The 849,770-nt window shown below is 43.9% G+C and overlaps 2 protein-coding genes across 3 annotated transcripts; both read right to left on the reverse strand.

Annotated features, from left to right (window-relative positions):
* Positions 1–1,720: 1,720 nt before the first annotated feature.
* Positions 1,721–560,453, reverse strand: CLMN (calmin). Of its 2 annotated transcripts, none has more exons than XM_078660111.1 (13): positions 560,234–560,453; positions 238,518–238,579; positions 205,897–205,992; positions 188,313–188,396; positions 126,694–126,786; positions 89,037–89,227; positions 57,941–58,134; positions 46,727–46,809; positions 43,306–44,685; positions 29,109–29,284; positions 12,815–12,875; positions 10,670–10,734; positions 1,721–2,053 (listed from the first exon to the last, which is right to left on the reverse strand). In XM_078660111.1, exons 1-13 carry the CDS (start codon positions 560,313–560,315, stop codon positions 1,873–1,875), a joined length of 2,748 nt encoding a protein of 915 aa, XP_078516237.1. In that variant the 5' UTR covers positions 560,316–560,453; the 3' UTR covers positions 1,721–1,872. The 2 variants fall into 2 exon arrangements, with proteins under 2 accessions (XP_078516237.1, XP_078516238.1); XM_078660112.1 differs by lacking the exon at positions 560,234–560,453 and adding an exon at positions 456,263–456,333.
* LOC144782757 (uncharacterized) lies at positions 337,041–342,378 on the reverse strand. Its single transcript, XM_078662064.1, has 2 exons — positions 341,911–342,378; positions 337,041–338,349 (listed from the first exon to the last, which is right to left on the reverse strand). Exons 1-2 carry the CDS (start codon positions 342,179–342,181, stop codon positions 337,700–337,702), a joined length of 921 nt encoding a protein of 306 aa, XP_078518190.1. The 5' UTR covers positions 342,182–342,378; the 3' UTR covers positions 337,041–337,699.
* Positions 560,454–849,770: the final 289,317 nt, after the last annotated feature.

Genomic DNA, 849,770 nt, shown 5'->3' on the forward strand with positions numbered 1-849,770 from the left:
TAGTAGAATCATACTTAAAATGTTGGCATTTCCATTCAAACAGTCTGCATGCATCAATTTCAGTGTCATCGATGCAGTCGACTACCAGTGGATCTATGCTACCTTAGAAGCAAACACATTATACCAAGACAATACTTAATCTGTTGTTCAATCTTTGTAATCAAAATTGTATAAGTTTACTTTTCAAAGTAGTTGCAGCAGCAGTCATGCTAACAATATTTTGTGTACATGCAGTACAGCTTGAGCTATGCCAAATTTCATTAATTGCTACCTAATTTCTTTTGCAGATGGATCGTTTTTGTCAGTTTGTAAAGTGTGTCCTCTGTGGTTGTAGTAACAATAGCATGCCCTCATAAAATAATGGTGCCAAAATCTAGACTAAATTACACAATTACATTTTCAGATTCTACATTACTGTCTACACTGTTCTTAAGATGAAATTCAAAATCAAACTCCAAAAGTAGATGTCAATGCCATATAAGAACTGGTCAGTACCAATAACTATCCAAAGTATACAAAAAGGATGCCATTAATGATAATAATGGGAATACCAAATACTACAGGCATTTAAATTATGGAACATGACCATTTTATTCTCCTCTCTCACATGAACGCACATTCATTTTCAAATGAAAATGGTGCCATTCTTTTAGTATACATCCATCTTTTTATTCATAAAACACAGCATCTAAATATGAGCTACCACTCATTGCCATTGCTTTGTCATGAATTATCTTCCTATCACTCTGAAAACAATATGCCTTTCAAACGTTGGAGGGGCACTGTTAGCCTGCTTTGATTAGAATAAATAAACCTGTGATTTCCCCCACTTGCTTCCCCTTTGTATAATTAAATGCTCAGCCACACTGCAGGTTTTCATGGAGACCGGCTGACCAAGGTACAGACTGCAACATCTATTTTAGTATATGCCATTACCATATACATGTGAGATTCAGCCATTTACCTCTGTAAAGGCTTCTGAAGGAATGTAGCATGCTGTTTCACCAATGTAGGAGTAAAATGGATAAATACAGGTTTTCTCAAACGTGTTATGCAGACTCATATAGTTTTGTTTGTAGCTAAACGACTTATTTCTTATCAAGTTAACCAAAGAAGCAAATAGATGCAGGAGTAGCAACATGATCTAATATGCAACAACAGTTCAAGAAGAATGCCTAATATTTTAGATACAAAACCTGCCAGTATAAAAATATGCTGTGTAATACCGATCGACCACTACAGCTTAACAGAGTGTGAATGAAAATGGACACTGACCACTAAAAGGTGGATATAGGTACTGCCCACCTCCCTCCCACCAATATTCATTGTTGACATGCCTGAGTTAGAAATTCTAAAAGGAGTGTGGCTTTCTGAAAAGAAATCCTAATTTGAAAATGTTTTACTCATCTGCTTTTGAAGTTTCATGCTTAATCATGAGTCTGAATCATTTTAAGCCTGTCTAGACATTTGCTTGACTATGGTACTCATAAAATTACCTTAATCCCAAATATCTCTTACAAGACATAGATACTGGACGAGCCACTAAAATATATCCTTTAGGAGCAAACAAGGTCAACAATAAGGAATGCCATCAATGTTATATTGGTGGAAATATGTAAATGTAGCAAGGCAAGTGGAGCACACATTAGAATCGTGTAGGTATTTAAAAATACATGTTTTTGCAATATTTTAAAAAACTTCAAGGCACAAATGTACATAATCCTGTTATGCCTCTCCTGTTGCCATTTCTTCCAGTTTGAAAAGCTGAAACTGCTTTGCAACTCCAAACGCTGGGTAAGGGAAACGTATCATGCATTAGCTTGAAGTACATTTTCTTGTGCTTATTTGGACACAGTGGTCACATCAAAGTCTTTATTGATCAGGTGAAAAAAAAGTAACTTTTTCAATATCCAGTTCCGGAAGAATCATTATGCTGTAGACCACCATCCAGAGGAAGATAAAAAAGTACAGAAAATCTATGGTCTGGTGCCTTCTGAGGGGGTAGTTGTACCTTGAAGTGGCACTTACTGTTATCAAACCCTCTTGTAACAACCTGCAAAACAGAAGGAAATATAGACATGAACATCAGCTTCACTTGCTACACACAGCATGAAACATTCAAGTCGACAGATGTTGTGGACCATCACACTTTCAATGCCTTGAAACAGGATATTATTGAAATGATCTGCAATAGCTGAGAGAGCAATTCTTTATTAGAAAATGTATATTTTGTAATAGACTGCAATTAAATGTAATCATGAGGTTGTTACATGCATGTCTAGGGAAAAGAAGGAAACACTTTGCGCACTAAAAGGTATTTAAGAAACGCTGCAGCATGTGCTTAGAAATCCATGGGGCTGTATTACAATAAGTGACCTGGGGGCGCAACGGGCATTTGCAACCGCTTTGCACACCCCCAGGGCACTTTGGTATTATAGAAGGAGGTGTAGACGCTTGTGCATCCCCTTCACTAATACCGATAGCGCTGGCGCACTTAAGGCGCAAGCGTTACCTTCAGAGGGTGTTCCCTCATTTGCATAGGGGTATGCCGAATGTAAATGAGGAAATTCCTTTGACACTGCGCCCATGCCATATCACAGACGCAGGTGCAGAGGCGAAGAAGCCCTCAGGAGGCGCACTGAGAGTGCGTCATTTAAAAGGTAGCGCACTGTCAGTGCGCCTCCTGAGAGCAGCCCTTTGCAGGGGGTAAAGGGGTCCCATGGACCCCCCAGACATCCTCTTGCAGGCGGGCGCAGTCACTGACTGGACCTGCCTACAAGGGGATCTGTATTCCCCTGTAAAAGTGCAGGCGGGTGCTGCCTGTACTGTGAAAACACAGAGCAGTTGCTCCATGTTTTCACATGAATGCGCTGCCTTGGGGGCAGCGTGAGTTTGCGGCTGCCCTGGGGCAGCACCTCCATCCTAGTAGGGCACATTTCATTTTTGCACCTGGCGCACCTAATAAAAGGTGCGCCTGGCACAAATAATGACAATGCATAATACGGCCCCAGGATGGCACTGAGCCCTCACTAGATTTCTGCTCGGCCTCCAGCTAAAACGCCAGGTCAGGAAAGAGAGATTAAAGTCTTATTTTGACAGAGAGCTACCAAGATTACCAAACTATGTAGATGTACCAGGTGGAAATGATTCTCTCTGCTAAAACTCCTTGCTCCCCCTGGACAGCCTAGTCTAGCAGTGAAAACTAAGTTGGTTGCTGCCACCCAGCTGCCATGGGATGCACCCTGCCAATCACAAATGCATGACAAGAGAAGGGTTACCATGGAGGAAATCTGCCACGCCAAATTTGGCAGGCTGAGAGATCATCTACTTCCACTTAATTGGGTAGCAATTCTAACACATAGTTTAGAAGTCGTGAGAGAATGAGGATGGAGGTGGTGATACCAGTTCCATAAGTTAAGCAGGGTAACTCCCACAGAACCTCTAAATTGCTTTGTAGCAGCAAACCCGATGAAGCTGTCTTGATAGAGGCCTACAATATTTACAACCAGTAAAGATGCATACCAATTAAGTCAATAAATGTAATAAATCAACAATTAAAATGTATGCACACATCTTTTGTTACTCCCATTTAGTCCTCTTTAGAGCCTATTCCTCCCTCCTTTCCATAATGAGACCCACAAACCGAAGCGTGAGTGGTATTGTGCAAATTAACCCATGTGAAAAAATTTCAGTCGTTTGTGGACTGTTGCAGCAGGGATGGAAACTGTGAAAAGGATGGGTCTCATTGGTCCCTAATTATCATATTCTGTTCACCGCATATTTTAAATAAAAAATGCAGACCTCGTTCACATGATCATCTTCACCTGACGTGCAAAAGAGAATTTTTTGCCACTTTTTTTTTTTACAGCACTCAATATTACTTGATAGACATTTCAAGGAATCCTTGGACCTTCATCCAGGGACTTTCCTAATACACACAGCATTAACAGATGTACTAACGTATATTGTACAAGATGTGATATTTTAACAAATTCCAAAAAACATGTAGGCTCACAATGTCCAGTGTATAGCGATCTTACATCTTCTCTGATATTCCATGCTCAAAAGTAACCTAATATATTAAAAATAAATATTCACAATAATAGTGCTTAATTTGAGCAGGCGCTTTGCGGTGATCAGCACCGGCACTTAATTGGTTTCCGGTGCTCGGCACCCCTAATTATCAACACGGTACTTACGACAGTCTACCACGTGGTGGCGCTGCTCATCTAATTTAGAGATGAGCTGAACAGCGGTTGTTTAGGAATACAATATACATTCAAATTGCTCATACCTGCCTCCCCAGCCATTCCTTTAGCTTTGGGAACCTGGAATAATCTGAGCTGTCACATTTACATGCAGAGAGATGGTTAGTAGTTGTTTTGGCAGCGATGATAAGGGGGATGGGTGGTGCAAGATGCAGTGGCTTCCTGGTCAGAGCCCTGGCACTTAATATTTTACAAATTAAGCACTGTAAACGTTGAGCGAAAATAGTACCAACTATTGTCTGGCAGTTCACTCTGAAAATAGTTCCAATAAAAACGTACAGGTAGCAGCAATGAGGCAAATGGCTGTACGCATGTAAATCGCCATTTGAACCAAACAATCAACTTTTAAATAGACTGATTAGATTATATCACACTACCAAACGAGCTGTTTTCAAACAATTCAAATCATATTTCTTTTTTCCAGTGATACCAATCATTATACCGTAACACACGTATAAGTTATTTGGAAGTATATATATGAGCCATACACATGCAAGTTGATTTTCTAATTGGGCCAGCCGTGTTTCTTTGACAGTTTACAGAGCCCATGGTTAACTATGTATTTGCAGAGAGATGGGAACGTTTTACGGATTCTGTTATAGTCTTTAATTGAAGCCTACAATCAACAAGTTGACGTTCAGCTAAAATAGGTTCAGCCGATGGGAGACAGTGTTTTTGTGAAAGAAAGCAATTTAAAACTATCAGGTGACATACATTTTGCCTAGTTCTAGGACCACTGTCAGGTGACATACATTTTGCCTAGTTCTAGGACCATGTCAATTCTGAGCGATAAAAGCAGCAATATATTTGTTCTAAACAAACTGCTTGCCTCTAAAATGCTCTGTAAATAGGAACATCACTACTCAACAAACCTCTAGTACCTACCAAAGGAGTTACCCCTGGACTGGGTTGTAACAAGATGACTCGGGGGGGGGGGGGTGCAGGGTTTAAAGGACTGGGATAATACTACTCAGTGTATTTGATACCACTGCTAAGTTTTCAATCCATTCCAATCTCTTCCTTTTCCTAATGAGAAAGTATTATCAGTGAATTACAATAAAGACAGAATTAAGGTACTGACTAAAGCCACTGTCCTGAGCACATTATGTTAGGTTATGTGTTTTTGTGTAACAAAGTGTTCACAATTTCCTTGTTTTTTTAAGTAGACTTCTTTTTGCGACTGACAACTTCCTGTAAGAAGTGGTACAAATGGTGCTTCCCTGACACATTGATGCAGCATATTTGGCCTCCTCTCTTATCATTTATCTTCCTCCGTTGGACCATCCGAATGACGGGTGAGGAGAGTTAGAATTTCATCAATCAATATCAGTTAACAGTGTCACCCATTTGGCTACACAGTAAAGACCAGGAATTGGTAACTATAGTTGAGAAGGTTTATTACAAATTAACAATCAAGTTCATGAATCTTAGTACTATGCTATAGAGATACAGAATAACAACAGAAAATCCCAATCTCTGGAATAAATTGAGGTGGACCAATATAAGGAAACTCAGAAGTTCAGTGAGAGCAATACAAAAGAGAAATACAAGGATATGATGTAAGAAGAGTCTCAGGGTTTCCCGTCCATACATTAGTAAATTTAATTCTTCTCAGTCAGAATCCAAGCTAAGAGCAAGGTTCTTACAATCCTAAAGAATCTACAAAATCAGGGAAATTCAATAAAGGAAATATGAACAAGGCAAGGAAAAATGAAGTAGGAATGTGTCAGCATTTCAGGTGATAAGTGTTAGCCTAAGCCACACTCAGGAAATAATCAAAAGGAAGCATAGAGATCTAAACTTCTCAGAGTCCAAAGGAAAGTATGATAAAGGGTCAGGACAAGTTCTGAAAGTGGTCTGAGGTGATTTTGAAAAGGGATCTGATCTTAGACAGTGTGAAAACTAAGTTATAATGCACAAGAGTCTCTTGGGCAACACCTCTCTGTACGCATCATCAGGAATTCATTATCCTCTTCTGTTCTCACGTTGCAGACTGAAACATTTGCAAAGTATCCCACACTGGATATGGGTACAACATTGTCTTCACACACACAGACTAGGTTGCAACATTGCTGAATAGGCCTTCCAGTTAAAGCTATGGCTCTCCATATTCCTTTTGTCAAAGTTCTTCTTCTCAGGCTCTCTCCTTCTACCACTAGTACAGTAATGTGTGTAAAGGGTGTGGCCTAACGGCTATAGTGGTCGACCTCGGAGCTGGGAAATTGGGTTTAGGTTTTGGCAGGGAGGCTCAACATCCTATTATTCTAGGCAAATCACTTAATCTCCCTGTGCCAAACAAAATGAATGTGTCCGCCTGGAACGCAACCAGTGGTTCTATAAAGTGCTCTGATACCTTCGGGTATCCCGAAAAAACATACAAAGAAAAGAAAGGTATCTATTCTCAAACTAACACTGCATGTGAATACCTGCAAGAAATGTCATGTTAGCAGAAATTGGAAAACAATATTTTATGCAGCTCAGCAAGCAGGCCTACTAAGGACAACTTAAAGTATTAACTCAATGATGCACATTTAATTTGTGTGTGCACATTTAAACACCAACAAATATAAGTCTAGTTACTTTAGATTCATATTATAAGTGGCATACAGGAAAATCTTAAATGTATACATGTAAGTATGTCTAGGAACTACATTTTAATGCAATATGTGATACATTTATGAGCACATTACATGAACCTAATTAGTTTTTAACAAATGATATTTCATAATATGAGGATAGTTTTGTTTCTCTTGAAGCGTCGGCATAGTAAATATCATGTAAGGTTAATTCACTTTATAGTGAGTACATGTCAACGAAGTAAGGATGGTTTATTTAGCAAGGCTTCAAGTAATATCTCTGTTGGTACGGTTAAAGCACACAATAAGAGTACATTCACTAATCCTACAGTAAATGCACTTTAGAAATAATGTCAAGTGCAACACTTATTTTAATATTGTTAGACCACACATGGGCTAAGTGCACATTCAAATATGTATGTTATGAAATTGAAACACAAGGAGATGATGGATGGAGCGCTGAAACTTTTCAGACACTCACTCCCAGTCACAGATCTGCGTTGAATCCATCATCGTTCTTTAGCTCACTTCGCCACCTCATTTCAGACCCAGCTATATGTAAATCAGTCGTCTTGACCCTGTGCCTCATGGGAACAGTCCAGCTCAAACTACCAAGCCAGGTCTTCCCTGAACCGGAAACAAGCATCATGGGACCAGTTTCAGGGTAACACCCCTCATCCGCCAGGCTAGCTTGAATCCAGTGGCAAAGTGAGCAAGGAACCCATGTCTGGAGATACCCTGCCAACTTAAGGCCAAAAAAGCAAACACAAGGAGATGATGGACGGTGCTCTGAAACTTTTCAGACACTCACCCCCAGTCACAGATCTGCATTGAATCCATCATTGTTCTTTAGTTCACTTCGCCACCTCAGTTCAAACCCAGCTATATGCAAATCAAGCTTGACCCTGTGCCTCATGGGAACAGCGCAGCCTAAACTGCCAAGCCAGGTATTCCCTGAACCGGAAATAAGCATCCTGGGACCGGTTTTGGGGTAATACCCCATATCAGCCTGGCCAGCTTGAATCCAGTGGCAAAGTGAGCAAGGGACCAACATCTGGGTATACCCTACCATCTTAGGGCCAACAAACAAACACAAGGAGATGATGGACGGAGCGTTGAAACTTTTCAGACACTCACCCCCAGTCACAGATCTGGGTTGAATCCGTCATCGTTCTTTAGCTCACTTCGCCACCTCAGTTCAGACCCAGCTATATGCAAATCAGTCTTGTCCCTGTGCCTCATGAAATTGTGACATATTTGTGATGTGTAAAGCATGGGTACATTTTCACTGTCCCAGGCATGTGGGTTACATAGGTTTTATGGTGAAAGTTTTCTCTGTGGCGGCGATTGATGCAGTGTTCCAGATCTTGCAACCTTCCAATCCAACAGTGAGTGGTAACTGTTCTATGGCTACTCCCGCTAGGTTGCTCTGCATGGCAGTTTGGGTCTGTTGCCATATGGTGAGCTATGCTTCCAAAACCAAGGGGTCTTTTGATTCCCGTTTGTCGAGTCTGGGGTCAGATATGGAGAAAAAAGTTGGAATTGTTGCATCCTCTTGTCACAAAAGGATTCTTGGTTGAAGCGAATGTGATTCTTGTCCACATGAAGCACACAGCATCAGAGGGAAGTTAGCTGCATGAATTTGAACGAAAGTGGAGCGCCAGTACCTGGATATCAATGGTCAATGCCCTGGAACCATGAGTGGAAGACTGGAATGCTGTCTGCAAAGAGACTACTGCTTCCAGCAGGCAGCAGGGAAAGAAAAAAAACAACCTGACCAGCGCTATATAAAACTCTTAAAATAAATAAATAAACGTTTCTGGGAAATAGGAATTCAGAAATGAAAACGGAGAAGCAAGAACAAATGGTGACGGTGTTGTCCATGGGCACAGAAATCTGGTAAATAACTTAATCAGTAAATACATATCTTTCATGAAAAAATAGTCATCAATTCCAGGACTCCCGCCTGAGTACTTGTACACTCAACACTTCAAAAAAATGTATTGATTGGAAATTGTTGACTTCAGTGTGAGATATATACAAAGTGAGGTATGTAAGGCATAGCACATTACAATTGTTATCCATATTTGATTTTTTTTCTATTTATATAGCGAATATTATAATGCTGCCCAGAATATAAAATATATTGCGCGTTTACAAACTGAAAATTGTAAATAGAATTTTCTCGGCATACTCACAAAAACGTTGTCAGTTTATGCTTACTTAAATGTTCTAATATTATAGAAACAATGTATTTGTGTGCGACACATGATAATTGTTTTGATGACTCGGTCGTCTACCATCTCTTAAGGCAAAATTACACCAATAGCTCAGCATTGGCTCAGCTCTGTATGTGAATTTTCTAACTTGCCCACATCTATGGAAATATGCCTTTTGCAGGAGAGAAAATAAGGACTGCAGGAACATAATAAGGCGTAGCACTTGAAACTGATGATAAAAGATGAGGATCTTTCATTCCATACCAGGGAAGAAGTATACGCAGACCTCTGACCAGCCTCTGTTTATTCCAAAATTGGCACAAATTCTCACTAGTTTAGTGTTCTACCCCATACCACGGGCGTAACGAAAAGTGAGGGGGCCTCCCTGCACGGTACTTAGGGGGGCCCCTCCGGGCTCAATCAGGAGCTCTCCCGGCCAGAGTTCAGTGCCGAGGGGACCCCTTGGAGCTAGGGCCCCCCCCCCGCACCGCGTGGGCTGCGGGGGCCTGTGTTACGCCCCTGCCCCATACACTGCCATTCATTAATTTCTTATAACCATGGAAAACTCAAGTCAATAGTCTTTAAAACACTTTTAAAGATATAATAGGAACAATAAAGCCTGCAGGTGCTTTTGTGCATTGTATTTAAATATTTTATAACGTACATGCGCCCTTACTCATACAGAAGTTCTGTGCATGTAGGGTAAGTCTGCTACGATGCATGGAGGTTTGGAACCAGCCCTTTTATAAGGGAAAAGGTGGTTGCCAGGTTAGCGCTTGCATTTTCACTGGCACTCTATGACCATTTGGAATCGGGGGAGAGGTCTACTAGGAACAGCTAGCTGCCCATCAGGTTCCTCAGTCATGTAGGCAATCATCATTAGTATGGGCCGCGCACCTGATCTTTACTTACTTTTAAAACTTTGAAAGGTGTGAAATAATATTTTTACAAACGCATTATTGCTGAAGATGAGGTGCCCTTGGCGGAGGCATGTACATAGGGGCCCTGTGTGTTCACACAATTGACTAGCACCATAGGGAAGTTAATAACAGCTCATTTCGGGTATAGGTATGCATGTAGTCATTACGATGCCCTTTTTGAATCACAGATGTTCTGACTTGGTCGGACTTCATCTGCATTCAGCTCCTATTTGCACTGGTGCACAAAGCTAGGTGTTTCACATTTGCAGAAGTAAATACTCAAAGATGCCCAACCCCAAATGCAGGTTGTGCATTCCTACAAGTTGAGTTTGCACAAACTGCATACTTGTACTTCCTCAAATGCTTTTTGAACGGCCCTTTAAATTTACTATGACATCAGAAGTAAGTGGTGTTGATAACTTTGTGAACATAAGAAGCACAGATTAACTGTTAGGTTTAATAATTCAGGGCTGGAGCATAATCAATGGACCGTGTCTTCTTCTTTTGCATGATACAGCCAGTAACCTTTGCGTTCACTTTGGTAGGATTCTCAACTCGAAAAAAAGCTAAAAATGGGATGCAACATAGGCCTATGTCTGCAATGACCTGGTGCACATCTAAAATATATTTTCCTCCTAAACCGGTTACCTCTGAAAGCAGTTAACAGTGCAGGTATGGCCACTCACCTCACTTGAGTGTTGACTCCTTCTACTAATTCACTCTTCTCATGTTTCAACCAATGAACTGTATCCTGCAATTCAAAAGAATTAGCTTGTATATGTATAAATCAGCAATTGTAGGCTTAAGTAATAACGCAACTAGACCCAAGTGATGAACCCATACTGCAGAGGGAGGGAAAAACACAAGCAAAGGAAGGAAACCCAGAGACGCGAACAAATGAATGGCAAAAAAATGGGGAGACAATGAAGTTAACTAATGGTAAGCAATGGAAAGGCTTTAGGGATACTGTAAGTTAACAATATGTCTTGCAACAGGCTAGGCAAGACCTAAAAATCAGGCAAGACGCTGTCTTGACTCTTCTTTTTTCCTTTATATCTAGAGGATCGTTTAGAGGCATATTCTACAAGTTGTGAACTATTTCAAATCAAATGTACAACTCAGAAAGCAAGCCAACATTAAATATTCATTGTTTCTTTATATTTCCCATAGGATATCTGAGTTGCTCTGCATTATATCGCAATGTAATAGAGTTAGAAAACTGGGCGCCCATAATATTCCAGTTGAGGGCTAGGAGTGTTATGCAAAGCTTTCTCTCCATAAAATGTAGGAAGGGGAAAGACCCAGATTCCATACTGCTGCCAGAGTATGCCATCCGTATGGTTCCAATATGGCCTGCAAACCACTGGAGAATTTATCAATTTTTGACATGCAGAAAAACAAAGATGAGACCGAACAAGAAAATGTCTCATTATTAAACCATGAAGTTAATGTAATATCTGTGGGCATGTTATATGTTAGCTTGGTGGTCAAGGAATATGTTATTCAAGTTAAAGACACTACCTATGATTGACTGTGTGGGAGGAAGAGAAGAGATGACAGGGGAAAAGTCTGTCTTTTCCATAAAATAGTAATAGGTGACTATCGGAGACTATCAACCCTCAATGTATAGCATACTCTAATTCTTCCCATTTTACCAAATATCAAATAGGCACAGTTTGGCTGTTTCGAAAATACTTTATGAATTTTTTATGATGATATGAATTCTCAAGTATACAAAAAAAGTGATGTAGTGAGTGCTTGAATTAATCACAGCAACTGGCAATTACTCAGGCCGAATCCCAATCCATCATTTGTTTGTACACCATGTCACCTCAGTTTGGACCCAGCTGTATGCAAACCAGTCTTGACCCTGCTCCAATTGGAACAGTCCAGCATGGCCAAGCCAGGTCCTCCTTAAACCAGAATACAAGCATCCCAGGACGGTTTGACCCTCGTTATGGGCTCCTCATCTGGGTACAGCTTGGTTCCAGTGAAACAGTGTGCATGGGATCCACATCTGGCATACCAGTTCCACTAAGGGTGACACACTAAAGCATACAAAAATGTTATGGATAGAATGCTTCAATTAATCTCAGCCATTGTTAATTACTCAGGCTGCATCCAAATCCAGCTCACCCTACCACTTAAATCAAGCTATACCTGGCTATTAAGCCCATAATAAGGGTGAAACCGGTTCTGGGTTGTTTGTATTCCCGTTCAGGGAAAACCTGGCCTGGCAGTTTGGGCTTGTCTGTTCCTATTGGAGTAGGGTCAAGGGTGATTTCCACATGGCTGGGTCCAAACTGTGGTGGCATGGTGGGTGAACAATGATGGAGTGGAATGCGGCCCTGGGCAATTGCCAGTGGCTTGGATTAATTCAAGCATTCCTTCCATCACCTTGTTGAATTTTCTGCCCTAAGTGCCACGGGTATGGCCAGACATGGGTTCTGTGCTCACTGTGCCACTAGAGTCAAGCTATACCTGGATGATAAGGCCATAATAGGGGCAAACATGTCACAAGTTGCTTGTTTATCGGTTCAGAGAGGACCTGGCCTGGCAGTTGGGGCTGCACTGTTCCAACTGGAGCAGGATCAAGGTTGATTTGCCTATGGCTGGGTCCAAACTGAGATGGCATAGTGGGCAAAACAAAATGAATTTGGATGCAGCCCAAGCAATTGCCAGTAGCTTAGATTAATTCAAGCATTCCATCTATCGCCTTAATGTTGTTGCTGATGTGAATTCTCAAGCGCCGAGATGCCTACGGGTAGTCGCGTGCTATATAGGTGCGTAATTATCATTTATCAAGCATCTATAAACATCCCAGTGCTTACCTTTCCATCTGCTATATGGTCATGGCGTCGGTAATGAATGCTGGTGTCACTCTGACTTGTCCTGAAAAGTAGACCAAAATATCTTCAGTTCACATATCCAAATATAACAGTGTAAGCATAAATTTTTTTAAATCGGCAAATAATTGGAACCATTACTTCTCCCCCCAGAGACAAAAAGGTAAACCAACATGGAACCTCCTATGAGAGTATGCCAAAAGAGGAGAACTGTAGGTGGAGCTCTCCATGCATAGTTTTGTGAATTGCATTTAATAGCAAGGATGTAGAACTACTTTACATACTCCAAAATGCAGTTTGTGAAATCAGGCCTATGAACCAGTCTCTGACCTTTTTTTTACGTAAGCTATTGCATGCTGGTACTTCGTTCTTGGGCTCGAATCTCCAGCTAGTATATTCAGTGGAACTGAACCACCATCACAAAACACTGGATGCATGTGTTAATTAAAATCTAAAGACAGACTGACAACAGTGCTTTTAAGATGGGCTGTTCCTTATTTACCTACATATGCACCAGAAAAGCGTTGAGTATTTAACCTCAACACAGTTGAAAATGTTAACTTAGGCATAATCTGTTTTTGGTAATATGAGTGATAGATTGATTAAGTTTTGTGTAATATGCACACTCCTTAGCCATGGATAATATTGCACAAGTATTTAGGAAATTGACAACCAAGAAAAAAGATGACCCTAGATCTAACGAAGGACATAGTGCATGACTAATGCAAGGTAATTTTAGACAGTACCTTAAAATCTTGTAGTTCTGCTTGCTTTTATTTATTCATTCCCCACTAAGTAACCATTGGAAAGTTTGTTATCAGACTTTGACAGTCCAGGTGCCCTCTACTCTTGTGGACAACAAATTGAGTTTCTCAAATGGAGAAGGATAGCTAAATTTTCTGAAGAAAGATGTATCATTTTCAGTGATGTCTAGCAGAAATTATACAGCCACTATCATTAAATTTGGAGTGCTGTCTGACTAAAACCATCTTGATTTGGAAAAATGTAAATATTGTTTCTATGCAAATTCAGAAACAACACAGTTACGTTTGATCACCCAGTGGACATATTTGATGTTTTTCAAGTATGACAATTAAGATTAATTTGTATTCAGAAGCATATCTGTCCTGCGCACAACATACAGGACACAGAGTGTGGAATTAACAACAAAATATTAATATAAGGATTATGTAATGACCATCATCCGTTTATGTAGTTCGCCACTCTTCCTCATGACTGACCTTACATTTTGAGAGCACCAAGTAGTGTGACAAAGAAAAGTAGAACTGATGTAATGAATATTACATTTATTTAATCAAAGCTTTAGCACTCAATCTCTCTTTTTTCTTGTGCCAGTCGTTGGTTCGCTCTTTATGCAGGGACTGTGATGAGGAAGAGTAGTACTCAATATAAGGAAGATTACTGGTAAAAATCAGAGCGTTCATGGTCAGCACAAAGAGAGGCACATCCTAATAGAGCAAGGGGCGACCAGGACCAAAGTTACAAATCCTTCTTCCATTATTGACGTTGCAATTTTTACATTAGTCAATCTCCCATCAACATCCCCATTGCCTTGATCAATCTCAAGCACAGCCCTGAGGTTTAACAATAAGAAGTTAGAAGAGAATTTGATGGAGCCGGAAATCAGAAGAAAACCTGTTCATATTTCCTCATCTCCCTTTCAGTATCACTATCACTATAGCTACACTGAACATCTATAAATGTACTGTAGGATACTCAGGAGGTTTAGGCCACATACAACCCTGAGAAACTAGAAGGTTTCAAGAAAGGGGCAAGTGCAATGGAAAATGTTATTTCTTTTTTTACAGGCAAAAGCTGTACCTGACCCAAAAACGAATATTTATTGCCTTACAGGAGTTTGATAGAAGTCTCCTTTGATGGGCCCACTTTGTGAATCAGAGCCAATGGTGACACAGATTTGTTTCTAGCGCTGGTGTAGGATGGGCCTTTATTTCACTTCACTGGCGTTAGTGCACTGATATAATTGGATTTAGGAAAAGCATTTGAAAACTTTGTTTATGCCATCTAAGTTATTTAATCAGGTTGTATTTCTTTCTGTATTTCTTTCCATGTATACTTTGAGCTGTGCAGGTGTTTATGAGGAGCTTTGATTGAAAGCTCGGAAGTGCCTGTCAGTGGGTTGGCCTCTCTGTAGAGCACAGAAAACAATGGTCATGTATTCCAGTTGTAATTGCAATTTTGTGAAAATGTGTGTGAACAGGGTTGCACAGATGGCAAAATATTTACAGGACAAAAGCAAAAGTAAATAAATTGCTTAAATATGAGCGAGTGCAGGATATGTTTGGAAGTGGTGAAGAGAGGCAGATGCAAGGAAGTGCATTTGGGGAAGATTGAAAAGAGGGTGCTGAAGAGGAAAGAGAGGTGTCTGAAGATGTGCAGATAGACAAGCTGTGCAGAGAAAAAGGACATGTATATCTAACATAAAGCACACACAACTGAAAGCCAAAACTCCTTTCACAGGACTCAATAATATTGAAATTACAGAACTGACATTTTTTTTAAGGTTAATTATTTATAACAAATCCTTGTTGTTACTCATTTATGTTAAACAGCTAACAACCATTGACATAGCCAATCTGTTTTAGGTGTAGGTCAGTTGTTGTGTTGTATATCTGGATACAATTACATTTCAGAGAGAATCCAAAATACCAATCGGGTAAGCCTACTATGGAAATCACTGATTTTTTTTTTATGTGCTCCCTTTTAGAGCGTCAACACACTTTTCATCCTGCTTAAAGACCTGCCTTCACATATTTCTATATGACTGATTGCAATCAGCAGCTGTGGGTCCTTGCCGAAGCCTGGTTAGAGCATTTTCTTCCAAAGTTGATGCTGCATGCAGTGCAAGACACTGGGCAAGCACACACTTTAAAAGCCTGAAGTTGTTGGTTTGTACAATTTGCAATTTACAGTAACTGTTGAACATATGAATGAAGTAGGATATAGGGAAGTTTTTATGTGTTTAATATTTTAAAACAATATGTTCCCACTGGTTTATAAGCCTTTCTAAATTAATTTGCTTTAAAATGCACTATTTCCCAATCTTTTTAAAAAACAATTTCTCTGGAGGAGGATCCAGACTGGGCCCCACGTTTGTCCATTAAGCTTGCCCTTGTCGCTCACTACATAAAAGTCATACCAAACATTTATGCTACACACTTTCAGATGTTACCAGCCGCCACTGCAAACCACATCTTTTTGTAAAGATGTGGTTTTCTTGAATTTTAGGCTGCTGCACCTCAGTGTCCCCAATACGAGGACTGCCTCCCCGAATGGCCCTAAAACCTGGAAGAATGCCAACCTTCGGGCTCCTGTTGTTTTGTTGGGCATGTAGAAGCAGGAAGTTGAGTTTCGCTTCCTTACTTCCTGTACCGAAGTATCACATATTGAAAAGGTAAGTGCTTTCAGAATGCTGCTTTACCTTTTCACTGAAATGTCTTGGAAAACTTCCCAGAAGTGGAAAAGTAAATTTTGCCATGTTCTGTGTCCCTACGTGTCGTCCATCATATGTTATGTGTGCATGATTAAATATGCATATGCATTCCCCATGTTCGATTAATGACGCAATTATAGTTGTGTCCACCTCTAGTATGCCAGTTCCCAGTTCTCGTGAATACTACGAATATCAGGCCTATGTAAAGTTACGTTGCCACGTTTCTCAGTGTGCACGTTATTTCATTGAAAGTCCCCGTTTCTAGGCCTCAAAAGGGCCCGGACACCAGATTCAGCTCCCGTCTCCTAAAGCCTCGCTGAGGAGCGATACAGCCCCCACCTGTATCCTCGACCCTTCACTTACTTCCTGCCTCGCAGTGCCCGGTGCAGCCTGGCTCTGCCTCTGAGTCTGCCAAGAGTATGTTATGTTATGAGTCCAGTTATCAGTTCAGCCCTCCTTCCCTGCATTCCTAAAGCTACTGAATCGCATCAATAGTTTCCGTCATTGTCTAGCCTTTCCGGCTCCACGTTAGAGAAATACTGCATTTAATGGTCATTTAATATTCTTCATCACGCACTACATGTAGAATAATGCATGGTCCAGTCTTAGAATCAAGTTAGCCTTTCCCCTCCTGACTTCTAGTTTATATCAACATGTTCCCTAAACATCAGATACTAGATACTGCTTAGGTACATGTCGCTCCGACCCTCCAGACTTCAGTCTCTGCTCCTAGCACAGAGTTCGAAGCCCCCAGCTTCTCCTAGTAACACGTCATTGCCAGTTTGCGCGCACCATCAGGTTAGAGGTCCCGGCTCCTTAGGTAGCCCCCTCCATGGTTTCCGCCCTATTCATGACATATTCTGTTACGTTTGCATCACATGTCTATGTATACGCCCAGTTACACCTACTTTCGCCCTTATCTTTCGCGACTGCTACGCGTCACCCCTTCTGCTCCACCCACTGCTACGCCTATTGCAATGTAATGCTATGTGTTTGCGCTATGTATATATGCTCATGTACTGTTATTAAAAAGTTATCCTTTTCCTTGTCCCGATCCCGTCCCCAGCAGCGCTGCTGGGCCCTGCCATCCTATTCCTATGCAGGTTGTCCTGTTCCTGTCCTTTATGCTGTAATAAACCTGCGAAACTCCTACTACCTCGAATTTTGACTCTTATTTATTGAGCTATCTGTTATTCATTTATACATTCAAAAATAGGGTATTATTTATTTATTTACCACATAATGGCGCCAGAACAGGGACTTGCCCTTTCCCCACGCGTCGGTGAAGCCACGCCGACCCCCTGACCCTCTGCAGCCGTGACGGAACCATACCGTGCACATGCAGATATTTCTGCTTCAAGTATCCCTCAGGCCCACGGAGGAGACGGAGGAGGCGGTCCAGCATCCAAACGAGACGGTGGAGGAACGCGGCGAGTCCCGACCAGAGCCCAAGCCGAGAGTCCAAGGTCCGAGGTATCCGGAGGTCCACCCGTAACTGAAGTCCGAAGTTCGTCGTCCGTCGTCGTAGCAGTCCAGTCCGATCCGAGGCCTTCCGTTCTTGCTGCCCGGTGAGTACCATTACTGGGGTAGTATCTAGACAGGGTCAATCTAAATTGACTCTGGTCCGTGGGTTGGTGGTACACAGACTCACAAACGAAGTGTTCACCTAGGTGGATACGGGTCTTGATGCGTCCCTTTATGGGACCGGTATGTTCCGTACTGTTTCAGCAGTGCATCCAGTAACTCTAGTCTGTTCCGTTCTCGAGAAATTCTTGTGTTTCTGTTTTCAGTATTCCAGGTAATATTTTGTCCGAACTGTTATGTTATGATGTTGTTCAATGTATTTCCAATGTCGTGGTATGCCTGAATTGTTCTCCCAATTGTTATTGTTCCTCGTGTATTGTATTGTGTTCCGATTCAAGTTTACAATGTCTCTCTTTTCGAGATTACGTCAGCTAAAAACTAGAAAGGGTTTGTTAGAAGAAGCAGTTCCTGTTCCGCCGAGGGACAGTCCAGGTCACTTTATGTATCAGAAGCATGGCATAAGCGCCATATTGTATCTAGATTTATGGGTAGAGTATACCAAACAGTTAGAAGAAAAGTATAGATGGCCCGTATCGGGTACATGGGATGCCGAGTGCATCATGCGAGTAGAAGAAGCATTATGGAAAAAGAAAGCCAGACAATCACAGAAAGATGCCATCGAGTTATGGCGCAAAGAAGCTCATAAAAGAACTGAAAAGGAAATCAGAAAGTCAGAATTAAGTAGAGAATCCTTAGAACGAGCACAAGAAAAAGAACTAATCGAGATAGGTGAACAAGTTAAAACTGAACAATCGGACAGACAGAGGAATGCCCTCATTAAGGGTATGTATCCTCTCCTTGCCGAGGGCTTGCCAAAAGCGACCCCAGAGGCATCCAGTAATTTCCCGCCACCATTAGTTCCGACCAAGCTACGTCACAAACAGACCGCAGCTGATATTTTTATTTCGTCCTATTTGGACGACACAGTCCCAGAATATGCAAATCCTGTTCGCGCTCCGCCAGTCCCTGTAAATCAGGCACTTCCCGCTCCTCCAGACACCGGAGTACCTGTTACGGTACCCCCGGTCCAGCCCGCCATACAAGTCCAGCCTACATTTCCATTTCCCACTCTGCCAGGACGAAGAGCCTCAGTAGACGACTCTAGTTTAGGGGCCGCAGGGGGAGGTACTCCTCAAACCCCGCCGCCACACAAGCGTCTAACGACAGCCGAATTACATGCACAAGCGTCACAGCGTACGCCCAGACATCAGACTGTAGCAGAAATAAGAAAATCCCTTGCCGAATGCGGCTATGATCCAGTCCCAGGCGAGGATAATATGGTTTTATATTCATTCCGCGTAAGAAAGGTGGCCGAGTATCTAGTCACCTTACCGAATATGAAAGAAGATCTAGACAGAATATATTGTTTCATCCGTACAGGGGATGATCCAGAAAGCATTAGCGAGGCCATGTCTCAAAGGAAAGCCGAGATCCAGCTCATGATATTAAAGTTTCTGATCAATTGTCTAATAAGAGAACAAGATTACCCGTCTAAAGATCCGGCCGAAATGAAAACCCTGACAAGGTGGAGTGATAATATAGCCGAGGGTAAGCACAAGACCGTCGGTGCTGTGGAGAGTATGTACAAGAAAATCCGTAGAGAAATAATAAAGATACACGAACAACGTAAAGCAGCACAAGTAAGCGAGAAAGAAAGTAATTCTGATACTGAAGAGGTAGAGGACGAGAATTCCGCCAGAATAGCGTATGTAGGAAAATCTAGATCTCCAGATCGCCATTTACGCCTAGAACACAAGTCTATTTTTCATTCTCCAGCACCAGAACAAGGTTCACTAGAACAAGTGTTTCAAGCTACCGATCACATTCTGAAATCACGAATCGGTTACAGTGAGTTAAGTACCATGCATGAACAAGAACTAGCCCGATCAGCAGTCCGATGGATTACTGATTCTACCACTTTTCCAGACGAAATAGTGGCACAAATGTTTCTGAAACTGCCCCCAGCCGAACAACGACTGGTGGGTATGTATATGATTCAGCACCTCATTACTTTGTATGAGGGTCAACACTCTGATCCAGGTCCGTTACATGATGTCCTGAACGAGTTACTCCAGTATAGATGGAAAGGTTTAGGTACCGACTTAATTAGTGTCATTCTAGAACAGCGTCACAAATATAGAACGTTTCTGAACCCGCATTTTGTTCATGTCTCACCCCCAGAAAGTAAACCATTTTACATGGAAAGACAGAATCCGTTACGAGAAGTCCACCCAGTTAGAGGAACGGGTGGCGAACTAGAACGAGTGTTTGTTTACACTCCAATTACAAAGATGGAACTCCTCGAGATGAAGAAATTAATTCCCTGTCATGATAAAGATCCAGCAGGGTTCCATAGAGAACTAAAAGACATGCTCCGTATGGGAGAATACACGTATCCAGATATAATCAAAATGTTAAAGGTTCTGCTGCCCGCAGGGGTGTATGAAAAGCTCAAGGAAAAAGATTGGGAGGTGGGAGAGAAAAAGATCGATTGGGCAGTTCTAGAAGCTGAAGACAAGATACGAGTACCAGGTACCGGTCTTGGAGATAAATGTAAAGAATTACCAGAATTATTGATTCAAGTTTTACCCAGATTATTGACAACTAGAAAAGAGGACTGGGATGCAATCTCAGCCTGTAAACAGAAACAAGACGAAGATATTAGTGATTTTTATTCTAGATTTGAAAAATGTTTTAGCATCAACAGTGGCCTCAAGACAAGTAGTGAGTCATACCCTCACCTTTTTGTTACTAAATTAGTCGAGAATTCAAGCCCACAAATTAAAAATCGAGTTTTGAAAGTCGAAAGTACCTGGCAAGCTAATACCCCGTCCCAGATGTTGCAGATGCTTCAATACCACCAGAATAGAATCAGGGAAGAACAAGAACACGAGAGAAAACGTATGAAAGACACGAAAATGAAAGTACTAGTTGCACAATCTGTTCCTCAAGACAGTCAGAAGAGGGGTCCGAATCAAGCCAGTCATCCTGCAGCTCCCGTTAAAGGGAATTGCAATTATTGTAAACAGCCAGGTCATTTTATAAATGAGTGTGCAGTTCTGAAACACAACATAGCTACTGGTAAGACTAAAGAAAGACCACGTCCGCCTAGACAAGAACAAGTTTCACAGACTCCTCAGCCACAGAATGCACCACAGACAGTTACCGCACCGCAGCCTATTGCTGCAACACAGCACGTTACACAGCAGATGTACCAGTATGCACAGTCTGAGTATCCAGAGTACCAGCAATATTCATGAAACAGCCTAGAGAGGGAGGTAGGCTTGCCTCTCATCGAGATACCTGTAGATCAAGAAGGTCCCTATGTTCACAGTCAAGTATTAGGGAAAGACAGAAAGTTTTTGATTGATACAGGGGCAAGTAGGACCACAATTAGTCACGCCGAAGTTCCAGGGGCTCCGCTCTCAGGCTCAAGAAATGTTTCCCTTGGATTTTCAGGAAAACCCATCGTAAATGAAATATCAAAGCCAGTTACTCTAGAAGTAGGTCCATTGTCCCGCACTACTGATCTGTTACTTACTAAGTCATGTCCAGAAAATCTATTAGGCATTAAAACACTGAAAGAGTTAGGTGCAGTTATATGCTGTTCCCCAGAGGGAATACGATTGTTCCTACGTGACTTTAAGGGTCACTATGTATTACGAGATTTTGATTCAAGACTGTCTAATGTTCCGCAGCATCTGTGGGCACAAGGTCCAACTGATGTAGGTTACATGCAAATCACACCCTATCGTGTGACTCTCAAGCCAGGTGTAGTGTTACCACGAATCAGACAGTACAGATTGCCACCTGAGGCTGTAGCAGCCTTATCCAAAATTATTGACGAGCTTATTGCTCAAGGAGTGGTTGTAGAAACTGACTCCAATGTATGTAATTCTCCAATCATTCCAGTCATGAAACGTACTGATCCAAATGCACCCCCAGTATATCGATTAGTGATTGACCTACGAGAGCTTAATAAATGTATTATTCCGCAGTACCCAGTTGTCCCAGACATCTCTTCCCTATTAACGGCCATTGATTCCGAAGCCACGTTCTTCACTGTCATAGACCTCAAGAACGCATTTTTCAGTGTTCCTATTCATCCAGACAGCCAGTTCCTTTTCGGATTTTGTTTAAATGGAAGGAGCTATATGTTTACACGAGCTCCTCAAGGTTTCACAGAAAGTCCTAGTATTTACAGTCAAGCACTCAAGAGACAACTAGACAACATTCACATGCCAACTGACACTGCCCTGCTCCAGTATGTCGATGATCTACTGATCACAGCCCGTTCTGAACGTGCTTGCGAGCATGCATCCCTTACAGTCTTGTATTTCCTAGCCGAGATGGGGCACAAGGTGTCCCCTTCTAAGCTTCAATTCTGTGTCCAGCAAGTGGTCTACTTAGGACACTTGCTGTCCAAGAGGGGTAGGCAGTTGACACCAGACCGTATCCAGTTAATAGCGAGTCTTCCTCAGCCCAAGACCCAGAAGGAGGTACGTGCTTTTATTGGCCTTACTTCTTACTGCAGACAATGGATTCCTCAGTATGCATTTCTAGCCAAACCACTGATACAGTTAACGACACAGGAGGCAGCCGTATCGACTGTCCTCCCTTGGACATCTGAACATACACTTAGTTTCAATGAGTTAAAGAAAGCCCTATGCCAAGCTCCAGTTCTAGCGACACCGAACTACAGTAAGCCTTTTACACTTTTCGTCACTGAACGTGAAGGTACAGCATTATCTGTTCTTACACAAGATCAAGCAGGACAATACAAGCCATGTGCTTATTTTTCGAGCACATTAGATCCTGTAGCCCAGGCTCTGCCTGCGTGCCTCAAGTCAGTTGCAGCCACAGCACTAGCTATCAGACAAAGTGATTCCATAGTCTTAGGACATACCTTGACAGTACAAGTTCCACACTCTGTGGAAGTTCTTTTAAACCGAACGCAAACTCAGCACTTGACAATTGCACGTTTAACAGGTTATGAATTGACACTGTTCCAGCCACACATAGAAATCAGACGCTGCAACATCCTTAATCCTGCTACACTGTTACCATCAGTTACTTCGAATCCTGACCCACATGACTGTGTGGAAGTAGTTAACATTACGACAAAGCCAAGACAAGATCTGACAGATACTCCGTTACCAGACCCCGACCTGACACTTTATGTGGATGGTTCATGTATGAGAACTAGTACAGGAGAACTAGTCGCCGCGTATGCAGTGACTACTGACACCGAAGTTATTGAAACACACCGTATTGATACCCTGTCCGCTCAAGCAGCAGAGCTAGTTGCTCTGACACAAGCCTGCATACACGCCAAGAACTTGAAAGTTAATGTTTACACAGATTCACGTTACGCATTTGGAGTTGTACACGACTTCGGAGTGCTCTGGCAGGAGAGAGGTTTCATGACTTCTCATGGAACCAAGATTCAGCATGGTCTCCTTATTCAAGCTCTGTTAGATGCCATACACTTACCGACATCTATTGCTATCATGAAGTGCAAAGCACATACGAAAGTTACTGACATTATTTCCCAAGGTAATGATCTAGCAGATCGCACAGCCAAGCTTACAGCACAGACTCCAGACATTCAAGTTAATCCGACACAGACACATACTCCAGATCCGACTACATGTATGACAGTTAAGGACCCTACACAAGATGTCATAGATATCCAGTTACATGCTACTCCCGAAGAAATCAAGAAATGGTCCGAACAAGGAGGGGTCCAGACAGATCAAGGATGGTTAACGAAGGGTAGAGCCACATGGTTTCTCCCCGACTCTATGGTTCAAGTCATTATTAATACCGCACATAGTCCAGCACATTTAGGAGAAAAAGCTATGTTAGACAGTATCCAGAACATTTGGTTCAACAAGCATTTACGAGCTGCAGCCAAGCAGAAAGTCCGTACCTGTATGATATGTTGTCAGTTTAATCCAGGTAAAAGTGTCCCGGTGGAACAAGGTGGATTCCAGCCCCCTGACCACCCTTTTGAAGTCCTCCAGATGGATTATATTCAGATGGAGCGATGTCGAGGTTTCAAGTATGTCCTTGTAGTTGTATGCGCTCTGTCCAGGTGGACAGAAGCATATCCAGTCCCAGATTACAAAGCCGCGACCACTGCTAAGCAGTTGGTTCGTGAGTTCTTCCCCCGTTATGGACTCCCTAGAGTCGTATATTCTGACAACGGCCAGCCATTCTCATCTGAACTCATGAAGCATGTTTCCCTTTTGCTAGGGTACCAGTGGAAGTTTCATTGTGTACGCCACCCTGAAGCAGCCGGTCTCGTAGAGAGACATAATCAGACTCTAAAAATTCGTATCGCAAAGGTATGCAAAGAAAAAGGTGTGGACTGGCTGATAGCTCTGCCAGTTGCTTTGTTTTATATGCGCATGGTCGCACATTCCAGATCAGGTCTGTCCCCGTATGAGGTCGTTTTCGGCCGCCCCCCTAATATGTGGGGTACTCCTAGACCCCGAAGTATTACCGATGTTTCAAGTAATATGCTGACAGATTACCTAGCTTCCTTGATGTCTGCCCTCAACTCATGTCGTTCACAGGTTGCTGCCGCATTTCCAGACAATACCGAGGTGGCACCGCATGAAATCGTTCCAGGATCCATGGTGATGGTCCGCAACTTTGACAGATCAAGTCCGCTGGAGCCTCGTTGGAAAGAGCCCCGACAGGTCCTCCTCACCACCCGTACAGCCGTGAAGTTGGAAGGACGCAAAGGCTGGGTGCACCTTTCTCATATTAAACTTTTTAATGGACTGAAACCCGTCTTAAAGAACATTTCCCAGGATTTGAAGGATTGCCAAAATATTGTTCTCAAGGACTGTCCCGCAAAAGACATTGCTACAACCCCTCCCCTGTTAGAGAAAACTCCGCAACAGGAGTATAAGTTAAAACTCCGGTCTAGTAAAATAAGTCAGTCAGTTTGATTGTCTAAGTCCTCCCCTAGGTGAAACGGTTAGACTGTTTCTGACATGTATAAAATAGACCCCCATAGTGAGAGAGTTAGTCAAAACTCAATCCGATGTATCGTTTTTCTATGTTTCATATTATTTCTCAGCATTATGATTTCCTGCACCAGTTATGCATTTTTCTTGTATTTCCCAGTTCTTCATGTAAATAAGTCTGCTAATGCTACAGTAGAGCACACGTTTAGTGATCTGCCTCCTCATGAACTCTCCTACCGCCTCGCTATGCGAAATAACTCATTCATCCGCATGTTACATTACTCACACCAGTCCAGCAATGCCACTAATTGTTGGGTGTGTGGTCGACTCCCCCCTTTTCAGACACCGAAGGGAGTTCTGCCACTTTTTCCTTATCCATTCTCACATAATGGTTCGTGTGGAGCATGGTCCACGTTAACGTCATCCTCAACAGATATGTCTTTTCTTAACAGTACATGTTTCCCAGACAAGCAAGGTCTTCCCCACAGAACCGGGTTAGATCTAGAAAATGAAGTGTATAATTTAGGTAATTATTCTTCGAATTTCATGGTCCTGAATGTTCAGTCTGATACTACTCCAGACTCACCTGCTATTTCAGTATTACCAGTCCAAGGCGAATTATGTGTCCGAAATTATGGTTCTGTACATGTAGGACATAGTGATTGTACTACTATTGTCAAGTATAGTGACAGTGGGAAATCTATCTTCAAAGCTTCACGTCATTCTTATTTTATTTGTGGTCAAACCGCATATGTTCGTCTGCCCCTCGATTGGGAGGGAACCTGTTACATTGCCTTCCTGCTGCCACCTGTTTTCCTAGCCCCACCTGATTATCATAGAAATACACATCTAGTACACATTAGACATAAAAGGGAGTCCCCAATTGTCGATTATACTGAAACTGCTCTAGAACAGTATACAGATTTCAATAGAGGTTTCTTCTTCTTTATAGGACCTATCCAGAATAGTAAACTGATCCGTAGGTTAACCAGAACCCTTGAAGCTGTAGTAAATGAGACTGCCTCTGCTCTAGGTAACTTAACCGAAGAGCAATCTGCTATGAGATTTGTCGTTTTACAGAATCGTCTCGTCCTTGACGTCATACTGGCCGATAGGGGCGGGGCCTGTAGAGTCATCGGATCTAGTTGCTGCATTTTCATTCCAAATAACGCGCCGTCTGTTTATTCAGCTATAACCAGACTCCATAAAATTGCCCATCTGATACACCAAGATCCAGGCACCTGGACATGGTCCGGTTGGTTCTGGAATATAATTTCCGCATGGGGATGGAAAATATTGTCCTTTCTAGGTATTGCAGTAGCGATCATATTCAGCTGCTGCCTCTGTATACAATGTGGCCCTGCGATTTGCGGCATTTGTGCTACCTCTTGTATTCCTAGTCCCAAGCCCCGTTCTAAATCCCGTTCCAGGATAATTCGAGACGAGCAAATGATACTGTATGAAATGATAGATGGTATCATGAAAATTGATGTTTCCTGATGGAAACGTAGTGACAAGGAGGGAATGTGGAAAAGTAAATTTTGCCATGTTCTGTGTCCCTACGTGTCGTCCATCATATGTTATGTGTGTATGATTAAATATGCATATGCATTCCCCATGTTCGATTAATGACGCAATTATAGTTGTGTCCACCTCTAGTATGCCAGTTCCCAGTTCTCGTGAATACTACGAATATCAGGCCTATGTAAAGTTACGTTGCCACGTTTCTCAGTGTGCACGTTATTTCATTGAAAGTCCCCGTTTCTAGGCCTCAAAAGGGCCCGGACACCAGATTCAGCTCCCGTCTCCTAAAGCCTCGCTGAGGAGCGATACAGCCCCCACCTGTATCCTCGACCCTTCACTTACTTCCTGCCTCGCAGTGCCCGGTGCAGCCTGGCTCTGCCTCTGAGTCTGCCAAGAGTATGTTATGTTATGAGTCCAGTTATCAGTTCAGCCCTCCTTCCCTGCATTCCTAAAGCTACTGAATCGCATCAATAGTTTCCGTCATTGTCTAGCCTTTCCGGCTCCACGTTAGAGAAATACTGCATTTAATGGTCATTTAATATTCTTCATCACGCACTACATGTAGAATAATGCATGGTCCAGTCTTAGAATCAAGTTAGCCTTTCCCCTCCTGACTTCTAGTTTATATCAACATGTTCCCTAAACATCAGATACTAGATACTGCTTAGGTACATGTCGCTCCGACCCTCCAGACTTCAGTCTCTGCTCCTAGCACAGAGTTCGAAGCCCCCAGCTTCTCCTAGTAACACGTCATTGCCAGTTTGCGCGCACCATCAGGTTAGAGGTCCCGGCTCCTTAGGTAGCCCCCTCCATGGTTTCCGCCCTATTCATGACATATTCTGTTACGTTTGCATCACATGTCTATGTATACGCCCAGTTACACCTACTTTCGCCCTTATCTTTCGCGACTGCTACGCGTCACCCCTTCTGCTCCACCCACTGCTACGCCTATTGCAATGTAATGCTATGTGTTTGCGCTATGTATATATGCTCATGTACTGTTATTAAAAAGTTATCCTTTTCCTTGTCCCGATCCCGTCCCCAGCAGCGCTGCTGGGCCCTGCCATCCTATTCCTATGCAGGTTGTCCTGTTCCTGTCCTTTATGCTGTAATAAACCTGCGAAACTCCTACTACCTCGAATTTTGACTCTTATTTATTGAGCTATCTGTTATTCATTTATACATTCAAAAATAGGGTATTATTTATTTATTTACCACAGTTAGTCTTGCTTCCCCCTTATACCCAAGAAATGGCACAAGGAGTTGAACAGGTGTCACTGGATGTAAGTCAGGATTCGTTTTGTTTATTTCACCTTATGGATGGATAGCTGGCTTCATTACACAAGCCAAGTAATCTACATATTTTATATAAATTAATATTGCAACAAACGTCAAGAGAGGCATCAAATGTGTGTTTCGCTTTCAACATGCAGACGTGTTATTGGGAATGAGAGTTTCTAAACAGGTTTTTATTAAACATGAAAATGTAAATATTCATATTGCCCATCGCCTGTACCACAATGCCACTAGTGAACCAGAGGGTAAATAATTTTCCATAGGCACCATGTTTGTTGAGGGGCTTACATTATAGTCTATACCTTAAACAATCCAGGTTTTTATAAGGCCCACAACCTGAACTGATTTATTTTACTGTGCTCTCAAATGTCATGATGATGAAATAAAAGCTAAAATTTTCCCTGGGAGCACAACTATACGTACACATATAGAAGGGAATCCAACTCATAGAAGAATGGCAGCTTAAAACATGTTTAGAGACAATTTTTTCCATCTGCTACCAATTCATTAAAACGTTTGTTCTGCTAATTCACAGTATAGAGTTGAAGCTGGGTGCATTGTTTGATTTATAAAAAAATAAATAAGTGCCAGCGCTCATGTCAGGAGGACATTGCAGCTTGCCCACACATTGCCCCTGCCATACTGACAATGATATAACAACACAAGTACTAACCTTCACACTCCTACATGTGTGACAGTTCGGTCTATTTCAGGCCTCCGAAGCTATAAGAATCGTTTGGGCAGCAAGTAATTGTCATTTTTAATGTATATTCAATTATTAATTAACTGTTGCTGTGGTCATCTCTAGATTAGCCAGACACCGCCACCTTGTGGCAGACTGTCACCAGCGCCGGTTTTGCCAATTAAGTGCCGGCTCCAAGCACCGAAAACAACCTGCTCAAACTAAGCACTGACTTGGCGTCACTAAAAGACAGTATCTAAGTGTAACATGCAGGTCTGGATCTTTCGACATGGAGGAACTGGAGGAATGCAGTGGTTCTTCCCAGTGACACGTTCCTTTGTGAAGGAGCAAGAGCAGTAATTTGATGTTTTTGGAAATGCCTGTGTGGCAAAAACTTTTTTCTGAGGCCTCTGGCCAGCCAACCATTGTCTGCAGAATCAGAAAATATGTACACTCAAAATATACGCATTATTTGTGTGCATAAATCAGAGTCCAAATATAATTTTCTCTGAAATTATGCTTACAAAAATGAGCTTCAGGAGATTTGATTTTTGGAAGGTGAAGAGCAGAGGCAATTGTGATTCAGTAATATATTAGGTAAAATAACTGCAATGCACCTTTGGCAAAAGCTTTCATTTGTTCTAATTTGTACTTAAATTTCTGTAAATCTTAAAGGATGGTGACAAATTAAACCCATTCAAACATTCATCAGTCCCATAAGCTCATTTTATCCAATACCTTGAAGACGACAGATCACCATTGTTTTCTTTCTCTAGACGAAGGACTGGAATACGACCATTAATCGTAACACCTTCCTTGCCCAAGGATATGGGTTTTCCTGGATTCTTCTGTGTATCAATCAGTTCATGACCCATTGTTCTTTCCGTTGCATCGTCTAAGTGATTTTCATCAACCTGTGGGTTTAAAAATAATGTTTTATTATTGACCTGCTTACATTATTTGTTTATTTGAAAAGTTTTATATAGTGCTGGTTAGACCCGAAGCTATCAGAGCGCTTTACAGGAGATAGGACATTGCATCAGAACATTGTTACATAGTTACATCAGTTACTTATTAACCCGTACACATGTCTTATGTGGAGTGGAAAGGTAGAGGGGAGAAGGCGAACAGGGGTAAGGAATGCAAATAGAAAACACAACGGGGAGGCGAGGAGAACAATGTCGATGTCTGGCTGGGTAGGTGCCAGCCAAGGGGTGAACCAGAGCCAAACTTCTCTTTAGCTGCAAGAGACAGCTCCACCGGGCATGCTGTAGTAGTTTTTCAAGTTTTCTTCAGGAATGATGGCTTATTCACCATATATGGGATATCTTAGAGATTGACTATACCTTTTGTGTTTTAGTGGTGATCATAATTTGGGCCACGGTCTTGTGAAGTTAATGTTTCTTTACAGGCCAAGGGCAGACCAGGTAACCTGTTCTGATCAAGTGAGGTGAGCACAATGTCACAAATGATTAAACTGTGAACACTGCAGTGCCATTCTACTCTGCCAGGAACTTTCAACCCTGAAATTGCTGTATGACAATGTCAGGGCTTTCGACATTATAGCCCTAATTACTGCCATCGTAGCGGAAACCGGACCACCTGACAAGGAGTCAGCGGTCCTGCTTCCACTATTATTAGACGACCACCTTCACGGTGGTTGGAAAGTGTAAATTTTCTATTGAGGGTTGTCCTGCCAGTTGCAGCACCAGTCTCAATAGAAAATATACACATTTAAAACATCCATGCACTGCGTTGCAGGTACCGTGCAGTGCCTGCCACACGTTGCATAGAGGTTTAGGGGGGCACCCATACATATACCCCATAGTGAAGGCCGCTGAGGGACAGGGGCCCCCATAGAAAGGCAGGCCAAAAGGGCCATCCTAATACTTACGGCAGTGCCTAGGAAGGCACTGTCTTCATTGGAGGGATTACATTCCAACCGCTGGGCTGACGGGCTGCTTGAGCCTGTCAGAACAGCAGCAGGTGGTCCCTCCGTATGCTGTCTCCAACCGCCGCATCATAAGGCGGCGGGCAGAAAGCAGGTGCCAATGTCGGATGGCTGACCAGCATCATAATGAGGCTCTTTGTGTTTATATTCTGTCATGGGGAACTACCACTGATGACCAAATGAAAATTCAGGTAAAACAAAGAGTGAGCTTTGAAGTTCACATTTACTATGTGTCTAGCAGCAGATGCCTAAAATACAGAATCCTCCTTAGGTACAGGTATAGAACCAAGTCAAGGGCAGAAAAGGACATGGTGTGAGTGATGCTAATGAAAGAGATGGACTTTAGTGGAATTCTTGAAGCTCAGGTTAGTGTGAAGTAAGCGGCTTAGTTAACTAGCTGGTTTGAGAAGGTAGAGGTTGATGCATAGAAGCCACTTCCAACAAATGATAAGTAGCAAAAGAGAGTTAAGAGCTGCATGGCAGGGAGGAACAGCCTATTGGATTCGAAGGGTTTCAATTCAGTCTCCCGGTAACAGAGATGCAGTTCCAGCCCACAAGTTTAAAAATATTTTTTTTGCTCTTATGACAAAGCAGTGATGCCATTTTAAAAAGCTGGCCAAAGACACACATAATGGATGGACGGATTGCAGACGTGCTACTGGAATCAAGCTATCCTGGCTGAAGAAACCCGAAACCGGTCCTAGGATGGTTGTTTCCGGTCCAGGGAGGATCTGGCTTGGCAGTTCGGGCCGCACTGTTCCCATGAGGCACAGAGTCAAGACTGATTTGCATATGGCCAGGTCTAAACTGGGGTGGCACGGGGAGCAGCAGAATGATGGATTTAACCCAGATCTCTTGACTGGGGCTGAATGTTTTGTCCATCAAATGTGTGTCTTTTATTTTAAAAAGCTGGGGCACAGTCTCTATCTTAAGCCAAATGAACAGGAGATCTGTTGTTGTATGGGCTTTCTGGTGTTAGTTCATTTAGTATTAAGCCAGTCCTGAATACGAGGTATTAACATAGCCATTTCTGGGGTACCTTTGGCAGGGCTGTGAGATGTATATGGCTGTATTGTTTCTGCAGGAAATTAGGTGAAAGCAGTGGACCACTAATCTTGTGGACAAGATAATTTTTTTAAATTCATTTTTAGAATAATAATTGTTCTGCCTTTTATGTGCCTTATTTTTTTGAAAAAGTAGTCTTTACTTTTTATGATAACTTGCCTTGATTTTCTAATAGGTGAACCACACCCAATATGTCAAACTTCTCTAGAATGGTTTAGGGCCTCCTTTTACGTGCATGTTATGTTAGCATGGCTTATTAGAAGTTTAAACGCCATTTTGCCTTTTGCTGCTTTTGCACACAACACTGCATAGTTGTTTTTGCAAGTTAGCCTTCACGAAGGTCTTCACATGAGAAAAGGTTTGTTTTTCGACACCTCTAGACATACATCGTGCCCCTAGTCTGCACACGGAGTGCTGAGCCATCAAGGTTATCATAACATGTGAGCCTGTTTTTTGGCATGTCCGTGTAACACATTCTAGACACAACATTTTGGCAGCTGTGAGCCAAGCCAGATTCTGGCGCCTTTATCATAGCACACTTGCCATGAATTCAGACACTTGGACGATTCCAGGGATGCAGAGAGCCTTGCTGCTCCAGATGTAATTTACTCTTACTGAGCGGAAAGGTAATGGGGTCCCCCAAACCAAACCCAAGAGACCTTCTTTAGTTTATAATACATAGTTCCTATAAAGGGAGGGTGTTTAAACTAGGCGCTATATCACCTGTTTGCACTATCATTGTAATATGATTCTTCTTTTTGTATTTTAGGGAATTGTAACCATGCTGACCATATTATTCTTAATCATATGTCTGCTTATCTTGACTAAAATACTGCGCGTGAGATCATGTCGTTAAAATAAATATTTTAACCTTAATGTGTCTCTTTTATACTCCTGTTATGGACTGGTATGAGAGTATAACAAAAGAGTGTTCTCACTTCCCACCATTCCTGAGATGGTCCTAAGTTGCATGTTCTAGGTTGTCTAATCATTGCTTACTTTGCTATAGGACGTAGAGCTAATGTGACACTGATGCTAGCTGGTTAGGGTTTTCTAGGCACTGAGGTGAGTTTCTGGTACACCACAATTCACTAATGTCCTAGGTCTCTGTGCACAGTTCTGGTTGTGAGCAGAAATCCTTGCAACATGGCGCCCAACGTGCGTGGTCTTATTGTGAAACACTTGAGTAGTGCTTGTATCAGTCCACGACCCCCTCACTATTGTTTCCGGTTGACAGTGGTGACGGTTTAAACCTGCCTATTGTTGTATAGGTCTTTTCAAGCTTGATAATATAAAACGGTTTTCTATTGAATTACTACCCAGTTGTGCTTTACTATTGCCTTGTGCTTCACTATTACTGTTTCGATATGGCTTCAGTTGATATCCCAGCACACACTTGTGTGGTTGTATGGAATCATTTGCAGGAATACCTTGTTTTTTTAGAGGGACAGGCAGTGGTTTTTGTGGTCTCAGCTGACGAGGTGTACCCGTTTGAGTTGTTTTACTCATGGGTTACGTTTCCCACGGTAGATGCTGGTACTGGTGTGTTTTACTCTTACACTCCTGCTGATGCTCCTGCAGCATATGCTCCATATCAAATGGTAGAAATTCCAATTTCTGCTTGGCAGCATGCCGTTTGGTTTAATGGTGCCCTCCCTCACGTTGTAACAGCGGTCAGACAAGAGCCGTTGTTGATTCCAGGCGCTACTTGGCCCGTTTTAGCTGCTTACACCACGCATCCTCTGGCGGGTACGTTGACAGCTCCACAACTCAGACCCCTGTATGCCTCTGCAGTGTCACTTATTAGGGGTCTGGTTCATTACATTACCCACAACCTCCCGGGTGGGGCCCCGGGTGGTGTGGCTCATACAGTTGGCGGGGGCGGGCTGAAGCTTAGTCCCGTCATGGTTAATGCGGTCATGGGCAAGCATCCCCAGGATAAGGATGAGATTCCTTTTTGGCTTGCTGAGAAATTCGACCAACCGGAAGCAGTATTCCCGAATACTACTCCTGTGGAGAAACACAGGATCCTTACCATTAGTTTGCAGAAAGACTTGGTGCCAGACGTAAATGACTGTACAACTTAGGGTGTGATTTTTGCGGCAGTCTATACTAGGTGCTTTGGCACCCCGTAAATGACTGTTGTGCCGTCTGTGATCAAGCGCGTTCAGGATAAACACGGACCAGAGGCAGCAGTGGAGTTGGAAATGCGACTCATGGGAGCGTTTGACATGGTACGTGATCTCGTCTTGCTAATGTCAAGGGGGATGCAGTAAGTTTCCAGGTCTTTAATGCTTTGTGCGATGTCCCCGACAAACCCCGTCAGTTACCGAAAATTATTACGGAGGCTTAAAGGACCGCTGGATGTAATAGTTTGGGTGTTAAGCCTTTTGCTAAGAAAGAAAAACAGCAGCAAACTCCACAAGCATCATCTGATAAGGATGACCACCCAAAAGTTCAGAAACAAAATTGGAGTAAGAACAAGAAACAGGGGAAACTGCAACAGAAACAGGGGTCCTGTCCTGCTTCACCTACACCTGCCTCTACTGAGCGTACATATGAGTTGTTCGACCACGCAACAATTAAGTCACCTGATAGATTTCAGGTCCCTGAACAACGTTCTCCTCGCTCTTTGCAGGAATCATCGGTCTCACCCACCGGTGGGGGAGGCGGTGGCAGAGGTCAAGGTGCCCAACAGAGCCGTGAGCACCATTGTAAGGCTGACGGAAAAAGCAAGCAGGACCAGTCACCACGTTAGAGGCCCCAGTTTCAGAAGAAAAAGGTTACTGGAGTAACAGCGAGATATGCCACGGATAGTGAGAACGCAGCCTTGAAATCTTACATTGGCCCTGACATTACTGGACAGCGCGGCGAAGATTACCATATTTCGAGAGGCGTTGCATCCACTACTAAAGGTGACACCAACTGACACCTTCGTTGTGGTTGAGACGGCTGAAACTAGAGTGGCTCCCCCGGAAAGACTTTATGAAATTGTCCTTATCATTGAAGGTGACATAGCACGTACCATAAAAGGGGTATTTTGGGATAATCTAACTACTACAGGAAAATGGACAGAGTGCACTCCCAAACTGTTAATGTTCCATCAGTAGTTCATTTGTTTGTTTGTTGGCGTGCCTGCCAGGTATCGTGGACGGCCATACCAGATTAAGTATAAATCACTGAAAAAAGATGGGGCGTCATGACACCCCGTTCCAGACGCACAGCCTTCATTGGCGCATAACGAACATGCCACAAATTATTCCAGTTTGTCCAAAAATGTATTCCTTTATCATCAACCTTTATTCAATATTTCTCTGGTTTGTCCAGACACATAAAAGACACTCCATGTTGTCATAAACCCTTTAAGCTGTAGATGTGCCGATACGGGCCTCGTTCTAAAGCATGGAAGATTACATGGATATTCCTCAGTCGTTATATTCATCACCCAAAACAATTCGGGCCCCTTATGGCCCTTCGTCAGGGGTATTCTGCAAATTTTAAAACATATTAATTAAACTATGACTTGAATAAACTCATGTTTCTTCAGTTTACAATATAGTATACAGCGTGTGAAATATGCATGATCATAACTAGCATTCATCCCATTCACAACGTTCTGCCCGCTGAATTCAAAGTGCTATACTTAATCAAACAAATGTTCAGTCCTTCGTCCCATAATTATCTATATCTCCGCCCTTTCAATGTCCATAACTCAGTTCCCTCCCCCATAAGCCAACAACCTTTACTCATCCAAATGTCCCTCTGGTTAAACACAATGAAACGCGCCCGTACCTTGAACGTTCTGGTAACGACTTGCTAAGATGTTGAAAAACCGTGTCTTCTCTCCCGTTCACGACCAAGCTGATTCCTATATAGATAATTATGGGACGGAGGACTAAACATTTGTTTATTCAAGTCATATATATATGGAATGGAATAATTTGTGGCATCTTCGTTATGTGCCAATGAAGGCTGTGCATCTGGAACGGGGTGTCAAGACGCCCCATCTTTTTTCAATAATCTAACTACTACCTGCTTACTTCTCCCCTGAGGCGGAAAGCCGGGGGTTCTTGCTGTCACTTGCAACCTGGAAATTATACTCGTTATTGAGCCACAAATAACGCGTCTTTTAAAAATTGTTAATATTTTAGCCTGTACATTTTTAATTACTTTGCTCACCTCGGCGCGAGATTACTTCGCTCCGAGGCTACTTTGGAGCAACATTCAGACAGCGCTGCTGCTGCTAGGCGCTGGGAACTCTCTGCTCGATCCAGCTTGGCCGCCATCTTTGCTTGGGGAAGGCTGCTGGTCGAGTTGCTCCTCCCTCCCGCCCTCCCAGGTTACTTAAGAGGGTGTTTCCTTGCTTTCTCCAGCTGCTTACTTCTCCCCTGAGGCGGAAAGCCGGGGGTTCTTGCTGTCACTTGCAACCTGGAAATTATACTCGTTATTGAGCCACAAATAACGCGTCTTTTAAAAATTGTTAATATTTTAGCCTGTACATTTTTAATTACTTTGCTCACCTCGGCGCGAGATTACTTCGCTCCGAGGCTACTTTGGAGCAACATTCAGACAGCGCTGCTGCTGCTAGGCGCTGGGAACTCTCTGCTCGATCCAGCTTGGCCGCCATCTTTGCTTGGGGAAGGCTGCTGGTCGAGTTGCTCCTCCCTCCCACCCTCCTCACCTCCCCGGACAATGGTTAAAAGCACTGGGCCATCCCGTCCGCGCAGCGGGCGGGCGCAGCGGGCGCGCCGACGGCGCGCCGGCGCGCCAAAGGCAAGCCCGTCTGCGCCCGTCCGCGCCCTGAGGTGCCCAGGGGCCAGGACCCCTGCTCCATCCTTGAATGTCCTACCCACTCAAATAAGGTATGCCCCTGAACAGCTAAAAGCCCTCATGCCCAATCCTAAGGCATTATGCCTCCATTCTTTGGATCCGGACGTGTTTGGGGCACAATGCTCCCATTGTCATTTTGCACCTTGTCCCACTCTTAAGCGACCTGAAACCGGGAGCCTCTTTAAATTTTTTCTCTTAAACTGTCGTTCCTTGATTAAACATTCTACTGAGATGTCAATTCTTCTCGAGGAAACTAACCCTGACGCTATTTTCCTTACGGAAACTTGGCTTAAAGATGAGGTTAACCCCGACATTTCCGCCATATTACTCAAGGGATATGGACTACAAAGGGTTGACAGGAAAGAGGGCAGAGGAGGAGGACTAGGCATACTTTTCAAAAACTGCTATCAATGCAGAACTAGTCCTGCGACTATTCCATCCTGTGAAAGTATGTCCTTTGCACTCGACCTTTCCCCCACACTTACCTTCTCCGGCCTACTTATCTACCGCCCTCCAGGCCTAATGGGCAATTTTGTGAATCAGCTTCCTTCCATGATCGCTGATCTAGCTGTCTCTGTGCCTCATTTCACTGTTCTGGGTGATATGAATATCCACCTGGACAATCCCACGGACCCCCTAGCCAGCACCTTTCTGAGCGGTCTTGCTGCTCTCCAAATCATTCAGAAGGGCTTTGAACCTACCCACATCAAAGGCCATCTACTGGACGCGGTTCTTAGCAATGACCAGAGACTTATTACTGGCCACCCTATCCCCCTGCCTTGGACTGACCATTTTCTGGTCCCTCTCCTCTGGCTGATACCCAGCCTTGGCTTGGCGCCCGCCCGAGCGACACTTAAAGGTAGGGACTGGTCGAAGTTGCCCACTGACCTATGGATGAGTTTATTATCCTCTACCCCCCGTTTGACTGAGGGTGATGTAGATACTCTCTATACTCACTATATTAATTGGTTACAGGCCACTTTAGATACAGCTGCCCCCCAAAAAACCATTAAGGAGAAAATCAAATCCAAAAAGTCTCCATGGTATACTCTTGAGCTAAAAGAGTTAAAGCGCATTTGCAGGAAACTCGAAAGAACGTGGAGATATACTCTCAAGGAAGAAGACAAAACCAGCTACCGAGAGGCCATTAAGAAATATAAAACCAAGACCACACTGGTTCAAGCTCTGTTCTATGAGGAAAAAATTACTAATTCCGCTAACTCCTCAAAAGAACTATTCCAGATAGTAAAATCCCTAATCAGTACTCCCTCTTCCCTGCAAAATCCTCTTGAAGCCCAAACCCGTTGTGATGCCCAAGCTGAGTATTTCAATCAAAAAATCCAAAATATCTCTTCTTCCTTTGCTCAGGTCAGCCAACAGTCAGTGGTCACTGACACAGCTTCTTCCCCTATTGACAGCCCACTCGCTGAATTTCCATTACTTAATGAAGAATTGCTTGACTCCCTCATGCTGAAAGTCACAACAGGCTCTCCACTAGACCCTGCCCCCCCACAACAGCTCATGAAAATTGCTGACACCATTAGACCAGTAATTCTCAACATTGTAAACAAGTCAATCAGCTCAGGAACAGTCCCAGGTACTTGGAAATGCGCGCAAGTCAAAGCCTTGCTAAAAAAACCTAATCTTGACCCTAGCAATATGACTAACTACCGCCCTATTTCACTTCTTCCTTGGGTGGCTAAGCTGCTTGAGAGACATATTAATACCAGTCTTATGTCATACTTGGAAACAAACCATCTGCTTCACGACTCTCAAGCAGGGTTCCGTCCTAAACTGGGGACAGAGGCGGCACTTCTGACTGTGACTGAATTAGCACGCAGGCACATGGATCAAGGCGGCACTACAGCAATAATGCTGCTAGACTTAAGTGCCGCCTTTGATACCGTGAATAGTAACATCCTCCTCTCCCGCCTAAAACACCTCGGAGTAACGGGCAACGCCATTTTATGGATTCAATCCTTCCTGGAAAATCGCACATTCCAGGTGGTAGAGGGTGACATCCACTCAAAAACCTGGCCTCTCAACCAAGGCGTGCCTCAGGGCTCCTCCCTGAGCCCAACGCTTTTTAATGTTTATATGCAACCTTTGGCAGAGATTGTTCATCCATTTGGCTTTGACATTGTGACTTACGCTGATGACACTCAGCTGGTGCTAGCTTTGAATCAGCCAGGTCACACTCTTTCGAATCTGAGTAGCTGTCTGGTAGCGGTCACAAACTGGATGGCCTCCTCCCATTTAAAACTTAATGGGGATAAAACAGAACTTATGTTTTTGGGAAACTCAGCCCACCCCACCCCTATCCCACCTTGGCCTCCTTGCATGGGTTCCCCCCCTGAACCAAAAAAACAAATTAAAAGCTTGGGTATGTGGCTAGATAACACCCTCACTTTTACTCAGCAAGCCACCATACTATCCGCTACCTGCTTCGGACTGATGCGCATGCTGCGAAAAGTCCTACCTCTTCTCCCTTTCCAGGCTCGCAGGATACTGGTCCAGGCCATTATCCTGTCTCGCCTGGACTACGGGAATGCCCTCTATCTTGGAGCACCGAGTAGCACACTTAAAATACTACAGGTCACCCAGAACGCAGCAGCGCGTCTGCTGCTGGGCCTGTCCCGTAGTCACTCAGGCACCATGGCCTTGAGAAACTTACACTGGCTGCCCATTCAAGCCAGAGTTAAGTTTAAAGCAATGTGCATCATGCACAAGGCCATGAGGAAAAATGCCCCCGCCATGATCTGCTCCTTAGCCACCCCCTACCACCCCCAAAGATCTTTGCGGTCAAGCACTGCTTCTCTGGCAACAGTACGGAAAATTAAACGAGCCAGGTGGGGCGGACGCTCCTTCTCCCTCAATGCTGCCACTACCTGGAACTCCTTACCTCCTGCGCTCCGGAATGAGCCCAATCTTTTAATATTCCGTAAATCCCTTAAAACTTTTCTTTTTTCCACATAATCCAGTAATTTCCCCAGAAGTAAGCAACCTTAGCGCTACGAGGCCTTCGGGTAGATTTGCGCTTTATAAAACCCTTTTTCATTTCACCTATGATATTTTGTTGGCGGAGTTCAACTGCCCCCCACCTTTTGTCTTGTCTGCTCTGCAAGGGGAGAAGGTGATCCTCCCTGCTTTCGCCCACACAGTGCCGAAGGAGCAGGCTCTGCAGTTTGCAGAAGATTGGGCTAAGGCACTTGCACCGGCGTTGTACCGTACTCGTTGTGGATGGGACAAGCTTTCCCCTCGACATGAGATTCCCTTACGGTCGATGCCACAGCCTCAACCCCAGTACCCAATGCGGCAAGAAGCGAAAGCTTCTGTTGCAGAAATCCTTGAACAATTGGAATATCAAGGTGTGATTGAAACATCTGTGTCTCCGATGATATACCCACTTTTTACTGTGACCAAGCCGGATGGCTCGTACCGTTTGGTGTTGGATTACCGCCACTTAAACTCACATTGTCGTACATGTGCAGTGCAGAATACTCACAGTTCTGCTCTTGTGGATAGTCTCGTGCGTAAAAGGTTCAAGACCACACTTGACATATCCAATGGTTTTTTTGCCCACAATCTGTCCTCTCTTAGTAGTCAATGGACGGCTTTTACAAGTGGAGGCAAACAGCGCCAATTCTTCCGTTTGGCTATGGGCTACAAAAATAGTCCTGGCCTTTTTGCCACCCGCATAGTTTCTCTCCTGGAGAGACTCGACGCAAATGCATGTTCGTATGTGGATGACATTTATCTCACAGACGACAAGTTATGGTCGCATCTGTGCCGTGTTGACCGCATAATTTGCCGTTTTGCGGACTTTGGCTATAAATGTAACTTTGCAAAATCGCACATTGCAGAGTACACAGTGTTGTTCCTGGGCTACGAGCTCAACAATGAAGGTCGAGGTCCAGCTCCTCACTTCTTGGAGAAATGCACACTTTTGCGAGCTCCCACAACGCTGTAAAAACTACAATCTTTACTAGGTGTTTTGAATTTCGGCCATACCTACATTCCGGAATATGCCCAGCGTATCAAGCCGCTTTATGCGTTGATACAACCTTCTTTTTCCAAATCATGCTGGCTGCCTGAACATTCAGCCATTTTGCAATCTTTACAGGCTGATCTTCTAGAATCTAAATTCTTGTCTACTTGTGATAACCACACCAACCTGGTGATAAGAATCGTTATAGGGGCAGTGGGTTTCATGTACCTTACTTTTAATGAGGGTGACACGGTCCCTATCACTTACCAGTCACACTTGTACACTTCGGCTGAGTTGCGGTTTTCCACTGTGGAAAAAGTTTTGACAACAGTTCAGATGGCGGTTCTTAAGGAACGTGCACTGTCACAGGGAAAGCGCATTTTGGTTGTAACTCCGTATCCTGCCATACAGCCAGTGACAAAGGCCATAAAGGATTAATCTATCCCTACTCTACAACTAATGTGACATCCCTACTTAAGCGTCTCCAAAGGAGAAAAATAAAAAGGTGTCAGCATCTGGAGTCTTCCTAAGAAGTCTCTCTAAAATCAATGGGTCAGAAGCATAACGCTACCAAGACCGAGCTTGTTCCAGAGTGCTCTCTCTCTCTCTGAAGGCAGAGGGAGAATTGGGCACTTTCCGTACTCCCTACAACACAAAATTGCAGGTAGCTTTTCCAAGATCCTTTTCAGGAATCGCCATCCACTCTGGGTTCTGTCCTAAAGGTAGTTTTACATGGGACAACAGTAATCTTCTTCTCACAGCAGTTTGTCCTTGGTTCCCAAGCCTTCTCCTGTGTGAAGGACAACAACCTTCCTTTATCTGTTCTACCCATACGATGTAACTTTTTCCCTCCATGCCTAACTAATAAAACAAAGTTCCACAGCACACATGAAATTCAAATTTTAATTCTTAAGTGAGAGCTCCCAGGGAAAATGCATTTCAAGCCTACAAAATTCATCTAACATAAGAAAATGGCATGTGTGCTTTACGGATTTGCATGGAAAATAAGGCACATCAATCAATACTGTTACCTACACGTAAACGACATTATTAATAAACACATTTAATAAGTGAATGATTGTCAGTTGCACAACACAAGCTCTTCACGTTAATGTTTTGCGCTAGTTACATCCACTTTCTATGTTTCTTCTCCATGTGAATATTCAATGACCTAAATACATCACGTTGCATGTTATTACATTTCGAAATTCTAACACTTCATATTAATACATAAGAATATTATATGCAGGTGAGCTCTACACGTGATTATAATGCACCCCTACAATTAAAATGGAATTTCCGCTACATCAGTAGCAAACACACACAAAAATGAAAGAACATGCACACTGAACCCACATACATGTACAGATCAACAAACCTACAGATGCCATTCACATAAACCAACAACCATAAAGGCATTCATGTACGCACACCAACAGATATACAATCATTCATGCCCGCCGTACGAGCGAGCGAAAGGCACACACGTACACAGGCAAAGAGATATAAAGGCATGCAAACACGCAGATCCAAGCTCATATATAACTGTGCAGCAGTGGAAACAGGATGGTGTGCATCAGGGAGCACACATGATTATGGTAAGTAGGGGCCATACGGCGATGTGCAGCAAGAGGCATGTGGTGATATACAGTAGAGGCTTATACTTTCTGTACAACTACAAAGTAAATCTGCATTTCATGCTCTTGCGCACATGATTGGAATTCGAATCTTCAAATATGAACTTTATACCAGGTTACATTTTCTTGACAAACATATATTTGATATTTATGATGTTGCTAATTACACTTTTTTCATTTTCATTCCCATTTTTCTGGTTCCAGTTGGGATTTAACAGCACTGTAGCTCAAAAAAACAAGATTGGGACACACAAACCGTGTGTTGCATGTAGTTCGTAAACTTTGTCATTAACCTGTGTAATTATATATCATGAAGACATGCTCTCATTCAAAACGTTGTTCTAGTGGGTGAATTAGCAATACTAGAAAGATCTACTGAATGACTGAAATTGAAGACTTTTCAAAGCCTTGAAGTACAGTGCTACTTCTAGAAGCTGATCAGACAAATCGGAGGCACGAATAATGTTTATCTGAACAAAGGACTTATTTTTAAAACATCTATTTTAAATAGTAGCTGAACCCATGCTTATTTAATTGCAAAGCCAAGAATGCCACGCAGCATGCTGCTAGTCCTTTATATCTAATAAAGATGTGTCAAGAAAAAAATATCACAATCACACTAAATAAGCGAAAATTAAAGGAGAGTATCAAAGTTTTATTTAAATAGAGGCAGAAAGAAGAAACCTTGCTGTTGGAAGGTCTACACAAATGTTGAACTTCAACCAAAATAGTAATATGTGGATAAGAATGAAAGAGAGCTGTGAGCAACCATGTTTTTTATAGTGCATTTTTTCCAAAGATATATTATATTAGCAGTCCAGCTGCTGGCCCAATATCCCTTCCTAACACTCCATGAACACTCTGAAGCAACCGTTCACCTCCACAAGTGCTGCACAAAAAAAGAAATACAAACAAAAGCGAAAAGGACACTAAGCAGAGGAGAGTTAAAGAAACATACTCGTCGTAATACAAACAAAATTCTAAATTGCCACCAGATGTCTAAACTACACATTGACTAGGGCATACAAGGAAGAACTGCACAATCTTAACCCACTGTTTTGTGAAAAAGAGGAGCAGCAAGAGTGGTAACAACTATAGTCCCTGTGCTGAGTGTAGGGCTCTGATCGGAGAAGTCTCTGAGACACCAAAGCAAGTTTTAAGGAAGGGGAATGAAATATAAGAGTCGATGAATTGAAGAATGCAGATATACCTAGCTGTACAAAGGTACCTGTGCTACTCATCAGTTAAAACAAATATGTTCACAGTAGTCTTCTGTTTGACCGCTAGCGATCAAGACAATAATCACATTTATAGCAAACAGAATAGAGAACATATTTCGACAGAACATTGCTTTGCAGGCGTATGCATGGTTGTGTCAAAACCTCTCACACAACAGATAATTAATAGCACTATGAAGTAGATTTAGCATGTGGGAAACTAAATAAACATAAAATATACAAGTACCTGCAGATAGGGAGGAATTCTTGCTTCTCCGTTGCACAAAGAGACTTCTTTTTTATGGCTATCAATGTCACTATTTGCATTTGTCGGCCCCATCTGGTTGATGTTAGCAACACTGGAAGAGATGATAGCGATCCCTGGATTGATTATGGAAGGATCCTCATTCAAGAGGGTTTCAGAGAGTGCTTCACTTGCTTTTGAATGTGATACATCAATGCTAGTCTTTCGCACTGAATGCTCCGGTGAAACATGTAATGGAGGCTCACTCTGTAACTTCTTTTTTTCAGACTCTGCGCTAAACTCCACAAATGCATCCAAGACATCTGCTATGGGTACACTGTAGTGTGGGTAGTAGAAAAGGTCATGTGGAATTACAGACACTTTAGCTGGTCCCGGTGACGTTTTAGGTTCAGTACCATCACCTGTACGAATGTTTAGAGACTCTTGGATTGGTGTGTGTGATGGGACTGCACCCTCTGACCTAGTTGACCTAAACAGGTCTGGATGACCTCTATGTGTATCATCCACTAAAACAGTGCTTATGTTTGCTTCTTTGAAAGCACTCATCTGACCTGGATATTCATATCCCAATGGTAAGGGTGATTTCTTTTGTACATCATCCTGAAGATGTAAAATGTATCTATAAGCATCTTCCTCATCTGTGGGTGTTACTGGGGATGCACTTCGCAGTGGAACATTTGAAGCGTCTGATCCTGTCTGTTCAATAGAATAAAATGGTTTTGCAAAAAACAATTTATCGGCTGCTTTGTAGGGACTGTCTTTTGCGGTCCTCAATAATGGATTCAAGGTAGAAAACGGGGATGAAGTTGTATCAACGTGGTCCTCTGCACAAATTTGAGATTCTGTTAACTTTTTGGAAGGGGACATTTTTGAATACTTTGAACTATCAACAGTGTCAGCAACATTGTTCTCAAATGATAAATCTAGTTGTGAATCTTCGGTCCTGTTTTTCTGTGTATTATGGAGCTTTGATGGAGTCAGGTGTAATGAGGTTAAACTATCAGTGATTAAGTCCAGTGCTGGATCAACATCACCAAGCAAAAGTTGTGTCTTCTGCACAGCCTTATGGGACTCTGCAGTTTGTAATTCTTCTTGTTGTGGCTGTGTTTTATTATTTTGAGCTGAAGATAGCTTATTATTTAAGGCTTCATGGGAAATTTCTGGTGTGCTAGCCAATGTAGTGTCCGGCACAGAGCAAACAAAGACCTTCGGAGGAGGTGGCTGAAAGCTTTCATGGTTCACAGTGTATGCATATTCTTGATTCTGATTAAAAATGACAACCTTGCCTTCCTCTTCTACTGGCCCATCTTTATAATGAACGTATGTGCTTTCAACTGGTGAGTCGGCCTCTGAAAGATCGTCCTGCAAAATATAAAGTAGAAAATTTGAAAAATTGGAGTAGCAATTAATGGCATTTGAAAATTAATAAAAACAATTATATATATATATATATATATATATATATATATATATATATATATATAAATATTTATTTTTTCTCACAGAGTCCTGTTTGAAAGGGAGCACTTCACAGTCGGTGCGCGCGTCGAGACCAGGACAGTGTCTCACAGGATATCTTGCACAAAAGATTGAAAATCGCGGCACTCCTCTTTTAGATGTTTTTATTGCAGATCATAAATCTGCAATAACCACATCTAACAACCAAGAGGAGTGCCGCGATTTTCAATCTTTTGTGCAAGATATATATTTATATATATATATTTGAATATGCTTAAAGAATATTAGCATTAAGAATGTAATAGCTGATACTGAGCCCTTCTTCCACGTCCCTCTAATTAATACCCATCTCTGGGAGCAAGATTGTGCATTGTAAGGTCACAATGACAGGGCGATTGCATGCACTGCTGTAGAACATGTTTCTCTTACTACACTTTTATGTTGTGTTTCGACTTTTTATGCATGCATTTGCTGGTCCATTCTATGTGTGGCTTAATGTACAGTGCTCTGTCAGAGTCGGCTATTGAGTATTTTACATGAATCCCACCAAATCTCGTCACTCTTCTAAATCACTTCGTAGAGTCTGCAGACTCATTGCATATGTAGGTACATGACTTCTAAAATACACCTGACAAGAGAGAGAAATAAAAAAAGCACACAAGGGGTGGATTTATACTTGTTTTAAGAGCAAAACTCAAATTTGTGAGCTGCAGATAAAAAAAAATCAGACAATATCCTTTCATCAAAATCCTTAATGTTTAAGGAGATATATTCACATGATTTATCATGAGCGACGGGGCATCAATTCACAAAATGGCCTTCTTGCCTCATTCGCAAGTCAGTGTGGATAGGTTACCAATCTTTTTGTTTGTACTTTAAAGAGTAACTCATGCATGTCCTCTGTGTGTGCCCAGTGTTCACCTGGGAAAAAAGAGACTCCTTGGGCCACTTTTCCAAGAAATTAACATAAAAAACTGCACATCTGCTATATATGTTTCAAACTCAAAGATGGCAAGCTAACCTCCGGGACTGAGTCATCTTAAGGATTTGTTGTGCCCCTGACAATGCCCCTGTCCGAGCCACCTTTGTATTTTATTATCCAATTTTCTGGGAAATCAAGCCACATGATGCCAATCAATAATGAAATATATAGATTAGGTTGAGATAGAGAATCAGACACAGAGACAGAAAGTTCACTATCCATGGGGCTACTATGAAGACGGGGGCCATTTGAACATGCCTTAAATCGTCTTTGCCACCAGATGTGTTAAATGTATGGCCAAAGTCCTTCACACCACAGACAAACTGGACAATATTAACTCTGCTGCCAATACTGTCTGCTTATAAAGATATGTGAGTTTTTCAATAGTTTGTTCCAAAATGTCTTTTATGACTGTGACATATATGCATAAGAAAAGTTTTAAAACACATCTCTTTCCTAGGGTTGCTTCCTCTTAGTTTCAATCAGCAGGGTGCGATGTAGGATCCTTTTAGTCAAAGCGCCAGGATACCCGTGGGGTGACGGATACGCGCTATAAAAGATTACCAATACATAACCAGTTTTGAATGATATAACAAGTCTTTTCATTGCATGTACTGATAATCTGTCCTTTATTGCTGCGCTATATATCTAAACATATTTATTATAATGATGTTCACATTACCTATATATATATATATATATTTTGGAATGATTTTGAATACCTGCCAAATAAAATGTTATTTGCACACTAACAAAAAAAAAATTAGATCTTCAGAAGGGGGATAACAGAACCTAAAATGAGCATTGGTCTAGGATGTATAAGGAAATAGTAGACAAGATAGAATTTAATCAACTAATTTTCAGTTTAACTGGTAAAAGTCACAACTCTGTAATGTTTTATCTTTCAGAAACAATTAGAACATTTGAAAAACATATAAAAGTACACTTTAAAATAGAACTTACACCTTCCAGCTCAGGGAAATGTTCAAGGAATTGTGCTACATAAGTCATGATCGATTGCTCATCGGGAGAATCCACCATAATGTCTATAAATAAAAACACAATTCATGGTTAGGCCATTTTAAAGGAGGAACATTATACAGGTCTCAAGTAGGGGTTGGGAGATTTTGATTGATCCGTCACTTATCCTGCCACTCAATACTTAAAGAAAGCTAAAAATGTGTTGTTCCGCAGTATTGCCCATGGCCGAAAAGTCAAAGCGAAGCTCAAATAAGAGGTGTCCTACACGTTATCGTAATGTGTACCAAACATAATTGTTATGGGCATCCCAAAATTAGGAACTTTAAATCGTCACCAATATATGTGGCTTGTGTAAGTTAAATACAGCATCACAACTGATCTGTGTGCAGTAAAACACACCAGAAATGTACAGATTGGGCTCAGGATTGATTTTCGGCATGGTCACCCAACAAGGGGGCTCACGCACAAAATAGTGTGTGACATGCTGCAGCCTGACTTGTCTTAGCGACCCAGGCTGGTAGCAGCGCAGGGGTAGGATAAGGAAGGTCCTTTTCACCGCAAACTGACACTACAATTTAGTGTCTGCCTCTACCAGCACAGGATGCCGTAAACTCTTGACTCGACTAGGGTTGGGGTTAGATCTACCAGTGCCACTTTTTAGGGTGCTGTACAGGTGGTCATACTTATACTTCAATTAGCTCCTGACCACCACCAAAAAGTGTAGGTAGATCCCTTTATTTGGTCCTGAAGTATTGCCATCAATAGGTAACAGGCAAGAAACATGTTGACCTATTACACCAGCACACATTCTCACATACCTTAGAGTGGGAGGGTGCGTTTTTCAGTTTCAACCAGGCTAGTGACCACATCTCATTCAAATTGTTCTGATTGGACCACTATTCCCTGTTTTAATTCACCCATACACCATATCACCACCTACACTCATATTACATATCAGGGCCCTCACACGCACTGCACCCAACGGCTTGAGTAATAAAGATCTCCGCCAAGTAAGGCCCATAATGGGCGCCTGATCGGGTATTGCAGCGAGTAGGAGACCCAATGATGAAGCAAGACACCTGCTTGTTGGGTGTGTGAGGGTCTTTTCCCAATGAGGAGGAATCCCTTCTCCTGGCCTTGCGAATACCCACACACTAGGGTACACTTGCAAAATCACTGACCTCTACCTGCATTTCTCATTAGGAACTACATACCTTGTTGGCTACACTGGTCTTAGGAACCCACCAACCAACCGACCTAACTATCTCCACTAGTTTCAATTGGAAGCATGGTGTATTTTGAAGGGACCTAATTTCAAAGGTCATCTGTCTAATTTCTCATCTCAGTTAAGAAGCAAGTGGGTTCTCTGCATCATTGAGAAGCTCCAGCTTGAAATTCCGAATATAAGAAAACAAGCCATTTAACTTTCCCATTCACCTCATAAACAGCTCATACCCCTTCTATTTGAGGACCCCCCCCAAAACAATGTTAATTGATCCATTCTAAAATATATAGATAATGCAATAACTAACGTTCTCGAGATATGCAAATAATGTTGCCTTTGGAATACCACCTCACCATGAGAAGCATACTAGATCAGTTGTATAGCATTTTTACTTTCAATACAGTGAAGGGACCTTGGTGCCCATGACTATCTCATTTAATTAGGTGCAGGGAAGATAGAAGGTATACCAGCAGCAAGGGGCAGGGAAGATAGAAGGTATACCAGCAGCAAGGGTAAATTTTCTGAAGTCAGGGTATGTATGTATGTTGTATTTCTATATCGTGAACCTAGCCAAAAGGTAGCAGAGTGATGTACAGGGTCAAAGACCAGCATAATATCATAGAGTGATAGGGGGCATGGCCGTTTTGTGAAATGTTCATGTATTATGATGTAGTGTTCTTGTAAGAGGTGAGTCTTCAACTCTTTTCTAAGTTGAAGCAACACTGGGGTGGTCCTGATGGATATGGGGATATTGTTCCATATCCTGGGTGTGTAGATGGAAAATGCCTGCTACCTTGTTTTTTCTCTTTTGCACTTTTTTACATTTCTCGGTCTGTAGCCTGATGGTGACTTGGGTGGGGTGTGCCGAGAGCCATCCCAGAAGTTAAACATGTCTACAAAGTAAGCAGAGGTGCTGGTTGTTATGACTTTGTAAATGATGGAGCTGATTTTGAGGCTGATGTTGGCCTGCATCATGGCATAAAATTGTAGAGTAGTTATACAACTTTGTTTCAATCAAAAATTCAAACATCATGAGGCTGCAACTCAGTCCTACTCCAGAGTGGCGCCATCCATTTCCTTGAGGGATTGCTTTGTTTGAAATCCTTATTCCAATTCTGTAAAGTGCTAAAAATCCATGTATCAGTTTTAACTTTCTGGACAAGTAGTTCATCTTTATTTCATGCACTCTTCGCTTTTTTTCTCCCTTTTCCTCCATTCCTCCTCAGGTCCCTCCACAGTAGATTTGAACATTCCAATTCTTTCTGCTCATCCTCTCCCCTGCCCCACTTATCTTGTATTATCCCAGCTTTAACCTACGCCTCAGTCACATTGCACCACCTTTCGCTGTCTGGGACTAAACTATCCTTCTCTCTCTTATACCCACACCACTCACTGTCCCTTAGCTGCTGACCATTGACATTTTCCTGCTGAGCCTTATCATACTTTCTTGTTTTATATGGTTTATTGGCTGTTCCCTTTTTGATCCTTTGTAAAGAGGTCTCCATGTCTATAGCTGTTCTTCGTAGAGCGCCTAACACTGTACAATGTGGACCTTTAAAAGACTGCAAAATAAGCAAATAAATAATTCTTATCCAAGTTGCTAGTGAATTGGAGCAGATGTTTTTAGGCTGCCAAAATACATTATTGGCCAAGGACAAATAACCAAAATAATTTTGTTGATCTAGTGATTATGAATAATCATCCAAGAATGTTACTTTTTTTTTAACAATCAAGGCATTTGTATTGTTTGGTTAATAAAACCATTTCAATACTAAATACAAAAATATATAAAATCAGCATTGAAATTACAGTTATGACAGTGGTACATGCATTCTTAATACAAAAGAGAATGTGCATCATATAAAAACTCGAAGCAACTGCCGTTAAGTTATGTTAATAATGTGAAGCGCTCGTTCACCGGTTGGTTTCTTGGCGCTGAATGAGTCATGTGCACGACACATGACTCTACATGCGTTGGTTCCATGAAGCTGGGCCACTAATGAAAAACTAAAATTCAGGTTGGTTTCAGCCATACAGCAAGCCACAGAAAAATAACCAATTAAACTAAGGGTCTGGTTTAGAGTTTGGTGGAGAGGGTATTCGAATGCAATAGTGATAGAGTACTGTCTCCGCCAAAGTGAAGGTGCTCCTACTTAAGGTCCGCTCCTCCTTAACAGATGGGCCATACCCTAGACCTGATCTTTTCAAACCTGCCAGGCCTTTCTACTCTAACTCCGAGCCCTCTGGCATGGTCTGACCACTCACTCATCCCTTTTACCCTATCTATTCTCCCCCCAGTAATTACGAATAGTGTAAAACCTAACCTGGGCAGGAAATGGCACAAAGTCACCTATGACGCCCTTGAGCCTGTACTGGCTGACATGGAGTGGCCCCCGTCTAAGGACTTAGACGCAGATGTGGAAAAACTCAATACCACCCTCATTACAGTGATCAATAAGATCGCCCCCCTACTCCCCCTTTCCTCGGCTAGATCAAAGCCCTCCGCCCCATGGTTTTCCCCGGAGCTCCGTACGGAAAAAAGTAAATGTAAAAAACTGGAGCGCCAATGGCGACGCACTTATGACTCGACCGGAAAAAGCATTTATAGAGCTGCGCTAAAAAGGTTTCACAAATTAAAACAAGCCACTATGAAAGAATACTTCTCCAACAAGATCAACTCCTCTGACAATTCGGCCAAAACCCTCTTTCAAATTGTGAAAGACTTCACTAAGCTCCTACCCGTCTCGCCTCTCCTAGCCAGGAACTTTGTGACAACCTATCTCGTTTCTTTCATCATAAGATTGTGGATATTTTTTCCTCTTTTACTCCGTCCATAGGGCTTGATGAGGTGTCATCAGTCCTACCCTCTCTGCCGGCCTGTACCACCACATTAGAAGCATTCAAACCTATCGTAAGAGATTCGGTCCAACACAGAATGCAAAAATGTAAACCTGGCTCTCCCCTGGACCCCGTCCCAGCTCAAATATTCACGCAGCTGGGCCCACTCATCACCACCCCTTTAACTTCCAATTGGAACGCTTCCCTCTCCGCTGGCCAGTTCCCGTCGGAGTGGAAACAGGCAATGCTAATCCCCATATTGAAGAAAGTGGATGCTGACCCGAGGATACTTAGCAACATGACTCGCAATCCGGATTCCGTTCCGGATATAGCACAGAGACGGCCCTTCTGGAAGTATCAGAGACCATCAGAGAGAGCGTGGACAGAGATGAGGTGGGCATGTTGGTGCTCCTCGATCTGTCCGCGGCGTTTGACACCGTGACCCACTCCATTTTACTGAAAAGGTTGCATGACCTAGGAATACAAGGCACTCCTCTGGCTTGGATAAAGTCATTCCTGTCAGGTAGAACGCAACAGGTATGGTGTCGCCCCTACCTGTCGAAAGATAAGATGCACTTGAACTGTGGAGCCCCCCAGGGGTCGGCCCTCAGCCCCCTCTTTTTTAATGTTTACATGTCTCCATTGGCAAGAGTGGTTGAGGACTGTGGTGTCAGAGTGGTCTCTTATGCTGATGATACTCAGCTAATCTTTTCCTTCAGAGACCACTCTGACAAAGGACTCGACAACTTTAAATCTTGCCTCACCAACATTGTACAATGGATGACATCTAATACACTAAAACTGAACACTGAGAAAACTGAGGAGCTATTTTTTAATCTTAAAACCCCTCTGTTGTCTTCCGCATGGTGGCCGACTGAGCTGAACCCACCTCCCATTCCCACCAACTCAGCCCGGAACCTAGGGTTTCATTTTGACAATGAACTCTCATGCAAAACACAAATCCAGAAGGTTACTTCCACCTGTTTTGGCAAATTAAAAATGATTAAAAAAATCTCCCCCTATCTGTCTAGGGACTCGATGAGGACTGTCGTGCACGCCCTCATAACCTCACACCTGGACTACTCCAATAGTCTTTATGTAGGGGCTCCTGCATATTTACGTCACCGTCTACAAATTGTCCAGAACGCGGCGGCTAGACTGATCTGCCACGTTCCCTATCGTCACTCCATTTCCCCGTACCTGAAAAACTTGCATTGGCTTCAAATCTCTCACCGCATCCAGTTCAAAGCCCTGGTCCTGGCCTTCAGAGCACTTAATGGGTATGGACCAGGCTATCTAAGAGACAGATTGAAGCAGGTCCAATCAGTCCCTTAGATCCAACCATCTCCGTCTCCTACTACTGCCTCGCTTCCAGCGTTCGAGAAGAGGAGGCAGAGCTTTTGCGGTGGTCACTGCTAAGCTGTGGAACTCCCTACCGCTGGACCTTAGACTTATTGAACTGGAACCCCTTTTTAGATCTAAATTGAAAACATACCTGTTCTCCTACTACTAGTCGCCTTGATCACTACCGCTGCTGTCCACAGCGCCGGGACACCCCCGGCGGGGGTAGCCGTGCGCTTAATCAAATTCCATAATAATAATAATAATGGGTTGACCTTAAGAATATCAGCGAAAGAGACCACTCTGTCTCTCCGCTGACGTACTCTTCCAACAGCCTGACAGAGAAAGGGCTGTTGGAGGTTTGATAATTCAAATTCCTGTCTAATTTAAAGTGGGATGTTGAATGGCCAGTTTTTACTCTTATTTACCACGGTGAAAGGTGGTAAGGAACAGCAAAAATGTTCAAATGACCACCACACCATAGGAGAAATCTCCGATGGTGTGGGGATCAAAATTTTAGTTTTTTCAAAGCTTTGCCCATTTGGCCCCTGCCCTTCCACATTAGTAGTATACAATGGCATTACCGCCATTTCCAGGCTGATGGACAGTGTGTTTTCTCTACAATTGCTAGTCGAAAAACGATCTGAAATCCTTGATGTAGGTGAATGCATTGTTGATTTATTGGAGCGCAAATTCTTCTGTAGTGACTGTCCAAAACAAGTGGGTACTTTTTTCTTGTCACCTGGTTTGAGGTCAGAGTCCTCGGTTCTCCCGTTTAACTGTTGTTGAGTATGCATAAATGCCAACTCGCCTACAAGCTCCACCCTTTTGGCCACGCACCTTCTATGTTAGTGGTATACAACAGTGTTCCCGCCATTTTCCAGGCTGATGGACAGTGTGCTTTCTCTACAACTGCATGTTGGAAAACAATCTGAAATCCTTCATGGAGGAGAATGCATTGTTGATTTATTGGAGTACAATCTCTTCTGTAGTGACTGTCCAAGATGAGTGGGCTCTTTCTTTTCTACTTCTGCTTTGACAGCAGATTTCACAGTTCTCCCTTTTAATTGCTCTAGAATAACAAAAGCTGCCAAATCACCTACCATCTCTGCCCATTTGTCCCTGCCCCTTCCATGCTAGCAGTATGCAATGGTTTTGGCAAATTTTCCAGGCTGATAGACAGCTCAACTTAACAAAGGGACCGGGGCACGTTTCCTACCAAGTTTGATGCCGTATTCTTGATACGCAGGAATATGAGGATATCTCCACCAAGCAAAGAAGCATTTACTTCATATCATTAGGAGGAAGTAGTTCGGTAGAGATTCAACTCACTGTCTGTAGCCTCTGACTAGTCTCTACACGAGGATTCATTTTGTCACTGATTTCTGGATGAAGACGCTTGAGGACCAATCATATTGCCAAAATTACACATACACAAGGTTACTGGAGACATGACCTCATGGTCCTTTATGCAGCTGTAGTGTACAGTATGCAGTAGACAAAACCAAAGTTTAAAGTAAAGTTATAATTAGGTTTGATAAAAGGTCTGTTTTTGTTTTTTTTAAAAACCTTAGAAATGTACTGGGAAAAAATAAAGGTTATAGTGACGTTATATTTAGGTGAATATGTCAGTCACAACGTTAATGCTTTGAACTAAAAAAAACACAGAAATGCCCCATTTATCCAACTTGCGCCCCTCCGAAATACTGCTTAGGACCTCACATACTGCATCACCCATGACATATTCTATGACATCATTTATGACATTGCTGATGACATCTCAATGGCATCATTGATGACATCACTGATGACCTCATCCAATGAGTGTGCTACTTTGTTTTATAGTTTACATAGTGACTGGCACATAATTTTGTACACCCTGTTTTCAGCTAATGGATGTAAGTGTTTACAAAATGCTTGTGTTCCTAATGCATAACAGGTGCATAGAAGTACTGAACACTTCATAAATCTTCGTATTGAAGAGTAACTCTTTGCCCAAGTGACAGTAGACGGCTTGTGTTCAGCATGTTCTATACAAGTTTTTGGCTCTGCTAAAAAAGCTTCCAACACAGCAAATGTTATAGATAGCATAACTAAGTATTTAAGCAGCCATTAGTTATTATTAGTTATTAGACAGAATCATCTCAGCACGAAATTTCTACATAACATAGAAGACTTTATGCACCAGGTACTAACCTATGCACAAGTGCTTCTTTTGCTTGAGAAGATAGACAATCCCTAAGGTTTTCACCACAGTATTGAGGCTGCAAGTAGTACATTCTTTAGCACCATCAGACCTTGGTTATTTTAAGCAAATAGTGTCTTTTTTCACAAGTGTTGCATAGAGTGAACACTACTCTTAGTAGATACTTTTTAATACTCTATGGTATATTTGTCTAGAAATACATACATCTTTTTACTTGAATAACTCAAAAACTACTGAACAGATTTACACCAAATGACAAAAAACACTCTTTCTGGACAAAGGGTTAGCTTTCTGCCAAATTTGGTGTAAATTCGTTCAGCGGTTCGGACTGTAGTTGTGTCTAAAATCCCCATGGGAAATTGCTTGGGGAAAGTGCCTGTTGGGCCCACCCCTTTTTCTCACCCCCTACTTGACGGAACACCCCGAATCATTCCAGACAACATCTGAAGTGACTGGCAAACTAATAAATATTAGGGCAGTTTCCCATGCCATTGAGGTATACAGATCTGTGGTACATGGAAGAGCACTGTATGGGGCAGAAATCTGGGGCTACGGGGACCGTATGCAATTGAATATTATGGAAAATAAACAAGTGAGATCTCTCGAGAATGTCCTAGTTAGCACACCATTAATAACTTTAAGGTGGGATTTGAAATTAAAAAGAATTGACCATATTGCGTACCTTAAAAATTTGATTTATAGGGTCAGAATTTGGACAACATTTGAATTGGCCCCGTACAGAGCTGCGCTGGAGGAGTTAATTACTTTAGATAAGCGCTGTATTACTCTTTGGCAGAAAGCTGCGAAAGCCTTCTGTAGCCAGCTAAAGCTAGAGGGATTTTGGGTAGATCCTAGTAAGATGGGGAATATCACAGCTAATTGGATCAGAGGAATTTACTGGGATTATACTCTCCAGAAGGTATGGCATGAGGTGAGGACTGTCGGCCTGACTGACATGTTCCTAAACCATAAATGTAGTCCAAAATTTGAGCTTTTGCAGCCAAGTGGAAAAGGTCAGGCGAAGGTGCAGTGGAATGCTTCTTGTGCCACAATATTCCAGAAACTGAGTAACAATTTGTATTATTTTGTCACAAGTATAACATTTTCAAAGGAACATGGATTCTCCCGTTATGTCGCAACTTAGGTGCGAACCAGTGCAGGGTGGCTTTGCATCTAATAAAACCAGACACATCAGAACCAATCATATTTACACTCTCAAGATTTCTAAAGTGGACCTGGTCCGTAAGATCCGGCCTGTTGTAGGCAAGGGTCAGAGTCACTGTAGACTGTTGTACTATCCATAAAGTACAATTGTGTATGCTTATATACAGGTCATTGCAACCCGACATTACGTTGTACGTTAAGGGTTCCAAGAATGGACATTTCTTATAGAGAGCGATACACAATACACATATGTGCTTGCGCCGCAGTATGCATTGTGGGATCATCCCTATTTAGATTTTTTGCTAATTTCTTTGCGACGCGTTAATTAATTCACATGATGTTAGCACATACTTTTATATGAATTGTAGTCATATGTATATTTTTTATGCTGATTGTAGATCCATTCAGCAATATCGTAACAGCAATTGCCACTAAGAGCTGATCGTGAACTGCGCAATGTTGTGAATATTTCTTCTATTTCCATTAACCTTGAAGTCTATCTCTATGGGAAATTGAAGTATGGGAAGTAACTTGATGAAGGCAAATGCAGAAACAGGTTGTCCTTAAGTTTAGTGCACAATAAATTATTGTGCCGTTTCCTGGTGTGCCGTCTCCTAATTTCTCACCATTGCTGTGAAATAAGAAATTTACAAAGTATCGAGTGGTTGCTGCTACCACGGACTGGCACCAACGTCATAGGAGGGAAAACTGCTTTAGCAGCGACTCGGTGAATGATATATATATATACATATATATATTCAAAATAATTTAGTTCATTTAATATTATTAGTTCCCATGGGGTATTATTTTATTTCTTTGTGAGTGGCCTTGTGTGGTGATGGACTTATTTTAAGGCTGGACTGGAGTACATTTATATTTATTTTGACACCTTTAGGTAAGTTGTAATTTTAGAAATGTAGCTTGTAACTAGCAATTCTCTTACATTTTGTGTTGGATGTTTGTATTACCATGTCCCTCACTAAACCTTCCTTACATTTCCCTAAACACCTCCCATTTTGGAGGTAAATCTTCCCCATTTACCAGCTGGACCCCTTTATCTCACTCAGATTTACTACTTAAACATATTCTTACATGTGTGGAGATCTCCGTCTTCACCCAGAAAAGACAAGAGAGGCAGAGGTTCCTACCTGGATGTTTGTGAATAGCATTGTGGTGTATGTGAGTGGTACCAATGCACTACTACTTTATATACTACCAAATGCAGTTTGTGACTAGGCACAATAACATATGAATTTGCCTCCGGTTGCTTAGGTACACCTTACAAACAAATTAGCTTTGGAAATAATCTACTTAACCACTAGCTCTGGATAAGTAAAACTGTTGAAAATGTTAACTATTAGCTTTAGAAGTGATGCTCTAGTTGACTTTTCAATCATCTTCTAGAACGTATGCACTATTGTTCAAATTTGGGAGAAATAATGATGCCTATATGTCTGTCCACCTCTGATTTTGGAACATACACTAACACCCTTGGGGAACGAGAGGAAAGTGTTTGATGAATAATGAAAGACTGGTAATTAATCATCTTGCGACAAATCATCAGTAAACTTAGGTGATTTCATAGCTTCACTTGTAACTATTGCAGTCTCATTATAATTAGTGTACATACCAATTAAAGGTATAAGGTAGGACGCACATTTTGACTCTTTCCGATTGGTGGCATTCACAGGGAAGGGGGCCTGACAGGGTCAGCAGAGCAGCATGTCTGTGATTGCTTTAATAAACATTTTCTTTTAAAGCAGCTAGATTTCCTAAAGGGAGACAGGGCTGCTTTCCAAAACTAAATAAAAATGTTTCTGCAAGTGTTGAAACCAACCCTACTTATCCTGAAACCTTTTCTACAATTCACAAAGGGATTTGGGCTGAGAAGGGGCCCCTTCTCCTTTTGCGATAAAGTTACCACCCTAAATTGGGACACACTGATAAATGTGGTACCAGTTTGGTATTTGAAAGAGGGACCCGCAATCAGTGTGTAGTCGCCATCCTATTACCACTTCTTAAAATTGGATTAGCAAATGACCAAACAATGTTTGCACTCGCAACCTCCGAATCAGAGTATTTGCAATCAGAAAAAAGTTTTCAACATCTGGCCCCAGCTTCTGTAAAGCCACTGTACTACTTGTCAGAGTGTAAACTTGATAATATGTCAAACCCCGTAATTCACCCCCTTCATAATCAATCTTCTACATATACATTAAAAATATTCCCTTAATAAAAATGCCCATTCTAGTCTTAAACATACTTGAGGTTTGTGCTACATGTCAAAGGTATGCTGTTTTCATGAAGCCCAAAACCATTAATATTGAACCTCTTAACAACAGTTTTCTTCATTAATTTCACCCTTGAACCTCTATGATATTCCAGTTTCAACCTAGATCAGTATCACAGATGCCACAATCACCTTCTGGCTCCAGAAGTCTTGGAATGTTAAGACTTTGAAAGGCTATCCTGAAGGCATTTTCCAAATTTTCCCGCGGTGATCTATCCAAGGCGTCCTTCATATCTACCAAACTGGAATCGACTGCTTTGATGATGGCCAAGAAAGCAAGACCACTCCGCCAACTGGTGGCAAAGTCTTGCACTGCAACACCATACCTGGAAACAAAACAGGTGTTATACTGTGTATCAGAAAACAATTCAGAGTAGTCATATGTTCGTCTTCTAGCTCCACTATCAAATGTACATGAGTCAAATAAGAAAAGCCTTCATCTTATAGGCAATGTACAATTCATGCTATTATTATATGAATTTTAGCCATCATTACTAACAATGGGCTTGAGGATAGCTACTTGGAGTAAACAAAACAGTAATGTAACAAGTGTTATTTCCTCTGTATAAAAAAGGAAAATATTTTACATCTAACAATACAAAAATATAAATAATCTTATATGAATGAATTACTGCTCTTGAGAAATGTCACATCAAGGTGTTTTTCTCCGTAGGACGGCAAAATGAATGCTCAGAACATTTAGAAGCAGCTTAAGGATTGGCTGAAAATGTTCTCAATCACAATCATTAGCATGGACGTCCGATTGGGGTCGCTGTTGTAACCCCTAGCTTGCCCCTTTCTACCCCTGGCACTGCCTTTGTGACCCCTGGTCTCAAAGGTGGCAAAAATCAGTGCCAAGAACACAGGGGTGCCTCACATTATCAGAGTCCGACTCTAACCTTGTTTTCTGCCCATTTGTATTGCATTAATAACATAACATAACGTGCATTTGTAAAGCGCACATTCACCCGGAGGCACATCTTGGCACTGAATAACAGATGTTTATTGGTAGTCATGGTACTCATTTTATCAACCTCTAATGGGGAAATGCTGAGTGGAGCCGCCTGGATTTGAACCTCTGACCATGAGGTCGAACACAGGCCCCTGCACAAGACTAATAGTTTATTATTCGCTGTCAGTGTAATAAAAAGTGGAGCAGAATATATAACAGAAAAGGGTACACTGAACCTAAAAAAAGGATACGGGGAACAACCCTCCAGGGAGTTCAATAGTAATCAGAACATGAGCGGGAAGTTCCCATTACTTTGCAAGACCAATTAGTTCAAAAAATACAATTGCCCACAGAGACGCTATCTGGTATCAAATCATTTTATTTTCATACATTTTCTTAATAGCAAAGGCTTCATTTCTTCAACAAATTCATAGACATATAAAAAATGCATGCGATATTAGCCCAGAACAACAGAAAACAGTAAAACATTATATGCAAAAACCATTAATACTCTCAGGCATTCATGCATCCAGCCATCACCACATACAAAAAATGGAAAAACTGCAAACACATTTAAGACCAACAAACAGAGAAAAGCGCCGACGCGCGTTTCGGAAAAAGTGCCACCATAGGGGATTCCTTCATCAGGGCGCAAAGAAGGTTTTTACAGTTCCATTTCAACTTTTCTGGGCAACAAACTGCAAATCGTAGCGTTTCTGTAACAGACACACAGACACTTATTGGGTGGAAAAGCCGAAGTATCAATGTCCCAATCCACGAGGATAATACACATGTAAACAAGCATTAGAAATGCAATCGGGCTCGGATTTATTTGAGTTTGAGCTAATGGCATTGTAAATGCCAATGTCTTTTTGCCATGTGTTATGGAGTGTGTGCATGTGGTGTGTAGTGGAAGTATGTTGGTTGAATTGTAATTTTACCAATGGTGGCATGCTGTGCTTTATATGAATATGTTTAAAAGTAAAGTGTACCATACTGCGATTGCTTGGTGGAAAAGTGCACTGCCGGCTGGAGGTGTGTGTGCCTGGTGGAAGGGTGCACTGACGGCTGGTGGGTGTGTGCTTGGTAAAAGCGTGCACAGATGGATGATGGTTGTTGGTGTTTGTGCATGGTGAAAGCATTCATTGACGGCTGGGGGTGTGTTGTTGTGTGTGTTGTTTTCTGTGTGCTGGTGAGTGTGTGGTGGTGAGTCTGTGGGGGTGAGCCTGGGGAGTGAGTGTGGTGGTGAGTGTGTTGTGTTGAGTGGTGACAAGTGTGTGGTGTTGAGAGACTGAGGTGTGTGGTTTGTGTGTGCGTTATGTGTGTGTGGTGTATGTGTGTGGTGTTTTCTGCACACTCACACACTGCCCCTACACATTCACACACTGCTCACCCGCACACTCCCAATGTCACCCTGCATAGTCACACACTGTTTACCCTGCACACTCATTCTGCACACTCACACAATGTGCACCCTGACACACTGTCTCTGCAGTCACTCTGCACGCACTGCCACTCTGCACGCACTGCCACTCTGCACGCACTGCCACTCTGCACTCACTGCCACTCTGCACTCACTGCCACCCTGCACTCACTCTGCACTCACTCTGCACTCACTCTGCACTCACTCTGCACTCACTGTCACTCTGCACTCACTGTCACTCTGCACTCACTGTCACTCTGCACTCACTGTCACTCTGCACTCACTGTCACTCATTGTCACTCTGCAATCACTGTCACTCATTGTCACTCTGCAATCACTGTCACTCTGCACTCACTGTCACTCTGCACTCACTGTCACTCTGCACTCACTGTCACTCTGCTGTCACTCTGCAATCACTGTCACTCTGCACTCATTGTCACTCTGCACTCACTGTCACTCTGCAATCACTGTCACTCTGCACTCACTGTCACTCTGCACTCACTGTCACTCTGCACTCACTCTACAGTCACTCTGCCCTCACTGTCACTCTGCACTCACTGTCACTCTGCTGTCACTCTGCACTCATTGTCACTCTGCACTCACTGTCACTCTGCACTCATTGTCACTCTGCACTCATTGTCACTCTGCACTCACTGTCACTCTGCACTCACTGTCACTCTGCACTCACTCTGCACTCACTGTCACTCTGCACTCACTGTCACTCTGCACTCACTCTGCACTCACTGTCACTCTGCACTCACTGTCACTCTGCACTCACTGTCACTCTGCACTCACTGTCACTCTGCACTCACTGTCACTCTGCACTCACTCTGCACTCACTGTCACTCTGCACTCACTCTGCACTCACTCTACAGTCACTCTGCCCTCTACAGTCACTCTGCACTCTACAGTCACTCTGCACTCTACAGTCACTCTGCACTCTACAGTCACTCTGCACTCACTGTCACTCTGCACTCACTGTCACTCTGCACTCACTGTCACTCTGCACTCACTGTCACTCTGCTGTCACTCTGCACTCACTGTCACTCTGCACTCACTGTCACTCTGATGTCCCTCTGCACTCACTGTCACTCTGCACTCACTGTCACTCTGCACTCACTGTCACTCTGCACTCACTGTCACTCTGCACTCACTCTGCACTCACTGTCACTCTGCACTCACTGTCACTCTGCACTCACTGTCACTCTGCACTCACTGTCACTCTGCACTCACTGTCACTCACTGTCACTCTGCACTCACTCTGCACTCACTCTACAGTCACTCTGCACTCACTGTCACTCTGCACTCACTGTCACTCTGCACTCACTGTCACTCTGCACTCACTGTCACTCTGCTGTCACTCTGCACTCACTGTCACTCTGCACTCACTGTCACTCTGCACTCGCTGTCACTCTGCACTCGCTGTCACTCTGCACTCGCTGTCACTCTGCACTCACTGTCACTCTGCACTCACTGTCACTCTGCACTCACTCTGCACTCACTCTGCACTCACTCTGCACTCACTCTGCACTCACTCTGCACTCACTCTGCACTCACTGTCACTCTGCACTCACTGTCACTCTGCACTCAGTCTGCACTCACTGTCACTCTGCACTCAGTCTGCACTCACTGTCACTCTGCACTCAGTCTGCACTCACTGCCACTCTGCACTCTCAAACTGCACTCTCAAACTGCACTCTCAATCTGCACTCTCAAACTGCACTCTCCACTCTCAATCTGCACTCTGCACTCTCAAACTGCACTCTCAAACTGCAATCTGCACTCTGCACTCTCATTCTGCACTCTCAATCTGCACTATCAATCTGCACTCTCAATCTGCACTCTCAAGTCTCATACTGCACTCTCAAACTGCACTCTCAAAATGCACTCTCAACTCTCATAATGCACTCTCAAACTACACTCTCAAACTGCACTCTCAAACTGCACTCTCAAACTGCACTCTCAAACTGCACTCTCAAACTGCACTCTCCACTCTCAAACTGCACTCTGCACTCTCAAACAGCACTCTCAAACTGCACTCTCAAACTGCAATCTGCACTCTGCACTCTCATTCTGCACTCTCAATCTGCACTATCAATCTGCACTCTCAATCAGCACTCTCAAGTCTCATACTGCACTCTCAAACTGCACTCTCAAACTGCACTCTCAAAATGCACTCTCAAACTGCACTCTCAAACTGCACTCTCAAACTGCACTCTCAAACTGCACTCTCAAACTGCACTCTCAAACTGCACTCTCAATATGCACTCTCCACTCTCAAATTGCACTCTGCTCTCTCAAACTGCACTCTCAAACTGCACTCTCAAACTGCACTCTCAAACTGCACTCTCAATCTGCACTCTCAAACTGCACTCTCAAACTGCACTCTCAACTCTCATACTGCACTCTCAAACTACACTCTCAAACTGCACTCTCACACTGCACTCTCAATCTGCACTCTCAAACTGCACTCTCCACTCTCAATCTGCACTCTGCACTCTCAAACTGCACTCTGATTCTGCACTCTGCACTGCCCGTAGTCCCATCACACGCAGGCGGCTATGCCCGAAAACAAATGGAAGCGCACTAGCTGGTAAAACAGTCCTGAGGGTTAATGCTCCTGCTGCTGAGGTATGGGTGTAGCCTGCAGGTCTCAGGGAAGAATCCAATGGACAAACCTAGGTGAGAGATTAAATACAGTCTGAGATGTAAATGTAAACCTGGAGACCAGGCAGGCTGCGTGCAGCAGACCTGTGGCAGGCTGTGTGCAGCAGACCTGTGTGAGGCTGTGTGCAGCAGACCTGAAGTCAAGTAAAGCGGATAGTGCAAGAGTAAGACTGGAGTCAAACAGGGTTAAGGCAAAGCTGGAGACCCGAAAGGCCAAAGTACATTAAAAAATAATCAGGGGAATAGAGAAACATGCAAACCTGAGGTGTTTTCAGCCACCATCATAATGGAGGACAAAGCAGAAAAGACAAAACTAATACAGAAATAGGGGGATGCCCATGTGAAAATAGACTGCGAAAATAAACTTCTGATTCGGAGATTTAACCAAACATCTGATAGTTCCCAGGTAATAAGCTGACATGTCACTAGCAAATATTAGACCGAGTTATACATTTACAGAGTAGACTGCTACTTACTTTTCTTGGACTATTAACATTCAGGCCTACATTAAAGAGAATGTATGTGCCTGGGGGCTCTGACAATAAAAAAGAGTTTAATTTTTAAAGAATTGGGAAGCACGGAAATTCTCCCCATAGCTTCAAAATTATCCAATCCAAAGTCTCGTGTGACAGCTCCGCCCACTTCCGGCTTTTTAGCCAACACCGTGGCGCAGTGTGGTTCCTGGGAGCCCATGCATGGGTGTCACGTGGCCCCGTGTGTTGGCAGTGACTGTACCCACGTCCAGGTTTTGCAGACCACAGCACCAAGTAATGAGAAACTTTTAGGCCCATATTTATAATGAAAAAGTAGAACTGCAACACCTGCACGCTTAGTGCTGTCCAATAAGGAATGGCTGAACGCCACCTTCTCTATAGAGAGTCAGCTGAGGGGGCTCTGCAACATTTACCAGGATGGCTCAGTGAACTGAACGCTCGCTGCTGACAAATGCAGTGCTCTGCCTCTGAAGGACATGAATGTAAACCCCGGCAAGTCAAAATGAGGCTCCCATGCTTGCGAGATCAGTAAAGTGAGTATCCTCAATTGGGTCAGCGGAAGCTAGGTCCCAGAATCCACTGCTGCTGCCTCAAAATCGAGCGCCTCGAGCCAACCCTGGCATGGAAACATTTGGCAGCGCTGATCACTCTGCGGGAGAAAAATGCACGCATTTTACTAAGAACTGTGGCTTCTCCTCGCCAAATGTCAACACATCTTAAAGTGCCGTGTGTGTGTGTCGACAACCCTGGGCCCTATTACCTTTTCCTGATTAAACAGAAGTGGCACAGAACGAGGTAATTACACAGCAGCCGGACTTTAAAGCGAACTGGAAGTCTCGGTTAACCGGGGAGGTGCTTTTAAGTGCCCACAAAATGATGCTTATACATCTGGTGGTGATTAGTGCTTCCTTCAAAAGTCAGCATTTCAGCGGGCGCAGCGGCCCCCACCTCTTCCCCTCCACCCCTCCTTTTTAATGTGCAAGATGGCGGCCGGCCGGCGGGATGTGTCTAACAAGGCGCTCATTGTCTCAGACAGGTGTGAGATTGGAGCTGAGCCCAGTTAAAGCCCTGACCTTAACCATAATACATTTATGTTTATTAATGTGACTCCTTATATCAGCATTCATTCTATTTCTAAGCATTAGCGCTTTCAGCAGATACAGGAAATAGATCTGTTTGGGGTAATGTGCAGAGGATCATATAGTAGTGAGCTGGAGAAGTTCAGGGTACGTCCCGTAGGTGGATGCTATATAGGCAATAAAACGTACCCACAAGACTACAACACCCTTATTTGCCAACTTCATTGTGAGAACCTCCGGATGATGAAAGGCTGAGCCCGCTCAGCTAGTATGCTGTAACTTGAGGATTCGCACAGTTCTTTTCGTTGAGTGTGCGCCCGCTGAGATTTCTCACTAGTGTCCCATTACCAAAGGTATTCGGTGTGTTCAAGCTTCTCGGAGAAAACAAGAAAAGCCTGGGAGTGAACTGACACCAGTATGAATGGAAAGCGGATTTGAATCACGGCTTCCTCTCTTAGTCAGTGTGATCGTCTGCAAAGAGGGTTATCTCCATCACAGGACAAAATCGGAAGTGCTAAGAAAGAGACTGAAATCAGATAATAAGCCACGCTGTAGAGTCGTGTTTTTTCTTTATAGTCTGTGAGCGCCAAGAAGCAATGCAGTTTGCATTAAGGCGCTATATACATAAATCATCATCATGAATTGAACAAAAGTTAAAGACTTACATTTGGGAGTGAGGAGATGGACCCTCGTCTCAGCGGCTGTCAGCATGTTCTCTTCTCGGCTGGCGTTGCCTTTCAGCTCCAGCAGCTTCTCCTGGTAAATGGCGTACATCCTCTGTAGCGCCTCATGGTCCAGCCTCTGGGGGGTGGGCGGAGGTCTGTGCAGCCCCAGCCGCTCCAGGATGCCCCTCTTCACCGCCTCCAGCTGTATCCTCTTCTCCTGCTCCCCCAGGGGCCGCAGCTCCACCGCAGTCAGGAGGACGAGGAGGGCCAGGCAGGCCTCGGAGCACTGCCTGGCGCCCTGGGCTGAGCGCCGCATGGTGCGCTGCGATGCGGGACTGCCCGAGCGAGGCGCTATGCACGCCAGTCTCAGCGCCCCGGGAATGAATGGAAGCCTCCATTCTTGGCCTTATATTAAGCTGAACTTTGCTTCGCCACCCGCCCACGCACACACACGTGAAGACGTCACTCACGGTGTGAAGAGGAGGAAAAACAATAAGCAGCAGCGGTAACAGCGGTCCTCCCTCCCAGCCTGGCTGCTCCCGAGCTCGGGGCTGTGTGAGGCGCTTGTTTGACTTAAGATCTCCCCAGGCGGGAAAAGCCAACCGGGCTGCCCTGGCCAGTGATGCAGAAGCAGCAAAGACCAAGCCTAGCATTCATACCCAAGAAAGGAAGAGAGAGCAGAGAAGATACAATTGAAAGATCAGAAGGGGCTGAGCCCAAAAGTGCCCCTCGACCTGTGTGAGACTGTGAGGCGTCCACCCCATGCTCAGACAGTCTGTGCGCATCACACCCGGCCTGTTGGGGTTACTGGGAGCTTTTTATGTAAGATGAGAGGGGCTGGGCGGCGCAGCCTGCTCAGACAGATGGTGAACGCGCCCGGCCATCTGGATTCACTTACGGAGGCACCCTGACAGCTCCTAATTATGACATTACACCCATCCGTGGATGGGTGGTAACAGGGGAAACAAACGCTTCTCTCATCCTCGCTCACACATCCACGTCGCCTTCACTTCCTCGAACAGCAACTTCGAGCTTGTTCGCCACAGCGCCATCTAGTGACCGCATAGCCGAACAGTAAGGCTGAATGGTGAACGCGCCCGGCCATCTGGATTCACTTACGGAGGCACCCTGACAGCTCCTAATTATAATTAATGTACTTCTTTGCGCGAGCACGAACGAAATATGCCCAAGATGGCGGAACAAAACTACATTTACCCTATCACTTCAAGCCTATTAAAACGACAACACAACGAAGACGAATCACTGGCCAGATGACAGAACACGCTAAGGAATGTGTGGAATTTGTCTCGGCCAAAGCCCTAGGAGATACTTCTTTTTTTTCTTCTTTAACATTAGTTCTCGAAACTCCTCCCACTTTCAGTGGGGAGGAGTCCGAGCCCTAAAAAAGAGAGAGGTATCGTCATGAATAGTGTAGATCTCATAAACTGCTTAGAGCAACCCAGGTTCAGTGTAGGAAATCAAAGTCGGAGCTGGCTCAGCGCAATACGTGGGCGTGTACACGGGGATAATCTTTGAAAAATATAGCGGAGGCACTCCAACACGTGTGTGGCCCTCTTCGTCCGGATGGAAGGCTGGAGCAGCAACATCTGGACCTTCAATGGCATCTTACATAAGAAAAATAAAATGGTTTTAATGTATGTTGTGTGCATGCATGTGGGTTAGAGTGAGTTTGGGTGACAGTGTGTGTACATGCGTGAGCATGTATTTTTGTATATGTGATTGTGGATGTGTGTGTGTGTCGAAATGAGTGAGTAAGTATACGTGAGTAAGAGTGAGTGAGAAAGTGCGAATAACTGATTCAGGGTGAGAGTAGGTGAAAATGAATGAGTGCAATTCACTGCTAATGATAGAATGAGTGTGAATAAGTGAATGCAAGTGAGCATGTGTGGTTATACTTGCAGATCCGCTGTTGGACCTGGCATGCTTCTTGAATAGACTCACCCTTGACAAAATGTTGGTACTGGAATACTGGAGGTAGTGCATGCACATGGGATACCCTCTGCAAAATGCTACTGCTGGCACTCTGTAGGTACATTTTGGCATCGAGCACCCATGAAAAAATGCCTCCTGGAGGAAATTCTTGGGATAGTTGGCACCTGTGACAAATTGCTGGTGACAGCACATTGGAGGAAACTCTTGGCATATGGGAAGACAACTGTGACAAGGTCATGGGGACATCCATGACAAAATGCGGTCCTTGACATATTAGACATAAACTTTGACATAAGGGACCTCCATAGTGCAAGAGAAGCAGTATTCGGAAAAGTCTGGCACTTGTATATTGTATGTAATGTTTGGGCAAAAGGGGCCAACATGGCAAAATGCTGGTCCTCGCAATGGATGTCATTTTTGACATAAGGCGGCACCCATAGGACATTTTAAAACCATAATTGTGTGAATTCATGGAGACTGTCAGATTTCAGTAATTTGGCACGCCATGAAAGGACTTGAATATTTTGTGAGTGTTTTTTATAGAGCCTATGGCTTTTATAACCAATGTATGTGAAAATTGTGAAATTAAAGCCCCTTTTTTCCAAACATATCTCATGGATGAGAAACCCCCACCCATTGTTTTCTTCTAGAAGAATATATAGCATTTATTATGCAATTATGTAACTTCAGTAATGTTAATTATTGTGATGTCATCAGGATTAAGGTTATGTGACATCACTTCTTGGGACAATGCAGGGTCAAAAGTCATATGATGTCACTTCCTGTGACATCATTAAGATCAAAGGGTATACAATGTCACTTTCACTACCCCCGACATTTTGGTGAAGGGACGTCCATGATCATTAGCACCTGGAGTAGCACCTTGGAAGATGGTCATCCATTCAAAATGCTCCCTTTGCTGGCTAGGCCGAATGCTACACGCCTGAAAATTGAGTAGTATTTGGCTGCCAGCTCCCAACGTGGCACTCTCTGTTCAAAATAGGGAGTGCTACAGGAGCAGGAGCTGTCTGTCACCTGAGTGATTGGGTGATAAAAACATCTCTCTTCTCTCACGATGCTTATTTAGTCTTTTCTGAAGCAGCCGGTTCACACGTCTGCAAGGGCTCCTCCTATTTATTCTGCTTAGAGAGGATCCCAATCAGACCGGATCGACTACTGAGCGGGAGAAGCTGTGCCTGCCTGGACTGCTCCACCACCGCCGCACCGCTAAAGCAAACCACAATCTGCATCCTCCCCCATGACACCATATGCGCACATAAGTGTGACACCTACCTTCAGCAGTTGTAGCCACTTTGCCCACTACTGAGGGGGAAGAAGCTGTGCCTGCCTGTACTGCTCCACTGCTGCCCCGCTGATGGAAACCAAAAACCCCATCATCCCCCACAATGCCATACGCGCACATAAGCGTAATAGCCCCTTAATTATTAGCAGAGGGGAAATCAGCTTTCCTACAGAACCACCAATAAAGCAGAAAAGAGGGGGAGTATGAGCCGGTAAGCCTACCATTATGAAGGCAAGGGATAACACATTAACAAGGGCTGGATCAACATGGGGTACTATGCCAAGTGATGAGGACCTATGGTTAAGAATGGGGCAGGTCGGGGCGTGGCTAGCAGCCAGCATGGCGACTGCTTAGTTTGAGAGCTCCTGAAGGCACTGTGGCCTAATCATTTATCCGGCACTTTCATCCGAGACACCACCCGCCCGAAGCGGCGGCAATCGAGTCCGGGGACGGGGCGGCTGCACCAGGAGTAATTTTGGATGCCGCCGAGGTCCGGATCCCGCCGAGCCAAGCACTGACGCGTGAGGGCCTGTTGCTGATAGGGGTGCACCGGCCTCGCGTGCCCCTTGAGCCCCGGCGGAAGTGAGCCCAGGCCGGCCTGCGGTGCGCGACCTTGTCCGGAGCCCAGCTGAAAACTCGCACTCGGCCAAATCCGGTCACCGGAGCAGCGGAGGTGCCCCCGGACCAGCGGCGAACTACTGTGAACGCCGGTGTCGGCGTGGGACAGCGACGGAGACGGGAGGAGCGCGGGGCCGAGGACGAGACGGAGCGGCCTGTGAGACGGTGAGGACCCCCCCCCCCCCTCCGGCCACATCCTACAAGACTCACGTCTGCGAGATCCGACGGGGGAGCCTCGCCTGTTCTGACCCCCCCCTCCCCCGCCCGGGGTAGGTGCACAGAAGTGCGTGAGCGGTGAGCCGGCAGCAAGAAAGACTGGTGCCCCCGGGGGACAGCACACAACACCATTGTACCGCGGGTGACCGCGGAGAGTACCATTGGCACCCGGCTGACCGGGCGGGCTGGAGGCTGAGCTGGCGGTCCTGACCTGCTGCAAATACCACGACCACACAGTGAGGGGCGCCCTGCTGAGTCCCCGGCCTCCTCTCTGGCCACGACACCGGGGTCTCACGCTAAGGGGGCTGAATACATCGGATGTGCTGCTTCGTCTGGCTACAGGCAGCCTGAACCCTGGCCGCGAATACCTCCGTGCCTCCCTCCTGTCTGCGGCATATCCTCTGCCTGCCAGCGACGCAATTCTTTACCCACCGGACTTCCTGGACTGGGCTAACAGGGCTGCTACAGCCGTTTCGGTGACCTTCTAGGCGGCTGCAACACTAGGACGCACTGGGGCTAGCCGGTGGTATCCTGCACTGGAGTCGGTGTGCCTGCGCTGGGGGGGTGTAGAAGGACTCCGGCCCAGCTAAAATATATTGTTGAACTTCACCACTGCCTGCAATCCCCTGGCGTACGTACTGAGTGGAGGAGCAATAGCCTTCAGCGATCCGCGACGACCCGGAGGGGGGACCCGTTCTCCACGAGTATCAACAGCATGGCGGGCAAAGGCACCAGGAGTGGATCTACCCAGGTCAGGCTGGAAAAATTTGCCTACAACCAACACGGACAGTCACAGCACAATGGACGCAACTCCACGGGTGCCACCCCGGCGGCGGAAGGGTCCGCAAAAATAACGTTGGAGGACATCATGAACACCCTTACGGAAGTCAAGTCGACTGTGGGCTCAATTTCCTCTGAAGTCACGCTCCTGCGTGCGGACTTTCACAAAATGGCTGAAAGAGTGTCCCAAGTGGAGGTAGTCACGAAATCATTGATAGAAGACACGTCCGAATTACAGATTGCCATGGAACGCATGGATAAAGTCACCAAACTCCTGCAAGACAAGTTGGACGACCAAGAAGGGCGTTCACGACGGAACAACGTGCGTATCCTTGGTCTTCCGGAGTCGGAAGGGAAAGGGGCCATGGACCTCTACGTCGAGGACCTCATCAAGAACGAATTGAAACCCAAAGGACTATCCCATTTCTTTTCGGTGGAGAGGGCACACAGGGTTCCGGGCGGGCCCCCTAAACAGGGAGCGGCGCCGAGGCCTGTGCTGGCGAGACTCTTCAACTTTAGAGACAGGGATGCAATCCTGCAGGCGGCAAGGGTCTCCCCACCTGTCAAGATTCAAAATGCGACCTTATCCTTCTTCCCGGACTACACGGCAGAGGTGGCCAGACGCCGCAAATCATTCATGGAGGTAAAGAGGGCACTGCGAGAAAGGGAATTGCCGTACTCCATGCTGTTTCCCGCCAAGCTACGGGTGGTGGCTGATGGAAAAACATGGTTCTTCGATAAACCTGAGACTGCTCACGACTGGCTGGAGGGCTGGCGACAGGTGGGTCAACGTCATCGTCCACGCAAAGATCGGACTAATCACCGCAGCAACTCGCCATTGGACGGCCATTCTGACCCTCCGCCTCGCCGCGAAGACACGGCGGCAACGGAGTCCGACTCGACACAAGATCCGCTAACCCAGGGCGACCAACACTGATCTGAGAAATGATGGTCAATGAGATGGCCTGGGGATGCCGCGCCGGGCCTTGGACTTGATGCCGCTGAGTAGGGTGGGCACACTTAGTGCCTGAAGGGGCCTCACCAACCCCACGAGCAAGTAAGATAGTTGGGGAAGGACTAAAGCACTCTGCGACGTTGGGGAGACGGGCGGGTTTCAGTCCGTGGAGCAGGGGAGCAGGGAGGGGGGATGGGGTTCAAGTTGTATTGTTTGTGTTTTTGGTTCAGGTCATCACTCACTTCACACGTCCTACAGCCACCCTAGATCGTGGCGTACTCCTCGTCCTCATCGCGACAGTCACTGACACATTGCTACTGACGATCTCACAACGGTCTCATGGCTAACCCGCTTCAAACTCAACCCGCTGGGAATGCCACAGTAACGGTGGGGGTGCCCCCTCTGCGCATGCTAACTTGGAATGTCAGGGGATTGGGGGACAAAATAAAGAGGGGCCTGGTACTGCAGGCTATCAAACGACAGAGCCCAGATGTGGTTCTGCTTCAAGAAACACACCTTACGGGACCGACTTGCAAAGCGCTTGATCGGCGCGGATATAAGATGGCGACACATGCAGGTTTCACTTCGGGTTCCAGGGGGACGGGGATACTGCTGAAGAAGTCATCACCCTTTATACTCACAAAACATGTAGCAGACGACCAGGGACGCTTCGCGGCGATACATGGCCAGTGGGAGGGTAGACCGCTTAATGTGGTTTCGGTGTACATCCCCCCGGCACTACACTCCGTGACATTACCTGCACTGGGAAAATTCCTGCTGGATCTCCCTGAGGGTGACACATTCATTGGGGGGGACCAGAATGCCATCGTAAACTCAGCGTTAGACGCCTTTCCCACTAGGACCCGCTCAAGAGGACCTGCTCCCCTTCCTGAATTTTTAGAGGCATTAGGCATTGTGGATATATGGCGACATTTACACCCCGCAGCGACCCAATACACCTTCTACTCCGCAGTCCACAATAGCCTCTCTCGCATTGACTACTTTCTGTTCCTGGGGGAGGGTCTGGGCACAGTGGACACGATCGACATTCTACCCAGGGGCATATCTGACCACTCACCAATCGTTCTCACCCTTACTACTAGAGAACGGAAATGCGCCAGGATCTACCCCATTTACCCGAATTATCTAAAGGTCCCTAAAATAAGACGGAAATTGAAACTGGCGACGGCACACTACTTTGCGGAGAACAGTGGGTCAGAGACCTCCCCATCGACCCTATGGGAAGCCTACAAGACCGTCCTGAGAGGGGCTGCGATAGCAGCCATTACGGGACACAAGCGTGATTCCCAGAAGGAACTCACGGAGCTCGAATTGGCACTCCACGATGCCAACTCGGCGCACATGGCAGACCCTTCCCCGGCCACAACACACGCTTTACAGTTGCGACAGCAGCAGTATCAAACACACCTTAGAACGACTGAGAAGGGTTACATTGCAAACACTAAACATAGAGTTTATGAAGTTGGCGACAAGGCGGGGAAAATGCTGGCGTGGCTGGATAGGAGGGAGGGAGGCGCGAGAGGGATTCAGAGGCTCGTTAACAGCGACGGCCAAGTACTCACACACCCAGAAGACATAGTGCACGCTTTAGCACGTCATTTTCACACCATATATACACCTGATCGGGACATCACTGCACAAATGGCGGCGGTGTCGCTGGCAGACATTGTTCTCCCCGGCATACCACCGGAGGCTGCACGAGACTTAGAGGCAGATCCTTCGGAGGAGGAAATCCAGTTAGCGATTCATTCACTACAATCGGGCAAGGCACTGGGACCTAATGGGCTTCCGGTGGAATGGTACAAGTCGATGGCCTCAGAACTTAGTGGTCCCTTACTGGATATGTATCTGGACAGTAGGGAACGGGCTGAACTGCCGCTAGACCAACGCACGGCCACAATCGTAGCCATACCGAAACCGGGTAAACCCCCAGACGACTGTACCTCATATCGCCCAATATCATTATTGACTACGGAAGCCAAGGTACTGGCTAAACTTCTGGCCAACCGCCTGATGCCACACCTGAGTACCCTGATCCACCCCGACCAATCAGGCTTCATGCCCCACAGGAGCACGGCGCTGAACCTTAGGAGAGTACATGGGGTGCTGGCACGGTCACACCTACTCACTGAGAAGGCGGTGATCCTTTCCCTCGATGCCAGAATGGCTTTTGACCTAGTAGAGTGGGAATACCTCTTCGAGGTGCTCACGCGTATGGGCTTTGGGTCGAAATATATAGCCTGGATACGGTTACTTTATACTAAACCAGTGGCACAGGTGGTGTCTAATGGCCACATCTCGCCGGCGTTCCCGTTGGGCAGGGGTACCAGACAGGGGTGCCCCCTGTCACCCCTGCTCTTCGCACTGGTACTCGAGCCCTTAGCAATTCTGATCAGAAACACGCCCTTAATTAGAGGCATTCAGTGGCAGGAGGGATGGGAAGACAAGGTCTCCCTCTATGCCGACGATATGCTCATTTACATGGTAGACCCTGATAACGGCATCCCAGCTCTGCTGGACATTTGTGACATGCATGGGAAGACGTCGGGCTATACCCTGAACTGGTCAAAATCGATGATCTACACGTTGAGGGGTCCGGCACCGAACCTGCCGAATACTTGCCCTCTGGCGGCGCCGGTGACCTCATTCAAGTACCTGGGCATTATCATTGTACAATCTGAGACAGATTTCTTCACTAGCAACCTGAGACCACCTCTGGACCGCCTACGCGCTGACATTAAGCACTGGGCGACCTTGCCCCTCACCCTCCTGGGGCGCGCAGCCTTATTTAAGATGATGGCACTCCCCAGATTTCTTTACATCTTGGAAAACACCCCGCATCTTGTCCCTCCACGTTACTTCAAACAGATTGCGGCATTGGTCTCCAATCTTCTTTGGAGCAATGGTGTAGCGCGAATAGCCTACGACAAATTGGTAAAAAGTTGGTATGAGGGGGGGATCGCACTTCCCAACGTCCAAATATACTACTGGGCAGCTCAGCTTAAAATAATTAACCAATGGGTCCACGCACCGAGAAACGACCCTGCATACAGGGCCGATTGGGCACAATTAGGGACGGACTCCATGCTATCGGTGCTGTATAATAAACCACAGCTTAAACATCTACACGGCCCGACATGACACACAGCGGCCCTTTGGCACATGGCGCAGGCACGGCTGGGCTGGACGGGGAAAATTACCAAGATGACGCCACTGTGGGACACGAAATCACTGGGAAACCTTAGAACGTGCAAGGGGTTCGCACAATGGGACCTGATAGGTATCTCCACGGTAGGGGACCTCTGGGACAATGACACAGTGCTCCCATTCCCACACCTGCAACAACAGTATGACCTCAGACCCACTGAGACATTTCGCTATGTCCAAATTAGACATGCACTGCTCCAAGCGATCCCGCAGGGCACTGATCTGCCGGACTCCTCGCCACTTGAGGACAGGCTGCTAACGGAATACATGCACCAGAGCGCCACGTCCCTCACCTACAAAAAACTAATAAACAACTTACAGGACCCCACGACAAAACTTAAGGAACGATGGGAGGGGGAGATAGGGATGATGGATGAAACGGAATGGAATGAGGCCTTGGCTTCTCCAAGAGAAGTAGGCATTTCGGCCAAATTTAGACTAGTACAACTGAAAATTTTACATCGCATCTACTACACCAGGACTCTACTCCACAAAATACACAGAGCACCCACTCCCTTTTGCTTGAGAGGTTGCGGGGAAGAAGGGACACTATTTCATACACTCTGGGACTGCCCCAAAATTCAAGGGTACTGGACACGGATAATGCGCACCGTATCCCAGACACTTAAGGTCTCCACTCTGCCAGACCCGCGTAAATGCCTTTTAAACATATGGGACCCCAATGACCTGAATAGATATGGTATCATCTGGGCCACACTTGCTATGACAGTGGCGAAACGTGATATAGCACAGAAATGGGGAGCTCCAGACGTGCCCACTGCCGACAGATGGGCTGAGCACATGGACATCCTGATGGTCACGGAAAGAACTGTGTATGTCCTTCGAGCTGCACCCCGCAAATGGAACAAGGTGTGGACAGGGTGGAATGTTTACAGGGGGGAAATCTGTGAACCCTTACCGGAGGGGGATGACCTAGACTCCGAGGAAGAGGAGGAGTGACGGTTGAGGCTATAGGGTTCTGATTCTCTGTGCTAATTGTGGCGATGTGTTGGGATGACTGCACCGAGCTAAGACAATGGGGCGGTGAGGCCTGCTAGGAGGAGGAGACGTGTGCAACATCAATAAAAGTGAAGACATTGAATTGGGGTGGGGGGGGGGAATGTTTCTTGAAAGTTATAAGACAGTTTCACGGGTTGGGCATCGTGGCACGATTACTTAGCATGTTAAGCAATACTGGTAACATGTGTCTGACGAATAGAAATACGTATGCAAGGTTTAGACAGACAGAATGTGATTATGATATAACAGGTATGCCACCACAAATGATGCCGGTTTGGTATTGTATAAACGTAATTGTGCAGATTATCTGTATAGATATCACTGACTACGATGCCTTTATATTAATAAAAGAATTTAAAAAAAAAAAGAATGGGGCAGGTCCTTACCTCACAATTAAAACCTGTCCTTGACAAACTGATAAAAATTGAAGAAGATTTAGCCACACTTATGAAGCGAGGGTTTAGAAACCAATGTGGAGGGAACACAGCAATGGGGTGTATACAGGAATGGGCCAGGGATAATGAACTGCCCTCATCTCAGCCCTCGTGTGTGACCGAGCACCCCAAATTACATCATTAAAAAGTGGTCACCCACGGGGATCCTGAGGGGAGGGATGGCTCCTTTAAACCCAACTCCCAACTTACGATAAGGAATACCGCAAGAGTAATATCAATACCTGGGCAACGACCCCACCCTACCCAACTCACTCCTCCTCCATTTAGATGTGGTAGTGCACTAGAGGATACACCAGCGACACGAGGATTGAGGGCAACTAAATTATCTAGACCGGGAGACAAGACTGGAGCAGGAGAATAGAGGAAAGACAGGTGGGTGGCAATAGGCAGAAACCTATATGAGGCTAGATTTGCACCCAGCAGTTTGCTGTATATGCTGTCATCTTAACAAATACCCCAGAGTAAGGCAAAACCCAGACAGAGTCCACAGAGCAATTGATGTTTAAATCTTTACATTGGATGACCAAGCATGCTAAAGGAGGTCATGACCTTTCTAGATATATCATCATGGCAAGGAGAGTTGCATGGGTGGGTCATACCACTAAAGTAGGAAGAGGGGACTGCATAGTGGTTAACTTCAATGACCATCATCTGGTGAGGAACTTGCTGAGCACACTTCCTAACCAACCGTCACCCGAGACACAGATCTATGCACTCCCATTAGGCTTTTTTTACAGACCCTTAAGCCAAAATATAACAGAACAGGGACATGGACGTTCTACCAACCTCCCCTTTTCATCACAGTCTCACAAGAAATTAGATAGCTTTCCAATATGTATAAGCAATCAATGTGCCCTATTGGAAGGTCTTGACTCATGTGATTCACAGGATAGGTAATGATTCCTTAAAAATAATCAATTGGAACATAGTCGGCCTAAAGCCAACATTGGGAGATTTAGAATGGGTCAGGCTTATGACATGCTATGACCTAATATGCTTACAGGAAACTTGGGAAATAGGCACAATCCAAATAGATGGATTTCATTCTTTTTATACAGCAGCGATCTCTTCCAGGGCAGGCAGAGCAAGAGGGGGTATCCTAACCTTTATTAAAAATACATTAAGACTTAAGGTTTTTCGTTTTTATAATGAGTCCCCATAGTACCACCTGTTGGTGTGTGAAGGATTTGGGGGAAGCGATCTGCTTCTAATTAATTATGACAACAATAACTTTGATGGTGAGATGTCATAGGTGGCAGATTCACTTCAGAAGGTGATTGCATCAATCCTCCCAGCTTATCATAATAACCTCAACATCCTATTGATGGGAAATTTTAATGCGCACAGCTGTGGTAAGATGGCTAAACCGATGTGTGGCCTAACAGACAAAGAAGTGGAAGTAACACCATATGCCTATAGTAATTTCCGTGACAGACTCCTTACAATAAGGACTTTAGAAATTATCAACCCAGTTGACACTTACACAGGTCTTTTAGAGAAAACATTTGGTACCAGTTCCCAGGGTTCTACCATTGATTTTATAGTTGTACCTTCTCCCCAAAAAGCCTTTTTTTAGCAATAGTGAAACAAACCTCTCAGTTTTTAGTGACCTTGCACCCATATCCTGCCTATTGAAATGGGAAGGAAGACATAAACCTTTGCTGAAGAAAGTACCAAAACCCCATATTGCGAGGAAGAATAGAATAGTCCTGAAAGGGGGCAAGATTAAAAAGGAGGCATTTGTCCCTTTGATTGTGGCCAACAGACAGAAGGAGGTAATGGCTTGCCGTGACCCGTGCATTGACCCCTTTGAGATTATATTGGGTGAAGTAAGATGCAACCTAATATGGACAGTGTCCACAGTACCTTAGAAGCTCACTGGTTAGATGCAGCCTGCACAAAGACACTAACTAACTTACACACAGCCCTTAGATCAAACCCTAGAGATAAGGACCAAGTTATGCTCTTGCAACACTTCTATAAAGAAGCATGGAAGGTTAGACTTAAAACTATAAAGGAGGAGGCCTGGGAAAATCTCCATCAGTCCGTGATCTCAAACAATTGAAGGAACTTTTGGGCTGTAATCAATAAACCATTTTTTAAAGATGGCACAGACCCTAATCTAGACGTCCATGTGGACAAAGATACTGGTGTGGCATATTTTTCCAAAATATTTGGGCTTTCACAAGAGGGTAGTGAACCTTTCCTGAATGATGTAATGACACCTTAAACCTGTTATGATTTTTAACATTGCAGAAGTCAGACATGAGCTGCTGCAGTGCAACGCTGCTAAGGCCCCTGGCCCCGATGGAGCCCCGATAGACTTCTTCTTTGAAAACTCTGACCTCTGGGTACCGTTATTAACAAATTTATTTAATCCGACTGCCAAGGTGGGTCCGCTATAATCCTGGAAAAGACCATTATAATCCACATTAATAAAAAAGGGGACAAATAACTGCCAAATAACTATAGACCCATATCTTTATTGGACAGTACTGCCAAAGTATTGGACGACTACTTCTGAATAGATTAGAGGAGTGGGCTAAAGAAAAAAATATCCTAATACCAGTACAGTATGGTTTAAAGAAGGGGAAAGGGACACTGGATCAATGCTTAAATCAGAGCGTGATTATAGCAAAATATACCGCAGTCAAAAAAGGAAAGGTCTATATGGCATTCATGGACTTATCAGCAGCCTTTGATTGCGTCTCCTATTCCCAGCTTTTGAGAGGTATGGAGGAGAAGGGCATAGATGCAAGAATATTATTATTCATGCCACAGCTGTGCTCCTAAACCTCAGTGTGTTTTTGGTATGGAAACCAGGGGGAATGCATGAGGCAGCTTCCCACTAACAAGGGAGTCAGGCAGGGATGCGTTCTCACACCCACCCTGTTCTCAATTTATACAAATGGTGTGTGGAAGCAGCCTTATTAAACTCTACCTCAGATGTTCCCATGGTAAACTTGCTCCGTGTCTCTATCCTCCTCTATGCAGATGACACAGTGCTCATAGCCCGGACTGGCATGGCATTGCAGAAACTCATAGAGGAGTATGTGAAATTTATGAAAAATCTGGATCTTCAAGTCAATGAAACAAAATCTATAATTTTAGTGACAGGGCAATGGCCAAAGAAACTTCCACTTTTTCACATAGCGGGGCGCAAAGTTGAAGTGACAGAAACCTTTTCTTATTTAGGGGTTCTGTTCGATAGAATGAACACTTGGTCAAATACGGTAACTAACAGAAGCCTCTTATTGGTAAAAAGTACAATGGCCATATTTTCCTTTATCAAAAAAATGGGGTCTAAGCAATTGGAGGTAATTAAAAAGATCTATATGGGGGGCGTGGCTTGGCGCCCAAGGGTAATGGCGGCGCCTGAGTGAGACGCTGTCGCGGCTCCGGGAGACTTACTGCTTAGAGTTCCTGGTTTCCAAGTTGGAGGCGATGTTTGGACGTCGGAACCCTTCTGGAATGCTTCGCGACCCTTGAGGTGTTCCCGCATTCACCAGAGGCGACATAATTTACCGAACTGTGTCGGAGGACTCTCTCCATGGTCGCGGCCACCATCTTAGGTGAGCTGACGTGCTGTGCTCCTTTTGTAGAAATGTGCGCGTCTTCCACGACATATCCTTTTTGACGGCGGTTGCCGAAATCAGAACATTCCTGCTGCTAGAGTGCCGTTGGAGCCCCTTTGCAACTCTCCAGACGAAGCACTTTTCAAGTGAATGTGAGCGCCTTTACTTTAAGCGTGGCCACCATTTTATGGAACCTGGCGCACCACGCTCTCCATGCCGAACTGTGACTGTGCCTCTTCAACTTCTCTAGCTTTGGCGTGGTTTCCATACTGCCTCATAATATGTTTAATCTTACTGGCATAGCATGTTCTTGGCATCATTCTGACACTGTGTAAGTGCGGCAGATTGCTTGTCGCCTATGCATCGGCACAGTGGTTATCTCAAGTACTTCAAGAGACTTCTTTCATGGCTTATATGTCTACTTAGGAAATTCTCAACTGGATGGAAATTACATTCACCCACAGTTACTGTTGGCCCTGTAGTCTATGGCCTGTTGGTGCTCCTGTATGCTCTGCCTACTCTCTACACACGCCTTTACTTGGTCGTTCTCTATGCGGTGCCCTCAGACCTCTTCATATTCGCATTCCCGGCCTGGAGGTTTCCATTTTCCAACAGTCGGGGCTCCTCAGACCCCTCTCACCATGTCTGTGTCTACGCTCCTGCCTTCTATTGACTCTTACTCGACCAGCCGCTGATTTTAATCTCCATTGGCTTAAATGCTTTACTTCTTGATTGCAGTCGTGCCTGATGCCCCCACTGTTTCCTGCTCACATTAATATAGCCTCTGATTAGTATCTTGGACTTGGCATCAAGTGACTTTTCTCATCGTCAACAGGGCCTTTTTCTGTCTTCTGGGGCGTTCTCACGTTCCTTGGTGGCATTTTCTATTTTACTGCGCTGACTGAGTACAATGCGCGGTTGTTCTTCTCCAGTTTCTTCTTTATGGGACGACTCAAATCTATGTCGCGTCTACCCTCCAAAACGCCAACGAAGGTGGCCTTTTTGAAAAATTCTAAATTATTTTCTGCTCTTTCTAAATTGGAGGACTCTCTCGCCTCATCTGGCTCGGAAGCGGCCATGGAATCTTCTCAGCCAGCACCGGGGAAAACCACCGTTAAACGACCGAAAAAGGACCCCCCTTCGCCACTTAAGCAATCCACACCTGTCTCTATGGAACTTTTGCTGGAAGAGATAAGATCTTTTCGCCCTTTTCTAGGGGAAATCGGGACACTGCACCCTTTTATGTAAGAAACCAATGCCAAGCTTCAGATTCTTACGGACAATTGGTCACAAATCGAAACGAGAGTCTCCTCAGTTGAACAGTCCGTCGCATCAGTTCAGGAAACTCACACCACAGTTTCTCACTTAACCTCGCAGGTGGGCACCTTACAGAGGCAGGTGGAGAAATTGGAAAACAGAAGCAGGCGGAATAACCTTTGCATTTACGGCTTGGTGGAAGGTCTTGAGGGCCCGGACCCGCTTCCTTTCTTCAAATCTTTCCTCCCCAAATTGCTTCATTTGCCAGAAGGCTCGGCTCTTAACATCCAGGGTGCTCATCGTCTTGGCCGTCTACCTACTTCTGCGTCCATGTCACAGTGACCAAGAGGCGTCATTCTCTACTTTCTGGAGTATACTGACCTTTTGAAAGTTCTAGCAGCTGCTAAGGCTATTCCCAAATTAGCAGGGTCCAGCTCTTCTCTGTTCTTCGCTCAGGACTATGCCAAGACAACTGCGAATCGTAGGAAGGCTTTCCTGGGCATGAGAGATGTTCTTCGCTCCATGGGTGCTTGTTATGGCCTGTATCATCCTTGCCTGTTTAAAGTCACCTACAACAACAGAACGACCACTTATGAAGATCCGGTGCGACTGCAGAGCTTCATTAACGCACATAAGACCACCGCCATGGACGCCTCTGGACCTTCCTCCTCGTGTCCTGGCTGAGCTGGAATCTCGCTTGTCTTTATAATGTTCTCGTTTTTGGTCACAGTTTTTCTCCTATAGCGTCTCACTTGTTTGACTGTTACCTCCCTTACGTTACATTGTTATTGTTTGCTTCATGGTCTTTGTTTCACCGACGTTTGTAACCTGTTCTCGCTTCCCCCTCTTGGTCTCCACCTGAACCCTTCCTTGTCTGGTGATGTCTTCCTGGATCCTCGCCCAGCTGCGCTTGCTTGCGTTGCCTTACCTACGTGGTCCATCCCCCCCTCGTTTCCTTCTCGTCTTCTCTTTTTGTAGGTATGTTTCCTCTTTGTTTTTTTCCCCTTTCTTGTTTTTTTTTTACCCTTCCCCCCCTTGTTCCCGTTTCCTTGCTTCCACTGTAATGATAACTTCTTTTTTTCAGGTTGTAGTCATTTTTATGCCTTCTCGCTTCTCCATCTGATCCCTCTACAATTACTTTTAATTTTCACTTTCTTCTCTCTACCTGCATATTCTCTTATTCTCATTGCTCTCCTCTTCCTTTTTCCTTTCCTCACCTCCATTTTATATCTATCTTCTCTTTTATATCTATCTTCTTCCTCTTCATCCTTATTCATGGGTCTTTATTCTGACTATGCTTATGATGTATTTTATGGATTATTGTTTATAGTATGTCATTGAACATTGTATCGTGGAATGTTAAGGGTATTAACTCTCCAATTAAGCGTCAACGCATTCTGTCACACCTTGCCAAATTGAATGTTGATGTTGCGTTCCTCCAGGAAACCCATCTCTCCGAATCTGCAAAGCTTAAGAGAGGTTGGGTTGGTGAGGTTTTTTATTCACAAGGTGATGGTAAACGTAATGGTGTAGCAATTTTATGTCACAGATCCCTCCCTCTCACAATTCTTTCCCAAGAATCGGATACTAATGGCAGATGGACGCATGTCAGACTATCGCTTAGAGGTGTTCCAATCTCCCTCCTTAATGTCTATGCTCGCACCAATGGTGATCCTCTTTTTTGGGCTGCGTTTTCTCAACGTATCACCCAATTTATGGATGACCATTTTATCCTAGCTGGAGATTGCAATCATCCCCTAGATCCTTTAATTGATAGGAATTCTGATACCACTTATGTTCCCATTAAATCAGACAAACTCTTCACCCACGCCATCCCCCAACATAGGCTCGTCGATTCCTGGCGGCTATGTAATCCAACCCTACGGGAATTTACTTTTTATTCACCGTCCCACCGATCCCAGTCGCGGATTGACTATATTTTTGTTTCTCATACCCTCTCATACTCTTGCTCAAACACTCACCGCTGCTGAAATTGGTCCGATTTTGCTTTCGGATCACGCCCCTGTTGTAATTAGCGTTGACGTGCTCCCTAAGACTGATGGGCCCATGAGGTGGCGCTTTAATAATACTCTCCTTCTGGACCCCAAATTCACTGCTTCCTTCAATGCCTTTTTTGATGAATTCTTCCTGTTCAACGATACCCCTTCCCTCCCGAAACACACAGTTTGGGATGCTTTCAAGGCAGCAGCACGCAACTTTATTATTAGCTATGTAGCAAAGAAGCGTAGGACTGCTCGTCTATACACTAAAAATCTCCTCTGTGACATTAAGAGATTGGAACATGTCTACTTCACCTCACATTCAAAAGATAGTCTGACGGCTCTTGTCGCTGCCAAGATGAAATTTAATGAGAAGTCTACAGAAGATGCTTCCCTATATTTACTGAAGTCCAGTGCTAAGTTTTATGGTGGAAGAAACAAGGCTGGGAAAATTCTTGCCAATTATTTAAAGGTCAAGCACAACAGACTGAACTTTGAATCTATTTACGACACAAACTCTATTTTACAGCACAAGGACGCCGACATCCTTAATGAGTTCTCCCGCTTCTACAACAACCTATACACTTCTGAAACCCAACCCTCACTTGACTCCCTCACGCATTTCTTCTCTACTATCCAGAAGCCTGCACACTTTCCTCTTGATCTTTCCTTCTTAGAGCATGACATTTCGCAGAAGGAATTGATTACCGCACTCCAACGTCTCAAACTTAATAAAGCTCCTGGCCCAGATGGTTTAACCGTTGAATCTATCCCCACTTTCCCACCTTGTTAATCCCGAAATTGCATTCTCTTCTCAACACCTTTGTTGCTTTAGGTAACTCCTCAGGAACCTTCTCTGATGCACATATTTGTTTAATACCCAAAGAGGGAAAGGATGTGAAGTATTGCAAAAATTACAGACCTATTTCCCTTGTCAATATTGACTACAAACTCTTCACTAAGGCATTGGCGATAAGGTTGGACCATGTACTTCCTGACCTCTTAGGCGAAGAGCAGTCTGATTCTGTTAAGGGTCGCTACATCACTGATAATACCAGACTTTTATTCAACATATTGTCGAAGTCCTCTCACCTCCAGCATTCCCTTGCAGTGATTGCCCTAGATGCCGAGAAGGCGTTTGATAGGGTCGAATGGCCATATCTTTTCCACACTCTCGGATGGTTTGGCTTTGGCCCTAAATTTATCTCCCTGATCTCACTGTTGTACTCTCACCCACGGGCTGCGGTTTTTGCTAATGGTCAGATCTCCTCTTACTTTCACCTTGGTAGAGGTGTTCGCCAAGGATGTCCCCTTTCCCCTTTCCTTTTCAATCTCGCTTTAGAGCCCTTTTTGTCCAAGCTTCGTCAGAATCCCCACATACATGGCTTTCAGACTGCGGAATCTTCCATCAAACTTGCTGCCTACGCAGATGATGTTTTACTCTTCATTTCTAATCCCACAGACTCCATTCCCGCTTTCCTAGAGGACCTTAAACCTGACTTCAGTGCTTCCAATTTTGCCTGGAGTCCCTCTCATATTAAATATTTAGGTATGCACATCACCCCCCCCATCTCAGACACAATTTCCTTGTGTTTGACCAAATGTTCTCAGAAAATATCTGACCTTACAACTAGATGGCACCCTCTATATTTGTCTTGGTGGGGTCGTCTTGACACCATTAAGATGATGTTGTCCCCTATAATCCTGTACACTATCTCCAATATTCCTGTTTCTATCCCAGCCAAATTCTTTAAGAAAGTTAATTCGCTCCTATCCTCCTTCTTGTGGCATAACAAGAAACCCAGAATGTCCCTCGCTAGACTAATTTGCCCTGCCCTTGAAGGTGGAGTCAATTTTCCGGACTTTCCGGCCTATCACAAGGCCTTCTTATTACGCCAAGCTTCCTTTTGGTTCCAAGATCCCGACTCCCCCTGTCCATTGTGGTCTAAAGTTGAGCGCCTTTTCCTTTCCCCATTTTCCTTTGCTGAGTACATCTCTTTCTCACGTAAGCCCTCCTCGAACACCACTCCTATTCATAAATTTACTGTCAAGCTCCTTCTCTCCTCTAAATCTCCTCCCCCTACGACTATTGCTGACTTTCTCTCGTCTACCATTTGGCATAACAAGTATCTTTTAATTCACAATAGACCCTTTTACTGGAAATCCTGGAGGACCAGAGGATTGCTCTGGATTTCACAGTTGGTCTCACAATCTGCCTTTTCACCTTTTCACACTCTTTGTTCCTCCTTTGATCTACCCTCTTCCTTTGCTCCTAAATACCTTCTACTTAAATCAGCGGTCATGGAGATCTACACTCGGCTCCTGCAGACATCACCTCCTTCCACTTCTCCTGATCCTGCCCTCCGCCTTCACTCTCTCCTGCACACTACTCCTAATGCTTCCATTATCTACAAGCATCTTCATGCTCATACCTCTACTAGACCCAAGTCTAGGGTGGAGGTGCAGTGGGAACAGGACATTGCTATATCTTGGCCTATATCCCTGTGGGACAGGATATGGACAAAGATTCGGAAAACATCTAGAGCGGCGTCCTTGACACAATCCTTATTTTTCATCTACAACAGGTTGCTCCATACTCCCTTTACCCTTAACAAGCGGTTCTCCACTGTCTAAGACACTTGCTGGTCATGTTCCATACCTCACGCTACCCTGTTTCACATACTATTTCTTTGCAAACATGTTCATGATTTTTGGTTGCAGGTTTGGGCTCAAATTAATGTCATTTTCCATACATGTATTCCCTTGTCCCATACTCATCTTTTTCTAGGGAGCCTTTCTCCCTATTGGGAGGAGACCGATCTACATGTTCGCATCGTTGATTTGCTTTTGGCTGTTTCTTTCCAACAGATTACTATTAATTGGAAGACTTCTTCTGACATTTCTTTTAAAGCATGGTGGTACAATGTTTGCCATAATCATAGGCTTGATACTGCTTTTGTTTTTCCTGCCCAATTGGCAACCAAACGTGCAGACTTGTGGCTTCCTGTTACAATGTATTTGGATAATTGTGTAACTCGTTCTTTTTGCCCACCACCTGCTCAGCAGGAAGTCCCCAAACCCCCCTGATACCCTTTCCATTTCCTTTATTTTTATGCATGATTATCTGCTTTGTCCTCATTCGCACTTGCTTCTGATGTATACATATTGTACCCTTTATTTTTATTCTTCTTACCCATGATAAGTTTTTGTGCTACTTAATCTCTTGTAAGTATATCATGATTATTCTTTTTGTGTTTTCCCATTCCCCCTTCTTTTCCCTCATTTCTCTTGTTTTATTATGTATTGATACCGTATTTTATGATTAATAAAATTCTTCTTGAACTTAAAAAAAAAAAAAGATCTATATGGCAAAAGCTATTTCTGTAGCCATATATGGGGCAGGCGAGCAGGGTATGGCAAACATAGATGCCCTCCAAGACATTGAGGATAGCTTTCTGAAGAAAATCTGAACCCTTCCCAAAAGCTGTTCAAACATTAACTGTCGTACCATATATATCAGACTTTGTTTGTATAGCCCTGATCCTACTATGGCGCTCACTGGAAGGAAGGGAAACTGTTAACTTGACACAAAGTATTATGAGGGTCTGCTATGCGCATAAGGTCACCTGGGTATAAGATGTTAAAAACACTTTGAGTTCTATGGGCTTGCAGTCATTGTTTGTGAATACGGGTAATTGACTGATAATTTCTAAAATGCAAATAAAAGAATTTTCTTAACTAAGATCACTCGAGGGAGATTGGAAAACAATTGCAACAAATTTATGGTGTCACTATATCAGAAGGTTCCTATTATTACCTTTGATGTGAATTCCTACCTAAAGTTTGTAACACATCTTCGACACTGATTTATTTTAGTAAGGTTTCGATTAAACCTTATCCCATGCATGCTGGGTCACTCTACGGTAAATTTCTCTCCCCAAGCCTTGCCGGCCTGTCCGTGCGATGGAATATCTCCTCAATCAAACCTGCATATTATTTTTTTCTGTAAATTTTATGTGGTACCTTGTAAAAGATTTATTCTACCCCTCATGAGGAAATACAAATCTAGGCAATGTTGTCCAGCACTATATTTTTTACAAATGATGACCATTTTGTATACTATTTTTAGTGTATTACCTATGTCTTTCATTAATGAGTAGGAGAACTTAACCATAGGAATGAAATAATGGAATTTATGATTGTTATGGTGATGAACATTTGATATATGCATTTTCCCTCCCTTATGTCTATTTAATATACTTTTATGGTTTTAGTTTTTTAATTATATAATACATTACCAAGTGACTATTTTTTTAAATGTTCTATTGATGGTGCTTAGGTACATCCTTTATGAAACCCACTGAATGAATGAAATAATCAAAGAAAGAATGTTAGCTTTACCGAAGTCATAACTAGGGTAATAGGAGCACTTAGCGGACCCTTTATTGAGTTTTTTTCAATTCTTTTTTTCAGATTTTACAGTATTATTGACATAATGGAGTGGGGAGTGGCAAGACATGATACCGTCCTGTTATTAACTTTGTACTATGCACTGACACTTTTGGAAACAGACGATTTATATTGAACTGTACTTTTATGATCTATGTCCTTTTAGATCACATAAAGTGATTGATTGATTGATTGACTACTTCAGAAGAAGCTGAGGGAGAATGAAGCTGTTTTTTCACCCCATCATTCAGGTGCGAGGCAGCTTCTGCAGTGCGTCCTCTTTTGGTTGAAGGTGGCAGGGTAGTACCCATAGCCCTGTAACCTTCACAGGCAAGGCAATAACTGTTATTAATTACCTGTCAATTCTCATGCGCCCTCAGATAGGGCTTGGGCCTTTAGATGTGTAAAGGGTAATAAATGACCGGTCTGCCACCCTTTCCTATAGGCCTGCTACAAACATAGGGGAAAACTTCACAGGAAAGGTCTTCTTGAATGAGCTTTCCCTGGATAAGTCCCAACTGCTGGTTAGCCAAAAGGCCCTGAGATTCTAGCCGGGGCCAAGCCAGTGATTCTACTCCTGGAGCCATCAGAATAGCAGCGTAAATTCATGAAGCTTCACTAAACAGAAATGTAATTCCATTAAGAAGCAGAAGCCATAAGTTTGAATACCTAAGCAAGTCACGAATCTGTTGTTCTGTTGCAGTAGAAGGATGCTGTCTGCAGGAGAGTGAGTTTCCACACTTCACACAATCGTACTGTGGTGAATATTCGATTAGGCCATCGCATAATGAACTCCCAACTCTAATGTACCTCTGGGTACTTTATAAGGGCTTTAGTTCAAAACTTAACTGAGGTACAGGTGAAGGACTGATTTGACCAGGTGTTTGTCAGCATGTCTATGATTGGAGATTTTTGTCTCTACAGATGCCCTTGGTGGTCTTCCTTACATAACTTAGTGCACTTAAATGCTCGAGGTAGTGGGAGAATATTTTATTTAACTTTATTATTTTATTTTACAATTTCCAGTTTTTGTTTTTGTTTTGCGAGGGCCCAGCATAGGTTTTCGCGGGACTGTTGCTTGTTCAAAAACCAATAATTTAGATATTTATAGAGGCTTTTGGTCAGTGGTCTTCATCCGTTGCTATGTTAAATAGACAGTCACACTTTGCTCTCACAAGCACCGCATATGGCACTGGGCAAATGTTTCAGCTCACTTCAGCCCTTATCTCTTGTCTCTAGAGATTAAATTAGCGGTTCTCCTCACATAAATTAGTGCACTTCAGTGCTAGAGGTAGTAGGAGAATATTTTAATTCACTTTATTTTATTTTTTTACAATTTCTAGTTCTTTTTGTTTTTGCAAGGGCCTAACAGTTAATGCACAACAGTGCCGTGAAGCTGGCTTGTCCTGAGGTACGCACATACTTCGGTATTATTTTACCTTTCTAAATTGGCTGACTGCCATTTTGGCATGATAAAATGATAACATAGTACATGAAAAAGCCATTTTAAACCATTCACAGATGTCCGCCCCTGCATGCATGTCCGAGATGTGAGGGCAGCCATGTTCGAAAAGTTTTTCCTGTAAGTATAACAATAAAAACCGAATATGCCCACTAATATGGGTGCATGTATTGTATTGCATTGTAATTACATTTATTTCGCCTTTACTACCCCTGACAAGGCGTTATTTAGATTGAGAAGGATAGTGGAGGGATAGAAAAAGGAAAAGGTTTGCATTTATATGTACACAGTCTGGCAGACATCTTGGAATGGAGTCTCAAAAGTTTAACAATAATCATCAATAATCATTTAAAAAATGGACGTCCGTGTGTGCATTTGTGTGCACGCACATTTAGCCCCCTTGAATATTTTTCCATTTCTTTATCATTCTTTATAATTCTAAGGTGGGTGACATCCTTTCAATGAGTAGGTCACCTTCAAATGGTAAATAACGATAAAAGTATTTCGAACAAATTCCAATTTGGCCACCCACTCGTATGTGTATGCATGGACAAGCATTTTCAGTACTATTGAAATAATTTATTGTTGACTATTGGTTGCTCTTGTAATGTTGGTGAGTTGCTGATCTTAGTCCATTAACCAAGGTTTTGTCTGTAAATAAAATCTTTAATGCTTACTTTCTTGTTCTTTGTTGAACCCAATGCAAAAGGGCTCTAATTGCTTTTCTCTGGTCTTTTATAGTAAGAGACATGTTTCTTTCTGTGCTCGGAGTGCTTGGGTGAGATGTGTCAGAGTCCGTTCCACTGGGAAAAGATGACAAACTGGAAGACGAGGACATATGATTGAGGTTTCCAGTAAGTTCTTTGATCTGTAAGAGAGGGAAATATAAGGACACATTTAACTACAACTATGATACATAAGTGTCATTCACAATTAGCCACAAAGAAAAGTAAAGTAGGATCAGGGAAGCAAATGGGTAAATTTTGAAACACCCTTTACTACTGCTTCCTAGTATACTTACTACCAGCTGATAGGACGTGATGCTTTTCACTGATGTGTCTGCAAATTCCCATCATCCAGACATGTTTCTGCATAGTGGGGAGGAAGGGATTATGGAGAGTGTTGGGTGGGCCATGAAGAACACTAGGGATGTTGGCAGTGACCATGCCCTCACCTAGGTGTTGCCCTGAGCAAAGATCTAGCCAGTTTCCTTAGGAGTAGTCCTGTAAAATAATGTTGCCTATTCCATTTCGTGTTGCTATTATACGTAGGTGGTTTCAAAAGAGTTTCTGAGTGAAGTATGTATTCGCCAAATAACACCTTCAGATTTAGATCAGGTAAGACTTAAATTCACCTAAAGGCTATAATTCAGTTTGGTAAGCGAGGTCTGGTTCCACATTCTTTTTTTCTAACCAACATTATTGGCATTACCAACAATAAAGTGGCGTTTTCAGTAGAAAATGCAACATTTTAGATCATTCAAGTTTCTGGAGTACACAATTGTGTGCAGAAATGTTTACCAATGCGTAGTCATAGTATTAATACTCTGTCTAACCAATTTTCATCTAGTCAATGAACACCTCTACATTAATTGATTCGTTTGTTAACTGTACCTGCAACTGTGCCACCCTCAATATCTGTCCCTTTATTTAAGTTACTGTGTTACCCTCATATATTTCTCTTCATTTAAGGAACTGTGTCACCCTCAATATCTGTCCCTTTATTTAAGGAGCTGTGTCACTCTCAGTATCTGTCCCTTTATTTAAGGATCTTACCGATAAATGTTCCCTAGGGAGAGGGTGCAGCAGTACTATCTGGCGTGCTCTCTACAATGAAGCAACTGGAAAGCTTATTTGTTGATACAAAAGATCGAACTGATTTCTCATTAGATTAGAAACACTCTAAGATTGTTGCTCTGGACCCCCTCCCCCACCGCATCGGCGATTTATTCTAATCTTGGAGATACCTGCAAGCTGCACCACTGTAGTCTAAAGCTTCTGAATATTGCTTTTTGAAATCAGAAAAATTCATTCCTCTCCCACAATGACACAGCCCTCAGCTTTACTCAAACCTTAGCAATGTAGTGATGCTTCAGTACCTACTTGTTCTATTTTCCCTTAAGAGAAGCTCAGGTGTTTTTTATGGTCTTGAGGATCATCTCTGTAGAGGCCTGGTTCCAAAGAATCCAGCATTCCCCACAGTAGCACAGTATCAGGTGGGAGGGGGAACCTTAGTGAATGTATTTAGCTTGATCTGGTGGGTCATCTGGTCCTCTTTGTCATTCACAACTAAAAGAGTGATGTTCCCTCAATGGCCACAATATTTCAATACTGGTATAATTCCCATTCTTAGTATAATATAGGTGACAGATACACAACAATCATTTTTATTTTCTTCAAAAATATATAAAGCTTTTTATTTTCAATTTATCAGTGCTTTGATATTTTTTATATTTTTTCGTTATACTTTAATTCATAAGAGACATTTTACCACATATACATTTCATAAACATTTTCATGGTTCATACAATAGAAAAAACATAATATAACAATAACTATATACATAGAACAACAATTTACCCAAAATAAATATACCCCTGGTGGCATACAATCAATCACAGCATACCAACACAATCATACCCTCACTTCATTCAAAACCACAGCATCTGAAAAAAGGAAACTGAATCTTAATTGGCAGAACCATCACGCCAATTAGGAGGTCTCAAGGCTCAGTATGAGACCCCGCACTTGGTCGACGCGCGTTTCGGCGGCACAAGGCCACCTTCCTCAGGACCTCTTCCAGACAATCAAACCCAGATATCCAGGGGACCTAAAATATACAGGGTTTCCAGGTTTTGGAGATTCCCATACGTGGATATCTTAGTGTTCAAAACTTCACATCTGATCGCTCACCTTCTCAAGGGATGCACTATATTAGGACATCATTTTTAAATTGCTTTGCGTGGCATTACGTCTATATCGGCATCTTCGTAACTGCAACTGTGTATATTGCAGTCCGTCTTTTATTTTTAGTTCTCCTCCGCCGCTTGAGATTGATCTCCGGCATTTCATCAAATATCGCGAGAGTTGCGCGGTTCTTTAAGGACTTTAAAACATGGCCACTAGCTTTGTTTGCTGTTTGGAACTATAGCACTTAGTCGGAGAGCGTACTGGCCTGCATTTCGTGCAACATTGGAGTAAGTAGAACTTATCATAAGCGACGTGCCACCAGATAGATACGCACGTAATTGCTTTACCGCATTAATGCACTTTGCTGAGTTATTAGTGGTGTCCCCTGACTGTTGACACGTGCATATATTTTCTGTTTAAATGAATACAACGCGACCCGGGATTTCTCACTCTGTAATTAATGCACATGGACTAGTATGAGCGTTACGATCCCAGACGGAGTTTAGTACACTTTCCCCTTGGGTGAACACATAGATTACGGCATCATCGTTAGCCAGTTTGATTTATATGGGCTAGGTATCAGATTTTCGGGTATTCGAGTGATCTTATTTTATTTTAAATACATAGATATTGAGATATTGATTTTTTCACATCGTAGGTAATCCACGGATATAGGAAGTTATTATTTCCTGTATTAATTAAATACGCAACAGAACAACAGTAAGAAGCAACGTATGGAAGAGCAGGATACATTGATTTAATTAAAAGGTGGGTTTTCTGCTGTATAATGTTATGATATAAACGAGAGAGACCATAATCTATAAGGATAGTTTCCATCACTCCAAACAATGTTATATCTCGTTTCAGTTGAATACTTTACCGCATACTGTACCGTTGAATACTCGGCACACTCTTCCAAAAACCGATTTGGCGCCAAAGAATTTCTTCTTTGTTTTTCTATATTGTGGTAAGAAAGGCTCATGAATTAGGAGCGTATTTTTATTGCAACAAATTATGTGACTATTTGACTACCTATAGCTGGGCCCTCTTTGTCCCTTAGGCATCCGCAGTGTAATTGTCATGCCTCGGGACTCCCCTACGCTGTCCCTTTAAGACGCATGATATTTAAGGAACCAGGAGACAGGGAACGACGCTTCACGTTCTAGCGTCAAGCTTCCCTTGTTTCCGGTTCCGTCTATTCCTGTTGCCTGACCTAGTAGTTCCTGTTTGGACTTTCCTGTTTTGTTGCTGGTTTAGCGTATGCGTCCCCTGCACCATCCTATCGTGGGACTCGCTTACGCATTTGTTCGGCAGCGTTTCGCTGCCTCAGGCGTACCTTGTAAACGCCTATCCTCCTCTCCCCCTTTCCTTGTGCCTCGCCCGGCGGCCGGGCTTAGCTCCGCCATCCGGCCGGGCACAGCTTTATTCTGTGCAGTTTGGAGAGCTTGTTCACGGCGCCAGAGTGAACTTCCTTAGTTTCCGCTGGTTGTATGTTCCACCCGGTGGCCGGGCTTTGCTCCGCCATCCGGTGGGACTAGTCTCAGAGTGTACTTCCCCAAGTGTCCGCAGGTTGCAGGTTCCACCCGGCGGCCGGGCTTAGCTCCGCCACCCGGTGGGATTAGTCTTACCTGTTGCTGCTCGAGTACTTGTTTACTACACCTGACGGCCGGGTTTGTGCTCCGCTGTCCGGTGTCGGTGCATTCCCCATTTATTATTTTCTTAGTTAGTCAGTTAGGTTGCTCCCTTACTATTTCCTGTCCCTATCCTGTTTCCACGTTGTCCTTCATGTTCCCTGTTTCCAGAACATCCGCCATTAAAGCTGAACTTATACTGGAAACCCCCTTTCCTTGGTATTTGGTGGCACTCTTGCGTGGATCAGGGTGGGTGCATATTCCACACTACAGGGAATCACGGTAAGAGCGCACATGCGCTACCAATCTTTCTTCAGTACTATTGATACATGTGGATGGATTATATATGTTCCGCTTTGGTTCTCATAGATGGTGATACACTTCGTAAAACATCTGCAGAAGAGTTGGGCGGAAGGTTCATTATATGCCAGACAGTAGTGAAAGTGTCTTCGAAGGCTGGTCCATTATAGTTGAAGTAAGAAGGGGTTATATAGGCCATTATTGTACCATACACCATCTCACCTGCAAGTGCTCAACAGCCTATTGTGTCATCCCTATCATAGCTCCAGACGCTGTGCCTTTGTTTCCACCTTCACCTGTTATATCAGCGACATATTAAGAACCTGGGGTACGTGATATGTTTGTGTATTTGTACATTGGTATATTCTAGTTATTGGATTAGAGCTAGAGTGTTTTACTTCCTCTTGTCATTGCAGCCTACCTGTTTGCCGGTTCCTTTCATTGAAGCACCATCGCATTCACTACTGGAGAGTACCATCAATCATCATTGTCTTCCCCCATCTTTCCTTGTTTTGTTTCCCTGTTTTCCCTGGCGTGTCTCTCGTACTCTAGTGCTTGATAGAGTCGGAAGACCGTAGGGGAAGGCTGCGGATTACTCTTCAGATTCCTGACGCTCCTGTGGAACCAGCCTGCAATCCTTACAGTAATTTCCTTAATCTACCATTATACATGGTTCATTCTTGCGACATCGTTCTCCATGGACTAAGAGTAACAAACTGTTTTTAATCGTAAGTAGATGTGCGCCTATCATGAATCTGAAACTTGTTTCCTGTAAGAATCTCGTGGAAATCTAGATTTCTTTTAGATATGTGGAATGTACTGTTACCCTTATAAAGGTTCATAGATAATTATTGACGTTTAGCAGATTAATGTAGCACTGGTTATCTTTTCAGTATTCTATTAACTTTTCTCAGTCTTTCTTACAATTGTGGTTCATGTACACTTTCTGAGGACTCAGCTTGTGTTTGGTCATATGATGAGCTACAGTGTTACTCTGAGCAATGTTTCTTAATGTTGTATATTGTGGTGCTCTCTCTCACTTTTTTTGAGAGTTTATATGGTGACAGTATTTCTTATGTATATTTTAGGTCCCCTGGATATCTGGGTTTGATTGTCTGGAAGAGGTCCTGAGGAAGGTGGCCTTGTGCCGCCGAAACGCGCGTCGACCAAGTGCGGGGTCTCATACTGAGCCTTGAGACCTACTAATTGACGTGATGGTTCTGCCAATTAAGATTCAGTTTCCTTTTTTCAGATGCTGTGGTTTTGAATGAAGTGAGGGTATGATTGTGTTGGTATGCTGTGATTGATTGTATGCCACCAGGGGTATATTTATTTTGGGTAAATTGTTCTTCTATGTATATAGTTATTGTTATATTATGTTTTTTCTATTGTATGAACCATGAAAATATTTATGAAATGTATATGTGGTAAAATGTCTCTTATGAATTAAAGTATAATGAAAAAATATAAAAATATCAAAGCACTGATAAATTGAAAATAAAAAGCTTTATATATTTTTGAAGAAAATAAAAATGATTGTTGTGTATCTGTCACCTATATTATACTAAGAATGGGATTTATACCAGTATTGAAATATTGTGGCCATTGAGGGAACATCGCTCTTTTAGTTGTGTCTTTCTTCTTCCCCTCTGTTCCCTGGCCGTATTTAACTTTTGAGGGGGTCCCATCATTCCTCTTTGTCATTCACCCTTCCCTTTCTCCTGGTCTAATCTTCAGACTTGTCTTTGCAGGGAGACCCTACAGGCAAATACCAAATACACTCCAGCAGTTTGTCCAGGTGCCATACATATATCTAGATACTTTTGCATTCACCAGTTCCAGTACTGAATCAAGTTGTGAAAAGATATGCATCATGGGCTGCCAAGTGCCTCACTTTTTGCATATCTTCCCTTCTCAGATAGGTGTCCCAGAGCAATGCCCTTGCCAACTGTTCTTCTCAGCAGCCACTTTATGTGCTTCACACTATATAGAGCTCCGGTTAAGGACCCCTCTACCTGCAGACCAGAAACCTGCTTCGAACACACCCCAAAGCGTGTAGGTCTCAGCCACCCCAGGCCTCCAGGGGCAAAACAATTCTCAGTTTATCTGGATTTTCACGGCATCCAGCTGAAAAGTCCAGATGAGCCAACAGGAAGCACCTCCATGATCTCATTCGTTGTTCAGCACTGACAATCCCTTTGGCCAAACATCTAGGGTTTGCTGCAGAGGTGCAATTTAAAAAGCTGTTTGATAGTGTAGTTCAGATAGTGACTTCCTGTCTGTGCTAGGGATCATGGAGGAGGCTGCACCTCCGAGTGATTTTTACCCATGCTTCTTCCAGTTACAGAGTTCACAGGCCCCTGAGATAGTAGTGTTCTCATTCAGCGCATCCAATGAAGTAATGGATCCCAGTGTAGTTACAGAGGACATTGCTTCCTATTGAAAGATAAACTGATGCCAAAGAGGAAAGACAAGGGAATTTGCCCAAAAATTATGAAGCAGGGGTCTGAGTTTACAGTGTACTAGCAACAACTACTAACTGCATTAACGCTGCAAAGGCTAGAGAAGAGGAAGAGAATTGAGAGCGAGAGGCTTTGACTCCAATCTTAACTTCTTTCCAGACTATCAATTCTCTCATAGAAACAGTGTCCCACATATTGTAAAATATAAAGCCAAGAACATCAGACAATAGAAAAGAAGGAGCAACAAGAAAATGTCATTATTTCACTCCTTCTTTTAGTCTTTGGACATACAAGATTGACACATCCCAAAGGCCCACAACCTGAGTCTTTCTACCAGAGCTAGTCCTGAATGGTAAAGTCACTCCTTCAATTTCAACAATTGAAGACTATTTGTTGAAAAGAGTAATTTCCTAGATTTCCATGTTATAGTTTATTACCTTTGTTGGGCTTCCTCACTGAAACATAATTAACTTAGCCTTATCTTTGTTTATCATGAATCAAAGCAGCTAGCTTCTGGTGTAATAGGGTTATGAGAGAGAAGGACATAGATTTTTATTTGCTGAAGTTCATATTGGTCACTTTAATACTCCGCATCATAGTTTTTTCTTTACTTTGTTGATCACCGTCATACCCATAATAAGAAAGTGTCTTGCATTCAACCATACATTGCTAAAGAAGATAGCACATAGAAAATAAAGTGGACAGCCTATGCAGCTTCACTTTCTTAATGTATCTAGCAATCTTCAAGTTCACCTAATTCAATATTTAGAAACATTGTGCTCTGTATATGTTCTTTTAAAAACAGAAAACAGGAGCAATTGTAATTATCTAAGGGTGAAAATCCTGCTGGAGGGAGCAGAGGGTGATAATGCATTTGAATACTTTACATTTCAAGAGAACTCTTTAAACTTTTGAAACTTCCACAGGACACTACTCTGGACATGCAAAGACCACACAGACTGGAACTGAAAGTAACATTCTTTCCACTAAGTAGTTTTCCCAAAACATTAATATCTACACATTTGTTTTCATACAAGTTATGGACGTTTTCTCTGCCAGTACCTACATCAGAAATGTGAATGTAGCAGGTAATAAGATAAATAATTCACTACATATAGTTTTAGAGGAACCAGAAGACCGCTCAAAGTAGCTTTAATCTCACAATCACAACGGCAGACACTATTCAATCAATAGAAGTTCCTAATCAAAGGTTAGCACTTATTAAATGTAATAATGGAATCCAATGTTATCCAGTGGGAGAGATAGGCTTTACAGTAGTGAAATATGAAGTTGGGAGGTTTTCACTACCAGAACATGTAAAACTTAAAGACACATGTCCTACATTGTAAATACAATGCATCCTATCCTATAGGTTGCTTAGGGCCTGCTTATGGATGACTTACATGTATTAAAAATGGAGGATTATGCTTTGCAAAAGCTATATTTTACTCGGTCAAATTGGCAGTTTACAACTGCACACAGGCTGCATTGACAGACCTGAGACATTTTTACAAAGGCTACCTTAGTGGGTGGCACAATAAGTTCTGTATGCCCAGCAGCAGCATTTAATTTACAGGTCCCGGGGAAATTTAGTATCACTTTCCTAGGAACTTATAATTTAATTAAATGTACCAATCAGGTGTAGGCCAATTTTACCTTGTTGTAGGGATACAGCACAAGCAATTTAGCACTGGTTAGCAGTAGTAAAGTGCACAGAGTACTAATACCCAAAGTTTAATTTTGGAAAACAGGAGGGGAGATGGCAAAAAGATGGGGTAAGACCACACCAAAGATATCAGGTTTTTTATAGCCTATTTGGAATTCAACGGTTTTCTAGAAGCTCTTGAGTTGTCAGTTATTCTGGCTGGGTTTATAGCTATGAAGTGATAAGATTTTATAATGTTTACTGGCCTGTTGCCATACAGTTGTATATGCCTAAATGACTTTGTATTTAAAATGTTTTGTATGATGTAATACATTGCATAATTGAAAAAAATAACAGAAAGGGGGAGCAGAGAAGTAAACAATGTGTGGCAGATATAAATGCCTCAGCGGATTGGTAGTGAGCAGAAATTTGTGTAAATAAATAATTTTGATTGGATGTTGTTCCCATTCATTTAGTAATTGTATACTTTCTTTAACCAAAGGTGTGTAGTTTGCAGCTTTAATTATCTATTGGTGTGGATGTGAGCCAGACTACAAGATACTTCATCCTCTCAACTCTATATGAATGGTGTAAGGAGTGTGAACTAAGCAGAGTTATCTGAACTTTTAATTATTTCAATGTATTGCCATATACTTTTCCAAATTTCACTGCTACAGACTTAATGCTTGAGAGTGCTAGTAGAAGGTCAGATGGGATAACTGAAACATCGTTGGTGTATAACCTTAATATTCTCTGAAGGTAAGTTGACTGGTTTGGTTAGCTGAGATTTCATCAACTGACAAAGAAGTGGCTCCATGTCGATGATGCATAAAGAGCAGAAGACATGGGACACCCTTGCCCTGTGCCACAGCTGATGTTGATTGAGCCAGATATTTTCCCAATAATGGATAACATTGCCTGAAGTTTACTATATGCCTTTTGAATCAAGGCAATGAAATGGGGCTGAAACTGGTAAAAATACTTTAGCAGATCCCATAGAAATGGCCATTTGACACAGTTTAACACCTTTTCTGCAGCAGCAAAATCTATTAATACAACTGCAGTATCAATATGTCCTAGAGTATCAGTTTCAGGGATAAAGGCATGTTGCGATAGTATCACTAAAACAATAGCATAGCTTAGCAGAAACAAAGAAAAAAATTACCAAATTCAAAAGTACTTGATTTATCCTAATGGCAGCTAGGCAAGTATATATTTTATAATCAGCGCATAATAATGGGACGGGATGGTAAGAATTCAATAATACTAAAGATTCATCCTATTTAAGAAAAAAACTATAGATAATTAATGGAGAAAAAGGGGAGACACTTCCTCTATAAATATTTCATATATCTCACCTGGAAGCGCATCGGGCCCTACTGCCGTACCAGTGGAATAGATTTAATAACCTCTCTTAGCTCTATTATTGTAACTGAGGGGCATAGCATCCTGACTGGGAAGGCGATTGAAAGAGCAATGCTGTTGTATCAAGATATTGTTTGATTTCTTCAGATTGTATTGTATCAACTAACTGTGAACTGTAGAGATGCTGATAGGATAAGTGAAAAGCATTCAGAATACTGGCTATGTATGGTTAAGAACAGATTTCAATCCAAGTCCTGCACTTCCCTTTTACTTTGAGAGGTGACATATTCTCACTCTAGGACTGCTAGGAAAGCCGCTGCTTTTTCACCCATTTTGTACTTAGAAAAAAATCTATTGCGCCTGGCTTGCTGACTGGCCCTCCCACTATATAGCGATTTTAACTGGCATGTAATATGCATTACGTTTGCCCATATATTCACGTCCTGAATATGATGACTATTTGAAATGGATGCTGGTTTTCTAGCAGTTGCAGCTCATTCCTAGGAGATCAAAGATACCCGCTGTGAGGCTGCTAAAGGGCAGCTTGCCGCCTAGCTCCTGGTGTTGTGTGTTGCTGGTCATTAACCACTTATGTCTCCTCCTCCTAGATTTTCTACTTAGAATAATATAAGGATCTGGAGCTTCTCCTTCATGCAGTTACCAGCAAAGGCAAAAGGAGAGGGAGACAATACATTAAGTAAGAGAAGGAAAGAAGGGTGCAGTGGGGGAAGGAAAAAGAGAATGAAATACAGGAGAGGAAGAGAGTAGGAGGCTGGGAAGGAGGGACGCCAAAGGACAAAATGGGCATGACGGGACACTGACCAAGAGAGGGTGTGAAGCAAGATGAAGGGGGCGAAGAAGTGAGATACGGGTAAAAAGGTAGAATGGGGGCTGGAAGAGGAAATAGAAGGGATAGAAAGCAAAGAAGGAAAGTGAGGAAAGAAAGACATGGGAAGGTAAGAAGAGGGTGAGATGAGCAGGTGAGGAAGTGTGGAGGAAGTGGAAGAAAAAGGGGGAATAAAGGGAAGAAGGAGGAAGAAAAATATATGAAAAAACAGGCGAGTAGAGTAGCTTATGGAGAGAGTAGTTAGAACAAGAAACAATGAAAAAAGAGGGAGGAGAGCAGACTGCTTAAGAAGAAAGAGGAAATGAAAGGAAGGGGAGATACTACTAATAAGAGGCAGTAATCTAGAGCAAATGAGAGGGGGTAATTTAAGATGTGTAAGCACAAGACAGGCAGGACAGGTAGGAACAACTAGAAAATATAATTTCAAGGTTCACCCCAAAGTTGAAATGATACGCACCAAGGGAGGTGGCAGAGGGCAGGGGCAAGCGGGGCAAAGAAGAAGCAAATGAAAATCTCACTCAGGCTAGTTGAGCCACTTTCTGAAACCCTTGAGCACAAGGAAATGCCCCAGAGAACCTCAGACATTTCTGCCTCATCTATGTATGCTGGATTATGATAAACCTATGGCCAGGGACCAACCAGCATGTTTGCCTCTTGGATATACTAAATGTAGAGTCCTACAAGCCACGTTATTTGCTAATAACCGAGCCACAGAGAGAGTGGGCTCTGCTGCGGATTAGTCAGAACTCAACATTCTAAGCCTGTCTCCAACTAATCTGCCCAACGCTTACGTCACAGGAATACAGCGTACGATGCGAACCAAAGGAGTTTCATTGTTTCTTTATCTACAAGACACTACATCTCCTGCTTTGTTAAATAAAAAGTTATAACTTTCCAAAATAGGCAAACAACTAAATAGATTAATTAATATACAAACAAATACATGAAAAATACACAGATGATTATAGATATACAGGCAATTAAAATTATTCAATTAGTCATCGTAGCACATGAATCACAGGTTCTGATTTGAACACTGGAAACCAGGAACTTACAGTCAAAGTGTCAGTGATCTGCACAGGTGAGGTGGAATCATCAGCTGCCACATAGTTATTAACTGTCTGTCTAGACCAAGTCTCTACATTGACATTGATGTTTGGGGAGTGATGGGCCACATGTTGAAATTGAAAGGAGTCTCTTGTAAGGGAATTCCCAGGACACTGGGCTGTCACCATGTGTCCTTTGGTATTAGTGATGATAAATGGTTCAGCCTCAAAAGGAGCATCAGACTTTCTTTTTCTGTGTTGTTTGACAAGCACTCGATCTCCTCTTGCAAAGATGACGTCTTTCACGTGACATCGCCTGTCAACATATATTTTCATCTTCTGTTTGTGACCAAAGTCCAGAGTATGAATGTCTCCCTCATTCTTGGTGAGAGTTGCATGGCTTCCCCTTGTCCTTGAGTGAGCGGTCAAATGGTAAGCTCAAGAGTAGACTTCAAAACACCTTTGCGGTCAAGCTTTTCCTATGCAGCTTTCTTAACAGTACTCATGAAACATTCCACCAGACCATTGGCCTGGACCACAGAGGAGTACTTTTTTGATGCTTTATATTGAGGTGATTTCGAAAGTCTTTGAATTCTCGACAATTAAAAGGTGGGCTGTTGTCAAACTTTAAGATTGCTGGTGCAACCCATGTTGCAAAGATGCCATCTAACTTTTGAGTAACCTTTTCATGTGTAGAAGATGAAAAACCTCCTACCATTGTAAAAAGGGAGTATTTGTCAACAATGACAAGAAGACAATGTCCATTCTTAAGAGGACCAAAGAAATCATTAGCATTTCTCTCCCACGAATGATGTGGTACGGACATATTCAAAGATTGCAGAATGACTTGAGATGAAAGACAGTTGTATATATGACAAGTCCTTAGTTCTTTTTCAACCATTTCAATGAGATATAGAAATCAAACTGGGTTGCAGAGAGAGCTCTTTTGGTGTCAACTACTATTCGATGGCCCTCATGGGCAATGTCGATCTCTTCTTGTTGTAGACTCTTGGGAATCACAATTTGTGTACCTCACAGAAAGAAGCCTTCTTGAGTCACTGAAAGTTCATCTCTTACATTTTGAACTTCAAGTACTCACTGGCATTAGTGAGAGGCCTAGAGTACAAGTCCCAAGAGTGATGAGCAATAATGTCTTTTGATTTTAACATGCCACTATTTTCCAGTATCTCGTGCGGACCGCAGATCTCGGTGATCTGACTTAAAAGCTCCAGCATTAATTGCCTTGGAATTAAAAGCCAGTACTTTACCCTTCACTAATGGATGAAGACAAATTTTGCCTATATTAGACGGGAGGATTCCCCACACTCAGTGAGATCTAGCTGGTGGGTGACACAGACACCACATCTGCACTCAGGTTGCCCCACACCGTCCTGAGGAAGACTGGCAAGTCGAGATCACCAATTACCCCTTGAGCCCCAAGACGGGTCGAAACGTCGATGCCCATACATATCTAACCTGGATCACGAGTCCCCAACTGTAACGTGCCACACAAGAATTGATTTGTGTATTTCAAAATCGAATGTAATTGGATTTGGAATGATAAGAATGTGGCCAAGTTATAAAAAGACTGAGATTTCATTATCAGTCTAACCAATGAATAATTGTAACCACTTCCTTTTATCACATTATCTGAATTTCTATTCACCCTCCTAACACTAGAACACTCTCTCATTCTGCAGGTTCCCTTACAGCAACCTCTCCTTTCACACTCTGTCATTTTGTCCCTTGTAGTAAGGAATCTACTGTTGCGTTAATTATGATTAGGGCTCCCGGTTTTATGGTATTTTTTTGTTGTTGCCATTTCCGTCTTTATTTATCCATATTTATTTTTCGGGCATTTTTTCTGTATTTATCCACATTTATTTTTGCCACAAGCAAAAGATGACGCCACAGCTAGTATTTTTCCACATTTATTTAAATTGACAATGCAACGCGAGGAGCTTGTAAATAAGCCCCAATCTGTAATCTCTGTCTAAGGCCTGGAGGCAGGCAGGACACAGGGCATGTTGGGTCATTAGATTCCTGCTTGGGGAGAAAGGAAAATTGCTGTTGGGTAGAACTTAACCCCCACTCTTTGTTCCTGTTTAAAAGATTTAAGCCTATTGGCTTGAATTCCCATGATACAAACCTGCAGAGCTGTGTTCAGTGTGATAATTAGGTTTTTGTTTAATACACTCCTGGCACTGCAGGTTGAGGCACACAGTGCACGTCAAGCATGACACGCTTTAGAATAATTTGTAATTATTTAATGCACATGCACTCTGTGTTGTTTAATGAAACATTTAATTTCGCTTCATGCAGCCTGCCTCTTGGAATGCAACAAACATTTTAAGATATTATGAAAGTGTTTAAAAAATAAAATGGCATGGTGTGCTGTCACATTAGTGACTCGTCACTTCACTGCCCAATACCTACCCAGGGAGGGGGGATGTGTGACCTCATGTCCTGGAACAGGAAGGAAGTGAGGTCGGTCAGAAGTGGCGGGAGCTTTGACTGGAGTTGTTCTGTCCACCGTGTCCCTCTTAGCATCTGCGGCTAAACTCTAAGTGCGCTCCTGCCTGCGCATATTACCCGGCGTTGGATCCTGGACGGCAGCTCTCTGCCAATCATGGCCGTCAGTGCAGCACTGAGCAGATGCAGACCCAGCGCGCGTTCATTAGCCCTGGGTCTGTGTGTCACTGGACGGCCGTGCTGCGCCTGGGACTACTCACTGGACTGGCGCAAGCCTAGAGGGATCCTATCACTGATACGCCTTGACAAACCCCCGAATTATGGTAGCCTGCGGTTGCCCGCGGCTGAATTCATGAGCCTGCAGACACTGCCTTGCAGAGAGATGCTGCTTTAGTAATTAATGGAGCCGTCCTCGCCACGCTCCAAGTTGGGACTCTGCTTCCGGCCCCGGCCCAAGTAAGTACCAGCTTCTGTAAGCTTAAGTTAACCTATTGAATGACCAGGAAGCTGCAAACAAATCTTACATTGTGATCCCGTGATGATTGGGGCCTGTACTCCCAGGACCGCAGCGCCGTGATGGAGCCCAGAGCAGGCTAGTACACCACTCAGTGCACACCTTTATAGTTAGTTCAGCACGGACAGCTTTCTCACGTCCTGTGCCTGCCTGCTATCTAGTTGCACTCAACTGGTATAAAATGGCTTCATTCTGAGCTGCCGTTCTTGCTCCTATACTCGCCCCTATACTCAAGCAATTGTGCAGTCAAGCCGTCTGTCTCTGCTTGAGGAATGACTCACAAGCGGATATTACTGTAGTTTAACTGAGAGGGAGGTGTAATGAGGAGCCTTGCTCGTTGGGGAACGCTGCTTGCATTTATAGTGCCCTGTGCTGGTCAATACAGCGGTATTTCTAGAGGAACCGGACCGTCCCGCCGACCTTAACAGTACTGTAAGGTTACAAGGGAAGTGCCCTTCAATTTCTGGTGCTCTGCTGCAGTTTTAAAATCTTCTTTTTCTAGTTGCTTAAATGGATGTAAATTCTGATACTTATATCCTGTCTCCCTATTATGCGTGGCTTTTTTTTGCTTGTGAAAGTATCACTCATGGTAGTTGAAATGTCACTCTTATTTACATAGCAATCTGAAACCTTGGCAGCTATGAGTCCGTCCTAATCCGACTCTGGCAGGGGCTCTAAAAGGGGTGAAATAACAAAGCAGCCTCATTAACAAATAAATGGTCTTTGGAAGACCTGTGAAGTACTTGGGTGTGGCTGGCAGCTCTGTGTGCACACGGGAAGCTGGGGAAGCTGTCACCTCTTAACCCTCTAAGGAAGGTGAGACACCAGACGGCAGCACAGCAAAATATACTAGTATTTTCCTGTTTTTATATATAAATACAGATAAAGGAAAACTTGTTTTCCGTCTGTATTTATATGTAAAAATCCGTAAAAACGGAAATCCGGGAGCCCTAATTATGATGGAATAAAACCCTTGTTTTGCAAAAATTTGGTTGTTGCACTTCAGTAGATTGATTGTATCAATTACTGTGAGCCAACAGTGTATAGGCTCAGGAAATGATTTGTTAAGTAATTATTGTAGGTTGTGATTTGTATCATCTACAAAATAAGGTCTAGGACTATTGTATTTCGTACCACTATCTTGACTTGTGGCAGTGACAATTTGTTCTAAAGACATGGCATCTGGTTTAGTTGATTTCCCAATAAAATTGATGCAAGCCTATGTTGTCTTAGATGAGGTACCAGGACACTGCAATGGAACTCTGAAGAAATAATCAACAAAGTTCAGATTTTTCACCGGACGATGGATAATTTTCTAGTTGTATTCTTGCAACCTCAAATGCCAATATTAAATTCCAGGAGGCATTTTGGCTTTAGGATTGCCAAATATCATCAACAGTGCTTGATGTATAGTCACTACTGTGAAAGGCTTTCCATATAGAAACACATGGAAATATTCACACACCCAGACCAATGCCAAACTTCCTTTCTCAGGTTGCGAGTAAGTACATTCTGTTTGTGACAGGCCACAATATGTCTCTGAGCATTCAGCTTTCCACAGTGCTATGGCAGGACTGCACCAAACTCAACGGGGCTAGTGTCAACTACAACCTATGTATGAAGTTTGGGATCAAAGTACGCCATTTCAGTGGCATTCTCACAAGCTTGATTGATTTTTTGGAAGCTCTTCTCACATTCAAGTGATCAATGAAAGACACATTAATTTTTCATCAATTCTCCTAACGGAGCATTGACCGTAGCAAAGTCTTGTATATATCTAGAACAGTAACTGGTCATTCCAGGAAATGATCGTACCATAGAAATGTCCTGTGGGGGACTGGCAGTAAAGAGCACATGCACTTTAGCTGGATCAGGTTTCATACCCCGTCAGAAAACACATGGCCAAAAAATGTTAAGCTTTTCTTGGGGAATTGACATTTGCTAGAATTTAGAGTTAAACCTCTATCGTTCAGCAAACTACATACTGTATAAGAGCTCTGTTATGCTTTTTCTGTGTAGCTTCGGAAACTAAGATGTCATTGCTGTAGTTAAATGCATTTACTACAGGCTGTATGATACTTTGAATGAAGTCTTGGAAAAGTTCTGCAGCAGAGGATACGCCAAAACTCAATCGCTTGTAGAGACACAGACCAATATGCATAGAAAAGGTTGCAATGTACCTGGATTTATTTTCAAGCTCCAATTGATGATATCCTTGATTTAAGTTGCATCAAGTGAAGAACTTTGCACCATTCAGTCGAGTTATCATATCAGTAATGTGCGGACCTGGATGTCTCCATTGCTCAAGTCACTTGTTGGCCTGATGCATGTCAACACACATGCGTAAAGATACTTCACTATTTTAGGCAGTACTACAATGGAAGAAACCGATGGCATTGGACCAGTGGAGTGTTCAATTGTCATATTTAAGCAATGAATTAAGTTTGTTTTCACAGCCTCTTGCACGTGTAATGCAATTTGTCTGTGTGCAACAGGATGAACATCCTAATATATATGCAACTTTACTTTACCTGTGAAATAATGAAGGAACTTGACGCACAATTTCATGATCGGCGTTCATTTTATAGTTCACTGATATCAGTCCCATATCAGCCGCAGTGTTAAAACTCTGCAAGCAGGCACTAAAGGCTGTTCCTTGAAGTTTATGAATAGGTGCTTGTACCACAGTTCTCTTATGTTTCATCGTAGCTTCAAACAAGCCTGGACTCTTAAGGGCCTTGAGGCAGCCCATGTGTATACCTTAGTCTTTGATTTCGTAAGTTGAGGTAACAGAGATAACTCTTGAGACTTCTCCTCAGGCATGATATTTATCAATGCACCACTGTCAATTATAAATGCTATCAAACACACATTTATCTTTAAAACGATCTTCGGACAATATTTGAATGTTTGTGGTGCCTTTTCGTGCCGATTGACATTGTCCCTCTCACTAGAACCTGATAATGAGGAACTCTTTGTTGATGATTTAGATGATGATCAACTTCATTTGGTGGCAATTTGCCTCAGTTGGTGTGACCATTTGGCCATGTGGGAGTTCATCGAACGTCACTGAAGTAGCATTCCGTCGTGCATTTTGTTTTCACGCTGTGACGCACTTACTGTTCTCTTCGCCTTGCAATTCATCATGAAATGGTTTGCTTTACCACTGTCGATGCATATTTGTCCGATTGCAGGATATTTGCCTTCGTGTGGAGATGAAGTTCCACATCTGTAACATGTTTTATTCTTCTGTGGAGACATCACCTTATTCGTTGGCTTACTCTTCATGTTAATGACTGATGCCCTTTGGGTACCTACGGCTCCATGTCAGTCGCTTGATGATCAGGATGGTCTTCAGCATGAGCAGCCTTGAGGACTTAATCTAGAATTACAGAAGAACACCCTGCCAGAATAAATACCATATGGTCCTTTAAGGGATCCAATGTGATAAAGGAGCTAAATTACCAAGTATCAGAGCCAAAGATTCAGATCATTCTGTTTATGAAAAATATATCTTTTTATTGATTTTTATGTACATATTTATAAAAAAACAATAGGGGATTCGCTGTTCAGACATTTAAAAGATATGCAATCAAATTTACATTTCAAGTCAGAATAATGAGGAAAACATCAAACATTACAGTGTTCCATTCACTCCGGGGCAAATTTAAGGGGACTCAACATGCACTCATATCTTCAGGGGATCAATCATACTCAAACACATTCAAACCGTTTACACAGGTGACCTGCAACACATGAATGGACTTATAGTTGCATGGGCAGGTGTGCAGAAATGAAGGGGCAATTTAGATGGTATAAAGTTGCCGTCCTTGATGGTAGCGCTGACGCGCGTTTCGGTGTGAGGCACCTTCGTCAGGGCAAACAGATGGAGCCAGGGAGGGGAACACACAAGCTGCAGAATACGGAACTTCAAAATATTACAAGGCTAAAACAGGTCCATGTTTTCAACATGGGATAGGTGGGACCTTTTTTTAGTTCCTTTCAATGACAGTAGAAGATACACGAGGGTAAGGCTTTCTCTTTGGGGTTTCTGGTTTGGAGTAGCAACAGTTTAAATACTGTGTTCAAAAACGGGTGGGATTCGGTATGTGTAGACCACGTCTCGTCGTCAGGGGAGAGCAGGAAACAGCGTTTAGCGTCTAACTCTGCCTCACAGGCGATGGCATAAATGTCAGTTCCGGGTGGCTGCGGGGATGGGATATCGCATCCTGTTAGTCGACCGGTAACTGCAAGCCAAGCTGTAATCAGTACCTCTTCTTATTAGAAATGCCGGTTTGCGAGAAGGGTGAATCCCTGGTCGATGAAAGATCACGACACTTCCAGACGGCCGGAGCTTTGGTCCATTCCACTCTCGTCCCTTGGCGACGTGGAACCAAGGGCGACTAACAGATGCGAATCCCACCCGTTTTTGAACACAGTATTTAAACCGTTGCTACTCCAAACCAGAAACCCCAAAGAGAAAGCCTTACCCTCGTGTATATTCTACTGTCATTGAAAGGAACTAAAAAAAGGACCCACCTATCCCATGTTGAAAACCTGGACCTGTTTTAGCCTTGTAATATTTTGAAGTTCCGTATTCTGCAGCTTGTGTGTTCCCCTCCCTGGCTCCATCTGTTTGCCCTGACGAAGGTGCCTCACACTGAAACGCGCGTCGGCGCTACCATCAAGGACGGCAACTTTATACCATCTAAATTGCCCCTTCATTTCTGCACCCCTGCCCATGCAACTATAAGTCCATTCCTGTGTTGCAGGTCACCTGTGTAAACGGTTTGAATGTGTTTGAGTATGATTGATCCCCTGAAGATATGAGTGCATGTTGAGTCCCCTTAAATTTGCCCCTAAGTGAATGGAACACTGTAATGTTTGATGTTTTCCTCATTATTCTGACTTGAAATGTAAATTTGATTGCATATCTTTTAAATGTCTGAACAGCGAATCCCCTATTGTTTTTTTATAAATATGTACATAAAAATCAATAAAAAGATATATTTTTCATAAACAGAATGATCTGAATCTTTGGCTCTGATACTTGGTAATTTAGCTCCTTTATCAAATTGGATCCCTTAAAGGACCATATGGTATTTATTCTGGCAGGGTGTTCTTCTGTAATTCTGTTTTGATCCCCTCCCTTCCTGCCTACATCCTGTACTGTCCTGGGGAACCCCCTTCTATTGTGTATTGAGGACTTAATCTAACCTCAGAGTTTCCTTCAGCATTCATTGTCAAAAGGAATTTGACAGACATCCATCGAATACTCTGAGGCGGGTCACTTTCTCATCATTAAACTGATTGAACTTGCAGTGCCTAACCAGAGCATCCAGTCTCTCAACAATCTCATCGATGGTTTCCCCCTGGTCTCTGGCATTTTTTTTTTTTTTACTCTTTTTATTGGGTACATGACTTGTCTCTGGCATTCTTGACTGAATATGTATCTTTCATAATCCATATTTGGCACTTAATTAAATTTGACATTCAAGATTGTTTTAATGTGATCATATGTCACTTCAACTTCAAGTGGTATCTTTTTCCTGGCTTCTTTCGCTCCTTCACCTGCTATGTTCTTCAGATACTTTATGATCTTTTTCATCTATTGCATCTATGAAATCTTCAAAAATGTCTATCATTGCAGTCCATCTATTACTAATATTGTGTTTCATGGCAGTATCAAATGCAGATGGCAGTTTCAAGATTACAGCAGCAGTATACATATTGGTGGACTGTAGTGGGTTCTCACGTGCTTCTTGTGGATCTCAATAAGGCAGAGCTTCTTTAGCACCTTGTGATGTGCTGGCTTCAGGGTCAACTTTATTGACTTTTGGGGCTTGGATCTCACCCTGGCTCTCCATCGGAGCTCCTTGCTTGAGGGCAACCTAGGGAGCTGTTCTGGGCCCCCAAGGGCCAACTTTGGTGGTGGGTTGCACAGCTGTCAAACACAACCTCTGTGACCCTCCTTCTGGGGTTGCTCCACAGCACATCATAGAACAATGATTTGTTAATGGTTTCGGTAAGTAGATAAACCTTGTATACCAATAGTCCATGAAAGCAAATAACATTGTGATATTTGGTTGACTTCATGCTTAAATGTTTCTTCACAAACATCTTGCTAATCTCTGCTCTCTGCTTCATAGCACATGCATTTCAGTTTAATCTTTACTGAACTATTGTTGTGCGCTGCTTTCGTAACTTGGTTAATTCGCCATTAGCATTTTTATTTCAATTATCGTATGGCATTAATTTGCGTAATGGCGCAGCAATGTGTATTGTTGCCATTTCATTCAGATCCTTGCCACCGACATGCAGCCTTTCAATGTTGCTTTCTTTATCTTCAAGCATTTACATAGGTTGGCTTTGCACTGAGACTCCACCAATGCCAGCATCGATTCTGCACTGTGACTGCGGCACATGTGGCAAACACGAACAGTTTGCTGGACCATGACAAACTCTTTGCGCTTTCGGTCTATGAGCTTCATATCCCCTATCTTGTCGCTAGTTGTAGGGCCCTAACAACCCCGGTACTCATCAAGAACCAAACCACTGATAGAGAGTAGTTGTATGTATCTTTTTTCTGCTGTAAGTCAGAACTCAACATTCTAAGCCTGTCTTCAACTCATCCCTTCACCGCTTACATCACAGGACAACAGTGTACAGTGGGATACCAAAAGAGTTTCAGCATTTCTTTATTTAGAAGACAATACATTAAAGATCGGACTCCTGCTAAAAAAACGGATGTGTGGGCATCAGAGGGTATTTCAGCCACACGTTTTCATGTTCATGCCCTTGTCCATACCAAAACATACAGTTCAACTGAGTCAACAGGTCCTCGGCAAGAACCAGGTCTGAGCTTGTCCACTCTGCCAACCTTCCCACAAAGTTGCATCATGCACTTGGAAATTATAATTCCTTTTTGCCAGATTAACATCAATGACAATGGAGATGATCAACACACTTCCTGAATCACCATCTGCTCTCATACGCACCCCACAATAATAAAGACTATTTAACTGTGTGGCTAGCCTGATTAATGAAGTAGTAGTAGTAGTAGTAGTAGATCAAACACCCTCACTACGTCAGATTGATCATGTAGATAAATCAGTGACCAGATCCACAGATGTGCCATGTTACTTATCCAATAATTTGTGTAAGCCCATTCAACAAAAAACAATTCATTATGCAACGCTTGTGCGACAAGCAAGCTCAAGGTACAGCCCACTGTTTCAATTGAGTGACTTGGAGGAAGAATCGGCTCTGAGCAAGCAGTCTAGTAAAACCTGTAACTATCTGAAAGCTAATAAGCAGCAGAGCAAATCAATCCAGCCAAACCCAAAACTCTGGGGTACCCAAATTAGGTGAACGTGATCCAGATATCACAAAAGCAAACGGCATGTCCAAACATCAAACTCATGCTCAAGTAGGTAACTGAGATTAAAACAACTCAGAGGGAGCATATTGAGAATTTTGGGCAACTAAATGAAAAGGTGGTTTGTTGAAACGAAAAAAATGAGCTTTAATAGAGACCTTGTTATCCAGATAGAGTCCCAGGTTGGTGCAAGAAGCTCAATTTCTAAAGGTGAACACTAGACATATTTGGTTCCGTAATCTAGAACACAAATGCTAAGAGATCAAAAATCTCTCTAGATGAAACAATATTTGGATAGTTGACATCTACGAATGAACTGAGCCCTCATCTGATTATTTCCTGCGATATGTAGATTGCACACCTCTAAACAGATGAGATCTTGGAAGAATATTAAGACAATCAATCATTAAGAGCAGCTAACCAGAGCACATAGAATTCCTAATATGCCTCACAAGCGGGGAGTCCTGCCAAGAATGATTGTCGTATTTTTTCGAGACTTTCTGATCAAAGACAGGGTATTAACACAAGGGAAGAATCAGGCAGAGAATCTCAACAGCAACAGGATACTAATTTTTTATTTATCTCAACTACTCTATCACCTTGTGCAAAAGACTTAGAGCAATGAGATATTGCCAAACTGATCTAAAAGTATTGGGAATCATTTCTTCTATGGTGGCCCTGACTAGTTTAAAAGTGGTATGGCAAGAAGACCTCAAAATCTTTGAGAAGCCAGAGAAAGTGATACATTTCACCAAGTCACTAACTAAGAGCAACCAAACCTAGTTGATTGTAAGCCTGAAGAACTCCCCACGCTTCCTTTTAAAATTGATACTTACTATTTGTAAAGTACACATCAAAACCTAAAATCATAAGAATAAAAAGCTGTCATTCTGCTACAATTTGAGTTAGCTCCCTGACGATTACAGATCAGTCTTGAGGGTGAATGTTCAACCTACTGAGCTACCTTGCAGTCGTATCTTATTCTTTCTGCTGATTATGCTTATCCACTTGAAAATATGACTTAATCAACTGCCGCCCTAACACTTTCTAGCCAGTGACCTGAATGAGCACTCTATGCTCCAGGAGTTAATAGTCTTTTCACACATCTTACCTATATGCCTCTGCTTACCTCATCAATGGAAGAATGCTTCTGTTTCAGCCTTGCCTGACCTGTATTGCTCAAATCCAAAGACCTTACTTCTGTCCTAAGCTGGGATGAAGTGCTCCCTAACTCACTGTTTGGACTCTGGAAAAAAGAGAATTATTAACTTTGGTAAGTTACGAAAATGGTTGCTGATGTCAAAGTGGACCCTTAGAGCAAATATTTTTGGCAAACATTAATGTACAAACCCAAAAACATTTTGCGGGTAAGCTAGGTATTAGAGTCAATGCAAGTCAAACTAGGACCACGTTCAGATCAGAGTGACTTAATTTATGACTAATAATATCTAAATATATGATGCACCTATAACATAGACTGATTTAAGTGGGTGATCTTACTGAGAAACATGGCGATGCTCCATAATTTATCTTGGCACTTTTGCTCTGGGTCCAAGGGTTGTGTGCCTAGTTCATGGAGTACAGCATGCTACGCCATTAAGTTGCAGCACATAACTTCTTTCTCCGCATTCCCCTGTTATGTAATAGGAATCTACTCCTCTAGAAGAACTACAAATCTTACAAAAAGGTTCTCCTGTTCATCTAATCAAACTACTAATAATCCCAAATATTCATTGGTGCAACAATCCGTGAAATGCATCCTTCTATCTCTCTATTGTTGTCTCATTTTCTCATTTACATTTACAACTGTACTTTTGGGATTTCATGGGAAGATGCTGTTGTCTTCTGGCAGGCTGATCAAAACCTTCAGGAATTAAATCCAGGTCAGACACAGCAAGATTCACCAAAACATTTAATTTCGAGTCTGATTCCAAGAACTCAGCCTGGGCGTTGAGGTACTGGGTGTCAATACCCTTCCTGCCTGCTGTATTATATGATATGCAAGATAAAAGACGGGGTGCGAGTTATTAAAAAAAAAACACAAATAAAACGAGTTGACAAATGTGTTATAATAAGATAAAGAGAACGAATTGAAGTCTTTACCTCATTCAAAAATATGATTTGACTCACAAATGGCTAGTACAGGAGTCTGATGGACATCTTCCTTGACTGGAAAAGCCAAACTTGGAATTGAATTGTCAGTAATTGATTGAAACTCAAGTAAGAAGATTCATTTAATGTTTTGTGTCCCTGGTTAACTCTTCTTTACCGATGTTTCTTATTCTTACAGGAAAGGTCTTGTCGGAAACAGGTTCTTGTACCGGTTATGGTAAGAGGTGTGTTTTAAAACTTTCCTCAATGCTTCTGTGGGATAGACCTTTTGTGAACCTCTGTAGAAATAGCCACGTTTGGCCAACTGCTTCTGAGCCCGGAAGCGCAGATACCAGATACTCATTATTTGATCATGAGACCATGGAGAGTTTGGTGTCTGAGCTGCTGCCATACGTGTTCTGCCTTGTTCCACATATGACCCGCTTTTCTGTGACCTACGTAAATTAAAATATGTCACACTCTCACACACCTACTAAGACAGGATTGAACATATTAATCATACCAGGCGACACTTACTAGTCAAGATTATACAAGTCAATTCACAAATACATCGGGCAGGATCACGGATAAATAACAATGACCAAATTTGGTATGATAAGTCACAATGATGAAATCATGCAAAACACACAATAACTGGAAAAATAAGTAATAAAGACAAGAACTGGAAAGCGTAGCAATAATAACCACAAGACAGGGCTAGAAATAAGGACAAGCAAGCTAAACCGAAATAAAGCTATAATGGCAAGAACCACAAAGAAAACCATTAGGCAAGTATAGCAATAGTGACCATCAGCAATAATGCCAGCATCAACCACTTGCAGGGACATACAAACAGAGGCAGGCACAAACATGCACACACGCAGGCAGACAGAACGACATCCCTGCATTTACTTCATGTGAAAACTATACTGAACACTACATATTAGTTCCTGCAGATCCTATTTGTTCATTACTTGGTTCCTGCCGCAAAGATTTTTCATGAGTTACATTTGGAAATCGGTAATTTTCTGAAAGCATGTTTTTCAACTCTATACTTGTTGAACATGTCTGTTCAAGTTTATCAATTTGACACATTCCCAAACGAGATACATATTGGCTACCAATCCACATCCAAAACATTTAGATCGCAACAGGTTTCCTACCACCAAAATACTCTGTTAACAGGATAAAGAGTTGAGTTAATTCTGGATTTACATTGATGAATAACAAATAACCTATTATGTTGTATCTGTAAACGAAATTGTTTTGGTCTCTTCAGGGGTGTATAAGATCAATGAATGAATCACTCCATGAGTAGTGGACGTCCAACCGCGTTCCGTACAAGGTGAGGGTGCCACACACTGAATGACATCTTTAGGTTTGTGGTAAATTTAAACTAAGTAGAGTTTTTTATTCCTTGACACTGCATTATGAGGCGTTTTATTGGATTGCACAATATACCTTAAACTGGATGTTAAACCAGTTGGACTTTAGTTAGCAGATTTTCCGTATTTAAATACTTGTAACCTTGTTTGTGTATTACAGCATAATGGCACTTTTTCTGATAATAGCTTTGTGTAATTCCTTCTTCTCTAATGCTTGAAAAATAGCATTTCCAAAACCAATGCAAATCAATAATTGGCAATTGCAAAATATTTTATAGGTGCAGGGAGGGGTTGGCGTTTTGAACTAGAGGTATATCCAGTTACACAGTGGCATGAGCCTGGTGAATGGGATGGCTATTTTGCTAAGTAGCACATAAAGGTGAATTATTATAGATGTGGACATAGGAGTTTTTTGTCGAAATAACCAGCTGACAATTTATTTCTAGAACAACAAAAATGGTAACGTTGTATGTCAGGAACAGCAATTCTGTCCCAATTTAGGGTTCAGATGGTTCGGGTTAATTGGTCTTATTCTTTGTAGGGTACAGGGGATTGTTGACTGTTTGTCCTATGTGGGTATTATGTTGTTTTTGTACTGTCGCTGAAGCAACTCCCACATCGTTTGCAAGCGATTCACATATTAGATGTACGGGTTATCTGCATACTTGTAACCAATTCAATTGCTAAGTTACAGCGCTTTCAAGAGCCATCTTTGTCAAAGTATTTTCATTTAAGCAGTCGTGCCCAAGAACACTTGGTAGTCAACAAGGAATTTCCCAAAGACTACCCTTCAAATGTGGTGACAATTAAGCTTTTTAACTCTACTGTATAGCTGCAAACCACAACTCAAGCTGCAGATCACACATCCCTACATATTTGAGCTCATCTTCAGATCATAAGGTGCACCAAGGCAATACCCGTACGACATGCTGCACTTGCCGTAGGTAAAAGGAGTGTTGTTGTCTAATCGGTACATAATGCAATTGCAGTCTGCTTCTCATGTACAACCTGTTACTGATTATAAGTTCTTCCACCTGTTAAAGTATCTTAAGGATGGTTAAGGTTGGGATTGTCATTTAATTATTTTGAAATCTAATGGGCCATTCATTTTGTTCATGGAATAATGCAAATCACTTCCCCCTGTGGCAGTGTTTGCAGACCTAGGCCTTAAACACTTTCTCAGATGAAGCGGTTTAAAAGATTGACTGTATACGCAGGAAAGCATTTGCAAAGTGTGGACAGTTCAATATAGATTTAAGAGTATTTCTGTAGTGTTCTATACTTGTGTTCTGTTTAACACTGGTGTAATTATTTTAGTGTGTCATGTATTTCTTCTATGTTCTTATTTCCCTATTATGTAGTAAGTTCCATTCTGGAACTCATCTCTAGTTGCTAGGAGAAAGGTCAGATCTTCTGGGCTTTCTCTTGAGCAACCAGCGATAGCTGTGGGTCCTATTCTTTGAGGCGTTTCTCAGCCACCCCAATACTTCAATTACACATGATTTTCAAGGGTTAACTCCGTAGCAACCATGCCATAACCACTTGCCATGCTCTCTCTTAGAGTTGCTTATTCCACCCCTAGTGGCTGATCAGGGAAAGCAGAGTTAGTGGTTGTATGGTACTTCCACATAAGTATTCTGTATTTTTCAGTCTTGGCAAAAGAGATGGACTTTGTAAACACATTTGATGTTGTGCCATAAAGAGGTTAGCTTTTTTGGAAACAGTGAGAAGTGATGACGAATCTAAAGGTTTAACCCCTTCGACGCTCATGACGAGCCCAGCTCGTCATGGAGTTTCCATTGACTTCAATGGAAATTACATTCAAAGCCATAAAACACCTTAGCATCCAAGTGGTTAAAAACAAAATGAAACATGAGCCTCAGATGACAATATTTAATGGTATAGTCTCTGAATGGGGTGGAGTCTAGTGTGAGTGTGCATGGATTCCTTATCACTGGGTGAATGGTGACTGAGTAGCCAGGCCGCATTTGAATGTTTGCTTTAGGAGGTTGAAAGCAACCAGAATGCATGTTTTTTGTTGGCTCCTTAGAGAGGATGGGATAATGGGTGGTGGTATCCGATGGAGCATAGGTGATTATCGGTTATTGAAACTATCAATCACAGACGACAAAACAAATTTGCTTTTTAAGTCCAATGGCTCAGCTGGCCGAACTTATTCAAGAAATATTTGCAGCACTGATCCAAAACAAAGACAAACCAATGCATGAGGCTTAGCTGACTTTTTCGAATCTGATACATAGCATCCATCAGAGTCACGTATAATCAATTGGAGGGGGGAGAGAGAGATTGGATCCTTTCAGTCTCCATTTAGTTACTTATAATCAATTGGGGGAAAGGATCACTTGTCCTGCATAAACCAAGGTCTGCAGGTAGGTAAGTGGGTGTCTCCCAATAAAAGACCCTCATACACGCGTTTTTTGGTTTCTCGTAGCGGTATATGATGTGTCCCCGCTCATTTAAACACGTGAGTGCGTAATCCTTGGGTCAGTTTTTTGTGTGCACCCTCCGCCAGGAGGCTTTACCTTTGGTTAAGGAAGCAGTGATCGTGGAAAAGTGAGTGGAAAGTGGTGATATTTTTAAAAAAGGCCCGAAACAGCCAGAGAATTGATTTTAATGAGTCTGGAGTCGTACAAATATAAAATTTAATTTGTGCAGCTATGGAATCGACTATGAATTCTAGCGCACTCTGTTAGTGTGAAAAAAGGTCGACATGTTTCAGCCTTGGTTGCCAAAAGGTCAGTAGGCTTTCTTCAGGACCAATAAAAAAGGTGCAGTGATAAAGTGAAAGAATAGGTAAATTTATAACCTGATTCTTCGGGTAGTAGAAGGTCGCATTGTACCTCTACGCTTTGTAGAATTTGCTTCTCAGGGAGGAGGGCGTACAGAGGGAGGTTGTACTCGAACCTTCGCCTCCGTTCTCGCAGCATGTGCTGTCTCTGCCACTCTTCACCCGGAAGAAAGCCTACTGACCTTTTGGCAACCAAGGATGAAACATGTCGACCTTTTTTCACACTAACAGAGTGCGCTAGAATTCATAGTCGATTCCATAGCTGCACAAATTAAATTTTATATTTGTCCGACTCCAGACTCATTAAAATCAATTCTCTGGCTGTTTCGGGCCTTTTTTTAAAATATCACCACTTTCCACTCACTTTTCCACGATCACTACTGCCTTAACCAAAGGTAAAGCCTCCTGGCGGAGGGTGCACACAAAAAACTGATCCAAGGATAACGCACTCACGTGTTTAAATGAGCGGGGACACATCATATACCTCAACGAGAGACCAAAAAACGCGTGTATGAGGGTCTTTTATTGGGAGACACCCACTTACCTACCTGCAGACCTTGGTTTATGCAGGACAAGTGATCCATCAGAGTCAACCATGCCTTTTTCAGAAACAGCTCAGGACAGAAATAAACTAGGCAACAGTGAGACACACAGGATTGCTGTGCCACCCTTCATAACCAGTGACAGAGCTATGCATTTTTTGTCAAAAATCTAGAATAAATCCTCAAAAAGTCCCAGAACTATTATCCAGATGTCAACGATATAGCCAAACAAGCACTGGCGTTGCCAATGGGTCTCGCAGTAGGAAAGTTGGAGCTATTGGTTTTGTAAATGACATTTTATATTTATGTTTTGTGATTTACAATGCCAATACTTTTAACTTTAGCAAATGTGACACTTATAGCATTTGTAATGCCACATGTTTTGTATTTACGTGACTTAGATGTATATATCTTACTAATATAAAAGTCTTTTTTTTGTTAATTAATTAATATTGAAATAGTTATTTATAATGTATAATGGCAATATTGTAAACTTTCCTAAATACCTTTTGTGAATATTATGTTCAGTGTTTTTTTGGGTGAAGAATATCTAAGATTAGAAGTGAAATCTTAATTTTTTTTTGTGGCATTTGTAATAAAGTTTGAAACATTGAGCGAAGATTTTATAAATAGTTGTTGTTGAATTTTTGCATGGATTGATGCTGTGGTGGTGCGGATAGAGCATGGACATCTAGGAGAGTGCCAGCTGTCCTGTGTCTCTCTATGGTGCTGGGCTTCTGGGTAATAGGGACACGGGGGCTTTCGATGCGTGGCACTGATAGGCTGGATGAACGCCGGTAGCCATCTTGCTCGTAACGTAAGCTACATGTGAGTCCCAAAAGATCGAATTTGGTGCGCAGCGGCTGGACTCTGTATAGTTTTCATTACTACCACGTGTGCTGGTCTTATGCTCCCTGTGGGCTGTTTGTGTTTGGTGTGCGTGTTGCCGTGCGTGAATGGGAGAGAGTCTGTAGGCTGTTTGTGTTTGGTGTGCGTGTTTCCGCGAGTGAAAAGCAGGGGGGGTATGCTTGGAAAGAGTGCACGTCTGAATGTTGTCGACGTGTGCGTGTTGCCGTGCGTGAATGGGAGAGAGTCTGTGGGCTGTTTGTGTTTAGTGTGCGTGTTTCCGCGAGTTAAAGGCAGGGGGGGGGTATGCTTGGAAAGAGTGCACGTCTGAATGTTGTCGACGTGTGCGTGTTGCCGTGCGTGAATAATTTTTGCAGTTGTGCCGGTCACAGTCTATTACCTGTCTTGGTGCTAGTTATCCTCAGACCTCTGTCCTTGAATAACTGCATGGATTGGTGTTCCTTGTTATTTCTGTCCCAAAATGATGATTTATTTGCAGACACAAAAGGGTGTTTTAACTCCTCTGACCAAAAATACATTTATCGTTAGTGTCCCGATTTGTAGAGCATGGACATCTAGGAGAGTGCCAGCTGTCCTGTGTCTCTCTATGGTGCTGGGCTTCTTGGTAATAGGGACACGGGGGCTTTCGATGCGTGGCACTGATAGGCTGGATGAAAGCCGGTAGCCATCTTGCTCGTAACGTAAGCTACATGTGAGTCCCAAAAGATCGAATTTGGTGTGCAGCGGCTGAACTCTGTATAGTTTTCATTACTACCACGTGTGCTGGTCTTATGCTCCCTGTAGGCTGTTTGGGTTTGGTGTGCGTGTTGCCGTGCGTGAATGGGAGAGAGTCTGTAGGCTGTTTGTGTTTGGTGTGCGTGTTTCCGCGAGTGAAAAGCAGGGGACCTCTGTCCTTGAATAACTGCATGGATTGGTGTTCCTTGTTATTTCTGTCCCAAAATGATGATTTATTTGCAGACACAAAAGGGTGTTTTAACTCCTCTGACCAAAAATACATTTATCGTTAGTGTCCCGATTTGTAGAGCATGGACATCTAGGAGAGTGCCAGCTGTCCTGTGTCTCTCTATGGTGCTGGGCTTCTGGGTAATAGGGACACGGGGGCTTTCGATGCGTGGCACTGATAAGCTGGATGAACGCCGGTAGCCATCTTGCTCGTAACGTAAGCTACATGTGAGTCCCAAAAGATCGAATTTGGTGCGCAGCGGCTGGACTCTGATAGTTTTCATTACTACCACGTGTGCTGGTCTTATGCTCCCTGTGGGCTGTTTGTGTTTCATGTGCGTGTTGCCGTGCGTGAATGGGAGAGAGTCTGTAGGCTGTTTGTGTTTGGTGTGCGTGTTTCCGCAAGTGAAAAGCAGGGGGGGTATGCTTGGAAAGAGTGCACGTCTGAATGTTGTCGATGTGTACGTGTTGCCGTGCGTGAATGGGAGAGAGTCTGTGGGCTGTTTGTGTTTGGTGTGCGTGTTTCCGCGAGTTAAAGGCGGGGGGGTATGCTTGGAAAGAGTGCACGTCTGAATGTTGTCGACGTGTGCGTGTTCCCGTGCGTGAATGGGAGAGAGTCTGTGGGCTGTTTGTGTTTGGTGTGCGTGTTTCCGCGAGTTAAAGGCGGGGGGGTATGCTTGGAAAGAGTGCACATCTGAATGTTGTCGACGTGTGCGTGTTGCCGTGCGTGAATAATTTTTGCAGTTGTGCCGGTCACAGTCTATTACCTGTCTTGGTGCTAGTTATCCTCAGACCTCTGTCCTTGAATAACTGCATGGATTGGTGTTCCTTGTTATTTCTGTCCCAAAATGATGATTTATTTGCAGACACAAAAGGGTGTTTTAACTCCTCTGACCAAAAATACATTTATCGTTAGTGTCCCGATTTGTAGAGCATGGACATTTAGGAGAGTTCCAGCTGTCCTGTGTCTCTCTATGGTGCTGGGCTTCTGGGTAATAGGGACACGGGGGCTTTCGATGCGTGGCACTGATAGGCTGGATGAACTCCGGTAGCCATCTTGCTCGTAACGTAAGCTACATGTGAGTCCCAAAAGATCGAATTTGGTGCGCAGCGGCTGGACTCTGTATAGTTTTCATTACTACCACGTGTGCTGGTCTTATGCTCCCTGTGGGCTGTTTGTGTTTGGTGTGCGTGTTGCCGTGCGTGAATGGGAGAGAGTCTGTAGGCTGTTTGTGTTTGGTGTACGTGTTTCCGCGAGTGAAAAGCAGGGGGGTATGCTTGGAAAGAGTGCACGTCTGAATGTTGTCGACGTGTGCGTGTTGCCGTGCGTGAATGGGAGAGAGTCTGTGGGCTGTTTGTGTTTAGTGTGCGTGTTTCCGCAAGTTAAAGGCAGGGGGGTATGCTTGGAAAGAGTGCACGTCTGAATGTTGTCGATGTGTGCGTGTTGCCGTGCGTGAATGGGAGAGAGTCTGTGGGCTGTTTGTGTTTAGTGTGCGTGTTTCCGCAAGTTAAAGGCAGGGGGGGTATGCTTGGAAAGAATGCACGTCTGAATGTTGTCGACGTGTGCGTGTTGCCGTGCGTGAATGGGAGAGAGTCTGTGGGCTGTTTGTGTTTACTGTGTGTGTTTCCGCGAGTTAAAGGCAGGGGGGGTAGGCTTGGAAAGAGTGCACGTCTGAATGTTGTCGACGTGTGCGTGTTGCCGTGCGTGAATAATTTTTGCAGTTGTGCCGGTCACAGTCTATTACCTGTCTTGGTGCTAGTTATCCTCAGACCTCTGTCCTTGAATAACTGCATGGATTGGTGTTCCGTGTTATTTCTGTCCCAAAATGATGATTTATTTGCAGACACAAAAGGGTGTTTTGACTCCTCTGACCAAAAATACATTTATCGTTAGTGTCCCGATTTGTAGAGCATGGACATCTAGGAGAGTGCCAGCTGTCCTGTGTCTCTCTATGGTGCTGGGCTTCTGGGTAATAGGGACACGGGGGCTTTCGATGCGTGGCACTGATAGGCTGGATGAACGCCGGTAGCCATCTTGCTCGTAACGTAAGCTACATGTGAGTCCCAAAAGATCGAATTTGGTGCGCAGCGGCTGGACTCTGATAGTTTTCATTACTACCACGTGTGCTGGTCTTATGCTCCCTGTGGGCTGTTTGTGTTTCATGTGCGTGTTGCCGTGCGTGAATGGGAGAGAGTCTGTAGGCTGTTTGTGTTTGGTGTGCGTGTTTCCGCAAGTGAAAAGCAGGGGGGGTATGCTTGGAAAGAGTGCACGTCTGAATGTTGTCGACGTGTACGTGTTGCCGTGCGTGAATGGGAGAGAGTCTGTGGGCTGTTTGTGTTTGGTGTGCGTGTTTCCGCGAGTTAAAGGCGGGGGGGTATGCTTGGAAAGAGTGCACGTCTGAATGTTGTCGACGTGTGCGTGTTCCCGTGCGTGAATGGGAGAGAGTCTGTGGGCTGTTTGTGTTTGGTGTGCGTGTTTCCGCGAGTTAAAGGCGGGGGGGTATGCTTGGAAAGAGTGCACATCTGAATGTTGTCGACGTGTGCGTGTTGCCGTGCGTGAATAATTTTTGCAGTTGTGCCGGTCACAGTCTATTACCTGTCTTGGTGCTAGTTATCCTCAGACCTCTGTCCTTGAATAACTGCATGGATTGGTGTTCCTTGTTATTTCTGTCCCAAAATGATGATTTATTTGCAGACACAAAAGGGTGTTTTAACTCCTCTGACCAAAAATACATTTATCGTTAGTGTCCCGATTTGTAGAGCATGGACATTTAGGAGAGTTCCAGCTGTCCTGTGTCTCTCTATGGTGCTGGGCTTCTGGGTAATAGGGACACGGGGGCTTTCGATGCGTGGCACTGATAGGCTGGATGAACTCCGGTAGCCATCTTGCTCGTAACGTAAGCTACATGTGAGTCCCAAAAGATCGAATTTGGTGCGCAGCGGCTGGACTCTGTATAGTTTTCATTACTACCACGTGTGCTGGTCTTATGCTCCCTGTGGGCTGTTTGTGTTTGGTGTGCGTGTTGCCGTGCGTGAATGGGAGAGAGTCTGTAGGCTGTTTGTGTTTGGTGTACGTGTTTCCGCGAGTGAAAAGCAGGGGGGTATGCTTGGAAAGAGTGCACGTCTGAATGTTGTCGACGTGTGCGTGTTGCCGTGCGTGAATGGGAGAGAGTCTGTGGGCTGTTTGTGTTTAGTGTGCGTGTTTCCGCGAGTTAAAGGCAGGGGGGTATGCTTGGAAAGAGTGCACGTCTGAATGTTGTCGATGTGTGCGTGTTGCCGTGCGTGAATGGGAGAGAGTCTTTGGGCTGTTTGTGTTTAGTGTGCGTGTTTCCGCGAGTTAAAGGCGGGGGGGTATGCTTGGAAAGAGTGCACGTCTGAATGTTGTCGACGTGTGCGTGTTGCCGTGCGTGAATGGGAGAGAGTCTGTGGGCTGTTTGTGTTTAGTGTGCGTGTTTCCGCGAGTTAAAGGCAGGGGGGGTATGCTTGGAAAGAATGCACGTCTGAATGTTGTCGACGTGTGCGTGTTGCCGTGCGTGAATGGGAGAGAGTCTGTGGGCTGTTTGTGTTTACTGTGTGTGTTTCCGCGAGTTAAAGGCAGGGGGGGTAGGCTTGGAAAGAGTGCACGTCTGAATGTTGTCGACGTGTGCGTGTTGCCGTGCGTGAATAATTTTTGCAGTTGTGCCGGTCACAGTCTATTACCTGTCTTGGTGCTAGTTATCCTCAGACCTCTGTCCTTGAATAACTGCATGGATTGGTGTTCCGTGTTATTTCTGTCCCAAAATGATGATTTATTTGCAGACACAAAAGGGTGTTTTGACTCCTCTGACCAAAAATACATTTATCGTTAGTGTCCCGATTTGTAGAGCATGGACATCTAGGAGAGTGCCAGCTGTCCTGTGTCTCTCTATGGTGCTGGGCTTCTGGGTAATAGGGACACGGGGGCTTTCGATGCGTGGCACTGATAGGCTGGATGAACGCCGGTAGCCATCTTGCTCGTAACGTAAGCTACATGTGAGTCCCAAAAGATCGAATTTGGTGCGCAGCGGCTGGACTCTGTATAGTTTTCATTACTACCACGTGTGCTGGTCTTATGCTCCCTATGGGCTGTTTGTGTTTGGTGTGCGTGTTGCCGTGCGTGAATGGGAGAGAGTCTGTAGGCTGTTTGTGTTTGGTGTGCGTGTTTCCGCGAGTGAAAAGCAGGGGGGTATGCTTGGAAAGAGCGCACGTCTGAATGTTGTGGACGTGTGCGTGTTGCCGTGCGTGAATGGGAGAGAGTCTGTGGGCTGTTTGTCTTTAGTGTGCGTGTTTCCGTGAGTTAAAGGCAGGGGGGGATATGATTGGAAAGAGTGCACGTCTGAATGTTGTCGACGTGTGTGTGTTGCCGTGCATGAATGGGAGAGAGTCTGTGGGCTGTTTGTGTTTAGTGTGCGTGTTTCCGCGAGTTAAAGGCAGGGGGGGTATGCTTGGAAAGAGTGCACGTCTGAATGTTGTCGACGTGTGCGTGTTGCCGTGCGTGAATGGGAGAGAGTCTGTGGGCTGTTTGTGTTTAGTGTGCGTGTTTCCGCGAGTTAAAGGCTGGGGGGGTATGCTTGGAAAGAGTGCACGTCTGAATGTTGTCAACATGTGCGTGTTGCCGTGTGTGAATGGGAGAGAGTCTGTGGGCTGTTTGTGTTTAGTGTGCGTGTTTCTGCGAGTTAAAGGCAGGGGGGGTATGCTTGGAAAGAGTGCACGTCTGAATGTTGTCAACGTGTGCGTGTTGCCGTGCGTGAATGGGAGAGAGTCTATGGGCTGTTTGTGTTTAGTGTGCGTGTTTCCGCGAGTTAAATGCAGGGGGGGTATGCTTGGAAAGAGTGCACGTCTGAATGTTGTCGTGCTACGGTGAGATGAAGCAAGAGGCACGCGCAGGACAGAGAGAAGGAGGGCGGAGGGAGCAGCTTCAATGAGGCGGGAGAAAGTGAAGAGCCAATGAAAAACAACAAAAGCTCGTGAAAAAAAGTTTATGGCCCAAAAGCCCGTGCCTGTGGCCACGTGAACTCGAAGAAAACCGCACCGAAAAAGCCATAGTTCGACGAGTATTTTGACCACTAAAATTCTCTCCAATCCATTCCTGCGGAATGGAAAAGGCGAGACCTAAAAACAAATCATATTTAGCCAAAAATGGCAACTGTCATTCTCAGCTTCTTTAATAGTATAACCAATGACCTTGCAGTACTTGTTGAAAGCACAGGAGCGTTTACCAAATTCTGCTGGCACAGTAGTATTCTTGGAGGAATGTATGACGTTTTAACGCAAACTATTACAACGCATACATTTACAACGTGGTTTTTTACTACGCAAATTCCATTACAACGTAAGCCATTACAACGCATGCACCATTACGACTAAAATTACTACTCTAACATCGCTGGATGTTTACCTCAGGCAAGGTGCTGGTGAGTGAGGGATATGCGTTGTAAAGGCATTGCATTGTAATGGATGTTTCCCTTCTTGGAGGAACAACACATACAGTACTATTAATAATGGGAACCAGAGGCAATAGCTTAGGACTTCTCAAAGGCTAATGAACGCCCAGCACATAAGAGAAGCAGACAGACCAGGTGGAAAAAGAATGAGGTATACGTTTCAATAGAAAGTAAAGATCTGTGTTTGATTAAAATACATTCATGAAGCTTGTTATAATAACAAGACATTGGGCTCCAGAAAGGATGGAATATCTGGGGAGTTATTCATTTGAATAATCACCAACTTTCTCAGCTTTGTAGAGTTTTGGAGGCAACACTGGCCTGGGTGTGCTCTCCAATAAGAGGCATTCCGCAAGAAGGCTGGTTGGGAGGAGGATGACGAAACGTAGACAAAAGGTTATTGGAAAAAAGCCTTAAATTGAGACTTAATAACCCCCAAGATCCAGTGAAGCGAGAGAGAGAGAGAGGGGAGGGGCAAGGAGAGAGAATGGGGGGGGGGAGGTAGAGAGCGAGAGATCGATTTAGGAATTCCTGTGCAGTCACAGAAAACATCTTTGGTAGGCCTTTTCAAGTGTGACACATTGATGTGTTTGAAATGTTAGAATTGTTAGAATTCATTCATTCACCATTCCTGTTGAAAACACAGACTATAACAGACCATGTGAAATCTAGCACAGTGCTTAGTACTAAACCATGGCAGATTTAAGTGTGGCACTCCCCTCATCATTTTCCAAATATTTGCATGCTAAGTAATAATAATTGATGGGCGCAATGGTTGTTTGACTGATAGTGACTGAGAATATTGAAAATAATAGTGACCAGAAGTACTTGGAGTACCAGCAGTAGTGTTTATTAGGAGCTGCGGTAATAATGGCATTAAGGAGAAATTGACTACCTGGTACCTTTGACAAACATTTCACCGTAACTGGAGGCACTAGCTTTGGAAGTTCTAGTACGAATGGCGACTGAAGACAATTGTTGTTGTACTGAATCTGTCTGGAAGCCCTATGACGATGCAGTCTCAAGGTGCGGGCATTAGCATGGATAAGGACTTTGGAGCATCTGTGTGCGGCATTCACAGGGGGATTTCACACTAACAGTCAAATCACCCTTTCTTGCACTAACAGTGACTTAGGGTGACATCAATGTAAACAATAGAACTGAAAGCTACTGGGAGTACTGGAGCTGACTAGGAGCATTGAGAGCGAGTGATTACTAGTAAGTGGGCATAGAGAAATCAAGGGGGTGCTGATGATGACTACGGATAATGACGGTGGATGGAGGCACCAACTTTGATGGTAACTGGATGTTGATTGGAGGTACTGGCAGCTTCACCAGTAATGATGGTGACACTGTAAATGTGGCACTGGAATCTAAAGTTACTGGGATTTGCTATGATCTCTGGGGATGCTGGCGCAGAGCCCAAGTCCTGCCTGTAACCGGTAGCCCCAACAATCTGGGACAATCTACACTTCAAAAGATCGCACACTAAAAATCTATATGGTGAGTGTGTCACTCCTTTTTTGCTTTTCATCAAGTTGAGAAGGTCTGAGATAAATACTTCACAGGAAGCAAACACCACGACATTATTGTGAGCACTTTTGAAAATTAACTTCAAGTACACAACGGGGCAGCCAGACAGTTAACGAGATCGGACATCTGCTCACCTGTAAAAACAAGATTATGTTCCATATCAAGCCAAGGACCATGGATGGGTTTCCATCAGCTATCTCTGCAGCGTCAATGCTAACCAGTTTCACCTAAAAAAGAGGACATTGTTAGAGCAGTGCAGCATTTTCTTCCCTGATGAGACTCTCAGAGCATCACAGATGGCTGGTGATGTCATAATACATCTGCAAATGTTAATAAGACATATGTGGCGTGTAATCAACTCAAGTCTCAAATGGGATGCTACCAAACCTACTCAGTGTGTTTTGCTTACCTGTCTCATTACATGCTTAGGCAAAACCATTGCACAATAACCGAATGGTACCATGTGTGACGATTCTCCATTCAAAATCTCAAAGTCAGAGGGATTCGCCGATTATGGTGACCTGGCAAAACGTGCCTGCTATATAGAATTAAAAAAGCAATTTTCAAGTGCAAGTTGAGCTTAAAATCGCAAATCGAGTTTTTTTTTAAAGAGGGTAAATACTGAGCGGGGCTACACAATTCACACTCATAAAATAGTTTACTCACAAATACATTTTGGTGCAAGTAAATAGTCTCCCAGGAAGTGGGAACAGGTGTTCATGGGAGGGAATGCTAATAAAGGTTAGGGAGCGCCTAAAACCATGCATGGTTTGGGCATTTACAAACTATTAAATGGCCCATACATACTCTGGAAACAGTCAGAAATGTACTCCTCACAGGGAAGGAGTATATACTTTCCAGGGTGAAATTGGGAAAGGAAACAAACATCAAAAGTGGTGGGGATGCAGGGTAAGGGGTATCCACAGGGGTAAAAATACAGGTTTCCATGTGAAAAGAAAAATACTTAAAGTGTATTTGCACCTCAGCACTTCATTTATGCATAAGTAAATGTGCAAAATCAACATTTATGCATGTGAAAGGGCGAGATTTTGATCGATACCTCATCACTATTGATCCAAACCTCGATCTGGTCGACTGAACCTTTGTTGCCTGTCTTGGAGGATGAAAGTGCCCCTGTACCAAACCAGTTCACCCAATAAAGGACTCTGCTCCCAAAGATCACAAACAACTTCTAGCTTTCAAAAGTTTATTGTAAAGATATGATAAGCTGCAAATACAGGCATCTCAGAATGAGATTCACGAGATACACAGGTCCAATTACATACATGTGCTCTCGGAAAGCCCTCAGACGAGCAACGGAAATCACTAACACAAGTTCTAAGAATAATAAAGCTATCAGCATTGACGCATATCTCTCCTTCATTTAAGTTGGAGGAAAACGCACAGGTTAGGCTGTCCCTACCCTGCTCTAGATGGTATCCCTACTTAACCAAGTCCCAACCTAACAAAGGTGTCAGCAGTGAATGACCCCCAAGGGAAGTCACTCACTCTAAGTCTCTTGGTGAAAACCTATAGTTCTCCAGTCATGACCCCTCTCTGCCTACCCATCCGCTCTCTAAAGGGTCCTCAGGCATCTGCTCTAACTCCACCCAGGGGTGCTGTTCCTAATACAAAACAGTCAACAACATTTGAGACGCCCCTCGCAAGACGCCTCTCACGTGGTGTAGCTTCTGGCTTTTTCCATGCTGCTTTGTGTTGGGCCTCATACGTTAGAGTTGACCTTGCTTCTCAGACTCTTCTCCGGCCCGCTGATACCCCTTAAACATTCCGGAACCCTCCTCCATGTCTGGGCCGTCTACTGAACAGACCTCTATTCATTCATTTATAATTGGATCCCCCCTTTCCTTGCAGACAGACATCTGCAGCCAAGAACCCAACTCTCATAGACTTCCAAAAAGGCTTGCAACATTTCTTGGCCCAGACATGTACGTGTAAATCAATGTTAAAACATTTCAGGCCTACAATATTTCTCATCATGATTATAGCATTCAACTTCTTATTCTATTATTCAATAAACATCTCTATAAATCATGGCCCATTTAATGCAATGACCAAAAACATTAATACAATCTATGTCGTGAAAAGAAACACCTTCCCTTTTAGCTCTGGCCCTGAGGCCTACCACATTCTGCGTTTAACCACATACCATCTTACATTTTAACAGCTACACGACATGGATTCAAAAATAATCACATCTACTAAAATCATATAGTGTCACACATTTCTGTATTAGTTCCACTTCTACTTAAATCTCTACATTAGCTATACATTCAGAATATAATTACAGATACTATTAGCACTCATGGCATTTCTCCTCATGATTTGTGCTTACTACAGGTAAGTGTGATGTACTCATACATTTAGGTCAGTTTGCGCTCTCTCAGTTCCCCCCTTTGATGACCTCTCGGGGTCATCACTAACATTTAAACTGCAGTTATTGGTAGCATAACTTGTCTCTGCGCTTCCAGAGCCCTCAGACTCCTGTACTGATTATCTTGTATGACAGCCAATCTCTGCAGCTGTTCTCTTTGGGCCCTTTCTGACCTTCTTGCTCTGTACCATTTGAATACCCTCACCAATCCCCACAATATGATCCCACAGATCAATATTATGATGACAGGTTTTAGTATATACCACACAAAGCTTTTGCCTAAGGTGGAAATCCACCCTCCAACTGCACTCATTCCGTGGCCCACCTTTTCCCAGACATTTTCTCTACTCAAATCTTCGATCTCTTTGTGAATATCCGTTATGTTCCTAATAACTTTTTCAAGGGGTTTTGAATTGTCTGGAATGTAAGTGCAGCATTCCTGGACCTTCAAAGCCTTACAGACTCCGCCCTCTTTTGCTAGTAGGACATCTAACGCAAGACGGTTCTGAAGAACCATAGCCCTTATCGATTGCATCTCTCCTTCTACCAGCATTAAGGACTGAGCAGTGCTGGCAGACAACCTGTCGACGACTGTTGCCAGCCGTCTAATTTTAACATCATTAAGGATTACTCCCAAAAGAGGGAACATAGCTCCAAAGACATCTCCAACCATTTCTGCATCTCCTACATCTCTCTCTCTACAGTCCCACTCCGGGCTGCTCTCCCCAGCCCCGCAGTGAGTCCGAGCTCGGCTGTCCTGACTTTCCCTTTCAGCTTCCGCAGCTATGATGCTCTTTTGAGCCTTCACTGCCTCATCCCACTGCTTCATGTACTCATTTAGCTCTTGAAAGGATTTTCGTCCAGATCCCCTCAGATCCACTGGCCATCTAGGGCCCCCAGGATCTCCTCCTGGGTCCCCTGCTGTGTGCATCGGGGTGCTCCACTCTCTCGGTATCGGCATCTGACTTGGGGAATTGATCGTATCGTTCCTTCTTGCCTTCTCTGCTCTTTCTCTGTCCTTCCGTACCCGTTCTTCCCCTCTTGCTCTCTCTTGGTCATATATCGATATTATAGGACCTATGGTAACAGGTACCTGTAGTGCATCTGGTAATGCGTAGGATGTGGCGCTTTCCGTTTCCGGCGCTCTTTGTACCACAAACCTCCCGACTACCTGTTGCACCTGACTAGGCTGGGACAGCTCTTTCTTTGCCTCAGGATCCCACTCTGAACTGGGAAGCGGTCTATGCTCTCCTGCATTGCCCCCCTTTTCTCCTTCTGTATGCTCGACCTCTCCCCCTGCTCTATTATACGGGGGTGGCCTGTCTGTCAATAATCTGTTTATCAGGCTGTCCTCTGTTTCGCTCTCATCATCTTCTTCTAGGGGGCTTTTATTTACGGGCACCTCTAACACTGGGTACAGTTTATTTACTTCCATGTTATGCACTCTCCATCTTTTAGCATCCGCATCCCACCTGGCATCCTGCACTGCCCTTACCGATCGTTTCACCCTTTCTTGTCGTCTGTTCATATTCTTTTCATGCGCTGCCCTAATCCATGCTTCAAGAGCTTCAAACTGGGTCGGTCTAGGCAAGGGTCTCATTGAGGTCATGACTGATTTTAATCGATGTAACACCTCTAATCTGAACGTCCCGTACTTCGGGAACGTCAGTTCCTCATTTCCTTCAGTAATCTTACTCCACTCTGATATCCAAAGGATCGTATGCAGCCCAACATTCACTGCCATGTAACGAGCTGGCGTACCCTCCGGCGGGGCTTCTTCCCCTTCATACGATCCCCGCTTCTCTTTTTTAAACACCGCTCTCAGCCATTTAAAACACTTCATAATTATGCGCACAATATCCAGCCTCGCTACTCTGTTTACTTCCTGATGACAATCCACCAATCCTGTCGCGGCTTTGCTAACTTGGCCTATCGCAGCGCGGTCTTTCTCCGGTCGGCCAATCACGTCGCGACCCTGTCTGACGTCTTTGCTAGCTGGCCTATCACAGCGCGGTCTTTCTCCGGTCGGCCAATCACGTCGCGACACTTTCTGACGTCACTTTTCTCCGCTTCGCAGCAGCACCCCTCCTTTCTCAACTCGTCTCCCGGTTATGCATGCGTCCCATTCATACACCGAAAAATGACTACTTCCGACCAAGCGGTCACTTCTCTCGACTGTACGTCCACAGTCTATATGTAATTGTCAACACAACTGACGAAATGTCTATCGTCTCTCTGATAGGTTGCTTACACACACAGTAACTTCCGACCAGCGTCCGTTACTCACGCACTCACTCTTACGGTCCCCCTATCTCGGTCTTTCGGGTGATCAATGGTACCTCATGACCCCCTTCACACTAGTTGACAATTACTCTGGGTGTCCGATACACCCGAACCACTTAAGCTCTCCTTGAACTTAAGATTTCCACCGGTTGCGCGCGCTCACAACCTGTTCCACAGTCACTCTACAGACATTCAACTCCGCCAGACATTACAACATAGATACAATACAAAACACCGCAATCTAACACGCATAACCCTTTATACTCACTCTCGACCGATACTGCTGCTTTTTCTGTCTCACGTCATCCGGATCTTCTTCGGCGGGCGGTTCTTCCGATCATCGATCTCTAGGGGCCTTGGGGTAAGCTAACCTGGCCTAGGTCACCGTCCTCAAGAAGGCAACCATCCTCTATAGCTACCAACTGAAAGGGCGAGATTTTGATCGATACCTCATCACTATTGATCCAAACCTCGATCTGGTCGACTGAACCTTTGTTGCCTGTCTTGGAGGATGAAAGTGCCCCTGTACCAAACCAGTTCACCCAATAAAGGACTCTGCTCCCAAAGATCACAAACAACTTCTAGCTTTCAAAAGTTTATTGTAAAGATATGATAAGCTGCAAATACAGGCATCTCAGAATGAGATTCACGAGATACACAGGTCCAATTACATACATGTGCTCTCGGAAAGCCCTCAGACGAGCAACGGAAATCACTAACACAAGTTCTAAGAATAATAAAGCTATCAGCATTGACGCATATCTCTCCTTCATTTAAGTTGGAGGAAAACGCACAGGTTAGGCTGTCCCTACCCTGCTCTAGATGGTATCCCTACTTAACCAAGTCCCAACCTAACAAAGGTGTCAGCAGTGAATGACCCCCAAGGGAAGTCACTCACTCTAAGTCTCTTGGTGAAAACCTATAGTTCTCCAGTCATGACCCCTCTCTGCCTACCCATCCGCTCTCTAAAGGGTCCTCAGGCATCTGCTCTAACTCCACCCAGGGGTGCTGTTCCTAATACAAAACAGTCAACAACATTTGAGACGCCCCTCGCAAGACGCCTCTCACGTGGTGTAGCTTCTGGCTTTTTCCATGCTGCTTTGTGTTGGGCCTCATACGTTAGAGTTGACCTTGCTTCTCAGACTCTTCTCCGGCCCGCTGATACCCCTTAAACATTCCGGAACCCTCCTCCATGTCTGGGCCGTCTACTGAACAGACCTCTATTCATTCATTTATAATTGGATCCCCCCTTTCCTTGCAGACAGACATCTGCAGCCAAGAACCCAACTCTCATAGACTTCCAAAAAGGCTTGCAACATTTCTTGGCCCAGACATGTACGTGTAAATCAATGTTAAAACATTTCAGGCCTACAATATTTCTCATCATGATTATAGCATTCAACTTCTTATTCTATTATTCAATAAACATCTCTATAAATCATGGCCCATTTAATGCAATGACCAAAAACATTAATACAATCTATGTCGTGAAAAGAAACACCTTCCCTTTTAGCTCTGGCCCTGAGGCCTACCACATTCTGCGTTTAACCACATACCATCTTACATTTTAACAGCTACACGACATGGATTCAAAAATAATCACATCTACTAAAATCATATAGTGTCACACATTTCTGTATTAGTTCCACTTCTACTTAAATCTCTACATTAGCTATACATTCAGAATATAATTACAGATACTATTAGCACTCATGGCATTTCTCCTCATGATTTGTGCTTACTACAGGTAAGTGTGATGTACTCATACATTTAGGTCAGTTTGCGCTCTCTCACATGTCAAGCTGCTTTTGCGTGGGAATTCTCGGAGCACCTCCACGAACATGTGACTGTTGCAGCTTCAACATCCTACTCATGGACTCCTCTTCTTCCCATGCTCTATCTGATGGGGCATTTACTGCAACTTCCAGGAAAGCTGCCTACCGACCTCAGTGGTGAGTGGAAAGGAGTTTGACCGATGTGCAGAGACGTTTTAAGGAAGGGCAAAGTGGTCTCTGGCCCAGGGCACCAGCCATTCAGGGGGCCTCGGATAGAGTCAACTTTATTCTTCAGATCCTAGCCTTGTTGATCTTGACTAATTCTTAAATAGGTTGTTTCAAATACCTTTTCCTTTTATTTTTAATGTCGGCGATGTGTGAGAATCTATTATAGGTATTTTGCAGAGACATCTTTTGTTTGTTTCATACAGCATGCATTAGAAAAGTTTAATTCTGATCAAAACGGGACCTGACGTATGACAAATTGGAGGAGGTAATATTCAAAGAAGGGAGGGTGATCAATTGATCAAGAAGGCACTCTTTACCACTTAGAATAGTGGAAGGTCCGATATCAGCTAGTGCCCTCGACAAGTATAGGTCAACAAAACTGGGTTGCTGAAACGTTCCTTAGTGAAGGAATTGTGTGTATCTGGCACGCACGGCGGCGCACCTACCTTGCGCCGCCGAGCTCGGCGGCGCAGGGTAGGTGCACCAGCAAGGACACGGGAAGCATGAGCCATACCTGAAGGTTCTACCCCGTTGTGCCTAACCCGCCGAACGCCCATGTGGCATATCTTCCCTGACCTTTAGGCATAGGAAAATACCACAAAGGTAACCAACTCCCACACAATTGGTTGTATACACATGACAGTAGCATGTTATTTAATAAATGTATTTCTTTATTTTCTACACCTGATAGGTCCTGATGAATCGCGGGTAATAGCTCTACGCGAGAAACATGTTGACCAATTCCTCTCCTAATCTCATCTAGGGCCAATAGACCTAATTGGTTGGCACCTAGCGAGTTAGATTCACGCTTTTAATTGTAGCGGGAGACCCCCAGAATAAAGTTGTTTCCGGTACCCCCCTCTACATTTTAATCACCCCCTAGGCTACTTGCTTCATTACCCACACACCCGCACTTCACCATAAGGCAGTTGGATTTAAAAGATCTCCGCTAAAGAGCCCCTCATAGAGGTGAGCCCGTCGGGGGTTGCACCGCCTCCCCGACAAGGAGCAAACGCCGATGATGAAGCATGACACCCATATGGGTGTGTGAGGCAAATACATCCAACAAAATGGATGCCAAATTGGAGGAGGTCACAGAGGTTATTTTCAGTAATATTAGTGAATTGCTGCTGTGTTACAATGTTGAAAACACAGATCACTATTTCTGATTAGATGTAAACACATTTAGAATTTAGACGAGTGTGCAGATGCGCTGTCAGTGACCTGGACAAAGAGGGCATGAAAGAGCTGAGATTGGATCATGAATTCAAAGCTGTTCCGAAAAATGACCCCAATATATGTCCGGCCCGGGTCCTCAAAATCTTTAAGATGTCTCCGCCGATGTGTACCACCAAGAGAGTTTGTACCGGGATACCCACCCAGGTGTTTCATGTGTGTGTACCTGACCTTGTGGCACATATCTTCTGTGGAGCCATAAGGTAGAATTTGGGCCTCGCAGAGACCTGAGAGAGAAAGATCTGGGAATAATGTTTGTTCTGTAGAGAAATAACAATCAACATACTATGAGCAAACATGTTATTGCCAATACCCGGTGGTAAAGAGCACATGGTGTTCATGAGGGTAAACAACAACATTGTGCACAGTGACTGTGGTACCTAATAAAGCCAGTTCTATTCCAGAGCATTTCTTAACCCCCATTGGAGCTGACTTAGGGTAGAAGGTCATAACCAGGAAAGTGTTGGTCTTGACCACAAAACATGGTCATTGTTTACATGGTTGGAAGAGGGATGTTAAATTAAACATTTTGAGGCTCAAGAAAGATAGGATCTTTCTTGGATGAATCAAAATAAGGGTATACTTGAAACAATCCATTAGAACTCTCTCACAGGCCAGTTTCAAAAAAGTTGCTATGTGTACGTGTGACACGCTCTTTGACATTAGGCTTACTCCACAAATCCAGAAATAAGTCATCAGTACTGCGTGTTGATGAGGTTGGGAGACACAGGGATGAAGTAAGGAGCTTTAATCCAAGTGACGACCCAGATGTCATGCACGCCAGTCAGCTATCCAAGTATATCGCAGAACATCACCAAGGATACAGATGACAAAGAACAGAACCTCAGAGTTCTGAAGGTCCATAAAAGAATCAGACTCACTGTCTTGGCACAAAGGTTCAATTTCACACAGACCTTCACCACTCTTTTTGCTCTTAAGCAGTTTATTTCTATTTTATTGATTTATTGTTGTCATTCATTATCCAAGGTTCTACGTGCACAAAATGATTTTTTTTTTTAATCAACAGCATAGCCTACTCTGCTACAGTTAACAGGAGTTCCTTTAAGAGTTTCTTGAAATCAGAAAGGGCAGGAGCCCAGGGAATAGAGATGAGGAGGTTATTACAACTATAAGGTGGAAGATAGAAGGCAATTATCACAAGGAGAAAATCTGGTCTTTCTTATGTATGATAGACTGATTCGTTTTTTTTCTTTTAACCGATAGCTGAGTGCCATTTTCATCAAACCATTTTAGAAAGTGCTTTTCTAGCTACTCCCAGCATTAAATCAAGTACAAGTACAAATGTCGCTTTTCACTGCCTGAAAAATATTAAAGGGTACATCACAGAAATGATTCACCATGTTCTTTCTTCGTATCAACAATTCTTAGCCAAAAAACGACAAAAATAAGAGAGCTGGGGGGTCCTTTAATTAACAGATCGATCCACAAACGCAGTGGCGCATGAAGAGAAGGACATTTGGCACAAACCTCAATTGGCGTTGACGGATATTTACTGTTATCAAGAAAACTTACACTCCTCTAAACATTTGTGTAACATTGACCCCATATTATTTCATGTTTCCCCATTTTGTCGGTCGCTGTTCATTTTTCTACCGAGTTTATATTTCACAATATCAGCCACAAAACAATTAAGAAACTTCGAAGTATGGGCTATGACTACTCCTTCTGCTAGGAACATATGGAAAAGTAAGGGGGCCTTTTTTACCTGGATATTTTGGCAAGGAATTTATAATTGAATAAGAATCCAAAGACATTTTGATGGATGGAGACTCTGGAGATAATATCATTGCACCTTGATCTGAAACAGACTCTTCCCATTTCTTTGAGAAGATTTGAAAGACATGCTACTTCTGGCAAAAAAACAGATCAGAGCCAAGTCTAGTCTGTAATGGCTGTTGAAAGGCCCGAGATGACAATCGATGGGGCCTGCTCAGGACTGACCCAACAACCTCACCTCTCCTGCACCTTATGTTTAAGGAGCAGGTTGCTACAATGAGAGTGAACATTGGATGGTATGGCCAAGCTGACCTTAGATGGCGTCTGAATGAAAATGTGTTCTGCTTTTAAAGACTGCATTATGAGATCACCCAGTGATGTCACTGAGCATGTCATGAGTGATGTAATATGTGACATCATCAGCAGTGCAATGCGGGGGTGCGAGTTATAGTTAGTTGAACTAAGTATAACGGGGGAATTTCTATGGTTTTGTACGTGTGAAATGTCCAGCTAACTATAACGCCCCTGAAACCTATGATTTTTTCAGTGAATTTCTACGGCTTTTTAAATGCTAATTTCTTACTATAACATGCCTGAAACCTATGGTTTTTTCAGTGAATTTCAAAGGTTTTTTAAATGCTAATTCCTAACTATACCGTGCATGAAACCTATGGTTTTTTAAGTGAGTTTCAAAGGTTTTTTGACCCACTTGTGGGACACCCCCGCGCCGCACGGCCACCAGCTGCTGCGTGTGCCCCTCTGCCCCGTTGTGCCTGACTGCCGCACCGCCGGCCGCCTTGCGTCTCCCTTCGCGCTCTGCTCCAGCTGTTTTGCCGTAATTTGTGCTTGTTCTTTTTCCCCCGTACGTTTTGCCTGTTTTGCCGTAATTTGTGCTTGTTTTTCTTTTCCCCCGTAAGTTTTGCCTGTTTTGCCGTTATTTGTGCTTGTTTTTGGCCGTAAGTTGTGCTTGTTTTCTGTGACATTGTATTTTCTGTGCTAACGTCTACCCTTTTCCCGCCGCCCTCGCCGATCTCCCTCCCCGCTTCCCGCCACCGCCAGTTACCCCGCCCCTTTCTCTTTTGTTCCCTCCCCGCTCCCGCCTCCCAGCTGCTCCGCCCACCCGCGCACTTGGCCTTATATGGCGACCGTGCGACGCAGGTGAGTGTGACCCACTTGTGGGACACCCCCGCGCCGCACGGCCACCAGCTGCTGCGTGTGCCCCTCTGCCCCGTTGTGCCTGACTGCCGCACCGCCGGCCGCCTTGCGTCTCCCTTCGCGCTCTGCTCCAGCTGTTTTGCCGTAATTTGTGCTTGTTCTTTTTCCCCCGTAAGTTTTGCCTGTTTTGCCGTAATTTGTGCTTGTTTTTCTTTTCCCCCGTAAGTTTTGCCTGTTTTGCCGTTATTTGTGCTTGTTTTTGGCCGTAAGTTGTGCTTGTTTTCTGTGACATTGTATTTTCTGTGCTAACGTCTACCCTTTTCCCGCCGCCCTCGCCGATCTCCCTCCCCGCTTCCCGCCACCGCCAGTTACCCCGCCCCTTTCTCTTTTGTTCCCTCCCCGCTCCCGCCTCCCAGCTGCTCCGCCCACCCGCGCACTTCGCCTTATATGGCGACCGTGCGAACGCGCAGCGTTGACGCGCAGCGGGCGCGCCGATTGTGCGCCGAAGGCGCGCCAAAGGTAAGCCCGTCTGCGCCCGTCCGCGACCGGATCGCGACCAGCGCCAGGACCCCTGGTCCCCACCGACGGAAGCCGACCCGACGAACCTACAACGCCGCGGACCTCCTCGCACTCAACGCCGGCCGCACCCCAGGATGTCACCAAGCCGCCCCGAAGCACACTCACGGACCCTTCAGCTGCCACGCCTGCGAGTTCTCCTGCATCCGGACTCACCCTGCACCAGCACTCGCCAAGCCGAACATCAGCAGCAACCACCTCAAGTGCTTCCTGCTCAACACCCGCTCCGTCCACAGACACGCCGTAGAACTCTGGAACCTCCTCGACACCACCGCCCCTGACGTTGCCTTCCTCACCGAGACCTGGATGAACGCCTCCTCAGCCCCAGACATCGCCATCGCCATCCCGGAGGGCTACAAGATCATCCGGAGGGACCGCACCGCCAACCTGACGGGAGGAGGCATTGCCATCATCCACAGAGACACCATCCGCATCACGACCAACACCGACGACACCCTAACCACCGCTGAACACCTGCATTTCCAGATCCACACCGACCCGAAGACCACCCTCAGAGGCACCCTGATCTACCGACCCCCGGGACCACGCACACGATTCAGCGAGGACATCACCGACTTCGTCAGCCCGCATGCCCTCCCCTCCGCCGACTACATCCTCCTGGGGGACCTCAACTTCCACCTGGAGAACAACAGCGACCGCAACACCATCAGCCTGCTCGACAACCTCGCCAACCTCGGACTCAAGCAACTGGTGACCTCCCCCACCCACCTCGCCGGACACACACTCGACGCCGTCTTCTCATCCAGCAAAGACGTCACCTTCAGCCACGCAACAGGACTCCACTGGACGGACCACAGCTGCGTCCACTTCACCTTCAAAAGAACGACGATCCACCATCACCAGCAACAGGCTGCCCGAAGAAGCTGGAACAAGATCACAGCCGACCAGCTCACCGCTTCCCTGAGCCAGCACCCTCCCACCAGCTCAGCGAACCCCAGCCAGGCCGCCGACAACCTCACGATGTGGATCAACAACTGCGCAGACGAACTCGCCCCTCTGAGAACCCCACCCAGCGGACCCTGCAGCAGAAGAACACCATGGTTCACCGACGAACTCAAGAGCTCCAAGAAGAACTGTCGAGCCCTCGAGAAAGTCTGGAGAAGGGAACCAACCACGGACAACATGACCACCCTCAAGCACGCCACCCGGAAACACCACCAACTGATCCGCGCCACCAAGAAAAATACATACAAGGACCGGCTGGACAACAACGCACACAACTGCAAGGAACTCTTCAACATCGTGAAAGAGCTCTCCAACCCCAACGCCGCAAACAACGACATCACCCCGTCGCAAGACCTCTGCAACTCCCTCGCGTCCTACTTCCACAACAAGATCGCGGACATACACAACAGCTTCAGCAACCAACCAACGGAAGCCACAACCGCAACAACGCCACCCACCACCACCCTCCGCACCTGGACTCCGATCAGCACCGAAGACACCATCCGCACAATGAACTCCATCCACTCCGGATCTCCGACCGACCCCTGCCCTCACCACGTCTTCAACAAGGCCGACGCTGTCATCGCACCCCACCTGCGAGACATCATCAACACCTCCTTCAACACCGCCACCTTCCCTGAGAGCTGGAAGCACGCCGAACTCAGCGCCCTTCTCAAGAAACCCACAGCAGACCCCACCGACCTCAAGAACTACCGTCCCATCTCGCTCCTCCCGTTCCCGGCCAAAGTCATCGAGAAGACCGTCAACAAACAACTGGCCGCCTTCCTCGAGACGAATGGATCCCTCGACCCCTCACAGTCTGGCTTCCGAGCGAACCACAGCACCGAGACCGCCCTCATCGCTGCCACCGATGACATACGATCTCTGATGGACAACGGAGAAACAGCGGCCCTCATCCTCCTGGACCTCTCTGCGGCTTTCGACACTGTCTGCCACCGCACCCTAGTACAGCGCCTCGGCAACATCGGAATCCAGGACAAGGCACTGGAATGGATCACCTCCTTCCTCGACGGAAGAACACAGAGAGTCCGTCTACCACCGTACAAGTCAGAGGCCACCAAAGTCATCTGCGGCGTACCCCAAGGATCCTCGCTGAGCCCAACCCTCTTCAACGTCTACATGAGCCCCCTCGCGACCATCGCACGCCAACACAACCTGAACATCATCTCCTACGCCGATGACACCCAGCTGATCCTCTCCCTGACCAACGACCCCGACGCCGCCAGAGCCAACCTGCACGAAGGGATGAGAGAGGTAGCCGAATGGATGACGACCAGCCGCCTAAAACTGAACTCAGACAAGACGGAGGTCCTCATCCTGGGCTCCTCGCCCTCCGCCTGGGACGACTCCTGGTGGCCCCCCGCCCTGGGCACCGCACCCAAACCGACGGACCACGCACGCAACCTGGGCTTCATCCTGGACTCCTCCCTCTCCATGACCAGACAAGTCAACGCCGTCTCCTCGTCATGCTTCAACATCCTGCGCATGCTACGGAAGATCTTCCGGTGGATCCCCACCGAGACGAGGAAGACGGTCACCCAGGCCCTCGTCACCAGCCGACTGGACTACGGCAACGCCCTCTACGCCGGAACCACCGCCAAGCTCCAGAAAAGACTCCAGCGGATCCAGAACGCCGCGGCCAGACTCATCCTCGACATCCCCCGACGCAGCCACATCACCGGACACCTGAGAGACCTGCACTGGCTCCCGGTCAACAAGAGAATCACCTTCCGCCTCCTCACCCACGCGCACAAAGCCCTACACGACCAAGGCCCGAGCTACCTCAACAACAGGATCAACTTCTACACTCCCACGCGCCTCCTCAGATCAACCAGCCACGCCCTCGCCGCCGTCCCCCGCATCCGAAGAGCGACAACAGGAGGAAGGTCCTTCTCCCACCTGGCTGCCAAGACCTGGAACTCACTCCCGTCCGACCTGCGCCTGACCCAAGACCACCTCTCCTTCAGGAAGAAGCTCAAGACCTGGCTGTTCGAGCAGTAACGGCACCCCCCCCCCCTCCCAGCGCCTTGAGACCCTACGGGTGAGTAGTGCGCTATATAAATGACTTGATTGATTGATTGATAAATGCTAATTTCTAACTATGCCTACAGAGGTAGGACATGTGATGAAAGAAGAAAAAAAAACAGAAAGAAGGAAAAGAAATGCAGAAAGAAGCAACAGAAGTCCACAAGGACGAAGAAAAGTGCAGGAAGAAGCAAGACATGTGCAGAAAGAACCAACAGAGGAGCAGAAAGAGGCATAGTTGCAAAATCATCCTGTGCCCACAACTTTTTCCAGACGGGTACTGGTGGTAGCTGACTCTGACTAACCAGGCCTAGAACCAGTGCTATGCTAAAAGACACTTAAAATACAGTGAAAACACCTACATACACTAGGGAACACTATGCGTTGGGGTACCCCTGTGATTAGCATGACCTCCTCTGTAAGACCCTAGTACCTAATAGGGCAGGGGGATTAAAACTACCTCTTAAAACGTGCCACAGGGCAAGTTTGCACACTGGTGAAGGGAGGGGGGGCCTGAGGTAACATGGCCATTTTAAGTTAGGGGATATAGTCCCCTTGAATCCTGAGGGTCCCTGGGGGCTAACTAACCCACCAGGTATGTCCTGTAAGTGCCACAGAGTTGCATTGCGGAGATGTGTAAAACGGGGCATGGCCTCGGACCACCTCTCTGCAATGCAGCTCTGTGGTGCTTACAGGAGGTACATGGTGGACTAGTTGGACCCAGGGACTCTCAGGATTCAAGGGGACTTCCCCAACTTAAATGCACCACAGGGTATGTTTGCACACGTCACCTCTGGCCCCGTCCCCTCCCTTTACCACTTACTGATTGTGTCACGTTTTAAGTTGGGGGATTAAGTCCCCTTGAATCCTGAGAGTCCCTGGGTCCACCTAGCCCACCATGTACCTCCAGTAAGCACCACAGAGCTATGTTGTAGAGAGATGGTCCGAGGCCATGCCTCAATTTACACCTCTCTGCATTGAAACTCTGTGATACTTACTGGATATACCTGAGGGTTAGGTGGCCCCCAGTGCTTCGTTTTTTTTTCTTCGAGGCAGGGTCCGAGGGCCCACCGCGTATTTCGCCATTTTTAAAAAGATATATATTTTTTTGTCCCTGGGGGTCCTTGTGGGCCCCCCTGAGCAGGCCTAGGGGTGTTTCTACCCTGCCCCCTTTTCGTGTTTTGCACGTTTTTCTCTTTTCTTGTGCCTCGGTTCTACCGAGGCACAAGATGGCTGCCAACACTTCCTGGTTTGAAATGTTGACAGCCAATCAGCATGCAGCTCGTGATCGGCAGGGTGCGTGGATCCGGGACGCCTCTATATATCGATATTTTTAGGGCTCGGGCCTACGCCACCACGAAGTGGGGGGCGGAGCTTCTGAGCTCTTAGGCGTTCAAAAAAAAAAAAAGAATTCAGAAAGCGGTCCGGCTGGCACATTCCTTAGTTTTTTATGGCATCTGCCTAGTGATTCGTCTTCGCTGTGCTGTCTATTTAGTAGCGTTGACGTGATAGGCTATATGTAATTTACGCGTGCCCGATTTGGCATATTTTAGGCGGTTTCGCGCACAGCATACTTATTAATCTTAATTAGGAGCTGTCAGAGTGCCCGTGTAATGCAATCCAGATGGTGCGAGCGCGTTCACCATTGCATTGCATGTATCATGCGCGCGTTTAACATTTACATTTCGCGCACGGCAGTCCATTCATTTTAATTAGGAGCTGTCAGAGTGCCACGTTCACGGCGGAGATAATGGAAAGAAGTTTCCTGTAGCTTCAAGGGCAGTCACAGTATAGAGTGCAGAGTGCAGAGTGGTAGTGCGTAGTGCAGAGTGGTAGTGCGTAGTGCAGAGTGGTAGTGCGTAGTGCAGAGTGCAGAGTGGTAGTGCGTAGTGCAGAGTGGTAGTGCGTAGTGCAGAGTGGTAGTGCGTATTGCAGAGTGCAGAGTGGTAGTGCGTAGTGCAGAGTGGTAGTGCGTAGTGCAGAGTGCAGAGTGGTAGTGCGTAGTGCAGAGTGGTAGTGCGTAGTGCAGAGTGCAGAGTGGTAGTACGTAGTGCAGAGTGGTAGTGCGTAGTGCAGAGTGGTAGTGCATAGTGCAGAGTGCAGAGTGGTAGTGCGTAGTGCAGAGTGCAGAGTGGTAGTGCATAGTGCAGAGTGGTAGTGCGTAGTGCAGAGTGCAGAGTGGTAGTGCAGAGTGCAGAGTGCAGAGTGGTAGTGCGTAGTGCAGAGTGGTAGTGCGTAGTGCAGAGTGGTAGTGTGTAGTGCAGAGTGCAGAGTGGTAGTGCGTAGTGCAGAGTGGTAGTGCGTAGTGCAGAGTGGTAGTGCGTAGTGCAGAGTGGTAGTGCGTAGTGCAGAGTGCAGAGTGGTAGAGCGTAGTGCAGAGTGGTAGTGCGTAGTGCAGAGTGGTAGTGCGTAGTGCAGAGTGCAGAGTGGTAGTGCGTAGAGCAGAGTGCAGAGTGGTAGTGCGTAGTGCAGAGTGGTAGTGCAGAGTGGTAGTGCGTAGTGCAGAGTGGTAGTGCGTAGTGCAGAGTGGTAGTGCGTAGTGCAGAGTGGTAGTGCGTAGTGCAGAGTGGTAGTGCAGAGTGCAGAGTGGTAGTGCAGAGTGGTAGTGCAGAGTGCAGAGTGGTAGTGCAGAGTACAGAGTGCAGAGTGGTAGTGCGTAGTGCAGAGTGGTAGTGCGTAGTGCAGAGTGGTAGTGCGTAGTGCAGAGTGGTAGTGCAGAGTGCAGAGTGGTAGTGCAGAGTGCAGAGTGGTAGTGCAGAGTGCAGAGTGGTAGTGCAGAGTGCAGAGTGGTAGTGCAGAGTGGTAGTGCAGAGTGCAGAGTGGTAGTGCGTAGTGCAGAGTGCAGAGTGGTAGTGCGTAGTGCAGAGTGGTAGTGCGTAGTGCAGAGTGGTAGTGCGTAGTGCAGAGTGCAGAGTGGTAGTGCGTAGTGCAGAGTGGTAGTGCGTAGTGCAGAGTGGTAGTGCGTAGTGCAGAGTGGTAGTGCGTAGTGCGTAGTGCAGAGTGGTAGTGCGTAGTGCAGAGTGGTAGTGCGTAGTGCAGAGTGGTAGTGCGTAGTGCAGAGTGGTAGTGCGTAGTGCAGAGTGGTAGTGCGTAGTGCAGAGTGCAGAGTGGTAGTGCGTAGTGCAGAGTGCAGAGTGGTAGTGCGTAGTGCAGAGTGGTAATGTGTAGTGCAGTGCAGAGTGGTAGTGCGTAGTGCGTAGTGCAGAGTGGTAGTGCGTAGTGCAGAGTGGTAGTGCGTAGTGCGGAGTGCAGAGTGGTAGTGCGTAGTGCAGAGTGGTAGTGCGTAGTGCAGAGTGCAGAGTGGTAGTGCGTAGTGCAGAGTGGTAGTGCGTAGTGCAGAGTGCAGAGTGGTAGTGTGTAGTGCAGAGTGGTAGTGCGTAGTGCAGAGTGGTAGTGCGTAGTGCAGAGTGCAGAGTGGTAGTGCGTAGTGCAGAGTGCAGAGTGGTAGTGCGTAGTGCAGAGTGGTAGTGCGTAGTGCAGAGTGGTAGTGCGTAGTGCAGAGTGGTAGTGCGTACTGCAGAGTGGTAGTGCGTAGTGCAGAGTGGTAGTGCGTACTGCAGAGTGGTAGTGCGTACTGCAGAGTGGTAGTGCGTAGTGCAGAGTGGTAGTGCGTAGTGCAGAGTGGTAGTGCGTAGTGCAGAGTGGTAGTGCAGAGTGCAGAGTGGCAGTGCGTAGTGCAGAGTGGTAGTGCAGAGTGGTAGTGCAGAGTGCAGAGTGGTAGTGCGTAGTGCAGAGTGGTAGTGCGAAGTGCAGAGTGGTAGTGCGTAGTGCAGAGTGGTAGTGCGTAGTGCAGAGTGGTAGTGCAGAGTGCAGAGAGGTAGTGCGTAGTGCAGAGTGGTAGTGCAGAGTGCAGAGTGGTAGTGCAGAGTGCAGAGTGGTAGTGCAGAGTGCAGAGTGGTAGTGCAGAGTGGTAGTGCAGAGTGCAGAGTGGTAGTGCGTAGTGCAGAGTGCAGAGTGGTAGTGCGTAGTGCAGAGTGGTAGTGCGTAGTGCAGAGTGCAGAGTGGTAGTGCGTAGTGCAGAGTGCAGAGTGGTAGTGCGTAGTGCAGAGTGGTAGTGCGTAGTGCAGAGTGGTAGTGCGTAGTGCGTAGTGCAGAGTGGTAGTGCGTAGTGCAGAGTAGTAGTGCGTAGTGCAGAGTGGTAGTGCGTAGTGCAGAGTGGTAGTGCGTAGTGCAGAGTGGTAGTGCAGAGTGGTAGTGCGTAGTGCAGAGTGCAGAGTGGTAGTGCGTAGTGCAGAGTGGTAGTGCGTAGTGCAGAGTGGTAGTGCAGAGTGGTAGTGCGTAGTGCAGAGTGGTAGTGCGTAGTGCAGAGTGGTGGTGCGTAGTGCAGAGTGGTAGTGCGTAGTGCAGAGTGGTAGTGCGTAGTGCAGAGTGGTAGTGCGTAGTGCGGAGTGGTAGTGCGTAGTGCAGAGTGCAGAGTGGTAGTGCGTAGTGCAGAGTGGTAGTGCGTAGTGCAGAGTGCAAAGTGGTAGTGCGTAGTGCAGAGTGGTAGTGCGTAGTGCAGAGTGGTAGTGCGTAGTGCAGAGTGCAGAGTGGTAGTGCGTAGTGCAGAGTGCAGAGTGGTAGTGCGTAGTGCAGAGTGGTAGTGCAGAGTGGTAGTGCAGAGTGCAGACTGGTAGTGCAGAGTGCAGAGTGGTAGTGCGTAGTGCAGAGTGGTAGTGCGTAGTGCAGAGTGGTAGTGCGTAGTGCAGAGTGCAGAGTGGTAGTGCGTAGTGCAGAGTGCAGAGTGGTAGTGCGTAGTGCAGAGTGGTAGTGCAGAGTGGTAGTGCAGAGTGCAGAGTGGTAGTGCAGAGTGCAGAGTGGTAGTGCAGAGTGGTAGTGCAGAGTGCAGAGTGGTAGTGCGTAGTGCAGAGTGCAGAGTGGTAGTGCGTAGTGCAGAGTGGTAGTGCGTAGTGCAGAGTGCAGAGTGGTAGTGCGTAGTGCAGAGTGCAGAGTGGTAGTGCGTAGTGCAGAGTGGTAGTACGTAGTGCAGAGTGGTAGTGCGTAGTGCAGAGTGGTAGTGCGTAGTGCAGAGTGGTAGTGCGTAGTGCAGAGTGCAGAGTGGTAGTGCGTAGTGCAGAGTGGTAGTGCGTAGTGCAGAGTGGTAGTGCATAGTGCAGAGTGCAGAGTGGTAGTGCGTAGTGCAGAGTGCAGAGTGGTAGTGCGTAGTGCAGAGTGGTAGTGCAGAGTGGTAGTGCAGAGTGCAGAGTGGTAGTGCAGAGTGCAGAGTGGTAGTGCAGAGTGGTAGTGCAGAGTGCAGAGTGGTAGTGCGTAGTGCAGAGTGCAGAGTGGTAGTGCGTAGTGCAGAGTGGTAGTGCGTAGTGCAGAGTGCAGAGTGGTAGTGCGTAGTGCAGAGTGCAGAGTGGTAGTGCGTAGTGCAGAGTGGTAGTGCGTAGTGCAGAGTGGTAGTGCGTAGTGCAGAGTGGTAGTGCGTAGTGCAGAATGGTAGTGCGTAGTGCAGAGTGGTAGTGCGTAGTGCAGAGTGCAGAGTGGCAGTGCGTAGTGCTGAGTGCAGAGTGGTAGTGCGTAGTGCAGAGTGCAGAGTGGTAGTGCGTAGTGCAGAGTGCAGAGTGGTAGTGCAGAGTGCAGAGTGCAGAGTGGTAGTGCATAGTGCAGAGTGGTAGTGCGTAGTGCAGAGTGGTAGTGCGTAGTGCAGAGTGGTAGTGCGTAGTGCAGAGTGGTAGTGCGTAGTGCAGAGTGCAGAGTGGTAGTGCGTAGTGCAGAGTGGTAGTGCAGAGTGCAGAGTGGTAGTGCGTAGTGCAGAGTGGTAGTGCGTAGTGCAGAGTGGTAGTGCGTAGTGCAGAGTGCAGAGTCGTAGTGCGTAGTGCAGAGTGCAGAGTGGTAGTGCGTAGTGCAGAGTGGTAGTGCAGAGTGGTAGTGCAGAGTGGTAGTGCGTAGTGCAGAGTGGTAGTGCTTAGTGCAGAGTGGTAGTGCGTAGTGCAGAGTGGTAGTGCGTAGTGCAGAGTGGTAGTGCGTAGTGCAGAGTGGTAGTGCAGAGTGCAGAGTGGTAGTGCGTAGTGCAGAGTGGTAGTGCAGAGTGGTAGTGCAGAGTGCAGAGTGCAGAGTGGTAGTGCGTAGTGCAGAGTGGTAGTGCAGAGTGCAGAGTGGTAGTGCGTAGTGCAGAGTGGTAGTGCGTAGTGCAGAGTGGTAGTGCATAGTGCAGAGTGGTAGTGCGTAGTGCAGAGTGGTAGTGCAGAGTGCAGAGTGGTAGTGCAGAGTGCAGAGTGGTAGTGCAGAGTGGTAGTGCATTGTGCAGAGTGGTAGTGCGTAGTGCAGAGTGCAGAGTGGTAGTGCGTAGTGCAGAGTGGTAGTGCAGAGTGGTAGTGCGTAGTGCAGAGTGGTAGTGCGTAGTGCAGAGTGGTAGTGCGTAGTGCGTAGTCCAGAGTGGTAGTGCGTAGTGCAGAGTGGTAGTGCGTAGTGCAGAGTGGTAGTGCGTAGTGCAGAGTGGTAGTGCGTAGTGCAGAGTGGCAGTGCGTAGTGCAGAGTGGCAGTGCGTAGTGCAGAGTGGTAGTGCGTAGTGCAGAGTGGTAGTGCGTAGTGCAGTGCAGAGTGGTAGTGCGTAGTGCAGAGTTTTAGTGCAGAGTGCAGAGTGGTAGTGCGTAGTGCAGAGTGGTAGTGCAGAGTGGTAGTGCAGAGTGCAGAGTGGTAGTGCGTAGTGCAGAGTGGTAGTGCAGAGTGGTAGTGCGTAGTGCAGAGTGGTAATGCGTAGTGCAGAGTGGTAGTGCGTAGTGCAGAATGGTAGTGCGTAGTGCAGAGTGGTAGTGCAGAGTGCAGAGTGGGAGTGCAGAGTGGTAGTGCGTAGTGCAGAGTGGTAGTGCATAGTGCAGAGTGGTAGTGCGTAGTGCAGAGTGGTAGTGCGTAGTGCAGAGTGGTAGTGCGTAGTGCAGAGTGCAGAGTGGTAGTGCAGAGTGCAGAGTGGTAGTGCGTAGTGCAGAGTGCAGAGTGGTAGTGCGTAGTGCAGAGTGGTAGTGCGTAGTGCAGAGTGGTAGTGCGTACTGCAGAGTGGTAGTGCAGAGTGGTAGTGCGTACTGCAGAGTGGTAGTGCGTAGTGCAGAGTGGTAGTGCGTAGTGCAGAGTGGTAGTGCGTAGTGCAGAGTGGTAGTGCAGAGTGCAGAGTGGCAGTGCGTAGTGCAGAGTGGTAGTGCAGAGTCGTAGTGCAGAGTGCAGAGTGGTAGTGCGTAGTGCAGAGTGGTAGTGCAGAGTGCAGAGTGGTAGTGCGTAGTGCAGAGTGGTAGTGCGTAGTGCAGAGTGGTAGTGCAGAGTGGTAGTGCGTAGTGCAGAGTGGTAGTGCGTAGTGCAGAGTGGTAATGCGTAGTGCAGAGTGTAGTGCGTAGTGCAGAGTGGTAGTGCGTAGTGCAGAGTGGTAGTGCGTAGTGCAGAGTGGTAGTGCGTAGTGGTAGTGCGTAGTGCAGAGTGGTAGTGCAGAGTGCAGAGTGGTAGTGCAGAGTGGTAGTGCGTAGTGCAGAGTGGTAGTGCGTAGTGCAGAGTGGTAGTGCGTAGTGCAGAGTGGTAGTGCAGAGTGCAGAGTGGTAGTGCGTAGTGCAGAGTGGTAGTGCGTAGTGCAGAGTGGTAGTGTGTAGTGCAGAATGGTAGTGCGTAGTGCAGAGTGGTAGTGCGTAGTGCAGAGTGGTAGTGCAGAGTGGTAGTGCGTAGTGCAGAGTGGTAGTGCAGAGTGGTAGTGCATAGTGCAGAGTGGTAGTGCAGAGTGGTAGTGCGTAGTGCAGAGTGGTAGTGCAGAGTGGTAGTGCAGAGTGCAGAGTGGTAGTGCGTAATGCAGAGTGGTAGTGCGTAGTGCAGAGTGGTAGTGCGTAGTGCAGAGTGGTAGTGCGTAGTGCAGAGTGGTAGTGCGTAGTGCAGAGTGGTAGTGCGTAGTGCAGAGTGGTAGTGCGTAGTGCAGAGTGCTAGTGCAGAGTGCAGAGTGGTAGTGCGTAGTGCAGAGTGGTAGTGCGTAGTGCAGAGTGGTAGTGCGTAGTGCAGAGTGGTAGTGCGTAGTGCAGAGTGGTAGTGCAGAGTGGTAGTGCGTAGTGCAGAGTGGTAGTGCAGAGTGCAGAGTGGTAGTGCGTAGTGCAGAGTGGTAGTGCGTAGTGCAGAGTGGTAGTGCATAGTGCAGAGTGGTAGTGCGTAGTGCATAGTGGTAGTGTGTAGTGCAGAGTGGTAGTGCAGAGTGGTAGTGCGTAGTGCAGAGTGGTAGTGCGTAGTGCAGAGTGGTAGTGCGTAGTGCAGAGTGGTAGTGCAGAGTGGTAGTGCGTAGTGCAGAGTGGTAGTGCGTAGTGCAGAGTGGTAGTGCAGAGTGGTAGTGCAGAGTGCAGAGTGGTAGTGCAGAGTGGTAGTGCGTAGTGCAGAGTGGTAGTGCGTAGTGCAGAGTGGTAGTGCAGAGTGGTAGTGCAGAGTGCAGAGTGCGTAGTGCAGAGTGCGTAGTGCAGAGTGCAGAGTGCAGAGTGCAGAGTGGTAGTGCGTAGTGCAGAGTGCATAGTGCAGAGTGGTAGTGCAGAGTGGTAGTGCGTAGTGCAGAGTGGTAGTGCGTAGTGCAGAGTGGTAGTGCGTAGTGCAGAGTGGTAGTGCAGAGTGGTAGTGCGTAGTGCAGAGTGGTAGTGCGTAGTGCAGAGTGGTAGTGCGTAGTGCAGAGTGGTAGTGCAGAGTGGTAGTGCAGAGTGCAGAGTGGTAGTGCAGAGTGCAGATTGGTAGTGCAGAGTGCAGAGTGGTAGTGCAGAGTGGTAGTGCAGAGTGCAGAGTGGTAGTGCAGAGTGGTAGTGCAGAGTGCAGAGTGGTAGTGCAGAGTGCAGAGTGGTAGTGCAGAGTGCAGATTGGTAGTGCAGAGTGCAGATTGGTAGTGCAGAGTGCAGATTGGTAGTGCAGAGTGCAGATTGGTAGTGCAGAGTGCAGAGTGCAGATTGAGAGTGCAGAGTGCAGATTGGTAGTGCAGAGTGCAGAGTGGTAGTGCAGAGTGCCTAAAACACATTGCCATTTACAATACCATTATCTCTAACTTAAAACAAACCCGAGCCCTAATGCATTCCTAATGCTTGTTTTTATTTTGATTTTCTCAGCAACTACTGAACGGGTTTACACCATTTAACAAAAAGAGTTCTTTCTGAACCAAGGGCTACCTTTTTGCCAAATTTGGTGTAATTCCATTCAGCAGTTCGGGCTATAGCCGTGTCTAAAATTTCCTATGGAAATTAACATGGAGAAAACACGTTTTGGGGATTTTTAATTTTTTTAACATTACTACAGCCTGAACCGCTGGTGTAAAATCCATTCAGTAGTTTCAAAGATATTTAAGTTTAAAAAATAAAGATATCTGGGATCCAAAAATCCTACTGAAACTTGATTGGCTGCCAACACTTCAACCAGGATGCGTTGGCATCTATAATGGGACTAGGCTTGAAGCCCAGTCCCACAAAAAAAGTAAAAAATAAAGAAAAGAGGGCAGAGTAGGAATACCGTGATACCCCAGATATGGTGGGGTGGGGGGTCCCACCGTGACCCTGCCGGGGGTTAAAAGCATTTTTAAAAACAATTTTGGTGGGAGCCGTGCAGGATCTGCAAATCTCGCCGAACACAAAAAAAACGAAGCACGAGCCCCAGCGCATCATTATTATTTGGCTCCCGGAAGGGCCAGGGGCATTGTGTAAATAAAGGAGTGAATGCATGAGCCCCGCTCCTGGGGTTTATTATGCCACAGGGACCACCACCTCCCTGGGGGTTCATTATTGATTAATGTGGGGGAGGCCCATACGTACTACCCCGCTGCCCCGGAACCACCACCTCCCAGGCCCGTCTTAAAGTTTAGTGAGGACCCCCCTCGCCAGGGATTTTCTTGAAAGAATGAGAGGGCCCACGTGGACCCCCTCTCATCAGGCTTTAATTTTGAAAAGTAGCAGGGGGGCCACGAGGACCCCCCTGCAGCCCTGGGGACGGCCACCTTCCTGAGGCTCTTGCAAATTTGAATGTGGGTGGCTACGTGGACATCGCAGCCCTAGGGAAAACCTCCTCCCGGGGCAAATGACAAAAAAAGGAGGGGGCCACGCAGCTAATAAAGACCCTGGGGACCGCCACCCCCAGGGCCTGTTCCTGCAATGTCCCGGGGTGCCCACCACCAGGACATTGCAGTTGGAGCTTCACCGTTCCCACCAAGCCACAGCAAATGCTGCTAGGCTTTCTGCAAACAAGAGTATTAAAAATACTCTCACTTGCTGAAAACAAAGCCGAATTGGTTTTGGACAGTGGAAGCTGCATGTTCAGCAGCTCACTGGGCAGGGACCGGGGGTCCTTGAGGTTCCCAGCAGTCACAGTGGTGAATGGGCGCCCTAGAGGCACCCATTTTAAATTGCCTAGCCCTGGGGGATGAGGTCCACAGGGCTCATTTCAGGCTGGGGAGGTGGGCAGCACAGCCCCCCTCCCCATCTGTAAATGACCGAGCCTCAGGGAAATGGGTCTCCAGGGCCTATAAGAGTCCGGAGAGGGGGGCCACATGGCTCCCCTCCCCTAGTATTAATGTAAAACATTTTTTAAAAGGCCGGGTCCGGAATGATGAGGTCCCTGGGGCCAAAATGGGCACGGGGATGCAGGTCACCTGGCCCCCTCCCCCATTCACTACAGCCTGGTCCCTGGAGATTGAGTCCCCAGGGCCAAAATTGGCTCCCGTTATACACAAATAAATAAATAAAGAAAGACAGGCAGGTTGACGGAGGCTCTGCCCATTTTCTGCACCACTCTGCAAGCACACTCCAAAAGTTCCTTGGGGGTCAAAAAGCCCTCCTGTTACCTCCAGAAAGTCCCACACAGCAGGATTGCTGAGAGGTCTTTGGAGGCCACGCCCCTTTTCTCTACCACTCTGCAAACGTGCCTACTGGTGTGCTGTTGGTTGGGGATAAAGTCCCCTTGGACACAGAGGGACCTTGGGGCCAACATGCCCTCCTGGTACCTCCAGGATGTCCCACACAGCGGGTTTGATAAGAGGTCTTCAAAGACTATGCCCCCTTTCTTCATCACTATGCAAACGTGCCTCCTGGTGCACTGCTGGTTGGGCGATGAAGTCCCCTTGGCTGCTGAGGGTCCTTGGTGGCCAACTACCACTCCTGTTATCTCCAGTAACTCTCACACAGCAGGATTGCTGAGAGGTTGTCGGAGGCCATGCCCCCTTTTTCCACCACTATGCAAACATGCCTCCTGGTGCACTGCTGTTTGGGGGATGAAGTCGACTTGAATGCTGAGGGTCCTTGGGGGCCAGGAACCTCTTCTGTTACCTTCAGAAAGTACAAGACAGCAGGATTGCTGAGAACTGGTTGGAGGTCCTGCCCCCTCCTCCACCGCTCTGCAAATGTGACTATTAGTAAAAAAAACAACATAAAAATTCACTTAAAAAAAAAAAGGTTACAGAGATGTTATAGTTAGGAATTAGCATTAAAAACCTTAGAAATTCACTGAAAAAAACCAAAGGTCACAGGGATATTATAGTTAGGATCAGGTTTCACACATACAAAACCAGTTAAATTTAGCAGTTATAGTTAGCTACGCTAACAATAACTGGTGCCCCCTGCAATGCACTGCTTATGATCTTGCATATTACATCAGTCATGGCATGGTCGCTGATGACATCACTCATGACATCATCCACAGAATTACTGATGCACAAACTCACAACCCCATAGTACCTTTCATACACCTACTCCCACGTAACCATTCACACACCCATTCACAGACCCATGCCAGCAATTACATACCCACTTACTGATTCATATATCTACACGCTCATCTACTTACTCACCCATAAAGCCACTGATATACCCACTCACTTACTATTACAGCCACTGACCTATCCACTCATACACTCATACATCTACTCACACACTGAGACGATCACCCTTAGAGCTACTCACACACCTATTCACTCACCCATACAGTCAATCACACAGCCACTTACTCACCCATATAGATAAACACACACACACCCACTTACTCATACAGATACTAACACATACTCACTCACCTATACAGTCACTGACACAAGCGCACACTCACCCATACAGCCACTCTCACATTCACTCACTACCCTATACAGTCACTGACTCACCCACTCACTCATCCATACAGGCAGTCACATATCCCCCTCACTCACCCACTCAGACAACCAAACAGGTACTAAGACAACCAATCACTCACCCATACAATCACTCAAGTACCCACTTACATACCCATACAGCCACTTAGATACCAACTGACAGACTAATACAGTTATTCACATAACCAGTCACTCACCTATACATTCACTGAGACACCTAATCACTCACTTATGCAGTCAGTCATGCACCCACTGAATCATCCTTGCAGGCATCGTTCACCCACTGATTCACCAATACACCTTGGTACATATATATAACACATAAACTTTTTTAAAACACTCAGTCATTGGATGATGTCATGAGTGTTATCATTTGAGATGTTATAATTAGCTCAGCCTTAATTGCTGAATTTCACTGGTTTTGTACGAGGGAAACCTGACCTTAACTATAACGCCCCTGTAACCTTTGGTTGTTTCCAATGAATTTCTAAGGTTTCATTAATCCTATTTCCGTACTAGAACGTCCCTGTAACCTTTGGTTTTTTCAGTTAATTCCATTTGCAAACTATAAAGTCCTTGTAAGCTTTGGTATTTTTCAGTGTGTGTGTATATATATATATATATATATATATATATATATATATATATATATATATATGTATATATATATATATATATATATTACCTACTGGCGGTCGCCAGTAGGTATATATAGTTAGGATTTTTTTCCTATGGGATTTTTGAAAATTCTATGTCAAATAACTTTGGCGTTTGTGGACGGAATTGGCTGAAATTTTCAGGAAAATGGCACATTTTGTTTCTGAGCAGCCCCTGAAAATTGGGGGGGGGGTTCGTCCAGGGGGGGTTGAGAAAAAAGGGGGGTCCCAAAACGTGTTTTTAACATTGAGTTTTCCAAAGGGCGGTTGGCCTCACTTTTAGCCCGAACGGCTGAATGGATTTGCACGAAACTTGGCAAAATTCTAGGGACTGGTAGCCCGATGTGCCTTTTGTAGGTCTCAATATATGTGCTACAGTGGATTTTGAGAAATTAACGTTTAAAAAAAGATATATATCTGTAACAGCGGACCGGGCAGCGCTCCAGTACGCGTACTTTTCGCGCAACGGAGCTTTGTGAAGCGAAGCTGATTGGTTCTCCGGCGTCTGTAAACATTCCAAACAGTCCGTAGCGGCCGCCATCTTGTCTCTCGGTAGGATCGAGAGACAAGAGGAGGCCAAAGCGAAGGGGCAAATGACCATAAGGGGGCATAGTAGATCCTCGCTGACCCCCTAGGTTTGATGTGGAGGTTTTAAAAGGGCCCCGCGGGGCAAAAAAAAATAATAATAATAATAATCGAACGGCTGAATGGATTTGCACGAAACTTGGTAAAATATTAGGGACTGGTAGCCCGATGTGCCTTTGCTAGGTCTCAATATATGTGCTCCAGTGGATTTTGAGAAATTAACGTTCAAAAAAAGATATATATCTGTAACAGCGCTCCGCTTCGCGTAACGGAGGTTTGCGAAGCTGATTGGTCATTCTGTCACTGGGCTATAGTTGGGCTACATCTGGCTGATATTTGGGCTACATTTGTTTTTTTTGTCTCTGGCGGCCATCTTTGGGCTACATTGGGCTACATTGGGCTTCATTGGGCTTCATTGGGCTTCATTGGGCTACATTGGGCTACATTTGGGCTCCAACATATATATAGGCCAATGTAGCCCAATATATATTTTTCAAAGTTAATTTTCGTAAAAACCACTGGAGCATATATCTTGAGACATAGCAAAGGCACATCGGGCTACCAGTCCCTACAATTTTGCCAAGTTTCGTGGAAATCCATTCAGCCGTTCGAGCTAAAAGTGAGTCCAACCGCCCTATGGAAATGAAGGAAATGAATGGGTAATTTGTAATTAGCAAATAGCTCATCGCAAACTAGGAATGGTAAAGAATCGCTATTTATTCCTTAAAGTTCGCTATTTAGGAAATGCAAAAAACTTTGATGATACATATGGCGGTTCATCTCTAACAAGATAAGAAGCATAGGGATAGATTTATGATGACTGGCGCATCACCAGGGATGTGTTAGTCATTCTGTGCCGCTGTTCCGTCACCTATGGTGTGCTGCATTTACAATGCGGCGCATCATGGGGCAAAAACAGCACAGATGCGTGATGTATCTGTGCCGTAAAGGTGGCGCATTGCTGGAGTTGTATCGCAAGTGTGATGAAGCTCCAGCAAGGGTCGGGGGTGCCCCTGTCGCAGGGTTTCTGTTCTCACACAGAACTGTGGACAGAGGATTGGAACCTCGGCGAATTAGGGTGCCCCAAAACTCACCTTAGTAATCAAAAACCCCTTAGCAAGCTAGGTACAGTGTCACATTGGATATAACAAACTCTCAATGTTTAGACAATCCAGAATATGAACTTATAGTACCTCAGGATACGTGGAACTCATGAACAGTCGGTCGTTATATATTTCTTAGAAACCAGAACATGGAGTTAAGAAGAACACATGTGTATTTGAAATGTTTATTTACTAATGCCGTCTTCTCAGGCGTAGTATCTTAGATAATACAAGTACACATATTATCAGTAGCAAAATTACCAGCATAGTTACTAGTACATAAAAAGCGAATGGTGACAGTATGTTAACATGCTGTAAATGAATAAGAGTTAGCAACACTTATAAGCAGCCACGGGCCGTGGAGGGAGTTACGGTGGGGCAGGGAGGCGGGGAGGGGGAGGGGCAGGGTGGAGAGGGCTCCACCCTGCCCCTCCCCCTCCCCGCCTCCCTGCCCCACCGTAACTCCCTCCACGGCCCGCGGCTGCTTATATCTCACCCTCCCTAATACACATATTATATTATTTGCTAAGAAGGTCTGTTTGTGTTGGTTTAGGGCGTGCCCATACTTTAGTGTCTTAGATTTGAAGGAATCACATCAGCATACACCAGCTCTCTCTTCATGTGAACCGCATCAACTGTTGTGTATGTGTGTTCGGCAAAGCAATATAAAACCCGCCTCATGCCCAGAATTGGCAGAAGCTGCACTTATGTTATGAGTATGAAGTCGTGGAGATCAGACCTCATAACAATTCTGTATCGTGTTGTTCTTGAAACTTCAGCACTCGCTGTACAGATATAGTTTAACAAGCAAAGCAGATAGTAGAGCAATAACATATTATTCTCATGTAAACCACGATGAACTACTAGGTTGAAAGCTAAAGCAACAACTAAGTGTCGTGTGCAGAAGTTGCAAAAAAGGAAAAATGGCGTTTAAACCGGTAATGAGCCCATGCTAACTTAACACGGTGTAAAGATATCCAGGACCTAGATGACACCTCCCCATGATCCGGAAACAAACTGAATAAGATAATAGAAGTGCCATCTCATGAGAGCAGATTGCAACTTTATATGTGGACGGTCCGCAAGGTAAAACATTAAAAACTAGGAAAATTTAATGCTAAAGAAAAATAAAACAGCCAAGTACTTTATCGAGTCTTAAGCCAATAGGCAAGCTAAATAATAAAAACTTGACAAATAAGTCAATGAATTGTCAATGAAATGCTAGTACTCAGCATATCAAACATGAAAAAGGTCTATGACATAACTGTGTATGCAAAATAAGCTGCAACAGCCTCCAATAGGAAGTCACCGTCTTCATCCGAAAAGAGTTCAGCCATCCAATTTAAAAGCGGAAAAGAACATACGTGCTCTCCCAGCACCGGATCCTCTATCACCATCAGAGGACAGCTCGGTGGGTTTTCAAGAAAGCTCTGTTCCAAGAAAGACTGTGTTGCCGCCAGTAAATTCCAGGGACCAATTAGTCCATGCATCAATGCCACAGCCATAATCCTTTCGCCAGGACAAACCAACTCGTGAGTAATGATAGGAGTCATCAGCTGATTAAAGTCGACGTCAGGAGAAACCGGTCCACAGAGACACAAATCAATGGCCCAATCGAAATCACAGGTCAGGCAGTGAAATACAGGCTGGACACAGGTGAAGTAGGAGAATCGAAAAGATAATCCATATGCCGTGCTTAATATCGCCAACGGCATTGTGCCATAATATTCTAGCATGCGATTGCGGAACAGTGTCAGCAGCTGCAGGGCGGGAGCTTGCACAGGAGGGACATCCATATTTAAAAATGTAGAAAAGCACAAGAGCGTCCGCTGGTAATGCAAGTAAAAATGGGAATCCACGAAGCACAGTGGAAAAAATAGAATGAAAGAAAGCAGGGATGACTCCAAAGATTTTCTCAAATGAAGTCACGAGACCACTGGTAACAACTTTAAAAAAGTGCGCCAGGGCCTTTGTGGAGGACGCGTTAAAGATAGTCCGAACCATCTTGCTGAAATGGAAAGGCGAATCAGTATTGAAAAGGGTCTGCACCTCTGTACGGGTGTTCGCTATGTGAAGCACGAAAGTTTCACGGGCAGAACTCAAGGCCACCTCTCTCTGAGACAAAAGAGCTCTTATTCTTGCCATGCCGTTGAAATCTGCTCCCAAGGTTGGTATTTGTGGCCAGATTGAAAACTCCCTATGTTCATGTGTGGGAGGAAATAGAAAATTTCTGCAGCAAATAACCCGTTCACTTACTGTTACGATAAAAGGAATACTTTTAATTAACCCAGAACAATCTTCATTATTGAGCATCAAATAACTACCATTTTCCAACAACTTGAACGTGGGGATGATAGCAGGAACTGGCGTGCCTTGCAACACGCAAGCCATATTTGGTCGGTGTTTGTTGCATGAACCGTGTAACTGTATGTGCCTACACATTAGTGAATGATCTGGCGTCTCAGTGCATTCCTCTCCATTCAGATAAACTTCTTGATCATCTTTGAAACATCTGTATGTGTATGGAAGCGACCAGACCTCATGAAGAAAAGCACTACCTAAAGGTTCATAACGACCTATTGGTATATATTTCATACAATTTGAAAACTTATATAAAGCAAAAGGCAGCGTTATTAAACCGTGCATAAGGCACGTTGCCAAAAAACCCGCAATCCTCTGCTGATGATGTCACTGAGCATGTCATGAATGATGTAATATGTGACATCATCAGCAGTGGATTACGGGTAATAGTATCTCTAGTTTACTCCCCTATAGCTGTCTTTCTTTTAACATAAGTGTCTGTTTCCTTCCCTTATACTTACTGTTCTTTTTTTTTAAAAAAAATTTTGGTTCACTTCCGGTTCGCGTACCGGCGAGCGAACTGGGAAGCGAACTACGAGAAATAGAGGTTGGCACAGTTCCAAATATTGTACCAATTTTTTAATAACGGGGAGGTAGTTCTGAAAAGAACTTTTTTTTAAATTGTTTTTGTTGTTTTATATTTTTTTTATTATTTTTCTGAACATTTTTTTACTTTTTTTGAATTTTTCTGAACAGTTTTATATTTTTTGGGGTTTTTCTTGGAGGGGGCAATGAAAACGATTCATTGTAAAGGGCTCAACAGGAGCAACAAAACAAAAAAAAAGTATTTATTATTTGGGGCGTTTCGTACAAACTTGCATATGATAGTCAGAGCTCTGTTGATCAGAGTGATGCTTCTTTCTCCGTAGCAAATGAATCCACTGCAATATACGCAGACTTGTTTTACTTCATGAAATCTCGTTTGTATATTTGGCACCATCTCCCTGCCCTCTGGTCCCGTTACTTCCGGTACAACAGATCTTCTGGCCATAATAGGGAGATTATCTAGGTCGTTACGAAACTGTGCAGCACTGTAGTTGTTAGGATGCCACCTAGTCATATGGCGATGCATTGTGTAGTTTCCGAAACTGTATTTTTTGTCGGTCCCTCTGGACAGTCTATCTTGACATATAAGGCAAGTTACGTATCTTGCATTTACTTTTTTCTGACCTTTGGGAATTTTACAAAATTGCCAAATGAAGTTTTCTTTCCGGTGAGACGTCCTGGGCTCCTCAGGCAAAAAGTGCCTCTCTTCGTGCTCGTCGTCCTGTTCCTCTTCTTCCTCTTCTTGCTGAATTATAACTTGAGCAGGTGGTCCACTCTTCCTTGGATGTGGTGGAGGTGGTGGGGAAGCACCAGCTGAAGCTACTAAAGAAGCCATTGCTCACTGGTAACAAAGGGTCTTTCTCTAACAATGATGAAAGTCAGAGTGAGGAAAGAAGGAGGGATTTTCATCATTTGGGAAAAACAATAGTTCTCAACCAATGAAAAGTGTTCATTTTAGATTATATGACCTAGTCTTACATCATTAGGAAACCAAAAGTGAAATGAACCAATGAAAAGTGTTATTACCAAGTCACATGACCTGCTGTGTTTACGTTAAGCGCTTTGCAGGGCCTCCCGGTTTGCTTCCAGAAACCTGTGCTTTGCGACTCGGTAAGCGTACCAGTTCGCTAACGTAGCACGTCATATGACGTATCACGCGACAACGCGAAACGTCATGCGGACGGGAGGCGTCACGATGTTGTTTTCTAACGCGGCAGTTGCGGTAAAGAAACGTTTACCGGCTCGCGGTCTATTTCGCGGCATCAAGGTCAGCTAACGGGAAGCTTCCCGATTCGCGAAGCGGGAACGAAGAAAAAAAAATATTTTAAAAAAAAATTATTAATAAACATAAAATATATTTTTGGATTTAAAGAAGAATACATTTTACAGCTACAGATATTAGCTGTTAAAAAACCAATGAAATTCACTGAAAAAAACATAGGTTATAGACCATATATAGTTAGGAATTAGCATTTACAAAACCTTGAAAATTCACTGAAAAAACCATAGGTTATAGACCATATATAGTTAGGAATTAGCATTTAGAAAACCTTATTTTACTCACACAAAACCATTGAAATTCCATATATAGTTAGTTGCACTAACTATATATCGCGCACCCGCAATCCACTGCTGATGATGTCACATATTACATCATTCATGACATGGTCAGTGACATCACTGATGACATCACTGATGACATCTCAAATGACATCACTGATGACATCACTGATGACATCTCAAATGACATCACTGATGACATCATGACACACCAATACCAGTTACTACATACGCACTCACTGATTCCTACGTCTACACACACATTCACTCATTCACCCATACAATCACTCATACATACAGTCACTCATTATTACAACACTATCATATGCACTCATACACCTATGCAGACAGTCACACACTGCCACTCATCCATGGAGTTACTCACACACCAAGTCAGTCCTGTAAAGAATCAATCACACTTCCATTTCTTCATCTATACAGTTAAACACAGAACACCATACTTCAGTGACATCACTGATGACATCACTAATGACATCTGAAATGACATCACTGATGACATCTCAAATGACATCACTGATGACATCATGACACACCAATACCAGTTACTACATACGCACTCACTGATTCGTACGTCTACACACACATTCACTTATTCACCCATACAATTACTCATACATACAGTCAGTTATTATTAGAACACTATCATATGCACTCATACACCTAGTCAGTCCTGTGAAGAATCAATCACACTTCGATTTCCTCATCTATAGTTAAACACAGAACACCATACTTTTCACACATATACTAACACATACTTACTCTCTTATACAATCACTGATACAAGTACACATTGATATGCACAGCGTCACACACCTCCCAGCCAGCCACACACACACTCAGTCTTCCATCCATCCAGTCATTCTTCAATATGTAAAACGTATTTAAACTTTACAAAAACACACAGACACTAGATGATGTCATCAGTGATGTCATCAGTGATGTCACTGACCATGTCATGAATGATGTAATATGTGACATCATCAGCAGTGGATTGCGGGTGCGCGATATATAGTTAGTGCAACTAACTATATATGGAATTTCAATGGTTTTGTGTGAGTAAAATAAGGTTTTCTAAATGCTAATTCCTAACTATATATGGTCTATAACCTATGGTTTTTTCAGTGAATATATATATATATATATAGATATATGTATGTATATTACCTACTGGCGATAGCCAGTAGGTATATATAGTTAGGACCTAGCTACCATAGGAAATCCGCAACATTCTATTGGGAATAACTTTGGCGCCGGTTGAAGAATTTGCGTGTAATTTTCCAAAATTTAGGCCAGCTCCGCTCCGCTTCTTCCCTGGAAGTTTCGGGGGGATTCGTCATGCGGGGGCCGAGAAAAAAGAGGGGTCCCAAAACGTGTTTTCCCCATGTTAATTTTCATAGGACGAATAGACAAGGCTACAGCCCGAACCGCTGAATGGAATTACACCAAACTGTGCAAAATTGTAGGGACTGGTACGCAGAAGTGCCTTCTCTATATTTGGTGAAAATTGCTCCAGTGGTTTTTATGAAAATTAACTTAAAAAACACATATATATCTGGGCAGAGCCTAACACACATCTCATCGCGAGATCTGATTGGCTGTCAGCACTTCATCCAAGAAGTGTTGGCAGCCATCTTGGGACCAATATACATGATAGCACCTCTTTAAAAAGCATTGCAGTTAATAGAAGGTTTTAAGACTTTAGTTACATTATAAATCATTTGTTGATGGTACCATACTAATTTTAGGAATTGTGGTGTGTTCTAAGGTGATTTTACCATGTGAAAAAGCCTTCTGCTGGGATATCATGAATCATGTTTGAAACAAAACTATTATCTCATGCTTTTCCCACAGTGGTTTGGAAGGGGATCTATAAGCTAAACTGAAAGCATATTTTCTGTAAATTCACATTATCTTTCTCAGTCATGTGAGAATGAAGTCTGACATTCTCAGTAAAACATGTACATCCAACAAGGACAGAGACTGTCAGTTGATTCCTTTCTGTTCTACTGCAGTTTCCCAGAGTGTTCTAAAGAACAACTAGAGCGCTAACAGTCCTACTTATTACAAAGGTATGGCACACCTGAAGCCATCTTGATTGCAATAACGTAGTAACTCTTAAAACATTTAATTTAAAAAGGAACAAAATGAGGGGGTTAATTTTGCCATAGAAAGTAGGATTAGTGCTTCAGAAAAAAAATTAGGGCACATTTTGAGTGACTTCTCAAATCCTCTTCTATTTCATTAAAAAATTCTGACATGCAGTCTCCCATGATGGCCACCAGAGACAAAAGAGCCCAAATGTAGCCCAAATAGCACCCAGATGTAGCCCAAGTATAGCCCAATGACAGAATGTCCCAGAGTGTTCTAAAGAACAACTAGTGCGCTAACAGTCTTACTTATGACAAAAGTATGGCACACCAGAAGCCATCTTGATTGGAATGAAGTGGTAAGTCTGAAAACATTTAATTTAAAAGGAACAAAATGAGGGGGTTCATTTTGCCATAGAAAGTATGATTAGTGCTTCAGAAAGAAAAATTAGGGCACATTTTGAGTGACTGCTCAAATCCTCTTCTATTTCATTAAAAAAATTCTGACATGCAGACTGAAACATGCACTTTGAATACCAGCAGCAGACTTCCCTGGTGAGCAGTAGCTTTACTACAGTGATATAATGAGCAACTAGAGTGCTAACATTCAGAATTAATGGCAAATGTGTGACACATCTGAATGCCTTCTTGATGGAACCAAAGTAAACAAGCATTGAAAATGCAATAGATCTCGCCCTCGTTTAAGTTAAAGCCATTCTGTTTGTAATGAGGTGGCTTTTTAGCTTTGCTTTTAATAGTGTTTTTCAAACTTTCATGTAAATAACATGCATATGTTTGCATATATGTATATATATGCATGCATTTATATTTGTATTTATATAGATATGCAGATTATATATGTTTATATATGTATGTGTATATATGTATATATATACACATACATATATATAAATGCATATATATGCATATATATATATGTGTATATGTGTGCGTGTAGATAGACCGAGGCACAAGAAAGCAGAAAAACAAACGTGAAGAACACAAAAAGGGGTCAGGGTAGATACACCCTGACCCCCTAGGCCTGCCCAGGTGGTCCCACAAGGACAAAAAAAGCCCACATTCAAAAAAAAACCAAAACCTGGTCTGTTTTTTTAACAATTACCCCCCGGGGGGACCAAATCGCGGCGGCATAGTGATGACGAAGTGTGGGGGGTCCACAATCCCCCCCCACACTGCCCCGGGGACCGCCACCCCTGGGGCAAAGCAACGCAGCCCCTTGGCGCATACTGGAGGCTCCTGGTGGGCTACTTGGCCCCCAGGGACCCCCAGTATGCAAGGGGAATTAGTTCCTATTCTGCAAACACGCCTGGGGTTGCGCTGCAGAGAGGTGTAAAAAAGGGTGTGGCCTCATTACACCTCTCTGCAATGCAGCCTCCTGGCGCATACTGCAGGTTCCAGGTGGGCTAGTTGGCCCCCAGGGACCCGCAGTATGCAAGGGGAATTAGTTCCCCCTCTGCAAACACGCCCGGGGGCTGCGTTGCAGAGAGGTGTAAAAAAGGGTGTGGCCTCATTACACCTCTCTGTAATGCAGCTCCCTGGCTTATATTGGAGGCTCCTGGTGGGCTAGTTGCCCCCCAGGGACCGCCAGTATGCAAAGGGAATTAGTTCCTACTCTGCAAACGCGCCAGGGGTTGCGCTGCAGAATATTGTAAAAAAGGGGGCGTGCCCTCTGAACACCTGCCTGCAAAAATGTAGTAAATCAGTATAAAAAAAATAACAATTAATACATTTAAAAATTGTCCTTTAAAAAAACCTTCGCAATTCAATGAAAAAAACCATAGGTTTCAGGCCTTATATAGTTAGGAATTAGCATTTAAAAAACCTTGCAAATTCACTTAAAAAACCATAGGTTTCAGGCCTTACATAGTTAGGAATTAGCATTTAAAAAACCTTGCAAATTCACTGAAAAAACCATAGGTTTCAGGCCTTATATAGTTAGGAATTAGCATTTAAAAAACCTTTGCAATTCACTGAAAAAACCATAGGTTTCAGGCCTTATATAGTTAGGAATTAGCTTTTAAAAAATCTTTGAAATTCACTCAAAAAACTATAAGTTTTAGGGGTGTTATAGTTAGCTGGACATTTCACTCATACAAAACCATTGAAATTGCTCCGATATAGTTAGTTGTACTAACTATATTTCGCGCACCCGCAATCCACTGCTGATGATGTCACATATTAGATCATTCATGACATGGTCAGTGACATCACTGATGACATCTCAAATGACATCACTGATGACATCACTGATGACATCATCCACGTGACAATCACATACACCTTTTCATATACTATTAACATTTTTCATCACTCTTTGTAAAATACAGAGTATCATATTTGAATCCATTGTCACAGCAATACAAGTATCTAAAAATCCACTCAGTGATTCATAGATGTATACACACATTTAATCACTTACCTGTAGATTCACTCATACATGCTGTAAATGAACAATAGAACACTATCAAAAATACTTATACACCTATATCGACATTAAACAACAGCACACATCCTATTCACATATGAAGTCATCCTACTCACTTATGCAAACAATGGATCATACTTACATATTTACTTAGCAAAACACTTATACAAACACCACTTCATCTATTCATTTAGATAGTAATTCATACTTAGTGAATTATAAAATCATTATTACAAGTATACATGTATCCATACAGTCACTCACACAATCATTGAGTCTTATGTATACTTATTTATATACAACAACTGACACATACACTGCCTTTTATTTTTCTAGTTTGTTGGACATGTACCATTGAGAAATATATTTGCTCATCACCACACCCATAAAGAGATTCACTCACCCAAACTGTTAGAACATGTAGTTTTAACTACATATATCTACTGAATCAACTATTCACACATCTTTGGACAGTCACACCCCCCCCACCGAACCACACACACTTTCACACTCCCATACAAATACTCAGTTAACTAATCAATAACTAATATAGACTTTCACATAGCTAGTAACCAACTGTAGAATCAGTTTACACAACAACTGACAAAGTGATACAGATATTCACACAGTTTAGTCACTATCGACTATATTTAGTGAGACATTATAAATTGGTCAAGTAAACAGTCAATTACACTGCTACTAAATCCTCCATCCAAATATTTATTTATATATATCCACTCATTCTTCAATGCAAATTGCTATATATATATATATATAATGCATATTTAAATAACGAAGCAAACCACATTCAATGGATGATGTCATCAGTGATGTCATCAGTGATGTCATTTGAGATGTCATCAGTGATATCACTGACCATGTCATGAATGATCTAATATGTGACATCATCAGCAGTGGATTGCGGGTGCGCGAAATATAGTTAGTACAACTAACTATATAGGAGCAATTTCAATGGTTTTGTATGAGTGAAATGTCCAGCTAACTATAACACCCCTAAAACTTATAGTTTTTGAGTGAATTTCAAAGATTTTTTAAAAGCTAATTACTAACTATATAAGGCCTGAAACATATGGTTTTTTCAGTGAATATATATATATATATATATATATATACACCTTTTTAGGGAATGGAAACGTGTGTGTGTGTATATATAGATACACACACACACACACACACACACACACACACACATATATATATACATAAAAAATCAAAGGTTACAGAGACATTATAGTTAGGAAATAGAAATAAAAAAACACTAGAAATTCACTAAAAACAATAGAAATTCAGCTGTTATAGTTGTGTCAGTTAACTATAAATCTTATGCCCCCACAATGCACTGCTTATGACCTCCCATAGTACATCACTCATAACATGGTCAGTGACATCAATGATGACATCTCAAATAACATGTGGGTAATGGGCTAGGTGCACAGCTGATTTGATCAATGGTTTTCTCGCAATTCTGTTTGATGCTAATAAGGTCGGGTGCTCCTGCAGGTAACGTGTCCGTCCGTCACGTTGATGAATTGCTGCTGAATGTGTGCAAACATAATTATGAGTGCATCCCTGCCATTTGGGCACTCCCTGGGTTCTCAATCGAAGAAGCCAGGGAGTGCCCAAATGGCAGGGATGCACTCATCTCAAATAACATCACAGATTACATCATCCAGTGAGTGTTTTGTAAAATGTTTTCACACTGAATAATATAGACTGAGGTACTGTATAATTAAATTCATATTTTTTGTGTGCTATTAATGAGTTGTAGTATTTTTCACATCTAGTATATTAAGTATAATTCTCGCTTTAAGGGTGTGTAGGATTTATAAGTTGACTAGACTGCACACCGACATGTGTCCCCTGGTGATCTATGCCTATGCATCTACATTGTGGCAGTCTAATCTGTTTAGGCAAGGCTTAGTGTAGTTTTTTTTATGACATATTGCACAGTTTCCTTAGGCCTGTTTCCTTTGTGATGAATGACTGTACTAGTAGTTTATTCAGAATTCATTTAGGGCCAGATGTAGGTAATTCCCATTTACCGATTCTAAAATACCGAATTTTACTGTTTCGGTATTTCAGAATCGGTAAATGGGATGTAGATAAAGATTCGGTACATTTTACCGAATCGGTAATATTCGGTATTACCGATTCGGTAAATACCAAATCAGTATTTACCGATTCGGTGGCCTGGAGGCCCATAGGAATGAATGGGAATTACCGATTCTGTAAATACCGATTTGGTATTTACCGAATCGGTAATAAGGGGACCATTTACAAGGGTGGCAGGGTGTCACATTGACACCCTGTTGCACCCCTGAATAGATCATGGGTGGACATGTGGCACACATACATGCCCTAAGTGCATGTATGTCTGCCACATGGCACTTTAAAAAAAGCAAATAATTGCTTTTTTAAAGGATTTCGGTATTTACCACCAACTTGTAGTTGGTGGTAAATAACAAATCCTTAAATGACAAATGCACTCACTTAAGTGCTCACCACATTAAGGATTCGGTAATTTACCGAATTGGTATTTTAAGAATTCGGTAATTTACCGATTCCTTAAATTACCGATTTTGTAAATTACCGAATCCTTAAATATGGCCCCTACATCTCAGATGCCTAATACCGGTCGGTAACGGGTGAAATTTGGTAATTTTGTCAGTTACCGACCGGAATTGGGCTACCTACATCTGGCCCCTAATTACTAAGACCTTTCTGTAGAGTGACATCTTAATGTAGTAGACTTTTTAAATAGACTTACCTCTTTGCTCACACCTTTCTCTAGGATCAAGAATGATTTTACTAGTGCTTTGTGACTATGGGCCTGATTACGACTTTGGCGGTGCAGTGCCAGGTCTGCCCCGCCACTGCACAGCAAAAGCCAATGTCAGACCGCCCTCCAGATTAGGAGTTTCCTCCTGTCTGGCGGGCTTTTTTTATGACGTTGGCACAGCGGTGCCCTGAAAATGGGCACCACAATAGGAACACTAGAAATAGTTCCTGCACTGCATGGACTGTAAAGTCAATACACTGCAGGAACTGGTGTGCATGCACACAGGGGGGCCCCCTTTTTTCCTCTCTGCCACGTTTGAGTTCAGTAGTTGTTAAGCTGAGGGCAGTAGTTGTTAAGCATACAGGCTTGTGCTGTATGTCTGTCATCCTTCTTTTATTATAATTTTTTTAATGTAATGGTATTTAATAAAATATATTAAAGCATATGTTGGAGGATGATGTCATCAGTGTTGTCACTGACCATGTCATGAGTGATGAAAAATGTGAAGTTATAAGCAGTGCATTGCATAAATTATAGTTGGTATGGGTCTGTGACTTGGTAGGACATACAGATGACAGTAACACCTCTTCAGAACCGATGTCTCAGCGTGGGGACACACTGACGGTGTAACCATGCGCTCTACAAATGAATAAAATAATAAATAAATAAATAGTTAGCTGAGGTGACTGTAACTGCCGAATTTCCATGGTTTTGGGTGTAAAATCTGAACCTAACTATAACGTCCCTGAAACCTTTTTGCTTTTAGTGAATTTCTAAGGTTTTTTAAATTCTATGTCCTAACTATAACATCCCTGTAAACTTTGTTTTTTTCAGTGAATTTCTATTTTTTTTGTATATAATGTACTACAATTTCATCAACAAGTTTAATTTAGTAATACTATTTTTACCACTATAGATATTAATGTAATTCTACAATTCTTTTAATACATTTTAAAAGTAAAAACTCACAATTACAGGTAATGTAATTTATTTACTGTTTTTGTATATGCAATAAAACAAGTTTTCTTTATTTTTTATAAATTATTTTATTGATCTGCCGTGGATCCTCAACCACATAAGGGGCTGCCTGCTATACAGCATGTGGATCCGTGATGGATCCGTTCTCAACCAAGAACACAATTTCAATAAAAGACAAAAACCCATTTAAGACAATGAGTGCGACCGTATGGGTCTGTGGGTGGGTGTGTAAGTGACTGTATGGGCATGTGAGTGGGTGTGTGAGTGGAATTATGGGTATGTGAGTGGGTGTGTGAGTGGCTGTATAGTTGTGTGAGTGGGTGTGTGAGTCGTGGTATGGGTGTGTGAGTGGTGGTATGGCTCTGTGACTGGGTGTGTGTATTTTTTTTTCATTAGGACTGTATGCGCGGATCTGTTGCAAATTCACACGGAGGGCCATGGAGAGCGCACAAAGGGTCGCAGATCCGTGCACGTGAAGAAAAACATTTTAGGGACATTTCTTGCACTTCAGGGGTCCTTCTGTGACCAGCACCGTCTCCCGATACATAAAATGGAGTTTCCAACTTTCTAGTCAGGTTGCGTCCAGCCAATAATGGCATTGCTGTTGACGTGTGGATTCGCCGCAGTGGATCCATGAAGGATCCACGTACCTAGTTATACAAATTTTATTTTTCTTTAACAACTGCAAAACTACTGAATGCAGTTAAACTACTTTACAAAAATGGCTCTTTCTCGACCAAGAGCTAGCTTTCTGCCAAATTTGGCATAAAGACTGTAGTTGTGTCTAAAATCCCTATGGGAAATTGCATGGGGAAAACGTGTTTTGGAGCATCCCTTTTTCTCAGCTCAACTTTAAAATATGCTTATGAACCTGGTGTATAGTACTTCCCACATAAAACAGGGAGCATGGGCATGTTCACATTTTCAACAGCAGAATCTGTTCAGCAATTTTAGACAACTAATATCTTCATCAGCTTGCTTCAAAATGGAGAGGAAAACTCAGTCTTATTCAAACCATACTGACAAGCTGTGCATTTATTACATATGGGAAATCCTCTGCGTTTGTCTAACCAGTGAGTATTACTACTCATCTCAGGACTAGATTTCACTAACTCATCTTTCAGATATGTTACTCTTTTGTGTGTTATGGCTGTTTTTTAAGTACTAGTTCCCAATTATTGGATCATTTCTGATAAGACGCCAATGTTTACTAAGTATTCTTATTTCTTTCCATTCTGTGCAGTATTTGGTAATAAACCTACTCCCTGAAATGTTGACTCTCTTCTAATTTTGTCTAATGAATAGCATATCTTCCCTTTTTTTTTATTGGCCCTTTGTCTAGAAGCCTCAAATACTTTTTGTGGGTGTCCTCTTTGTAAAAATCTGTTTGCGAGTTCTGTTTTTGCTAGAGTTTTTTCCTCAAGTTCACTACAGTTTCTTCTCAACTGTAAGTTTTCTCCGTAAAGTATGTTCCTTTTCAAATTTTCTAGATGAAAGCTACTTTCATGTAGAACTGTATTTCCTACTGTTGGCTGCCTCAAGTCCTCAGAATGTAATTTATTACACACACTTGTAATGCTCTGGCTAACCTGCATGGATGCCATTTTGTCATTTTGTCATCTGAAAACAGTCTGTGAAGAGTGCCCAGAGCTTTGCGAAGAGTCTAAATGACAATGATTGGAATATAGATTTACAAGCACAATACGGGATACAGAAGTCAACGTTTGGGATTTGACAAGGGGAATAAGTTATCATATGTTTTAAAGTATCTGAGTTGGAGCTGTATGCTCTACAGCTGGAGTTCAGGGACTCCTTGTGGTTGGTTCTATGGCCTGAAAAATGTTGTTCTTTTTAAATAAAACTCAGACATTTTTAATGTTCTATTTTAAATAGTGCCTTAGTTATGTTTTTGTTACTATCACTATTATTAAACATTGTAATGAGTGATTTAGGAAATATAAATGTGTTTAAAGTTATTAGTGGCTTTTTGACAGAGTCAATAGGTCTGTTTTTTATATATGTTGATGTGCTGACCCCTGATAAAGCAAACAGGCGGGACGCTTTTTTTTTGTATTTTGATCCTGTGACAAATTCAGTTGGTCTGCCTTACTTAAAATGATGTATTGTATACAGTTAAATGACTTAGACAGCAGTGCGCTGCCTGGTGGTGGTTGCCTGTGGTGGGTTGGGTGTAGGGCCTGACCTCAAGCTAGACCCTGCGCCCAACCCCATGCTGCACACGACAATGGACATCTTACTTTACTTCACCAGTTAAAATTATCTCTGCCCACAATCAGTAAGTTGCATTCCTTTCTACATGGTTTGCACTCATAGCACTTTAAATTGTTTTACTAGTGCCCTCATGTACTCTCCCGCTTAGCCAATGTATGGTATTGCACCAACAGCATTTTAAATCATCACAATTTAGGATTTTAAGGGGGTACCCGTTTTTAGCTTGGAATCTGTTTTATTTCATCTTCTATTGCAGCGTTTCTTGCCTTTTTTTCGTCCGTCAGCCGTTCCCTTCTATACAGAGTGTTATTTGTGAGGGCAGAAGTCCGCCATTTGAGTACTGGGGGACAGTGATACCCATACAATTTGATCTTTTAACATAGTTTATATTTAGAAGAAGACTTAAGTTTAACCTCAGGTGCATCTGTATGCTCAATGTTATGTATTTGTAATGTGTAATTGTAATGATCATTAATAATTGTACAATTAACAAATACATTCTAAATCTTGAAGTAACTATAACTTTTGCCCTAAAGTAACTATAATCCGGGCCCTTGTCATGCAAATTACCTCATATAGTACATCACTCATGGCATGTTCTATGACATCCTGTATAACATCCCTGCAACATCTTAAGTGATATTATTTCACTTTTAATGAGAATCAGAAATGTGGTGCCATTTTCCTCAAATGGATGTAGAGTGGCTCTCTGCAGGTTAAATTTGTGCTCCTCAAGCCTATACAAGACTCATTATTGCTTGGATCACTGATATTCATTACTCACTTAGGTTGTTAACGTGTATTACTGTGTGGGCACATTGATGTTAATTACTGAGGTTAAATAGTGTCATTAATGCCTAGGGCTATTGATGCCTAAGTTGTCTGGGGCCATTGGTGTTCATTTCTACCTGGACCATGGATAATTGGTATTCGATGGACATCCTTGGATGATCATTACTATATGAGGCAATTGATTCTAATTAGTGTCTGGGCTAGTAAGGTTCATTACTGCTTGCGCCATTGATGAGCATAATTGCCCTGCACCACTGATGCACAATAATGCTTGCAGCCAATGAGGCTCATTACTACATGGCCTTTATGTGCATATTTGATGTAAGCTGGTTCATGTGCTTCGAGGATGTTGGTCTGTTTACATGGAACATTGGTTATATTGCTCTGCCCCCTTTGCACATGATGCTTGATTTAGGTCATGGTAAGTATGGATATTAAGGGCATTCTTAGGAGTGTGGTGGATGGGATATGCTGTCAAAATGTGACACATACCTCGTCCGCCGTCTACAATGACCTTGTAATATGGTGGATGATACATGATACACTGGCCAAATTTGTGAGGGAGTATTCCATCTGCCAAACTCTAAATAGGGCCCTAAGGGTCTGTATACATGTACAATACAAAAGTCAGAACCATGGCTTTACCAACATGTTGTATCTCGTAATTTGACAAAATTAAAAACGTATTGTTCCATTTCAGCCTAAGGAAACCCCCTTTCTTCCTGCAGCCAAGCTGGTCAAGGCTAGATGGTGATAACATATGCCACAGCAGGACTCGTACCACTTGTTCTGCCAGCAATTTGAGATGAAAAACAAAAAGTCAATAGCTGTCCACTGGCTGAAAGAACCAAAGAGCATCCTAACAGTGATGTAGGAAGACAGAAAAAAACAGGATGGATTTGCTAGACTGATCATGAGGCCCCGTATTTGGAAAACAACACCACTGTGGGGTATTAATAACCTAGGATAGGAACCTATTGCAGTTGAATATGATTTCACAAGCTCAGCTAAACAATGAATGAACCAGGGCTAAGGGGCAATGGCAATTTTCCACTTTTTAAAGAAAAGAATAGACGTTTCAGAAAAATAGCCAGCTTACAACATGTAATTCATTTCTGCGAAAATACTGGAAATGGCACAGGGGAGACCGTGATCTCTTTAAACTAACCTCCAGCTATTTTTATTGGAAACGCTAATTCCCAGAAGAAATTGATATTTTAAGCCTAAATGGGACATAAAAGCATAGCTTCATTCTTCTACTCAGACTTTCTCTATTCCCAAACGTTTTAAACGGATTCTAATCTTGATCCTCTCTAATTAAATGGAAACTTGCCTCTTTAAAACTGTGCGCAGATATTTAAAGAGACATCAAGAGATGAAATGTAGGAACCGGATTTAAAGAAACATTGTTTTCAGAGTTAAATGTCGCCGTGATAATGCACTGTCACGAGAGGAATACACTATGTTGACTTCTGCCACTCAATATCCGGCTTATGGCCATGTTTAACCACTGACGTTGCGTTGTTTTACACAGAAACCAATGACGCACTGCACCCGATAACTGTCTGACACAAATGAATTACAGTGCAAGGGCTGTTTCCTATCACATAACAATCACAATCGTGGTATGCATTAAATGTGTAGGCCCTTCCAGGCAAACTAAATCCAATTGAGGCCCCGAAGGTAGGCCCATGGCTTGTGCCTGGTGATCAAGATAACCCTCGATGTCAAATCAAGAGGAGCACAGACCAGTCTTTCTCATGCCCCGAAATACGGTTTTAACATTTTCATGTTCCCTCAAATGAAACTTTTTAAATCAAGAACTCTGGGCTTCATTACAATGTCGGGGGGACACCCACCAACAGTCCATCGGTGTGGTCCACCCGGCAACCAGGCCATGGGTCCAACTGCTGGACTACACTACTGGCAGTCAGAGTACAGAGGTTGGGGGGGGGGGAGGGGGGGGAGATCCCGTCGGAGAAGCGGTCGGAATCCTATCCCTACAATGAATGCGGTGTCTGTGCAGGCCCTGCTTTAAGGATTAGGCTGTCCCTTACCAACAGCCTTTTCATGGCTGTCCGCTCTCTCTTCCTGCCCAGGAAGAGCTATCATAATGGAGAAGAATGCAGATATGTTTTCCATCACACCCACCCTTACTTTGTTTGTGGCTGTCTAGAAGGAACGCACAAAGTGTAACTGTGTCCCATCCCAGACGTGTATTAAAGACAGACTGCAAGACACACAGAGCAGTAAGTGCAGAGAAATGTCCACTTTCTAAAAGTTTAATCAAAGGGAGGGTAGGCACTGTGACAGTAGCCAGGTCGGGCCTGTTTATGCAATATTACCTATAAAAGAATCCCTGACTACTCTTTTATGCACCTGTATTTCTATTTAAGCAGGTACAATAAACACAATCCAGCTATATGTCTTGCATGGATCTAGTTATTCAATTAACTTGTTATTAATATAAGTTTTAACTTGTTTTCAGATCTTTCAAAGAGATTGCAAGATCAGGAGATTTAATCATAGCTCTAAACATTTGTGATTTAAATGTCAAACCTTCGCAGGTAGAGAGACCTGCTCTATAGTTTAATCAAAGGGAGGGTAGGCCCTGTGACAGTAGCCAGGTCTGGCCTGTTTATGCAATATTACCTATAAAAGAATACCTGACTACTCTTTTATGCACCTGTATTTTATTTAAGCAGGTACAATAAACAGAATCCAGCTATATGTCTTGCATAGATCTAGTTATTCAATTAACTTGTTATTTATATTTTATCAAGTTTTAACTTGTTTTCAGATCTTTCAAAGAGATTGCAAGATCAGGAGATTAAATCATAGCTCTAAACATTTGTGATTTAAATGTCAAACCTTTGCAGGTAGAGACCTGCTCTATAGTTTAATAAAAGTGGCATTTCTAAAACAGTAGTTAAATCCAACTTTACAAGTAAAAAGGATTTATCATTACCATTCCAAAGATATGAAACTTGATGAAGCTACTCTTTTTTTAATCAGGAATTACAGCTTAAAAGTGTTTTAAGGAATTTTCAATGCTAGCCAAAGAGAGGAGCAGGCCTCAGAGTAGTGAAAAACACATTGAGCTTTGTGTCACTACCAGGACATGTAAAAATTAAAAGTACATGTCCTACCTTTTAGTTGCATTGCACCCTGCCCATACGACTGCCTAGGGTCAACCTTAGGTGTGACGTATGTGTACTAAAAGGGGAGTTTAAGGCTTGGCAAGTCGTTTTAAATACCAAGTCACAGTGGAAGTAAACTACACACAACCTCCTTGCAATGGAAGACCTGAGACAGGTTTCAAAGGTTACTTGTATGGGTGGCACAACCAGTGCTGCGGGCCCACTAGTAAAATTTAGGTTACAAGCCCGGGGTATAAGGTATAGCCCTTTACAAGTGACTTATACGTATACTAAATATGCCTATCATGTATTCACCAATGTCACCATGTGTATGGGAGAAGCTTATGCATTTTACCACTGGATAGCAGTGGTAAAATGCTCAGAGCCCAAGGTCAACAAAAAGATACAGCAAAACCCCCCCTAAGGATGACATGACTAACAGTGTTATAGATCATATTGTGTTATCATTTGAACTTAGGTTGCATGTTCATCTTAGAAGGTGTTATCTAATTGTATTAGCAACTATAATCTATTAACTGCTGTTTTTGAGTTGGGAGAAAGACATACACCTGCCAATAAACTGGAGAAGACCTTGAATTCTTTAAGTGGAAAGGTGTGATAAGGAAATTGGCAAACTTTGGTCAGGCTAGTGTCTTAGTGGTGTTTAATAACCTTTTAGGTGGTCCGGGAATTGAATGCTTGTAGAAGTGGCCAAACCCAAGAAACTGTAAAGCTCATTTGAAACTGTTGGTGGTCTGGTCAGGGCTGCCCCATTATCTCCCAGCAGGGTCAGGAAATTGACATAAGTAGTTTGACCACTCTTGCTTACATGCACAACATAGCCTCCTAGTGGCCTTAAAAAGAGATGCAATTCTCAGTTAGCAGGAAATTGTATAAATTTACTTAGGTAGGTACTTAGGTAGCAAGATGTCAGAATATTAGAATTGAAGCTTGAGAGGCTCTTGTAAGGGTGAGTGAGACTAGGGGCCAGGGTAGAGAGTTGGAAGGTCCTAACACTGTATTTTGCAGAAGAAACTTAACCAAGGGTGGAAAATTAAATACCATCGGAAAATTAGATTGACCAAGGGAAATATTCTGCTGTGGGTGCCCCTATTGACAAATATTTTTATGTGACAATTATACATAGATTGCTTAGCTCATAGTCTAAGGCGATTATGGTACCCATTTACAAAATGGGATCCAAACCACAACCAGCTTGATACAGACCAATTTCCCTGCAGGATTCCATGGTTAAAATCTTGGAAAAAGTTGTGCTGCATTGACTAGAGACTAGGGCAGAAATCGTGGAGTTCTACTCTGCAGAATTCCGCTGAGTTATTTAAAAACTCTGTGAAATTCCGCAAGTTCCACGTGCAACGGAATGACTTACGGTCCTATGATATATGTTTGTTAATATATTGTAATTTTCCTCAAAGAAGATAAATCCTGATATGAGTGATGAGGCTGGTTAGGGAAGGTTTTCGTTAAAGAGCCCCTACCTCTCTGTGTCTCATGTACCACCTGTCCCAGGTGTGGAGGGGCTCTGGCTGGGCCCAGGGACCTGTTACATATGCAGACTAACAGACAAAAAGAGATCTCCCGCCCGTTGCAATGGCGCTCAGCTTTGCTTATTTATCACCGTGCTTGAATAGGGGCAGAGACTTGCTTAGTGATGAGGGTGAGATATTAACTGCAGCCGCCGCTCCGCGCAGTGACTGCTGTTAAACACTATCTATTCTGAAATCACTTTCCGGGAGAGGCGAACTCCGGCACTTCCACTACATTCATTTCACTTTGTACTTTATGTTCGGACTGCCATGCAGATGTCAAGTGAAATATTGGATTTGACGGTTCTCACAGGCACCAAAAATGTGCTTATTGGAGGCAGAATGTTATGGGTCGGTGCAATTACACTGTGTGCTCTTGGGCATGTCTGAATGCACCACCGTATATGCGAGATGCATAACCTGAGTGGACAATATGGCGGGTCAAAGTCTGAAAGGGAAAGGACTAAGTGGCCAGCCGCTCACCTCAGCGGAAGAGAGAGTAATTAGGGGCAACACAGGTATGAGATGGTACTGCGGCAATGCTCTTTGCTACCGCTGGTACTGCTATTGTCAGCCCCAGTCAGGAGTGTCTTAATTCCAAATAGAAGACTGTTAACAAGGGGTCAACTTAGTGACATCACTGGGGTTATGGTATGTGTAATGTCCCTTCCTGTATCCCTTACATGGTGAATTAATGTTCATGCTCATTAGGTGGTTATAGTACGACAACACGTGTTTTCATGTTCCACCGGTAACTTGGTCTGACTAGTCTAGAACTGTGCAGGACTTGCCAACACGGATAAAACAATTCATGCACTTTTTCACTTGAACATGTGAGTAGCAGATACAAGTAAGATTAATAAACCTTTCCGCCAGTGATGCTCAGAAACGATACTTTGTCTCCAAAAAAAAGATTTCTCATTTAAAGAATACAGGTCTCACTCTGCAACACACTAGTACACATGATGCTCAACAGAGAGACACATTGAGACCAATATTTGTTGAAGCTGCCTTGTTCAAGGGTGAATGAAGGTAGCACCTTGGGCAAGCAGTGAAATGCACAGCAGGCCATACCGCGAATGTAACCTCAGAACATCCCGCAGAGATGGTCTCTTCCGGTATAAGGGACAGAAAGGCAATACTTTAAACGCCTATTGTTATGGGTGTGAGTATTTCTACCTGGGTGAAAACATAGGCTGGTCTAACTAGAACCATTTTGAAGGATTTCTTGTCAAAAGATAGAGGTGGGTAGATTCCATGGCTATGTTTTTTTTTAAAACTCTTTTCATAATATAGTGGCTAAGGAATTATTTGAAAGACCAGACTTGTGAACAAGTCCTGAACAGACAACATAAAGAGTCTGTTTGAGGAGTAAATGCAACCCTTCAACGGTGGAGTGAGTCCGATAAGCCAACAGTGATATCACATGCCATTATCTCAAACCTTATCAACAGTATGTGAGGAGCACCCTAGAAAGGCTCCATCTGACTCATTTTAGGCTCAGTCTGGCTCATCATTTGGTATCTTGTTCATTGGGTGGTCATAGGTACATGGACTGTATGAAATGCCCCTGAGATAATAGCAGAAATCAAAGCACTCTCCTCTTTCTATTGTTTTGTACACTCTATTCAAATCCAAGGAAAAAAGATCTACTGCCTATACTCTGTGTAGCAAGTCTCCGACAGTGCTGCCCTGCCTTAAGTTTTTTACAGTCGCTTCCTTCACCACTCATTGCTCTGTCGATTGTATCTTTTATTCAGGCTGCAATTAAAATATGAAATAGTTCTTAAAGCTAGCATACCATAATCTCATGAATGAATTATAGATGCCTTGCAAGTACATTTATTATGTGTTTTAAACATTTTTATATAAATGCTATAATATAAGAAGATACATTGCATAAAGTTTTCACATGTATTCTTCTATGGTAGTAATATACCGAATAAAGAATGTTTGACTGGCTGACTAGCTTTGGTGGTTCCGAGTCTTTCACAAGGCAGTGCCCTACCCGACCCATACACACGCACAGTGTACAACGCCATACGCAGCCATGACAGTACAGTCAACGGCGAAAACGCTTGTAGAATCAGCTGTTTTATGGATATTTGATGATGTGGCAGAGTCCTAAACCTCTATTAAGGTATCAAACCTGCATCTTTGGTTAAAGCGGAAATTAATTTGGCTTCTTAACTCCCCCTTGGGTAATCCATACCTCTGCATTTTGCTTATAGGTCCAAAAGTGAGTTTTCGAGGGCCGCTGGGAGGTTCACAACTATTTTCTTTTGCACCAGATTGTCTTTCAATAGACCAATAAACAATTTAGGTAATGCCCTAATAATGCCTAATCAGCAGAATTGTCCAGTCTTCATTGAATTAAACTGTACAGGAATTTCTCAAACTAAAGAGACTTTGGATCCATGACTAATAATTAAATTGGGTGAGTTTCAAAACTGTGTAAATTTCAGAGTCAGATCACTTGACTCTAACATCTCGAGACAACACACTAGACCGAACATACCACATACATCACAGTCAAGCTTAGCCAGAAGTTGGCCATCACATGACCCACAAAAGAACATCTTTCATAAGCAAGTACATCCGGGGAAAGTTATTTTCCAGGCTATCAACAACAGTGCGATATGCCAAACACTAACATCAATGGAATATGTTGCACACGACTTTTACCAAATATCCAACATGAACATAATATGCCATACATTAGGACACACACACAGAGATCCAAACACAGACACACACACACACACATACACCTTTCTTCCATCAATCAGGAAATAGCCATATATTTTAAACTAAAACTGGAAATTGACAACGTTGCCAAACAATAACACTTTAGGCCAAAACCATTGAACCACTGCTCAATGTATATGACAGCCACCTAAAGAAAAATATGGCCATATCACAATACTCATGACACATAGCAGAATGTGTTCTAAAGATATGGCCATAAAATAGGATAGTATTTGCTGGCAAACGATAAGTGTTTCTTCACATAAAAAAACAAAGTAAATTGATTTAAAAAATGCAGTGGCTCGGAATGTGTAGAAACATGCAGAAATGTCATTATGGTAATGGCCTACAGCATGGAAAGAAATTAACATGTTGCAGTAAATATCTCCTTTCTACTGATCAGATGTTCTTCCTTTTTTACTACTTTACATTGCTGATACTCCATGACCTGCCTTTAATACTGGCAGCTGGCTCTGGCAGCGTGACGTCAGATCTATGTGTAATAACTTATTACAGTTGAGAAGCTATGTTATTTCTTTATTACAGGTGATTAGAGATGATTCAAGTCAACTGTAACTCGACTTTTAGAGATGGGCTATTATACAAGAATTACAGGCTCCCGTGTATTGTACAGTGGTATGGCATCAGATATTTTTTGAGGTTGGTGAAAATGACACAGGGGTTCTAAGCAAGTTCAGTATACTTAACAAGGCCTAATGCTCTGGCAGCCACAATTCTAAATTGGTGTCTCTATCCTTTCATACACATACAGGTGGTACTTTGCAAAGCACATTTCAGGTCTGCTGTTGTATGCTGGAAAGCGTGTTTATTAGAACATCTAGACATAGGATGTACAGTCTTCCGGATTAAAGAGGATGTTGCTATGCAGTTCAGGGTAAAGCAGCCTTCAAATGTCTGCAGACTGCCCCTTTTCCCACTTTTCTTTCAACAGTAAATGCCATTTATCTGGATATGTTTATCTTAGTCAAAGAACAACAAATGGTGTAATTCCAAGCGGTTCTTTGGCAGTGCACTGTTATATTAGAACTTTTGGAACGTTTTGTGTGTTATGGCTGTGAAGAAAATGAGCAATGCTAAGCAAAGATATCAAACATTGATATTGAAATAATATGGGATTCAGCAGTGGTGTCAGAAAACAACATGGACCCAGAATGCCAACTACCTTGATGTAAAAAAGTGAGCCATGTTACCATTTAACAATGTATAACACCTTCCCCAGAGAATTTTATGGAAAATGTCTGTTTGAGGATGATCTTGAATTGTAATTTCTTGTACTCTACATGCAAAATAGGGTAGAACGATAACCAAAAAGGTTATTTGCAACTAGGTGTCCAGTCGCAAGTAATGTTTGAATAAAATAATGTGCGTTCAGGGTTAAAAAATAATTAAGATGTGCTTAGAAACCCTTCTAACATTTATTGTGCTTACATTTATGTAATTAAGGGTAATTTAAACCAACGCTCACTCCAGGATGAGGCCTTGGTGGTAGACAGCATGATCAGTCTCTGCTCCCCTGGTATTGGGGCTGCCACCACGCCATAATTAGGTGTCTTGCCAGGAACAATCATTTCACTTTTCTTACCCTTTGTATTCCTGTCTAAGATTTTTGCAATCAATTCACTGTCGTTTAGTCACAAGTAGAATATATATATGTTTTAATATATTTTTACACAAGGCCTTCAAATGTCAACCTTCATTAAATCCTAGTAGTCAAGCTTTGACATTTAGAGGCAGTGGCAAAGCATGCTCTCTGCTTGTCTTTTTAAAAATCATACAGCTTCCACTAGTCGTCTTACTGGATACATTCCCTTTGTGTAACTTCTAGAGTTGCAAAAGGCTCCATGATGGCTGCTGATCGATGACTATGTCTTACAGGTGAGACTGACTGAGGCATCCCAGTTGGAATGCTTGGAAAGAAGCAACCGCAGTGCACATCGGTCTGCCAACAGTTAGCATTATAACGATGATTATGCACTTGTGAGGCCTCTATAATAGTGTTACTGTTTGAATGCCTCATTTGAGAAATAATTTGTTCCACAATCAGTCGCAAATAGTTCTCAAATTTTGAAAGATTTCTAGGTCTTAAGACCTTTCAAGTTTATTATAAAAAACTCTTTCTCTCTCGCTCTCTCTCTCTCTCTCGATATATATATATATATATATATATATATATATATATATATATATATATATATATATAAATTCACTGAAAGAAACAAAGGTTACAGCGGCGTTATAATTAGGTTCAAATTTACCCACACAAAACCATAGAAATTCGTCAGTTATAGTTATAATTTGTACCTACACTTATGTTAAGCAACTAGAACACGTGGCCTAAAGTTACTTAACGGCCAGAGTTGTAATTTCTTCAGATAAGTAGCACTATAAGTAGAACTATAACAGGCACATTTCTATGGTTTTGTGTGGGTAAAACATGAATTTCTCTCTTTTTTTTAACATAAAGTGATATATAATTACCACATGTTAATACAAGGACATGAGTGGCAGGGGTTGTCCGCAGCCACCCAACCCCATGCTGAGCACGGCTTTGGTCCATGAGTGGCAAGGGTATGGTGTGTAAGTGGGTGTCTTTTTAACCCCGAAACTTTCCATGCAGAACTATGCAAAGTAGGGCACTTTTTTGGGAATGTTTTGTGAAGATGTATGTAAGTGGGTTTTTCGGATACAACAGTCTGGCTCAATAAAAACTTATTTTGCTTCTTTATTTAATTCCACGTATATTTCTTTTTCTTCTAGGTAAATCATCACAATTCTTCTTGTTTCTTCTTCTTTAGGTTCTTCCGGCATCCTTCAGTAAGTGAGGACCAATTCCTGTGCGGAGCGTGGCAAGAGGATTCGTGGGGTCATTGGCCTCCTGGCATCCTGGTGGTCAGTCCCGGTCCCTAGGCGTCATTGTGAGTGCTGATATCTCTTCCCTCTTCTTCAGCCGGTTCGGGTTGGGGGTTCCTCTCCTGTCAGTGTTTTCTCGCCGGCTTACGTGTCTCCTTTCACTTCGGCGTGTCCCGTTTCATCAATTTCTGCGTTCTCCTCCATCATGCCGTCCACATCTCCTATTAGCTGAAGCTCCTTGCTGATGTCTTCATTGGAGGTTGTGCAATCCCGGGGGTTTCTCCAGTTAAAGGAGCCATGTCATCTAAATGTCAGATGTCAATGGGCTCAAGCATTGTTCTCCACTCTCTACTGAATATGCTGCAAATAAAGAAGAGGGTTGACTCAGTGAGGCACACACAGTATCTGTTAACTCACGGTCCAAGGTGTGTTCTTCCTGACACAGTGTCAAACAGCACCAAAGTTATTGGCAAAACAAAAAACGCTTTGTCTATGGGAAAAGTTGCTCCTAACTATAACTACCTGCTTGCTATTGCCCATAGGATATATATATATATATATATTTACAACATGAGGCCATGGACCCACTCAATTCGGCCATTGCCTAACTTCACTGTGAGTGTCAGTATTCTGAAATATCACACAGATCACATCCACACAAAGTAGATTTCCTCACTACTAGAGACAGTTATGATAAAGTATGTTTTGTAAGACTATAAAAGTATTTTTGCCTTTAGCCAATGCTTTTTTTTTTTTTTACATTGGCTAAAAGTTCCTTAGTTTTACACAAACATGACTAAACAAGCATTAAAAGTTGAAAAACTGGTGGTCAAAGCCAGACCTACTAACTTTGCCACAGCTACTTTAATAATTGCTATTGCAAAAAGAATGAGTCAACTAAGTCAATAGGTCTTTGCCTACACAGGCATATTGCTTCATTTCTTTTGCAAAATGCAAAAGATATTAAAAATGCACACTTAGTAAAAAGTAAAAACGCTGCCATCCAAAAGTGACATTGACATGTTTGCAAAAAAAGGAGTAAGTAAAGAAAGGTCTCATTTCCAAAAATAAATAAAAAACCCTGAAAGCAGAAATTAAAGCAAAGGTTGGTCTACCAGCCCTGGCACATACGAGAGACAATGGCTTAAGTGTGTTGACTCATTGCTGCACGCTGTAGGCTATAGTGGGTGGAAGCAGAATGTGAATGACTCTTGAACAGACAAATAGATTAAGAGAGCTCAACAAAAGTCCCTCTATGGAAAAACATGAGGCTGGCAAGACAACTAAACCTGTCACAAAGCCAAACGCAAGAAGAAATGAGCAATGTCCAGAGAGAATGAAAAACACTAGTTCCACAAACACTTGGTTGTAGTTCCTCTTCAAGGTACAAATGCCCACAGACACGAGCAGCATTGATAAGAAGGTGAAAAGCAATGTATCACACCAAATATCACATCAAAGAAGAAAGATAAATGACTCTTGAGAGTCGCGTCCTATTCTGAAGAAAACTGTAGCCAGGTGGTAAGATTTCCTCCAATAAAAGAGTAACTGATTGGTACTTGCGTAGTTCTTGCATGGGTATTTAATTTTATTCTGACCCAATATATCTTAAACTGAACTCAAATTGAGGATGAATACATCAAGACACAATATCATGTCATTTTTTAAATCAATAAGCCAAATGTGCATGTATACACCCATTCTGTGCCAAACGTGTCACACAATAAATACCATGTTCAGCTTGAAGACATAGTAGGAGATCCTTTTCGACCACTTGCAAAAATAGGATGTGGTTTTGGGTATGGCTATGGCATTAGATGTGATGTTTCAACACCAACTGCAGCCTGCAGATGAAAACCGAATCCTTTGTAACATCTTCAAATCTCATCACTTGTGGTAACTTCCATATAACTGCTTCTTTAACCTATTCATTGAGCTTGTGGCTTAAATAATATAATAACTTATTTTCCAATTTTACGTGTGCACCAGCAACATCACAGTTATCCCTTCAATAGGAAATTAGGGCTCAGGAGAGAATCATAACAAAAGCACAGAGTGTTTGTCTCATGTCTACTTCCGAGTGATTCCCATCCATAGCACGACAATCTGCTGAGACAAACTGAGTCAGAACCAACACAGAGGGATTGTCGATAGCATCTAGTTCCCGGGAATCACCTGAGAGCCATGCCAAACCTTTGCATCTTTGAGAAGAACCACAAGACTGTTCTTTTAAAGCTGGTCTACAGACCATTGATTACCTTACTGAACTTTAAATTAAAGAACTGTGGTTATGCAAAGGTGATTGAGGATATGCAGTTTTGTATTCCTGAGATCTGCAGGAGTGGTAGATTTGTGAATCATCACCTTGTCTGCAGATGGTGAGATTTAGTAGGTGGGTACCATAAACAGAAGAGAGGAAAACCCTGGGACTTACCTGACTCTGTCAGATAGGAACATATGGTGCTGTAATTGACTGAGGTAAAACTTCGGCCTACAACACTCAGAATATACACATAGATGTCGAGGGAGATCCATGGAAGTGGCGTGCATGCCAGGTTGTTAGCAAGGGAAGGGTTGGAAAGCTGATTGGATTACATGGTAACTTCCCTACTAAACCTGTTTAACAATGGCCTAGTACTTGCAAGCAGATGAAGAAAATTGGATTGGGGAGGGTTAATGGGTGCTACTGTGGCGACTACCCCCCTTATTGGCTACGGGGCAACAACTTCCTTGTTTTCTGGCCAATTTTATTATATGAAGAGTTAATTATAATCCATTATTGACTGCTGGTATAACTACACAAATGTTGACCTACTTGGAGTCCAGCAATAGTTTGAGGCAGCTAGTGACACTGTTTGATGGCTGATGCAGCCAGATGAAAGCACCTGCACCAGCCATCAGAGAGACTGTCCACGGCTGGTAAAATAGAAGCCATGCCATGCGTCACTACCTCCCCCATCTGTGACGTGCTAAAGAGACTCTGCTGAAAGTAACCATGGGTTTTACTGCAGGCTTAAGCCAATAACACTGAGTGGGTAAAATGAGTAAATCCAGCCCTTTGTCAAATAATTTTGTTCACCCGTATATCCATCCACCTACCTATCCATTCCTTCTCCTACACTTCCTTCCATCTATCCATTAATCCACATTTCCACCAGTAAGTACAGGTGAAATGACTGGTAGGATAGATAAAACAGATCTTCAAGGGGCCATGACGACCAATGGGGTGCATCAATTAATGTTTCTGTTTGATATGGAATCAAACACTAAGGCACGTCTCTAAATGTTGTTTTGATAACAAATGTAAATATTGTGCCGTCAAACAGTATACAAACTGCATATAGATTTGTTGGCTGGTATGTCCTTCATGCGGTCCTTTTCAAATAAACAATGTGCCCTGGTTAGGTAAGGTGAATGTTGTTTCTATTTTAGTGAAGGGAGTAGCAGGGCAGTGCTTTATTCTTTCAATTGACACATGTAAGACTGAAGACTATATCTGATACATCTCTCAGACACACCCATCCTTTTAAAATTGTCAATTAGAAACAGACCACGCCTGGTGGGTAATGAGTGCCCATCCTTGTAGACATAAAAGTTAAGGCACTCGGCCAACTTTCAACACTCCTCAGTACTAAAAGAGAATGATAGATGTTAGCAACAGGATATAAATAAATTGTGTACCTGTACAATACAAATATTTTTCTAAAAGTAAAATCTCTCATTTGCGATTGCTTTTGGCTTTAGGAACCTATGGTTCTGCATTACAAGAACGAACGTTCTCAGTCACACTGGGGCCCTGATGTTATCTTCTTTCTTTTCAAATACACAGTCATTTTACAAGATGCCATAACAGCCAACCACAGATACACCACAAGGTTCAACTGTGTCAACGACTGGATTTAAAGGGGCCATCCAGTGAGTATATCCATTCTGAGGGTGTTGGGGCTCACAAACCATCACACTAATCCAAGACACAAGTAAATAGGCCTAATCACCTCATAGAACACTGAAATTCGCATCACTGTAATTAAATCGGACTTCATAATCTACAATACTTTCATTTTGACTTACAAATGAAGTACTAGAAATAACTTGTATATGATAGAATTCACTGAGTCAAACCAATCACAGTGTCTATGTTTTCACTTTATTATCATATTTTTGCAATATATGTATCTAATGGCCCAAATATATTTCAGACAACGACAACATGAAATGTAAAACACTGCTCAAATCTGAGAATAATGAAGGAAATAAGTGTAGCGATTTAAGGAAAGGTTCAGAAATCAGGAAAATAATATATTCTAAGATGCATGCAAGACAATTAAACAAAACTAAGGATATGGTAGCATCATCTTCATAAAAAATGCAATTATATGCAGGGTACAGTCAGCCACCAGTTAAACATGACTTTCCAAAGAATCTCTTTTGGCTAAGATCAATTTTCTGGAAAGTTTGGTGAAACACAGTAAATTGAGAAGTACCTTGTGTTTAAACCGTAATAAAGAATTGTTGTTACCGGCTAGGGCACAGTGAGATATGTCGGAATGACCGTTCACAATAAGCAACTATGTTCTGTCATTCTCCTAGAGTAGGTGACCTTCTTTATGCCCCTTGTAAGAAAAAGAAGGAAGAATGGCCCTAAAAGAAATCAAGAGTTCGTGCTGATTTTGCATCGCAGAACAGGCTCCCAGCGCTAAAAATCAGCGTGACGTGCTGTTTCCGCTTGCTCACGAAACTCAGTGGAATCTCCCTGAGTTTTTATGGAATTCCGCAGAATGAAACTCTGAGTTCTAACCCCCCGCCCCTCTCCAGTCACCGGGAGTCGCAACTGTGACCCAGGGCCCGCTTCTTGCAACCCCAGCCACTCCATTTGCAACCCCTTGCCTCAGAGGTGTCAAATCAGTGTCTGGAATACAGCAGCATCTCGTCTATTTAGATGTCAGTTTGGGCTTCACTCCCTACTTTTCAGTCATTTTTCATTACACTAAAAGTGAATAATCTTAGATTACTCACTATTAGCGTAAAACATGAAGTACCATTAGCTGGAATATGACCTTACCCGGCAGCTGAGGTAAGTGACAAAAAATATTTTAAATGTATGTTCTGTGCATTCTTGCGAGTGAGAGCGGGTTTATGTGAATAAGAGTGTGTGTATATGTCTGAATGTGGCTGTATGTGTAAGCATATGAATCAAAGTGCAGGTCAAAGGGCATGTGATATCACTTCCCCCATCCCTGGAATTTTGGTGGATTGAGTCCATGCCTTAGAGAAGCAGAAAGGAGAAAATTAGGAATAGTGGAGCTTCCTCTACAATAGGTCTTACAAAAAACAATTTAATCTTGGGTTCTAAACATTCTTGATAATACTCAAGTTGTATAGTTTAATTGGAGCACTAGATAACGCATGGTGTCTTTTAAATTCACATTATGCAGTGCACTTGCATGTTGTGGCCTTGAAAACAGGAAATATAGCATTTATACTCTTTGCACACCTGGGTGTACTCATGTGTATATATCCGTGAATAAATCCTCAGTATGGATGGATCTTAGTACTAAACAAACTTCACACGTGTAATATATTTAGTTACTCGCACAGACTGGTAGCTAGCTGGAAGTCTCAAATGTTTCTTTATAGTATTGTCAAGACAAGGTAACTTTCATTTCGTAGTTTTCGTCACTGTTGCATGTATTTGTAAGTTAAAAACCTTCCCTTCAAAACTTTGGACCTCATTGTGAGTTTGGTGGGCAGGTACTCCGTCACAAGTCTGATGAATTGTCAGTGTACCTTATTACAAGTGCCATAGGATATAACACACTTGTCATATGTTGGGCTGGGATATCCATCACGTATGTGACGGAATAAACCAAACACAAAACTCCAAACCAGGCCTTAAAACTCTTTCGTGGCTATAATCTCCCTTTCCCATCTGCAATGAGTGGTTCACATGTTAAAAAGCTTTGGCAATTATTTAAAATTAGTACAATAACGCCATTCAGAACCCAGGATTATAAAAATACAATATTATAAAGAAAAATAAATATAAGACAAACTTATAATGAGACAGAGGCTATGGAGACAGAAGTGAGGGTCCCATTAATGCTATTTTGGAGCTAAGCATTTTATTTTTCAAAGAATCATAACATCATCTCGACGAGATATTTCAAAGATAACATGCACTAGACAAAACCAGCTGAAATCGAGCAGGATTCTTATCTGATGAGTGCTTCTAATGCTGTTAAAGATTATTTTGGCGAATCCTATGGGTGACTTGCAATAAATGTGAACACATGTGTAGTACGATGTAGAGTAAATGAATAAATTGGTACACAGATATCTAGATATATGAAAGTAACATAAATATAAAGTGAAACCAGAGTTCAAATGGAATCATCATATGTCTCCTTCCAACAACCAGCGTGCTCATGCACTAGACATTTGTGAAGAGCAAGGATTAATTTGGAATTATTGTTCTAATGTGACAAAACCATGAACGTATTAGGTCATATTCGACTTGATACTGATATACAGAATGATGTAGGTATTAATTGAGAGGTATGTGTACAAATTCACCGGTTGTGCTACTTCAGGCCCGGTATTGTGAACTTGTAATCACAAACCATACTAAAGTCACAACAGTGCTCTGCAAATCCCATATCTCTTTAGGGAGTACTCACACACCATACTAAAATCACAACAGTGCTCTGCAAATCCCATATCTCTACAGGGATTACTCTTAAGAACACTTACATTGCTCTTTAGGGAGTACTCACACGCCGTACTAAAATCACAACAGTGCATTGCAAATCTCATATCTCTTTAGGGAGTACTCTTAGGAACACTTACATTGCTCTCCTCCAGAAACTTCAGTGATTTCGCAATGTTGTTCAACCGAAATATGCGATGCGATGAAGATTTATATTCATGGAGCTGCAAAATAAAAGATATTTGTTTGAAATGTGAGAACATGGTTCCATAAAAGTGGCACTCAAGCCTGTGTGAGGGTACACTGATAGTGAAGGGATAGATGAAGTGGGAGTGCGTGTGAGAGTACACTGGTGGAACAGCGATACGTACCACATGAGTCCTTGTTTGGGTAAATTAGCAGTGCAGTGATAAGCGCCGTTTGAAAACTTGAGTGGGTACACAGCAATAACTGCCGCATGAATCCCTGTGTGGGTACTATAGCGGTGTAGGGATAAGTAGCGCACAAGTCCATTCCAAAGTCCTCATGCGCAAACTCATAAAGGCTCAACAGGAGTGAATTACGAGATATGCAGAAAAGCCTACACGTTTCACTTTTGGGATTATTCTAGGCACGTTTCAATTGGTAAACACAGGTGTAATATATACACAAGTATAAATGTACAAATCCACATTTAAGTGGCAATTATTACTACCTTCGATGAACTGCTATAATGGTGCAGTAGTATAGCAACCTGTAATTGTTACTCAGTGAAACTGGTCATTCTGGTTCTCCTATCATTGGATTGGATTCCCACTAACCTCATAATGAGGGCCTTATTAGGAAGACTAAACCCACAGAACTGTGGAAAAGCACCAATATACCTTTTCATGAGGCTGGCCCGCTCAAAGAATACTGAGAATAGAACAGAGCAGTATAAAAGAAGGTGTGCAGAATTTAGTGGGCATGTTCTAAGACAGAATACACATTTGAAAATGAAAACAGTATGGCCCGGTTACAAATTTAACACTTGTGCTATCCCTTGTACATCTATATATTGTAATTCTAAATAAGAGATGCAGCACAATGCTGATTTATCACTCTTGTGTTGCAAGAAATGTTCTTGGTTGACCCAGAGTTGTACAGTCATCATGTGTGTTCAGCAAGAATATTGGACTTACTTCCAGATTTCGTCTTGCTTGAGGCAGAACATACCTCTTTATCTCATCACATGCATCTCCTCTTCTTCCCCAATGGTGGATTCAAAATGCCGTGAGATACAATAATGATTCTGGAAGTCACTTCTTTAAATTAATATCAGTTATTTAAAAAGGGCTCCAAGTTCTTAGCTAAAAGACGTTTGTGTCTTGCCATAACCCTCAACATCTTGTTAGCGGGCAAGCTAGTGACTCAGCAGGAGACTGGGTTAATTTATAAGGTCTGCAGAGAACAGTGCCTCTTCGAACTATGACTGACGTCTTCACTCCTACTATATATCCGCCAGCTTTTTATAGGGCTTATTGCATTTTAACCGCATGCGTGCGGGCGGAATTCCGCTCGTACGCTGAGATTTTTCAAAGCGCACTTTACGTGACGAGCTGGGCTCGTCATCAGTGTAGCAGGAGGCTACCTCATGACGAGCCCAGCTCGTCATCAGCGTCGAAGGGGTTAACTAACCTCCAGAACCTTCCCATCTTTTTATGATCCAGCCTTTCACCTCCCTGGCAACCCTTATGCCAAACTTCATCCTTGTTCCTCGGCTGCTTACTTTGCTTTACTCTTACCTTCATCCGTGATTCTTTCTGTTTCTTCATCTTTTTTTCTGAGGTGATCTGGTACACACACAGTAATACTGAACATAGGCTATATATTTTAATCTCCAAGCTATCCCCACATGGAGAAATTCACTTGCATTCTAAACTGCCCATTAGGTTGAACCAAGGAGTAGGAGGGGTTGGAAGAGAGGGCGCATACCACTGGTAACAGGGAAAATACCACAAGGAAATTAAGGATAAATAAATCGTTTAATAATGTTACAGAAACAAACGAAATAATGTTTGATTACAACACCTTCATTCTTTCTTTTTGCCTTCTTTCACTATTATTGTGTATTTGTTCTTTAACTGTGTTTCTTTCTTTTCCCTTTTGCATGTCCCCTATTTTTGCAGCACATGCGCTGCTCGGCAAGGAATGCTGTCTTCTGGTATGTACTTGAAGCTCCACCAACTCTCTGCCTATATTTTCCATTGGCTTATGTCATTGTGCTTCATAAATATTGCCTTCTGATTTGTTGATAGGCTTATTAGTCCTTCCTTAGTACCTCCCTGTCTTCTGTTGTTACCTCCCATGAGGACTGGCCCCTTTACATGTGTCCTAACTCAGGAGCGTCCATTAGCAATTCCGAAAACTATTCACTTAAATAATGTACATAGCACTCACGAGACGTCAGCTTCAGTAATGGCGTCTGCTTCCTGGCAGACTTTTCATTTGCATTTCTTGTTTTATCTGCAGCTCACTGCACTTCTTTTATTTGTTTCTATTTATTTACTTTTCATTTATTTACAGTGGCGGCCGTGTGGGTATGTGCAGCTTGACAAACTCTTTGCCGCTACTTTGTGCTTTAGTAACTCAGTGCGGCGCCCGCCTAATGGGCGTTGCACAATTACTTTTAAATGTCTCCATTCCCACCTACCTCCCCCGCTGCACAGACGCCTAGGAAGGGGCACTGTTTTAATGAAAGGAATCTGCTTGTTTTGTTTACAAGCAGCCCATACCTCACTTTCATGTTAACGGCGGCCACGCCCCTTTCTTGAGACGCGGCTCATCTAAAGAAAGGGGCGTGGCCACTATTAAAGTCAAACTGCGGTATGGGGCGCTCTTACGAAAAAAAGCATTTATTTGTTACAAACAGATGCTTTTTTTAGTAAAAGCGCCTTGTAAAGCGCTTTCACTTTAATGGTGGTTGACCCCTCTTCTTTAGACGAGCCGGATCTAACGAAATGACGTGCCCGCCATTAAAGTAAAAGTGCGGCATGGGGTACTTTTTTAATAATAGCATTTGCAATGCCAATAGCTCAAACTCTCATAAATGCAAGACCTATTGCATTGCAAATGCTTGTTTTTTATTTTGTCCATTGTTTCCTCTTTTCATCTCCACGGTTCTTTAAATCCTCCCATTTCACCTACCTGTTATCATTTTCCTTGTTCATTTTTCTGACCTTTTTATAACAACCCAACTTCTTCTTTCTACTTTCTTTTCTTTTTTCCTACTTTATTTGTTCTTGATACCACTTTTGTTGTATGTTTTTAATTTCATTCTTAGCTCTTCTTTTCACCTCAATCTTTCTTTCTATGTTGCACTTTCTAACTTGTTTTTTCTTTCTTGTTTTCACCTTTGCATTTCTTACCCTTTTTCCCCGTTTCTTTCCTACAATTCTTTTCTCTTTTCTTTTTTTTCATGTCCTTCTTTTCGATATCAGTTTCTTTAATTATCTTTAATTCTTTCCCTCTTTCCCTTTGCTTTTTCGTATACTATCTTTGATTTTTTTTTCTACCGTTCTCTTTCTTTTTTCATCTTTCTCTGCAGTCCTTTCATTTTGACCTTTTCTTCTGTCCAGGTTTCTTTCCTTCTTTTAGAATGTCTTACTTTAGGCATTTCCATCCTTCCTTCCATCTGTTTCCACCATGCTTTCCTTCTTGCAACTTTGTTAAATATTTCCTCTGCTTATTTCATCCTTTCTTAAGATGTTGCATGTTGACCCTTTTCATTCTTTCGTCCTTTAACTTTTTCTTTTATCTTTAACCCTTCATCTTTTTGCTCACCCCGCTTCCGTCTTCCTTATGTTTCAGTTTCAATCCTTTAATTCTTTCTTCTATCTATTGTTTCTTCCTTCCTATCATCCTTTCATATTGTCTTTCTTTCATCCTGTTTCACTTTTCTGTTCATCTTTCGTTCTTTTTTACTTTCAGAATTTCTTTAATCTTTCTTGCCTTTCATTCTACCATCCTTTCTTTCATCCCTTCTGGTATTCACTCATCCTATCTTTCTCTTACACTTACTTCATTTGTCTGTCTCGTTTCTGTGTCTTTTTCATGTTCATCATTGTTTGTTTATCTGGCTTTGCATTTAGCTTCTGTGGTATCGCAGGCCCCCTTTCCTCGTCTCTCATCTCCCTTCTACTATTCTCTTACAGTGTTATTTGTAGTCTACTACTTTATATGATCATCATCACTTTCATTCTGAAGGAATGGGGTTCAATGAGAGAAATCCAAGGAAATCTTCAATGCATCGTCTACACCAGAGAACATTAGCTACAAAAAGAAGTAACAGTTTGCCACTATTTTTTTAGGAGGCAGGGGCATTTGTCAATTTGTTAGGACATACATGATTCATGTTTAAGGGCGTACAAGTCTAACTGATGATGATAGAGCAAGATTTCGCATCGCGACTTGCTCGAGTCAAGAACCTCGAAAATCTATTATAATCTCGTAACTTCAATTGTTTGTTTTACTAAATTTATGTATTTTGAATGTGCATGGGTATCTTAGAGATGCTTGCTTATGTGTTTTACTAATACGATTAATTCTTGTCCCTAAAATGGCCGCTGCTTGACTATCCTCTTCTGCGCATGCGTCAGTCACACTCACGTGACTTTGCGTAGACATAGTTTTGGAGGGAAAGGGTGCGCATGCGTAATAAGCAATAAGATGGCTGTGCTTTGATAACGTGGTGAAGCTTTGTGCTGCTGCTCTTGTGACATTGTTCGTTGCACTTACAATTAACACATAGTATATTTTTATAATGATGAAGCTAAAGTACGACATCATGACATGAAGTACATTCATTTATTTCCATGTATTAATTTGTTTTCGCTTACTTTTCATGTATCCTCGGCACTGAGGGGTGATGGGGCTGGGGAGTCCATCTTGGAGGGCCCGTCTGCGCAGAATCAATCGATGGTGCGGTGGCATTGAAACCAAGCCAAAGAAGGTTGATGCCAGAGCCTGCATGGGAAAATGCACCTTCACCCAGCGAGAAAGCCTAACTTGTACCCTATTTTGAATACATTGTATATCTTCCCATTGTATTCCCTGCGACTTCTCGTGGGAACCCAAAATCTTGCTAGGCGGCACCTTAACATGCAAAAATAGGCCTTAGAATAGTCTGTTCTGATTGGTGTGTTAACCAAATCCTACCTTAGGACCAATCCAAATTGGGGATTCTGACACTTTGCAACATTTGGGGGGTGGTACCCTGTCCCAAAACAGTATATCTAGCCTAGGTTCACCTAGGGAAATTGTCCGACTTGTCTGAATAGCTGACCTGTCACTGACCCAACGCACTCAATAGGTGACTTGATACAGAGCGCTGCGGAGCACTCTGTCCGAATTTGACCATAGACTAAGGTTTTACTAAACCTTAAGTGCTGGCGGAGCACTTTGCTGAGGAGTTCGCTGACCCAATCGGGGTTCCGATCGATAGCTGCAGAGAGGGTGGAGCGCAGGCGTTGCTTCCGAACTGCGGGTGCTGGTCGTATCCTGGTGGTCCTGTCCTGATCCTAATCTGGGTTTCCTGTCCTGTCCTGGGGTGTCCATTCTGCACCTGCTGTCCCACTGAGGGTTATCCTTCCTTGAGGGTTTTCCTGTCCTTAACTGACCCGTGGCCAGGGTTGGTTTTCACACCAGTCTAGGTAAATATCGCTCTGAGTTCTTAAACTGCACCTTTCTATTTTTCTGTCTTTGCTTCAATAAAGACATACCCTTTGCATATGTTAATTTTCCATGTTTTTCTCTGCAAATCATTGCATCTCATTAAAGTTATTTACAGTTTGCATTTTCATAGCATGTTCCTATGTTCCCCTGCCTTTTTTTAGTATAAATCTTTCCATACTGTTTATGAATTAAATAATGTTTTACAAAATTTCTCTTAAATACTGAATTGAAGTATTAACGTTAAGAATTATAGCGTGTTGCATCTTTACCTTTCATAGATGTATAGGTTTCCCTTAGTGTCTTTTCTCTCGAAATATGACCTAATGATAAAATCCTAAAACGTGCATAAAATTCCTAGCATTTAGTACCTTCCCTCGAACTTTATTTTTCGTTAATTCTGAATTCCCTCATTATAGGGTTAAATGGTTACCTGTATACTCTTCCTATATTGTTATGTGCTCTTCGTTATTCTGATTATAGATTGCCTCATTACTATAAACTGTATGATTGCTGAATCTGAAATCTAAGATAAATCTTTTAAAACTTCTAGTTGTCCGTGGTCATTTCATGAAATAAAATACAATAAAGTTGGGTTTGTATTTTGCTGCCTTTCCTTTTACAGCTAGCTCCCTGACCCATCGTGGTCATAGGTACCCATAACGGTGGATGGTAAGTTGGGTACACTGGAAATAAATCGAAAGGGAACTCACAATTATTGATAGTAGATTGTGTGGTCATCTGATCAATGTATATGATAAAGTAAAGTATATGGGCCCGAAGCCAGAAGTGGCGAAATTATTGGTCGGGTGACCCGCGATCTCTAGCAGTAATTTTCTGGTAGCGAAGAGGATGGTTAGGGAATAGTTAACGGTTAGGTAGGACTAGTTAGTCTAGCTAAGGTCGGATGCTGCTAGGTAGAAGGCCTTATCTGCTGCTATAAGAGAATAGGTACTTCAGGTGATCTGATCACTCATTTGGAATGCTTGTTTTGAAAAATTATGAAATGTTTTAAAATTATTGTTCTTGTTATTATACTGTTATATGTATTAATCCATTCGTACGTGAAACGTTTTTTATGTTGTTAGGAATCCCCGGGGAATTGAATAAGCGAGTGGTGAATAGAATCCACTTGCTTTGAGGTCACTGGCCCAAGGAAAGTTGGTGCAGGTTAGGCAGAACTGGAAGCACTGACTAGGGTTTTTCTGAATGTATGATTGAATAAATGTTAGTAACGAGGTTCATTGGCAAAATTCCTACTGTGGCATAACCTAGTGAGGGTCGCACCGGAAAAGTAGCAGGTTCATCGGAGCTCGAGTGAAAGCAAAGGGGTCGCTAGGGAAACTTTAGGCTCGGATATATCCCGGAAAGGTGGATGAGTCTAGGGGAGTAACAGGTTCTCCAATGCTAGTGTGAAGGGTAGGCAGAAGAGATCTACTCGTAGTGATTGAAAAGTAAATGGAAGTAGTTTACTTGCAGTAAAACAAATCTTTCCTGTCTAGACACTTGAGCACAGTGGCGAATGTGTATTCGTTGTTAAATAACCAAGCACTGAACGCTTTAGAAAGAAAGAAAGTTTCCGTTACCTTGTGAAGGAGGGAGTCAGTCGCAAAGCGGCTCTGACGTCACTCCGTGCCGCGCTGGGATTGGTAGGCGTAGCGAGCTGGTAGCAGAGCTGAAATTGTGAAGGAGGGGTGAGTGCCAAAGCGTGAGAACTGTCTCGCGAAAGGCCGCGCACCCATTGGTCGAGATTTTTTTGAACTCGTGCATTTCATTGGTCGCACGAAAATAATAGACGCACTCGGATTGGAAGTGATTTTGTAAACAAAGTCACTCGTAAAAATCGTATGTGGCATTCGTATAGACCGCATACCAGACCTGATCCACGGCATATGGGATTTGAGAATGATCAGTGGAAAGGCGTTAAAAACGACATTATGTACGGAACGAAGAGAAAAGTGTCTCTTGTAAACAAGGTGAAGAATTATTTCAAAAAGGACAAGCAGATTAAAACTAGAGAAGGTGTTGTCATACCGCAACCCAACACTCCCGCATCTTTCATGATGTTCGATAAAGGGTACAACACATGTGTATGGTTTGAGAATTGGGTGGAATACACGAAAGATGACGGAGTATTGGCTTTTCCGTTAGATGGAACATTTAACAGCAGAATTCTATTCAATTTGAGAACACGGATGAATGATTTACATCCCAGACCTAGATTAACGCAGTACGAAGCACTAGAGGAATGGGAAATTGAGGCTTTTGAAAGAGATAAGCCCCGAATGGATAAAGGGTTAACTAAATTTTATCCAAAATTGAAGCAGGAAGCCAGAGCCAAAAAGATGAAACAGTGGAGGCAGAATATGATAGTGGAGGGCTTGTTTCCCATGATGCCAGCAGATGATCCTTCTGGGGGAAAGAAACGGTTGGAAAAATCTAAACATTGGGTACCCATCGGAGAGTCGGATGATGAATTATTAGATGACCTATGTACGAGAAGTCCGCCTCCTTATAATGAAGGACATCGACCTTCCAGTGCAGGAGATATTTCCCGAAGACTTCCTCCCCAGGAAGAAGTTAGGTCCGCAAGTGTAGGAGGGGGTTACCAAATACCTCCCTATACCGAGAGTCTAGGACCAGTGGATACCAGGAACATTTACCCCAGAATGTCAGCTAGTGGGGAGACAGGATATTCCAGTGAAGGAGATTTTTGTTCTCGACCTCCCTACGGAGGCGAGATGAGACCCTCAAGTTCAGGAATGCCGTTATTACAGCCACAGTATGAGGAAGAACGAAGATCCCTAGGTACAGGAAGTTTGTTCCCAAGACCAAATTATGGTGAAGGACCTAGTGAGACTCATCCCACTGCCCCAAGTTATGCTCCCACACTGACCCCGCAGGTGTTACATGACAAATCCATAGAGAGATTACTGGAAGAAAAGGAGCGGGAGGTTCTAGCAAAACAGAGAGCTGAGATCATTCAGAAAATGTCCCAGTTAAATACCAGTCCTGAAGCATTGACAATGCCAGTAACAATCGGACCCGTGGTTTCATTGTACGGGGATCGGCATGAAAGTCCAAAACCTCCAGTCATTACTCCCGTCATAGCACAGCCCAGAGCAGAACCCTTAATTGTAGATGAACAGACGAGTGAGTGTGAATCTGAGCTCTCACTGATGGATCTGCCCATTAGAAATACAGGCAAAAGGATGCAGAAAAGACATAATCCTTTCAATGCGAGGGAGATTCAGATGGAATCGACTTCGGGTACTAGAAGTGTCACTTTGGTCACACCTGAGGAAATCGAAAGATGGAGTCAAGAATTAGAGAAACAAACTTCGCAAACGAAACCTTTAGACCTCTACAAACTAAGAGTAGAAATCGAAGAATTAATGGCAGGAAACGTAGGATTAGACAGATTAAATACCTACTCTGAAGAAGAGCTGTTGTTTATGTGCAAAAGTCTTACCCGCAATGTCCGAGTACTTCATGAAAAATTGACAGATACTGCTGCTAGTATGGGAATAGACATTTCAAAATCGAAACCCTTGCAGAAACCATACCGAGCAGAATTTTCAGACAAAGATTTGGAAAACCTGAATATATCAGGAAAAAAGGCACAGGTCAAAGAACTATTGACAGTGTTGCAGAAATGGGGAGACGTAGAAAAATGGAAAGCCAGATGGGCTAGGAAAAAAGATGAGGCCAGGTCTAGGCAGGTAACTCTTGAATTTGTCCTAAAGGAGGTAGACAAACCAGAACAGTTATGCCCTATGCGCGAAGTGCCAGGAGGAAAATATGTACATGTTCCATGGTCCCGACAGGATATTGTGTCCTTTACCAATGACTTCCCGAAATTGCGAGAAAAGCCAGTCGATTGGTACCGGCAGGTAGAAAGATTTGTAAAAGTGCAGAAATGCTTGTGGAAGGACCTGGATGGGTTCTTCGACATAGTGGTTCCTGTAGATCTGTGGACTGAGTGTAAGTTAGCCATAGCCTGGCCTAGTGAGGAATACCCGAGAGACGACAAAACAGGGGAACCATCGAAGGAAGTGATGAGGAAGTATGAACAGGTAATTCAACATTTGAAAATAAAAGTGCCTGCAAAGGAAACTGATTGGACCAAGATAGATAGAACTACGCAGGAAAGGGACGAGACAGTGCATTCTTTTTATGAAAGGCTGTTGCAGGTATTTAAAACATACAGTGGTATAGATAACATCGAGATGAAGGACATGACCCATTTCATTTACAGGTTTGTAAACGGTTTAAGACCCGAAATTTGTCAGTGGATAAAGGATAATAAAATCTGTTGGCATACCAAAAAGATAGATGAGGTCCTACGGTACGCAAAGTATTGTGAGGACGAAATGGCAGAAAAGAAAAAGGCCCTGAAGGAGAAGGTGATGTGGGCTCAAGTAAAGCTCGCAGAACAGCAGGAAAAGCAATTGAGTAAGTTAAACAAAACTACTCAGAACCAAGGCCCTGGGGCTGGGGGTGGAGGAAAACCTAGGCCTAAAATGAGTAGAGAAGAAGCGAAAAAGAAATTTCCCTGCCACCAGTGCGGAGAAATTGGACATTGGCGAGACGAGTGTCCGTATTTACAAAGTGATAATGCCCAAACACCTGATTTAATTCCACAGACGCAGAATGAAAAGCAAAGAAAGACCCAGCAGCAGGTAAAAACGATTCAAGTGCCTCGAGCGCCAAAGCCTATTTTTAAAGGGAAGTCACCACAGGGTGATGATGTAGAAATCTGGGGAGGCAATGAAGATAGAAATACAGCAACTTCGCAGTATTTGTTGAATGACACTTTTTTCTGTGATGACCAGTACTGACGGGGCCTGAGAGGGGAGGACGAGGAGTGCGTACTTGGTGCCTCTTTGCCGGTAGACCAGTCAGGGCCATACATTGAAGGAAAGGTTGATGGAAATGATGTCACCTTTCTATTGGACACTGGTGCTACCCGTTCTACTGTGAGAACAGTGGACGTTCCAAACCTACCCCTCTCGGGAGAAGCAATCCAAGTAGTAGGAGTATCTAATCAATTGATTAGTACACCTGTTACCGAACCCATGGAGATCTCAATTGGAAATTTTAAACAAATGCACAGATTTGTTGTCTGCGATACCAGTCCGGTAAATTTACTGGGACGTGATTTGCTGTGCAAAATGAATTGTACCATCTTTTGCACACCAAAGGGCGTCGAAATTCAGACCCCAGATGAAGACGGTATCTACAAGCTAATGTTAATTAGACCTGACTCAGAAATAAAACGACTGACTATACAGGACTTACCTGAAGAACTCCAGCAAACAGTGAAGCCCGAAGTATGGGACTTTACAGGAAAGGATGTGGGATTAATGAAAAACATAGACCCCATACAAATAGCCATGAAGGAAAATGCAGTATACCCCAATACCAAGCCTTACCGAATGAGTGCAGAAGTAAGAGCAGGTGTTGCCATTGAAATACAGAAATTGTTAGAAGCAAACATCATACAGGAAGTAATGAGCAGCCCGTGCAACTCACCCATTATGGGCATCAAAAAGCCTAATGGCAAGTACCGAGTAGTGCAGGACCTGAGAAAGGTAAACAAAATTGTGGTTCCTTGCTGTCCCATTGTCCCAAACCCAGCAGTCATCCTGTATCAGATTCCCTGGGATGCTGAATGGTTCACTGTGATCGACCTATGTCATGCTTTCTTTTCGATCCCATTGCATCCAGACAGCAAATTTCTTTTCTCATTTGCTTTCAACAGTAACGTGTATGTCTGGAACAGGGTCCCCCAGGGGTACACAGAAAGCCCCTCTATCTTTAATCAGATCTTGAAAAAATGCCTTGAAACTTTAGTCTTACCTGGAAAATCTGTTTTGGTACAGTACATTGACGACCTATTGGTGGCGTCTAAAAGCCATAGGGATTGCGTGGTTGACACCATTGCCCTACTGAATCACCTGAGTGAAAAGGGACATAAAGTGGCCCCTGAGAAATTACAGTTTTGTTCGAAATCAGTGAAATATCTGGGACACCAGATAGAAAAAGGTATCAGAAAAGTCACCTCAGAGAGAGTTAGAATAATTCAAAATATGCAGTTACCCCGTACTCAGAAAGAAATCAGAATGTTCCTCGGAGTTGTAGGTTACTGCAGGCAATGGATTGTGGGATTCGCAGTCCTCGCAAAGCCCTTGATACAAATGACAAAGAAAGGAGCAAAAGACCCAGTTGAATGGAATGATGAGAGCTTAACAGCTTTCACACAGTTGCGAAATTGCCTGTGTACAGCCCCTGCTCTGGTAATGCCTGACTACTCTAAGGAGTTTGGCCTTTTCTGTGACACTCGTGACAATTGTGCATTGTCGGTCCTGACTCAGGAGCATGGTTTAATCAGAAGGCCTGTGGCATATTTTTCTGCCACTTTGGATCCAGTGGCTGCTGGACTACCTGAATGTCTAAAAGCAGTAGCTGCAACTTGCACCAGTTTAGAACAAAGTGAGTCAATTATTATGGGACATCCTGTAACTGTGTATGTTCCACATGCAGTTGTGATCCTATTGACTCGTACGAAAACTCAGTATCTCACCCCTAGTCGGCTGACTAAATATGAGAGGATTCTCATGGGTGCTGCAAATATAGTCATTACCCGATGTAACATTTTAAACCCTGCCACTATACTCCCTGACTCAATGGTAATGGAAGATAAGGGAGATCATGAGCATGACTGTATTGACCTGACAGAGTTTAGTACTAAACCTCGCCCAGACATAAAAGAAACTCCTTTGCCTGTACATGATGAGGAATGGTTCGTGGATGGTTCATGCCTGAGGCACGAACTAGGAGGCCTAAGTGCTGCTTATGCTGTAGTCACGTTAAACAAAATTGAAGAAGCATCCTATTTATTTGGAGTAAAGTCTGCACAAGTAGCCGAATTGATCGCCCTGATAAGAGCTTGCAAATTGGGAAAAGACAAAAAAGTGACAGTGTATACTGATAGTCAGTACTGTTACGGGGTTGTGCATGACTTTGACCAATTATGGCTACAAAGAGAATTCCTGACTTCTTCAGGTACCCCCATTCGAAATGGAAAAGTTGTTCAAGACCTTTTAGAGGCAATCCAATTACCAAAGGAATTGGCAGTGGTCAAATGTGTTGCTCATAAGAATGGCCTTGACCCTGTATCTATGGGAAATGACTTTGCTGATCGGGTGGCGAAACAATGTTCTATGGAACAAATGAGAATAAATCCCAATCGGGGTGGGGTTGGAAACAGCTGCCAACTTAGAATGTTTGAAGAAGTGCCTACATGGGATGAAGTGAGAGAATGGCAGCATGTGACGCCCTGGGAAGAGAAAGAGAAATGGAAAGAACAAGGTTGTAAACCGAGACGTGAGGATGGTGTCATTGTGGGCCCAAATGGTATGCCTGTGTTACCCAGACACCTGCTTGCCCCCATGGCTCGATTGATACATGAAGGATCACACATTGGGAGGGACGCCATGGTTCTGGTATTTCAACAGACTTGGTACAACAAGAAATTCAGGAAGGTAGCAGAATCTCTCTGCCAGAGGTGCTTGACCTGTCAGCAGTTCAACGCTGGCAAAAGAACAGTGGTTGAATTGATGAAAATTGGGAGATCAGGGGGTCCCTTTGTGAGAATACAAATTGATTTCATTACCATGCCTCGTGAGGGAAAAAGGTATGTCCTAGTCATTGTCTGCCTATTTTCAAAGTGGGTGGAAGCTTACCCTGCCACTCAGAATGACGCCATAACAGTAGCTAAACTCCTACTAAAAGAGTTGATACCTAGGTTCGGGGTTCCAGTCTTTAGTGACTCAGATAGAGGCACCCATTTTCAGAATGAAATTTTAGCCCAGCTTTGCAAAGCATTCGGGATCACACAAAAGCTACACTGTGCATATCATCCAGAGGCTTCTGGAGTGGTAGAACAAATAAATGGCACTATAAAAAATAGATTGGCAAAAATGTGTGACTCTACTGGCTTGAACTGGATAAATGCCTTGCCTCTTGTTCTGATGGGACTCAGAAGCATTCCAGATCGAAGAACAGGCATGAGTCCCCATGAGATATTGATGGGAAGAGTGATGAGACAAGCTTGGGTACCAGGATACAAACTGTTAAACATTTCTGATGATTTGGTACTTGAATACTGCAAGCAACTGGGTGACCAAGTGCGTTCTATCTCTCGCCAGATTGGGGCAGACGCCGTCGCCAACCCGACAACACCAGTTCACAAATTGGTTCCTGGTGACTGGGTTAAGATAAAGAAGCATACTCGTTCGAGTTGCCTTGAACCAAGGTGGGGACAAAAGCGCCAAGTAATCCTGGTCACCACGACAGCGGTGAAGTGTGCAGGAGTTCCCAAGTGGATCCATGCCAGCCATACCCAGAAGGTGATACCCGACGAGGAACCTGGGGCCGAAGGCTGTCCAGCTGAGGGGTCTACAGACGTTGGTCCGGAATGAGCTGAGATCAGACAGCCGAGCACCAGTCCCGTTGAGGGTCCTGTAAGCGTTGGTCCAGAGGTAGCCGATGACGTATGGCCAAGCACTAGTACTGCTGAGAATCCCACAGCTGTTGGTACGAAAGTAGCTGATGACGAGCTGCAGAGGATTTGGCCAGAAGATTGGATACCCATAATCGACCTTCCTGGAGACCCACTCAGAACAAGAGAGCGAATAAGAGAAGACAGGGAGTGGAATAGAGAGGTCGAGCAAGGCACAGGCGAAGACCCTCGGATCATTGAGATTCACATCAAATCTGAGGACGAAGAAGAAGGTCAGACAGGGACAGAACAAGTGATCGATACTCCTCCACTGACTCCTGATGTCGAAAAGGGACAGACTAGACATAGTGTAATAGTTCGAGCAGAAGAAAATCAAGGGATCGAAGTGCTCGAGCAGGATCAGGCAGAACTAGAAGAACGTGTTCAGGACACAAAAACAGAGACATTTGAAAGCCAAAATCAAAACTCACCTGAACAAGGCCAGCTTAGTAACCAGGCAGAAGAAATAGATACAAGACCTGGGACTAGTCAGACAGAAAGGGAGAAGGCAGAAATTCAAGTGCCCCAAACAAGTGAAAATAAAAGGACATTAGAAGAAAGCCAAATAGCAGTGCCAACCAAAAGACTCAAGAAAAAGAAGCACATTGAGCCAAGGTATATTAAAAGACTAAGATTAAGAATAAAAACTGTCCAAGAGAAACTTGCAGACATAAGAAAAAGTCCCCGAATTGCAGAAATACCTGAAGATAGCTCCAAGAGAAGGAGTGAGCGAATAAAAAGACAAAACGAAAAATACAAGGATCCGGAGTGGACCTACTTAATCTTGGAAAACTTTGAAGATCTTGATATTACTGACGAAAGCGACAGAGAACAGATTTCTGATTACTCTGCAGAGGAAGAGGAAGAACCGCCGTGAAATTGCTCAGCATAAAAATACCTGGGCAAAGCCACAAAGAGGGGTTAAAATTTTCTTCTGAGCCAAAATGTCTGATTCAAATGTGAGTAGTAGACCTAGCCGCAGTTGTTGCAAAACATGCTGCAAGGTGTGCATATGTAGTATAGTTATAGTAATCTGGATAGGATTAACAGTTTTCATTCCTTTTATGGTTAGCAAAAATACTAATATTGACCCTACCCAGACTCCTGACATTGAAAAACTGACAACACGAAGTGTAGAAAGACGTGAAAAAGCACTCAGACAGACAAAACGAGACTTAGAAGCATCAGATGAGGAAGGACTACATTACCACGGAGTTAGAAACAAGACTCATTTAAATGTTTTCGCAAACCTGTTAGTGCATTATGTAGAAACTATGGAAATAGAAGATTGCTATGTCTGCATGAAGCTACCTACTTCTGTGGCTGAAGGCGTGACATATCATCACCTACCTCTGACCTATGGAATCTCCTGTAGTATTTTAGCAAGCTTATTTTACAAAAGAGGACCGTTACAGTACTATTACTCTAACAATGACGTGATCTTTTCTGTACTTCCTATACGTGGAAATCTGAATCCTGTACATACTAGAAGTGATGTTACACGTTATATGGGAGAATATTTTCTGACTATAGGTACTATAGACTTAAATGAAGCACACAGAGACAACTTGACCTGTTTATTACATGAACAAGAAAAGGTATTCTTAAACATGGCAGAGAAAAGAAGGGAGAGTTTCCAAAGAAAGGCAAATGACAAAAGGCAGAGAACACCTAAATGGGCTGAAAACATGGAAAGCACCTCAAATGGCGGGGCAGGGCCTGCTTTGTTGCTGGATTTCGAGAAGAAAGGGAAACTCTGTCTTCATCGCGAGAAGACTAGTTATTATAATAACATTTTCATTGGTTCCAGTCAATGTGAGCACAATTACAAGGTAATTGGAGGTTGGGGATTCAAAAATGGGTCAGAACCTGTGTTTCCTGGAATTTATTATATATGCGGAGACAAGGCTTATTTCAAATTGCCGGATCACTGGTATGGAAGCTGCTATTTTGGCATTGTTTTCCCGAGAATATACCATGTGAATGAAATTGCTGGAAGCAGTGAAAATACTAATGGCTTAGTGCGTAGTAAAAGAGAAAGCGTAGGTGAAATAATGGGTAGTATTTTTAGTGCACTGATACCTGGAGTGGGAGTGGTTCTGAATACTCACAGAATTTGCAAATTGTCCACGATAGTGGATGTGTTGTCTACGGACACGGCTCATGGATTTCTGCTGGTCAATACTGAAATGGTTGCGATCAGATCAATGGTTTTGCAGAACAGACTTGCGCTTGACACCTTATTAGCAAAAGAGGGCGGAGTCTGCCGGATGCTGAAGGCGCAACATCCGGACAAAAGTGTACAGCTTAAAAGATATGTGAAAAACATTACTAATTTGGAAAAGGAACTCAAACCACTCGAGGTTGACAGTGCCTGGAAGAGACTGGTTGATGGTCTCTCCAATGTAGGACATTGGTTTGCTAGTTTAGGTAAAAGCTTATTACTTAAGGTACTGATGCCAATTGGAGTGATAGGTCTTATCCTATTTCTCATATTCGTCTGTTGCAAATGTCGAAAGCATACTAAGAAATATCAGGTGAATGCAAGAGGAGTGAAACGGAGTGCGGATGAACTTGAATTAGAAGAAATGAATAATAAGATTTATAAAAAGGTGAAAAATTCTCACCCTACCAAAACTGAGAAAGAGAAGCTGAATCGGTTGTTGGAAGAGATAGAGATGTACAAGGTGTGAAAGAAAGTTGGCATCTGGTTCCATTTTTTGTGATGATAGTAAATATCATCAAAGAGGGGATTGATACAAGTCTAATTGATGATATTCAGCTTAAAATGGTCAGCCCTACAGAGGAGTTCTTGGAGATCTCTGATTGGCTATATTGGGTCGTAAATGCAGTAGGAATATGGCTAGGTGAACTACTGGTCCTAAAAAGTTCAGAAATGACCTTCTCACATCAAGAAACTATAAGCACACCACCAACCCTGCTCTCATTTTCTTTATATTTTAAATTGAATAATAATAATACACAATGCCAATTTATCTCACTCCCTTCTCTTAAATGCATTAGAAATAATAATATTAATGAGCAGGGAAAACAATAAAACAATGCCATATAAATTGACAAATTTAAAGGAGTTCTTTGACAAAAAGTAAGGGAAAAACACCACCAAGTTGATCACTATTCTTGTAAAAAAATAATTAAAATTAACCTTTATGTATGGAATAGCCAATGTGTTGACAGAAGGCTGATATTCAACAATATTCTTTCAAGGAGGATGACTTAAATTAATGTTGCTGGCATCTGCTCTGACCTACAGGTCACAAGCTTGAGTCCGAGCAAGGTCAACTTAATCTTCCATAAGCCTAAGGATAGCAACTTGAGTAGCATTAAATTTGACAATAGTACGGCCTAAAGGTGCATAGGGATGGAAAATGTGCTGTACGAATCACACTATGAAAAAACAAGTTATTTACACAAACAAAATAACATAATTCACGCATCTGCCAACTTACCAGCCTTTGACCTGACATGACCTCTAATAAAGCCATCAGAACCTTTCCATCTTGTATGTCCAGAAACAGATCGTGCACTTCCAGAGGAGGCTCGCACTAAGAAGAGAGAAAACACAAGAAGGATCATTCATTTTACTAGAAATAAGTAGTTGTGTAATTGGAACATATTTATTCATTCCAGTTACCAAAGCAGTATTACTCTATTAAAAAATATAATACTCCCAGGTCAAGAAGAATTCAAGAATTAGGATTAAGTGTGATCATGTCTATGCTTTTGGGGTCTCATAGGAAGTAACCTCAATAGCAATTTAGAGCTAAAGCAGGACTTAATATTATTGCTGGATCCACATGGCCTGCACTTCTTCACTCCTGAGCTTTTAGCAGAAATGCAGCGCGTGTTTCAATGGTGTCACCCTTCAGCATTATACTTACCTTGTTCTGCCAGGAGGGCTGTGCTGGGTTGCATGGAGACAGATGGGACCTCCAGAGACAGACGTCACTTAAGGCCATCTCCTACCAGAGGAGAGTCGACATTGCAGCATGGTTTGCTCCATGTCTTTCCCACTGTAGGTGGGAGGAAGGATTAGGATCTAAGGGACTCTTCTCTGGATATCCTATCAGAGTGGGCATGTTGGAGGTAAAGGTGATAGGTGTCCACTGCCACAGCCTGAGAATAAGACTCGAGATTTGGCTAGCGCCATCTTGGAGATAGGGCATACTTGTTCTGTCCAATCTAATCTGATACGTGTGTACCTCTGCCCTGAGTGCCCAACTGTACTGTTGTCTGGATCCCTGATGCCGATTTTTGCTGTCAAAGGCAAACACAGATCATGCGTGTGCAGCATGACATAGGCCTGTCTCAGGAATTGTAGTTTTGATGGACCAGGAGGTGAGCCCAAAGCCCTTCCCTCATAGTGGTGGAAGTCTACCACCTTCATGAAGAGTTAAACAGCACGAGTGCAATAGTAGCAGCATACAGTGTAGCGATCAGTACAGGTCCTTTTTACCCTATATCAATGGAGTGAGGCCTACATACTCACTCACCTTTTTTAAAAGTTCAGCTGCTCTTGGGTTAACTGACAGTTTACCTACACTAGGTCGATGTAGAGTGCTGTGCAGCGCAGGAGTACTGACTCTGAGCTGGATGTATGTGTGCCTTGGAAGGGTACAGTATAGGGATAGAATACCGTGCAGTACTTGTATGGTGAGTGCTTGTACTGGGTGTATGTATCCCTGTGAGGAATACATTACAGGACAGATGCAGTATTGTGCAGTGCGTGCGCAATGAAAGCACATGCTGGGTGGTGTGTGCTTGCATGAAGTACAATATACGAAGACTGAAATATTGTGCAGTGCACGCATGGTGACTGTGTGCTAGCAGTGTGTTTTTGAAAATAGCACTCCACGGCACAATATCGAAAGAGTAGAGCACCGTGTAGTGCGCATCCAGTGAATGTGTGCACTGGATGTGTGTGCACCTTAATTGGCACAGTACATGAAAGTGACAGTGTGTGTGCTGTGTATGTACACTGAGTGCAAGTGTGCCTGCAATGATACATGACATGGAGGACCATGTGTTCCATTTTGGGAAGTCCAAGCCTGCCACATGAAGACATGAGGAATAAAGGAATCTCCCCAGACAGATTGTGTACTGGAGATTTCCTGTGAGTTGGGTGGGACACACTGGAGGAAGGGAGAGACCCCACAATTTGTCATCTGCCAAGCAGCCAGACGGCTGTGTAAGGGGAGACTCTGCAAGTGAGGGGAAGCTCTGCAAGACGTCGGCCTGTGACCAGGACTGGGGGCCAAGGCCTGTAAGGGTCCCTGCTGTGTCTGGGGACATCACCCAGAGGAACCAACACTGCCTGCCCTGGAGCACTAGCGCTGCCTGCTTGCCAAGATCAGCGTGCCCATTAAGGAAGAGGAAAGCATTGGAGGGAGCAAGGTCCAGTGAGGTCCTACTAAGAGAACTCCCTATGCGAGTTGTCAGGATGCAGCTGTGCACTGATCAGGGCACTGCCCTGTACAGAAATGATTTGGTGGCCCCTGTATTCCGTTAGAGGGCTGCCATGAACTGAGCCGTGCATCGAGGGCTGTGCATCAAGCACCAAGCCTGGCAGCCTCTTTGCGGTCACCCTGTATACTAGAGAGGGCCACCGTTGGCATGATTCTACTGACAAGGATGCCAAGACTAGTGTCTGCCTTAGTGGTGGCCCCATGTGCCAAGAGGGGCTGCCATTGTGAGGGTGATTGCAGCGGAGGAGTCTGCACTCTGCCCTCAAGTTTGCCAGGAGAAGCTGCCGATACTGTGCTTGCCAAAAGTTTAGGCCATTATCCGGGAAGAATAGAAGCTGCGCACAGTGGGTCAAGCCTGCTCATCGAGATCTGACCCTAACTGAACACAAAGACTTTTGGAGGACCCTGAGGCAGTCGTGGCCGGCATGATTCATGGGTGGGGGGAATAGGGGTGGTCACGCAGGGGGGAAGGTTTAATTTAAAATAAATATCTTACCTTCACCAGCCCGGTCCAGCGTTGTCGGTCCCATGTCTTCCTCTGCAACAGGAAGCAGGCAGCTTCCCTCCCCTAAGCCAATCACAACACTGCAATGGCAGCATTGTGATTGGCTGGGACGCTGACCACACAGGCGTCTATGGGGAAGCTTCTCCATGTAGGCTGCATGCAGCCTATATGGAGTAAAATGGAGAGTACACAACTGGTTTGGTCGGTCCCAGAGGGCTGACCAAACAGTCAAGGCCCACAGCATTGGGCTAGCCACTCCTCGCCTGCCCTCGAGCACACCCGTCCACCCGCCCGCCCCTACCAAACCCTTCTGCTTTCTTGCAGTGCGAGGAAGCAGAAAAATAAAATGGTATTAATAATACCATTTTATGTTTCTGCTTCTTGCACTGCGAGGAAGCAGTGGGGCGATGCTCCTCCGCCCTCATGGAGTAGCCGCCCCTTCCCTGAGGAGAACCTCCTACCATCACTGGGCTTCGGTCTGGAGCTGAAGAATAACCCACCCACACCATGTGGGGAAGACAGACTTAGCGTGTCCATGGAGGCTGTGAGCATCTCTGATTACTGGAAAAAGTCAGCAACAGACAAGCCGGAGAGCCTGCTCCTACTGGGTGCTGCCATGTATACCGTGAGCAGCACAACATCTCTGAATAAAGCCAGAACTTGCAGGTGTCGGGGATTGTGCCACTCACTGTGACGCTAAATGCTTCCGTGCTGCAGGAGCATGTAAGACTTGAATCGGGCCTGTTGGACCCTGGAGGACTCACTAAATCCTAAGAGTCAAAGGGAAACTCTTGAGAAAGACCTACTGGTGAGCAATCCTGCAGCCACCAGTAAATGGGGAATAACCCCAAACCACATTGCAGGGACGAAGGAGGGACAGGGATTTGCCAGTGAAACACTAGAGCCCTGACATCAAGGGGATTGTGTGTTGCTTACAAATGCCATTACTTCTTTGAATGTGTAGAGTTAGAATTTATTTTTTATTTTTCATATGATAATAGGTATTTGACTGGACACAGAGAGTCAAGTGCAGAATGGATACTTGGCCCAGTTGCTCAGGATCCATATTATGTGGGGCCCCAGGACGTCAGGAGTAAAAGGCCTCTACCACAACAGTTGGGCACAGTAGCCCCGGCGCGCCTTGTGGCCTTTTGAAGGGGTTCTGACTGTGGACTTCATATGAATGTGAGCTAAGTTTCCTACAAAAACCTATTTTTCATTAAAATTGTCCAGCAAGAAAATAATTTTGCTGAAATATTATACATGTAATATTAGAGTTTTGCCTGGATTTTTAGGCCACTTCTTTTAGGTTTCTTCATCCACATTTAGAATCAAAATTTGAAAAGAGCATGACATTTATCAAGTTCTGAAACAATAATCTCACAAAGGAGGATAAGAATATATCTGACAACTTCGTCAAATGCTGGTTTCAGTAATGCAACTTTCCATTCCTACATTAAGAGGAAACTGGGAAAATCTCTGTGAAGAAAATATATGTATTTACTAGACATGGGCAGATAGTATAATTTAAAAATAAAATCTGTAGGACCCTATCCTATATTATAGGCAGAAAGTTCATTAGTTTATGGTTTACAACACAATACCTTTTTGGCTTATTGATTCCCTGAATGTGTGACAGTGACAAACTGGCTCCTATTGTCCCATGGAAGCAGCATGTCTTGAAAGTCCAATTGCACAGCTAGACAAGATAAAAGAATGGTTCTCCCTAATATCTGGTGTCCTCTCAGCTTCCACGTTGTTCACTAACAGTGAAGAGTGAAGGCTGCTTGTGAGCCAAGTGTTTATTTGCTGTGGGTGGCACAGGAAAGATCCTGCAATGTTATAATGACAAAAGAGTCTTAAAGCTTATGAGAGGGCTCTAATGTAAAAAGAAGTCTGTGGTGAAGGACCCTTACAGACCTAGCCTCGGCCCTGTAAGCAGGTCTGAAGGACTGCAGGAGCATTTTTCCATGCAGTTTATCGCTGAGGAAAAATATTGATCACGCATGGGGGGGGGGGTTCAATCAATCATGAACATTTGTAGAGCGCGCTACTCACCCGCTAGGGTCTCAAGGCGCTGGGGGTGGGGGGCTGCTACTGCTCGAACAGCCAGGTCTTGAGTTGCTTCCTGAAGGAAAGGTGGTCTTTGGTGAGCCGTAGGTGAGTGGGGAGGGTGTTCCAGGTCTTGGCGGCCAAGTAGGTGAAGGATCTTCCTCCGGTGGTGGTTCTGCGGATCCGTGGGACGGTGGCGAGGGCAAGGCTAGCGGAGCGGAGCTGGCGGGTTGGCGTGTAGAACGTGAGGCGGTTGTTGAGGTATTCGGGGCCCAAGTCGTGGAGAGCCTTGTGTGCATGGGTGAGGAGTCTGAACGTGATCCTCTTGCTGACGGGGAGCCAGTGCAGGTCCCTCAGGTGGGCGGAGATGTGGCTGTGTCGGGGGATGTCCAGGATGAGTCGTGCTGAGGCGTTCTGGATGCGCTGGAGTCTTTTCTGTAGTTTGGCTGTGGTCCCAGCGTAGAGGGCGTTCCCGTAGTCCAGGCGGCTGGTGACGAGGGCCTGGGTGACCGTTTTCCTGGTATCCATGGGGATCCAGCGGAAGATCTTACGGAGCATGCGGAGGGTGTTGAAGCAGGAGGAAGTAAAGGCGTTAACTTGCCTGGCCATCGTGAGGAAGGAGTCGAGGATGAAGCCCAGGTTGCATGCGTAGTCCGTGGGCTTGGGTGGGGGGCCCAGAGCAGGGGGCCACCAGGAGTCGTCCCAGGTGGAGGTGGATGGGCCGAGGATGAGGCCTTCCGTCTTGTCTGAGTTCAGTTTCAGGCGGATGAGCTTCATCCAGTCTGCGATGTCTTTCATTCCGTCCTGGAAACTGGCTCTGGCGGAGGTGGGGTCGTTGGTGAGGGAGAGGATCAGTTGGGTATCGTCGGCGTAGGAGATGATGTTGAGATTGCGTTTGCGTGCGATGGCTGCGAGGGGGCTCATGTAGACATTGAAGAGGGTGGGGCTGAGCGAGGAGCCTTGGGGTACGCCGCAGATGATCTTGGTGGCTTCTGCGAGGAAGGGCAGGAGACGGACTCTTGGGTTCTGTCGGAGAGGAAGGAGGTGATCCATTCCAGGGCCTTTCCTTGAATCCCGGCGTGGTGGAGGCGGGTTGTCAGGGTGCGGTGGCAGACCGTGTCGAATGCGGCCGAAAGGTCGAGCGGGATGAGGGCGGCGGTTTCTCCGTTGTCAAGCAGGGTCCGGATGTCGTCGGTGGCTGCGATGAGGGCGGTCTCGGTGCTGTGGTTTGCTCGGAATCCGGACTGCGATGGGTCGAGGGAGCCGTTCGTCTCGAGGAAGGCTGTCAGCTGGTTGTTGACGGTTTTCCCGATGACTTTTGAGGGAAAGGGGAGGCGCAAGATGGGGCGGAAGTTCTTGAGGTCTGAGGGGTCTGCAGTGGGTTTCTTCAGGAGGGCACTGATCTCTGCGTGCTACCAACTCTCCGGGAAGGTGGCGGATGCGAAGGAGTTGTTGATGATGTCCCGAAGTTTGGGTGCGAAGATGGAGTCGGCTTTGTTAAATATGTGGTGTGGGCAGGGATCGGTTGGGGAGCCCGAGTGGATGGTGTTCATCGTGTGGGTGGTGTCTTCTGTGCTGACTGGGATCCAGCCGCACAGGGTGGTGGTGGGGGGCGACGGTTCGGTGGCAGGGTCCGAGTTCTGAGCGCCGAAGCTGTCGTGTATGTCGGCGATCTTGCGGTGAAAGAAAGTGGCGAGAGAGTTGCAGAGATCTTGAGAGGGCGTGATGTCATTGTTGCTAGCATTGGGGTCGGAGAGCTCTTTCACGATGTTGAAGAGTTCCTTGCTGTTATGGGTGTTGTTGTCCAGTCGTTCTCTGAAGGATGACCTTTTGGTGGTGCGGATCAGCTGGTGGTGTTTACGAATGGCGTTCTGGAGGGCTGTCCTGTTCTCCGTTGACTGGTTGTGGCGCCAGGCTTTCTCGAGGTCACGGCAGGATTTCTTGGAGTCTTTGAGATCGTTGGTGAACCATGCGGCTTTCTTGCTGTTGGGGTCGCTGGGAGGGTTTTTCAGTGGAGCAAGGGCATCGGCGCAGTCGGTGATCTATTGTGTGAAGTTGCGGGCTCCTTCGCTGGGGTCCGTGGTGTTGGTGGGAGGGTTTTGGCTCAGGGAGGTGGTGAGTCGGTCGGTGGTGATCTTGCTCCAGCATCTTCGGGGGTTAGGCGCGGGCGGTGGTGGGTCGTTGTTTTCCTGAAGTTGAAGTGTACGCAGCTGTGGTCTGTCCAGTGGAGCTCGGTGGTGTGGCTGAAGGAGATGTGGTTGCTGGAGGAGAAGACGGGGTCGAGCGTGTGGCCGGCGTAGTGGGTGAGGGTGTTGACCAGTTGCTTGAAACCGAGGTTGGCGAGGTTGTCTAGTAGGGTGGTGGTGTTGTTGTCCTTGTTGTTCTCCAGGTGTAAGTTGAGGTCTCTAAGGAGGATGTAGTCGGGGGAGGCGAGGGCGAGCGGGCTGATGAAGTCTGCGATGGCTTCGCTGAATTGTGTGCGTGGTTCCGGGGGTCTGTAGATGAGGGTCCCTCTGAGGGTGGTCTTGGGGTCGGTGTGGATCTGGAAGTGAAGGTGCTCTGCGGCGGCGAGGGTGTTTCTATGGGCGATGGCGATGCCTCCTCCGGTCTGGTTGACGCGGTCCCTCCGGATGATCTTGTAGCCGTCCGGGATGGCTATGGCGATGTCTGGGGCTGAGGTGGCGTTCATCCAGGTTTCCGTGAGGAAGGCGACGTCTGGTGCGGTTTTGTCCAGGAGGTCCCAGAGTTCGATGGCGTGCCTGTGGACGGAGCGAATGTTGAGCAGGATGCATTTGAGGAGGTTGTTGTTGGCGGCTGTTTTGGCTGGCGCGGTGCAGGAGCGAGTGCAGGTGAAGTTGCAGGCATGGCAGGCGAAGGCTCCGTGGGTGCGTTTCAGGGTGGCTTGGTAGCAGGCTGGCTGTCAGACGGTGTTGAGTGCGTGGAGGGCGGCGGTGTCGTAGCTCAGACGGGTTGGCTGGCTCCGGTGAGAACCAGGGGTTCTGGCGCTGGGCGCGGTCCAGGCGTGGATGGGCGCAGACGGGCTTACCTTTGGCGCGCCTTTGGCGCGCAATCGTCATGCCCTCTGCGCGTGCCCGCTGCGCTTATGCGCGGTCCCCGCCATTTATGGCGAAGTGGGAGGGAGGAGCAGCTGGGAGGCGGGAGCGGGGGGGCGAATGGCGAGCGGGAGATAAGGAGAAGGGGGCGGGGCCACAGGGGAGCAGCGGCAGGGAGCAGAGGGGGGGTGGAAAAAGAATGGGAAAGAGCAAGGAGAATTTTTTAATTGCTCCATCTTAGGAACATATTTGCCTGCTGGGCTAGGTTGGTTATCGAACTATTTGCGCCCTGCCACCACCATGTCCATGGAGTATATAGGCATAATCATCGGACCCGAAAAAAAAAAAAAAAAAAACCCGGGCTGTTCAAATGATCATTGTTGTCTCCATTGCACTAACAAATTCCAAAATGTAAGATTACGTTTACTGCAGGTTCTGGCCATGTCCGCTTTCGATGTATCATATAGTGACGTTAACCAGCCGGCATGGGACGGAACCTTGGAGTCAACCCAGTATTTACAGATCTGCCTTCTTGCAAGCAGAATTGCATAGAATAAAAACCTTTTTGCTGGTCCAGAAACCGTATCTTCCAGCCCAAAGATTACTAATGGCAGGGTGATGACGATTGGTGTTTTAAGGATTGAATCCAAGGTGACCTTAACTTCGTCCCAGAAATCCGTTAGATGCGGACAATCCATGAACATGTGTCTATCGGAGGCTGCGGGGAGAAGGCATTTGTTACAACACTTTCCTGGCAGGAATTTGGAAAGCCTTAGTGGTGAGAAATAGGCACGATGTGCTGTGTACAGATGGTTTCGCCTCAGCCACGCTGGTTTTACCGTTTTATAAAGAAGGGAGAAGGATCTGGTCCAAAGATCACCCTGTACACTCATGTCCTGGCCCCACAACTCCTCTGGAAGAGAGAAATCCCCATCAACCTCCTCTAATATTGTCCAATACCATAATGCTACCTCCTTTCCTCCCCCTTGTTTCTCTACCAGTTCTTTTTCTAAGAGGCAGTTCTTCCCTATTGGAGCTTTTTTCCTGGATATCTCCCGGACCCAGCTAACGAGTTGCACATATTTAAATCTTGTTAATCCGGGGCCAACCTTTTCATATAAGTTTTCCCACTCCACCAACTTTCCTCCTGCTAAAAGGTCACCCCATCTACAAATCTCGGCTTCCTTGATCGGGGCTGCTAGGCTATCATTCAGGCATGGGGGAAGCCCCGGGGAGTCCCAGATCGGGGCAAAGTTTGAGAAATAGGCCAGTCCTAGAGTTGTTTTTATTTGCACCCAGTCCTTTACCAGAGATAGTAAAGTCTTTAGTCTTACTTTTTTTAAAGAATGTCTGGTCACCAAACTTAAACAAAAACACATCTAGTGGCAAGTTGGTCCCAACCAGCATGGCTTTGAACATTTTCCCGTTTGAGGAGTCTGATGGAACTTTTAATAGCATCCTTGAATGGGTCAGTTGAAAAGGCCAGGCATAGTACTGGAGGTCTGGCAGTGCCAACCCTCCCTTTTCCCTCCTCCTCCTTAGTTTCTTCCATGCCAGTCTGGTTGTTTTATATCTCCAGATAAATGAGTTGATTTCATGTTGGCATTTTTTAAGCTGTTTTTTGTCAAAGGTTAAGGGGATAGAGTTAAATATAAACGTATATTTGGGGAGGATGGACATTTTTATCAGACTTATCCTCCCAAGAAGCGTCAAAGGGAGAAAAGACCAAGATTTTATTAGTGCCCTACATTCTTGAGAAACCCGATCTAAATTAGTCTGGGCTAGTTTGCTAATATCCTGCGTGATCTTTATACCCAAGTATCGCATGGAAGAAGTCACTGTAAGGTTTACATTATCTAAATTCCAAGTCATGATCTCCGTCTTTCCCTCATTAATTTCATATCCGGAGATCCGCCCGAATTCCTATTTACAACAATGGGGAATGCTTCTACTGGGTTAGTTGTAGAGACAAGAATGTCATCAGCATAGAGTCCTACCCGCTAACCCCACCCTCCGAATTCAAATGGTAGAATGTTAGACTCTTCTCTAAGAACTTGCAAAAAGGGTTCTATGTACATATTGAAAAGGAGCGGGGAGAGCGGGCAGCCCTGCCTAGTGCCCCTCTTAATTTCGAAGGGCTCAGTACAGGCGCCGTTGATCATGAGCCTGGCTTTTGGGTCCCTATATAGGAGGCTGATAACTCGAGAGAACCTTTCCCCAAACCTAAACTTTCTCATGACAGCAGTCAAATAGGACCAGTTGACTCGGTCGAAAGCTTTGGTGGCGTCTAAGGTCAGGACACCCAGAGGAAGAGAGAAGGTTGAGGCGATGTCGATTGTGCCGATCAGATCATAGGTAAGATCTGCCAGCTGACGCCCCTGTATGAATCCCTTCTGATCATCATGTATTATTGAACCGATCTCGCCCCCCAGCCGCGTTGACAAAATGGCAGCGAAGATTTTATAGTCATCGTTGAGGAGCGAGATCGGCTGATAAGACCCACAATCAGTCGGATCCTTTCCTGGTTTGGGTATCAAGACGATGGTCGCCTCCTTCCATGACTCAGGTGGAACAGCGCCTTCCATAAAAATGTCGTTAAAGAGGTTCCTTAAGGTTGGAATAATAGCGGGACCCAGAACACGATATAACTCCCCTGGTAGGCCGTCTGGTCCCACCGCCTTCCCTTGTTTTAGTCGATTGATGGCGTTACGAACTTCTAGCCCAGAGATTTCTTGGTCCAGGCTGTCCCTTTGTTCTAGTGAAAGAGAGGGCAATTCAATCTTATCTAACCAAGCCTCCCGGGCCATTACATCCTCTGTGATCTCCTCCTTGTAGATATCCCTAAAAAATTCATGGAAGGCACTTCCAATTCCTAAGTTTGAAGTTCTAGCAGTCACTTCCCCCCCCCCACCTTTATTTCCCTAATATATTTTTTGGCTTGCTCTGATTTGATTTTCCAGGCCAAAACCTTGCCTGCAGCCTCTCCATATTCAAAATGCTGAAGCTTGCTAGCCTCCCACCTCTTAGCCACTCTACTTTGAAGTATGTTTTCTAGATCTCTCTTTAACTCCTCCCACCTCTTTCGATCCGTGGGGGATGGAACGGTGGATCCACTCTTGTAGTCTATAGTTGCTAATTCTTGCTCAATGTTTGTGATTGCTTCTCTATATTTCTTCGCTCTATAAGAGGCTCTGTTGGTTATATACCCCCTTAAATAGGCTTTGAGTGTATCCCATACCGTAGCAATCTTGGCAGAATTTAGATTAAGTTCAAAGAACGAGGTGGCCTCCACAATGAGAAAACTAGACTCTTCCTCCTCTAGCAGAATTGACCGATCGAACGACCAGGTAGTGTGTCTTGGCTGCTGAGAAAGGGTTAAAGTGAAGAGAAGAGCGGAGTGGTCTGATAGGTGCGATGGCAAATAAACCAGGTCCTTGACAGCGTCTTTGAGGATGAAACTGAAAAGAGCGTAGTCTATTCTAGATTTATGATTATATTTGAGGTTCCGAAAGGAAACCCCCAAGGTGTTACTCGCTCTCTCCCTCCATACATCCGCAAGTCCCAAAGTTGTCATAATTGCTAACAAGGTTTGCCTGGAATTGGAGTGTGTCGCTGCTCTGGAGTTAGGGGACTTGTCCAAGATTGGGTTTAGAACAAGATTGAAATCGCCTACCCATATCACCGGATCTTGGGAGGAGATCAGGTGGCTATGGATTTTATTCAGGTGTAGAGGATCGTCTAGATTTGGACCATAATACCCTACCAAACTAAATGGTCTACCATCTAACCGTATTTTGGCTATAAGCCATCTCCCACTAAGGTCCTCCTGAGATTCTATAATCTGAGCTTTTGCCTGTTTTTTAAAAAATGATGAGGATCCCACGCGTGTTGGTTTTGTGGTCTGTGCATAGAAACATATCTACCCACTTAAGCCTTTTCAACAGTTCATTCACCTCATGTTTGAGTAAATGGGTCTCCTCGATGACGATGACCTGTGCGGGGGAGTCTCTCAGATATTGTATAATTCTATGCCTCCTACCCCTCACACGCAGGCCATTGACATTCCAGGTCTCTGTTGTTCTTCATGCCCAACATCATGGCAGTTATAGTTACCTGAGTTAACTATAACGTATGCCCCTGCAATGCACTGCTAATGACCTTACATATGACATCATTCATGACATGGTCAGTGTCATCACTGATGACACCACTGATGACATCATCCTAAGAACCACTCACACACCTACTCACACCCCATACAGCCTCTAGTACACCCACTCACACACCCACAACTGACATACTCATTCACAGACCTATACAAGTATTCACAGACCCACTCACTCCTCCATAGAGACAATCACACACCCACTCACTCACTCATACAACAACTCACACAACCATTCACTCACCCATACAGCCACTCGTAAAACCAGTTACTCACCCATACAGCCAGCCACATAGCCATACACTCATCTATAGACCTTGCATCTTCAGTACTACTCCTGAGGCGGAAGCCGGGAGGGGCGAGTTGCATGTATTGAGATTTTAAAGCTGACACTTTGTTATAACTTTTGCTACTCTGTCTTTTAACTGGCACTGAATTTTTGCTCCTCTTTTTCATTCTCTCCTGAGGCGGAAGGCAGGAGACGATACTTTGCTCAAAATTTTAGAATTTGTATTTTACTTTGCATTTTAACACCTACCTGCCATCTCTGATTTCTGCGCCGCATTTCGTTACCTGTTGCCGCATTTCACCACCCTTGCCCCCACTCAGCCGACTAGGCGCTGAGGTGCATTGTGGGACAAGGAGGCTGACCGCAGCTTTAGCGGCCATCTTAGGAGAGGCAGGCTCGCTGGTTGGCGGACTAGGCTTGCTGCCTCACGGTCGGACACTATAAATCAATACGGTGATGGCTCTGCGAACCGGACGCGAGCAGCGGACGCGCCTCCCCCGTGCTGAAGGAGCGCCTAAGGAAAGCCCGTCTGGGCCCGTCAGTGTCCCGGAGGCGGCTGGGGGCGGACGGGCAGATGTCTCCTTGATTCATTCCACGGGTAAGACACTGGGGTACACTACAGCACAACTCAGGGCTCTAAGGGGTAACATCAATGGCTGCTGTTCAGCTCTGCCCCACCGCTTTAAGGGCACCTTTTGTTGCCCCAGCTGTGGTTGGACACTGAATAAGGGCTCCAACGAGAAGGCCCCTTCTGAGCGGGAGTACCACCGCGATCAGATGGCGAGCGCTGGGACCTCGGAAAAGATTGTCACCTGTGCACTCCTTAACACCCGGTCCTTAAGTAAACATGCTTTGGATCTTTTCAATTAATTGTCAGAGCACAAGCCCGCTTGTCTTTTCTTTACCAAAACCTGGCTGGGTGAGTTCTCTGGCCGGATATTGCCAATGCCCTTCCTCCTAACAATTTTATATTAAGAAAGGATCGGGAAACTGGCAAGGGAGGCGGGGTTGCACTGGTGATTGACAAACGTTTTGCCTGCTCCATTGTCCCGACAGATGACATATATGGGGCAGAGACACTGGGTTTTTGCTTGTCTCTCTCACCCTATCAATCCTGCGCTGGCTTGTTGGTTTATAGACCCCCCCGGTCCAATGGGATCTTTTCATGAGGAGCTTCACACGGTTATTTCATCTCTTAGTGTGATCATTATCTGATGAATTTTGATATTCTGCATTCAACCAGGTCAACAAAGAGGGGTCCAAACTGTCATTCCCTGGCCTCACGTGCTTTTCACCGTGTGTCAGTGGATATGCTAGCACAGTCCCTGACGGCACAACCCTGCTCGCTTACGGGTGATCTAGAGGAAGATCTAGATCACTTTCAAACGTGGCTTGCACAGCGCCTGGATGAGTTAGCACCCCCCCTGGTTGCTCGCAAAAAATCCACCCTTGCCTCGGCACCTTGGTTTACGCCGGCACTCAATATTAGTTGCAGGCGTTGTAAGAAGGCCGAAAGAACCTGGCGATTAAACAATGATGGACTACTGAAGGAAGTTTATAGGGAGTGCGTTAAGACCTATCATAAAGAAATTAATCAGGAAAAGAAAGCTTACTTGTCCAGGAGAATTGATGCGGCCACGAATACCAGCAAGGACATTTTCGCGATAGTGAAGGAATTCACTTCGCCTGCGTCCATCACACCAAAGTGCTCTCACCAGGAATCTTGGGTCATTCAATTGGCAGATTTTTTTGCGAAAAAAATCCAAAATATTCAGGCGTCTTTTTTGCCCTCAGCCTCGATTGTGGCCCTCAACTTGATGCCCCTCTCTTCTTTGTCCGCCTCTGAGCGGCCGACATAGTCTAACTTTCCGTTTCTCTCGCCAAAAGCTTCGTTGGTTTTTCTATCTAAATTAAAATCGGGTTCTCCGTTGGACCCCTGTCCCGCCAAGTTTTTTGCCAAAATAGCACATGTTATCAACCCCTTAATCAACCCGATTTTAAATCAATCCCTTGATACGGGAGTGGTTCCGCGGGTCTGGAAACAGGCTCTTATTCTTCCTCTCATAAAGAAGCCTACCCTTGACGCTAACATCTATGCTAACTATCGTCCTATTTCCCTTCTCCCGGCCTTTGCTAAGGTCGTGGAAAAGCATGTGCAGTCCGCTCTCTCTGATTTTTTGGAGACACATTGTATACTCCACCATACCCAGTCTGGGTTTCGTGCTAATATGAGCACAGAAACAACACTGCTGGAGGTCTCGGAAGCCATCAAAGAGGTCTTGGATGTTGTAGGCAAAGCAATGCTGGTGATGCTAGATCTCTCGGCGGCTTTTGACACCGTCCCCCACAATCGTCTCCTTTTAAGACTCTCGGAGATTGGCTTGGGGGGGGGACGGTGCTCAGATGATTTGAGTCTTTTCTTGCTGACCGCCAACAGACAGTCTGGGCCCCTCCGTACTCAGCCTTAGTGCCGCCATTGGAAGTGGGAGTTCCTAAGGGGTCTATCCTGAGTCCAACTCCCTTTAACATCTACATGTCCCCTTTGGCGGCGCTGGCTGAGTCCTATGGCGCCCAGATTGTTTCTTACGCTGATGACACCCAGCTTCTTTTCACTTGTGAAAAGCACAGTGACTTCGATGGTGAGAGCATCAAGAGCTGTTTGGGGGCCGTCTTTTCATGGTTCCAACTCAACCATCTAAAGTGTAACTCAGACAAATCAGAGGTTCTCTTTTTCGGCTGCTCTCCGGCCCCCTGCTGGAAGTCTTGGTGGCCGGTGGCCATGTTTCCGCCCTCTGCTGCCACCTCGGCAGCCAAAAATCTAGGAGTGAAGGTAGACAACTCTCTTACCTTCAAACCACAGATCCTGAGCCTGGTTGGACAGTGTTTTGGTCTCTTAAAAATGTTGAGAAAATGTCTTCAATTTTTATACCTGGCTCATAGGAGGACGGCCGTTCAGGCCCTGATTGGCTCGAGGCTTAATTACGCATATGTGTTATATCTGGGCCTTCCCGAATATCTTCATTTGCGCCTTGAATTGGTACAAAATTCTGCCGCCCGCGCGATTTTTGGCCTCAGCCAGAGATCTAACGCTGCAGTGCACCTGAAATCTCTCCATTGGCTGCCTGTCCGCAAGCGCATTTCCTTCAAAACCCTCACCATGGCTTTTAAGGCTCTTCATGGTACCGGCGCCCGCTATATTAGGAATAGAATTGGTTTCCATCATCTGCCTAGAGCATTACGTTCGGCATCACTGTCGCTGGCGACGGTTCCGGCAATTAGGCGCGCTCGCATCGGGGGTCGCTCCTTTAGACATCTGGCGCCCAAATCCTGGAACGCACTGCCTTTGTCTTTGAGGAAGACAGATAATCTGCTGTCATTCAGAAAGGATCTCAAAACATGGCTGTTTGGCCAATGATTCCTTTGAATTCCTTGTCCTGTGCTTTTTGCTTGGTCTGATAGCGCCGGGACACTCTGCTTGAGTAGCTGAGCGCTTTACAAAACACCCAGTAACATAAATGCATTCCTTTGTCAAGCCAGTAGCTTGTGAAAGTCCAGAGCTGACGTCACAGCAATTATGTGACGAAGTATCACAGTTCTTTACCAGTAAGATCGACAGGATCTATGATAACATTACTAATGCTAATTTATCCGCCACAGGAGGCGTGGTAATGCCACAGGTTCCAACTAATCCCCGCTCATGTTCCCTTAGCACATTCCCTCCTATCTCTTTAGATGAGGTAGACTGTTATATTAACCAAATTAAGAGTGGGAGCCCACTGGACATCATTCCAGCAAGAATAATGCCAACTGTTGGGAACATATTGGGCCCAGGGATCCAGAGAATAGTGAACCCCTCATTGGCAAATGGTCAGGTGCCCAGAGAATGGAAAAGAGCATCGGTTAGACCGATCAAGAAAAACCCTACTATTCCATGGACAGATCTGTCTAATCTAAAACCGATATCTCTACTCCCTTTTATGGGAAAATTAGCGGAAAAGTACGTGAATAGGCACTTATCTAACTTTCTTGAGCAGACCAATTGCTTGGATCATTCTCAGTTTGGCTTTAGGCCCAAACATGGTACGAAGACCGCGTTACTATCAGTAACAGATGACCTTCATAGATACCAAGATAGAGGCTTTTCCGTTGTTCTGGTGCTGCTAGATCTGTCAGCAGCGTTCGATACGGTTTCTCACAGTATCTTACTCGAACGATCTGCTGACATTGGGCTAAAGAACACGGCTCTAGCTTGGCTAAAAAGCTTTCTATCTAACCGGACCCAAATGGTTAGCATGGGTACATTTCGTTCCGCTGAAATGGAGATTGCCAAGGGGGTGCCACAGGGCTCTTGTTTGAGCCCGACTCTTTTTAACATCTATGTGGCCCCCCTGGCAAATATCCTGAGAGAGTTTGGTTTCATCCCCATATCTTACGCGGATGATACCCAGCTACTGTATCCTTTTAGACAGCTTACGGACGAAGTGAAGGTCTCCTTTTCCAATGGCATGAAGGCAGTAGCCAAATGGATGTCATCAAACTGCCTTCAATGCAACGTAGGGAAGACAGAGGTCCTGCTCCTTGGAGAAGCTAAGATCCTGTGGACCCCGGATTGGTGGCCGCAAGATCTTGGGCCAGTGCTTGAACCCAAACTGGTCGTGAAAAACCTGGGGGTACGCCTGGATCGAGATCTTTCTCTGAAGCAGCATGGCAACTCAGTGGTGGGCACTTGTTTTCATGTGATCGGCCTCCTTCGAAAATTTTTCCCCTTGCTACCAGATGCCACCAGGAAAACCTTGGTTCAGGCTCTGGTTCTCAGTCGATTAGACTATTGCAATGGGCTCTTGCTGTCAGCCAACGAAGGAGTTAAAGCCAAACTCCAAGTTGTGCAGAATACAGCAGCAAGGCTGGTACTAAATGCCCCCCCAAGAACGCCATCCAAACCACTCTTGGATAAGCTACACTGGCTCCCTGTTCGGAAAAGGGTGATATTCAAGACCTGTTGCCTTATCCATAAGAGTCTAAATGGATTAGGGCCAACATACTGGATAGACAAATTTGTACCTTATACTCCGGTGCGATCTCTCAGGTCCAGTAACCAGCTGCTCCTAACAGTGCTAGCCGCCAAGAAAGTAAGGCAGGGTGGTAGGGCTTTGTCCATAGTCGGTCCCACCCTGTGGAATGGATTACCCCTGCCACTTAGGAAATGCACAGAACACTTGAGTTTTAGGAAACAACTTAAGACCTTTTTGCTTCAGTCATAATCTTTTCCCCTTAGGACTTGCTGACAGCGCTCTCTAGGTCACAGGCGCAGAGATACTCCTCCGGGAGTCGATTCGAGCGCGTTACAAACCTACAAATAAAATAAATAAATAAATAAATAAATAACATAACTCACAATCCCACTTATTTACCTACAGAGTCACACACCCACTCACTCACCTAATCCTCCTCTCAACACAGCCACTCACCCATTTAAACGCTCATAGACTCACTTACACAACCATTCAAATATAACTCATAAACAGAGGGGTGCAGTTGCGAGAGAAGGCATTATGTCCCACATTAACAGCTAGGTTTAATTAAGGAATGACATGTGGATTATAATTTGACTTTGTGTTTATGAATTATTTTATATACATGTCTACTCATATATTTCTACTGGAATAATTCCTATTCACAACAGTGCTTAATTTGAACTTGTGGTTTCCGGCACTCGGCACCGGCACTTAATTGCCAACACAGGCACCTATGACAGTCTGCCACATGGTGGCGTTATTTGTCTAATTCGGAGACCCACAAACTAACAGTTGTTTATTAATTCAATATACATTAAAAATGACTAATACCGGACTAAGGGCCATATGTATCATACTTCAGTTTTGCGAATTCCAAATAGCGAATTTTAAGGAATCGCTATTTGGAATTCGCAAAACGGTATGTATGTACAAAATCGCTATTTAATAGCGATTCCTTACCATTCCTAATTTGCGATTAGCAAATTGCTAATCGCAAATTACCCATTCATTTATATGGGCCAGGAGGCCCATAGGAATGAAGGGGCAATTTGCGATTAGCAATTAGCTAATCGCAAATTAGGAATTTTTTCAAGGGTGCAGGGGTGTCTCATGAACACCCTGCTGCACCCCTAAAAAAGACATTTGGGGGAATATGGCGCACATACATGCCCTAAGGGCATGTATGGGCGTCATATGGCACCTTTTGTTTTTTGGAAAAAAGATTTTTGAAAAGAATTCGCAAATTACCACCAACTAGAAGTTGGTGGTAATTTGCGATTCCTTAATGGCATTTTTTGAATATTTTTTGTTTGATACTTTGCATTCAAGGAATCTCAAAATTTGCGATTCCTTAAGTGCAATCGCAAAATAAGGAATTGCAAATTTTGCTATTCCTTATTTTGCATCAAACATGTTTGATACACACCATTTGTCTAATTAGCATTCAATTTCGGCCTTTGCGAATGCTAATTAGCTTGATACATATGGCCCTAATAGTCAGAATTGTCACATGTGATGGTTAGTAGTTGGTTGTTACTATAATTGGCAGAACTAGCAGGGGGAGCAGGCATAAGAGGCCTTCTGACGAGGGAACTGGCACTTATTTTTACACAAATTAAGCACTGATTCACATTAACTAAAACCTATTCACGTTAACTAAGAAAACCTACGTACACGTACATGACCGATAGCCCCTCAAGAAGTCAGCTTTTCGAACTGATTTTATGTGGCGTTTTCCATAGTTTCTCAAATAAAATTTCATAAATTACTACAAAGTCAGTCCGAAATGTGAGTAATTGCCCTTCACTTAATGTCTAGGAGTAAGAAGCAGGCAGAGAAACGTGCAACACTAGCATTATTGCCTTTCTCGAAGATCAATAGTAATTTATACAAAACATACAAAAATTGTTTGTAAAGCAAAAGTCCAAGACTGGAAATATGACGTTCCCATGAACAATTATTAAATGTCCACACTCCCCATGTGCAACTAACTATACCACGATAACTCACGGAGACATTGTCACAAACATGTGTTACCTGCCCTCGCTGGGAACATATCCGCTGTAAGACGGTAGCTCCAGTGTGAGCAAACGAATACCTTACTAAAATATTTTATTTGCAATTCACACAGGACATCATTGCAACTAAGCACGACTTCGGTCAAAGAGCACAGCGCCGTGTGCCTGTAAAATACACACGGTAACGCATCTGAGACAAAACACCCCTTGTGCCTTCGGAGTGTTGCCAAGACTTTGTGTGCCTGGTACGAGAGCTGCAGACGGTTCTATGATCTCATTGGATTTGAAAATTAAATAACTTTTTTCAGAAGCCTTAATGACCCCCTTTGACAGATGTCGGCCTCAGTTAATTTCCAGTCCTCGTATTCAAGTCGCCGAGGGATTACAGGTCACACAGGACTCATGGACTTCACATGCACAGCCACAAACAGGGAGATATTTTTGGCGCGGAGTAAACAGCTCCATAACCTTTGAAGCAAAGTGAAACCCGGCCAAAGTTAAGCTAACACATCCACTTTACACAGGACGCACTCTTTAGGCCCCATTAAAGCAGCAGCACCACCAAAGCACACATGACATTTATTGGCCTGTGTCTTTCCTTCTGTGATCCGGATTTCATGTTTAGATAAACTTTATCCAGGTGTATGTTCACAGAAACCTGTGGAAAAAACACTGTGTAAGTTGTAAAAATCAAGGGCCAAAGTATTACACAAGAGTCCACAGCAGTTGGCAACAGCACAGCTCCTGCCTCTGCTGCTGAATGCCAGTGCCAGCACTAGCTTTCTAAACACCAAACTCCTACAAGTGTAGCAATTTGGACTATTCCAGGTCAGCTCAATCAGCAAGAAAGGACTGGGTGTGCTAGTTATATAATTAATTTAAAAGTGTATTAATATATTTAATGTGCTATTAAAGTGTTCTGCTAAAAAATAGGGTAGGCATTGTCACCATGTGGTGGACTCTAATTAATAATAAGTGCAGGTGTTTATGAAATAGGTGCAGGTGCCAAGTACCAGCAAACACTGGCACAAATTAAGCACTAAATTGACCATGTCATATGGAACCCAAAGTAAGAAGGTTCATAGAAAAGTAAAGTATCAGTTGCTACAAAGCAGTAGGGAGACGATTAGGTTCATATTTAGGGATTTTCTAACTAGTGCATGTCAGAGACCTAGCTGCCATGCCATGGCAACATGACCCAGCACTGGCATTGCTTAGCCAACAGTACTTGGCGTGAAGGGGCTCACCCCTTCGTTTTCCCATATTGATGTATGGATTTACAGCTCGAGAAGTGGTACTGGCCAAAAACACATGACTACTAGTCATGACAACAGGAAGGTATCTCACATGGAGCTGCTGCCAGCTATGCCAAGTTGTGCCCAAGATTTTGGACTCGAATCACCTCAACGGATGTCCTGCTAGGTGGACCAGCAGGTTAAGCGGTCCATTTGTGTATTAAGTGCAGTCATGTGTTTAAATCTTGGGACGGAAAACCGAGCCTTTCATCGTTCTGAGGTCAATATTATGATTAACATTAAGTTGGGTGATAACTTATGTTGTTCATACCAATTAAAAACTAAACAAACTTGCCGTTATGTTAAAAATCAACACCATCAAACTTGGAACTTGAAAACCAAATATAAGCCCTCACTGCACAGTGTGCACAGTACCACTGTGAACTGACATCTGCACCCATAAACCTATCTTACATCTGGTGGTGTAGAGGATGTTTGAAATGGGTTATTAAAGTTCAGAACAGATGGCTGCCTTGTCCTTCAAATAAAAGGATTCAATTTCCCAGATATTTGAAGAATGAGTACTTTGATATTAATTCAAACACTATACCAACAGTTGATACAATAACTTCAATACTGACATCATACTGGCCTTAGGTATGTATGCATGTATGTATGTATGTATTTTAATCCCTTAAGTGGTTAGACTTTTCTCCTGAATGCTGATCCCTTTTTTCAACATTAGGGGCAATTTGTGCAGATTCCAATACTGTGTCTTACCCAGAAAGCCCTACAAACATCAAACTTTGGCTAAAATGACATTATTTTCACACATTTCTGGGAGGAAACGTTCTGGAATCAGCGAGGAAAGACAAAAGTCCTTCCACCTAGAATTCCCATGCTACCACTGATAAAAACTGAACCCCACTTGTGTGGGTGGGCCTACCACTTATGGTAGGAAAGGCCCCAAAATGCAATGTAGAGACATCATGATTGTTAAATGAAATGTAATCTTTCTGAGGATGTGGGTAGGTGAAGTATTTGGGACCAGTGACAACCAGATTCCAAAAAAGCCCACATATTCTTGTTTGAAAACTAAATACCCAGGTGGATTCGAGTGTGGTTTATCCAGATCACACCATGTTTTCTTACCCAGTTTGCCAGGGTTGCTTGAATTGGACTACCTTAGTGCCGGCTGACGGTGTAGCAAAATGTTGTAGTCATGCCTGTGGAAAGATAATTGGAATTGTGTGCTTTGAAGTAGGGGTAGCTTCAAAGTTTCATTCTGTCTGCAGAATTGGCAGAATATGGCGACTCAGTGCTACTCTTGTAACGTGTAGCTCTGGCTAAATTCCGTAAATCACTGCATTGTGGAATATTTTTCCACGAGGCTACAAAAATACAAGCGTGAATGAGATTTGGCGCCCCCTTGCTTGATTTTCAAACATGGGCATTTGTGGTCAGACGGCTGCTCCTTGAGTAGATTTGCTGCCACTCAAGTAGATTTCTACTCCAGCAACAGCAAGATCAACTCGAATATCTGCACGTTCTTGCACACCACATGGTGCCATTTTTGCTGATTTGTCAGTGCTGCTAGTGCTACTGGTGTTAAATTGCAGTGCAACATGCATATTTTCCGCCAGTTGGCAGAATCTCGCAGAGGTTTTATGGAACTCTGTGGAATTACTCAGAGGGAAACTCCTCAAGTTCTGCCCACCCGTAGGGATATTTTTGACATTTAATGGACACACTAAGTATGGGAAAATATGCTGGAATCTATGAAAGTCACACCACCCTGGATTCCCTTATGTCTCTAAGTTTAAGAAGTGGCCAGAGTTGATAGAGATCTCTCGGTGCTGGCTGACCCAGACCCGAATACTGCAGCCATAGTGCATGGCTAGTCAGATAAATTGTGATGTATTTAAGTGTCGTTTTAACAGATGGACTAGCAGCAGAGATTGAAGTGGACAGGATCTATGGGGAATGATGTACCCAACATTTAAAAAAAGTATTTTACAAATACAGTTCCCATACTTTTTGTCAAAGAGCAAATGTCCCTGGACAGTTAATGTCAAACTTCAAGTGCTTCCCGCTGAAAGCAAGCACGAGTGGGGTATTCTGTGCTGAGCAGTCAAGGGAGGGACACAGAGCTAAAGAAGAAAATACAAGCCTTATCACCAGGGTGCTTGCCTAGTCATCTAATAGAGAGGCTGTTTGGGAGCCAGAAAATATTTATTTGATTGAGCCACTTGAAGCATTATTTTTAAGAGGCAATAGAAGGGTGTAATCATTATCATCTGAGTTCTGGAAAGGGCCATTTTAACGGATACTTGAACTAGTAACGGTCCGATTGCTTATTACTAAATATATATTTTATTTTAAACACTAAATCATTTTACACATTTTGTGCCAGACTATCCTGCACTGTTTGTAATACAATTTTAGAATATGGTCATATATTGACAAAGATTTCTGTCACAGGCTGGGAGATCTCAAAGATGTAGAAATACCCAATACATTATTCATCACTGCGTCAACCAGGATTCAGTTCTGTGACTGTCTGTTTATACACACAGACATCTGCACTGATTGTATTAGCCAACTGAGCTTTCATTACTTAAAAGAGTGCCTCTCCCAATGAGGAGGTTAACTTTCAGTTAAGATTGGTGTGCTATTTTATATGTAGTTACCTGAAGGTGAAAGATCAACAAAATAGTTACAGAATATTTTCTACTTTTTAGCGGTGCCTTTCACTCTGCCCCCACACTCACTGAGATGCCCCATGGCATTAAGAATCACAGTACCCATACCTTTTATGTACTTCAACTGCTGGGTAGCAAAGAACAGGTAATCCCTCCGCTCTGCATCCCCTGGAAGCAGAGTACAGTCTGGCGGATGGGAGTGAGGTCTGATGCCAAGGTCTAGGATCTCACCCCATTTCTTTTCTCAGCTTTTTCTTGGTATTCTGTAGTGCGTTCTGCCCCCTGGGAGACATGTACCCCGAATCTGCCCATCCCACTGGGTGGGAGGTGGGGCGGTGGTCAAAACTTCCACTAGACCATCCTAGAAAAAGGAAACGGAATGGGGTGTGGGGTATGCCATCTTGACGCTGGACAAAGTCCCACCATCAGACAATCTTTTCACCCCCTAAAGGGGAGGATTTGAGGGTTCACCTTCTATCATCCTTCCCCAGGGGGAAGAAAGCAACTAGATACCTGGATTGGTGCGCAAAAACACTAATAGTGTGGTCCCTCCAACTGTTGGAGGCGGAATGGGGGGTGGGGGATTTACCCGCTCTCCCAGCACCTATGACAGGATTATGCCAAAAGAATCCAAATTTCGTCTCACTTGGCAATGACAGCGGTATATCAGGCTTTGGCCCCTGAGGGAGCAGAAAATCCTTTCAGGCGTCCAGCAATGGTTGTCGTTGCCTGATACCAGGATGGACCTGCTCCTGTCCCATTTTTAAACAAGCATTTACAATGCAATGGTTTCGCCTTTGTTAAAGTGTGGATGATTTAGTAACGGGACCAAAACAGCTGCAAAACACGTGCAGATATTGTGTCCAGATGTAAAAATCATTGACAAAAACATGCTCAGTACCTAGTTTCTGTGTAATTGACTTCCAGATTTGTTTATACATAGAAACAGCTCGTGAGTTTAAATGTCCCTACAAATGTAGAAATGTAGGGAAAGGATAGGAGCTCATCACACGACTATCTATTATATGAAGCAAAGTACCCCCCATTGTGCGTAGAGTGAACATTAGGAGTCATGCGAGTGTCTGCCCTATGACCCTACTCCGTTATGGAGCTCCACAGTGTCTTGCAGTGTTTTCATTACGTGCAGTAGGGTGTAAGTCACCCCATACAGAGCGCTTACTGAAGGCCTACAGCCTCATAGCGCTGTATGTGGAATGTGATATTATAATCACCACCCAGCAGCGCTCTTGTTATCCAATGAGGAGGCAGGGCTTAATTTAAGACAGGATTCCCTTCACAGCTGATCCCAAATACTGTACTGCTGAACTATTAATAGTGAAACCTAAGCAGAAATGGCTGACTGCGCGGGAAAGATAACATTTCGGCGCACAGAGGCGCGTATAGGCACGTTAATATAGGCGCAGCCGGCAAGTACAGGCTGAGGAGAGCAGCTGGGACACCGCACAGCGGTTTTCAGATTCGCGCGGCCTGCAACAGCTGGCGAGAGCCCGCCCTGTGGTGCCACCCTGAGCCCTGCAGGCTCACTGTATGTGTAGGGGGCAGCCTCGTGTAGAAAATGTCCCGGGGGTGGCATCACCCCAGCAATCCAGTGAGTGGTGTAGCAAGCGTGTCCTGAATCCCAATGCCAGCAGGGATAGCATCCCCTGCCCGCGCCCCCTTAGAGAGGCATACTTGAAATGCACTGGGTCCCTCGCACGCCTGGGCCCGGGTGTCACTGCACCTGCTGCACGCATTACAGCTACGCCCCTGAACCCATTTATAATCCACACCCCGCTTTCCCTCGCGCCCAGTCTCTGCAGGAGGCGGACATCCCATTATAAGTGGCGGGGGTGTTCCTCGCACAGCTGCTGCTGAGGGGACGTTGAGTGGATGATAAACTGGTGGGCGGGGGAGGGGTGGGAGCTGAGAGGGGGGGGGGATAGATCCAGATTATAGCCGCGCGCCGGCCTGATCAGCCGAGCAGAAATATGTCAATTTGTATGAATGCAGAATGACTGCTGGAGTGGCACATGGCTGCCCGCCCCTGCCACTCCACGGCGCGGCCTGCCAGGGCACGCGGAGCGGACGGAGATCCGTCTGCGCGAGCGGCGCCTGTAGATCTATGCAGAGATCCGTCCAACCTGAGATCCCTCTGCCCGACCTGCGCCTGTAGATCCATGCAGAGATCCGACCACACTGAGATCCATCTGCACGAGCGGCACCTGTAGACCTATGCAGAGATCCGTCACTGCGGCCGGCAAGCACCTACGAGGACACAGGGGGCGGGAGGGGGCGGGAGTGGACACGGACGGCGGGAGGGGGCGGGAGTGGACACGGGGGGCGGGAGGGGGCGGGAGTGGACACAGAAGTATAAAGATACAAGTAATTGGACGGAGCTCTGAGGGAGGAAACAAAAGACAACAAGCACGGACGGCGGGAGGGGGCGGGAGTGGACACGGACGGCGGGAGGGGGCGGGAGAGGACACGGACGGCGGGAGGGGGCGGGAGAGGACACGGACGGCGGGAGGGGGCGGGAGAGGACATGGACGGCGGTAGGGGGCGGGAGAGGACACGGACGGCGGGAAACGTGCACAGGACAGCGAGGGGGGGGGCGGAAAGGCACACGGAGGGGGCGGGAATGGACAGCGCATCTGAATTCACTTTCAGTGAAAGGGGAGGGAACGGCAAAAAACGTAACTCCGCCCTGGGAAAAAATCTCCGGAACGCCCCCGAATCTGGTCCAGCCTTGATGGACAGATCCGGCACCCAATGGCTAGCCTCCATTTATGGAGCTAACCAATGAGAGCCGGGGGACGTTCCAGGAGTCCTTATTGACGACATAGGATTTCACCTGCGCTGAAGAGCTGCGCAGAGCGCAGCCTTCGGCAGGCGAAACCCAAAAAGTACCTTGGGTCCAAAGTACACACTGAGGCACTGTGGTGAACCCTTAATTATGTGCACCTTGTGCGGACCAGGATAGTGTGTCTTATTACTAAATAAAAAAGCTGTCCTCAGTGCAGTTTTTGTCTGCCCTGAAGAGAGGGTATTGGTGGGGAAGCAGGGCAGTGTGTTGAAGTCAAAGCTTCACTTTTCTCTAGTGGCAGATCAGCCTCTCCTTAAAGTGAGAAATCCCTGGGACCTCAGTACCCCCTCCCAGGGCGTGCATTCAGGAGATGCACTGACTGTGAGCAACCTCTAAGGTGCTGTACAGTCAGTAGGCCTCCCAACAGGCTTTTGCCTCGGCAACTGCATCTGTGAGAAGGCACAGATAAAAAGGCAGAGCATTTCCTCCTTCACATAGTCCAACACCCCCATGCAAATGAGGAAATGCAACCCTGTGAATATGCTGCATAAGATGTACACTGCATGATCCATTTTGTAGAAGGCCCAACCAAGCATCTGCAGCCACCTCTACAATGCCAAAATGCCTCATGGGTTCAAGAAGCAGGCACAAATGCCCATTGTGCAGAATGACACTGTCTGTAATAAAGGCCATTGTGTCTGGTGAGCTTTCAACCCCTTTGGGGAAGTCATATTGGAGGTAAAGCCTTCAATCTAAAACCCAAGGGGGCGGAAAGACTGCTGCAATCTAGGGGTAGGAGTGACGGTGATACCAGGAAAAACAGGACGATCACTCATTCGGACTGTGGGTAATCCTCCAATCTTCCTCATTAGGAGGGCAACGGGTGGGGGTATAGCCTGATAAGCATTCTAAAATACTGACCCCTGAGGACCAGTGGGCTTTCTACTTCCATGGGAAGGGCAGATTTGGGTATATCCCCAAATCTTCCCTCCCCCTGGGGTTACAGATTGGGGTAAACCCCCATCACTCACCTGAAGGGCAAAGAATCCCTGGTTGGATTTTAAGGGTGGTGGTGTATCCCGATGCCAGGATAGGCTGGCCCTATTCCACTCTTTATGATATTGGCTTTCAGTGATGTCTATTGGGCTGTCTGCCCCATAGGTGTGGACAGGTTGGCCGTAGACCTCCTCTCACAGTTCACAGGGGGGCAGAAAGACTGCATAGCTCTGGGGTGGGCAGAGGAGCAATTGGCTGTGCCTGGGAGTCCACTGCCCACCTTGAGGCCTTACCTGGCGACTAAAGGGTGTATCCCTGAAAGGAGATGACCCTCCTTGGGCAATCCCGAGGCTTGATCTACAAGGGAGGGATGCCGCTGCAACCAGAGCCTTTAGACATCACCAAAAAGATTGTTGGGCTGAAAAGGAAGGTCCTCCATTCCAACCCAAACTAAGGGTAAATAATGGGAATTCTTCAGCTGTGAGCAGTAGCGAAATTTTCTAACCTTACGGAAAGGACATGATTGATGTTCCTCTGCACTAGGGAGGTAGCGTGGATGAAGTGAACATCATGTTCTGTGCGCCAAAAGAGGTAAAAAGAGCAAACAAGGCTTGAAGGCATTAGAGCACTTTACAATTAATAGGACAAAATGAGCACATAGTATAGCAAAGAAAAACAACAATATTTGTGAATAGAGACCAACACAATAAGTAATAGTGGTCATGTACAAAATGTAAACAGTACAGTTAATAAAGAACATACGCCAGACACATTTTGAAGGAAAGGGATAGCTGTGGTAGGGAGACCAATGAGAAAGCAACAATGAGACAGGAAAGATGACAGGGGCGGTTCCTCCGCTATGGTGGAGGAACGTCGCTTCACTGCTTTCTTGCAGTGTGAAAAGCAAAAATATAAAATTGTAATAACTTTTAGGTATTACCATTTTCTGGGTTTTTTTTGCCGGAGGGCGGGTGGGTGGATCTGCGCTGCTTACGAAGCAGTAGGGCAGGGGAAGAGTGGTTTACCCACTCCTGAGTGCGCAATGATTGATTGGTCAGACCGCCAAAATCAGCCATGCACACTCTCCTGTTCTCCATGCAGCAGGACATGCTCACCCCTACAGCCCCTGGCTGAGGGGCATGTCACAGCGCTCAGACCAATCACAATGCTCCATTGGAACGTTGTGGTTGGCTTAGGGGTGGGAACCTGGCTGCCTGCTTCCTGTTCCGACCTGGAGTTTGACACAGATGAGCAGGAAAGGAGATGCGGGACCTGGCGGCAAGGTAAGTTTAATTTATTCTTATTTATTTATTTTTTGTATGCAGTCCGTGGCAACACCATCCATCCCCCCCGTGCCCGCCCCCACAACCGCGAGCCGTGCCGGCCACCCCTGAAAGATGATCGTAGATAAAGGCTGAGTCTGTAAGCAAAATTAGCTATTGAATAGAAGTGTGGTCAAAGAGGAGAAAGACGGGAGCTGAGAGCGCAAAGCCATACAAGAATGGGGAGTAGAGTTGAAGAAAAACGAAGAACAAGCAGCAGACATCATTAACTGGGCCCTGTAAGGAAGTGCCTCTGTAAAAGAAGAAAGAAAGAAGTTTCTTGAAGGTTATCAGAAAGGAGGTGATATGCAATGCTAAATTAAATGAATGTGAAATTCTAGGATCTTAAAAAAGAAGGGTTTGTCCTTCGCGCATTCCTCTTTAAAAGCTTGAGGTTCAAGTAGAAAGGATTATGTACTAGTAGTGATCTTAGCTGTACATTTTCAACTAATGCGTGAGGACGAGATGTGTTTAGAGCCTGTACAGGACCTTGTTAGTGAAACAAGTCATCTTGTAGATTGAGATAGCATCTAAGAAAAGCAATTAAAGGTATCTCAAGGTCGGGTTATTTGGTCTTATTTTTTTAGTTTTAGTGACTAAGCGCACTGCTCCATCGAACGCTGCCTTCAGAGGGGAACATGTAATTTAGGAAGCCCTGTCAAAATAGAGTTACTGTAGTCACACAAAACACAACAAAAAACACAAACGTTTGGGCAAAGCTCTTGTTCTAGGATGAGATCTCTCTTGACCAATATATGATTGAGTTTTGAGTCTTATCGAAAATGAATTCCATTATGTGTTGTCAATAACAGCAGTTTTACAAACTGAGAAAACCATATACGTCAATCCAGGATTTGAAGAGTAAAGTCAAATGTAGAGATAAAATAAAGATAAAGTTGTCTTTTGATAGACTTTGTTTCAAGTGGTGTGAGGTCATCCAGCCTTGCGGCATTTGTAAGCTTTGGGCATGAAATACAACATTGTTAGGGGAAATATCTTAACATACATATGAATATTGTTAGCATATGGATGATAGAAGATTCTTAAACCAGACTGCATGTTGTTTGGAACCTTGGGCAACGTTCTGGCACAAGGTGACACAAGTGGAAGAGCAATTACCAAGTTTGATCTTCAACTGATTTGTCAGCTAGGAGACAAACTACTTGAGAACAAGTGTGCAATGCCCATGTGATAATTAATTATCTGCAATAAAGGCAGCAGCTGGGTCAAGAAGGACCACAAGACAGGAATTATCAGAATAAAAAATGCAAAGGGCATCATTGACCACCGAAAGCAGGCTTGTGTTTTTTGCTGCTGCCCTGTCTGAAGCTTATTCAAACTCATTATAAAAAAGGTCATTATCAGAGAAAAGCTGAGTGAGTTGCACTAGGTGGTAAAACTTTCAATAACTTTTGCACAGACGAAAAAACTTGAAACAGGATGTAAATTACTGAGATCACCGAGATCTGCCAATGGATACTTGAGTAAAGGAATCCTGTGCCAATGTTCAGGCAGTCCAGACTACAACTTGCGGGAGGGAGAGACTGACTAAGTTAGTCCAGTGTGGTAGAAGCCAGTAAGACAGATCTTTGCCAATATTTGTCGGAACCTGCTCTATGAACTGATTTACAATATTTGAATTGGGAAGTTGTGGTAATGATAATTCAATAAAGTTAAAGTTATGATCAAAGAACTCATCACATTTTTAAGTTTTTGCAAAAGGATCATAATTCTGAAGGCAAACACACTACCGACTGCCTCGTTCTGAGTCCCTTGTTACTCCACAGAAAAACTAGGGTGATTCAGCTCGTATCTCTCCTCGAGTTTACAGGAATTACGAGTTATTGCCACTAGAATGGAGAATAACATGTGAGCCCGGTAATACCAGGTCCAAGTTTGTATTTTTTCTCCCATCCTCATCAATAACAGGAACGAACTTGCAAACATTTAGCATCTGCTTAGAGAAGGTGGCAAATGTTTCAGGGGCTTTATTCCCAGTGTGGATGTTAGGGGGTTAGGAGGCAGTGGGAGGAAATAATTATTTCCTCTTCAGCTGGAGGCGGGGAGGGGATCTTAAGCTCCCCCTTGCTGAAATATGTAGGTGGGTGGGCTTGGCATAGCAGCTTTCTGCAGCCCCCACAGCTCTGCAGATGGCTTCGAGCTTGGAGTCATCCAGACCTAAAAATTTAGGGTCTAGAATTAGACCCAATAATTAAGCGGCCAGAAAAACCCAGAAAACTTGTAGTTGTCCAGAACAGTATCTCCTCCCCTGCCCATAAACCACCCCTCCCCCCCCCATCCCTGCCTGGGGTACCACTACTCCAGCCAACTCATATTGAGGCCCTATGGCAAACAAATTGAAGGCATCAATTATTGTTGGTGTCATCAATAAGGCAGTGGAAGAGCACTGCCCAAAAAACTGAAGCTCTGTATATACCATTCTTCACATGGATGAGCGGGTGGTCCTTCTCACTACACAATAGACTACCACGACCAATGAATAAATCGTATGCAGCCTATGGAGTTGATAATACATAACGAACTACTGTCCCTTATTTGGATTTCCTACAAGGAAATAGAGGCGAGTTAAAGCTAGAAGCTTCATTGAGGATGTCTTGAGGTTCAGTCTTTATATGAATAACAACACTACGGAAGTCCTTGTTATATTGGCATGATTGACTATTCCATGATATACTCGTAGCCTTGAGAAAGTCCAGAGGGCAAAACACATATTGGCTGATAATATATACATGGAGACAAGGAACATCACCAATGCCACAAGTATTCTCAAGAGAAAGTGAATTCAAAAGGTGAAGCAATATATTTACAGAAATTATGTTATATAGTGTATTTTTTATGAAAATGTAAGACCAGCCTTTGAATTCCATATCCACACACAATGGAGCGATGTGCAACCTTGGTCAGATATATAGTTATAATAGTTTGAAGCACAAAACTTGCTATAGCTGATTTGCTCAAAACTGTCTTAATGTTTTTAAATAGCTTTCAAATCCAAATAATACAATTATGTTGGCAAAAAAAAACGATTTTTGTTTTCCAAACTCCCAAAATTGTTGCTTGAATAGAATTATAAAAAACGAATTAAGTTAGAAAGCATTCGTACAACAACAGTAGAACTATGCTTGACAACATGCACTCTACCGATCATAAGACCTTTTGGAAACCGGCTGTTCTAAAACAAAAACAGCCCTGCCCAGCAATATTTATATAGCAACGTCTTAACCAAGTCAGACTGGGATGAAGGGTAATATCCCAAAACCAGTCCCAGAATACTTGTTTCTGGTTCAGGGAGGACCTGGCCTGGCAGTTCAGGCTGGATTGTTCCCATGAGGATCAGGGTCAAGACTGATTTTCATATGGCTGGTTCCAAACTGGGGAGGCATGGTGAGCAAAACAAATGATGGGTTAAACCCAATCAGTGACTGGGGTTGAATGTATGCTTTGTTCAGCATTCCATCCAATATTTGTTCTTTTTGCTTTTGCCACTCTAAGTGGCAAGGGTATGCCCAGACACGGCTCCAGTGCTCACTGTGCCATAGGATTCAAGCTAACCTGGCTGATGAGGAGTGATACCCAGAAAGCAGTTCCAGGATGCTCATTCTCGGTCCAGGGAGGACCTGAACTGGCAGTTCATGCTGGAATGGACCCATGAGGAGCAGGGTCAAGAATGATTTGCATATGGCTGGGTCCGAATTGGGGGGCGTGGTGAGCGGAGAAACAGTGGATTAAACCCAGATCTGTGACTGTGAATAGGGGTGAATATTTGACCTGTTCAGCATTCCTTCCATCATTTGTTCTTTGTCACCTGTGTATAAACCTCAATCTACACCAACATTTACATCTCTGTGGTTTATTCCTACATTATTTTTTGTGTACTGACCTTCTAATGATAGAATACGAAATAATGGACTCAACTCATCAGCAAGCTCAGCCCGTGAAAAGTGTAATACTTAGGACACATCCGAAGGCCTGGGTTTTGCACAGTAATCTCTAGTACATTTAAAAGTCAATTACATTACAGATCGCAAGCACGAGGGCTGTTTTCTTGCAATACAATAGGGGCTTGTGTGATTGAACAATGAGAAGTGTTATTCGGTCCTTCGATTTTCTTTCTTTATTTCCAACTTGTTCTGGGCTTTTTTTTACTTTTCAAAGATTGCCCTGGGCTTTAAATTCACTTGTTAGCGCAGGGATCTTGTATGTTGTAGCCGCTTAAGAAAGATGTTTTTGAAGATGCCACAATCAAACGCAAAAGTGCAGCACACAGCATAATCACTGGCTAACCCGCTGCACTAATTTTTCTATTGACTGACTCCTTTTCAGCATTACAAGCAACAAGGTGGTTTTATGTAAATTACTAAAATAAGGTGTAATTTAATAAAATTATGTGAATTAATAAAACAGGGTGAGAATAACTGAAGTTACTTACTTTCTCCAGATGTAAATTGATCCACCTGGTGAACGTCCTCTTCTGGATATTTTCTCTTTCAACTAGAACGAAAGAGACAAAACATATGTCAAATATAAGGCCAAGTAAAGTTTGAGGGATATATCTAATTAATACGAATACAACTTCAATTAGTACATATCTAAGGGCATCATTAACAGGGGAGTGATGCAACAACTGGTAACAATCGGTGGCAGTCCCACCACGCCTGCATTTCTCTTCTCATTTAGAGAATGGAAAAGCACGATAGGAGGTCGAAGCGCTGACGTCGGAAGTGTCACCCTGATTCTGTCCAAATAAGGGAGGGCCTTCTGACGCCATGCACAACAGGCAGACTTTCTGGCAGAGACCACCATTGAAACCATTAATACCATCGCGATGCCAAGCAAAAAACTATACGCCAACAGCCGCGGCCCGTGGACGGAGTTGCGGTGGGGCAGGCAGGCGGGGCGGGGAAGGGGCAGGGTGGGGGGGTGATAAACACCGGAACATGGATGATTACAGGTAAGTAAACAATTAAATTAATAAAACAAATTTCGTAGCGCGCCCTGCATTGCATTTTGCTATGCAGGGCACGGAACAAAATTTGTTTTATTAATTTCATTGTTTACTTACCTGTAATCATCCATATTCCAGTGTTTATCACCCCCCACCCTGCCGCTCCCCCACCCCGCCTGCCTGCCCCACCGCAACTCCCTCCACGGGCCGCGGCTGTCCGCCAACATTTTGGGAAAAAACTCCAAGTATGTGGTGGGCATGAGACAGGGTTGGATTGGGACCAAGAATCGAGCCGGGCACACCAAAACAAATGGCCCACATTTGTGAATTTCCTTTCAGCAAAACACTGCTTCAGCAAAGTTTTATAAACAGAAAGGGAGTGGGGAGCATGTTTTATTAACTTCACACTGCTGAGCCACACATGAATGCAAGTGAGACCACTTCTGCTCAGGCCCCCTGCCCCGCTCAATCAGCATACATTAATGGGCCAGCCCAGCAGGAGAAAGGGAGTGACACCTCCACACAGCTGCCTCTAACAAGCATTGGCATTGCCAATAGGTCTCGCTTGTGGGACCTTATAAGTATTTAGTTATGCAGCACAATATCCTTAGTGCAACAACATCAACTGTTGCATGCCTAAACACTTATAAGGTACAAGGTTTAGCCGTGCAACAGCTGATGTTGTTGCACCAAGGATATTGTGCTGCAAAACTAAATACTTATAAGGTCCCACAAGCGAGACCTATTGGCTATGCCAATGCTTGTTGGGAAGGTGCTGCGCTCTGAGTCATGTCTTTTCAACAAAACAAGGGGACCCAATAGATACCTAGGGACCTTGGGCAAACGACTATTGAGGAAAACAATGGTCCTTAGGGTTAGAAATTTTGACAATTCAATGAAATATAGACTCCAATCAGTACTATATCGGAACGTTTTTCAGTACCCAGCCGGGCCTGAATTTTTATTCAAGTATAGACATAGATAAAAAGACCACCAGAGAGGTCTGATTCATAGACTGATAGGGTACAAGCCTGTACCTATCCAGAACATACTCGAACAGGGTTCGGGGGTGAGAAAGGTAAGAAAGGAAAGAAGGTAAAGAATATCAGGCAAAAAGAACATGGGAGCCAACTGTCCCTTGCATCATTAATACATTTGCAAAGCAAGTTCAGACAGACAATTACTGTAACAATATTAACACAATAGAGAGGTTACAGAATTGTAAAAGTTGTCGACGGCGTTTCGATCCCTGGCTCCTAGTGAACTGGGATCATCATCAGGACTTTATAATATATTGCCTGTTTATACTTTCGAGAAAAGCCTTTCAGAGCAATATTTAATCTGCTCAAATGGGTCGAGAGAAGGTTTAATTCGGTGGAAGGAGGACCGGTGCCTCGAGTTTCTACTGAGTAGACATAATACTGTCAACTGCTTGTATTGATTCTTCCAAATCGAAGAAGTACATAAAATTATCCACACGTCGGTGGGCACTCGAATTATTTCAAGTCTCTCGTCTACAGGCGTTGCTGCCTTGCTCATGAATCCAGCAGGAACCAGGCGGCGTGCTCAATGGCAGTGTGCCGACTCATCGGGGATCCGGAAATGAGTCATGTGCATTAATGGGGCAGAGAAAGCATTCCATTGACTAGCATGGCACAAACTCTGCCCACAAACAAACCGTAGGCGCATGTTTTCCAGCCTTACTTGTCTGACTGTGCCAGATGTATCTGCATGCAATTATTTTTTGTGTGTTTGTTGAACGGGGGCCTAAGCGGGTGGGCAAATGAGATTTCTCGGTGCTGCGCACCATGCGGACTTTGTTCCCGAGTAGCGGCCCAAGGCCCTCCGGCACAGAAGCCAAAGATGGGCAGCAACGTACTGCTTTCGGACGAACAAAATGTACAACTTCAGCTGAGCAGAAGCAAGAGTGCCTGCGTCTCCGAACACAAATGGCCCTTGTTGTTTGTGGCCGGTTGCGTTTTCAAGTGAGCGCACGCTGCTCCTAGGGTACAAGCTATGTTCCATGAATGTGCGGGTTTTTGCCTTTTTTCATAGTTGCAGTCAATTGTACATTTTGCAAATGTGTACGTTATTGTTGCTTGAGATTTGTGTAGGCACAATTGGGCATAAGTATGGCTTTGGAGCGCATGTACTCCGAGCTCAGAGGCTGCCTTCGAAGACTAGAATATGAATAGTTTTGCGGTGGTGTCCTGTTCGTGGGGATAAGGGCATGGCCTGTATTAGGCATAGGGGTCGTAGCGTTGTAACAAGGTCATTGTGTATTTGCCCATTAAATGTGCCATGTGCTGTTCCGCTCCCTCCTGCCTGCTTAACTGGGCGGGGCGTAGTGGTGGGGAGACGACGGGATAGGCATAATTAAAAAAAAAAAGAAAATAACAAGAAAGCAAAGCAAATGCCGGATGGGTGCGGGAGAGCCTGGTGGGGGGTGGGAATGCGAGGGAGGAGAAGTGTGGCAGGCAGAATGCCTGAGGGAAGCCGGCGACGGTGAAAGCGAAACCTAACGTGCTGACACGATAAAAAAAAAACCAAGAAAGCAAAGCAAATGCCGGATGGGGGTGGGAGAGCCTGGTGGGGGGGTGGGAATGCGAGGGAGGAGAAGTGTGGCAGGCGGAATGCCTGAGGGAAGCCGGATGGGGGCGGGAGAGCCTGGTGGGGGGGTGGGAATGCGAGGGAGGAGAAGTGGTGCGAAAGTGCGATGCGCTTGGAGAGAGGCCGGATGGGGGCGGGAGAAACTGAAAGTACGAGTAGGAGGGAGGCTGATGCGCGTGCTTGTTTGCTCACGTGATTCACGTGAACTTAATGAAAACTGCAGCGCAAGAAGCCCTTGGTTTCACTAGGATTTCAAGCACTTGAATTCTTGCTCCGCTCGATGCGCTTGCGCGCATCGATAGGTCGCAAGACCTAAAAAGGCCACTCAGGCACCCACTAGGCCATTGGCGGCATCCTAACAGCACAGACAGCCCCCAGGCTGCCCAAAAGAGCAGCCCACAGCTAGAACTTGGCTACCAACTCTTCGGCCCTTTACCCGAGTGCCCGCGTAACCAATCTGACCCTGGCATTAGACATGTGATACTTGGAGATGAACCCCGGCTTTGGAGGGCTATCTTAAGGAATCATATTGATGTCAGGTACACCATGGCGTTTCTGCTGCCACAGATTGTTTATCTACATCGTGGCTTCCACCACGGATATGGGAGACATTTCCATGGGGAACATTTTTCACAATTATGATGAACCAGTTTAAATGTTGTGACTAGGCCTCTGCCAGTACATTGGAAGTGCTCCTTCTGGCATAATGGTGTTATGTCAGGTGGACCAGCACAGCTCAAATAATTGACACCCCTAATGGATATTATATAGCTCGGTGAATGGGTCAACTGTCAAACTAGCACATGTCAATCACCACCTTTCTAGGCTACATTGCTACACTTGAATGTCCATCCGTGCATGCTGGCAAAAAGCACTGCAGACAAATGCATTTAATAGTCACATGCATCTCTTAGTAGGCACTGAGTAAAATACATAGGGGCACAGGACACAATGGATTGCATAAGACTGAAGTTGCATGCAGGAGGAAAAGCAAGCAGATATAGTTTGCTTGGGGTCCGCCCCGATAGTTCTTTTTAGGGCTCGGCCTACATCCCACGAAGTGGGTGTGGCTTAAGAGTCCTTTTCTGAGGACTTCGAAAATCTAACCTACGAATTCCAGAAAAGCGCGTGATTTTTGCTAGTTATTTATGGCAGCTGCATGGCAATTGGGCCTCGCATGCGTGTGTTTTTAAAAGGCAGCACGCAATAGGCCATAGGCTGTAGAGTTGCTCCGCTTCCTGCATATTCCGTGCGGACACGCACAGCAGAAGGCCGTATTTCTTCAATTACCAGCTGTCATGGCTCTCAGTAATTGAAGACAGATGCTGGGCGCGCGTGCACCATTGTTTGCTGTCTGCTCTACGAAGCCTTGCTTTCTCTGCTGTGTGTGTTGTGCGCATGCCGCCTCCCAGTCAAAGCTTGACTTTAGTCTGACATTGTGACCCTCACAGAATGAACCTCCCCACTGTCTTTGCTACTTCTTGTACACTCACAATTGTCACTATTGCCTCCGGTATTGTAACTTTTGCTTCTGTAATTTGTTCACTTGTAATGTTCTCTTATATCAGCTCTGTTGCTTTTGTCGAGCGCTCTGTCACCTTCGGGTAAAGTCCGCGCTATATAAAATAGCATAAATAAATCCACCGACTTCGCATCACCCCTCCCTGTTGTCTCATCACCTATGCTGCCACCAATGCTAGCTGCTTGCTAACTGACTAGCTAACTACAAAAAGTGCATGCCACTGCCAAGCATAAATGACCACGCACATGCCACTCTCAAGCTCGCGTGACCACATGCACGCTACAACACCGAAATACCCACAGCAGTCACTAGCGACAACTCAGAAACTTGACATTTATTGCTGACTCTTTATTCAGAAAGTCGCTGTGTGCAATAGAATCATAATACTCGGATTTGTATAGTGCTCGTGCGGGTCTCCAGGCGCTGTGAGATGAAATGATTTGCCAGAATCACAGGAGTTCAGCCGATGCCAAAACTCGAACCTGGACCCCCCAGCCCCAAAGTCGGCTGCTCTGGCAGTTACGCCACACCCCTTAAAGACAGTTGGGCATGACACGTCATCATGCGCTTGGAGTGCACTGCAGACCCGCCCCTTCCAGGCACCTCGGGCTGCTGTTGTTTCCTGCCCCTTGTGTGGTTCTCGCTATTTTATGTGTTTGTCTCTTCGGATGATGCTGACAGACAGACCGCGCTGCCTCCTGACACACTTCGGTTTTGCTTCTTCCTCAAGACGCCGCAGCCCCTCCCCTCCGGTGTTCCTGCTCCTGATGTTGAGTTGAGAGGGATAGAAGGTGCTCCGATGTCTGGAGCAAGTGTTCAGTATCTGTCCTGAGGTGAATACGCTGCAATGCTGCTCTGTGATACTCTGGGCAACGTTCAGGTTTATACGACAACTGTCTTGTTTCTGATTTCACAAATGGTTCATGTTTAAAAACAGTCCGATAAATAAGTACTTCCCAGTGCATTGATATACTGTGACATTTTAATGTCCCAGCTTCTACATGTTAAAGAAATGCACTTTTTAGTGCAGAGTGTGAGTGAGTGCAGAGTGAGTGAGTGCAGAGTGTGAGTGAGTGCAGAGTGTGAGTGAGTGTAGGGTGAGAGTGAGTGCAGAATGAGTGCAGAGTGTAAGTGCAGAGTGAGTGCAGAATGAGTGCAGAGTGTGAGTGAGTGCAGAGTGTGAGTGAGTGCAGAATGAGTGCAGAGTGTGAGTGAGTGCAGAATGAGTGCAGAGTGTGAGTGAGTGCAGAGTGAGAGAGTGCAGAGTGAGTGCAGAATGAGTGCAAGTGAGTGCAGAGTGAGTGTGAGTGCAGAGTGAGTGTGAGTGCAGAGTGAGTGTGAGTGCAGAGTGAGTGCAGAGTGTGAGTGCAGAGTGTGAGTGCGAGTGCAGAGTGTGAGTGAGTGCAGAGTGAGAGTGAGTGCAGAATGAGTGCAGAGTGTAAGTGCAGAGTGAGTGCAGAATGAGTGCAGAGTGTGAGTGAGTGCAGAGTGTGAGTGAGTGCAGAGTGTGAGTAAGTGCAGAATGAGTGCAGAGTGTGAGTGAGTGCAGAATGAGTGCAGAGTGTGAGTGAGTGCAGAGTGAGAGAGTGCAGAGTGAGTGCAGAATGAGTGCAAGTGAGTGCAGAGTGAGTGCGGGTGCAGAGTGAGTGTGAGTGCAGAGTGAGTGTGAGTGCAGAGTGAGTGCAGAGTGTGAGTGCAGAGTGTGAGTGCAGAGTGTGAGTGCAGAGTGTGAGTGCAGAGTGTGAGTGCAGAGTGTGAGTGCGAGTGCAGAGTGTGAGTGCAGAGTGTGAGTGCAGAGTGCAGAGTGCGAGTGCAGAGTGTGAGTGCGAGTGCAGAGTGTGAGTGCAGAGTGTGAGTGTGAGTGCAGAGTGTGAGTGCGAGTGCAGAGTGTAGAGTGTGACTGCGAGTGCAGAGTCTGAGTGCGAGTGCAGAGTGTGTGTGAGTGCAGAGTGTGTGTGAGTGCAGTGTGTGCACCGTCAGTGCACACCAACAGCCATCACTACACACATCAATTGTTAACGAATCCACAATTAACTATTGTACCAACAGCAGTATTGCAAACTTTACTTTTAAACATAATCATCTAAGCTCAGCATGCTACCATTGCTCCAATTCCAATCCAAACCACATAATTCCATTACACACTACATACATACACTCCATAGCACATGGCGAAAAGACATTGCCATTTACAATGCCATTTCCTCTAACTCAAATAGATCCGAGACCTATTGCATTTCTAATGCTTGTTTTTTATTATTATTTTTTTTTTGCAGCACATGCCTTTGACTCGTGAGGCAGCTCTGCTGATTCACTGGTCAAACAAACTGCTTTTTGTTCTTCCATATCAGACAAAATGTCAAAAGCAGACTCTAGAATCAGTCTGTCACATAGCTATGATTTGTTTGTTTATCAATATTTCAAAAACAGTTGGGAAATGTGTGCCAAATTACAAAAGCGTGACCTTTGTCTGCTTGCCAAGTGGTGTCTGGTGCCTTTGTGTCCAGCAGTTTTTCCAGCTGTCTCGCCACAATAACAGTCCAAAGAGAACCTTAATCTATGTGAATACATTTATTGTATAGTTTTATTCACATTCATCAAAAGTTATTGGCGAAAAATAATACCTTTAATTTTTGCCTCGGCACTGTAGTGTTGCACTCTATTATTTTACTTGTATATATTAGGTTGAAATCACTTTAATTCCCTCAATATAAATAAATAGAAAATGTTATGATTAACCGGTGCCTTTACCAAAACCAAGAACAAAGCACAAAGTATTGAATAGCAACTAAGTTTATGGATTATGATATGCTTTATTCATTTCCTTCAAAAGTAGTCCCGCAATTAAAACCGTTTCCTGTTCTAAGTAAATCGGATACATTTTACAAGCTTTGACCTAATTTCGATAGCCTTGATCCCTTCTAGGCAGCTGTTGAACAGCTGGCGCTAAACTCAGCAAGTATGACAACTGGACAGACCTTGGGAAGAACGGAAACCATTTCACAAAGGACTGTCGGCTGGATTATTGAATCTGTGTAATTTATTGTAATAAAAACAATTTAATAAAACCATAGGGTAGGTGGGATTAAGCAGATGGCAGCAGATAGGGAATTAGTGACATGAGATAATAATACAGAAATCATTTTAAGGCTGCATAATACAGTGCACAATAGTCCTTGACACTGAATCAATAACAAACAACCATTTTTGTTGTGTGTCAATCTAGGGTTCTCTCCTACCTGGTGGTTACAATTTCTGTATACAAATTTTAAATAGTTATACCGTTATACCGTGTATTTTTGAGCTTTCATTACTTAATGCCTCACTTTCCCTCAAACTGACAAGGGAGATTTAACCTTTGTTCTAAGATCGGTATAACTGATTTAGTGAATGTTATTTTCACACATCTGATCAATGGCACAGGGCCGGCTAACACCCAGTTTGCTGTCACCTTGAACCAGGACGAAAAGCTGCAAAGAAAGCTGTTGGAATAAAAACAACCACCGAAGCTGCCCTTATTTCTACTACAGTATAGAGAACAAGCTGGTAAGTACACACACATAAAAGAAACAAATGGTGGACAAACCTATAGAGAAACAAAAAACTGAAAAGAAAAAGAAAAAAAAACTATGAAAAAAATCAGAGCGCTCTCTCACGTAATAATAAATTCTCTGATACCTAATCACTATTTCTGTAATCATTTAAAAAATATATTATTGTATATTTTTCTTTTCTCATTCTTTATTCACTCCATTACCTTCCAACCGACCATGGAGATTTCACATTTGTTATAAATTCCGTAGGATTCATTTGGTAATGTTACACTCAACTAATGCCCCAATGGTACTGGGTCAGCACCGCTCCTTATGTGATGTCACAATGAGTTAGGAAAAATAAAACTGCAAAGAAAGCTGTCATCATAAAGACAAACATCAAAGCTGCACTAACAGCACAGAAAACAAGTTCAGCACATACCGAAATGAAACAAATGGCATAGAAAACTATAGAGAAAAAACACACTGAAAATCATAACAAAAAAACTATCAAATCACACAGGTTTGCACAAAACTATTGAAACTCCATACTTGTACTCCGGAACCCATAAAGGATTAGTGGTTAATTAGTATTGTGAAAATATTAAAGCAATTGGGGGTGGTGGATATGTTAGTCAGTTATTTGGATTGAGCAGGAAAGTGGAGGATAGAAGAGGGAAAAAGGTTTGCATTTATATAGCGCTTGCTACCCTTGATTGGGTGTTGAAGCTCTTTTTCGGCGAGTAGCGAGCTACTTCGGAACCCAGAAAGGATTCGTTGTGAGAAGTTAGTGAGATATATAGGTTAAAAATGTAATATGGGGCCCTCTTATTGGTTTGTCTTCTGTTTGGCCAGGTGCGATACAAGGTACTTGATTCAAATATTTAAACAAGCATTGAAAATGCAATAGGTCTCGCCTTTGATTGACTTAAAGCCATTTGCTTTGCTAATAGTATTATATAGCAAAGCACATGGCTTTAACTTAATGAAAGGCGATACCTATTGCATTGTTAATGCTTGTTATTCATCAGTTCAAGGATTGCCCTTTTTAAAGATTTTTGTCAGTAGACCTAAAAATATTGTCAAATCCCTCAAAACATGTTTGCCGTAATGTTATCAGCTGCATTCGGTGTGTTTAAAATGCTGAATTATCACTATTTTCTGGTATTAGCTCTAGGGATAGCTCCGCCCCATAGTTTGAGTTCATAGCACCACCTCCATTAGTTGGACTGAGCCCCCCTTCTTAAAAAAGTTCTGGCCTACTTGCCGACTTGCAATAACACCCCCCTCTCCCCGCCACACACACAGTACCCACCAGGAATAATTCACAGACTCAGGGAAATGGTCTGATAGAGAAGCTGAGATGGAGAGAGGCGCACAGAGTGAAAGGGGGAGCCATGAAAGGAGGTGACAATCAACTAGGAGATGGAAATAGGCTGAGATGTGAGTGGGCTGAGAAGAAAGGAGGTTGAATTTTAATGCAGATACATTTAAATGCGTGATATTAGGGGGCTAGAGGAAAGAGGGATATATAAGCGAAGGGATGGAAAGAGAAATAACACGGATTAGAGAGATGAGTCAGGAGATACAGTAAAGGAGGGAGGCGTGTATGGCAGAGATACAGTGGTGAGAAGAAAGAAGAGAGGGGTCGAAAGAGAAAGCAGCAAAACAGAGATGATGGGAGCCCAGTGGAGGGAGAGAATGTGGTGAAGAGAAGACGTGAGAGGAAAGAAAGGGCAAAGGAGATACAGCCCCCCACGCAATGTGGTGAGGTGCCCCTGTGCCTGCCCTAGATCACATAGACCCATTGGACTAGGGCTGAAGGTGGGGCCTCCATTGCTCTGGGGAGTGTCAGTGAATGACTGCAGAGAGACGGGGTATGGGGACATTTGGACATAGTAGACAAGCGCTACATGGAGAGAAGGGAGGCGGGGTGGTAGTCTAGGAGGGCTCGAGTCCGCGCATCACTATGGCGCCCACTTGATTAATTAAGTGCTGGGTGGTTTTCAACCCATAACCAAACTGTCAGATAGTCACACACACAAGTATAAATACTTGCAGAACATACCTACATACACATACAGAGCACAAAGGCAGACGCGGGGCCGTGTGCAGCGGTGCAGCTAAGAGCAGCAACAGGTGCCACACCAAGGAGAGGGGCGCTACTCCAAGGACCGACTCCGCTCGCAATACTGGACATAGATTGACAGCAGAAAAAAAACACTCAGGCAAAGGAGAGCGTTCGAGCTCACAGTCGGTGCACCCCGAACCTGCAGGCTTATCCGGAGTGACCTCACGCTTGGACTGGAGACCCTCGCGCATCGTCGGTGTGCACAAGGAGAGGCACCTAGAGGCTCTTATTGTTTTAGGACTCGTTGCCATACATACAGATAAAGCGACTGCACAAGAGAAGACGTGAGGTCTGCAGTGGGAAGAAACTCAGTCGAAGGAACAGCCAGTGCGTTCGCAGACCTGAAATTCTTCGTCCTGGACTGTAGGCACAAGCAGGCAGAAAACAGAAAGCTACCCCAAGACACCGGGCCAGCGTGTGGAAGCTGGCCGGTCGCTGTGGTGGTGCTTCAGGTGCTTCTACACGATCTGCCACGGGTGGCGCCTAGATGCCGCTGCCCAGCCTAGTGGTATCTCGACACCGCCAGAACCTGTGGTGCCCACCGCCTTACCACCCTCTGCTGGCTGTGTCTCAATGCCACCCACCTACAACAGAGACATGGAGGTGAAATTGGCTAATAGGTATGGAGGGGGCGGGCTGCTGCGTGTTGGGGTGGCGGTCTTTACGTGCTCTGTAATTAAAATGGGTCTATCCCAGAATTATGCTTGAAGGAATGCAGAAACGTTGTGAATTGATTAATGTATTGCTCTAAAAACAAGCGCAGTCCCAAAAGTGAAAGAGGACCGTGCTGCAGCCGATCTCTTGTCTTTATGGGGCCATGTGTTAGAAACACATTGTCCCATAAAGATAAGAAAGTGCTTTGCGACAGATGCAAAGCAGGCAAGCCAGTCCAGGTGGGCCGGCACAGAAAGCCAAAGGGAGGCAACCCAAACACCTAATTTCCAATGGCAAGGCACCGTTCAACATAAACGGTGATACCAGCCAAAGGAAATGACTGATGGGGCTTAAAGCCCTCTTCTGAAAATCCTCTCCTATGAAATCTCTCGTGGAGGTGGAGCAGGGCTCTGCCCTGCAACGCACGCGAGACCGAAAAACTGTACTTCAGGGAAAACAAAACAGCACCATCTAGTGAGGTGTCCACGCAAGTTGCTTTGTTAACAGCAATGACGGCAGGCTGGCTTCCAATTTAAAAAAAAAAAAAAACTATAAATAAATATTGCTGTAGGAGAGTGGGTCCTGTAATGTGAAGTGTGTTGCATAGAACCTCCTCTCCAGTCTCAACCCCTTTAGATGGCCGATAACCAGACTGTATAAACATTCAATTTCTATTCAGTGTGAAACCATTACCTAATAGAATAACTCCGATGGCCACTGGCAGATACCAGTTAGGGCACACACGAGTTTGAAAGGATTACAGCTAATGAAATCAATGTAATCACCAACTTTTATACTGTGTAACATAAATAGATCTTGTTTCTTACAGAAGGTCAGAACAAGAGAGATTTGTATTTTAAAATGTATCCAAAAAGAAGGGGTTAATAAATAACTACTGTCAGCCATCACGCAAACGTATGGGCATTATAACAGTGACTTTGCTTCTGTGGTGTAGAATGTTGGGGGTAGCCAGCCAATCAGAATGCTTCTCTTTTGGGCAATACATATTGTTCCGTGCCTACAAATGGAGCATTCTCTGGCTGCAGATTCCTTGCTTCTACAACATGTCTTGTCCTAGTGGCTAGCACCCCACTACCCACCCTCATCCGCTACCAATCTAAAGTGTGGATGCTCTAAAAATAGCACCTCTTTACCCTGTCCCAGCAGCTCTCTGATCAGAAGCAATTTGTTGCTACTAGCTGTTAGTCCCGCCCCTTCTTTGTCAAAAGTAATTTCCAATACCAGAGAAAAGTAGAAAAAAATTAAAGTGACATATCTGTTGATTTTTGTCCCCTGTTCTGTAGCATTTGGGCATACATTCCCTCGTTGAGAAAGGAATGGAGGTGCTGCCATTGCATGCTGACAAGCTAAAGGCTCCATGTTTTCAGTTTTTACTGATTTTTGCCCATAACTACAGGCAGAAAACCATTAATCTTCCTGTCTGTATTTGTTTTCAAATGTGGCTTAAAACGGAAATTCCGTTGTTTTAAGTGATTCTAAATGCTGTCAGTTATGGCGAATAGCTGTGCGGATTGACATGCAAGGGGATAAAAAAAATAGTAAAGGGCCTTAAACAGCAGTAGATTTGCACAACCTTGATACTAAAATGTGCATGTTTTCTTATAATTGCATATTTTATCATATGAATATATATATATATCATTGAAACCTGTCAGGTGTTCAGGCACAGGTGGACATTAACTGGTTAAATAAATGTAGACAGACACACATTCCAGCTTCATATTTTCACAAAACCTAAAATAAATATAGATAAATGCAGGCAAAATTAGCAAACAATAAACACTGATAAATACAGACGGAAATTACAAAAATATAAATACCATAAAACCGGGAGCCCTAATCATTACCCACCCAGACTGTGCTAACAGACCTGAGCAAAAAGCTCACACATAGGATGCAAAGATCTCAAAATTACGTTGAGGGAATATTTTGGAACAGAAACAGAAATAAGTTAAATCAACCCTAAATCTACTTCATTGGTGGAGTTCCAGGATCTCATTAAATTCTCAATTACACACATGGCCTCCTGAAGGAAATTCATTGTGAGTCTGCAATAGCTGGCACCAGGCATCTCAGAACTTTCACCTCGCACCCGATCCTCCAAAGATCCTTCAGATATCATAATTAAGGCAGAGGATCAGTAAGGGAACATGGCCTCAAAATTTGGAATGCTCTCGACCCACACAATCACAGAGTCAAACTACCTGTTATTCAGTAAACATCTCAAAACAGAATTGTTTAGATGCACAAGAATACGAACTGGGTGGTCTCCCTCATATCCAAAAGGACTTCCTGTGGTCAGTGACTTAGTCTTGTTTTATCTTTATACTTAAGCACTAGGAATTGAACATAACTTGAAATATAAACAATAACTAAATAGGTGCAGAGGGGTTCAGAAGAAACAAGAGTCATGAACTTTCAATGGCACTTCAGTCTAACAGGCCCATAGTAGACATTCTGGGTGGCTTCTCTTACTTAACTTGCTCTGAAATTTCAGGTGTTGTATGTTCATATGTGTCTACAGAAGTACAACAATAAGGCTCATAAAGCTGTCAAGCTTTAAAACAAAATGGTGTCAGGTTGTTAAACTTCTTTGTCGAGTCAGTGACCCAAGATCTAATAGTTATACTTTAGAAACAGGTCTGTGTGAGCCAGTGACAAGTGGCGTTTTACCCCAAGTACATTGGAGCAATACAAAAACATTATGGGCAACTGTTTGATTACATACGGATGCACCATTGATTTACAATAATAGGTTACATCATGTACTGAGGCATGAAGTGATACATTGTTTGCTCACCTTTCCAAACACCTAACCATTCATAAACAATAGAGGGGAACCCCTACTGTGCTTAGCCTATCTCTCTAGATAACTCTATGGTGTTTAAAGGACTCTCACCCACTAGGATTCCAAGTGGAATGCTTCAACATAGAATCCTCGTCCAGATACCTAGTGTATCTGGATGAACTCAAGCTTGGTATCCAAGGACGCTCTTTCGTTATTCAGTGGTATCCTACATTTAAAATAGTCTAGGGTGTCCAGAGGGTTAATTGTATTTTCAAATCGCACCCTAAAGGAATTAAAAACAGGTGGGGGTGCGCTAAGGAATTTAGCATGCTCTGAATCCCTGGGTCAACATGTTTCAGCAATCACACCAATACCTCCCTGGGATAGTTTTCTTTCATCAGGATCCTTTGAAAATAAAATGGAATCCCAGTGGATGGCAGGCCTTTTAACACCATAGATTGATCCCCTTGGGCGAGTACAGAGTGATAGGCTAAGCACTGTAGGAGTTCCATAAATGGACCAGGTCATAAATGCTCAGGAACTTGCTAAAATTCAAACTCCATTTGTTCTACCAATCCGAGTAAGGCACACTTACATTCTAGTCCTTATTGCCAGGCACAACATCTCTGAAAGATTGACAGACCCATTTAATCTAGGTGCCTGTGCTGAAACGGGACCATACTGAGAGACAGCCTTTCAGGATGGGGGTGAAGATCTCAACCAAAGCCACAGACGATCCTCTAAATTATTTCAGATCTGCCATGGATAATACTTAATGTCGTCTTCAGAGTTATTCACATGAGGTGTTGTACTTTTAAGAAGTCCTTAAAAGCGTGTGGAGTTCTTGTTGCAATGAAGGGAGTAAGAGAGAGATTTACGACAAAATCTAAGTTGGTTCTATAGGCAAACCTGTTAGGGCTCCAGTGAGGAATGCTCTCAGCTATGGAAAAAATTAAAGTGATCTCCAACTTTGAAGTAGGAAAATGCTTTGTCCAAGGCGACACCCACAACCCCAAATTCTAAAGAACTGGGAACAGTCAAGGGACGAGATGACATCTGGCAGGAATGGGACTTCTGGCTGTAAAGAAAAGCTTCAATCTTTCCAAATTGTCATGCTTTTGCTGGTACCCACTCGCTTCAGCTCCTAATATACAAATATAAAGCCCACTCTTGGCTGGAGGACAACCTATGCTCCCAGTGCCACAAACAAAGCTGCTCATATCACAATTATTGCAGGATAAATAAAGGCATGAGAACATTGAAAATAAAAAAAGTTGACTCCCGAGTAGCACACAAAAAGAAATATTTAATCTGACACTACATTGCACTTGCCTCTAGTCCAAAAATGGACTGATGATGCTCATAGACATTGGGTAGGGAATCTTCCTGGGTGATTTGAGCTGAATTATGAGTTCTCACAAGCCATTCATGCCATCCCAATCAGCCATTCATTTCTCCTAAAGCTGTTGGTGCCATTTACAGCCACTTAAATTTAGACACATTGACGTCAAACTTATAAAAGCTTGATGACAATTGTGTGCATGTATTTTTTTTGTAAACAAATGAGTAATGCAAAGCATGTAGGATTTTATTCTTTCATTTCGAAATTCTCTAGGAATGGATGACGTCTTCTGGGCATTGCAGTGTGTTTTAGAAACTTTTAAAGCTTTATTATACATATTTTTTAAACAACCAGGGGAAGACAACTTCCCACATCCCAACAATGAAATTGGAAAGGGTGGCTGTTATGCACAGTGTCAGTTGTCATTCCTTGCTACTGGAAATGGTGCTGCATGATTCATTTGTAGCATACAAGAGACTGGGAGTGCTGAAACACTGGAAGGGAGTGGAGAGGCACCCGAACTTACTGTCCAAAGTGGTGTACAGCAGTTTCAAGTATGATAATGTATCCTTGGGAACGCAATTTCCAATGACCGGGAAATTACCCCTTTAATAAAAGTAGAAGAATAAAAGCTTAAAGAAATGCCTGTGCCTCTTATCCAGACAATGTAATACCCAAAGGTAACACCAAAGTCCAGTTTTTCCAAAATCAAAGCATACTTTCCAGAATTACTGTACTGTAAAAAATACATTTCTCAAGCGGTTTGTTTCCTGAAAAAATAACATACTGTAAAGCAGATGTGATGTGTGTCCATTTAGGCTCTGATAAGAAAGCAGAGGCAACTTGATCCTGCTGCTTTTTCTGTGTAAACATGAATATGATACACTTGCTAGTCAATCTACCATAAAGTGCATTGCTTGCAGATTTTAATCACTGTTGATCGACTGTTAATCCATTTCAGATAAAAACAAAGATCTTTTTTTTTACTAAAAAACGTTTGTTTCTAGTTCAAATGGATCAACAGTGGTTAAAAGTCTATGCACGAGGCACAACGCGGCGGCTGAGCAGTTGCAAAATGTAATTTGTCACCTCCCAGCTGTTAATTGCTGTGTTCAGATGTTTAACAGAGGTGACAAATTAGCAAAGATAGCTAGACATTTCCAACTGATGGATCCATTGGAATTTCTATGGAGGGACATATGGGGCCTGGTCCTATTTGTACAGCCACTTTTGGATTGCACCACCACAGCTGTTGAATGCCCCACAAAGCAACACAGAAAAAACAGTCATTGGAAAAGCTAACAGGTCTCAATTTAAGAAATTTGTGGCATCGCCAATGTTTTTTTTAGCAATTATGTACAGCCTCCCTGATGCTGAGCAGTATGCCTAAAGATTTTTTTTTCACTACTGTATTTTGTAGGACTGTGCAACACACGTGCATACTTACAAAATTACCCAGGTACTTTAAAAAATGTTTTTATTTACCAGCTCGAGTTGTATTGGAGAGAGGAATGTGAGGCTGTTGGGGGGAGGCCCACGGGTGAGAAACCAACATGGAGGAGAAAGCACAAAATAGCAACTGCAACATGGAGGTCGGTGGGGTAGAAGCACACAGGTGAGAGAGCAACATAGTAAGGAAGGATCGCAATACAAAAATAGGTGGAGGGATAGCGATTATTTTTAAGAATATATTCAAATGCGACTTTGAACATCTGTCCATTCCAATATGTGAAGCTGCTTTATTCAAGCTGACTCTTTCTCCTAATTTTACGTTTTTAGGCATACTTGTTTATCGTCCCCCAGATTCCCCTTCAACCTGATCTTCAGCTCTCGCTGAACTTATTGCTCCTTATGCCATAAAAACAGCCAACTTCACCCTTCAAGGAGATATGAACTTACATCTAGAAGATACAGCTTGTAAAAATAGCGCCAATTTTATTTCTGATATGGCTTCCCTAAATCTAAATTTACTAAACTCAGGTCCGACACATGCCGCTGGGCATTTCTTGGAACCTATTTTTTCTAATCTAACAGCGATTTCTTGCTCACCGGCCCTTTCAACTAGTTGGTCAGACTATTATCTGATCGAATTTGTCCTTACTCTACCAATAGACAAAGGCACCACTGTCAGCTCACAGGGGGCACTGAAACTGAAAAGAAATTGGAAACAAGCATTTACAATGCAATAGGTCTCGCAGCATTAAAGTTTGAGTTATTGGCATTGTGTATGACAATGTCAATAGTTATAACTTTTGCAAATGTGCACTCTAATTCTAGTGGCTATGACAGCTGGTAACTATACCAGAACAAGCATTAGCAATGCAATTAGTCTAGTCTTTGGGACCGTATATGTATTAAGCTATGCAGCACATTATCCTGGGTGCTGAAATATCTACTGCTCTTTAAAATGGAGGGAAAGTACGCACCAAACTGCAGAACACGCCAGGTATGGGAACACTGAGAGAAATACTGCTTAATAGCAGGAAATTGTAATGTCCAAAGCTCTATTTTTAATATAAAAAGCAGCCCCTTCATTGGTCACATCACTGAAAATACAAGATTTGGGGAAAAAATTTATTGTCTATGGGTGCCCATTGAATACAAGTTGATATGGCCTGGAATCTAGGGAATGCTAAAGTGTTCCTGGTATTGTACCGACCTTTACTGGTCGTTGTCTATCAAGAAAGTTAAATAGAAGCAGTTGAACAGAAAAAAAAATCCCTAAGCTAAAGTGGAAGCAGACCAGTCCTAGGGATAATCTCCATATGACACTTTATGTACTTTACAACAGATCTTCCAAACAGTGCAAGTGCTGTCTACGCTCGACCTAAAAAGGGGGGTACCCTATGTGAAAAATAGATGGGTCGTCAAGAACATGGTAACAATTCAAGAAAAAAATCCTCCGGACCTATACTTCTTTCTAGTGAGTCAATATATGTACTCCAATGCCTACTGAGAAATCTGACGCTAAAAGTCAACCAGGTAAAGCATGCGCTCAACTTCATTTAATGACGCAACGTTACGAAAATACTTTTTCTGCTAGCTCGTTCAATTTTATTGGCTGGTTCGCCTGAATGCACTACTCATATTTTTAGTGTTAGTGTTACGGCTCTCCAGTGCATTCATTTTAATGTTTCTTTTAAAACAATTACAACCAGAGATAAAAGTAAATCTAAAATACTCTAAAATGCATCCAGTCTTCCAAAATGTTCTAAGAAAAAACAAACCACCTCGTCTGTGTCCCATAGCAGCACTTTAGTTTAAATATTCCACTTTCAATAGATCAAAAACATTTCGCTTCGATGAAAATCAAGTGGAATCACAATTAAAATGATGTAAAGTGATAATGGATATTAACAACTATATAAAAAAAGTATTTCGTTTGCTCCATAGATATTTACTGCAAGTCTTTATGAAGCACAGAAAAGTAGTCGTGTGAATTCCTTTGTCGTGTCATTCGCTATGTTAAAAGGGGCTCCTGAAGTGCACAAATTGAGTCTAACATCTTCATGAACTGCTTTCTCGTAACCGTGTCGAATCATTCTATAGTTAGTGGGTCATTACAGAGAAGAATAGATTACTGGAACTATATCCGGGACTGCCCTCCTACCTGGTCAATCATCTACAGATGGCCCAGAGTGATGTCACCTGCATGATCTTATGCCTCTAATCTGAAAGATTAGCACCGGCTCCCAGTCAGACAATGGTTCCCTTTTAAACTCTTCTTTTAGGTCGAGTCTACTACACGGGCTTGAGCAGGACATATTGTGGCGTACCAAAACCATAGAGTGCATTGGAGCCCACCGACTACTCCCCTTTAGTTGGCTTTCTTTGTCACTTATTTCCCAGTTTCTTTAGTGCCCTAGGTCGTCAATTTTGGGCTGACCCTCCTGTGGAACATTGCCTCTTTACCATCAATTTGACTGGCATTTCTGCTTTCCCTGATTGCTTTTCAAGCTGAACTTTGTGCAAGGCACTCCATGCGGACGTTTTTTGCCGTTTCCAGTAAGCAGGCCTCTCCTCCCACAGCCCACCCTTCTGTGCTCGCCTGTGCACTACTCCACTGTATTTCTCCCCGTTATCTCCAGCGCTGTCTGCAGTGTTTTCCCCTTCCCTCCTGCTGTTACTTGGTGGTCCAACCCCTGTTGCTCTCGCCCCCACCCGTCTTAGCATGTTACCCAATGTGACACCCAGTCCCCCATTTCATCCGTTTCTCTCTCGCAAAATTCTTCTTTTAGTGTCCGAACAAACTCGGATCGGTAACAAAAAAAAGCTAGCGTGCAGAGTAGCCAACGTAAAAAAATAAAAAGTAGTTGTGTTCGTTTATAGGAGCGATGCGAGCGCCTACGAAATATCTTGGGGGATGTATTTAACTTTAAGTAAGGGGCATCGCCAAAGCGGATCTGAACGGCTACACACCATAGCCTACCTGTTAGAATGGCGAGGACCATTGAGTTTGTCAGTGCTTGTCCCGTTTTTGGGCAGTTTGGCTGGGTCCATGTATATTCAGCACATTGCTGCTGTGTAAACGCTCTATAATACACATGTTCAGCTCCATGGTAGTTGAAAAGACTACTTTCTCCCCATTTGTAAGTTTGGAGAACTAACTAAGCCATTCGAGAATCGCAGGTGTCTCGTTTGAAACTTCTGTTAAATATTCCCATATGATCTCGCATTGTTTACATGTATAGTCGATGCGTGTCGCTCCCCTGAAAGTATTGCAGTCACCTGGATACCTACAAGTGTTGGAGACAAGTATAAGGCATGGATCTGTTGGTGCTAGCTTGTGGCTATCCAAGCACAAGTTAACGAGCGTCCGTGCGGGATTGGACCAGGAATACGAATATTCTGCCGTTTTACTCTACATCTAGTGCAGAGCAATCATGCACTGAATTGTGGCACGTAGGCCAGTTGTTCATGCAAAGGCTCGGATACTCCATATTTTCATGACCTCTTTACAAGATACATCGAAAAAAATGCGGTAGGCCATTCCTTAGGAGAGCCCGGCCCTCTCACGCCCGCACTGGACCCCCCTGGCTTATACTGCCACCCTCGTTACCTTGTAGACCCTGGCCGCCTCGCCCACAAGGCGCACGCAATGGGACCGGTGCTCCCGGCACTGCACGCACCCGGCGCAGACCAGCGCTTGGTTCTCCTCGCAGAAGAGCTGCAGCGGCTGCCCGTGCTTCTCTCAGCGGGCCTCCTTGGACACGCAGGGCCGCTTCACCAGGTTCACGATGTTCCCAAGCTCCCAGTTGGGCCGCAGGTCCCTCTTGTAGGAGGCCCGGCGGCAGCGGGGGCAGGGCAGGAAGCCACCGGGGCCCTGCCGCAGACCTCCACGCAGGAGCGGCAGAAGTTGTGCCCGCAGTCCTTGGACACGGGGTTGCGGAAAAAGTCCAGGCAGATGCAGCAGGTGACTTCGGCCTTCAGGTCCGGGAAGCCGTTGGACGCCATTGTGGATGGACCAGGCCTCCGGCCTTAGAGACAGAGACCCCTTGGTGCCTGATCTGAAGCACTCAATACTCGCGGGTCACGAGCGCGCTTTGTTTATAAAGTGGAGCTGCGAAGTCCTGCTCGAGACCGTGCCTTTACACCCCCACCCAATCGTGTTCCATTTCACGTGCAGGTCTTTCCCACTGTATAAATGTATTTGCTGTAAGAAACAGCATAAATAAACTCGTCTGTGTCTGAGCCGTCGTTTACCCATAGCATATGTTAATTAGTAACGTGCTCCAGTTTCTGGGCAGTGGAATTGATGTTTTTATTTTTTTATTTTGTAGGCTTTTATTCCCTGCTAAGGAAAATATTTTAATACGTGTTCAAGAATATTTAAATGTTCATAACAGAAATGTTACCCAACCGACGAGGCAGCGTTCTTCCCAGTGAGGGTGATAAACAAGACGTGCGCGCGTAAAACGAAACCTATCGTGGGGCGGGACTTCCGTTTTGTGAAGCCCGCGCCCACGGAGTGCCTGGAGGAGCAGTGGTGATGCGGGGCTCCCATGCCCGAGGGAGAGCCACGTGGAGGCTGCACAAGTCCGGAGTGCCGGTGAGCGGGGAAGGGGGGGAGGTCTGTATGTGTGCGTGTGTGTGTGTCTCTGTGTGCGTTGGCGGGGGTGTGGGGGGGAAGTCTCTCCGTGCGTGTATGTGCATGTATGTGTGCTTGTGTATGTGTGTCTCTGTGTGTGCGCATGCGTGCAGGGGGAGGTGTGCCTGTGTATGTTTGCGCTTCCGAGGAGACAGCCACGGCGAGCGTGTTCGCGCACGCGTGGCCTGCGCCGATCGCCTTTTGCGAGATGTGCGCGGCCAGGTGCTGTCTTCTGGGAAGCAGACCCAGCGACAATAGATCTCTGGCGAGACAGCGCTTACGCGCTGTTCAACGCCACGAGACCTAAAAACTAGATATAAACAGTCTCAATGATCTCTTAGACGCCCAAAAGCCATCCTTTGAGCAAAGTGTAGATCAGTTCTCGACCTCAGTGCAAAGCTGGCTCACTGATGCCATAGATACCTGTCTCCCTCTGACTAATCAAAAAATTAACAACCATCGTCCACCTGCGCCATGGTATGATGAGTCACTTAAAACTGTAAAAACTAATTGTAAGATCTTAGAAAGAAATGGAGAAAGGATTACGCCTCTGCCTCCAAACGGGTCTACAAAAGTGCTTTGAACAAATATCATAAACTCTGTAAACAGGCACGAGCAAGCTTTGTCACTGCAACCATTTCCAATGCGGCAAATTGCTCTAAAACCCTTTTTAACACGGTAAAAGAATTAGCCAGATCTAAAACCTTAATGCAGCCTCCTGCACTGACTCAGTCTAAATGTGAGGAGTAAGCTTCCTTTTTTATCCATAAAGTTGATAAAATTTATCAAGATATTGTATCGGAACAGAAAGCACATCCTACCCTAACCCATCCTTCACCACCCCTTCTCGATATGTCACATTCTCCCTCTAATCAAGCGGACAATTTCAATGACCCAGATCACTCTCTAAGGGCATGGCCCCTACTCACAACAGATAGTGTAACTTTACTCCTAAAGAACATAAAATCTGTATCTCTGAAAGATCCATTACCCGTTTCTATACTAAAACAGTTAAATACCCGAGCACTATCTGTGATAACCCATCTCTTAAATGCTTCAATAGAGGGATCCGTTATCCCATCAACATGGAAACATGCGATGATACATCCCCTGCTTAAAAAGGCGAACGCAGACCCAGAGTTGTCCAGTAACTACCATCCTATATCATTGCTCCCTGTATTGTCTAAAATTTTAGAAAAACACATTCATGCTCACTTAACTTAGTGTGCCAAAACACACCACCTTCTCCATTCCTCAAAATCAGGATTCAGAGCGGGCTTTTCTACTGAAACCACCCTACTGGGGGTTATGGAAGGCATTTGTCACCATTTAGACAACGGAGAAACAGTGGCGCTCATTCTTTGGATTTGAGCGCCGCTTTTGATACGATATACCACACGGTGCTTATAAACACACTCAAATCACAGGGTATTGGAGGGGTTGCCCTAAACTGGCTCACTGCCTTCCTCTCCAACCGCACTTTCCAAGTCTTCTCTCAAACTGCCTGCTCTGAAGTCCACTCTTTTGCCCATGGGGTACCACAGGGATCTATTCTCAGCCCTTTATGGTTCAATCTTTATGTAAGACCACTGGCTGAGATGGCTGAGAAATCCAGATTATCCATGTTTTCTTACGCCAATGGTTCTCAAATTCTTTTTTCCCTATCTGCTCATAACACAGCCACCCCCTCTACTCCAAAGACTGGCCTAAATAACATAGCATCATGGATGCAATAGAATTTTCTGAAATTAAATGGAGAGAAAACAGAGGTACTGGCGTTAGGAAAATAGAAAGACCTCTGGAAACAGCACCATTGGCCGTGCAAAATGGGTGATCTTCCATCTTCCGCATCACAAGTGCGTAACTTAGGTATCATAATACATTAGGCCCTTAGTATGCATCCCCTATCAGTCCAAGTTGCAGCCACCTACTTCACCATCGTTAAATGGCTGCAAAAAATGTGTTGGATGCTCCCAGAAGCGACCAGAAAAACCGTAGTCAATACCTTAATTACATCAAGGCTTGACTACGGAAATGTGCTCTATGTGGGATCAAACAAATCAGTAATTCACAGACTGCAGATGGCTCAGAATGCCGCAGTTAGGCTCCTATATGGAGTCCCCAAGACCATGCCTATCTCAACTCACCAACGCAAATTACACTGGCTGAAAATCGAGAGTCGAATAAAATTCAAGGCGCTTACCTATATGCACAAAATTAAATCTAGAAGTGCTCCCAGCTACCTGCTTGCCCTGGCTAAGCTATACATTCCTTCTCAAAATCTTCGATCAGCCATTCAAGGAACGTTTGTCATCCCGAAATTTAAATTAGCCCGTATGGGCGGCAAATCCTTCTCACACTTAGGGCCCTCACTTTGGAATTCCTTTCCCATCGCTCTCCGCAATGAGACAAACTATATCAATTTACGCAAGTCGCTAAAAACTTTGTTGTTTGATGAATAGAACATGCTCTGTCTATCACGCCTTGACCTGCCTTCTGCGCCGGGAAACCCTTTTTGGGTAGCTGTTGCGCATTATAAATGTAAAAACTAAACTAAACTAAACAGGCTGCACGGTGGAGGAGAAAAGAACAATACACAAGGGAGACATCTGGAAAACGCATGCACTTTCATAGAGTGCTAAAACAAAAGGAAACAAGCATTTACAATGCAATAAGTCTCGCAATGACATTGTTTTGAGCTATTGGAATTGAAAATATTGTGAGTTTTTTTCCCCTTCGTGAAGCATTAATAAAGTAATGGCGAAAATAAGAGGCGTTCAAATTGTAAACTTAGTTCATTCCCTTTCACAACAGTAATAACATCTGACTAGACGTGAAGATGGTGTTCTTTTTATAAATCCGCGAGTTACATTCCTGCAGCGTTAACTTCAAGAAATGATGAATACTTTTGCAAAGTTGTTATTAATACAAATGTTACAATGCCACACACAGAAGCAACCACAAATGACATCACCACATTTATATATATATATATATATATATATATATATATATATATATATATATATATATATATATATATATATATATATATATATATATATATCCACACAGCACAGGTTTACCCAAAGCGAAGAGGCCACAGGAGGTTAAGTGAAGCTCATTTTCTTTAATGGCAGCTTGCAAGCAGACACGGCAACAGAGAAATCACACCAAAGATAAGTTTGCCAGACGCGTTTCATGACATTGGTAATCCCTTCCTCAGTGGCGTGTGATTTGTGGAAGACAGGAAGCACTTTTGATCACGCACAAGTCAATTATAAACAGCTGCCTGTAAGGGCGTGGCCATATGCACAGCCTTCTGGATGTTGCAGTGCGCGATAGTTTTCACCAAGTGGGCGCGCTGCACGAGTCCTCCTTATTGCACAAAAATAATTCCCAAGTGGGTAGGTGTGGACGCTGTGCATTGTCTGCCCTGCTTTGTAGCCGCTAATATCGAGCAATCTGGCACCGTCCTGTAAGGCACCAGATCTCCTCCTTCCTTGGTGCAGGCACCGGTGGTGCCAGCTCAGGACCCGCACTTCAGCGATGGGCCATCTTCCCGACCGGGACCGGCCGGAAAACATCCACACAGCACAGGTTTACCCAAAGCGAAGAGGCCACAGGAGGTTAAGTGAAGCTCATTTTCTCTAATGGCAGCTTGCAAGCAGACACGGCAACAGAGAAATCACACCAAAGATAAGTTTGCCAGACGCATTTCAGGACATTGGTAATCCCTTCCTCAGTGGTGTGTGATTTGTGGAAGACAGGAAGCACTTTTGATCACGCACAAGTCAATTATAAATACCTGCCTGTAAGGGCGTGGCCGTATGCACAGCCTTCTGGATGTTGCAGTGCGCGATAGTTTTCACCAAGTGGGCGTGCTGCACGAATCCTCCTTATTGCACAAAAATAATTCCCAAGTGGGTAGATGTGGACGCTGTGCATTGTCTGCCCTGCTTTGTAGCAGCTAATATCGAGCAATCTGGCACCGTCCTGTAAGGGGCCAGATCTCCTCCTTCCTTGGTGCTGGCACCGGTGGTGCCAGCTCAGGACCCGCACTTCAGCGATGGGCCATCTTCCCGACCGGGACCGGACGGAAAACATCCACACAGCACAGGTTTACCCAAAGCGAAGAGGCCACAGGAGGTTAAGTGAAGCTCATTTTCTTTCATGGCAGCTTTCAAGCAGACACGGCAACAGAGAAATCACACCAAAGATAAGTTTGCCAGACGCGTTTCAGGACATTGGTAATCCCTTCCTCAGTGGCGTGTGATTTGTGGAAGACAGGAAGCACTTTTGATCACACACAAGTCAATTATAAACACCTGCCTGTAAGGGCGTGGCCGTATGCACAGCCTTCTGGATGTTGCAGTGCGCGATAGTTTTCACCAAGTGGGCGTGCTGCACGAATCCTCCTTATAGCACAAAAATAATTCCCAAGTGGGTAGGTGTGGACGCTGTGCATTGTCTGCCCTGCTTTGTAGCCGCTAATATTGAGCAATCTGGCACCGTCCTGTAAGGCGCCAGATCTCCTCCTTCCTTGGTGCTGGCACCGGTGGTGCCAGCTCAGGACCCGCACTTCAGCGATGGGCCAACTTCCCGACCGGGACCGGCCGGAAAACACACATATATATATATATGTTTCCAGCGCGATCAGGTCAGAGGTGATTGTGGCAGGAGAACGGAGGTTTTTACATATGTGCAGCCGTTACGATATCACACGGCTCAACACGGACCCCTTCCTAAAGTCGGCTTGAGAGGGAAAAGCTGACTGGTCGACGCGAAGTGGTATCCGGTCTGAGGTCTGCCTCGGACTTTGTTTGCGACTTCCGAAAAGGGAGATTAGCGTTGGACCCCCCTGGAGTACGAAGATTGGAGACGCAAGTCCAGTCCTCCCGGAAGCGGCACAAGGAGAAAAGTGCACGAGTTCAGGAATAAGGACGGAGGACTACGCGATAAAAACAGTCAAGGTACCGGCGGGAGGAAGGTACGGGTGCGCGGGGTTACCTGTGGTGAGAAATTTAAAACATCCACAGAGTAACGTGACGCCCGCATACATTATCATCAGCGCAAAAAAATGTCTGCCGACAGCGTAAGAGAGCGGGAAGCAAGGGCAAGTACAATGTTCTCGGACAAACAATTGGCAAAACCGATTACCGAGATACAAGAACAGGCTGCCAGTAGCTCCAAAAATGTAACCCTGACTGCAAAAATAAAAATACTAGAGAAGAAATCCCGTCAGGAACAGAGCAAATGGTGGGAGTCAAAATCCCTACAAAGCTACATTGATGTTAGGAGAATACCGCGTGGTTTACGCATCTTATCAGCCCCCAGTTACGAGAACCCGAACCCGGACCTAATGAAGGAGTGGGCCGAGATAAACCTAGAAGCGTCCAGACAGCAGGTCCTAGTACTGATAAAGTATGCGGATATCGACAGAGCTCGATTATTAGAGGAGATATCCAGCATCTACGAGGAATTGGAGGGAATGGGACCGGAAGATGAAAAAGAGAAATTACTAAAGGAAATGAAATCCAGGTTGAAAAAAGAGGAGGAGAAAATCATAGACCGCAAAACATATAAGTTCCAAAGAGACCGCACGGACTATGAATTAGGACAAATCTTCACATTTTCGAAACGATATGATTCCTTACGGAATGCGTCAGCAGGCAAAAATCAGGCAAACAAACAAACCAAGGTACCTCAAGCAAAAACACGAAAAGATCAGACTGACTCAACAATGTCAGACTTCAGCTCTGAGGGTGGGAGCGGGTCGGAATCAGAACAAAGAAAGGCAAATGGGGAAACACAACAAAGAAGACCCTCCCCTGGTGAAGAAATTGTTTTTTTATGCCAAAACAGACTGCAATCATTAAGACCTGGGACGCGAAAAAATTACAGCGATGGAGGAAGAACTACATCTCGAGGAAGAGGAGGAGGGCAAGGCAGCGGAGGCAATTCAAATCAAACCACGTGGAGAGGCCGGGGAAAATGGAACAAGAAACAGTAATCCCACAAAATAACACAGTAATCAATCTAACCAAAATGGATTTAACAGAAAAAGAGGAAAAAATCCTACAACTTGGACTGTCGTTTGCCCCCAGATCTAACCTTGACTATGCCAAAACACGAATAGATATATATAAGGCGGTGAGAAAACTAAAACTCAAAAAATACCATAAGCAAAGAAAAAGGAAAGGAGAAAACATCCAGGATGAGGAACAAGGCACCCTAACACAGGAGATGGAGGAATTATGGAACAATGAGGGTGAAGAAGTGCAACCGCCTATGCCTGATATTTTTGGTGGAACAAGAGGCAAGCAGAGAGAGGGGGGAATTGGGTTAACGGAGCTGAAACCCCCATCCACATTTTGCCCGATACTACCAAGAGATGGAATAGACATCTTCCATGAAAATGTGACTAATGATTTGAAGGAAATGCAGAAGCGCATAAGCAAGGAACGCTACAAAAACAACGAACAAACCAAGGACTATGAAAACTTGATAACAAAACTGAGCAAGGATAAAAACATAGTAGTTCGGCCCAGTGATAAGGGAGGCAACGTGGTCCTGCTCACTAAGGAAATGTATGACAAAGAAGCACTTATGCAACTCAATAATCGAGAGCATTATGAGAGAGTGAACATGGCAACAATCAAAGGATGGCAGAGTGAGTACCATGACTGTTTGGCAAAATGGAAAAGGAGGAAACTCATATCCGAAGCAGAATACAGGTACTTAAAGGTGGACCATCCGGTGATGCCATGCATCTATTTCATTCCAAAAGTGCACAAGGACCGAGAAAACCCCCCGGGGAGACCGATTATTAATGCAATGGGGGGTTTGCTGGAAAATACATCGGTATACATTGATCAGTTTCTACAAACCTTTGTGAAAAGCTTGGACTCATATATTCGGGACTCGAGTGATTTCCTTGGCAAAATGTGCAACATTGTCTGGCAACCGGGAGACTGGCTGTTGGCATTAGACGTAAGTTCCTTATACACAAGCATAAAACATCTAGATTGTATAAATGCGGTCAAATACTATCTATCTAGAAGATCTGAAGACTGTAAAGAACACACTGAAATGTTGCTATTTATGTTGACTTATTGCCTAGAACACAATGTTTTCATATTTAACAACCTTCTTTACCGACAATGTCAGGGGGTGGCAATGGGGGCCAGTTTTTCACCAAGCGTGGCATGTTTACACATGGGGGCTTGGGAGGAACTGGTCCTCAGAACCAACTTTGAAAAAGAAATGAAGGAAAACATTATAACATGGTATCGTTTCATAGACGATCTGTTTGTAGTGTGGAGAGGCCCGCAAGTGGATGCGGAAAGATTCATTGAAAATCTAAATGGGAATGACTTGAATATTAACTTTACCTACACAATGAGCCAGATAAAGATCCCTTTCTTGGACATAGAAATTTATACCCATGAGAACAAACTAGCTAGCAGGCTATTTCGCAAAACAACAGCAGGGAACACGATCCTACACGCCAGCAGCACTCACCCGGCCCATCTAATACGGAGTATTCCGTATGGTGAGATGCTAAGGATTCGTAGGCTGTGTAGTGAACCTGATGAACTAGGAAGAGCACAAGATGAATGTGCCAAGCGGTTCATGGAGCGAGGGTATAGCAAAGGGGTCATACAACAGGCAATTAAAAAATCCATGGTCAAGGACCGCAAGGATGTATTAGGTATTGGAGAGGCCTCGGCTGAGGCATCTAACAATGAGCCCGTAACGAACCCTGACCACAACAAACAGGCAGAACCGTTTCGCATAATAGTAGGGTACTGTAACCAACACTATGAAGTACGAAAAATTATCAACAAAAATTGGCCAATAATCAGTAGTGATCCTTTAATAGGTCAGGATCTCCCAAAGAAAGCCTCCATAACCTTCAGTAAAGCTCCCAACATGAGACAAAGATTAGTGGCAACCTGCCCAGAAATTATTGACAATAGTTCCTGGTATCTGAACAATCAAGGCTTTTACAGGTGTAAAACCTGCAAAGCATGTGTACATGGTGTGAACAAAAAAATGTACAAGGACGGATTTAGTGACCAAGAGCATCGCATCACAAAAGTCCTGACTTGTAAAACGGACTATGCCGTTTACGTCCTTGAATGCCCCTGCAAACGGCAATATGTGGGAAGCACGAAACTTCCCGTGCATAAAAGGATATTGCAGCATTTAAGGGCGATAACCACGCAGGATAACACCTATCCCGTGGCGAGGCATTTTAAAAGTCAACACCAAAGCAACAACAAGGAACTGAAATACTGGGTGGTGGATGCTGTAAGTGCGAGCAGGAGGGGAGGCAACCGGGAAAACAAATTACGTAAAATGGAAACCAACTACATACTCAAGTTTAATAGCAAACAGCCTGTAGGTCTGAATTTGACTGAAGATTTACACACATGTTTGCATAACTAATGATTATGAATGACAGAAATGCCCAAGTATGAGAGATTAAGAAATGTGAACTACATAGATGTGTAAATAGGATGTACATATATTAATTAGAAGTGAATGATATAGAGATGTATATTTTTGGATAAAGGTGTATATTAGTTTATGTGTATATATAGTTGTATATAGATGAAGATGATATAAAGTGAGAACAATTAATTTTATACAGAACTAGTTGGGCAATGATCATAGTCGCTGTAATAATCAAGAACATGTGATAATTGAGTAACAAGTAGAAGGACCATATTCACTGAAACTTGGTATGTAAGTTAGCAACCTGGATGATAAGACAACCAATAGTGAAGTAACTGAGAACCAAAATGATAACAGGATAAACTCGAACATAAGTGTAGTGGGAATGTAAAATAGAAGGAGAAAAGGTTGGCTCTACAAATAATAATAATGAAATAATTATCTAAATTCAAAAATGTATAGCCCTCGTTTACATGGTTTTAAACACTTTTTTGCACTGGAGCACTTTTATATGGATATGGGTAAGGACGCAAACAATGCAAGGTGAATTAAAATATCAAATGAAATGTTGAAGCTAATGCTTAACAAAGTAATGGATAAATGACCAACGTGGGGATTTAACCCAAAACTGCAAAAGTATGGCAACAATGTATAAATATGGTGGATATGCTTTATAGTACATAAAGGGATTTAACCCAGAATTGTTTAGGAATATTTAGGGATTTATCCCAAACATCGAAAGAGAGTGGACAGCTAATAATTGTAAATATGCATTGTAAATACGTGTACATATCGTAATAATGTGATGTGTAAGTCCATCAACTGTGTTTACCCAAAGGTGGTGACAATTCAAACGAACCAATCACTAATGAGCACTGTGCACTTTAAATACGCTAAAAAAACAAGGTTACGCTGTCATGTGATCAAGGCTTTTCAGCCGAAACGTTATGGCGACAGCTGAATAAACGAAATTAACCAGCATCCAAGTGTGGTCCGTGTCTGTTTCCAGCGCGATCAGGTCAGAGGTGATTGTGGCAGGAGAACGGAGGTTTTTACATATATATATATATATATATATATATATCCAATTTCCACTCTCTACGTGATTTGTATTCACGCCAAAAAAGACGAGAGAGATGGACTCTTGAATTCAACAGCAGCCACTGGTAACTTTATTGATTTTTTCTTTTCAAGTGCATTGCTGTGTCCTCCACCAAACGCGTTTCTGTGATCCCGCTCGCCTTGTTCGCTGGTCAACTAGTGCTCACACCCCCTCTAGGTTTTAAACTCAGTACTACCAATCCCTGGTCGCCATCAATTTCATGAAAACAAACGACAGACTAGAGCATGCATAAACTTTTTAGAGTCCATAGCATGAAAGACAGACTCCATTGTTCGCGACTTATCTTAAAAACATCACATGCCATTATATCAAGAATGTCATTATAAAACACATCTTATACAAAATGTATATACGTAATAAATTATACATACAAATAAATTAGTGTTTACAAACCGATACCAATTGTCGTATAGTATAGATACTGACAATAGTTTTCTCTCTCTTATTTAATCGGACCATAATGACATTAGCAGTGATTCTATGTCCTCTTTACAGTATATCGCTCGCTTGTTGCTTTAATATTGTAGATGGCTGCCATCGCAATGTGAAAAAAACAATCTTATTGTGCTTAAATAAAGTGCATAAGTGCAGAACAGTAAATAAACTCCCAGCCGGGAGTTTAGTACCTCCTAAATATTCAATAAAACCATGAATTCATAAACAGGGGATCAGGGTTAAATAGGCAGAATAAATATAATTAGCAATCATTTTCTTTTGACTGTACAAATACATATAATATTCCTTAGAAAAACTCCAGCAATCTAAACATTCAATATTACACACACCTTGAAATTACAGATGAGCGAGACTACTTTCAATGCTTCCACTGCTTAGATCCTTTCCACTGAACCTTCTAAATGTATCACCGTGCTGGTCATAAACCCATCCATTTCCAACCCAGCTCAAAGCCACTCCGGCCAAGCTGTATTGTGAAATAAATACATTTAAAACCATACCGTAATTAAGAGAGAAAAAATATATATATATTCCCATTATGCCTATGCCGCAGATCTGCACCACACACTGTTAAAGTGTCTCAAACTGGAAGAAGTAAGCTCTAAATGTAAGTGGGCTCTACAGTCTAAAATAGCACTGCTGTAGTTTGTACACAACGCACATAATAATAAATATACACTTGCTAATTCGAAACATTGGATATTCGTTTTGAGGCTATATTTGGTGAGTGATTTTTGTTAAACCATTAGATTAGATCTAAAAGACTAACTATCTGGGAGAGGTAATTTAAATATCTGTCCGACCTATTTTGGTTTGATTTTTCCCGAGGCATTATCTTGTTTTGGTAGATTCGGTGCCTGCTAACCAAGCGTTTGGGGAAAGGTGTGGTGTGTGATTGTGGTGACGGCTGAGTAAGGAGCAAGGCTTCAAAGCCTGGCTTTTTTAGGTCGAAGCCTAGCGTAAGACTGCACACATGCGCACTCTCGCTGGCGAGATTTTGCGTTATTGGGGAGATTTCACTAGCGGGCTTTAAGCCCTGCCCCTCTTTCCCATTGGCCGGCGTCACAGTTCATGCTAAACGGTGGCCAGCCATTGGGAAAGAGCTTGTGGTGACGATCAGTTTTCTCTTTTTTGTCCGTCCCACTTGGACAGACTGCCCTGTCTTCCTTCTGCTGCAAAAGGTTTGTTATTTTTATGGGGGGCCAAACAGATGGCCCCATAAAGATAATAACAAACCTTTTGCAGCAGAAGGAAGTCAGGGCAATCTGTCCAAGTGAGACAGACAAAAAAAAGAAAACTGGGCGTCGTGGGCGAGCGCTTGTTTAAGCTATTGCTTCTGGGAGTTCCACAGTTATGTTTTACTTGCGCTGTTGGTATTATTGTTCACGTGTATTTTACCTTTGTAAAAAAACTGAATCACGAGGTCTACTCCATTTGAATTGGGAGTCTCGTTATCTGTCCCTCTGTTTACTTTTTCAACATCACCTGATGGGTGCTTTGACCATGAGCAGCTGATATTTGTCTCTCGCAGTTTCAATAAAGCTTCCCTATCCCCTTCCCGTCCTAACTGGCCAATCAGCGCCCGTCTCTCTGCCTGACAGGTGTGGCGCAGGCACCTTTGTCGCCGTGGTGACTGCGGGGTCCTGAGATTTGAACCTCTGCTAGCCAATGGGAGCAGAGGACGGGTAGTGGTGCGGGAGGCTTGAAGCTGCTTTGAGTCTGACGAGAAGGAACTAGGAGGGATCAGGGGAACAAGAGGTTGGAGAGGGAAGGGGGTGCAGAGACAGGGATTCTGGTAGAGTTAGGGTCTCACCGGAGGTTGCTGATGGGGTGACGGGGGCTTCACCGCTGCGGGGGTGGGGGCAACATTTGAAAGTGGATTGGGGGAAGGGTGAGGATTTTTGGTGTGGATAGCTCGTGGACTTGTAGTGTAACTGGGAGCAGCAGACAGACTATCTGGGCAGACCAGGAAGCAGAATGGGAGGAGAGTGACGAGTTACCCAGGAGGGATGTTGGTGCCTGGATGTTGAACAGAAGCAACACGAGTGGGCGGACAGGCCAAGTAAATCAAGGGCTGGCAGGAAGTGGACGGGAATGATACAAGTGGGACAAAGTACCACAGGGGGAGCTGAGCTTAGTAGGTGATGGGTTGGTAGGAAGTCAATGTGGGATTCAGTCAGTGAGTAGATAGTTCAAGTAGTGCACAGTGAGAAGGTGTTTATGTAGCGGGTGGAGAGACATAGAATCGAGATGGAATGTGACTGGAAAACGTGGGCAAAAACTGTGAACTTTAACGACCATATGCGTGTCATGTGGCTAGCTTTTGGCATTGCAAGTTTGCTGCTACTGAGGGTTTTTCTGCTCACTGGCAGAAAAAAATAGATTGTGAGACAGCTTGCTGATGTCGGTCAGGAGGGTGCGCGCGAGCTGTGCTCGAGCTGCCTTGCAGAGGAGGGTGTGCGTGAGTGGTGCTGCCTTGGAGGTGAGTGTCGAAGATGCTTCCTCGATTCTCAGCATGCTGCTGTGTTGCGGCGGAGACCTCTGCACATGTGTTGCAGCCCACAGGCTCTGGGTCTTGGTGCAGAAGTAATCCCTTGCTACCCCCCTCCCACCGCAGTGTTTGTATGTAGAGCACGTCAGCAGTTGTAAAGGGTAACAACCAATGGAAAGAAACATTGTGCATTGAGCGGCTGCTGGGCTTCTCTGGTTGGTATTGGGCTGTTGCTGTCCTGTTACCCATCCGCTTCCGGGGTCTGAATGAAACCACATGTTAATCTGCTGTTCAGTTCCCCCGCCCCTACAGCTGCTACAACTGTTATTGCAAGATGAAGATACCTCCTTGCGTGCACGTGTTTACCCAGCCGTGTGCACTTGCCTCGTGTTCCCGTTAGCACCATCTGTAGTTGTCTTCATGTGGTTTGTTACTTTACGCAATGCGCCTATTCAGGGAGGGCCAAACCCTTTATTCTTCTTCTGATACAAAACCATTGGCAAAGCCAAGGGATCTACTCTTGGTAAAATACAAAAATAAAGGAGTGGCCAAGGGGCACAGGAACACAATCTGGAATTGAAGTGCACCCGTTTCAGGAAGCAGTACACGTGATCGGTCAAAATATCAGTTCAGTACAGCCAGTGGATAAAGTGGGCTGGCCTATTATCCTATGCTGTATAATGCGGTCGATGAAAGCAAAATGCCAGTGATATTTGAATAAATCAGTCGATAAAGATGGCTAATCAAAACTCTGAGGCTGTGACGTACGCTTTTCTCTTTCACAGACGGCCCACTCGCTACTACTCACTCTCTACTACTCTACTACTCTCTACTACTCACTCTACTACTCTCTACTACTCACTCTACTACTCTCTATACTACTCTCTACTGCTCACTCTCTACTGCTCACTCTCTACTGCTCACTCTCTACTGCTCACTCTCTACTGCTCACTCTCTACCACTCACTCTCTACTCTCTACTACTCACCCTCTACTACTCACTCTCTACTCACTTTCTACTACTCACTCTCTACTACTTTCTACTACTCTGTACTACTCTCTCTCTACTCACCTTCTACTACTCACTCTCTACTACTCTACTACTCACTCTCGACTACTCTCTACTACTCACTCTCTACTACTCACTCTCTACTACTCACTCTCTACTACTCTCTACTACTCACTCTCTACTACTCACTCTCTACCACTCACACTCTACTCTCTACTACTCACTCTCTACTACTCACTCTCTACTACTCTCTGCTACTCACTCTCTGCTACTCACTCTCTGCTACTCACTCTCTGCTACTCACTCTCTGCTACTCACTATCTGCTACTCTCTACTACTCACTCTATACTATCACCCTCTACTATCACTCTCTACTACTTTCTACTACTCACTCTCTACTACCCTCTACTACTCACCCTCTACTACGCTCTACTACTCACTCTCTACTACTCTCTACTACTCACTCTCTACTACTCTCTACTACTCTCCTACTCACCCTCTACTACTCTCTACTACTCACTCTCTGCTATACTCTACTACTCACTCTCTACTACTCACCCTCTACTACTCACCCTCTACTACTCTACTACTCTCTACTACTCACTCTACTACTCTCTACTACTCACCCTCTACTACTCACCCTCTACTACTCTCTACTACTCATTCTCTACTACTCACTATCTACTAATCACTCTCGACTACTCTACTAGTCACTGTACTACTCACTCTCTACTACTTACTCTCTACTACTCACTACTAATCTCTCTCAACTCCTCTCTACTACTCACTCTACTCCTCTCTACTACTCGCTCTACTACTCACTGTGTACTACTCTCTCTCTACTCTCTCTCTACTACTCTCTACTACTCTCTATTACTCTCTATTACTCACTCCCTACTACTCTCTACTACTCACTTTCTGCTACTATCTACTACTCACTCTCTGCTACTCACTCTCTACTACTCACTCTCTACTACTCACTCTCTACTACTCACTCTCCACTTTCTCTCTACCTCTCTCTCTACTCTCCACCTCTACCTCTCTCTACCCGCACACATATGCACATATATATATATGTATCTGTATATATATATATGCATATGCATTTATATATATGTGTATATATATATATTTACATACACACATATATAAACAAATATATATATATACATCTGCATTTCTATATAAATACAAATATGAATGCATGCATACATATACATATATGCATACTTATGCATGTTATGTACATGAAAGTTTGAAAAACACTAATAAAATCAAAGCTAAAAAGCCACCTATTTACAAACAGAATTGCTTTAACTTAAACGAGGGCAAGACCTATTGCATTTTCAATGCTTGTTTTCCTTTTTGCACACAGGTGAACAACAAACTGACAGCCCCGCCCTTCCCTTCACCAGATTACCAATGTGCAGCGGACTACCGGTGTCTGTCTGTGATTGTGCTCTGCGCAGGAGTGGATGGGGTGCTCCCATCCCCATCCCCATCTCCATCCACCCCTCGTACAACAACGGGAGCCACCCCCCCCTCCTTAATTCGATTGTCTCTGACCCCCCCTATCACCAGAGCCCTTCGCTTATAGTTCATGGACTTGTTGTTGATAAACATGTAATATGCACTGCCCACCGACACAGGCAGCGTGTGACAATAATGAAACATGCACATACCAGCTCTGTTACAAATACACACGTTTATTATACGCACACAGCCACATGCTTCACGTTCATACCCAAGCAACCAGGAACGGACTGGGAACCACAATCGGCCCTGGCAAAGTGCTCCGCCGGCCCCCCCTTCCCACTCGGGGGCTGGGTTGGAGGTGCCGCCGAGCTCTTTGCCAGGGCCGGTTTTCGGCCGATTTTGGTAAAGGGGCGATTAGAAATGGCCCTGTAACAAAAACGGCCCCCAGGTGCCCAAAACCGGCCCCCATCCGTGCAGCGCACCGGGGGTTTGCCCGGTGCACGCTATGTCCAGTCCTGCACTGCACGCGACCTCTCGCCCTGCACACGACCTCTCCCCACACTCCCGTCAACACAGAGCAGGCACACAGGACAAAACGACCCAAGCCAGAGAGGCATTGAACGGAAAAAACAGTGTATATGAAAATACGGATACAATGTGTTCGTGCAGCCTCATAAAGATACACAAATCGATTTTATGGACAAACTAGCTGCATACATAAATACTTATATATGAAAATGGACGAACCGATCAAGAAACAGAAAGGCACATCCAACGGACCAATCTTCCAGAGGCGGCCACGCAGCCAGGCAAACAGGAGCGACAGACAGACAGGCATGCTGACAGACAGACAACAGAGAGATAGATAGATAGATAGACAGATAGATAGACAGACAGATAGATAGATAGATAGATAGATAGATAGATAGATAGATAGATAGATAGATAGATAAAGATAGAAAAAGATAGAAGTAGATAGAGATAGAGATAGATAGATAGATACAGATAGATAGATAGAGATAGATAGAGAGTGATAGATAGAGATAGATCGATAGATAGATAGATATAGAGATAGAGATAGAGATAGAGATAGTTAGAGATAGATAGATAGAGATAGATAGAGATAGATAGAGATAGACAGAGATAGATAGATATAGATGGAGATAGATAGATAGATAGATAGAGATGGTTAGAGACAGATAGATAGAGATAGATAGAGATGGATATGGATAGATATGGATAGAGATAGATAGAGATAGACAGAGATAGATAGATAGATCGATAGATAGATAGAGATAAATAGATAGAGATAGAGAGAGAGAGAGAAAGATAGAGATAGATAGAGATAGACAGATATATATAGAAATAGATAGAAATAGATAGAGATAGATAGATAGATAGATAGATAGATAGATAGATAGATAGATAGATAGATAGATAGATAGATAGATAGATAGATAGATAGATAGATAGATAGATAGATAGATAGATAGATAGATAGATGTGAACCTGTCCTTAACTGGTGTTCATGAAAAGCGCCAGTGTTGATGATTGGATACCGGTACTTGACACTGGAAAACACATGCCAAATTATGCACTGCATGTTATGATTTTCCACATGTGGTTGCGCAGTGTACAAGCCAATCAACTAATTAGCTAATCAAATGAGCAATTAGAAGACTTTGCCAATAGAAAGTTATGCTGTTTTTTTATAACCCATCTGTGCAACTACTTTATGAATCTCCTAATTTAATCTCATATCTATTTGAGATAGGAACTTTACTGCACATTTTTTTTGTGCTAATACAGGGCAGGGATTTCTCCTTCAAGCAGGCGGGCTACTTGAATTATTAAGGGCTTTGCTGTTGGTATGGATCTTAGGGGGCATATATGCGCAGAATGCCTGGTTTGAACAGTGTCTCCCTGGCTGCATATAAGCTGCGTATTACAAGGCATGATATTTGTTTTGAGGTTGGTGGGAGTGAGGGGGGCAGAGATGATCAACGAGGCGGAAGCATGAAGGCTCTCGCTCTATAGTTACTGCTGGGGACATACAAAAGCCTGTTTACTCTTGGTGTGGTCTTACATGTATGTTGCCATAAACTACCAAAGAGGACGTTGTTTGAGTAGCTTGCCTCCCCCTACCCTCACAGGGAATTGTCATTTTGACTAAAATTACGCCAGTGACTTCACTGCTGATGTTTCGGGAATGTTTTGAGTAACTTCCTTCCAAGGGACAGAACTTTGTTTGTAGCAGCTAAAAGTGTGGGGGCGGGTGGGGGGGGAGATCTGGGCCGTGTTGGTGTGAGAGAGAGTGTAGAACATAGCTAATAAGTGGAAGGGGTGAAGGGAGTGCACGCGCGGGCACGCTAAGCAGCAGCTGTTTGCTCTTTTTCAAAGCACACGCTTGTGCTTGTGTTGTGCCGCTGTGCACTCCCACAAGCTGTATGCCACCACAAGCTCGAGTATGTGCTTGTAAAAGAGCTGTATGACGGCTAAAGGTCTCCTATGTAGCGCATGTGCGCTGCGTAGGCAAAACCTAAAAAGTAGTACTTCGAAAGAGAGCAGTGGGAGGACACAAGTAATGCTTCGATGGGAGGGACAACCACAAAGAGAAGAAGTAAAACCCACACAAACTGATGGATAACAAGGAAGCAAATGAGAGTGACAATAAAGTTAACCAATGGCAAACAATGGGTGGTCTCTACGTTTACTGCAGACAACAGGTATTTTTGCCAGCAGGCAGCTTGCACAGTCTGGCAGGTGAGACCTGAAAACAGATGCTGCACCTTGTTGCACACATTAATTTGTCCAACCAGCACACATTAATTTGTCCAACCACCTTACAGCTGCAGAGTTTTTTGCATATGTTCAAATCTAACTCTGTTTTATGTCACAATCAGCAAAGGCTCATCCGCTTTGGCGGAGGAGCATTGCCCCACCCCTGTCAGTTACCTCAAAACAGCAGGAAAGGGAAAATAAAACGATAATACACACGTTTTATTATTGTTTTATTTTACCTTTCCTGATGAGCCTTTGGGTGCAGGGCTAGGGGGATGACAGGCTGCAGGAGGAGTGGTGGGCAAGACTGTTGTCAGTGAGCATGACAGTTTGGCCGGCTGTCCCACCCGGCCATTCTTGATCAACATAAGCTCCTACTGGCCACAATATGTCTCAAAACTCATGTGGAATATTGTTAGCGATGTTGGACTGGGTAAATCAGCTGTGGTTTTCTCTTCGCTGGAGTCCCCTATAAATAGAAGTTTGTTTTTCTAAGAAACATCTGTATTTATATAGCACTACAGATTATTTTTTTAATTAGCCTGTGAACAACAAAATATTTAGAGAATAATGCCTCAGAAATTGTTGTATCATTCGTTTTTACTCGTCTAACACATTACATACGTTGCCTTTCCTGGCTGTATAGTATGCCTTTCATTGGCACATAATTTAGTCAATGCTGCATAATGTAGCACTCCTCTGGCACATAAGTCCAGTGGCCATGTATAAAGAAAAGGCCAGCATTTGTGATATATAGAAATAAGCTTATCTTGCTTTGTTCTATTACCGACAGTTTGGTTACATTCAAACAGGCATGTACTGTATGCATTAGACTAGATATGTCTTTATGCACACAATTGTTTCAACTTCTTGTTAAAGCCAACATGCCCGCATGTGGTTGGGTTAATTAGCTGTTAATTTCCTTTGCTTAATTATGCGCTTCCAGGACCAGCTTAAATTGGGCGAGGAGGGGAATTAATAGCAGTTATCTTCTTGAGAGGGCATTAAGCACAGTTAATGTTCAAGATGTCGCAGTTTACTCGCTTGGGAAAGGAGAGATGTGGAAAACCACAATTAAAATAGCTTTGAATAAATCGTGGTCTAATTGCGCTCTAGCCTGTACTTGATCCTATACTCGGCACACAATGGCTTAATTCAAGTCCTTTTATGTACTCGTGCGATTAAACCGAATATCAAGTGATATGTTGAGATCTTAAAAGCACCCTCCACAGAAACACGAACAACAGTCTCCAGCTACACTAAAAAAGCCATGTGGGTAATATGAAAAGGAATATTCCAATAGGCACACTAACCTTGAAACTGACCCACCATGTCAGTTGATTTAATAATTCAGAGATTGACATGCATTCCTGTAATGCCCAATTTAATTAAGTTTGGCTAAAAGCCGTTTTTTTCTTTTCCTGCTTGCCTGTTGTGACTAAAAATACAAATGCCTTGCAGTTCAAAAAGCCATCGCACAGCACAGTGGGTGATCTGCAAACCCAAATAAACAGATATAAATATGTCACGCAGGCACTGACTCTGGCATTGAACCAAAAAAAGGCGAGCTACAAGATTAAATAGACATCACAAGGGCCTGGCAAGCAAGATTTCACCAAAGTTAATTGAGGCTAAGAATGTACTTTCCAAAACATGTGCTCATCAGGATGATCACAAGGGCTGGAAGAACATTGGGTCCGATTACAACAAATTAATGTATGCACCGGCAACAGTTCGGAAACAGTATTCCCAGAATAGGGAATAACAATTGGATGGAGGCCCATAAATGGGGTTAAAAAATAAATAACTAAATATATATATATATATATATATATATATATATATATATATATATATATATATATACATACATATATACACACACACACAGACATGCACACACACACACACACACACACACACCCTGCAAAAGTTGGTAACACCCACAAATATTTTGCATGTATTTTCCTACATTGAAGACGGTCATAGGATTATTTATTTTAAGTGTATGGGTACATTTCTTTTTTTTAAGTCCTAAAAGATAGGGTCTACACCAACAATTGATGGGATTAAATGGTAAGAGACCTCTTCGCTGAAAAAACGTATGTCCCTGTAGAGAAAACAAGCAAACAGACGTCCTGCTGTACGTTTACAACTGTATAAGTGAATGTTCAGGCAAATGCTCCTAGCAATCCGCAAAAGTGCAATAGGGAGCCCATTCTTATGGCAAATTTTAAGTTTTCTTAAGAAAGAACACTATACTAGTAGTAGTATAAGCTTTATTCGAGAAATCTTCTCATAAAAGCACAACACATAATCAAATACATTACAGATAAAAACAATTAATTCATACATCATTATATATACATATTCTAAAAAACAGTTGTGCAAGCTCATACAATACTAAACAATAAAAATTGCACATAAAAATAAGTCCAAATTGCAATAGGACTACATTTAAAAATTACATAAGATTAAGTAAGCCTGCCTATCAACCTCCGCCTGATTGACCAAGCCCACCCCAGATATTTGGCCACTCCAAGGACAATCGACTCCTGAGTGGATGCGCATAGGATTCTCATAGCCACCACACTGTGTCGTGTCCCAAGATTTTTACAAACTGGAGTTAGCCATACCCTCCTTGGTAACAAATAAGCATCGCAGACAAATAGAAAATGGCCTAAACTTTCTGTAGGAGCGTACACGCTGGGCAACATGTAGAGGTCGAACTCTGCCAGCCTGCAGTTAGTGTTTTTAGCGGAAGGGATCCAGACCTTAACTGGAAGACTAACTTCCTGTCCAATGGGGCAGTAATACTGTCCCAATAGTTTTCTAAAATAGGACAGATTTTGACTTCCAAAAAGCGACCAGCCATAGAATCAAATCTCGTGCCACTCAGAAGGCTGTTATCTACCCAGTCCCAATAATGAGACTTGAGGGCTTCTTTACTTGGAAAAACTTCCCCCTGGGGATTGGTCCAGAGGTTAGAAAGGCCCAGTTTGATTAACATGGCTCGTAAATTCTTTAGCCAGTCGATCCTATGAAAGTTATCTTCCTTAATTATTGCCAGGAATCCATCTGCATAATGTTTAATCTCTGGAGTTGTCCAGAGACGTCTCCAGTAGAGAATGGGGCGCAATCGCGCTCTATCACTAATTGATCGTCTACCTAGAGCAAGAAACAGTGGAATTAGGAGAGTGCTCTGGGGGACGCCTGTAATTCCTCTAAGGAACTTATTCTCTGATGTCTGTAGGGACGATAACTTTTCCCAGGCCCACAACTCTGCACCATATAGGGCCGCACCTAGGACCTTTGCATCATACACAGTGAGGACAGGCTTGATGGGTTTGGTTTTGGATTTTTTATGTTCCCCCCGCAAAGCCCCCGAAATTTGCTGATGTTTTAAAACTGTTTTGTCCAGGTGATGTGACCAACCCAGGCCATCTGCTATTAGGACCCCTAAGTATGTAAACTCCCTAACCACCTCTAGCTTAGTATTATTCAAGGATACCCTAGCGTCGGCTTTGTGGCGCGGGGAAAAGATCATTAACTTCGTCTTACCCACATTTACTTCAAGACCGTGCTCTTTACAAAAATCATCAAATATGTTTAGGGCACGCTGTAAGCCCGCAGGAGTCTTTGACATAATTAGGGTATCGTCAGCGAACATCAGGATCGGGGCCCTGACGCCCGCTAGCGAAGGGGCATCTACACCGACATCCAACAACCTCCCCACGATCCCATTAATAAATAGTGAAAAAAGTAGGGGTGCCATTGCACAGCCTTGGCGGACCCCCCTTTCTACCGGGAAATATGGTGTTGACTCACCATTCCCCCCCCACTGGACTCTAGCAAAATTACATTCATGCAATCGCATGATTAGAGTAAGGAGTTCAGCTGGAATGCCTAGTTTGTGTAAAACCATCCATAGCTTGTACCTTGGTACCAAATCAAAGGCTGCCCGCAAGTCGACAAATGCAACATACAGGCAGCCTTTGCCAAGCAATACCGTCCTCCCCCGCAAAATGGTGAAGCGAAAAACCTGATCGATTGTGCTGGTGGCCCGCCTAAATCCCGCTTGCTAGGGGGAAAGAGCATTGTTGTTGTCCACCCAGTCCATAAGCTGATTTACAACCATTTTCCCCACAACTTTTTGTATGGTAGCAATCAAGCTTATTGGCCTATAATTAGCCGGGAGAGACCGGTCTCCTTTTTTGTAGATGGGTATGATAACGGCACCTTGCCACAGCTCAGGGACCACCCCTCCCTTGGCAATGGCGTTACCCAATAGAAAAACATACCTCGCCCATCTCTTCATGTCTTGTTTAAAGACATCTGAGGGTATCCCGTCTAACCCTGGTGCCCTCCCACCTTGGACTGAGCAAATTGCTATTTCAACTTCCTTAAGGGAGAACAGGTTATCAATAGCAAAGACTGGCGATATCACCTCCCCTGTCCCGACCTTCTTTGCTTCTGCATATTGTGGTCTAAAGTACTCAACCCAGGCTTCTTCAGCTACATTATTATCAGGCCTATCAGGGGTACCGCCTCTACCCCACTTTATAATCTTCCAAAAAAGCCTGGAATCCTTACTACTGGAAGCCTCCTTCAACTCTACCCAGTGCTCTTCGTCCCATTTTCTCTTTGCTTGGGAAATGCTTGTTTTATACAACTTCCTGGCTGCACTAATTGCATCCCTATCTCTTTCTCTGATAGCACGGCCCAATGCCAATCTTGCTGACCTACACTGACAATTAAACCACCTGGCCACTTTAGGAGGTTTTTTCCCTTTGGTGCTTTGTGGTTGCATAAAGTGCGGTTTTAGGAGACAAAAAAAATTGTTGTGAATATCTGTAATATCCCTGGAACCAGGGATTGTAGGTTTTGCCACTTCCATAGAAGTGAGAGCCTTTTCCACCTCAACATTAATAAAGGTAATTGTTTCTTCATTTGCTAGTACCCTTGGCCATTTCAGCCTTCGCGTATCGTTGGCCATTACTGGGATTTAGTCATTTCTTATGAACATGTTTTGGGGCCCAACATTCCACCATTTATGGGTCACACAAAGGGGATTGTGATCACTTTCCAATATACCCTTGATAACCATATCATGGACCCCCCGCCAGAGTGAAAGACTACATATTACATAATCTATACTACTCCTACTATGACCATTATCAAAAGTACAAGCACCCTCTTTGTCCCCTGATGTCCTCCCATTTAGGGCTCTTTGCCCATGCTCCATACACATGGCGTTTAGTAGCAGTATATCCTTCGTCCACCGCTTGACAGGACTTAAACACAAAGATGGTACTCCCCAGAGCATGTCCTCATCATGACCTAAAATGGAAGAACTCCCTGAGTTGGTACCTCTTGCATAGATGTTATACAGATCAATCACATCCCTACTTTCAGAGGACAGTCTTAACATTTGTATGTCACTAAGGCCTAAATCCAACACTTTAATAGAAATACCCAGGTCCTGCTTTATCCATACCGTGAGCCCTCCCATTGGCCGGCCCCTAACCCCTCTAGAGGCAGGAATTGAAAAATGTAAATACCCTCGGAGGAAGAGAGGGTCGCAGGCCCATGTTTCTTGAAAGCAACACACATCGAACCCATTGATAAAATCTAACCAGATTTGTGATTCTAACTTGCTGCCCAGCCCAGCAATATTCCAAGATAAAAACTTCCCAGAGCTAAGCCCATCCCCACGTGCTGCATTTGTGTTAGAGCATGATTGGTGGTTCGTTGGGCTTTCATCATTCCCATCCAGTCTCACGATTTTCCTCGTACTGCCACCATCCATATCATTATCAACATTTGCAGTTGGCGTGGGTAACTCCCCCGCTCCATCATTGACACCTACTTCCCCACAGCTCTCCACCATATTCGAGATCTCATTGCCAATATTCACAACATTTAGCATTAAACCAACATTTGAATCAAGTTCATCACAATCCCCTTGTTGATTCCTGCTATTTCCTCCCCTAATAGTATTCATGTGATCAAGGGTCTGTCAACATCCCCACCCTAGATCTTGCCATCCACCCGGGGGATTGTGAGTCGGGCCAGTGATATAATCATAGCACTGTAGCAGTGGAGCTGGTGTAATAATCCCTGGCCATGGAAGACTAGAGGGGCAGTTTTGCTCATTAAGCAGACTAGTCGAAATACTGGAAGGGCGTGGATAGAAAAAAGTAAGGTCAACAATGCCAATTCCTCCATTATTTGTGCCCCATCCCTGTCTTGTTATCCATCCTGCCACCCTTGGATCTTGAAAGTTGACCACAATACAGTCCCCCCCCAGGCTTTTGGTGGTAGAGCCTATCCAATCTATTCTCCTTACCCCCAATATTAGTCCATCAACTTCCCCTGGTAGAGGCCGATTCACCCTTAGCCAGTGCATAACCTTATTTTTAAGCATCTGGAAGGTTTCTCTCTGACCCGTTGAAAGTGGTGGAACATTTATAAGGACTATTACAAAGGGGAAGGAATCTGGGGTAAGGTTCATGGGGGGTTTCTTATGAGGTGGCTTTATCGGGGGTGGTAAGGACGGTCTGGGAACTATAGGAGCAGGGCGGGGTATAGGTTTATTTGCTGTGGGCTGGTTACTAGTTAGGGGGGCAGGTGGTAAAGCAGTGCCCGCTTTAGTACACGCATTACCCCCTGCTCCCATGGTAACCACAGAGTTCAAACTAAGCGGCGGTTGTTGCGCCGCAGTCAGAGCTAGAGTTACAATATTAGGGGAGTTTTTAGCGGGTCCCGGTGGTGCTAAGTCAAGAGGCTTAGGTGGTCTCTTCACAACCACACTACCTGTCTTAGGTGGTAATGGAGAGTTAGTTTGTTGCCTTCGTCCCTTATCTTGTGATACACATTGAGTAGTATTCTGGGACTTACTACTTCCATCCAGCCTTGCCTGGGCTTTTATTAATGCCTTTGTTGAGAAAAAGTTATCTAGTGTTACCTGCTCAAAATGGTCTAGCCGGTCGGAAAGCTTACTAATTCGTTCCTCTAATGGGAGCAGATTTGACCGTAGCAACCTTTCTAAGTCAGGAAACAGGTTGCAGGGGAGTGGCGGTTTATCTGCCATTGCCAAACCAGTGTCTGGGGAATTAGTAGTACTAGGATCTGGGCCGTCTAATAGTACAACATCCCCCTCTTGTATAATTTCCCTACTACGGCTTACTTCAGTGACAGCCTTACTGGGGCACGTACTTTTGTTTACTTTTCTAAGTTTGTGTGGGGGTTTTGCTGGATAACATTTTCTCGGTACAGTAGTCCTTTTCCTTTTTGATCCGGATTTAGATTGGGCCAAGGAAACCTGAGCACATACATCTGCAGTACATGTTATAGAGTCTGTATGGCTCACACAAGATGAAATCGGGTCAGCTACAATATCCTGGTTCTCCTTGTTAGTAATAGCATCATGACATATTTCGACTACAACAGGCAAGTTTAGTGATGACAAAGGTGTTACCAATGCAGGATAGGTTTGTACAGAGCGCTTATCTATAGGATTTTTTAGAAGTTCAATAGATAATCGACGCTCAGCACGCCTCTCTGCAAGCGTTATTTCTTTATCAATGATCTGGGCCGGGCGGTTAAAAAATGTATCTATAGGTCCAATAACTGCTGGCCCAGCCTCGACTGGTGGAGTCATCGGAACGATACTACTTGGGGATTCAGGCATACCTTGTGGTGACCAGCCCTTTTGCAAAACTTACGAGTAAGCACTTATCTGACACAGCAAAAAACTTGAAAATATAAGGTCCGTTAGAGTCAATGTCAGAGGGCTGGCCCAGCCCGGCCTCCTCCGGCCCCGGACGGCCACAGACGGTCCCGCCCTTGTCCCGGGCTTCTCCTGGGCGCGCTCCCGGGCGCTCCCGCGCAGCGGCACGTATAGCTCCTTTTAAGATGAAGAAGGAGAGATGGGCGGGTGGGCGGGGCCAGCAGGGAGAGCAGCCCAGGTGTTGCAAATAGGGCTCGCAGGGACTCCTGGTAAGTTGAGTCCCTGCTTCCAAGCTCGCAGCCCTGCCGGCAGCTCCACGCGCCCTGAGGTAACAGCTCCTCTCCCAGGTAGGCACACACTTGAAATGCGGCGCTGCGGGACCCGCGAAGCGGGTCCAGCGAGGTCTCTCACACCCACAAGGGAAATCACGGAGGCAAGAAGTCAGTACAAGATGGCAACAGGAATGGCCAGCAAACAACAGGCAAAAGGGTCCCGTGAAAACAAGCTCCTCACCCGCTTTTCACTCCGTGGGCGGGGGGCGGGGCCAGCAGGGAGAGCAGCCCAGGTGTTGCAAATAGGGCTCGCAGGGACTCCTGGTAAGTTGAGTCCCTGCTTCCAAGCTCGCAGCCCTGCCGGCAGCTCCACGCGCCCCGAGGTAACAGCTCCTCTCCCAGGTAGGCACACACTTGAAATGCGGCGCTGCGGGACCCGCGAAGCGGGTACGGCGAGGTCTCTCACACCCACAAGGGAAATCACGGAGGCAAGAAGTCAGTACAAGATGGCAACAGGAATGGCCAGCAAACAACAGGCAAAAGGGTCCCTATACACAATCTGTAGGCCTTAATTAAAATAGTATTTAGGACCGATGAGTGAATACATTGCCTACAACCAAGCACAAAACACAATTTTTGTAGCACTCTACTTTATACTGCCTCCAGTAAAATAGCTTGTGCAAAACACAAAATATTGCACTCACAGGAGAAGTCTAGGCTAAGCATACACACTTTCTATAGTAAAAGGTGCAATTATCTTATTATGTTCATTGCGGTCACCCTTAAGACTTGACCACAAGTTCAGCTTTTATACTACCAGCCTCTTGCAAGCACCTTAGGCCGTTAACAAACGGCCCAATCCAATAGTTATGTACATAGTTATTTATTATTTATGTGTCTCATTAATGGGAAACTGAAGATTGAAGGTGTCATACTTGAAAAAGAAATGCAACATGTATGGGGTTCTTCCAAAAGAGATGAGGCATGTTTGGGGCTTTTTTAACCCTTGTGTGTCCTCTTGAAATAACTACTTCTTCCAGTACATTAATGCCAGATGTACACATGAACTGGCTTGAAAATGATTTTTTTAATGATAAATAATACATCGTTCATCCCTGTTTCAATAACATTTAAGTATGTATCGATGTTTGTATTCTCCTGCAAACAAGGGACCTTTTCACTCAAGTCCGTCAATCAGAGGTATTAAAATCAGAGTAAAACTGAACTTCCTAAAGGCCTACTTTCAGAAATCAGCAGCTACAAGTTTACCTAGGTTTTACAACGTTACTGATGGGGCGTTGCATTGCATGGGCAGCATTTTAATAACTTTTGAACACCTTCAATGAAAAACATATATATATTTAGTTGAAATCTACACATCGTGGGATCGATCATAGTTTATGTGGGCAATGTTGCAAACCCATATGTTCGCACAAAATGCAGCCTGAATGGTATGCTTCATTTCCAAAGGCCTTGGTCAGCTGTTGTTACCCGGCTTCCTGTAAGTACTTCAAAGGCACAAGGGCGGAGACCAGGCTTTCATCCTGCACAGCACGACCACCCGCAAGAGATAATCACATAAGGCGTAGGTAAACAGCTGCTCTCTTTGGATACTGGAAACTAAAACACCGGGTAAGGACGCATGGCAACTTAAAAAAGAAGTTTGCTTCAATGAAATGCACAAATATAGCAACTTCCATATTAAAATGTTTTTGAAACATCCTAAATACAACCGCTTCTTATTTGAAACTATAAAACACTTATTTATCCTGACATTTGAAAATGCTGTTGTATTTGTGATGTGCTACCCCATCTTTCTGCCAAATTGCCTCAACCCCTCCGCCTGGAAACTGACCACAAGAAATTCCGTAGGCTCCTTAAAACCTGGCTATTCTAGCACAGTCCATCCCGTCTGGCTGTCTTGTCGATCTGTCAGTCCTGAGTATTAGCTAGCGCTATGAGACCTACAGGTGATATATGCGCTCAATAAATTCCGTTCCATCGTTGGGTATTGACAAAGTTTAGATTTAATCAGATGCATATACTATTAATTGATTGCAAAACATGGTGTAAGCCAGAGGATGCTCCCCCCTGTAGGTGTGATGGCTATTCACTTCAAGATACTGGTCATTTCATGTTTTTCTGTTCTTTGTACAGACTAGCCAGAAGAAAGTTTATTGTTCCATTGTTAAAGGAAAAGGGATTCCTGCAAGTTAAACCAGCGCTACTTTATTTGCAGTTAATGGAATCCCCTGTAATCATGTATGGAGTGGCAAATTTTTTAGTGGCTTCCATTCGTTGTAAGAATCGGAATGCTCTAGATTAACTGATATTGTTCCTGTACATTTATTACGTCAAATGACATATGTTTTTTAAAAACAAAAAATGCACATGTATATATATATATCTTTTAACTGTTTTATGCGTATTAACGTAATCCCTCCTTTTCTGTATTGTTACTTTCATGATTTTGTATTAATCAAATAAAGTGATATTGAATTGAATTGAAAAAAAATACCAAATACAAATACAAATACAAACCCCTGGACCCATGTAAGGTGTTTCCCTACACAAGTGACTATCTCCTCGGTGACTATAAATCCCTGCCAGCCCCTCACCAGTTGCTTCAGATCTCATAAACACCTACCATATTTGAGTCATATTTAACTAGGTAGATCAAAAGGCCTCAGTATTATAATATACAATCCATCGGTCACATGTGCAAACAAAAATGCCAGAAATTATTTAAAAATGTCACACAAATAAAGGATACAGGAATATCCTCCTGCTGAATGTAAATATGCAACTAACACTACAAAAAAGCACATCCCCTCTGACATGATTAAACTGGAGCAGAATAGTAATGTAACTCAGCCTCACAAAGTGAATGTGGCTGCATCTGGTAGTTTTAAACATGTCGAAATGTTTGCATCTACGTATTATTACAAGGCTTTAATTTTGAAGTCTGCATCTCCCCCATCACCTCCCCACCCACGCCAAGAACCTTGTGATCATCATTGACAGCAAACTTGACATGACTACATAGGCCAACGCCCCAACAGCCTCCTGCTTTCATACTCTGAAAATGCCGAGGAAAATCTATAAATGGCTCCCGAACAACACTCGTAAAACCATCATTCATGCCCTCATCGCAAGCAAGCTGGACTTTGTGAACACCATATATGCCAGAATCAGCAAACAACTCTCCAGAAGACTACAAACCTTTTAGAACTCTGAAGCCAAGTTCACCCTGAACCTCCCCCGCTGCTCACGCATCACACTGCACCCGACAGAACTCCACTGGCTCTCTATACACAAAGCAACACAGTTCAAACTCCTCACTCACGCCTACAAAGCTCGACATAACGCTGGTGATGCATACCTCAATAGCTCCATCTCCTTTCAGAAACCCACCAGATACCTCTGATCATCTGGTCTCCTAACAGCACACGGAACCAGGTCAGGCAGGCCTTCTCTTCCATTGCTCCTAAAGCATGGAATGACCTGCAGTTGCACATCACTGCCTCCTCCTCAATTTTTGAGTTCTGCAAGAAGCTGAAGACCTGGCTTTTATTAGTCCCTCCAGCCGCCCTAGGTGAGGCTACACCACCTGCTCAACATCAGGATACCCTCTCGGGTTGTAGCATGCTCTGCAAATCCTCATGACATAACTTTCTGGGTCATCATTTTTCTTAGCTGTATTTATAAATATTTGTTATTAAATCGTGCATGCACCACAGTTTTCTTTCTAGGCCTGTACTGTGTGCTTAAATATATTAATTGCATGCTCTTACCTATTGTATCTTAGTCCAACTGATATCAATAACAGTACTTTGTATGTACCGCTATACTTCATTAGGGATAAATGTTTCTACCTGAAATCCAGAACAAGTTTTATAAGGACCCTCCACAATGCAACGTGTTCTAAAAATATTCCTATATGCTCCCTTTCCCATTGTGCTCACTGTATCTTGTATCCCGAAATGCTGATGCCAGATTCACAGGAAGCATCCTTTGGACAAATCTACCCACTTTACCCACTCCAAGAGTCTGTCTATGGTTCCTTTTGCATGATGATTCTACCAAGTTTGCGTCGTCGAGACTCCCCTGTAAAAAAGTGATATGAAAGATTCTCTCCACTCTCTTAATTTGAATGTTAATTTTTTTGTAGTGTGAACGTTGTAATGACACTGCCTCATATCTGTATGTAAACTACATTCATTGTACCTGTGGCCTGTTTTCTTTGTTTTCATAGTAATCGCTTGCAGATGCTACTATTGATTCTAAAAGTATTTGCACAAACAGCCTCAACTGTTGAAGATGACCATTTATTTTTTTATCTAATTAAAATTTGACTTTAAAGTCATGTGGAACCCCGTTTTAAGCAGAAAGAAATATAGACTACACTGTGTGATACCACCACTTCTCCGTACAAACAAATGGGACTGTAAAATGATTTTCACAAACATTTATGATAATAAGCATCATAATATGACTACAATTTAGTAAATAATCCCAGGAAGAGTTGTATTTTAATGACACAGACCATGTCATTATACCGGGTCAAGAAAGGGCAAATACTAGTTCCTTGAATCACTTGATAACAGCCTTAATTTTTGTTTCTGAGAAAAAGAAGAAGAGGGCAGTGGCAGCTCCTCCGCTAGGGCGGAGGAGCGTTACCCCACTGCTTTTCAGCAGTGTAAAAAAAGGAAAATAAAATGATAATAACTTGATGCTATTAGCATTTTATTTTTCACTGCTGAGGCAGTTTGGTGGGGCGGGGCTGCTCTGCTGACAGAGGAGCCGGGGGAGGAGTGGGGGGCATGACAGTTTGGCTGGCCGTCACCCGAACCACGACGCTCAGACCAAACACAACACTGCATTGCAGCACTGTGATTGGCTTAGGTGAGCCTAGATGCTTCCAACCCGGAACGACCACGGCGAGACGATGAGGAGATCCTCAATCCGTGCAAGCTACCACTGGCTGAAGGACATAGCTCACCGACGAGCACATTAAGCAAAGCACTTACCTGGCCCTCGCCTGGTGTATAGCTCGGATCTTGGGCTGACAAACATCACAGAGCCGAGCCCAGACTCTGCCCTTCCCTCCTTAAAGCAGTTTCTCAAAGAAAAGAGTGAAGCTCCTCGTAAATGAGAAAGTGTCAAGTGGGGAGGAGAACTGCTTAGATAAAGTAAAACGCATGCTTTTCTGCATTAAACATGCACTGCAACGACAAGTGTGCAAAGGTGTGTCTATAGTCTGCAGCTGGGTGGCTCTTCTCAGATGTGTCCCATTGAGGGTCAGTGACCGACCTGTTTAGTGAGCTCACGCCTCCCGTGGGGTACTCAGATTTGTTTCAAATGCTTGTGTATTTTAATCCAGGACTGTGCAGTGAGATTAATGTATACAAAGCCATCTCTTCCTTCCTTGCACTTAAACATTTTGTTATGAAAATGCCTGGCACATTTTTTAACACATGTAATTGACTTTATTCTCTTTTATGCCTTTGCTCCTTCCCAAATATAGGGGCATATTATCAAGCAGGGCGTTAAAAATTATCGCCGTTTTATTGACAGAAAACTGCTGCTAAAGCGGCGATAATGGGCTTGATAATATGGCCTTGTGAATTCCAATAGAAACTCATGTTCAGGTGTGAACATGGGATTCTATTGGAATTCTCCAGGGCATATTATCAAGCCCATTATTGCCACTTTAGCGGCAGTTTTCTGCCGTTAAAAGGTCGATAATTTTAACGCCCTGCTTGCTTGATAATATGCCTCTTAGTCACATAGCGTTGTTCTTTTGGAAGCCAGGAAGTAAAAGTGCTAGTGGAGAAGCTGGTGATGTGGTAGGGTCAGCTGAACGACGGGTAGACTGTTATTTGACAAAGACGTGTCCTTGACCCACTGCATAAGTGTATTGAATCCTGGGGCAGTTAAAGAGTGCACTGACCACAAGTGCCAATTACAGACTGTCGGCATTTATGCACGTACTGTCTGGGCCATGTAAAGAGGCCTCAAAAGGTGCCTTGAAGAGTATTTGGATGACTTTTAGAAGGAGCAGGGGATAGAGAGGGGCTTGTGCTACAAGAAACTTAACAGAAATGTTTTAACCTGAATTCTTGGCTGGCAGCTATGAGATAATATTGTGGAGGAAAGGCCTTCCCTGGATTGTTGAATGCTGGAGAATGGAAGGAGCTGTATACCTCCATAACCAAACAAAGATGGGTTGTGCGTTTAAAATTACAGTTCAGGAATGACTGAGAAAAACACAGAGCCCTATGCTGGGGAAAGAGAAATCTTGAGCACTGGATGGATGTGAAGAAGAGGTGCGGCATGTCCTTAAAGTGGTGCAAGCAGAGCACATCTGAGACATGCAGAGACGAAAAAAGGCGAGCGGGTGAATTAATACAGGACACTTGCAGTCTCACCCAAGATTAGTCTGTTTTAGAAAGTCCTAGAACACACAGTTAAACTTCTACAAGAGTGAGGGGGGATTAGGAGAGGGTATGTACAAGAGGCCTAAACGTAACCCCAAAATGTGATAAGGGCATTGGGATGGGTCTGGTGATTTGCTTTCTTCACCAGTCAGGAGGAGTGAGCTGAAAGTCATTGGAGGATGTGGAGAACAGTGGGAAATAGTTCTTCTACATCAAGGTTTTGTGGCAGGATCCCTTCTACAGGGAAGTCATAATCTTTTATAGCAAACAATGTGAAACTAGCTTCCAAAATGGAAAACATGCTATGGCCAACATGAGAAAGAGAGATCACCGAGTAGGGGAGTGTGCACGTTATAAGTTATGCAATTTAGGTAATTCACAGTATTACCCTGAGAGTGCCACTCAAAAGGTTTGTGGGGTTTCTGGAAGATTCACTTCTTGTCAACCCAGAGGTGAATACTTCAAATAATGATTTGGGGTAGGAGTTTCAGACAGCGTCATATCCATGGTTTCATGAGGCAGTGGTATTGTTAGCTATGCTCGAGTGTTTCCGCACAGGATTAGAATGGCGGCGAGTTAAGAATAATGTATTGCAAAGCGAGGTGCATTACTTTGACTTTTTTGATCATTGGGAAGAAGGAGTAAAAGGAGCATGAAATTCTGAGGAGCATGTTTTAGGTTATTGTAGAAAGTCTAAGGGTCCCTTGAGTGCCAGGAAAGGTCATGGCCAACTCTTTGTCCTTCACAGACTTAAAAGTCAACATTGAAAAGCAGAATTCTAGTTTTTATGCTCCCAAAATTAAGACTTTCAAGGAAAATGCAATTTACTATAGGTCAGCCAAGAACGTTAGCCTGAAGCCTTTTCTGTGTCACTCTATGTCCCAGTAAACTTGGCAACCAAAGTAATTCCACGTGGCAGGACCTTCTCAAAGCGCATTACTCAAGCCACAGTATGTTTACGGTCATGAGGCTTATAGGAGACAGCAAACTGATGGGATAGGTATGGAACAGGTTTCGGAGCAGTTATATTTGGTTGTTGCTGTAGAGTGTGGACACGAAAAGAAGGTTTGATCGGTATTTGAATGTAGATGCACCCAGCAACAGAGGGGTGTGCAATGCAGGGCACGCTCAGCCGAAAGGACAGCTGACTAATCACCATCAACTTTTTGGTGTTATCCCCGTCAATCTGTACTACTATTATAAAGAGAGAACTGGGAACCTTTGAGGTGGGTAAACTCGGGAACCACAGCGCCAATCAACACACCCAATACATCATTCGAAACGTCAGGGTAAGCAGATGGACATAGGCTATATACCATAAAAAAATATACCTTTGAAGGGCAAAGTACGTTCTTTCACAAAGTAGTCCCTTGGAAGTAGCGCCATGTCTGAGGTGGGCTTGTGCGTTTTATGCATGCTGACATCACAATCACGGGTCCGCCATTTTAGTAAAGTAGTAAAGTGGTCGGCGAGGAGCCAAGAGCGAACAGGAGCGTGGCCAGAAGCGGGCAGGACAGGAGCGCCGAACCGACAGCCTCCGGAGTCAGACATGCCAAGAGCGGACAGGAGCGTGGGCAGAAGCGGCGGACAGGAGCGTGGCCAGAAGCGGGCAGGACAGGAGCGTGGGCAGAAGCGGCGGACAGGAGCGTGGGCAGAAGCGGCGGACAGGAGCGTGGGCAGAAGCGGGCAGGACAGGAGCGCCAAACCGACAGCCTCCGGAGTCCGACATGCCAAGAGCGGACAGGAGCGTGGGCAGAAGCGGCCAGGAGCAAGGAAACGGGAGCAAGGAAACAACACCCTGCGTACGTGATGCTGGTGAGTACGCTCTGCTGCTCCCGCTGCTGGCCGCTCTGCTGCGCGTCTCCTGCAGCAGTGCTGACCCCAGCCCCCTTCTGCCCCGGACAACGTCGGGCCGGGCTGCTAGTAATATAATAAAGGTATAGGGCGACAGATTGGTGAATTGTAGTAATATTGTCTTTTGTGATGGCTGCTTTGTAGTACAGGTGATGAATAAACATATAGGAAGATTGTCAGCCCAACCTATTAAGGGCGTTGATTATGAATTGCTAAAAATGGATCATAAATCTCAATGCAAGCGGTGAGCCAGATGACAAAATTGGATAACTGGTGCTCTGTCTCATTTAAGATGAATGGTTACAATAAATAGGCAATGGGCATGGAAATTTTACACAATGTTCGCACACCCTTTGGAAGTTTGGCCACCTAGACCAAACCACCTGGTCTAGTAATACCCCACAGGATAGAGATTTAGCACGTATGAGCTGGTTCTGGAGAAAGGAAATTATTTCTGGGTGTGTGGAGATGCTACTGCATCATTTTTTTTAGAGGGATCTTTCAGATGGTTAAGGCAAATACGTCAGCAGAGGCAAGACTAGTGGTCATGACATTCTGTGTTAAGGCTAGGAAGGACGCGTTGCTTGGGAGGGGTTCCAGGTGCAAAGAAGGATGACTGGCTGGAGCAGGCTGTTCCCAAGTCAGTGCTGGACAGCAATTTGGGCTATTATAGATAAGTGCCCTAACGAAGCGTCAGGAAGAGCATTGAAATTTCGCATCCTTTCAGAAAGCCACGCCCCTTGCAACAATATGTTTTAGATACTTTTAAACTACTGAAGCCAACCATTTCAAACAATTTAGAAGCAGGCAGTTATTTTTAGTAATTAATGCATGCGTTTACACAAAACATACTCTATTTATTAGTGTGCACTCAAAAATTACTATGGAGCACAGAGTGCTGTGAAAGGCATTCATGAACAAGTGTTGCTTAGGGCAAAGCCATTATTCCAGGTAGGACTGCCATATGCTGTAATCAATATACATTCATCATACATAGGAGTCAGACAAAAGTCCTGCCATGCCTACCAGATGTAGATGTTGACATTTCTGAACAAACTGAAGTTATAGAATGCTAGGGTGCAAAGTTATTCGATACCCCACAAGAGTCCTAGGATTGGATAGAGTGGAGTGGATGATGGATGGTAAAGGAAAGGAGTAAGCCCTCGTATAAAAGATTAGCTAGCATGAGGGACAGTTGGCAACCCAGGCTGAAGAAAAACAGGCAGAGGGGTTCAGATGCAGTGTAGGGTCACCTGGATTCAGGCGTGGATACAAGACAAGAAGCAAACGTTTAGCTTACAGAAGAGGCTATCCTGGTATTCAGAGACTTGTGACAGACTGCTTGCAAGAATTGTTTCAGATGGGAAACAGGTAAGTCTGTGTGTGAAGGACGAGAAGCCATTAGGATGGGGACTTGCAATTTGGCTCACTCGACAACTTTAATATTTCCCCAGAAAAATATGCTGGTAGTTAAATGTGGTGGGATAGATTCATTGTTTTCAAAACATATATTTATGTAGCTAGCACTATAAGGGCCTCAACGTAGCCTTGGATGTAGAGCATTAAAGCTCACATTAGGGGTTGCCACATCCATTTATTCAGGCCTTAGCACTATTCTTGCTCCCAGAGGTAGCACAAGAAGCACACACAAGTCTGATTTTAGATTCAAAGGTTATCAGAGCTGGAATGTTGGGTTGTCAATCAGTTTGCTGTCAAAGGGAGAGGAGAACCAGCTAGGCACTGCAACTCATAGCGGGCTGTTAGTTAACTTCCACCAGGGTAAATTGAAGTTGTAAGAAGCTGGAGAATAAATCAGTACAATAGCTTTGGAGATGGCCTACGGGAAAGAAAGTTAATGGTGTGTATCAGTGGGTCCTTTCATCAGAAACTGGAGAAGTTTATGGTGCATACACAAAGATTACTTAGAATATTAGATCCATGAATAACTCTTCAAAAAGACAAAAGGCAAGTGAATTCCTCAAAAGGCGAAGGATGCCTGTAGCATTGCTTCAGGGAATGAATGCAAACAAAGAGCAGCAGGCGAAATTTGGAAACAGATGGAAGGGGCACGTTTTACTGGCTTCATGCTCATATGGTTTTAGGGCCACAGTATGGGTATGCAGTGGAAATTTTCAGTGGAAATACACTGGAAAAGGGAGGGTATTCACAGATGAAGGTATGCGATTTATCATTCTAAATCTGAAATAGAAAAAGAACGGTGATGCGCCTAGTCAACGTAAATACTGCAAACAGTTTGCCAAACCTTTGGGTGAAGAATGCTCAATTTTGGAAGAGGGATGGTTTGTGGGGGATAAGTTAATTTAATAATTGACTCGGGACCAGGCAGACGATGCCTGGGCATGAGTAGGGCATCAAATGCCTCCAGCTCCCTGAGTGACATTATGAGCACAAGAGAGCTACTTGATTTATGGAGAGATCCACGTTGTGCCTAACAGAATACTCTCTGTACTTAAAGCTACAGGATGTATATGCTAGATTAGATTATTTGCTGATGGATAGGAGACTACTTCTTAGAATCAGCACAGCTAGATACCAGGGAGCACACGGTCCAATGATTCTCCCTTGATATGCAAACTGATAATGGTATGCAAGCGAGTGCTGTCACCCGGTGGAGGAGGAGGTTTCAGACCATTCTGGATGTGGTTTGTAAGAAGCAGCCAGAAAAATGATAAAGAGCCTTATGAATCTTAATTTTCATAACTGGAATGAGAGCATTTATATTTGTGGTGAGGGCATTCGTATAGGACTCTCTTTAGATTTCAGAAGGGCATGATTTGCAGGATCAATGTATATGTGTGCCAGTATGTGCTTAAGATCAGGAAAACGTGTGAATGGTGAAATTATGGGTTCGGCTTTTAGCTTCCTATTCGTTGGTGATGCTGGAGAAAGAAGTATTTTGGCCATCAAGGGTGAGGATAGCCACATATTGAATTGTTCCCAGAGTATTCTAAGCAGATCTGTAGACACCCACTTTCATCTGACATTGAGCACAACATAGACACCATTCAGGGATCTGACTTGAAACAATTTTGCATGTTGATATGCAGGCTCCAGAGACTGACAGTGCCATTATGTAACTCAAGGAAGGATATAGTCTAAGCAGTTATAATGTTACCACAGAATTATATTGAGATTCTGCTTAGATGTTGGCACCTAAATTCCTAGCGGGGTACATGTTTGAGTATGAGGCAGGGGAGCATCCTACAATGATAGAGTCGCTCATAAATATGTTGTTGCTCAATGCAATCAAAACTCTTTATAGTGCATCTGTTACAGGGTGTTTTCTATAATCAACACGGATACAGAGCGTTTGAGTGTCATTTTAGCTATAAACCTTTATAATGTGGACTCTGACTGATAACTATGGATCAAGCTGAACTTGTAACCCTAAGGGAGTCTTTGTTCTGTATACTGCTGGTAATTTATTTCCGGCTTTTACTCAATACTCAATTTCAACTTTTTTACTGTAGACCCATTTCTCAGATTCAGACAGATGAATGCATCCCAGTTTCATTGATGGCTTTAAGAGGGGCACAAGGCGGAGTCTGCCAGGGTCCCTCATTCTTTGAGCTTTGGCAGTGAAACGTAAACTTAAGAGTGAGCTGGCCAGATTTAGTATCCGAGTGGCAGGAGCAGATTTCTCAGTTCCCCTCATTCACAAATGATCTCATGTAAATGAAACCCGTTCAAGGCTGTCCTCTGTATGTTAGAACATATCTAAAGTTTTGGGGTGGCACCCCTTAAAGAGCCCCCATCCGGTCATGGACGAAAGGGGTAGGAGGTGGGAGTGCAGCACGGGGTGCAGTCCCGCGACCCAAGTTCTTAAAGGTGGTACCTCAGGACTAAACACGCTGGTAGCACATGTTCTCCATGTTGCAACAAAATATGGCCTCTCCATGTAGTAAGTATATTTGTGTGGGAATGCAAGTGAACTGATCAAGTATGTTTTACAACTGAATTCTGATGGTTATAGACTGTGTTGTAATGTAAACGTCTTCTTAAAATAGTAAGTAAGTAAGTAATTTTATTGTTTAGTTAATTAAAACCATAACAATTTTCCCACACTCAACAAATAAACATAAAAACAGACAAGAGGAAAAGGGATTAATTGCAGTATAAAGCAATATAAAATATTTGGGGGTTCTTCATCACATTACATCACTGCAGAGAATTGGGTAACTAAAGCATACATCAGAAGAGTGCACCATAACTGTACTTTAAACAAGGCACTTGCAGACTAGCAAATATTCTGGAAAAGGAACAAGCCGTCATGGAACCCAAAAAACAGGTTTTCATAGTTTTTTACCAGTGTTAAAGATATTATAGGAGTCCTATCCGTATTTCCCCCACCAGGTTGAGATGGCGACCAATCGACGTTTCTCGTGTTTCCCAGCTGCACTGTCTCGTGCTCTAGCTAACAGCTATCCCTTATAAGCCATTGTCAGCTTTCATTTTCGTACAGAATGAATGAGGGAGGACACGAGGCTGCACTGCAGCTGTGTTTTCAGCTGGTGCTGGTGTAGCATACTGTCAGCACACTATGTGAACTGGCCAAGGTCCACAAGAGGGTGTTATCATACTGAGGGAGAAGAAAGGCCCATGTGTGCGAAGGAGTTACGACTGCTGGGCCTGTCTAAAAATGTGTGGTTCATAGGAGAACTTAAAAGGTATTTACCGCCTCACTAGTCAAAGCATTGTTGATGTTAAAAGACACCATCTTTGCATTAAAGTCCAAAAATAATAAAGTGCCACAGCTAAAGTCTGTCTTGGGCAACAGTTCATCCGCAGGCCTTTTTAGTACTACAGCACACCCTGTTTTTAAGTTACACCAGACAAAGACAAAAGAAAGAATTGGCATGCATGCGGGAAGGAGTTCACCTAGGTGGTTTTTCTAGACTTTCAATTAAACCAGGAATGAAAGGAATGCAGTAATAGTAGTTCTCCAGTTTTTATCAAGTGCCTTTTTGTTCAGGCTGGCTTAATAGCAAAGGAGCTGTACACCAACAACAGAGCACTGTCGCGACGAGTGATGTCGCGTTCACGGGCCCACTATAAGGAAAAACCTCATTTGTTAAGATGCAGGCCTTGACACCTAGTGTTTCTGTAGGAAAACTTTGCGTAAAAGTTGAACATGTAGAAGACCAGAGTTAGGTTATCCAGAAGTAAGGCGAGACACCACCTGACACCCAATTTCAGAAGCACCAGATCATAAAGTAGGAACTGATGAAAGCTCCACCTTCTCAGTGGAAGGAATAGGAGCAGTCATAGAGGGGTAGACTGAAGGATGCAGGGGAAAGAAGATTATAATCAAAGTAACAGGTCAGGCAACAAGAACCTAAGCTCCCTGTACTGTTGCAACAGAGACAGTAGAATCAATGGTTAAGCTTATAAATAAAACAATCTACCTTCCTATTAAATGTCATGACCAGATGTTTTATTTGGTATCCTGCATTGTGCAAGGCTTGGCTGTCATGCAATTTTAAGAGACTGTTCATATACACCCGTGATTGCATAAAATAAAATAAAATACAAAAATAAATCAATCGTCAGTCCCAAACACCTACACCTCAGGCACACACTACTGTACCCATCACCCGAGTGAAAAGAAGATAGCCAAACACAAGGAGTGGGCCTTAAAGTCCAGCGAGCCTTGAAACCAGCCAGGCCTTCAGATTTTTCATGATACGTTCAAGAGACCTCTATGTTGTTTTTGCAATCACAACTCTTCTGGTAACCACAGAACACAAGAGTTGAAATATGGTTGTTTTCTTTAGACCTTTGATGTTCCGATTGGCTCCATTTTGCATTGGTAGTAATTTATTGATGGCTTTTTTGAGAAGATTAAGTGTATTGTTATATATATTGCAGTCTAGATAGGACGATTGCCTGGATCAGAAGTCTTCAATGTTAAATACTAAGTTTGGTGAAGTACCTTTTGAATGTGTGGATGGGAAAGAAGAAACTATTCATCTCCTACTATGGTTTTCCCACTCCACCACATCCAAAAATAAAGAAAACAGGCCAAACATATTTTCGGAACATTTTGTGTGAATCAGTCAGCCGTGTGCACTTTAAAGACCATCTAAAGTTGTCTTTTTTGAAAACTAGATGATATCCTCAAATGAAGTGCTATTCTACTCTAAAACAGCACCAATCTAAAATCATGCAAAGAGCTTAGACGATGCAGCAGTTTGCCAGTTGTATATCTCCAGAAGTCAACCAGAGTTTAGCAAGTTTGTTACAATCAATGTTGAGTCATTTTGTGGGATTGATGTGGTAAAAAATGGAGTGATCTAGTTGCTTCTCTTAATAGAAACAGGTAGATTTTCACTTGTCTATTTGTATGTTGAAAGTGGGCATCCACTAGTGAAAGGACGTCAACCTTTAACAATCTTCAGCATGTCAATGTATCAGAAGGATAGGGTTTTTGTCCCAGAAATATCACCCTACCTCCGCCATTGTCACATTAATTCATATTTTATGGTACAAATCTCTTTATTTGCATTGCCATATAAAATGTAGCGACAGATTGCGGCTCGAGCGTGGATCAAACCACACTAGCTGCACCAACGTAACACAATACATTACACAGATAGAGTGCTGCATCGCTCTGCTTATGTATTATATTGCATTGATAATAAAAACAAAAAATGAAAAATAAAACCTTCCAAAAAAAAAACTCCCCACCACCACCCACTCTTTGGTGCTCAATGTGATGGAATAAAATACGTGTGACGCTACACACCTCTCCAGGATTCTGTTTAACTCGAGATTACCTGAGGTGCAGGGGGGTGGGGGCAATGTCAGTCAGATGGAATAGGCAAAGGAATTTGGGACAAGTAAGCTCCCGGAGTTCCACTGAAGGAGCGCCATGAATGGGCACCAGAGCTCACCATATGAGGCACTCTGGGCAGTATGAGAGAGTAATAATGTTTTCCATCCCTAGTATATGCCAGAGGCAGTGGAGCTACCCCTGGTGTGTTGGAGTATATCCTGTGCCCCAATGCGTTAGTATGTTCTGGAGTGCAGCTCCCAATGCTAACCCTATCTGTCTTCCCCTAAGAGATTTTAATGGGAAAGTAAGTGGGTTAGGTAGCCCTAGAAATGTGTAAGCATGGAATCTGGAAAGTTGTGTGTCTAGATGTGAATCGTGGTCCAGTACTCTGCTATTTTAGGGCAATCCCATAGTAAGTGTAGCATCATTCTGGGGGTACCGCAGCCGCTCCATCAATCTGGACTCCATTTTGGGTTCCCTTTGCGTGGGCTTATCGGCATGAGGTATCAATATATGGCTGTCTTGGTGGCAGCTTCAATGTTGGCTGCATTGTATGCCATGTGTCACGCTCTATAATACACCTCTCCCTTTAGTTTCAGTGTGAATTGCCTCCCAATTCTGTCTCCCACCTCCTCTGGCTCACATTTGAAAAGTTGGCGCAAAATACTTTATTAATTCTTTGATAAGCCATTTATCCGAGGTTTTGGTTACTAGTCACTTCTCAAAAGGTGTAAGGTGTCTCTGGGACCCAAGACGCTTAGGCGGATACATCAGCCAATGATGCACCTGCACTAGTGCATCCGATTCTGGCAGTGCATACTCAGAGTGCAGTTGGGCAAACAATAACATCTCCTTCTCATTGAAGAAATGACCCACTGAGTAGCATCTCCCACGCTGCCATGGTAAGAACGCTAACTGATCCATGCATGGGGTAAAGTCGGCATTACCCGGGATTGGTGGCAGTGGGGAGCAGAATGAGGAGAGGCCCTTACTTAGTCCCACCTGTTCCGAGGCCTCTAAAATAGCCCTGGTAATGGGAGATGAGTAGAGGCTCCTCGAGTTGTAGTGTAGTTCCTATTTTCCCAATAGGCTCTGCGCATTGGAATAGTACCTACAGTAGTAAAGGCCTAGGCCAGACGTTAACTAGGTCTACTACTGTCGATACTAGACTTAATTTTTGGGTTTGCCAGCTAAGCTCAGAGTTCGCTAGAAACGTTCTCGAATGTTCAAGGAAGGATTAACTTCCCTGATTAGACAAGAAGGGATTTAGTTTCTGACAACCATAGAACATGACAACTTTGCTCTCCCCTAATCAAGAGTCAATCTCAAGAGTCGTGTGAGCACAAGGCAATTATTTTACTCAGTCAGTACGTGCATTCTTAGTCTCATCAGAATGTAGAGAAAAGGAAGAGACGGGCGTGTTCAATAAAAAGGTGTTATTTATTGATCAGTCTCTTTTCTCGTACAAGAGAAATGGATCGATATTATTGCAATACTTATAGTTAAGTAAAGTGCATACATTAAAAGCAATAGTATAAAATAATACTGTAAAAACATTGATATGGTTTCTGAGCCATATGATGTTTAAAATGATTAAAATATATTTACATACACATATACATTTGACTAAACGTACTCAACTGGTGTTTCTAAATACGCCTACCCCGTGTACCTGACCTAAGTCTAATGCGTGGGCGGGAATAGAAAGTTACAGTTTAAGTTAAGTTTGTTTTTGCCAAGTGAATAACTAAAGAATTCTCTGTGAGGGGTTATTCAGTTCTGTACCTGGAAGTTAGGATGAATGAGGAATGGTATCTCTTTCTCTGCTCTCGATATTCCAGGCTGCCTGCGAGGGCTGCCCAGAAACGCCGGTGCTGGGTCTCTCGGCTTGAGATAGCAGCGCGTCTCTCAGCGCGTCAGGAAGGCGGGGCTGCTGCCAGCGGGGTCTGCTTCTGCTCTCGGCTTCGGCAAGTATGGCTGCTCCGTCTTGTCACCACGCGTGTGTTTGCATAGGGCAAGGTCGGCAATATTTATACCTTAAAGGTGCCGAGATTGACGTAAGGATGGACATAGGTACGTCAATAAAGATGTCATACGACTTGCTCGTTAGCACATTCTTTTGCAAAAGTTCTCTGTGAAATCAAAACAATGGCCGCACGGATTATCCAGGTTGTCATAGGTTTGATTTGTTATGAGAACGTCGTATGCCTTATCAGGGGCTGGAGGAATGTCGCTTGTCTAATTAGATCTCAAGCGTTATGACCTAATCAGATAACACGTTCCTGTGCCGTAGTGTGACTGCGTCAGATAACGGTATCTGCATCATGGGGGTTTTCTTGCCTCATGGGCTGACTGTTAGTTAACTTGATAGTTAGTTTAACCAGAATAGGGTCAGGAATAGGGGGACTGATTCAGAACCTATAGAAATACACGACACCCACTCCACGCTAACTATGGTCATATCTACTAATCTATGCATAGTATAACATAGTACAACATACTATAGAGTATAGTGTATACCTTACCACCCCAAAATACATAAATGCATTTCGAAATTTTCAAATATACTGAAAAATTGCAGTCATATATATTGTATGCACTTAAGCTATGAATTAAATGCAAAAGTAAACACGCATTGTTATGCATTATTGCTTTTTGGTATATGAGAAATACACATGAAATGGCTCTTAATATAGCTATACAGAAAGGAAGTCCGAGACCATTTCATCACATAATAAAATATTTGTGAACCTACCAGCGGGCAGCTAAAGTCTATATAAAGTATCTAAAAATAGAAATCTTAGTTCTCTAGGAATAGTTTCTTACTCTAAGCAGAAGATCAGTGTCCCGGGAAAAAATATGTAGAAAAATATTTTAGGGGCTTGCTGAAAAAATCGCTGTCCGTGAACTGGATTGTAATTGTTCATGTGACTTTATTTTTAAAGTTGAAGGCCAAATTCAGGGAACGCCGTGTGCGAGTTTACTCAAAAGCCTCTATTTCTGTTCTGGAGAGAACATCATATCATTCAGGCTTTCGAAAAAACTGTCGACAGCTTCATGGGAAAGTTCCACTAAGTCGGAAATAGGGGTAACCATGCATTCGTGCGCATGATTGTCTCCATTGACATTCTGATTTGCATTGCTGACAGAAGGTCGTACCTGTTCGATGTTGCTTTCATCTTGAACTTCACTACTCTTCAATCGTAGTGGTGAAGATTCCAGGAATGCCGTCATCAGGATTGGCAGCCTTTGAGGGCAGCACAAAGCGTGAACCTTGGTAGGAACCAACAGTGTATCTGCATCCACTGGCGCATCCGATTGTAGCGTCAGACAGGTGTCTAACACGCATTCTTCTCCGCATAGCAGACACCTTAGTACAGGTAAAACACACCTTTGCCACATTGGTCGAAATGATAGAAACCAAGTCATGTTCAGGTCTCTAAGCCGGGAGAGTCCCAGGATTTTTGATATCCGGTCCCGGTATCCAATGGCTAGGATCGTATCTTCCATTGTCGCGAGAGTTTGATCTGTGACATGGGTTGCCATAACGAAAAATAAGGACTAGGAATAGGATTCCTGCAATTAGTCCCAGGATCAGGGGAAGTCCGCCAAAAATCGAATGGACAAAATCTGGAAAAATACCCAGTATGGCTTTGAATGGTGTTAATGCCATCGAAAATACTGTCTTAAATACCTTTGAGACCCCAGTGGTATCAGAAATATTTAAGATTTCGCTCAGGATTTCCGCGAAATGTACGGGGGAATTAGTTGATAATAATGTATGTATCTCTGCAGTCGTCCTTGCGACTTGTAGATCATACGTTTCTTTTGATGACGTGAGCCTTGTAGGCGTCTGAAGAAGCACTGTTTTCATTCTGCTTAAAGTGTCTATTCGAATAGAAGTAATTTTCAAACTGGGCCATGCCCTTGCCTCCCTGTCTGGAAAGGAGCTGGGGAACAAAGAACGTCCACAGCACTTGACCTTCGCTGTTGTAGTTACTAGATAAGGAGTCCCGGGCATAAGACTGCAACATCTGCGGTCTACAATAAGAATGTAACTCCCATTATAGAGTCTTTGAAAGAATGGTTCTATTTCAGTTGCAGGTGCGCCTTGCTGGTGACATGAAAGGTTGTATGAATTCCCTTCACAGGCTCCGTGCAAACTAATTCCGTTACACAGAAGCGTGCCGCTTAGTGACATATCACAATTGTTGCCACTAAGAAACACTTTCTGTCCTTTATTACTGACACATGCATGTGAATAGGGCAGGTTCCAAGTTGTTTTAAGGTACCCCTTTCCCAATTTCTCGTACATGCCAGCCTGTATATATTTTTGGCAGTATTGAAACCTGAAGGTTGAGATTGGAATATTTATGATTCCGTGGATTATCCATTCACTGACAGGTCGTTCTGACATTGTCATTGGTAATCTTTCTAGTTTTTCAATGCTCAAGATTGTATAATCAGCACCCTTTTGCGCCATACCGATTTGTCTATCAGTAAGGTTAAAGATTTGGAATAGTGACGTTGTGTTGATTAAACGCCAAGGCACATAGCCTCTACGCAGATTTTGTAACGTCCAGCCAAGCTGTACAATGGAACGCAATTGTGACTGATCATGTTGTAATAACAGTAAGTCTTGCGATAATATATCGATTGCTGAAGACACAATGCTGTCCAATGAAAAAATTCTGGAGGACAGAGTCATTAACCCATTGTCCACTACAGAATGTGATTTTTCCAAATTGATACGGTCAATTTCCTGTATTCTTTCTGCTGTCTCAATTTGAGTAACCTTCCAGGCCTCATTGTATGCTGCATATACAGAGGCTGCTATGAAACGCTTTTGACGCTGTTTGCGTGGTCCCATTATGAAATCACGCAAGTCAGCACCATCAGTAAGTAAAGTTAGGTGTTGCTTAATTTCAGGCAGTGTGGAAGTCTGTAGCCATTGAAGGCATAATTTGCCCACACTGTAGGTTGGTATTATCCCTGGGTGATGTCTTTGGGGATATCTAGGGTCTGGCCTGGTCATTTTGAAACCCTGTGTTTTATTCAGGAATCTATCTTGACAGTTATTTGTATCTGTGGGCCAGATCAACCATTGTTTCCAATCAGGATGTGTTCTGTTTTGGTTAAGTATATGGTTTACGTCTATCTCTTCATCTGTATCAGAGCTATTGCTAAACATTGTTGGCTTTGGAATAGACGGGTTATTTAAATCTTTGATTTTGGCTAAGCCAAGACAGGTGGTTTGTTGAACAGTGTCATTTAAAAATATCATTTGTTCTGGGATCATGCAGGCTCTAAACAAAGCTTCTAAACCCTGTACTTGCCATTCTTTTGTACCCCAAACACTTTTCAAATCAACATTTTTGTCCCAATAATCAAATCCAAAAGTATTCATTTTTTCAAAGAATGAATCTGAATATATCAATTTTGTGTTGGTTATCATGGTTTTCATCCCTGTCTTGTTTGACAATTTAAAATAAAATGTTTCAGCATTACTTGTGTTAAAACCTGAAAAATATGAATATTTGTCGTAAACGGTTCTAGAGCTTCCTTTTGGAGGCGTAGCACAATGTTCCCATTGATTATAATTTAAAAAATTTCTAGGTTGTGCAGATTTATGTAAAAAATGGTTACCATAATGGTTATAGCAATACATACTATCATAATTTGTAGAACCTTGCAAATAATCATGTTTTGTAAATTTAGCAGACATTACTAAATCAGACATCATATTGTTAATACTTTCGAAGTCCCAATCATCAGCAAATGAGTTTGGTTTTGCAAAGTCACTCAAAGAGATCTTGATTTGGTGTGGATATTTCAGGATCTCGACCGGACCATAAATTTCATAGTCAGTGTTGTCCCAGGCTACCCCACCAGGTATCGGATTGGCTGTGAAGTTGGCTGAAGAAAGTTCTGGAGAAAGTTCTCTTTTCTCGACGTGTGAAGATGTGTGTGGTTTGAGGATCAAGTTGATGTTCTGACTTGCTGTGTCCATTTTAGCATATTTTCCCTCAATGAAGCGTCCCAAAGTAAATACCATGATGAGCCAAAGTATGAGGATAAATGCACCAAAACCCACCCAAAATTCAATCCATGGAGAAACCAGATATGTTTCTTTCAGATGTTTCAAAAGTTCCTTAGCTTTGTCTTTAAAGGATTTTGATGATGGCTGTGTCTTTGATTCACTGAAGCCGTCAGAGGAATCATCGAAGTTGATGAAGTAACCGGATGCAGTTCTGTCAATTGTTCCAATTGCTTCAGGATTTTTGTTCCTTGCATTTTCACTTGGTACTTCAGTATAGATTGGTGTGTCTCTGCTAAATGTCTTTATTTGGGTTTTCAGAGGTCTGAGTTCTATTGCATTGTTGCATAGTCCTTCTTGTTCTTCATTAGGCGTTTCGAATGTGATGAGCCTCTTTGTTAGGACCTCTGTACTGGTAGCAAACCTTGGTGTTCTGCTACTTATTGGGAGTCCACTTGGCCTACTGTTTGTTATTGGCCACATGTTGTGGTTTTACCAGGTCGATGGATACAACTCGGTTCTCCTTTTTTCCAGCAAGTGGCGGTAGTACAACTGATCTTGTCCCGTTGACAGACAAGACAGGAACTGCTTTTCTGTAAGAAGGCCCAAATTCCTTCTTTACCGCGATCTTCTCCCTGACTAGATCCCCGACTTTTGGAATCCAGACAGGTCTTGCTGGGACAGGTGGTGATTCTTCAGTGGTCGTTGGCTGTTGTTTCAACTGTATGTTGCTCAGGTCTTTTCTTGTTTTGTTTAAGTCCTGCAAAATAGCCAAACGGTCTTTGACATCAAAGGTTTTTTCTATTACCACTGAAGTCTGACTATCAAGGTCAGAGATCAACATCCTAGTTCCGAATAATAATTCGTACGGACTGAATCCCTTCAGAGAATTTCTTGGCAAGTTATTTAGACTACGTTGGACACTTATTAGATGTTTGACCCACCCAGCTCCCGAACCTAATACCTTTGCTGTTATAGATTGCTTTATGTCACGGTTTTTTCTTTCAACAATTCCGTTCCCCTAAGGGTGAAATGGACAAGAGTACCACAATTGCACGCCCATGCTGACCATGGCCTCCTTATAAGCCCGAGAGCTAAAAGCAGGACCATTGTCCGAATGCAGAATGCCAATTGCGTATGTGCCGATGAAGACCCGCAAATCTTTTATAACAGTTCTGGCGTCAGCCGTTCGCTGGGGCCACATCCATATGAATCTCGTGCATGAGTCCACTGCGACCAAGATATATTTATAGTTACCATCCCTTTGTAAGGGACCGCAGTGGTCTAGATAAACACAGGCTAATGGTTTATCCGAGATTAGAAGGGGCGTCTGCGCTGGACGTCTCACCGTTGATACTTTCAGTTTTTGACATATTTCACATGCTAGAACATAGTTCCTTGTTTGTCTTCTCATCTGTGGCCACCAGTATCTCTGTTTTAATAATGATACTGTGGCTGAGACGCCAGCATGAATAGAAGCAAGCCCTTCGTGTGCCGCTATTATTAGTCCTAACCTATGTTCCATGTTTGGAATTGCCCTATCCCCCACTCCAGGGATTCGAGCAAAAGGAACATTGTTTGCATCAGTTATGTATGAGTATTTTACTGGAAAGCCTTTAGGGAGTGGTTCTATCGAATCCTTTTCTGAAGCGCTGACAGCTTGTAATATTTCGCTGTCTATTTTTGTTTTTGACCGGGTGACGGCAGCTACGGAAGCCGTTTGCACAGCTGCTTTCGCGGCCTCATCAGCCAATGAATTCCCTGCAACGTGAACGCCATCACGTTGATGACTCAGTGCGTGTGTCACGTGAGTCTTTGGTAGTTCTTTTTTCAAAAGAGCTACTTGTTCCCAGAGCAGTCTCTGCTTTATTGGTGCATCTGTGTCATCTTTGTAACCGTTCTGAATCCATGTCTGCAAATCCTTGTTATATGCTTTGACGCAGTAATATGAATCTGACACTATAAGTGTCGGGAATTCGCGATCCGCATTATCTAGCGCCATTTTCAAAGCTATTATTTCAGTTTGTAGTTCTGAATTAGTTTCTACTGAGTGTGATTTTGTTAATAGAGGTCTTAACACACTTCTTTTGTAATCTCACATGTGGGATTGTATGCATGTTCTCCCCAAACGGAGGGTTGAGCATGTCCGTCTGTATAGATTACACAGGCGTAATGTCGTAGAGGCAGAATGTCGATTGGCAGAGGATACGTCTTTTCATATTTTAGATTTTTTAATTCTTCTAGTTCTGGATCAAAGTAGTAGTATACTTTGTCCGTTGTGATTGAATTCACCCATTGTATCCATTCCGGATTCAATGTTGTTGTTGGTAAATTACACGGTGTTGTTAGTGCCTCAAAGGCTGATTCTGCTGTTCTGACTGTGATATGTCTACCGTCAGCTATGTCTTTTTCTCTAGCTATTGCGGTTTGAACTGCACGAATGATTTTTTCTGTATTACTGAATTTCTGTTCAGCTTCTGTGTACAAGTGTGATTTAAATGCAATTGGTACCTTATCTCCCTCATTAGAGGTCAGGTATGTGAATCCGCATCTCCCTGGGATGACTCGGATCACAAGATTGCGTGTGTTATCACGTGTTTCTAATTTTGTTTTAATTAGCATGTCTGTTTGTAAGGATCTCAAAATTTCTGTGTGTGTTTGAGTCCAACTGGATCTTTTAAAGTCTGGTTTAATTAGATCATAAAGGGGTTTGACCCTTTCTGCGTAATTTGCAATGTATGTTCTTCCGAAATTTAGGAAGCCTAGAATTGACTGTAGGTTTTTTAGTGTTTTAGGAGCTTGGATTACGGCACATTTCTCTAGGAAATTGTCTGCCAGGCTTTTACCTTCACTTGATAACTCATATCCCAAGAATAGGACCGTCAGATGGGCAATTCTGGATTTTTTGAAGTTGAATTTGTAACCCTCTGCAGCGAACCCAAGTATTATGGTGTTCACTCTTTTCAAGTGAGTCTCCAAGTCATCATCTGTTAAGTAAATGTCATCAACATAAGATAATGCTTCATCATCATATAGTTGTAGTAATTCTGTTACTCTCGCTGAGAATACCCCCGGGCTGTTCTTGTACCCCTGGGCTAACCGACAGAATTGCTTTTGAGTGCCATTTACTGGGAATGCAGTTAAATATCTGCTCTCTGGTGCTATGTTTTGACAAAAGAATCCATTGGAAATGTCCAAGGTTGTTTTGTATTTTTTGCGCACTATGTTATTCATTAGTGCAGCACTGTGTGAGTTTTGCACTGCAAAGGTTTTGCAACATGTGTTAAGGTGTCGGTAATCCAAAACTAGACGGTACGAATTGTCTGGTTTGGAGACCGGAAACAAAGGATTGTTCATTTGTGAGGTGCAAGTTTCAATCACCCCCTGGTATTCTAGCTGATCTAGTATTTCATTTACCTGTTTTTTAGCTTCTTGCTTAATTGGGTACTGCCTTTGTGCAGTTGGTTGTGATTTTAACTGGATTTTGTGAGGAGGAGAATCCTCATCCCATCCTACATGATTTTTATATAAAGCAGGTGCTAAGGCCACTGCCCACTTTCTAGCAAGTGTGTATTTTTTATGAATCGGTATTTGATTCGAGAAGGCAGGCATAATTACTTCTTCGCCATGAGGGCACTCCCTGACAAACTCTGGTGGCCAGTCTTTTTCAGCTAGAAGGATGTCATAACCCTTTGAGAGGTTGTCCCAAAATAGTCCCCTAATTTTCCTAGTCTTATCTCCCTCTATACGTAATGTTATCTCGTATATCTTGTGTGGCTTGCTAACTCTGGTGTCTGCAGTTTCCACTTGAAGGTATTCATTCGTGTCCACTGTCTCCAGATGATTCATAAGGACTTTGCGAGCTATGCTCACCTCTGCTGCGCTGTCTAGCATTGTCTGAGCCCACTCTCCGTTTTTCAGTTGTGTCCTCAGTATTCTCGGCATTTTTAACTACCTTCTTTTTTGGAAATTGTAATTTCTTTTTTAGCTGAGCAGGTTCCTTGTCTTTGGACTTGGCGTGCTCTTCTGATCGTCCTCTTCTTTCCGATTTCTGTGAGGAATTCTGAAAAGATTGAGAGGGACGTGTATCAATGTCTTGATATCTATCAGGTTTTTTAATATTATCCCTATTTCTAAGGTTATATCTATTCCCAGAGGGGTCACTCTGCGGTGACCTCTGTCTTTGGTTTGGAGATTTCTCTCTTCGCCTAGGAGACCTTCCTCTGGACTGGAATTTCTTTTCTTTAGGATTGGATTGTTTGTTTCCATCCCAGTTCTTTTTTGGTGAATTATTATTATTAAAAAATATTTTTTCTGGACTTGTAGTCAGTTGCGGTTTTACTGGTATTCCACCTAGACTATCTCTGCCTAGTTCTTCATAGGATTTTTCTATGATTCTGGCAATTTCAGCTGGTTGGTCTGCTATATCTGTCTCTTTTAACCTCTGGCGGATCGCCACGTTTGCTGCTTCACCTTTTATGTTGGCTAGTAATATAGCCGAAACCTGTTTGAAGTCTTTTAGTAATTTCATACCAAGAGTTAAAGCAGGTTCTGGACCGTATTCATCTTGAATTTGTTTTAGCACATCTGGTATTACCGAAATGGATGGAACACCGTGCGTTTTTGTGTAGATGGAAGCAAAGACTGTACCCCAAGTGTCACAGTCCTCAATGTGTGGTGCGATTCCCATTGGGAGACATATAGTCAGAATCCTGTGTTTTTCTAATGGGGTGGTGTCAGGAAACACCGCCTCTATTTGGGTAATTTTCTGTGCCAACCAGAATGATATCTGTTCCCGTTTAGCTGGAACTTTACCTAGGCAGGATTGGATGTTCTGTGGTGTAATTTTATTTGTGTTCCCCTGGTGAGGGGTCAGCTGTGGAAGTTTAATCGCTGGCTGAATTGTTGAAGTCCGCATTACATACTGAACTAATTGTCTATGAATTTTTAGTAGTTGTTTTAGCTGTATTAACAGTTCTGCTGCAGGCATTCTTTCGATGTCTGGATGTGGTGTGTATCCGGCTAAGACCGGCCACGTTGCTCCTGGTCTTCCTAAAGGACCGAGCCTTGTAATGTGATTGTTATGTTTTAGGGCGCCATCAAATAAGAGCAAATGCTCTTGGAATTTGAGTGGTACTTCCACCTCCTCGAAAGGAGTGTACGTTTCAGGAGGTTCCTCTACTTTGTAATAGTGGAAGTACTTTGTTACAGCATTTGCTGCTGGAAAATGTATCCATGTATAGTATACCTCTGTCTGCCGATATTCGTGTGCCTCAATTACGAATATGACTGTGCCACCTCTAGGTGTCAGTCCATTTTCTATAAGTTTTAAGGTTATAGATCTCCTTTTAATGACCGGAATGAGTGTTATATTCGGGTCTGCCGCTTGCATGGTAGCATCAGCATCTGCGAGTTCAGTTGCTAATCTAACTGCCTCTCTTTCATCATCACTCTCTGCCATTTTACAGACAGGATGGTATTATGTTTGTTTGCAGATCAGGTTTCTTTATGGAAACAGAGATTACATGCACAATATTTTGGAACTGTTTTATCCTTCAACGTTGACTTGACCAAGAACCATACATAGGAGTTCCCTCCTGCGAGGTTTTGGAGGATATAACCTTTCACCCACTCCAGACGTCTTTGGAGTATTTCGGGAAAAGGGGTCTGAGTGAGAAAGCACGACTGAGTTACTCTAAATGTCTTACGTTAGTTTTATCGCCCTTTCCAAACGCGTTGGGCGCCATGTAGTGTAGTTCCTATTTTCCCAATAGGCTCTGCGCATTGGAATAGTACCTACAGTAGTAAAGGCCTAGGCCAGACGTTAACTAGGTCTACTACTGTCGATACTAGACTTAATTTTTGGGTTTGCCAGCTAAGCTCAGAGTTCGCTAGAAACTTTCTCGAATGTTCAAGGAAGGATTAACTTCCCTGATTAGACAAGAAGGGATTTAGTTTCTGACAACCATAGAACATGACAACTTTGCTCTCCCCTAATCAAGAGTCAATCTCAAGAGTCGTGTGAGCACAAGGCAATTATTTTACTCAGTCAGTACGTGCATTCTTAGTCTCATCAGAATGTAGAGAAAAGGAAGAGACGGGCGTGTTCAATAAAAAGGTGTTATTTATTGATCAGTCTCTTTTCTCGTACAAGAGAAATGGATCGATATTATTGCAATACTTATAGTTAAGTAAAGTGCATACATTAAAAGCAATAGTATAAAATAATACTGTAAAAACATTGATATGGTTTCTGAGCCATATGATGTTTAAAATGATTAAAATATATTTACATACACATATACATTTGACTAAACGTACTCAACTGGTGTTTCTAAATACGCCTACCCCGTGTACCTGACCTAAGTCTAATGCGTGGGCGGGAATAGAAAGTTACAGTTTAAGTTAAGTTTGTTTTTGCCAAGTGAATAACTAAAGAATTCTCTGTGAGGGGTTATTCAGTTCTGTACCTGGAAGTTAGGATGAATGAGGAATGGTATCTCTTTCTCTGCTCTCGATATTCCAGGCTGCCTGCGAGGGCTGCCCAGAAACGCCGGTGCTGGGTCTCTCGGCTTGAGATAGCAGCGCGTCTCTCAGCGCGTCAGGAAGGCGGGGCTGCTGCCAGCGGGGTCTGCTTCTGCTCTCGGCTTCGGCAAGTATGGCTGCTCCGTCTTGTCACCACGCGTGTGTTTGCATAGGGCAAGGTCGGCAATATTTATACCTTAAAGGTGCCGAGATTGACGTAAGGATGGACATAGGTACATCAATAAAGATGTCATACGACTTGCTCGTTAGCACATTCTTTTGCAAAAGTTCTCTGTGAAATCAAAACAATGGCCGCACGGATTATCCAGGTTGTCATAGGTTTGATTTGTTATGAGAACGTCGTATGCCTTATCAGGGGCTGGAGGAATGTCGCTTGTCTAATTAGATCTCAAGCGTTATGACCTAATCAGATAACACGTTCCTGTGCCGTAGTGTGACTGCGTCAGATAACGGTATCTGCATCATGGGGGTTTTCTTGCCTCATGGGCTGACTGTTAGTTAACTTGATAGTTAGTTTAACCAGAATAGGGTCAGGAATAGGGGGACTGATTCAGAACCTATAGAAATACACGACAGAGTGGGGTGGCCTCTTCAAGAAAGGAACCTTCCATCGGTGCTGCCCTGCTATTGCTCTATCTTGAAATAACCAGTACTTCTCTGATTCTTCCCTACTCCTTTCCAGCAGGTACCGTGGTTGTGCTGCTTGGTAGTATTGTAGGAGGTTAGGAAGATCTAGGGCCCTCTTCATTAGTGGGTCGGTAATTGCTACTTTCGCATTCAGGGTCAGCTGCCCACTCCAAAAAAGTGGTTCATTCCTCCCTGTAAGGCCCTGTGTGGCTCTCTTTATAGAAATTCCAAAAGGTGGACACAATGTGGTTGCCTTCCACTATCTTGGTCCCGTACGGAGCCCGAAGAGAGTGTACCCCTGCTGCCTGTCTTTGTGCTAGCAGTTTGTTGTCTAAGCACCGTCCGAATTTGTCTCCATTAGAAGGAGTGTTGGAGGTGAAGTGCTGCGTATTCGGCCTTGTCTAGGTTGATACCCACCAATTGGGAAAAGGCTGCCTCTAATTGATGTCATACTCTCGGGGCACCTGTGCATTGGTAAAGGAGCTTGAGTTTTCTCACTTGTTGGGATAAGTGATCTCTCTTTTCCTTACGGAGCTTGTTGTCTGTGACAGAAACGGCTATCAATTCCCGCCTTATTACAGCTTTTAAAACCTGCCAAAGTGTGGTGATAGAGGTTTCTGGTGTGTCATCGATATCTAAGAAGATAAGTATTGCTTGGTTTTTCCAAGTCACTACCTCGGGTCTATGTAGGAGGGTTTCCTGCATCCTTCACGTCTGGGTGGGATGGCCTACTGGGGGTAGCGCAATGGTAAGGGACACTGCTGCGTGATCTGATAAGGCATGTGGTTCTATCTCTGACATTGTTGTTAAAGTTTGTAGGTCCTTTGTTCCTAGGAAATAGTCAAGACGGGTGTACATTTTGTGAGAGTAAAAGGTATAATCCTGTGTGCGGGTGGTGTTCTCACTAAAAATCCTGCAGCCCCATCGCTTGGAGCCACTGTGTTCCCCCCAGTGATAAGGACCCAGTGTGACTTTAACACTGATCTCTCTAAATCATTCTTGAATACTAGGATGAGGTCTCCCTGCCCCCCAAGAGTATCAGCTCAGGGTTCAGAGGAGAGCCTCAAGGTAGTGCTCCGACCCCAGTTTTTGGCAGTGTCGCTCTCTGTAGTGGGTAGGTTCCATCAGGGTGTCGCGGTAATGATCTGGGGAATCACTGATATGTACCAGCAGATAGCCGGGAATGTAAACTCATAGTGTGGTAGGAAATATGTCTTGCTCCCCCGCTGCCACAGGGGTTTCCGCTAATTTGGCTTACCCGGTAGCTTAGAGTGGGCTCGTGTGAACTCTGGGTTGGTCCTGGCATGTCTCTCTGAGTGCTTCGAGAGGGCTGCTTCAATGGCCGATAATCATATGGCAAGCTTATTAATCTTGAGGTACTGGGTAGTGGGACCATCTGGCGGTGTGAGTAGGTGCTGGAGGGTCTTGGTTTTCAATCTCCATGGGGGTGGATGATATGGGTGACTACGGCTATGACAGCAGGCCACTAGGGTGGCAGGTGCAAAAGCGACTGTTGCAGAATCTCCTTACCACCCCATCTGCTAATCTGGTGTGCACCAGTAGAGTTGAATGAGTCCAGCATGTCATGGAGCCCCTCCGAGGACCAGTATGGTTATGGCTTCACAGCTACGGATGCTTTGTGGTGCCCCAGCAGCGTTGGGCCCAGCGGTAGAGGGCGAAGTCTTTATAATGGACTGTCTGTGTTGGTGGTGCTGCCCCCCTCAGGGACTTTCCCTCATTGATCGCTGCCCAGGCCGTGGGCCCCGTGGGGAGGTTGCTGGTATGACGTGGCCTGGTCCACCCTTATTATGGTCCTGTCGGAGATATCGGGTGGTCGCGCAGACCAGCCCTCGCCCGTGTCTCTGGCAGTTTGACTTCAAAGCAGGTGAGTGAGCAGCAAATGTTCAGGTCGTGGCAGTGGGGAATCCAGAAAAAGGCTGTCATGAGCAGGCGCCATGAGGTAGGTGCAAATATGGCAGGGTGGGCGCACTCGGGTTCACCGTTGTTGCAGTGTTTTAGTGGGCTTCGAGTGCCGTGCAGACCAAACCCAGCCCTCTGCTGATGGATCTAGACAGCAGAGCTGACAAGCAGATCTGCAGCAGAGGCCCAGGTCATAGGAGCGGGAAGATCAGGACCGGATGGTGCGCTGCGATCTTCAGAGGGCAGCCGGGGAAATTGCACATGTGGCGGGGCCAGGCTCACCTCCAATGGGACTTTGGTGGGGTGACGGATGTCGCATAGACCAGCTCGGGCCTAGTCCAGTACGACCAATTGATGAGGCAGGCTAACAGAATGTAGGCAAGTAAGTAGCTTGCGGCGATGGGGGAGTCAAATCCAGGCCGATCGCGTCAGGTTCAAGGCGGCGGCCATCATGTTGCAGCTCTCAGCTCCCCTCTGGTCTCGGTCACCCGCTAAGGCCACCACTCGAATGTGTGGTTGCTAAGCACTGCTCAGTGGAGCCCTGTCATCTATGATCCAACAGGGGCCACCCGGGTCTCCTGTGCTGGGCATTTAGTGCTTACAAGTGGAGGCTTGCTGACCGGACAGTGCTTGGCAAACTTCAAAGGATACCGGGGAGATTGCACATGTAGCGCGGCTGAGCTCACCTCGAATGCGACTTTGATGTGCGTGGTGGAGGCTGGGTAGGCCAGCTTCGGGTCTTGTCCACCACGACCAGGTGATGTGGCAGGCGAGCGGCTTGTAAGCATGTGCACAGCATGTAGCAGTGGGGGAATCAGAGCTGAGACAATCTCGTCAAGGTCATGGTGGCAGCTGCCATTTTGCAGAACTCCGCTCCTCTCTGGTCTTAGTTGCTTGTGAAATTCACCATCTATATGTGTGGCTGTTCTGCACTTCCTGGTGGGGCCCCATCATATGTGTTTCTATAGGGGCCATCCTGGGTCTCCTCTGCTGAGCAAGTGGCTTTGGCTGGGAGCAGGGACGGAGAGCCAAAAAGGCACGCCCTACCTGTCCGCCATCTTGGCCACGCCCCCTAATTCATACTGTATGTAAATAGTTCAAATGGGATGAAAAAGACAGACTGAGGTGTATTAAAGTTCCATTGTTTTCTCATGATCTGTTGCTAATTAGCATTTGTACAGCGCCCAAACAACTTTTTTAGTGCTTTATACTGTACTTTTTTCATCTCTTCAGTGGTGTAAATAACAGGTGTATATATTCACCAATGTAATGTTTTTTTATCGCTCGGCTTTAATACGAACCATGGATATTTCGAGTTACCTGCTGTTCACATTGTTTAGGAAATGGGAGACTTGTTGGTTAAAAAGAACATTGACATTTATAACAGTAATAAAGTGGTAGAACAAAGTTCACAAAGGCCCTCATATGATAGGATCTTGTCACAGCTGGAGCATTCCCGATCACAGATGCAGATTTTCGAAAGCATTCCAGACACAGCGGTGCACAGCTACTTTAATTCTTCCACAGGTGGGCGCCAGGATCATAAGTCCTGTGGTGTGCTTTCACCTGTTTCTCTACCTATAAGCTTGACTCACCTTTCAAGGTCGGCCCTTTGAGAAAGCTTTAGCTCTCACACCAGGCTAGTGTTTATCTCAACAAAATCATACATAATATGCATCATAAACGAGCTGTTTATGAGCAGGCTGCATCCATTGGTAAGGTAAATGTCCCCTCACATTGTGTTCTACCACAACAGCACACAGCTTGGGAAAACAGGATAGACCACTTTACCCATTGGCTCCCTTCACTTTGAGTGACTGCACAAATCTTGGGCCCACTGACCACATCCACTCTAAAATAATTCCTTTCTCTATAGTGACAAAGCCTACTTTTGATTTTTGTTTTTTTAATACAATCTTGAAATACCCACTATTTGTTTTGCCTGCTATTTAGGACTGTAGTTAGATGGCTATTTATTTCCGAACTCTTTTTAAAGCTGCTCTTATAAAGATTTCAACTTGGTTAGTAACATTGTAGCTGCCTGTGACTTGAATGCTTGTTCTTGTCACCGGCACATAAAAAATGCATAGCAAAACTAAGCAGTTTCTCATTTACAAAAAACAAAATGCCAGTAAAGCATGTCACATCAGTGAATGATTTGTTATATTTACATTTTTTATTGCAAATATATGAAGGCCACATTTATGTTATATCATGTTTGTCCTTATTTTTATGCAGACTTGGAACTAAAAAATGTTCAATAAATTAATAATTTCACCAACATGCCAAAGCCAGACAAAGTGAATTTGGAAAAGAGAAGCATACGTTTGGCGTGGTTATGGTAGCACAGCACATCTACTACTCGAATTGTACCACTAGCTTTACTTACAAATTGCAGGGGAAATCTGGCCTGTGTTTTCCACTGGACATTGTCCATTTGCAGAGCAATATGGTACATAAACACGTATTTTATGTGTAAAAAATGTAAATGCATTGGTCTAACGTGGTCCAAATACCAGGCTTAGTGAACATCAAGACTGCCTACTCTGGATTCCACCTCCTCCTGCCTCTCCCTTCTACCACCCTACAGTTCTACAATTATTATTATTTTTACCTCACTCTTACAGGTTGTTTTTCATCCCTGCTGTTCATTTCCCTTTACTTTTACTTTTTTTCCATTTTCTGCCTTTGTCGCTCTTTCTCTGGTTCAGAGTTTGACGATGAAAAAGAAGCCTTGGTACCTACAAATGACTGCCCGCGCCCACCACTTGAAACCACCAGCATAGATTAGGCACCAGCAATATTAAATCTATGTACAGACTGCCTTAAATTACAATGGCAAGGGCAATGGAATTTAGAACAAATTAACATATGCACCAAAACAGGGATGTGAAAGCAAAGACCTTAGCATTCGGAGTTGATTTAATAAGGGTAAAATGTACATATCCTCCATTTGTGTCCATACCCACTGCACCCTGAGCTCAACTCTGGGAGGTGAAAAGCTCTCTACTCAGACTATGGAGGAAAGCTTTTTTAGAGGTAAAACTCTACTGGCTTCCAACTATATCTTACTACAAGGAAGTGATATACGGTAGCAGAAAACAAACATTTAGTGTTATGTTTTTTAATGGCCATAAAGTGATTGTCAAATGATCAGAGCTATCCCTTTGCCGACCGAGAAAGCCTGAAGACAAAATGAAACTGATTGCCCACAAATCTTCTAATTCGAAGGGGCAAAGAGTCCAAAGTCATTGTGTGAAAATATGGCACCTTGGGAGATTTTCTAGGAGTTTCAATTGCATAATTAGCAATGAGTGTGTATTATTGTCCTACCATGAATTATAAATTCCACAAAAAGACAACAGGCAAAATAGAAGATTCAAAATCTATGGCCACATTTTTAGAACCCTCAAAAAGTTGTGAGTACGCGTGGGAATCTGCAATAGATGCAGCTTTATTAGAGTGTTCATGTATGCAAATCTTTACAAGAGCACAGCTGTACAAGGTGTACTTTTAAGCATGTGTACATGTATATAAAAAGTGGATTTGAAAATGCCTTTTTTTTCTTATATATTCCCCATTAAGAAACCTCTTCCTTTAAACTACCAACAATTATAAGGGTGTTCGCTCTTCATTCCATACACGTATCCACCATAGCAGTAAATCTCCTTCCCTATCCAGACTGGGGAATAGGCTCATGATTCGTTTGAGATTACAAGACCACCCAACTCCAATGGCATTCATGATTGCAAAACCCATTTTCTGCCCCTAGGAGCTGATTTACTATCATGTGATATTATACCTTGTGCGTAATATTGTATGTGAGGCAACAAATGTACACATGTAAATTAAAGTTGTAGTGAATTGTACATGTGGCTTTGCACTCAAAAATCAAGCCATTTGTGCCCCTTGCTGAAAATAAGTGTACAGCTAGCTTAGTGAATCAGCCCCGCATTGTTGAGAGCGTTAATGAAAGAACAGTGGATATCAAAGCTCATTTTTCGCTGTCCATGTCAGAGTGAGGTAGCTTCCCTCAGTATCCCCTCACATCGCTTTGGTCTTCAAACACCCAAAGGAAAGCATGTGAAATATGGGCTCCGGTCCCGCAGCTCACCAGACCTCTAGAACCCCGAAATATGTGGTCAACGTTATGTCAGGTTTCCACAGACACGAGGCAGGGAGGGGAATGGCCGCTGACATTGTACTGTCATCACCCAACCTCTCCACGGCGTGTTGCAGGACTGGACAGACCTGTAGGAACCAGAAGCTCTTTGTTGTACTTGGCAGAAGATCTGAGAGAGGTACTACAAGCATGCCTCAGAGAGCAGAGATAAGAACTAAGGCGGAGGATTTTCACCCTACTGCTTTGCAGCTGTGAAAGAAAGGAAAAATTAAATGATAATAACTCCGGGTTATTTTTTTTACCTGCTGCCGTCAGCTTTGCGGGTAGGGCGGGGCTGCTCCAAAGCCAGGGAAGCAGGGAAGGAGGGGTTTCCCCTCTCCAAGAGTGCATGACTGCTTGACCGGCCCTCTCGGGCCAAACCGTCATGCGCACTTTGCATGTTCTTCACTCAGTCTGCATTAGATTCTGAGTGGAGAACATGTCCAGGCCCACTGCCCACTAAGCCTGTTATTGGCTTAGTGGAACCAATCACAACGCTGCATGACAATGTTGTGATTGGCTCAGGGGAGCCTCAGCTTCCTGTTTGGAACACCGGCCACAAGAGAAGACGGTAGGATGACAGTGGAGAGGCGCAGCGAAGCAGTACGTTTTTTTCTTTTTTTACACCAACTTACCTCCCTCCCCCTCCCTGGCCCGCCATCCCCAATCAGTGCCGGCCGCTCCCAGAATGCAATAAAGGGCACATTTGTATGTGATTCCTCCCCAGTAATTTCTTTCTCAAATTTCCTGCCATTTTTGGATTCTGAATCTGGTATGCTGCTGAATACCTTCCATTGTATGTGTCCTACCCAAACGTGGAAATTAATTGGCTACCTCCATTTGACTTATTGATTATAAAGTAAGGCTATGGTAGAATTGTGCACAAACTAAGCAAATTACATAACTGTCAGATGTTGCATGTGGTTGCATTGAGGTCTTGAACCTCCCACATAGGAGAATTTAAAAATATGTCATCAGGCCTGACAAAAAGCCTAGAATGGCTTCATACAAACTTTGAACTTCACATGTCAGACTAAACTAGTTTGACATGCTTAAAGCCTGCTTCTGAGATGTAAAGAGCTCCCAGTAAATGTGCATTGAGCCCGTAAAAGATGAGTGCATGCTGTTTAGACGTGAGAAAATATGTTAACATAAATGTTTCTGCAGTAACAGACTCTGAAATGTGCTATTTTATAGTAGATGCTTACAGATTTACCACAGATAAAGACTGCGTTATGTTTAAAACGCTGCCTAAAATAGGCAACTTGGGTTATGACCCCTAAGGCCCTCCATCATTATACCATTTTATTAAATAGAGGAAATCTAATTAATTGCTCAAGTTAGATTTATAGCAGAAAGACCAAAACGATGACATTCAGAAAAGTTGTTGATCTGTGACTAAGCCCTAGCAACCTCGAGTTCTCCCTGGCTCCCACGTCCTGAACGGTCTGTAATTAGATTTCCTGCAGCAGAGTTTTGATCAGAAAACATGCAAAGTAGGTATGTTACTTGTGCCTTGAGGACACTAGTCCATCTGGTGCAGCAACCCTGCTGCCAGCTCTCCTTCAGCAGGATAAAAGAAATATAATTACAATGTGTCACACTCCCAGTGAACCCTACCCTGCATGAATTAGAGAAATGTGAGAAGAGTAGAAGTTCAGACAACAGTGCACAGCAAATGGCATAAAAAATAATTAAAAATGTCATATGCCTAGGGGTCGCCCTCGAAAGTGGAACAGTATTTGGGGGCCTTGGAACCAATATAGGGGAAATATTTGTACACCACCTGCAATTGTTGAACTTGATGCTCCTCTTTCCCCATGATCCTTGCCTATGAATCTACCTGTCATTTGTACCCCTTGCTCCCTTCCCCCCATCGCCAATATTTTTGCACTATATATTGCATTTGTGAGCGACTCTCTTCTATCGTATGCACTGCTGTATTTTGTTGATGTCTTGTTTTAATAAAAAGAAAAATGTAATAAAAAAAAAAAATGTCATATGCATAGCAGTGTGTGATGGTCTTTCTGCGCAGGCCTTCACCTAGACCCACTGGCTCCCTTCACTCAGGGTACCATAAGCAAGGGACCGGTCTGAATAGGTTTTCCAATGATGGGGTGTGGAAAGTGCATCATTTCAACATTGAAACCCTTGGGCATATTTGGGGAACTAAGAGCTGATTTAGCCTCCATTTTGGAAAATACTGAGCATAGTGCTATCTTGGATAGCTTTAGGCAGAGGTGAAAGGAAGTAATCAAATGCTGGGAGGACAAGCATGATGACTTTTTGAGAATAGATCCAAGGCCCTGAACAACTACTGCTACTGTTACGGCGTAAAAGCGGATTATTCCTTACATAGCACAAAAACTGATTATGACAGCGAAACTCTAATGTGCACTTTGCACACGTCTAGAAAAAGAACACAAACTGAGAAACGTTGATGTTCCAGCACTGTAAAAGAGTGCTTGGATATGTAGAAATAACAGGATTAATAAAATACAGAATTTAATATGTTTATTAATAGATTACCTTATATTTCTACAAAGTCATTATAAAAAATTAATTATGAAATGTAGCATTTTATTGCCTTCATTCTAATGCACCATAAAATGAAAAGCGGTGCAAAAGATTTATGCAATGTGCTATATTACTGATATTTTCAGTATAAGTGCTTACGATATTGGGATCTTTTAGTTCTTGAAACTATTTTATTTTAATGATTTTAGGAATAGTTTGCTTGTGGGTAATTCTAAAAGTTGGTAGTAGGCCGTAAATTATAGATGAACATTTTTTGTGTAATAATCACTGAAAAAGTTACAAATATTTTCACATAGAATATATTTGATTAATTTCATTATGCTTGATCTTAATTACGAGTTCATTTTACTAAATAAGAAATGCTAACTTTAAAACTGCATTGAATTGCCTTTTTCCTAAGGCTGCATTATTTTATAGCCTGCTGTAATGGACCTTTGTTAGATATCTGTTCTGTTAATGCAACATTTTTTAATCAACAATACACTTTTCCAGTACTTCTTTGTGCGTGAATTGATGGGAACACAACCTCTTGACTTAATCCATAAAGAGAAACAAAGTAAATAAGCTCTATGTCAACTGACCTGCGAGGAAGGAATGCACAGTCGTTTCTCATGAGCAACATGGGAAAATATGTTGGAGAATCAATTTTGTACCTGGTAAACAGAAGAATGGTCAAATGACTGTCAGACTATTGTATGGTGACAACTGATGTCACAAATGGATGATTTGGAGTATTAAAAGTGACCTTCCTAGGAGGAAGAAAAAGCCCCTTCATTTCCTTTTTCCTTCATTGGCAACTGCTTGCCGGACTATCTTTACATGTCCCTTGCCTTGTTTTTTCCATTGCTGATGAATTTTCCTGCTGAATTATTTGGGGCTGTCTGGTGAGAAGCCAGACCTGAACTTTCCTGATTATTGCTCCACTCCCCTTCCCATGCTCATGGACTTTTCCCTAGTGGACTCTAGCTTGATCCCTTTGCCCATGCCAAGAGAATTCTTCTGAACTATTCTCCTACCCTTTGTCGGTGGAAGGAATCTCTAACCTTAACCATCCTCCTTATGGATTCATTTATTTAGCAATAGCTTTACTTTGACTAAATGAGTAGATTTATATTGCAAACTGGAAGACTCATGACAGAGTTACTTAAAATATTACTTATATGCATTGATGTCGAATCGTTAATACAATAACCCAATTGTCTGAGTATTTTTCATTGTGTCTTAATGTTTTTTCTGCAGAAACTGTGCTTACAGCTTTCTAACTTTTCAATTCAAGATAGAGAGAATCATAGATTATTTTAAGAACATCAGGGCCTTGTGCTCTTTTTCTGTGTGGCCACAGCAGAGCTTCTGGATTGTATATTTATGTTAGATTGAACATCTTTAGAAGTGTGGGTCTTCCTATTGCAATACTCTACTTCTATAACATGGCTCTGAGAGTAGTGTACTTGAACCTGATCTCTAGTTTGTGAGTTGGCGACCAATTATTGGTTCTCATTGGGTGGCCAACAATTCAAAATCCTGATTTCTCACCCCTCACTATGATGAAGAAAGTTCTATTTGAGGACCAATGCCTCTGTGGGTGAAGTATAGAATCTGAGTGAAATTACTAAGTTTAGTATAACAACTGTATGGACTCAGTGATAGAAAATCAAAAAGAAGCTTCTGCTGCAACACTAAATAAATTAGGCAATCTCTAACTGGAAATCAGAACACTACTGGATCTTGAGAAGATAAGAAGTAGTTGCTCTGTCTGAGGAAGGACTGAGAACTTCTATATATATTTTTCTTGAAGCCAAGCTTTAGAGATTATTCTGAAGGGTAAGGTATGCTGGCCCAGTGAAGTACCTAGGGCGATAAACAACAAGAGTACATCTCTGGAGACAAACCAGCAGAGTGGATTCTGGATGGCCCTAGGTTGACGAAAGTGGTTGTGTTGGTGCCTCACTATTAAATGAGTTAATTATTCTGACATTTGTACCCTGAGATTTGCTAACTTTAGGAGTGGACATGTGGAAGATAATTTCCTGTAAATTTAGGACTTAAATGTTGTCGCCTCGAAGCAGATCAAGGTGATGAGGTTACCCAACAACAGTGCACAGTCTGCAAGAAATATTTCCTGGCTTATCATGCTCAGAATTTATTGTGACATGGTTAAGGGCTTTTGCAGGACTGTGGAAACCAGTCATGTAACATGATAAAGCCCTGCCCAGGTCCAAACTTGCCTTAAACTTTAACTAAACCTAAACTTGCGTGAAAATTGCAGTTTGTTTTCCAAAATATGCATAATTCTTCTTGAAATTAAACATGTTCCACAAAATACATTTCACATACCTCAAATAACTTGCCTTAGTGAATTCATGCAAAAGACCAGCAAGAGACTAGTTTGAGGAGCAAATGTCTTGCTAAATGAGAAAATGCCACTTAGTAAGGCATTTTTGGCTTCAACCAGTATCCTTCGGGCAAAAATCACACATATTTTGGGCAACATGAAAGAGGAGTTGGGCGAGACTACTCTGGTGGATCAAACAGTTTGATGCAGGCCTATATTCAATCTCCAAAATATACCTACTACCCAACATAAAATGCAAGAGCAGGAAAGGTGAACAAAGCTGCCCCAGCAGCAACACATTTTAAGGTTGTGATTTACCAGAAGAGACTTAAGCAACTACAACCGAACTTATCATTTCTAGTGGATTATCCATACAAAGAAAGTGGTGCACGGATCTGGAAGACCAGTCACTTGATCTTCCATACAGGAGTAAAACTAAATAGATTAGTTATAAGAAAATTATTCAGCACCCACCATTCCACATAAAAGGTATAAGAACAATTTGAATGACATAGTGCACAGACTCCATCACAGCTTTTCTTTAAAAGGGTTTTCTTTCTGCACAATCTTCTTATTCTTTTTTTATAAAACTTTTCTTCTCTTAATTTTGATGTAGCCAATGCATTTCGTCCCTAAGTATAGGCTTCTTCAGGGCTTGTCAAGTTAATTGCGCTCATGTAGACTGGAAATTTCAAGAGACTAATAGTGTTGCAACGTGATGCCCAGTAAATGTAGAGAAATCTTATAGCTCTACCAGAGTGCCTGGTCTATCATTTAATTTGTGAGGGGTGCTGATAGTATTGCAACACCTTTTCTTGGTGTATGACAATGTCAAGATCGGATCGATTGTAATATTACTAACATGTTAAGTTTGAACCTGTGTTGCTCTTGAGGTGCGTGAGTGTCATAGCTCAAATATGGCATAATGTGCTAGGAACCCAAATTCAAAAAGAAATGTCAAGGTTGTGTTGCTTGGACATTTGTTTTAACTCCAGGCACCTCAAGTCAACAAACACCGAACTGGCTGGAGTAGCAGAAGCGGCATCTCATGCCCTTTATATCCTATGACATCACAGGAAGTGATATCCTGCAACCTTTGGCCTTCAACGTGCTGTAGGAAGTGACATAAGAGAAATAGATGTAAAATTATTCATATAATTGTGTTAAGAATATAGTTTCGCATTAGCAAACACAAACACCACCAAGACAAATACACAAGGCTACATTAACCAGAAAGTAGGGAAAAGAGAACAGTCAACTACCACCCACAAACTACAATGAAAGAAACTCTCCACTTGCTGAAAGAGAAGAACAGTCTAGAACAGTGTTTAAATGCAACACGATTCTGTGTGCGAGTAAGCACTTCACAAATGCTATTTCCTCAATAGCCATTGTTCACTTTGAGAGGGACTATCAGGGCCATTGTTCCCTCCTCTCCATGAAATTGAAGACTTGCACAAAGATGGAAAAGGAGGAGTGCCAGCAGCGCACAGAGCATAGACACCACCTTCACCTTATTCTTGCCTAGCTATCTTCTTTTGTCTCTAAACGGCTTTCTTCTGCCCTCTTTATCTGTCCTATGTTTGTTTTACCCATGTCCTTATTCTCTCACCCTCCTTTCCCATTTCACTTTTTTTTGGCCCATTTCCGCTCATTGTCTCTCCCAATTTCTCTAACGCCATCTCTCTCGCTTTGTAAGGTTCTCTGGTTACCACTTTGGCTTTTGCGTTTCTGTACAACTCTCTATACCCTAACTATCTCTCTGTCTCTTTCCCTCATTCTTTCCCCATTTCCTTCTCTTTGCATGTCTTTTTCAATCCCTTTCTATTCATATCCTTTTATCCATTTCTTTCTTCCTCTCTTACCCCTCCCCCTCCCTTGTCACTTCGCTCAGTTCTTTCCCTAAGAGTTTAATCACAGTACAACCTAAGCCCTGGTAGGCATCTCTGGACACTGTCGTCAGAGGTAGGAGGGCTACACAAAAAGGCTCCCAGCGGCCGGTCCGTGTTTGAGGGCATCCAAAAATGACAGGGAGCAAATAAAACCTGCACATTGCTGCAGGGTAGTAGCCTAATGGCTTGTGTGACATCCTGGCACACTCCCAGCTCTTTGGTCAAAAGCACTGTCAAAGTTAAAACTGTAACCATATATTTATGAGGGTATGAGAGAAACAGAAGTCCCACAATGCAATTGTTTTAACCCCTTGGGTGCTCATGACGGATCCACGCCGGCATGAGTCACGGTAGGCATGTGCACATGATGGCGTGGAGCCGTCATGCCGCTCCGCCCACACGGCACTAATTCCCCACCTGTGCAGGCAAATTAATGAGTGGGCGGGGTCATGACGGCTCCACGCCGTCATGAGCACCAAAGCGCCACCACCAACCCCTAGCCCCACCCGTGCTGCGGCGGAATTCGCAGCGCAGGGAAGGGGTTAAAAGGTAGACTGTGTGAAGGAGTCACACATGGAATGAGCCACTAGACAGCTACGTCTTTATGGTGCTTGGTGAGGTGCATATTGTGTAGTAGAAATACTATACAAAAGCTTTGCATTTGCACAGTCTTAAAGGCTCTCAAGTGCTCATCTCGTTTACTACCTTCTCCAACCACCCCCAAAAAAATATATATATATCAACGACAGAGCACCCCAGCACGCCCCATACATATGAGGCAGCTCTGTTGAACCTGTGTACTCACTGACATGGAAATGGTAAGCCACATGTCTCTGCCTATCTCTCTCGCTGGCTCTCTGATTACTCCAATGGTCATTGAAATATTTTTAATAGAACAGTGTGTTCTATTCCTGTAAGAAAGATGTGAGTAGAGCAGGAAAGGAAACCTTTTTAGTTTTAATGCATCACTGGAAAATAGGATTCTTTTTGGGGTCAAGGAAAGGGACCATTTGCTTTGAATTACTGTAATTGGAAGGCATAGTTGAAAAACACAAAGGTGACTCAAAAATAAAAAAAACGCAAAGAATAGAAAAAAGCACATGCAAAGTAAAGTTTATTTCTACCAGCTGTGCACTGAGGTTCACTTCTTTTTAGTTGAATATGCACGCGTGATCAGAAAAAGTCACGACTCGCCATGCAAGCAAGCTAATGGATGAACAGGGCTGACCAATACCCCCATGCCATATGCTGTGATGAGTGGAACCAAAATGTGAATGACAGCTGAACAAACCAATGGAAGAAGAGGGCTGAGCAAAGCCCATCTATTTATCTACATATGTATTTATTATCTATTTATATATTTGTATTGATTAGATGAGGCTAGCAATGCAGATAATGCTGTCCTTAGGACAGATCAACACATTTGGATTAGCTCAATTTTATATTAGTAGTACTTGTGAAAGGGAAAATGGTATTTTGGTTCAAATGCCACAAACCCAAGTACGAACCGTTTAATTAACCTACTTAACATCAAGCAACCCATTATCTTCACAGGGAATGGAGCTATTTTTGACTTAACTTTCCAGTTTTCTTGAGTTCCAAAAACGAATTGCATGAGAATAAAAGCCATCTGCACCAGTAATCAGAGAAGGGAGGAATTCGCTTAATTTAACTGCCTCTTCTGAGAAACTTTTCCCATAGGAAAAACAAACGATGGCAGTCAACAGTTTTCTTTTTTAATGTACTGCACAAAAAGTATTTCCAACGCTTACTTTTTATTTAGCACGAAAACGTTGATCCTGGAACAAATCATAGGTCACATTGTCCACGCATCTGCACCACTGCCCCGAGTGGTTCCGGTGATTGACAGGCTACCTCCAAAGTGAATTTGCCTCATCCATTTCCATCAGAGACTAGCTTGAGGTGAGAGCACTGACCCTTTATCCACAGCACTAGAATCACTGCTCTCGCTGATGTAAGCTGCCAGCTATGGTTCCAATTAATTCTGGAGACGGTAAACAGTCGCAGATGAAAGTGTAACTTGTCGAATCAAATAATCATTATCTTTGGCCCTACCGGCTCTGTTGCATTTCCAGAGAGTAAGATCCGCCGAGGGAAAATGTATCTTGTCCTCACTGCTTTCTCTCCCACTGACGTACGTCACAAACCATCCGACTGATGAACAAATGTCACTTTTGAGGAGTGACAGCTGACAGGTGTCTAATCCAAGGCATGACTGCCAACACCCCATTGCTTTTTAGGACTTAATTACATTGCACAAGGAAAAGCTTAGTGTCTCGAATAAAGAACTCAAGACTGCTGCAGCAATGCCTTTGTTCTGCATCACCTGGGTAACGAATGCAAAGTGTTTTTGTATTTCCCCTAAATTAGCGTTCTTATTTTAGCGGATGGAATGGTTGTGCCACAAAACATTCCAAAATAATATGGGTTTGAGCAAGGATTTTCTACTGATGGTAGCAAAACACATCTGCACTTCTTTATGCGTTGTTCCAAATTTGCAAATTGGCACTTTCCCACTGCGATCAATGTGAGTCTTCGGGAAGTTGCACAAATTAAGAACCTTAACTCTCGAACACTGGTTTTGCAAGGCAGAAGGCTATCGAATTGTCTATCTTCGGTGTGGATAAAAGGATGGAGCAGTGGTGAGGCTCTTCTCATCCTGGAGGGTGTCCTGTTGATTTATCGTAGCTTTTGTGGCTCACTTTCCTCTCATTTGTTGGTTTCCTGAGGTTGTCTGTGCACTGGGAACCGTTCATTGTTTATTGATGGAATGTGTCATTTGGCTTCCCTTGCGGATGCATTTGCGATTTATTGGTGTTGTTAATTTCCATTCATCAATGACCTTCAACTGGTATCCTTCCGCCAATATATTGCCATTAGTCATTCCTACAGCCTAAGGATGTATTATCTTTCCCTGTTAACTAGTACTGTTGATTACTTCTTCTTTCCCATTTATCATTTATGGGGATGATGGGTTGTTACTTGCCCTTCAGCTTGGTTCCCTTAATAGTTTTGCTAAGTAGTAGTGCCATTAGTTGTATCTTTTGTTGGCCTTAATTGAGTTCAGTTTGTTTGTTTATTGATAGTGCTAATGTCTTCTTTTTTGTCATTTGGGCTGGCTCCTTTGCCCCTGGAACTGAACCTTTGTGTTTTCTGTTTTCACGAGTTTGTCTTTTTAGAATAACATAAATTTGTTTTCCACCTTCATTGTGTGTTATCATTGCTTGTTTAACCGTAGTCATGATCTTTTTTGAGTTTTAAAAAGGAACTTGTTTTGAAAATGCATAGCTATTCAGACATCAATCAAATAGAACAGGAAATAGCTCTCCCATAGCTATGGTAGAATGGAGTAGAGTAGGTTTGGGTACTTTGGAGTGGGGTAGTTTGAAGGGACATGGGGTAGATTGGGAGGGGTTGGGAGGGGTATGCTGTGGTAGAGTGAGGTAGGTTGAAATGGAGACGATTGTGGAAGGGTAGGTTGGAGTGGAGTGGGGGGGTGATGTAGATTGAATTGGGGTAGATTGGGGTGGAGTGGGGTAGATTGGGGAGATTGGAGTGCAGTGGAGTAGATAGGATTGGAGAGGAGTAGATAAGGGAGGAGTGGGGTAGAGTGGAATGGGGTGGATTGGAGCGGGATAAACTGGGTGGATTATGGTAGGATGGATTGAAGTGAAGTGGGGTAGATAGGAGTGGAGTGTGGTAGGTTGGAGTGGAGTTGGATAGAGTGGTGTGGGGGAGATTGGGATGGGGTGGGGTAGATTAGAGTGGCATAGATTGGTTTAGGGTGGGGCAGAAACAAATAGAGTAGAATGGGGTGCAGAATTGGAGTGTTTGGAGTGGGGCAGAATGGATGGGGTAGATTAGAGTAGCGTAGTTTGGAGTGGAATGGGGTATGGTAGATTGGAGTGGGATGGAGTAGGGTGGATTGGGGTAGAGTAGGTTAGATTGGACTGAGTGGAGTAGATTTGGGTGGCACATGGTAGATTGGAGTGACGTGGAGTGGGGTAGATTTCGTAGAGTGGAATGGAGTGTGGAAGATTGGCGTAGAGTGGAGTGGGGAAGATTGGGTGAACTGAAGAGAGTGAAGTGGGGTATATTGGGATAGGGTGGAGTACGGTAGATTGGAGTGGGGTGTAGTGCAGATGGATAGATTGGAGTGGACTTGAGAATGGAATGGAGTGAGAGAGTGTGGAACAGTGAAATGGAGTGGAGTAGATTGGAGTGAAGTGAGGTCTACTGGATTGGAGTGGAGTATATTGAGTGGATTTGAGATGGGTAGATTGGAATTGAGGGGGTAGATTGGAGTGGGTAGAGTGGAGTAGATGGGGTATAATGGAGTTGGGTAGATTGGAGTGGGGTTTACTGGGGAGGAGTTGCGTAGATTGGGGTGGGGTAGATTGGAGTGGGGGGCAGTGGGTTAGATTAGAGTGGGGGTAGATTTGAATAGAGTGTGGCAGATTGGAGTGGGGTAGAGTGGACGAGGTGGTGTGGGGTACATCTGGGTAGAGTGGAGTGTGATAGATTGGGGTGGGGTAGATTGTGTTAGATTTGAGTGGGGTTGATGGTGATAGATTGTTGTGTGGTAGACTGTGGTAGGTTGGAGTGGGGTAGATGGGGGTGTGGTGGGGTATATTAGAGTGGAGTGGGGTAGATTTGAGTGAGGTCGATTGTGATTAATTGTTGTGGGGTAGACTGTGGTAGGTTGGAGTGGGGTAGATGGGGGTGTGGTGGGGTATATTAGAGTGGAGTGGGGTAGATTAGAGTGGAGTGGATATGGATAGATAACAATGGAGGTTGGAGTGGGGTAAATTGGACTGGGGTAGATTGGAGCAGAGTGGGGTAGATTTGAGTGGAGTGTGGTAGACTGGAGTGGGGTGGAGTAGATTTGGGAGTGGAGTGGGGTAGATTGTAGTGGAGTGGGGTAGATTGGATCCTAGTGGAGTGAAATATGGTAGATTGGAGTGGAGTAGATTGGGTTAGAGTGGAGTAGATTGAAGTAGGATTGAAGTGGAGTACATTTGACTGACGTGTTGGTGATTGTAGTGGGGTGGAATGGGGTAAATAAATTGGGATGAGGTGGAGTGGAGTGGGGTAGCTTGGATGGAGTAGGATACATTGGAATGGAGTGGATAGAGATAGAATGTAGTGGGGTGGGGGTAGGTTGGTATACATTGGAGTCGAGTGGGGTACATTAGAGTGGGGTAAGTGGTGAGGAGGGGAGTAGAGTGAAGTGCAGTGTGTTACTGTGGAGTCAGTGGGATAGACTGGAGTGTCGTGGAGTCGAGCTGCGAGTTGTAGAGTGTGTTAAAGTGGAGGGGCGTAGAGTGGATTGGAATGTCATAGAGTGGAGTGGAGTGTTGTAGAATGCAGTGGCGTAGTATGGAGTGGAGTGGAAGGGTATAGAGTGGAGTGAAGTGGTGTATTGTGGAGTATGCATGTTTTGGTAGCACACTGCCATTACAGACAACATATTTTCTATTAAAATGACCATTGCTTTTGCACCAAATATGGTTTTACTGCGCACAAACGATAATGTCATTAACTAGTGTATTGATGTGTTTTGATTGCATTCAATCGTTATTTCCACCACAATTCAGATTTAGAAAAAAAGGTGTTTCGTTTGTACTAATTCTGATATATTCTGAAATATCAGCACGGTTATTTTCTTGTTGTTGTTGTGTGCTAGAAAACAAAACCCTACACCTTTTCCTCTGACATGGATACTCAGCAGGATTGTCACATAAATGTTCTCAGTTTGAAGTCAGAGAATAGAAAGTAAACACTAAGCTCCATGGAAGACAAAGCTTGCCATTTGACCTCTGTCCTTGAATGGACAGAAAATGTGACATAATAAGAACATGATTTAAAGGCCTGTTTACAGAAAGTGAAATCAATGAAGAATACAGTAAACAAAGTTTTGGACGACCTCAAGCCAGAAATATGAGTTACAAACCACAAAGCCAATGGTAAGCAATGAGCAGAATGTATTCCTAGGTCAGCTTTCTGAATGTCCCCAAGATGTCTTTAGCAAACCAGAGAGCTGCGCTGTCTGGTAGGTTTCAAGCTAAAAAGGGAGAGAAGATGATGTAGAAAAATAATACTAATAAAGGACTGAAGGTGGCGGGGGACATGGAGGGAAGAGATGGGTGGGGTATGCAGGAGGAGAAAGTGGACAAAGCATTAAAAAAAGTAATAAATCAGCACTAGACCCTAAAAAACCTTACACCCATCCAACAATTCTACGTCAAACAAATGTCCCTACTTCATGCACGAAAGAAGAGACTGATGCAAGTGCTCATACAGAAACAAACATGCAACAAACAAACCTATTGAGTTCTGAGATGGAACAAGACCGCCATTTATTCCATGCTTGTTAATCTACACTGAAGCAGCATTTTAAAAATGTGTGCTGTTTTGTACTGTTAATGTATTAATCAAACAGGAAATGGCCGCCTGGTTCTGGGTTGTGTCCCCATCAGTCAGCACAGTGGGGAAGGTCTACGGAAAATGAGCTTTTTCCAAGTTAAAATGTTTATTCCAACTAAAATAAATGTCCATCAGCGTCCACGACAACATTCTGCCTCAACCTTAACTTGGACTGTTTTTGAGTGAACTATTTTAATACGTCTGTGCTTTGACTTAAACCCACCATATTAATTAGGCCTGGCACCGTGAACATATGTATTTTTGACAGCATCCCAATTTAAACGCTCCAAAAGGTGCTTAACATATGTTGACTATGTGGTATCTCTCACACTCAATCACGGCATTCGTCATGCAGTAGTACTGCGGTGTTACATGCCTGCAAGAACTCGACTGGAGCACGCTCTCAATCCTCGAAGGTGACATAAAGACGTCTTTCACAGGCGACACCACAACAACACCCATGCATTCATCCATAGCACAGTACAGACTTGCCACTGTGCATCATTTGTGCCCTAGGATGCATGTGGTCACCCACGCACTTTAGGTAACCAGTACTTTTTTTTAACAATCAGATTTGACGCAAGGGAAAACCAAAACTATGGAGGAGAACGAGAGAAAGGAAAACTGATAAAATGAAGAAAGGAGGGATGAAAAACAAGCCGAAAGAGTGAGGAAAAGAGAAGGAAGCGGGACACGCATTGGCAACGCCAATCGTTCTCTGCAATGCAAGAGCTATTGGCTTTGTCAATGTGCTTCAGATGATAAGTGTTTCCCAGTCAGATGCAGCACCCAAGTGCCTGCAGCTGATGTGCCGTTACTTCTTTGTGTAACCATGAGCATGCATGAACAAGGCATCCCAAATTAAAGCTGGCGTTTATATACCAAACCATACCAAGGATGAGCTGGGAGTTTCTCTGGCAATGAATCTCACCAGGACGAGAGAAGCAGCATCATGTTTTATATAGGTTTGGGAAGGGGGGGGGGCTAGGATGGTATTGTAAAATGTTAAAGAATCCATGGCACGTCTTATTTCACTGCAAGAGATAGTTTTAGAAACACATTTCTTGTTTCAAATATGTTTTTCTACTAATTGTTTTAATGACAGAGTCTGCATGAACAGTATATTTTTATACTGCATGTACAATGTTTTCTTACTTTTCAAGTTGAAACTAAAGATATAATGAAAAAATATTAGAAAAGGAGGACTGGAGCTACAGGTACCTTAAATAATTGGGCTTCAACTCATTTGAGAAAAAAAGTGATTTGCTCACCGATGTTGCACAATGTCAATAAATTAGGATTTGGCGAAGGTCCTGCTCCAACACAAAATAAGAAAGGAAACTCATGAAAGGCTAGGAAGGCAGCGTTTAAACCACGAATCAAGTATTGTATTTTTAACACTATGGGCAATGATAACTCTGTGGAACAGCCTTCCTGCAGATGCATTCATTGCTGCTTTAGAAAATATCTTAAATTCCACTTGAGATTCATAGGTTGACGATGCTACAAGGAAGAAGCACACGATGCTGCAAGGAAGAAGCAAGTTGAAAACAAAATCAACTTCCTCCTCCACCCATGCTCCTCTCTTCTCTTCTGTGCCAACATAACCAGACCTGATTCTCTTATGATCCCAAAAACTTGGAGATAGTGAAAGATATGGAAGCTGAGAAAGAGCAAGCGATTGAGAGGACACAAAGAGAGATAAACGACAGGTGAAATAGGGGGAAAAAAGGGAGAACGAAACGGGGGGAGGTACTAGGGGGCAGTGGCGAGTCAAAGAAGTGAGAGAGTGAAAGGTAGAGGCAAGTGAGCGAGACGGAAAGAGAGAAAAAAGAGGTAGTAAGAGAATCAGGGAGAGGGAAAGAGGGTTGGATGTTATAAGAATTAACGTTTTATAACTAAAGAGCTACCATAATGTGTATGGTATGTGGGGACATTGGTTTGCCAGTTTCAGTTCCAAACTTCCATGACTATAAAAGTCCCACAAACGTTATGGAGCAAAGACCACTTTGGGATTCACACAACCTAGTACCCACTCTCGGACCCCACACTTCCCATCCCCACATCGACCAAATCATCCGGGAATCCTTTGGAAACATCAGTGGAATGGTTATGCATATTCATAATGAGGCAGAGACAAATATTACACACACTGATGTAAATATATGTATAGATATACTTGTGTGAGGACATACTGCATTCGCACATGTCATTAACACACATATGCATACGACATTTAAATATATGTGGGCGTGCACATACTTCATGCCCATGCGAGTGTGTGAGTATTTCGTACCTGCTGCCTGTGGACTCCACTGGCCCCGGACACAGACAGTTCACTGGTAGCTGCACCCACCTCTTAGTATATGGCTGGCCTTCATGCTTCTAGACAACTTTTCGCTGCTGGCAATCGGTGGATTTGTGGAAAAATGGAATTTAATGTAATAACTTGGGCCTTAAATTTAAATAACCTGGTTTAGTTGTATTCAGTTTAAAATGATCAGCGCTTATTGGCTTCCACTGCAATGTTGAAATGTTTGGGTGGGGTCTAGATATTTGGTTTGCAGTGCCTCTTATATTTCATGCAAAACACACCATTTCTCAAGGTTTGCTGCGAGTGTTCAGCATCCGGTGCTTGGACGACGCACAGAGTTTGTTTGGAGCTACCTTAAAACTCTGAGGTAAAATTGTCCAAAGATACCACTCGCTCTCTATAAGCATAAACGAATGAGCTTAAAAGGGAAAGGACAGATTCCCTGATGCCGATGGACTCCAGCCAGTCGATTATCAGTGAGTGGTTGATGGTATCAAACATGGCCGATAATTCCAGAAGAATCAGAGCCTCCTTACAGCCCTCGTCAACTGTGGACCCGATTTCTTCCAAAGCAGCCACTAGGGCTTATTCAGTACAGTGATGGGGCCTAAAACTGTACTGAGAGAGGTCCCGGAGATGGTGTTCGTCAAGGAAGGCAATGAGATCCACATTCATGACTTTCTCAAGAATCTTGGCTGGCAAAGAAAGGTACGAGATGGGCTGATAGTTTTTCATGGCTCTGGCATCAAGGGAGGTTTTTTGAGTAGTGGAAGAACCAATGTCATCTTCCAGGCTGAAGGAATGTGCCCTGAAATGATAATCTTGTTTAGCAGTTCTGATAGAAGAACTTCTACGTTCCCTAAGACACTATGAAGAACATTAGGGAGGCATCATGGATCAGTAGGGGCCCTGATTTAGTGACTTTGATGAGTTTGGTAACCTTTTCACCAGTGAGAGGGGTAAAAGCTGAAAAAAACATTAAATGTTACATTGGGTATAACATTCCTGGACTCAGTGGACTTGCCATTCAGATTGGAGGTGAATTGATTAAAGATTGCATTAACCTTTGACTGGAAGAAATTAGCTAATGTATTGCTCAGGGTTTGGTCAGGTACTATTGTGTTGTTAGCGCTGGTTGGCCAGAGTTTTCACTGTTTTAAATAACTCTTTAAAAGAGTTTTTTGCAGTGTTAATTTTATCAGTAAAGTATCTGGATTTTTCTGCTATAATAAAGGACTATTGCAGATAAGTTGGGCAATCGTTTTTCTCCATTTTTCTTCCTGAAGGCTGCATTTTTGTTTTAATAAATTTATATCTTGTGAATAACAAGGAGCAGAAGGCTTACTTCTGTGGTTTTTGATCGTCTTTCAGGGGCCAGCTGAGAGACTGCAGAGTCAATCAAGTACGTAAAATTAGTGGTAGCTGTCCCAATGTTATTTTCAAATGTGGGTCGCGCAAGAAAACATTGTCCACACCTTCTTTTAGGAGCAAGAAAGGCCACTTTTATTTTAGGACAGGTGCATCATCAATATCATAAACATATTCATTATTTATTTATTATTTACATAATTCAACTCTACAGTGAGCCTACGAAACCTAAATCCCAAAACCCCGAACAAACTCCTGCCTACTAACCCTAGCCTACCCAACGCTACCCTTCAGGATGGCCAACCCGCTCCAGGCTGCCCACCCCCACTAACAAAAACCCGCCTACAAAAGAACAAAGGCACCCATCCTAACAGTGGCAAACCTACCTAAACTAAACAGTGCCTAGAGCACCGCAAAATAACAAGCCCAGAAATAAATAAAGAAAAAGAAAAAAGAGGGAGGGTGGGTGGGGCAAAACAACCTCCCTTCACGCCTCCCGCCACGCAGTTAATAATCCCCGCCTGACTTCCCCTTTTCCCTCTGCGCTAATCAGCCACCTGTTATGTTCCTCGCGCGAACCTGCCCAGGGAGAGACCGGCTCGCGCCTGGCTCTCCCTGGGTCCCCCCTCGCGCAAGAAAACATTGTCCACACCTTCTTTTAGGAGCAAGAAAGGCCACTTTTATTTTAGGACAGGTGCATCATCAATATCATAAACATATTCATTATTTATTTATTATTTACATAATTCAACTCTACAGTGAGCCTACGAAACCTAAATCCCAAAACCCCGAACAAACTCCTGCCTACTAACCCTAGCCTACCCAACGCTACCCTTCAGGATGGCCAACCCGCTCCAGGCTGCCCACCCCCACTAACAAAAACCCGCCACCCAGGAAAACCTTTAGCGTTTTCCTGCCCCACCTAAAGGAAAGGAAGGAGCACACCACAACTGTACTTGAAGAACCTTGCTAATCAAGTCCCTGAGTTCAAGGAGGTAAAAAGAGAGGCCCAAAGCTGAGAGATGCACACCGTCCTCACAAAATAAATGATGTTCAGATACTTGTAAATGATAATGGTTCAAACTGTATATCCCCCAATGTTGACAAAAAAGGCGCATTGTCCTGTTCACTTTCCGTCTAGCCTTTTCCAGGGCAGAATGGGTCCGTGCCCCACGCCAGTGCAAACGGGGCACAAACTCAGTCCATATGAGCATGGTGCTCTCCCATGTGGTTCGGATGATTTCCAGGTCCTGCTTCATTAATTTTAACAAGGTCAGCCCAGAGAGAGAAACCAAGTCATTCTCTCCCAAATGTAGCACCAGGAGATCCGGAGGGCCCCCCAAACACTGCGAAACCAAAGCAGCCAAGGCGGGAAAAAGCCCACCCCAGCGCATTCCCCCTGTTCCATGCCATGAGACTTCATGTGTCATACTGTTCAGACCAAGCGATCTCCCACAAAGCTGGCTGGCAGCGGCTAAAGCTGCTCTTTTAATGAAAGAGTGCCCCAGTATCCACACCCTCCTTTTGCATCCGGCGACTGATAGCCAGGGACCTAGGAGAGAAAGAAATGTTAGACCAGCCAAAAATGCACTATTTCCTCACATACTTTTCACAACACTTGGAACGCCAACGACCAATGCGTCTGATCTGGGACCAGTCCCACCCCAGGCGGGCGGCCTCCGTCGCCGCACCAATTCTGAAGGAATGGGTACCAAACTGAACAGGGTCCTTCCCCAAACGCAGCAAGACCTTGCGTAATACAGCCAACAATTGAGATGCAACTATGGGACTACCATCCGCATGACAAAATATGGACCCCTGGAGAAAATGCGGAGAGGACACAAACACTTCCCATTCCCCAACCGGGCAACATGCAGAGACCCCACTCCTACCAAGGAACACCCACTTACCCCTCCCCATCTGGTCGGTTTTGGATGCCCGCAGCCAAAGTCGCACTCTGTCACTTTCCAACACCACCTCACCGCTGGTCATACCTACCCTGCCCCGCAACCCCAGCAACTCTGATGCCCGAAATGCCCCAAAGAACAACCACACAAAACACAAACGAAATTTGGCACACTCAAAAGCATCATGACAACACACCTCCAGTTCCAGCAACATCAACTGGAGCAATTCAAACGTCACAGGCTGCCGGAGCTGCTGACCCCCAGCCCGGAGCCTGGCCAAACCTTTCAACAATTTACGAACCAACACCCCCCCAACCGGATCCCTCCCCCACCAAAGCTGTCCATAAAAAGAAACCCCAGCCAATTTACCCGAAATGGTATTGGGCGACAGGCCTTTGTCCGCCAGCTGTAAAACAAACTGCAAGATGCATTGTTCATCAGACCAACCAGCCCTGAACGGCCCCATCGAAACCTTACAAAACTGCAGAAACTCAGACCAGGCTTTCACATAACCCCGCCTGGTGGATTCAGCCACAGAATTTTCCACCAAGTGGTGAACCCTCAATCCCCCAGGTCCCATACGTACTGTGGGATCGCTGTTGGTGCCAGGTCCGCCCCAGGAGCTAACTTGCGGAACTCGGACCACTGAAAGCGAGACAAAGAGTCAGCGATGCAATTAGAAGTACCAGGAACATGCCGCGCTTTAAAGACAATATTCAGTTGCAGACACCGCAGCATGAATGCGCGCAGGAGCCGCAAAACCCGCAAATCGCGAGCCTTTTGGTGATTGACAAGGTGTACTACAGCCAAATTGTCCACGTGAAACAAGACGGAACGATTCTGAAACTCATCCCCCCATAGGTGCAAAGCAACCAGCAGCGGGAAGAGCTCCAGAAACGCAATGCTGCGACCCTGATCCTTCCAGTGCGCCGGCCAGCCGGCCGCGCACCATCGACCTTCCCAAAATATTCCGAATCCGTGAGCCCCTGACGCATCAGTGAACAACTGTACTTGCCACACCATGTCCTCATCCGCAAAAAACAAGGACACGCCATTAAAGTCTTGCAGAAAACGAAGCCAGACAGTCAAATCGGCACGCACAGCGGTGGTAATGCGCACCCTATGATGGGGAAGGCTTGCTCCGGACATGGACAGACCCAGACGTCTGCAGAACGTCCTGCCCGCCCGAACAACCCGGCAAGCAAAATTGAGATAACCCAACAACTTCTGAACAGTTTTCAAAACCACTTTCCGCTCCCCCAGCACCAGATGTATGAAAGCAGACATTTCCTTCACTTTAGCCACAGGCAGTCTCGCCATCATAGACAGAGTATCAATTTCGATCCCCAAAAAAGTCAGGGACGTACAGGGACCCTCTGTCTTGTCCGGCGCCAAGGGGACACCCAATTCCTCCGCTAGAGCCTGAAAGATGTTCAAAGCCGACTGACACTGCCCAGAGCAACCCTCCCCAATGAAAAGAAAATCATCAAGGTAATGACAGACCAACGCGTGGCCACTAACAAAAGTGAATCGCCACTGTAGGAAGGTACTGAAAGTTTCAAACAGGGAGCATGACACTGAACAGCCCATGGGCAACACCCGATCCACGTAGAAACTACCATCAAAATGCATTCCTAACAGACTGAAATCCCAAGGGTGAATGGGCAATAGCCGGAAAGCCGACTGAATGTCGCTCTTCGCCAGCAAAGCCCCAACACCAGCCGTGCGCACGAGCCGCAAGGCATCGTCCACTGAAGCATAATTGACAGTTGAGTCAGCTGGATCAATAAAGTCATTGATTGATGAACCCTCGGGCCAGGACAGGTGATGGATAAGACAAAACTCCCCTTCCGCCTTCTTGGGCACCACACCCAGGGGTGATACAATCAAGTCAGGCAGGGGACAATCCACAAAAGGACCAGCATCCTACCAGCCGCAAGCTCTGCATCCAGTTTCTTCCGCACCACATGTGGACTCTCCTTCGCAGACTTCAAATTGTCCGACCACCTGCCCACCCTGGGTCCCTGATACCCAATCCGAAACCCAATTTTGAAACCCCAAGACAAAATCTTAGCGGCCTCAAAATCCGGATAATCCACCAGCCAGAGATCGAGAACCTCCTGCCTAATAGGAGTAGGGGCCCTTGTAAACAGACTGATGTTGCTGCCCCCTGCCCCCAGAACCCCGTCCCTGATCACCCCATCTCTGGCCGGGAAAACACTGGGTGAGGGCATGCTTCCCTCCACACTGCGAACACTCATGTTTATACCTGCAAGCGGGTCTGTTACAGGAACCCCTGTTAAAATGCCAGCAAGTGCCGGAAGCGGCTGATTGACCTCTGCCCCAAACCCCCGCCCCAGATTGAGCGGGGCGAGCTGAAAAGGGCCGATAAAACACAGGCTGCCCGCTAGCTGTGTGGGTCGTAGCAGGAGGGTTTGCCGATGCCATCCATTGCAACCATAACTCAGAGTCAACTGTACCCCACGAACGCTCAGGGAAAGCGGCCATGCGCGCCCTAAATTCGTCATCGTAGGACAACCAAGCAAAGCCGCCAAAATAACTGTGAGCCTTGCGGATGACATCTGCATATTTAAACATGTCTATTGCTTTCTCAGGATGACGTTGACAATAAACGCTGGCATAAATGAGAAAGGCCGAAGTCCAGTTCTCTATAGACCTCGGAACACGAGGCCTCCGAGCCAATTCTAATTCCTCCTCTTTCGACCCTTCTTTTGCCTGGACATCCCTGTGGAGAAGTCGAAAAACATCCACAAAAGCCCCAGACCAGATCAGAGTCTTCGTTTTTTCGGACAAATGGGACCCCAAGGGCATCCCCACCCCAGAATAAGGCAACTTTTTCGGTAGGATACTATCCTCCGCTACCCGAGTGGCAGCCACCCCGCCATCCCCCGATAGAGAAACTTCTTTTGCCACTTGTACAGTAGAAACATTCGAAATTACGGGCCGCTCAAGCCTCGGTGCCAGAGCGACTCGCTCAACCACAACCCCATCACCCGTACCACAAGATCTCGTACTCTTAACAGGGAGACTCTCCCTAGGTTGCACATTTGAAATTACGGGCCGCTCAAGCCTCGGTGCCAGAGCGACTCGCTCAACCACAACCCCATCACCCGTACCAACAGATCTTGTACTCTTAACCGGGAGACTCTCCCTAGGTTGCCACACTGACCACCACCCATTCTTACCTCTTGGTAACTGCTCCGACTGCTGGGCGACGGCCCCACGATCCCGCTGAGAAGGTCCAGACCACACTGCCCCTCGTACACCCGCAAGGTCCGCTCGAGACTCCTGCAAAACACGAGAAACAGCGGGTTGCCCTAACCCACCCCCCTGGGCCCGTGCTGCCAAAAACCCAACATCTGTCTCTCTCAATTCCCCTTCTTCCAAATCATCATCACGAAAACTCCCACAGAAAGCTTCATCAGAAAATGCAACCTGTTCACTCCCACTGGGCATAGCCCCATCACCAATACCCCCATCATAAAATTGCCAGTCGATGTTTTGAAAGCTATGTGCACTGAAAGCTGTAGAAGAGCCGTCCGCTCCAGACAGCCCCCCTGTAAGCCCACCACTGGAAACAGCCGTGTGGACAGTTCCCGGGCCCGTAGAAACAGCCAACAGCCGCCCAGCCGAAGGCGCAGAGTGAAAACTGCGGCCGCTCGAGCCAGACGAGGAAACAGCCCCTAAAACATCACCCCCAACATGAGAACCGCACTCACCCCCCGACGCCAGCCCTAATCCACCCACCGAGCCAGCCTCAGGACCACCCAGAAGCCCACCCGGGCGGCCCCTGGGGACCGGGAACAGAGACTGACCAATGGCGGGGGGCGCCCCTTTGCGCAGCATGCCCTTGCCCCCCAAGGTCACGGACTTAGGGGTGGGGGGGGGCCGGGGGCAAGGAGCACCAGTTACAACAGCCTCAGGGGCCGTGGGATGCGGCGTGGCATGTGTAGCACCCACCTGGACCACAGCAGGAGCCGGGGGCGGGGCCTCAGGGGGGGGGCGCAAAGGCATCGCAACCCGGGAGTGCCCAGCATCAATGAGAACCGAGTGAGGGGGGCCAACAACGTGAGGGGGGGCAGAGACAGGCCCCGACACGGCCGGTGAGAGCAGGTAACACTGCCCATTGATCCATAAACATGGAGGGCCCCCAGCCGGCAAAGGCGGCACAGAGGACAGAGGGGCAAGAGACACCACAGCAGTGGGGGGGCGTGCGCGCGCCCCTGCGGCTCTGCGCTGCGCCCTCGCTTGGGCCTGGGCCCCGCCTGCTGCTTCCCCGACGACCCAGCAGCGAGACCGCCTGGACGCGGTGTCAAGCGGCCCGCAGAACGCCCCCGCCTCCCCCCGGGCGCCCCTCGTGAACAAGCAGGTAAAAAAGGGGCTTCACATACCTGCTGGAGGGCGCCCGGGTCACACGGCGGGGGTCCTGCCTCCTCGGCCTGCAGAACAAGCCCAGGCCCATCGGCCGGCATGGCCGCCTCGCCGTCGTCGTCGTCCTCAGGGCCCGGCGACAGACACGCCTCCACCGCCCTGGCGACGCCCTCCGCAGCTTTGCGAGGGGGGCGGGACAAGCCGACCCACGCCTCCTCCAGGACGCCGGGCATCAACAAATCCTCCCGCCCTGCTGCACAGAGGAGTTGAACCGCCCGCCTAACCTCCGCCGCTTCTTCCATGACCCAGGTACCGCGCAAAACAACCTCCCTTCACGCCTCCCGCCACGCAGTTAATAATCCCCGCCTGACTTCCCCTTTTCCCTCTGCGCTAATCAGCCACCTGTTATGTTCCTCGCGCGAACCTGCCCAGGGAGAGACCGGCTCGCGCCTGGCTCTCCCTGGGTCCCCCCTTGAGACTTCAAAAGAGTATTATTTAGTTTAGTCTTGTCAATTTTTTGCCAGGGGCGGAATTTAATCAAAGAAGGCATATGGTGGCTAATGCTGTTATTAGTAAGGACTTTAAGCAAGAGAAACAATGACTAGCCAGCACTATATAAAACCTTGCAAATAAATAAATAAATGCTTTGTGGTCAGTCCACGTCAGGGGCAGGACTTTCTCAAAACTAAACTCATGATTACTGGTAAAAACCCAATCAAGGGTGTGGTTTGCCAGATGTGTACCTGAGGTATTATTATTTGAGTAAAGTCAAAACTAAACAGGCTCTCAATGAGGTGTTCTGTGTTTTTATTGTCTAGAATTTCCAAATTAAAATCCCCAAGGATTTCAGTATTAGGGAGATCCATACATGATGCAGTGAACTTAATTTAGGCTTGAATACGTTTTGCTGTGGGCCCAGGGGGGACGATAGATTAAAATGCCATTGGGGGGACAGTATTGGTCCATTTAAAATTAAACATAAGGGCTTTGCAGTCTATGTGTGGGATAAGCTGAAACAAGGCTTTAAGATGGTTGCGAAAATTTATTTCGAGCCCACCGCCACGTTGCTGGCTAGTCCAGTCTGTAAATATTTTAACCAACTGGAATAGCAATTCGTAAATCAGAGTCTGATGTAGGATCGGCCCAGGTTTCTTTAACAAAATAATATCTGGAGAATAATAGTCCACAAACTCAGGGAATTCATATTTATTTTTAATAAGAGAAAGCGTATAAAGGAGAATTCAAGTAAGTGAATCAGACAGTAGAATGGAATTAGGGGTTAATGGAAGGGATTGCAACATAGTCCACGCCTCCACTCATGAAGCATTGTTTGGCATCAATGTAATGTTGTAGTTTTTTAAATCTACAACAGTCAATATTAAAATTGGGTTTAGAGGGTCACAGAGATTGTTCCTACCTTGGTGGCCGAGCTCCAGGAGCATTCTTTGAATAAATATACTTGGGTGAGAAAACAGCCAGGGGTCCTGGCGCAGGGTGTGGTCCGGCCAAGGACAGACGCAGATGGGTATGGCTTTGGCACGCTCGCTGCGCATGTCCGCTGTTCGTCGACACTGGCCTTCTCCTAATAGATGCATTGCCGTCCTGAGACTAGACCACCAACCTCCAAAAATGGCGGTGAGGGTTGTGGCAAGATTTAACCGGGGAGTGTGGCCGCACGATGTAGCCCTTTCCGCACAAACAAATGATAATAAAGGATCTCTAAGAACAATAAGGAAAAGGATCTTTAAGAATAAAAGGAAATAAAGGATCTTTAAGAATAATGTAGTCTTTTAAAAAGGCAACACTTTCAGAAATCATTGTTTTTTAGGCTTTTAGGAGAGTTCATCTATGTGTTTTGTAGTCTGTCTGCTTAACTTCCACACTATCTAGGGGTCATACATACGAACAGCTGCCCTCATGGGAATATTCCAAAGCAGTGTAAGGGAACGAAACCTCATTGGAGCGTTTCAAAAACACGACCTTTAGTACAAGAAAACAAAAAAATGCAGCGTGATTACGAAATATCCCCCGGCAAGAAAATATACTCAGGAAATGGTTTTAAAAAATCTGATAAGGCATTTGCTTTCCATGCAGGACATCTTTTCAGTTGCACGAAACGTTTAAGCTTTATGACACAATGCACAAGAAATGCAGAACCTCCAGACAGTGCAGGGTTTGTGCAAAGAGGTGAATGATTCCTTATTTTTACATGGATGGGCACGTAACACCACCTTGAGATCAGCACCAGCCGATCCACATTATAAAGGGGTGGCGTGTCTGAGGCTATTTCTGTAACACCAAAGTGTCCCAGAGGAGTGAAAAAGCCAGTGCGCATGCCTGTCATGGACTTTGCAAGATACAGCTCCAGGTTCTTGTAGCAGAGATAGCACTGCCTCTACTTCTAGATTTACTACATTTGTAGACTACTGAGAATAATTTAGGGCTTTGTGGATGAGCATCTTGTCGAATTTTATCAAATATTAATTTCAGTACTTAATAGAGAGATTTCGGCAGGAACGATATAGCAATTTACAGAGAATGACGCCCATCGCAAAAAGTTGATTGGACACATCCGTCAACTGTCACATCTCCACACTGCTCCATGATGGAACTCCTACCTCTGTTATGGTTCCCTCCATATCAAAAATCCAAACATTGTGAGAAGTTAGAATTGGTTAGAAGTTCTTATACTTTAATGGACTTCAAAGGAATGCAATTTCCACAGCAGTAGAATGACAGACATTTTATATTTGTACCCCAGTAGACATTTCATGGCAGTAATGCATGTGTGCCTGTAAAAAACAGAAAGGCATGAGATGCAAAGAAGTGGGTAGACTTTTGGAGACCACATCTCTGAGTGGGCACAGAACACATAGAATCCACAGAGGGACTTAAAAATGTCACAGCCCTTCATAATACTCATAATTTAAACATATTACTAAATATCTTACCCAGTAATTCACAATTTATGTGAGGACTCTCGGGGTCCAATTTATAATCACCCAAATTTAACCATACCCTGAATCAATTCCCTGGAATTGGTAACACTGTGAGTGAGGAAAATCCGTGCCATTTTCTGAGCCACTCATAATGAGGGCATCAGTGGCAGCCAGGGGTAAAAGCCTCTATTGATGGCATGCCCTTTAGTATCCCTGGCACTGCCATTTAAAATTTTAAGCCTCAGGGTCCATGGTGTAGTGCAGGAACAGAAGGAAAAGAGGCCTCTAATAGCAACATTAAATTCACATTTAGTAATATAGTTAATGGCTCTTCTCCCCTGCCTTTTGGTCAGCAAATATTAGGCATGTTGAGTGGTGCTAACAGTGCACAGTAGAATAACAAGGATGCCATGGGCCCTGGTGCAAGAAGGAAAAATCGCCAGTTTGACTGTTGCTGGAGTAGTAAAGTACAGCAATTATCAAGGTTTAATGGCCCCTCAAAGCTCTGGGCTCTGGTGCACTGCACCTGCTGCACCAATGGTAGCTACACCCAAGGGGTGCATGATTTCCCCTCTGCTACCTCTGACATTTGTTACAATGTACTTCTATGAATGCAATATCATTTATTATATTTGCAAATTCAATCTTACAATACCACTCTCCACGGCACATATTTTGTGCCGATATCTCCCTGTTTATAACTTGAGTACATAACTACAAACCCTTTCAAAGTCAAATTTCAGTAATACAACTTTGTAACTAATGTATCATTGTTAAATATAACTTCTAACAAAACTGTTTCAGGAACTAACCGTAACATCTTAATACATTATGCTGACAGCTCTTGAAACGTATGTTTCACAGTATTTGGTAGTCCACATGAGACTTTGTTAAGAAGCACAATTCTTGGTAAATTGTAGAGGTGGGCGAGCCACTGAAAGCTCAAGCCAGGCTTGAGCCTGAAGCCTGGCTGTGACTCAGCTCGAGGTCCTGTTGGAAACTCAAGCCCATAACAAGTCGAGCTTTCATGTGGCTTCTGCCGGCCTTCCTCTATGCAGGATGTTATGGTCAGAGCTGCTGACTGAGGATCTGGGCAGCCCATTTGAGTCTCAGCATTGTTCAACATACTGTGATTCTGGGCACATCACTTATAGTACGCGCACAATGAAACACTCAGTCTCCCACACTTCTTACACTCCCCAATGCCCGCTGAGCCCAAGAATATCCAGAATCGATTATGTTGTCAAAGGCGTAGACTTTTATTCACATCAACCATATAAATCTACACAACCACTATGGGAGAAACGAGTAAAGCATTAAGTGGATAAATATCAAATTGCAGCAACAGACTTTGCAACCTCCATATGTCAAAAGCAGTAAGGAAATTAGGCATAACATTTTAATTGATTTCATCTTAGCCATACACATGTACTTGAATTTGTTGGCCGACTCGGCGATCCACTCAGCTGCTCACCATGTGCAGGCAGGCCCCAACGCGCTACAGCAAACATTGCATTACTTGAAATACAGGGCACCGCATAGCCCACCGAGGTACCTGACCACAGGCATCCTTCCACATAGTCCACATAGTCCATATGTTGCGGGATAGGGCAGTAGAGGCAGGACCACTGGCAGGTCAGTCCAAAGCGGCAAACCTAGCCGTGATGCCACGACCAAAGCGCATTCGAAAATCTCACAGCCGCATATGAGATACACATGGGCGACGATGATGCACTCGCTCCAGCCGCGCCGCCATCCCGCCCCCATCCCACGGAACACCATTCAGCTAACTCATCATCCCTTTCCGACACACCCGCGGGCCATATAATTCACCAGCAATATGTAGCAAAATGTATATTAAGGTAATGAGATATATATATATTTATTGTTTTTTTTATTTCTTTTTTTTAAACGAGTATCGAACCTAACCAAATCTAATTCGATTACATTAACAATCAACGCTCGCTCCATTGAGCTAAAGGCTTTTTGCAAAACTACGCCAGGCCTTCCTAGACCCACCGTGCCACATGCCTCACTGCTTTCAAGTTCTTGCGGCTTCCCCGCGGTCCCAGGAGACAAAGAGGAGGAGACCCTAGTGGCGCCACCTTATGTAACCGACTAATGCTAATGTTAAGTTTCAGTTTCGGAATGTGGCTCCTACGTCATCGGGGGAAAAGGTTGATCCCAACTAGCCCCTCAACTAAGCTTGGTTTCATGGCACGACTAAGGGCGCACCTCCTCTAAGTGAGGGGGCGCCTAGTCAATCTCCTTATGCCTATAAACAATGCATGTTACCTTGTGTAAGGTAACGGGTGCCATTGAAAAGCGCTTAAATAACCCTTCGGCTCGTGTTTGCGCAGTATTTTAAAAACTACCGAAAAATACACGAGAGGTAAAAACAGTGTTAACATATTGAAAGACAAATAGATGCTGTTTAGTGGATGATTTCTGCAAAGTGAACCAGAAAACCTGGGCAATTCGCCGCTTTCTTCATTGTCACGTATGAAAGCACTTTCAAATATGCGAGTCAGGCTTTCTGTTGTACAAAAGTATCACTTTTAATACGTACTTCTCAGGGCAATACTATATAATGTGCCCTACTAGCCTCAAAGCTTCCACATGTTAAAGAAATACACTTTTTTGAATTCTGAAGAGACCTTATCATATTTTATGCCATGTTTGTTGTATAATTCACTAAGCAAATATTTTCATGCCTCAGCTCCAGCACGGGCTCTATGATCCTAGCCAGACCCTTGGCTCGGCTCTGGCTCGGCTCTCCCTGTTAATCTGCAGGCTTGCCCACTTATAGTAAGAAGTGGCCAGCCTGGTTAAAAAAACCTTCAGTTTGAGAACTTGTGGATCACCCGCGACTTGAGATGTGCTGCTGAATTTTCAGAAAGACACGTTCAAACCTCCGGAAAAAAGAAATGTTGAAAATTAGGTTCAGAAATGGCAAACAACGTCCCCTGTTCGCACTCACCCGTAGAGGCGTAATCCTTCCCCCATAGCTACTGATGAAATCTCTATTGTGGTGTCGGGGCCCTAGGCCCACATGCTATAACAACGAGTGACACAGACACCAGTTAGGGAATCGTGATTCTGGCCTCGAGCACGTGTGCTCGGCCACTTTTATTCTCAGCGTCACCTGACACAGTGACGTCTGTGGTGGGTGGGTGCTCAGTGTAAGGCTACACCAAAACAACTAGACTGTGTCCTAGCAGGACACTACATCTATGACCTAATGAATTGAAACCTGCCCTGTTCCAGAGAGGTGCAGACCGCTCCCTAAAGGTCCTGTATTTTAAGGTAATCCAAGATTTAGAAGAGCTCCTGAACTTTTGCAACAAACCCTTAAATGAACGCCGTGTTCTTTCTATAAAAAGAAAGCACAGCTTCTAAATTAATTTGTTCCTCAGAGTCCACGGCCTCTGCAGCCGGCTTTGGAAGGAAACCTTGTTTTGGTCAAAGGTCCTATTCCAAATCAAGAATTGTCTAAATTAAGTTGCTATTTTCCTCCCCTCAATTGAGCATTTATTGAAAACTGAAGGCGGAGGTTAGGTTGAGTGGCTGTGGCTGTTTTGTATTATCAAATAGTCCGGCTATAATTAGAATGCGAAAACCAACGCTGTGTCAAGGAGGCCCCTGAGGCGAAACACCACAGGGAGAGGCGCAGGCAAATGCACGGCTGTTGCTGTAGTGACTGAAAACAATGTGGCATCCTGGAGCTGTGTAATAACTGCAAAATCTAGCGTCACTCGATCACTGCAGAACAACTGTGCCCTTCCCAACCAGGAAACAAAGGCCACTCTTGGCAAGTTCTCCCCCTCATATTGAGTGTTAAACGAGCTCTGAAAGTGCTCACTAGACATGATTATGATCACGGATTCATTGGCATGAGCAGGGTTTGGTGAGCCCAGCAAGGGGCAGATTTTGATATTGACAGATTGGAAAAAACACTTGCAAATTTCTTGAAAACAACTTCGATTGAAGGGACGTTAAGGTACTGATCTGATACCTACAAAATGTATGAAAATCTCTAGTTAAGGTTAGCTACCAAATCATACCAGTCACCCCTCCAGTACCCCCAACCCCCTCCCCCCGCCAACCAAAGACCACTTAATTATATATATATATTTTGGGAGTTTTGTAGAGCGCTATGTGCTGCCTTTTCTGGCTACCTCAGGGGTCCATTGGATGTAAAAGTCTGAACAAGGGGCAGTAGGGATTGAGTTAGTGTCCAATCAACGATGGACGGCATAGTTTTGATGTTCACAAATTACACTTAGAACACCATTTCTGGTATCAAATTAGCTATTACCTGTCCTTCACACATGGTACACAGTGGACAGGCCATTCCCATTGTGCCGCTCACATAGTAGATTGTCTTCTGCTATACCCTATGCCAGCCACATACATAGGCAAAGGGCACATCCTGCGTACAGAGCATGCCCTTCAGCCATGCACTGGGCGGCTTGAAATGCTTCTGCGAAGTGCTGATCCTCTTCCTCTCCAGTTAAAAGCATTGTATCACTGCTGAGAAGTGCAGGTACTCTCCCTCTCAAAGAGGTGCAAGTACTCAGTACCTGAAAATATCCGCCCATATAAAGCACTGTGCATTACTCTCTGGACAAAGGGAATGAAATGCAGTTGTATGTTGCATACAGAACACATTACCCCATATCATCTCCTTGGTTCACTCTATGCAAGGGCACATGCCTCTTTTGTAGTGCAGATAAGGGCACAGAGCACAGCGGCAATGGCCCGCATATTTTATGAAGTCACCATTGGTGTAATCAAAGATGGCAATTGTAATGACGCAAGATGTCCTGTCTAAGGTCACGAACAGTACATGGAAGTATGGGAATCTATGGTTATCAACCCTAATCATTGTCTCAAATGCTTACATCCCTTATCTTAGTCATTGCATCCAGTCCATTAATATTCCAGTTTAGGATCCTAAAACAATCTCTCTTGACTTGCTGCTTGACCTAGCTAGCGCCAGTCTTTCCTTTTTTTTCTCCATGCCAACCCTCCTTTTCCCCTTACACCATCCTCCCAGTCCCAGTTGTTGGTTGGGGTTCCCTCTGCCACCCCAGGAAAAATGACCCACAATCCTCGTTGTCAACAACAGCGATAGGAGGAAGACTCTCCTTAAAGTGCTCATTCAAGAAGGGTCTAATGATTTTTAATACAGGTATACCCATTATTAATTTTAAAAAATGAGGGTGAAAAGTAAAAAATGATAGGCCCAACGTCACTGCATTACTTAAAGACTCCCCCTTAACTTGAATAATTTAACCATTTGTACGAACAGAATTAATGTCCTAAATCTCATATTTTGTTCCTGCTTTTCACAACCTTATCCCAGATCACCCAGCTATTGTGCAACTATTCACTAGGAATACTCTAATCTTCCAGATATTAATCATTACCTGTGCTTGGACTTTTTACAGGTACACAATATGGAATAACCACAATCAATTATTTTCAAGTTTGGAGGTTCTTGTTCTTATCCATATGTATATATTAACCATGGGATTTTATTATAGTGTTCCAAGGCTAGACAATCCTCAGTTATATCCCAGGTAAACTTTGGTTCTCTCCTTACACCAAATGTTATACCAGGAACATAAAGCTCTCACTTGTATTGAATCTTTTCTATTATGTTTGCAATGTGCTGTGATCAGCTCAAAATAGCAATGAGTGTAGGTCAGCTACAAAGTTCATTGATTAGCACTGTCTGCTTCTTAACCTTAGTATTGAAGGCACAAGCTAAGGTAGAACCGTCGATGTCTCCAGCTTGCTTGGTGGTAGTTAAATATTGAATTAAAGTTAATTCATTGGTTATATTGTCCCATCAACATCTCTTTCTTTTGCTTACTCTCTGACCGAAAATTCACTGCACCCATTTTGCAGTCTTTCATTACCTCTCCCCGTGGCTTTATAGCTAGTGCGTTCTTATGGATAGCCATTTCTTCACCAAGACTAGAATCAGATAGGTCATCAGCAGTGTCTGTAAATGAAAGAGATGCGTCTTTGAAGTCTTCAGAATTGCCTCCTTTTCATGGGAGAATCCCTGGAGGGGGAGCGTCCTTAATTTTCTGCAATGCCAACTATACACCCAATCTTGTTTCCATTTGCGATCAGAATGTGTATTTTTTTAATCCCGAATAGCTATAGTACTAGAACTGGGAACAGTTGCTGTATTATAGAATGTGCCCAGGGGAGTGCAACAAGCAAGTGTGCCCTGTTTGTGCTCCCCGGGGGGCACCTTGTATTATAGAAGGCACAGTAGATACTTGAAGGGGCCTCAGATGCTTTTTCAGGTCATTCTGTAATAACGCAAGGGCACATGTAGCACCAGTGCTATGTTAAGAGAGAACTCACTCATTTGCATGGGGCATAGCCCCATGCTAACAAGGTAATCTCTTTGCCTCTGCACCCGCATGTTAATATGGACACAGGCACAAAAAAAAGAAGCCGTCAGGAGGCACACTGTTATTGCGCCCCGAGTGCAGACCTCTGGAGGGAGGAAAGGGTGTCATATGGACCCCACCCGAGACATCCTCCTGCAGCCGGGTGCGGTCATCCACTACACCTGTCTGCAAAAGGATCTCTAATCTCACCGTGAAGTGCAGGTGGGTTGCTGCCTGCACTGTGAAATATGGAGCAGCTTTGAAGCAGCCACTCAATATTTCACTTAAATGCGCTGCCCCCAGGGCAGCACCAGTTTGCAGCATTCGCTGTAATAGGGTGAACTTTCCCTGTTTGCACATGGCGCACCTATTTAAAGGTGCATCGTGGCGCTGACAGAAAAAGTGCGCCCTATGAGTAATTAGCTCTCAGGTTTATTTAATGTATCAGGGATTGTTCCAGATTTGTTATTCTTGGGGCATTCCCCAATTTATTTTCTTTTGTATTCAATGCCCCTACTACTGTCAGTGTGTAAGCTGAATCCATAGTATTTGTGGAAAGGGGGGGGCTGTTCAATCAGTGGAAATGCACTACTTGCTTTATCCAATGTGATTGCAGAGGTGATAGTTTGCAGTGCTTGCACATGGACCTAGACATTTTACATCTCTATTTTCTCCACATCTTTCCTTTCTCCTTACTCCTCATCTATCAATGGCTCTGCTTGAGATTTTGTTCTCTCTGGGTAATTTGTATCTTCTTCGTCTGGGTCAGGGCCAGCAGTCTTGAATCCACTAGAGCCCACTGCATAGTTGTTATTCTCAGCGGACTTGCACTCCTAAGTTCCCAGGATTTCTGACCACAGAGATATATACTTGCATTTCGCCTGCAGCTATTTTGGTGCAGGGTGTTCCATTTTGAAAAAGCAAATCTAAAACTGGATCCAGGATTTGACTTCATGAGATATATTTTCCCCCTACTCTCTTCGGCCCAGCCTGGATAGGAAGGACAGTAGGGGAACTTCATCAAAGTATCTTTTTATCCCTGTCCTGGTACAAATGTTGGACGTATTTGCTTTTGTTGTGAATGTATTCTTTGAATTTGCAATGGCCATTATCACAGTGCGGCAGTGATATCTCTCCCCCAGGTCAACCTGACCAGTGGTCCCACAGCACCTTTCCTGCCCAAACCCTGCAGCCTTGCAACCCACTATTTGAGACTGCATGACTTCAGAGCTGGAAGGGGCCGTGTACTCAGGGGTGCGTGTTAAGGAGCTGTCCCCATACTATTCAAAAGTTGCAGAGTGCTTCTGTATCCCTCCCACGCTCTCTAGCTTTGGTGAGAATCCAAGTGAGGATCTTCATCAAAAAGGAGCCAGTAAGTCACAGTGCAACATTTCCCCAGTTCTGCATACTGATAGCCTCTCTTAGGCAGTGGATTAGCTAGGTTGTCATTGGCTTCAGTGCAAGCAAAGTAACTGTGCCCCCCTGACTGGGGTTTGCAGAAAATAAGGAGTTAGGTCCCGGGACACAGGGTCAGCTGGACCATAGAATAATTTATAAAAAGAGAAATGCTGGCCCTGCGATTTTTGATAGCTATATTTTGAGCAACAAACCAAATCCTTGTTATGATTTGTATGGTCGAATTTATTTAAACCATTTACTTTTTCATATAAATCTCATTAAGTTAAAGCATTGATTGCATGAGAAAAACACTACGTACATACAATTTATACAAAAACATTTGACAAAGAATTTTAACAAAAATACATAAATACATATAACAAAATGACATCCAATCATTTAGTGTACATAAATATACAAATACGGTCATACGAGAAGCATCAGTCGTTATGTAGTATTAAGCAATGAAGCTATTTGCAGTAAGGAAAAGAAAACAAAATGAATTGTAACAAATACAAATTTTCAATTGTCTGATAAATAAACTTGAATTCTTTCTGCTATTGCCAATTCCTTTCTGCTATTGCCCAATAGCAGAAAGGAATTGGCAATAGCAGAAAGAATTCAAGTTTATTTATCAGACAATTGAAAATTTGTATTTGTTACAATTCATTTTGTTTTCTTTTCCTTACTGCAAATAGCTTCATTGCTTAATACTACATAACGACTGATGCTTCTCGTATGACCGTATTTGTATATTTATGTACACTAAATGATTGGATGTCATTTTGTTATATGTATTTATGTATTTTTGTTAAAATTCTTTGTCAAATGTTTTTGTATAAATTGTATGTACGTAGTGTTTTTCTCATGCAATCAATGCTTTAACTTAATGAGATTTATATGAAAAAGTAAATGGTTTAAATAAATTCGACCATACAAATCATAACAAGGATTTGGTTTGTTGCTCAAAATATAGCTATCAAAAATCGCAGGGCCAGCAGTCGTTATGTAGTATTAAGCAATGAAGCTATTTGCAGTAAGGAAAAGAAAACAAAATGAATTGTAACAAATACAAATTTTCAATTGTCTGATAAATAAACTTGAATTCTTTCTGCTATTGCCAATTCCTTTCTGCTATTGCCCAATAGCAGAAAGGAATTGGCAATAGCAGAAAGAATTCAAGTTTATTTATCAGACAATTGAAAATTTGTATTTGTTACAATTCATTTTGTTTTCTTTTCCTTACTGCAAATAGCTTCATTGCTTAATACTACATAACGACTGATGCTTCTCGTATGACCGTATTTGTATATTTATGTACACTAAATGATTGGATGTCATTTTGTTATATGTATTTATGTATTTTTGTTAAAATTCTTTGTCAAATGTTTTTGTATAAATTGTATGTACGTAGTGTTTTTCTCATGCAATCAATGCTTTAACTTAATGAGATTTATATGAAAAAGTAAATGGTTTAAATAAATTCGACCATACAAATCATAACAAGGATTTGGTTTGTTGCTCAAAATATAGCTATCAAAAATCGCAGGGCCAGCATTTCTCTTTTTATAAACCCCTGACTGGGGTAACATCTCAATCTGTCAGTTGCCCCTGACACTCCTCAATCTCCTTTGGCAAAGTCTGCATCGGCCATATCTGAACTCATTACCATTGTCAATCACACTATTGTATTTCCACTTCCTGCACTGCATTTCTGAAATTCAAAACCATAGCCCTAAAAAGAATTGCCAAAGCCAATAGGTTTGCAGACACACAAAGACATACCATTCAGATACCCCTTACTCACACTGCTGCCCTCACATAGGCACATCCCTCATGCTGCACACACACAGGCATATGACTCGCTCTGTAATCACATTTCACTCAAACTTCAACCTGTTGGCCACTTACTCCGCACTCACAAAAGACAATGTTTATCCTTTAGTCACACAGGCACATCCCTCAAAATGCACTCACAAAACATAGTGGCAATCCTGCACTTACACAAACACACTGCTCACACAGAGCTATGCCGCTCACTAGGAAGGAGCAGAGTTTGGTCAGATGGTGGCAGAGGAGACACAGGCTTAATTATAGTATGTTGCAGCAGTCCACTAGTGTAATTCAAAGCTCTTGAAGTAAGCAACACCTAAGGCTGAAAGCCCACTGAGGTTATCTAATGTACCATGAACCAGACTTGGACCAGTGCTACAGACAACCTGAGCTTGATATGTGTAGACTTTCACAAGGAGGAATGTAGGCTTCAAAGAAAAGTCCAACTTGCCTTTTAAAAACTACTAGGTGTTTTATTTGTAGTGAAAGACTATGCTAAAATAAAGAAAAGAAATAAAAAGTATGCCAACTGAATGTGGAGGGCATGTTTTTCAATGAAAAAATGTAAAAACGAATGCTTCACACTGGTCTGCCATCTTGAAACAGTAAAACATGAAAGAATATGTAGAATACGGTTTCAAAATGGTGATGCCTGCCATAAGCAGGTTGTGTCCAGAAGCAGTGGCAATGGAGCTACTGGTACTCGTGTTACTCAATTAGCATTAGTATACATTTTGAGGTGAGCTGCTGGGGGATGAACTAAAGGAAATATCTCCTGAGATAGGAATACTCTCTGGGTCCACTGTCCAGTTGTATGTATGCTCTTCTTTTGACCTGAACTAATATGTGAATGCCTTTGTCTGATGAATAGCTGAAGTGGAGTTACGTTTTTTTCTAAAAAAAGATTATGTATTATTCTTGAGACTACAGGAGGATGGGGAGACAACTAAAATTGTAATTTGGTCTGACCTAAAACACACAGAAATAGAGAGAGCACATGGAGCAGGAGAGCAGGGAGTCTTTACCTCCCATGGATACGACTTTCAGCACTGGCCAAGAGCATCACAATCTTCACTGCAAGATATCGAATAAGTGTGGTACTGCAGTCCCACCTTATGCAAGCTTCTTTCCATCAAAGTCATGGAACAAAGGTGGTACTGCAGGGCCAGAGTAAGCTTCATTCAAAGATATGGAACAAGTGGGCCACAGAAGGGTCAATGCAAGCTTCATTCAAAACATGGAACAAGTATGGTATTGCAGGGCCCATGCAAGCTTCCGTCAAAGACAAAATAAATGTGGCACTGGCACCATTTAACGCCTCATGTAGATACAACAAACAATCAGTATTTCAGACTTGGTACAAGTTTAAGGAACAGCACTGGGGTGTATGAAATCAAGTTTGACTCACATGCATTGCAAGAGTTTTGCACAGAAAACAGATATAGCATCAGGTAGGAGTGCACACTTATCACATACCGATCTTGTCAGAAACAATGCAAATTTCTCTCGCATGCACAGAACATGTACAGCATCTGCACCAGCAGTCCAAACCTATGTGTAAACACACACATACAATGTGCAGCATTTGTCAGCCATGTACATTCCCCTCACGTGCAGCACAGGTACACAATGTTCAACAACAGTGCAAGCTAAGATATCCTCACATACAAAACACATATCTTACTGGCAGTAGCATCAAAGCTTATTTCAGGCACCGAATACCTAGAGCAAAATATAGAGGTGGGAGACCTAATGAATGCTTGAACCAGATGCTAGGCTTGAGGTCCTCTTTAGCGTTTGATGCCAAAATGAACTAAGCTTCTTTGTGGCTTCTGCCTGCTACTGACGCTGTAACCTCATGCCTCAAGAATGAAAGACAAAGCATTACACATTAATGTCCAAAGGGAATGAGAAAGGGATACCGATCTAGTGGCTGAATTACACAATGTTTGATGCTTGATTGTGTGATCCCAGGCAATTATATTATTTTATTGTGTCTCCAATTTTTCATTATGGCATATGAGAAAACATTGAAATATGTGAGGATGTATGCTGTACATAACTCTCTCTTTTATTTGACTTAATGACCTATTACCTTGCTCTGTGTAAAATAAGAATATAGCCCACATATAGGGTGCACGTGAAAACTCACTTGCCTCTTAGTTCAATAATAGTACTGTCATCAGGGTGGGGGCATGAATGTTTGTAAATTCATGTTTAAAAAAAGATTCATTTTAATAAACGGCTATCTATGTAGTGATTCAATCTGATGTACTAAGGTGAAACCCCTGTCAAAGAAATGTTCCTTTATGAATTTTAAAGACACTTTTTTATCATATTTCTACATAATATTCTTTGCACAATTTCTATATAAAATGTTCCCATGGCTCAACTTGAGTCTGGGCTCTTACAACCAAGACAGACCCATAACTCAGCTCTTCCTTTTAATTTGTAGGCTCGTCCACCTCTATTACAATACTGTGTATAACAGTTACTCGAGTTCCCCCTCGCTCTGTATCTTGCTGTGGGGAGCTACATATTGTGTCCGAGATCTGACTGGTTTACATGGGTAGCAGAAGGATAACTATTCCTACTTCTTGTTTTAAAAAGGAGGAATTGTGCATTAACCACCCCAAGAAGTTGTTTAAAGTTACCAATGCATTTTATTTAGCATAAAATGAACCAACAAATGATCAAATAATTAACTTTCCTAATTCGAGCACTCTGTTGTAAGTAAGTCTATGTTCTTTTATTACTGCCATCCTATGCCCTCCACCTATCATGCTGAACACAGTGATTACTTTGACTGTTTTGTCTTCAGAAGCCACTTAGTAGCATGCTGGCATGAGGCAGCCAGAGCCGGATGGTCGACAATGCATTTACAAAAGTGAGCATGCGCTCTGCTTCTCCATTCAGTGGTTTCTGATAAAGGGCGTCGGGGCTCCGCCCCCTTTATTTTCATCCCCCCAGCGTCGGCATTGCTAAAGTAAAAAAAAACCTCTGTAAATCTATTATTATAAAAATAATTTACACACGTTTGTTGGGAGCAGGACTGTCGATGTGCTGACACTGGCAGCTGTAGTGTCCTGCTAGGACACAGTCTAGTTGTTCTGTGTGTAACCCTACACTAAACACCCACCCACCACAGACGTCACTGGGTCAGGTGACGCTGGTAATAAAAGAGCCAGAGCGCACGTGCTCGTGGCCAGATCTGCTATCCCCTAACTGGTGTCCGTGTGTCTCATTGCTTACACCATGTGGGCCTAGGGCCCAACACTACATTGGCGACGAGGCCGGTAGTGAAGCCACGCGTGCCACTGCCGTTCATCCCGGAAAAAGGGGGAGAGGGCTGCCCGCCTGCAGGGCACCCCCTGTAGCAGGGCGCAGCAGCGCCGAGAAGCCGGTGGGCACGTCGGAGCCCCGCAGCCTGCAGCGACCGTGAGGCCCACCCACCAGCCTTCAAAGCCGAGCCGACCGGAGCCTACCCGCGTCGGCCGCCACCATCCAGCGCCACTAGGAGGAGCGGACCGCCCAGTGCCCACCTGAGACGGCCGCGAGGCAGAGACCCCCACCGGAGAGGTGCACCGGCCGGACGGAGCCCACCCGCCACGACCGCAGCCCAGGACCTGGCCCGTCGGCCGAAGGTGAGCCGGGAGCGGGAGGTGACTCCCCCGGAAGACTGTGCACCAAAGCGGAGCCCACCCGCTATAGACATTAACTTATAATGCCCAGCCATAAGCAGGACCAGCGGAGCTCACCCGCGGCCTGCCCGAGTCGACCCCTGCCCCCGCCGCGTGTGTGACGGGAAGCGGTGGGGCCCAGAGACGAGCGACAGCGTGGGGGAAGTGCGGCCGGTCCCGCCAATAACATTATCAACGAGGGGGAGGGAGCGGAGTAGCTAACCGCCTCCCGACCCCCCACTGAAGAAAGACTCTGCAGCGCCAGCGGAGCCCACCCGCGGCCTGCCGACGGCACCCCCGCGAGGAAAGACACTGCAGAGCCAGCGGAGCCCACCCGCGGCCTGCGACAAGCAAGGCAGGTCTCCGCCGCGCAGCGTGTGCAGAGTGAAGCTGCTGCGGCGGGAGACCGGGGAAAGTGAAAGCATCAAGCGGAGCCCACCCGCAGTTGCCGGGAGAGACTACCGTGCTCTCACCCGCCCCTGGGAGGAACAGCAAGTGTGTCCCGAACGAAGGCAGGCAGCCTCGGGAGTAGCGCGACCCTCCCCCGCCCTCGGGGAAGGAAGTAAACTGCCCACAAGAGACTGTCCCGGCTGTGGAAGGTACATTGCACACGGAGACGGGCATGAGTGACTGCCGGTAGCTCCCAGCATAAGTGAAAGGAGCTGGAGCAGCGCAAGCCCTGTTCCCCCCCTTCTCTCTCACTAAAATGAGGCAGACTCACCACAAGGATCGGAGCCCTCCAGTCCTGCTCAGCTGACAAGCCCTCCAACGATCCTGACCCCCACGGAGAGCGAGTGCAAAGAGTCTGCAGGGACTGAAAGCTGTCCGACGTGTCCCAGCAGGAAAGTGAGGCCAGTGTGTAGGTAGGGAAGCAGCACCCATCACGAGTGTCCCTGCATGTTTCCTCTGCCCCAAGGGTTTCCTCCCTGGACAAAGCAACCGGCAGCACCACAAAACCGAGTGAGGGTCCAGGAGCATAGAAAAACGACCGTAATCTGCATTCGGACACCCTACACTGCCATCTAGTGGCACTTTTGAGCAACTGCACCCCACAATAAAGAAATTTACCACAGAACGAGGACGGACTAAAGCATTCAGGGACAATCAGGCAGAGACAGTCCCAGGTTACTGTGACCCACAACAAAAAAAACAAGCATTGCACAAACCCGCGATGGGTCAACAGCAGCAAGGGGCAACAGACTGAGTAACGCCCCAAGGAAAGCATCCAATACCAAGCAGCAAGTAAATGCGCAACGCAACCACGCAGGAAACACCACACCCGCATGCACCAGCAAGGAGTCGGCAGTCGCCACTTCCAACGCAACGTGGGAAGAGGCACGAACGCCTCAGCGAAAACTCAAGCACTGACAGGACGTCTAGAGGGAAACGACTGGCACACACTGGAAGAACGTCCAGGGGAAAGACTGTCGCGATCAAACGACGGAGAGAGCAGCGACGCCTTGTGGCCACAAGTGTTCACCGCAGCCTCACCTACTACCGCCAACGGTCCAAAGCAGCAAGTCCCTGACAACAGCCAAAGCAGCAAGTACCCAACGACTCGCAACAGGCGTCCAAGAACTCCACACCCGCACGCCAGGGCCGCGCAGCACTGCGCCGGAACGTGCCAGTAATCAGGAGCGCCAGAGTGACGCTACACAGCGACACGCCAACGCCACGGGACAGCACACAAAGGTCCCCAACAGAGACCGCGATGTCTCGCAGCAACCGGAGCGCCATCGTCAGCACGCATGGCAGCATGCACCAGAGTTGCACTAGGAGCGGTGACGCAACCCTCCTCCGCGCAGACAAAGCGCGCCAACGCCAAAACACCGTGACGGTGAATAGCGACCACAAAGAAAATAGCACAGCATGACAACTCATGCCCAAGATGAAAACCGACCACCCAGTCTGGTCACCAAGGAAAGAAAAGCAACAACAGAGAAGATACGACGACAGGTCTAGTCACCAAGCCAAGTGAAGACAGTGTCCTACCACATGGACAAGACCACGGAGACGACATGTAGAGGGCCCGCTATATGGAGAATCCTGGTTAGCATGAGAAAGCAAGAAAGAAGACCGGACCGCGTCGAGGAAGTGAACGAAGAGGAAGAATGGAGAATCACATCACTCCACAGAGGAGGAGAGAGAACTACAGCACACAGGAACATCGGTGCTGTCCAAGGAGCATCGTAACAATCAGCACACAGGAACATCGGTGCTGTCCAAGGAACGTCGCAACATCCGTGTGGATCCCAGTAATCCCTACAACCTGCATTCGAAGAGACCAACCACTGAAGAACTGCATGGGTGCCCCGTGAACCTGAAGCTTACCGAAGCAGAGCATACCCGAGCACTAGACAATCCACCCTTGTGGACTACACAAGACTCTACTGTGGCCATGTCCGAAGTTCGGCAGCGACCCGTACAGACCACGCGATCAAATGGCGGTCCAGGGGACAAGGGCCTCGGCCGCATATCCTGTGAGAGAGGAATCCGGATGGGAGAGGTGCAGCAGCGGCAGCTCCACGACAGGCAACAGGAAGCATGAAGGCCCCAGGTAATCACCTGGCACCGAGAAACGGTCTGTTGAAGACACTGAACCCATGTCCTAACGGCAAGACCATCCTGGCGGATGACATCAACACCCCCAAGGACATCATGAGAGACTTGGCGGTGAGTCCGTTGGCAGTTCGGCAGCGACGCCTTTGCGCGGCTCATGCGAAGCCCGCACGGTCCACCCGGTCCCATCGTGTCCGGCAAGAGGGTCCTCCCAGCGTCTCTAGTGAGAGAAGAGTCCAAGCAGGAGAGGCCAGTCTTCGAGGCTCCAGTGAGAGAGGAGTCTGGCAAGGAAGGCAAGTCGGAAGTTACTTGGCCGGACGGAGATGTGAAGGCATCAAGATCAGCAAATCCAAAGAAAGACCCCTCGTGACATAGTCGTCTCCTACAACCAACAAGCGTTGTAATCCACTGGACTAGGAACACCTGCGAGGCCCCTCAAGGGTCACACCCTTTCTGCTCCCAAAGTAAGGACACTGTATATAAGCGTCAACACAGCAAGACAAGGATGATCTGAAGTACACCGCCGAGGTAAAGCTCATCTGACTGACTTTGTAGTCCTGGAACTTCCAACATTCTCCCAGCTGATCGCCTGAAGAAGATCTGTTGGGGCTATCAACTGTTATTGTTCTGTTTTCTTACAGGTTGGACATTCGCTTTTCCTTTCATTAAAGTTGGGGAGGAATGTAGTGTCCTGCTAGGACACAGTCTAGTTGTTCTGTGTGTAACCCTACACTAAACACCCACCCACCACAGACGTCACTGGGTCAGGTGACGCTGGTAATAAAAGAGCCAGAGCGCACGTGCTCATGGCCAGATCTGCTATCCCCTAACTGGTGTCCGTGTGTCTCATTGCTTACACCATGTGGGCCTAGGGCCCAACACTACAGCAGCGAGTCCGATACATTCCTTAACTTTCTGCCTGAGGGCGGGCCCGGAGCTTGAGTCTAATGTATTTGCCGGCGGAAGAGCTCACATCCCTGAGGCCTGTGAGGTCATCAGCTCGGCAAATACATAGACTCGAGCTCCAGTCTCCACCCCCTGATGACGTGTGGATAGAGTTTGCCCCGGGCGCTTCAGGTTGAAGCCCTGTAGCACCGGGGATCCACGTCAGTCAAGGAAGCTTCCCGCCTGCCTGCAGCCTCTACCCCACCCTTTCCCAATTCGTCACAGGGGGTGGTACCTGCCTTATGACGAGTTGAGAAGGGGTGGGGTAGAGGCTGCAGGCAGGCAGGAAGCTTCGAACTTCCGAAGACACACTTTGCAGACTCGAGGAGATTGCTGGTCTCTGATGAAGCAGCAAAGTCAGGAATGTACTTTAGAACAGAGCCCGAGTCTGTGACTAATTACAGGCTGTTCCACCAAGAAGTCCGACTCCGACCACTAACATAGCATCATAGAATCAAAGGTAGGGGGGGCAGGTATCCATGGGGAACGATCGATGCATCTAAGATTTTTTTTTTTTTGGGCCAATATAGTTCCCATAGATTTTGCGGAAGAATAGTCATTCCACTACGGTTAATTGCGACCTTTCGTTCGTTTCCTCAGGTTGTAATGAGGGGGTTTGCTGCACTGAAAATATTAGTTTAATTTACCTTTGTGTGCACTTGTTTTTAATTTCAGGTGTGTGCGTCATAATGCAGTACTCTCTAAATGAAAGTCCAACAGCCTAGATACATATTATTTCGTTCTTTTTAGTTATGTGTCTGACCCTGTCCCTCACGCATTAACCCCACTATCATTGCGCACAGGATCATACTTCCACTACTTTTTTTATACACTTTGATCGCTGCATAGGACAGGTCCAGGCCAAATGTATTAGTCAGCACAGGAAGGCGCCATCTCGTGCTACCAGTATTGACACTATTAGAGCGAGTGACTAACAAACCTGTAATTGATGGATATGAAGTATAGAAAAAAATAAAATTTAATGGAACTGGGCAATTTCTAACCAAAAAGTAATATGAACGTTGCTGAGTAAATGCAAAATTAATGTTTTAATTGATTGGGCTTAGCATGCCAATTGGTGTACAAAGTCCAACTCCATCGGTCCAAGGTTTGTGTAATGTTGTCCCAATCAGGTATTCAAATCTACTCTGACGCACAGTCGAAAAAGCGCGATGGGTGGCTTCATATGGAAAATGTGTTACTATCGCAGATTACTGTGCACCCATTGTCAGTTACTTTATGCAGATGCCAACCCAAAGCAGTCTAGACAGACTTCAGTTACAAACCTTGATGCAATGGATGAGAGAAGCAGCTCCTATTTAGTATGAGAACTGCTCTCACTAGAGCCATCAATGCACATTAAAAACAAGTAAATACTGGCTGTTCTGATGGGATGACAGCTTGTATCACAATATGCTTGAAAATGCCACGATTTGTTGTAATTAGTAGCTTCTAAGCAGACTTTCCAAGCAGGCTTTCATGACCCTTGCAAGTTGCAAGTTTAAAACGTATGTCTATGGCCGTGGTTCCCAAACTGTGCGGCGTGACACCCCGGTGCGCCGTAATGAGGAGCCAGGGGCGCCGCGACCACAGTGGGGAAATGGTCGGACTAAGAAGGTAAATAGACTTAGCGTTTAAAATGCAGGAAGTCAATTGTCCATAGGTCGGACCTCCGGTTACGGCAGCCGCAGAGCAGGCGTTAGATGGCCGCTCTATTTCCCCTCACAGGCTCCTGTTGGCTTTTCGCTTTCTTAGTTGAAACTGATATATCTTGCGACCACTTTAAGGGAGTCTGGTTACTGGAAGAAAACCGAGTGTTTCCGAGGATGAGAGGATGGGAACTGTAAGGCATCAGAGCATCAGAGTGAAATGTAGGCAGGGAGATATACTAACAGAGAGGACGAGAACACGAGCATGGGAGGGAAAAACAGAAAAACAAAAGAGCACAGTGGAGTGAGAAAGAGATTAGATCGATAGATTGGCCGCCATCAGATAGATGCCTGGTGCTGAACAAATGCAAGGAAGGGATGATGAATGGAAATATGGAAGGGTGAATGGATGGGTGCACAGTCGGAGTGAGAGAGTCATAAGAGAACACAAATTAGGCGGAGGGAGGTGATGGTAGGGTAAGAACAGAAATGGATAAGGAGAACACAAAATCTACAAGTGGTAGTGAGTCAAAATGAAAAAGGAATAAGGAAAACAGAGAGGCTTCATAGCTGAAAGAACAAGGTGACATTTGGCAAAAGAAAGAAGTAGAGAAGTACGAGGGTGTGAGCAAGAGCCAGAGGATGAAACGGAGCAGTTGAAAATGAAGGCAGGGAAAGAGAGATAAAGATAAGAGCGAGCAAGAGACATAAAAAGCAGAAGAATAAACAGATGAAACGGAGAAAAGACAGAAGAGCAAGGAAGGAGCAGCAAAAGAAAGAGCAATGCAAAATGGAGAAAGGAGACCGAAGAAAAGAGAGGAAAGAGACATTGAGAGCCAAGAACTGGCAATTCCAATAGGCATAGCTTATGACTGAAATGCCTCTTCAGTCACTGATGAATTTAGACACTCAGTAAGTCAACCTACACACACTGTCACTCATCTCTGCACTCGTATTCATCCACCCACTGACCCACTCATGTATTCATCCATGTACCCACCTGCAATAAACAGACACACAAACATAATCACTTGGAACATAAACTAAAATAATTAAAGTGTAAAAAAAACATGCCATCATATAAATCTGTAAGGTATTCAATTACTGTTCAAAAATTACATTAAACATAGCAGCATGGCTGTCTTCAGGATCGGACTGAGAGAAAATAGGCACAGGAACCAAAATATATACGACCCCCTTTAGCGAATCTGATTGCTAAAAAGCGTGCCCATATGCTCATCAACACCAGTTATTTGGTCAGATCATTTTATTGTAAATTTCTCAATTAAAACAGTGATGGTTAAACCCTCGAACCCCGCTCTTCCTCACAAAGCCAGCAGGAACTGGAAGCATCTAGATATTGATAACCTTAATTCTCTTCTTGTCAAGGATAAACCTGCGCTTTCCAATATATCCACTAAGGAGCTGCCTACCATCAGACGATGGTTGACTACAGCTTTGGATATTTGTCTTCCATCTCAAAAAAATAAACCTCAAATCCATCACCCACCAGCACCATGGTTTACTGAGGCGCTCCGTCAAGAAAAATCTAATTGTAAAAAACTGGAACGCATTTGGCGTTCCAACTACAATTTTGACCAGAAAATAAAATACAAGGTAGCCCTTAAAGCTTATCATTTGTCTTGTGATACCGCCAGAGCCAACTTTGCCAGTACTTCTATTCTTACGGCACAAAATAGACCTAAGGCACTGTTTAAAATCGTTAAAGAGCTTTCAGGTGCATCTGCGGGACCTAAAGACCCTTGTTTAAATACTGCGCAATGTGAGGTTTTGGCTAATTTTTTCGTTGAGAAAATTGATAAAATCTATGATACTTTTAACTCTATTTCGGCCGGGTCAACTAATTCCGATCCAATTCTATGCACTCCTGTCCCTGATACTAGCCTTGGTCCCACTTCTGCACTTCCTCCTTTGTATGCCTGGGATTCTATCTCTCCCACACTTCTGCAAAAATATCTTCACGATATTAAATCGGGCTCCCCCCTTGATCCAATGCCTCCACAAGTCTTGAGCTCCCTGGATCCAGCCCTGCTTCAGATTATCTTGAAAGTTCTGAACGCGTCGTTAACTGAAGCTATCGTTCCCAATGAATGGAAGCATGCTATGGTGGTTCCATTATTAAAAAAGGCCAATGCAGATCCCAACATCCCATCGAACTTCCGCCCTATCTCCTTGCTCTCATGTTTTTCCAAAATTTTGGAGAAACACGTCAACTCTTTACTTACCTCTTACGTTGAAACTTCTAATCTTCTTCATGGTTCTCAATCCGGGTTCAGGGCTGGCTTTTCCACTGAAACCACGCTTCTCGGAGTGTCGGAATCCATTAGACTAAAGGTGGACAATGGGGAGTCAGTGGCACTCATATTACTTGATTTGAGTGCCGCATTTGACACCGTCTCCCACTCCATCTTGTTGTCCACCTTGAAATCTGTGGGTGTCGGTGGCCCCGCCCTGGCCTGGATTGCTAATTTTCTTTCTGATCGCACATTTCAAGTGTTTTCTCCCACTTCTGTTTCCTCTATCCTCCCTTCTAAACACGGTGTTCCTCAAGGGTCTATCCTCAGCCCCCTCTTTTTTAATTTGTATGTGAGACCCCTGGCTTTTCTGGCAGAACAGGCAGGTCTCACGATTTACTCCTACGCCGATGACACGCAAGTCATCTATTCACTCTCCACCAATAAAAATTCTTCTTCTTCTTCCCTGCAAAATGGACTCCGACAAATATCTGCATGGATGCATGATCACAAATTAAAATTAAATGGGGATAAAACTGAACTGCTTCTGTTTGGCCAAGACATCTCGCTATGGGGCCCACAACATTGGCCTACGGAGATGGGTCCTCTCCCTACCCCAACTACGCATGCTCGTAATCTTGGGGTCCTCCTCGACAATCAATTGTCCTTTAAGCAGCACGTCGTGAAAGTCTCCGCCACCTGTACCGCCATCATCAGGTGGCTGAGGAAAATCACGTGGATGCTGCCTGCTGACACCCTGAGGACGGTAGTCCAGGCTCTTGTCATCTCACGCCTGGACTACGGGAACATCTTTCTCCTGGGTGCCAGTAAGGAGGTAACTAGGAAATACCAGGTGGTACAAAATATGGCTGTTCGCCTTATTTGTAACCTCCCGGCTTGAACTTCGACCTCGTCTCACATGCGCGAGCTGCATTGGCTGCGTATCGAGAATCGGATTAAATTCAAGGCTCTGTGTCTCATGCACAAAATCCTGACTGGAATAGCTCCACATTATTTATCTGTTCTAGTGCAGCGCTATGTTCCCTCTCGCGCACTCAGGTCCTCCATCCAAAATAAAGTGAAAGTACCGCGTATCAAGAGAGCGAAAATGGGAGGTCGGTCATTCTCCCTGCTAGCCCCCTCTCTTTGGAATTCCTTACCTCTTTCTTTACGTTCGGAAAAGTGTTTTCTGACCTTCCGTAAGGGTATCAAGACCTGGCTATTTAATATGTAAGATGTTTGATCTAATGCTCCCTTCACCTCGTATACTTTCGGTCTTCTTTAGCGCCGGGAAACCTTCGGGTAGCTGTGCGCTTAATCAAGTGTAATTATAAATAAATAAATAAATAAATTAGCAAATTATGGGAGTTTTGAAGGTGTAAAGACACACTATGTAGGTGTTTTGCACTATACACAAGTCTTCCAACCTAGATTGCCATTGGTGGAAAACTGGCACCTAAACTATTGCATGTAAGTAAGAAGTGACACCAAAAACCATGGGGTACTAATCTGCGATAATGCTTTCACTGACAGTTTGACATAGCAATCAAGCTTTTGTTAGTCAATTGGCCTACGTGATAATTATCTTATATTATCTGATACCTCCGGGTCTAGCCAGCGCTATATAAAACTTTTCAAATAAATAAATAAAATAAATCAAAGTTGGAAAAACAAGCGCACCCATCTCACTAGGATTTTTAAGGTAAATTTCGGTTTTACCTGTTCATTGAAAAGATTTTATTATACAGAAGTTTTTGAAGTATTGTGTGGTTGAAAAAAGTTGCATGGAAACATATTTGCGTATTAATCTTGTACGTTTCACACTTAACGAGTTTTTATTAAACAACTGTTATCTTATTTTGTTACAAATATGATTAATATACCTTCATTGCATCCCAATTAAATTAAGGAAGACAACAGGAAGTACTCCCGAGGTCGGGCTTACATCCTCCCCCACCCGCCCACCGGTAAAAAAAAATGGTGGGGAGCCACGGCCAACTGCCAAGTAGGTCAAGGGAGCCACGGGTCAAAAAAGTTTGGGAACCACTGGTCTATGGTATACTGCAGATGGCCATTTAAGTCACAGCAAAGCGAATTTCCTACTGTATACTCATCAATGCCGCTAACCTGTGGGGCAGCACAGTATGAACTTCAATATGCCAGTAATTCTATGCACGCAATTAAAAACATGAGTTAGTCCACTAATTTGATCACAGAACTGGTAGATTTTTGGCTATTTGTCGAGCGAGAGGAGTATTCACGGACCTCCTTCCTTCCTCTCTTCTCTTTTGTCGTATTTTCCCTTTTCTTGCACTCTTCTACCTTTTTTATTATTTTTGTATTTCATATTTTAGCTGTTTTTCCTTTTGAGATTCCTTTCCTACTTGCCTACCTACCGTCATTCTCTTCTTTGTTCCTCCTTCCACTTCAGTCTCCTTCCTGAGCACTGTAATAGGGACATTTTCCACATTTAATCATGACGAACCCTTGCAATACTAATACTAATTAACAATTTGTGTATAGATTCGTGTTTTCCAGTTCTATGGGCCCTCCATGCTGTTGTGTATCTGCGATGGCTGACTTGCATTTGCACTCTGCATTCTATCCTTGAGGTCTTTTGACCTTCCACAGACCTGACCCAAATGATTGTGGTCAGTGCCATGTACAGGTTGTTTGTCTTCTTGCTCGTAGTACTTCTATCAGGTAGAGGCATTTCGGATCGCGACAGACATTTGCAGTGTGTTGTTCGAGTGAGATGGGTCATTTAATCCTCCACTTACCCTGTGTCTCTATAACTCACATTCTTCAATGTGCAGGTTCTGTGCCAACCTGCATCAGTGGCTTCTTTTGCATGCACCCCATGCCTCAATAATGCACTTCTCACATCAGTGATCATCTCCATTGACATGCCTCCTCATTCAAATGAATTCTTACCTCCGTACCTCCCATCCACACGTTTGCCCATCCACACTCTCCTAACATTACAAAATCTCACATCTCCTTTGCCCCTGTATGCCTTCGTGAATCATTATCCAAGCAATCTCATTCACAAATCCCCCATCTGTGCATCTCCCCATATGCCAAGATCCCTGCATCTCCCTGTGACTTTCCGTCTCCGAGTCTCACTGTCCTGGGATGAAAAACAACCCCAGGTTTTAAAATCTGAACAGTGCAGGCTTGCTGACAAAGAATAAAATAACAACAGTCATTTTTTATTAAAAAAAATGCAAAGTTATGTGCAGATTTGAAGAGGGTACAGTGTAAAAGTTATCTGTGATCCACTGCTAATAAACTACTAACGGTGGCCTACAGTGTCAGTGTCTTCACAGAGCCTGTGTCTACCTACCCACAGCGTCTGTAACAGGAATGACCCATGCCTGCCAGGATTAATGCATGGCCGGCTACGCCTGAAATTCTATTCCACCCTATGTCCATTCCTCCAGTACCTACAACTCTCAGTGCCCGTGCCTCTGTTTCACAGTGTCTCCACGTCCCTGTGCCTCCCTCATGTGTGCCTCTACGTCCGTGTGCCTCCATCATGTCTGTGTCTTACTCTCCTTGCATACCCCTGTACCTATATTTCTCTGCTCCTATGCTAAGAGTGATCTAGAGTGGAAGTCGATGCCAAGTTATCAAAGGAGAGATTTTTGGATGCATCATTCAACTGCGGACTCAGAGGGCTATTCCTTACGTGCTGCAGGTGCAGCGGCGCCAGGGGTGAGGGAACGGGAATGTTCACCACGGTTATTGGTTGTGTTTTTTACTATGGGACAGTGGTCAGTGGGGTGAGGATCCGATTTCCTTCCTGCATTGTGGTTCACTGAACCCTTGGTACGCTACAGGATACAGGGATGAGGGGAAGCAGCACAGGTAGAGTGGGACATCTATGTTTAGGAGAGCAAAAGAGTGTGGAAATAGAGAGAGAGGAAGGCAGTTTTCCTACAGCCACACATCCACATGTAGTGCAGGTTGGAGGGAAGGAAGCATCTGGTTCCTTTAGGCAGCCTCTTGCGTATGGACAGCTATGGGCAGGTGTCCTGAGTGTGGAATCCTTGCACCAAAATTCAGTGAATGCTCTTAGCATGAACATTATTGCAAAGTAACATTCTGGCCGATTGTCCACTTCTAGATACACTGCAAGCACAGAGGAGCATGTTTTTGTGTCATTTTGATATGTTTGTGGCTCGTGAGGGGTGGGTTAGTGAAGCATGGTTGTGAGATGGAAGATGACGATGTAGAAATTATGTCTTGGGGTATTTTTTAATTTTATGGGCACTGTTCGCACTCTGGGGTGACTCAAAGCAGGGGGAGTTATTAGTTAGGGTATGTTGTTGTAATAGTGAGGCTTGGCTGCCATACTGTATGTTCTTGAACTAAAGCTGCAGATTTGTTGTCCAAATAAATTTGATTTATGCTGTCAGTTTGGGTCTGTGGTTTATGTGCAGTCCCGCCCACGTGCTCATTTATTTCTGACAGCTTTGCAGCTTCTGCTCTCAAGTAAAATGTTTACTTAATTTATATTAATATACCACAGTCAAGAGCCACTCCTCCATGTGCATCCACCGTGCTCTTCTTGCCACGCCCCAGTTTATGGTGTTACTGTGGGCACCGTGCTGCGTGCCCAGAAGCAGATTAGGTTCACACTGTGTGTGATTCTGTTGAGGGGTCTTCCATTCTGGATCTCTTATTTATTTGGTCTGTATTTTTCTTTTTTATAGAGTTTTATATAGGGTATCAATGCGCTTTACATAGCAGCAGTTGCATTAAATGAGGAACTCCAATCCTTCAGTGTTAGGCCTAAGAGAAACCAGTGCAGCCCTCACGCTCTTGCTTTTACCACTGATGAATGCCACATTTAAGTTGCACAAGCGAGAGAGAGAGATCAGAGTTTTTTGTCTAATTGAAGTTTTGATTCATGGAAAGGTAGCACAGAAGGCTGTTAGAAAGCTCTGTGGCTGTGGTTATACTGAATAAGCAGCTACCTATGTTATATGACAGCTCTTTAATAATGTAATACCTGCACTTTCACAATTGCTTTATTAACCTTCCTGCGTTCTCAAATTTGCTTGAAAATGCACCATTTTTCCACTATTTTTTCAAAATTTTCTCGGGGGGGAAATCCCCCCGAATCCTTCTTAGGGGGTTCGGGCTCGCTCGCTACGGTGCAGTATGATTATCAGTTTCCGCCCCGCCACATTCAAATGTCACCAGCCGCCACTGGTGAGCGCAATGAGGCCTTTGCAGTGCCCCCTGATGTGACACTCAGATTTTTACTCCTGCCGCTGAAGGAATCAGACTGAGCTAACTGCAAGCTCACAGTGCTTTAAGAGCTCCTGTGGCCCTAGTAGGCAGTGATGTTGGAAACACTTTCAGCATGGCAGTGCTGCCATCCCTGAACCCATAGGAATTCTGAAAAATCTAGCATAACACAAAGAACAAGTGTCGTAAATGAGCCACGCCATTTCAGTAGGAGAGTCGTAAGCATGTAGTATGTTACTGATGGCGCATTTAGAAGCACACTGTCACAAATATATTACCAAAGCATGGTGTGGTAGTCACAGTCATTTACAGAAAGCACGTTTACCATTGAAATGGCCACTACATTTCCAAGACAATCAATTTTACTGATACAACTTTATAGCGCACAAACTATGATGTATGGAAATTGGATTTCAGCGAATATTTGTTATTTGCTCATTCCCAAGTAAAGTGCCTTGATTTGTTTTGACCCTATTGAAATCTTTGTTTCTATCAAACTTCAGAACTAGAAAAAAATTGCTTCATTTGGAATTTTACAATTTATTTATTTTGAAATAGTTCATGTATAGCATTTAAATTGTGTGGTGTTTTAGAAGAAAACAGCATCCTACAGCCTTTTCTTTCACACCAGCAACATTTTCACATAGTTCACTTAACAAAACCGCCACACTTTTCAGTAAGCGAAAGGAACGTGAACACTAGTCTCCATGTTAAAAGAATAATCAGCAAGCTGTCAGTAGACTGGACTAGACTGACATTTGACCTCTGTCTTTGAACTCACAGCAAATGTGAAAAGACAAAAACTAAATGTAATAACCTTTAATGCTCTTCGCCTTCAGAACTCCAGCATGGTTATTTTGGGGCCCTCTCGGGGCTCATGGGGCTGCTGTAATTGGGCCCCTTCCCACCTCTGCGCCCCGGTGCATTGCATCGGCTGCACAACCGGGAGGTATAGCCCTGCTCTAAGGAGCAGCAACAAAGCATTGAATCTTGAATGAGGAACATGAGATGGAAGGATCACAGTTACCTCTGAGGCAGCCACTAGCTGGCTGCCATCTTTTTCCTCTTTATAATAAGCTTTCACAATTACTTTAACTGGTCTCACTGACAAAAGCAGGTACGGTGTGTTCTCATTTTATTTCTTTTTTCTTTTAATTTTGAATGGATTCGTATTGCAGTTTATACACGTATAAATGTATATGCAAGCGATATATAAAATAAAAGATTGTTAAAGATTGTCTTCGTTTGTTTTCTGTGCAGGCAGCTGAACAAGCTATAATACATATTTATAAATCTAAAAGCTCTTGCTTTGAAAAACAGGATTCCCAACTCCTATTCTAGTTTTACGGACCGTCTTGCAAAAACAAGATTCCCTACGTAATATGATATGAATTCGCTGGCTGTTACTTAAAAGGAAATATTATCAATAATTAAAGCAACATTTGAGGTAACCAAAAACGCATACGATATTATGATAGCAAGGCCTTGCTGTTTACTTTGAAAATAGCAGGCATATGAGGGGCAATCCTCATCTGATAATTAATCCCAATCCAGAAGAGACATTCAGTTACTCAATACCACGAAAAAAGCCCTGTTATTCCAGCTGTTTATGCCTTGTGAGTGAACTCCATGGTGTATGTGTCTGTTCAGTAAATTCGTGATATTTAGTTAGATTCAGACATATTCCCCAGAGGTCCACAACAAAGTTAGCCACAAAAATATAATTAAAACCAGCCCCCAGACAAGAGCTAGGCATCCCCAACTTAAATCATAACAAGCACTGGCAATGCCAATAGGTCTGGCTTCCATGTGGGAAAACATGCACAAATAGGCACTCAGAAATGCTGTGCTGGTGGTAATGGTGAATAAAATGGTCATGGTGAAATTGGTAATGGTGTTAACAGTGGCATGGGATGACAGCGTATTTTTCAGAGATGAATGTCCCTCAAGCTTGCAAAGCAGGCTCTTCGGAGGAGTTGGAAGGTGAGAGCGCAATACTCCTCTGGGTGAAGCCAAACCACAATTCATGTATAACATGACGAATTGATGAAAATTCGTCATACTGATAACTAAGCTGTCAAGCCAGTCCTAACAATGCAATTAACTCATGCTGAGGCACAGGGGTTCTTTTCACACCTGTTCGCTTATTTCCCAAAATCGTAGGACGATAGTGAAAGTGCATTTAAGCAAAACAAATCAAAACTATTTTTTTAGAGTAGAAAAATATAACAAACTGACCATAAAATGGCACACAAACAGGAACTTTGAACCTTTCACCAGAACTGAGAACGTGATGCTTTGTTGTGATTAGGGCTCTCGGGGTGCACATAATATACATGGAACAGCTGCATTTTGAGTTCTTTTGAGGAAAGTCTGCAATACTTTTTTCTGCCCCAAGTAAATACTAAGAACCAATAATCTGACTTGTCGTCCAGTTGCCTGCTCTTGTTTACCAGAAAGAGTGGCAGGTTAGAATTGGTATGGTGGACGACAGAGTGCTATTCCAGTTTTACATATGGTGAGTGACAAATTTGCCATGCCTTGGCACTCCCATTGCTTTCTTCCCATGCTCTTTGAACAAACCCTTCCCATCACAAAAGAACCACCATCACTTCATTGGGTCCCCTCTCACGGGACAATATTTAATTACATCAGCCCAATTCACCACCTAACAGGTCAAATTGTCTTTCCACTAGTGAGTCTGTCTTTTTTGTTTCTGTTTCATACAGTGCAATCATGGCCCAAGGGCATTGGAGCGCTTTACATGAGGACACGTTGCAATATACAAGGTTAGGAATGGGGAGATTATGTGATTTGATCAGAATCACAGGATGTTGAGCCGATGGTTCTTCAACTGAAACTGGTTTCTCAGTTCCAAACAGTGCCGGCTTTAGCGCTGGTGGCGCCCGGTGCGAGAATCATTTTTGGTGACCCACACCCCATGACCGCCTTATTGGATTCTCTCACTACCACCAGGCATAAGTGCCCCATATCTTTCCAATCATAGGTTATTGCTAAACACAGCACCCCCCATTAGGTTGGTGCCCCTCCATAGGTCAGCGCCCAGTGCGTCTGCACCAGTCGCACTGCCCTAAAGCCGGCCCTGGAAAGTTTGAAGCTCTGGCTGTAAAGTGACATCCTCTCCCTTCTTCTCTCAGTTTTTGTTTTGTAGTTTTATATAGAGTGAAATTAACCAGGAGATACTGGAGGAGGAGCCTAGCCTGCAAACATGATGGCCGCCTAAACCCTCGGCTCCGCTGCCCCGCTTGTCTTCCCTCCGTACCGTTGCTCATCCTGTACTTTATCCGGTCTTCTCGATACGGTATCGGATTCGGGAAGTGATGCTGATTCCAGCGGTGTGCCCCCCGATGTGCTCCCTGCGACAGGACTGATTGAACGTCCCTGTTTCCTTTCCGGTGTTAATGGCGGCGACCGGGTCTTTGTTCTCGGAGCCGGCTGGCCGCGACCGCCACAACAGCGGCCACTGACGGCAGAGCGGAGTCGACCTGCGGATAGCGGCTGCCGCTTAGAGTTTTCCGCAGCAGCGCGCTTTCATTCCTTTTCACCTCCACACTTGCTCGAACTCGCAGCTGCCAGTGCTACATTTGTATCCTTACCCCTGGCCGACTTTGGGTGCCTTTCAGTCTCCGGAGCTGTGAAGGTGGCCATTTTGAACCGAGCGCTCGGCGACTATACCTGGTGGCCTGACCAACTACTGAGGGTGCTTACGACTGCCGACATCGCACAATGTCCGTGTGCCGAGTCGGTATGGACTGTGCTGCCCATGTCCCCGTGACCTGGCTGTGCTTGTCGGGGCGCCCATGGGACGACGGACTGCTGGAAGGGGATGCCGGCGTACGGACTCGAGGACTGCCCCTAGTCGTCGAGCCCTGTGTGCAAGGAGCTTCGTCATCCTCATCTCCGGAGGTGCCCCTTAAGATCGCCGAGATTCTGGGCGCCCTGGTTGCCTTACGAGCTGCTTGGTGTGGTCATGCCCGGGACCTGGGGGGCCGATTAGATGCCATTTTGTCCACGCTATCCTTAACTGGCCGAGCTGGAGATCGCGTGCAGAGCGCTTCGCCACACCCTGGGCCCGATTACGGTGAGCTGTCTATCCAGAGGTGCATGGAGACGCTGGGGGTGCGAGAGCTGGATACCGCTGCGACTCTATCTGCTACAGCGGTGGAGAGATGCGAGACTCCTGGACTGGCGCAGCTGCTGGGGAGTCGCCTTTGGGCGCCGTGTCCTGCAACTTCTTCGGGATCTGCTGGCGATTCTTGTTATTGTGTCCTGGGCGCACTGCTTCTACTTCAACTGTTTAACTTTGGAGGACTGCTATTGCGCACCGCCCTTCTTTGTACACCGGTGGCCCGCATGGCTTTGTGTTGGACAGTTCTTTGTGGACGGCGCCCTGTCCTGCCGTGGTCCTTGCAGCTGTTTACCTCATTCTGGGGGGCTGTTTTATTGTTGCTTCTCGTTGGCACGCCGGATCGTCAGGGACAAGGTTGAAAATGATTTTCATTTTTGCTTACCGTTGTTTGCTTTGCTGGGACTGTGATGGGTAAACGGGGGAGCTGGATGTTGGTTATGCTTCAAATTTGGGGTCGGGGGTAGGGCGGCCGAGAATATCCTGACGGGCTGTTTAGGACACATAAATTTGGCCCTCCTCCGGTTTTATATGTATACTTTTTCTTCCTTTCTCTTCTTTCTTTATTTCGGGTACTCTTTATTGGGCGACAGGCACGCTGCTAGGGGGGGGTAGGCCGTAGCCTCTGCATGTGTGCTGGGTGGGGGGTAGGGGGGGGCTTTGTTTTGTCCGTTTTAGTTCCTATGGGCCTTATTTTTTCTTTCTTTATTCTCCAATTCCTTTCCTTTTTCCTTTTTCCTTGGGTCAATGGTGTGGGTCGGGGAGGGGTGGGTAGCGATCGGCACACGACATGCTAGGCGATTATCAATCCTTTTCAGATATCACTGTGCCGCCATTTTGCTTCTGTTTTAATGCTCGCTGGATTTCTTTGATGGACGTCGCCCACCTTTGTTTTGAATGTATAGTGAGAACTTTGATCCTTTCTAACGTTTACTATTTACATATGTTTTATGAACATTATAAAATTAAACCTTAATTTCTCCTGCTTCTCGGTAGTGTAAATGTTTCCATGTAACCTAGGTTGCCTGTATTTGGATTTAAGTTGCTACTGAGTTGCCATATTGCTCGCTACGGTGCTCCGAATGATGTCGAGGCCGGCCGGATGGTTGTAGGCCCGTAATTGTTTATGATTCTGTGCAATAAAGGTTTTAATAAAAAAAACAAAAAACAAAAAAACAGGAGATACTGGAGCGCTTTACATGAGCACCAGTTACGTTACATTACACAAAGTCACATTAATTTCTATGGATGGGGAGATAGAGTGATTTGCCCAGAATCATACGATCTTGAGCAGATGGTGAGAATCGAACATGGTTCCCCAGTCGCAAAGTCAGTCAGTATCTCTGGCCATAACACAACATACTCTCCACATGCTCTATGTCACTCATGTACAAAGGAAATAAATACAATGCTGGATAACCTCAACTAAGTTTGATGTAGATGTATTCAAACATTTGTCATACACTATTGATCACTGTTAGTTTAAAGACCTGCTAGGAAGCATGATGCTAGTTTATTGGCAAATAAAGTAAGCCACATGTTTTCAACTAGTCTTAAAAAGCGTGCCTTGGATTTGAAGTGTTTTTTACACTCACTTCAGCTGTCACCAAGACATTATCAGCAATAAGATGAGGCTAAGGCATTCTAAATGCTACAAAGTAGGCATTTCTCAGGTAGAAAAGGTATGTTAGGCGTACATGTAGTGCTGCACGGCTTGTGAAACCCTGTAGTAGGCTGAATGTCATATCATACATGAAATGCATGGAATTCCTTTGATTTGAAAAGCAAAATATTTTAGAAAACATGAGAAAGATGTTACTCTCCTAAAACCAATTACATTGGAAAAGTATCTGAAACAAAACTTGTCAGCCCAGCTCTTAAAATTATCCACTTATACAATAAATACAGATAACGATTGGGTAAATTGCTTGTGATGCTTACAATTGCGTTTTTTTACAGCTGTCATGAAGAAAAGATGAAAGTCTCTTCCATTACCAGTGGTAAAGAGGCATCTAAACAGGCTTTCACTCACACTCCAAACCTTCTGCACAGAAAGGTTAACTCGCACAGGACCCTACCTATCAACCTGAATATGTGCCATACCAGAGAACCTACATACTCATGCTGACCAGTGACTTTCTTTCTTCACCTGAAGTAGCTGAATGAGTGCCTCTTATGATAGGCTACCAGATGAGATGTAATTCCTCAAAATTCACTTACTGCAAAAGGAAATAAAGTTTATTTCACTGAACTCCGTTATATGAATCATCACCTCGCACCCTAGACCGATTGAAAATATTTTTCAGCTGAGAACAAAAACATTGTCCATGACCAAATGTGACATGTCGGTGAAATATCTCTGTATCGGTCATTCTCCGTCCTAGCACCAAGACTGTGGAACCTACTACCAGATGATCCAAGTCTCAACTCGAAATTGATATGCTCAATATAAATCTTAGAAAAAGATTTGTGCAGAATGTACCTCAATGCCTACTTGTGTTGTTCTCCGTCAACCCCTTCGTCTGCTTAAGGTTAATTATTTTGATATACTGATCAAGATGTATGTTAGGCCTCTGTCATCTTTGTGTTCATACCATATATGAAGATATACATTTAAATTGTGACTGACATGTAGAAAAATAGCTCAGTTCACTGTTCTTCAGACTTAGAGCAACTTTAGAAATCTTAGGTTTGTGAAGTAACATTTCATTTAATCAAGTTTCCATCTTTCTAAAGAAACTATGGGAGAAAGGGACTATAAATTCCCTTTCACCATTGAGAGCTTTCCTCTTAAATACAATGTCTTCCCCTAGCCCCCCCCCCCCCCCAAGATTTCATTTCTCTTCCAGCCCTTCCACCGTTGCTTTCACATCCCTCTTGTGTTGCTTTGGCACCACGTCCCTTGTGTTCTGCCATTCCCCATGCCACCCCTCATGATACTTTGATTCTAAGCCCCACCCATCCCTGTGTTGCCTCTGCGCCTCCGCCCGCCCACTTTGAAAAGCAAGAATAACACTTTTGTGCCTTTTCTTTTCTTTTTAGTTGGCGATCCAACTCTGATTGAAAACTAAAAAGAAAACAAGTACCCGTGTCATTGTAGTAGTGTGCATGCATGATAAATGATGTGGGCGGCTGTGGGGTTCAGAGGTGTAAAAAACCCTGATCTCATTCGAATATGTTTTTAATGTACCACTCCACCTTCCAATGGGTGGGTCTATTGCAATGCATTAGGGACTATTTTGCATCTCAGAACTACGATTCATCTCTCTTTTGTCACATTAAAGACACACATTCTAAATATAATCCTTTTTTTGGTCTGATTTGACAACGCATCTGTCACTAGACAGGTATGTGCTCATCACTAGAGAGGGCTTGGCTCCTCCCACGGTTAGAACCAGGAGTACATGTTTCAATTGGGAAGATGTTGTGTGCTTCCACAAAAATAGTGCCTGCCCTCCATTAAGGTGCAATCATTTTGTTTATTTATCCTGCTGCCTAAGCTTGAATTTTGTGGGGCACATACTACACTAGAATGGAATTGGGTGTCTTAGATAACCAAAAAATTAATGTTGGTTTTCTCTTGCAGCACCACAGATGGGAGGAGTGCAGGCATTAACCAACATGGATTTTTAGGTCTGGTTTGACAGTGCAACCTTCATCTGCCTTTTAACCTACACCAATATCATTCTATGGTTCTTTGCTTCCACACAAATACATATCTATTCCCATACTATTTACTTGTGACGCTAAACATTACCATAAACATTCCTTTATAGCCAGACCTATTGGCATTCCCAATGCTTGTTATTGAATGAATACATGACAGCTTCTGATGGGCACTGGTTGTATGGAAGTTGTAAAAACACTCATGTTATTGCTAATAGGTTATATTTCACATAGGAGCTAACCATTTTCACAGCACTAAGTCACTGCTAAAATACTTCTAAAACCTCTCAACTAAGGTTTGGTTTATTATGTTGAATTCTTTAGTAGATCAAAGGAAATAAAGAATTTATTTCTAACCACCTGAATTTTTTTTTAACAAACTAAGCAGTAATTACCATTTTTTTTAACAGCAGTATGTTTCAAAGCACTATAATTAGATTACAATTTTCTCTGTCTTATAACAGATGTTATAGAATACTATTTTGTGGGGACATCAATGAGAAAAAGTATGTTGATCAAGAAGTATGCTCTATTTGGAAGAGTTGCTTAAACAGGTAATGCCTGCTTTTAGATGATCCTTGACCGAATGTTTAAAGAGTCGTGTCAGAAACATTCCAAAACTGATTCTAGAAATGGAGGCTGAGATAAACAGTTTACAAATTGGAGGAATGTTTGAAATACAATAATCTGATTAAATAAGTTAAACAAAACCTGCGCATTTTGAATGACTGCGAGCCACTTAGGAAAGACTAATGAAGTTATGCTGGCGTAATCAGAACATCGCAAGATGAAGCTAATTTTGTACATGCACAGACTTCCACCTGCGTGCACAAAAGTAATCAAAACTTAAGCAGCAATCTGGAGACTATAAAGATCAAAGGGTGTGGAAGAATGTTAGCAAAACCTTTCACATCCAGGTCACGGGTTCAATCCAGAGCCAGTTCTACATTGGCCAACAATCATTACGTTCTGGTGACCGCTCAGTGGATAATTAAATCCTTAGCAGGGTTCAGTGCAGAGGGGAGTGGGCAGGTGCTCGTACAATCATCCATCTGATTAGTTTCCCAAATCTCAAGAATTTAGTGGTTCCTTTCATTTGGAGTAGAGCATGAGTCAAGATGGCGGCTATTGTAAATGCTTTTAGTTCATAACTACACATAGATGTTTTATATTATCCTTTGGAAAGGATTCAGGGCCAGATGTATCAAAGGGTTTTACCCATTCTGTGTCTATGGGAAAATGTGTTAGTACATATGGCCCTCAGAGTCTTGTGGTTACAGAATACAAAGCGCTGAGACTGAATGTTCATCTTGAATCTTTGTGCCACATGTGAAACAGATGATCATCAGTAAAAAGATATGATTTTAGGGCATTTTTGAAACTCCGATATTCACAGACTGACAGACAGTGAAATCTGTTGCAAATGTGGGTTGATCGGGCTGGGCAGGGAAAGCATAGCTGTGTAAGGTCACATTTATATCCGAGAGATAACTAACTGCTTGGTGCCCTAGATTTGCAGCGCTTGCAGTGATAATACAGGAAATACTGAACAGACTTGGGGACAGTGCAGTGAGTGCATGGCTGAAGTGGTGTGGGCACCATTCAGCGATGAATTAGCAGGCATGTCTTTCAGTGGTTTGCAAGTGTGGCATTCTATTGATAGCTTAGACATGGAGGTCAAAATGAGGACAGTTGGTATGACCAAATATGGACAAAAACAAGAAGAGAGCATCTGTGTAAGCCTCTTGAAGCAGAACCTGCAGGATTTCGAGGATATATGGAATAGAATGGTCAATATGGAGTCGCAAATGATGCCGGCATACTTTTTTAATACAGCATGGTTGAACAAGGTTATGGTGGCCAGAGGTTTCCGGACAAGTTGTGGCAGTGGTTTTGAAGGTGATTAGTCTTATTTTCCTGGGATGAAGTTGTAAAATATTCAGTAGTTTATAGAAGTGAGTCAGGCCAGGAATTTAGTATCTAACCTTCATCAAAGTTTTAGGACATTTTAAATCCTGATGCCTTTTGTCATTGATTGATATGAACATAGTTCTTTTCTCTGTCGGAATGTAGAAATAAAACATCTCCTATTTTCAAGTAGGAGACGTACTTTAAGACTACACCCTCGCTATTGTATTTCTATTGTAATTGCATTTATTTAGCGCTTACTACCTTTGATGAGGCGTCAAAGTGCTTTCTCGGCAAGTAACATGCTACTCCGGAAGCCATAAAGGATTAGTGGTGAAATTAGTATAGTGAAATATGAAATTAATTTGAGCTGTGGATATGTTAGTCTATTATTTGGATTGAGAAAGATAGTGGAGGGATAGAGAGGGGAAAGGTTTGCATTTATATAGTGTTTGTCAGCCCCGATGAGACGTCGGAGCACTTCTAGGCAAGCAGAATGCTACTCTGGAACTAAAAAGCATTAGTGGTGAATTAGTCTGGGGGGAGTATGAAATTTGGGTGGTGGACATGTTAGTCTGTTATATGGACTGAAAAGGATAGTGGAAGGATGGCAGAGGGAAGGGTTTGCATTTATATAGCGCTTGCTATCCCTGATTAGGTGTTGAAGCACTTTTTGGTAGGTAGCACGTTACTCCAGAACCCAACAGGATTAGTGGGGAATTAGTATAGGGATTGTTTTTATTTTGGGGAGCTCTTAGCAGTAGGAGGGGGTTTAGGGTGAGTAAAGGAGAGGTGGCGGGGTAAGAGTCAGGGGGAAAGGTTTAGAAAGGCTTGTTTGGGAGATATGAATATTAAAAAGGGTATGAGATGATGCAAGGAGGGGTAGAGAAGGGAAGCGTCTCGAAAGGGTTATTTTTGAGATCATAGTAGTGGTATGGGGTTTTGGATGAATGAGAGAGTGGAGGTAGGGGATATACCGAGAGTAGTATAGGTTGAGAAATAGGGTAGTGCATTGGAGAAAGTAGTAGAATGAGGTTTGAGATGAGTCATAGTGGAGGTAGAGAATATATTGGGTGAGATACAGGGTAGTGCACAGGATATGCTGAATTTGAAGCAAAGTAATACATATAAAGATACTTACTATGCTTCAGTTCTGTTTTAAATGCATACAAATACAAGGTGTAACTCCTTTATGGATCTCTGTCCTAGTGAAAGATCCCTTGTAATGGAGTTACCAAATCACTGAGTTTCCAGAGAGAACTCCTGCTTTTCTTTTTGGGTTAAACAAACTTTGAAAATACACTGCAAACAAATATGTGAAACCTTTTGTGAATAAGGCCCTTATTTAGATGTCACATTCTAATACTAGGTCAAGATTTTGTTGGTTGACTAAAGTAAAAGGTCTAATGTTTGGCACTTAAGCAGTATATGGCACGCCTATTGGGATGGTTCAAAAGTTGTGAAAAAAAGGACATAACCTCCTTGCTCGTCTTCCTCCTCGAGGTCCTTACACACGTGATGTGGGCTCTCATCCCATGTATGTAAAGCCTGTGACAAAGACTAATCTGGCTCAGAGTACTTAGGATTACTAAAAAGTAATCGATCCATGATCCTAAAAGTGTCTGCCAAATTTCCTAAATTCTCACCAAGGAACAGAAAGCTATTAAAAACAGAGATTAAAAAAGGATTTTCCCAAACGATTACCTTATTTGAGCTCTTGTTCGCATATCAGCTTTTAAGTGACCTAAAGTAGTAGATAAGAAAATTCCTTTTGCTTCCCTTTCACATTTCATTAGATGACCCAAATATCCACTCTCCCATGAAAAGCAGGAAGCAAATATAACTTTGAAACATCACGATCAATTCATTGTGACAGTATGTAATGCGCCTTATCACCAATCAAAATGCACGGTAGGCATCGTCACTGCTCAATGGAAAATGAATACGAACATTAAAGGGCCAGATTTACTAATGTTTGTTTTTCCAATAGGCTCTGCGTAGATTGGGCATAAAGGAAATATTATACATGGCAGCATTCAGAAAATGCAAAAGCAACTGGGCAGAATTATTTTTCTGGGTCAATTAATCAGGGCAAATGCAGATAGGGCCAGCGAAAATTTTGTGGATGGGGTTGAACAAGCGTAGATGCCAGCAGAGTGTGCAGTCATCATTCACTGACTGAAAAGCTAGTGTCTACTCTCTTGCTGCTCTCTCTTCCTCTAGGCAAATCTGAACATGCAGGCCATTACACTTGGTCTAAAACATTCACTTCCCACCCCCAATTAGGGTAACCCTTCACATTTCTCTCTATGGGCCCTTTTAAGGTCTGTGCATGAAAAGCAGTCACTGACTCACTTGAGTAGAAGGCCAAAGGGTGCACTAAAATTGTACCCTACCCCCATGAGCACTGACACAAAGAGTAACACAATCATCAAATGTATTCCATTGCAGAAGAAACTCAGCTAGAGACCCACTAATAGAGTTAGTTAAAAAAAAAAGTGGATAAAGATGTAAAATCTTTTTCTAAGGGAAAGGGTTCACACAGAAAGCGTGAACAAAAGAGGAATAGATAGACATCGGAAGCAGAACAAAATGAAAGCTAGTGTCCGTTCCTAAGAAAAGACGCTTGACAGAAGAACAGCAGGTGAGGAGAAACAGGAGGCTGAGAGAAAACAAGCATTTGCAATGCAATAGGTCTCGCATTAGGAAAGTTTGAGCTATTGGTATTGTAAATGACAAATTTTGTATTTATGTGTTGGGTTTGAAAACAGCTACATTAATAGCTTTGTCATTGAGTGGAGAGTCATTGGTAGAGTGAGGGCGGTAGAGGGAGGGCAGTAGAGGGAGGGTGGTAGAGTGGTTGAGTGAGTGTGGTAGAGTGGTAAAATTAGGGCGGTAGAGTGGTAGAGTGAGGGCGGTAGAGTTGTAGAATGAGGGCGGTAGAGTAGTAGAGTGAGGGCGGTAGAGTGGTAGAGTGAGGGCGTGAGGGTGGTAGAGTGGTAGAATGAGAGAGGTAGAGTGAGGACGTGAGGGCGGTAGAGTGGTAGAGTGAGGGTGGTAGAGTGAGGGCCTGATGCCAGTAGAGTGGTAGGGTGAGGGCGGTAGAGTGAGGGCGGTAGAGTGAGGGCAGTAGAGTGAGGGCGGTAGAGTGAGGGCGGTAGAATGAGAGTGGTAGAGTGAGGGCCTGAGGCCAGTAGAGTGGTAGAGTGAGGGCGGTAGAGTGGTAGAGTGAGGGCGGTAGAGTGAGGGCAGTAGCGTGAGGGCAGTAGAGTGGTAGAGTGAGGGCGGTAGAGTGGTAGAGTGAGGGCGGTAGAGTGAGGGCGTGAGGGCAGTAGAATGGTAGAGTGAGGGCGTGAGGGCAGTAGAGTGGTAGAGTGAGGGCGGTAGAGTGAGGGCGTGAGGGCAGTGGAGTGGTAGAGTGAGGGCAGTAGAGTGGTAGAGTGAGGGCAGTAGAGTTAGGGCGTGAGGGCGGTAGAGTGAGAGTGGTAGAGTGAGGGCAGTAGAGTGATGACGTGAGGGCGGTAGAGTGGTAGAGATCGGGTGGTTGAATGAGGGCGTGAGAGTGGTAGAGTGAGGGCGGTAGAGTGAGGGCGTGAGGGTGGTAGAGTGAGGGCAGTAGAGTGAGGGCGTGAGGGCGGTAGAGTGAGGGCGGTAGAGTGGTAGAGTTAGGGTGGTAGAGTAGTAGAGTGAGGGCGGTAGAGTGAGGGTGGTAGAGTGAGGATGGTAGAGTGAGGGTGGTAGAGTGGTAGAGTGAGGGCACAACTAAGAAACAGAACTAAACCTACATGCTACATCTCAAACATACAGACACGCATGATAGCCCTGATAGACCAACACAGGGAGAGCCAAACTCACACACAGCTGCACAAAAACACTCACCAATAAACACACGTTTATGAGTTTACGACAATCCAAACATAGAGATGAGGTAAACTGACACACACATCAAGTAAAACAATATAACCAACAAAATAGAGACATGGGGATACACCCACAAAGACAGTCATGTGGACGTATACACAGACTTGCGAGTCCTAGCTCAGACCGAAAAAAGGGGATGCGCATACTGACATATTTGCAGCAACACGCTACCGACTGTTACTGGAATACAACTCTAACATGCCACCAATACCTCAGACAGATGGACAGTACAATAGCCACATTAAAGTATACTTGCATACTCACACAATAACGTACAAAGGCTAAGACCAGGGCCACTGGAACTATGCGGCAGGGCTAAGTAAATGATGTGGCAAGAGAAGGCAAATTCACATCAACTCACCACAACTCAAACAGACTAAGTATGAAGATAGATTGATAAGCACAAGACCTCAAACATCCATACAGTCACATATCACAGCCTAAATAATAAATAAAAACCCAAACACCACACACACATCTACTCATGTAAACCGGCTAAAACACAGATACCTCAAAATAAACACTCTTGAAAGATACACAATTATACATAAATGCACACACAAAAAGTTAGGCAGGGAAACATACTTATGGGCACATAGTTGAACACAGACGTATGTATACACATGGAGATGCACCCACATGGGTGCCACAACAAAGACAGTTGGGTACACAGCTATCCTATTAAAATAGCTTTAATTCCACCGTTCAAAACATGTGCCAGTACAGATTTAGAAAGGCTAGTCACATTGCCAACAGCTGTACAGAGATGTAAACATACTGTTACACGACACACACATGCACGCCGTCTAACAACGCTCTCTGTAACCTGTTGTGTAGCAGGCGACCCGCACCACTCACACACGCACGCCCCCTGCCCGTGAACCACCAGATTGATAAGACAATTTGCTTTTCCAAACTGCTGAGGGTTGGGCCCGGGAGGGGCCAGCTGATGCAACACGGTGCATTACAGCACCTCTCTGAGGGCAGATTATATCAAAGGTGATTACTGACTCAGGATAGTTTAACCCTCGGATTACCAGCCCGAGACAGGTGGGGGGTAGGGAGGGGCAGCAAATTACTTAAACCATAGGGGAAAAAAGAAAAAAAGGGAAGAAAAAGAACTAACATTGTAATTACATTACTAGGCATGTGCTGATATTTTCAACAATCAGTGACTCAGAGGAATGGTCGTTCTACTGTTAAAATGAAGCATAGCCTCTCAATACAGCAACAGGTGAGCATGGTGGTGAGAATTGTTAAACCATGCAAAATGGTACATGCACGATATAAACAACGGCAGGGTCATGCCTCTTAGAGAAGTCCTCTATTTGAGTTGGTTTAAAAAGGTACATTGATAGCGCGGTGTTAACATACATCAAATATGGCGCAGTGAGAGGCTGTCTTACACGTGGTGAGCATGTGGAAACAATTGGTACATCAATTACGGCGCAGTGAATTGCAAGAAGGATGATAGTTAATGTTGGAGAAACGAGTTAAAAACAGTTGTGCAAGAAAGACGATAGTAAATGTTTGATAAGCAAAATAAAAACAGTCCTGCTGGTTTCCAATAGTACGTGCAGACGCAGTGACATGGTTTTAGCGAGTAGACAGATTAGAACCTGGCGTAGTGCTGGTAAGGATAATGAACGGCGGCGCGGTGTCAAGAACATTTGAGTTTAGACATACAAAACAGTATGAAGGGTGCACACGTTGTTACCACAAAGTATTATACAATGCAAGGAGGGGAAGAAAGTTTACCGAAGCAATGTCAGGAAGAATTATGCGGGTGGACCGGGTATACAGTCAACCCGGGCGGGATGTGACCTGAAAGAATTGCGAATTTATAAGCAACTAAGCAGGTGCAGGAAATTGTGCGACAGGCTACAAGTAGCAAGAATTATATTTACCCAGTAATTAGTGGGTTTGCACGTCTCACGCTTGTTAATTTCTTTCCGTTGACGATGGCGAATACAGCAATTTCTAGAGACAAGACCTGCGCACGCACTGACAAAACCGAAACCTATCGTAGGGCGGGACTTCCGTTATGTGAAGCCCGCGTCCACGGAGTGCCTGGCCAGAGGAAGAGCCCCGCGGAGTCTGCAGATGTCCGGAGTGCCGGTAAGAGTGCCTTAGTTGTAGGGGGGGGGGGGGTCTTGGTGCGCTTGTGTGTGTGTGCGCGCTTGTGTGCGACGGCGGGTGCGGGGTGGGGGCGGCAGCGGTATGTGTGTCTGTGTGCGCGTGTGTGTATGCTGTGTGCGTGCGTGGGTATGCCTGCTTGTGTGTGTGTGTGTGTGCCTGCGTGTGTGTGTGTGCGGGACAGGGGATGTGCACGGCAGCCTTGGAAACAAGAAGAGCTCGGTGAGTGGGGGGGTGGGGCGCGTGTGTGGCTGTAACTGTGTGTGTGCGCATGTGTAGCTGTGCGTGTGTATGTATATGTGTGGCTGTGTGTCTGTTAGCTGTGCGTGTGTATATGTGTGTCCCGATGCATTGTGCCTGCGTGGGTGTATGTGTGTGTGCGCGCATGCATGAGTGTGGCTGTGTGTGATTGAGAGAGGCTGTGAATGGGAGCCAGGGGATGCGCACGGCGCCGTGCGCGCCCTCGAGGACAAATCTGAGACAGCAGAGGCGCGTGGCCGAACGCTGTCTCAGATTCCCCCGAAAGTGAAAACAATAGGTCTTTCGCTGATGCTCGACCTAAAAAGGGGAAGATGCAGACACAGATAGACTCAGAGTAGAGATGAGTAAGCACAAAAGGGACAGCTGAGAGAAGGTGGCAATGTTATCTACATTATGCAGCACAAAGGGGAAATAATGCAGCGTCTTCTCTGGCAGTGTCATTTTCATCTGATTGAGCTAGGAAAAGAATTTTGTAAAATCTGCAAATTATGTGGCAAATTGTTTGGCAAACTTTGCAAATCCATAATTATGTGGTAAAGGCTGCAGTAATGGGGCCACATGAACTCAGATTCATAAACATGCACTACGCATATGTTTACCCTGGTTAAGTATTGAGGTCAACCTGACACCATTTTAGGAAAATGTTAATCCATAACATTTGTGGGATATTCACAAGGTATAGGACAATTCACCTCTCTCTTTTAGACTGGTATGTCCTACATGCTACACGACTATCTAGGAACAGAGAGTATTGTGCTTGCAACTGAGAAGCAAAAGGTCATTTAATCATACGGCAAAGATACTGGACTTGCAAACAGGATACACGAAAACCCTATGGTTGACTGAGAGTTAAGTGGCTTCTTTCAGGGCTGCATAGCCTGAGGAATCATCCGCCCACTTAAACCTGAGCACAGTCGAGGGTAGGGGATGGGGGAGGAGGTAGTGGCACCCAATTTCTTATGAACATAGACAGGATTTGCTGTTAATAAATAATGCTTCTGGGTTCTACATGTGAAGCCTATGACTTGGTTGCCAACAGGCCTGGAAACTCTCAAATAAAAAGAATCCTTACGTTTATTTAAAAAACATATTTTTCGGGACTGCTCTTAGAGCCTTCTGCTTAATGTGTTGACGCCCATAATTCCTTTGATATATATTTTTTTAAAACTGTTTGTTTTCCAATCTGTGAATTGTATAATGGCAAACAGGATAACTCAGTGAGTTGAACATCAGTTTGAATCCTAGCAGGCTGATAGATGACCAATAGCACATCTTTACATCCCTTAGAGAAGGTGCAAGTGTGATACGAGCCCTATAAATAACTGGAAATACATTTAGTATATGAAAATGTAAAAGCATTGTGCTTTCCACAACTAAGTCAATACAATTTCTAGCTCTCAAATTAGATGAAGTTATTTGGTCGAAAATAGGTGATACAATGAAAGAGACATTTCAGCAGTAGTAACTGTGGTGTGAATTGGTAAGAAAGTTATGTTTGAAGGTGATGTGCGTTTGCAAAATAATGCATTTTTCACTCAGAAGATGGTGTTAGGCATTATATGTTGATAAAGTGGAAACTTTATATTAGAGTAGAAGCTAAATCATGCACTAACATGTTGTATATAAATGGACTCGCCGTGCTTTGCTAAGTATAACATCCATTAGTCCGTTCTCTATAGAGCCTACAATAGTAACATAATGAATTTTCAATTATTTGGTTGAAAGCCAAAATAAATTAATCATGGATTTGTGTGGATCACACTGCAGTTCTGGCAATCTGTTGCTAACTGTCAGGCTGCAATTCACATGGGCTCTCCTGTGACCTACTTTATGCCGCAGGAGTGCTCAAAATAATCACAGCCTAGGCAGTTCGAATCACAAAAGCAGATTTATAGATGAAGGACGCCAGCATGGGCATGCTAATTAAATAAATGCCCTTTCAGGTAGCGGAATTTAAAGCGGCAAACACCTGCCATTGCCGATGGGCAGAAAAGAGATAAGATACACAAAGGTAGAATCAGAAACCCCAAAATTGGATTTATTGGAAAGATGATACTGCAGCCTGGTAGGCAAAAGGACAGTATGAATGAACCGGTAATGAAAATATTATGTGCTGATAAATCAACCTTTCTCCTTAGAAATCAAGGACATAAGGCAAAGGGGGTGCTACAAGTATCTCCTTTGTTTTCAATCCGTCCATCAAACCCCTGATATTCTCGTCTGAGTGGGGAGGTGCACTTTATTGGAATCCACTCTGGGTTAATTGCCATATACCTCTTCACGATGCATCTTCTTTAAACAATATATATATATGACCTCTCGCAACAATAAACACAAATGGCCCCGGGCAGTGGAAGAAAGCATCAATGTCCACAGGCAGCAACGATCATTAAAGGCCTCTGGCATTAATGGGATCAGTGGCCAAAAGTGTTTTCACAAACAAAAGGCAATAATAATGATTTGCTCTGTTAGGTTTCTGGTCTCCACAGCGCAATAGAGGTTTTAAGAAACTGAATGTTTACAAGATTGGCTGTTTTCTGTGCTCTGTCAGTGTGCAGGAATACCAAGAGAGATTAAAAAACATAAAATACAAAATGCTGAACTACACCACTCTGGGCACTAGGGAATCTGTCACAGTTCTCTTTTACCGTCACAAATATGCTCATTAGGAAAAGCTAGGTCAGGTAAGACCTATGTGAAGAATTCACTCGGGGACACTTTCCCCGAGGAAAATGGAGGGTCTTTCTGTGGAGTGATTTATTGCTTGTGGGACACAAAAAGACCTGATAGGGCCCAATGACATTCATGCCAACACTTGGACAAAATTACAGGGGTATGTTGGAGGAGAGGTGGTGCCGACAAGCCTTCCTGCCCTTGAGCAAGGCAGTGGGTAACGAAGGAAGCAGATCCCACCTCATCCCTTGGACAAGGCTTGGGGTATTCTATGTGTAAGAATGGGGCGTCTATCCATGAACCTGCGGTATTTATTAATGTGGGGTCATATTGCAGTAGCATAATAAGCCTCCTCAGCCATGGGCAAAGTATAGAGAAGTCTATGGGAGTGGAGACAGAGCAAGCCCCCTTTGCCAAACTGGCAAGGTCTGGGCACATTATTTGATATTCCCCAGCCATGGACAAAGCTGGTGTGTGTTTATATCCCTGCTTGTCCCCCCCCCCCCCCCCAAGGCTTCCCCATTTACGCATAACACATCAGCTCTCACGTTATGGGGGAAAACACCAAACACATCGGTGTCAAAACACCGCGACTTTGACATCGGATGAACGTTTACATCGCATGCCTTTAGTGCGCATGCAACGAGGACGCGAGGTCATTAACATCGCATGTCATTGCAACGCATGCGATGTTAAGGTGCGTTCTCATCACATTACGGATTTTACTGACATGTGTTGACATGCGTTCTCATTGCAACGATTACTATAATCGAAATACAAACATTACTGATTTTACTGACATGTGGAATTCAAACATTTCGGATGAGTTATACTGATATGTGGCAAACATTTAGGATGGATGTCACTGATATGTGGGATTAAAAATGCAAAGTAACAACAATTTCGCATTTTATTTCGCACTTTACTGATATATGGGATTACAAATGCAAATTAAGAACTTGCATTGTGGCATGACTATAACTCTCCCGACTTTGGTGCTGTCAAGCAGGGTTCGAGTGTCCTATCAACGGAACTTTTTTATGGGGAAAATTATACTGATATGTGGGATTAAAAATGCAAATTAACAAACATAAAAACAGTTGTGGGATTCAAACATTTAGGATGGATTTACCTGATATGTTGGATTAAAAATGAAAATTAACAACAATTTCGCATTTTACTGATATATGGGATTCAAAATGCAAATTAAGAACTTGCATTGTGGCATGACGTATAACACTGCCTACTTTGGCGCTGTCAAGCAGGGATGTATGCATGGGTGAGTGCTGGTGGATGGGTGGATGGGTGTATGTATGGATGCAGGGATGGATGGATGGGTGTATGGATGCAGGGATGGATGGATGGATGGGTGGATGGGTGTATGGATGCAGGGATGGATGGGTGTATGGATGAAGGGATGTATGGGTGGGTGTATGGGTGGATGGATGGATGCAGGGATGGATGGATGGGTGATGGCGGATAGATGGATGGGTGTATGGATGCAGGGACGGATGGATGGGTGGATGGATTGATGGGTGTATGGATGCAGGGATGTATGGATGGGTGGGTGGATGGATGGATGGATGGATGGATGGGTGTATGTATGGATGCAGGGATGGATGTATGGGTGATGGCGGATGGATGTATGGATGCAGGGATGGATGGATGGGTGTATGGATGCAGGGATGGATGGGTGGGTGTATGGGTGGATGGATGCAGGGATGGATGGATGGGTGGTGGCGGATGGATGGATGGGTGATGGCGGATGGATGGATGGGTGTATGGATGCAGGGATGGATGGGTGTATGGATGCAGGGGTGTATGGGTGGGTGTATGGGTGGATGGATGGATGCAGGGATGGATGGATGGGTGATGGCGGATGGATGGGTGTATGGATGCAGCGATGGATGGGTGTATGGATGCAGGGATGTATGGGTGGGTGTATGGGTGGATGGATGGATGCAGGGATGGATGGATGGGTGATGGCGGATGGATGGATGGATGGGTGATGGGTGATGGCGGATGGATGGATGGGTGTATGGATGCAGGGATGGATGGATGGATGGATGGGTGTATGGATGCAGAGATGTATGGATGGATAAATGGGGTGTATGGGTGGATGGATTATGAAAATTACCCTTGAACCATGCAAAAATTAAAACACATACACAAGAACAAGTTTGAACCTTTTTATTTTTCTTTACATACCAAATACTTCAAAAATAAGCATGTCGCAACAACAGTTGAAACAGCTGCCAGAGGACTTCAAACAGGCACTGGAGCAAGTGAAGTAATGAGCTGAACACGTGTAACACATGGACACATGGCACTGGAGCAAGTGAAGCAATGACCAACACGGATGGATGAATGGATGGATGATGGCGGACCGTAAGGTGGGTGGATGCATGGACACCTGACACATGCCATTAAAAAATACAGACTGCAAATAATTAATGGCGCAGTATTCAAAGCCTTGGATGGATGGGTGTATGGGTGGATGGATGCATGAATGAAGGATGGGTGGATGGATGGGTGATGGATGAATGGCTGTATGGATGCATGAATGAATAATAGATGGATGCATGATGGGTGGATGGGTGTATGGTGGCTGGATGGATGGGTGCTGGGGGATGGATGGATGGGGGGATGGATGGAGGGGTGTATGGGTGGATGGATGCATGGGTGCATGTATGGGTGCTGGGTGGATGGAGTGGGTGGGTGGATGGATGAATGTGCGGAAGTAATTTCTGTTGGCAGCAAGAGCCCGGCACCTGCAGGAGTTCATGCTGCTTTCAGGCAAGATACACGGGGCCCAAGGTCACCCACACTGGAGTTCATAGCAAGGGGCAAGGATTGCTTGGTGCAGGCCTAGATTTGCCAGCGGTGCTGCCGGGTTTGCAGATGAACTTCCTAAAAATTGGAAAAATGCTACATATTCCCTCTTCATGTTCTTGTCTAATACGACTTGTGCCCGAAAACCCTTTTTAGATACTTCTAAAGATATTTCTTAAACACTATTACGTGGGTCAACTTCTTCAATGACGGAGCAATTGTACGAAGCAGCATTTACTTTATGCATTTGTGGTGAAATAACCCTTTTAAGGATGTTTTAATTCGGCAGTGCAATTTTGGGTAGTTCAACTGGTGACTTGCAGATTTTTCGTAACAAAAGAGCATTTATTTAATTCAAGAACTTATAAAATTACATATTCACGCTTCCAAACTTTAAAGAAGTCCCTATGTTACCTTTCCGTTCTTTTTAATGGTAAAACAAAATGACATGGTGAGAAGTTGGCTGAAGGAAAGCCTGCTGTGCACAAAGGACACTGACGGTGTGCGAAGGAAGCCTTTGCAATCATATTGTCATCCTACGGTTCTGCTTGCAAGGACTTTTCATGGGACCAAGTTGAGTTCTCCCACTTACTGGTGCAAGCAGATAATTTGTTTAGGCAGCGCTAACCTAGCCCCGTCTTTCAACAGTCATTGGAAACTGAGAAAAAAAAAGGTTTTTTACAGTTCTCAATACTTTCATCACAAGCGTGCCAGCAGCTAAAACTGAATTGTTTTACTTGAAGGGTGGGAAACAGAAAAAAACAGAGAGTTCAGGTGGTAATCTTTTGGAAAGCTTTTGCTGTAGGGCACAAACATCGCGTTGTCATGTCGCACGATGTAATGTCGGCGATGTGACACGCGATCCAATTAAAAAGCCGCATTAGCGGCGCAACAACGTGCGATGTTAAAAATGACGGTGTGATGTCCGTTGCGATGTAACCGAAGTCACCTGCGGCGTCCCTCAAGGATCCTTGTTGAGTCCCACCCTCTTCAACGTCTACATGAGCCCCCTCGCGGCCATCGCACGCCAACACAACCTCAACATAATCTCCTACGCCGACGACACCCAACTGATCCTCTCCCTGACCAACGACCCCGCCGCCGCCAGAGCCAACCTGCACGAAGGGATGAGAGATGTAGCCGAGTGGATGACGACCAGCCGCCTGAAACTGAACTCAGACAAGACGGAGGTCCTCATCCTGGGCTCCTCGCCCTCCGCCTGGGATGACTCCTGGTGGCCCCCCGCCCTGGGCACCGCACCCAAACCAACGGACCACGCACGCAACCTGGGCTTCATCCTGGACTCCTCCCTCTCCATGACCAGACAAGTCAACGCCGTCTCCTTGTCGTGCTTCAACATCCTGCGCATGCTACGGAAGATCTTCTGGTGGATCCCCACCGAGACCAGGAAGACTGTCACCCAGGCCCTCGTCACCAGCCGACTGGACTACGGCAACGCCCTCTACGCCGGAACCACCGCCAAGCTCCAGAAGAGACTCCAGCGGATCCAGAACGCCTCAGCCAGACTCATCCTCGACATCCCACGAAACAGCCACATCTCCGGACACCTGAGAGACCTGCACTGGCTCCCCGTCAACAAAAGAATCACCTTCCGCCTCCTCACCCACGCACACAAAGCCCTACACGACCAAGGCCCGAGCTACCTCAACAACCGAATCCACTTCTACGCTCCCAAGCGCAACCTCAGATCAACCAGCCACGCCCTCGCCGCCGTCCCCCGCATCCGAAGAGCGACAACAGGAGGAAGGTCCTTCTCCTACCTGGCCGCCAAGACCTGGAACTCCCTCCCGATCGACCTGCGCCTGACCCAAGACCACCTCTCCTTCAGGAAGAAGCTCAAGACCTGGCTGTTCGAGCAGTAAAGGCACCCCCCCCCCCCCTCCTAGCGCCTTGAGACCCTACGGGTGAGTAGTGCGCTCTATAAATGTATTGATTGATTGATTGATTGATTGAACAGCCGCGAGGTACATGCGCGCGAAAACTATGTCCGCGATAGACCGTCATACAACCACGTTATGGTGTCTTGCTTCCATTATTTGTTCAGAAACATCATTTATTTTTATTTTTTACAAATGTTTGTTATACACTCGTGTAAAGGATGAGCTAAAGCAATGGTGCAGAATGCATGTTTTTTTTTAGATTTAAGCAAACCATCTGTGATTTCCCCTCCGATGATTTGTGAATATCTTGATGGTGTTGATAAAAAGCAAAAGAAATATGATGGACAGTTACTTCCTTTCATGACTGAGAACACTGGGAAAATGTAACATCGCAGAGCGCTGTTAGCCTTTGTCAAATGTTTACAATGTTTGTGAACATTAGTGGATGTAAATCATAACATTCTCATGTGTAATGACCACTTGGCTTTTCACTGGAAACGCTCAACATAAATACACCAAAGCGGAAAAAGATATTGGAATAACTGAGTTTATTTTAATTCAGACGTGTTCAACTTGAAAACATGTTTTGGGGCCCCCTCTCTTTATATTCGTCCCATCTTAATCAGTCAAGTAAATGTGGCAGAACAGGAGACTCCAACTCTATTTAATCAAATTGTACATATTGCTGAAAGGGGTGTGAGGGGAAGTTGTTAGCAGTGCATAAAAAGGTTTTCATATGGATGGTCGTGTCACCCTCAAATACAGAGGCATGATTCCAGCCTCCCTAACTGCCTAACTCACTCCCTCACTAACACATACGCGCTCTATCTCCCTCTCTTCCTCAGAAAACCCCACACAAAGCATACGCATGTATGTAGCTGATAATGTAAGGCAGAAATATAAAGTGACTGACGTTTGATTAGCTGCAACTGAAATAGAAATTCATTATCTGATAGAATTTATGTAATGCATACTTCTAGCATTTTGTCCAGTTTCTCTCAGTATCGGCCTTAAGTGAAGGCTGAAAGGGCTAGGGTGTATTTCCCGATTGTACCAGATCTGATTACAACCCTAAGAAGGCCTTCATTGTTCCCCTGGAGCCTGCAGACATCTTTTTACCATTCAAAACATGCCAACAGTTTTACTGGCTTAAAGTACTTACGAGTGGCAGTGTCATATGGCAAATCTATGGGAGCTGCTGACAAATAATGGTTGTTCGATTGTTTTACTTTCCTTAGGTTTTAATTAAATCATAATATATAGATTAAGTAACCAGAAGCAGAATATGGAGAAAAGTCAGTCACTGGCTTTTTTGGACTAAACAGAATGGAAGCTAACAGCATTTGAAACATCAATTTTAAAGCAATCTTTTTCAATTATACTCCAAGTTCAGATCTTACGTGCCAATAGAAAAATAAGCATTGGCAAAGTCAATCGGTCTCGTCAATAGGTTTGGCTAATGATTGTAAATGACTTTTGTGTAATCGATAGGCTTAAGCACTTAATAAGTCATCATATATTCACTCTGTCACTCATCTTTGCACTCATTCTTCCATCAGCTGACTCATTCCTGCATTCACCCTCTCACATGATTATAATAAAACACACAGCTAGAAAACAACAGAAGGAGGCTAAATTAAGAGACTACAAGTAGAAAGAAGAAAATACGCTACTATCTGAACAAAACGGGAACTTGCTTGTAGTAATGAAACAAAACATAGCAGCAGTTGTCTGTTTACAGTGGTATTGGGCGTAGTCTATAATTCTTTTAAAGTTCCCGCATGGCCATCACATTTACAACTGATGCATTGGCCATCAAAGAATAGTGCAACAATGATACACTGTAGGCAACAGCACGCCATAAAGGTCACTCGGTTTGGAAAAAGTGGTCGGCGCTCTGCAGGTAAAATGAGTAGCAATCAACAGCCCCATTAGCACTGCCTGGGGAACTGTAGGATCCTCTGAATACAAATTTAATTTAAAAAAGAGAAGCAAAGAAATGAAAGAAGAACATTAAAATGAGGAAATTTAAAACAAACTAGAGGCCTGGCCAACCAGCCCTGACACTGAGGCATTATCATTTTCAGATAATGTGCACATGTGATCAGAAAATGACACCATTTACAGGACAGGAGAGACATTGACTGACCTGGACTAAACCATGACCTCATATGATACCCCAAGTCTGGAAGGTTTTGGGAAGAGGAAAAGGTGTCATCAGACTGAAAGGAAAGATATCTCATCAAGATCCCTAAGAAAGGTGACCTGAGTAACTGTGCAAACTACAGAGACAAAGTGTTCAACAGAGTCACCATGAAAAGAATGAAGGAACAAGTCAACACTCCGTTGTGACACCAGCTAGCTGGCTTCCGCCAAGATAGGTCCTGCACAGACCAGATAGGCGGCACAGTGCATCATTATTGAGCCATTGACGGAATGTAACTCCCTTTTCTATGTCAACTTCATCAACTATAAGAAGGCATACAAAAGCATGGATAAAAAAAACCTTTGGAAACTCCTCTGCCACTAGGGTGTGCCAGATAAACTCATCAGAATCATCGGGTACTCTTAGGAGGGAATGACCTGCCAGATAGTCCCAGGAGTAAAACTCAAGGAAGCCTTTAAAAGGGAAGACCAGAGTCTGCCAGGGTTGTTGGCTCTCACCTTTTCTCTTCCTGCTGGCCATAGACTGAATCATGAAAATAATCACAGCAAGGAGAAGAAATGGGATCCAGTGGAACCCTTGGATGGAGCTTGAAGATCTAGACTTTACAGACAAACTGGCCCTACTCTCCCATACCCATCTGCAGAAGCAAGAAACAAGTGACAAAGTGGCACGCCAAATCGGCACAACTAGGACTCAACATCCACAGGGGAAAAATCAAGATCCTGAAAGCTAACGTGGCCAGCACAACTGCTGTCACTCTTGAAGATGATGCACTGGAAGATGTTGAGGCCTTCACTTACCTCAACAGTGTCATAGACAAGCAGGGCAGCACAGACACCGATGTCAAGACAAGAATCAGCACAGCAAGGGTTGCCTTCATTCAGCTAAAGAAGAGGTGGAGCTCCAAGGACCTAATGTTGCAAATCAGGATAAGGTGTTTTAACACCAAAGTAAAATTAGTCCTTCTGTATGGAGCAGAAACTTGAAGGACAACAGTGGCCCCCACCAGCAAAGTCCAGACCTTCATCGACACCTCCAATCCGGAGAATAAACACCATCAGCAACATCAAACTATGGTAGCAGACTTTCTAACTCCCTATTTATGGATAAATCATTAAAAGAAACTGGGGCTGAATAGGTCACACCCTCTGCAAGCCTGTATCAAACATCACCAGTTAAGCCCTGACCTCGAACCCTCAAGGGAAAAGTGGGAGGCCAAGAAACATCTAGCGCAGAGGCCTCGAGGCTGACTGCAAGGAGATGGGTTACACCTAGAGTCAGACTGAATAGATACTGCAGGGCAGTAATGGTTGGATAGTCCTGGTTGATAGCCTATACCCCCAGAAGGGTTAGTAAGCATAGGTAAGTAAATAAGTCATAAAAAAACACTGTCCCGGATGGAAGTGGCGTGTAAATGACATTAAGAGAAACCAATGGCAGAAAAGGGCTGAACTAAAAGCCTTCTATGTTTCTATATGGATACACTCACACGGCCCGGCTGAAGACGGCTGTAATGCCAGAAACCGGTCCTGGGAAGCTTGATTCTGGTCCAGGGAAGAGATGGCTTGTCAGTTCGGGCTGGACTGTTCCCATGAGGCACAGGGTCAGACTGATTTGCATATGGCCATGTCTGAACTGGGGTGGCAGAGTGAGCTAAAGAACGGTGATGGATTAAACCCAGATCAGTTGACTGGGGGTGAGTGTTTGTATTGTCAACGCTCCGTCCATCATCACCTTTGGTTTTTCTTTGTTCGCCCTAAGTTGGCAGGGTATGCTCAGATGTGAGTCCCTTGCTCACTTTGCCACTGGAGTCAAGCAAGCCCAGCTGAAGACGGCTGTAATGCCAGAAACCGGTCCTGGGAAGCTTGATTCCGGTCCAGGGAAGACATGGCTTGGCAGTTCGGGCTGGACTGTTCCCATGAGGCACAGGGTCAGACTGATTTGCATATGGCCATGTCTGAACTGGGGTGGCAGAGTGAGCTAAAGAACGGTGATGGATTAAACCCAGATCAGTTGACTGGGGGGTGAGTGTTTGTATTGTCAACGCTCCGTCCATCATCACCTTTGGTTTTTCTACACTCACACACACACACACACACACACATATATATATATACGGACGGACATTTACAAAGGAATAAGAAAACTCAAGTTGAAAAAAAATTTCGCAATAAAAAACAATTGAATGGAAGGCGCCACTCAGGGGGACCTACAAGTGGAGTCCACACCTCCAGGATCAAACACTGAAGCTGAACTATTTGAGATGTGAAACCAGGAACAAACTGTGACTAACACACAGACTAGAGAAAGTGGCACTAAAGGAGCAGGACTAACAAAATTTAAACAGAAATAAACTTTTTGCCCTATCACAACTGATAGTGGAGATGTGTGGCTCAGGGATTAGAGGCGGCAGACCCGGAAGCTGAGATCGGTCCTGGACCAGGGTTCAATTCCCCGCCTCGGCGGGTCTTGGGCTAAAAATTCCACGGACTCGATAATTCTCGCCCCGGTGCCTCCTCGACTCACGGGTTCACACTCTGCGACTCTGGGCAATAGCTTGCTTAATCTCCACAACGGCCCCTCGCGGCGGGATGCCTGACTTTCACCTTGTGGACACCCTGCCGGGGTTTCTCACAGGGGAATACCAGGACGGGTTCCCTAAGCAAGCGCCAGGATGCCCTTTGGGTGACAGGTTTGCGCTATATAAGTACACCTACATTTACATTTTACATTTACATTTACAACTCATGATGCCATCGACACATATCACGAAATTATCACTAGTAAAATCAAAAAACTAAACAAAAAAATTGGAATGACTACACAGAAATATCGAAACCAAGATCACAAATATTTCCAACTAATGAACAAGTTAAAAAGTCACAGAGATGTCATCATAAGGAATAGCGACAAGGGAGGAAATATTGTACTTTGGGGACAGGAGGACTACAGAAAGGAAGCCATGAGTCAATTGAATGACAGGAAATGTTGCATGCGCTCTGATATAAAATCACTAAAGGAAATGTATCAATTGTACTTCACAAAACTCTCAGGATGGCGAAACAAGAAATTAATCAGTGAGGATGAACAGGAATATTTAACAAATAAAAATCCAGTTGTCCCCACGATGTATTTCATCCCGAAAATCCACAAGGATGAAAAAAAGCCTCCGGGACGTCCAATTATAAGCGCAATGAACAGCATCTTAGAAAATACATCAGTGTACGTTGATTATTTTTTGCAGATTTATGTCAAGTCCCTACCTTCGTACATCAGGGATACAAGTGACTTTATAAATAAAATCAAGGACTTTGCATGGAAAGAAGAGTATTTATTATTGGCGTTAGACGTGTCCTCGTTGTATACCAGCATCTCTCATGAAGATGGAATCAAGGCGATAAAGTATTATTTGTCAACCAGAGACCCTATTTTCAGACAACACAGTGAAATGATAACATCCATGACAGAATTTTGCTTACATAACAATTTTTTCATGTTTAACCATTTGTTGTATCGCCAAGTGCAGGGGGTAGCAATGGGGGCTAGCTTCTCCCCGAGCTATGCTTGCCTTCATATGGGCATGTGGGAGAAGCTAGTCCTCATGACTGAATTTACAGAGATCATGACTACTAAAATCAAGGTGTGGTATAGGTTTATTGATGACCTGTTTATCGTATGGCGTGGTACCAAAACAGAGGCACTAGAGTTTGTAGCACAAATCAATGTCAACAAACTCAATCTTAAATTTACAGCAGAAATGAGTGCAAATAATGTTAATTTCCTAGACACTACAGTATACATACAGGATAACAAACTTGAGACCACCTTGTTTAGGAAAACAACATCAGGAAACTCGGTTCTCCACGCCACTAGCACGCATCCACGCCATTTAATCAATAGCATTCCCTACGGCGAGATGTTGAGAATTAAGAGGGTTTGCAGCACTGCGGGCGAATTACACAAGGCACAACAGGAAAGCAAGAAAAGATTTTTAGCGAGAGGTTATTCGGAACAGGTGGTAAACCAAGCAATGGCTAGAACAGGGACATTAGTCAGAGAGGAGCTACTGGGCAACAACAATAATAAAAAAACTTTGAGTGCCATTATTGAAGAAATTCCATCCAAAGATGATGCGAATACTTTTCGCTTAATCATAGGCTACAGCAGACAACACAAAGAATTGAATAATATCATTCAAGGAAGCTGGCCTATTCTTTTAAGTGACCAGGTATTAGGACCCCTGCTTCCGCAGAGGGTGTCCATTACTTACAGTAGAGCTCCCTCTATGCGAGACAATTTGGTAATATCAAATCCTGAAATTCTAGCCAACCCTATATGGTACCAAAATCTGAAAGGATTCAAAAGATGTACAACATACAAGGCATGTACACATGGTGTCAATACATCCACATATGTAAGCCCATTCAGAACTAAACCCTATAGAATAACCAAAATGCTGTCATGTAAATCAGAATTTGTGGTTTATATTCTAACGTGCCCATGTGGTAAAATATATGTTGGGAGTACCAAATTACAAGCTAACATAAGAATACTCCAACATTTGCGCGCGATAACCAATATGGATAATACCTATCCAGTGGCCAGACACTTTAAGGAAGCCCACGGATCCAATAACAAAGGTTTATCCTATTATTTGATTGATTTGGTACCCCTAAACAGACGGGGGGGAGACAGGGAAAACCGACTGCGCAAATTAGAAACAAGATATATCTTACTGTTAGATGCCAAACAACCGCAGGGTCTTAACAATACAGAAGAATTATACACATGTTTAGGATAGATAATCTCTGGAGACAATAAATGATACAGATGAATAAGATGAATATGAGATTACCTAAACAACAGTACCCTAAAAAAAGTTTTTTATTCAAAAGTATTTATTATGTATATAATGAGATTTATTTATGTCATTTTAAACTGTATATAATATTTATTTATTATATCAAAGGTATTGACAGGTTAATTCTCATTATAGATTCCGTGTACATAATTAAGTGTGGCATGAATAAGGAACTAGGTGACAGGTAGTAGAATTATGTGTATGAAATGCATGAAATATGAAATTAGGAATATAAATACAATTGCAATTGCAGACCGAATGATTATACAGTAATTGAGTAAATTATGAGGTAATAATGTACTGTATATATATCAATTTTAAACTCTCTTATATCACAAAATGAATCGTAAGATTCGCACACTAGCACTTTATGGGTATATATTTTATTATTTTATGTATTTTTTGAAATTTATTTTAATATTTCATTTGAATCACCTCAGGATATATATAGACATTTATAGGTATTTTACACATACTGTTGTAGTCCAGCCAGACAATAATAAGGTATTTTACCTGCATTACTATATTGTCTTATCCCTTATGCGTTTTATTTGCACAGTCAAGATATGAACTGCATGGTACAAAATATTTTAGGGATACAACATGGTAATTTTCCCAGTGATAATGGAAAACTTACTTCCCCTTTTGTTTTGCACTGGAAGATGCTAAATCTTTTGTACTGGGATGAAATACTTTTTATGTATTTTAAATGTCACAGAGGTATTTAACCAAGATATATTTTTGTGACATTTTATGTGACTTCGACATGCATTTGCACTTTATCGTTTTTGAAACAAACATACAACAATGTATAAATGGTATAAAATGCAAACGATGGCAACACGACAAACTATAGTATGTTGTCCATTTCCATTGAGGTGTATGTCACGTGAGGGATTTTGAATTGTGCACTTATCACTTTAAATATGCCTTCCATTGGTCATTCATTGTCGAGTGAACAAGCGGCGTGAGCCGCGAAACGCGTCTTTGACTTTGAGCGATTAAAACATCTTAAAGAAGGAATTTGGGTCCGTGTCCTGTTTTGCTGGCGAATGCGCGAGTAAGGCGTACATGCTAGACTTTTTCAGGATTTCCAAATATATATATATATATATATATATATATATATATATATATATAATATATACATATATATACACACACATATATATATATATATACACACATATATATATATATACACACACATATATATAGATGCATGTATTATTTAATGTTTTTAAGATCCTGGGAGACAGCTAAGCCTGTCGGCTCTTCTGGCAAGAAATAATACAGTGAAAGTACACCAATCCTTGGGTTTGTAATAGAAGCTAAACAACACCGAAATCCTTCCTTACAAGGCAATTTGTGAGATTTCATGTACCAAAATACCCGACTGCAGGCTTTACCGCAGTGCAAAAACAATACATTACCCGTGAGGGCCTATTGGCTTTAACATGCTGTATTGTATTGTATGCAATATTTATGAAGTGCAGCTATCACCCAACGGGTATCTTGGCACTATAGTACGTGACATCAACATTCACAGATGGTAGAGGGTGTGGTTTGACAGTGAAAGTCCTCAGACATTAAGAGAGATCAAGTTCTAGAGAACAGCCATGTTTTCACCCTTTTCCTGAACTGCAAAAGGTCATGGGACTGTCTGATTTCAAGTGGAAGTTTATTTCGAAGCGTTTGTGGCGACTGTGTTGAACCCCCTGCCGCCTGATTTAGCACTTCAAATTCTAGGAACTCTCACCAAGTAGGCTGAGGTAGAGCGAAGACACCTTGTCGGAATATACCAGGCACATTTCTCCTGTAAAGGTTTGGGTCCAATACCATGAAGGGCTTTAAACACTATGCAAAGAGATTTAAACTGAGTTATTTGCAATATTGGGCGCCAATTTAGCTCTGCAAGGGCCAAAGAGCCCGAAGGGCGTCGCAGCTTCATTAATGCCAGTTTAGCCGCTGAGGTTTGGACTCTTTGTAGATGTTCAATCAGGAATTTTGGAAACTCCAGTAGTAGGGCATTACAATGATCCAACCTGCTGAGGATGATACTTTCAACTACCAAGGCTCTAGCCGTGTTGGTCAGCAGCGGGAGGATCTTGCTCAGTGCTCTGATAAGGGAGAAACAACTCCCCACCAATTTATTTACTTGTACTTCCAAATTCAGATTGGCATCGAGCATAACTCCCAGATTGCGTACTGATTTAGCAGGAACCAGAGTGGAGGTTGTTGAGGAAGCCCAAAAATTGTCAGGAAATAGGGAGGGAACTTTCCCAACAGCACATTATAAGACTTATGTCTTATCCGAGTTAAATTGTAGGGAGTTTGCTCTTAACCAGAGAGCAGTAACCTGCATGCAGGCATGGAATGTCTCAAGAGATATAGTCTGACTTCCCTCCAAGGAGGAAAAAAGCTGAGTGTCATCTGTGTAATTCACCAGTTTCACACCATGCGCCTTTATAATATCAATAAGTGGTCTCTTATGGATGTTAAACAGAATGGGGCTGATTGCAGACCCTTAAGGAACACCATGATGAATGTTGGAAAACTCGGAACCAATCTAGAGCCGTGCCCGATACCCGACCTCTTCAAGTCTGGTCACCAAAATGTCATGGTTGACCGTGTCGAAGGCAGCAGACAGGTCAAGTAAAATGAGAATGACAGATTCCCCTGTGCGCATGCAATCAAGGATCGTCCAACACGGTCCCCAGTGCAGTCTCAGTTCTCATATGTGTTGTATGGTGAATAAATCAGGCCTACTGCCTTATTTTGTACCTTTTCATAATAAACATATCAGACCTATAGAATTTAAAATTCCTTTTCCTAGTGAACCAATCATGCCTAAAATTATCATTGGATTACAGGCCTACTGTATTTAGCTTCAGCTTTCCTACAAAGCACCCATCATCCATACCTTTATAACTTTATAAAAGGATACAAAATTATATTTGGAAAAGCAAAATACTATCAATCTTAGAAGAAAGATTCTCAAATTGTAAGTCATCTATGCCCATGGTTTGTTAGAGGGTGCAACTGTGACTAAAAGCTGTGCCTACTACAGTAATCTGTGAGATTTCATGTAAGAAAGTGCCTATCTGTAGGTTTTAACGCAGAGTAATAATCTTCCCTTAAATGCAGACATATTTTAACATATGCATTTCACAATTAATATGTGAGGCATACCGCCTTCATTTGAACTGTTCATAATAAACCATCGGGCTTATAACCTTTATCGATGATTTGTCACCTTTACCAACACATGCAGAGAAAGGTTTACAACTTTCTGGCAGCAGGCACATTACATCACCGTACATTCTCAGGCTTATTACAGTTGTAGCAATAGTAGAACATAGGCCCTTAAATATATAGGAAATGAAATGGCCCCAAGCAAATCACGAAACAACAGCCATAGGTTTAAGTACTCTCTGGAACAAATGAACCATAATTAGCAATTCAGCACCAAAACAGATAGAACAATATCTCAAATATACTTTATAATTATATTTCAGAAATGGAATAATTCTGTAGACATTTTACCATGAAAAATAAAATGTTTATTTTGCATAAATACGTTTATTGGACCCAAATTTTAACATTCATTCTTACGAAAATAAACAGCCTTTTTGGTCCCCAAATATCAGCGTGTCATTTTTACCAAGCACGCACATGAACTACTGTCATACAGATAGGATGCCTTGTTATGAACACCCTCACATACCAGTCATTCTCATCATATGACAGGAATTTTCAGCGTCATTGTGCCAGGGATAGTCAGACCTAAGTAACACATTGAGACAGGAAGTCAACAATAGGCTTCCATAGTGCTATGACTTCTGTAATGCAAGCCACAATGTTGTCACTAAGACCCAGAAGAGACCCATGGCTTTATGCCATGGATGGGAGTTTTATACTTCTCAGAGCCAGAATGTAGCATGAGGGCCTACACTATATCAAGGATATGCCTGTCTGATACCTCTGATAGCCAGAATGTCTCAAGAAGGCCCACAATATATCTTCAATGGGCTCCTTTATGTCTCTCATAGCCAGAATGTTGCAAGAAGGCACACAGTATATGGACTTATAAAACCTCAGTACAGCAAGTGTTTTACTACTCCGAGCCACTCACAAACCAATCACACACAAACGCACAAGCAGGTAGGCACACCCACAGAAGACATTCTCATTCACAAATGTTCTCTCACACATGCACACACACTCACACATAAATATCGCTGTCTATCTCTCTGTTCCAGGCCCCCTGTCGATTAGCACTCTCGAATTCTGAGTCTATATTTGTATCTTGTCTGCATCTCTTCTCCTGCAAGACTCAGTAGTGGGAGAGCTGTATTTTCCCCTCCTCAAACTCGAGCACAACCCCTGCAGGGTTGGGCTGAACCTACTGACCAGTCTAGCACAGAGATCAAGAAATAACTATAAGATGTTGAACTACTACATGGACCCTAATTATAAATTAGGAAAATGAAAGTTCTGTTCCATGAGCATATGATATTTGAAGACATTGTCTATAATGTGGAGTAACTTGCCACATCCACCCGTTTGGCCCTTACTATGAGTGGCCTGTTAATTCTTTGGGGGCTAGGAACAGGAGTTACTAACTCCATACGAATGTGGACATCTGATGCAGGTTCTGAGTGTAAGTGGCAAAAACCAAACTTGCTAAATCTAGTACTAATGACCTCCTTTTTCTCAAAAAAAGTTTCCTCTACTACTTTACTCCAATAATGTTAGTCATCTAATTGACGAAATCAACCAGGTAAATTTCCTTAGCAAAAAATTGTGAAATGCAATTTGTTTTTCAATTTTTTTTTCTGACCATCCCTCCTGAACTTTCCTATATTTTTTCAGAGATTAGTCTCCTTCTCACCTTACACAACTCCTCTCCCTCCTCCTGTGTACTTGTGGATAGGGATGAGTTGTGTTTACAGTAAATACTTGTCTGTTATGAGAAGAACAGCAGTAATTCTGTTCTTTGGCTTCTTATGTGCATTGTTGATGCTGAAACTGCTCTGCCTGGGTGCGAACACACCTCTTTTTCCCGTTGAGTTTGTAGCTTTTCTGTGATTGAACATTACCAGCTGGATGGTTCAAAGGCCTCTATCTGAAAAGAGCTAATCGAGGTCAGATATGGTGTTCAGGTCATCACAGGGAAAAGATAAGCCAATGTTGAGTAAAATGCAGGTTTGAAGGCAGTGGTGGCTGGCAGGCAATGGGGATGGCGAGGCGGGGCAAAAAATAAATAAAAACTGACACTTATCCTTTTCCGGCCTCCATCTCTTCTCAGCTTCGTTCCCTTCCCATGCCGCCTTCTCCTCAGCTTCAGCAATAGCAGGAAGCACACAGGCTCCTTCACCTTAGCCAATTGCAATGCTGCAATGCAGCGTTGTGATTGGTCTGAGTGCCATGGTTGGCGCTCAGACTGGAACAAGGAGCCTGGGCATGTTCCCCACCAGGCAGTGTAATTCAGCCTGGTGGTGAACATTCAAAGTGAGCATGAATGTTTGGCCGGCCCAAGAAAGACGGTCAAACAGTCATGCTCACTTACAGTGTGCTACAACTCCTCCCCCTGTGACCCCAGCCCAGACCCACCTTAACCTAGCCCACAGTGAAAAATAAAATGATAACGGGTTATTATCATTTTATTTTTCCTTTCTCCTGCTCTGAGAGCAGTGGGGCAACACTCCTCTGCCTTAGCGGAGGAGCCGCCCCTGTGTGAAGGTGACCACATCACTTTATGTGGATGCAGATGCATGTGTGCAGCACATAAAGTAACAAGTGCCTCTCTTCCACTTGAAACGAGTACTAGAATGGCAATGAGGGAGAAACATGGAGGCTGACAAGTGTTAATCAACATTTTTAAAGTAGTTAAAAAGTAACAGAATTTGTACTGGAAATAACAAAGTGATTATATGTTTCGTTGATTTTCTATTTTGGCTTAGTCAAAGTCCAAAATAAAGATTTGTGTGGAAATTTCCCTTCAATGTGCCAATCAGGCTGTTCCCTGGAGGAACAACTCTTGTTTACTTTCTGCTTTCCTATGATGTTTTTAAAAGTATTTTTTGTGATGGGTCATTTTCTTGTTTTTGTTTTTTTTGCTGGCATCTTTACCTTGCATTACTTCTAAACGTGTAATTTCCATTTCATATGTTTGCATACAATAGTTTGTTAGAATTATTGGCTTTGCCAGTGCTTGTTGAGCATGCAATTAAGAACTAGTCTGCTTAGAAGCAGTCACTTCACATGTGAGACTCCGTTTCACTTGCTCTGTCAGCTCTCCAAATCAGATGTGACTGTCCCTTTAAAACCCAAGTCAGCAAATATACCCCATAAATAAATATTTCTACATTTCACGTATACTAAATTAACTTTGACAAATAGAAGTCTTAAGAACAACAGGAAAACCAACATGTACATCTACAGTGGCGTCACTAGGGGGGTGCGGGGGGTGCGGACCGCACCGGGTGTCACCCCATCATGGGGTGACACCAATCTGGTTAGTTAAGACGTTACGCTGGCTGCTGGCTCGCTCTCGCTCTGCACTGCAGTGCACAGTGGAGTCAGTCAAGTGCAGCCTGACCTCTGCTCTGCTGCCAGTGTGCTTTTTATTTAAAGTGCAACACTGCAAGCCAAGCGCACGCTACGGTGCAACTGCTAACAAAATTCAAATTCTCATGCACGCACCGGTCGTGATGTCGTGATCAGTGATGCTGGTGGCGTACCCCAGTTTGTGGGTCCCAGGGCCGTCAATCTTCAGCGCCGCTACCAATGACGGCCCTGGGACAGCCCCGCGCGCTGTGCTCCTCTGACGCGTCGCGGTCATGCGCCAGGGAGGAGACGAGACAGCAGCGCAGGGGAGTGCATGCGGTGCACTAGAATAAAGAATTAATGTGAAGTTAGTCTAGTCACCACCATCTTCTGTGATATCGCGAGCGGAGTGCCGTCGTCTCCCTCCCCTTCAAATTTGGGTCAGTGGAACAGACTTCTTGGGTCACGGTGAGAGCAGTATATCATTTTTACGAATAAACTCAAATTATGGTGCTTTTAACCCCTAGCAACATACACGGCGGTTTGTGAAGCCTGAGTGTTAGCAGGCGAGGGGAGGGGGGGAGGAGGGGTGTGTAAAGATTTGCAGGTAATGTCAGGAGGCTTTGGTTTTACGACGGAGGTGAAGGACTGGTGACCTGGGGTGGAAAGTGGGGATGGATTGAATGGGAGGCAGCGCCAACGAGTGCAGGGTGGGGCCACGCTCTGTAGGATTTGAAGGATTGTATGGGGTGGGGGGAGTGTTTGTAGTGTTGAGCAAGGGGGAGCCATGGATTGAAACGAAGGCTGAATGTAGGGTGTGACTAGAAACACCTAAACTGTGCTATTAGAAGCGTGGTCTCCAGAGCACAGGATGTCCAACCTGGGTGTAAGAGGGCCGCAGTGCGCCCGACGCCTGCTTCTATGTGTCAGACTCTGAACATGTATTCACCCACAGCGCTCGAGTTCCCTCCCGGCTCACAGCCAGGTCTGTGCCCGCATCCCCTTCTCGAGTTGCCCTGCAGTGCACAGCCAGCAGCACTGCAGGCCAGTGCTCAATACCACATGGAACAGAGACATCTCAAATAACACCCAGTCTCTGCCCCCACATACAACCTGCACCAGCCACATTACACGCACACCAGAGACTGCTGCTGTGAGGGACATTACGTCACAGACAGGGCAGCTGATGCAAATTCCGTCGTTTTTTTTTTTTTTACAGGTTGTATGTAAAGCGCTCTGATACCTACGGGTCAAGCTAGCTCTATATAAAACTTTAAAAATAAATAAATAATAAATGTACCCCCACGAGTGGGAAAGCGATCCGCTGTGGAGGGACCACGAGACGGGAAGAAGTTATTGCTTGCCGTCTAGAAAAGGGGAGGGGGGAGGGGGACGCACTTTTTACTCCCAGGTGTCAAGCTCAGGCCCTGCATCCCCAGAGGCTGCTGCTGCCTCCCAGACATGCTAATCCCATCAGGGAACGGAGTCCCACCCTGCTGCGATCGGGCTCACAACATGGTGCAAGAGCCGTCACTCACACATCAAAAGAGATGCCCCGCCCCTACCCCTCCCGGGCAAAAGGAAACCATGAGAGCACCAAACACACTCTCCTGGCGGGAGGGGCTTCGTCTCGCAGCAATAGAAGGCACCCCCCATAACCAGGCACACGTCCCTTTTCAGGGGGTTCACCGTAGAATTCATACACGGAGATTATATTGTACAGTTCTGTCAATATGCTGAGGAAAAACAGAGTAACCAGACCTGACTCCCATACGAATTGCCCACTTTTGGACCATTCCTCGTCCAGACGTTTCACTAGCTTCACTAGGAGTGTGTTATCACATGACTTTACTTTCTCTGAAAGTTTGTAGTTGGAAAGCTACTTTCTGATGAAAGGTTTTGCAGAGGAAAGATGGACACCAGCTTTTTATGCTAAAAATAACTTCTGCATAACCATTTACGTATCATTAGCAGATATTAGGCAATAAATTATTGCAAAATACACGATTTCCAGGCAGATATTCCAAAGGCAAAAACTTTGCAAACTTCGGAAAGTTTTGCACTTTTCATATAATGCATGATTGCCGGATAGCTGCTGTCCAAGGCCTACTGACCACATCATCTAACCTTGATTTGTAGCCCAGAGAGGGTGTGGACGCGTCTTCTTACCGCTTCCTGTGCAGAGAACGTCTTCCCTGTTCAGCCCCTCTGGATACATGGGTTTTCAGGCTTGGCTGGCTTCGCTGTCAGGGGAGCTGGTACCTTGTGTGCAGATTCAGAAGCCGAGAGTTTCCCCCTGGTGTATGAAGTCTTCTTTTGAAAGGGGTCTGGGTGCCCCTAAATGGGGTGGGTTGGTGCTGTGCCTGGCCAAAGGCCACACCCTGCAGCCAACCCCTGCAGCACATGGACAATGATCATGCACAGCTGGGGTTTGCTGAATGTGAAGGTTTCAGACTTGGTCCACTTTAGAATATGATCAAAGAACCCCCGAAAATTCAGTAAAAAAAAGCAAAGGTTAAAGTGACATTTTAAGTTTCTAATACCTTAATTTACATTAAAAAAAATAAAAATAAAAATTCACGGAAAGATTAAAGTTAAACTGATGTTGTAGTTAGTTGCTGGAATGAGGCATTAGCTAATGTTTAAAAAAATCGAAAACTTTGGAAATTTACCAGTTATAGTTTAGTCAAAAAGCGATATAACGTCTGCCCAAACATGATCACATATGACCATAAATAGTACAACACTCATGACATGTGAATTTTCATTTTTAAGAGGGCAAGAATATGGATTGGGTGTTTTCCTGTGGGTGGATGCACTGCCTGGCTGAAGGCCAGTGCATAATGGGGTGGAAGTTATAGTTTTTTTACTAAACTATAACTGGTGTATTTCTGTGGTTTTCGGGTTAACGTTATCTTATGGTCCCGTTATTTGCCATCTGTGTCCACTGGCGGACTCGGAGCGGAGGAGGTCCATGCGGTAAGTCGTGAGGGGGTGACACCATGAGTAACCTGCACCGGGTGACACCAACCCTAGTGACGCCTCTTTTGTCATTGTGCTTTAAGAAAAAAAGCAAAACAGGTGAAAGAGCAAATCGAGAAAGCAGTGCATACACAAAGAAAGTGAGCGCACACATTGGTAACATACATTGCTGACTAAATAACACGGAGAATCATGAATACCGGCAGCCACAAGCAAATATGTAAAAGGCAAATAAAGAACCCAGGCTTCCTAACAAGGCTTCATTTGTATATTGTGACCTTCAATTCAAAGGACAACAATGTGTTCATGTTTGTTTGCATATTGCGTCACCTGCTGCCCGCTGTCGTGCCCGAGATTTGCACACTGCACCGAAGCAGACAGCATTATGTTTGAAAGTGAAGCGTTGTCCTTTTCGGAATTCGAATTGTGTTAGCAAGGAAATCGTGACTTCTTAATGTTTGTAATAATACAATACTTATAATCCAAGCTGGTATTCCGCGCTAGCTATTTTCCTACAATTATCCACTTTAGGTTTCAGAGTATCATGCTACTTGCCGAAAAGCGCTACAAGGCCTCTTTAGGGGTCGTATGCGCTATATAAGCATTCCAATGAAGGATTCCAATATGCCACACAAATGAGTCATTTTACAAACCGGACTCTAGGTTTCATCCAAAAATATTTTGCCCTGTTGTTTAGAGGGTGTTTACTTGTTTGCAGCAAAGTGGCCATAAAGATAATTTCTCACTGCTTTCAAAATATTTGGGTTTCAAAGTAAATGCGCGATTCCTAGCTAAGGGTCAAGACTCAAGACAAATAAATGAATGGATCCCATATAGATTAAATAGAAAATTCTCTTTTTTCCTCTTGCTCTGAATTAGGTGCCGAGCGAGTAGGATCATTGGTCACAAACTAGAAATGCCGAAAATACTGCAAAAAATAAAATAAAATAATCACCTGTTCATCCTTGATAATTATACTACAGTCCTGATCATGACTAGGCCACAAAAGTCAGGTGCAAATTGCACACATGCCCTGTTACTGGACCTATTTTGTCCCCGGGTACCCCATCCCCCGGGACATAGAGATTTCCCTGCCCGCAATGGTGCATGCAGGGAAACCCGTGTTTCCCCTCCCTTGGGGGGTGCAAATTCTAAGCTCTCGCGAAGCGAGAGCTAACACGAAGTTCACTCCCAGCTGTCGGGAGCTTTAAAACTGTTCCCTTCAGCTGGGAGCAGACTTCAGATCTGATTCCTTGCCCACAGTGACATTTCTCTTGCCCGCAGGGAGCAGCATTTTTTAATGCTCCTGCGGGCTGAAGCAGCGCCTGCTCAAACTGCATGTGGGGAGCTGGCTGAGGCCACGGGGGCCTTAGGGCTTCCCCAGCGACCCTCAGCTAGGATGTGGAGGCTGCCTTTTGTTGGCCGGGCCCCTGGGGATGAGATCCCCAAGGCCGAAATTGGCCTGGGACAGGGGCTGCATGGCACTCCTCCCCCTTAACTAATTGGCCGGGCTCGAGCGATAGGGTCCCAGGGACTGAAATTGGCCTGGGGAGTAGGGCTGTGTGCCCCCCTCTCCATTTACAAAAGGTGCTGGGCCCCGGGGATAGGGTCCTTGCGGCTGAAATAAGCCCAAGGAAGGGGACTATGTGCCCCCTTCCGCATAATTACAGTGGTGGGCCCCGGGTGATGGCCACAAATGGCTTGGGGAGGGGACCACATACCCGTTCCCCTAGCGCCTGTCCATGGGGGATGGGGTACCTGGGGCCAAAATCAGCCCAGGAAGGGGTACACGGGCCCCCTCCCGGGTTGGCTGAAGGCCGGGCTTTGTGGCCAAAACCCTACTGCACAAAGCCAAAGGCCAGCCGCGGAGTGAGGTTGGCTGCAGGCCAGGTCTTGTGGCCAACCCCTGCCGCGTATGGCCAAAGGCCGTGCACGGCATGGGGTTGGCTGGTTGTGAACGGTTGACTGCACGCCAGGCCCTGCTACCATCCCCCCGCAGTACATGGCAGAAGGCTGTGCATGCAGTGGCATTGGCGGCATACTGCCCACCGTGCACAGTCAAAGACCGTGCTCGGCAGCAGTTGGATTAACGTATGGTAATTAAATAATACTTTACGTTAAAAAAAAAAACTAGAAATTCACCCCAAAAAAAATCAAAGGTTACAGGGACGCTATAGTTAGGTTCAGATTTTACACACGTAAAACCATAGAAATTCAGCAGTTATAGTTATCTCAAGTAAGCATGACTCGTGACCTAAGGTAGCTATAACTCGTGCTCTTGCCATGCACTGCTAATTACCCTACATATTACATCACTCATGCCATCTTCTATGGCATCATTATTAATATCACTGCTACGTTTGCTGAAACATTATTCATGAGAAAACAGTAAACTGCAACTGTAAACTATAATGTATATATATATATTACCAAGTGGCGGCCGCCACTGGGTGGTAATAGTTAGGTCAGCATTTTCAATGGAAATTAGTTATTTGCTTTGCTAATATCTTTAGCCCTGTTTGACAAATGTCCACAAAACTTTCCAAAAAGGTGATACTTTTTTACTAGTTCCTCTGCCCCCAAGGGATTGGGTTACCAGCGTCAAAAGAGGCTCAGGCAAGAGCTGTGTGAGCCCACCCCCCTTTTTATAAAGCATGCAGCCCTGGGGGATGGGGTCCCCGGGGCCTCAGACGGCTCAGGGAAAGGTGTCGCGCAGCCCCCTGCCCTTAAAAAAAAATGAACGGTCCCAGGGGATGGGATTCTTAGGGCCTAATAGGGTTTGGGGAGACGGGCTGTACACCCCGTCCCCTTAGATTTTGGCCCAAAGGATAGGGTCCGCAGGGCATATTAAGGCTCAGTGAGGTGGGCTGCATGCCCTCCCCTCCAGATTAATTGTATTTGCCCCTAGGGCATTTTAAGCCTTGGCGAGGGAGGCCACACAGCTCCCGCTCCCTTTTTATTGGCACTGGCCCTGAGGAGGGCTCTGCATACCCCTTCCCCAAAATAATTATGTTTTGCCCCAGGTGATGTGGTCCGTGGGGCCTGAAGGCCAGCCCTATGCGGTGCATGCCAAAGGCTGTGCATGGTGTGGGGTTAAAAGCCTGCAGAGGGTTTGGCCCCAGGGCCTAGCTGCAGGCCAAGCCTTGTGGCCCACACCCTGGTGAGCACATATGTAGCACAGAGTTTGCTCCATGCGGGGAGTTGGAAACAGGGCCTGGCAGTAAGACAGGCCGAACATTAACCCCACACCAAACATGATCAAAGGCTGTGCGAGGCATGGGGTTGGCTGCCTCCGGGTGGCTGCCTGTGGTGATTTAGACGCAAGGCCTGGCTCAGACCAGGCCCTGCAGCCAACCCCATGCTACACGTGACAACGAAAGGCCATGTCTAGCATGGAGTTGGTTACCTATGGGTGGGTTGGCAAATCCCCTGCTGTGCAAGGACGAAGGCCGTGCGCAGTGCAGGTCAGACTGTCTGTGGGGAAACCCCCCATTGGAGACGGCCAATGGCCATGCACGATGCAGGTTGGGTTTACATATGGTAATAAAATATTACTTTATGTTAAAAAAAAACTAAAAATTCACTGACAAATCATTTAAGTTGTCATCAGTGATGTAATAAATGTCATAGAACATGTCATGAGAGATGCAATGTGTAAATCCACACACATACACCCACACAAACAGTGCCACATAATTAAAGCGGAGTATAACAAACAATGGGTTAACACTTGCGGCAAAGATTTAACATTGGCTGTCCCATCCTTTGTGCTTTCTCAGAGATAATGTGAAAGAAACCAGGTTGATAAACAACACCCTGTGATGAGAAAATAAATGAGATCCTATGCAACAGCGTGGTATGATTCTATGTACTAACAACCTCTCATCCTAAAGGGGACAAGATACAGCTGGAGCACAGGACGCGTCCTCTCGCTGTCTCCTACTGGGCGATGGCACTTGCGATATGGACACAATTGCTACAACAAGAAGAGGGGACAATCACCATTTTATCTTGTAATGGGGATACAAGTATCCTCCCTAAAACTTCAATAGCTTTGGGGCTGGTGGGATGCCACACCAGATTGTGAAATGTGGGTAACATGTCCAGTTACACCAACTATGTTATTTTACCAGCTAGGATGGTCTATCATCACTGCGGTTTGCATGGGAAGCAAGTGTGGCCCTATATGTTCAGAACATCTCTGACACGAATAGAGGACAAACAAAAATCCCCAACTAAACCAGATGGATTTCCAAAGTGGATTAAAATAGTCCAAGTTATGGATTAAACATAAACCATGGAAGAGAAGGAAGGTCTTCTCACTCGTTGCAACATTGTATTTTTAAGGGCAAACAGCATGTAACAATCTCTCAAGTACCTGCAGTTTAATATACATAAAGCATCATACAATGCAGCACACGTCAGGACTAAAGTATGCTTGAATGACTACAAATGTACACCAACATAGCATATGATGCTGCAAAGCTTTTTTGACATGGTGCAGTCAATGTCTAGTAGGCAACATACAAGGTGGGTATTGTCATCTAGTGCTGAGATGTTCTGTAGTATTACACTCCAATTGGATGACCAAGTTACTCCCTATTATGTACCCTTGAATACCCAAAAGTAGCCCAGTCAGACAGTTAATGTTTATTTCAGGAGATAGAAGTAGGTTTCGGACTTGAATACAGTAAACACAATAACAACACACAAACATAACACAACAAACAAACCAAAAGCTACTAGTACATTCTGGAGCTGAGTTGTGACCCTCTAAAAGTTTTATAGTAAGGTGTTGCAATTCAGAACCAATTGGAATGACGTTATCCTGTGGGCTGGATATCAGTAATCCACAGCACTCGCTAGATAAATTCAGGTCACATTTTTGTCAACACTGCAATTTTTCCCAATAACCAATGTTACCAGATAAGATACAAATACAACAAGCCTGTTAAGCCCCGTCTGCTTCATGTCCTACTCGGGGGCGGCTCAAGGAGGAGGAGACCGCGTTGCTCCGCAGCTCTTAGAGCAGTGAAAAAGGGAAAAATATAATTATAATTACAAAGTTACTATCATTTGATTTTTCACTGCTGCAGGCTGGGTTAGGGCGGGGCCGGCTGGTGGCTCAGGGAGGAGGAATGGTTTGTGCACACTATGTGCACATGACTGCTTGGCCGCCCATCTTGGGCCGGCCAAACAACTAGGCGTACTGTGCATCTACCCCACCAGGCTGTATTTTACAGCCTGGTGGGGAACATGCACAGGCTTTCAGTCTCCTTCTGAGTGCCGATCCATGGCACTCAGACTAATAAAAACGATGCATTGCTGCATTGTGATTGGCTTAGGGGAGCTGGTTTGCTTCCTGCTTCTTGGTAGTTGAATGCTGGTTGCTCTACAGCACCCAACTGTAAAGCCAATGTTTTTTGAATAGCTGTAGGTGGCTGAAATCTTTGAGTGGTAAGACACCCACAGGGTAAGGGACTCTTTGAGAACACTTATTCTCACTAGCAAATGGGGGGCTGAGTTATACATCAGAGTCCTACCACATCCTTAAACCAAGATATGTAAAGATCCATCGGAGTTAGAGATATGTTTCAATCACTTCTTCAAATTAAAAAAATAAAATAAATCTGTGAAACTATCTTGAGCCAAAGCCACACTACACAACGCTCTAAACTGAATGGGAAACAGTCCCATGCCAATTACAAGTTGAAACGGTGCAAGTCTGTGGATGGGTCAAAGAACATGGCAGACTAACAACCAAGCACATTCCTTTGTTGTTCCCAACTCATCCTTTACTCCTCAATTAAGCAAGTGTTTTAAGCGAGTCATAGCCAGCAGTATGCAGACTCCTATGGTTCCATGCCTTGTCTGTTCCTCAGGTCTGCAGGAGAGACACCATAAGGAAGCTTTAATGGTTTTTTATTTAGTCCTTTATCACCTCTATTAGTGGCATGCTTCATCATCAGATCTCAGTGATGTTAGGTGAAAATGTCAGTTTAAAAGTAGCGTTTCAAACTAAAAACTAAAGACGACATTGAAATTCAACACTTCTGGTTATTTCAAGTCATTATAACTCGCACCCCTGCCATGCACAATGTTATCACCAATTACGTTCAGATTTTACATACATCAAATCATAGAAATTAAGCAGTTCTAGTTCTCTCAAGTAACTATACCTCTTGCCCTAAGGTAACTATAACTTGGGCCCCCACCATACATAGTTTTCTCATCAATAATTTTACTGCAATTGTTGCAGTGAATCTATCAATGATGTCATAACTGATGTAATAAGTGGGGTAATTAGAAGTGCATGGCGAGGGTGCAAGCTTTAGTTACAGTAACCTTGGGACAGGAGTTAAAGTTACTTGAGATAACAATAACTGCTGAATTTCGTTGGTATTGTACGTGTAAAATCTGAACCTGACTATAATATACATGTAACCTTTGATTGTTTGGTGAATTTCTAGGCTTTTTTTTAATGTAAAGTAATATTTAATTACCATCCGGCCAGGTCCTGCAGCCAACCGAATGCCGCATGTTGAGGTGGCCATACGCTGTGAATATGTACGGAGGTTGCCCCAGTGCCTGGCCTGTGGCCAAGCCCAGAGACCACCCACTGGCATGGGACCCCCACCTCCCGTGGGCCCAGTGCAATTTTTTAAGGGGGTAACGTGTCCCCCCTCCCTGGGCCAATATTGCACCAGGGAAGCCAACCCATTGTGTCAAGGAAACTGCTATGTGATGGAGGTGGGGTGCCCGGGACATAGCATGAGATAGCCCTGGGAGATTGGGTCCCCCGGGCCATTAATGGCTCAGGGAGGGGGGGCCAGTGGCACTCACCCCTTTGCATGCATGGCTAGGCCCTGGCAAATGGGACCCATGGGCCAAAATCAGCCCGGGGAGGGAGTCCACGTGGCCCCCTCCCCCTATGGACATTCAGCTGGGCCTTGGGGAATGGGGTCCCCAGGGCAAAATTGACTCAGAGAGGGGGGCTGCATGCCCCTCTCCCCCATTTTAAATATGGCTTGACCGAAGGGGATGGGGTCCCCATGGCCAATATTGGCCTGGGAGGGGGGTCATGTACCCCCTCTTCCTTTTTTAATAAGGCCAGGCCCTAGGGAATTGGGTCCCTGGGTCCACAATCAGCCTGCAGAGGGGTGCCACATGAATCCCCCTACACCAAAACGTATATGTTTCCCCCGGTACCTGGCCCATCTGGGTGGGCTTAAAAGAAAAACAAGCGCAGAACACCATGTTTTTTTTTTAACCACAAACCCTCCGCAAATCTGCGACAACATTATTTTGTAAACAAAAGATTTTGACCACTGGTGGGGTTTCCTCACCACCAGGGAAAGGGGATCAGGGTATCCCTACCCTGCCCACTTACCTTTATTTTGCTTGTTTATTTAAGACTCTGAACCCAGTCCCATGTCCTAAGATGGCTGTCACCACTTCCTGGTGGTGGTAGCCAGTCAGATCTCATTTCGAGATCTGTCAGAACCATAGAGGATTTGTGTCTCTAGATATATATAAATCTTATTTTGTTAATAAGTGCAAAACTACTCAACAGATTTACACCAAAATACAAAAAACCCTCTTTCTGGACCAATATCTAGCTTTCTGCCAAATTTGGTGCATTTCCATTTAGGGGTTTGATCTGTAGTCTTGTCTAAAATCCCTATGGTAAATTGCATGGGAAAAACGTGTTTTGGGACCTCCGCCCCCCCCCCCCCTTTTTTAGCCCCCACTTCATATATCACCCAGAAACTTTCCAGACTGCAGCTGAAGTGACGATTCGTCACAGGGCCCCAAAGTTATTAAAAAAACAAAAATTATTTTTCCTATGGAAAATAGGTCCTAATTTTAACTATCTACTGGTGACTGCAGATATATGTATATATACTGAATTTGCAGTCTACACTTTAGAATGTTCCTGTTGCCTTAAATATGTGGGCAGCACCAGGCTTCAGGTTTTTAATTGCATTTTACAACATCTGAGGGCAGTTGTTAACTCTATCCCTAAATATACTGTGGCCCGTCACTTTAAGTTAGTTCATGACAACAATCTCAATGAGCTTAAATATCGTCATCTGTGCTGTCCCTGTAGCACGTCGGGGAGGTAATCATAAAAAAACACCTCAGGCAGTTAGAGTCCCATTTTATTCTTGCACTCGATACCAAAATACCAAATGGGTTAAACACTAGTGAGGATTTGCATAACTTTTTATAAATCTGCTCCTCCTATGTCTGTTTTAACAACACTGTGTTTGTCGTCTCTATGTGTCCATCATTGTGTATTTTTTTTAATTCCCCCATTGTGGCTTTTAAGATCCATCAGGGATAGGTTTTGAAGTGTTTACATCAGTTATTAGGTAATTTACGACTGGGTCTGGTTTTATGGCTTTGTTTGCCAGCTATTAACACATTGGAGTACTAATAAGTAAGCTTCGGGACAACTTCAAGTTGCTATTAGATTTTTCATTTTTTTGAACAACACCTTAGCACTTTAACTCCTTGCACTTTATGCTTCTTGCACTAGTACTTTATTTCTAAGCTTGTTGACTCTTTGAAGGCAGGGGTCATTTATTGCTGCTTACTATACTATATAAGAATGTCCTTTTTTTGCTACAATTACTGTGATTATAATTTTACCAGAGTGTCTATGTATTTTAATAACAGCGTGTTTTTCCTTATTGGTTTGGTTTATCTTACCAAATATAAGTGGATTTTCTTTGCACTTGCACTTTGAGAAATCGGCAGTTGCACTTTAATAACTTATCAATGTACTGTGGTATTGACCATTTATGTGTGTTGTCACGCTGCTTTTATTTATGTATTTATCATCGCATTATGACGATCTATGATTTAAAATAATCATGTTGCATAATTTTAGGACATTGTTTATACATTTATTGGCATAATTTGTCATGTTTCTGTGAATTTGTTGTTTCCTTTCATGTGTATTAAACCCCATAGTCTTTCCATCATGTCCATGAGTTTCAATTGGTGTTTTGCACTGTGGTTGGTTGTTTGTTTTCACTATATACATGTTGGCATTTTGGCAGTGTGTCATGTGATCAAGACCGCGCTCTGACGCTCGAAACGCCTCATGGCAGGCACTAGCCTGAACTACATTATGTGCCGTGATTGGATTAAAGCACTTTTTTGAATTTAAAATCTCAACGTTTGGTGGTCCGAACCTTGTGTGTCTCACCTGATCCATGGTGGGCTTGGAATAAATATAATATATATATATATATATATATATATATATATATATATATATATATATATATATATATATATATACACAGCGCTCAACTCCAGAATCGTTATTTTCCAAAGAACCGCACTCGTGGAGTCAAAGTTTCTCGTGCTCACACCATCAAAGTTTAATCACACAGATTAACAGACGCGTTTCAGCGTAAAGCCTTCGTCAGTGTCAATTACATTGCGAGGGTTAGCATGGGTATTGTAGCAAAACATTCATAGACATGGGTGACGGACTATGTGTTTTCTAGGTCGCGCCATCTTGAAGTGTGTTTAATACATTAATGCATTACAATACGCTGCGCGGTCTATATCACCTCAAGTATTACTTGAATAACTCTAATATTGCCGTGTATCGGCCTGGCTCCCCATGATAATCGTGGGGAGATAAAAAAGTGGGGGGGGATTGTGAAGTCTCGCAATCCCCAATATCAAGGTTCATACTTGTCCATCATGCCATGTATTGGCAATAATATAGTTGTGCACAGCAGCTCATTACCACCCGGTGCAAGATCACCCTCCACCCGTGCAAAGTTTATAAATTCAAAGTTCTTGATCAGCCAAAGTACATCAAATGAATATATCACGTAGTTATCCAGAGAAGAGAGATTCCCTAGTTAGACTGTCTCAACTCATTAATTCCTCCCAGTCATTCCTGAAAATTACAGTATTTATCTATCTCTATCCAGATTTGGTGGCGAAGAATGTGATAGAGAAAACAGTCACTGGCTGGTTGATGAAGTTATTTTCCCAGATGAACTGCCAGTTCTTCTCCGCTATTCAATCCTCGTGGGGCCTTTGTCATGAGGTCGATGATATACCTGGATTCCAGGCGTCTCAGTTTTTTTAATCTATCACCTCCTCTGGTCCCCTCTGCCACAAAATCAATTCCAAAGTATTGTAGTTTACTTCTGTCTCTCTGGTGCACTTGATCAAAATGTCTTGCAACAGGGTATGCCGGGTCTGCTTTCTCAATGGCCCTTTGGTGTTCAAGTACCCTTATCCTTAATTGATGGATTGTGCTCCCAATGTACTTTAGGCCGCACGGGCAGACTAGACAGTAAACTGCATAACTGGTACTACATGTCATGAACTTCTTGATGGTTCTGGAGATGTTGGTCCCAGGGATTCCATATTTTCTTATCCTTTTGCTTCCCATGCAGGCCTTGCACTTACCGCAAGGAAAAAATCCTCCCATTTCGGCGATTTTCCCTGTTCTCATGGGGACCCGTTCATAATGGCTGCTTACCAGTGCATCTTTCAGGGATCTTGCCTTTCGGTAGGTTACTAATGGTCTCCCTGGAATGTCATCCTTCAAGATTGCATCAGTCTTTAGAATGTGCCAGTTTTTTTGCAATATTCTTTTGAAATTCATAGATTCGCTGGTATAGGGAGTGATCAGTCGGAATTTCCCTTCGGTCTCAGATTGTGCCTTTGTTGGTCTGGGTTTGAGGAGATCTTCTCTTTTGATTTTTCTCACCTTTTTCAGAGTTTTAGATAGAGAGACCGGATTATATCCTCTTCTGCCAAATCTTTCTATGCAGCCTTTTGCTGCCAACTCAAAGTCTTGTTCCCTGCTGCTATTCCTTTTTATCCTGAGTAGTTCTCCGTATGGGATGCTCTGTATCAGTTTTGTGGGGTGGTTGCTATCTGCTCTTAGGATGGAGTTGCCAGCTGTAGGCTTCCTGTATAGTGCTGTATGCACTCCCTCCTCATCTACATTCACCCTTAGATCGAGATAGTCAACTGTGGTTCGGCTGACCGTTCCCGTGAAGTGTAGGTTGCAGTTGTTGTCATTCAGGATTTCTATATATTGACGGGCCCCCTCCATCGTCCCCTGCCACACGATGAAGAGGTCGTCAATATATCTAAACCACCTAACCACTTTCCCAATTTCCTGCCCCTCAATCTGTAGGGCCATGGGCACCCGCTCCTCCCACCAGCCTACGAACAGGTTCGCATAGCTGGGAGCAAAGCAGGTGCCCATCGCAGTCCCAGATATCTGTGTATACAGCTGTTCATCGAACAGGAAAATATTGCTCCTCAAACAAAATTCCACAAACTCTAGAAGCATTTGATTGTGCAACGCGAACCTTGCAGGTCTTTTGTTCAGGAAGTGTTCCACTGCAATTAAGCCCAGCTCGTGCTTGATGTTAGTGTAAAGGCTTGTTATATCTAGGACTACTAGGAGATAGGACGGATCCCAGACTAGATCAGCAATTTTTACCAGAAAGTCTTTAGTGTCTTTTATGTGAGATTTCAATTGCGTCACCATTGGAAACAGGAAACTGTCTATAAATTTTGACATATTTTCTGTTAGTCCGTTGATAGATGAAACTATAGGGCGACCTGGTGGTTCTATTGCATTCTTGTGTAATTTTGGTAGATGGTAGAATGTTGGGATTGTGGGATTATTGCTTCGTAAGTACATGTTTTCATCACTTCCCAGCATTTGTTTGTTGTACCACTTGTTGACCAGTTCATCGTATCTCCTTATGGCCTCTTTATACTTGACTTCATCTGTTCGCTGATAGTATTGCTTGTCTGAAAGTTGTCTCAGTGCTTCTTTGTGGTAATACTCTCGTGTGAGCAACACCACGTTACCGCCTTTATCTGAAGGCTTAATGATGATATTTGTATCTTTTTGTAGATCTGTTAGAGCGTCTCTTTCTTGGGGGTCGATGTTATCAAGTTCCCTTGTTACTACTCGTTTGTTCCTTAGGGTTACAAGATCTCTTAGAACAGTCTCAGAAAAGGCATCTATCGCATCCCATGGCATGATAGGGTTGAATGTAGACATAGGTTTTAGTCCACTTTCTTCTCTTTCTTGAGTGATGTCATTCATCATAGCTCTATCGATCATGGTATTGCCTTGTGTGCTTTGCGTATTTCTTTCCATCCTGAGACTCTCTAGATTTTCTATCCCTCTCAGATCTTCACAGGATAAGACATCAGTTGCAGTCAATCTTTTTGTGGCCAGTTTCGGCCCTTTGGAAGCTTTCCTCAATTGATGGTATTTGTGTAGCTTGAGCTTTCTTACGAATGTGTATAGGTCGATCCTTGTCTGTGTATATTCACTTTTGTTGTTGGGGCAGAAACTGAGTCCTCGGCTTAGTAGTTTCTCTTCTACTTTAGTCAGAGTCCTCTCAGACAGGTTGACCACTGTAAGATCAGTCCTATGTTCACTGGTCATTATTTGTTCGTTTTCCTTCTGTTCCTCCACGTCTGCGCTCTTCCTCTTCCTGCCCCCACCTGCCCTCCTTGTTCTCCTCCTGCTGTGTTTTCCGGAGGTTTTGTCTTCCCTCCTCTCAGCCAAGCCTGGCGGATTACTGTGCATTCGTTGTGAAAAGGAGGAGGAATCGGAGCTTGTCCTCCTTTCTGCCTTCCTGCTGTCGTCTTTTTTCGTTGTTCCTCCACAGCTTCACTGTCAGTGACCTCGGACTCTGATGTGTTCACTGGTGACACCGTGCCCTGGGCTCTTCTTCGATCCACCTCTCTCCTTGGTGCGTCGTATTTTTTGGCGAATGTAAGTATCCTGCCGCAGAGGTAATCGTTCTCGTCCCGGGTATATTTCTCTTGCTTCCGTGTTTTGATCTTTTCTTCGTATCTTGCTAGGCGGGTCTTCAGTTGTTCTTTTAGTGCTGCCAATTTCTCTGGCTTCTCCTCCCTCGAGAGTTCTTCCTCCACCGCCTGGATTTCTGCTAGAGTCTTATCCCGGTCACTCCATGCAAATTTAACAAGTATCACCAGCGTGCCTTCACAATACTGTGCAGTGTGCTCCGCCCACTCAGTTAAGAGTTGGGGATCCGGATTCTCATACGAGGGGATGGTATACACACGTAGACCTCTTGGTACTCTTTTATCATCTATATAGCTCTGGAGGCTAGTGGCCTCCCACCATTTGCGTACTTCACGCTCGTGTAGTCTCTCAAGCTTCACTAGTAATTCATTCAATTTTGTCTTCGGTTGCACCGGGGCTGTACTTGCACTTGCATTTGCCGTTGCTGTGTCTTGCCTCTTAAACATTCCTTTTGCTGCATCCCTGCGTGTAGTCTCGCAGTACATATCCTATCATGGATATTCACTCGTTTCCGTGTGATACCTGGTGTGAGCATCCGTTTGATCCCCCACTGTCACCCTGCTGCTAATGCGCCGCTGCTCGTTTAAATCCGGGCTCGCGCTCTCACCGTGAAGGTTGCGTCGGCTTCGCTGATCATCCGATCCACAGCACCTCGTCCGCTTCACTTCACGTATTTCCCTTTGTTGCACGATTGCGGTACAGCAGTGGTGCCCGTCTATCAATTCTCGCTCTCTGTCCCACTTAGTAATCAGGGCACTCGCGGGTGGGTGCGGTATGCGGTAATGGGCCACCGCAATAACAGCGCTCAACTCCAGAATCGTTATTTTCCAAAGAACCGCACTCGTGGAGTCAAAGTTTCTCGTGCTCACACCATCAAAGTTTAATCACACAGATTAACAGACGCGTTTCAGCGTAAAGCCTTCGTCAGTGTCAATTACATTGCGAGGGTTAGCATGGGTATTGTAGCAAAACATTCATAGACATGGGTGACGGACTATGTGTTTTCTAGGTCGCGCCATCTTGAAGTGTGTTTAATACATTAATGCATTATAATACGCTGCGCGGTCTATATCACCTCAAGTATTACTTGAATAACTCTAATATTGCCGTGTATCGGCCTGGCTCCCCATGATAATCGTGGGGAGATAAAAAAGTGGGGGGGGATTGTGAAGTCTCGCAATCCCCAATATCAAGGTTCATACTTGTCCATCATGGCCGATACACGGCAATATTAGAGTTATTCAAGTAATACTTGAGGTGATATAGACCGCGCAGCGTATTATAATGCATTAATGTATTAAACACACTTCAAGATGGCGCGACCTAGAAAACACATAGTCCGTCACCCATGTCTATGAATGTTTTGCTACAATACCCATGCTAACCCTCGCAATGTAATTGACACTGACGAAGGCTTTACGCTGAAACGCGTCTGTTAATCTGTGTGATTAAACTTTGATGGTGTGAGCACGAGAAACTTTGACTCCACGAGTGCGGTTCTTTGGAAAATAACGATTCTGGAGTTGAGCGCTGTGTTATTGCGGTGGCCCATTACCGCATACCGCACCCACCCGCGAGTGCCCTGATTACTAAGTGGGACAGAGAGCGAGAATATATATATATATATATATATATATATATATATATATATATATGTGTAGAGCAAAGGGCGCAAGCGCTTTGGCAAGGGCTCACCGCAGCCTCAAAACCATCCGGTTTCTTAGTGGCTCCCAAAGCGATGATTGAGGATTCCCTCTTTCTTTAACAGAATGTCCGACGCGTTTCGGGGCCAAAAACCCACCCCCTATTCATGGACCTCAGAAAGGATATCACCAGGCTCAGCTCACGCTTCACAAATGCTTTTTATTTTTGAAGAGGGCGTCGTCCGCCCTAAGTGGGTGGAATCACGATGCTGGGACTTCTGGATATTGCAGTCCTGTGAGTTGAGTAGTTCGTTAAAACCCTTGAGTAGGGTGGTTAATCCTTGCATTATTAATGTTGAATAGCGTGAAGAGAACATGGTGACAAACTGCACTCAGTCCATGAGGAAGGGGCGTTTGCGGTCCCAAAACGCGTCGGACCTTTTTTCAAATTAAAGGGAACCTGTGAACATTGCTGAGGAGCCGAATACAGACCGGAGGGTTGGATGAAGCGGTGAGCCCTCCCGAAGCGCCTGCGCAATTTGCTCGAACATATATATACATATATATATATATATGCACACAGAACTCCTTCTCCAAGAAAAAGAGGGGCAGAGACCCAGGAGGAACAGGTAGGAAACGCTTCTTTATTGGCAACTTGGCGAATGCATTTCGGCAGCACAACTGCCTTCCTCAGCGCTCAAAGCGTCCCGTGGGTTGAGTGTCACGCTGCCTGTGAGTCCCTCATTGATGTTCTTGCTGGTGCAAGCTAGCTCCGCCCTTCTGGTGAAGTCCTCGCACCTGTGGCAGTCCCGAGTGTGGCGCAGGACTACAGGCCCCAGAATGCAACTTAATAGGTGTCAGACGAAGTCTTCCTCAGGGTCTGTTGTGAAGCAATAAGGACCCACCTCTCGATACCTTCAATTCCGAATGTAATAATTACACAGAATGTTGGAGTGATCAAGCGGGGGGGAAAAGGGAATTAGGAAGGGAACAGCGGGGAAGGAGATCTGAAAAGGAAAGGTTAAATAACAAGTACCTTCAAGCCTAATACTTGGCTATGAACTATTAGAACCAAACTGAGAGTTTTCCTAACTAAAGCCTCACCAAACATAGGATTCAATGATCCTTGCAAATAACAGAGGCTAACTGTATTTCTAGAGCATTGCCCAAGTTCTAAATCACTTGTTGTTGTCTTTTCCTAGATTATTGTAAATAGCGACAGGAATTCTTCTTCAAAGAAATAATACACCTTCTAGTAAATAGACTTCTTTACCATAGGTAGAACTGACTAATCGTTGAGTTTCCAGCTCAAAACACAACTAAGCAAAGTATTCATACACTCACATCAGAAATCACTTGTTGAAGGCTTAATAAAGAATTGCGCCAAAATGTTCCATGAATCAGCATTATAATTGCGCGTTGAAATAAACAAAGAATTAACAGTGCTAAATCTTTACACAGTATTGCGCAAAGATAGTAAAACAAACAGAATTAGAACCTTGTGCCTTCAAATATTCAAATAGGGGCTAGATTAATTACTTCCTTTTATTAATAACCTTAATTAAAGTTATTTTCTCTAATGAGTCTCAAGTTCTCTCCCCTACCTGTAGAGTTCGACCTACTCTACTTTTACTGGAGATCTGGCAAGCTTCTGTAGACCCTCGGTGATCTCTTCTGCTCAGGATACCGATCACGGATGAAACTGCAAGCTGCCACGCCCCCTGGGAACCTTCTCCGAAAGCCTCCGGTAGAATCCTCTCCTAGAAGTCAAAAGATCAGCAAAAGAAGCGGAGCAACAAGAACCCCCTGCTTCCTCTTCGAATCGCTGGGAATAGTGAGCACGGAAGCTTGGGCGCGGTCGCGTAAGATAATGTGACAACGCCCAAGCGAAAGCTCACGCATGCGACCAGTCTGTGAAAGCTCACGCATTTCGCGGACGCTTTCAGGGTGCAAAACCTCACGCATTAGGCGGATTGACAGAAAATATAGGTTTGAAACACAGGAACACTTAAGAACAGTTCTACAATGGGGCTAACAGTGTTTTGCAGCAGTTCTAGCACACATCAGCCACCAACGTCCTCCCAATGTCGTCTGATGCATTTTGCCACACAAGGGCACCAAACATGATGCTGAGTGCATGCTACTGGAGAGTGGGGCGGGCCCTAGACCGCAAGCCACCCTAGCCCGGCAGTATTCCCCCCTCCCTGGAGCGGTCTAGGGCCCGGCTTCGAAGGGTGAAGGAGGTGGAAACGTCGCAACAAGCGAGAAGCATGTACATTCTCAGCTGGCTCCCAAGAATCGTTCTCAGACCTGTACCCTTTCCATGAAACAAGATACCATAACTTAGAGCCTCTACGCTTGGAATCCAGTATGTCCTGCACTTCAAACTCCCAAGTACCATGAACCAAAACCGGAGCCGGCCGGGGAGCCAAGTTCTGACCAGCAGGTTTCAGAAGGGAAGTATGAAACACAGGATGGATCCGCAAAGTTCTGGGTAGCAACAATTTAAATGTCACAGGATTAACCTGACGAAGCACTGGGTATGGACCAATGAATTTGGGTTGAAACATACTTTTGTGCTTAAAGTTCAAGTTTTTTGTGGATAGCCAAACCTTATCTCCAGGGGCGTACGTCGGACCTGAACGATGTCTTTTATCATACTGTTCTTTGAACTTTTCTTTGCTGTGCAATAAGCGCTTGTGAATTCGTTGATGTATTGTCTGCATAAGTTGTATAGTGTCTCTCACTGCTGGTGCATCACTCATATCCTTGGGCAGAGTCAAAGGAATGGTATTAGGTACATAACCGTAAAGAGCCTCAAAAGGAGAAGATCCCGTGGAAGAATGAGGTGAAGTATTATATGCAATCTCAGCAATCCAAAGTAAATCCAACCAAGATCTTTTGGAATCCGCAACATAACATCTCAAGTATTGTTTCAATGTTTGGTTCAATCTTTCAGTTTGCCCATCAGTTTGTGGGTGGTAACTGGTGGACATATTAGAGGAAATCTGCAAACTTCGACACCATTGTTGCCAAAACTTTGAGGAGAACTGAGAACCACGGTCTGAAAGTAAAACTGAAGGCAAGCCATGTAGTCGTACCACATTTTGCAGAAACAGTTGTGCTAATTGACCAGCAGTTGGCAATCGTTTACAAGCAATAAAATGTGCATACTTCGTTAAACTATCAACGACTACTAGAATCACTGAATGTTGGTTGACTGAGGGTAGATCAGTAATGAAGTCCAAGGAAATGTGTTTCCATGGTTCAGTTGGCGTTGGCAGTACTTGTAACAAACCTTTTGGTTTAGTGTGATCAGTTTTGAATCTAGCACAGGTTTCACAATCTTGAGCCATTTTAAGCACATCCTTTTGCAGAGTTGGCCACCAAAATATGTTTTGTATCTTCTCCACCGTCTTTTTGGAACCTGGATGCCCAGCCATGGGGTGCGAATGTAACCAGTTGAACACAGTTTCTTGCAATTCTTTGGAAGGCAGATAAACTTGTTTTCCATGAAAAGGTATCCCTTCTTTGATAGTCTGATTACTTCTTGGGTTCAACCATTGTTTCCATTGAGAAGGAGGAAAACTTTCGTGAATGTTCTCCAAAAATTGGTCTGCAGATAGTACACAGATTACTTTGTCAGGGTCAATTATTGATTGCGGTGTTCCTTCAAATCTATGCAAAGAAGAGTCTTTTCTGGATAAAGCGTCAGCTTTCTTATTGTCTTGACCAGGACGATAAGTCACGATAAAATCATATTCAGCAAAAAACATCATCCATCTCAGTTGTCGAGGAGTTAACATCCTGGCAGAACTCATGAACTGCAAATTTCTATGATCCGTATACACTGTCACGGTAAATTTTGCACTCATTACATAATGTCTCCATTCTTTAAAGGCTTCAAGTATAGCTAGCAGTTCTTTTTCGGCTATAATGTAATTTTGCTCTGCTGGATTTAATTTTCGGGACATATAGGCGACAGGGTGCATTTGTCCGGAAGTGCGATGTCTTTGAGATAAAATGGCTGCAATTGCTACATCAGAGGCATCAGCTTCTACAATGAAAGGTTCCTCTACATTAGGATGCATTAGAATTGGTGCTTCAGTAAAAGCTTTCTTCAGATTCTGGAAGGCTTTTTCAGCTTCAGGAGTCCATTCAAATTTCACCTTTTTCCTCAACAATCGTGTGATGGGAGCTACCACAGAGGAGAAGTGATCAATAAAGCGACGATAAAAGTTCGCAAATCCCAGGAAACATTGTATGTCTCGGACTGATCTTGGAGTAGGCCATTCAGCAACTGCCTTAATTTTTCTATCAGTCATTTTCATGCCAGTTGGTGTAAGGAGAACCCCAAGAAATTCTACTTCTCTAACATGGAAATCGCATTTAGATAGTTTACAATACAAGTTGTGCAACTGGAGAGTGCTCAATACCTTTTTGACGTGTTCTTCATGTTCTGCTACAGAATTGGAGTAAATCAAGATATCGTCTATATAGACGATAACGAAAAGGTCCAAAAATTCTTTTAAGGCATCATTTAAGAAAAACTGAAATGCTGCTGGTGCATTGCACAGACCAAATGGCATTACTAAATACTCGAATAGACCATAACGAGTCTTAAATGCAGTCTTCCACTCATCACCATTTCTAATGCGCACCAAATGGTAGGCTCCCCTTAGGTCCAGTTTAGTGTAGATCACTGCCCTTTTGACTTGGTCCAAAAGAACGGGAATGAGTGGTAACGGATATTTATTCTTGACTGTGATTTTATTTAACGCTCTATAGTCAATGCAAGTTCTTAATTCCCCGTTTGCTTTTGGAATGAAGAACAACGGAGATGCTGCTGGAGACTTGGAAGGGCGGATAAAGCCATTTTCTAAATACTGATCTAGATACTGTCTCAAATGCTGATTTTCTTTTTCTGACAAAGCATATATTCGACAATTTGGTACACTAGAGCCAGGCACAAGGTCAATTTGACAATCGTAACTACGATGAGCTGGAAGAAGGGCTGCCTTTACTTCACTAAAGACTTCTGCGTAATCTTCGTAGATTTTAGGCAAAACTGTTTCCTTCTCTTCTGCAGTAGCTAATTGGCTTACCGTTGGTTTTAAAGTTTGTAGACAAGTGGCATGGCAATAGTTAGATAGAAAAACTAACTCTCTCTTCTGCCAATCGATCGATGGATTGTGAATACTAAGCCAAGGCATTCCCAAGATAAAACCATATTGAGGTGCTTGAATAACGTCAAACTGAATTTCTTCCTTATGTAATTGTTGTTTAGCATCTTCGCAATACATAGTCACTTTAGTAGTTTGCATGGTTACTGGGCCTCCAGCTAAAACCTTTCCATCTACTGCTTGAACAATTTCTGGAGTTTCCTTTTGTTCACAGATTATATTTAATCGTTGAGCAGTTTCTAAATCCACGAAATTACCAGTTGCTCCAGAATCAACTAAAACTTCCATTTGGCAGGTTTCACGAGTTAGCCGAATTTGAACGACTAATCTGAAATGAGCTTTGTAATTGGACACACAATAATTCACTGAAGGGAAAGCAATGGTTCCCAAGAGATCTCCCTTAAAACATCTTGGGCAAACTAGTTTTCCGACGTTTGATCTTTTTTTTCTATTGCTGCTGTTTTACTAACACTTGGAAACTTCCCTTTTGGTTTCATCAAACAATCTTTCACGAAATGACCTTTGCGACCACAATACCTTCTCCGAAAGCCTCCGGTAGAATCCTCTCCTAGAAGTCAAAAGATCAGCAAAAGAAGCGGAGCAACAAGAACCCCCTGCTTCCTCTTCGAATCGCTGGGAATAGTGAGCACGGAAGCTTGGGCGCGGTCGCGTAAGATAACGTGACAACGCCCAAGCGAAAGCTCACGCATGCGACCAGTCTGTGAAAGCTCACGCATTTCGCGGACGCTTTCAGGGTGCAAAACCTCACGCATTAGGCGGATTGACAGAAAATATAGGTTTGAAACACAGGAACACTTAAGAACAGTTCTACAATGGGGCTAACAGTGTTTTGCAGCAGTTCTAGCACACATCAGCCACCAACGTCCTCCCAATGTCGTCTGATGCATTTTGCCACACAAGGGCACCAAACATGATGCTGAGTGCATGCTACTGGAGAGTGGGGCGGGCCCTAGACCGCAAGCCACCCTAGCCCTGACAATAGGTGATTGGGACCAAGGTGCAGGGGAACGACTGGAATGGAACAAAGTCATTGCGGGCTGGTCGGGGAACAGCGTGGACCCGGTGGGAGACTGCGGTGTCCGTCCCGCTTTGATGTGCCAACTGGAAAGCGCCTCCTCCGGTCCCCCAATACCATCGCAGCCACGTCGACCTTAGAGTCCAAAAAGCAGGGGATGGGCTACAATGAGTCCTACCCAGCATGGGATGGAATATCCCAAAACTGCCAGCCTTCCTCCTTAGTTTCAATGGCGGGCTCCCAGCCTTTCCAACTAACGCTGGCAAAGTACATGGACTGCAAGAGTCCACAGTGTTCCCAGTGAGGCTGGTACTCCCAAAGCGCGATGGGGGTCTCTGCAGAAGCGCCCCTGGGTGGCGCGATAATGATGCACACAGAACTCCTTCTCCAAGAAAAAGAGGGGCAGAGACCCAGGAGGAACAGGTAGGAAACGCTTCTTTATTGGCAACTTGGCGAATGCATTTCGGCAGCACAACTGCCTTCCTCAGCGCTCAAAGCGTCCCGTGGGTTGAGTGTCACGCTGCCTGTGAGTCCCTCATTGATGTTCTTGCTGGTGCAAGCTAGCTCCGCCCTTCTGGTGAAGTCCTCGCACCTGTGGCAGTCCCGAGTGTGGCGCAGGACTACAGGCCCCAGAATGCAACTTAATAGGTGATTGGGACCAAGGTGCAGGGGAACGACTGGAATGGAACAAAGTCATTGCGGGCTGGTCGGGGAACAGCGTGGACCCGGTGGGAGACTGCGGTGTCCGTCCCGCTTTGATGTGCCAACTGGAAAGCGCCTCCTCCGGTCCCCCAATTTTGATTTGAGTACTGCTTTAATTTAATAACCCTTTGGGAGAGTATTGCACAGTGTCTTCTCCATTTCAATATCTTAGGCTACATTTAGCTTTGCATTTCTCTGATCACAAAGTGTTCAGAGCTTGATTTCTATCTAGACTTTGCTTTGGAATGTTATGGATGCAGGGGACTAGCATCCATCTGCAGCATTTAAATACTCAAGACAAAGCCTTGCAAATGCCTAAGTCATTAAAAATGATATTGTATAAATATGACCTCCCATTCTTGTTGTTTTCTAGTGCTCCATCTATTCCTAGCTATCTTAGTCAAATTATGTTGTTTCGTATTTCCTCTAGAACTGGGTTTACAATAGGGTTTCCATTAACATAAATCAGTTGATAGTCACACTTACAGCAAAGGTTGGCTTGAAGTGTTCTGGAACAGTGTTTTTGAACAATGAGCAAAAGGCGTCATGCTGAGTAATCTGTCAGGAAAGGTGTGTTTATTTCAAGAAAAGAACCTAAAACATGCAGAAGCACAAATACATAGAAGCAGCAATGCATGAACTCTAGTCTAGGCAGTCTTGGTATATGTCACGAGCTCGAAAGAAAAACATGTGCCCCCTTTACTTATGTTTTTCTATTTATAAATTAAAGAATGTGTAAACGCAGTTGAATTGTGTTACATAAAGGTTATGCCATGAGTGCATTACTAAAGTCTCACAGGTGTTCCTTTGTAGAATACCCCCTATTAAATGGCACATCTAGGGCCAGATGTAGGTAATTTTTATTTACCGACCTCTTAAATACCGAGTCATACCGACTCGGTATTTAAGAGGTCGGAAAATAAAAATACCGAGATGTAGGTAATTGCAGATGTGCAATTACCGAATCGGAAACAGTCGGTAATTTCCGATGTGGTAAATACCGACCAGTCAATGCCCATGCATTCCTATGGGCTTTGAAGCCCATAGGATTGATTGGGCATATACCGGTCGGTATTTACCACATCGGAAAATACCGACTGTCACAAGGGTGCAGGGGGTGTCACTTTGACACCCTCTGGCACCCCCAAAAGAGGCTCGGGTGCCATGTGGCAGGCATACCTGCCCTAAGGGCAGGTCTGCCTGTCATATGGCATAGGTGTGCATGCACACATGTGCATGCACACCAGAAACGGTATTTTACCATCAAGTAGTATTTGATGGTAAAATACCGATGTTGTACTGCTTGTGGGACTCAGAAGAGTCCCACCTACATACCAATTGTCCGGAATCAGTAATGATACCGACTCGGTATTTTACATACTCGGTAAATTTACCTACCGGTAAATTTACCGAGTCTGTAAATTACAGGGACCTACATGTCAAATTGCTTTTACCGGGTGGTAACGGCCGAATTCGGCCGTTACCACCCGGTAAAAGCCTACCTACATCTGGCCCTAAGTCATCTAATTGAGACATTCTCTGCGACACCCAATAAACCAGTCTCCCATCAATCACAGCCGGGCAGGGTAGGCAAACTGGTTTTAAAATAAATCTCCTAGATGGTCGCCTTCTTACATTGGGCTCCATACAAAATACACAGATGTTTATTGTGCCAAAGGCAGGCACCAACAACAACCTAAATCTCATTCACCATTGCAATCATTAGTGAAGATAATTGAGTGACAGTGTATGGTACAGGTGGACAACAGGGAGGATGCATGACCAGTTTACATCCACTTACTAGCTTCAAACGACCAGCTTCAGACTGCTCATCAAGCCTGATCAACAAACACCACAAACAGTCTGCAAACGCACACACTACCCACACAGTGTTAGCCTCAGAAGCTGAGAAATGTCAGGATCCTCGCACCCATCTACCTGGCCTTACAATTACTCCTGCTCTCCGCCTCCTAGTAATAAATCACCTTCGTGTACTCCTGTTGTGCAGCATACAGCACTAAATGCTAAAGGTAGGTGAGCGAGCAGCACTCTTACGTGGCATACAGCACAACACATCTGTAATTGAAGGCTTGCGAAATGCTTAAATGGCACGGTTTTCTATAGCCACTAAAATAAGGAAGGCTGGCAATTATTGTACGCGCTGTGTCTTGTCTTTAACTATCACTTTCTGGTACAAAATAATGGCCATTTAAACGATGTATTTAACAGCACAAGGTACTGTATCTGTTGAACAGGACATGCTCTTCCAAAATGCGTCACTGGGAGTTTTGTATAATGAGACTGTCCTGTTTCAACTGCCCTCCCAAGGAGTCTTTTAAACAAGCATGAACAGAGCAACATGGATAGGTGGCGTATAAACCACACACAGGCACCGAGACTATGCAAAGAGGCACACAGGGATATACAATGGCAGGTTGCATTCTGTCCTGCCTGTTTTTTTATGAGCAATCTTATTTTTGCGTATTCTTTAAGCAGGTTACATTTTACAAAGCAAGTAACAGCCCCTCCTAGCAGGCATCTCACCCTGTAGAGCAGTGATTACGAGGCAGGGTGCACACAACACAGAGCCTTTACTGAAAGTTCTAATGCAGCTAATATCACCATAGTACACTTAACTTTAGGGTTTCAAGAATGTGCCGGCCCAGTATTGATGGTGAGAAAGCTACAGCAGCTCTCTGCTCTCACCTCTAGGCGCTTTTTCGGCAAATGTTGCTATTCCAATATTTAAGTCTATTGTCTTTGGTTGCTACAGCACTCGTACCCATTCTGGTATGATGCCCATCCTGAATGGGTGCTCTCTGCCTCCAGGCTTTATAAGCTCTGAGAAGTCCACTCAGGTGCTGCAGGGAGAAACCCAAAGGACTGGGCTTGAATCGACCAGTTATTATATATAATTTAAGGCGTTCACCCTGATGTGGCCTGAAGCGACCCCTAGGAATTAAATATTATACAACCAGGTGTAATATATGCTCTAAGAAGTCCACCTAAAAGCAACAGAGGAGCAACCATTATATCAGCCATTGATTGTGCTTTAAGGAGCCAATCCAGGAGCAGCCAGGATTGAATTCAGGATGACTGGGGAGCGTCCCTTAAGAGAGTGCAGCTTTGAGACTGTGTAATATCAGAGCAGTTCTGCAAGGGTGACGTGGTGACACCCATAATGAACATCTAGAGCTCACTGGAGTTTAAGTGATGATTCGGAATAAAATGACCGGCATGATACAATTATTTGCTGGGTTGGACTAAGAGAAGGGAATTATGGAGGGAAAGGAGAGGAGGATATAAATGGGGCTTATGGTTCCAAACAGACTAGGGTGGTCTTAGGCCAGTAGAGCGGTGATGGGAGATGTGACTAATACTGTTGGAAGATGTGCTCAGGGAGCATGAGAGGGAGTGATAGGATCAATGGGAAGAAAAACAGGTAAACAGGAGAGGGGTTTTGGACCTGTGTCCTATCCATGTAGGAATTTAAAGCACTCTAACACATTTTAGTCTTGGTACACTCTTGAAATGTTAGCTATTATTATTACTAATACAATAGTACTAATAGCAATTAATTCAACAGTAATTGGTGTATATGGCTTTCTAACAAATCAATTTTAACTTATTGATTCTGATTAATTCAATTCAGACAGCACTGAGAAGGCTGACGAAGGTGTATTTTAGTCCATTTCATTGCATTCAATTTGCTTTGAAGTTTTATCTTCAAAATTGCAGAATACAGGGTCCTAATAAAATGCAGTTATACCAGGGATAGGTCTCGTCTACCATGGTGAGGGGCCTCTCTTTAGTCACCAGTCCAAAAGGCACTGGGTGGCATGAGGAGAGAGAGGTGGATCAGGGTCAGGTAGAGAGAGAGGGAAGAGTCAGAAACGGGCCTCTGTGAAAATGCCATGAGCAGGGAATGAGCAGTCACAGTGTCGTATGGTTCTGAGCAGACAACACAAACACTTGGAAATATTCAAAGCAATGGATCAATTTGGTCCTATTATTTCAAATGTAGTCTAGATAAATGGCTTTTAAACAAATCAGTGCTAAAATAATAAGTTAAAATAGGGAGGTACTCCTTGTGTCCTCAGTCCCATAACAAGGTACTTCATATCTGAGTCAGTAGAGTTAATTTCCTCTGATGGTGTTCACTTTAAGAGGGAGAGGTAGTTGCCCGCTCTCCGTTGCTTACACAAACCCACACTAGTGAGCTCATGCTTCTTACTGGATTGCAGAGCAATGCTGGAAACAAATGTAGTGTTTATTCCAGTCCCTGATGTTCCTACAAATCAATAACCTCTCCTCTCTTGTATCATTCCACAACAAGGCCTGTGCTGCAGTTAAAGACAATCTCACATGAGGATTATGCTTACCTCTCCTGCCACTGCCCTTCTCCTCAAACTCTTCAAAGTGCACAGTCTCCTGTCAATATCCTCCCTTTACCATTAGCCACTTAATTAGTTACTTTTTCCTTCACCTATCCCAATCCCCTTCATAGGTTGACTACATCATATTTCGAGGGGAACACAAGCAATGGCAGACATTTTTTCAGCTTGTTGGATCCCATTAATGAGGTGCAACAGGAGTCTCTTTGACAGGTTTGTATGAACATTAGAACACAGTATGGCCTTTTGAGCTGTGAGCCGGAGTGTATTCACCTAATTTCTCACTGACAGATACCAACTGGTGAGGATTGGGAGCTATCCATTAGATAAATCTGGGTTGCCTTGCAGTGTACAACAATTTGTTGATGTCACTCAATTAAATTTGACAATAAGAACAAATGAGGACATCGTGATACTTCACACCTGGCCAAAATATTTCTGAATTAGTGGTTAGAGAGTTTACCAATGATAAGTGAAGCCCCTCCTGTTCATGTCTTCTCACAGGACCTAGTCAGATCTCTCTCTTCTGGAATTGTTTAAATTTGTTGAGTTCTTTTTCTTACTCTTGCCCATAGTAAGATCCCTTGGATTCACTCATGATTTTATACAGGGCATTACTCAGCACATTAACAAGGTGGCAAAGTCCACAAATTTCAATCTTGAGACCTTCAAACAATTTGGCCCCAATTGCCTACAAACGAAATGAAAATTGAATACATGCCTTCATTATCTCTAGACTGGATTATGTGAATGCTATACTTGCAGGCCTACCCTAGACATACATTCCTCCATTTAAAGCACTACTCCATTCATCAGCCATGTTTGTAGATTTCTGATATCCTAACTTGTGAGATAGGCGGACATCGCTTATAAACTAGGAAAAAATCGGTCTTATTCGGACCGTGTCTGGAAAATTACCTTGGAGTAATAAGAATTTTATAGTCACAGAAAATAATACTTTTTGAAAGCCTTGAGGAAGTCACTTGATGTGACGAAACATGTGCTACAAATACCCTTTAAAAATAGTCTCCTCAATGTCATGCTTGTCTAGGGACAATATGTCTTTATGGTCTTTCTTGAAAACTGTGATGTTTTAGACAATGTCTTTTTTAAATTAAAAAGATTTTTTTTTTGTATGAATCCATCTTTGTTTGTCGCCAGTGATATATTGACACAATTAAATGTAGTTTGCTTATAATGGTTGTTAGATTTGGGGGTCTCTGGTTGGCACAGGTAGGTACTTGTGACAAGCAGGGACCCTCTCCTCTAGTCAGGACAAGGGGATTACACTCCTAAAATAACCCCTGCTCACCCTCTAGGTAGCGTGGCAAGAGCAGCCAAGGCTTTACTTCAGAGGCGTTGTAAGTTAAGCAGTTGTGACCACATACAGTAACCCAGTGACAACACTACAAATGAACACCACACAGGTTTTATGTCAAAAATAAGTAGACTTTATATAGAGTTAACACAAGACCATAAATGACAAAAATACACACTATGATTACTTTAAGATGGTAGATTTAAGCTTAGTTCAGTTCAGTTCTTAGATGCAACACTCTGCGTCAATGTACCTTAGGTTGCGTTGCGCTTCCACGACAAGCAATGTTGCAGCGATGGGAAATGCAGCAAAGTTCAGATACAAAGAAATAAAGACGTGAAGATCTTCCAGATGCGGCATGCTTCTCGGGGATGCGAGAAGTTCTCGGTCCGATGCATGGACTACAGCGGCGACATCCAAGATGCGACGGCAGCAGCTCCAGCGGCGACGCTCTTCTCCCACGATGCGTGAGGCTTCCGTTCGATGCGACAACTACAGCGGCGACATCCAAGATGCGACGGCAGCAGCTCCGACTGCGGCACGCTTCTCGGGGATGCGAGGTGCTCGTGATCGATGCGGTGCAGTGCGACAGTTCCAGCGGCGACACCCTCCTTCTCCAGAGTTGCGACGGCAGGCACAGCGACGGCGACACGCTCCGACCTCGTTGCGAGATTCTTCTCCTGATGTGGTGCAGTGCGACAGCTCCAGCGGCGACACCCTCCTTCTTCGGAGTTGCGACGGCAGCAGCAGCGACGGCGACACGCTTCCTCTTCGTTGCAGCACGCTTCTCTCCGATGCGGCACAGTGCGACAGTTCCAGCGGCGACACTCTCCTTTCTCCGGAGTTGCGATGGCAGGCACAGCGACGGTGACACGCTTCTTCTCGTTGAGTCGCGCTTCCAGCTCCTTGCGAAACACAGTTCCTCAGAAGGCCCAAAACAGCAGCAGGCTCTTCCAAAAGAACTCTGGGGAGCTGGGGGGGGGGTGACGTCTGTTGTCCCTGAGACTTCAGCAGGAGGCAAGCTCTTTTCCAAGCCCTTGGAGATCCTTCACAAGTTGAAAGCAAAGTACACAAAGTTCCTTTCTCCTTCCTTTGGTAGTAAGGCAACCACTGCAGGCCAATACCCCAAGCAGCACTTCAGCTTGGGAATAGTCTCTCCTCAGTTTCTTCAGGTTCCTCTCCTCAGTAAAGGTTTCTTCTTGTAATCCAAAAGTGATCTAATTTCTTGGGAGCAGGGTCCCAATATTTATACCCCAAAATCCTTTGTTCTCTGAGGGGAGAGGGGCCTTTACCCAGTCCAAACCAGTTCTGAAGCACTCTGTTTACCAGACTTCTCCTTTCCTTTCACAGTGCAGGGCATGCACATCAGACCCCCCACAGGAGGTGGAGCCAGCATTGTGGAAGGCAAGTACAGTCCTGGAGCACTTTGTTTACAGGACTCCTTCTCTTCTTTCAGTGTGCAGGGCAGAGACATCAGCCGCTCCCCGGGGGGTGGAGCCAGCATTGTGGAAGGCAGGCACAGCCCTATTCAGAGTTCAGGTGCACTCCTCCCTCCCATCTAGATGCAGATCTCTCTATTCACCACTGAGTGACTCAGCCTGTCTCCTTGAATTCCCCAGCCCTGTCACTCACAGAAACCAGACATTGGAATACACATCCTAGCAGAGGCAGGTTTGAATGGTTAGACACGCAAATACCTACTTTCTAAAAGTGGTATTTGCAAACACAGAATATTAAAATAAACTTTACTAAAAGATGTATTTTATTATTCTGAGTTCAGGCATTCTAAACTTGAATTTCTACCATGTTCTCTGAGCCTGTTAGGATTATAAAGTGTAACAATTCTAACAGCCCATTCTGGCCTATGGAGAACAGGTAGCCTTGCAATAGTGAAAAACGAAAATGGCTGTAATTCACTATAAGGACATGCCACACACATCAGAGCTTGTCCTACCTTATACTTACAATGCACCCTGCTCTTGGTCCTACCATAGGGGTGACTGATATGAAGAAAAGGGAAGGTTTAGGGACTGGCAAGTGGGTGCACTTGCCCAGTCAGCATGACAGTACCAGACTGCACACAGGCTCTGCAATGGCAGACCCTAGACACATTTTACAAGGCTGCTTCTGTGGGTGGCACAACCAGTGCTGCAGGCCCACCAGCAGCATTTGGATTGCACGCCCTGGCACACTCAGTGCACTAGACTAGGGTCTGACAAGTAAACCAAAATAGCCAAACATGCAATCACTAATCCATACATTAATTCACAATAGGGAGCACTTGCACTGTGGCACTGAATAGCAATGGCACAGTGCCCAAAGCATCTAACACCAGCAAAAATACATGAGGCAACAGCAAAAATGACAGGGAGACCCACGGCAATGGTGCCAGGTCTAACAATGGTTATATTTACGGAAAAATAGGGTATCACTTCTGAATGCCGGGATACTTGTGTATTACGTTTGCAAAGGACATAACCTTGATATTATTGATAGAGCATTGATATCTCATTGACAGCAGAATAGTATCCCACAGAACATTACAAATAATCAATGTGCGATCAGTAAGCTTGTTCTACTGTTTTATTTTCCAAAAGGTTGATAACCATGTAGTCAACGCAATAAACATGGCTTGATTAAGGATCAAGAAATGCACAGTTAGTAAACTTATGATGTTCTTTTTGTGCTTATTCTACCCTAATACAGGTTCAAAGTGCTTAGAGAGAACAGGAAAGGATGGGACATATGTGGGACATAAATGGAGAAAGCTTAGAATGGAACAGATATTATGTGGTCCTCTTATCTAGCACTCCTGCCCCTAGTTGAATACTTAATAGCTCTAATGGGTAGCCACAGGGACACAAACGGAAGGAGTGAGCAAGGAGGAGGATATATGTTACGTTATATGTATTTGTAAAGCGTGCTATCACCCGCGAGAATATCCTTGTCCGAGCATGATGATGGAGACTAGATATACTAGTTGTTTTGCATCTTAATCTGACTTGGGAAACTGATGGAGGAAGGACGGTACCCTAGGGCATGGCTTATAGCCAGGGTGCACTGAGATGTTTTTTCACTACACTGATAGGATGCCATACGCTCTGGTCTTGCTAGCAGATCCTGATGTGGTAGCCCTTCAAGTGCTATCAAAAAGCACAAATATTTTCTTTATTTGGGCCAGCCCTCAGGGCACATGGTAAGGATGAAATAGAGATTAGAGGCAATGGTGGAAAAAAGATAAGGTGCAAGGGATATTCTGGGTGGAGTGAAGTGAGAGAAGCAACTTATGAACTCTTGGAAATGCCCACTTAACCCCACTATCTTCTGTTTTCCTCTTCTCCTTCTGCTCTGGATTATGCATCTACTGGTGACAGCTAAGATGCTAAAGTTTCATTTAAATCCCTTTTGGAAATATACCCTATAAAAAGCTAACACATTGGTACCTACGACACTGGTGAAAAACGTTATTGTGATGCAAGGAAACAAGTGCAGTAATCATTGACCATATAGACCTCCCCATTGTCCCCACAGTTACACCGTTTCCAAAATCAAACTTCTTAATTAAGAAGAACTTAAACATTATTGGCCCAAAGCCCATCGAAATCACATACAATAGGTCTGCTTGACAGCTGTGTTGCCAAAACACCGACCTTAAAATAATTACAGAGGCCATCCTGTAAATGTTGTCACAATGCAGCTGCCGCTGACATCAAAGGAACAAACAGTCTAGAATGCGTATTGATTTGTGTTTTAGAGATATAGGACTGGGAAAAGAGAACAATTTTTCCTCTGTACTGAAAGGCCCGTCCAGTTCAACTAGAAACTGAGAAGAACTGTCCCTGGACCATGAGACATGATAAAAAGAACAATGAAAAAAGCTTGTTTAGCCTAGAAACAGTAGGGCATCAGGAATTAAACACAAATTGAGACAAAAAAACACAGCACAAATGCATTCACACATTGATTCAAATAGAAGCAATACATGACTTTTTAAAATTACTTTTAAATTTCCCCCAAAAAACTATCCAGGGCCACTAATTCCACTTCTTGTCCCACCAGGACCAGTTTTGCCTTTTTATATGCTTCAGTGCATCACCCTAACTGCAACAGGTCTACCTACACTTGGGTCCCGTGCTCACCTTGCCACTGGAATCAAGCTGCACCCGACTGAAGAACCCAAAATAGGGCAAAACCAGCCCTGCGTTGCTTTTATTCCTGTTCACAGAAGACCTGGCTTGGCAGTTTGAGATGTACTATTTCTATTGGCGCTGGATCGAGTCTGATTTGCATATAACCGGGTGTAATCTGAGGTGGGATTGTGGGCAAAAAAAAAAACAAGGGATTGAGATGCGCCTCGAGGCATTACCAGTGGTTGTGATTAATCCATGCATCTCTACCATCACTTTTTTCTTTACTTCAGTGCGATGCCCTAAATGTGACAGGTATGCCCAGACGTGGGTCCTGTGCTCGCTTTGCAACTGGAACCAAGCTGCAACCAACTGAAGAGCTGAAACTAGGGTGAAATCAGTCTTGGGTTGCTTGTGTGCTGGTTCAGAGAGGGACTGGCTTCTCAGTTCGGTTTGAACTGTTCCTGTTGGAGCTGGGTCAAGCCTGATTTGCATATGTTTGGGTCTAATCTGAGGTGGTACACTGGGCAAAAAATATAATGGACTAGGATGTGTGTGGTCTGAGTAATTAACAGTGACTGAGATAAATCCAAGCATCCCTCCCATCACTTTTGTGTTTACTTAACCACTGCTTGTGGAGGCATTTCCCACCTAATTTCCATTTCAGTGTAGCTCACCTAATTTACTGACAGTCCCTGTGAAGTACACTCATTCCTACTAGATATCATAAGAGATAGACTAAAAATTAATTTCATATGGCCCACAAACCGGCTTCAAAAATTAAACAACATAGTTTGGGACATTTTAGGGCATCATTTCGACTGCCCTGGTATTTTGGGTGGTAATACCCCTTCTGGTAAATACATGTAAAGTATTTACCTTCTGTGGTAATTCCCGCCAATTCCGAGTTCTGCAGGTCGGGGTAAGGCATAGCATGCGGTATTCTGAAAGCACAATTACCACTTTCCAACTGTTTTTCTTCTGATAGCTCTTACCAGGTTTTTCTTCCCAAAATGTATGCAAGGAAAATGGTGGATTTGTGGTATTTACCTCAAACTCAGAATGCTGATTCGAGTACTCCAATCGGGATACAAACGCTTCTTAAATAAAGGCCTTAATTTAAAAGAAAATCCATTGAGTCATGGCACGGCCCACTCACCCACAAACGCATGAAGGCGTGCAGTAAAGTTTCTGTCAGTATGTTCCTACTCAAATGCTGGCTCAACGCACAGGTTTTTGGCATAGCCCTTAGAGCTCATTAATAATACCCTGAAACAGAAAAACAGGCTGTACCTGCCGCCACATCCGGATGTTGACTAATTTTAACCACGTCTTACAACAGTCCACAGGAAGAAAAAAATCTACCTTGAACTCACACGCCTGGTTTCTATTTCTTCACCTGAGTTATAAACATCCTTTCCCCGCGCGTGCAATGAATGTCTCTGCTGCGACATTTTTTGACGCCCTGTCAGGAAACACAGACCTTGGCAGATTTTACGGAGGGTTGGAAGGTGTGATTGAACTCTGTTCGTTTAGTAGAGTGTACTTGAATTTCGGAAGTCTCAAATTGGAGTCTGATTCTCAGACAGAACTGAGATGTTTTCACTCACCTTGAGGGGGGCTTCATCCAGGACTGAGCAATGGCAGCTTGTAGTCTGGATGTGTAAAAGGAAGCTCTCACTGCATACAGAGTCAGCTTTAGTTCCACGGAGAGCCCCCTCTGCCACAAACAGTGTTTATGCGTGAACCACTCCGGTGGCAGATTCAAAACGCTCCCTCATTACACATGGTAGGTCCAAAAACGACAGTGCAGCGACTTTTTCATCATATTTGTAGTAAATAATAGATTGACAGCATTTCCAGACAGATGACAGCATGTATTTTCATTTGCTTATGTTTTTTTAGCTTTACGTGGAGCGAACTCGACTGTGAGGTATTGGGAGCTCTTTACATGAGCATCAGTTACAAAACACAGGTCACGTTCATCTTTTAGGCACGGGACATTAAATGATTTACCCACAATCATAGCCTGTTGAGCCGATGCCGAGACTCGAACCTGGTTGCCCACTTTCTTTTTTTTTTGTGTTGAAATTTTTTATTAAGAAAATTATAAATAAATTGCAAAGATAGATACAAATGCAGAGGAAAAAATGAAACATAATATAAATGAGGAAACCATACATTAATTAAGTATAATAAAGAAGGCATAAAACAATACATCCTCTGGAAGTCATAAGGCAGAAAATGGAAGTGAAAAAAGAGAAGAAAAGAGAGAAAGGGAAGAAGGAGAAAAAAAAAAAAAAAAAAAAGAAGGGGGTGTGCCCCAGAGTGACAAACTGGTTATGAAGAGAAAAATGGGAGTAAGCAGAATGGTAAGAAACGGAAAAAAGATTTGTGGAAGAGAAATTAAGAAGGAGGAGGAGCCGTAGAAGAAGAAGTAGGGACAGGGTCATTATCCACTGTGGTCTCTAGGAATGGGGACCAAACTTGAAGAAAGATGGAAGCTTGGTCCTGTAGATTATAAATTATACGTTCATAAGAAGCTGTTTGTATCATTGCCACCAACCACTCCTCCTGGGAAGGAGGCAATGAAGACTTCCAATGACGCAGTATACAAATTTTCGCCGTGGCTAAAGCAGTATGGAGGAGACGGGTCTGTGGTTTAGTAAACTTTGAAAGGCCACGAAAGTCATGTAAAATTATATTCGCAGAGGTAAAGGGTAGGGATAGTGGCATAGAATGAGCCAAGGTATTTCGTACAAAGATCCAAAATGATCTGGTACAAGGGCACTCACATATGATGTGCGTTATATCACAACCGGAAGCAGAGCATCTCCAACACAAGGAATGGGAAAGTAGCTTGGCATGATGTAATTTGACCGGGGACCAATGCCATTCATGTAGAATTTTAAAAATACAAAATTTAAGACGAGCTTCTCGAACACCCTTATGCAAACCTTCCAAAATGAGATCCCATTGAGTATCTGAGCATGTTACAGAGAGGCGTGTTTGCCATTTTAATTGAAGGGTTTTTGAAAGGGGTTGTGAGAATAAAGGGTGTAGGAAAGTCTTATAAAGACCAGAGGTGACTCCCTTAAAAGTGCCCCATAAATTCAGATAAGATAAAATAGGAGAAGAGGATAATAGATCAGGTGGGGAACCTAGATGTTTTATGATAGCTTGTTGAAGATGAGAATATTTACAGGATTGCGTGGGTGGGAGGTGAAATTCCTCACTCAATTGGGGAAAAGATTTAAAATTATCACCATGAAACAGTTGTTCCAGGGAATGAATACCAGCTTCCTGCCACAAAGGCCAGGAGACAACGCGACCACGAATCCGAATAGCCGAGTTAGACCATATAGGAGCAGTAAAATGAAGCCGCGAGTTAGATTTGAGGAGACGGTGACTTCTTTGCCAAGACTTAAACATGGCAGATAAAATAGGATTTTTAGGGTCAAGAGAACTGGATCCCTTGCCATATAGAAGGGACAAACCAGTGCCAGAAGCCAATAAATGACGTTCAAGTGGAACCCATTGGGGGATGTCCTTAGATTTAGGTAAAAAGAAAGAGAGATGAGAAAGATGAAGAGCAAGGGAATAGTGCTCAATAGAGGGAAGACCTAAACCTCCATGCAATTGATGGGACTTTAATTTGGCAAAGGCGAGACGCGGTTTAGCTGCACCCCATATAAAAAATTTAATTTTTGAATCAATAGACCGAAGAGTAGCCAGAGGAATAGTCAAAGGGAGCATACCCAGAACATAAAGAAAACGCGGTAAGGTGACCATCTTAATCGCCTGAACCCGCCCCCAAAGGGATAAACCAAGGGCCTTCCATTTATCGAAGTCTCTTTGCATTTGCGCAATCAAGGGAGTGAGATTGTCAATGACAACGTTATCTAATCCTCTATTGAGAAGTATCCCCAAGTATTTAAGCCGAGAAGGTTGCCAGTGAAATGGAAAACCAGAGATAGCATCCTTTGTAGTGCCAAGGGACATAGGTAAGGCTTCGCTCTTGTCCCAGTTTATTTTATAACCGGAAAAAGAAGAAAATTCGTCAATGATATGGAGGAGAGCAGGGAGAGAGCGGGGAAGATTAGTAAGTGTAAGAAGAATATCGTCCGCATATAAATAAATCTTTGAGTGACCAATTGGAAGAGGAACGCCCACCACAGCAGCCGATTGACGAATTGTAGCAGCTAGAGGTTCCATAGCCAAAAGGAAAAGAAGAGGAGAAAGTGGACAACCTTGACGAGTACCCCGCCGAATGGGAAATGGAGTAGATAGAAAACCGTTGCCCACTTTCAAAATCGAAAACTTTGCCCCCAACGCCACTTACTGTCATCAGGCGCGAAAAGTGTCGTTGTTACCTGCAGAAACAGCTTCGTACTCATGCAGGCAAATAGGTACATGTAAATAAAACAGAGTAGTTCGCTGTCAGGAATAAGTAAAGTTGTTGCAAACTTTGGAATACGTGTCAGAGTCATTGGCAACTGTGCACTGCCATTTTCAGTATTCCAGTCAAATTTCACAGGCTTGTGTCAAGAGCTGCATTACTACAACATAATAATTTTGTAAAATGCACACCATCATTTTTATTTAAAAAAAAAAGTAATGGCAAACATTTTTGCTGTGCAATGACCAATCACAAGGGCCTAGCAAGCAAAGGAAACCAACCGATCAATGTGAGCAAAGCAGCGAACGGTTATTACGTAATGCTCATCTGACTGACTGCAGTGGTAGAATAGTTCAATTGTTCAATTATTAATTTTTCTACTAGAGCAATACGTGTGAAATCATTAGGCCAGAGGCTTCACTCCCAGAGGGGCAAGATCATACCATAGTACTTGTTAATTATTAATTTGGTGTTGAGTGCGCAATTATCCAAGGGGTATCCTGGCGCTTAGCTAAAAAGTACCTTCTGCATACCAAAGAAAGTAAAGTAAGACCGAAATTAAATAAATAGGAAGGATTTTAATACTCTGACATTTTTGCAAATCCGGCCCAGGTCGAAAGGCAAAAGGCAATTTGTTCCACGACTGAACATAACTACAGAGAAAGCCTTACCCCCTAGGCGTGCTCTGCAAAACTTAGGAATTGTAACCAGGCCAACAAATGATGAGAGAAAAGTTCTAGCCCGAGAGTATTGTTTGAGCATATCAAAAATGTATGAACCCAGAGTTGCAGGGTACAGTTTTATGAGCCATACAACTGGCGTCTCTTCTTGATAGGGAATCAGTGACACTGTCTAAGAAGGGGGGAAACACTGTCGAATTTCCTATTACCAAAAATCTACCTCGCTATTGCATTCTGTATGAGTTGTGTCCTTTTAGTCAGATATTCAGGAAGCCCAAAGTATAAGGCTTTGCAGTAGTCCAGTCTACTTAGCACCAATGTTTGCATGGAATCTTAAGGCGTAACCTAAATGGTCTTTCTACGTTGTCTCAAAAGAAGATAGCAAGTAGACATCAGCTTATTGATCTGTGGCTCAAAAGAGAGCCTACTATCAATTACAATTCCTAAATTTCTATCCGTGGTAGCCAGTACTGAACAGGTGCTCAAAGAAGGATGCCATCACGTAGGAGACCAAACAGAAGGACTGCCAAAAATAAAAACTTCCATCTTGTCTGAGTTAAGGCAGAGAGGGAGACATCATTCATCCATTTGACCACCTTAACCATGCAGTCCCTAAATTACTCCTAGAGTTGCAAGCCGTTACCTTCCATACAGATTATTTATTTATTATTGTCAGCGCACCCATAGAATTAAAATCCAAAGGAAGCAATCAGGTCTGTCAACGGGGCCACATAAAATGTGTAAGACTAAGGGCCGGCCCTTGTGGAACACCACAAATAATGTCCTCAAAGACTGAATGAAAATATGCCATCTGCACTGCCTGCATTCTATTTTCCCAAAAAGATTCAAACCAAGCAAGTGGCTTATCTCTCCGACTAATTCATTAATGTATTTATTTTACAGAGTTTTATATAGCACTAAGTTGACCAGAATCAGGTATCATAGAGTCAAGTCTACTTTTGAGTTTCAGGTGGGTACCAATATGGGCGAGTGCTTGTTTAACAATAAAAGGAGGACTAAATCAAAAATGAAAATACATGTTTTAGGCAGCATCACTAAAACACCACATCAAGTGCAGTCACGTCAGGATCGGAATTTTAATTGCTTATGAAGTGTAATGCAATGACATCAGCCAATGTTCTGCTTCCAAGCTGAGCATACATTCAACAGGAATGACTCAGTTCTGCCTTCTCAAATCCCAGTGCAATATTCTTAGCCCCAAGTCAAGCTGAAAACTTCTGACAACTCATTTATGAGGCCCGGCCTACCATAGGATTTTGACCAAAACTAACAACACGTTTTGCTAGATAACTATTTCAATTACCTAGTTGTCCTTCGAAGTATGTACGTAGTGAATGCATTTGACAGAATATACATTATTCAATTAAAATTAAAGACTAAGCCATAGAACCTCTATGGTCATACACATCAATACAGAATTCATTCACTTATTTTCCATATTTCCCTCCTCCCAGATCAATCTTGTGTCTCTCCTTTACTGATACTAACCAATATGTCTGATGTTATTTTACAATTAGGACATGATCTGCTTTCTCAAGAAATCGCAATGTGTTTGAAGGTTTGCATCTTTCTTTTTGACCGATTCTGTGTTTTGTTTGATCCATAAATTATTAAAAATGCTTTGAAATATGCATTCCAATAATTGGTGGAGTCAGGCCAAGATCTGATAGAGGATACCTTTAGTTACCTTCGACAATGAAGCAGTGTATGTAACATGCCCAGGACGAGTCACTAGCAATTAGTGAGACATTGCTAAACACAAAACCAAGGAAACAGTGGGTACCTAAATTTCATTAATCAATTAGTAACACTCACCCTGAAAATAATTTCTCACTTTTAAAAACAGAACATTTACATACTAAGCAGATGGCAATGGCTGCTTCTTTCATCCCACCCCACCCTGGGCAACACATTTATATTAGCATTTGAAGACAAATGGATAGTCAACTTGACCAACATCCTACCAAACGATGATCTGGCACCAATACATCAATGGTGGATTTTTCATGAGGCATTGAGCGTTCAATTCCTTATGACTGCCACAATCACAAAACTCTGATCTCAATTTCACACCAAACTTTAAAAACATGACACTGTTCTTTGACCCAATGATAAAACTTGATGGAAAAACTTTGTATGTAATAAACAATATCTAGAAACCTACTAGCAGCCTGAAAGTGTTCACCCTAGGAGCCACGAGGCAATCTGCTATATGATCAGTTTGAAGCCATCGTAGCAGCTCTAACAAACAAGAGAACTTTTTTTTGCACTCCACAGATCCCAGGTCTAAGTTGATGGTATTTGGAAGAGGGCACTGAAAAATCTATAAAAATAAGCATGGTTCACTAATTGATATCACCTATTTGAACTCACCGCTCATCAAGGCAACATGCCATTAGTTTAGGCTACCATTTTTGGCCCACGTTCATGAAATTGAAAAACCTTATTCATAATGGACTGCATTTATTGGATGCAAACCACCTCCAACATTAACTAGTAAATCCACAGATTAGATCCGGTTAGTGCTGTTTCTATTCAGGAAATGTTTCATTTGAATCAAATGTTTCATAAAAACAGTTTCAATCTCACAAAATAAAAGGTTTAGTCCACCATCATATGATTTATGAGTAGAATCCTAAATTTCTCCCACAACTATATTATTAAATGTAATATATTTCTTTGTAAATTTTAAGTGACATTATATTTAGGTGAACATTTCAGTGGCAATGTAAGGTTTTAAACTTAAAAAACACTGAAATTCACCAGATATATTTATCTCTGCTAACTAAAACTCATATCTTAAGTTACTATAACTGGCACCACCGCCACGGAAAGTCTGGTCATCAAAGATGTCATTTCAGATGTTGCAGTTATCAATGATGTCATTGAACATGCCATGGGTGATGTAATATATGGGCAAGCCAGATCCCCAACGTGCACTGCCGAAGGCAAGGCTCAGAGTCCAATCCCCGGTCGAGGAACTAACCCAAACTCACTATATTAGTGAACTAACCCTGCCCCATTATGTTATTCCTCTTCAGGACAGGGAGGTAAGTCCCCGAATCCTCTAATGGCTGCCTGCAAAATTTTTCCTCATGTTGCCGCCAGCCAATCAAAGTCTTTTCTCCCTCTGGAACAAAGGGAGCAACATGTCCCAAGTAAAAAAAAAAAAACCATGGCCAATCAAAAGGCTCTATTTTTTAAAACTGGGTTTGAGGGACTCTCGCAAGAGTACCTCAAACCCAACCGCCCAGATATACAAATGTTTTTGTCCCTTATTATCTCAAAAACTACTGAACAGATTTATACCAAATCACAAAATGCATGTTTTCTGGACAAAGATATAGCGTTCTGCCAAATGTGGTGTAATTGTGTTCAGCAGTTTTTGCGGTAGCGCTGTTCAAAAAAGTCTATGGAAAATGCATTGGGATTTTGTGTTTTGGGACCCCCTTTTTTTCTTGGCCCCCGCTTGACGAATCATCACAAAACTTTTGAAGCACAAACGTGACAAAAAGAAGCACTTCTCTGGACAGTTTCGTGAAAATTCATCACACAGCACCAACATTATTAGGAAAACAAAAATGGCATTTCCTATGGAAACAGTGACCTAATTATAACTACCATGTGGCGACCATTGCTGGGTATGTGTATATATCTATATCTATCTATATCTATATCTATATCTATATCTATGTCTATATCTATGTCTATATATATATATATATATATATATATATATATATATATATATCCAATGCGTTGTTTTAAATGGAAAGAAGTGACAAGCAAACAGTTCCAGAAGTATAGACTAGCAACTTTAGCACATGTGGAGATTAAACTATGTGTCAATTTACTACTCAAAACCAGGTTGTCACTATTTAAATATCTATGCTAAAGAACCTTATGTTTTGAACTGCAACACTACTATTGGCATTTATTTGATTTATAAGTAATTCACAACCCTCATAAATTGATTGATTTGAGCAAAGTGAGCAAAAAGATGAAAAAACATATTGGGCAGCACGAACCATACAATAGATGAAAACAACTCCTTGGTTCTATACAGTAAGATGATAGGTCACACAATGTTTTCGACAATATTGGAAGTATTTAAGAGTAACGTAAAAGTAAGTGCTATTGATGCCTTACGAGCCTAAATTAAATAAAATGGAGTGAAACACTGTTCATATACTGTGGTTTAAATGTAAGGGCAGAAATGTACAAGATCATGAAAGCAGGAGGCCCATTTCCCCCTTTTCACTAGTAATGATTGACTATACGTTTCCTTGTCCTTGTACCTGTTGTCCCCTGAATATTTGCTACACCATGTATTGCAACATATAAACTTAGCCTCTGATAGCCCTCGACACTCAGTGCAATATGAACTTAGACGGCCTTGATTTACTTCCCTATTGTTCGGCCTGACAAATACGTTGGTCTGCACTGCACGTTTGATATTAATATTGCTAACTGTAAAGAAAATTATGCATTCATGATTTTTCTTTATGGCAGCAGTTACATTTCTGTAGCTTTTCTCTTGTCACTGAGATGAAGTAATGACATTGCATGTGTACTTTTGCAGGTTTTTTAAAACTCTACAACTATTGTCGTGTAAAGGAGATTTTTTTCAGTGGACTGATGACACCATGCCCCATGCATGTTTTATTTTTTAGAATTATGAGCAAATTTTAACTTGTTCTATGACGCTACACATTCCAAAACATTTCCTAGAGTACCATACAATGTTATACTGCTTGCTCCAGAAGAGTGAATTATTTTAATCCTTATGAGAATGCTACAGTAGTAAATACATTCAAATAAACTTTTTCCAGTGATGTTAAATTTCCATTGATCAAAAATCTTTTGTCTATCACTCAATAATGTTTTCATGCAATCTTAAAGTCTGACAACGTCCACCTTTCAACAGTCGAGAATTCAGAGACTTTTTAAATCATCTTAATGTGAAGCATCAGAAGTGCACCTCTCTCAGGCCACAGGCCAATGGGCTTGCTGAATGGTTCATGAGTACTCTGAAGAGAACCGTCCAACGTGTTGTACTAGAAAACCTTGACCTCAAAGCGGTCTTAAATTCCACTCTTCTAACTTGCCGATAGACCCCTCATTCGACTGCAGGGGGGAAGCCCTGCAACCTTGATGTTTGGGAGATTCATGGCAACCAAGTTACCTCAATGGAGCAACAGAAGAGCATATACTGAGGAAAAGACACTCCGAAAGTCTTGGATTGTAAAAGGAAAATGAAGGCCTATGCAGACAATGCGTTGACAAGCAAAAGATGTCACGTTCACTAGCGGAGATCGAGTGCTTGTTCGTCAGCATAGAAAATGAAAGTTTGATGCAGCATTCCATGCTGATCCATTTCATATTGTGATCAGCAAAGGACACATGGTGACTGCCCAACGTTCTGGGATGTCCATTACGCGAGACTCCTCACACTTCTGACATGTGGCTTGTCAGGCACTGATGTCATTGTAGAGATTGGGTCTGAAAAGACAAGTGAGGAATCCCTGACTGTTGCTGTTTCTCCATCACCAATGTCAATCATGGACATTTATACTTTCTGTCCCCAGTTTCCGAAGACACGGTCGGGACGTGTGATCCAAGTGCCACGAAGACTCATTGAAGAGCTCCAATTGTATATATTTGTAAAAAATTGAATTTTTTATTTAACAGAGGTGGACATGCAGTGTTGTGTGAGTTTGTAATGACGGAACCATTGTGGCTCCTGATGAACTCCGTAGAACTGGGACTGAAGCATTAGAGCATAGTAAGTGAATGCAGATTTAGAATGTTGAGTTTGCAGTTACACGCAGAAGAATAAAGATGTGTTGTACTAAGATCCATTTGCAGCATAGTCATTGGCGAGTACCCAGGCTGGGAAGTATGTTACACTAACTATAACTACACAATGGCAAACGCCAGTGAGTAGTTTATATGTATATATATATTTAAATCTATAGATATAGATAGATACACACACACTTCATGCTGGTGGTCCACTTGTTTCTAATCCCATTTATTTGTACAGGCTAATCTGTATGTTGCATATATCCAGAGCTTTAAGTGGGCCAGGTCCCTCCTGGTCTCAGACCTTCTAATAGTTCCTATGAGTGGGTCATAGAGGTGTTCAGAACACATGCTCCTCCAATCCTTGGCCTCTTTGTGAAGCACATAGGGCAGTAGCCTCTTGCACCAATTGCAATTGTGATTCTGTGTGAAAGAGTGCAAATCCGGTAAAAATCTGTTGATAGAGCAAAAGTTAAAGGAAATGCAGTGTTTACTGGTGAGTGGGTGTTGTGTGCACTGTCAATGGTGAAGTGAAGGCGACTTAGAAAGGAATTACATGCTGGAGAGGATGAAAAGAGGGTGCTGAAGAGGAAAGCGTGGAGGTGTTAGATTTAAAAATGTAGAATTTCAAAAAGAAATGGGGAGAAAAATGGTGTTCCAGGGAACTAGTGTAGAGAAAAATGGTATGAAGGAAAACATGTGAGTGACTGAGGCACTCTGAAGAGCACCACTCCATCCGCAGATGATTATTTAAGTCTCATATTTTCAGAATTTAAATATTTTCAATTCTAATAATTCAAAACAAAATCATTGTTATCACTCCTTTATCTGATACTGCTAATAAGCATTGGCAAAGCCGGTAGGTCTGGCTTGTTTTACCTGCCTGTTTGCAATTGTACAATATGTATGGTTAAAATGAGAGAAAGACCACAGAGAAGCATCAAAATACTGGTAAGGTGGCATGCTATGGGAAGTAAAAGATTTTAGTTTACCTTTCTAAATCACGCCCCTATAAACATAGACCACGCCTCCTTTAGAGACCACCAACTGTTGTAATACCACTTAAAGCTCTGCATATATCTGTGTGCAAACTGGGAATCTCAGATTAGAATTCTGAAAGGTCAACTCGGTTTTTCATCCTTCCATGGTTGGTACTATTACTGAGTTAGGGGGCTCTACGAAAATGTTTTGCTGTACGTAAATAAAGTGTGTGACAACACTGAAGTAGCCTATGCGCTGGCAGTAAAGTAGTGTGGCTCACTGGTTAGAGGCGGCAGACCCGAGAGCAGAGGACGGCCCGGGACCAGGGTTCGATTCCCGGCGCGGCAGGTTTCTGGACCAGGGTCAGCGGACTCGATAATTCTCTCGCCTCGGTGCCCACTCTGATCAGCGTTCACACTCGGCAACTCTGGGCATTAGCTTGCCTCATCTTCACTAACGGCCCCACCAGACCGCCGGGGATGCCTGGTCTCACCCTGGAGATACCCATTAAGGGACCATCTCTCAGGGAAGCCAGGAAGGGTTTCGCAGCGGTCGAAGCGCCTTGGGACCCTACGGGTAAGTAGTGCGCTATATAAATGCCTATACATTTACATACATACATACATACAGTACTACATGTAAACAAGTAACGCAGCTCAGGGTTGAACGAACAAGGTTTAAGCGCAATAAAGCCTGCATCTGAAATATGCACCAAAATAATATCATAAACCACATTTTACCCTGCTCTGCACATTTTTCTCGTCGCTTAAACACGATATATTTTGTTGTAGAAATAAAAGAGACAAGGAGTTAAATATTAAGTGAAAACAGCAGTTGTCAATACTAGGGTAACACTAACCCATGGCACAGTATTTACAAGATGGCGTAAGCTTACACACCGACAAAACAGCATGCTGCCGTCGTCGTTAAAAGCTCAGCTACAAAGAAACAGCTGCTGCCTGCCATAACAATTCACTATTTGTCTTCTGCAAACGTCCTCGTAAAGTTCTGCTGCACACTCGACAGCATTTCAATTCGATTGTTTGGTTTAGTAAATTGAAAAAAAAGAAGGAAAACGTCCTACCCAGTAGTTCTTTCCTGTGCTCCATGGCGCTGCTGTGGGAATGTCGCTGAGGCTGGCAATAAACTCCGGAATTAAAGACGGACCTGCCCGAAGTCAAGTTGTCATCGGCCTGAATGTAAATAAAAGGTGTGTTCGATATTGACGTCCACCTGTAAACGCAGGGCTGGTGGAACCCTGCCCATATGCCAGTGTGTGTATACCTGCTGTGTGCAGAGTGGAACGGCCCACACCCAGAGACCGGCACAGCAGACCTGTAGGAGAGGCGCATGCATTATTCAGTCACTGGCAATTGAAGCCTTGGTTTCACATGATACTGCAGACACATCACCAAGACTGGGTTGTGTTCGAAGACTGCACTGCTACTGTGCAATCTGATAGTTACCATGAAACAGAAATGTTCATATTTTCTTTTAACCAGAAAAAAACAACAAAGTTCATACTATTTCTTTTATTACTGATTACGTGTATATAAAATATTCAGAGGCATGGATGTGCTCTCCAGCAGCGCTCTCCACTTCATTCACAGGTCATACAAATTCTTACTGAAATCAAAAATCTTTGTCCGACTTGATTCACCCTTTTGCCAAACTTGATCTCTTATTAGTGCCACGCCTAAATTGTGCATTACTAACCCACCTGAGTCTCTCATCATTGCCCTGCATAAATCACACATCATTGCCATGCATAATCATACCTGCCAACTTTAAGAACAATCTCAGGTGTGAGGAGGGGTGGGGACTCTTGCCGAGATGTGCCTATGAGGCACTTTTGACCCCACCCTGCCTCCAAGTCCCCTCCTCCCAAAAAAAGCTTGCTGAGGCTAGTGCAATGTCTTGGAGTGTTTTCACAACCCTTAGTGGACGTTGGCAATTCAAAGCCTTGGAAAAAGGTGTTTTATCAACTCGTTTTCCCTGCCACCGTGTGAGATCGGCTCCTCACCGGGAGACCATGTGATGGGAGCCGTTATCGTGTGTCACAGGGTGACACTGTGTGGAGTTGCATGTATGCTTACTTCACACACCATTAAGCTATCTATCTGGGCCACATGTCATTGCCACATTGATCCACACATCACTGCCCTACCCGAATCACACATCATTGATCCACCCGATTCACACATCATTGCCCCTAACTCATAGGTACTTGCAAACATTTCTCTGAGGGCCGCAAAGTACTGTCTGTGGAAAGCCAGAGGGCCGTCCCAATGCCAACAATGTGAGAGTCGGGGTGATGAAGAGTGAGCGTAGGGGGCCGCAAAACAGATGCATATTTTGGACAGTAAACCAAGCCTTCACATGACTTCTGTCTGCCACCAATGCTCTATTCTCATGCACCAAGAATTCAAATCAGAGCATTAACTTCTAATGTTAAACGTGAGAGGGAGAGTGATACTCATCTGGTGACTGAATTACAAAATGTGAAACCAGAAAACCTGCTATCAGTCCTGCCTTTCCCACTTGATGAAATTGTGTGATCCTAGGCAATTGGTTAATTTTACTTTGCCTCCTATTTCTTCATTACCACATGTGTGGGTCCTTTAAAAGATACAAGCTCAGAATGTGTGCTGTACAAAACATTCTCTTATGTTTTATCTAATAAACTATAATGTTGGTCCAATCATTTAACAACCAAGGCTACACACAAGGTGCACCTGACAAATGTCTTGCCTTTTGGTTCTCTAATGGCATAGTTTTCATAATGGGGGTGGCATGAATGTTTCCAAGATTGTGTTTGAAAATTATCACTGCCAATAAATGCCTCTCAATGCAGTGATATAATTTGATCTACTAAGGTAAAACACTCATGCATGTTAATAAAATATACGTTTTTGAAGTTAATCATTTTTTTTACATGTTTAGTGCAAGATATCTTTTAAAATAAAGGTGTTCCTAAAAATAAGTTGTCTAGGACACCTTATTTTCTTCTTTACCGTTACTTTAGTTAACATGTAAATAAAGAATTTAAGTTTGTTTAGCAGCTTTCTGAATGTTCCTGCTCTGTCAAGGGAACAACAGCCCAGTGCTGCTGATCACCAGGGGGATGCAATTAAAGGTCAGGAGGGCAACATGCGGCCCCAAGGCTGTACTTTGAGTACCCCTGCCCTAATTGGTTCAATTGTCATCACTTGACCTATTGAACTGTAATTGTGCTACTGATTCACCAGTTGTTTTCTCTGACTCACCAGTCATGTTGAGCTTGCTCAAGCATTGCTGTAACACAAATTCAACTCTTAATCCTCCCAGCAACCCAACTGCAATCGTGCAACCAGTTCACATGTTGTACCACTGATTTACCTCTTATCCATCCTCCCACTGATTCTCACATCATTACCCAAGAATCTTACACATCGTCGTCTAACTGATCCAACTATCATCCATGATCTCATCCTTCCCTAAGGAACTAAAACCATCCTATTGTTGGCAGCGACTTTGATAAGAATTTTGGCCTTTACTTTTCTTGTATTACAGGAGGTGCCTGGCTCCATCGCTACCATCCCATGGTGTTACAATGATACCATCTTGATATAGTTAAGGATTCTTTTTTTTAACTTTATTCTTTTTTTTTAACTTTGTGATTTAATTTTTTGAAGATTTATTTTTACATGATTTCTTTACCCAGTATAAATTAAAGAGCAGTGGGCTCAGAGACGAGCCCTGCGGCACCCCCTGATCAATAGCGTGAGTCTGAGAGGAGTAAGGGGGTACTGATACTCGAAAAGATTTATTTGTCAGGAATGAGCGAAGCCAGTCTAACGCTGAACCCTCAATCCCTGCCTCCTCAAGCCTCTGGAATAGAATCTCGTGGAACACCATGTCAAAGGCGGCGCTGAGATCAAGCAAGATCAGCACCGCACTTTGACCTTTGTCCATGAGAGATTGCATTTTCTTTCAGGATACTGCAAAGAGATCTTCTTTCAGGATACTGCAAATTTCCCTGATGGCATCTGCCATGCGCCTGAAGTTCAAAGAAAGGGTCCCTGTGAAACAATATACCATTGTTTGGTTTTATTTGGAAAAAATGTAAAAATTGTAAAAATTATCAGCACACTGTAAATTAATCACAATGAGTAAACCAATATACTTGGTAAATAACAGTGCCCCAAAGAAAAGAAGTGAGGTAGCGTGATGCTGTGAAGAAGAAGGAAAGTAAGGGTAGAATTCGTGACAATTATTAGGTATCAGATTTCATTAGAAATACAGTTATAATTCAGAGGCTTCAGATCCCTGAGCCAAAATAAGGGATCATCACATTTCCCATTATACTCAAAATAGTCTATATTGACACAGGTATATCCAAATTAATGAGGGCGGTGTCAACTGAAGAAAGTGAAAAGTAGCCGTCGACGTTTCGACCCCACGCTACAGTTGTAGGCGTGTTTGTTGCCTTACATCGGGGTCTTCATCAGGACAGGGTATATACAGGGTGCACTACAATTTCTGCTACAAAAAGCACCGAAAAGTATGGTGATTCTTTACATTTCGGTCATATAATTCTAATGCAATCTCCCGCAGAAAAACAGGGCTCGTATCAAACAATCACGCGCTCCCAAACGCCGTATCTACAGACGGCGTGAAGCCCGACCCAATCTGAACTTCACTGTAGACGCCAAAGTAAACGAGTGTGTCGTCAGAGTAAATCAAAGCTGTGCGTCGAGTACGATCGCACCGAGTCACCGCTTCCAATGCTAGAAGCAATTGTCCCAACGTATGAGTGCCGCCGCTTCAAATCTGCCGTCTCATTAATTTGGATATACCTGTGTCAATATAGACTATTTTGAGTATAATGGGAAATGTGATGATCCCTTATTTTGGCTCAGGGATCTGAAGCCTCTGAATTATAACTGTATTTCTAATGAAATCTGATACCTAATAATTGTCACGAATTCTACCCTTACTTTCCTTCTTCTTCACAGCATCACACTACCTCACTTCTTTTCTTTGGGGCACTGTTATTTACCAAGTATATTGGTTTACTCATTGTGATTAATTTACAGTGTGCTGATAATTTTTACAATTTTTACATTTTTTCCAAATAAAACCAAACAATGGTATATTGTTTCACAGGGACCCTTTCTTTGTACACCAGATAGCACCCAGGTCCCATGTGGAATTCTTTGGGTACAACCCCCCTCCTTGATACTAATGCGCCTGAAGTTGCCCGAACTTTCCATCTTCCCTTCCACCACTGCTGTACAGAGCTGGGTAATGCTGTCCTTCATCTCTGAAAAGTCATGTTTGATGCAAATAAGATATGCCTGCTTTCAATCAATCAATCACGGGATTATGAAGTGCAACTGCTCACCTGATAGGGTCTCAAGGCGCTGGGTGGGGAGGGTGGCGCCGCTCTTGGATCTACACAGTGATTTTTCGAAAAGCCAGACATTGAGGTCCTTTAAGAACTTAGAGAGTGTTGGTGTCTGCAGGAGGTGGAGAGGGAGGGTTTTCCATGCCTTGGCCGCGAGGAAGGAGAAGGAGCAGCCTCTAGTTCTGGTCTTCTTGATGCGGGCTACCGTCGCAAGAGAGAGCTGAGCTGAGCAGAGTGGAGGGATCTTTGGGTGCATGGAACAAGAGGCGGTGGTTCCTGTAGGGTGGTACGGTGTTGTGGAGGGCTTTGTGGGCGTGGGTGAGGAGCTTGAAGGTGATTCTCTTCTTGACTGGGAGCCAGTGTAGTGTCCGGAGGTTCTGGCTGATGAGGCAGTGGCGCGGTGGGTTGAGGACTAGTCTGGCGGCAGCATTCTGGATGTTCTGGAGTTTGCGAGTGAGGTTCTTGTTGATCCTGGCATAGAGTGCATTGCCGTAGTCCAGTCTGCTGCTGATGAGGGCGTGGGTGATGGGTTTCCTGTGTTCAAGGGGAATCCAGTGAGGGTCTTTCGGAGGAGGCAGAGGGTGTGGTAGCAGGAAGAAGTGACAGCATTGATCTGGTGGACCATTTTGAGTTCAGAGTCTAGGATGATTCCAAGGTTGAGTGAGTGGTCCGTGGGGGGAGGGTGGCTCCCGAGGACAGGGGGCCAAAAGGTTCCTTTCCAGGCATCGGGGTGTGAGACCATGATGAGTTCTTCGGTTTTGTACATGTTGAGTTGTAGGCAGCAGTTCTTCATCCACCTGGCGACTGCTTCCATTCCTTTATGCTTTGAAAGCATGTGCTTGCAATGCAGACAAGGCACCTTCAACATAGCTGTCTCCAGGCCACCGAAGACTGACGAGCTGTTACCTTCTTCCTCTTCCAACTGTGCCATTGCCCTGCGCCACCTGCTTAGGATGTTGTGTCGCCGCAGGTGGACCTGGACTCTTGGGGTAAGGGGGGTATAGCTCTGCCTGTGTTGTGGGCAGGTCAGGTTAGCTCTCCTCTCCTTCCATTTCAAAGTTAGGTAGTGGTGTCACTGGCTTCCTGCGTTCTTGTAGGTGCAGGTGTAAGGGGTGAGGGGGCCACTGTGTTCTCATCTCCTAACTGTTCCTGAGGCTCCACATGGCCATTGAATTCCCTTTCTTCTGGCTCTTGCACTAGGGTATCTCTGACATTAAACAGTACTCGTTTAGTTTAATATTTTTTATATGTATATCACATTTCACAATGTTTTGTAAAATAAAGGTATTTAGCATCACACAGTGTGTGTAAATGTCACTTGCTTGTATTACTTAAATGCCTCTATGCTGCTTGTTTATACCTCCTTGCCTTCCCTCTTGTGTTTTATAACTACTACTCTGATAATGCATTGTTGTGTTGCAGCTAATATGTGGACTGGAGTGGTATTAGCAGCTTTCTGACTGCTCATCGAAATAGGAAATTAGTTACACATACCATGCTCATGTAAATGTACATGCATCTTACCTTGGGTGGTACTGGGCCCGGCAGAGGTGTCTATCTGGGCCACTCCTATGACAGCTTCAGCCTGAAGGGTGGATTCCACCAAGTCCTCAAAGGGTGTGAACCCAGATTGTGTGGGTGGGCCTTCTCCAGTCCTCTTTGCCTCTGTAAGCTTTGCAGCATCCTTTTCCCTGCTGTACCAGCCCTTACAAAGTTCCTCCATGGAGCGCTGCGTGACCCCCACTGCATTTATTTTTATTTGGATGTCCTGCCAAATTTTTCTCTTCTCACACTCCGAGACATGAAGTAAATATTTTCCCAATTTTTCTTTCGTGATTCTTAACCACATCCTCAGTCAGGACTTCTAGCTCTTTCTCAATGAACTTGATTTTACATTTGCGCAGGGCTGCTTCCTTCCCACTGTCTTCAGCTGCCATGCTTGTTGTAATCCACTGGTTCAGCTCTCCAAACAGGCTCCCAGGTGCAGTGCTCCTGCAGTCTGACCCAGAACACAGGTAACAGCATGGCATGCCCCACTTCCTCCTTGCGAGGTCATTATGCTGCACAGAAAGAGCAGATTTGCAATTTTGCAATTGACAAATGGTGAATTGCAAATTGGTAATCGATATTTGCGATTGCGAATTTTTTTCGCTGCTGTATTTTTTTGCAAATTTGATCACACGTAGCATTTTGCTATTCCCAATAGTGATTCGGTAAAAATTGCTATTTAAGAATCGCAAAATACTTTTTTGATATATCAGGCCCTAACTGTGGTTTTAGGGTCACACCAGACCAGGACAAAATCACAAGTTTAGGCTGACTACTATGGAGCATGGGCCAGGTATAGGGACCCGTGCTCCATAGTAAGCTGAACAAAGTGCCTTAATTCCAGGATGTGAAGCGTTGTGAGATCCTACATAGAGGATGTGTCACCCAGCAGCAATTCTGAGGGGCTGCGGACCTGCAATGTGAGGTTCTGCATCGAGATGCATTGTGCAGAGGCAATTTCAATGAGCTCCAAATCTGCAATGCGAGGTCCAGCGCTGAGATGTGTCACGCAGCTGCGGTTCTGAGGAGCTGCAGGGCCATACGTTGCACTGTGTCAGTTCTGGTAGGAACACAGCTGGACAGACAGAGCACCTTCAGGCCCAATAATAAGGATCCAGGACTGGGGTGGCACCACTTGGGAGGGCAAGACTCACAGCAGGCAGAGTCTAGGTGCTTAATTCAAGGTGATTGGAGCCTTTTCTGTCCCAGAGGTCCTGATCATAAGTCCTGCCAACTAGACCTTGGACTCACTCGGGTAGTCCCGGGTTCAAGAGTCAGGTCCAGTCCTTCTCACTTAGGCAGCAGAGTAGCAGTCATTCCTGCAGAGCAGCACAGCAGCCCTTCTGAGTCTTCCACAGATCCAACGGTGAACAGTTGGGTCTGGGGTTTCAATATTTATACCTGGTGCCCACTTTTGAAGTACAAGTTTCTAGAGACTTCCACCAGCAGAAGTGCTTGGAATGTTCTGCCTCCCAGCCCTGGACCCGGCTTATCGGAGGGCACAACCAACTAGCTTCATTCTCTTTGTCAGTGTGCTGAGGCAGAGACTAGAGATGTGCTAGTGTGGTAGGTGACAACTCCTCCCTCCTATAAAGTCAAGAAGGCCCATTCTCACTACACCTATTCCCCTTTGTCTCACTGCCTGGGAGCAAATACACAAAGACCAACTGCCAGCTACACCAATTCATGTCACCCAGGATAGAGGCTGCAGGTACCAAATGGTTACAAGAAAATGGCAACTTCCTAATAGTGACATTTTTAGAATTGTACAAACTCCAACTTTACCTTTAAGGAGGGCTTTAAATTACAATTCTTTAGACACCAAACTTGCAGGGGCAGCTCCTCCATTTGAGCGGAGGAGCATCGCCCACCTGCTGTGAGAGCAGCAGGCACACACAAGTAAGTAAAATGGCATGTCAATGTCATTTTACTTAAACGCTGCAGTGCGAAGGCAGGGGGCGTTGCTGAATCCTGCAATTGCAGGATTACATCTGCCCCTGCAGTGCACATATAGGGTTGGCCGGCTCTATTGCTAGGGCCAGCCTGACAGACACTGTAAAGCCAACAATCCCTGGCTGCGAATTAGAGCATTAGAAATGCAATAGGTCTTGCATTTTTTTAAGTTAGAGCTATCGGCATTGCTCAACAGCTAATAACAGACAGGAGCACCAAGGGGTAAGTAGTCAGGTCGCCCCCCACTCAACAATATATTTCAATAAGACCTGACCTACTCAGAACAGTATTTTATAATTCCTGGTCCTTGGAATTATAAAATACTGTTCTGAGTAGGTCAGGGCTTATTGCTCAACAGCTACCAGATAGAAATTGCCACTTTGCGGTGCCGAACAGGGCATTGCTCCATGAAACGGCCTGAAAGCCTAAAATGATGGTGTTAGCCTACAAAATAAATAGGCATATCAGGATTACCAGGAAGAACCGCAGACGTATCGGGATGGCCAATGCAAGCAAACAATGAGTGATATTGCCTGGGCGTGACCCAAGCACAAAAAGGCAGGAGAATCGGACCCAATGCACCAATAAAAACCCCATATTTCTAAATGCACAACAACAAACAAATGGCACTTATTGGTCATACCAAAAGCCGGTGGAGGAGATAACAGCAGGTCTTGCAGACAGCGCATGCGCACTGCCTAGGCTCAACCTAAAAAGACAACAACATGATTCGTGTAGAGGGAAACATATGTCTGGAATCTCGTGGCTCCCTTGTTATGAAATGCTTCAGCCCGGCACACCCCTCATGTTGTCTAAGGTGGGTGCTAACCAATACGAAACACTCAAATAGGGTAAATAGGAGAGACTGCCGTATCATTTTATAGGTAGTTTGTTCCACTGGCAAATCATAACTCTGCGACTAAGGTGTTTTCTGCATAAATATTATTTCACACACTAGCCCTATCAACCATCATCTGCTGCATCGCTTGGAGAGTTTTTTTGGGTCACCACAAAGATATGGCTTTAAATATCTCATCTGTGCTGTTCAAAGTTAATTTCACTCCCCCTGCTCTTGGCTGTGTGATCTGTAGTTTGGAGAGTCCACCATAATCCTTCAGTGAATGGTATTTCAAGAGGAAACGAGGCTCTATTGAGCTTCCGGTCAAAGGCTGGGATCTTTTTAACAAAGTTATCACTCCTTTCATTTCCCCAATTTTGACTTTGATTGAGACGCCTCGGACTATGTCTGTATGGATGCGTTTCAGCTAATGGCTGACATGGCCTGCAGTTTAGTTGCAAAGTTCCTTGCTAGGGAGGCTGGCAGCCTTCTCACACACCTGCTTACTGGGGTGGAAGTCACTGCGCAGTCGAAGGCAGTACTTTTCAATCATTCCCGACATTTATCATTGTCCTTGACCTCAGGCGCCCCCTGGTGGGCGAGGCTGACAGAAGAGCAAAGTCTAGTGAAATAAAAACAATCTTCTAGCTCCTTTGGGTTAAATGTTATTACAGTTGTCGCACAAGGAGAGCAATGCAGACGCACATATTTCACTAACATGAAATGGTGACTGTTGCTTACTGTAATCAGGTACTTGAAGCGGTGACAATGTTGCTCAGATAATGTAAACATCCCAATAGGATGGCCTGCGGCAAATGCTTTTGTCGGCAGCAGAAAACACTAAATATTTAAACACATCAAGCAGGGCAGTTAGGATTCCTTCTTTTTCATGATGTTTTTCGTTTTGCTAATTTGAAAAACTATTGTTCACCCCCGAGATACTGTTCCCAAAGCTACTGGTATTTCAACAGGTCACTCAGACTTTAGAAGCATCACACGCATATGGCATCTCTTCCTAGAGTCCCATGTCTTGAATCCATCCTAGTGATACACGTACATAGCACACATGAAATGTACTATAATGTTGTACAGAGTTTGTTATATGTAATTTAGTAAACCCTGCCACATAATTTAATCAATTTTTGCCACATAATTCTAGGGACTCTGATTTCTGGATACCTTCTTGGGTATCATGAAACAGAAGAGGAAAATCCGCTTGGAAAAAGACTGGCTTTAGTCCATAATACGGATTTAAGAAACAAACAGTACCATTATGCAAAGTTAAATTTGCAACACGCTTAGATTTACACTACTGCTGCCCATGTCAGACATCACATGATAGGGCATAGTGGCCTGGCATCAGTATCTTATCAAGAAAGAGAGGCAACAACGTTTCAGGCGAAAGAAAGAGCGGATTTGCCGAAGTAACAGCAGCTGAATTCCAGGAAAACCTTGCTTTCCCCCCCAAAGACAAATTCGTACAACCACAAAACAGTACTTAGTTGCTGCTGATGTCAAGTGCAGCCAGGAAAGATACAACAGTGGAGATGAGGTAGTACATATTTATCAGATTCCTGCCCCTTTGACTACTCATCTGCCTCCCAGAAAACATCACAATGAAGTTTAGACCCCCAGGCATAGAAGATTAGGCCCAGGCAAACAACCACTAGAATCACCTCCACAAGGGCCTTAATCCATCCACTCAGAAGTTGCTAACCTGGGTCCACAAATTATACCAATGATATATAGCTGTACCTTCGAGTTTTGTCTCCCTTGGTTACTCAACGTCTTAAATTCTGCCTCCGGAGAATCAAGAAATGGATAGATTAGTAATTTTCTGAAATTAAATACAGTCAAAACTGAGTTCAAGGTGCTTGATAATAAGAATTGTAACCCACACCTTGGACTGTGCATGAAAGAAATAGTAGCTAATGTTTTATTTTCTCCATACTAGTGTAATCAGTTATGCTTTTAAGCCTAAAATGTCCATGCTGTTACTCATTAAGGACTTTGTTGAAGTACCCAATGTTCATCACTCAATGTTCAACTTCTTTTCGATGAGGGCTATAAATCATGCATACACCACATGACTTAAGTCTGTTGTCTGAATTTCCCCTCACATGTCTAAAGTATTTGCTGCCTAGTTCATATAGGATAGTGCTAAGAGGTTCAACCAAATCAGCGCTAGACATACACCTGGTGTTACCTGGTAGATCCAGGAAGTTTCACATTCAGAGTCTTTTGTGGTTGAGAGGTGCTTTTTTAATCCAATCGAGAACAACCTCATGTTAATTGTCTGCTTACTTCACCTACATCAAGACCAAGATTTGGTAGAGAATAGGGTTACAGTGAACTTATTTAGGCTTTTCGGCATCGCTCAAAACGTGATTTTTTCATCAGCTCCTGGGCATGGATTGTAGAGAGGCAGACGTACCCATGGAACACCAAGTTTGTCATGCGTGGACCTCTGGTTTTTGGATCTCTGTTGTGAATAAGTCTCCCTAATGGAGTCACACCCACTGTGAGAAAGTGCCATCTTTCTTGCATGGTATGCCCCTACTTTTTGCTGAATTGCTGATGTGCTTTGACTGAGTATGCCCTGGGCTCCTGTCAATTAGGTGCCCAGGGCCCGTTTTCCTTCCCTAAAAACTGTATTGAAGCTGAAACCCAATTGGCATCTCTGGCCACGTGTCAGCCCCTGGTAAATGGTACCCAGGGCATTGTGACCAGAGAAGACCCCTAAGGGCTGCAGCACTTATTGTGCCACCCTTAGGGGCCCTGCACCCTGACACACACACACTGCCTTGGCAGGCTGAATGTCCTGGTGCAGAACTAAACAAAGAGTCGACATGGTACACATCCCTGTGTGCCATGCCCACAAACCCACTGCCCTAGCATACATCAGTCACCCCTCTAGCTGGGTGCCCTATGCCAGTGGTGTGGGCACAGGTGCATGAACCCTATGCCCCTACAGTACCCAGGGCCATCCATGGGCACTGTAAGTGCAGTGATGCCATTAAGAGTATTTGGTGCTGGGAGGGTGTAATTACGAACTCCACAGCACCATAATGGCTACACTGAAGACTGACAAGTTTGATATCAAACTACTCAGCACATTAAACCCACACTGATGCCAGTGTGGGATTTAACCTCTTGCATGCTCATGACAAGCTCAGTGTAAACTTTTAAAATACAATAATATTCCTTAAAAATCACTACTGTAACCAAAACGCTTTTACTTAACTGTTTATAGCTCATGTCCCGGGACTGAATCTAGGATCCAGTCCTGTGGTTAGAAAAGTAATCTACAAAGTAACTGATTGCATTTAACTAGAAATTCCCATTGAGCTCAATGTTGCATTGTGTTTGAAATTGTGTTGCCTATTGCAACAAACTGTAACTATTGCATTCAAACAGTCTATTGCCTATTTGAAAAGTATTTAACTATAGTAACTCATCCTGAGAAAGTATATTTTGATACCTTGTTGGTTCTAAAATAAAACAACTATATCTTTTGATACAAAACAATTGGCCTAGAGTTCAGTTCTTGAATGTGTGAGACTATTTGCTGACTGAGTGTGCACAACAAATGCTTTACACTGTCCTCTGATACTGCCTTACTGCTCGACCAAGCTACCACTTTAGAGAGTAAGGTTATATCTAACTTTAGCCTCTGCAAAACTCTGGGGACTGGGGACTATATAAACACTGTACCTTCCTTTGGTCCAGTATATATAGAGCCACTTTCCTACACCCACTCACTATAAGTGACTGTGAAACATGGATTTGAGCAGCAGCTGTCATTGCCTACCTTTTAAGATCAGTTGCTGTGACAACTGTGGTAAAGAGCTCTCAGCAGGTTGTTTGCAAGATGGTATGGATGTATGGACGCTAGGAGAGGGACTGCTTGTCTGACCGATGGTGGTTTCTGCCCACCGACTACCAAGAGGTAGATGGGACCCAGAACATATTGGCCTGCCGTGTCCTTAAAATACAATTGGGAATCCAAGAAGACATATCCACTTTCTTCCTAGCTTAAACATAAAATCTGAGGTGTTCATACAGTTATATACTTTTGGTAAGAGGCTCCCAAAATATAACGTTTAATGAGCACAGTGTAGGGAAACCATTCACAGGACTTTCCTTGTGAATTTCAGTGTTTCAAACACATACCAAGAGTCAGTTTCACTCTGTATGCATTTGTTTATGCATTTATAAAATTGAGCATAATTCCCTGTGCCCTCAAATCCACCACCTTACTCCGATAGCTACAGCCAAGGGATCCAGTGCGGATTCAAAGAGGAGCTTTAAATGAGGTGATCCTGTTTCCTACCTTTAGGTAAACTTACAAAAGCAAATATACAGGGCCAGACTGGGGAGCCAATAGCAGCTCAGGCGAAAATGCTCTAACAAGCCAGCTCCCCGCCATATCACGCTATTGCTCACTTTCAACCCATCCCTTCTCTCGTCTCCTTTTCTGATAGATTTCTCTCTACCTTCCTCTTCTCTCCCTCCCTTTTTCTCTCTCTTGAAACCTCCCCATGCCTGCTGCAATTAACCTCGGGGAGCTGGGGAAAGTGGCAGAGGGCACATGAGCGACCCTAGGCTTTCAACCCAGGCTTAAGGGCTTACAGCCCGGCGGGGAAATGCCCACTGGAATAAAAGGCATGCTGGCCCTGCCAAAAGCACACCGTTGATGTAATGTTGTGTGCCTTGAAGCAAGTTTGATGAAATGTTGTAAACCAGCAAAAAACTGAAATGAAACCAGCTAAGCCACAATTCCTCAACAGCAGCAGGAGGGATCCATCGGTGCAGAGCTATTATTCTATTTTATTCTATTGTAGGATAATAGCATAGTAAGCCAAGCCACCCACAACTCATACAAAGAACAAAGAAAACGTTTTAAGTCCTTTAATGTCAATGTAAATCAGGAAACATGCACAGTATTTCAACAGAAAGCAATTGTCTGCATATTTTCGTAGTTTTTAATAGCATTCTAAACATATATATCACTTATTTTTAATTCTACTTATTTAAATTTATTCTGGTGATGTGTGTCTTTAAAGGGGATGAAATATTACCATAGAACAAAAGACACTTGCTCTTAATGCTCCTTTCTTCTCTCCCTCGCTCTCCTACAGGTGTATTTCCATACTACTTAAGTTTAACTTACGCACATCTTTTGATGCTCTCGTGTTCCCAAAATAATTGATCATAAAAATACATACATATATCAGTGGCAGCTACTCTGCTAAGGCGGAGGAGCATCGCCCCGCTGAGCAATTCAAAACGGAAAAATGAAATGATAATAACACTATGTTATTATCATTTTATTTAACCATACTGGCTCAGTTGGCTTGGGACGAGGCTGGCCTGTTTAGAGCTGGGGGAGGCGTGGTAGGCACTTCCTAAGTGCGCATGACATTTTGGCAGGCCCTCTCGGGCTGGCCAAACAGTCATGCACACTTTGCATGCTCTCCGCCCAGGCTGACTTATAGCCTGGGTGGAGAACATGCCCAGCCTCCTAGCAAAATGCCTTAGCGCTGAACCACGGTGCTCGGACCAATCAAAATGCTGCAGTAAGGCACGTTTTGATTGGTCGGGGAGTCTAGTCTGGGAGGCTGTGTGCTTCCTGGTTCCTGCTGCCCGGGAGAAGAGAAGAGGACGGAGGAGAGGCAGCGGCCGGCGGCAGTATCCAGGTAAGTGGTTTTCTTTATTCCCTCGGCACCCCACTGCGCTGCCTGCCCCCACCCCATTTGGCAGCAACTGCTACTGATATATATACATAAGCGTTAAGTCAGTTCTCTTCATCCATTGGTATGCTCTAGATTAATTCATATTTTGGTTCCACTCACCAAAGCACTTGACATGGCACTATGGATCCGCCTACTTAATCCGTTAGCTTTCTTGTAGTGTGAGTAATGGGATTTTTCCTGCTCACAAGTATGCAGCCCCTGAAAAGGAGTACAATTCAGTGCCCGGGCTGGTGTACTTGATCTAACTATATTACTCTCCTTTACATTTTCTCTACTACATATAGGCATCTAATGGCTTCCCCTCCCATCTGCCTCACCACTTTTTTTTTATTTATTTTTTATTTATTTTTTATATATATTTTTATTGATTATAACACAAGAGTAAACATATACATATCGGGTGTCATTTGGTGAAACATATTACAGCGGCGAATGGGCAAATGAATTGAGGAAATACACTATAATCATAGGCATATGAAAAATATCAATACCAGCTTAGAGCTGAGGCAAAACAATACGATACAGATAACCATAAGCAAACCTTATCAGAACCCGCCCACCAGGGATACAGGATATGAAGATTGGACATTCGACACCCGGATATGAGGAACAAAAGGATCAGGAGAATATGCCACATCTCTTGTGAAGAAGGGAAAAGGGAAATAGAAAGATCATAGAACAAAATAAAGGAAAAAAAAAAAAAACTCAACCCCCCACCCTGCACCCCTGCAGATGGCTACGACCTAACCCCACTAGCAGCGTGCCTGTCGCCCCCTAAACTACACCCCAAGGAAGGGAAAAGATGGAGGAAGAAATGTGTTACAAAACGATACGGGCTCCCGGACTCCCCTCCCCCCCGCCAAAAGCAGACATCCCCTACCGCGGTATTAAGCGAGTTACAACAGACTAATAAGCAAACCAATAGGGGAGCCACCGACAGAGAAAAGTCCGTCCCGCCCAGCCCCCGGCACCACAGAGGCAGCAAATCCCTTTTCGATCATAGCAGTCACACCAAACCCAGACAATCAGAATTCCATCTGGCCCTCACTCCCACAGATACAACCCAGCAGAGCCAAAAGAAAGTAATTGTACCAAATTCCAACAGTCAAATTCAGCCCTGGCCCTTACGATCCATTGCACAAACCCCATCCAGTAGGACCAGTATAGTAGCAAAAGAGTCAAAGCGTTGTTGAAAAAGGAGATCAATATAGCCTGAAAGAGTCAAAAAGGTTAAGTCTCGAAGTCTATCAGATACACGAAAGTCAATCCAAAAAATATTAGTGGAGGTCTCCAGAAGAGAAGGAAGAAATGAGTCAGGTGCGGGCGATGACTTTGCCGATCTTGCTAGTTGTTCAGGGGCTCCAGTAACGTACCGCTGTAATTGTGCGGGTACAATTGGCACCAGTTTCTGATCATATTCGGGGTTCTCCTCTCGAGGTAGATCAAGCTCCGCGGGGGTCACCGTATGTTGCAGGTCTGACACAAGGCTGGAGTCCGGTCTCAAACAAACAGTCTCGAGGCTTGCAGTCAAATTGTGGAGAGCAGCCTCCATTTGCAGGCGAAGAGCCCCGATGGCGGCCATTACGGTCCCCAGGGTCGGTCCACACATCGTCCGATCCATCTCCGCGTGAACGATAACAAAGCAGATCTTCAACCCCGGAGGCCGGCTACTCCGGGGAAACCAACAGGCGCGGAGTGGACGGAAGCGACTGGCGACTCACAGGCTTGGCAATCTTTACACCGCTGCCGAGAGCGGGGGCCCACCCGCGGACCCCGAGGGCTGCAGCAGGGTCCTGGGACCTGGCCCCCCACCCACCGCGGCAACCACGTCTCGTAGCCGTTCGTCCAGTATTCGCAGGGACCAAAGACCACCACCAGGATAGAGAATATGTTCCACTCCGATGAGACCGGACTCTGCCGGGTGCCCGCGGCCGATGTTGTTCAACTGAAACCCGGCTGGGTCAGTACTCGAGGCCCCGGCTTACACACTGGAGTAGGCCCAAAAATGAAAGACGGTGTAACTTCGTCAAGAAAGGCGATAAAAACTCCGGGATTGCCCCCCTGGGCTCAGCAACGATTCAGACACACGAGAGTCTGGCGGGAGGTCAGGATGAAGTTCAGGATAAGTCCGCCAGCGACGGAGGTCGACGGAGCCGGGAGCTTATGCGGCCATCTTGGTTGCTTGCGTAGCTCCTCTCTGCCTCACCACTTTTGATCTTTTACATGAACTTATCCGTCAATTGGTCTTCTGTCCCCACACAAAGGAAGGCTCACTCCTTCTATATTCACGGACCACTTTTCTTGGACGTGATCTTCTCCTACTAGAAAGATGCTCTTTTGCTTCCTTTCCCTTTACACATGTCCTTTACCTCTACTGTGTTCCAATGTACACAGCTTTTCTTGCCATCACTCTATCCAAATGTATAGACTACCGACCCTCTCCACAAGCATGAGTACTTTATATCCCTTCTCTATACCATGAAAGTGGATTCTCTCTTCATCTTCCTTACTATGCATTAAAGAGATTTGTCTCGTTTATTTGAAAATCTTCCTCCAAAATCTCTCTTTCATCTCCTACCTCTTGTGATTTAAGAGTCTTGTCTCCCCTTCATTTTGCGTTTCCTATCTCCACTTGCCTGGGTAAACTATTCCCAGTCCACGTGCAAGTCTCCTTTGCTCTCCCTCATCACGAATACTGGTCTCCTCTCGATGTAATCATGCATGGGCCTTTCCTCACACACACACACAAATGCTTCTAATTTCTTTTCCAACTCTCCCCTTTTGTGAAACTGATCTTCTCTCCCAGTGTTATCCTCAGATCTCTAGAGCGCACTGTTTCCACTCTCAGGGAATGTCTTCAATTTTCCCTACTCATGTTTTATGCATGCATCTCCCCCCAACAGTCATTTTCCCATGCAGTATTATCTCTCCTCCTCACACATGCATCCCCTTCATCCTTCTACATGCCAATTTAGACTTAGCATCACTTCCCACTCAGAAGGAGACTTAGCTGGTCATTTAAACCTTGGCATATGGCCAAATTAGACTGGTATGGTGGCAGACTACTGTCTACCTTATTAAGAGATCCCCACCTGCCTGGCTCTGTATGCTGTGAATGGAATTACTGCTGTGGTGGCTCCTTTCCCTTCCCAACACTGAAAGTTTGCTGAGCAGGTACCATGTTCAAAGTGCCCACGCTTCAAACTTTCTATTGAGAAAATAAACAAAAAAGTGGTTCTTTTCTCCCTTTGACGAGGGGATATTCCACATTGCCCTGCCCTTATTAAAGTAGGATATCCGTCATAGTGACATGGGAGTCCTTTGGTGGATGAGCTGCCTGTTCAGAGGTTTGTACTCGCAGTTTATACTTGTGGAATCAGCACAGGGTCTGTCAGTGTAAACACAGCGATTACCCAGAGTTTTGACAAAGGAGGTGATTGCAGGTTTGGTGGGACAAGAGCAACAGAGGTGGATGGCCGTGCTCCCACTTCGTCTGTCAGGAATCGTTGATGGTCTGTCCACAGATTAGGGGTCTTCGTAAATAGGGTTTGTGCAAGTCCTTCTTGGTCAGTACTCTGGCACTTATCTGGGACAAATGTATAAGAATCATCTGGCAGTAATTAGTAATTAATTGTATTTCCTTACTATATTTCATCCTGCAGACCCACTGGGAGAAAGAGTCTTCTACATTTTATGAAAAAGGGCCCTTGTGTGCTTAGCGGCTGGTGATGCATCAAACAGTGTTTTACAGCCCTTGGCGGCTGTAACACCATTGTTCTTCTTTTTACAGGTTCTTAATGACCAGGGTATTCTTGGTAGTCTTACAAGAGCCCCTGAAATCTAGACGGCCATCTTGAATGGCTGATGCCATTTAAACCACGCCCCTTGAAGTCTTGCATCACATTGAAACTTCCTGGAGTGTGATAACTTCCTGACAAAGCTCCTGAACCCTAGACAGAGCCAAGGCGATTGAGGAAAAGCATAAACGTCATGCATATACATGCCCATTGGCCAAGCCATTTCTCAGTCAATTTCAAATGTTTGCACACAGAAATTGGCTAGTACGCTGTGTTCAGAAAGCCCTGAGCCCTAAGGGTAAGGTTGCAACTTGAGACGGTCTGAATTATGCTAAAAGCAATGAGAAAATGAAAAGTTTAAAATCCAATCTTGACTACAAGGTAAACCAAGTGATCTTTACTCAACCCAGCCAAGTTTCCCAGGCCTATGTGTGATGTGCTCCTACGAATTTTCACACACTCAAGCACTTTTTTATTTTTACCTTATCATTTTTATATGTCCAACGCAATATACTGGTAGCTATTTTGGCTCTAATTTACAATTCCAACATGCCCAAAAGCCATTTCAGAAGCTTAAAGTAAACATTTAGAAAAAATAATAATTTGAAAAGCTATACCTATTGGCTTTCAAATGCCTGTTGCTTAGTCATGCAAAAGTGCCTGCACGCATCTGACAGTCTCTGACCCACCTTGCTCCCCCACAGCCTCTTCTTGAGATTCTCTCCATCCAAATCCAGTCCTCTTTGACTAAACATGCCATAGAGTAATACCTTCTCAACCAACCACCTCCTGCATAAACCATAGAATCTGCCTACTTCTTGTCCAAAGATGGGTTTGCCTTTGTTTCAAGCTTCCTAACCTATGGTGTTTTTTATTTATTTTAGTGCATTAAAAAAACAGTATTTTCAATCTGCTACTTTCTCTCTAATATTAATTTATGTGTTATTTTCCAGCTTGTTGATTCAAATGAATTACCTTAGTCAGTTTTATCTCAACATTTTCACCTATTCCTCCAATGTGCATATTCCTTTTCACCCCATTCAGCTCCTAATTTAATAAGAACGGTATTTTCACTGCTCACTAAGGCAGCATTCACTTCTCGTAGAAAATAATTAAAAAGTGAAGTGGAAGCAAAAATGCTTATATTCCGGCAGTGAAATGTATAGTTACTGAACAAGAGTGCCTAGGTATTTTAATGCATGCCCTACTTACAGATTCTGCACCCATGTCCTATTGAAAATACTATCTACAGGGATCTAATCCTATACCCAGACAGTTTTAACCATCACCTCTTAAACGGCCTTCAGTTAACTTCTACCCTCTACCTTCCAGCCTCTACAGTTTCAAAGCAGCTTGAAGTGGACACGCAGCGGATGCGCGCAGCGGGTGTGCCGATGGCGCGGCAAAGGCAAGCCCATCTGCACCCATCAGCGTCCCGAAAGTGGCCAGTGCCAGCCATGCTGTCCGTTTCCCGCTGGAGTTGCCAGACGGTTGCTTGACCTTAAGCTGTGCTGAACTGCTGACTATTGGCTCACACTGGGGTAAGTGTGGGCGACATTGGATGGTTTTAGATAACCTTCCCAGTAGGTGCAAAGAGTGTGACTTCAGCATCTGCACCGAATTGGTAGCTAGCGCCCCCCTCAATCTTGCTCCTACAGCTACCCAGAAGGGCCATTGTATACAGGCTGCCTTAATTAATGCCCACTCTATGGTAAAACATGTACCGGACATTTTTGAGCTTCTCTCGGAAGATCAGCTGGACTTACTCTTTATAACCGAGACATAGCTCAATGAGTTCTCTAGCCCAGTTATGGAATTGGCCATCCCAGTGGGGTATAAAATAGCAAGGGCTGACCGTAAAGAAGGTAGAGGAGGAGGTGTAGCAGGAGTGTTTAGGGATACATGGGTTTTCACGCGAGGAGATACTCAGGGCTTTGGGAAGGGTGAGGCACTAGACTTCTCCTTCATCATATCCCCTCACTTCACGTGGAGGGCTCTTTGGTATATCGGCCCCCAGGCCCCTCTGGCGCCTTTTTGAAGGCATTAGATTAAGTTATTGTGCCGAGGGCTTGGCACTTCTCGAACTTGTTACTGCTAGGGGATTTTAACATTCATTTGGACTGTGTAGAGGCTAGCGACACGAGGGAAGTTGGCGATTCTTTGAATCTGGTCTAACTGTCCCAATGGATTAGTTCATCGTCTGATAGTAGGGGGCACACCTTGGACCTAGTCTGCTCTAATTTCCCTCTATGTGTTCAGGACCCTCTCCCAGTTTCTTGGTCTGATCACTTTTTAATCCACTTTTCATGGTCTATTCAGGTGCCTTACTCCTCTATGAGATCTCTCCAATGCAGACCATATCAAAGAATTGAGACCTCTGCATTATGTAAAGTCCTGTTTGATACTCGCCCTACTGCTTCCAAGGATTTGGTTGGCGCTTTAGGGAACTTAAACAACTGGAGGAGTGGTGTGGCTCACTGGTTAGAGGCGGCAGACCCGGAAGCAGAGGACGGCCTGGGACCAGGGTTCTATCCCCGACGCAGCAGGGTCGTGGACCAGGGTCAGCGGACTCGATAATTCTCGCCTCGGTGCCTACTCTAACCAGGGATCACACTCGGCAACTCTGGGCATTAGCTTGCCTCATCTCCACAACGGCCCCCCACATACGCCGGGGATGCCTGGTTTCACCTTGGAGATACCCAGTAGGGACCATCTCACAAGGAAAGCCAGGACGGGTTCCCCAGCGGTCTACAGCGCAGAGATACTCCTTCGGCAGTCGATTCTAGCGCTTTAGAAACCCACAATTAATTAATTAATTAATCTCACAGACTGTGGAATATCTTTCACCACCCCTCGCTAAAAAGTGAGTGAGAAACGCCCCTTCCAAACCTTGGTACTCTAGTGAGCTCAAGGAGTTAAAGCAATCCTGTAAAAACCTGGAGCGTGGTTGGAGACAGGCCTATCGTCCATTGGCTAAAATAGTGTTTAGGAAGTCCCAGAAAGAGTATTATGCTGCTATCAAGAAGGCTAAAAGCAACTTCTACATGGAGCGCATTGTTCTGTCCAAAAACAACTCAAAATAATTTTTCTCTATTATCCAGGGTTTTCTGACCCCTTGTGCAGAGCGGGTTTCCTTCCCTGCTACCAACTCTTGGTGTGAGAAGCTAATCAAAGCGTCTCCTGAGATACGGAGGCCCAGATTCATATAGGGTACCGTGGTCAAGAGTGAGAGCCTTGAACTGGACACGTTGCTCCACGGGGAGCCAATGCAGTTCCCAAAGATGTTGCTTTGTGCTTGATCTGCCAGGGATATCAAGCAGCACTCTTGCTGCAACGTTTGTGGTGTGGCTCACTGGTTAGAGGCGGCAGACCCGGGAGCAGAAGTCGGCCCGGGACCAGGGTTCAATTCCCGACGCGGCAGGGTCGTGGACTTGGGTCAGCGGACTCGATAATTCTCGCTTCGGTGCTAACTCTAATTAGGGGTTCCACTCGGCAACTCTGGGCATTAGCTTGCCTAATCTCCACAACAGCCCCATCAATTCCGGGGATGCCTGGCTCCACCTTGGGGACTCCCAGCAGGGACCATCCCACAGGGAAAGCCAGGACGGGTTCCCCAGAGTTATACAGCGCCAGGAAAACTACGGACGGGTAGCAGTGCGCTTTACAAGCTCAAATACATTTACATTTACATTTACATTTCTACGTTCACCGAAGACAACTGTGATCAGCCGCATTATGTCTTGCAATTATTCCCCAATTTAGCCTAACACGAACGGGGGCAGCTCTCTTTCTTTTAAGGCAGCTAAAGCCTGGAACACCCTTCCCTATGGATTGTGAAACATTCAGGCTCTCAGGCTGTTTAAAAAGCAGTTAAATACCTTGCTTTTTAACTAACTTACAGCACCTCCTAGCTCCGTGCTCTTTGTTTTCTTCAGTTGGCTTTCGCGACGGGACACTCTTGAGTATCCGTGCGCGCTAAAAGTGCTTTATAACATATAACATAACATGGCAGATGTGAAGCCCATATTTGACCCACGCATTATTATGCAAGGAAAGACATAGGAAATGAGTCACAGACTGGGATCATTGGAAGTGCATTTATTATGCTCCCATGCCTGCAAATCCCCCTTCCTCATTGTCTTTAAATGTCAGTGGTGCAGATGTAGGAAATGTGTGAGACAATCAGTGCACCTTCACCACTAAAAGGAATCCAGTTTCCAAATGCACCAGTAAACACACGTTGCTCAGTTTCCCCAACTTCCAACACTGCTTTTTCAAACCCTGATCTACATGTACTCTCTCGGTCTTCTCTCCTCCTTGTACTCTTCCTGTTACTGCCCGACCCTCAAGTCTCCTAGGAACCTCTTACCGATCATTTCTTTCCTCCCACCTTATAGAGTCTTCTCCTCAGTTCTTCCTCTGCTCGCATTCCAATATTCCAGTATCTCCTTCTTTTGCTCTCTTCTTATTACTTTGATTTGCCTCACATTGGTTCTTCCCCATCCCAGTCTTTCACTCTTTCTAACAACTCCAATGGTTACTTTTCCCACTTTCACTCATTCACCCTCCCATCCATTCTTTTCTCTTCCTATTTCCCCTCATCTACTGCTATTCCCTCACTCTACTTCTCAAACCCTCTCCTTCTCATCTCTCCTTTACCACATTCCACATACATCAACGTCCCTCTCTTTTGTCCACTTTCTCCTTACTTCTGCTCAAACCCATTGATTCCCAACCAGCCACATCTTCCATCTATCTCCAGCCCTAATGCCTTCTTTTCCTCCTCATATTTTTCCACATTATCACCTTTTCTACCCTGTCTCATTATTTTCCTTGGTCCCCTTTCCAATTCTTCCTTATTTACACCGGTAATCTTTGTTTCCAATTGTTTTCCCTACTTCCTCCGCTTCTTCCTCAATTGTCCCCTTTTCCTCTGCTCCATCATTGTTTTCTACTCCATCTCCAGGGTTAGAGTCCCTCATACGAGGTAAGGATGCCTTATGTTGTCAGCCTACATCTGCCTCCATACTTGAACAACCCAAGAATAACCAGTTATCCCTCATTTACAATGAACACCACCCCCAGGATCCTCCCTTCTTTCCTTCTCTCTTTTCAGGATAGGATAGGAATCCCATCTCATTTACAACAGTCCAATATCCAACAGAGGACTTCTGATGGCGGTCAGTGTCCCTAGCCTAACTGTGGTAAATACCGCCCAATCCGCTCTGTCAGTGTTTCCCTGCTTCTCAACATCCCTGGAGATTCTCTCCTGGTACTTTGTCTGTGGTAAAGTACAACTGGAATATACAACTGCAACTATCTGCCATGCAGCTATGTTAAGAGTAAGCAACCTTATGGTCCATTAGGAGTCCGCATGGACACTGATCCCAGTCATCAAGAAATTTGCAAGGATTATGATTTTCGACGCACAGCCCACCTCAACAGAGATAAGAAGGATCTGAGGCAATGCTGGTTTGGCAGACTCCATAGGGTTACCAATGGCGGTATAGTTTTGTCCCATCTGAGGGGGCTCCATCTGAAGCCAAGGACGTGCACCTGATGTCAGAAAACCTCCGAAGAAGGCAAGACAACTTGGCAAAAACTGGAGGCACTCACATGATGCTGGGGACGCTCACCTAACTATTATAGCGGTCCAATCATGCTTTGAGTGTTTAGATGGGAGTACCCAGATGGCCCTAAGCGTGCTCCGACTCTTGGTGGTAGGGCTCTGCTAGTGCTGAAATGATTAATGCTAAGATAATCAAATGTTGATTAAGGCTATTCAGTCAACAATCCGTATCCAACAAATGGGTTGAAAATAATGCTGGGAGATATTTAGATCTGGAACTTGGACACATACACCCACTCTCCAAAAGGACTATTCCATCAAACAGGTCACCTAGTTCTCCACTTTGATCCAATACATATAGCACTTAGAAGCCGGTAATCAATGTTGCAAAATTGTGCTGGTATGAGCCAGTATGTACATGACAAAAAAGAATGCATACGGGCAGCTTGCACAATATGTTGTACAGTAAAATATATCTTAGTTGTAAACCAGTAATGCTGGGAAATTAAGACATGCAAAATAACCTGTCGGATGGAATCGGAGGGCAGAATAGATAACCATACTTCACTTAAACATCAGACTTTCTTATGTTCCCTAAGACAAGCCCTTTGGGATCATGTGGCACTAACAAACATATGGTAGCATTAAAAAATATATTGCACAATCCTTCCCTTGTCACCCACTCCCCATCTGTGTTCTCCCATATAGCACTGCCTGAATCAGACTGGATTTAGGCAGATTTAACGTTCAACCTGTGCTATGGATATGAAACCGATGCTACAGGGTATTTAACTGATGCTGCTTGTAAGTGTGCTTGCTGTCTGCAACAATGATGTTGCAATACACAAAATGCCGAAATTTTTAGCAGCCTTCCAGACTTCTTCACACAGCTATGATTTCATAAACAGGATTATAGGTGGCTTTGTAAGGAGCTTCCAACTGTTGCCCATGGCAACATTAGCCGCTTGAGTGCTATTGAACCCCCCCCTGCAGCCCTCCTACCACTTTGTTAAGCCATGTTTCAGATGTTTGGGCTAGCTTATGTTTAAACCTTAACTTTTGTTCCACAAATGGTAACCATGACAAATCTGCATTCCTTTTTTCCAGCTTTTATGGGGATTGTAAAGGTACCCAGGGTTTCAATATTCTCTTGGATTGAACAGTAAAAATTGTCAAAATAAATCTAAATTTTGATTTTGTTAAGAAAAATGGGGATCATGTTTTTGGAATGCGGGCAGCTGTGGATTTTGGGCCTGTGCTTGGCCGACACTAAGGGAAACCTACCAAATTCAGAAATTTCAGAAAATTGGGCATACAGTTTCCTCATATTTCTGTGAGGGAAAGTTCCAGAATCTGTGGTGATGCACACATTTTTTATTACCCAGCATTCCCACAGGTCTCCCGATAAACATGGGGCCCAGCACCAGCAACAGGAAAGGACCTAAAATGCAACATGAACAGATCAAATTTTTTCACTCAAAACGGACACTTTTCAGCAATTTGGGTAGCTGTGAAACTTATACCTGACGTAGTCCAGCGTGGTGTGTTTTGGGTGGATCTCACAACGTTTTCTACCCACAATGCCCTGCAAACCTCAAACTCTGCCTACATGCACACATTTCCATACATTTCTGTGATAGAAACTTTCAGACACTGCAGGGATAAACAAAAATCAGAAACTGCAGGGATAAACAAAGTTCCTACCCCCCAGGGTTCCCCCACTTTTATCAATAAAAACACAGGCCCACTTGTGTGGGTGGGCCTAATTCCCATGACCGGTTTGGATCCAACCAGGGACAATGGGAGACACAATGAGAGGGAGAGGGAAGATGGGAAAGAGGAGCAAGTAAAGGTGAGAGGGAATTCCTGTTGTAGTGCCTTGACCTGCAGTCCTTACCACAAAGGCACAACCGCTACTTCCTAGACAGTGTAAGGGACCCAGAAGCAGAGCCACTCACAAGGGGTAGGAATGAGACTGGGGCTGGGGCTGGGGTTAGGTGTCACAGACTCCTGATTCCAAAAAGAATGGCAGAGAAGGAGGTAGGGAAGTGGTTTTACAAACTTATGTCCATGTAGAAAAAAAAAGAAATCACCATGTAAAATTTGGCCTTCAGTAAACTCACAAACCTAATATTTTATGTAATGACTCAAACCTCTAAAATAACTTAATCTTTGGACTCTCAATAAATGCAAGCATCTCTATATATCTATATCTCTATAAACCTCCATCTTTCTCTATCTCATAGATTTCTCGCTCTCTCTATATATATATGTAAACTAAGAATTCAGCTCCTCGTGGGAAATCCGCCCTTGGTCTGGTGGCGCGCAGGGGCCTGTAGAGCCACAACCGGCAATAATTATCAGCAGCGATAAACAAATAACAGCGCACTCTCAGTTTAAAGTTTTATTATATATATATATATATATATATATATATATATATATATATATATATATATATATATATATATATATATATTTTCACTGAAAAAACCATAGGTTATAGACCATATATAGTTAGGAATTAGCATTTAAAAAACCTTTTTTTACTCACACAAAACCATTGAAATTCCATATATAGTTAGTAGTACTAACTATATATCGCGCACCCGCAATCCACTGCTGATCATGTCACATATTACATCATTCATGACATGGTCAGTGACATCACTGATGACATCACTGATGACATCTCAAATGACATCACTGATGGCATCACTGATGACATCTCAAATGACATCACTGATGACATCACTGATGACATCTCAAATGACATCACTGATGACATCACTGATGACATCTCATTTGACATTACTGATCACATCACTGATGACACCATTCATGTGATAATATGATGAACCTCTTCAGACTCTTATATAACCTTAGATACACTCAGTGTAAACATACACTCACAGACTGTCACTCATCCATGGAGTTACTCACACACCTAGTCAGTCATGCAAAGAATCAATCACACCTCCATTTCCTCAACTATACAGTTATACACACCTTACTTATTCAAACATATACTAACACATATTTACTCTCTTATACAATCCCTGATACAAGTTCACAATGATCCATACAGCCACTCACACATTCACTGGCTCTTATGCACAGTTATTTATATATGTCAACTGTCACATGTACTGTGTTTTACATATGTACTTACTTTGACATGTAGCACTGAGATATCCATTCACTCACCAATACACTTATGCACACAGTCAACCGCCCATACAGTTGTTTCTATATGCACTTTTGAACCCATACATCTAGTGAATCAACTGCTCACACATGTATGCACAGAGTCATACACCTCTCAACCACCAACACACACACTCAGTCTCCCATACAAATACTTGGGCAACCAATCAATAACCCATATAGTTAATCATATAGCTAATGATCAACACATGCAGCAGTTTACTGAACAACAGACATAATGATGCACAAATTAAGACAGTTTAGTCACTAACCCATGCACTCTGTGAGACACATTTAATCACTCACTCATACAGTCAGTCATGCACCTACTAAATCCTTCATCCAGACACTTATAAATCCACTCATTATTCAATTTGTAAGACATATTTTAACTTTACAGAATTATACAGTCACTGGATGTAGTCATCAGTGATGTCATCAGTGATGTCATTTGAGATGTCATCAGTGATGTCATCAGTGATGTCACTGACCATGTCATGAATGATGTAATATGTGACATGATCAGCAGTGGATTGCGGGTGCGCGATATATAGTTAGTACTACTAACTATATATGGAATTTCAATGGTTTTGTGTGAGTAAAAAAAGGTTTTTTAAATGCTAATTCCTAACTATATATGGTCTATAACCTATGGTTTTTTCAGTGAATTTTCAAGGTTTTGTAAATGCTAATTCCTAACTATATATGGTCTATAACCTATGGTTTTTTCAGTGAATATATATATATATTACCTACTGGCGGTCGCCAGTAGGTATATATAGTTAGGATTTTTTCTCTATGGGATTTTTGAAAATTCTATGTCTAATAACTTTGGCGTTTGTGGACGGAATTGGCTGAAATTTTCAGGAAAATGGCACATTTTGTTTCTGAGCAGCCCTTGAAAATTTGGGGGGGGTTCGTCAAGGGGGGGCCGAGAAAAAAGGGGGGTCCCAAAACGTGTTTTTAACATTGAGTTTTCCATAGGGCGGTTGGCCTCACTTTTAGCCCGAACGGCTGAATGGATTTGCACGAAACTTGGCAAAATTGTAGGGACTGGTAGCCCGATGTGCCTTTGCTAGGTCTCAATATATGTGCTCCAGTGGATTTTGAGAAATTAACGTTCAAAAAAAGATATATATCTGTAACAGCGGACCGGGCAGCGCTCCTGTTCGCGGACTTTACGCGTAACGGAACTTCGCGTAGCGAAGCTGATTGGCTCTCCGGCGTCTGTGAACATTCCAAACAGTCCGTAGCGGCCGCCATCTTGTCTCTCGGTAGGATCGAGAGACAAGAGGAGGCCAAAGCGAAGGGGCAAATGACCATAAGGGGGCATAGTAGATCCTCGCTGACCCCCTAGGTTTGATGTGGAGGTTTTAAAAGGGTCCCGAGGGGCAAAAAAAAATAATAATAATAATAATCGAACGGCTGAATGGATTTGCACGAAACTTGGTAAAATATTAGGGACTGGTAGCCCGATGTGCCTTTGCTAGGTCTCAATATATGTGCTCCAGTGGATTTTGAGAAATTAACGTTCAAAAAAAGATATATATCTGTAACAGCGCTCCGCTTCGCGTAACGGAGGTTTGCGAAGCTGATTGGTTCTCCGGCGTCTGTAAACATTGCAAACAGTCCGTAGCGGCCGCCATCTTGTCTCTCGGTAGGATCGAGAGACAAGAGGAGGCCAAAGCGAAGGGGCAAATGACCATAAGGGGGCATAGTAGATCCTCCTTGACCTCTTAGGTTTGATGTGGAGGTTTTAAAAGGGCCCTGCGGGGCAAAAAAAAAATAATAATAATAATCGAACGGCTGAATGGATTTGCACGAAACTTGGCAAAATGGTAGGGACTGGTAGCTCGATGTGCCTTTGCTAGGTCTCAATATATGTGCTTCAGTGGATTTTGAGAAATTAACGTTCAAAAACAAGATATATATCTGTAACAGCGCTCCGCTTCGCGGAGATAAAATTATATCTGTATTACCTAGCTGTTGCTAACACCAGTTAGCGACGGCTAGTAGGAGATAGCGACCATCTTGGGCCCCACTTTGCATGTGAGTGATATTTATCACTAATGACATGCAAAGTGGGCATGCCAAGATGTTAGCGACTGGAAACAGTCGCTAACATCGCTATCTCCTATTATCAACTTTTGGAAATATTCGAGATAAGCGCGAATATCTCCAAAAGCTAGCACCTGCCCAGAGCAGTTCTTAGCCATGTTATCCAATGGGAGGTGGATAACATGGCTAAGAGCATTAGCTCGGTAATGCATGAATATCGCTGAGTTTTCAGCGATATTAATGCATTGCGGTCGTTTATTATCGTATTTGCGATAAACCTTGATAATAGCAAGGTTTATCTGCGATAATTTCTGATGATGCTTAGCGGTAAAAAAATCGTTGCTAAGCATCGTTAGGGATAAATATCGCTTAACTTTGGTAATATGCCCCAACGTCTGTTAACGTTCGATTCGAAGGAAATCAGGAAGTGTTGAAAAACATTGTCTGCGCCATCTTGTCTTTTTTCAAATGCCACACTTTTGTCGTGCACTGCAGCCATTTTAGATGCCTTGACCAGACCCACTCTGTGCACGCTGTCGATCCTTAGCATGGCTCCCCACCCTCGCAAGCATCTCCCCCAGGCAGTGGTCACCCCCGCTCTCTGTCTTATGCATGGGTAATAAACCTCCCCCCATCTGCGCTGCTCTTCCCTGAGAATCACACCCTGTGCCCGCCCGACACCTCCCTTTCGCCCTATTCACTACCGCACCCTCTGACACTCCTTTTCCTCTGTGTCCGATTGTCCAGGCTGGTCCTAGGGTATCAGCTAGCCCTGCAGATGTAGTTTATGGCCCCAGCTGTAAAGAATCACCCCTCTTCAAAGGAGTTATAGTAGATCAAGGCCCACACTCGATGAGATCCGTCACAGCAGACGCGTTCCTATTATCTGAAAACCATCCTGTATTGTGATTGGGGAGGGGACCGAGCCTGAAGCGGAAGATTCCAGGGATGACTCTTTGTACATCAAAGTTTTTACAATTATGTGTCACATTAAAAATATATAGCACTCCGACAAAGTAGTAAGATTATAAAACTTTAATAACTTATAAATATATACAAGAAAACAAAAATAGTAATAACATATAAACATTTTTAGGGAAAAACAACGAAGTAGCGGTCGGCTGTGCGAATAGTCCCAACGCAGCACAACGTCCAGATTTCCGGCGTGGGGCATCGCGGGGGGTGGGTCATCAGTAGCAAACTGTTGTGCGAATAGTTCCAAGGCAGCAGAACGATGGCACCAAGGTGATGTCCAGTAAGTTGCTGCACTGGTTTTGGTATCCTACAATGCTGCTCCGAATAACGGCGTGGGGCGCCCCGGGGGAGGCGGCGTGAACGGGCCTCTCCAGGTGGAGTGTCATCTGTTGTAGTGGGGCGCCCCTTTACCGTTTCAGTTGCCATTCCGTCCGTTTTTGGTCCACTGTGTCAAAAGCCGCAATTCAGCTGAGTTGCGCCCACTCTTGCGGTGCAGCGATAGGCGGCTGTCACAGGACTCTCAAAATGGCGGCAGGCTCTTTCCTTTTTGGGCCTGGTCCACTGAAATGGCCCTGGGACACCTTGGAAATCGGACGCTTGTCTGCTAGGTCTTGGACCCCATTCTCGAAAGCGTCCCCTCCGCCTTGAGGATTCATCAAAAGTTTTGGGGGCCCCCGACTCCTGTAGGCTTCTGGTGGGGAGCGGTTGCCATGATTGCTCGCGGAATGACCACGACGGAGCTACGAAATGGTGGTGCTCTCATGCTGACGCCAGCTTCAGTCTGAAACATCCAGAAACAAGGTGGGGCTTTCATCGTTTGGGAAAAAAAAAAAGTTTTCATCCAATGAAAAGTGTTGTTTTTAGGTCATATGATCAAGCCTTCCATCATTAGGAAACCAAAAGTAAAATGAACCAATGAAAAGTTTTATAAACAAGTCACATGACCTGTTATGCGGCATAGGGTATAAAATGCGGAGAAAATACGTTGGCACGTGAGGCGGCGTCAGTAGCGGACCGATGTGCGAATACAACGCGCCAAGATCCGGATGGCACCGAGGTGGTGTCCAGCAAGTTGCAGCACTGGTGTGGCCATCCTACAATGCTGAAAGTCGGCGTGGGGCGCCCCGTTGGCCTGTGAGTTTGCGTCAGTAGCGGACCGATGTGCGAATAGGCCGAAGGCAGCACAACGCGCCAAGATCCGGATGGCACCGAGGTGGTGTCTAGTAAGTTGCCGCACTGGTGTGGCCATCCTACAATGTTGAAAGTCGGCGTGGGGCGCCCCGTTGGCCTGTGAGATGGCGGCAGTAGCGGACCGATGTGCGAATGGGGCCAAAGGCAGCGCAACAATATTTTCGGAATAGAAGACACCACAAGGCGCTGAGATTCCAAGATCCGGATGGCACCGAGGTGGTGTCTAGCAAGTTGTGGCACTGGTGTGGCCATCCTACAATGGTAAAAGTCGGCGTGGGGCGCCCTGTTGGCCTGTGAGATGGTGTCAGTAGCGGACTGATGTGCGAATGGGGCCAAAGGCAGCGCAACAATATTTTCTGACTGACACCACAAGGCGCTGAGATGCCAAGATCCGGATGGCACCGAGGTGATGTCTAAGTTGCGGACCGATGTGCGAATGGGGCCAAAGGCAGCGCAACAATATTTTCTGTATGGAAGATACCACTAGGCGTTGAGATGCCAAGATCCGGATGGCACCGAGGTGATGTCTAGCAAGTTGCTGTACTGGTGTGGTCATCCTACAATGCTGAAACTCGGCGTGGGGCGCCCTATTAGCCTGTGAGATGGCGTCAGTAGCGGACCGATGTGTGAATGGGGCAAAGGTAGCGCAAGAATATTTTCTGAATAGAAGACACCACAAGGCGCTGAGATGCCAAGATCCGGATGGCACCGAGGTGGTGTCTAGTAAGGTGCACTGGTGTGGTCATCCTACAATGCTGAAACTCGGCGTGGGGCGCCCCATTAGTCTGTGAGATGGCGTCAGTAGCGGACCAATGTGCGAATAGGCCGAAGGCAGCACAACGCGCCAAGATCCGGATGTCACCGTGGTGGTTTCATAGTTGAGAGGCACTTCATCTGCAGTGGGGCGCCGAGATCCGGATGGCACCGAGGTGATGTCTAGCAAGTTGCTGTACTGGTGTGGTCATCCTACAATGCTGAAAGTCGGCGTGGGGCGCCCCATTAGCCTGTGAGATGGCGTCAGTAGCGGACCGATGTGCGAATGGGGCCAAAGGCAGCGCAACAATATTTTCTGAAGAGAAGACACCAAAAGGCGCTGAGATTCCAAGATCCGGATGGCATCGAGGTGGTGTCTAGCAAGCTATGCAGTTGAGTTGTGTGCGCACTTGCGGCGAATAGGTCGAAGGCAGCATAACAATGTTTTCTGAATAGAAGACACCACAAGGCGTTGAGATTCGGTTACCACCGAGGTGATGTCTAGCAAGTTGACGCACTGGTGTGGCCATCCTACAATACTGCTCCGAATAACGGCGTGGGGTGCCCGAAGGGGGGGGGGGAGGCGGCGTGAACGGGCCTTCCTAGGTGGAGGCTCGTCTGCTGTAGTGGGGCGCCCCTTTACCGTTTCAGTTGCCATTCAGCTGAGTTTCGGCTGCTCTTGATGCTACAGCGACAGGCGGCTGCAACAGGACTCTCAAAATGGCGGCCTGTTCTTTGGATTTGGGCCTGGTCCACTAAAATGGCCCTGGGACACCTTAGAACTCGGACGCTCGATTTTTTTTTCCTTTCCTGTACATGCAAAAAAAGGTAAATGCCCGGTACGTTACACGCTTCATCTGCCACGATGAACTCTCCAGAGGAACCGAAAAAAAATATAGTTATGGTAACTATACCATGCATCGTCATATGGAGAGGTGGCACCAATTAATTATAGTGCTGCATAAAAGAGAGATTTGGAGGAGAACCCCTGACCTGCTAGTACATTCATCAAAGAAGTGGCACTGACAGCATCAGAGGCAAGGGAAACGGTCCCAAATATTTAGAAGAACTTTGGAAAGATTAAAATGACATGTTTAGATTGTGGCAAATTAATTTCATGTGGACAGATGAGTGTTACTCTAATAAATACAGCATATGAACATCATCATAGTCGATGGTTGGTAGAGACATTTTGACTATATCCTGGACCTGCCCGTCCGCGCCCAAAATGGCGCCGGAATAAATGGGACTCGTAACTCCTTGTTGTGTACTGGTTGCAGAACCTTGAAATCACGAGATACGTATGCAGTTTTGAAGCACATGGCGGGCGGGGACGAGAATTGATTGAATATTTCGACATCCCTATTGATATTAAGTTCTGATGTGTTATTGATTACTGTACTATTGAAAGTTCGAATTAACGTCACCCATGGTACTTGCCCGCAAATGTATATCTAGATAATTTTATTGTAACTGGCCCTGTCGTATTTTAATTATAAAATGTACGTCCACCGATTCCGTAACTGTTAGACACCTTAGTTCTTGCAACCTAATGGCCCGCCCGTTACGTTCCTCTACAGTGTAAATGTCTACTCATCATATACGATTACAGTTTGCTCCGTGGCAGGCCCACGTGGTTATAGGCTCGTATTTGTATAATGAAATTTTCACAATAAAGGTTTTTAAAAGAAAACATGGTAGTAGTATATACATTGGTAAAGTTTTTAATAATAGTCACTGTTTTAGAATCATTAAAAGGCAAGTGAAATAAAGCAGACCAATTACATGAAGGGTAAAAGGTATAATACGAAGGAACGCAGTAAAGATAAATGGTCAAGGGCTGTTGTGTTTTCTATTCCTGCAACATAAAGTGATCGATAAGAATCTCATATTCAGGCGTATCGGCGACTAAGACAGCAGGTCGACCCTCTTTTGCTCAACGGCTCCGTCATGGGACGAAGAAACGCTCTTTTTTTCGAAAAAAGAATATATTTTACTTGCAGGACAGTTGTAAATTTTCCGGGAAAGTACATTAGCCTGGAACATTATAACATATATTTAAGAAAAAATAATGTTCGGAAGTAATAAAAAGCGTAATTTTTAGGTCATATGACCAAGCCTTTCATCATTAGAATAAGAAAAGTAAAATGAACCAATGAAAAGTTTTATTAACAAGTCACATGACTTGTTATGCTTACGTTACGCGCTGCGCGCCCCGGATGACTTCCGGATGCGCTAACGCGGCGCGTCATATGACGCATTACGCGACAACGCAGGTCCAGAATATAGTCAAAATGTCTCCACCAACCAGCGGTCGGAACACAACCCCTTTCAGCAGGCTAAATAGTTCTGTTAAATGACAACAGAAGGGACAGGCAACAAGAACCATCAGTCAAAGAGGGGAGGGCTAGTTCTTCTCTACCGGGTTACATTGGGGCGCTACCGGAACTGATCGAATTGGTAGTCTACAGTGTTTCTGGATGTTTCAGACTGAAGCTGGGGTTAGCATGAGAGCAGTACCATTTCGTAGCTCCGTCGTGGCCATTCCGCAACCAATCATGGCAGCCGCTCTTTATCGTTATTTTGGGCGGGGTGGGTGGCGGAGCCGAGCTGTTTTGCAGCCATCATTGTGTGGAGTTCAGTTCATTTCACTAGTTTTGTATTTGTCATGAGGGGTTGTTCCTAATGTTTCTATTTTAGCGAGGTCAAAAAGAGATCCCGTTAGTGGCCTACTGATTTTGCTCGATTCCTTTTCTTTTTTTTTTTACACGATTTTTCGTTATCTGCAAAGACTAAACAGAGTATTGCGACTCTGTGTTTGTTTGTAAATAGAGAATGAACCAAAGAGAACCAATTCTAAAACAGTAAATACTTGGATAACAATCAATCAAATGGAGAGAGAAGCAGGCACGACGTATTACAACGGGGGCAAAGGCCTGCGTTAACTACCCTTCACTATGTGCAAAGAGAGAGTACTCCTAATAGAAATGAGGGGGGGGGGGCACCATTCAAAGCAGATCAGTGTGCATAAACACGAAAATGTTTTCACTTACCACGTACTTGACATTCGACAGCTTATGATATTTGCTATTAAAAAACCATTGAAATTCACTGAAAAAACCATAGGTTATAGATCATATATAGTTAGGAATTAGCATTTACAAAACCTTGAAAATTCACTGAAAAAACCATAGGTTATAGACCATATATAGTTAGGAATTAGCATTTAAAAAACCTTATTTTACTCACACAAAACCATTGAAATTCCATATATAGTTAGTTGCACTAACTATATATCGCGCACCCGCAATCCACTGCTGATGATGTCACATATTACATCATTCATGACATGGTCAGTGACATCACTGATGACATCACTGATGACATCTCAAATGACATCACTGATGACATAACTGATAACAACATCCAGTGATTTTTTGTTTCTGTAAAGTTTAAATATGTCTTACATATTGAAGAATGAGTGGATGTGTAAGTGTCTGGACGAAGGATTTAGTAGGTGCATGACTGACTGTATGACTGAGTGATTAAATGTGTCTCACTGAGTGCATGGGTTAGTGACTAAACTGTCTTAATTTGTGCATCATTATGTCTGTTGTTCTGTAAACTGCTGCATGTGTTGATCAGTAGCTATATGAGTAACTATATGGGTTATTGATTGATTGTCCAAGTATTTGTATGGGAGACTGGGTGTGTGTGTGGCTGGCTGGGAGGTGTGTGACTCTGTGCAGATCAATGTGTACTTATATCAATGATTGTATAACAAGGTAAGTATGTGTTAGTATATGTTTGAAAATATAAGGTGCTCTATGTTTAACTGTATAGACAAGAAAATGGAAGTGTGATTGATTCTTTACAGGACTGACTAGGTGTGTGAGTAACTCCATGGATGAGTGGCAGAGTGTGAGTGTCTGTATAGGTGTATGAGTGCATATGATAGTGTTGTAAAGATGAGTGATTGTATGTATGAATGATTGTATGGGTGAATGAGTGAATGTGTGTGTAGACGTAGGAATCAGTGAGTACATATGTAGTAACTAGTATTGGTGTGTCAATGGTTTCAAAAATTATAATCTGTATTTAACACTGGGTGAAACAGAGGTTATATTAAAATATGAGGAGATGCATTGTATTGTCACATGAAGGATATCATCAGTGATGTGGTCATTGATGTCAAATGAGATGTCATCAGTGATGTCATTTGAGATGTCATCAGTGATGTCATCAGTGATGTCACTGACCATGTCATGAATGATGTAATATGTGACATCATCAGCAGTGGATTGCGGGTGCGCGATATATAGTTAGTGCAACTAACTATATATGGAATTTCAATGGTTTTGTGTGAGTAAAATAAGGTTTTTTAAATGCTAATTCCTAACTATATATGGTCTATAACCTATGGTTTTTTCAGTGAATTTTCAAGGTTTTGTAAATGCTAATTCCTAACTATATATGATCTATAACCTATGTTTTTTTCAGTGAATATATATATATATATATATATATAACATTTCTATGGCAAAATGAAACCCCTCATTTTGTTCCTTTTCAAATTAAATGTATTAAGTGTTACCACTTTATTCCAATCAAGATGACTTCAGGTGTGCCATACTTTTGTCATAAGTAAGACTGTTAGCGCTCTAGTTGTTCTTTAGAACACTCTGGGACATTCTGTCACTGGGCTATAGTTGGGCTACATCTGGCTGATATTTGGGCTACATTTGTTTTTTTTTGTCTCTGGTGGCCATCTTTGGGCTACATTGGGCTACATTGGGCTACATTGGGCTACATTTGGGCTCTAACATATATATAGCCCAATGTAGCCCAATATATATTTTTCAAAGTTAATTTTCGTAAAAACCACTGGAGCATATATCTTGAGACATAGCAAAGGCACATCGGGCTACCAGTCCCTACAATTTTGCCAAGTTTTGTGGAAATCCATTCAGCCGTTCGAGCTAAAAGTGAGTCCAACCGCCCTATGGAAAACTCAATGTTAAAAACACGTTTTGGGACCCCCCTTTTTTTCCCGGCCCCCGCTTGACAAAACCCCCCCCCCAAACTTTCAGGGGACGCTCAGAAACAGAATGTGCCATTTTCCTGAAAATTTCAGCCAATTCCGTCCATCAACGCCAAAGTTATTCAACATAGAATTTTCAGAAATCCCTATTCAAAAAAATCCTAACTATATATACCTACTGGCGACTGCCAGTAGGTAATATAACATTTCTATGGCCAAATGAAACCCCTCATTTTGTTCCTTTTCAAATTAAATGTATTAAGTGTTACCACTTTATTCCAATCAAGATGACTTCAGGTGTGCCATACTTTTGTCATAAGTAAGACTGTTAGCGCTCTAGTTGTTCTTTAGAACACTCTGGGACATTCTGTCACTGGGCTATAGTTGGGCTACATCTGGCTGATATTTGGGCTACATTTGGTTTTTTTTGTCTCTGGTGGCCATCTTTGGGCTACATTGGGCTACATTGGGCTACATTGGGCTACATTTGGGCTCTAACATATATATAGCCCAATGTAGCCCAATATATATTTTTCAAAGTTAATTTTCGTAAAAACCACTGGAGCATATATCTTGAGACATAGCAAAGGCACATCGGGCTACCAGTCCCTACAATTTTGCCAAGTTTTGTGGAAATCCATTCAGCCGTTCGAGCTAAAAGTGAGTCCAACCGCCCTATGGAAAACTCAATGTTAAAAACACGTTTTGGGACCCCCCTTTTTTCTCGGCCCCCGCTTGACGAAACCCCCCCAAACTTTCAGGGGACGCTCAGAAACAGAATGTGCCATTTTCCTGAAAATGTCAGCCAATTCCGTCCATCAACGCCAAAGTTATTCAACATAGAATTTTCAGAAATCCCTATTAAAAAAAATCCTAACTATATATACCTACTGGCGACTGCCAGTAGGTAATATAACATTTCTATGGCCAAATGAAACCCCTCATTTTGTTCCTTTTCAAATTAAATGTATTAAGTGTTACCACTTTATTCCAATCAAGATGACTTCAGGTATGCCATACTTTTGTCATAAGTAAACTGTTAGCGCTCTAGTTGTTCTTTACAACACTCTGGGACATTCTGTCACTGGGCTATAGTTGGGCTACATCTGGCTGATATTTGGGCTACATTTGGTTTTTTTTGTCTCTGGTGGCCATCTTTGGGCTACATTGGGCTACATTGGGCTACATTGGGCTACATTTGGGCTCTAACATATATATAGCCCAATGTAGCCCAATATATATTTTTCAAAGTTAATTTTCGTAAAAACCACTGGAGCATATATCTTGAGACATAGCAAAGGCACATTGGGCTACCAGTCCCTACAATTTTGCCAAGTTTTGTGGAAATCCATTCAGCCGTTCGAGCTAAAAGTGAGTCCAACCGCCCTATGGAAAACTCAATGTTAAAAACATGTTTTGGGACACCCCTTTTTTCTCAGCCCCCGCTTGACGAAACCCCACCAAACTTTCAGGGGCTGCTCAAAAACAAAATGTTCCATTTTCCTGAAAATTTCAGCCAATTCCGTCCTCAAACGCAAAAGTTATTCGACATAGAATTTTCAAAAATCCCATAGGAAAAAAATCCTAACTATATATACCTACTGGCGACCGCCAGTAGGTAATATATATATATAAATTTATATTTATTTATTTATTATCATCACCCCAATCCTACCATTATCATCCAACGACACCCTCGTGGATCCTAATAGCTCTCCTATGGTACTTCCCATGGCCCAAAGGATGAGGCTCTTGAAATACGAGCTCTCAAACCTGATGAGCACCACGACTCATACATCCCCAGGGCCCCTATCTATTTCACTCTTGAGTCTTCCACCTTCACCCCTCAAGCTCAACTCCATCTCCAGCCCAACCTCCCTCACACATGTTTTCTCAGACCAACAACACTTGATCAACATAGTCCTGAGCACCCCCCTCCCTTTAACCCCTTGACCCAATCACATTGTCTTATTACCGTACGTCAATGAATTTCCAGACTGGGCGAAATTACTCAAGACTTGGAACAAATTAAGCCAAACATACAAAATCTATCATGCATCACTGCAGAGTTGGCGAACAGTTGGTGGCCTAACAGGACTCCTAGGAAAAATAGACACATTACCTCCAAACCTAACAAATACTACACAAGGCTGCCATCTCACCACTCAACTAATGGGATCCCACTAATCCTGACATCACCTCACTTGAGATGCAGAATTATACCCTATCCCAACTCCTCTACTCAGCCCAATAGGCTCAAAGATCCACTATCCAACAGTGACATTAGATCCCTCATCTCATATAATCCTACAAACCTCAGTAATCCTGACAATTTGGGTTATAGCCAAACAATTCCTGTAAACCCACACAGAGAACCTAGACTCAACACTAGAGCCATTAACAAGTCTAACCTTTTGCAAGTTCCCATCACCCAGGCTTCCTCTGGGGACACTAAAACACACCTGAAACGTACGTTACTCAACTGCAAATCGGGGGTGAGACAAGCAGTGGGCATCACTGACCTCATCTTTGTCAAAGAACTCAACCTTCTGATCTCAACTGAAACATGGCTAAATGATTCTTCTGCACCAATCCTTGACATACTAGTCCCACCCAACTACAACATCATAAGATTAGATAGATCTAGCAGACCAGGTGGCGGTATCGCCTGCATACACCATAACAGTCTCTTAGGGAAACAATCACAAAATGTTGATCTATCCTCATGTGAATAGCCATGCATCGATATTATGAGTAACAATGAGCCAATATGCAAACTACACAAGATCTATCAGTTCCCGGGAAATAACCTCACATTCATAGAACAAATTAAGGAAATCATCTCAACCAACATAGGACCACTCTACACACAGATCTTCCTTGGAGATTTTAACCTCCACTGGAAAGACCCAAATGACCAAGCTGTAAAATGCCTAAAACCCTTCCTAACAGACCCCAACCTATCCCAAATCTGTGACAGTCGTACCCACAAATTGGGTGCGACTTTGGATCTAATCGTTGCTAAAGCCAACTCCGTTCACCTCAAATCTAATTGTCCCATGTGACTGAACTGACCACCACCACATCCCCATCCTCCTTATGGAATCAATGAGAACTAAAAGGCTCAACTAAAGAAACTCAGTCACTGGAAAGGAAGCCAGCAAAACAAACCTGAATGAACTGACATCCTTTATTAATAACAACTTACCTCCTGCAGAGGGCTGGTCTGATGGCAAAGGCCTTACAGATCACTGCAATAATTCCATTAACAACATTCAAGACTCATTTATGTCCTTACAGCTTAAAAGACTGTCCTCCAAAGACACCAAACCATGGTACAATGGTAGTCTAAATGCAGAATGACGCAATCTAAGACAAGCTAGATGATTATGGAGATTCTCACCGTCCCTCAAACACCTCAAGCGCTTGAAATCACTGAGAAGCCTGTACCACAAGCACATCAGAAGCTCGAAAGCAAATTTAATCAGAAATCAACTAGACATCCTGACTCTGGCAAAGCTTATGGAGATATGTGTCCATGTCCACTTATGCAATCACTTAGACCAATTTCGACTCCTACACCAGTTCCAATCCGGCTTCCTTCAAGGCCACAGCACTGAATCTACTCTAACACACATAGTTGAAAACGCACTAAGAATGCTGGATCAGAACCAATCCTCCCTTCCACTCCTCCTAGACCTCTAGTCGGCTTTCAATACGGTCAAACATAACAGCCTCCTAGACCTACTGGAACATAGGATGGGGCTACCAGGGCCCGTCCTAAAATGGTTTGCCTTGTTTCTTCACAGCCGAACTCAAAGGATCAAGGTTAATCAGTCAGTGTTCAATCCCACACGGGTCACATTAGGAGTCCCCCAAAGGTCTTCTCTCTCACCCACTCTCTTCAACCTAGTCAGGGAACCTCTAACTGCAAATCAAAAATTGTCTAACATCCACCATCACATGTATGCCAATGACACTCAGATATACTTGAAAATCTCCTCCTCGAGGATATCATATCTCTCAAAACAATTCCACATAAAATTTAAAAAATGACCGACCTGCAACCACCTCAAACTTAATGCCCTTAAAATGGAATTCCCTTTAATCTCCCCTCTCAAACAGTCACGCGACGTTGAAGATTGGATGAAGCAATTAACAGCACTTAACTGCCTCCCACAAGTTATACATTCACATGTTATAAACCCCACAAGATCACTGGAAATAACTCTTGAGAAGAACCTAAATATGCAAAAACACATCAGTACAGTTATCAAAGGTGCAAATTTCAAAATGAACATCCTTAAGAAAATAAATCGATTCCTCTTCCTCTCCAGCACCCCCACCCCATGACTCCAAGTCAACTGTTCAAGCTCTAGTGCTTTCCAGGCTGGATTATGGAAGAGCAACCCTTTGCGACTTTCCTAGTTCTAAGCTGGCTTTACTAAAAGGTTCTCTTAACTCTGCCGCAAGACTCATCAGGATCTAAAAGAAACAACCACATCTCTTCCGTCCTGAAATTTTTAAAATGGCTCCCATATGAGGCAAGGATACAACAAAAAATTGTGTGCATGACCCATAAAGACCTACATTTCAACACCCCAAGATATCTTGCACAAAACCTGGAGCTTTAGGGTTCATTTAAGAAGTTCAATGTCTGCTGACACTGGAGTAATGAACTGGTACCTTCTTACATATACTAGTGTGCTGCCTCACTTTTCACTAATCATTGGAATAACTTTCTAAGTAAACAAGAAAAATTAGAGGCCTTTAAAGAACTTAAAAAGACATTTTGTGTTACATTACTGATGCCATCCCTGTTGCTTTGACATTTTCATGTTTTCTTCTTTTTACAAGGTATCCAGCTGATTTGCATGTACTCCAATCACACCTCTGACTCTTAATCAATGAGACTGTTCAAGACTCGAACCCATTAGGTTTTTTAAATATAATTAACACACGAACATTAAATTAGATGTATGCTGGAGTCGTGTTATTTGTTACACGACATCAACTTTGGTTTGATAAAATATAGTCTTTTAGTTACTTCTAAAGCATCAAAAAATGTAACCTGCTAAAACATATTACAAAAGGAATGACTTTATTACTGAGTCTTCCGCTGTTTCTATTATCTCTCTATTCACATGTTACATGTGCACAGGGATTTGCCTCCAAAGACACAACAAGCATTGGCAAAGCCACTGGCCTTGGCAAACCTGCACTTAATATGTATTAAAAAATTAAAAGTAAAAATGTTCCAGTCTAAAAGCAGAGCGCATATTTAATAAAATCAAAAAAAGTAAATAATGACTTATTGCAAAAAAAAAATTACATTAAAGCAGAGGTTGTCCCATCAACTCAAGCCGACTCCTACAGGCAGATGTGTATAGGTGCCCAAGAAAATTATGTCTCTCACACTGAAGACATAAAATGAATAATTTGGGCTAACTCATTGTCCCATGCTGTATGTGATGGCGCGAGAAAGCAAAATGCAAAAGGCACCTGAACAGACCAATGAATGAAGAGGCCTGGCCAAAGGGCCCTTTATGCATGTATGAATTAATTTTTAGTATAATTTCATTGGAAAACGTGAGTTTGGTGAGAAATTAAAGCAGTCTCTCGGCTATACCTAAAATAGCATGGCACAGCCCTCGACACAACTCATTGCTGCAAACACATGGTCTTACCGCCTCCCTTTCAGAAAGCTGCAGACGTGACATGCAGTACTGGCAAAAACCAGTAATTACAGTCAGCTCTGGTTGTCTGTCTACTGTATAATCATGCTGCAACAACAAAGCGAAAATGCTAAGCCTCACATTACATTACTATGTCTGGTTTGTCCTAGTTAGCATTACGATATTGTGTAAAATGCATATTTTGACGTGACAAAAAAACTGGTGCCACTTTTGACTAAGAGCTAGTCATTATAGAAACTTTGACATCATACTAATGTATCGTTTTCTGGTAACTGTTTTTTTCTCAATGTCGATTTGTTTTGTAAATTGTAAACATTGCTTCTGAAAACTGAACACAGCTATCAAAAATAGCACATGACCAACAGGCAAGCAACAAAAATTTGAAAAAAAGATGATATTGGGAAAAAGAAATAGAGAAGCCCATTTAGAAACAGCCTGTGGAAGACTTTGCCAAGCAGCAAGGCGCGTGGTTTGGCTCCCGTAACTGATCAGCAGTAAAGCAGCAATGCCAATAGCTCTGGATTGTGAATGAAAGTCTCTTTTGTGTCACTAATTGGTGTAGGCAGTCAATAAGTCCTCATACATGCACACGGTCACTCTGACTCATTCTTGCATTCACCTTCTGACACAACGGCAATAAAACACACACAAACTCAACAACATATGCTAAACAAATTAAAAGAGTCCAAGTAGAAAAAAGTCATGTCAAAGCCAAAAGGTCTCGCCTATGTGAGATCTGTTGGCTTTCCAATGGTTTCTACCATCTTGCAACATGACTGAAGGTAAAGAAACAAATCTGTATGACACAGCCAGCATTAACTGCGTCATAGCACTTTTTTTTACTTTCAGCCATGGTGCACTGAAGCTAGAGTTGCTGTACAATATGGCTAACAAAACATTGACAAAGCCAATAGATCTCGCATAGCATCTCACAGCCATAGATCTAGATAGCATCTCGCAGTTTGGCTTTGCCAATGCTTTTTTGTTAGGCACAAGGAGATTAAGTGATTTGTCCATAATCAGAGGATGTTGAACTGATGCCGAGACTCGAACCTGGATCCCCAGTTACAAAGTCTGCATCTCTGTTACACTACATCTTCTTCCCAAGACCTCTCTCTCTAGCAATGAATGAGCTAAGGGGTGCAGCAGGTGCTGCAGTCTAAGGGCCAGATGTAGGTAAATTTTATTTACCGACCTCTTAAATACCGAGTCATACCGACTCGGTATTTAAGAGGTCGGAAAATAAAAATACCGAGATGTAGGTAATTGCAGATGTGCAATTACCGAATCGGAAACAGTCGGTAATTTCCGATGTGGTAAATACCGACCAGTTAATGCCCATGCATTCCTACGGGCTTTGAAGCCCATAGGATTGATTGGGCATTTACCGGTCGGTATTTACCACATCGGAAAATACCGACTGTCACAAGGGTGCAGGGGGTGTCACTTTGACACCCTCTGGCACCCCCAAAAGAGGCTCGGGTGCCATGTGGCAGGCATACCTGCCCTAAGGGCAGGTCTGCCTGTCATATGGCATAGGTGTGCATGCACACATGTGCATGCACACCAGAAACGGTATTTTACCATCAAGTAGTATTTGATGGTAAAATACCGATGTTGTACTGCTTGTGGGACTCAGAAGAGTCCCACCTACATACCAATTTTCCGGAATCAGTAATGATACCGACTCGGTATTTTACATACTCGGTAAATTTACCTATCGGTAAATTTACCGAGTCTGTAAATTACAGGGACCTACATGTCAAATTGCTTTTACCGGGTGGTAACGGCCGAATTCGGCCGTTACCACCCGGTAAAAGCCTACCTACATCTGGCCCTTAGTGTTTTGCTGACACGTTACCAAGGAGGAGCTGCTCTCTTTCACTAAAAGCACATCGATCTCTGCAGCAGGGTCCTGGACCCTGGAGCTCTCTCACTAGCAATGAATTAGGTACAGGGTCTTACAGTTTTGCTGGTAATCTCCGGGGAGGAGGTGTCCTCAGTCACTGCACTGCATATCCATGGATCTCTGTAGTGTGATCACAGGCCCCATGAGCTCTCTCACTATTAACAAATGAGGTAACAGATGCAACAGTGCATGCAGTGTTAGAGTTTCGCTGACAGGGTCTGGTGAGGAGCTGCCACTGCACTGGATACCCAGGGATGTTTTTGTTTGCATTTTTATCTAGGGTGAACTCGACCTTAAGGTATTGGAGTGCTTTACATGGACCCCAGTTAAATTAATATTGATGTAAACACAAGATGAATGTATTGTGTTGTGGAGGATTTTCAGCTACAGAGCCTGTTATTCAGCCTGTGAGATGGAAACTGCTTGAGATGTTAGCAATAATAATACACTCAGCCACATGGTGCAGCCGTGGCAGTTCCCCTTATGACCACTGGCGTGAGTTTCCAGTCATGGTAGAGACCACTGCAAAAAGAGAATGCAGGACGTCGCTGTAAGCAGCAATTAACTGGGTTCATGCAACAAAAATGTTTGAGGAGCAAGCAATGATCACTAAAAAATAGGGGGGTGGGCAAGCAACAAACCACATGGGGCAAAGTGTCAAGGAGAACGATCGAAGCAACAACAGAGCAAGCGGACAATGGAGGAAGCACCCGCACGGGAGAAGAAGCAAACAGAACAAGCTAATCATTTGCATTACTTCGTACTGCTACCTATGCAGTGACTTCATGTCCCATGAAAGAAAATGTTTTGTGCAGCTGGAGTATGAAAAGCCGTGTCTGAAATAAGAACAAGCAGGCTCCATTGGGAAATTAATCTGCATTCCTCTTTCCTGTTAATGCTCTCACTTTGAAGTAAGCGGAAAGAAAAGTACACACCAAGCTCCCTTGAAGACACAGCTCGACATTTGACCTTGGTCTTTGAATGCACAGCAAATGTGACAAGATACAAACAAGATTTAAAGGATAGTTCACAGAAAGCGACTTGGTGGAAGAATAGAGGGAATATGGCTTTTGCAATGGGAGTGAACCTGGAGAGCCTAAAGAAAATAATGGCAGAAAATAGACAGCCAGGAAATATAAGTCGTAAACGGATGGAATGCATTCACAGGTCAACCTTCTGAAACTCCCAAGACGTCTTTAGCAAACCAGCTGTCTGGTAGGCTGCAACCTAAAAAGAACATTTGCTGCAGTTTAAACACTGCAGTTACGCAACAACAAAGTTAAAATAAGGACAGGTGTCTTTCTATCATGGTTATGGTATATGGTTTACTGCTGTTTTAAAGTTCCAGGGTGGCCTCCAAAATATTGCCCATCTTGGAGGAGTAAAACAATGATACATTATAAACAACAGCATTTCACAATAGTCTCCTGGTTCAGACAAAGTCGGAACATGAGATGTGGCGCACAACAGATTAAATGAGTGGGAAGCAAGAGGCCAATTATCACTGCCTGTGGAGTTATAGTAGCCTCACAGGAAAAATAAGGCAGAAAAGTTAAAAGAAGAAAATTGAAAACTAAAGGACTAGCCAACCAGCCCTGACACTAAAGCACACTCATTTTCTGGTAGAAGTACACATGTGATCAGAAAATTCCATAAATCACAGTTCAAATGAGCCAATGACTGCTGTGGACCTATGATCTAGTAAACATGATGGAAGCAGCGTGTCAATGCCATTCACACGGACCAATGGCAGAAGAGAGCTGACCCAAGGCCCTCTAGTTAAACATATATATATATATATCAAAGCTCCAAGGTTCCCACCAGTTGGAGACGCACCCTGACATCCACTCAGGAGGTAAAAGCCTGATCGGCGAGCGGATCCAGTTTACAGCATGCCTGTCGATTCACGCCGGACGCGTTTCGTGCTCATTGCAATCTTCAGCGGCGCGACAGTCATTTTGGCATAGAGGCCACACCTCCCACTTAAAAATATGAGCCCTCCAATGGGCAACTCAAATGAGTCCGCGTTGGTTTGTGGGTCTTGTAGTGAGTGCCTCAGTTATGTGCCGCTGTCTGATTCAAGCCCACCAATGGGCCTCCACGCGCACATCCGGCTTGTCAATCCTCCATGGATGCCTCCACATTGAAACTCCGAGAATCGGAGCTCCGTGGCCCCAAATTTCCGGGTGGTGCATCTCCCGCGGCTGGGAGGCCGTGAACCTTGGAGCTTTGATATTTACGCGGCCTCCCAGCCGCGGGAGATGCACCACCCGGAAATTTGGGGCCACGGAGCTCCGATTCTCGGAGTTTCAATGTGGAGGCATCCATGGAGGATTGACAAGCCGGATGTGCACGTGGAGGCCCATTGGTGGGCTTGAATCAGACAGCGGCACATAACTGAGGCACGCACTACAAGACCCACAAACCAACGCGGACTCATTTGAGTTCGCGTCCGGCGTGAATCGACAGGCATGCTGTAAACTGGATCCGCTCGCTGATCTGGCTTTTACCTCCTGAAGGTTGCTGCAGTGGATGTCAGTGTGCGTCTCCAACTGGTGGGAACCTTGGAGCTTTGATATTTACGCGGCCTCCCAGCCCCGGGAGATGCACCACCCGGAAATTTGGGGCCACGGAGCTCCGATTCTCGGAGTTTCAATGTGGAGGCATCCATGGAGGATTGACAAGCCGGATGTGCGCGTGGAGGCCCATTGGTGGGCTTGAATCAGACAGCGGCACATAACTGAGGCACTCACTACAAGACCCACAAACCAACGCGGACTCATTTGAGTTTGCGTCCGGCGTGAATCGACAGGCCTGCTGTAAACTGGATCCGCTCGCCGATCCGGCTTTTACCTCCTGAAGGTTGCTGCAGTGGATGTCAGTGTGCGTCTCCAACTGGTGGGAACCTTGGAGCTTTGATATTTACGCAGCCTCCCAGCCGCGGGAGATGCACCACCCGGAAATTTGGGGCCACGGAGCTCCGATTCTCGGAGTTTCAATGTGGAGGCATCCATGGAGGATTGACAAGCCGGATGTGCGCGTGGAGGCCCATTGGTGGGCTTGAATCAGACAGCGGCACATAACTGAGGCACTCACTACAAGACCCACAAAGCAACGCGGACTCATTTGAGTTCGCGTCCGGCGTGAATCGACAGGCATGCTGTAAACTGGATCCGCTCGCCGATCCGGCTTTTACCTCCTGAAGGTTGCTGCAGTGGATGTCAGTGTGCGTCTCCAACTGGTGGGAACCTTGGAGCTTTGATATATATATATATATATATATATATATATATATATATATACACACACACACACACACACATATATACACACATATATATGTACATACACATATATATATATATATATATATATATATATATATATGTTTTTAAATTAATATTTATTAGAAGAGCCTGGCAGGCAGCTAAGCCTATCACGACTTCCAAGAATTATTACAGGGAAAATGTTCTACCCCTAAGGTTTGTTGAAGAATGCAACACCAACATCCTTGCTTACAAATGTAATCTGTAATATTTCAGGTCACACAATTCCAATCTGTAGGTTTTAATACAAAGAAACAATCCACCTGTGAATCTACAATGACTATAACATAGACATTTCACAATCAATGTCAAGACTATATAGCCTTTATTGTCACATTTCAGAATACACAGATCAACCTGTGGCATCTGAAATATCATTTTGTGTGGAACAGCTATTGGCATGATTGGTTATCATTGGTTTGTCACCATAACTAATTCAGTCCTACTGTATTTTGCTTAAGCTTTCTCACAAGGCATCCATCAGGCACACAGTCAAGAAAATAAAAAAGTATTACATTTACATTTTGCAAAGCAAAATACTATCTTGATTGAGGGCCTAACAAGGAAGGTAAGAGGAATACATGGTTGTCAGTCACTATTGAAGATATCCAGGATTACCCAGGTGAACAGGAAATTAGGTATTGTTAGGTACGGATCCCCATGGAAGTTATTGGTGAAAATAAAGGATGCAGTGTGAAAAAACTACAAAAGACAGTAAAGTCCTAAGTCTTCACTTCGCGCTATATAATACTACGACCTTTACCGTACAGCTTATTATACAATGGTGGGCACAGATGTGTTGAGGTCTATCACTGGAGAAACCCTCCTGACAGAACATACCAACAAGATTTGGTCTCCTCGGGTGATGTTCAAATGCATGCCAATGTACCAATGTAAACAGGACACTCCCTCCGATGCAACTTGCCAGATTGTAATGTTAGCATTATGATGGAGAAAAGCATCAACCTTTGCCTAGAATTTAACTAGTCTAATATAGAGTGGGTTTTGTGGGTGACAGAAGCAACTTTCCCTGAGATCCGGAAGGAAGTGGAGAGAATTGATGGATGGGGTGGGGGGTGTTGCCCAGAGCTGCCCTCCACCATAAGTGCAAGAGGGTTCCACAGTGCTAATACTCAAGTGATGTAGCAGAAAAATTTCACACCTCGGATTGCCAAATTGGAAAAATTACCAATATTTTAACTGAGGAGTGCAGCAAGCAGTTCTCTCTCGTAATCCTTCTAGGGTCATGATTATAGCCCAGGCAGAAAACTGAAGCCAGTACCGATCCAAGAAGTAACTGTAAAATAATAGACATTTTTATATCCAGTGTCATTAAAAACGTGGGAACACATTTGTGCTGTGATTCTGAAACAGATCTGGATAACGAAAGGCTTTGGACACTATGCCAAGTAGGAAAGCTCACTTAAAAATGTTAAAATCGCAATCTATAAGCACCTAATTGTTCTAAATATAAATATCAATTTTTACATAGCACTAGGATATAACCAATTAGCAACACTCACTTGTTTGGTGGCTGGGGAAAGTGAAACACAAGGAAATAATTTATTTGCCGAAGCATCACACAATGTGATCAAGTGGAGAAGCTAGGATTGAAAATGCGGTCTTATTTCCATAGCCAGCAGCTTAGACATTCAATTGCTCTTCTTACCTGTCATGTTGCTTGAGAACACAGCTCTCTAAAGACTATTAATATGCAGAATGGGACATTGTAGAAAGCACTTTGACCAAACATTGTCTGTATAAAATAAAGATAGAATAACCACTAGGCCTTATTTATGCCAACCCTTAAGCTTCTGAATCTGATGCCACGATAGAGCACCCCATCCCATACTCTTGTGTTTAGGGAGTTAAAATTATGCGTTCTTGGTGATAAGAAGCTACATTTTATTGCTATTGATTCTACACAGCAGCAGGTCTTGCACAACCAACTGAGTTAGTCACTTAAAACCTACCATATGTGATGGATAAAAGGATTCTTACAAATGAAACCTTTCTTCACCACCAAAACAAGGAGCGGCAGATTTGGTGGTTGCCGCTCTCAGGTAGAGATTTGTCCACCTCATCAAAATGTTGAGCAATCCATGGTAACTTTATGAATCTCTGTCACAAATGTGTGACAGAATCAAAACATGGCAAGAAGCTGGACATTTTAGTTAGAGGTGTGTTCAGTATTTAAGATTACTAACTAAAGAACAAAACAATGATAGATGTCATTAAGAAAGGGATGTTTTCAGTAAGTAAAATAAAAGGAGTTAAAAAAGAGAATGTACTTAATGTTATCATAGAAAAAATAAAACAAAAGAAGGTTTGTGGAACTGAATATGTTTCCCTCCGTTGAAGTCACTGAAACAAGCATTAGACCCAAGATAGGTAAACATGCTTTCACATTCACCAAAAAACTCTAGCGTGCCTAGGAAAGGTATTCTTACCTGTGACGCCACAACCTACTTAAATATTAGGGGCGTTCGATCAGCTACATGCAGTAGCTGGTGCATATATATTTGGTGTCCCAGGAAAAGTGAAATGTTTACCCCCCACCCCTAAACGTCTCACCCATATCAATCTCCTGTCAATTGAGGTCTTATTTCATGTTTTTAAGGAGGCCCCCGAGCTGGTGATGCCTTAGATAGCTGCCTAAAATGCAACTACTGTTACACCGGCCATTCGGCAGACCGAGTACACTTTGGCATCTCGTTTTCAGAGTACAAGCACTGGCAAAGCAAATTGGCATAAAGTGGAGTAGAGTGGTGTGGTGGAGATTGGAGGGTCACAGAATAGAGGGACAGAGTGGAGGGACCGAGTGGAGGGACAGAGTGGATCAGAGTGCTGAAGAGTGAAGGGGCGTAGAGTGGAGGGGTGTAGAGCGGAGAGGCGTAGAGAGGAGGGGGCATAGAGTGTGGGGACATAAAGCCGAGGGGGCAGAGTGGAGAGGTAGAGTGGAGTAGAGTGTTGTAGAATGGAGTAGTGTGTTGTAGAGTGACATGGAGTGGTGTGGCGTAGAGTGGAGTAGAGTGGTGTGGAGTAGAGTGGTGTGGTGTAGAGTGGAGCGTCACAGAGTGGAGGGTCATAGAGTGGGGCAGAGTGTTGTAGAGTGGTGTTGTAGAGTGGTGGTGTAGAGTGGTGTGGGCATAGAGTGGAGGGGGCATAGAGTGGAGGAGGCATAGAATGGAGGGGGCATAGAGTGGGGGGCATAGAGTGGGGGGCATAGAGTGGGGGTCATAGAGTGGGGGGCATAGAGTGGGGGTCATAGAGTGGGGGCGTAGAGTGTGGGGCGTAGAGTGGAGGGGCATAGCAATTGTTATGCTCCTCCCTCCTAGAAACCCTTGCCCCATATATCCTTCAATCTGACTGCTTTGTGTTAGCAGGGGATTTTAATCATCGTTTGGAAGATCCCTTAAACTCAGAATCCAGGGCCCTTCTATCAGCTATGGAATCCTTGGGGCTTTTTACCAGAGTGTCTGAGCCTACGCATTGCGCGAGACACACCCTGGATTCGATTTTCACTAATGTCACCTTCTTGTCCGTAAAAGCTCCATTGGAATTAACCACCATAGGTGGTTTGGGCTCGCTCGCTGCGCTTCCTCGTGTCACTGTGTCCCTAAAATTATTTTCACAAAAGGGTGTGTCACCAACATGAAAAGTTTGGAAAGCTGTGGGCTACTGGAATGTTTGCGTGGCTGTTCGTCTTTGGGGCAATTCAAGAAAAGCCTAACAACTTGGCTGTTCTAGGGGCTTAAACAGAGTGGGTGGTTGGTTCTCCTGCTGCTAGGTGCCGAGATGATTCGTCGCGCCATACAAATGTTAGATAAGATAAGATTGGAGGGGTATAGAGTGGTGGAGGGGCATAGTGTGGAGGAGCATAGTGTGGAGGGACATAGAGTGGAGGGGATAGAGTGGAGGGGGATAGATAGTGGGGCATAGAGTCAAGGAGCACAGAGTGGAGTAGAGTGAAGTGGCATAGAGTGGAGTACAGTGTTGTAGCATGGAGGAGAGTGTTGTAGAATGGAGTGGCATAGAGTATAATATAGTGGAGTAATGTAGAGCCAAAAGTAAACAAGTTGAGCAGAAAAGGAAGTAGGCAAAATTTCCCTCTGATAAAGTCATGTAGCTCAGTACGTTGAGTAACTGTTGGTGTGCTCTCTTTAGTAGAGAAGGAAGCAGGCAGATAAACAATAGAGATCAGAGGGATCTTCATTCTGACCAATTTGAATGTGAATATTCTATTGTGAATAAAAATTGATTTCATCACTATGACAACATTTCTAACTTACAGATTGCAGTTTCCAAAATAGCTTCACCTCTCACTTATCATGAGGAGGACCAAGTAAATAAACCACCAGTCTGGTCTTTACAATACCAGACATTTACTGATCCCTGACTTTTACAATCACAGCCAAAACCTTTCTAGCTATTATCGGTTTCATACCCCAGAGTGCATTGAGAGCGGGAGGGGCCTCAGGACACGCATATCTGCCACCATCTTCCTGCAGAGCGGGTGCTATCATTGGCGGTTTCCTGCCCACATTTTTGGCACATTGCTCTCTCTTGAACGTGCTGGGGTGGGACTTTATCTCACAGCATGCACTGAGGCTGGGAGGGGCCTCAGAACACACATATCTGCCTCCAGCTTCTCGCAGCGCAGGGCATGCGCCTGGGTGAAGACTGGGCCAAGAGCGATCTGAGGAGTCTGGGACCGTGCCACTTTCTTTGAGGCCTTATCGTGGTGGTTACTGTGCTAGTGTTCCCATGGACAGCAGGTGAGAGCTTCTGTACTTATCTAAGCTAAGGGCAAGCACAAAACTGCTGGCACTTCTGCTGTGCTCCGGCCAGCAGTGACCATTGACAGTATGCTGGAGAGAGCAGTAGGGGTAATCACTAACGAAATTGCACTAGTGTAGCGCAGACACTCCCTGGAAATTGGCTGTAGTGGGTCGGTGGCAATGATAACAGTCAATCCAGTTGAACTGTAGTGCTTTTATTATGAATCTGTGCAACAGCACCAGGAGCACAACAACCCCCCAGCTTGTCTAACACTTCTCATTCAAATCTCCATTCCAATTGGAATAACCACGTTAGAATTCTCATCACACTCCATGTGCCACTGCACAAGCTAACCCTCATGCAGAGAACACATGTAGTGGGTTACCACAGTGGCTCACTTGCAAGGAATGCAGGAAACTGCACCAACACAGCGTTTTGGGGCTTTATGTACCTAGAGTTGGCCCAACATAACCTCATGCCCGACACGTGATTCTGAAGTTGCTATCGTGGAAAATGATCACGAGCTGCGTTGTTAACCCATTATTTTGTCCATTACTTTGTCTTGTCAAGGCTCAGCTGCAAAGAGCAATAGACTTATATGGAAGGATCTGACCGCTAAGCGTAGGCAATCAACCCAACAATCGATTCAGCGACAAAGTCACCAATGCCAGCTTTTGTTGTGGATTCAACCTCAAACTCAGTCTCGGTTAACCCTGATGTATGATCATTCAATCTTGGACCCCATAGGCTGTGCTGATTTAAGTGTTAAACTCAGTTCTATTTTGGAGGAGAAATTGCAACCAATATTGGACCAACTCAATCATATTGAGAGTCTCGTAACAGGTCTGTCCAATAAGCAAAGTGCTAGTAGTGACAGAAGCAGTCCCCTGTCACTGGTTCAAACTACTTACCAGTCTGTGGCTAGTAATTCATTAGAAAAAGTTAAGAGTCCTGTAATGACCCGTGCTGAGACACGCAATCTTGCATCAAATACAAATATCAGGTCAGGGGGTGCCCCTCAGTCAATGGATATGAACATCACAGATCAAGCTACGACTGTTGGCACTCGGATAAAAGAGCAAAATACAACCACTAGAGGATCCCGTGGGCAAAAACACAGCCCGAATGAGGACTTATTGAGTTTACTACCACCATATGTCCTAATCTTAGTGGGAGTTCCCCTCTTAGGTACAAGAAACATGAAACATAGTTCCAGCTCTGCAACAGAACTGTTCATTGGCTGAGCAAGCATAAACAATTTAATGCAATGGCCTTTCATTAGATTATTATGTTGAGTAGTGTCTAAAAACTATTTTGAGGGCAAATGCATTGTGATAAACTTCAGGAATCCTCCTTGTGTCCGAAATTTACTGAAAAAGAATGAATTTAGCTGCCATACTGAATCCAGAATTATTGCACTCCCCTAGGATATTTCTATAGTGCAATACCATCCCATCTGCGCCAAAGAGCCGCCCTATTTCAGACACCCATGTTTGTCTGTGTAAATAGTTTTTACTTCTGTGTGATTTAGAGGATGTAGAATGACTGCAAGAGGAGATGTCTATTCATAAGGATTTAGCATTTAACAATGTAATGTCTCCCTCCTAACTCAGTGCTACCCGTTTAATTGATGTCTCAACCACCTCATGAAATACTGCTTTGAAATTACTAAATTGGAACATTGCAGGGATTAGGTCAAAAGTTAGCTTGCCTGAATGGTTAATCTTTATAAAGGTATGATGTTGTTATGTTCCAAGAGACCTGGGACATTGTGCCCTGAGTGGTGATGGCTTTCAGTATTATAATATCCCTGCTACACCTTGTCATGGTCGAGCATCGGGGGTTTAGACATCTGAGCAAGTGTTGGAAATTGTCCTTTCTAGGGTGCTTTCAGTCATCATGGTAAGCGTTTGCGTTGATCTAAGTGCTAGCCTTAGAACTTTGAGTGTTTTACACTCCCATTCAGTGCTAAAACGCTATGCTTGTCATATACATACTGGTGATTGGTGAATACATGATTGGCTGATTCGAGTTAGCTGCAAGTCAGTTGTCTGGGGAAGGCATATACCCAGGGCATGTACCTCGAATGCTCATCCATGTGTCTGCAGCACTGGTTGTGCCATCCACTGAGGTAGCTCCTTAATCGTGCCACAGGTTTGCCCTGGTGGGGCATGTGTCCACAGGTTACAGTTACTCGGCTTGGCATTTAAAAAGCTATGTGCCAAGGGTTTGCATGTCTCTTGCTATATCGGAGCTCTCCCTGGGACAGGGTGTGGTGTCTGGAAGAGGTAGGGCATGTGCGTCTATGCATTAAATGCAAGGGTCATGAATGGCACCGGATAGTGTGTTCGGTATGATGGGGCCTGCTTCTTGCATTGGATTAGCATGGGGAATGTAGGGAAAGGCTATTGAGCAGTATTACTTATGTGCAGAATAGTAGCAGGATCGAGTTTGATATCGATGAGTTTGTAATGGCAAATCCTCTCTCCGGGAATGCGAGTGGATCCAACATTAAATGTGTGGAAATATCACTTTGGCAAAGTAAGCATTCCAATGCTCCTTGGGTCTGTGTGCCTGTCGGCCTGTCTCCTAGTTCACATTTGGGTGCTGGGGAGACAGCTACATTCTTTCCCCCCAGCACAGTGCATTCCTGATAGAAGGCCATAAGCTAGGGGCTCAAGGGAAACTGCAGACCTCTGACTCTGAGGGGGCTTTCTGGGTCAGCTACATGGGGGTGGAATTGACACCAGCATTCCAAGGAGCAGGGTCTTGGGCCCCAATAAAGATAGTGATAAAACCTCCCGGTTTAGGATGGCAGACAGGACAACATTTAGAGTGGGCCTGTGCATTTCAAAGGTGGACTTTTGACTAGGCATATCTTCTAAGGCCAATGTGGGTTTAATTACTGGGGCTCGGCCTCCGAAGTTAGAGACGCTTTTGGATTTGGAACCATGCTACGCTGGGACATTAACATGAGGAATCATTAATGCAGGAGTAACTTCAAAGGAACTATCCTCAGACTTGTGGTGGGCTGGAGCTCTAGTGCTCCAGGAAGGGGACAATTACTTGGTGGATTTTGCCTGGATGTTGCTGACCTGCAGCTAAGTGCCAACTGTCATGACCAGGGTCTCTAAGTACTCTCCAAGGGTTAGTTGGCTGGCCTCCTGTCCATGAGATACCCGGGACACAAAGGATCTCCCCATTACCACAGGATTGAAAAGAGCACACTGGGTGCGGCACAAGCATGTAGAAATGATCGGTTGGGACAAGGACCGTAGTGATGTACCCCGTCATCACACTGTGCAGAGGAGTGTGCTTGTAAATATCAGCAGCCCACCTGAGGTGCTGGGATGTGGGTAGTTTGAGGAGTGTGTGGGAAGCTTGTAGAGTCAGAGGGACCCATGCCTGCAACAAGGGGGCCTGTGCTAGATTGCTCTCCTGAGAGTGTGGTGTTGGAGTGATGTTGGAAGACCTGAGCTTGAGGTTCTGTGATTTTGCGTGCTTTTAAAGTGCACGACTTTCTTTTCTAAACATGGGTTTTTGCCATGCGTCGTGACAGCCATCTGGTGTTGCCTTTTACGTAGGCCTCAGAAGTTAGTCTGCGAGCAAAGCAGTCTGACCTTTTGGGGGTCATGTGTACATTAACTAAGGTTTCCTTCGTGCGTTGGAGTTAATTTCAGAAGCTGGCCTTTCACCTGGAATTGACCCTGCCAAGCAAATTTCCCTGCAAGATCGTTATCCACTTTCCCAATCACCATTCAAGACATTTGTTAACTTTTAAGTTTCTTTACGTTTCTGTTATCTTGCACATTATCTGAAACTACTTTTCTTTACTGTTTCTTCATTTCATGGGTTACGCTTTCAATTAAAGGTTTGTCCGGGCCTTCCAGATTATTATTTAGATATGTCTAAATATTAACTTGTGGGTTGGGACACTGTAAAATGAGCTTTACTATATGATGCTGTGTGATGTCATGTATTTTCTATTGGTTGAATTTTGGTGCAGGGGCGTGCATTTTAAATGTACCTTTTTGTGTATAAATAGGGATGTCTCGCCTTAGTAAAATTGAGCAGTTTCTTTAGTTGTCCACCGTGTTGTATTGCTGGGATTTCTGCTACTAGCTGCAGCTAATAAACTTGATCTCTGACGCCACCTAGAAGTTTTCCGTGTCGCTGTATACCAAGGCAAGGGAACCCAGAGGACTTTGGGCATGTCCCTGGCGCCGCTGGGTACTTGAAATCCCAGTTCTTCAGTTTGCGCGGCCAACGTGGGACGACTTCAGTGGTACCGGTCCAAGCCCGAAGATTGCGAGGAGCCACGTGAGGAAACTCTGGAGGAGGGCCCCCACTTCATCGACCCCTGCATGTCGACGTGGACCGAAGGTCTTTTCTGCGAGGCTTCCCGCTTTCCAACGGCTACGAAGGACTGCTGCCCTGACTGTCGCCTTGTCTTGGACCCTCTGATTGATGTTTTTAAAGCGAGACGATAGACGGTCTTCTGGTGGCGTGACAGATATTTGGTTAAGTATAAGTTGGTCGCTCCCACGACTTTGTCTGGTTCCTTGGTTTTGATTTGGTTGCTGCAGTACCCAAAGCCGAAGGGCTTGTATATTTACGAGTGTATCATTTTTTGATTCCCTTTGAAGTTTGAAACCAGACTAGTGAGCAAGATGCCTGGTCTTGGTAAATTTGGTAATTGGTTTGTTTGTGGTAGTAACAGGGATTCCCGATTGGAGGATTCATGACCGATACCTCCGGTTGGAACTCCGACTTATGAGCTCTATTCTAAACACGGAGTGGGCCCCATTACTTATAATGAAGTATGGGTCCACTACACTAAAAAGGATGGTGTTTTGCAATGGCCCCCACATGGTAGTTTTGAAACAGAGATTTTAGACAATCTAGAAGTTAAGCTATTTAAGAAGAAAGCCCGGCCGGCAATGTTTGACTCTTTCCGCCTTTGGCGTAAGGAAGCCAAACAGAGAGAAATTAAACAAGCAAAGAGGGATAGGAAAGATAAGAATATGTCAGTACTACAAGCTGCTAGACAGTTTAAGGAAGATGGAGAAGAGCGTGCAAGTGAAGTTTTAGATAGACAGCGTTGTATGGCCATAGATAAATGTTATCCGGCCTTGCCGTCTTCTCCTCCAAAAGTGATTGAAGACCTTGAAAAAGATCCTTTGATCTCTCATTTACTGAGATTGCCACCTCCCTATGTGCAGGGTGCTACTGCGCCTCTATTACCCCCGGTTGTTCCACCCTTTGTTGTTCAACCTCCTGCTGTTGATCAGCCACCCGGTGCTCCACAGATGGTTTTGCTTCCTCCTGCGCAACCCATTCTAGGGTCGCAAGCTTTGCTACCAGCTTTGCCTCAAACTCCTTTGCCTTCTGCTTCTGCATCTTCGATTTCTACTGTTCTTGTCCCTACACCTTCTTTGCCTCAAAATACTTATTCTCCTGTTCTTATGTCTGCTTCTTCTCCTTCTGTTCGAAAACGAATGATAGAAACGGTTTCTAATTTGTTGTCACCATTGTTTGGGTCACTGAATATGACCCCTGTTTCGGAGCATAAGCAGAGTCGTAATCAGCTTCCTGGTTCCGAGGAACGGACTGTGTTGGATTTGTTGGCTCGTAAATGGATTATAAATGCCTCGAGGTATAGTTTGCCAGCGGTTATGGATGTTTTCTTTCAGTGGGAGCCGCCTAAGCAAAGGTATGTTTTTAATGTGATGTGTATGTTTTTGCGTCAGGAATGGGAAGATAATGATTTGGGTTTGGTCCCGCAGGAACTACTTGATGTTCAGTCGGATTTTGCTAAAGGGATGATAGTGGAATCTGATATTACAGATGCCGTAGACACGATACTGGCTTTTAGATCTAGCCTTCCGCCTCAGACATTGTACGAACCTGATTCCTCTGTTAGGAGGAAAAGCGAGACAGTACCCTATGAGAGAAGTTCCTCCTGTATGGAAAGAAGCAGTTCAGGCTAATGTAAATCAGGGTATTCAGGCCGCTCCGGCTCATTTTCAACGAATATGGGTACATGTCCCTTGGAAGAGAGCAGAGGTCTTGGCTCTTAAGCAGACCTTACCTGACCCTTGTAAGAATCCTGCTGGTTATTACAAGGAGTTGTCCCAGACAGTTGAAGCGTGTATTATGAATTTAGCTGACATCGATATGTTGATGGGTAATGTAGTCCCCCAACCCTTGTGAGCGAAGATTCGTCATGAGAATCATGCTGCTGAATTAGGTGATACCTGGGCGAATATTGTTGCCGCAGATGGTAGACAGGAGGGAGGTGCTAAACCTGAACCTCTAGTTTCAGAATTACCAGGTAGAATTATTAATCTGATGAAAACGATGATGCCCGCTTTACGAGTGAATTGGGATAAGTTAGCAGCATGTAAGCAGAAGAAAGACGAGAGTGTATCTGATTTCTTCACTAGGTTTGAAGAGACGTTTATTGATCATAGTGGTCAGGATATGAGTACGGAGGGTGGTCAAAGGTTGTTTGTGGATAAATTTGTCTTTTATTTGCAGAGTTTTATATAGCGCGAACTAGACCCGAACCGAATCAGGTATCAGAGCGCTTTACATATTTTTCCAGTTACGTTACATTTTACGTTTCCAGTTACTTTCATTTTAGGCACGGGGAGATTAAGTGATTTGCCCAGAATCACAGGAGGTTTTGGCGTCGTTACCGAGACTCGAACCCACATCCCCAGGTCCAAAGTCGAGCGCCCTAGCCGTTAGGCCAACTCCTCTCCCCTTTAATTTGCTTCCCGAACTTTCTAATAAGTTAAAGGACTCAGAGTTCATGGGCTGTCTCTTCATCGGCCCAGATATTGGCTACTGCACAATATTACGAGAATAGGGATAAAGATGAGAAGGATAAAATAGAGAAGAAAACAAAAGAGTTAAAGACGAAAGTTCTTTTGCAACAAGCTTATCCGCCTCGTCAGAATCAGCCTCAGTTTCAGCAACCTCCACAATTTCAGAGATTGTTACAGAAGCCTGAGCCTTATGTTCAGCGATTCTTTCCTGGTCCTAATCTGTGTGCTTATTGCAGAGAAGAAGGTCATTACAAGAATAGTTGCCCGGCTTTGTTACAGCGTGCGAATGGTGTATCTGGTCAGAGAGGTCGTGGTAGTTTTCAGCAAGCTCCTAGGGGTAGGGGACGTCGTGTGATCTCTCAGAATGAGCGTTCCTCTTCCCTTCAGAATTCTGCGAATTATTTTGACAGACAGAATGTTCCGAGTGGTCAGTCTGCCCAGTATTATGTTGAGGATTACTATGTCGAAGGTGAGTGTTCTGGTTATAATGATAACTAGGACAGCCAAGGACAAAGAGAGGGAGTAGTGTCAGTTCCAGTAGACCAGAGTGGATCTTATGTTGAAGTGATTACATCAGGTGTGGTAGAACCTTTTCTTTTGGATACTGGTGCGATGAAGAGTTCTATTATGTACTCTAAACTTCCTGGCGCACCTTTGTCTGGCTTGACCAATGTTTCAGTAGGATTTTCAGGCGCCCCAGTTCGTAATCCGGTTTCTAGTCCTTTGTCCCTTACTATTGGCCCTTGTGAATTGGAAGCTCCACTTATTTTAACGACTGGTTGTGGTGAGAATCTGTTGGGTTTGGACTTGCTGAAAAGATTGTATGCAACATTGCATTGCTCTCCTTCGGGAGTACAACTTACCCGTGGTAAGAAAGTGATTTCTCCAATGTATTTGTCTAAGGATTGTTTGCCACTGGAATTGCGTTCGCTTCCTGATACACTTTGGGCTACAGGTCCAAATGATGTTGGTCTTTTGCAGATTCCACCTTATGTTGTCACCCTTAAGTCAAATCCTAGGCTACCTCGTATTCCCCAATACAAGATCTCGAGTGATGGTGAGAGAGCTCTTTTAGCGATTGTCTATGATCTGGTTGAGAAGGGTGTAGTTGAGGAAACGAGAGGTAATGTGTGTAACAGTCCTGTTTTGCCTGTCCTTAAACGTACTGATGCTTCTCAGCCACCTGTGTACAGGTTTGTGATCGACCTTCGAGAGGTCAATAAGATAGTAGTGCCACAGTTTCCTGTGGTACCTGATGTCACTGCTTTGTTGACTTTGATTCCTGCTTCGACAGCTTGGTTTTCTGTCATCGATTTGAAGAATGCTTTCTTCAGTATTCCTATTGCTGAGGAGAGTAGGGATATTTTTGGCTTCTCATTAGGAGGCCGAAGCTTCCGGTTTAAGAGAGCTCCCCAAGGTTATTGTGAAAGTCCCTCCATCTATAGTCAAGCGTTGAAAACTCAGCTTGACGGTTTTGTGTTACCTGTTGGTGCTACTCTTATTCAGTACGTCGATGATTTGTTGATTACTGCTGATGATGAAAAGATTTGTAAAGAGGCTACTCTTTCTTTGTTGCGGTATTTGTCTGACCTTCATCATAAAGTGTCACCTTCAAAGTTGCAATATTGTCGCCAAGAAGTGACCTACTTAGGGCATCTCTTGTCGAAGGAGGGAAGGAGATTGACCCCAGAACGAATTCAAGCGATTGCGCAAATGAATGTACCATCCACACAGAGAGAAGTGCGTGCCTTTTTAGGTATTACATCGTATTGTAGACAGTGGATCCCCAATTTTTCCTTGCTAGCGAACCCACTGTTGGCATTGACTCTGAAAGATACTCCGCATCCTCTTCCTTGGTCTGACGAATGTCAGAAAAGTTTTTCTGAACTACGCAATGCATTGTGTTCGGCTCCTGTGTTGGGTACTCCAGACTATAGTAAGCCTTTCACGTTGTACGTGCACGAGAGAGAAAGTTGTGCGTTGTCAGTGTTGACACAACCATTTGGGGACAAGCAACGTCCATGCGTGTATTTTTCAGCAACGTTAGACCCAGTTGCTAAGGCGTTGCCGAGTTGTCTGAGAGCTACAGCTGCAGCAGCTGTTTCTATTCGACAGTCTGCTGGTTTGGTATTGGACAATACATTGATTGTGATGGTCCCACATGCAGTGGAGACCTTATTGAACAGGACTAAGACACAGCACCTTACTAGTGCACGTCTGTCAGGTTACGAGTTGACATTGTTGGCTAGTCATGTTCACATTAAACGATGTAATGTGCTGAATCCAGCTACGTTGTTACCGATCTCTACAGAGACGGATCCTCAGGAACAGCATGATTGTTTTCTTCGTACAGAGGAAGAAACAAAAGCTAGAGTTGACCTGAGGGATACTCCCCTTACGGATGTTGATGGTACCCTATGGGTAGATGGTTCGTGTTTTAAGCTTCCGAATGGTGAAACGACTGCAGCGTATGCTATTACAACTTTACATACAGTTCTTGAGACAGCACGCATACCACAGAATTCTGCGTAAGCAGCAGAGTTGATTGCACTGACTAGAGCGTGTGTGTTGGCAGAAGGAAAGCGAGTGAATGTTTACACCGATAGTCAGTATGCGTTTGGTGTTGCCCATAGTTTTGGGCGTTTGTGGAGAGAGCGTGGGTTCCTTACTTCGCATGGGACAAAAATACAGCATGGGCAGTTGGTGAATGAACTTTTGGAATCTCTCACTCTCCCAAAGCAGATTGCAATTGTGAAGTGTAGTGCGCATAAGAAAGTTGTGGACGATGTTGGTCGAGGGAATGCGTTTGCAGATGAAGTTGCGAAGGAAACGGCGAAAGACATGATGAGCCGTATGTATGTTGCAGGCCCAGCTAATTGGGTTATGGCTGGTGGAATGTGTGAAGACACAATAGAAAGTGTGAAAATAATTCAGGCTGAAGCGACTGAGAAAGAAGTGAGTGTTTGGAGAGAGACTACGGGTATGTTGGATTCGACAGGTTGTTGGGTTGAGTTGTCAGAACACCAGCGATGGTTGTTGCCTGATGCGTGTGTGCTCCCAGTGGTTACAATGGCTCATAGAATGGCTCACATAAGTTCGAAGGGAATATGCAAGTTGTTGGCTCCAGTTTGGCAGAATGCTGGAATTCCGAAATGTGCAGAGAACGTGGTGAAACATTGTATGATTTGTCTGAAGTATAATCCTGGTAAGGGAACTCCAACTCCAGCTGGTCATTTTGCTCCTCCAACGTATCCGTTTGAAGTGATACAGTTAGACTACATTCACATGGAGAGATGCAATAATTTGAAGTATGTCCTTGTGGTTGTTTGTGCCTTTTCCAGGTGGATAGAGGCCTACCCCCTAAAAGATAATACTGCCTTGTCTACAGCCAAGGTTTTGCTGAGAGAGTACTTCCCTAGGTATGGTTTGCCGAGAATTGTATGGTCGGACAATGGGAGTGAATTTGTGGGTCAATTCATGAAGAAAGTGTGTGCTGGATTGGGAATAAATCAAAAGTTCCATGCAGCGAATCACCCCCAGTCTGCTGGACTTGTTGAATGTTATAATGGTACCTTGAAGCTGAAATTAGCTAAGGTACAAGCGAGCACTGGTCTTACATGGCCGGATGCCTTGCCGTTGGCTCTTTTGTCAACAAGGACGACTGTGCATTCTCGAGTGGGACTTAGTCCGTATGAACTCGTGTTTGGTCGTCCTGCGAATGTTTGGGGGTGTGCCTCATTCTAAAGAATACAGCAGTATTGAGTACACTATGTTGGTGGATTACTTACATGACTTGACTGCTAAATTACGTGTTCTCCACCAACAGGTCTATGACAGTCTACCGACAGCAACTGCGGATCCAGGACACACAATTCAACCCGGCGATTATATTCTCACGAAGAATTTTCAACGAACAAAGAATTTGGAGCCGAGGTGGACTGGACCCCATTTAGTTTTGTTAGTGACTCGAACTGCTGTTAGAGTAGCTGGCAAAAAAAACTGGGTGCATGCCACCCATACGAAAAAAGTTCCATTGCCCCTACCATATGACAAGTGGGTGAGGGGAGGTATAGCCGATTCTGAATGTGAAAAAACTCCTAGATTTGTTCCATTTAGTGATGCTCATTTGACATGGACACGGTCAGAACGCGAGGATGATGATGTTCTGCAAGCTGCTGTGCCTCCTCATCTAAAGATTGACACCACCAATCCAGAACTTTTATTTAAGGATCCAACTGTACCTAATAAAGAAAGCTACGATTTGAGGCCAAGAAAGCCTGTTGCTATGGACAAATAAAAAAGATTTTTTTATATAGTGAATTACACCTTGTCAGATCAAGAGACTTTTTTTATTTTTTATTTTTCGAGTCACCATCCGGACTCAGCTGCAGGGTCACGGTAGGAAGTTCTTAAGGGGTGAGCCGCGTATTGACACAAGGTCTGTGGTTTAGGGTCGTTAGTACGATCTTGACGCACACTTAAGTGAAGAAGGAAAATTGCCGTGAGCAGCATGTTAGAGGATGGTTTTTCTTGAATCTGATAAATGTGTTAGGAAAGTGGATTCCAAAGTCCGAATATGTATATTGGTTCGTAGCAAATGTTTTTTAATAATGTGTTTCCTTATGCTTGTGAATATTACGTTAGCTTGTGTGGGTTGGATTTTCTCTGTCACACAATTGCCGCTTACATCTACCTCCCAACCTACTCTTTCTTTTTCTACTGCATCTCCACATGAGTTTCATACGTTACCTGAACATGAACATACCCGAAGCTCAGAATTTGTGAATAATTCGTTTATACAGATGTTGCATCAGCATCAGCTAGTCATAAATACCACGAATTGTTGGGTGTGTGGTCTTATGCCACATACTACAGACAAGGGAATGCCATATTTGTTTTTGCCTTTTTCACCTAATGGGTCAGTTTGGGCACTCCAATCGATGTTTATCTATGCGAACGAAGCCTCTCCAGTGCGTTCTGTTAACAATAACGTGAGGAAGAATGCTTTGATACGGGGAATAGTCGATATGATTAGAGATATTGACGCGTATAATGCTATCCCTTAAGATGAGGTACGAGCATATGTCGGTTGGAATAAGACGACATATAGTGTTAGGTTGACGGAGAAAGAAAGGCAGTGAAGGTCTCCTCCTATTTGGATTGTACCCCACCGAGGTCATCTTTGTTTGCAAGGTAATGGTCAGAATCCGAGAGCTCAGCTTGGTAAGAGTGTGTGTGTTCACACATACGTTTATACGTCCCAGAAATCTCCTCCGTTAGTGCCAGCTAAAGGCACGTATTTTGTTTGTTACGACAGAGCATACACATGGTTGCCATCTGATTTTTCCGGCACATGTTACGTGGCATTTTTGCTTCCCCCTACATACACTGCTGTTTCCGATTACCATAAGACAAGATATGGTAGAGGTGTAATCGATGCGAAAGATACTGTCGCACAAGAAGCTGGAGACTTCTTTAAGGGTTTCCTACCCTTTTGGGGTCCTATGGCTAATAGTAGGAATATTCGTCAGCTTACGAGAGTGGTTGAGGCCACTATAAATGAGACTGCAGGTGCCCTTAGCAATATTACAGCTGAGCTTCAAGCGGATCGCCTTATGACATTACAAAACCGCTTTGTTTTAGATATTATACTTGCAGATAGAGGTGGGGTATGCAAATTGATTAGATCTAGTTGCTGCGTTTTCATACCAGATAATGCCCCGACAGTGTACCAAGCCATCTCTAGACTACATAAGATCTCTGAGTCTATTCATGTGGACGAAGGAGACTGGTCGTTGATGGGATGGTTATGGGAATTGTTGTCCAAATGGGGATGGAAGATTCTGATATCCTTGGTATGGCGTTAGCTATCCTTTTCTCGTGTTGTTTATGCATCCAGTGTGGTCCCGCCATTTGTAGTCTTTGTGCTACGATCTGTGTGAGAAGACCAGTCCAGAGAGAAGTGAAGGATAATAAGATGATGTTACAGCAACACCTTGATGACCTGATGAGAATAGATATAGACCTAGATTCAGATTGACATGAGTTTAGGCTATTGCCTACGTAATGGCAAAAGGAGGGTCTGAGGTTCTGTGATTTTGCGTGCTTTTAAAGTGCACGACTTTCTTTTGTAAACATGGGTTTTTGCCATGCGTCGTGACTGCCATCTGGTGTCGCCTTTTACGTAGGCCTCAGAAGTTAGTCTGCGAGCAAAGCAGTCTGACCTTTTGTGGGTCATGTGTACATTAACTAAGGTTTCCTTCGTGCGTTGGAGTTAATTTCAGAAGCTGGCCTTTCACCTGGAATTGACCCTGCCAAGCCAATTTCCCTGCAAGATCGTTATCCACTTTCCCAATCACCATTCAAGACATTTGTTAACTTTTAAGTTTCTTTACGTTTCTGTTATCTTGCACATTATCTGAAACTACTTTTCTTTACTGTTTCTTCATTTCATGGGTTACGCTTTCAATTAAAGGTTTGTCCGGGCCTTCCAGATTATTATTTAAATATGCCTAAATATTAACTTGTGGGTTGGGACACTGTAAAATGAGCTTTACTATATGACGCTGTGTGATGTCATGTATTTTCTATTGGTTGAATATTGGTGCAGGGGCGTGCATTTTAAATGTACCTTTTTGTGTATAAATAGGGATGTCTCGCCTTAGTAAAATTGAGCAGTTTCTTGAGTTGTACACCGTGTTGTATTGCTGGGATTTCTGCTACTAGCTGCAGCAAATAAATTTGATCTCTGACGCCACCTACAAGTATTCCGTGTCTCTGTATACCAAGGCAAGGGAACACAGAGGACTTTGGGCGTGTCCCTGGCGTCGCTGGGTACTTGAAATCCCAGTTCTTCAAGCTGAGACTGACCGCGGCCTCCAGATAGGGAGGACAAAAGTGCCTGATTTTGCGGCTTCTGTCTGTGACGTTACTGTCTCACTCTCCCTGCACCCACGCCACAAGGTACTTTGTTGTAGAGAAGAACGTGACGGGCCCAGAGTATTTTGTGTGCCTTGTGGGCACCACTGGTGTGCTACCAGGAGCTACGGCAGCTTGCACATCTACTTGAGGGGACTTGGAAGCACAACAGCTTCCTGGGTCACAACCTTTTGTGTCCGGGGGGATAGTGATCCCACCCTTGTGCAAGTGCCTCTGGGTGCCTGGACGTCTAATCCGATGGATGAAACTATTTAACTGATTCTATCTGCTTTTGCTAGTTCTGACAGTCTAAACAATGTGGCACCAGCAGGGGCAGCATGTATCATTAGCTGTTGTAGTTGAATAACTCTGGGGCTGGGTCATGAGGCTTAGCTAAAGACTTGCGATTTATTGACCATTGCAACTGTTGGATTATGCAATATTGGAGAATGCCATGGTTGATGAATACCTCTGACTTAGGGCATATTTGTTCATGCCATTCTGCTGCTAATGGGAAAGTTGCCAATTGCCTATAACAGTAAAGTGTATGTTCAATGCAAATATAATTTTTCCTCTCAATGTGTGTGTAATACAAAGACCAGTGTTTTATACATAGGTTGTGGAGTCTTTTTGTAGTTGTGTTGTGAGGGTGCTACTGTGTCAATACTTTACACCTTACCCCGAGGATAAGCCTGACTGCTCCGTGCCAAGCAAACCAAGGGTGACCACAGGTTATAGGGCATGTGAATCATGCTCATCCTATCTAGAACAGTGTATTCTGACTAGCTTTGATGCGTCCCAGCCAGCCGGAAACTGCTTGGTATAACAGTAAGCATAGCTATTGGGGGTTGTGTTAGAACTTTTGAGACGCTAAACAGTAGTTTTCAAGTTGCCTTGCTGAAGAGTCATATGAGGTTGTATTTAGTTAATTTCTACAGCAATGACTAAACCAACACCTCAAACATGACATTCTCCGTGCTGTTAGACTAAACAATATGCTGTCAGACAAAACCATTTCCACAGGGCAGCCAATGTATCTCTGTCTAGAAGGTGATTTTAATGTGAAATTGCCCAATAAACACAGCACATTCTGCACTGATATGCTCCGTCATGCAAATACTGACCCTATGAACCAGGAGTTGGTGTCTTATCTTCATCCCTGTGATTTAGTAAATGTAATGGAAGTGGTGGATACAAATGATTCTGCACTACCCGCGTATAGGGGCAGAGGTAGCCCCTTCACAATAGATCACTTTTTTATTACATGCAGTTTAGAAGACATACGTTTATATGGTACAATAATTGCATCAAACTACGGCGGCAACAACCCCACAGAGGTAGTCTTCTCAACAGCAACTAAGGAAACATTTTGAGTGGAAATAGGAACTAGTCATCTGCAGCCATCACACCTTAGATTGGTGTCGAGATTGCGTGAACGGACCAATTCTTTCATTTAATAATAAAGAAAAATGTAGGGCTGGTGCAAACGTGCTTAGTGGTAGAGGATGGTGACCACCACGTTGTTGAAGCACTTAATAGTTTATGCCTAAAGATCAGGAAAGCTCTTTTAAAGCCTCTTTGCCCCACAGCTAACTTCCCCAGATGGTTTGACCAGAACTGCTCGGTGGCTAATCGAATGTCATATCTGGCTCTGGAAACAGGGTCGGCTCTAGGCTCATGGTGGCCCTGTGCAGGGAGCGTAGGTGGGGGCCCCGGAAGAGGGGGTCCAGACCGTAGTAGGGCTAAGATTGACGGCCCTGGGATCCAAACTGCTGGCTGGCTGGGCAAGCAAGTGAAACTGAAAACAACAACGCTGCCATTATTTGAAAAGAAGTGAGTCTCCGGCTCCGTCGTCACTGTTATTTCTCACTCAGCGTTATCCCCAGCACAGCATGCTCTCACTCGAGCAGGGAAACCAGCACCAAGCATCTGCTTCAGCTGCCTGCGTCACACCCTGCACTAGTACCATCTTCTCTCTGAAGTTATTTTTTGCATGTCGGACTCGGAGTCAGAGGAAGGGCAACCATTTATTTTGGCTTTTATTTCGGCTCCCACTAGACTACATAGGATGCAGTGATTTAAGTTAGCAAAAGATGGGTTGCGACTCAAGAAATCTGTGTCTCCAAGTGCCATTGCTAGCCGGGGTCGGGGCCGGAGGCTTCCAAATCCTGCCGGGGGGCCGCCAGTGCCATGAACGATCCTTCCGATCCGATCCTCGTCGTGGCGGCCCCTGGGGTTTGGCGGCCATGTGCAGGTGCACACTTTGCACATGCCTAGGGCCGGCCCTGCTTGAAACTAAACCCAGGGACCAAGCAGCGGTTCCCATCCCACCGAAAAAATACAAAACGGTAATTTCTAAACGCTGGAGGGAAGTTTTAACACAGCAGTGGGATTCGCTAATCCAGACAGACTCTTTGAAAGATAGTAAGTCCGTTTGGTCCGCTGTTGCAGGCATGAGGCTTAAAATACAGCCTGTATCTTCGATAACCTGCCATATTGCCAGTAACACTTGAGAGTCCTTCCTCAGATGTTGAATTCACAATAGACTAACAGTCAGAGAGGTTTTCAGCTAAGCATATGTGCAGTGAAGGGTGAGATAAACCAGAGCGTCAGAGGTAAGGCGCCGAGCTCCTGTGGTGTAGCTATTGATTTGATAAAATGTAATGCTGATTTTTTTGCACCATTACTGACTAAGGTTTTTAACAATCTTATCCATTTCCTTGTGCCTGCTTCATGGTCCACATCTATTATAGTAACCATATTTTAAAAAGGTGATCTGACCCTACCTGGATGCTACAGGCGTACTTCATTGATTGATACCACGGTCAAAATCCTAGGGAGGGTTATGGGGTGCATTCAATCTGAGTCAGTCCTATACCATGCCAGTATGGGTTTAGAAATAAAGTGGGGGCGATCGAACAATGTTTAAATTTGAATCTAGTACTTGGTAAATATACTGCTGCTAAACAAACTTCACTGTATTTGGCATTCATGGACTTGGTCTCAGTATTTGACACTGTCAATCGCTCCAAGCTGTGGCAAAAGCTTATTTTGCATGGCCTGGATGAAGCACTAGTGCACTTTTGAGCTTTTTTGCACAAATATTTGAAGGCAAAAATTAGCACTCAGGGAGAGGTATCTGGTGATACAGATATTTTTCATGGTGTGAGACGGGTGTGTACTGGCCCCTCCTTTTATTTATTTTATATATTAATGTGCTTTATCCTTTTTTTAATTTCCATCGCCCCTGATGTAGCCAAAACTAAAGGTTTGTTGTTACCCACAATCTTATATGCGGATGACCCAGGGCTTATGGCAAGAACACCAAAGGGCCTGCGTCTCTTGGTGCATGCTTTTGTGGATTTTATGGCTGCCTTAGATTTACGAACAAACTTCACAAAATCACACATTATGCTGTGCAGCCTGGAGTGCAAACAGCTTTCAAATCCGTCTGTTGGCACTAACAACCTGACCGGCACAAGCACTTCCTCATATTTGGGGATCACCTTTTCTGCCGCAGGATCATGGGTACCCAATATTGCACAGCATAGAGCAAAATTTGCAAGTGCAATTGGTTATTTATGCAGTCTCCCGCAACCAACAGGCAGGGGCTCACTCGTACCGTTACTGCAAATCTATAAGTCCCAACGTATTTCTATTGCAATGTACGGGGCAGAGGAGTGGGGCATTTCAAAATATGAGGCGATCCAGCATGAAGAAAATCCCTTTTGTATGACAATCCTCTCAGCTCCTATATCAGTTTCTAATTTAATCTGTAACAAAGAGTTGGGCTTGTATTATCTTGAAGAATGTATCCAGCGTCGGATTGGTAACGCAGGCACTCAGGGAATGCCCGAGGAGCTGGTATCCGAATTCCAGCTTTGGGCTGCTTTTTTGAACAGCCTGAGGGCCCGATTTGGGCGGTTTCTGCGTTGTTGGATGCCGTCAGCGGCCCACTAAGTGCCAGAAAGGCCTTTCTTCAGGTAGATGGGCGTCCCTTACCTCTCTTTTATCACTGGTACAGGTGTCACTCCCTTTCTCTCGCTGGGCCGGCCCATTAATATATGTATATTGAGCGAGGGCAGGGGGCCTGAGCAAAAGTGGCCTCACTTATTTCTAGGTGTGTTTCACCAGTGTAAACTAATCCGTGCATTTTTTAACCCCTTCCGCCCACCACTTTTATAAAATTTCACCGAAGCATTGTTTTGTGGAAAGGCAATATGAAAATGTGGGCCACTTTTTTTTAGCGTGCCTGGGCCAAATATTAATCCCAATCCAACCCTGAATGTATCTGAGCCCGGTCAACATTATGGTGGCAAGCAATTTGGAGAAATGAAATGGCCAACTTAACAAGAGACATTGGTTTGAAATGTCTGCGTATTCCCTGGCTAGCTTATGAGAAATCAGAATATTCCAAAAGTAGACTACAAGGCGCTTTTGCGGAGCAGGAAATCTGTAAACAAAAAGCACGTCCAACAAACTCTGTATTATTATGAGCGCTCCCATAGATTCAACAGGGAAAGGAGGAAGCCCAATATTATAGCTTAGCAGAGTTTGACCTAAACTGCCCCACTAATTTTCTTTGGAGGGCACGGGGGTGTTGGGATCACTCTTTATTATTTCGTTTTTAGAGCAGACATAGTAAGATTGTTGTTGTTTGACGTTAGGTTACATGAAGAACTTTGATAAAACTCCCTGTCCTGGGATTGCAAGTTCTTTATATCCATGCTGCACTTTTTGTAAATTTTATGTAACAGATAGAAAAAAAATTTTAATCCTACTTTTAAAAAAGAAATGTCGTGATATTAGGCATTTTAGACCAGCTGTTATCTTTTTATTACAATTATCTGAGGATAAAACTATCATGCATGTTGGCCCTTTCCTGAGATCTGCTGTGAATGCCCATAGTTCTATGCTTTCTTAAATATGCTGCTAACATTGTGTTATGAAAGGATGTTGATTGTTGCTATGTAGATCATTTCTATTTCATGAATCGTTTATGTGTTTTCTTTAGCTCTTATGGATTGTTATATAACTTTCATGGACGTTTATTTCATTCGAAAAAAGATTATCTGATCTGGGCTTTCTTATTTATTCCTCATCCAGAGGCACCTATCACGGAGTCCAGGAAAAATAATGGAAGGTAAACATTAGCCTCGAATTGCACCGAGAGATCCAAGCAAATTTCTCCCCCAAGGAACACGTTGAAAGAACACAGCCAAGTCATGCATCTTACAGCATATTTGTCAAATAAATTGGCTTAAAATCCATGGGTTCTGAAAGGACGCTAATGAAAGATTCTAATATTTTCATGGTGTGCCAAGTAAACTAGATCCTCCCTCGGTTTGTTGGATTTTCACCCTCTTTAAGAAAAACTAAGGAGGTAAATGTGTGCCTTTTACCCACAAAATCAATACAAATTGGCCACAATGCTGTGTTAGTTAGAGTTAGCTGCATTAATGTGAGTGTGCAATTTCAGAAAGAATGTCAATTTCTCTCTTTACATCCACATTGTACTCCCTTTAATGTTTCCATCCTACCCATTCAAATAAAGTATCAGTCAATCTACTTGGAAGTTGCAGATTGAAAAATCCTAACTCTACGCCACTGTGGCTGAATCGCTCTGGGTCTTTGCTGAATTTTGCCAGCACAAGGCTGAGTTCTGCTGAACATTACTTACACTTCTGAAGTCTTAGTGTGAATGCTGTGTATTCACATATTCCTTAATTTATTTTCTATCCTGCAGGCTTCCAGCCGAGTCTTAGGGCACAGGGGCCATTACCTCCTCGTCCATGTTCCTCTCACAATCTGTATGAGTTTATCTCCATTCCTGCAAAACCTAATTACCAAACTTGAATTTTCCTCCCTAATCCATGATGGTCCCCATCTAAAGTTATTACAAATACCTCACTTCCTGGAGTGGACCTCCTGTTTCATTTTTTTTGCAACCGGTTACCATCTTGGCTACCAGTATGCCTGTCTTTTTCTTTTCTGTTTTTTGGTTAAACCTGCTTTGTTGTTTTTTCCGATTGTATTTGTGTGATCATGCTTGTATGCAGGGCAAACAGGATCATGGGGGAAGTCTGTGGCTTGCTGGGCAGCCTGTTACAGCTTCGGGGATATTGATTTAAATTTGTTAATTTTTACTTTGAAATATATTTTTGTACCCCCGTCATTTTATGTCACCACCCCTGATGTGGAAAGGTGCGCCTTTGCTGCCTCAGTACGGGGCAGTTTTAGTAGAATCTGCAGTAACATGGCATCTGCCTGATTCCAAAATGGCACCTCTGTTCCGGCTAGGGGACATGTCTGGGCTAGGGTGACCAACCGTCCGTAAATTTCACGGACAGTCCGTAATTTCGGCCGTCTGTCCGTTGTCCGTGAAGGATTCTTAAACGGACGCCATTTGTCCGTAATTTTAACCCTAAACCTTTAACGCTTTAACCCTAAAGCCCGCACAGCTTCCACCCACCTCCCTTCTTGACTCCGATGCTGCTGAGGTCGGGTGTAACAGTCTCGATGCTGTACCAAAGCTCAGACACCCAGCAGCATTGGAGAGGCACAGCGGGATGGCAACCCTCACACCTTCAGCCCTTGATGAGCTGTTAAAAGGTGCTTGAAGGTGACTGGGAGGGAGGGGCTGCAGCTTCAGGAGCAGCGGCATCTATTCAGATGCAAACAGCCCTGAATGCCTCATGTCTCTGCAATTTGTGTGAGACAAAAATGGCCAGACCTGGCAATGCTTGTTTCTTTTTGTTCACTGATCTGAGCTGTACAGATTACACAAAAAACAGGAATCACAGAGAGAAACATCAAAGTCAAACTTTTCACTCTGCAGCTCAGCCTGGTCTCAGTTTCTAGCTCTCCGATCTCATCTGTGCAGGAGCACAGCGCCTCTTCTCAGGTTACTATTGGGGGTCAGTGCCTCTTCTCAGGGCACCAGCGGGGGGGTCAGCGCCTCTTCTCAGGGCACCAGCGGGAGGGGGTCAGCGCCTCTTCTCAGGGTACCAGAGGGGGGTTCAGTGCCTCTTCTCAGGGCACCAGAGGGGGGTTCACCGCCTCTTCTCAGGGCACCAGAGGGGGGTTCACCGCCTCTTCTCAGGGCACCAGCGGGGGGTCAGCGCCTCTTCTCAGGGCACCAGCGGGGGGTCAGTGCCTCTTCTCAGGGTACCAGCGGGGGGTCAGCGCCTCTTCTCAGGGCACCAGCGGGGGGGGGTCAGCGCCTCTTCTCAGGGCACCAGCGGGGGGGTCAGCGCCTCTTCTCTGGACACCAGCGGAGGGTCAGCGCCTCTTCTCAGGATACTAGCGGGGGGGTCAGCGCCTCTTCTCAGGGTGCGGGAGGGGGTCAGCGCCTCTTCTCAGGGCACCAGAGGGGGGTTCAGTGCCTCTTCTCAGGGAACCAGAGGGGGGTTCAGTGCCTCTTCTCAGGGAACCAGAGGGGGGTTCAGTGCCTCTTCTCAGGGCACCAGCGGGAGGGGGTCAGCGCCTCTTCTCAGGGCACCAGAGGGGGGTTCAGTGCTTCGTCTCAGGGCACCAGCGGGAGGTCAGCGACTCTTCTCAGGGCACCAACGGGGGGTCAGCGCCTCTTCTCAGGGCACCAGCGGAAGGTCAGCGCCTCTTCTCAGGGCACCAGCGGGAGGGGGTCAGCGCCTCTTCTCAGGGCACCAGCGGGGGTCAGCGCCTCTTCTCAGGATACCAGCGGAGGTTCAGTGCCTCTTCTCAGGGCACCAGAGGGGGTTCAGTGCCTCTTCTCAGGGCACCAGCGGGGGGTCAGCGCCTCTTCTCAGGGCACCAGCGGGGGGTCAGCACCTCTTCTCAGGGCACCAGAGGGGGGTTCAGTGCCTCTTCTCAGGGCACCAGCGGGAGGTCAGCACCTCTTCTCAGGGCACCAGAGGGGGGTTCACCGCCTCTTCTCAGGGCACCAGCGGGGGGTTCAGCGCCTCTTCTCAGGGCGCCAGAGGGGGGTTCAGCGCCTCTTCTCAGGGCACCAGCGGGGGGTCAGCGCCTCTTCTCAGGGCACCAGCGGGGGGTCAGCGCCTCTTCTCAGGGTACCAGCGGGGGGTCAGCGCCTCTTCTCAGGGCACCAGCGGGGGGTCAGCGCCTCTTCTCAGGGCACCAGCGGGGGGGTCAGAGCCTCTTCTCAGGGCTCCAGCGGGGGGTCATCGCCTCTTCTCTGGACACCAGCGGGGGGGGTCAGCGCCTCTTCTCTGGGCACCAGCGGGGGGGGGTCAGCACCTCTTCTCTGGGTACTAGCGGGGGGTCAGCGCCTCTTCTCAGGGTACTAGCGGGGGGTCAGCACCTCTTCTCAGGGTGCGGGAGGGGGTCAGCGCCTCTTCTCAGGGCACCAGAGGGGGGTTCAGTGCCTCTTCTCAGGGAACCAGAGGGGGTTTCAGTGCCTCTTCTCAGGGAACCAGAGGGGGGTTCAGTGCCTCTTCTCAGGGCACCAGCGGGAGGGAGTCAGCGCCTCTTCTCAGGGCACCAGAGGGGGGTTCAGTGCTTCTTCTCAGGGCACCAGCGGGAGGTCAGCGACTCTTCTCAGGGCACCAACGGGGTCAGCGCCTCTTCTCAGGGCACCAGCGGAGGGTCAGCGCCTCTTCTCAGGGCACCAGCGGGGGTCAGCGCCTCTTCTCAGGGTACCAGCGGAGGTTCAGCACCTCTTCTCAGGGCACCAGAGGGGGTTCAGTGCCTCTTCTCAGGGCACCAGCGGGGGGGTCAGAGCCTCTTCTCAGGGCTCCAGCGGGGGGTCATCGCCTCTTCTCTGGACACCAGAGGGGGGGGTCAGCGCCTCTTCTCTGGGCACCAGCGGGGGGGGTCAGCACCTCTTCTCTGGGTACTAGCGGGGGGTCAGCGCCTCTTCTCAGGGTACTAGCGGGGGGTCAGCACCTCTTCTCAGGGTGCGGGAGGGGGTCAGCGCCTCTTCTCAGGGCACCAGAGGGGGGTTCAGTGCCTCTTCTCAGGGAACCAGAGGGGGTTTCAGTGCCTCTTCTCAGGGAACCAGAGGGGGGTTCAGTGCCTCTTCTCAGGGCACCAGCGGGAGGGAGTCAGCGCCTCTTCTCAGGGCACCAGAGGGGGGTTCAGTGCTTCTTCTCAGGGCACCAGCGGGAGGTCAGCGACTCTTCTCAGGGCACCAACGGGGTCAGCGCCTCTTCTCAGGGCACCAGCGGAGGGTCAGCGCCTCTTCTCAGGGCACCAGCGGGGGTCAGCGCCTCTTCTCAGGGTACCAGCGGAGGTTCAGCACCTCTTCTCAGGGCACCAGAGGGGGTTCAGTGCCTCTTCTCAGGGCACCAGAGGGGGTTCAGTGCCTCTTCTCAGGGCACCAGCGGGAGGGGGTCAGCGCCTCTTCTCAGGGCACCAGAGGGGGGTTCAGTGCTTCTTCTCAGGGCACCAGCGGGAGGTCAGCGACTCTTCTCAGGGCACCAACGGGGTCAGCGCCTCTTCTCAGGGCACCAGCGGGAGGGGGTCAGCGCCTCTTCTCAGGGCACCAGCGGGGGTCAGCGCCTCTTCTCAGGGTACCAGCGGAGGTTCAGCACCACTTCTCAGGGCACCAGAGGGGGTTCAGTGCCTCTTCTCAGGGCACCAGAGGGGGTTCAGTGCCTCTTCTCAGGGCACCAGCGGGGAGTCAGCGCCTCTTCTCAGGGCACCAGCGGGGGTCAGCACCTCTTCTCAGGGCACCAGAGGGGGGTTCAGTGCCTCTTCTCAGGGCACCAGCGGGAGGTCAGCACCTCTTCTCAGGGCACCAGCAGGGGGTCAGCACCTTCTCAGGGCCCCAAACATCCTCAAACTGGTCTGATTACACCGAGGCAGCACATGGTTCTTTTCACAGAGCTTAATTACTGTCACTAAATTGTAAATAAACCTCGATTCTTCAAACATGCAGTTTATAATGTAATAAAATAAAGAAATGGCACAATCGCACCCACACTGATTAACAAAGTATGGAGGACAATCAGTTAAATCAGTTCTCTTGGAGTATCTCCTGTAAGTACTGTACATCACAGTGGGGTATGGCACAACTAACATTTGAGAGCGAGACTGTCTTCTCGTTGTCTTGTCCAGGAGGGGGTGAGGAGCCCTACCCCACCCTGGAAGAGACCAAGATGATACTAGAATACTGCATGCCCACCCCTGTGCCCACCCTGGTGGATCCAGTTCCCCCTCCTGTGATGGCTCCTGCCCCTCCACCCCCCCCCAGTGATGGCTCCTGTCCCCCGTGTTGGATCCTGTCTTTGCCCTGGGTGGCTACTGTCCCTGTCCTGGAATGGCTCCTGCAGCGAGGAATATTCCAGGAACTGATTTTTTTTCTTGACGGGCCTCTTCTCAAAAAGGCTCAGCTCAAAATTAATATGAAAAGGTGGGCGGGAGAGTAAGTGAAGGGATGGTGGATGGCTGGATGAATTAGTGAAAGGGTGAATGGATGAATTAAAGATTGAATAGATGGATAAGGCGAGAGGATGGATGGATGGATTGATGAGTGAGTGGAAGGATGGAAGAGAGAAAAGGTAAATAGCTGGATATTTGGGTGGAAGAGTAGCTGGGTGGATGGATGAGTGAAAGGATGTATGAGTGAAAAGGTGGATGACGAGTGAGTGAGTGGGTGGATGAGTGAAATAATGGATGGATTGAAGAATTGATAAGTGCAAGGGTGACTGCATAAACGGATGAGTGAAAGGGTGGATGTAAGGATGGATGAGTGAGTGAAAGGGAGGGTAGATGGACAAAAGGATGAATAGATGAGTGAAGGAGTGAAAGGATAAATGGATGAGAGAAAGGATGGATGAGTGAATGGATGGATGGGTAGAAGAATGGTTGGATGAGTGTACAGATGGATAGGGTGAAAGGGTGGATGTATAATGGATGGATGAGTGAAAGGATGAATGAGTAAAATGATAGATGGAAGGATACATGATGGATAGGTTTGCAAATGGTTGAATATGTTTGAATATGGCTGGGCTTACTTATATACTATTGCGTGACCTCTGATGTGTCTGTAAAACGTATCCAATTGTCCTGAAGTTTTGTCCTGAATTTTCACCTCCTGTCCTGAATTTGTGTCCTGAATTTTGACCCTTTGTCCTGAATTTTTACACTCACCGTCCTGAATTTACACCAATGCCAGTTGGTCACCCTAGTCTGGGCACTTCCGACTGGCCATTTGCAGCAGGTGGGGAGTGTGCTGCAGCAAGAGCAGCCTTACTTTAGAAACCACCCGGCTTTATAAAAAGGCTTATCCTGTGCTGATCTGGTTTCTGTTCTTGTGGTTGCCTCGCTTCAACCTGGGATCAGTTGCTGCTTTGGCACTTTGCTGGTAACTAGGTTCTACTGGGGCGTTTGGTTTTTCAGCGCTATGAGTGATGCAGGGAAACCTCATGTGGTGTCTGGCCGTCTGCTGGGGTTGCTGTAACCCCTGATCTCCAGGCCATTATCGCTGCAGCTGTTCAAACTGCATTTCGTGCCAGGGAAGGGGTGCCTTGTGCTAAGGTTCCAGGGATGGATCCTTCTATGGAGGGGGGGTGATGAGGACCTTAATGGCCATTTTGTGCAGAGCACAGATTTGGCCAAACTCATGCAGCATGTTTGGGACCGTTTGGGCTTAGCTGATTCAGGGCAGACACTGGCGCGCAGAGAAGCCAGCCGTGCCCAACACACCTCCCCTCCCTCCCCGGGTGTTCCCGCTAGGGCAGGGAACATAGCCGGAAGAGGGGAGGCCACAGCAGGAAGTCACCACCCCACTGCAGGCAGTCCAGACCCCCCCAACCCCATGGTCCCGCTAAAGCAGGGACTCAAATATACATGAAAAAACAGGTACCCGAGGGGATCAAAAACGGCCGCCAAGCAGACCGTCACACTCTTACCCGAAAGGAGGCCAGGACCGGCCCCCCTACGACAAAGTTGCCAGGAAGTAATCCGCAAAAAAAAAAAACAGGATGTGGATGGGCGGGTCACATGGTTATATGCCTTAGGGTGTGGGTGTGGCCTGGAGGGAAGGGATGGGTTTTTAGTTGCTTGGGAGTTTCTGGTGGGAGGAGCTATGCTCATGTAGTTAGGACTGGGACGGGGAGGGCTGACGAGGAGGTAATGAATGGAAGGATGTTGAGAAGCAGTCTTTTCCTTGTTTCTTGCTGAAGCGTTATGCCCTGGATACGTTTGGGGAGGAATATCCGCCCTCAGTCAAAATTGCTAAAATTATAGCTGGATTGTCCACCCAAGGGGCAGTGATGTATGAGAATGCTCTGCCATCTGACACTCTGTATAAGAAGGTGGAGGGAGCGGTGAAACAGGTCTATGTGGCTTCGAACTTTGCGGTCCGTGCTAATGCCTACTCTACTTATGCCATTTACTCCCTCCTTAAGGACTTCCATTCTTTGGCGTGAAAAGGTGCAGGACGGTGCAGATTTTTGACCTCGTCGCATTAATGGAATAGCAGGTGTGATTTCTCTCGGACCTCAGATTTGACAATCTGTGTGCATCTGCGGCAGGTTCAAGCGCTGACATTGTTGCCAGGCGCAATGTCTGACTGCGCTCTTGGAAGGTGGATGCTGCTCAGAAGGCAGTTCTTTTTAAACTTGCTTTTACAGGTTCCAAGGTTTTTGGCAGTAATCTAGAGGAGCTCATTAAGAAGTCAGCTGAAAATAGGATGCAGCTTACTCCTGTTCGCCCACTCACCAAGAGCAGACATTTGTGCTACAAATGGCTTTTCCCTCTATGGGTTAGGCTCTGCAACATCAACCTTTGTAAAGCAGGGGTAGTGGCCATTCACCCCTAATGCTGACAAATCCTAGTACTCTTCAGCTGCCCCATCCTCTCCCACCCCTCCCAAGGCATGACTGGGCCTAGTTTCTACCGATGGGAGAGGGGGATCCTCTGCAGTAATTTCAAGACATTTGGACTTGCACAATTGCAGAGGTATGGACTGTCCAAGTGGTCTCAGACGGATAGAGGGTACATTTCAGCTCCTCTCCTTACCATTTTTTCAAAATTCCTGCTCCTTGCTCCCTGGAGAAGTTGGCTGCTCCACTACAGGGTATTAAGTTGCTGCTCCAGAAGGCGGCTATCATTCCAGTTTCAATGGGGGAGATTTTACATAGTTATTATTCCCTGCATTTCGTGGTGCAGAAGGAGTCAGGGGAGTTCAGCACAGTGCTGGACCTCAAGGGGGTCAATCAGAATATCCCTCATGTATCTTTCAAGATGGTGCCTCTCCAGCTGATTCTGCCTATCTTACGGAAGGGCGAGCTCCTGACATCCATCGATTTCATGGATGCATACCTCCATGTCCTAGTGCATCCATCTCAGCAGAAGTTTCTCTGGTTCGCTGTCCAGGGCAACTCCTACCAGTTCCGGGTCCTATCCTTCAGGCTGGCATCTGCACCAAGGGTGTTCACAAAGCTTTTAGCACTGCTGGTGGGTATTTTACATTTTGAAGGTATTCAGCTTTTTCCATATCTGGATGACTGGATGATGGCCTCTTGTTCTTTTTCCATGGCCCAGACAGAGGTTCTCCATGGGACCATGCTGTTGTAGGACTACGGCTTCTTGATCAACTGGAAGAAGCCCCAGGTATAGTCTTCCGAAGATCTCCACTTCATTGGGGCCTGCTTCAGTATGGACGTGGGGGAGGTCTTGGTGTCGGAGAAGTACGGTGTTTGTCTCCGCTAACATTTTTCTCTCTCCTCCGTCCATCGCATCTGCAAGGACATGGCTTTGCAGTCAGGGGGAGATGTCCTCTATGTTGGCCCTGGTTCCTTGGGGGAGGTTGCACCTGCATCCTCATCTCCTGAGGCATTGGAATCCGGTTGTCCAGTGGTGGCTGAACCTCGCTCATCTGAGAAGGGTTTTTCTTTGGTTCATCTTCCTGTGCTATTTCTCATGACAGTTGTCATTGGGAGTGGGTGGAGTGCTACTCTGGGGGATTCCCTGACTCAGTGGAAATGGAATCAGATTGAGGCTCTTTAGTCTTCGAATTGGAAGGAGCTAGTGGCAGTCTTGAAGACCTTTTTGTTTTTCCGTCTCCTGTTGTTGCACACTTTGGTGTGTGTGCAGACGGACAATCAAATTGTCCTCTCATATCTGAACGGCCTGTGTCCCTCCCTGTTTCTCCTTTCCCAGAGGATTTGTCTTTGGACTGAATCTCATCTCCGGTCTTTTTCGACAGGCTATCTTCCACAGAGGGAGAATGGGCCTGCTGATGCTCTGAGTTGGAGGTTTCCATCCTCTGTGGTGATGTGTCTGGATATGTGGATCTTTCAGTCCAATCTTTGTCAGTTTGGTCATCCTTGGCTGAATTTGTTCGCCAACAAGGAGAACACCCTTCTTCCCCACTTTGGTTGTAACTTTCCATCCTTGAGAGCTTGGGCAGTGGATGCTCTGGCTGTTCCCTTGCCCATGGGTCTCCTTTATTGTTTTCCGCCCATCCCTTTTCTTCCTCAGGTGATTCAGAAGGTGGTAGAGGACCAGGCAGATATTTTGTTGATTGCCCTGGCTTGGAAAAGACACATTTGGTTGCCTTGCCTTCTCCAAAGGTCTGTCAGGCCGATCGATCTGTACCTGCTGCATCAGCTGCTTCTTCCTCTGGACACTCTTTACAGGTTAAGATCTCCGGTCTGACACTTGAGAGGCTGTCCCTCTTAGAATAGGTGTGCGATAGGATGCTGCTGCACTGATCCAGTACTACTGGCAGCCTTCTAACCTTAAGGTTTATGGCCGGCACTGGCAGAATTTCTCAGTCAGGTGTCAGGATAAGAGGTTGTCATCTTCCTCTTGTGATACTACGCCTGTGTTGGAGTTCCTTTGGGATGGTTTTCACCTGTGTTTGGCTGTCTCTGTCCTCTGTAGTCGGTGGACTGCTGTTCTAGGTTTTCGTGGGGCTGGTGTTTCCTCTGTTGCCTCTCTGGTGGCTTGTTTGCTGCAGAGTTGTTTTCTTTCAGCGTCCTGTTGTGCATTCTCCAGTTCCACTTTTGGGACGTGCCTCTGGTACTGCAGGGTTTGCAGGGTGCTCTATTTGAACCTTTGGAGTTTGCTGATGTTAAGTTTCTTTTGGCCAAGGTTGTCTTTCTGGTGGCCATTTCCTCTGGGAGATGGCTTGGGAATAATGGGGCACTGTTGTCCTCCCCTCCATTCATTTGTTTTTTTTAGACAAGGTGGTGCCTCGTCCTAGTCCAGCCTTTCTCCCTAAAATGGTGTCCTCTTTTCATTTGAATTCTGATATTGTTTAACCTACCTTTTATCTGTCTCCTAGTCTGACGATGAGGAGCATTTACATTCCCTAGATGTACATTGTGCTCTTTCTGTGTATTTGCAATGCATCGCTGTGTTCCACAAGTTGGATGCTTTGTTTGTCTCCCATGGTCCGGATAAGACAGGTTTCAAGCCTTCGCTCTCTACCTTGTCCCATTGGATTAAATTGGGCATTTCTCATTCGTATTTCTTGGCTGGCCAACCTGTCCCTGAGTCTTTCCCTGGGAGGTCTACTTGGGGTACTGGGCAGCATTCAAGGGGGCTTTAATTTGAGACATTTGCTTTGCTGCCACTTGTACTCTGCTTCACACGTTTACGACCCATTAACGTTTGCGATTGGGTGGAGATGTATGCTCTATTTTGTTGGTGCTGCTGATATGAGTTCTGTGGATTCCTGCAGTGTAATGTTTGTTGGGTCATTGCCTCAAATGCTCATTATCTATACTGGTGGTGTGTTCTATTTCAAAATAGGTTTCTTGGCTTGGGTACATACTCATACGTAAGGACTGTGAGAGGAAGACTAACGAGGAGGTAATGTCCAGTTACTTACCTGTAATTTTCATTACTCTGAGTCCATGTCTTCCTTATCCCAGTCTTAAGTTCCCACCCTTCTCTCTCTGTTGTTCAACTGATTTCTTTATTGCCTTTATTATTTCAGGAAGTCCCCCCAGGAAGTGAGGTATTTGGAATACTTTAGATGGTGGCCATTTTGTATTGAGGAGGAAAAGTCAAGTTTTGTAATTAGGTTCTGCAGGAATGGAAATAAACTAAGGACTGTGAGAGGAAGACATGGACTCAGAGTAATGAAAATTACTGAAGAGTAACCGGGCATTGCTTCCTGGGAAGCAGCTGCAGGAGTGAGGAGAAGTAGTAGAGGGCATTGCAAGTGCACATTGGTTTGGCTGACTGTCTTACGATGGCCAGCATGACATGCGCACTTAGATCTCTCCAACCAAAGCTACGCTGCACAGTTGGGTGGAGAACAGGCACAGGCTCCCGGACCCTGAGTGAGCGACAAACAAGCCCACTCCAACCAATCCTGGTGCTTCTCTCGTGCTGGTAATAGTATTACCAGCATGAGAGCAGAGTCTGGATTGGCATAGGGGAGTTCACTAAGCCGGTGCACCAGCCCATGGACTGTCAGGAGCAGTGCACGGAGGTGGCGGCCGGCAGGTAATCACACTTTAAAAATGTTTTGTTATTCTCCCCTGCGCTGCCCACCACTTTCATTTGACAGCAGCCGCCTATGTGTCAGTAGCTCTATGTGCATGAATGCCTATTCGTCTATGGGCGCAGACACCTGTGAGTCTGCTTTTGCTCGTCTGTGTGCATATCAGACTATAAATAAGTTTGTCTCAGCTTGAACAGATATCTGTAGGCATGTTGCATTATCTGTATGTACTACAGATAAGCAAAACTATCTGCACTGTCAACGTTTTGTTTTTAATTTTTGAGGTTTAAATTTCTTTTAGAAAATTACTACACTTCTAACTCACACACAAATGCATTTGCATTTTCCCCAACTAAGCCAATGAAACGGGATCATTGTTCAACTAACTACATTCAAAACTATCTTCACAACTATAAACATTACAACTTGCTAGTAACATCCACACCCTTCATTTCGTGAAATCATTGACCCCATCATCAGCTATTTAACTCTTGAATGATTCTATCAGCAGACAGTGGACCATCCATTGGTAACACTATCCCGTCTTGTGGAAGGGCTCCCATCATGAGGTCATTTTGGTTTTCAAAGTTAGCCCAAACTCGTACCCCATAAAGTTGGAAGGTTGGACCCAACACATTTGTATCGCAGTGGATGTTTCTACCTTAACACATGGTGGTGCCTGCATTTCACACAAAAAAACACCTTGGATATCTAAAAACAAAAAACTGCTACATGGGAAGACATGTTGGTAGCAGTCGGAGTCAGAAGAAGAAGATCTTTTATTGTGTTTAGATATTTAAAATCATTGCAACAGTACATATTAATTATCACCGATTAAAATTAAAAAAAAATAATAATAAAGCTGAAACATTTACAAGTGCTAATTTTCGGAAAAACATAATTGAACTAAAAACAACACATTCTGAATACCAATAATAATTCATTACTCTTAGGCCATGTTGTTATGAAAACGAATATAGCCAGCATTCTTAGTCCTGTATACTTGAAATGTCCTTCCCAATCGGAGTCAGGATATCCCGTGCTCAAAGGTGCGTTGAGACACAGTTGAGTAATGAGACCTTAGCACCAGAAGAGGCCTCTAGCAAAGGTCCACCATGATAGAAAACTATTGAACTGGCTCTGGCAAGCCAGGTATTCCTGTGAGTTTGTGACTGGAATGTTCTCCAAACTTCAAATCTTCCCGAGCAGCTGAGCACCTCGACACAGTATCAGCACCTCTATGGGCAGCATAGCTCTTGTTAGGATGTTGATTGGGAACAATGAAAGGTAGATCGTCTCACATCACATAACAGCCACAAGAATAAATGTGTGGCTAATGTAATTTAGCAAATCTTAGCAGCTTTTAGTGATCATAAAGCCGTTGGCTGGATAGCTTCTCCACCGGCCAAGACAGTGTTTTGTGATTTGACGTTTTGCTCGGAGCCGCGCACAGGAGTTATTCCGGCCTAGTCCTTATCTGCCTTGGGTGCAGTCACCCGTACGCTTTAAGTATCAATCTGTAAATCATTTGTTTGGAAAGCAAATATCCTTTCCTTGCAAGTAGTTAATGTTTCGCTTTGGGTATGTTACGCATTGCTGTGGAATTTACCAACATTGCTTCTCTCTTTGTTAACTTTTGAACCAGTTCTACATCCAGCATTTAGCCCAGCACAGAACAAGGATCATTTGCTCTGGTTTGGAAGAGCACAGAGCTGAACCAGTGCACCTAACGTAGAGTGATAATGTGGTGGGGCGGTCTGCGTCACAGGGGCCGGTTCCTGTGATGCCCGACTATACAAACATATTGCTTGCCCATCATTATGTCAACACATGTCTCTTACTGTTCTGTCCCACAGCACAACTGTACTCCCCAGTAAGGTAAGATAAGATAAGGTAAGTTTATTGTTTAGTTAAAGCCATACATTTTTTTGCATGAAATAAACAGAAAACAACAGGTTTCTTAATTAAAAGAAACGTGATTAATATATACTCTCCAGTATGATTTTGCCACTCTGAAATGCGCACAGTACCTTTAAAAATACCTCTAAGAAAGTCACCTTTATTTCCCATCCTCTGGAATGAAAATCCATCTATCACCCTGCTATGAAGAGCAATTGAATGACCTGCCTCTCACCTGCAGAAGTGAGCATAAAATGCCATATAGTAGGCAGAAATATTGAAAACAGTGGCAAGAGCCTACTTTCCTCAACAGTAAGAGGCTAACAAAGGTAGACCAGCATCACGCTTCCTCGCAACAACATGTGGAGGGATTCACCTCTGATCCCAACAGCTTCTACATCCGGACCCTACAAGTCTCCCATCGTCCAATGAGAAGTCAATATCCCAGAATTCACAGCCCAGTGTTGTCATGGATGTGGTCACCGGTGCTTCAAATGGACAGCTACTGCCTGGTACCGAGTACCTGCACTTCTTTGAATTTAAATGAAGAGCACCTCCATTTCTCAGCACTGATGCAATACATTTAATGGGAGAGGACAGACACTTCTTAGGAGCAAGCGGGTATTCAGAATAGAGAGAACTGACAATTCTATATTTCCACTTAAAGTAATGGCCGTCACACAACAAGATCTCCAATGCACAAGTTGGCCTCCTAAGAGCTAGCATAGGATAGAGCTGGCAGAATTGTTCTACCATGTTGTGTGATCTCAAAACTGGCAGTGAGAGATATTTGATGTATTATTTGTCATGCTTCCAGATCCGGAAACTTAGGTCTGTCTGGCTGTCTGCACCACAGCTAAAGATAATATAACATGTGTATTTGTAATGCACACATTCACCCATAGGTCTCTTCGTGCTGAATAACAGATGTTAATTGTTACCCCAACTCAATGGTACTCATTTTATCGACCTCAGAAGGATGAAACGCTGAGTGGACCGGCAGGGGTTTTGAACCTGTAACCATGAGGTCGAACACAGTTCGCTACAGTGGACGCATTAGTCCACTAAGCCACCAGACTCGGCTAAAGATAGACCTAAACAGTATTCTCTTAGTAATAGAGTGAGATGGTCTACCCAACAACACGTTCGGAGTTCTAAAAGTTCTGTACAGGGCAATAGTGATGCTCATAACATTCTTTGGAGTTTGCATGTGACACTCTCAGGCCTGTTCTGCCAGCCCTACAGCAGTCAGTGGTTACTGCTCAGTATCTGTGGTGGGCAACTTCATTTATTTCCGAAGTACCATGCCATCGGGTACTATTGCACACCCAATGGATAACCACGTTACACAACTAGAATAATTAAACTCTTCAAAATGTAACTAGGCAAATAAGTCAATAAATGACTCCACAAAGTTTTACTAGGTTTTGAACTCAGATTTAGTATGACATTACTCACCCACAATAAACCCTACGTCCAGTCAGAGTTGTAGAGTGGCTCCATCCAGAGGCGAGATACTGGACATAAATTAGCAAATTTCCCGTTCTGCCCACCTTGTGGTTCCCCGCCGCAATTAATGGTCAGATACTACCGAATTGCCTGCAGAAGCTCACAGTTCTTATTACCAGTGGCCCATATTGTTGCATATGGGCCATGGGTGTGTCAGTGTCGAATACCTGTACTAATTAGGATGAGCCTTTTGAAGCCAACTGCTCGCCCATGGCTAATGCAAACAGGAAAACATAGAAATGTCCACATTGTGTGGTAAGAAAACTCTGAATGTCAGGTGCATTGCTTTTTCCTCTCCAAAACAAGCACAACATTGACGTTTTTTTTCTTCCTGAATACAAAGAATGAGGACTGTGCCGCCATGATATGGTTGCGTGGCTGGCACTCATATTAAGACCAAATATTCTATTCTGTTCTATGAGGCACTTATTTAGCTCAGAGCTACCCTTAGGCATCCCAGTCCTGCTATGCTCTCACTGAGGAGCCGTAAATTTGATGAGCAGTCTGCTACACAGATGAAAGTCGCCCTACTGTCCACCAAACTATAAATGGCCTCCTACTTCTTTAATTACATGTAGGAAATAAAGGTCTGTTAAAATAAATGAGCGGCACAAAAAAAGAATCAAAAGGTCATAGTGTCCTACACAGTTGAGATGCCACCCTAAATGTAGGACAAGGCGCTATGCCCATAATAATATTGTTATTCGACGGGGTAGGATTGTGAGATCACGGCTGTCTTCAGAAACAGTCGGGCCTCTGTTCTCTTATTGTGGCCTTATTTACCAATTCCAATCAATGGAACAATAGTGCCATAGAGAATGCTTCAATGGCTAAAGTACACTTCAACACATCTGGCATTTGTCTTTATTTTTTAGAAGCCTGTGAGCAAGGATGGAAGCTAAAACCATGGTTGCTGAGAATCTGACAAAAAGCAATCCCAAAACACACAAAGACTTTAGTCACCTGAAAATCATACAGTCATGGACATCATTTAGGGGTCCCAGCTGCGACCTCTGGCTTGCCCTTTGCGACCCCAAGCATTGCCTAAGCAACCCCTGACCTCAGAGGTGGCAAAGTAGGTACCAGGAACACCAGGGCAGCTGGTCCTGATGGATGTTGGTTGAAGTACTTACCACTTTCTTTGTTTTCAGTCAGTTTTTATGTTACACTAATAGTGAATAATATTGTATTAGTCACTATTTGTGTAGTACAGAAATGGAGTACAGTTTCCTGGAATATGACCCTATCTGACATCTGAGGTGAGCAAAAAATGCTTTTAAATGCATGCTTTGTGCGTGCTTGCAGGTCAGAGTGTGCATATGTAAGAGTGTGTGTGTGTGTATATGAGTGAACGTGTGTGTATGCATGTGTGTTTGAGTGAAAGTACATTTTAAATGGCGTAGGATGTTACTTCAGCTCCTTGTGACATTTTGGTGAATTGACGTCCATGCATACAGTAGTATCTTAGATTCTGACCCACATAAAAGGATTATGGTTTTAGCAGGGAAAAATAAGAAAAAATAGACTATGACAGAATGAGTTAAGTATATGAGTCAGTTCCTAATGGGCTCAAGTAGACAATTTAGTATATGAAAAGACTCAGTAAATATACTAGAAAGTGAGCATGGGTTACAGAATTTGTTACCCAAAGTGAAATGACAACCATTTTTTAATTGTACGTTGGTGTGGCTGTATGTGACATCTTTACTCATAATAAAACTGTTGCAACCTTACATTTTCTGATTTATATTCATTATCATAGGTGCTGCAATTAGAGGTGCGGGGGCACTCCAAAAAAAGTGCACAGGACTTCAGACGGTGAGGGAACATTAAAGATGACTTTAAGAGGTAACAAAGATTTAAACAGGCATAGGCAAAGCCGTTAGGTTTGAAGTACATATTGCATGGAATTGGCTTTGACAATGCTTTTTGTGTACTGTGAAGAAAGAACAAACCACAGCATCTGAAAAACAAGCATTGGCATAGCCAATAGGTCTTGCCTTTGGGACCTTATAAGTTTAGCCATGCAGCAGATTATCCCCTATTAGCATGCCCACACACTCAACACTTTCGACTAATCGTACACTTTTTATTTAAAGTCGATATAAAAGAGCCAAGATGCGTTGGAGATGAATGGGCGTTTCTAAGCACTAGTAAACAGTAATCATCAGCTTAGCGCCTTGAACTCTGGAAGGAGGGCTGTCTTCGAGGCACTATTGAGAAAGACACTACAGGTGTTCAATGCAGCTCTTTCACTGCCGTGAGACACGACAGATTGGGAAGGAACAGCAGTGAACACACGCTGACGGGCGAGGAGGTTTATCAAGACACTAACAGCATGAGGGCAGCCAAGGGTTGTAACCTGAGGTGCTACAATCTGCCAGGCACCGCCCTTACGGAAGCCACGAGCAGTGCATTCCAGACACAGGTGAGTTCACTACAACTCGGCTTGTGCAGCCCTGCATGACTATAGCATGCCGCGGCCCGGGACTCGGAAACCCGTCGATTGTGCCTTTACACTGGCAACCGTGCATTTACACTTCTATGTTGTGGGTGAAATATGTACACATAAAAGCAAACACCGTCTTCCACAGCAGAACCCAGCCGTGTTGCACAGGTGCAACTGCAGGGCCAAATCAATCCTTTACCCTCTGAAGTCAACAAAGAGTACCAGCGGGTGGAATGGCTGCAGTATATTATTTTAGCAACTACACACAGCTCGCTCTGCGGTGTGCGTTATATGAGGGGTGACTGTAACCGTGGGCAGCATGTCCAATACACCTCGGCCTGGAAGGTCTGTGTGTGGCTAGCGCCAATTAGTACATGAGCCTCGCAAGGCACTATTGGGTGGTACACACCTGGACACGGACTGATGAGCAGACATATACCGCTTTGATGTGGTGATGCCGACCCTGTCCACACACATCTGCAGCGAGGGTCTGAGAAAACACCAGGCACACCTCAATTCGGTCTTGCTGTGACGTGCCAAGAGTGTAGCGCAAAAGAGAAAGCATGCGAGAAGACTCAAAAACGAAGATACCATACGCCAGTAACAACAAGTGTTATCACATTCATTACACGGGGTCCCAGGGGCGGAGGAGGCGGGGGAGGCATGCAGATTAAAACTTGAAATAAATACGGGTATTTGTAACAGCTGAGCGATAATGAAAGCAACCACAAAGCCCTGCAAGAGACTTCATTTCAGGAAAGGGTCATCTGCTAGCCCGCGAGTGGTGCACGTGCGCTGTAAGGAATGCAGCTGCCACCCTGCGCGCCGCTGCTCGCTCCCGCAAGCAAAACGCTGTGGGAGTGAACCTTTGCTAAAGAGGTGGGACATGCGCCCGCCTTTAGCTATTTTCAGCCTACGAAAACTAAATGACAAAGGCAACAACCAACCTAATGCGTGGGGGAGTCAGACCCACACGGAGAAGTTTGGAGTGCTCACAAGAAGCCTCCCATAGAGCAGCGAATGCGCGCTGCGCTAGGTTCAACCTAATGAATGTTACAGAAAACAAGCATTACCAAATCCAGTACGCTGGCGTGGCAGCCAACTTTTGTTTTTGACAATTTATTTTATAAAACTCTTCAAGGGAACTATTGTAAGTGGCCATTGTGGCAGAATGTGGTCACTCACAGAAAGGGAAGCCAATGGCTGAAGGCGGACAGCTCCGTACCCCATGATGTATGCTACAGTGGGGGTGTATAATATATATATATATATATATTCACTGAAAAAACCATAGGTTTCACACCAGTTATAGTTAGCTGGAAGTTTTACTCGCATAAAACCATTGAAATTCCCACGTTATAGTTAGTTGGACTCACTATAACTTGCGCGTGCAATGCACTGCTGATGACGTCACATATTACATCACTCATGACATGGTCAGTGACATCACTCATGACATCACTGATGACACCATCCAGTGAATGTGTGTCTTTCTGAAAAATAAATATGTGTTATAGATGTATATGTAAAAGTTGATGGAAGAATAAATGTTTAAATAAGTGTTTACATGGATTTTTGTTTTTTTAAATTGATTGGTTAACTGGCCTATTAAGTGTATCTTAGTGAATACATATATTAGTGAGTAATGTTTAAATATTTAAATATATGTATTAGTGTTTCACTTTGTGTATAAGTGGCTGCATGGGTTGGGGAGTAGCTACATGTGTATGTATATGGGTTATTAGATGTTTTTCTTAGTATCAGTATGAGTGTTTGTATGGTTTGGTGGGGGTATTACCTAGCACATAGATGCATGAATGACTGACTCTCTCTTTGTATGTGTTTTAAAGACAGCATATGTGCAGGACTGTATGGGTGGATGAGTGTGTATATGTGTGTGTTAGTGAGTGAATGACTGTCTCACTAGTGTCTTTATCAGTAACTACATATGTTTTAATCTAGTATATGTGAATATTGATGTATATAAGTGAGTATATGTGAGAGTAAGAGATTGTAAGAGTTCCTGTTTAAATTAGTATGTGTTTCTATAAGTGATTGTTTAAGAGAGTAAGTATGTGTAAGTTTCTTTAGAAGTAAAGTGGTAGTGTGTGTATAGCTGTATATGCAAATAAATGGATGTTTAATAGTTTATTTGCATGTGTGAGTATGTGTCAGAGTATCTTTTAGATGACTGTCGGTGTGTAACAGGATGTATAGGTGTATCACTACATATGATGAGTGAGTATATGTATGAGTGACTATATAGAACTGTTGGTGAATGAGTGGATGTGTATATAGATGGTGGAATTATTGAATTGGTTGTTGTAACTGGTATGGGTATCTCCATTTTTTTGAAAATTTTAGTTTCTATTATTGAATATGTGTTTCAAGGGTTACATTACAGTGAAAGGAGGTCTGTCACTCTGTCACAAGGATGGTGTCATCAGTGATGTCATGAATGATGTCACTGACCATGTCATGAGTGATGTAATATGTGACGTCATCAGCAGTGCATTGCACGCGCAAGTTATAGTGAGTCCAACTAACTATAACGTGGGAATTTCAATGGTTTTATGCGAGTAAAACTTCCAGCTAACTATAACTGGTGTGAAACCTATGGTTTTTTCAGTGAATTTAATAGGTTTTTTAAATGCTAATTCCTAACTATAACTGGTATGAAACCTATGGTTTTTTCAGTGAATTTCATAGTTTTTTTTAATAGCAAATCTCTATAGGTATAAAAAGTAAAAAATTGATAACGAATTTTATATTGTATAATTATGTAATTATTATTATTTTTTATTTTTTTATTTTTTGCCCTGGGGCGCTCCCGGGGCGCGTACCGGTGAACGCACGGGTAAGCGCAATGTTACGCCGAGCCCCGGGGTGCTATTCTCGTGAACAAAAACAACATCGTGACGTTTAGCGTAACCGCGTGATGCGTCATATGACGCACTGCGTAAGCGCACCCGGAAGCACGTGAGCGCATACGATCGGGCAACGTCCTGACGCGCTTATGCTGCGCACCCCCGGGGGCGCCCCGGAGCGCGACTACGGGCGCGCACCGGGGCGCGTAGCGTAAGCGCGTCGGGTCATGTGATCTGAAAATAACACTTTTCATTGGTGCAGAACAGTTTTGGTTTCCAAATGATGAAAGCCCGGGTCATGTGACCTGAAAATAACACTTTTCATTGGTTCAGGACAGTTTTGTTTTTCCAAATGATGAAAGACCCCACCTTTTTTCCTTATTCTGACTTTGTCCTTTGACTGAGGAAGACCTGTTTCAACAATAAAGAGAATTATTTTGTACTTTCAAATGGCTACTGTAGCAGCAACAGCTGGAGCATCTGCACCACCACCACCACCACCACCACCACCAAGAGGACCACCACAACAGTATATTGGTGGTCAAGAAGAGGAGGAGGAGGAAGAGGAAGAGGAGGAGGGGAGAAGATGGCTGTCTGAAGACAATACCCCATACAAGCCAAGGCCACACATTGTATGGGAGTTTTTTTCAATCCCAGAGGGCAAGAAAAAAGTTAATGCGGCCAAGGTAACTTGCCTAATTGTGGCATGGAACTCTCAAGGGGCAACACAAACAAAAAATATTCTTTTGGTAATAATACCATGATTAGACATATGACCTGCAAGCATCCAAACAACTATTCTCGTGCAGAGATCAGGGAACTGGCCAGTAACCTCCCCCAGTCTTCAAGGACCACCTCCAAAAGAAAGCAACCCACTCCATCGGGACCAGAAACAACGGAGACGATGCCTTGCATTCAACTACGATTTGAGGATTTCCGAATTACATGTATTCATTGTGGCAAGCTCATCTCCTATGGTGAAAAGAGCGTAAAGCTCGTCGTCCTTGCTGGTGACAATCACAAATGCCCCAAAAAACCCTAATTTTTTCCGTTTTTTGTTTTTGCTCCAGTTGAGCCATTTTCAATTCCCTTTTTTTTGTTTCTCCCCATAAGAAATACAAAAAAAATATAAAACTGTTTTGAAAAGCCAAAAAAAGTACAAAATGTTCAAAAAACCAATAAAAAAATATAAAACAACAAAAAGAAGAAAAAAAACCAGTTCTTTTTAGAACTACCTTTAATTTATCAAAATAAACCTATATTTTTAAAGAATCTCTGTCAAATTTTTTTCCTTAGGGTACGCGTACCGGGGCGCGCACCCAAAAAAAGAAGAAAAAAAATTAATGAAGGAGTTAGCATGAGGGAAGAACACAAAGAGAGTAATGTTAAGAGAAAGAGAGCTACAGGGAGAAACACAGAGGGATTGTTTATTACATAGTAAAAAACAGAGAAGGTGTAATAGGGTGAAAGTGAGAAAAGTAAAATGACTAAAGGAGCGAAATAAAGGAAGAGAGAGGAAGAAGACTAAAGTAGAGATAGTGGGAGAATGTGAGTGGGTGTTGAAAGAAAAAGAAAGGACAGTAAAAAATGGAGAATGAAGGGTAGTGGCGGAACCGGGATAAATGAAGAACGGTGAAGGAGGGTGAGAAAAGACCAGTTAGTGTAAGTAAAGAGGGGTGAAAGAGAGTGAAAAATTGAATTAGGATAAGACATGGGGAGTGACAAAGAGAAAGGACAAAGAGAGTAAAGGAAACAGTGCCTGAATGGGTTTGAGTGAAACAGCAAAGAAAGGTAAGTAATGCAGTGTGTGTGACTTATAGGGAGTCAGTGGGTGTAGGTCGGGGTATGGGTGTGTATGGTGTGTCTGTGGGTGTGAGTGTGTGGGGTGTTTCGTGTGGGTGGAGGTGAGGGTGTGTGAGATAACTGTGAGGGGTGTGTGGGTGTGGGGGTATGTGTGTGGGATGTATGTGTGTGTATGGAATGTGTGTGTGTGTGTGTGTGAAGAGTGTGTGTGGGGGTGTGTGTGTATGAGGTGTGTGTGTGGTGTGTGTGTGGGGTGTATGTCAGAGGTGTGTGTATGTGTTGGGAGGGGGATGAGGTGTGTGTTTAGGAGTGAAGTAAATAATTAAGAAAAAGAGAATGAGTGAAGAAGTAAAGGAAGGGAACAGAGGGTAAGTGAAGTAAAGAATGGGAACTGAAAGAAGTTGAATATGAGAGGGGAAATAGGGAAAGGGGAGTAAGCATGGAGAATAAGTGAGGGAAGCAGAGTAAAGAAACAGGAGTGAGGTTCGTTGAGAAAATATTAGTGAGGTTAAAGCAAAGGGTGATGACAAACTACATTTTTTTAGTCACACTTACCATATAGATATAGAAACATGCATTTTTGAGGAGATTCCAGATGATCTAATGCTGGAAGTTTTATTGAACTATGAAAATTCTAACCAATAAATTTTTATTTAATAATTGAAAATTGTTTGAGACATTATTCATTTTTATATCTAATTCATGAAGTACTACCAAAATGATTATGCTTATATTATAGTATAAAGTGAAACTTACAGTATACTGTGCAATTTTAAAACATCATAAGGGAGCAGGGTAGACTACCCATGATCCCCTAGGTCTTCTCAGGGAGTACTTAAAGGATTTATGTTTATATTATAGTATAAAGTGAAACTTACAGTATACTGTGCAATTTTAAAACATCATAAGGAGCAGGGTAGACTACCCATGATCCCCTAGGTCTTCTCAGGGAGTACTTAAAGGATTTATGTTTATATTATAGTATAAAGTGAAACTTACAGTATACTGTGCAATTTTAAAACATCATAAGGGAGCTGGGTAGACTACCCATGATCCCCTAGGTCTTCTCAGGGAGTACTTAAAGGATCTGTTTCTGCTTTCCTGACAGACTATGGTATGGATTCCATATACCACAATAACTTCTGTAACAACATGCAAGATATCTACAGAAAAAAAGGTGTACATTGAATTTAAGACTCTGCATTGGTACCTACATGTTGGTACTTAAATCACCCACACAACACAACCACTCTATTCAGAGCTACCCTACCTCTAAGCACTTTAAATTATTATTTTACTGTTTCACTGAGTTTTCCCCATGTGTGGGGGGGAGGTGTGTGTGGGGGATGGTGGGGTGTGTCTGTGAGGTGTGTGTGTGTGTGTGTGTGTGTCTGGGGGGGGTGAGGTGTATAGGTGTGTGTAGGTGTGTGTGGTATGTGGGTGTGGGTGGGGGTCTGGGGGTGTAAGGTGTGTGTGTGGGTGTGGGTGTGTGGGGTGTTTGAGTGTAGGTGGAGGTGTGGGTGTGTGAGGTGTGTGTGGGAGGTGTGTGGGTGTGGGGGGTATGTGTGTAGGATGTGTGTGTATGTGTGGGATGTGTGGGTGTGTCTGTGAGGTGTGTGTGTGGGGGGGGAGGGAGGTGTGTGTGTGGGATGTGTGGGGTGTGTCTGTGAGGTATCTGTGTGTGCGTGTGTGTGTGTTGGGGGGTGAGGTGTTTGTGTGGGTGTGTGGGGTGTGTGGGTGTGGATGTGTAAGGTGTCAGTGTGGGGGTGTGGGGTATTTGGGTGTAGGTGGAGGTGTGCGTGTGTGAGGTATGTGTGGGGAGTGTGTGGCTGTGGGGGTGTGGGGTTGTGTGCGTGTGGGTGTGTATGGGACGTACTTGTAGGTACCTAAAACAGCCACAGAACCCAAAAGCTCTTTTCATAGCTACCCTACCTCTAATCACTCAAAATGATTTTTTTACACTACTATTTTTCACCAAAGTACGCTCCCCAGTACGCTCCCCGGTGCGCGTACCGGGCGCTCCCCCCACGAAAATCGAAAAAAATTTTTTTTAAATGTTTCACCCGCGGGACCCTTTTATGGCCCCCACATCAAACCTAGGGGGTCAGGGGGGCTCTACCCTGCCCCCTTTTGGTTATTTCCCCCTTTGTTTTTGCCACCTCTTGTGTCTCGATCCTACCGAGACACAAGATGTCGACCGCTCCGGACTGTTTGGAATGTTTACAGACACCCGAGAGCCAATCAGCTTTCCGTGCGCAAGTCTCTTGGCGCACACGGAGCGCTCTCCGGTGCGCGTACCGGGGCGCGGCTATAGATATATATATTTTTTTTAACCTAAATTACTCAAAATCCACTGGAGCACATATCTTGAGACATAGCAAAGGCACATCGGGCTACCAGTCCCTACAATTTTGCCAAGTTTGGTGGGAATCCATTCAGCCGTTCGGGCTAAAAGTGAGTCCAACCGCCCTATGGAAATTAACATGGGGAAAACACGTTTTGGGACCCCCTTTTATCTCAGCCCCCGCTTAACGAATCCCCCCCCAAACTTTCAGGGAAGGAGCGGAGCGCCGCGAGGCAAATTTGAGGAAAAATTCAGGCAGATTCCTCAACCGGCGCCAAAGTTATTCCCAATAGAATGTTGCGATTTCCCTATGGAAAACAATCCTAACTATAACTACCTACTGGCGACCGCCTGTAGGTAATATATATATATTATCCAATAATATTAAATTCAAATGATCTTGGTTAGCGCCAGAACTTTTCTCTGTAGCATCCCTTTTTAGGCACGTTTGCCAATTTCCACATCTCCATGCTGCAGCGCCACTCTCCAACTAATTATTAACATGATGGCCATCATGGAATAGTAAAACAATAAACGTATGTAGAATACCATTGCTAGATGATCACGTTATTTAGAGTCAATCAAAGAGCAGTACAGCAGACCTGGGGAGCATACTCTGAAAGAAGAGTTTGACAAACAGATGCTGCAGAAAATAGCAAACATTTTTCCTGAAACGTCCATTTTCAGATGCTTGTTTGTCAGCACTCCTTCCACATTGAAGACTGACTGTTCAATGGTTGTGAAAAAGTGCCCCGTGGCTTCCAATAGATGCAAAGGACACATTCAATAAAAAGGGCGAGAATGAAATTATTTTGTGGGCGGATTAAAGAGGTGAATGACAATGTCCAAAGCCAATGGCAGAAGGTCAGGGGCAAAATAAGCAAATGGCTAAAAGTGGCTAGCCTAAAGTCCTTTAAAGTAAGTATAGTACACAATATTTGCCAGGAATTATGTAAAAGCCATATATGTTAAACCTCAGTCCTCCAGCCGCCATCAGCGATCGGCCATCGTACCCATACTTTGATTTGAATATCATTTTTTGGAAGAAATATACAAACTGGACTTACAGTGTCCTCGAAACTTGAAGAAGCATTACCATCTAATTATAACACTGCATTACCTTTGAAACCATTTCATCCTAGTAATTTATGAACATGCATTTGCAATATAATGATGGCCCTGATGAAGCGACTTGCAGTCGTGAAACACGTGGGCCTCAACAAAGAGTATTGTAAAAACTGAAAATAAAAAATTATACTAATCTAATACTCATCTATTGAATCTACATTTATTACCTTTCAAAGACCTCATAAACTGTCAGTGTTATTTGCATTGAACACAGTAGAGGAGGGTTTAGCCACGTAATTTCTTTTGAGGTCTAGTGTCAAGCCCAATAGAGGGTCTATCGCTTTGCATTAAACCTCAGCATTTTTGCATAAAGTGACTTAGAAAGTCACAATAGAATAATGAGACACCGTTTTTGGGGAGTGCCCTCCTAAATGTTATCGTGACTTTCTAAGGGGATCTGAATTGAATCTCCGGACTTGGAATTTATTTCGACAGCCCATCGCAGTTAACTAGGGCTCTGGGTGCTATGAGAAGAGCCATACTGTTCGGGCCCTGGACGTTTTTGGACAATACATTTCTACTGATCATATTGTCACTTTTTCTATAGCTTGCCATTACGATTTTGCCCTAAAGCAGTCTGTGGCTGATTCCACGCTAAGACGAAACACGTGTTGGCTAGGACCTGTATTGAAGTGTGCTTTAAAGGAACAAAGAAGACAAAAGAAGAACTCTTGAGACTACTTTTGTTGTGGACTGTGCCTAATATTATGAAACGTTTTTGCTCTGGATATTACATCCTTATTTGCAGTTTCTATGTAGTTAGAGTAAAAAAATTCATGGGGGAGAGTAGAGAGCAAAAATCAGGATAACAAGAGACCTGCGAAAGAGTGAGAGAAGTAGGAGTGAGAAGGAGGTACAGTTAGGAGGCAGGGGGGGGATCACGATATGGTACCTTCATGAAGGAATGAGCTTAGAATTATGTATGTAGAAATTAGGAAATGTTACAGTGGAGGCTGTAAGAGAAGATAAAAAACATTAGCTAAGTAAAAGAAGAAGGCTAGATAACCAATAGAGTACAAGAATTCACTGTTTAGGGAAGGCGGCAACTAAATTCCACACAGTGATAGATTTGTTTCCTAATTCAGGAGTATTTCCAAGCATATCAAACTCTTACAGGAACAAGCATTTACAATGCAACGGTTTCGCCTTTGTAAAAGTGCTAAATAGTGAAATGGTTCGGATACAGGACATAAAGAGAGTGTGCAGCCATCAACAGAAACAAGTCACATGTTAGAAGATAACACCTACAAAAAATTCACCTTGCGTAATGATTGATAGATGCCAGCACAGTGTGTTAAATAAAGCATCCTATTGTGTAACTAAACCCAACGCATTTGGTAAAAAGAAATATCCTTGAACCATACAATGGAAGGCAACCAAAACGTAAAACTAGCTGTGCTACTTAAAACATGAGGGTATGGGGATTCCCACCAATCAAATAAGTCTCACTCAGTTTAATCAATACATGGAAGCATATGTGAAATGGGAGTATAGGGCCTCCAAGCCTGTGGCAACATAAGCATGCCACATCCCACAACATCCGCCAATATCTGAATGTGAGGTCTAGGCCTGGAACAATAAATGTATGGGGGGCATTCAGACCAACAAATAGGTACAGGGGTGCTTCATTGCCTTTCTGATGAAGCCCATGGACCTGTACCAATGGCAGACCCAAATCAATTGAGAGTTGAGGGGACCTATGACAATACAAACTTTGCAGCACTTTAGTCCTGTACCAACTGCTGTGCGAGAGCATCCAGGTCCTGTCACTACATGCACTGCAACCCTTCCCTTCAAAGTTGTGCGAAAAGCACGGGCCCTGTCTAGACTGGGATAAGGGGTTTCAAATGGCCACAGACAATAGTATTAGGTACCACCTAAGGCCAGTGGTAAGGACTGCATGGGTGCTCCAGCTCACGAACCAATGATGGGTACCATTGGCCTGTTCCAACAGTGCACATAAGTACAATCTGTTCTGTGCCTGTTGAACAGTACACCCAGACCCAGGTCATTTAGGGATACTGAAGCCCCAGGACATGAGCCAAGTGACTCATGGGAAACGACCACCAGCCTACATATACGCTACCTATAAAACAAGCTGGTCTGCACACTGTGGAATTGAGAATACCCAGAACCTCAGCCAATGGGCTATCCCAAAACAAGCACTTCAAAGCACGTTCTAGTGAATATAAAGGAAGAACTGTATCTTTCTTAGCTAGCAGTATACTTACAGTAAGCGAGGTAGATTATAGTTTGGACCGTGCGCCTGTTTACGTAATATAGCACTTAGTTTCCAACCATAAGATTTCGTGCAATAACGCAGCGCATTCGGAGAGTCAGAGTCCTGATTCACTTCAATCTCATCAGTTTGATTAATGCATGTGAAAACACTAATCTTTGAAAACAAATTCTATGTAACGGCACCAGTAATGCTACTGCCAAAACTTCCAGTGTCTCCGTTTTTGTGCAGCAATTAGAACATATTGGGTGCACGAATGGCAACACTGCTCGGTTCTAAGAGCCAGCCGCTCAGCTACAAGAGGACCTGCCTGCAAAGGTCTGTCATACCACGTAACCCACCCACTTCAAGAGGACTCGCACATCCCACCAGTCTGTCACCCCCTCCTAACATAAATCCCGTAATCCATTCCCAAAGACCAGCCGCTCGCTCACCCAAGACTGGGCCCCGGCCCGCTTCATCTATTCCCAGGCAACACGGCTCGCTGACACACAAAGGAGGCACAGCAGAGCTGAGCCTGCTGCTGCAGCTGTTGTCTTTCTCAAACTCGCTCAAATCCATAATGCAGACACACAGTCAAACTCCCGCGCTCAGGACGGAGAAGGATGCAAGCACTGCGCACGCTCGAGGAAGTAGAACGCTCCTCCCCTCAGCTCGAATCTCTTTTTTTTTCTGTCATTGTGCACGGCGGACATTTTGGAACTGGAATGTTAGCGTACAACTTAATTGAAAAGGCGGGCATTGGCCAGCCCTCATATGTAGAATGTTCCCGTACGACGTCTGAAAAAAGAGCTAGAGTGCTAACGTATCTCGTAGAATATGCACGCGGTGATCGCCATTCTGCTGTACAGTCCAACTCTAAACGTCGACTTGCAATATAGTATGAATCCCACTCCTAAGTTTTAAGTTACCTAATCTTACATATAAAAGTAAGTTTCACCGTTCTCTTTAATATGTACTTTTTTAATATAACATTTTTATTGGAATTTAAACCTTTGTGACGTGAATAAAGCACTGTCCAGAAAAATAAACACAGTACAGTTTCATGTCCATGCTTTCTCTAAATACTTTCTTGGTTACAAGGCAAAAAACAAGAAACAACGGCACAAAAGGGGGGCAGAGGCTTACCTCATGGCCTCGGTAGACGCTGCTCGGAAAGCACAGCGTCCTGTAGGGATTCGGGGGCGTGCTCTCCCCTTCCCATTGGCTGGAAGGTAAAATTCCAGCCAATGGGAAGAGGGGAGGGCGGGACTTAAAAAAAGACCCAGAAACGCCCCCGAATCGCGTCAAGGCGGGCCCTGAACTGAGTGACGCTCCTCTCCTCCAATGGCTGGCCAGCATTTACGAGGCCAGCCAATGCAGGACAGGGGCGTCTTCAGGCGCCCATACTACAGACAAAAGATTTCGGCTCCGCCCACTGCTTACGCAGTGCGACGGTAGCCGAAACCTAAAAAGGGAAGTATCAAGATAGGAAAAGAATCAGGGTTGGGGGGTGGATTTACCTGATGGATTGAAATATTTAAGAGTACCATATCAATCAAGCATCAATGTCATGCCCCTGGTGTCCTGTCCAGGAGAGGCTTAGTGAATGTTGTGTTGAATTGATACAAGGTTGAACTCATGCAGAACAGATTTACTGAGAGCAGAAGGGATATGGAAAGGAATTTGAATTAGTTTAAGCTGTTAGGCAGAGATAATCGATGATGACAATTTGAAAAAAATATATAGATATTGTTCATACAAAAAAAGGGATCTTTCTTACTCTATGCCATGGCAACCATAAGAAAATAATGGCACAATCAGAAGCCTTACTGCATCTTTGGCTACTGTTGTTTCATTACGCTACCCACAATTCAAAGCAATTTCATCTAACCCAAACAGCCCATACGGTTTAGGGCCTTGCATCAACTTATACCAAGCACTCACTGCAAGGCGCAATAAAATACCAACATATGAAAACAAGTGCAACACCCCTTTGTGACTATGTGTTTACACCCTGAGCCTTAATGTCAGATTGTTTTCATGTACACTGCCCATGTTCCTTTTCCACTGTTTCCTTTTAGACCTCCCTCATGTTCAGAGTTTACATAGTTAGGCCACTAGAATCATACGAGTATCTCTGGCTGACGCGTCCTTCACATAAAGATAGATTTACAAGACTTACCACATTAACATCTGATATCTGATACATCATTTTCTGATTTTAGCAAAATAATGTTTGCTGCTCGAATGGATAAAAAAATCACGAAAACAATATCACACATATTGCAGCATAGTGACACCAAACCCTGTACATATGTAACTGGTCACCTTTCAATTGCTTGTTGCTTAATCTAGTTTTAACTTTTAAACTGGTACTACCGAGGTAAAAATGTTGCCCAAATCTTATTATTATTAGTAGTAACACCAGAAAATAGTGCAACAACATGGCCACAGAATGTGCCACATAACTTGCCTCGCCTTGCAGCACAATTTAGTCAACACTGCCGCATTTTATGTGCTTTATTGCTGCAGTGGCCGTGAACATAATATGCCCTTTATTGATACTTTGTAATATAGGAACTTCTGCTGGCCTTGGCTCTCGACACAAAGTTTTTCCAGGCATTTCAGATTTCTTTTGTGGCTGACAACATCTCCAGAGCATACACAGCAAACAAAGTTGTCTTTTGCAGTTATTTTGAGTTAATTTGTTACCACATAGAAGCCAGCGCCTCATGTAAGGAAAATAAGCAAATACGGATCATTTCTTCAAAATGCTCGCTTCTGAGCAGTGACATATTACACTGAGGCTCTTCCTTGCCTGGGGTGCAGGAAAAAGAAAGAGGCTTTTATGGAAACAGAATCCTAAAGTTACACTTGTCTCGGTCTCTTTAGCACCCACGGAAAATACTTCCGCCTCTCACCAGGCCTGGCACTGTTTGTCGGCCCGTGACCTCTGGTCTTTGCTGAATAGCAGCATACATGGTTTGTAAAACCAGTTTTGTGTGTGCTGAGCTATTTTTGTAGCGATGTTTACTTAATTACAGCACACGTGGCAAAGACAAGTTGTGAGACAAGCACTACAGCCGCCGCACTTCTCCCCAGGTATATTTTGCTAAGTCAAAACTGCCACAATTTACCTGGAGACAAATGCCTCGTACATAACAGGATATGGCAACGCCAAAATCTGTGTTATGCCCCATTTGTAACAGGGTCTCATTTACTGCAAACGGTATATTCTATTGCCACACATAGCGCAATTACAATTTGTGTGATAAGCATCACACCTCGCGCATTTTCTTCTACTGAATGTCAGCAGCTAAAAAATGTCGAAATTTACAAGGGCACACACAAGCTAGTAAATAATATGACGTGTCGGTGCGTTAAGCACCAAAATCCACACATTAGCCCAATTTTTGGGGCAGTTATAGTGATTGAGGCTTTGTTGTTTTTTCACCCCTTCTTAGAGCCCCTGCAGCTCCACTCTGCCTATTGCTGGAAGAATTAGCCCCACCACCCGAAAGTTTTTCTTAGCCCCCCCAAACTTGGCTCTAGTTGCGCTTCTTCCCAATACATTTACATTGGTCAACTGTCGGAATACAGGGTGTAATAAATAGGGCACCCTTTTATGGGCCAATACTAATTGTAAAAGTAAACAACACTCTGCATGCTGGGGGGCCTGAACGCATATGTACAGTTTAAAGAAAAACTAAAGTGCCAGAATACAGTGAGCTATTAGCTTCAAAATTAATTGGTAACAGCTTCAATTCATGACCGGATACATTTGTCACATGGCATATATTAGAGTGTGGAAAGAGATCCTTTCTGCCCAAATTTGTAGGATCTCCATGTGGCTCCACGTCACCGAAACACTACTTTACACCACTTCTGAAATTTGCTTTTACATATCATTGTTGCCACATGTATTGGCTGGTCCAAAGGACTCAATCACAATTAACTAAGACTACAACTCCCAGAATGCTCTGATATGTGAAATCAAAGTACAAGAATGGAAAGGCGGCGTTCCTGTAACGTGGAGGCATCCGGCCACCCTACATCTAACAACAGTTAAATGATGTGTACATTTGAAACTAAGTGAAGCAGCATGCAAGTTGGTAGCATTTGAAGTTCTCTGTCACATCATGCCAGCGATGTTCTGAAATGAGTGATTTTGGCTTGAGAGACAGTTCAAGCAGCAACACTTCTCTTCCGAATCAATTATACTAATAAGAAGGGAGGACCACCCAGCTGAGGCTGCTTGTGCTAAAACTCGTGCTGAACTTCAGAGAGCCCTCCTGATTGGCTCCAGTCTCCCTCGCGCACCAGGACTGCCAGAGTGGCCAAAGGGGTGTTAAGACCAACACACGCTGTTTTGTTGATTCTGATGGAGGCGTTCGCTGCACACTGCCCCGCAGCCTCAGAATGGCAAAGACGAACATCAATCACACACTGTCTGAATCAGCCCACACGAAATGTGCAAAGTAGTAACAGCAGCAAACACTCAGAAAAGATGAGCAGAAAACATCTGAGGCTCGTGCCGCATCCAAGACTAAGCCCCCCCCTCCCCAACACGTCCCCATTGCTACACAATCCTGTAGCGTGTAGCCTGATGGATGCGGGAACGTCATAAAAGCAACGCATACACAAACAAATCAACTATAAATAATGCAATACAACAACACGCGCCGCTGCAACTGACGTGCTTTGAGGGAGATCGGCGTTATCATGGCAAAGCGAAAAACATGAGAGATAACATTTTCAGCGATCTGGCTGTGATCTGTACTCGGTGAAAGCAGCCACAGCTAGCTGTTGCTGGGGTAGCGCAATCCACATAACAGCACAGAAGATGAGGAATGAGAAACAGGCTCTGGAGAAAACATGTTTTTCCCTTTACCTTGCAGATTCTGGACTCGGATGTCGCTTATCTGTCCAATCAGCTCCTCCCGCTGGAACCAGTCCCATTCGTGCCCGGCCATGGGGGCTATCCAGGGTGAAATGATAAATGCTGGAAGCTCACACCAAACGGTTCAAAGAGAGCGTGGCGCCGGAGGGGTCCTGTTCCTGTGCCTGGGGGGAGGAGGGCGGAGGGCGGCCGCTTCCCAGCTCAGGGAGCAGAGCGGGAGGGGGACGGCCAGCGCGCGCAGGAGCTGCCCTCGGCCATCTCCCGGGACCGGAGAGGAGGGAGCAAGGAGTGCAACAGTGGAGCAGAGATGGGAGGGCGAGAGGACGGGAAGGACACTATATCCAGGAGCGGGGAGAGGGCAGGAGCGTGGAGGGGGGTGGAGTGACCTGTCGGCAAAAGCAGCAGAAAGTACCTGCTCTGGAGAGAGAGGCTGGCAGCTCCCTGGCAGGGCAGCGTGGGGTTTGCCTATAGAGAGCTAAAAAGCTGCAGGAGCCTCAACGGGAGAGCGGTCATGGAGGAGGAAGGAAGTAAAAACTGCAAGGAGAGGGCAAGCTTAAGATAGGGGTTGCAAGAACGTGATGTTTTGATTCTGTGGGAGGGGAAAACCAGGGCAGGGCAGAGGGGCCGTTCGAGGCGCGCAGGGACGCACATGGCTAGGCAAGGACAGTGAGAGGCAAGGTCTCAACAAGCATCGCGGGCACCGAGGGCTATTTAGATTCTGTAAAGGAGGTGGCTGATGTGCTGCCAATGTGGTACTAGGCAGGGAGAGAGAATCTGCGTGTTCCCGCACGCTGGCACCCGACGGGGCAAGCTCGAGAAAGTGACAGCTACAGGGGAGAAAAACAGCTGGGTGTAGCTCAAAGTTAGGAGAGGAATAGAATAGGGCACTGGTAGTGGGCCATTATCAAGCAATAAAGGAGAGTTATTCCACTCCAGACCGGAGGGTGCGAGGAGAAGTGAGTGAGCGTAAAGAGAGAAAAGTCTTCTCCATGGTCGAGGTCAGGCGGAGCGAGCTCCCTCCCGCAGGGCGCGGGAAGAGAAAGGGGTACCCTTTTCAGAGGAAGTGGGCGCCGCGGGCGTCGTTAGTGGGACTGGGGGAAGTACACTGCCTCTGTCGCAGTCAGGGCGAGGCAAATGCTAATTAGCCAATGTTGTATACACAGGTCAGGGGCCGAAGATGCAGTCAGCGGGCGAGCACCGATTCCTGTGTGGGACTTGAGGCTCCCACGCACATTGTGATGCCACTTGTGACCTGCGCACCTGCTGCTGACGCAGCTCTCTGTTTACAAGGATTCCAGTCGGGGCCGAAGATCGCAGACACCCGGTGAACGTGTGTGATGAAAACAAAGCAAATCCAGCAGTCACACCCCGCAGACATAGGCACTCCCTTTGCAGGCACCATGAGCATGATTCTGTCGTCTTTGACAGGGGACTTTCTCATACAGTAAACATACCATTCACAGTCTGCAGGGCTTCTCGTTATAGCCAGCAAACACTCCCACAGGCAACAGAAACTCCATTTACTAATAGCAGACACTCCCACAGGCAACAGAAACTCCATTTACTAATAGCAGACACTCGCACAGGTAACAGAAACTGCCTTCGCAGACATCAGACGCTTCCTAGCACAGCAGCAGATAACCCCTTCACTCACAACAGAGCCAAGACATTAAGTACAACTTACTTTATAGGAATGACAGGTTTTAACATAGGAAGTAGATGAGCGTAGAAACGCTACGCACACACATTATACACCCAGACATATTCAATGAAAAACAAAAGTTTAAGATTAGTTATAGTTAGTAAAACTTAATTTAAAATGTGTATACATAACTAACTTAACCTCCCATAGAAATTCAAAATATATAGTTATAACTTTATTATAATTTGCACCTCACCCAAAACTTGCTATAACTTGCACACCTTCGTACAGAGTGTGGTGAACTTGCTAACCACACTAATTGAACTATAACTCGTGCCTTCCCCATGCACTGTTTATACCCTTTCATATTACACCACTTCTAACCAGAGCCACTAGGATTATGCTGCAGGAGAGGGCCAATTATGCAGCAAGAAAAGACACATTTTCAGCATGTTTTGTAATAATACTGCTTCATTATTTCGTCATATTTTTAGGGTCAAGCCTGCAAGAGCATGCACTAGTGCATGCATCTCGCCTGTGAGACACTGCTCTTACCAAAAGGGCTTGGAGCCCTCCTGTTGCTTACCATTTATTGGAGTTCATAGCACTCTTCTTTAAAGCCTCGTAAATCTTTCAGTCAGGCCTAATATCATTTCCGTTCCTCTTTTCGGAGCAGGAACCAAGCACTGATTATTCAACTTAATCAGTGCCCTTCGTATGCTCCCGATGTGATTCAGGTACTATTTTGTACTGTTTAACTTTTAGTGCCCTGCAAATAGGAGGCGTGTCAGGCAAAAAACATGCCCATCAGGACAAACAAAAGGGCAAAGATTTATTTTCTGTAGTTAATATTCTTTTTTTGTCAAGTCTTCTTTTCTCACTTTGCACTTGTGTTTTCTTTTGTTTTTGCTCATGGGCGATGTTCTAAAAAAATGAGGAGTATTTTATTGCAAAGCAACATTGCTTCTTTCTTATGTGTACTTTCTGATTTTCTGCTTTAACACATAATTCTGCAGTCCACCCCAATCCATCCCACTCCAATCCAGGACCCTCCGATCCATACCACACCCCCCTACACCAATCCGTCCCACTCAATCCAGTCCACCCAGACCAATCCAAACCACCCCACTCTAATCTAAGCCACTCACCCCAATCCACTTCACTTCAAACCATCACACTCCAATCCTCCTAACCCACCCACTCCAATCTGCCCCAGTCCAATTTGCTCCAATCTAAAACAATCTGCCCCATTCCAATCTTCTGCACTCCAATCTGCCCCACTCAAATACAAAACATTCTGCCCAACTCCTAAACAACCTGCCCCAATCAAACAAAAACTGCCTCACTCAATCCAAAACAATCTGCCCCACTCAATCCAAAACAATATGCCCCACTCTAATCTGCCCCACTCCAGTCTAAAACAGTTGGCCCACTCAAATCCATCCCACTACAACAATCTGCCCCACTCCAATCCAAAATAATCTGCCCGACTGCAATCTGCCCCAATCCAATCTTCCGCACTTCAATCCAAAACAATCTGCCCCACTCCAATTTTTCCCAATTCAATCCAAAACAATCTTCCCTACCCCAATCTGCCCCACTCAATCCAAAACAACCTGCCCCACTTAATCCAAAACAATCTGCCCCACTCCCGTACAATACAATCTACCCCAGTACATTCTGCCCAACTTGAATTCACCCCACTCCAATCTGCCCCGCTCCAATCCAAAACAATCTGCCCCACTCCAGTCTGCCCTACTCCAATCCAGTCTATCTCCTCTCCAGTCTGCCCCACTCCAATCCACCCCACTCCAATTCAAAACAATCAGCCCCACTCCAATCTGCCCCACTCAGTCCCAAACAATTAGCCCACTGCAATCTGCTCCAATCCGCCACACTCCAATCCACCTCACTCATCCCAATTTACCCCACTCAAATCCACCACAATGCACCCTAATCCAATCCACCCACACCAATCCAATCTACCCCAGTCAGCCCAATCCAATTTACCACACACCAATCCACCTCACCTCATCCCAATGCAATCCACCCTAACCCCTCCACAATCCACCCCACTCCCTCCGCAATCAACCCTACTCCAATCCAAAACAATCTGCCCCACTCCAATGCCCCAAAAATCTAATATTTTGTTATGATTTGGCACTTGAAGAGGTCATACAGTATACAATATACGGAATTCTACATGAGAAAAGGAAGCAATGAAGTAGAAGACGAAAACTCCCCACAGTCAGAAAAGGTGCAAATGAACAATTGAATCAATTACACATTGTAATACAGTACTGGGAGAATGCAGGAAACTATAAAAGCTTAATAAATGCAGCAAATACGTGGTGCAAAATGCTTATAGTGCAACACTAATACAGTACTTCTATTTGTGCCATACATTCAGCTGTACAAAGCAATACTAATACTGTAATTCTATTGATACTGTGCAAAATATTTAAGGCCTACAATGCCCTATTCTACATATGCAATGCCAAATATAGTTAATGTAGAATTACAATGTACAAACATATCTAAAAAATATTAAAACATTGTTTGAAAAATGTAACATGTTTTGCACAAACTATTTCTGATGGCAGTGCAAAGAGACATTTATGTTGTAAATATCACATGATTTAAATCTTGAACATAATTCCCACAAAGATCACAAAGCCTCTCCTCCCTAGATAATCCTTCCCAGGATCCAGTGATAATTCGTAAGAGAAGCACATTCAACCTTAATAACCAAATAATCTGTGCACACGATGAGGAAGATTCCACATAATATACAGTTGTGTTTTTTTGCAAATGAAAGTCTCCACTACAATTTCATTCCTAACATGCTGAGCAAACAGTACAATGTCCATTTTTCCGACTCACTTCATAGGTTGATTTTTTTTAAATCACAATATTCAAAATAAGCTTTGGGAGGGCTGCCATTTCAAACTGACCAATTTCAAACATATCAAAGGTTTCATATAATTTGAAAAGACTGCACTTCTTCCCTTCAAGCAATACAAAAAATCATATTTTAAAGGAACCTGGATGGATCCCAAGTCACTATTCAGTATTTTATTTCCCCACCTTAGAGCAGCAGCCATGGGAAACGCATTCATAGAGAGGAGCCAAATTCAAGCGAGAAGGCCGGAGGTACAGCTGAAAAATTCAATTTACAGATTTGGTGCCAAATTTGTCCTTCAACCTTCCTGAAAAAGGACCAATGCCACTCTTCCATTACTTCACAGGCATAGCTCAATGAATCAGAAAAGGGGGTGGTGATGAACAGAGTGTCTGAATTAAGCAGACCACTCTTACCCAGTCCAAAGATCAGGGCTTGATCCATCACCGTTATTTAGCTCACTGCCCCATCCCAGCTCAGAACCTGGCTATATGCAAATTAGTCTGTCCCTGGCCCAGTGCATCATGGGAACAGGGCAGACCAAACTACCAAGCCAATTCTTCACCAGAAAGGAGACAAGCTTCCGGGGGCCGGTTTCTGCCATTTCAGGCGTTGTCGGCCCGGCTTGCTTGAATCCTGATGGAGCAGTGAGCAAGGGACTCATGTCTGAGTATACCCTTCCACGCTTATGGTGGACAAAATGATTCAGAAAAGGGGGTGGTGATGAACAGAGTGTCTGAATTAAGCAGACCACTCTTACCCAGTCCAAAGATCAGGGCTTGATCCATCACCGTTATTTAGCTCACTGCCCCATCCCAGCTCAGAACCTAGCTATATGCAAATTAGTCTGTCCCTGGCCCAGTGCATCATGGGAACAGGGCAGACCAAACTACCAAGCCAATTCTTCACCAGAAAGGAGACAAGCTTCCGGGGACCGGTTTCTGCCATTTCAGGCGTCGTCGGCCCGGCTTGCTTGAATCCTGATGGAGCAGTGAGCAAGGGACTCATGTCTGAGTATACCCTTCCACGCTTATGGTGGACAAAATGATTCAGAAAAGGAGGTGGTGTTGAACAGAGTGTCTGAATTAAGCAGACCACTCTTACCCAGTCCAAAGATCAGGGCTTGATCCATCACCGTTATTTAGCTCACTGCCCCATCCCAGCTCAGAACCTGGCTATATGCAAATTAGTCTGTCCCTGGCCCAGTGCATCATGGGAACAGGGCAGACCAAACAACCAAGCCAATTCTTCACCAGAAAGGAGACAAGCTTCCGGGGACCGGTTTCTGCCATTTCAGGCGTCGTCGGCCCGGCTTGCTTGAATCCTGATGGAGCAGTGAGCAAGGGACTCATGTCTAAGTATACCCTTCCACGCTTATGGTGGACAAAATGATTCAGAAAAGGGGGTGGTGATGAACAGAGTGTCTGAATTAAGCAGACCACTCTTACCCAGTCCAAAGATCAGGGCTTGATCCATCACCGTTATTTAGCTCACTGCCCCATCCCAGCTCAGAACCTGGCTATATGCAAATTAGTCTGTCCCTGGCCCAGTGCATCATGGGAACAGGGCAGACCAAACTACCAAGCCAATTCTTCACCAGAAAGGAGATAAGCTTCCGGGGACCGGTTTCTGCCATTTCAGGCGTCCTCGGCCCGGCTTGCTTGAATCCTGATGGAGCAGTGAGCAAGGGACTCATGTCTGAGTATACCCTTCCACGCTTATGGTGGACAAAATGATTCAGAAAAGGGGGTGGTGATGAACAGAGTGTCTGAATTAAGCAGACCACTCTTACCCAGTCCAAAGATCAGGGCTTGATCCATCACCGTTATTTAGCTCACTGCCCCATCCCAGCTCAGAACCTGGCTATATGCAAATTAGTCTGTCCCTGGCCCAGTGCATCATGGGAACAGGGCTGACCAAACTACCAAGCCAATTCTTCACCAGAAAGGAGACCCTTGCGTCCCTTGCTCATTGCACCATCAGGATTCAAGCAAGCCGGGCCGACGACAGCTGAAATGCCAGAAACCGGTCCCCGGAAGCTTGTTTCCTTCCCAGTGTAAGAATTGGCTTGGTAGTTTGGTTTGCCCTGTTCCCATCATGCACTGGGACAGGAACAGACTAATTTGCATATAGCCAGGTTCTGAACTGGGATGGTGCAGTGAGCTAAAAAACGGTGTTGGATCTAGCCCTGATCTCTTGACTGGGTGAGAGTATTCTGCTTAATTCAGAAACTCTGTCCATCACCACCCCTTGTTGTTAAATATAGCTCAATGAAGGCAGACTTTTAATATTATAAACAGGCAATACATGGGCAAAATGTCTTTGCCCTCAACACTTGTATAATCTGCAAATGGCTGAAGCTTTAGATAATGCCTTACTTCTATATTTGTTATATTCCCACTTTAGTCCCATGTAGCAAGGCACCTTATTCCTTACATTGTCCTAGAAAATAACATTTCAGCAGTAAACCTTTGCACACTTTTGCATGCACAACAATGTTGGATTAGTTTCTCTAAAACTACTATGTTTAAACATCCAGCTTCGTACAACATTATCACGATGCCTTGAACATCATGTACAAGGCCTCTCTACTCACTAGGTACAAAAGTTGTCCTATCTTCATCCACAGGGCTACAGTGCCATAACATCACTAATCTAGTGTGCACATCGCAAAGGTTGCTTTTTAATATAAATAACAGGCATCCAGATAGATTGGTAGAGGAGACACTTCTGCTGACACTGAGGGTTCGTGCATGCTGAGAATCCATCACACACTGGTCTGACATTCCGTGAGGGGTGTCCAACTCTAGACCAATATAGGGTCCTTCGCTCTATCTGATCAGGTAATAGGGTTGGATCGTCCCTTTGGGGGGATTCTTGGCTCTACACCCATACATACACTAGGTACACTCAGAGTACAGTCCGCATCATAGCAGTACGTTGGATTACCATATTTTGCATATATGCTTGCATATATTAATTGCTTCAGCACCATGTTAGAAATGTATCTACTGTTCACTCTTGGTGCTTGTAATCTCTTTTATTTGCTTCTGTCTCCTAATCATTGCAGCACATGTATTGTATACAAGAATAACGTTGGTTCAATAAATATCTTGAGAACGTCCGATGGTGTATTCTGTCTACTTCGCTGAGAATAAATGAGTACGAGTGACTGAGCTAAAGGCTCTGTACTGTTTCCATGATTCCTGAGGAATCAGGGTTCTCATGTTCAGTGGTTGCCAGAGTCCATTAGCTCCCTGGTAAGGTTAGAGGGGGCTTATGGGAGTGCTGTGAGCTAGTTGGTCTATTGGTCAATATATCCTGCGGGGGTGTCCGGAATCAGTCTTGACACCAAGCCCTTAGTTTATGTTGTCCAAACAATGCGCAGATCCTACGGAGTAGTAAGAACTACATGACATGGCGCCGCCAACGTTGGTTAGGCACTTATTTAACAGTCCAATCTGAGTAGTTCAGTCAAGCTTTCTCAGAAACTCCTACTCACATTAAACCAGAGATGTCTGTAGTGGGAAAAGAGAATACGCCTTGGCTGAATAGGTACGCCCTATGTATTGGCTCTAGGTTTTATCAAGCTTGAAGGATTAAAAAATACTCCCATATTGTGCAAACAGAATATTAATAAATTCTTTTTTTCATTACAGTCAGTCAGTCAAAGCTTTTATTTCGGTTTAAAAACATAAAAAGACAGTTTACAATTTCATAGTCTGGTTTAAAAAAGCAAGATAAAAACTGTTAACATAATCAGAATAAAAACTGTATATATTTCATTACATACTTTTCATTTTTTACAATGACCGAACATGGATAGGATGTTAAAGTACAAGAAGTTACTCTAAATATTTCAGAAAATTGCAGACAGGTAGTTACTATGAAATTATTACAACATGGCCTCTCGCCAATGGGTGGAGATGTTACCTCCGTGGTTGAGGCACATGAAGCATTCAGGACCGAGGTATTTTATTCTTGGGTTACATTCTCAGCTGCTGATGCACGCAACTGTTTCACACTTACATTGAAGGTGAGACACCAGGTGAATACTTTCCATATGTGGGACTCCAAGGTCCCCTGCACACACTAGTGGTACATAGATTCAAGTTAGTATAGTAATGATTGTAGGAAAGAAATAAACACTGTTCATCCACTACTCTGTGTGGTCCCAGGATTTATTGTCCTTGTTGTGCGTTCCTTGATACAGAGTCTTAGCCTAGACAACACGGGTTTTGTCGCAACCATGAAGTACAGAGCCACCTTTTCAAGGCTAAATTCCTATGATTACAGTCCTTATTGTCGGTTGCATTTCTGTTCTGAAGGTAAATAGTAGTATTACCAGCCCTGGCACACATAGTGCACTTTACTAGGGATTTTACTAGTAAGGCAAACATCCCAACCATGGACAACCAATTACCATTACACTTTACACAGGGAGCACTTGCACTTTGACACTGATCAACAGTGGCAAAGTGCCCAAAGCATCTAAGCCAGTCAAACACAGTCCATCATAGCATCAAAAATAGAGGAGGTAGAGACAAAAAGTCAGGGGTAATCACGCCAAGAAATGCCAGGTCTAACACCTGGGAAGAGATAATCTGGGAGCCAGACCTGGGAAAACGGTGGGTAAGGGTAATTCTGAAAAGGATAACTCTAAGCAAGCACCTGTTTCTTCTAAAAAGAAATGGGGTAAAAAACAAAAAAAAATAAACAACAATCATGGAGAGGGTCTCCTCAACAGGAGCACACTAAAAAGAGATACAATCTCAGAAACCGTGATAACATTAGAGAACCTGGCAAGTATCAGGATAATGATACACGTTCCTCTTGTTCCTTTCAGGTCATTCTGAGAAAAGCTGGGAGAGAGGAGGATGGTCAGAGCAAAGATCAGAAAGCGAGTCAAGCGGTAAGGGAGACACATCGCACTTCAGTCTACATCATCAAACAAAAAGATAAACAGAAATCAATGAAACCTCCATTAAAAATAATAAAAAGCAGCAGGGATTAAGATCAGAAATGCCCAGGCTGCTGAGGACTCTGCTTCTGAACGGGGAATGGGCAGTGACGATGCTGGACAGTGCAGAGGAAGTCACAATAGCTCGCCAGAACATGATGGATTTTCTGGAAGTAGTAGTGCTGAGTGAGTATATCATGGTGGAAACACCTGATACGTGAGTAAGTGTCCCACATTGTTTACACAATATAACGCTTCAAATAGAGGGGGACATACAGACAGGTGAAGGGTTCTTTTGGGAAAACCTGAAGCATGGTTACGATATTCTTTTGGCTGAAAAGGATTGACCACCTGAGTTTGTAATAGATTGCCTTATGGGGGAAGAAGTGATTTTACTGGCTTTTCCCAACCTAGTAGCAGAATCAGTTAAAAATGTGTACGCACAGGAGAAGGCATCAGATTTAGTTCCTGCTCTATAGCACAATCCTGTTGGATGGGAGGATGAGTCCTATTAAAAATGATCCCTCAACCACAGAGACAGTACCCAATCAAACAAGAGGCAAAGAAACAAGTCATAGAAATCTTAAATTAACTTGAGTACCAGGGTGTCATAGAGAATTGCACCTCATCTACGAATAATCCTTTGTTTCCCATAATGAAACCCAACAATTCATATTGTTTAGTCTTAGATTACGGACATTTAAATGCATTGACACTCGCACATTTGCAGTACAGAATGGACACAGTGCCGCACTGATGAACAACTTCATGCAGAAGAAATACAAAACAACACTAGATATCTCAAATGTTTTTTTCTGCCAGAATATAGCACCTGGAAGTAGACATTTTACCACATTCTCAGCGCTAGGGTCTCAGCTGCAATTTTGTTGTTTACCACAAGTGAATAGGAATAGCCCTGGGCTGTTCTCAGCCAGAGTAACGGAATTACTTCAGAGTATTGATGAGGAGGTGGTGTCCTATGTAGATGATATTTATCTGATGGACAATGAATTAATGGAACATTTGGCTAGAGTAAACAACATGATAGTGGGGTTTGCTTACCTGGGCTTCAAATTCAATTTGCAAAAAATCCAAAATAGCCCACCTCAGTGTCCCGTTTTTGGGATACAAGTTATCAAGTGAAGGCAAAAGCCGGGTGACAATTTTTTTTTAGAAAAATGTGCATTGCTCCAACCTCTAACAACTCTGAAGAGACTACAACCAATTTTAGGATTTTGGCAGAACGTACGTTTTGGATTACGCAGAAAGACTAAAACCATTCTACGACTTAATTCAGTGCAACACTGGACATAGGAACATGCTGATATTTTACGTCTGTACTAGCTGACCTTCTAACTTCCAGGCATTTACGCACACGTGTCAACACAACTACTATGGTGATCCGCGTAGTCACTAGACCTTCCGGGTACACCTATCTCACTTTTATTGAAGGTGATACGGTACCTATAGCTTACAAATCCCATCTGTATATAAACGTTGAAATGCATTTTGCACCAACTGAGAAAATTCTCACAGCTGTACAGCCTGCTGTAATGAGAGAGAGAGCCCTGGCTCAGGGAAAGCATAATTGCTTCACCCCAGTACCAAACCTAGAGGTGGTTACTAAAGCAAGCATTCCGAATGCTAAAGCTCTACATCCAAGATGGATTCAATGGGCTAACTCTCTTATTGCAACAGATGTAGATTATAAAATTGATGCTATATTTCAAGCACAAGCATTCCTGTAGTATGAACAAGAATATCCTCTGCCGAATTAAGTTATGCTTCTAGATCGATATGAATGTATCATTTATACCAATGGATCTGCTCAACTTGCCGTAGGATCGAAATAGCAATATTCCATGGCATACGCAATAGTAAAAGAATGCGTGCGAGACGGAAAGTTTCTTCCCAGAATAACACACACGTAGTCCGTAGGGGACTGCACAGTGCAGCTGGCAGAAGTAAAAGCCTTGATACTGGCACTACAAAATATGGATCACTTAGTGTGCGTGATTAATTTTACTGTGTCCAGTCTTACAATGAATACCTTCACTGTTGGGGCCAAAGCGGGTTTCAAGATTCTAAGTGTTGTACAATCAAGCAGAAGTTACTTTGGGAACAAGTGGCAAAGCTGAAAGAAGGCTGCAACAGGCTCATGCTATTCATACATTGAGTCATCAGTGTGTTGGGGCTCACGTTGAAGGGAATTCAATGGCCGATGAAGCCGCCAAGGCAACAGTGGGAACTGCTGCATTGCTGCAATCACTCGTTCTAGTACGAGGATAGATGGAACAACTAGGATAGCTGTTAATGCCAAACACAACAGCTCTGCACCACTAAAAGGTTTTCCACTCAAGTACTCCTACAAGTTAAATGCACAAAATATTACGCATGCTCAAATTCCAGGAGTGGGGTATAGAGTAATACGAAACACTGATCACAGTTTGGGACTGATACTAGCTTCACATGAGGGTTTGGGTTCAGCACATGCAGGGATTGCTGCTACAGTTTAATTACTGAAGCAGCGCTACTGGTGGCCAGGTCTCACCAAACAGACTAAGGACTTTGTCCTCAAATGTGACATCTGCCAGCAGATGAAAGACTCAACCATAGCACCTCCACCGCAAACACTTTTATTGAACTCAGACAAACCTCTTGCATGTGTCTATATGGATCACTGTGGCCCCTTACACTCTGATGGGACTTACAAGTACAGTTTGGTGGCAGTAGATTCATGCTCTAGATTCATATGGGTTTGGACCCAGTGCTCAGCTGATGCCCAAACTCTTTTAAAGAATTTGTGAGTCTTTATCAGGACATACGCAATTGGCACACTACATTCCAACCAGGGTCTGGCGTTTAGCTCTTGGGCTTACAAAGAAGCCATGGGAAGTTTGGGTGTGGCCTTGAGGTACTCCTCCCCCTACCATCCTGAGGGAAACTAAGTCATTGAGAGGAAGAACCGGGACTTAAAGCAATCCTAGAGTACTAGGCTTGTCTTGGGTGGCAGTTAGTTCAATCACCTATTCGGGGTCCAGAGGGCACTTAATAACATGCCAAGAAATTTCCTGGATACACCATATAAGATCCTGTTTGGGGTGAGAATGTGGGTACCAGACCTAGATAGTGTCAGCGCAGTGGTGGATCAAACTCGATTTGAGATCAATGATTATTTGGAAGTTTTACAGCACTTAAAAGAATATAGAGCTTTACAGAACAATGTCCAAGTGAAACGCACCACCACTGGAGAAGTGAAAGCAGCATCGGCAAGACCTGCCTGGGTCCTGAAGATTGGGATTCTGGTCAGAGAAAAAATAGTAGTCAAGAAAGAATATGGGCCTGTACCTGTCCTAGCTGTTGAAGGTACCAGAACTGTACTTCTTCTGCCTCTTGCCAGTTGCAGAGACTAAAGGTTTGTTTCCATCGTTCTGACCAAACAACACTATGTGGCCGATTCTCAACAGTATGCCGCATGGACTCCTGGGTAGCCACTGATCTCCTCTCGCTACCGTACAGGAAGTTTTGATGAACCTTTAATATCAAATGAAGACTCCACTTTCCAAAGAGAAGCAGTAAACAACAATGAAATGATACTTCCCCCTGTTGAAACAACTATGACTGTACAGTCAACAAGTATAGAAATAGAAATCTCAATTCAAAAAATGTACGATGTCTATGTCAACATGTCAGAGATCGGGTCATCTCCCTGTAGTGTAGTTCCTATATTCCCAATAGGCTCTGCGCATTGGAATAATATATTCAGCAGTGTAGACGTAGGACTGAGGTTATCTAGGTCTCTACTGACTATATTAGACTTAAGGTTTGCCAGCTAGCTCAGAGGTCACTAGAAACTTACTCGAATAAACGAGGAGGAGTTTAACCTCCCTGGATAGACAAGAAGGGATTAGCTTCTGAAAATCATAAAACATGACAACTTTGCACTCCCTGAATAAGAGTGTATCTCTAGAGTCGTGTGAAAACAATAGACAGCTATTTCACTCAGTCAAATGTGCGTACTTAGTTTCACCAGAATGCAGAGAAAAGAGAGACGGGCGTTTTCAATAAAAGGTGTTATTTATTGAGCAGTCTTCTTCCTCATACAAGAGAAATGAATTGCCACGATTGTAATACTCATGGTAAAGTAAAGTGCGTACAGTAAAAGGAGGATTATAAAATAATACTGTAAAAGCATTGATATGGTTTCTTAGCCATATGATACTTTAAAATAGATAAAATATATACATACATATATACATTGACTAATCGTACTCAACTGGTGCTTCTAAATACACCTACCCCGGTGTACCTGACCTAAGCCCAATACGTGGGAAGGAGTAAGTAAGTAGCAGTTTAAGTTAAGTTTGTTTTGCCAAGAATCTGACTCAAGAATTCTCTGTAAGGGTTTAGTCAGTTCCGTACCTGGGTAATAGAAAGCAGGAGGTCTTGTATCTCTTTCTCAGGACTCGATATCCCAGTAACCCGCGAAGGTATCTGGAAACACCGGAGCTGGATTTCTCGGCAGGAGAAAAGACAGCGTCTCTCTCAGTGCGTCAAAGAGGAGGGGCAGCGTCCGTGGGCTCTCGCATCAGCTGGGCTCTCGGGCAAGTAGATAGCTGCTCTGCTCCAGAATCACCACCGTGTGTTTGCTTAAGGCAACGTTGGTATATTTATACCTGAAAGGTGCCTGGGTTTGACGTAAGGTTGGACATAAGACGTCAATAAAGATGTCACTAAGAACTGGCCGTTCTTACAGTGCTTTACAGGAGTTCTAGGACGAAATCAAAACAAAAGCAAGAGGGATTTCCCAGGTTGCTGGAGGCTTGGTTTTGTTTAGAGAACTCGGTGTGCTTACTAGGGGGCCGGAGAAGTAGCCTTGCTTAATGTGACAGCATGTGCTACGACTGAATTATGGATATGATTATTATGCCGTTGTATGGACCTTATTGATTATAACCGGGCAAGGGCATAAAATAGGAATATCAATTCAGGTTCCTAGATAAAACACTACACCCACTCCACGAATTAATGTCCATCATTACTAAAACTTAAGCAATAGTAAACATAAAAGGTGCATGTGTATACCAACCCACCCCAAAATAAATTTTTGCATTTGAAATGGTGTATGCGAAATACATGAAAATGATTATAGGTACTGTACGCTTTTCAAGCAGTGTAATCATTCATTAAAAAGGATGCATATATATATATCGGCATGAATGATTTGCGAAATTTACACATGAAATGGCTCTTAATACAGAAAAAAGGGTCAAGACCATTCCATCACATATAAATACAGTTGCTGTAAATGTGCTAGAGGCTGACGTGATATATTGTCTTTAGAGTTCCTAAAATAGAAGCTCTGTTCTCTAAGAATAGTTCTACTTCAAGCAGAGTACATGTGCCAGAAAAAAGGTAAATATTTTGGAATCTGGGAAAAAAATAATTTCGCTTTCAGGGGAGAGAGAAAAAATATAGTTCCAAATATGATCAGTAGCTTTTGTTTATCAAAGCCGAAGGCCGAATTCAGAGTTCAGGGAACGCTGTGTACTAGTTTGCTTAAAAGTTATTCTTTTTGTTCGAGGGAAAACATCATTTCAGACAGACTTTCAAAAAAGTGGCTTACCGCTTTAGGTGAAAGTTCGACCAAGTTGGAAAATGCCGCAACTGTGCAGTCGTGAGAATGATTGCTATCATCGATGTCAGGATCAGCAATGCTCACAGCAGGTCGTACCTGGGTGATGTTGCTCTCATCTCGTACTTCACTACCCTTTAATCGCAGTGGTGAAGTCTCAACGAATGCCGTCATCAGGATTGGTAACCGCTGGGGACAACACGATGCATGAGCCGTTACAGGACTTAGCAAAGTATCTGTATCCAATGGTACTGCTGATTGTAGTGTAAGACAGACGTCCAACACGCATTCTTCTCTGCATAGCACACATCGAAGCACAGGTAAGATACAATTCTGCCAGATGGGTATGAATGAAAGAAACCAGGTCATATTCAGATCTCTTAGCCGGGCTAATCCAAGGACTTTAGTTATGCGGTCCCGATAGCGTATAGCTAGGATCGTTTCTTCCACCGTGGCTGGAGTCTTGCCTGCGTTTTGGCTTGCCATAACGTAGCAGAAGTATCAAAAATAAAATGCCTGCTACGAGTCCCAACAGGAGTGGTAGGCCGCCAAAGACCGAATGGACAAAATTAGGAAAAATGCCCAGAACTGTTGTGAAGGGTGTTAACAGTCCCGAAAAAAATTGTCTTAAATACATGTGGGATACCGCTGGTATCAGACATATTTAGGATTTGGCTTAATATTTCTGCGAAATGTAGGGGGCAATTTGTTGATAAAAGGCTATGTATCTCTGCCGTTGTCCTTGCGACTTGCAGATCATACGTTTCTTTTGATGACGTCAAGGGCACAGTTGTCTGTAAAAGAACAGACTTCATTCTGCTTAAAGTATCAATTCGAATGGAAGAGATATTAAAAAATGGCCACATTTTTGCCTCCCTGTCTGGAGTGCTGTTTGGAAACAATACTTGCATACAGCAAGTGACCATGGAACTAACGCTCACAAGATAAGCTTTTCCTGGCACCATGCCACAACATCTGTGGTCCACTATTAGAATATAGCTCCCGTTAGAAAGCCATCTACAGAATGGCTCTATCCGAGTTGCAGGTGCGCCATGCTGGTGACATGAAAGGTTATTTGAAGTCCCCTCACAGGCCCCATGCAGGTTAATACCTTGACACAGAAGTATACCACTTAGTGACCTTTTACAATTATTACCACTAAGAAATACATTCTGTTCCTTTTCACTATAACATGTGTGTGTGTAAGGTAATTTCCCTGATGACTTAATGTACCCTTTACCCAACCTTTCATACTGGCCTGCTGGTATATACTCTTGACAGAATTTAAATTGGAAAGTTGTTATCGGAATAGTTATTATTTCGTGTATTATCCATTCAATGACAGGTCGTTCTGACATTGTCAATGGTAATCTCTCAAGTTTTTCAATGCTCAGAATTGTATATTCTGCTCCTTTCTGTGCCAAGCTGATTTGTGTATCAGTAAGGTTAAAGATAGAGAATAATGACGTTGTGTTGATTAAACGCCAAGGCACGTAGCCTGAACGCAGATTTTGTAACGTCCAGCCAAGCTGTACAATAGAACGTAATTGGGACTGACCGTGTTGTAACATAAGCAAGTCCTGCTCTATTATATCTATACCAGATGATACAATACTGTCCAGTGAATATATTCTGGAAGACAGAGTTATTAACCCATTGTCCACAACAGAAAGTGATTTTTCCAAATTAATACGGTCAATTTCCCGTATTTTTTCTGCTGTTTCAATTTGCGTTTCTTTCCAAGCTTCGTTGTAAGCTGCATATATACCGGCCGCTATGAAACGTTTTGGACGCTGTTTGCGTGGTCCCATTATGAAATCACGCAAGTCAGCACCATCTTTAAGTAAAGTCAAGTGTTGCTTAATTTCTGCCAGTGTGGATTTCTGTAGCCATTCGAGGCAGAGTTTTCCTACACTGTATGTTGTAACTATCCCTGGATGTTGTCTCTGGGGGTATCTAGGGTCTGGCCTGGTCAATTTGAACCCCTGTATTTTGTTCAGGAATCTATCTTGACAATTATTTGTGTCTGTGGGCCAGATCAACCATTTTTTCCAATCAGGATGTGTTCTGTTTTGGTTAAAAATATGGGATACGTCTATCTCAACATCTGTAGTGCTATTATTGCCAGGTGTTGGCTTTGGAATAAACGGTTTGTTTAAGTCTTTAATTTTAGCTAGGCCAAGACAGGTTGTCTGTTGAATGGTATCATTCAAGAATATAATTTGTTCTGGGATCATGCAGGCTCCAAATAATGATTCTATACCTTGGACCTGCCAATCTTTGGTACCCCAGATGGTTTTTGTTTCAATATTGTTTTTCCAAAAATCAAAACCAAATGTAGTCATTTGTTCATAAAATGCTTCTGAATAGATTAATTTAGTGTTTGTCAGCATTGTTTTCATTCCTGTCTTATTTAACATTTTGAAATAAAAGGCTTCTGCTTCACTTGTGTTAAACCCTGAGAAGTATGGGAATTTCTCATAAAATGTTTTTGAACTGCCTTTTGGTGGAGTTGCACAATGTTCCCATTGATTATAATTTAAAACATTTCTAGGTTGAGCAGATTTATGCAAATAGTGATGTGCAAAGTGGTTGTAGCAGTACAATTCTTCATAATTAGATGAACCCTGCAAGTAATCATGTTCTGTAAATTTTGCTGACATTACTAAATCTGACATCATATCATTAATACTTTCAAAGTCCCAATCATCAGAGAATGTGCTTGGTTTTACAAAGTCACTCAATGAAATTTTAAACTGGTGTGGATACTTTAAGAGCTCGACCGGGCCATAGATTTCGTAATCTGTTTTGTCCCAAGCTACCCCACCGGGTATTGGATTGGCTGTGACATTCACGGATGATAGTTCTCTTTTCTCTATGTAAGATGACTTGTGTGGCTTTAGGACCAAGTTGATGTTCTGACTTGCTGTGTCCATTGTACTATATTTTCCCTCTATGAATTTTCCCAAACAAAGAACCATGATGAGCCAAAGCAGGAGGAAAAGTACACCTAACACAATCCAAAATTCAATACATGGAGAAATCAGATAGGTTTCTTTGAGTTGATGAAAGAGTTCTGTTACTTTGTTTTTAAAAGATTTAGTTGTTGGCTGTTCCTCAGGCTCGCTTGGATCCTCAGAAAAGTCATCGAAATTGATGAAGTAGCCAGATGCAGTTCTGTCAATTGTTGGAATCGCTTCCGGATTTTTATTTGCTTTTGGAATTTTCTTTGTTTCATTAGCATAGTCTGAGGCTACATCGTTGTAGATAGGTGTTTCTTGATGAACGCTTGCAATTTGGGTTTCAAGAGGCACAAGTTCCATGGCATTATTGCATAGTCCTTTTTTAATCACTGCAGGTTTATCAAATGTGATTAGTCTCTCAGTTTGAACCTCTTGTATTGTAGCAAACTTTAGTGTTCTGCTATTTTTTGGGAGTCCACTGGGCCTACTACTTATTATCGGCCACATGATTGTGGTTTTACCAGGTCGATGGATACAACTCGGTTCTCCTTTTTACCAGCAAGGGGCGGTAGTACAACTGATCTTGTTCTGTTGACAGCTAAAACAGGTACTGCTTTTCTGTAAGAAGGCCCAAATTCCTTCTTCACCGCGATCTTCTCTCTGACCAGATCCCCAATCTTTGGAATCCAGACAGGCCTTGCTGGGACAGGTGGTTTCTCTTCAGTGGCTGTTGGCTGCTGTTTTAGCTTTACGTTGCTCAGGTCTTTTCTTGTTTCATTTAAGTGCTGTAAAATAGCCAAACGATCTTTGATATCAAAGCATTTTTCTTCTACCACTGAAGTCTGACTATCGAGGTCCTGAATGTGCATTCTAGTCCCGAACAATAGTTCATACGGACTGAAACCTTTTAGAGAATTTCTTGGCAGATTGTTAAGACTACGTTGGACACTTGTTAAATGTTGGACCCACCTATCACCCGTACCTAATACCCTCGCCGTTATAGATTGCTTTATGTCTCGTTTTTTTCTTTCCACAATCCCGTTTCCCTAAGGATGGAAGGGACAAGAGTACCGCAATGCAATGCCCATGCTGGTCATGGCCTCCTTATAAGCTCGAGAGCTAAAAGCAGGACCCTGGTCAGAATGTAGCATGCCAGTTGTGTATGTGCCAATATAGACTCGCAAATCTTTTATAACAGTTCTGGCGTCAGCCGAGCGCTGGTGTCTACATTTTAAGTGAATCTAGTCTTAAATAATATACATTGGGACGCATGTTTCCTGTTTAATCAAGCGTATAGATCGCCTTATGCTTTCTATTAGGTGTTCTGGCACTACATCGGCCGGTTCGCCACTGCGATCTCTGTTGCAGTTTTCAAAATTTTTTGCAAATTTATGATTATCCAAGCTCATTCCCGGCCACCAGTATTGTGATTGTAATTCTGTCAGAGATTCTTTGATAATCTGATGCCTTAGACCTAATCCCATATGTGCTTCTTGTATTAAGAAGATTCTCCTGTTCATGTTTGGAATTACTCTATCCCCCACTCCAGGGATTCGAGCAAAAGGAACGGAGTTTGCATCGATTATGTATGTATAATTGAGTGGATAGTTCACGGGTAATGCTGCACAGTCGCCTTTTGAACACGTTCTTACCGCCAGCATGGTTTCCCCGTCTATGTATGTTTCTGAACGCTTTTTTGTGGCTACGGAAGCCGGATTAGTTGCTTCCACTGTGGCTGTCTTAGCCAATGAATTCCCTGCAGCGTGAACGCCATCACGCTGATGACTCAGTGTATGTATAACGTGAGTCTTTTGTAGTTCTTTCTGCAAAAGAACTATCTGTTCCCAAAGCTTTTTATGCTTTATTATGGCACCTGTGTCATCTTTGTAACCGTTTTAAACCCATTTCTGCAAGTCATTATTGTATGATTTAACTCAGGAATGCTAATCGCACAATATTAGTGTCGGGAATTCGCGATCAGCAATGTCGAGCGCCATTTTTAAAGCTATTAATTCAGTTTTGTGAGATGAATTGTCTTTTACAGATTGTGATATTGTTACCAGTGGTCTCAATTTACCTCCGTTCCACAGACATTTGACAACCTCACACGTAGCGTTATAAGCTTGTTTTCCCCAAACTGAGGGTTGTGCATATCCGTCTGTATATATTACACAGGCGTAAAGTTGTATGGGCAGAATTTCGATTGGCAGAGGATATTCTCTTTCATATGTTAGATATTTCAATTTTTTCATTTCCGGGTCAAAATAGTATTTCACTTTTTCTGTAGCAAGAGAATTCTCCCATTGTATCCATTTTGGATCTAATGCCACGGTAGTTAAATTGCGTGGGCTTGTTAATGCCTCGAAGGCTGATTCTGCTGTTAAAACAGTAATCTGTCTGCCTAGGGCCTGGGCTCTTTCTTTTGCTACAGCTGTTTGAACCGCATTTACAACATTTTTCGCAAGACTGAATGTTTTTTCAGCTTGTGAGTACAAGTGTGATTTGTATGCTATTGGTACCTTTTCTCCCTCATTAGAGGTCAGGTACGTGAATCCGCATCTTCCTGGGATGACTCGGATTACAAGGTTGCGTGTATTATCGCGAGTTTGCAATTTTGTTTTCGCTAACATGTCTGTTTGCAATGATCTCAAAATTTCTGTGTGTTTTTGAGTCCAATTGATTGGTTTAAAATCAGGTTTTATTAATTCATAGAGAGGTTTAACCCTCTCTGCATAATCTAGAATGTATGTTCTTCCGAAATTCAGGAAACCTAGTATTGATTGTAAGTTCCCCAGCGTTTTTGGTGCTTGGAGTACAGCACACTTCTCTAAGAAATTGTCTGCTAGGCTTTTGCCTTCGCTTGATAATTCATATCCTAAAAACAGGACAGTCCGATGGGCAATTCGTGATTTTTTAAAGTTGAATTTGTAACCCTCTGCTGCGAACCCAAGTATTATGGTGTTCACTCTTTTCAAGTGAGTATCCAAGTCATCATCTGTCAGATAGATGTCATCTACATAAGATAATGCCTCATCATCATACATTTGTAGTAACTCTGTTACTCTTGCTGAGAATAATCCTGGGCTATTCTTGAACCCCTGTGGGAGTCGACAGAAATTTTTCTGCGAGCCCATTATTGAGAAAGCGGTCAAATACCTGCTTTCAGGTGCAATGTTTTGACAAAAAAATCCATTAGAGATGTCTAATGTTGTTTTGTATTTTTTGCGCACGATGTTATTCATTAGTGCTGCACTGTGTGAGTTTTGTACTGCAAATGTCTTGCAACATGAGTTAAGGTGTCTGTAGTCCAAAACTAGGCGATATGAATCGTCTGGCTTGGAGACAGGAAACAAAGGGTTGTTCATTTGTTAGGTGCATGTTTCAATCACCTCCTGGTATTCAAGTTGATCTAAGATCTCCCTGACCTGTTTTTTAGCTTCTTGCTTAATTGGGTACTGCCTTTGTGCAGTTGGTTGACATTTTCATTGAATTTTGTAAGGAGGAGAGTCCTCATCCCATCCTACATGATTTTTATATAATGCAGGAACTTGGGCTACTGCCCACTTTCTTGCAAGTGTATATTTTTTGTGAATTGGAATGTGATTTGAGAAGGCAGGCATAATCATTTCTTCGCCACGAGGGCACTCCCTGACAAATTCTGGTGGCCAGTCCTTTTCAGCTAAAAGGAGGTCATAACCCTTACTTTCCTAGTCTTATCTCCCTCTATACGTAATGTTATCTCGTATTTTTTATGAGGTTTGCTAACTCTGCTGTTTGCAGTTTCCACTTGAATGTATTCATTCGTGTCCACTGTCTCCAGATGATTCATCAGGATCTTGCGAGCTATGGTCACTTCTGCTGCACTGTCTGGGCCCACTCTCCGTTTTTCAGTTGTGTCCTCAGTATCCTCGGCATGTTTGATTATTTTAATGCTGGCTACCTTATTTCTTGGAAATTGTAATTTTTTACTTTGATGAGCAGGTTCTTTGTCTTTGGACTTGACATGCTCTTCCCTTTGTTCTGACCGTTCTCTTCTTTCCGATTTCTGCGAGGAAGTCTGAAAAGATCGAGAGGGACGTGTATCAATATCTTGATATCTATCAGGTTTCTTTAGATTATCCCTATTTCTAAGGTTGTATCTTTTCTCAGAGGGCTCCCTCTGGGGAGACTTGTGTCCTTGGTCTGGAGATCTTTCTCTCCGTCGAGGAGACCTTCCTCTGGACTGGAATCTTTTTTCTTTGGGAGTGGATTGTTTATTTCCATCCCAGCTCTCTTTTGGAGTGTTTAGATTATTTTTAATGAATATTTTTTCAGGATTTTCAGTTAGTTGGGGTTTTACTGGTTTCCCACCCAAACTATCTCTTCCTAGTTCTTCATAGGATTTTTCTATGATTCTGGCAAGTTCAAATGGTTGTTCTGTTATATCTGTCTCTTTCAATTTCTGGCGGATCGCCACAGATGCTGCTTCTCCTTTTATGTTAGCTAATAATATATCCGAGACCAGCTTGAAGTCTTTCAGTAATTTCATACCCAGAGTTAAAGCAGGTTCTGGACCGTATTCGTTGTGAATCTGTCTTAGCGCATCTGGTATTACCGCCATGGACGGAACACCATGTGTTTTTGTGTAAATGGAAGCAAAAACTGTGCCCCAAGTGTCACAGTCCTCTACATGTGGTGCGATCCCCATTGGAAGACAGATAGTCAGAATTCTGTGTTTCTCAGTAGGGGTAGTATCCGGAAATACTGCCTCTATTTGAGTGATTTTTTGTGCTAACCAGAATGGAATTTGTTTCCCGTTTTGCGGGTACTTTACCCAGACATGATTGTATGTTCTGTGGTGTAATTTTGTTTGTGTTCCCCTGATGAGGGGTCAGCTGTGGAATGTTATTAGCTGGTTGGACTGTTGAAGTCCGCATTACATATTGGACTAATTGTCTATGTATTTTAATCAGTTGTTTTAGCTGTGCTAAAAGTTCTGGTACTGACATTTTTTCGATGTCGGGATGTGGTGTGTAGCTGGCTAGAACCGGCCATGTTGCTCCTGGTCTACCTAGTGGACCGAGCCTGGTGATGTGATTATTATGTTTTAGGGCGCCTTTAAACCAGAGCAGGTGCTCTTGGTATTTTAATGGGATTTCCACCTCCTCGAAAGGAGTGTATTCATCCGGTGGTTCCTCTATTTTGTAATAGTGGAATTCGTGTGTGACAGCGTTTGCTGCTGGAAAGTTTATCCATGAATAGAATACCTCTGTCTGCCGATATTCATGTGCCTCAATTACGAATATGACTGTACCACCTCTCGATGTTAGTCCATTTTCTATAAGTTTAAGAGTTATTGTTTTTCTTATGTTGACCGGAATGAGTATTGCATTTGGGTCATTCTGTAGGAGACTTGTGTCATCCTCTAGGAGTTGGGCTGCTATTCTAGCTGTCTCCCTTTCTTCTTCATGTTCTGACATTTTTACTGACAGAAAGGTTTTTGTTGCAGATCAAGTTTCAAGGGAACAAAGATTAGGTGCACAATATTTTTGGAACACTGTATCCTTCAACGTTGACTAAACCAAAAACTATACATAGAAATCTCTTCCTACTAAGTTCCGGCGGATTTTAACCTTTTACCCACTCCAGACGTCTTTTGGAGTATTTACGGGAAAAAGGGTCTGTGTGAAAAAGCACGACTGAGTTACTCTAACGTCTTGCGTTAGATTTATCGCCTTACCAAACGTTGGGCGCCATGTAGTGTAGTTCCTATATTCCCAATAGGCTGTGCACATTGGAATAATATATTCAGCAGTGTAGACGTAGGACTGAGGTTATCTAGGTCTCTACTGACTATATTAGACTTAAGGTTTGCCAGCTAGCTCAGAGGTCACTAGAAACTTTCTCGAATAAACGAGGAGGAGTTTAACCTCCCTGGATAGACAAGAAGGGATTAGCTTCTGACAACCATAAAACATGACAACTTTGCTCTCCCTGAATAAGAGTGTATCTCTAGAGTCGTATGAAAACAATAGACAGCTATTTCACTCAGTCAAATGTGCGTACTTAGTTTCACCAGAATGCAGAGAAAAGAGAGACGGGCGTTTTCAATAAAAGGTGTTATTTATTGAGCAGTCTTCTTCCTCATACAAGAGAAATGAATTGCCACGATTGTAATACTCATGGTAAAGTAAAGTGCGTACTGTAAAAGGAGGATTATAAAATAATACTGTAAAAGCATTGAAATGGTTTCTTAGCCATATGATACTTTAAAATAGATAAAATATATACATACATATATACATTGACTAATCGTACTCAACTGGTGCTTCTAAATACGCCTACCCTGGTGTACCTGACCTAAGCCTAATACGTGGGAAGGAGTAAGTAAGTAGCAGTTAAGTTAAGTTTGTTTTGCCAAGAATCTGACTCAAGAATTCTCTGTAAGGGTTTAGTCAGTTCCGTACCTGGGTAATAGAAAGCAGGAGGTCTTATATCTCTTTCTCAGGACTCGATATCCCAGTAACCCGCGAAGGTATCTGGAAACAGCGGAGCTGGATTTCTCGGCAGGAGAAAAGACAGCGTCTCTCTCTGGGCGTCAAAGAGGAGGGGCAGCGTCCGTGGGCTCTCGCATCAGCTGGGCTCTCGGGCAAGTAGATAGCTGCTCTGCTCCAGAATCACCACCGTGTGTTTGCTTAAGGCAACGTTGGTATATTTATACCTGAAAGGTGCCTGGGTTTGACGTAAGGTTGGACATAAGACGTCAATAACGATGTCACTAAGAACTGGCCGTTATTACAGTGCTTTACAGGAGTTCTAGGACGAAATCAAAACAAAAGCAAGGGGGATTTCCCAGGTTGCTGGAGGCTTGGTTTTGTTTAGAGAACTCGGTGTGCTTACTAGGGGGTCGGAGAAGTAGCCTTGCTTAATGTGACAGCATGTGCTACGACTGAATTATGGATATGATTATTATGCCGTTGTATGGACCTTATTGATTATAACCGGACAAGGGCATAAAATATGAATATCGATTCAGGTTCCTAGATAAAACACTACATCCAAGTTCTACAAAACCCGCTGAGCTGGCAAAAATAGACCGGGTGGCTTCTGGCTACTTCGTGCATTATATGGACTTTTCATCTTACCCAAGTGAACCTGAACTGCCAACCCCGCCACTCCCTTTCAAGCTACGAGTTTATTCTCTCTAATTTTTGCTGAAATAGACATACCTTGTTGCTCCCTCGATACTTCTCTGGGTTACAATTAGATTACTTTTCCTGGTATTCTGGATTGGTTTGGTGACTGTGTTTCTTCTACTTCTGAATGGACATTATCTCCAAGAACGCTCTGCTGGCCAACATTTGAACTTGGTACTGAAACCACGTGCATCATTGCACTGTGAACTGCGGGACTTATCCCTGGTGAACATTACAGCAGTTCCAGTTCCTGATGGAATAGTCTGGGACAGGGTATCATATGATGTGTATGGTCCTACTGAACTTTTGGAAATTCTATTTTTGTTAAAAATTTCTTTAAATGATATTATCAACTCTAGTACATTCGCTGATGATTGGGACATTGAAACTGTGTATTATTCTAATGATGAATTGTATGACGGTACAAGTAATTTTGGTGATATGTTCTGTTATCAACAATACAGTCACCATTTTTTACACAAAGCTAGTATCCCACTTGCTGTTTACAATTACACCCAATGGGAACACTGCGCAACATCACCAAAAGGTAGTTCAAAACGTTTGCACAAAGTTTGCATATTTTTATGATTTTGACACATTAGACCCAGCCTCTTATTACTATAGACTTGCACCAACACCTTCAAAGAAGTATATGCTCACACACACACCAAGCTGATTTACTCTGCTTCCTTTATTTCCCAACTGTCTATACAGGGTTTTGACTTTTCAAAGGACACAATAGACACAAAATCTGTCTGGGGAACAAAAGATTGGCAGGTTCAGGGAAAAGAGGCATTATTTAGAGCATGCCTCATACCACATCAAATGATTTTCCTGAATTAAACAGTGCAACAGACTTCCTGTCTTGGGTTAGCTAAGGCAAAAGATCTTAACATACCTTGCATTCCCTAATTTGCATGCTTTGAACATTGGCAACAATACACAAATGATAGTAATGATACATTAGATGCCATGCTCCGTAATGGATCATACAATATATCTGAACCAGATCAGTAAGGTTGGTTGGTTTGGCCACTAGACACAGATAAATGTCAGTCTAGATTCCTGGGTAACAAGGGAGGGTTTAAGATCAACAGGCCTGACGTACGCTATCTACAAACAGAACACGCAGGGGTGGCGACATCGTATAGTGTTGGGAAGTTATGCCTAGATTGGTTAAAGTCCTCAACTCTTTCCCAGGTGAAACAACACTTGTCCCTTCTTTCTGATGACCTAGATCTCAGGGAGTTTTTGATAGGTCCCAGAAATCCACATCAAAAGAGCTTCTTGTATGCATTATACAACTATCTATGGAAGATTTCTCAGCAGGAAGCTGCAGAGAGATTACCCTAGCTCAACAGTGTAAATTTGAAAAAGGCTTTGGCTGTTGTTGACAATCGTATGACCACTTTATCATCCAGAATTCATTTACTGGGCAACATTGTGTCTTCTGCAATCAACATAATTCAGCAGGACATGTCTGTTTCACAACATGGACACTCACAGTTACGTTCCATCATAATACTGAGCTGGAGGCTGCAAACACTACATTCTGGCCACGTTCCGTGGCATTACATCAATACTACCAGCCTGTTTTCTGAATATGATCTGAACGAAAGACAGATAACTATGGCATGCAGAGATGCAAAATACACCATGTTGCACATTGAAAAATTAGACCAAATACCTTTCACCGTGCCAGAGACACCATCCACAGACTATCCATGGTTATATCACCCTAATGATCACAACTTTCCAGTTCCAATATTGTCTCTAATACCAACCAGTGGTAAGATAAGAATTGCTAGGGAAAGGTTATGTGCATGAGTATTGGAATTTATCGTTCAGGTTTAAGTGCAGGAAAGAGAACATGGAAGATTTTCTTAGTGGTTCCGACTGTGAGGAAGCTTTAAGCGGGTCCTTAGTTTGCAAAGACATCTCTCTTCACTGGGCATGCAATGCATCTGTTGGGAACTCGTCCTGTTATCTGAAGGGTTCCCCAGCTACAGTGATATGTCCGGTTTTCAAACTACCCTCAAATCAGAGCTACTTTATGCTGAATGATCAAGGTTTTTGTGGAATGGAACCAGGAATTGCTTATCTGGTGACAGTTAATTCCTTAGTCACTTGTACAGAAGTATTATTTCCACCTGCCTGCAAAGTTTGGGAGGCAGCGCTGTGACCTTCGATAAATGTTTCCAACATACACACACCTGCTGGTAACGAGGTGCAGTTCAGTGACATGCATAAGGAGATCCTTAACAGGCAGATTGGATAAACGCGTGCATCGCTGTGGTCACATCCTACGGTGATATGAACACATTCCTGCTACTAGGTACTGGGAAGATGTGAAGCAGCAAGGAAAGTGACAATAATTATGAAGTGAGGTTCATGCACATTCTTTGTTTACTGTGTTTACATCGCCTTACTAGTATTTACTTGCTCTTTATTAGTGATCATCCTCCTTACCTTTCAGTGGCAGTCATCAACTGTGAAACATTCCTCAAAGTCTAGGTAGTACATAATTAGCACAGAAAAGAACTCTTGAGTCATGCAGAAAGTTACTGCTCCACCGTTTTTTCTGGTAACACCTGCTGATCCACCCATACCATTGATTGAATGGAATAAGGTATGCATGCATTATACGAGCGTGTGTGGCACCTCACTTAGGCCTAGTTGTAGGTAATTTCATTTTACCACTTCTTAAATACCGAATTTTACAGATTCAGTATTTAAGAAGTGGTAAAATAGAGGGGGGTGATGTAGGTATTACAGAATCGGTAAATACCGAATCGTTAAGATTCGGTATTTACCGATTCTGTAAATTCCGATTCGGTAATGCCCATTGATTCCTATGGGCATTGAAGCCCATAGGAATCAATGGGCATTACCGAATCGGTATTTACTGATTCAGTAAATACCGATTCCAGCAAGGGTGCAGGGGGTGTCACTTTGACACCCTCTAGCACCCCAAATACAGGCATGTGTGCCATGTGGCACACAGACATGCCCTAAGGGCATGTCTGTCTGTCACATGGCATAGGTGTGCATGCACACATGTGCATGCACACCTGGATTCGGTATTTTACCACCCAATTGGATTGGGTGGTAAAATACCGAATCTGAAAGGCCTTTGGGACTCAGAAGAGTCCCACCTACATCTAGAAGTTACCGAATCGGTACAAATACCGATTCGATATTTTACCGAATCGGTAAATTTACCGATTCGGTAAATTTACAGATTCAGTAAAATTGGCCCCCTACATCCCAATAACCCATTTACCGGTCGGTAACGGCCGAAATCGGCCGTTACCGGCCGGTAAATGGCCACCTACATCTGGCCCTTAGTGCTAAAAGAAAGATGTTGCTATTGCTACACTGTCTTGGCCCTGGTAGGCAAGATGTACTCAAGTATCTGCCTGACTTGTTAGATGGTGATGCAGCAAATCTGAATGAATACAAAATATGTCTTGAGAAGCTTGACTTTATTATTTTCCTAAGGTGAGTACAATTCTTGAACGCTATCATTTTGAGAAGAGGATGCAATGTCAGGGGGAAACGGTTGAGCAATACATAACACAGGTTAGCTTCCACCATTTGCTGGATCCACTGAAGAGCAACTAATGTATCAGTTTATGTTAGGTTGTATGCCGGAAAAAGATAAAGAGTCTATGTGGCGAAAGGATAATCCTTCTTTGCAGGAAGTTTTAACCATGGCAAAGACTAATGAACATTTAAAGGTGTGTGTAGAGATAATTCAAAGACTGGCAAGACAATGCAAGATAAGAAATTGGCTGGTAAAGTAACTCAAGATGGAGTGGGTACACACAGCAGTGCTGTTTAGTCATTTTCGGGCAGGTGTTTTTGATGTGGCAATGTGGGCCACATGGCAAATTACAATGAGTGCCCAGGCTGGAAAACAATATGCAAGAATTGTGGCAAGAAAGGTCATTTCTCAAAGTGCTGCAAATTATCCTGCAGCATGAAGAAATTCAGAGAGATAGACTGAAGAAGGTGATGACGACGTAGTAGATGAAGTAGTTTTACAAACTAAAGAATGCACATCTGAAGGGTCCCTTGAGAGTATGCAGATTAATGGTGGATCGGTAAAACATTTATTTGACTCTGGTGCCAAAATAACTTTGATAACCCTGAAAACATGGCTCTTTTAGATCTAGGACTATCTTTCTAACCTACCTTCCTAATTTTCTGCAAGCGCTATGAGACCTTTTGGTGATTTACGCGCTATATAAATTAAAAAAATACAAAAATACAAATACCTAATGTTTTCTATGAACAAAAAACTAAAAAGAAAGGTAAAGCTGATGAAGCCGGACATCAGACCTAGAGGATATGTGGTTATCCTACCAAGTTTTTAGGATACTTTTGGGGGATAATTGAGTTCAAGAACCGTATCATACCAGAAAAAAGTTATGTTTGAGTTAAAGGTAATTCCCTTATAAGCTGGTTCCACCAACAAGATCTTTATGTCTATCTTGATCCCAATGAAAATCCTGTGGTCAGGGTGAGAAATATACCAATAATTAGAGGTATCTCAGATGGCGGTGATAGATTAATGAATGAGTTTCATATAGTATTTAAAGGGGACTTGGGAGGTATTTAAAGGGGCCATGGGTAGTCTAAAACATGATGCACATGTAATCAAACTTAAGGCAGATGCCCAATCAAAGATTGCCAAAGTTATGAATGCACCTTTGTCTGTCAAGGAAAGTATGAGGGAGAAAGTAAATAAGTTAATTGATAAGCAATGGCGTTATAGAAGAGGTGTAAGCCTCTGAATGGCTTGCGTCTGTTGTGATTGCACACAAAGTCAATGGTCAGGCTAGTTTGTGAGTTGACTTGAGGGAACGCAACAAGTATGTGGTGGTAGACACATGCCCACTGCCAAATATCAATGAAAAGGTTTAGTTCTCATAATGGTGTCAAACATTTTTTGTCTTTGGATTTGAGTTCAACCTGCCATCAGATTGAGCTTTAGCCAGCATCACAAGGTTTAACAACTTTTGTTACTCCCTTTGGCACATATACATTTTTAAGAATGGCATTTGGACTAATATCTGCGGCCTCTGTTTTTCAGAAAACTATGGAAAGATTGTTAACCCGTTGGCTGCGCCGCCGATTTTGCGGAAGTGCGGCCCTTCTGCAAAACGGGCGGGCCGCGTCGGCCATTGGCCGACGGCAGCACCAGCAAGGTAGTGCTGCCGCCGGCCAATGGCCGACGGCAGCATGGAAGGTGTTAAAGGGAGTAGAAGGGGATGGAGTGTATCAGGACGATGTGCTGGTAATTGGATCTAACAAAGGTAAACACAATAGAAGGTTGCACAGCGTTTTGGAGAGATTGCAGAAAAGTGATTTGACTTTGAATCAGAAAAAATGTAAGTTTGAAGTTCCAGAAACAGAGTACTTGGGGCCTTTGATAACAGGCACTTGATTTATTCCCAAAGCTAGGTGAAGGCAATTAAGAACTTACTGTCTCTAGAGTGTTAACAGGAGTTAGTAAAATTTATGTGGATGGCAGAGTTTTACCATAAGTTAATTCCCATATTTGCATAAAGGACTGAATGTATGAGCTTGGTTCCAGAGAGGAATCTAGTGTAGTGGTAAATAGGGAAAGATTATCCTCTGTGTAGGTCCTGCATCTGTGCTCTCCCTTGTAACCTGCATCTTGAATAAACCCATCTTACCTTATATCAAAGCGCCATCTTCTCTACAGCAATGAGTTTTTATGGTATGGGACATGCCAGAAGGAATTTGATGATGTGAAATTTAGTTTGGAAAATACTGTGGATCTGGGAAGTTTTGACATGAAAGGTGAGACTATTGTCATGACTGATGCCAGCACCAAAGGTTTCGGACCCCTCTTAATGCAAAGGTAAGGGGGAGTGTATAGAGCCTTTTTGTTTGTGTCACGTGGTTTGAGAGTAGCTCAAACCAATTGTTCAGCTATTGAGAAGACGTATCTAGGTTTTTCCTGAGCAGTAAGGAAAGTAAGGGAGTTTCTTTGGGGTGTAAGTTTCAAATCAAGACAGACCACTAGCTGCTCAAAGAGGTTTTTTCAAAGAAAGTTATAAACCAGATTTCCAATCGTATTCGTAAGTGGGTGGTTGCTCTCCGGGAGTTTGATTTTGAATTGTCCTTTGTGCCTGGGGCAAGCAACTGGCAATCTGATTGCCTTTCAAGGATGTGTCAGCAGGAAGGAGATCATTATCTCTCGGATTAAGTTTTGGAGGTGAAGAGTTTGATGAAGAAGTGAATGGGTTTGATTACAGAAGAGTAATACAAAAAGATGAGTGGAAGAAGAAACTTCAGGAGGATGAGTGCATACAGAAGGTCATTAAGATGATGACTTGGGGTTGGGTGGGTCAACAGAAACAAGGGTGGTGATGATGTTTCTGGATTTTGGCAGGTGAGAAATGAATTGACTGTGATGGATGGGTTATTGCTAAGAGGTAACAAATTAGTACTACCTCAAAGGTTAAGCAAAAAAACACTGATTGATTGTGCCCATGCAAGTGATATGGGCTTATCTAAGACAAAGGAAAGAATTAGGGAAGGATATTGGTGGGCAGCAGCAGACTTGGCAGTGGAAAGAGAGGTAAGAAATTGCGTTGAGTGTATGCAAAGTGACAAAGTATTAAAATACAGGTCACATCTCAAGGTGTTAAGAGTTTAAGCTGCAGGCCCGTGGATGGATATTGAATTCAACAGTCTTCGGCCAGTGAGAGTGAAAATGTTTGGAAGGTATGTTCTTGTGATTATAGATATGCTTGCCAGAAATTAAAGTAGTGAACTCTGTAGAATCTAAGGATATCATTTGCTTTTTAGAAGAATTGTTAGAACGAGAACGTTTTTCTTCCACCATTCTCATGGATAATGGGGTTCAACTTACCTCAGAAATTGTAGAGGAATTATTGAGAATGAGAGGGATCAAGCACAAGAAAGTGGCACTCAATCACCCAGAAACAAATAGTGTTCTGGAATGCTTTATTAAGATTTTAAAGGAAAATGTACAACAATCCTTGGGGTGTGGAATGAGATGGGAAGATGGTATGAGAAGAAAAATAAGAGAATATTGCCTTACCCGACAATCCACCACAGGTGTATCACTGTTTCAATTGTTAACAGGAAGAATCCCTAATAGTGAGATGGTTCCAGGATGGGTGAATGAAAAACTCAAGGAGCTGGATGATCAAGTTGGCAGATTGTAAGGGTGGAAAGAACGGGAACAAAAAAGTTGGAGGCGAAGGAACTGTGTGACATGCATAAAGCGGTCAAAGAGACTGTGGTGCATGTGGGGGAATGGACTACAATCAAATTTCCGGAAAAGAAATGGTGGAAAGACTTTGAAATTTAGTCAACCATTCTAAGTATTACATTGTTTAGGAATGTAGTGAAAACTAATGACAATAGAATCTGGAATCCTAACAGAGTGACAAAATATTCCCCAGTGGGAGATGGGAGTGCTTTCTCCTTGGGTGGAAACCTACCAGAGGTTCTATATGTCAGATCACAATGCAAAAGGAGAAAGCCGGTGCGATTGCAAGGTTATGTCCAAAGTAATTTGTGTTATTCGATTTCATGCACGATTATGTATTTTTTATTTGTTGATTTCATTTCTATATACGTTGTTAACTTATTTGTTTATTAGACCTAGTAAGGGAGGTGATGTGGTGTTCTTCGACTGAAGTCACAGTTACTAAGTATAACTCAAGTGTTCTGTAACCATGTGCTGATGTGTCATCACTGGAAGGTGGGGAATGGAGTTGTATGAAGGGCAGTTGGAGAGTGGACACAGACCTGAGATTCTCCTGTGGAAGGGGTCTTTGTATTCCCTGTACTTAATAAAAGAAGAAGTTGCTACTGCCATCGAATGCTGCCTGTGATTACTTCTTGCATCCTAACAGACCACTCAATCTTTATTTGCAGAAAACGTGGCAGGCGATGAATTTAACAATGAAGCCTACACCCACACTCAGCTCAGGTCTGTTCTGAGTAAGTAATCCTGTTGTTAGAATTACTGTCCATCTGCAAGAAACACACAACACAGGATGTGCTGGGGGTCCTATTATATGCCTACTTAAGTTAGGGTGGGAGTAGCAAATACACCTCAGATTTATCAGTATTACTCGGGATCCTACTTTTTATGGATTTAGGACTCTGGGCACTTTATCACTGCTAAACAGTGGTAAACTGCCTGTGCATCCCCTCTAAATCAGGTGCTATACATTGGAACTCCCTATTTGGTCAATTTAACTTCGGTATAAGTCTATTTTAAATGGTGCCTTAAGTGCACCCATCGTTTGGAAAGTTAAATGTCATATGTGGGTTGCAGTGTGTTTTTACACCACCCACATAAATTACAAAAATATATTTCAACCAGAAGCCACTGTGCTCTGGGTAGGCTGCAGTTTAACTGCATTACAATGATGCATGGCAGGAAAAAAACTCAGTACTGCCGTACAGGGTGTAACAACTTGTAAATACCCTTTGCACTGATATGGGCTGGGCCATTTTGACTACAGGAAGAACAGATGCATCTGGCAACATCCATCTTTGCTTCCCTGACTTGTCAATCAACCTCCATCATCGTTCATCGTTGGGCTGTACTTTCTTGCCACACTGCTAATTCCTCCACTGTGGCCTCACTCTGAATCTCCTTCACATTCTGAAGCGTATCTTCAAACATGGTGACCTCGGGCACCCACCTAGCGGGACCTGCTATGAACATTCTTTTCATCCTAGTCTGGGCTGTTTCCTTAGCTGTCTGATCTGCAAAAGCGTTTCCTTTACCCACATCGTCAGCAACTTTCCTATGGGCACTGCACTTCACTATTGCCAATTTTTAAGGGAGTGTCAAAGCGGACAAAAGCCTATAGATAAGATTACCGTGCTGAATCTTTATCCCATGGGAAGTAAGGAACCCTCTCTCTGCTCAGAGTCGCCCGAAATTATGGGCGACTCTGAAGGCGTACTGGCTGTCAGTATAAATATTAACAACCAGTCCCTCACTCAATTCACAGGCTCGTATTAGGGCAACAAGCTCTGCAGGTGGGGCCGACTGATAGGGAACTCATGATGTCTCAACTACTGTGTGCAGCGTAGTAATTGTGTATGCAGCAGTTGTAGGGCCATCTGGTAATTTAAAGCAAGAGCAATCAACATATAGTCCCCCATTGGGGGTCAGATAAGGGAACATCAGTAAGGTCTACCCATCCTTTCATCTCTTCTTCCGTCTGGAAGATACAATCATGTATGTCAATCTCCTCATTCTCAGAAGGGAGGGGGAGTAATGCGGGTGGGTTCAGAGTGGCACATTGTTTGATTGTAATGTGTTTAGCAAACAGTGTTGGCTCATAACCTTTCAGACGTGCACTGGTGAGGTGCTGTTTCTTTGTCTTGTTCAAAAGTTTATCTACACCATGGGGTACCATGACTGTGAGGTCAGTAGCAAGTACGAGTCCATCCAATTGCCTTATCGAGACAGCCACGGCCGTGACCACTCTTAGAAAGCTTGGGAGGGCTCTTGCGACAGAGTCAAGCACAATAGAAAAATAAGCACACAGCCATTGCTTATGGACATATAATACAAATGGCTTGCTATAGTTAGGCGTGCCAAGCACTAGAGCTGAACAAAGCGCAGTTTGCAATTGCTCAAAAGACTGCTGACTTTCAGGCCTCCCAGGCAGGGGGTCATGCACATCTTTAGTAGTCAAAGCGAGCAGGAGTTTGATTAGTAGGGAATAATTTTGAATCCACTGGTGACAATAGGAATTAATGCCAATAAAAGTGCGCACATCTTTTTGAGTTTGAGGAATAGGCATCTTAACAATGGTACTGATGCGCTGAGGGTTCAATCTCCTATCCTCCTTTGACAGTAGGTGACCGAAGTAGGTGACCTCCTTTCAACAATACTGAAATTTGGAAAGGGATACTTTATGACCATGTTGAGCTAAATGTAACAATAATTTAAATATACTGTCTTTGCAACCTTGTTCTGTATCCGGGGCGATGAGCAAGTCATCGACATACTGAAGCAATGCATTACCTGTAGGGAGCGACAAGGAATCCAGCTGACCTGTCAGTGCATGACGATAGATACTCGGACTCTCTGTATAGCCTTGAGGAGCGCAACAGAATCCAAAGCTTCTACCAGCTAGGGTGAACCCAAACAGATACCTGCTGTTAGAATGAATGGGAATACTGAAGAACACATTTTTCAAGTCAATGACAGAGAAGTATGTAGCAGAAGAAGGAATCATTGTCAAAAGCATTGTAATGTCAGGGACTACTGGAAACTGGGGAATCACTATTTTATTAACTTCCTGCGAGGCAATCACAAAGCGATAAACATCTACATGATCATCAGAGGAACCCGAAGGTGTCCGATTGAGGATGGGAAGAATAGGGCTATTACAAACATTAGCAGTCGTCTCCTCAACTACTCCTTTCTCAATCAAATCCTGTACAATTTGCAATAGAGCTCGCTCACCTGCCTGCTGTATTTTATACTGTGGGGTGCGAGGTAAAATAGCATTGTCTTTAACCTGGATCAAAACCGGTGGGATCTGTAACAATCCCACATCTGTGTCACCTGTCGCCCAAAGCGACAGGTGACACAGGAAATCTGCAGGAAGAGGCGCATCTTTGGACAGGCACTGCGTAGCACGCACTACGTCCGGACCCATTGCCATGTAAACACCCGCCGGGGAGCAGTAAATCGTAGCATGCAATTTTTTCAAAAAGTCCAAATCCATCAAATTTTCTCCATAATTAGACGTCAACAAGAACGGCGAATCCACAGTGAAAAGACCAACAGTCAATACAAGGAGTTTTGAAATGGGGCTCACAACCGGTACACCAGAAAAACCTACTGAAACATTATTATGGTCAGAACTAGCCACCCCAGGGACAAAGGAACGAGAAATAGAACTGTTTATTGCACCTGTATCCATCAAGAACTCCTTAGTCGAACAATGCACATCCTCACTAATGTACGGACTGCGTTGATCTACAGGTATCAGAACTGTCCCACACTCTGCCCCTGGCTGTCCTAGCTGTAAGACATCCCTGTCACCTCATCCGTGTCATAATCAGCATGTTAATACTGTCTTCCACGAGACTCCTCGAAATTATTTTGATCAGTATGACCCTGCGAGGCCACAGCATGTTGAACCCTGTCCTGGCCACCAGCTCCACGACCCCATTCACGGGAACCTCATCCCCTCGGGACCGCCATCTTCTGCAAAAGCACTGGACACTAGCTATGCCAGTGTCCTTCCTCTTTGCAATACGCACACTGATTCGGCCCTACAGGCGCAGTATTCCTTCTAGTACGTGGAAGCTGCTGGGCCAGACCACCACATCGTATACCATTCCCTCTGGAAGCCTGCTGCAACACCTTCATCTTCAAATCCTTGTGCCTCTTCTCCATGCTCTCCTTATCTTTTTCCCTGTGCTCATAATACTGTGCCATATTCAAAATAACAGAAGGAGAAGAGGTGGATCAGGTGCTCTCGGAAGCCTGCAATCGAGTCGCAATCCCAGCTAGTAAATTTGAAACAAATCTATTAACAAACAGTCAGACACCACCTTCGATTGACAAATCCTGTCCACTATAGTCTAAGAACACACCTTCAAACCGAGTGAAAAAGTCAGACACACTCTCATCTTTCTTTTGTGGACGAGCCGATAACTTGTCCCAATCAACTTTTCTCGGACGGATAATAGAATGCATATACGTGATAAAGCAACCTGGCAAAGCAAGTGTCTCTGCTTTAGGCTTCTCACCAGGCTTCCTCTCCTGACCCCATACATTAATTTGATCCCAGGTACCACCCAATTTTGCAGCATGATCCTGTGTGTGTACTTGTCTCCAAATATCAACCGGAACTAGTAAACCAAAAAACATTTCGATATCTGCAAGCATCATTACTGTTGCAGAGGCAACCTCAGTCAATTATTTATAATAAGCAGTCAAATTTTTCCTATGGTCAGGTAACTGAGTCTTAAGGGACAAAACATCACTACTTTTCCATGGAGTATAAACCCATTGTTCTTGAAAACGGGATGCTACCCCTGGTCTAGTAATAACATTATGCTGATCCCTTAGCTCTCGTATTTCGGGATGATAGATAGGATGAACCTCCTGCATCGGAAACTGAGATACCGTGGTGGGGCTGTTTTCGAACAGTCTACCCCGATAAGCAGCCAACGTCGCAACATTACCAAAGACATGAGCAGGTGCCATATCAGTAGCGTATACATGATCCTTAATATCATATATAATCTGAGTGCTGCATTGTTCACACTGCTCCCAAAGACCGATCAAAGTAGCTGGCATATGCTTAATGGCATGCTGTTGTACAAAAGGCTCAAAATCTTTCATCACACTCCACACAACTGCCACACTATAAATGGGGTTTCGGGCCCACTACTCTGCTTGATTAGCCACTACCTTTTTCTCTGCATCTCCCATATCAGATCGCACTAATGTTTGCCCCATGTGTTCCTTAAATTTCGTCCAGTCTCTAACCTCAGGGTCGCGTACTGGAGTCCCCCTACTCTGTGATGCTGGGGAATGGGGGAACACAGTGGAGTGGCAAGAGAGAGAGCAGGCACTAAGGTCGCTGTCGGCTACATCTCAGGTGGGGCTGGCGAAATACACGCTGAAGCAATGGGCGTTACAGGAGTACTAACAGTCATAGTTGCCACAGAAAGCAAGGGCAAAGAAAGGACAGGAGGTGCTGTGGCCAAGGCAGTCTGATCAACAGCAACAGAATAAGAAACAGCAGTGACAGAGGAACCTGGTAGCTGGGCCTGTGAGGAAAGAGCGGGATATATCCTCTGCGGGGCATATGGGTGTGGGGTCGAATATCTAACAATTCTTTCCAGTTTCCCCTTTCGAGCCTCTTTCTCTGCTTTCATTCGCCTCTGTTTAGCCTCCTTTTGCCACGTTCAAATCGAATCAGACATAGACTGTCTACTTCTTTTCACAAACAACTTCTCCTGTAAAAACCCAATTTTTTGTTCATCATAAGTGCCCATCAATGACTACTGCAACTTGGCATTGTCCTTCGTATATTTGTGCCATAGCGTACTAAACATAATAGGTCCAAGGCCATGCTTCACATACATATAAAAATTCAGAGTGCCTTCTGGAGGCGCCAGCTGACTTTCTTCCAATTGAGCATCTGCAGAACAACAACGACAAAAAGAAACCAAGAACCAGCTAAACCCAGGCATTTTCAAAAGTGAGCCAAATGTGTTATGTTGCCTGGTGAAGTGTTCACAAACACCTCATACCAAAATTGCTCCTCAGACCGTGCCAAATACAAACCAAAATGGTAGCATATCCACAAAGAACCAAAACAAACTCACCTGGTGCACACAAGTCAAACAAATTTATTCTCCACTGCCAACTCTTCAGGCCAAATGGTCAGATCCAAGGGTTTTGTCGTTCAGGACTCCAGTTGGGATGACCGCTGGGCGAGGCACCACCCGGCAGGACAGAAGATGCAGCTGCGAGTTCAGTAACTCTCTCGTGCAGGAATCCCTGCTCCGTCCATCCAACCCGACGGCGGCCTTGAACTCCCCACCCGGGAAGGGCCACTAACCCGATTGGGTCCCTGTTCAGGTGCCAACTGAATGATGAGACCCGATTAGGGCCACCCGGGTCACTCGCGACCACCTCTCAGCCTTCCATACAAATGAAGAGTCGGTCAGACAGTAGAGAAAACAAACCAAGTATATGTTCATTCAGATACACTCGAGCAGAGCCCCGTCTGCCCAGTCGCTTAGGGTTGCTGCAGAGAGGACAGCAAACATAGAGATGTATTATGTACATTTCAGAACCAAGGAAGACCTGCCCATAATGGAATTTTACAAGCAAATTCAGCTGGAAAAAAGAAGTACAATAGGAGGAGCTTCGACTCTGAGGCTGAGCACACACTATATCTATGCCAAGGTAATTCTGTACGTGCCTACCGCCAGACTAGAGGGAGAAGGCCTCTATCTAGTGGGAAAGGTATGCGCTAATAAGAACAGTGTATTTATTAGCAGAGCAAGGCCCAACCTTGGAGAATTGAAACTTTCCACAGCCTGCTTCTTGAGGAGGGAATACGCAGTTAATGGCATGATTCAAAATGGCGGCTAAACATAAAATGGTGCAGCAAATGCTAACTTACACTGAGCAATATTTAGACAGCACAGCAAATACATTTTTATTCAAACACAGAGCCTGTAAGTTCAATGTTATCAGTGGGCTACATCCCTGATTGTGCCACCCACAGAAGTAACCTTTCAAACATTTCTCTGGTCTGCCACAGCAGTGCCTGTGTGTGAAGTTTACTGTGACTTCGACCTGGCATTTAAAACTACTTGCCAAGTCTTAAACTCTCCTTTTATTACATATAAGTCAACCCTAAGGATGGACCTAGTTAGCCCTAAGGGCAGGGTGCTATTTAAGTAAAAGGTAGGACATGTATTCTTATATTGAGCATGTTATTGTAGAGACAAACAGCCTATTTTGTTTTTCACTACTGTGAGGCCTTCTCCTCTAATAGGTCAGCATTGGTGATTCCTTAGTACTCTTTCAAGCAGGAGGAGTAGCGCTTTGAAGTCACCCCCTACATCAAAGGCCCTTTTTGGTATAATCACTGGGTGTTGCAGCCCACTGGAGGTGCACTCAGAGAACACTGTTTTGGTGCGCTAAATGGACCTAGCCGCCCGAGAAACTACACTTTCCATGAACCGCGGTGTCCTGACGGTGGTGACGTCATGACGCACGCATGGCTTCTTCCGAGAAAAACACTTCCAGGGCAGTAGGACACTGCCGCTTACTTTTCCTCGAGGAGCTTCGCTGCGGACGAGGGTACTGGTAAGGGTGCTTTTCACACCGACTGTTTGTTCCTTCCTTGTGCAGTTATTACTCAGTCTCTCTGTGGTGGCATTGTATTCCAGCTTGCTCCGTTGGCGGAACCCCGTGTTTGTTCCTTGCGGAGCAAGCTTTCCTTGCCGAGTGTGGTGGTATTGTTATTCCGGCTTGCTCCGTTGGCGGAACCCATGTCGGTTCCTTGTGGAGCAAGCATTCTTTGTTGAGCCTCAGTGAAGGCTCTCCTCCTTAGTATAGACCCCTGCAGTCTGGCCTTGGTGTTCCTTAGAAGCTTGCTCCCGATATTTTTTACAGCGGAGAGGAAGCTACAACACCCACTCATGTTATCCCTGTTGATAGCAACTTTTGGCTTCAAACTTTTAACTTTATTTCTGAGAATTGCAAAGGGGCAGGACTGCCCAAATCCACTTTCCCTGTTGGTGAAACTACATTGGTTCATGCAGGGAAAGCCATTATTGTTTCAGTTCAGAAGACTACAAAACATTTATTCTTAGTTTTCGCCAGGAACTATAGGCGGCTGATTATTCTCTCCTTTGTTTGGATATAGAGACTAGTATAATACAGCATTGCTCCAAAATGCATTGGGGGAGGCAGAATACAGAATTGTGTTCTTTCTTTTACTTAGCTGTTTTACTTATCCTATAGTTTTGGAGTCATTTGTGGTTTTTCTCTATTTTTTGTCTAGTAGCAGGGGTAGAGAGAGAGAGCAAATGGACGGCTCTTCCGCACCCCTGTTTCAGCGTATGAAATAGTATGAATGATTTAACCACATACTCCAACCCCTAGAAATCTCACAGGAACTAGAAGAGGCGTTTTCTTTCTTTACAGGTACTAGTTGGGATATGTCTATATAAACGGGCTTTTTATACTTCTAGAGGGGTCAGGGTAGAAGAGGAAATCACTGAGGCAGGCATTATTGTTGATATCTGTCTTGTTGTCATTTCAGGTCTCCCTCCCTGCTGTCCCTTTCCTTCCCTTCTCCCGCTTGACCACTCCATGGAGTCTGTGTGTACTATTCAGACCATGGTGGTGTTGAGAGGTGGACCATTATAGCAACATACGATCCTGAGGATTCCTGGCCATGACACTTGGTCTATGACCCGCTAAAATGAGACACTTCTGGATCTTGAGCTGAACCTCTGGAAGAAGGGCTGCTGTGCTGCTTAAAGGACTCATCTTTGGACTGCAGACTTGGAAGGCCTGCTTTTCTCTTGAGTTGCCCTGCTGCCTGCTGCTCTCTGACTCTGCTGAAGGAGAGCTGGACTCTGCCTTCTCTCTAAGTGAGCTCCAAGGGGTGTTGGCTTGCCTCTTGTTGCTGGAGACTCAGGAAAAGTCTCTACCTATGCTCCTGTGCGTGACACATTGGAAGTGGCCCAGATACTTGCAACATGGATTTTGACGTCTACTGTCTGTGTGTACTTGAACATGTGCATCGACCCGGTTGCAAGAGTAAAATTGGCCGCTGCTGCAGCTTGGTTAGATCGACGCATTAACTGCCCATAACTGTGTGGCAGAATCTGATGCATCGGTCAACGTCTCTCTACTTTAGAGCACGTCTTCAGAATCGACGCATCGCCTTCACTGCGTGGAGAAGATTGCCGCATCTCATTACTTGCAACCAGGAAAGGTACTTTGTTCACTGGAGCCTGCATGGGTCCTGTTGCAGGCCTGCCTGTCCATGAGGTCGGCCAGAACTTTGACTTTGCCCCGGTCCAGATCGGCCTAAAGTAAACTTTTACTGCATTTATTCTTTTAAAATGCAATTATTATTTTTCGTTTTGGTCTTGTTTTGTTCAGAATATAATAATCTGTTTTTCTAAACCTGGGTGGAGTATTTTGTGGTGTATTAATTGTGTTACTGTTTGTGTGTGTTGCACAAATACTTTACACATTGCCTCTTTAGATAAGCCTGATTGCTTTGAACCAAGCAAGAAGAGGGTGAGCACAGGTCATCTTTTAATGTGTATCTAGTTTACCGTGACTAGGATTGTGGTTTCTTCTTGAACAGGGCACATATCTTTGCCAACCAGAAACCCAGTTTCTAACAGTGTTACAGGAATTTCAATAGAGACCCTCGTGGCTTGGAAAAACAAGCTTAGAATGGAGATTTGGGAGAAGTTAGAAATGGAAGTTATGCTGAAAGATAGTGCACCTTTTTAGAAGGTCCTTAATCCCCCTTTTTTCACAGGTATGAAAAGCCTTTATTGGAGTCCAATATACCTGCTCAATCTTGGGTGGATCATTTCACTGGTATTTTTGACATAGGCAACAAGGATGCCAGTTTAGGTAACAGAGAAGTAACACCATGCAATTATGAAGCCATCACCCAATTTAGTAAAACTGTCACTGTTAGGATGTAATTGTTGCTATTAATCTGAGTCTCCCTGGTAAGGCCCCTGTGCTCAATGGAATACCATTAGACCTACTTAAAGACAGTCTTGCCTTTTGGGCTCCAATACTAACTTATGTTGTTTAGGCCTCAATTGATAGGCAATTTTCTACATCCTGGAAGGAAGTGTGGTTGCCGCCATTTTAAAAAAGGGGAACAGGCACTCCCCGGGCTGTTATCGACCAATTTCCCTCCTAACAAGCTAGTTTGCAATCCTAGGAAGAGTCTAGCTGCCAAATTAGAGGCTTGGAACGTGGGAAAATAGGCCCAGCCCAAAGTGCAAACTCGCTTTCGGCCAGGTGTACGCACTGTTGAACAGTGTATGTAAGGAAGAGGGGGTATCCCCGACTAGAGTTCCTAATACGGGATAAATACAATGTTTGAAAAAAGCAATTAGGAACTAGTGTTGAAAACAATGGACAGAGACGGACTAGTGACAGCACAAACTATAGTTAGACAAGAAACATGATACAAAATTATTTTATTAAGTTTTCATTATGGTAAAAAGCACAATTGTCATTTAGATGTACATGGTTATTATGTGCATGCCTTCATTATATATGTGACTTATTATCTACATATACAGACTTATATTGTCAGATCCTATACATATTTCATGATAGTATAGCTTGGATTGGGATCTATGCGAAGGCTTATTATAAAGATATTTATACATTAAAACATGGCTGAATATATCATCTACGCGCGTTTCGGCTGGAGGCCTTCATCAGGGAGCCATGTAGATATCCAAGTGGACCTGAACATATGGTTGATGTTGGTTCTCACATAGGTGAAGTTGAATTAGTGATGCGAGATGGAGGATGGTCTGTCTTGAAGATTTTAACTTTGCAGTATATCGTTAGTCTGTTTCTAGATTTCAGTTTTCACATATCTTGTTATTTGGGGGGTTAGCCTCTGATGTTTAAGCTGTGAAGTTGCTCTTAATTGGCAAGAGGCTACGTGCTGTTGGTATCTAGTAGCTGATGTATAGATAACCTGGTGAATCGATCTAGTAGTTCTATAGATTGGGGTCTGTTGACGGTTCTGGTCACATTGGCAATCTTGGAGGTGCGTCAACGTAGTGTCGCAAGTGGGGTCTGGAAGCTTCAGAGCGTACGCCGACGGTTGCCGTCCCGTTGTTGGCAGTGCGGAGTCGCACTTGCACTCTTAATTATGCGTAAATGCGGTATCCTACGCGGGGTCTGTAGGCTTCACGGCGTTAGCCGATGGTCGCCGTCCTGTTGTCAGCAGTACGTGGACGCATGGAGTAACTAATATTCTTATTTTAATCGTCTTCCAATCGTGGGGTCTGGTCGGCGTCCGTCTGCATGCGGTCAAGGTTGAACAGTGCCTAAATCTTCATCTGATAATTGGCAAATATTTCAAAGCCAGGAGGAGAAATATTCACCTTGGTTTTATGGACCTCTCTTGTGCCTTTGACATGGTGAACTGGGTGAAACTTTTGACCATTACAAGAATGATGGGGATTGATCAGGTACTGGTTGATATGCTACAAAGGATGCATTGGGACACTGTGGCAAGGATTCAGTATGGCACATAGGGTTCACTTCCCCCATAATTAAATCTTCTTTAGGGGTTGTCAAGGATGTGTGATAGGCCCACTGCTATTCCTCATTTACATTAATGGCCTAGAGCAACATCTGTGCAATATAGGGAAAGATCTACCCCAAATAATCTAATGTGCAATTCCAGTTCTTCTTTAGGCAAATGATGCGGGTTTAATCTTTAGACAGCCAATGGTTTACAATTTCTTATTGATGCTTTTTACTCTTTTATCGGGAGGTGGGGGGGGGGAAGGGGTGTGCATCTTTAAACCAATCTTTGGAAATCGTTTGCCATGAGCAAAGGCCCAACAAATCTGAAAAGAAGAACATTTCAACTGGACGGGTCAGTGATCTCCAAAGTAACAACTTTTAACTATTTATGATTTCCCCTGAATTCACAGCTAAATTGGAGTAGCATGTTTAATACAAGGGTAATGCAATCCCAGAGAGCTATAGAGTCACTTTATAGCTTTGCACGTCGACTCAGATATAACACTGTAAGTGAGCTAATTAACATCTATAAAAGCAAATGCGTCTCTGTGGCAATGTTTGTAGCTGGAGTTTGGGGGTACAAGTGTGCAAACCAACTACAAAGGGTTGAAAATAATTGTCTTTGCAGACTGCTGGCTGTCTCTCAATCCACACCATCTTTCATGTTTCACCTCGAGGTAGGACTGGATTTTATGGTGGACAGGATAGAATTACGTCCCCTACTTTTGTGGACAAGAGTATGGGGCACCCTGAGGCCCATTTTACAAAGGAAATGCTGATGGTTTGCCTGGTTTTAGACAACGCTATTGCAATTCCCTGGTTTAGAGACATTTAAAGTATTTTCTAGATCTGGGGTTAGGGAAGTTGTTTCACAAAACTGGAGGTTATTGATGCACAAACTGAGATGCAGGTGAAGGAAATGTTCCTGGAAAGGCAAGCTAGACTTCACTATGAGAAATTTGACAAACTGCTTTCCATCATTAACTACAGTCTAATTAAATAGTCTCTGGGCTGTGAGTTGTGAGTTGTATCTGGCCAGTGTCCCAATTGTTAAGCATAGGTTTTATCTTACAAGACTTTGTTTTAACCTTATCCATTTTTAGTAGCATTTCCCAGATCGGGTAATTGGAATGGCTCATTGCCAAAGTATCCTTGTGATAATGCGTCCCTTCAAAGCACTACACACTTTATCCTTTTCTGTCAGTTGTATTCCTGTTCATGCAAGTGCTATATGGTAACAATTTTGCGAATCACTAGTATCAGAATTAAGCCTTCCTGTATTTGTAAAATCTGACAAATCTAAAAACATGTGCTGCGGTGGCAAATTGTATTCACTGTGCCTCGTGATTACGTTTTGCGTATGTATCCGAGGAATAGTGTATGAGAATTGTTTTTATAAGTGATTTATTGCATATTTTGTGCATTTGTATCTGAATTGTTCTTTTTATTGATGTGCACATTTATGGCTTCAAAGCCGAAAAAAGCCAAATAAAGTTGATTGATGATGATGACTCTAGCTCAAAGACAATGAATTGCCCCTTGCTGGTAATTGCTGACCGTGAAACAGGGATTAGCTTAGTGTGAGGAGATAGGAACAGTTGGCAGAACAAAGGGAAGCTTTCGAACTATCTCTTTAGGCTAGGAGATGACATGGAGAGATTCTCCAGTTCATCCACAGGACCCTACTATATTGTCAGGCTACAGCCATATTAGGAGTGGATATCAGTTCTGACACTGTCCTGTAGGGGAGTGGCCAAGAAGCACAAGAATAGCCCTGTCTGGTTGCAGCGGCTGGTTCGCGTTTCACTTCACGCCGGAGTGAGTGGGGGTAGGTCAATGGCGCAGACACTCCGTCGCTAAGGGTATTATTTCTAGCGCACGCCCCACCTGAAACAGCCGCGCAGATCGAGACACGACAGACAATGGTCTGACGGTGTGACAGTACTTTTGGCTAGCTCCAGTCATAGACCATCCAGGTTGTATAAACTATACTCCTGAGCTCATTTTAGGGCACCTAACAAGTTTATGAGCACTTTCTGGTCCTGAAGAATTGCCTTTAGGGCATGAAACATGTTGACCATGTCTGAGGGTTGAAATGAGGCCATACTAATGGTTATTTTGGGCCTCTATACCCCTTTTTGCACGTTTTAACAAAGTGGCTAGCCACACGAATAAAGTTCTCTTAGTGGACTATCCAACTTTTTTTAAACTCACATTTTGCTCACTACTTCACCTGTTTTTGTACCTCACACACCAAAAATCACGGCAAAGGAACAAAAGATCTCCGTCAGAGAGTAACACACGTTGTTACCCGTCAAGCATTGCAGCGCCGGCTTGACGCAGGAGCAGGAAGCCGATGATGCAAACAACATCACAAAGGGCTGAATGAGACATGTCATCCAGTCCAGTAGTTGTATGAGGTTTCTTAGTTCCGACAAGGGACCTGTTGGCTTCCCATACCTCTTTTCCTTCCACCACCTTCACCGAGAGAGAGACTCTATTACAGACTTCATTTTAGGGGAACTTTGTACAACCTCTCTTGCTACATGGTTGCAGCGGGATCCCACCATCCTCAAACAGTGCTCCTGTGTAATTTTTACAGTAAGGCAAAGTCAAAGTGCTTTTAAGAATTATGGTGGGGGCTGTGAGAAAAGTGTTAGGATTAAGTGGTATAATTTCTCCAATCACTGGTTAGTATGCAGTATAAATCTGGTTCCTCTCCCGCCACCTCCTCAAAACATTCCTGGACCAGGGAACACTTCATCTAAAGAAGAAGTCCCTGCAGGAAGAATTATCCTCACTTGTCACTCTTGCCACAAGAAGAGTACTCAACAAAGCGCTCAAAGACTGAAGGAGTCCTTAATCCTGCTGGCACCCAGGGATTGGAACTGATATCAAGAGTTAAGAGGTTGGCCTTCTCTTTACCTGTTTCAGGGATACAAAAAGCAGAAGGATTCCTGAAGAGGACCCATCTGACTAACGAGGACTAGAACAGACAGGAGATCTGGCTTGACAGTGGCTTGGTGCCTGCGATCCTGCCCAGGGAAGTGAGGGGCTGCAGGACTGACCAGAAGAATATTTCCCAGCAGTCGGGAATTAAGTCTAAAGGTAAAACCTTTGGCTGGGAAAACCTGCTTGGTGTATCCGAAATCTACTCCAGTACGATCGGCCTGATATTGTGCCTAGGTCCTAGTCCACAATGAACTGTTGCTTTTTCATAGTGTTTAACTTTTTCTAGGCAATGTTTGCCTCAAGACTTTAAAAGAAATCCAATCTCTGGTGCCCCTTATACTATTTGATGATTTTGGTGTCTTTTTGCTAATTATATTTGCCTCTAGGTTTCTAAATTGGATTGGGAATTTTACTGTGTTGTGTTTTTTTGTTTTGTTGAAGTTGTTGGCACGACTTGAATTTAGCACACAAATATTTGTGGAGTGTCTGCTGCATATGCCATAGCTACCAGGAGCTGCGCAGTTTCTCACTAGATTAGGTTTATTGAGTTCTCTCCTCTCCCAAATTACTGCACTTCTGACAATGGGCCTATGCTTTTCACTCTGGATTGTTGTGCAGGAGTGCTTGTCTGTACCAGACAGACCTGCCTCATCAGTTATGACAAAAGGAGTTGAAGAGGCAATGCAAGATATTCCAAGTACATGTACATCATGTATTTCATAAAGTTCCATCCGTACACTGGCAACATCATCTACTATACATTTGGACATGCACATTCCATTGCATTTAAATGCTGGCAGCATTACAAGCACGCTGACTTTTCCAAGTATGTTTTGTAATGAAAACATAAGTCTTGCTTAGCAAACTTTTTACTCTGACTAATTGTGTCTTCGGGACTCATTTGGGGTGGAACGCTCTAAAGTCGCAGTCCTCCCGTTTCGCCAAACCCATGCTTCCCACTTTCTGTTTGGAGTCAGGGGCAGCACTACGATATCTACAGTGGCGCCTCCAGGGTCAGACTGGCCATAGTGAGCACCAGGCATTTCCCTGGTGGGCCACTAGGGTGTGGGCAGGTTTTTGGGGCCGTTTTTGCAGCATGGCTGCAAAATCAGCCCCTGTAACAAAACCGTCTGAAACCGGCCCTGGCAAACAGCTCAGCAGCTCCCAGGGGGGCAAGCCGAGCTCTTTACCAGGGCCAGTTTTGGTTCCCAGTCCGGTCCTGGGCGCCTCTGCTGATTCCATCGATGGTAACCGCTGACCTAGCCACCAGTCTGCCACAGAACCCTCTAGTTCACTGTGACAGGTGTCACATTTATCTGACGGTGGGACTGGGGCGGACTGGGAACTCAAAGCAGCCCCGGCAATTTTGTTGGACCAGCCTCCCCCTTTGAGGGGGCAAGTGTGAAGCACTACTGCTTTTGTTTCTAGAGGGCAATATTGCAGTAATGCTGTAAAACCGGCCACACAGTAAGAGAACCGGTCCCCGCCTCTGCAAAACCGCCCCCCATCCTTTCAGCCTCCCGGAAAAAAGCTGAATGCCCGGTAGGGCCAGTCCGGCCCTGGGTGAGACTAAGACACTAAATTCTAAAAAGCTCCCTGTGCGTCTGGACGGGAAACAACCATTACGACGTGGTCATAACACCGCAGTACCATTACAACACGGATTTTAAAACGCAAGTCGTTACCACGACTTGCGCTGGAGGGCGCTCTAGACTAAGGAATAGTGTGATTTACTATTCCAACACCTTCCCTACTGTACGTAGGCTGGAGTTGGAATAGGAAATCATACTATTCCTAAGTCCAGCACCCTACAGCACAAGTCGTGGTAACAACTTGCGTTGTAAAAGCTGCGTTGTGATGGTACTGCGGTGTTATGTACCGCAGTGTACCATCATACATCCTTTGTAAAGCACGCAGCTAACTCAAAGGCTGGGGGCCCTGGGAAAGATTGAGCGAGCTATTACCCAGAATCACACGGTGCTAGGCTGACCTGCTGCCGGCACTTGGGATCAAACCGTTAGTTCCCGTGTTCCAGAGTCAGCCGCCCTGGCCGCTGCACCACACCTCTTCCCTTAAACATGGCTCTCACTTCAATGCTATCAAGGGACCTGCCATGGAGGCAGCTCCATGCTCAGCAAGAGATCACCCTCAGACTGGCGTGTTATGTTATGGTATGGTTATTTCTATAGCGCACAACTCACCAAGGGGCATCTTGGCGCTGCCTAGAAATTGTACCTGAGAGCTAAAATTAAGATCAGCAGCAACTTTAAAACAAAAAGGCTTTTAGTTGTTTCCTAAAGCTGCTGTATATCGGGATTTCACGTAAGGCTATGGGCAATTTATTCCAGTAACTTGGAGCAAGATATGAAAAAGCTTTACCCCTTCTGCGGCTCAAGCGTATACGTGGCACCTGTAGAAGGCCTAATATGTAGATCTCAGATTTCTACATGATACATGTTTTACAAGTTTCTTTTGTAGATAGTAAGGGTCCCTGCCTTTTAGAGTATTATAGGTAAGGCAGCAGATTTTGAAGAAGGATCTTTTCCTTACTGGCAGCCAATGTAATTCTCTCAGCAAGGGTTCGGAGGGGAAACCAGCTGGCCGATTTAAAATCATTCTTGCCGCAGTGTTCTGAATCGCCTGCAGTTTATTTAGCAGGGTCCCTTCCACTTCAGCTAGCAAGGCATTGCCATAGTCCAAACGACTAATCACCATAGCTTGAACTAAGGTTCTACGGTGATTAGTAGGCATGTAGGGGAGAATGTTATGGAGTAGTCATAGACTATAATAGCAAGAGCTAGTAGCCAAAGCTATATGATCTTTCATTGTTAGTGACTGGTCCAGTTTTAGGCCTAGATCTTTGACACATTATTTAGGAACAGGAGCTGCACCCAATTGTGAGGGCCACCATTCGTCTGTCCAGATAGCCGAGGCTTTCCCCATTAGCATGACCGCAGTTTTTCAAGGATTCAACTGAAGACAGCTGTCCGTCATCCAGTTGGAGATTGCCAGTCTACCCATGGAGAAACACATTTTCTCAGCTTCTGGATTAGGGCTGATGGTAAACATAAACTGCGTATCATCAGCATAAGAAATTATTTCAAAACCCAGCTGTTCTACTGTGGATTTAAATAGGGCAACTGGCAAACAGTGACCTCTGCCCCTCACCCTCCCTTGGCCTTTGGTACTGACCTACGAGATTTACTCCAGACTTTCATGAAGTAAGACTTACTCATGGAAGAATTATTTGCACACGGACGATGTGCCCAAAACTACTATTTATGTTAGCATGCTCTCTACACGAGATGTACCTGATCTTTTTAGCACTGTATGATGTGTCTCTTGCACACGCCAAAAAGGAGTATTTGCATCAAGTGTACTAACCTGGATTGAAATTGAGGGGCATATTATCAAGGGGGTTTATCTCCGCTTTTTTGGCTTTAAAAGCCAAGAAAGCGGAGATAAAATTATCTCCCTATTACCTAGCTGTCGCTAACACCAGTTAGCGACAGCTAGTAGGAGATAGCGACCATCTTGGGCCCCACTTTGCATGTCAGTGATATTTATCACTAATGACATGCAAAGTGGGCGTGCCAAGATGTTAGCGACTGGAAACAGTCGCTAACATCGCTATCTCCTATTACCAACTTTTGGAGATATTCGCGCTAAGCGCGAATATCTCCAAAAGCTAACACCTGCCCTGAGCAGTTCTTAGCCATGTTATCCAATGGGAGGTGGATAACATGGCTAAGAGCATTAGCTCAGTAATGCATGAATATCGCTGACTTTTCAGCGATATTCATGCATTGCGGCCGTTTTTTATCGGATTTGCGATAAACCTTGGTAATACCAAGGTTTATCTGCGATAAAAATCGCCGCAGCTCAGCGGTAAATTTTTGTCTCTAACCAAGCAATAGCGATAATTATCGCTATTGCTTGGTAATATGCCCCTGAGTCTCTCTGATCTTTCCTGTCCATTGCGCATATAATCCGACACCGATCGCCAGAATTCATTTGCCAAGGAAATGAGAACAGCCCTAGACCGGCCTCTGCTTTGAATGCTGAGGGAAGACATTGAGGCTACTTTATAAGGACAGAAAGCTTTAGAATATCAAGAATCACAGGCAACAGTTTCCGTATATCTGGGGGATTTGGGAGCCTATTTGTTAAATAGGAAAAAAAAGCAGGTGTGTTATATGTGGAAATAGTGCATGTATATACCTTTTCCCCATTGTATCGTATTCAAACATTTTATTTAATGCTACTGTTTTTTAGACTCTGCTCATAATGTACTAAAGAAAGATGTGTGAACATGGTTGTGCCATCTCACATAGATTGCATTGACACCGGTGTAATTTTCCACAAATATTTGCAGCAACATGATGACTAAAACTGGTGATACTGTACAAATATTTTTGCACTTGTCAGGCCTTGCAAAAGGAAATTTAAGATTGCACTCAAAGCAGTGCAAGCTATATAAATAAAAAATGCTGGTGCAAAGGTGAACTCATAGGAACAGCGGCTACGTAATTGAAAAATACTGGTACAAAATGTTACTAATCGTAGAACAAGCTATGTATATTAGATCCTGGCTCTGGTGCATTCTACCTAATCCAGCCCGATTTGCCTCATATAAAGACATCAGAGATGTTGTCTTTTGTGAGGAGAGGCCACACTAGTGAATTAGGGGAATCAAAGACCATATGCGTGGTTAGGGCAGTGCGGGGTCTAGATGCGAAGATGGGTTGGCACAGGAAGAGGAAGGATCTGGAGAGGGAGTTCTGGGATGTGGTCTTGTAATTGGGGCTGGGGCGAGGTTTTAGGGAGGTGGGGAGGAGGTAGATTTAGGGCTCAGGGAAGGCATCAGGGTTGTTTTCAAGGCTAAATTGGGGCGGGCGATCAGAGTTGTTTTTAGGACTCAGGGGTTCAGGGTTGTTTTTAGGCCTTAGAGGGGTCAAAGTTGTTTAAGGGCTCGGGGTTGCTTTTAGGATTCAGGGTGAATTGGGGTTGTTTTTAGGTTTCGGGGTGAGTCAGGGTTGTTTTTAGGGCTCGGTGGTAGGCGTTGCTTTTTTAGCGCAGGGGATTGGAGTTGTTTTTAAGTCTTGTTGGGGGTCGGGATTGTTTTTAGCACACAGGGCAGAGGGGCTGGGGTGTGATCTTTACCACACATATCCCTTTAGCAGTCATGCCTGTACCACGAATTTGCATGGTAAAGGCATCAATGGTAAACACATCCATGGTAAAGGAATGCAGTGTTAAGACAAATTCAGTTTTAGGAGAGCATTGTAGAGGCAACCATGGTTCAGCCATGCATGCCTCTGTCATTCCACAGGCCCCTGCAAATCCTGCACCACAGAGGTGCCCCAATAATCCAGCGGCCCCCAACCTTTCATAAAGCTTTGTACTGAAGTTGTACCCTCTTGAGAGAGTCAGTATCAGGTTCTCATATATGTCTTTGGCATGGTGGTAGCTTTCGTCCAGCATGTCATGACATTTGCAGGGCTTTCTGTTTAAGACTACGGTTTACAATGCATCCTACAGACAGATGAAGAAAGTTTTTGTGAATCGTTATGATAAAATGGGGGAGGTGGTTTTGCACCATTTTTGTGGCTTCACTATATCATGCACTGGGAAAGGTGTTCCTGCTGATGGCAGGACAACCAAATGCAGTGTCACTGGGAAGATCACTGTTCCAATGGCTTAATTTAAAAATATATGTGCTGGATCCCTTCAAACCTGGGAGCTTATTTACAAGCCCTCTACGTGGCAGAACGTCACTTTTTGTGACATTCCGGTGGCGCAGAGGGCTTAGCCATATCTACAAGCCCATGTAAGCCACCCTGCCTGGTTTTTTTGTGGCTTTGTAGATATGGAGTGAGGCAATGCAGCGCAAGTCACTGCGTTGCCTCACACTGCATTGGAGAGGAGTGCCATGAGCATTGCTGTGGGTGTTCCCACGCAACAGTCATAAGTTATGGCACATTCCCAGATCTGCAACATGGTATAAATCTGGGAATGTGTTAAAACCGTGCCCCTCCCCAGGGGTGGTGTAGCAAGGAGAAATAACAATATTTCTCCTCGTTGTTGCCACTTTCCATGTTCTGCAGCACACGTAGAGAGAGGAAAAATCCTCCAGTGATTATTTATATGCTGGAAGGTGCCCCTTCCTGCACAAAAACAATGATGCCAACAACACAGACACTATTGAAGCATGGTGCAAGGATGCCTGCATTGGCACAGGGCTGCTTATTGTGCTCTGGCTGAAAGGACAGGAATGCATTACATCTTGTAAATATGGTGCATTCCTGCCCTTTCAAATTGGCGAAGGGCAGCGCAGCAAAATGACTTGTGGCGCTGCCCTATGCCAATTCTTTGTAAATATGCCCCTTAGTGATGTATAAATTGCGCATAAAAAAGATTCATAAGGGCTTATTTACAAGCCCTTTGCGCCACCGGTGCTTCACTTTTTATGTGACCAAAAGTAACACACCGGCAGCGCAAGGGGCTTGTAAAATAAGCCCCATAATTTCTATAAATCAAGTCTTTTGCATTACTTTAAGCAACTCAGAAGCCTCTGGCACTGACGAGAAGGACCCAAAGTAGCCTTCATGTAATACTTTAGGTTTTGACTGTAAAAAAAGAGTTGCCTGAATCCCAGGCATCTTAAAAGAGTCATGTCAGAAAATATCTGAAACCTAAACTTGTCTGATGCACCAAATGACCATTGTTGAATAGCTTTTAAAAAGATCAGTTCCTTAATACAGGTAATACGATAAATTCGCTAAGGCAAAGTGTGGATATTTTGCATTTAAACTTCATGGAGTTTGAACACGATGAGCACTCATGCTATTGATAGATCAGCAGGACAATCAAATTTTCGATAAATTGAATTGGACCATCTGGTTTTTCTCTTTCTTCTGGCATTCCCAAGCATCTTAAATTAGTACGGCAAGAATGATTTTTATAATTCTTCAAGCTTGTTTTAAGGGACAAACTTTTTTGCTTTGCTTTAGCTGAAGCATTTTGTTGCACAGTCAAGCCATCCTTAAGATCAGAACTAACCTATTTGCATTGTACTCTGTTTTTCTAAATCAGTTTTGGATTTTTCTTGTGTTGTGTTCCCAATTTATTCATGTCTGCGTGTTGCATAAATACTTTACACATTCCCTCTAGGTCAAGCCTGACTGCTTTTGTGCCAACATACCAGAGGGCTAAGCACAGGTTAATTTAGTGACTTTTGTGCGTCACTCTTGAAGTGGATGGCCTTGTGAGCCATGCATGCAATTTTTAACTGTATCCGACTTTCATATGGAAGCCAATTCAGGACTCGCAAGTCCGGAGATATGTGGTGGTATATTTTTGTGCCAGTTAAGAGTCTAGCAGGGGAGGCCCTAAGTAGAGCCGTCCTGACTCTAGGCAGGCCGTAAAGAGTTGCGCTACCATAGTCCAGCTTTGAGATCACTAATGCTTGTACTGCCACCTTCAGGTCATGAGCAGGGAGAAAGGCTTTGAGTGTCCTGAGTAGGGTGAGTTGGAAGTTCGCTCTTTTGGTGAGGGAACTTATGTGCTTCTGCATGTTCAGGTTTTTGTCTAGAATGGTACCCAGAGAAGATGCTGAGTCCACAAGGTGTGGTCTACAGTTAAGAGCAGTCAGCTAGTTCAGCCATTGCTCCATGACAGGAGATTGGTTGTGGGGTGAGATCAATAAAAATTCAGTTTTAAGAGCATTTAACTTCAGGTGATTACTTGTCAACCAGCTTTGTGTTTTCAGCAAGACTGAGTTGAGGGACTGAATGTCTTCGGGAGAGGCGATCTTCAGGTATAGTTGGGTGTTATCCCCATACATAGGATAATGAATGCTGGATGATTTTAGAATTTCAGTCAGAGGCTCCATGAACAGGTTAAAGAGGGTGGCGGACGGTGCTGAACCTTGGGGAACCCCCAAGGTGACCGGTGCAGGATGAGACAAGGAGTGGTTCACCTTGAAACTTTGGGTTCTGTTGTGAAGGAACGAAGAGAACCAGTTTAGAACGGGCCCAGACAGCCCAATCCTATGTTCCAATAGGTCAATTAAGTGATCGTGTTTGACAGTATCGAATGCTGATGAGAGGTCAAGAAGGATCAATAGACACGCTTCATTGTGAACCAGCATTCTAAGCGCATCATCCACGATGTGTGTTAGCACCGACTTTGTACTATGGCCTGGGTGCAAACCAGATTGGCATTGATCCAGGAGCTGGAAGTGGTCGATATGATGACATAGTTGGGCAAGCACACATTTCTCGAGGAGTTTTGCTAAGGTAGGGATGTTAGTGATTGGGCGAAAGTTAAGGAGGTCCGAGGGATCAGCATTTGGTTTCTTTATGATTGTGGTAACTCGACCTAATTTAAAGCAATCCGGAATAGCACCTTGCATAAGAGAAGCATTGACTATCGTCGTCCAGAGTGTTAGTAAGGAGGATCTCACTTCCGGGAACAAGTTTGATGGCAAAGGGTCGTTTTAGTGATTAGAAGATTTCAACGTGAATAGCATTTTGCGTATAGTTCTTTCATCCAAGGTTTGGAACAGACTCTAAGATGCATTGTTTTTGGGGAGGAAGGGCTGTGAAGGGTCAGTGCTAGTCGACTCTGAAGGGCATCGGGTGTTCAGAGGACCACTCGGCAGGAGATCACGGGCCAAGCTTAATTCCATCTCAATCTTGGTAGACTTATCAGTGAAGAAGACAGTGAATTCTTCACAGTTCGGGAGTGCCCCTTGACCCAGCGAGGAAAGGTTAGGATGATTATTAGCTTGGGACTTGATAAGTTCGAATAGCTTTTAGGGCGGTTTTTTGCTTGATCCAGTTGAGTTCTAAATAAGGTGGCCTTCGAGCATCTGATGCGTTTATTGTATGTGCTTCGCAAGGATCTCAGGTGACAGAGATGTTCAAAGGAGTGATGCGATCGCCATTTCCTTTCTGCAAGTCTTAAATTTATTTTCTCAGGCATTAAGAGTATCATTGAACCATGATTTGGAGCATTTAGAGGACACTTGTTTAAGCTGAAGTAGTGCTACTGAGTCAAGAACCTTAAGCATTGCATGGTTATAGTGGACAGTCAGGTCATGAACATCAGACATGTTCAAAGGGGGTGGCAAGACGCTATCACAGAGCGCCGTCAGATCTTGCAAGTTGATGTTCCGTAGGCATCATTGAACTGTTTAGGGTTCTTAGTTTGGGATCGGCTTGCTCTTAACGATTCACGGACAAAGAAGGCGATGCAGTAGTGGTCCGTCCAGTCACAAGGAAGGATCGCCTCCAGGAGGAGAGAATTGGACTTACCAATGACCAAATCTAACGTGACTCCTTTGTTATGCGTAGGGCTGTTGCATAGTTGGGTAAGGTTACGGTCACGTAAGAAGGATTTGAGGCTGTTGACAATCATATCATTCATATCATTCCAATGGAGGTTGAAGTCTCCCAGGAAGATCTGAGTGCCCTGGAAATCTGCGTTAGATGAAATAATATTCATGATCTGTTCTGTGAAGGGAAGGTTGTCATGAGGGGGGTGGTATAATGTATGTAGTTTGCATCTGTGCTTGTTGCTCCCCATCACTTGTGCTAGCATCAGTTATGAAAAATGTAGGTCTCCCTATACCTAGGGTCACTACACTTGAAAACCTATAAGTACCCCTAAGGCAGGCCTTACAATTCTGAAGACAGAGTGCTTGGTTCTCATTAAGAGGGTGCCTCTGCATGAGCAGGACACAACTACAGGCCATGGAGTCCATTCTCCGGGGTTGTAAGTGAGACAGCAATGTGACATATAGAGGGGCACTGCGTGATTACGCGATAACCATCTCAAAACTGGCTGTAACAAATCCTGTCATGTTTGGTATCAAACATTTTGGAATCATACCCACACACTATCCCTACACTGTAAACGTTGTGGGAGGTATGATTCCATGCACCGAAAAAGCTCCCCTGGGAGATCCTCGGTGCTCCCGGTATCAGTCTTCCAGCCCAGCCCAGGCCAGCAAGCTAGGGCTTCTGCCAGCCAGAGACATGTTTCTGCCCTCCTGCTGCTGAGCCAAGCTGAGGCAGGGAAAGGCAGAAAAATAGGTATCCTGTCACAGGGATGTGTGACCACCTCCCAGACAGGGTTTAGTGTTTTGGGGCAGGATGGGCGCACTTGCCAGCGCCAAATAGTCTGCATGCAGGGCACAATTGGCGCCCTCCATGCATAGTCCAGTTCAAACCAGTTCAGGGAGCCATTGGCTCCTGCTCTGGCATTAACATGGACAAAGGACAAGGGAGTATCCTCCTCCTTGTCCAGCCCCTCCTTATGGAGAGATCCCTTTATCATCCCAACCCTTTCCTTAGGGGATTTAAGGGCTTACCTGTGGGTGGGCCCTCAGATTCGCCATGGGACAAGATACATTTCTGACACCACTTCTTCTTCAACTGTCTGGGCACTCTGGACTTCACTGGACTTCGCTCTAGGCACCAAGGCTGCAACCGGGAAGCCTCATGCTGCTCCTGATTTTGTCGCCCTGCTCGTCGGCTGTAATGTCCATGCCTGTACACCATTCAGGAACCTTCTAAGGCCTATGGGCATCCAAGACGCCTGAAGGAATCTCCCTTGAAGTGAAGGAGTCACTTCCCTGCATCTGCAGGCACTGCAACTAGGCTGACCAGTCTGCTGATCCTGGGCTCCCACGGACTCCGAAAGGCTCAGCATCACAGGTGGTGGTTCTCCTCATCCCTCAAGGACTTCCCTGTCCTCTCACCAAGTTTGAGGCCAGTATCCCTCGTCGGAGCCTCAGGAACAGAACCCCTGTGTACCAAATTGACTTGCAGTTACAAAGGCTTGTTGTATTCCTTCCACCAAGATCTTTAGGCCCCATGTAGCCCGAATCTCAAGCATCTTCAGTGAGCAAGATCTTCATCCTCACCACATCACTTGCATCGTGAGCCTGCATCTTTGGTGAGCTGCTCGAGTTCCTCTCGCGACTCCAGTGCCTTCAGCCAGTGAGTGCTCTTGAGGGTCATCTTTGAATTTTTTGGGCTCCCCTGATTGCTCAGGGCCTGCCTGTGGTGAGTCTCCAGGACTTTGCTGGTCCTCACATTGCACCTTCTTCAACTCCCACGTTGGTTGCAGTTGCCAAGGCTTGTTGGTGCTCCCGCCAGATACCGATCCCTCAACTCTTGACAGCCAATGTGGGACAGGTCATATCCAGCACCTTTGTTGTCCTCAGCATTGCCTGGTCCACACAGCTGCAGTTTCAAGGATATTGTCAGCTTCCCTGCAACACCCTACATCGGTGGGCATTCTTCTTCCGAGCCTCCCGGTCACTCCTGAGTGGCATAGATCTATCCCGTCTGCTTGCATGTTATCAACATCTTGAATCCACCTTTGGGTTCCACCGGACACTTTCACCTTTTCCAGCACCGGCATCTTCCTGAATTCCTCCACTGGGTTTGACAACGGTTTCCGACGCCAATTCACACCTATGTACCCAAATTTCCTGGTGTAGGTATCCTGGTTCCTAAGGTATCCATGGGTGGGGTGGCTCTCCAACCTTCTGTCTTCCATGGGGGTACTTCATGATCCACTGGGAAAGGTCTTTCTTCTTTAAAATTGCAACCCTGACTTACCTATTGACTTGCATTGATCCTGCGGTCGTGTTCCCACTCTGCACACGGCCTCCTTGGGGTTCCTGGTTACTTACCTTGGGTGGTTCCTTGGGTCCCCGACACTTCTACTTCTTCTGGGTATATTCTTGACTCGAGTCGTGGTCCGCATACCACTATTTTAGTATATGGTTTGGTCTCCTCTTGTGACCACTGTGTATTACTTACCTGTTTCTATTACACAGTCTTGTGTGCATTGTGTATATCTCTGGCTAGGAGATATTTGTGTATGTCTTATAATAAATACATATTTCAATAAAAACAATGTGTGGTTCTTTTTCACTTAATCTATACCTATAAGATTATGTTCTGGTAAACCAAGCTGCTATACACTCCTTCAGGACTAAGCCTTAAGGCTGCTCTCCACAGCTACCACTTAGAGAGCTTTCTAAGGTTGTCTAAGACCACTAAAATCACCTTAAGGGTTGTCTGGATTGGTGCGAATTGGTCACTTACAAAAGTGTACACCATATAACAAGACCGCTTCTCACATTGCCTGAGTGGGATTTCCACCCTCCTCAACCAATAACCCAATTTCTTGCAAATAATATTAACTAAAATAATTGCAGAAAGATTGAAAAAGTAAACAAACTATTTGAATGTAAAAGGAATCCTTGCAGGGGATCACTTTAACTAGGGGGGAGGTATCTCCAGACCCAACAAAATTCAGCAATTATGCACCTCTCAGTGTAAGAGAATTGAGTATTTTGTGTGTAAGTATAAGCTGATGTTCATCAGCTAGGCCTTTTACTTTCATTCTTCAAATTGCACTCAAGTGCTGGCTTACATGTATTGTGATAGGCTAATTTATTTTCGTTGACACAGTGTTTTCTCACCAGAATATGCCCTCACGGAGCAATGTAAAATGTCATGTTACGTCCTAGCAGACTTCTTTTTTGTACTAATAGGTCAGGACAAACATTGACTTGCAATGGTCAGTCAGTGCAAATTCTAGTGAAAGATTGCTAAAACACTAGTGCAAAGTTCATAATGTAGCCCAATTGAATGCACTAGTTTCAGTTGAATGCTCCCTGTGGAAGTAATGCAAATAATAAGATGAATAACTTTCACTGGGAGCAACTACCACCCCCATGGGCTGCTAAGGAATACAGTTTAAGTAAGCTTGAAATAAAATAAAAAAATTGAAAATGTATTTATGTTGAACTTTTCAGTGAAAACATGGCCAAAAGGGATCTAACTCAAGGGTACATGGAGTCCTATCAGAAGAAAGAATTAGGTATATGGGCAAGTTAGTGTGGCTCTTGTCCTTATGTGTTTGTGTGAGTTGTTTTATTCTCCTGACTTCCTGCACAAGTATCACATGGGGATGCTGGTATTGCCAGAATGCAACATTTTTGTAAGTGAAGCAGAACCAGAGTAGAGGCAGAAGGGGTACTGGGGGTAAATTGCTGAACATTGTGTGGTGGTTAATCCTATCTAATGAAGAGCTCTTTTGTACAACAAAAGGCCTCTGTGCTTCTTGGCATGCGAATCAGCACTTCTATTTGCACTCTGTTGACATGTAAGTCTAATCTTGATGTAAAAAAATGGACTTCTCTCCAGCTGCATCGCCCAACAGACCGCCTCCTGATTGACTAGTGCCTCTTGTATGCCCTCAGGAAACTGCAGCAATTGTCAGTCAGATGAACCGATAGGTAATCATCTGGTGTAAGGAAAAACATTCCTGGAGCTTTTGGCATGTTGAGAGAGAGTTTTAGGCAGAATCAGGAGCAAGGTGGAGTACAAAGGCAATTGGAGAACTTGTAAGAGAAGGCTCCAGTGTATTAAGGTGCATGGGGTGGCCAGCATTGGTGTTTTTATAGTGGAGGCATCCATGCAGACCAGAAGCTGGTGAAGATGTTCTGGGTACAGTGAGGTCTTCTCCTCACGAGGTTCTCTGGGTGACCCGGTGTGCTGTGACTGTTCAAATGGGTGCTGAATGCGGTCGCATGCAGCGTATTGTGCGCACATTTCACACAATGTTGTTTTTCAACCTCAAATTATCGCAGATGTGGATATGCTGCTTAGGAGGATTCTGTCACAGTTTTGCATGCATTGCTGCTCAGATAAAATCCATTCTACACATTGTTAATGTGGGCATAGTGTGGGAACATCTTATTGCCTGTAGCGTGGGTATGTCCAGAATTGGTAATGTTAGTATGGTTCAGATCATTACTATGAGCTTGTTGAGTTCTGGTATCAGTTCTGCATAGGCTAAGAACAAGAATATATGCTTAGCACATCACCAGCCAAGATTGCCTAATTTAAATTACACACAGCCATAATTAAAATGTTGCACAGCCCTAACAGAGATATAGTCACTGGTTACCATGAGTGCCATTCTCCAGGTTCCAGCATCCCCTTACTGAGGATTCTATTACCTTGATTCTCTGTGTGATTTGGAAACAATAGTGTTGCTACTTCGTTTTGTGACTTAAAGCCTGAATTATGCTCTGATGGGCTGCCTGCCTTCCATCAGAGTGGTGTAGGTCTTTCCTCAGTCATAGGGGAAGGACTACTGCCCACCATATTAAGAGATCTCTGCTGGCTCTGTGGAGAACTATGTACCTTAATAGGAACTCCCGTTACGCCACATCCACTGAAGGCACGGAAAGTTTGGTGAACACTAATCATGAATGTAGAATGGTCCAATAAACATACATCAAAACTGAGAAATAATCAATCACAACAACTAAAAATGTGGTGTTACTCCCTAATAAATTGAAGGGACCTGAAAAATCCAAACCCAATTTCTGCCAAGGACCTTTTGGCCAATCAACCGGACATAAAGGAGAAGTAGAAGAATGCCAATGTTTATCTGAACATAAACATTTTGGACATTTGTCAATATACGATTTGACCTGATTGTCAATACTAGGCCACCAGTAATTTTCTTTGATCTTGCGAACAGTACAAGAAACACCTAAGTGACTTTGGTGAGCAAGTGCAATAATTTTGTTCGTAATACCTTCTGGTGGAACAAACTTGTCTTGTCTAACAAGTATATTGTTAACAATAGATAGTTCATGGGCTACTCGACAAAATGATCTATCTTGCATAGACATACTACGGTCACAAGTCCACCCATAGACCAAGAATTTTTTGACTCTTTTAAACATAAATCTTGATCATAGCATTCAATCCACTCTTCTTCCGAAAGTTTTGCATCTTGTACCACATCAGTCATAGAGAAAACACAATCAAAATCATTATTGTTAATATGATCATTAGCATGAATGTCATTTTCAAGAGGCATACGCGAAAGACAGTAGTCCGCTCTTATATTCTTACCTCCGGGAATATATTTAATGTCAAAATTGAACTGCTGTAACCTCGCAAGAAGTCTAATTAGCCTGGAGGAAGCTTTATTTGATGAACTGTCACCTAGCATGTACAGGAGCGGTTTGTGACAGGTATATAGCTGAAATATACACCCTAAATGTTTCCACTGCCCATGAACATGCTAGGGCTTCTCGCTCAATAGTACTATAATTTAGCTCAGCACCGCTTAAAGTCCTCGATGCAAACGCCACTGTAAATTCTTGGTTCTCTATCATTTGATTGAGAACAGCTCCTAAACCCTTTGAACCGGCATCAACTGTAATAATGCTCATGCGTCCATGTGTAAAGGGTCTGATTGGAGGGGCCTCGAGAATCAATTTCTTAACTGAGTCAAATGAGCGTTGAGTGTCTTAGAACCAAATATACTTTGCATTCTTCCTTAGTAAATTCCCCAAAGGTTGTACAATACTGGCATAGCCTTGCAACAAACATGCGTAATACCCACTTAAACCTAAAAACGCTCTCAAGGAATCTTTGTCTAGAGGTTTAGATGCATCCTTAATTGCATTGAGAGGAGACAATTTAGGTTTATACCCTCCTCAGAAATGTTGTGACCTAAGTAATCTTCCTGCTGAGTTATAAATGTACATTTGTTTTTATTCACAGTCATACCTTGCTTTTCCAGTTTCTGTAGTACCTCTTCTAGAAGAACGTAATGGTCTTCTATTGTTTTGGTGTGAATCAATATGTCGTTTTGGAATGCCTGGATACCATTGCACTGAGAAAACATTTGATCCATTAGTCGCTGGAACACGCTTGCCGCGGATGCTAATCCAAAAGGCAAGCGTTTGTACATGTACACGCCAAATGGGGTCACCAAAGTAGTAAGATGCTGTGACTCTTCAGACAGGGGAATCTGATGATAAGCTGTACGCAAATCAATCGTAGTGAAAAATTTGCTGCCACCCAACTTGGCAAGCATCTCTTGCATTCTCGGTACGGGATGGCAATCTACCACAATGTTGCGGTTCAGGACTCTTAGATCAGCACACAGACGAACATCGCCTGAGCTCTTGCATGCGACCACCGCCGCAGGAACCCATTCAGAAGATGCTATAGGTGAAATATTATCCTGTGAACACATTTCTTGAAGAAGTTTCTGTAAATGATCTCTAGCAGAAAGGGGAATAGGTCAACATTTTGGAATCACAGGAATAACATTTTATTTTAGTTTAATAGTGTGTTCGAAACCCTTGACCAATCCTACTTTATCTGAAAATGCACTGGAGTATTTGGAACAAAGATTTGTCAAAGTGGAGTCCCCATACGAAAATGATTGTAAGGAATTAAAAGGTTCTTGTACGGTAGCTACAACAGGTAGGTCTCCCAAAACAACAGGTTCGGAATGACCAGGTTTAAGAATCATACCAAATTTTGCTTGATCTTGCCAACCAAGAATATCACGTCCATTGAGAGCTACATACATTTTTGTGTAAATAAGTTGGTCTTTAAATTTGATAGAATCACAGAAATAACCAAACATTACGATGTCATACTCACCAAATGCTTTGGTATTCACATCAGTAGGTTTAAGAATTGATTTACACCAAAATTTAGCAAAAGTATTTTCATCTAAAATAGTTATTGAAGATCCAGATCTGCCATATTATTAATTTCTATAGAATCAATCGAAACATTGCAAATAGGTCCTTTACACCTGTTAGTATTGCTATACAAAACATTAACTTCAATCAAAGATATGAGATTACTCATGTCCTGACAAAGTGTATCGTCTTCTACATTGAGAAAATTAACCTTATTTTTTAGCTTGAAAGATTTGCATACCATATAAAAATGTCCTATTTTCTTGCAGGTATTGCATCTTTTACATTGTGCAGGACAATTTACATAATTTCCCACATGAAATGTTATCAAAAGGTCAGTTATCCTTGGGTTTGGTGGTAATGGCATTTACATCAGTATTGTCTGTTGTCACTTCAGATTGTTTGCAAATATCTTGAGTGATAATTTTAGAAGGAACAACAGATCTCTCAATACTACGTGCTATATCCATTACTTCATCTAGAGGTGGATTTTTACAGGTTAACATTATTTCCCGAATCTTTTTATTAAAACAAATAAATACAAGTTGGTCATGTAAAGCAGTGTCTAGATGAGTACCAAACGGGCATTTAGAAGCAAGAACATGAAAGACAGCCACATAGTCCTCAATTGACTCATCTTGGGCCTGCCTACGTTTGAAGAACATATGTCGCTCAACCATGACAGAAGGTTCATCGACATCCTAGCCAGAGCCTCACTAAATACATTCCAGTTTTCATCACCAAAGGTAAATTATCAAATACCTCCTGACAGGCATTACCAAGGTGAATAAGAGGGCTCTTTTCCTGGAAGCAGAATATTTGGATGCATCAATAGCTTCCATGTAATTGTCAAAGTTTCTGTACCATTTGTGCCAAGGAGAGATGGGTTTACCAGGTTTTTCAAGAAAAGGAGGTGGTTGCATAACATTGTTGGATGAAGAAGACATTTCTAAATAGAACAGAAATACTAGCAATAAAAGAGATATTTTAAAAAGCAATGAATGAGTATTAGTGACATAATATAATGTAATGAAAAAATTCAAGTACTTTTACTAGGTTGAATTGGGTTACTCGTACAAGAGACAATCGATAAACAATGGGCGCGTGTATCGCCGTGTAGTACCTCGTTTTCTGTGTTGTGCTTTTGTTGTCTGCAAAAAACAAAACAAAACAATCGATACACAGCTGCCGTGCGTATTGCCTTATAATGTTTCTGTTTATCAGCTGCGCTTTTCGGAACGTTAATGTTGAAAGTTAATATGTTCAGTTTGGAGAAACAACAGGTTATTGTTAATGGATTGCCATATGACGAGGAATCCAAGATAGCTGCTAAAAACATGAGTAACGCAGTGATGAAAGAACGTATGATACGTGTTCTTTCTAAAGTCAGTGGAGCACATCAAGGAGTGCTGTTAAGGTTCCATAAACGAAGGCTGAAAGATGTTGTGCACCACAGAACACATGTTGGAAGATGCAATATCGTGAGCACAGGAATATGAACGTCAATTCAACAGGATACAAAAAGGCAATGGCACGAGCGACAAACTGAAATGAAGGAAACTTTCAGTTTGAAGGGAGAATGCCGATAAATTACGCCGAGTTAAAGTTGCAGATTATACAATCTGATCGAAGATTTCAAAGTTCATTTGACCGATTCCAAAATTGAAATTAAGGTTTAGAAAAGATGGCACAGTACCTTGAGTGCAGTGCTTAGAGATTTCAAACGATGGCACAGTAACTTGAGTGCAGTGCTTAAAGGTTGCAATGCAGTGTAGCCAATCCGTATCCAATCTGTAGTAAATCCGTAGCAAATAAGTTGAAGAAGAAGCATAAAACAATGCGAAAATATAAACCTTATATTGTCTTTTAAAAGAATCCAACATACTAAGAAGGTAGAAAAATGTAAAATAATAGGTCGGTGGGTTTAATAAGACCAAAAATCAGTTGTCGCCAATAAATGTAGAATGGTCCAATAAACATATATCAAAACTTCAAATAGAATTGATGAATAAATGGATTTATTCAGGCAATAAAAAACCCACGACAGCTCCAGTGGAAGAACAAGTACGATATAACTTAATCAAGTACAAGAATCTAGATCTCTGGAAGCAGAGAACCTAGAGATTCTAATTACATCATAATACAAAGTGAGACAAATTTATTAATAAAAAGAAAGCAAACAATCACAACTTACCACAATGTTTCAGACAGCCACTAACCAAACTTTGTTTTCCAGAAACAAACTCCCAAACTAGGAGTTGGTTTTTTTAAAAACCCTGACACCAGAGGAGTTTTCTTGCATAGTGCTGTGGTAATTTTTCTATTTCTTGTCGGAAGCACCATGTTTTTCCTGGTGGTCTCAAATCAAAAATGTATATCAGAATGTCCACTCAAAATAGGGTGGATGGTCTGATGTACCTACAGTGATGGTCCCAACTCTGTTGGGACCTCTGTGTAGAGTTTCCAGCGGCAGAGCCAGTGGAAATCCAGCAACAGAAACATCATGTCCTGCCCAACTCTACATAGGGAGTTTGTAGGGAGGGTCCTGTCTGCCAACCTCTAAATCAAGCCTTCAGTTAAGCTTTGTTTCTCTGCTTTTTCATTTGCATTATTCCTTGCTGTCCCACTGTATGTCTGTTCTTCCATTTTGTCACCCTGGTGCCATCCTTGGTGTTTGTTGCATTCTTTGTGGGGTGGGGTGGGTATGCATGTATGAGTGATGTTTATCTGCATAAGTCTTTTAACATTTGAAAGCACAGTGGGTTTTTATGTGTATGGATGTATTTGTATGTCCATGTTCTCCAGACTCCCTGCTCAGGTTAGAGAGCTAGTGATGTTTGGAGGGTCCCAATGTCACATCAAGCTGTACTAGACGTTAACAAGAACCCCTTGAAAGACTATACAGATGAAATGCGCTACTTATAGCAGGTCATTATATGATATTATCATTTTTACTTTCTATATTTATCACTTCTCAATTCAACACTTCAAAAGTTATTACAAAAAAATCTAATTATCTAAATTTCAACAACAAATTTAAACAAATTGAAAATTAGGGAATCAGGGATTAGGAAATCGTAACAAAAAGAGAAAAAAGAGAGAGCAGGGAAGGGATAGGAAGACAAAATGAGCGGGTCTGTGGGTTGTCCTGTAAGAAAAAAAGAAAGAAATAACAAAAAGCTGACTGGGACAGTGGGAATAAAGGTGAACTAGCAAATAACGGGGAACGAAGAAAACAGGAGCATGAATGATCACCTCTTCTAAAAAATTGGGAATTAGAAAAGACAAAACAAAAAATACATAAAAAGGGTGAATGAAAAAGAAGTAATGGGATGAACGCTTGAAGTGATAAAAAAGAAGTTAACTAAGTAAAAAAATCAGTACATTTAGAAATAATAAATTCATAGAAATAACATTAATTTCTTTTTGTACTCGGTGCTCTACCTGTAACATTTATCAAACCAAGAAAACTTTCTGTTTTGAAAACAAGAGTTCAGCTTTATACTTCATTTGCAGCTTAGGACTTTATACTTTTGTCCTGGTGTCATCTCTTTTCCAGTGCAAAAACGACACCACTGAGATGGGTTCCACGGCTCATGTGGCGAGGGCTATACAAGGCCCGACACACTGTCTGCTATAGGCACTGAGTCAGCACCTGTGTTAAGGCTCTGCAGTGGACATTGGATTCTTCTGGCAGGAGATCTTGTACTTAAAGGTCTACCTGTACCTTCTACCTCACATGAAATAGCTCCTATTGTTTACATTGAGGCTTCACTTACAAGTCAGACAGTGATATCATCAGGTGACATGCCGCCCTGTCCTATGAGGCTTGTTACCTGGTGTTCACTCATCTAGTTTTACTAGCCTGTAAATCCAGCCAGTAAAATTGATTTTAATCTTTGGTTGTAAGTGGATGTAATGTTCCCCCTAGTCAGGCCATATCCTCCCTTTCCTTCTGCCAGTCTCCTAAAACCTCACACCTGGGGTTATCTTTTACCCCACTCTGATCCCATACACAGGCCTTGTACTCATGTATAAGACCTTTTCAGAGCTGGTGGTAAATGTGAGCATTAATCCTTATGAAACTGGGGAATCCATGTGGATTTTTGCCCAGAAAGCCAGGTCTACACAGCTGTTCCCCATGTCATGGGTATTAACGTCTAATTGTCATATTAAGGTATGGCTATACAGGGAAGAATCATTAATTCAGGCTACCCAGAATCTCTGCAGCGAAACATGTCTAACTCGGAAATGAGACCTATGAGTCCTGGTTGATACTTCATAAACAAACCTGGGCCTTTATTACACTTATATTTTGACGTAGCCACATTCCAGAGCAAAGATTTTGTCAGACCTATTTGTTCCATGGTTTCATTAGGTGAAGATTCCGCAACTTATCACACAATGGCCAGGTCACTGTAGAGAAAACAAAGAAGTTCGAAGAAGGTGGTGCCAGGGGAAGGGGTCCTTCAATGGCCATTCCTTGATGAGGGATGCCAGATACAGTGGGTGGCTTCACTTACCAGTTCTCTTTTGGGAGGAGGTATAGAGCTTTTTGCCACAGTAGGCTGTGATGGCTCCTCAAGGAAGAGGAGGGCTCCACCAACATGAAAAGGGCATGCAGGAAGTCATACTACAGGGGATTGCAGAGATTGAAAATGACTTCCCATACAGGTTACATAACTTGATTTGCGCTGGTCCTATTTCTAAGCCTAAATTCACCAGTGTCAAGTTCTCCTAGAAATATCCTGCATCTTTTATTACTACAAAGTGACGTTACAGTAAAAAAACTGAGCTGTGGCATATTTACAAAGAGTCCTAAACCAATGAAGTCAACAGCATAACTGCGCAAAAAACAGATGTTTAGAGCAATAGTAAGGGGCATATTTATCAAAGTTCTGAGTCGCCCTTGCGCCACGCAAGGTAGTGCAAGGGTGTCGCAAAACCTAGAATGATATTTACCAAGCCACTCAAGGCCACTGTTATGTAGTCAGCAGTCTAGCAGTTGGGTGGGCGGAGTTAGATGGAGACCAGGGGAAGAGGAGGAGTCTAGGGAGGAAAGGGGCAGTTAGGGTAGGGACCTGGAAGAGGCAAGACGTGCAGAATAAAGGTGAGGATAGACTATCATTCCTGTGTCCTCGTATTATTGTCTAGGACATGACAACTGGCGACGAGGATGGGATGTAGCAGTCCGCTATCCCAAGACCCCAGAAGCAAGCACTGTCCGGTCCCTGGGTGTCGCTCTGATCAAGTCGCCGTCGCGACACGCGAGCCCGCCAAGATCGCCGACGGAACGACAAGCGATCAAGACCTGCACTCCGCGATTGGTAAATCGTGTGGAGCTCCCCTGGCGCAGCTTAGTGAAGTGCTGCCCGAGTGGCAGAGAAGGATTTTCAAATTGAGCGCTGTTCGTGCCAAAAGACTGCCAGCGCCCAAGTGAGTACGTGCGGAAGTGAGGCCGAAGGAAAGCGAGCGAGGAATCGGGAGCCCAACCCCGACCCTGCTATGCTGCATGAATGAATGCGGGGACTGACTGAGCGCTGTGAAAGGAAGCGCTATCCCGCCGAAAGAAACTGTGCCGCCCCGTCAGAAAACCTCACCTCGATGCGTGAGCTATCGCGTCTGTGTCCGGAGATCGAGACGGACTGAAACCTCGAGCCAAACTGGTGGTGGAGAGAAGAAAACCCCAGAAGAAAGGTGCAGGACTAGAACGAAGGCCTGGGTGAGTCCATGTGGAGAGTTGCATGTGGAGACGAGCTGAAGATAGTCAAGCCTCGTGGTAATTGGGCGGCCATTTTGGAGTCAGGCAGACTAATGGGACATCCCTGTGCAAGCCAGGAGCGGCAATGTTATAGTCAGGCGCATCATTGGACCAACAAGCGGTGACACATAGAGACTGCTGAAAGTCACAAAACAAGCACGAGTTAATGCAAGACACTGACATTAAACAAGCACGGGTCGCTGAAAAGACCAAAACAAGCACGAGCTAATGCAAGACACCGATATTAAACAAGCACGAGCAAATGTAACAGAATAGACGAACGCAAGCCAAGACAAATAAGACGCAATCCATTAACCTGAACACTTACAAAGAAGAAACAATAAGCCAATCAGAGTCCACGAAAGGCAAAGTGAACGAGCTATCACAATGGTGACCCCCAAATACCTCACCACAAAGAAATGAAGTCAAACCAATCGTCACTGGGGTGTCGCACCTCCGGCCCCCGGAACCCTTAACACTGACTACAGGAGGGAGCATGGGCCCCAGATGGCAAGAGTGGCTTGAGGATTTCGAAGACTACATTAAGGGGTCCAAGGTAACCGTCGATGAAGAAAAATTGATTGCCCTCCGCAATCTGGCGGGCCGAGAAATCAGTAAGATAATCAAGGACTTTCCTCCTGCAGATGTAGGAACTTATGACAAGGTGCGTGAGGCCCTAAACAAAAAGTTCCTTCACAAACGGAATGTGGACTATGAAAGGCATGCGTTCCATCAGGCGCGTCAAGGAAAAGATGAAGCCATGGGTACTTTCATCACCAGGCTGCGGCGATTGTCGAGATACTGTGAATTCGACACTTTCTCAACAGATGCTGCCATCAAATCTCAAATCATAGATGGATGCCACTCGGACACCCTTCGGAGACGGCTGTTGAGGAAATCTCATGAATTAGACGACATTAAGGAAATGACTCGCGTCTACGACCAGGCGGAGGAACATGCTACTACCATCGAATCTGGACGCACGGTGAGCCGTGAACAAGCGTGTCAAGTGCAAGCCAGTAGCAGCAGCCGTCGACACTCAGAGGAAAAACAATGGAGGATGACTATCCACACGTTGATACCTGCCCCGCCCTGGGCCAGCGGTGCAGAAAGTGTGGGCGGTCAAACCATTTTGAGGCAATGTGTGGAGACTATCACAAGGAGAGACGGAGCGGACTGTCGAGGTCATCTCGCTCTGACACCAGAAAACATCACATAATAGCATTCCAAGACAGATCGACGGTGTCGTCCGGCTCGTCACACTCCAGCCGAGAGTCACGTAGGTTGCGATGGGAGAGGAGGTCACCATCCCGAGGCTCTAGGTCATCATCCAGAGACTCTGAATACACGGTGGAATATGTGAATATGATTGCGGACCCCGACCAGCTCAAGAAATACCTGCGTTTGGACATAAGTGTGGGGAATCACAATACCAAATTTGTGCTAGACAGTGGAGCGTCGCTAAACTACATTCCAGTCACGGAATATGAGTGAATGAACCCTCAGCCACCACTGTCTCCTGCACACATCCGAGTTTTCACTTGGATGTCCAAGAAGCCACTCCCTTGCTTAGGAAAATTTCCAACAACACTCAGGCATAAAACTGTGACCATTCCAGCGTTCATACATGTCATCAAAGGCCCGGAGGCTGACTGCCTGCTCAGTCTACCGACTGCGGAGCGCCTCCGGCTTGTCGAGCTTCTTTTCAAAGTTAGTGATGACCCGGACATCGTCAGCAAGTTTCCCAGGCTGTTTCAAGGACTAGGGAAAATGAAGGGTTGCCAGATCCGTCTTCACATTAATGAACAAATCAGGCCGGTTGCGCAACATCCTCGGCGCGTACCGTTCCATCTCCAACAAGCTGTGGAGGATGAGCTTCAAGAACTCCTATCAGCTAGAACAGCATTTATCCTGAGCTGACACAGAAAAGTTATTTTACAAAGAATAAACAAATCACAAGTCACTGTTGTTTTCTTCTTTTTCTTTCTTTTATTTCACGTGTTGAGTGTTCTTAAAATTTCCTAGCCGACACGTGTTTCGTCTGAATTGGTGTTTATCCACAGACTTCTTCAAGGCTAGAACAATGTAATTTTATAATTTAAAATCATTAAACAGATGTATTTGATTATGAGGTTAACTGTGTCGAGAACTCTAGTTACAAAAAGTCACATTTAAATTATGTGACAGTTGTCAAACTATTAAGTTAATGCAATATCACCCAAATCCAAAGTGCTTGGAATAAAGAGTGAATTCTAACCACTAATGAAACAAGGTGTAGATTTATAGTGAGGAAAGAAGGATCCCACCACCAAATTCCTGTCCTGTCAACTAAATGTACTGACATTATTTAAAGGTTCAAAATATAGATGAGGAAAATAGATAAATCTAGGTAAAGTGCTCTGAATAGTAAAAGTTAGGTGTCTCACGTCAAGATCACGATTTGGAGTGAAAGTTATATGAGTCATATGTACCTTAATTTATTCAGTTCGACCTTTTAATTTCTTGCTTGCCACCCCTACTGCAATGTCTTTTTGGGGTTGAGGTATCCTATAGGCTATCGAGAAAAACAACTATTTAGAACCTGGATCCAGAATATTCATACACACGTATGAGGGCATCAGTAATTCAATTTCAGAGAATACTCACTCTATTCTCCACGTTTATCTTGCCCATAAGTAATAGGGTAGTATCAGTCTCTCTCCATTCTGTATTGCTTGGGTATTTTCCTCCTATAGTCAAAATTGAAAAACAGATGGAACCCTATCGGTTAGAAAAAATTTATTCCCATCGTCACTAGAGACATAGTCTTTTACTTTTTAGGCATTTAAGGTTTCCCTGTTCGTAATACCCATATTCAAATCAGAGTACACATGGCCACTACTAAAGTTAACCCGCTACATTTAAATCAGTTTCGGACCGCGATACTCGCGAACTTCACGACCCATATCTATTCATATTACGTGGCATCCTGTGTTAAAACGGATTATCACTGCCACAAATTGGATCTATACATAGGTGTAATCTCACCTGTGACGATATCTCGTCTTCCGACAAAAGAATTCCTGGCGTTCAGCATCCGCGCCATGTTGCACTGTCTTGAAATACCTCCATCCGGTATCAGACACAAAAAGCGGACTAACCACATAGAGTGTCTTTCCCCTACCTCGTTATTCACGCCATCTTTTAGTGTGCAAATCCCGTCATTTTACCACACCTTAGAACGTATCCAGTACGGTTGGTAATACCTTTCAAATCTAGTATCTTTTATATATTGGATATATTTTTGGAAACGTATAAAGGAATTTAGTTGAAAAGCACCCACCGAAAAGATCCATCACCAAGTGTTACTCCCATTACTCTCATTAGTTGCATCATATCGGCACATTTCTTATCTGGCATTAACGCATATTTCACGGAATCTGTCATATGATCAAATTACATACACATCTCAAAAACATTTTCTCAAACCAATCGGATTAAAGCAATAGTATGCCATACAATCATAGTGTACAAGAATCAATAACATATCATAGTTCATATTGTAACTCAGCAATAAATCTTATTTCAAGATATATGTCATTTTGTCATATCATGTCGGTGTTACAAAAACATTCTCTAAGACAAGAATCTTTTTTACAAAATATCAGGCAACATAATAAATGAAATTCCTTGTCATATCTCATGGGTATACTTATAAACAATATTACATAATTGTGGCACCATAGTATAGATAGACACAAAATGTGGTTTAGGATATGCTTATCAGGAGATTTTTTTTATATAATTAGAAATTCGGCACGTTGATACAGTAACTGTCCCTATATTCATCATACTCAGGGAGAGTCATTTCCAAATGAAGTCCTGATTTATGCATTTGGTAGATTCAATCTGGAGTACATTCTAAGTTAATTTCCCAGAAAAAATTGGAGCTCATCATCAAAATTAAGACCCCTCTCTACCGCATGAACCTGCATTATCCATCTTGCCTCGAGTTGTCTAAGTCTGAGCTCCCTGTCACCTCCCCTCACATCTTGGGGCATTGTTTCAATTCCATGAAAGGACATAGATAAGTGTTCGGTTTGTAGTTTGCACTCCATGGCATGTGCTGTCAGGGGGTGTCTCGTGTCCTTGTTTTTAAGTGCTCTAAAATGTTCTGCCATGCGGTCCTTAAGTCTGCGTATGGTACTGCCAATATATACTTGATCACATTTGCAAGTTATTGCATATACCACATAGGTGGTGTTGCAGTCAATATGTGATCTTATATAGTAGGTCTTAGATCCATTGTATGTAAAATGTAATGTTCCATGTCGTGACATCCTACACATACTACAGTCACCGCATCGAAACGAACCCTTAGCAAGTAAATGTAGCCAGTTTGGAGTCTTTTCGGGTAATTTAGGATAACTGGGGCTGATCATGTTTTTAATCGTCATGCCTCGTCGATATGTAATAGAAGGTCGTGAGTTGATATGATCCTTTAGAGTCTGATCAGAACTCAGTAGGAACCAGTATTTCTTTAATATTTGGTAGACTTTAGACGACCAGGGATTATAGTTGGTTATCAGTCTCACCTTATCCTTGTTCTTGTTACTGTCATGGGATTTGGCACTCAGGGTTTCTTGCCTTTTCAATCTGAGTACTCTGTTTTTAGCTCTTTGCAAGACCTCTGATCCATAACCTCTCCTAAGGAATCTCCTTTCAATGTCCGTTACACACTCAAGAAATTCACAATCCTCGCTGCAGTTACGTCGGGCCCTATATAGTTCACCATAGGGGATTGAGTTCACAGTGGATCTGGGATGTGCACTGTTATTGTGTAAGACCGCATTACAAGATGTAGATTTTCTGAATAGTTTACTACACAATTTGTTGTTTTTTACATATAAAGTTAGATCCAGAAAAGTGATTTGCTCTTTAGAATATTCAATGGTGAAGGTCATATTATACACATTATCATTCATGTAGGCAAAGAAATCTAAAAGTTCCGCCTCACTTCCAGTCCATATGAATATGAGATCATCTATGTATCTTCCATAGTAGTTAATATTGGAGTGCCATCGTGCTCCGCCAGGGCCCCAGATGTGCACCGTCTCCACCCATCCCATGAAGAGACAGGCAAACGACGGCGCAAATTTCGAACCCATAGCGGTCCCACAGATTTGTTTATACCACTGGTCTCCAAAGAGGAATACATTTTCTTCCAAAATCAATCTCGACATCATTAGAATCATGTTAGTGTGTTCCAAGAATTCAACTGGTCTCCTATGTAAGAAGAACTCAAGTGCTTCGAGACCCAAATCATGTTTAATATTGGTGTATAAGGAGCATACATCCATCGTAACCAATATCATCTCTGGTTCCCAATCAAAGTCATTCAATACATTTAATATATGTTTGGTGTCCCTGATGTTAGAGGGTAAGTTTAAAACATACGGTTGGAGGAATAAGTCTACAAATTCAGCAAGTTTTTCAGTCGGCCCGCCTATTCCTGAAATAATAGGTCTCCCTGGTGGAGAAAGGAGACTCTTATGGACCTTTGGCAAGGTATAAATACATGGAAAGCGGGGTCGATGGACAGTAAGGTATTTAAATTCTGTGTCGTTTAATAAAGTGGCTTGATGCCAAGACTTAAGAAAGGTGTTAATCTTAGCTACAACCGTAAAGATAGGGTTGTGTGGTAATTTAGCATACCAGACTTCATTATTCAGTTGTCCCATAATTTCCTCATTGTATTTTATCCTGTCCATTAAAACAACATTCCCCCCTTTGTCTGCTTCTTTCACTACAAGGGATGTGTTTTCTGATATTAATTTGAGGGCACTTCTTTCTCTAGAGGACAAATTATCATGAGGATGAGGTGGCTTGAAATTACGTATTTTATTCTCAAGAATATCCAGTTCATTATTTACGCTCTTATAAAAGGCATCAATATTACTACCACTTCCCAACTGTGGGGTCCATTTGGATTTCTTTTTGAGTCCACTATCCTCACTCAGATTGGTACAACATTCTAGATCTTGCAGAACTTGATGCAAAGTTATTGGGTCATTTTCTTGTTCCGTTATTGATAACAAAATTCTAGTAGCGTGCACATCTTGGATAGTGATGTCTCCTACAACTGGAGGTGGTTGACAGTTTGGGACAGAGACATTAGCAGAGAAGAATTTTTTTATTTTCAATTGGCGAACAAACTTGTAAATATCAATCTTTACATTATTAATATCACATCTACTAGTAGGACAGAAATTAAGGCCTTTACATAAGACAGATGATATATCTTCAGTTAAATCAGTATCTGACAAGTTAATCACTCGAATCTCATTATCACCCGTCACTTCCCCTGGTTGGCCTTCCAATAACGTGTTTGGTAATGTGCCCTTTCGTCTGGTTTTCTTACCTCCCCTTTTTCCTCTCTTGGTTTTGCCACCATGTCCACCCTTTGGTCTCGTTGTCTCGAATTCCCTATTCTGATCATTTGGACCTCTTTTAAAAAAGATGAGGGATTATTGCCTGATTGATCTACGCTAGCATTGGTTGCCCCCTCCTCTCCACTCACAGATACATTGCTTGAGGATGCCGTATCTATACTACTCATGGATGGTGTCTTTTTACCTTTGGTAAGGGTGTCATTATTAACCAGTACATCGAATCTTTTGGCAAAAGTGAAGACCCTCCCAGAGGTATAATCTTGTTCGTCGCGCTTCAGTTTGCGCGCTTTTCTCTGTTTAATGTCCTCCTCAAATTTGCAGTAGGGGTGGCAAGCAAGAAATTAAAAGGTCGAACTGAATAAATTAAGGTACATATGACTCATATAACTTTCACTCCAAATCGTGATCTTGACGTGAGACACCTAACTTTTACTATTCAGAGCACTTTACCTAGATTTATCTATTTTCCTCATCTATATTTTGAACCTTTAAATAATGTCAGTACATTTAGTTGACAGGACAGGAATTTGGTGGTGGGATCCTTCTTTCCTCACTATAAATCTACACCTTGTTTCATTAGTGGTTAGAATTCACTCTTTATTCCAAGCACTTTGGATTTGGGTGATATTGCATTAGCTTAATAGTTTGACAACTGTCACATAATTTAAATGTGACTTTTTGTAACTAGAGTTCTCGACACAGTTAACCTCATAATCAAATACATATGTTTAATGATTTTAAATTATAAAATTACATTGTTCTAGCCTTGAAGAAGTCTGTGGATAAACACCAATTCAGACGAAACACGTGTCGGCTAGGAAATTTTAAGAACACTCAACACGTGAAATAAAAGAAAGAAAAAGAAGAAAACAACAGTGACTTGTGATTTGTTTATTCTTTGTAAAATAACTTTTCTGTGTCAGCTCAGGATAAATGCTGTTCTGTATAATAGGGCATCGACTTGATCATGCCTGTTGTGTTTAGATAGATGGCCTAAACCGTATCCTTGGAGCTTTCCAATTTGTTCTAATCCTGACAGTTATCACTGTGACCCAGCGCAATTGTAACCCAGCCATCAATTCCTATATTTGCAACTCCTATCAGCTGACATCATCGAAAGGACGGATGGTCCGACTCCATGGGTGTCCCCGGTAGTCATCGTACCAAAGAAGGGTACACCTGGCAAGGTGAGACTGTGTGTTGACATGCGATTACCCAACACAGCTATAGAAAGGGAACGCGACCCTGGCCACATCTCAGCGACATGCTTACTGCACTAAATGGAGCGAGAGTGTTTTCGAAGTTGGATTTTAACAAAGGTTACCACCAGTTGGAGTTAGATATCAAATCTCGCTACATCACGACATTTGCAACCCACCTTGGACTTTTCAGGTACAAGCGTTTGAGCTTTGGTGTCTCCTCAGCGGCAGAAATCTTTCAGGAGGCAATTAGGCAAGTCATTCAGCATGTCCCCAACACTTTGAATTATAGTGATGATATCCCCGTGTACGGATCGGACGTTCGTGAGCATGACAAGGTTCTTGACCGTGTTTGCCATGCCCTGTTGGAAGCCAATTTGACACTGAACAAAGACAAGTGTGAGTTTCACCAGTCCACTTTGAAATTTTTCGGTCATATTTTCTCTGATGCTGGGATGAAGCCCGATCCGGAGAAGGTAGTCACGTTGAATGAAACCAAGAGCCCTCAGGATGTTGGCGAACTGAGGTCATTTCTGGGCATGGCCAGCTACTGTGCTCGATACATCAAGGACTATGCTACCATCAGCCAACCACTCTGAGTTCTCACGAAACAAGGTCAACCGTTTACCTGGTCCTCCCAGTGTGCACAGGCGTTTCGGGAGATCAAGCTGGCGGTGGAGTCGGCCGACAACCTCTCCTATTTCAGTCCTCGCCGGAAAACAGAAATTACGGTGGATGCCAGCCCTGTGGGGTTGGGGGCAATTCTGGCGCAATATGACAATGACTCTGATCAGAGACGCATCGTTGCCTATGCCAGTCGCAGTCTCTCTGATCCCGAAAGAGCATATTCACAACCTGGGAAGGAGAGTCTTGCTGTGGTGTGGGCGTGTGAACATTTTCATGTCTTTATTTATGGCAAGCACTTTACCCTGATCACTGATCACCAGGCACTGGTCACCATTTACGGCAACCCAAGATCCAAGATGCCACCAAGAATTGAGAGATGGGGTCTGAGACTCCAGGAAGATACTTTCACGATTGTCCACAAACCCGGGAAGTCTGAGAACCCGGCAGACTACATGTCACGACACCCGCTCACATCGTCGGAATCCAAGCCCTCCATAGCAGAGGAGTACATCCACTTCGTGGCTGATCAAGCGCTGCCACCTGCTATTCCCATGGAGGCCATCCGAGATGCCACCGCGCAAGATGTCATCCTACAGAAGGTGCTATGTCGGATTCGGACTAACCGATGGAGACACGAATGTGAGGACGACGCCAGGGATCCGATGGTAAAGCAGGAGATGCAGGCATTCCGCCACGTCTGTGACGAACTGTCTGTCACCACGGATGGGTTGATACTGCGAGGTCAGCGGATTGTTATCCCCAGACTTTTACGACAAGGAATCATCAACCTTGCCCATGAAGGCCACAGAGGAGTAGTGTCAACGAAACAAGCTCTCCGGGAAAGGGTGTGGTTTCCTCTTCTTGATCAAATGGTGGAGTCGACTCTAAAGGACTGCCATCAGTGTCAGCTGGTCAACCGAGGAGATCCTCCTGCCCCATTGCAAATGACTACTCTACCCGGTGGAGTGTGGCAAGAGCTCGCCATGGATTTCTATGGACCATTACAATCTGGAAAATATGTTGTGGCTATCATTGACGAGTACTCACGATTCCCTCTTGCGCAGTTTGTACAATCCACAAGTGCCTCCAGCACTCTCAAAGTGTTGGATGAAGTGTTTGCAGCATGGGGTGTTCCCAATGAGTTAAAAACAGACAATGGACCGCCTTTCAACGGCCACGAGTTCAGTGCTTTTGCAAAGCATTTGGACTTCAAACATAGGGGAGTTACACCCCTGTGGCCACAGGCGAATGGCACCATTGAAAGATTTATGGCCACACTCAAAAAGACGTTTCAGCAAGCTACTACTGAGAAAAGGGATCTACAGGTTGCTCTAAATGAAGACCTTAGAGCATACAGAACAACCCCTCATGCGACCACTGGAAAGTGTCCTGCAACATTGATGCTAGGACGTTCAATGAAGAATCGCATTCCGACTTGGGAAGGAGCAGTGCGAGCGGTGTCGCAACTCCGCAGTCATCACGAGGTAATGGTGACCGACAGCCACAACAAGGACAAAATGAAATCATACGCGGACGCCAAAAGGAGAGCAAAATCACCATACCTGCGTGAGGGAGATTGTGTCATCGTCAAACAAGAACAACAAAGAAAGACTGACTGCCGTTTTCGAGCTGAACCTCTGCTGATCACCCAGCAGAAGGGCACCATGATAACAGCGGAGTCTGACCAGCGGCGGATCACGAGAAACGCATCACACTTTAAGAAATGCCCTCCAGATATGAGAGAAGCCTTGACAAAAATGACTGGAGCGTCCGCCCCTGAAGGACATGATCAATCTGGTCAAGTGAGCGAGAACCAAATAAGAGACTCCTCAGTGGACGCGATGGCTGAAAGTGGAACAATGTCCATGCGGCCTCGCCGAGATATTCAACGACCAAAGAGACTCATTGAAGAGATCTGAACCAGTTTATTGCCTTGTTATTTTGTTAAGAAAGGGGGAGATGTTATGTAGTCAGCAGTCTAGCAGTTGGGTGGGCGGAGTTAGATGGAGACCAGGGGAAGAGGAGGAGTCTAGGGAGGAAAGGGGCAGTTAGGGTAGGGACCTGGAAGAGGCAAGACGTGCAGAATAAAGGTGATGATAGACTATCATTCCTGTGTCCTCGTATTATTGTCTAGGACATGACAACCACCTTGTGCGGCCCTGTGCGACATGGTGAATCTGGAGTAACGCAAGGCAGCGCAAGGATTGTGCAAGGATGCCTATGTTAGTGCTAGGCAGCAGCAGGCAGAGAGCAGGAATGTGCCACATCTTGATAGATATGGCACATTCCTGTCCTCTCACTTTAGCGCAGAGCTGCACCGCAAGGTGTCTTTCCACGCTGTGTGAAAAAATTATAAACATGGCCCTAAGTGATGCACAATGGTGCAAAGGAGAGAGAGCGGCGCCATGCGTGACATTTGTACTCGAGGTACAACTGTCCAAGTATAAGCCAAGTAAAATGTGTAATTGTGCAGAAATAGCTTTACACATATCAGATATTATTCCACTTGCCCACTGATGGCATCTGGTCCCATTCAGTACTAGAATTCCGCTCTGGGCCAGGCCATGCTCTTTTATTGAACAGGCTTGCGTGAAATCATCCAGGTGTTTTTATAGGTCAACCCCTGATAATTAGAGGTCTGGCACTATGTGATTCAAAGTCATTTGGCAACTTTTCCGCCGAAGATATATTTTGTATGGGAATGCTGATCGACACTGCTGTTTGTCCCGCTGTGCACAGCACAAGCTCCCATACTAAGGCATAATAAACTTGGGCCCCGGCTTTGAAACCTGCTGGGCACATATGCCTCCACTCGAAGTGATTTGGTTGTTGTGTGTACCATTGGCAGCAGTTTATCAAAGATGCCCTGGGCCCTGGTGCAAGTTAGGGAAATGGTATCTTTGATTTCTACTTTGGTAGCAATATACAGCCCTTATCAGGGTTCAACAGGGCCCTGGCAGTGAGGGATACATTTCTGCTCTCAAAAGAACATGATTGCAAATGGAAGTCCTTCAGAGGACAATATTTGCATATTTGGACTGGGAGTAATTTATGCTTGTCTCAGCACTCTGAGAAATATACAAAGGCATGACAGTCTGTTAGGCAATCTGACCTTTCTTAAAGACTTTTCAATTATGCAGTATTTTCAAGGCGTGCAAGCAATCTGCCAAGTAGGCTGTCAACGAGCCTGCCTGTGCAAGTACATCACGCACAGTTGAGATGCGCATGGCACCGAATCCCTTGTTTTCATCTGCTTCTCGGCAAAGTTGCTTGCACTTATTCTAATTCAGAGAAGTTTTTTTATGAAAACAATAAACAACAACTTTATTTTAACTTTTTCGAATATTCAGTCTCAGCCAAGTGACACTTTAATTTAGTTTTATTCACTAAGGGGCAGATGTATCATCACCATCATTTGCGATTCACAAATAGCGATTTTTTAGAAATCGCTATTTGAGAATTGCAATTTGGGATGTATGTAGAAATTCGCTATTTTTTAGCGATTTCTTAAAATTCCTTAATTGCGATTAGCAAATTGCTAATCGCAATTAAGGAATAATTTCCCACTCATTTCTATGGAGGCCCATAGGAAGGAATGGGAAGTTATTCTCAATTTGCGAATCTTGAAACAAAGGTATTGGGATTATATTAGAGATTCAGTGTTATCTAACCCCAGAACAGGGACTCTAACCTCGAATTTTTTCGAATTTAAGGTGACAATGCAATTAGAGCCCCTCATGGATGAAATTTACCCTCCATTGGCCAAAAGCTTATACCTAAAGTTCCGGTATGGTATTTTACAACTAAAAGAAAGGACATCTAGCTGGAACTGCAATAAGGGGCTGGTCGGGGCCGCTGGTTCCGATATATGTGAGCTTTGTGAGATGGGGCTGAAAGAGGATGTGTCCCATGTCTTGTTTATATGCCCAGCATATCTTAAAGCCAGGAAAAAATGGCTAAAGCCAATCTGTAAAAAGTTAGGCTTTCGTCAAATCGAGGTTGGATTAAGAATTTTCAAGGGAGACACTGCTCAACCAATTGTGTTTAGTCTGAGCCGTTTCCTCTTATGCGTGGCCTTGATTAGGAAAATGAAAGACCAAAAAACGTAAGGAAATAGGCTAGCCTTTTTTTTTTTTGTTTCATGTTACTGAGTCACTGTTAATTTGCTATAGTGCTACCTGCTCTACTGTTCTGGTGTACTTTTTTTTAACAAAAACAGATCTTTAATTTATTGTTTTATCATTTTGTATATCTATTCAGTGTTCTTGTACATAGAGGGGCCAACTAAGATCAAGTCACCTCTAAGTGGAAAAAACTGGGAAATGAACTGAATTCTATGTATATATGCAAAGGAAGTGTGTGTATATTTTTAGCCACCCGTAACTTTTTCGTATTATTTAAATTGTGATATGATGTATTATGATTGAATATATTGTATCTTATAAGGTTTTTTAAACCGAATAAAGATTGAAATGAAATGAATGTAATCGCAAATTGAGAATAATTTCAAGGGTGCAAGGGTGTCTTAAGGACACCCTGCTGCACCCCTGAAATTTACATGTGTGCGCATATGGCGCACATACATGCCCTAAGGGCATGTATGAGCGCCACATGGCACCTTTACAAATGCCAAAAAGTGCATTTGTAAAAGAAATCGCAAATTACCACCAACTACAAATTGGTGGTAATTTGCGATTTCTTAATGTGGATTCGCAAAAAAAAAATGCTTGATGCATAGCATTTAAGGAATCACAAAATTGTGATTCCTTAAATGCTTGAGCAAAATAAGGAATCGCAATTTTTGCGGTTCCTTATTTTGGGATTTTGCTCATAAATACCAAAACACAGTTTCCGATTCGCAAACAGCTTCATACATCTGGCCCTAGATCATTACATCTGCCAAATAAGGGTCAGTAGGGACATTTCAGTGCCTGAACGTAAAACAAGGGCACGAACATTATCCTGTCATTTAAACATTGGAGCGTGGTACGTGCCATTGAAGACATTTAAGTGGCAAAGGGATAATAATAACACTTACATTGCAAAGCTTATCTTATTGCTTCTCCCTGTTTCATTTTGATTATTCAATCCTAAATGGGTATAAGTATCTATTAGCATTGTAGCCCTTCTGCCTCAAACTACATCTGTTGTTACACGCAAGCCCGGACTGACTGTTGCGGGCACCGGGCAATCCCCCGGTGCGCAGCAAGGGTGGCGGCCGGTTTTGAGCCCCTGGGTCGCACCCCCAACCTCCCCAAGGGGGGCCGCCCGAGCACTTTGCCGGGGTCGGTTTTGGTTCCCAGTCCGGCCCTGGTTACACGTCCTCTTTAAAGGCCCTTACCTGTGACTCAGGCCTATAAACAGGGCTAATGGAATTGTGCTGCAGGAGCGGGTCAAGTTATGTGGCAGGATTGATTGAATTATGCAGCAAGAAAAGGAAAATTATGTGGTGTAATGCAGCACATTTTGTGACAGTCTTACTCAATTATTGCATCATTTTTACACTTGTTAACATTGTGTAGGCATTGTCTGCACCTCATTAGTACCAGTTTAACAGCTAAATATAGCACTAAGCAGCAGAAAGGTGACTCGTCAACCTTTGCAGAGGGCCTTCCATTGCGCTGAAACATGTGTGATGTGTTTTTAGGAACTTTTGAACCGTTTGAGCTAGAAACAATTCAGCAGATGATGGATTATTTGGTAAATGTGGCAAATCTATAACTATGCGAAAAATGCTTCAGCCTGACAATCACATAATTCTAGTGGCCTCGCCTATACCCAGAGTAAAGGGCCTTTAACAACTGTCATAGCCCTCTAAAGTGGGCTATAATACTATATTACAAGACAAATAGGGGGCAAAGAACCTACAGAAGCAGATGTTGCCAGGAAATCTGTGACAAGCATAAAAGGTTAAACAAATGTCTAAGGAGAAGCCCAGCAGTAGCCAAAGATGCTTTGAGGCACCACTTACTCGAGCATAGGGGATGTGCACATGCAGAGGCAAACAGTTGATAAAGAAGGTAGTTAGAAAGTTGGGTGGGAAACTTATTACAAGATGTGCCCAAAGGCAGAAATCCATGAGGATGATGATGAAGACTTGATCTATGGAATCAATGATAATTGTGCCTACATAGTAACAATATACACACACATAGCTTAGATAATGGAGAGAAAGGGTTATAGTCAACACCTATTTGAAAGAATTAAATGCCACAGTTATTGCATACGCTTGACTTATATTATGGGTGACCCCCTTGTATGGATAGATACTATTGAGCTGTTTGAGAGATTTAAGTTTTCTTAGATCTTCTGAGCAATGTCTTTTTCTACTAGAAGGCCGATGAAAATTCCATTCTGGCCCAGAAAATCGATTGAATCCGTCAGCAAGCTCTTGTCAGCTGTCTTTTCTGCTGAGCACTGCTCCTTAGCTCAGCAGAACCATCAGTATCAGTGACCTTCCAACAATACTTAGCCTTCTATGCTAATTCCAACACACACAGGTCCTGAAGGAAGGTGGGCAGGAAGGAGCCCAAGATCAAACTACCCCAAAAGACACAAAGGCAACTTGTGGACAGTCATCATCTTAAGCAGGTGACTCATTTGTCTCTAGGAGTCAATCAGGAGACTGTCCAGTACAATGCTAAAAGCCAATTCTTGGAATGAGAGCTTCTTCTTTCCTGTTCTAAGTTTCAATGTGGGTATTGGGAAAAGTGGCATTGGCAAGGATATTTGAATTGTTGAGACCTTTTACACAGAGAAAAACCAAGAAGGCAGGGAAAGGACCTCTTAGAGCAGAGCTCAGCTCCTTCCAGGCCCCAAATCATTGTCCTTATTTGTGAGTACTAGCCCCATGTAGAAAAAAAAGAATTCCACCACCTCTGTCAACACTATGCAAGGCAGATGAAAGCTTAAAATCTGCCTTTGGTCTCCAAGATGAATAGAATAAGTAGGACAAGTAAACTTTTTGTTTGCTGCACAAAAAACATGCACCCTTTCTTCTTCTAAGTGTTGTTAAATGTAATGAATATTTCCGGAAGAAGTCAAACAGTGCACCTCAGGATTCTGTTGCCTCATTTAGAAAGCTTTGCAAATTCACCCTGGTCCCTTTTAGGTTACAGAACATCAGCCAGGCACTGAAGGACACAAAGGAAGTGTGGTCCATTGTAGCACCATTTAAGTTTCCACAAGTTCTCCTGAAAATGATTGGTGTGCAGTATACCACTCTTCTTTGTGGTATCGAAACCAAAACTGATTATGAAGGACCATGGCAGCTTGCTCAGAAAAGGAAAATGCCAGTCCCCTCTGATAATCTACCCAGTCACATCCGTCTCTGTACCAACTTCCTATCATTCAGAAAAAATGTTAAAAACGTCACTGTTCTGATATTCCTATTCTGGCTGTCTAAAGGCTGTTACTGGGCGGAGATACCCTGATTGGGGTGATTCATGCGCTCTATAAATGTTATAAATAAAATAAATAAATAAATCAGTAAAAGACTACGAAACGTGTTAGAAGTTTACTCCCATATATTGTGCACAATTCCTGTGATTACAAATAAAAATGCAAACTACAACACCACATTCACCTGAATGCAGTGTTTAATTTGACCCGGTAGTTACCAGCACTTATTTTCCCTCATCACACATTTCCAGAGAGCAGGAGAGGGAAAAACACACAGATCGGAAAGATGAAGGAAGAGAAAGATGGAAAATGATTAAGAAGGGAGAAAGCAGGGAGATAAAGGGGTAGCGAATTTCTGTAAGTGTATTACAGAGGTCTGAGGGGGAATCAGAACTACACAGTCTTGGTATTCAACACACTGATCTTTATTTACTAGCATCAACCAAGGACTTCCGATCAGCGCTTTGGTGACCAGCACTTATTATTTTACAATTCAAGCACTGCTTGAATGCACTAGGTAGGTCAGATAAAGAGACAAAAATGGTCAAAATATTTGAGTGTCGAGTGCAAATGGTCAGTTCAAAAAGTCAGTGTATTAAAATGCCAAACAGCATGTGAGCCGGCGTCAAGACAATTACCATTACATCTGATATTGTGTTCTAAACATCATTCACAAAAGTATTATACCAGTGGAGTGAATAATAAAACTAAATGACACAATAATTTAGTAAATTATATTTAGGACACAATATTTCTGTCGGATGATATTGTTGCTAAGAATATTCTGGCATGCAACTCAAAATAATTACTAACTCTACAAAAAAAAGTTATATTAAGTAGAATTGGTTGTCGATTTTACTTAAGTGATATCCTGAAGCTCTGGCATGGGTTGATCTGCTCTGGAAACGACACATTCCTGATATTTGTTTATTTATTTGCTTGTTATGTAAAGTGCTGGCATGTGACACAAGTGCCTTCGTAATACCACTGCAGCTCATGAGGCCAATCAAGACTCAACGAATCTCCTACTCCTGCAAGGCAGAACACAAGTGTGGGGTGGAACAGGGATCTTCTGGTGGTTTTTCAGGACCACACCTCATTGGAGATCATTCTATACTCAGTCTGCCTATTTTGTAGAAAAGTGGTTTTAGTCCCCACCATTTTGAGCTAGGATGCCTCCTTAAAGGGATAAGGTTTCTATTTTTGCTTAAATGCTGCCATACTTGAAAGGTTCCTTAGGTCTGGTTGTGACAGGCTCCATATCTGTGCACCCACCAGCTGAGTAAATCTCTCACCATGCTCATTCAGTTGCATTAGGGTAGTGTGACCAAATTTGCATTGCCAGATGTCTGCCTTAAACACGCTTACTTCAAAGCAGCTAGCCCACCAGTGCTCTCTTGGGTGGTGGTCCTCTCTTTGGGGACATGTTGGGAGACAGCCTTGGCGATCCATGATTCTTCTCCTTCTTCCCAGAATCCTCTGGAGAGGATTTCCGGGATAGGAAATACTGCCTGTACCAAGATGGTACCTTGTCCATTCTTTCCAATGGGATGTTCAAAATACAACATGGTGCTCTAACTTCCTGTGATGTAACTTCTGTCCTGGATCTATATAAGGAAGGGTTTTCCATTCTCTCCTGCATTACAAGACTCCAGGTCTCCTGTGGTGTGTTCCAGCAATCCAGTCTTTCTGTGGCTCCTCCAGGAAACCTTAGTCTTTGCCTGTTAATTTCCAGTATGCCTCCAGCCACTCCAATGCTCCAGACTTTCCTTGGCTCCTTCTGGAATCTCCAGGCATCTCCTGTTGGCTGGGTCTTCCGCCTTGTTTCTTGCCTCGAAGTTCCAACTGAGCTCAGAAGTCATTTTGGATGTTTTTGGCCCTTTGCCTTTTTCATTCTTTCTGGGGCCAATTCCCGAAGGCACTTTCTGCCTAGGCGCTTTCTGTGTTGGCAGCAACGTGGATGCTGGAAGGGGTTACCCATACCTCTGGCAGTCAAGAACTGTGAAAACCTGGGTTTCCGGTCATACTTGCAGACTCTCCACCAAACGTCGGTTTGTGACATTTTGCGATGGCAAAATTCCAGTCTTAGCCCCTAAAACATGGAACCAGATCAAGTGCAGTTCTAAGCAGTTCGTGGACCAAGCATAAGCCCTTACGACAAGCTTTAACATCCCAAGCCTCAGATGTTACAATGGTCTTATCAACCATTCAACAGTTTTCTGGAGACCCAAATAAATTAAAGTATTTCTTGATTCTTTGACAGTATTCTTCCCCTCTCACGCTGCTCCGTTTTCACAAGATCGGGCTAAGGCGGGATATTTGATCAGTGCCTTGTCCAGACCAGCACTAGCTTAGGTGACATCTTTGGTGGCTTCAGAAGATTCCAGTCTCTCCAACTATGCCACCTTCTTGACTGCCTTTAAGCGCATGTTTGAAAGAAGAGATGTGAAATATTCAGAGGAAGACGCCCTCTGTGAAGCCCAACAGCGAAATCAGAATGTTTTATTATACATAACTGGCTTTTTGGCCCAACGAACACTGATAACCCTCTACATAGAGGCCTCAAGGAGGAAATAAAGGATGAACTTGTCCACTTAGCTTGATCAGACTCCTTATCTGCCTTGATTAATCATGCTCTTCAGATCAAACACTGCCTACACGAGCATAAGACAGAATAGTAAATGGTACGCCCTTCTTCCAGCCTTGGTCAATCTCAAATTTCATATCAGAGGGTAGATGTTCTTTCTGAAGAATTCTAATCTTCAAATCCCAATGAAGAACCTATGCAAATAAGCCTTGCCCAGGGCCTTCGTTCTGAGGCTGAAAGAGAAAGTCGCCGGAAGAAAAGCCTGTGTATGTATTGTGGATCACCTGAACATCTGATCCCCAATTGTCTAGCTTGTCCTTTGAGGCATTAGGGAAGCACCAGGTCCCAGTCTTTATGAAAGGGAGAAGGACAACAATATCTTGATCCCCTTTTGTTGGAGTGTCAGGTGGTACTCTAGTTCCACTTTTTCTGTTACCAGGGGTTTGGATCTACCTGATGGCAAGAGTGGTGTAAGTGGCCTGTACCTAGATGAGGGCTGGTCCAGGAACAAGATTTTACCTAAGATTGCTAAGGAGTCCCCAAAACAGCTCCAGACCAACATTAAGCTTTGGGCTAATCAAGGAGATGACTGTACCAGTAAGAATGACCTTTTGAAAACATCAGGAAACTGTAATTCTGGACATTCCTCAGTTGACTCGCCATAACCATAGATCAATTGGGAAACCAGAACTATATCCTTATCTTTACAACTGTGTCATCACAATTGCTATTTATCAGATGATTACTGAACTCCTATGGAAATGGTTTCAGCATAAGACTCTGGAATTATAAACCTTTTCCAAGTTCCAGCTCAGTACTGCTCTTTTTCCGACCTCTTTAAGAAACCAAAATAAATACCCCTGCCTCCTCATCGAGAGTTTGATTGTGCTACTCCTATTGAGCCTGCAGCAACTGTTCCATTTGTATCTCTGATAGAATATTGGAAACAAAAATATTGTGCGGACAAAATATTGTTGAAAAAATATAAAGGACCAAAATGTTCAGAAGGCAAGTGCAAATAGGTAAGTATAGATTTACTATTCTTAACTCCACATCTATTGACCTTGAAGATATGTATGTCATCAAGGTACATATATGTGGCGATATATATAGTAATGACAAAAGAGTTAAAGTCCGTGGACAGCTGATATCCACAACAATTCACAATATTTTAACGGCGTCTGGACGTTCATTCATGTGTAAGGTGCTCCCGGGGTATCGCTCTCTGAAACAGAACTTGGGGTGTGTCCCCCTAGGCACCAGATCTGCCTCCTCTGTAATTGGGACTTGGTTGATTTTTGTCAAGAAAGCTGTGGTATCTCCTATGAACGTATTCATTTTCATTGCGGTAGGTTGTAAATAGCGGTCCAGATATTTTCCGAAAGGCTTATGTATGCTACCTTTAGTAGACACTATAGGACGAAATGGAGGATTCAGAGGGCCCTTATGTATTTTTCATAATTACGAAAAGCACCTTTCAACTTTTTCAGTTCAAAACATGGTTACCGCGGCTGAAATCTTTTTACTGATGGGACTCCTTGTATCCATTTTGGATTATACAGCCTTCGCCACACACTTGATTGTTGTTCTTTCTGTTCAGCGGTTTAATTGACTATTACGATTTTGTTTCACGAGGGACCTATATTTTCACCCACTGTGCACACTTTCTTTTAATCACATGTTTTCCACGCTCACTTACGTGATCACTAGTAGACTTTGGAAGAATTGTTTATTCATTACTTGTAGGTTTCCCCTTTGTATGTTACATCGTATCTTAATTTACTTTGTACTACAGATTTATCCCCTGAAAAAGGGCACATGCCCGAAATGCATTGGGACGTATAAAAGGGATGTGCAAAACCCTGGATAATGTAATCCACATTTGAACTTCAAACTATTGGAACAATGCATTATGGAGACTGTAGTCTTCTGGAGAAAGGCTGTGAACATGATGTATAAAAAACGCATGCAATATTGTGAAGACAACAATATATTCAGTTGATCAAAGAAATATCTGATTACTGTGGTCACTTTTGAGCTCATTGAACTTCATTAAAACTCTATCTAGAGCAGATCTAGTGCCTAGGGAATGCAGTTTTATATAGTAAAACATTACTTATCTTTAGAAACTTACCTTCACAATAATTTTGTCCTTGATATTCTTGACACCATATTTTGTCCACACTATATTTTTTCTCCAATATTTTGTCTAAACACTATTCCTTTTGGAAGCGTGTATTTTTTATCTGAATCTAAAAAAGAAACCTGAAGGCAATATCCAGGGCACAAGTCCTAAAAAAAGAAGTGGGGGGAACGCTGTCGCCGGAAGTGACGTCACAACAGGAAGTGACGTCATGAAAGGTGGCTTGCACCATCGGGCTCATTGCCTCCCCTCGCTCACCCCTTAGATGCGTCCTGTGAGCTCCGATCTCGTCCCACAGAGGGCAAAGAGTGAAGTCCAGCTGTTTGACAGGGGGGACGGCGTCCACCAGGAAAAATAAGTGGGGGGACGCCTTCCACCCGCGTGGTACCCCGACTCGAGCCCTGGCAATATCTGAAAGAAAACCACCTTATAACCCGGTTAATTTTTCTGGCTAGGGCATCACTCTTCATTGATCTTGAAAAAAATCCAACTTGCTGAGACCAAGCATAGACTTTAGAGGCTTGAACAAGGTCACCATAATGTACAGATTTCCTTTCCATTAATCAAGGACATATTACAGTCAATATGGAGTGCTAAAACATTCACCAGACTAGATCTTGAAGGAGCTTACTACCTTCTCCGAATAAAGGAAGGAGACAAATGTAAGACTGCCTTTGCGACTCCATTAGATCACTTTCAATATCGGGTTATGCCCTTTGGTCTAAGCAACACATCATCCATATAATAGTATTTTATGGATCACTTTTTCTCAGACATGCTCAATCAAGTTGTCATAGTGTACCTTGAGGATGTCAAAAGATCCTCAGTTGCATCACAAGCATGTCAGAAAAGTGCTAACTAGGCTGTGCCAAAATTAACTCTATTGTAAGCTTGAAAATTGTGAATTCGACTAGTCTGAAGTTGGTTGCTTAGGTTTACATATAAATAGAACTGGAATTTCCATGGATCCATGAAAGGTTTCAGCTTTCTGGATTGGCCATCTCCTACAAATGTCAATGGAATCCAATGCTTTCTTGGTCTAGCCAATTTCTACCATCAGTTCATCAACAATTTTGCCCAACTAACCAGCAACATTGCTTGTGTTCTTAAAAAAGACATGCTCAGCCATGGCTTTCAATGAGGAAGTCCTCATTGTAGCAGTTCTTCTTAAGCTCCAAGAAGACAATGGATTAAAACTTCCTATATTCTATCTCTCCCATAGTCTGTCACATTCTAATAAAAAATACTCAGTTCTAGAAAGAGAACTTTTAGCTATGAGGAAGGCTTTCTCTGAATGGAGGCATTTCTTAATGAGAGCGCAAGAATATGCAGTGCCAGAATTGTCACCAAGCTTGATGGGCTTATGTCTTTAATCAGTACGACTTCATCATCATGCATATTCCTGGTTCCTGAAATATTCTGGCTGATGCCCTTTCCCAAAGAAACCAAATTGAATAATACTGTGAACATTACTATATACAAAAACAGATTAGAGGAAATTAACAAAGAAATGAGTAATACTCACGAATACCTAACACAAACCAAACTACAGAAGTTAGCAAAGGAACTCAAGAAGTTCTCTTTAGAGAAGATACACCCCTACAGCAGCAAGGATTACAAGGCGGATGACAATGCCTCCAATTATGGATCAAACAGTGGTGCGTCGAGCACGAGTTCGGACCAAGGAACAGATCAATACAATCCCTCCAACAAAACAAACTATCAAAATAGGAGAGGAAACCGTCGAGGCCGCAACTCATGGCGCCCGCCTTTCTTCCAAACAAATCAACAAGGGATACCTTTCCAACCTTTCAATCCCCACTTCCAGGGATGGATGAACCCCTACTTTCAAGGTCCACAAATGATGAACCACCAGATGCAAAACCAGGGAGGTCAGAATTTCCAACAAAACATTCCTTTTTTAGGGAATGGCCCAGCACCACAAAGAACATGGAGGAGAGGAGTAACCTGGTCCGACCAATCGCGACAGGTACAAACGAGGAGCATAACCAAAGCCAAAACCGGAGTAACCACGAATCCCTCATCGTGAATCTCACAAAGAAGATCCTCACAAGGGATGAGGAACTCGTACTCAACAAAGGCCTTGGATATGTCCCCACCCCCAAACTGGATCTGTTTAAAACCAAATGTGAAGTAGCAGAATTTTGTCGCAAACTGAAGCTAAAAGCCTTCTTCACAGGAGATCAAACCCCCAACAAGGAGGGAGATACTACTCTTAGGAACAAGTCATCTTTTTGTCCTTTGAACTCTCAAATCCCGATAGAAATACAGACTTTTGAACAGGCCATCCTCAAAGCCATAGACGAACTATCAAATGAACCTCCGAAACCTTTTCAAAATCTTTCCAGAGCGGAACAAAAAGCACTAAACGCCCTAAAAGAGGATCACAGTATAGTCATAAAACCGGCCGACAAAGGCGGAGGAGTGGTTCTCCTTACTGTCGAAGGATATGACAAACAATGCATGGACCTACTTGCGGATGAAAAATTCTACAGAGTCCTGACAACAGACCCCACACCACGATTGCAGAGAACAATCGCGATGATGATAGAGGAAGGAGAGACTAACAACTGGATCTCGAAAAAAGAAGGGGAGTATCTAGGGATAACGACACCTCGTATACCCTATTTCTACTCGTTACCAAAAACACACAAAGGACGAATACCACCCCCTGGGCGACCTATTGTGTCCGGCATCGGTTCCCTTCTAGAACCTTTGTCACAGTTCGTAGACCAATACCTCAGACCTTTGGTCCAAAAGACCCCCAAGTACTTAAAAGACACACGAGATCTACTCAACAAGTTACAAGATATTACATACTGTCCCGAGACCATGCTCCTGGTTGGTTTCGACGTAGAGAGCCTGTACACTAGTCTTCCGCAAGAAAAAAACATGGATACTCTTGAGAATATACTCTTCAACTCAACCTGGAATTACAAGACCCCCAGACATTTTGTATTGGAATGTTGTCGATTGGCACTCATGGAAAACTTCTTCCAATACAAAGATACCCTGTACCTACAGTGTCATGGGACATCAATGGGCAGTACCTTTGCCCCAAGTGTGGCAGGCCTCTATGTCAGTACTTTTGAGGACCTACACATCTTGAAGGAAGACAACAACCCGTATTATCGTCATATACTCTTCTGGAAACGGTATATAGACAACGTTTTCGTCGTATGGCAAGGTGACGAAGGAAGCTTAATCAAGTTCCATAACTGGCTCAACCAGAGAGACGAATGCCTAAAATGTACATACTGTATGGACCGGAAAAGCATAGATTTCCTAGATGTCACAATTTACGCAGCGGCCGGTACCCTCCAGCCCTGCACGTTCTTCAAAACTACAGCAAAAAACAGTCTACTCTCTTTCAAGAGCTTCCATCCACGTCCTCTGAAAGAGAACTTGCCGTACAGCCAATTCCTAAGGCTTAAACGAAACTGCAGTAACATTACTGAGTACAAGTCACAAGCTGATGACCTGTGCGAAAAACTGCAGGCCCGGGAATATCCAAAGAAGGTGATAAACAAATGTAAAAAACGCGCCAGAAACCAGAACAGGGAGGCGCTCCTTGAAACTATACCAAAACCACTGTCTGAGGAAGTCACCACCTGTGTAACCACGTACAGCCCAGTGACTAACAACGTCAAGAAAATCATAAACAAGAACTGGGGTATCCTAACATCAGGGAACCTGTCATGGCCTAAGCCTCGGTTCGCAAACAAAAGAAGCCGGAATCTAAAAGATATCTTAGTCCATACCAGGCCACCACCGAAGTTAACAAGAGGACCTACTGAACCGTGGGGGAACCCCCAAGTAACAGGACACTATCCGTGCGGTTCATGCTCCGTTTGCAACCTCACAAAACCTACAAAAGAACTCCAACTATTACCAGATTTCAAATGGACCATACGCAATCACACCAATTGCAACACCAGTCACGTGGTCTACATGATCACTTGCCCGTGTAACCTTAGATATATTGGTATGACGTGCAGGAAAGCTAAACAAAGACTTTGTGAACATCGAAGCAACGTGAAATGCAAAAAGAGTACCACAAAAATGGCCAATCACTACCTAGAAAAAGGTCACACGACTCAAGACCTTAACTGGGTCATTTTAGAAACTCTACCCAACAAAGACAGGAATGCTGAAAAAATCCTTTTTGAGAAGGAGCAGAGATGGGTACACAGGTTGGGCACTGACCGTGAAGGGTTGAATGATAATATTCCCTGGCTTAGTCTGAATAGGAGATAAACGAACTTTAAAAAAAAGGAGTGAACCCAATCCGAAACCATGAACCTGAGAGACTGTTCCATAATCATCATCTGAATACAAGACCCAATGATCATATAAGACCCAATGACCATATAAGGATTCCACAACATATGCAATCATGATCACTCAACAAATTGAGTGCTCAATGGATCAGGAATATCACCTGGTTTAGGCGGTGTCCTCCATCGAAACACCCCTAATTATTACCAATCTAAAACCAGGAACCCGAAAGATTGTTCCAAGAAACAACATCTGAATACAAGACCCAATGATCATATACGCATGTAAGACCAAATGATCAGACATGGACTCTGTGACTCGCATAATATATGCAATCGTGATCACCTAACAAATAGAGATGCCCAATAATATCACCAGACTGAGTTGTTGTCCTCCATTGAAACATCATGGATTATCGTAAAACCGCTGCACAGAGGCTACTAAACACACAATCTACATTCCCCAGGGATTGACAACCACCTTTCAGTAAAAAACTACACACGCTCGGCATTCACGCACCAGCTATGAAAAAAAAACATACCGAACACAGTATGGCCGTAAGATTAACAATAACAAATCCATGCTGAACATAGCGTGCTGTACCTGACTAAGGTTGCCATGGCAACACACGCAAGAACCAATCAGAGCCATTCCCAAATAGTTTTACCGACCCGGAAACAGTAGGTTCTGTTTCCGGTGCAACGAAGGCAGCGCGTTCACAGCGGACGCCAGGACAGGACGCAGCAGGTATCACAACTGGGTATCGCGAACTCCAAGAACCGCAAGTATTGTACTGAATTCCCTTCTAACTCCCGTTTGTTATACCTTTCCCTTGTCCAGTCTACCTGAAGGCCTCCTTTACCCGATTGGAGCGCGTCAAATACACACGCGAGGTAATCATTTGATTTTACACAGAACAGACCGCTATCCATGAGGCGCACCTTTTTCTGATATTACCACTCTTTTTTGATATCAGCACGATATTGCACACACAATCTCAACGTGTCAATCGGTAAAGATAAAGTGAGCCATGTTGATTACAGTAAGAAGTGTACTTTTCTGAAGTTGCACGAGTCGTAAACCACAAAATATTTTTCACTTTTATAAAAACGCTGTGATTACATGCATGCAGCACGTACCTCTGAGCATGCCAATACCCTCTGTCTGAGTATGGAGAGTTGGAAGGGAGAGTTGACATTGCCATTGATAGTAGCCGCTCTATGAAGTATTGCCATTTTGTAGTTGTTATAAAGTTCTATCAATTGATAGATATGATAAGCAGATTTCTGCTTGGTGTGTATCCCTATGTACCCCCCTCCCTTGTTAGTTGAAGGACAATTGTGTTTATTTCTCCTTACAGGCACACTGTGACCTCTTTAGAAACAAGATACAGGTTAATATACCGATTCTTTATCACTTTATTTAGAGCACCTAGATCGCACCCCTTCCCTCACGTTATTCACATAACGGTCCTGATGAAAGCCAATAAGTCCTACCAAGGCACAGAAGGCAGACACATGTCGACCAATTTTTAACCCCCCTCCCTTCCACAATATCCCCACCACACTCTGAGTGCATCCATTGCTCTTAACAAGTATCTGAGGATGCACTAACAACCAGAGCTTCTTAGACCCGAACCCAGACCTATTAAAGTTGCTTTCTGGTTTTCCGGGTCTATTTTAATAATTCCCCATCACTGGCTCACTACTGCTTCAACCTTGGGTCAATACCTCCTGGTGGAGGTTGCATAACCTGATCGACCCGATGATTATGCACACACGTGATCTAAAAGCGGAGAACCAAGATACACCGCTATAACACCAAGATACCCATCACGTGCATGAGGGTCTTTTAACTTTGGGACACACCCCTCCGCTCCTGCAAGATGCCTAAGGTTGTGCAAGACAAGTGATCCTTTCCCGTTTTGATTACTGAAGCCCCTTCAGTTTTTGGTCAATATGTTCTACCTCCTCAAAAGATCATTGGAGTGGCACAGTCATTGCTTGACAGAGCTCAACGCAGTCACTCTTCAGTTCCCAAGAAAGAATGGGAACATTTTCTGGCTCCATAAGAAGGGAACTCTTGTCTTTTGGGGTAAGTCCCTTTTTATTCCATCTAAGGGTCTGAGAGTTGAGTCTTCAAGATGTGTCACAGCTCCCTTGTTGCAGGCCAGATAGGAATTACATCTACATTAGAGCTCATTCTTCACTCTTTTTGGTGGCTAACTGTCTGACATGAACCAAACTCTCTTTTGGTTCCTGTCCAACCTGCGCTCACAAAAATCCTCTATTTCCTATCCTTCAGGGCTTCTGCAACCCCTACCTGTTACACCAGGACGGCGGCATACTATTTCTACAGATTTCATAGTGGCTCTACCTCCTTCTGAAGGGAATCAGGTCATCATTGTCATTATTGACTATTTCTCCAAAATGGTTATTTTCCTTGCCCTCAAAAAGTTGCCCTCTGCCAAATCTCTGGGTCAAATATTTTCGCAAGAAATGTTTCTTTGCATGGTCTGCTTCAGGTTATTGTTCTGATCGTGGTCCTCAGTACATGTCCTACTTCTGGAAATCTTTTTGTAAATCTCTTCAAATTGAATTGGCCTTATTCTCTTTGGTTTTCACCCCAAGACAAATGGTCAAACGAAACGACTCAACCAAGGGCTAGAACAGTACCTCTGCTGCTTCTGTAATTCCACTCAAAGTGACTGATCATCTTTTTGATGCCTTGGCCAAGTTTTCTTACAATCATTCTGGCTACGGAGCAACTCAATCTTCAATATTGTTTGTATCCACGGCCTTCATCCTTGGGATATCCCTTCTGGAATCATGCTGCAAGCTGTTCAACTGAAGATCTCACTTTATCTTCATGCATTTAAACAACGAATGAAAGTCTATGCGGATTTTCACTGCATCTCTTTACCTTTGTACAGGACTGGAGGCAAAGTCTGGATTTCCTTCAAGTTCTTTCTGTCTCACCACTCCCATTTTACATTACCACCAAGATTCTATGGGCCTTTTAAGATTGTCATCAATCCAGTAGCCTACCTGATTCAACTGTTATTGGAAAATCCATCCTTGTGTTCATGTCTCCCAATTGAAACCTTACCACATCTCTACCTTTCAATAATTGTTTACTCTGCCTCCTCCTGTTTTGGTTGGAGATGTGCCTGAGTTTAAGGTACAGGAGATTTGTGAGTCATCTTTTGTGGGAAACTACATTTTTTGATCCATTGGAAAGGATGACCTCCTAGTGAAAAGTCTTTGGAAAATGCCTCTTCTGTTTATGCTCTGGTTTTGGTTTGGAGCTTCTTCCGTATATATTCAGATTAACCTGGAACTTCTGGAAGGGGGCATACTTCTGCACCCTGGCTGGCTCTCCACAGCGGGCATGATGTGAGCTCCCACAGGAGCTGGAGGGATGGTGGAGGTATTGGCGGGCTACCGTAGGCCCTAAACACACTTACCTCAAGGCGGCCAGCTCACCAGTGCTCTCTTGGGAGGCGATTCTCTCCTTGTAGACATGCTAGGAGACAGCTTTGGGGTCTGCATGTTTCTTCTCCTTCTTCTTCACACAATCTTCAGAAGAGGATTTCTGGGATAGGAAATACTGCTTGTTCAAAGATGGCACCTTGTCCGTTCTTTCCAATAGGATGTTTTAATCCACCATGATGTCTAATCTTCTGTGATGTAATGCATGTCCTAGAGCTATATAAGCAAAAGTTTTTCATTCTGTCCTTGCGTCTCAATGCTCCAGGTCTCTTGTGGTGTGTTCCAACACTCCAGTCCTTCCTTGGCTTCTCAAGGAATCTTCAGTTTTCTCCTGTTAATTTGCTGTTTGTCTCCAGTCATTCCAGTACTCCAAACTTTCCTTGGCTCCTTCCAGAATCTCCAGTTATCTCCTTTTGGTTGTGTCCTCAACCTTAAAAGTTCCAACTGTGCCCAGAAGTCATCTTGGAGGCTTTTTGCCCTTAGGCTTATACTCCTTCCTGGGTCCAATTCCGGAAGGCACTTTCTGCCTAGGCGCTTTCTGTGTCAGCAGCAACATCGCTACTGGAAGGGGTTGCCATACCTTTGGCAGTCAAGAACTGTGAAAACATGAGCCTCCGGTCGACTCGCAGCTAAAAACTCTCCACCAGGTGTTCAGCTTCATGACAAAAGAACTTTTCAGGACAAAAGCAGAAACTTTAACACATGTGCCTTTTTTAATGTTATATATGTTTAAGGTTTTTATTAAATTATTTAGTATAAATGCTTGTTTGAAAGGCAGCCATGTGTTTACATTGTCCTCCAAAAGCAGTTAATAAAATCTTTGCATTCTCACCATAATATTGAGGAAGCTAGGTATTAGCTGCCCTCCAGCTTCATCTAAAAAAGCATGTGGACTCATCCTGAAAAGTGACAACACAGAATCAAGGTCATCGCTTGGCGTTGCACATCTTCGAAAGGACAAGAGTAAGCTTAAAGAGACCTTTTCCTAGATATTTATGTTGTACTGAAGTTTAGTAGAAGCAAAGTGTTGTTTCTCTTTGTAAGGCTTTATGCTTGCATTTTCTGCTAGTTCATTTACTTTGATTTGGAAGGTGCCAGCGGTGGCCGACACAGGTAAACGCGGTAGGGAGATGGGGTGGGGCAGGGCCCAGCAGTGAACGGCAGGGGGGAAGCCGACATACAATGGAATAGGTATTATTATTTTTTTTAATTATACCTATTCTGTCAACTACTCCGAGGTCCACCCTCCCCTTCCCCGCCTCATAGCGCTTACCTGTGCCGGCTGCCGCTGGAAGGTGCTAATGAAGGGCTGAATTACGTCTGTGCAATGTGAGAAAGATGATGCTTTTTTCCTGCACATATCGAAAATATAGCTTCACTTTTTTTGCTTGGCATACTTCTGAAGGTGTTTACAGGGAGGTGCATGGTCAAGAAAGGCTGACCATAACTCTCAACAGTCATATCTTGATTGTCTCATGTACTTTACTCCTCCAATATGCTTCTGAATTTTCCTTACAGTTCAAACATCATTGCAGCCTTCAAATTCACAGTGGGGTTGACGTCTCAGAAACATTTGGTTGTTGTATGTTAAATTAACTGGAATATATAATATGCAGATTTTGGAATGCTGCCACGACGCTTTTTGTTTGCCAGGCCTTTCAGCAATTGTTTTCTTTGTTTCTTCAAATTACTACCCTCCATCACCTTCCTTTCAAAGAGGATATTAATCTAAACCTTTATGTTTTCTCTCTTTAGACTTCAGTTTTAGTTCAGTGATGTGGAAAAAGACTAACAATAGATTCCCTTTTAGACGTGAGGCTATGAGCACATGGCTGACTTTATGGAGAATACAGGGCCATATTTATCAACATTTCAAGCAGCGCAGTGCAGCAAGCCACCTTGCTGTGCTGGGCTGCATGAAAGGGAAAAGGGAGGAATGCGCAGTATTTTACATTATAAGGCACATTCCTGTTGTTTCCTTGTGCTGACACACAATGTGCTGCCTTGCACCAACACAGGCACCTTGGCACTATGGTGCAAGGGTGCCTGCGTTGTAAGCAGGTTTGTTTTTGTGCAAGAAGGGACACCTCCTTGCACATAAAAAATCCTCTGAGGCATTTCTTTCTTTCTATGTGTGCTGCAAAATACAACACTCAATGAAAGAGGAGAAATAAAGATATTTACACCTGGAGAGGCATAGCATTTTGACGCATTCCCAGGTCTACCAATAGATGACACTCCAAGACTGAAAGGTGAATCCTGACCAGGATTTAGTCATGCTTCAAGAGAAAAACTGGAAGTAACTTTGAAGATGTAAAGGTTGAGTGGAACAGCCTATGTTTTTGGGCTAGCTCATCCATTCAGTGTACCATGGATGACACTACAGGTGCATCCTTAGTCTAGGTTCCCTAGAAACATCCACACATACTCGCTACTGTTGGCAATGTTTACGACAGAAACACATGACTTTGAGGGACAAATCCCTCTTGGTCTTATGTCCATGTGATAGTTGAGCACTCTCAGTACTTTCCTGCACTACTTGGCAGCAAACAGCTCTGTGACAGGTGTTAGGATATCAGACCAGCAGACTTGATAGAGCTCCATGCTGGGCAACAGGCAGCAGTAGTAGAACCTATTTCCAATTGTTTCCTGCTCTAATGCTCCACAAGATCTAGCTATCACTAAACCGGGCAGGGTCACAGGCAGAATCTGTCTTACATTGTTTGTTTGGAGTGATTTTTGTATATGTAACTTTGTGGATTGTCAAGTGTACAGTTGCTGTGTTTGGCATCGAGTAGAACCTATGCATTCTTTGTGTGGTTGGTACCAAATATAACCATGATTGATGTACGGTATTCTAAATAAATGTGCTGTAATTATGTTAAAGCACCAGTGATTAATTAGGGTAATCTCCCTGGAAATTATTACCCTTGTATCTATTCCCGTATCACAAAATGTTTCTGTGCATACTGCCTTTAGCATTTCTCAGCACATAGGTGGTAATCCCACCCAGTGATCCCCTGTAGGGGGTGTTGCCATACAGATTGGAGGTGTGGTTTAAGTATCAATGAATATCGGTCAGGTTGATTACTGATCAACCTTATGCTCCACTTGGGTTTTCATTTTGTTCAAACCTTTGGGTCTCTCTCTGTTCGCTCATTAGTTTCACCACAGCTCGGGGTCTTAAACATATTTGATGTAAAGGGGTGTAGCTACAGGGGGTGTTTGAGGTGTGACACCCCCTAATAAATGTATTTTCTGATAAATAGTTGGGTACAGGTGCTTTCAGTCGGGTATTGTGAGAGGTCTGTCAGATTCCGACAGGGATGTTAACATACAGACAAAAACTCGCACACACTCTCTCCTCCTCTGATTTGAAAGTCCTCAAAATATTGGTTATTTTACAAAATATTGTGTTTTCTCTCTAAATAATCCTACCAATCCGCATTCCTCATACTTTCCAATGCCCCTTAGGTCCCTCTAATGCACCCTGCTTCTTGTATAATGTATTGAAACATTATATCCCAGCCTGATTGTCCAGAAATCTGAAGCTCACGACCCCCAAATCTTTCTGACCAAGCTACACCCCTGTCAATGTCATTTGACATCAAGTTTTCTAGTCCCAGGAGCTTTGAGGCTAATCTAATTATCTTCTGTCCATTTAAAATGTCATATCTCCCACAGGATTTATACTCCAGGCATAGTGTTACATTATTTGCTCCTCTTACAGGTCCCCAATTACTGCTCTCAGATTGTACATTTATGAGCCTTATTACCCGGTCTTCATTCGCTTTACATGTTGCTGTGCCCCCTAGAGGCATCTAATGATTGTTAATTGGGTCTCCTCTGTCAGAGTTCTTGCCTGTTCCCCCTGAATTGGAAAGCAGTGGTGGCTCTCTCTGAACGGGGGTGGTGAGGCAGGGGGAGGGATGAAAAGATGAAAAAAAAATAAACGTACCTGCTTTGCCGCCGCTGCAGCACACCTCTCCTCCGTCTTCTTCTCAGCTGCTGCCTGCACCGGAAGCACCCAGGCTTCTGGACTCTGCCAGCCGATCACGACACTGCACAAGCAGCATCGTGATTGGTCTGAGTGCCTGGTGAGGCTGGGTATGTTCTCCATGGGGCTGTGCATCACAGCCCAAAGGAGAACATGCCAATTACGCATGACTGTTTGGCCGGCCATAGAGAGCCAGTCAAAGCGCCATGCGCATGTAGGGAGGTAGTGCAAATCACTCCTGCGCCCTCTGGGGCGACCCAGCCCAACCCGCCTTGAGTTGCAAAGGAAAATAAAATGATAATAACTTCTTGTTATTATCTTGATTTTCCACTGCTCAAAGAACGGTGAGGCGATGCTCCTCTGCCTTAGCGGAGGAGCCGCCACTGTTGGAAAGGTCTTCCCTACCAGTTGCAGACACTCTTTCCTTTCCCTAGATCATTTCCGGATTCAATGTTAGTAGCCGGCTGTGATTTATCTGCTCCACCCATACTGCGAAGTGTTTCAGTGGCTTGAGTTGCTTCACGGAAATTGTCAGTCCCACTGTTTGAGTGCCTATTTCCATTTTAGTTATTGCTTCGGGCTTTTGATCATTAGTGCAGCCAGGATCTTCCGCTCCCGGGCAATACTGGCTCTGTTAATTTTTTTCTGCTTCCCGCTTTGGCAGGTAGTTTACAGATATTTTCTTGCCTTTCCTTTGTGTGAACACTGGATAAGGGCCATGTGTACAAAGCATTTTACCAGTCGCACATGGCCTGATGTTTATGACTGATAAAATGCATTTTGCCATGTACACAAGGCAAAATGCGACTCGGTAACTTGTTACTGAATCAAATTTTGCTTTTGTGATTCGGTATTAAGAAGGGGAGTGTTTAGGGGTCCTTTCCTAATACCAAATAGCACTGGTAGGTATGAATGTTTTGAGACCAGAAATGGGGTCGCAAAACATTGGCAGTTACTACCAACTTCAAGTTGGTGGTAACCCATTCGCAATTGGGAAGGGGCCCGCAAGGGACCCCTTCTCCTTTGTGTATGTGGGCACCAACATTTTTTAAGAGAAGGCAGTGGTCCCACAGACCTCTGCCTACTCTTAAAAAATGAAAAGGTAGCTTTTCATTGTTATTTTTGAAATGCATCCTGTTTTCCTTTAAGGAAAACAGGCCGCATTACAAAACAAAATATTGCTTTATTTAAAAAGCACTCACAGACATAGTGGTCTGCTGATCACAGCAGGCCACCATCCCTGTGATTGTAGCCATTCACAATTGGTCGCATATTGAGACCTGGCTCATGAAGATTGGTGAGGCAGGTCTATTTGCGACTACCTGCAAATCGCTAACAGTGTCAAACACAATGTTGTACATCGCAGTTTGCGATTTCCTAATAGCAAAGTGCTACAATTTGCTATTAGGAAATCGCAAACACGATTTCGTACATCCAGCCCAAAGAGTGCAGTCTTCTATTGCATGAACTCGGGCGTAGGGTACATTTGTGTGCCTTTCCTATTTAATGTTTGTAAGCACTTTTCATTTTTCCTTGATAGACCGTCCCAATGGTCATCAATGTTCATTTTGCAGTTTACCTTTGGTGGCACTTGCCAATGATCTTTTACATTAGCGTACTCCAAAGTTTCTCTTTCCTCCACTTCTATACTAATATACCTGCCATGGTCTTTTTCTCTTTCCTTGGTTGTCCTATCCTGCGTCTTGTTGGCTGGGGCTTTTCTTGGATGCCATTTCTCCAGGTATGCATGTGTGTGAATCAAACACTAACTGAGTTTTCGGGACCACTGGGTGCCCCTTCTGCTTCGCATTCAGTTCTTCCTCTTTTACTTGAGATGTTGTGAGAAACTTCCGCCTTTAGGTCCTGAATTAGTGTTATCAGGACTTCCGTCAGGCTAGCTATCTTTTCCACAGTATGGTTACACTGACAATACACGTGCTTGTCTTTGGCAACGTCTCGAGCCTGCCTTGTTAACTGGTTTAATCGCCCCAGTTTGCCATCAATTGCCATATTGAATGTGGCTAGAGAGTGTAAAGCACTAATTTATAAGTTTATTTAATCTGCATGAAGCCTACTGGCATTTGTGATGACTGATATTGTTTTTATTAGGGATTCACCTCCTGTGATTACAAGGAGCCAGATGTAGGTAAATAGCATTTACCGATTGGAAAATACAGAATTTTACCAATTCGGTATTTTCGAATCGGTAAATGCTATGTAGCAAATCTTTCGGTAAAAATTACCGAATCGTTAAGATTCGGTAATCACAAGAAAAAGGGTTTTTATCTCTCAGAGTAGCAACTGGGCGCTCTGCCATAAAGTGGACGCAATACGTAATCAGGCTACTGTAGTTACTGTGGTGCAACAAGGCGACCGGAAAAGACCCTCTAACTGTCCAACAGTATGTCAGAGCAAACCAACATACGAAACATGTATTCACAATAATGCCTTATGCACACACTAATGAGACTTCATACAGTCGTGTCTATGTAAAAACACAAGTACAATAAGCCAAAGCCAACAAAAACAAATGAGATTTCTCTGCACAGTATCGCTGCAGTTAAAATTATTTAATTGTTCCAGAACCAGCCAGCCGACACGTGTTTCGGTGCGTTAGGAACAGTGTTTCCATGACTCCTCAGGGCTGCAATTCAAATTGCGGAAGGAAAAAAGTCGCTCCACCGGTGATAATTCCGACCGGCGGGGCCCGTGACCAACTGTAAAAATTCCTTGGCTAGAATGAGCCTTAAAGGAATTGTGCTCCTGGGTGTGTATCTCCAAAGTAAATAAAACGTTGCCGGTATTGTGGTCAAAAGAGACTCGGTTGAGAGGTCGCGCTAAAGGCGTTTTCTCAGGGCGGTGAGCCCGGGAAGTGGTTCAAACGTATCGCTGGAGCGGATAACTCACAGTCAGTGTGGGTTTTTTGGTAGAAGTGTTAAGCTGACGATTATTTCTCTCCCGGGTAGCCGAGGTACACACCTTGGAACACGGCGACCCGGGGGAGGAATAATCGGCAGCTTAACACTTCTACCAAAATACACACTCACTGTGAGTTATCTACTCCAGCGATACGTTTGAACCACTTACCGGGCTTACCAACTGAGAAAACGCCTTTAGCTCGACCTCTCAACCGAGTCTCTTTTTGCATAAATTTGCTTTTTGGGCTGTTTTTGTTATTTACCACCAACTTGTAGTTGGTGGTAAATAACGAATCCTAACATGGGATAAGCACTCATTTAAGTGCTCCCTACATTAGGAATTTGGTAATTTACCGAATCGGTATTTAAGAAATTGGTAATTTACTGATTCCTTAAATTACCGATTCGGTAAATTAACAAATCGTTAATTTCGGCCCCTACATCAGAAAAGCCTATTACCGGTCGGTAACGGCCGAAATTCGTTAATTTCGGCCGTTACCGACCGGTAATACCCTTCCTACATCTGGCCCTAAGTCTTTTGCTGGCAATGTGACTTGGCGGTTCATGAATGGAGCTTGAATAATCTCCCCCTGGGCTGTACTGGCATAAGTCTCTTTCCTCACAGATCTCTTCTTTTCTCCACTAGACCCTTTAATGTCGTGACAGGCTTTGCCTGGCCTTACCTCCTTCTTTTCTTGATTGAACAAAAAAATTCCCTTATAGTGGGATTTCCTGGTCTATTTATCTTGAGCCCCGGAGATTCCGCGTCCCAGTTGACAGTGCTTGAAATGGGAAAATAGAAGTGCAGGTACTCTGTCCCAGAGTACCTGCTTGTTTCTGAGAAGTGCCAGTACTCTCCAATTAAAAGTAAAGCATTTCTCTTGAAAAGTGCCGGTACTCTCCCTCTCAAAACAAACAAGCATTAGAAATGCAATCGGGCTCGGTTTTATTTGAGTTTGAGCTAATGACATTGTAAATGCCAATGTATTGTTGCTATGTGTTATGGAGTGTGTTCATGTGGTGTGTACTGCCAGTGATCTCCTTGTGAGTGTGAGAATATTGCACCGTTACTGCCTGTGATGTCCTTCTTGTGAGTGTGAGAAGCTTGCACCTCTGCTGCCTGTGGTCTCCTTGTGAGTGTAAGAAGCTTGCACTGCTGCTGCCTGTGATGTCGTTCTTGTGAGTGGGAGAAGATTGCACCTCAGCTGCCTGTGGTCTCCTTGTGAGTGTATGCACTGTCATCGCTAGCCTGTAGATATGCACTGTCATCGCTAGCCTGTAGATATGCATTGGCTTCACTAGCCTGTAGATATGCACCGTCATCGCTAGCCTGAAGATATGCACTGTCATCGCTAGCTTGTAGATATGCGCTGTCATTGCTATCCTGTAGATACGCACTGTCGTCGCTAGCCTGTAGATAGGCATTATCATCGCTAGCCTGTAGATATGCACTGTCATCGCTAGCCTGTATATATGCTCTGTCATCGCTAGCCTGTAGATATGCTCTGTCATCGCTAGCCTGTAGATATGCACTGTTATCGCTAGCCTGTAGATATGCACTGTCATCGGTAGCCTGTAGATATGAAGTGTCATCACTGGCCTGTAATTATGCACTGTCATTGCTAGCCTATATGCACTGTCATCGCTAGCCTGTAGATATGCATTGTCATCGCTGGCCCATAAATATGCATTGTCATCACTAGCCTGTAGATGTGTACTGTCATCGCTAGCCTGATGATATGCACTGTCATCGCTAGCCTGTAGATATGCACTGTCGTCGCTAGCCTGTAGATATGCATTGGCTTCACTAGCCTGTAGATATGCACCGTCATCGCTAGCCTGTAGATATGCACTGTCATCGCTAGCCTGTAGATATGCATTGGCTTCACTAGCCTGTAGTTATGCACTGTCATCGCTAGCCTGTAGATATGCTCTGTCATCGCTAGCCTGTAGATATGCACTGTCATCGCTAGCCTGTAGATATGCATTGGCTTCAAAAGCCTGTAGATATGCACTGTCATCGCTAGCCTGTAGATATGCTCTGTCATCGCTAGCCTGTCGATATGCATTGTCATCGCTAGCCTGTAGATATGCACTGTCATCGCTAGCCTGTAGATATGCACTGTCATCGCTAGCCTGTAGATATGCTCTGTCATCGCTAGCCTGTAGATATGCACTGTCATCGCTAGCCTGTAGATATGCATTGGCTTCACTAGCCTGTAGATATGCACTGTCATCGCTAGCCTGTAGATATGCACTGTCATCGCTAGCCTGTAGATATGCATTGGCTTCGCTAGCCTGTAGATATGCACTGTCATCGCTAGCCTGTAGATATGCTCGGTCATCGCTAGCCTGTAGATATGCACTGTCATCGCTAGCCTGTAGATATGCATTGGCTTCACAAGCCTGTAGATATGCACTGTCATCGCTAGCGTGTAGATATGCTCTGTCATCGCTAGCCTGTAGATATGCATTGTCATCGCTAGCCTGTAGATATGCATTGGCTTCACTAGCCTGTAGATATGCACTGTCATCGCTGTCATCGCTAGCCTGTAGATATGCACTGTCATTGCTATCCTGTAGATATGCGCTGTCATCGCTAGCCTGTAGATATGCATTATCATCGCTAGCCTGTAGATATGCACTGTCATCGCTAGCCTGTAGATATGCACTGTCATTGCTATCCTGTAGATATGCATTGGCTTCACTAGCCTGTAGATATGCACTGTCATCGCTAGCCTGTAGATATGCTCTGTCATCGCTAGCCTGTAGATATGCACAGTCATCGCTAGCCTGTAGATATGCATTGGCTTCACAAGCCTGTAGATATGCACTGTCATCGCTAGCCTGTAGATATGCTCTGTCATCGCTAGCCTGTAGATATGCTCTGTCATCGCTAGCCTGTAGATATGCACTGTCATCGCTAGCCTGTATATATGCATTGGCTTCACAAGCCTGTAGATATGCACTGTCATCGCTAGCCTGTAGATATGCTCTGTCATTGCTAGCCTGTAGATATGCATTGTCATCGCTAGCCTGTAGATATGCACTGTCATCGCTAGCCTGTAGATATGCACTGTCATCGCTAGCCTGTAGATATGCTCTGTCATGGCTAGCCTGTAGATATGCACTGTGATCGCTAGCCTGTAGATATGCATTGGCTTCACTAGCCTGTAGATATGCACTGTCATCGCTAGCCTGTAGATATGCACTGTCATCGCTAGCCTGTAGATATGCTCTGTCATCGCTAGCCTGTAGATATGCACTGTCATCGCTAGCCTGTAGATATGCATTGGCTTCACTAGCCTGTAGATATGCACTGTCATCGCTGTCATCGCTAGCCTGTAGATATGCATTGGCTTCACTAGCCTGTAGATATGCACCGTCATCGCTAGCCCGTAGATATGCACTGTCATCGCTAGCCTGTAGATATGCACTGTCATTGCTATCCTGTAGATATGCGCTGTCATCGCTAGCCTGTAGATATGCATTATCATCGCTAGCCTGTAGATATGCACTGTCATCGCTAGCCTGTAGATATGCGCTGTCATCGCTAGCCTGTAGATATGCACTGTCATCGCTAGCCTGTAGATATGCATTGGCTTCACTAGCCTGTAGATATGCACTGTCATCGCTAGCCTGTAGATATGCACTGTCATCGCTAGCCTGTAGATATGCTCTGTCATCGCTAGCCTGTAGATATGCACTATCATCGCTAGCCTGTAGATATGCATTGGCTTCACTAGCCTGTAGATATGCACTTTCATCGCTGTCATCGCTAGCTTGTAGATATGCATTGGCTTCACTAGCCTGTAGATATGCACCGTCATCGCTAGCCTCTAGATATGAACTGTCATCGCTAGCCTGTAGATATGCACTGTCATTGCTATCCTGTAGATATGCGCTGTCATCGCTAGCCTGTAGATATGCATTATCATCGCTAGCCTGTAGATATGCACTGTCATCGCTAGCCTGTAGATATGCGCTGTCATCGCTAGCCTGTAGATATGCATTGGCTTCACTAGCCTGTAGATATGCACTGTCATCGCTAGCCTGTAGATATGCATTGGCTTCACTAGCCTGTAGATATGCGCTGTCATTGCTATCCTGTAGATATGCGCTGTCATCGCTAGCCTGTAGATATGCATTATCATCGCTAGCCTGTAGATATGCACCGTCATCGCTAGCCTGTAGATATGCACTGTCATCGCTAGCCTGTAGATATGCGCTGTCATTGCTATCCTGTAGATATGCTCTGTCATCGCTAGCCTGTAGATATGCACTGTCATCGCTAGCCTGTAGATATGCATTGGCTTCACAAGCCTGTAGATATGCACTGTCATCGCTAGCCTGTAGATATGCACTGTCATCGCTAGCCTGTAGATATGCTCTGTCATCGCTAGCCTGTAGATATGCACTGTCATCGCTAGCCTGTAGATATGCATTGGCTTCACAAGCCTGTAGATATGCTCTGTCATCGCTAGCCTGTAGATATGCACTGTCATCGCTAGCCTGTAGATATGCATTGGCTTCACTAGCCTGTAGATATGCACTGTCATCGCTAGCCTGTAGATATGCACTGTCATCGCTAGCCTGTAGATATGCACTGTCATCGCTAGCCTGTAGATATGCATTGGCTTCACAAGTCTGTAGATGGCTTCACTAGCCTGTAGATATGCACTGTCATCGCTAGCCTGTAGATATGCTCTGTCATCGCTAGCCTGTAGATATGCACTGTCATCGCTAGCCTGTAGATATGCATTGGCTTCACAAGCCTGTAGATATGCACTGTCATTGCTAGCCTGTAGATATGCATTGGCTTCACTAGCCTGTAGATATGCGCTGTCATTGCTATCCTGTAGATATGCGCTGTCTGTGTATTTATGTTTTTCTTGGATAGGTGTTATTCCGAGCTGCAGCGCAAGCGTTATGTTGTCAACCACCACCTACCCTGGCCTCAACCCTCAGAGGTAGCAGCATCTAAAAATGCTGCACTGTCAGGCTCCATTATTATCCCAGCTGACAAATGATTTACTAGGATGCAGTGAACACGATTTGAAAGATCACTTCGGGGAGCTCAGAATTGCATTACGGATTCCTTTAACGCAATGTTGTAATAACAAGCAAGAAATAAGTTTTAAAGTTTTCAATAACCGGCTGTTTCAGTGCTAAAAAAATGTTGGAAAGAAGGCAGCTTCATAGGCATACACTTTCATATTGGAATAAATGTTTGCTGTCATGTAGTTTTTAGTCACGAGACGTGTAGCGCTTTATTGTTCTACTGATGTTATTTGGTGTGATTTTTACTGGGGGGACAGATTAAATAAAAGGAGGCATGCATAATCCTTGTCTCCGTGTCCTTCATAGAACGAAAAGTGAACGCGCTCGCACCATCTGGATTGCATTACACGGGCACTCTGACAGATCCTAATTAAGTTTAATCACTCTGCCGTGCTCGTTCGCGCACACAATATGCCATAGAACTGCAATAAATGACGGACGAACAGTAAATATACCCTATCACGTCAAGGCTACTAAATAGACAGCACAGCCAAGACGAATCACTAGGCAGATGCCAGAAAAAACGACGACGCGCACTAAAGAATCTAAAGAATGTGCCAGCCGGACCCCTTTCAGACCTTTTTTTTCTTCTAAATGCATAAGAGCTCGAAAGCTCCGCCCCCCACTTTGTGGAGGCTTAGGCCCGAGCCCTAAAAAGTGCTGGTACTCCGTACTGGACAGTACCGGCCCATTTAAAGCACTGCCCGTTGATCATTTCAGGATGATTTTCGGCCCCCAGAGCATCCTGATTGCTTTTGATAGGCAACTCTTAAGACTGAAGGAATCATCCTTTTCCGTTTCAGGGTCCTTGGTGCTTGCATTGTAGTGTCAACGCCCACCTGAAAGAGATGAGAATGGATTTATCTTCTCCGAAGTTTTTATGCTCCTTTTCCTTGGCCTGTAAAGGCATGCTTATTTTAATTATATAACCTGGGCATTTCGGAGCTCTCATTAGGGTCCACTTTACCACAGGAGAATCTCTCCATTTTGTCTAGCTCAGCCCTTAATTATCAACCCAATTCCTTCAAATTGGTGCCTATCCGGTAACCCAATGGGGAATTACACTTCACAATTGTCGTCTTGTTTACCAAAACTTTGCACTAGACATCGCCATGGAAATAGGACTTGTCCGTGGCCTTGGCCATAAAACTAAACAAAGGACTAATAGTACAACTGGATCAAGGTTTGACTGATTGGCGGCTATCTTGGAATGTGTTTCCCCCCTCCCGTCTTGGAATCATTCTAGTGTTCTTCCACCTGACAAAGTGGGGTGAACAGATCCCTTCCTAACTACCCGAAGTGACTGGCTCCTCGATTGGTTTACACTTTGGAGGCCAACATAACCAGCCAGACCTAAGGTTCACTCTCTCACGTGGGCCACAGTGCCTATAAGATCACCTTTCCCCAATACCTCTCTAAAAATGCATCAAAAAAATTCAAACATAACTTAATCAAAAGAAATCCGGAAACACTTATATCTGACACTTATTTCAGCATTTCTTATGTCGACATCATGTCAGACCTAATTTTCTTCACAAACAAAATGGCCCAATGGAGGAAATCTCTCCTATCTTTCTTCCAGTGCAAACAAATAAAGAAAACTCCCCATGGTTTTAGTCTTTCCACTACTTCCTCTCCTATATACAAAATAGATCTCACCATTACTATCTACAACAATGGGATCGTCCTCATTCAATCTTCCAATCGAAACCTAGAGCAATTTGACAAGCTCTTTCCAGAGATCAAAGACTATATGTTGAACAACTTGTATTCTTTACGACAAGATTTAGATCTATCCACCTCAAGCACCTTACAAAGCGATGCCCCCACTTTCTCCTCAGATTTACCTCCCTCCTCACCCAATTCCCTTCACTGCCCTTACCGACCGATGATCTGCCTGAATCACATAATACAAGACCATTAACTCTATCACCACTTTCAATCCCCGGGCCTTCACCTTACAGAACACCGCTAAGAACCAATGAACATCCTATTACACGGGACACCCCTACTAACGATTCTGACCTCTATATCACTTATAGACATCCTTCCCTCTCTCCAGATCCTCACACCCAATCTACATTCCGATCAAGGCTTTCTGGAACTCCGCCCACACTAAATGACCAAACTTCTCCACTAGAATTCCCCTTTACCGCCACAGATCTGTCTAACACACCTAGACTCCCTCCCCGTCTCCGGATCTACACACTCAACTTCTGCCCCTCTCCCACCACCCAGACGTGATAGCACGATTGGACGATATCTCCAACCAACTGCACCTTCTCTCCAAAGAATTAGACGTTTTAAAAGCCCTCTCACTTGAATATCTCCACTTGTTAAGTCCCCTCCGCTCTCATCCAAACTGGCCCAGTACCACCGCCAGTGTCACAGATAAAGCTACCCATGACCATCCCTCTTCCCCTTCTACCATCCCTCTTCATAACACATCTTCTCCCCTCAGATGCTCGTTGACAGGGCCTGCGTCCATTGAAACTGATAGCCTCCTCAAGCCCTACTCCTCAAACACGGACTCCAACTCGAGTATAAAGGGAATAATTCAAACAATTCACTCTAGCCCGAACAGAGAACCCCACCACAACCGCAGAGTCATAAATAATGACAACCTCAAGAGAGTGAACATCATTCAACCTCCTTCCCCCAATATTCCGGCTACACTCAAATGCATACTACTCCACTGCAGATCGGCCAACAAACATGCCTCTGAGATCTTCGACCTCATACATCATAATGAGAAATACTTCATTATCCTCACAGAAACTTGGCTCACCCCCTCCGATTCTAGACCTCTTGGTGCTCCCCTCCCATGACATAATTTGTCTGGACAGAGTTACGAAAATAGGAGGTGGCCTAGCCTGTATACATAGAAGAACACTTGCGATCTCCCTCTCAGAATTCTCTTCCCCATAAACCTGCGAATAACTTTGCCTCAACATTTCCAGTAGCAAGCAGCTGGTTTGCAAACTGCATACATTCTATCACCCTCCGGGCGACAATCTACCATTCATTGAACAATAAATGGAAATCATAGCTGACAATGTGGATTCAATGCAGCCCCAAATCTACTTGGGAGACTTTAAACTTCATTGGTCAAATCCTAACGACCAAGCTGTAGCTGTAGGGGGAAACTCTTGACCTCATCATCTCCAATTTTCAGTCTATCACTTTGAACTCCATCATACCCTGCGATTGGTCTGACCATCACGTCATTTCCTTCCATATCAACTTGGAGGTATCTCAGATTAAACCTCAAACTACTAAACCAAAGATCTGGAGAAGAGACCTCAGAGACATCAACACAGCTGACCTAGAAGCCCGCTGTAAGGGTGCCCTCTCTCTCCAAAGAGACTTAGGTGAAGTACATGCACTTAGAGTTTTCTATAACTCTTCTATTTCTAACATCATGGACGATATTGCGCCACTCCAGCAAAAAAATGCACCCTCAAAAATATCTAAACCTTGGTTCAATAGCAACCTAAATTCTAAGCGTCGCAATCTTAGAGCCTTAGAGTGCTCCTGGAGATCCATTCCTTCAGCATTCCATCTAAAAAACCTTAGATCAGCCAGAAGCGCCTATAACAAACAAATCAAGACAGCCAAGGCGGAATATTTCAGATCCCAACTTAACCAAGCTGCAAATCGACCTAAGAAACTCTTCGAACTGGTTAAACAACAATCTGTCATAGCCCCCAACCGATCAGATCCGTAAGTCAGTCCTCCCTCATGTGTTGACTTGGCTGACTTTTTTACTGAGAAAACTAGACTTATTAACATTGATCTAGAAACCAGGAGGTCTCTATTAACATCCAACAGACCTGCACCCTCCCTGGCCACACCAGATAAGGCTGCTCTACTTAGCAGAGGTATCAAGCACAACACTTCCTAGGACACCTTCACCATCCTAAGCGAAAATGAAATCAATAAGGTCCTCTTTGGAGTATCAACCCATCTAATCACTTCAATGACCATTTACCACCCACCATCTTCAAAGCAATTAAAGATTCTATCTCCCCCATCTGGACAATGATCGTCAACGCCTCTCTCTCAGAGGGTTCGATCCCAGACTGTCTAAAAGAGGCCCAGGTAAAAAACCTACAGCAGACAGTACAGATCTTAACAACTTCCACCCCATCTCCAGCATCCCCACACTAGCCAAGCTCTTGGAAAAATGTATCCAATCTCAATTATGTGCACACATCGAACACTTCCATCTCCTGGACCAACACCAATCGGGCTTTCGTAGTGGGCCCATAACTGAATCGGCTCTCACTCATGTCATGGATGACATCCTAATAATGCTTGACAGAAATTAATCTTGCCTCCTTATCCTACTCGACCTTTCCTCTGCCTTTGACACTGTCAATCACAAAAACTTCCTAGATGAGCTAGAGCAAAGGATGGGCCTCTCTGGGCAGGTGCTGCAATGGTTTTAGTCCTTCCTCCAGCACAGATCCCAAAGAGTTAAGGCGAACCACTCTCTCTCCCACCCATCCCCAGTCACCATGGGGGTTCCACAAGGATCCTCCTTATCTCCTATCCTCTTCAATTTGTTTCGGGAACCTTTAGCTGATGTACTAAAATCCTTGGACATTCGATTCCATATGTATGCAGACAACACCCAACTCTACCTGAAAATCTCCTCGCCAGACAACATCACTTCACTCAACTCCACCCTATTGACTACTCAAGCTTGGCTAACTGAGAACCACCTCCTGCTAAACACCACCAAAACAGAATTCCTCCTCATCTCTCCCCTGAAACACACTCCTAATATGGAACTCTGGATGAACCAACTCACAACCTTCAACTGCCCCCCCGCATTATTGACTCAGCTAAATCGCTAGGAATCACATTGGACAAACACTTGAATATGAAGACCCATATCAGCAACATAAGCAAGGGAGCTACCCACCTTCTGAGAATTCTCAGGAACCTCAAACCTTTCTTACCTCAAGCCGACTTCAAGAAGGTGGTCCAAGCGCTTGTACTACCGAGGCTTGACTATGGCAGTGCTACGCTATGCGGCCTCCCCAAATACACTTTGGCTCCGCTAAAGGCTTCATTGAACGCTGCGGCCAGACTGATTACGGGCACCAAGCGAAATGCCCACATCTCCCCGGTCCTAAAATCTCTAAACTGACTGCCCTAAGAAGCTAGAATTCAACTAAAGATTGCATGCTTATCGCACAAAGCCCTCCACTTCAAAACCCCCAATTACCTGGTGCAAAAGTTAAAACTATCCGGAGGGGGAGACCGTCAAGGAGTGCTAATTCCTTCCTCCTGGAACCCCAGATCTTCCGCAAGAAAAGAACTTGTCAACGAGCGTTCTCGGTATCTGTCCAAAAATTTGGAACTCTCTTCCACCGGAAATCCGGAGAATCTCCTCCAAGGATGTTTTCAAACTGGAAGCAAAAAGATTCCTCATGAACAAATTCCTACCTTCATAAGAAGAGCGATTGTCAGCTCTTAGCGCATCGGACACACTTCAAGAATGGCTGTCACTCTGGTATTGTTCTATTGTATTTGCTCCCCTTGCTGTTATGTTTTCAAGGCCTAGCAAATTATACGCCTAGCCAAGGCCTATATTGGTCTTTTCTTGTGCAATATTTTTGCATTGTCTATGTATATTCCCTATTTGACTCTCGTACTGATGTTACCTCATTCCCTCAATTTGTAAAGCGCTCTGATATCCTTCGGGATCAAGTTCGCGCTATATAAAACTTTATAAATAAATAAAAAATAAATAAAACGTGTACTCATTCCTAAAATCCAAAAGGTTATCAGGGATACCTTCATTTTTTTAAATATTTTAGAACTTTTCTTGAGTGAACTGGGGTACCACATTGTTCGAATGGAATGTTAAAAAGTTGTAAGATGTTTAAAAAATATGCAGAAACCCACTGATTTTAGTGATGATTTGATCTCTAATTAATTAGATGCATGATGTTTGAGAGCTTTCCTAAACCCATAGCCACTTGTTTCCACACACTGTTGTATTAAAACACTTTCGCATAAAGTTAATTTAATTTCTTTAATCATTCTATGATTTGGATTCCTTTGACTCCTTTAGTTCCTTAATCAGTACATATTTCAGACAAACACACATACAGCCTTCTACCTCACCAGCCCTTGTGAATTAGTTAGTCCACTTCGTGGGAAGGCTGGAGCTCACTGTGGCTGGAGCTTAAGTTTTAGTTTATTAAAGAGTAACAAAGAAAAAGAGATACAGCAAAATAACCATAAAAGGAAGCCTTAGTTAACATAGAGATAAAAAGGTAAGAATAAGGGTACATAATAATATTTGTATCACATTGTATACAAAGCTAAAATGCATCATATAAAACAATAAGAAAGGGGGGAAGGGAGAGTAAGTAAAAAAGGAATGCAATAAATAAGAAACAATTGAAGTTAAGAAACATACTATGCAAAAATATTTAGCCATGTAAGCATATCAATAAATGAGATTAAAAAGCAAACAGAACAATGGAACAGTCAATAATGAAAGATTAATTAATCATCTAGGTAAAGAGGCAAAGGGGAAAATTAAGGTGGTTTTCATACATCATCTGAGCTATATTTAGAAACATTGTTAAAAGAGGCAGCTAGGGATAAATAAGTTGCCAAAGGGAGCTATAAAAGATCCATTTTGATTGCAAGGAATATGGGGAGAAGTAGTTCGTATCCTGCCGGTGATGAAAACAGACTGCATTCCACCAGGATTTGAAATAGACTTTACCAGGTTGCTTCCAATTAGAGGTGATTAAATGAAAAGCAATAGCTAACAACAAATCTAATAGGTTAAAACTCAGTGGATATCGAGGCCATTGGGGCGATAGAGAACCTAAAAAGATGTGTGTATAGGAAAAAAGTGAGCGGAACTCTAAAAACAAAAAATTGGGACCAAACAAGTTCCCAAAATCGATGAATTGGGGGACACTCGAGTTTTCCTGCAGCCAGGCTTCAACTTTCCCTGATAAACCTTGGTGGAGGAAGGAACGAGAGGGTAGCAAGGGGGAGGTTGACCTTGGCTGGAGAAGTATAATTCACCATGGTCCTCAGTAGGGGGTGGTGGCGAGGGGAGGAGCTTAGGAAGCACACCAGGCAAGCACAACGCACACCAAGACCTAGCTCAGCTGCCTGCTCATCCCATGCGTTCAACCATAAAGGTGGCCCCTCCCGCCACCACTGCTTTGCTCTGTCCTGCACACCTCATGCTTGGTGCTCTGTAGCTGGGCAAGACAGCGTTCTGGATGTAGAGCTTAGGGGTAGAGTCAAGGGAGAGCATGTTACCCAGTGTGGCCTTTGGCCATAGGCCTCCTGCTGCTGCAGTGCACCGCTCTCCACATAGCACCCCTGACAAATCTGTAACCGCCGACTGACCAATGGCTGCTCCTCCGTTATGGCGGAGGAGCTTCACCCCTCTGCCAATGGATGCAAACTTTAAAAATAGAATGATAAAATAGTTTTATTATCATTTTATTTTTCTTCTTGGAGCTGAATCTTGGGGGGCGGGGCATCCTTACACCAGCACTGCAGCAAGCACAGAGGGGGAGTGGTGAGCACTGCTGCAAGTGTGCAAGTTGGTTTGACTGTTTTTGGTTGGCCAAACTGACATCCTCACTGATATGTCTCCAACCCGAGCTGCGTTGCTGGGTGGAGAACTGCAGGCACAGGCTCCCAACCCCTCTAGAAGTTCAAAACCAACCTGTTCAGGCCATTCCCATCGCTTCTTTCATGCTGGGTAATAGTATTTTCAGCATGAGAGCAGCATCTGGATTGGCCATAGGGGAGTCTGTGATCCTCAGCCTGTGCACTAGCAGAGGAGCAGGAGAGCGGAGAGGTGGCTTTCAGCAGGTAAGTTAAATTGTTTATGCTTTTGTCCCTAACACTTCCCCACCACTTTTCCCTGATATTAGCCTCTCCTGCGGCTGGCCTGTGCCTAGGTGGATTTTTCTGAAGTTTGCTGCCAGTTGCCTGAGCTCGCTCTCGGGCTCCGCCTTTGTACCCCACTTTCACCTCTGCCTCCGCCACGGCCTTGGCCCCTAGCTTAGCTCCCAGACTTCAGGGCTTAACATTTCAAAGCTCCACTGGTACTTCAGTACGGTGGTATGGCGGTGCGGCAGGAATCAGTAGCTCAACAACACTTCGGCGATGTGGCACCACCTTTCTGGTGACTTCTCCTCCCAGAAACAGGCATGCTGTGGTATGGATCCTAGGTTTGGCTAAGGATCATATCTGCTCACCGCCAGGATACACTCCTGGGTCTTAGAGCACTCTACAAATCTCATAGGACTCCTTCAGGGACAGAGCTCCTGGGACACCTACAGGTATTTCTGCCACTAGTGAAGGTCATGGTTTCCACAATAACCAGCCTTTCTGTTAATCTTAAAGGCACTTCATATCCTACCCCTACTAAAAGAGAATAACCACAACCCAAAATATTGATCACACTTGGCTGTGTAAGTTCTACCAGTTAATGCTTCACTGATGCTGTGCAGAAACAGCTGCCAGACAGTAGATCACTTCCTGTGGATCCCAGCCAAGAGTAATCTCTACCTTCCAGTGTTCATAGACCTAATGGTATCTTTGATAGTGTTGCTCAAAAGACTTGCTGGCAAACTTGTGGCCCATTAGGACATCTCTGACACCATCCTTGCCTGGTTCACCTTTTCCTCTCTGAACAGCAAGAGAATATCCAAATAAGCCCCATACTCCAGACCTCATGCACCATTCCTTAAGAATTCATTCCCACCCCATGATGTTCATTCTGAATAGGGAAAACAGGAGACTCTACTTCCTAACACAGTCCTGCCCTACACCAATACCTTAAAGTCAACCATTTCTATCTGAAAATGTTTTCGACTGATGGAATCTCTAGCCTGCTATCATATCTAGACATGATCAAATCATGGATGTCCGCCATTTATCTTAAACTTCGTTTCAACTTGTAAATGGTAGCTCCCATTCAGAGTATGATAATCGAGCATCAAAGGAATAGCAATCTTACAAACAAGGAGCAGGTGAATAAAAAAGGTCGATTTTTAACAAAGGAAGGAGAGAGAGAGTATGGATTCGTTCTCCCTAAGCAACGTTTATAAAACAAGAAGAATCCATAAAGTTATGGGTTGACGATGTCCCTACTGTGGTTGGGAGCACGTCTGATGTTTTTAGGTACCCCTCACACACCAACAGGCCCCTTGGTGTCATGCTTCATCATCGGGGTCATCGTATCCCTCTACGGGATACGGCGTGCTGCGACCTGCGAATGCGCGGGAGCACTCTTATGGCTATGTGTGGTGTATAGTGAGGGTTGTTTTTATCATATAGTGAGTGAGTGTAGTGGTGGGGTTGGGATAGTGAGTGGAAATTAAAAAGGACCTGACTCGTGGGTAGACTCAAAAACTTTAATGGTTCCCCGAGTTGGTACTAATAAAAAGATATAAGAGGAAAAAGCGTAGTATTATGTGCGCCGCCTCTTTGTGTGTGTCAACATGTTTCGATGTAAGAACATCTTCTTCAGGACAGGGTTACACAAAATCCCCACCTTACTCACGTTTTTCTAATTTGTGTATATACAAAAAAGTGATATTTACAAGTGAAGGTCTATCATTGTACCTAAACTTTTAGCCGCTATTTTGCAGACCTGTAGAGAGAAAGGATAAAAAAAAATTTCAGGTGATCCTTGCTTTCAAAAAGACCATGGGTTAAATACATCCGTGGTATTGGTCATGCAGAAAAAGTGCGGTTTTTCAAAATGTCGAAAAATAAATAATCATGGCACGAAAGTGTTACTCTACACAAAATTTACGTGCCTATTGTGAAAAATACTATTTCAGAAAAATTCGAAAAATATTCGAAAAAAGAGGACACATACAAGACAAACACACATACAACATAAAGCACACACTCTAAATTCGGGCCATGTTTGGTGCCACGTGAATTTTCCAATGGTGGTGAGGTCACTGTGATGTAAACAGTAAAACGGCAGAAACATACTGTAAAAATAGGAGTTCATTGCTCCATGAGACCGTGTCTAACGTAGGGGTTACCCGGGCTTCCTTGCTGCCTGTGAAAAGGAAAGGTGGACAAGATATATACATCCCGCTTTTTCTATTTCTTGGTACTTACATTATGGTCTGGAAATGTCCGTTTCATTTAGTTACTCACGGGTCTATGAGGAGAATCCCTCTTCGCTGCCCCTTACGCCGGCTCTGCTGTGTCTAAGAGTGTGTCTTTGACGAGCCCTTTTATGCGCTGGGTGCCCGCCCAGGTTTTTGTTAATTAGCCGCCGGTGGGCACATATTTCGTCAATTAGCCGCCGGGGAGCCCATATTTGGTCTGTCGGTGATTACCTGTTAATTGGTGAGAGGCCGCGCAGGCGTCTTGTGCGCACGCGCGTGGGAGTAGCCTTCCTCGTGTGTACTGAGAGAGTGCGTCCCCATTGGGCGCATGCGCACCGCATCAAAACAGGATGGAATGCTTGATGTTCCTGTTGCTCGGTGCATGTTAGTCATGATGCGCTCACATTGATTCGCTTCTCTCATTTCACTATGTATTGATGGGGCACAGCCCCTCAGGAGGTATGAGAGCGGGCAGGGGGGTCTGGTCACTTATTACATCACGGCCCCATGTTGTTCCTGTTGCTCTGCGCATGCTCGTCGCAGCGAGCTCATATTCTTTCGTTTCTCTCATTTCCCTATGTATTGATGGGACACAGTCCCTCAGGGGGTACGAGAGCGAGCAGGGGGGTCGGTAACTTATTACAGCACGGTCCCATGGTGGATATTACACTGGATGTGTATATCCTAAATGTCAATGTCCTGCTAGAGGTATCTCAATGTAATATCAGATTCACATCCTTAATTGCCCCCATGGAATGTCATCATTAAGGCCTGATATATGGGTCCCCAAACGGAACACCCAACGTTGTTCCTTCTCGAAGAGGCCATGTTCTGAGGGCAACTGTTCAATTATGGTCCAGTGGATGTCATTGACACAGTGTCCCATTTCAAGGAAGTGATTGGCCATTTTAGTGGTGCTTTTCTTGCACCGTATATTGCTCTTATGTTCGTTGAGTCTTGTTTTGATCGCTCTCGTTGTCATGCCAATGTATTCCAGACGGCAGGGGGACGTAATCATGTAGACAACGTTTTTGCTGTTGCAATTTGTCATCCTTCTCTGGTCCCATTTTGTACCATTGGTGAAGGTTAGTTGTTTACTCCTTTTTGTTAGGTGACAGCTGGCACAATTGCCACATGGGAAATGACCCTGTGTCCCATGTACAGAAGGCTGTTGTTGTGGAGAATTTCTGGGGCGTGTATGTACAAGGATGTCCTTAAGGTTCCTCCCGCGTCTGTGGGAGAACATTGGTTTTTCTATCTCCAACTCCCCACAATTCAAGATGCGCCAATGCTTGTTCACTATTTTTGACACCTCGTTTGAATGGGTGTTATATGTAGTGATACATATTGGCCTGGTTTGTTTCTCAACGGTTACCACCTTATTTTCAAGGAGAGCCTCTCTGTTGTTGTTCTTCGCTCTCTTCATTGCTGTGTTGATTACTCTGTCCGGGTACTTCCTAGCTTGCAATTTCCCTTTTAGGTCCTGGGCTTGAGATTTGTAGTTGTCCATTTGTGTGCAGTTCCTCCTCAGCCTCAGGAACTGGCCATAGGGGAGGTTCATCCTGAGGTGTCGCGGATGAAAGCTGTCATACCGAAGTAGACAATTCCTGGCCGTGGGTTTAAAATGTGTTGTAGTTTCCAAACCTCCATTCCTATGGTAGATATTGAGGTCAAGAAAAACCAGTTCTTCATTAGAAACTGAATGAGTGAATTTCAGGAAGCGGTCTTGGGTGTTTAGCCATTCCATGAAACTGGTCACTGTCTCTATGTCGCCTTCCCAGATAACGAAAATGTCATCGATGTATCGCTTCCAGGTGAGTATATTGCCTCTGTAGGGGTTTCGTGGAGTCAGGATTTTATTCGTTTCCATATGATGTACATACAGCCCCGCCAGACTCGGCGCAAATGTGCTTCCCATGCTCGTGCCATGGCTTTGGAGATAGATAGTGCCATTGAATTCGAAAAAGTTCTTAGTCAGAGCTAGTGCAATGCACTCCATTACCACTCCTCTTGGAGTGTGGTACCACCAGCTTGCACTGTACAGAACTTCCTCAATTATGGCCAGGGTTTCGTCATGGGGGAGGCTAGTGTACAAACTTTCCACATCCAGGCTGAGTAGTAGTTGGTGATTCGGGTCAAATGGTAGGTCTTGGAGTAGTTGTAAAACAGCTTTCGTATCTTTCAGATAGGTGTCTGTGGCCTGAATTAGAGGTCGTAAGAATGTGTCTGAGAATTTCGAGAGTGGTTCGAGAATCGAACCGATACCCGAGACAATGGGTCTACACAGCCTATTTTGGAAATTACCATCTTGAGCCGATTAAAACCTTTGCCTCAGCTTCACCTGCACTCTCCAGTCCTTCATCTTCCCTCACAGAGATCAGGAGACTCCTCTGCTCACCGGCGTGCATGAAGTCATTTTAGCACAGCTGAAATCTACAGGCTGCCACCAAGCTCATCATAAACCAGACAAATTCGACCCCAACAACCCATCCTTCAATATCTCCTCTGGCTGCATCTCCTAGCTGCTTCTTCTAGCATGCATGGGATGAGTGCTCTATGAGGAAGCACCCAACACAACCTGCAATCTTCGTCTGCTAGTCCTCTGCCCTATGAACCTTGTGAAGTTGTAGACTCAGAAAGCACTATTGGAAGATAAGCAAACAAATGCTTTTCCAATCTGTGACCGAGGTCTATGGAATGAGCCATCCCTGGCCTTCATACTGTCTTGCACACTGCAAGTCTTCATAAAAGAGGTACCAACCCACTTGCTCTCCACCTTCCTGGACACCACAGCAGTTATTTCCTTCTCTCTTCTTACCACACTCCCACCCCCAGTCTCTATGTTCTTTTACACTCGGCACTAAGGGCCATATGTATCAAGGTACCAATTAGCGATTCTGTAATAGCGATTTTTAAGAAATCGCTATTTCAGAATCGCTAATTGGTATGTATCAAGTAAATTGCAATTTTTTTGTGATTTCTTGATATTCCTTAATTGCGAATTCGCAAATTGCGAATTCGCAATTAAGGAATACTTCCCCATTCATTTTTATGGGCCGGGAGGCCCATAGGAAGGAATGGGAATTTATTCTCAATTTGCGATTCGCAATTTGCTAATCGCAAATTGAGAATAATTTCAAGGGTGCAGGGGTGTCCAAAGGACACCCTGTTGCACCCCTGAAATAAACATGGGTGCACATGTGGTGTACATACATGCCCTAAGGGCATGTATGTGCGTCACATGGCACTTTGAAAAATGCAAAAATGGGTATTTTTCAAAAAATTCGCAAATTACCACCAACTTGAAGTTGGTGGTAATTTGTGATTCCTTAGGGACAATTAGCAATTTTTTTGCTTCATACATTGCATTTAAGGAATCGCAAAATTTGCGATTCCTTAAATGCAATTGCAAAATAAGGAATCACAAATTTTGCGATTCCTTATTTTGCACCGGATTTTCATTCATACATCCCATTTAGCAAATTCGCATTCGCAAAGGCTGAAATTCTGCGAATTTCGGCCTTTGCGAATGCGAATTTGTATGATACATATGGCCCTATGTAACATACTACATATACAACTTAAACTCATGTATGCAGCCCTGGTAAAATGTAAAGTGTTCTGCTGAACCTCAGGGCTAGCTTTTTACCAAGTTTAACACCAACACACTACTGTAGTACACTGCATACTAAGGTGCTGAATGGCACAACGAGTGCAAACTACGATGATTATTATACTTGAATGCACAACTGATCATTTGAAACTTTCCAAACAGATCCAAGACTGAACTCATTCTAATCACTGTAGGCCATTCATATGCTAATAAGTGCCGAGTGCTCCTGTTCTAGAACCAAAGAGTTATAGGTATCCGCACGGTGATAGATCCTTGAACAGTAGAGTAAATATTTAAACAATCCAGTCTTCATTAATAATGCATATTTCTATTATAGGAATATCAGCTTGTATTACCATTTACATCTTTCTTGATACTACGAATCTATTAAAATAGAACACCTTTAGTTTATTTGATGCGTTTGATATGAAAATACAGAACTATATTTATGAGTGATTTGTTTCAGAAGATCATTAATAACGTATGCCATGTTGATAGAGACCAGAAAATATGATTGCGAATGCGAGGCATAAAACCCTGCTCATGAATGCCGCAGTTTAGTGAACAAGCCAAGTCGAAGTTTTTTTTGTTGTTTGTTGCACGGTATAACGTTTTAGATTCTTTTGCTGGCTTGAGTGCTTTTTAACAATACACAATATATTATTTCTTGTACTGTGTGCTTTTCTATACAAACAACACTGAGCCCTAGCAGGCAAGCGATAGGAAAAGCCATTAAAAAGACATAGACATTTTATGAGAACTCACTGTGATAGTGAAAGATGTGTGTAATTTGCTGCCAAGTTCCCACCCACGCAAAGAACGCTTGCCTGATTTAAGCTGATGGAGGATTTGTTTTCTCGATTATCCAACACAACAAAGTCGTTTCCTGCTTTTACTTGATGCGATAAGGCAGAGGGAGAAAAACGTATTTCCATCCAGCCTACGAGGGTATTGTGGCAGGCAGTGGGGCAGATAATTATATGGGCGAGACTGTGGTTTGCAAGATGTTGATTAAATGTAAATGTAAACCAACCAGGTAAGGGTCTTTCTGTTATCTTGCATCCAGCATGAGTGTGCTACTATTCTGGGTGACATGTTGATGTTTTGTTTTATATGAATAACATGGAAAATGTAGAAGATAATTTGCAGATTCATCCTGAGTGGTCCAGCACCAGCTTTGGGCACCTCCTATGGTGCAAATATCAAGAGCATAGGGAGTGGGGACCCGGTGAAGGCCATGTGCACTCTAGGTTAGAAGAGCCCTCATGCTCCTCCAGGAGGCTGTGATGTGTCTGAACTAGGCGATCCTTCAGATTGACCACAATTGCACTCCACCAAAGGCGTCCAGGGTGGGCAGGGTGAGGTCTTCCAGGGTAGGGTTCTGTCTCTGGGTCTCACATCACACTGGTCTTTCTGCTGTATGCAAAGTACTTTTACAGTAGTTTGGAGAGGTGAAGATGCTTGGTGCCTTCATTAGTCTTCTCATTTTACTCACAGATTTCCTAATGGGAGAGACCATGTGTCCTCTAACAATGGGGGCAAGAGGGGAGGTATGCTGTGTCCTTCTGCTCCACTACATCTTTTCTTTTAACCAGGAAGAATTCCCAAGGTGCTCAACTAGATTTTATTTGCTCCAAAGCGCAACGCCTTGAGACAAAGCATCAAGTAGCAGTACCAAATTAATATTTGCAACCGCATACACAGCTACATGTAAACCACCAGGAGTAGAGAAGAAATAAAAAGTGTGGCAATTAGAACAAGTACAAGTAAAAAGATCATAAAACACAGATGAGAATGTCATCTTTTGAAGTGCAGTTGCATCTCCAAGCAAGAAAGAAAGAGTTTCTGCAGGCACTTCTAGGCTTTTCACAAGCTCATCACATCTTCAGGTACTTTCCTACCACCCAGTCATGCTTGACTGGAACTTGCCCGTAGTCAATTGTTGACCAGGGGGCATGCTCTGGTCAATATGGTTTTAGGAAGCTCTTACAATAAGAACACAATATTTGGCATCCGTCTACATCAGACACAAAGCTTTCTCTTTAAAAGAACAGTCACCCAGAACTGCACTGCACTCCCTGGCATAAAATTAGATTATAGAAGATTTAAGGCGTCTTTAAGCCTTTTTATGGAGGCTCATAATCATTCTGGTAGCTCTGTACTGATCTCCTTTTTATGTACCGAATAGCTAAGGGCAAATACATTTCATATCCAACAAGAAAGTCATCCAGTCAGAGGCAAGGAGCTGACCCAGAGCCCACTCTTTGCATATTATTGTTACAATATTTCTTCAACAACAGGTACAGCTGAAGCAAAGAGCCAAAACGAGAGCACAAGGTTTATGTTAATTTATAGAACCTATGATCTGTGGTGCAGTTTATTTATTTATGAATTTTGTAAAACATCACATTCAGATACATTATTACCGGCAAACAACCTCCAGCTTGGCTCCACTTTCTTTAACTGTTGAAGAATGGGAAATAATACGACACTAGACTGAGTTACACATGGTAATCTATAAGTGAGAGTTTACTTTTTCCAAGAAGTCTAAGTTGGTAAATTTTCCAGTCTTACCCTTTGGCATCATAAACATTCTTAACAAAGTGATTTCTCAAATTGTCCTTGTCTTCCTTTGTTCCAGGATGACCCTAACCATTAGAAGGGCACAACATGACCCGCACCAGAATAATCCTCAAAAAGAACGCAGGTAAGTAAGACTATCTCAGAAAAATAAAATAAATAAACAAACAACTAAACCTTCGTTTTGTCTTGTGAGTCAGAATTTGTTCTACTTCATTATTCTATTGGTTTAATCATTTTCTCTCTCTCTCTCTTTCACTCTTTTCAGCCTATTGAAAGCTTTACATTCTTATTTATTTAGGTTCTGGAAAACAATTACTGCTCTTTTTCTCCATTTTAGTGGTATCCTTTTCTAGCACTACGTATGTTCTATTGCCATATCCTGGTCTTGCACAATCTTCGTAAAGCACTTCTCAAATGTTAAGCTTCTAACTATGATATGCAAAAAAGGCAATTCTTCTGTAAAGTTTAGGCTCTAATGCCTCCCAATTCCGTCTCCATTAGCCCATTCACTCACCTGTGCCATGTCATATCCTTGAGCAATGTTGGGTTGCAGAGTTTAACTGAAAGGAGGTCCAGAGGACCATCAGTCCTCTGTCCAGGCATCCTCTGGATCTTCATCCTCTCCAGTGACACCTTAAGGAATTTGAGGGCCTAGGTTTGGACGTAATTTGGAGGGCCCTGTTTGGAGAAGCTTTGAATTTATGATTCAATTTCAGCTCTTTCATGCATCTTTAGTCAGGTCACTTCCAAATTCTAAAGTTATTACATCTAATATTCAGAGACAATGATGTGTTTTCAATATTGTAACACCGTAGCAACTCACTAATATTACTGCAAATAATGTATGTAACACTGTCCCATTTCTCATATGTGAGGTCCTCTTTTGATGTAAAAGAAACTTTTTTATGGATGTTTCATGAAACGTGAACACAGCATTTCTCTGCAAATTGGCTGTAATAAGATTCGCACATATCACTCACATTAAAAACAAAATTAAAGTAAAACGTATTTAAAACAATATGCTTTAGAATTATTCAATGTAATCAGGGCAAGACTCTCTGCAGAACAGAGCTGGCTCTATCAGGATGCGCCCTGAAAGGCTGGGGGCCTGGGACATAGCCCACTTTGCCCATGCCATAAAACACCTCTTATCCTCTTTGCCCTGATTTTCAGTGCTTCCCACTTTGGTCCTGGTTCCTTCCTCTGTCTGGAGTGGCTAGTTTTCTTCCTGTAATGTGATGGGGAGTTCATCCTTTCTCTCACTGTCGGTATCTAGCCACTCGTGTGCCTCCCTCACTGTTCAGATGGTGTCCTCCTCTGTCAGCAATCCTCCCTGAAGAAACATGAAGTCCGTTCTCACTGTCTCTTTCTATACTCTCTGTTTTCTTTTGTCTTTTTCCCATCATCTGTCTGTTGTTTATATCCCCGTTTGATTTAATAGTTTTTTTGTCCGTGTTCCTATTTGTCTGTCAAAGTCTTTCCTTACTTCTAAGTAACTATTGCTGCCATAGATGAGTTGTGCCACGTCATGTCACAATATCATTTAAGTGTACTCTATGACAGTTCTCAAAGAGGGGACAAAGAGCTTTTAGACAGGTCCAGCATAAAGGCCCAAAGGGAAGTCTTCGACAAAAGAATTATGCTGCGCTTGCCCGGCCACGCGGTAAACCCCAGCATGCAACCCACATGTGATCCAGGCTGTGGGTGCTGATTGATGAATTGGTCTTTTGTATTGCAGGTCAATCGACCTTACATTGTATGGAATTAGGAGGCTCATACCTTTTGACTGCTCCTGTCTCTACCGAATTTGTGTTTATTAACTCCAAATGCGTTTAATGCTATTTTTCCATTGTTTTTCCCTCCCTATTCATCTCAGTACACGAGGAACTCCTCGTGTTTATAACCTACCGGGTTCTGTGATGCCTGGGCAGTCCATAGTTCTGGGTGAGTCATTGTTGTGTGGCACAAGGGCTGAAGTTCACACTAGTTCACCCTGTTCACTCACCGTGTGGCGCCCTGTTTTTAACTGTTTTTAACTGTTTCATGCTCACCACGAAATTCTGAGAGTCAGTTTCTCACAGGGAATATGAGAGAATTCACTCCCTACAACTGTACTATACTTACCTATGTGATTTGTTCTCTCTCTGCAGGTAGTTCCAGTGCTACCAGGTATCTGACAAGTTAGTCGTATGGTTGATGTGAGTGAGCAGCCACAGCACCATTTGAGTTTTCGTGGTAGATAGTATACCCCCTTGTTTGGCCCTGACGATTCGCCCGCAGACTATTCATTTTTTCGAGAAACATGTTGACCTACTACCTATAAGAGCACCATAACCTGAGACATAACAGCCTAGCGCCTTATATCTTTTGTTTTTACTTAGGGTGGAGACCCTTTGATTAAAGTTGTTGTTGCAGGTACTCCCAACCTTATTTTACATTAACTTCAAATACACATTCATCTACATACACCAGGCCCTTCACCCCCACTTCACAACACAGCTGTTGGAAAAAGATCTCTGCTAAATTACCCCTACTGTAGGGAGCCCGTCGGGTATTGCACCCCCGACCCGACGAGGAGCAGCCTGATGATGAAGCATGACACCCGACAGTGTTGGTGATGGCATTATAATTAGGGCTCCCAGTTTTCCGTTTAAATGGATTTTTACATATAAATACAGACGAAAACACGTTTTCTGTGTTGGAGTGCCCGGTTTACACCTCACTTTCAAATGTGTGTAGGATTCTGTATTGATTTATAATTAGGAATTGTGAGGATTGTGGTGTATAACGAAGGAGAAACAGTAAGACAGTGCCTTACAATCACCTATTCCACAACGACTGTATAGTGCCCTGGCTGGAACAGCATGACACGTGTCCTGTGTGTCGAAATAGTTTAACTGGACAGAACACAGCTATAAACACATTTGCAGTAAAAGTGTTTCTTCTTTTTTGGATCCATTTCATTGTGGTGCTTCAACCTCTTATATAATTTCTCAGCCCACGCACAATAAAGCTCTCTGTTTGTTTCTCATTTAAAAAAAAAAATCTTATGTTGAAAACTTCTCTTAATCCCCTGCATTCCTAGTTGGAGGGGGTCCGACCCTTACAGTACCCGTCTGTATATAGCATTTGCCAGACTAGATGAAGATTTGCTTAGTGCTCTGGCTGTAACTGAAGCAGTTCGAAACATGGGCGTGGACTGTAAACTGGCTGGTTTAATATATCGCACCAGTCCTTTTTTTTCAAAATTGCATTTATTGTTAAAAGAGTAGCAGGTTTTTACAGCAAGTCGCCTGGTCATTACAGCAGATCGCATCCAGTTGTGGTCCCAGTGCTGGCTCTCACGAGACGTGCAACTGGATTGCACTGGTGTCAGGAGTCAAGTGGGTGCATTGCATGGGGTGCAGCGGCAGGGGTTACGGGAGACCCAGCTTTAGGCCAGACATTCTGTAAAGCACCCAAAACTGAACAGGTCCTCCCATGCACACATCGATATGGGGACTACCAGTGCCAATCACTGACTCATTGCTCTCAACATTACTCCAATTCTTCTGTGCTGCTCTCAATGGGCTGCAATGTCCGTCTTCAGAGCAACAATAATAATTTAGGTCACAACTCCACCTCTAGCCCTGAATAGAGGCGCAGAAGGTAAGTGGGCAAAGGAGAAGGGAGAGGTATGCTACAAAACACCTCGGGATTGTATGTTCAGCAGTCAGTGCAAAGTGTCTTGTCACCAGACACCATTTGGGTGCATCTCAACCTTTACACTTTAATTTAAAGGTTAAAAACTTCAAGGCATAAAAAAAGAAAGGGAGGTAGGATCTCGAATTTACCACCACATTAACAGATTCCTGCGCACAGGAATGGAGGAGAGGACAAAAGGGAAAGAGGAAGGGAAGAGGTGGAAGAGGGGAGGAGGCAAAGTTTTTTCAGCTTCATGAGTTGCTGGTAGAGTTCTGTTACTGGGAGAATTGGAAGACGACGACGATGAGGAGAAATTCATCCTAGTCAGTCCAGGGGGGTTTATCTGATATTTTTCTACTCCAAAATGCAGCCTCAGGAGGAGAGAAAAAAAGTTTTTAAAATACAAACAATAAATACATAACTAAATAAAGCAAGACAGAGTAGTCGCAAAGTGGCCAGATTGGTTTTATTTACACTGAAACACATTAGCGCCACCTTACAGATTTTGCCAGTGAAACGCTACTTTTCTTTTCATGTTGTTAGCTTTTCAAGCAAAAACACTCATTGATTTCGGAGTGTTTGCTTTTTTCAAGTATGTTGTTACTTTTTTTCAGGCAGCATATTACTGGGGTCTAGTGCATAATTTGAATTGAATTGCTTCCAGGTGTTTATAGCGGGGCACAATTGGGTTGCAGCTGAAGGCAGTGTGAGTTTCTCTCAGTGGGGCAGTAAGGTGTTCAGTGGGGGAGAGGATGTGGCACTCTGCCGATGGCAGAAACTGCAAGGCTCTGAGACTAATAGCTTGTGATAGCACTTTTAAGCATATTTGGGACATTCTGCAAATGGCAACGTTTTCAGATGAATGTATAGTGTTGACCAATAACAACCGAGCGCATGTGTGCATTCACAATTTAAATAAATGTGGAAAAATACTAGCCGTAGCGTCATCTTTTGCTTGTGACAAAAATAAATGTGGATAAATACAGAAAAAATGCCCCAAAAATAAATATGGATAAATACAGAAGGAACTGGCAAAAAAAAATACCATAAAACTGGGAGCCCTAATTATAATCCAATGAAATGGATTCCCAACTTTGAACCACTCTGGTTAGGTTGGTTTATATTCCCTGCATCTGACTCTCAAGTCAGAGGAACAGCATAATTATTTTGTCGAAGACTACCCTATGACAGTGTCATCATAAGGATTGTTTTGGCCCTGAACATACTTTGGGGCTGCCTGTCCGAATTTTTTTTAAATTTATTATCCATTTTCAGATAATTCAAGTCCCTGTGATTTAAAACAATATTAAATATTATGCTAAATTTTCTAGGAAAAACAAGCAGGAAAAACATTCAAAAGATCAATCTGCCTGGTATCCTCCAGCCAAAAGAAAATTTGAACAATCCTTAATAAAACTCACTCTTTTTGTACATGGATAAAACATTTTTACTTTAGTATCTAACTAACTTTTCCTCCAATTGTAATAAAGACACAGTAAGAGTGATTTGGTTGCAGCGGATGTTTATTGGTTGCTTGCTAAATTAAGAATAAAACACATGCACATAGCCCTGGAAATTCTAACCTTAGTTGATGGATATACAACTGACATTTTCGTTGCATCAGTGATAATTAAAACACAGCTCCTAAGATATTCACCATTCTATCTGGTGAAATTTGATAATTTTCTCCTTAATTATCTTTGCCTGCCTTGTCCCTCCGCTCCTCTTTGTATGTATATCTGTCTCTAGCAAGAGCTTCACCTGTGTTGAAGAAGAGAAATGGAAATGGACAGAAAAGGAAGGACAGGGGTCAAAAGAATGTAGCAGTAACAAGAGAAGGAAGAAATAGAGAAAGATGAAGTGGGAGTGACATAAGCTAAAGAAAGAAATGTGAAGTAGCCAGAAAGAAAGATCCAAAATAGTAGAAATAGAAGAAAGAGGAAGAAGGGAAGCAAGAGACACAGATACATAAGGTTTTAGGATGAGATAGTCCAAACTAGAGTAAAGGAGTATGAAATGTATAGGAGATGAGGAAGAGAAAAAGATGCAATGTAGTAAGAGAGGTGAGTTAGAGGCAGAAGAGAAGTAGAGGAAGACAGATGGAGAGGTGATATGGTGAGAGAAGAATACAGAGATGCAAGGTAGAATGAGTGGTGGGTTAGAGAGAGGGACAAACGTTTTAGTGCAGAAAGACATGTAAAGCAAAGGAAGAATTAATCAAAGAGTAGGCAGAAGGAGGTAAAGGGTAGAAAGAGAGATGAGGTGAAATAAAGAGACAGTGTGTGGGAGAGAAATAAAGGCATGCCTGGCTTAGAAAATTAGAGAGCGAGCGGTGGTGTAGAGGTGGCTGAGTAGAAATAGAGCAGGAGATGCACAGAGATGAGAAAGATAGAAGGTAATGATAGAGACATAGTAAGAAAGGAGGAAAGGAATGAGAGAGGTGAGGTAGATGGAACACATGAAAATGCAAAATAGGAGAGAGGAGAGACGCAGTAGCACATGAGTGGTGATATAAACTGAGAGGTCAGATAGTGAGTGGTGTATGAATTACAGAGGGACTGAGGTACAGAGAAGTGAGATAAATTGGTGAGACAAAGAAAGGGATGAGAGAGAAGTAGATATTTTTTGAGAGATAAGTGTAGCAGATGGAGGGGAGATACATAGAGTTGAAATGGTAACAGTTGTGAGGAAGAAAGATAGGCGCGAGGGAGAGTTAAGGTACAGCTGTAGAGGTAGGAACAGAAGGTGGTAAAGTGAGAGGTGTGGTTCTGTGAGAGACGTGGGTTGGAGAGAGGTGTATTGAGAGAGAGATGAGGTAGAGAGACATGAGATCAAGAAAGAGGGAGGTTGGCACATAGATATACAGAGTTGAGCAAATAAAGACTGTTGGAAAGTGACAAAGTGAGGTAGATCAGTTATGATCAAGCAAGGAGAAAGACAGAAACATAATTGACTATTGTAATTGCCACCAACAGCCCGAGAACGTGAGGGTTAAATTTGGGCAGGCATGGCATGCCCAGTTGTCAAACGCAAACAGGCATTGGCAATGCCAATAGGTCTGGCTTTAAAAGAATGTTCTATGGTAATGTGAAGTAGTACAAGTAGATAGCTTTGGAGTAAAAATGTATTTGTGAGGAAGCAAAAAACGGTAAAATAATATTGGTGCAGGTTAAAAGATCGGTGACAGTTGCATTTTTAAGCTAGATCCAGGCAGGTTAATGGCCTCTTGAAGATGGGAACACTGGGAAATTTCTCACTTTGCTCATGACGTGAAACTGCTCTTCCCTCGATACTCCCTTCATCTCTTACGATTAAAAAGATGTATTCTGTAGCACGCTGATCGCAATATTAACTGACAACAGCTTGGACTGACACTTCTTGTCCAGGTGTTCTCGGACCCTTTTGTTGATGTCCATGAATTATACGTTTTGCACAGTGTCAAATTATGAAGCGGAAACTTCAAGAAGCTGTAGAAAGGCATGTGTGCTAAAACTGCCCTGCTAAGTAAAGGTGTTCACTTCCTGTAAGCAGCATATATTCTAAAAAAGAGCATGTCTGTACCGTTTCACCAGTCACGCATACCACTGAGGGGCCACATATAGGGGCAGATTTATGAAGGCCTTGCGCCGCCGGTGCGTCACTTTTACCCATGTTAAAATTGACGCACCGGCGGCGCAAGGCCTTCATAAATCTGCCCCATAATTTTCTGTGCATTTGCAGCGCAGAAGCGGTCTGTGTGCTTCTTTTTAGTGTCTTAAGTGCATACATTAACTCCAAATAACTCCGAGTTAATGTATGTTTTGCTGATCGCAGGGCTCGGCAACACGAGGTAATAATCCCCTTTTTGTGCTTCTGAGCTCTACTGTTAATAAAAAACGTGCACTAACTGGGAGATATTTCGTGTTAATGCATGCACTCATGGCGCCAACGAGAAGCGAACTAACCCTTTCCGTGCTGGCGTTGCACAAACAAGGGCCTCATCCTTGGGTACCAGGACGAAATTCACGTGCTCCTGGCACAGGCTTTTCTACACTATTCACTTTTCGAGATATTGCAACTTTAACAGTTGAGCAAACAATGTTTTTCTTTTCTCCCTGAATGTGAGAGAATTTTTTGTCACAAAGGAAACTCTTTACGGAATAGTCGGTTTCCCACGTGCACTGGGAACTTTGAGCAGCACTCGAGTACATGTTGTGCCACCTAAGAATCGAGCCAGATTTTTTTTGGGATTAACGTGAGAACACAGCTAATGTTCAAGGACCCATCCTTAGGCAGGTATTTAATTACATATTTGCGTGTAGTAGAAGTGCCCATTTTCTTTACTTGCAATCATGCCCAGCCTCCCTAGCAGGCACATGAGGCGATGTTACTCTCGAAAAGGTCAGTGGGATCAGGAGAATGCTGCTCTGACTGTCTTCATTTTTCCCTTTTTTATGTCTATTATTCGTTGGAGCGAGGGTTGTGTGTCCATGTGCAGTGGTGCTGGAACTATGGGGCATATTATCAAGGGGGGGCGATAATTCTATCGCCCTCTTAGCAAGCTGTCGCTAACAGCAGTTAGCGACAGCTTGTAGGCGATAGCGAGCGGTTTGGGGCCCGCTTTGCATGTCAGCGATATTTATCGCTAATGACATGCAAAGTGGGCATACCCAGCCTGTTAGCGACTGAAAGCAGTCGCTAACATTGCTATCGTCTATTACCAACACAGGCGTAGCAATGGAAATATTTGCGCTAAGCGCGAATATCTCCAAAAATTAACGCCTTCTCAGACCAGTTCTTACCCATTATATCCAGTGGGAGGTGGATATAATGGCTAAGATCCTGTTAGCGATAATGCGCGAATATCGCTGTATTCTCAGCGATATTCACGGATTTTGCCGCTATCGCCGGGAATTTTATCACTATTGAGATAAACGTTGCTAATAGCATGTTATGTCAGCGATAAAATCCGGTGATGCGCGGCGATAAAAAAATTGCCGCTAAGCCTACTTAGCGATAAATATCGCTATTTGTTGATAATATGCCCCTATATTCGGAGTGAGGGTGATGGGAGTGCTGAGATCAATGTTACATCGCTCAAGTCAGAGGGATTGTGAAAAATACATACATCACACAAAGAACAAGTATAGCAAATGAGCCACTCCAATCAGCAGGAGAGTGGTAATAGTGTGGGATGTAGATGGTGGTGCACGCCTCAGATATATTAATAAAGCATAGTGTGATAGTGTACTGTCATTTACAGCCAGCACATTTTCTGTTGTAGTGGCCACACCATTTGCACTGACATAGTTTACTGATAACATTAATTCACACAAACGATATTGTGTGGAAATCGGCTCTCAGCAAATATTTATGATTTACACATCACCAAATAAGGGGGCATATGTAGAAGCCCCTAGCGCCAACTAGAGCGTAATTGTTTTTTTGATGCTCCAGTAGTGATATGCCCTGCACCACATTACAAAGCCACTTTTTGTAGTGTAACACCGCTTTGTAAATATTCTACCTTTTCAAGCAGGTACTCATTGCTCTTTGACTCTGCCCAAGATTTATAAGGAGGTGTAAGTCTGTGGCAGTGCCGAAAACGAACTCCATGCAAGAGCAGGCACTAGAATGGCACACAAGGAGAAATGCTTTTATTTCTCCTCGTTTTTGCTTCAACACACATAGAAAGTAAGAGGTCATTAATGATTATTTATGTCAGGAGAGTGTCACTTCCAGCACTTAACAATTATTAAATAATAATGATTTGCTACCTCAAAGTGGGCTACAAAATGCAGCACACATAAAAGTTACAAATAGTCATTATGGATTGTTTATGTGTAGGAAGGGGCACCTTCCTGCACAAAAATAATAATTCCCTGCAACTCAGGCACCCTTGCACTATGGTGCCAGGGTGCCTTCGTTGGCGCTATGCAACTAATTTTAGCGCCAGTGCTAGCGAAAACACAGGGGTGCAGCGTATTGTTTAAATATGGCGCATCCCTGCATTTTGAAAATGTCGGAGTGTGGCGCTGCCAAATTCGGCACAGCTCCATGCTCCGACACTTTCTAGTAAATATGCCCCAAAGTGTCTTGGTTTGTTTTGGTCCTATTAAAATCTATATTTCTATCACTCATCAGAATTATAAAAAAATATAAATATACTTCATTAGTGCTTTCCCAACTTCTATGCTCTGAAATATTTGTACAGGTATTTAAATGTTGTTGTGTGTTAAAAAAAATGACACCCTACAGCCTTTCCTTTCACACTGTCTGTACCCCAGAAAGATTGTCAGATAGTTCACTTTACAAAGTCCTCTAACTTAGTAGTAAGAATAAGAAAAGTAAACACTGATCCTCAAAGTAAAAGAATAAACCTGACATTAGTCCTCTATCTTTGAAAACAAAATTTAAAGGCATCTTTCTTGCGCATTCATCTTCCGAACTCCAACATGTTTATTTTTAGGGTGCTGCAACACCCCCTGCACCCCTACTTCCAGCGCCTATGTCAGTGTGTGTTTGTGTTGTTTGTGAACTCCTGCATATGGGTCTCTTAGTCCCAATGTTTCCATGTTCTGGTGTACCTGGCAAGCTCTGTATTCTTAATTGGGGAGATATTAAAAAATGTGATTCTTTAATTTACTTATAACTACTTTATTTTCATTAGTGTTGTGGAAAACTCAAACAAGTACATTTTCCCCCTACAATTACAATTTTATTCTAGCAATGATAAAACGAGGTATCAGCAGAAAGTGAACTGCATTTCATATTTATTCTCAGAGTGCTATCTGGTTTTTGCTTGTAGATATACTCATTTATTTCGAATCTAACATTTGTTAGCACAAGGTACACTCAGTGGTGCCTGCCTCTGAACGGGGGTGGTGCAGGGGGGTGGGTGCTGTATGAAAAAAAACAAAAATCAACTTACCTTCTCTGCCGCCGCACGCCTCTCCTCTGTCTGCTGGCAGCACCGGAAGCACGCAGGCTTCTGGACTCTCCCAGGCAATCACGACACTGCCTAAGCTTCATGATTGTCGGATCAGCCTGTTTGGCTGCTCAGGCAGTTTCTGGGTAGGCTGGGTATGTTCTCCATGGGGCTGTGCAATACCACCCAATGGAGAACATGCCAAGTGCGCATTACGGTTTGACCGGAACTAGAGGGCCGGTCAAGCCGTCATGCGCACATGGTGAGGGAATGCAAACCACTCCTGCTCCCTCTGTGGCAAGCCAGCCCCACTCAACCTGGCTGGAACAAAGAAAACTAAAATGATAATAACTTATTGTTATTATCATTTTATTTTTCTTCTGCCCTGCTCAAGGAACAGTGGGGCAACGCTACTCTTCCTTGGGAGAGGAGCAACCACTGGGTACACCCTGAAGTGTTACTACGGCTCTTATTACAAGGAGCCTGGCTGGTGATGTAATGATCATCACACCTTTTAAAATGTGACAGAGTGAGATCGGAATTTAAAAGGTGTAATAAATATCACCTGTTACAGATTATGTCCTTTAAAATGGGACATAATGTATACAACCAGTATCCACTGGTATTTCAAATGTCGCTATCTCTTGGATAATTTGTGCTCGAGTGGATTATGCCGGACTTTTGCCGGACTGGTGCTGTTTAGAAAAAAATGGAACATACCATAGAATTTGGGCCTTGAGCACCAAAACCCTCAGGTACTGGTGTTTACTCTGCATTTTCCTTTGATATATTTGGCTAAAATGTACCTGAGAAAATTGTGGAAGATATGATAATTCCCACAAAACTTGTAATTCTGATCTGCACAAGGATTGGAAAAGAATGGGTGACTTATAATAAGGGCAATAGTCTCCAAAGATCATCACGTAGAAAGATTAGGGTTAAAAAGACATGTCTTCAACTGTTTCCTAGATTGGAGTTGTTTGAATGGAGCCCAAAGAGAAATGAGAAGCATGTGCGAGTGATCTGGGGTGAGTATTGAGACCTACAAAATGGGTAACCTGAAGATGAGTCTGGTTAACTGAGTGACTGAGTATTTGAAAAAAATACTGGTCACATTTGGTTGTCCCACAAGTACCACCAAATACATCATGAGTACAGACAATCCTGTTCCAGTAACAAACCAAATGCCCAATTTCGGTAACTTCTATGTTAGCCCAGTCTGAAAAATTATAAAATCCCTGATTCAATTAGGCAAAGACTTCTCTACCTTAAGTTTATGCCACAAATGTGAGCATCCATTACTATTTTTCTCATCCAACGGAGTCTCCACAATTAGATCTAATATCTCAACCAGGGATAGATTTTTTCCCTCAAATCTGTCGAGAAGTAACCACAGTTGGTCCCTGGGATAAATGATGGAACTAGGTAGCTGACCCACCACTGCACCTAGATCCCCTGTTTTGCACCGCCCCTTTCATCAGCTTTTTCTGTTGAAGGAGAGAGGAAGAACCTGAATGCTTGCAACAATGCTAACCATGATTGCTATAATAATTGAAACTAATGAATTCCTCCTCACACATCCCTCGGTTGAATCCATAACATCTTCTAATTGACATCACCTGACAAACCAATTGATCATTTCTAAATGTCTTCATCTTAATCTATGTAATTTTGATGAAGTTGCTTAGCAATGTTATGCAGAGTAGCACACATTACAATAATTTTGCAGACCATTTGTGGACTGTATAGGCAACTCTCTCCAGATCGATCCAGGCATTAAAAAAAGGTTAAAGTGAAGCTATGATAGATATTTTATAATTAGATATAGTAATTAAATCTTAGCTTACGTTGAAAAAAACCTACAAATTTCAGTAAAAAACTAAAGGTTGAAGTGACTTTATAGTTAGATGTCAAAGTAGCAGAAATGTACTCCTGCCATTCACTGCTTATCAATTCACACATCATATAACATAACTCATGACATGCTAAATAACATGATTGATCACAACTTTATTACGTCTCACATGACATCATTGATGACATCACTGATGAGAACATTTAGTCATTGTAGTAGCTTCCTATTGGTTTTGTGGTCTTGACGTAATTCCACATGTAACAGCTAATGGCAATTTTCTATTCACCTTCATGGGATTACCTTCTTAAAGGCTTTACTTAACCTGCAATTTAAGATACAGAAGTTGACAAGTATGCATTTGCAACTGAAAAGTCACCTTTTGCCAGGCCCTATGGACAACACTCCATAGTTTGGTAAATCACACTACAAACATTCCTGAGATGGTTACAATGACATATAACCTTAGAGCTGTGCTTTCTACGCCAATGTAATATAAACCACCTCTAAGAGGGACAGGGCTACATCTACATTATTTAACAATCTACATTGTATCCACACCTTATATATGCCTTAGCTACATAGACTTTGTCTATAATCAGTGCCACTAGAATTATTCGGCAGGGGAGCACCAAATTATGCAGCAGAGTTCACTAAATTATGGAGGAAGAAAATAATAATTACACAGTATAATGTGGCAGTCTTATTTAATTATTTGATCAGTTTTTACACATGGTAATACTGTCTGGGTAAAGATTTCACCTCGTTAGTGCCCGTTTAACAACCAAATACAGAAATAAGCATGAAATAGGATCCGTTTAATTTGCAACGTGCCTTTCCACTGCGTGCTAACATGTCACACGTTTTTAGTCACTTTTGATCCGTTTGAGCTAGAAACAAATTGTTTTTGGTTAATATTTGCAGATTATGCAGCAGTTGATGGATTATGTGGCCTATATGGATACTCCATACTTATGCTAAAAAAGCTGCTGCTGCAGAATCCCATAATTCCAGTGTCCCTGTCTATAGCACTATTTTGCAATTATTTAAAAAGGACGTATGGCCAGATATCCACTGGTGAATAATGGTCAAGAAAAGCTTTGACCTTTTGTACACTTTTGTTGGTACAGTTTTTAGCTTTAAGCCACAAACTACATCGAAACATACCTCTGCAATGTACATCAGGTCCACTCAGCATTTACCTGGTTTAAAATGAAGTAATACTTGCATCTTAAACTTTAGTGACTTGTAAATAGTACACTACTTGGCCTTTAACATGCACAATCATGCTTGCCTCCAGCGCTTATGCTGTTTCCAAGTTATGGATCCACACATGTTCACTCAGTAACTCAGTGCTGTATATGACTATAGTACTAGCAGTGATGTCATCAATGCTATCATTTGAGATGTCATCAGTGATCTTATCAATGATGTCATATAACGTTATGAGTGATGTAATATGTGAGGTCATCTGTAGTGTATGACAGGTGCAAGTTATAGTTGGCTCAGTAAACTGTAACTCGTGACTTTAATTTTTTTGGTTTAAAAACAAAGTTTTTGTATTATTACAAGGCCTAATTATAGTGTCACTGCTACCTTTTTTCAGTGATTATATGTGTGTGTGCGTTTGTGTGTGTTTGTGTGTGTTTTGGTGTGTGTCTGCAATAAATGCTACTTTCCATGCCCTGTAAAGTACAGTGTGATAATACATCACGAAGTACGGGCAATCGCAATGTATTACAGCGATGTAATCTACTATGTTGCAACTACAAAAAAATGGAATCCGCACTTGATTTGCGAATATATGCTGTCACTATTGCTGCTGGCCACATTGCCACTCACCGATGATGCTTACTTAGTTATCATCGTTTTGAGACTAATAGTGTGTCATTTGATTTTCACTTAATTCCATATTTCCATTATTTCGAATAAAATCGAGTTCCCATAAGAAGACATTTTAGAGCCCTGAAGAAGTCTCTTTTGAGACGAAACGCGTTGGCTAGATGGGTAATGGAAGTTGTCAATACTGGATTTTAACTGACTTTTGGCTAATAAAGAAAACATCTTTTTGAACATTAGGACAATGCCTGGACTGTGCGATTTTCTTCAAATCTTCAATGACACTTAATGTTATTGTTGAACAATTTTCAATGATTCAATTTGATGGGTGTGGATTCCATTTCTTTGTTCTTGTTATTTGGGTTTTTTGCCCAATAGGAAGTGTAGAGGGGTGCCCGTCCTGGTTTCCCAGCACCATCACTGATATTAGTTAGCCACGTATAGTGACAGGTGCTGTTTCTTGCCTCAACCCTCCTTGCTCCCTTTTTTCTTAATAAGTTGCAACTACCTATGGTGTAACAACTGATTTTTGTGCAATAGGCAGCAAGATAATATCTGCCGTGTCACAAAGAAATCAAATGATAGTAAGCTCGTATTACTAATAATTTATTTTGCTTATGGTTATTTTCAATATACTGTATACAAAGTTGTTTCAACACAAACTTTTCTTTTTGGATGTTGTTACCTAATTTGGTAATTGGTGTGTATTGCTGGGAAACAACCATTACAACGCAGTAATTACAACACACTACCTTTACAACGCAGTCATTACAATGCAACTACATTTACATCGCATACCATTACAGCACATGTCACTACAACGCATGCCAATGCAACGCATACCTTTAAAACGCATGCCATTACAACACATTATAAGGTAAGTACTGGAGTTTTGTTTTAGGTGGGTATGGGTTTGGGGTGCATGGGAATAATACTTTTTACCCCTACACTATCCAACACTTACCCTACTGTTGCACCACTCACTGGAGTGGGAATAGTAATTTTACCCCTACGCTATCCAAAACTTACCTCACTGTTACCCTAAAAGTATTATGCGTTGTAATGGTATGCATTGTAATGGCATGTGTTGTAAAATCATGCGTTGTAAAGGTAGCTGCGATGTAAAAACTGCGTTGTAAAGGCATGCGTTGTAATTGCTTGCATTGTAACATCATATATTCGTATTGCTTCATGAGAAAAAAAAAAAAAAAAAAGGAAATAACAAGCTTCTGAAAGATGATCCTGAAATAATGTGTTTTTTTTTAGATATTTATGGGCTAAACTAACCCTGCCATACATTATGAGGATACTGAAAGTCACCAAGGAGTTCCATGCCAATATAGAGAAACAAGGCTGAATGACAAGTTCCATTATATTGTCATGGAAAGCTGAGGTGACTTGCAATAACCTTATGTTGTTTTTTTTGTTTGAATCTGTTTATTCAAGTTTTTCATTTACACAAGAGAATGCAAGTGACTGGTAGCATAGTATACATTGTAAGACATAATTACATATAATTCAAGAAAGATGTATGTATGTATAGGCGTTCTTATAAAGCGCTATCACTGTCACCCACCGGGCATCCTGGCGCTTAAGACTATTACTGACACAGAGCGAGATTTTACCAGCTTCTGATCTTACTACATTGTGCTGGGGAACAGATAGGTCTTTAACTCCTTTTTAAAGATGGAGAGTACTTCCAGGCTCCTAAGACTCAGCGGTAAGGAGTTCCACAGTCGTGCCGCGGCAGTTCTGAAGGAGCGTCCGCCCATCCGAGTCCTCTGAAACCTGGGTATCACCACCAAGTGTGCCGATGCTGATCGGAGTGTTCTTACGGGAGTGTACCAGGAGAAAAGATCCTGTAAAGGGACCGGGCCTTGACTGTGCAGAGCCTTAAAAACCATACACAAAGCCTTAAAATTCACCCGTTGATGAATTGGGAGCCAGTGAAGATCCCTGAGCGCCTTAGTGGAAGAGTCCGAGCGGCGTCGCGAAAGTGCCAATTTAGCGGCACAATTCTGAATCCGCTGGAGTTTCCCAAGCACGGTAGATGGAGCCCCCAGAAGCAGTGCGTTGCAATAGTCAAGACGACTAAGGATTATGCTCCGCACTACTTCTGGTCTTACCGATGCCGGGAGCAGAGGTAGAATCTTTCTCAGGGATCCGAGTAGAGCCATGCATGTAGCCACTGTCTTATTTACTGAGATGTCCAGTTGCAAATCGGAACTAAACATGACCCCAAGATTCCGAACTGAGTCAGCAGGCAGATTAGAGCCCAGGAAGTCAGGAGGCCAAAAACCCTGTGGAAGGGGTCTGGGGATCCGGTCCAAGGAGCAGTGTAATACTTCTGTTTTCGAGCATTTTGACATAACATGTGCTAAACATGTTATGTCAATAATACAGTTGGGTTGTTGTGGTGACAAAGCTCCAGCAAACCCATAGGATAGGATTAACACTGGATCTTGACTCTCAATAAGGACACGTGTCCAAGAGGTAAATCTCTGTGCATATAATGAGATGTCTGGCAACCTCTATGATACAAAGCAGAAGAGGCGGAATGCCAGTCGAATAACAGGTGACGGAAACATATTCATACACTTTTGATAGAATTTTAGCAATAATAACTCTAAGGAAACAACTTAGAAAACCACACAGCTTGACGACCCGCCACCTTTGTTCCCATCCTCCATCTTTGACAGATTATTTGCTAAATTCTCACTGCTAATGGAAAGTGTGTGCATGAGGGGTGTCATAATGAACAAGACGACTAGCATGTGCCGGCAGCCTTAGTCTACATGTCCTGGGCCCCTGCCACGTTGTCCGTGCTATCGTCTGACTTATGTGAGTGATTAGACTACAAGTTAGATAGAATAGTATCCCAGTAAGTGACAATGGGATTCTTTCTCAGCCCAAGCATGTCATCGATATGCAGGGCTACATTTTCAGCTTCTGCCCAGTTAAGCATCGACTGCTCCCAAACTGCGACCGGTGGGAGTTCGGTGGATTTCCATCTGCGAGTAATAAGACACTTAGCCACTATGAAACCCATGTCTAGAAAGTGGGAGATTACCCTGTGATGCTTGTGCCTACGATACAATCCGAGGAGACATATATTTCCCACTTGAGCAGGTCTTGGCACTCAGTGCATGCAGATAAACGCAATGTTACATTGGTCCAGTAGTTACGTAAGCAGAGGCATGCCCAAAGCATATGTCAATGTCTATGTGGGCACAGCGCGGGCAAGCTGCGTCCTCACAGTGATAATACTGATTTGCATTGCAGGTGTGAGAGAAGCCCTGTGCACTATATAAAGCTGAATAAGCTCAAACTGGACATTGTGCGCTACGTGTCTTGGGCCCTCCAACAAGGTGGCCAATTCCTTATCAGTGCAAGGGCTTGTTAAGTCTGCTTCCCAGAGTCATAGAGTGAGGAACTTTGGAATAGGGTGGGAGCGGAGTGAATCAGCGAACCAACACATGAGGTGTCTGCCCCTATCTATCACATGACTTGCAATAACCTTATAATGTACAGCAGGGGCACTGTAAAATAATACATGAGCATACCATCACCCTCTTTCATGTTCATTGCAGACAAAAAGAATAAAAGCAGAATCTGTACTGTGAAATTAAACTCATCAAAAAGCAGTTAGTAACTTTTGCAAAAAAAATATTAGAATTTGTTTAACGTAAGTCAGGTAAAAAAATGATGTGGCTCAGATTGTATGAAACATGCAGAGATTCAATCTTTCCTGCAATGACGAATGTCACGGGAAACACTAAACAAGTTGTCATAAATAGCTCCTTTCTGCGGATCAATTTTTCTTTCTAGAAACGGATCTCAAAAGAAGGAAAATGTAGTCACATTTTACTTGTTTAAACTGTGGCGGCAATTATGCTCCTTGACCTACCTTTACAGTGGCTGCTGACTCGGACAGGAGGCATTATGATGTCTGAACTCAAGTGTAATAAGTTATTACAGTTCAGCAGCTATATAATTTCTTTATCACAAGTGAGTAGAAATACAAAAAGTCATCAGTAATAAGGAAATTAAAGACCAGCTATTATAACAAGATTGCAGGCTCCCCAACAGCACATCCAGCACCTCATCATTGGCTTCATCAGAAAGGATGCAGCATTGCATCACCTCAAAGCTCCTGACTAGTGGCTTACCCTGAGAACGCTAGGGTAAAATTGGATTTGGGAGGCACGGGTGAGGTATAGGAGTAGAATTTAGCAGCATCCGAATGATGTTTTACTGGGGTTTGGGACATGGAAGTGGTTATGCGTTTTTATGTTGGGTCATTGAATATTCTATATTGTTTACAATGAAACATGAGGCTAAGCTGCTTATTGTATGTGTTTCAGCACTCCCTGACGAAGAGCCAAGAGGGCTCGAAATGCATTGGATATTTACATAGTGTCAACTTCAAACCTGTGATTGATCTGTACGTTCCATTGTATAAAGCCTGGAGTGGCGAGCAGCTGGTATTGGAAGAATTTAATAAAGATTGCAGATTTAATTACACTGTCTCCGTTTTGATGAAGATAAACAGTGAATGGAAGTAACATTGGATAACAAAAAAGTCACGGATATAAGAGTTAACATTTGAATACTTGGATTAATGGAATATATCGACGGGAATGATCCCCACTTTACGCAGTGCGACAGTGTAGAGCGCGAGAGGAGTGCTCTCTTAGAATACATAGAATTGACTGTGGTTTTGGGCGATCCACGGACACTGATCGCATGCACCCACATAGAAGTTTTTCATCATGGAGTCAAACGAAAAGGAAAGGAGTGCATGCTCCATTACACATTTCTTGCAGCACATTTAGAATGTAGTCATTTTCCAGCCATAGCTATCTAGGGCCTGTAGCATGTCTCTGGGTCACATGACTGGGTGTGGCTGGCCGTTGGACTTTGTGTATTTCTCCTAGACAGACACACACAATAGAGTGCTTAGGTGTGTCTGGATGGCCAATCACTGCCAGGATGGAAGGGCGGAGCTGGGCCAAGCTCTACACAAGCCTGCATATGCTATGTCCTACCTCCACACAAAGGGCTGCATACCCCCTGTAAATAGTCTGGCACCAGGACATGGAAAGAAGGATGCCTGTGAACTTCAAGGGGAAACCTTTAGAAGCTTCTTCCCTTTCCAGAAAGGGGGGTTAGGGGGTACAAGGTATAACTATTTGACCTCAGACACCACCTCTCCAGTACACTTTCTGAACTGTGGATACTCTGCCAGTAAGAAGGACTGCTGTGCTGCTGAACGTACTGCCACTCTGCTAGAATGCTGCTCTGAAGGACTGCTGTGCTGACCTGCTGCTGACTGCTCTCTTGACTGAGTGAGAAGGACTGGACCTGCACCTGTTGAACCCAGAACCCCAAAGTGACTCATAGGGCTAGTTGCTCAGCCTCCTGACTAGACCCTCAGAGACAGAAGGCTTCAACAACCTTGAGCCAGCACATTGCTTTTGCCATCTGTGAGTCTACTCTGCCAAGTGGTGCCTCCCCAGTCCTGGACCCTTGGAAGTGGGCCTAAGGTGCTCTGCCAGCCTCTGTGGACCCAGCGGAACGGAACCATCTCCTCTGCTGCACAGTGCAATGCAGAGTAGAACAACGCAGCACTGCTACTTCGCGGATCGGACCCAACTCAAAGACCTGCATCGCATAGCAGCACATCGCCTCAATAGAACCACTGTTGCGGGACGCATCCTTAGCACAAGCCCTTGCATACCTTCTTGATGTCTGCGTTGATGATGATGCCAGACTCTGCATCACAGCCGCGCAGCTCCTCATGACCAACCCATCCCCTCGGCTGTGTGATGCATCTTTAACGCAGATCCTCGCAATGCTCCACAAACCAGAATTTAAGGCACTCTGTTCAGCGAGACTAACTGGGTCCCTGTAGACTGTCCATGCTCAATTGCGGTCAACCTGAACTTATGACGTTGTCCTGTACGGCATGACCAAATATCCATAGTAGCCACCTCGTGCTTTTCTGCACTATTTAATTAAATCTTTAAATTTGAATATCTTTGGTCCTACAGATTGGATTTTTGTCATGTTGGTCTTGTTTTACCTTTTAAAAATGACTCTATTTTTCTAAACTGATGTGGGATTCTTTTGTGGTGTGTTTTCACTCTGGTGATGTTTGAATGTTCCACAATTACTTTACACATTGCCTCTTAGTTATAGTGGGGATATCCGTGCCATTCGTCCACCACACGCCCCCACCACAAAGACACTTTACACGAACTTGGTGTTCACTGCGTAGCTTTTATTACTTGTCAATAACACCATCTTTATTTGTTATTAAACCTCCAAATTTTGACCAATTTTATTAACCATTGAAATACCATTACTGAACATAAGGAGGCGCAGTATCCATCTGCGCCACAGGTTACCATGTATTTACAATTCGTCAGCTCTAGATCCACTCGAGGCGTGTTGTACCAGCAGGACACAACCCAACCCCTTACCACTTCGTCCATATGAGATACCATGTTGCTTCATCCAAGCACCGGCTACTAGGGTAGGGCCGGAGAGTCCAGGACCACCAGCAGGACGGCCCCCTCTCCCGCCAGCCCAGAGCCCCAATGACTGCCTCCCTGTTGCAAGGTCAGGCAGTTTCCGCATAAAGAAGTCCCCGGGCCTTTTCCTCTTGTCCGGGACCCCGCCAAATCTACCTAAAACTTAGGGATGGGTGGGTGGGCAACTGTTCCCGCTGCGCCTTTCCGGCTACTCCACAAGGCGAGACGACAAAGAGGGCTACTCCCTTGCTTCCAGCTATTTTATCAACTAAGGGGAGGGATCGCCCATGCACCTCCTTCTTTACTCGCATTTCAGGCGTCCCTCCCCTTGCCCACTTTCAGGGAAACGAAACCGATCCCTCGGCACTAAAATCCCACTAAAGGCACCCCTCCCCTAGACGCGGGGGGTGCCTCTCATAGTGGGGATATCCGTACCATTCGTCCACCACACCCCCACCACAAAGACACTTTACCCGAACTTGGTGTTCACTGCGTAGCTTTTATTACTTGTCAATAACACCATCTTTATTTGTTATTAAACCTCCAACTTTTGACCAATTTTATTAACCATTGAAATACCATTACTGAACATAAGGAGGCGCAGTATCCATCTGCGCCACAGGTTACCATGTATTTACAATTCGTCAGCTCTAGATCCACTCGAGGCGTGTTGTACCAGCAGGACCCAACCCAACCCCTTACCACTTAATACCATTACTGAAAATAAGGAGGCGCAGTATCCATCTGCGCCACAGGTTACCATGTATTTACAATTTGTCAGCTCTAGATCCACTAGAGGCGTGTTGTACCAGCAGGACACAACCCAACCCCTTACCACTTCGTCCATATGAGATACCATATTGCTTCATCCAAGCACCGGCTACTAGGGTAGGGCCGGAGAGTCCAGGACCACCAGCAGGACGGCCCCCTCTCCCGCCAGCCCAGAGCCCCAATGACTGCCTCCCTGTTGCAAGGTCAGGCAGTTTCCGCATAAAGAAGTCCCCGGGCCTTTTCCTCTTGTCCGGGACCCCGCCACAGGGCAAGTAGCCCACTGGCGCTCTTGCCCCCCCCCCCCCAAGCTGCTCCACCTTCCATTTGTGATGCTCTGGGCTATACTTTTGAATGCAACTCCATAGCCCCCCAGTATCGTTTCGACAAACAGCTCCAATCTTGCCCTGGACAGCAGCAATCCCTCTGCCCAATACAAATTTGAGTTTAATGCCTGCAGCATACTATGCCGACTGGGATGAATTTGTGAACCCCGCTATAGTTTCACTACCTCTCGATTCCATTCTCACAGATGTGTTAGCCACGACTAAAGACACTCCATCACCCCAGACTCTACTAGCAAACACCTCTGACCATAAGATAATGGTGTCCGGCAATACTCTCTTGACCCATGAGAAGGTAGGGAACAGGGCCTTCTTCATCCCCTCCTGCCACCCGGAACCATATTTCACCCCCCGAGTGAATAACCAACACATCTGGAATGGGCATACCATCGTCCAGCGCACTCTGCAAATGGCCTGCAACGTCCTTCACACAATGCCCATCAATACCTAATCAATTATGGTTGACTCCCATGCAAACACCTCTGACCATAAGATAATGGTTTCCGCCAATACTCTCTTGACCCATGAGAAGGTAGAGAACAGGGCCTTCTTCATCCCCTCCTGCCACCCGGAACCATATTTCACCCACTGAGTGAATAACCAACACATCTAGAATGGGCATACCATCGTCCAGAGCACTCTGAAATTGGCCTGCAACGTCCTCCACACGATGCCCATCAATACCTAACCAATTATGGTTGACTCCCATGGCCCTTCGCATTCCAAATTCTCTGGGATCTGTGTATAACCGAATCTCCACACCAGCATACCTGCGTCTTCTTACTTGACACCACTGCATATAAGCCCCCAGACAAAAGACAGAAGAGGGCATAATTATCAAACCGCCGAAACCCCTGGTTTTTACCTACACCAGCTGTAGTCTGACATAGCGCTTGATCGTAGCTGGACCCAAGCAGCTTTCCCTAGTGGGTCCGTTTTTGACCTCTTTACTCTGACCTGCATTACGTCGTCCCTAGCAAACCCCACATTACCCATGCCAATCCCTCCTTTTCTGTCCGCCTTATAGCTCGATACGAGCTCCGATATCCAGAATACGCAAAGCTCAGCAGATGTACTACGTATGATGACCAACACACCTGAGGTAACACACTCCGGATATTTACCAACCTACTGGCATCTATGGGTCTCCTGTTATCCTTCACGCTTGGAGCCAGTCTTTCCCAACCTTTTAGAGCCTGCCTAACTCTAACATACTTGATAGGATCCGCTACCTCTTTTAACCAGCAAAGAAGGCAATTGCCGACAACTGCCTCCTAACAATGGTCAACGACCGCCCCTTCTCTTTCTGATGAACTATGAACCATAGGACCCCCTGTGTTGTGAATCCCACTGTGCTCCCATCTTTCCACACCACTTCTAAGTATACCTGCCATGCCTTCTCATACATCCACTTAGTCTTGCGCGCCATCTACGCCGCTGTGAGTTCGAGAGCAATGGGGCCCCAAACCTCCTTAGGCTTTCCGGGAAGACCGTCCTCTGAACGCCCACCTGCGGCCATCGCGCTCTGAATTATGTCAATTTAAAAAGAGACAGAGCCTCAGCCACTGCATTATCCACACCCGGTACATGTTTGGCAGTAAAATACACATTACGCCTGAGGCAACCCTGCACCATCCCCTGAAGCAAGCAAAGTACCCACGTGCCCTTTGACTGTTCACTGCCAGGAGTACCGACATGCTGCCTGACCAAAACACAATGCGCTGGTTCTCTAGTCACCTTGACCTAGCACTGCACCGAACCCCACTCTGCCTGCCGCATCTGTGTAACGCTCTAACACACCGTTCACCTGTGCCAGGTGTTGCCCAATCCTCGAACCACTGAAACACTCCAAAATTCTCTCCACGTGACCAAGTCATCCTATACCCCCACCGATAGCCTAGTGTGGTGGTGTTTTTCCTTAAACCTGACATTGCCCTGTCAATATTCCTGGAGAAGACCCTGCCCATGGGCATAGTTCATAAAGCAAAATTGAGTTGCCCCACCAAGCCCTGCAACTGGCGCAATGTAACCTCGCGTGCCCTTAATCCATACTCCAAAGGAATTTGAAAAGCCTATGTTAGGTCCTAACAAGCACCACATGAGATGATCTGCTCATGTTACGCAGGCCCAAATCCCCCTACTGCTGTCCCCACTGAGCTACGATCCAACAGTTCCTTGCAGTTACCAGATTAAAGGGTGTCAGAAACGTGATGAAATGGTGCAGGAATAAATTAGGACTGCTAGTGTTATTAAAGTCAAGTGAAACCATCTCCAGTGTGTCAGAAACCTGCTAAAATCGTGCAAGAAATAAATTAGGCATTATTAAATTAAGTGAAATTAACCCCAGTGAGCTCAAAGTAATTGATGAGAGACTTGTCAATAATGAGAGACAAGTACTTATGGATAAACCGTTTCTATTGCAATGTCTGTTCTACGTAATGTGCTGCCATATTATGACATATCTGACAATCCGCCCGGCACCATGCCCACTTGTTTCTTACTGTGCGTAAAAGATACCTCAACGCCTTTTAGCAACCAAGCTCAAAGGAAGCCACTACAATGGTGAGGCCCCCCCACCGGGCTAGCTGGGCAAGCTTTATCCACCTGGCCCCCGAGGATAATCCCCCCTTAATGTGTAGCCACCCCCAAAATTTTAACGTGTTAGCACCAAGGGAGAAACTTGTATCTGAAGAAGTATCCCCATACCAATGAGCCCACTGAGACGCGAACTCGCTTCCCTCCTTGCCGTTCAGGTTCCCATTCCACCACCATGGCATATCCTATGGCAAGATCCATACTGTTACCACAGAGAACCTGGACTCCTTCCCATGTGTGCTGGCACCGATATGACGGCCATCCTTAAGTTCCTGCCAGTCGCTGTCCGGCGACCATGTTACCGCCTTTCTCAGCATAGTGCGCCCCCGTCAGCATATAAAGGAAAAGAAAACAAGCAGTTAATATTAGATGGTCTTCCACTTCAAAGGCGCTCATATGTGTGGAGCAGAAAGTTCATCTTTATAAACCCCAAGCAAATATCATCTTCCACCCCAATATGACTGCCACCGAACAGTCAACCTTTCGAGACAACTGAGAAATGCCGCAGATCCCCTAGAGCATCAGCAACCTGAAGCCAAACACATGCCGATGTGTGTAACTCGGCATCCCCAAAACCTTAGCCCAATACACACTCTTTCAGAATCTTACTTGTGCATAAACGTGCCACCAGTAACCCCTTTTTAAAGAAATACCGCAAATGTGAACTCAAAAGGACCTTATTTGAACGCATAATCTTTGGAATGAGAGTCAGAGACCTAACCACGAGACTGCGGTGCCCCATTCACACCATGTTCTTTAAATGTGATATCGTCTGACACCAATTGTTTGGACTGGCAACAACCCGGCCAGCTTTAAGGTCATTTACCACCTGTGACACCTGTTGCAACATTTGCAGCTCTAGTCCAAACTCCTACACCACCGTGTACTATGGTGGTTCAGGAAAATGTATTTGGGCATTCTCCATCGATATTTTAAAATTGGCTTTATGCGTTATCCTGCATTACTTGAAATGTATATGACTACACACCAAGTTAAGGCGTTAATAATGTTATTACCTTCCTAATTCTTGACCCTGTTGAACAGTGACTAAATTACACATGCAAAATTCCAAAAGGGGGCTTTTTGTCCCTCAAAACTTAAATACTGGTCCGCAAACAAATTGTAAATCGGGCCTTCGGATATTGGGAACGGTTCATTTATTTATTTATTTATTTTATTATTTATTTTCTGTAGCGCGAACTCCACCAGAAAGCATCAGAGTGCTTTACATGAGCACCAGTTGCATTACAGTAGACATACCCGTTCTGTTTTGTTAGGCCCAGGGTAGATTAAGTGAATTGCCCAGAATCACCGGATGTTGAGCGTACCTGCCGAGACACGAACCTGGTTCTCTAGTTTCAAATTCAACTATCCTAGTCCTTAGGTCTCACACTGTAATTGTTACAAGATAATTTCCTTTAATTTGAAGTATCTCTCTGTGCACGTTTTCCTCAACAACGTGGTTTGTGCATACCTGCCTTGCTTGCTTTGCAGGACCGTGGCTGCCTGCCACTGCTCTTATGTATATCTGTCATTCTGTGCATTAGTTCGTGAACACTGAAGGTAGTGCAGATCACTGTACATTTCTGTTACATTTTTGTCGGATTGCTTATGTTTGCTGTGTGAGGGCGCCTTGCTTGCTCTGCAGGACCAGGGCTGCCTGCCCCTGCCCTGTTTGTGTTTTTGCTAGGCCTCGCTGCCCAGCCACATTTCTATAATTTTAAGGATAGGCCTCGCACTTGTTTCTTCTAAGCATGCCTTGCTGTGAGCTCAGCGTGGCTGTGTGCGTGAAAGTCGGGAAGTTCTTGGGGTTAAACATCAGCACAAATTAAGCACTGGGTCAGCTTTAAAACGTCTATTGGAGCACAACCGGTGAACAGTACTTTTTATAGATAATCTATTCCAATCCTTAACAACACACCACAGAGAATCTATCTGTCAGAGGCACCATCCTGGCGAGCGCCTGACGTGCCAAATATGCCCTATTACCGGACTTGTTGTGACCGGCACTGCACCATTACCGACCGAGTCTGACATGAAAATATCCCCAGGCCAGTCGCTCCTTAGTATGAAACCATTCCTTTTTCTTTGCTTTTTATTTATTATTATTATTATTATTTTTTTTAAAGGAATTACAAGGGAAGAAACGAAATGGAACATATACTTCACCGCATATGCTTTGACTCCTTACTTCGTTATGCAGCAATGTGAGCGACTGAGCGCTGTCCCCTAAAAGCGGTTTCTGGCATGCAGCCCGACTACGGGAGTTAATCAGTGCTCAGCAGAGCCAATTCTAATTTACGTATTTAATTCATTTTATAAAGCGCAGACTTTTCCCGAAGGTGTCAGCGCACTGTGAAATAGTACAAGATACGTTACACCCAATCTCAAGCACAGCATGAAACGACTGTACCAGCCGTGATTAACTATCTCGCTTCCAGGAGTGCACCCCCAGCGCCATAACAAGGTAGTCGGTGACGAGAACCACTTGTGGGAACGTAATTGTACAATATGCATCATCATTCAAATGCATGGCGACCTCAGCGCTGCACCCGTTATGCAAGCACACAACATCTGAAATAAAATCATCCTTTACACTTCCGCTAGACCTGAACTTACTTTTAAAAGCAGACAGGCTTTCAAAAGGCACACAATTATTTCTCCTCTTAAACGCACGACATTTAAGCGCGCCTTGCTCCTAACTGTCCCACTGCTCTCAGCGCTATCGCGCCAGCGCCACGCGGATGCTCCGTCCACATCCCCCTCCCTGTGTTACTGATACCTACTTCACACCCGCTCCAGCTGCTTGCTACGCCGTGAGGCCCCCTCGCCTAGGGAATCGCCACCAGCGCTGCCCAGGCATGTCAATCACTTCAACTGTTCCCGCTGCGCCTTTGGGGCCCATTGGGGAAAGGGGGGGGGGGAGAAAGCACCGCCCGAGACTCAATGTAAGTGTGATAAAGGCCGCTTTATTGGAAGCAGGTGCATCCTAAACAATAACATCCTCGGCCTGCGCCGCACAATCTAAACCTCATAAATATTTAATTTCCTGCCTCACCCCCACCCCTAACTGATTCCCACCATCCACAAACAGTAACAATTAGCATAACGTCAATTTGCCTCTCCACCTGGCTAAATACTTTATTGTGCTTGACCTACCCCCCGATACTCCAAAACAGTTCTCCTACTCTTCCCCCATATATTAGGAAGAACCGCCCCTACATACAGAAAGCACCCCACACCTGCTCCAGCGACATGCGAAAACCCCCCACCCAGTCCAAAAAACCCCCTTATTGCACAGAATACAAAACACTGTAAATAGCCTCGAAAAAACCCTGGCGCAATTCGCCACAGAGGCGAAACACATGACGGCTGTCTACTTTCCATCTACACACATAAAGAGCAATTATCCACAAAGCACGAACTCCTCTGCTTCTATTCATATACCACCCCGTTCAAACCCCTTCTGCACCAGCCTCCAACAAACCTGACCAAAATCCCATCGCCCCCCAAACTCCCCCGCAAAGGAAAAAACCCCCCTAAAGAGTAGAGCCTGCCCGTGGCACCCCCCCCGAATCATGGCCCAGGGAGGGAGGGAGGGAAAAAAAATTTTGTCCAGCCGGCACCCCCCCGCCCGGCGGCCGAGACACCTCACCTAAAATGGTGTCTCTGCCGCGTGGCCGGGCGGATCTACAGCCCCGCCCAAAGGAAGCCCAACCCAGCCCCGCCCCCCAGCCCAAAAGCTACCAAAACCTTGAAGCCCCGTGCGGAGCCATCTCTACCCCCCCCCCCTCTCCCCGGCCCCAAATTCCCCCGGGCGGGGCAGGCCTCCCTACGGTCGGCCCCCCCCCCCAGGACCCCATTGGGGCCCATTGGGGAAAGGGGGGGGGGGAGAAAGCACCGCCCGAGACTCAATGTAAGTGTGATAAAGGCCGCTTTATTGGAAGCAGGTGCATCCTAAACAATAACATCCTCGGCCTGCGCCGCACAATCTAAACCTCATAAATATTTAATTTCCTGCCTCACCCCCACCCCTAACTGATTCCCACCATCCACAAACAGTAACAATTAGCATAACGTCAATTTGCCTCTCCACCTGGCTAAATACTTTATTGTGCTTGACCTACCCCCCGATACTCCAAAACAGTTCTCCTACTCTTCCCCCATATATTAGGAAGAACCGCCACTCGAGGGACGTGTTAACGGTCCTCGACCCCCCCCTAGGACTCCCCCTCCCTAAACCCAGGCCTCGCCACCTGCCCCATTCGGCAGGACCACCCCCTAACAATACGGCTGCCGCGAAACCCCCTCAAACCCTGTGCTCCGGTCCACCGTTCAACCGCCGGCAAGTCCTCCCCCCCTCACCACAGGGCCTTGCCCTCCGTCCCAATGCATAGGGCCATGCCCCCCGTCACCACGTATAGGGCCATGCCCTCCGTCACCACGTACAGGGCCATGCCCTCCGTCACCACGTATAGGGCCATGCCCTCCGTCACCACGTATAGGGCCATGCCCTCCGTCACCACTGTATAGGGCCATGCCCTCCGTCACCACTGTATAGGGCCATGCCCTCCGTCACCACTGTATAGGGCCATGCCCTCCGTCACCACTGTATAGGGCCATGCCCTCCGTCGCCAATGTATAGGGCCATGCCCTCCGTCACCAATGTATAGGGCCATGCCCTCCGTCACCAATGTGTAGGGCCCTGCCCTCCGTCACCAACGTAGCGGGCCATGCCCTCCGTCACCATGTACAGGGCCATGCCCTTCGTCTCCAATGCATAGGGCCATGCCCTCGTCACCAACGTAGCGGGCCATGCCCTCCGTCACCATGTACAGGGCCATGCCCTTCGTCTCCAATGCATAGGGCCATGCCCTCCGTCACTAACCGAATAGGGCCATGCCCTCAGTCGACGTCACCCCCGGGGCGTGCTTCCTGGCCGCGGAATCGAGCTCCCTAACAGGTATGCCGCACTAACAGGGGGCCGTGCCCCCTCTCTGGCGCCCAGGGCCTACCCCTGTCAACACCAGGCCCTGAAGCCGCTCAGCGCCTGCAGGCAGCCCGCCGAGCCGGCCGTCCCACCAGAGAGAAGCCCTCCAGATGCGTGTCCCACACCTGCGCCCGTCCGCCAGGAAGAAACCCCTGCCGCAGCGCCCCCACCTCCCGTCACCTACCCTACCCCGCAGCCCCCGACATGGCAGCAGCACCGGTTGGCGTCAGACCCCCCCCTGCGCGTTGTGGCCCCCCTGTCCTCCGGCGGGCGTGCTCCCTGGCCACGGAGTCGAGCTCACACGTAGAATGACCACACCGATATGGGACCGTGTTTCCTCTCTGGCCCCCAGAAAGAAGTCCTCCACACAGTGCGTCACCCCCTGAGCCTGTCCGCCATGAAAAAGCCCACTACAAAGAACGTACCCCTCATCCCGCGCAACTCGAAACGCCCGCGGCCCATTGTCCTCCGGCGGGCGTGCTCCCTGGCCACGGAGTCGAGCTCACCACGTAGAATGACCACACTGACATGGGACCGTGCTTCCTCTCTGGCCCCCAGAAAGAAGTCCTCCACACAGTGCGTCACCCCCAGAGCCTGTCCGCCAGGGAAAAGCCCACTACAAAGAACGTACCCCTCATCCCGCGCCCATTGAAATGGGAATTTTGCGTGCCGTATTCGCAAGCGCACCTGCAGATATCGTGTGAGGTTGTTCACTCCATGCCTTCCACAGTGAAAAATGTCACTATCCCAAACTATGCGCTCGCCTCCTTGTCCCACCCAAATACAATGGCCCGACAGCCGATATCCGCGCGGTACTCCGTAATGCCCTAGCCTAGAAAAATTCCGGAATAAGTAAACTGTAAAGAAAAGCATGTATACCTTTCATCGCTTAAGAGTCTAACACAAAATGCAAGAACAGTTACCTGGGCCCCGAATTCAACATAGTTCACCGAAACGGAGGCGCAAAGTGGAACTCCGCAGCGCTCTACCGACCAGCCGTGTAGCACCAAAGCACCAAAAGTCGCCGCCCAATAAGGCGCCATCTCAACTTAAGTACAATACTATACCTGGATCGGCAAGCACATGATCCCGCTCTGCCCTCCACTCACCCCATCCTTCGCAACTTCAGAAACAAGTGGACCCCACCACTCCGGTAAAGTAGCCTATATTAGTCCTGTCAGTGCACATGCATCGCTCATGGCAGTTGCAAGGAAGCAAAGCCCTATGCCCCATATTCCGCTTCAGAGGGAATGAGCGCACTAGCCTACACCATGCAGTTGCCCAACCGAGCCCCACTCCTCGTACCAAGAAGCCGGTAAACAACATTCTGAGTCCATGACCACAAGGTATCCCTACTATTCGAAGCAAGATGTACTCAAACTTTCCCCCCGCCTATGCCAGACATCCCCTCCCTACCTCCTCATAGGAGATGGCAGACTCGGCCAGGCAACTCCCGCATAGACATAACCCGTCAATAAAGGAGCAGAAGGTCATTAGACAAGAAAATATGACGCCTGTCGTAAATGAGACAATAGCACGAATGAATACATATGGAAGCATAACGTAGCGAAGGCACGTAAACCCCGATTACAATGGTGATGTGGAATGTAATTGATACTCATACGGTCAACATGAGGTCCTCGGGTTACGACCGTCTCCACAAGCATAAACTGTTCAGTGAAGCAAGCCTCATGAACCGATGTGAGTTCCATTACGCTAAAAAACACGAAATACCACGTAAAGCGGAACGTACCGTGAACCAAAATAAATCAAAGCTGTCAGAACAATAGCTAATACTCCGATTGTCTTTAGTCTACTAACGGGAGGAAAGCAATCACGTTGATCGATACGTTGACCCAAATATCATGAACGATGTTCACCAATGCTAACGAGCGTAAAACCGGCGAAGAGCATACAACTCCAAAACAAAGATACTAAACTGCGCCACTATTCCCCCACCCCCCAACAATCGAGACACCATCCCTACACTCCAGCACACCACGGGCGCCGCGACCGCCGACCCTGCGACGAAACAGGTGCCCCCCCAGACAGGTGAAATTCTTCTTTGAACTGCTGATGTCATTGAATCTGCTTCACACTAGTAAAATCGTTATTGTTGGGATTAAAATCGAATCTATGTTCACAAGAAACTCGAGTGCGGGAGTACAAAAACTGAAACCATGTGCATCACAGCTCAGATCCTCACACTATAATAAAATACACACACCCACACTAATGTGAAAAATTAATTCGAGATAGGACAGGCAAGATACAATATACACCACATACGTGTCCACACTGAGGCAGCTCCACCCAGCTGTTCCAGCATTAGCTAGCTCGCTGCCTCTATTCCTGAGTTGTTACTGAACCCTCTGAAGCACAGTGTGTTCTGCTGCTTAATTTACATTTTAATTATTCGAGTTTTTCTATGTTTCTGCTGCAGACAAACGCCGTTCATCGCCCCTCAGTTTTAATCCTAACACCATTTTGGTAAAAACCCTTTACTGTCAAAAGGCAGACAACAACAGCTAAATGGTGAATAATTAACTTTTGCAAACCGGAGCAGTCACGAAGTAAAATAGCGCCACTAAGTCCTGAAAGCACCCACAGGCTGCTGCAGCGCTACGCCGTTCCCGAAGCACAAGAAGACTATAGTACAGTCACCAAGCTGTGGAACACCCGCGTGCTGCTACTGCAGTGCCTCGATACCGCCTCCCCAGGGGTCACAATAGCGCTTTGAGGACCTGGTGACACGCACGAGCAGCAGCGCCTGGAAATCCTACTTCACTAGCTTACAGCTTCGATCTGCACCCAGATAGAGGGGAAAGTGCGCCAAAACATTATCAGCATACATGACAGATGTCCGTGCTGTAACCACCATGTAAAACATCGCCACAAACCTTGTACCTGAAGCATCTCAATTAGAACAGTGGTAACAAACAGTTTAAAATGAAATGTGGATTGCCAAACACATCATTCTCATCAGTACACAGCACTGCCGTACATTTCCAAATCGCCAAGCAGCACCGCCGTCTCCATTCCCCCCTGCCCCAAAGTAAACCCCGGCGGCCGTATGGACCCATCGGGTAGGGGCAGCGGGACTCACCTAGTCCCACGTGGGAGCCTGACCGCCCGCATCAGGCAGAACAGACCCATCCGCCCGGCCGGTGGAGCCGCAAGCTGCTCACCCGAGCTCCTCTGGCCTCCAGCGACGTTTCCGGCCCGTCCCCACACCCGCGAAGTGTCCGGCCTGCCGGGAAATCGGTGCCTCCATTGTCGCCGCGTTCTCTACGGTGCCATCGAGCCTCGCCAAACACCAGCGATCTCCGGGAACAGCCCGGGCACCGTCACAACAACTTCATAATTAAGCGCGGCATTTCCAAAAAATTTTGTCCAGCCGGCACCCCCCCGCCCGGCGGCCGAGACACCTCACCTAAAATGGTGTCTCTGCCGCGTGGCCGGGCGGATCTACAGCCCCGCCCAAAGGAAGCCCAACCCAGCCCCGCCCCCCAGCCCAAAAGCTACCAAAACCTTGAAGCCCCGTGCGGAGCCATCTCTACCCCCCCCCCCTCTCCCCGGCCCCAAATTCCCCCGGGCGGGGCAGGCCTCCCTACGGTCGGCCCCCCCCCCCAGGACCCCATTCCGGCTACTCCACAAGGCGAGAGGACAAAGAGGGCTACTCCCTTGCTTCCAGCTATTTTATCAACTAAGGGGAGGGATCGCCCATGCACCTCCTTCTTTACTCGCATTTCAGGCGTCCCTCCCCTTGCCCACTTTCAGGGAAACGAAACCGTTCCCTCGGCACTAAAATCCCACTAAAGGCACCCCTCCCCTAGACGCGGGGGGTGCCTCTCAAGACTGACTGTTCTGTGCCAAGCTGAGGGTTGAGCATGGGTGAATTTAGGGTTTGCTTGTGGCTTCACCCTGAAAAGGATTGTGGTTGCTGCTTGAGAAGGGGTTCACCCCCCTCAACCAGTAACTCAATTTCCTACAGTCCCAGTCCGGAGCAACCAGATACCTGCAGTTAGGGCTTCACACCCTTGTTTGGTGCTATTTTTCCCAATACATTAAAACTCATAACTCTGATTTGGTGTAATTTATTTATTAAATTAACTATTCTCCTAAATTGGTTTGAGTTTTTTTTCTTGTGGTGAGTTTTTACTTTATGACTGTCTGGGTGCTGCATAAATACTTTACGTATAGCCTCTAAGTTAAGCCTGAGTGCTTCCTGCCAAGCTACCAGAAAGTTAAGCACAGGTTTATTTGGTGACCTTTGTGGTTCACCCTGACAGGTTTTATGTGTATTACTTGAGTAGAACTCTCACCCATTTAAACAAATAAACCAATTTCTTACCTTAATGCTTGTTTAGTAATTAGTATTTAGTTGTTATTGGTAGCAAGAGAATTGTATGGATTGTTTATTAACAGCCTGACAATATGTTATGTTATGTTATGTTATATTTATTTTTGTATAGCGCACGGCTACTCAAAAAGAGTGTCCAGCGCTTTAATAATGAGACCTACAGCCGAATAACACAACACAATGATAAAAACAGAGTGTAAGGCGTAACAGAAAAAAAGGCAAAAAAAACAGCCTATAGGGCAAACAGCCAAGTTTTTAGACCTTTCCATTAGCCATGGAACTCCGTATTTTTGTCTCATTTTAAGGAAGCCTATTTACTGTATGCATTTACATGGTAAACAAATAAACGTAACTACAAAATATGTCATTGTGACAGCAAAGTAAAACAAAATGAACATGTACGTCTAATTTATGAATAGCACTGTATCTTTAGGTCAGGATAACAACCACAAATCAGTCATGAAAATGTCATCATGCTTGCAGAGCGTAACTTCAAAGCACACACACTACCTTTGAATTACAAGCTACATATTATGTCACGCCTGCGGCCTAAAAAAGGCTACTTGATGCCCCTTCACCAAAACGTAATGGGAATAAAAGTGGGACAATGTAGCCAACCACAAAATACCAAAGCCATGGGGGACTGCCCATCCAAGCAATGACAACCCATGAAAACCACATGAAGGGGATTGTCAAGGGGGTTGACCCAAAGTCCATGCTCTGGCTGTAATCATTCTTATTGTATTTTTTTTGAAGAATTGCTGGCTTTAGGTCTTCCACGCAGCTAAAACTTTCTGTAGCTAGACCTTAATAAACACATAGAACACGATTTTAGTAGGTGCACGGCCTATAAAACTGCAGGAAGAGTTCCTGACTGTCATACCCACTACAGGAAACACACATAGACTAAAGCCACTAGAAGACTGAAAACAAGGCATTCGCCCTCCATGTATTTCTAAAAATGACCAGGATGCCTTTATTTATATTTCTATGTAATGTTACTTAAAGTATGGTGTCTTTATGTCTGCGTGAGATGAATGTAGGAGGATAGAAATAGTGAGATATGCGATGGATAAGATTGGTGTTATCTATCTGCCGTGATAAAGTATTTGCACATGTATATGGATATTGGATATATTTTATATGTCTTTTATATTTTTTAACTTTGTTCATTACCAATTAAAAAAATCTGTTTTGCAATCACCCTATACATACATTGTTGTGAGCCCTTTTTACTCAAATAGGATGCTAACCTTAGAATTTTGAGTTGCCAGAGGGTTTTGTACATTTATACGCATTACAGGAACCGGGCTAAGAGCCTGATCGAGAGTTTGGGGCGAATGAGCGCCAACATAAATTGGAGGAGCCCCTATCCTACCAAATTTTCAAATCCCCCACTTCATTTAGGACCTGTGAAAGAAATTGTCTTCCGCCGACGCTCAACTGGCACTAGGTAGGAAACACTTGTGCGAGCGGATGTTGCCAGGTGAGGGGATGGTACCCTGCCCTCTTTATGGGGCTGCTATTGCCACTGGTGCTTGGTGCCTGGGTCTGCCAAGCAAAGGTTTGTGCAATGAGAAAAGAGTCCCTTAGAACATTTATCAAGAAATAAATCAACAGTCAAACTATTGTACTATTGTATTTGAGGGTATTTTATTAGGTTTTTGGGTCTTCCCACCAAAGCATGTGGGGACATTTTCCCAAATTTTTATCTTTAGCAATCAAACTTTGGGAAGATGACGTTCTGACGATTTAAACTCGCGGACACTCGGTAAGAAAGGACGGATTTTTTATGTTTTTCTCCACTCTTTTTAAACTTGGAGAGGGTGGCCGTATTTAATTTTAGGTTTTTAATGCCCCTACAAAAAGTATATGGATTAAATAACTGAAACAGTAAAATTTTATCAATCAATCAATTGTACTATCGTAGATGGGCTTGAATAGCATTTGGCAGACTAGAACGGAATTGGAAATTAATAGAAATTCAATTAACCTACATTACAGAACAGCACGCAAGTGAAAGGTACTTTTGTCCGGCAGGTTTTACAAAGTATCTTAATGTCTCAAAATCTAATTGATATTAAATGCAAGTTACCGAGCTGCAATTAGAAATTAACCTGAGTCCAATCACTGCACCACCAGGGTCCGTCATGGACTTTCGGGAATATTGTTGCTTTATAAGATTTCATGTTACCTGCTCCAGTTTCATAGAGCGGAATCTGTGACCTAGTAAAGATGAACTTGAAAGCCTGGGAAGCATAGACAGGGCTGGCATGACCTGGATTTCAAGGATTGGGTTATTGCAGGTCAGTGCCTGTTGTATTCTCCCACAGACTGCGCAAGACATAAAACATAACCATTAGACTGATGAAGCATTGCACTTTTGACCCTGTGTTGATATTTTCAAGGATTTTAAATATATTAGAGAAAAGGATTGCATACACGAAATACCTGCTAACAGCTTTTTATCCGCTTATGTTTAAAACCTGAAGTAAGGACGTGGCTATAGTTAGATCAGCGGGTGTGGAGGTACAAGGCTCAAGGATGCAAGGGGTCCTCTGTATATCAGTTTTGTCTGTCTGTAACAACAGGTTTTGTCTGTCTATTACAACCTGTTGGCAGCAGGGCCATTTTCTTATATTTATTGCCCCAGCAGCCTTGTTACCCAAATTCCCCTACTCTAACCTCATGACTGTGCTGTGGCACGTTGTTATTATTTGGGTTAAAATACAATAATATTTCCTGATGCTGCGCAAATTTCCAATTGACATTTGAACCAAATAAGCAGGTAAAAGCCACATTTGTGTTGACCTGCTAGAGCTAAAATGGCCTTAACAGCAGGCAACAGTTGATATGTTTCATACTTGCAACATTTGTTCACACTCGCTTGCACTGGGGTGCAAGATCTGGAAGAAGACCTCCCTTTGGGAACCAGATCCCTGCGGCTGGAGGTATACTTCCTTCATTTCTGGCCAGCACAGCAGCAAAGCAATACAGAAAGACATTCTTTAAGTAGGAACCCCGACTCCAGCAAGGTCGCAACCGTCTCTATTTCTGAAAACATAAAATTTACAAAAAATGTTGGCTCTTTGTGGATGCATCACTGTATTCCCAAGGGGGTGCTTGCCGGGGTCACCTGTGATAGCAGAGCTCGAGGCCTAGCTTTTAAGAAACTTGACCAGAAGCTGTCAGTGCTTTTCATCTCGCATCCCTGTTTTTAAGATACATTTTCGAATGTGTTTCATCTCCTGTTAGAACACCATAGATTATCTCACTCTCTTCTGGAATATCTGACACCATCTCTTTAAATTCTTACAGCAAATATCCCCTGTAGCTGTGCCAGAATATTCTGAGAGTAATGTCAAAGAACATCATAACATGTTGGACTTTTATTAATAAAAGTGATCTGGTACCTCCTGGCAACGGAGGCAGATTTTTTTCTGCAAATTAGCATTTAGAAGGCAGTTTGGATGTGGACAAGTTCTTTCCTGGACATGATTTGGACACAGGGTGATAAATTCAGGCTTGTTTCTCGTTAATGATTTAGGAAGGTCTAACAGCACTGCAGAAGGGTAATTCCATCATTCAAACAGAATATTTACAGTTGTGAAGACTACAACCACACTAACGCACCAATAACTACAGAAGGCCCGCCAGACGCACTTACCTCTTCGACAGCTTTTGTTTAATAGAACCAGTTTATTCTCATTAGAAATAAGCACATTTAGATGCTTAAATTCTCTTTGTTGATAAAAGGCATACCATTCCTGTCATGTTGTCTGGTCAAATCCCTCTTAAGCTCTTCATAAACGAGTTTGTCGGACAGTGATAAGGCTGTGGTCACCAAAGACATTACGTTGTTTTCTAACTGTCACGTCCACCATGTGCTCTTTGTGATTGTAAAACAGGTTAAATCATAACCAGATGCAGATATCTCAGACTTTCAGTTGTATTTACCTGGAATGCTCCAAAAGTTTGGAGTGGAAAGTGGTCCAGTGGAACTTTAAAAAACAAAACTTTAAATGCAGCACTGTTTCTTTCAAGACAAAAGTGCTACATTTAAAATTAAAAATATTGAAAATGGGATTGAGAGAGCACGAGTTTGAAAAAAATGTATAAGTACACCATATTTACAAGCACGTAGTTAGTTTAAACATGTTTTGCACACGAGTATTTTATATCCAGGAGTGAAATATACAGAGTGGTTTATATTCAGTAGTGAAACGTATAGAATGTTAAGTAGAGTAACTATAATTATAACGGTGTGAGATTAATGTAGAAATGTTGGAGTATATGTGAAAACCTCATGTTCTCATGTTAAAAAGAGTCATGTCCAAATTAAATGTAACTTTGAAAATCCAGTATTATGTGTAGGCCTTAGGGCAATTCACAGCAAACCTGAACGTGCTGCTAAACTAATGTGAGATAAAGTTGACATGGTTCTTTCAAAATGTACTATTGAACTTAGGGTTAAAAGTATATGCTTTATAGATGTGTTATTTTAGAAACGTATGCTAGTTAAGAATGTTTGCTGTTTAAATCAAGTTAACGTTTTAAGAGTGCAGGAACCTGCTGCATGTAAATCAAGTAGGCAAGAACAGATAATGTTATGTAGTTTAAATTGCCATGTGCTCGTTAGAGGAGAGGTCGTGAGGTGTCCAGTATGGAGCTCTGAGAGTGTTTTATGACCTAAGATATGGTGAAGTCTGGAATTTGAGGCCCACTGCAGGACGAGCTGTATGCAGGTGCGAGGGTCCTAATCAGCTCGAATGAAAGGGACTTTGTTCAGTGGCGCCTTGCGCAGGCCTGTAGGAGTTTCCAGGAATTTCAGGGGGTATCAGCGCACGGAAGAAGGAGCCTGGGAACCAAGGTCAACTATAACGAGGGTCTTCAAGAGTACCATCATGGAGTTTACCGCGCAAAGATGTACCACGTGAGGGGCGTCCCAAGGGGCGTTTCTATTGGAAATGTGATTTGGTATTAGGGAAAGAGACCCGGGAGGAGAGCAGAGCAGATGATTTTGGGAGCCTAAGGAAGCGGATGGGTAGGCAGATAGGCTGATCAGGAGAGACCCATTATCAGAGAAGAGACAAAGAGAAGTGTGTGATCTTCTTAGGAAGTCACCACGGCTGACACCTAGAGGGTTAAGATCTTGCTAAGTAGGGATGTCACTTAGTATAGTGTAGGGACAGACTAACCTTAATTTTCTTTTCTGTAATGACTTTGAAGTTGCAACTTGTATTCATTTTGGCAACGCTCATGTTATTGGAAGTTGTACTTATTATTTTGTTCTTCAGACTCAGACTATTCAAAAAGTTCATGTTCATAGTGATACCGATTTATCTTCTTAATCTCATTTTGAGAAGTTTGTATCTTCAGTTATCTTTGACTTTATATTAAATCTTTAAAACTTAATTTTGGTCAGTGGTCATTTAGAGTGGTGTAAGTTCTTAAATTGATTGCTTTATTGCGAGATTACCTTTTACTCAAGACAGGTACCAACGATTCAGTCGACAGGAAATGGGATTTGGTAAGATAATTAGTAACCAGTAATCCCGCGTTAGCAGGATCACAGACAAGGTTATTTCCTGACAGCAGGTCACCATTCCTTTAATGGCCATCAATTGAAGTAAGTCCCAATATGCTACCTAATTCATGAAGAGTAATTGGGTAGGTTGGATTGAGCCTCACTCCAAATCCTTATTCTGCGAACCAACTTATTAATACATAGATCAGTTCACCAAATAATTTATCTGCCACTAAAATACATGTTTTGAATCATGTACATCTGGCCCTCAGTTTCTGTTATGAATTACTAATAATAATTGCATAGTAATGTCCTATGCAGAGGGTCATACACATAACAGATTTCTATTATTTGCACTCTTCTTTTTGGTATTGGTTCACAGAGATAAGGAAACTGTTCCATCCCCCCATAGATCTTAATGCAACATGAGAAAGAGCAAGGCCAGGGTATTTTACAATGCTCACTTAGGGTTCTCTCTTCTTGTGAGTACATTTAGTATGTTTTCAGCAGCAGAAAACAAATAGGCCTCATGCAGTGCCCTAGTGTCTGCAGCTCAGTGAGGAGGTGGTCAGGATTCCCAAGTGGCCCCAAAATGTGGGCTGACTTCATTTAGTTGTCTTTTTACCTAACACCTTTTTGGTATTCTAGAATTTGCAGACTCACTTTTCCAAATAATGTATGACTTGCATTTTGTAAAGTGTTGTTGGCTTTAAGGTGGTCTGGCAGAAAATTTCAACGGTGACAGATGACAGGTATTTGTGAGTAAGTGTGAAAAAGATAGGCTATCTTATTCCAATTAGACAACTTTTATCCATGTGATGAACTAAACTCATAGAGGCCTCAGGTTTTACTTTTGACTTGTCCACTCTTGGTGTACGAGAAAGAAAGAAAGTTTAAAGGCATCTATTTGTTGTGCATCTACAGTACTTTAAGTTCAAAATGTTTCCTCTTCTACTTTGTGTTGTTTTTCCTCCCATGTGGCTAGCATTGTGTTCAAATTATTGGGCTATATTCATACCCTGCAGCCCCTTTCCTCCTCCCTACCTTAAGCTGATGACCTCCACCTCAAGGGCTGGTCTCTTAATGTCTCTATTGACCTGCAGGTGCAGTAGTTGAGGCTGCTGCAGACAAGCCCCTCCTTCCTCCCCCTTGTAAATGTAGCTCAGCTCACTTATTTTATCTCTCACATTAACATGTCCATCTTGGGCTTCCAACTAAAACTGATTGAGCGGTTGGTGTGACGTTAGCTAGAGCCGCGCTCTGGTTGGGCGGCTAGAGTGACGTCGGAGGAAAGTCGCGTACGGATAGGCCAGTTAGTGAGAACGGCGCCGAGATTGGTGGAATATCATCAGGAAGTAAACGAACGCGGAGAAAAGAGAAATCATGAAGTGTTTTAAGTGTTTGAAAGGGATTTTTAAACGTAAACGAAGTGAACATTATTACGGTGAAGAGGCTCCCCCAGAGGGTACGCCAGCTCATTATATGGCAACGAATGTTGGGCTGCATACGATATTGTGGATTGGGGCTTGGAATAAGCTTACGGAAGGGAATGAGGAAATGCAGTTCCCGAAGTACGGGACGTTTAAATTAGAAGTGTTACATCGGCTAAAAGCAACCATGTCCTCATTGAAACCCTCACCTAGACCAACACAGTTTGAGGCACTTAATGCATGGATTAAGGCTGCACACGACCGAAATTTGAACAGGCGTCAACAAAGGCTGACGCGATCGGTAAGGGCAGTGCGAGATTCCAAATGGGATGAGGAGGAAAAGCGTTGGAGGGTCCAGACTATTGAGGTGGAGGAAATGTATCCGATGAGGGAGGTGTCAGGAGGAGGAAACCTCATGGAAGAAGACGAGGAAAGCGAGTCGGAGGACAATCTGATAAACAGATTGTTAATGGATAGACCACCTCCGAGAGTGGGATTGATAGAAGATAGAGGGCTCGCAAGGGAAGATGGGAATGAGATAGAGGGATATACACCACTCCCTATATCGGAATGGACACCTAGCAAAGGCGGAGAAACACCTCCAAACAACACTGTACAGAGTGTAGTGGGAAGGTTTGTGGTGCAGAAAACGCCAACCACAGAAAGGGTTGAGTCTGTGGGATTGCCAGACGCTCTTCAAGTGCCTGTTACCATAGGACCCATAGTTTCGATCTATAATTCTGAGAGAGATAGAGGGGAACAACAAAGGCAATTGGATAGGGAAAGGATTGAGATGGAAAGGAGGAATAATGTGACGAATGCATGGAAACAATTACCAGGTTCGGTAACGTGGAACACCCCATTAGACACAACTGTCGGTCCCAATTCAGAACAGGGAGGTCCGAGAGGACCAATGGATCTAAGGGGACCGCGGCCAAGATCTTTTTCAGAGTTAAGAGCTGATTTGAGGGAATGGGACGGGTCCATAGTATCTCCGAGTAACAGGACAAGAACGGAACCAGAGTGGGAAAGCAGGGGTAACGGGACAGTATCTCATTGTGGGGCCAGCGAGAGTAGTCAGGGCCGGGAAGGCCAAAGTCAAGAGAATAGAGGGGATGCATGTCCTACAAATCAGAGAGAACAGCCGGAACAAAATACTAGGATTGTAGAATGTGAGGAAATGTCCCGTCTCTGGGGGAACGGAGGAGATGAGGCGGTACGGGCTTTTCAGAATAGGTTTAGGTGCCTTCATCATACACTTGGGGAAGACGTTCAACATTGGAGAAAGGAGAACAGCGATAGGTCCCGCCACGCCTCGAATAATCAGGAATCACAGGGAAGTAGGGAAGAAAGAGGGAGTAAGGGAACATCTTACCCTGCATCCCGTGAAACTAGCCCGGAGGGGGAGAGAGGGGCTATGAGGCATGAAGGAGTGTTTCACCACCCACCCCGAGAAGACGGAAAGGCATGGGATCTAGAGAGATGGGAACAGGGGAGGACTCCTTATAATTCACCCATACCTAAACGTAGATCTCGGAGCTGGGATGGGAGAGATGCGGATGGAGGAGCTAAATTGAGTGTCTTGAAAGCTGAAATTAAGGCAAAAAGGCTTGATGTTACCAGTTTAAAATCAGATGTTGATGAGATAATAGATGGAACATTGCCTTTGGAAAGGATAGAATTGTACGAACAGGATGAGTTATTGTTCATGGCAAAGGATATTACTAGGAAAGCTAGAGCGTTTCATGAAAAACTGACTGATTTGGCAGACAAGTATGCCGTGGATTTGTCTAGGACAAGGGCATTGCAGAGCAACCACAGATTACAGTACGCAGACCAAGATCTAGATGAGAAGAGAACTACTGGATTAAAAACACACATAAGAGAGCTGGTAACAGGGATAAGAGTGTGGAGAGAACTGGATAAATGGGAAGAAAGGTGGTCGAAAAAGGGCACAGTTAGGCGAAGTACAAATGTGATGACCCCTGAGGGAAGGGTAATGCAGATGGAGGCATTCCCTTTGCGAGAAATATCAAATGGAAATTATGTACATGTGCCCTGGAGTAGAGGAGACTTAGCCGCATTTACCAACTCATTTCCGAAGTTGCGGGACAATCCAGTCGAATGGTATAAGCAGGTAGAGAGGTTCGTTAAAATCTCGAAAGTACTGTGGATAGATTTGAACACGTTGTTTGACATCGTGGTCCCATCTGATCTGTGGACCCCTTGTAAGACTAGTGTCGAATGGCCAAATGCTGAACCATTGAGGGATGCTCGAACAAATGGACCATCTGAGATTGTCATGCGAAAGTATGAAAGGGTAATAGCATGGCTGAAAGATAAGGTACCACCACAGGATATAGATTGGGTAAAAATAGACCGAACAAGGCAGGAACCCAAGGAGACAGTTCACGAGTTTTATGAAGGATTGTTGAAAACATTCAAGCAATACAGTGGACTAGATGTAATGGATCCCAAAGACATAGGGCAGTTCGTGTCAAAGTTTGTCTTGGGGTTGAGACCTGATATTTGTTTGATGATACAGCAACATTTAATCTGTTGGCAGAACAAACCACTAGATGAGATTTTACGATATGCGAGGTACTGCAGTGACGAGATAGATTCTAAAGCCAAGAATCTAAAGGAGAAATTGATGGTGGTGCAAATGCAGTCCGCTGGGAAGGGTGGCCAGCAGAAGCAGGGGATGGGACGAAAACCAAATGGTCAGAATAAAGATAATGAAGAAGGGCAGAGACCTAGGATAGACTTTGCCACTTTAAAGAAAACGACAAAGTGTCATCTGTGTCATCAGGTGGGGCATTGGCGACGCGAGTGTCCCTTTAACCCTGAAAATGGGGAGCTAGAAGTAGAAGAACAGGTCCAAGAAGACCCAGTGCAAAAGGTGACAGTCCCAAGTAATAAGGTGGCCAAAGGGGGGACTTCGGCTCCACGGGCCCAATTCCCACAGCCACCGAAGATAACAGCTGGAGGAAAGGTCTTTAAACAAATGCCTCTGTTTATTGAGGAAGAAAAATGTTATTACATTGATCCATTGACAGGACAACGGGTGAGCAGTGAAGAGGACTGTACCCTCGGGGCAGTTCTAGAAGTGGATCAGAGAGGGCCATTTGTTGAGGCAGAAGTGGCAGGGTGTCCCACTACGTTCTTAGTGGATACTGGGGCTACTCGTTCGACTCTGAGATCAGCGGTGGTTCCAGACTTGCCGATGTCAGGGGAAACAATTCAGGTGGTAGGAGTCGCAAATAAGAGAATGACTAGTCCGTTGACAGAACCAGTATCTGTGAAAATAGGCAATCATATGAACGAACATCAGTTTGTGGTTTGTGACTCGAGTCCGGTATGTCTGTTAGGAAGGGATTTGTTGTGCAAATTGAACTGCACCATATACTGCACCCCGCAAGGAGTGGAGGTACAGACTACCGACGATGATGCTACCTTTAAGGTGGCCAATTCAAAATTCTGTGTAGAACTATATCCTACTCTGACTGTAGAAGATCTTCCACAAGACTTAAGAGATGCAGTGGCGTCAGAGGTGTGGGATTTCACAGGAGAAGATATAGGATTGATTAAAGGGGTAGAACCGGTAAAAATTCTGGTAAAACCAAATGTTGAGTTTCCAAGAACGCCTCAATACAAATTGTCCCAGGAAACGATTGCGGGAATAAAGCCTGTGATCGAGTCAATGATTCAACAGGGAATACTGAAAGAAATCGTGGGCAGTCCTTGTAACTCCCCGATTATGGGTTTGCAGAAACCTAGTGGGAAGTTTAGGATAGTTCAGGATTTACGAAAGATTAACAACATAGTCGTTTCATGTTGTCCCGTGGTACCGAATCCATCAGTGATATTGTTTCAAATACCATGTCAAGCAGAATGGTTCACAGTGATAGATCTTTGTCAGGCTTTCTTTTCAATCCCATTGGATGAAGAGAGCAGGTACCTTTTCGCGTTTAAAATGGAAGATCGCGTTTTAACATGGTGTCGAATCCCACAAGGATTCACAGACAGTCCATCCATCTTTAATCAGTTGTTGAAGAAGAATCTTGAGAATCTAGTACTGCCACAGAACTCGGTTCTGGTACAGTACATAGATGACCTACTTGTTGCGTCAGAAACAGAGGAAGCTTGTAAAGCAGATTCAATTGCCTTACTGAATCATTTAGCTGAAAATGGACATAAGGTATCTCCGAGCAAGTTACAGTATTGTTTGACAGAAGTACAGTATCTAGGGCACAGGTTAGAAAAAGGGAAACGTAAGGTGTCCCCAGAGAGGATAGAGGCGATAATGAAAATGAATGCGCCTACAACACAGAGAGAAGTTAGAATGTTCTTAGGAATGGTGGGTTACTGCCGACAGTGGATAGTTAACTTTTCACTGAAAGCAAAGCCCTTACAGAAACTGACGCACAAGGAGGTGAGTGATCCGGTACCATGGGATGAAGAATGTCTGGTGGCGTTTTTACAGCTGAGAGACGATTTATGTCGTGCTCCGGCTCTGGGAATGCCAGATTACGAAAAGTCATTTTCACTCTATTGCTGTGAGAGAGAGGGATGTGCTTTGTCAGTCTTGGCACAGACCCACGGTAATGCCCGTAGACCAGTTGCATATTTTTCGGCTACATTAGATCCAGTAGCCGCAGCGTTGCCCGGATGTCTCAAATCCGTTGCTGCAACGGGTGTCAGCATTGAAAGGAGCGAGAGTATTGTGATGGGACATCCAGTAGTGGTGTATGTACCACATTCAGTTGAATTGTTAATGACCAGGACGAAGACGCAGCATCTGACCAATAGCAGGCTCACGCGTTACGAGCAAGTTATACTTGCCGCAGAAAACGTGACTCTCAGGAGATGCTCTGTCTTGAATCCTGCTACTTTGATGCCATTACCTACCGTAATAGAAGGCGAAGGATGTGAAGACCACGATTGCCTTGATGTGACTGAACTATGCACGAAACCCAGACCAGATATTGTGGATGAGCCATTGTCAGACCCCGATGAAATTTACTTTGTTGATGGCTCATGTTTAAGAGACGATACTGGTCGGTTGAGAGCAGCTTATGCTGTTTGTACTATTACTGGAGTTGTAGAAGCCGCTTGCCTGGAAGGAGTACATTCCGCACAGGTAGCAGAGATTATTGCCCTAACTCGTGCCTGCATAGCAGGAAATGGAAAGAGAGTCACCATCTACACGGACAGCCAATATGGTTTCGGTGTGGTTCATGATTTCGGGCAGTTGTGGTCTCAGAGGGGTTACATGACCTCCTCTGGTTCGCCCATTCGAAATGGAGAATTTGTGCGATTGCTGATAGAAGCATTACAAGGTCCTGTTGACATCGCAGTGGTGAAGTGTGTAGCTCATACTAAGAATACAGATTTTGTGTCACAAGGTAATAGATATGCTGATGAAGTCGCACGCTATTGTGCGGAACAAAGTTATTCTTTCTCAAAGGTGGAAATAGAAGGTGCAGAAGAAAAGACTGAATTAAGTATGATGTTAGAAACTGTAGACACTTGGGAGGATTTAAGAATAATGCAGGAGAACGCACCTGAAACAGAGAAAAAGCCATGGGAAATAGCAGGTTGTGTGCGAAGTGAAATGGATTTTTGGGTTTCAGCAGATGGGAGAGCTGTGTTACCTGAAGAATTAGCTAATCCCATGGCGAGAGAAATACATGGTCCAGTACATCTAGGAAGGGATGCTATGATGAGAGTGTTTAGGCAAACTTGGTATTGCCCTAAATTTAGAATAGCAGCAGAATCAGTCTGTAAACGATGTGTTACTTGCCAACAGCTGAACGTAGGCAAACGAACCCCAGTCACACTGAGTCACATTGGGAGGTCGGGGGGGCCTTTCAATAGAATGCAACTAGATTTCATCGAGATGCCAAGAGTCAATCGCCTTCGGTATGTGTTGGTGATTGTATGCGTATTTTCCAGATGGGTTGAAGCGTACCCTACACGTAGGTGCGATACACTCACAGTGGCTAAATTGTTGCTCAGGGAGTTGATACCGCGCTTCGGGGTGCCTGCCTCTTTGGAATCGGACAGAGGAAAAAATTTTAACAGCGAAATAGTGAAGATGTTGTGCTCCACACTGAATATCGATCAAAAGCTGCATTGTAGTTATCGACCAGAAGCTTCAGGAATTGTGGAACAAGTGAATGGCACTTTGAAGAATAGATTGGCTAAAGTAGTGGCATCCACATCTTTGAGTTGGCCAGATGCTCTTCCTTTAGTGCTCATGAGCATGCGCAGCACGCCTGATAGGAGGACAGGTCTCTCTCCCCACGAGATCCTGATGGGGAGGGCCATGAGACTTCCTACAGTTCCAACTACTGCTCTATTGAATATTACAGATGATCTGATCTTGGATTATTGTAAAGGACTGTCTGACGCCATCCATTCTGTGTCCCTTCAGGTGCATGCGGCTGAAGTTCCAGCAGCGAGGAACCTGTGTCATGACCTGAACCCAGGGGACTGGGTCCTGGTTAAAAAGCACGTCCGGAAGAACTGCCTAGATGTTCGCTGGCGTGGGCCCTTTCAGGTAATCCTGATAACGAACACCGCGGTGAAGTGCGGGGGGCTGCCAAATTGGATCCATGCATCCCATACTAGAAGAGTTCCAGCACCTCTAGAAGGAACAGCTCCCATCCCAGACGAAAGCCCGGAAGTGGAAGAAGAGTCGCAAGAAGGGATTGAGGCAGCTGAGGAGGTGTCGGAAGAAGTTGGGAACGCATCGGATTCAGAAGAAGAGCGAAGGCAGGACGGCAGTGAGACAGAAGACGCAACTGAAGGAGAGAGCAGAAGTGAATACGACTCAGACTCAGATCCGTATCGGAGCGATCAAGAACCAAGTGGGAGGACAAGGAATAGGAGAATAAGGCTTGGAGCTGCCACTTGGCCAACAAGGAGAAGAAGGCTAAGTTTGAGGTCGGCCCAGGAAGAAACGCTTACTCCTATATCCGAAGACTCAGATCCAGAAGAAGATATCCAGGATCAAGCCGAGGAGGGTCTTAGAAGATCAAGTAGGGTGCGAGTGCCTAGCAGAAGATACTCTACTCCCGATTGGACCTACCTCGTTGCAGATGTCTGGGAGACACAGAACAGGGAGGATCAGGGAAGTGGAACTGATCAGAACTGACCCGATCATCACAGTGCAAATAAAGTTTCTACTGCCAGGAGCGGAGACCGAAAGGTTGCTGACACTCAACATCGTTCATCCTGCTCTCCTGAGTGGAATAAGAAAGTTGATTTTAGAAACAGTTGAGTTTCCAGTTTGCTGTTCACGATATCCAATATTGGAGGGAACTCTTCTTCGTTTGGAAATGCTTGAGCGAGTAGTAGAAATGCTAGGAGCACTTATTGTTGTGGACTAATATCATATTGCGAATGGCTTCAAGGGGGTGCAGATCTGGAAAAGTGAAGAAAGTGATCTTGATTAGAACGGACCCCTTTGTAATTGTGGATATAGAACTGATAGTACCAGGATTGGAAATTGAAAAAACGCTAACTCTCAATTTTGTCCGTCCACTTGTCTTGAGCGAAATAAGGAGAATAATCCTAGAAAAAGTTGACTTTCCATGGTGTGGTACGAACTGTCCAGAACCTGAGGGAATGATACTTCGGATGGACATTTATGAAGAAGTAGTGTCACTCCTTGAGTCATACATAACTTCAGACGAAAATAAGACTTTTGAAAAGAAATTGTAAATTTGTTGCAAGATAACCTAGCGCCGAGTGGAAGAAGAAAAAATGGTAGGGGTTTCATTTTAGTGGATGGAGAAGGGCTAGGGTTGTCTATTTCTACTGGACTTTGAACTGTTTTGCGGAAACAAATTGTCAAGCTTCCAAGTGTTCAAAGAAAGACATTGCAAGAGAGAAAGACTTTGTTTGAAAAGGAGAGGAAGTGAATGCTGGAAGAAAGTCGAAAACTACACTGTTTGAGAACATGGAGGCTGGCAACCCGAACCGCAGGGCAAAATGTATAGCTGTTATATTTTTAGGAGTAGTGGTTTCTCTTGTAATTTTAGTGGTAACTGTTTCATTCCTAGCGGGACACGAAGGGGATGAAACCGCAGTTAAGGAGGATAAGGGAGTGTCAACACCGAGAACTACCGTTATTAAAGAGAAGGGAAACATCAATGAAAAAGACAAAGCATTGTTAGATGCAGAAGTAAAAAGGTTACACATGGATGAGTCACAGGGGAATTACAAGTCAAATGCTTATGCTAAATTGCTTTATGAATATGTTGATGCCATGGAAGTAAAGGATTGTTATGTCTGTATGCAATTACCAGCTTCAGTGGAGGAGGGTATCAGATACCATCATCTTCCGTTAACATATGGAATAACGTGCAGTTTATTGTTAAGTATGTTTTATGGACGAGACGGATTTGAGTATTACTTCTCGAATTTCGACTCGACATTGCCAGAGGTTCCGAATTTCAAGCATTTGAACAAATGGGACTACTACAAAAGCGAAGACAGATTACACAAATGGTTTATTCCATGGAGAACGTTAGATACTTCACATGCTCGAATCAACAATCTGACTTGTCAAATATCAGAAGTTGAGAAAAAGTTTATAGCTCAGGTAGATACTAGATACAGGAGGCAGAAGATATTGAAGGCATCAGGACAAGGGGAAACAGATTGGACCAAGGAGGAAAGGGCACAACAACGAAAAGGTAGTATTGGTCCAATTGCTTTGGATAAGGAGAAACGGGGGAAACTGTGCATTCACAGGAGTTACTCCTATTATGAAAACGTTTATGTAGGACAAGTCAATTGCGAACATGCCTTTCAATTGGAGTATTACTCTAAGAACTTCATGAAAGGGATGCAAGCAATACCAAATGTATATTTTGTATGTGGAAAATATGCCTATGTGAAGTTACCAGATAATTGGTACGGATCATGCTATCTGGCTGTTGTCTTTCCTAAAATATATCATGTTGAGAATTTAGATACGCCTAAGAAAGAAATATCAACTAGATGGAAGCGAGGGCTGGGTGCAGCAGAAGTAGTTGGAGATGTAATAGGTGCTGCATTCCCGTTCCTAGGATTGATAATGAATGACATTAAGATCAGGAGGTTAGCTACAGTCGTAGATAGGCTATCTGCCAGTACTGCAAGATCCTTGATGCTGATAGAAGGGGAGATGCAATCGATTAGGGCAATGGTTCTTCAGAACCGACTTGCTTTAGATGTTCTGTTAGCAAAAGAGGGAGGAGTCTGTAGGGCCTTGAAGGTCCAGGAATGCTGTACTTACATTCCAGACAATTCAAAGCCTCTAGAGAAGTATATACAAAACATCACTGCCATACACTACGAAATTGAGGACCTGGCAAAGGTAAATGTGTGGGAAAAAGTAGGCCATGGAATGGGTAAAGTTGGAAGTTGGTTTGCCAACTTAGGAAAGGGTATCGTTTGGTACATATTGAAACCCATCATCATAGTAGTGATTTGTGTAATCACTTTGTGGGGATTGGTGCGTTTGTATCAATGTTATAGAGCAAATAGGTTGCAGAGAACTATGAAGAAACAGGAAGAAGAGTTGACAGCGATGCAGGACACTCAATATAAAAGTCTGAAAGCATTAGAGAGTATGAAAAGAAGTGGTACTGTCCTGACTTCACTTTAAAAGGTTCTACATTTTTAGTGTCATGGTGATGATGACCCCTGAAGGTCATCAAAGGGGGGACTGAGAGAGCACGAGTTTGAAAAAAATGTATAAGTACACCATATTTACAAGCACGTAGTTAGTTTAAACATGTTTTGCACACGAGTATTTTATATCCAGGAGTGAAATATACAGAGTGGTTTATATTCAGTAGTGAAACGTATAGAATGTTAAGTAGAGTAACTATAATTATAACGGTGTGAGATTAATGTAGAAATGTTGGAGTATATGTGAAAACCTCATGTTCTCATGTTAAAAAGAGTCATGTCCAAATTAAATGTAACTTTGAAAATCCAGTATTATGTGTAGGCCTTAGGGCAATTCACAGCAAACCTGAACGTGCTGCTAAACTAATGTGAGATAAAGTTGACATGGTTCTTTCAAAATGTACTATTGAACTTAGGGTTAAAAGTATATGCTTTATAGATGTGTTATTTTAGAAACGTATGCTAGTTAAGAATGTTTGCTGTTTAAATCAAGTTAACGTTTTAAGAGTGCAGGAACCTGCTGCATGTAAATCAAGTAGGCAAGAACAGATAATGTCATGTAGTTTAAATTGCCATGTGCTCGTTAGAGGAGAGGTCGTGAGGTGTCCAGTATGGAGCTCTGAGAGTGTTTTATGACCTAAGATATGGTGAAGTCTGGAATTTGAGGCCCACTGCAGGACGAGCTGTATGCAGGTGCGAGGGTCCTAATCAGCTCGAATGAAAGGGACTTTGTTCAGTGGCGCCTTGCGCAGGCCTGTAGGAGTTTCCAGGAATTTCAGGGGGTATCAGCGCACGGAAGAAGGAGCCTGGGAACCAAGGTCAACTATAACGAGGGTCTTCAAGAGTACCATCATGGAGTTTACCGCGCAAAGATGTACCACGTGAGGGGCGTCCCAAGGGGCGTTTCTATTGGAAATGTGATTTGGTATTAGGGAAAGAGACCCGGGAGGAGAGCAGAGCAGATGATTTTGGGAGCCTAAGGAAGCGGATGGGTAGGCAGATAGGCTGATCAGGAGAGACCCATTATCAGAGAAGAGACAAAGAGAAGTGTGTGATCTTCTTAGGAAGTCACCACGGCTGACACCTAGAGGGTTAAGATCTTGCTAAGTAGGGATGTCACTTAGTATAGTGTAGGGACAGACTAACCTTAATTTTCTTTTCTGTAATGACTTTGAAGTTGCAACTTGTATTCATTTTGGCAACGCTCATGTTATTGGAAGTTGTACTTATTATTTTGTTCTTCAGACTCAGACTATTCAAAAAGTTCATGTTCATAGTGATACCGATTTATCTTCTTAATCTCATTTTGAGCAGTTTGTATCTTCAGTTATCTTTGACTTTATATTAAATCTTTAAAACTTAATTTTGGTCAGTGGTCATTTAGAGTGGTGTAAGTTCTTAAATTGATTGCTTTATTGCGAGATTACCTTTTACTCAAGACAGGTACCAACGATTCAGTCGACAGGAAATGGGATTTGGTAAGATAATTAGTAACCAGTAATCCCGCGTTAGCAGGATCACAGACAAGGTTATTTCCTGACAGCAGGTCACCATTCCTTTAATGGCCATCAATTGAAGTAAGTCCCAATATGCTACCTAATTCATGAAGAGTAATTGGGTAGGTTGGATTGAGCCTCACTCCAAATCCTTATTCTGCGAACCAACTTATTAATACATAGATCAGTTCACCAAATAATTTATCTGCCACTAAAATACATGTTTTGAATCATGTACATCTGGCCCTCAGTTTCTGTTATGAATTACTAATAATAATTGCATAGTAATGTCCTATGCAGAGGGTCATACACATAACAGATTTCTATTATTTGCACTCTTCTTTTTGGTATTGGTTCACAGAGATAAGGAAACTGTTCCATCCCCCCATAGATCTTAATGCAACATGAGAAAGAGCAAGGCCAGGGTATTTTACAATGCTCACTTAGGGTTCTCTCTTCTTGTGAGTACATTTAGTATGTTTTCAGCAGCAGAAAACAAATAGGCCTCATGCAGTGCCCTAGTGTCTGCAGCTCAGTGAGGAGGTGGTCAGGATTCCCAAGTGGCCCCAAAATGTGGGCTGACTTCATTTAGTTGTCTTTTTACCTAACACCTTTTTGGTATTCTAGAATTTGCAGACTCACTTTTCCAAATAATGTATGACTTGCATTTTGTAAAGTGTTGTTGGCTTTAAGGTGGTCTGGCAGAAAATTTCAACGGTGACAGATGACAGGTATTTGTGAGTAAGTGTGAAAAAGATAGGCTATCTTATTCCAATTAGACAACTTTTATCCATGTGATGAACTAAACTCATAGAGGCCTCAGGTTTTACTTTTGACTTGTCCACTCTTGGTGTACGAGAAAGAAAGAAAGTTTAAAGGCATCTATTTGTTGTGCATCTACAGTACTTTAAGTTCAAAATGTTTCCTCTTCTACTTTGTGTTGTTTTTCCTCCCATGTGGCTAGCATTGTGTTCAAATTATTGGGCTATATTCATACCCTGCAGCCCCTTTCCTCCTCCCTACCTTAAGCTGATGACCTCCACCTCAAGGGCTGGTCTCTTAATGTCTCTATTGACCTGCAGGTGCAGTAGTTGAGGCTGCTGCAGACAAGCCCCTCCTTCCTCCCCCTTGTAAATGTAGCTCAGCTCACTTATTTTATCTCTCACATTAACATGTCCATCTTGGGCTTCCAACTAAAAGAAAGAAGGATAACAGTGTCTGTCTGTGGTGTGTTCCCTGTTCTTGCCTGATAGACTTGAGGGCTTGAACCAGAGTTTGGTTCCCTTACATCTCTGTTTTCTTATTCTCCAATCCCCTACCAACTCTACCTTGGGTGAACTCCATTCACTACTGTTTTAGTGGTTGATTTTATGTCACACACGGATAAACTCCTTCGTAGTTAAACAATCCCTCCAATGGATTACTCCTTTGTTTCTCCTGAGTGAACATTATACATCAATCTTTTGATGTTTCAACAGCACCTCCAATTAGATGTTCTTCTGTCTCTCCCTGATGTTGTAGACGGACATCACATAATACATGGAAACATCTGTGGTCTTTCCCCTCAAATGAAAGGCAGAAACACGATGACAACGTTAACACAGGTGGGTTTAATGAACTTCATCCACCAACAGTCAGCAGCAACTGACTAACGTGGAATCTCACAAAAGAATCCCAATGACAGCATTCTTAAAAGAATACAAAGTACAGTTCTATGTTCTTATTATATATGTGTAAGTATGAGCAAGACATAAGTTAATATCACACATCTTCCTCCGTAACAAAACAAATGATATAAAGGCAATAACTAAAAACAATAGGAAATAAAACTAGATATAACCAAAAATCACTTTGCAATAAATAAACAGAAAAAAATACATGATACATAGTCTTTCATATACATAGTCTTTCATATACACTGGAAGTCTGCGCAACCTTTGTTTCCAAAAGTACATTATACATAGTCTTTCATATACACAGGAAGTCTGAGCAACCTTTGACTCCTTTCTCTAACAACACTTGGAACACAAGAGGAACCAGTGGAAGAAGACAGAGCACTAGACAATTTGGAATAAGAGGTAACATCATCACCATGTGTCACATCTAGAGAGACATCAGAATTAACCAAACAATGCAACTCTTATTCCAAATCCTCCCGTCACTAGTCTTGACAGCATTCTTAAAAATCATAACTGCAGGTCTAACATTAGTATATTTAGACCAAGGTCGACAACCAACAGGAGCTTTAATCTTTACACGATCACCTACTTTCACTTCCTGAAATTGAGCACTTTTCTTTTCATCAAAGTATAGCTTCCTATTAAACTGTTTTTCCAGTTCTCTTTTCCTCCAATCACCTATCTGGTAGTCAACAAAGCCCTTATTTAACCTCATCCATCCAGGACACAATATATCATTGGGAATTCTACCTATAAAGAGTTCAAAGGAAGATCTCCCAGTAGTCGAATGAGGAGATAAACGGTAAGTTGTATTTCTGTCCTGAACTGCATCTTTCCAACTCAAACCATTAGCCCTGGCACGTTGTATGCTTTCCTTGAGAGTTTTATTAACTCTTTCAATAGCTCCATTTGTCTCTGGGTAATAGATGGCACACCTCTTTTGCAGGCACGGCCCGTGCAGGGCGTTATACCGGGCGGTGACATCAGGCGGGGGAGGGTCAGGGTGGGGGGTTGTAAAATGTGGCATATGGACCATTACAGGTAAGTACCGAAAAAAAAAAAAAGAATTTTGTTGCCTGCGCTGCATCACATTTGGAGATGCAGGGCAGGTAACGAAATTCTATTTGTAAATTCTTCCATACACTCTCTTGACCATTGAAATACTATATTTTACAGCGAGTTTCTTCAAATTATGAGTTCTCCCAGCATAGTCTGGAATGAATTTACTGTTAAATTCAATTATGCCAAGGAAAGGGAGAAGCTCTTCCTTGTTGACTGGTTCAGAAATCTTAACGATAGAATCAACCAATTCTTTCTTAGGAAAAACCCCTTGACCAGTAATCTGATGACCAAGATAATTCACCTCTTCCACATCAAATTTACATTGACCCTATCTGAGAGATAAACCAGTCTCCCTGAGTCGTTCCAACACTGCACAGACTCCAACATTATGTTCTTGCATAGAGCTACCAAAGATCAATAGATCATCTTGGTAGCATTTGACACCAATGAGTCCTCTAAGAATCCTTGACGTGATCCGCTGAAACGCCGAAGTGGTAGAAATAAGCCCAAAATGCATCCTGCGAATCTTATACGTCCCCATGGGAGTCACAAAAGCTGTTAGCTCTTGCGAGGACGCCAAATCAAGAGTCGTGAAGTATTTAGCACCTACCAAAGTACCAACCATCTCATCAATATTCGGTAAAGGAAATTTATCTACAATTACTTCTTTGTTCAAGGAGCGTAAATCGATGCCTAGGCGTAATTCTCCGCTGGCTTTCTTGGCTACCACTATGGGAGCCAACCATTCTGTTGCTTCCACAGGTTCAATGACCCCCATATCTACTAGTCTCTCGATTTCTTTTTGAACACCAGCTTGTTAATTTAAAGGAATTCTCCTGAATTTAGCTACTACAGGAACAGCACCTTCTCTAAGCTTAATACGATGTTTGTACCCATTGAGACAACAATACTGTTTCTAAATACATCAGTGAATTGTTCTCCAAACATAAAAGGGGAATCATCAACTTCTTGAACCTGAACTTGTGGAGAAGCATTGGGATGAAGACGCACACCAAGTAAACGTTGGTGAGGCCAACACAAGAGAGAATCCCCTCGTTTAGCCACATATACTTTTCCAGCAATCATTCGACCACACAGCTCAATTGTGGCTAAAAAATATCCTGACATCTTAATAGGAATACCCCCATATCCTAAAGGAGAAAGATCACTTTTGGAAAGCTTGACTTTGTTATAAAAATGTTGTCGAAAAACGTCTTCAGCTATCATTGTCAAATGGGAACATGAGTCAAACTTAAAGTTGAGTCATACACCTTCAATGCCAACCATATGAGAAGGATGTTCTGCTCTTTTCTTATCAATTTAAAAAGTAACCACTTTCACTTCTGGTTGACTCTTTGTAGTTAAATAATCACTTCTATTAACTTTGCTTTTACAACATTTAGCAAAGTGACCTTTCCGACCACAGGTGTTGCATACAACACGTAAAGCAGGACAGAAAGAAGAATTAGCAAGATGTCCTAAACGTCCACACCTAAAACAAGTTGTTTTCCCTCCATATGTAGAGCTACTAGCATTATTAGGAAAAGAAGTATTCCTGTCTTTGTCCGTCGAGTTTTTTTTCTGTACTTGGCATACCACTACTTCTACTTTAGTTTCAGTGTGATAACTTTATTCTTTTCACCACTAAGTTCATCAACACATTTCATCATGTGTTCAACTTGCTTTGCAATTTTTATAACTTCTTCTAAAGGAGGTTCATCCTTTAACCAAAGTTCTTTTCTAATGTTATCATGGGCACACTTCAAAACAAACTGATCTCTAATCCTTTCTTCTACAGCAGGACCAAACTTGCAAGATGATGGCAGTTTTCTTAAAGCTGATACAAATTCCTCAACTGATTCATCCTTTTTCTGTTCCCGAAGTCCAAAATGATATCTTTCCATTCTGGTACTTAACCATGGAAGTTAATGGCGATCTAGTTGTAAAATACATATCTCATACTCATTGAGATTCCTTTGTTCAGCTGCACTAAGTTCAGGAAGATGTTCTAATACCTCCTACCCTTCACCCCCAAGACAATGTAATAATAACGAATGCTTACGTTCTGCACTTAAATTGATTCCACAAACCCTGGCATAATTTACAAATATTTTTTCCATTTTTGCCATTTCACATTAGGTTCACCTGGACTTGTTAAAAAAAATGAAGGTTGAGTTACGTTCCGCATAATACAAAAATAACACAATACAGTTACTAGATAGAAACAATAAATAAAAACATGTTGACAGAATGAACTTTACTTATCTTTAAGTAACGCTGTATCTTAGAGGCAAAACAAAGAAATACAGTTATTATTGTTTTTCACGTGTAGCAGAAATACGAAATTCCACAGTCAAATTGAATTGAAATGATACCTCCTTTGTTAAAGGTGTGCCAGTCACCAAAAGCGCTGGCTATATATGCAGATTCTTCAACTGTAGATTAAGTAAGGGAAAGAAATAACCTTCGTGTTAAATGAACGGGTACATTTAACACTTACGCGTCAATCTAAAATGAAAAACCATATTGGACATTGCTGACTGAATTAGAACTAGCGCGCGTTGCCGTGATCCAAAGTTATAAGATTCCATTTTCTAGATGACTGAAAGAAATGTGCATTGAAATGAACACATGTGTTGCGTATGTAAGCGTGTAACAGTGTTAATAAATCAGAGCAATCCCAAACATTCAAAATGGATGCTTATAGTGACGTATCACCATTTGATTGGTTGCATCCAAGCCTCGATATGAATTCTGTGCGTGATGACACACAGAACGTAACCAATAGCCTCAAAGATGAAGACAATAGCAATTACATCAGCAACATGTCTAGCTGGAACGCAAGAAAGTTCAGTTGCGGGCTGGTTTATCCTTTAATCGAAGTGCTGGAACGCAAGTGCGTTTCACAACACGCTCCTCCCTCTATCCTCCTCACGCAAAATATTCCGAAAGTACTTCTCTCGACCTCCACGCCGATGCCGTACTGTAATGACCAGCCGCTGGAGAAGAGTTGACTTCTCTTAAACAAATACGTACAGCCGCTGGAGGAGGAAACTCAGGAAACTCGTTTGTGGAGACTGCAACACCTCCAGTGTTGAGGTGATAATAAGCCCGCTCGTCGCCAAAGAAATGTGGTGTTTGCCATCAAATGAAAGGCAGAAACACGACGACAAAGATAACACAGGTGGGTTTAATGCACCTCATCCACCAACAGTCAGCAGCAACTGACTAACGTGGAATCTCACAAGAGAATTCCAATGACAGCCTTCTTAAAAGAATACAGAGTATAGTTTTATGTTCTGATTCTATCTGTGTAAGTATGAATAAGACATAAGTTAATATCACAACCTCAAATCCCTGTAGAAAGTCCCATGCCTAATTTCTTTATAACCATTGAGTTGGAATGCATCTTGTCATCTATAATAAAGAAACAACATAGCTGCTCAACTATAATAAGTTACTACAGTTGCCGTCAGAATGCCTGATGCCAGCAGCCAGTATGAAAGGCAATTTAACCAATGAAAATGGGAGCTTGCTATTCCTTTAGATATATTTTCTAAAAGGAAAAGGTGAACAGCAATGAAGAGATATTCATTCCAAGGTGTTTTTACACACTGTAGGTCATTGCAAGAAAGTTAGAATGTCTAAGAGTTTCCACAAAACCTGAAAATGAAATCACCTACGGCGAAGGTTAGCCCAATGCCTCACTGCTGAGAGCATGCCAAGTTCCTCCCCTCCCTCTCAGAACGCATGTACGCAGTGGGGGGCTGCTTCTGGGTTAGAAAGCAAGCCGGGAGCCGCAAGCTGCTAGACGCTCTGACGGTTGCAGTAGCCTGCAAGGACATTTCTTTTTAAACTGTGAATGTCGGTCGCTGGGAGCAATGAGGTTTTGCAGCCAAAAGTGGGGTGTGCCCTGAGATGAGAGAAAGGAATCCCCTGGTCGCAGCTCTGAGGTAAGGAGGTCTTCCTTGGTCAGGGAGTCCCCCATCTGACGTGCCCTGCCCAGCTGGGGTCTCGAAGGCAAAACATTCTTTTGTTAGGAGTTCCTTGGTGTTAAGGGGACAGCAATTTTGCACAAGGAATGAAATTTCGTAAAAACCAGAGGTCAGCTCGCCCATATAGCAGAGGAATAATGCATAAACGATTACTAGGTCTGGATGGTGAGGTATGCTGCAAATGGTATTGAGAGGTACAGGAGTAGGAGCAGGACCCACAGCCCGAGTTCCTCATCTCTAACTCAGAGGGTTAAAAGGAAAGCAGCTCAATCACGTGCCCTCGCAGCAATGAGAGAAAACATTTCCTAGAAGAAAATTGGGGCTGTAAAGAATTCAATGGAGCAAATATCCCCGGGTCTTTCTCCCCAGACATTGGCCTTCCTAGTGTACTCTCTGGAGCTCCCTACCACCGAGGTGGGTGCTGGTGTAGAAAATGCCATGGTTACAGGCAGTATTTCAAAGTCACAGAAGGTGAAGGATTAGCAGGAGACTGAGGACACTAGAAGTGATGCAGTGGCCACACAAGAGGCTGCACCAAAGGCACTCGATGAGAGGAAGGGTTTAAAAACGGTGGACAACTCCTATAAGTACTACCCTTTATTTTCCAAAAATCGTAAAGCAATACATGAGGACTCTAATTTACAATCTATAGGCCAGATGCCAGGTTGAATATCAGTTCAGTTCAAATACCTTTATTCGATTTGATGAGAATCATAAAAGTATACAAATAAAATTATCAAATATAAAATATCGTACATATAAATCACAAATGGTATTTCACAGATCATATTTAAAATTCCAAGATTCACGGACAATAAACAATATACAAAAAGTCATGACACTATACATTGATGGACTAGATCGTTAAATAAGCTGGGGTGTAGTCTCTCACACTAACCCCCTATAATTATTGAAAAAATTTAGAAAGTGCAGTGCATTAAGGTGAATTTCTCATCTCTAGATCACTAATATTATTTCCTATTCACACAAAGGGATCATAGAAAAATACACAATATACAAAATATCATATTAAAAACATAAAATCCATAAAAACAAGTTCATAATTCATAGCGATTCCTAATCAAGATTGCAGATCTAATAAAACTAAGCATAGAGCTACAAATAGCAGCAGTTGACAATGATCTCAGGTACTCAAAGCCTTCCATGTATGTGCAAGGTCCAATATCCCCCAAAAGGGGTTTAATAAAGCGATCTCTTGGGGCTTTGTAAAGTGAACAGAAGAGTACAAAGTGCACTGTGCATTGTTGGGCTACACTATTTCGTGGGCAAGGGGGCAGCCTCTCACACCAACCCCCTTGCTTAGGAAAAGCAGCCAAAAAGTGCAATATTTTCAACCGAAATCTGGTCAAATAAAAACGCCATTGTGTGTGTGTGGTAAAAGACAAATAATACTGTTGTTGGAATATAGCCACTTGGATGGATGTGGGTGTATCTTGCCTAAGTGATCCTACAACAGTATGATAGGCATTCTTGATGACCTTCTTCATGTTCAAGTTCATAGAGTCAGGATTATCATAAAACTTTCTAAAGCTATTTTATAGAAAGTTTCCTTCACATAACGCAACCAAAGTATCATCATGGCCTTGTCGAAAATCATGCAATCCTTTAAAATTTCTTTTGAGAACGAAAATCCTCAGAGGTCCATATTTTCCCCCAGAGGAGCAAAGGGGACAAATAAATTCTGTCCTTCACAGGATGTAAACCCACCTCTGTGTGACAGAAGATATTTGGGGAACTATTGGGGATAGATAGAAGTCGCTTTAAAAATGTGTTCTCCATAATTTGAATCTGTTCGCTTTTATGGTATCCCCATACCCCTGCCCCGTAAATCACCACTGGCAGACACTTGGATTTATACAAGGTCATCAAGTCCCCTATTGGTTTTTGACCCAGTTTACTAGCGGAACGGAAAAGGGCCTCTACAGATCTAGTTGTTTTTTTAATCCAATGGTTATCAAGTGATCCCAATTTAGTGTTCTATTAAAAAGGTTTCGTAAGTAATTCACATTTGTAACTTTTTCGATGACCATGTTGTCCACAGTATATTTACAAGTCTTGATTCTACTTGGACCACAGGCCATGGCAAAAGATTTACTGAAGTTCACCCTAAGATCTAGTCCCAACATAAATTCATTAAAAGCATTCAGGTTTTTTTTGCATGCTATTTGCTGTTAGAGTCATCAGCACGGTATCGTCCACGTATGACAATAGCGGCACATAGTTGCCATTTATTTTAGGATAATCTAAGCGTTTTTGCAATAAAAACTGTTCCAGACCATTTGCGTATACTAAAAACAGAAAAGGTGCCATGATGCAGCCCAGGCGGACGCCTTCAGATGAGGCAATTTTCCCAGTTTTGTCACCGCCTGGGCCATATAGTACAGTAACAGAAGTCGCAGCATGCAGTCTATGCAACAGGGTGACTAGTGGCTCATCAAATCCCATAGACTCCATTAACGACCAGAGCTTTCCTCTACATACAGTGTCAAATGCACTGGATAAGTCCATAAAGGCCATATGGATTGAAACACCCTTGGCCTTCATGTACTTACCCATAATCATGGCCAAATTGAGACACTGTTCTGTAGTCCCCTACCTCTCCTAAAACCGTATTGGGAGTCCACAATGATGCAGGAGGCATCCGCCCATGTCTCCAAAAGTGCCAATTTTACTCTCTCTAATAGTTTACAAGAGGCATCTATTAGGGAGATTGGTCTATAGCCACAGTGCTCATTATAATTTCCCTTTTTAAAAATGGGGACGATTACCGCCTCTTTCCAGAATGATGTAATACGTCCCACAATAGTCGCTTTTAAAACATTTAACAGGAGGCGTGCCCAAACTTGGAGATTATTTTTAAAGAAATCCAGGGGTACGGCATCGGGCCCTGGGGCCTTCAGAGCGATGGCTTTTCTCAAGGCCTCCTCCACTTCCTCCAAGGAGAGCGATAGGCTAAGCTGCCACGAGGAATCAACATTCATAGGAACATCATCCTCACGTTCATTTGATAATAAAATACCCTTCGGGTTGACTGTCTTTGAATAGTGGGCCTCCCAAACCTCCCCAGTTATATGCGATACCATAGACCTATCTTCACTGATAAAAAGTGGACGATTTATGACCTCCCCGAATAACCTACTGTCTCTCAGGTCACTGGCTTTCTCAAGGTCATCCCAGGCCTTCTCCTTCAGTTCTATTTTCCTTTTCTCATCTGCCTGTCTATAGGTTTGTCTTGCATTCCTGACCATTTCTTTATCCCGGGGTACCACATGAAGTGCCGTCCTCAGCGCTGTTTGTGCTTTGGAACATTCGCCATTAAACTATTTCTTGTCCTTGGTAATACCTTTCCTGGCCGGTTTGAGCAAATTTGTGGCCACACTCTTGCAGAGGACTTCAAAATTTTGCACTATCAGCTCTGGATCAGAGTTGGCCATTAGACAGGTCCTTATTTCTTAAGAGTTGGCTTTAAGGATCCTTTCCTCCATCTTTTTTGGGTCAATCTTGTCCCATTTTATTCTAACCCCTTGGTTGTGATTATATATTATTGGTTGTTCTAGGGGCCTTGTCCTGGATATCACTGGACTCAATGATAAAGTAAGGGGGTTATGGTCACTGGCAGGATTCGGTTCTACCGTAAAATCATCGACGAGATGAACATATCTGCTGGAAATTAACATGAAGTCTATTATACTCATGGACCCTCTTGCCCCCTGAAAAGTTGGAATGCGTACCATTGATATATTAGTCGGGGTATCAAGTATACAAAGGTTGTTAACCACAATGATGTTATTTAATGCGTCTCCCTGTATAGTGTGCTTAAAATGTGCCTGGGGTTGTTCATCAGTGTCAAATAACCCACAGACATAGCTCCCACTAAATGGACATAGAGTGCAGTTGAAATCCCCAAGCCACATAGAACACAAAGGAGGGATTTTCTCTGTCACTTTAGTGATTTCCACCTGCAAAGAGTCAATAATAACAGACGTATGAGTGTCAAAAATGTTATAATACCAATTAATCATAAGGAGGGGTACAACAATCAAATTTGTTCACAAAACGACATATTATTCCATATTGAGATTCAAGTCGTTAAACCTCCCTTTGCCCTTCCAGAAAGGGACGGTTCGGCATGAACGGTCAAAGTATTATAGCCATCTAAGGAAAGATCCTCTCTGCTCCACGTTTCATGGAGACAGATAATGTCAGAGGATTTAATGTACTCTATCCATGCCTTGTCTGACAACCTACGTGAGATGCCTGCTACATTCCACGAGATCAGACGCAGGGTACAACCATCAGGCTGGCTATTTGCTAAACTAGGGGGTTTACTAGACTGGTTCTCTTCCACTATAGGTTCGACTTGTGTGATATTCTGATCCTCCTCGCTGTCTTTTATTGAGCCCTGGATTTTATTAATAATATTATGAGGCATCTGCAAATCACTATTATTGCCCAGGGGATCAGGGAGGGGGGGATTGTTTCTATGATAGCATTTTCCTCAACATTCTCTAATTGAAGCCAATCGGCCTCAGCCAAGGTACTCAGGGGGTAGAAACGATTTGGATGGTACCATGGGGGCAACTGTGGATATGACTTTGACCCTATTTGGGATACAAATTCTATTTGGCTGGACCGCCCTACAAAGTGACGATAAAAGAACCCAGGGGCAGTATCAGAACCCTAGACTTATCCATGTTCCGCTCATTCACCCTGTCAATTATAGCTCTTACCAAACCAGGGAGCCTGAAGGTCAAAACAATACAGTCTCCCTCCATTGTTGTCTCAGCAGGGCCAACCCATCTAACCCTGCGTGCCATCTTAAGTTCTGAGAACAGGGAATTTTGGTTTATACCAGTTTTGACATTTATAAAATGTAAAGATTTAATCCTCAGAGAAGGCCAATCTTCACTCTCTCCAGGGGCTAAAGGAGGGACGTTTGCTAGGACAACAATATGAGGGGTAGTTTGTGGGGGCAGATTAAGAATCGAATCTGGGCTACTCTGGGACGAATGGCGTGAATGATGTTCTGCAACTGAAGCCATGTTTAATATGTCTTTATTTTGAATATTTCGCTCCCTTAGGGTTTTGTTAGTACTTGGAGCCTGGGCTCCATCCTTGGTCTGGCCGTCCGGTATTATCACGGTGGTGTTTAAATCGGGACTCGCCTTCCCAGAGTTTCCCCTCGGGTTACCATCATATATTATATTTTTCTCCCAGGAGTCTGTTTTATCTGCGCCCACCCAAGCAGGATTTCGTTTGGACCTATTCGAGCTGGGTCTCATTTCAGGGTGTGATGCACAGGCACTGGAATATTGATTCTCTATGCGCGATAATCTATTATCAATGGTAATCAATTTATGGAGCACAGGTTTTAGATGAGAGCAGTTGGTGATATGGGTATAATTGTGTGTCTTCCAGAACTATATCTTTGCTTACCTCAGATACAGAATAGATTAAAGGTTCTGGAGTCTCTTTTGTAGCCTTCCTTGCTAAGGGCCTTGGTATATGCTGTGTCTGTTTCTGTTTTTTTTAAGTACTTGGCCCTCCCGATTTTTTAAAGTCGGGACAGGACGATTCCCATTCATTTGCTTGGTTTTTTGTGCCCTTGTGACTACACTGAGTTTATCGTTGGGGACAGGGGAAGAATCTAAAGAATCTAAAATCTCCTGAATACATGATGATTTAGGCGATGGTACAACACATCCATTAATTTGTAAACCTCCATTAGCAGAGCCGTCATTGGTATTAGGGCTGGCAATAGTATTGCCATTTTGGAGCATTTGAGAGTCCAAGGACAATCTACGCTCTGTTAGCTTTATTTCATGAATTATGGCGGATTCAGCTCTTAATAAAAAGGCATCTAAGGTGCCAACTACCCCCTTCCCTTTACCATCCTTTTGTCTTGCCATTCCAGAAACGCCCCTACACGTCAACAGTTTTTCGCCAATATAAGATAACAACAAACAATTTTAAGCCCTACAAAGATAACATGGGCATATATACTACTCAGCAGACTGATACTGATATCAGATAGTACACCAAGTTTTTCCAGTTCCGATTAAGCAGAGTACGGGCACTGACTTACATGAGCCAGGAAGTAGAAGTTAATGCCGTGGCCCAGCCCGGCCTCCTTCGGCCCCTGACGGCCACAGACAGTCCGCCCTTTGCCAGGGCTTAGCCCGGCGTCCGTCCGCACGCGTCTCGCGTTGCGGGAGTCCACCGGCAGTTAAATACTCCCCGGTATTGAGGGGAAGGGGTTGCAGGTCCGCTCGAGGCCCCGCTGGTCTCTGGGTCCTGGATTCCTTGCCTGCTCTGCCCCCGCTGCTGGCCGCTAAAATGAAGGAGCGAAGCGTCTCCCGTGGAGCGGGAGTTGCGAGAAGCTGATGAAGCCCCCGGTAGTGAGGGGGAGGGGCTGCCGGTCCGCTCGAGGCCCCGCTGGTCTCTGGGTCCTGGAGTCCTTGCCTGCTCTGCCTCTGCTGCTGGCCGCTAAAATGAAGGAGCGAAGGTGGAATATCATCGAAGGATTCTCTGGTGCAAGATTCTCCTGAAATCTTGCCTGGCGGTGACCCTGCTCCAAGGGGGCAGTGGGAAATAGGGAAATGTCCAGTTGTACCTCCCTCTGATATAGTAATATCAAGTTGCTCAGGTCTCTCGCTCACTAAAGTATCTCAGGGTCTGCCGATGGAGGCCAGGGCTAAAGACCAGCAGATGGTTGAGATGCCATCTGGGCAACCTAGGGTAAGAGAGATGGATAGCCAGGATAGCCAGTCCTTGATGACCTCGATGCACCAAATGCAAGAGCTCTTCGAAACTATTCTAGCACAAGCACTTTCTCTTTTTATACTGCCAGCACTTTTTTTGGGAGGGTGTTTTATTTTTGTTGTTGTTAAAGGGGCAGGTTAAGTATCATGGAGGGGGAGGGTGTATAGGCGTGTGGTTAGGCACCAGGTCAAGGTGCCATTGATTGCTGGGAGGGCTGAGGAAGGGAGTTCCGGGCCATTCCCTTCTTCAGGTGGGTCTTGGGTGCTGGACGAGGGGGGTGTGAGGCCATGTTTCGTAAAAGAGCAGAAAAACAGCAGGTCAGAAATGGGCATGGTACAAGTTTGGAATAAGAGTAGGAATAGGGTGTTAGCTGCGGTAAATATGGTGGCAAGGGGTTTGAGCCTACTCCAAGAAGCATGGATACATGAAATGGGGAATACCAAGTACTTTTGTGATGAGTATCTGTACGATGCTTAATTTAGAAGAATGTCTCAAACGGTAAACATAATTTTGTGCAATTTAAATGGTCTTCTAAATGCTCGTAAAAGGGGGGCAGTGTTAAAATGGCTGGGCTTGTTTTCTCCTCAGGTTATCTTTCTGCAGGAAACACATCTTAAGTCCAGTACCCCCAATTTATCACTCCCTTGGAAGTATTCTCAAGTGTACTTTGCCTCAGCCAATAAGGCAGAACGGGGTGGGTATTTTATTCTCATCTACACTGGATTGTGTGTGAGAGAAGTGATCCGGGATGATGATGCAAGATGGATTTGGATTGAGGTTTTGGTCACTGAGGTTTGTTTAATTCTTCTGAATTATTATAGGCCAATTTCTGATGATACCAAAGCCTTAAAACAGATATATGATATGATAGTAAATGCCCATGGCCTTATAAGGGGGGTTTACATTTTATAAAAGATTTAGGTCTAGACACCTCAAATAAGGCTAACTAGCAGCTAAAACCAAGGACTGCAAAATTACTAAAAATCATGAAAGAAGATTTTGCTGTAATAGATCCCTGGCGGATAGATCTTCCAGGTTGTATACAGTTTACATGTTACTCCGCAATGTTTAAAACAGCTTCATGACTTGACTTCTTTTCGATAAATAAGCACTTCAATAGAGGGGAGTCCGAAATCTTTGCTAACTCTTTTTCGGACCACTCTATAGTTTCCTTGGTGATACCCCTATGTACTCCCCAAAGAATCAATACCTGTTGGCACTTTGATAAAGCACTGCTTGCGGATCCAGTATGGATCACAGAAACTCTGGAATTTACACAGTGGTTTTTAAAATGAATATTACTACATCCCCAGGTTTTAAGGTGTGGGAAGCTTTTAAGGCCTCTTTCGGGGGGAGGAGATTGCATATAAAGCTAACACATATAAGCAGAGGCAACAGAGATAGAATCACTACAAAAAGCAGTTGATCAAGGTAGGGTGGATCTTAACTCTGTGCCCCTAAGAGACAGAAGGAATTATTGAAAGCAAAATATCAACATTTTATTTTAATCTTAGAAGAGATCTCTGAGAGATCTCTGGGAGTAAGGTATTTCAACAGAAACATTATGAAGATAGTCAGCTTATAGGTACATTTTTGGCAAGGTCTACCAAAACATAACAGAGTAGGCAATTAATCTCACAAATAAGAGACGCCACCACTGCAAATCTGGTAGGTGACAAAGATAGGACTGCTGAAATATTTGTATCCCATTTTAAGCATATTTATGCTGAGGACCAGATAGTAGATTCACAGGATCTGAACAGCTACTTGACCGAATTTCAGTTACTTGAAATTACTATCGCGGCCTTGACTAAACCGATTGAACTTTCAGAACTGATCGAAACGGTAAAAGGGATGTCTAGCTCTAAGGCAAGTGTCAATGATGTTTTTAGAAGAGCTCTCTCCATTTTTAATATCATTGTATAATCAAATGCAGGAAAGGACTTCTATTTCTGATAGATTTAAGGAGTCAGTGGTGATTACAATTCTTAAAAAAGATAGGGACCTGAACAACTCAAGCTTCTATCGCCCGATAAGTTTATTTATTGTAGACTACAAGATTTTATTGAAAATCTGGGCAAACAGGATATCATGCTGTGCACAAGAAGTGATACATTCGGATCAAACAGTATTCCTGCCCAGTTGATATAGGGCAGTCAATACCTTCTTTTTAATACAGGCGCATATTATTTTTCAGTCAACTAGGATAAAACGGTTATTTTAATGATGGATGCGGAAAAAGCATTCAATCTTGTTGACTGGCAAGCTTTTTTTTTTATTTTAGGGAAGTTTGGTTTTCTGGCTTGCTTGATAGCCATGTTAAGGGAAATATATAATGGGCTTGTTGCAAAGATAATTATCAATGCAGAACAGGTGGGAGAGGTGGTGTTTTAGGTGTGGCACCAGATAGGGTTGTCCCATCCCCCTCTTATCCTCTCTTTTTATTGAGCCACTTCCGGTAAAAATCCGCTCTAATGCATCAATCCTGGCCCCTATAACGGGATGGCAAAAATCAAGCTGTTCGCTGATGATATGATTTTATATCTGAAGGCAGAGAAGGCTAATATTCATACTGCGTTGGGGGAAATCCAGGTGTTTACAGCTCTGGGGGGATATGAAGTGAATCAGGCTAAAATAGAGCTTCTTTTGTTTAACTCTTCAGAGGCTCAGCTCCCAAAAGAGCTACAAATCTTGACATTATGATCTATAACATATTTGGGATTATATGTTACAGCTGACTTCTCTCAATTGTTTCAATTAAATTATGGAAATACCCTTCAACTGTAAAAAGGCTTTTAGAAAGATGGACTCTACTTCCTTTGACATTAGTGGGCTGAGTTTCCCTAGTTAAAATATCAATACTCCATCTGTTTGTATTTCTATTTTTAAATCTTCCTTTGAAAATTCAAATTCCATACTTTAAGGAGTTGGACAAAGCTGTCCGAGAGTATATATGGGCAAAAAAAATAACTATGGATCAAACTATCCATTCTGCAATTACACACAGAGCAGGGGGGTTTAGCATTACCCCATTTTTCCACCTACTACCAAGTCGCGTTGGGTAGTCGCCTAACTCAACTGGCAGCACCTTCTCTGAAATTTGATAATTTTTATCTTAAACTATATGCTAAAAGAGAATGCAATTAAGCTACAAGAAATTTCTTCGCACAACAAGATTACCTAGGAAAACAAGATATACGGTCATATTATCAATTGCAACATGTACCCAGTATTTCTATAAAGCTTATATTGTTCCAATATGTCACGCATATACCTCTCGCCAAGATTGTGAGATATGGTGTTTACTGCTTATAGGTATTGTTGGATATGTAATATGAATGTATGCTATTTATTGTGAGATGAAATATAAGACTATTTAGTATGAAGTGCTTTTAAATCTTGTACCAATATTTTGATTATTTATGTATGATTTTTTGCTGTATGGCCTGTTCTCTGCTTGATAAAAAAAAAAGTTTCCACACAATCTGATCCACAGCCGTTTTACCCTGACTTGCATTAAAATGATTCTATTATATTTTGAAATAATTGTATGTGCATTTGTTGTGCTTAATATTGCACTGCATATTCTGCTTTTATACTGCTTACCTGTAATGAACATGAAAGAGCAAGACACCAAAGCCAAGATAACCAAATATTTTGTGTGGCTTTTGTGTCACAAATGTGACGCAGACCTGTACACATTTTTTTTCAAATGTACTTTCCGGTGCAAAACTTGAGTTTCTTCAAGGAAACGCAAAGAAGCCCTTAGCTTTGCATTACTCTGCAAAGGGGGGTGGGGGGGGGTGTTGCATGGGTTGCAGGCGTTACAAAGGAAAAATACTTTTTTTTCTCTTAACTGATCCCACTTTGCATGTGTGCTGCACTGTAAAGGGGGCATTGCATGGGTCATATATGTGTGTTCTCATGCAGCCACCCATGTTTTTTGATGTAAAACCCTATCTACTAACAAAAGTATGCTGGGTTTTGTGCCAAAAATAAGGCCACTTTGACACAGGTGTTAAAACGAAGAAATGCTTTTGTTTCTCATAACGTTTCCCACTTTGCATGTGTGCTGCACAGCATACATCCAAAGTGGGAAAGTTTTAAGGTTAGTCTAAGCCTAGTATTTTGTACTGGAAAGGTGCCCTTCCAGGGAGAGGGGAGGAGAGTCCCATATCTGTGTAGATATGGTGCTTTTCTCCTTTCTCTTTGTCACACGACACAGCGCAGAAACTTTGGGTGCTGTGCTTCATTGTGTAACATTTTTTATTATCTGGGCCCAAGGTTTTAAGATGTTTGAAGGAAGGGGGATATTTAACTTGTCCTTCAGCATTGCTTCTCTGTATGGACTCCTTGGTGACTTGCAATATCCTTATAATGTATGGCAGGGTACATTTTATCCCATTTATAATACTACTTGGTGATTTAAAAATGCTTCCAAAATACGTATCGTCTCCGGTTGGTAGTTGGTGAGCGCTGAATACCATAATGGACTCTTCTGATGCACATCAACAGTGGATTCCATCTATAGTGTTTGCAGGTGTGGCTGAGTCTTTCTCACATCCTCTGCAACTCTTATGTGCAGCTACACTCCATGTGACATGAACCCACTATGTTTTCATATTTTCATTTTTTGAATATTCTTTAATTTGTGCAGTTTTATATCTCGCAAACTCAACCAGAAGGTATTGGAGTGCTTTACATGAACACCAATTGCATTAAACAATGTCACATTTATGTATTTATTTTAGGCACAGAGAGATTAAGTGATTTACCTGCAATCACAGGATGTTAAGCCTCTCCTATCACAGCTTACACTCTTCACCTAACATGTCCAATAAAGGTCAAACCACAGAACCACCCTTTCAACCATGCACCAAGCAAATGATACAAATTGTGTGCTTCAATATCCTTGTCACTGGTATGAAGCTGTATATTAATAATGATACCAAACCACCCAGAAACTGGATTTTAGGCCTTGCGAGGGACAGGCTTCTTTCTACGTAAAAAACAGTACAATTCAATACAATTGTTTTCCAAAGTCCAATCTACATTTTATGAATTTTAACATTGTGTCCCAAACCTGATTGCTTTTGTGCTTTAATTTATCTTGTAACTTTTATTTAATGTAGCCTTGCATTGTGTTTTTAATTCTAATCTTCAGTTCATGCATTCCTGAAAGTGATGTGATTCCCAGGCAGACCTGCATTTTAATTCCTAGCTACCATACCAATATGAACTTCTTAGTCTTACTGTAGTCCAGATTGCATGTATTATACTTGTTAATTGTACATTTCCAACGACTTACTGAAAGTCAAATCATGACAGTCTGAAATTGGAGTGTTTAAATTGAAGAGGTAAACTGATTCCTTCATTATCAGAAAAAGAATGCTAAGCTTTTTTTTTATAGAAGTATGTATTCTTAACTGGAGCACACTTTAGCTTACACTTTGTTTTTCATGATGCAAAAAATGCCTGGATGGTGCTGAGTGTTTCTTTAAAAATGTCCTTCTTATCTGCCCACCTCCATGAACGTTTGGGGGGACAATGCATCAAAATGGGGGTGCCGGGCCCTACTTGGCCCCACAGTGGCTACGGCCCTGGAATGGGGTACTACGGACAGTCACACAGCTGCCAACTTTGCAACTAAAGAACCAGGTTCGAAACTCAACGTCGGTTCAACATCTTATGATTAATTCTGGGCAAATCCCTTATTTTCCCCTGTCTAAAAATTAAGAACGTGGCCTTGTGTAATGTAACTGATGCTAGTGTAAAGCGCCCAAATACCTTCGGGTCAAGTTTGCGCTATATATAAACCCGTTAAACAAAAAAAAAGAAAAATAGCTCTAACATTATTCTTCCTTAAGTAGCAATGTTACTCCTCTTTGTCTTCTTCATTCCATGTCGAATTCATGAAACGGTATCTTTTTCACACAGCTCACGTGATCTAATTTAAGTAAAAAGCACTGTCTAATATAGAGTGCAAAGCAGGGGCGGCTCACCCGCTAAACCAGAGGACCGTCGCCCCACTGTATTTTGAGCAGGAAAAATAAAGTGATAATAGCATAGTTATTATCATTTTATTTGTTGCAGGTTCTGGGCTGGGTTAGGGTGGGACAGGGCTGGAGGTACAGGGTAAGGATTGGTTTTCACACTCCAAGTGCGCATGACTGCTTGGCTGGCCGAATTGGCCCAGCCAAACAGTCATGCAAACTTTGCATGTTCCCCACTAGGCTGCATTACACAGCCTGGTGGGGAACATGCCCCGGCCCCAGGTCCTCATCGGAGCACCGATCCATGGTGTATAGACTAAATACAATACTGCATTGCAGCGTTGTGATTGGCTTAGAGGAGCCTGGGTGCTTCCTGGTTCCGGGACTCACTGGAGAAGCAGAGAAGAGACTCACTCGGCAGAACAGGTAAGTGGTATTTTTATTTCATAAATTTGTCCCCCCCAACCCGGCCCCCCAGCCTCCCCCCGCCCCTCCACCCTCATTCCTTGTCAGCCGGTACTGGTGCCAAGAACTCCCAGACCTTCTCATGGTGGAGGACTTGGGGTCAATGTGGGGCAGGTTACAGCAATGGAAGGTGTGGTGGGAGGAACAGGGGTGGCAGGCAAAGCAACAACAGATATGGGTGGGCTAAGGTCCCATGGAGGGGTGCTGGGCTGGGAATTGGGATATTAACTGCAGCAGAGGACATGGCTGCAGGCTTTCAGTGAGCCTTGTAATACGGTAATACTTTGAAGGGTAGAATTGTGAGCTCTTTTCTCAAGCGAAATACAGATTTTGCTTGGCGGACTTCAATGCGGATGAAGTTGTATGTGCTCAGAGCACCGCAGAAGAACACTTGGCACTTCTCTGTTTTCCTCTTTCATTTCCTGGATTCCATTCTGGCAGTGTTCCTTCTGCACATCTTGTAAAGCCCTTTGAATATTTTGATCGTTGTTATCAAGTTTAGTGGGTGGATGTCATGGACTGCCTTGCAGACAATGTGTTATGTGAGGGTAGGATGTATTCTGTTGATTTTCATGATACAATTAAAGAGGCAGGAATCAGTACTGGTGATACTCTTCAGTGTGACTGATGTGGCTCAAGGGTTGCATTATTTAGAATGATGCTACCATCATGATGATTTAGGAATAGCACCGGTCTGCCAGGTCTGGTGGTTTTTGTTTTTACTCCGCAGAGTCTGAGGTTTGCATCATTGGAGGAGCCCAGGCATCGCCAACAGGTTGTAGCGCAAACATTTATAGATTCTTGTAATCAAGACCTACCTCGACCTAAATCTGTTTGCTGGTATTGGAAATGAGGACAAACTCTGGGCAGGCATTAGAGTTTGGGGGAAAGTGTACTCTGCCACAAACGTTCTGAGTCAGGTGGACCGTCAGCTATCCCACAGCAGTGCCACCAATGGCTTCTCCATCAGAAAGCTTAATCCGACATCCAAATAGGGTAGGGGCTGCAGAAGTAGAGATACCAGACTGCCCATACTATTTGGAACAGACAATGATGTGTTTTTTCTGTTCTTTGCAACCAAACAGAAAACAATAATGATCCCCTACACCCCCAAAGAACACTTCCAGGTGGGTGAGGTTTTAGTTTTTTGGATTTCAGAAACACACTCCCACTTTGGAAGTTAGGTTCTGGAAAAACAAATAGTGAGTTTTACCTAACAGACGGTGGTCATTCACCAAACCTGTAATGCTTTAAGAGGGACCACAGTGACAGCAATTCCCACCGCTGGGGTAGAGGTGATCAGTAACTTTGTTGGGAAGTAGTTTGCCAGGGTGGCATTTGTAAAGTGCTCTGCCACCCCAACAGATGTCATGTGGGCCTCAAGCAATAAATCAGTCCCTCTATCTTGTGTAGTGTCAGCTTGTCATAGGCCTTAAGCATCTTCAGATGAATAAGAGCAAGATAGTTTTTCAGCTGGGTGATACTTTAGCTACAGAAAACTCTCAGAGAGAGCTGGGTGTCATCTGTGTACTGAGGAAGGCTGACATCCATGTCCTCCAGTAGGACTACAAAGGGTTCCATGTATAAGTTGAACATCACTGACAAGTTGGACACATCTTTGTGACACCACATATCATTGGGATGGGCTCATACATTTATTTATTTGAAAAGTTCTACAAAGCGTATGACCCGTCTGGGTATCAGATTGCTGTACAAAGGAGCAGAAGCAAAAGGAGGTAAAGGCATGAATACAACACCATAAAGGACCTTAACACGCACAAATACAAAACAAAAGCAACAACACATCTTGTGGGACATATAAAGAGCAGAAGAGCAACCAATCTTATGGAGAACATGGAGAAGCAACAATTGCAAAGTTGAAAGAGATATCACAGAGTATCAACAACAAATAAAAGTTAGTTATGGTGGCTTCAGGACTATTGCTGTAGGTGGTTATTCAGGAGTAACCATTTGACTTGTTTTTTGAATGAGGAGGTAGAGGGTTAGATCTGATCGTGGGTGGAAGAGCGTTCCATATTCTTGGTGCAAGACCGGAGAAGGCACGATTGGAGGTTCTTCTCTTTTTAAATTTGGGAGGTTTCAACAGGAGTGTGTTAGAGCTTCTAAGGGTCCGATTCAAACCTGATAGTGCCAGTTTTGTGCATCAATCATTGAAGAACCCATATGGCCCAGCTGTGCTTTCACCTTCAAATAGCATTTAAGCCATCTCAGGACATTGTCATGAAAGCCAAATCAAGATTAAAGACTAAAGAAAGACCTGATGAGCAAGGGTATTGAAGGCTGATATGAGGTTAACTAGGAGGAGTTGGCAAGGGATGCTGTTATCTATGTTCTGAAGTGCATTGTCAACCACATGAATGCTGGTCTCTATGCTGCAGTGTGACTTGAAACTGGACTGTAGCCCTGCAAGAGGATGTTGCACTAGATATTTTCATGATTCTGGGCTGCAACAGACTTCTTAGTGGTTTTTCCCTGAATTGTTAACTGCATAACTGAGCAATAGTGTGTGAGATTATCTGGAACAATGTTTGAGGATTGAGTAAAATACATGGAACAAAGGATGCATTGATGATGTTCAGTAGCCCTGTCAGTGGTTCTCCAGCTATCTCCTTCACGACAAATGAGAAGATGATATCACCCTTGTATGCTGTCCATCAGCTATTGGAATTAGCCTATTTGTGTGTGTTGCCAGGTGGGATCAACTTGGAAATATCAGGAGCAAGTGTATTTTAAATATATTTGAATACGTTATTGGTGCCTGGGAGGAGTGAATGGAGATTTGTTGTGATGTTTTCACAGTGAATGATGATCTTGAGAATAATCCTGTGTCTGTTGCAGGTTTTACTGAAGGCACACTTGCAGAAGCCAGCATTAACCTCTGTGGCGAGCTGCCTTTAAGTGCTACAGAGATGTTTAGAGAGGATAGGTAACTGTGTGCAACTCCATTTCTTTTCTTTATGTCTATGGCCATGCTTGCCTTTTGCTGAACCAAGGTTCGGAAGGTTTGTCTTTCATAACATAGTGTTTCAACAGGGTGTGAGCTTTTTCTGTTTAAGCCCCATAGCAGGACCTGTCTGTTCTGCAGCTGGCTGACTGGTTATTCTAAAGAGCATCTTGCAGATATTTCCAGAAGGACCGTCTCATCATCTTTAGCTTGTTTTGTTTTGTTGATACACGTTGACAGTATGACAAGATGTATGATGTTCGTGGTGAGCATCGCGTCTTCAGGTAAGCACGGACTCACTATATATGAATTTCTTTTTTTCATTCTCTTAGAAAGGGCATAAAGAAGTCCTCTTTCTGCAAAGCTTGTTCAATGTTCAGCGGGCCCAGCTTAGCAGTATATTGGGAAATCCTGCCTAAATTGGTGCAATTCCTAAGCCTACAGTGTACCAATCATGAGCTTTCCTTGAGGTAATCAGCACCCACTTTACCTACACAGTAACATGATAACGTTCTAGGAGAGATTGTTTTGGGCAGTGAACATCCCCAATCCTATGTCCCTTAATGCCCAAAATGGCTGGGGTCTTTGCCTGAGAGCATAAGCCATCTCTTACCTTTTTCTCCTATTCTTACTACTTTGGAAAGGAAGCTGCTAAAATGCTAGGAGGCCATCACATGCAGGGCTTGGAATCAGCAGTCAGACTTACTTCCTACAAACCCAATGGGCTCATCACTCAGGACATCTGAGTTTGGCAAAGAGAACAATTCACTTAGGGTTCTCTCTGGCAAGCCAATTAGCAAGTGGATACCTCTAGTCAAGCAACATTCAGTCATAACTTTAATAGACTCAACTAAAATAATGTTTAAATTATCTAGCAAACATGTAATTTGAAGCAAAATCTCAATCAACTAGTTTCGGAATTGGAAATGCCATGAAAATGTGGGTATGCCAAGTACTTCAGCGAAGCCAAAAGGGAGATCTTGAAAAATATGTAGGTTAAAATTTAATTTTATCTGGCATAAGGCCTGTTGTAAAAAAAAACTGGGTTATTAGTTGAGGAGGGTAAGTACCCACCTTAATTAATAATCATAGTTCCTGTCGGAGTGAACCCTTAAAGTCACTAAATTTATTTGAGCTCAACCCCCTGGTTGCGATGGCACAGAGCAGACAGCCTTAACTTAGAGGCAATGAGTAAAATATTTATGCAGTGCTAAAACAGTAATAAAGTCTGAATGCAAAACAACAAAAATTTCAAAATGAATTAGAAAAATTTAGTAAAATGTAATAAACAAAATGACACAAATATGAAATGGGGAACGAGAGCCATGAATTAAAAAAAACGTAAGAAGCTCAAAGTGCCAATGAAAGTCGATGATCTCAGTAGAACAGGACTGATGCACACTTTGACATTGAACGTAAGTGATTGCAGGCGGATACACCAATCAGATTTGTCCTGGTCAAAAGATTTTACCTTCTAACTTTAAGTGCCAATCCACTACAGGAGTAAACATCTAAAGCTCCCTTAGACCTCAGAAGAGGCTCTTAGAGACTCATGGAGTGTCATGCAGAGGCCAATAGAAAGGTCCAGTCCATATTCAGCTGTCACTGGTCAACATGGCGCTGCAGGAAAAGACCTCTGACAGCTTTTGCCCCTGTAGCTTTAACCTGAGGTCAATCTTATGACCCTTTGAGTCCACTTCTTTGTTCTGGGTACAAGAGGGATGGCAGATCCAGTCTTCAAGGCTGTTCTCAGGTCTCAGACAGCAGGTTCAGTCCTCTTCTGATCATTGACAAGTCCAGGAGTGTTCAGAAATGGGGGCTTGGCAATGCCACATTTATGCCTGGCATGAGCTAATAGATGGGAATGACCCCTGAGGGCACCCTAACCAATGGAGTGAAGGTTCCCAGGGCTAACCCTAACCAGTTTGGGCATTTTCAAGATGGCCACTAAACCTGGGCTCTGATGGCTGGGTGTGTGTGGGGGGAGAAGTGTACTAGGGTAATTTTAATGACCTCTCAAATCTAACACTAAAATACAGTTTAAAGCAGTCCCCAAAAAATTCAGAGAAAGAAGTCTGGTAGAACAAATTCTGAGTTCAGCATTCAGAAAGTGAATACACACAAATGGTTTTGGCATCTTGTTTCACTCCTTTGAAGTGTGCTCCCAATGTCATATGAATAAACCCAGCAGACCTGTCAAGCAACAGCTCCTCACACTCATATCCCATTGTTCCTGTTCTCTGAGCAGTTCACACCTCCCAGTGGGGGAGCCATCAGCTGACAGGTGACAGAAGGAAGTCACAGGTAAGCCTTTAAGGCTGTAGACAGGGAACAGGTAACTTTCTAGGGTATCTTTTCTTAAATAGGCAAAACTCAACTTTATCATTAAATTGGATTTTATGTAACTACTAAAGAGTCCTTGAAATATTTTTCTAGCTGCTACCTAACAAAAATTATCATTATAAGATGTAATATTATAATCCAATTCTTTCCTATGGAAGCAGTCAGGCTTGCCACAGTGAAATAGATTTAGGCTTTTTCACTGTAGGGACATGTAGATCATTACAATTTTACATGTCCTACTTTTAAATGCCATGCACCCTGCCTTATCAGCAGTAAGGGTGCTTAGGTTTGCTGTAAATATTTAAAAGGAAGGGTTAGGCCTGTCAATAGGTGTTATTTTGACTGGTGAATTTGCAGATTAAACCTGTGCAGCTAGGCTACAATGGTAGACCTAGAGACACACTTTACAGTGCCACTGCAGTGGAAGGCGCAATGTGTGCTCCAGTCTACTGGCAAAAAACACAGTTGATGGACAGAATGTAGAACAATGTCATACATTCACCCCAGTACAAGGATCTGGGCCTAAATCCATCGTTTTTTTGCACTGCACACCACCCTGGGTTAGACACTGGCTATATGCAAATCAGCTCTGACCCTGTGCCTCATGGGAACAGTCCAGTCCGAACTACCAAGCCATGTCTTTCCCAGACCGGAATCAAGCATCCAAGGACCGGTTTCTGGCTATCAGCCTTCATCAGCCTGGATAGCATGACTCCAGTGGTGTGGAGAGCCTGGGACTCACGTCTGAGCATCCCCAGCCCACTCGGGGTGAAATTGCAAAAAACACAGTTGATGGACAGAATGTAGAACAATGTCATACATTCACCCCAGTACAAGGATCTGGGCCTAAATCCATCGTTTTTTTGCACTCCACACCACCCTGGGTTAGACACTGACTATATGCAAATCAGCTCTGACCCTGTGCCTCATGGGAACAGTCCAGTCCGAACTACCAAGCCATGTCTTTCCCAGACCGGAATCAAGCATCCAAGGACCGGTTTCTGGCTATCAGCCTTCATCAGCCTGGATAGCATGACTCCAGTGGTGTGGAGAGCCTGGGACTCACGTCTGAGCATCCCCAGCCCACTCGGGGTGAAATTGCAAAAAACACAGTTGATGGACAGAATGTAGAACAATGTCATACATTCACCCCAGTATAAGGATCTGGGCCTAAATCCATCGTTTTTTTGCACTCCACACCACCCTGGGTTAGACACTGGCTATATGCAAATCAGCTCTGACCCTGTGCCTCATGGGAACAGTCCAGTCCGAACTACCAAGCCATGTCTTTCCCAGACCGGAATCAAGCATCCAAGGACCGGTTTCTGGCTATCAGCCTTCATCAGCCTGGATAGCATGACTCCAGTGGTGTGGAGAGCCTGGGACTCACGTCTGAGCATCCCCAGCCCACTCGGGGTGAAATTGCAAAAAACACAGTTGATGGACAGAATGTAGAACAATGTCATACATTCACCCCAGTACAAGGATCTGGGCCTAAATCCATCGTTTTTTTGCACTCCACACCACCCTGGGTTAGACACTGGCTATATGCAAATCAGCTCTGACCCTGTGCCTCATGGGAACAGTCCAGTCCGAACTACCAAGCCATGTCTTTCCCAGACCGGAATCAAGCATCCAAGGGCCGGTTTCTGGCTATCAGCCTTCATCAGCCTGGATAGCATGACTCCAGTGGTGTGGAGAGCCTGGGACTCACGTCTGAGCATCCCCAGCCCACTGGGGGTGAAATTGCAAAAAACACAGTTGATGGACAGAATGTAGAACAATGTCATACATTCACCCCAGTACAAGGATCTGGGCCTAAATCCATCGTTTTTTTGCACTCCACACCACCCTGGGTTAGACACTGGCTATATGCAAATCAGCTCTGACCCTGTGCCTCATGGGAACAGTCCAGTCCGAACTGCCAAGCCATGTCTTTCCCAGACCGGAATCAAGCATCCAAGGACCGGTTTCTGGCTATCAGCCTTCATCAGCCTGGATAGCATGACTCCAGTGGTGTGGAGAGCCTGGGACTCACGTCTGAGCATCCCCAGCCCACTCGGGGTGAAATTGCAAAAAACACAGTTGATGTACAGAATGTAGAACAATGTCATACATTCACCCCAGTACAAGGATCTGGGCCTAAATCCATCGTTTTTTTGCACTCCACACCACCCTGGGTTAGACACTGGCTATATGCAAATCAGCTCTGACCCTGTGCCTCATGGGAACAGTCCAGTCCGAACTACCAAGCCATGTCTTTCCCAGACCGGAATCAAGCATCCAAGGACCGGTTTCTGGCTATCAGCCTTCATCAGCCTGGATAGCATGACTCCAGTGGTGTGGAGAGCCTGGGACTCACGTCTGAGCATCCCCAGCCCACTCGGGGTGAAATTGCAAAAAACACAGTTGATGGACAGAATGTAGAACAATGTCATACATTCACACCAGTACAAGGATCTGGGCCTAAATCCATCGTTTTTTTGCACTCCACACCACCCTGGGTTAGACACTGGCTATATGCAAATCAGCTCTGACCCTGTGCCTCATGGGAACAGTCCAGTCCGAACTACCAAGCCATGTCTTTCCCAGACCGGAATCAAGCATCCAAGGACAAGTTTCTGGCTAACAGCCTTCATCAGCCTGGATAGCATGACACCAGTGGTGTGGAGAGCCTGGGACTCACGTCTGAGCATCCCCAGCCCACTCGGGGTGAAATTGCAAAAAACACAGTTGATGGACAGAATGTAGAACAATGTCATACATTCACCCCAGTACAAGGATCTGGGCCTAAATCCATCGTTTTTTTGCACTCCACACCACCCTGGGTTAGACACGGGCTATATGCAAATCAGCTCTGACCCTGTGCCTCATGGGAACAGTCCAGTCCGAACTACCAAGCCATGTCTTTCCCAGACCGGAATCAAGCATCCAAGGACCGGTTTCTGGCTATCAGCCTTCATCAGCCTGGATAGCATGACTCCAGTGGTGTGGAGAGCCTGGGACTCACGTCTGAGCATCCCCAGCCCACTCGGGGTGAAATTGCAAAAAACACAGTTGATGGACAGAATGTAGAACAATGTCATACATTCACCCCAGTACAAGGATCTGGGCCTAAATCCATCGTTTTTTTGCACTCCACACCACCCTGGGTTAGACACTGGCTATATGCAAATCAGCTCTGACCCTGTGCCTCATGGGAACAGTCCAGTCCGAACTACCAAGCCATGTCTTTCCCAGACCGGAATCAAGCATCCAAGGACCGGTTTCTGGCTATCAGCCTTCATCAGCCTGGATAGCATGACTCCAGTGGTGTGGAGAGCCTGGGACTCACGTCTGAGCATCCCCAGCCCACTCGGGGTGAAATTGCAAAAAACACAGTTGATGGACAGAATGTAGAACAATGTCATACATTCACCCCAGTACAAGGATCTGGGCCTAAATCCATCGTTTTTTTGCACTCCACACAACCCTGGGTTAGACACTGGCTATATGCAAATCAGCTCTGACCCTGTGCCTCATGGGAACAGTCCAGTCCGAACTACCAAGCCCTGTCTTTCCCAGACCGGAATCAAGCATCCAATGACCGGTTTCTGGCTATCAGCCTTCATCAGCCTGGATAGCATGACTCCAGTGGTGTGGAGAGCCTGGGACTCACGTCTGAGCATCCCCAGCCCACTCGGGGTGAAATTGCAAAAAACACAGTTGATGGACAGAATGTAGAACAATGTCAACCATTCACCCCAGTACAAGGATCTGGGCCTAAATCCATCGTTTTTTTGCACTCCACACCACCCTGGGTTAGACACTGGCTATATGCAAATCAGCTCTGACCCTGTGCCTCATGGGAACAGTCCAGTCCGAACTACCAAGCCATGTCTTTCCCAGACCGGAATCAAGCATCCAAGGACCGGTTTCTGGCTATCAGCCTTCATTAGCCTGGATAGCTTGACTCTAGTGGTGTGGAGAGCCTGGGACTCACGTCTGGACATCCCCAGCCCACTCGGGGTGAAATTGCAAAAAACACAGTTGATGGACAGAATGTAGAACAATGTCATACATTCACCCCAGTACAAGGATCTGGGCCTAAATCCATGGTTTTTTTGCACTCCACACCACCCTGGGTTAGACACTGGCTATATGCAAATCAGCTCTGACCCTGTGCCTCATGGGAACAGTCCAGTCCGAACTACCAAGCCATGTCTTTCCCAGACCGGAATCAAGCATCCAAGGACCAGTTTCTGGCTAACAGCCTTCATCAGCCTGGATAGCATGACTCCAGTGGTGTGGAGAGCCTGGGACTCACGTCTGAGCATCCCCAGCCCACTCGGGGTGAAATTGCAAAAAACACAGTTGATGGACAGAACGTAGAACAATGTCATACATTCACCCCAGTACAAGGATCTGGGCCTAAATCCATCGTTTTTTTGCACTCCACACCACCCTGGGTTAGACACGGGCTATATGCAAATCAGCTCTGACCCTGTGCCTCATGGGAACAGTCCAGTCCGAACTCCCAAGCCATGTCTTTCCCAGACCGAAATCAAGCATCCAAGGACCGGTTTCTGGCTATCAGCCTTCATCAGCCTGGATAGCATGACTCCAGTGGTGTGGAGAGCCTGAGACTCACGTCTGAGCATCCCCAGCCCACTCGGGGTGAAATTGCAAAAACACAGTTGATGGACAGAATGTAGAACAATGTCATACATTCACCCCAGTACAAGGATCTGGGCCTAAATCCATCGCTTTTTTGCACTCCACACCACCCTGGGTTAGACACTGGCTATATGCAAATCAGCTCTGACCCTGTGCCTCATGGGAACAGTCCAGTCCGAACTACCAAGCCATGTCTTTCCCAGACCGGAATCAAGCATCCAAGGACCGGTTTCTGGCTATCAGCCTTCATCAGCCTGGATAGCATGACTCCAGTGGTGTGGAGAGCCTGGGACTCACGTCTGAGCATCCCCAGCCCACTCGGGGTGAAATTGCAAAAAACACAGTTGATGGACAGAATGTAGAACAATGTCATACATTCACCCCAGTACAAGGATCTGGGCCTAAATCCATCGTTTTTTTGCACTCCACACCACCCTGGGTTAGACACTGGCTATATGCAAATCAGCTCTGACCCTGTGCCTCATGGGAACAGTCCAGTCCGAACTACCAAGCCATGTCTTTCCCAGACCGGAATCAAGCATCCAAGGACCGGTTTCTGGCTATCAGCCTTCATCAGCCTGGATAGCATGACTCCAGTGGTGTGGAGAGCCTGGGACTCACGTCTGAGCATCCCCAGCCCACTCGGGGTGAAATTGCAAAAAACACAGTTGATGGACAGAATGTAGAACAATGTCATACATTTACACCAGTACAAGGATCTGGGCCTAAATCCATCGTTTTTTTGCACTCCACACCACCCTGGGTTAGACACTGGCTATATGCAAATCAGCTCTGACCCTGTGCCTCATGGGAACAGTCCAGTCCGAACTACCAAGCCATGTCTTTCCCAGACCGGAATCAAGCATCCAAGGACAAGTTTCTGGCTAACAGCCTTCATCAGCCTGGATAGCATGACACCAGTGGTGTGGAGAGCCTGGGACTCACGTCTGAGCATCCCCAGCCCACTCGGGGTGAAATTGCAAAAAACACAGTTGATGGACAGAATGTAGAACAATGTCATACATTCACCCCAGTACAAGGATCTGGGCCTAATCCATCGTTTTTTTGCACTCCACACCACCCTGGGTTAGACACGGGCTATATGCAAATCAGCTCTGACCCTGTGCCTCATGGGAACAGTCCAGTCCGAACTACCAAGCCATGTCTTTCCCAGACCGGAATCAAGCATCCAAGGACCGGTTTCTGGCTATCAGCCTTCATCAGCCTGGATAGCATGACTCCAGTGGTGTGGAGAGCCTGGGACTCACGTCTGAGCATCCCCAGCCCACTCGGGGTGAAATTGCAAAAAACACAGTTGATGGACAGAATGTAGAACAATGTCATACATTCACCCCAGTACAAGGATCTGGGCCTAAATCCATCGTTTTTTTGCACTCCACACCACCCTGGGTTAGACACTGGCTATATGCAAATCAGCTCTGACCCTGTGCCTCATGGGAACAGTCCAGTCCGAACTACCAAGCCATGTCTTTCCCAGACCGGAATCAAGTATCCAAGGACCGGTTTCTGGCTATCAGCCTTCATCAGCCTGGATAGCATGACTCCAGTGGTGTGGAGAGCCTGGGACTCACGTCTGAGCATCCCCAGCCCACTCGGGGTGAAATTGCAAAAAACACAGTTGATGGACAGAATGTAGAACAATGTCATACATTCACCCCAGTACAAGGATCTGGGCCTAAATCCATCGTTTTTTTGCACTCCACACAACCCTGGGTTAGACACTGGCTATATGCAAATCAGCTCTGACCCTGTGCCTCATGGGAACAGTCCAGTCCGAACTACCAAGCCCTGTCTTTCCCAGACCGGAATCAAGCATCCAAGGACCGGTTTCTGGCTATCAGCCTTCATCAGCCTGGATAGCATGACACCAGTGGTGTGGAGAGCCTGGGACTCACGTCTGAGCATCCCCAGCCCACTCGGGGTGAAATTGCAAAAAACACAGTTGATGGACAGAATGTAGAACAATGTCATACATTCACCCCAGTACAAGGATCTGGGCCTAAATCCATCGTTTTTTTGCACTCCACACCACCCTGGGTTAGACACAGGCTATATGCAAATCAGCTCTGACCCTGTGCCTCATGGGAACAGTCCAGTCCGAACTACCAAGCCATGTCTTTCCCAGACCGGAATCAAGCATCCAAGGACCGGTTTCTGGCTATCAGCCTTCATCAGCCTGGATAGCATGACTCCAGTGGTGTGGAGAGCCTGGGACTCACGTCTGAGCATCCCCAGCCCACTCGGGGTGAAATTGCAAAAAACACAGTTGATGGACAGAATGTAGAACAATGTCATACATTCACCCCAGTACAAGGATCTGGGCCTAAATCCATCGTTTTTTTGCACTCCACACCACCCTGGGTTAGACACTGGCTATATGCAAATCAGCTCTGACCCTGTGCCTCATGGGAACAGTCCAGTCCGAACTACCAAGCCATGTCTTTCCCAGACCGGAATCAAGCATCCAAGGACCGGTTTCTGGCTATCAGCCTTCATCAGCCTGGATAGCATGACTCCAGTGGTGTGGAGAGCCTGGGACTCACGTCTGAGCATCCCCAGCCCACTCGGGGTGAAATTGCAAAAAACACAGTTGATGGACAGAATGTAGAACAATGTCATACATTCACCCCAGTACAAGGATCTGGGCCTAAATCCATCGTTTTTTTGCACTCCACACAACCCTGGGTTAGACACTGGCTATATGCAAATCAGCTCTGACCCTGTGCCTCATGGGAACAGTCCAGTCCGAACTACCAAGCCCTGTCTTTCCCAGACCGGAATCAAGCATCCAAGGACCGGTTTCTGGCTATCAGCCTTCATCAGCCTGGATAGCATGACTCCAGTGGTGTGGAGAGCCTGGGACTCACGTCTGAGCATCCCCAGCCCACTCGGGGTGAAATTGCAAAAAACACAGTTGATGGACAGAATGTAGAACAATGTCAACCATTCACCCCAGTACAAGGATCTGGGCCTAAATCCATCGTTTTTTTGCACTCCACACCACCCTGGGTTAGACACTGGCTATATGCAAATCAGCTCTGACCCTGTGCCTCATGGGAACAGTCCAGTCCGAACTACCAAGCCATGTCTTTCCCAGACCGGAATCAAGCATCCAAGGACCGGTTTCTGGCTATCAGCCTTCATTAGCCTGGATAGCTTGACTCTAGTGGTGTGGAGAGCCTGGGACTCACGTCTGGACATCCCCAGCCCACTCGGGGTGAAATTGCAAAAAACACAGTTGATGGACAGAATGTAGAACAATGTCATACATTCACCCCAGTACAAGGATCTGGGCCTAAATCCATAGTTTTTTTGCACTCCACACCACCCTGGGTTAGACACGGGCTATATGCAAATCAGCTCTGACCCTGTGCCTCATGGGAACAGTCCAGTCCGAACTACCAAGCCATGTCTTTCCCAGACCGGAATCAAGCATCCAAGGACCGGTTTCTGGCTATCAGCCTTCATCAGCCTGGATAGCATGACTCCAGTGGTGTGGAGAGCCTGGGACTCACGTCTGAGCATCCCCAGCCCACTCGGGGTGAAATTGCAAAAAACACAGTTGATGGACAGAATGTAGAACAATGTCATACATTCACCCCAGTACAAGGATCTGGGCCTAAATCCATCGTTTTTTTGCACTCCACACCACCCTGGGTTAGACACTGGCTATATGCAAATCAGCTCTGACCCTGTGCCTCATGGGAACAGTCCAGTCCGAACTACCAAGCCATGTCTTTCCCACACCGGAATCAAGCATCCAAGGACCGGTTTCTGGCTATCAGCCTTCATCAGCCTGGATAGCATGACTCCAGTGGTGTGGAGAGCCTGGGACTCACGTCTGAGCATCCCCAGCCCACTCGGGGTGAAATTGCAAAAAACACAGTTGATGGACAGAATGTAGAACAATGTCATACATTCACCCCAGTACAAGGATCTGGGCCTAAATCCATCGTTTTTTTGCACTCCACACAACCCTGGGTTAGACACTGGCTATATGCAAATCAGCTCTGACCCTGTGCCTCATGGGAACAGTCCAGTCCGAACTACCAAGCCCTGTCTTTCCCAGACCGGAATCAAGCATCCAAGGACCGGTTTCTGGCTATCAGCCTTCATCAGCCTGGATAGCATGACTCCAGTGGTGTGGAGAGCCTGGGACTCACGTCTGAGCATCCCCAGCCCACTCGGGGTGAAATTGCAAAAAACACAGTTGATGGACAGAATGTAGAACAATGTCAACCATTCACCCCAGTACAAGGATCTGGGCCTAAATCCATCGTTTTTTTGCACTCCACACCACCCTGGGTTAGACACTGGCTATATGCAAATCAGCTCTCACCCTGTGCCTCATGGGAACAGTCCAGTCCAAACTACCAAGCCATGTCTTTCCCAGACCGGAATCAAGCATCCAAGGACCGGTTTCTGGCTATCAGCCTTCATTAGCCTGGATAGCTTGACTCTAGTGGTGTGGAGAGCCTGGGACTCACGTCTGGACATCCCCAGCCCACTCGGGGTGAAATTGCAAAAAACACAGTTGATGGACAGAATGTAGAACAATGTCATACATTCACCCCAGTACAAGGATTTGGGCCTAAATCCATGTTTTTTTTGCACTCCACACCACCCTGGGTTAGACACTGGCTATATGCAAATCAGCTCTGACCCTGTGCCTCATGGGAACAGTCCAGTCCGAACTACCAAGCCATGTCTTTCCCAGACCGGAATCAAGCATCCAAGGACCAGTTTCTGGCTAACAGCCTTCATCAGCCTGGATAGCATGACTCCAGTGGTGTGGAGAGCCTGGGACTCACGTCTGAGCATCCCCAGCCCACTCGGGGTGAAATTGCAAAAAACACAGTTGATGGACAGAACGTAGAACAATGTCATACATTCACCCCAGTACAAGGATCTGGGCCTAAATCCATCGTTTTTTTGCACTCCACACCACCCTGGGTTAGACACGGGCTATATGCAAATCAGCTCTGACCCTGTGCCTCATGGGAACAGTCCAGTCCGAACTCCCAAGCCATGTCTTTCCCAGACCGAAATCAAGCATCCAAGGACCGGTTTCTGGCTATCAGCCTTCATCAGCCTGGATAGCATGACTCCAGTGGTGTGGAGAGCCTGAGACTCACGTCTGAGCATCCCCAGCCCACTCGGGGTGAAATTGCAAAAACACAGTTGATGGACAGAATGTAGAACAATGTCATACATTCACCCCAGTACAAGGATCTGGGCCTAAATCCATCGTTTTTTTGCACTCCACACCGGGTTAGACACTGGCTATATGCAAATCAGCTCTGACCCTGTGCCTCATGGGAACAGTCCAGTCCGAACTACCAAGCCATGTCTTTCCCAGACCGGAATCAAGCATCCAAGGACCGGTTTCTGGCTATCAGCCTTCATCAGCCTGGATAGCATGACTCCAGTGGTGTGGAGAGCCTGGGACTCACGTCTGAGCATCCCCAGCCCACTCGGGGTGAAATTGCAAAAAACACAGTTGATGGACAGAATGTAGAACAATGTCATACATTCACCCCAGTACAAGGATCTGGGCCTAAATCCATCGCTTTTTTGCACTCCACACCACCCTGGGTTAGACACTGGCTATATGCAAATCAGCTCTGACCCTGTGCCTCATGGGAACAGTCCAGTCCGAACTACCAAGCCATGTCTTTCCCAGACCGGAATCAAGCATCCAAGGACCGGTTTCTGGCTATCAGCCTTCATCAGCCTGGATAGCATGACTCCAGTGGTGTGGAGAGCCTGGGACTCACGTCTGAGCATCCCCAGCCCACTCGGGGTGAAATTGCAAAAAACACAGTTGATGGACAGAATGTAGAACAATGTCATACATTCACACCAGTACAAGGATCTGGGCCTAAATCCATCGTTTTTTTGCACTCCACACCACCCTGGGTTAGACACTGGCTATATGCAAATCAGCTCTGACCCTGTGCCTCATGGGAACAGTCCAGTCCGAACTACCAAGCCATGTCTTTCCCAGACCGGAATCAAGCATCCAAGGACAAGTTTCTGGCTAACAGCCTTCATCAGCCTGGATATCATGACACCAGTGGTGTGGAGAGCCTGGGACTCACGTCTGAGCATCCCCAGCCCACTCGGGGTGAAATTGCAAAAAACACAGTTGATGGACAGAATGTAGAACAATGTCATACATTCACCCCAGTACAAGGATCTGGGCCTAAATCCATCGTTTTTTTGCACTCCACACCACCCTGGGTTAGACACGGGCTATATGCAAATCAGCTCTGACCCTGTGCCTCATGGGAACAGTCCAGTCCGAACTACCAAGCCATGTCTTTCCCAGACCGGAATCAAGCATCCAAGGACCGGTTTCTGGCTATCAGCCTTCATCAGCCTGGATAGCATGACTCCAGTGGTGTGGAGAGCCTGGGACTCACGTCTGAGCATCCCCAGCCCACTCGGGGTGAAATTGCAAAAAACACAGTTGATGGACAGAATGTAGAACAATGTCATACATTCACCCCAGTACAAGGATCTGGGCCTAAATCCATCGTTTTTTTGCACTCCACACCACCCTGGGTTAGACACTGGCTATATGCAAATCAGCTCTGACCCTGTGCCTCATGGGAACAGTCCAGTCCGAACTACCAAGCCATGTCTTTCCCAGACCGGAATCAAGTATCCAAGGACCGGTTTCTGGCTATCAGCCTTCATCAGCTTGGATAGCATGACTCCAGTGGTGTGGAGAGCCTGGGACTCACGTCTGAGCATCCCCAGCCCACTCGGGGTGAAATTGCAAAAAACACAGTTGATGGACAGAATGTAGAACAATGTCATACATTCACCCCAGTACAAGGATCTGGGCCTAAATCCATCGTTTTTTTGCACTCCACACAACCCTGGGTTAGACACTGGCTATATGCAAATCAGCTCTGACCCTGTGCCTCATGGGAACAGTCCAGTCCGAACTACCAAGCCCTGTCTTTCCCAGACCGGAATCAAGCATCCAAGGACCGGTTTCTGGCTATCAGCCTTCATCAGCCTGGATAGCATGACACCAGTGGTGTGGAGAGCCTGGGACTCACGTCTGAGCATCCCCAGCCCACTCGGGGTGAAATTGCAAAAAACACAGTTGATGGACAGAATGTAGAACAATGTCATACATTCACCCCAGTACAAGGATCTGGGCCTAAATCCATCGTTTTTTTGCACTCCACACCACCCTGGGTTAGACACGGGCTATATGCAAATCAGCTCTGACCCTGTGCCTCATGGGAACAGTCCAGTCCGAACTACCAAGCCATGTCTTTCCCAGACCGGAATCAAGCATCCAAGGACCGGTTTCTGGCTATCAGCCTTCATCAGCCTGGATAGCATGACTCCAGTGGTGTGGAGAGCCTGGGACTCACGTCTGAGCATCCCCAGCCCACTCGGGGTGAAATTGCAAAAAACACAGTTGATGGACAGAATGTAGAACAATGTCATACATTCACCCCAGTACAAGGATCTGGGCCTAAATCCATCGTTTTTTTGCACTCCACACCACCCTGGGTTAGACACTGGCTATATGCAAATCAGCTCTGACCCTGTGCCTCATGGGAACAGTCCAGTCCGAACTACCAAGCCATGTCTTTCCCAGACCGGAATCAAGCATCCAAGGACCGGTTTCTGGCTATCAGCCTTCATCAGCCTGGATAGCATGACTCCAGTGGTGTGGAGAGCCTGGGACTCACGTCTGAGCATCCCCAGCCCACTCGGGGTGAAATTGCAAAAAACACAGTTGATGGACAGAATGTAGAACAATGTCATACATTCACCCCAGTACAAGGATCTGGGCCTAAATCCATCGTTTTTTTGCACTCCACACAACCCTGGGTTAGACACTGGCTATATGCAAATCAGCTCTGACCCTGTGCCTCATGGGAACAGTCCAGTCCGAACTACCAAGCCCTGTCTTTCCCAGACCGGAATCAAGCATCCAAGGACCGGTTTCTGGCTATCAGCCTTCATCAGCCTGGATAGCATGACTCCAGTGGTGTGGAGAGCCTGGGACTCACGTCTGAGCATCCCCAGCCCACTCGGGGTGAAATTGCAAAAAACACAGTTGATGGACAGAATGTAGAACAATGTCAACCATTCACCCCAGTACAAGGATCTGGGCCTAAATCCATCGTTTTTTTGCACTCCACACCACCCTGGGTTAGACACTGGCTATATGCAAATCAGCTCTGACCCTGTGCCTCATGGGAACAGTCCAGTCCGAACTACCAAGCCATGTCTTTCCCAGACCGGAATCAAGCATCCAAGGACCGGTTTCTGGCTATCAGCCTTCATTAGCCTGGATAGCTTGACTCTAGTGGTGTGGAGAGCCTGGGACTCACGTCTGGACATCCCCAGCCCACTCGGGGTGAAATTGCAAAAAACACAGTTGATGGACAGAATGTAGAACAATGTCATACATTCACCCCAGTACAAGGATCTGGGCCTAAATCCATGGTTTTTTTGCACTCCACACCACCCTGGGTTAGACACTGGCTATATGCAAATCAGCTCTGACACTGTGCCTCATGGGAACAGTCCAGTCCGAACTACCAAGCCATGTCTTTCCCAGACCGGAATCAAGCATCCAAGGACAAGTTTCTGGCTAACAGCCTTCATCAGCCTGGATAGCATGACACCAGTGGTGTGGAGAGCCTGGGACTCACGTCTGAGCATCCCCAGCCCACTCGGGGTGAAATTGCAAAAAACACAGTTGATGGACAGAATGTAGAACAATGTCATACATTCACCCCAGTACAAGGATCTGGGCCTAAATCCATCGTTTTTTTGCACTCCACACCACCCTGGGTTAGACACGGGCTATATGCAAATCAGCTCTGACCCTGTGCCTCATGGGAACAGTCCAGTCCGAACTACCAAGCCATGTCTTTCCCAGACCGGAATCAAGCATCCAAGGACCGGTTTCTGGCTATCAGCCTTCATCAGCCTGGATAGCATGACTCCAGTGGTGTGGAGAGCCTGGGACTCACGTCTGAGCATCCCCAGCCCACTCGGGGTGAAATTGCAAAAAACACAGTTGATGGACAGAATGTAGAACAATGTCATACATTCACCCCAGTACAAGGATCTGGGCCTAAATCCATCGTTTTTTTGCACTCCACACCACCCTGGGTTAGACACTGGCTATATGCAAATCAGCTCTGACCCTGTGCCTCATGGGAACAGTCCAGTCCGAACTACCAAGCCATGTCTTTCCCACACCGGAATCAAGCATCCAAGGACCGGTTTCTGGCTATCAGCCTTCATCAGCCTGGATAGCATGACTCCAGTGGTGTGGAGAGCCTGGGACTCACGTCTGAGCATCCCCAGCCCACTCGGGGTGAAATTGCAAAAAACACAGTTGATGGACAGAATGTAGAACAATGTCATACATTCACCCCAGTACAAGGATCTGGGCCTAAATCCATCGTTTTTTTGCACTCCACACAACCCTGGGTTAGACACTGGCTATATGCAAATCAGCTCTGACCCTGTGCCTCATGGGAACAGTCCAGTCCGAACTACCAAGCCCTGTCTTTCCCAGACCGGAATCAAGCATCCAAGGACCGGTTTCTGGCTATCAGCCTTCATCAGCCTGGATAGCATGACTCCAGTGGTGTGGAGAGCCTGGGACTCACGTCTGAGCATCCCCAGCCCACTCGGGGTGAAATTGCAAAAAACACAGTTGATGGACAGAATGTAGAACAATGTCAACCATTCACCCCAGTACAAGGATCTGGGCCTAAATCCATCGTTTTTTTGCACTCCACACCACCCTGGGTTAGACACTGGCTATATGCAAATCAGCTCTGACCCTGTGCCTCATGGGAACAGTCCAGTCCAAACTACCAAGCCATGTCTTTCCCAGACCGGAATCAAGCATCCAAGGACCGGTTTCTGGCTATCAGCCTTCATCAGCCTGGATAGCATGACTCCAGTGGTGTGGAGAGCCTGGGACTCGAGTGGGATGGGTATGCTCAGACTATCCAGGCTGATGAAGGCTGATAGCCAGAAACCGGTCCTTGGATGCTTGATTCCGGTCTGGGAAAGACATGGCTTGGTAGTTCGGACTGGACTGTTCCCATGAGGCACAGGGTCAGAGCTGATTTGCATATAGCCAGTGTCTAACCCAGGGTGGTGTGGAGTGCAAAAAAATGATGGATTTAGGCCCAGATCCTTGTACTGGGATGAATGTATGACATTGTTCTACATTCTGTCCATCAACTGTGTTTTTTGCAATTTTCACCCCGAGTGGGCTGGGTATGCTCAGACGTGAGTCCCAGGCTCTCCACACCACTGGAGTCAAGCTATCCAGGCTGATGAAGGCTAATAGCCAGAAACCGGTCCTTGGATGCTTCATTCCGGTCTGGGAAAGACATGGCTTGGTAGTTCGGACTGGACTGTTCCCATGAGGCACAGGGTCAGAGCTGATTTGCATATAGCCAGTGTCTAACCCAGGGTGGTGTGGAGGGCAAAAAAATGATGGATTGAGGCCCAGATCCTTGTACTGGGATGAATGTATGACATTGTTCTACATTCTGTCCATCAACTGTGTTTTTTGCAATTTTCACCCCGAGTGGGCTGGGTATGCTCAGACTTGAGTCCCAGGCTCTCCACACCACTGGAGTCAAGCTATCCAGGCTGATGAGGGCTGATAGCCAGAAACCGGTCCTTGGATGCTTGATTCCGGTCTGGGAAAGACATGACTTGGTAGTTCGGACTGGACTGTTCCCATGAGGCACAGGGTCAGAGCTGATTTGCATATAGCCAGTGTCTAACCCAGGGTGGTGTGGAGTGCAAAAAAATTATGGATTTAGGCCCAGATCCTTGTACTGGGATGAATGTATGACATTGTTCTACATTCTGTCCATCAACTGTGTTTTTTGCAATTTTCACCCCGAGTGGGCTGGTTATGCTCAGACGTGAGTCCCAGGCTCTCCACACCACTGGAGTCAAGCTATCCAGGCTGATGAAGGCTGATAGCCAGAAACCGGTCCTTGGATGCTTGATTCCGGTCTGGGAAAGACATGGCTTGGTAGTTCGGACTGGACTGTTCCCATGAGGCACAGGGTCAGAGCTGATTTGCATATAGCCAGTGTCTAACCCAGGGTGGTGTGGAGTGCAAAAAAATGATGGATTTAGGCCCAGATCCTTGTACTGGGATGAATGTATGACATTGTTCTACATTCTGTCCATCAACTGTGTTTTTTGCAATTTTCACCCCGAGTGGGCTGGGTATGCTCAGACGTGAGTCCCAGGCTCTCCACACCACTGGAGTCAAGCTATCCAGGCTGAAGAAGGCTGATAGCCAGAAACCGGTCCTTGGATGCTTGATTCCGGTCTGGGAAAGACAGGGCTTGGTAGTTCGGACTGGACTGTTCCCATGAGGCACAGGTTCAGAGCTGATTTGCATATAGCCAGTGTCTAACCCAGGGTGGTGTGGAGTGCAAAAAAATGATGGATTTAGGCCCAGATCCTTGTACTGGGATGAATGTATGACATTGTTCTACATTCTGTCCATCAACTGTGTTTTTTTCCAGTCTACTGGCAGCATTTAATTTACAGGCCCTGGGTACACTTAGTATCATATATTAAGTACTTATTGGAAAATTAAATTAAAAAAATCAAGTGTATATCAATTTTACCACATTAAAAGTAGGAGCACAAACCTTTTACACTGGTTAGCATTGGAAAATTGCGCAGAGATCTAGTGCCACCAAAAATAGGGTTCAGCAAAAAGTAAACAAACCATCAGGGTGACCCTGCAGAAAGGGCACATTTCTAGCACGTGTGTAATGTGATATATTATTTAATATGTAATTTTACCAGACATGTCGCCTGCAAGTAGCAAATGTCACATACAATATTTACCACGGACATCCAGACATCTTGGCCATATGCTGTGGTGCTTTTTTTAATATGATTGGCAACTTCATTTCAGTACAGTCACCTTAAATATATTTTCTTTTCATAGCCATAATAAGCTAGCAGCAGGATTAAATAAGGAAGTGGTTGTATATCAACGGGGTGCTTGGGCGTGGTGCCAAATTGAAACTCCAAAGCACCTGCTGTTACACTTGGCAAGCCTACACACTTCCCTTCCCAGTGCACCGACAACTTGAAGGTGACTTTGTAATGCTGTTTGCTCCTTTCACTTCAGAGGATCATGTTGTGCTTTCAATAAATTAATATATACAGTGTTTTTGATGTTTGTGATGTTTAGGGCACATGGCAGGTTTAACTTTATCCTGGTAGTTATATCCCTGTGCCAGATTGCTATCATGTAGGTAGGACCCCATGTTTGCAGGTCTGCGATTTGTTTTACAGGCCACTGATGTTCGGTGTGAGAGTCTGATTAGCTCAATTAAGTGAACCAAGACCTCTAGAACCAAGATGAACTGGTTGGGTTATTGTGGACCCACTGGCACACACATATTCCTAAAGGGAATTGTGAGTGAAATGGAAATTGGACAAAAGTAACTGGGAGAACAATTTATGCAGTGGTTAAGTAGTCATAGTCAATTGTATTGTACAGTCAATTAAAATCATGAGTAACATCCATTTATATGATAAACACGTAGTGCCCTGGGCCCGCTACATTGACGATATCTTTGTCATTTGGCAGGGATCTACAGAACTTGCATTGCAGTTTGTTGAAGAATTAAATTCTAATATGGCAAACCTCAGACTCACAAGCAACATTAGCAGAGAGAATCTAGAGTTCCTTGATTTAAAACTGACCATCAGAAATTCACGCATTGAGACCGCAGTATTTAAAAAAGAAATGGACAGCAACAGTATTCAGCATGCTTCCAACTCTCATCCTGGGAATCTGATCAGCAGTATTACCTATGGCGAGCTAATTTGTGCCAGTTGAAATTACAGTAAAGATGGTGACTTTGAAAAGGAGAAGGGGATCATGTTGGGAAGATTCTGCAAGAGAGGATATGATGCTAATATACTGAAAGATGCTGAGAGCACTGTACATTTGCTGAAAAGATAAGCGCTTCTTGTGTCAAAAAAAGAGGTTACTTCAGGAGTGGTAGAACTTATCAGGTTCATTACACTTTCAGTAAAAAAGCCAATTAAGTGAGAAAAGTACTTAACAAGCACTGGCATGTCATTCGCACTGATGATAACATTGTCAAACATATAACATTGCAACCACAGGTTACATACTGATGGAGCAAATCTCTTAAAGAACTACTTTGTAGTAATATGGTCACTAACCAAGTAGAATCTAGGGTCAGCAGAAGGAGTGCAGGATTTGTGACATATAGGAATTGCAAAGTAGGTAGGTCTAGTGTAGATGTACACTCATTTAAGATGAATGGCATTCCCCAGGAATTCACTGTCTCCAAGGGTCTAACCTGCAATACTGAGTTCTGTGGCTATGCTTTGAAATGCCAGTGCAGTTTTTACTATATTGACAGCACGATACATAGGGTCAGGAAACTCATTTTAGAAATATGTTGACAATCACATACAGCAACAGGCAATACCCAGTGGCAAAACATTTCAAACAATTTTACAAAGGGATGGCAGATTTGATACAATATTTTGCCATTGACCAGGTCACTGCAAGCATCCAGTGGTTGACAGAGTTCATATCCTAAGGAGATTGGAATCCCGGTAAATCATATGGTTTAATACAAACAACCACTGGGTCTAAACGCCTATGAGGAGTTAGCAATGCATTTAGGGTAAATGGGTTTGTGCATGAGTCTTGGTTTCTGAGACAATATGTCTTCATAATCACTGCTTCTCTCTAGACTGAACATTTATAGAAAACTTTTTATCCCCTATGTGTTTGTTTTTAACCATTGTTTTTCTTATTTTCATTCCCAGGTGCACTGTTTTTGGTGGGAAACCATGGAGTTAAATAGGCGTCTATATAAGTTAAGCAAGAACTATCTTGTTTATATTCATCTATTCTTTGCTTAAAACTAATGTTGGGTTTACTGTTAAATGGGGGGAGGGCTCACAATGATCATTTCTGAGTTATATCTATGTATGGGCATAGGATGGTATGTAGTCTGTTCCTCATTTACAGCAAGATCCGGTAAGGGACTATATAAAGGATGCAAGAGCTATTCCAGCAAATGTGGTTGTCTCTAACATTGTGGTTCAGAGAGGGTACAACCAAAATACCGGAGTCCTGCCATATGTATGTGCTATGTGATTAGAGACAGAACATAAGAATTGAGAAGCAGAATATGATATTGAGATAGATGTGTGCCAACCCATCTGATTTGATTTCCAATTTTATTAAGTTGTAATATATTTTCTTTGATTTACATTGGGTTCACTCAGCACATTATAATGTATAGCAGATACGGTTTGTTGTCCGCTGAAACATATCTCACCTGCCTACTTCGGTGCAATATGATCTTACAGGGGGCCATGTTGTAAATGTCATGAACCGTTAAGTGTCTTACCCTAAATTTTCATTGCATTCTTCGTTGGTGGCCCCAAAGGGGGCAAAATGAGACAGGGATTTGTTCGCCAACTGGGACATGTTGAGCTGCTTATAACATTGGTATAAGTGATATTATGGTTGGGTAGGAGGGTGATGTAACTCCCTACTCTCTGTTTGGGTCTTCTCACTGAGATATATTAGGAGAGTAATGGACCCATGAGGATATTGAATTAACCTTTTAATAACATTTTCATTTTAATCTATGCTATGGCATGCTAATTTTATTTGTTTACTTCACATGCACAAGGTTTGGAATAGCCCTGTACAATAGTGTTCCTTTGAGGTATTTAAATGTGATTTTGTTTAAGTTACAACTATTGCATGTATGTCTATTCAAAGAAGGTGTCACACTTTTGCTTATAATTACATTGATTGTAGTCCCTTCTTTGTTTTTATGAACACTTGAAAATCTACATATATGGGTCTTTCACATAATGAGGATTACTCATGACCAAGGGAACTTTGTGTTCTCGAAACGCGTTGAGTGTTCAGTGCCTGCACATTAAATAGTTATGAAGAATGCTACATCTGGAAAGCACATGTGTTTCTTTGGATATTAGCAAAGTTCTGGATTTTGATGTTTGTGGGTTTTCCCACACCCCTACACATGCCACAAGCAAATGAGATGGAGGCACAGCTGGGAGGCAATACCTTTGTTTATATATATATATATATATATATACAGAACAGCAAGTAAGGGTAAAGAGTCTGAGGTTAGACTTATCACCTCCTACAGCAGGCAGGAAAGGAAGATAAGATCCATTATTAATAACCAATGGCCTAACATGTTAACTGATGCTGTTTTCGGCCAATGATTACCTGATAAGCCTACACTTACCTTCCGACGAGCACCTTCTATGAGAAGTATGCTGCTTAAGAGCAGCCCTGATTTAGTTGCCAAGACAAATTGGCTTTCACCAAAGAAAGGATTTTACAAATGTATCACATGCAGGGTCTGCAGATTTGGTGTCAACACTTCAAATTATACAACATCATTTAGTCCAAAACCAGCAGAATTGAAGGTTGTCCACAACTGCAGCACTTATTTTGTAATGTATGTCCTTGAGTGCACCTGTGGGCTGCTTTATGTGGGCAGCACAAAGCTGCAGGTGCACATGAGGATTTTAAAGCATTTGAGGGCTATACTGAATTCAGACCACACATATCCAGTAGCAAGGAATTTTAAATTGAAACACAACAATGACCTCAGTTGTCTAAAATATTATGTGATTGGAGCAGTGCCACCTCAGAGAAGAGGCAGCAGCAGAGAAAAAATGCTCCCACAACTGGAGTCATGATTCATTTTAGAGTTGGATTCCAAAACTCCTTATGGCCTTAACAACACTGAGGATTTGCATATTTTTTTTATCAATGTGTTTTATGAATATTTTTACAAATGTTGCTACTAATAGATTTATACAGGTCATGCTTACATATGTATGGACCTAATTCTATTGAATTGGATAATGTAATAGCAGGATCCTTTCTCCAGATCAATTTTACGCTGTTGGATTATGAGAATATATGTATACTCTTATGTATTATAAGAACTTGTAATTATGAAAATTGAAGTTTTCTCATCTGCTTAAACCTTCCTTCAAGTTATACTCTACTGTATTACACTTAGCACTTTAGAAGCACTTCACACTTTTTACGGTTAACATTTTAGAAATGTATGTTTCGATTTTAGGCGTTAGGCATTAGTAGGATGAGACCATATGAATTAGTAACAATATGTTGTTTTTATTATTGATTGAATTGAACATATAAACACAAGAAATGAGAGAGGCAAGTTTGTAACTGCAAACAATCATAGGGTTCTAATCCCATAGAGGATAGAAGACAGCGATGACAGTAATAATGATTCTTTCACTAGAAGATGTTGTAGATTCTTTTCATTCAATTTTTTATACACAACAGCCAAAGTGTTTCACTCTTGCGGGCTTCTACAGGGCAACTGAATGGTCCACATAGTCCCAAATTGGTTGGCACTTTCAGAAGTATTGTTCCCGATCAGAAGGTCTGAAACAGGATATCTTTTCGTGTAGAGATCCGCAGTCACTGTCTCGGTCAGAACCCAGAACGTGTAAAGTGTTGCCTGCTCAATCCCTGACCTAATCACCCGGCCATCCAGGGAAATCCTCTCACGTCACGACGTGAGAGGATTTCCCTCATTCAACCACAAGTGAAACCTAAGGAGTTCCTCTTCAGTTCCAGTCCAAATACACCACACATCATCAATGTATCGTTGTGGTTGAATGACAGAAATCCTGACATACAATTTAGTCTAGCACACAGCACAAGAAATTTAGCATTCCTAGATGTGGAAGTACGGCCCATAGAAACTGGCTTGATTAGAACATTGTACACGAAACATACAGACAAACAAACAGCACTTCACTTCAAAAGCCATCATCCCAAAAGTCTTAAGGACTATTTGCCCTATGGTCAGTACTTACGTGTGCGGCACAACTGCATGCGCAAAGAAGACAACGAAATACACTCTAAAGCACTAAATGCGAAATTAACAGAAAAAGGATAATTATCCAAACTACTCAAGCACTCTTGCAAACGTGCGTGGTTTACTCCACGTGAAGTACTGTTAGAAAAGCAACCAAAAAAAAACATGACACGTCTCATGTGTGTCTCCACCTTTGGCCCGCACGCCAACTCATTTAAAAAAATCATCCGCCAGAATTGGCACCTTATAAAAGATACAGACAAGGACCTACACATATCTTTATTTGCACTGAAAAAGAATGTCAGTATTGGCCAGCAAATCATCAGGGCATCAGATGAACTCCCTTAAAATTTACAGCCCATAGTAGGATATCACAAGTGTGGAAACTGACTAACATGCAGTTCCATTATGGAGGGCACAGAATTCACGAATAGAACAGACAGGTGGAAACATAATGAATTCTCCACCTGAACAACTATGTATGTGGTCTACGCCATCACTTGCCCCTGCCCTTTGATGTACATAGACAAAACAACACAAGAAATCAGGCAATGAATAATCCAACATTGTTCTAGGATTAAGAACAAGGTACCTAATGCACCCCTTGTTGCTCACTTTCAAGAGCTCAAACATACAGAGAAAGATTTCCGGTGGACCGTCCTGAGTGTGATTAAACTGAACCCCGGAGGGGGTGACCTGGAAACGACATTGCTATAAAGAGAAGCTTACTTGATTATGCGTTTTAACACAGCCTTTGTGGGACTGAATGAAATGTCTGAGATAAACAGACTTTAATTTTTAGGCCTCCGAAATTACTATGTCTCCAACACATTTCAAACACATGCTCCTCAAGTTCCCCATTTTAAACTACAACTACCAGCATGCCAAGCGCATATAGCACTTCAGAATCTACAAGTTAGGCCTGAACAGACATGACTCACACTTCCGTATTGCAGAGATGCCGACGATGCGAAGCCCGTGAGGGACGCTGTCAAGCAGGAGATCGCTGAATTTAGGCTAGTTTTGCAACACACGCTCTTGAATGTCATGCCACTTAAACAAAGACGGAATTCCGGCGCTCACACACGAATCACTTTTGTCTCACGTAGGAGTCGTCCCAACGGCAAAGGAAACAAACACATTCCTCGCTGCACTCAGCGTTCTAGGTTGAACGAATACAAGTGAGTCATGATTAGTTGGTTAAATGTGTGGTTTATATTATTGTGATCACACCTATCTCGAGTGGGGATCCCCCTCGACCTCTGTGCACTGTAGCTAATGTGATTCCGTTTAGAACATCACTCCTAATTCAAATTCATTCAACACAATGTTTGTCTATTTGTTTTCATAGTTCATTTCACAAACTCACATGAACATAAACATAAAACCAAAACATACTACTGCATGTTTGCTTTCTTGGTTTCACACCAATCTTTTAAACACATTTATTCTTACCTTTCAATTTTCAAAATAATAATAATACAATCCTGTATAATATTTCCATGCTTTCAAAAATGATTCCCAGATGATGCCCGATGCATTTCAAGCCCTGATCGGCTCTTCCTCAGGGGACTGGAACTGAACATATACATAGTTTTAATGAATGGACCAAACTAAAAATATAACATTTAATTTATGCAATTATGCAAACTTCCTATAAATGCAAGGAACACGCTAGTGCCATGTTAATCCCATACCTCTAAAAGATGCTGGTGATAACTTGGAAGAGAAAAGAAAAAAGAAAAAAGGAAAAGAAAATTGTGCAGTTTGTCAGCTGATAGGTAAAGTTTCCCTTTTCCTCACCGCACTGTGACCCGTGCCTAATTAAACTAATACTCACTCAGGCAACCGGAGATTTGGGTTCTGTAATCGGGAAGAATCAACAAAAATGCACAACGTGAGAAACCTCATTTAACAGCACCCTCGCTGTTCCAAACGGGTTTAACTGAGGTTCCGCTTACCTCACTGTGAATAATGACAAAAAGCATTCTTGTTCACAACTGTGCGCTATGCTTGTAACCCTTGAAGCCTTGCTGCTCCTACCACCTTGAAAACAAACAACCAATCTTTAGCGGAACGCTTTCCATCAGCCGTTCACACTAGTACTGTAACATGTCTCAACACATTCCCTGCCTTACCTGGACTTAACGGACTGTCCTGGCAAAATCTTCGTTGCTTGTCAAAAAACTCCACAACCAACGCGGTCTCAGTTTCAAACACCTCTCCATGAGCTCCTCACTGTTTCCTCCGTGTATACAAAACATTCACCCCGGTCTCTATTTGCCCTCACTGAAACTGAAACTGACAACGGACTATACGGACGCCGAAAACGGACGCCATCTTAACCTGGTATTTTGCGGTTCCGAGATCAAATCCAAGACGCTCTATGCCAAGTGAAAACTCCCGGAAACGGGCTGAAATCATTAAAAAAAATGATAAATAAAATTGCAGAGAGTGAAAAAGAGACAGATATGAAAAAAGGAGGAGAATATGAACCACAAAATTCTGGCTGTGATTAACATGGGAACAATACTACATTCCATAGCACAAATTTCATTCAACAAAAGACCCTTTTATATGAAAAACCCTTCATTCTGCAGCAACCCACAGTCTGAGGGTGACTGATGTAGAACCTTCTCATTTGTCTATAAAAAACATGTATAATAAATTTTCTCATTGAGCCCCCTTGGCTCCAGCGTGCCTAATCTTTTGATCCAGTAGATCTCTCTTTGAAGGAGGGATCTGGTGAGATCTGCCCCTTCGTATGGTTTAATTTTTTCCAGTACCGAAAACTGAATCTGGGAAATGTTGTGCTTACTGTCTATCCAGTGCTTGGCCAGATTGCTTTTGATGTTTTGATTTCTAATGGTGCTTTTATGTTCCGATATGAGGATTTTAAGTTTTATCTCCATTTTACCTACATATAATTTGCCACAAAGGCATTTTATATAGTAGATTAAATTGTTAGAGTTACAATCACAATCATAATGTAGTGATATAGATTTTCCTGTCTGTGGATGATGTAAGGTTGTCCCAACAATTACATTATGACAGTGAACGTAGTTCGCACATCGTTTCATTCCTTTGTGGACTTTTTGGTATTAAGTAGATGGTGTGATTAGTAGTTCCTTCAAGTTTTTGGATCTAGTGAATGCAAAAATTGGTCTTCGAACTCAGGTTCATGTTGTAGCAATTCCCAGTGTTGTATAATGATGTTTTTAATCTTTTGTGAGTTTGTAGAAAATTTTGAAACAAATACATGTCTTTCCACTGCTTTCTTCTGTTTTTGTTTAAGCAAATTTTCCCTGTCACAAGCCATAATGCCGCATTTAGCTTTCTCCAGGACCTCGTGTGGGTAACCCCTTTCTAAGTATTTTTGGTGTTGCAAATGTAAATGCTTCTCCAAATCCTCCGGCTTGGAGCAAATTCTTTTGATCCTCATGTATTGTGAAAACGGTAAGTTATTCTTGAGGTTCTGCGGGTGACAACTTTGGAATAGCAAAGAGTTGTTGACATCTGTTTGTTTTTGGAATACTTCTGTTTGAATCGTTTGTTCGTCTATGCTAATTGCCACATCCAAAAAGGAAATCTCATGTTCACTGATAGTGTGTGTGAATTTGATTTGATCAACACAACTGTTCAATAATTAAATTTTGTTTTCCAAAATCTCTTTACTTCCTGACCATAAAACAAAAATGTCATCAATGAACCTCCGGTACACTAATGAATGTTCTTGCCAATCTTTGTCACTGAAAATGACATGGTCGGGGACTCAAGTCTGCCGCCAGGAAAATCAAAACCTCAAACAAAACCCCAAACAAAACCAGGAGAAGTAACAGAAGGCGCTCGTACAAGGAGCCACAGACAAACTTAGTGATTAACATTTCAAAAACTGAATTATCATCAGATGAACAAAGAGTTCTAAACAAAGGTTTGGGCTCTGTCCCGACATATGATACCAATATTTTGGAATGTGAAGTAGTTCTTTTTAAATTCATGAGAGTACTTAAATTGAAGCATTTTTTCACCAATATAGTGCCAAAACAACAAGAGAAAGAACAAACAGAGTTTCTAGAGTTTAGACCAAAATCTAGATTTCAGTCTCCAGTATCCCACAACATTTTGGATGCTTTTGAGAAGTCTGTGAGAAATGACTTAGACAAATTAAACAAGCGGATATCACCCGAAGAAGAATCTTTCAATTCACGATAGAAACATACTTAAAGGCCTTCAGGAAAACGAGAAAGTGGTTATACAAAATGCTGACAAAGGCGGAGACATTATTGTTATGGACAAAGATTTTTACCTTCAAAAAGTGAATGAACACGTTTCAGATGAACTGACATATCTACTTCTGGATAAAGATCCCACAAAAGAACTGGAGTTGACATTAAAGTTCATTTTGGACCCGGCCCATGATTTAGGTTACAACACAACGGCAACTAAACAATTCTTATCTGTCCAACACCCCAGGAGACCACGCCTCTACATGCTCCCAAAGGTGCACAAGGACCTGCATAACCCACCGATGAGACCAATTGTAACAGGATGTGGCACTATTTTTGAGCCACTAGGTCAATATATTGACAAGTTTCTACAACCATTTGTACAACAATGGCCTTCTTATGATAAATACACAAATGATTTTCTACTGAAACTGAGGGAAATAATACCAAAACAGAACCTACTGTTATGTACAATAGATGTTAAATCTTTTTACACACCATACTGCATCAATCTGGACTGGAAGCTGTAGAATGGGCTTTGTTGAGCCAACCTGCCATAAGAGCTGAAAAGGTTTTCATTTTGAAACGTTTACATTTCTGTTTATATCACAGCTACTTCCAGTGGAATTCTAAGTTTTTCCTTCAACAAAATGGAACGTCAATGGGGTTCGCTGGGCCCCAGCGTACCCCAACACTTTCATGGCAAAGTTCGAATCTGACTTCATTTTCAGTGACAAAGATTGGCAAGAACATTCATTAGTGTACCGGAGGTTCATTGATGATGATGACATTTTTGTTTTATGGTCAGGAAGTAAAGAGATTTTGGAAAACAAAATTTAATTATTGAACAGTTGTGTTGATCAAATCAAATTCACACACACTACCAGTGAACATGAGATTTCCTTTTTGGATGTGGCAGTTAGCATAGACGAACAAATGATTCAAACAGAAGTATTCAGAAAACAAACAGATGTCAACAACTCTTTGCTATTCCAAAGTTGTCATCCGCAGAACCTCAAGAATAACTTACCGTTTTCACAATACATGAGGATCAAAAGTATTTGCTCCAAGCCGGAGGATTTGGACAAGCATTTAAATTTGCAACACCAAAACTACTTAGAAAGGGGTTACCCACAGGAGGTCCTGGAGAAAGCTAAACGCCGCATTATGGCTTGTGACAGAGAAAATTTGCTTAAACAAAAACAAAAGAAAGCAGTGGAAAGACATGTATTTGTTTCAAAATTTTCTACAAGCTCACAAAAGATTAAAAACATCATTATACGACACTGGGAATTGCTACAACATGAACCTGACTTCGAAGGATTTTTTTCGCAAAGACCAATTTTTGCATTCACTAGATCCAAAAACTTGAAGGAACTACTAATGACACCATCTACTCAATACCAAAAAGTCCACAAAGGAATGAAACGATGTGCGAACTGCGTTCACTGTCATAATGTAATTGTTGGGACAACCTTACATCATCCACAGACAGGAAAATCTATATCACTACATTATGATTGTGATTGTAACTCTAACAATTTAATCTACTATATAAAATGCCCTTGTGGCAAATTATATGTAGGTAAAACGGAGAGAAAACTTAAAACGGAAAATAAAAGAACTATTAGAAATGAAAACATCAAAAGCAATCTGGCCAAGCATTGGATAGACAGTAAGCACAACATTTCCCAGATTCAGTTTTCGCTACTGGAAAAAATTAAACCATACGAAGGGGCGGATCTCACCAGATCCCTCCTTCAAAGAGAGATCTACTGGATCAAAAGATTAGGCACGCAGGTGCCAAGGGGGCTCAATGAGAAAATTGATTATACATGTTTTTTATAGACAAATGAGAAGGTTCTACATCAGTCACCCTGAGACTGTGGGTTGCTGCAGAATGAAGGGTTTTTCATATAAAAGGGTCCTTTGTTGAATTAAATTTGTGCTATGGAAGGTAGTATTGTTCCCATGTTAATCACAGCCAGAATTTTGTGGTTCATATTCTCATCCTTTTTTCATATCTCTCTCTTTTTCACACTCTACAATTTTATTTATCATTTTTTTAATGATTTCAGCCCGTTTCAGGGAGTTTTCACTTGGCATAGAGCGTCTTGGATTTGATCTCGGAACCGCAAAACACCAGGTTAAGATAGCGTCCGTTTTCGGCGTCCGTGTAGTCCGTTGTCAGTTTCAGTTTCAGTGAGGGCAAATAGAGACGGGGGTGAATGTTTTGTATACACGGAGGAAACGGTGAGGAGCTCATGGAGAGGTGTTTGAAACTGAGACCGCGTTGGTTGTGGAGTTTTTTGACAAGCAACGAAGATTTGGCCAGGACAGTCCGTTAAGTCCAGGTAAGGCAGGGAATGTGTTGAGACATGTTACGGTACTAGTGTGAATGGCTGATGGAAAGCGTTCCGCTAAAGTTTGGTTGTTTGTTTTCAAGGTGGCAGGAGCAGCAAGGCTTCATGGGTTACAAGCATAGTGCACAGTTGTGAACAAGAACGCTTTTTGTCATTATTCACAGTGAGGTAAGCGGAACCTCCGTTAAACCCGTTTGGAACAGCGAGGGTGCTGTTAAATGACATTTCTCACGTTGTGCATTTTTGTTGATTCTTCCCGATTACAGAGCCCAAATCTCCGGTTGCCTGAGTTTGTATTAGTTTGATTAGGCACGGGTCACAGTGCGGTGAGGGGAAGGGAAACTTTACCTATCATCTGACAAACTGCACAATTTTCTTTTCCTTTTTTCTTTTTTCTTTCCTCTTCCAAGTTATCACCAGCATCTTTTAGAGGTATGAGATTAACATGGCACTAGCGTGTTCCTTGCATTTTTAGGAAGTTTGCATAATTGCATAAATTAAATGTTATATTTTTAGTTTGGTCCATTCATTAAAACTATGTATATGTTCAGTTCCAGGCCCCTGAGGAAGAGCCGATTAGGGCTCGAAATGCATCGGCATCATCTTGGAATCCTTTTTAAAAGCATGGAAATAATATAAAGGATTGTAATATTATTATTTTGAAAAGTCAAATGTATGAATACATTTGTGTAAAAGATTGGTACGAAACCAAGAAAGCAAACATGCAGTAGTATGTTTTGGTTTTATGTTTATGTTCATGTGAGTTTGTGAAATGAACTAAGAAAACAAATCGACAAACATTGTGTTGAATAAATTTGAATTAGGAGTGATGTTCTAAACGGAATCACATTAGCTACAGTACACAGAGGTCGAGGGGGATCCCCACTCGAGATAGGTGCGAGTAAAGGCAGGCACGGTTGAGGACAAACGTGCTACCTCTGTAGCACGCTTGGAGTAAATTATTAAACAAACAAGAGGGTTTAAATAGGAGTGCTTCTCCACCCATATCAGTTTATTATACTATTGTGATGCCAGCAAATATAGGAGCAAATACAAGAGCTCATTCCTAATATTCATTCAACAGGTCACCCTTAACAATGTGACCACTGTAGAACTTTCCCTCACTTTGATGCCTGATAACGAAACTGATTAATAGTGAGTTATGACTACTGTTTATATTGACTGCACTTGTGAACTTCAAATTATGCTTAACATCAGACACTGAACCCATTTTCACCACGCAGGTTCCGTGACACAGAATCTATACACGCCAGCTGCCACGTCCCGCTGCTGACATGAGGCAAGTCAATCTTTAACAATGCATGGACTATAATCACGAGTGCTTCCCTTAGCGGGGTGCTGCAGTTTCTTTAAAGTCACTTGTGGCATTTTAATAGAGTGCACGTATACTAAAGCTGCATGACTCACAGCTTAGTAAAATTTCCCAACTTTTCTCTACTTTTTCCAGAAACTGGTTTTAAGTGTCATTAATTGGCAATCACCACAGTGCTCATCTCCTACCCACGATTGGTAAGAATAGACCCTTTAATGATTAAGGCAAGTAGGGTTATTACAGTTTGGGGACATATAGCTGATATACTTTTCGTGTTTTATCATGTTTTAGTGTCTGACCAAGTCCTGGTCCTGAGGAGAATCTCAAAGAAAAGCATGGTTCCAAAACGCGTCGACCTACCCAGCTAGCCGTAACTACCACAAACTCACTGAATAACACAGTGTACAAACAGGGCAATTAGCCTGTTATAATTGTTTTGCTGACTAGCTGTGCATGGCAAGTTGCAACGTCGTAAAGTGTAAACAGTCTGCAGCACCATTGTTTCTTTTATAAGTCAAGGACTGGTCAATTGTGTTTTGTCATGTTTTGTTTCTTCATTGGTTATGTACTCGTCTAACGCTAAATGTGTTGTTATTATTGATGTTTTTTTTAACCATTATATATACTGTTCTTCTTTGTGACATGAGGTTAATTTTGTCTGCGTATGTTTCAAAAGCAAATGAACAAAGAAAAGGTGTAATAAAGACACCAAAACCACTCTAGTTGTCAAAGTGGTTTCTGTTTAAATGTATTAATTTAAAGTGCACGCCCAAACAATTTTCTGTCCAAAACTAGTGGGCCTGCGGCACTGATTGTGCCACCCACATAAGAAGCCTTTCAAACCAATGTAAGGCCTGCCATTTCAAGGCCTGTGAGTGCATTGTACTGCCACTTTGACCTGGCATTTAAAACTCTTGCCCAGCCTTAAACTCCCCTTTTATTACACATACGTCACCCTTAAGGTAGGCCCTGGGTATACCTACGTGCAGGGTGTTTTGTAAGTAAAAGGCAGAAAATGTAATTTTAGGTTTTACATGTCCTTGTAGTGACAAACAGCTAAAATAATAATTCACTACTATGAGACCTTCTCCTCTCCTAGGCTAGCATTGTGAAATCCTTAAACACTTTTAAGCTGAAATTCCCGATTAGAAAGGCATAGCTAAATCATGTTTCATATCTTTGGAATGGTAATGATAAATCCTATGTAGTGGTAAAGTTGAATTTGACATTATGTTATATCTTGAATTAGGTGTGATGCATTCTCTCTCATTAGTTCTCTGCTACCTGCTGCTCAGCCAGTGTGTGTGTGTATGTGTGTATGCCTGTTGTCATAGAGCTAGAATGTTTATGTATGCTTGAGAGATCAGTGGAGTGAACAGGCTGAGCAGCAGGAGGCTGCTCCTGGTGTAGCAGTGATATGGCAGTAACATGACATCTGTAACCTGTAACGGAGACTATTATCTCCTAATAAATGTCATTATAAAAACCAACGTGACCTGCCTACTGACAAACATTCTTTGGTTGTAAAACATTACTATTTTAGAAATGTCACTTTCAGAAAGTGGGCATTTCTCTGCTCTTAACTTTGCTCTGTGTGCCTGCAGCAAGTTATCACCAGCATCTTTTAGAGGTATGAGATTAACATGGCACTAGCGTGTTCCTTGCATTTTTAGGAAGTTTGCATAATTGCATAAATTAAATGTTATATTTTTAGTTTGGTCCATTCATTAAAACTATGTATATGTTCAGTTCCAGGCCCCTGAGGAAGAGCCGATTAGGGCTCGAAATGCATCGGCATCATCTTGGAATCCTTTTTGAAAGCATGGAAATAATATAAAGGATTGTAATATTATTATTTTGAAAAGTCAAATGTATGAATACATTTGTGTAAAAGATTGGTACGAAACCAAGAAAGCAAACATGCAGTAGTATGTTTTGGTTTTATGTTTATGTTCATGTGAGTTTGTGAAATGAACTAAGAAAACAAATCGACAAACATTGTGTTGAATACATTTGAATTAGGAGTGATGTTCTAAACGGAATCACATTAGCTACAGTACACAGAGGTCGAGGGGGATCCCCACTCGAGATAGGTGCGAGTAAAGGCAGGCACGGTTGAGGAAAAACGTGCTACCTCTGTAGCACGCTTGGAGTAAATTATTAAACAAACAAGAGGGTTTAAATAGGAGTGCTTCTCCACCCATATCAGTTTATTATACTATTGTGATGCCAGCAAATATAGGAGCAAATACAAGAGCTCATTCCTAATATTCATTCAACAGGTCACCCTTAACAATGTGACCACTGTAGAACTTTCCCTCACTTTGATGCCTGATAACGAAACTGATTAATAGTGAGTTATGACTACTGTTTATATTGACTGCACTTGTGAACTTCAAATTATGCTTAACATCAGACACTGAACCCATTTTCACCACGCAGGTTCCGTGACACAGAATCTATACACGCCAGCTGCCACGTCCCGCTGCTGACATGAGGCAAGTCAATCTTTAACAATGCATGGACTATAATCACGAGTGCTTCCCTTAGCGGGGTGCTGCAGTTTCTTTAAAGTCACTTGTGGCATTTTAATAGAGTGCACGTTTACTAAAGCTGCATGACTCACAGCTTAGTAAAATTTCCCAACTTTTCTCTACTTTTTCCAGAAACTGGTTTTAAGTGCCATTAATTGGCAATCACCACAGTGCTCATCTCCTACCCACGATTGGTAAGAATAGACCCTTTAATGATTAAGGCAAGTAGGGTTATTACAGTTTGGGGACACATAGCTGATATACTTTTCGTGTTTTATCATGTTTTAGTGTCTGACCAAGTCCTGGTCCTGAGGAGAATCTCAAAGAAAAGCATGGTTCCAAAACGCGTCGACCTACCCAGCTAGCCGTAACTACCACAAACTCACTGAATAACACAGTGTACAAACAGGGCAATTAGCCTGTTATAATTGTTTTGCTGACTAGCTGTGCATGGCAAGTTGCAACGTCGTAAAGTGTAAACAGTCTGCAGCACCATTGTTTCTTTTATAAGTCAAGGACTGGTCAATTGTGTTTTGTCATGTTTTGTTTCTTCATTGGTTATGTACTCGTCTAACGCTAAATGTGTTGTTATTATTGATGTTTTTTTTAACCATTATATATACTGTTCTTCTTTGTGACATGAGGTTAATTTTGTCTGCGTATGTTTCAAAAGCAAATGAACAAAGAAAAGGTGTAATAAAGACACCAAAACCACTCTAGTTGTCAAAGTGGTTTCTGTTTAAATGTATTAATTTAAAGTGCACGCCCAAACAATTTTCTGTCCAAAACTAGTGGGCCTGCGGCACTGATTGTGCCACCCACATAAGAAGCCTTTCAAACCAATGTAAGGCCTGCCATTTCAAGGCCTGTGAGTGCATTATACTGCCACTTTGACCTGGCATTTAAAACTCTTGCCCAGCCTTAAACTCCCCTTTTATTACACATACGTCACCCTTAAGGTAGGCCCTGGGTATACCTACGTGCAGGGTGTTTTGTAAGTAAAAGGCAGAAAATGTAATTTTAGGTTTTACATGTCCTTGTAGTGACAAACAGCTAAAATAATAATTCACTACTATGAGACCTTCTCCTCTCCTAGGCTAGCATTGTGAATTCCTTAAACACTTTTAAGCTGAAATTCCCGATTAGAAAGGCATAGCTAAATCATGTTTCATATCTTTGGAATGGTAATGATAAATCCTATGTAGTGGTAAAGTTGAATTTGACATTATGTTATATCTTGAATTAGGTGTGATGCATTCTCTCTCATTAGTTCTCTGCTACCTGCTGCTCAGCCAGTGTGTGTGTGTATGTGTGTATGCCTGTTGTCATAGAGCTAGAATGTTTATGTATGCTTGAGAGATCAGTGGAGTGAACAGGCTGAGCAGCAGGAGGCTGCTCCTGGTGTAGCAGTGATATGGCAGTAACATGACATCTGTAACCTGTAACGGAGACTATTATCTCCTAATAAATGTCATTATAAAAACCAACGTGACCTGCCTACTGACAAACATTCTTTGGTTGTAAAACATTACTATTTTAGAAATGTCACTTTCAGAAAGTGGGCATTTCTCTGCTCTTAACTTTGCTCTGTGTGCCTGCAGCAAGTTATCACCAGCATCTTTTAGAGGTATGAGATTAACATGGCACTAGCGTGTTCCTTGCATTTTTAGGAAGTTTGCATAATTGCATAAATTAAATGTTATATTTTTAGTTTGGTCCATTCATTAAAACTATGTATATGTTCAGTTCCAGGCCCCTGAGGAAGAGCCGATTAGGGCTCTCCAATACACATCTGGGATGGGTGACAACTACCCTTTGTGCCTTTCCTCTAGACAGCCACAAACACAGGAAGGATGGGTGTGACATCAACTTTATGAGAACCTTCCGAGGCAGGAAGGGGAGAGGGAGCTCACACTTCTGAATAGGCTGTATACTGTCCCATACAAAAGACTGATTCACCTCCACATATAGCCTGGCAGACAAGGCTTGAATGCAAGGGAAACTGTGCACTTCAAGGAGCTGTTTTGAAGCACCCCACACTTCACAGGTACATTTGTCTATAAGTACTGGGACTCTGACCCTACCAAATAAGTACACTACTGAACAAGGGAACATCTTTGCTGGAGTTAAGACTGCTGTGCTTTAAGGATTGCCACTTTGCCTTGAGTAACTGCTCTGAGGAACTGCTTCTCTGATTTGCTGAGCTGCCCTGCTGCCTACTGATCTCTTCCCTGATGATGACAAGGAGTAGACATCTCAATTGAACCGAGAGTGACCCCAAGCGCTTGCTGGCTTGCCTCCTGTTTTTTGAAGTCTCAGGGAGACAGATGACTTCCTACAATCCTGCTAGTGCTGCTGTGCTCTGCCATCTGTGAGTCCAACTCTTTCCTGAGGCGCCCTTTCCAGTCTTGGGCCTCAGAAGAAGGTTCTGCAGCTGTTCTGCTACAAAACTGATGCATTGTTAACTTTACTCTGGTCAGAACTGACTTATCGCCTTTCGATGCTGACACAGAGGCTGTTTGACGACCGTGGTTCTACAACCTGTGCGGCCCGATGACATTCTGCGATGCTCAAAGCTGCATTTCTCTCAACTAAATGTAGGTGGACAACAACCCAGTGACCTGACTGCATGGAAAAGTTTGATGTGTAGTACCCTCTGCGTCGACGCTTTGCTCCATCCAAGGTGCCTTTTCAGCTGCTCCTGTGTGACTCTCGTAGCCGACCTGCCCTCCATTGTGGTCAGCCTGAACTTTGGATTTACCCCGGTCCCTAGCAACTTCAAGTAACCTTTTAGCGCTATTGGCTTGGTCTGATTGGATCTTTCTCATTTTGGCCTTGTTTTACTGAGATAAATATTCTCAATTTTTCTAAACCTGTGTATATTCTTGTTGTGGTGTTTTTAATTGTGTTACTGTCTGTGTATTTGTGTCTGTGTGTTGCAGAAATACTCTGCACATTGCCTCTTAATTTAAGTATGCTTGCTCTGCGCCACCGGAGGCTGAGCACAGGTTAATTTAAAGTGTGTATCTAGCTTACCATGACTAGGATTGTGGTCCTTACAGGGATAGTGTGAAGACCTCTGCCAACTAGAGACCAAATTTCTAACACACTCACACACACACACACACACACACACACACACACACACACATATCATGAAATAACATAAGTTAAAATATAGTTATAATTAGGATAACTTGATTTACTCTTTCTAGTTAATACAGTGTGGCTAGCGACTTGACAACATTGTGTTCGGAAGTGTGAGAGTTATAGTAGTTTGTAGATGGTGTGTAAATTATCACTTTAAGGTTTAACTAAAACTTACAAATTCATGATGTTTGTGTACTTAAGTTTGATTTGTATAGAAAGAATAAATAACGTTTTCCTAACTATACTTAAAAGCTTTAACCTTTGTTACTGAGGCAGACAGGCCATTCCAGTCTTTACAACTTCTTCTTTCTACCAGGTGGTTAATGGGATAAATGCCAATTTAAGGGAGCTTAGAGATTCAACAGGATGTCTTCTGGGTCAGTGGTTCTTATATCCACCTATATATGGATATAGTATTTTTATTTAAAGTGATAAGGGCATCGAGTGTCTGTCTAGGGAGGAAGGACTCACCTCCTTTTGTAGTGACTAGAATTAAGAAGAATGTATTCAGGGTAATGCGATTACTTGTAAGTACCCTCTCTAGTTTCTTTCTAATCACCACAAACCATTTTCCAGTTGTGTCCTACAGATGTTTTAATACAATTCAGTAGAAGACAACACCATCCTTGTCTTATCAAGCCTTATATATCAAGCAAATATGCTATGTTATGTTATGCTATGTTTTTATGTTAAGTTATATTGTGTGTTTTTTGTAATGTTAGTTATGTTATGTTAAGTTTAGTGGTTGGTGAGCCACTGTAAGTATGAGATAGACTTGAGTCAGTTGCCTTGCTCAGCTCTAGATCCTCTTGGAACCTTGAGCCAAGCCTTCATGTGGTTTCTGACTCCCCCAATCATATTTTCATAGTAAGTCTTCTGGTTTTAACTTGATTACAGCGTACAGATGTAATTCTCCAAAGAACTAAAGATAACACGTTAAGTTTGGACTAAATGGGTGGCAAAAAATAGAAACACCCATCTCGTGATAGAATTGTGTAGCCAGACCACTCTCCACTGCCCTGCTTGACCAAACTGTGTGGTCATAGGCAATTACCTTTGACTGTGCTTCTTTTTTCTTTATCATCACATTTGAGAGCATCTAGAAATACATCAGTTCAGGATGTGTGCTGAACAAATATTTCTCCTGTATATGTTTTAATAGACTTTAATGTTGCTCCACCTAAAATAACAACCCTGGCCACTTTTACGGTACACATGAAAAATGACTTGCCTTTTCACTAATGTTATTGCCCTATGGGTGGTGGGGGGCAGGATTGTTTCTTTGTTCATGTTTAGAAGCCATTACTTCTCAAAAAATGCTAATTCTCATATATGCTGATTGTTGAAGTGGTACAATCTATTGCTCTAAAGTGAAATGCATCGATGTGTTACAAATACACTTTTTTGTACTTAGAAGCCTTTATTGTATTTTTACATGCTGCTTCTTGTACAATATTCATACTATGTACTCATAGGTTGGTTCCCTAAATTACAATTGATAGAGGGTTGCAATCCAACCCACCTCATGGATATTAATGAAGTGCAGACCAACATGTCTGAGATTGATTTCAACAAAGTAAGCATTTTCTCTGATTTTTAAGTGTTTGAGAATTGGGTCTGGTCCACCGAATAACTGCCTACTCCCCAACAGACTTTATTCAGAAAGGGGAAGGGTTTTGGGAATGCATAACCAGGTGCCAACTCGGAAGTCAGTAAAATTGGTCACAAAACATTGAAACAGTGCATACAGATTCTGGAAGTTAGATACAAGCCCCTTGCACCGCCAGTGCGTCATATGGGAAAAGGTGACGCACCAGCGGCGCAAGGGGCTTGTAAATAGGCCCACAGTCTTTCAAAGGGACATAAACAATACATCCCTTCCAAATACTGAACTGGTAAGGGGTTGCCAACACATTTTAGGAATCAGTAAAAGTTTACAGATTCCTTAAATGGGATTAGTACATTAAAAAACAGTAGTGCGGTCACCTACTCCGAATCAGTGTGTTTGTGACTGGAAAAATGTTTTGTACATCTGGCCCGGGCTTTTGGGTAATCTGCTGGCTCACCCACCTCTAGTAATCTTATTTTATTTAATCATTTCTTATTCTGTGTTACGTATGCTGTATGATATTTTGTTATACTTTATGTTATGACATATTATGATATAAAATATGACATATGCATTTCTTGCACAGCGTTACACCCTTTTGGGGTAACCAGGCGCTATAACGACGCATCTTCCCCCCCCCAAAATATTTTCTGCTTAACTTTTGTTTCTCAGACACTTTAACATCACACTGGGAGGAATACATGGGTCATGCAGGACTCACAAAGTAAAACAGATATATTGCTGTTATCAAACACTGCCACCTCTTGATCAAAGACAGAATGTTCTCTAGAAAAAAATAATTGTATTTGTCTTTCTAAAGTATGGAAGGAGCAGGTGATTTTCTACGCTCACTTATTTAGTTTGCAAAGAACTGCCATGTTTAATGTTTTTTTATTCTTTTGAGGGATAAAAAAAAACATACAATTGACAACTGTATTTTCAGGTGCCTCTCCGTTGTTACACTAGAAAGCTTACCACAGATTTCATCTCAATTTAGGGTCTGTGAATATTCTTATTGCATTAGTTCATATTGCTTGCCTTTCTTTAGGGTAAATGACCCTAGTCTAAATGTATGTTCTGAAGGATGCCCCCTTACATGCACAAATTATTTACAAACACCAAGTGACTATAGGATCCCTCTTTCTTTCTCTTAACCTTCTCTCCTACTCTCCATCTCCCTTCCTCTTTATTCTGTTAGTATTGTCGTCTTATTGGTTGAACCTTAGAAACGTTGTATATTATGGCGGCAAAATGAGTACAGAGTGCAGCAGTAGGAGACAGGGCCATGACGGAACTTTTTCAGGAGCAACTTGTTAGCCATGGGTTACAGGGTTCAGATGGAGTCAATCAGAGCCGTTTACCACTGGTGTCCAGGAGCTTAACCTTACGGCTGGACCCAGAATTGATCACCCTCTCTACAGCTCTGGTCATTGGTGGCCCCAATCAAATAAACAATTGTTCCCCAGTCTAGTACACTTCTTTCCTCCCTTTCAGGGAGAAGTCCTGGCGGTAGAGATCGTGAAGTCCTTCCACAAGCACTGCCTATGCGTGTCACTGTCATCGGAGACCGCCTTGAATGGCCAACCCAGTAGGGACGCTGTGGTCCTAGCCTCGGCTCTGCCAGTGGGGTTCATGACCCATGCTAGGGTGTCACCTGTGATAACGCGGGATTTCTGGTCTATTGCTGTTAATCCAGATTCCAATTCAGGTCGACTAAATCGTTGGTACCTGTCATTGAGTAAAAGGCAATCTACTACTGGGTTAATCAAGAAAGAACTTACGCCACTCTAAAGAACCACTTACCACTGGAAAAGGTTTAAAAGTTTATTATAAAGCCAAAGCTATCTGGAGATACAAGCACCTCAGAATGAGGTTCAAAAGATATACAGGAATCAATACAAACAAGAATTCTCTATATGCTCTTAGTCGGCAGAAAGATATCACTAAAACAAATTCAAAAAAGCATTAAAGTTGCCAACATGGACACAAGCTGTAGCTTATGCGTCATTTACAGAAAGGAAAAGTTCAGGTTAGACTGTCCCTACACTAGACTAAGTGACATCCCTACTTAACAAGATCTTTACCTAAAAAGGTGTCAGCCGTGGTGACTTCCAAAGAAGATCACACACTTCCCTTAGTCTTTGTCTCAAAGTCGAAGTCTTGCAGTTCCCTATCTGCCTACCCATCCGCTCGCTTAGGTTCCTCAGATCATCTGCTCTAACTCCACCCCGGGGTGCTGTCCCTAATACAAAATCACATTTCCAATAGGAACGCCCCTGGAGACGCCTCTCACGTGGTGTAGATTCTGGCGGCAAATTCCATGCTGGTACTCCTCGGGACCCTTCGTTAAAGTTGACCTTGCTTCCCAGGCTTCTCTCCGGCAAGACGGTACCCCCTAGAAATTCCTGAAGACTCCTACAGGCCGGTGCCTGGCGTCTCTTGAACAAAGCCTATTCATCATTTTCTGATTAAGCCCCCTCGCACCTGCAAAAGACACTTTTTCTATATAGGCCCCAAATTCCGGCCTCCACCATATCTTGAAGTCGTAAACTATGTAACAGAATTTACAGTTAGTGTCTAGCACGACTTTTCTCTAACGAGCACATACAGATCAAAGAAGCAACTTTATCTATTCAGGCCTGCTAAAATTACATGAAACGGGCCTCTGCCATATGCACATTTAATTTCTTTGTTTAAACAGTATTCTAACCAACACACATTACTATAATGTAACACATCTATTTAAAACATTATTTCAATTCTATGATTAATAATACTTTGCAGTAAAATGACATTAGAATCCAAGTTACTTAAAAGTGTAGCAGCATCTTTCGTTTCTTGTGAAATGCCATGTGGCCTACACATTTCCATGGTTTGCAGAATTACATTTCTTTTTCACACAGCCTCATAACGTGAGACTCCAACATCATTCTAACATTTCTACAAATCTCTACATTAGTTTTTCACATTGATATATGTATCCCTACTCTAATTAAACACTTGTATATATCTCTTCACCCTATAGGTTTGACACTCTTGTGTATTCTATTCTAAACTAATACAACGTGCTTGTAAATATGGTGCACTTCTACATTTTTCAGATTTGTGCTCTCTAAATCCCCCCTTTGATGACTTCCAGTAGTCATCATCATCACAACACCCTCTTTAAGGTATAGAGTATCAAACTGAAGTTGTAGCAATATTCCCTCTTTTCATCTCCTCTAGAGCCCTCAGACTCCGGTACTGATTCTCCTGCATCGCAGCTAATCTCCTCCCCTGCTCTCGCATGGATCTCTGCAACCTGTTTGCTCTATACCATTTGTACAGTTTCACCAACCCCCACAAAGCGATTACACAAATCACTATTATGATGATAGGTTTCAATATGTACCAAATGATATTCTTTCCCAGGTTGGCAAACCAACCTCCAACTTTACCCATTCCTTGACCTACTTTTTCCCATACTGTTACCTTTGTCAAATCCTCTATCTCATGGTGTATTTCAGTAATGTTTCGAATGTACTTTTTTAGAGGTTTTGAATTGTCTGGAATGTAAGTGCAACATTCCTGGACCTTCAAAGCCTTGCAGACTCCTCCCTCTTTGGCCAACAGAACGTCTAGAGCAAGTCGGTTCTGAAGAACCATTGCCCTTATCGATTGCATCTCTCCCTCCACCAGCATTAAAGATCTAGCAGTACTGGCGGATAGTCTATCTACAACTGTTGCCAATCTTCTTATCTTAATATCATTTAGTGCTATCCCCAATATAGGAAACATAGCACCAAATACATCTCCAACTACCTCCTCAGCGCCTACATCCCTTCTTCTTCTAGTTTGTTTCCCTCTCTTTTTGGTTTCTAAGTCCTCAGCATGGTATATTTTGGGGAAGACAATTGCTAAGTAACATGATCCATACCAATTATCTGGTAGTTTCACGTATGCATTTCTTCCACAAACAAAATACACATTCGGGATCACCTGCATTTCCTTTAGGAAATCTTTGGAGTAATACTCCAGTTGGAAAGCATGTTCACAACTGACTTCTCCCACAAACACATTCTCATAATATGTTTGACTTCTGTGTATACACAGCTTTCCCCTTTTCTCTCTGTCTAAAGCTATTGGACCATTGCTACCCTTTCTTTGGTGTGCCCTTTCTTCCTCGGTCCAATCTGTTTTCCACTGTCCTGAAGCTTTTAGGACCTTTTGTCTTCTATATCAATCATCCACCTGCCCTATAAACTTTTTCTCAGTTTCTGACACTTTACAAGTCAAATTATTTCTTCGGGCATGTGAAGTATCTAGTGTCTTCCATGGAAGGAAACATTTCTGTAACCTGTCTTCACTTTTGTAATAATCCCATTTATTGAGGTGTTTGTAATTTGGCACCTCTGGCAATATCGAGTCAAAGTTCGAGAAGTAATACTCAAACCCCTCACGTTCATAAAATATGCTCAGCAACAAACTACATGAGATTCCATAGGTCAATGGAAGATGATGATACCTAATGCCTTCATCTACAGAGGCTGGCAACTGCATGCAGACATAGCAGTTCTTCGCCTCCATGACATCAATGTATTCATAAAGCAATTTGGCATAAGCATTTGATTTAAAATTCCCCTGTGATTCATCTGCATGTAATCTTTTTATTTCAGCATCTAACAAAGCTTTCTCCTTCGCTGTGTTTTCCCCCTGTTTGCCAGCCGTAGGAGGCTTCTGTGTTGATGCACTTTTTGCTTCTTTTTCTGCTTTCACATCATTTTCATGTCCCACTACATATGATACAGTAACCACTAAAACTATAAGAGAAATCACTACCACTAAATGTGTGCCTACTATGCATTTTGCCCTGCGGTTCGGGTTGCCAGCCTCCATGATCTCAAGACAGTGTAGCTCTGGTTCTTTTTCACAGTACAAAGTCTCTTTTCTTTGCTTCTCCAATCTTTCGAACCACACCTGGAAGCTGAAAATCCCCTCCGCCAGAACAGTCTCTGAGTTCTGTAGCAATAGACAACCTTAACCCTTCTCCATCCTCTAACTTGAAATCCCTAATTTCGTCGTCTTCTTCTTGAAGCTAGGTTATCTCTCAATCTGTATTTACAAAGTTCTTTGCAAAGTCTCTAGTAATCCGAAATTATGCGTGTTCCAAGAACTCCCACCACTTGCTCGAATATTTCCAAACGAAGAAGGATTCCCTCAAGTATTGGACACCTGGAACAGCAACACGGAAATTCAACTGTCTCTAGGATCAATTTTCTTATTCCGCTCAGGAGAGGAGGATAGACGATGTTGAGTGTCAGCAGCCTTCGACCTCCACTCCTGGTATCAGCAACTCTACCTCCACTGTTATGATGGGGTCAGTTCTGGTCAGGGTCACTTTCCTCACCCTCCCAGTTCTGCGTCCTTCGGACATCTGTAGCGAGGTAGGTCCACTCAGGAGTAGCGTATCTTCTGCAAGGCACCCGCACCCTCCTTGATCTCCTCGGACCTTCCTGTTCTTGTCCTTGTGCACTTTCTTCTGGATCTGAGTCTTCGGATATAGGAGCAAGAGTTTCCTCTCGAGCTGGCTTCAAGCTTGGCCTCCTTTTTCTTTCAGGCCAGGTAGCTGCTCCACGCCTTGTTCTCCTATTTCTTGTCCGTTCACTCAGTTCTGGATCACTCTGAACTTGTTCTGTGTCTGAGTTGTTTTCACAGCAGCTTTCTCCTTCTGTGGCAACTTCAGTTTCACTGCCGTTCTGTCTTTCTTCTTCCTCTGGATCTGTGACACTCCCCCTATCTTCAGACACCCCCACAGCTTGACTGATCCCCTCTTGAGATTCTTCCTCCACAACTGGATTTTCGTCTGTGAGAGGAGCTGTTTCTTCAAGAGGTGCTGGAACTCTTCGAGTATGGGAAGCGTGGATCCAATTTGGCAGCCCTCCGCACTTCACGGCAGTGTTCGTCGTTAAGATGATCTGGTAAGGTCCTTTCCAGCGCACGTCTAAGCAGTTCTTCCGGACGTGCTTCTTCACCACTATCCAGTCACCTGGACACAGGTCGTGGCATTGATCTCTTGAGGATGGTACTTCTGCGGCCTGTACCTGAAGAGACACAGAATGAATGGCGTCAGACAACCCCTTGCAATAATCCAGGATCAGGTCATCTGTGATATTCAACAATGCGGTTGTTGGGACAGTTGGAAGTCTCATTGCCCTCCCCATCAGCATCTCGTGTGGAGAGAGACCTGTCCTCCTGTCGGGTGTGCTACGCATGCTCATAAGGACCAAAGGAAGAGCATCAGGCCAACTTAAGGAAGTTGATGAACATACTTTAGCAATTCGACATTTCAACGTCCCATTTATCTGCTCCACGATACCTGAAGCCTCTGGTCGATAGCTACAATGCAAAATCTGATCAATGTTCAATGCAGAGCAAAGCATCTTCACAACTTCGCTGTTAAAATGTGTTCCTCTGTCCGATTCCAGAGAGGCAGGCACCCCGAAGCGCGGTATCAACTCTCTAAGCAACAACTTTGCTACTGTGAGTGTATCGCACCTACGTGTAGGGTATGCTTCAACCCATCTGGAAAATATGCATACTACCACCAGAACATATCTAAGGCGGTTGACTTTTGGCATTTCAATAAAATCCAATTGCATTCTGTTGAAGGGCCCTCCAGACCTCCCAATGTGACTCAGTGTAACTGGTGTTCTTTTCCCTATATTCAACTGCTGGCAAGTAACGCATCGCTTACACACTGCTTCTGCTGCAATCCTAAATTTTGGGCAATACCAAGTCTGCCTGAACACCCTCAGCATGGCATCTCTTCCCAAATGCACTGGACCATGTATCTGTCGTGCCATTGGACTCGCTAACTCCTCGGGTAACACTGCCCTTCCATCTGCTGAAACCCAAAAGTCCATTTCGCTTCTCACACACCCTGCTGTTTCCCATGCCTGCTTCTCAGATTCGGGTGCATTGTCTTGCATTTGTTTCAAATCTTCCCAAGTATCAACAGTTTCTAACATCATGCTTAGTTCTGTCCTTTCCTGAGCCCCACCTACTTCCACCTCCGTGAAAGAATAACCATGCTCCGCACAATAGCGGGCAACTTCGTCTGCATATCTATTTCCCTGTGACACAAAATCTGTATTTTTCGTATGAGCTACACATTTCACAACCGCAATTGCGGCAGGACCCTGTAATGCTTCTAACAGCAGTCGTACAAATTCTCCGTTTCTGATTGGCGAACCAGAGGAGGTCATGTAACCCCTCTGAGACCACAATTGCCCGAAATCATGAACTACACCGAAACCATATTGGCTATCAGTATATATGGTGACTCTAATTTTGCTACCTGCTATACAGGCACGGGTCAATGCAATGATTTCTGCTACCTGAGCGGAGTGTACTCCTTCCAGGCAAGCGGCTTCCACAACTCCAGTAATGGTGCAAACAGCATAAGCTGCTCTCAACCGACCAGTATTATCTCTTAAACATGAACCATCGCAAAGTAAATTTCATCGGGGTCGATCAATGGTTCATCCACAATATCTGGTCTCGGATTAGTACATAGTTCAGTCACATCAAGGCAATCGTGATCTTCACAGTCTTCGCTTTCTATGTCATTAGGAAGTGGCATCAGTGTAGCAGGATTCAAGACAGAGCACCTCTTAAGGGTCACGTTCTCTGCAGCAAGAATAACTTGCTCATAGCGCGTGAGCCTACTGTTAGTCAAGTGCTGGGTCTTGGTCCTGGTCATTAACAGTTCCACAGAATGAGGTACATACACCACTAACTGGTGTCCCATCACAATGCTTTCACAACGCTCAATGCTGACACCTGTTGCAGCAACGGATTTGAGACATCCGGGCAACGCTGCGGCTACTGGGTCTAAGGTAGCCGAAAAGTATGCAACTGGTCTAGGGGCATTTCCATGGACTTGCACTAAAACTGACAAAGCACAGCCCTCCCTTTCGCAGCAATAGAGGGAAAATGGCTTCTCATAGTCCGGCATCCCCAGAGCCGGAGCACGACACAAGTCATCTCTCAGCTCTAGGAACGCCATCAAGCACTCATTGTCCCATGGTACCGGATCGCTCACCTCCTTGTGCGTCAGTTTCTGTAAGGGTTTTGCTTTCAGTGAAAAGTTAGCTATCCACTGTCGGCAATAACCAACCATTCCTAGAAACATCCTGACTTCTCTCTGTGTTGTAGGCGAGTTCATCTTCATGATTGCCTCTATTCTATCTGGTGACACCTTGCGCTTTCCTTTTTCTATCCGATGCCCCAAGTACTGTACTTCTGTAAGACAGTACTGCAATTTGCTCGGGGACACCTTGTGTCCATTTTCAGCTAAATGGTTCAGCAAGGCGATGGTGTCTTCTTTGCAAGCTTCTTCTGTTCCTGACGCAACAAGTAGGTCGTCTATGTACTGGACCAGAACCGAGTTCTGTGGCAGCACTAGACTTTCAAGGTTCTTTTTCAACAGCTGGTTGAAAATTGAAGGGCTATCTGTGAACCCTTGTGGGATTCTACACCATGTTAAGACGCGATTCTCCATTTTAAAAGCAAAAAGATACTGGCTTTCTTCGTCTAATGGGATTGAAAAGAAAGCCTGACAAAGATCTATCACTGTGAACCACTCGGCTTGGAATGGTATCTGAAACAGTATCACTGATGGATTCGGTACCACTGGACAACATGAAACAACAATGTTATTAATTTTTCGAAGATCCTGTACTATTCTAAATTTCCCACTAGGTTTCTGCAAACCCATAATCGGGGAGTTGCATGGACTTCCCACGATTTCCTTCAGTATTCCCTGTTGAATCATAGAGTCGATCACAGGTTTTATTCCTGCAATCGTCTCTTGGGACAGCTTGTATTGTGGCGTTCTTGGATAATCAACATTTGGTTTCACTATGATCTTTACTGGCTCTACCCCTTTGACCAATCCTATCTCTTCTCCTGTAAAATCCCATACTTTGGATGATACTGCCTCGCGTAGGTCCCAAGGAAGATCCTCCACAGTCAGAGTAGGATACAGTTCTATGCATGTTCTTGAGTTCACAATTTTGAAGGTAGCGTCATCATCTGTCATCTCTACCTCTACTCCCTGAGGTGTGCAGTATATGGTACAGTTCAACTTGCACAATAAATCCCTTCCTAATAGACACACAGGACTAGAATCACACACCACAAACTGGTGTTCATTCATGTAGTTTCCGATTTTTACTGACACTGGTTCCGTCAAAGGGCTAGTCATCCTCTTGTTTGCGACTCCTACCACCTGAATTGTTTCCCCCGACATTGGTATATCCGGAACCACTGCTGATCTCAAAGTTGATCGGGTAGCTCCAGGATCCACCAAGAATGTTGTGGGACATCCTGCCACTTCAGCCTCAACAAATGGTCCTCTTTGATCCACTTCCAGAACTGCCCGAGGGTATAGTCCTCTTCTTTGCTTACACGTTGTCCCGTCAAGGGATCAACATAGTAACACTCTTCTTTACCTGTGAACAAAGGCATTTGTCTATAGACCTTCGCTCCAGTCGTAATCTTTGGTGGCTGAGGGAACTGGGCTCGTGGAGCCGAAGTCCCCCCTTTGGCCACATTACTTTTTGTCACTGTCACCCTTTGAACTGGAACCTCCTGAACTTCCTCCTCTACTTCTATCTCTCCATTTTCAGGGTTATAGGGACACTCGCGTCTCCAATGCCCCACCTGGTGACACTGATGACACTTTGTCGTTTTCTTCAACGTAGCAAGGTCTATTCTAGGTCTCGGGTTTTCCTCGCTGTCTCTATTCTGTCCGTTTGATTTTCGTCCCATTGTCCCTGTTCCTAGTTGGCGCTGTCCACCCTTTCCAGCTGACTGCATCTGTACTACCATCAGCTTCTCTTTTAATTTCTTTGCTTTGGACTCTATCTCATCACTACAGTATCTTGCGTATCTCAAAATCTCATCCAATGGTTTGTTTTGCCAACAAATTAAATGCTGCTGAATCATCAGACAAATATCAGGTCTCAGCCCCAAAACAAACTTTGATACAAATTGTCCTATATCCTTGGGGTCCATTACATCTAGTCCACTGTATTGTTTGAATGCTTTCAGCAATCGCTCATAATACTCATGGACTGTCTCCTTTGGTTCTTGTCTTGTTCGGTCTATTTTTACCCAATCTATGTCTTGTGGCGGCACCTTTTCCTTCAGCCATGTCATTACCCTATCGTATTTCAACATTACAATTTCAGACGGTCCATTTGTAGCAGCATTCCTTTCTGGTTCTACCGTTGGCCACTCGACACTAGTCTTGCATGCTGTCCACAAATCTCCTGGCACCACAATGTCAAACAAGGTGTTTAAATCAATCCACAATACCTTCGAGATTTTCACAAACCTTTCTACCTGCTTGTACCACTCAACCGGATTGTCCCTTAACTTCGGAAATGAGCTGGTAAATGCAGCCAAATCTCCTCTACTCCAGGGCACATGTACATAGTTCCCATTCGATATTTCTCTCAAAGGAAATGCCTCCATCTGCATTACCCTTCCTTCCGGAGACATCACACTCGTGCTCCGTCTGACAGTACCCCTTTTGGACCATCTCTCTTCCCATTTGTCCAGATCTCTCCACGCTCTTATTCCTGTTATCAGCTCCCTTATGTGTGTTTTTAATCCTGTAGTTCTCTTCTCATCTAAGTCTTGGTCTGAATACTGCAACCTATGGTTACTCTGTAATGTCTTTGTTCTGGACAAGTCTACCATATACTTCTCTGCCAGTTCAGACAGTTTCTCATGAATTGCTCTTGCCTTTCGGGTAATATCCTTTGCTATAAACAGTAACTCATCTTGTTCGTACAAGTCAACCCTTTCTAAGGCTAACGTCCCACCTATTATCTCGTCCAGATCATTTTTTAAACTAGTGACGTCAAGTCTTTTGGCCTTTACTGCAGCTTTCAGTATGCTAGCTCTAGGGGGTCCATTCACATCTCTCCCATCCCAGCTCCGAGTCCTACGTCTAGGTTCAGGCGAGTTACGGGGAGTCCTCCCATGTTCCCATCTCTCCAGGTCCCATGCAGTTCCATCCTCCCTGGGTGTATGGTGAAACACTTTCCCATTTCTCATAATCCCAAAAGTCCCATCCTGCATGGTTTCCCTAGATGCATGGTAAGACATTCCGTTATTCCCCCTTTCTTCATCATTTGCCGGTGGTCTCTGATCTCTCGACCCATGGCAAGATCCTTCACTGTTCCCCATGTTCCCACGACTCCAGTGCTGTACATTATCATTAGGTGCATGGTGAGTACATCTAAACCTATCCTTGTATTCTTGTGTCTTTCGGTCTCCCTCACTTGTAATGAGTCTCCCCACATTCTGTACTTCTCTCCCTTCTCTCCTGCCCATTTCCACCATCTATATGACGTATAACTCCTCTACTCTCCGGGCTGTTACCATCCCACTCCTGACTGCTTGCGCTAGCCCCGCAGTGAGACAATGTTCCGTTGCCTCGACTTCCCCACTCAGCCCCTGTTCTCGACCTGTGGGCTGGTGCTTCTGTGGACCCATCCCATTCTCTCAAGTCAGCTCTCAGCTCCTTAAAGGATTTCGGCTGTGGTCCCCTCAGGTCCATCGGTCCTCTCTGACCCCCCTGTTCTTCTGCGGGACCCACTGCTGAATCAAATGGGGTGCTCCACGTCACTGGTCCTGGTAATTGCCTCCAGGCATTTGTCATGTTATTTCTCCTTTCCATTTCAACTCTTTCTCTGTCTAGCCGCATCTGTCCTTCCTCTCTGTCTCTCTCGTGGTTGTAAATCGATACTATAGGACCTATGGTAACGGGTACTCGTAGAGCGTCTGGCAACCCATAAGACTCAACCCTCTCAGTTTCCGGTACCTTCTGCACCACAAACCTTCCGACTACACTCTGTACTGTACTAGGTTGAGGTGTCTCCTCACCTTTGGTAGGTGTCCACTCCGATATAGGGAGTGGTCTATACCCCTCTATGGCAGCCCCAGCTCCCCTTGGGAGTTTGTTACTTTCTGTCTCCCCAACGTTCGGAGGCGGTCTATCTATTAGCAATCTATTTATCAAGTTGTCCTCCGACTTGCTCTCCTCATCCTCTTCCATGAGCCTCTTTTCTCCTGCCACCTCTCTCACTGGGTACAACTTGTCCACCTCAATAGCCTGTACCCTCCATCTCTTGGCGTCTGCATCCCATTGGGCATCTCGCACTGCCCTTACTGATCGCTTCAACCTTTCTTGGCGCCTGTTCAGATTTCTGTCGTGTGCCGCCCTAAGCCACGCAGTAAGGGCCTCAAATTGTGTTGGTCTAGGCGGAGGATTCAATGAGGACATAATTGCTTTCAGCCGATGTAACGCCTCTAACCTGAACGTTCCATACTTAGGAAACGTCAGTTCCGCATTCCCTTCCGAAATCTTGCTCCATTCACTAATCCATAATATAGTATGCAAGCCAACATTCGTTGCCATATAGTAAGCTGGTGTACCCTCTGGCGGTGCCTCTTCCCCGTAATAAGAGTTCCTTCTTTTTCTCTTAAAAATCCCTCTCAAACATTTAAAACACTTCATGTTTAAAACCTACAGAATTTCTATTTTCTCCGCGTTTGTTTACTTCCTAATGACAATCCACCAATTTCAGCACGGTTCTCGCTAACTGCCCTATCACAACGCGGCTTTTCACTGACGTCACACCAACCGCCCTATCACGGCATGGCTTCTCACTAACCGGCCTATCACAGCGCGGCTCTCGCTGACGTCACTCGTCCCCCTTCGCAGCAGTTCCCCTCCTTACTCAGCTCGTCTCCGCGGTCATGCATGCGTCCCATTCATACTCTGAAAAATGATTACTTCCGTCCAAGCGATCACTTTTCTTTGACTGTACGCCCACAGTCTATCTGTAATTGTCACCTTAACTGACGAAATGTCTTTCCGTTTACGTCCAGACAATCGCCTTCTCTGATAGGTTACTTACACACAGTAACTTTCGACCAGCGTCCGTTACTCACACACTCACTCTTACACTCCCCCTATCTCGGTCCTGCGGCGGTCAATGGTACCTCATGACCTCCTTACTCTGGTCAACAATTACTCTGGATGTTCGATACACCCGAACCACTTAAGCTCTACCCCGAACTTAAGATTTTACCAGGTTGCGCGCGCTCACAACCTTCTCACAATCACACTACAGGCATTCAACTCCGCATGACATTACAATACAAATACAACACAAAACACCGCAATCTGTTCATGCATGACCCTTGTTATACTCACTCTCGTCCGATACTGCTGCTTTTCTCTCGCGCCGTCAGCACCTTCTTCGGCAGGCCACCTCTCGATCTCTAGGGACCTTGGGGTAAACTAACCTAGTCTAGATCACCTTCCTCAAGAAGGTAACCATCCTCACTCTGCTACCAACTGCTAACGCGGGATTTCTGGTCTATTGCTGTTAATCCAGATCCCAATTCAGGTCGACTAAATCGTTGGTACCTGTCATTGAGTAAAAGGCAATCTACTACTGGGTTAATCAAGAAAGAACTTACGCCACTCTAAAGAACCACTTACCACTGGGAAAGGTTTAAAAGTTTATTATAAAGCCAAAGCTATCTGGAGATACAAGCACCTCAGAATGAGGTTCAAAAGATATACAGGAATCAATACAAACAAGAATTCTCTATATGCTCTTAGTCGGCAGAAAGATATCACTAAAACAAATTCAAAAAAGCATTAAAGTTGCCAAGATGGACACAAGCTGTAGCTTATGTGTCATTTACAGAAAGGAAAAGTTAAGGTTAGACTGTCCCTACACTAGACTAAGTGACATCCCTACTTAACAAGATCTTTACCTAAAAAGGTGTCAGCCGTGGTGACTTCCAAAGAAGATCACACACTTCCCTTAGTCTTTGTCTCAAAGTCGAAGTCTTGCAGTTCCCTATCTGCCTACCCATCCGCTCGCTTAGGTTCCTCAGATCATCTGCTCTAACTCCACCCCGGGGTGCTGTCCCTAATACAAAATCACATTTCCAATAGGAACGCCCCTGGAGACGCCTCTCACGTGGTGTAGATTCTGGCGGCAAATTCCATGCTGGTACTCCTCGGGACCCTTCGTTAAAGTTGACCTTGCTTCCCAGGCTTCTCTCCGGCAAGACGGTACCCCCTAGAAATTCCTGAAGACTCCTACAGGCCGGTGCCTGGCGTCTCTTGAACAAAGCCTATTCATCATTTTCTGATTAAGCCCCCTCGCACCTGCAAAAGACACTTTTTCTATATAGGCCCCAAATTCCAGCCTCCACCATATCTTGAAGTCGTAAACTATGTAACAGAATTTACAGTTAGTGTCTAGCACGACTTTTCTCTAACGAGCACATACAGATCAAAGAAGCAACTTTATCTATTCAGGCCTGCTAAAATTACATGAAACGGGCCTCTGCCATATGCACATTTAATTTCTTTGTTTAAACAGTATTCTAACCAACACACATTACTATAATGTAACACATCTATTTAAAACATTATTTCAATTCTATGATTAATAATACTTTGCAGTAAAATGACATTAGAATCCAAGTTACTTAAAAGTGTAGCAGCATCTTTCGTTTCTTGTGAAATGCCATGTGGCCTACACATTTCCATGGTTTGCAGAATTACATTTCTTTTTCACACAGCCTCATAACGTGAGACTCCAACATCATTCTAACATTTCTACAAATCTCTACATTAGTTTTTCACATTGATATATGTATCCCTACTCTAATTAAACACTTATATATATCTCTTCACCCTATAGGTTTGACACTCTTGTGTATTCTATTCTAAACTAATACAACGTGCTTGTAAATATGGTGCACTTCTACATTTTTCAGATTTGTGCTCTCTCACCTGTGACCTTCTGTAAGTGAGGGCAGCATCAGCACTAGTCAGTCGGAGGTTCGCATATGGGCCGAGAGGCAAATTATGTGTACATCTTCTCGTTTGGGTCTTCTTCGAGCCCAATCTCAAACCCCCTTCCCAAACAGGATCCTTCTCCAATAACAGTGTTGGGACTCCTCAGACATTCTTGGGATTCTCTCAGCACTTTGAGTTTTTTGAAAGCCCAAATTTCATTTGCCTGTTGTGGTTTTCACTGAAGTAAACACAAAAGTGATAGGTGGAATGTTTGAATTAATCTCAGCCACTGTAATTACTCAGGCACATCCCAGTCCATTGTTCTTTTTGCAACCATTCCACCTCAAATTATACACAGCCATATGAACATTAGTCTTGTTACTGCTCAAATAGGATTAGTCCAGCCCAAACTGCATCTTGTGGTTGTCACACCACTTTGTTTCTTCTTTGTGCAAGACCACATGGGAATTCTCTTTGGGGTGAATCCTGGGACACCCACAGCCATTGATACCGCCTCTGCATGGAGATACATATGGGCCTTTGACCTCGCTCTTTGTCTCTCCCTGGAGGTCATATTCCTGTGGGATGTATGACATTACAACGCATGCTTTTACCACGCATGCCTTTACAACGCGGTATTTACAACGAATACCTTTACAATGCAGAGTGCTTTGGGGCTCTGGATAGTGAATAGTTTAATTTACTATTCCAACTCCAGTCCCCGTGGATAGTAGGGAAGGTGTTGGATAGTAAATTAAATCTATTCCCTATCCTAGAGCGCCCCCCAGCGCAATGCGTTGTAATGGTTTGCGTTGTAAAAGTTGTGTTGTAAAGGCACTGCGTGGTAAAAGTTGCGTTGTAAAGGATGTTTCCCATTCCTGTGTCATCACATAAACTCACTGAGTCCCTTCACATCCTTGATTCTTCTGTACAGCGTTAGTCAGCTCTCGTTCAAAATTAGTAAAGGCTGACGATTCCCCTCCCCCCCCTTATTTTACTGTGTCAGAGGTGCAGAACAGCATGTTTAGTTAGTCTGGGGAGCAAGAGTCATCTCCTATGAGCACAAACATTTCTCAAAGGCATCATGTTCCAACTTGATGACCCTGGAACTAATTGTGCAGACTACAGAGCTACAATGCACACCATGAATAAATGTGTGTGTGGCACATTCTCATATCAGGGGTAAATATGTGAAAACCACCCTTAGAAAAAGATGCTGAGTTAAAACGGAAAGCTAAAATGGAGGCTAAATGTAAGGCTTAAAACAGGGTGAATCTGCGATCTTTCAATGATGAGGGAACCCGTAAGTGTTTGGAAAGGGAGAATAACGCCACTAAATTATTATGAGAAGTTATGGAAGGAAGGGTTGATGGCTTCATAGCAACATTATATAAAGTAATAAACTTCCCTCTCAAAGCTGGTTATTTTTTTTTATAAGCCAACAAACTTAGTATGGGGTGGATATTGGACAGTGATGTTCACAATGAAACAGGGGTAGCTGCTTTTAATGCTGATTTTCTGCTCTCCCTGCTCTTAGTCAGAACCCTGACAGCAACATGATTTGGTTACATTGTCACAAAGCAGTACCTGCAATGGGACATATGGTAACACGTACGACACGTACGGAATACTCTCATTGAGGTGCACATTGTGTATAGTTGCCAGCATTTGGGAGCAGCATGGGAGAGCATTGGAATACATTGATTACATTAAAAAAACACTTACTTTAAGCAAGCTGGGCATTATTTTGAGTTAATTCAAATCAGTCTTAAAAGAAAGAGTTTGACTTGTAATCCACCAGATGTGTTAATATACTGATATTATACAAGCTCCCTGTGTCTAATCAATTACCAGGATAATTTCCAGTTCCTTTATGATCAGTTTCTTCCTTATAGTTTATTACTGACGATCTGTGCTCCGGCATTTTACTCACATGGTTCCTTCCCTACTTTTCTTTCTTGCCAATTGAACGCCAATGAATCTCTTCATGCCACAAATGTTGATTTCCTGGCGTGGTACAGTTATGTATGTATCCAAGCAGTTTTATCACATTACTGCCTCCTTCTCTTCTCGATGCCCAGGGGACGCTTGCTCGGTTTTTTCCTGTAAGTCCAGTGTTTTTTCACCCCCTCCCTACAGGCTGGCTTTGCGTTTTAATACAGCACGGCTTATGCATTAAGGGCCTCTGGGCTGTTTGTTCTGGGTCCTTTATTGGATTGCTTGTGAATGTAATTGCCTTCGGAGGTCTACTGCACGTTTTCCTCGCTTATTTTATTGAAGCTATGGTCTCGAACTCGGCTCTTTCGGAGGCTGGTGTTTCATGTTTTTTTCCACAGCAATCTGGTTCCTTTTCGGGCCCAGTCACGAGCTCTGACATATTTTCCTTGGCAAGGTCGGAGTTCCGGAAGGTCGGTCCTGCTCCCCTGTGTAAGACCTTTATTTGCTTTCATGAAGGTGTGTACGAAGATCCTTACTGTTTCATTCCACTAGAAACTGTGAGGAAATCTGTAATCAAAGAAAACACCCCATAGACCATTTTAAAGGCACTATGGGCCAGATGTACGAAATTGCCTATTTGCGATTTCCTAATAGCGAATTTTAGCGAGTCGCTATTAGGAAATGGCAAAATGTGATGTACAACAATGTGTCTGATACTGTTAGCGATTTGCAGTGTCTCGCAATTGGACCTGTCTCATTGCAATATTTATGAGGCAGGTTGCAATTTGCGACCCATTGAGAATGGCTACAATCACAGGTATGGTGGCCTGCTGGGTTCATCAGACCACCATGTCGGTGATTGATTTTTAAATAAAGCAATATTTTTTTTGTAATGCATCCCGTTTTCCTTAAAGGAAAATGGGCTGCATAAAAAAAATTATAAGCTTTTCCAATGCAATAGGTCTCGAATTTGTGAGAGTTTAAGCTATTGACATTGGAAATGACAATGCCTTTTATTTATGTGTTTTTAAAAGCAACACATATATAAAAGGCATTGTCATTTCTAATGCCGATTGCTTAAACTCTGTGAATGCGAGCCCACTTTCATAGTGTCCGCGCCCCTTTCTTTAGACACTGCTCACTGCATTCAGGTTACAGTGAGCAGTGTCTAAAGAAAGGGGTGCAGCCAATTTAAAGTAGAAGCACGGTTTAGGGCGCTTTCACTTAAAAAAAATAAAGCAAAAAGCAAGCTTCTGTAGCGCGGCCGCTAACGTGAAAGCGGTCTACGCTGCAAATTAATTAAATAAATAAGTGCAGCTGCTAAATTAAAAGTGGACCGCGCTGCTAATTTAGTAAATAAGGAAGCGCGTTTGCTTAAGTGACAGCAAACTGCTTTGCAAATTAAGAAATAAATATATTAATAATAACAATGTAAAAGCAGGCGGCGTGCTGCAAGGTCGTTGGTGGAATAGGGGAAGACCATTAAAGAAAATAGTGCTCACCGACTAGATAAAGCAGACAAGTAAAAAGTCCAGTCGATATGGGAGGTTACAAATGCTGACAAGGCGGTACCAAGGTGGTACTAGTAAGCCTATTCACAAATGAAATGCAACGATTTTGAAAAGATGGGTGGGAAATGGGTGAAGCTTTTATTCCATACCTTAATACAATATGGCTCGCAGAGCAGTGCATGTGCTGCCCAGGTTTTACTTACACCTGAAAACCTACCTTTTCATTTTTTAAGAATAGGCAGTGGTCTGTGGGACCACTGCCTGGTCTTAAAAAATGTTAGCGCCCACATTCACAAAGGAAAGGGACCCCTTCCCATTTGTGAATGGGTCACCACCGACATGAAGTTGGTGGCAACTGTGAATGTTTTGCAACCGCATTCCCAAAACATTTATACATACCAGTGATATTCGGTATTAGGAAGGGACTCCCTAAACACGTCCCTTCCTAATACCAAATCTCAAAAGCAAAATGCAATCCGGTAACAAGTTATCGAGTTGCATTTTGCCTTCTGTACATAGCAAAATGCATGTAAAATGCTTCATACACCTGGCCCTAAAATCAGTGCTTTAAATGCACATGTACTATCAGGTCCTCAGTACCTGTACTGCTTTACTTTGAAAGGGATAGTAAGGGCACGTCTCAGAAGTGCTCCAGTGCTTTTAATGGGAGAGCAGAGTGCACCGACATTTCTCAGCAAGTCAACCAGATGTTTCGGAAAAAGAGTACCTGCACTTGTATGTTTCTATTTCAAGCACTCATTATAACTATAAAAAAAGCAAGCAAAACACAAATTGAGTCATTCGAAGTGATTATTATTCAATGGTATCTTTGACATAAATAAAAAATGATATACTTTCAATTGAAGTCTTAGAAAGTGATTTTATACATTTCTTGTTACTAATGACCTTTCCTTTATACTATTATTATTCAAAGGACAACTTGGAGTCAAACACAAACCCAAGATTGCGAGCTGCATTATCCTCCTTGGAGCACAATCCTGATTGAGGCCACCAATCCGGAGACCAACAAGAAGCATTACCAAACAAGAATATTTCTGGTTTATCCCAATTAATTTGGAGACAATTGTTGTTCATCCAAGTAGCCACTTGTACAAAATGACTTGCCCACAATTGAGTCTTTGGTCTCAAAGCTGTTTAGAAGTGTTTCCCTACTACATCCAAAGGTTAAGAACCCTTTTCCTCCTTGGGGTCTACCGTTTGTTTTATGAAGCCTTGAGGTAGCACCACTTCAGGCCTTGGATACCATTTCTGAGAAATGTTTTAGCATGAAGGTCCTGTTTTTGGTCATGATCACAAAAGCAAGGACAATAGCGGAGTAGTCATTATCCCTATTTAAGAATTTGTGGTGACCAAATAGGGCTATCCTTAGAACCCAAATGTATCCCCAAGGTCAATGCTACCTTCTATAAGCCATGCACAGTATTGTCATCAATGATGTCATTTCCAAAAGTTGCATTGATATTATTGTCTCAGAACATATCATGAGTGATGTAATATGTGAGGTAATTAGCAGTGTTTGGCAAGGGCATGGGCCATAGTTACTTAACTGGTGAATTTCTGTGGTTTTATTCTTTTGAACTGGTATGTTTTAACTCACATTTTCATCTAACTATAATACATCTTTAACATTTGCTTTTTTCAGTGAATTTCTATGTTTTGTAACATAAAGTATGATGTCCATCCCCATGTGTGGTGTGGAGTTGGGCGAAGGGCCTGGCCGAGGCCAGGACTAATGCTCAATGCCCTGCTAGCATCCAATCCCCGGCTGTGCATGGCCTAGAGGTTGAGCATAGGGCCTGACCTGCACCCAACACCCACGGGCACACACAACTGAGTATGTGATGTAACAATGTAAAGGGTGTCATTTAAAGTAAGGCAGACCTACTGACTTTGCTAAAGGGTCAGAACACCATAATATAAAAAGTTGGCCTCCTGGCCTTATCACGGGGTCAGAACATAAACATATATAAAGAAGACATATTGGGGCTGATTAGCATGGCCATAGCCCCGGGAAATGGGAGCGCCCGCAATGCATGCGGCGGTCCCGCACATACAATTAGGATGCGCGCGCCACACTGGCGGGCACATCCCAAATTTTTAACATTGCGGCGGGCAGTGCTGACAGCAGCATCCACTGCAAGGTTAAAAATGCAAGTTGTGCATTTGAATGCACAATATGACAGACACCGCGCGGTGCCTGACATGTTGGACATGCAAATGAAGAGGGATACCATAGGTACCCCCCCCACCCCCTATAAATACCTGGGGGCCCGCTACGGGCCCCCAATTGCAAGGACCACATGCCTTTCTGTGGCGGCAACACCGCCAAGGAAAGGCAAACCCCCGCATGTGTCCTAATATGGATGGCGATGTCTACCAGACACAGCCACCATGTTGAAACCTTTTCCGCCCGGTCGACTCATCGACCGGGCGGAAAAGCGGTGGACGGTCTTTCTGTCTGCCGGGGTCCCCCCGCCATAGTAATATGGCGGGGGGGATTGAGTGGCGGAAAGGTGGGTTATGGCGGGCGGATTGCCACCGCGATCCGCCCGCCATTGTAATTACCCCAATTGTCTCTCTGAAAAAGTCATCAAGAATGATAATCAAATGAATATTTAATAAATTCAATTGAAAGGCAACAACCTAGGCAACTAATTACTTAAACACATTAATGGTGAATTAGATGAACAATTGGCTGAGACTGACTGTGAGACTTAAATGTTTTTATTTAACAGTTACACAATTAATAAATCATTAAAACCTAATCATAAAAGATAAAATTTCATACAAGATTTTTAAAAATATATGAAAACATAAGTAAATACATCAATAATAAATCAGTGGCGAGAAATGAGTCTCAATAATAAATCAGTGGCGAGAAATGAGTCTCTACGCGCGTTTCGGCGTCCTGCGCCTTCTTCATGGAGTAGCCACACAATTTCTAAAGAGTGAAAATATACATAGATTATATATACATAGTGACATAATATATGCAATTTATACAAGTTTAATAAAATCTTCAATTTTAATCTCTGCAGCCATTTTAGTCCAGTTTAACAATTTAAAAAAAACAACAGTAGTTTCCATTGTTCAATTTTATTTTTGTCATTTCCTTACGAGTTCTCTCTGTGTCCATAAAGACATCTATCTTAGCTTGGGACTTGAAAGAAGTGGGATACGAGAATACAAGATAGATTACCATATTTTTAAGAAAGGTTTCATACTTCAGTAGTTTGGAATGCAGTTGATATGCTTCAGACAACATATAGCCACTCAATTAGTGTAAAAAAGATAAAATAATGGTATTTTGAGGGCTCATTTATGATGCTTTCTTGATGAGAAGAGACGATTAAATGACATGAAAATTAATTTAACTAGCTTTTATATAGTCCAAAGGAAATCAAGTTGTTTATTTCTCTTATTTTGTAAATGTTTTTCTTAAATAATGGTTTGTATTATACTTCTGTAATACTTACAAAAAATCACTTATTTGACACTGGTCAAGACGGTTCTCTAGTTTTTAGGTGAATCGTTTTGAATCCCGTGTTACAGGAGCTTGGGTATAAAATTATCTCAATTATTATTTATATTTATATTTCAGATGAGAGCGTCAGATTCCAGGTATTGTTTTAAAATTGTTTTTACCTGATTGACCAGGGCCCAAGTAGTGAATTCCCGCTGGCCGGAACCCTTTAAATGAGGAAATGCCGGATACGTTTCCCTATGTAGGAATCAACCTCAGTTGCATCTGGTATCTGTTTAAAGAAAGGTTAGAAGCCAGAATGGTATCTATTGGTTATGATCTTTGCGGTAATTTAATTCAGTTTACACCGAGGAGGACTTAGTTTATCTAGATGTAATTTCTGGTCTTACCTATAATATCTGTAATTCTTGATTTCTTTTTCGTGAGCCCCCTTGCTGATCTTTGATGTGATCAAGGGATACTTTTAAGTTAAAACGTGATATTCTAGGGGTCCAAAAAAAGAGAGAAAAAATGCAAAAATTATATCTATATATTTGGACCATTCAGGCTAGAGATTTTACTCTAATTCTTTTAATCTTACCAGTGGTTGCCAGGTCTTCAATTGCAGAGGATGTAAATGGTGTTAAAAAGGTATTCCAAAATTGTGGCTGGATGGGGAAGTGAAGTTAAAAGATCTCCCTGCCTGGGGACATGAAAAGGGAGTTGTGTTAGGTTATCTATTATTAAATTAATTGAGAACTAAAGTACTGCTATTTATTCCTAGCATTGTCTAGCAGCGTCTTACCTCACGATGATCGGCAGGGCTCACTATGTCCGGCGGCAGCGGGATAGTCCGTCTAGCGATGTGGTAGGTCGGAAGAAGACTGACAGACTGCCCGACGGTGGAGCTGTTTATATATCGTAGAGAGTTAATGCTAATTGCAAACACCTTTGTTGTCTCTCCGTGAGGTGTTTCAAGCGCGGGTGTTTTGGGAGGGGTTTCCTTTGTCAACACCTGATGGTGGTTTTGACTCACTTCAGCGATTGGGAGTGAGGCGCTTTTTTGTTTAGGTACGCGGAAAGCGAAAATGGACTTCGATTTGTAGTTTTCAGTACGGCGTGACGCGCTTGTTTATATTGTTTAGCGTGTATGTAAAGCGGCAGAATTTGATACTGTAACTAGAAGTAGATGTTATTGATGCAGCGATTTGAGCATTTAAGGAGCAGCTAATTCTACGAGAAAGTTTAATACACGACAGGAATGCATATAAATAATTATACATTCATGCTCATATTATTTGCGCTCGCAAGTGAAGACAGACTGCGATTTCTACAGTCTGAAAGGTAGATATTTCCTTAGGTGATTTAGGTGCCTACGAAGAAATTGGTGGTGAATATAGCGATTTAATTATTCACACAACACATGATTCTAAGGAAAGATAAATTTACGCAAGGAGTGCATACAAATGATTATAATTTCGCATTAGTATTGTTTTGCATTTATGGGTGAAAACTGACACCAATAGCTGCAGTTTGGAAATAGATGTATCATTTGGGCGATTGTAGGTGCCTATAGGGTACTCGATGGTAAGGGAAGCGCTAAAAATGTACCTAATTATGAGGATTCAGTAAACCCATAAGGGTGAAGTTTATGAGTGATTCTACTTGCCTGTTTGTATTATTTATATTTACAGGACAAGAAGGACTTAGTTTTCTGTAGCCAGAAGGTAGATTTCTTCATAATGATAATTAGGCGCCTATAATGTGGTAGTTTATTGAAAAAGTGGAAATTACGGGATTGGACAAATTCGGTGAATTTTGGGTGAATCACATGGTTATCATAATAGCGAATTCACTCAAGGCAACTTATTATTTTTTGGGGTATATAGAAAATAGCCTCTGTTCTCGATATGTTATTTGTAGATTGCAGGCTGTACTGTATATATTTTTATTTTTGGGAATTGTATTATGTAACAGGGATTGTTTACTACGTTATTAACACTAATGTTCATGTTCTTATCGTGTTTATTTGGGGGGTCTCTATTCCGATGAATAACAGCGTTATTTATAATTACTGGGGGGACTTTTTTGTTTTGGGTATTGCAGGCATCTAGTTAGTCTACAGGACATGATTTTTCAGGAAATGGCGTGCTCCCACGGAATTTCATTATTCATTCCCTGGCGGAAAGTATTAAAAATAAAAATCCAAAAGACTTCCCTTTTCTTTCGGATTGCTGTTCCGCCTTTAGAGTCTGGGGTGTGGATTTTTTCAAGGATCCTCCATTTGAATTCATCTGCACCGTGGCCCTTCTCTATGAAGTGTTTTACCATAGGGCATGCAATTTTTTTGGTTCTTATAGCCGAACGATGTTCGTTCAGGCGTGTCTGGACCATACGCGAAGTTTCTCCCACGTATCCCAGAAGACAAGGACATTGTATAAAGTATACAACGTTGGTTGATTTGCAGTTCCACATTTCTTTTGCTTTTGTTTTGTGGCCATTGTGTTCGAATTCTTCACCTCGTAGAATGTTGCCACATGAGTTACATGAGGAACAGGGGAAGGTCCCTATTATTGGATTATTTGTTAAAATTGATCTTTGACTGAAATTCTCTCTTTGAGTATTATTTTGAAAGCGGGAGTGAACAATGAACTCTTTTATGTTTCTGTTTCTCTTGTGAGCGAAGAGAGGTTTCGCCAATTTCTGTTCACTGGTGCAATTACTGTTTAGTATGTGCCAATTGGAATTTATGACTTGTTTGACCTTTTCATTTACAGTGGAGTGTTTTGTAATGCAAACTAATTGGTCGGTGGATTTGGGAGGTTTGGTTCGCAGGAGACAGTCTCGGTCATAGTACCTTGCTCGCTTGTATGAGTCTCTCACCAAACGGTGAGGATAACCTCTATCTATAAATTTAGTTCTCATACCTATGGCTTGCTTATCAAAATCATTCAGGTTCGTACAATTACGTCTGACGCGTAAGAATTGAGAGAAGGGTATGCTATTTTTTTGCGATCTTGGGTGGAAGCTACGATAGTGTAGTAGTGTATTCCTAGCTGTAGGCTTTATGTGGAGATCTACTTTTAATACACCTTCTTCATGTGTGATTTCAATATCCAAAAATTCTACTTTCTTGTTACTGATATTGGAGGTGAAGTGGAGGTTGGGGTTTACTGCATTTATCCATTGAAGGAATTCCTCTAGAGTTTCTCTCCCATCGGTCCAGACAAAAAAGATGTCATCAATGTATCTGGACCAATGGGAGATAGACTCATAAAAGGGGGCAATCTCATTATGGATGAATTCCTTCTCGAAGGCTGCCATGAAGATATTGGCTATCGATGGTGCCACTGAGGCACCCATGCTTACACCTTTGATTTGGCGATAGATATGGGATCCAAACTCAAATATATTCTCTGTTAATACAATTTCTAGGCAAGCGAGCAAAAATTCTTTTGGACAGGGAATTGTGTGTACATCAATGAACCAACTTGTGGTTTTCATGGCATCAGTAAGGGGAATATTACTATATAGGGACTCTACGTCCATGGTGACTAATAGTTCATTGTTGCAGTTAAAAGAAATTCCTTCAATTTTCTGTATCATGTGGCCTGTGTCGCGTATGTATGATTCGATTTTGGGAATGAATGGACGCAAATAATTGTCCACATATTTGGACAGTGGTTCAGTTGCCGTACCTATGGTGGAGACAATGGGACGGTACGGGGGGTTGCTAGCGTGCTTATGTATTTTGGGGAGGCCATAGATACACGCAGTTTTTCCCTGATTATAATTCACCATAGGTACGGCAACTGAACCACTGTCCAAATATGTGGACAATTATTTGCGTCCATTCATTCCCAAAATCGAATCATACATACGCGACACAGGCCACATGATACAGAAAATTGAAGGAATTTCTTTTAACTGCAACAATGAACTATTAGTCACCATGGACGTAGAGTCCCTATATAGTAATATTCCCCTTACTGATGCCATGAAAACCACAAGTTGGTTCATTGATGTACACACAATTCCCTGTCCAAAAGAATTTTTGCTCGCTTGCCTAGAAATTGTATTAACAGAGAATATATTTGAGTTTGGATCCCATATCTATCGCCAAATCAAAGGTGTAAGCATGGGTGCCTCAGTGGCACCATCGATAGCCAATATCTTCATGGCAGCCTTCGAGAAGGAATTCATCCATAATGAGATTGCCCCCTTTTATGAGTCTATCTCCCATTGGTCCAGATACATTGATGACATCTTTTTTGTCTGGACCGATGGGAGAGAAACTCTAGAGGAATTCCTTCAATGGATAAATGCAGTAAACCCCAACCTCCACTTCACCTCCAATATCAGTAACAAGAAAGTAGAATTTTTGGATATTGAAATCACACATGAAGAAGGTGTATTAAAAGTAGATCTCCACATAAAGCCTACAGCTAGGAATACACTACTACACTATCGTAGCTTCCACCCAAGATCGCAAAAAAATAGCATACCCTTCTCTCAATTCTTACGCGTCAGACGTAATTGTACGAACCTGAATGATTTTGATAAGCAAGCCATAGGTATGAGAACTAAATTTATAGATAGAGGTTATCCTCACCGTTTGGTGAGAGACTCATACAAGCGAGCAAGGTACTATGACCGAGACTGTCTCCTGCGAACCAAACCTCCCAAATCCACCGACCAATTAGTTTGCATTACAAAACACTCCACTGTAAATGAAAAGGTCAAACAAGTCATAAATTCCAATTGGCACATACTAAACAGTAATTGCACCAGTGAACAGAAATTGGCGAAACCTCTCTTCGCTCACAAGAGAAACAGAAACATAAAAGAGTTCATTGTTCACTCCCGCTTTCAAAATAATACTCAAAGAGAGAATTTCAGTCAAAGATCAATTTTAACAAATAATCCAATAATAGGGACCTTCCCCTGTTCCTCATGTAACTCATGTGGCAACATTCTACGAGGTGAAGAATTCGAACACAATGGCCACAAAACAAAAGCAAAAGAAATGTGGAACTGCAAATCAACCAACGTTGTATACTTTATACAATGTCCTTGTCTTCTGGGATACGTGGGAGAAACTTCGCGCATGGTCCAGACACGCCTGAACGAACATCGTTCGGCTATAAGAACCAAAAAAATTGCATGCCCTATGGTAAAACACTTCATAGAGAAGGGCCACGGTGCAGATGAATTCAAATGGAGGATCCTTGAAAAAATCCACACCCCAGACTCTAAAGGCGGAACAGCAATCCGAAAGAAAAGGGAAGTCTTTTGGATTTTTATTTTTAATACTTTCCGCCAGGGAATGAATAATGAAATTCCGTGGGAGCACGCCATTTCCTGAAAAATCATGTCCTGTAGACTAACTAGATGCCTGCAATACCCAAAACAAAAAAGTCCCCCCAGTAATTATAAATAACGCTGTTATTCATCGGAATAGAGACCCCCCAAATAAACACGCTAAGAACATGAACATTAGTGTTAATAACGTAGTAAACAATCCCTGTTACATAATACAATTCCCAAAAATAAAAATATATACAGTACAGCCTGCAATCTACAAATAACATATCGAGAACAGAGGCTATTTTCTATATACCCCAAAAAATAATAAGTTGCCTTGAGTGAATTCGCTATTATGATAACCATGTGATTCACCCAAAATTCACCGAATTTGTCCAATCCCGTAATTTCCACTTTTTCAATAAACTACCACATTATAGGCGCCTAATTATCATTATGAAGAAATCTACCTTCTGGCTACAGAAAACTAAGTCCTTCTTGTCCTGTAAATATAAATAATACAAACAGGCAAGTAGAATCACTCATAAACTTCACCCTTATGGGTTTACTGAATCCTCATAATTAGGTACATTTTTAGCGCTTCCCTTACCATCGAGTACCCTATAGGCACCTACAATCGCCCAAATGATACATCTATTTCCAAACTGCAGCTATTGGAGTCAGTTTTCACCCATAAATGCAAAACAATACTAATGCGAAATTATAATCATTTGTATGCACTCCTTGCGTAAATTTATCTTTCCTTAGAATCATGTGTTGTGTGAATAATTAAATCGCTATATTCACCACCAATTTCTTCGTAGGCACCTAAATCACCTAAGGAAATATCTACCTTTCAGACTGTAGAAATCGCAGTCTGTCTTCACTTGCGAGCGCAAATAATATGAGCATGAATGTATAATTATTTATATGCATTCCTGTCGTGTATTAAACTTTCTCGTAGAATTAGCTGCTCCTTAAATGCTCAAATCGCTGCATCAATAACATCTACTTCTAGTTACAGTATCAAATTCTGCCGCTTTACATACACGCTAAACAATATAAACAAGCGCGTCACGCCGTACTGAAAACTACAAATCGAAGTCCATTTTCGCTTTCCGCGTACCTAAACAAAAAAGCGCCTCACTCCCAATCGCTGAAGTGAGTCAAAACCACCATCAGGTGTTGACAAAGGAAACCCCTCCCAAAACACCCGCGCTTGAAACACCTCACGGAGAGACAACAAAGGTGTTTGCAATTAGCATTAACTCTCTACGATATATAAACAGCTCCACCGTCGGGCAGTCTGTCAGTCTTCTTCCGACCTACCACATCGCTAGACGGACTATCCCGCTGCCGCCGGACATAGTGAGCCCTGCCGATCATCGTGAGGTAAGACGCTGCTAGACAATGCTAGGAATAAATAGCAGTACTTTAGTTCTCAATTAATTTAATAATAGATAACCTAACACAACTCCCTTTTCATGTCCCCAGGCAGGGAGATCTTTTAACTTCACTTCCCCATCCAGCCACAATTTTGGAATACCTTTTTAACACCATTTACATCCTCTGCAATTGAAGACCTGGCAACCACTGGTAAGATTAAAAGAATTAGAGTAAAATCTCTAGCCTGAATGGTCCAAATATATAGATATAATTTTTGCATTTTTTCTCTCTTTTTTTGGACCCCTAGAATATCACGTTTTAACTTAAAAGTATCCCTTGATCACATCAAAGATCAGCAAGGGGGCTCACGAAAAAGAAATCAAGAATTACAGATATTATAGGTAAGACCAGAAATTACATCTAGATAAACTAAGTCCTCCTCGGTGTAAACTGAATTAAATTACTGCAAAGATCATAACCAATAGATACCATTCGGGCTTCTAACCTTTCTTTAAACAGATACCAGATGCAACTGAGGTTGATTCCTACATAGGGAAACGTATCCGGCATTTCCTCATTTAAAGGGTTCCGGCCAGCGGGAATTCACTACTTGGGCCCTGGTCAATCAGGTAAAAACAATTTTAAAACAATACCTGGAATCTGACGCTCTCATCTGAAATATAAATATAAATAATAATTGAGATAATTTTATACCCAAGCTCCTGTAACACGGGATTCAAAACGATTCACCTAAAAACTAGAGAACCGTCTTGACCAGTGTCAAATAAGTGATTTTTTGTAAGTATTACAGAAGTATAATACAAACCATTATTTAAGAAAAACATTTACAAAATAAGAGAAATAAACAACTTGATTTCCTTTGGACTATATAAAAGCTAGTTAAATTAATTTTCATGTCATTTAATCGTCTCTTCTCATCAAGAAAGCATCATAAATGAGCCCTCAAAATACCATTATTTTATCTTTTTTACACTAATTGAGTGGCTATATGTTGTCTGAAGCATATCAACTGCATTCCAAACTACTGAAGTATGAAACCTTTCTTAAAAATATGGTAATCTATCTTGTATTCTCGTATCCCACTTCTTTCAAGTCCCAAGCTAAGATAGATGTCTTTATGGACACAGAGAGAACTCGTAAGGAAATGACAAAAATAAAATTGAACAATGGAAACTACTGTTGTTTTTTTTAAATTGTTAAACTGGACTAAAATGGCTGCAGAGATTAAAATTGAAGATTTTATTAAACTTGTATAAATTGCATATATTATGTCACTATGTATATATAATCTATGTATATTTTCACTCTTTAGAAATTGTGTGGCTACTCCATGAAGAAGGCGCAGGACGCCGAAACGCGCGTAGAGACTAATTTCTCGCCACTGATTTATTATTGAGACTCATTTCTCGCCACTGATTTATTATTGATGTATTTACTTATGTTTTCATATGTTTTTAGAAATCTTGTATGAAATTTTATCTTTTATGATTGCGTTTTAATGATTTATTAATTGTGTAACTGTTAAATAAAAACATTTAAGTCTCACAGTCAGTCTCAGCCAATTGTTCATCTAATTCACCATTAATGTGTTTAAGTAATTAGTTGCCTAGGTTGTTGCCTTTCAATTGTATTAATTTCCCTGACCTAGGAACTACAAAATTCGTATAATCAGGGGGTCCTTGTTAGATACACGTCTATTTAATAAATTCACACATAAAAATGGTTAACAAAAGTGATCGTCATAAAATATTTTTGATAAGGCCCTATTTAAAAAATACATCAATGTCTTTGAGCCTTTGTTGACATTTTGAGGCTGTGAAAGGCAACCCTAGAACCCACCGCAAGGTGTCCCTGCTCTCCAGCTGAAGAGCATACAGCTCCAGCTTGCAGTGCTTTAAAAAAATATAGTAAGCTGCCCAGGGGTCATGGAATCGATATCCCAAGAGACTTGCTGTGCTTTTTTAATGTTGCTTGGGGGCTTCGGCACTCCCAGCAGCCCACAACATTAAAGAAAATACTTGTTGGTACCCCAGTCCCTTCTAAGGACACCACCAGGATCCAATAAATATTTTTAAACATACCCTTCAATGGTACTATAGCACATTCCCCAGCTGGAGCAGTGAAAGTGAAATGAACTGCTATTCCACTCATTTCACATTACCTTTTGTGTTTTACTTTATTTTCTATTTGGGGAGGGGGCAGGTGGCCTTCTTCTCAAGCCATTTCATGGCCCTGGGGACCACAACCGACAGGACCGATTCCGTTTTTATTACTGGGGAGTTGATGTGTGGCCCCACTTCCCAAGCAATGAAATGGTCCCTCGGGCGACAGGGCCCAACATTTATTTTTGGGGGACAGGCATGCAGCCCTCCTCCCCGCACCTTCTATAGGCCCTAAGGACACCATCTCATGTAGTCAATTTCTTTTTTAAAGGGGAGGGGTATGTGTAGCCATCCTTCCCTAGCCACCTATGTGTCCCTGGGAGCCCATCTCCTGGAGGTTTAGCTGAAACGAGTTGACAGTCTGAGTCGCAAATATGCATATTATACAGCTCAAATTATCCATTGAAAAAGGCCTATTTTGTTTGTTCAATAACTTTGGCGCTAGTTGCTGAATTTGCAGGAGAGTTACCAAATATCCAAGGTGTGTTTGAAGGTCCATCATGCTGGGGCCAAGGAATGGGGGGTAAGCAGTGTTCCCCATGTTTTTCCCAAAGTATTATTTTCTCCTTGAGGCACAAATAAGAGCTGCATGGAATTACACAAACTGTTTTGTATTTTTAACCTAAGTTAAAGTTTAACCTTTGATAAAAATTAAGGAGTTGTTCATTACTGAGAAGATGGGTAGGCTGAGTAAACAGTTGTGTAAAGGAGATGCTGCTTGTGCAGATGCTTCTCTCTTTTGCCCCTTTAAAATAGATGATGTCTTAAATGACTAAAACCCACTCGGCCACTCATACTTTTAACTTGCTGGTTACATACCTGCACAAACATCTTCATGCTCATTTACTTCAGCCTGCTCCTCAGAAAAGGCTATAAATTCAACTCCTCCTATTAAAAATATTGGCATTCCAGAGTGCCTCACTTTTGTTTTGAATATACCATTTTAGAGTTTGTGTTCATTAGAACTCTGTGGTGACAGTGAAGTTGGTTACTAGGGAGGTAACTGACAGAATACAGCTGGTGTTGGAGGTGCATATTTCATTCTGCGTGTCAAAATGTTTTAATGAAATGACGAGGCAGATATTTGAGAAATCATAGAAAATGTGTCCTCATTTTAGCTTTCAAGAGCACTAACCATAATTTCTATGCAGAAAAAGAAGCCATCTTTGCCTCTGTTTTTTTTTTATTTATAAAATGTCTGCTCCTCCCTATGCACCCCCTGCATTGCAAGACTATGCTGCTAATCTGCTGCTATTCTTCCAACAGCTGAGATCTTGGACTCATCACAGTAATTTCATTAGAAATGTGACATGCCAATATTTTTCCTTAAGGCCTCTTCTTCTGGTCGGATGCAAATCAGCTATGCAAAATCACTCCTTGCTCTGGGAACTCCTGTCTGAAACAAGAGAACAGTAATCATCGCAGCCCGTCAAAGCATCTCCCTCTGTGTGGAGCCTAGCTTCCCCCTTACACCTCGGAGTGATCTGCAGGAAGATTGCTTCCAAGCCAAACAATTTATAACAGTAGGTCTGGTCTAGGCAGGAAGGAACATCTGCTTAGCTTCAAACGAGATAAGATTCTGTTGCAACTTATTGTAATGTCTCAGTCTTAAATGATTCAATGTGTTTATGCCGTTGCCATGACTCCTCTATTTGCTATTTGTTCTGTATCAGGCACTTTATTCGCCAAATGTGACAATTGAATTATATATAATTCAATTGTCACATTATATATATATATATATATATATATATATATATATAGAGCCTCCCATCGGTGGGTGTGTTATATCTAAAATGGGGAAGTGGGTTGGCGGTTGCGCACGCCGCCTCCGTTAAAGCCCCTGAAGAGAAGCATATGGAGCTTCGAAACAAGTCGGGCAGATCCCGTACGGAGCGGCGTCTACGAGTGGATCCCCGTCCTCACCTATACATAAACCAAGCTACTGTTCGCGTGCTACTCAAAGGTGGACACCTTCGAGCATTGATTTATACGCGGCCGTCCAGCCGCGGATTATGCACCACCCCGGTACCCTGGGGGTCACGTAAGTGAAGCAGCAGTCGTACTTGGAATCGAGGACGGGCCCACTTGTGGAGTCCATACAGGACTTGATTGTGTGCTTCTCGGACCACACTTCCCAGAATGCACAGTCTCATTTGAGCCTCCCATCGGTGGGTGTGTTATATATAAAATGGGGAAGTGGGTTGGTGGTTGCGCACGCCGCTTCCGTTAAAGCCCCTGAAGAGAAGCATATGGAGCTTCGAAACGCGTCGGGCAGATCCCGTACGGAGCAGCGTCTACGAGTGGATCCCCGTCCTCACCTATACATAAACCAAGCTGCTGTTCGCGTGCTACTCAAAGGTGGACACCTTCGAGCATAGATATATATATATATATATATATATATATATATATATATACATATATATATATATATACATACATATATATATATATGTATGTACATATATATTTATGTATATATATATATATATATATATATTGTTAGAACCGGGGTCTCTAGTTGGCAGGGGTATGCACCCTAGTCCAAGTAGGGACCACCGCTTCCGACCTGGTAGCTTGGCGCAGAGCAGCAAAGGCGTAACTTCAGAGGCAATGTGTAAAGTATTTGTGCAACACACAACGGCGATGACACAGTAAAAACACTCACAAAAGGAACACCACACCAGTTTTGTATAAGAATAAGAATTTCTTTATCTAAAAATTATGCGAGAACCAAAAGCAGGTAAATCCAGCTCCAGGCAAGATCAATAATGAAAAGGATTCCAGTTTCCAAGCAAGATCAATAATCAATAAGAATGAATCCAGTTCCCAGGCCTGATCAAATCACCAAAAGCTCATGTGTGCCAAGGGCTCTTGCTGGTAATGTCTTTCTCACAGTGTCCTTGGATGGTAAAAGAACACTTGAGGTAGGTTCTTATGGTCAAAATTCACTGGGGGAAGGTTCTTAGGCCAAAGTTCCCTTGTAGCGTAATAAGTGTGCCTCTCATAGAGATGATGCTCCCAGCGTTGGAAGTGCGGCTGCCCAGGCGCTGCTGGTAATGCTAAATAATGCCCCAGTGTCAATTACCAAGTAATTATGCCCCCGTAGGCCAGTCAGTGAAGGACGGTTCCCAGCCAAGCACAAAGCTCACACTCCAGGTACCCGGCCAACCCGCACCCCGCCCCTTCGCAGCAGCTTGGTTGCACTGAGGCGTTACCTGGGGTGGTGGTTGCGGACGCAGGTGCGAGGCTCCTCTCCCCCTGGGGCCTTGGGCTCAGCAGGCGCTGCACGGGTGGGGGTCACAGCCACACAGCGCTCCTTTAGCACAGCGCTTAACAGTGCCTCCAAGTCCTGGGCAACGACGGAGCCTCCTGCCACACAGCGCTTCCCTTCTCTGCGCTACACAGCGCGCTCCGGTCCCAGTGGCGGTGACCTCAGGGCCAGTTTCAGTGGGCTTGCGCCAGAAGCAGAGGCAATCACAGAGCCCTGGGAGGATCACGGGGCAAGCAGTGCTGAGGGCAGACACAGCGTTGCAGGGCAAATCTTGAGAGTGTTATTGCTGTTCCAAAGGGCAGTCTTTAAAACGCTGTGGTCCAAGGACAGGTAGTTTCTTTTAGCTTAAAAAGGGTGCAGTCCCAAAAAGGCAATCTTTAAAAGGTTGAAGACTCTTTAAAATGCTGTTCAAAGAAAAGTAGTTCCTTTGGGATGTTGTGGAGACACTCTGGTGGTGATGTTGCAGTCTCCCATGCAGGGCAGGATCAGCAGACAGTAGGGCAGCTCAGCAGGTTGTGGGGCAGCAGTTCCTTGGAGCAGTCAGCCTCCTTCCCAGTGGCAATCCTCTTGCGCAGCAGTCCTCACTCCAGCAGGGATTCTTCCAGGTCCAGCAGTGTAACCAGAATGTGAGGCCAGGACCCTCCCTTATATATCTTTTTAGTCTAGGGGCTAGAAAGTGGTGGAAGTCTCTGGAAGGGTCTGGGGGCAGGGGCTTCTGGAAGAGTCCAGGGAGTTCTGGTATGTTCCCTGCCTTCCCTGACCTAGCTGTCAAAGTGACGAGAGACAGGCCGTTAAGGCTACAGTGGACAGCCCATCACAGCTCATCCCAGGGAAGAAGGTGTGAATCACCACTCCCACCTCCCAACCCAGGCAGGCTATCAGTATGCAGAGGGGAGGGGGGAGTCTGCAGAGCCTAATCTAAGTGTAGGCAGGAAAAGGTCCCCTTTATAAAAGTGGGATCCCTAGCGTAGTAATGCCCAAACCCTATATATCATTGGAAAGGGTTCCCCGCCCCGAGTCCAACAAGACCAAACATGACAGACTTATTAGGTCCCTGTCAGAAGTTATCCCATAAGGGGAGGTTCCCAATGTTAGCCTATGGAGGATTAAGCCTTACTGCTGTAGCAGTGGCTTGTGGCAGACATGCCAGTGTCACAAAGTTTTAGGGGAGAGCACCTGCACCTCAGCACTGTTTAGCAGTGGTGAGGCGCCCAGAGTCCTGAAGGTGAGGTAAAAATGGGAGGCAAAGGGCAAAAAGGTAGGGGAAGACCACCCCATGGCTGACAGGTCCAACACGTGTCCCCCCCAGCTGAAAGTGGGGAGAACTACCCAACCTCTAGGGAGTTCTCATCACTAAGGCGGAAAAACCTAGAGAGACCGTCAGCATTGGCGTGGTCTACTCCGGGTCTGTGTTCCACCCTGAAGTCCATCCCCTGTAGGGAAATGGACCACCTCAACAATTTGGGATTCTCGCCCCTCATTTGCATGAGCCATCTGAGGGGCCGGTGGTCAGTCTGAATCAGGAAGTGGGAGCCAAACAAATATGGCCTCAGCTTCTTTACAGCCCAGACCACCGCAAAGGCTTCCCTCTCTATCGCGCTCCATCGCTGTTCTCGGGGGAGCAGCCTCCTGGAGATGAAGGCTACTGGTTGGTCCCTTCCCCCCTCATTGAGTTGCGAAAGTACCGCCCCTATGCCATGCTCTGAGGCGTCCGTTTGGACAATGAACTCTTTGGAGAAGTCAGGGGCCCTGAGCACAGGAGCGGTGCACATGGCCTGCTTTAGAGAGTCAAAGGCTTTTTGGCAAGCCTCTGTCCAGATCACTTTTCTAGGTTGTTTCTTAGAGGTTAGCTCAGTCAAGGGGGCCACAATAGTGCCATAACCCTTGACAAATCTGCGGTAGTATCCTGTGAGGCCCAGGAACGCCCTGACCTCAGTCTGTGTTTTGGGAGGCTCCCAAGCCAGGATGGTTTCTATCTTGGCCTATAGGGGCTGCACCTTGCCCCCTCCTAGCAAGTGTCCTAGGTAGACTACCGACCCCTGCCCTATCTGGCATTTGCTAGCTTTGATAGTCAGGCCTGCCTGCTGCAGAGCCTGAAGCACTTCCTTGAGGTGACCCAAATGGTCCTCCCAGCTGCTACTGAAGACAGCTATGTCGTCCAGGTAGGCAGCAGAGAAGGCCTCTAAACCGGAGAGGACCCGGTTCACCAGCCGCTGGAAGGTGGCAGGAGCATTTTTCAGTCCAAAGGGCATCACCCTAAACTGGTAGTGGCCCTCTGGGGTGGAAAAGGCGGACCTCTCTTTAGCTCCGTCTGTTAGGGCGATCTGCCAGTACCCCGACGTGAGGTCAAAGGTACTCAGGTATTGGGCAGCCCCCAGCCGGTCAATGAGCTCATCCGCCCTAGGGATAGGATGAGCATCAGTCTTGGTCACAGAGTTCAGTCCCCTGTAATCCACACAGAACCTAAGTTCTGGTGTGGTGCCCGGTGGGGCAGCTTTTGGTACCAGAACCACCGGACTGGACCAAGGGCTGTTGGAGGGCTCTATCACCCACAACTCCAGCATCTTAGTTACTTCACTCTGGATGCTGGCCTTCACCTTATCTGACAACCTGTAAGACTTGGACTTGACAGGGGGGCTGTCTCATGTGTCCACATCATGGGTACACAGGTGGGTAATCCCAGGGATAAGGGAGAACACTGAGGAGAACTGCCCCAGGACCTGACGGCAGTCCCTCTGTTGCTCAGGAGTCAAGGATGGGGAGAGGACCACTCCTTCCACCGATCCATCCTTCTCTTTGGAAGCAAGGAGGTCGGGGAGAGGTTCACTTTCCTCTTCCTCGGCCCCATCAGTTACCATCAGTAAGGTAAGCTCAGACCTCTCATGGTGGGGTTTGAGGCGGTTGGCGTGTAGCACCCTTTGGGGCTGCCTGGGGGTTTTAAGGTCCACTAGGTAAGTGGCCTTGCCCTTCTTCTCCAATATCTCATAAGGGCCTGTCCAGCGATCCTGGAGGGCACTAAGCTCTCCAGGCTCCATGACCCACACCTTCTGTCCAGGTTTTAGCTCCACAGGGTGAGAATTCTGGTCGTACCATTCCTTCATTACCGCCTGGCTGGCCTCTAAGTTGTCAGAAGCTTGTTTCCACAACTTAGCCATTTGGCTACGGAAGGCCAGCATGTAGCTCACTGCATCCTGGGGAAGCCTCCTTGGAGTCTTCTCCCACCCATCCTTCACTAAACTGAGAGGCCCCCTAACAGGGTGACCGTACAAAAGCTCGAAGGGGCTGAAACCCACCCCCTTCTGCGGTACCTCCCTGTAGGAAAACAGCAAACAGGGCAAGAGGATGTCCCACTTTTTCCTCAGGCCCTCAGGCAGACTCCTGATCATGCCTTTTAGGGTCTTGTTAAATCTCTCCACGAGACCATTGGTTTGTGGGTGGTAAGGGGTGGAGAACTTATAAGTAACCCCATACTCCTTCCACATGGCTTGCATGTAGGCAGACATAAAGTTGGTACCCCTGTCGGACACCACCTCTTTGGTAAAACCCCTCTGGTAAAAATCCCCATCAGGGCCCGTGCCACTGCAGGTGCAGTGATGGTTCTCAGAGGAATAGCCTCTGGGTACCGGGTGGCGTGGTCCACCAGAACCAGGATAAACCTGTGACCAGAAGAAGTCGGTGGATCCATGGGCCCAACAATGTCGATGCCCACCCTCTCAAAGGGGGTGCTAACGACAGGCAGCGGTTCCAGGGGAGCCTTCAGCTTAGTCCCTGTTTTCCCACTAGCTTGGCAGGTCAGACAGGTCCTGCAGAATGTATCTGAGGAGATCCTCATCTGCGGCCAATAAAAATGTGGGACAAGCCTAGCAAAGGTCTTGTCTTGGCCCAAGTGTCCTGCCAATGGGATCTCATGAGCCAGTTCCAAAGGAAAGGTCCTGTAGCACTGGGGGACCACTAAGGCCCTTGATGACCCATGCACAGGAGCATTGGGCTCACTGTAAAGGAGCCCATCCTCCCAGTAAATATGATACTTCGCGGAGGCATTGCCTGCTGCTTGGGCTTCGGCCTGTCGCCTCATGCCCTCAAGGGTAGGACACTCCTTCTGTGCCCGGCAAAACTCCTCCCTGGTGGGCCCTCCTTCCACCTGCCACCCTGCAGGGGTAGGTAGGTCCCCCAAGGGAGCAACGTCCCCCTCCGTGGACTTTGGTGCAACCTCCTCAGGTGCCCCATCCATCTCACGGTGTGACTGCCCCGGGGCAGGCTTCCCACGCCATCGGGCTCCTCCCTTCTTAGCAGCTGGCTGGGCCATTTTTCCAGGCTCCAGCCCTGGCTGACTCCCTTTCCGGGCAGCCATAGACCGTGTGGTAGCACAAATCCACTCCTGTAACCCCAGCATCTCCACATGCGCTTTGAGCTCTACCTCCTTCCAGGCAGTATGCTCTAGGTCATTCCCTAACAGACAGTCCACTGGCATGGCAGGGCTCACAGCAACTCTTAAAAGGCCTGAAACCCCTCCCCACTCAAATGGAACCTGTGCTATGGGATAGTGACCCCCCTGTTGTCAGCCATCACAACTGGATGGACTGCATCGGGAATTATTTGCTCTGGGGACACCAGCTGACTCCTTACCATAGTCATGCTGGCACCTGTGTCCCTCAGGGCCTCCACCCCCCGACCATTGAGGGTGACCCACTGCCTATACTTGGTAGTATTTGAAGGCACATGGACCTTAGGAACCATCTCACTGTCTCCCCGAGACACTAGGACAAGCCCTGCCCCCTCACTCCCATCATCTAGGGACAGCTCCTCCCCAAGCGCTACACTAGCCACCCCGGGGTTTTTACCTCCAGTGGGCTGTGGTGCTCTCTTGCGACACTTGGGATCCCCCTTGTAGTGTCCAAATTCACCACACTCGTAGCACCGGACAATTCTGGGCTGCTGACCTTTGTCAGGATAAGTGGGCTTCTGGTGGCCAGATTGGGGCTGGGACCCAGACCCTTTCCCTTGTGAATTATTTTGGGGGCCTTTGGAGAACTCTTTCTTTTTGTCTCACCCCTCTTTCCTCTGGTGGGAACCCTGACCACCCCTTTGGGAGTCCCCCCAGAACCCTTGTTGGACACCCTGGTACTGACCCAGGTGTCCGCCTCCTCCACAAGCTTCCTAGGATTGGTCATCTTGCGGTCAACCAGGTGTTGGCGCAGCTCTGGAAAACATTTCTCTAGAAGGTGCTCTCTTAAAAACAAGTCATACAACCCTTCATAGTCATGCACATTGCTGCCCCGCACCCAACCATCTAAAGCTTTACTAGCGTAGTCCAGGAAGTCTACCCAGTTCTGTGTGGGAAGTTTGTGGCTATTCCTAAACCTCTGCCTATACCTCTCAGGGGTAAGACCGAACCTCTTAAGCAATGCAGCTTTCATGACAGAATAGTTAGTCTGGTCTTCCTTCTCTAGGTAAAGGAGGGTGTCCCTAACATCTGGAGGTAGGTACTTATACAAACCACCCCCCCAATAACTCTCTGGGACCCCATGGGCTCTTAAAGACACCTCATAGGCGGCTAACCACTTATCAATATTATCCCCCACCTTAAAACTGGCCATCACATATTTAGGCATAAAGACCCTGGACTCACGTGAAGCTTCCATAGGTACGCTGCCACCATGCTTGTTGCTGTTGGCCCCTACTTCTAGGGCCCGGATTTCCAGTTCCTTCAGGCTGAGCTCATGGGCAAGTTCTTTTTCCCGCATAGCCAGTCGCTTGTTCTCGCGATCCTGCTCCATGGCCCACCTTTCTCTTCCCCGCTCTTTCTCCAGCTTGGCAAGCTCCAACTTGAGCTGTCTCTCCTCCCTCCCGTCCTCCAGGTCCTCTACGGACAGGCTCTTCACTGACACACTACGGCCTGCCCTGGAAGGTACCCTTGTACCTGGTAACAAATTACCATTTCCCGCCAAGTGCAGTAGGTCAAGGTTTCCTGTGGCGTCATGCTCTGGTCCTTGCTTGTCTCCATCTCCTTCTGAGTGGGCTGTTACCCATGCTCTCAAAGCTTTCTGAAGCTGTGCCTTCTTGGCACTTCGCTTGAAGGGCACCCCTTTCTCCTCGCAGAACTCTTTGAGTTGCGCCACTGTGTAAACTTCCAGATTGGCCAGCTCGAATTCCATGTTGCTAGGTGGGGCCTCAGACGTTTGTAGAGAAAACCAAATGGGACTTAGGCAAAAGGACTTTTAAAAAGAGCAGCCAGTCAGGGAGAATTAAAAAAAATTCAAAAATGCCAATTGGAGAGGGTAGACAAAAATTCAGTAGAGTCAGGTGTAGGGTTGCGGTGTACACTGCGTCGCTGCGTGGTGTTACACAAGCACAAGTCCTATCCCACCGCTCGATCACCAATGTTAGAACCGGGGTCTCTAGTTGGCAGGGGTATGCACCCTAGTCAAAGTAGGAACCACCGCTTCCGACCTGGTAGCTTGGCGCAGAGCAGCAAAGGCGTAACTTCAGAGGCAATGTGTAAAGTATTTGTGCAACACACAACGGCGATGACACAGTAAAAACACTCACAAAAGGAACACCACACCAGTTTTGTATAAGAATAAGAATTTCTTTATCTAAAAATTATGCGAGAACCAAAAGCAGGTAAATCCAGCTCCAGGCAAGATCAATAATGAAAAGGATTCCAGTTTCCAAGCAAGATCAATAATCAATAAGAATGAATCCAGTTCCCAGGCCTGATCAAATCACCAAAAGCTCATGTGTGCCAAGGGCTCTTGCTGGTAATGTCTTTCTCACAGTGTCCTCGGATGGTAAAAGTACACTTGAGGTAGGTTCTTATGGTCAAAATTCACTGGGGGAAGGTTCTTAGGCCAAAGTTCCCTTGTAGCGTAATAAGTGTGCCTCTCATAGAGATGATGCTCCCAGCGTAGGAAGTGCGGCTGCCCAGGCGCTGCTGGTAATGCTAAATAATGCCCCAGTGTCAATTACCAAGTAATTATGCCCCCGTAGGCCAGTCAGTGAAGGACGGTTCCCAGCCAAGCACAAAGCTCACACTCCAGGTACCCGGCCAACCCGCACCCCGCCCCTTCGCAGCAGCCTGGTTGCACTGAGGCGTTACCTGGGGTGGTGGTTGCGGACGCAGGTGCGAGGCTCCTCTCCCCCTGGGGCCTTGGGCTCAGCAGGCGCTGCACGGGTGGGGGTCACAGCCACACAGCGCTCCTTTAGCACAGCGCTTAACAGTGCCTCCAAGTCCTGGGCAATGACGGAGCCTCCTGCCACACAGCGCTTCGCTTCTCAGCGCTACACAGCGCGCTCCGGTCCCAGTGGCGGTGACCTCAGGGCCAGTCTCAGTGGGCTTGCGCCAGAAGCAGAGGCAATCACAGAGCCCTGGGAGGATCACGGGGCAAGCAGTGCTGAGGGCAGGCACAGCGTTGCAGGGCAAATCTTGAGAGTGTTGTTGCTGTTCCAAAGGGCAGTCTTTAAAACGCTGTGGTCCAAGGACAGGTAGTTTCCTTTAGCTTAAAAAGGGTGCAGTCCCAAAAAGGCAATCTTTAAAAGGTTGAAGACTCTTTAAAATGCTGTTCAAAGAAAAGTAGTTCCTTTGGGATGTTGTGGAGACACTCTGGTGGTGATGTTGCAGTCTCCCATGCAGGGCAGGATCAGCAGACAGTAGGGCATCTCAGCAGGTTGTGGGGCAGCAGTTCCTTGGAGCAGTCAGCCTCCTTCCCAGTGGCAATCCTCTTGCGCAGCAGTCCTCACTCCAGCAGGGATTCTTCCAGGTCCAGCAGTGTAACCAGAATGTGAGGCCAGGACCCTCCCTTATATATCTTTTTAGTCTAGGGGCTAGAAAGTGGTGGAAGTCTCTGGAAGGGTCTGGGGGCAGGGGCTTCTGGAAGAGTCCAGGGAGTTCTGGTATGTTCCCTGCCTTTCCTGACCTAGCTGTCAAAGTGACGAGAGACAGGCCGTTAAGGCTACAGTGGACAGCCCATCACAGCTCATCCCAGGGAAGAAGGTGTGAATCACCACTCCCACCTCCCAACCCAGGCAGGCTATCAGTATGCAGAGGGGACGGGGGAGTCTGCAGAGCCTAATCTAAGTGTAGGCAGGAAAAGGTCCCCTTTATAAAAGGGGGATCCCTAGCGTAGTAATGCCCAAACCCTATATATCATTGGAAAGGGTTCCCCACCCCGAGTCCAACAAGACCAAACATGACAGACTTATTAGGTCCCTGTCAGAAGTTATCCCATAAGGGGAGGTTCCCAATGTTAGCCTATGGAGGATTAAGCCTTACTGCTGTAGCAGTGGCTTGTGGCAGACATGCCAGTGTCACAAAGTTTTAGGGGAGAGCACCTGCACCTCAGCACTGTTTAGCAGTGGTGAGGCGCCCAGAGTCCTGAAGGTGAGGTAAAAATGGGAGGCAAAGGGCAAAAAGGTAGGGGAAGACCACCCTAAGGCTGACAGGTCCAATATATATATATATTTATATATATATATATAGATATATATATATATATATATTACCTACTGGCGGTCGCCAGTAGGTATATATAGTTAGGATTTTTTCTCTATGGGATTTTTGAAAATTCTATGTCTAATAACTTTGGCGTTTGTGGACGGAATTGGCTGAAATTTTCAGGAAAATTGAACATTTTGTTTCTGAGCAGCCCCTGAAAGTTTGGGTGGGTTTCGTCAAGGGGGGCCGAGAAAAAAGGGGGGTCCCAAAACGTGTTTTTAACATTGAGTTTTCCATAGGGCGGTTGGCCTCACTTTTAGCCCGAACGGCTGAATGGATTTGCACGAAACTTGGCAAAATTGTAGGGACTGGTAGCCCGATGTGCCTTTGCTAGGTCTCAATATATGTGCTCCAGTGGATTTTGAGAAATTAACGTTCAAAAAAAGATATATATCTGTAACAGCGGACCGGGCAGCGTTCCAGTTCGCGTACTTTTCGCGGTACGGAGCTTTGTGAAGCGAAGCTGATTGGTTCTCCGGCGTCTGTAAACATTCCAAACAGTCCGTAGCGGCCGCCATCTTGTCTCTCGGTAGGATCGAGAGACAAGAGGAGGCCAAAGCGAAGGGGCAAATGACCATAAGGGGGCATAGTAGATCCTCGCTGACCCCCTAGGTTTGATGTGGAGGTTTTAAAAGGGCCCCGCGTGGCAAAAAAAAAAAAAAAATAATAATAATCGAACGGCTGAATGGATTTGTACGAAACTTGGCAAAATATTAGGGACTGGTAGCCCGATGTGCCTTTGCTAGGTTTCAATATATGTGCTCCAGTGGATTTTGAGAAATTAACGTTCAAAAAAAGATATATATCTGTAACAGCGCTCCGCTTCGCGTACTTTTCGCGTTACGGAGCTTTGCGAAGGTGATTGGTTCTCCGGCGTCTGTAAACATTCCAAACAGTCTGTAGCGGCCGCCATCTTGTCTCTCGGTAGGATCGAGAGACAAGAGGAGGCCAAAGCGAAGGGGCAAATGACCATAAGGGGGCATAGTAGATCCTCGCTGACCCTCTAGGTTTGATGTGGAGGTTTTAAAAGGGCCCCGCGGGGCAAAAAAAAATAATAATAATAATAATCGAACGGCTGAATGGATTTGTACGAAACTTGGCAAAATATTAGGGACTGGTAGCCCGATGTGCCTTTGCTAGGTTTCAATATATGTGCTCCAGTGGATTTTGAGAAATTAACGTTCAAAAAAAGATATATATCTGTAACAGCGCTCCGCTTCGCGTACTTTTCGCGTTACGGAGCTTTGCGAAGGTGATTGGTTCTCCGGCGTCTGTAAACATTCCAAACAGTCCGTAGCGGCCGCCATCTTGTCTCTCGGTAGGATCGAGAGACAAGAGGAGGCCAAAGCGAAGGGGCAAATGACCAGAAGGGGGCATAGTAGATCCTCCCTGACCTCTTAGGTTTGATGTACCATTTTGCCAAGTTTGGTGTAATTCCGTTCAGCCATTCAGGCTGTAGACGTATCTAAATGTCCTATGGAAAATTGCATGGGGAAAACACATTTGAAAGTTGAAATTTAGAACCAATTAAAATGTTACTTTGGTTTTGTATTTGTGTGTGATGAAAGTTAATTGGTTATGTATATATCTAAAATGAGAGGAAACCACAGCCATTTTGTGATACTACTGTCTGAGGTACATTTGTGAGGAATTTTTGGTGCTCAATTTCTGGTGTTTGGTTTACACAGTACTAACACTTCTCCTACTTTTAAAAAGGTGAGTTGTTAATTTGTAATGGGAACTATGTTGTACACTTTAAGATAATTTGAAAAATGTTTTCTGTTATTTATTTACAGTCCTTATGTTATACTAAATACTTGATAAAGTTAGTTTTATATTATGTATTACTAAAAACGATAAATGAAAGTGATTATTTTTTTCTGCAATTTACAGCAAGCAATTTCAAAATAAAATGGCTCACAATGAAGAGACCGTGGCAATTTCTTTTGAATTATCCACTACATTTATTGAAATTGACAGCACCAATAATGAAATATTCTCACAAGGAGGAGATGACTTGAATGATTTTTTTGATCAATCTCTTGATGGCGAATTTATCGAATGTTTGGAGACCATAGAGTTACAAGAATCATCATTGCAGACTTTTCATGAGGAGATTCCAGATGAGATGATTGAAGAGGAAATTCCTGATGAGGACATGTTACTAGTTCTTTCAAATTTTGAAAATTCAGAAGAATAAATTTATATTTAGAAATACAAAAATTGTTTGAGACATTATTCATTTTTATTTTTAATTTATGAGGTTGTAGCGAAAAGATTGTAGTATAAAATGAGACTTATAGTATAGAGTGGAACATTTTTATGTTACATGGTAAGTTTACTCATATTTACTTCCCTTCTCCCACTATATTATCTCCAATGTGTATTTGACATCTCTTCTTCATCTCCGGCCTCCTTTCTCTCACTGTCTGTCTCTGATGCATCTTATCGCTGCCATTTTGTGTAATTACAGAAGAGAGTAAAATAAAATAGTTCGGAACGTGAAAAGGGGGCAAAGTAGAGTACCCCTCACCCCCTAGGCCTTCGCAGGCGGTCCCAAAAGGATCAGTTTCTGCTTTCCTGAGAGATTATGGTATGAGTTCCATATACCACAATAACTTGCATTACAACATGCAAGATATCTATCTCCTATTACCAACTTTTGGAGATATTCGCGCTAAGAGCGAATATCTCCAAAAACTAACACCTGCCCTGAGCAGTTCTTAGCCATGTTATCCAATGGGAGGTGGATAACATGGCTAAGAGCATTAGCTCGGTAATGCATGAATATCGCTGACTTTTTAGCGATATTCATGCATTGCGGCCGTTTTTTATCGCATTTGCGATAAACCTTGATAATAGCAAGGTTTATCTTCGATAATTTCTGACGATGCTTAGCGGTAAAAAATTCGTTGCTAAGCATCGTTAGCGATAAATATCGCTTAACTTTGGCAATATGCACCAACGTCTGTTAACGTTATTCGAAGGAAATGAGGAAGTGTTGAGAAACATTGTCTGCGCCATCTGGCCTTTTTTGAAATGCCACACTTTTGTTGTGCACGGCAGCCATTTTAGATGCCTTGACCAGACCCACTCTCTGCACGCTGTCGATTCGTAGCATGGCTCCCCACCCTCGCAAGCATCTTCCCCAGGCACTGCTCACCCCCGCTCTCTGTCTTATGCATGGGCAATAAACCTCCCCCCATCTGCGCTGATCTTCCCTGAGAATCACACTCTGTGCCCGCCCGACACCTCCCTTTCGCCCTATTCACTACCGCACCCTCTGACACTCCTCTTCCTCTGTGTCCGATTGTCCAGGCCGGTCCTAGGCTATCAGCTAGCCCTGCAGATGTAGTTTATGGCCCCAGCTGTAAAGAATCACCCCTCTTCAAAGGAGTTATCGTAGATCAAGGCCCACACCCGATGAGATCCGTCACGCCTCACGTGTTCATACTATCTGAAAACCATCCTGTATTGTGATTGGGGAGGGGACCGAGCCTGAAGCGGAAGATTCCAGGGATGACTCTTTGTACATCAAAGTTTTTACAATTATGTGTCACATTAAAAATATATAGCACTCCAACAAAGTAGTAGGAATATAAAACTTTAATAACTTATAAATATATACAAAACAAAAACAGTAAAAACATTTAAACAACGAAGAGACCGTGGCAATTTCTTTTGAATTATCCACTACATTTATTGAAATTGACAGCACCAATAATGAAATATTCTCACAAGGAGGAGATGACTTGAATGATTTTTTTGATCAATGTCTTGATGGCGAATTTATCGAATGTTTGGAGACCATAGAGTTACAAGAATCATCATTGCAGACTTTTCATGAGGAAATTCCTGATGAGATGATTGAAGAGGAAATTCCTGATGAGGACATGTTACTAGTTCTTTCAAATTATGAAAATTCAGAAGATGTTGCCTGGGTGCCGCACTGATTTGGGTATCCGGCGTGGGGCGTCCCGGGGGGTGGGTTGTCAGTAGCGGTCTGTTGTGCGAATAGTTCCAAGGCAGCAGAACGCGCTGAAATCTGGATGTCACGAAGGTGATGTCTAGTAAGTTGCCGCCCAGCAAATAACGGCGTGGGGCGCCGCGGGGGGAGGCAGTCCAAAGTTCCGTTAAAAGGGCAAAGGAAAGGATCGGTGGTTTGAACCATCAGTCAAAAAGGGGACGGGGTGCAACAATTTTTCCTACCGGGTCACACTGTGCTTTCACCGGAACTGAGGTCTGCAGGATTCTAGTCATTCAAACTGAGGCTGGCGCCAGCATGGGAGCGCCGACGTCCCGCGGCTACAGTTTCGTCACTCCACGGGCGATCATGGCAGTCATTCCCCATCGGGGGTGTCTGCGGGGGTCGGGGACTCCCGCGGCTCCTCTAGAATCTTCAAGGTCGTGGAGGACTACGGTGGTGGAGTCAACCAGTGACCGGGCCATTTCTTTATGCTGGGCCCGCTCTTGCCAGGTCGACCGCCATTTTGAGAGTTCGGTAGCTACTGGCGATCGTGGGGTCAAATGAGCGGACGGGCTCCACCCTGCCGGGCGAGACGTTGCAGCATCGCCACAGTGGAAGAACCCTTTTCCGGGCGCCTGGAGCGCTGAGGGTGCAGCTGGGAAGCCTCCACCTGGGGAGGTGGGAGAGGCCTGTTCGCACCCTCTCTCCCTCCCAGTGCACCCCATGGCGTCTCGCTTGAGATTTGTTATGGCCGGACCAGGCGATGAGGACGAGAGGGGGGGGGTCGGAGGCATGTGCAAGACATCCCCCCCCAGGGTTGTTGCAGCAATTATTCAAGAAAGAAGAAATGTCCCGTCCGTCTTTGGGCCGGACCTCCGGTGGATGGCGGCCGGACGCCCTTTGCTCTGGCCCCATGAACGGGTTCCTTGGCTCATCGGCTGCAGCCGGATCCCGTCGGCCCCAGCCCCCGGCCGTTGGTGGCCGGACCGGGAGAGAGTGTGGAGGGACAACCTGCAACTCTCAAGGGCCACCGCGGCCGGATTGGGAGAGAGAGGGGAGGGTCGAGGACACGGACATTCCCCCCCCTGAAACTCTCCAGTGTTGTCAATCCCCCTGGCCGGGTCCCGCTGGCCTCGGCCTCTCCTCCGGCTACACCCTACGTGATGATCTCCTGGCCGAGGCGTGGCAGCAGGACCAGCCTTATATGTGTTGCTTCCGGCTGGGCGTAGCCGAAAACCTGTTGCCCTTTGGAAGTTTCTAGAATGGGGCGGATGTCTGCTGACTTCTATCTTTCCCAGTTTGCCGTTATTTGGCCGTGGCAGGCGGTGGGACAGACACGTTTTGGGGCAGTGAGGGGCGATGTTTTCAGGTTTCTTATTATGGGCTTACTTCTAACGTTTCTTGTTTCTAGGACAATAATAGGTTTTATCATTACGTATTGTTATCGTTTCTTTGTTTGTTATTTAATAAAAAGTTCATTAGTGGCCTACTGATTTTCGTTTTCCTATTCTTTTCTTTCCAGGTTGTTTCATGCTAAAGTTTCTGTTAACAGGATACAGTGATCACTTCGTTATTATTGCATATGTCCTTTTCACTAGGGGTGCTCTCTGGTCGGGCCAGATGACCTATCTCTAGTAAATGGTCCGGGTGAAACAGGTGCATCAATCAGAGGGGAGTAGATAGGCATGACAGATTACAACGGGGGAGAAAGGTCCGCATTACGTACCCTTTCACTACTTGCAAAGATTTTCCTACGTTTATTTGCAAACAGGGAATACCTCCAAAAAGAACTAATTCCCAAACAGTCAATGTTCGGACAATCAATCAATCAATGAGGAATGAAATAGGTACGACGTGTTAAAGGCTTGCGTTACCTACCCTTCACTATCTGCAAAGGGAGAGAGAATATTCCTATTCTTCCTCGTTTGCAGGCAGAGAAGATCCTTAAGAGAACCAACTTCGAACAATTCAATGCTCGATTCAAACAATCAACAAGGGGTACTGTGAACACAAATGAACGCCGCTTATGTACATACACATTGCTATTTTCAACAGGTTGTTCCTAATGTTTCTATTTTAGCGAGGTCAAAAAGAGATCCCATTAGTGGCCTACTGATTTTGCTCGATTCCTTTTGTTTTTTTACACGATTTTTCGCTATCTGCAAAGACTAAACAGAGTATTGCGACTCTGTGCTTGTTTGTAAATAGAGAATGAACCAAAGAGAACAATCAATCAAATGGAGAGAGAAGCAGGCACGACGGATTACAACGGGGGCAAAGGCCTGCGTTAACTACCCTTCACTATCTGCAAAGAGAGAGTACTCCTAATAGAAATGAGGGGTGGGGGGCAGCATTCAAAGCAGATCAGTGTGCATAAACACGAAAATGTTTTTACTTACCACGTACTTGACATTCGACAGCTTATGATATTTGCTATTAAAAAACCATTGAAATTCACTGAAAAAACCATAGGTTATAGACCATATATAGTTAGGAATTAGCATTTACAAAACCTTGAAAATTCACTGAAAAAACCATAGGTTATAGACCATATATAGTTAGGAATTAGCATTTACAAAACCTTGAAAATTCACTGAAAAAAAACATAGGTTATAGACCATATATCGTTAGGAATTAGCATTTAAAAAACCTTATTTTACTCACACAAAACCATTGAAATTCCATATATAGTTAGTTGCACTAACTATATATCCCGCACCCGCAATCCACTGCTGATGATGTCACATATTACATCATTCATGACATGGTCAGTGACATCACTGATGACATCACTGATGACATCTCAAATGACATCACTGATGACATCACTGATGACAACATCCAGTGACTGTATGTTTCTGTAAAGTTAAAATGTGTCTTACATATTGAAGAATGAGTGGAAGTATAAGTGTCTGGACAAAGGATTTAGTAGGTGCATGACTGAATGTATGAGTGAGTGATTAAATGTGTCTCACTGAGTGCATGGGTTAGTGACTAAAGTGTCTTAATTTGTGCATCATTATGTCTGTTGTTCTGTAA

This window comes from Lissotriton helveticus, chromosome 9, assembly GCF_964261635.1.
Source record: "Lissotriton helveticus chromosome 9, aLisHel1.1, whole genome shotgun sequence".
Lineage (NCBI taxonomy): Eukaryota > Metazoa > Chordata > Amphibia > Caudata > Salamandridae > Lissotriton > Lissotriton helveticus.

Excerpts from the sequence above, each read along its gene's own strand:
- LOC144782757 (XM_078662064.1), bottom strand. The coding sequence starts at position 342,181 with ATGCCCAGTGGGAGTGAACAGGTTGCATTTTCTGATGAAGCTTTCTGT. Across the intron at positions 338,350-341,910 it reads GTCGGAGCAGTTACCAAGAG|GTCCCTGGCTATCAGTCGCC; the intron begins GTAAGAATGGGT and ends TTTCTCTCCTAG.
- CLMN (XM_078660111.1), bottom strand. The coding sequence starts at position 560,315 with ATGGCCGGGCACGAATGGGACTGGTTCCAGCGGGAGGAGCTGATTGGA. Across the intron at positions 205,993-238,517 it reads TCAATTTACATCTGGAGAAA|TGCGAGCCTCCTCTGGAAGT; the intron begins GTAAGTAACTTC and ends CTCTCTTCTTAG. Across the intron at positions 12,876-29,108 it reads GGTGATCTGTCGTCTTCAAG|GACAAGTCAGAGTGACACCA; the intron begins GTATTGGATAAA and ends TCTACTTTTCAG.